General features: G+C 41.1%; 7 protein-coding genes and 1 non-coding gene across 21 annotated transcripts; 5 read left to right on the forward strand and 3 right to left on the reverse strand.

Annotated features, from left to right (window-relative positions):
• The first annotated feature begins 226 nt into the window (after positions 1-226).
• Positions 227-28,105, forward strand: BMF (Bcl2 modifying factor). Of its 7 annotated transcripts, none has more exons than XM_044925227.2 (5): positions 227-339; positions 7,568-7,696; positions 9,793-10,089; positions 11,611-11,771; positions 24,233-28,105. In XM_044925227.2, the coding sequence occupies exons 3-5, from the start codon at positions 9,798-9,800 to the stop codon at positions 24,332-24,334; spliced, it is 555 nt and encodes a 184-aa protein (XP_044781162.1). In that variant the 5' UTR covers positions 227-339; positions 7,568-7,696; positions 9,793-9,797; the 3' UTR covers positions 24,335-28,105. The 7 variants fall into 7 exon arrangements, with proteins under 7 accessions (XP_044781162.1, XP_025151714.1, XP_025151713.1 ...); XM_025295928.3 differs by lacking the exons at positions 227-339; positions 24,233-28,105 and adding exons at positions 7,016-7,184; positions 11,983-16,834; XM_006073029.4 differs by lacking the exon at positions 227-339 and adding an exon at positions 7,023-7,184 and having other exon boundaries at positions 9,142-10,089.
• A 44,784-nt stretch (positions 28,106-72,889) lies between these two features.
• SRP14 (signal recognition particle 14) lies at positions 72,890-76,377 on the forward strand. The gene is made up of 5 exons (XM_006073021.4): positions 72,890-73,045; positions 73,194-73,266; positions 73,788-73,900; positions 75,149-75,181; positions 75,681-76,377. The coding sequence occupies exons 1-5, from the start codon at positions 73,022-73,024 to the stop codon at positions 75,768-75,770; spliced, it is 333 nt and encodes a 110-aa protein (XP_006073083.1). The 5' UTR covers positions 72,890-73,021; the 3' UTR covers positions 75,771-76,377.
• Positions 76,378-76,519: 142 nt separating this feature from the next.
• Positions 76,520-174,589, reverse strand: EIF2AK4 (eukaryotic translation initiation factor 2 alpha kinase 4). 3 transcript variants are annotated; one of them, XM_006073022.4, is made up of 39 exons: positions 174,371-174,588; positions 160,996-161,108; positions 157,798-157,900; positions 153,696-153,848; positions 151,613-151,693; positions 149,999-150,147; positions 144,181-144,296; positions 140,830-140,987; positions 139,406-139,941; positions 134,092-134,198; positions 133,336-133,493; positions 129,109-129,536; positions 128,368-128,437; positions 126,179-126,262; positions 124,251-124,373; positions 122,611-122,715; positions 120,445-120,502; positions 119,540-119,619; positions 115,661-115,762; positions 114,258-114,311; positions 111,284-111,520; positions 109,341-109,416; positions 108,674-108,795; positions 104,919-104,968; positions 103,829-103,997; positions 102,421-102,537; positions 100,645-100,710; positions 97,072-97,242; positions 96,511-96,645; positions 93,036-93,143; positions 92,336-92,464; positions 90,709-90,795; positions 84,755-84,867; positions 81,704-81,762; positions 80,713-80,810; positions 79,421-79,489; positions 78,694-78,738; positions 77,238-77,356; positions 76,520-76,756 (listed from the first exon to the last, which is right to left on the reverse strand). In XM_006073022.4, exons 1-39 carry the CDS (start codon positions 174,512-174,514, stop codon positions 76,699-76,701), a joined length of 4,950 nt encoding a protein of 1,649 aa, XP_006073084.3. In that variant the 5' UTR covers positions 174,515-174,588; the 3' UTR covers positions 76,520-76,698. The 3 variants fall into 3 exon arrangements, 2 of the variants coding, with proteins under 2 accessions (XP_006073084.3, XP_006073087.3); XR_328826.4 differs by lacking the exons at positions 76,520-76,756; positions 77,238-77,356 and having other exon boundaries at positions 80,558-80,810; positions 174,371-174,589; XM_006073025.4 differs by lacking the exons at positions 76,520-76,756; positions 77,238-77,356; positions 78,694-78,738; positions 79,421-79,489; positions 81,704-81,762 and having other exon boundaries at positions 80,671-80,810; positions 174,371-174,589.
• On the forward strand, positions 155,173-155,277 carry LOC112577921. The gene has a single exon (XR_003102118.2). It is a non-coding gene; the product is annotated as a U6 spliceosomal RNA (small nuclear RNA).
• A 10,159-nt stretch (positions 174,590-184,748) lies between the features above and the next one.
• On the forward strand, positions 184,749-310,203 carry GPR176 (G protein-coupled receptor 176). 3 transcript variants are annotated; one of them, XM_025295933.3, is made up of 5 exons: positions 186,327-186,462; positions 188,241-188,275; positions 189,376-189,425; positions 302,345-302,597; positions 307,327-310,203. In XM_025295933.3, the coding sequence occupies exons 4-5, from the start codon at positions 302,353-302,355 to the stop codon at positions 308,447-308,449; spliced, it is 1,368 nt and encodes a 455-aa protein (XP_025151718.2). In that variant the 5' UTR covers positions 186,327-186,462; positions 188,241-188,275; positions 189,376-189,425; positions 302,345-302,352; the 3' UTR covers positions 308,450-310,203. The 3 variants fall into 3 exon arrangements, with proteins under 3 accessions (XP_006073088.2, XP_025151718.2, XP_025151719.2); XM_025295934.3 differs by lacking the exon at positions 188,241-188,275 and having other exon boundaries at positions 186,333-186,462; XM_006073026.4 differs by lacking the exons at positions 188,241-188,275; positions 189,376-189,425 and having other exon boundaries at positions 184,749-186,462.
• Positions 310,204-326,505: 16,302 nt separating this feature from the next.
• Positions 326,506-543,899, forward strand: FSIP1 (fibrous sheath interacting protein 1). 2 transcript variants are annotated; one of them, XM_025295937.3, is made up of 12 exons: positions 326,506-326,686; positions 334,462-334,594; positions 343,443-343,626; positions 348,691-348,845; positions 350,133-350,226; positions 371,171-371,269; positions 373,421-373,545; positions 374,994-375,104; positions 383,208-383,366; positions 393,992-394,132; positions 516,388-516,898; positions 540,911-543,899. In XM_025295937.3, the coding sequence occupies exons 2-12, from the start codon at positions 334,469-334,471 to the stop codon at positions 540,955-540,957; spliced, it is 1,752 nt and encodes a 583-aa protein (XP_025151722.3). In that variant the 5' UTR covers positions 326,506-326,686; positions 334,462-334,468; the 3' UTR covers positions 540,958-543,899. The 2 variants fall into 2 exon arrangements, with proteins under 2 accessions (XP_025151722.3, XP_006073081.3); XM_006073019.4 differs by lacking the exon at positions 383,208-383,366.
• Positions 543,523-559,330, reverse strand: THBS1 (thrombospondin 1). Of its 2 annotated transcripts, none has more exons than XM_025295936.3 (22): positions 559,170-559,330; positions 558,517-558,612; positions 557,672-558,231; positions 556,671-556,746; positions 556,179-556,378; positions 555,946-556,068; positions 554,835-554,928; positions 553,250-553,423; positions 552,758-552,934; positions 552,282-552,455; positions 551,922-552,049; positions 551,666-551,818; positions 551,026-551,244; positions 550,450-550,557; positions 549,752-549,911; positions 549,483-549,601; positions 547,631-547,865; positions 547,214-547,441; positions 546,776-547,047; positions 546,259-546,356; positions 546,015-546,154; positions 543,523-545,623 (listed from the first exon to the last, which is right to left on the reverse strand). In XM_025295936.3, exons 2-22 carry the CDS (start codon positions 558,581-558,583, stop codon positions 545,616-545,618), a joined length of 3,513 nt encoding a protein of 1,170 aa, XP_025151721.2. In that variant the 5' UTR covers positions 558,584-558,612; positions 559,170-559,330; the 3' UTR covers positions 543,523-545,615. The 2 variants fall into 2 exon arrangements, with proteins under 2 accessions (XP_025151721.2, XP_025151720.2); XM_025295935.3 differs by having other exon boundaries at positions 553,250-553,426.
• A 197-nt stretch (positions 559,331-559,527) lies between these two features.
• Positions 559,528-561,101, reverse strand: LOC123464685. 2 transcript variants are annotated; one of them, XM_045162101.1, is made up of 2 exons: positions 560,434-561,101; positions 559,528-560,134 (listed from the first exon to the last, which is right to left on the reverse strand). In XM_045162101.1, exons 1-2 carry the CDS (start codon positions 560,697-560,699, stop codon positions 559,678-559,680), a joined length of 723 nt encoding a protein of 240 aa, XP_045018036.1. In that variant the 5' UTR covers positions 560,700-561,101; the 3' UTR covers positions 559,528-559,677. The 2 variants fall into 2 exon arrangements, with proteins under 2 accessions (XP_045018036.1, XP_045018037.1); XM_045162102.1 differs by having other exon boundaries at positions 560,420-561,096.
• Between the last annotated feature and the right edge of the window lie 592,332 nt (positions 561,102-1,153,433).

A 1,153,433-nucleotide genomic window follows, 5' to 3' on the forward strand; every position in this document is an offset into this window, starting at 1 on the left:
CAACCTGCTATTTACTCAAATCACTGATTTCTGTGTCCTAACACCTGCCAAGGAGTAAGTCAGGTTTGCGTACAGAGAACATCTGAAAGCTGGGAGAGATCCATATAGTGGTCACTGGTTTAGCATAACTACCTCTCTGGGTAAAGAGACAGTAATAACCCCAGCTGTAGAGCTGTTTAAAATGTCACCCAGACGGAGGCAAGTCATTTTCAAATGGAGATGATAACATTAAAGAAGCAGCCTTTTCCATTCCTTCTCTGAGACAGACCAGCATCTTAGAACTGGAGACAGCTCATTGGTCTACATGAGGACTTTGGATGAATGCAACTTATACATATGGTAAAGAGTATCTTAAAGTGAAACAACAGATTCATTAATTTTTATTTCAACATTGCTGTATTTTCTGCTTCTTTTGTCTTTAATGACTGGTTATGAACATAATTAAATAATATACGATTAAAAGTAAAACACCATAAAGTAAAAATAAATTTTAAAAAAGCGGTAGACATCCTCCACACAGGATGACTCCAGTGAAATGCTGAGCATTCTGTGAGCTCATGAAGGCTGACTGCTGCGGCTGTGGCCCAAGGTGGGGCCAGAGAGAGGTGACAAATGCAAAAGGAAAGCAGGGGAGGAAGCGAGGTTAAGGAGACAGAATCTGCATGGCAGATAGAGAAAAGGAAGTTGGCAGAGAGGGAAAGAAGTCCAGGATGGGCAGAAGAGGAACTCTGGGGGCAAAGATCTATCCTTAGTTCCAGAAAATTCCATAACCATTTAGAGAGCGCAGCAAAGCCCAGAGCCATGTGTCTGCCTGTTTAATGGGCCTGAGACATCCTAGCTGTGTTGGCAAGCTCTACAGCCCCTTCCTCTCTGGCCCACCTGAGAAGCCCACGCGGACCAGACAGAAAGTCAGAGGTGAGGTAATGGTGGCTCCTGGGACTAGTCTCCTGCATCCAAGAGGACTTTTTCTTTGAGCTTACAGGATCTCTGATTGTTTCTTGGCTGGCAAAGCCCCTTCAGCCTGACTTACTCTCCCCCATCCAGCAGCGTTCAGAAAAGGGTGAGTGGCCCCAGTAGGTCCCTACAAACCCATCCGAATAACAAACCACAGTCCCTTGTCCAAACACGCACATTAGCCTGAACCCACAGGGACAGCGCAGGAGTAACAGATAAGGTAGTAAAAGATAAGGTAGTGTGCTCAATGTAAGCAAGGATAGAAGCAGGAACTGAAAATGTGCCCCAGAGCTGAGGCTGGGCTGCTGGACCGCTTCCTGCGGGTGATGCAATCGCTTCTGCCACAGGTGGCGGCGGTGGTGGGAGTGTCTGCAACTGAGAGAGGCTGGAATTTACCTCGCTAGGCTGCCTCTGGCTTGGCCTTCCAGTTTTGGGGGCACTGGGGACAGTGTGTTATTGAGGGGGAAGAGGGATGAATCCTGCTTGTCGGGAGGGGCTGGGCGTGTCTTTTGGGCAGTAGATGTAGGGGATGTAAGCACTGGCTTTCATGCCAGACAGATGTGACCTTAAATCAGGGTTCTGTTGCCTGTCTTTGGAGAAGTGACCTTAGCTTCCTTGAATGTAAAATGGCACCGATGTTGATAGATCCCTCTTGGGATTGTTTAGGAGTAAATGAACTGTGCCTGGCATTCAGTAGGTGCTCAACAGGTGAGAATTGTTTTGATTATAGCCCAGGGACCTCAGGCAGGATTGGGATAAGAGGGTGGTGCTGCCCCAAAGTCCTAACCCCTACCCAGCCTGCCTGTTTACCTAAATTATGCCACCTCTGAATCTGTAGGAGCAAATATGTAAATGTGAGTGCTGGAAGGTCACTTGTTGATGGCAGAGCTGGGAACTGAATTCTTTCTACTTGGCCTGATGATAGCAGGGGATCAGGCATTTCCCAGACGCTCTGTGCAAGGAAAGGCAAGACCACTTCTGGGGATGCTCAGCCTTCCTGGAAAGGCCGGTTTCCCTTACCTCGTGCTTTTGCAGCTCTTCCTGCCATACCCTCCTCCTACCCCCAGTTTCTCTTTGAGCTTGTGTGTAGGTGTGCAGATGAGGAGGGTTCATGTTTGGGATGAAAGGGTGCGGATATATTCAGTGATCCCCGCAGGGATTTATCTGCACCTCCAGCTCTTGGCGTGGAGCCTAGCACGTGGCAGGTGCTCAGCAAATGTCTGGTGAACTCACACGTGGGTAAGTGAACACCTGGCTCGTTTTCAGATAGTGGCCCTCTCCCACTCCAGGATGGCGGGGGGTTGAGCGTTTGGCTGGGAAACAGCTGATTCAACTCATTTCTTGGCCCAGCGCCTCTTGAACACCAGATTCAAAAACTGAGAGGCTCTGAGCTTGGAAAGCACAGGTCCCTGGCGCTTCTGGTGGCAGGTTTCCTTGATAGCAACTGATTGTACTCTGGCCTCAGTTGGAAATTTCTGAGATGTTCGTGCCAGTCCCAAGGAGACTAATGTACTGATGTAACTTTGCCCAGGAAAGAGGATGCATCGTGGGAGGAGTAGAGTAAAAGGCAGAGTATTTTGATTGGATTTCTTAATTCCTTGGCAGGATAAAGCCAACTTCTTTTCCATGGGCTGAGCAGGCTGAGTGCTGGACTGGGTAAGAGGCGAGAACACTTCCTGAGGGTCGTGCTTATAGTTTTTCTGTAAATTTGTCTCCATAAGGTTAGCAAATTCTGTCATGTGCCAGACCTGGAGGAGGGTAGTCTGAGGGTATCAAGATGTTGATGGCATCAGCTGTGCCTCTTAGGGAGAGGCTCTGCTGGTGAGAAGAAACATGTAAGCCAAGACAATGTAGATAGGGCATTCATGGAAAATCTCCCACTGCAGCTTTTTTCCCCACTCTTCAAACACAGGACTATTTCTATTTTCTAAATATGGAGAGGCACTTTCATTCACTCATTCAGCAAATATTTTTTGAGTATTTCCCAAAACAAAACTGTGTACTGACTGTCGTAACGCATGTGATCCCAAACTTCACCTAATCTTTTAGGTTCCATTCGGCTTTCCCATGGTAGCCTCAGTCTCTGCATTTCCCTTTACATCCAGGTCTTGTAATTCCTAAATATTTTCTCTTTAGCAACGCTTTTTCGATTTGAACCCCACTCTCCAGTGATTCGGAGAAGGCAATGGCACCCCACTCCAGTACTCTTGCCTGGAAAATCCCATGGATGGAGGAGCCTGGTAGGCTGCAGTCCATGGGGTCACCAAGAGTCAGACACGACTGAGCGACTTCCTTTTCACTTTTCACTTTCATGCATTGGAGAAGGAAATGGCAACCCACTCCAGTGTTCTTGCCTGGAGAATCCCAGGGATGGGGGAGCCTGGTGGGCTGCCATCTCTGGGGTCGCACAGAGTCGGACATGACTGAAAATGACTTAGCAGCTCCAGTGATTGGTAAGGAGGGAGTTCAGTGACTAGGGAATCAAGTCTCTCCACTTGCTTACTCAGTTAGAAGAAGCCACTCTGTCAGCTCTGGTAGGTTCTCCTCCCTCCTCAACCCCTTGCCCCTCCTCTGTGCCACGTGCACACATACACACACGCACACACACACACACACACACACACACACACACAAACACCTCTCTGCAACTCAGAAGAGACTATTGCTTTGCACACAGATGGAATAATGCACAGAGAGATAAATTCACTCTGTTAGAGCAAGTCCACCAAGGAAGGACACCACGCCTTCCAGGTTCCTGGCCTTTCTTGCACACATGATCCCTCCCAGAGGGAGTTAAAAGGCAAGAGAGTCGAGCAGTATGGGCTTCTCCACCAAGACCCCCACCTTACACATAAATCAGTTTCCAATCTAACCCCTCCCTAGGGGTTGAGTTACAAACCTCAGTAACCCCAGGGCGGCCTGCTTGGTAATTCCTATTATTCAGCTGTCAGCTGGTGTTTTTTAAAAACCTCCCTTCCCAGTGATCCAGTTACTAGAGTTTTAGAGCCCATTCCTTGTCTCAGAGAGAAACCCTATAGCCAGGTGAAACAATGGAGAGAGCTCCGCAGCTTTCTACGGGGAGCTGGGTTTTCTCTTCTGCTGAAAGCAGCCTCCCCTTAACTCTTTGCATTCCCTCCCCAGTCTTCCGTGCCTCCCTCTCAGGCACCCAGCTGATGCCTTTCGGAGTAACTTGGCTTTTTTTTGGGCAAAATTTTGCTTCCCAGAGCTAGCATCAGTTAGCAGAGGAAAAGATAAAAAGCAAAAAACTGGGGCAAAGAATGGTTTCAACAGAGAAAGATGGAAAAGAGATTCTGCTGCGGATGCAAGATGCATGTGCTCTGAACCACAAGTCCAGGATTCTTCTGTTCCCAGGGTGCTGCTGTTGGTAGGAGACTTGGAGGCAAGATCTCCAGCCCAGCAGGTCCTGACGCTTTGGGCTGCAGAGTCTATCCTGTGCTGGAAGGGAGAAAGGGCACGGGGAGGGGTCTGCTTTGACAGTGATGAGAAGTGGGGAGTGAGGCTTCTGACCTCCCTGACCCCTTTATCCCTGACAGTCTTTTTTTGGTTCCTCTAGCTCATAAGGCTGGACCCCTGCTGCTTGACCTTAGAGGCTGAGAGCAATGGAGGCCAAGTTATGGGTGTCTTTCACAGGGAGCCCAAGGGGGCAAGCTGGGAAGGCCTGGTAGAGAGGCCTGTGAAGAAATGTCACTACAGGGTATAACCCTTCTATCTTCCAACCTGCTCAGATCCACTAAAATGATCCCCTTTGCTCCTTAGCTCCACTCCCCTACAATGGCGAATTTAAAGCTTTTATAGGGTCACAGACCCCTTTGGGAAACTGTCCTAAGCTAGAACCACCACCCTCACACAAAAATGCTTGTGTGAACCCACAAATACAATCTAGCAAGTTTCTCTCCTAAAGCTGAGGAGCCCCTGGTGAGCCTGGTCGATACATGGACCCTAGGTTATAGGCTTTCTCTACCAGATTCCTTGCCTTGTGGACCCAATTCTACCTTGCAGGGCTGTGGTAAGGCAGACAGAGCTTTAGCAGCTCAAGTGGATCAGGATGACCCATGTACCCTGGGGCCTGTGTTGCCCCAGAAGACAGACTCAGACCTGGTTTGCCCTTCAGTTCTACTTTTGACCCTAAGTCATGCCCTTAGGCCCAGCTGGCCCACCTGAGATACGGCCCCAGGAGGAAAGCCAGTCAGAAGAGAAGGACGGACCTAAGAAGGTGTGTGTAGACCTAAGCAATGTGGTGAGAGCTCCTCAGTGCCCCGCACGGAGGCTGGTCTTGGCCTTCTCATCTGCTCATGTATGGCAGGATTGCTAGGTCACCCTGACCAGCTCTGACACTCCTCTTGGCCAAGCCTCCTGGTAAAATAATATACCTCCATTTGGCTCCAGCACCTCTTTCTGGACATCTGTCAACTTATATGGGGACCAGGCTGATGGCCAAACTTGACTCTTGCCCCTTTCCCTTTTCCCTCTTCTCCATCTTTTGGGGATAGCATTTTCCTACTCTAGCAACCACAGCCCTCATTATGCCTGGTCCACTTTCTTAGGTACCCTTTGAAGGAGTTAGGGACAGAATGAGCAGGAAAAAGAGACAAGGAGACTTTAGGCTAAGAGTCCCAGACCCATTTAGCTTAAATTTGAGTTTACAAACTCAGAGAGAGCAGCTTGGTGGTCCCCACTGCCAGTCCCCACTGTCCCCAGGGTCAAGCCCCATCATCCCTCACCTAACCTGTTGCAGGGACTGGCTCCCTTTCACTGATTTCTGGCCTCTTCATTTATCTTCCCTAAAATCCAGGCTTGGTCAAGTCAATCATCTTCTGTGAAATCTTTGCTGGCTGACCTATGCCTCTGGAATAAAGTGCAGATTCCTCAGCTGCCATTCCAGGGACACCTCTGTAATTTGATCTGAACCTTCCTGCTCATGCTCACCCTTCCTCAGTCCAGGTGTGCACCCAGTGATCCTATATGTCCCCCTGCCCTTGATCCCTTGACAAATTCTCCAGTTCAGCATTTGATTGTGTTAAAGCTAGGTCTTGGCTATTTTATCTGGTATTCCTGATTGAAAAATTGCCCCATCCTTCAAGGTCCAATTCAAAAGCCACCTCCCTAAAGCCTTCCCCAGCCTTAGCATTCTGAATGTTTTTGCATTCCCAGCAGTCATTATCCCTGGCATTACCACATTTCATGTTGCTTTCCATTATCTTCTGGTCTACTTCTCTAAGTAGGTTGTAAACTCCCTGAGGGCAGGCACCAGGTTTTTGGTACCTAGCCCAGTACCTGGCACAATGTGGGTGTTTAAGAAATGTTTGTGAACTAGCCCATAGATTCCCCTGCCGATAGTAGGTGGTCTGCAGGACACGTTGCTTTCCTTGCAGCCCTAGCACCATCTCTCAGTGCTGCCATAAGCAGGATGTGTGTCAACTGCCCGAGCAGCCCTTGCATTCCTGATCTCTCCTCTCCTCAGCCAGATGTTAATTTTGTTTGACTGTCCATTCCCAGTCAAGAAGAGAGCCTGTGGGTCCCTTTGGATATGTTTGATCTGAATGTCACTCGAGATAACAGTGTCAGTCACACATGTTTTCAAGCTTCCTACAGCTTTGAGGGCTGGAGTTTGCTTCTGACCTGCCCAGCAGCCGGGAAGATGCTTTGCCACCAGGTGGCCGGGATCCATCGGCACCCTTATCTTGGGCCCTCTGGATGTTGCCAGCCTCATCATCTAAAATCTCCCCGCTTCCTTCTCTTCCTCTCCCTTTCTGGACGCGCCGAAATTATTCAGACCATACGCATGAAAGAGAAGACAAAAATCACTTTGGCGCCCCCTATCTCCCGCCTAACAGGGAGGACTAAAAGGCTCTCGAGTGCTTCCAAAGTCCGTGTTAGGAACAGAGTTTGCTTGGGCGACGGCGCTCCAATTGCGTTTCTGGCGGAGGTCGGAATTTGGCTCGGTCCCTTGCAATGTTTCCAAGGGAAGGTTAGTACAATCGTGACAGTCCCTGGCAGCCGCCCAGCCCGGGACTTCGGGCTCCACTCTCCATTGGCCAGCCATCCGTGTGACGCTCCAGAGGCGGGGCCTCATCAGCTGTTTGCGGGATGCCCCGAGCGGGCGTATTTTGGAAACAATACCGCGAGGTGCAGAGTGGCCTCCACCCGAGCCTGCCCGCCTCCTGCCGCCGCCGCCCCTGCCCGCGCCTCCCGCCGCCCGCAGCTGCCGGGTGAGCGCCTGGGCGGCCAAGGGCCGGGCGGAGTTGGATCTCACCTCCTTGGGGAAGTGGGGGAGAGGATCGCGCTGCGCGTGGGGGCCCGGGAAGGGTTGGGCTGCGGGCGTCTGGAGTGACCATGGACTGGGGCACTGGGGTGTGGGAACGGGGTACCGAACCCACAAGTAGGTGCGCTGCTCCACAAAGGAATGCGGGGCTAGTAGCATTTGAGTCTCTAATGACTTGGGTCCAGGTGGGCAGGGGAACCTGCGCTTCCCCGCTGAGCAGATCTGGGCGCCCGAGAATGGCCCGGTCTCTGGATCTGACATTGGGGTAGGGCAGGGAGTTGTGGGACGTCCTACATCCCTGCGGAGTCTGAAGGCTCCTCTCCTTAACAGCTGGGCTTTCCCCCCTCCTTCCCAATTGAGTTTGGGCGCCAAGCCCCCGAGTGCTCGTCACGCTGGACCCTGGCACGGAACCCTGGCATCACGACTCGGAGGCCGAGATTCTCCCCTGGAGCCACCCAGGTCTGCTGTGTGTTGTGTGAGTGTGTGTGTGTGTGTGTGTGTATGTGTGCGTTCCCAGATTTTAGCCCTCGAAGAGGTTCAGAATGTCTGGCTACTGCCTTCTCCTAGGAGGAGGAGGAGGAGTCTGAGTTCAGCATCCCTGTTAGAGTCCTTAAGGGCTGGGATGGCTCCAGCAGGTTTTAGGTCTCCTTGATAGGACTACTTCTCTGGTAGTGCATTTAGGAAGTGCCCTCCTGTTGCCTGTTTGGACACCACCTCTTCAGTTCAGGGGAAGGGGAGAAGTCTCTTTACTGTATCCCAGTTTGCACTTGATCTTGCCCAGCACCCCTCTGAAGGCTCCCACTTGCAGAAGAGCCATCTGTTGTTCCTGTGGAGAGTGGGAAGGGCCCCCCTAGACTGGCAGACCCACACCTCTGGCTGCACCTCCCCCACTGTCCAGTGCAGGCAAGGGCTGAACTTTGGGGCTGTGCTGGGAGGGGGTGGGAGAGGTGATAAGCTTCAAAGGAAAAGCCAAGACAATGACTGCTGCTTGCTATTGGCTTTGGAGGGCCCCATCTTAGTTTGGGATTGCCAGCTTGCATAGAGGAGGTGGAAGGGCAGGAGGGGAGCTCCTGCCAGGTGACTGGTAGGACAGCGCTTGGTCCTTTCTGCAGGATGCCTTGTTTCCTGGCACTGACAAACTAGTTCTCTCCACATGCCTTTTTTTTGCCATCCAAGTGGGCAGGGAAGAGGGCAGGCAGGATAGGGACCATAGATAGCTCAAGGACAGGATGGGATGGAGGGAGAGTTGAAGCAGGCACCTTAAAGAAAGCTTGCATTTGAGAAAGCCAAGATTCTTGAATTAACTGAGCTTCCTCTAAGTACTTTACCAACCCACAGACCATTTGGCTTGTTCTTCAAGGGCAAGAGACTGGAAGACAGAATTCCCAGGGGACCTCTAATTGACTCTGGCAGTGACAAACACCATCTCTCTGTATCCTTAACCACTCAGGTGGTTGCTTTTCTGACTGCCCCAGGGACCCTGAGGGGTTCCTGGTGTATGTATAGGGGACTGACTTTGAGCACAAGAAGCTGGGTGACTGCAAGCTCATACTTCCAAGAGCCATCAAATGGAGCAAGTGGAACTTCTTTATCACCAAGAAACTCATATCAACAGCCTGAGTTCAGACAGCAAGTGAGGTCACAGAGAGAGGGCTGAATTTCACTTCCTTCTATGAGGCAGGTTGTACCCATCTCAGGTTCGGTGCTGGCAGGAATGGTAGGCTGTGGGGAAGGATTTGAAGTTGTGGAGATTAGTGACTCCACACTGAGCTGGGGGACTCTGGGCACTTTGCTGGTTGCTGGACCTCTCCTCTCGGCTAAGCTGTGGTAAGCAGATAGCTCTACTCTGCTGAGAGGGCAGCTGCAATGACTAACTTGGGTTTTTCTCCCCCTCTCTCTCCCAGGACACACTCTTACCACATCGTTGAGCCTGTTTGTTGTGTTGAGCAAGCAGCGGGTGGAGACTAGAGTCTTGGGCGGGGCTTAGCAGGTTTGGAGGGAACCTGGCCAGGCTAGGATCGCTGGCTTTTGTTTTTGCTGCCCAGCCTGGAGCTCTGCTCAGACTGAGATGAGAACTTGATGGTACTCCTCAGGCCAGCAAAGGGGTGTGTGTGTGGGTGAGCACTGTGGGTACAGCCAGTCACAGCGCCCTCTGCCCTCCCACAGCCACTCACAGAGGCTAGTCTTGTTGACATTTCTCCAGGTACCCTCCGTGCTTGCAGCAGCTGACCATACCCCTGCTATGGCTGAGAGTCAGTAGCAGTCCAACTGTGTGACTGTGACCAGCCTGGGTCAGAAGAGGAGGCTGAGGGGAAGGTGGCCCCCAGTGGGCGCAGGGAAGAAATGGAGAATCCTGGAACTGCAAGGCAGTCCACATTTGGGGGTGGGTTGTCACCCTTGGCAATGCTTTATCTGTAGGGCTGACTGTCATCAGTGCCTGAGCCCACTTCTCCACATAAGAAGGGGGAGCAGGAAAGAAGGAAAGGGAGGGAAGTCCTTCCAGGTAGAGCCTGGGTGGGGGCAGCCTCCCGGATGCCTGCATTGCACCCTCACAGGGGAGATGGAGCCACCCCAGTGTGTGGAGGAGCTGGAGGATGACGTATTCCAGCCCGAGGATGGGGAGCCGGGGACCCAGCCCAGGAGCTTGCTCTCTGCTGACCTGTTTGCCCAGAGCCAGCTGGACTGCCCCCTCAGCCGTCTGCAACTCTTCCCTCTCACACACTGCTGTGGCCCTGGGCTTCGACCCACCAGCCAGGAAGACAAGGCTACTCAGACTCTCAGCCCAGCTTCCCCGAGCCAGGGTGTCATGCTGCCTTGTGGGGTGACTGAGGAGCCCCAGCGACTCTTTTATGGTGAGTGCTCTTAGCCTCAGGGCTCCTCCCTTAGAGACGGGGGAAAAGAGGGGACTTTCCCTCCCCAAACCTGCTCTTTGCTATTTCCTTCCCCAAATTGAGCAGCAGGGGCTATTGATCCCTCAACTCTTCACCTGCTGTCTATCTGCTCATATACTGCTGCTTGCCTGTGCTCCTCAGGCCACAAGCAGGACAGATTTTGGCCTTGCCATTCTTTTCTGTTCATTTGTCCCTTTCTGGAGGGATCCTTGGGTCCATGGTGTCTCCTTGGGTTGGAAGAAGGGTACCTGGGTCTTGGCTTTTACATATTATGGCCTGTTGAGTGGCCCAGCCTTTTGTGTCGTAATAGTGATGTACCTTCCGTAAAGTGGCTAGTGTTGCCCTGGAGAAGGCTGGGGGATCTGTGACTCGCTGTTGACACTGAAGGGGAAAACCCAGCTTGTTCTGGGAGAGAAGTTTCCTGGAGGCAAAAGGTCCCCCACCCCGGTTGTCACTTGGGACTTTCTGTGTTTGGAAGGGGAACTGGAGAAAGAGGTTGGGCCTGCCTAGGCTCATTGCCAGCAAAGGGGCTGTTTCCAAGGCTCAGTCAGATAAGACCCTTTCATTTGTGGGCTTCAGTGGTTGGTTTTATTAGCAATTTGCCCTCCTCTGGCAAAAGGGCAGGGTTAAATAGCCAGTGTTCTTCATTTAGCACAAAGCTTATGGAGGGAAGGGTGGTTCAGAGGCTATCTTGCTGGGTCTGATGGAGCGGATTGAGGAGACGCTACAGTTATTCCCAGAAGGAGCTGCACTGTAGGACAATTCAGGCAAAGTAGTTCTGGCAGGAGTCTGAGAAGATGGATAAGGCAGGCGGGCAGGGAGGAGGGAAAGACGGGAGCAAGCGGGCGCCCCTAGTGGCAGCTCGGTGACCAGCACTTGGTCAGTGAGGAGAGCAGGTCTAGGTGTCTGGCCTGGGGCTGGCTCCAGAGAGGAACTTGGCTAATCTGTGGCTTAGAGGCGTCTTCTCTCCCTATGTTTTTGTGCCACTGCCCAGAGCTTCAGGGCCTGAAACCAGCCTTTCTCTGCTACACTAAAAAAGTGAGGTTACTTTCTGATTTTCTTTCTCTGTCCCTTGCTCTGCTCAACTCAGGATCTCTGGAGAGCTGCCTCCAATGTTTTTCTAGAGAAGAGCTTCAGCCTGCTACTACTATATGAATAATGAATAATGAATTGTGGTCAAGCGTAGCTGGGTAAATAAGGACAGAAGGTTGGCAAGTTCAGCCACACTTATTACCTTTGCCATGGCACTGCCAGTGAAGGGAGGGCTGAAGGAAAGCCTGGCATCAGCTTTCATACTCTTGGGCAGCAGGCAAGTCAGGCTGTCCACATTTGGCAGAGTGCCCTGAGAAAGGCAGGCTCAGTTCCTCTCCCTTCCCATACTAGAGTCTACCCTTGACCCCGGGTCTTGACCAGGGGTGGCAGGCATGGGGAAGATGGGGCAGTGGTGGAGCTTGCTGAGATGTGGGCCCTCTGTCTTTGCAGGCAATGCTGGCTACCGGCTCCCCCTTCCTGCCAGTTTCCCTGCAGGCTTGCCCCTTGGTGAGCAACCCCCTGAAGGGCAGTGGCAACATCGAGCAGAGATACAGATTGCCCGAAAACTCCAGTGCATTGCAGACCAGTTCCATCGGCTTCATATGCAGCAAGTAGGCACCGGGGCTTGGTGGGGGGAGGTGGTGTGCATCTGCTGGGGCTGTGGGGCTGGGGCCTGCCTCAGCAACTCTCTCTGCCAGGCCCCACGTTTAAGGCCCCATGTTACAGTGATTCTCTTGAACTGGAAATCGAGAATGCGCTTGGCTGGATGAGTGCTCTTGCTCTCACCTCTGAGATCCAAGTTGTTTATCTACCTACTTTCAGCTCAGGCCCCTGGGAAATGCTCCAGTCTCTTGCGGAGAATGGCATAGCTTCTTGCAGCCTTGACTGACACACTATATTTTATTGAGTTCATCAGTGGGAGATGGTCCCTTGCAGACCTAAGGGGAAGATTTTCATGGTGCTGAGGAAAACTGGACAGTCGGAGGTACCTGGCTGCGGTGCAGTGGGAAACGGATAACCAAGGCCTGGACGGGTCTGAGTTGGGAAAAGTGGTGGAACCAGTTGTAACCTGACACTTTCCAGCTGGGGAGGCCGCTCCTCATTGTCTCTGTCTGGAAACCAGGGTTGGGACTCTGGAGACTGTGTACCTCAGAGTCTCTCCAGACCAGCGACCGGGTGCTCGGCGGGCAGCCTGGCACCAGCCCGCCAGGGCGGAGCATCGCGTGTCAGCGGAGCTTGTGGCAGAGCCCATCAACAAAGGCGGCGGCTGGCGGGCTCGTGTGGAGGAGCCCTCTGTGCCTTGGGCTGGAGGCTGCCTGGCTCTGCAGCGGCAGTCTGGCCCGGCCCCTGGGCACTTAACTCTTCCTCCCTGGGCTGACTTTCTGGATGGCTGCCAAGGCGGGGAGAGGAGCCTGAGGCTGGATCCCTGCTAGTACAACCACCACTGAAGCAAAGTCATGCCACCTGGAAATGAACACATTCCCTGCCTCTGGGACAGTGTCCTTGCCTAGTCGGCTGTGTATGTGTGTGTGTGTGTGTATGTGTGTCTATATCTGACTGTATATCAGGAAATCAAGAAAATAATTAATCCACCATGATTGGGCAGACCCTGAGGTTAGACGGGGCAATTCAGGTGACCAGAGGAGAGCTATTGATAATAGATTTGACTTGAGGACCAAAACATGGCCAGCACCTGGCAGGAGGTGGGGTGGGGAGACAAATTGAGTTTAGGTTTCCTGAGATCCAGCCATAAGGGGTTAGTCTCTGCCAAGGTGAGCATCTCTGCCAAGGGGTTCTGAGGGAAACGTGGGGTTAGACCTGGTCCTCGTGGATCCCCCAGTCCCTCAGGAAGAGAGGGTGGTCCTGTGCTTAGATAATAAGGCAGCCTGGCTGCCTCCTCTGGCTCCAAGCTCCAGCCCCTATTCCCTCCTTTGTTCTGTGGAAACTTGGCTTAGGGTTTTCCCTTCAGTCCACTCTGGTTCTTGATTTCTGCCTCTTGGCCTTCTTCCTACCCATTCACTTTACGCTGGCTGTGTAGGCCTGTGGTTGGCCTGAGCTCGCAGCTCCTAGCCCCAGTGCTGCAACTGATAGAGGACACAGTGGCTCTGGGTCTCCTGGACTCACCTGGGGGTTTACCTGGAAGGCAGTGTTCTGGATTCCCATTAGATCTGATCTCTCTCAACAGCTGTTTCCCAGAATGTTCCACCATCCACTGGTAAGCCCTTCTAGGCTTGGGAGCAGGCTGGGAGACCTCCTTTGCCCAGTCCAGCCCTGGCACAGGACTAGAACTCAGCCCAGGGCCATTTCTTCCCAACTCAGTCCCGCACAGGAGAAGCTGGCCCTGATGCCAAGGTCTGACCCTGCCCTTTGCTGTTTGGCATCACTGACCCCAGTGCAGAGCTGTCTCTTGGAGGGCCTGGTTCAGCTTGGGAGGAGGAGGGGCAGAGCCACAGAGTGGGAGGAGAACTAGAGGAGAGTCTTCTCAGCTCTGCACCTCCTCCACTGCTGGCTCCTGACTTCCCTGTGCCCCTCACCATCCTGCCAGCTACCTTCTCCTACCGTGCAGTGGCAGGAGGCCGGCCAATGAGGCCAAGAGCTGGTTTTCCCAAATTTTCCATTGCAAAGAGCCAGGCTTTTTGTCCATGGGAGTCTTCTTACTTTTATCCCCCTCCTCCCCGCTCACCCTGCTCACTTCCCTGGGAGCCCATCCTGTGGGAAGGACTGGGATCATGGCCATGGGCAGATGGAGTGCTGGCATGTGTAGGGCCTTTTAGCAGCTAGTTTTAAGAAGTGAGTCATTTTCTGAACTTGATTACAATATAAACTAACGTCTAAATATTTCATATCCACACAAAACTGTTGTCACTCTTACATTCTTATAATTCACCTTCTTTCCCTATTCCTTCCCCTCATCTCTGCAAGCAGGACACTGAGGCACAGGGGTGGAAGTAATTTAGGGTTAAGTCTTGAGGCTTCAGATACAAAGTCTGAAGGCCCAGGTTTGAATGCCAGCTACCAGCTACTGGGAAGACACTTGATCTGGCAGAGCCTATTTCCTCTTCTGTAAATTAGACCTAATATCACAGAATTTGATCATGAAGATTCAGTGAGAAAATACCTCTCTGAGTTCCAGGCACACAGTAGGTATTCTTTAATGCTTGTTTCCTTTGTCTCTATAATCCTGATCATCCCCCACATTTGTTCTTGTCACTTCACAGTGCATCTTCCAGCCCACCTGTCCAGCTAGTCCCTAAGCAGAGCTGCCTCCTATGGGCTCCCTTCCACCCGCCCTGTTCAGAGAAATTGGCTTCTAAGCTATTCACTTATGGGCCTTGTCCTTGTACATTTCTCCTGGGGGAATGATGATCAGTCTCCATCATTGTGGGTTGAGTTTAGATAACCAGGAAAGACAACTCAAGACACAGTAAGAAGGCTGAAGGGGCCTGGCCATCTCCTTTCTTCTCAGGTCTGGGATGGTGTCCCAGGGCCAGACAATGGCCATGGGTCCCCGAATCCTGTAGGGAAGGTGAAGCTTCTGCCTTTTGTCCCTGGTTAGGGACCTCAGTTATTCTTTTTTTTGGCTACATCAGGCTTGTGGGATCTTAGTTCCCTAACCATGGATTGAACCCATGCCCTCAGCAGTGAAAGCATGGAGTCTTAATCACTGGACTGTCAGTCATTTCCGGTTCTTCTTTTTCTATTTGAGGGGAAGCCCTAGGAGATGTGGAGCACAGGGAAGGGTGTGATGATTGTAGTGCCTTATAGGATGGCATTATGGCAAAGTGAGCGTGTCAGCATGACCCTACAGGCAACATGCTCCAGATTCCCCCTGGTGCTGGTTACTGCGGGCTGTAAACCCTCCCAGCATGTTTCTCAAGGAGCTTGCTGGATGGAGGTCTAGCTTGGCTACCCAGGTGATCTCTTCAGGATGGCTTCTCTGGACCAATGGGCAAGGATTGGAGACAGAAACTGTGCTTGCTGTCAATGCTTTGGGTCTCCAAAGCAGCAAGAGAGTTGGTGGCAGAGTGAGTGGAGATAAAAAGCCTTTCCAAAACTGGTCACACACCCCTAACTTCCTCTGGCTGGGTCAGGAGTGAAAGATTCCCCTCTTTGCTCCTTTGTGAGCTTAGCTTAGCTGCAACACGTGCTCTGTGGTGGTCTGGTGACCTTAGCCTACCTTGACCTTGGCTCTGTGATGGTGCCTTGGTGTTTCTTGTCTGTCCAGCTTCTTCAGGGAACATGGCAGTACAGGTTTGCTTCCTCCCTGTGCTCAGGGGCTGCTCTGGCCCAGAGGTGAGTCCCAGCTTCTTTCCATTCCCCTTGCCGTGGTCTCCTCCAACATGAGTCAAAGAATGGAAAAAAGCTGGTGTCCTCTCCCCTTAGGAAAGTCTCCTGTCCCAATGGCACCATCTTGAACTTTGTAGTATGTTTCTGGGCAGTGTTAAGAAGCCAAGAATCATTAAAAAAAAAAAAAGTGGCTTCTGGAGACCATTGAGTGAGTAAAGCTACAGGAGAATTGAAATTCTTGTTGGAAATGGCTTTTTCACTTGGATCAGGGGTGGCTCCATTCAGAAGAGTCAGATTTGGAAATTCCCTGAATAGTAATTAGACTTTATGGAAAATGAGATCTGAGAAAAATTTCAGCCACTCAGTGGAAACCATCTTTAGTTGTAAGGTCAGAGAAAGGATCCTGGAATTAGACGCAAAGTCTGTTTCAAATCCCAGCTCTGTCCCTTATGAGTCCTGTGTTCATAGGCAAATCATGTAACTAACTTATCTGAGCCTCAGTTTCTCATACACACCTTGCAGAGTTGATGTGAAAGCCCTTTGGAAATTGTAATATGTTTAACTATTAATTCCCTGGTGGCTCAGTAGTAAAGAATCTTCCCACAATGCAGAAGACCCGGGTTCGATTCCTGGGTCGGGAAGGTCCTTTGGAGAAGGGAATGGCAACCCACTCCAGTATTCTTGCCTGGAGAATCCCATGGACAGAGGAGCCTGGAGAGCTACAGTCCAGTGGGTCGCAAAGAGTCAGCCACGACTGAGCGACTAACACACAATAACTATTAATGCCTAGACAATTTAACACTTTTGAAAATGGGTTTTAGGATTTTGTTTGGACCTGGTTTTGGAGTTCTTGGGGAGCTCTTTTGGAAGTTGTACCTGAGCTGGTGTTTTCTTGGTTTATTAACTAGTAGCTTCTCTGCCAGCAGCCTGGATCTTTTGTTCAGGGAGCCCCTCACTGCTTCCTGACCCTTTGGGATGCTGTCCTTGTTGGTGAGTGGTTTTCTGGAGTTCAGACTATGCCTAATAAAGTTGTTCAGGCTCTAGATGGGGAAGCCCAGGGCAGGAGCCCCAGAGATTCTCTCTAGGGTAAGAAGGGTCCCTAGGAGCCAGCCCCAGAGTGGGAGGTGCCCCTCGGACAGTGCCTGGGGAAGAGTGAGCCTGGGGGAGGGGCTGTGGAGAGTGCTGTGCGTGAGAGCCGGTGCTGGGGCTTGGGGGCCCTGTGTTTGCTCTGTGGCTGGCTCTGTTTATATCGCTCGCTATATTTAGCTTCTGAGTCATCAGCGTGGCTGACTAGAGCCGAGTTCCCCACACAACTCTGCACCTGACTACTCTCTCTTCCAGGAGAAGGGCCTTGTAGTTCCGGACAGTCCATTCCCTCCCCACCAAGGCAAGCCGTGGGGATGGGGTTGGCTTTGGGTTTTTTTTTTCCCCGCCCTGGGGCAGGGAGGGTGATGGGAGGGAGGGATTTGGAGGAGGCATTAGAAAAGAAGGACAAAGAAACAAGTCTGGTTTGCCTTTTGATCTGTGTCTGGCAACCAAGAGGGCATGTTCTATGACCAGTACAGAAACAGCCAGTGTGTGGGGTGAGGAGAAAAGTCTGGCCTTCGGTGCTCTGCTTGACCGTCCCGTCCAGGGAGTGGCCCCGGGCGGGATGAGGACAGTCAGCTGCTAAGGCCTCAGGTCGGGAGGTAGAGCCTTGGGGGTTCCTTCTCCCCCTCCTTGTAGATCCACAATGGACCTGCTCCCTCCTCACTCCCCTCTCTCCCTCACTTTTTAAAAATAATTATTTATTTTTTAATTGGAGTATAGTTGCTTTACAACGTGGTGTTAGTTCTGCTGTATAACAATATGAATCAGCCGTATGTGTCTCCCTCTCTTGTGACCAGAGCACACATACCCCTCTTCCTCTCTGAGTTCCTAAGAAGCTGCTCAGTAGTTTGAAGGAGCTGTTCTTAGACTGGGGGAGACAGAGCCATCCCTAGGGGCAGCTGGGTCAGGGCCTCAGTACTTCCTGTCTCCAGGCCACGGAGGGGCAACCCAAGGCTCTGGGGCATGGGTGGCAAGCACAGCCCGATCCCCCACCCCCAAGGACTGAAGCCGGTGGCCTCCACTTATGTTAGAGGAAGCCCTCCTATCTTGGACTGAGCTGGGCCCAGGCTGCCCTTCTGGGAGAAGCAACTGATGTTGCCATGGGGGTGACTGATAGCTCCAACGTCCGTTAGTGCTGCCGGCTCGGCTGAGGAAGCTCTTGGCTAGAATAGTTTTCCTTTTCTGTTTTGCCACGTTGCTTGTTCCTTGGTATCTGGGTCAAAAGCAATTTGGGACAGTAGGCCCACAGGGCCCATTGGGCTGCCCCGGGGGTCTCAGAATTCCTTGCCCAGCTTGGCAGCCTGGAATTCTGAACCCAGCTGCCTCCGGCTGCCATGGCCCATCTCAGAGTGAAAAGTCAGGGATTCCCCCAAGGCTTCATGAGCCTGCCCAGAAGGTAGTGCTCCTGGGGCAGGTGCTCTGAGTTGAGGGTGCCGAGGGAATTGCTCCACAAAGTCGAGTCTGGACCAGGTTTCCCTTGTCCTCACCAGGGATTGGGGAGCTGCTCCAGTAGCCACTGGCCCAATGCTTTACAGATGCTTTTCTCATTTAAGCACCACAGCAAACTTGTACTTCGACACCTCATTACCCCCATGTTATTGGAAGCCGGGGCTCCGAGAAGTGGGGTAACATGCCCATGTAACGCTGTTGATCCTAAAACCATGGTCTTCCCATCACCCACCCCTGCTCCTCAGCAGGTACAGCCCAGAAGGTGAGAATCTGATGGAGGTCCCACTCTCCACCTCGGCTCAGCTTTGCCTCCTGTGAAACTGAGTTCTTGCTTTTCTCCCCTTCAGACTGTAAAATAATTGAAGACAAGGCTTACAGCTTGCTTATCTTTGTGTCCTTCGTAACTCTTAGCTCATTTGGGTACCTGATAAAAGTTTGCTGAATCAAACAGAAACATCTTCCCAACTTTTTGTATGTGGAATTTTCCCGAAGTCTTCCTTAGCCCGTTGTCAACAGCAAGGCTTTGTGGTTCAGCCTCACCATGGTCGGTTTAGAGTTGATGGGGAAAGGAAAGAGGTGCAGTAGGAAAACGACATTTTATAGAGAGTGTATTGCCCTATATTTTAAAAGAAACTGAGCATGGTTTCAGAGAAACATCTGAAGTTAACATTTCAGACCAGTTTTAGCTTTATTTCTGTTTGATCTTCAGTTAGCTCTGCCTCTGAAAGGTTTATTGTTTTTCTAGTCCACAGCATCCTTACTGAATAGTTAATGATCTGGAAACAATTTCTTTAAACATACTGGGGCGGGGGGCAGTTAGGTGGTGATTCTCTTTGAACAGTTAATATCATTTTCATAATGTGAATAAATACACTGTAATATTTTAGTGAAAGAACACAGCTCTGGAGTCAGGGATCTGAATCACCCCCTCCCAACTAACTTTAGGGGTAACTTTTCTGAGCTTTTGCTTTCCCATCTGTAAAATGGGATTGAAAATAATACCTGCCTTTCCTATGGCCCAGATTTTTGTGAGGAGCAAAAGAGACCATAAGAAAGCCTTCTAGGTATGAGATTGTTATAAACTGATCTGTTTGGTCAATTTGCATTTTGTGTGTTTGGTTCTTTGAAATCAGGGCTACAATGTAGCTTTGCTCTTTACCCAATTCTTTGAGGGTGAACTGGCTCCTGCTGGAGCATCTGGTGCACCGGTGACACACAAAGTCCCCAGAGGGTGTGAACTGGATACGAAGCGGAGAGACAGAGGGAGATTCTTATCAGGGGAGAGCAGGGAACACTCTTTGTGTTTAGAGCAGAGGCCATGTGCGATGAAACCGAGTTTGATATGTGTAATACAACCTTGTCAGACACTGCAGCCAGCTCTTAAAAAAAGTAAAAAAGCCTTTAATAGTTGGGCCTCTCTCTAGGCAAGAGGCTGATCCTATCACTTCAGGTACGTCTTCAGACCTGGCCAGACATCAGTTGTTCCTGGCTTCAGACAAGCAGGTTATCTTGGAACGCTGACTTTTCTATAGTCAGGGCAGTGTGCTTGTTGAATGCCTACTGTGTGCCCTACGTGTTCCCCATCATCCAGGATGAATGACTGGGTATTCAGTCACAGTGCCTTGCACATGGTGGGAATGACTCCAACACTTGTCAGCTGACTGCCTTCATCCCCCGACCACAGAAGGAAAGGGGCTGAAAGGAGAACCCCAGGTCTGTCATCCTGGTTGTGCTTTCTTAACTGAAGAGAGCATTTTTATCCACCATGTGAGGACCCCTTCTTTTGGGGCATTCACCTCGATTCTTGCCTTCCGCGCCTTGGTCCTACCTTCTGGACCAAATTTGAGAGCTCTGGTGTACAGTTAAATTCCCATCAGCTTCTCATCTTCTGAGCCCGTCTTCTACCCCTGAGGATACCCTGGCTGTGCATTCTGGGAACCCCCATTCTTTGTAGATTCCCAAACTTGAGGGGTCCCAAGCAGCTTGGGAGAGCTGAGCCTTGTGCCAGGGGTCAGCACTCTCTGATCTCAGGTGATGAGTCAGGGGCCAAGCGCACTCTTTCCTGGTTCCCCTTTCCTTCTCCCTTTCTCCTGGACACCCTCTCCTGGAAGCATCCATGTGCTCTGATGTTTCAGTGTCTTGTGTACCTCATCCGGTTCAGTGAATGTTGATTGCCTTTTTTCTTACTCTTTCTCTCCCTGGCCTCCCTTCAAGTCCTTTTTCTTTCCTTTCTAGTAATGTCCTTTTTTCTTTTATTTTTTTAGTAGTAATGTCCTTTTTAAAAAATTAAAAACAAAAGCATTTTGTTTATCGTTGTTCTTCATAATCAAGGCATTCTGGTTCTCTTACTGTGTGGCAATTTGATGTCCTTTCAGAAAAGGGCCTTCTGGAGCTTGCCCTGTGGCAGGAGAAGGCTGGGTGGGGTATGTGTGGCATTGCTCATGCTCACAGAAAGGGTTGCTGGGGCAGTAGATGGTTTCCCAGGCCCTGGTCTTGCTGTGTCTTATGGCTGCCGAGGCAGCCAGCTTGACCCTGTACTAGGCAGCTTATTCTCCAAGCCCACCTAGACCCTCCATCAGGCTGGATTTAGTTGTTTGAGCTCTGACTTATAATCTTGAAGGTGACTGTGGGTGACAAACTCCGAATCACCAAGCTTTACGGTTGGAAATCACCTCAGTGGTTTCTAAATGCCTGTGTGGCCTGGCTGCCTTAGAAGCACCTGGGCAGGATTAACCTCCAGCTTCGCCAAGTCATTACTCTGGTGGGAGGAGATTGAAAGAGACTAAAGAAAATACCAAATCATGAAATGTTTTCTTCTAGGCTATAGGATCATGAGTGATTTTATTTTCTCCTTTCTAATTTCTTGTATTCCAGTTTTTCTACAGTTAAGATGTATTATTTTTATGACTAAAATAGACAATAGATGTTACTTCTGATTTCAAAAAATGTCACTCAGGGGAGCATTTCAATATACAAATTCTTGGGCCCTTCCCTAAAGATTCTGCCCTAGTTGTTCTGGGCGGGACTTGAGGACTCTGTATTTACAATAGCGCCTCAGTGGATTCTGTGACACAGCAGGTATGGGAACCACTAATACCGTACCTCTACTTCACCTATGAGGAGAAGGAAGACTCAGGCTGGCTGGTGAGAGACCCCAGCCTCCCAGGTCCTCTGATTCCTGGCCCCGGGGAGCTACCCACTGCCTGGAGTGCCTCCTTCCTGATTCAGGAGCCCCGAGGCCTGTCCCAGGCAGAGGCACAGAACCTAGGTCCTTCCTAAGGCTGGTCCCTTGTGGACCTAGGCCAGTCTGTGTCTCCCAGCAACGTCTCCACCTTCCAGTCTAATACCACTGTCTTTTGGGTCCTAGAACCCGCCATCGGAGAAGGCAATGGCACCCCACTCCAGTACTCCTGCCTGGAAAATCCCATGGACAGAGGAGCCTGGAAGGCTTCAGTCCATGGGGTCGCTGAGGATCGGACACGACTGAGCAACTTTACTTTCACTTTTCACTTTCATGCATTGGAGAAGGACATGGCAACCCACTCCAGTTTTCTTGCCTGGAGAATCCCGGGGACGGGGGAGCCTGGTGGGCTGCCGTCTATGGGGTTACACAGAGTCGGACACGACTGAAGTGACTTAGCAGCAGCAGAACCCGCCATGATTAGAGTGAGGATTCTTTCTTGCCTTATCCACAAAGATTGCGGGCCTAGAAAGTTACCCAGAGTGGCAAGTGGCCCCCATTAGGGGAATGTGGGGAGAGATTGAGGCCTACAGAGATGGGATTGGTTCAGGCCCCAAATTGTAGAGCTGTGATCTCCTTTCCTTGGCCCTTGAGCTGCTTTGAGATGATTTAGAGAATAGGAAGAGGGAGGGCCTGCTCTGGTATAAAGAAGGGTATGTGGTGGCACTTGGAGCACAGTGGTAATGAGTAAGGACATTGCTCTAGGGCCAGGTGGTCTGGATTTAACCCAGACCCTGCTACTTACTAGCTATGTGGCCATCCCTGCTACTTACTAGCTATGTGGCCAAGTTTCCTAACTCTTTGAATGATCTCATCTGTAAAATGGGCATGACAATATATACATGTGTCATAGGGTTGTTGAGAGGATCAAAGGAGCTTAATGTGTGTAGAGCAGTTCTTCTTATACTCTAATATGTCTTAAAGTCACCTGGAGATCTTGTAACAAATTCAATAGACTTTAAAAATAGCCCATATAAAAAAAAAATCTTAAAAAAAAAAAAGCATTGTGATTCAGTGTGTCTACGTTTCTTATAAGCTCCCAGCTGATGCTGAAGCTGCTCGTCTGTGGACCACACTTTGAGAACCAAGGACATAAACCAGAACCTGACACACTCAGTTTACCGTGACTGTTTGGATCATGGTTGTTATTGTTACTTGGCCTTTTCAAAGAGGCACCTGAGGAGCCTCTAAATTCCAGCAGACTGGCCTCCCTAGAGACCAGTCTTTTCCTGGACTTTCCTCCTATTCCACCCATGACCTTTGCACCTGTCCTGGGTAGCAGCTGGAGAGGGGAGACAGGAGGAGGGGGTGCTCTGTCCAGCTGCTGCAGGCAGGCCTGAGTCTTCAGGTTTGCAGCTGAGTCCGTTTTCACGCTGCTTTACTCTAACCAGATTTTGTTAAGCCTGGTGTGTTTCCTCTTTTTACTCGTCTTTGTTTACAAAACACAAGGAAGTCATCAGTCTCTCCAGTCCAAGTCTGCCAGGCCTCCTCTGTGGCACACCCTGACTTCCCTCCCCTTCCTAGCAGGAGCCGTGCCTCCAACTTTCTGGGTTTTCCAGTCTCCCCTTCTGCAGGGAAAAGAGCAATGCTATTGCTACAGATGTGGGGACACGGATACAGGACAGGGCCCTGAAGTCAGCCTCAGTTGACATCTCACCTCTCCTCTCTCTCTGTGGCCTCAGGCAGGATGACAGGGAACCCAGCAACCTGCCCAGTTGCCTGGGGACAGGTCAGGGGGTCAGGGCCTGACCTTCCTGGGAAGCTCTGGGAACTTTCCAACTCTGCCACTGACTTACTCTAGCCTCTGCTCAGCTGACTGGGAGTTGCCTGGTGGGGGCTGGGGCTGTGGTTAAAGACTGCAGGGGCTCCAGCTCCCCCTACACTCGCACACCTCACATAAACGTGATTGCTGCCCAGGGCGCTGCAGCAGTCCAAGTCCGGCCTCTGTGCTGGCTCCCTTTTTTGCACACTAGGTTTTTATTCCCCTGTCCACTGAGAACCCCGTGGAGAGGGCCCCAGCCTCGTCCTCCTGCCCTGGCAGATAAAGAGAGAACAAAGACCGCCTCTCCCAGCACCCCTCAGTCCCCTCCGGGCCTCTGCCAATACCTGTGTGGGTGGGGCACCAGCCACAGTCCTGTGAGTCACTGACCCCTGACCTTTGCCCCAAGCTTCCCTGCCTGACAGTAGGACCTGGGATAACCTCCAGAGAGTAGTGTGCATTCTTTGTTTTTGTTTTGTTTTCAAGTATGTTCTTGCTTAACGTTTAATTGGCTCCAGTCAGTAGGAAAGCGCTCCAAGAGGGATTATTTATGGCTTACTGTCAAGAGCGGCTATAAAAAGGGCAGCGCGGAGCTGAAGATGCTGGGAAGGGAGAGAGGGCAGGCGCCCAAGTGTGTGTGTGTGTGTGTCTGTGTGTGTCTGTGTGTGTGTCTGTGTGTGTGCGTGTTTGCACTGGATGAAATCAGATTTTTGCTGCCTCAGCAGTGTGGTTTAAATGGAAGATTAACCCTTTGACCTTCACAGTGTCAAATCACTTGCAGATGGAGGCTCCCCCCCCTCTTTCCCCCTTGTTCTCTGTGTTACTTTGGAGTTGGGGGAGAGAGGGGGGCACTTCTTCTCTTTCTTTCTGAAGAAAGTTTGTTGTTCGTGCAGCTGAGGTTTGAGGGGCTCAGGAGCCAATCTGATTAAAAGCAGCACTTGGCTAAACTCTGGAAAATCCTGCAAGCAGGGGAAAAAGTTTAATCCTCTTGTGCACAGTGCATAAAGAGCCTGGTCTTTTCTTTTTAACGTTCACACTGCAATTGTATATGGAGAACGCTGCTATCTCCCCCTTGTCGCCACTTCTCTCATCACTCCCCCAAATCCCCCATGCCCCCGAGTTTGCTGTCCTGATGGGATTAAGGTGCTGCCCTGGGACATGTGGATCTGAACTTTTGCATTGGAAATGATAAGCTGTTGTCTAAGGTTGCATTTAGGAGTTACATCGTCTTTTTTTTTTCCTTTTAGCACCAGCAGAACCGAAATCGCGTGTGGTGGCAGATCCTCCTCTTCCTACACAACGTGGCTTTGAATGGAGATGAGAACAGGAACGGGGCAGGCCCCAGGTGAGGCTGGGCTGCCCCCTTCGCACGGGCACCATGGAAGGACACCGGCGAGGACTGACACTGCGTCTTGTGAAGTTGTTGTTTTGTGTTTTTATTTTAAAAATTTCTCTGTGTACATAAGACATACCCAAGCAGGACCTCTTTCCCCGTTCAGGGCCTCGACCAGGAGTGGGGGCCTTTGTCAAACACTGTTGAAGTAGAGGCTCGTGTGTCTGTGACGTGGAACCTCCTAAGGGCTCGGACGAGTAGATCCTCTGTCATCGGTTGTTGAAGATGACCAGATAGTGATCTCCCATGAGTGGACTGTAGTTTTCCCACAGGAACTTAAGAAATAGGAGGCTGGATTAGACTTGTGGTTCCACCAAAGCTATCAGCCTTCCACCGTGAATGGAGCCCCTATCCGACGAGTCACACTGCTTTAACCCACCCCAGGGCATCAGCCAGGGGCTTTCCAGCTGTGCATGGCAACTTCACTAGGTCGGTCAGCCAGCTCCATGTCTGGGCTCTCACTGGGCCCAGCCATCGCCCACCCCAAGGGCTCAGGGATTCTTGCCCAGCCCCTGTCATCTCCAGCAGACCTCAGGGAGGGTTGGGTTTCTCCATGGACCCTCAAAAAGTGCCGCAAAAATGAACCAACTTCTGGGTAAGCCTCACATCTGCCTTGGTCCCACTTGGAAGCCCAGGATTGGTCCTGAGGTGCAGAACCACTGCCCACTCTGGCTGCCCTGGACTGGCTGGGTATCAACCATGGAGGAGCCAAATAGCCAGTCAACGTGGTGTAGCCAGCAGTTTGTGCCTTTGTCAGGTTTTCTTTTGAAAGAGCCAGCCAACAGACTGCGTCCCACCCCCAACAGCAGACTCTAGGGCCGGGAGAGACAGGACCGGACTGTGGAGGTGCTGGGAAACCAGGCGGCCATCCCACCCATAAGAGTAAGCCCTAGAGGAACCCAGACCCCTTGGTTTCCTTGGAAACCAGTTACCTCCTCCCTTTTATCCCCATTCCTTTCTCACACCTAGTGGGATCCAGGAAGAAGCCAGCACAGTGGCTTTGTCAGCTGAAATGTCTTTTAAAGTAACAGACAGTGATTAGAGTGAGGAACTGTCAAAGCTGGGTGCACATTTCCCGTCTTCCTTCAGCTTCCAGCCAGGCCAGAAAGGCAAGCTCTGGAACTCAGCAGGATCACCGCTGCCTCTGAACTCCTTCTTTTCTCTCCCTGCTGTGGCACTAATGGAGAGAATTTAAAGCAGCCCTCCTGGCAGCTCTGAGAGCAGACATGGGGAATCTGAAAAAGATTCAGGGAATCTGTTAACCAGACACCTAGAAATTAAATTATCATTTTTGCATATGTGAGGTTAACATTGGTGCTAACGGTGAAGCAAGGCCCGAAGAAAAGATGGCTTCCCTGGACTGAGAAGGCCCCAGGGCTACCCAAGGAAACTGGAGGAGTCCAGAGCAGACTCTCATATCTGAACAAGTCCCAGCTCCTCTGATTGTGCAGAGAGGAGGTCTTCGTTCCTGTTGAAGGACACACTGATGTGGATGTACGGTCAGGCACAAGGGCACCGGCAGAGGAAGGTGATGGAAGCTAGAATCCAGCCCATGCTCTGCTCACTAAGTCGTATGCCCTAGTGTTGGGCTGTGTCCACTTACAGGAAGGATGCCTTTCCTAATTTGCACAAAGGTACCCTATGAGCTCTCAATGGCTTGAAGAAGGACTTCAAACTGTGCATCAGCCTTGGTTTTGTTCTGCTTGGATATTCTAGAGGTATTACCTACCTATTCTTGGTCAGAATTGTATTCTCAGGGTGTGTACCATGGTTTGTCAGCTAAGAAGATAGGTTCCTTCTTGGGAACAGGCATGGAGACTGGTGCTGGGATAGGCTGACCATTGTGAAGTCCAGCCTTCCCTGTGGGTCTTCGCACCATTTTTTTGAATTGCATGGGACATGTGTTATTTTTCCCTCTCCTGGACCAAGGCTGTGACTGGCAGGGTGCCGGTATACCTCAAGTGGCACGCATAAGAAAACAGGATTATTTTTACCAGCCACTTTTACCCCCTCTTAGCAGACTTTCCATGTGAGCTGAGTGAGAGCGCAAATAAATGGTCCAGGCCTTGGTGCCTAGGCAAAGTCATCAGCCTCAGAGACCTTGCTGGGCTGAGCAGGATGTCCAGTGGCCTGTCCTGAGAACTGAGCCTGCAGTCTGAGAAGCTCAGTTGAACATTGCACCTGGGGCTAGGTAGAGGGTCGGTCTGACTGCACTGTCTCCATATTCTATGAAGCCAGGAACGAATTCACTATCCTAAGCAAGCCAGGACCAAATGTGAAACTCCCCTCCTTCCCCTCCCGCCAGAACCCAGCAGGTAGAATAGTCCCAGGAGGAAGAGGTTCCTCCTGGCTGGCTGTTTTTAATTGGTGTAGTGATCTAGACTGGCCTCTTCCCCCTGTGCCTGGTGACTTGGTCTGAACATTCCTCAAGTTCAACCTCAGGAGACCCGTCCCTCCCCTGGGCTCCCTCTCCCCAGCCCTGACCCCCAGGAGCTTGGCTGTCTCCAGTTAGGGGGTGGAGAATCAGTTGGAGAGAGAGTCTGACCTGGCTCCTGACCTGTAACCGACAGAAGACTTATGGAGCTTTTGTGGTTTGCTGAGGGTAGGGTTCGGGAGAGGGACTGGAAACTCTTCCCTGGTAGGAATTGCCCTGGAGGGAAGGGAAGCCTGATGTTCAGGGTCAAAACAACTCTTCTCATTAAGAACCCCAGAGTAGGGGCTTCTGGAAGGTGGTAGAACTAGGGAGGGAACCCCCTCAGGCCAGCTGTCTGACTCACTCAGACAGTTGTAGGACTCAACTGGGCCTCCTCTATCTTTGCCTGCTTCAAAGCCTGGACTGGTGGGAGGCTACCCCTGGGGCCTTTTCTTGCTCAGTCCAAGGATCACCTCCCTCAAGCCCCCAGAGCAAGGGGCTTATGTGATAGGCATGTCCTGAATGCTCAGAGGGGCCCAGCTGACTTGTCTGTCTGTCTCCAGTGGCCCAGCCTCATCCAAGGATGGGTTGGACATGGCAAGGAGGGACATAGTCCAGCCAGGGCCTCCTCCACTTGGGGGCTGGGGAGCCACTGTGATTGTCCTGGTTAGCACACAGAGAGTTCTGATGCAGTGGAGTGGGGCAAGTGAGGGATAGCAGAAGCAGGCACATCGGTTCTGTGGGGGCTTCTGCACATTGGTGCTGCAGGGCCCCTCTGTGTGTGGGTGGGGACACCTTGGTGAGAGACTGCTCAGGCTGACTCCTTAACTCATTAGCCTGTGAAGCCTCCTGGGGACACTGAGCAGTGGGTGTCCAAGGCTGGTGGGCACTTTGAGCCTTGAGGGAACAGCAGAGCAAGCCATATGCTTCATAGATGCGTTAGCCTCTCGGGCTGAAGGTGCTTGGAGCTCTGCAGGCTCCTAGTCTGTGCTGCCCTTCTCTCTGCACAGCAGACCAGCACCTCTCCCTGTTTTGTGAGCATCGCCCAGCAGGTTGCTCCATCCCTGGGTCCACAAGGGCTGTGGGGGGAGACCTAGTGAGAATGTAGCATTTTGTCCCTCCCAGGTTAGCTGACCTGGGTTCACTGTGCTCTGCCTCTGGGAGAGAGACAAGAGAAGAGAGGGAGGGGATGGGAACTCATTGTTTCTAAACCTGTACAGAATATTTGGCTGTGTGTTCTTCACGTGCATATATGTGTATATATCTTTGCCTCCATCGATTGGTACAGTTTTTAATAAAACCATTTAAAGCAAAGCTGGGCTTTTCCAAGGTGTAATAAAAATGCAAGGGGGTCTGTTAATGGATTAGAGATTCCCAACTTGCTTCTCGCTGCCCTCATGAGTGACACCCCACCCCCACCACCCCACCCCCGCCCGGGACCCCAGCTTTTGTCAGGACTTCTTTTCCCTCTTGGGGGTAGTGAAGAGACATTCTGATCACACGAGAAGCACAACAGAGGCCCCGTGAAGTGGAAAAACACAAACTGTGTATCCAGACCTGGATTTGGATTCGGTTCCAGCCTCCACCAGCTGAATGATCATAGGCAAGTCGAATAACCTCTCTGAGCCTTCAGTTTTTCTGTGTGTAAATTACTGGCGTGCCTGCCCTGCAGGATTAAAGGGAGTGTGGACCAAGGACCTGTCCCGGGGCCAGCCCTTGGCAATGGCAGCCTTAGTGACCAGAAGCGCCCTGGTGGCCCCTCCGCACAACTGCTCACCCCTGTCATCCTAGGCCTGGCTTTCCTTTTATCAAGGTAGCATCTCACAAGGTAGGCTAGCTGTAGGAGGACTTCCTGGCTTGTCTTTGAGGATTAACAATGTATTTGACTCAAAAGGGTAGTTTAAAGCGCTTGACAGAGTTCTAAAAATCCTTGGGGAAAACCACTCACAGCAGTAAGCTGTGAACCGAAGGGCCAACTCACTCAGCCTGTGCTGGGCCCCCATGACCTGGGAAGCTGTTGGCTCTCTGAGGATCAGCCTTGGACTTGGGCTCCTAGCCTGGTAGAAAGTGGGCGCTTGAAGTGATGTCAGTTGTCTTGTCTAACCTCTTCATTTTAAGGAGGAGAAAACTGAGGCCCAGAAAGGGGATGCAGTTTTCTCTTGGGACTTTTTAAACAGCTGAGTCAGTCAGAGTGGGGCTCACCCTATCCATCTTGGTTTCCATTTGGAAATTGCAGTGCTCTTGCCCAGATCTGCAGGGAAGCCAAAACTCATCTATTTTTAATGCCAAATAACTGCCTCTTCTCCTGTAAAACATGGCACTTCTAACCACTCTATATTTGGACAGCAAGGTTTATTTTTACTGGAGTGTGGTAGAAGTGGGGCCTGGTGCCATATCCGGATGTTATTCTACATTTCACATGCGGGGTGGCAGTTGAGCCCTTAAAGCAGCTCCTCTGAGGTTCGTGGGGTATTAGGTGATTGTGACAGAAATGACTTTCTTGTAAGTCATCTATGCCTGCTTCAGGTGAGGCTGCACTCAGGTGCCCAGCTAGAAACCTGATGGCTCACCTGCGCCAGCCAGGCCATCCATTCTCTCTCTGATCCCTCCAGAAGTCCAGTGAGAAGTTAAAGGCTCAGCTGCCCAAGCTTGAACCCAGGCCCTGCTGCTTGTCAGCGGAGCCACACTGGGCAGGTCACATAGTCTCTCTGTGCCTCGGTTTCCTCATCTGTAAAATGAGATGATAATAATCTCATAAGTTTGTTGTGAGCATTAAATGTGTGACTATGTGTAGAATAGTGCTTATTACGTGTTCATTTTAAAATATATATTAGCTGTTAATATTATTGCTTTTATTATTATGATCTGTAGGCAGATGACCAATAAGCTCTGACCATTCTTATCTGGAAATAGCCCCTGAACCTGTCTTCTCTCTCTGCTACACTGTTTCAGGGTCAGTTTTTTCCCTGGACAACTGCAAGCCCCTACCTGGTCTCTTTCCCTGCCTTGCCACGCCCCCAGTGCCTTCTCCGCTGCCAGGGGACCTTTCTAAAAGACAGACTCCATTCCACCCCTCTCCACTGGAAAACTTGTTCTACTCTATCCAGTCCACATTTATTTCTTAGCCTGCATCTCCAGTCCCCCTTGTATGAGTATTCTGACCCATAGAAACTTGTGTTTCTATGGATCAGAATAGAATGAGTTGCCATTTCCTTCTCCACTGTATGTGTATTCTTATATGTGTATTATGCATGATAAATTACCCCTAAATGTAACTGATTAAAGGGTTTCCCAGGTGGCTCAGGTGGTAAAGAGTCCAGCTGCCAGTGCAGGAGACGTGGGTTCAATCCCTAGGTCGGGAAGATCCCCTGGAAGAGGAAAGGGCACCCTACTCCAGTGTTCTTGCCTGGGAAATCCCATGGACAGAGGAGCCTGGTGGGCTACAGTCCATGGGGTCACAGAGAGTCAGACACAACTGAGCGATTGAGCACGCATGCACATAAACCTCTTAAAACCAACAGTCATCTCACAGTTATTTATTATCACCTCACAGTTTCTATGGGTCAGAAGTGGCAGCCCAAGGAGGCAGTGTGTTGAGAAGATAGTATAAAGGTGGAGATTCCTGGAGCACCCATTCAGTTTACACTATACAAGTTCAGTGAGACAGGGGGAACGGGGAGAGAGAGAAATACATTCACTAAGGTAATGCAGCAGATGGGTCTCTGGCCCTGCACTCAGGGAACATGTGGTACCTGGGGTGAGTGTAACATAGGAACATAGTATGTGACATAGGAACATGCAATGACCTCTTATTGCACCAGCATCTTATCCCTCAAAGATGATTTTTTTCTGGTCCAGTCTGGCCCTAAATGTCAGTGGTTTCCTCAGCTGCTCAACCAAGGCAAGAGGACTCGTCCAACCTGAAGGAAAGCTGGCTGGCTGGGGTTTCCTGAGCAGTGATCCTGTTGTACTTCATGGGTGTCTGACAGGATTTTCAAGGGCAATTTTCACTTCCTGTGATTTTGGTTTACAGGAAGCCTTAGAAGCAGTCCCTGTGGAAATTGAGACTCCACTGGACCCTGAAACCAGTCATTCAGCCCTTAATCCCCTGCTTTTCCTGGAGAAGTTTTTGCCCTAAGTGGGAAGGGTCTGAATGGAGTTAGAATTGGAACTGCCCTGAAGGGAGGGTAGAAAGTACGTGATATAAGTGGTATCCAGTCTGGCTGTGGCTTTGCTACCATTCAGAGGTGCCCTGGCTCCATGCTACCCTGCAGGCAGATCTCTCACTAGCATTTGAACTAATGCTGAGCCCTGCCTGTGAGACAACAAGGTTCACTGAACAAGTTGATGGCCCTGGCTGAGCCCTTTGCCAGGAGCCCTTCTTCATGATGCCCCTATAAGTTCATGCGTAGATTTCAAAGAAACGCATGATCCCTGTCCTCAACATTAGGTCCCGAAGAAAACCAGTTACTCTGAAGCAGTGAGAAGTTCACTTGGCTGGGATTAGGGAGAAGGGCTTTTAAGCTGACTCCGTCACTAACTAGCTGAATGACTTCGGGCAGGGAAGTGACTTCACCTCTCTGGTCCTTGGTGTCCTCATCTGGACATTAGGGTGGAACCACACTGCCTATCTGTGACCTGCCCAGTGTTTTCTTCTGCAGTTTCTTTGTTGGGTCTTAAGCTCTTTTAAAAGAGATTCTGCTGCAACTGTATACCAATCCCCTCCTCAGGAGAAGGCACAGACTCAAGGATTTTTGTATCAGATCCCAGGCAGGTTATTTGGTCTCTTGGTTTCCAGATTTAAGGACTCTAAGGACAAAAGCAAAAGGACGAGTAATGCAAAAACTCAGAAACCAAAGCAAGCTCTTTCCTCATTCTTCCCCTGCCTTTGCTTATTCCACAGGAAGTGATTCTCTCTCCCAGACACTTCACCCTTGTGTCCACTGTGAGGGAGAGTGGCGTTATCTCTGGAGGGACTGTGTTTACTGCATTCTTGATTTCAGAGACACCCACTTCTCCATCAGTGAACAGGGGACTGAAGCTGTGACAGTGTTGTAGCTCTTGGATCTCATCCAGCTTGAAGCGGGGCAGTGAGATCTGGGCACCTTCCTATAAACTCAGGGAGGAAAGGGGCTTCTGATGAAGGTGTCTTGGAGGATCGTGCTGAAGGAGCTGACAGGAAGCACCTGGACGATGACGATGAAGGAGAGCATGGCCCGTGGCCATGGGAGACCCAGGAGCTGCCAAGGTGAAAGGCCTGGGAACTCTGGGCACCCTTGATAAAAGGTTCTTGCTTTACACCTGAGTGAGTCCAGGGTTCTGCCTGGTGATTCTGCCTTTGAAGTGGAGAGGGTTCAGTGCCTGGCAGCAACCTCATTTCTAACACATCATTACATTTGCCCAGTGTGCCCTTGAATGCCAGGTACAAACTTTACAGGGACTGTACATGTACACACACACACACACACTCAAGTGGGCTGAGTACTGGTTTAAACAGTGACAACAGTCTGATAGATCAGCCCTGAGTCTGGTAGATCAAACCTGCAATCAGTGAGGCTTTTGCTGGAGCACTGAGGCTGGATACTGCTCAATGTGCTGCTGCTGTTGCTGTACACCTAACCTCAGTGATTCCCTTCTGAAATGTAGAGAAGAGCTGGTGATATTTCATCTACTGAGGAAACTGAAATTCACCTGTAAGAATGGCTGTCATACCATCACGACCGCCTCTTGCCACTGGCAGCCACCATTTACCCAGAATGAGAACCAGCATTTCCTTGATTAGCATGTGAATGACTGTGTGCCTGTGTAGATAGACTCCTGGTGGCAGGAACTGGTCTGTCTCATTCACCACTCTATCCCCACTATCCAGCAAAGAACCTGACACTTGCATGATGCTCAGAAACCTTTGTGGAAGGAAGGAGTGATGAATAAGAATGGGAGAAATGGAATGAGTACCAATGTGATATTCAGCGAGATAGGCCATTCTCCGCCATATTTATTTCTGAACTCCTCCTGAGTCCCGTGGGTCCAGGCGTTAAGTGGCAAAATGAATCTTGTTTCTTTTTCCTCCCCTGCCGAAGTCTAGAGGTCAAATTTTTGCAGACTTTCAGGAAACTTGACTTGCTCACTTTAGTAAGATTGGATGCAGTGATTTCTGGGCAGAGGTGTGGTCAGAGAAAGGGCATGCTGGCACTGGGGCAGACGGGCTATGAGCAGTATAGGATGGTGAGTCAGGCTCAGTACTGGCTGTGAGCAGAACCCAAGCTCACCCAAGCCCACGGTGAATGATGCTGCCATGGGCTGCACGTGCCTGAGGGTACAGCCAGGGTGGGCTGAATCAGCAACCTGCCAGCCTTCCTCTGGCAGTGCCAACTCTCCTCCCCTGGAGGGGGGCATTGAGGGGGAGATGTGGTCCAGGCTGCCCCGTCGTCTTCTCTGGTTCGTCCCAGCCATCCACAACAAGGATGGAGAGGAGTTGGGGGAAGCACTGGCCCAGGAACAGCCTGCAGTGTTTAGACGTTAGGATTCCAAGGAAGTCCTGGTGCCTAATTTATCAAAAACTCTCCCCCTGGACATTGCTCTAGCTTTCAGTTGCTTCAGCCTGCCTCTTCCCCATACTGGCTATAGGAGTACTTGTGTCCCTTTGCAAGCCAAGGAAGCTCTATTTATTTATTTATTTTGGAGGTCCTCTGCTCTACCATGAGCCACAAATAGAAGCTCTCCCCCACGGAAGCCTTGGAGCCTGACACAAAGAGTTAATCTCCCTCCAGTGGCATCCTGTCAGACCCCTGAAACCTGTGTCAGCGCTCTCCTTCCCGTTCCCCCTGTGTTTAGCCTCAGGACTGCCTATTGCTCGCTCCTTGCACACAAAGGCTTCTCTGTTCCTGGCCAGGCTGGAGTCACATGCTTTCACTCTTAACCCCAGAGCTTTAAAACTAAACACCCACCCTCTTTGGCCCCGGATGACCCTGTTTACGTCTGCTGAGCCAATTCCAAACAGCAACGGTAGTGAAACTTCAGTTGGGAGAGACTTCTCGACTACTTGGTGTAAGAGAGCAAATCTTCACTTTGTACAATGTGAGGACTTCAAGAAGTTTTGGGAAACAGCTTAGAGGGGAAAAAAAAAAAAGAAAAAAAAAACACACACAAGCAAGCCGGCAGCCTGCCCCAACTTCTCTATTTTCTGAAGTGTCTCTTACCAGAGACCCCAGGGGCTCAGGACAAAGCTTGCAAGAAACAGAAAATGGTGAGCCGAGTTTTAATGGTTGAGGGGAAGGACATTCTGAATTTTCTTATTGTGAGCCTGCCTTTTTTTTTTTTTTTTTTTTAAACTCTTAAAGAAAGGAATATTATCTTTATTTTTAAATTTATAATTTTTTTTAAACAAAAGATGTTCTCTTCACTCCATGCTGCTGAAAATAGGAAAGAAAATTCCCTTTCTTGGTCTAAGGGAGTGATTTGTGAAACTTCAGAGGCTGTTGGAGAGAAGGTCGGGACCGATCCATTTCAAAGTTCTGGGTCAGAGGGACCTGAGTTTCTGTTTTTTCCCTAAAGATTTCTTTTCTTTCTGTCTTTGTGTTAGCCCATGTTAGCTGTGAAGGAAGTCAAATTTCCTTTGATTGTTTTTTACTCTGATCAAAGTGGTAGAAGTTGAAGAGAAAAATACCAGAGCCTGAGATCACTGGTAACATAGGAGGCCCCAGATTAGATATCTATAAGCAGTATAGAAATCAGAAATGAGTGTCTGTTGGTCTCATGTCCATCTCCAAAGAAAGTAGTGGGGGTGGAGCCAAGAAAACCAGTTCTGTGTTCAAGGGGTCAGTGAAATTCCATAGACAGGGAATGGCAAATAAGTCTCATCTTAAGTGATAATACTGACAAACTGGCAGCCACCTGTGTTGGGACGGATTCTGATGGTGTATCTAGATGTAGCAGAAAAGAGTGCCTCGATTAAGCAGCGAGGAGGAAATGACAGCCCTGTTTGCTGTCTCTGTCCTAGTGCAATCTCAGAAAGTTAAGAGTATTGTACGCACAGAGAGATGAGAAGAAAACAGGCAGTCCCAGAGAGGAAACGGCAGACGAGATGGGAGAAGACATAGTAATTATGGCAAAGACGCTGGTGCTCACTAACACTGTATTTAGTCCTGCATTGTAGGCAGGCCATGTCACAACGTCTAAGCAGTGAAATAGGAGCAGAAATGCTGCGCGTCACCCCCAGGTTGGAGCAGAAAATATCTGTGAGCCGTTTATTAACTCTCTTGCCTTGTTCCAGTGACTGAGGAGGACTCTTATTCAGGTAGTTCCACTACCACATGGTCTAAGCTTTGTTATCCTGGGTGCCTGAGAACTATGTGGAGCAAAGCCCCTGGCCACCCTGGAATGAACACATAAGAAAGAAGACTTGTTGTGTCCACTGTATTCAGAGTTACTTTATTGCTGCAGCATACCCTAGTGTATCCTGACTAACAGAGTTAACAAGGGGGAACAATTTTTGATTATTTTTTTTTTCATTGTCTGCCCATATTTGAAGTTACTATTTCAAAAAGATGAAATGATAGAACTTTGAATATCAACTCTGGTGTATATGAGTGTCACCAATCTGGAAGATACTGTCTGCAGTAGGGATTACAATTCTACAAAATAGTGAAAATGCATTTGAAAGTAATTTGAAAGTACTGGATTGGCCAGAAGTTCATCGGGGTTTTCCCCATAAGATGTGACAGAGAAACCCAAATGAACCTTTTTTGGCCAACCTAATATAAGCAATATACAAATAAAGTATATTTTAGTCATAACTTCCAGGACTAGTGCTTACTCTACCAATACTACCATCACTGCCTGGGGCCAGAGAGGATGGTGAGAAGGATCACTTGTGGGAAGGAGAAGAAAAGATTTCAGATTCCTGAAAACACTAGTGTTGGGGTACTTGGGCTGGAAAACTCTAGATATAAAAGGTAAAAGATATAAAGGTAATTTAATTATATGCCAAAGGATTTCTTAGGAAAAAATGCTGATTACCGCCAATCACAATTAACAAAGTATTCCCATGCCAAGATCTGTTCACCAACCTCTTCCAAAATGTTTGCACAGATGGTTCAGTTTATGCACTTGTTATTAATAACCACCAGCCTTGTTGATCAGTTTTCTTATTTTCTTCTCAGCTACTATTCTTCCTTCTTCCCACCAGAGCTATTAGGACTTGTACTACAGTGCAATTGCCCAATCTGATTTTTTCTCCTCAGCTGCCCACTTCCCATTCCCATGTCTCCAAGTCCAATGCAGTGTTCACTGAGATCATAACCATTTAAGGTTCTGCTCATTCTTCTTTGGCTCTCTAAATCTTTGCATCTCTGATGATTTCTAGGTCAGAGATATTAGGAATGCTAACTGCTATATTATATAGCAACCCCTTGGCCAAATCTCAAGGGCTTAACACACAAAAGTTTATTTCTCATATACAGCTGTCTAATGTGGGTACTCGGTGGGTGATTCAGGGATCCAGACTCCTTCTAGCTTGTCACTCATCTAGCTTCAGCATGTACCTTTAAAATCCCCTACTGATGGGTAAAGAGAGGGTGAAGAAGGCACGTCTGCTTCTTCACCACATCAGCTTGGCAATGCTACACACCAGCTCCGTTCATTTTCCATTAGTGAGCTCTAGTCACATGGTACTGTACTTATGCCAAGAAAACTGAGGGATAGAGCTCCGGGCTGGGTGGGCACCTCCCAGCATCACCTGCATGCTACGGAAAGTGAAAGTGAAAGGGTTAGTTGCTCCGTTGTGTCCCACTCTGTGTGACCCTATGGACTGTAGCCCGCCAGGCTCTGCTGTCCATGGAATTCTCCAGGCAAAAATACTGGAGTGGGTAGCCATTCCCTTCTGCAGAGGATCTTCCTGACCCAGGGATCGAACCCAGGTCTCTGGTGATGCAGGCAGATTCTTTACGGTCTCAGCCTGCATGAGATGGAAGGGGACATAATTTGTGCACAGCTAACCATTTCTGGCCACAAAGGGTATTCCAAGTCAATCTGCATTAATTCAGTGAGGAAAGTCCCCAGCACTGCTGGGTCACATGATTGACTAAAGTGGCTAAAATTCTCCCCCGCCCCTTCCCCAATATTCTATTCCCCTCCTCGCCTCATTAGGCTCAAAGTGAATCTCTTTGATTCCATGGTGTGATTTTCCTTTCCTCTGGACCTCCTTCCCCTTCCTCTTTTACCCGGCAGCTTGACAGTCTGGCTTAGAGGGAAGTTCCCACCTTACTCTTCTTCCCTTTCAGGCAAGTAACTTGCTGAATGCCCTGGTTTGCTCCTCTGTCCTCTTACCCTTGGTGCTGCCCCTCTTTCCCCGGAGCCCCAGCAGATATTCCTCTACCGTTTGAGTCTTCTCCACGAGGCTTCTCCTTTGGAAGCTCTCTGGAAACCAGTTTCCTCAACTCTTAGGATTTTGATTTTCAGAGAGTGTTCCTGCTGATGTGGGCCTACTGTTCACCTCATCTCCTGGCCTGCTTGCAGTCCTACTTATTTGGTCTGTTCCTGTCTCCAGGGACAGCACACAGTTTGTGCCTGGCTGGCTTCAGCGCTGATCTGAAAGGGTAGACTTGAAGCCCTGGGCTCGTCCCTGGGCCTGGCAGGCTCTCCTTCGATGAGTGGTTATGGCTGGCATGGGAACAGCAGGCAAGGCACTTCTACCCCCGGGGTCCTGCTGACCATCTTAATAGATAGAGGAGGAGGGAGGGAGAGCAGGGAAAGAGGCACGGTGTTAACTGTACTTGTGCAGGTCCTGAGCACTGTGCTAGGTCTTCTGAGTTAGACTGGCCAAGTTCAGTGCCGAGCAGCACATATGCCTTGAGAGAACCAGGGAACTCCCAGTCTGGGCTGGGAGTGCCTGCCACGAATTCTGGGCCCAGAAGCCCCTTCCAAGACCCCTGGGATCCAAGGTTCTTCCCAGTGAATAACTTCTTTGCAAAGCTTCTCCCACAGGAAGGAGGCAGGTGGGGCAAACTCCTGTTTGTCACTGGTCCCTACGAAGTGTGAACAGGAGAAGCAAGTTATAAACAATCCATTACCTGCTTTCAGAACTGGCGATGCAAGAGCTCTAGTGAGAGGAGCTAATGCTCCCCTAGCCCCAGAAGCTCTCTCTTTCCCTCTTTCTTTCTCTCCAGGCCTCCGAGTGTCTAACTCTATAGGAGAGTATTGGCAAAGAGACCCCCAAGCCAGGGTATTGACTGAACTCTGAGCTGCCTTGTGCTTCAGACCCCCCGCCAACATACCTGTTTTCAGTATAACCCTTAGGAATGAACCTTTTGTGGGGGAGGGAAGGAGTGGGAAAGACATCAATTTCCTTGAGAGAGGTGGGGCAGGGGAGCTGCAGAGAGAAAGCTGCTCTGTCTGCAAAGGAAGCCAGAAAGGAAGACAGAGTCTCTTTGAACTTCTCCCTTCCAAGCTGACAGGAAAACTGCAAAAACACCATCAGACTGGATCAGGATGCAAAGGCAGCAACCAGGAAGACGTGGCTCCTTTGAAGGTTGCCCGCTCTGCGCGAAGCATGCTTCTGGAGGGGAATCCCAGCTGGTGCGGTAAGCAAGCCTGGCTGCTCAGACTGACCCCAGGCTGGAAACAGGCGCATGGGGCTGTCGGGTTCCTGGCATCACCAGAGCCAGAGGAAAGGGGGGGTGTAAGATGTAGATGCCAAAGAGCTGGCCAGGGACGGCGGAGGATCTGGCGAGGAATGCTGGGGCCGGCACAGAAGAAGGAGAGTTAAGCAAGGGCAAGGTCATCCAGGCCCCTGGGGAGATACTGTGCTGATGAGGCCCAGCCGTGAGGGATTGGGACGGTCAGCACTGGCCTCAGGCTGGAGGATGGGCAGGATGTGAGCAGAACTTACTATGTGATTTGTGGGAGCCAGTGCAAAATGAAAATGCAGCCCCATTGTTAAAATGTGATGAAAAATTTTAAGATGGCGACAGCAGACTATTAAACCCAGTGCAGGCCCTTCTAAGCACGCATGGGGCCCTGTGTGGCTGCTCAGGTCACAGATCTGTGAAACCGGCCCTGGATGTGGAGGTTATGCAGTGTGAAAGGCCTGCAGGCTCCTGGGCCAAAAGGATGAGTCCAGACCGTAGACGTGAAGGGCAGAGTGGAAAAAAAAAATCAGACTCCCTGAGGAGTCTTTTGGTTTTTAAAAAATACTGGGGGAAAATAAAGACTCGCCATTAACAACACGTTTTTAACTTTTTAACAGGCCTTCTCATCTCTAAAACCATATAACAAAGGTGACAATTTTATGAGCCAAGTTACACACAGCACATTTTATGTTCCTAAATGACCTAAGTGATTTTTGTAGGTCCTCATAGGACACTAAAAAAGTAAGTGCAGTGGTTGAGGGGGGGATGAATTGTATGTATTTCTATTTCTCCATCAAATGTCCAAACTTGTTTTAAAGGAAAGTCATCTCTCCCACTCACTACTCCTCCCTTTGTGCAAAATGCCTGGACACTTATCCTGAGGGCAGACCAGTGTTCCTCTTACTTGTCACCGCATCTGTTTTTCACAGTCCAGAGGCTGCAAGGCCCCAGTGTTGTGAGAGCTCGTGTCACTGGGTGAATAGCACATCCCCCTCCCAATCCCCCACCCCCCACTCCCACCCCATCCCAACCCACCCACCCTCAGCTAGTCCGTCATTCCACCATCAGATCCCTCTGAGAACAGGTCACAGAAAAGTAGAGGATCCGGTCCCAAAGCTTGAAGAGCGAAGTGAGGGAAACAGGGTTAGAAAGAGAACTCAAGGTGGCATGAGAGCTCGCTGTTCTTCCTCTGCTCTCGGAGGGCTGTTTCAAATGCCTCTCTCACTCCCTGTTTTCAACCTCCCTCTCTGGGTCACAGTGGGGTTAGGGTTCCTATCACTGCCTCCTGGGCTGGGATGCACTTGTGGGCCTGCATCTCTGAGGATGTGGGACCATCACGCTGTTGCAGGACCTGACCTCCCTGCTTTCCATCCCAGGTCTCAGGGAGCAGGGACTGTCATTCTGGGCACATAGCCAGGTGTTTTCTCTCCCCCAGGTTTATTTTTCTGAACATCTCAGGGGAGAGATGGACTGACCACTCCCTAAAATTTAGAGACTCTGCCCGGCAGGATGATCTCCCTGATGTCAGACCCAATCAGCAAGACTGTGAGACCACAGATCTCCTCTGAACAGACTGAAGAGTCAACTTGAGATGGAGACATGTGTGGTGGTGAAGGGTGATACTGTACTTCACTGCCCAGGGGAGAGCCTCCAGCGAAGTCTGGGAGCTAGAAGTAAACTTAAGAAAGCAAAGAATTTCCCTTCCACTCAGCCAAGCCCCCACTCATAAACTGCAATGCGAACAGCTTCACAGCAGCCAGGCTTGAGAGAGAGCCCTCAGGTTGGCTTCCCTGCCACCCCTCCCACTCCCTCTTCAGGGTAGGGGAGCTGAGGTGGAGCTGAGCCAAGTAGCCCTGCAAGGTTTTCGAGGGACAGGAAAAGCAAGCCTCAATCTGGAGAGCAGAAGGGAGGGCTGCTTCACCTGCTCTTCCTGCTGACAGACACCAGCCAAGCTTAGAAACCTCCTGTGGTCCTCCTGCTCTCACCGTCCCATCCCCGACTCCCCACCCCACCCCCACCTCCACCCCCATCAGCGGGGCCGCAGAGCAGCCTCGGAGGCAGCCAGGGACAGGAAGAGGCTCTATCAGGGCAGTCCCCTGGGGAGGACCAAAGGTCAGAGCCGGGGGTCTGGAGCCTCAACAGGCGGCCCTTCCCCACTGACAGTGACGCCTGCAGCTGGCTGGGGCCCGGCCAGCGGGTGGCAGCAGCCCCCGGGGCAGGCCTCATGCCCTCGTGGCCAGGGTGACTGAATCTGCCAGCTGTGGGGCCCGCCCGTGCCAAGTCTGCCCTGGCTCCGTCTAGTCGTAATCGATGCTGGCGCCAGGCCAGGCCCCCTGCCAGCTCCGGTCACACTCGGCTAACGCCAGAGGCCCAGCCCATTAACTCCTCGCCAAAGCCCATTGTCTGGGTCCCTGCCCGGCGGTTTATTTACTCCGGGGCTGGACGGCGGGGGCGGGGAGGAGGTGGCCCGGGCTGGCGGGCCGGGCAGGGCAGGGGGGGAGAGTGGGGCTCGGTGGCTGCTCGCGGGGAGGGGCGGAGGGCTGGCTGAGCCCTGTTGGCCCGGCGTCCAGAGCCCCAGGGCAGGGCACGCGGGGGAGGGTTTGGTTTATTTTTTAGTCTTTTTTTTTTTTGGCCACATCAAAGATTCCCTGTAAAGGCGGAGCAGTACAGATGCATTTCCAGAGGTTGATCGGTACCGTAGGGTGGGAGCAGGCGCTGTAGACACCGAATTCTTAACTCCCAGACAGTGGCCTCCAAATCCTCTAAAAGAATTTTTAACATTACGTACCCTCTTGTATTTTTTAAGTTCACATTTAAAATTTTTCATCGCAAGTTTAAATAATTCCAAAGGATATCCTTTCTTGCATCCTATGAGCATTGATTTTTTTTCACTTAACATGTGCCTTTATTTGATTATATATTATAGTCATGAAAAGTCAAAGAAAAATGAATGTTGACACTTCAAAATAAAAAATTTAAAATCTCTTTTAAATGTTCAATGGAATCTAAATATAGCAATTTGATATCCTCCATTATCCATTAAGAAATAGAGAAATAGACAAATTTTTCAACAGTTGGAAATTTACATTGTTCTTTCTCTCCATGAGCTTTTTATTTCCATTCTACTCCTGTTATACATTTTATCCTAATATATTTGTTATGATTGAAAATCTTCTTTTGAGTAATAATATCAATAAAAGGTTTTAAGTTACAACTTCCTTAGCTAACAATTTTTGTTATGTTTTTAGTTGTCACAGTGATTTACTAATCAATTGATCATAGCCATGTAAATAATTATACAATTTGATAAACTATTAAACATAAAAAGTAAATTTTGGGGGGAAGTATATCTCTTAATGAGGTGGCAGGGGCAAGTTTTCTTCCCAATTAGTGCATCTATATGTAAATGACTATGATTTACTGCTAAACTGAAAGTTCAGCGTCTATTTCATTCCACGTTTTATTTTTATGGATTTAAACATTGTTCACATAAGTAAGTAAATGAAACCAATGAGTTTTGTTACAGGAATGACATTCAATTCTTTGAACTTCTTCCAAGTTATATGCTTAATATCTGACTCTTCTGCTAGGAGTGAGCCCCAGACATGATTTAAACACAGAGATACTTGTGGCCAAAGCTCTAATTCATGTTACCGAATCCAAGCTCCTACTGCTCACCTCACTATAGGCCACTCATTGAGAGATGAGGTGTTGGGGCAAGGAATAGCAGACTGAGAAGAAGGCAGACCTAGGTCCTGAAAAAGCATCTTCTCTAAAGTTAGAATTTAGGCTTCTTTTTTACTAAAAGGGGAGGGGGTAAAGTCCAGGTTCCCCATATTTGGTAGGGGATGTGTTACTTTCTTCCTTCCTGCAGCCATTCACAGGTGGGTCTGGTTAAGACGTTTCCTGTGAGTTAAACAATGGTATTTTAGCTTAACACTCATTACGTGGGAGACAGGGTTCCCAGAAATGGGCCAGTCTGTACAATTTAAACTGATGGGCAACATACCCTTAGTAACTGACTCCTAAATAGAATACAAAGATTCTTCCCTGTTATATTCACAGCCCTCAGACTGCCCTTCAGTTCAGTTCAGTTCAGTCGCTCAGTCGTGTCTGACTCTCCGTGACCCCATGAATCGCAGCACGCCAGGCCTCCGTGTCCACCACCAACCCCCGGAGTTCACTCAGACCCATGTCCATCGAGTCAGTGATGCCATCCAGCCATCTCATCCTCTGTCGTCCCCTTCTCCTCCTGCCCCCAATCCCTCCCAGCATCAGAGTCTTTTCCAATAAGTCAACTCTTCACATGAGGTGGCCAAAATACTGGTGTTTCAGCGCTCATCTCCCTCTAGTCCAGCCTTCCTCAGGCTTCCACCTGAAACCTGCTATTTATCAGCATTATTTATCAAGGGTCCCCTGAACTGAGGGAATAAAGTGGCTGGAGGCTGAGAGAGACCTGGTTCATCAATTAGAAGCATCAGTCTATCTCAGGGTCCTAGAGAAGCGGTTTCCAAACAATCGGCAAAAACTGAGAGGCAGCATTCCTAGATGTACAAGTTATGTACATATACGGCTGTCAGTCCCTACATTATGTGGATTACATTTTATTTTAGAAATTAAAAACATGAAATTTGTTTTCGTCCCCACCCTTCTTTGTAACCCAGTGCTCTAGAGCTTTCACACTGGGGTATCCTCAAAGCCCCAGGGAGCGTGTGGGGCTCGGGTGGGAGGTGGCACTGGAATTTCTGCTCTGGCTTCTCAAAAGCCTGGTGTTTTTCAGTCCTTCAGCCAGTGTTTCCTAAGAGCACATGCCAGGTGCTGTGCTGGTGTCTGAGAACACAAAGTGACACCCGCTTTTGTTGTACAACAGGGTGAGTATAGTAACAGTACTGCATTGTACACTTAAAAATGATGAAGATGGAAATGTTATGTTATATGGGTTTTTCTGTACACAAAAAAGGTGGTATCTACTCTTATAGAGATTATAGAGTAGTGAGGGGGAACAGAATTTGCTCCTTAGTTTATGTGGCAACCCTTCATTAAGGAATGCCAGTCACATTCCAGGCCCTGAGTAGGTGCTGGGGAGAAGCCTGTAAGTAAAACGGGGCACCTTTGTGTCTTATGGAGCTGACGGTCCACGACCAGGCAGCAATATATACCTGCATTGCCCAGTACAGTAACTACTAGTCACATGTGGCTGTTTAAATTAATTAAAATGAAATACATGTAAAATGCAGACTTCAGTGTTACTAGCTACATTTCAAGTGCTTGTAGCCACAGGTGACCGGTACTACCATATTGTAAGCACAGAGAGAGAACTTTTGCATCATTGCAGACGACTCTAAAGCATGAAGTATGGTCACTGCAATGAATGAGATGAGCCAGATTATCAAGTAGGATGCTTATCAGCTGATCCAGTGCCTCAGGGGCAATTTGTAAGATTTTCTGTGTGAGGAGGTGCAGCTCTATGCTGGGTGATAATATGGTTCTGGGCCCAAGAGAAGTCCACATCTCCAGAACAAGAAATGTAAGTCACCATGCGGTAGCCAGGTTCCCACTCGGGAGCTCTGAGCTGTGGCCTTATCTCCTCTCACACTACACTCGTCCCTCGGTATATCACGTGACCTTGCTGTGCTGTTTTGTCAGCCTTGGTCCTCTGCACTCTTCAAGGCCGGGGTGAAACACCACCTCCTTTCTCCCCACAGCCTTTCTTGAGCCCTGTATGAAGCTGATTAATATTTATTGAGCACATATTGTGTGTGTGATGGGTGGGCATGGATGGTGGAATGTGGTCCTGTGGCCACAAGATGAAACAGGAGCTCTCAGATTTTCAGTGTGAGTGGTTTAAGGTCTCTGAACCACGTAGCTGGCAATGGTGGCTTCACCATCATCAGCACATGTTCCTCAGCAACAGATGCCGTAGATCCCCCTGTATGGTTAGGCCACTCAAGATGGCTGTTCTCTTGCTCTCTGTACACCCCCTGCCTGACCAGTGCCTGATTTCCTCATGTGGCTATCCAGTCTTCTTAATTGTAGAGCTTAATTTGTCCCTGGTAACTGATGAATTCATCTGTTGTCAATTCCCTCTAGAAATGGTAGCTTCCTTCTCTCCAGCAATGAAGTCTACTGCCATGTCCTGCTATGCCACACATGGAGGGGTGTTGCTCCAGGAACCTTTGTGTAGGATCCCCCTATCCAATAATCCATTAATGCTTCTGTCACTGTCTCGAGACCCTTTCTTTGGTCTCAAAGCTGGGCAACTAGTCAAAGGCTTGCAGGCCTGTAGCGTACAGCCCAATAATCCCTCGTCCCGCCCCTAACCTGTGGATTCTGAAGAGCAGCAGCAGACCAATACAGCCTGTCTCCACTTCCTGCCTCAGGTTACGCATAAAATACACCAGAAAAGGATTCAGTGAAGGAGTCTGCCCTTTCAGGCCTCAATTATCCAACCTGAGAGATGGTGAGGTGAATCTTTACCAGCTGACCATGACTCCAAAGTCTCCAGAGATTCTCAAATAAGTCCTCAGAGAAGACCGAGATGGGAGCCAGTCTGACTCTTCCTATGCATCAGAAAATCTACCTCCTCCTGGTGAGTTTCAAGAGGAATAGGCATTGGACTTCCCTGGTGGTCCAGTAGCTAAGACTCAGCCTTTCAAAGCAGGGGATGCGGGTTCAATCCCTGGTCGGGGAATTGTGATTCCCACATGCCATGGAGCAACTAAGCCCACAAGCTACACCTACTGAGCCTGCACACTTGAGAGCCTGTGTTCCACAACAGGAGAAACCCTTGCAGCAATGAACGAGACCCAGTGCAGCACCCCCCCGCCCCCCCCTTCCCCCGCCAAAAAAGGGATCAGTATTGCTGCCTGAGTTCTGAAGTGATGGAGATTTTGTTGTTATTGTTTAGTCACTAAGTTGTGTCCAACTCTTTGCAACCCCATGGACTGTAGCCCACCAGGCTCCTCTGTTCATAGGACTTCCCAGGCAAGAATAGTGGAGCGAGTTGCCATTTCCTTCTCTGAATGATGGAGATGTATCCTAGCAAAACGCTTCCCGCCAGCATCTGGCTAGCTACTTCCTCCACCCTGCAGAACCTGCCTGAGTGAAAGTACAATTTCTTTGTTTACACAGATGATGCCTTGGGCAGGGCAGCCCCCCATGCTAATGCTGGGGATGCTGTGTAGACCAGTGAGAAGAGGATGAGCTGTGGAGTCAGGCCTGGGTTCAAGTCCTGCTTCTGCCATCAGCAAGCCCAGTAGCCCTGGGCAAATAACTCAACCCCTCCACGTCCATTTCCAGATTTGTAAAATGGACAATGATAACCTGCTTCCTAGGGAACTAACTATGTGTGTTTTAGAGGTTGAAATTCTCACTCTGCCACGTATTAGCTGTTGAACTTCAGATGAGTAACATAGATATTCTGAGTCCCTTTGACTCCATCCCTAAAGGGGAAATCAGACAGGGCGCTATGAGGAGTCCTTGATGCCTGATGCTCGGAGAGCGCTTCATGCATGTTGGCCTTTAGTGTTTGACTTTTCCTACAAGTGAGGTAAGCAAGGTGGATATAACTCTCTCTGCCCGGTGGGTCAGGGAGGATCACACTTGCTTTTGGGGAAGCCTGGATGAGAGTATGGCTCCCTCACATCCCAGCTTCAAATCAAGCCCCCTGGCTGAAGCCTTGTTGTGGCTATTTCCCTGGGCTGGGCCCCAGGTGCCCAGAGTTGCTGGATAGCGAGCAGCCCATCCCTGAGCCAGGGCTACTGGCTCCGCTCCCTTCCAGAGGGTCTGGGGAGTCTCCATGTCAGTCTGTGGCTTTGTCACTTGTCCCTGCTCGTCTTCCCCGCGGCCTTTGGGAAGTTCTGGCTCCTCACTCATGCCTGAAGTTCCCTCCAGTGCCCAAGGGAAGGCATTGCCTACCTTCTTGGTTGCTCAGGATCAGAGTGGCATGGGATAGTGCATGCAAGGGGCATTTTAGAGCCAGGGAGGAGAAAGAGCTCTCCTGACAGTGGGAATGTGGTTAACCTAAAGCAAGGGCCCCAAGGAAAATAAAGCCTGGGCTAAATGGTGGGGAATCTGAGAAGACAGGCGGTCAGGGAAAGGAGAAAGAGAGAGAGACCAAGACTTACAGAGCTGGGACTCACCTTGTCTCTTCTGCATTTTATAGGTAAGGAAAATGATGTCCATTTTGTCCAGTTACACAACTGTTTGTGAGAAAGGTCGGGACGATATTGATATTCTAGCCTCTTGAGTGCCCACTCAGTTTCCCTTCCGGAACCAAAGCTGCCCTCGTTTTCCATTCTGAACAGCTGGTGTCTGGGAAGACTTCCCCTCCCCCAACCCCAGCATCGCTACCTCAGGGCCACATACCACCCAAGGGACCAGCTGGGATGAGGCCTCTTACGCATCTCCCCCGAAAGACCGTCAGGATAATCCCATTCCTGCCTTGCTCCCTTGCCCAGTCACCTTCTGAAGTCTGAGAATCTTGGTCATCCTCTTCCCCCAGACTTTTACTTTCATAAAGCTCTGTAATCATCCTAACATGATCAATCCCCCAAATCCTTTCACTTTACTCTCTGGAACTCATGGTTTATCATCAGCAAAATCTCCCCATATACTCAACCTTCTCTTTGAGCATTTCTTCACCTCCCTGCTCTTAATGGAAACCTCCCTAATCCCCAAAACACAACCCCCTTGTAGCCACCTCTTGTGGTTGCTCTTTCTTCTACCTCCCTTATACCAATGAGTCTGGAGGTGGGGAGTTGTCCTCCTTGCTCCTGTTGGGGATTTCTAGGATTCTTCTCCTTCCTCACCCTAAAACTTCATCTCCTTTGAAGGCATCAGAAATGCTGTCTCCTCCACGTGAATTTCAGGAGGGCAAGATAGTGCCATCAGACCGAATCAGCCACCTCCCCTTTGCTTTGAGGAAGTTTACCACACTCTAGGCCATTCCACTCAATCCTGGAATATTTTAATGCCTGGCTCATGATCTTCCCCTCCACCACCACTCCTTCATTATTTTTTGAGACCTTAACAATCATCCTTTCATTCAACAAATATTTTTGAGCATTTATTATGAGTCCAGGAAGCATTCTTAGAATTGAGGATATAGAAGTAAACTAGAGAGAAAATGTCCCAGCTTTCAAGGTGTTTACATTCCCATGGGAGTAAGGATAATCAACAAGTAAGTACTACATAAAATAATGTCCCCGGTGGCTCAGTGGCAAAGAAACTATCTGCCATGCAGGAGCTGCAGGAGCCGTCAAGTTCACTCCCTGGGTTGGGAAGATCTCTTGGAGGAGAAAATGGCAACCCATTCCAATATTCTTGTCAGGGAAGTCCCATTGACAGAGGAGCCTGGTGGGCTGCAGTCCATGGGGTTGCAAAGAGCTGGACGTGACTGAGCGGCTGAGCACGCAAAATAATGTTAGGCAGAGGTACAATGCCTGGAAAATCCCATGGACGGAGGAGCGTGGTAGGCTGCAGTCCATGGGGTCCCGAAGAGTCAGACACGACTGAGCGACTTCACTTTCACTTTTCACTTTCATGCATTGGAGAAGGAAATGGCAACCCACTCCAGTGTTCTTGCCTGGAGAATCCCAGGGATAGCGGAGCCTAGTGGGCTGCCGTCTATGGGGTCGCACAGAGTCAGACACGACTGAAGTGACGTAGCAGAATAGCAGAGGTACAATGAAGGGGAAAAAGGCAGGTAGAGGGTTAATGCAGGTGATGAGGAGTTGTCTTAGACGCAATGGGCAGGGGAGGACTTATACATAGATCACTGACCCAACGCCTAGCCTTGATGGTCTTTGACATCTTCATCCCACCTCTGCCACACACTCCCATGCCCATAGCCTGAACTCTACACTTCTGAAGGCCCCACTCCCTGATCACCACTTCCTGTGTTTTTAGCTCATCTACTCTATCACCTCCGTTCTATTCTTTGTCCCCTTTGGGACCACCATTCCACTGAACTCACCCTCTTTTGCTGTCTGTTAGTCCCTTGATCTCCCATTAACCTCCTTCTCCAGCTTGAGTCTGTGGTCTGACAGTAATCACCTTTTTGCATAAGCCCTCCACTCTCTTGGCCCTTTCCCTTCAGTTGGACTCTCCTGACACACCTTGACCCTACTTAACCTCAACACCCTACCTACTCTGCACCTGTGCTGAGTAGCTGAACATCGGGGGAAGAATTCACAGCCATGCCAACTAGCTACACTCTACGTCTCTGACCACAAACCTCAAGTGGGCACTCAGCTTGCCCAGTAATCCTATTGTGTTTCTCTTTTAGATTCACTGCCCCACTTTCCAGATGAGTGTTTCACATCTCCTTTCTTCTCCAGTCCTCAACACCTCCTGTTTGTTCCTAACAAACAACAGCCTTGTTAGCTAACAGCCTTGCTCCTTATTTTGCTAAGAAAATAGATGCAATCATATGAAAAGTATTTCTCTTCTCACCATCAGCTCTCCCAAGGTGCCTGCAATTATATTCTGGTCACTGCCTTCTTTTCTTCCAATGAATGGCCTCCTCTCTAATTCCCAGCCAGCCCCTCTTCTTGTTCACCAGATTCCAATCCCTTTGCTCCCTCCAGGACTTCGCCCCACATCACCCTTCTCTTTCCTGCACTATCCAAGTGCCTTTCTCCACCAGATCTTTCCCTTCAGCAGATAAATGTGCTGTCATCACTCTCATCCTAAAAGCAAACCCCCGCTTGACCCTATGTTCTCTCCAGCTCTGCCCTGTCTCCTCCCACCCCGCATTCTCACCCCTATGCCCTCTTGGCCTACTCCAGCCAAGATTTATTTCTATCACTCCACTGAAGCTGCACTTGTTCAAGTCACCAATGATTTCCTTTTTGGCATAGCCAAAGATCAGTTTCCTGTCATTTTATCCCACCTCCCAACTGCATTTGCTTAGTAGACAAATGGCTCTGGTTTCCTCCTACCTGCATAGCAGCTCTTTCCTGAGTGTCTTCACTGCCTGTTACTCTTCTTGACCTTTAATTGTTAGCATGGTGTGGGGACTTCTTTCCTACTTATAGTCTCTCCTGCTTAGATCCCATCTTGGCTTGTGACTTTCAATGCCATCTAGAAGTTGGAGTCTTTAAGAAGCAATGACAGGGAGAGGACTTCCCTGGTGGTCCAGTGGCTAAGACTCCGTTCTCTCAGTGCGGGGGGCCCTGGTTGGGAAACTCGATCCTACATGCCACGACAAAGATCGAAAATCCCATGTGCTGCAACTAAGACCAGGCGCAGCCAAAGAAATAAATCAATAATACTTAAAAAAAAAAAAAAAGAAGAAGCAATGAGGAACGGAGTAGAGGATGAAACAGCAGCTCCAGCTCAGGACCCCCTGTCTAGATATGAGTCCCGCTCCACCGCGATGAACCGTGTGACCTTAATCTTCTGTGTCTCGGTAGATGGTATCTTAAATGGGATCTCCCCCAAACAGAGTCTGAGACAGAGGCTTCAGTGTATTTGGGAACATGACCCAGGGAACAGGAGTGAGGGAGAGGAAGCGAGAAACACATATAGAGGGTTGCTGGTCTAGACATGAAACTAGTTGGCTGTCTCTATGTGTGACTGCTGCTCCATCCTGCAGGATCTTCTGAGAAGCTTTATGAAATGTACTTCAGAACCTCCCAGAAGAAAGGCGGGGGTGGGGGGTATCAATTGTACATCGGCTCCTATGAAGTTACCCTAGGGATATTAACTACCTGCCCTGCTGGATGGCTCATGGGTCAACACCAAATGGATTCCATGTGTGTCCCCCTCCTCCATGGGTGTCAGGAGGCTTTAAGATGAAAGCAGAAGGATGCTGTTGGTGCTTTTGTGCCTTGATGCTGGTCAAGGCCTGAGCAAAGCTGTTTACCACAGTGGGGTCAACTCTTCCGCAGGGAGGCCGAGGGAATCTGAAGCAGTGTGCACCATGTGCCTGGCACGTGCTCAGCATGTGCTCAGTTGCTCAGTCATGTCCAGCTCTTTGCAACCCCCTGGACTGCAGCCCACCAGACTCTTCTGTCCTTGGGATTATCCCAGCAAGAATATTGGAATTGGTTGCCATTTCCTCCTCCAGGGAATCTTCCTGACCCACGGATCAAACCGACATCTCCAGTGTCTTCTGCATTAACAGGTGGATTCTTTACCACTGAGCCACCTGGGAAGCCCTTGTGTCCAGTACAGATAGGGTAATTGTAGAGCTCTCCTCATTGGACTGCTAACCCTCAACTTGTGACCGTTGGCATGGTAGTGACTCTGATTCTGACATCTCCCTTACCTAGTGGACATCTCAGAGGCCTGTCATGTTCAAAACTGAGCTCTGAGGCCTGTCCCTCCCCCAACCCAACTCTTCCTCCAGTCTTCCCCATTGTAGTTTAAGAGCCTGGATTCATCTCTCTTCCCCTCCCTTTGCATCCAATCCATTATCAAATTCTAGTTTCTAAATACCCTAGTCTGACCTCTTCATTAATTTCTATCACAAAGTGACCAGCCCAGGCCAAGTCACCATTCCCCCATGTACCCCTCACCCCTGAGCCTGGCCCAGGGCAGTAGCTGCTGCTGTTGCTGCTGCTGCTAAGTCGCTTCAGTTGTGTCTGACTCTGTGCGACCCCATAAACAGCAACCAACCAGGCTCCTCCGTCCTTGGGATTCTCCAGGCAAGAACACTGGAGTGGGTTGCCATTTCCTTCTCCAATGCATGAAAGTGAAAAGTGAAAGGAAAGTTGCTCAGTTGTGTCTGACTCTTCGCAACCCCTCGGACTGCAGCCTACCAGGCTCCTCCATCCATGGGATTTTCCAGGCAAGAGTACATTGCCTTCTCCACCAGGGCAGTAGCCTCCCAGCTATCTCCACTTCTGCTTGTGCTCCCTTACAGTTTATCCTCCCGCAGCTCACTGCATGATGTTACTCCCTGATTAATGCAGGCCTCCAAAAACTTCCCATTATCATTTTTTATAACAGTTTTATTGTATAACAACTTTATTGAGATATAATCCATATACTATGTAATTCACCCATTTAAAGTATACAATTTAGTGGGGTTTTGTTTTTAGTATATTCACAGGATCGTGTGAATGACCATGGCTGTAATCAGTATTAGAACATTTTCATCAACTGACCCCACCCCCTGCATTGTATCCATTAGTAGTCACTGACCCATTTCCTCCCAACTCTCCCAGCCCTGGATGAATCTACTTCAGAGACTAATCTACTTTTTCTGTCTATGGATTTGCCTATTTTAGATATTTCCCATAAAGAGAGTCATGTCTATATGTCTTTGTGACCAGTTTCCGTTTCCTGTTATTCTTAAAATAAGACCCGAACTTCTTGCCATGGTCCAGCGCCCACCGGAGGCTCCCCAGCTTGCCGCCTGTCTCGTTGGCTGCCTCCTCCAGCCTCACTCGATGCCTCTGTGCTGTAAGCAGTCTCACGCCTTCACGCTCAGGACCCCCACCTTGCTCTCCCCTTCACCCGTCCTGGACTTGCTTTCTCTGACCTGTGAATGGGCCACTTCTCTGGACTTGTCTGTCCTAATGTCACTTCCTCAGAGTGGATTTCCCTCTTTTCCATCTCATCTGCAATCTCTAGCCCTTCCCCTTACAATCTGAAGTATTTATTTATTTACCTCTTTAGTCCCTGTAGACCTCTGTAGCACAGAGCTGTTTTTTGTTTTTAATTTCATCCTTTATTGAATTGTCCAACTCTGAGTTTTTTTTGGACACGCTGTGCAGCATGTGGGATCTTACTTCCCTGATTAGGGTCAAACCCGCACCCCCTGCAGTGGAAGCATGGGATCTTAACCACTGGACCACCTGGGTAGTCCCCTAGAGCGGAGATTTTTGTCTGATTAACGTTTGTATCTTCAGCACACAGGGTGGTTCTGGGTGCCAAGTTAGGGCTTGACATTTGCTGCACGAATGATTGGGTGGTGCTTCTGGGAAATCCCACTGAGGAATTTCCACAATTCCTTCCACCTCCTTAAACAGGATGAGACACCTTCAAAGTTACAAGTTCTTCCCTCAGTTCAGTTCAGTCGCTCAGTCGTGTCCTACTCTTTGCGACCCCATGGACTGCAGCACTTCAGGCCTCCCTGTCCATCACCAACTCCTGGAGCTTACTTAAACTCATGTCCATTGCGTCGGTGATTCCATCCAACCTTCTCATCCTCTGTCATCCCCTTCTCCTCCTGCCTTCAATCTTTCCCAGCATCACGGTCTTTTCCAATGAATCGGTTCTTCGCATCAGGTGGCCAACGTTTTGGAGTTTCAGCTCAGCATCAGTCCTTCCAATGCATATTCAGGACTGATTTCCTTTAGGATAGACTAGTTGGATCTCCTTGCAGTCCAGGGGACTCTCAAGAGTCTTCTCCAACACCACAGTTTAAAAGCATCAATTCTTCGATGCTCAGCTTTCTTTATAGTCCAACTCTCGCATCCATACATGACTACTAGAAAATGAAAACCCACAATATTAGAGTTGTCATTCGTTTTCTTTTTCTGCTGGGTCTTGTGATCCTTGTTCATGTACCATGCACCCCATATACCAGCTGAGCTCTCTTCCCTTGGGCTCCCTTCATGGATTCTCTTCCTGGAGTCCCTTGCTCTCCTAGGGAACAGCACTCCGATTATAAGTCCTGAGGCTTAAACACAAATGAAACACCATGGCCTCTGCTATCTGTGGACCTCATCTGCCAAGCTGAGTGCTCTGGGCTTGTGCTCCAGACTTGGCCTTCTTCTTCCCTTGCTTCTTCAGAGCCTAGACATTGCCTCCTTCTTTTCTCTTTCAAAATCTCAGCCTGGTGGGAAAATAGGCCTTTTCACATATTGCTGGTGGGAATGAACGTGGCACAATCTCTAGAGGACAGTTTGCAAGTCTCTCTAAATTACAAATGTCCCAACCCTTGGACCCTGTGTACCTGTGCATATGGGAAAGGACAGATACTGCACTATCTGAGAGGAAGAGATTAGAGACTGGCTATCTAGTGCTGTCAATGGAGGGCTGCTGCTGCTGCTGCTGCTAAGTCGCTTCAGTCGTGTCCGACTCTGTGCGACCCCTGAGACGGCAGCCCACCAGGCTCCGCCGTCCCTGGGATTCTCCAGGCAAGAACACTGGAGTGGGTTGCCATTTCCTTCTCCAATGCATGAAAGTGAAAACTGAAAGTGAAGTCGCTCAGTTATGTCTGACTCTTAGCGACCCCATGGACTGCAGCCGACCAGGCTCCTCCATCCATGGGATTTTCCAGGCGAGAGTACTGGAGTGGGGTGCCATTGCCTTCTCCACAATGGAGGACTGGCTTAGAACAGAGAACACTTTACTAAGTGTAAGAGAAAATGGAGAACCTTCCATGTGTGGATATGGAACAATCCCTAACATGTAGTGTCAAGAAAAACTGTGATTGTAATAAACTACCTCTTGAATAATAATGAGGAAAACCAAGGAAATATATTTACGTAAAGGAATACTAGAAGGAGAAGCATTTTTTTATATCAGGGGATGAGAACTGTTAGAAAAAATTAGAAGGAAGACTTCCCACTGAGATTTTTAATGTTGTTTTTGTATTTGAACCATGTGACTGTAATTGCATGTTTAAAGATAAAGTAACAAAATATATTGAAAGATCGCAATCGTATTTGGGGGGTTCTTGTCTTCTAAGGACTCTAAGATTTTTCTTTCGAGAAATTGAAAGTGCTCAGCAGTCATGGCTGGGTACAGAGAGAACTCCCCCGTGATACTGGCTGCGACGTCTGGGTGCAGCCTGTCAGCTCATCAAGGGAAGGCCTTGTGGTATTCATCACATGTTCCCAACACCAGCACAGGGAATCATACAGGGCAGGCTCTCACTAAATATTTGTTGACCGAAATACAGATAAAAGCATGAATAGCAAGATTCTTAACTCAATAATGGAGAATTTCAGTCTTGGTAAACTGTCCATACTGATATAAAATTGTCAACATGGGTGAATCTGAGCAAGAAGGAAAAGGGCAGTGCTATTTAAGTCAGAAATCAGAAGGTGGCATTCAGACATGGGTTGCAGCTCTCCCAGCCACAGATTTACTGGAATTTTCCTGACATATGGGGTCTGGACAACCACAATGAGTAAATGCCCATGATAGTGTAATAAGAGCAATAAAGCAAAAACACATAAATCAGTGGCCCAGTGAGGCAGGACCACCTCCTTGAGGGCCTCCTCATCAAGGTCCCTCATCTCAGGAGCTCAAAGTGCTTTTCACGGGGCTTTGCCTCCATACCCCTGAGGGCAAACCCGGCTCAGTGGTGACTCCCAGCCAGAGCTCCGTGCTTGTGGCCACGTGGCACTGCTGCAAACCAGCCAAGCACAAGTCTGGAGCTCACAGTGGACTCTTGGCACTGGCCTGGCTGGTTGGCATCAGCCCTACCCACTTAGGGGTGTCAGTTTACACAGGAGCCAAAACTGAAGCTTGCCCAGTACCCGCCCAGCATATACACCCTTACCTCCTCCGGCCTGGCCGCCTCCCTGCAGCTGGCCCCTTCCTGAGGCAAAGGAGTAAGGACCGAACTTGCGGCTGGTGCTGGGCCCTCTGTCTTCCTCCTCCCCACTTATGACTCAGGAGTTTCTGCAGATGGGTAGATCTGCTTTCTCTCAGGCCTTCTTTGCCAAATCGCCTGCCCTGCTGCTTATTATCCTGGGTGAGGGAGCTGTTTCTGAGGGGGAGCTGGGCTTTTTCTGCAGACTGGAGGCCACCATAGCCCTGAGCCCGAGGCCATAAGGCCTCAGAGGCAAAGTGTTGAGCTGAAGCAATTTGCCTGGAGCTAGACTTGACATAAGCCAGAGCCCCGGGCCTTGTCACCACCTGTGCCTGTCAGACCCCAGCCTTCCCATTGCTCCATCTCTCAAGCCTCTGGACCCAAGTAAACGTTGCTCCCCTGGGACCTGGGCAGAGCACCTCATGTGGCACCAGCCACATGTCCCCCTGGGATGTGGGTGTGTGCCCAGTAGCTGAGGGCAGGGCAGCGGGCAGGCTATTAGCATGGGCTGAGCCTCTGGACCTCATTCACTCATCCCGGGAAGGTGGGGGGCGGGAGTGTCTCTGCAGGGAAGCTTCCACATTTTTTGCTTCATTGCCTCAGAGTGAGTAGTGCTCTGAGGTCCCTTGAGCACACTGGTCTGCCCCAGAAGGCAACTGGGGCAACCTGCCCTTTTCTAGGCGAGACAGAGAACAGTGCCTGCCAGAGTCTAGCGTTGTGGGTTCAAGGCTGCCTTGACCAGCAGAGGCCTGGCCCTGCCAAATCTCACTTCCTCCTCTTCCTTCCTGTCCATCCCATTCACCTCTCACACTCAACTCACTCTCAGCTTCAGGAGCCCGCATCCCTCCCCTCCTCCCCTCCCCACCCAGGGGATGCCGAGCCAGCACTAAAGAGGCCACCAGCTTCTTCCAGAAGTCAGTGGTCTGGAGCCAGGGAAAAGTTGAGAGGCCCTGTGGAGAGGGTCTGCGGTTGTCTCTGAAACGGGAGTCTCTGCCTTTGGCTTTAGGGAAGCCCGGCAGACCCCTCCCAGGTTTGGTCACTCAGCCAGAGTGCTCCCTGTGGCGGGTCCAGGTCAAAGGGCTGCCTGACTCCGCTCTGCCACCCCCAGCAGCTGGACCAAGGCTGAGGCACCCCTCCCAGGGGCCTCAGGCCTGGGGCCTCTCAGGTTCCCTCAGAGGGAGGGAGGGGGCTGCCGCAGAGCCAGCTGCAGCTGTGGGAAACCACACACCGCAGCCTGCAGGTGCAAGGGGCCTGGGGGAAGGGGAGAGGATTCATTAACTATTTCTTGGAAGCAGGCCTTCTCCATTCCTTCCATTCCCAAACTGTGGCTTCCCTAAGATGCCAGGTACCATGCTCGGTGGTGTAGGGTGGGTCCACGGCCAAAGAAAAATCAAAAGACCTCTGATGCAGGGATGCAAGAGACAAGCCCCCACCCGAGACATCCAGAACCCTGCAGAGCGAGGCCAGGGGACTGTCACTGACTCTCAGCTAGCTTTGGGGACCACTGAGAAAACTTGGTGTCATGTCCCTTTTCCTGTCTGGTTCCTTGGAGCAATTCCATGTCATGGGACACTGCCTGGGGGGCTGGACTGAAGCCTCCTCCTCGGGGATGGCACTAACTGCCCCCCCCCACCAGCCTGCCCACTGAGGACCCCTCAGGGGGCTACCTAAGGGGGCAAAGGGCCTAGTCTCAGAGGAGGGATGGATGGCCAAGCAGGTCTGCTCACACCCAGCCCAGGTCTTGGGGTGGCAACTATTACTATTGAGTAAACTGTGGCTTGGACGCTGGTTGGGGTTTCCAGGGGCTGGAAGCCAGTCAAGGGGAAAGCTTTCACACAGTCCCCAGAAGGGCTCCTTTCTGCTGGACCTGCCCCCAGAGCTTTATATGGTGCTTAAAGCTGCCCATCTGCCTGCCTGCCTGCCCATGTCGGTCTGACTTCTCATCCTGCCCGTCCAACTGCCTGCCTTGGAGCACCCATCAAGGGCAGTCTTCCTGCAGGGGGCCCAGGAGGTGCAGGACCCTGTGGGAAAAGACAGTCTTGCTCTTGTTTAAGCTCCACTCCCCTTCTCATTCTCCCCAGTGTAAGTCATCACTCTCCCCCTACTCTCTTGATCATTCCTAAATGTGAGAAAGGTGACATTTTCTAGAAGGAACCAAGTTCATTCTGCACACCTGTCTGAATGCCCACTGCTTGGTAGGCTGTGCTAAATCTTGGAGTATAGAGATACGTCTTTGTTTTGCAAGAGCTCACAGTCTGGCAGGATAGACGTTCACACGCCATTCAGAGAGAGAAGATTCTTCAAGGGAAAGCACCCCATTCTTCAAGGTCAGAGGAGGATCAGAGGAGAGGCTGATGGTGACAACAGATGTCTGCAGAGAGCTCACAACTGTTATACAAAATGTTGTCTCCACTACTTATCCTCTACCGTCACCTCCTTGGGAGGGAGGGGGTGATTGCCATCAATTTCTGACTTTATCAATTTGCCCCATCCTACCTTTCTAACCTCAGCTTCCTCCTCTTTGCCCTACAGGGAACATCCGTTACAATTGCAATTAATACAAAAATGTATTTGGTCTTGATCTTACCTGGAACAGAACTTTAAATAAAAGCATGCTATTTCCTCAGTAATGGGAATTATTTTTGGAGTTGACAACCTGTCCTTTTGGTCACAACTGAGTTTTTGCTAATGAGGTGATTGGTGGTGGGTCCTTAGATAGTCTGAAGTCGGGGGGACTGGCCCTGCCAGAAAGAAGGTGGGAAATTTCATCCCCACCCCACTCCCAAGCTCTGGAGAGAAGGCAACTGGAGATGGAGTTCAATCAATCATGTGGTCAATGGTTTAATTAACCATGCCTGTGACATGAAACCCCACCTAAAAACTCTGGACGCTGAAATTCAGAGGACCTTCCTGCTTGGTGAACACATTGATGTTCACCAGGTGAGGTGGCACCTGACCCGTGAGGACAGGACACAGAAACTGCCCCCAGACCTTCCCTGTATGTCGCTTCAGTCTGGCTCTTCTAGAATTAATTGTACTTTATAATAAAACTCTAAGTGTAGTACACTTAGTAAATTCTAAGAGTGATTCTAGCAAATTGTTGAAGCTGAAGGGAGGTAGTGGGAACTATTATAGCCAAATCAGACAGAAGTGTGGGTGGCCTGGGGACCCCATTTGCATCTGTCAAAGGAAGTAAGGGCAGTCTTCTTGGGGCCTCTGCCCTTTAACTTACGGGATCTGAAGCTAAGCCTGAGTAGTTAGTGTCAGAATTGATCCTGAATTCAATTGCAGGACTCCCGGTTGGTGTCAGAATGTACAACTAAAGAGGCCTGCTTATAGCCCTCCCTCTAAGTCACATGCATTCCTAACCCATCCTCCTCTCTGAAATGTCTCTCTTGGCTCCCATGTTCACTAGTCCACTAGCCTCAGTTTTTTCCAAATCGTTCCCATCCTTCAAAGCCCATCTCCTTCACAACTTTTGGGCAGTAGAGGTGCTGTCCTGAAGCCTTCCTTGTAGGCAGAAGTCTGACCCTCCTGGCAGGTCTAGGGAGAGGGATCTGGTGCTGTGGAGTACTTCAGGTCAAGGAGTGAGTGAAAGTCGCTCAGTCGTGTCCAACTCTTTGCGACCCCATGGACTATACAGCCTATGGAATTCTCCAAGCTAGAATACTGGAGTGGGTAGCCTTTCCCTTCTGCAAGGGATCTTCCCAACCCAGGAGGGATCATACCCAGGTCTCTTGCATTGCAGGTGGGTTTTTTACCAGCTGAGTCACAAGGGAAGCCCAAGGAGCTGCTCTTTAAATGCTCCTGGTCAAATAGAAGGAGAGGGCTGAGTCGGAGTGAGGTGGGGTGCTGGCCTAGCTGAGCTCTCCTTGAAGATGCAGCCTCTATGCAGCCCTGTCCACCTTCCTCTGATTCTGGGAGAAGCAGTGTCTTGGGGTAGGCAGGGGCTGGGAATTCTGGCTCTGCACCCCCAGCACCACTAGGCCTGATGGTAAATACAGAGTTTTGTCACCTTCTCCATGGTGGCGCTAGTGGAAAAGAAACTGCCTGCTGATGCAGGAGATGTAAGAGACGCAGGTTCGATCCCTGGCTGGGGAAGATCCCCTGGAGAAGGGAATGGCTACCCACCCCTGTATTCTTGACAGGAGAATCCCATGGACAGAGGAGCCTGGTGTGCTACAGTCCATAGGATCGCACAGAGTTGGACATGGCTAAAGTGACTTAGCACACACACGCTATAGTGATGGGCAGCACTCACCCAGGTCAACAAACACACATTCTCGTGCATGTTCACTAGGGTGTGTGTGCATGCACACACACAAACATAGACCCACAGAGGAGCATGCCAAGCCCGTGCCTGCACTGCTCTGGGCTACAGCTGGGAAGCGCCACATGTCAGCTTGGTCTGGCCCTGTTCCTCTCCCCTTTGGCTTTTTTGCCAACGTTGGTCTTGGCAGAGCACGGCCCCACAGGCTAAAGGCCAGTGGACATCAGCATGCTCCCCTCCCCTCAACCCTCTAGCCTTCCTCCCATCCTATACACTCCACCCTGGGCTGAAGCTGCCTCCAAGAGCCTAGGTTTGTGGCTCCAAAACAGCTCAGATAGCGTGGGTGATCTGGAGGGAGGCTGGAGAGCGGTGTCATTCAGTCTCCTGGCCCCCACCCTGGGTAATGAACAGGTAGTAGATGGATGAGAGCTAAACTGGACTCTTCTCTTAGGGGTTGCTGAGGCCTGGGAAGCAAACAGGGAGGGTTTCAGAAAGTGACCCAGAACCCCAAGGCCTTCTGCCTCATCACTGCCCACAGGGAACAGGACTGAGCTACCAGACCTTGGTCTGGCTTCAGAAAAAGCAGGTCTCCTGTGATATCTGGACTGCCCCCTTCTCTCCCTTTTCCAGCCCCCACTCTGCTGAAAGTCTCTCCAAGGATACCTTGGGTCCTAGAAAGGCAGAATCTTAGCCATTTATTTTTAGCTTGACTGTGGTCTGAAAGGCTCGATCCCCAGTTGAAGGAATTTTAAGGAGCAGCTTCCATGAAGAAGAGCATTAGGAAGGCTGGGCTTTTTCCTTCTTTGTGTTCCTGCACCCCTTGCTCTGCTCTTGGGTGTGTTCCTCCTCCCAGCTCATCGTGAATTGGGGGTCGGCAGCTGTGACTGATGATGACCTTAAACTGTCTAGAAGTCTAGCTCTTCACCAAGTGTTGGGGAGCCTTCTATGAAATGAGCTTCTCTTGAGGTGTTCTCAGTCCAACAGATCCACTTCTCTTTATCGTGGGGATCTGGGGGAAACAAAACTCTACCATCTCAGGTCCTAAATTAAATCCCATTCCTTTTCTTTTTAAAATTTATTTTCTTGGCCATTCTGTCTAGCATGTGGGATCTTAGTTCCCAGACCAGGGATCAAACCCACCTTCTTTGCATTGATCTCAACCACTGGACCTCCAGAGAAATCCCAAGTTCCATTCTATTTTATCTAGCCCTCAACCAGAGTCTCATCCTAATTTCTCTCCGTTACTCAAGCCCTAGTTTTCACAGCAGCCCCAAAGCGTCCTCCGAGCATGGGTCTCTCACATTTTAAACTGGAAGTCATCCAGACCTCACCCATCCCAACTCTTCGTGTTACAAAGAAGGAGACTGAAGTCTGCCTAGGGGAAGTGACTTGTCCAAGGTCACACAGCTTTTCCCTGGCAGGATTAAGATAGAAGAATCCTGCATTTTGATTTTGTGCTCTTTCTGAAAAGCCATGCCACTCAGCATCTCCACTCAGTTTGGAGTTTGGGGCCTGGAGCTTAGGTCCTATTTTTAGAGACATCCTTAGAAATTCAAGGGTGAGGCCTTTGTGAAGATACAGTGCTTGTTTCCCACCCCAGAGCTCTTGTTTTGTGTTACATTGCATCATGCAAGAGAGGGGGTGAGGGGGCTGCTGGGCCATGGCACGCCTCTGCTGACTTGTCCAAACCGACCTGGGGAGCAGGTGTGGGCCCTCTGTCCCCAGAGCTTCTCGAAGAACAGTTTGTTCTTCGGGGGCTGCTGCCGGGGGAGAGGGAGAGTGACAGACACCAGCACACAGCCCTGGAGCTGCTGCAGCTGCTTCCTGTTGTCAGATGCTCCCCGGCTGAGGGGGTGAACTCCCTGGCACCCCCTCGCCCCTGCCTAGCTCTCCATGTGGCTACCTCCCTCCCTAGGCCACTGACATCCCATGGATTCAGAGGAAGACCAAGTTCAAGGAGTGAGAGCTCAGAGGAAGGAAGCGGCCTGGGGCCAGGCACACTTCCAGTCTCATTCTGTGCAAAGAGAATCTGTCCTGAGAATAAGCATGCTCCCTCCTGCCTTGTCTCCCCTTCCCCAGTAGACCTTTTTCATCATTCCTGCTGAGCCAAATTCTCCCCAGCGGGGTCCCCTGGGCCTGGCCCACAGTGACTCCCCTGTCCCCCTCACCCCTCACTGGCCGTACTGGACTGTCCAGTATGCACTATAAGTGTGTGGGCCCCAACCTCACACTGCCTCGTTTTGTGGTTTGACTTTTCACCCGGGTTTGTTTTGTCTCCTCTTTAAGACTCAAAGACAGGAGAATCTGGGTCCCTGACCACTGCCTCCTACTTCAGACAAGATCCCTCACAAAGCTGAGCTCATGCTGACCCAATTGGAGGGACATAATGAATTCTCATTGAATGTCCCAATGTCTCTGCCCTGGTTCCCATGTGAACTGCAGTCACCCCAGCCTGGGGGGTGTGTGTGTGTGTGTGTGTGAGGGGAGAGGACCATGATTTCAGCTTCCCTGCCCGGAATTTTCTGTTTGATCGTCACCATGCCTCATTACAGGAAGCTGCCCACGGCCTTGCCCCTCTCCAAGCTTGCTTCCAGATTCCCCTCTGACTCATAATGAGAGTACTACAGGGCGGACCGAGTGGACCATCTCCGGTCTACACAGGGTTCTCCCAGTGTGAACGCTGGCAGTTGGACAGCCAGGGAAAAGGGAGAATGGTTGGTGCCTGCAAGGCAGCCACTGCTTACCTCAGGGCACCACTCAGAACACTGCCAGGGTGAGCTCTCTGCTTTATCCTACTTCGTCCTCAGTCTCAGGTACCCTGGCCTGGCTCATTGTACCCAGGAGGTCTGAGAGGGGCTGGGGTGGAGGTAGAGGGAGCACTAAGCCCAGACAGCCCAGCGCTCTTCCCCACATTGTGAAACGGCCTTGGATGAGGGCCAAGCAGGAAGCTGTCTCCTATAGCCTTTAACCCAGTGCCTGGCGCTTGGGGTGTAAGGGTGGGCCCCAGGCTCTTCTGTCCCCAAGGGAGGGCTGAGCTTGACATTGAGCCCACCTGCTAGGAGACAGCCTGATCTGCCCTTGGCTAAGCAAGAGGGCCCATGCCTCCCTACCACCTATATGGGACATTCAGAGGGATGTGGAAGGCAGTGGAAAGTGCATGGCGCTGGGGCTCCGGGTCTCCAGCCTCTCCTCTGCCATGATGAGCTTCATGATCTTGGGCAAGTCACTTTCCCTATCTGGGCCTCACTCAGGTTTCTTATCTTTGAGCAACCAGAAGGGTAAGCGTTGGACTAGAATGATCTTGGAGGCCTCTTAACAGCTTCGTATTGTGACTCACTAAGTCGGTGGTTTCGTGATGTTATTACCAGGACCTGGCTCTGATCTGGCAAGGGGTCAGTTCGCTGTGCCTGTCTAAGTTTTGCCAATAAATCTGCATCTGCTGGTCTCTCAGAGCGCTGGAGTCGGCTTCCCTGGACAATCAAGGATGAATGATGACGGAAGACAAGAGATGAAGAGCATCTGCTACTCTGGGGAGTTAGGACACCTGGGTAATTTGCAGAAACTCTGGCTACATAATTTCCTGTCCTTCACTTCCCGGCAGGAAATTTAAAAATTTAGGATCCCTAATCGTCATGAATAAAGGGGCTCCTTGTCCCACTCACTAAACTCTTAAAAGTAGGGAGAGGAGGAAGGCAGGAAGAACACAGGGTTCTTCATACCCCAGACCTCCAGCCTGCCTGGGATGACTTGAACTATAACCACACCCATTTTTCTGGGTCTCAGTTTCCCCTCATACAACCTGGGGTGTGGTGGCCTCCCCTTCCTAAGGTTCAGCAGGGAAGGAAAGCATCAACAAGAGGGGATAACTCTGTTAAAGCGCACATGTATTTCATGAGCGACATTACCCAATTCTGCATACTTCTGACCTTCCAGGAGCATGTGGCGAGGTGCCCATGGGGTGTCATCTGTGGGGTACTGGGAATCGCTTTGAATCTCCCCAAAGCCACAGCACCTGAAATCCTACCATTAGAGTCTTTTCTTTGTCTAACATTGCCCAAATTGCCTCCAAAAATGGAGTGTGTGTGTGTGATGTATCTAACCGTCTGTCGTCAACACGTTAGCATGATTTAGCTGCCAGATGGGTGGCCTGTGCACCACTAGCTGAGGTTAGTCAGAGACTGGGGTTTTGGTGGGTGGAGGGGAAGGTGTTTCAGAGGACTGAAGGCTTGTACTGGGGCACTGCTTGAGCAGGAGGGGAAAATATCTGAAACCTGGCCTTCCTGCTGGGTTTTCTCATGTCCTACTCCACCAAAGCAGTGTAAGCAGAATATTCCCACTTTACAATCGAGGAAACGGAGGCTCATATAGATGAAAGAAGTGACTTTTCTTCAGAAACACAGCCAGAAAGTGCTGAGTTGGGCCTTGAGTCCAAAAATTGAGAACCCGGGAGGCAGGATTTTGTCTGTGTTGGGGGTGGGAGCAGGGTGGGAAAGGGGATGGAGCGTGGGAGGGCGGCGGGGAGAGATGAGAGATGGAGAGCAGAGTCCTGGGTTTTACTACTGTGCCCAGAGCTGGCCACTTTGCTGACTTCCCCCCCTTCTCACCATCTCCTACCCCTTTCTCACCACTGTCTCTGGTCTGGGCTGCCCTCAGGCTGTACCATTCACCCGTTCTTCACCCTGTTAGGGGCAGTGCAGCGAGGTGGCTGGCTCTGAAGTCAGTGAGCCCAGGTTCAAACCTCCACTCCACCTCTTACTAATGGTGTGACCAAGTCACATCTTTCTACTTGCCGGTGCCTCAGTGTCCTCCAGAAGCTGGACGTCAAACAACACTCACCTCACAAGGCTACTATGAGAGTTCAAGAGATAATACATTGGGTTGGACAAAGTGGTAAAGAATCTGCCTGCAATGCAGGAGATGCAGGAGACCCAGGTTCGATCCCTGGGTTGGGAAGATCCCCTGGAGGAGGGCATGGCAACCCACTCCAATATTCTTGCCTGAAAAATTCCATGGACAGAGGAGCTTGGTGGGCTACAGTCCATGGGGACATAAAGAGTTGGACACACTGAGTGACTGAGTACATATGCAATATTTGAAGCAACCAGCAATGAGCCTGGCACTAATAATTTCTTAATAAATATGAGCCAGGTATTGTGTGAGAAAAAAGGAGTTCCTCCTCTCACGGAGAATTTGGTCTACTTCCCAGGACCCCAGCACCTAGAATGGTGCCTGGCATGAGTGGATGTTTGTTCAGTTCACATTCAATGATTGAATGAATGATATCCATTACAGAGAAACTCCTAGCCTCAGCAGAAGGCTGAGTGTTCATTATTTTGAAAAACAATGGGAACACTCTTGGATTTTTTTATGTTCTAAGGTCATGCGACAAGATCTGGGAAGGTTAGGGTTGCCTGTGGCTGCACCTGTCCAGTGAGGTTGGGGCGTCCCCTACCGGCCCCAAGGAGCACTGCAGGCAGGGCCCAGGGAGGGCCACTACGGCCCCTGACACTCTTGCCTGGAGGGGGGCCCCGGTGGCAGCGCCTACTTCCCTTACCTTGCCACGTGCAAGGGGGAAGGCCAATGCTAACCACAGGCACTCATGGCCTCTGGAAACTTCCCTAGGGCTCTCAGGTGGGGCTGGGGGAGAGAAGCATTAGCTCATACGTTTGACAATGAAAGTGACTTCAGCAATTTAGTCTAAGTCCTTAACGTAATGATGACAAAACAAATTATTAATAAATACATCTGTTGGACACTTACTGTGAGCTCTTAAATGGATTATCTAATTGAAACCTGAAAACAACATTTTGAGGTATGTACTACACAGAGAAAACTATAGACAGGTACCTTGCTCAAGGTTCCACACAAAGAAAGGGACCAACGACAAACCCAGGTCCCCTGACTCCCAGTCCAGTGCTCTCAGCTGTCTTTCCAGGACACTAAATCCAGGACTACATCCTGGGGACACAGTCGGGCAGAAGGCTCTGGAGGCTTGAGTCTCCCAAGAAGACACACAGTGAATACTTGTTGACTGACTGACAAAGAATAAAGGAAATGGCAGCTCCAGGTGTGTGGTTGGATTCAGCCCAGGGCATGGTGATCAGGAGGATCTCCTCTCACTCTGGGGACCCAGACTTCTAGAACACTTCTGGGGGATGTTTGGCCATCTCCCTCTGGTCACCTCTCTCTCAGATGCCCCCACGCCTTCTGTCAGATGCCACCACCAGACCTGACCACCTTTCACAGACTCAGGAGGGCTCCCATCACCTCACTTAGGACCTCACTCCCATCACCCTGAACCCAAGCCTACCCAACATCACTTCCTGTTGCGTTTTGCTGCTACCTTCCCTCCTTTCTTCTCTTAAGCTGATCTTAAAGTCAGCACATTGGGGTTAGAGTGAGGCAGGTCAAAACCCGAGGTGTGGTCTCCCTCATAAACTGGAAATAGTCAAACTGGCACAGTATCTGTCAAGATGGATGCTGATTTATGCTTGCTGTCATGATCTGTTTCTGTAGAATGAACCTACCTCGACAAACAGGAACAGCCAACTCCCATCCAGGTGAGTAGGATGTGAGAGTGCCCACCTTAGCTCATTTCCTCCTTCCCACGGCACTTGAACCTTGAACTTCATTTCCATTTTACCAGTGAGGAAACTGAGGCATAGAGGATTTAAGTAAATTTGGAATAAGCAAAAAAGATTAGTGAGTGTCCACTGGAAAACTTTGCAGTGTTTAGAGCTCATCCTCTGGGCTGATTAGAGTCTTTCATTGCTTCTGAGCTTGTCTGCTATTCTAAATGGCAGAGAAATGATGGCAACGCAATGATTCCTATCCTTGGTTACTCAAATTCTGTTTGTTTGAGGGACGATACTCTCCTCTTGTGGAAAAGTCAATTTGCTTCCGTGTACATTGATTTCAATATTCTTGTTCTATATGTGTGTTTGTTCCCTTGGAGTCTCCTTTGAATGGATTGTGACACCTACCTGGTTTCCTCATTATAATGCTAAGGTAAATAGCTCTTAAATATGTGTATGAGAGTCATGATTTTACCTTTTAATTTTTTAAATTGTCTTTTGATAGGGATAAAAGGTAATTTGTCTCTGGTCATGTAGACAAGGAGAGGAAGACCTGGGGTTCAAAACCAGACAGCTAGGATGCAGCATCTGTGTTTATAACTGTCACTCTATGGTCCAGGTACCTTGATTGCATTAGAGTGGCTGCAGCTGTAAATTAATCAACCCTTGCCTAAATAAGACCCTTGATCCTAATTCAAACCCTAGCTCTGATTAAAAGCTAATAAAATAAATGGTGGACACGTGTGACCCTAGCATTCGTGAGAGATGACCTTAGGTGGTATAAGCAGGACACTCTTCCAGGTCCTACGGCTGAGGAGCACTGGGTCTTTCCTCCCAGGTTTTCTGGTAGTGGCCTTGCACTTGACCTCAAGTAGATGGTGGAGTTCCAGGCTGATCTATGTTGCCCTTGGTGCTGTGCAGGCCTTTTTTGAAGACCAGGATGTGGGAGGGGATTTGGGAACAAGTTTTCATTCCCCAGGTCTCCTTGGGTGAGGGAGAAGGAGCCAGAAGCTGTCTGGGTTGTACAGCTGGGAGACAGTGACCCAGCTTCCTGCCACATATGTTCCAAAAGCCAAAAGCCATTGACCTGATTGCAAGGTAGGATTTCAGGTGCTTGACAACATTAGAATTTAACCATGTCTTATTGACAGAGACTTTCAATATTTTTGTTCACTGAGCAATCTTTACTCCTAACTGGATCGTAAACGATTCCATTTTTTCTCATTGCAGAATTTATTTTCAGGTGTTTGTTTTTATAAATTGATTCATTTCCTTCTTGTTTTTATTCATTATTTTTACTTTTTAAATCTAAAGTTTTAAAATTTAGCCACATTATCTTGTTTCATAGTACTTGTTTTTATCATCTTTTATTTATGGCAGAAATACGGGTTTTCCGTTTACGATAATGATTTTTTTTTGCTTTTCTTTATTTATTTTTAATTGGAGGACAATTGCTTTACAATATTGTGTTGGTTTCTGCCATGCATCAACATGGATCAGCCATAGGTATACATATGTCCCCTCCCTCTTGGACCCCCCTCCCACCTCCCACCCCATCCTACCCCTCTAGGTTGTCACACAGCACCGAGTTGAGCTTCCTGAGTCATACATCAGATTCCCACTGGCTATCTAGTTTATATATGGTAATATATATGTTTCCACGCTGCTCTCTCAATTCATCCCACCCTCTCCTTCCCCGACTGTGTCCACAAGTCTGTTCTCTATGTCTGCGTCTCCATTGCTCCCCTGAAAATAGGTTAATCAGTATCATGTTTCTAGATTCCATATATATTCATTAATATTCAATTTTGTTTTTCTCTTTCTTACTTCACTCTGTATAATAGGCTCTAGGTTCATCCACCTCTTTAGAACTGACTCAAATGCATCCCTTTTAATGACTGAGTAGTATTCCATCATATGTATGTACCACTGATTTTTTAATCCATTCGTCTGTTGATGACATCTAGCTGTTGTAAATAGTGTCCTAGCTATTGTAAATAGTGCTGCAGTGTACACTGTGGTATGTGTATCTTCCTGAGTCATACATTATGGTTCTCTCAGAGTATTTGCCCAGTAGAGGGATTGTTGGACCGCATGGTAGTTTTATGGTAGTGATATTAAATAATATGTATAAAACAAGTCAACTTAAAAGTGTTAACTAATAATGCAGGTGGTAATCGGATAATGGCAGAAATCAAGATGGTGGCATCCAAATGATGGAAGGTGCCTGTGTGTGTGTGCTCAGTCATGTCTGACTCTTTGTGACCCCATAGACTACAGCCTGCCAGCTTCCCTGTCCATGGAATTTTCCAGGCAACAATCCTGGAGTGGATTGCCATTTCCTCCTCCAGGGAATCTTCCCAACCCAGGGATTGAACCCTAGTCTCCTGTATCTCCTGCATTGGCAGGCAGATCCTTTACCACTGTGCCACCTAGGAAGCCTTGATAGGAAGGTGGCTGGGCTATAAATCATAGCACTGCTTATTACTCTTTGCTGAGCATTCATTGCATGCCAGCCTCAATGTTATCCACAGCAGTACTGTCCGATAGAATCTGTGCTAATGGAAATGCTAATCTATACCTGCACTATCCAAGCTACATGGGGATATTGAGTCCTTGAAATGTGCCTAGTGAAACTAAAGAACTGAATTTTTTCTTCCATTAAGATTTTTTTTTTTTGGCTGAACCACATGAGCTTGTGGGATCTTAGATCCCTGACCAGGGATTGAACCTGGGCCCACATCAGTGAAAGCACTCAGTCCTAACCATTGGACTGCCAATGCCTGGTATTAATTTAAATGTAAGTATCCGACTGAAGTGACTTAGCAGTAGCAGTAGCAGCATCCATGTTTACTATATTAGAGCAAGCTGAAGGGTCAATGGACATGAGTTTGAGTAAACTCTGGGAGTTGGTGATGGACAGGGAGGCCTGGCATGCTGTGGTCCATGGGGTCACAAAGAGTTGGGAAGCAGTGAGATGTGTCCACCTTGATGGCTAATCCCGACAAGGCCCCGGATGAATCATGGCCTCTAGGCTCTTTCCTTCACCCTGGTGTCACCAACACGAAGCCCGTACCTCTAAAAAACATTTCTCAATGCATAATAGAGGGTCAGAGCACAAGGGTCATCACTTAGGCCAACTTTTGGATCACACAAGTCTGTAACTAGTTTCACTTAAATTCATGACCATAAATATCAAGTCAGCCCTCACATTCCCTGGCAGTCTACAACACATCTTAAATACATTCAGTCTCTGATGATTTCACAGTTTCTTCCAAATGTCCAGCACCCTGAAGACCTTGTGTAGCAGATATATGCTGGCTTTCAGTTCTGCAGGATCTGAACCTATTTGTAATCCTCCATTGTGTGGGTCTTGGTGAAAGACAAGGAAGGTAAAAGGATCAGAGAGTCACTCCCTCATCCACCTCAGAACTAGGGCTCAAGCATGGTTGTTGTTTAGTTGCTAGGTCATGTCCAGCTCTTTTGTGACCCCAAGGACTGTAGGGTGCCAAGCTCTTATGTCCATGGGATTTCCCAGGCAAAAATACTTTGAGTAAGTTGCCATTTCCTTCTCTTGGGGATCTTCCAGACACAGGGGTTGAACCCAAGTCCCCTGCATTGGCAGGTGGGTTCTTTACCACTGAGCCAGCAGGGAAGCCTGGGCTCAAGCATATAATCTATAATTGGCCAATCTGGTGCTTATAACCAGGACTCTGATTTCTGAGCTAGTGACAGCAAGGCCCAGGGATCTTTAGAGGCTATTTATAGTGGTGGTCATTGCAGAGTGGTCTTGTGCTGGCAGCTTTATAGGAGGGGTTTTCACCAAACTGTTCTAGTACCATGGGCCTATGAAGATGCCTTCCCAGTTTTCAGTTATAACTTTTACCTTTTCACTGAATTTGAAACTTGTGTATGTAGCTGCTTACTTAATAGTTCCACTTGGATATGTAATAGGAATCTCAGATATTACAAGACCAAAATAACCCCTTTCTTCTTCTCACAAAACTTTTTACCTCTCAAGTTTTTCCTTAGTAAATGGCATCACCATCACCCAGTTGCTCAAATCAAAAGCCTATGTCATCCTTGATTCCTCTTTTCTTCTTAATATTCACAGCCAATTGTGTATGAGTCCTATTGACTCTACTTTTGAAGTATACACTAATCTGATTGCAAATGTTGCAAGCACCTAGAGTTTTGTAATAACCTCTGGGGTCACCCCCATCGCTCCCCCAAGTTATTTATGTCCCAATACCTGGAACTTGTGAATATGTTATCTTACATGTTTAAAGGACTTTGTGATTAAATTAAAGATCTCTTGACATGGGGAGATTATCCTGGGTTATCTAGGACGGCCTAATATAACCACAGGGTCTTTATAAAAGGGAGGCAAAAGGATTAAAGTCAGTAGTAGGAGATGTGACAATGGAAATAAGGGGTTATAATGAAATGATGAAGGGATGCCATGGGCCAAGGAATGCAAGTGGCTTCTAGAAGGGCAAGGAAAGAGATTTTCCCCCTGAAGTTTCCAGATGGAATGTAGTCCTGCAGACACATTGATTTTAAACTTCTAACCTCCAGACCTGTAAAACACTAAGTTTGCGCAGATTTGTTATGCAGCAATAGGAAGCTAATGCAACTGTCTAATTGGTCTTCCTATTTCCTGCTTTATCTCCACAGTAGCTTCTCTACACCACAGACGAAAGATCTTTAAAAAATGTAAAACAGACTATCACTGTTCTGTTTAAAACTACCTTAACAAGAAACTTTTCTTTGTATTTGGAACAAAATCCAAATTTGTTGTAACCACAGGCCCTATATGAGTTGGTCAGTGGCTACCTCTCCCAGTTCTCCATATTCCTTCACCCCTCCTTCCACATCCACTCCACCCCCACACCCCAAGCCTTATGAACACATGGCAACTTGTTTCCCCTTTGGGGTCTTTGTTCTAGCCATTCTCTGTGTCTGAAACACTCTATTCCTAGATTTTTGAATGGCTGGTCCCTTTAGTTTTAAGCTCAAAATTCTCCTCAGAGAGATTTCCCTGACTCCAACCTTCATCAGTATTGAATCATCCTGTTTAGTTGTCTTCATAGCCGTCATTATATGAAGCTATACTTCTTTTTTATTGTTTATTTCCTTCCTTCTCCTTTAACCCAAGTTTCAGGAAACCAGGAATTTGTCTTTTATCCTGCAGTAGCTCCATCTCCAACCACAGTGCTTGGCACAGGCTAAGATACCCTCAGTGAAAACCCACTGCATGATTTCATACTTGACTTTATCAAGGGCTTAAGGTTCAAGTAAGCAAGAGAGTTCCAGAAAAACATCTATTTCTGCTTTCTTGACTATGCCAAAGCCTTTGACTGTGTGGATCACAATAAACTGTGGGAAATTCTGAAAGAGATGGAAATACCAGACCACCTGACCTGCCTCTTGAAAAATCTATATCCAGGTCAGGAAGCAACAGTTAGAACTGGACATGGAACAACAGACTGGTTCCAAATAGGAAAAGGAGTACGTTAAGGCTGTATATTGTCACCCTGCTTATTTAACTTCTATGCAGAGTACATCATGAGAAACGCTGGACTGGAAGAAACACAAGCTGGAATCAAGATTGCCGGGAGAAATATCAATAACCTCATATGCAGATGACACCACCCTTATGACAGAAAGTGAAGAGGAACTCAAAAGCCTCTTGATGAAAGTGAAAGTGGAGAGTGAAAAAGTTGGCTTAAAGCTCAACATTCAGGAAACTAAGATCATGGCATCTGGTCCCATCACTTCATGGGAAATGGATGGGGAAACAGTGGAAACAGTGTCAGACTTTATTTTTGGGGGCTCCAAAATCACTGCAGATGGTGACCGCAGCCATGAAATTAAAAGACGCTTACTCCTTGGAAGGAAAGTTATGACCAACCTAGATAGCATATTCAAAAGCAGAGACATTACTTTGCCAACAAAGGTCTGTCTAGTCAAGGCTTTGGTTTTTCCTGTGGTCATGTATGGATATGAGAGTTGGACTGTGAAGAAGGCTGAGTGCTGAAGAATTGATGCTTTTGAACTGTGGTGTTGGAGAAGACTCTTGAGAGTCCCTTGGACAGCAAGGAGATCCAACCAGTCCATTCTGAGGGAGATCAGCTCTGGGATTTCTTTGGAAGGAATGATGCTAAAGCTGAAACTCCAATACTTTGGCCACCTAATGCGAAGAGTTGACTCATTGGAAAAGACTCTGATGCTGGGAGGGATTGGGGGCAGGAGGAGAAGGGGACGACAGAGGATGAGATGGCTGGATGGCATCACTGACTCGATGGACCTGAGTCTGAGTGAACTCCAGGAGTTGGTGATGGACAGGGAGGCCTGGCGTGCTGCGATTCATGGGGTCGCAAAGAGTCGGACACGACTGAGCGACTGAACTGAACTGAAGGCTCAAGTTGGCAACAGCAGTGCTGGACATAGACCCCAGGTCTCCTGACTGAACTGAGGCGAAACAAGACCTGGCTCCGGGCCTTCCTGCTAGAGCTGGGGCCACCGAGCCTGGTCAGAGAAGAGGAATAGTTCAGAGGACCCCCTTGGGAACGTAATACAATGGCAATGATAAAAACGACAAGAGCTAACGTTTATTGAGCAGGCTCTATGAGCCGCGCACTGTTGTGTTTAATATTAGCTCATTTACTCTTCAAAGCCACACTGTGAAGTGGATACTATTATTATAGGTTGAGGAAACTGAAGCACCGAACTGTTAGGTAACTTGCCCAACACACAGCTGAATGTACACAGCTATAAAGTGAAAGTCGCTCTGTCGTGTCCGACTCTTTGCGACCCCATGGACTTGCCCATGGAATTCTCCAGGCTAGAATACTGGAGTGGGTAGCTTTTCCCTTCGCCATGGGATCTTCCCAACCCAGGGATCGAATCCAGTTCTCACGCATTGCAGGCGGATTCTCTACCAGCTGAGCCACAACTATAGGTTTCCATCAGATCCTTCCGCGCTCTTACTCCCTCCCGCTGCTTGGATGAGGGGATTGCTTGTCTGTGATATCTGGCACACTCCAAAGGCCCTCTGGGTCTTCGCTCTCCCGGAACTGAAGGGGGCGTCCCTGAGCGCGGGCGAGAGATGGGTGGGGCGGAGAAACGGTAGAAGCAGGGATTGGGTGAAAGAGACAAGAAACCTAATAGCGGAAGTCCCGCCCAGGCCGGGAGAAACTTCCGGCTCCAGCGGTTTGGGGCTTGTGCTGACGGAGCGGAGCCAGCAACTCCACGATGGTGCTGCTGGAGAGTGAACAGGTATAGCCAGAGCTGGCCGGCTGAGGGACCGATGCTGTTTGGGGCTTAGCTCGGGACCTCTGTCTCGTTCTTCGGGAGGGACAGGGACTTGACGAGGCGGGAAGGGGGTTTGTGGTTGCCTAACGGGGCCGGGCTTGTTGTGTTTCAGTTCCTGACGGAGCTGACTAGGCTCTTCCAGAAGTGCCGGTTGTCGGGCAGCGTGTTCATCACCCTGAAGAAGTGTAAGCAGCTGTGGACGCGGCAAGGCCGGAAGGGGGCTGGGAGGCCGAGCGAGACCCCGGCCCGGGTGCCCAGTGACTGGGAGCCTCAGGCAGAATCTTCCTGCTGCGCATCCTCTGCTTCCCCTACCTTCCTCCACCTTATACTGGGCCCATTCAGAGCTGAGGGGCCAGAGTATTAGGGATTGGGGCTGGTGCGGCCCCCAGCACTTAGCCACCTAAGTCAGTTCCGGTTCTAGTGGGCCCCAGTCATGTCAGGGCTGTCCTTGTTGTCAAGGATTGCAAGCCGCGCCATGATTAGTGAGATTTAATGTGCTTTGATATTACAATGTTACCATCTTGGGAGTAGCAGGTAGGTTCCCAAGGTGTGGCCAAGCCATCTATGATAGCAGACAATGTGGCTAACAGAACTAGATCAGTGGAGGTGGATTAGGTATCCTCTTTGTATCCCTTCCCGACTTACTAACTTTCTGTCAACCTGTTAAGTCTGTGGCTGTGTTCACTAGGATGTATTTTTCATGCAGATGATGGCCGAACTAAACCCATTCCAAGGAAGGGTTCTGTGGAGGGCTTTGAGCCCTCAGACAACAAATGTCTGTTAAGAGCTACTGATGGGAAAAAGAAGATCAGCACTGTGGTAAGTTGGATTCCTAATACTCCTGTTTTGGAGTTTAAAGACTTGAACTTAACTGAGGATGGGTTATATCTGTACCAGGTTTTGTGGGTTTTTTTTTTTTTTTTTTTTTTGGTAAGTTACCAAATAAAGCCTAGTGTGTAGTTCCCCAGCTGTTTTGAAATCAAGATCTTCTTTTATTACCTTGGTAGTAGAAAGCCCAAGAGCAAAATTAAAATGAAGGCGGTAGAAGTCAAACACTTGTTAGAAAAAAATATTAGCTTATCTGTCCTTACTCAGAGTAGTACTGTAAGGAGCAGCTGACATATTTGATTCCTTATTCCCTTACTGTGCTTGGGTTTCAGTGAACAGTTTCTCGGTACCAGATGCTTTTTACTTTTAAGCTGATTATTCCTTTATCGTTGTGGTTCAGGTAGCAAGCATGTATTATATCAGGCTTTGAATTTGAGTATGTCGCCTGGGATGCTACAGTCCATGGGGTTTGCAAAAAGTCAGACACTACTGAGCATATGGCTCATTGAGTAAGAGTTCTAGCTTTCCCTTTCAAAGTGGAAGTTGAATATGGGAAAGCAAGAAGACTCGTTGGATCAAATGAATACTTCTTTATTCTACTGGGGCAGAACCAGGGTGCCCTCTATCCTATCCTGTCAGTATAGGATATTCACAAAAATGTGGGCCATAATTAGTTGATTAATCTTCCATTACCAGTTATCTTAAGATTTTTACAGTAAAGCATTTATGTGGCTTAAAAAAAAATAAAGTTGGGTGTCATGAAGTATGGAAAACTAAGGAATCTTCAGACTTAAAATTTCTCTTGTGGTAGCTTGCAGTTTGCTTATATGGGCCTGAATTAATGGAAGGTAGGTTTAAAATAAGATGGGGAGGGTGTAATTTAAATGTATCTTGTACAAAAGGTTAAGTTCTTTGACATCTCTTAGACTCCTTAGAAAAAGTCAGTACAATGTGTTTTAAGAGATTTCAACAGAGGCAAGAAGCATAGCTTCTTAAGCAGCCCATGTTTCCCATCTTGGTACAATTCTCAAAGTGCAGAGCTACTTTACTTGTTCCTCGGGCAGAGGAAAGTGGAGTAGAAAAATAGCTTTTAGTAGAAAAATAGGTTTCCCATTCCTGCAGTAGGGAAGAAATATTTTTAAAGATTAGGATGTCTTCATCAGGCTTTTGAGTTTTACTGGGTGAAGCAGATGATTTTTTTGTGGTAACAGGGGTGATCTTTTCCCCCTTATTTTCCAGGTGAGCTCCAAAGAAGTGAATAAGTTTCAGATGGTGAGTTTCTGGTGTTCTTTGTGTCCTATTTCTTGAGGCAAGAGTCAGCCTAATGTTTAACACTGGGTTGGGTTAAGACTGTGATTTAAGTTCACTGCTGTCCTGTGATACTGTTTTACCAATAGTTTACAAGTAAAAGCTGCCAAGCTACGAATTTTACTTCAACACTGACATTGTCTTTTTAGCTAAATTTTGTTGTCTTAGGCTTCATATATGCTGTACTTACAGTACAGTTATGTAAGTCACCTGCAGTCTTCCATTTTTGCTTAAAAAAAAAAGTAAAAAATGTGCAACTCTCTAGTGGGTGTTGCAGAAGCTGCTATCATGTGAGGGTGTTTGCCTTACGCCAGATTCCTTAGGATACAGGTGTCCCACAGTATTCTATACTGTATCAGTTAGGCTTTCTGATTTTGATAACCCTAAATCCATTACGGAAGTAGGGCAGATGCTCCACCAATTTGCAACTCTTCACACTAAGGTCACGCTCTGTGTCTTTTAGGCTTATTCAAACCTATTGAGAGCTAACATGGATGGGCTGAAGAAGAGGGACAAAAAGAGCAAGAGTAAGAAGAGCAAAGCAGCGCAGTGAAGGGCACCAACTTTGCTGCTTGCACCAACTAACCACTGAATTGCTGTTTTTCCTTTGGTTTTTATTTTTGGCCACAAAGCTGAGTTTCTGATTCCCTTATAATGACTGTTTTCATGTGAGATTAGGGTCATTTTTTGATGGAAGAAGGGCTGCAGTGTTTACAGGGTAGTTCCAAGAAGCCAGTTTATCTTAGATCTGGCTAAGTGGTTTGTGTTGGACGGTTGTATATTCCTGGATAATAGTTTACAGACTCTGTAGCCATCTGTAAAGAGCAGTGTATTATTTAACCTGTATTTATCAGCACTGACCAACTTTTATTCTTTTTCCTACCCCATAAAAAGTTTCTGGCCATAGCTTCTCATTCTGGAATGATGTGATTATGAATAGGCTTGAGGCCCTGTCTTTTGGTTTACTGGAAGTGCAACCTGACAGTTTTATTAAAAGTTGTGTTATTTCATGGGTTTCCCAGCTGGCTGTATAATTTTATCATCTTAGTTCCTTTAGCAAATCTGAATGAGTTTCATAACCAAATAAGAGTTTGCTTAACCAGACTAAGGATAAGCTTGTTAGAGAATCATCAAGAATAAAGATTCCAAGTTAATGATTATATTTGATTTCTTTATGCCCTTTACTTTGGACATTTTCATGTGCTTGGTATATAGGGCTAAGAGAAGAACAAAGCTGTTTTCTTGTGTTCTAGCTCCATAAACCCTGTAGTGTTAATAGATTTGCAATTAAAAAGCAACAGATATATGAAAACATTTATTCAAAAGATAAATTTATAATATATTACACATGAAAAACCTACAAAGCTCAGCTTTGTAGGACAGCTTAGAATGTAAAGCTAATTTAAAATTACAATGAATGTACAATGTTTTGTAGTATAAGCTCCTGCCTGTTTGAACAATGTAATGATAGCTCTTTAGGATTAAAACAAGATTCTGTAGTAGTCATCTCTGTAGCTGTACAGGAAGAGCACAGACACCCTGCAAGAGGAGGGAGAAGACAGGATCAGTATAATGGGTAAAGAATGCGGCTGATAATTTATTTTTAGAACACTTAACTGTAGGAGTTCTATGTAATCAAAAACAAGATGGAAGGCTAGTCACTAAAAACATTTTAGTGTTTGAAAACATGAACAACTGGCATTCTGACAAGGGGACATAAAACATAGGAGTTACCTGGGTGATTAAAATGATAACTGGGATAGCTGCTACTGAGATCACCGTGTTGTTATTGATAAGAGCATGACTGTGATTCACAGTCTGGACATGTATTTACTGGTCAGCAACTGCAGTTCTAACATAGTAATTTATTAGTCATCTAACCTCAACAAGACAATAACATATTTGTCACTCTAAAACCCCTTCTTGGGGGAAAAACTCCTAAAAACAAACAATGCCCCCCATCCCCCCAGCTTGACTTTTACCTTATACTGAAACCTGCAATGCCTCAGTGATAACTTACTTTTTTTCTACTTTGATGTTATAAATCTCATCACAGACTAATTTGAGGTATCTTTGCTTTGGCAGGCGTGACAGCAGCTGCTTCACAGTTGTGTTAAATGCCTGTTCATCAGCATCCCACTAGGAAAAAATATAGATAAGACTTAACACAGCAGGTACTAGGGTTTATTAATTGGCTTTTCCTGGGTCACTAATGAGGTGTCAGTGCCATCCCCCCTCTAAGTACACTGAAGAGATCAATTACAGGGGGAAAGAACTAGTGGGGAGACTGCGAGGGTTCTTCCTCTGAAGAACTGAATTTCTTTATAAAACCAGCTTACTGGTTTTATATATACCTGCCTAAGAATGCTGCAGCCCCACTGTGTTAATGTGACTACCCCAGTTATTTCTGCCAACTGTTGACTTTAGGTGAGATGATGTGCACCCGTTTTGAGTGGCTCATGAAGCAGTAAATCAGTAAATACAGCACAAACCAGTATTGTGCTATATGCTTATTTACCAGACAGGAGAATACCAGTGGGGATGGAGGACAGGGAAGGGGGAAGTGTGCTTATAAGAGAAGCTACAGGATATATTGTACAGCACAAGGAATATAATCAATATTTTATATAAATGGAGAATAACCTTAAAATATAGCATGAAATGTCAGTTCTGGGGCAAAGTTCATTTTTCATCTAACTTAATCTGACTAAACACTCTGGATAGACAACAGTATTCTTTGGTTAGATATGCTGCAAAAATCACATGTAGTTATTCTTACAGTTAAATATTCTTACAGCAAAGGTATATATTAAATTTTTAAAAAAGTTCAGTTAGGCTATTTGATAATAAAGGTATATACCTATTTTGAAAAAAAGCATATAAAAAAGGACCTACATTCAATTTTTACAGAAAGATCTTCCATATAGTTTTAGTTCTGCAAATGACCTTCCCTATTTGGAATGAAGGTTTGTTTGAAGCAGCACAGTATAGTGGGTGAGAATGTAGATTCCACTGCTCTGCCTAGGTTCAAATCCTGGCTCTGCAACTCCCTAGTTGGGTGACTTTGAGTAAGATGTTTAACCTCTCTGCTTCTATTCTCCATAAAATGTAAAATAAGGATCTGTAAAAAGGTAACAGTATGTATCCCTTGGGGTTGTTATGATTAAACGAGTTAATATTCCTAAAGTGCTTAGAACAAGGCCTGCTAGAGCTGGACACACAGTAAAAACCCTACGTGTTTGTTAAAAACATCTCTGAAATGTAAAAAAAAAAAAAAAAAAAAAGGTGTGATTCCCTCAAAGTATGATTTAGTAATACATATCACATAAAAGAAACAATGCTCCTAAATTCCTGGGACTGCTAGCAAAATACCTCATATCATAAAGAAAATAATGTCACTTTCAACTTTCTTTTGGCAAGTCAACAGCAAACTTTGGGATTTTAAAGACTAGTGCAGAAGAGTTCATCTTGCTTACCTCTAATGACAGAAACTGTAAGATTGTTTCTTTGGGTAGATCCACCTGTTGATACACAAAAATGTACATCATGTCAGGGATCCTAAGCAGCACATACTGACTTGTGACTGTGGAGTCCCTTTGGATGGAGCAGCATGAAGGGGATGCTTCTGTGCTGCTTATTGAATTTGGCAGTGATGTGATCTCAGCACTTAGAACTAACACATCACACCACAAAGCTTTGGCAGCACTACCTGCAAAGGCCTGCAAAGTGAAAGAGTGAAAGTCGCTCAGTCGTGTCCGACTCTGTGACCCCATGGGACCGTACAGTCCATGGAATTCTCCAGACCAGAATATTGGAGTGGGTAGCCATTCCCTTCTCCAGGGGATCTTCCCAACCTAAGGATCAAACCCAGGTCTCCTGCATTGTGGGTGGATTCTTTACCAGCTGAGCCACGAGGGAACCCCAAGAATACTGGAGTGTGTAGCCTATCCCTTCTCCAGTGCATCTTCCAGACCCAGGAATCAAACCAGGGTCTCCATTGCAGGCAAAGTCTTTACCAACTGAACTATCAGGGAAGCCTGAAACATTTAGAAAAATGATTTTCATTTTCAGTCCCCCTCCTCCCAATCTTTCAGAGGAAGAAACTAGGAGAAACAGGCCTGTATCCCAATTCTGTTGACAATGAGCAAAAATTTGACAGTGTGGACAAAAGCCATCCTCAGAAAGTTAAAGAAAGTGACTTACAGCCAAAATTTCAATTTCACTGCTTTTCTGATGTAAGTTGGCAAGGGAGGTCTGAAGTCGGGTTTGTACCTAACAAGAAGGAAAGTGTGTTAGAATTCAGAACCTGTCCAATCAAGCCATCTTTATTGCCATTTCAGTTCTTATTCTAGGAAACAATCACAGATGACAAACCAAAGCCTTTAAAAGGGATCCCAAATATATAAGGACTTGCTCTTCATCCACCTCAGTAAGATGAGTGTCTAGTGTATTATGACCTCAGGGAAAATGAGATTTTATAGCCTACCTTGATCATTTGTTTACTAATCCACTTATTTATTTATAATTTTGAACTGACATGTAATAAAAGCTCAGTACGGTAAAACAGTGCATGCGGAAGCAGGGAGATTTTAGTATTAAGCTAAATTAAAGAAGGGGACAGTGACAGCATTGAGAACATGGAACTGAAATATGGTAGATATGAAAAGTGAGTTTCCACCCAACACTGAGAAACAGCCAGGAAAGCTAACAGAATGAGGTAACTTGATCTTTTGTGTCTCAGTCTAATTACGTTCCTAAGTAATGGCTACCCTCTCATACCCTACTCCCAAGTGAGGCCAGTGTCCCAACTCTGCTCAGTAGCTTTTCTATGCTGTCCTTCCTTCTGTCCCTTCCATTTGGAACACCCTCATCTTCCCTCTCTGCCTGCTGAAATCCTTCAGGGATCACCTCCATGAAGACTTTCTTGATCATCCATACAGACACTGACCTTTCTCTCTCCCCCATGTCTGTAGCATACTCTAACACTCATTCAGTATACTTAATCCAGCATCCTAGTACTGATTTTGTTCTATTCTCCAACTATATATATGCTTCTAAGGTTAGAAAGCCTTTGAGGACTGCGGCCATGTCACGTGTTTTCCATTTTACCTGGCACTTAGCACAGAATCAGGCAAATAACAGATACCAAAAACACGTATGCAGAGAGAAACCTGCTACACGTCTTGTGGAGGATCTCTTCTACTTTGTTATGTACAACAAAACCAAATGGGATCAGGAGCTTTTTGTTTGGACTCAGTAATTCTGACAACAGCTGCTTCTGGGTGCCCACAGTGTACACTGAGGCCTCTTTGGAGGACAAACGGGGCAGAAATTTGGCACCTGAGATGCTTTGTGTTGGTGAAATTTTCAGAAGTCACCAAGTTCAGGAATTGGGAAGAAAAACATTTCCAGGACACTGTTCCTTCATTCCCTTCCTTGTTTTCTTCCTCCTCTGCGGCTCATGTTGGAAAGCCGAGGACACTCTGACCATGTACCTGAGTCTCATACCGCCTTCGGGTGCTGGCTGACAGCTTTTCGGGGGCGACCACACTCACAATGGGAACCACCGTTGCTCCATGGATTTCAAACAAACCTGAAACAGAGTTTTGGCAGTTATGGCCTTATCTGGTCCCACTTTCTATTACATACCACAGAGCTGGCAGAGATGATTAGAATCCACTTCGGGGTGATTCTATGGACTGGATTATGTCTAAGCCTTGTTTTTTGTCTCTGCAACTGTCTGCACTTGCCCATAAACCCAGAACGCCACTTATCCCCTAGTAGTTCTGACACTTCTGTCAGGATCACCAGCCTTCCCTCCTTCAGTGGGAGGTGACAAAGGCACAGGGAGGCAATATGAGTCAAACCTCATGAACCTACGGGAAAAAAAGGCAAGCTTAACATTTCCCAAACTATAATTCTTTAAATTCCTCTAAGTATTTGAAATCTGATAGTGGCAGAAAGCCTGCTAACAGAAATGAACCCAAAAGACTTAATTCTCTTAAAAGTCAAGTAATGTCTTCTCGTGGACTTCACTGGAACATTTCCTTTTCACTTGGGTTGACAAATGTAGTAAAACTAAAGGTGTAACTATCACCACTGTTTCCTCTTGGCTTTCATGGAAACAAATGTACAGCGTGTCTCTGGGACATTTCAAAATACTTTTCTTCAATCTTCTATATGGGGAAAATTTAACCCACATTTGATCTACATAATAAACTGAATCAAAGGAAGATTAAACCACTTGTAAAAATAAGACAGACATATCAGGACCAGAAGAGTCACCAAACTCCCAGTGGTTTTTATCATTTTCTAGAATGTAAGTTTCATAGGGATTAATTCTTTTTGGTTTAACTAATTGTACATATGTTACTTTAAGAGGATATTACTGATGCAGTGAGTTAGCCACAGTTCTAAGTATTTAGAGCAAACATGTACACACACACACAAGCATTATTATGTTTAAGTTACAATTAGTAATTATACCTGAAGCATTAGAAAATGATCCCTTCAGATTTTGTACTGTAAGATTATCGGAAGCTTCTCTAAAAACAAGCAAACAAAAACAATTAGAATAAACAGTCACTAAGACAAAAGCAACACATAATTTATAGTGAGCTACACTTAGAGGCTTTCTATTAAATATACTGATATTTAATAAATATTGGTTATTAGTGGAGGAAAACAAAATTTTCACTTAATTATGCTTTTGATTAAGAGCAAATAAAAATTATAAAGGATGTCACTTCAAATTAACATTCTTAGAGACAGCATTCTGATTTATTCAGCTGGGTTTGGAATACTGGCTCAACATAATAAACTAATTTCAATGAAATACAATGGGTGTTCTTTCTGCTCTCCTCACAATACAAGGAAACATTAGCAATGCCCCACCTTCATTACGGATGCAACCTTGGTGATCACCCACAAGAGAACATCTAGTAAATGAGATTCTTTCAGAAGCTGTGAATGGATGTTCTTTCAAAGACTGAATTAATTTATAGCCTTTGAGAGACATAATAGCACTCTATCTTGGGAAAACAGGGAAATAATCATTCACATGGAAGAAAGATTTTAAGCCCTTCCCTGCTAAAACTAAATCCCATCTGCCCAGTTAAGTGTCTTAATAATGTCTGCCTGTACTATTACTAATAGTCACTATTAATTAGTTGACTATTTTTTGTTTTCTAAAGCTCTGCCTTTGATTTGGATTCTTAATCCTAATATCTAGAGACTTCAAGAACATTATATATATATATAATACACACATATATACCCTTAGAAAAAGCCTGACAGTGAATTTATTCAAGCCAGGTGGAGATGGGCAGGGGCGGGGCCAGGGCCAGGGCCAGGGAAGGCATGCAAGCAAGAACATTATTTTATATAAGCCAGGATTTCTCAGCCTGACATTTGGGTCAGATAATTCTTTGCTGGGGTGGAGGTGGGGAGTCAGTCCTCTTCACTATAGGATGTTTAACAGCAGCCCTGGTGTTTACTGGGCTTCCCTTGTGGCTCAGTTGGTAAAGTATCCACCTGCAATGCAGGAGACCGGGTTCAATCCCTGGGTTGGGAAGAGATCGCCTGGAGAAGAAAATGGCAACTCACTCCAATATACCTTGCCTGGCAAATCCCATGGATACAGGAGCCTGGCTACAGTCCATGGGGTCACACAAGTCAAACATGACTTCGTGACTAAACCACCACCATCCTGGTGTTTACTAGATAACAGTAGTAGACCACAACCAATAATGTCTGCAAATACTGCCAAATGTCCCCTGAAGGGCAAAACTCCAGATTGAGAATTACTGATGTAAGTCAAAAAAAGTATTAACAAATTTTTATTTATTTCTGGCTGTGTTAGATCTTGGTTGCAGCATGCAGGCTCCAGAGCGCATGGGCTCTGTAGTTGTGGCACATGGACTTAGTTGCCTGGAGCATGTAGGCTCTTAGTTCCCTGACCAGGGATTGAACCAGTGTCCCCTGCACTGCAAGGAGGATTCTCAACCACTGGACCACCAGGGAAGTCCCCCAGTAGAGTACTTTTTTCCTAAGCATAAATAAAAGACTTACAAAAATTTAGAAAGCAAGGGCAATGATCCTTTGTAATCCCACTAATCAGAAATAACTATAAAAATGAAAAATTTGGTTCATCATTCCAGACATTTTTCTGTGTATGAGCTATATATTTTGGTTGCAACAAAAATGGGATCATATCTTATTTGTGGACATCCTTCCTGATAAACAGCTTTATTAGAAAAATAATTTTTAAAGGCTGCACAGTATTTCACTGTATTTACTGTAATTTGAGCAATCTTCTATCATTGAATTACTGTGATATAAGTGAGGTTCCCAAAGTGTGGTTCCCAGAGACCCTGGAGGTCCCTGAGATCCTTTCACAGGGTATTTGCAAGGTCAAAAGTATTTTCACAATAATCCTAATGTTAATTATCCTTTTATTTGTATCCTTTCATTAATGTGTAATGGAATTTTCCAGAGACTACATGATGTATATCATAAGAGACTGAATGCAGAAAAAGACAATATAAGACTAATAGTAATAATAAGAATAAAACAATGTAGTTTTTTCTACTTATGCATTAGAGATTACAAAAATTAAAACAACAATATCTGCAAATATGTAAAACAATGCTACCTTTCTTACTAAATTTGTTTTGGAAAAGTTATTTCCATTAAAACTGTTATTTAGGTTTGCATGTAATGAGTTTATTATTGTTATTTTAGAATAAGTATTTTTAAAATGTTTACATTTTAGTTTCCAACACAGAAATATTGATCGATATAAACCACATAAACGAAGCTCTTAGGGGGTCCTCAAATAATTTTTAAGGGTATGAAGTGGTTCTGAGACCAAAATATTTGAGAACTGCTGTTATAAACAATGTGTGTTGATAGACATCTTGGTACTATCCCTTTGGAATAATTTTACTGTAAATTCCTGAAGTGGAATTGCTGGGTGATTTTTTTTTTTTTAGTTTTAAGGCTTTTAACTTTGTTAAATTCCTATGCAGACAGTTGAACCAATTTGCATTGCTATGATGAGTGAGAACTTTTCCCAGAACATTATTATTTTCCAGAATATTAGATCTTTTGAAACCAGTGACAAAACACTACTGCAGTTCACTGATTAACAGACCAAATGAGATAAATGGCAGCTAGACTGTGGTTCCTCAGGCTTTTCAAAATGATAAAATAATCTTTGACATGTTATGAAGGACAAATGCTGAGAGTAAGTTATGACTAGTTTTACATGGAGTTATATAATTAAACTACTGAGTTATTCAGAAGCTGTACTATGGTTCATTGAAAGTTACCTGTACTATGGTTCATTAAAAGTTACCTTGGAAAAAGAAAAAAAAAAAAATAAATAAATAAATAAAAGTTACCTTGGGGGAAAAAAAAGTTATCCTGACCTGTCTTTATCTCCCCAAAGGATCAAACTGACATTTAAAGTAAATGTATGAAAATTCTATGTAGGCAGTTGCAGCTGGTTTTCTGGTCTTTTGTTTACTGCGTTACCTGGTAGTCCTCTCATCACTGACTTTAGTCCTCAGTTTCTGTACAACGTGGTCCACGAGATCAGACTCCAGCACACGTTTCTCTGTTTGCCTGTCCTTCTCAAAAGACTTTACCTTAAAAAGATGAAACAGACCCATCATTTCTGAAGCCAACAAGCTGAAGAGTACCATAGTAAGACTCTTCAGTCAACAGTTTAGGTTGGTGGCTCTTAACCAGGGGGTGATTTTGCTCCCCACAGAGCATCTGGCAATAATTAGAGACATCTGTGGTTGTGACAGTTATGGGGGTGCTGCTGGCATCTGGTGGGTAGATGCTAGGGATGCAGCTCAACATCCTACAACGGACAGGACAACAGCCCCACAAAGAAGCATCTGGCCAAAAATGTCAAAACGTGGCTGCTGAGAAACCCTGTCCAGATTCAAACAGCTTATTATAGACGACAGAATTAAAAAAAAAAAAAAGGCCAAGACAAACCAGCTCCCATTTCATTGGATTCTTTACGTGTTTTCCCCCTTAAACATCCTGGGGTCAGTCACCAAGATTTCTACAACTCCTCCCCGTCCTTTCCAAACCCCAGTCCTGTCATCCCACTTTTATGGCGTCCATCTGTTCATCTTCACTCCCATGGCCAGTGCCCTGCCTTGGGATAGTCTGATATGCTGCCCTCAGCCGTCCCCAGCTTCAGTTATCCCTCACTCCCTTCCATGTTACATCTCCCTGCAGGTTAATTTTTCTTATATACTGATGTTCCCTACTGTCCAAAAACATCCACCGGCTTCCCACTAGCTGCTAAATCAAGTCTGAATTCCCTGGTTGGGCATTTTGGCTCTCTATGATCCAGCTAGAACCATATTCTCCTGCTCAAGTGCCCCTCTGCACAATTCTGCTTCACTCCAAATGGACTATTTGGGGTAATACCGGAATAGTTCTCAGCTGGGCTGCCTCCATCTTTGGGACCACCTACAGAAAGAACTGCCATTACCGTTGTTATTCCTTTGCTTGAAAAGCCTTTTTAGTATCCTGCCCATCCACGGGGGTCCAGCATTAACTGCACCTCCACTCTGAAGACTTCCCTTCTACCTCTGTAGTAATCTCTCAGGTTGAGGAATCCCCAAAGAATTTTCTTGTAGGACTCTCATGGCATTGAGCATTTTCTAGCTCATAATCATGCATGAATGTCTTCTGTTCTCCACCAGATTATAGGATCCTTGACAGCAGGACCTGTGGCTTATATGTCCCTGGATCCCTCATGGCCCTAAATTCAATCCCTTCCACACTGTGAATGCTTAATATGCACTTGCTGAATGGGTGAACATAGTGATGTCTTGCCCTTCAAATATAAAGATGTTGCTATTTTATATTTATAAATATACATGTATTTATATGTATGCTGCCACTAACAGAGGCAGAAGAGTCAAAAGAGCTGGATGAGCTGGAACAATGTACTGAAGTGAACAAGATCACATTTAACAGAGACAAATATGAGGTCCTATCATCAAGCCCTCACTGCAGAAGACTGGTCGGATAGGGTGACAACTGTGGGAAGGCCAGTGGGTTTCAGCCGATGATGAATTCAAGCGGACCAAAAGGACTACATGGTAGATAATGTCAGTTTACATATAGGCTGTATTAGGAGAAATATGTCATCTGGATTGAAGGAGTCTACAGACCCTTCTTGTTTAGTCAGAATATGCTTAGAGCACTTGTAGAATTCTAGTATCACATTTAAGGACAGACACTGACAAAGTTAAATGTGTCTAGAGGAGGTTAACTAGGAGGTGAAGGATTTGGAAAATCACTTTATGAGGAATGGCTTAAGTAACTGGAATGTTTAAACCAGGAAAGAGGACACTTAAAGTGGTCCACTGCATGGCAGTGGTCTCCTAAAATTCATGCGAAGGTAGTTAAGAGAAAGAGGAAGCATTAGACTTGTTATTTTGACCATTCTAGAGGCAGAACTAGGACCAGTGAATGTAAATTTGGGGAAGCAGATTTTGATTCAAGATTTTAAAATTTGCTGATGATTATAGCAGTGGGTTATGATGCTGTAATTATCCAGCAGAGGCTAGTCAGTCATGTCTTGGTAATATTACAGGAGCAGTCACTGCTCTGGAAGAGGTGTGATCAGTAGGACTACGGTCATTTATGATTTTGTGACTTATCAAGCAGGCAGGCAGTGGAGACTTACAAACATTCCCATGAAGAATTAACTATTGTAAGAACTACCTTCTTGCCTTAAACTACTAGAAAACCAGACAAAATATATAAATACTGTTCTTCAGACACTGGACAACAAGCAGTGGAGGACTGTTATCCTGAGAGGAGGGGAATGAAATGAGTCTTTGAGTGCCCCAGATAACTGTGCTGAGGAAGTCTGAGACTGCGGTGCAGGGAGAAGGAGCCAAACCAGAGGCCAGGAGTCTTGCTGAGCTGGGGAGACAGACTAGAGCTTAGGTAGGCCAGGATGCCTAGAAACTGTGGGGCAGAGGACTGAAGAGGAGAGAGTTACACCCAGAGAAAGAAAGATTTCTGAGGCTCTGCAGAGAAGTCCACTCACATCTTTGGCAGAGAACTGATCTATGCATGGGAGAGAGGGAACTATCCAAGGCTGGGGAAACAACCAGCAGAAATGAGTAGGCATAATAATTCCTGAAATCCACAGGGATGGAAATAGTTCTTGTTCTTACAGAGTGGAGAGCCCTCATAATACATGGAACCTAAGGCAGAATCCTCCAAAGGACATTGCCTTAGGAGTGGGGCTAAATTAGATCTAGACTAAAGGCTGTCCTAACAAAACTTAAAGGCTGGAAAGGATGAAGCAAAAGTCAAGGATATTTACATCCCTGAACAAAGTCCAGCAGTATATAAAGGAACATAAGGGTAAATCCCTGGCTATCTAGTGGTTAGGATTGGGAGCTTTCACTGCCGTAGCCCGGGGTTCAATCCCCATTCAGGAACTAAGATCCTGAAAGCTGTGCAGAACAACAACAAAAAAAGCAGGGGTGGCGGGGGACAGGGGGTGGTGGTGGCGGGGGGACATAATAAAACACAGTTCAAAAAAATGTAAACTTCATAATGTCTAATAACTACTCACAAGTTAACAGGCATAAAAAGAGGAAGGAAAATATGATTCATAACCAGGAGAAATTCAGACCAAAAATGTCAAGATGATGGAATTAAAAATGACTATTATAAAGAATATAAAGGAAATAAGAACTATGATGAGGGAAGAAATGGAAGACATTTTTAAAAAACAACACAAATGTAACTTACACAGATGAAAAAACTTCAATACCTGAAATAGGAAATGTACTGGATGGGATTAATAGCAGATAAGATATTGCAGAAAAGATCAGTGAATGATCCAGAATAAAGCACATACAGAGAGAAAAAGCAAACAAAACCCACAAAAGAACAGCCTCAATGAGCTGTGCTGCTGCTGCTGCTAAGTCGCTTCAGTCGTGGCTGCTGCTGCTGCTAAGTTGCTTCAGTCGTGTCCGACTCTGTGCGACCCCATAGATGGCAGCCCACCAAGCTCCCCCGTCCCTGGGATTCTCCAGGCAAGAACACTGGAGTGGGTTGCCATTTCCTTCTCCAATGCATGAAAGTGAAAAGTGAAAGTGAAGTCGCTCAGTTGTGTCCAACTCTTAGTGACCCCATGGACTGCAGCCCCACCAGGCTCCTCTGTCCATGGGATTTTCCAGTCAAGAATACTGGAGTGGGGTGCCATTGCCTTCTCCCAATGAGCTGTGGGACAGTATCAAATGATTAACCTTCTGTAATCAGAGTCCCAGAAGGAAAAGGGACAGAAAAACATTTGAGGAAATAATGTCTGAATAATTTCCAAACTTTATGAAAACTGTAAGTCTAGAGTTCAAAGAAGCTCTGTGAATACCAACCGTTAGAACATAAAGCACGACACCAAAGCACATCATATTCAAATTGCAGAAAACTAGTGACAGAGGAAAATCTTAAAAAGGTGCCAGAAGATAAAAAGATAAATTACAGACAGGATCAAAGCAGACTTTTAAACAGAAACTATCAGGTCAGAAGACAAGACAAGACAATGTTCCAAGAGCAAAAGGAAAAACATAAACCATGAATCATATATCCAGCAAAAATATCCCTCAAAAATGAAGGTGAAGTGAAGACTTTCTCAGACTAGTAACAGTTGAGAGAATTCATCACTTGTAGACCTGCACTAATCAGAAATAAGAAATTCTTCAGGCAGAAGGAAAATAAAATCAGAATACTATCTGGCTGAACACAAAGGAGTAAGCAGTTCCAGGAATGGTAAATATATGGGTAAATACAAAGGACGTGCACGCGGCTCAGTCGTGTCCCACTCTTTGCGACCTATGAACTATAGCCTCCCAGGCTCTTTGGTCCATGGATTTTTCCAGGCAAGAGTACTGGAGTGGGCTGCTATTTCCTCCTCCAGGGAATCTTCCTGACCCAGGGATTGAATCCACATCTCCTGCATTGCAGGTGAATTTTTTTTACTGCTTAGCTATAGAGGAAGTCCTATAAAGGACATTCCCTCTTTATTTCAAAAACCTCTGTAAAAGGTAATTGATTAATTAAAACCAAAATACAATGTATTATGAAGTTAGTAACATATTTAGAAAACAGATTGGCAGCAATAGCACAAAGGATGGTGGGGGAAATATAAGTATTTGGTTGTAAGGTTCTTACACTACATGTGAAGGCATACAGTAGTTTTTGAAGGCAGAATGTGCAAGTTGTATACTACAAACCCTAGAGAAGTCATTAAAAAAATACCACTAAAAATAAGAGTTATAGTCAGTAAACCAGTGATAGAGATAAAATGGAACAAAAACTATTTGATCTAAAAACAAAGCATGAAAAGAGAATAAAAAATTGTAGAAAAAAGAACAGATGGAACAAACAAAACAAATAGTAAAATGGTAGATTTAAGCCCAACCATTTCAATAACTGCATAACATATAAATTATTTAACCATTTCAATAAAAGGCAGGAAATGTCAAAGAGTGGATAAGAAAAGCAAACCTCAACTAATGACTGTCTCTAAATCCAAATTTAGCAGAATGAAGAAAAAAAAGGAAATCAATAAAATAGAACACAAATGAACAAAAAATAGAAAAATCAATGACATAAAAAGCTGCCTTTCTGAAGACAAAATTGATAAACCTCTAGCTAGGGTGATCAGGAAAAAAGAGCGAGGGTGGGGGGAGTTGTAAATTACCATATCAGGAATGAAAGGGAATATCACTACAGATCCTACAGATAGTAAGAGGAATATTTAGATACTTAGGTGAAATGGAATATAAACTACCAAAACTCAAGGAGAAAGAGGCAATCTGATAGCCCTGTATCTAGGTCCCAGTGTTTTTACTGGTGAATTTTAGCAAATATTTAAAAATGAAATAATACCAATTCTACAACAACATTATCCAGAGAACAGAGGATCCAACTCATTTATGAAGCCGAAATCCCTCTGCTATCAAAACCAGACAAAGACATTAAAAGCAAAAAACAGGGAAAATATATTGATTTTTCTCCCTTTAAAAATAGAAATAAAGGTTATGAGGTAATCTATTTATGAATTTTTTGGTTAAATACAACATAGTAAAATTGGTTAGGAAGTTAACTAGAGATATGTCTGCCAGGAGATATTAGCAATAGTTATTTTTATCTCCTTAACAAAGGGGAAAAAAGTAGAGAAAAAACCTAGTCATAGCTTTTTAATTTTTTTTTAAGTTCAAAGAAAAGTGTTCAAATTCAGATTCTCTCTTCCTTATTTCATACACTTTCTCCAAAAAACAGGCCTAGCAATTCAAAAGGAGAATGAAATAATGGGTTTCCACCCATGCCCAAGGCTAGGACCTCAGTGGGAAGGTTGGGCGTTCCATGGTTAATACAGTTTGGGAAATCTGATTGTTGAATTGTGAAAGATTTCCTCTGGTCTTTACCTTGACGTGGCTTCCTTCTTTATCCGAGACAAGGGCCACATAGGTGATTTCATGATGTCTGCAGTACTCTTGTAATTCCTCTTGGGACTGAAACAAATAGACACAAAGCACTTGGAACAGCTTCACGTAGTTAAGGAGAACGAAAACACTGTGCTCAGGGTGTTCTCAAAGTGAATAACTAAACATGTTGCTCTTATGGTTTATATAAATAAATATTAAGCAAGAAGAGTATAGAATTCAAAGGAGGAATAAGATTTCTTTTGTTTTCTGTGCTTTCACTATTGTTCTAAGGGGCCATATCACTCAGTGTGGTCAGGACATAGTAAGAGGTTTTCAAAAGCTTCACATCTTGATTGCTGCTAAATATTAATACACACACACACACACACACACACACACACGGAAAAGGCCTTTGGGGAAAACAAAGGCAACAAAAGAAAACAGTATAAGGTGAAAAGCAGAACTGAAGCGTAAAGCAAAGAAGTATCAGAGCAGAGAAGCCTGCAGGGGACATCCCTGTGCTGGGTTGAAATCACCATTACTGAGCTTATAATTTTACTTTAAGACAGAACACTTCTCTAACAATTTATGAAACAAGTAAATGGAATAGGATACTGCTCTGTTAAAGGATTATAATTTATTGCTCAGCATACTTCTGACATGAATTTTTATATAATACACACAAAAATGGCCAGCAGCAGCTGCTGGCAGGTAATGTGGAATAAACAGGTGGAAGGGTAGGGTTCTGTTCCCTAGGCGTCTCTTCATGCTCTGGGGCACCATGAGTGAGGGTGAATGTGCGTACAGCTTGGAGGACCACCTGGTAATGCAGCCCCTTCTGTGATCTGCTTACAGAGAAGTCAGCCATCTGAAGGCCTCCCACTTTAACGGGTAGCCCAGGTGCTCGGTGGCGCCATTCTTCTCATCTCCACCCCCAGAGCAGGAGTTAGGCCAGCAGTGAGAGGCCCGAGGAGACAAAGCTGAAAACACTAGACACAGAATGCCTCTGGGAAGTGTGCTGGGCTGGATAATGGCCCTGCAAAGATGTCCATATCCTCACCCCTGGGAACCTGTGACTATGGTATCTTACATGGTAAAAGGGATTTTGCAGATTGATTAAAGATCTTGAGATGGGGAGATTATCCTGGGTTATCAGGATGGGCCCAGTATAATCACAACGGTCCTGGTAAAAAGGGACAGGACGGTCAATTCAAGATGGAAGGACAGAAATGTAGTGCAGAGGAAAGAAGATGCTACCCTACTGAGTCTGAAGACGGAGGAAAGGACCACAAGCAGGCATGCAGGAGGCTTCTAGGCGCTAGAAAAGGCAAGGACGTGGATTCTCCTCCTAAAGCCTTCAGAAGGAACCAGCCTTACCAGACACCATGAATTTAGCCCAGTGAAACTGATTTCAGGCTTCTGAATTCCAGAAGTATAAGATAATAAATAAGTGTTGTTTTAAACCATTTAGTTTGGTAATTTGTTACTCCAACAATCAGAAACTCCCACAGGAAGCAAATGAAATCATAGAGATAGTTTGGCAGAAACTAAAGCCATAGATGCTGATTTGCTGTTGAAGCCATGACTAGGCGCCCTCCACTCTCACAGGCGCTTTTTGTCTCCTTACCTGTGACCAGTCATACATGATTTCTGCTGTGATTCCAGCTGACCAGAGTTTCTGGGTTAGGTTGATGGCCCTGGACATGGACATCTGACCGACACTTACAACCAGGAGGTCACAAGAGCTTACTGTAACCTGGATCAGAAACATTGATTACATTTAGAGGAGGGAGATTCCAGGCATGTATGTGAGGCCATGCAGGCAGCACTCACATGAAAACAGGCACCTTAAAATCACGTACAGCAACATAAATGCATAAGTCTTTGCTTCAAAATGACATGATAAAAAAAATGACAGTCAGAAAATTTTTACATTAGTCTTTTAAGATAAACGACTTGAAATTATTTCTAAGTCATTAGGAAGATATTCTTTTTCTCTGGGAAAACTAATCTTGCCTGAAACACAGAGGAAAAAACTATTTCTTTGTAGAATTATGACCAGAGGTCTTTTATATGAGTCTGTTAACAAGTGTAATCTCTTACATTTACATAGCATATACCAGATAAGGAGAGTCAGGCTACTGGACTAAGGTCCCCCAGGTAGAAAGCAGAGGCTAAGTATCGACACCAAGATTTAGGCTTGTCCCTCACAGCAAAGACAGTCTCCCTAAACCTCAGTCTATAGCTACTACATCTGGGGCTCCATGTGAATGACTACAAAAGGAGAGCCATCTCAGAGCATGCTGGAAAGCAGAGCTAGTACTTACAGGCTCTTCCATGTTGAGGACAGCAGTAGTTATCTTGTCTATGGCTATGCTGACCCCGATGGCAGTAGGAACTGGCCCCAGAGCCTGTGGTCCTCTAAACTGGGGAATCTGTGGAGAGACAGACGGCTCTGGTTATGAAATGGAGAAGAAAGTGTGATGATAGGAAAAGCGATGATTTGGGGGCATGCACTCTAATAGCAACTTATCTAAGGGTTCAACAAAAAGTGTGTAAGAGTGTGTGTGTGTGTGTGTGTAGCAAGAGAGAGAAGCAAGCATACCTGCAAATTCAGTAAATGTTAATGAATGCTGCACCAAGCTCTGCACTGTTCAATTTGGCAGCCGCTAGCCACATGGGGCTTGAGCATGTGAAATGTCTAATCTGAACTGACTTTTGCTGTATATGTAAAACACACTGGTTGCAAAGACTCAGAATGGAAAAGAATGTGAAATAGCTTCTTAATAATTTTTAGATATTTGATTACATGTTGAAATAGTATTTGGGTATACTGAGTTAAACAAATGCTAACTGTAAAGACTTAGAAAAAATGTAAATAGCTTCTTAATAATTAATAAAAATTTGATTACATGCTTACATATTTAGATATATTGTGTTAAATAAAATACATTATTAAAATTAATGCCACCTTTTTCTTTTTACTTACTTTATGTTACTAGATAATTTAAAGTTGGATACATAGGTTCTGGACCAAGATGGGTAGATACACTTCTCCCTGTTCCTCTAAGTACAGCTAAAACCCCTGGACACTACAGATAAAACAAACATAAGATGACTCTGAGAGTGGAGAGAAGATGGCAGGCTGACCAGGGACCATGGGATCCGAGGAACCACATGTGAGTTCCCTGGGTTTGGTTTTTGCCTCTTGTACCCAGGACTGAGTGCTGGAGAAACTGTCATTCCAGAAATGCCAAGGAGAACAAACAAAAAAGCCCCAAAGAAAATCTGATCTCTCTGGTCAAAAAAATCAAGAAAGAGGCAATCCAGCAAGATAGAAAATCTGTAGGCAATACTGGCTCTGGTTGGCCAAATGTCACGGAAGCAGCATAGACAGTCCCACTCATGATGGCTGAGTGGGATCAAGACATTCCCCCTTACCCAGAGAGGCCCCACCAAGTCCCAGGAGGGTGGTATCTGAGAACACTGAGGGGAGCCAGGACTTTCCTGCCTGGGAGTAATGCTTCCCCCAGTGGTGTCAGTGGAGACCAGGATCCCTAGCTGCCACCCCACCCAAGTGGTAACAAGGTGCCCCTCCCCTCTTGGGTGGTGCCAGAGGACGCTGAATGGAAGCTGGAACTTGCACCACTTTCCAGCAGTAACAAGGCCACCTGCCAACTCCCCCACCCCCAGCCCTCCACTACACTATCAGTGGAGGCCTGTGGGAAGCAGTAACACGGCACCCCTCCCACCCTGGGGGTGTCGAAGGAGGCCGAGCGAGGAACCTGATCTTCACTCCCACTGACAGCAGCAACGTGGGACCCCCTGCCTCCTCCACCCCGCCTCCACTATGCAGTATCAGAGGAGGCCTAAACTGGAAGGTCTAGGTAAGTTCTAGAGCCTAGTCACGTAAGACTCAAAATGTCCAGGATACAACTGAAAATCAGGCATCGTAACAAGAGCCAGGATCTCAAAGTGAATGAGAAAAGGCAAATCGACAGACACCAACAAAATGAAACAGATGTGAGAATTATCGGACAAGGATTTTAAAGCAACCAGCATAAAAATGCTACAACAGGAATCATAAATGGGCTTGAAACAAATAAAAAAAGGTAAAGTCTCAGCAAAGAAGTGGGAGATAAAAAACTCACTGATGGGCCCAACAGCATAAATGGAGATAACAGGAAAAACAATCAGAGAAACCGAAGATAAAATCACTGAACAACAGAGAAAAGAGACTGTAAAGAAAGATGTCCCAGAACCATAGACGCATAACAAAAGATGTAACATTTGTGTTATCAGAGTTTTAGAAAGAGAGAAAAAAGAAAGTAAAGCTGAAAAAATTGTGGAAAAAATAATGCCTCATACTATGCTGGATAGTGGTCAAAGTTCCAGCTTCCCATTCAGCCTCCTCCGGCACATCCCAGAGGGGAGGAGGGCCTTGTTACTGCTTGGGTGAGGGTGGAAGTCAGGGATCCTGGCCTCCACTGACTCTGCTGATGGGGGGCGCACTACCCCGAGGCAGATATGGAAGTCCTGGCTCCCCACTGAACCCTCTCTGAGGCCTGCTGGCGCTTGGGAGGAGGCTCATTAGCAAAAGACAAACCTATTGATTCAAGAAGCTGGGAAAAGTCAAATAACAGGACAAATCCAAAGAAAGTCCTGCCAAGACACATAATTGAACTTCAAACTAAAACCAAAAAACAAAAAAAATCTTAAAAGCATCGAGAGTCATCTTTCCTATAGGGGAAAAATAATTCAAATAACCCAGATTTCTCATCAGAATCCAGAAATTTTGGGTAAATACAGTAAACTTGCTTCTTTTCTTGAGTTTTTCAGAGTTCGACACTGGAAGCAAAAAGCACAACACTGTTTTGATGTGGACCTCAATGTCTACTGAGGAAATATTTAAGACAATCATATATAGGGGATGGGGTAAAGGACATAAAGGAGTTGAGGTTCAATTAATATATTCCACTGTATCTCAACTGTGGTGGTAATTACAGGAATCTACACATATCAGCCCTGGGATTTCTTTAGAAGGAATGATGCTAAAGCTGAAACTCCAGTACTTTGGCCACCTTGTGAGAAGAGTTTACTCACTGGAAAAGACTCTGATGCTGGGAGGGATTGGGGTCAGGAGGAGAAGGGGACGACAGAGGATGAGATGGCTGGATGGCATCACTGACTCAATGGACGTGAGTCTCAGTGAACTCCGGGAGTTGGTGATGGACAGGAAGGCCTGGTGTGCTGTGATTCATGGGGTTGCAAAGAGTCGGACACGACTGAGCGACTGATCTGATCTGATCTGACACGTGATAAAAATGGCCCAGAATACAGTATGTGGAGGTCCATGTCCTGGGTTTGGTATTTTATTATGGTTATACCAGCTTTAACCATTGGAAGAAACTGGATGAAAAGTACACAAGACCTCTCTGTACTATCTTTGCAATATCCTGTAAACCTATTAGCTATTTACACAAAAGTTAAAAATAGTACAAATGCATTTCATAAGACATTTCTATTCCTAGTTGAAACATATATAGGTGTTCAATAATACCAGTGATTCAATTTTTCTGTAGTTTCAAAAAATTTCTTTCCTGGTGGTCCAGTGGCTAAGATTCAATGCTGCCAAGGCACAGGGTCCGAGTTCGATCCCTAGTTTGGGAACTAGATTCCATATACCACCACTAAGTTTGCATGCCAAAACAAAGATCAAAGCTCCCACATGTGGCAGCTAAGACCTGGTGCAGCCAAATAAGTAAATATTACAATAACAAGCTGAGGAAGAAATGCCCTCACCAGCAGGTCGTATCTACCACCAGCTGCAAGGATTTCAGATATAGCCCTTTGCCTCCGTCTGATGAATGCCACAAACTGGAAGATGATTCCGCTGTGCTGCTGCACCTTGTAAACCAAGCCCAGATTGATCAGGACCTGCCAAGGGAAATGCCACACGGATGTGTCAAGGGCTCGAGATTTAAAGAGTGTGCAATGCTGAAGACCCCATTTTCCATCATGAACATCAGAACAATCTATTTAGTATAAACAAAATATTCAGTATACAATCTGTTGGACTATAGGCTACCAAGTAAGAGGAGCTCTGTTCTCTTCAAGAATAACCACCTCTCTTGAGGCTGACATAGTAAGAATTCCCACACAACAGGAATTGTGATGCTCGCAAAGAAATTCTGATATAAGCCAAAATTATTACTAGGTATCAAATGTTTCAAAATGTGGAAAGCAGCGTTCTACTGGAAAAATAAAACACTTAACTAGCATTAATAAAATAAAACCCATTTCCTCCTTGTGCTATTATTAATGCTACAAATTGGCACTGCCAGAATCAAACAATTGCCAAACCTGTAACTTGATGCCAAGTTTCTTCAACAGTCCAACGACCTCCTCCAGATCTTTTAAGCCATACTTCACCAACTGGGCAACACCTGTTTTCTGTTTTATTAATGAATTTATGGTTGGGGTTAGATCTTGCAGCTCTCCCTTCTGCTCAATAAATTTGTAGAGTCGACACAGCTGGAAAGCAAGGAGGCAGTTAGCTTCCAAAATCCATGGCAAGAAAGACTCACTTTGCTGCATGTTTCCTCAACACAGGGGGGAGTGGCAGAGCTTTTGCACCTCCAAAAGGGTAGATTTTGTGGTCAAGGCTAATTTTAGTCTTTTCTACAGTCCCCACTAAGGATTATTGTTTTCCAACAACTCTAAGGCACCTCGCAGAAGTGCTCTAGGTCCCTACTCACAGTTCATTTTTAGTCCTACACACAGTGAATGCTCACCCCAGCAGAGCAGACCCTGACACTAGCAAAGCCTCCATTATATATATTTTCAGGCCAGTATTGTTCCTCTTTGCCTTTCCTCATGCTCGTGAAATTCCATGGCTACAGGCACGTCAACGAGGGACAGGAAGGCAAAGTCTGACTCATTCTAACACTACACTGAATTAGGATGGGAATTCCCTGTCCTCCCTTGAATAATTCCTACTTGTAGACTTGAGATGCAGTTTGGATACCACCTCCTACAGGCAGCCCCCACTGCCTTCTCTTCCGGCTCAGACCTTAGCCCAGATCCCAGCTCTCTGCAGCTGTACTCGTCGTCTTCGCCAGGAGGGGGCAGCAGCTAGCAGTGCTCCATCTGTGGACCGGGCACAGGCCCTGGCCCAGTGCAGTTAAAGAGGAAGTAACTATGATCATAAAACCAGAAAAAAAGACTCCAGGGGCTAACATGGAAACTAAGAGGCAAAACTATAGCTACTTTGAGACTATAGGCAGAGAGAACCTGGTTCATCTATAAACAGGTACATGGAACTGAAGAGCTGAATGAAGACTTATGAATGAAACTTAAGGTAGTTCTGTAATCATAAATCACTCGTATTTTAAAAAAATCCCAAAGTGTTAATAATTTCTTTAGTATCTTAAAGATAACATTAAAAAATTTTATGTCTTTGATTTTATTTTTTTCTTAATAAATTTTTTTTAAACATTATATTATCCCATTAATTGGAGAAGGAAATGGCAACCCTCTTCAGTGTTCTTGCCTGGAGAATCCCATGGACAGAGGAGCCTGGCAGGCCCCAGTCCATGGGGTCACAGGAGGCAGACACGACTTAGTGACTAAACCACCACCACCATCCCATTAATAAACTACCAGAAGCATCAGAATTTACACCCCCAGATTCTGGTACTCAACCTATCACCAACTAACTCCATGTAACCTGGGATAAGTCACGCATCTCTTTGGGCTTTAGGTGCCTCATCTCTAAAATATGAAGACTGGGCCAGATATTTGAAACTTTCCTGCAGTATTTCTACTCCCTCTTCTAATACTCTTAGGGTTTCCTTTTAAAATAAGAGAGTACCAAATGCCTATGCATGTTAAGTCACTTCAGTTGTGTCCGACTTTTTGCAACCCTATAGCCCATCAGGCTCCTCTGTCCATGGGAATTCTTTAGGCAAGAATACTGGAGTGGGTGACCATGCCCTTCTCCAGGGGATCTTCCTGACTTAGGGATTGAACCCGTATCTCTTATGTTTCCTGTGTTGGCACGTGGGTTCTTTACCACTGAGCCACCTGGAAAGCCCACCAATGCTTATATTAGATACTAATTTTTCCATTTTGAATTAATCAAACATACAACTTTGAATTAATGCTTAATATCAAATGACTGGGTTTCCCAGGTGGCGCTAGCAGTAAAGAATCCACCTGCTAATGAAGGCACATAAGAGACATAGGTTCAATCCCTGGGTGGGGAAGATCCCCTGGAGGAGGGCACGGCAAGCCACTCCAGTACTCTTGCCTGGAAAATCCCATGGACAGAGGAGCCTGGTGCGCTAGGGTCCATGGGCTTGCAGAGTCGGACACGACTGAAGTGACTGAGCATACGTGCACATCACATGGCTAATGGATAGAAATTCAGCAAAAAGCAAAGAAGCTGACATGTTAGCAACCAATGTGGCTATCTTGTGCAAGCGTGAAGTATTTTGAAATGTGATATTAGTTCAGAGAACCTTTTAGGCTTGAACCATTTTAAGGAGTCACTGAACTGGGCAGTTTCTTGGACAGATTCTTTGTGTCATTTACACACGGGACTATTTCTGCACATGGCTCTGTGCTGTGTACATATCTAGGGTATTGCATAAGTACTGTCCTTTGTACTAGAATATTTATTATGCCATTGAGTCACTCTGTAATTTTTAATACCTCCTATAATAGTTAACATTTAAAATGTAATCTGGTCTAATTTCCAGAGTTCCTAGCGCTATGTATCTGGTTTACTTTCCCAACCTGCAAACTATTAATATTTGAGTGAGTTCTTTAAACTGTGACACCCCGTGGAAGTTGTGAGCTGAGGGTAGACACATACTGGATGGATCCCCTCATGGCTTTTAAAGGCCAGTATGAAAGAAGAAGTTGAAAGCAGTCTGTGGACTCTTCCACTGACATCTCTTTGCATCCCTAGCACTGTGCCTGACACATGGTAGGCGTCCTAGAATCTGAGTAACTCCGCCTGGCCAGCGTACCACTATATTTTATTTTATCCCATCAGTGAAGTTCGCTCATCACCGTAGGGTTCCAAGGTGGCTCAGTGGTAAAGAATCTGCCTGCCAAGCAGGAGACACGGGTTCCATCCCTGGGTGGGGACGAGCCCCTAGAGAAGGAAATGGCAACCCACTTCAGTATTCTTGCCTGGGAAATCCCATGGACAGAGGAGCCTGGCGGGACACAGTCCATGGGGTTGCAAGAGACTTAGTGGCTAAATGACAACAGGATTATGTAATTTAGTGTCACACCAGGTCTAGAAGAGCTCTGGGAAAGTTAAAAAAAAAATCTTCTCTTAAATAAATATTCAGGAAAATGTAAGAAATCCCTGTTGTCTTTTTCTTTTCAGGGACTGAGTTAGGTCAGGGTGACTGGCAAAGATCTGGGTCCAACCTCATGCTCGAAGAGAGAAAGGACAAACCTATTTACCCGGTGAGATTTTCCTCACTGTCAGTGAGATTTTAGGAGTAGGTAATTCCCCAGAAAAGCCAGAGCTATAATGCAGCTCTGAGGTGCTGGAAGACCAGGAGGTGGGGGAGGCCTGTGAGGTGGAGCTCTGGGTTGCAAACGATCCTGAAGAATCTACTTCCACAGAGGCTGAGCAGCCTGAGGTATGCTTGGCAGGAGGCTCCACTGAGCACAGCCTTGGCGAGGAGTGTGAAGAGAAGCATATGGTGTCAGGAAAACAGCATGGAGACGCATTCTTTGATCATGGCCCTGATTTCTCTTCCCCTAATTCCAGACGTTGCCATGGCACCTACTTGAGGGAAAAACTGTCTGAGGTGGCGGGAAGCGCCACTGCCTGACTACAGTGAGAATTTGGCGTTTTCTGGAATCACAGCGTTACAGAGAGCTGTAATCACACCATTGAAAGATACTTACACTATTTGACGACAAGGATAGATTACAAAATTTAGCTTCCACTTCTCTCCTCGTCAGCTTTTCTGTCTAATGGAGAAGAAGAAGGTAACAATGAGAACAAGATACAGTTTCCAGGCTAATTCTGACAGGTGTAGCCTTCATTTTGGACAAACTGCTCCTCATCATGAAAAATGGATTAACTGATTAAAAGACTTTTTTTCCCTCCACAATTCATATAAGCTATATAACTAACATTGCTTTAAAATGTGGGAAAGATTGAGGGCAAGAGAAGAGGGGGCAAAGAGGATGAGATGGTTGGACGGCATCACTGACTCAATGGACATGAGTCTGCGCAAACTTTGGGAGATAGTGAAGGACAGGGAAGCCTGGTGTATTGTAGTCCATGGGGTCACAAAGAGTTGGACACGACTGAGCGACTGAACAACAATTCCTGACATAAAAGAATTAACAAGGGGAGAGCTGTACTTGCTGAATGGTGAGGTGACCCAGAGGAAGAGAGGCTTACCCAGGGGTGTTTATGCTAGAGTCAACTGATCCATATCCCCTAATGAAAGTCACGTGTGGACAGACTCCGAGTGCCACCCCATGCTGCCAGGCAGCCTACAGAACATGAACAAGAGTGAAGGGAAGCCTCTACACCATCCCTGGGCTTTCTGCCAGCCTCTCACTGACACTCTGTTCTATCTGTCCCTGCCAAACAGCAGCAGCACTTTCGGAGGAGAAAAGAAACGTGAAGAAGCCAACACTAAAGTTAGGACCCTTGATGTGTCCCAGGCAGATGAAATAAAAGCTGGTTGAGCTTTTTAGTGTACAAAAAACAGTCAACCATTACGAACTTCCCCAGCTTATCCTGTCTTAATCACAGGCTGTCTGGCACTGCTAGTGACTGTATCTTCTTGATGTTCTTATTTATTATAAAAATAATATTTAACATGAAAAGAAATTAGAAAAGATAAGGAAGGATTCACCTTCACCCCAGCACCATAATAATTAAGATCTTCACTGTCCTCCCTTCAGGCTTTGCACAAATACCGGACGGTAATAAATACAACGATGTGGCTGAATTCGGAAGGGCAATGGGAGGTGATGCTGCCCCAGTCTCACATAAATGAGGTGATAAACGAGGCCCCAAGAGAAGTCTAAACCAGTCTCCCCCAGTCTATAAATGACTTCACTGATAAGCTCAGACAGGCTGGAAGAATAAAGGGCAGGACATAAGTCTTTTACTATCAAAACGAATACTCCCTTTCTTGGCCTCTCTAAAGGACAATAACAGTGCTTGTGAGATTAACTTAGGCAAATTAATCTTCATAAAGGGTTTAGAACAATGCTTGGCACATATATTCTGAGCACAGTGCATGCTTAGTAAAGGCTGACTATTTTTAAACTTATTACAGGCAAGTAACAGGACCAATTACTTACTGATGCTTTTGCCTTAAGAAGCAAGTGACTGAAGAAGTTTATTATCTTATAAATTAAATACGATAATTCAATCTTCAGAAGTTACCCTTGCAAACACACCATGGAGGTATGCTACTAGTGACTAGTAGCAGAAGGCTTAGAACAGAATAAAAGCTCAACCAATACTTGCTAACTATTGATAGAAAAAAAAAACAAAAACTGTTCGTAGAATCAGAGCCATTGCTTCTTTTACCTTAGAGCAATGAGGGGAAGGAGATAAAATTCCCAATTCAGTTTTATGGTTACATGACTAAGAAAATTCTCAAGCTATTATTATTATCCTTCAATATCAACTCAAAGGAATTAAGTGCTTACCACAGCATCATACAGAATAACATAGACTTGGCTGAGTTTATCTTCTGGGATCCCACAGTGTAAGAGTATTGCTTTCAGTAACATGGTATGGTTCAAGTAAATACTGTAATTTCTTTCCTAGGACAGAGAAATTATTATTTTCATTATAAAAGCAACACAGGCACCTGACGAAATCTAGAATCTTATCCCCAATTTACCAAAGTGACACAATGGAAGGAATGAATTTTAGCATATTGCCTTCTAGTTTACTTTTTCATATATATATTCTTCTTACACTGTTGTGGTCAGAGTATAATATATTAATAATTTAATCTTTATCGTACACATCAGAAATACCTTCATCTCCAGCTACGTTCAAAAGCCTGAGCAAGGTGACACAGATTTCAAAGTGGGAGAAGACCTGGGTCAGTACTAAGTGACCTATAAGCCCAGCTGCTGGGGTATAAGCGCACAGCCAGGAGCATTCACAGGGCGGTGAGCTGTGCGCTGAGCCAGGTGCAGGGGGCTGCGCAGACAGTGGCCCTGAAGGAGCATCTCTGCCTGGAGGAAACAGCTGGCAACTAGCATGTGGGTTCTCGTCTCACGTGCTGTGAGAGCTGAGAAGAAAAGGTGGCTGGCCAATCAGGGAGGTTGCAGGCAGGCTCCCGGGCCCCCACTGCAGCTGGGTAGAGAGGTCTATCTGGACAGGGGCACACAGTGACTGATGGGAGGTCACTGTGGAGAGGGTAAGAGGGGCGTGTAGCGGGGATGGGGAGGGAAGGCCGAGGAGAGCAACCACTGAGCGCACAGGAGCCTCCACTGGCTGGGGAGTCCACAGAGACCACACAAAGTGAGGCCAGTTGTTAAGAGCCTGGGCGGGGATGTCCCTGGTAGTCCAGTGGTTAAGACTCTGGGCTTCTAATGGTGGGGGCATGGGTTTGATCCCTGGTTGGGGAACTAAGGTCCCATATGCCACACAGTGTGGCTAAAAATTTTAAAAATTAAAAACTGTTGCAAATCAACTACACTTTGATTAAAAAAAAAGAGAAAATGCATTCCATGTAATCTAAAGCAATAAAATAATTAGTACATATTTTTTGAAAAAGAGCCTGGGTGTAGGAGGGAGCTGAGGGTTCCCAACATGCTCAAAGTATCCTAGGATTCTTAGCTGAATTCCTCAAATTTTGGAATGCATGGAGAAACTACAGCTTCCCCCCAACCAAAGAAACAAAAACAAATTCATTTCTTTCTAGGCGGAGGTAAGAGCATGAGACTGTCTCAAAAGCTACATCAAACTTTCCCAGGGGCTTGAGTAACAATGTGATTCATGGCCAGCACCATCTGAGGAGCAGTTCTGTGGTCCCATGGAATCTGGTGAAGGACTCTGTCTAGCGGGATAACCTTGGGATGTTAGGGTATGGGAAGGAACCTGAAGTGCTGGAAACTCCTGGATGATTTCGTAGATGGTGTAGATGATTTCAGCGGTGGGCAGCGAGCTGTTGGTAGTAGAGGTAATAATATCAAACGCACACTCCAGAAGTTCTTTGGGATGAAATCGGTCTAATTTTCGAGGTCTGAACACACGTTCTATGCAGTATCTGTGGAGAGAAGCCCGCATTTCTAAGGTCATTGCTTGCTGGAATTACATATGTATAAGAGATTGTTGAATAAAATAATATGGAAAAATCAATTAGTGGTATGATTAAGAGAACGTAAAGATAGATTTGCCCAGAATAGTCATGCTTTGTATCTAGGTTCTAATTCCCAGTGTTGCCACTATTAAGCAATGGGGTTTATATTATTTTTTTTAAAGTCTGAAACAGACATGAAATAACACAGAAAAATAATTTTATCATAAGTGTTTGCTTTCTACACAGTGATGCCCATACTTCATGATTAGTAACTGTTTACTTGGAATTGAGAATAAAGGCATGTAAAGAGCTTTGACTTTGTTCAGGAAAGGAGCTGCAAAGTCAGGTGCCTTGCTGACAACAACATCGCTCCAATTTATGCAGATCTTGGTGTTTGCCCCTGTGGTATCTGAATGAAAACCTTTCCCCAGCGGTAAGTGCCTGGAGGTTCAGCACTCCTGCTGGGTTTCCTCCACTTCTCCACAAGCTGCTTTTATTCAGTTACCTGTGCAGGCAGTTTTCACACAGAGACCACTGGCCACTTGTCCTTTCAATTAAATTTTAAAAGGGGCCATCTGTGATCAAGAACAGCCAGATGTTTTTCCAAGCAACCATTTGTGAAAGTACTTGGTCAAGTGGCTTGGGGACATTTAGAAGGCAGAGAAAAGACTGGGAGTCTCAGGCTGCCACCCAAATGCAACATTCCTACAAACAGGAGGATGCCAGTCTTGATCATAGAAAGGGGTACTGGCGCTGGGCTTTGTGACCATTTTCCAAGCTCAGTACTTTAAACTCCAAATACTTGACTGTGTAACGATCACTGTAGATGAAATACTCTTTTTGGGTTTCTTCCCCACGTGCACCAAATGAACCCCCATTTTTTCTTACCTCTTTAAATTCAATATATTATTTCTCGCCACGTATCTTGCAAAAGGAACCTGAAAATAAAGTTTCAAAGGTCAGTATCAAGAGGTGCCAACCACTACTCCTTTTGTTTTTTTAACCTTTGAGTTGTAAGTCACATACCACAGAGTTCACCCTTTTAAAGTTTACAATTCAGTGGTTTTGAGAATGTTCACAAAGCTGTGCACTGCTCGTCACTCACACTCCTTGGAATGTTTCTGAGTTGGTCAGTCAGCAGCTGATCTCACTGCTGGATGTAACACCAACCTTATTCGCTGTGGCATTTCTTAGGTTCTTAAGTTTGAGAAAAAAATCACTTTTAGTAAAATATACTCTGTCATATTTTATTCTGTGCAAATTATATGATGACCTGTGAATTTTTTTTTAAGTGTCACATAATACTGCAGTCAAAATGGGTATTACCTCTTACAAATTTCCTGACTTTCTCATAGATCTTACAGAAGAAATTCTTAATAACCACCCACTAATAATCACCACAGCTTATAAAACCATTACCAGATTGCTTCAAGAGATCTGACGTGGTATCATTAACTAATAGGTCAAATTCTCAAAGGGCAATTATTTTTTATTTGGGGGGATTTAATATATTTGCTCACAGAAAGAAAGCTTATGTTTAACAATCTGCATTGTAGTGTCCTAATGTCTAGACAATAAGGAGCCAGTTTTAAGTGTAGTTATCTAAATGTTTGCCCTCTGTACTTTCTCTGCTGCTGCTGCTAAGTCGCTTCAGTCATGTCGTGTCTGACTCTGTGGGACCTCATAGACGGCAGCCCACTAGGCTCCTCTGCCCCTGGGATTCTCCAGGCAAGAATACTGGAGTGGGTTGCCATTTCCTTCTCTAATGCATCAAAGTGAAAAGTGAAAGTGAAGTCGTTCAGTCGTGCCCGACTCTTAGCGACCCCATGGACTGCAGCCTACCAGGCTCCTCCGTCCATGGGATTTTCCAGGCAAGAGTACTGGGGTGCGTTGCCATTGCAGAGCCCAAATCTGATATGCTACCTACTCACCTCTCACTCAAAATAATCCCAAACCACCTAACTTACTGCAAAAGAAAAACTAAATCCAAGGGCACAGAAGGAATTTCCTCTTGAACCATAAAAGCAAAACATATTCTTGCAATACACTGCAAAACACAGATATGAAAAAAAGACAATGTCCTGATTCCAGACCTCCCTCCAGAAAAATACAGTCAAAAGTTCAAGTTTTTGACACTTCAGTCTGGGGATACAAACAAGCTGATATGTGTCATTATTCACATGTATGTGGGAGCACTATATATATCTCAAACATACCAGGTGCATTCAAATACCCATCTTTGTGCACATGCTCAGCTGTTTTTTTGTTTTTTTTTTTTTTTAAACTTTTTTCTTTCTCTGTATAATAAAAATGGAATTGTTCAGTTCAGTTCAGTCATTCAGTCATGTCTGACTCTGCGACCCCATGAACTGCAGCACGCCAGGCCTCCCTGTCCATCACTAACTCCCGGAGTCCACTCAAACCCATGTCCATTGAGTCGGTGATGCCACCAACCATCTACTCTGTCATGCCCTTCTCCTCCTGCCCTCAATCTTTCCCAGCATCAGGGTCTTTTCAAATGACTCAGCTCTTCACAGGTGGCCAAAGTATTGGAGTTTCAGCTTCAACATCAGTCCTTCCAATGAACACCTAGGACTGATCTCCTTTAGGATGGACTGGTTAGATCTCCTTGCAGTCCAAGGGACTCTCAAGAGTCTTCTCCAACACCACAGTTCAAAAACATCAATTCTTCGGCATTCAGCTTCCTTTATAGTCCAACTCTCACATCCATACATGACCACTGGAAAAACCATAGCCTTGAGTAGACGGACCTTTGTTGGCAAAGTAATGTCTCTGCTTTTTAATATGCTATCTAGGTTGGTCATAACTTTCCTTCCAAGGAGTAAGTGTCTTTTAATTTCATGGCTGTAATCACCATCTGCAGTGATTCTGGAACCCAGAAAAATAAACTCAGCCACTGTTTCCCCATCTATTTGCCATGAAGTGATGGGACTGGATGTCATGATCTTAGTTTTCTGAATGGTGAGCTTTAAGCCAACTTTTTCACTCTCCTCTTTCACTTTCATCAAGAGGCTCTTTAGTTCTTCACTTTCTGCCATAAGGAATTGTTAGGTAGTTAGATTAGGAAAAAGGAGTCCAGAATGAAGTGGCTAAAACACAAAGAAGGGAAAAGCCCGTGAAAATAGAACAAAGGAAGGTGTGAGGGCTGGAGTGAGAACCTCAGGTGAAACAAACAGCCCTCCTGGCTAGCCCAGTTTACATAGGGCAGGCTCAGGGGGAGGAGAAAAAACATATAAAAAGAGGAGCCAAAATTGAGCCTCTGGCTTCTCTTCTCCTTGTGTCTTTTGGGTCGGCCCGCCCTCATGCCTTGAGGGTGTTATTTTCCTTTCCTTGCCAAATAAAACTGAGCTGTAACACCAAGCTGTAACACTGATCTGTCCATCACTTCAAATTTTTGCTGTGGTGAGACAGAACCAAGGAAATTACACACTCCCCCGACATAAACTGAGCTGTAACATGGAGCTGTAACACTGGTCCGTCCATCACTTCAAATTTTTGCTGTGGCGAGACAGAACTGAGGAAATCACAACCTCCCCCAAAAGAATCATATTACAGTTCTTTTGAAACATACTTTTTTTTCCAGCTAATAGGATACCGTGGATATTCCTACAGATCAAATATAGATATGGATCTATCTAAATATATATGCATTTTGATATTTTACCTCTTTAATATTCCATAATAAATTATTCAGCCATTTTGCTACTGATGCAGTAGCAGTTTTCAGTTTTTGACCACCATGATAGATTGGAAATGGATGTCTTTTTAATATTTGTATACCAATGTGTTATTTCTTTAAATAAATCCCCCAAAGTGGGATTGCTAGCTCAAAGGGTGTAGTATATGCATTTACTTTATTAAATATGTTCAGATTACTTTTCTAAAGGTTCAGCAACTTACATTCTCATCAGCAATATATTAAAGTACCTATTTTCCTAAACTCTAGTCATCTGTGGGCATTAAAGATTTTTTGCCAGTCTGAGAGGTGAAGTTCAGATACCTTTGCTTTGTGTTTCCTTATTAGTGAGGTTGAATATCTGTGAGAAGATCATCTCTTCAGAGAACTGCCTGGTTACAGCCTTTACTCATCTCTCTACTTGTAAGTGCTTTCTGTACAAGAGGAATATTAACCTCTTGTCTGTCACATGCATGTACAGTACAGATGGGCTTGTTAGCAGCCAGCACCATGTGAGCGATCAACCAGTAAGCATGCTGCTGTCAAAGGGAACCCTGGGGATAAGAAAGCAAGCATGAGCAGACTTCAGCACACACACTTAGCAGTGGTACTTGCTGTTACAAGAATTCAACTGTTCTAGACATTAATGTATGGGAATGTCTGGGTTGGCCAAGTTAGCCTGCTATGACCACCCGGAGGAGCTCAACACTGATGTGCAGATGTGGCACCTGCTTCTACATAAGCACTAAGGTGGATGCACACACGGTCAAAGGTTTACCATGATGCTGTCACCCTGACAACTCTCTTAAGATTATGTTTCTTAGAAGTGACATTAAGAAAATAAGCCTGGGGGCAAGAATGATTGGTGGGGGTGTTCCTTTAATATGATACCAGCCCTGTGACCAGGCATGGCACCCACTCTGTCAGCAAAGCCTCCCAGCCTCACCCGCAGGTCGAAAGGCAGCATCACCAGCATCCCGCTGTGGTCCATGAATAAGGCAGCTTCGTTGTGCTCATATATTTGTCTGTTTCGGGGAAGCAGCAGTGGGGTACACAACTGGACAGCTCCTACACCAAATGAGAAAGAATAACTGGTCACTGTTTCTCATGTTTTCCAGACACAAATTAAAACAAACACAAACGTGACAGTTAAGAATCTGCCACCGGGACTACTGAAATCACTTTATCTTCAATTCTCTAAGTTTACTAATGGAAAGCTCATCTAAGGTTAGGTTTGTTAATTTAGTCACATTTCCTTTCTTTTTTTGGCTGCACCACACAGCTTGCGGAATCTTAGTTCCCTGACCAGGGATCGAACCCAGGCCCATGGCAGTGAAGGCACTCGGTCCTAATCACTGGACTGCCAGGAAATTCCCTAGTCACATTTCTGACTCCACAAACCAACTGTATTTTACCAATGAGGTAATAATACTCAAATCTGTCTCCCCTCCACAAGCTGAATTATAAAAATAAGCTTAAACGTCATGGGTGTCAAGTGAGTGTAACTGAATTTGAAAGTAAAACATGGCTGCACCCAAGTCCATTAACATGACTTTCTGAAGAGGAAACAAAATGTCTTTTGAGAAGGCCCATGTTTTTAAAAGAGGACATACCATGTCTTTTGAAGATGCGGATGATGGTTTCACACACATGCTGCTGTATCTTGGCTGTGCGGATGGAGAAGCTGCCCTAGAATATGACCAATTCAAGTGTCATTGAAGCCTGATCAAAGGGATCGCCCAAAATATCTTTCTGTGGCTTGTCATATGCATTAGATTACTTATTCCCAAGATCACAAAACAGATCTCAACGAGTCACTCCTCTTTTGAACATATTCAGGAAAGGAGAAAACCACATGTCTTGCAACATGTCCTATTTTGGGAAGGCTTCCTCAGTTCAAAGTCCAAGCTCTCAGCAACGGTCATGTGTACCTTTCAGAGACAGCTAGTCCTACACACAACTCTCCAAAAGAACTTTCAGAGATACTGTGGCAGTCAAACATCTAACAGCATCAAACCCCCTCCCACAGACTACAATATTTCATAGTGGGCCTCTTGAAAGCTACATGGCATTTATATATTTTGTAAATAACTTTCTTTTTCATTTTTTCTTATAATAAAAGTAACACTATTTCACTACAGAAAATTTATTCAAGACAATGGAGAAGCAAAAAACCAACAATTAAAAAGTCAACCATAATCCTGTAGATATCTAATATACCAGTGAAGAAAAACCACTTAGCCCCTGAAATCTATACTGATCTTCCACAAACCTTACCAGGACTTTCTCTGCTACTCTTCAAATTCTACTTTAAGCATATGGAAATGTATACAGAATATAACAAATATCTATTATTAACTCACCCAACTTTATAAAATTTTAACATTTTGCTATACTGTTTCAGACTGTTTTTGCTTTTAAGAAAGAAAATGTTGAAGTCTCCCAAACCTGCTTGTGCTTCAGAAGCCACCTGACGAGCTTTTAAACTGAGATTCTTTTTATTTATTTATTTGGCTGCAGTGGGTCTTAGTTGCAGCACTCAGGATCTTAGTTCCCTGACCAGGGACTGAACCTGGACCCCCTGCATTGGGACCATGGAGTCTAAAACACTGACCACCAGGGAAGTCCCTGAACAGAGATTCTTGAAGTGCTTCACACTTATACTCCAAGTCACTGTATTGGATGTAGGGCCTGAGCCTCTGTGTTGTCCAAGGGCCTCACAGGTGACTTTAATGTGCAGCCAGTATTGGGAGCTGGCTATCTGACCTAGATCTGAACTGGTTTTTTCAGCACTGGGCATCTAGGCCAGGACTTGGTCTCTAAAAGCACCACTTCTTACCCTCTTTGATTAGGGGGTGGATCAGGAACTCCTAGAAGTAAATGATTAAAAGTGTGGCTCTTCCTAGAATAATGCACACGCACACATTTTGCATATACAGACCTCAAACTAAGAGCTTATGTTGGACCAGGACCTACGGTATAGCACAGGGAACTACAGTCAATATCTTATAATTGTTGTCAGTGGCTAAGTTCTGTGTGACTCTTTGTGGCCCCATGGACTGTAGCACATGAGGCTCCTTTGTCCTGTGCCATCTCCTGGAGTTTACTCAAATTCACGTTCATTAAGTCGGTGATGCTATTTAACCATTCTCATCCTCTGCCATCCCCTTCTCCTTTTACTTTCAATCTTTTCCCAGCATCAGGGTCTTCTCCAATGAGTCGGCTCTGCATATCAGGTGGCCAAAGAACTGGAGCTTCAGCTTCAGCAACTGTCCTTCCAGTGAATATTCAAGGTTGATTTCCTTTAGGAAACAACCTATAATAAAACCTATAATAACCTATAATAAAAAAGAATCTGAAAAAGAATATATATATATAACTGAATCACTTTGTTGTATACCTGAAACTATTACAATACTGTAAATCAACTCTGCTTCAATTTAAAAAAAAGAGAGAATTTATGTTGGAGGCATTAAAGAAACCCAGGGAAGTTCAGGAATGGACTTGATCCTTTTGTAGAGCGGGTAAAGCTCTTTCAAGCCATGGCTTACCCCACCTTCAGTATGTCACTGTCGTAGGTGTAGTCGATGGCAGGGGAGATGCGCTGGGCGAAGATCTGGCCCATCATGGTGCGGTAGGCCTTCCCGTCCACGTTGGCCAGGGTGTGGTGCAGCACCTCGTGCAGCTCCGATTCCTCCATCTGGGGCGGGGGCAGCAGCTCGCTCTTGAGCAGTTCTGTGGCCGTGGGCCGCTTCGCCGGATCGTGGTTCAACAGCCAGGAGATGACAGATTTCTACAATGCAATACTGGGGATGGGATGCGATGGATGGTGCTCGGGAATTCTCCCAGCAAGCTGGTGGTTGGTTCAGGTCCCAAAGGACACACTTCTTCCCCTTAGATGGTCCATTTGAGTTGGTATTTCTGAAATTTCTGAATTTGTCATTTCCCCCCAATAGTTCATTATGGTCACAGGATTGTGAAACAAGGTAATATTAATATAATATCTTTCCTAAAAGGTTAGAGGCCCTTTTTGTACTTCACTGTTATAAAGGACCAAAAAACCTTCAACAAAGACATAGAAGCAAAAGTTAGGCCTTCTAAACACACTGTATCTAAAATACAGCTTTTTTGGTACAGTTCTTGAACCACACAAGATACAAGAACATAAAACAAGTTATTTTTAGGTGCCTAATTTTAGTAGAAAATATAATGCTTAAGAGCTGCTGGAATCCCTAAATCAGTAGAAAACATCTTGTTTTTATGTTATCTGTATTCATACCATTCCCTTGAATTCTCTTCTGTTACTCATTTATTATACCTTCATAGCTACTACCTAATTAAGCAGGGAACTATTTGAAGATACTATAGTTCCCTGCTTAAACCTTTGAAAGGCCCCAGAATGATTCTGTAATTCTCTTGTTTATAAGGAGTTAGAGGAATACTTGAGATCAGAAAACCTCAATATAGATGAATCTCATTAAGCATCTTTAATTACATATCTTTAAAATACCCTCCCCCATAATCCCTAACCCTGGTTGAGGCTAGAATTAAAAACACAGGTAATTATTTTTCATATAAAGAAAGGAACTGATGTGATATAACTTTATGAATATATATGTTAAATTCAACTGGTAAACATAATATCCTATTCAGCAAAATTGATAGTAATACTTAATTTCTGTATGTGGCAGTAACTGTTATACTCAGTCAATAAGCATTTTCTATGCTGCCTTCTTGCAGATAAAAAGCAACAATGTGATATGGGAGGCAGCAGCGGCAGTGGCTGTGGTGGTGAAGTTTACACAGTTTATATAAGGTTAAGTTTATATATGGTTTTATCTGGTTAAGTTTCTACAGCCCCCGTGCAAATGCTCCAGGGTGCCCAGTAAGTCCTTGTGCTAGGAGGACAATCGCTGTCTTGAGAAATGGTATGTATAGCTGTGCTTATGTCTGCAGTTTAACTACAACCCCACAGGAGCCACCATGTGGGAATACTGAATAAGACTGACCTCGTTACAGGGAAATGCTATGATTTGAGTATTTATTTATGACACCCTAAAAAACACAGGGAACAACTCAGTTCAGATCAATGATAATAGCTAGTAAAAGGAGAAACACGACTCAATGTATTTTTTAATGTATGCTCAGTCACTCAGTCATGTCCGATTCTTTGCAACCCCATGGACTATAGCCTACTAGGCTCCTCTGTCCATTGGACTTCCCGGGCAAGAAAACTGGAGTGAGTGGCTGCTTCCTCCTCTAGGGGATCTTCCTGATGCCGGAATCAAAACTTGTGTCTTCTACATTGGCAGGCAGTTTCTTTACCACTGAGACACCTGGGAAGCCACTTTCTAATGGTTCTTCACTAATTCAACATTTGAGGCAGAATGGGTCCCTCGAACCATAAACAAATGTCATATGTTAAACGCTACCAAATTATAGGATGTTTGTACCAATATAAAATAAAGGATATTTAATATCTCTATTTTACAGGGGAGGAAAATTAGTCTAAAAAAGTTAAGTCCATCCAGATACAAAACCAATAATCAAAAAGTAGCAAATTAATGCAATATTCTAGCTAGGTTTCTGTTCTCAACATTAAAATTTAAATAAGGGATTCTGCCTTGATTATAATTGTTAAGAAATCAGTTTAAGGAGTAAACTTCTACATGACAAGAGTATTGACCATGGAAGGTTCCTCTAAGACAAACAGCCAGCACTAAGAAGAAAGGCACACCAGAAGCACTATAATAAATTCACTAATGATTATTCCTTCATATTAGCCAGATGCTAATAATTTACTCTGACATACATATACTATAGGGCCTTCCCAGGTTGCGCTAGTGGTAAATAACCTGCCTGCCAATGCAAGAGATTTAAGAGATATGGGTTCGATCCTTGGGTAGGGAAGATTCCTTGGGAGGAGGGCATGGCAATCCACTCCAGTGTTCTTGCCTGGAAAACCCACAGAGAAGCCTGGAGGGCTACAGTCTATAGGGTAGCAAAGAGTCAGACACAACTGAAGCCAACTTAGCAGGCACACGCGTGTACACACACACATATATTTATAGTATGGGGGAAAATTATTTTGTTTAAATTACTGTACCATCTAACTGTCTAGTCTTCCCCTTTACAATATAAGCTACTTTAACCAATATAAGACAGGACAAAATTACAGTTTCAAAATGTATTTTCTTTTTCTTAAAGTTTCAAGCTTTATCTCAAACAATGAGCTGTAAGAGTGTTCTCTTTCTTCAATAGCTAAGCCAAAGGTCCAAAGAGTACTTCAAAAGCATGAGGAATCACAAAAAAGAACCCTGTAGTTCGTTAATTTTTTATGCCAGCCCTTGGCATTTTTACAGTGTTTTTCAAGTCTAAATACATTTTAAGTACTCCATCTTTTGATACTTTCCCCCACGTTGTTCCCACGACACAAGAGAATGAGTGGCAGAAGATTACTAATTGAAGAAGAAAAATAGTAATTAAAACTCCAGAGTGAGAACACAGTAATTAAAGTATCAGAAAATTACCTGCTTTGTATGCTCTCCATCATCGAAGTCTTCTGGAAATTTAGGCGAAGTGGGCTAAAAAAAATATTGTATTCAAATCAGCAAGTGCTTGGCAGACTGCCACATTTTCACAATAAAACGTGAAAGCATTTTATTCACCAGAGGTAAGAAAATCAAATAGAGAAATGAAAGTTTGCTAACAAGGGGAGATGGACAAGACACTCATCTTGAAACCCAATGTCCATTCTTCCAAGGACACACGTATTATTTTAACACTAACTTCACCCAAATGACAGCCTAGGTGACAGAAAGCACCTCGTTTGAGAACAAAGTATTTTACCATCTAATGGCTTCAGAGAAAGACAAGAGTAACCTTATTAAACAAACAAAGGTAAAAATACAAAACGGTTAACACAGAGTAAGAAAAAACCAACGTGAAAATCTCTACCCACCCCCTCAAACTTCTCACCTTTCTGGTAAATAAGACCTCAATCGTAACATTAACCTGGCAGTTGAGATATTCTTGAAATGAGGCAACAAACATGAATATTAGACTAAAGAAAGGCACTTCACCAATGAAGAGCATTCCAAGTCAAGGCAAGGACACAGTAATCTCTTTGTTTCCTCTGATACATGATGAACACAGCTGCCCATGCTGTCCTGGCAGTTAAACTATCAAACTCCTTCCTGAGATACCTCACAGGGTATTCTTAGTCACACTGTATGTGATTAATACCAACAGACAGGCATACTTGGTTCTGCTCTAGGAAGGAAGAAGAAGATTCTTCATCTCTCTTACACAGGAATATGTGAATCTAAATCTTCCTCATGCTATTCTCCCCTCATCTTAATGCTGATGCCCATGGGCACCCTTGACCTCACACACTCCAACATTAGTCCCTTTTAGTTTGGGAAAAGGCAGGGATCAAACCCAAGAAGACTGAGGGAGATCTCTTTGAGAAAAAAATTCAAGTGGCTGATTTTTACCCCAGACCGCACTTACCTTCTGGTCATAGTGGTATTCTTTAGGCATTATTATATCTGGTACATTTAGCTGGAACTTTTTAATTTCTAGATCTAAATATTTGCTATCCTTATAACCCTTTCCCACTGCTGTAACTATATTGATATTATGCAAAAATTTAAAATTCCTTTGTTTTAAAATCAAGAGGAAATCTCAAAATATTTTTAAAAAGGATTACCTAGCAATATCTCCCCAAATAAATCAATTTGGGGTAAGTTTCTTATCATTGTAAGTGCATAAGCTGAGATGAATTTCCATTTACTAGAAAACATAGAAAATTATAACAGGACCACCTCTTTCTATATTATAAATAACAGATAAATACCCGGCACTGAATTCTAATGTCCATGCTAAGATTCAGGTTACTGGAAACAGAAGCACTAAAACATCTGATACATACATCTCTGAGCTGGTTGAGAACAAAGATTCTTTCTGAGGCTGTGACCATGGGATGATAGGACATCTCAAAGAAGATAATCCCCAGGCTGAAGAGATCCACTTTCTGAGGAGGAAAAAGAATTACATTTAGAGCCTAGATATGAAAGCATAATCCAATAGGGAATTAGAGGATGAGCACTGTTAGATGGGATAATGTTCACCTAAGTGAAAAATAAACCATATGAGAAAAAATTCACTCTGTCCTATAAAAACAAACAAACAAACCTGTAAGTATAAAATATAGATGATATTTTTATATTTAGATGATAAAATATTTGGCATGACTTCAACATTTTTCTTAAAAATTGATTGTAACTGGTTCAGCCCTACCCACAGACATAGATAACCCCTGGCCACACACTGAGAATAACTATTACAGAGCAAGGACAACTGACATCTTTAAAAGAGTTAGCTTTGTATCTTTACAGGGCTTCTGCAGTGGTTCAGTGATAAAGAATCCACCTGCAATGCTGCAGATATGGAGACACAGATGCATTCCCTGGGTTGGGAAGATTCCCTGGAGTAGGAAATGGCAACCCATTCCAGTATTCTTGCCTGTAAAATCCCACGGACATAGAAGCCTGGTGGGCTGCAATCTATGGGGACACAAAGAGTTACGACTGAGCAACTAAACAACATGACAACAAAACTGCATTTTTACTGATCATCTCAAAAGGGAAACACAGCATAATCTGCATCTGATAGCAAATATCAGCCACTGATTGCAAAGCCATACTGATGAGGACAGAAGCACAGCACAACAGAAAGATCGTGTGACAAATCCCCACAAAATATGGAAATACAAGGAAAGAAGATACAAGGCAAGTCAGTGCAGAGTCTCAGGTAGGCAGCTGCCAAGGGGAAGAGGATGTTCAGAAGGTCCTGTGTCTGAGCACAGGCAGCCGAGCACAAAGAGGCCAAGGGCGAGACTGCTCATGGTACACTGCACGCAGGCACAGAAGCCGTTTCCAAGGAAAACTTGAATGCAGTTGGACTCGAGGATTAGTAGGAGAGCCTCTCCAACCAGTGACCTCCAAAGTCTTAAAAACAAACATTCATCCTGTCATTTCCTACACGTTAGCTGTAGAAAAACGTGGAATATACACAAAAGCACCAAGGATAAAATAGCAACTATCCATAACCACGCTGCCTAAAGAAATTTACAATTGATGGCTAAGATATGCCCATTCTGTGCCTTTTAAAAAAATATCTATACACACACACACACACACACGCACGCACGCACTAAAACTAGAACCACTAACTTTTATTCTCCTAACACAAAAGAATATTTTAATACTATAATGTCATTTTTCTAAAACGTGATTTTAATGACATATTCAATTACATGGAAGCCCCATAATTTAACCAGTTCTCTACTTTTAAACACTTACAATTCCGCCCTGTTATAAACAATGCTGTGACAAACCTCTTTCACACCAATCATTTTGGCTGTCCCTGCTTGTTTCCTTAGGATACATTTCAAAAGGTGGAAAAGTGCTAGGCCAAAATCCTTTCAAGGATTCCATCATCCTCTTGCAAGCTAAACTGGAATGGTGACACTAAAGGTGCCTCCCCTCCCTCAGGGTGGGCATGTCCATCTCTCCACACCCTCATCCTCGCCTCCAGCTCTGTCACTGCCTGGTGCTCCCGTCAGAGGCAAAACCCACACTAGAGTTGCCACCGCAAGCTTGAAAATACGCTTTGATGCAGACTGCCTGCCTCATGTATTTTAAAAATTCACCTCTATGGGTCTTGCCCTAAGTGATCTCAGCCGGGCTCAAGCTTTTAAATCCCATCTGTGTGCTGATGACTCTCAAATTTATACCTCTGACTTTGACCTTTCTTCTGAACTTGAGTCTTGAGTCTTCAGCAGCAGACTGGACCGCTCCAATCGGATTTCTCATCTGGCATTTCCTTCTTAACGTGCCCCAGGCAGTTTTCTTTGCCATCCTCTCCTCTACCTCCCACGTCTTTCTTCAGGGTTCCTAGGCTCAGTCAACTACCCTTCCCCTAGCTGCTCCAGGCAGAAAGCTGAGTATTGTCCTGTTTCCCTTCCTTTTCCTCACCCAACACCCACTCCATTAGGAAAACCTGTCATGTCCCCTCCAACATGTATCTCATATCTGCACACTTCAGAGACATCACTTTGGCGACAAAGGCCCATCTAGTCAAAGCTATGGTTTTTCCTGTAGTCATGTATGGATGTGAGAGTTGGACCAGAAAGAAGGCTGAGTGCCAAAGAATTGATGCTTTCAAATTGTGGTGCTCGAATAGACGCTTGCGAGTCCCTTGGACAGCAAGGAGATCAAACCAGTCAATCCTAAAGGAAATCACCCTGAATATTCATTGGATGCTGAAGCTGAAGTTCTAATACTTTGGCCACCTGATGTGAAGAGTTGATTCATTGGAAAAGATAATGATGCTGAGAAAGACTGAGGGCAGGAGGAAAAGGAGGTGAGAGAGGATGAGAGCGTTGGATGGCATCACTGACTCGATCGACATGAGTTTGAGCAAACTCTGGAGATAGTGAAGGACAGGGAAGCCTGGCGTGCTGCAGTCCATGGGGTTGCAAAAGTCGGACACGCCTGAGCGACTAAACAGCAAACCTGATCTCTACTGCCACCACTCCAGTCCTAGCTCAGCCGCCCCATTTGGATTTCTGCAAGGCGTCCGGCAGCAGGTGGAATGAACTCTCTCGCTCAAGATCCTTCAGGGCTGCCTGTGCTCACTCCTTATCATGGCCACATGGGCCCTCCTGCATCACCTGACCCTGGCTTCCCCCCCAGCTTTGCTTTGTGCCTCTTGCCCCCGTGGCTCACCTTGCTGTAGCCAGTCTGACCTTCTTTGTGACCGTCCTAAGAGCACCACACCATGCCAGCTCTCACCCATGCTAACACACTTCTCTCTGACGTGCTGTTTCCTCTGCTTATCCCTCTCCCCTCCGAGCCAAGCTCCAGGCCCCAACTCTTGTGATTTCTCCCTCTTTTCCTTTTATCAGGATAGCCATCCTCTCGGGGAGGCTTTCTGTAATCAGTCAACCTAAAGACGATGCTCCTTATTGTCCTCTGGTCACTGGATCCCATTTCTTTTCTTCTTAGTTCTTACATAGTTTGTGATTTAAGAATTTTTACTTGTTTGGTTCATCCATTAGTGGACAAGTCCCCTCAAGGCTGGAATAAGATGTCTTATTAGTTGATTGCCTTGTTCCCTGTGTTCCCAGGGCCTGGCCCAGGGCCAGTTAGTTCAAATCTTCTTTAGATGGACAGAAGGACTGTAAGCTCCTTGGCAGCAAGAGTGCCAGCTTCAGTCGCTGTCTTTGGGCATCACGTGTCCTACCTGGAACAGTCACTCAACAGATACATGATACAGACTTGGACAGCAAGGAGATCCAACCAGTCCATCCTAAAGGAAACCAGTCCTGGGTGTTCATTGGAAGGACTGATGCTGAAGCTGAAACTCCAATACTTTGGCCACCTGATGCGAAGAACTAACTCACTGGAAAAGACCCTGATGCTGGGAAACATTGAAGGCAGGAGAAGAAGGGGACGACAGAGGATGAGATGGCTGGACTGCATCACCGACTTGATAGACATGAGTTTGAGCAAACTCCAGGAGCTGGTGATAGACAGGGAAGCCTGGCATGCTGCAGTCCATGGGGTTGCAAATAGTCGGACACGACTGAGTGACTGAACTGAACTGACTGAGTGAATGAATGTTTCCTGCTATCTCAGCTGGTAACTGAACCCCCAGTGCTGTGATCTTTATACTCTTTCTTTTCTCTCTCTCTCTCTCTCTCTCTCTTGATCTTTCCTTTTCCCCCCAAAGCTTCTTTTTTTACCTGGTTGTATGCAGATTTGGTGCTTCCTTGGACCTCAGGGCTTACATATAAAGCAGTGCCAACCATCCCAGTCAAATGACCTACATGGAAGAAGGCAGGGAAAAGGTGTCTAATAACAGGACTTAGAGATAAGACAAATTTTTATTTAAAAAAAAAAAAAAAAAGTTTCTTAAGAGTGAGACACAGTCTGTTGACACTATTCACAGGAAGAAGCAGCATACATTTCACCAAGCTGTTAACCCTAAATCGTGGATGGCCGGCCACATACCTTGGCTCTGCTGTGGTAAAGGGGTAGTGTCAGGCAGGAGGATCTCAGACAGGCCAGGTCATGAGGTAATCTCCCACTACCACCTGGGGTCACAGTATAACTGCTTGCCCACAGAACCAAATTATTCTAATTGAAGCTCTAATTTCTTAAGAGTCCTTAAAAACAATCAATAAAGTGAAGAGGGGAAAAAAAGAATGTTCATAATTTTGTTAACTTAATGAATAATTATAATTTGCTTTAGAATAAAATCTTTACAAGTGAAAAACAGGCTTCAAATTGAGAAATTTTATATTGTATTGCATATTTAAAACTGTCCTGTTAAGTATTCTTATCACAAAATTGGTAATGATAGTAATAATAAGTAAGAGGGCAGGGAGAAACTTGGAGGTGATGGATATGATTATGGTGATGGGGAGAAACTTGGAGGTGATGGATATGATTATGGTGATGGGGAGAAACTTGGAGGTGATGGATATGATTATGGTGATGTTTTCTAAGTGTGCATGTATCTCGAAAGGCCTCAAGTTGTATACATTACATATGTACAGCTTTTTGTATGTTAAAAAAAAAGTGAAAAAAGGAAATTTTGTGGACTGCTTATTAACACATGAATTAAATACACAGTTTCTGGATTTACCTGAAGGGTCTGATTTAATCAAGTGATCTCCTGATGTGTCATCTTGTTTGCCGTCAGCCTAAAAATATAAGTAAGCCAAATATCAAATTAAAATGTTATTCCACAGGAATGGATTATCACTTCTAAATGAAGACTGAATAAAAGATACTACAAAGAATCCAGAACAACTGTAATAATGCTTTTCTGAGCTATAGATTTTTTTAGTTCAGTTAGCCTACTAATGTAGGGCTCACTGGAAACCCAATGAGGTCAAGGAGAGGGGCAATTCACCACCTTGCCATGAAGACCTCCTTCATGGCAGAACCCCTTAAAATTTACCAAAACTAATTTATTTTCATATTTCACAACAGAATCTATTTAGGGGAAAGAGTAAAAGAAGACTAATAACAACAAACTCACTTTCTAACTTTCCCACTGCTACTACTTTATCTGGATCAATTTTCACTCTTCTGTCCCAGAGGCTGGTCACCAAATGTATCCCTCCAGAGCTGCTAATACCTCTTAGGGAGCCTCACCTCCTCCACTACATCTGTGACAGTGCTGTCTTGCATTAGCCCGAATCACTATTTTTCTGTCATCACTCCATGGATTCCTGGTATAAGCACTGCCACGGAAAACAACAGCTGTAACATTCTCAGAGCTGGGCACTGTTCCAGGGCTCACCTAGATTCTTATTTTAATTGTGGTGACAACTGTGAATTCGGTACTTACATTAGGCACATGTTTTAGAAAAGATACTAGGAATTAAATAACTTACCCAAGGTTTCTAGCCCAGGGCAGCGGGCATCCAGAGCTTGAGCTCTTACCTACTTCACGTGCATGTGCTCAGTCACTCAGTTGTGTTGGACTCTTTGCGACCCCATGGACTGTAGCCTGCCAGGCTCCTTTGTCCATGGAATTTCCCAGGCAAGATACTGGAGTGAGTTGCCATTTCCTTCTCCAGGGGATCTTCCCCACCCAGGGATCGAACTTGCGTCTCCCTCATTTTCTGCATTGGCAGGCAGATTCTTTACCACTGTGCCACCTGGGAAGGCCCCCTTATAGGGGAGGCCCTTATATACTAAAGGCTGACAGACATAGACTAAATGTCTGTCTATAGACTAAAGCCGACAGACATAGACCGTCTGTAGACTAAAGCTGAGACATCAAATTAAATTCGTTCGTTTGGTCTCAGCACTCTTTGGATTCGCTGCCATTCTGGTCAGGACCCAGTCCTTACTGTCCCCCTTCCACTCCCTCCCTCTCTGTACCTTCTAACATCACCTTCTAATTTAGCCCCTTTGGTCCTTCTCACCATTAATTTCTTCCTCTGACCACCCTTAGAATTAACTGTGTTTATCACAGACTTTGGTGCCTTAAGCTCTGGCTCATGATGTTAAGTAAAATTCTTCCCCTAGTATTCAATCACCTCCAAGAATCCCCAACCTTAAGCCATCTTCTTTCATGGCTCCCCTACACCCTCATTGTTTCAACCAACCAGACAACAGGCTGGCCTTCGACAGTCATGTCTGCTTACCCTAGGGCCTTTGCTTATGCCGTTCTTTTTCTCTGGAACCCCTGACTCTGGTGTCACCAGGCCCTGCCCTCGATCCCAGCCTACTGGACTCCCACCTGTCCTTTCAGGCCCATCTGAAATGCTCTTTTCTCTATACAGTGTTTCTTTATCCTCATAACCATATGTAAATTTCAGTATTTTAATCTTATATGACTATTTCACTCACATTGTTTTAGCTTTGTTTGTTAAACTACAATGTTGTGAATAACATTAATACTTTCTGACTTGTGCTGTCTAGAACTCATTCTCCTGATGTTTCATGGTTTTTGAGTCTTATTTCCTTAAGTTAAAAGTCCCTGGAGTATAAAACATCTTGCCCAGTGTCTGGCATGGTAGACCAAAATACCAAGTCATTTCATAAAGTATTATGTGCCTTTGCCCTAAACATCACCCACAAACTCATAATTGTTTGTCTCTCAAGTGGAATGCACTCAGTAAAACATATTCACAATCTCAAAGTCTGCAAGATAATTTGCAGCCACCCCTTCAGACTTGTATACGTCCTGGGCATCACACAGCAGAGTTCAGGGAACTCATGAGAATGTTAGAAGACAGGATAATCAAGGCACATGTGTTCGTTTTTAGGCACACTTGAATAAAAAAATACTCACAGCAAAGGCTAGATGGTCGGTGGCCAAACCAAAATCACCTATTTTGACATGGTCATCAGAGTCCAAAAAAATGTTGACAGGCTTCAAATCTCGGTGAATCATTCCCTGATGGAAGAGAGCAAAGAAACCAACAATATTTTTTCCTAAGAATAGCTTATGTTATTCCTGTTCCCTCATTTTAAAGGACAACCTAGTGAGAAAAATCGGATGAGGCCGTCTCCTGCTGACCATGCTAGTCTAGGCTGTCTGGCCTCTGTAATGTCTCCCGACTGCCTTTGCCACCCTATCCCAGTCAACCTGCTGGTGGTCCTGATCAGGTCTGATCCAAACGGTTCCCTTCGGCATCGCTCTATCAGACTTTCAATGATCTTTCTCTCTGCTGCATCATGTCTCCTGTTCTGGTCAGGGAGACAAACACCCTTTTCATTTCTTCCTCTATTTATAAACTGCTGCTGATAAGTCGCTTCAGTCATGTCCAACTCTGTGCGACCCCAGAGATGGCAGCCCACCAGGCTCCCCCGTCCCTGGGATTCTCCAGGCAAGAACACTGGAGTTGGTTGCCATTTCCTTCTCCAATGCATGAAAGTGGAAAGTGAAAGGGAAGTCGCTCACTTGTGTCCAACTCTTAGCGACCCCATGGACTGCAGCCTACCAGGCTCCTCTGTCCATGGGAGTTTCCAGGCAAGAGTATTGGAGTGGGTCTGTAAATTAGAGTCCTGGTCTTTTAGTATAAATATAGTACAGTATAAACATTTTAAGGTTGAAGAAACTTGAGGCACAGGGGGGAAAAAAACATATTTATGCTAATGTATTAGAGAATCTCATGTTTAAAATGTAAGCTGCATTTCATCCTGAAGCTAGGTCCATTAGCATTTACATCGTGATGACAATTTCTAGTTTTAAAGTGACATTTTATACACCTGGCAAGCTATGTTCTCAGTCTCATCTCTGCTCTTGCTAGATGACTTTCTGGTTTTCCATGTTCCTAGGAAGGGCAGCACTGAGTCAGAATCACACACCTTGGCATGAATCAATCATACTCTCACTTTCTCTAAACCACTCAGGGAAGCCTCCTCACCTTCCATACTTGTTCTAGTATTTCCACCTAACCCAGAGGCTGGCAGACATTTTCTGTAAAGGGTCAGACAGTACATCTTCCAGGTTTTATGGGCCACACAGGCTCCGCCGCAACTACCTAACTGTACAGCAGCAGCACAAGCACAGCCGCAGGCACCACATAAGCTGTCACGGCCAGGATGCAGCGTAACGCGACCAAGGGACACACGCTTCAACTTCACAGGGCTTTCAGGCGTCATGAGATATTACCCTTCTTTCGATCTTTTTCACAACCACTGAAAACTGTAAAAGCCGTCCTTAGCTCACAGGACGAACACAAGTGGCGAGAGCTCCTGTGGGCACCATGGTTTGCTGACCCCCGTCCTATCCTTCAGTGTTTTCTCTGAACTGAGAGGTTTTATGCTATTTTCTTACCTTTTGGTATGTTCTATTTCCTGTAAACATAGATTTATTTCAAAATACCCATAATTTTCCCTCTATTTCAGTTTTTCTCAAGTTTCATATTTACTTTTGTTATAAATTTTATGTGAAGTATTTCAGATGTGAAATGGTGCCAAGCTTACTTTCTCATGGATATAAGCCAATCCATCCAGAATCTCTCGGAAAAGCCTCCAGAGCCTGACGGTGTCTCGATACAGTCCCTGGTCAATGGTGTCTCGTAAAGTGCTCTTCTCACAGTACTCCATCTATAGATAAGAACGAACCAGGCAGGATTTGATGACAGAGTTTCAGTCAAGGAGAACAGTGGCAATTAGTGTAATCCTGTATTTTAAAACATGTACCACAGATTTTAAGTACTTATAGGAAAGGCTTATCTTTTTTTAATTAAAAAAAGAAACCAACAGTGTTAAAAAAAAACCTGGGGGGAAGAAGCATACTCTTAGCATTCCAACAAAATCATTCTTATTTTTCATATTATTGTTTATTAAAAAATAAGACTTTAAAAGCCTTGTCACAAGTAATACGAAAACAGAATTAAATAAAATTTTATTTAGTTTTACAAGATCATTTCCAAGCCCATATTTTCAAGAAGGGCTAATTAGTAATTCAATGATGTCACTAGCTTCTCTCATTTGTACGTTAAATTAATGACAACGGCCTTCAAGTCTAGAGTAAAACTCTGTAAATATCTAAATATTCAAGAAAGGGCTCTATCTCATCCTGCTTGACTGTATTAATCTGTCAGAAAACAAGGCAATGTCATTTAAGTCCTAGATCAACATATAGCATTTGATTTATGAAACTAGACTGTATGTTTCAAACTAGCATCAAAGCTGAGATTTCTCATGAAGGATTTTTTTGTTGTTGCTTTTAAAGAGAGGAACATGTCATTTTAAAAGAGAGAAATACCCTTCCAGGCTCAGAATGACATCTGCAAATTCTGACTTGTCTTCCAGAGGGCCTCTGCCTCCCACACCATGCTGGTACCGGCACTTCACACACCTCCCTTACACACTCCCGCCTCACTGTAACTCTTCAGAGAGTACCTGGAGTGGAGAAGCCACTCAATAGTCAGCAGTTTGGGAGACAAACATTTTACCATGAGTGTGAGTGATTTATGTTAGGAAAAACCTAAAACCAGCTGCAACTTCTGTAAAGTAGCCACCTAACTAACCTCTTTTGAAACATTACACTTGTCTGAGGGTTCCTTCTTTGGCATAGTACTGAATCTCACATTTAAAGATCTGCCTCCTTGCAGATGTGATTGAAAACACTAATAATGACCCACAGTCCTGTTCTCTTGGGCCAGAGGCACGATTTCCTCTTTGGTTTGTGGCTGTCCCTCTGCTGGCAGGCTCCCACTGTCCAGAATATGGCCTTTGGGAGAGGGAGCAGGACGAAGCCTATAGGCTTACCTTTAGCAATGCCTCACTGGAGCTGGTTCTCCTATCCCTCAGGGGTTCCAGGACAAGCCGCTTTCCTAAAGCCAGGCTGGTGTGTCTTCTGTGCACACGAGGATGTTACATGCCTCGTAACTTACTTGCCCAGATTTAACTTGTTAGACAAAACAGAATTTCTGTACGTGTACAGTCTAGCGCCTGTGGCCTTGGGTATGGTTCTAATTACTTTACACACATTACTGTGTTTATTCCTCACAAGTCATTAAGGTACCTGCTATTATTTAATTTATAAGTGATTAAATTAAATTACAGGTGATTAAATGTCCCAGCATCCTGGGACACAGGATGCTGAAGAACTTTGCCTGAGCTCCCTTAGCTGTGACTGGTGGATCCAGAATGTGAACTTCCACAATCCAGGTGAGCTTAGAACTGGAAACCACTGCCTTATGCTGTCTGTTGTTCTGGTACCAGAGAGTTTGGGTTCAAGGCTGAGGGAAAGGGCCTCCATTCTGCAATCCTCTCTGGCCAGTTCACCCCTGGCAGTGCTGCTGAGCCCTCTTCTGCTCGCTCTCTTACTCTCATCTCCCAAAACCTACTCACCAGCAACTGCTGGGAGTTGCTGAGTCACTGAGCTGTGTGCAGGGCCTCACCTGGATGTAGAGGTAGTGCACAGCCTCGGTGGTTGCTGGTGGCTCACTTTCATGACCACTGTTCTTTCCATTGCAATCTTCATCCTAACACAGGAGGAACATGAGAGAGCTCAAAACGAGGCTGAAACGAAACAAGGTCACTACTGTCACCAGTCGTTTATGCCCACCCTACCACATACCCGGCCATCATGCTGCCTTGGAGGGTAGGCCAGTGAGCAGAACAACCACTGTCCTTTTTGATGCTCAGTGCACTTAAAAGGCAACTTTGCCAATACCAGAATCTAACGCATAGTTTTTAGGTCTGTTACTGTATAGAACACTGAAAGGGACAACAGGAAACAGGTATTAAAGGTGCACAATCCACAGGAAGATTCGAAGTCAATTCCTTCTTACCACCGATATCTTCCTATGGGTAAGAAGGGGTAGAATGTATACAGTTCATATTTTAAAGCTGCAGTTTTATTGGAATGTCACCTTTGATTGGTAGGCTTACTTTGGAAACAGAAGATGAGAAATCCATCTTTAGCTAAAACAATTTAAATATGATCATGTTACCAAATGGCACACTGCCCTTGGCTATAGCACTAAAGAACCACCACCCAGCTGCCACTTAGGGTGACCAATCCCCCACACCACTTTTCCACATGGTTGTCCCCTACAGCTATTTTTCTAACTCATGTCCCTTCAAAAAAAAAGTCTTTATTCTTCTAAAAGACATAGTACTCTTTCCTACCCCCAAGTATGAAAAAATATTAGGTAGTATTTGGCTGGTTCTGATTTGCATTTTTTTGTGTGGAAACATTTTTCAATGTTTTATTTATTAAAGGAAAAATAACCTGTTATGGAAACAATGACGTTCTACTCTTTTTTTTTGTGGGGGGAGTGGGTGGAGGTGGATCTTAGTTTCTTGACCAGGGATCGAACACGCCCCTCAGCAGTGAAAGCTCAGCGTCCTAACCACTGAATCACCAGGGAATTCTCCAAATTCTACTCTTGAATCATTTATTTATTCTAGGGATTATCTGTAGAAAATTGTTAATCTCTTAGAGGCTTCTACCCATCAATTAGAGTGTCCCATGGGATATCACACTTACTTGAGCAAAGCCAGAATTGTAAATTTGGTGCCCCCATAATAATTAAATGCATAACTAATACTAAAACCAAAGCAGTTAGCTTAGACTACTTATGCTGTTATTCCTTAAACTTCCTCAGGGGTTTAAGGGGGATTTTAATAGAAAAGAGAAATACTTACAAAAAACGCTGGCTAATGCATTTAAACCTCATTCAAACCAATTTAACTGCTTATCTAAGAGAGTCTATGTGTAGACTTACCTTTATCTACTGTGAATGCACCCTGCTTGTAACTCTATTTTTATTTTTGGTAATAAAGTCACTGTATCCAGTCCCCAGCTACAGAAGCTTTCTCTAGCAACTACTGACAGCCCTAGAGATCACAAAGCCTCACCCTGAACTCCAAGTCATCAGCACTGAGGGGCTCTGCTGGCCTGGGTGGAGGAAGACACAGAACTGAGTGGGGTCCAAGGCTTAAAGCAGTGCTTTCAAATCTTTCAGACCATGTTGTATTTTACAATACCATAAGAGACAATTTCTGTGAACAGTTTACTTTTATCAGTGTTATGCATTTTGCATTCTATACTCCTCTCTATAGCACTGAAAAGAAAATGAACCTGGTTGTAATCCTTGAAACTGATTTTATAACCTGTTACAGGATCATGACCTACAGTGTTAAAACACTGTTCTAGAGGATGGTTTATGAGAGTAAGTCATCAAGATTAACTGATGTGAGCGAGACCCACATAACTCCACAATTAGGCTGTTTATTTCCCTAAATAATTTGCATTCAACCCTCATTCCCAACCACATAATGTTTCCCCAAGTCCTCTAGGAAATGGTTTTCACTAAAAGCAAAGCAAAACAAAAAACTCAGCATGTCAATTTATTCCCTTCTTCTAAAAGCAGGCATGTTTTATTTTGTGGATAAATTAAGACATATAAGTAATCACATGGGTAGCATATTTTAAATAATGATGCTTTTTAAATTGACAGTTTCTATATTTGCATGTCAGATTAAGGCTTTTCTATTTTACTTGAGGTGTATAACGTCAAACATTTACTATGTCCCCATCCCATGAAGAATAAAATAGTATCACTTCCATTTATATATTTACCTGATTCTGGCTTTTACTGTTCTCATCTTCATTGTCAAAGATGATATCACTGTCAGAATCTGAAGCAGGTCTTAAAAAGAGAATTAGAGAAAGACTCAAGAAACCAAATTCCCTGTTATATATAATTCAATAGCTAGAGGTCATAATAAACTGCATCCAATCAGATACAATGAAATAAAACCACGAATGTAAATAACTAGGATGGATTCTGAGATGAATTAAACTTTATTTTAGGACCATTAGTTATTGGTTCTGAATTGGAGAAGGAAATGGCAACCTACTCCAGTATTCTTGCTGGAGAATCCCAGGGACAGAGGAGCCTAGTGGGCTGCCGTCTATGGGGTCACACAGAGTCGGACACGACTGAAGCGACTCAGCAGCAAGCAGCAGCAGCAACCCTTTTTAGAACTGCAGTAGGCCCCATATCAAGACTCCAAATTAGTTCCTTTATTTCCAGAGTTAGAAGCTAAAAAGAATACTCTTAAAAATCCTATTAAATGTATTAACAGGAAGAATTGGAAGACGTTTCTACTTTTCCTTCTTTCAGGACTTGAATTCTGGAGATCTCTTGAAGATAGCAGGTGGTAAAAAAAAAAATCTTTGGACTGAATTTGGTTCCTCTCTAAAATAAGTTCCATGTACATGTATTCCCACATGGTCTACAGGACTGTATTTCCCACCTAGTCCCCCCTTCCCCTGCCTGGGCCTGGCAGGGAGGCAGGATGCGCGGGGAGCTCTTACAGGAAGGACTGTGAGAAGACGCCCTGCTCCTCGTCCTCGTCTTCGTCGCTGCTGGAGTCTGGGCCGGCGGCGGGGAAGCGGGTGCTGGCCGAGCGCTCGCCGGATGTGCTCCACTCCACCGAGCTGCTGAGGATGGGCGGCGGCGCGGCCGCCTCCACGCTGCCCGGGCCGTCCGGGTCGCTGTCGCCCGCTGGCTGGGCTAAGGCTTGCCCGTTCTGGGCCTGGGGCCCCGAGTTCGGGGGTGGAGTCGCCGGGCACGCCGGCCGCTCATGTCTCTCGATCCAGGCATTGTAGTAACGCACGATGTTCTCATGGTGGAGGCGCGACAGCAGCGTCACCTCGCCCTTGATCCTGCGGAAGTGCCTGCTGGCCGGGTTGATGGGGATGCGCTTCACCGCATAGCAGCAGCCGTCCAGCTTGTTCTGGACCTGCCGCGCGGAAGGGAAGGAAGAGGGGTCCAGCAGGTCAGCCACTCGGAACCGCACATGGATTGGCATTCCTACTGCACCCGCCCGCCCCTCCCAAGGGGAACCCCTTAGCCAGAATCCACAGCTACAGTCGAGGACCACACATCTGAAGCTCTTAGGCTGAACAAAGTTGTGACTGCCAAAAACTTAGAAAACATCTCACCCCAAGCTAGATATATTTAGCTTGCTAGGAGACTCTGAGGAAAAACATAATATCCATTTTACCATATTAGCCTTTTTTAGGGGGGGGAAGGGGCTGGCGCACACCATGGCAGGCAGGAGTCATGGCACCAGGGATGGAACACATACCCACTGCAGTAGAAGCATGGAGTCCTAACCACTGGACCACTCGGGAATTCATAATCTTCATTTTAATTTATTCACAATTACATCCCTGCCTTGCCAATATCACATCTGCTATCTACATTTCCAAGTAAGCCTTGTTGCTTTTCCAACTTTGTTTTTAAAAAATTATTTTATAAACTCAGTATAAAGTTTTAGAAGTTGATTTTAGTTTCTTTCCAATATTTTTTTTTTTTACACTTAAAGTCACTAAACACAAAGTAAACTCCCAATAGTTTAACAGACCTGCATGCAAATTCTAAACATCAGCTTATAAAGAATTTGGGCAAATGACAATTGCCTTGAAACTCATTTTTTTAAACTATAAAATGGAACTTATACCACTGTCCTTACCTCAAAGGTGACTGAAGATTAAATGAAGTGATGTGAGTGAAATGCCTGTATCAAGGCCTCACAGAGAAAAGTGTTCAGTAAATATTAATAAAAGTAACTGGCAATAACACATTTACTGCCCATTGATTTTTATTACTAGATTGAAGATTTACAACTGATGTTATGTAGGGACTAGAACAATACAATTAAGAATAAAAGAAAAATACAAGAAAACATTTCAAAGGCAAATCTCTGTATATTACATACAGGCATCCTTACCCTGGGCAGTTTCACTACGCAATTGAATTGACTGAAGAATTTTATTCAAAATTTTGTTTCTGAACATTCCAATCCCAACCATGCAGGTCAACTAAAGTGATAAAAACTAACAATTTGCCCATAGCAGAAGGAAAAACTAGTTGGTTACAAAAGATAGCATCATTCTCTTGCTTGGCTCATGGGCTTCAATTTCTATACCAAAACTACTTTTAGGAATGAGAAAGGAACACTATAAAAATGAGTTTCAGATTATCTTTTTTGGGGGTATGAAAACAGTGGTACAAAAGATGTTTTTTAGTAAAATAGATCAGTCTGAATGCTGGTTGATATCTCTTAGTGATGCATGTAACCTCAGGCAAATGAAATAACTTCTTTGAGCCTCAGTTCCCTCATCTGGGAAATGGGATAATACCTATTCTATAAGAACATCACAAGATTAAAAGACAAGGTTTGTGAGCCACCTACCACAAGCCTCACGTAGGGAATGTGCACTCCAAAAATGACAGCCCTTTTACTGCCATGTTAATAGAGAGGAGGATGGTGGGAAGTTTGGGCACTCTCTTTCAACCTTATGTCTCAGTATATATCACACATATCACCTATGTAACCAAGCAGGGCTCCATAGGGGCCTAACTGGGATAAATCAGCCACGATGTCCCCAGCCTGCCTCTTGTTTGTAGAAAAGCTTTAGTCTCCCAGGTCTCTCCTGAGTCACAAAAGGCTGCTCAATAATGACTGAAAGAATGTGAACACAGAGTGACCAAAAAATAGTAGTTGGGCCAGGGGAACTGGAATGATTTAAAAAGTGAATCAGCCATAGAGCAGTCACAGAATCTTTAGTTCTTTCCTGAAGGACATAGATAACAGTGTCGAAGCACATTCTTGAATTGTTTTACAGATACTAAAACCCCCACCAGATGGAAGAAACTAACTGCATGATGAGCATGAGCATGTTGCCCCCCAGACCAGGTGGAGTCCAAGGACTTCAGATGTTAAGTCCTGTGACACCACCCTGTTACCATGTCAATCAGAGACCTGACCATGAACTGATCACTCACCCTACTGTTCTTTCACCTTGCCAATAGAAAGCTGCTTCCCTGGAATCCATTGAGCAGTTTGGGTCTCTTGGGCATTAGCTACCCTTACTCTTTGCTCGGCGCCTGCACTTTCCCTCACTAAATCCTGGTGTCAGTAGATTGGCTCTACTGAGAGTGGGTGAGCTGACCCAAGTTTGGTCTGGTAACACTGTGAGTCACTGGCTGTGGTGGGGGCCTGGTACACTGGAACTCTTAGGAATTCATTTATTAAAATGCAGAGGTGCATGAACAGTAATGGCTCCAATTGCTAATGAAATTCCAGACCTCCGAGCAGAAAGCCCTACCTTAACCTGAAAATAGGGATGGGGTGTGAGGGCTGTGAGGTTCTCATAGTGAGAAACCATAGGAAAAACACGGGGCTTAAACTACTAAAATGTTTTTGTTATATGAGTTTACTAATCACTCCAGAAGGTAGTGAAGGATAGGAAAGCCTGGCATGCTACAGTCCATGGGGTTGCAAAGAGTCGGACACAATTTACCAACTGAACAACAACAATAATCATTTTTAAATACTTCTAAGGAAATGAAGTTTGATCATGTTTTGCATTGAAGTATCTAAGCATTGAAGTATCTAAATATTAAGAAGTTAAAGAAGCAGATCAAAATTATGACGTGAGTAAAAGGGGTAATATATATTTCAATCATCCACTCCTCTTAAAAATAACTGTGATTACCTGATCAGAATAAATCTGTCCAAAGCAGATTTATTTAGTCATCTAATATCTATACTTTCAAGAAAAAAGTTGAAAATTTTCCATGATATTATGACTTTGTTTTTTGGAAAACTTGCTGAAGTTTGTCTTTCTGTCCCTGATTACTACAGAAAAACTCGTTTGCTTCTTTTTTCCGTGTAAAAGGCCTTCCACAGTGAGAAAGGCAAAGCTTCTTAATAATACTCTCAGAATCCTAAACAGACATCTGCTCTATTGATGGTGGGCTATCTTCTTATGGGTAAGATGATGTATTTCTCATATGGATTTGATAACGGTAATCTGGGTCTGTTAAATTCTAACAAAATAGCTAAATTACACAAAAAAGAATTGAAATCTCTCTCTAAAGGGGAAGCTGATAATAAAAGTTGCCCAAATAGCCTGGAATGAGGAAGGCAAGACCTAACAGCAGCATACCTTAATAACGTATCACTAGTTTTCCATCTCGGTAAGAGCTGGAAAATAAAAGCCATCAAGACCATCTGGGCCATTTCCCAGTTTGAATTCCATCTCTGTTCTAACCTTGTAACTCTCTTAGCTACAGTGACTCTAAAAGCAAATGGGAGAAAAAGAGAACAATCTTCTTTCTGAAGCAAAGCACACAACAACATTCTTCACGCAGATGTCTTGATTCCACTTGAGGGGCTGTTACAATCATGTATTTATCATGTTAATGCACTGCATCGAGCAAGGGAAGAGGAATGATGCATTCTTAATGTGTCTAGAGTAACTTTAAATAAAGCCCTTAACTACATTAAGGGGAAGATGATCATTGTTTCAAATAGTTGTATTCACTTTCCTCCCTACCCTCAAAATAGAAATCCTTACCTCTACAGACTGTGGTGGATTCATTTCGATATTTGGCAAAACTAATACAATATTGTAAAGTTTAAAAATAAAATAAAATTAAAAAAAAAAAAAAAAAAGAAATCCTTACCTCTACAGAGATGGATCAGGGAAAGGGCTCTAAAAGGGGCTGGGGACAACTCTATATCACACCTTGATGACGGCTCCAAAAGCTCCTTTGCCGAGAAGCTGTAATTCTTCAAACTCAATGAAATAGCGGGAAAACTGTCTCTGGGTCTCACTGAAGAACGCAGCACTGGGTAGCTGGTTGCTAGGAATGACAGTCTCCACATAATCTTGTCCTCCAGAATCTGAGATAAAACAAGAGAGGCAACTGAGGCATTGAAAACAGAGGAAGAGCTGCAACATCCAACCACGACGCAGGCATGGGAGGAAGGGGCCCCGGCTGAGGAGCTTTAAAAAGTACCTCTTACCTGGCTGACCCTTTAGTACTTTCCTCACCTCGTATTCCTTAAAGTAGGTATAAATATTTAATTAGCCCAAGTCTACAGGGAGGGGTAACTGAGGGTAAAGAAATGACTGAGCAACAGAGCCAGGAGCCAAACCCAGGTGTCTTGATCATCCCAGTCTCCATTGAGGCTCCTTCATCTGCTACTCGAGTAACAGCAGGGAAATCTAGTTCCACGGCAGTGAGGTTGACATGATAAGGGAGAATCCACATGAAGAGGCTGTGCCGCCAGACATTCCATCAGAGGGGATATGAAAAACCAGGATGGCCAAACACCTCCATGTACACAAGACACAACCAATGAATGGATTTACGTATAGCCCAGCATAAAATAGATAAAATAAATGAGCCATGCAGTCCTTTCCAGTCTTAGGTTTATGTAGCCTTTCAAAATAATTTATGTTAAATAGGCTATCAGAAAAGAATGGTAACACACTCACCTTCGGGACTTTGTTCCAGTAAAGGTATTTTAGACTGAGGATTTATAAAGCTGTGTTTTAACAACTGCTGAGGACTCCATCTTTCCTTGTCATCTAAGCAGACACACCTCAATGAGAGGGAAAAAAGAATCTCAGCAATGCACAAAATAAATGCTAAATAAAGTAATCCAAGGCTTTTAATTATGGGTTTATCTTTCAAAGATACACATTAGAGAAATCACATTACTTGAGGACCAAAATGTGTCCCTAAGTGAATTTAATTTAATAAACATTCTTGCAGGATTTATATGCTAAGCACCAGGCTACATAAGTGGGAGAATAAAAAAAGTATAGTCTCTAGAGGCCAGAAGACTGACTCATTTTTTAATATTTTTAAAAGTCTAGGATAAGATAGCACAAGTAGGTTATGAACTTTCATTCCCACTAATAGCTTAATGACCTGACATGCTACACGAAGCCTTTCTGGGGATCAGTCATAAGAGTTCCCAAAGGAAAAGCAAATCCGACGCTAGCTGATGCAGGCTTGGGGCCCAATATGACAAACTTTAGACGCAGCCCGTTCATCACAGTTTGAAGTATGCTGGTAACAACTAAGAACAACTTTTCAAAAGTCCCACACTCTATCACCTGTGTATGTGCCCAGTCATTTCAGTTGTGGCTGACTCTTTTCGATCCTACTGACTATAGCCCGCCAGGCTCCCCTGTCCATGGGATTCTCCGGGCAAGAAAGCTGGAGTGAGTTGCCCTCCTCCAGGGGATCTTCCCTACACTGTCTCCTGTGTCTCCTATATTGCAGGCAGATTCTTTACCTATTGAGCCGCCTGGGAAGCCCATATTACCACCTGGTTTCTTTTAATTATCATTCCTTGAGCCTTTCTGTTTAACGTTTAATGTTCTAACAAACAATTTGTTTAATAATGAAAACAAACCATACCTTTAAGCTAGTGTTTTTCAAAGTGGGGCCCCTCGAACAGCAGCGTCAGTATCACCTGGGAAATTTGTTAGAACTACACATTTTCCACCCCAGTCCTAGTAAACCAGCAACTACAGGGGGTTGGGCTGTAATCTGTGCTTTAACAAGGGCTCTCCAGGTGGATTCAATCCAAGAGAAAGTCTGAGAATCACTGTTCTAACTAATCCAATAAGCTGCTTGGCTTTCAAAACAATGACCCAAGTAGCACTGCTTGGTAGCACGTGGCCCTAATTATAAAAAGGTATTTAAAACAATCAATCATCATTGTGAATTATGGACTTAAATCTACACACATGAAGTGGTGACAGCAACTACCATAAAAGGTAACATTTAATTTTCTCATGGCACGGTACTGAAAAGTACAGCACTCCTAATTTCATTCTTGAGAGGGAAGAAAAGATTGCAATAAAAGCATGTGAAAGATACTGTATTGTCCCCTAAATTAAAAATTAACTTTTAATTACATCATTAACATGTGAATACTTTCTCCTTGCAAATATTAAAACATTACTGATAAGGATAAAGTCTTGGACAACCATTCAAATAAAAGATATAGTTTTAATTTGTGAACACAGAGTTTAAAAAAAATGACATCATCCTGTACATATTTTTCATCAACTGCTTTCTTCATTTGACTACATAAAAGATTTTGCATCCGATTTTACTGAGGCGAGGGTGTATCCCCACACCAAGAAGCAATTTCCCAATACCAGTTGGGTGTCATAGGGCTCAAATCAATTCTGACACTATCTACCTGGAGAGAGCATCAGATCCCAGAGGTCAGGGGCTCAGTCTAATGAGACTTCCCTCCCTACCCTGACTTGAGACACTGATAACAAGCCCATGTTGTCACCTGTGCTTCTCACCAATGGGCTACCTATAGAATGGAGATTCCAATGACCTCCTCCTTGGGTTCAATTAGCTTGCTAGAGCAGCTCACAGAACTCAGAAACATTTTAGTTACTAGTTTATCAGCTTAATGTAAAAGGCTATATAACTCAGGAACAGTCAGCTGGAAGAGACGCAGAGGGCAAAGTATGTGGGAAGGGGCTTGGAACTTCTTGCCCTCTCCGGGCCACCGCCCACCCATCACCTCCATGTGTTCACCAGCCTGGAAGCTCTCTGAATCCTGTCTTTTTGCTTTTTAATGAAGGCATCACTACGTAGCCATGAACAATTAAATCACTGGCCATTGGTGATCCATTCAACCTCTAGCCCCTCCCCTCTCCACAGAGGGTGGGGGTAGGACTGAAACTTTCAAACCCTAAATCAAGTGGTTGGTTTTCCTGGCAACCAGTCCCCATCCTTAGGTGCCTTCCATCCTTAGGTGTCTTGTTATGTTATTTGCTATTATCCCTGTCTTTTGGAGGAAAAGACTCAGAGTAGGGAGTTCAAGTCACTTAACCAGTGAGGGATAAAAGTAGAATATGAACTGAGCTGTCTGGCTTTGACTCTGGGCTCTATCCTATCACAGAGATTGATGTGAAACAAAACATTTCTTCAAAGGGTGCTCACCAATAAGTAAAAATGTAACTACAAATGAAATGCTTCTACGCTTGTCTGGGAATGATTTTTTGTTGTTGTTAACTGGGGTTAGACAGCAAACGTAGTAAAACAATACTGTATGTCTGCTTCTTAAATAAGAGGTCTATCAAACCACTCTAGGAAGACAGAGAAATATATGACTCAATCTAAAGGACAACCATATTATTAACAGAATAAGAAATGGTGCTGATCTCAAGTTCAAAACTGACAGCATAGAACTGTTCTCTAAGAGGAGAACTATGAAGGTTTTGGCTACTGAGTCCTTCATTTTACTATTAAATATGAAAGATATGTTCTACTTAAACTTCCCAGTGTTGTTTGTTTATTACTGCTAAGTCACTTCAATCGTGTCCGACTCTGTGCGACCCCAGAGACGGCAGCCCACCAGGCTCCCCCGTCCCTGGGATTCTCCAGGCAAGAACACTGGAGTGGGTTGCCATTTCCTTCTCCAATGCATGAAAGTGAAAAGTGAAAGTGAAGTCGCTCAGTCGTGTCCGACCCTCAGCGACCCCATGGACTGCAGCCTTCCAGGCTCCTCTGTCCATGGGATTTTCCAGGCAAGAGTACTGGAGTGGGGTGCCATTGCCTTCTCCAGTTTATATTACTATCCTTTACTAAATTATTCTTGATGAAGGAGGAAGGGCAGAAAGCTAAAGGTGACATTCTGAAGGAGGAAATGAATCTTTCTATCAGTGGTTCTATCCCCATTTTCCCTCTGAGTCATTTTAGTCAACTTCATCATCAGGGTGCTTTTATAAATAGTTTAAAAAAGTTCTGCTGCATTAAAGAGAAATCATAAAAGGTTTCTTTAGAAATTTTAGATGTTTATATACTTTGAGAGGACACAGCATCAAGAATCGTTAGCCCCTTCCTACAACTTTGCATACTGCATCTCTTCTATTTATTTATTTCTTAATTAAATTATAAGTGATTTACAATGTTGTGCCAATCTCTGCTATATAGCAAAGTAATTCAGTTTCACACATACATCTTTTTATTTATTTATTTATTTTTTATACATCTTTTTAAAAAATATTCTTTTCCACTATGGTTTATCCTAGGAGATTAGATATTGTTCCCTGTGCTACACAGTAGGACCTTGGTTTTATCCATTCTGTACATAATAGTTTGCATCTGCCAACCCCAAACTCCCACTCCATCCCTGACCCTGGCTATCACAGTCTGATCTGTGTCTGTGAGGCACATCTACTTCTATTTAATGGTATACACAAACTATCTATTTAAACAGAAGTGCAGCTACTTTCACTTCTGTAATGGGTAAGAACAACTGAGTGACAGGAAATAGTAATATTATGGATCAGGCCAAATGGCAGCTGGAATAGATGGGAACAGAAGAAACGTAAAGGGTAAAAGAAATGTAGGGAGTGATGAAGTGAGTAAAAGTGAATGGTTGGGGGGAAAAAAAAGGTGGGAAATACGACAGTGTCAGAAAGGGAAGAAACCAGTCCAGGTTCACTTCTGCAGGACCAGGTGGATGTCTAGAAAAATGCAGACTAAGGGATCTTATTTTGTAGAGAAACTGAGAGAACCAAGGTGTAGCTTAGACAGAGGCAGGGCAAAATAAGGAATCACTGGATTGAAGGACCTGGGCAAAGACTTTTGGCCAGAGGAAAACCTCAGTAAGGACTATCTCAAAGTAAGATAAAACAGACAAATTAGAGGTATGGTTTTAAAAGATAAAAACTACTATACATAAAACAGATAAGCAACAGATTTGCAACAGATAAAACAGATAATGAACAAGGATGTACTATATACCACAGGGAATTATAGCCATTATCTTGGAATAACCTACCATGGAGTATAATCTGCAAATATCCTGAATTACTCTGCTGTAGACCTGAAACTGGGCTTCCCTTGTGGCTCAGTTGGTAAAGAATCCGCCTTGCAATGTTGGAGATCTGGGTTTGATTCCTGGGTCGGGAAGATCTGCTGGAGAAGGGATAGGCTACCCACTCCAGTATTCTTGAGCTTCCCTGGTGGCTCAGCTGGTAAAGAATCTGCCTATAATACAGGAGACCTGGGCTCGATCCCTGGGTTTGGAAGATCCCCTGGAAAAGGGAAAGGCTACCCACTCCAGTATTCTGGCCTGGAGAATTCCATGGACTGTATAGACCATGGGGTCACAAAGAGTCAGACACAACTGAGTGATTTTCACTCACCATACCTGAAATTAACACAACATTGTAAATCAACTATATCTTAATTAAAAAAAACAAAAACACTTGGCTCTGTAATTAAATCTGTAACTGTAATTTACAGATGTTGAGACTCCTCTGACTAGGGCAAGGAAGTCATTTGCTTTCTATAACTTGGCTGAATGGGACACTGCTAATGAAGAAGAATGGTTAAGAAAAACCAGGGGCAGAATCGTACTCCTAAAGCTGTTTTCTAAACGGGAGGTGTCGTCTTTGACCCCTTAGGAAGGAGCAGTGAAAGTGGCCTTTACCATTTGAATACCTGGGGCATTTTTCCCCCTAGCAGCAGTCCCTACTGATTTCTTAGCCTATACCAGGCAGTCCCCAAAAAGTAGTTTGAAAGTCTATTATTAAGCCCAAGTGAATTTAGAAGAATGTAGGAGTTATGAGAACAATAAATCTAAGTGAGAAAATAGAACATATGTGGCTGGGAAAGGACTGGGAGAACAAAGAAGTAAGTCGAAACCTGTTCTTCACTTTTCAGATTATACACATGACTGAGATGTTAAGCACATTCAAGCACAATCAAAAGTAAAGGAGTAAAATGCAGATAGAGAAAAATCTCAATGACACTCACTTCTTTAGAAAATCTTGAAAATCAGCTGGTAAGTCACTAGGGATGGTCACGGGATACTCTTCGCATTCTTGTCCTTGGCTGAGGGACAGCAGCAGAAGACCTAGACGCCAAATATCCCCTTTCTTCCCGGTTTTATAAGGTAGGGCACTGTCACTGAAACGAACCCGGGTCTGCTCAAACACGTCCTCCTTGCAAATGTCTGCCAGGCGCTTAGAAATGCTGTAGTCCGTAATCTTGACGGTGCCCTCTGCATCCACCAGGACATTCGATGCGCTCAGAACCTTGTGCACCACGGAATTGCTGTGCAAGTAATCGAGGCCTGACAAGAGCTGAACTGCATACTTGCGAAGCTGATGTACCGGGATGGGGCCTGAGTGGCCCAGGTGGGCTGCGAGGGAGATCCCATTAGTGTGCTCCACTAAAATATCCACCACGATGGAATCGTCTTGCTCTTTGAGGTTCATTGCAAAGTAGCGTACTATGTTTGGATGGCTCAGTTTCACCAGTGAGCTGAATTCCGTTTCTGCCCCTTGAATCTGGAATGGGAAAAAAAAAAAAAACAATAAGATGATGATAGCTGGGCTGGTCAGCATTTACTAGTGTTTCACCGCACAAGTGAAGTATTTGAATAGAAAATGTACTTTCGACAGCAAGGAGAAGGAACATGCCCTGAACTGAGTCCTCCCCTAAACCACATGGTCAACTTACTAGTTCTTAAAGATGGACAAGTTTCAAAAGCAGCTTCTTTTGCAATACGGCCACCAGAAAAAAGAAACAATTTTAAAATAAGCTTTTCTGATTATAAAGATTCACTCTCAAAATTTTAATAGGTACTAATACAAAAGAAAAATCCCACAATTTATCTTTATGGTCACCACTCAAAGACAACTGTTATGACTTTAGTGTATTTACGTTCAGTTTTTCTTTTGTAATAAATACACATACATTTCCAAACACGATGCTTCACCTACTGTTTTATAACCTCTTTATTTATTATGTACCACTGCAATATTAAATGTTCTCCTTAAGCTAAGTATTATGAATCAATTATACAATTCTCCAGTCCCCTAAAATGCAGTTGTGAATATTTCAAGAGACTGAGAAAATGCAAATGATTGCAAATAGCACAGTTATGAAGTACTCTTTAGTCCCTGTTGGAGAGAGAGCTATTAATGGAATAATAAGAGCTAAGAAAGGAGGTTGAGAAGCAGCTGCAAGAGTTTGGACCACGCTCTGAAAGTTCTGAAAGAGGCAGCAGAGTCTAGGAACACTTATGATCCTCCACCATCCCCTCTGGTTGAACAGATCTCACTGCGTTCTGGGTCTTTTTTTGCTGGCCAGTCAAATGCTGAGTTACTTTGTTTTGTCATCGCCTTAAACTCCAGGTTAGTCCTTTTGCTCAGTGAGCCATCTTGGATGCCTACCTGCTTTTTGCACTTATCAATCTTCTCTTTTTCTTGACTGGTAAGGAATGGACCCATTTTTTTGTGCCATTGAAGGACCCACTCATGCAACAAGACAAAGCTGCCAGTAGCTGTTTCCAAAGCATTGTAAACTAATTTTCCAAGCTGCTCATCACTGCCTGCATATTGAAAGGAAATATAATTAAGTATCACTGGTACATTTTCTGTGGGCATAAAAAAAAACACAGGGAGCAGTCATTTGTTCAACAATGGATACCATGTACTATGAAAAATGTGACTTCATGTAATACATGCTCTTTTGTAACCAATTTTTGGTGTTTTAACAATATACTCTGAACTTTAAAATATTAAATTTTACAAAGGGACAATATTCAACAGTGAGATCTTAGAATCAGATCAATGTTTTATTCCACTGGCTGGTATTCATAATGCTATTTTCCTAACGACCTCTGACAACTGTGCCTGCTGGTGTGGTAGTGTAGCCTTCATATAGCTAAATACCAACTAACATTGATAGAAAGAGTTTGGAACCAGGAACGCTCCATCAATGAAGATTAGTGTGCATAGTGAAAACAGGTTTTAGTAACTCAGAAATTTGAAAACATCAATGATCTTTTAAACACAAAATCTGAATATGCTCAGTAAATACAAAGTGGCCAATGGCTTTGAAGGAAGGAACAAGTCATGACAGTTTAAATTTGAAGTGCTTGAGAGAGACACATTTATTTAGTGATAGGCATATGGTGTCCACCTATGCCTGGGGGAGCTAAATTTTTGTAATGCCCCAAAATTTTTTATGAAAATCTAAATTTTTATTAAAGACTGTAATAGAAAATCACCAAAAAATTGGAAGTGGAGAAAAATATCACCCACAATATCACCAATTTGTCTTTCTCTTCTAGAACCTTCTACCCTTTTTTCCCCTAATTTACCGAATTGTAGCATATGTAACAGGGTTTCTCACCCTTGACACTACTGACATTTGGGACGGGAAAATCCTTCGTTGAAGGGGGTTGTCTTGTGTACTGTAAGATGTTTAGCAGCAGCCCTCCCCTCTATCCATGAGATGCCAGCAGCACCCTCACCCTAGAGTTAATCATCAAAATATCCAAATGTCAACCAATGTCCCCTAGGGAACAAAATCACCCCAAATGAAAACAATTGATCTATTCTTTTTCTCTTACTATATAAATTATAATAGTTTTCCATGATGCTACATTATCTTCATAATGAAAAGTAACCTGTATACATAATACAAAGTAGTTTTTGCAAAAACAGTCTAGAGAAATGTGGCTGAACTAACTCACTGAGAAGAGGCAGTGTTCCTTCACAGATATGCTGACAATTTAAGAGATTTTTAATTTTAATTGAAATGATCTGTTATACTAGTTATAAATAATTCTGGACATTCTTAGCTAAGAGAAAATAAAAATAAAAACCCCTAGTGTTTGAAAACCTGTCAACCAAAAAATTGAAAACATCTGTTATACTAGTTATAAATAATTCTGGACATTCTTAGCTAAGTGAAAATAAAAATAAAAACCCCTAGTGTTTGAAAATCTGTCAACCTAAGTAAGCAACCTGTGAAATGTAGGATCTATGCAGCACATGTTGGAGATACAGGATAGTAAATATTAATGGGATGGAATGTGATGTGATGTACATAAAGCCTAATTAAATTTGTGAATTATATGGCACAATGTCTTGCAATATATATATCCCCAGCTGGGACTAAGTGAGTATTTCGTAATTCCTGCTGCATTTTTTTTGTATTATAATTCTATTATTGCCACCCACCTTTTGTCACTTCTGCCTTGTGGGGATAATAAAAAGAAAAAAAGAACACACTGAAACAAGGCTGAAGGAAAATGTTACCATTAAGAGCTCAGACTGATACTCCACTGTGTGATCATATATATAGAAGCCTCTCCAGTGCTTTAATATTAACATATAGGGAATAATATCTGGGGAATCTCTTGATTCCCTCTAGTTCCAACAGCTTCACACTGAAAAGCAAATGTTAATTAGTTGATCTTTCACAAAAACATGTCTTAAAAAATTAGGACCCATTTAAAAAATTAAACCCATTGTGAGAAAACAAAATAAATAATTTACTTGGTGGTTTTACATTAAAAAAAGTTCAGATTGCAAATGTGTCTCCTAATGAGGGTATTAACAAAGGTGAATTTGTCTAATGAGTACCAAGGAGACTAGGAGTCCAGGGTAAAGTAATACACAGTTGGATTGATTTGCCTTCCTGATTTCCTCAGATCATTAAAAGTAGTGAGTTTTATGTTGCCAATTCATGAGTCAGAAATGCCTTAGAGTCAAGGACAGCCTCAAGACCAAAGCAAATCATCTCTACCAAGTTCTTAAACCTTCCCAAATGGTGGCTGTGTCTGAAGAGGGCAGGCTCTGTGTATGTGCAGAATCTTGCATGGTCCACACCGCCTCCATCACCCAAGGTTACGTGTTCAGATCATGGACTCTTCAGATGCTTGGTTTCTTTCCCTCTACCTGTTGCCCTCTCCCTGGCAACTTCCCTTTCTGTGTACATCTCCTCAAAGAGGAAGGGAAAAAAGATCCCTTTAAAAGAAAGCAAACTTGATTTAGGTAATTTAGCTGCCTATTAGCTCTGCTAAGAATATTCATGGGATTGGAAATGAAACTTAATTGTCAAATTCACCATATGCAAGTGATCCCTACACCAATTAGTGGCTGTATCTGTATGACTGATAAAAGATGATGTACATTTAGAGCAAAGGAAGTAGACACGGAAAACTTGATTTTAATATAAACAATTCAAATAAAATTTTGAATAATATTCACTACAAATAGCCATCTGCTAAATAAGATGGCTAAACTGCTAAATAAAACACATAGAAAATAAAGTGAATTTCCTGGTCTGGTACAGGACGCCAAGCAAGAAAATGCTAAGCAGGTGGACAGCAAATTAAGAAAATGAGACTTAACCCTCAAAAATCACAGGCATCAAAACTCATTTTGCTATACATATTTCTTCAGTTACAAATGTACATGATGCAAAATTCCATATTCATAATATTTCAACCAATTTGGTTTTGAAAATTTTAGCTAATTCTAATGATGACAAATTTTGTCTTTCTGCTAACAATATTTCCAACAGCCTGGGGCTTTATTTGCATCTTACAGATGTGGAAAGCTGGGTGACTTCTTTTGATCATCCGGAACGGGAGCTAGAATGATTGTCAGCTTACAGAGTTTTCCTGCAACCACGCTGGTCTAGACGACAAAGTGTCTATTCTCCCCTATTCCTTCATGATTAACTTGGGTAATTAGAATAATTTAAATGAGTTTAGCTAGTTTACTCACCAATACATTTCCCTTTGTGCACCATGAGCTGATCAGGACTACCCATAGAGAAATACAGGATTTCACAAGAGCCAGGAGAATCTTCGCTATTACACATAGAATACTGACGTTCTCGCCTTAAAAATAAATTTGGACAATGATTTTTTTTCTTTAAGATTAACACAGGAAATTTGTGTCCCTCCATTTTCTCCTGCTTACCAGTCAATTCACTGTCCAACAGCAGTCTCTGCTGGGAACTGAGCTGAAGGTGCTAATGGGAAAGCTGTCCAACCCCCGACTCGCCACGGAGTCTTCCCCACGTGAACTCTACAAACCCTGTTCCAGATGGGTGCTGCCCTGTATGGTGGCCACATGTGGCTACTTAAATTCAATCACAACTAAATTAAATTAAAAATTCAGCTCTTCAACTTGAGTAGGCACAAGTACAGGGATTCGTCATCATATTGTGCTCTACTTTACTGAACTTCACATACACCACGGCTGCTTTTTTTTTTTTTAAACAAATTGAAGGTTTGTGTCAACCTTGTGTTAATAAGCAAGTCTATCAGCACCATTTCCAATAGCATTTGCTCACTTTATGTGTCTCTGTCACACTTTTGTAATTTTTGCAACAGTTAAATCTTTTTCATTATTATTATGTATTTGTTGTGGTGATCTGTGCTCAGTTACTACTATGACTCACTGAAGGCTCAGATGTTTAGCGTTTTTTTAGTAGTATTTTTAAATTAAGGTATGTAAACTGTTTTTTTTTTTTTAAAGATACAATGCTATCACATACTTAACAAACTCCAGCATAGTGTAAGCATGACTTTTACACGCACTGGGAATCCAAATGTGCAAGTGACTTGCTATGCAGCGATACTCATTTCACCGTGGTGGTCTGCTCCTGGAAGGTCTCTGATGCATGTCGGTACTCAACAGCCCCAAGTGACCAGTGGCTACCATAGTGGACAGCACTGATAGAGAACATTCCCATCGTCACAGAAGTTCTATGGAAGTGATTTAGCTCAAGTCCATGTTGACCCCACATCCTGTGTATACGCACATCTGGAGAAAGCTGCAAAATCGGGGATTAAGAGCACTACAAATTCCTAGTCACTAACCGGGCCCCACACTACAGAATGCCCAACCCCCACACTCAAAGCCTAACCCTTCTTTCTTTCTCTTTTTTTCTGAGTGGAAAGCCAGATTACAATGCAAAAATTACAACTAACTTGGGAGAGCTCTGCAGGGACGAGGCCAGGAAGAGTGCCCTTGATGGTCAGGATTGGACACTTGTTAGAAATGCTATGATCAGGCACAGATCTCTAGAAAGCAGTCCTCTCACTGTGAGTGTGATCCTGACCTCCACTTTCACTGAGAACATGAAGCAATGAGCAGTGAAGCCCACACTTTCTGTGGGCCCACCTAGAAAGTTACTTGGCACCTGAGACATTTTTTCTTTTTCTCAGACTCAGAGGAAGGACAGCTACCCTGGCCTCAGTTCCACCCCTGAAGTCTCCTCTGGGACCCTGGTCCATCAGTTAGTCCCCCTCTTCTTTATGTTCAATCTGTCCCTCTCCATTGGCTTCTTACCTTCAGCCCATAAATCTCTCCCATGTCCATTCTCCTCTCCCTCAATCTCTTGCACCATCTTGTTTTTCATTTTCAAACTTCTACACTTGCTGTCTCCATGACTGTCCCTTCCATTCACTCTTCATGCTACTGCAAAGTCAGTGAAACTGCCACCTACCCCTATCATTCTCAACTGGATTCTTCTCCTGGGCTCTTTTTTTGGTTGGTGGCATAGTCATCCATTCTGTGTCAGTAGTCAAAATGTGCACGTCTCCCTGAGCTCCTAGATCTCCTGCAACTAACTGATTCTTAAGTATGAGCCTCTCTTCTCCAATTTCCCTGCCTTGTTCAGGTCATCACCAAATTTCTCCTGGACACAAAAGATACCCCATTATTAACTGGTCTTGCCATTTTCAATTCCCTCCCCTAACACCCTCCCACACTGCTGAGAAAACCTATTATGATTTGAGTCTCTTGTACTACATGTGCGTCCACAAATTCTTAAGGCCATGGAACGATTAAGGACATAGAAAGTGAAGTTGCTCAACAAAGGCGAAAGTGCATCCGTGAAAAGCTGGGCCAAGGGGCCAGGTACTTGAGAATCAAGACTTTAAGCTCTTTCCACTAGAACGGTCAGGGGTTTTCTGTTTTCTTTCTCTTGTTTTACACAGTGGAAACGTTTCATTACATAAAGCCGTACTGGTTTTTGATGTATCCCACACAAAAAAGAAAAGCTGAGCTGCCCTGGTTAAACAGACTGCAGACCCTACCAGGGCCAAAAAGACAGTCTGTCCCTTTCTATCATCCTCCTGCCTCCCTCCCTCCCTTCATCAGATGTTTACTGAGCGCCCACCCTGTCCCTGCCAGGCACTGTGTCAGGGCCTGAAGAAAACACAGAGGCAAGAACCCCATACTTCCACAAAAGGAGAAGACAATTCAAAAGCAAACAAATGAATATGAAGTTTAGCTAGCAGTAACTGCTATGGAGAAATTTAATAAAGCAGGAAATTGGAGAACAAGTAGCTAAGGTGGGGTGCTCAGGGAAGGCATCAGAGATCACGTGTGAGGGGAGAACTGAGTGATGAAGAGTCGGCCACGCAAAGTAAACTGAAGTAGAGCATCGCAGGTAGAGTAACTGGCAGAGGCCATGAGACAGGAAGGAGCTCGGTGTGCGTGGAGGACTGGATGGTGAGTGTGGCCACCGTGCAGAGGGTGAGGGCGAGGAAGAGTGGTATGACATGAGATGCATGAGCTGTTCCTCTACTGTTCGCCCCCGCTCTCTGTTCGCCCCCGCTCTCTGTTCGCCCCCGCTCTCTGTTTGCCCCCGCTCTCTGTTCTCCACTAGCAGCCAGGAAGAATTTCACTCAGCATGGGTCAGATGATACCGTGTTCCTTTTTAAAACCTCAAACGGCTTCTCAGTACACCTGAACTCCTGATGCAACCAACAAAGACCTCACTTGTGATCTGCCCCTGCTGCCCCCTTGAACCACTGTCTCCACAACTGGTCATTCTAGCCATGCTGCCCTGGTTGATGAGCTCTGGGCAGGACCAGCCTAGGCCAGCCTGGGGTCTTCTATACCGGCTGTTCTTTTCAGCTGAGCAGCTGGCTCATTCCCTTCATCCAGATCCAGGATATGTGCCCTCAGTTTAAAGCCACTGTCCCTTAGTCACTCAGGATCCAATCCTTGGACTCTTTCCTCCAAACACCCAATCTAAAGTAACAATTCAGTCTTTCTTCAAGACAGCCAATTAAATTCTCTGCAGAGCACTAGTCATTATCTGACAACTTCTGGTTTGCTTGTGGACAGTCTCTTTCAACTAGAATACAAGCTCCGTGAAACCAGAGCCCACCTTGATCTTATTTACTGAATCCCTAGGACTGAGAATAGTGTCTGGCCTTTAGCAAGTAAGTTCTCATCAAGAATCTCGTTCTAGATTGTATTGCTTTTAGTCACAGCCAATTCGAATACTGACTGCTGACAATGTTCATGACAAGGTCATGTCTACTAATTCTACTGAACGTATCTTCTAGTTGAAAGAATAAAATGGAACACTCTGCTCATTTCCTTTGGCTTTCCAACTTAAAGACTAGTGAATAGCAAGGAAGAAAAAGAATAAAGAGTATGTATGAGATACTTCAGTATATCAAGGACTTTTTATTTCTTAACCAAAGAAGCATGTAAACTATAAGAAAGATTCATTCTTTTCTAGTCTGTACGTGACATAGTGCCAGAGTTCCATACAGGTTTGTACAACAATCTTGGCAAACAATACATGAAAATGACCTCTTGGATGCTTGTGGAAATGTCATTCTATCCAAGAGATACTAATGTCCCTTTATAAGTGCTACATAAAAATCTGTTCTACCTGTGTCAAGGAAACAGAGAATTTCCCACCCTTCCTTGAATAGACTTGCTAATAATTACTGATCTCAAAAGCAAGTCTAATCTTGGACCCACTGTTTACAGTTAGCCACAAAAATGGAAATAATTAAACTAAAAAAGATTGCTTTTTATACAGCCTTATTCACAGCATTGATTTATTTCCACCATTTCTAACACAGTAGGAATTTGTTAGATATTTCCTAGTGGAATACTCTGACAGCTTCAAACTATGTTGCCTAATGGAAGCCCAGTTGCAAAAATAATCTCAAATTGGTTTAAGGAATTATAATCTTAAAAAGAAATCATTACCAGAAACTGCATTCAAGAAAACATTTAGTTCACCATAACAGTAGGTGGTTAAATGTTAATATCAAAATGATTTCTAAGCTGATTTTTTTTCAAAGTAGATAATTAGGGAAAGAAGTGAAATGACTCCTCCTTATAAACAAACTGTAATCCAAAAGATTATATAAGCTTTTAGTTTGGTACCTAAAATGCTGGTGTTAAGTGGTGCTTAGATTATCACAAAAAGATAGCTTAAATACATATAGAACCTGAATGATAATACCTGTGCTATTTAATCACCCACCTAATCACAGAAAGGAATTCTGTACTAAAATTCCTTTCTGGTCTACAGTGGCAGTCACAGCAAACATAGAAAGTCCCCTTCATACAAACAAGTTCCATTCTGACAGAGTGTTCATAAGTCCAATTTGTTCATAAGTCCTATAAAATTAGCCTGGGTATCCAACTAACAAAACTGGCTATACAGTACTGTACTGTAATAGGTTTATAATACCTTTCATGCAAGTAATATATAAAAAACAAATACAAAAAAACCCATTTTTAATCTTATAGTACAGTACCTTGAAAAGCAAGTACAACAGCTGGCATACAGGGGCTGGCACTGAATGAACAGTCAAGAGGCGTCACTGACTGGAGGAAGGAGCAGAGATGGGAGGTGGGAGAGCTGAAGGACCGTCAGCACTAGGAGAGGGAGGGCAAACTGCAGTTTCGCTCACACCTGACAGTGATGGAGTGCATGTCTGCATCTTTCAAAGTTTGAAACTTGTAGGTTTGTATGTAGGGGACTTACTTCACAAGGAAGTCTCAATTCTTTAGTGGAAAAGGATATGGAGGAAGAGATAGTATCTTTCATGTGACCTTTGGTGACATGTGACCCAGGAGCCCACCTGCCGTGACAGGGAAGCCCAGTGTCCTCAGTAGCAAGGGGAGGGGAGCCCTGGCAGCAAACTGGAGCTCCTGTCCTCACGTAAAGGATCTCCTACACCTGTGCCCATTGTGGCACTCTCCCCACATCTGTGGTGAGACCTAAGGCATTACAGACTGAAAACAGTGTGAATCGGACTGGATGATGATTCTGATGGAAGAAAAGTTTTTAAATCACTTACTGAATAATTGGGCTTCCCTGATGGCTCAGACGGTAAAAGATCTGCCTGCTGTGCTGGAGACCCAGGTTCAATCCCTGGGTTGGGAAGATCCCCTGGAGAAGGAAATGGCAACCCACTCTAGTATTCTTGCCTGCAGGATTCCATGGACAAAGAAGCCTGGTGGGCTACAGTTCACGGGGTCACAAAGGGTTGGACATGACTGACCAACTAACGTTGAATAGTTAGATCATCAAAAGTCAGATCAAACTGCACTGGAGGCAATGTTAAGGTTAATAACAGTTATATAAAGGGAAATAAAACTGGCTTTGTGAAAGATACTTGGAAAGTATTAAAACAAATGAAAAATTTTATATTACTAATATATTAAGATACACAGGCTTTGAAAAAGTTATTAAAACTGTCATGTGACAACTCAACCAAATTTCACTACAAGTTGTTTTAAGGGACTGGAAATCTCAGGGACTTACTTAGACCTTCCAGAGGAGTTAGTCCGATGTTTACCATTTCCTACGAAGTCAGGAGAGCCTCCATGTAGAATGGCAGCTGTTCTGTGTCCTCCTGGGTCTTTTCTAGGGGTATGATCTTGATTTGACAAACTAGCTATTTCTAAACGTTCCTTAAAAAAAGAAAAGTAAAACCTACTTTAGACCTAAGTCATAATGGAAGACAATCATGGTAAGTAATCATAAATATGTAGAGCATGCACATTTCATTTAAGCTGAAGATTTTCAAGTGTAATAAAGTTGAACTCAACTTTTTAAAATTTAGTGTCCAAATATGTACTGTTTCAAGAACTGAAGGTCAAGGTTACAGTTTTAAGAGAATGTGAACTTTATAAATACTTAGAAATGTGGAATATGCGTGAAAAGCTAGGGAGAAGAGCAAGAGATAAACAGAAGGAGGCATTCAAACAGAGCATACTCAATATCCTGTAATAAACCATAATGGAAAAGAAAAAAAATGTTCTAGTACCATTTGCAAAAAGGGCTCTCCTTTCTCTAGAATTATCTTTGTATCTTGCTCAAAAAATCAGTTATATATAAATATATGGGGTGGGGGGGTCTATATTTAGATTATCTCTTCTATTGACAGAACTAGTATTGTTTTATTATCTATCTTGAATCCATTATTAAACTATTTTGAACACTGTTTAAAAAAGAAAAAACAGAGAGCAGAGTGGCTGTCAGGAAGGCACATTAGATGGAAGACAGGCGAACAGTTGTATCACCTTAAATTTGTATACAGCTTTGTACATTCACAAAGGGCAGTACATTTTTCTGTAGGAATGGTTACATAAGACAGACAGGAAAGCATTATCTGTGCCACATTAAGGGATGAAGAAAATACGTGCAGAGTGTCACCTGTCAAGGTCACCAAGCCAAGGCAGTAAAAAAGCCAAAGCTTTCAGCAGGTTCTGTTTACTCGTAAATCAGTACCTCCTCCTACTGCACCTCACTGTTTCCCTTAGGTGATATGCCATTTCTTTAAAGGAGAATGAGCAAAATTCTCTCTGGATTTCTCCAAACATGTGTAACTGGTTTTCTGATTGAGTTGGACTCAGGAAAAATACAGGACAAAGGAGTATATCCTTTTTCCACCACTGCTTTTTAAATCTGTTTTCCATCACTGAATGAAATTTCAGGCAGATCCATCTGGTTTCTGTTCACTCTGCAGTATGAACAAATAGTTTTGTTTTCCAAGTATTAAGAATTCCAGTCTGAGTTGATTATCAAAGCTTCAATCTCCCCTCTCCTTCAACTCTGTTGATAAACTACTCTAGTTACATAAGCCTAAGTCTTCTACAGATAATATACAACTCAAAGTTTGGTAACTATCTGGAGAATATAAAATACACAATGAATGATATCTGGGAGACTTTTAAGTGCCTCATTTTAAACTTTACTACTGATAGCAACAAAGGAGGGAAAATGGAATAATGAAGAATGAAGGACAGAGGTCCTGACTTCTGAGATATTCAAACATTATGAAGATACAGTAATTAAAATACCATCAATGGAAAGAAAAAGATTGTATATTTAGAAAATGTAAACTATTTGACTATGGCAGAAATTCTAGAGTACCTGCTTAGCCATTTCTTTCCTTTTTTTCTCCTCTTTTATCTCTTCTTTCCTTTTCTGAATCTCATGAAGGATTTCACGTTGCTGAAATAAATCATACCGCCATCAAATGCTGATCTCTGAAACCCATACAACACACAAATTCTGAAATCACAAAAAATCTTCTGAATTTCAGTCCTAAGAGTATGTAGAACCTTAGTACATACTACAGTTTCATCAGTTTATCAGAGTTCTTATGCAGTAGACCTCCCACTTAAATGCAGTAGACTGTGGGGGAGGGACACTTCCTCCCCACTTTTACATGGAGGGACTTGTTGTGGAAGCTCAGAGTCCTAACTATTGGACCACCAGGAGATTCCTAAAGTGGAGGGACTTTCACTGTGGCAACACCACTGGCCTCTCACTTCTCCCCACTCTTGACTGAGCCCCTCCTTTTTGGTATCTGCCTGTCTGCAGAGAACATGCATTTGCACCTCCTCTTTGCCCAGGTGGAGGTGGACTGAGCCAGCACCACACCCATAACACAGACCTTCAGCTGCACTCCCCAACCAGCTTTCTCGTTGTTAAAAGTGGCATTTTGATCTATTCATTTGGCCCATGTACCTATTACTCAAATGATTCTGAGTTTACATAAAGTAGCGTTTTTATAAGCCTCCTAAAATTCCAGGTTATAACTATCAAAACCATTGAGAGATTAACCAAAAACAATTGCAGCAATAATAGAAAATGTAAAAACATATCCCAAACTTACAGGTAGTTACAGCAGTACATTGAAACAAGACTGTTAATTAAATATCTTTACCTTCTAATTAAAATGTGTCTGCCTAAGAGCTAAGGAACTTTAAACTTTAAATGATAACTAGGCTATGCAATTAAATAGGAGATAAACAGTAACAAAATGAATGGAACTCACAAAGACAATGCTAACATAAGCAAAGGATGAACAAAATGAAGTAGGAAAAAAAGAACAAGGAATAAGAACCTAAGAAAAGTAGGAATAACAAAATCCTAGAAGTAACTGTAACATCTAAGGGGAGAAAAATAAAAAGCCTCACTAAGAGATAAAAATATATGGAAAAACTATTCCTGGACAGGAAGTCTGAACTTTGTCATGATGTAAATTCTGCCCAAATGGATATATAAGTACAATTTTACTCAAAATTCCAGAGGCTTTGTTTTGATCTTGAGAAAGCAATCCTATAATTTCTCTGTAAAATAAATGTGTGAGGATAGCTGAGAGAAAAAAAAAGAACAATGAAAGAGGAAGGGACGGGGTCCTGACTCCTCAGATAGTCAAATGTTACAAAGACAATAATTCAAAGATTGTGGTATAGACCTAAGAAAAAAACAGATGAATTGAACAAAAGAGATAATTCACAAATAGAACTTAGTACAAATAAGTAGGTAAAATACCCTTTAAAGGAAGTATTACAAATCACCTAAGAATGAATGATTATTTAATAAATGTGTTAGGAAAATGGGGTGGGGGGACTCAGACCCTCATTTTAACAACCTACACCAAAATAAGTTCTAGATAAGTAAGTGTATTAAAAGACTAAATAGAAGAAAAAGAACAAAAATCAAGAAGGAAATTTAGATATAGGTATTATGTTTGATTAAAGGATTTTTAAAATAACACAGGAGTGTATATTCTTATGCAGACTAAGACTAAAGAAAAAATACAAATGGTGAGTGAACTAAAAAATACGTTCAGTCTCTGGCTTTGGCTACTCGTTTGGGCATGAGATACTTGTCCCACAGAGGGAAGAAGGTAATAGCCTCTGAACTCCTGCACAGCTTTACAAGCACACAAAGAAATTTGCTTAAATTGACTTTTTCTTTCATTTAAAGACTAGGACTAAGGAAGGGTTCTAGGGGCAGCACTGATACTTGTTGGGAGGGAATCACTCATAGTATTTATTTCTTGGTTACTCTTAGGGCCTCCTTTCACATGAATTCATGGTTCTTGGATCAAATCCAGAGCAAAACTTAATAAATATGGATAAGTATGTAGGCAGAGACAGAGATTAAAAACCTATAGGGCTCTCAGTCCTCTGGCTGGCCACCGTGGTGACATGGGTCTCACCTCCTCTTCCTCTTTCCGCTTGGCCTCTAACTGCCTCCGCTGCTCCTCCTGAGCTCGCCTTTCCAGCATTTCTTCATGAAAAGACTTGGGAGGGGGCTTGTTGTGCTCGCAGAGAAATGACTGCACATAGTAAGCCAGTTCAAATATCATCACCTAAACACACGGATGGAAATCAACCACAAATGGTCAAGTGATGGGAAGACAGGGTCCAACGGCAAGACTACAGAAAAACATGCAGACCATCCAAGACCATTCACAATGATGATATTCATTTTGATGCGACACATTCTAAATTAGTTATAGGAGGTAACCACAGCAGGAAAAAGCTTTTCAGCACTCATCTCATTGTGTTGCTATCAAGACATATCACTATCTAAATAAGTAAAAAGCATCACTTTGGTAGTCCTATTCAATTTATTGGCATTTTCTATATAATAAATCTTCTAAAATATTTTTCTATATGGAGAAGGCAATGGCACCCCACTCCAGTACTCTTGCCTGGAAAATCCCATGGGTGGAGGAGCCTGGTAGGCTGCAGTAAATGAGGTCGCTAAGAGTCGGACACGACTGAGCGACTTCACTTTCACTTTTCACTTTCATGCATTGGAGAAGGAAATGGCAACCACTCCAGTGTTCTTGCCTGGAGAATCCCAGGGAGAGGGGAGCCTCGTGGGCTGACATCTACGGGGTTGCACAGAGTCAGACACGACTGAAGTGACTTAGCAGCAGCAGGTTCTCCTTAGTTATCCATTTATCCACAGTAGTGTGTATGCCAACTTCAATCTCACAATTCATCCCACCACTCCCCTTCCCCTCCTGGTATCCATGTTTATTCTCTGCATCTGTGTCTCTATTTTTGCTTTGCAACTGAGTTCATCTGTAACATTTTTCTAGATTTCATATATATGCATTCATCTACTATATTTGTTTTTCTCTTTCTGACTTAACTCTGTATGCCAGTCCCTAGGTCCATCCACATCTCTGCAAATGGCACAATTTATTCCTTTTATGGATGAGTAATAGTCCATTCTATATACATACCATATCTTTATCCATTCCTCAGTTGATGGACATTTAGGTTGCTTCCATGTGAAGGCTATTGTAAGTAGTTCTACAATCAACACTGGGACGCATGTACCTTTTGAAATTTTGGTTTTCTCCAGGTATATGCCCAGGAGTGGGACTGTTGTGTCATATGGTAGTTCTATTTTTGGTTTTTTAAGGAACTTCCATACTGGTCTCCATAGTGGCTGTACCAATTTACATTCCCACCAATAGTATAGGAGGGTTCCCTTTTCTCCACACCCTCTCCCAGCATTTACTGTTCATAGATTTTTTGATGATGGCCCTTCTGACCTGTATGAGGTGATACCTCATTGTAGTTTTGATTTGCACTTCACTAATAATTAGTGATGTTGAGCATCTTTCCGTGTGTTTGTTGGCCATTAAAAAGTATAATCTAAAATAAAGACAATGTGCTCTCTTCAGTAGAACATATGCTAAAACCGGAGAGATACAGAGAAGATTAGTATGGCCCCTGTGCAAGGATGACTTGTAAATCTGTGAAGCAGTCCATGTTTTTTTGGTTACCAAGGGAGAAAGGGATGGGGGAAGGAGGGATAAATGGAGAGACTGAGATTGACATGTACACACTATTACATATAACATAGATACCTAGTAAGGACTAACTGTATAGCACAGGGAACTCGTCTCAAAAGTCAGTAATGACCTGTAGGGAAAATGAATCCAAAAAACAGTGGATACTGTGTACGTAGCTATACAGTGGAAATCAGTACAACACTGTAAATCAAATCAACTATACTGTAATACAAATTTGAATAAATTAAATAAAATAAGGTCAAAAAAAGGTGGGGCTGGGGTGAGTGGGACAACAAAAGCAGAAATAAACAAGTGGGACTAAATCAAATATTTCTGCACAGCAAAAAAAAAAATAAAGATTCTGCACAGCAAAGGAAACCATCAAGAAAATGAAAAGGCAAACTACAGAATGGGAGAAGATAGCTACAAATCATATATCTGATAAGGGGTCAATATTTAAATATATAAAGAACTAATATAACTCAGCAGCAAAAATAAAAAAGAAAACCCAAACAATCCAATTAAAAAATGGACAGAGGAACACAACAGACATTTTTCCAAAGAAGACATACAAATGGCCAACAGGCACATGAAAAGATACATAACATCACTGATCATCAGGGAAACACAGATCAAAACCACAATGAGCTATCACCTCACACATCAAAAAGACAGTGAACAAGTGTTGGTGAGGGTGTGGAGAAAAGGGAACCCTGATACACTTTTGGTGAGAATGTAAATTGTTGCAGCCAGTCTGAAAAACAGTATGGAGGTTCCTCAAAAAATTAAAAACAGAACTACATATGATCTAGCAATCCTACATCTGAGTATATATTCAAAGGGAATGAAAAAAAAGGATCTTGAAGAGATATCTATACTCCCATGTTATTGCAGCATTATTCACAATAGCCAAGGTAAGTGTCAATGAAAAAGTGAATAAAGATGTGATATAAATATACATACACAGTGAAATATTCAACCATGAAAAAGAACATCCTCCTGCTTGCAGAAACACAAATGGAACTTGAGGCATTATATTAAGTGAAATAAATCAAAGACAAATGCTGCATGATATCATTTACATATAGAATCTAAAAAAACTGAAACAGGGACTAGAATGGTGGTTACCTAGGGATTGGTGGTGAGAGTAAAGGGGAGATATGTAGGTCCGAGTATACATACTTTCAGTTATAAAATAAGTAAGTTCTGGGGATCTAATGTATAGCATGATGATTATATTGCTGTTGTTCAGTCGCTAAGTCATGTCCAACTCTTTACAACCCCATGGACTGTAGCACGCCAGGCTTCCCTGTCCTTCACTATCTCCTGGAATTTGCATGATGATTATGTAACAGTTATATTATATAATACTGCACTATAAAAATCAAATCAAACACAGCAAAGAATTTTACAAAAAAATGACAAATCATGAATCCAAGAAACCAGAGGATTCTGCAGCTGAATTTTCAGTGTAACTCCATATTATTTTTCAGTTAAGGCATTAGACTACATTAGAAAGAACTTAAACTAGAAAGAACTCTGCAGTAATTCCCAAGGCCGATTTTTTTTGTCCAAGCTGTTCTACAATCAGTTTATGTACCACAACAATCACTGAAGTTCTTGGAAACACAACTTAGGTGGGCAAAGATTATAGGGGCAAAAAGCACCCCAGAGGGCACACAGTAACTCACTGTGTTATGGAATGCAAGTGAAAAACGGTCCAGTCACTTTCCTAGTGACATAGAGGCCTAGGGCTAGTCCTTACTTAACTCTTCTCAGTCTTTGTAGGATAGGATAAGTTAAAAGTGATGTGCATAGGCAAAAACACTGCATAATCTTACACAAAAGTGAGGAGAAGATGGATTATACCTAGGGTACTCAGTGGGCTTAAGGAACAGACCGTAATACTCGCCCTAAGAGGTCACCCAGCCTGGCCCTCCAGAGAGAGAGCTCACCTAAGGGGGAGCTCATGCAGACCCTGATGTCAGAGGATTAAAAAAGTATCAGTACTGAACTAGGTGTAAATGCTCAGGTATAAAAGGGACATTGATGGAGGACAGTGAGTCCCTAATTATTGAGAAGTAAACAATTAGTTCTTCTGATATGAAAAGGGGAGATGTGGCAATGTTTGGTCAGAAATCACTTGTTTGTAAACATTTTCCAACGTAAATGTTCAAGTCAAGATGAGGTCATGATGTCAGGCTCAAAGTGTGCAAAAATTCTGGTCAGTTTCATATGGAGTGTTTCCAGAAGAATTAAGTATCAACAGTACTGTCTATACACGCTCTACAATTCGTAATTCATAAGTACTGTTAATTAAAGCAATTCAAACAGCAATATTCCCCTTTGTAGATACCAATAAAAAACAGAACATTCTAGTGAAAGTTAGATCTGAGGTGCAATGGGAAAGCCTTTAAGCCAAAGAAAAGGCTGGAAGGCCAACATTAGTGAACATGATGAGATTTTTATCATTCTGTCATAATTCTAGTTTTACAAATCATACCTCACCACAGTGTTTTTTGGCCACTTCTTCTAGGCGGGACTTTAACAAATTAACACTTTCATTGGACAGACCTTTGGCATTCTTTAATTCTATTTCAGGGACTCTGGAAAAGAAAAAAAAAAAGAGTTACTCTAAAAAGTACAGATTGTTTGCATTAATATTTGCTAATTTTCAAGCTTGGAGCCTGGGGTTTCCGTAAGGGGGTTTTCCTCACTTGTGAACTTCTTTGTACCCCTAGGAACATTTCCTTTCATCTCAAAAGGATTTCAACTTTACCCCAGCAACTCTGTTGACACAGCACTCAACATGAAGTCACCTGCAGCCTGTAGGGCAGAAATGTGCTGGCCAGGCGTCAGCGTGGGCTTTCGAGTGCCCTGCTCCCCAAGAGGACCAGACTTACTGGGGCTCAATCAGGTGTCTCTCCCAACTCCTCTGTCTCTGATTTCAGCTTTATAATCTGATTCAAATTTCTAACATCAACTACTATTTACTGCGTTCTAAAAAATCACTCCAGCTCTGTGGGTGATTTTAGCCTAGTAACTTCACCATGCACTCCCTTTTATAATCCTCGATTCTGGCTTGCCCTCAATATCAGCGAACTCTTGACAGCTCACCCACAAGGGTCTAAACACTCTGTGATCATCTGTCTCTCCTAGCATAAAGCAGGATAAGAATAACTATGTGTGAGATGGAGGCACAGTGTTCCATCTAGTACTCCTACAACAGGCTGTGTCCCAGGAACTCACTCTGCTATAAATGAGCTCACTCACTCATGTCATGCACACTCTGCAAACTCTGCTATTCCAAGGATGCCTACCACATGCTCTTCTTCATCTCTATAGGGCACAACTAACAGTCAACACCTTCTACCCAAGGAAAATACAATCAGCCCTCCCTTGGGGTTCCTCTTATTTCCAACCACAACACATCCAATAACAACTCTTGAGATTAAGTAGGCTTTATTTAATTTTACAGATGAGAAAATGATTCATCCCTTCCCACCAAGCATTTCTGAGTAATTCATGGCATTTTACCTTGGTGAAGCCTTTACTATTCACTTATCTATGCATTCCCTCAATGCTTCATTATGACATTACTACAGTCATCGTCGACCTGGATAGATGGAAATCTTAGAGAAAGTCTACGTCAGGTCCATTTAATCCAGGATTCTCTTTCTCACAGTGGTATAAAGGACTATTTTGCAGGAAAGGAAAGTTTTCCTGCATGATTTTATCTCAAAAGATAGGAATGTTTCCCCAAGTCAAGACTTAGATAATTAAAAAAAAAATCAAGCAGTCACTATATAGCAATATTAACAGAGTAGTGAAAAATTCATCTGCAACACTAATTAAACACTGTAAAATTTCCAGTGTTCTCTTCATGCCCTTGGTACATAATTCATAAGTTTATGTAGCTGATATTACAATGTTTACTTTTTAACTTTTGTAAACTGTTTTTGCATGCTGTTTCTTAAATGATATTTTTACCAAATCGACACATCAAGATTTAGCTGATGAGTTCTCTAACATAGTGGCTCTCAACCAGGGGTAATTATGTTCCCCCTCCAAGGTGACATCAGTCAATGTCAAGAAGGCAAAGAAGCTCTGTGCCCCTCTACATATTTCTTGCCTAAGCATCTCTTCCATCTGGCCAGTCCTGAGTTGTATCTTTGATAATAAACCAGTAACAGTAAGTGAAGTGCCCTCCTGAGTTCTGTAAACTGTTCTAGCAAATTATCAAACCTGGGGCAGGGTGGGGGGAGGGTGTCACAGGAACGTGCAAATTTATAGCCAGTTGATCAGAAGTACTGGGACTTGCAACTGGCATCCACGTCTCATCATGGGACTAAACCCCCAACTCAGCTATCAAGAACTATGGACAGTTAGTGTCATAACTGAACTGAATTGTTCAGATACCCAGTTGGTGTCAGAAAAGATACCACCTATTTGGTGTCAGGAAAGATAAGACCTAGAGAGGCACTGTCTTATTTTTCTTTCATAAAATTAATTACCTTTCAATTAATGCATAAATTAACTTTCTGAATATCTACTATATTCTACTCTAGGCACAGAGGTTGGGCTAAAATTGGGTTACTAACTTCAGGGAGCTCATCTTGACCTACCTGTATTTTCATAAACTCCATCACCTCTTAAGGTAACAAATTCCATACATTTACCACCCACTGGGTAAGGCAGTACATCCTTTTACTTGTCACCTTCCTTCACTGGCTTCCTGCACAACAAGCTCAATCAAAAAAACATCATCCAGGCCAAATCTGCTTTTCTGCATGGAATGTCTGGGAAAAGATTACATGGAATATGCATGGTACTTGAAGAATACTTGAGGCTTGACAGCTAATGCTTTTGTTTTACTACTGGATCTGAACCCAAGGGGGTATTACCTTCAGGGGGAGTTTAGAAATACATAAGGCTTTTGGCTGTCTCACTGACTGGAAAACTCTTTAGGCATTAATGGGTAGAGGCCAGTGATGTTACACGCCCTGCCATCTTCCTGACCCTGAAAGAGGGCGACTAAATCATTTTCTGCTTGGAAGTCAAGGTCCCACTAGGCTCGGAAGGCTACTCTAAGTCCTAATGTAAACTGTACTTTAAAACTAAGTACACAAGGCTTTTATAGTCACTGCACCTTTATCTTCTTTCCCCTAAATTGTTCCTCTTCCTAGTCTGTGGAAAATTAAACAAACAAAAGTTAACATAACAGAAGAAGCAAACATTAGTCATGGAGCAAACACTGCCACCCATAGAGACTATTAACTAGAAGCCAACCTAACAGGAGACAGGCTTCATGAAAACATCCATTGCTGATGTAGTTCTGATGAATTGCAAGTGATAGGAAATAAAATTTTAAATGGAATGGGGGCCAGAAGGAAAAAATACCATTGACTTCAACCTGTTCCTTTGTTTTCAAAACAGAGAACTGAAATCACATCAAAGCTATTTATAAACAGACTTCCCTGGTGACTCAGACCAGGGAAGAAAAGAATCTGCCAGCAATGCAGGAGTCCTGGGTTTGATCCCTGGGTTGGGAAGATCCCCTAGAGAAGGGAATGGCAACCCACTCCAGTATTCTTGCCTCGGTAATTCCATGAACAGAAGAGCCTGGTGGGCTACAGTCCATGGGGTTGCAAGAGTTGGACATGACTGAGAGACTAACACACACATTTATAAATGAACTCACACATCTGGATAGGTGGGTGGGCATTTCACTCTCAAATCCACTTTCACGTACACTTCTTCACCAGTCAGGCCTTGAGGGTACAGAACTAAATTGATTTCAGGAGGCTCTTTGACCTAAAAGAGAAAAAGAAAATCTTTTTTTTTTTCTCTAGAGAGCCAGTCATTAACGATTAAGATAATTATTTCAGCTCAAAAGTTCTACTTTTTAAATATTACACACAGTTTTATTTTATAAAACTGTGCTTTGGTCACATTTTCCTAAAGCATGGTTTAAAAACAAAACTTGTGCCAGAGAGAGTACATTTTCCTTTTCAGTTTTCTACGGAGTGACCTGAAATGTCCCACGCAGCCTCCATTTATTCAAGTAAGTGGCTGCTGCCCTAGAGACTGAGAGCACAGGGGCAAATCTGGACAGACAGGAAGCCAACTAGCTGACACAAAACACAGGACATGTAAGTATTTCCAAATAGTGACCAGTGCTGTAAAGAAAGCAAAGCTGAGCCATGGAACAGAGTGGTGGAGGAGGAGAAGGTATTCAGACAGGTGGGTCAGAGAAGGCCTACTGACACTTCAAATACTGAGACAACGCGTGAAAATCTTGACAAGGAGAAATCTGATAGCTCTTCTAAAACTGTGTATGCTTTCAACCAACTGTTTTTTCCCAAATAACTAAATATTCCATTATCCTTTATTTATAAATGTCTTCCCAAAAAGGATTTGAGGCAGTTTATATAATTTATAAACATAAACCTACCAACTCTGTGAGGTAGGTGTCATCTCCACTTTACAGACAAGGCGGTTCAGGCTCAAAGTTTCTTCCCCACAAACACACAGCAGCAAGGCTGGACTTCAAATCCAACTAAGACACCCAAACCTGTGTCTTCCCCATCAGCCCTCCCTTGTTAACGCCAATCCTCAGTTGTCGGATTGCTAGAGTAAGGAGTTGCAAGGAGTTGAAGCTTGCCTTTGCCTTGGAATGTCAAGGCAGCCAGGGCAAAAAGAGAAATGTGGCATTATCAGAAAAGAGAAAGCATAAAAAGTCTTCCAAGGGTGACAAAGTATTGAGGAACATTAAATTCTGACAGAACATGAACCTTACATGTGGCACTCTGAAGTATACAATCAGCTGTGTATATAAAATACATAAGCTCAGTTTTCATTTATAATAATCCTTGATTTTTTAAAAAAAGCTACTGTAAAAATTCAGTCTGTGTTGGTGGCAAAGGACAGAGAAGAAGGTAGATTTGAGATAAAGCTGACAGCGAGACTGGGCCCTGAGAGAGGAAACCAGAAGTCTAGTGTCTGGTAGATCTCTAGCTCCTTGATGCAGAGCAGGATGAGGAAAGAAGACCTCCGCTGAGAGGAGACACGAGGACTGCAGATGGCCTTGCCAGGAGCAGACCCTGGCACGAGAGGAGTGGGTGCTGGGTGAGGATGAGGTCACAGCAGCTCTCTGACAACTCTTTCAAGGAGGTGTGGGTTCGGGTTAAATTAAAGGGACAGAGAGTGGGGCCACAGACGGGGTGGGGGGTGAAATCAAGGGATAATTTTATTTTGTTCTGTTTAAAGATGGGAGATAACTACAGAGTGTGAGGATGTTGATGGAAATATTATGGAAGAGCGGGAAGGAGACCAAATTAGGATCTGAAGTTGATGGATCCTGGGCAGAAGAGAAACAGGCTAGATTGATTGGAGGAGGGGCTTTCCTTCTAGAATGACAGGAAGATGTGAGGGGGAAAAAAAAAGCAAGTAGAGGAGGCTTTCCTCTGAGGATCCTCACAGGAGCGAGAATGAAACTGAACCTGTTAGATTCCCAGTTTCCTGTTTCCTCTTCAATCAAGACACGCTGGCTGTTATCTGCTGTAAAGCAGATACAGATCATATCAGACAGAATTTAACAGGGCAAGCATTTATTTGCTAAAAGCAGCAAAAACACCAATTCTCACTTGCTAAGAAGGAAAGGACAAACTATTACCTTTACCAGTCTCCTAAATAGCCTCACTTCTGGAAAAGCTTTTCAGTATGGAAATTTTCAAACAAAGCTGATAATGATAGAATGAACTCCATGTACTTACCAGCCAGTTTCAATAATGACCCATTTATGGCCAATCTTGTGTATCTATATGTGCCCTGTCCCCAAGTGCCACGCTGGATCATTCTGAAGTAAATCCTATCAACCAGTCTTTGCCTGTGTTATTATTATTCTCTTCCCAACATCAATCCAATGAAGTAGAAAAAGGTATATATCTCCATTTTAGAGATGTAAAAACTAAAGAGAAAGGCTAATTAGACAGACTCAAAATTTTACCAATGCTTCCTCCACCAGGTCGAATCTTAAGAAATTTTTCATCTCATAGGCCACAAATTTTAGAGAGATACTATGTCGCCCAAGAAAATACTTTTTTGCTCCCTCTCTACTGTAGATACCACTTTAGAAAACAGAGAATATTTTAGTACCAAAAGTAGGAGAAAAGTACAAAAACAGAATAAAGTGTAGTCAATTTAGCTTATATTACTATATCTTTACATATACATTATTCTGCCTTTCATTTTCTAATTTGGCTGAAGACCAACGAAAACTATATTTTAGAATGCAGATGGGGAAACTGCTGTAAATCCATACTGACCCACATAGCTTAAAGAGTCAAAATAAATATGAAAGTAAGAATATATATATATACACACATATATACATATCTGTAACTGAGTCACTTTGTTGTAAGGCAGAAATTAACACAACATTGCTAATCAACTATACTTTAATAAATTAAAAAAAAATGGAAAATGCCATACAGATAATCTTCTTAAAGTAAAATATCCAAGACCCTGCAGGCCCAAGGTAAAGAGGTGGAAGCCAAGGTGTTAAAACGCAAGCAGAGTATCTAGGAGCAATAGCAGATTTTCTGTTTTGCAGCAACAACATTGCAGTAGTCATCTATAAATGAAAGGAGCAAGAGTCACCTAACTACTAATATATAAGCAAGTTGTGTAAGTAGAAACTACGAATGCAAACCAAGGGATGAACTTTCCCGGGCTCGGTATAGAGAAAAACTTATAACAAATAGACAACATATGCTACATGAAGGGGGTTATCTATGCACACATATGATAACAAATTTGGTTTAGCATTCCCTTTTCTCTTTCTGCAGGAAGTGCAGCATGTATCTGAATGTAACTGACCTTCTCAGGAAATGGTACAGGGAAGCCCACAGTTCATGTCTGGAGTCACTAGAACAGAAGCCAGCTTCAGAAAAGAGAGGCCACTGGGAGACTACACATTTTGAAGATATTCTTTAAGAAGTGAAAGTAAAAGTAGCTCAGTCGTGTCTGACTCTTTGTGATCCCATGGACTATACAGTCTACAGAATTCTCCAGGCCAGAATACTAGAGTGGGTAGCCTTTCCCTTCTCCAGGGGATCATTCCCAACCCAGGTCTCCCACATTGCAGGTGGATTCTTAACCAGCTGAGCCCCAAGGGAAGCCCAAGAATACTGGAGTGGGTAGCCTATCCCTTTCCAGCGGATCTTCCCGATCCAGGAATCGAACCAGGGTCATCCTGCATTGCAGGCGGATTCTTTACCAACTGAGCTATCAGGGAAGTCCATACCATTCTTTACTAAAGGGGATGCTTAAGGTGATGCTTAAGAAGGAACAATGAATCAAGGTAAAGACACCTGGCAGTAATCAGGGAAGGAGGTCTCTCTCAGTCACAAGGGGACCACCAGGCAGAACATCAGTATATAAAACAATGGCCTAAAAGAGTGGTTAGGATCCTGCAAACATTCCCGGGCTGACCCAGCCTTAGAACAAATGCAGGTCTAGTGTTCTAGTTACTTCCATCACACAGCAACACTAGCAGGACATCGGTGATAAAAGTGGTGAGCCCAGATAATGCCAAAGCAATCTTAATGCCAAAGCAAACTCTGAGGAAAGAGGAAAGAGTTCGGATACAAAGTGAAGACACTCCTGGACGCATAAAGGTTTCAGTTTTAGGAAATGCATGAGTCCAGTTATGGTGGTTTGGATGAAGGAACAGACCTATGGATGCTGATGAACGATGTATGCTGGACAAAAATCTAACAACTTGTCTGGTTCTGAGTACCAAGGGAGACCAACCCAAAGAGCAGGACATTGAAGCTACCAGGTGACTAGCTACTTCTAAAGCTTTCGTCTTTGGCTGACAGCTTCACTGGACCAGAATGATATTTCTCTTCACGAAGCATACACTCTGGAGTACTGTTTCCCCAATATCTACTCTCCTTTTATTTCTTTGTAAAAGAATCCTCAATTTTTTTTAGCTGAATACGTTTCCCCAACCCGTCTGCAGCTCAGTGTAGCTACTGGATTAATTTAAAGCCAATAATATGAAAGACTCATTTGAAAAGACCCTGATGCTGGGAAAGATTGAAGGTGGGAGGAGAAGGGGACGACAGAGGATGAGATGGTTGGATGGCATCGCCGACTGAATGGACATGAGTTTGAGTAAACTCCAAGAGTTGGTGATGGGACAGGGAGGCCTGGCGTGCTGCAGTCCATGGGGTCACAAAGAGTCAGATACGACTGAGAGACTGAACTGAACTGAACTGAATATGAAAGAACTGTAAGATGCAATTTCCAGGACGTGACCTCTATTAAAAGAAAGGGATGAAGCTTTTTCATCCCTTTCTCCTTCCAGCTGGCTGGAATGCAGACGTGATGACTGGAGGCCAGACAGCCATTTCAGACCATGCAGGGGCAGTAAGGTTGGTAGAACAGTAATTCAGAAAAAGCCCACAGCTCCAGACTTTTACATATAAAAACAGACTTTGTTATTTAAAGTTTTCTGTCATATGTAGCTAAACTTAATTTTAACCAGCACAGGCTCACTGGGAAAAAAAAAATGACAGTCAGGGAACAGTGCTTTCAGAGGTAAGAACAGAAAATTCACCAGGCTTTTCTCAAGCAAACTGAGAGGCTCTCCTACAAGTAAAGAGGCTCTTATGCAAAACATGTTTAGGATACCAAGCATTAGCTCATATTAGGATATTCAAGGATTCCTGAAACTGAACAGGATTTCATTAAAAAGTTCAACAACCAAGATATATTAAAGATTAAGACTGGGTAGGGCATCTTCCATGCCTTTAGAAGAGACAAACTGTCATTAGAATTTAATGTTGATAAAATCTTTGATTTAACCTGCACAAAGAAATAATGAATTCCTGGAAAAAAATATCTGTAGACAGAAAAATACATAGTAAAGGGTAAACAAATTGTTTTGAGAGCATGGAACAAGAGGAAAGCAATGCAGAATGTATTGCTACAAAATATACAAAATTCTACATGAGGAAAAAGATTTGTTTTGAAGATTGAAAATATAAGTGACAGGAAGCAGTCATGGAAAGAAGGCCACATTATAATAAAACATGAGTAAAACACTTTTCAATGAGATCAAGAAGTTGGATACTCATCTGAAGTATAACACTATACATGTACTCAGTTGCTCAGCTGTGTCTGACTCTTTGCAACTCCTGGTACTATAGTCCACCAGGCTCTTCTGTTGATGGAATCTTCCAGGCAAGAATACTTGAGTGGGTTGCCATTTCCTTCTCCAGGGGTTCTTCTTGACCCAGGGATCGAACACATATCTCCTGCACTGGCAGGCAGATTCTTTACCACTGGGCCACATGGGAAGCCCTTTAATACTACAAAACAGTCAAAAAAATCCTCAAGGTATAAAACGTGAATGAGTAATACAAACTCAGTCCTAAAATATGAAAGGTAATACTCTAGACTAATTACCACCAGAGTTAAAAAAAAGACATTAGCTCTTCAAGAAATAAACCCCAAGTATATTACTACATCCACAGGACTAGCAACACTGACCTGGGGGACCCTCTTTTCAGCACAGTGCACACCACCTTGAGAAGTGCCCAGCCAATGCCAGCAGAAACCCCAGTTTCTCAGTCTCAATATGCTTTTCTTGGGTACCTCCTCACACTCACCGCAAAATAAACTGGTATAAGTATGTGTCTATTTCTGCTAAAAGTACCATAATGAAGGATGTGCGTGTACTCAGTCGTGTCTGAGTCTTGGCGACCCCATGGACTATAGCCCACCAGGCTCCTCTGTCCATGGGATTTTTTAAGCAAGAATTCTGGAGCGGGTTGCCATTTCTTCCTGTAGGGGATCTTCCAGACCCAGGGATCAAACCCTCGTGTTCTGGGTCTCCTGCATTGCTGGTAGATTCTTTACCTGCTGAGCCACAAGACTATTAAAAAGAATTTTATTGCCCATTCCACATAGGAGCACAACTTTTGGTTCCAAGGCATGAGGGTTAGTGACAGCCTGTGATTAAAATTCACTGGTTTACAAGATGAGCAGCAGAGTGAGGACAGGGTTTGGGAAATTAATTAAAAATACTAACACAAGAGGGAGAAGGATGGACTGGGAATTTGGGGTTAGTAGATACAAACTATTACATAAACAACAAGGTCCTACTTAGCACAATGAACTATATCCAACTTCCTAGGATAAACCATAATGGAAAAGAATATTGAAAAAAGACTGTATCTATGTGTAAAACTAAGTCACTCTGGTGCACAGCAGAGACTGGCACAACATTATAAATCAACTATACTTAAAAAAAAGAAAAACTCACACAATTTTCAATTAACCACATAACTACACTGAACCATACACTTAAAAATTAAGTTAGTACATTTATGTTATGTATTTTATTCCACAAGCATATAAAACAAGCTACACAATTCAAACCACTTTCAGGTGTTTGGTCTAGAATTGTTATCTAGACCCTGTTAGTCAAATCCCCCTTAAATTTTGATGACAAGACTTGGTTCAGCATGGCCCCATGTTTATTACTTGCTTCTGTTCTCATATCCTGTAATGTAGGAAAGAAATTAGTCTGCGTAAAAAAAAACAACAAATCTAGAAATAAAGTAACATGTGAAAGCTAGATAAGCTGGGCAAGTCTTTAGTTTTAAGTCTGTAAAGATGCCAAAAACAAAATAATAATGATAGTAAAAGCTCTCAGTCACTTTCTGTAACCGACCTTATAAAAATCACCAAGCTCATTCATTTATCTTCTGTTCTCAAGCATTTGCCTATTTGTCCAATGGCCAAGCACAAAAAAACAACAAACTGCTAGATTCCTTAAAGTTTAATAACTCTGACTCCATTTTAAACAAACACTAAAATATTCAAATCTGAGTTCTCCCCAAATTAAATACAGGTAATATAAGTGGAGGTGATGAATAGATTCAAGGGACTAGATCTGGTAGACAGAATGCCTGAAGAACTACGGACAGAGGTTTGTAAAGTTGTTTAGGAGATGATGACCAAAACCATCCCCAAGATAAAGAAATTCAAGAAGCCAAAGTGGTTGTCTGAGAAGGCCTTACAAGTTGCTGAGAAAAGAAGAGAAATGAAAGGCAAAGGAGAAAAGGAAAGATATGCCCAACTGAAGCAGAGTTCCAGAGAACAGCAAGGAGAGAGAGATAAAAAAGCCTTCTTAACTGACTAATGCAAAGAAATAGAGGAAAACAATAGAATGGGAAAGACTAGAGATCTATGAGAAAATTGGAGATACCAAGGGAACATTTCATGCAAAGATAGGCACAAGAAAGGACAAAAACGGCAAGAACGTAACAGAAGCAGAAGAGATTAAGAAAAGGTGGCAAGAATACACAGAAGAACTGTACAAAAAAGGTCTTAATGACCCAGATAACCATGATGGTGTGTTCACTTACCTAGAGCCAGACATCCTGGAGTGTGAAGTCAAGTGGGCCTTAGGAAGCATTACCAAACAAAGCTAGTGGAAGTGACAGAATTCCAGCTGAGCTATTTCAAATCCTAAAAGATGATGCTGTTAAAGTGCTGCACTCATTACACCAGCAAACTTGGGAAATTCAGCAGTGGCCACAGGACTGGAAAAGGTCAGTTTTCACTCCAATTCCAAAGAAAGGGACTGCTGAAGAATGTTCAAATTACCATACAACCGCACTCATTTCACATCCCAGCAAGATCATGCTCAAAATCCTTCAAGCTAGGCTTCAGTAGTACATGAACCGGGAACTTCTAGATGTACAAGTGGATTTGGAAACAGAAGAACCAGAGATCAAATTGTCAACATATGCTGGACATAGAAGAAGCAAGAGAATTCCAAATAAACATCTACTTCTGCTTCACTGACTATGCTAAAGCCTTTGACTATGTGGATCACAACAAACTGTGGAATATTCTTAATGAGATGGGAATATCCCTGAGAAACCTGTCTGCAGGACAAAAAGCAATAGTTAGAACTGGACATGGAACAAAGGACTGGTTCAAAATTGGGAAAGAAGAACGTCAAGGCTTCTATATTGTTACCCTGCTTATTTAACTTATATGCAGAGTACATCATGCAAAATGCCAGGCTGGATGAAGCACAAGCTGGAATCAAGACTGCCGGCAGAGGCAGAAATACCAACAACCTCAGATATGCAGATGACACCACTTTAATGGCAGAAAGTGAAGAGGAACTACAGAGCCTCTTGATGAAGGTGAAAAAGGAGACTGAAAAATCTGGCTTAAAACTCAACATCCACAAAACCAAGATCATGCCATTTGGTCCGATGTCTTCATGTGAAATAGATGAGGAAACTGTGAAAACAGTGTCAGATTTCATTTTTTTGGGCTCCAAAATCACTGCAGATGGTGACTGAAGCCATGAAATTAAAAGACGCTTGCTCCTTGGAAGAATAGGTATGAAAAACCTAGACAGTGTATTAAAAAGCAGAGACATCACTTTGCCAACAAAGTTCCATCTAGTCAAAACTATGGTTTTTCCAGTGGTTACGTATGGATGTGAGTGCTAGATAATAAAAAAGGCTGATCACCTAACAATTGTTGCTTTCTAACTGTGGTGCTGGAGAAGACTCTTGAGAGTCCCTTGAACCGCAAGATTAAACCAGTCAATCCTTAAGGAAATCAATCCTGAATATTCATTGAAAGGACTGATGCTGAAGCTGAAGCTCCAATACTTTGGCCACCTGATGCGAAGAACTGACTAACCGGAAAAGACCCTGATGCTGGGAAAGAATGAAGATGGGAGAAGGGGGTAACAGAGGATGAGATGGTTGGATGACATCACTGACTCAATGGACATGAGTTTGAGCAAACTCAGGGAAACAGTGAAGGACAGAGAAGCCTGGCATGCTGCAGTTCATGGAGTCACAAAGAGTCAGACAGGACTTAGTGACTGCACAACAATAACAACATTATTACAGTAAAAATGCCAGTGTAATTTTTTAACCAGGCAAGCTGACTCTAAAGTTAATAATGAAAAACCAAAGTAAAATTAGTCAGGAATATTCTGTAAATGATGACTACATTAAATACTAAGGCTGATTATAAATCTACAGTAATGAAAGCAATATGGTCACAGAACCTAAATAGATTTCTGGGATAGAGTGTCAAGAAATACACCCCAATACAGTTGGGAATGGAAGTGGGGTCCCCTGCTTTGCAGGCAGATTCTTTACCAGCTGAGCAACTAGGGAAGCATATATTAAGCAAACAACCAAACAAAAATTGAGAGCTGTTTACCAGGCAGTAGGCATGTAGGTGTGAACAACAGTGAGAGACTTTATTTTTCTGGGCTCCAAAATCACTGCAGATGGTGACTGCAGCCATGAAATTAAAAGATGCTTGCTCCTTGGAAGAAAAACTATGATCAAACTAGACAGCATATTAAAAAGCAGAGACATTACTTTGCCAACACAGGTCCATCTAGTCAAAGTTATGGTATTTCCAGTAGTCATGTATGGATGTGAGAGCTGGACTATAAAGAAAGCTGAGAGCCGAAGAATTGATGCTTTTGAACTGTGGTGTTGGAGAAGACTCTTGAGAGTCTTTTGGACTGCAAGGAGATCCAACCAGTCCATCCTAAAGGAAATCAGTCCTGAATATTCATTGGAAGGACTAATGCTGAAGCTGAAACTCCAAATCTGTGGCCAACTGATGCAAAAAACCAACTCATTGGAAAAGACCCTGATGCTGGGAAAGATTGAAAGCAGGAGGAGAAGGGGACGACAGAGGATGAGATGGTTGGATGGCATCACCGACGTGATGGACATGAATTTGAGTAGGCTCCAGGAGTTGGTGATGGACAGGGAAGCCTGGCGTGTTGCAGTCCACAGGGTCACAAAGAGTCGGATACGACTGAGTGACTGAACTGAACTAAACTGATCTTTATGAAGCCAGTCTACTCTTATGCAATGCAAAGGTGGCATTTCACATTAGTGGAAAAGATTCATACTCAGAGGTAAGAACTTAAAAAAGTTGAAGGAAGCTTTTAAAAAAGTCATGAAAGATTTAAAAGAAAGCCTTGAAGAATTCATTTTTGGTAACACTGGAGCAGGGAAAAAACAAACCACAGGGACCATGTAACAACAATAAAGAAAAAAAGATCATTTTGACTATACTGACTATAAGTTTTTAAAAATTGCATAAATTACCTAAATATCAAAATGCATAATTGTTAGGGAAAAATATTTTCAATACAATAATCTAAAATGCTAATTTTCTTAACACATAAATTAACATATAAATGGTATGCCTCAAGATATAAATAGCTCTGACAAATGAATGAGAAAATAGACAACAGAGTATAAAAATAAACATCAAAAAGTTCACAGAAAAAAAACCATGGCTTACAGACAAAGGTGGTCCTAATAACTTATAACTAAAGAAGTAAACATGTTTCATCTATTTATTGGCAAAGATGAAAAAGTCGGACGTCTACAATGTTGGTGAAGATGTAGGAAAAGAAGTACTTATACACTACTGGTGGGCCCAGAAACAGAAGCACGGTTTTAGGAGGGGGGTAATAGCTATCAAATTATAAATGAGCAGGCCTTTGGCTGACAGAAAAGTAGCCAAGATAATTAAGTTAACAATACATTTATAACTTCAGAGGAAATTCTATTTTAAACTAGCAGTGAGTGTCCAAACTTTAGTATGTAAAACAATTTTTAGCATGTATTCCCAAAATGTTTCTTTATTAATAATATATATATGCTACTAAACCAAACTCTACCTTATAATACATCTCCCAAAAAGAAGTTTAAAAAACTTCAGATGTTTAAGAAATTAAAGTTTACACAGGTAAATAATCTTGAGCTGAATTTACTGGCAGCAAATTTGGCCTGAACTGACATGAGTCTATTAATAGTCTTTATACATCTCATTGAGGGTGAACACTTGAATATTCACACGTTTCACTGTGCTTGATTCTGGATGCTGCTCCAGACATTGAGGGAAAGAAAGTGAAGCTGCTCAGTCGTGTCCCACTTTTTGCAACCCCATGGACTGTATAGCCCAGCCTGCTCCTCCGTCCATGGAATTTTCCAGGCAAGAGTACTGGAGTGGGTTGCCATTTCCTTCTCCAGGGGATCTTCCCGACCCAGGGATTGAACCCGGTTTTCCGCACTGCAGGCAGACGCTTTACCATCTGAGCCACCAGGGAAGCCATTGAGGGAGGTACCAGATAAGTATGGAATGTGCACACATGGACATGAACACAAACACTTCTGAATTCTGAAACCTATCAAGCCTCAGGGTTTGGATAAAGGATTGTGGACTTGAATAATCTTCCCCTAAAGACTGGCAAGTAAAAAGTAACTGTTGAATGATTACATTCTTTTCTTTTAACTTTTTTAAACTTTTTTTTAACTGAAGTATAGTTGATTTACAATGTTGTGTTAATTTCTGCTGTATAGCCGAGTGACTCAGTTAAATACATATATATACTCTTTATATTCTTTTTCATTATGTTTTATCCCAGGATACTGAATAGAGTTCCCTGTGCTATACAGGAGGAGTTTGTTGTTTATCCATTCTGTATGTAATAGTTTGCATCTACTAACCCCAAACTCCTAGTTTACCCCTTCCCCATCCCCTCCCTCTTGGCAACCACAAGTCTGTTCTTCATGTTGAATGACTACCTTCTGATTCATCCTTATGACTACCAATTAGCTGCTTGTGGGCCTAGCAAAGTGTTAAGGATATTTGCCCATGTACCTCAGGGTACAGCTATCTGAATTCTTCTACCTGCCTGTTACAGTCTTGGTTTTATTTACTATACTATCCTGTTATAAAATCCACCAGCGATAAATTGAGATTATCAGTATCCCCACAAGCAGTTCCTTGTTCTTTTCTGTTTTCTTGCAGTCTTAGGACCATATAATTAAGCTGTGTAAACTAAATACACTGTCTCTGAATGAAGTCTTAGGAGCTTTGTATTGAGTCCCAGTGTATACTTTGTGATACATATTTTAGTTACACTTCCTGGTTCTCAAGGGAACTGAGAAGTTACCAGATCACCAGAAAGTTACCTTATTATTTTAAGTATGTATAAGGGGAATATTAACATTTCTACTCTTTCAGTCTTAATTCTTGAAATTAAGTACTAGGAAAGCTCACTCCCTGAAGGATGAGGATTTGGTTTGGTTTGTGCTGGACTATACTCTGAACACCTGGAAGGAACACATTGGGTGAGAGGGAGAATGTTTTGCCCTGACAGCTCCAGAAGATCCTAGATCTTGAGCAAATCCTGCATGTGCTGATAAAGTGCATGTTGTAAAATGCCAAGACTTAAAGGCAGATGAAGAAAGGTACTACTTTTTAAAAAATACTATAGATAACAATAGTTTGGTAGATAATGCTTCAAGGATGAGGGAAAAAACTGTATCAGCAGCTTGAAATGTGCCTTAACTTATTTCCAGACAAAAGAAAAAGAAAGAAAGAAAATAAGCCAAATGCCATTTTAAAAGGTTTGGACTCAGCACACTCCCTCTTCATTACAGCTAAGAAGAATATATTCCATACTCTTGAAGGAAAGGCACAGAGGAAAGTTCCTCCACACCGCACAACACAGTGAGGATGCCAGAGGAGTACAGGGTAATTACACGGCTAACAGTTCTCAAGACATACCGGAGGGTGAGACTTCTGAGTAAGGACAGCAATAAGATCTGTGCAAGAGCCCTCAAAGCGTTCCCAAAGTTGCAATGGGTCCGCATGAATGCGCTGTTGTATCAAACCCAAGGAGACAAGACAGTAAGGAGGCAGGTATGTTATGGAACGTCAGGGGGAATAAGAAGCAAGGCCAGGTAAGACGGGAGCCGATTTAGGGGAAAGGCTGTAAGAGTCCCAGGCAGGGGTTCTGAAGACCCGCCTTGCGGCTGCGGGTGCAAGGACAAAAAGTGAGCGCGGGTGGACTGTGAGGGATGAAAGGACTCCAGAACCCGAAGTTGGGGTCTGGTGTTCGCTTCCGGCAAGGCCGCGCCAAGGGAGGCTGGGCCGCAGCACGCCAGCCCCGACCAGACATGCCAAGTTCCTACCCGTCCGCGCGCGTCCGGCCGCAGGTCCTGGAAGTCGGCGCCATAGATGGCCTCCAGGGCCTGCAACTCGTGGTCTTGTCGTTGCGGGTAGCTCTCCGGCGGCTCGTCCCGGCCACGTCCGGGGGCCCCGCGGCCCCCGGCCATAGCAGTGCGGTGAGCCAGGAAGAAGGGCCTTGCGGTAGCGGGTGGGCCCCAGGCTCCACTCCGGGGGCGGGATCGTGGGCGGGGCTTCTAGCCGGGGCGGGCCTGGGGTGAGGCTCCGAAGCGGAGGCGGGGTCAGGGATGAGGTTAGGGGCTCTACGCTAGCGAGAAAGGTCGGAGCAGGAGCTCCACGCCCGGAGTGGGCGTGTGGGCCGGGCGCTGAGTCGGGGGCTCGGTCAGAGTTGGGGTGGGTCCCTCCGGCACGAAGACTAATCTAGTACTGCTGTGTGCTGTGTGCTCACAGTCGTGTCCGACTCTTTGCGACCCCATGGACTGTAGCCCACCAGGCTCCTCTGTCCGTGGGATTCTCCAGACAAGAATACTGGAGTGGGTTGCCATTTCCTTCTCCAAGCTAGTACTGTTAGCGCGCTAACAGCTGTGGTGTGTGAGCGAACCTGCGGGAGTTTGGCCTACATTTTTCCGGGGGAACCTGAGCAGAGGAACTTGCAGGAACAAGAGATCAGATTAATCAGAATGGAATGATAATGCCAAAGGGTATGGTTTTCACGAAATAAGTCTCTAACAGAAGTGGCTGTTGGAACTCCTTTACCCTTGCAAGGGTAAGAGACGAAACAAGAGTCAGACTTTGATGGATTTTCCAGCCGCTTTGACTCACCTTAAGCCTTCCCAGAAGACGACCAGGAGTAAAAATTGTGACCAATACTCCTTCGCCCCTGTTTTATACCCTCACACTCGTCCCCTTAATCATAGATTCAACATCGTAGTGCATGTTCTTAGTCTCTATCTGCCCACCCTGTACCACCATGCAGTTTCAACTGAAAAATATTGTTCTACCCAGACATCTTATGAGCAACGTTCCCAGGAAGAGAATATATTGCCTGCCCAGTTTGCTTGATGTAAATTTAAGGTGTCCTGTCTCCAATCATATGTTTTCAACTTTATAAAATAACCTATCTACCTGGACCTTGTCATTGCATTTCATCTTCAGTTGGCTACTAATGCTGCATGTTGATTTAGAATAATCATATCATATTACCTCGAGTTAGATTTAAGTGACATTTCCTTCTGTCTACCTTGCTTACCCATATGTGTGTTGTGTTAAGTCGCTTCGGTAGTGTCCGACTCTTTGTGACCCTACGGACTGTAGCCCACCAGGCTCCTCTGTCCATGGGAATCTCCAGGCAAGAATATTGAAGTGGGTGGCCATTTACTCCTCCAGGGAATCTTCCCTACCCCGGGATTGAACCCATGTCTCTTATGTTTCTTGCATTGGCAGGCAGGTTTTTTAACCATAGCGCTATCTCTGCTTACCCCTATGTTGCTGCTGTTGTTAAGTCACTCAGTTGTGCCCGACCCTTTGCGACCCCATGGACTGAAGCCCACCAGGCTCCTCTGTCGATGGGATTTTCCAAGCAAGGATACTGGAGTGGGTTGCCATTTCCTTCTCCATATACTGTTTGCTAAATAATGATTATTTAATTTTCTTGCTGTCATCTATATACTCAGTTTTTGTCAGATAATACAAGGCACTAGTCTGACTGAAGGCCGCTTCAAATCTTCCCTCCCTGGGGGACCTGTTTGTTTTTCTTCCAGTGATGCCTGACTAGGTAAATAGCACCATTGCCTGCTCAGCCCAACCCGAGTAAGAGTAATCCTGGACATCGAGAGAGTTACCATTTTTTTCATTCATCCACTTCACTCTATCCCAATGACACTAACTTGGTTCAGTCACCATAATCTCTTCCCTGGATGACTTCAGCAGTTGGGAAACTAGTCAGTGCTTTCGTTCTTGCCCCACTTTAAGCCATTCTTCCTATTGCAGCCAAAGTAATGTTTCTAAGTAAAAAATATGGTCATATCACTCCAATCCCTAAAATTCTTCCATTTTTCCATTTAAAAAAATTACAATACTCTAATTTTGGAAATTTTCACACATACATTAAAAGCAGAGGAAATATTATCACCTGCCCATACTCATCACCCAGTTTCAACAAATTTAGATATCTTGCCAGTCTTATTTAATTTCTCCCCTCTCCTCAGCCCCCAACACACACACACACACACACAGCTCCCTAGGAATGAATCTCAAAGAAAATTTCAGATATCATTCTTTCTATAAACAGGTACATATCTCTAACAGATAAGGATATTTTACAAAGATAAAGTAATACTATCCTTACACCCTAAAAAATAAAAATTGCTTAGCATAATTTAATATCCAATTTATGTTCAAAATTCTCCATCTGTCTAAAATTAGAATCTGTACTGGATTCTGGACCTATAAAGATACTATCAGAACAATCAGCAAAATTTGAAGAGGGTCTTGTGGATTAGACAGCAGTATTATATCAGTGTTAATTTCCTGACTTTAATGGTTGTCCTGTGGTCAAATATAAAATGTCCTTGTTATTAGGAAATTTCCACTCAAACCTTAAGGGGTAATAGGTTATTATATTTCCAATTATCTCCCAAGTGATAGAAAATAGAGGCATGATAAATCAAGCGTAGATATCGACCACTGGGGGATTTAGGTGGAGGATATATGAGAATTCTTCAAATAATTCTTATCTTTTATGTAAGTTTGAAGCTATTTCTAAGTCAAAATTTCACAACAACAGCAATAACAAAAAATTGGCAAGCTGTTTTCCAAAGTGGGCATTCCCACCAGTTTATGAGAATTCTTGTTAGTCTACGTCTTTGCCAATAACTGTTAAATTTAAAAAATTGTAATTGGTGTGCAGTAGTATCTCATTGTGCCTTAATTTACATTTTCCTGATGATAAATAATGTTTGTTAGCTTTTCATGTGCTTATCTGTCATTCATATATCTTGTCTGTTCACACCTTTTGCTCATTTTACAAATTAGGTTGTTTGTTTTCGTATTATTGAGTTTTGAGAATCCTTTATATATTCTGAAGTAAGTCCATTATCAGATATGTAATTTGCAAAGATTTTCTCCTAGTCTGTGGCTTGCCTTTTTATTATCTTAACAATGTTTTACAAAGAGAATAGTTCTTACTTTTGAGGGAGTTCAGTTTATCAGTTTTTATCTTTCATGAATCATGTTTTATTGTCCTATCCAAGACATTTTTGCCTAACTCAAAGTCACAAAGATTTTCCTCCATGTATTCATCTAGAACTTTTGTTGTTTTTGGTTTTACATTTAGGCCTATCATGAGTTTTAGTTAAAGTGTTAAACATATACCGACCATATGACTAGGTATTTATTTATCAAAGAGAAATGAGTCCATATAAAGACTTGTAATTGAATGTTCATAACCCTTAATCACCAAACTGAAAACAAAAAGTGATGGACAAATTGAGGTAAAAACAAACTGAGATGTATCAATAAAATCAACAGAACACTATTCAGCAATAAAAAGAAATATGCTATGTATAGTAATAACATGGATGAATCTCAAAATAATTTTGCTGAGAGAATCCAGACAAAAGAGTACATACTGTATGATTCCACTTATAAAAAATTCTAAGAACAAACAAACTTAGTGATAGAAAGAAGGTAAGTGATTGCCCGGGGTTAGATGACAGAAGTGAGCCCCAGGAAGGGATTCCAGAAGAATGGAGTGATGGATATATTCATTATCTTAATTATGATGATAGCTTCACAGGTGTTTGCATATATCAAAACTGATCAAACTGTACAGTATATGCAATTTATTGTTATGTCAGTTATACCCTTCCCAGGAGTGTTAGTGGTAAAGAACCCACCTGCCAGTTCAGGAGATGCAAGAGACTTGGGTTCGATCCCTGGGTTGGGAAGATTCCCTGAAGAAAGAAATGGCAACCCACTCCAGTATTCATGCCTGGAGATTCCCATGGACAGAGGAACCTGGTGGGGTACAGTCCACGGGGTCACAAAGAGTCAGACACAACTGAGAAACTAACACTATTGTATGTCAGTTATACCCTAATAGTCTGTTAAAAGGAAGAGATTTGTTTTGTTTTGTTTTATAGTGCTTTGTATTAGGATCCAAACAAGGTCCACACATCGTATTTGGTTGCCTTGCGTGAAATAACAGTAGGCTTCGGATCATTCGAAAGTAAAGACTACCCCTTTGCCTGGCTTCCAGCAAATAACCTCTAAACTCTTGGAGCATTCAGACTGCTAAGGGTGTTTATAAATGGGCTTCACATACAATTTTCAGGACACCCAAGATTTCCTTATTCTCTAACCCTTCCTTAAATCCTTAAATCAGTTCTCCAAGGAAGAGTCTCTATTTACCTGTGCCCTCCTTGTTTCTCCAAAGTATCAGTACATTTCCTGGACTTGCTGTTTACTCTCAATTTTCCAAGGGAAAACTCCAAGATTGTTGGTCATTGTCCCCAAATTTTAAAATTATAATCTCATTCATTCCAAAAGGATATTTTCACTGGAAATATATAGAATTTGGGGTCAGTGGTTCTTTTGTTTCAGCCCTTGAAAATGTTCTGCCACTTCTTTCTGACCTATGTAGTTTGAATTCAGTTCAGTTCAGTCGCTCAGTACCAACTCCCTGAATCCACCCAAACCCATGTCCATTGAGTCGGCAATGCCATCCAACCATCTCATCCTCTGTCGATCCCTTCTCCTCCTGCCCTCAATCTTTCCCAGCATCAGGGTCTTGTCAAATGAGTCAGCTCTTCGCATCAGGTGGCCAAAGTATTGGAGTTTCAGCTTCAACATCAATCCTTTCAATGAATATTCAGGACTGATTTCCTTTAGGATAGACTGGTTGGATCTCCTTGCAGTCCAAGGGACTCTCAAGAGTCTTCTCCAACACCACAGTTCAAAAGCATTGATTCTTTGGCGCTCAGCTTTCTTTATAGTCCAACTCTCACATCCGTAGATGACCACTGGAAAAACCATAGCCTTGACCAGATGGACCTTTGTTGACAAAGTAAAGTCTCTGCTTTTTAATATGCTGTCTAGGTTGGTCATAACCTTTCTTCCAAGGAGTAAGCATCTTTTAATTTCATGGCTGCAGTCACCATCTGCAGTGATTTTGGAGCTCAGAAAAATAAAGTCAGCCTCTCTACTATCATTCACATTGTTTTTCTCTATAGATAAAGTGGCATTTCACTATGGCTACTTTTAAAGATTGTTTTCTTTGTTTTAATGTCCAGAAGTTTGATTATAATGTGTCTTGGTATAGATTTCTTTGAGTTTATCCTGCTTAGAACTCACTTAGCTTCTTGAATCTGTAGGCATATGATTTTTTCCAAATATGGGAAATCTTCATATTCAAATCACCTCTTTGAATACTTTTTCTGCCCTGCTCTGTTTAGGTTCTCCTTATAGGAAGTAAAAGCATTTACTTGTTGTTATAGCTCTCTCTGGCCTGGCAGGAGTAGGAAAGGCAATGTGGCCCCTGCTGCTCAAGAAAGTGTGAAATAAAAACTGCCCTTTTTTGGCATCACTTTGTGGGTATTTGTATGTAGCTTCATATTTATATATCCAAATGAATCTTGCCCTTTAAATTATGGAATAAGTATATATTTTTAATCCAAAACTGTGCCACTACTTCCCAGTCATACTATATCTCCTCTTTTAGCAAAGAAGATACTGTCTTGATCTCTTAATTCACCAGAATTGATAATTTTTGGCTTTATCAAATTATCTTTGATAATTTTTGGCTTTTTCAAAAAATTTCAAATTTATTCTTAAAGAACATATTTGTCACCATCAGTGAAACAATGTTTCCTTTTATGATACAGAAAAGAATAGTCCAGCTTCTGAAGTTAATTATAAAAGTTCAGTCAGTTCAATTCAGTTCAGTTCAGTCACTCAGTCATGTCCGACTCTTTGCCACCCCATGAACTGCAGCATGCCAGGCCTCCCTGTCCATCACCAACTCCTGGAGTCCACCCAAATCCATGTCCATTGAGTCAGTGATGCCGTCCAACCATCTCATCCTCTGTTGTCCCCTTCTCCTCCTGCCCTCAATCTTTCCCAGCATCAGGGTCTTGTCAAATGAGTCAGCTCTTTGCATCAGGTGGCCAAAGTATTGGAGTTTCAGCTTCAACATCAGTCCTTTCAATGAACACCCAGGACTGATCTCCTTTAGGATGGACTGGTTGGATCTCCTTGCAGTCCAAGGGACTCTCAAGGGTCTTCTCCAGCACCACAGTTCAAAAACATCAATTCTTCTGTGTTCAGCTTTCTTGATAGTCCAACTCTCACATCTATACATGACCACTGGAAAAACCATAGCCTTGACTAGATGGACCTTTGTTGGCAAAGTAATGTCTCTGCTTTTTAATATGCTGTCTAGGTTGGTCATGACTTTCCTTCCAAGGAGTGTCTTTTAATTTCATGGCTGCAATCACCATCTGCAGTGATTTTGGAGCCCAGAAAAATAAAGTCAGCCACTGTTTCCACTGTTTCCCCATCTACTTGCCATGAAGTGATGGTAATTATAAAAATAAAGTATAAAAGAGAGTCCCCCCCAAAGTATTGAGAAATCATACTGTTCTTCAACAGTTAAACAGTTTCCCAAGGTGACTTTTTTAAAGGTGATAGATAATCAGATCAGATCAGGTCAGATCAGTCGCTCGGTCGTGTCCGACTCTTTGCGACCCCATGAATCGCAGCACGCCAGGCCTCCCTGTCCATCACCAACTCCCGGAGTTCACTCAGACTCACGTCCATCGAGTCAGTGATGCCATCCAGCCATCTCATCCTCTGTCATCCCCTTTTCCTCCTGCCCCCAATCCCTCCCAGCATCAGAGTCTTTTCCAATGAGTCAACTCTTCGCATGAGGTGGCCAAAGTACTGGAGTTTCAGCTTTAGCATCATTCCTTCCAAAGAAATCCCAGGGCTGATCTCCTTCAGAATGGACTGGTTGCATCTCCTTGTTATGGATATTTTATTTTTGGCATACTTGCTATTAAAAATTAATCAGGTTGCTTTATGATCACTAAGTGTATATGTGTGTGTGAAATTACTGAGGCTTTCTGGGGGAAGAGGTATTCAGTCTTTCACTTTCTAGGTATTCTGGATGAATTTAATGGCAATCTATAGGTACAATGACTATTACAGGTTGAGAAACTGCATTAAGAATTATAGATGCATATCAGTAGAAAACCATTTCCTAGTCCACATATTGAGATAATTTGGAATATGAAAAGGACTGTCTTAGGATCTTTTAAACAAATAATTGCTTTAATGATAATTTAACTTACACCAGACTAAAAACTATAAAGTAAATGTATTTAACCCAATAGTGTAAAAGCTAAATCCTGAACTTCTAAATCTACAAAGTTTCTCCGAAAGCCTATTGTGTCCTTTGTTAGTAGCAAAATAAGTGGTTCTTCCATTTTTTAAAAATACAGGACTTGTTCAGCAGTATTTTATTCATGTCTACAAAGATAGAATTGTTTAAAATTGACAGATAATGCCTTTTTTTTATATTTGTCATCTTTAAACATCAGTAAACAGGATTCAATCTTACATAGTTATGCTTCATTGATTTCCTATGATGTGCCAGGTACTGTTAGAGATTTTCATTAATTTAGTGTTTTATTGTTCTTTGGAAGGAATGATGCTAAAGCTGAAACTCCAGTACTTTGGCTACCTCATGCGAAGAGTTGACTCATTGGAAAAGACTCTGATGCTGGGAGGGATTGGGGGCAGGAGGAGAAGGGGATGACACAGGATGAGATGGCTGGATGGCATCACTGACTCGATGGACAAGAGTCTGGGTGAACTCCGGGAGTTGGTGATGGACAGGGAGGCCTGGCGTGCTGCAATTCATGGAGTCGCAAAGAGTCACACATGACTGAGCAACTGAACTGAACTAGTATTTTATTGTCCTCTAAACAGCCTTGCAAAATAGGCATTCTTTATCCCTATTTGATAGAGGAGGAAACTGTGCTTAGAGAGGTTATATAACTGCCCAGTGTCACAAGTAGAAATGGGGCGATAGGCATTAAAACCCAGGTCCAACTGACACCATCATGTCTCTCCTCCTTGCCCCCTGCCCCATGGTAGGTTTGTCTGTGTAAAGAGACAATCTGAGTATGCTAAGCTTACATACTCCCCAAAGAAGCTATTTAAATGACAAATTTATTGGAGACCAGTAGGTTTTTGGACATGAAAAATCCAATAATTTAATTCAGAGATGACCAGGGGCCTTATTATGAGCTACCACTTTCATTTTACAAGCACCTAGGATATCCTTATTGCTACCAATATACACAGATTTTTTTTTTTAAGTCCTGACTCACCTTCTATTCTCCAGAAATAAAGTCTATGCTCTCTTAAATATGCAGGCCCCAGTTTTCAGGATTCTATCTGCCAGGATAGCCTGGTTTATGCCCTGGTAACGAGCAGCTCCAAAAACCTTGGTTGTTTAGTATAATAAATATTTATTTCTTGCTTATATAAAATTTTATGTTATGTCTGGGTGGATCTTGAGAGCATCTGCAATACCCGCCCTCCCAATATGGTGACTCAGAAGCACAGGCTGCTTCAGTATTTCAGCTCTTCCAGTTCAACACAAGTCCTCCTTCCACAATCAAAATGGAAGGCAGCAGAGAGACTTGAGAATCACAACCAGCTTTTCACTACCACTGCCCAGAAATGATTTGTCACTTCTGCTTACATATCATTAGTTATTGTAGTCACATGACCTTGCCCATCTGCAGGGGCAGATAAGAAAAATAGTTTTCTGTATGCCGATAAGGCTTAGACAGTCTAGAATCTGCCTGCAATGCAGGAGACCTGGGTTCTATGCCTGAGTCAGGAAGATCCCCTGGAGAAGGAAATGGCAACCTTCTCCAGTATTCTTGCCTGGGAAATTCCATGGACAGAGGAACCTGGTGGGCTGCAGTCCACGGGGTCACAAAAGAGTTGGACATGACTTAGTGACTAAACAATAACTACAAATGCCGAAAAGGAGAGGAGAATGAGATATCACTGAACACTAGTGATGTTTGCATAATAACCTGAATTGTCTATGTCTGTTGTATAAGTATAGTAATAGCCATTTGGAAATAGAACTACTTAGTCCAGATGAGTAGCCAGCAGCCATAAGGATACCTCTTTTCTTAGCACGCTGCTGCTTGGGTTTACTAATGCAAAACACTCCCAGCTTTTTTCTTCTTTCCACCTTTAGTGCAAGGCCATGCAGGGACATGTGACAGTGCAGTGTTGGGGACATGAGGGAGGAGGAAGAGACAATCAATGATGAAAGGGAAGAAGGAAGGGGGCAATAAAACTCATAGGCTCCTCCTTACTTCCCCCCAACCTTCCCTTTGGTCTTTGCAGTTATCTCCAGTCCTATTCCATCTCTTCTTTCCCCTACCCAAGTCCCTTCCTGCTCTTTGATACATAGCCAAGAAAGTTGGAATCCAGGAATTCTTTTGAACATAAATGGAGCCTATATCTTTCTATAGGTATGGAAATACTTATCAGCACCCATATGCTAACACTGGGAAGACTGAAGAAGGTAGGTCTTCGGAGAGCCCTTTCAAGAAAAGTAATTAGGTGCAGAGGGAGGTGGGAGGGGGGTTCAAGAGGGAGCAGACACATGTATGCCTGAGGCTGATTCATGTTGATGTATGGCAAAACCCATCACAATATTGTAAAGTAATTATCCTCCGATTTAAATAAGAAAAAAAAGAAAAGTAATTAGGGTTACCAGGGAAAGAGAAGTAGCCCGATGGTGGCATGATTAGTCTTGAGACAACCAAGAAATAACTGTAATTTTAATCAATTCGTAAGTTATTGTCCTGGGACCTAGTCCTACCCAGCACTATGTCAAAGCCCTCTACTGTGTCCTTCACTTATTAAAACAAACAAACAAAAAAGGTCAAACAGGTAAATTTTTAGTTGTCTTTTCATCTCATTTCTCCTTTTCTCTTTTCCCCCGATCATCTGCTTGGATGCCATACCTGTTCCTTTTCCCATTAGGTTTCTCTGTGCCATTTTTTTCTCGTTTACTTGGTCATCCCAGCTTGCTCACTCCTCAATCCCAGAATCCACCCTGTTGGGGTTGGGGGTGTGTGTGTGTGTGTGTCCCTACGGACTGCATCCTATGTGTGTGTGTGTGCGTGCCCCTATGGGTTGTGTGTGTGTGTCCCTACGGACTGCATCCTATGTGTGAGTGTGTGTGTGTCCCTATGGGATGTATGTGTGTGTGTGTGTCCCTACCGACTGCATCCTATGTGTGAGTGTGTGTGTGTCCCTATGGGATGTGTGTGTGTGTGTCCCTACCGACTGTATCCTATGTGTGAGTGTGTGTGTGTGTCCCTATGGGTTGTACCCTATGCGTGTGTGACCCATGGACTGTAGACCTCCAGGCTCCTCTGCCCATGGAATTTTCCAGGCAACAATACTGGAGCGGGTTGCCATTTCCAACTACACAGGATCTTCCCCACCCAGAGATGGAACTCTAGTCTCTTATGCCTCTTGCATTGGCAAACGGATTCTTTACCACTGCACCACGAAATGGGACTAAATGAAAAGGCCCAGGAAACTAGTGCACTGGATTTCTAAATCCCATCTTTCTTAAATAACTTCAGCTACACCCAAGGCCTGATGGACGAGACTGGGCTCCCTGCCCAGGTGGCAACGACATGGAATTATCAGTCTCAGGCAGCCCCAGCTGAAGAGATAAGGAGTAGTTAACGACAGCATTAAAACATGCGAAGCCCCGGAGGAGAACCGGGCTTGTCCACCGGAGCCAGACCCGGTTCCTCAGTGCCTGCCATTCCCCGCCTAAGATACCAGGATGGTTGGTGGGAGGAGGGGCCAAGATGGCGCCGTCCTTCCCCTCTCCTAGGCTGAGCGTGAGGGCGGGGCCGCGCGCGTCACGTGACCGCGCTCGCCAGCCGCGCGCTCCCCATTGCCCCAGGCACACGGCAGGAGTCCGGTGCCTTCGCAAACGGTGGCTTTGCACTTCTAGGGGTGTCTTCTCGTGTCCCCGCAAAGTCTGGAGGCTCTCTCGCTGCAGCTGAGAGCCGCAGCGGGTCCAGGAAACGGGGCACTGGGCCGTGCAGAAGCAAAGGGGCTGCAGAACAAGATTCCTGCAGCTCGCTCTGAGGCAGGAGGTCTGAGCACTCAGCGAGGGGCTGGGCAGGAGACCTCGCGGGCATTCTGAGGGACAGCTGGGCCGGGCGTTGAGGGCGAGGCTATTGGAGAGGTTCAGAGCTTTTCACCCTGACCATGAGCGCTGTGAGGGGCTCCAGGGTCCCCTCGGGACTCCAAGCGTTTGACTTGGCCATTTTCCGGGTTTCCCATGGCCATCTAGCCTCGAAGCCAGCAGAACTGAAAAAGGGCTTCAGCCAAATGTTTTCTTCCCTCTGAGGAGAGGGCCTGAGTATGTCAGTCTGAGGAGACTCGAGAGGACCTTCGGTGGTAGGAGCTGAGGTTGAAGAGGGCGGTGGGAGCAAAGAGCGCCCTCCTTGACTATCAGAAACCTGTTTCCCTCTCTGCTAAGTGGTCTTGGCGGAGCTGACCACCCAGGAGGGACGGACGACGCTTGGCGGGCTCTGACCGTGCCGCCTTCATGTGGCTGCTGACGGGGACCCGGGAGGGAGCGGGCATGGGGCGAAGCCTCGCCCTCTCAGCTCCCCGCCTCCCAGGAGTCGGGGCTGGCGATGTGGAGACCTGAGGGGACCCGCGGCTGCCCGGGGTTCTCCAGGACTCCACCAGGCACCCGAGCGTTCCTCCACGCCCGGGGCTGGAGAAGGTGGCGCCGGGGTCTAAGGCGAGCGCACGGGCGGGCGACGACTGAGCGGGAGCCCCAGCCTCGCCATGGGGCATAACGGTAGCTGGATTTCCCGAAATGCCAGCGAGCCGCGCAACGCGTCCAGCGCGGAGGCGGCGGGCGCCAACCGCAGCGCGCTCGGGGAGTTTGGCGAGGCGCAGCTCTACCGCCAGTTCACCACCGCCGTGCAAGTCGTCATCTTCATAGGCTCGCTGCTCGGTAAGCCGCCCGCCGGGGCGCCTCCCGGGTGGGCTTCCCCGAGAGCTCAGGCTCGGAGAGCCGGGATCGGGGGTCGCTGGAGCCTCCTTGGGTTTCGGGGTGCCTGGAAAAAGTGCAGATAGTTGAAGGAGGTTTAAGAATGCCAGGGTAACTGAAGGGAAGTTAAGCGGGGATGGTCGACTGCAGCGCCCAAGCTGGAAACAAGAGTTCCGATAGGGTTTGGTCCAGAGTGGAGGACCAGTTGCCTGGTCCCGGCCGAGGTCAACCTCTCCAGGCGGCTTTTTGAGGACCGCTTTGGGATGGGCACGGGGTTGTGCCCATCATACTTAACATCCTGGGTACCATGGCGGGGCGCTGGCCCCGACCTCTTGTTTACAAATTCAGAGCCACAAAGCTTCAGTTTTGTTGCTGATGACTGATGTGTTTTGCGCTCCTATCTATTCTTTGTATACATTTTTGTCCCCCCCCCCCCCCAAGAACCTTATTTTGCATGCTTTAAAAAAAAATGACTTGCTTCTTCGAGACACCAACCTCCTGGTAAACAACCTTGTGGAGTTAAGCTCTGTGTTGCCTTCAGATATTTTTAAACCCCGAAACGAAATAAACCCAATATACTTTTCTCCCTAGGTTTTTTTTTTTTTTTTTTTTAAAGTACAGGATAAAGGCAGGAGAAAAAACACAAAACACTACACACAACAAATTTAGGAATACTTGTTGGGGGAGGAAAAGACCAACGAAATGAAATGAGTGGTTAGTAAAAATATTAGTGCACTAATGTGAAAATTACCTGAACTTCTGGTAGCTACTCTTTCAATGATAAATGATACAATGAATATTCATTTTTGTCTCTGCTTTTTAATATGCTGTCTACGTTTGTCATAGCTTTTCTTCCATTTTGTTGTTCATGTTGCATATTACTTGTAAATATGTGGCTTCCTTTCAAATATAAATTCTCTGATAATGGCATTTAAAGGTTGTGAAAAGATTGTAATTATGTGTGATATTATGGCCAAGAGCAGTCTTAAAGTTTCAAAGTAGGAATAGATTACTTTTTTGTAGACACCTGTGAATTTCCATGGAAACCAAGATAATTAACATCAAAAAGACCATGAAACATCAACTATACCCCAATTTAAAAGAAAAAGAATAACACACTGTAGTAAATAAAAAAACAGACTATGAAAGAATTGTTTTTAATTTCCTTTTGTAACTTCTGTAATTGTCATCATCCTGTCCCATTTATCTTTCACTTTTTGTCATGAGGACATTTTCAGGAGGTGACACTAATGGGCTATATATAGATTTATGTGTGTATGTTGTGTGTTTTTATGAGTGGAATACATATGCACAATAACAAAGCAAAAGCTTGTGTCCCAAATATTTTCAATATTCACTTAACAAACAGTAAACACTGAACACCAACTGAGTATCAGGCACAATGCACTACAGATTTTTGAGAGTTAAATTCTAGTATTGCCACATTTACTTAAAGAGTAGATTATTATTGGGGAGGCAGTAGAAGTGGCTGCATTTTTATTTCTGCATTTATTCTGCATGTATCTGCATATATATATATATATATAAACAAGAGAGAGGAGAGAATGTTTTGTTTTTTTCATTGGTAGCTTTAACCCTGAAGAAAGATGGTGCCTAGGGAAATTTTCTCAGAGGTTGAATCTAAAAACTTTAGTACTATTGAAATAGAAAACAGCATGTGTATAAAGGACAGAACCAACAATGCACAGTTAACTAATGCTTTGCTTCCCATGTACTTTCAGTTCTGGTAACTTGCATTGGATTCAGGAATTCCTAGGTAAATATGCCCTTAATTGAACTTTTTCCACACAGCACTTTAATTGACATGCAAAAACTGCTTTTATGGATATCTTCAAAGAGAAGACTGATTTTGCTCCTGATCTTTGGTTATACTTGACTTGACCTAGTCAATATTCTCCCTTACCCATGACTTAAGCCTTTCTGAGAGAGAATTCCATTTGCTCCTTTTTATTTTTTATAAGAAGTATAAATATGGTTAAATTTGTAGAAATCAAAAGTCAGAGAACTTGTGCAAACGTGAAAGGCATTTCTGGTTTTCATAAAAGCTTAGCTACGTAGCATTGCCCTGTGCACTTGTTACTGGTATTAGTGGTTCATTGTTCTCTGAGGATTTGACCCATACAGACATGTCTATGTCATTAAATCCTGGTAAATGCCAGTTGAGGCTCTCAGAGCTTAAGTTCCAGAGCCATGTGTAGTCAGTTGCATGGCAAGTAAACTTGGGAAGCCTAGTTTCATGAAGCCCCAAAACAGAGAAAAATTATCCCAGAAGAATCTAGGATAAAAACTAAACAGAAGAGTGAACAGTATCTGGAATAGCATATGACACTGATTTAATCTGCTTGTTTCCCTTGCCTCTAAACATGGGAGAATGAATTTTTCCCTTTAAGTAAATTCAAATATACTTCCCATATTGTCAACGTAGATTTTTTGTTGGGATTTCCAGAAACCTGCTATATGTGAAAATTTCTTCTTTTGAAAACTGTTTTAGTGCCTTGTATGAGAAAAAATAACATCAAGGAATAGCTATAATATTTCAACTCTAGAGAACATTATTTGCTGTGTTGAAAATGAACTTGAGAATTATATATAATATTATTCAAATAATGCCTTTTGAAGGTTTATGTGAGTGTCTCTCAGCCTTTTTGTGCAACATCTTGGGATGTCTTCAGATATACTGTAGATGTTGAAAGAGAATCAAATAGTTTGCCCTTTGATAAATATATAGCATTAGTAGTGAGCAATGTGAAATCAAAGACAAAAAAAGAATTGGAACCATCATTTCCAATAAATGTCTTGGATCTAACTCCTCAGAGTTGATCTTTTTCTTTTCCCTTATTCTCTTTGGATTCACAGTCCAAGGACCTGGAGAGCTGGACCCATTCTGGTGCTTTGACTTGAAAAAGGTCAGTGGCTGTGACCTCGTGTATTACCTCTCAGCTGCTTCTGGACAGATTGCCTCTTACCTTGCCTCTTACCTTGTTATTATCATCATTGGAGGCATTTAGATTTTTATAAATGAATTTGCTCTTATTTAAAGAAAATTAGCACTGTAGACAATAGCCAGCAAGTGTGTATCCTACCCTGAAATTTATTTTAAAATAGAGAAATCAGCCTGCCATCCTCTTGCCAAACCACCATATGTGCTGTTCTTAATTTTAACCTATCTCCCTTTTCTTTAGCAATAGTCTACTGTAAACAGACTATACCTATGTGAAGTTGATGACCTCAAATAAAGGTTCAAGTTGTCTGTTGTGTAATTTCTTGAGATGGTCATGGAAGTAATAATTTCAAAGGAAAGAGGGAGGGAAATTATATGTTGAATTGATTTGACCAATGATATGGAGAACACTATTTTTGTTCATGATTGTAATCATTCAACAAAATTACATTGAGTACCAGCAGTGTTCATGGCACTTATTTGACAGAGAAATATATTTGTGCTTTTGATACTAGTTGAAATTAACCAGTTAATAGCTGGATAGTTCTTGGAGCGCCTTAGTTAAATTTTTGAGAGAAACAATGTTACTGCTAGTTTGTGTTCATAAGGCAAGGATGTGTTCATTCATACAAGGATGATTTTTCATAATTATATACAATATAGTATGTTGGCCATAATTATAGCCAATAACAATGTAATATTAACAGTCTGTATACATACATACATACATACATACATATATATGTGGCTTCCCTGGTGACTCAGTGGTAAAGAATTCGCTTGCCAGTGCAGGAGATGCAAGAGACGTGGGTTCAATCCCTAGGTCAGGAAGATCTCTTGGAGTAGGAAATGGCAACCTACTTCAGTATTCTTGCCTGGAAAATTCCCTGGATGGAGGAGCCTGGCGATCCACAGTCCATGAGGCCACCAAGAGTCAGACACAACTGAGCATGCATACACACACACACACACACACACACACACACACAATATATGATAGTAAATATGATAATATATATGATACTATAATATAATAAATATATTGTTGTTGTTGTTGTTCAGTTGCTCAGTAGTGTCCAACTCTTGGCAACTCCATGAACTGCAGCATGCCAAACTTCCCTGTCCTTCACCATCTCCAGAGCTTGCTCAAACTCATTTCCAGTGAGTTGGCGTGCCATCCAATCGTCTTGTTTTCTGTCATCCCCTTCTCTTCCTGCCTTCAATCTTTCCCAGCATCAGGGTATTTTCTAATGAGTCAGTTTTTTGCATCAGGTGGCCAAAGTATTGGAGCTTCAGCTTCAGCATCAGTCCTTCCAATGAATATTCAGGACTGATTTCCTTTAGGATTGTCTGGTTTGATTTCCTTGCAGTCCAAGGGACTCTCAAAAGTCTTCTCCAATCCCACAGTTCAAAAGCATCAGTCCTTCAGCACTTAGCTTTCTTTATGGTCCAACTCTCACATCCATACATGACTGCTGGAAAAGCCATAGCTTTGACTAGATGGACCTTTGTTGGCAAAGTAATGTCTCTGCTTTTAAATATGCTGTCTAGGTTGGTCATATCTTTTTTTCCAAAGAGCAAACATCTTTTAATTTCATGGCTGCAGTCACTCTCTGAAATGGTTTTGGAGCCCAAAAAAATAAAGTTTGTCAGTGTTTTCATTGTTTCCCCATCTATTTTCCTTGGAGTGATGGGACTGGGTGCCATGATTTATAGTTACTTGAATATTGAGTTTTAAGCCAACTTTTTCACTCTCCTCTTTCACTTTCATCAAGAGGCTCTTTAGTCACTCTTCATTTTCTGCTTTTAAGGTGGTATCATCTGTATATCTGAGGTTATTGATATTTTTCCCAGCAGTCTTGATTCCAGTCTGAGCTTCATCCAGCCCGGCATTTCTCATGATGTACTTACATGTACAGCATGTAAGTTAAATAAGCAGGGTGACAGTATACATCCTTGATGTACTCCTTTCGTGATTTGGAACCAGTCCATTATTCTATGTTTGGTTCTAACTGTTGCTTCTTGACCTGCATACAGATTTCTCAGAAGGCAGGTAAAGTGGACTGGGATTACCATCTCTTGAAGAATTTTCGGCAGTTTGTTGTGATCCATGCTGTCAAAGTCTTTGGCATAGTCAATAAAGCAGAAGTAGATGTTTTTCTGAAACTCGCTTGCTTTTTCTATGATCCAGTGGATGTTAGCAATTTGATCTCTGGTTCTTCTGCTTTTTCTGAATCCATCTTGAACATCTGGAAGTTCTTGATTCACATACTGTTGAAGCCTTGTTTGGAGAATTTTGAGCATTACTTTGCTAGTGCATGAAATGAGTGCAATTGCGTGGTAGTTTGCGTGGTAGTTTGAACATTCTTTGCCATTGCCTTTCTTTGCGATTGGAATGAAAACTGACCTTTTCCAGTCCTGTGGCCACTGCTGAGATTTCCAGATTTGCTAGCATATTGAGTGCAGCACTTTGACAGCATCATCTTTTAGGATTTGAAATAGCTCAGCTGGAATTCCATCACTTCTACTAGCTTTGTTTGTAGTGATGCTCCCTAAGGCCCATTTGACTTCGCACTCCAAGATGTTTTACTCTAGGTAAGTGACCACACCATCGTGGTTATCTGAGTCATTAAGATCTTTTCTGTATAGTTCTGCCTATTCTTGCCACCTCTTCTTAATATCTTCTGTTTCTGTTAGGTCTATACTGTTTCTGTCCTTTATTCTGCCCATCTTTGCATAAAATGTTCTTTTCATGATATAAATATATATATCATGATAAATATCTTTACCATAATTATAGCCAGTAATAATGTGATATCATCAGCCTTATTATACCTGTTTTTTTCTGGTTTTGGTATGTCTAGAAGCCTAGTAGACTACTTCAAGAATATGGTGTCCTGAATTGACCTAAGGAGTTTGAAGTGGTGAGGTCAATAGTTATCAGTCTGGGTAGATGAACTCCTAATATACTGACTCAAGCTGCCTCATGTTGCCTTTGATTTCCATGTGCTATATGCATTTCACCACCCCATTCTTTTATAATGTTATCTGTAATATGCAGGAAAGCAGTCTGACTTCCATCTGAATGAAATGCTTTTGATAATCCTTTGTTTTTCCTTTCTAGGCCTTGAATTTACCAATTCTTCTGGAAATTCTACTGTGAAAATGTAAAAAAAACTTTATTAAAATTAAAATTTATGTATTACACATTTCACCCAACTATAGTATAGAGTTCAGTGGTTTTTAGTATATTCATGGAATTATGCAGCCATCACCACTATTTAATTTCAGGAAACTTTTTAATACCTCCCCCCCAAAGAAATCACATATCCATAGTAGCTGCTTCTCATTTCCTCCAAATACCCTGAGCCCTAGCTATCCACTGTACTGCACAGCCATTCCTATCTGTTTCCTTCTCCTTTCATCTCTGTATTCTCTGAGACACAACAGTATTGAAATTAAGCCAGTTAATAATCCTGCACTGGCCTCTAAGTGTTCAAGTGAAAGGAAGAATGGCATGTATCTCACTTTACATCAAAAGCTAGAATGATTAAGGTTAGTGAGGAAGACATGCTGAAAGCTAAAATAGGGTTAAAGTAAGGCTTCTTGTGCTAAACAGTTAGCCAAGTTGTAAATGCAAAGAAAAAATTTTGAAGGAAATTAAAAATGCTACTCTAGTGAATACATAAATAGTAAGAAAGTAAAACAGCCTTATTGCTGATATGGAGAAAGTTTAGTGGTTTGGGTAGAAGATCAAACCAGCCACAACATTCTCTTAAGCCAAAGCCTAATCCAGAGCAAAGCCCTAACTTTATTCAATTTTGTAAAGAATGAGAGAGGTAAGGTAGCTACAGAAGAAAAGTTTGAAGTTAGCAGAGGTTGATTGATGCGGTTTAAGGAAAGAAGCCATCTCCATAACATAAAAGTGCAAGGTGCACCAACAAGTGCTAATATAGAAACTGCAGTAAGTTATCCAGAAGATCCAGCTAAGATAATGAATAAAAGTGGCCACTGAATTATAGACTTTCAGTGTAGACAAAACACCTTTGTATTGGAAGAAGATGCTATCTAGGACTTTCATAACTAGAAAGGAGAAGTCAGTGCTGGGCTTCAAGCTTCAAATAGGCTGACACTTATTAGGGTTTAATGTAGCTGGTGACTTGAAGTTGAAGCTGATACTCACCATTCTGAAAATCCTAGAGCCCTTAAGAATTATTCCAAATCTACTCTGCCTGTGCTCTGTAAATGGAACCCAAAGCCGAAATCACTGCACATCTATTTACATGGTTTACTGAATATTTTAAGCTTACTGTTGAGACCTACTGCTCAGAGGAAGAGATTCCTTTTAAAATATTACTGGTCATTAACAATGAGCTCTTGGGCACCTAGTCACCCAAGAGCTCTGATGAAGATGTGCAATGAGATTCATATTGGTTTCATGCTTGCTAACACAATACCCATTCTGCAGCCCGTATATCAAGATGTACTTTAGAATTTCAGGTCTTATTCTTTAAGAAATATATTTTGTAAGGTTATAGCTGCCAGGATAATGATTCCTTTGATAGATCTGGGTGAAATAAATTGAAAACCTTCTGGAAAGGATACACCATTCTAGATTCATGAGATTCATGTGATTCATGAGAAGAGGTCAAAATATCAACAACAGAGGTTTAGAAGGAGTTGATTCCAAGCCTCATGGATGACTTTGAAGGGTTCAAGACTTCAGTGGAGGAAGTAATTGCAGATGTGGTAGAAACAGCTAGAGAGCTAAGAATTAGAAATGGAGCCTGAAGATGTGACTAAATTGCGGCAATCTTATGATAAAACTTGAACAGATGAGAACTTACATCTTATGAATGAGCAGGGAAAGTAGTTTTCTTGAGATGAAATCTATTCCTGGTAAAGATGCTGTGAAGACTGCTGAAATGATAGTAAAGGATTTAGAATATGACATAAATATAGTTGATAAAGCAGTGGCAGGGTTTGAGAGGATTGACTACAACTTCGAAAGAAGTTCTATTGTGGGTAAAATCCTATCAAACAGTATTGCATGCTACAGAGAAGTCATTCGTGAAATGAAAAGTCATCAACGAGGCAGACTTCATTGTCTTATTTTTAGAAATTGCCAAAGCCACCTCAACCTTCAGCAGCCACCACCCTGATCAGTCAGCAGCCATCAACATGGAGGCAAGATCCCTCATCAGCAAAAATATTATGGCTTGTTGAAGATTCAGATGATGGTTAGCATTTTTTAGCAATAAAGTTTTTTTTTTTTGGTGTATTTGAACATCTCTTAAATAGGTTTTCTCTTGTAGACACTTTATTTTATAAATAACAATAGGTATAAGTAGTAGTATTAAAGTAGTGTGACCTATGAAGTTTGTAGACATTAAAAAAAAGTTTGGAGTAAATTATATAGATTAAAAAATTTGAAATATGGCAATAAAGTATTTTTTAATTGAGGTATGTACATTGTGCTTTTAGACATGCTAGTGCACATTTAAGGGACTTACAGTATAGTATAAACATAACTTTCATATCCACCAGGAAACTAAAAATCCATGTGACTCGCTTTACTGCAGTATTCCCTTGTTTGCATTGGTCTAGAGCTGAACCCACAGTATTTTGGGGGTATGCCTGCATATGTTGAGAGTTAAGGTATAGTAGGGCTTCTTAGGCGGTGCTAGTTGTAAAAGAACCGGCCTGTCAATGCAGGAGACATAAGAGGGTTTGATCCCTGGGTTTGGAAGATCCCCTGGAGAAGGGCATGACAACCCACACCAGTATTCTTGCCTGGAAAAATCCCATGGACAGAGAAGACTGGCGGGCCACAGTTCATAGGGTTGCACAGAATGGGACATGACTTAAGTGACTTAACACAGCACAGCACAGAACATTTTAATGCTGGTAGACAAAGCAACTAACTAATTTATTGTCTGAAAATTTCACCTTTAATTATTATTATTTTTGATCCCAGAGTCTCAACTCCAAATAGTCATGGTTCTGCAAGAAATATCCTTTTACTTTATTGGAATTTTGTAGAAAGGGAGGAAATTTGTCTCAAAATGAGAACAAACAGATATGGCTTTGTTTTTCTCTGGGGTGTCCAAGTCTCTGAAATTATCTCTTCCATCGAGTTTGCTCAAGAGTTTCTCTACATGTCATTATTCTGAATAAGTCATTTAGATTGGTTGTGACTGGAAGCTGTTGTGAAAACCGTTTTATTGTCAAGGAACTTCCAGATTGGCTGGATGGAAAGTCTTTGTTAGCAATAAAGTATAAAATCTGAGAGGAGTTTTTGACTAGGCTGAAAGGCATGAGTAACTCTAGGTGAAACCTAAAAAGTAAGGATTTACCCTAGGCAAAACTGGAAAGTAAGAAAACTGTCTTTGAAAAATCAACACCTATTTTCAGAGTTTTTCTGTTCTCATATTCACTCCATCTCTTTCAGACACCTCTTGTTTTCTTCTTGTCCTTTTGGATGCCCAGTGACCTTGTTCTGAATTGCTTACTTGTCTTCCCTCTTTCAAACTTAAAGGGAACTGAATTCCATTCCTTCATGGTGGTGTGCTAAATAAATAAACCACCTCAGACATCGATGTTTACAGATATAATTGAGTTAATATATTGACCTTAAGAGTACTATTAAAAAAAATCACTATCTTAAGCAAAAAGGGTGACTACATTGAGCATTTCATGTATTGACATGTGTTGAGAAGAAATGGATGGAGTGGATCTTTTTGGAACTTCTGGTGACATCATCATATAGGCAAGACTGTGACTGCATGTAGGGCATTTAGAAAAGTTGAGGGTATAAGCACACACCTGGCATGTAAAGGAGCAGGAGGGTATCAGTTTATACTAGTGTCTTGCTGTCTTTTTCATGGTTTTATTTCCCTCTTGTATAATTTCAGACGTATTGTTTCAGATTGTTATCTTGGGATGTTTTATTGTGTCTGCTGATTCTTTCTTGTGGTGGATCATTTCCTTGAATGCTTGTAAGTTTTTAATTGTGAGTCCATCTCCTTTTTCTGAAGGATTCTGTGAGGTCTTGGCTGTACAAGTGACCTTCAGTTTCACATTTGTTTCTGCCAGGTATCATAGGGCCATCACTAGCCCAAGACCTCAACTGCAGGAAAAGGTTCATTTCTTTGTCATCTCTTTGAGGTAGAGGATGCAGTTTTTCACCCTCTCTTTCACTGAGGTGGCCACTCTTGGAGGATTCTGGCTTCATGCAAGGATTTCATTCCAACTACCTGCTTCAAGGAGTGTCCAGCCTCATTCAGTTTGTGTGTAGCTGTAGAAACCCAAAGTTAACGTTAGAGCCTATTTCCTGATCTGAAAATTGCCCCTCAGTGCAAGCTCTTCTGTCTCTGTTTTAGGCAACTGGTGATTTCCCTTTTATTTCTTATAAGGTTTGCAATGAATTTAAAGATCTCTTTTGTTTTATCCAATACTTCTAGGTGTTTGTAGCAGTGTTCTAAGTTCTGCCATGGAGCCAGAATTGGAAGTTGGAGAATTGTTGCATTGTTCAGTCACTCAAGTCATGTCTGACTCTTTGTGAACTCATGGACTGCAGCACGCCAGGCTTCCCTGTCCTTCACCATCTCCAGAGCTTGCTCAAACTCATATCCATTGAGTCAGTGATGCCATCCAACCATCTCATCCTCTGTTGTCCCCTTTTCTTCCTCCCTCCAATCTTTCCCAGCCTCAGGGTCTTTTCCAGTGAGTCAGCTCTTCGGAACAGGTGGCCAAAATATTGGAGCTTCAGCCTCAGCATCAGTCCCTGCAATGAATGTTCAGGATTGATTTCCTTTAGGATTGACTGGTTTGATCTTGCAGTCCAAGGGACTCTCAAGAGTCTTCTCTAACACCATAGTTCAAAAGCATCAATTCTTCAGCACTCAGTGTTCTTTATGGTCTACCTCTCACATCCATACATGACTGCTGAAAAATCCATAGAGATCTTTGTTGGCAAAGTAATGTCTCTGCTTTTTAATATGCTGTCTACGTTTGTCATAGCTTTTCTTCCAAGAAGCAAGTGTCTTAGTTGGAGAATAAGCAAAACATATTAAAATAGAAGGTGGAATGATTGCTAGATTTGATTTTAGGAAATGAGATCAGATCAGTCGCTCGGTCGTGTCCGACTCTTTGTGACCCCATGAATCGCAGCACGCCAGGCCTTCCTGTCCATCACCAACTCCCAGAGTTCACTGAGACTCATGTCCATCGAGTCAGTGATGCCATCCAGCCATCTCATCCTCTGTCATCCCCTTCTCCTCCTGCCCCCAATCCCTCCCGGCATCAGAGTCTTTTCCAATGAGTCAACTCTTCGCATGAGGTGGCCAAAGTACTGGAGTTTCAGCTTTAGCATCATTCTTTCCAAAGAAATCCCAGGGCTGATCTCCTTCAGAATGGACTGGTTGGATCTCCTTGCAGTCCAAGGGACTCTCAAGAGTCTTCTCCAACACCACAGTTCAAAAGCATCAATTCTTCGGCGCTCAGCCTTCTTCACAGTCCAACTCTCACATCCATACATGACCACAGGAAAAACCATAGCCTTGACTAGACGAACCTTTGTTGGCAAAGTGATGTCTCTGCTTTGAATATGCTATCTAGGTTGGTCATAACTTTCCTTCCAAGGAGTAAGCGTCTTTTAATTTCATGGCTGTAGTCACCATCTGCAGTGATTTTGGAGCCCAGAAAAATAAAGTCAGCCACTGTTTCCACTGTTGCCCCATCTATTTCCCATGCTACCATAAAATGGCATTAGCTCAGAATAGGGAAAATAAAAAAGTGGATGAGGAAATAGAGCTTAAGAAGGTTTAGGAATCTAGTCTAAAGAACATTAAGAGTATATATGTTGTGTGTTTAGTTGCTAAGTCATGTCTGACTCCTCTGTGACCCCGTGGACTGTAGTCACCAGGTTCCTCTGTCCGTGGGATTTCCCAGGCAAGAGTACTGGAGTGGGTTACCATTTCCTTCTACAGGGGATCTTCTCGACCTGGGGATGGAACTTGTGTCTCTTGCATTGCAAGCAGATTATTTGCCACTGAGCCATTGGGACTTCAGTAAGTTTTTATTGAATAGATGAATGAGTAAAAGTTGTATGCTAGTTACTTTACACTCATAAAACATAAAAATTTCTCTTTCCTTCTAATCCCATAGTTCCTGGGTATCTGAGAATGTAGCTCCTAGGTCAGATGCAGAACCTACAACTTTGGGGGTTGATAGGATGGAGGTTGGGGACACACTTGGGATTTTTAGCCAAAATAGTTTTAAACCCAACTATAGGCATTATACTGTAACTAGTGCTATACCTAGTATAGCTTCTCTGGTTGCTCAGTTGGTAAACTGCCTGCAGTGCAGGAGACCAGGGTTCAATCCCTGGGTCAGGAAGATCCTCTGGAGAAGGGAATGGCAACCGACTCCAGTATCCTTGCCTGGAGGACCCCTTGGACAGAGGAGCCTGGTGGGTTACAGCCCATGGGGTCACAAAAGTTGGACACGGCTTAGTGACGAAACCACCACCACCGGTGCTATACCTATTGTGTAACTATCTCCTAGCCAACTAAGTCTAGTTTTCCTAGACTTAGGTCAATTAACATATTACAGGACTTAATTATGCAGTCTTGATTTGTGTTAGTTTAATTCTCCTAAAATTCTACCACGAAGCTAGGGTATTATAAAGCATTACTGACAAAAGGAAAATAAGTGTAAATAAAGCTTCCTTTAACACACTGTAAGGCATGGCCAAGATTCAGTAAGCCAAAAGTGTAGCCCTGAACCCTGTCAATTAACATCTCCTTCCCCACAGTATGTACGCACACTCACACACACACACACACACACACAAGATTTCTTTTAGGAGACTTCTAGAAACAAAAATACTCAGGAATTTTGTTGTTTTCTTTGCTTTTGCATTTACAAGCAATTTCCAGGGGAAATGCCTTCAAATGACCTTAAGCAATATTTCAATTGGTGGCCACACTTGATTCTGAAGAATGTTGGAAAACATTTTTTTTTTTGGCTTGCACTGCATATTTGCTTCACCAAATCTGAGACACTCTGAAAAACTTCCAGTTTAATCTTAACCACTGATGTCTAGGCACCTTCCCACTTAAATTTCTAACAATGGTTTAACATCAAGTGTAGAATTCAGGGTTTTTTTAACTAATATTTTTTCTGATGAAAGTTTCTCTTGAGGAGCAAAATTACAGAGATAGAGGCAAAGCATGAAATGTATATACACTTTCTCTTTCTGGCTGCCTCACTTTTTTGTCCTTTGAGAAGTTTTAAAAATACAGAAAAATATTAACAAATTATAAGCCCACTATTCAGAAATAACAAATGGTAACGTTTTGTCATACTTGTTTTTTGTTGATTAAAATGTTACAGATAACATGAATCTCCCCTTGTGCCTCTTCCTAGCCCACTACCCCCGCTTCCCCATCTCTTTAGTGCTGATGGCTACATTGAATCAGGTGTCCAGAATAATCTTCCTCTCTGTCTATGTCCTGGTGGTGCTGCTTGATGCTGGCCTGTGATCATGTTTTTGTCAGATGACGCTTAGTCGATAGCTATTACATGGATAGATGACTCCGTGTGCAATGTTAATTGCCATAGGAGGGTCACATTATCTAGGAAGACAATACACATGGGCAGTTTAGGAACTTCTTAAAAGGTCTTCGAAAGGCAAGCAGGGTTTAGCTAATGGGAGATGGATGCTACCCATACAATGTAGGTGCCCTTGACTTATCTGCCAAATGGTAACTGCCCATCAAGAATACTGCTTTAGCCCTATATGTACACTGGATTTTGTAGTTTACAATACCACATTATTCCAGTCATAATATGAATTATGAAACAATGTAGGGACAATTTTCTGTTTTCATTTTCTCAACTCATCCTCTCCCTCTAACAGTACTGCTCTCCCTTAACAATGCATGAGCACCCACTGGTGAACTTCCCTTCCAGTATTTATGAGGGCTCTTAACTGCAAATAACAGAGCTTATTGTCAAAAGAAGACACAGCCATAAAGGCGTTCTAGAAAGAAAAACATTTTATTTACAAAGGTGGATTGCAAGGGAGTTCAGGTTTTTGAAGGACTGGCTTCCCAAATGAAATACACAGTAAACAGTTATTTTTAAAAAAAGCAACCACCAGATTGGGCTTCCCTGGTAGCTCAGTGGTAAAGAATCTACCCGCCAATGTAGGAGATGCAGGTTTGATCCCTGGGTCGGGGAGATATCCTGGAGAAGAAAATGGCAACCCACTCCAGTATTCTTGCCTGGGAAATCCCATGGAAAGAGGAGCCTGGCGAGGTACAGTCCATGGGGTCACAGGAGAATCAGACACGACATAGCAACTAAACAACAACCACCACAAGATTACCATGTTTACAGTTACTTTGCTCACAGTTACCTCACATGAGTGTTCTAACCTCGAAGATTATGTCATATCTTCAGATATGTCGTATGTGTGTCATATCTTCCTGGGATCCTATTTCCCTGTCTTCAGTGATTAGTCCAGGAATGGGTCATGGGATCTAAGCTTGGTCAATGCCACTGGTGTAGAGAACCCCACTTTTCCAAAGGGGCTGCTGAGCAGAGATAGAGGAAGCTGATCCGTAGAGAATGAGGGTAGAGGGGAGGGTGAAAGTAAAAGAGGTGACTGTAAAAGTCAATAAAGTTGCAAAACAATAAAGTTGTTGTTGCTGAGTTGGTAATTTACAGGAAAGATTCACAGTTTCAGTTATTCTGGGGACCAGAGCTAGACAGTGTGATCCTGGATCTTTTTATTGTCTTTATTTTGGGGGAGTGGTGGGGATTCAGAGAGCAGACATATGTTTGTTTACTCCTGACCAGGTTATATAATATGCACATTTTTGCATGATGCAACAGCGCAAGGTGTTAGTTTTTCTTCTACATGAAACTAGCCTGTTGATGATGAGGAAAGAAATTTCCTTCAGGATATTAAGCTGCTTACAAAATTTATGGGATTCAAGGAACCAAGCCTGAATGCTACAGGGCTGGGACCTCATCAGGAAATATGCACACCATTCCACTAGTTCTAGCAGAAATGAAGCTGTTGTTTTGTAGCATCAGTGATGTAGAGATTACACTCTAGAACCCTACGACATAGCTGGCCGTGAAGGACCAAAGGCATCTGTCATTCTCCTGTACTTATGAGAAAATCTGATGACTGCACCAGCCACCACCTCACATTAATCATGTCTGCTTTTCTTGGGAACATCTGCTGGCCAGAACTTGGATATAAGCCTGTGCTCTAACTGCAAGGCTGTCTGAAAAAGTAGTATTTTTAGTTTTCCAGCCTTTGTTGCAGAGGGTAGCAGATGGCTGGAAGATTATGAAATGAATATTTAGTGAACCAAACCGTAGTATCTACCACTTTCTACTTTGTGCGGTTCCTTATATGATAGCCCCTCACAGTACTTTGCTTGACTCCATGCAATCTGGGAGACAGTGGAGGGCACATGACCCAGGCCTTGCTGGTCCTGGGATCCTATTTCCCTGTCTTCAGTGATTAGTCCAGGAATGGGTCATGGAATCTAAGCTTGGTCAATGCCATTGGTGTAAAGAACCCCTCTTTTCCAAAGGGACTGCTGAGCAGAGATAAAGCAAGCTGATCCGTAGAGAATGAGGGTAGAGGTAAGGGTGAAAGGAAGGAGAAGGGTGACATAAAAGCTATCCTGGTGATACTGTGTGAGTCCCTGGAGGTTCAGAAATTGTGTTTTCCAACTACACGAACCCCAAACACCCAGCATCTCCCTTTTTGCATCAATGTCTGTGAGTTGGCTTCTTGTCATGCACGACAGAAACATCCTGCTTGATTCATATAGTATTGCCGTCACCATTCATATCTGCATTTGTGTAAACAAGTTCGGAGGGGGAGTGACATGAGTGTGAGCACATTCGCACAACCAGGTAGGGCCTGATGCCATGAACGTCTGATGCCCAGGAAAGAAGAGCAGCTGAGACCCAGAGCCCTGAGTTGCATAAGAGCCAGAGATGGGCTGGCAGCTGGAGAGGTGCTCACATACATTGAGGGTGACTCTAAGTCTAGCAGTGCCAGAGGTCAGGAGTGGAAAATAAGCCCAGGAATGTAAAAGAGGCTGAAAGCTGCCTGTGCATGTACAGGGGCAGAAGCCCAGAGGAGATTCTACTGGACCAGGAAATTCAGTGATGTTGGTTCTGAATCAGCACAGAGCTTCTGTTGCTTTTTCTCTCTGTTAAACATTGTTTTAAAAAATCAAGTTACTTACACATAAATAGCTGTTAATAGTTAATTAACATAAAAATTTAATTCCTAATATACAAATTTAGAAGCTAGGAAAAAAAATTGTGTTAGAAGAGGGGAAAATTGCCATTGTTAGATGAAGCCTCCCAGGAGATGATGAGCTCACCAGGTTCTGGATCATAAACTGGCTTCGGCTTCCTGAGTGTTTACAGAGCTTCTGGGGAGGTCAGAGGGCAAGGCTATGGCTGAGTTCCTGGAAACACCACCCTCACCACAGTTAGCTGTGGCATGTAGTTGGGGTCCTGGACACTTGACAGGTATATGGTTCGCTGAGCTGCTCCATGTTTTCTGCTTTAAATTTCACCACAGCCAGTGTCCAGCTCTCACGACTGTTGAAGCAGATCACTTCTGTAAGGGGTGAAATGAATGTCCTCCACTGATCCAAGCCCAGGACATGAGTGGGACAGTGGGAGGTTTGTCAGCACAAAGTCCAGGCATTCAAGTGCAGGGAAGAACCCGGGCCAGATCCATGTGGGCATTGCCAAACTAAACAGATAACACATAAGTTCATTTTCTAAGTCTGTGAGTCTGTTTCTGTTTTGTAAATAAACTCATTTGTATCATTTTTTAAGACTCTGTATATAAACTATATCATATATTTGTCTTTCTCTGTCTGACTTACTTCACTTAGTATGATAATTTCCAGGTCCACCCATGTTGCCACAAATGGCATTATTTCATTCTTTTTAATGGTTGAATAAAAGAAATGAAAAAAGCAAAATGGCTGTCTGAGGAGGCCTTACAAATAGCTGTGAAAAGAAGAGAAGCAAAAACCAAAAGAGAAAAGGAAAGATATAAGCATCTGAATGCAGAGTTCCAAAGAATAGCAAGGATAGATAAGAAAGCCTTCCTCAGTGATCAATGCAAAGAAATAGAGGAAAACAATAGAATGGGGAAGACTAGAGATCTCTTCAAGAAAATTAGAGATACCAAGGGAATATTTCATGCAAAGATGGGCTCAATAAAGGACAGGTATGGTATGGACCTAACAGAAGCAGAAGATATTAAAAGAGGTGGCAAGAATACACAGAAGAACTGTACAAAAAAGATCTTCACGACCCTGGTAATCACGATGGTGTGATCACTTACACTCACCTAGAGCCGGATATCCTGGAATGCGAAGTCAAGTGGGCCTTAGGAAGCATCACTACAAACAAAGCTAGTGGAGGTGATGGAATTCCAGTTGAGCTATTTCAAATCCTAAAAGATGGTGCTGTCAAAAGTGCTGCATTCAATATGTCAGCAAATTTGGAAAACTCAGCAGTGGCCACAGGACTGGAAAAGATCAGTTTTCATTCCAATCCCAAAGAAAGGCAATGCCAAAGAATGCTCAAACAACCACACAATTGCACTCATCTCACAAGCTAGTAAAGTAATGCTTAAAATTCTCCAAACCAGGCTTCAGCAACACGTGAACTGTGAACTTCCAGATGTTTAGCTGGTTTTAGAAAAGGCAGAGGAACCAGAGATCAAATTGCCGACATCCGCTGGATCATTGAAAAAGCAAGAGAGTTCCAGAAAAACATCTGTTTCTGCTTTATTGACTATGCCAAAGCCTTTGACTGTGTGGATCACAATAAACTATGGAAAATTCTGAAAGAGATGGGAATATCAGACCACCTGACCTGACTCTTGAGAAACTTGTATGCAGGTCAAGAAGCAACAGTTAGAACTGGACATGGAACAACAGACTGATTCCAAATAGGAAAAGGAGTACGTCAAAGTTGTATATTGTCACCCTGCTTATTTAACTTATATGCAGAGTACACCATGAAAAACGCTGGGCTGGAAGAAGCACAAGCTGGAATCAAGATTGCCGGGAGAAATATCAATAACCTCAGATATGCAGATGACACCACCTTATGGCAGAAAATGAAGAAGAACTAAAGAGCCTGTTGATGAAAGTGAAAGAGGAGAGTGAATAAGTTGGCTTAAACTCAACATTCAGAAAACGAAGATCATGGCATCTGGTCCCATCTCTTCATGGCAAATAGATGGGGAAACAGTGGAAACAGTGGCTGACTTTATTTTTCTGGGCTCCAAAATCACTGCAGATGGTGATTGCAGCCATGAAATTAAAAGATGCTTACTCCTTGGAAGGAAAGTTATGACCAACTTAGCATATTCAAAAGCAGAGACATTACTTTGCCAACAAAGGTTTGTCTAGTCAAGGCTATGGTTTTCCCAGTGGTCATGTATGGATATGAGAGTTGGACTGTGAAGAAAGCTGAGCACTGAAGAATTGATGCTTTTGAACTTTGGTGTTGGAGAAGACTCTTGAGAGTCCCCTTGGACTGCGAGGAGATCCAACTAGTCCATCCTAAAGGAGATCAGTCCTAGGTGTTCATTGGAAGGACTGATGTTAAAGCTGAAACTCCAATAGTTTGGCCACCTGATGGAAAGAGCTGAGTCATTTGACCTGTGGTGGATCCATTTCGATATTTGGCAAAACTAATACAATATTGTAAAGTTTAAAAATAAAATAAAATAAAAAAAAATTAAAAAAAAAAAAAAGACCCTGATGCTGGGAAAGAATGAGGGCAGGAGGAGAAGGGGAAGACAGAGGATGAGATGGTTGGATGGCATCACTGACACAATGGACATGGGTTTGGGTGAACTCCGGGGGTTGGTGATGGACAGGGAGGCCTGGCGTGCTGCGGTTCATGGGGCTGAAAAGAGTCCGACACGACTGAGCGACTGAACTGAACTGAATACTCCTTTGCTTATATGTACCACATCTTCTTTATCCATTCATCTGTCGATGGACATTTAGGTTGCTTCTATGTCTTAGCTACTGTAAATAGAGCTGCAGTGAACGTTGGGGTGCATGCATTCTTTCAAACTATGTTTTTCTCCAGATATATGCCCAGGACTGGGATTGCAGGATCACATGGTAGCTCTAGTTTTAGTTTTTTAAGGAACTCCATCCTGTTCTCCTTAGTAGCTGTACCAGTTTACATTCCTGCCAACAGTGTAGGAGGGTTTCCTTTTGTCCACGCTCTTTCCAGCATTTATTGTTTGCAGATTTTTTGATGATGGCCATTCTGGCAGATGTGAGGCGATATCACTTTGTAGTTTTGGTTTGCATTTTTCTAATAATTAGTGATGTTGAGTATCTTTTCATAGTTGAGGGGGAAGGATGTGGGACATACACTGGGAATTTGGGATTGACATACACACTACTATATTTAAAATACATAACTAACAAGGACCTACTGTATATCACAAGGAACTCTGCTCAATATTCTGTAATAAGCTAAATGGGAAAAGAATTTGAAAAAATATATACATATATATGTATAACTGAATCACTTTGCTGAAACTAACACAACATTGTTAATCAACTATGCTTCAATATAAAATAAAAATTTAAAAAAAGGCCATACAGAGGCAGAAGGTATGCAGCAAGTGGCAGAAAGTAAAAAGGAGCAAAGCAGAGATGCCCTATATAAGTTTCTGAACCACCTTTCAATTTAACATGTCAAGTTCAATACTTGTTAAGGCCGTTGTCCTTGCTGTTCTCTTTGCTTTGGAATGTTCTTCCCTAGACACATCCTGTGACTGACTTGTGTTCCTCCTTTAAATTGCAGCTCAAATGTCCCCTCTCCACTTCTACCACATCATCCTGTTTATTTCCTCTATAGCAGTTACAATCCCCGAAATGGTCTTGTTTGTTTAGCATTCTGTCTCTCTCCACTGGGATGCAGAACCACACAGACAGACGGTTTGTTTAATGTACCACTGTGTCCCCAGCATCTGGAACAATGTCTGGTATATAATTGATGCTCAGTAAGTATTTATTGAATGAGATGCTTGGGGGCAACTAAACAGAACAATTAATTAAATAGCCACTATCCTGATTTTCATGAAGCTTAGGAGCATTCTCGGAGATGGCGATGGCACCCCACTCCAGTACTCTTGCCTGGAAAATCCCATGGATGGAGGAGCCCAGTAGGCTGCAGTCCATGGGGTTGCTCAGAGTAGGACAGGACCGGGCAACTTCACTTTCACTTTTCACCTTCATGCATTGGAGAAGGAAATGGCAACCCACTCCAGTGTTCTTGCCTGGAGAATCCCAGGGACAGGGGAGCCTGGTGGGCTGCCATCTATGGGGTCGCACAGAGTTGGACACGACTGAAGTGACTTAGCAGCAGCAGTAGGAGCATTCTGCCCGTGAATTTTTCCCACAGCCAGGACTCAGATACAGTCATACAGTAGCCTGGAGTGGTGCTCATAAAAGCCAGGTATCATGAGGGACAGCAGGTCCCTTGATAGGAGATCCACAAGGACAGAAGTTATAGCCTGATTTAATTTAGAGGGAGCCTTAGAAGTAAGACAGGCAGCATTTTGAACCTGGCAGCATAATGTGTATGAGGATGTCACTATAGCTTTTACAGGCCTTTGGATCCTAGACAAAATTGATTGCTGAAACAGCCTAGGGACAGGATGCTCCCTGTGGGAGAGTGGCTAAGAGGCAGTTATCATCATGGAGCTACAGGTGGCATTTGACTGTCTATACTGAGACAGGTGGCTCCTAGCTATGTGAGATCAGAGTGGTGCCCTGAAGTTTCTGTCATTTGTTAGGGAACCACTATCTGTTCATCCTTCTACCTGTCTTATCTGGGAAGCTCTGTGGTGGGAATGGGGATGTGAATAAGATATGAAAAAAACCCCACAATATTTTTACCCTAGCCAAGTATTATAGGTTGTGTATCCCTGCTCCCCCCAAAGATATGTAGAAGTCCTGACCCCTAGTACCTTAGGATGTGGCCATATGTGGCAGTAAGGTTATTGTAGATGTAATTATTTTCAGTGAGGTAATGCTGGAGTAAGGTGGACCTTTAATCCAACATTAAAGTACACGTCCTCATAAGGACATGTCCTTAAAAGAAGTCTAAGTGAAGACAGAACCCAGGGGAACAGAGAAAGAAGTAAAGACAGAGATAGAGTTATGCAACTGTAAGCCAAGGAACACCAAAGATTTCTGGCAAGTCACCAGAAGCTAGGAATAGACAAGGAAGGATTCCCCTACAGGTTTCAGAGGGAACATGGCCCTGTCAACACCTTGATATCAGACTTCTAGCTTCCATAACTATGAGACAATAAATTTCTGTTGTTTTAAGTCTCTTGTTGCCCCTTCGTAACCACATCCACTTTCCTCTGGCTCCTACCCTTTCTTACTCTGCAACCACTAATTTGACCTCAGTTTCTATAATTTTGTCATTTCAAGATGATTATATAAATAGGATAATATTGTGTGGAACCTTTTGGGATTGGTTTCTTCACTCAATATAATTCCCTGAAGATTCATCCTAATTGTGTGTTTCAGTGTTTTGTTCCTTTTAATTTCAATTCCATTTATATGACTTCTTAAATGAAAGGATGAGCAACTCTGCGACTTTTCTCGTTATTCTTAAGTCTTGAAACACTCCCAATTTAGTACATAGTGTGTGCAAGTCTGATGAAAGAGGCAAAACACCAAACTTGATTGAAAATGAAAACTTATCCCTTCCCCAGTCCAGGTCTGTTGCCTGGGAGAAGCTTGAAGTTAGGTAAAGATGTCTGGTTGGCTTCCTTCCCTATCTTGAGCTCTGGCTAACATTTCTTGACTTTTTGGACTGAAGCTGAAGTTGTGCCTGATAGTATAGGGGTGGAGGGGGGAAATGTGGGAAGGACAGAAAAGACCAGAAAGACTCATCCTGTTGTAATTGGCATCATACTTTCTGGACTATCACCTATCCCTTGATGGTGGTGATATCTTCTCATATTCTTGTTTGGTAGCCCACTGTGTCCTCAGCTTCTGTGAATGCTGCTGGGCCTCCAGCTTCTTTCTGCTGAGGACTGTTTATCCCTGCAGGTGACCCTCTTGGAGAAGTCATGACCTGACCCCATGCAATTGCTTTTAAACCATAGCCCACATCTGATCCAAGGGAACACACATGAATCCTTGGCCCCCAAAATTCTGGGGGTGCAGCCTGCCCACTTTATCCTCTTCTTTAAGCAGCCTGTCAACCCATCTCTTGCCCTGTAGGTTTCTCAGATGGGAACCAGTCACTATTCACTGTGAACTTCAGTTGTAAGGGTTCACACACCAAGCTGTCTGCATGGGCTTGTTGAAGCTTCTTTCTAGCCTTGAGGGGAGAGATGGGCAGCCCCTCCCTTCTCAACTGGGTGGGTGGGACTCAGTGGTGGGCACAGCTCTCCATCTAGTCTTCCAGGTGGGTGAGGAATCAAGTGTTAAGACCATTTGGACATGACTTTGAAAAATGTGTTTCTTGATCTGACTTCCTTACTTTAATATACTTTGATGTGTCTTGATGCCTTGGTCAGTCAGTCAGTTCAGTTGTGTCTGACTCTTGATGACCCCATGGACTGCAGCATGCTAGGTTTCCCTGCCCATCATCAACTCCTGAGCTTGCTCAAACTCATGTGCATCGAGTCAGTGATGCCATCCAACCATCTCATCTTCTGTAGTTCCCTTCTCCTGCCTTCAATCTTTCCCAGCATCAGGGTCTTTTCAAATAAGCCAGTTTTTTTGCATCAGGTGGCCAAAGTATTGGAACTTCAGCTTCAGCATCAGTCCTTCCAACTAAAATCCAGGATTGATTTCCTTTAGGATTGACTGGTTTGATCTCCTTGCAGTCCATGGGATTCTCAAGAGTCTTGTCCAATACCACACTTCAAAAGCATCAATTCTCTGGCACTCAGCTTTCTTTGTGGTCCAACTCTCCCATCCATACATGACTACTGGAAAAACCATAGCATTCACTAGACAGACCTTTGTTGGTAAAGTAATGTCTCAGGTTTTTAATATGCTCTCCTGGTGGCTTAGACGGTAAAGTGTCTGTCTGCAATGTAGGAGACCTGGGTTCCATCCCTGGGTTGGGAAGATCCCCTGGAGAAGGGAATGGCAACCCACTCCAGTACTCTTGCCTGGAGAATCCCATGGACGGAGGAGCCTGGAGGGATACAGTCCACGGGGTCACTAAGAGTCGGACACGACTAAGCACTTTCACTTTCACTTACACTAGGTTGGTCATAGCTTTTCTCCCAAGGAGCAAGCGTCTTTTAATATCATGGCTGCAGTCACCATCTGCAGTGATTTTGGAGCCCCTCAAAATAAAGTCTGTCACTGTTTGCATTGTTTCCCCATCTATTTGCCATGAAGTGATGGGTCAGGCAAATTGGCCGTGGACTACAGAATGAAGCAGTTGGCAAAGGCGAATAGAGTTTTGCCAAGAGAACGCACTGGTCATAGCAAACACACTCTTCCAACAACACAAGAGATGACTCTACACATGGACATCACCAGATAGAAAGAAAAGTGAAGTCGCTCAGTCATGTCTGACTCTTTGCGACCCTGTGGACTGTAGCCGGCCAAGCTCCTCTGTCCATGGGGTTCTCCAGGCAAGAATACTGGAGTGGGTTGCCATTTCCTTCTCCAGGGGATCTTCCCAACCCAGGGATCAAATCCGGGTCTCGTGCATTGCAGGCAGACGCTTTATCCTCTGAGCCACCAGGGAAGCCAGATTGATTATATTCTTTGCAGCCAAAGATGGAGAAACTCTATACAGTCAGCAAAAACAAGACCAGGAGCTGACTGTGGCTCAGATCATGAATTCCTTATTGCCAAATTCAGATGTAAATTGAAGAAAGTAGGGAAAACCACTAGACCATTCAGGTATGACCTAAATCAAATCCCTTATGATTATACGGTGGAAGTAAGAAATAGATTCAAGGGATTAGATCTGATAGACAGAGTGCCTGAAGAATTATGGACGGAGGTTCGTGACATTGCATAGGAGACAGGGATCAAGGCCATCCCAAAGAAAAAGAAATGCAAAAAAGAAAAATGGCTGTTTTAGGAGGCCTTACAAATAACTAAGAAGAGAAGTGAAAAGCAAAAGAGAAAAGGAAAGATATAAGCATCTGAATGCAGAGTTCCAAAGAATAGCAAGGAGAGATAAGAAAACCTTCCTCAGTGATCAGTGCAAAGGAATAGAGGAAAATAATAAAATGGGGAAGACTAAAGATCTCTTCAAGAAAATTAGAGATACCAAGGGAATATTTCATGCAAAGATGGGTTCGATAAAGGACAGAAATGGTATGGACCTAATATAAGCAGAAGATATTAAGAAGAGGTGGCAAGAATACACAGAAGAACTATAAAAAATGATCTTCATGACCCAGATAATCACGATGGTATGATCACTCACCTAGAGCCAGACATCCTGGAATGCAAAGTCAAGTGGGTCTTAGAAAGCACCACTATGAACAAAGCTAGTGGAGGTGATGGAATTTCAGTTAAGCTATTTAAATCCTGCAAGATGATGCTGTGAAAGTGCTGCACTCAATATGCTAGCATTTGGAAAACTCAGCAGTGGCCACAGGACTGGAAAAGGTCAGTTTTCATTCCAATCCCAAAGAAAGGCAATGCCAAAGAATGCTCAAACTACCGCACAATTGCACTCATCTCACATGCTAATAAAGTAATGCTCAAAATTCTTTAAGCCAGCCTTCAGCAGTACATGAACCATGAACTTCCAGATGTTCAAGCTGGTTTTAGAAAAGGCAGAGGAACCAGAGATCAAATTGCCAACATCTGCTGGATCATGGAAAAAGCAAGAGAGTTCCTGAAAAATATCTATTTCTGCTTTATTGACTATGCCAAAGCCTTTGACTGTGTGGATCACAACAAACTGTGGAAAATTCTGAAAGAGATGGGAATACTAGACCACCTGACCTGCCTCCTGAGAAATCTGTATGCAGTTCAAGAAGCAGCAGTTAGAACTGGCCATGGAAAAACAGACTGGTTCCAAATAAGGACAGGAGTATGTCAAGGCTGTATATGGTCATCCTGCTTATTTAACTTCTATGCAGAGTACATCATGTGGAATACTGGGCTGGTTGAAGCACAAGCTGGACTCAAGATTGCTGGGAGAAATATCAATAACCTCAGATATGCAAATGACACCGCCCTTATGGCAGAAAGTGAAGAACTAAAGAGCCTCTTGTTGAAAGTGAAAGAGGAGAGTGAAAAAATTGGCTTAAAGTTCAACATTCAGAAAACTAAGATCATGGCATCTGGTCCGATCACTTCATGGGAATAGATGGGGAAACAGTGGAAACAGTGACAGACTTTTTTTGGGGGGCTCCAAAATCACTGCTGATGGTGCCTGTGGCCATGAAATTAAAAGACTCTTACTCCTTGGATGAAAAGTTATGACCAACCTAGACAGCATATTAAAAAGCAGATACATTAATTTGCCAACAAAATCCGTCTAGCCAAAGCTATGGTTTTTCCAGTAGTCACGTATGGATGTGAGAGCTGGCCTATAAAGAAAGATGAGTGCTGAAGAATTAATGCTTTTGAGCTGTGGTGCTGGAGAAGACCAGTCCATCCTCAAGGAAATCACTCCTTAATATTCATTGGAAGGACTGATGCTGAAGCTGAAGCTCCAATACTTTGGCCACTTGATGTGAAGTACTGACTCATTTGAAAAGACCCTGATGCTGGGAACTATTGAGTGTGGGAGCAGAAGGGGATGGCAGAGGATGAGATGATTGGGTGGCATCACTGACTCAATGGACATGAGTTTGAGTAAACCCCGGGAGTTGGTGATGGACAGGGAGGCCTGGCGTCCTGCAGTCCATGGGGTTGCAAAGTGTCGGACATGACTCAGCAACTGAACTCAACTGATGATGGGACCAGATGCCATGATCTTCATTTTTTGAATGTTGAGTTTTAAGCTAGCTTTTTCACTCTCCCCTTTCACTTTCATCAAGAGGCTCTTTAATTCCTCCCTGCTTTCTGCCATTTGGGTGGTATCATCTGCATATCTGAGGTTATTGATATTTCTCCCAGAAATCTTGATTCCTGCTTGTGCTTCATCCAGCCTTTTTTTCCTATTTAAAATTGATGAAGTGATTTTGTTCAAGTTTTATACATATCTCTTTTATATCAGCAACTGCTTTTGAAGAAAGCATTTTAGAGCCACTTTTATAGAGTTTTTCTTTGGTTTCCCTAGTGGCTCAGACAGTAGAGAATCTGCCTGCAATGTGGGAGACCCGGGTTCAGTCCCTGGGTTGGGAAGATCCTCTGGAGAAGGGAATGGAAATCCACTCCAGAATTCTTGCCTGGAGAAGTCTGTGGATAGAGGAGCCTGGCAGGCTACAGTGCATGGGGTTTCAAAGAGTTGGACAAGACCGCGCGACTACACTTTCACATTTTACACAGTTTTTAGGGCCCATCATCACTTCCAAGCTGGGTAAGAGAGACACTGCTTTTATTTTATTTTTTTAAAACTTGCACTGAAATTTCAACCTAAGCCACAAGTAAGCATTCTGATTCATTTAGGACATTTTTTGGTCTCCATATTTGTCTGGTTGCCATTCACAAACTCTATGACATTATCATGTATGGCTTTTTAATGAGAGCTGATAAAACTTGCAGTTGTGAGTTCACATGCCCATGAAACATGAATGATACTGTTACCTCCTATTAAAATTACTGATATTTCATTAGATGACCTTTATAAGAAGGCTAAAATAATGTTGAATGTGATAATTTTAGGTCATTATGCCTTCTGCAGCGGAGAAGGCAATGGCACCCCACTCCAGTATTCTTGCCTGGAAAATCCCATGGACAGAGGAGCCTGGTAGGCTGCAGTCCATGGGGTTGCTAAGAGTCAGACATGACTGAACAACTTCACTTTCACTTTTCACTTTCATGCATTGGAGAAGGAAATGGCAACCCACTCCAGTGTTCTTGCCTGGAGAATCCCAGGGACGGGAGAGCCTGGTGGGCTGCCGTCTATGGGGTCGCAGAGTCGGAAACTACTGAAGTGACTTAGCATAGCATGCCTTCTGCGGACAAAATTCCAAATTAAGTAATTTATTACTTGTTCGAATAAAGTAGTTGAGAGTATCTTATATTAAGAATGACTTTGTATTTTCTGAGTAAGAATGTTTGAGGATACCTCTGCCTCATGTTAGAGGGTTTGTGATGTTTATTCCCTGGCTCCCTGAGCATCCCTTTGTGTGCTCATTTACACCTTTAATTACAGCTTCTTTTTGTGGGGGCTTCCTGTGCAGTGTCTTAGGACAAAAAGCACTTCCAAATGCTGCTAAATGGAAAAGAAAGAATAACTCTCTGAAGTCAACCTGAGTGTGAATGTAATTTCCAGGAACATAAAGTTCAAGCGAGACTCAAGCTGAGACAAAATAATCAAATTTCGTTTTCCAGACCCTCTCACTGATTGATGAAAATAGCACCTTTTGTGTTTGTCCTGTTGTTTCCATGGCCTTCTCCCAAGGCTGTGAATCTTTAGCAGTGGCAATTCTACAAATTATCAGAAGCCCTAAAATGAAGCTTTCTGCCTCTGCCACGTGAAAAGCAGGATTAAGGACTAGACGGCTATTTCTCTGTGGGATGCCATTATTGTTAAGATTGGATGGGACTTTTCTCTGTAGAGCGCCAAATCATTTTTTCTATTTGGTACCGAGCCCTTGGGCTCTAGTTGGTGAAGTTCACACCAGTGCTGAGGAATGGTGGATTCTAGCCTGGCCCAACTGTTGAGTGATGGGTTGACATGGTAAATCACTTCATCTCTTTATGTGATTGTCATTGAAAGGCAGAGATTCTTAAACATAGCGTGCATAAAAATCACTCGTTAAAAAGTGCAGGTTCCTGAGTCCCACCATCAGAAATTCTGTTTCGTGGGTTTGGCCTGGGGTCTTTTTAAAAATATAATTTTATTTATTTATTTATTTTTGACTGTGGTGGGTCTTTGTTGCTTCACAAGAGCTTTCTCTAGTTGTGGCAAGCAGGGGATACTCTTCATTGGGGTAGGTGGGCTTCTCATTGTGGTGGCTTCTCTTGTTGCAGAGCACAGGCTCTAGAGCATGCGGGCTTCGGTAGTTGTGGCATAGGCTCAGTAGTTGTGGTGCATGGGCTTAGTTGCCGCATGGCATGTGGGATCTTCCTGGACCTGGGATCAAACCCCTGTCTCCTGCATTGGCAGGCAGATCATTGGCAGGCAGGTTCTTTACTACTGAGCTACCATAGGCTCCAAGACCCCTGGCCTGGGATCTTGCAGCCCATATCTTTAATGAATGCTCTATGTGATTTTGATGCAGGTGCTTCACACTTTAACATTCATCTGAGGGATGCCCAGCCACCTTCTTAGTGTCTTCTTAGGTGGGCATCATGCAGGTTAACTCCCATGTTATAGCCCCAGGAGCCAAGCAGTGAGGGTAGATGTTCAGTTCAGTTCAGTTCAGTCGCTCAGTCATGTCTGACTCTTTGCGACCCCATGAATCGCAGCACGCTAGGCCTCCCTGTCCATCACCAACTCCAGGAGTTCACCCAAACTCATGTCAATCGAGTCAGTGATGCCATCCAGCCATCTCATCCTCTGTCGTCCCCCTTTATCTTGCCCCTAATCCCTCCCAGCATCAGAGTCTTTTCCAATGAGTCAACTCTTCACATGAGGTGGCCAAAGTATTGGAGTTTCAGCTTTAGCATCAGTCCTTCCGAAGAACACCCAGGACTGATCTCCTTTAGAATGGACTGGTTGGATCTCCTTGCAGTCCAAGGGACTCTCATGGGTCTTCTCCAACACCACAGTTCAAAAAAATCAATTCTTTGGTGCTCAGCTTTCTTCACAGTCCAACTCTCACATCCATACATGACCACAGGAAAAACCATAGCCTTGACTAGATGGACCTTTGTTGGCAAAGTAATGTCTCTGCTTTTGAATATGCTGTGTAAGTTGGTCATAACTTTCCTTCCAAGGAGTAAGCATCTTTTAATTTCATGGCTGAAATCACCATCTGCAGTCATTTTGGAGCCCCAAAAAATAAAGTCTAACACTGTTTCCACTGTTTCCCCATCTATTTCCCATGAAGTGATGAGACCAGATGCCATGATCTTCGTTTTCTGAATGTTAAGCTTTAAGCCAACTTTTTCACTCTCCTCTTTCACTTTCATCAAAAGGCTTTTTAGTTCCTCTTCACTTTCTGCCATAAGGGTGGTGTCATCTGCATATCTGAGGTTATTGATATTTCTCCTGGCAATCTTGATTCCAGCTTGTGCTGATGTACTCTGCATATAAGTTAAATAAGCAGGGTGACAATATACAGCCTTGACATACCCCTTTTCCTATTGGGAACCAGTCTGTTGTTCCATGTCCAGTTCTAACTGTTGCTTCCTGACCTGCATACAGGTTTCTCAAGAGGCAGGTCAGGTGGTCTGATATTCCCACCCCTTTCAGAATTTTCCGCAGTTTATTGTGATCCACACAGTCAAAGGCTGTGGCATAGTCAATAAAGCAGAAATAGATGTTTTTCTGGAACTCTCTTGCTTTTTTGATGATCCAGCAGCAATTTGATCTCTGGTTCCTCTGCCTTTTCTAAAACAAACTTGAACATCTGGAAGTTCATGGTTCACGGTAGATGTTAGGGGAGTGAAAGGAAAGACTGGTTACTTAAGTGTCTGGGTCATTAGAAGATGTGTTTTTTTCCTCCTACGGGAGTAGTAGCATTAAGTTAAAGAAAGTGAAGTTGCTCAGTTATGTCCGACTCTTTGCGACCCCGTGGACTGTCCTACCAGGCTCCTCTATCCATGGGATTTTCCAGGCAAGCATACTGGAGTGGGTTGTCATTTCCTTCTCCCAGAGATCTTCCCAACCCAGGGATTGAACCCAGGTCTCCCGCAGTGTAGACAGATGCTTTACTGTCTGAGCCACCTGGGAAATTGCTTTTAGTCAACTCATTCTTGCAAAGAGTGATTGGGATGGGGAAGAAGTAGGAATTTAAGTTTGGGGTTATTGGCACCAGTTCTACCCCTCTTTTAATAGCTAGTGTTACTTAATATCTGAAGGTAATATGGAAAAGATAGATACTCAGTATTTCAATAAGCAGGACCCCTCCTCAAATCTGACTTAGATAATGAAACTTACCTCAAAATTTTATGAGTGAGATTAGTTTCCTAATTCTGCCTCTGCTAACTATCTCCATCTCAGCCCATATCCTATAAGTTATAACTAAATTATTTATTCAAAAGACAGGAGGTTGGTTGCCTTTTGAGGTATATCCTTTACAGAAGCCGTGGTGGGGTAATGTGAGCACTTCATCTTATTTTCAGGTGCTCCTTCTCTGTCTCGCAACCTCATAGCACCATATGGAATTTCAGCTGGAATAGTTAGCAGTTAGAAACATGATAAAACTGTCTAAAGTTACCTAAACTGGAAAACACTAACTCATCCTTCCATTTGTACTATGCAGAATTTATTTTTTACTCACAAAACTTTGAGATTGAAATAAAATTTTAGGCAATATGCATCACCTTATGGGTACATGTCATATGCCATCCCTAGGATTTTGGGCTTCTTTTGCCTTCATTCCTTTTATTCATGCTGGGCTCCACCTTCTTCTGGGGCTTCTTAATACTTCAGTAATTAAAGCCTTGAAGTTCCACCCATCTGTCACTAGTCTGGATTTCCCAGGCCAACAGTTTCCCTAAGATGCTTTAAGCCTAAATGTGCCCTCTAAATATCCAACATGTATGCAGCAACGATCCCAGACTGGGAAATTAAGTGTTTATTAAAAAGCCACAAGCAGTGTAGTTATGGGAACACACATAATATAGTCAAGGGTCATGTTAAGTTTGGCACAAAGGAGAACAGAGAGGGCAAGTAGGTGATCAGAAGGACCAATTAAGGGCTATTTGAGTTTGGAGAGAATTATGACTGATTTAGCATGCAAATCTCTTGTTACAATATGAACAACAAGGGAGTATGTGGGCATCTCTAAAGTACACTGCAATGTGGTCTGCTTATTAGGACTTCTTATTGTTAATATCAGGCATCTTTAATTTTTATTATGAGATCTTTGTGTACTATCTCAAGTTACAGAATGCAAAAGCTAATGTAAATCTCTGCTGCCCTCTTTTGTTTTTATTTATTTATTTTTTTGCTGCCCTCTTTTAATCTTACATGAGTCTTGTATTAGGGAGTTTGGCAGGTGGGTTGAACTGAACTCACATCCTGTTCACTTCATGTTAATGTCTCATATTGAATTTAGCATCTCTCAAACTCCCAAGCCTTTATTTGGCTGCTGTTATGCTTCTTTTTCATTATCCTGTCTTTATTGTTTAGGAGCCCTGGTTAGTTTCATCATCATTTAAATTCATCTAAATATAACTAAGATGTTTTAATTCTTTGTATCAACCTGTTAATTTTGTGGGGGAGGGGAGTGGATCTTGATGATGCCAAGTAACATTTTTGCTTTCAGTGATAACCAGCTGCGTATCTTTGGTTGCTGTTGTTGAGTTGTGTTTGACTCTTCATGAGCCCGTGGACTGTAGCCTGCCAAACTCCTCTGTCCTTGGGATTTCCCAGGAAAGAATGCTGCAATGGGTTGCCATTTCCTTCTCCAGGGGATCTTCCTGACCTAGGGATCAATCCTGCATCTCCTGCATTGCAGGTGGATTCTTTACCACTGAGCTACCAGGGAAGTGTATCTTTGGTGTCTCCTAAATTATCAAAAATTTTTAAAAAAGTGTTGAATGATCTAGGGAGAGAAAGTTGGAAGTCTTGTCATTAGAGATCTGGTAAAATCTAGGCTACTTTTAATTTACTAGTTAAAACCCTTTTGAAATGATTATTAAACCAATTATGAATGGATTGAATAGAACTATTACCCAGTCCGTACATATCTTACTTACCAAAGTATTTTGAGACATTTTATCAGATGCTTTGTTGAAAACCAGATATGTCTATTGTATTTCCTGGGCTTGCTGATAGAAAATAAAGAGAATCTGGCATGATTTATTCTTTTTTCAAATTGAAGTAATAGGTGATTTACAATTCTGTGTTAATATCTGCTTTATAGCAGTGACTCAGTTTTATATATTCTTTTTTGGTATTTTTTTTCCATCATGGTAGTTTATCACAGGATATTGAGTATAGTTCCCTGTGATACACAGTAGGACCTTGTTGTTTGACCATTCCATATATAATAGGTTACATCTGCTAACCCCAATCTCCCACTCTATCACTCCCCCAATCCATCCCCTTTTGGCAACCGTAAATCTGTTCTCTGGGGCATGATTCATACTCAGTGCATCCATGCTGGCCCCTAGTGATTACTTCTGGTCATCCTGTCACTAATTCATACTAGTGTCAGGTTGACCAGTATAAATTTTGCTGTATTTTTTTCTCCTCTTTTTCCTGTCTCTAGTCTTCTGGTTCCTTTCCTATTCTTCATAATTCCTTAAAGGTCTCCAGAGTTAGTCTGTAGTTGTGCTTCTCAAGCTTCAGTGTGTAAGTGAATGTGCCAGAGATCTGGTTACAATAAAGGTTCTGATTCTGGAGGTCTGGGGTGGAGCCTGAGATTCTGCATTTCTAACAAGCTTCTAGATGCTGTTGATGCTATTAGTCCTCAGACTACACTCTGTGTAGCTCGAAACCAGAAGACTTGGCATTCTGGATGAGAAATCTAGATTTGAATGTTCCTTTAGAACAGGAAATATAATATTCCAAGTAAGTATAATATGCCTAGCCGCTGTTAACGGAGAAGGCAATGGCACCCCACTCCAGTACTCTTGCCTGGAAAATCCCATGGATGGAGGTCCTGGTGGGTTGTAGTCCATGGGGTCGCTAAGAGTCGGACACGACTGAGTGACTTCATTTTCACTTTCACTTAGAACAGGAAGGAGGTCTCTGGTGAGTAAAGCTTTCAAGTTCTTATTTCAATACTTACAAACTCATTACTATCCATATCCTCCAACAGTCATCTGTCTCATGCCTTTACATTTAATGTCTCTTACTCTACCTGGCTCTTTTGGCAATCCCTTTTGCATTTCTCCCCCTTTAGTGTCTTTCTTCTTCTGTTCACAGTTAGGCTTCTTGGGAGAACATGTTTTACACTTCCATTTTCACCTGTCCTGATTATCCTTTAGTTAACGACTCTGATCATGTCACTCTCCTATCTGGAACCTTTCCCTGACCTCCTATTCCCTCTGTTTCCTTATAGTGACATTCTGCAACTTGGCCCCTGTTTCCCTCTCCAGCTCACCTTTTCCACTCCAGGAATTCCAAACCACCCATGGTTCCCAGGGCACATTATTTTCTTCCTAGTCTCTTCGCCTTATCTTCTATTGTTCCTTTATCCATAAAAGCTCTTCCTTGGCTAACTGCTCTCATTCTTCAGATATTCCTTTCACTCTCTGTCTCCTCTTAGAAACATAAGCTCTCATCTCTGCTTATAGTTATTGTTTACATAATTCAAGAATGATTGAAAAGAGAGGTACTTTTACGTTTCCATTCTGACCTGGACCTGTAACTGTGGAACTGGTGTAAGGAGGTGTTATATTGCCATGTTGGTGATCATTCTTACTGAAAGATTTTAAGGATAGCAAGTGACTTGGTAAAATCACCATAATCTTTTTAAAAAGGGAAGACTTAACTATAAATGAAGAGGAAAAAGAATATTTTAAATTAGTTTTCATTGTGTGAATTAGTCTAGTTTTCATTGTGTGAATTAGTCTACCTGACCTATGTAATATTTATTGACGTTATAATGTCAAATAGTTCACATATTTTATATTCACTCCACACATATTTACAGAATACCTATTGTGTACAAAGGATTAAGATTTATCTCTGAAACACACACATTAAGACCATTGATGTTAAGACCATATTGACATTATAACTTTGTAGGAATGAAGCAATAAAATACAAATATTTTATCAGATTAAAATATTGTCACTAATGTGGTCCACAGAGACAGTGATGAATGGTAAGGTTTTCAGATGATAATTCAGAACTTTGACAACATCTTACATTGGCCACCCTTGGGAGCAGAGTAACAGAGTCTCTTGCTGGCTTAGAGTGGCCTTATGCAAATTACAGGATGAATTGGGGTTTCTTGACAGTAACAGGGAATAGAGATGGAAAGCTGCCTGAAAAGATGCAGACACTGAGGATGGATTATTAGCTGATTTAGATCAGATCAGTCGCTCAGTCGTGTCTGACTCTTTGCGACCCCATGAAGCGCAGCACGCCAGGCCTCCCTGTCCATCACCAACTCCCGGAGTTCACTCAGACTCATGTCCATTGAGTCAGTGATGCCATCCAGCCATCTCATCCTCTGTCGTCCCCTTCTCCTCTCCCCCAATCCCTCGCAGCATCAGAGTCTTTTCCATTGAGTCAACCCTTCACATGAGGTGGCCAAAGTACTGGAGTTTCAGCTTTAGCATCATTCCTTCCAAAGAAATCCCAGGGCTGATCTCCTTCAGAATGGACTGGTTGGATCTCCTTGCAGTCCAAGGGACTCTCAAGAGTCTTCTCCAACACCACAGTTCAAAAGCATCAATTCTTCGGCGCTCAGCTTTCTTCACAGTCCAACTCTCACATCCATACATGACCACAGGAAAAACCATAGCCTTGACTAGACGAACCTTTGTTGGCAAAGTGATGTCTCTGCTTTTGAATATGCTATCTAGGTTGGTCATAACTTTCCTTCCAAGGAGTAAGCATCTTTTAATTTCATGGCTTCAGTCACCATCTGCAGTGATTTTGGAGCCCAGAAAAACAAAGTCTGACACTGTTTCCACTGTTTCCCCATCTATTTCTCCATCTATTTCCCATGAAGTGATGGGACCAGATGCCATGATCTTTGTTTTCTGAATGTTGAGGTTTAAGCCAACTTTTTCACTCTCCACTTTCACTTTCATCAAGAGGCTTTTTAGTTCCTCTTCACTTTCTGCCATAAGGGTGGTGTCATCTGCATATCTGAGGTTATTGATGTTTCTCCCGGCAATCTTGATTCCAGTTTGTGTTTCTTCCAGTCCAGCGTTTCTCATGATGTACTCTGCATATAAGTTAAATAAACAGGGTGACAATATACAGCCTTGACGTACTCCTTTTTGTATTTGGAATCAGTCTGTTGTTCCATGTCCAGTTCTAACTGTTGCTTCCTGACCTGCATACAGGTTTCTCAAGAGGCAGATCAGGTGGTCTGGTATTCCCATCTCTTTCAGAATTTTCCACAGTTTATTGTGATCCAGACAGTCAAAGGCTTTGGCATAGTCAATAAAGCAGAAATAGATATTTTTCTGGAACTCTCTTGCTTTTTCCATGATACAGCAGATGTTGGCAATTTGATCTCTGGTTCCTCTGCCTTTTCCAAAACCAGCTTGAGCCTCAGGAAGTTCACGGTTCACATATTGCTGAAGCCTGGCTTGGAGAATTTTGAGCATTGCTTTACTAGCGTGTGAGATGAGTGCAATTATGCGGTAGTTTGAGCATTCTTTGGCATTGCCTTTCTTTGGGATTGGAATGAAAACTGACCTTTTCCAGTCCTGTGGCCACTGCTGAGTTTTCCAAATGCTGGCATATTGAGTGCAGCACTTTCATAGCCTCATCTTTCAGGATTTGGAATAGCTCAACTGGAATTCTATCACCCACTAGCTTTGTTTGTAGTGATGCTTTCTAAGGCCCACTTGACTTCACATTCCAGGATGTCTGGCTCTAGGTCAGTGATCATACCATCGTGATTATCTGGGTTGTGAAGATCTTTTTTGTACAGTTCTTCTGTGTATTCTTGCCATCTCTTCTTAATATCTTCTGCTTCTGTTAGGTCCATCCCATTTCTGTCCTTTATCGAGCCCATCTTTGCATGATATGTTCCTTTGGTATCTCTGATTTTCTTGAAGAGTTCTGTAGTCTTTCCCATTCTGTTGTTCTACTCTATTTCTTTGCATTGATCGCTGAAGGCGGCTTTCTTATCTCTTCTTGCTATTCTTTGGAACTCTGCATTCAGATGTTTATCTTTCCTTTTCTCCTTTGCTTTTTGCTTCTCTTCTTTTCACAGCTATTTGTAAGGCCTCCCCAGACAGCCATTTTGCTTTTTTGCATTTCTTTTTCATGGGGATGGTCTTGATCCCTGTCTCCTGTACAATGTCATGAATGTCATTAGCTGATTATTCAAGCTCTAGATGCCCTGAACTTGAAATAAATTAAGTCCAAAACAGACAAGGCTATGACCAGATAAAATTTTTTAATAAAATTTTAAAATGTTTTCCACAGCTATGGTCATGATCTCGCAGGCAACAAATGCAATTTGCTATCAGATGCATTATTGCCATGGCACTTGCAGATATGAGAAGGGATGGGAAAAGGTGGAAGTTGAAGGGCTAATAGACTTAAAACCTTATTTGCAAAATGGTCTTAATGTATGTGTTTCAGAGATAAATATTAATCCTTTGTACACAATAGATATTCTATAAATGTGTGTGTAGCGAATATAAAATACATCAACTATTTGAAATTTAATGAAGGGTTTTTATTAAGGAACTGTTCGTGGTAGTGTGTTGGGCTTCTCTGGTGGCTCAGATGGTAAAGAATCTGCCTGCAGTGCAGGAGACCAAGGTTCAATTCCTGGGTTGGGAAGATCCCCTGAAGAAGGAAATGGCAACCGACTTCAGTACTCTTGCCTGGAGAATTCCATGGACAGAGGAACCTGGCAGGTTACAGTCCATGGGTCTGCAAAGAGTCAGACATGACTGAGCGACTAACACTTTAGATGGGATCAGTGTTGGGTAATGGGCCAGAGGGCTCTAGAATTAGATAGTTCTGGGTGTTCTGGTTCTGGCACTTGTTAGCATTTTGTCCTTGTGCTAACTGTTATTATTTTTAAGGTAATGTTTGTCTCCTTGTAAAATAGTAGAGAATTTAGAAAACACAGAAAGTTGTGAAGAAGAGAAGAGTAAATATTCATGAGCATTTTCTTATATCATTAAACATTTGTTAAAAGCACCATTTCATACATTTGTGTGGTATTCAGGTATTTAATCATTTAACCATTCTTATATTTTTGGACATGGAAGATGTTTCTTTTTTTAAACCATGAAGAGTAGTGCTGTGATGAGTATCTTTTAATTAAAAAATGGTATTTTTCCAAGTTTTTTTCTCAATGGGGTGATTTCCTAGAAAGGGTGTTATGGAGTTTTATTTGTACATTTTTAATATTTGCTTTTGAAGTTCTTGGTAACTGAAAGCAGAGTAAAGGATAAACAATTATGCTGAGCACCAGTTTTCTTATTTATCTGTATCATAATGCTGGGAGGCTATATGCTAATATCTGCAGAGCACTAGCAAGATGACTGGCAAATACTCAAATATTGTCAGTGTTTCTAGTCTTTGCTTTAATATCACTATTGTCCATACTGTCAGTTTCTGTAATATAACAGCCAGATATTTTACCAGTAAAAGCAAGCTTATTTAAGAACAGCTGGAGGAATTGCAACTTAGGGTACGTGAACTATGGAAGACTATAGGCAAATCCAGAGACAAGGCAGGGGAACTTGCTATTATAGGGAAGAGGAGGGAACAGGGCAGGGCTGTAATAACCAAAGAATCCACTGAAGGAAGCTGTGAGTCCAAAGTATGGAGGGTCTCCCCATAGAAGAATCAACCAGTTCATTGGTTGAATTGCTACCGTCTCTGATCAGAGTGTATGTATGTGTGTGGGAGGTGGGAGGGAGGATTTTCTTCTTCCTGCTGGATAGTAAAGTTACTGTTCTTTAGACTCTTAAGTTGAGTTGGATTCTTTTCAACCCCATATACTGAAGCCCACTTGGCTTCTCTGCCAATGGGATTTCCCAGGCAGGAATACTGGAGTGGGTTGCCAGTTTCTTTCTCCAGGGGATCTTCCTGACCCAGGGATTGAACCTGTGTCTCCTGCATTGGCAGGCAGGTGTTTTTTTTTTTTTTTTTTTTTTTTACCGCTGAGCCATCTGGGAAAGGAAATAGGGTAGTAGGGAAGCTGGGATAGTAAAGTAGGCATCACCTTTCTGTTACAGATGTAGGTGTACATCTCCTTTTCCAAGTAATTGACTATCTCCATGAGGCATGAGAGATCCCCCTACAGACCTATCCTCACTCCAGTTTTAATTTAGATTTCTTTAATTCCACCCTACCAAATCATTAAGTGCTCAACCACCACAGTTATCTGTTGTTTAAAAAAGAAAATAAACTCTAACTGAATTGTATGTCTTGTTGTGATAGAGAATTTGTCTGTGTGAATATTTATCCCAGTGCTCTTTTTTGGAAACTGCCTTTAAAAATGTGTATGAAGGTGGAAGGTTGAGGGGAAACACAGTGTTGGGTTTATTTAAAGTATTTCTTTTGAGTTAAAAAACAAACAGAAAATTGTTGCAGTCCATTGAAATATTGGCACAACTTGCTTTTATATCTATCTTGGTTTTAATATAATGTCAAAGCTGGTAGTTCACAACTGTGTGAATTTAATGTGCATTTCAGTATGTGTGTTGGCTAGTGGGAAAAGCAAGAGAGGGGAATCAATGTTCTTGAGACCCCAAGTTGCCAGTGTAAATTAATATAATTTGAGAGCTGTGAATCACTTCAAAAGATGTTATAAAATGGTAATTATAATAAATGATGGTCAACACCAAAATCAGATTGATTATATTCTTTGCAGCCAAAGATGGAGAAGCTCTATACAGTCAGCAAAAACAAGACCGGGACCTGACTGTGGCTCGGATCATGAACTCCTTATTGCCAAATTCAGACTGAAATTGAAGAAAGTGGAGAAAACCACTAGACCATTCAGGTATGACCTAAATCAAATCCCTTATGATTATACAGTGGAAGTGAGAAATAGATTTAAGGGACTAGATCTGATAGATAGAGTGCCTGATGAACTATGGATGGAGGTTCGTGACATTGTACAGGAGACAGGAATCAAGACCATCCCCAAGAAAAAGAAATGCAAAAAAGCAAAATGGCTGTCTGAGGAGGCCTTACAAATAGCTGTGAAAAGAAGGGAAGTGAAAAGCAAAGGAGAAAAGGAAAGATATACCCATTTGAATGCAGAGTTCCAAAGAATAGCAAGGAGAGATAAGAAAGCCTTCCTCAGCAATCAATCAAAGAAAGGAAAACAATAGAATGGGAAAGACTAGAGATCTCTTCAAGAAAATTAGAGATACCAAGGGAACATTTCATGCAAAGATGGGCTCAATAAAGGACAGAAATGGTAGGGACCTGCAATGGCAACCCACTCTAGTACTCTTGCCTGGCAAATCCCGTGGATGGAGGAGCCTGGTGGGCTGCAGTCCATTGGATCACTAGGAGTCAGACACAACTGCGCAACTTCACTTTGACTTTTCACTTTTATGCACTGGAGAAGGAAATGGCAACCCACTCCAGTGTTCTTGCCTGGAGAATCCCAGGAATGGCGGAACCTGGTGGGCTGCTGTCTGTGGGGTTGCACAGAGTCGGACATGACTGAAGTGACTTAGCAGCAGCAGCAGCAACAGAAGCAGAAGATATTAAGAAGAGGTGGCAAGAATACACAGAAGAACTGTACAAAAAAGATCTTCACGACCAAGATAATCACGATGGTGTGATCACTCACCTAGAGCCAGACATCCTGGAATGTGAAGTCAAATGGGCCTTAGGAAGCATCACTACGAACAAAGCTAGAGGAGGTGATGGAATTCCAGTTGAGCTATTTCAAATCCTGAAAGATGATGCTGTGAAAGTGCTGCACTCAATATGCCAGCAAATTTGGAAAACTCAGCAGTAGCCACAGGACTGGAAAAGATCAGTCCCAATCCCAAAGAAAGGCAATGCCAAAGAATGCTCAAACAACCACACAATTGCACTCATCTCACACGCTAGTAAAGTAATGCTTAAAATTCTCCAAGCCAGGCTTCAGCAATATGTGAACTGTGAACTTCCAGATGTTCAAGCTGGTTTTAGAAAAGGCAGAGGAACCAGAGATCAAATTGCCAACATCTGCTGGATCATTGAAAAAGCAAGAGAGTTCCAGAAAAACAGGAACTCTATTTCTGCTTTATTGACTATGCCAAAGCCTTTGACTGGATCACAATAAACTGTGGAAAATTCTGAAAGAGATGGGACTACCAGACCGCCTCACCTGCCCCTTGAGAAACCTGTATGCAGGTCAGGAAGCAACAGTTAGAACTGGACATGGCACAACAGACTGGTTCCAAATAGGAAAAGGAGTACATCAAGGCTGTATATTGTCACCCTGCTTATTTAACTTATATGCAGAGTACAGCATGAGAAACACTGGGCTGGAAGAAGCACAAGCTGGAATCAAGATTGCCGGGAGAAATATCAATAACCTCAGATAAGCAGATGACACCACCCTTATGGCAGAAAGTGAAGAACTAAAGAGCTTCTTGATGAAAGTGAAAGAGGAGAGTGAAAAAGTTGGCTTAAACCTCAACATTCAGAAAACAAAGATCATGGCATCTGGTCCCATCAAGTCATGGCAAATAGATGGGGAAACAGTGGAAATGGTGGCTAACTTTATTTTTTTGGGGCTCCAAAATCACTGCAGATGGTGATTTCAGCCATGATATTAAAAGATGCTTACTTCTTGGAAGGAAAGTTATGACCAACTTAGCATATTGAAAAGCAGAGACATTACTTTGCCAACAAATGTCTATCTAGTCAGGGCTATGGTTTTTCCAGTGGTCATGTATTGATGTGAGAGTTGGATTATAAAGAAAGCTGAGCACAGAAGAATTGATGCTTTTGAACTGTGGTGTTGGAGAAGACCCTTGAGAGTCCCTTGGACAGCAAGGAGATCCAACAAGTCCATCCTAAAGGAGATCAGTCCTAGGTGTTCACTGGAAGGACTGATGTTGAAGCTGAAACTCCAGTACTTTGGCCACCTGATGCAAAGAGTTGACTCATTGTTGTTGACTCTGATGTTGTAGGGATTGGGAGCAGAAGGAGAAGGGGACAACAGAGGATGAGATGGTTGGATGGCATCACCGACTCAATGGACATGGGTTTGGGTGGACCCTGGGAGTTGGTGATGGACGGGGAGGCCTGGCGTTCTGCGGTTAATGGGGTCGCAAAGAGTCGGACATGACTGAGCGACTGAACTGAACTGAAAATAAATAAATCAGGAAATAATGAATCCTCATATCTGATTTCCAAAATTCTAGTTGTTTGAGAATGGGTCCATCTTGATAGCTTAAATTATTCAGGTAGACTATTGTTTTCTCTTTGATTTAAAATTTCTATTTAGAGTATCAGTATTGTATTTTAGTCTCATTCTGGGGTTCTAGCCTATTTAGGCTCAAAAATAGCATAAGCAGATTCTCCTGGCATATCATTTATTCTTTAAGGAGATTTTGTTATTTATTGTCAATACTGTTCTGGGTCTGAGAGATGATTTCATATTGGGGTGTAATATCTGAACAGGTAAATAGAACCAGCTTTATAGCTTGTTTTGTCTTTATTATCATCATTGTTACATAGCTGGAAAAGATTTAAGAGGCTTCCTAATCTAGTCTTCTACCTTTTCAAAAAGGAGAAGGCCTCTGGCAACACTGACTGCTTCCTTCTCCTTGGCTTCTGTCTTTTTCCATTAAACTCCACAGAAGACATATACCATGGTGCTAAATTTAGTCTGTGGCCCCTAAGGAGATCTAGTCAAGTCCAGCTCATCCATGGTCAGGTGGACCTCAGCTTCAGTTTTCTCACCAAGTCCAGAGTCATTAAGTGGGTGATGAGCAGATTTGTATTTCTGCTTTTTCATGAGCCAAAGGGTAAAACTCAAAAAGGTTTCTTTAGGTTGGGTAATACTAGACACTTGCATGGTACTTGCAGCTAAAATAATGAGTAAACATTTGCTAAGCAAATTGACTATTGCTTGTCACATAGTAAATGCTGTAAACATGTTTGAAAATACAATAGAAAGTGTGATTTATAGTTAAAATCATTGTCTATGATTCCATACTGTGCAGCTCAGAAGAGCTTTACATTTGGCGGCTCCCTAGGCTCTTAGAGGCCCGGGTCTGAGGCTTATCTCCTCAGGCTCTCCTTCATCCTTGTTATCAGGTTTTTGTCTTTGCTCAGTTACCTCTTATTAACTGCAACCTTTTGCAGATGGGAAACATCCTCACAGTGGAGCCCATTCAGATTTCATTGCAGTTTCTTGTATAGAGTTGTGCAGGGAACCCAAAACAGGGACTGGGGTGAATTGATTCTTTTAAAAAGTAAATAAGAGATTCTTTTACATAATACTGCTTTGTTTTCTAGACTGGAGCTGCCAAAAACTGAACTTCATTTTTTCCAGCCTTTGTATTCACTGAAAAGAGATGTTGTAGGTCTTAAGGGCAGTGGTATGTTGGTAAATGGTATGTTGGTAAATGTTTAACGACCAGCTCTCTCTTGGAAAAAAGCTTTAATTTGATGTGTTTGCCAATTTTGATGGTGTAGATATTCCCACCACGAATTTAAAGCTACCGATGTGACATCACTGAAGTAGAGCTGGGAAGATATATGTACGTTCAGCTCTCCTGAGCTGGGAGCAGGTTCCTGCTTGCCACTGTAAATACAGGACTAGGGGATGTGCCTTAGGTCCGGCCATGGAAGGTCTGTGGCGATGCTGAGTGTGGCTCTTCCTAGTGTTATTTGTCTACCTGCTGTATGTCGTGCACTGCTCTAGGTACTGGGGGTGTAAGAATGAGCAAACTGAAGTCACTGCCTGTGTGACATTTATATCCCAGCAAGAGGTTTCAGAAATTTCCAGTTTCAAGTTTTTGAGATGCTAACATTCTCATATTTGGGGACAATTTGAGCCAAGGTCCCATAACACTTTATTCAGTAAGGAAAATACAATGGGCTCATTTAATTTTTCCTGGGCTTAAAGCAGGGATTGTGAGGGAGAAGGTAGCATTGCTCTCTGAATTGTCCCTACCTTGAAGTGGCAGAGACCCCAAACCTTGCAACACCAGGAGCATTAGCAGTTGCCACAAAGGGTGGGAATTACAATGGCAGAGAAGATAAGGGTCTTGCTTGCTTGGAGTTTTAGTTCTCTAACTAATCCAGGGGAGGTGACTTAATTGCAAGCCATTAGTCTTCCTCATTAAAAGTTAATGAGCTGGAAGTTTATTAAGTGGGCAAGATTCTGGCAACTGAAATCTTATCAAAGAATTGCAAAGGTCTACATCTTCAAGAAGGGTAAGAAAGGCATTGGAGAAGCTACTGTCAGAGCTCAGGGAGAAGGATAACAATACATGCTCCTTTGGAAGAGAAGTTAGGATTCTTGGTGAAGAACATCAAATCAAGTGAAATTTTTGTCTAGGAAGGTAGGTCGTTAGGAAACTCAAAAGCTTTAGATAAGCAGAAGCATAAACAGTTAATTTCCAACAACAAACTTTGTTGGAAAGTAACTGTTTGATGCTTTGTAGGTCCTGCTTGGGTTGCAGGGCTCTCCAGGACCTCTGCCCATGCTGCTTTTCACCTGTCAAATGTCAAATGAATGATTCATTCATACATAGTGTCTAATGATAACTGCTGCCTTACTCAGTGTCATCATTCCAGCGAATGTAGATTGTAGACCATTCATGTCTGTTTATCTGGAATATGCATTGCTCATTCATGCCCAGGCCATCTCCATCTTCCTTAGAAGCAAGGTTCTTCATGCTGGCTTGGAATTTAATCCTTGACTATGAGATTTTTAGCCAAACAAAGGAAACCCAGTCCCTTTTCTAGTACAAGGGCCCCTTTCAACTATTTTGGAATGACCAATGTGTCTTCCTGGATGACTCAGCAGTAAAAGAAACTGCCTGGAAAGCAGGAGATGCAGGAGACGAGGGTTTGATACCTGGGTTGGGAATATCCCCTGGAGGAGGAAATGGCAACCCACTCCAGTATTCTTACCTGGGAAATCCCATGGACAGAGGAGCCTGGTGGGATACAGTGCATGGGGTCGCAAAGTTGGACTTGACTGAGTACCCATGTAGAGTGTGTGTCTTCAGCTATGGGTTTTGGATTACCTATATCACAGTTGCCTTCTGGCACATCTCTAAAATACCCATTCCTGTGATGATGTGTCCCAAACCTACTGAACCAGAGTCTCTAGAGTGGGGTTTAGGAATTTGCATTTTTAATAAGTTTCTCAGGTGATTCATGGGTACACTAAAGTTTGATAACCACTGGTTTAGACTCAGAGACTGTTAGGAAATAGCCTCAGAGTTTCCCTGGGGCCCAACCTGAATCCCATTGGAACAAAAGCTGCCTACCTGTCCCTGCAGGTAAGCCTGGGAAAAGGGTTGGAGCCTTATTTTCTGTTTAAATTAGGATACCCACACCATTTGTTAGGCCAGTGGGGACAAGTCCCCTTCCCAAAGATCACTATTATGTGGCACACTGATGCTAACAGGCCCAGGTCAATTAACCATTACAGCTGAAGGTGGACATAATCAATTATTTTGTTTTTAGCTGCTAAAATTTAATTCTGCTATTATCATGTTATGGACATTTGCATGATGGTTGACAAAAAAGAAATCAGTGTAAGTAAATACATTTTGTGCCCTTTACTTGTTGTCTGACATTCTAGTATTCGTGTACCAAGTGTTGCTTCTTTCAAATCAGTAAAAATCTTAAAATCTTTCAAATCTTAAAAATCATTCAGTCCCACACTTTGATGCTTCTGACCCCATGGCCTACTGCTGAGGCTAAACAGCATAGGTATCTTTAGTTGTGTCCAACGCCATCATTTTATAGATGTGAAAATCAAAGTTGGGGGAGAGGAGGTGACTTATCTGGGTGTGCGGGGGTGCAGCAGGCCCCAGGTCTCGCCTCTTCTAGGTGAGCGTTCTTTCCTTCCCTGGGCTGCTTCCCAGCAAGAGGAAAGTGTTCCTGACAAAGTTCTCTGCTGAGTCTCACGGTTCTTGGCAGACAAATCCAGGACTCCCATTTCTAAAGACACATTATTTAGCATTCCCCTGTGAAAGCAGGGACATTGTGTTGAATTATAGATTTAGTCTAAGATTTGGAGAAATTGTGTCTTTCTCTCTGCGTCTTGTTCCACATCACTGAGCACTGGCTTTCTGGAAGGGAGGAGCAGTGCTTGGCTGATTATATGGGCCAGGGGACTGTCTTCAGTGCCTAGCAGGGCAAGTATGCTGTGATTACCAAGTCCGCTGATAGTTGTGCCATAGTTAATGAATCAGAAGCCTTGTCTCTAATTTACTTTGGAGACTGATAGGTGATTCGGAAAATGGGCAGGAGAGGCTGCTTGGAGCAAGAAGGTGGGGGAAGCTTTCTTTTATTTTGCATTTCACATTCCTCCTTCTTTACCTGACTTACTTTGGAGACCATTCTGGCTTTACAGGGGGGCACAGACACATCTGAATGTGGAATCAGCAAAAATAAACATTCAACAAGCAGAGCAAAGCTAGAGAGTTTGGCTTAGTTCCCTCAGGTAGTGCTGATGAGCCAGTGAATCTTGGTTACTAACATGATGTTTTCTAGAGTCTGGTCAATCTTTTTGTGGGAGCAGGGTAACAAATCAGTCATGCATGGTAAGTTTGATAGAAAATGATCAAGAACTATTTCTTGGGGGAAAAAAACCTCTGTAGTTAGTAAAGGTCTGAGTCAATGACTTTTGACCTGTTAAACTTGCAAAACCCAGTATTGTTTATCATGTGGCTGTCACAGCTTGTTCCTCATTCAGTGTCTATCCTCTTATTATTTATTCCTTTCTTAAAAGATTCTGATTTTGTTTAGGGTAACAGAGTGCCTAGATAGAAGTACCTTCCAGATTCCTTTGGAGATAGGGCTGCATCTGGCCAGTTAGTAGTAAGTGGAAGTTTACTGGATGGAGCTCTGGAAATATCTTTTTTTTTTTTTTCCTGGTGATAAGGATCAGGTCAAGCTGGGACATGCCTTTGTCTTTAGCCTAGGCCTTTTCTGCTTTCTGCCTAGCATATAATGGCCACCCCTTGACCATTAAAAAATGATCAGAAGACCTGAAGAGACATTTTCCAAAGAGGACATTCAGATGACCAACAGGTACATAACAAAAGAAACAGGCTCACAGATTTAAAGAACAAACTAGAGGTTGCCAGTGGGGAGAGCAAAGGTAGGAGGGGCAAGGCAGAGAAGTGAATTCAAAAGTACAAACTGTTATGTAGAAAACAGATATGTTATGGGGGTATATTGTACAACATAGGGAATATAAACAATATTTTATAATAACTATAAACAGTATAATCTTTTAAAATTGTGAATCACTATTTTATACACCTATAACATATAATATTGTACATCAACTATATTTCAATTAAAAAAAAGAAATCCCTTTCAAATTAAAAAAAAAAAAAGAGCAACAATAAAAAAAATCCCATGTTTATCAGCAGAGTGGTAATAAATGTCTATTAAGCTGGCAAAAATGCTTGAAAAATTAATAGTAAATGCTTCCCTTATACAAGTGAAAGCTATTATTTGCAATTTAATACCTAATGTTTAGCAAGATGATCAATTTCATACCCAGTGATTTTTTCTTTCTCCTTATTTTACTAAAATAGAAAATACTTCATAATTTTTGTCAGGAGTGGCAGCAAGCATATGATAACTCTGTCAGTTTAAGAAATTGGATGATTCAAATTGAACTTGTGTCCAGAAATGATAGTGTGATTTTTCACGTGAAGAGTAGTCAGTGTTTCATCAGATGATAAATCTGTAAGTCTGCAAGAACATCTTCCTCAAACTTGCCCTTCAGTCTTCTCAAAGAAACTCTATAGTTTATTCTCAATATTCAGAATAAACATGTTGTATTCCTTAATGAGAGGATGAAGAAAATCAAATGACCAACTGGACTGCTGACATTTGCCACCTGAAACCACGGAGCTGCTTCTTCCTGATGCTATCTGTGTAGAACAGGAATGCTTTAGCCTCATCCCTTGGTTCAAAAGATGGCATCAGTGCCCTTGACAGAGCACTTCTGGTGGTAACAACCAATCTAGGACTCTGTCTATTTTGTTGCAGAGCATGCTGAGAAGACAAATGCACAGTGGCTGTCATTTGATTATACTCAAGTTTTAAACTATTTCCTACACCCCCAGGTTAAGATCAGGAGGCATATTGTGTGTTATCCATTGTAGTGAATAAAGCGGTGGGTGTTTTGCATAAAGATAAGGCTTCTTTTATTTGTGTAGCACTCTCCTCCCTCCCTGGAAACATAGCTGGTTATTCCATCATTATTGATCCTAAGGCACCTTTTCCAATGAAAAATGTCTTTTATTGATGAGTTTTTTGGTGAGAGACAGAAGCAAGAGTTTTAAAGTACTTCTCCCTCAAATATGTACTGTTGTTTCAGTCGCCCAGTTGTGTCAGACTCTTTGTGACCCCATGGACTGCAGCACACCAGGCCTCCCTGTCCCTCACCATCTCCCAAAGTTTGCCCAAGTTCATGTCCATTGCATCGGTGATGCCATCTAGCCATCTCATCTTCTGACTCCCTCTTCTCCTTCTTCCCTCAATCTTTCCCAGCATCAGTATGGTACTGGCACAAAGACAGAAATATAGATCAATAGAACTATTGATCTGGGCAAAAGCCCAGAGGTAAATCCGCACACCTATGAACACCTTTTCTTTGACAAAGGAGGCAAAAATATACAATGGAGAAAAGACAATATTTTTAACAAGTGGTGCTGGGAAAACTGGTCAACCACCTTCAAAGAAAGAAACTAGAATGCTTTCTAACGCCATACACAAAAACAAACTCAAAATAGATTAAAGATCTAAATATAAGACCAGAAACTATTAAACTCTTAGAGGAAAACATAAGCAGGACACTCTCTGACATAAATCACAGCAAGATCCTCTATGACCCACCTCCAGAGTAATGGAAATAAAAACAAAAATAAACAAATGGGACCTAATTAAGCTTAAAAGCTTTTGCACAACAAAGGACACTATAAGCAAGGTGAAAAGGCAGCCTTCAAAATGGGAGAAAATAATAGCAAATGAAACAACTGACAAAGAATTAATCTCCAAAATATACAAGCAGCTCATGCAGTTCCATACCAGAAAAATAACCAACACAATCAAAAAGTGGGCCAAAGAACTAAACAGACATTTCTCCAAAGAAGATATACAGATGGCTAATAAACACATGAAAAGATGCTCAACATCACTCATTATCAGAGAGATGCAAATCCCATCTCACATTTTTGATGGCTGCCATCAAAAAGTCTACAAACAACAAATGCTGGAGAGGATGTGGAGAAAAGGGAACCCTGTTACACTGTTGGTGGGAATGAAAACTAGTACAGCCACTATGGAGAACAGTGTGGAGATTCCTTAAAAAATTGGAAATAGAACTGCCATATGACCCAGCAACCCCATGTCTCTTTCAGTTCCTCAGTGTGTATGCCCAGCAGTGGGATTGCTGGATCATATGGCAGTTGTATTTCCAGTTTTTAAAGGAATCTCCACACTGTCTCCATATCAAGATTTCTGGGAGAAATATCAATAACCTCAGATATGTAGATGACACCACCCTTATGGCAAAAATGAAGAACTAAAGAGCCTCTTGATGAAAGTAAAAGAGGAGAGTGAAAAAGTTGGCTTAAAGTTCAACATTCAGAAAACTAAGATCATGGCAAATAGATGGGGAAACAGTGGAAACAGTGACAAACTTTATTTTTTGGGACTCCAAAATCACTGCAGATGGTGACTGCAGCCATGAAATTAAAAGACGCTTGCTCCTTGGAAGAAAAGTTAGGACCAACCTAGACAGCATAGTAAAAAGCAGAGACATTACTTTGCCAACAAAGGTCTGTCTAGTCAAAGCTATGGTTTTTCCAGTGGTCATGTATGGATGTGAGAGTTGGACCATAAAGAAAGCTGAGCACCGAAGAATTATGCTTTTGAACTGTGGTGCTGGAGAAGACTCTTGAGAGTCCCTTGGACTGCAGGGATATCCAACCAGTCCATCCTAAAGGAAATCAGTCCTGAATATTCATTGGAAAGACTGATACTGAAACTCTAATACTTTGGCCACCTGATGTAAAGAGAACTTACTCATTTGAAAAGACCCTGATGCTAGGAAAAAGTGAAGGCAGGAGGAAAAGGGGATGACAGAGGATGAGATGGTATCACCGACTCAATGGACATGAGTTTGAGTAAACTCCGGGAGTTGGTGATGGACAGGGAGGCCTGGCATGCTGCAGTCCATGGGGTCTCAAAGAGTCAGACACGACTGAGTGACTGAACTGACTTGAACTGAATGGGGCTTGATGCCATGATCTTAATTTTTTTAATATTCAGTTTTAAGTTGGCTCCTTCACTCTCCTCTTTCACCCTCATCAAGAGGTTCTTTAGTTCTTCCCTTTCTGCCATTAGAGTGGTACCATCTGCATATCTGATGTTGTTGATGTTTCTCTTGCCTATCTTGATTCCAGCTTGTTACTCATCCAGCCTGGCATTTCTCATTTTGTGCTCAGCATATAGGTTAAACAAACAGGATGACAGCAGACAGCCAGGTTATACTCCTTTCTCAATCTTGAACCAATCAGTTTTTCCATTCTGAGTTCTAACTATTGCTTCTTGACCTGCATATAGGTTTCTCAGGAGACAGGTAAGATGGGTTGGTATTTCCATCTCTTTAAGAGCTTTCCACAGTTTGTTATGATTCACACAGTCAGAGGCTTTAGCGTAGTTGATGAAACAGAGGTACATGTTTTTCTGGAATTTACCTTGATTTCTCTATGATCCAGTGAATGTTGGCAATTTTATCTCTGGTTCCTCTTCCTTTTTCTAAACCCAGCTTGGACATCTGGAAGTTCTTGGTTTGCATAATGTTGAAGCCTAGCATGCAAGATTTTAAGCATGACCTTACTAGCATGGGAGATGAGTGCAATTGTCTGATGTTTAAAACATTCTTTAGTACTACCCTTCTTCGGAATTGGGATGAGGATTGACCTTTTCCAGTCCTGTGTCCACTGCTGGGTCTTCTAGATATGCTGATATGTTGAATGGAACACCTTGATGGCATCATCCTTTAGGGTTTTGAATAGCTCTACTGGAATTCCATCACACCCACTAGCTTTGTTAACAGCAGTGCTTCCTAAGGGCCACTTGACTTCACACTCCAGAATGTCTGGTTCTGGGTGACTGACTATACCATCACAGCAATCCAGTTAATTAAGATCTTTTTTTGGTATATTTCTTCCATGTATTATTTCCATTTCCTCTTGATTTCTTCAGTGTCTACTAGGTCTCTACTGTTCTACTCATGAGTGAGCAGCAACTGGATCTCACAAGGCTGAACCTGACTGTGAGGAAGCTTAGAAATTATTCTTTGAGCCTCAGGAAGCCTGAGTTCAGTTGCTTAGTCATGTCCAACTCGTTGCGACGCCATGGACTGCAGCATGCCAGACGTCCTTGTCCATCACCAACTCCCAGAGCTTGCTCAAACTCATGTCCATCGAGTCAGTGATGCCATCCAACCATCTCATATTCTGTCATCCCCTTCTCCTCTTGCCTTCAATCTTTCCCAGCATCAGGGTATTTTCCAGGGAGCCACAGTGTGGTTTTAAATAGGGCAGGACAAGGTCAGGTTTATATTTTAGTCAGATTATTCTGTTAGCTGTGTTAAGGATAGATTTGATGGAAACAAGTTTAGAAGCAGTAAACCAATTAGGAGGATGTTGTTGAATTCTAGGTAAGATATGATGAGGACTTAGACCACGGCATGGCAATAGGGATGAAGAACTGGTGAGATATTAAGAAACACAGGACACCCTTGTCTTGTTTCTGATCTTAGGGGGAATGCTTTCAGTTTTTCACCAGTGAGAATAATGTTTATTGTAGGCTTATCATATATGGTCTTTACTATGTTGAGGCAGGTTCCTTATATGTGAAAAGTTTTAATCATAAATGGGTGCTGAATTTTGTCAGGCTTTTTCTGCATCTATTGAGATTATAATATGGTTTTTATCTTTCAATTTGTTAATATGGTATATCACATTGATTGATTTGCGTATATTGAAGAATCCTTGCATCCCTGGAATAAACCCAACTTGATCATGGTGTCTGAGCTCTTTGATGGGTTGCTGAATTCTGTTTGCTAAAATTTTGTTGAGGATTTTTGCATCTATGCTCATCAGTGATATTGGCCTGTAGTTTTCTTTTTTGTGTGTTGTCTTTGTCTGGTTTTGGTATCAGGGTGATGGTGGCCTCATAGAATGAGTTTGGAAGTGTTCCTTCCTCTGCAATTTTTTGAAAGAGTTTTAGAAGGAGAGGCATTAGCTCTTCTCTAAGTGTTTGATACAAGTCTCCTGTGAAGCCATCTGGTCCTGTATTTTTGTTTTTTAGGAGATTTTTGATGACAGCTTCAATTTCAGTTCTTGTAATTGGGTTATTCATAATTTCTATTTCTTCCTGGTTCAGTCTTGGAAGATTGAACTTTTCTAAGAATCGTCCATTTCTTCCAGGTTATCCATTTTATTGCCATGTAGTTGTTCGTAATAGTCTTTGTATTTCTTCATTGTCTGTTGTAACCTCTCCTTTTTCATTTCTAATTTTGTTGATTTGATTCTTCTCTCTTTTTTTCTTGATGAGTCTGGCCAAAGTCCCCACTATTATTCAACATAATTCTGGAAGTCTTAGCTACAGCAATCAGAGAAGAAAAAGAAAGAAAAGGAATCCAGATCAGAAAAGAAGAAGTAAAGCTTTCACTGTTTGCAGATGACATCATACGGTACATAGGAAACCCAATAGATAGTATCAGAAAATTGCTAGAGCTAATCAGTGAATCTTTGCATGAAATGTTCCCTTGGCATTTCTAATTTTCTTGAAGAGATCTCTAGTCTTTCCCATTCTATTGTTTTCCTCTATTTCTTTGCATTGATCATTGAGGAAGGCTTTCTTATCTCTCCTTGCTATTCTTTGGAACTCTGCATTCAAATGGGTATATCTTTCCTTTTCTCCTTTGCTTTTCACTTCCCTTTTTTCACAGCTATTTGTAAGGCCTCCTCAGACAGCCATTTTGCTTTTTTGCATTTCTTTTTCTTGGGGATGGTCTTGATTCCTGTCTCCTGTACAATGTCATGAACATGTACATGTCCATCCATAGTTCATCAGGCACTCTGTCTATCAGATCTATCTAGTCCCTTAAATCTATTTCTCACTTCCACTGTATAGTCATAAGGGATTTGATTTAGATCACACCTGAATGGTCTAGTGGTTTTCTCCATTTTCTTCAATTTCAGTCTGAATTTGGCAATAAGGAGTTCATGATCTGAGCCACAATCAGGCCTCAGTCTTGTTTTTGCTGACTGTATAGAGCTTCTCCATCTTTGGCTGTAAAGAATATAATCAGTCTGATTTCGGTGTTGACCATCTGGTGATGTCCATGTGTAGAGTCTTCTCTTGGTAAGTAAAGAAGAACTAAAGAACTTATTGATGAAAGTGAAAGAGGAGAGTGAAAAAGTTGGCTTAAAGCTCAACATTCAGAAAACTAAGATCATGGCATCCAGTCCCATCACTTCATGGAAAATAGATGGGGAAACAGTGGAAATAGTGGCTGACTTTATTTTTCTGGGCTCCAAAATCACTGCAGATAGTGATTGCAGCCATGAAATTAAAAGACGCTTACTCCTTGGAAGGAAAGTTATGACCAACTTAGACAGCATATTAAAAAGCAGAGACATTACTTTGCCAACAAAGGTCCATCTAGTCAAGGCTATGGTTTTTCCAGTGGTCATGTATGGATGTGAGCGTTCGACTATAAAGAAAGCTGAGCACCAAAGAATTGATGCTTTTGAACTGTGGTGTTGGAGAAGACTCTTGAGAGTCCCTTGGACTGCAGGGAGATCCAACCAGTCCATCCTAAAGGAGATCAGTCCTAGGTATTCATTGGATGGACTGATGTTGAAACTAAAACTCCAGTACTTTGGCCACCTGATGGGAAGAGCTGACTCATTTGAAAAGACCCTGATGCTGGGAAAGATTGAGGGCAGGAAGAGAAGGGGATGACAGAAGATGAAATGGTTGGATGGCATCACCGACTCGATGGACATGGGTTTGGGTAGACTCTGGGAGTTGGCGATGGACAGGGTGGCCTGGTGTGCTGCGGTTCATTGGGTCACAAAGAGTTGTACATGACTGAGTGACTGAACTGAACTGAGCTGAACTCAATCAGTGAATTTAGCAAAGTTTCAGGAGAAGGCAATGGCACCCACTCCAGTACTCTTGCCTGGAGATTCCCATGGATGGAGCAGCCTGGTAGGCTGCAGTCCATGGGGTCGCTAAGAGTTGAACACCACTGAGCAACTTCACTTTCACTTTTCACTTTCATGCATTGGAGAAGGAAATGGCAACCCACTAGAGTGTTCTTGCCTGGAGAATCCCAGAGATGGGGGAGCCTGGTGGGCTTCTGTCTATGGGGTCGCACAGAGTCGGACACGACTGAAGTGACTTAGCAGCAGCATGATACAAAACCAATACACAGAAATCACTTGCATTTCTATATAGTAACAATGAAAAATCAGAAAGAGAAATTAAGGAATCAATCCTATTCACCATTGCAACAAAACAATTAAATATCTAGGAATAAACTTACCTAAGGAGACAAAAGAACTGTACAGAGAAAATTATAAAACACTAATGAAAGAAATCAAAGATGACATAAACAGATGGAGAGATATTCCATGTTCCTGGGTAGAAAGAATCAATATTGTGAAAATAACTATACTACCAAATGTAATCTACAGATTCAATGTGATCCCTATCCAATTACCAGTGACATTTTTCACAGAACTAGAACAAAAAATTTCATAATTCATATGGAAATATGAAAGACCCTAAATAGCCAAAGCAGTCTTGAGAAAGAAGAATGGAACTGGAGGAATCAACCTTCCTGACTTCAGATTATACTACAAAGCTACAGTCCTCAAGACACTATGGTACTGGCACAAAAACAGAAACATAAACCAATGGAAAAAGTTAGAAAGACCAGAAATAAACCCATGCACCTATGGGTACCTTATATTTGACAAAGGAGGCAAGAATATACAATGGGGCAAACACAGCCTCTTCAATAGATGGTGCTGGGGAAGCTGGACAGCTAAATATAAAAGAATGAAATTAGAACACTTCCTAACACCATACACAAAGATAAACTCAAAATGGATTGAAGACCTAACTGTAAGACCAGAAACTATAAAACTCTTAGAGGAAAACATAGGCAGAACACTCAGTGACATAAATCAAAGCAAGATCCTCTATGACCCATCTCCTAGAGTAATGGAAATAAAAACAAAAGTAAACAAGTGGGACCTGATTAAACTTAAAAGCTTCTGCACAGCAAAGGAAACTATAAGCAAGGTGAAAAGGCAGCCTTCAGAAAGGGAGAAAATAATAGCAAGTGAAACAACTGACAAAGGATTAATTTCCAAAATATATTAGCAGTTCATACAACTCAATACCAGAAAAACAAGTAACCCAATCAAAAAGTGGGAAAAAGACCTAAACAGACATTTCTCCAAAGAAGACCTACAGATGGCTAACAAACACTTGAAACGCTGCTCAACATCAATTATTATTAGAGAAATGCAAATCAAAATGACAATGAAATACTACCTCACACTGTCAGAATGGCCATCATCAAAAAGTACAAACAATAAATGCTGGAGAGGTGTGGAGAAAAGGGAATGCTCTTGCACTGTTGGTGGGAATGTAAATTGATACAGCCACTATGGAAGATGGTATGGAGATTCCTTAAAAAACTAGGAATAAAACTAGCTTATCACCCAGAAATCCCACTCATAGGCATATAACCTGAGGAAAATTGAAAAAGACACATTTATCCCATTATTCATTGCAGCACTATTTACAATAGCTAGAACATGGAAGCAACCTAGATGTCCATTGACAGATGAAAGGATAAAGAAGTTGTGGTACATATAAATGGTGGAATATTACTCAGCCATAAAAAGGAACGCCTTTGAGTCAGTTCTAATGAGGTGGATGAACCTAGAATCTATTATACAGACTGAAGTGAGTCAGAAAGAGAAAGATAAATATCGTATTCTAACTCATGTATACGGACTCTAGAAAAATGATACTGAAGAATTTACTTCCAGGGCAGCAGTGGAGAAAAAGACATAGAGAATAGACTTGTGGCCATGGGGAGAGGGGAGGAGAGGGTGCGATGTATGGAAAGAGTGACATGGAAACTTATATTACCATATGTAAAATAGATAGCCAATGGGAATTTGCTATGTGGCTAAGAAAGTCAAACAGGGGTTCTGTATCAACCTAAAGGGGTGAGATGGGGAGGGAACTGAGAGGGAAGTTCAAAAGAGAGGGAATATATGTATACCTATGACTGATTCAGGTTGACAGAAAACAACAAAATTCTGTAAAGCAATTATCCTTCAATAAAAAAATAAAAAAAAATAGGAGATAAGATTGTCAGGGCTTGATGATTGAGCAGATGTGGGGGTGAAGGTTGGGTTAAGGCAGAGTTGAAGGTGTTGATTAGTTTTCTAGATAGGATATTTGTGGTGGTGTCATTAATAAAGAGAGAGATTGAGTTCAAGGGGAGAAGCAGGTGGGATAAAGTAGGGTGTGAAGGGACAAGGTTTTAAGTTTGGTACAAGTTGAGTTTGAGGTCCCTGTGGAATACCTAGTGAGTTATAAGAATCTAAAGCTTGAGAGTAAAAATGTAGAAGTCATCCTAGTAGATGATCAAATCACGAGAGTGTGGATGAGCTCACCTAGTGAGAGGATGTCGAGGAGGCATTTTAAAAAGCAAGTTAAAAGGAATCCTGTGAAGGAGACAGTGAAGGGATGGTCACAGAGGTGGGAGGAGGACCATGGTTGTGAAGTGTCCCAGAAACGAAGGGAGCAGAGAATTTCCAGAAGAGAATGACAAATAGCATCAAACCCAGTTGAGAAAGACTAGGTGATGTCCATTTGATTGACAAGGAGGAACGCATGATGACCTTGAGAGAATAGTTTCAAAAGAGTGGTGGGCGTAGATTACTGTGGTTCAAGGAATAAGTGAAAGCAGGAAAAGTGGAGGGAGAGTAAGCTTCTCCCTTAAGCCACCTGGGCTCAGGTGGTAAAATGTCTGCCTGCAATGAGGGGACCTGGGTTCGATCCCTGGGTCAGGAAGATCCACTGGAGAAGGGAATGGCAACCCACTCCAGGACTCTTGCCTGGAAAATTCCATGGACGGAGGAGCCTGGTAGGCTACAGTCCATGGGGTTGCAAAGAGTCGGACACGACTGAGTGACTTCACTTTCACTTTAACCCATTGTGGTCAATATTAGTTTTCCTAGCCAGAGAAGTTCAGCAATAACAAGGTTTTGAGGGTATTCACCATGTGAGTGAGTGAAGGAAAGAGAAGGTCAAGTTCACTTGAGTTGACAGGTACAGAAATTGTGGGTCTGGTCACTTACATAGGACTTTGAAATTATTCTAGATAATGGTAAGGCCTGGAGAGGACAGAGGCTATGAGTTAGGCACTAAAATCTTCAGCAAATAATGAACAACCTAGAACTTTGCAGATTACAGAAATGAAGAGGAAGCAGAAGGAAATATAGTCAGAGGACATGAGCCATAAAGGACCCATGGTTTACAAGCATATGGAAGGACAGTGCTCTAGATGTGGGATGGGGAGTGAGGAATCTGATGACCCAATGCCCAGCCCTGAGGTGGAGTGCATAGTAGAGTCAGTAGTAGAGCCCAGTGGGGAGGCAGGGTTCTTGGATTTCAGTTAAGGCCCAAGGCTACAGGGAATAGTCTGTGAAGCAGGCACTTGATAGTGTCAAGTGTTGGTCTTAATCTGGGAATAAAAGTTCCAGAGGGTACAGTGAGAGGTAAGAGAAGAAGGAGAGGAGAGCTAGGGCAGAGAGAGGCATCCCTGAGCAATGTGGTGATGAGAGTACAAAAGAGTACAATTTTGGATATATGACAAGGATGTGAAGTGTGGTAGAATTCACTGGCCTTAACATTTCAGTAGATCTTTGGGATAAAGTTGCTTTAGGTGTTCCACAGGCATCTAAAAATCAACCGATGACCACTATCTAGTTCTAGTCAGGAATGTGTAGCTCCTGTTACCACATTCTTCCAACATCACAGAATGAGGTTAGCTGGGCTTTTCCATGGAGCAACCCCATACTTGCTCAACATTCAGCACTGGACAGAAAGATAAAAATTGGGTTTTAGTCCGAGCTCTTCCTCTGACCCCATTTATGGTCTTGGGCAAATTACTTACCCTTTTAGTGTCTTCGTATTTAAAGTGAAGGGGTAAACCAGATAGTCTGTGAGATGATATGTTGATCCCATTTGTCCTCTGGTATTCTTCTACTAGGTGTGGTGCTTTTGATACCATTGTGATACCATTATAGCACTCATTGACCTTTCACTGTAATCTCCACCAGGATGGACCACCTTCCAGGCATATACATACACATGCAAGTCAGGTACTGCCTACTCGCATTTTACTTCACCTGTGACATTCAGGAAGGAGTGTGTCCTCAGAGCCTAAACACATAGGGGTTTCTTGAGTGTTCCATTCACCTGACTGCAAAGGATAGACCTTCAGCCAGCCAGCCCTCCCTCACTGTCATTCTGTTCATTTTTTTGGTCTCCTTCTCTTCTTTGGTATAACGATGAGCTTTATTTTCCAAAGAGCTTTAAATTGGTTTCATAACTAATGGCAAGAAATATTTGTAGTGAAGGAAAATGCACAGTCTTTCCTGAATGTCACAGGCATGTGCCTCAGTTTTTAGAACACTCCTATCAGGAAATACTGCATGTATAGTAAAAAGAGCATGGAGTTAGGACCCAGGAGACCTGGATTTAATATACCTGTTACCTAGTTCAGAGGTGGATGCTGTTTTATTTTTGGCTGCACAGCATGTGCAATCTTAGTTCCTGTGACCCCTGCAGTGGAAGCTTGAAGTCTTAACCAATGAGCTGCCAGGGAAGTCCCAGAGGTGGATGCTAGTTGGATAAAGGGCAGTGATATTTAGAACAGCATTTGCTTGAATTCGATGGGGCATCTGTTGTGTTTACAGCCTACATTTGGATGTGGATGGGTCTGAGTGAATGTGCTTATAAATGGTTATGTGTCCAGGGATGTTTACTTGAACATATCTGTGTGGATTCTGAGGGGGAAAGATGAACCTATTCTGCCCTTAGCTTTTGTTCTCCGTCTTGTTCTTATGTTTCCTGGCAACAGTAACTTTGTTAAAAGAGATCTCTCCAAGGCTAATGAGACAACAAACCAAAGATTGAAAGAAGAGAGAATATAAAAAACACTGGGGACCAACATGGATTTCTGTTAGGTGTTTTCAGAGCTGCTAGACTCAATAATTGGTTGGGGTTTGTGTGTGTGTGTGAGAGAGAGAGAGACTTTAAATTGAATTATTAAGAAAAATAGAATAAAATAGATAAAGCAGCCAAGCTCTGGAAATGGAGAGGTGACACTATTTGTAAGTTGAATAAGCAACCATATTTTCCCCCTTGATTCCAAGACCACTTTGAAGGAACAAAAGATATCGTAGACCATGTATTCTTGGATCACCTACTTAGCCTTTGTGAAAATTTCCCACCAGAATATAAGCTAAGAAAAATGTTAGTTTCCATGGGATATTGAATAGGGCATCCCCTAATAACAGCAATAGTAATTAAAGTATAAAAATCTTTAATATAAACAGAATTATTAACAAGCTTCCTCGGTGGCCCAGTGATAAAGAATCCTCCTCCCAATTCAGGAGACATGGGTTCAATCCCTGGGTTGAGAAGCTCCCCTGGAGAAGGAAATGGCAATGCATTCAGGTATTCTTGCCTGGGAAATCCCATGGACAGAGGAGCCTGACAGGCTACAGTGCGTGGGGTTGCAAAAGAGTCTGACACAACTTAGCAACTAAACAACAACAACAACAACAAAAACTGTTAATATTATATGTCTTGTATTGGAATATGCAAACTGGTAGGAGACCAGTTTGAGAACTGCAGCCCATACAGATCTAGGATTCTAGAGGATGAGAGAGAAGGTGTGGGAAATCCAGTCTTATTGGGCCTGAATTCCTTGTGTACACTTGCATGCTAGCAATGAGATTTCCCAAGTGCAAAGGAAAAGAGATTCCTGAAATTTCCCCTTAATGGAGTATTGCATCTGTTACTTATTTTATTTGTTTAACATCAACTTTAAATGCATGTTACTAGGACCTTGAAAGGGGTTACAGGTGTATGAATGCTGACACAGTTTTTAAAATAATACTGCCCAATATTATTCTTCTTTTAAAAACAGTAAATTTGGGGATGAATTTAGAATAGATTCATATATCTGCAAAAAGTACACACCAGATAAATCAGTTGATGACAGTTGATGAGCATATGTGTACATATGAGAAACTTCTTTGAGTTAAGCAAAATGATAATGAGGCTATTTTAATGTTTATCATATTTTGCAGTTTTCAAAACATTTTCACATATTTTATTTCATTTTTTTGACAGACCCATTAGGTAAAGAGGATTGGCATTATAATCCCCATTTTATACGTGAAGAAAAAGAGGATTTGAGCAAGCTCCTAAAACCAATCTCATAGATTTGACCAAGCTCTTAGAGTGGAAAATTGGATGGGTGTCTGGTTCTTGGCTATCAATCTAGTGATCTTTCTAATGCTCTGTACTATCTTGGGGCTTCCCTGGTAGTACTGTTGGTAATGAATCCACATGCAATGCAGGGGACCTATGTTCAATCCCTGTGTCGGGAAGATCCCCCGGAGAAGGAAATGGCAATCCACTCTAGTATTCTTGCATGGGAAATCCCATGGACAGAGGAGCCTGGCGGGCTACAGTCCATGGAGTCACAAAAGTTGGACACAACTTAGCAACTAAACCATTATCACCAACAACAAACATAGCATTGAAAATCTCAGTATTTATGAATGAGTCAACTTTTCTTGTGTATAAACATATGCATTTATCCAGGAATGCCTTTTAAATGTCACTGTTTGTGCAACTAGTGAATGAATTCTGCAAAGACAAATATTCCTCTGAAACCAAATCTTACCAAATTATGATACCTTTGTAGTTAAATAAAGAAGTAGACATTGACATGCTTATTGTCATAATAATCTAAGATGTTTTCAGAAATGGTTGCTTTTACTTTTACTGTGCTCAAAAAATAAGATAGCACCTCTTATATTTAGGAATTAAAAAAAGCAAACAAACAACTTGGACAGTTAGAAAGAAAGCAACCTTCCCTAACAAAAGGGAATCAACTATGCCTGCCACCAACAGATGTGGTATTGGTTTTGGAATAACTTCCCTTTCCTATTAGTCTTTGCTGGATTCATGTTTGCTGGACTTGTACCTAATTTTGAGGGGTTTTATCATTAAGTTCATATAATGTATATGAAAGTTATGAGGAGTATTCTATTACTCCAATTCTTATTGGCTCTAAAAGAAAGTAAAAATGATCAAAGGTAAAGAGACAATGTTGAATTCTTCAAGTGTACAAGATGATTCATTTAATATCAGGAAGTTTCCTTTTTAAAAAAATAATTTTATTTATCTATTTTTGGTTGCACTGGGTCTTCGTTGCTGCTTGGGGTTTTCTCTGCTTGCAGCGAGTGGGGGCTACTCTCTAGTTGTGGTGCTGCTGCTGCTGCTAAGTCGCTTCAGTCGTGTCCGACTCTGTGCGACCCCTGAGACAGCAGCCCACCAGGCCTCCCCGTCCCTGGGATTCTCCAGGCAAGAACACTGGAGTGGGTTGCTATTTCCTTCTCCAATGCATGAAAGTGAAAAGTGAAAGTGAAGTCACTCAGTCATGTCCGACTCCAGTGACCCCATGGACTGCAGCCTACCAGACTTCTCCATCCATGGGATTTTCCAGGCAAGAGTACTGGAGTGGACTGGCTTCCTATTGCATGGCTTCTTTGTTGTAGAGCACGGGCTACAGTGCATGTGGCCTTCAGTAGTTGTGGCACATGGGCTCTAGAGCACAGGCTCAATAGTTGTGGTGCATAGGCTTAGTTGCTCCTAACCATGTGGGATCTTCCCAGATCAGGGATCGGACACCTGTCTCCTGCATTGGCAGGCAGATGTGTAAAAAAGTACCCCCATGGGGCAGAGTTGTGCAATAATAAAAAAAAGAGAGAGAGAATCAGTCCCCCAGGAAGACTAGCTGGGGTCTCAGTCACCCAGGGCCACGACATGAACCCAGGCTGCTGCTGGGTACACTTTCTCCTTCAATTGTGCTTTCTTTTTCAAGTCTTAACGCTCTGGGGTTGTGGCCACTAGAGGGGCTGGGCGCAGTCCACAGCAGCTAGGAGGCCTGGCTAGCAGTGGGGTTTTTGCCACTAAGCCACCAGGCAAGCCCTAACATCAGGAAGTTTCTAAAGCAATCATGTAATACATGCAAACTACCATCCCTATGCCATTAACAATACACAACAGGAATGGAAAAAAAGCAATTGACGATGTGGAAAAACTTTGATGTTTGTTATTTAAGAAGGGATTGGTCAGTATTAAAAATAGATACCAACTTTTATATAATGCATTTTGAGTTTTTTATGTTATGTTTTAGTAAAAAAATGGCTGATTGATTTCACAAATTTCATTTTACCCAGAAATTTTAACATCTAGCCTGGAAAATCTTTAATCAGAACCATTAACGTGGGTAAATTATATCACTTGGAATTTCACCATCTGGCTTTGCACATTTCTGTTTGGTGATAAAGATATGCTTAATGAATAGACTTGGAAGAAAAGCTATGACAAACCTAGACAGTGGATGAGGTGGTTGGATGGCATCACTGACTTAATGGACATGAGTTTGAACAAACTCCAGGAGATAGTGAAGGACAGGGAAGCCTGGCGTGCTGCAGTCCATGGGGTTGAAAAGAGTCAGACACAACTGAGCAACCGAATAGCAACAACAACAGCAACTTCAGCATGTACTGGGTTCAGTTCAGTTCAGTCGCTCAGTCGTGTCCAACTATTTGCGATCCCATGAACCGCAGCACGCCAGGCCTCCCTGTCCATCACCAACCCCTGGAGTCCACCCAAACCCATGTCCATTGAGTCGGTGATGCCATCCAACCATCTCATCCTCTGTCATCCCCTTCTCCTCCTGCCCTCAATCTTTCCCAGCATCAGGGTCTTTTCAAATGAGTTAGCTCTTCACATCAGGTGGCCAAACTATCGGAGTTTCAGCTTCAGCATCAGTCCTTCAAATGAACACCCAGGACTGATCTCCTTTAGGCTAGACTGGTTGGATCTCCTTGCAGTCCAAGGGACTCTCAAGAGTCTTCTCTAACACCACAGTTCACAAGCATCAATTCTTCAGTGCTCAGCTTTCTTTGTAGTCCAACTCTCACATGCATACATGACCACTGGAAAAACCATAGCCTTGACTAGACAGACCTTTGTGGACAAAGTTATGTCTCTGCTTTTTACTATGCTGTCTAGGTTGGTCATAACTTTCCTTCCAAGGAGTAAATGCCTTTTAATTTCATGGCTGCAATCACCATCTGCAGTGATTTTGGAGCCCAGAAAAATAAAGTCAGCCACTGTTTCCACTGTTTCCCCATCTATTTGTCACGAAGTGATGGGACCGGATGCCATGATCTTAGTTTTCTGAATGTTGAGTTTTAAGCCAAATTTTTCACTCTACTGGGTACTGCTAGGTACTTTAAAGCCCATGAGACCTGCCTTGGGGGAGGAAGGTTATACATTTCTTTCTACAGAAATACTTTGCAATGAAATATATTCCTGTGTCTCCACTCTCCACTTTCATTTTGTGTGGTAAGAGATGGAAGGATATTAACAAAGAATGGTTTATTAGTCCCTACTTTTTCTTTATAGAATATCTCTACTCTCTGATACATGCCAGATGGAGATCTCAAAAGAAATATCTCAAAAAAGTATTTTTTGACTGCTCCACTAGACCCCTAATTTAGTGTTCTCCATTTGTATGGGTCACTCACTGGTTTGTTGAGAATCTGATGGAAGTTGTGGATCCATTCCTTAGTTAAATACACATGTGTATGAACCCTCTAAAATTTTAATGTGATTTCAGATAGTTCACTGACCTGCCCAAAGTCTATCCATGTAACTCCCTGTTCAAATTTCATATTTGCCAACTGTATTAATTTTCCATTAATACATAACAGATAGCCACAAACTTAGTGGCTTGTGTGTATGTTCAATCACTAGTCGTGTCCAACTCTTTGTGACCCCATGGACTGCAACCTGCCAGGCACCTCTGTCCATGGGATTTTCCAGGCAGGAATACTGGGGTAAGTTGCTGTTTCCTCCTCCAGAGGATCTTCCTGACCCAAAGATTGAACCTGCATCTCTTGCATTGGCAGGCAAATAGTCGCTTAAAACAGCACATTTTTTTTATCTCAGTTTTTCTGTGAGTCAGGAGTCTGAGCACAAGTTATTAGGGTCCTCTGCTCAGAGTCTCACCAGGCTGAAATCAAGATGTTTAACTGCAGCTGTGATCTTCTCTGAAGTAGGAGTCCTTATCCAAACCCATTCAGGTTGTTGGAAAATTTTATTTTCTTGCAGTTCTAGGACAGTGCTCAGAGCCATTTTCTCGTTGGTATTGCTGGGAGTCACTCTCAGGTCGTAATGACTTGGCCCTTTCAAAACAGCAAGTTGCTTCTTCAAGGTTGTCAGAAGAATCTCAATCTAGTTAGCTGTGATGAAGTCTCATGTATCATAAAATGCAATCAAGGGACTGACATTTCATCATTCACAGGTGCCACCCATACTCAAGGGCAGAAGATAATATAGGGTGCATATACCAAGGTGGGGAGTGGGGGTCATTTTAGAATTCTGCCTACCACATCAATTCTCCATTTTATTAGTTTTCTAATGATGGTGTTAGGACACATTAGTTGTAAGATGTTACAGATTGTATGCTATTAATAATTACCATTTTCTCCTAAAGAGAGCAGATTCATGGTTATCCCTGAATGAGGTCACTCCCTTTCACTGGCTCGCCTGTAAGGATGGAGAAACTCCAAAAATGGATGGAGTTTCTTAAGTCCTCTGTGCTAGGCTGAATAATGACCTCTCAAAATATCCACGTCCTAATCCTTGGAGCCTATGACTACTGCCTAATATAATAGAAGGGATTTTCCAGATGTGAATATTTTTCTTTTTAAATTATTTTTTGGGGGGAGTATAGTTGAAGATCCTCTGGAGGAGGAAATGGCAAGCCACTCTGATACTCTTGCCTGGAAAATCCTGTGGAGAGAGCAGCCTGGTGGGCTATAGTCCATGGGGTTGAAAAGAGTTGGACATAAATGAGCAACTGAGCAGACATAGTTGCTTTATAGTATTGTGTTAGGCAGATGTGATTAAGTTTAGGATTTTAAGATGAGATTATCTGAGATCACGTGAGTGGGATTTAAGTGTGTAATCACAATGTAGAAAGGCAGTTCAGTTCAGTTCAGTTGCTCAGTCATGTCTGACTCTTTGTGACCCCATGAATTGCAGCACTCCAGGCCTCCCTGTCCATCATCAACTCCCGGAGTTCACGCAAACTCATGTCCATTGAGTCAGTGATGCCATCCAGCCATCTCATCCTCTGTCGTCCCCTTCTCCTCCTGCCCCCAATCCCTCCCAGCATCAGAGTCTTTTCCAATGAGTCAACTCTTTGCATGAGGTGGCCAAAGTATTGGAGTTTCAGCCTCAGCATCAGTCCTTCCAAAGAACACCCAGGACTTATCTCCTTTAGAATGGACTGGTTGGATCTCCTTGCAGTCCAAGGGACTCCCAAGAGTCTCCTCCAACACCACAGTTCACAAGCATCAATTCTTCAGCGCTCAGCTTTCTTCACAGTCCAACTCTCACATCCATACATGACTACTGGAAAAACCATAGCCTTGACTAGACGAACCTTTGTTGGCAAAGTAATGTCTCTGCTTTTGAATATGCTATCTAGGTTGGTCATAACTTTCCTTCCAAGGAGTAAGCATCTTTTAATTTCATGGCTTCAGTCACCATCTGCAGTGATTTTGGAGCCCCCAAAAATAAAGTCTGACTTTATTTTTTGTTTGTTTCCACTGTTTCCCCATCTATTTCCCATGAAGTGATGAGACCAGATGCCATGATCTTCGTTTTCTGAATGTTGAGCTTTAAGCCAGCTTTTTCACTCTCCTCTTTCACTTTCATCAAGAGGCTTTTTAGTTCCTCTTCACTTTCTTCCATAAGGGTGGTGTCATCTGCATATCTGAGGTTATTGATATTTCTCCTGGCAATCTTGATTCCAGCTTGTGCTTTTTCCAGCCCAGTGTTTCTCATGATGTACTCTGCATATAAGTTAAATAAGCTGGGTGACAATATACAGCCTTGACATACTCCTTTTCCTATTTGGAACCAGTCTGTTGTTCCATGTCCAGTTCTAAGGCAGAGGGAGGTTTAACTACAGAGGAGATGTGACAAGCAGGAGGTTGGAGGGGTTAGAGGAGCAGGTCATGAGCCATAGAGCACAGGCAGCCTCCAGAAGCTGGAAAGGCAGGGCCCCAGATCCTCCCCTCAAGTTTCTGAAGGACCCATCCCTTTAACTCCCTTAACTCTAGCCCAGAGAAACTGATTTTGGACCTCTGCCCTCCCAACTGTGAGAAAATAATTCATATTGTTGTAAGCCATTCAATTTGTGGTGATTTGTTATAGCAGGCCTAAGATACTAACACACCCCCTATTAACTCCATAAAATTCTAGATACGTCAACACCCCACATATTTGTTAATGAGACAGCTATGATGTCTATCTTTCTTTTTCACTGAATGTACTGAGATTATTTGGAGACAAAGTTGGAGGAATTGATGGGGGATATCTCTAAGAATAAAATGTGATTGGGGTGAAGGATTAATATTGTGCTATTGCAGGGAGGCAGATAGCCTTTGAATAAGAACTCGTCGAGAGAGTAACATGGAAACGTGCATTACCATAGCCAATGGGAATTTGCTGTATGACTCAGGGAACTCAAACCTGGGTTCTGTAACAACCTAGAGGGGTGGAGTCGGGTAGGAGGTGAGAGGGAGGTTCAGGAGGGAGGGGACATATGTATACCTATGGCTGATTCATGTTGATGTTTGGCAGAAATCAACACAGTACTGTAAAGCAATTATCCTTCAATTAAAAATAAAAAAATTAAAAAATTTAATTTTTTCCCTAGGTCAGGAAACTAGATCCTACATCTGCAACTAAGAGATCCTGCATGCTACAACTAAGACCTGGCACAGCCAAATAAACAAACAAATAAATATTTTTAAAAAAGAAAATGAAAGCAAGGAGGGCTTATAGGGGAAGAGAGAAAAGAGGAAAGAAGCGACTGAGAAGTACAGTTTGGCTGTGCAGACTCTTTCTGTAAATAGCTTGTTACAAGTAGCCTCCATCTGGAGGGTTGGTGGCTCAAGGTTGGACCTCTGGGAGCCAAGAAACCTGCCAGAGGTGAGCACAGCAGAACCCTTGCTTCTCCAGAACTCAGAGGGGATGTCACAGGAGCAGCTTGCTACAGCCTCCCATGGCTTCTCCTGCTGAGTGTCTGGGGCTCCAGATCTAAGAATCTCTACTTTCCCTTTAAACAGATTTATGGAGGAAAAAGTATTGAGTACTTTTATTTAATTTCACCAAGCCTAAGAATTTTTGAAATACCCATAACAGAATTCTAAGTAAATTAAAATTATAGGCCCTAAAAATGCATAACAGAAAGCTCACCAAAGGGTTCTCTGCCCTTTAACTTGCAAAAACAAACAGATGTATGAGGTGAAGGGGAGTGCTGCTACTTGAATGAAGTGAAGAGGGGAGTGTATGAACAGTGTTTTTGGAACCTTAAATGTCTCAGGGAACATTCTAAAGGCTAAGGTGCTGACTTGAGGAACACTTATTTCAGTAGCAAGCCCATTCCTTCTTCTCTGTAGTCAGACCCTGTTATGAAACTGAACCTGCTACCTTGCTGAAGACAGGTCACTCAGGTGAAGGTCAAGTGTCCAAAGAGGGAGAGACTCTGGGCTGGCCCCTTTGCTCCTTCCTGTAGGCACAAACATTGTTCAGGCAGTGAATGATCAAACTTGTTACCGAAGTTTTGGTCTAGTCCCACATTTAATTGTAATCACATGATTAATGGACTCATACTAGCACTTAATTAAAGATATGTGTCCTAATAAAGCCTCTGTCTTGAGAGCCCATAAAAGCACAACAAGCATTTTGGAAAAGTAGTTTTTAAAATTGGCTGTAAACATAAAGCATTACTGTGTCTTGGGGTGACCTCTTTGACTGCTCTACATAAGATGCTTACTTTGTCAGCTTTTATTTGTAATAACAAAATGCCACATACTGGGTGTCTTAAACAACAAATACTTTACAGTTATGGAGATGGAGAATTCCAGGATCAAGGTGCCTGCCAGCAGCTCTCTGTGAAGACCTTCTTCCTGGCTTGCAGATGGCCACTTTCCTGCTGTGTGCTCACATGGCCTTTCCTCAGTGTGTGCACATGCAAACAGACCTCTTTCTCTTCTTCTTCTTCTAAGGGCACTAATCCCATCACGAGGGTCCTACCCTTATGTGTGTGTGTGTGTGTATGTGCTGAGTAGTGTTCAACTTTTTGAGATCCTACGGACTGTAGCCCTCCAGGCTCCTCTGTCCATGGTATTTTCCATGAACAATACTGCAGTGGGTTGCCATTTCTTTCTTCAGGGGATCTTCCCAACCCAGGGATTGAACCCATGTCTCCTGTGTCTCTTGTATTGGCAGGTGGATTCTTAAGCACTGCACCACCTGGGAAGCCACCCTCATGATCTGATCTAAACCTAATTTCTCCCAAAGGCCCCACCTCCTAATAGCACCACATAGCCATTAGAACTTCAACACATGAATTTGGGGGGGACACAAACATTCAGTCCACGGCACTTTCAGTTCAGTTCAGTCACTCAGGCATGTCCAGCTCTCTGTGACCCCATGGACTGGAGCATGCCAGGCTTCCCTGTCCATCACCAACTCCTGAAGCTTACTCAAACTCATGTACATTGAGTCGGTGATGCTATCCAACCATCTCATCCTCTGTCGTCCCCTTCTCCGTCTGCCTTCAAATTTCCCCAGCATCAGGGGCTTTTCCAATGAGTCAATTCTTTGCATCAAGTAGCCGAAGTATTGGAGTTTCAGCTTCAGCAGCAGTCCTTCCAATGAATATTCAGGACTGATTTCCTTTAGGATGGACTGGTTGGATCTCCTTGCAGTCCAAGGGACTCCCAAGAGTCTTCTCCAACACCACAGTTCAAAAGCATCAATTCTTTGGTGCTCAGCTTTCTTTATAGTCCAATTCTCACATCCATATGTGACTACTGGAAAAACCATAGCTTTGACTAAATGGACCTTTGTCTGCAAAGTAACATTTCTGCTTTTTAATATGCTGTCTGGATTAGTCATAACTTTTCTTCCAAGGAGCAAGCATCTTTTAATTTCATGGCTGCAATCACCATCTGCAGTGATTTTGGAGCACCTCAAAATAAAGCCTGTCAATGTTTCTATTGTTTCTCCATCTATTTGCTGTGAAGAGATGGGACCAGATGCCATGATCTTAGTTTTCTGAGTGTTGAGTTTTAAGCCAACTTTTTCACTCTCCTCTTTCACTTTCATCACGAGGCTCTTTAGTTCTTCTTCACTTTCTGCCATAAGTGTGGTGTCATCTGCATATCTGAGGTTATTGATATTTCTCCTGGCAATCTTGATTCCAGCTTGTGCTTCATCCAGTCCAGCATTTCTCATGGTGAACTCTGCATATAAGTTAAATAAGCAGGGTGACAATATACAGCCTTGACGTAATCCTTTCCTGATTTGGAACCAATCTGTTGTTCCATGTCCAATTCTAACTATTGCTTCTTGACCTGCATACAGATTTCTCAGGAGGGAGGTAAGGTGGTCTGGTATTCCCATCTCTTTAAGAATTTTTCACAGTTTATCGTGATCCACATAGTCAAAGGTTTTGGCATAGTCAATAAAGCAGAAGTAGATGTTTTTCTGGAACTCTCTTGCTTTTTTGATGATCCAGGGGATGTTGGCAGTTTGATCTCTGGTCCCTCTGCCTTTTCTAAATCCAGCTTGAACATCTGGAAGTTCATGGTTCATGTACTGTTGAAGCCTGGCTTGAAGAATTTTGAGCATTACTTTGCTAGCGTGTGAGATGAGTGCAATGCATAGTTGTTTGAGCATTCTTTGGCATTGCCTTTCTTTGGTATTGGAATGAAAACTGATCTTTTTTTAATATAAATTTTTCATTTTAATTGGAGGCTAATTACTTTACAATATTGTATTGGTTTTGCCATACATCAACATCAATCTGCCACAGGTATACACGTGTTCCCCAGCCCGAACCCCCCTCCCTCCTCCCTCCCTGTACCATCCCTCTGGGTCGTCCCAGTGCACCAGCCCCAAGCATCAAGTATCATGCATCAAACCTGGACTGGCGATTCATTTCATATATGGTATTATACATGTTTCAATGCCATTCTCCCAAATCATCCCACCCTCTCCCTCTCCCACAGAGTCCAAAAGACTGTTCTATACATCTGTGTCTCTTTTGCTGTCTCACTTACAGGCTTATCGTTACCATCTTTCTAAATTCCATATATATGCGTTAGTATACTGTATTGGTGTTTTTCTTTCTGGCTTACTTCACTCTGTATAATAGGCTCCAGTTTCATCCACCTCATTAGAACTGATTCAAATGTATTCTTTTTAATGGCTGAGTAATACTCCATTGTGTATATGTACCACAGCTTTCTTATCCATTCAACTGCTGATGGACATCTAGGTTGCTTCCATGTCCTGGCTATTATAAACAGTACTGTGATGAAAACTGATCTTTTCCAGTCCTGTGGCCACTGCTGAGTTTTCCAAATTTGCTGCCATATTGAGTGTAGCACTTTCACAGCATCATCTTTTAGGATTTGAAATAGCTCAACTGGAATTCCATCACCTCCTCTAGCTTTGTTCGTAGTGATGCTTCCTAGGGCCCACTTGACTTCGCATTCCAGGATATCTGGCTCTGGGTCAGTGATCACACCATTGTGATTATCTGGGTCGTGAAGATCTTTTTTGTACAGTTCTTCTGTGTATTCTTGCCACCTCTTCTTAATATCTTCTTCTTCTGTTAGGTCCATACCATTTCTGTCCTTTATTGTGCCTGTCTTTGCATGAAATGTTCCCTTGGTATCTCTGATTTTCTAGCCTTTCCCATTCTATTGTTTTCCTCTATTTCTTTGCACTGATCACTGAGGAAAGCTTTCTTATCTCTCCTTGCTATTCTTTGGAACTCTGCATTCAAATGAGTATATCTTTCCTTTTCTCCTTTGCCTTTCACTTCTCTTCTCTTCAGTTATTTGTAAGGCCTCCTCAGACAACCATTTTGCCTTTTTGCATTTCTTTTTCTTGGGGATGGTCTTGATCCCTGTTTCCTGTACAATGTCACGGACATCTGTCAGTCACTCTGTCTATCAGATCTATCCCTTGAATCTATTTGTCGCTTCCACTGTATAATCATAAGGGATTTGATTTAGGTGATACTTAAATGTGCATGTCCTGGTAAAGAAGTGCTCAAGTTGTTAGTTCCTATGTTATGTCTCACTGTATGTTTTGCTAAAATCCTCAACTCTGCCTGCTGCATTGCTTTCATTTAGGAGCTCCTCTAAACCCACAGTTGGCACCGGGGCCTATTCTTAGCCAGATTTACAGATTGGTTTTGGTGAGTAAAGCCTGTGTTTTCCTGTGGACTGTGTTCTGATCATCTCACTGATCACTTACTCTGAACCAACTACCACGTTTGTCAAAAAAGTAATAAGGACTCCAAGAGTCTGAAGAAATCAGTTGGTGGATGGCTGTTGCTGTTCCTAGACTTATTTTCTGTTTGTATCTTCTGTCTTCTGCTTTCTTCTTGGGCCAGCATAAACCTTAATTAATTCATTTTTGCTTCCCTTCTCTCCTAGCAGTTTCTAGGTGATGGTGAAAGGTCCTTACAGCCCCAACCCACTTTTCTAGTGAGATGTCATTTATTGACGCTGAGGGTGGCATTGTGACCTCCATCTTGGTTGGATCAGCCTGAGCAAATAGCTAGAATCCAGTTAAGACTGGAAGAGACTTCAAAGCTTATATAAAATCTTGCTTCCCAGGTACCCAGGTTGTCTCTTATTCCAGAACTACTTGAGCAAAGATGCTACAGTTCTCATCACTCATGAGATGGGAGGTCAGGGTGGTCAGGACACTTCAGGCTCCTCCCTCCGCCTCAGCCCTGCTTCCACTGTCTAACCTGACCCTCTGTCTGTCTGACTCATGCTTACTTCTCTATAATCTTGTCTCCCTCTGCTGAGAACTATGTTTCTGTGCCTCCTGTCTGTCTCACTCTCCTTTGGTTGTTCTAAAATCTATATCTGCTTATTTCACTCAGCTGTATGAAATCCTTCCATGGCCTTCCATAGCCTCAGAGTGAAGTTCAAACTCCTCAGCTCCTTTCACATCTGGCCCACTCCCTTGCCACCCTCATTATCAGCAGTTTCCTGAAAGGTCATGCATGTCTAGACCTTCATGTCTGAGCACATGCTGTCTTTGAGGCATCTTTCTCTGTCTCATTCTGGTCCTCAAAATCTGGAGCCTGAACCCCAGCTTGAGCCTGCGGCCCTGTTTCCTACTTCTAGATTATGAAAGAACTCACTATCTTTTCTTCTAGTACTTGCATGCTTTCACTTTTTACATTTAAATCTGATCCATTTAGAATTATTCTAGTTTATGTTATGAAGTGTGGAACTAAAATGATTTTTTCTAAATGTTATCTAATTGACACAGGCCTATTATTATAAACTCTCTTTTTTTTTGCTCAGTGAGTTGTGATGCCATCTTTATCATAATCTAAATTTCCAAATGTAATTTGTGTATTTTTTCTATTCTGTTCTGTTTTTTCCCCCATCTGTTCTACGTTAATCAAAGAAGCTTCTTGGCTTGTTTTTAATAGCAATAGAACTATTTCCTCCACATTTATCTTCTTTTTCAGTTTTCCTAATTTTTTTGGATTGATCATTTTTTTAGATGAAATTTAAAATTGATGTATCAAATTCTAGAGTAAAATAAACTTACTGGTTATTACTGGATTCATGTTAAAATTATATGTTAACTTGAGAAGGTTGACATCTTTATAATTTTTGAACAGGCTTAGGTGAGATCAAGTAGTATCTCTTCATTTGCTCAAGTTTTGGCTTAAAATTTTCAGGAATCTTTGGAAATTTAAACATAGTGGCAACATTTTCAATGGTTAAAAGTACATTTTGGCAGTTGAGACTTTATTCATATTATTTCAAGAGCAGATGTAGATATCAAAAATCTTATTAAAATATGGCAAGACATCGTTTCTCATTTGATGATCATTAAATGATTTCAGAGCCTTCATTTGAACTGAATAAACATAAACAAGTGTGAATGATTTTCTAACATGAGCTGCTACATCTAGTTGAGGATCAGATATGTTATTTATAGAATTGTTGCAGATATGTGACTTGCAACTAATTGTAGTGAGCCACTGACTTTTGGAAAGAATCTTAGAATGTGTATGAATTTCAGCTCTATTTTTTAAAAATTTATTTATATGAACCAGATCACATGCCAGCAAACTCATCAGTGAGCCTGCTTTTCTTATTTCATCAGGTAGAATATCGTGTTTAAAAGTTCTTACCTTTTGTTTCTATAGGAAAGCTTTTTACATTTTAGTGAAATGACTCATAACACATGACATTTTGACCATTTCTGAATTTTTTATTTTTAGTATTTTGAGCTCTGGTTTTAGATTGTGCTAGTGAAAATTTATGTTCAAACAATATGGAACAAAACTTCCTAACCAAACACAAAAAACAGTATGGAAATTTGGAAATCAGTTTAGTTTCAAATTGTATGTGTGTGTCTGGAGTAGGTTAGGTACTCTACTTCTGAGAATGGGGATGTGTTAGCCAAAGAACTAGGGACAACACATGTTGGAGCCAAGGGACAAGGACAGTGCAAACACTGAAAGTTAAACCAGGAGAAGTAAATTCTCACTCCAAGGGCAGACTAACCAAAAGGATCAGAAGTCAAGCAAATAGCCTGTTTTAGTCTATTTAGGCCACTATAACAGAATACCATAGATGTGAAAAAAGTAAAAGTGTTAGTTGCTCAATCATGTTCGACTCTCTGTGACCCCATGGACTATAGCCTGCCAGGCTCCTCTGTCCATGGAATTCTCCAGGCAAGGATACTGGAGGGGGTTGCCATTCCTTTCTCCAGGGTATCTTCCTGACCCAGGGATCAAAGCCAGGTCTCCTGCATTGCAGGCAGATTCTTTACCACTGAACTTCTAAATGACAGAAATGTATTTCTTACAGTTCTGGAGGCTAGGTAGGACTGGCAGATGTGGTGTCCGCTCAGAGCCCTCTTCCTGGTTCACAGATGGGCATCTTCTTCCTGTGTTCACACAGGGTTGAAGGGCCACTCTCCTAGTCTCTTCTATAAGGGCCCTAATCCCGTTCATGTGGGCCTCCCTGGTGACTCAGATGGTAAAAATCCACTTGCAATTCGGGAGACCTGGGTTTGATCCCTGGGTTGGGAAGATTCCCTGGAGAAGGGAAAGGCTACCCACTCCAGTATGCTTGCCTGGAGAATTCCATGGACAGAGGAGCCTGGAAGGCTACAGTCCAAGGTTGCAGAGAGTCGGACACAATGGAGTGACTTTCACTTCACTTCATCCTACTAACCTAATCATCCTCCAAACTGCCCCACCTTCAGTTACCATCACAGTAGGGATTAGGTTTCAACATGTGAATTTTGGTGGGGTCACAAACATTCATTCCATAGAACTGCCACTGGAATGGAAGTTCGTAAAGGGCCCCAAGGGAGAAAAGAGTCCTAAACAATTGCTGGGAACAGAGCGAGCATGCCCAAGGGCCCCATCTCAAACCCCCAAGGGTACTTGAGTAAACACGGTAAAATGCACAGGGTTTGGGTTGATAGCTCAACACTGAGTATGAAGGTCTGAAACAGTCTTCTTGTTAAGATTTGACATCAAGTCACTGCTTCTTTTGTGAAACATGACTCAACATTTTTTATGAAAAAAATTTGAATTGAAATACTAAAAGCTGTCCAGCTGACTGCTAACTGATGTTTCTGTGATGTGAACTGATGTCAGGTTTCCTGCTGTAGCTCGGTTTATCCCACTCATAAAGGGCGTAGAATGTTAAAATGGGGATTGTCACATCTTTAAAACATGATTTGTTTTTCAAAGCCTTGATAAAGGTATAGTTTCTTAGTCATGTTGATACTGAAATATACTTTTATAATTATTCAAACACTTTTCATACTATAGGTAAAATAACTTACACTATATATTAATAATTCCTGAAAATATTTGCTGCCATAACTGTAATATATCAATCCTAAAGGAAATCAACCCTGAATATTCATTGGAAGGACTGCTACTGAAGCTGAAACTCCAATACTTTGGCCGCCTGATGAGAAGAGCCGACTCATTGCAAAAGAGCCTGATGCTGGGAAAGATTGAAGGCAGGAGGAAAAGGGGACGACAGAGGATGAGATGGTTGGATGGCATCACTGACTCGATGGACATGAGTTTCAGCAAGCTCCAGGAGACAGTGAAGGACAGGGAAGCCCGCGGTCCGTGGGGTTGATATGAGTTGGACATAACTGAGCAACTGAAGTGAACTACATCACATCATAGTTGATAAGCTTTGCAAGCTCTTACAATTGTGTGAATTTTTTTTTCTTACATAAGGAGAATGTTTGGAGGCTTTCCACCTAGAGGTTATTGACTTCATTCTGTCATAGCTCACTAAAACATTGAAATTCTGGGACATTTCAGAGATTTATTGAGCCCGTGATGAACAGAATGTTCACAATCAGGACTATCTCAGAGGTTCTCCTCTTCAGTTAATTAATTGGTGCTAATTCCTTAGTTGGTCCACCTGGTTCCTGCTTTCTAAATGTAGCCAGTTTCTGGATATTCCAAAGCATTGTAATAATTAAGAACAGAATTTATGTTTCATTTTCAGGTGGGCCTTTAGCATTGCTGCTGCTGCTGCTGCTAAGTCTCTTCAGTCATGTCCAACTCTGTGCAACCCCATAGACGGAAGCCCACCAGGCTCCCCCGTCCCTGGGATTCTCCAGGCAAGAACACTGGAGTGGGTTACCATTTCCTTCTCCAATGCATGAAAGTGAAAAGTGAAAGTGAAATCGCTCAGTCATGTCCAACTCTTAGCGACCTCATGGACTGCAGCCTACCAGGTTCCTCCGTCCATGGGATTTTTCCAGGCAATAGTACTGGAGTGGGTTGCCATTGCCTTCTCCGGGGCCTTTCAGTTCAGTTCAGTGGCTCAGTCGTGACTCTTTGCAACCCCATGAATTGCAGCACGCCAAGCCTCCCTGTCCATCACCAACTCGAGGAGTTCACCCACGTCCATTGAGTCAGTGATGCCATCCAGCCATCTCATCCTCTGTCATCCCCTTTTCCTCCTGCCCCCAATCCCTCCCAGCATCAGAGTCTTTTCCAATGAGTCAACTCTTCACATGAGGTGGCCAAAGTACGGGAGTTTCAGCTTTAGCATCATTCCTTCCAAAGAACACCCAGGGCTGATCTCCTTTAGAATGGACTGGTTGGATCTCCTTGCAGTCCAAGGGACTCTCAAGAGTCTTCTCCAACACTACAGTTCAAAAGCATCAATTTTTTGGTGCTCAGCTTTCTTCACAGTCCAACTCTCACATCCATACATGACCACTGGAAAAACTATAGCCTTGACTAGACGGACCTTTGTTGGCAAAGTAATGTCTCTGCTTTTCAATATGCTATCTAGGTTGGTCATAACTTTCCTTCCAAGGAGTAAGTGTCTTTTAATTTCATGGCTGCAGTCACCATCTGCAGTGATTTATTGGGTAATGTAAATACATGAGGAGGGCATGACAACCCACTCCAGGTGTTCTTGCCTGGAGAATCCCATGGACAGAGGAGCCTGGCAGGCTACAGTCCACAGGGTTGCAGAGTTGGCTACGACTGAAGCAACTTAGCATGCATGCATGCAATGTAAATATATACAAAAGAGCAGAGTCAGCGAGGGTTCTCCTGATATGGTGGACCATCATCCTAAAATCCCTGTGAGGCAAGCAGGTTGAAATTAGCTTCTCTCATCCATGCTAGGGCTAGCCTGCATTCTGAGCCCTCAGATCTTTATGATCTTCTGTATTGCCCAGCTTTAACCAGCTACAGGAGGTGTAGCCAATGACTAGAAAATGATGGCAGATTAAGTCATTTCCTAACAGACATTTCAAAATTACAGATCACAAAGAGGATGAAATCTGTAGGAAAACACACCACATTGGGAGTACTTGACCCTGTGTGTGTGTTTCAAAGAGGCCATCTAACTCTCCTGTTATATTCTTGTAGCATAGCTATTTAGAGTTAAGGACATAATCTCTGGGCAACAGGAAAAGCTAACAGGCTCTCTGGGATTCCCCTATGACCTTGTTTGCACTAGCTAACACATTTCTAAATAACCCATAGGGCAAAGATGGGAGTCTCAAGGTAAATCAAAGACTATGTTTGATAGTTGATAACTGACTAACTTTGCAAGTGAGTGATCCAGCAAGTAACAGACTAGTTTTAAGCTTGTTTTACAAAATCTTAGGATTATTTTTTGACTGCTATAGTCAAACAGTGTGCTCTACTTGATTTTTGAAACATTGGGTAAGATTCTAATCCCAGATAGCAAATAGGTTTCAGCGTTCCTACATCTCCAGTTGATTGGTAGCAGCTCCATGTAGTGCAGTGTTGAGAAAGATTCTGAGGTCTTGTACTGGGCTCTGAGGCAAAGAGAACTGTGGCAGTTTTTCAGTGTTTGCTATGTTGAAAGTTGGGGTTGTTTAGTTGCTAAGTCTTGTGTGACTCTTTGCAACCCTGTGGACTGTAGCCCCCAGGCTCCTCTGTCCATGGGATTCCCCAGGCAAGAGAACTGGAGTAGGTTGCCATTTCCTTCTCTAGTTGGGAGTGGTAGTATTAATACATGTGCTTTATATGTGCTCTTGGGCCATTGGAAACTGTTCTTGAACAAGAAACCATTGCCTTCAGGATTCTTTTCCCTGTTTCCCATAATATTAAAGTTGAGCCAGTGCATCATTCTTTTTTCTTTTTTGGGCTAGCAGGAAATAATAGACCAAAAGAGTAAGGACAGCATGATATAAAGGAATAAATAGGTCCTTTCTTTCAGAATATATCAGTAGATTATGGTGGCCTGGTGGGCTGAATCTGATTACGTGGCCTTACGTTACCTTGGAACCACAATACCAAAGGAGATTGTTCAAGGGTAGTAGCAACCAAGGGAGCAATTACAATCAAAAGTCTAATTAAGAGAGAAATCTGGCAATCCTTTTTTGGTCTTAGTCTTCAGTCACTGTGGCATTTTAGAAAAGAATATATTTGAGATGGAAGAAGTGACTGAAAATGGCACAAAATCCTTCATGTGCTAAAATAAAATATATGCTCAAAAAAAAAGTGCTACGCTAAGTCTACGTTCTGAGCAAAACATTTCATGTGTGGAATTTCAGTTGCTATGACAACCGGAGGCTGCAGCCCACTGACTTGTGTTCCTAAGGAAAATAAGAGTTGATGTTTATGGTTGAGAATCCAGCACTGCCTTAGAGGAAGAGTGAACCTGGCATTTGTTAAAGTGCTGGGCCCTCAACTTGTACCTCAGAGGAGATAAGTTCTGTGATGCTGTATGGTCATCTGTTTTTTGGGTTAGGCCCTCCAATTATCTTTAATTGTATGAAGCATCGGGAAGAAAACCCCTCAACTAGAACATCAGTTTGAGTGGGAAAATTTTTTTCAGTAGACAACTCACCTGAAATAGTTGATTTACAAATTCAGAGTAAGCAACAAAGTCCTGCTTTCTCTTACTCTTGATATTCCAGTTCTTGAAGAAATGGTGGAAGCAAGGGTTTCTGACTCAGCAGTACTTCCTTGCTTCTGGTTGTTTCAGGCTTATATTTTCTTTATTGCTTTTCTTGAAAGTAACATCACCTGTGTAGAACTTTGGCAGCTCTAAATGTGCAGGGCAACAACTGACATCCAAATCGTGAATGTTGTTCAAGAAGAGGATAAGCTAACTGAACAATAACCTCAAATCCCAAATATTTGTGGAGAACAGACTGTTCCTCACTTCAGTTAATGGCATCATTATCTAGTTAGTTGTTGGGGTAGGAAACCTCAGAGTCACTTTTCACTTTTCTCTTTTCTTTCACTCTCCGCAGATAACCCATCAGCAAATACTGTTGCTTATACCTGCACAATGCATCCCCAATCTACCCACTTCTCTGCTTCACTTCCCACTGTGGTAGTTGTAGGACAGTCATCTCTTACCTGGATGACTTCATGTTCTCCTAACTGGTTTCTCCCTCACCACCCCTGTTTTTTACCGTTCATCCTCCCCACAGCTGACAGAATGATTTTATATACATATATATCATCAGTTCAGTTCAGTTGCTTGGTTGTGTTCGACTCTTTGTGACCCCATGGATGCCAGAGGCACGCCAGGCCTCCCTGTCCATCAAAAGCTCCCAGAGCTCGCTTAAACTCATATCCATTGAGTCGGTGATGCCATCCAACCATCTCGTCCTCTGTTGTCCCCTTCTCCTCCTGCCTTCAGTCTTTCCCAGCATCAGGGTCTTTTCCAGTGAGTCAGTTTTTCGCATCATGTGGCCAAAGTATTGGAGTTTCAGCTTCAGTAGAAGTCCTTCCAATGAATATTCAGGACTGATTTCCTTTAGGATGGACTGGTTGGATCTCCTTGAAGTCCAAGTCTCAAGAGTCTTCTTCTCCAGCACCACGGTTCAAAAGCATCAGTTCTTTGGCACTCAGCTTTCTTTATGGTCCAACTCTCATATCCATACATGACTGCTGGAAAAACCATAGCTTTAACTAGACGGACCTTTGTTGGCAAAGTAATGTCTCAGGTTTTTAGTATGCTGTTTAGGTTTGTCATAGCTTTTCTCCCAAGGAACAAGCATCTTTTAATTTCATGGCTGCAGTCACTATCTGCAGTGATTTTGGAGCCCAAGAAAATAATATATGTATATTAATATATCCTTATATATTATCATATATATATATTTGAAGTTAAACATTTTATTTTGAGATTGTTGTTGTTTGACATGTAGCTCTAAGAAATAATACAGAGATTCCATCCATGTACCAGTTTTCCCAAATGGTAACATCTTGCATGATTATAATATAATATCACAATTCAGAAATTGACATCTCTACATCAAGATACAGAACATTTTCATCACCACAAGGGCTTTTATAATGACAACTACTTCCCTTTCACCACCAGCCTCACCATAACCCCTAGCAACCACTAATCTAATCTTCATTTCCTTAGTTTTTATCTTTTCAGAGATGTATAGGTGGAATCATACTAGTATGCATGTCTAGAACTTTTAGCATTATTTTGGAGAGTGGTGATAGTGAACGTGCCTTTATTGCTTCTGGTCTTAAGAGGACAGCATTCAGTCTTTCACCATTATCTGTAATGTTAGCTGTAGATTTTTGGTACGTGTTCTTTATCAAGTTGGGGAAGTTCCTCTCTGTTCTTATTTTTCTGAGACTTATTATTTTTAATTGGGTGTTGAAAGATGGAATGGGCTAACTTAAGGGAGGAGTTAGCCCATTCCATCTAAATTATTTTTAATTGGGTTCTTTTCTTCCTGTATTGATATAATCATCTTTCTTCTTTAGTGTGGTAATATAGCAGATTACATTGATTGATTTTCAAATGTTGAAGTGGTCTTGGGAATGATGCATATTTATTTTTATGTATTGCTGAATTCTGTTTACTAGTATTTGTTAAGGATTTTTGTGTATATATTCACCAGGGATATTGCTTTATAATTCTCTGTCTCTCTCCCCTTTCCTCCCTCTCTTCCTTTCTTTCTTTTTGTACCTTTTTGGTTTTTTGATATCAAGATAATACTAGCTTCATGAAATGAAGTGGGAAGTGTTCTTTCCTCTTCTATTGAAAATTCTGTAAGAGATTACATAGAATTGATGTTAAATTTTAAATATTTGGTAAAATTCTACAGTGACACTTACTGGGCTTGAAACTTTCTTTTTGGAGAAGTTTTTAAAGTACACACTAAATTTCTTCATTAGTTATGTGCTTGTGTGCAAGCGTGCTAAGCAGCCCTGTGGCCCATAGCCCGCTAGGCTCCTCGGTCCATGGGATTCTTCATGCAAGAATGCTGGAATGGGCCGTGCCCTCTTCCAGGGGATCTTCCCAACCCAGGAATCGAACCTGTGTCTCTTACAGCTTCTGCATTGGCAGGCGGGTTCTTTACCACTAGTGCCACCTGGTAAGCCCCTTATTAGTTATATGATTGTTCAAATGATCTGTTTGAACTACTGTGTTTTTGTTTCTTGAGGAGTTAGCCCATTCCATTTAAGTTGTCAATTTTATGTGTATGGAGTAATTTCCTTATTTATTATGCTTGTTATGTGTTTGATGTCTGCACAGTCTGTATTGATATTCAGTTCAGTTCAGTTCAGTCACTCAGTCATGTCCGACTCTCCGCGACCCCATGAATCGCAGCATGCCAGGCCTCCCTGTCCATCACCAACTCCTGGAGTTTACCCAAACTCATGTCCATCGAGTCGGTGATGCCATTCAACCATCTCATCCTCTGTCATCCCCTTCTCCTCCTGCCCCCAATCCCTCCCAGCTTCAGGGTCTTTCCAATGAGTCAACTCTTCACATGAGGTGGCCAAAATACTGGAGTTTCAGCTTTAGCATCAGTCCTTCCAATGAACACCCAGGACTGATCTCCCTTAGAATGTATTGATATTGCCTGTATTGATAATACCTGATATTGGTAATGTGTATCTTCTCTGTTTCCTTTGTTATTTTTGTTAGAGATTTGTCAATTTTATTGATTTTTTTTCAAAGAACCAGCTCTTCATTTCATTGATTTTCTGTGCTGTTTTTCTCTTATAAATGTCATTGATTTCTACTCATTTTTATGTCCTTTCTTCTTCTTGTTTTGTGTTTATTTTGCTTCTCTTTTTATAGATTCTTGAGTTGAGAGCTAGGATTACCGACCCGAGATGTTTCCTGTTTTCTAATGTAAGCACTTAGTGCTGTAAGTTTCTTTCTCAGCACTACTTTAGCTGTGTCCTACAACTTTTGTTATGTTGTATTTTCATTTTTAAACTATGTTGTGTTTTTTGTTTTCACTTAGTTCAACATATCCTTTGATTTACTTTGAGGCTCTCTCTTTGACCCAGGGATTATTTAGAAATGTATTATTTAGTTTGCAAGTGTTTGGAGATTTTAATTTTATTTTTCTTATCAATTTCTAGTTTGATTCCATTGTGGTCAGAGAATATATTCTATAATTTGAAATTTTAAAAACTTTTTGAAGGGTTTTATTTTAAATGACTATGGCTGTGGCATATATATGGTATATATGTTCCATGTGCACTTGCAAAGAATATGTATTCTGCTATTGTTGGACAGAGTATTCTATAAATGTTGATTAGATCCTGTTGGTTGATGGTAGTATTAAGTTTTTCTATATTATCCAAGATTTTTCTGCTAGTTGTTCTGTCAGTTGCTTGAAAGAGAGGTGTTGAAGTCTCCAGCTGTAACTGTGGATTTGTCTATTTCTGCTTTCAGATCTAGAAGTTTTTGATTCACGTCTTTTGTTCTTTGATTCACATTCATTTAAGGTTACTATGTCTTCTTGTTGGATTTACATTTTCATCCTTATATGGTTGGTGTTCCTCTCGTCTCTGGTGATTTTTGTTGTTGTAGTTCTGAAGTCTATATGATATTGATATAGCCATTTGTGTTTTCTTTGATGTTTGCATGGTACATATTTTCCCATCCTTTTACTTTTAACCCATGTATATCATTATATGTGAAATTAATTTCTTGAAGACAGTATATAGCTGGATCATAATTTTTGAATCCTGTTTGCCAGTTTCTTTCTTTTAATTGGTTTATGTGGACCGTTTGCATTTAATGTAATTACTGATATGTCAGAGCTTAAATCTGACTTTTTTGTTGTTGTTTTCTTTTTGTTCTCTCAGTTTTTTGTTTCTTTATTTCTCCTGGTTTTCTGTGGATTTCTTGATCACTTTTTAGAGTTCCATTTATATTTATCTATAATATTTTTGACTGTATCTCTTTGGATAGTTTTTTTTTTTTAATTTTATTTTATTTTTAAACTTTACATAATTGTATTAGTTTTGCCAAATGGGTGTTACATTATATACATATGACTTATTACTGTTTACTGGTGCCATCATTTTACCTGTTCATGCTATAGAAATTTTATGTCCTTTGGTCTTTCCCATTTATAGTATAATCCTTATAAATATTTCCTCTATATACATTTAAAACCACATCAGTGTTATAATTTTTATTTCAACCATCAAACATAATTTAGAAATCTTAAGAGGAGAAAAAAATATGTTGTATTTTCCTATATTTTTGCTGCTTTTTTTCTTTCTTCCTGAAAATCCAAGATTCCACTTTATCATTTCTTTTACATTTAAGAGAAATTTCTTTAATTATTCTTTTGGGGTAGGTCTGCCTGCCCTTCATTCTTTTTAAAAAAATTAATTAACTTATTTACTTATGGTTGTGCTGGGTCTTCATTGCTGTGTGGGCTTTTCTCTCACTGTAGCAAGTGGGAGCTACTCTCTAAATGGGGTCCACAGGCTTCTCATTGTGGTAGCTTCTCTTGTTGCTGAGCATGGGCTCTAGGGCCTGTGGGCTTCACTAGTTGTGGCGTGTGGGCCAAGTAGTTGCAGCTCCTGGGCTCTAGAGCATGGGCTCAGTAGCTGTGGCCCGCAGACTTAGTTGCTCCAAGGCATGTGGGATCTTCCCCAGATCAGAGATCCAACCCATGTCTCCTGCATTGGCAAGCAGATTCTTTACCACTGAGCCATCAGGGAAGCCCTGCCCTTCATCCTTGAAGGATATTTTTGCTAGACAAATGATCCTGTTTTGACAATTCTTTGCTTTTAGCACTTGGAAAGTGTCATACCAGTTGTTTCGGGCCTCTTGTGATTTCTGGTGAAAAAAAATCCACCATCATTTAAATTGTTTTTTCACTATAGGTAATGAAGTTTCATTTTTCTCTTATTTTTTGTTTCTTGGTGTGGACTTCCTTGAGATTATCTTCTTTTGGGATTCACTCTACTTGAACCTTTACATTTATGTCTTTTGAAAAATCTGGGAAATTTAATTTAGCCGTTATTCTTTTGAGTTCTTTATCAGTCTCACCATCTTTCTCAGCCTCACCATCTTTCTCTTCTGCTTCCAGAATCCCAGTGACATGAATGTTAGATCTTTTGTTATAGCTTCACTGATCCCTGAGCCTTGCATCATTTTTTTTTTCAATCTACTTTCTGTCTTATGTTCAGATTAAGTAATTTTTATTGTTCTATAGTCCAGTTCACTGTTTCTCCCCTCTGTCCCTGCCCTGTTATGCTATTGAGTCTTGAATTCATTGAGTTTTTAAAAATTTTGGTTATTGTATTTTTCAGTTCTAAAATTTCTGTTTGTTTCTTCTTTATGTTTTTTACCTCTTTTCTGATACTTTCTACATTACTGTTTGTTTCAAGAATGTTCACAGTTGCTTACTGGCATTTTTCACGATGTTTGCTTTAAAATACTTGTTAAATAATTGTAACATATGTCATCTTGGTATTAGCATCTGTTGATTATCTTTTTTCATTTAGTTTGAGATTTTCATGGTTCTTGATATGATGATGGATTTTTCAGTTGAAACCTGGGCATTTTGGGAATTATGTTATGAGGCTGAGGATCTTATTTATCCTGTTATTTTAGTTGGTGCTCTCTGATTCCACTATGGGGCTTTCCTGGTGGCTCAGATGGTAAAGCGTCTGCCTGCAATGCAGGAGACCTGGGTTCGATTCCTGGGTTGGGAAGATCCCCTGGAGAAGGAAATGGCAATCCACTCCAGCACTCTTGTCTGGAAAATCCCATGGATGGAGGAGCCTGATAGGCTACAGTCCATGGGGTCGCAAAGAGTCGGACACGACTGAGTGACTTCACTGATTCCACTATGATGGGGGAAGTGAGAGTACTGCTTTGTTAGTGTAAAATGAGGATAGAGGCCTAGGTTCCCCCTTCTGTCCCACTGATGCACAGCAGTAGCTCTGGCTCCCTACTGGGCACCCGCCGACTCCTCCCTGGGTGTGAGGGGCAGAAGCATCATGTCATGTCCTCTTTATGGCCTTCACAGACCTTATTGGCCTCATCACCACTGGTCAGTGGTGAAAGTTCCTACTCTCTCCTCTGCCTTCTCTGACACCATTCTAGTGGGTGTGATGGGGTCCCCTTACAACCTGACAAGGCTGGAAGTCTGGGCTCCTCATTTGGCCTCTCTTGGCATGTGTGGCTGGAGTCACAGTGTTTTCTGTGCTATTTGGCTGGAAAGTGAAAGTGTTAGTCACTCAATCGTGTCCGACTCTCTGCGACCCCATGGACTGGAGCCCACTAGGCTCCTCGGTCCATAGAATTCACCAAGCAGGAATACTGGAGTGGGTTGCCATGGCCTCCTCCAGAGGATCTTCCCAACCCAGGGATCGAACCTGGATCTCCCACATTGTAGGCAGATTGTTTACCTTCTGAGCCACCAGGATAGTAATTGTCTAAAAGTTTTCCATCTTGTTAGGCTGCCCCTTTTCTTGTCTTTTGCTAGAATGGAGCGGGCTTTTTGATTGTTTTGTTTTTATCTTGATCCATTGGTGTTTCCAGTTTACTGACATGTTCAGCTCTGAGAAACAGAAGGCACAATGAAAACCCAGAGAATTCATCACCATATTGGTTCCTGGGTCCCAAGCTTCTGACTTCTCTCCCATAGTCTTTTTCATATCATGTCCAAGGTTTTAAATTGTACTCAGTGGAAAGAATAAGGAAAAGTATATCTGTTTCATCTTCCCAGAAGTAGAAGTCCAGAATAATCTTAAAAAAAAAAAAGTAATCCACATCACTTTCCTGTTTAAATCCTCCAATGTCTTCCACTATACACACAATAGCAGCTCCCGCATGACCTTCAGAAGGACACAATCCTGCCATGCCTTCTTTTCCTTCATCCGCCATATGCCTCCCTCCCCTTTGGTCACTTCACTCCAGGGATTTTGGCGTTTTTAAAATTAACTTTCTCGACAAATATACATGAAGCCTCTTTTATATTCCAGACACTGGGTGGGCATAGTGTCTAGGCACAAAGCTCCTGCCTCCTAGGGCTTACATTGTTTCTATCATTCCTGCTCAAAAGGCTTGCACTTTCTCAAGTGTTCTTTCCTCAGCTCCCTCCTGTTCATTAAGGTCTCCATTCACAGGTCTCTTTCTCAGAGAGACCCTCCATTTCTACTTTAAGCAGGGGTTTTCTATTTTGGCTGCATGTTGGAAACAGCAAGGTAATGTTAAATAAAATCTCTAAGCCCAGGTGAATTCATCACAGGCTAAATCCAGACCTCTGAGAGTGACCCAGGTATCAGTTTCCAGAGCATTCAGGGGGTCCTGGTTGTAGCCAAGGTTGAAGTCACTTAAGATTATCTAGTAAGTACCTCACTTCTTTATCACTACTAGGTACCGTCTGAAATTTATCTTTTGTTAATTTGTGAGTTTTTCTCTAACTTAGGTCTTATCTAGTAGGAAAAGTAAATTTAAAGTCTGGTGAATGTGAAACTTTCTTCCTTGTAATTATTGGGTTTCTGCTGAAGATTCTGGATGCTGAGACTCCATGCAGATTCTGGATGTGAGAGCAAGGACTAGATGTGTCTTGATCTCTCTGAGTGCTCTGGTTAGACTTCAGAGTTATGAAGTTTCTACTTTTGAACCAGAACTTTTGGGTGTTGTTGTTTAGTTCCTCAGTCATATCCAACTCTTTGTGACCCCATGAACTGCAGCATGCCAGACTTCCCTGTCCTACACTATTTCCTGGAGTTTGCTGAAACTCATATCCATTGAGTCAGTGATGCCATCCAGCCATCTCATCTTCTGATGCCCTCTTCTCCTTCTGCCCTCAATTTTTCCCAGCATCAGGGTCTTTTCCAATGAGTTAGCTCTTTGCATCAGGTGGCCAAATTATTGGAGCTTCATCTTCAGCATCAGTCCTTCCAGTGAATATTCAGGGTTGGTTTTCTTTAGGATTGACTGGTTTGATCGCCTTGTTATCCAAGGGACTCTCAACAGTCTTCAACAGCACCACAGTTTGAAAGTATCAGTTCTTTGGTGCTTAGCCTTCTTTATGGTCCAACTCTCACATCTGTACATGACTACTGGAAAAATCATAGGCCTGGTCTAGAAATGGCCTCTCAAGTAGAATTCTACCTGACCCTGCCTCCCTCTGTCTGAGATCCTGGTGGAGTTGCTCCCTGGTGCTGGTGACTCACATGGTGTGAGGACTAGACCTTGGGGAATGTTTAAAGTAATTCCAAACCAGGTGAGGATGGAGAGGTTATCTGTGTCTAGTAGGAGCCAGTCAGCATGACTGGTGACAAGTTGTGACCCTGGTTTATTACTGAAGTCAGATAGCTCATCTCAGTTTGCCCTGAATTCTCTTAGTTTCATCAGTGCAAGTCCTGCATCTCACAAAATCCCTTTGTTCTGAGAACACTAGGATGGGTGGTCACCCTAGAAGAGTCTGAGAGTTATCTCAGCATGTTTTCTGGTTGGATCTGGGGAGGGAAGAGGTTGAGAGGGCATTGGAGTGGTTTGAGATCATTGCTGTGCTGTCCAGTTCGATTTTTCAAAGCCTTGTATAGTTAAGGGCTAGCTAATGTACGTTCTCCTTAAGGCAGCAAACCATGGGAAAAGATGGGTACTTCCTGGGCCAAGATCTATGTGTCCTATTGGTTCTTGCTCCAAATTCTCACCTAATCTTTTATTTTTCTTCAGTCAGAGGTTGGTGATGTGGAGGGGCTCCCATTGGGTGACTAGGACCAGTTTCAAAGAAGATTTCTTGATCTCTGTTCATTGCTCACCACTCCCCCTCCCCCCACTTCCATCTGACCTGTGTCTCTGGTAGAACCATTAACACTGTCTAGTTGTGATTTGGATACTGGGATAGGTGAAAAGCTAAATTGCCAGGCATATAATGTGGGTTGAGGTGAAATACACTTTCTATAGCAGTGTTTCCCAAAGTGTGATGTGAAATTATCTTTTCAAGATCACCTAGGGGCTTATTAAATACAGATTCCTTGACCCAGTGCCATAGACTATGAATCAGCAGGTTTGGAGAAAGGAACAGAAAACTACATTTTTATAAGCACCTCATGTCATATTCACGAGTCCTGACATTAGAGGACCACTTTTCTGTTGTTCTGTACTATTTAGATTATGTCCAGAGGATATTGGGGAAATCTGCCCCTGATTTTACTCCTTGTTGGAAGGGCCACGAAAAAAAATACTGGGGATTTTGAAGGGCTTTATTATATATTATCATTCTGTTAATTGTGTGGCATTAAGGTTTGGGTAAAACTTGATGAGCAATGGTAGTAATGCCTCTGACACTTTATTAACTATTCTTTCTACTTTTAGCAGTGGAAAGAGAACTTGAGTGGAAAGTGACAGAGTAATATCTTCATAGCAGTTTAATAGCTTTTGCTCTCAGCTTTACAGGCCTCCCCTAGAACTGAAGGGAAAATTAAATGAGGGAAGTGAGTCAAAATCACATAGAAAAGAGTACTTGCTACCCTATGTTCTGAAACTGGGCTAAATTCCCAGATCTTTAAACTATTTTTTGTTGTTGTTGAAGTCAGCATTTTCTTCCTTTTTAACTGCATCTGCTGCCATCAGATGTCTGGTATTTTAAAAATCATACCTACTCTAGAAAGAGATTTATTGCATTTTAAATCCTGATGACATCTTAGCTGGGAATTTGGCTTTTTTCCCCTCCTCCAGTAGAGCTATGCTTATATAATAATCTTTTGCACAAGCAGAGTGTGTTATTGCTTTGTCAATCAACTGGTAAGTTCAAACACCAGATGTAGGCTAACTTGCAAAATAAATTTCTGAGAGTGGCTGTTTGATTCACTGTCACTGGGGCTGATCTGGAGTTCTGCTTCAGTTGATGGCAACTTTCATGGTGGCGGTGGTATGTGGGGTGGGAGTGGCTAGATAGTAAACCTCTTTTATTTTAATTTTTTTATTTTTTTAAATTTTATTTTATTTTTTAACTTTACAATATTGTATTGGTTTTGCCATATATCAAAATGAATCCGCCACAGCTATAAAAAAATTTTTTTTTTGTTGTGGTAAAAGTCACAAAATATAGAACATACTATTTTAACCATATTTAACTACACAGTTCAGTGACACTAAATACATTCACATTGTTGTACGACTCTCACTATCATCCATCTCCCCAATATTTTACCTTCCTAAACTGAAACTCTGTCCCCATTAAACACTAACACTTTATTCCCCTCCACCACCACCCCTTGGCCCCTGACATCTACCAATGTACTTTCTGACTATATGAATTTGACTATTCTAGGTACCTCGTATAAGTGGAATCAAGCAGTATTTGTCTGCACCTAATATATATTGGAATCTGTTTTTAAGGTTAACTTATATATGTCCTACAAACAGATTGTATCTTCTTTTTTCTCCTCCTGTGCTATATAGTAGGTTCTTGTTAGTTATCCACCTTATATATAAGTAGTATATATGTGTCAGGGCTTACCTGGTGGCTCAGCAGTAAAGAATCTGCCTGCAGTGCAGGAGCTGCAGATGTGAGTTCAGTCCTTGGGTTGGGAAGATCCCCTGGAGGAGGGCATGACAACCCACTCCAGTATTCTTACTTGGAGAGTTCCATGAACAGAGGAGTCTGGCAGGCTATAGTCCAGAGGGTTTAAAGAGTCAGATACGGCTGAAGCGACCTAGGCCTACATGCATGCACATACATATGTCAATCCCAATCTCCCAGTTTATCCCAACCCTCTTCCCCTCTTGGTGTCCATACATGTGTTCTCTATGTCTGTGTCTCCGTTTATGCTTTGCAAATAGGTTCATCTGTACCATTTTCTAGATTCTACATATATGTGTTAATATACGAAATTTATTTTTCTCTTTCTGACTTACTTCACTCTGTATGAAAGTCTCCAGGTCCAGGCGTACCTCTGCAGATGGCACAACTTTGTCCATTTTTATGGTTGAGTAATATTCCACCTGGGCTTCCCAGGTGGCACTAGTGGTGAAGAATCTGCCTGCCAATGCAGGAGACACAAGAGACATGGGTTCAGTTCCTGAGTTGAGAAGGTTCCCTGGAGTAGGAAATGGCAATACACTCTAGTGTTCTTGCCTGGTAAATACCATGAGCAGAGGAGCCTGGTGGGCTATAGTCCATAGGGTAGCAAAGAGTCAGACACAACTGAGCAACTGAATACACACAATATTCCATTGCATATACGTACCACATCTTCTTTATCCATTCCTCTGTTGATGGACCTTTACGTTGTTTCCATGTCCTGGATATTGTAAATAATGCTGAAATGAACATTGGAGTGTTCAGTTTTGGAATTACGTTTTTCTCTGGGCAAATAGATGGGAAAACAGTGGAAACAGTGGCAGACTTTATTTTTGGGGGCTTCAGCATCACTGCAGATTGTAACTGTAGCCATGAAATTAAAAGACACTTACTCCTTGGAAGGAAAGTTATGACCAACTTAGCGTATTAAAAAGCAGAGACATTACTTTGCCAACAAAGGTCTGTCTAGTCAAGGCTATGGTTTGACTAGACCATAGTCAAATCCATACAGTAGTCGTGTATGGATTTGAGAGCTGGACTGTAAAGAAAGCTGAGCGCCAAAGAATTGATGCTTTTGAACTGTGGTGTTGGAGAAGACCCTTGAAAGTCCCATGGACTGCAAGGAGATCTAACCAGTCCATCCTAAAGGAAATCAGTCCTGACAATTCATTGGAAGGACTGATGCTGAAGCTGAAACTCCAATAGTTTGGCCACCTGATGCAAAAAGCTGACTCATTGGAAAAGTCCCTGATGCTGGAAAAGATTGAAGGCAGGAGGAGAAGGGGACAACAGAGGATGAGATGGTTGGATGGCATCATTTGAAGGAGAAAACAGAACAGGCTTTATCTTGAAAGCAGGACTCCATCTTGGGCTGGACTGTGGGCTTTGAGCTATATGCCCAGTATCTATGGAAACGACATACCAATTGGAAAACCAAGCCCCTGGAAGGAAGAGCCCCTCCATTGCCTAAAAGAATACCCTAATTATCTGTGTAACCAAATAGAATCATACATTCTATTACGCTTATTGGGGTATGACCACAGGCCTATTAATAATTGTCCACTGTTAACTACCTAGGCTTAAGGCATATGAATCACGGGTTAACTTTGATTGTATCTTTCTTTTCCTTTGTTCAGACTAGTTTCAGGGAATTTGGGGAGGTGGGTTTGGGCACGTACACTTATGATATATAAGGTTTCCACAAAAACTGGTCGGGGTCCTTGGCTAAGAGGAAACTCTGCCTTGGCCCCGCCAGTGTAATAAACTGCACTCCATTATCTGCATTGTCCTTCTGAGTGAGTTTGTTTCCCGGAACATGCGGCTGCAGCACACCGACTAAACGGACATGAGTTTGAGTAAACTCTGGGAGTTGGTGAAGGACGGGGAAGCCTGGCGTGCTGCAGTCCATGGGGTCGCAAAGTCAGACATGGCTGAGCGACTGAACTGAACTGAACTGGGTAAATGCCCAGGAGTGGGGTTGTTGGGTCACATGGTAGTTCTATTGTTAGTTTTTTTTAAAGCAACCTCCTATTGTTCTCCATTGTGGCTGTATCAATTTACATTCCCACCAACAGAGTAAGAGGGTTCCCTTTTCTCTACACCCTCTCTAGCATTTATTGTTTGTATATTTTTTGAAGATGGACATTCTGGCTGGTGTGAAGTAGTATCTCACTGTAGTTTTGATTTGCATTTAATGCCTAGGTTATTCTAATGATGGACTAAACTAAGGATAATAAAAATAATGATTTAGAAGTATAATTTTTTTTGTTTATAATTTCCCTTATACATACATACAAGTGAGGCCATTTTGTGCTGGTTTGTGCTACTTACAGGGCACCAACACCTCTTCAGATTCAAATGGTACATTTCACACATGCTCTTCAAAGTCTGGATGCCCTGTGACATCAGGGTATCAGTCACACTTATTTCCTTTTCCATTTCAACCATCAGGTTCTGATTCTACATTGTCTTCTTGTGTCTTCTTCATTTAAATTGCATCTTCTCTATACTTTGTGCTAGGCTGAGATTATCTCCTTCTCCCAAACTCCCAGAAATTTGTCTCTTTTTACCTCCCTGTGTTCAAAGCACTGGCTAAAGTTTCTTATAAAGTCTCTGAATTTCTCTTTCTTGTACAAAGGGGGTTGGGAAAGGGCTATGGGACTAGAGTCTCCTGAAAGAGCGGTTCAAGATCCTATATTACATGGTGAGTCAGGAATACCACATTTCATTCAGATGATGACAGTGCAGATTTACACATAGCAAAGGAAGAGAGAACATGGAGAGGTTAAAATGTTGTGGAGGCATTGTAATCTGTGGGGAGCTGATGGCTGTGATTATCACCCTTTCAGCACAGAATGACAGACATGTATACATTGTCATGGGCTTCCCAGGCGGCTCAGTGGGTAAAGGATCCACCTGCAGTTCAGGAGACCGAGGAGACGCAGGCAGACGCCTGCCGGATTGATCCTAGGGTCAGGAAGATCCCCTGGAAGAGGGCATGGCAACCCATTCCAGTATTCTTGCCTGGAGAATCCCATGGACAGAGGAGCCTGGCAGGCCCAGTCCCTAGGGTCGCAGAGAGTCACACACGACTAAAATGGCTGAGTATGCACACACGCATACATTGTCATAGTTAGCCTAGGCAATTGGGATAACTTCACAGATATTTGTTTTAATTGACTTTAGTAGGAAACGAAATGACAGTCTTCTTATATAAAAATAATTCCACAATGACTGTCTAAGTATCATGTTCAGTTCAGTTCAGTCGCTCAGTCGTGTCCGACTCTTTGCGACCCCATGAACCGCAGCACACCAGGCCTCCTTGTCCATTACCAACTCCCATAGTTCACCCAAATCCATGTCCATCGAGTTGGCTATCCAATCATCTCATCCTCTGTCGTCCCCTTTGCCTCCTGCCCTCAATCTTTCCCAGCATCAGGGTCTTTTCAAATGAGTTAGCTCTTCACATGAGGTGGTCAAAGTATTGGAGTTCCAGCTTCAGCATCAATCCTTCCAATGAACACCCAGGACTGATCTCCTTTAGGATGGACTTGTTGGATCTCCTTGCAGTCCAAGGGACTCTCAAGAGTCTTCTCCAACACCACAGTTCAAAAGCATCAATTCTTTGGCGCTCAGCTTTCTTTATAGTCCAACTCGCACATCCATACATGACTACTGGAAAAACCATAGCCTTGACTAGATGGTATATCATTGTTTAAAGTAATTTTTAAATTACTTTTGCCAACTTAATTGTATACTTTTGTCATTGTATACTTTTTTATGTATACAATTTTTTGTATACATAAATCATTTATATATATACTTTTTTGTGTGTGTATACAAAAAATTGTACACACACATGAAAAAAATTGTGTACTTTTGTCAACTTAAAATATGTTGTTATTCAGGTTCTCAGTTGTGTCTGACTCTGCAACCCCGTGAACTGGAGCACATCAGGTTTCCCTGTCCTTCACCTGTCTTTCTCTTAAAAAATAGTCACAACTTGAAAGTTGAGAATTATGTTTATTCAGTGGGAATTTTTAGGACTTCAAGCCCTGGAGACAGCATGTCAAGTAACCCCAAGAGATCTGCTGTAAGGAGGTGAGGGGAGGAGCCAGGTAATAAAGAAGTTTTGCAATAAGGGCAGGTAGTCTGGACATCAAAAGATTATTGTTAATTAAAGAGAACCAGATATCTCAAGCTAAGGAATTTAGTGCTTTTTTATATACAGGAGGATGCAATAGTCTGGGCTCACTGAAATCATTCCTTGCATATGCATCTCAGCTATCCTAAGTCAGCATTCTTTGTTTTTTCACATCCTGAGCTCCCGTGGGGCTTACGATATGGAGTAGCTGCAGTCCTGATGGCTGTTAGATAGCAGGTTTTTGACCTTAGGAAGGCCTAAATGCCCATGAGTGCATGCTCAGCCACTTCACTAGTGTCTGACTCTTTGTAACCCTCTGGACTGTAGCCCTCCAGGCCTCTCTGTCCCTGGGAATCTTCAGACAAGAATATTGGAGTGGGTTGCTGTGCCCTCCTCCAGGGGATCTTCCTGACCTGGATTGAAGCAGCCTCTGCCTATGTTTCCTGCATTGTAGGCAGATTCTTTACCCACTGAGCCACGTGGGAAGCCCATTGAGTGCCCTTTGGCTCAGGAACTCAAATTGGAGGGCTGGAATCCTGGATGACTATGTCATCCTTGTTTATTTATACAGCAAGAAATATTCCAATTCTCACTTTCTAAAAAGAAAATCTGTATTTGTCTCTAGGATCAAGTATTTATTACATTCTTATTATTGTTATTAATAATTTAATTAATAAAATCTGAAAAATAATTATATGTCTGTATTTATGATTATTATATACAAAAAGCACTTTATACATTATTTAAAGCAGCATCATTTAAACCAGAGTTTATTCATCTGAAATCTATGGAGGTCATGAACTGTCCACTGTTCTCCACCGTACTGGAGTCTGATGGTTTGGACTATATGAGTTACTGCAGGTAAAAATATCCTCTCCAAGAGCTGGTTCTGCTATAGGAGTTTAGGCGGAATCCACCAGATTCAGCAGTGTAGGCCCATTTAAGTGATTGTTTGATGTCACATGTGGACTGTCTCAGGTGATGCATTAAGTGCAAGAGCTTGACAATAAGGATTTTTTTTTTTTTTGGATTATTCATCTTTTTGCTTATTTATTTAATTTTATAGTTTTATTTATTGATTATTTACCCTGTACTTGATAATATTCTGGCTATTTGGGGGTTAGGATAATTGCATCCTTTCTCAAACCTAAAGCAGAACAAAGGTAAAAATTTGTCCCAAATTGTGGATAATAGGGAGGTACTCAAATATCTCTGAGTACCCAAAGTGTGAAAAATTCCTTTCTCTTTCTCTCTCAGCTTCTGTGCACTTTTTGTAAAAAGAAACGCCTTTTGAAGTGTCTGTCCAAGTAAAAGAAATGAATATTGAAGACAGTGGCAGAGACTGTGGGATGGTCTCCAGTAGCTTTTCCTGCTCTTTCCATCACAATAGAAACCCTGATTTTTAGATTGGTACATGGCTGCTTAGGGGCTTCCCAGGTGGCTCAGTGGGTAAAGAATTCGCCTGTAATACAGGAGAAGTAGGTTCGATCCTGGGGTCAGGAAGATCCCTTGGAGGAGGGAATGGCAACCCACTCCAGTATTCTTGCCTAGAGAATCCCATGGACAGAGGAGTCTGGTGGGTTATAGCCTATCGGGTCACAAAGAGTCGGACATGACTGAAGCCAGTGAGCGAGGACACATAGCTGCCTAGATAAAGACAGGCTCCATGGCAACCAGTGTGGTCCTATAACCAATGCAAAACATCACATGATAGATTCCTGGAATTTTCCTTAAGGACAGTTGACACATGCTGCCCTTCCCCAGCTCATCCCTTCTCTCACCCTGCTGCCTGAAATACTGCTGTGTTTCATGGAGCTTTAGTTGTCACCTTGTACTATGAGGATGGGGTTCCCTATTTGGGATGATGGGATTTGAGCTGGAAAGATGTTGAGAATTTTGTTGGGCAGAACCACTGTAAGCAGCCCTGAACAGTTGCCAGATTCTTAGATGAGACAAACACTTTTTTATTTTTTGCCTTGCTTAAGCTACTATTTCATGTTTAGCCAAATCTGATCTCAAGTGATAACAATGATACTACCCTTAAGGGAAGGAGATTTCATAGTCTTTACAGGAAGTTTATTAAAGGGCTTAATTATCCTTAAGGACAAAATATTCCTTTTTTATTTTTAAAAAAGTTTCTTTGATACAATCAATTCCTATTTTCTCTTGTTCAAATCTCTAAAAAAGGAGAATGATTGATTGACTTCTTTCTTGTAATAAATCTTTGTGGAATGTAAGATTTTTGTTTTTACCTTAATCGTATAGCTTTTTGCCCATCAGTGGATTTAGAAATTTTAAGCAGTTATTCTTTAATTTTATGAAAAATATTCATAACCAGACTTTTTTTAGTAGGAGAATGAGCTATGCTAGGCTTGTGGTTCTAATTATGCCTGTGATTTATTATTAGTGGGTTGCAACAAACTTGCTCTTATGAAATGAGTAAGCTGTTTGCTGAACTATGAAAGGAGGAAACAGAGACAGAGAAGGCATTGTAACATTGGGGAGAAGTATTAGAAAATGGGTTTTTGGTGTGTGCATGTGAGTGGGTGAGTCAGAGAAAAAGAGAGAGAATGTCTTCAAAGCAAAACGTTGTATATCTATTTGCTCCCCTGTTCTGTGGCTTCCTGGGGAGCAGGAGGCTCACCCCATTGGGGGAGCAATGCCAAATTCCTCTGGTGCATGAAATGGGGGACCCTGTGTGAGATGCTAGACATGCTTCTGTATCAGCTGTCTTTATATCCTGTCTGATTCAGGAGACCACATTCCTTGCAATAGTCACTAAAAGCAACGCCTAAGGGAAGAAATGTAATTAAATACATATTAAGACTTCTCTCTTTCTGTGCCCCAAACCTTCAGGCACTCACTGAAACTTTTTTTTTTTTTCTTTTTCAATAACAGCCTTATTGAGATAAACTTCACTTAACCGGATAATTCACCTTTTTAGAGTGTACAAGTCAATGGTTTTTTAGCATATTCACAGAGTTGTACGACCAGCACCACAATCAGTTTTTGAACATTTTCTTCACTGCAAAAATGAACCCCACACCCATTAGCAGTCAGCCCCCATTCCCTCCTTACCCCTCAGCCCTGTGTGTGCGTGTGTGCTAAGTCGCTTCAGTCGTGTCTGACTCTGTGTGACTCTATGGACTGTAGCCGGCCAGGCTCCTCTGTCCATGGGATTCTCCGGGCAAGAATACAGGAGTGGATTCCCATGCCCTCCTCCAGGCCCCCCAGCCTTAGGCAACTGCTAATCTACTCTCTGTCCTTAAGAATTTGCCTATTCTGGGTATATCATACAAATGGACTCATATAATATGTCATATTTTGTGACTGGCTTTTTCACTTAGTATATGTTTTTGAGTTCATGCATGTTATAGCATGTATCAGAATTTCATTCCTATTTATGACTGAATAATACTCATGTGTGGATATAATACATTATCTTTATCAGTTGATTAATACTTGGGTTGTTTCAACTTTTTGGCTATTATGAATGGTGCTGCTATGAATACTTGTTTACAGGTTCTTCTGTGGACCTGTGTTTTCATTTCTCTTGAAATGAAATATCTGCTTAGGAGTAGAGTTGTTCAATATAGTGGGCAGCAGAGTGGTTCCTGCTCAAAGAGAAGAGAGGGAGACTTCTCTCTGTGCCAACTTTGTTCTTGAGGGAGATGTTTAAACTCTCTGTAAAGCCAGGTGGCCAAGTTTTCAGGTGAGGTAGGAACAGTGCTGATAAAGTCAAAGTAAGAAGTGAATATGTATAACAGGGAGAGTAGTCTAACAAATTCTACTATATAGGTTTGGCTTATGTAACTATTCTTATTTTAATTTTTGACCAGAGTCTGTCAAGCAGTTATATTCTCAAGTCCTCTGAGTGTGTCCTAAGCCCTGCCATCCCAGGGTGAGTTACCTTTCCCTGCAGGCACCTGCAACCTCACTCTACAGGGCTTTGCTAGATTCTGCCCCAGAGTATTGGTTATACCTGTAAACTTCTTGTTTCTTATATGCACACCTCACCTGGAACTTTGGCATTGTTTCTCATCTCATGGCTTCCATATTCAAGCCAAGGTTTTTCAAAGATCCATCCCACCAGAGTTAAGATCATTTCCAGAACACATCTTTGGTCCTTGTTCTCAGTATCCAGGGTTGCATTCAGGTGTTGTCTCATCCTACAGAGGCAATGTGATGCAGTGGTTTTATCCTAGACTTTGCAATCTGACTGCTTGGGATTGAATTCCAGCTCCCCTACTTCCTATTTCTATAAACTTGAACCATGATTTAACTGCTAGTGCCTTAGTTTCTTCATCTGTGAAAATGAAAGTAAAGGTCACTCAGATGTGTCCGAATCTTTGTGACCCCATGGACTGCAGCCTGCCAGGCTCCTCTGTCCATGGGATTCTCCAGGCCAGAATACTGGAGTGGGTAGCTGTTCCCTTCTCCAGGGGATCTTCCCAACCCAGGGATCAAACCCAGGTCTCCTGCATTGCAGGCGGATTCTTTACCCTCTGAGCCATCAAGCAAGCCCAAGAATACGGGAGTGGGTTAAATTTAACCTACCTCAAAGGGTCCTTATAAAGTGCACATGACGTGTGTAAAGCCTTAGGCAGTAAGTGCTTGCTGAAGTTGGTGAGCAGTCATTCTTTCCAACGTTTGCACTCTGCTTCCATTCTAGTTATTCCAGCCTGAAGCAACAGGCCCACAGGCGATGTGGGAGGAGGGCAGTTTTGTCTGTACTTGTCCAGGCCGAAGAGCCTCAGCCCTCAGGTTCACATCAGCGTGAAAGCAGTGGTTTCACGACATGCCCATAGGACATGTCGATGTCTCCTCAGACTCCTTATTGATTCTTCTGATTCTCTATAACAAGGACAGGCATTTTCATGTTATTGGAGCTGAGGAAAATCACACCTTTGTGATTACTTGTCCTATTTCCCAAGTTGATTGCAAGAAACCATGTCTGGCACCTTTGATCACTGCTATTGTCTCAGCCAGTGCTAAGTCTGTGGCTCCCTTGAGGTCCCTGTGGGCTGCCCTTTTAGCTGGCAGAGGGCCAACTCCGTGCTGATGCTCACCCCCAGTGAACCAAGGGAGCCTGAGCAGCATCATACTGGCCTCAAGCAAAAGTGGGAAACACCAGGCTTATCAACCTCTCCATTCAATGTCTCTCCCTCAGGGTCAGCAAGATGCGGGTCTGTCAGCCAGAAGCTGGGGGGCACCTTTGCCCCTTTCTTCCCCACGCAGGCTCCTACCTGTCCTAGGTAAGGAAGTTCCCCCAGCCTGCTGTCACTGCTGGAAAGTGAGCAAAACATCATTTTTCCAGGTGGTAAGGGCCAACAAAGAAATATCTATTTCAACAGCGGACTTTTGGAAATAAAAAAATTAACCTCTAAAGCTGACATTTTCAGCATCATACTAAAGCTGGCTAGAAATAAAAGTTGTGTGTGTGTGTTTAAACGTATTTCACTTTTTGTTTTTTAGTTTAGAAACAAATTGTTACACACATGTATTATGTGTGCATGCTTGCTAAGTCACTTCAGTTGTGTCCAACTCTTTGTAATCCTATGGACTGCAGCCTGCCAGACTCCTCTTTTCATGCGATTCTCCAGGCAAAAATATTGGAGTGGGTTGCCATCCCCTTCTCCAGGGGGTCTTCCCAACACAGGGATCAAACTCGTGTCTCTTGCATCTCCTGCATCGGCAGGCAGTTTCTTTACCAGTTTTTTTTAATTATGTCATCCCCCCATCCCACTTTTCTTGAAGTAATCACTGTTGACAGCCTGAGATGTATCTTTCTATATATTTCTGTATCTTCCTATAGGGACATGCCACAGTTTATCCTTAATCATGGGCATTCAGATTGTTTTCAAATTTGGGGATCATGGTTAACAATCCTTCAACAAATATAGCTGAATGAAATATAGCTGAAAGAATCAATAAATATTGATTCTTTTGTTTGTAGGATAGTTTCACAAAAGTAGGACTGCTGAAGATACATGCACTTAGTAGATACTGCTAAGTTACTCTCCATCACTATAGCAATCTACTTGTCCGCCAAAAACATATAAAGATATTCATATCCCCATACTCTTTTATACTTGCTCTTATAAATTTATATTTTTGCTAATTAATGGTGAGAAATGTTTTCTCCTTTTTATTTGAATTCTCACTTTTGCTATTCCCTGGGGATACACTGTATCAGTAAATCAAGGTTCTTTCTTGGAGATGAACTTTCTAGCACATTTGCAGCTGCTTTTATGCCTTCATTGGCTTCAGTTTCTCCAGGCAAGAGCTTTGAAGAAGCAGCTTTGATGAGAATGATGGACTTTGATCATAGATGCTGATGTGTTCTGTATGATTTAAAAACCATTGACAAGATGAATTTTGTGTAAATGCCATTTGGAAAGGTTACAGGAACAAGAAGGAAACAGGCCATAACAGATGTTATGGGTGTTCTGGCTTTGCCCCAGCTCTGCAGTGGTCATGCCTTGCTCTACTCTGCTCTCTGCAGAACCTGGAGGAGCCCCCAGCACTATGGGAGGACCTTCCAGTGGCTAGCATGTTGGGCTTAGAGAGAGGAGAACATGAAGAGGTAAGGACTCCCAGAGCCCATCAGCTTCTGAGCCTTTCTCCCACATCCCCTGCTGAATGGAATCTAGGTCCATCTTCCTGTGTGGTCCCCCTTTCCGGAAATTTTTTTTAACTCTCAAGCATCCCTGGGTCCTGTCTTTACTCCAGCTGTAGATACTTTTCAGAAGTGTATGCCCTCTCAATGTCCTTTGCTGAATAGTAAATTTTTCAAGGTTTTTGATCATCTTTACTATCATTATTCTGAATTAATTTTCAGTTAGTTTGCCTATTTCCTCTTCATTTATTTGGACTTCTGTGTTTCTAATTTGTTCCTTCATTTGTGTAGTATTTCTCTGCCTTTTCATTATTATTATTTTTTTTTTAGCTTATTGTGTTTGAGGTCTCCTTTTCCCAGGCTTCAAGGTTGAATTCTTTCTTCCTTTTGGTTTCTGCCCTCCTAAGGTTAGTCCAGTGGTTTGTGTAAACATCATATAAGGTGAGATTTATGCTGAGTTTTTGTTTGTTTGTTTTTCCTCTGATGGGCAGGGCTGAGTGAGGTGGTAATCCTGTCTGCTAATGACTGGGTTTGTATTTTTGTTTTGTTTATTGTTTAGATGAGGCATCCTGCACTCATCTAAGGGTGCTTACTGGTGGTTTGGTGATGCTGGGTCTTATATTCAAGTGATTCCTTTGTGTGAGTTCTCAATATTTGATCCTCCCTAGGGTTAGTTCGAGGTGCCAGGACTTCCTGAAAACACTGACTGGCTGGAAGGAAAGCCTTTATGATGGCAACTGAGCTAGCTTCCTGGTCTGCCCACCAAGTCCATCTGGAATGGTGCTCCTGGTGGCTCAGTCATGGGCTCTTCTGCCTCTGGATCAGTCTTCAAGCTCAGAGTATGCTTACTGGAGTCCAAGATCCTCAGTTGATCATAAAATGATATAACTCAGGCACAGCCAGATGAAAGGGAAGCTGAGGAAAAGGCCCGGGGAATGGAAACAGGATTTCTATGACTTCTTCAGGTGTACCCGCCACCACCACCCCCACCCCCCCCTCCGCCCAGGAAAATTTTGTGGGAGTGACTTTTCATTTCTGCTTCTAGCTGGCACCTCCAATTCCCTCATTTCTCATCCTACTCTGACTTTCTCAGAATGAATGTTTCTTGGATTGGAGTTATACTACAATTCTGGGCACTGGCTTGTTGTGGATTGTAGTTTTCCTCTGGTGCATACGATTTCTTTCTTTTTTCCTCTCCTGACACTCTGTCTTCCTCATCTGGCATGCAGTGGAGTAGGCACCCAAGTGTAATGCATGCTAACATTCTTGTGGGTGCTAACCCCCACAGAAGCAGTATATATGATCTGGGAGACAGAGGATGATATAGGAGGGCCTGCTTGACTCAAGTAGATCTGTTACTGAGCTTACAGTGGATTAGAGCAATGGCACCCCACTCCAGTACTCTTGCCTGGAAAATCCCATGGATGGAGGAGCCTGGTAGGCTATAGTCCATGGGGTCGCGAAGAGTCGGACACGACTGAGCGACTTCCCTTTCACTTTTCACTTTCATGCATTGGAGAAGGAAATGGCAACCCACTCCTGTGTTCTTGCCTGGAGAATCCCAGGAACGGGGGAGCCTGGTGGGCTTCTGTCTATGGGGTCGCACAGAGTCGGACACGACTGAAGCGACTTAGCAGCAGCAGAGCAGTGTTACGATGCAGAGTTTATGGTGGATTAGAGCAGTGTCCCAAACTGGCTGGATGGGTTTCCAGAAATGTTACAGTGATCCATTGTGAAAAGTATATGCCCTACAAAGATGTCTTGTCCACAAAGCCTAGGGCACTGCTCTTAGGGACTACCCCTTCTGGGTCTTTATATAACTTCTCAGCCATCGATTAGCAAGGATCAATGAAAAGTGATGGTACCTACCACAGGCAAAAATTTTGGAGGAAAAGTTTCTATACACATTGCTGGTGGAAATGAGAAATCAAAGTCACAGAAAGAAAAAAAAAAAACCACCAGAAAATAGCATATATGTTCAATATTTATTGTAATATTATTTATAATGGCCAAGACCTATAAACCAAGTGAATGCCCATTTGGAGCACAAAGGGTGAATAATAAATTGTGATACAGTCATATATGTTTGTAAATACAGTGTATATATTTATTTATGATTATATAGTGAGAAAATCATGCTGGTATCCACAAAGAAGGACAGCATGTACAAGTGATATACCATTTACTTAAAACTATGTTTATACACATAAAGAGAGCTATTAAGAGATGATGACCAGAATATTAATCATGTTTATAAGGTGGTGGGATTCCAGGTAATTTTTCTTTCTTATACTTTTCTGAACCATTTGAATTTATAATAGTGAACATGTATTAGTTAAAAAAAAAAAAAACACTCAGAAATAAACTGAAGCTGTTTTCATTGTGAAAAAGCTGAGGGGTAGAGGAAGGAACGGAGAAGGCAATGGCAACCCCACTCCAGTACTCTTGCCTGGAAAATCCCATGGACGGAGGAGCCTGGTAGGCTGCAGTCCATGGAGTCACTAAGAGTCGGGCACGACTGAGCAACTTCACTTTCACTTTTCACTTTCATTCATTGGGGAAGGAAATGGCAACCCACTCCAATATTCTTGCCTGGAGAATCCCAGGGACAGAGGAGCCTAGTGGGCTGCCATCTATGGGGTCGCACAGAGTCGGACACGACTGAAGTGACTTAGCAGCAGCAGCAGCAGAGGAAGGGAATGCCAAACTTGTGAAGAGTGGCCAGACTCTTCTGGTTTTTCCCAAGGCACGTGATTCAAGAGATTAAGACAGGAGTGGTGATGTCTTTTATGACCTAACCTTGGGAGTCTCACTGTCATTTTGCTGTATCCTATTATTTACCTATTCAGTTGTAGGAGAAGCCTACAGAGGGCTGTAGGCCAGAGGGATCTCTGGCCATCTTGGAAGCTGATTACCATAGGGAGCCTGAAGGTATTGCTTTTTCCAGCAGTCTTAACAGTTAGCAAAAATAGCTTTTCTCTGCATAAGACTTAAATAGTCTTGTGTGGAAGCAAAGAGGTATAGATAACTTTTCCAGATTCCTTCCATTCATGTGAGTATATAAAGTCAATTTAGTGTTGTGGATTACCTTCTTATTCCTGCTAAAGAATTATAGAGTTTCTAATTGGAAAAATGACAATTTAAAAGTGTAGAAACTTCCCTGGCAGTCCAGTGGTTAAGACTCTGCGCTCCCAGTGCAGGCGGCATGGGTTTGATCCCTAGTAGAGGAACTAAGATCCTGCATGCTACGTGGTGAGGTAAAAAAAATTAAATAAATAAATGTAGCATGTCACTGTTTCCCTGAACATTGTATATATGCTCACTTTTATTTCCTTACTTGGGGTAATATTAAATTTTGTTGGCTAATACTTATTAGCCAATGTTCTGCCTTCATCCATGGTGTTTGCATGCTTAAACCTTTATAAGAAAAATGTTAGGAGCAAGACTAATGGAAACTGGGGCTTATTGAAAGTGAACAGATTTTATATTTTATCTTATTTACTTCAATCACATTGAATCGGTGACACTGACTGCACTCTGAAAGCCAGTAATTTACTAACCCAGAAAGTGGAAAATCAATGTCTCACAAGAAGCCTTTTGTTTTAGAGTGGGAAAATAAGAGGTCACATCTCTTCATTGATTTTAGTGCTTTAAACAAGGTAATGGTATTTCATGCTGATTTTATTTTGAACCAGCAGGAAAATTACATGGTAAATAACTCAGTATTATTCAAATCAACTAATATTAGAGGAAAAAACAGGAATTGGAAGCTAGCTGATTATTCATGAAATGCTAAAATATTAGAATTCTCCTTCTCTGTTTATCTGTACCACTGTGATTACCATAATCATGAATCCTGGATTCTTAGAACATGATACAAAGAAAAGAATCCTTTTGCCGGTTTTCAGCAATGAGACTACTGAAGATTCAGGAAGAGAAGGCCTGCTGCTGCTGCTAAGTCGCTTCAGTCGTGTCTGACTCTGTGCGACCCCGGAGACGGCAGCCCACCAGGCTCCCCCGTCCCTGGGATTCTCCAGGCAAGAACACTGGAGTGGGTTGCCGTTTCCTTCTCCAATGCATGAAAGTGAAAAGTGAAAGGGAAGTCGCTCAGTCGTGTCCAACTCTTCGCGACCCCATGGGCTGCAGCCTACCAGTCTCCGTCCATGGGATTTACCAGGCAAGAGTACTGGAGTGGGGTGCCATCGCCTTCTCCGAAGAAAAGGCCTAGGTTGCTTTAAATAGTTACTGGGAAATGCACATATAAAAACAGGACTTGGCATGGAGATAAATAGAATTGAAATTGTTCTCTTTATTATTTTGCTCTCAGTTTTTGTCCTCTCCTCCTCTTTCTCTATCCTCTGACACTATGTGAAGGAGACAAAAGAGGAAAAGAAACAAAGAGAAGTGTTAAGAATATGCTTTCTGAAAGGTTTTATTCCTGCATATTCATTAGAAGTATTTCCAAAATCATATTACACCTGCACTGCACCTAAATACATCTTGTTCGTTCAGTTCTTGTCTCACAAGGAGTCGTATCCATGTTCAGAGTCCAGATTGAGGCTGTCTCAACTATTAAGTTCCTCCCTTGTTACCCACATGCCACTTCCCTGCTTCCTACAGAGCTCTTGATTCCTAGTATTTTATCTGACCATTTATCCCATTTTCTCATGTTGGTTGGCCTTGATGGGCTGTGTGCTGTAACTCATCTTTTCATTGTCTCTTGAGTATGTTCTATTCTCCACCTTGCTCTGACTTTCAGATCCATCACTTCCTTCCAGAACCTTCCCTGCCTTGACCATGTTTCTCTGGCCCTGGACTGGATCTGGCTGCCTCCACCTTTTGTATCATCTGCTGTTCTGGCTCTCCCAGTCCCAGCTTCTCGCTCTAAAACACCCCTCTGCTGCTGGCCTCCTCCTTTCCTGAAGGAACTGGAGAAAGTGGTGAAGGGGAGTCTACTCTAGAGCAAATGGAACCTCCTCAGCCGTGAGGAAGTGGTCTGAAATCTGTTATGAGAATTTTAGAATGTCATTTCTTGCTCCTCATCTTCCACGCTTTCCCCTTCTCCTGCCTCTCCTTCCAAACTTAGCTAAAGAAAAAGGGATGGAATTTTCAAGTCTGCATTAGTGTCATAGTCAGATTGTGCCAGTTCATGAGGAGTAAGAGACTCATTTCCAGAATCTCACTCCTGTACTTCTTATTAGTCATGCTGCGTCCCCATGGACTAAAGCAGTATTGGGCTCACTTTCCTTTCTTAGCCTTCTAATTATCTTACTCTTGTGTTCTTTGGAAATATTTCCAACATAATTTTCCCTTTCAGACCGCACAATTGTAGTTACTGGAAGAGAGGGAGTAGGAGAATAGAATGCATGAATATTCTGTGTATGTTTGCTAGACTAATTACAGTATTGCGTGACATATCCTTGAATGCGTCTCCCTTAAACTACTCTGACACTGTGTGCTGGTGTTGGGGAGATAGTAAGCATTCAGCTTATTGATTAAAGGCAGTTGCCATCAATAGATGTACCTACAATACTGAGTACACAGAAAAAAATTCTGATAGAGACATATAGAACTTCAAGCTTTTATTCATTCATTTATCTGGGTATTTATCTAGGTATAAAACCATTGTTGGTGCTCATGAGGGTCAATAAAATTTCCAGATAAGGTTCCTCTCGGGCTTCATAATCTTGCATTGTTTTATTGGAGAAATAATCCCTCTAGGCTAATGTTTCCTAAGGCCCACTTGACTTCCCATTCCAGGACATCTGACTCTAAGTGAGTGATCACAACATTGTGGTTATCCGAGTCATGAAGATCCTTTTTGTATAGTTCTTCTGTGTATTCTTAACACCTCTTCTTAATATCTTTGCTTCTTTTAGGTCCATACCATTTCTGTCCTTTATTGTGCCCATCTTTGCATGAAATGTTCCCTTGGTATCTCTAATTTTCTTGAAGAGATCTCTAGTTTCTCCCATTCTATTGTTTTCCTCTATTTCTTTGCATTGATCACTGAGGAAGAATTTCTTATCTCTCCTTGCTATTCTTTGGATTTCTGCATTCAAATGGGTATATCTTTCCTTTTTTCCTTTGCCTTTGGCTTCTCTTCTTTTCTCAACTATTTGTAAGGCCTTGTCAGGACCATTTTGCCTTTTTGCATTTCTTTTTCTTGGGGATGGTCTTGATCCCTGCCTCCTATACAATGTCACAAACCTCTGTCCATAGTTCTTCAGGCACTCTGTCTATCAGATCTAATCCCTTGAATCTATTTCTCACTTCCACTGTATAATCATGAGGGATTTGATTTAGGTCATACCTGAATGGTCTAGTGGTTTTCCCTACTTTCTTCAATTTAAGTCTGAATTTGGCAATAAGGAGTTCATGATCTGAGCCACAGTCAGGTCCTGATCTTGTTTTTGCTGACAGTATAGAGCTTCTAGGAAGCATCACTACAAACAAAGCTATTGGAGGTGATGGAATTCCAGTTGAGCTATTTCAAATTCTAAACAATGATGCTGCACTCAATATGCCAGCAAATCTGGAAAACTCAGCAGTGGCCACAGAACTGGAAAAGGTCAGTTTTCATTCCAGTCCCAAACAAAGGCAATGCCAAAGAATATTCAAACTATTGCACAATTGCACTCATCTCACACGCTAGCAAAGTAATGCTCAAAATTCTCCAAGCCAGGCTTCAACAGTACATGAACCATGAACTTCCAGATGTTCAAGCTGGATTTAGAAAAGGCAGAGGAACCACAGGTAAAATTGCCAACATCCCCTGGATCATAGAAAAAGCAAGAGAGTTCCAGAAAAACATCTAATTCTAATGGTCATCTAATGGACATGGGTTTGTGTAAACTCTGGGAATTGGTGATGTACAGGGAAGCCTGGCGTGTTGCAGTCCATGGGGTCGCAAAGAGTCAGACATGAACTGAACTGAACTGAAGAGTCTTTTCATTCAAAGCAATTATTTAAAATTCACCATGAATTTTAATAAACCAATTTCATAGCTTCTTCCTGCTAATCCAATTTCTGCTTAATTTGAACCTTCTGTATAATTTTAGAACAACTTCTGAAATCAAATTAATGATAATTAAAGTAACAGTTTTCTCATGCTAATAATGATCAGTTTAAAGAGTTGGGCAGATATCAGAGAGTTTAATCACAAGTTATAGCAAATTGACACTTCATTAGTGAGGGAGAGGCTCAAACTTTTAGACTCAGAAGAACAAATTGTATTGAAAACCACCAGGTACAGAGCTCTGGCTACAAGCTTGTTTCTACCTCATTCTTGCTGCAGCCATAATTCTTAAAAATATCAGTAGCTACTTATCACCTTGCCAGTGCTGGGAAATTTACCCATGTAGGTTAAATGGAGAAATATTGTAAAAATCAGAATAAATTAGAATCCTTTTTGTGAACTATTTAAGCTTTCCTTTGAAAGTGTGAACTTTGTAACTCAATTTTAATGTTTGTGTTTCCAGGTCAACAGAGCTTAACAGTGTTTTTTCTTTTGTTTTTGTTTTTTTAACTTTCCAGGTACCATTTGCCTTCCTTATTCTGAGGAATTCTTTATTCCTATCTTTTCTTACCGTTGCTCTCTCTCAGTCTTTCTAATGAAAAGGAGGTCCCTTTGAGGCTTTTGCTTGAGCAGCAGGTTAAAGGGTTCAGAGAAAAACATGGATTTGCCCTTTAGATATCTAGGCTAATTTCATTCTATCATGATGCTGCAACTTTGAATAGTAATTCTGGGAGCAGCCAGGGGTCTTAAAGGGTTATATGATGTTGAGAAGTTTGCATCCCTCCCCTCATCACGCCCCGCATTCTTTTAAAACTAACTCATTGCAAAAATCAGTTTCATATGAAATTACATCTGAATCATACCTAAATAAAATGTAGCAATGCCCTTAGATATTCAGAGACACCTTTAGTTCAGTTCAGTTCAGTTCAGTAGCTCAGTTGTGTCCGACTCTTTGTGACCCTATGAATCGCAGCACGCCAGGCCTCCCTGTCCATCACCAATTCCTGGAGTTCACTCAGACTCAAGTCCATTGAGTCAGTGATGCCATCCAGCCATCTCATCCTCTGTCGTCCCCTTCTCCTCCTGCCCCCAATCCCTCCCAGCATCAGAGTCTTTTCCAATGAGTCAACTCTTTGCATGAGGTGGCCAAGGTACTGGAGTTTCAGCTTCAGCATCATTCCCTCCAAAGAAATCCCAGAGCTGATCTCCTTCAGAATGAACTGGTTGGATCTCCTTGCAGTCTAAGGGACTCTCAAGAGTCTTCTCCAACACCACAGTTCAGAAGCATCAATTCTTTGGCGCTCAGCCTTCTTCACAGTCCAACTCTCACATCCATACATGACCACAGGAAAAACCTAGCCTTGACTAGACAGACCTTTGTTGGCAAAGTAATGTCTCTGCTTTTCAATATGCTATCTAGGTTGGTCATAACTTTTCTTCCAAGGAGTAAGTGTCTTACTTTCTAATAAAGTGGTAAGAAACTGAATACAATTGACCCTTGAACAACATGGGTTTGAACTGCATGGGCCCACTTAAATGTGGGTATTTTTCTTTTTTTTAATTTAATTTTTTTTTTTTTACTTTACAATATTGTGGGTATTTTTCAATGGTAATTACTAGAGTGCTACATAATCTGCAGTTGGTTGAATCCACGGATGTGGAGAAACTGTGAGTATGGAGGGCTGACTATAAGTAACATGCAGATCAACCTCTGCCTTATTCAACAGCCAACTGTAGTTTTTTTTTTCCCAAATAATTTTGAATAAAATTTTTTCAAAATTTAAATTCTGATTAAAATTCTTAATTGCTCAACCTGTGTGTCTAAATGCACAAGAGTAGTGTCCACTTAATTGGGAAGATGGTAGGTAATTATTGTTTTTAAAAGTTTTTAAACAAATAGTGAAGTATAGTTATAACCATTGTTTTATTACTTGTACCATTATTATTGGCCAGATAGCATTTAAAAAACTTTCCCCATAATGATACAAATACTCTCTTGATGGTTTTCCACTGTTTACATAGTTGAATTGAAAGCATGATGAGGAAGTCATCATTATGTTGAGATTTTTCATTTTTCTTTATGAAACCATGTCAAGATCATTGATTCTGTTTTCAGTTTCCTTGGCTCTTTATGATTTTTAATTCACTGTGGGGCTTTATTAAGATATATCATGTCTGTGTGCTCCTGCAAGATTTCTGTAGGCTGTTTGAAGTGTCTTATAATAGACTTGATGGATTCTAGGAGCAGGACTGCATCTGGAGAAGAGATGCCCTTGATCTGAGACCTGCCATTTGTGATTCCAATGGAGGCTGGACAGCCTAGGAGGGAGCAGGTCTTGCAGTGGCCCTTGCCCTCCCTGCCAGGGAGGCAGGGCCTTAGTGAAGTCACTGAATCCAGAAGACAGTTAAGAGGAGAGACAGGCTGTGTGTGTCCCACACACCTGAGAACAGAACTCTAAAGTTGTCACAAATACCCAAACACATAGTCCCAGGAAGTATTGTGAACCCATGAGATGTCTGCTGTGATTTTGCCAGCACCATCCAAGGATTTTTTTTTTCCCTGGTGGACCCTAGTGTTCCATTTGAAATCTGCAGGCCAGTCAGTCCTATCTTGTCTCCCATTTCTGATTGCTTATTAGTCCCTCCAGGGTGCTGTCCTCTTCTATTGTCTCTGTATACCTCTCCAGGTTTCTTTTCCTCTGGCCCAGCCTCTCTTTCTCTCTCTGTCAGACCTTTCTTGGGAACCGCTGTGCAACTAAAAGTAACAGTGACATATCTCCTTACATAGCACGTTATTAGGCATAAGAAGCTATTCTAAGTGCTTGTACGTATATTACTTGTATGGGCTCATTTAATCCTTGTAATGGCTCTGAGACATAGGCATTGTTATCATGTCCACTTTACAGACAGTGAAATTGAGGCATAGGGAAGTTAATTAACCCATGACCACATAGTAAATGGTAGAACTGGGATGTGAATACGAAAGGAAGTCTTCAGGGTTTGTGCTCTTGTCATTAAAGTATCCTGCATCTCCCTAGGGTAAAAATTTCCCCACATACTAACCTTTTCTCAGAATGGTCGTCCTTCAACTGCCTTTTCTTTGATTTGCACATGAAAGTGCAACAACATACTAATGTGTGCTTGGCTAGCCACTTGAAACGTTTCCATGACCAGGTCTATAGCCTGCCCCAGAAAAGCAACCCCCGTATACTATGAGCTCATAACTGAACATTAAAAACCATGTGAGGAAAACCATAAAAAGAGAGCCAGTATAGCAAACAAATGGCAAAATGAACATGTTGAGAACTGAAAACAATAAAATAATCTAAAAGAAAATTATAAGCACTTTAAAAGCATGCTTGTAGATTAAAGAAGGAACAGAGCCATAGGAAGATGATTAGACACAGAAATAAAGAGTAGGCAGTTTGCAGTAGACCCAAATATAAATTTCAAAAAGTTTAATGCCCAATAAGCTACAAGAAAGATAGTATTACTACTTCTAGATGAATTGAGAATTAATAAAACGGAAGGAAAACCTGAGAAATAGCTTTCAGTTTGCAGAACACAATAAATTGATGGAAAGTGGAGAACATGAAAGAGAGTTAAGAGACTAGAATGAAGTTTAATGTAAGTCTGTTAAGAATTTCAGAAGAAGATAATAGGGAGAAAAAGGGTAGGGCAAAAATTCAAAGAGGCCATGGATGAAAATTTTCTAGAAGTAAGGAAAACATGAATCCTAGGATTGAGGAAGCATGCAAAATTCCAAATATTTCAGTGAGACCACAGAATTTTTATGAGCATGTGGGAAAAACAATGCTCTCATATGCCTTTTGTGGAGGGTCATTTTGCAGTCATGGACTCCAGCATTAGAAAATATAATGTGAATGTGTAGGGAGAAAGAATGGATACAGAAACTTGAATCATCTCTAAAAGGGACTGGGTGATTTAAAACACAAGATGTCTAAAATAAAAATATCTCAAGGTTGAATACTCTGTTTAAAATATATACTGAATTATCCCTTGGTGTACCTTGTAAAGCTAAGAAGAATCTAAAGTGCTCATGAGATTAAATGATGAAATATGCAATTTTCTTGCTTTGTTGTTGTGTATGTATTTGTGTGCATGTATGTGTGTGTGTGTACTCATGTGCACACACACACACTTTTTTATAAAATGTGTGGCCGATCAAACTTGAATATGGGTGCCCTTCACCTGATACTTTCTTCTAATTCAGGTTCTTAGAGCCAAATGCATCAGTTTTTAAGTGAGGAGAGAGAGAAGTAGTTTAGAGAAGGAACAAAACATAGAGGCTTAGCTGTAGTTCTTAATAGGAAAAGGGGTTAGGTTTCAGATGCCGCCTAGAGTTTTGTAAATAAGTGAAGATAAAATGTGACTACAGCCATCTCAGATTTTTCAGTAGTAACTCGATGAAAACAAGTTTTCTCATAAGTATAGACATACTAAGATGTGTGATTAAAAAACAATAAAAAGTGTGCCCTTCATAATTGGGAGAGAGAAAGATAAGAGAGTTAGAATATGAAGGAAATGATATCTGAGATTAGTTTCAGTTAAGTTGCAAAACAATTTACTGTGTACATGAGAGATGTTGGCACACACCCTCTCCTCTCCTTTGTAATGAATTTTCTTGTTTGTTACATAAAATATTTTATTCAGTGTAGCCTCAGTTCAGTTCAGTTCAGTTCAGTCACTCAGTCATGTCCGACTTTTTGCGACCCCATAGACTGCAGTATGCTAGGCTTCCCTGTCCTTCACCAATTCCCAGAGCTTGCTCAAACTCATGTCCATTGAGTCAGTGATGCCATCCAACCATCTCATCATCTGTTGTCCCCTTCTCTTCCTGCCTTCAGTCTTTCCCGGCATCAGGGGCTTTTTCAAAGAGTCAATTTTTGCATCAGGCGGCCAAAGTATTGGAATTTCAGCTTTAGCATCAGTCCTTCCAATGAATATTCAGGACTGATTTCCTTTAGGATGGACTGGTTGGATCTCCTTGCAGTCCAAGGGACTCTCAAGAGTCTTCTCCAACACCACAGTTCAAAAGCATCAATTCTTTGGCTTTAAGCTTTCTTTATGGTCCAACTCTCACATCCATACATGACTACTGGAAAAACCATAGCTTTGAGTAGACAGACGTTTGTTAGCAAAGTAATGTTTCTGCTTTTATATATGTTGTCTAGGTTGGTCATATCTTTTCTTCCAAGGAGTAAGCGTCTTATAATTTCATGGCTATAGTCACCATCTGCAGTGATTTTGGAGCCCAAGAAAATGAAGTCTCTCACTGTTTCCATTGTTTCCCCATCTATTGGCCATGAAGTGATGGGACCAGATGCCATGGTCTTAGTTTTCTGAATGTTGAGTTTTAAGCCAACTTTTTCAATCTCCTCTTTCACTTTCATCAAGAGGCTCTTTAGTTCTTCTTTGCTTTCTGCCATAAGGGTGGTGTCATCTGTGTATCTGAGCGTATTGATATTTCTCCCAGCAATCTTGATTTCAGCTTGTGCTTCAGCCAGCCCAGCATTTCGCATGATGTATTCTGCATATAAGTTAAATAAGCAGGGTGACAATATACAGCCTTGATGTACTCCTTTCCCAATTTGGGACCAGTCCATAGTTCCATGTCCCATTCTAACAGTTGCTTCTTGACCTGCATACAGATTTCTCAGGAGGCAGGTAAGGTGGTCTGGTATTCCCATCTCTCTTTTTTTTCTTTTAATTTTATTTTATTTTTAAACTTTACATAACTGTATTAGTTTTGCCCCTTCTGCTGAAATCTCTTTGTCAGTGGTTTGCACTGCCCAAGTGCCCCCAGAAACACTCTTCCCCTTACCCCCTCATTGTTGACTGGTCTCTCACTCTAGATTGTGCTCTGTGAGGGTAGGGACTTTGTGCAGTATTGTATCCCCAATACCTGATGCAGTGATCTAACGAATGCCTGTTGAATTAATATGAAAGAAGGTTCCCCTCTCCTTCCCCCATTGCCCCCATCCTTGTTTCCAAACCAGGATGTTAGGGCCGTGGGTGAGGACACTCTGTCCCTTGGCTGTAGATCCATCTCTTTCAGAATTTTCCATAGTTTGTTGTGATCCACACAGTCAAAGGCTTTGGTGTAGTTAATAAAGCAGAAATAGATGTTTTTCTGGAACTCTCTGGCTTTTTCTATGATCCAATGGATGTTGGCAATTTGACCTCTGGTTCCTTTGCCTTTTCTAAATCCAGCTTGAACATCTATCTGGAAGTTCACGGTTCACGTATTGCTGAAGCCTGGCTTGGAGAATTTTGAGCATTACTTTACTAGCATGTAAGATGAGTGCAATTGTGCGGTAGTTTGAGTATTCTTTGGTATTGCCTTTCTTTGGGATTGGAATGAAAACTGACCTTTTCCTATGAAAAGGCTTTCCAGCGTAACCTATGAAGTGACAAAGATTAATAGTGATAGAGAAAAAGAGAATGCTAAGGGTCTTCATTTGTGTCTTTATAGAAAGTCCCCCGTGGACTGGAGACAGACTCAGTATTAACAACTGATGATATTGTGACACTCTCTTCATGGCAGATTTCTTTAAGTGGGCAGTTTTGTTATTAGATGGTTACCAGATTTTAAGTCCTATCTGTAAAACTTAAGTGAGGAAAGATGCTTCAGCAAGATCCTATTCTGCGTTTCAGTGGGAAAAGGCCAGGAAAAAAATTCCCCATATAGATGGAGCTTCAAATACATCATTATTGCTCAGCTTATAACCTTGGTGACAGGAGAGGTTGACGGGCCTGAGGTAATGGTATTAGTATAAACAGCTCTTGTATTGAACACATGTGTATATATTCCCACTGCAAATTTCATCTCACTGAGGCAGCATACTTATGTAAGCAAAGTTTGTTAGAGAATTTCCTGGAAGCAGCTGGCCTACTTACCTAGAGACAGTGCTTTTTTTTTTTTTTTTCTGGAAAATATGAAGTAGCTGGAGAATATTGTGTTTGAAGAGAGACTCTTGACAGAAAGTTATGTCAACATCTGAGGCACTGAGGCAGCTCCTGGGGTGACTTTGGCTGCAGCCCTGAACTCTGCTATCCCCTCCCCTGGCACCATGGCTCTCCATCTGTGTGAGGCTGAGCTGCCAGCTCAGTTCATTAGAGGGCATTCTCTGTGCCTGTACTCAAGAGGCAGCAGTATTCTTGGGTCATGACTGATCGGCCATGTGGACCGGGGTCTCTCATCAGGTGAAAGCCTCCCTAGTAGAATAGGCTGCCTGGTATACCTGAGCACTTGGGCCCTGTGAGACCCTGGGGATAAGGGCTAGACATGGCAGTTAGTTCTGAAACTTCAGTCTGGGGCCAGCTTGTTACAAATGCAAGTTTCCAATTCTATACCTGTAACTGTGAGTCAGGATGTCTGATATAGTAATCCTTATGCATAGTAAGGTTTGGGAACTACTGACTTAGAACAGCCTCTTGTGATACTCCAAATACAAAAGGGTTATTTTATTGCAGGGACTTTTAGTTGTTATTTGTCCTTTTACAAATTCATTCATCTAAATACTTGTTGAACACCTATTCTGTGCTAGGTACTGAACTAGGCAGTGGAATTATAATAGTAAACAAGATTGACATTTTTTTTGTCCCTCATGAAATGAAGGGAAAATGAATAAACAAATGAATAATTATGAAAGCTAAGAAGGCCACAGTATTATAACAGAGTATAGTGGAGGTAGGAACAGTTAATGTTTAAAATAAAAATATGGTTAGAGAAGGCCTCTCTGAGGAGGCAGCAATTATACTAAGACCTGGATTAAAAGGAATCAATCAGACATACAAGAACCTTGCTGGGAAGTATAAAAGCTTGTACCCAGGTACTGAGACTGAGTCAGCCTCGATGTGCTTCAAAGACAGAAAAAAAGAGCAGTGTGACTGTGCCCAGCAAGCCAGGGGCAGCATGGTGTGAGATTAGGCAGGTTGGTCCTAAATTGTGTAGGCTCTGGAGGACAGTGGATAGGCAGAACAGACTGCGAGGGAATGGAGAATCCAATATTTAATGGCAAACAGGAGCTGGAGTTAGGAGGAGAGGCCTGGTCTGGGGCGTGAATGGGAGGGTCAGTGTTTCAAAAGCAAGACATCTCAATGGATAATTTAACCTAGTAAGAGGCTGCAGAGAGAAGATGGGAAAGGGCCTGGTGAAGAAGACTAGGAGCCTCTAGGACCTGGGAGAGGTGGGAGAGGTGGGAGGTGGGAGAAACACCAGGAGACTGTGGGCCTGTGGAAGCCACAGGAGGAGAACGCTTAGAGAGAGGCAAGTGTGTTATAGATGCTAAAGATCTAGAACAGTGCAGGCCTCTTCAGTGGCCACCAGCTGCATGTGGCTATGGAGCACTTTCAATGTGACTAATGTGAACTGAAATATGTTTAAGTGTAAAATAAAATGTGCACCATGCACACCTAAAATGAATATAATGTTATGTATTAATTATATTTCAATTTAAAAATGCATGCCAAATTTCAAAGATGTGGTACAAAAATAAGAATGGAAGTATTTCATTAGTACTTTTTAAAGTAGTAATGACATGTTGAAATGATATTGTTTAGCATAGATTGGGGTCAATAAAATATGCTACTAGAATTTCACCTGCTTCTTTTTAATTTTAAAAAATATGGCTAATAGAAAGTTGTAAGCCACATGTGTGTCTTTTGTCCTGTTTCTGTGGCAGAGTTTGGTAACTGGAGGTCATTTGCAAGCTTTAACAGAGTAGACTAGCTGAGATTTAGTAATACCTAGCCAATTGTTTATACTCAGGTGAGACAGGATCATCATGATAATACTTATTATGCTTGAAATTAAATAACAAAACTTGCTACTAAAAATTCTTCTAGACTTTTTGATATGTATGAAAGTGATTTAATAATTTCACATAAATTGATAATGTAATATGGCCTTTAAGTTCTTTGAAATGAACTCTCAAATGTGGTTTTCAATCTTTTTTTTTTAACCTGCATTTTCCTTCTTTCCTTTCTGTCTTCTTTCTTTTTATCTAAAAATTCTTTTGTTTTTATTTTTGCCTATCTGGCCAGGAAACTTCATGGTGTTATGGTCGACTTGCCGCACAACCGTGTTCAAATCTGTCACCAACAGGTTCATTAAAAACCTGGCCTGCTCGGGGATTTGTGCCAGCCTGGTCTGCGTGCCCTTCGACATCATCCTCAGCACCAGTCCTCACTGTTGCTGGTGGATCTACACCATGCTCTTCTGCAGGGTCGTCAAGTTTTTGCACAAAGTCTTCTGCTCTGTGACTATCCTCAGCTTCCCTGCCATTGCCTTGGACAGGTCAGATCATTTTGATATTTGGCAAAACTAATACAATTATGTAAAGTTTAAAAATAAAAAAAAAAAAGAAAAAAAAAAGATTAGGTAGCCAGGGGCTTAACTTTTTTTAAGTACTGAAAAATTAGCATTGTGAAGCAAATAGTGAATAGCTGATGTTCCAAATATTGCTTGTGGAGAATCAATTGCTGAAGCAGATGCCTCACCAAAGCCAGCAGCCCCGGAAAATGGGGCTGTTGAGAAAAGATGTGGTGTTGAGGAGGCTACATCATGAGGGAGCTGGGGCATGATATAGTTTCAGTCTGGTTGGAATTGGCCATATTTGCTTTGCAATTTGCAGTAGATTGCTCACCAGATTGCTAACTCTGCAATTAGGGCCTTTTGATGATGGATGAAAACATTTCTGGAAGAACAAGAGAACAAACAATTCAGTAGTTATTTAACAAGTGATTAGACAGTCCAGTTGGACCTGGCCAGATAGCACCAGAAATTCCTTTGGAGGATTTATTTCCAAGGTTTTATACTGTGATGGTGATTGCTTTCTCTTCCCATCACTTTTTAATGGATGTCATTTGAAATAAATCTTACATCCTAGTTTTGCTATCATACATAATTTGATCAGATTTATCACAGTGAAGTTTAAAGATCTCAGTAATCAACTTCCTGCCTTTTTTTTGTTGTTGCTAGCACTTCATGAATACAGTTGAGATAATAATACATTTTAGAGAACAGAATTAAATAAGCACACAAGAATTAAAAAATATTTTGTGTCCACAAGAATTTTTGATTTCAAGATTTACAAAAAGGAGAAGTTGCTGATGCAAAATGTGCTGATTCTTCTGACTTTATATCCTGTGATAAATTTAACTATGTTTTAGGTGAATTTAGAATTTTAATACTCTTTGTCTATTTAAAACATGCTTAAACCTTAATGACCTATTGAGGGTATAGACTGCAAAATCCATCTCTGGAGTGACTTCACCCTATCTGACTTGGAACCCAGATTTCATTAGCTGGCCAGTGTCAGCTGCATGACGGGACACAAAGTCATACAAAGCCTTCTGCATACTGGCAGAAATCATTGACTTTGTACTTAAAAGAGGGATCTTGGAGCCAGAAGTCTGATTTTAAGCCTTACCTGTGCTGTTTCCTTGCTGGTGGCTTTGGGCAAACCTCTCTGAGCCTCAGTTTCCTCAGGGGTAAAAAGAACTAAATGAACTATTTGAGGCCCGTGTTTAGATAGGCTGCACTGATATATATATATATATATATATTTTTTTTTTTTTCCTAGTTTTCTCTTCTGTTTTGCACATTCTTTCTCAGATAAATTGTCTGCAGTCCTTTTACCACTAGAGAGCCACTGCAGCTCTTTGACAGTTTCTCCTTAGAAACTCACCATCCACAGGATCAGATGAGGCAGGTGACAAAACCAAGTGACATGGACCAGTTTGGAGTTGTGTGTCTGCCTTCTTTTACATGGGGGTCTGTCTATGGGGTCGCACAGAGTCGGACACGACTGAAGCGACTTAGCAGCAGCAGCAGCATCACTCAACAGGCCCTTTACTACAGCACTGTATAAATTTAGGGTATATGGCATAATGGATTTTCTTACACATATTGTGAAATGACTCACTAGAAATTTAGCCAGAGACTTCTCTGGCAGTCAAGTGGTTAAGACTTTACCTTTCAATGCAGGGGGTGTCGGTTCTGATCCCTAATCAGGGAGCTAAGATCCCACATGGTTGAAAAGTCAAAACATAAAACAGAGGTGATACTGTAACAAATTCAATAAAGACTTTAAAAATGGTCCACATAAAAAAATTCTATAAAAATGAGATAACATCCATCATCTCATATAGAAACATGTCATTTACCTTATGATGAGAACTGTTACAATCTACTCTTTTATCTTTTAAAAATAGTTTTATTTATTTTTGGCTATGTTGGGCCTTCATTGCTGCGCAGGCTTTTCTCCAGCTGCAGAGAGCAGGGGCTACTCTCCAGGTGCAGTGTGTGGGCTTCTCACGGCTGTGGCTTCTCTTGTTGCAGTTCCTGGTCTCCAGAGCATAGGCTCAATAGTTGTGGCACACACACTTGGTTGCTCCATGGCATGTGGGATTGAACCCATGCCTTCTGCATTGGCAGGCAGATTTTTACCACTGAGCGGCGAGGGAAGCCCCTTGACCTACTCTTTTAGCAACTTACTTCATTCCTTTTTATTGCTGAATAATTTTCCATTGGATGCATATACCACAGTTTATTTATCTGTTTACTAGTTAAGGGACATTTAGGTTGTTGCCAATTTTTGGATCTTTTGAATAATGCTGCTATGAATCCTGAAGGATTTTTAAGAATAGGATGCAACAAGAGTGGAAACATTCAGGACAGATTGCTGTTTCACCTAGAACAGTGCAATAATCCCTGTGGGTTATTTTTGAGCCTCTGGTTTTAGGCAAGAAAATACATAAATAATAAGAAATCCGTATTATCTTTCCAGCAGAAAATCTGTATTTTTGCCATCATTTAAAAATTTTTTTCCAGTATATCTTTTACTTTATTTTTTTATTGAAGTATAGTTGATTTACAATGTTTCAGGTGTATAACAAAGTGATTCAGTTATATATATATATATATAAAATCTTGCCAGATTCTTTTCCATTATAGGTTATTACAAGATATTGAATATAGTTCCCTGTGCTGTATAGTAGGTCTTTATTTGTATTGTTTATCTATTTTATATATAGTATTGTGCATCTTTTAATGGGTTCCCCGGGTGGTGCTAGTAGTAAAGAACCTGCCTGCCAATGCAGGGGGCATAAGAGACTTGGGTTTGATCCCTGGGTCAGGAAGATCCCCTGAAATGGCAACCAACTCTAGTATTCTTGCCTGGAGAATCCCATTGACAGAGGAGCCTGGCAGGCTACAGTCCATAGGGTAGCAAAATATTAGACATGACTGAAACGGCTTAGCACATCTGTTAATATCAAATTCCTATTTTTTAAAAAAGTTAAGCAAGTTCTTTTAGTATAAAAGCAAGGTTGGTAGATCCCTATTTCATTGTTTAGTGATTACTCAAAAGCATAAGTGTGGTGTACATTAAGACAAAAGGAGAACAGTCCTTTCTCTCACTTCTTTCTCAGATATTTGTTTCATGGCACCAAGTCAGCAAGTTAGTTGGGAGGCCACATGCACTTCTGCATCATCCTCTAGACACGTACACTCCAACAAAATGATGTATAGTGAACCTGTGCACTCGTGTTGCATCTATTTCCCAACATATAATGGAATCAGAAATGATGGGAAACTGGGGTTCGTTGCATGTTTTTTAGCAAATGGGAATCAGAGATAGTGGACATGTATTCATGTGTGGGTGTGGGACCATCATATTGGATTTGTTAAATGATGAATAGAAAAGTTTATCTATATTCATAGAGAAAAAATTGAGAGTGTGCATAACTTACACGTTTCTTTCTCTTTTTTTCCCCTCCCAGAAAGCGATCTAGAATACATTTTACCGTGCTTCACCCACCTCTGGTCTTCCATGGTCATGTGTGTTTGCATCGTCTCTCCCCCAGCTTGTCCCTTGACAGACTCCACCACAGCACCACTTTCTCTTGACATTTTCCCAGGTGCTCCCCTTCCCCTGCCTCCTCTATGCATGCCTCCAGTAGAGCCATCTTCTCCTCAGTTATAATTGTTTGCTTACATGCCATTTTTTCCCCATGTGGTTTAGAAACATTCTTGTGTATCCTTTCATCTTTGCAGCCCAGTGCCAGGCACAATATGTAGCACACGGGTGGTGCTCAGAAATCCTTGTGACAGGAAAGCACACATGCTCAGGTGGCCCGTGAGGGAAGGTCGACTCCAGTGTTAGCTCACTGCACAGACGTGGGGTGAGCTAAGGGTGAACAACTTGCTGTATCTCTGAGGCTACTGACTGCCCGTTCAAGACAGATGTGGTTCTAGGGGTTTAACAAATTACTCAAAAACAAACAAACAAACAAACAAATTACTCAGTTTCCCCAGGTCATAGGTGATATTGAAACAAGGTGCTTTGGGAATTCTGATTGGGTGGTTGTAGAATAGTCAAGTCAAGCTTGAAGGAAAAAAATCTCTGATTTTAACAAAGATATAACTGTGCAGGTGTTTTAAACCTACTGATTGCTCTTAGGGATCCTGAGCGATTATCATGTAAAAAATGGCTACTGAGCCCACAAAATTTTTTCAGTGGAATTGATTTTGAAGGACTTTGTCAGAGTCTATCCCTCACACTGGGTTTTTCTGCCCCAACAGCTGTAAATGCTAATGATACCCATGCATATATACTGCAGCATGAGTTTGCTTTGGATTTGTGTGCAAATTTCTCTCTCTTCATGGCTTTGAAAATTGCCCTTAAGCTCCTCTAGCCCATGTAAAATTATTTACAAATTACCCTTTACCCTTAAATTGAAAAAGAGTGTCTTCACAGCAGATGGAGATATCCTTTATATCGAGGGCACTCTTTGGGATTTAGTGCTGGTGGCAATAATTATAAAGCAAACAATGAATTGTATGGCAAAGTCCTCAAAACTTAGGGTCTAGCTTCCAAATTCCCCTAGTGATCTCCTCTGTCTTGGGCAGAATGAAAGAACTCGACCCTTTCTTTCCTCTCTCCTACTTTTAGTAATATAAATTCCCCCAATTTAAAGTGTATCTTCTTCTGTGAAATGAATTTTGCTTGTGCATTTGGCAGGTACTACTCAGTCCTCTATCCGCTGGAGAGAAAAATATCTGACGCCAAGTCCCGAGAACTAGTGATATACATCTGGGCCCATGCAGTGGTGGCCAGTGTCCCTGTGTTTGCAGTGACCAATGTGGCCGACATCTACGCCATGTCAACCTGCACGGAAGTCTGGAGCAACTCTTTGGGCCACCTGGTTTACGTTCTGGTCTACAACATCACCACGGTCATCGTGCCCGTGGCTGTGGTGTTCTTCTTCTTAATACTGATACGCCGGGCCCTGAGTGCCAGCCAGAAGAAGAAGGTCATCATAGCAGCACTGCGGACCCCACAGAACACCATCTCTATCCCCTATGCCTCCCAGCGGGAGGCTGAGCTGCATGCCATGCTGCTGTCCATGGTGATGGTCTTCATCTTATGCAGCGTGCCCTATGCCACACTGGTCATCTACCAGACAGTGCTTAATGTCCCCAACACTTCCATCTTCTTGCTGCTTACGGCCATTTGGCTGCCCAAAGTCTCTCTGCTGGCGAACCCTGTGCTTTTTCTTACTGTGAACAAATCTGTCCGCAAGTGCTTGGTAGGGACCTTGGTCCAACTGCACCACCGCTACAGCCGCCGAAACGTGGTGGGCACAGGGAGTGGGATGGCTGATGCCAGCCTGGAACCCAGCATGCGCTCAGGCAGCCAACTCCTGGAGATGTTCCACATTGGGCAGCAGCAGATCTTCAAGCCCACAGAGGATGAGGAAGAGAGTGAAGCCAAGTACCCAGGCTCAGGGGCTCTCCAGGCGAAGGAGCTACTTCCCAGCTGCCTGGAGGCAGAGCTGGGACCACAGTTTGCAACTCCCACACCACCCCCGGGCACCGTGGACTCTATCTCCCAGGCAGCACCAGCGGTGTCTGTGGAATCGGAGACATTTCCCGACAAGTATTCCCTACAGTTTGGCTTTGGGCCTTTTGAGTTGCCTCCCCAGTGGCTCTCAGAGACCCGAAACAGCAAGAAGAGGCTGCTTCCTCCCTTGGGTAACACCCCAGAAGAGCTGATCCAGACAAAGATGCCCAAGGTAGGCAGGGTAGAGCGGAAGATGAGCAGAAACAATAAAGTGAGCATCTTCCCAAAGGTGGATTCCTAGCATGGCTTGTGAATGCTTGGATGCCACAGGCCTTTCCTGCTCTTCTTTCAGTGGACCTGTGATTTGTATGATCTCATTGCAACTCAGCATGGGTTGACTCCTCCACTGTGGGCCAAGTGCTTATGAATGAGAGGGAAATCTATATATAAAATCGAATGTCCTCTTTATTGAGGATGTGTATATTTATCTATATATATATGTTTATCTCAGTGATCCAAGTCCTTAGTAAAGTCCATGTTCCTCACTGTGGAGACGAAAGCTGGGTAGTGGGGAATGGGTCTTGGGTGGGAACTTCGTGTGCATTTTCTGAGGATATCTCAGTTTTGGGGCCCTGCAGAGAGTACACATAGAGGAGAGTGTCTATGGAGTGCCAAAGGGAGCAAGTACTCTAGGAGAAGCCCAAGATAATCATGGAGCCATGTGACCATAAAGAAAATGCCTATTAGATTGATTTTAAAATGTGAAAGAAGTGGAGAAGAAAGACTGAGAAATACCCACACTCTGTTAGTCTTTAATCTTCCCAGATGATCTCATGAGAAAGATCCTATGCAGCAATCAGCAGGGGTAAAGGATATTGAAAATGATGACCTTGTGCCAACTTCTGGAATTAAAAATCATTTCAAAAGGCAAAGTTAGTATACATGGGGGCCTCTGGAAATGTCAAGCTAAAAATACTTGATTAGGAGAGGTGAGTCTGCCCAAAAGAGTGGGAAAAGTTTGGTTCTTTTCCAAGGAAGACTCCAGACCCCAGGTGTTGCCAGTTTCATTTTCAGTCTGTATGACTCCCTTCATTTTGGGCATAAAGGAGGAACAAAACAGAAGGAATTCATCATTGTAAAATGCCAAGGCAACACCTGGCCCAGGTAAGCTCTTGGCTTCCTGTTTCCCAACGAAATTATAGCAGGAACCAGACAGGATAGGAGAGAGGGGACAATGTCCTCAACTGACCAGTCGCCTGGGGGCTCTCACAAGTGATTCGAGACCACTGAATTCAAAGTACAGGTGACACTTCACTCTTAATGAGAGCAAATCAAGCACCAGCTCTGCTCTTTTCTGATGGGTGTTTTGTTCTTGTTCATTGTACCTAAGGGAGCCAATCCAGTGCCTTGAGCAAGCTTGAAGGGAGGGGGCATACTCGGTGGCAAGCAGCATATCCCAAAGGCAGTGGTCCTTGCAGATCTCCTTAAACCACACTGGCCCTTGTCCCTTGGAGGAAGGTCAGACTGTGTGCAGGGAATTTCTTTTTCCTGTCCTTTCCTGGGTGCGCTGTCTTGTGATTCCTGAATATGAACCCAAAGCCCCTTCTCCCCAGGAGGGAGCGCCTTCCTCTTTGTGTTTGTCTCTTCTGTACATCGTGTGCTCACAGTGGAAACAGGGGCCTGCCTGCCACCCGCTCTCTCAGGGCCCTGCATGCCCTCTGTAACTCCTCACGTCCTGATGCTTCACCTTGTGGCCCTTCAAGCTTATCTTTCAAACATTCACAACTGTAACAGCTTTCATCAAGAAGGAACATAATCTGTCAGAAAATTGTGTCCACTTTAGAAGAATCTGTCAAATGTAGCCACATTGATGTTCTGATAATGTATATGTACAACTTAATAAGTTCTGGTGAGCCAGAATTTGGTAGATATTTCTTATGTATGTTTGAAGCAGTTGGTTGCTATCTAACAGATCATGGCCAGGTGTATTTCTATACTCTTTGAAGAATTATGTTTTAATAAAAAAATCAAAAACAGTTTCTAAACTCAAAAAAAGTTGTATGAGTGATTTTTTTTTCCCCTTTCAAGTGGTATACTATCTGAACCTCTCTCTTCCTGAATGATCTCAAGTGAAAGGTATTTATTTTCTTCCCCAAATGTAGATACAGCATTCTAGTAGCATTTTCTTATGTTGTTGCAACTTGAAAAATGAATTCCCAAAGAAGAAAGTGCAGTGTTTGAATAATGTCCCCAACCTGGTTTCCAAATAGAATTGGTGGGTGGGCTACTGAAGCCTGTAGGTGGAGCTATGCTGGGAGGAGCATAGTGCACTGTCACCACCCCCTGTGGCTGGGACCATGGCCTTGAGGTCCGATGGTCAGTATTTCAGTCCTGACTCTACCATTGACCCACCTTGTGATCTTCAGCAGGTGAGGTAATCTCCACGTATCTTGGTTTCCCCTCTGTAAAATGGGGAGGTAATAACTGTGTTAGAAGCTGCTGCTGCCCTGACTCACATATTTCACCTCTAATTTTAGCCATGTCTGCAGTGGGCCATTGTTGGCTGCATCTGTTTACCTCCCTGAGAGCCATCAAGGCCTCGCTCCTCTCCTTTCTGCCCTGGGAGAGCTCCCTAGCTCTGGGGGTTAACCCTTGACCAGTGGGTCACGGGCATCAGTGGATAAATGCCCCTGCTTCCTGTCTTTCTGCTGGACCCCTGTGGGAGGCATCTTTCTACATCTCAGGAGGTCAAGCAGCTTGAGTCCCTATTGTCCACCATGGTGTCTGATTAATGCAGCCTTTTATTGACTCTTCTTTCTCTGTGTGGCTTTCTCTATCCTCATTCATGCCCTCAAGGATTACCTCCCCAAAACCAACCACCCAAAGCCCTTATCTCAAGCTCTGTTTTCAGGGGAATCCAATAGTATACCTCATGGGGTAGTCCTGAGGATTAAACGGCATGGTCTATTCAACACAGAGCCTGAAACAGAGTAAAACTGTATCAATAGTGGTGCTTACCTGCTACATTAAAAACAGTGGTTGAGGTTTTTATGCAGTGTTATTCAGAAAATAATACTAAACTTATGTTTCACCAGTTACCCCAACAATTATTTGTATTCATAATGATGATACTTTGAGGCAGTTGTGCTTAGTCACTCAGTCATGTCCAACTCTTTGCAGCCCCCTGGACTGTAGCCTGCATGAGGTTTTAGAAGCAAAATATCTTCCCAGTTAGCTTCTGGCTTAACTAGTGTTTATCCCCATTTATGCCAAGGCAATAAGTTAGTTAATAGGCAGAATAAAGGCCTAGTGGCCTTCATAGAACTCAAACTGTAACCTCCAGCATGGTGTTATGTGAATCTGTAATGGCTAATTATCTCCAGAGTTTGTAGGAGCCACTTAATTCCAAACTTAAATCAGTGAATGATATAATAAATGGATAAATAAGAGATATAGCACTTGGAGAAGTAGCTAAATCTCTCTGGGCAATGAGCTGAAGTAAGATTTTCTGTCAGTTATTGCTGGTTCTCATCGATTTCCTTGAAATGACTCATACAAGGGTTAAAGGCATTGAATGCAAGGTTTTTGATCTACTTGTCTCTTCAACACCTAAGCCTCTCTGTATATTCACTAGAGTGAGTGTAAATTCTAAATTTGGAAGGAAGTTCAATATTGAGAAATACAGCTCTAGGCACGTGTGTTGGGCATAAACAGTAATCCTTTTGCCCTCTGTATTGATCAGAACTTAGTGGTTAAATCCCTTCTTGCTCCCTTTTAAATTTCTTTCTATATGTGTATTCACTGCAACCCACATACAGAAGGAAGGTAATATCCACACAAAGGAGGTGCTAGAATGACCAGTGGTGTACCTTTTAAGGCAACAGGTGAGAAAGAACATCACAGATGGGATATTAACCATATCACAGCAGTGCATCCAATTCCTCTTCCCTCCTTCCCTTGCTCAGCTCCTTCACATGTATGGCCTCAGGGAAGATGTGGTGAAGGCATTCATTACCTCAAAGTAAAGGAAATAGCCCATGAGCCCCTTTCCAGTTTTTGTGTATCAAAGCCAAGGTCTTAGAAAAGCAGATGGAACTCTTGGGATTAGCCTAATGGATATTTAGTCATGATTTTCAAAATCATGGTGGGTGCTTCTGACATCTAGTGAGTAAAGGCCAGGGATGCTGCTAAACACCCTGTCATGCACAGGACAGCCCACCACCCCAAAGACTTATCTGGTCCAAAATATCAATAACACTGTGTTTGAGAAACTTTTGGTTAGCCAAACACTGAGAAGCCTTGAATGAGTCAAACATCAGGAAAGCTTGGATTAGCCAGAGGTTTGAGACAGTTTGAGGAGGAAAATCCATCTCCCCTCAGTAGAAAAAAAAGCTTCCCTGGAATTGAGGATAGTAGAGAAGAGAACAGAGAAGGCAATGGCACCCCACTCCAGTACTCTTGCCTGGAAAATCCCATGGATGGAGGAGCCTGGTGGGCTGCAGTCCATGGGGTCGCTAAGAGTCGGACACAACTGAGCGACTTCACTTTCACTTTTCACTATCATGCATTGGAGAAGGAAATGGCAACCCACTCCAGTGTTCTTGCCTGGAGAATCCCAGGGACGGGGAAGCCTGGTGGGCTGCCGTCTATGGGGTCGCACAGAGTCGGACACGACTGAAGTGACTTAGCAGCAGCAGCAGCAGAGAAGAGAAGTCAGGGGTAAGTGATAAGATACAGACATCTGTACCTTCTGGATAAAGGGGTCCTTTTGCTGCCTCCCAGACAACGCCCCAAGAATATAGCAAAACAAAGAAAGATTTGCACAGTTGCAAGGGGACCTGTGTGTGCCTTGCTCTCCAGGTCCTGCATCCCTGTGGAGAGTTTGGTAGTGAGTCCAGGAGCCAGGGCTTCACTCAGGTATTTACATACAAGTCTGAAAGAGAAAGCTGGAAGCCCAAAGGTGCAGAGGGATGGAAGGGATGACTGCTGCATCAAATGGGGCAAGGAATGACCACGCAGGCAATGGCACAGAGGACAGAGGTTGTCTCCACTCGCATGCTCCACAGCACCACGGTGTCATGTGAGAGGGAAGGAAACCTTGCATGTAGGAGTCAATTATCCCAGGGTCTCAAGAGGAAAAGTAAGCTGTAGCAAAATAATAAGACTATATATTTTCTCACACTTTGGGGGTGGGGGTGGGGAACTGAAGCAATTACTTTGTATTTAAATCCTGAATGGAGAATGAGGTTTAAAATTTCTTTCCAACTCTGAGATTTTATACTTCTGTAGTATATTATTTGACATAGAAATACATGGCTATAATCTTTTCTAGTTTATTTTGACTTCCCTCTAACAAAATTCTCATTCTTGTTTGCATTTTCTTTGTTGTGGTTTTTATGGAGGAAATTTGGTGTAAACAGGTTTTATTTATATACTACTACCCTAAAGTCCATGAGGAATTGGACTCAAACCTTCTGCCTCTGGGCTGTTTCTCTGTGAGAAACATTTAATCTAAGTTCATGATCATTTAAAAGGCAAATGATACAAGGGATAATTTTCTTCTCAAACCCAGCTTTAGAAAGATAATACTAGGACTTTACCTGATTTTAAATATAGATGAAATAATGACTACAGGTCTAGAGAAATGAGAAAATTGGAACTGCATTGAAAAAGAAAATGTACCTAAAACTTTGTTCAAGGTTTTCAGTGGTTAACTGGAAGTTGACTTTGAGAAAGACTAATACATTCTGTCCTTGTGAAGACTGTTTGAACATATAAGAGTGCATTTACGTGAACACATCATAAGTTGGAGCAGATGCCTTCATTCATTTCCTAAACATCCACTTTCCTTCCTTCTTCATAATGTCTACTCTATCCCATCTCCAGGGGAGATCATGATTAGAGGAGACTTCTTGCTCTATTTAAGACTAATCCATGTATAAATACAAAAATACAAATTAACTTTACAAAGTGAGACCTACAAAAGTCTATTTAAAAAGCTTCTGAATTTTGCAATGCACCATCAGACTGAACAAAACAAAGAAACAAGAAATCATATGTATACTTAAGGAGAATTGAGAAAATAAGGAGATTTAGGCCTTCAGGGTGAGAGTGACTGATGGCTTTTTCTGATATATCAAATGATGTCAATTTACTCAGATAATTCCTTTGGTTTGGCTGTATGAGCTAGGCAATTGTAGGCTCTTCTGAATTATATTTTCCCCCTAGTGAACTCTGGGAGTTGGTGATGGACAGGGAGGCCTGGCGTGCTGCAATTCATGGGGTCGCAAAGAGTCGGACATGACTGAGCGACTGATCTGATCTGATCTGATATCTTCTCAATAACAGAGAAGAAATATTTCTTTTTCAAATCAATTTTTATTGGAGTATAGTTGATTTACAATGTTGTGTTAGGTTCTGCTGTACATCAAAGAGAATTACTTATACATATATCCACTCTTTCTAAGATTCTTTTCCTGTATGGGTCATTACAAAGTATTGAGAAGAGTTCCCTGGCTTTTAGGGGCTTCCCTGGTGCCCCAGACAGTAAAAAATATGCCTGCAATGCAGGAGACACCACTTTGATCCCTGGGTTGGGAAGATCCCCTGGAGTAGGAAATGGCAACCCACTCTAGTATTCTTGTCGGGAAAATCCCATGGACAGAGGAGCCTGGCGGACTACGGTCCATAGGATTGCAAAGAGCTGGACATGACTAAGCGACACTTTCACTTTCCCTAGCTTTTAGTTTTTATTCGAGTATAGTTGAAGGTGTATTTATTAAAGCACTTTTAAGAATTACTGCTTTTTAAGAGTAAGTTTGCTTCAGAATAATCTAGTTTGCTTCAGAAATTAATTAAAAAACCCCATCATATTATAGATAAATATGTATAAAATATAGAATGTAATAGATTAAACTATTCTAGAATTGTATTTATTTATCATTAACCATATACTTTAAAAAGCTAAGGTGAAGGTAATATACATTTCTTTGCAATAACTACTTCAGATCATTAGAGTATTAGAAGATCTTAATTAATTTTAATTTATAATTCTCTCTGCCTCAAAGTTTATTCCTGTGGTAGCATTTGGCTTCTTTTTGCCTGCTTTGTATCTATATATGATTCACTGTAGGATATTAAAGCACAGTCCACAGACTTCTGAAGGAAATGATATGATCTCTATTTTGCAGATGGGAAAACTAGACGCACAGATGGCCCCAAGAGATGAAGCAAATTAGAGACAGAGCTAAAAACAGTACAGAAGGTATTAAGAACCAGCTCTTCCACTGCATCCTCCAAAGCACGGATGATCATTATCATCTCTCGTTATTATGACTATTTTTTGAATACCCACTTGGCACATATTATTAAACTATGCTGGAGACTGTATTAAAAGTCTTAATGCCTGACAGCTGTTTTTCTCAATGTTATTTCCCAAAGTTCCTTCTGCTTCATGATTTCCTGTTTTGTGATAGAGTCATTCAGTTCAAATAAATGTTAAGAAACTTACTGGAATGCCAAAACTGAGATCACTCAGCTGAGAGTACTCAGAGTTGTCGTCTTTTGCCTCAGGTCCTCCTTGTTAATTTTGAGTCTGAAAAAAGTAAAAGTGAAAGTGAAAGTCACTCAGTTGTGTCTGACTCTTTGAGGCTCCATGGACTATACAGTCCACAGAATTCTCCAGGCCAGAATACTGGAGTGGGTAGCTGTTCCCTTCTCCAGGGGCTCTTCCCAACCCAGGGATTGAACAGGGGTCTTCTGCATTGCAGGTGGATTCTTTACCAACTGAGCTATCAGGGAAGTTCTGAGTCTACCCTTAGTCTCTAGCCTTAGTTTAATTTGAGAGTCATTGCCTTCACATCACTCTCACCCAATGCTCAACTGTACTCTTCCATGCAGGCATACAAAATGTTAACAAGATTCTTTCATTCATGACAGTAAGTGTTATTGCATTTAACACACATTATTGTAATGGAATATGTGTTCCTGCCCTCTGGACAGTTTAAGGGAGAAAAAAACCCACAAGAGACAGCAGTAAATGATCAAATGCTGACAAAAGTGCTGAGGGAGGAACAATAAAAATTATCCTTCACCGAGAGTGTGCATCTTCCACAGGGATCTTGTTTTCATGGATGGCAAATTTTTCTTTAAATCCAGGAAATTTCTTCCTCTATAAAATGCCCATCTACTTCATATATTCATAGCACTTAGAATTTGGAAGATCTTAGCCTAGTTATATACCACCTCTGTAATTTAATATGAAGAAATGGATGTCCAGGAGATTAAGCAATTTTTTTCAAGGCTGTGGACCAGAACTCGTGAGTTTCAAAAATGCCTAATCCATAAGCAAGATGTGTGGAGGGGAAACCAGTGCTTTAAAATGTCTTTTCCATGACACTGAGAAGATGAAATATTTCTCTAACTAATGCCTTCCATTTTCTTTCTGTTCTTATCATGAATAGATAGGTAACTACTACATATTGGCACTCAGAAATCCCCCTTACTTCTGATGCTTGCTGTCTAAAATGAGTGGTGGTGAGGAGTTGGAGGGGATTAATATGATCATCTAGTACCTGCCTCTGACAGGCTCTCCAAGCAACTAGGTATGACTGGAGAAAGGCTGAAAAGCTCACTTGCCCAGAAATAGATTGTTAGAGGATTTGACTCAGGGTAAGTGACCAACATAAAGGTAGACAAATGAATGCAGGAACGCAAGTGTGCCACCTGAATACAAAATTCCCATAAATTTGGGCCAAGTTAATGAGCGCCGAAGAATTGATGCTTTTGAACTGTGGTGTTGGGGAAGACTCTTGAGAGTCCCTTGGACTGCAAGGAGATCCAACCAGTCCATTCTGAAGGAGATCAGCCCTGGATTTCTTTGGAAGGAATGATGCTAAAGCTGAAACTCCAGTACTTTGGCCACCTCATGTGAAGAGTTGACTCATTGGAAAAGACTCTGATGCTGGGAGGGATTGGGGGCAGGAGGAGAAGGGGATGACAGAGGATGAGATGGCTGGATGGCATCACCGACTTGATGAACATGAGTTTGAGTGAACTCCGGGGTTGGTGATGGACAGGGAGGAGGCCTGGTGTGCTGTGACTCATGGGGTCGCAAAGAGTCGGACATGACTGAGTGACTGAACTGAACTGAACTGAATGACCTCTAGATACATAACAAAAAATAGTTCGCAGTTTCCACAAAAATACCAAGTTATCTGTATCAAAACATACAAGATAAGTGAGCATTTAATGGATGACAGGTATGAATTGAACCTGATAATTCACCTTTTTCATTCTTCCACATAGATTAGAAGGTTGCTTTTGTTTGAAGCAAAAGTACTCATTTTATTAACAGTTGCAAGAAAAAATTCAATACAGAATCACAAGAACATTTTAATTTCTCTATTTCTACAAAGTAAGGAAAAGTATTCAGAAGTTGCCTTCCCATTATTTAATAGATGGGAGTAAATTGGAGCCTGGAAAAGTGAAGAGGCTTGTCCTAGAATCAACAATAGAGGGAGATGTAAACCCAAATCTCATAAAACCTAAACCATTTTTCAATTCATTCTATTGCATTGTGCTGTAAAAATAGGGCACGCTGACTGTGGTTTGCTCTGTTTAATTCTTTGTAGATTACAGATGAGAAGACCGGTGGCTGTTACCACTGTCCAGATGTTTCTAAACAGGCAATTCTTGCTTATCTGCTTGATGAACATATATTTTTTTTAATACTGGTATGAATACTGTGGAAGTTCAGACTGGAACACACGAGCAGGTGGTTTCCAAAGACAGCCAAGTCTGCTTATGTCAGATATTCACAGAATCTCGGAGCTGAAAGTAAGCTTAGAAATCTTTATCCTTCCCCTTATTTTACTAGCTGGAGAAACAGATTGAGAGAAATTAAGAGACCAGGTCAGTTTCTTGCAGATTCTGGCTGAGAAAGTAGAGATGTGTAATTTAAAATGGTTTTGTGTGCCAGTGTTGGAGTTACGTAATAAATTTTGATCCAAATTAATATATTAATTCCAGTTTGTTTGTGATGATAAAATAAGAGAAAATAAACCAATCTCAGTTAAATAAGTAATTGAATGATCAAATAAGAAAAAGGATTTAAACAAGAAAGCCAATAGTCATCAAAATGATGACTGGCTCCTAGTCTAATAAACTTATTGTCTGTTCAGATAGAAACATTATTTTGAACTGAGAGAAAATATGTGTGAGGAGTAAGTGAGACCCTAAGAACATCAGGATGGCAGCCTGAGAGCTGACTAATGAACACCCTTGTGATTGTTCACCTCTGTCTTCTTTATCTCTGAGATGTTAACTCAGAGAAGAAAACATTTTCTTTGTTGTTACTGAAGACCTTTGAAGTTTGATCTGAATACATTTCAAATGTGTGATGTAAATTTGTTTAACTTTCTTTCAGTTCAGTTCAGTCGCTTAATCGTGTCCGACTCTGCGACCCCATGAATCGCAGTACTCCAGGCCTCCCTGTCCATCAATCCCGGAGTTCACTCAGACTCATGTTCATCAAGTCAGTGATGCCATCCAGCCATCTCATCCTCTATCGTCCCCTTCTCCTCCTGCCCCCAATCCCTCCCAGCACCAGAGTCTTTTCCAATGAGTCAACTCTTCGCATGAGGTGGCCAAAGTACTGGAGTTTCAGCTTTAGCATCATTCCTTCCAAAGAAATCCCAGGGCTGATCTCCTTCAGAATGGACTGGTTGGATCTCCTTGCAGTCCAAGGGACTCTCAAGAGTCTTCTCCAACACCACAGTTCAAAAGCATCAATTCTTCAGCACTCAGCTTTCTTCATAGTCCAACTCTCACATCCATACATGACCACTGGAAAAACCATAGCCTTGACTAGACGGACCTTTGTTGGCAAAGTAATATCTCTGTTTTTGAATATGCTATCTAGGTTGGTCATAACTTTCCTTCCAAGAGGTAAGCGTCTTTTAATTTCATGGCTGCAGTCACCATCTGCAGTGATTTTGGAGCCCCAAAAAATAAATCAAAAGGTTTCTATAATAATAAAGTTTGTAAAATTTTAATTCAAGAATACATTTTACTATACAGAGACCGAATTTAAAACAAAAAATGAACAAACAGAGTACCCTATGGGGTCAGAGACCTAGTTCAGTTCAGAAGTGATTTGGAATCAGACAAGCATGAAGCATGACACCCAGTCCTTGGACTATGTTCTGAACTCATGAGTTTCTGCCCAGGATTAATTGTTACATTGAAATTACTAAATTTCTCTCCAGCCATTATCCACCAGCAGTGTCTCGTGTCCATATTCCTGGCGGGGACCAAATGCCAGAAGCAGAACTGTGTAATCTCAACTGGCATCCAGCAATGGAGACTGCAGTTAGCCTTGGGAAACTTCTGGCAACTCTTTAAATCTTTACAGGTACAGAATTGCCTCAGGCGACCAAACTGTGGAGCCAGTAGTATAAACCAGAGAGTAAAATAGTCTGTTACTGTGAGGGGATTCTCCAAGAAGAGAAATTTTCCCTTTCTGGTGAGAATGACTCACTTAGCAGAGCTGATTTCTTGAGGGCAGAACTGAGATGACCCAACCCCAATGGCCCAAAAAAATTTTTTTTTGGATTTTAGAATGTATCTTTGTTCTCTTTATTTTACTACCTTTTAAATAATTAATTAAAAAAAAGTTTTGGTCACTCCTTGTGGCATTGTGGGATCTTAGTTCCCTGACCAGGGATCAAAGCCACACACCCTGCATTGGACCTGCACCTTCTTCGTTGAAAGTCAGGATCTCAACCACTGCGTCGCTGAGGGAGTCCCTATTTTACCATACAAACACCTGTTAGCTTTCTGGGGGCTTCCCAGGAGGCTCAGTGGTAAAGAATCCATCTGCAATGCAGGAGATGAGAATTCGCTCCCTGGGGCGGGAGAATCCCTTGGAGAAGGAACTGGCAACCCACTCCAGTATTTTTGCCTGAGAAATTCCATGGGCAGAGGAGGACTTGAGGACACGGCATCAAATTGGCTTTCTGGGCCAAAAATGTATAGCTGCACTGTGTGTGTTTGTGTGTTGATTTTTATGCATCTCCACAGCATCCTGGCACAGTTTCCCAACACACACTGACACTCATCACTTGAACAAGTTAAACATGATCACATGACAGTATATGGGTCTACTCTTTTCACTTAAAAAATCAAAGGGTATCATTATGTACTGGGGCTACCAGCTATTGTGAAGTAGCAAGCTTCCCTCGAACCCATAGGGGCTTTTAAATGGGGCCATCCTCTGACTGGCACTTGGTTCTGTATGTGTGTGTGCTCAGTTGCTCAGTCGTGTCTGACTCTTTGTGACCCCATGGACTGTAGTCTGCCAGGCTCCTCTGTCCATGGGATTCTCCAGGCAAGAATATGGCAGTGGGTTGCCATTTGCTGTTCCAGGGGATCTTCTTGATCCAGGGATAGAACCCATGTCTTGTGTGTCTCCTGCATTGCAGGTGGGTTCTTTACCGCTAAGCCACTGGGGAAGCCCCTGATTCTCTACAGAATTGCGTAATAGACAGAGTAAGGAAAGGGTTCAGAATCCAGGAAGCTGGAGGCGAGAACATTCTCATTTTCTAGCTTACTCTTTACAAAGGGAGTACTGAATGTCTGTGTTCAGAGCCCCTGGATTGCCCAGATCCAGGGGTCTCTCTGGTTCCTTTCAGAGCAGCAACCTCATCACTATTTATCCTTTAAAATGCAAACTTGAAGTCAGTGTTTTTCAAAGCATGCTCATCGTCGTACTGCACCAAAGTCACCAGTGTTTGTTAAAATGAAGATTCCTGGACCTCCTAACTCAGAGAATAGGGACTAAAATCAACATTGTGTTTATTTATTTAGTTTTCAAACTTTAAACTTTTTATTTTGCATTGGGGTATAGCCAGTTAACAATGTTAAACTACCAATGTTATGGTAGTTTCAGGTGAACAGTGAAGGGACTAAGCCGTACACATACGTTTATCCATTCTCCCCCACACTCCTCTCCCATCCAGGCTGGCACGTAACTTTGAGTTGAGTTCCATGTGCTATATAGTAGGTCTTTGTTGGTTATCCATTTTGAATATAGTAGTGTGTAAATGACCTTCCCAAACTCCTTAAACATCCCTTCGCCTACCGGCAAGTTCATTTTCTGTGAGTCTCTTTCTGTTTTGTAAGTAAGTTCATTTGTATCATTTCTTTTTATATTTCACATATAAGGGATTACGTATGATATTTTTCCTTCTCTGTCTGACTTACTTCACTCAGTATGACACTCTCTAGTTCCATTCATGTTGCTGCAAATGGCAAAAATCAACATTTTAAATAACATCTGAAATGATCCTTATGAACAACAAAATCTGAGAACCCATTTTTAGCAGATTTATTTCATAGCTTTTAAGTACTGAAAAAAGAACTAAACACATACTAAATGCATTTTTACTGTGAATAAAAATAGGATTACTTGTTCCAGAACTTGCTTTTTGCTGTTTAAGCCTTGATTTACTCCCTGGTCTTGCCTCTTGATTACATGGGTAGCGCTGTGGCCCAGCAGGACAAGGAGGAACAGGAGAGAGTGGAGTTTGGGTAAAAGGGTATATGAAATAAAACATGGACTTTTATAGAAAGTCTGCAGGTTTTATAGGAATACAAATAGGTGAGAACTTTAGTCTTTCAAAATTATCAGTGGTTATTTGATATTAGGTATCAAATAATAGGAGCCTGGCATGCTGCAGTCCATGGGGTCCCGAAGAGTCGGACACGATTTGGTGACTGACCAATAACAATTTTATAATATGGAGAGCTTCCGAGGTAACTCAGCAGTAAAGAATCTGCCTGTAATGTAGGAGATGCAGGAGATGCTGGTTCCATCATTGGGTGGGGAAGATCCCCTGGAGGCAGAAATTGCAGTCCGCTCCAGTATTCTTGCCCGGGAAATTCGTTAAGGCTCTCATCAGGCTCCAGTCCATGGGGTTGCAGAGTGGACACAACTGAGCACATATATATATTTATATATTTATAATATGTACTAAGATTTAAAAAAATAATCTGCTCTGATTTTTTTGGTATCTAATTCACGCTTATTTGGATGGCTATTATATATGTGCATGCTCAGTCACTAAGTCATGTCCAACTCTTTACGACCCCATGGACTATATAGCCCACTAGGCTCCTCTGTCCATGGGATTTCCCAGGCAAGAATACTGGAGTGCGTTGCCATTTCCTTCTGCAGGGGATCTTTCCAACCCAGGGATAGAACCCATGTCTCTTGCACTGCAGGTAGGTTCCTTACCACTGAGCCACCTGAGAAGCCCCACTTAAAGACGTACCCAAGCACAGTTCAAACAAACAGAATATTTCAGTTCAGTAGCCTCTTGGATCACACCTAAAACTCCAAGGAAAGTAAGTTTCTGAAAGCGGATTTGGAGTTTTGTTTTTAACGGAAGGCAATCAGCACCATCTAGTGGACACAAGTAAACTTTCTTCTTGAATTCAGTCCAGTGAGAAGGTGAAGAGAACAAACAGGCTTTGGAATTGCGCTGGAATTTAGTTACCAAATGAACTTGGCAAAATCACTTAACCGCCGTGCTCTGCTTCTCAAGTACCCATCTGGGTAATAACAGTGCTGTTGCATAGGTGTTATGAAGTGACATGGAATGATGTATCTGAGGCATGTTCTAAACCCTCAGTAAATGTTACTTTTTAATAACTAAGCCATAGATAGATTCACACATCATGGGAACTGTCCAGTAGCACACATTTTAAATTGCCCATCAAAGAAATGACTGTTAAATCTAGTTTGTAGAATCTATGATACAATTCTTAGTGAGGTTTCTCTCCTAGTACCGTGTTACATTTGGCTGAAGCTCATGGTGAGAAAGAGGAAATTGGGACAACAAGGCTGGAATGATAGTTGGAGTCCAGATGGAATACAACGTGGGCTCATTCATTCATTCAAATCTGACTCCACTCAGAAGGAGAATGTCAGGAACAGAGAGAGACTGAAAACAAAAAACAAAAACCAGCTTTGAAACCAACGCTGCCATATGTCACCAACCTGGAATGAGACCAGGGAAATTTTAGCTTAAAATATCTTGACTGTAGATGAAATCTTTATGAATTATTTTGAAAGGCATAATTCTTTCTAGAATATTTTGGGGGTGGGGTATGAACACAGCAGAGAAAAATATGGTGCTCTAACATATTTGAATGTGAATTGTTTTGAGGGTATAATTGCAATGGTTGGCATAGAAGTAATTCAGGAAATTAAAAACAAAGACACAATTTACTGTGTACTAATACACAACAAATACAATTTATTAAAGTTTGCCCTCAAGGCACATACTGTCTCTCAACAATCTGTACAAGGGGAGCAGCAGAAGGTAAATAAACGGAATGAGAATGATAGAAAGCAATTCAAGATGAGGTGAGTTTTATGCAAAATGTTATCAGTGGGGACTTATTTTGAAAGGTTACAAACAGTAAATGGACACTACATTTCTACTGAATTTGAACTTTCTAGTCACTTGCTTTATATGTATTTTATGCTGTGTAAGCAACAGTTTTTAAAAAAGTGAAAACAGTTAATCATGCGCACTGGACACAGTCCTGATTTTTCTTAGTTGTTTTTTCCCCTCACATCCCCAAGAAATCTGAAATGTATTGTTTTCTGAAGAAGCACCATTAATCACCAAAAATAAAAATGGAAAGAATAGCCTTTATTCTTGAAATACCAGCATTGTGCGGGCATTTGGAGATTAGTCTGTAGCTACTCAGAGAGTGATCTGTGGACCAGAAGTATTGGCATCACCTGGGAGCCTGTTGGAGTCTTAGCTTCCACCTGACAGAATTAGCACAGAATGAGGAAATTATAGCCCATAAAAACTTATGGATTTACCCAAGGTCACCCAGCTATTTAGTGCTGTGCTGTGCTGTGCTTCGTCACTCAGTCGTGTCTGACTCTGCCCATGGGGTTTCTCCAGGAAAGAATACTGGAGTGAGTTGTCATGCCCTCCTCCAGGGAATCTTCCAACCCAGGGATCTCAACCCAGGTCTCCTGCATTGCAGGCAGATTCTTTACCATCTGGGCCACCAGGGAAGCCCATTTAGTATCAGAATCCAAACCTTGGCATCTCTCCTCCTTATATAAAAGTAAGAGTGTCAAGGGAACAGAGTAGGGCTTCCATGGTGGTTCAGAGGTAAAGAATCCACCTGCTAGGCAGGAGACCCAGGATGGATCCCTGAGTCAGGAAGATCCCCCGGAGAAGGAAATAGCAACCAACTCCAGTGTTCTTGCCAGGGGTATCCCATGGACAGTATCTGGCAGGTTACAGTCCATGGTCACAAAGTCACAAAGAGCTAGACACCACTTAGCTCCCTGCCAAAAAGAACAGCTTAGTGGGGGCAGAGATGGGAATTATTATTTAATATAGAGTGGTCAGGAAAAACCCACCTGAGGAAGCAGACACCTGAAGGAAGAGAAGAAACAACCATATGGAAGGCTGGGGAACTGTGTTCCAGGCAATGTGTGTGAGTGTGTGTGTCTGGCAATGTGTGTGAGTGTGTATGTGTGTTTATTCATATGGGAAGAACAACAAGGAGAAGTAGTAGTATTTCCAAATTCCCAACAGATACTAATATTTGGCATGCATAAACAAGAAATAAGAACTGCTAGGAGCTCTCCAAATTTTAAGTTATTCTTAAAATACTTCCAATCTTCTTCATATTATTTACTCATTATCATGCTATCTGAAGCACTTGTTTAAAAAATAAGAACTATTAAAAACATTTATGAGACATAGCCTGTAGCAAATATTCAAATATTGGTGTACACAGAGAACATTATTGGGTGGGTACCATTTGAATAATGTAACACACAAATCTCCAAGCAAGGCTAACAGCACTTCACATAATCATGGGTTGGAAATTGCCCATTTAAGAACTTATTTCGAATAAAAACTTGTTCCTTGGACTATTACTCATAGAATTTGTGTAAAGTATACAATAAGTATCAACTTATTAACATTTATTTTACTTGCAAGAATGACTATTAGAAGACAGTTAATATGCAAAAACACACACTTACCACACTAACTGCAAGCAAAATTGACTGGTTGAGTTGTGATCGCCTCCTTCCTAGGTGCTCCTGTCCTGGTTCCTGAAATGTTTATCTCAGCTTCTGACTCCCAGTGTTTCCTGCCCTTGCTTTTGATTTATCTTGACATCAGTGGATCTCTGTGTTGATTGCTAAGGTTTAATTCTCGCAGGAGAATTAGAACTCCCTGTCCAATTTTCCTGATTTCTCAACTGACTTTCTTTTAATTTGGAAAAACATATAAAGATTCTGAGAAATGCTGGGAAGAAATTCTTGAGTAGAAACACTAACAAGGAGGACCTTGAGGAAGCAATTATTATCTCAGGCCCCAAGGAGGGCCTGAGACTGGCAGGATGCAGTTATTGATTAGGTAAGATAGGTAAGAAGGTGAGGTGGAGGAGGAACTGTGGAGAAGTTCAGTTTTTTGATATCTTAAGTTTGAGGTCCTTCTTACATCGATGTCACCTAGTCAGATAAGCGTGTGGATTTCAGAGCTGGAGATAGAAATGCAGAATGTAGAAGTATATGGATGACATTTACAGTCAGGTTTTTACACCCATCACTGCCCTAGTTCTGCACACATCACTTTTATCTATTTGATCTTCTGAAAAATACTTACAGAATACATACCTCACCACCTAACAATGAGACTAAAAGGTCCATGTATTGAAAATGTCTTGTAAACTGTAAAATGCTGCTTATATTGGAAGAAGCAGATATTTGATGGCACTGAGGATGAAGAAAAGTCAATTTGAGGACCCAGGGAAATAGTCTTCATGCGCTGAGAATTTAGAATCACAAAAGAAAGAAAGTGCAAATAGCAATTATTAACTTCTTTGGATTGTAGTCCAATCTGGGCAAAATTACTATTTTTTATTTACATGCCATCCAACATTTACTAAGAACTTCACAGAACATTATGTTTTTGAGCGCACAACAATGTTGTGAGGAAGCAATTATTATTACCCCATTTTACGGAGAAGCAAACTGAACTCGGAGAGGATGAGCTGACCTGTAGAGCATCATATTAATAGTGAGGACAGAGACATACAAACATCCATACATCCTCGTTCCGAGTTCAACCTAAATACGAACAAACCATTCCACACCCTCCGCCGTCCGCCCAGAAGACAGAGGAGACAGTAGAGGTTCCTCAGGTCTCAGGGTTTCGTCAGGTTGTGCCCCAGCCGTTCTTGGGCTCCCATGTCTTGTTTCTAGATGGTACTGTCCTTTTCTCCTATCGCGAGACTGGAAGCGTCCGCTTCTGGTTGCCAAGGGAACGGCGTTCTGAGAGGCAAGAGGGCTTAGGACCCGCCGCTTCTTCCACTTGTAGAGAAAGAGAAACTGCGGTGGCGGGATAAGACCCCTCCCTTTCGGGGGACAGTGGGTGACGCTGAGTGTCAATGCTCTGACGACTGGACACTGGTTTTCGCCCAGAAGGTGAGGCACCGCACAGATTAACAGCGGAGCTCTGTCGCCGGACTACAATCCAAAGAGTGGAGCGGAGTCCCATCTGGCTGCTGGGCTGGGGATGGGCGGACAGTGTCAGCGGGGGGCCGGCCCGGAGTCCTGGGAGGGAGCGGTGGGTCTGACCTCGGAGAAGCTTCAGTCTCCTCGAAGGCTGTGCCAGGATTTCCTGGACACTGTAGCAAAAGTTCCTGACCGTAAGACCTAGTACCAAGGACTCCCACTGTCCTAGCCCATAAGATCTAGAACTTGTGTTACAAATTAATTACCAGCCATTTAAAATAGTCTATAAGTGACAAAGGATGCAAATAGGTATTTCACAGGGGAAAAAAAAAAAAAAAAAAAGGTGGGCAGTAAACATTTGACTAGAGACAACTTCTTTGGTAATTAAAGAAATGTAACTCATAGATACTTCTTGATATGTACCAGATTGACAAAGGTGAAAAGCTTTGACATAATCAGATTGGCCCTGATGGGGAAACAGACGCTTTCATCTCAGCATACCCTGTTGGTAGTAATGTAATCTGGTACAGTTTTGTTGTAGGTCAATTTGGTAGTTTACCAAAATTTGAAATGCAAGTGTTCTTTGACTCAACAATTTAAAAAAATTTATTGAAGTGTAGTTGATATACAATGCTAATTTCTTCCGTATAGCAGTGACTCAGTTATACATACATATATATATGTATATTCTTTTTCATAATCTTTTCCATTATGGTTTGTCACAGGATATTGAATATAGTTCCATGGCTATACAGTAGGACGTTGTTGTTTATTCATCTTATTTTTAATAGGTTGCCTCTGCTAATCCCAAACTCCCATTCCTCCCCCCTTCTCTCTCCCCTCCTGCTTGGCAACCACAAGTCTGTTCTCTGTATCTGTGAGTCTGTTTCTGTTTTATGTATGCTCATTTGTGTTGTACTAAATTCCTCATATAAGTGATATGGTATTTGTCTTTCTCTTTCTGACTGACTTTGCTTAGTATGATAATCTCTAGGTCTATCCGTGTTGCTGCAAATGGTGCTATTTCATTCATTTTAATGGCTGAATAATGTACTTAATGGCTAAATAATTGTATAGATGTACCATGTCTTTGGGCTTCCCTGGTGGTTCAGAGGGTAAAGCATCTGCCTGCAGTGCGGGAGACCTGGGTTCAATCCCTGGGTCGGGAATATCTCCTGGAGAAGGAAATGGTAACCTACTCCAGTACTGTTGCCTGGAAAATCCCATGGACGGAAAAGCCTGGTAGGCTACAGTCCATGGGGTCACAAAGAGTCAGACATGACTGAGCCACTTCATTTTCACTTTTTCCTTGCCTCTTCCGTTGATGGACATCTGTTGATGGACAGATTTAGGTTGTTTCCATGTCTTGGCTATTGTAAATAGTGCTGCTATGAGCATAGGGGTGCATGTATCCTTTTGAATTATAATTTTGTCTGGGTATATGCCCAGGAGTGGGATTTCTGGGTCATATTGCAATTTTGTTTTGACTTAGCAATTCAATTTTATATTCTGGACATATAAACATAACTAAGCAAAAATTTGTACAAAGAGGTTAACTTAAAATTGAGGTATTCTTTACCTACCGTAAAATTTACCCTTTTAATATTGCAGTTCTGTGAGCTTTGACAAACGCACACAGTTTGTGTTTATGTAATTACCATCACAGTCAAGATACAAAACACTTGAGTCATTCACCCAGACATCCCCTTATACCGGTTTATGTAGTTAACCCTTCCTTATGCCCAGCCTTATGCCCAGTCATCCATTTTCTGTCCCTATGCTGCTGCTGCTGCTGCTAAGTCACTTCAGTCGTGTCCGACTCTGTGTGACCCCATAGACGGCAGCCCACTAGGCTCCGCTATCCCTGGGATTCTCCAGGCAAGAACACTGGAGTGGGTTGCCATTTCCTTCTCCAATGCATGAAAGTGAAAAGTGAAAGTGAAGTCGCTCAGTCGTGTCCGACTCTTAGCGACCCCATGGACTGCAGCCCACCAGGCTCCTCCGTCCATGGGATTTTCCAGGCAGGAGTACTGGAGTGGGGTGCCATTGCCTTCTCCGTCTGTCCCTATAGTTTTCTCTATTCTAGAAGTCATATAATTGGAAACAAATACTATGGAGACTTTTGAATCTGGCCTTTTTCAACTTAGCGGTATATAGTTGAGATTTGCCTAAGTTTTGTATCAGTAGTTTGTTTCCTTATACTGCTGAGCAATGTTCCATTGTATGGCTGTACCACAGTTGCTTATTCATTGTCTAGTTGAGGGACATTTGGATTGTTCCTAGTTTGGGGCAGTTGTTGATGGAGTTGCTATAAACCTTTATGTGCAGATTTCTGTGTAATTACAAATGTTCATTTCTTGGGTGAATATCCAAGTGTGAGATTGTGGAGTCGTAAGGTAAGTGTATGTTGAACACTATAAGAAAGTGGCAAGCGGTTCTGCAACACTGCTATCCCATTTTGTATTTTTGTCTTCTCATTAGCAATATATGAAAGTTCCAGTTGCTTCAACTTTGTCAACACTTGGTATTGTTAGTTTCTTAAAAAAGTAATTTTCACCATTTGAATGTGTAGCAGTATCTCATTATGGTTTTAATTTGAATTTTTCCCATGGCTTAATGATATTGACCGTCTTCTTGTGCTAGCTTGCTATCTATACATCTTTGGTGATGTGTCTGCTCAAATCTTTCTTATTATTGAGTCTTGATACTTCTTTATATAATGTAAGTCCTTTGTCAGCTATGTGTTTTGCAAATATTTTCTTCCAATATTTGACTTTTGTTTTCCTTTTCAGTAGTGTTGTTTGAAGAGTGGAAGTTTTAAACTTTGATACATTCCAATTTATCAGTATTTTCTTTTATGAATCATGCTTCTGGTGTTGTCCGCCAAGGGATTCCCTGGTGGCTGATGGTAAAGCGTCTGCCTGCGATGTGGGAGACCTGGGTTCAATCCCTGGGTCGGGAAGATCCTTTGGAGAAGGAAATGGCAACCCACTCCAGTACTCATGCCTGGAAAATTCCATGGATGGAGAAGCCTGGTGGGCTACAGTCCATGGGGTCTCAGAGTCGGACACGACTGAGAGACTTCACTTTCTTTTCACTTTCTGATGTTGTATCTAAGACATCTTTGCCTAGCCCACGATCACACATATTTTATAGAAAGTTTATAGTTTTGAGTTTTTCTTTTAGGCCTGTGATCAATTTTGAGTAAATTTTTGTTTTGCTTTTTATAGCAAATCTTCCATATAAGCTAAATGAAACTGATTTTTAAAATGCTACATCTGTGCAATAGAGTACTATGCCATGATTTGAAAGTATGAAATGTATTTGTGTGTGGTGCTACAGAAAAGTCTCTGAAATGCATAAAGTGTGAAAAAGCAAGTTGTGAAGTACCATGCCATTTGTGTGTGTTTGTGTTGGATAGGAGTACATAGTTACAGGATAGAAAAGTTTGCATATGTCTAAAAAAGTAAGACCTACAAAAATCTATCAACTGTGTTTCTTGGGATGAGGGTAAGTTGAACTTGAAAAACTTTTACATTGTTCTATATTATTTGCTTTTTTTCCCCTCTCATAGGCAAATATTTCTTACATAATAAACAAATATAGAAAGTTAGGAAAAAACACCACAAACAGTTTTTAGACATTAGAATAATGAAAATAAATGTAATTCTACTTTTTAAAAAGGCTGGTTATTCATTATAACTAAACAGAGGAGGATTAATTTTCTTTTGATTCTTTCATTCATTCCAAAACATCAAATTTCATTGGCCCAGTGTCCCCATTTTGGTTTTAAATCATTCATGGTGGTTGCATTTCTCACAAGCCTATATGAAAAAGTTTAAATTAATCTCACTTGAAATGAATGTTAGGAAAACTTTGTACCTCTTAACAGTGATTTATTGCAAGTTAGAATCTGGTCATATATCCTTCTGTTTAATGAAATATCAAGAACTGAATAATATTCTATTTTAGAACTATCTTTAATGTAATAAGAAAATGCTGATCACTTAATGTTAAGTGAGAAATACATGGATTCAATTTTGTTGAAAAAATATGAAAAGCAAAAATGGAAAAGAAATGTGCCAGCAGTGTTTAGCTCAGGGTGATGAATAGTAGGTGATTTTTATTTATTTTTGAGTATACTTTAATGTATTCCAGAAAATTTACTACAATAAATAAATTCTTTAATTATGAATATAAGATACTAGAAAACCAGCAAGTAGAGATAAGCAAAAGGTAAAAGAAGACACAAGAACACCCATGAATCTGCTAGTCCAGAACCCACTATTGTTACTTCTTTGATTTGTGATCATCCTTCAGGTGTATCCTCTCTGTATATTTCTTTAATTAGAGAAATTGGTCTTGTTTTTATTTTTTTTTTAAAATTTTATTTTATTTTTAAACTTAACATAACTGTATTAGTTTTGCCAAATATCAAAATGAATCCGCCACAGGTATACATGTGTTCCCCATCCTGAACCCTCCTCCCTCCTCCCTCCCCATTCCATCCCTCTGGGTCGTCCCAGTGCACCAGCCCCAAGCATCCAGTATCGTGCATCGAACCTGGACTGGCAACTCGTTTCATACATGATATTTTACATGTTTCAATGCCATTCTCCCAAATCTTCCCACCCTCTCCCTCTCTCACAGAGTCCATAAGACTGTTCTATACATCAGTGTCTCTTTTGCTGTCTCGTACACAGGGTTATTGTTACCATCTTTCTAAATTCCATATATATGCGTTAGTATACTGTATTGGTGGTCTTGTTTTTTAAACAGGATATTGATTTGCTTCCTTCCTGCTTCCTGCCTTCCTTTCTTGTCTATGCCCTTTGCCAGTTTTCTATTGGAATGCTTCTTTTCCTTGTTGATAAGAGCTCTCTAAATATGTAAATGTGTTAATCTTTTGTATATTATCTATATTGCATATATTTCCTCCAGTTTCTCATCTATCTTTTAATTTAGAGTTTTTTTTTTAAATTTTTGGTTTGATACTCAAGAGCAGTCAATGTTATGTGATCACATCTATTAGTCTCTTATTTTTTGACTTATGCTCTTGATGTCCTGCTTGGTAAGTCACTAACCTCATTTTTGGGCTTCCCAGGTGTGTTCATGCATGCTCAGTTGAGTCTGATTCTTAGTAACACTATGAATTGTAGCCCACCAGTCTCCTCTGTCCATGGGATTCTCCAGCCAAGAATACTGGAGTGGGTTGCTGTTTCCTCCTCCAGAGGATCTTCCCAACCCAGGGATGGAACCTGTGTCTCCTGCATTGGCAGGCGGATTCTTTACCGCTGAACCTGTGGTAAAGTGGCTTCCCAGGTGGCTCAGTGGTAAAGAATTCGCCTGCCGAGTAGGAGACATGGGTTTGATCCCTGGGTGGGGAAGATCTGCTGGAGAAGAAAATAGCAACCCACCCCATGATTCTTGCCTGGGAAATCCCATGGACAGAGGAACCTGGCAGCTGTAGTCCACGGGGTTTCAAAAGAGTCGGACAGGACTTAGCAACTAAACAACAAAAAACCTCATTATTATGTAAATTAGATGTATGTTTCCTTCCAGTCCCTTGGAGATTTCATATTTTATATTTATTTATTATTAAGCAATTTAAAGGAGAAGGCAAAAAAAACTTTTAATAAAGTAATATAGTAAAATATGTCAAAATACAGTATAATATTTACAATGGAAAAAAATGTCACATCCTTCAGGGACAAATATCTTGAACTTGTAAACATCATGCTTGTTTAACTACTGTTTAGATTTATCAAGTTTTGGATATTCTCTTTGATTTCCTATTTTGACAGATTAGATTTTTTATACACTTCCTTTTACATACTCCTTCTCACATACACTCAATATAATTAAGGCACAGTATTTGGTTAAATCAATATTCAGTGCTTATATAATTAAAAGTATTTAATTATCATTTGATTGTTTGCTTTCTTGCACAATGCTTTATTTTTCTTGTGGGATTTCTCTGTGGCTACTGAGATTGTTTTCTTTTTTTTTTTTTTTGTTTTCTAATACACTCAGATACATCTCTAAGTTCCTAATTCACTGCCCTTTATCCATACTTTTTTCTAGATGGCCAAATCATAAGATTGTTAGTTATATCCCTACCCATCCTGGGAAGTGTGTTTTATTTATGATTTTCAGGAGCAAACATAAAAGAACAGACCTATTTCTAAAGCAAATTAAGAGATTTCTGGAGCCTCTTAGCTGGTCCATGCCATTGGTGGTTCCCTGTGCCCCTCCCATTATTGACGTGTATTATATGGGCTCTGCACAGGCTTCCATCTCATTGCTCCCTCTGTGCACTGCAATAAGTCTTCCTTGACAGGCTGCTTAGGGCATTATAAGACATTTGGCCTTTCAGTGACTTACGCTTTTTGATTGTGATGTGACGGGCCAGGGTGATCCGTCATCCCACAATAATAATGTCAGTGCCTTCCTGAGTGAGCCAAAAACCCTTTTACAGAGTTGAATAATGTTGAGATCAATGCCTTTTTCATTTGGTGAGATGGAAAGAGTTGACCTACTGGTCCTTGACGCCTCGGTACATTGAATGGTTGGGAGCTAAATCATATTATCCCTCTGTGTGCCTTGGAGGAGCATGGGGTTGTTCATGTTTGGGCTTCCTCCTGTGTCCGGAACTTCCTTGGACTCTGCCTTCCCTGTTCAAAAAGAGAGATAGATGAGTCATTTTGTAGGGTAAGAAAAGGACATTGTTTTACTTGCTGGGCCAGAGGCAGTTGCCTTTATTCTCTTATGAGAGAAATGGTTTGATTCATAACCAGTAGGAATTTAGGAAAGGATTTGTTGGAAGGTATCCAGTCACACATATGTAAAGCTAAGTATTGAGAAGGCAAACTCTGAAATTCTCTCTGTTTCTTCCATTTTATTTGGCATGTATGCCACCCCAGCGTTACTGAACAAATCTGGAATGGTCCTGATCAAGGGCACAGTTTGGCAGGATCAAGGTGCTGGCAATGCTCAAGTTTTCTCATTAGATTAAACCACCCTGCCTAATATCTCCTGCTTTAGGAAACAGTCCTGGGAATAGAGCAGCCAGACTGGTATAAGGCCTTTGGATGGTGTCACCCGAAAAATAGTTCAGGAGATTGGCAATGTGTATCCAGATAATAAAAGTCTGTCCTCTACTAGGTAGAGTAGGTTCAGTTCTCTGTTGCTTCAGGGCAGAAGTAGAGTTGTGGGTCTTAGAAGGGCAGGGTTGATAGAAGAGTGATTACCAGCAGCAGCAGCAGCAGGTTCTCTATGAAGATTCGGTACCAAGGAAGAGAGGAGAAATCAGAGCTGAGAGGGAGCCCAGGCTGAAGGCTGAGCTAGAATAAGGAAAGTAAAACCAAAAGCAAGTAGAGGCCTTGGGAAGCTATTACTATGAAGCATGAGTCTTGGCTGAGAGGTGTGGTTCTCCAAAAGTGTCTTTTAAGGCCTAGGACACAGTAAGTGTTTCTCTTGGAGATGGAGAAAGCCACTGAATGGCATTCACTTCTGCACTTTTTTAGCCACTTTTAGAATCTAACATCCTGGGCAGCATGTTTTTTCCACTTACAGTGATGTAAAATGTAATGATCCGTGGACATAGACATCTTTTGATGAAGTTAGGGTTCTGTGAGTTTGGTAGCAACATAATCCTTGTAACAAAGGCTCTGAGTTAACTGAATGTTAACAGTGATGAAACATTTAAACATACAAGTCACAGCTTGCTTAAAATTTTGTTTCAGGATATCAATGGATATTATAAAGGGAAACTTAGATGGAATTTCAAAACCAGCCTCAAATTCAAGAACACGTCCTGGGAGCCGAAGTTCAAATGCTTCTTTGGAGGTGCTCTCACCGGAACCATCATCCTTCAAGGTACTTTGCTGTTTAGAAATGATATAAACGACTTCTTTCAATCTCTAGCAATTGGTGAACCAGAGCTGTTAACATCCCCTTCTAAGGTTCCTCTTTAAAAGGTGTGTTCTGGGAGCACTCATAGATTTCTTGTTTGTTACTTTAGATCTTTTAATGTGAAAATACTCTTTCCTTCTTTACTTTCCCCTCTTTTGGGGGCAGGAGGGATAGAGTATGGCTTATTTTTCCATAGTTATACTTTGATAATGCTCATTTGTTAACTTTTCTTCTTTCATAAGAAAGCTTTGTATTCCAATATCTACTATGCCACCGTTGACTCTTACTATGAAAAAGATTCATTAATTTAAAAAACAGAGTTTGGATCAAGACCACATGGTATATATTTAGTAGGTACATTACCTGGCTGTGACTCCCTTTATTATCTTTATTAGTCTTTCTATCTTTTCTCAAAATATCTAATTCAATATTTTTTTTAAAGAATCTTTTTCTCTCTGTGATGTGGGACAGTTTATTTGTCTTAAGGTTGTGGGAAACAAAAATTTTGAAGCTTATGGTGAAAATTTTCTTTGCAGTTTTATGACTCTCTTCTCACGTATTCTTTTGACTTATGGGTTAGACTGCATTACAAAACTCTTAGAGGAGTGTCTATCATGATTTAATGCTGGAAATAGAAAACATTCTAGGCATTTCCAGCCTAGAATGTATTCCAGATTGAATACAAGAAATTCAGTTCCTAAATCAATTGAGGGCCAGCTGAAAAGGAAATCACGGAGGGGACTTTTCTTGGATCATTGGTTCCCAGGTCACACTGTGCGTGCATGCTCAGTCACGTGCAACTGTTTTGTGACCCCATGGCCTGTAGCCTGTCAGGCTCCTCTGTCCGTGGGATTTTCCATTTCCTCCTCCAGGGGATCTTCCCTACTCAAGGATCAAACCCAGGTCTCCTGTGTCTTCTGCATTGCAGACAGGTTCCGTACTGCTGAGCCACCAGGGAAGCCCAGTCACACCATCTTATCCAAAATCCAGAGATCTGAAAGCTGCTGCTGTTGCTGCCTCTGGTATTCTGCACTTCTCTCAGAACCATAAAACTGGTGACTAGACATGCAGAGGTGACTGCCTTTGATATTTCTTGTCAATATTATAGGGCTTCCTTGGTGGCTCAGTCAGTAAAGAGACCAGCTGCATATCAGGAGCTTAGCAAGATGGCTTCTACCTCATTTCTGTGGTATAAATTTTGTGCAGATGCACCTAATTGGATGAAACTAACACATATCCAGAATCCAGCCTGCAAGCAGCTTAGTAAAATACAGTTTCTAGCTTAACTCTTATGTTTTGTTTCATCTAATCCTGCATCATTACTGTGTGTTAACTCTTACTGCATTGTAATAATTCTTGATATCTGATGAGATCGGTCTCCCCATCATATTTTTCTCTAGGACTGTCCTAGCTGTACTTGGTTTTTTGTTGTTTTTATATTTTAGAACAGTTTTCAAGTTCTATGAAAAATACTGTTGAGGTTTTGATTGAAATCGCTTTGAATTTATAGATTAATTTGGAGAGAATTTCTAACTTTATGATAGTAAATCTTCCCATCTATTTACATAGCATCTCATTGACTTCTTTGCTTCTAATTTAAACATTTTACATACTGTGAAATTCAGTCTCTTTTGGTGTTTAATTCTGAGTTTGGCACGTGTGTGGAGTGATCTTATCACAATCACAATATAGAACAGTTCCATTGTTACCTCTCAAAAATGCCCTCATGCTAGCCTGTCATAAATAGTCTCTCCTACTCTTAATCCGTGGAAACTCTGGATCTGATTTCTGTCCCTTTAGTTTTTCCTTTTCCAGAAGGTCAAATGAATGAAGTTAAAAAAAAAAAATGTATGGTGTTTTGAGTCTGGCTTTTGTTTGCTGGCACAATGCGTTTGAGACTCATCCATGTTGATGCTTGTTCACTCACATCTTTTTATCGCTTAGCAGCGTTCCGTTGTGTGGGTAAACCAGTTTGCTTATTAATTCCCCAGGTGAGGAACATTTGGGTAGTTTGCAGATTTTGGTGATTATGAATAAAGCTGCTGTAAATATTTGCATATATACAATAAGTATAAAGTAATATCTCATTGAGGGTGCAACTGGAATTTCCCTGATGACTAATAATGTTGTGTTTTTATGTGCTTATTTACAATTCACGTATCTTTTTTGGAAAGTTTACGTTCAAAAGACTCTGTCTAGAATACATAAAGAACTCTGAAAAGTCAATAGTAAGTAAATAGTCTTTTGTCAGATATATGATTTGCAAATATTTTCTCCTAGTCTGTAGCTTGGTTTTTCTTTCTTTTAACTGTGTCTTTTAAAGAACACTTAACATTTTAAGTGCAATTCATCATGCTTTTTTTCTTTTGAGAATTGTATTTTTTGGTTGTATCTAAGAATCCTTTGTCTAACCCAAGTTCCCAAAGATTTTTTTCCTGTTTTTTCTTCTGAAAGTTTTATAGTTCTGTATTTTGCATTTAGATACTTGCCTCTTTTGTTGCCAGTGAGAAGGCTTTTGTAAGCCCAATATTCATTCCAGTGTGGGTTATCTAGTTTAGGTATTTTTCTCTGGTCACTTTATTTTTTTCCCTTTGTCTTTGATATCTATTATTACTCCCCTAGATATGGACTTATTTAATTTGTCTTTCTGAAGACTAGAACTACTTCAATGTAAGGATATATGTTTTTTATTTTTATTTTAAAAACTTCTTAGCCACTGTATTTTCATATGTTTCGAACATTGCCTGCATTTTTTTTTTCTATTTTGACATCCTGGAAGTCCAATAAAATTTCTGTTGAACCTTTCTCTTCTATTCTTTATGTCTCTTAAAATTAAAAAAAAAAATTCATTTATTTCTCTGTGCATCATGCTGGGGAATTTTTCATATATATTTCTTGGAATTCTTTCTAATGCTATGTCAAATCTGTTCTTTAATCTATCCATTGAATTTTTAATCTTAATGATGTATTTTTAATTTCTTGAAGTTCTTTGTCATTTATTTTCAAATGTATCTTAATCTTTTTGTGTTATTTGGATTCTTTCTTCAGACTCATTAGAACTATTTATCTTTATCAGCTTTTTATAATAATATCTTAAGTTCTTTTCTTTATTCTGAATCTTGCTTATTATTAGGGCTTCCCTGGTAGCTCAGTTGGTAAAGTATCTGCCTGCAATGCAGGAGACCTCAGTTCAATTCCTGGGTTGGGAAGATCTACTGGAGCAGGATAGGCTACCCATTCCAATATTTATGTGTTTCCCTTATGGCTCAGCTGATAAAGAATCCATCTGCAATGTGGGAGACCTGGGTTTGATCCCAGGGTTGGGAAGATCCCCTGGAGAAGGAAAAGGCTACCCACTTCAGTATTCTGGCCTGGAGAATTCTTAAAAAGAGTATCTTATTCTTTTTGTGTTATTTGGATTCTTTCTTAATACTCATTAAAATATTTATCTTTATCAGATTTTTACAGTAATATCTTAAGTTCTTTTGTTTATTGTGACTCTTGCTTACTGTTGGTCATGTGTTCATGGCTTTTGAACTTTGGGATTGTAAGTTTTAATTTTGGAAAATTTATGGAGCCTGATTTGAAGCTGTACCTTCCAGAGCAAGTTTCTGTTTGCTTCTACCAAATGGCTCAGAGATATCACTGGCATGAATCTTTTTTTTTTTTTTTTTTGGCTAATTTTTCATCTTGAAGCATTCCAGAGCACATGAATAATATTAATGGGAATTCAAACCCACATAAAGCATGACCCCATGGTTGCACATTCTCAGGGAAGACTGTTTCCCACTTGGAACACAGACACATTTTTTGTTTGTATCCTGTGCTTTTGGATAGATATATTTTCTAGTCTGCACTGTCATCGAGGAGGTACCTTTTTAAGGGATCCAGCTTCATGAAGCAGGAGAGGGAAGGGTCTTCTCCATCCTGTCTTGAATGAGCCCAAGTCCTGGTCTCCTAGCTCTGTGTAGGTGGAAAAGCCCACAGCCCTGGTGGCTCAGACGGTAAAGTGTCTGTCTACGATGCGGGAGACCTGGGTTTGATCCCTGGGTTGGGAAGATCCCTTGGAGAAGGAAATGGCAATCCACTCCAGTACTATTGCCTGGAAAATCCCATGGACAGAGGAGCCTGGTAGGCTACAGTCCATGGGGTCGCAAAGAGTCAGACACGACTGAGCGACTTCACGTTCACTCACGTTTGTGGCTTTCTGAGGCCAGCATATTTTTCTTTTACCTGTCCTGGTACTAGTGGTAAAGAGTCCTGCCTGTCAATGCAGGAGACATAAGAGATGTAGGTTCAGTCCCTGAGTTGGGAAGATCCCCTGGAGAAGGGCATGGCAATGCACTCCAGTATTCTTGCCTGGAGAATCCCATGGACAGAGGAGCCTGGTGGGCTGCAGTCCATAGGGTCGCAAAGAATCAGACATGACTGAAGCATCTTAACACACACATACTCTGCTCCCACCCACCCCCCACCAGGGCATCTGCTTTAAGGATTTATAAGGTTCCTATTTCAGTTTTTGTTGTTGTTGTTCAGTCTCTAAGTTGTGTCTGACTCTTTGGAACCCCATAGACTGCAGTACAGTAGGCTTCCCTGTCCTTCACCATCTCTGAGTTTGCTCAAACTCACATCCATTGAGCTGGTGATGCCATCCAACTATCTCATCCTTTGTCATCCCCTTATCCTCCTGCCTTCAATCTTTCCCAGCATCATCGTCTTTCCCAATGTGTCAGCTCTGCATCAGGTGGTTAAAGTGTTGGAGCTCCAGCTTCAGCACTAGTCCTTCCAATGAATATTTAAGGTTGATATCTTTTAGGATTGACTGTTTTGATCTTCTTGATGTCCAAGGGACCCTCAAGAGTCTTCTCCAGCACCACAATTTGAAAGCATTAATTATTTGGTGCTCAGCCTTCTTTATGGTCTAACTCTCACATCTGTACATGATTACTGAGAAAAGTGTAGCTTTGATTATATGGACCTTTGTTGGCGAAGTGACGTCTCTGCTTTTTAATACGCTAAGTTTGTCATAGCTTTTTTCCCAAGGAGCAAGTGTCTTTTAATTTCATGGCTGCAGTCACTGTCTGCATTGGAGCACTGATTTTGGAGCCCAAGAAAATAAAAGTTTGTCACTGTTTCCATCTTTTCCCCATTTATTTGCCATGAAGTGATGAGACCCGATGCCATGAACTTATCTTTTTGAATGTTGAGTTTTAAGCCAGATTTTTCACTCTCCTCTTTCACCTTCATCAAAAGTCTCATTAGTTCCTCTCTGCTTTCTGCCATTAGGGTGGTGTCATCTTCATATCTGGGGTTGCTGATATTTTCTCCTGGCAATCTTGATTCCAGCTTGTGATTCATCTAGCCTGGCATTTTGCATGATGTACTCTGCCTATAAGTTAAATAATCAGGGTGACAATATACAGCCTTGATGTAATCCTTTCCCAATTTTGAACCAGTCCATTGTCCCATATCTGGTTCTAACTGTTGCTTCTTGACCTGCATACAGGTTTCTCAGCTTTTAGTTTCCTTTTAATTTCTGTTGACTGGCAATTTCCCCAGTATTCTTATGAACTTTAAACTATTCATTTCTAAGTAGATGGAAGGTTTCAGTTTATTCGGTTTTCCATATAGCCTAAAGTGGAATCTAAAACAATTTTAAAACTAATACAATTATGTAAAGTTTAAAAATAAAATAAAATTAAAAAAAATTAAAAATAAAACTATCATATTGTAAAAAACAAAACCAAAAACAATTTTATATTCCAATAGCCCCAAACAATTTTAAACTCTTTAGTCTCAAGCTTGCTGATTATAAACCTAAACTCTGGAGTTATGGGTTCAAAATAGGCTTTGCTGACCACATTTTATGTGATTTGGGAAAATTATTAATACTTCGACTCTCTGTGTCAGTTTCCTAATCTGTTCAATACTGTCCACCTCATAGGCGTGTTTTGGGGATAAAATGAGTGAAATATCTACAATTTTTAGAAGTGACTAGCACCTAGTACGGAGAAGGCAATGAAGTACTCAGTACGTCTTAGCTAATTGGCCTTAATTCTTTAACCTAATTGGTCAGTCCTTCCTATGTTATTTTTCATGGGATTCAGTGTAAAGTCAGACACATAGTAGCTAGTCACATAACTGTGTTTAACAAATTTAGAATGAAAATTTTACCATTTTATGTAGGTAGGATAATATATTTACAAAGACCTGACAAATTTTAGAGTAGCAAAGGATTAGTATTTCTGCTTACATATTCCTAGGTGATGATTTTTTTTTAAAGCAACAACTTCACAATATTGATGCACATGTTTTAAAACATAGCTTAATATTACCTCATTCAAAATTTATTTAAAAGAAATATATCAGCAATTAATTCCAGGCATATTTTATTTGAACCCAGTAAGCTATAGGTCAAAACAAACTCTAGCATATTTATTAACCAACGAGGACTTTGATACTTATATCAAAGGCAAGACTTTGTAAAAGTTGTGATTTGTCTTAAAAAGTTTGTGGAAAATCAGTAAGGTTCATCTGGGGTTGGGGTAGAAAATCCACAGGTATGCTGAATGTTGACTGCTGACTGCAAATGATTTTGTGTCTGTAAGACCTTTTACATTGTCAGAATAATAAATCTTAGTATTTTAATTAGTTTTATTGCTCATTTGTCTTTTATTAATTTCTTGCAAAAGTTTCTGAGTGGCAGAAAATGAATTTAAAATGCTAGAGGGTTTTTTTTTGCCACATGGTGTATAGCTTTTGGGATCTATTTTCCCAATCAGGAATTGAAGCCGCGTCCCCTGCAGTGGAAGCATGGATTCTTAACCACTGGACTGCCAGAAAGTCCCTAAAATGCTAGAATTTTAATGAAATTTCTGTAGTAATGGTATAGTTCTCAGTCTTAGAATTTTGGTTTATTGTTGCTTCTGAATATTTTTCTTGAAGGAGCCAATTGTTGCAACTGGTGTAAAAATCTCATGGCTTTCAGGTAGGTATCTAATTGTTTGGAAGTGTTTTTATAGACTATCTACCTTCCTTGGGACTAACATGGAGATGAAGTAGGGGACATGGAGCAATGAAAAGTGGAGGCTGAATGTGGCTTTGAGAATGAAGAAATAAAAAAAGCAAACAGGCCACAGGGTAGACGATCAGAGGGGTTGGGAAGAGAGAGGCCCATGGGCAGTGGGATGGGGAGATGGTTGGTGCTACCGGGGTGGGAAACTGTGGGTAAAATTGTGAAATGGGCAGTATTTGCCTTTTGTTCTGTTTCATGTCTTTTGTCTCATTTTTCCTGCTCATTCTAAGCGTCAGGATCATATGGGGTAACACGTGTGAAAGATCTTTGTGTATCCTGAAATGTGGTATCTGAGTAGTTGCTAATATCTAGTTATGTTACCCTGTATAAAAACCCATTCTCAGGGAAAGGTCAGCTTGATTCATTTATGCCAAGATATAAATTACTGACAGGGCTTGTGTGACTTCTAGCAATTTCAGCATTCTCACGAAACTATGCAGCCTTAAGAATTTACTGGATATTATGGAATTTTAGGCTTTAACCTGGCCTTTCACAGAAGAATTTTTTTGAACAGGAAACCCTCTTTAACACTTCCAAGATCACATAAAGTAAGCATTGTTTTGCTTATTATAAATTAGGTCTCTACTAGTTTCAGTCCATAATGTACCTGTTTTCTTCTCTGTTAAATTGGGGCAGTAATACCTATCCCAGAGGGTCATTGTGAGTGAGATGTGACTGAGGCAGTGTGTGTAAAGCAGTCAGCACAGGACCTGGCCAGTAATAATTCTTCAGTAAATGTCAGTTATGATTTTTATACTATGGTCTCAGCTCAGTTCTCCTGGGGCTTATGTCCTAGTTCAGGTGAAGAGAGATGCTTGTGCACTCGTGTAAGCTTGTGCAGTCATGTAAGCAATTAAACCCTGGCAGTTTAATTCTCAGCACCACCTGCCTTCTGTCCTGGAGATTCACAAGGGGACCCAGATTGCAATGATGGAGTGTAGACCAGGAGCATAAAAGCCTCCAAGGGCTGAGTCCTGCAGGGCTGGAGCAGACGTTCCCTCCGTTGGAGGGGAAAGGTATGTCTCCACTCTCCCTGAGGTTTTGCCTCGCTTATGGGCTGTGTTAATTTCCAAGGTGACTTTTACTGCCAAGCACAGCCTTCAAGCCCTGTGATCCCTGTTTTTGCTTCGTGCAGCCATGGATGTCTTTTCCTGTCCTCTCTCAGGAAAACACAGCTGCACCAAACTGGTGCTAAAAACACCAGTTTTTAGCAAATGAACTTTGCTAAAATGGAAAGAGAAACCAAAATGAGATAGAAAAGCTGTGACTAGTATAAGAGTAAATGATTAACCAAAGCACATGGTTCTGATTTGAAGAACTCCATTAGAAGCACACTGTGATTCAGACTATTCACTTTGCAGCTGTTCAATAGCCACATGTGACCAGTGACTACTATGTTGATTAGTCCTGCCCTAGACCCTTGACTCTCCATCTGAAGGTAAGCTCAGGCAGCAGGGACCATCGTGGCTCATCCTCAGAGCCTGACAGAGAGAGGTTCTCTTTGGGATGGATTCTTCTCTATTATTGCTAGAAATTGCTGAAGAGTGGTGCATATTACTTTGGTGCAAATGTTATTAAATTCAATTGTGTATGTAAATTGTATTTTATCAAGTGTTATATTATTAGAATAATTTAACACTACTGTATGATGTGTGTCCTTACATATACTTATATTTGAGTTAAAATAGTTTAGAAATTTAAAATAAAAAACATTTATTTTTTGGAAATAATTTTTAGGTTGATACTGCAATCAATTTGAACTCTGGTAAAGAAGGCCACTCAGAAAGCAATAATACAGAGGAAAGTAGAAACAGTAATGATAATAAAGGGGAAAGCTACTCTGAGAAAATAAAATTGCCTGAAGAGGGGTCAGATGATGATTCGAACTTGGGTCAACATCAGATAGTCCCTGAATGTTCAGGTAGGATAATTACTTGGTAATTAGCTAATGATAATTACAGATGCTATAGTTAAAATATTAGAATTACAGAGTTTTTTATTTTTTATTATGTAGAAATAATGATACATTTTTTTTGTGAGAAAGCAAATCACCAAGTTTTTATTTATAAGAATTTTAAGAGTTCTTAAGTACATGTAGAAATATAATAAAATATGTCATATAATAAAATTGTTACTGTAATCATTTTAATCAAGTAGGAAGTATTTCTGTATTTTATGGCATGATTTATTGATCTTTTTGAAAATTACATGATAAAATGTATCCTGTAATATATAAATGCCTTTTAAGGGATAATCTCATTTGATTTTAATAACTTCTGGATTTCAAAAAACTCCTTTTTTCCCATGGTTGTTAATACTGGTCAAAGTGAATTAGAACAGCAGTTCTCAAAACATGGGCTGCAAAGCCCTGGGCTCTGAGGCCCTTTTAGGAACTCTGCAGAGTAAAAACTAGTTTCATTGTAATACTGATATATCAGTAATATAATTCATTATAATACTGAAATGATTCTGTTTGCTTTTTTGCCCACTGAGTGGTTTCACTGATGGTACAAAAGCAATGGTGGGTAAAATCGCTGGTGCTTTGACATGAATCAGGACAATGAAAGGCATCAAACTGTACTAATAGTCATTGTGTTCTTTAAGGCCTGGCATAGGCAGAAGAAAGAAATAGCCGATGTCACTCAAGAATGTTCTTGATGGAGCAGTAAAATTTTAAAATTCTAATTAATCTTGACCTTTGAGTACACATCTTTTTTATAACCTATGTGGTAAATTGGGAGGTACATATAAAGAAATTCTGCTGTATGCCAAGATGTGAAGGTTGTGTTGAGGAAAAGTGTTTGTGAGGTAATTTGAGAGTTGAACTGGTCCTTTTTTAATGGGACTGCATTTTCACTTGAAAGAATAAGTGGCAGACAAACTACTGTTGTTCAGACTTAAGTATTTGGCAGACATTTTTGTAAAAATTGAAAGGGACCTGTTAATTCGGGAAAACAACTGAAAGTATTTTTTGTCAATGATAAAATTTGAGCTTTCAAGTAAAAACTTAGAATCTTAGAAAATTTGTGTATGTCAGTATGAGCTTTACAACTTCCTAGTACTTAGACTTTTCTGATAAAAATCAATGGCAATATTAACAAATGTGATTTGTTGATATTGTATATTGAAATGTGTTAATATTTTGAAGGTTTGCCTACTTCAGTGAACCACTGTTTTCCAAATAACCAATGCAGGATAAAAGATCCATTTAACATGATTTATGGAATAACTAGGGTTACAGATTTCACATTATAACTAAACTTTAAGAAACTACCTCTTGTCCAGTTTTGATATTAGTATTAAAGAATATCCACCATTATCTGACAAGGGTATTTCTCCTCCCTTTTCCAACTACTGTGTAAAGCCAAATTGTCTTCATATACGTTAACTGAGGCAACAGATTACAGTAGATTGACTTTGAAGCAGGTACATGAATCCAGCTGTCTTCCGTTAATCCAGATACAAAAGATTGAAAATATCACTATTCTTCTCAACAATTTTTTTGGAAAATATAGCTATTTGTCATAAAAGTGTTATATTTGTGTTAAAATGTAATAAGTAATGCTATGTTTATTATTTAAAAATGAATAAATGTATATTTATAATATTCTTCAATTTTGATTTCTAATATGATAATTATCCATAGACATAACTCACATAAACAAAAGTTACTTTGGGTTTTCCGTAATTTATGAACTATAAAGGAAAGCTGAGCTTGTAGTGGTGGCCTCCCCAGCCTGCACCTGAGGCGTGATGGGCTCTTCCCTCTCTGGCACAGGCCTGTGGGCTCCATTGAGGCAGGGGCTGCTCAGCTGCCCCTCTCCACTCGGGCCTTGACCAGCCCACCAGGCTGGCTGGCTCCCGCTGCACAGCCAGGTGGGACGTCCACTCTGGGGGCACCAACTTTGAGGCTATCTTGAGGGTCACAGGCTGGCTGGTATGGCCAGCAGAGGGCTGTGCTCACAGTGCCCACTGCCTCAGACAATGGTTCTGGTTGATGGGTGTGTCAACCATCTCCACATGGCCACTAATGCACTATGGGTTGAAGAATGATGTTGCTGGAGCGGCCGGGTGCTAGTTCAGACCTGGCTGCTTTCTGCAGTTGTACGTTTCTGCTTGGGGTGCAGTAGCAGCGAGGCAGACACCAGCCATAGTTACCCTACTCAGTCATTGGTTGGTGCCACAGTGGGCCCCTCCCCCAAGCAAGTGACTGTTAGTGAGCAACTGTCAATCAGTAACCATTAGTAGCCCTGCTCAGCCATTGGTTGGTGCCACAGTGGCTCCCTCCTCCCCCTGTTGTATATTAAAAAGAATCCAGATTTGGACTGAAGGGGAGATAGATGTTTTTTTGAGATGCTAATCTGACATCTTCTCAGTCTGCTAGTTTTTTGACTCAAGTTGTCATTTCTTGTTCCAACAGCTTGTTTTCTGATTTATTGGCCTGTCATGCGGTGAGCAGAATGAGTTTGGGTTCAGTAACAAGCTCATAAACTTTGAGAACTGATTTAAATTGTGTTTGGCTTGAGATCAGCTCTCAGACCAGGTGACTCAGGATTACAGTTATCAGGAAACGAGGTATTAGAGTTGAGACTAGTTAGTGGCCCCATTTACGTTGTATTGTTTATATTACATTATATTTACATTACAATGTAAACATTGTAATGTTTATATTATATTACATTATATTGTTTCCGTGTAGCAAGAGTTAACTTCAAGAATGCCTGCTGGATAAACCACCTGTATACATGGAGCTTGAGAATGCTAGGGGTGCCAGTTGGAATTAGAACTAGAGGCTTTTGCGTTTGATGTACGTGAGCAATACAATTTGTAGAGTCTCCTTATTAGTAAGATCAGTATTCTTTTTGGGTAAGCTTCTTCCCTCTAAACATATCTCCTTTTCCTTAAAGAGAAAGTGATATACATTATAGGGAAACACCATTGGACTCTTTGTATTTTCAAAAGTTGCAAAACTTGGCTTTTCTTTGTATAATACGACATTTCTGATGATCTAAGCTGGGGTAGCTGAGACTTTAGGACTTGAACACCTATGCTTATTGCCAGGTTATCATCTTTCATCAGACTTTACAGAGGAATTATCTCGTGATGGTAAAGAGCTTTAGCTCTGGAGTCAACACAGATCTGGGCAGAGACTGACTCTGCCTTTTACTAGTTATAAGATGATAGATCTTGGACATGTATTTAATTCAGTTACAAATTAGCCTCAGTTTACTAATTTGTAAAATAGGGGCAATAATTATTCCGTCTCATTGGTTTATGGTGAGGATTACACAAGATAATGAATGTAAATAAAGCATTTAACACTGATGTATAGATCAGTCTTATGGACTCTGCGGGAGAGGGAGAGGGTGGGGAGATTTGGGAGAAAGGCATTGAAACATGTATAATATCATGTATGAAACGAGTCGCCAGTCCAGGTTCGATGCACGATACTGGATGCTTGGGGCTGGTGCCCTGGGAAGACCCAGGGGGAGGGTGTGGGGAGGGGGGAGGGAGGGGGGTTCAGGATGGGGGGCACGGGTGTACCAGTGGCGGATTCATTTCGATGTTTGGCGGAGCTAATACAATATTGTAAAGTTTAAAAATAAAATAAAATTAAAAAAAGAAAACAAAACACTGTGCCTATCAGGTAAATGTATAAATGTTAGTAGTAGTGATAGTATTAGTCTCTCAGTCACTTCTGACTCTTTGTGACCCCATGGACTGTAGCCTGCCAGGCTCCTCTGTCCATGGGATTTTCCAGGCAAGAATACTAAGTGGATAGGCATTCCTTTCTCCAGGGTATCTTCCTGACCCAGGAATTGAACCGGGGTCTCCTGCTTTGCAGAAGGATTCTTTACGTCTGAGGCGTTAGCTGCTATTATTAATATGACCATTAATCATAATGATAATTATTATTAATCATAGTCATAAGTGAAAACTTAAATAACAGGAGTTCTAAATAGTTCCTAACTATCAATTATCCATAATTCAAGAACATTTTAGAGTGTTTTGGGCTTCCCTGGTGGCTCAGCTGGTAAAGAATCCGCCTGCAATGCGGGAGACCTGGGTTCGGAAGATCCCCTGGAGAAGGGATAGGCTACCAACTTCAGTATTCTGGCCTGTAGTATTCCATAGACTGTATAGTCTATGGGTTTGCAAAGAGTCAGACATGACTGAGCAACTTTCACTTTTACTTTAAGGTGTTTCAGGAAAATAGGATAACAGGAAGGGGTGTAGATGAAAGGTGTTTAGTTACATGGTATATTTTCTGAATTTGTTTCTGACATGGTGGAATTACTCTGTGTCTCTGACATGCTGTATTTTACTATGGCTATTTGTGTAAGTGACTTCTCTTTCAGTTAGCCTGAAGCAATTTCAGGATAGGGTCTTTGTCTTATTCTTTGTTAATTATGAATATAGAAAGTATAGCAGAATGAAGGAGAAAGAATTTGGGGTTAAAATCATAATAGACCCACTTCTGAATTCAGTGCTATAATTTATTAGCTATTTGAAAGGATTAAGTTATCTCAACTGTAAGAGAGAACTAAATGTCTGTTTCACAAGGTTGTTAGATAATTATATGAAAAAAAAAAAAAAAAAAAAAAGCGAAAGCAGGCTTCCCTGGTGGCTCAGATATCTGGTAGAGTCCACCTGCAAAGCAGAAGGCCCAGATTTGATCCCTGGGTTGGGAAGAACCCCTGGAGAATGGAATGGCTACTCATTCCAGTATTCCTACCTGGAAAATGTCATGCACAGAGGAGCCTGGAAGGCCACAGTCCATAGGATGGCAAAGTGTTGGACACGACTGAGTGACTAACACTTTCACTTTTTTCCAAACCAAGATACATGACACCAATGTTAGTTATTACACCAACCATAAACATTTGTTGAATGAAAGAACAAATAGTAAAAGTAAAACAAGAAAAAAAAAAGCTTTATGATTTTAATAAACTTCATGCTCATTCCTACTTTCAACATAATACAGATGAATTTGAATTAAAAGAATTAGATTTTCAACTTCAGGATGCGATTCGGAAGATGAAGAGGCTTGACAAGATATTGGTGAAGAGACAATACAGAGAAAAAGAAATTAAGAAGCAAGGTCTAGAAATGAGAATAAAGCTGTGGGAGGAATTTAAGGTAAGAATTGTATAATCTTATGCTGACATGTGAGAAGCAACTTCCTCTAATAAGGAGGAATAGCATGGCCTCTGGTAGTGCTAGTGTGGTCTGCCTTAATTTATTTTGTGGAGGTAGGGCAGTAGTGTTTATATGTGTGTATGGGGTGAGGGAACAGTGAGAGAGACAGTTTTCTGGAACTGGAGAAGGTGATTTTGCAGGATTCCAGATTTCGGGCACTGCCCTGAGCGTCTTCGTTCCCCAGACAACAAAATAGGCTTCTCTCGTCAGTGGACAGACAGCACGATAGGCTTCTCTCTCCATTGTCTGGCCTGGGCACCTGGGTTCCTCCATATCTGGAATACAAAGGAATTTGGTGCCTATGTTCATCAGCTATGTATGTCAGCTTTTTCTTCAGCAAGCTTATAGTTTGGAGATCAGTACACAAAAACAAAAAAATCTAACCCCCTGGTTACCATTATTACTTGAGTAAACTTTTGTGACAAGCAAGCGAGGAGTTGACTATTTCACATGCTGGTCAAGATCTCTTTGGGAAGCTGTAAAATGCTTGTGGTCTGTGACCATGCTCTATATACTTCTGTCTTAGTGAATTTCTAATGCTTGATTAACTCTCCTTGGCCTTCTTGGACCTTTTATTCTCTGTAGTATTGAGGGGTGGAAGTTGACCAGATGTTGGCACTGACTTGTGTATAGCTATTGCACTTTTAAGATAAGGAACATTATAACAACAGATGGATTGTTTTTGATAAATTCTTCCTTGATTAGTTGACTGACTTCTAGGAAATTTCCCAGGCAATGATGTGAATTAACAGTAAAGTAGTTAAGAATACATTTTTACAGGGTTCCCAGGAAGACCAATGGGATGGAAAAGTAATATAAAATGCAGTGCTTTAAGCTAGAAAAATACATTTTAGCAGGAAAAGTTAGTCTATCACTTACCTCTGTTGAATTTCAAAGCAAATTTTTACTTGCTTGGAAATATGAATTATAACTGGAATTATAATAAAATAATACCAATTTTGAAATGTATGAAACTTGCTTATCCTTAAACAGAAACTTAAAGCAAGGTAATTATCGTATAGAGATAGACATATTCCAACTCTTAATGGAATACTCATTGACAGAATTTTGAGGGAATAGGAAACATGAACAGATTTCCTAATTAAAGGAGTAAAAATGACCTGTATTTATGAACAGAATTGGAAACCATCTTAGAATTTAAAAAATATATCAATGAATACAGTTGCCTTCTTTCCCCATGTTTAAGCTTTTATTCTCTTTTATTAGTCTGCAAAAAATGATGAAGTTTTGCAAAGTAATGAGGAGATGGAAAATACAAAAAAGTTTCTAGCTTTGACTGCTGCATCAGAAGAAACTGTTGGTGAGTAAAATTGATTCATCTTTATTTTTATCTCAGAGTCATAGAATATTTGGATTAAAGTAAAATTCTCAATTCAATTATCTTTTCTTTTTCTTTGTGAGTTTAATTTTTCTTTAGGAGAAACCATCATGTTAGGTAGGACAATATGAAACTATGGTGAATTTGAGTATGTTTCAGAGTCTTCTAGGGTTTGTGTCTGCTCAGAGATGAGGAGACAGGGGAGTGAAAAATCAGGAAGTAGACAAAGCATGTCTTTGCCTGTAATTGCTGTGCCTCTTGGATGCCTCTAGACACCTAGTTTATGTTCACAGTCCCCTAGTTGTGTGACCACATCCCATGAGGTTTCTCACTCAGGCCTCTGCAACCTTTTATAAAAATCTGTTACTGATTTGTCCTTTTCCTATTCTCTCACAGTCCTGCCTTATGAGACCAGCTAGTTAATTCTGTGCATGTGTTTCTACTCCCCTTGTATGTATGTAGCAGTTGATCCTTGAACACATGGTGTTTAGGAGCACTGGCCCCCGTGCAGTTGAAAATCCAGTTATAAGTGTTTTGTTGGCCTGCTGTCTCTGTGGTTCTACATCCATGAGTCAGTTCAGTCACTCAGTCGTGTCCGACTCTTTGTGACCCCATGAAACGCAGCACGCCAGGCCTCCCTGTCCATCACCAACTCCCGGAGTTTACCCAAACTCATGTCCTTTGAGTTGGTGATGCCATCCAATTATCTCATCCTCTGTTGTCCCTTTCTCCTCCTGCTCTCAATCTTTCCCAGCCTCAGGGTCTTTTCAAATGAGTCAGTCAGCTCTTCGCATCAGATGACCAAAGTATTGGAGTTTCAGCTTCAACATCAGTCCTTCCAATGAACACCCAGGACTGATCTCCTTTAGAATGGGCTGGTTGGATCTCCTTGCAGTCCAAGGGACTCTCAAGAGTCTTCTCCAACACCACAGTTCAAAAGCATCAGTTCTTCAGCGCTCAGCTTTCTTCACAGTCCAATTCTCACATCCATACATGACCACTGGAAAAACCATAGCCTTGACTAGATGGACCTTTGTTGGCAAAATAATGTCTCTGCTTTTTAATATGCTGTCTACATTGGTCATAACTTTCCTTCCAAGGAGTAAGTGTCTTTTAATTTCATGGCTGCAGTCACCATCTGCAGTGATTTTGGAGCCCCCAAAAATAAAGTCAGTCACTGTTTCCACTGTTTCCCCATCTATTTGTCATGAAGTGATGAGACCAGATGCCATGATCTTAGTTTTCTGAATGTTGAGCTTTAAGCCAACTTTTTCACTCTCCTCTTTCACTTTCATCAAGAGGCTCTTTAGTTCTTCACTTTCTGCCATAAGAGTGGTGTCATCTGCATAACTGAGGTTATTGATATTTCTCCCTGCAATCTTGATTCCAGCTTGTGCTTCTTCCAGCCCAGCGTTTCTCATGCTGTACTCTGCATATAAGTTAAATAACCAGGGTGACAATATACAAACTTGATGTATTCCTTTTCCTATTTGGAACCAGTCTGTTGTTCCATGTCCAGTTCTAACTGTTGCTTCCTGACCTGCATACATGTTTCTCAAGAGTCAGGTCAGGTGGTCTGGTATTCCCATCTCTTTCAGAATTTTCCACAGTTTATTGTGATGCACACAGTCAAAGGCTTTGGCATAGTCAATAAAGCATAAATAGATGTTATTCTGAAACTCTCTTGCTATTCTGATGATCCAGGGGATGTTGGCAATTTGATCTCTGGTTCCTCTGCCTTTTCTAAAACCAGCTTGAACATCAGGAAGTTCACGGTTCACGTATTGCTGAAGCCTGGCTTGGAGAATTTTGAGCATTACTTTACTAGCGTGTGAGATGAGTGCAATTGCATGGTAGTTTGAGCATTCTTTGGCATTGCCTTTCTTTGGGATTGGAATGAAACCTGACCTTTTCCAGTCCTGTGGCCACTGCTGAGTTTTCCAAATTTGCTAACATATTGAGTGCAGCACTATCACAGCATGATCTTTTAGGATTCAAAATAGCTCAACCGGAATTCCATCACCTCTACTAGCTTTGTTTGTAGTGATGCTTTCTAAGGCCCACTTGACTTCACATTCCAGGATGTCTGGCTCTAGGTCAGTGATCACACCATCGTGATTATCTGGGTCGTGAAGATCTTTTTTGTACAGTTCTTCTTTGTATTCTTGCCACCTCTTCTTAATATCTTCTGCTTTTGTTAGGTCCATACCATTTCTGTCCTTTATCGAGCCCATCTTTGCATGAAATGTTCCCTTGGTATCTCTAATTTTCTTGAAGAGATCTCTAGTCTTTCCCATTCTGTTGTTTTCCTCTATTTCTTTGCATTGATCACTGAGGAAGGCTTTCTTATCTCTCCTTGCTATTCTTTGGAACTTTCAGATGCTTATATCTTTCCTTTTCTCCTTTGCTTTTCGCTTCTCTTCTTTTCACAGCTATGTGTAAGGCCTCTGCAGACAGCCATTTTGCCTTTTTTCATTTCTTTTTCTTGGGGATGGTCTTGATCCCTGTCTCCTGGACAATGTCACGAACCTCCATCCATAGTTCATCAGGCTCTCTGTCTATCAGATCTAGTCCCTTAAATCTATTTCTCACTTCCACTGTATAATCATAAGGAATTTGATTAAGGTCATACCTGAATGGTCTAGTGGTTTCCCTACTTTCTTCAATTTAAGTCTGTGGATTCAACCAATCAAGGATTGTGTGGTACCGTAGTACACATTTATTGAGAAAAATTTGTGTATAAGTGAACCTGTGCAATTTAAACTTACATTGTTCAGGGATCAACTGTATATTGTGATCTGCCTCCTCCTCTTCCTTCTTTTCTTTTTCTTCTTCTGCAGAAGTACTATGAATCATATAACTTATTTTAACCTTCTTAGTAATGAATGTTTTAGTGATTGGGAAGAGTTGGTGCTTTTTGGCAGAACACTTTTTAAATCCTTTAAGCTACATCATCTAAATTGGTCATATAGTATTGCTTGGGCATTGGACTGGCTCTGAGTAGGGCTTCCAGGAGTGGGATTGCAGGGTCATATGTTAGTTCTAATTTTAGTTTTTAAAGGAAGCTCCCTATTGTTCTGGATAGTGGCTGCCCCAATTTGCACCTCCACCAACAGTGTAGGAGAGTTCTTTTTTCTCCACACCTTCTCCTGCATTCATTATTTGTAGACTTTCTCATGATGGCCATTCTGAATGGCGTGAGGTGATACCTCATTATGGTTTGGGACGGGGGAGCCTGGTGGGCTGCCATCTATGGGGTCGCACAGAGTCGGACACGACTGAAGCGACTTAGCAGCAGCAGCAGCAGTAATTAGTGATGTAATGGAACATCTTTTCATGTGCCTATTGGCCATCTGTATGTCTTCTTTGGAGACATGTCTGTTTAGGTCTTCTGTTCATTTTTTTATTGGGTTGTTTGGTTTTTTGCTGTTGGATTGTATGAGCTATTTGTACATTTTGGAAATTAAGCCCTTGTTGGTCACATTGTTGGCAAATATGTTCCCCTGGTCTGTAGGTTGTCTTTTCATTTTGTTGATGGTTTCCTTTGCTGTTCAGTAGGGAAAGATTGAAGACAAAAGGAGGAGGGGGCAGCAGAAGAGGAGATGGTTAAATAGCACCGCTGACTCAATGGACATGAATTTGAGCAAACTTCAGGAGATAGTGGAGAACAGCGGAGCCTGGTGTGCTGCAGTCAATGGGGTTGCAGAGTTGGACGTGACTTAGCGACTGAACAACAGTGATCAAAATCTGTATTCTAGAATGCAGGAGTTAAATGCTGATTTCTCCACTGAGGCATTTCTAAGAGGCCACACTTGCTGTGCTTGACTCTGGAGCAAGGACTCAGGCCACTCCGTAAGGGAATCCATGGTAGTAGCCTTTTAACGTCAGCTTTTTTGGTCACAGGGTTCACTACTGAGTGAGCTATTGGCCCTGGAGGGCAAGACTTTTGTTTTCTTCACAAATTTGAGCTATCAAATATATTTAATTTTTAAAGCCCATGGAAGGTCTATATGGTTAAGTCAATCCTAAAGGAAATCAACCCTGAATACTCATTGGAAGGACTGCTGCTGAAGCTGAAGCTCCAATACTTTGGTCACCTGATGTGAAGACCTGACTCATTAGACAAGACCCTGAGGCTGGGAAGGATTGAAGGCAGGGGGAGAAGGGGATGACAGAGGCTGAGATGGTTGGATGGCATCATGGACTCAATGGACATGAGTTTGAGCAGGCTCCAGGAGATGGTGAGGTACAGGGAGGCCTGGTGTGCTGTAGCCCATGTGGTTTACAGAGAGTCAGACATGACTGAGTGACTGAACAGCAACAACAACAACATGGAGTTCACAGTTGTATCTCTTTGGAGTTACATGACTACTGTAGACCTTTAGACATTTACATTAACACTGATATTCTAACATGGAATCTTCTTAGCCTTCATGAGCTGAAAGCTGAAGTTACTAGAGGCTTAGAAGCTACAGCCAGAGAAAGTCATTGCTTTAAATATTATTTCAAAGTTTCAATTTTTAGATTTTGAATTCTTAGTTGATTATTATATGTTGGCAGTGTTCGTTGTGTGCAGAGCAGATAAGATGTAAAAGTAGGGTCAGTATAAAAGGAAATGGGATCAAAGACACTTTTGGGTAAGCCAAGTGTCTGTTGTTCTTTATTCTTGATGTCGTCTGTCTTGATTAGTTCACACTTGACCAGTTCACCAGAACGAAGAGAAATTATTATTGTATTCCTTGTTCTTCAGATTTAATTAGATTTTTTTTGATGACTAGTCTTTTATAGGAGGCAAATTTCTTTTTTTTTACTTTACAATATTGTATTGGTTTTGCCATACATTGACATGAATCCGCCACGGGCGTACACATGTTCCCCATCCTGAAACCCACCTCCCACCTCCCTCCCCATCCCTCTGGGTCATCCCAGTGCACCAGCCCCGAGTATCCTGTATCATGCATTGAACCTGGACAGGCAATTTGTTTCACATATGATAATATACATGTTTCAATGCCATTCTCCCAAATCATCCCACCCTTGCCCTCTCCCACAGAGTCCAAAAGACTGTTCTATACATCTGTGTCTCTTTTGCTGTCTCGCATACAGGATTGTCGTTACCATCATTCTAAATTCCATATATATGCGTTAGTATACTGTATTGGTATTTTTCTTTCTGGCTTACTTCACTCTGTATAATAGGCTCCAGTTTCATCCACCTCATTAGAACTGATTCAAATGTATTCTTTTTAATGGCTGAGTAATACTCCATTGTGTATATGTACCACAGTTTTCTTATCCATTCATCTGCTGATGGACATCTAGGTTGCTTCCATGTCCTGGCTATTATAAACAGTGCTGCGATGAACACTGGGGTACATGTATCTCTTTCAATTCTGGTTTCCTTGGTGTGTATGCCCAGTAGTAGGATTGCTGAGTCATAGGGCAGTTCTAGTTCCAGTTTTTTAAGGAATCTCCATACTGTTCTGCATAGTGGCTGTACTAGTTTGCATTCCCACCAACAGTGTAAGAGGGTTCCCTTTTCTCCACACCCTCTCCAGCATTTATTGCTTGTAGACTTTTGGATCGCAGCCATTCTGACTGGCGTGAAATGGTACCTCATGTGGCTTTGATTTGCATTTTTCTGATAATGAGTGATGTTGAGCATCTTTTCATGTGTTTGTTAGCCATCTGTATGTCTTCTTTGGAGAAATGTCTGTTTAGTTCCTTGGCCCACTTTTTGATTGGGTCATTTATTTTTCTGGAATTGAGCTGCAGGAGTTGCTGGTGTATTTTTGAGATTAATTCTTTGTCAGTTGCTTCATTTGCTATTATTTTCTCCCATTCTGAAGGCTGCCTTTTCACCTTGCTTATAGTTTCCTTTATTGTGCAGAAGCTTTTAATTTTAATTAGGCCCCATTTGTTTATTTTTGCTTTTATTTCCAATATTCTGGGAGGTGGGTCATAGAGGATTCTGCTGTGATGTATGTCAGAGAGTGTTTTGCCTATGTTCTCTTCTAGGAGTTTAATAGTTACTGGTCTTATGTTTAGATCTTTAATCCATTTTGAGTTTATTTTTGTGTATGGTGTTAGAGAGTGTTCTAGTTTCATTCTTTTACAAATGGTTGACCAGTTTTCCCAGCACCACTTGTTAAAGAGATTGTCTTTTCTCCATTGTATATTCTTGCCTCCTTTGTCAAAGATAAGGTGTCCATAGGTGTGTGGATTTATTTCTGGGCTTTCTATTTTGTTCCATTGATATATATTCCTGTCTTTGTAGCTTCTTGTTGGCTCTTTTCATCATAGACGTGTATTCAGTAGTCATACATATCTGATTTTTAAAAATCTTAAAACCCAAAAGAGATGGCATTTAGTATGTGCTAAGTGTCCAACTCTTTGTGACCCCCATGGACTATATCCCACCAGGCTCCTCTGTCCATGGAATTCTCCAGGCAAGAATACTGGAGTGGGTAGCCATTCCCTTCTCCAGGGATCTTCCTGACCCGGGGATTGAACCCATGTCTCTTACATCTCCCGCATTAGCAGTCGAATTCTTTACCACTAGCACCACCTGGGAAACCAGCATTTACTATAGATTATGTTATTAGCCTAATTATACATTTTGAAATATTTTACATAACATAAATTATTAGCTTATTCCAAAAGAGGTAACTTTTGGAATCTTCAGTTTATGAAATGTATTATTGGCACATGTGAAAGAAATGAACAGAAAAGCAAGAGTCCTATTTGACCACATGACACTAATTTTGACAGTCTCATATTTCTACTATTACAACATAGCCTCATATCATGAAATGGTGTGACACTGCCTATATCTGTTCCGTCCTGAGGGTAGTTTCTTTACCAGATAATTCTCTGAACTTCAACTATCTCCTCTTAATTAAAAATGTAAAAAATTTAAAACTTAAGCAATTATTTTGATCAAACCTATGTATAGCCATAAAACTTAAAGTAAAGTGTTCCTGTAAAGCTTATTATGAAAACAGGAAACCGTTTGCTCTGTTTTCCTCCACGGTCATTTTTTTCTTTGTTACCAGGAAAGCGCAAACCCTTGTAAACTGTCCAGTAGGTGGCGGCATCTAGTTAGAATAGTGCTTTAAGAGTACCTCTTGAATTTAGAGCCAGGCTTCTTTAGACTTGAACTTTAAACACACATTTACAATTATCCAAACCTACTATTTACCATTCTTTTAATTTTCCCCTTTAACTAAAGGAAAAATCTTAGAATTAATATTCTTTATTTTCCCTGGTCATTTCCTTAACTTCTTACTTAAGAGTAACTCAAAGGACTTCGGGCTAGTGGCAGAATGGCAATTTCCAACCTGTTTTCCAGCCCCCTAAACATAAAATGCATTGTAGTCCCTTTCTAACATCACAAATAACCAACAGTAAAAAGAAAAGTTACTTGTGTATTTTTTATAGGTACTAAACACCCAGGTACTAAACACAAATGAGGACTTGGCTCTAACAGAAAGATAAAAACCACATTAAATTAATTTTTTAAAACTGTATTTTAGCTTTATAAATGAGATAATAACCCATACTGAGGTTTTGAAAGGGACAGTATTGTACTTTCTAGACGTCTCAGAAATATTTTAAAAGTCTGTCTCACCACGTTTTTGAAGGATCACTTTAAAGTTTTTCTAGAGAAATATGAAATTACTGAATTAGGAGTTTTCCCTTAGTTTATAGCATTTATCTGATGGATAGAGATAAAATTCACTACTCTCTGAGACAGATATATCTAGTGATAGGATTGTTTGTTACCGGTGTTTTGGACAAAGGTTATTCTTTTTTTGCCTCTGTCACATTTGTGACTTGTGTTTCCAGAGCTCCAAATGTACAAGTTTGTGTAAGCACAAAACTGACACTTTAATCAATTAGGTTTCACAAAATTTGCAAATACCTCTTTTAAAGTGCTTTTCTGTGAAATTCAGGAAATTGTTGCTTTTACTCGGATGTTAAGATGAAATATTCCAAGAAAATTTGGTATTCTCTTTCTGCTCTGATTTGCAGAGGACTGAAATAAGTCAGCTCTTCACATCAAGTGGCCAAAATATTGGAGTTTCAGCTTCAACATCGGTCCTACCAATGAACATCCGGGACTGATCTCCTTTAGGATGGACTGGTTGGATCTCTTTGCAGTCCAAGGGACTCTCAAGAGTCTTCTCCAACACCACAGTTCAAAAGCATCAATTCTTTGGCATTCAGCTTTCTTTATAGTCCAACTCTCACATCCATACATGACCACTGAAAAACCATAGCCTTGACTAGATGGACCTTTGTTGGCAAAGTAATGTCTCTGCTTTTTAATATGCTGTCTAGGTTGGTCATCGGAGAAGGCGATGGCACCCCACTCCAGTACTCTTGCCTGGAAAATCCCATGGATGGAGGAGCCTGGTGGGCTGCCGTCTCTGGGGTCGCACAGAGTCGGACACGACTGAAGCGACTTAGCAGTAGCAGCAGCATCAGGAGGAGAAAATCATATAACTGTGCTGACTGGTATAGCTAAGGAGTCTTTTGTTTTTTAATCTCTGCTGGATTCTCAGTATAGCTTAGTAGTTTCTCTTATATTCTCCAATATGGCTCTTCTGAATTATTTCTGTGTGCTTAACCTCCAGTCCTCTTCTGCAAGTCCTTAGCCCAGGCAGTTTTCGTGTTCAGAGAAAATGGATCAACTGGGTGGGTCCACTCTTACTTTCTGCCTTTAAACTGCACTCTGACTGTGCTTCTCCACCCTCTTCCCTTAAATGAGGATGTGTGCTTTTTTTCTCCAAGGCTGAAGTCAATAATATCCTGTGCCTTTCACTCTGCCCCTGGCTCCTGACCCATCAATTTTTCTGTCTCTTACCACCTTCAGTCTCTTTCATCTCCTCTGGGTCCTTCCCTTCAGTTAACCACATGTAAATCTTTTGACTGTAAAACAGAATCAAAGAGCCCTCAAATCTACTAAGTGAAAGTCGCTCAGTCGTGTCTGACTCTTTGCGACCCCATGGACTATATAGTCCATGGAATTCTCCAGGCCAGAATACTGGAGTGGGTAGCCTTTCCCTTCTCCAGGGAATCTTCCCAACTCAGGGATTGAACCCAGGTCTCCTGCATTGCAAGCGGATTCTTTTACCAGCTGAGCCATGAGGGAAACCCCAAATCAACTAAACATGCGTGTAAAACCTCCTCCATCAGTTCTTCATGATACTCCCAAACAGGTACCACTCTGTTTCCCTCCTCTCTTAGGGTCAGATTTCTTGAGCGAATAGTCTGCACCTACTGGTGCTACCTGGTCAACTTCCATTTACTTCCCAACTGTATTTTCTTTTATCACACTACAGGAACTACTTTATCAGTGGTCCTCCTAACTTCTAAATCTAGTGACTTACTCCTGATTTTTATCCTATTTGATATCTCTGTAGCATCTGACACAGTTGACCACTCATCAGATAGTAACATTTTTACTGGATTCATCATTCCCTGCTGGCTCTCCTCTCCCTCTCCTTACGTCCCATTCTTTCTTTTGTATATTTTCTCTATCTTGGCTGATGGTTTCATCATCCCCCAGTGTCTGTGATTGCTAATTGTATGTGTCAACTTGACTGGATCACAAGATGCCCAGATGTCTGTTTAAACATTATTTCTGGGTGTGTCTGTGAGGGTGTTTCTGGACGAGACTAGCATTTGAATTAGTAGACTGAGCGGAGTGTATTACTCTCCAGATTGTGGGTGGTCATCATCCAGTTAGTTGAAAGCTTGAGTGGAACTAAAATGTAGAGGAAAGGAAGATTTACCTTCTCTGCCTTACTACTTGATTTTCTCAGGCCCTCAGTGATAATTATTTTATTTATCCTAATTACCTTTAGTTGTTTGCTTTGAGTTTTGTTAGTTTATAATCACCTGGAAATAATACATATTTTTTTTTGTCCTTTCAATAATTATTCCTATTCTGAGAACTTTGTAAAGACTTAAGTGTTGAGATTTATGCAATGTATTTCAATATCTATTTAAATTATTGTAAACTTTTTTCTTCTTGACAAACCAATGTTTCAAAATTAATAGATTTAATTACTAAATTACTCTGTTACCAAATCAATGAATATCTTGGTTATGGAGGATTATTCTTTTAATTTAGTACCAGATATGAATGGTTGAATTTATTCAGAATTTTCACAACTATATTGATGAGTGAGAGTAGCTCTGTGTGTGTGTATGTGTATATGTGTGTGTGTGCCCATGTGTGTGTATGTCATGGGGTAGCAGGTAGTGGGGGGGTTAGTAGTGGTTGTGTCTATGCTTTTTCAGGCTATGTTAACTTCATAAAATGAATGGAACTAGCTGTATATTTATTTCCATGCTTTGAAACAGTTTATATAACATGGGGATTTTCTGTTCCCTAAAAATTTGAAAGATTTCACTGGAAAAAACCATCTGGTTCAAATAATTTCTTGGAGGTGATTCTCCAACTCTTTTCAGTGTCTTTATATTTACTATTGTATTTCAGTTTACTAGTCTTCTGGAGTCAATTTTGGCAATATGTCCATGTCACTGAGATTTTAAAGTTTCCATTAGTGTTTAAAAATGATAATTCTCCTTCTTATTGTTTACATGCCCCATTTCTTCTAATTTTGTGCAGTGTTTGTTTCTCTTTTTAATCTAGAGTTTTCATAAAGTTAATTTTTAATTTTAGCAGTTTTGGATTTATAGGAAAAATATAGAATATATTTTATTTTATTTATTTATTTAATTTAATTTTATTTTATTTTTAAACTTTACATAATTGTATTAGTTTTGCCATAGAATATATTTTAGAAATATAGAAAGTATAGAGATTTTCCATATACCCATAACCAGTTTCCCTTTTATTAAGATTAGTATGGTACATTTGTTAAAATTAATGAACTGATATTGATACATTCAGTTCAGTTCAGTTCAGTCGCTTAGTTGTGTCCGACTCTTTGCAACCCCATGAATCACAGCATGCCAGGACTCCCTGTCCATCACCATCTCCCGGAGTTCACTCAAACTCACGTCCATCGAGTCGGTGATGCCATCCAGCCATTTCATCCTCTGTCGTCCCCTTCTCCTCCTGCCCCCAATCCCTCCCAGCATCAGAGTCTTTTCCAATGAGTCAACTCTTCACATGAGGTGGCCAAAGTACTGGAGTTTCAGCTTTAGCATCAGTCCTTCCAAAGAACACCCAGGACTGATGTCCTTTAGAATGGACTGGTTGGATCTCCTTGCAGTCCAAGGGACTCTCAAGAGTCTTCTCCAACACCACAGTTCAAAAGCATCAATTCTTCGGCGCTCAGCTTTCTTCACAGTCCAACTCTCACATCCATACATGACCACTGGAAAAATCATAGCCTTGACTAGACGGACCTTTGTTGGCAAAGTTAATATCTCTGCTTTTGAATATGCTATCTAGGTTGGTCATAACTTTCCTTCCAAGGAGTAAGCCTTGGAAGGAAATTAAAAGTAAGTCTTTTAATTTCATGGCTGCAGTCATCATCTGTAGTGATTTTGGAGCCTCCAAAATAAAGTCTGACACTGTTTCTTCCCATGAAGTGATGGGACCAGATGCCATGATCTTCGTTTTCTGAATGTTGAGTTTTAAGCCAACTTTTTCACTCTCCTCTTTCACTTTCATCAAGAGGCTTTTGAGTTCCTCTTCACTTTTTGCCATAAGGGTGGTGTCATCTGCATATCTGATGTTATTGATATTTCTCCTGGCAATCTTGATTCCAGCTTGTGCTTCCTCCAGCCCAGCATTTCTCATGATGTACTCTGCGTATAAGTTAAATAAACAGGGTGACAATATACAGCCTTGACATACTCCTTTTCCTATTTGGAACCAGTCTGTTGTTCCATGTCCAGTTCTAACTGTTGCTTCCTGATCTGCATATAGGTTTCTCAAGAGGCAGGTCAGGTGGTCTGGTATTCCCATCTCTTTCAGAATTTTCCACAGTTTATTGTGATGCACACAGTCAAAGGCTTTGGCATAGTCAATAAAGCAGAAATAGATATTTTTCTGGAACTCTCTTGCTTTTTCGATGATCCAGTGGATGTTGGCAATTTGATCTCTGGTTATTATTAACTAAAGTCCATACTTTATTCAGATGTTTAGTTTTTACCTAATGTCCTTTTCCTATTCCAAGATCCCATTCAGGATACCACATTGCATTTAGTCCTCATGTCTCCTTAAGCTACTCTGGGCTATGCACTTTCTCAAACTTTCTTGTTTTTGTTGACCTTGGCGGTTTTGAGGAATACTGGTCAGGTATTTTGTAGAATTTCTGGCAGTTGTGACTTATGTCATGGTTTTCACATGATTATATTTGTGTTGTATGTTCTTGGGAGGAAGACCACAGAGTTAAAGTGCCATTTTCATCACATCACATTGTATTACCAGTATAACATCACTGTTGATATTAACTTTGGTCACCTGGCTAAGGAAGTATTGATATTTGTCAGATTTCTCTACTGTAAAATTTCCCAATATTTCCCTTTTTCCTTACTATCTTCTTTGGAAGAAAGTTACTATGCACACCTCATACTTAAGGAGTGTGGATGTTATGTGTCACTTCTTTGATGGCAGAGAATTCACATAAATTGTTGTGAATTATTCAGTGTGGGAATACATATTCATTCTCCCATTCATCTAGTCTCCCTATTTATTTATATCACTATGCTGCCGCTTAGTCGCTTCAGTCGTGTCCAACTCTGTGCGACCCCATAGACGGCAGCCTACCAGGCTCCCCCGTCCCTGGGATTCTCCAGGCAATAACACTGGAGTGGGCTGCCATTTCCTTCTCCAATGCATGAAAGTGAAAAGTGAAAGTGAAGTCGCTCAGTCAGGTCCGACTCTTCGTGACCCCATGGACTGCAGCCTACCAGGCTCCTCCATCCATGGGATTTTCCAGGCAAGAGTACTGGAGTGGGGTGCCATTGCCTTCTCCTTATATCACTATAGACGTGGATATTTGTTTTATACTTTGGGTTATAATCCAATACCGCTTTGTTTTATTGCTCCAGTGTTTCCCACGTTTGGCCATTGGGCGCTTGTTCAGTTGGCTTTTGTGCCCCTTTGTCGTATTCCCTCCATGTGAGTTTTGTTGTTGTTGTGTGCACTCCCTTACTCTCTGCCACTGTAAGATGCTTCAGATTTGTCTTCTATATTTCCTACGTAAGTCCTAGAAAATCAGCTGTTTCTCCAAGAAGCCCTGGTTCCTCCCATTGGAAAATGATATTAGAAACCAGATCTAGATGCTTGATCAACTTGTTGCTATTGGGGAGTTGTTGCTTCTGAGAAAGAAAGTATTTGTGTGTATGCTAACCTGTTATACACATATCTGTAAATATTTCTATGTATAACCATCTCTCTATATTAAGCTAAATATAGGTTCATACTGATGTCTCTGACTTTATTACCACATGGATCAGTCTTGACTTTTCTTCTTGCTCGTGTATAACCTACATTCCAACAGTGAAAAACCTGGTTCTCACCATCAGCCATCTGTTTAGTTAATTGTTCAATTCTACTGTACGTGTGTAGTGATATCAGAATTTTTGAGGACATAACCTAATCAACTGGAGTAAAAAGCTCAGATGCAATTTCTATTGCCTCTAGTCTTGCAGACTCTATTCATTTCCAGTTTACTTAAAAAGTGAGCATTCTTCCCTCCATCCTCTTCAGTGAAATTAATTTGTACATCAGTAACACAGATTTTTTTTTTTTAACCAAATTCTGTATTTTGTCCTGGGATTTTATTACATCCTAAATAATCTTTTGATAGTTTGTGTACATTAAGGTTCACTCTTTGTGCTGTGAAGCTACAGGTTTCCAAGAATGCGCAGTGTCATGTAATCACTGTTATGGTATCATACAGAATAGGTTTACCACCCTTAAAGATCCCCTGGGTGAATCCCCATTCAACCTGCCCATCTTCCTCCTAACCCCTAGCTACCACTGATCTTTTTACTGTCTATCTAGTTTTACCTTTTCCAAATGTTGTAAAGTTGGAATCACTCTGTAAGTAGCCTTTTCAGATTGGGTTCTTTAATTTAGCAGTATACAGTTAAGATTCATCCATATCTTTTTGTGATTTGATAGCTAATTTCTTTTTGTCACTAAGTAGCATTTCATTCTATGGACAATATCACTGTTTGTTTTTCTCTTCATCTATTGAATGATATCTTGATTGTGTCCAGTTTTTGATGATTATAAATAAAGCTTCTTAAACATTCGTGTGCAGGTTTTTGTGTGGACATAAAATTTCCATTTTGTGGGTTAAATATCTAGGAGCAGGACTGTTAAATCATATGATAAATGTCTAGCTTTGAAAGAAACTGCCTGTCTTCCATATTGACTGTACCATTTGCATTCCCACCAGCAAAAATGAAAGTTCCTGTTGTTTTGCATCCTTGCCAGCAATTGGTATTGTCAGGTTTTTGGATTTTATCCATTCTTATAGGTGTTTATTGGTATCTCATTGTTTTAATTTGCATTTATAATTCTGTAATGGCAAACTATGTTCAGCATCTTTTCAGATGTTTATTTGCCATATCTAATTTTCTTTACTGAGTTGTCTGTTTGTTTTCTTATGGTTGAGTTTTCAGAGCTCTTTGTCTATTTTGGATGCAGGTCCTTTATGTGATATGTGTTTTGCAAGTATTTTCTGTCAGCCTATGGCTTGTCTTTTCTGCAGGGCAGAAGTTTTTAATATTAATAAAGTTTAAATTATCAATCTTTACTTTCATGGATCATACTTGTGGTGGTGTTTATAAAAACTCATCACTAAACTGAAATTCACATAGATTTTTATCCTATTTTTATAGTTTTGCATTTTACCTTTGGGTTATAATCCAGTTTGATTTCATTTTTGTGAAAAATGTAAGGTCTATGTCTGGCTTTTTTTTTTTTTTGCATGTGAACATTCAGTTGTTCCAGCACCATTTGTTAAAGAGATTATCCTCTTGCTATTCGGAAGTCTTGCTCTTTTATTTAAGATAAGTCGAAAGGATGACCCTATATGCGAGACAGCAGAAGAGACACAGATGTATAGAACAGTCTTTTGGACTCTGTGGGAGAAGGCAAGGGTGGGATGATCTGAGAGAATAGGATTGAAACATGTATATTATCATATGTGAAACAGATCGCCAGTCCAGGTTTGATGCATGAGACAGGATGCTCAGGGCTGGTGCACTTGGATGACCCAGAGGGATGGAATGGGGAGGGAGGTGGGAGGGGGTTCAGGATGGGGAACACATGTACACCCATGGCTGATTCATGTCAATGTATGGCAAAAACCACTACAATATCGTAAAGTAATTAGCCTCCAATTAAAACAAATAAATTAAAAAAAATAAAAAAATAAAAAGCAGGCATTACTTTGCCAACAAAGGTCTGTCTAGTCAAAGCTATGGTTTTTCTAGTAGTCATGTATGGCTGTGAGAGTTGGACTGTAAAGAAAGCTCAGCGCTGAAGAACTGATGTTTTCAAACTGTGGTGATGGAGAAGACTCTTGAGAGTCTCTTGGACTGCAAAGAGATCCAACTAGTCAATAAAGGAAATCAACTCGGAATATTCATTGGAAGGACTGATGCTGAGGCTGAAGCTCCAATACTTTGGTCACCTGATGTGAAAAGCCTAGTCATTAGAAAAGACCCTGATACTGGGAAAGATTGAAGGCAGGAGGAGAGTGGTACAACAGAGGACGAGATGGTTGGATGGCATCACTGACCAATGGACATGAGTTTGAGTAAGCTCCGGGAGTTGGTGATGGACAGGAAAGCCTAGTGTGCTGCAGTCCATGGGGTTGCAAAGAGTCAGGCAAGACTGAGCAACTGAACAACAACAAATCACAGTTATAGGCTCAGAATAATGCTAGGCTCAGAATAGTTCTCAAGGAGGAGTATTAAGCCACAAAAATCGAGCTCCATTTATCTGTATGACTCTGGGTAAATTACTTTGCCTCTCTGAGCCTGATTTACCTCATCTGTAAATGGAGGTAATGCTACTCTGTATTATGGTAATGCTATGAATGTTCAGCAAAATAATGGATGTAAAGGAGACATTCACTAAATAAATAAATAAATAAAGATAAGTTGAGTATGTTTTTCTGGGTCTGTTTCTGAACCCTCTGTTCTGTTGCAGTGGTCTTTGTGGCTGCTCTTTTACCAGTACCATGGTACTTTGATAGCAGTGAGTGTTTTCTCTTTTTAAAATTATACTCGAGGATTTGTCTTTTTATACTTTTGTAAATCAATTTTGAATTTCTTTGTTAACTCTAGCGATTATCTTGATTATTTCTTTTCTTGAACTTGTTGTTTTCTCTTCAGCTAAATTAGTTTCTTCATTTAAATTAGTTAAGTTCTTTTTATTTTCTCTTAAAATCTGTGTCTACTAGGGCTGCCATTAAAGAAATACCACAGACTGAGTGGCTTAAAGAGCAGAAGTTAATTTTCTTACAGTTTTGGAGACTATACGTTTAAGGTCAAGGTACTGGAAAACTCATTTTTGGTGAGCTCGCTTCCTGGCTTACGGACCTTCTCACTGTGTCCTCACGTGGCCTGTTCTTGGGGCCCAGGGGGAGAAGAGGTGAGGGTGAAGACACCTCTGGTACCTGTTCCTCTTCTTGTAAGGACACCAGTTCTACTGGGTTAGAACCCTACCTAATAATCTCATTTAACTTTAATTATCTCCTTAAAGTACAGCCACACTAGGGGTTAGAGCTTCAACATATGAATTTGGGGGCATAGAGTTCAGCCCATAACAATGTGATAAAGGCATCATTGCTATGAATTTGTTTCTAAATATAGACTTAGCTCTATACTGCATTCTTTCTTATGTGTCATTATTATTATTCTCTACATGTTGTTACTGTACTCTTATTTCCTCATTGACCTTATAGTTAATTAGAAAATGGTGCTTTTCCTTTGTTCTCCAGAATCTTTTATAAGCCCTCTGCTTTAAAAGCCAATATAGAAATCTGTAATACTGTGGGCATTGTTTTAATATTTTGAGTTTATTGAACTTTTCTCTGTAGTCTAACAGGGTGGTTCTTAATTGCATGGGACATTTGGATGTGTGCATTTAAAAAAAAATTTGTTTTTATTTATTTAATTTTATTTATTTGACTGTGCCAAGTCTTAGTTGCAGCATGTGGGATCCAGCTCCCCATCTGGGGATTGAACCCAGGCCTCCTGCACTGGGGGCATGCAGCCCCAGCCACTGGACCACAGGGAAGTCCCTGGCTGTGTGCATTTTTGGCTGGTGTCATGATGTGCGCTGGGAAGGGGTCTGTTTCTAATTCTTAGGGGAAAGCAAGCACTCCTGGTTCTCGTCCATGCTCCAGGCCAGCCATGCAATTGTATGTCATATGTTTCTGTGCGTGTGTGTGTGTATTAGGAGTAGGGGAGAGAATGAAAAAGAGATAGGGAGAAAGAAAGGGTGACTATATCATGCCCTGCCTCCCTTACAACGTGCCACACTGCCATTGGTGCTTTGGAGCATCAGGAGTAGGTGAGGAGCGCTGTGAGTGGAGTCTCCTAGAATTCCAGGTGTTCAGTGAGGCAGAGCCCCCTGTGCTCTGGTTTCCCCATTTTCTTTGATGATCTCAACCTAACTCCAGGATTTCACCTCCAAAAGGGTGAGTTCCAGGGAGCAGTCTCACTTGTGAGTCACTTGTGTCTACTCTAAACTCATCCCAGTGATGTTCTTCTAGGTCTTTCCCATTGTCTGGGATGGGCTTTCTTCCCTAGGTGACAGGAAGCAACTTAAATCAACCCTCCAATCTTCCTCTTTCAAGACTTGTATTAAAATTTGTAAAACACTGTAGAATATAGAATTTAATGAATCTTTCATTCAATAAAAAAATTAATAAAAAAATTGTGCTCAGCCCTTGATCTCTGAAGGAAGATTTCTTTTTTCCCTTTAGCTAAATGTTTGTAGTGAGGACATTTGAAAAACTACCTATTAACTTTTAATTTTGATATAATTTCAGATCGAAAGTCTCAAAAGTATGAAGAATTTGCAAATACCCTTTACTCAGATTTTCCATGTATTCGCATCTTACCATATCTTCTGCCGTCTTCTCTACAGATGGACACACACACAAATCAGGAAATTAGTATTGATACAATACTATGATCCAATCAACAGGCTTTATTCATGGTTCACCAGTTGTCCCACTTAAATCCTTCTACCTAAAGAAAATTCAAGCCCTTTCATTGCATTTAATTGTCATGTCTCTTTAGTCATTCTTTGTATTTTATGACATTGGCATTTTTGAAGGCTATAGGTCTGTTATTTTGTAGATAGTTGCTCAGTTTGGGTTTGTTTATGTTTCCACATATTGGGTTCAGGTTATGTATTTTTGGCAGAAACCCCATAGAAGTGGTACTGTATTCTCAATGAATCATAACAGGAAGTGTGTGATGTCGATTGTTCCATCGCTGGTGATGTTAACTTTGATCATTTGGTTAAGGTGGTGTCTGCTAGATTTCTCCACTGTAAAGTTACTGTTTTTCTTTTTGCACTGGCTAAATTATCTTGTGGGAGGATACTTTGGGGCTGTTATCCTGTTATTCATTAATTTCTACCTGAATCAGTTATTATTATGGTGTTTATCAAATCATTAATTTCTAATTCCATCATTTTTTCTACATGAATTAGATTTTTTGGTTTGCTTTTTACTATAAGGAAGAGCTTTCTAATGAAGGACTTTTGTAATTTAGAAAATGCTTTTTTCCTCTTAAGAAGTTGAGTTTCTACAGTTGAATATCTTCCTTTTACAACTGTTGTCTTTTAAACTCAAGGCTAAGCTATGAGACCTTTGTGTTAGGGCTGTACCCTGCTGCTGCTGCTGCTGCTAAGTCTCTTCAGTCGTGTCCGACTCTGTGTGACCCTATAGATGGCAGCCCACCAGGCCCTGCCGTCCCTGGGATTCTCCAGGCAAGAACACTGGAGTGGATTGCCATTTCCTCCTCCAATGCATGAAAGTGAGAAGTGAAAGTGAAGTCTCTCAGTCGTGTCCGACTCTTAGCGACCCCATGGACTGCAGCCTACCAGGCCCCTCCGTCCATGGAATTTTCCAGGCAAGAGTACTGGAGTGGGTTGCCATTGCCTTCTCCAAGGGCTGTACCCTAGCTGTACCCATTCTGTCTGAGGCAATGATATCCTGAGACTATGCATGAAGAGCCATAGGGTCACATGAATGATTTCAGCTAAGAAAAACTCCTTGGTTTAAAACCTTCAGTATCACCTTGCTATAATAGTTTTTTGATTTGTAGGTTTTCATATTTTTATGTCTCTATAGGTACTTTAGTATAAAATTGAGTGAAACTGCTATTAAAGAGGAATTATGTGATCAAAAATATATTACCACTTTGGATATATGATGCAACTTAAACCAATAACAGAATGTTGTCAAATTGCTGACTTGCTGTATGCTTCAATGAATATTTAAGAACCCTAATACAATGGTTGCAAAAAAATTAAAGTTTTAAAAGAACTTCAAAACTTTTTGCCTGCTAAGTAGCTTACCTGTCTTCTTGTAAGGCTTATTCCACTAATTTGCTAGATTAACCCATCAAACAATGGACAAGGATTATGGTTGTACTGTCAATCCTGGTGATGCGATGCTACATTATTATGAATTCCAAATTAGGGAATTTGAATTGATGAATTTGTTTTTACTATCAGAAGTTGTATGTTTTGAATTTGTTGGTATTTGTGTCATGGTGAATGTATCTTGCCCATATCATCTCCAAGCAGGTGCTTGAATCAGGTTTGTTTCAGAGGTAGGTGGTGAATCCTCTAATATCTTCAAGACATGTCATGTTTTCTTAAGCAAAAACATTTCTGTGCCACAGCCTGGCAGATTCTTTCATGTTAAGGCAAAGTGATATTTATTTATGTTAGCTGTTTCTTGTAAATATACATTGTCTAAATTAGCTTAATGGAACATAAGACAAATTAAATGAAACAAAAAGAGTTAAACAGTTTCTTAAATTTTTATGTGTAGTATCCCAAGAGAATCAAAAAAAGGCAAGCTAACTGCCAAGTGTGTCTCCAGTTTTCTCTCAAACACATTCTGTGATTTTAATGACGGATCATATATCTGAAACCTCACCTTGTGGATCTAAAATAAGGACTAGAAACACAAAGTTATTCAATGTGCATATTCTCTGTTTTAAGAATGTTAGAATTTGGGTATATTATATCCAGGTAATTAATGTGATATTTTAGTACACCCTGGTGCATACTTCTTGCACAGAAGTTCTAAGGAAACTGTTGACTGGCTTTGATTTCTCGGTTTCAGTGGCTCGTGTGTACAAAGATGATTTTCATTTCTATCTGAAAGTGACATTGTCTTAAGAAACGTGTAGAGGAAATTGAGGAATATTGCAGAGAACATTATTAGATCTTATCTGTTTTTTAAAAACAACTGTCCACATAAACGATTCCTTATTTATTTTGTATGTATTGAACAAATGATTTTTTTAAAAATTCATTTGTTTTTAATTGAAAGGTAATTGCTTTACAATATTAAGTTGGTTTCTGCCATATAATAGCATGAACCAGCCATAGGTTCCCTTCCTCTTGAACCTCCCTCTGACCTCCCACCCCATCCCACCCTTCTAGGTTGTTACAGAGCCCCAGTTTGAGTTCCCTGAGTCATACAGCAAATTCCCACTGGCTATCTATCTTACATATGGCAGTGTATATATTTCCATGTTACTCTCTCCATTTGTCCCACCTTCTTCTCCCCCTAATGCTGCCCCATGTCCATAAGTCTGTTCTCTATATCTGCATCTCCACTGCTGCCCTACAAATAGATTCATCAGTACCATCTTACTAGATTCCATATATATATGTTAACATAGGATATTGAACAAATGATTTTTAAATCACTAGATCCTTCTTGTAACAAGCATGAAGATACCTTTTTCTCGGTGTTTCATACTCAAGTTCCACCAGAAAACTATGAAAATCATATACAGAATGTCAAACAAGGTATGTGATTTTATATATTGTCACAAGAAGATACTAGCTATATATACAAATATTCACAGATGAAATGATTTGATGTGATTTAATTCAGTGGTGAGGGGAAGTAGGTGAGGTTCTAGATGAAACAGGATTAGTCACGAGTTAATCATTATTGAAGTTAGTTGTTGAGGTTCATTATAATAGTCGTCTTTAGAACATTTGAAATTTTGTATAATAAACAGTTAAATCTGGCTGCTAGTGATGAAAAAAGTGATGGCTGCTAGTTTAAGTGAAAAGGAAAATTTATGAAAAGAATCCTCCTGGTCGATAGCTTCTTTGATTCCTAAGATCATATCCTTTCGCTAGTCATTGAGAGGGTTATTCAATTCCATAATCCTAGAGAAGAGACCAACTGATCCATCTTGGGTTTGGTGCCCACCCTTGGTCCAATCAATTCATCCAACCTAGCAAAAGCTGGGGTCACTACTGGGACATGGCAACTTCTACCCTGGATCACTCCCAGGATGGAGAGGAGAAGAGGACATTTCTAGGCAGATAGTTTCTACGAGACTATCTAAGATTTTTTCCTACAATGTATTAAAAGTGTATTTTAAAGAAACTATTATAAATGTAGACAAAGATGCATTTAATTTGATTTATTTTAATGTGTTGTTTAAGAGAATATGAAACTTCAGCTGAATGAATAAACTTCAGATTTCAGTTAAAAAGACTATAGACAACTTGGATTATGGGAAAGAGTTATATATTTTATATCTAAGAAGGCCACTCACCAAAAAACAACTCATACTTTAACTATTGGTGTTTGTAAGTCGCTCAGTCATGTCCAACTCTATACGACCCCATGGACTGCCTCCAGGCTCCTCTGTCACTGGGGTTTTCCAGGCAAGAATACTGGAATGGGTTGCCATTTCCTTCTCCAAGGGATCTTCCTGACCCAGGGATCGAACCCAGGTCTCCCACATTGCAGGCAGATTCTTTACCATCTGAGACACTGGATTGATTAAAGAATGAAATCTCAGTTATAAAGCATAGATTTTTGTTGTTGTTGTTTAGAAATGTGTAACTTAAATTTGAGTAAAACTTTGTTGTTGTTTTTTTTTTACTCGAATTTATTTTAGTCTGAAAAGAAATTAAATCCAGAGATCTCACACTTTTTCTTGGTCTTTCCAACTAGTGTAATTAAGATTTATTCTTTACTTATTAAATTTGTACTGAATCTTTGCTAATGAGCCACAAAACACCAATTGACTAGCTCCCTTAATCCTTTTTATTGAGGTTACCTCTCTTATAAAACAAAGATAACTTTTAAGTAAGTCAGTCTGCACTGAGGTACTGGCTAGTGTTTTTTTTTTTTTTTCTCTAGAACTTTAATATGGCAGTTTATCCTGTTTTGTAAGGTGGACTCTATTTGTCATTTAGGAAGACTCTTTTTATGCATATTTTTAGAGCTTTAATGAAGGATTCGCATGGTCTTTTAAAAAATGCTTTAAAAGTGACTACAGTGAAAACAAGATATTTTATAAAGGGGATAAGAGGCCACAAGTATTTTTCTTGCTCTTGTCTTGAGCACTCAGGGTCTGAACAATTGACACTGATGCAAAGCTCTTCAAAGGTTGAGAAAAACTGACAAACTGAGATGGGCTTTAGGGGTTTGTGCAGATAGGACGTGGGACATCCAGAACACTTATGCCCCGACCTGACTTAAAAAACAGGTTTGAACAAGAAGTTTATTTTTCTGAGAAGATAACAGCGAATCAGTGAGTAGTAGGTAATGATTCTAGTCTTTAGAGTAAGTTTTATGTCATATAAATACTAAAATAAAATATATATTAAAATTCTCATGACATCAGTGATTTCTCCTTCATGTATATCACTTGAAGTTCTTTTCATATCTCCCATGATTCCAAAGGAATCAACAGCAAGAAGTTTGACACATGATAATAACAAAAGTTTTATGAGAACTTCATTGTAAATTATGGTAGCACATTTATCTTTTTAAGAATAAATGTTTGTGTGTCTTAAGTTTCTGATCTGAAATTTAGGACCTTTTCTATGTGTGTTTATTTCTTATATGTTTCAATATATGCTTAAGGTAAATTCTGGCATAATGGACAATTATAATTCTGAAAAAAATTTGAACTTTTTTATTATTAGATTCTACCTATGATGTGGAAAGAAATGAGTCAATGATTAAAGCAGAAAATAAACCTTTCTCAAATACAGAAAAGATTGAGCTCAGGGGTAAACACAGCCAGGATTTTATTAAGCGAAACATTGAGGTATGTACCTAGAAATTTAGAAGCCAGAATATGGAACTAAATGAGTTGCAAAAATGGAGATAGCTATGTTCATTGTCTTAAAACAATTTTTTTTTTGACCATGATACATGTATATGTAATTGAAGCAATTTATATAACTGTAAGAGAAGTTTTATGAACCAATGCTTAATTTCACTATTTTCACTCCATCCTAGCCTATTCTATCTCATCCTACCCTCTTAAAAATTGCTAGCTGCAACTTAATACATTTGTTTCATTGCCCAGAAATGAATCTGGTTCCTGCAATTTGAAAAACATTTATTTAAATAGCAGTTTTATATACTGTTTCCCAGATTTTAAATTGCATATTAGTAAAATTGGTTTTCTTTAAAGTAATGGGACTGATTTTATGGTTGGTGCATTTAGAAATTTGAGTGGAAAATGCTCTTGGCAGAGGTGGAGAGGTCAACTGGTTGTCTGCCTACTGGCCCTGCCTCTCCTCTCCCAGCTCCTGGAGCAGCCTGTTGTTTGTCTCTTGCTTTGATTAGCTCACTGATATAGAGGCCTAACTTGGTTTTAAAGGCTGTGCAGTCTGACTTGGTTTGTCCTCAAGGCAGACTTAGACTAACCAAGGGCACAAGGACTCCTGTATTCGACCAGAATGCGAAATAATTTATAGCAAGAAATAAAAGTATGGTGAACAGAAGGTTCATGGCAAGCCACTCAGGCAGTTAAGTCACTAGAAAGCTACATTGATAAGTGTGACGTTTTAAGAGGAGAGAGTTAAGTAATTCTTCATAGTTCAAGCCTGATGTTTTCCACAATTAGCACGTCTTTTCCAGGCAGACCGGATTCATGGGTCAGCCTGCCACTGCCAGGACTGGCCTCTGGGACTCTTGACTTTTATGTGCTCCATGTTCCTATGATCTGAAAGAAACCTTTTCCAGCTTGCTCTTTTTGCACTGGCTCATTGTTTGTTGACTTAATGTATAATTTTCCAAGAGCAGTAGGGTTTTCTCCACATCCAAGTTCTTGCTGACACAGATAGCAGTTCCACCATAGATTTTCCTTTTTCCTTTTATCAGTAGTAACTGAATCCTATTTAAACTCCTGATGTGATAGTCTTGAAACTTAAAAGCAGTTTCATTTAGTGGATATATATCACATAGAAAGTGGTAAGATTCCTCCCAAATGTCTCAGCAAGTATGTTGCATTTGATACATTTAATATAAAGAGAGGTTTGCAAACTGCATAAAATGTTTGTCGAGATGGTTGAATATCTTTGCTTGGATGACGGAGCTGTTCCAAAATTTAGAATAAAATAAAATTACCCAGCAAATGAAAATGCCTAATATAACAAATTTTGCCTTAGTGAATCTGTATTGTAGAAGCTTCAGATTCCATTTTAATTTTTCCTGAACTATGAGTTGCTTTGAGTATTTAATATTTTCTTTTGATACATTCTGTAGTTGGCCAAGAATTCAGGAAAACCCGTGGTTATGATTGACAGAGAAAAGGAAAAGCTGGTTGAACTTTTGAAGGACTTAGACGATAGTGATTCAGGGCTGTCCAGTTCTGAGGTAAGTAAACTCTGATATTCTACAGGCTCCACATGTCTTAATTTTTATTTTTAAAATCATGTTGTTGATCAAATAGCAAAAATTGCAGTAATTTTTCAAATTATGAGGCAATATTTTTAACTTAAAAAAGTCCTGTTTTACAAATTTACTTTTATCGAAATTTTCCAATTTATTCTTGTTGATTCATTATTGACTCTGTCATTATAAGAGTGACCTACACGTTGGCTTTCACAATAATACCCTCTGCCTGTGATGTGACGGGCTTGCTCATTGATGACATAGAGATATGTTTCTCTGGATCCTTTTATTTTGGACATTTCTTATTATCCCTAAACCAATTCCACATAATTTCAGTGTAATCTTTAGTAATCCTTAAGACCACCATCCAGCTCCTGTCCAGGTAACGTTGGGTATTCAGTTCCCTGAAGAGTCTGGGGCAAGCACAGGCTGAGTCTGAGGAGTGAATCCGTGGTGTGAATGTGAGTCTTTATAGGGCCTGGGCAGGTCACGTGAGTAACGCAGGCTCAGCATTTGCACTTGTTTGCATACTAAACTTCTAGCCCTATTCTTACTTCCACAAAGAAATACATTGTCCTGTGTTCCTTGAAACTCTTAGCGCTGTCATCTAATTTTTATTCCCCTGTGTTTAATAGAGATAATATGGTGACTGCTGCTGACACCCTGGAGCAGCCTTTTACCTAGCACATCTGCGCATCCGTCCCCTGCCGTGACTCCTTCTCTGGAGAATTGTCCTGGGCTAAATGGGAGCTGGCCAGTCCAGGAGAGGACGGCACCCGCCCCCCCACCCCGCCCGGCCCCTTTGTTTCCTCACCTTGAAATAGGATGAGCTGTGTGCTGCAGTTTGTCCTCCAGAGCTTCCTCAGGGGTCAGTCGGTCTTCAGCTGAGACAACACCCTTGTCTGGCTTTGTTCCCTGGTTCCTAGCCTGCTTTCCTCACACCTCTAAGCCTGAAAGCACTCTTCCGCTAAGTCACTTAAACAGGAATCTCTGCCTCAGGTTCTGGGTCTAGGGAACCCAGCCTAAGACATGTAGGTTCAGAGGGCAGTTTTAGCTCTGGCTAAAAAGCAGTGCATGTGCAGCAATACCTGGGCCAGTATGCCAGTCAGTGGCTGCTGCTGCTGCCTAGAAATCCCCGCCCAGGGCTGCCTGGATCCTCCAATTTGTCAAGAGAAGCTAGAAATTCAGATTAAAAGAAACCAATTCTCTATCATTCCCACTCCAAGAAAGGCTGGTGTATATTCCTCCAGGTTATGTATTCACAACTGCAACTGTGTTCTGGCGAAATGGAAAATGGATCTGCAGACACTGGAGGTGGTTTAGGAGACACTGTGTTCTGGTGAAATGGAAGATGGATCTGCAGACACTGGAGGTGGTTTAGGAGAGTGGTTGAGCGCTGGCTTTGGCAGACTGGCCAGAAAGCAGAATCCGTCACTTCCCAGTTCTGTCGCCTTAGAAAGTTAGGTCTTCTCAGCTCAGTTTCTCCTGGACGGAAATCTAAAATGGTCTCACTGGACTAGGATCAGAGTGTGGGTAGTGGACTGCTTTCCTTTCTAGAGGTTCTTCAATAATTAATTAATTTCTAAAATCTTACGTCTTAACAGGGCAGGATCTTTGGTATGCTTTGATTTCCCTCTTCTCCCATTTGTTCTCCTCTAGAGTGCATTGAAATCACTTGGAATTTTAGTTCCAGGATGTTATAAGTTTTCCTTTTCAGGATGTTATAAGTTTTCCTTTTAAAAATGGTATGCTTCTTATATTTCAGGAATCTTTCTCAACAGTAGCCAAATTTTAAAACCACCTTATTACCTGTGTATTTAAACTCAACTAATTGTTTATTGGGGCTTCTCTGATGGCTCAGTGGTAAAGAATTGGCTGCAGTGGAGGAGACGCAGGAGTTGAGTTCTATCCCTGGGTCAGGAAGATCCCCTGGAGGAGGAAATGGCAACCCATTGCAATATTCTTGCCTGGAAAATGGACAGAGGAGCCTAGTGGGCTACAGTCCATGGGGTAAAAATCATTTTTCCTGAGTTATTTTTCTGGAATTAAAAGAATTCCCCTAAATATGATGCTGTGTAGATAATTTTTGAGTGTTTGCATATTCAAAAATTAATTCTTCTCCCACTTGAAAAGTGAAAGTGAAGTCGCTCAGTTGTGTCCAACTCTTTGCTACCCCGTGGACTGTAGCCCACAGGCTCCTCCGTCCATGGGATTCTCCAGGCAAGAATACTGGAGTGGGTTGCCATTTCCTTCTCCAGGGGATCTTCCCAACCCAGGGATCAAACCCGGGTCTCCCACATTGCTGTCAGATGCTTTAACTGCTGAGCTACCAGAGAAGCCCATATCTCCCACTTAAATGATGGCTTCAAATGGTAGCTTTAAATGGTGTTAACTAAATTCTAGATGTAAAATCCTTTTTGGAAGCTTGTAGGATTTTTCTCTTTATTTTTGAGTTCACCAATTTTATCAGAACTTATTTGTGTGCATCTTTAAAAATATTTTTGTTCTTGCATGGCGCCTTCTATGTAGGCACTTTTTACATGAAGGTTCAATTTTTTCATCTGTTCAGAAAATTATCTTCTGTTATTTCTTCTCTTATGTCATCTCTTTTTCTTTCCTTTTGGGCTTCCTATAAAGTGGGATATCAGGTGGGAATGGGATTAACTGCAAGTCACAGAAAACTTCAAAAACCATGACTTAAATAAGAAACTTACTTTTTTTTTTTTTCTGTAACAAGAAATCCAAGTGTAAGTAGCTAGTGTCTTTTGATCTTCTTGACTCATGGTCTTAATGTGTTTTTGTTTTTCAGCGTGCAAGATGACTGCTATATCTGTACATAATGTGTAAATTTTCCAGGCAGAAAGAAAGGGGGAAAGGAAAGGGTAAAAGAGATACCTCTGAAGCTTTGCCTTTTTGTTTGGGAAGCTGTGGTCTCCCCATGACTTCCACCTGCACCTCACTGGCCAAGCTAAGACTGCACGTAGTCATTCATCTCATACAGCTGTGCAGTCAAGACCGGGGATTCAAGGATTTCACTTCTTGTTTTTTTAGCAGAGGAAGGCGAAGGAGGAGGAGATTGGAAAAGGGGACCAGGTCAGTCTATGTACCAAGCCCATACATGGGTATAGAATCTCCTCCAGGATCTCTCCTCCAGGCCTTCAAGTATTTTTCTCATAATCTTTATCCTTTTTGTCATTTTGCTCATCTACATTCATTTTACAGTTTTCTGAGTTGAGTTTCAAACATCTCTATTTTGCTTACTTTGCTTGCGCAGCCCTCTTTTGAGATTGTTGCTATTTTTACAGTTATTATTTTTTAAACTAATATTTGCTGAAAGTTCTTTCTGCAAGTCCTCCGAGGAGAAGGTGTCCTTTTTTATTATCTGATGTGGCAGATATTTTATATGGAGATTCTATGATGCCAGATAGGTGGTGACACATGATGGAATAGAGATCAGAGGAGGAAGACGTGAATGTGGCAGGAAGGGACTGCCACTTTGAGGAAGGGACTGATCTATCTATTGTTTCCTGAAACGGTACCAGGCTTCTTGCCATGCTTCGGATTTGCTGTATTCTTTTAAGTGTCTGTATGTCCTTTTGGAGTGCTCTGCCACTTCACCTCTGACAAATCCAACGTAAAGAGGATGATTAACATGGTAATTATGTTTGAATTCCTCAGAACTCATGCCTGCTGGTTGTACCTTATAGTGGCATGTTTCATTGCATGGATGTAATGTTCTCTTCAATTTGTCTAGGATACTTTGAATTTGTTAAAGATTTTTCCCTATGTTGGGAACTCACAACTACTAATGACTTTCCCCAAAGCTGGAAGCCTCTGCTGTCACCCTTCCCAGCAAAGTGGGTTTTGCATCAGATCTTAAATTTCTCACATCTAAATCAATATTAGACGGGTGAATCTGATTGTAGACCCTCATTACTGGCCTGAATCCTAGCTGTAAAGCAGGTGGTGAAGAGCATTTTCTGGATTCTGTCTTAGGGAGGTGAGACTCCTACACATTGCAAGTGTAGTCTGCCTACTACATGTTACATACTTGTATGCAGTTCAAGAAGCAACAGTTAGAACCGGATATGGAACAATGGACTGGTTCCAAATTGGGAAAGGAGTACGTCAAGGCTGTATATTGTCACCCTGCTTATTTAACTTATTTGCAGAGTACATCATTTGAAATGGTGGCTGGATGAAGCGCAAGCTGGAATCAAGATAGCCAGGAGAAATATCAATAACCACAGATACCCAGATGATACCACCCTTAAAGCAGAAAGCAAAGAGGAACTAAAGAGTCTCTTGATGAAGGTGAAAGAGGCGAGTGAAAAAGCTGGCTTAAAACTCAATATTCAAAAAATGAAGATCATGGCATCCAGTCCCATCACTTCATGGCAAATAGATGGGGAAACAATGGAAACAGTGACAAACTTTATTTTCTTGGGCTCTAAAATCACTGTGGATAGTGACTGCAGCCATCAAATTAAAAGATGCTTGCTCCTTGGAAGAAAAGCTATGACCAACCTAGACAGCGAATCAGAAAAGCAGAGACATTACTTTGCTGACAAAGGTCCGTATAGTCAAAGTTATGGTTTCTCCAGTAGTCATGTACAATGTGAGTGCTGGACGATAAAAAAGGCTGAGCGCTGAAGAATTGATGCTTTTGAACTGTGATGCTGGAGAAGACTCTTGAGAGTCCCTTGGACAGCACAGAGATCAAACCAGTCAATCTTGAAGGAAATCAACACTGAATATTCATTCGAAGAACTGATGCTGAAGCTGAAGGTGCAATACTTTGGCCAGCTAATGAGAGGAACCGACTCATTAGAAAAGACCCTGATGCTGGGAAAGATTGAAGGCAGGAGGAGAAGGGGATAACAGAGAATGAGATGGTTGGAGGGCATCACCAACTCAATCGACATAGCTTTGATCCACTTCAAAGAGATGGTGAAGGACAGGGAAGCCTGGTGTGGTGCAGTCCATGGGGTTGCAAAGAGTCAGACATGACTGAGCGACTGAACAACACCACATAATTTCCTTCTGTAACAGTATAAAACATGAAACATTTCAATTTCTGCTGCACTTAGTTGAACAGTTTCTTTTACCTCCAGTGTCATTTAAAAAGAATTCTATTCAAGCAAGAATTTAAAATTTATTAACCAATATTTAATCATTGATTCCATAATTTTTTTTTGTCAGATTCTTATTTCTCTTTTAGGTCATACAGTATTTATATCACTTTTACTTAGGAAAAAAGATCAGAATTTATTTGTGACTAGTTAGATTTTCTTTATAATTATGTGTAATTTTCATATGCCACCTTGCAAGTATATTTTAAATGTTTATTGCTATAGTATATCTTATATGGATATAGTATAATCTCAATTTCTCCCTATTTTCAGACTTTATGCAATTATCCTTTTATAAGTAACAAGGCAAAAAAATTCAGTGTTCTGGGTTGCACGAAATGGAGGCAAATTTTGGTTAAAGAAGGGAGAAAATGAATTTTGGGGGAGACTTGGGTAGTTCAAAGGCACAGTGGAAAGTTTGAAGGACCAAGTTTGTAAACCAGGCAGAAATCAAGAAAATGGCCAGAAAAAAATATCCAGAAAATGGCCCTAGAAACTCCTCAGAAGCAGGCTGGTTCAGGGTTGCGCTGCAGCCGCCAGACGCCAGACACCCATGCTAGCGAGCGCGGCCGCCGCCCTCCCTGCTCCAACACCGGCTCCTCGCTGCTGTTGCTGCCACCGTTCATCTCGTCCCACCTTCCTGGCGTCTTTGAATCTCTCTCTCCTTCAAGGGTCAAAGTCCAGGCAGGGTGTTTACTTCCAATTGACTGAATCTAGTTCATTTGCTTGTCTTCTTGATGCCAGTGGGTAGGGAGAAGGAGTGTCTGGTGGGGACCTGTTCCCTAGAGAGGCTTATGCAGTATTAATGTCACTGAAGCAGGAAGGGAGATAGGATGCTGGGGCCAGGGAGAGACACATGTTAAGTCTTTCTGCATACGTTTTTGCATGTACTTTTTCTGGTTACCACTTAGGGATTGATCCCTGGTTTTAGAGTCATGAAACCAAAGGACATGAAATTCTAATGCTTCCTTGCCCTCCATCTGCCCCTTTATTGTTAGTGTTCTTCATGGGTCTTCTGTCTTCATGCTTCTCTTTGTGACCTCACCCATTCCCATGCTCTGAGGGTTTGAACCACTATAGAATTATGGGTGAGTCCAAAATACTTATTTCCAAGTCTCTATCTTGAACTTCAGACAAACATATTTAACTACCTGATATAATCTGTGGATATCCTAGGGATATCTGTGAATATTGAAAGGCCCCAAACAGAATTCATTATCATTTGCCTCCTCAAACCTACTGTGTGTCTGGGTTTTTCTTATTTTGATCCATATGACCACTATCCCTCTAGTTGATAAAAATCAGAAATTTGGTTTTTATGCTTGATTCATACTCCTCCCTCATTCTTCCATCTAATTATCTCCAGATTCTGTACATTCTGCTTCCTAAGTATCTCTGGAATTGGTTCTGTGTTCTGCATTCCTAGGAAACATTCCAAGTTCAGACATTCATCACTTTTCTTTAGATTGTGGCTTTTGCTTCTTAACTGGATTTTCTGCCTCCCATCTCACCCTCACCAGCTCCAGTTTTAAAGTGCACAGCTATTGTGTTGTTTCTCTAATATGTTACTAACATTGATTATTTCCTTTAGGAAGCCTTTCCAAACACTTTTTCTCCTTGCTCTTTCCTGTTCAGAGAGGCTAGTTGACCCTCCCTGATCCCCATGGAGCCCTGGATTTACCAATACTTTTCACACCTTGTTAAAATCTTTGCTGTCAAGGGACTAAGAACTCCTAAAGGCAGGAATGTGTGAGATTCATATTGAATCACTAGTGCCCAGTATAAGGCCTCCCCACAGTAGGGGATTAAAAAAACTTTTTAATCTATTTTTTAATTGAAGGGTAATTGCTTTACAGAATTTTGTTATTTTCTGCCAAACATCAACATGAATCAGCCACAGGTATACATATGTCCAGTAGGGGATTTTTGAATGAAATATTATGAATGGCTTTTAACCTGTGAAGAAACTAAAATTGAGGTTGACACACATACATTGTTGATACTATGTATAACATAGATAACTAATGAGAACATACCATATAGAGCAAAGAACTCTCCTTAATGCTCGGTTGTGAGCTGAATGGGAAGGAAATCCAAAAGAGGGGATATAGGTATACATATACATATATTCCAGAGAAGGCAATGGCACCCTACTCCAGTACTTTTGCCGGGAAAATTCCATGGACAGAAGAGCCAGGTAGGCTGCAGTCCATGGGGTCGCTAGAGTCGGACACGACTGAGCGACTTCAGTTTCACTTTTCCCTTTCATGCATTGGAGAAGGAAATGGCAACCCACTCCAGTGTTCTTGCCTGGAGAATCCCAGGGACGGGGGAGCCTGGTGGGCTGCCAGTCTACGGGGTCGCACAGAGTCAGACACGACTGAAGCGACTTAGCAGCAGCAGCATATATATATTCATTTTGCTGTACAGTAGAAACCAATACAACATTGTAAAGCAACTATACTCTGATAAAAATTAATTTAAAAAACTAAAAATAAAAAAGAGAAACTAATGTTGGTTGAATGGCCAGTTGTGATCTTGAAACTCAAATGACCGAGTTTATAGACTCAATTACTTTTCAGGGACAAATTTTGAAAATAACATGTCCACTATAGTGTAAACATGATTTCTTCCTATTCAACAAACCACTTTTCCAGAGTGGAGATCTATGGATGTATGAGACTCAGACTTTGAGGCTAAGAGATTTATTCCATAGTGGGAAAACCCTGCAAAATATAAGAATATACTTTACTCAGAGTTGGTGGATGATGAAACCTTAAACTATTTAATTCTTTTCTTGTACTATCCCAAGTTAATTCTATTTTTTTAATTAAAAAATTTTATTTGTTTTTGTGAGGAGCATTGATGTGGGGATCCATATGACCCACATCATAGGTATATTTTGGGAAAAATGTAGTGTGAGAATGACCTGGTGACCCTTGTTTCCTTTTAGGGAGGTCAGTGTGGCTGGCTGGTCCCAGGAGAAGGATACACGCTTGCAGTCACCCAGCATCAGCAGCTTGCTGAAATTGATACAAAACTCCAAGAACTTTCTGCCACCTACCCAACAATTTTCAGCTCTTCCCCAAGACCAGAACATCAGAATGATAAGGTATATTTGATTCAAGAGCCTATAGATTTCAGGTTTATATGTACCTATGCTAGTTCACATCATTTGACAATCTTCTTGTTAACTAAAGAGATTTCTTCCCAATTGCTTTTCCCACGACTATAATTGTAGTGATAGTGATTTCCACAGCAGTATGTATTTTCCCTTGCTGGCTTTCTGTTCATTGTTCTTTCAGTTGATAATTTGCTAGGATGGAGTTACTGAGGAAATATTTATTTTAATATCTTTATGACTTAAGCTAATTCTTGATCATGAACAGAGGAGAGGAGAGGGAAGAGAATCAACACAGCACTCATTCCTTTGAGAGCTTTATTTCTGCCTGTTCCTTGGTTCTGCTGCTGCTGCTGCTAAGTTGCTTCAGTCGTGTCCGACCCTGTGCGACCCCATAGACGGCAGCCCACCAGGCTCCCCTATCCCTGGGACTCTCCAGGCAAGAACACTGGAGTGGGTTGCCATTTCCTTCTCCAATGCATGAAAGTGAAAAGTGAAAGTGAAGTCGCTCAGTCATGTCCGACCCTCAGCGACCCCATGGACTGCAGCCTTCCAGGCTCCTCCATTCATGGGATTTTCCAGGCAAGAGTACTGGAGTGGGGTGCCATTGCCTTCTCCGTCCTTGGTTCTAGGAGTTAGCAATGATAGTCACCTGTCCCTTACTCTGCCACATTCTTCTAGCTCCTTTAATTTAACAAGCAATGAAGCTCACCATATGGGTTTCCCTGTGGCTCAGTGGTAAAGAATCTGCCTGCAGTACAGGAGACTTGTAGGAGATGTGGGTTCAATCCTTGGGTCAGGAAGATCCCCTGGAGAAGGAAATGGCAACCCACTTCCAGTATTCTTGCCTGGAGAATCCCATGGACAGAAGAGCCTGGTGGGCTACAGTCCATGGGGTCTCAAAGACTCAGACTCAGTTGAGTGACTAAACAACGAAGCTCGCCATGCTGATGACCTCTATCCTGTGAGGGTTCTTCACTTGATAGTTCCCCCAGATATTCTTTGATGTAGCTCGTGGAAGGTGAAGAAAAGCAGAAGGATGACAGCATCTTTGGAAAACTAAATTCTTTTCCTGCCCTAGGTGTCAGTATTTTGTGGGATCTAGTTTGCAGTTGGGTGGTAATTTTGCCTGAAGAGAAAATGGCTGGTCATTTGTTAGTCTACTAATCCTCCATCAATTTTGTAAACATAACGCCAAGTCATTTTCTGTACAATATTAGATGCATGTGATTTTACTTGTTTTAAAAAAATTTAAATAATATCAGTAGTCTATAGGTAATAATTCTTCTGTATAGTGAATCTTTTCTTCAAGCTGTCAGTTGAAGATTAGGGATCTGGATTTGGGTCAGTTTTCCCTTAACTACCTTAAGGGAAAGGAGCAGTGTTAATATGTTCCCAAGAAAGTTTGGTTGTGAGGGAACCTTTATGGAGTCATCACAGCTTCCTTAGATTACATTCCTAAGGACCAGGCACAGCTGCCTCTGAGCCCTTTACACAGCTCAGTGGTGGTAGTGGGAACCACTGTTTTCTGGATTGGGGGCAGAGTTCTAAGCGAGAACTATAGGATCTCTGTCCTCACCCCAGTATACCCCAGGACTTTGATACATCGGCACTTTTGCTGCTAGGTTATTTATGTTTACTGGGTACCCATTCCCAAAAGGAGGAAGCCAGGACAGGGGAATAAAATTGTTCAGGGATATTCTTTGTTCTTTCTCTGTTATAGCTGATTTTTGTTGTTGTTATTGTTGTTAGATTTCAAAGGCTGCTGAGATCTCAGAGCTGGATAATGGTCCAAAATACAGAAAATGTCTTTTTCACAAACATCAAATGTTATTCTTGAAAGAGAAACTTAGAATTTAGAAATTTGTTAGATGACAGTGATCAGATGCTGTCATTGTCATCTAAATCACATTTCAAAGTTAGCATTTATGATTTAAACAAAATATTTAAAAAATAATAAAAGGGAAAACTAGTACATTACTTAGTTGTAACATACTGATATTATATATTTTTATGTGAAACAAATTATATTTAGAGAAAAGATAAAACTGCATTTTGGGACTCCTACTGGATGCAGAAACAGAAATGTGACATCCTAGTTATTGAAAGGAGGTAATTAATGCTCCTTGTATGCAAAAAAAAAAAAAAATCTTTTGAGCTTTTATTAAATCTCCTGTTGGCATTTCCTCATTTCTAACTAAAACCAGTATTGCACATTGAATTTCCAGGCTAGAAATGCTAGCATGGCAGATTACTTTACGGATATTATTTTTGGATTGGAATTCTTTTTGAATAATACACTGAAAAGTATCTCAGGATAAACCCTGCATATCTGTTCAGTTGATGAATGGCCTCCAATCTATTGCGGAACCACAAATATTCATAATGCATAGTCATGGTGTTTTTAAGCTTTCTGCAAACCATTAACTCATCAGTAATTTTTCTCCATGTTCCTTAAGAAAAAAATGTCTTTTAAGTGGAATATAAATTTCTATTTTCAACAATCAATTAAACAAATGTTAATCAAGTGCTCACTGCATGCAAGGAATTGTAGAGCATTTAAAGATGAGTCAGGCACATATAGAACTGTGGAGTGAGAAAGCCTTGTTTCAGGTTCTGGCTCTTCCACTTACTGGCTCTGAGGACTTGGGTGTTAATTAGAAGCACTTTAAACCTCAGTTTCTTCATCTGTATAATAGTAATGATAATATTATTCCTGAGGGTTCTTTTAAAGTGTAGGTGAGTTACAAGTTAATATGTGTAAAGTACTTAGCAAAGTGTCTGACCCCAAACTCAGCCAAAGATGTTATTATTAATATAATAAGTAACTTAAGGAACTTATTGCCTTGTGAGAGGCACAGAATATATATAGATAACTGTGGTACAAGACATCATAGGTAAGAACAATAGAAGGCTATGAGCAAAGTGCTTTGCTGGTTCAGAGGAGAGAGGGAAAGCTCATCCATAAGGAATATCAAGAAAGTTCATTTCAAGTGATGGATAGGAGGAGGAAGAGAAACCAGTGAGTGAGGTAGAGGAGGTCAGAGTCCCTGGAGAAGGCCACCATCACATAGCATGAGGTTGAAAACTGGTGAAAATGGGTTAACTCATATAAAAAGTCCAGATTTCTATAGTTTCTTTTGAAAAATTAGAAAATCTGGCAACATTAGTCTTGAAGCCCTGATTGACAAAGTCTAGGACTGAGCTGAGTAGCAACTGCTGCTTTCCATGAAGCACAAGTTCTCCAATTTGCTACACCATCCATCACGCCATATTGTGTTGCCTACAAAACATGGGCCTACTTCTTGCATTTAAGTAACTTGCCCAGCCCCTGCCCAGGCCATCAAAACGTCTTTGAATGCCTGTTATTTTATGAGAGATGACGTGGTGGTGGAAGTTGAGTATCCAGATTAGTATGTGGCTTTACTTCTGACCTTAAAGCAGCTCGTAGGATACTAGAGGATAGGACATATAAACATAGACCATTTTGTGCAGTGGGCCGACTGTTCAGTGAAAGAAGTACCACAGTATGGGAACTTATCTTATGAGAAGTATGGAAAACATATGCTGGGGGAACACAGGGAAAGGAAAGTTTGATGAAGGAGTGGTATTTTAATAAGGAATGATATTTTTAAAATTCATTTGAAAGTTTTAAAATTTTGATCAAGAAAATAAGTTCCCAAACAAGTTGAAACACGCAGGGTTTCTGACTTACCTGACTGTGGCAACAATAAGATGCTAAACTGATAGGCACATAAGCCCAGGATGAATCAATAATTTGAGGGGCTCCAGAGAGTTGGAGAAGGCGATGGCACCCCACTCCAGTACTCTTGCCTGGAAAATCTCATGGACGGAGGAGCCTGGTGGACTGCAGTCCATGGGGTCACGAAGAGTCGGACACGACTGAGCGACTTCACTTTCACTTTTCACTTTCATGCATTGGAGAAGGAAATGGCAACCCACTCCAGTGTTCTTGCCTGGAGAGTCCCAGGGATGGAGGAGCCTGGTGGGCTGCTGTCTATGGGGTCACACAGAGTTGGACATGACTGAAGTGACTTAGCAGCAGCAGAGAGGTGACTCTGAGATGAAGGAAGTATTGGTTGTTGTGAAAGGGGCAGATGAGGAATCTCTTCCTTATGAGTTTGCTGATTACAATGTTCTCATGTAGGTGCCCTTGCTGTTAGCTTCATGGAGATGTTTTAAAAGCAGCATTTGGCTTTCACATATCTGATTTCTTTAGTGTAAAACAAAGCTTGTGGTCACTTTCAGAAGAAAGAATGGCTGCTGTTGCTGTAATGTGAGTAATATCATGTGGTTGCAGTTTTACATCTGCTTTTTATTTTCATTCATCATAGCAAAAGAGAACTAATTGAAGCAATTTTTTTCCTTAGGATCTGCGGTTTAACTGTGCATACCTTTTTGTATCCATCCCCTAACCTCCAACAAATCAGTTATTTCTTTCCACGTACTGTAAATCCCACCATAAAATTGAGTGATGTTCTATAATTTAGTTACTGTATTTCTTATTTGCAGCTGTGTTACATTCCAGCTTTCTCCAGAAATATCCAAGATATAGGCGTTATGTAAGCACTCAGTTTAAGTCCTTAGCAACTGGATTCAATAATAAATTCTATTCAGTTTGGCTCTTGTAAAGAAGTGTAATTTATTCATCTCCCATGCAATCAGTCTTATTAAATCTAGCATTCCAGTTCATCATTAGATTTTGTTTTCCTGGTTGGGAGAGAATGTTCAGAAATGGCTCTCATTGACATATGAGGAATTTCTTTGTTCTTAACTCAGCTAGTTTAATTGACTATAAAGGTTTTCCTCAACTCGATTTATTTTCTTGTTTTTAAACTGTTGATTCAGTTGTATATGATTTTGATAAGACCAACAAATACTAACAAACATTTGATTGAGGAAAATTGTAGCTGTATTTACCTCTTCTATTGCCAAGAAAATTTTGACCAGCATTTAACTGTTTTTTGATCTCTTTCTGTTTCAATGTTAGCTAACCTTGAGGAAATATAAAACATGGTTTGATGTGTAATCTTAAAAGATGTTTTATTATTGAGTCCAGGAATTTGCAGAGTTCCAATAATGGCCATGCTGTTCACTTGACCTCAAATTACTTAACATGCTGATCAAGGTCAGGAACTGAGGAGTTTTTTTTATGTATGTTAGTCACAAGCACAGAAATCTTATTAACCATCTGTTCATTAAAAAATAATATAGAAGTATGCCATGAGAGCATGGGTTTCTGGATTGAGGAATAAACAGGAAGTTAGTTCAGACATCCTTGCCTCTAACCTGGCAAACACGTGCATGTGCAAGCTTGGTCATTCAGACTCTTTGTGACCCCCACGGACCATAGTCTGCCAGGCTCCTTTTGGTCCCTCCTCCAGGGGATCTTCCCGACCCAGGGATCGAACCTGCATCTCTTGTGTCTCCTGTATTGGCAGGCAGATTCTTTACCACTGCACCACATGGCAAACATTCCCAATTAAATCTGTGGAATTCTTGCTACCTGTGTTTTACAGATTACTTTGAAGTTTATATTTCTATTTCTTGGTTTTTCTATGCTAAGCCTCAAGATTTCTTTCATTTCATGGAAGTATTTCAAAATGATAAAAACAATCTGGCTAAAAGATTTTTTTCTTTAGTTTTAGTACTGCCACTGCCAGGCAAAAGATCCATCTGATGACAGGAAATAGCAGTAGCCTGTGGAAAAGCATACCATTTGCTTGAAAACACAGGGCAAGATGGCTTTGTTTAGGCAGGTTTGTATTTTTCTGGCCCTTAACTCAATCAATGCCTTATTTTCATATCAGATAACTTATGAAGGTGTGAGTAATTTCCTCTGTATTTGGCTTTTAGAAATGGGTTTACTTAGCTTCAAAGACCCCTGTTGGCTCAGTCAACATCACAGATATTTTTCTAAGCATGAACTTACAATCCCTAGGCAATCAATTAGTCAAATCGGCAAATATCTTGACCTCATGATCTGTTCTATTCTTGTGGCTCCTTAGATGTTCTGTGCATATTATAGAGAGCTTTTATGGAATTGAATTTTACTTGAACTGAATAAAGGCATTTCTGTATGACTCAAGAAATAGAGAAACAATATGCATGGTCAGAAAATCTGCTAAAAACTTTCACCCAGAGGAAATCAAGATCTTTCTGATGATCAGGAAAACAGACGGTACTGATTGGCACTTGGATGTGACAACAGAACCTCTCCTGGCACCACAGAGCTTCTTGAATATACCAGTATGCAGTCTTTGCCAGAACAGATGATTACCTTTTCTTGGCCTCTGCTTTCATCACATGCTGTCTTTCAAATATTTGTACTATATGGTTATGCTATCAGAGACAAAGACTGAGGGAAGATATTATATATCCTTGGCTTTAATTGTGGTGAATTGCAGACTCAGCTTTCAGAACTGGAAGAAACTTTCTCAGAAGAAGTTGAGACCAGGAAAGAAAAAGTGACTTGCAGAACTCGGCCAAAATCTAACCTTGAGACCAGTATCTTTTGGTACAGAGAGTCACGTTGTCAAGGCAGAATGAAGATAGGCTTGGTAATGTTCTGTTTTCTTAAAAATAAAAAATAATTTTTATGCATATGAAATCACTATAGGTTTACTGTAGAAAATTCAGGAAATACAGAAGCATCTAAGAAAAACAAGGTAAAATCAAGATTTTTACCTTACCTTACCATTTACCATCAAGCTAAATTTCCTTCCAGTCTATTTCTCGACAAGTCTGTGCACATACACACGTGCATACACAGTTAGAGTTCTGGGCAAGGAACATAAATTGACCCAGGTTGGATTTTGAAGATAATGAAATGAAGGAACTATTTATAGATTTAAAGAAAGGAGCCAATAAGGGATGCTGGGATACTCAGGGACTAGCACCAGGGGTTAGGGAAAAGAAAAATTGTACTGGAACTTGGGGAGGCTAGAGTTGTGGTAGAAGAATCTGCCATCCAAAATTGTAATCATATTGGGCATGAGCAGAGGATTAACCAACTCCTCCCTCTTCAGCAAGACAATTTGAGCTGTTTCTGTGGCAATCTGATGAAAGTTGGAATGTCAACAATGATAGGAGGCAACTTTGCTTGTGCTAAAAATGACCTCTGGATTGGAAGAATTATAGAGACCTGAAGGGGAAGCCATAAATGCAGTGATTCTTGTGGCTGGGAATGTCCCTTGCCGAGACCCAGGTAATGTACCTATGGAGTCATTTCAACAGATGAGGCTTCTATTGGATATGAAATATTTAAGCCAGGGTGGCTTCCTTGCCCCTCTACCTATGTTGTTATGATGTGGACTGCAGCAAAAACTCCCATTGGCCAGGGATACCTGACACTGTGTTTCCTGTCCTATAGCCTTATGAGTTGGGGCTTCCCAGGTGGCTCAGTGTAAAGAATCTGGCTGCCAATGCAGGAGACGCTGGAGATGTGGATTCAATTCCTGGGTTGGAAAGATGCCCTGGGGGAACAAATGGCAACCTACTCCAGTATTCTTGCCTGGAGAATCTCATGGACCAAGCAGCCTGGTGGGCTATAGTCCACAGGGTTGAAAAGAGTTGGACATGACTAAGCAGCTGAGCACTCATGCACTCATCTTTCTGCATTGACTGGCTCCAAGTGTGGCTTCTGTTTGCTTTTGAACATGAACATTCAGTTGAATCTAAGAAAATCCCCTTAATGGGCGTGTCAGGGATATATTGCTGCCCAAATCATAATGGCAAAGCAGGGAATGGAAGGGGAGAATACCCCAAACTCTTTTTCTTGCTGCCCTCCAACCTTCTAACACTCCTTCTCAACATTGGCTAAACCTAACCACAAGACAGAGGTCAGGGAGAAAGAGTGAGTGTCCCAGCTTGCATCAAATATTCATTATAGTTTATCATTCTGGTCTTATTAGTAGGCATTTGGCTAAGTTCATGAAGCTGCTCTGAATATTCATGTTCAAAGTTTGAGTCATCATTTTCATTTCTCTTAGATGGAGACACAGGAGTGGAATTGTTGAGTCATAGGATTAGACAAGCATTTAATTTTTTAAGAAACTGTCAAGCAGTTCTTAAAATGTTTGTGTCATTATATACTGATACCAACAACGTGTGAGAGTTCGCTTGCTCCATACCTCTCCAATGTTTAATTTTAACAAACTTTTTCCTTTGTCCTGTTTTAATGGCTATGTAATGACCTCATTGGGACTTTAATTTGCATTTCTCTGATGACTTAATGATGTTGAGGACTTTTTCATGGGCTTATTTGTCATTTATCTTTTTTTATGAAGTGTCTGTTCAAGTCATTTTAAAACTAGATTCTAATAAGTAATTATTCTTTTTTTTGTTGAATTGTGTGAATTCCTTGTATATATTGGATGCAAATCCTGTGTCATATTTATGTGTCATGTTTTTATCTCAGCCTGTGGCTTGTCTATTTTCTTAGTGGTGGCTTTGGATAAGTAAAGTTTAAAAATATTGATGAAGTCTGCTTTACAATTTTTTTTCTGTTTTTCTTTTTTAGCCTATCCAATGATTTTTAGAAAATCACAGTTGTAGATTTTTTAAAAATAATGTCCTTTAAAAGATATTTTTTCTATTTAAAAATGCAACCCAGTTTGTGTGTTTTTCAGGTCATTATATTCTATAGACTGACTATGTGCACACCAAATCCATATGTTTAAATATAATCCCCTGATTGTATTTTGAGGGGAGGCCTTTGGGAGTAATTTGGTCATGGGATGGAGCCCCCATGAATAGGGTTAGTGTCCTTGTAAAAGAGACCCAAAGAGCTTCTGTGTCCCTTTTATTATGTGAGGACATAGCCAGAAGATGACCATTTAGGAAGTAGGAAGCAGGCCTTCTCTAGATATGAAATTTGCCAGCACCTTGATCTTAGACTTCCACACCTCCAGAACTGTCAGAAATATATGTCTGTTGTTTATAAGCCACCCCGTCTGTGGTATTCTATAATAGCTCAAACAGATGGAGACATTGTGTATCTTAACTTAAAAGTGGGCCATAAAATGCTGGATGCATAGAGCTGCAGGGAGACCTTGGTACCAGCTATTACAAACTCCTCCTTAACATTAGGTTTCCTTCTTAAAGATCTTGTCACTTGTAATTTACTCAATGGATGCTTCTAGAGCTACCAGAAGCGAGTCCCCTTTGGGGGAAATAAGATGTAAAAGGGTCACCTCTTGAAATTGAGATATTCTTTAATAGTCTCTTCGTTAGAGCTTTATGCAATATGAATTTCATTAAAACATTGGTGTGATCAGAGTTCTGAGAACCGAAATTACAGTCTCTTGGCAGTGCTGATCAGCTTCAGGTTTGTGCTGGGTTCAGGGACCCAGGGTAGGGCCAGTCACGGTCCCTGTCTGGGCAGGGACAGTGTAGTGAGTGCAGTGAGGGAACATGTGGCATGAGTGGGAAAGAAATTGCCTTTACTGGGTGTGTCAGGAGATATTTTTTAGGGAAATATGTTTGTGCTGAGCTCAGAAAAGTAGGAGTCTCTATTAGGAGTTGGAAGGAAGAGGCATGGAGAGTGGAGAACTAGCAGTGGGCAATATCCCTGGAGTTTTGAGTCTGAGACCCAAGCAACAAGAGATGAGCCTAAAGAGCCATGAAGGAGTGAGGACTTTGTCCTTTAAGTCAGTAGTTCTCAAATTTTTGAGCAGTTGTTTCTTCAGGTGTCCCTAGTTCTTATCTATTGAGTCAGAGTCTGCAGGGTGGAGCCTGAGCCTTTGAATGTTTTCACGGGCTCTGGAGGTGACACCGAAGCACACCGGAGTCTGAAAACGACTAGTTCAAGTGAATGATGAAGAGGCAGTGAGCAAGAGAGAAAGGCCTTGAAGAAAAAGGCATTGAAAGTGAAATGGTGACCAACTCTATTTAAGGAATGAGAATGTGGGTAGATTCTGCCTAAGGCAACTTAAAAAATGTCATTTTTGCTTGTTACCTCATGACAATACAGAGTAGGAAATCTGTGGCAGAAATGTAGGAAGTTTAGTTATAGGTACAAGACCAGCTTTCTGTCAAGAAGTATCCATTTTAATTATCTGGAAATAATACTAACTTTGGGAGAATATGTTTCTGTCAATTCAAATATTGCTGATGGTACTGAAGCCTAATGAGATACTTCCATTACATAATGTTTATTCTTTTCAAAGGACATCTTCAGCCTGTATTTGTTAGTTATTAAGATTTCTGCATGCATGTGATGTACTGTGATGACTTTGGGGCTGGATCTTAAAGTTATTATCATTTTGCAGATGATGAAATTAAAGCTCAGAGAGGTTCTTTGATTCCCCTAAGGCCATCTCAGTCAGGAACCAGGAAAAGCCAGAGTTCAAAACTCCTGACTTTGAGAAGCCCAATTCTCTTCTCACTGTTGCACAACCACCTCTTGTTTTATGTACAATTGGACCTTCCCCCCCAAATAGGAAGGCATTAGAGAATTATTTCTAAGTATTATTTTGAAGAGAAGGAATATTGTATGAGAAGCAAAGCCAAACTTCAGGGCTCAGTTACTCTGGAAAAATGCGTAATGTTACGGTTTCAGCCTGTGTATGAATTTTTTTTTTTTTTAAAATTAGAAACCTGACCTTAATGGTGGTGATAGAAATACAGAAGTAACTCCAGGAGAAAAGGTTCTTCAAAACACCAAAGAACAACGGGATCAGCAGAATCGGTTGAGAGAGATAGATGAAAAGCTAAGAAAGATGAAGGAAAATGTGGTAAGTCTTTTTTTATTTAAAGTAACCATTTGATTGTATTAAAAGGTCCCAATTTCCTTTGACTAATTTATGACTGTTTTTATGTGTTACATTGGTCAGGAAAACATGGGGATTTGTCAGTAAAAATAAAAGCTAAAAGTGTAATTCATAGAACATAAAGTAGTATTATAATTAATTAATATGACAAAATAAACCTGTGAAATATTATCTGAAGTAAGAATAATGATCCATATGCCTATATTCTGTGTCTTAAGAGACATAATTATTCTTTTTTTGTGTGGAAAAATTTGGTAGTTAATCTGTATAAGATCATCTTTACATATTGAGCTTAAAGCTCAAATACTCCCACTTTTGGTTCATAAAAATATATTATTAATCATTAATATTCAGTTCAGTTCAATCGCTCAGTCATGTCTGACTCTTTGTGACCCCATGGACTATAGCACACCAGGCTTCGCTGTCCATCACCAGCTCCCAGAGTTTACTCAAACTCATGTCTATTGAGTTGGTGATGCTGTCCAACCATCTCATCCTCTGTCGTCCCCTTCTCCTGCCTTCAGTCTTTCCCAGTGTCAGGGTCTTTTCCAATGAGTCAGTTCTTCACATCAGGTGGCCAAAGTATTGGAGTTTCAGCTCCAGGATCAGTCCTTCCAATGAATATTCAGGACTGATCTCCTTTAGGATGGACTGGTTGGATCTCCTTGCAGTCCAAGGGACTCTCAAGAGTCTTTTCCAACATGACAGTTCAAAACATCAATTCTTCGGTGCTCAACTTTCTTTATAGTCCAACTCTCATATCCATACATGACTACTGGAAAAACCATACTTTTGACTAGACGGACCTTTGTTGGCAAAGTAATGTCTCTGCTTTTGAATATGCTGTCTAGGTTTGTCATAACTTTCCTACCAAGGAGCAAGCATCTTTTAATTTCGTGGCTGCAGTCACCATCTGCAGTAATTTTGGAGCCCCCCAAAATGAAGTCTGTCACTGTTTCCTTTGTTTCCCCATCTATTTGCTGTGAAGTGATGGGACTGGATGCATGATCTTAGTTAATATTAATACTCATTAATATTAATACATCCTAAATCCATCTTGAGCCTATTTCATGTTTTAATTGCTTGCCACTTAAAGATGCATTTTTGCTGATGAGAGAAAACTCTTAAATCAACTTAATTTTAAGACTGTTAGAAATGCTGTGTAATACTGTGATTTTTCCAGCTACCCATTGGATGTTTCTGAATTTTGGCTGCATGTTTAATTTTGGTTTTTAACCTAAAATGAATCATGGCAAGGCTGAACTTACAAGTCTACCTACATCATCTCCCAGGGCTGGTCAATCATAATCGTCAGCAGTATTTACTTTCTGTTCCCTACTAAATCCTACTATCTTGAGTGAACTTCAGGCCTCTTTAAGTGTTAACCAGTACTTCTATTTGTGGCTCTGTCTTACCACTGTTCCTTTTGAGTTTTTGAAAATCTTTTCTTTTTTGTCCCTACTTGTATCATCCTTCTCTCAGCATCCTTACCTCCTGTCTAACCTCTTATAATCTTGTCACTTTCTTCTCTCCTATTCCGTTTCATAAGCTGTTCCATGAGAGTAAGTATCAGGTAAGTGACTTTGATTAGATTCTGATCTCCTCAGAGCTCTTCAAGACTGTCCACCAATATTGACCAAGGTTCTTCACCGCTCACGGTCATGTCCAGCTGAACTGCTCTTGCTATTTGCCGCCATGGACAGCAGCACTGGCTCAGACTTAAAGGGTATCTCGGTCTACTAATAGGAGTCAGGGAGAAGGCAGTGGCCCCCACTCCAGTGCTCCTGCCTGGAAAATCCCATGGGCGGAGGAGCCTGGTGGGCTGCACTCCATGGGGTCGCTAAGAGTCGGACACAACTGAGCCACTTCACTTTCACTTTTCATTTTCAAGCATTGGAGAAGGAAATGGCAACCCACTCCAGTGTTCTTGCCTGGAGAATCCCAGGGACAGGGGAGCCTGGTGGGCTGCCGTCTATGGGGTCGCACAGAGTCGGACACATCTGAAGTGACTTAGCAGCAGCAGCCTTAGCAGTATAGGTTAGCAGGATAGTGTTGCTTCTGTTTTACACATCAAAGAAGAGGTAAGCAAAATGGATCACACTTGGATAGTAGAGTGACAAAGATAAGGAAGCTATTAAAACCAGGTCATATTAGGATTGTTGAAGAAGCTGGGTGTATTTATTTAGCCTGGTGAAGGAAAGATATGCATGCATGTGTGTGTGTATTCATGTATGTATGTATTCATGTGTGTGTGTTGTGGGAAGGAGGGGAGGAATGGTTTGGTAGAAAAATCACACATGATAACTTCCTAAAGAGATTTGAAGGACTGACATTAGAAGTATTAGTTTTCTTCTTTGTAGTGTAGGAAAAAGAAAACACGGTGGTTGGGAAGCCATAATGCCACAGATTCCTGGTAAATACTAGGGAAGAAAGTCAGAGTGATCTCAGTGGGAGTGGTCTATCTGGGGCAAGGTTTTCAAATTAGGCTTGAGTAACACTTGCTGGGTAGCTGTACAGAGGGTTTAGTATTAAGTCCCACTCCTGGGCATATGGGGCTTCCCTGGTGGCTCAGACAGTAAAGAACTTGCCTGCAATGAGGGAGACCTGGGTTTGACCCCCAGGTTGGTAAGATCCCCTGGAGGAGGAGGGCATGGAAGCCCACTCCAGTATTCTTGCCTGGAGAATCCCCATGGACAGAGGAGCCTGGTGGGCTACAATCCATGGAGTTGCAAAGAGTCAGACCAACTGAGCACAGCACCTGGATATATATTTGGAAAAGATGAAAGCTCTAATTTGAAAAGATACATGCATTCCACTTGGAAACAACCTAAATGGCCCTTGACAGATGAATGGATAAAGGAGATGAGGTACACTGGAATATTACTCATCCACTTTTGACTGTGTGGATCACAATAAACTGTGGAAAATTCTGAAAGAGATGGGAATACCAGACCACCTGATCTGCCTCTTGAGAAATTTGTTTGCAGGTCAGGAAGCAACAGTTGGAACTGGACATGGAACAACAGACTGGTTCCAAATAGGAAAAGGAGTTTGTCAAGGCTGTATATTGTCACCCTGTTTATTTAACTTATATGCAGAGTACATCATGAGAAACGCTGGACTGGAAGAAACACAAGCTGGAATCAAGATTGCCGGGAGAAATCTCAATAACCTCAGATATGCAGATGACACCACCCTTATGGCAGAAAGTGAAGAGGAACTCAAAAGCCTCTTGATGAAAGTGAAAGTGGAGAGTGAAAAAGTTTGCTTAAAGCTCAACATTCAGAAAACAAAGATCATAGCATACGGTCCCACCACTTCATGGGAAATAGATGGGGAAACAGTGGAAACAGTGTCAGACTTTATTTTTCTGGGCTCCAAAATCACTGCAGATGGTGACTGCAGCCATGAAATTAAAAGGCGCTTACTCCTTGGAAGGAAAGTTATGACCAACCTAGATAGCATATTCAAAAGCAGAGACATTACTTTGCCAACAAAAGTTCGTCTAGTCAAGGCTATGGTTTTTCCTGTGGTCATGTATGGATGTGAGAGTTGGACTGTGAAGAAGGCTGAGCACTGAAGAATTGATGCTTTTGAACTGTGGTGTTGGAGAAGACTCTTGAGAGTCCCTTGGACTGCAAGGAGATCCAACCAGTCCATTCTGAAGGAGATCAGCCCTGGGATTTCTTTGGAAGGAATGATGCTAAAGCTGAAACTCCAGTACTTCGGCCACCTCATGCGAAGAGTTGACTCATTGGGAAAGACTCTGATGCTGGGAGGGATTGGGGGCAGGAGGAGAAGGGGACGACAGAGGATGAGATGGCTGGATGGCATCACTGACTCAATGGATGTGAGTCTGAGTGAACTCCGGGAGTTGGTGATGGACAGGGAGTCCTGGCATGCTGCGATTCATGGGGTTGCAAAGAGTCGGACACGACTGATCTGATCTGATCTGATGAGACCACAACTAAAATTAAAAAAAAATAAACATGGGACTTCCTTGGCAGTCTAGTGGTTGGGACTTCACCTTCCAACGCAGGGGGTACAGGTTCAGACCCTGGTTGGGGAGCTAAGCTCCCATATGCCTCAAGGCCAAAAAGCCAAAGCATGGAACAGAAGCAATATTGTAACACATTCAATAAAAACTTTAAAAATAAATAAAGGAACAAATATATATATGTATACACACACACACACACACACACACACACACCATGGATAGCAGCTGGCCTCCCTTTGCCTTCTTCAACCTGGTTTCAATAAGTTATCTTTACTGTAAAAGAATCCTATACTGCCATCAAAAGAATGAGGTAGATCTATATATCTTGGAAAGATGTCTATGATACCATATGAAGGAAAAAGAGCCTGTTGCATAAGACAATGATGAGTATTATTCCATTTTTATAAACAAACAAAGCCATGGAAAAATCCTAGGATGATATGTATCAAATGCTTAAGAGTGTTTTTTTCTTTTAGTGTGGATGGGATAGATGGGGAGGTAAAAAAGGAAATTCACTTTCTATAGCATAAGCTATTGAAAGGGAAAAGTTTGTTGGGTTTCTGAGTGATTTTTATACTATTTCTCATACTTTTATATTCTAACTTATATGCTTATTGCAATTGTAAACAGAATAAATGTTTAAAAATATGGAACACATTGATGCATATGAAAGATTGCTACTTACTGTCCCTCAATAGGTGGTATTTATACATTTAGAAAAATAGAATGGGTCATCACAAGTAATAATGTTCAGCTTCACTAGTGATTAAAGTTCATATTTCAGCAACCATTAGGCACTATCTACATTTATCAGACCAGAAAAAACAATGGTAAATGGATATGATCATGTTACTATAGAGAGGTGTGGAGGTGGGTACAGTAATATTTGAATCTCATTGGTGTGAACGTCACTGCTGAACGTCATCGCTCAGTTACTCAGTTGTGTCTGACTCTTTGGCACCTCATGATTGTAGCCCACCAGTTGCCTCTGTCCGTGGAATTTTCCAGGCAAGAGTACTGCAGTGGGTTGCCATTTCCTACTCGAGGGGATTTTCCCTGCCCAGGGATTGAACCCACATCTCTTGTCTCTTATGTCTCCTGCATTGGCAGGCGGATTTTTTTTTTACCAATAGTGCCATCTGGGAAGCCCTTGAACTTCATAAGTAGTTTTTTAAATTGGTTGCTTTTGCTTTTGGAAAGCAATTGTTCAATTGTTGTAGCAACAACTATTATACTTTTTATATTTTTGACCTACATAATTCTAAAGAATGTTTTAGAAATATTTCTGAAGAAATAACACCCAAACCAAACCAAACAAGAAATAACTTAAATGCTCTCAAATATAATGTTAAAGCATTTATACAACCTTAACCCATTTAATACTATCATGGGACTAATAAAATAACAAGTATGTGGATTTTGTCAGTAAAGGACTTTTGATTGGAAATGAGTGGTATAAAACATAAAAATTCTAGGGACTTCCCTGATGGTCCAGAGGTTAAGACTCTGCGCTTCCAATGTGCAGAGTTTTAGTTCCTTAATCAAGAAACTAAGATCCCACATGCTGCATAGCACAGTCAAAAATTAAATAAATAAATAGAATGAAATTAATAAAAAAAGTTCTAGATGGATTCTAAGTATCAGCTATAACTATGTAATGTAGATATGTATATATACTGACAGTTGTCTGAAGGGAAATACATGTGTTAATAGCTTAGCTTTATTTTTCCACAAGAAAAGCTTTATTAATTTCCACAAGAAATTAAAATTTCTTTACTCCTAAAGAAAGAGTCATAATTGAGGCAATTTCTAATTTTCTTGTTTTATTTATATACATTTTAATCCTTTAACGTAATGATGAACTTTTTGGGTAATTTAAAGAAATAATTCATGTTTGGTCTTATTTTTCTGAGGTATCGAGTGTTCCATTGTGATAATAAAACCAAGAGGATGTTTTAAAAAATAAAGAACATCTTTAATTTCTAGGATAAGATAAAAATTCCTTTAATGAAGCTGCATAATAATTCTAGCTTTCACAAAAGAATTCAATTTTAGTTTTTGCATTTTCTAAGAAAGAGTAGTCAGTATAATCTATCTCATTTACTCCTTTAATGATAAAATTTTCTCAAAGATGTTTTGTTACTATTGTCAGGAACTGCTTTCCATGGTTCCATTCATTCTAAATACACTGACCATACTTTTTACGTCTTTATTGTGTCTCTTTTCGAATCTCAGTTTGAACTTAATTCATTTTTTTCATCATTTGGAAGTCTCTACTATTTCTTTCTACATTCTTTTGCTTTTTGGTTTCCTGGAAACCACTGAGCCTGACCTTGTCTGGTGAACTGCATTGTCAAGATTGCATCAAAATGTTTAGTACTTGAAGTCTTGTTGCTGAGCATTGAAGATAAGAATGCAGTTCACAAAGGGTGATAAATCCTTGTGTTCTGATTCTTATTTCGATATGCTCTTGCCACTTAACCTAGTACAAGAATACACAGACCCCAATCAGAAGACTGGAGGGTTTCTTCTTCTCAGTGAATGGATGGAGGGTCTACCTTCAATTGCTATAAACATGCCATAGAATCGGAATTATAGAATGTGAGAGCTGAAGGGGCCTTAGAGGTCACGTGGGCCAGTTCCATGGATCAGAAACCAATACCTTGAACAGCTAAAGAATTTTTCAAAGACTCACAATTAGTTATTGATAGACTTGGGCCAATCCCCAATTCTTTTGACACTTAAACCTGTGGACATTTCATTAAACCCAACCTCTCTAGGTCACTCCTGTATAGTTCAGTCAATTTTCAGCTAAGGTCTGGGGCTACTCACAAATGTGGGCTTTATTCTTAAACTGTTAAGCAGTCATTGTTTATACATCTTTTCTGAGTTCAACAGAACTCCAAACAAACCTAACATGTTTGTGGTTAAACTAGAAGACTAACTAGTAAGCTTAATGTATAGTATTTATACATTAACTAATTAAGGCCTGAGTTGGAAAAGTAATTACATTCTTTTCTTTGGTGTCATTGTTCAGAACTGTAGGGTTCATTTAATCTTTATATTTTCATTTTAATAGCTTTTAGGAAGATGGATAAAATAACATCGACACATTAAAATTGGTATTTTTTTATAGCGTATGTAACCTTTGTTTTTCTTCTGTAGGTGATGGCAGGTATGTGCAATGATGATGCAAAATATTTAGTTGAGAAATTTTGAGAGTGAGATTTACACATTGATAGTTAAATCTTAAAAATTTTCTTCTCTTAATCATAGGCCAAGAAACACATTTTGAGACAAGTGGAACATAAAAAGTTTGTTCTCATAATCATAGACAGAGAAACATATTTTGAAACAAATAAGTAGAACATAAAATTTTTGCACATATATTTGTGTGTGCATGAACAAATATATATATATATATATATATATATATATAACAATGCAGAAATTTGACAAAACTTCTTGCAACTGAATAGTATCATCTAATGGTTGAGAAACAGCATGTACCAATTATAGGTACATGGCTGATATTCAGAAATTATTGTGGAGTGAATAAATGAGCCAGTAACCTTTGAAAAGATATTGGTTACATGTGATATTTGAGTATAGTGTAGGATGAATTTAAAACAGTTAGTGGTAGTGCTTTGGAAATAGAATGTTAAGGATAATTAGATGTTTTTTCATTGACTTATTTTGTTTCAGTTATCATTTTTAATCCATTTATAAAATACATTAGTAATTTCAGTTTTAAATCCATTTTGGAACAAGAAGACTTGTAAATATATTTTGTATTCTATTTATATAACAAAAGTATTTTTATAAGTGTGAAGGATATTTTCTTCTGGTTTTTGACTGTTCACATGTATTATGATAATGCGGACTTGATATTATTATTGGGTGTGGTATGGTGCCTTTTTTGAATGATAATGTGTTGTATCTTGAAAGTCATTTTCAAAATGAAAATTTTGATGGCAGCTTTGTTTCATAATACTGAAAAACTTTGTTTTTCCTTAAAGCTTTACTATTGAGAGAGGCTCTAGGAATAGATAATAAAGCTAGTTAGATTTTAGCATAACACATTTTGCTTTCTGAATTGATTTTCAGAATTCATTGGTTGAGGCCATGTGTCATGGATGGGACCAATGCATGGACATACTTCAAGGAATAAGCAAACAATAACACATTGAAGGATATAATTAAATATAATTATATAAAGTACATGAAGAAGGCAATGGCAACCCACTCCAGTACTCTTGCTTGGAGAATCCCATGCACAGAGGAGCATGACAGGCTACAGTCCATGGGATTGCAAGAGTTGGACATGATTTAGCAACTAAAGAGAGAGCTATAAAGTAAAATAAATATTATTAAAATTGTAATGTGTACTCACAAAATACATTTAACCAGTATTAGATCAGATCAGATCAGTCACTTAGTCGTGTCCGACTCTTTGTGACCCCATGAATCGCAGCACGCCAGGCCTCCCTGTCCATCACCAACTCCCGGAGTTCACTCAGACTCACGTCCATCGAGTCAGTGATACCATCCAGCCATCTCATCCTATGTCGTCCCCATCTCCTCTTGCCCCCAATCCCTCCCAGCATCAGAGTCTTTTGCAATGAGTCAACTCTTCGCAGAGGTGGCCAAAGTACTGGAGTTTCAGCTTTAGCATCATTCCTTCCAAAGAAATCCCAGGGCTGATCTCCTTCAGAATGGACTGGTTGGATCTCCTTGCAGTCCAAGGGACTCTCAAGAGTCTTCTCCAACACCACAGTTCAAAAGCATCAATTCTTCAGCACTCAGCCTTCTTCACAGCCCAACTCTCACATCCATACACGACCACAGGAAAAACCATAGCCTTGACTAGACGGGCCTTTGTTGGCAAAGTAATGTCTCTGCTTTTGAATATGCTATTTAAGTTGGTCATAACTTTCCTTCCAAGGAGTAAGCGTCTTTTAATTTCATGGCTGCAGTCACCATCTGCAGTGATTTTGGAGCCCAGAAAAATAAAGTCTGACACTGTTTCCACTGTTTCCCCATCTATTTCCCATGAAGTGATGGGACCGGATGCCATGATCTTCGTTAACCAGTATAGCATTTGTCAATATAAAATTAGAATGCATAGATAAAAATTATGACAATTTTATACATTAAAACTAAGTCTATTACTTGAATGTTAACTTGGAGTAGGAATACTGTTTATTTTTCAACACCTAAGGTCATTTTTAGTATCATTCTTTTAGTATATTAAATTCTAAGTGAATGATTGAATGATTCTTTCCTAATGAAAATGTTATTAGTATTCATTGTTGTTGTTGTTTAGCTGCTAAGTTGTGTTCAACTCTTTGTGACCCCATGGACTGTAGCCTGCCAGGCTCCTCTGTCCATGGGATTTTCCAGGCAAGGATACTGGAGTAGGTTGCCATTTCCTTCTCCAGGGGATCTTCCTGACCTAGGGATCAAATCCTCATCTCTTGGGTCTCCTGCATTCGCAGGCCGATTCTTTACCATTGAATCAGCAGGGTAGCCCCTATTAGCATTCACAGATAGTCTTTAGTCCTTTTATTATTTCTTCAACTAGCTACAGCTGGTACAGTTTTTCACTTGACCTTCAGATCCTAGCTCTGCTTCTGGTTACCATCTCAGACTCCCTCTGTCCAAAGCAGGGATTATCTAAAGCAGTGATCTCAGTGTAGATGGTCAGAGAACTATTTGCTTCTGGTGGGATAAGGAAATGTGACCAAAACATAAATCTGTATACTTTTTTTACTTCATCAAGAAAAGCTTGCTTAGTGACATGGCTGATTGAAATTCTGGCATATCTCTTTCTCCCCTAGCAGGACGTTAACAATGAGTTTGAGGCCTGGCATTGCTAGTAGGCCATTCTCGGAGGAACACTGACTGCAGGTCCATTCTTGACCTCTTCTGGTGAGGCCAGAGGCACCCATGTGAGGTTGGGGACAGAACCATGTTCATTCTGTGCAGCTGGGGCTAGAGCAGAACCAGTTGGGCCATGTGGAAGACAGCCATGGAAGGACGCTGAAAAAGCTGAAGCAAAGTGAGAAATACTGACTGGAATCATATAAAGTTTTAACCTTAGAAACAGGGGAAAACAATAGCCTTGCAGTCAGTCAGTCCCTGTGCCAGGTCTCCAAGTAGGTGGATTTGACTTCTAGTTATAGGGCAGACTAGAGTTTAGAGAACATCCGCTCAGTAGGGAAAACCTAAGTATGCTGGATAAGATGTGTTGTTTGAAAAGTAAATTTAAAAGCATTGCTGAGCTGGCAGAAACATAAGGAACTGTCTTGGAGGACAGAGATGAAAGGGCGGTATGAATCAGCAGGGGGAAGTAGCCACTGGAGCCCACTTTTGTCCTTGAGGTCTCTAATGATCTCCAATGGCCCAAAGCCTGCGTTTTAGCAGACCATGTGTAGGGGGCTCAGGACATAGAGCCTGAGGCTGAGGAACTGGCAACCTTATGATTAAAACCTCGTGAAGGAGGAAAAACTTGCTCTGGAGGGGGAGTGGTAGAGACCTTGCCTTCTCATGTATGTATGTGTATCTGTGTGTGTATGTATGTATCTGCCCTTCTCTATCTATCTATCTATCTATATCTCTGCTTTGGTTGTGGGTGGAATGGAAAAAAAGTCTTCCATGAGAGTTTCCAACTACTAGCCTGCATGAAGGTAGGTTCTGGGTTTGAGTTCACACTACTTGTAGGGCCTGAGAAAGCCCAAGTTGAATGTTCAGTTGAAAGTGGTCTTAGGTTGGCAGTACTCCTGAGTCCTGATAGAAGGAAAGGGAAATCTCATCTAGAAGAATACAATTTAAATTCTTGCCGAATTCCCATGAATTCACAATAATGACCCCCTTCTCCCCTCAAAAAACCATAAGGAAATAAGCCACCATAAGCATGAATTAATAGAAAAAACATACTGAAGAATCAGTTCCACATAAACTGCAGTTTGGAATAGTCTATTTCAGAGTGTAAAATAAGTCTGCTTAATATATTTAAAGAAATCAAAGAGACTTTTGAGAGTATGTATGGCAAAGGAAGATTTGAAATGGAACCAATGAGAACTCATAGAAATGAAAATATAGTGAAAGTGGAAATTCTTGGAATGAGACCTTCCTTGATCTATTCTCAGAATCCTGGCACTTACACTTATTTTCCCCCTCATTTTTCTGTAACTTCTCTAAAGTTTTGCATCATCCCTCTACTGAGAACACCACCAGTGTTTTTCAACCAGCCAAAGAAAAGTTATCATGTAACTTTTCTAGAACAGTACATCAGTCTTTGAAATCTAGGGCAGAAGAAAGAAAAAGGTATAATTACACACAACCTACATTTGTAAGAATCAGTTCAGTTCAGTTCAGTTCAGTTGCTCAGTTGTGTCCGACTCTTTGTGACCCCATGAATCGCAGCACGCCAGGCCTCCCTGTCCATCACCAAGTCCCGGAGTTCACTCAGACTCACGTCCATCGAGTTGGTGATGCCATCTAGCCATCTCATCCTCTGTCGTCCCCCTTTATCCTGCCCCTAATCCCTCCCAGCATCAGAGTCTTTTGCAATGAGTCAACTCTTCACATGAGGTGGCCAAAGTACTGGAATTTCAGCTTTAGCATCATTCCTTCCAGAGAACGCCCAGGACTGATCTCCTTCAGAATGGACTGGTTGGATCTCCTTGCAGTCCAAGGGACTCTCAAGAGTCTTCTCCAACACCAGAGTTCAAAAGCATCAATTCTTCGGCGCTCAGCTTTCTTCATAGTCCAACTCTCACCTCCATACATGACTACTGGAAAAACCATAGCCTTGACTAGACGGACCTTTGTTGACAAAGTAATGTCTCTGCTTTTCAATATGCCATCTAGGTTGGTCATAACTTTCCTTCCAAGGAGTAAGCGTCTTTTAATTTCATGGCTGCAGTTACCATCTGCAGTGATTTTGGAGCCCGCCAAAATAAAGTCTGACACTGTTTCTACTGTTTCCCCATCTATTTGCCATAAAGTGATGGGACCAGATGCCATGATCTTCGTTTTCTGAATGTTGAGCTTTAAGCAACTTTTCACTCTCCTCTTTCACTTTGATCAAGAGGCTTTTGAGTTCCTCTTCACTTTCTGCCATAAGGGTGGTGTCATCTGCATATCTGAGGTTATTGATATTTCTCCTGGCAATCTTGATTCCAGCTTGTGTTTCTTCCAGTCCAGCGTTTCTCATGATGTACTCTGCATATAAGTTAAATAAACAGGGTGACAATATACAGCCTTGACGAACTCCTTTTCCTATTTGGAGCCAGTCTGTTGTTCCATGTCCAGTTCTAACTGTTGCTTCCTGACCTGCATACAGATTTCTCAAGAGGCAGATCAGGTGGTCTGGTATTCCCATCTCTTGAAGAATTTTCCACAGTTTTATTGTGATCCACACAGTCAAAGGCTTTGGCATAGTCAATAAAGCAGAAATAGATGTTTTTCTGGAACTCTCTTGCTTTTTCCATGATCCAGCGGATGTTGGCAATTTGATCTCTGGTTCCTCTTCCTTTTCTAAAACCAGCTTGAACATCTGGAAGTTCATGTATTGCTGAAGCCTGGCTTGCAGAATTTTGAGCATTACTTTACTAGCGTGTGAGATGAGTGCAACTGTGCCGTAGTTTGAGCATTCTTTGACATTGCCTTTCTTTGGGATTGGAATGAAAACTGACCTTTTCCAGTCCTTTGGCCACTGCTGAGATTTCCAAATTTTCTGGCATATTGAGTGCAGCACTTTCACAGCATCATCTTTCATGATTTGAAAGAGCTCTACTGGAATTCCATCACCTCCACTAGCTTTGTTTGTAGTGATGCTTTCTAAGGCCCACTGGACTTCACATTCCAGGATGTCTGGCTCTAGGTCAGTGATCACACCATCATGATTATCTGGGTCGTGAAGATCTTTTTTGTACAGTTCTTCTGTGTATTCTTGCCACCTCTTCTTAATATCTTCTGCTTCCGTTAGGTCCATACCATTTCTGTCCTTTATCGAGCCCATCTTTGCATGAAATGTTCCTTTGGTATCTCTGATTTTCTTGAAGAGATCTCTAGTCTTTCCCATTCTGTTCTTTTCCTCTATTTCTTTGCATTGATCGCTGAAGAAGGCTTTCTTATCTCTTCTTGCTATTCTTTGGAACTCTGCATTCAGATGCTTATATCTTTCATTTTCTCCTTTGCTTTTCATTTCTCTTCTTTTCACAGATATTTGTAAGGCTTCCTCAGACAGCCATTTTGCTTTTTTGCATTTCTTTTCCACGGGGATGGTCTTGATCCCTGTCTCCTGTACAATGTCACGAATCTCCGTCCATAGTTCATCAGGCCCTCTATCAGATTTAGTCCCTTAAATCTATTTCTCACTTCCACTGTATAATCGTAAGGGATTTGATTTAGGTCATACCTGAATGGTCTAGTGGTTTTCCCTACTTTCTTCAATTTCAGTCTGAATTTGGCAATAAGGAGTTCATGATCTGAGCCACAGTCAACTCCTGGTTTTGTTTTTGCTGACTGTTTAGAGCTTCTCCATCTTTGGCTGCAAAGAATATAATCAGTCTGATTTTGGTGTTGACCATCTGGTGATGTCCATGTGTAGAGTCTTCTCTTGTGTTGTTGGAAGAGGGTGTTTGTTATGACCAGTGCGTTCTCTTGGCAAAACTCTATTAGCCTTTGCCTTGCTTCATTCCGTATTCCAAGGCCAAATTCGCCTGTTACTCCAGGTTTTTCTTAACTTCCTACTTTTGCATTCCAGTCCCCTATAATGAAAAGGACATCTTTTTTGGGTGTTAGTTCTAAAAGGTCTTGTAGGTCTTCATAGAACCGTTCCACTTCAGCTTCCTCAGTGTTACTGGTTGGGGCATAGACTTGGATTACTGTGATATTGAATGGTTTGCCGTGGAAACGAACAGAGATCATTCTGTCATTTTTGAGATTGCATCCAAGTACTGCATTTCGGACTCTTTTGTTGACCATGATGACTGCTCCATTTCTTCTAAGGGATTCCTGCCCACAGTAGTAGATATAATGGTCATCTGAGTTAAATTCACCCATTCCAGTCCATTTTAGTTCGCTGATTCCTAGAATGTTGACGTTCACTCTCGCCATCTCCTGTTTGACCACTTCCAATTTGCCTTGATTCATGGACCTGGCATTCCAGGTTCCTATGCAATATTGCTCTTTACAGCATCGGACCTTGCTTCTGTCACCAGTCACATCCACAACTGGGTATTGTTTTTGCTTTGGCTCCATCCCTTCATTCTTTCTCGAGTTATTTCTCCACTCATCTCCAGTAGCATATTGGGCACGTACCAACCTGCGGAGTTCCTCTTTCAGTATCCCATCATTTTGGCTTTTCATACTGTTCATGGGGTTCTCAAGGCAAGAATACTGAAGTGGTTTGCCATTCCCTTCTCCAGTGGACCACATTCTGTCAGACTTCTCCACTATGACCTGCCCATCTTGGGTGGCCCCACACGGCATGGCTTAGTTTCATTGAGTTAGACAAGGCTGTGGTCCGTGTGATTAGATTGACTAGTTTTCTGTGATTATGGTTTCAGTGTGTCTGCCCTCTGATGCCCTCTCGTAACACCTACCGTCTTACTTGGGCTTCTTTTACCTTGGACGAGGGGTATCTCCTTGCTGCCGCCCCTCCTGACCTTGAACATGGAGTAGCGCCTCTTGGCCCTCCTGTGCCCGTGCAGCCACTGCTCCTTGGACGTGGGGTTGCTCCTATGGACCTTAAAGCTTGTGGATGTTAAAAGTAATGTTTCTATGTTTTGTGTAATTTTAAAAGCTCTTCTAGTGGTGGTTATTGAGATTTGCAAAGAGGGCAAAGACACTGGTTGCTTCAGATAAATGTGGAGGTGGAATTCTGAGTTTGCTGTTGGATTGGATTGGGACAGGAGCTTGAAATTTTGCAAATGACTTGGGACAAAACCCTTTCTGTGATCAAGGGTCTACTTGTATCTAGCTTGACTGGAAGGGAATAGAGGAAAATGGTAAAAATAGAATAGGGCCATATTTAATGGCAGGCTATGATAAAATTATATGATCAGCTCTTTCCTATGACCTGAATTGAACTTATAGGAAAGTTTTCATTGGTGTGTTAATTGAACTTTCATGACCAACAAAGTTGATGCTGAAAGTAACTATAAAGACTATTCAAACAAGAAGTTCAGTAAAATAAAACCTTTCACATTTGTTGTTGTTCAGTCATTAAGTTTGTCTGACTCTTTGTGACCCTGTGAACTGCAGCACTCCAGGCTTTCCTGTCCTTTGCTATCTCCCAGAGTGTTTTCAAGCTCATGTCCATTGAGTCAGTGATGCCATTCAACCATCTCATCCTCTGTCACCCCCTTCTCTTTCTGCCTTCAATCTTTCCCAGCAACAGGGTCTTTTCCAGTGAATCAACTCTTGGCATTTAGGTGGCAAAGTATTGGAGCTTCAGCTTCAGCATTAGTCCTTCCAATGAATGTTCAGGGTTGATTTCCTTTAGGATTGACTGGTTTGATTTCCTTGCTGTCCAAGGGACTTGCAAGAGTCTTCTCCAGCACCCAACTCAAAAGCATCAATTCTTTGACACGCAACCTTCTTTATGGTCCAACTCACATCCGTACATGACTACTGGAAAAGCCACAGCTTTGACTATCCAGACCTTTGTTGGCCAAGAGATGTCTCTACTTTTTAAGATGCTGTCTAGGTTTGTTATAGCTTTTCTTCCAAGCAGCAAGCATCTTTTAATTTCATAGCTGCAGTCACTGTCTGTAGTGATTTTCGAGCCCAAGAAAATGAAGTCTGTCATTGTTTCCCCATCTATTTGAAGTGATGGGACTGGATGCCATGATCTTCGTTTTTTGAATGTTGAGTTTTAATTCAGCTCTTTCACTCTCCTCTTTCACCTTCATCAAGAGGCTCTTTATTTCCTTTCTGCTTTCTGCCATTTGGGTGGTATCGTCTGCAAAGCTGAGGTTGTTGATATTTCTCCCAGCAATCTTGATTTCAGCTTGTGCTTCATGCAGTCTGGCATGTCATGTGATGTACTCTGCATGTAAGTTAAATAAGCATGGTGACAATATACAGCATTGACATACTCCTTTCCCAATTTTGAACCAGCTTGTTGCATGCCTGGTTCTAACTGTTGCTTATTGACCTGCATACAAATTACTCAGAAGGTAGGTAAGGTGGTCTGGTATTTCTGTCTCTTTAAGAATTTTCCAGTTTGTTGTGATCCACACAGTCAAAGGCTTTAATGTACTAAATGAAGCAAAAGTAGATGTTTTTCTAAATTCCTTTGGTTTTTCTGTGATCCAGTAGATGTTGGCAATTTGATCTCTGGTTCCTCTGCCTTTTCTAAATCCAGCTTGACATCTAGAAGTTTTTGGTTCATGTTCTGCTGAGGCCTAGCTTGAAGAATTTTGAGCATAATATTGCTAGGATGTGAAATAAGCACAGTTGTATGGCAGTTTGAACTTTCTTAGGCATTGCCCTTCTTTGGGATTGGGATGAAAACTGACCTTTTCCAGTCTTATGAGTGCTGTTGAGTTTTCCAGATTTGCTGACATATTGAATGCAACACTTTCACAGAACCGTCTTTTAGGATTTGAAGTAGCTCAGCTGGAATTCCATCACCTCCACTAGCTTTGTTCATAGTAATGCTTCCTAAGGCGCATTTTACTTCACACTCCAGGGTGTCTGGCTTTAGGTGCGTGACCACGCCATCATGGTTGTCTGGATCATTAATATCTGTTTTGCATAGTTGTTCTGTGTATTCTTGCCACCTTTTCTTAATATCTTCTGCTTCTGTTAGGTCCTTGCCATTTCTATCCTTTATTGTGCCCATCTTTGTGTGAAATGTTCCTTTGGTGTCTCCAGTTTTCTTAAAGAAATCTCTAGTCTTTCCAATTTTGTTTTCCTTTATTTCTTTGCATTGTTCACTTAAGAAGGCTGTCTTATCTCTCCTTGCTATTCTCTGGAACTGTGCATTCAGTTGGGTATATCTTTCCCTTTCTCCTTTGCTTTTCACTTCTTTTCTCAGTCATTTGTAAAGCCTCCTCAGATAATCACTTTGCCTTCTTGCATTTCTTTTTCTTTGGGATGGTTTGGTCAATTCATCCTGTGCAATGTTATGAACCTCCGTTCATAGTTCTTCTTAGTCTACCAGATCTAATCCCTTGAATCTATTCATCACCTATACTGTATAGTCACAAGGGATCTGATTTAGGGCATATCTGAATGGCCTAGTGGTTTTTCCTACTTTCTTCAATTTAAGTCTGAATTTTGCAATAAGGAGCTCATGATCTGAATCACAGTCAGCTCCCGGTCTTGTATTTGCTGACTGTATAGAGCTTCTCCATCTTTGGCTGCAAAGAATGTAATCAATCTGATTTTGGTGTTGACCATCTGGTGATGTCCATGTGTAGAGTCATCTCGTGTTGTTGGAAGAGGGTGTTTGCTATGACCAATGTCATAACATTGGTCAGAACTCTGACAAAACTCTGTTAGTCTTTGCCCTGCTTCATTTTTTACTCCAAGTCCAAATTTGCCTGTTACTCTAGGTATCTCCTGACTTCCTATGGAGAGTTCTGACAAATGTGGTCCACTGGAGAAGGGAATGGCAAACCACTCCAGTATTCTTTCCTCAAGAACCCCATGAACAGTATGAAAAGGCAAAAAGGTATGACAGCAGAAGATGAGCCCCCAGGTTGGTAGGTACCCAGTATGCTACTGGAGAAGAGTGGAGAAATAGCTCCAGAAAGAATGCAGAGGCTGGGCCAAAGCAGAAACGACGTTCAGTTGTGGGTGTGTCTTGTAGTGAAAGTAAAGTTTGATGCTGTAAAGAAAAGTATTGCATAAGAAGCTGGAATGTTAGGCCCATGAATCAAGGTAAATGGATGTAGTCAAGCAGAAGATGGCAAAAGTGAACATCAACATTTTAGGAATCAACTAAAACGGATGCAAATAGGTGAATTTAGTTCGGGTGACCTTTGTATCTACTACTGTGGGCAAGAATCCCTTAGAAGAAAAGGAGTAGCCATCATAGTCAATTAAAGAGTCCAAAAAGCATACTTGGGTACAGTCTCAGAAACAACAGAATGATTTTGGTTCGTTTTCAAGGCAAACCATTCAACATCACAGTAATCCAAGTCTATGTCCCAACCATTAATGCTGAAGAAGCTGAAGTTGAACAGTTGTATGAAGACCTACAAGACCTTCTAGAACTTACACCAAAAAAGATGTCCTTTTCATCTTAGGGGATCGGAATTCAAATTTAGGAAGTCAAGCGATACATGGAGTAACAGGCAAGTTTCACATAATATTTGTTATACTCTCAAGGCTTCTAGTCTCCTAATTTTGTACCCTACATTAAGATTGTAGGTTATGTTGGATTTTTCTGTAATCTCCATCTCTTTAGGTAGTTTTTCTATCTCTCTGGAAGAATTGCAATCATATTTGTTACGATTATAACATGGTGTTAGGATTATAACATAATGTCTTTGGTAGACATCATCAGTTGCCTATCCCAAGTCCATTTACCCTTCTTCCTAACTGATAAAACTCTGGGACAGCCATATACCTAGTTAAGCACACCTCACAGTCTCAGATTTCCTTAATATCGATGGGTGTCCTTGTGTGCCAATTCTGGGCAATGGGATAGAAGCAGGCATGCCCTAAATAAAAAGAGAAAGACTCAGCTGACATATGCCCTTTGCTCTTCATCCTCTCTCTTTTTCTTGGTTGAAGCATAAAAATATTTCTTGAGCCATCAGGAGGCATCTTGAGGCCGTGAGGGCAGAAAGTGAAGTCGCTCAGTTGTGTCCGACTCTTTGTGACCCCATGGACTGTACCTGCCAGGCTCCTCTATCCATGGGATTTTCCAGGCAAGATTACTGGAGTGGGTTGCCATTTCCTTCTCCAGGGGATCTTCCCAACCCAGGGATTGAACCTGGGTCTCCTGCATTGCAGGCAGACTCTTTACCGTCTGAGCCACAAGGGGAACATGCGACAGTTATACCATCATGAAGCCACTTTATCAGCCCTCGTCTGTTCACTTCTGACATATCTCTTGAATTAGAAAAACTAGCCAGCCTTGGCTACTTTGGGCAGGTCTTTTTTTCTTTTTTAATGAACACAATACTGACTGATATGGTATCCTACTTCCAGTTAGATACAAAATGTTTAACATTTCATGTCTTGATCTGAACCTGTCACATTTTAGGAACTCAGTATCCACATATGGCTAGTGACTACTGTATTGGACATGGCAGTTTTAGAGTAGAACAAAGTGATTTGTATGATATAGAAATACATTGGTTTATTCTGAAAATTTTTCTCACCAAAATTCTAATTGTCTAGGGTAGTAAGAAATATGCGTAAATTAATTTCTAGGAGAATCTAACAATAGTGAGGAAAAAGTCCTATTGAAATTGTCTAACCATCTTTTTAAAGTGAGTCTGACCTGGGTTGTTACATATGATCTAAAAAAAAGATGACCGAGAAATGAAAATTAAAAGATTTATTGAAACCACGTGTGTAATCTTGGAAGTAGAAAAAATACTCTCAGTTTCACCTCTAGGATATATTAAGAAGTAGGAAACTTATTTGTGTCTTTTTGCAGTTATTCACAATGTCTAGCTAAAATGTTGGGAATTTATTTAGCCTGTTTTACCATTCTGTTATTACAGCCTTTTCCTTCTTAAATTGGAAGGGATGAGAGAAGATGAATTTGGGGAACACAGGAAAGGCTTTATTATTTCATTATTATAGTCATTGAACTTCATATCAACTCAATTTGATTCCTAAAGTTAGAATATCTCAACAATCTTTATTTGGGCATACTATTTGCTAATGTAATTGTTATTTATCTCAGTTCATTTAATTAATCAAATATTCCAAGGAGTATTTAACTCCTTACTCTCTTTTTGGTCAACCAGCATCAGATACTCTGTTCACCAGTAGCAAAGAGTCTGATGTCTCAGCAGGGCCCAGCTCCAATGAAGTTCCTCCTGCTGGAAGTACTAGACAACATTTAAAAAGGTTTATGCAGACATACAAGAAGTTTTTTAGTTTGTTTTGTTTTAATATGACTAGAGACACACTTTGTGAAGACAAGGGATTCTCTTGTGCCCAATTAGAAATAATAGATGACTGTTTCTGTTTTGTTTCTATTATTTTTATTTTTTAAATTGGCATATACTTGATTTATAATATTGTGTTAGTTTTTGCTGTACAGCAAAGAGATTCAGTTATACACATATATCAGATCAGTTGCTCAGTCGTGTCCGACTCTTTGCAACCCCATGAATCGCAGCACTCCAGGCCTCCCTGTCCATCACCAACTCCCGGAGTTCACTCAGACTCACGTCCATCGAGTCAGTGATGCCATCCAGCCATCTCATCCTCTGTCGTCCCCTTCTCCTCCTGCCCCCAATCCCTCCCAGCATCAGAGTCTTTTCCCATGAGTCAACTCTTCACATGAGGTGGCCGAAGTACTGGAGTTTCAGCTTTAGCATCATTCCTTCCAAAGAAATCCCAGGGCTGATCTCCTTCAGAATGGACTGGTTGGATCTCCTTGCAGTCCAAGGGACTCTCAAGAGTCTTCTCCAACACCACAGTTCAAAAGCATCAATTCTTCAGCTCTCAGCCTTCTTCACAGTCCAACTCTCACATCCATACACAGGAAAAACCATATGACCACAGGAAAAACCATAGCCTTGACTAGACAGACCTTTGTTGGCAAAGTAATGTCTCTGCTTTTGAATATGCTATCTAGGTTGGTCATAACTTTCCTTCCAAGGAGTAAGCGTCTTTTAATTTCATGGCTGCAGTCACCATCTGTAGTGATTTTAGAGCCCAGAAAAATAAAGTCTGACACTGTCTCCACTGTTTCCCCATCTATTTCCCATGAAGTGATGGGACTGGATGCCATGATCTTTGTTTTCTGAGTGTTGAGCTTTAAGCCAACTTTTTCACTCTCCACTTTCACTTTCATCAAGAGGCTTTTGAGTTCCTCTTCACTTTCTGCCATAAGGTTGGTGTCATCTGCATATCTGAGGTTATTGATATTTCTCCCGGCAATCTTGATTCCAGCTTGTGTTTCTTCCAGTCCAGTGTTTCTCATGATGTACTCTGCATATAAGTTAAATAAACAGGGTGACAATATACAGCCTTGACGAACTCCTTTTCCTATTTGGAGCCAGTCTGTTGTTCCATGTCCAGTTCTAACTGTTGCTTCCTGACCTGCATACAGATTTCTCAAGAGGCAGATCAGGTGGTCTGGTATTCCCATCTCTTTCAGAATTTTCCACAGTTTATTGTGATCCACACAGTCAAAGGCTTTGGCATAGTCAATAAAGCAGAAATACATGTTTTTTCTGGAACTCTCTTGCTTTTTCCATGATCCAGCAGATGTTGACAATTTGATCTCTGGTTCCTCTTCCTTTTCTAAAACCAGCTTGAACATCAGGAAGTTCACGGTTCACATATTGCTAAAGCCTGGCTTGGAGAATTTTGAGCATTACTTTACTAGTGTGTGAGATGAGTGCAATTGTGCAGTAGTTTGAGCATTCTTTGGCATTGCCTTTCTTTGGGATTGGAATGAAAACTGACCTTTTCCAGTCCTGTGGCCACTGCTGAGTTTTCCAAATTGGCTGGCATATTGAGTGCAGAACTTTGACAGCATCATCTTTCAGGATTTGGAATAGCTCAACTGGAATTCCATCACCTCCACTAGCTTTGTTTGTAGTGATGCTTTCTAAGGCCCACTGGATTTCACATTCCAGGATGTCTGGCTCTAGGTCAGTGATCACACCATCGTGATTATCTGGGTCATGAAGATTTTTTTTGTACAGTTCTTCTGTGTATTCTTGCCATCTCTTCTTAATATCTTCTGCTTCTGTTAGGTCCATACCATTTCTGTCCATTATCCTGCCCATCTTTGCATGAAATGTTCCTTTGGTATCTCTGATTTTCTTGAAGAGATCCCTAGTCTTTCCCATTCTGTTGTTTTCCTCTATTTCTTTGCATTGATCGCTGAAGAAGGCTTTCTTATCTCTCCTTGCTATTCTTTGGAACTCTGCATTCAGATGCTTATATCTTTCCTTTTCTCCTTTGCTTTTCATTTCTCTTCTTTTCACAGCTATTTGTAAGGCCTCCCCAGACAGCCATTTTGCTTTTTTGCATTTCTTTTCCATGGGAATGGTCTTGATCCCTGTCTCCTGTACAATGTCATGAACCTCATTCCATAGTTCATCAGGCACTCTATCTATCAGATTTAGGCCCTTAAATCTATTTCTCACTTCCACTGTATAATCATAAGGGATTTGATTTAGGTCATACCTGAATGGTCTAGTGGTTTTCCCTACTTTCTTCAATTTCAGTCTGAATTTGGCAATAAGGAGTCATAGTCTGAGCCACAGTCAGCTCCTGGTCTTGTTTTTGCTGACTGTATAGAGCTTCTCCATCTTTGGCTGCAAAGAATATAATCAATCTGATTTTGGTGTTGACCATCTGGTGATATCCATGTATAGAGTCTTCTCTTGTGTTGGAAGAGGGTGTTTGTTATGACCAGTGCATTTTCTTGGCAAAACTCTTATTAGTCTTCTCCCTGCTTCATTCTGTATTCCAAGGCCAAATTTGCCTGTTACTCCAGGTGTTTCTTGACTTCCTACTTTTGCATTCCAGTCCCCTATAATGAAAAGGACATCTTTTTTGGGTATTAGTTCTAAAAGGTCTTGTAGGTCTTCATAGAACCGTTCCACTTCAGCTTCCTCAGTGTTACTGGTTGGGGCATAGACTTGGATTACTGTGATATTGAATGGTTTGCCTTGGAAACAAACAGAGATCATTCTGTTATTTTTGAGATTGCATCCAAGTACTGCATTTTGGACTCTTTTGTTGACCATGATGACTGCTCCATTTCTTCTGAGGGATTCCTGCCCGCAGTAGTAGATATAATGGTCATCTGAGTTAAATTCACCCATTCCAGTCCATTTTAGTTCGCTGATTCCTAGAATGTCGACATTCACTCTTGCTATCTCTTGTTTGACCACTTCTAATTTGCCTTGATTCATGGACCTGGCATTCCAGGTTCCTGTGCAATATTGCTCTTTACAGCATTGGACCTTGCTTCTATCACCAGTCACATCCACAGCTGGGTATTCTTTTTGCTTTGGCTCCATCCCTTCATTCTTTCTGGAGTTATTTCTCCAGTGATCTCCAGTAGCATATTGGGCACCTACTTACCTGGGGAGTTTCTCTTTCAGTATCCTATCATTTTGCCTTTTCATACTGTTCATGGGGTTCTCAAGGCAAGAATACTGAAGTGGTTTGCCATTCCCTTCTCCAGTGGACCACATTCTGTCAGATCTCTCCACCATGACCCGCCCATCTTGGGTTGCCCCACGGGCGTGGCTTATTTTCATTGAGTTAGACAAGGCTGTGGTCCTAGTGTGATTAGATTGACTAGTTTTCTGTGAGTATGGTTTCAGTGTGTTTGCCCTCTGATGCCCTCTTGCAACACCTACCATCTTACTTGGGTTTCTCTTACCTTGGGCATGGGGTATCTCTTCACGGCTACTCCAGCAAAGCGCAGCCATTGCTCCTTACCTTGGACATAGGGTATCTCCTCACCGCCGCCCCTCCTGACCTTCAACGTGGGATAGCTCCTCTAGGCCCTCCGGCACCCGCTCAGCCACGGCTCCTTGGACATGGGGTTGGTCCTCCTGGCCACCGCCCCGGCCTCGGGCATGGGGTTGCTCCTGCCAGCCGCCGCCCTTGGCCTTGGGCTTGGGGCGTGGGGTAGCTCCTCCCGCCCACTGCCCCTGACCTTGGACGCAGGGTAACTCCTCTCATTGCTGACCCTGACCTCGGATGTGGGGTAACTCTTCTGGTCACTGCCCCTGACCTCGGACGCTGAGCTGCCCCCGCTGACCTCTGACGTGGGGTAGCTCCTCTCAGCCGTTCCTGCGCCATCGCAGTCTGGTACTCCCAGCCGCTGCCCCTGACCTCGGACGTGGGGTAACTCCTCTTGGCCGCCGCCCTTCGGGCATGGGGTCTTCCTGGCCTCTGCCCCTGACCTCGAACGTGGGGTGGCTCCTCTCGCCTGCGTCGCAGCCGCCTGCGCTTTAGCGCGCCCGTCGCAGCTTTAGCATACACATATATACATTCTTAAAAAAATTTTTTTTCATTATGGTTTATCACAGTATATTTTTTTTTCTTTTTTTGCCTTAAATGCTAATTTTATTTTTTTTATTTTTAAACTTTACATAATTGTATTAGTTTTGCCAAATATCAAAATGAATCCACCACAGGTATACATGTGTTCCGCATCCTGAACCCTCCTCCCTCCTCCCTCCCCATTCCATGCCTCTGGGTCGTCCCAGTGCACCAGCCCCAAGCATCCAGTATCGTACATTGAACCTGGACTGGCAACTCGTTTCATACATGATATTTTACATGTTTCAATGCCATTCTCCCTATCACAGTATATTGAATGTAGTATGTAATGTTGCATCTGGTAGTCCCAAACTCCCAATCCACCCCTCCTTCATCCACAACCTGCTTGGCAACCATAGGATGTTCTCTATGTCTGTGAGAGAGAATTGCTTCTAAAGACAATGAAGGAGATTTTGTTGAAAGATTTCTCTAATAATAAAGTAATTATGTAAGCCTGGTTAGCAAAAATGGCTTTTCAAGCAATCCAGAAGGTATATAGAAGAAAGGAAAAATCACCCATAATGTCACCTCTGGAAAAGATGACCAATAACACAGCCATAGTTAACCTGTGGCTGGTACCCTACCAGACACTTTTCCTATTCACACGCTGCTCTCCACCACACACAACCCCCTCCCCTCTTCTCTCTTTGCTTTCCTTCTGGGTTTCTTTGTCTTTGTACAAGAGTGGATTCATATTCTACAGATATTTCATAGCCTGTTCTTTCCTTTAACATCCATTAATAGGCACATTCCTATGTTAATAAAGTATATACCAACCTCATCATTTTAAGTACTATGCTATTATGATGAGTTTATGAATGTTTCTGTTGTGCGAGTCCTGTAACTGTTCATCTCTAGTTATGGTCAGTATTTTTGTTGTTATAAACCATGATGGAGTGAGCATCTTTCTTCTATGCATTTGTTGAGTTATTTTCTTAGGCTAAGTTCCTAAGTGGAATTGCTGAGTCACAGTATATGTAGAAAGAGTTTGGCTGTATGTTGTCAATGTACCCTCCAAAGATGATGTTTAATTTTTATATGCACCAAGTGTTCCAGAGTGCTAGATCTATGTCAGTTGTGTTATCATTAAAAAATTTGTTGCCGCTCTGATAGTTTAAAATGATATCACTGCTTTAGTTTGCATCTTTTGGTTACTAGTGAATTTGGACATGTTTTCAAATTTTTTTTGGCAGTTTGTATTTTTTATTTGGTAAATTTTCTATTTATATACATTAAAAATTAAGGTGTTTTTCTTTTTAATATATAGCTGTCTTTATATATTTAGAGTACATTCTCTTTGTTACATATTATAGACCCAACTTTTTCCAGAGTATTAAATTATACTATTTTCCAGTATTAAAGAGGTTTACAGGGGGCTGTTTTTCTAGCTTATTATCATGTGGTGTCATTTGTGAGAAGTATATGTGGGTTGTTGCAACTTGCTTTATGTTTCTTGAAATGGTATATCAAAAATATTTGTATCCTTTCATGCCTAAACCCTATATCTTTTCTGGAATATGTTTTGAGTAAATTGTGCCAGGGAATCGCCATCTAAATTATGTTCCTGCTAAAAAGTCTGTTACTGACTTTGAAGTCTGCTGCTAATCTTTTCTTAGCTACAGTTCTTTGAATCTAAGTTTTAGATAATCAGTGGCAAGTAGAAACATGGAAGAATGTAGTTTCTTGTCTTCAGGGAGTCTACTTTTAATATTTTAGTTTAACGTTAAAAACAGAATTAGCCAACACGGTTTTTATTTTTTTTCTACCTCTACATTATATGAAAACACACACAGTCAACATCAATGATCTGATATTACCCTTCAGAATATTTTATGAGCTGATTATTCAAGCAACATGCAGCAGTTAGTAAATTAAAAAACAATGTATTAAGATTTGAAATATCTGCTGATACAGTATTATATACTTGAATGTTGAATAGTCCCATGCAAAAATGAAATAATAATTAGGAACAGAATGGAGATAGTAGATTATGCCATTGCTGGAACCATTTTTTGCAACATATATCTATCAATATGTTTGTATGCCTTAAACATATACAATGTTGTTAATATATGTTAATTATATCTCAGTAAAGCTAGAGAACACAAAAGTTTTGAAACACTTAGGAAAGCACAGGGCTTTTCATGGTTTGGAAAGTTTACCCACTAATTGATGTTTTTAGCCACTGTTACACTTTTGAGTGTGAAAGTAACATAGTAATATTAAATTTGATGATGAAAGCTAATAATATGTATTAAATTTGTGTCTCTAAGAATTGAAGATTAGATAGAGGACATGAGACAAATAAATACATAACTAGTGGGAGAATGTAAACAATAAAGATTTTGAAGGATGAAGTATAGAAGGTGGTATTTGATACTTTGGCAAATGTTAGAGAAACCTCTGCAGAGTTTGAGTTATTCATAGAGAAGGAGGGGAATGGGACAAGCAGAGGAGTAATAGCTGGATGCCACAAGGATATGGATGGGAGTGGCAACTGTGGAGGGCAACATGGCAGAGAATACCAAGGGCAGCGACTAACAATGGATCCTGATGTAGGGGTCAAGCACTATCCCCAGGTAGTCAGCTAGAACTTTGTCAAAATAGTGGTCTTGACATGATCATTGCAGGCAATCTAAGAAAACGGGTAAAATGAGATACGCACACACGAGAGAAGCACAATGTGTGTGAAAGCAAGACAGAGCGCTCTAAAACCCTGTGGCTTGAATCTGTATCCTGGGCAAAGGTAAACCTCACTGACAATGCATCTCTGCTACAAATTTGTATACCTTTGGCGGATTCATTTTGATATATGGCAAAACCAATATTGTAAAGTTAAAAAATAAAATAAAAAAAAATAAATGGGCTAAGAAAAAGAGACTGTATAATTCATTATGATTTTTCAATGGAACCTAACTCACATTATGTACATTTTAAATTATTTAATTAGTTGACTAAAAATACCTTTGAAAACTGCGTCAGTGTAATTCACACCTTGTTTATAATATATAAAGACATGAACTGATACAGTTTTAAAGAATTTTGTGTATATAATTTGGATCTTTTAAAAGTTGACTTTGTTTTATAATGCTTTCTGGGTTTTAGCCAGAAAGAAAGTGTGAAAATGAAGTTCGTTCAGTTGTGACTGTATAATCCATGGAATTCTTCAGGCCAGAATACTGGCGTGGGTAGCATTTCCCTTCTCCAGGGGGTCTTCCCAACCCAGGGATTGAACCAGGTCTCCCACATCGCAGGTGGATTCTTTGCCAGCTGAGCCATAAGGGAAGCCCAAGAATACTGGAGTGGGTATCCTATCCCTTCTCCAGTGGATCTTCCCGACCCAGTAATCGAACTGGGGTCTCCTGCATTGAAGGCGGATTCTTTACCAACTGAGCTATTAGGGAATATTCCATTTCCACAAATTTCGTAATTCTTAAAACTTTGATATTCTGACTTCCATATTCTTGACTGGGTTCAGAAAGTCCCAATGATAACTCATAGTAAGTTGAGTGAGATCACAAGGCCTCAGAGGCCAAGACGGCTACATACTAAAATCTTTGAATTAGCATGAAAAACATAAAGACTACTCAGTGACATTTGCAGAGCATCATCATTGCCTTTGTTTTTTTGGTGCATTGTAGTTTGGAAAGTACTTGTCCCTGCAGTATGACTTGATCTTCACGACAACCTTGGAGGTAGGTATAGTCATCACTACTCTGTTGTTACAGGTGAGACACCAAGACATGGGGTTTAGGTGACCTGCTTGTAACCCATATCTCCTGACTTCTGGAAGAATTCTTGAAACATACATAGCCTCTGTCATCATTATTTGATCATAACTCCCTAATTAGATGGTATCGGAAAGCAATGCTTTTAATTTTCTTCTTTGTAGGGGCCATACTGTTTCAGGTTTAGTGGATTTGGTATTCAAATATTTGAATGAATTCTTTTTCCCAAGAAAGGTAATAATACAGCTCTACTTTAAATAGATTGTTAAAACCTGCTCCACTCTGGCAGATGTTTTGAAAAAATTAGTTACAGGAATAGGTCAGTAGCCACGCACTCAGCTTGATTCCTTTGCAAAGATTTATTGCAGCGGTTAAGAGTGGAGAATCAAGTGGCCAGACAAATCTTTTAATTAGCCCGTGATCATGGAGCTTACCTCATTCATTCCCTAGATCTGTAGGGGCACAAAGAGAGGTTTTTTCAAATAATTTTCATACTGTTTTTTGTGGCTCGTATACTTGACTGTTCAGGAGCCACTAGACCATAAAATCCAGCCAGTGAGAGCATTGGAAGTCCCAGAGCTCAAGGGTTTATTAAGTGGTGTGAAACTCTATTGTTTTGTGCATGTGTTAAATAATTGCTGTCAATGCAAGACTGTTAAAAATTCCCAGCTAATAATAACACGAAGAGTACTTTATGGCTTCAAAAGGAGATAAAAGAATTTCTTATTCAGCACTTTGGCCATATCACAGCAGATGTCAGTTTTGTGATTGTGAGGACTTTACTTTTGGCAGATGCTCTCCCTTCTGGCAGCAGAGCTCTAATTACCATATAAATTAAGCTGGGAAATGAGCGGAGGGCACAAAGCCTGGCCCCTTCTGCTCATACCCACACTGAGAGGGCTGCTGTGCCAAGCAGGCAGAATGGGGGCCCTGGCGATGGAAAGGGTTCCACCTCCCCTTTCTTTCCATTCAGATTGATTAGAAGGACATTAAGCTGCTTAGCTGCTGTGCAAACACAAGGATCATTCTTTCGCACTCACTCTCTCTCTCTCTTTTTTTTAACCCGGTGTCTTCTCTCCAACAGCATTCCATGAATTAGCCTAATCCATCCTGCTTTAATTCAGAGGCACTAATTATATTTCAGCGTACATTCTTACACACTAAATTATAAGTATCCTTACTATAATCAGTTGTAACTAGTCCTTAAATTGAGGGTTTAGTACTTTCCTTTTATGGGATAACAGGCTTTGCTGTGTTATGTGATGGGATTAAATCCTTTAGGACTTGGAGTTGAAGATGTGGATGATGCATGATTTTTTTTTTCCTGAAGAACTCTATGTTTTCTTCTAGCCAGAGTGTAATTCAAACTTTGCAATGTCCTTTTACAATTTGTAAAATCGTATTTGATGCTTAGGTACATTTGGGATGTGAACTAATAACCACAATTTGTTGGGACATAATTATAACACAGATGAATAACGGTTTATAGTTGCAAAGTATTTCCCCTGTAAATTATTTTGTTGGTATGTAATAACCCTCAACTTGGGTAATTTAGGAAATCATATGAGGTGACTGCTGCAGGCCACATAGTTAATTGGTAGCATAGCTGGTGTTAGAAGACTTATCTGGCTTTGGGGGGCTCTTTCCTCCCACCTTATGCTGCTTATTTACTGGAAGATTCCCCCAGTGTTAAGCTAACAGACTTAAAAAATTCCTGATGAAATGATCCTTCCTACCAGCATTATTTATTTGTTTTTTATTAGGCTTGGTGGAAAATCATCACAGTTTGTAGTTTCAAGAGAACCACTTGTGAGCATTGTGCAAAATTTTACATTTTATTCATACCACAAAATAAGAAGGGGCTTCTCTGGTGGCTCAGAAGGTAAAGAATTTACCTGCAACTCAGGAGACCTCGATTCGATCCCTGGGTTAGGAAGATCCCCTGGATAAAGGAATGGCTACCTACTCCAGTATTCTTGCCTGAAGAATTCCATGGACCAAGGAGCCTGGAAGGCTACAATCCAAAGGGTTGCAAAGAGTCAGACATGAGTGAGTGACTAACACTTACACTTTTCACATAAAATAAGAAACCATATTTTTTACTCTTTAGCTATTCTGGTTTCTTTAAACAATTATGCTTTAAAAATATGTTTAATCTGTTTTAAGCATCTTTAGAAAATTATAAAGAAGGTAGTCTGATGATTTTTCCCTTGAGAACTGTCTATTCAGAGTGGGTAAGAGAACTACAGAGACTTTCTCTTTTCAGAAAAGGGCTGGGTAAGAACTATATCAGTTGAGAGATATATCAGTTTCCTGTCCACTGTTCCCTTTCTGCCATGAAAAAAACTGTATATGCATTAATCCTCTGTGCTGTCTTAACTTACCTCATTGGGATTTCTCCTCTTTAATATTTAGATTTTAATAGATGAGACTGGGTAGAAAGAACCTTGACTTGTCAAGGTCAGAGACTCATCTGAAACTTAACTTCTTAAAGAAGAGCATTCAGCATGGCAATCTGAAGCAGAGGTTCTTAGTCACTAGGCGTTGCCCAGAGGTCACCGGCTAAGGGTGAATTCCCTTGGGCTCCATTTGGTAAGTCCTGTCCATTGACAGGACTTGGTTTACATACATCAAGAAATGATTGCCATAGTAAGTTTAGTGAACATCCATCATATCCTATAGATGCAAAATGAAAAGTACTTTTCCCTTGTGATGAGAACTCTTAGGATTTACCCACTTAAAAACTTTCATATATAATATACAGCTGTGTGCTTAGTTGCTCAGTTGTATCAGATTCTTTGCAACCATGTGGACTGCAGCCTGCCAGGCTCCCCTGTTCATGGGGATTTTCCATGCAATAATACTGGAGTGGGTTGCCATGCCCTCCTCCAGAGATAATATACAGCAGTGTTAATTATATTTATCACATTTTTACATCTCTAGGACTTCTTTATCTTATAACTGAGATTTGAGAAGTATTAGAAGCCACTCTTGGAGAAGGCAATGGCAACCCACTCCAGTACTCTTGCCTGGAAAATCCCATGGACGGAGGAGCCTGGTGGGCTACAGTCAATGGGGTTACTAAGAGTCGGACATGACTGAGCGACTTCACTTTCCCTTTTCCCTTTCATGCATTGGAGAAGGAAATGGCAGCCCACTCCAGTGTTCTTGCCTTGAGAATCCCAGGGACGGGGGAGCCTGGTGGGCTGCCGTCTCTGGGGTCGCACAGAGTTGGACACGGCTGAAGTGACTTAGCAGCAGCAGCAGCAGCAGCAGCAGCAGCCACTCTTTACCCCTCCCCCAGTTAGACATAATGTTTAATGTTAACCATCTTATACAGGGAGGAGCAGAAAAGATTCCTGGTATGTGCATTTAGATGATATTTGTGACCAAGAAAAAGAAAAGAAATATGTTCCAGTTCTATGCTGTGATATTGAAATGATACATTACCAAAGAGAGAAGGATACAGAATACTAATTCATAATTAGCGGTTTGGTGAGATATTCTTTGATGACTATAAACCAAAGCATTATATGTAGAAAGTCATGTTTTCTAAATTATGTTTTCTAAACAGACAAAGTTATGTTTTCTAAACAAAGACTCACTCCTCTGTGAGTCTTTGTCTGTTTCCCTTGTTGAAATGAGGCACCTGTGTTTGTATTCTGCTTTGCTGGTATTTCGGGCCATAGTAAAGGAGGAAATAATGTTTTGAGATGAGAAACGGTGTGGAGGTGCCACCTAGTGGTCACATCATCATGTCTGAATTCTCTTTCTTGCCAGCCCTGATTGGGTGTCCTTGCTGGGTTGCCTGGTAGAGTTGTTTCCTGGAGAGTCATTTTAAGATAAGAGGGAGGAGGGTTCAGGATGGGGAACACATGTATACCTGTGGCGGATTCATTTGGATATTTGGCAAAACTAATACAATTATGTAAAGTTTAAAAAAAAAAAAAGATACAAGTGGTGAATCTACTAGCATAGTGTTGTCCTTGGTAGGATAATGTTTTTACCTCTGTGTTGTGGTCACTAAAGTTGTTCTGCTCCAAATTCATTATTTAAAATTAGTTTTATTAGCTGGATGGCTTTTGTTATTCTTTTCTCTAATGTTAGCTAATTATATCAGCAAGATTTGAGTTATATTTGAAAATCACAGCTCATGATTGTTTACCATTTCATTGAAATGATCTCATATTTGAATATGCAGAAGGCATGTAGAGTTTCTGGAGTGCATTGCAAGACCTAACTGACTTCTGGATGATGGCCATGTGCAGTGAGATTTTGTTAAAAGTCTTTCTTGTTCTTTTAGGATTGGATTAATCTCTCTTTAGAAGAATGCCATAGAAGAAAAAGATCAATGGGAGAACTCACCTTTTAGAATACTTTTTCAGATTAGCCATGTTCATTCAGCAAGTACATACCTCATTAGATAGATAGCCAGGGACAGCTGACTATACTAATTTCTTTTCTTTACCCTTAAATCCGTGTATCCAGAAGTGTCAAATATTGAAGTTTTTCAAAACAAACTATTGGTGATAGAGATCTTAAAGAGTGATCAGATTCCCAGAGGTATATCTTCTGTTCTCAGTGACAAATGATCTCTGAAGTTTCCTCTATATGTGTGTTTGATGTGGGAGGGAGTTACAGGCTGGACAGATGGGAGGAGGGGATGCATTTATCATAACTGACTTTCATTGGGATATAAAATAAATTTCCTCAGGATGATTTTTACTTTATTAGTATTGTTTTGGTATCCATTTTGGGCAGTATCTGCACAAAGAATCTTAACATCTGATTAAGTACTAACATTTTGTCTTTATTGTTAGCATACTGAATAATTTTTTTTTGTCAAAGAAATTCACATGGTGGAATTAAATAAGATAAAGAAACAGGAGAGCGTTTCAAAACAACATAAAATTTAGCTAAACATTTCTCCTAAAGATGCCCTCTGAATTTGCAAAGACAACCCAGATAATACACCAGTTACTTAGGTTGTAAAGTGTCTACTGCCTGCCCAACACTGTGTAGGGGTCATGTCTGAGAAGACTACGAAGTATGTATGATGGAGTGTGTTCTCAAGGTTCTAATGAGAGGCACTGTTGAGACAAGTGTGGAGCCAGATTGACTGTGTTTGCGTCCCTGCTCCACCCTTGCTAGTAGTGCGACTACTAGTACCCTTACTAGTAGTGTGCCCACTACTAACCTTACCAGTAGTGTGACTTTTGAAAAGTTACTTGACCTCTCTTTGCCTCAGTTTCTCCCTCTGTGAGTGGAGATAGTAGGAACTGACCTCGCAGGATTGAAAGGGAAGTGCCTAGGACAGTGCCTGGGCATATGATGGGGAAACTCAAACACTGGGTGTTTTCCTCTTACCATCTGGTGAGGAAGCCAAAGCATAGGCACCATAGACAAGAGGACACTTCAACCTTGTGTTTTATCAGGTAGGAAATTGTTAGGACCACTTATTAGAATGATTCACAAAAGAAATACCGGTATCGGCTAGGATATTTTGGAAAGGAAGGAATAATGAAAAGAACTGAGTTTTGAACATTAAAAAATGATCTTAAGCCATTTTCTCCATTCCCGTTTCAAATGAGGAGAATTATGATTCTTGATGCTGTTTCTTTCTATAGAGCTAAGGACAAAATCACGCTCTCCCCATGTCTGTTCACCATTTGCTTTTCATTCCTTCAGCAACAATTTATGGATTGTGTCCCCTGTGCCAGGCACTGTGCTTGGCACTGGGGATCCAATGGGGACTGAGGCAGGTAAGAATCATCACTGCTTTTTGTTTTTGTTCTCTAACCTTTTCAGTGATGTTCCCCATGTGCCTAAGTGTCCTCTCTGGATTCCTCATGTTCGACTTTAAAAAATGTTTATGGTAATAAGCCAATGATTGTGAGAAATTGCAAACACAATGTATTCAGAGGAGTCTAATGAAAATTCAGGTACCCATCCTCAGCTTCAACATTTATCAGGTCTATGACCCTTATCCTGACCCTATGCCCATTGGAGTTATTTTCAGGCAAATCCAATACATCATGTCATTTCATCCATAAATACTCAGTATGAGTCTCTAATTGATAGGGTGTTTTTAAGAAATATAGCCACCGTGTCATTCTTCACCTAACAAAATTAATAATAATTCCTTAATATTAATCTCAAGGATATTTAAAATTGAAAAAATTTAAATTAACATACAGAAAGTTAAACATGCAGAAAATGGACATTTTTTTGTGTAAGGTCCTATGAATTTTAACATATGTAAGAATACAGAACAACTCCATTGCTTCTCCAAACTCTCCATGCTGTCCCTTTATAGTTACCCTCCTCCCACATCTGCAAGAGAACACCACATAAATGGAGTAATGCAGCATGCAGTCTTGTATCTGGTTTCTTTCACTCAGCATAATGCCTTTGCAGTCCATTCAAGTTGCATATATCGAAAGTTCTTTCCCTTTTGTGTATATTCCATTGTGAATTATGAAATAGAGTGAGTGGTTTTTCATTGTATGGATGTGGCATAGTTTATCCTTTTATCCATTGAAGGATATTTGGTCTATTTCCAATCTTTGGCAGTTATAAGTAGAACTATTATAAACTTCATATCCAAGTTTTTGTGCGAATGTCAATTTTCATTTCTCTGAGATAAATGATCAAAAGTGAATTGCTGAGTTGTTTGGTAAGTATATGTTTACCTTTAGAAGAAATTGCAAACCTCCATTTTTCACAGTGGCTGCACATTTTGTACTCCTCTCCAGACACATATGGGAGTTGGAACTGTTCCATAGTCTTGCCAACACTTGGCACTGTTAGAATTTAAAATTTTAGCCTTTTTAGTGTGTAGTGGTATATCGTTTTAATTTGTATTTTCTGTGGCTCGTCATCATTCAGTCCCTCAGTTGTGTCCAACTCTTTGCAACCCCATGGACTGCAGCACATCAGGCTTCCCTGTCCTTCACCATCTCCTGGAGCTTGCTCAAATTCATCTCCATTGAGTTGGTGATGCCATCCAACCTTCTCATCCTCTGTCGTCCCCTTCTCCTCCTACCTTCAATCTTTCCCAGCATCAGGGCCTTTTCTAATGCTCTTCGCATCAGGTGGCCAAAGTATTGGAGCTTCAGCTTCAGTGTAAGTCCCTCTAATGAATATTCAGGATTGGTTTCCTTTAGGATTGACTGATTTGATCTCCTTGCAGTCCAAGGGACTCTGGAGAGTCTTCTCCAACACCACAGTTCAAAACCATCAATTCTTCAGTGCTCAGCCTTCTTTATAGTCCAGCTCTCACATCTATACATAACTACTGGAAAAACCATAACTTTGACTATAGAGATCTTTGTTGGCAAAGTAATGTCTCTGCTTTTTAATATGCTGTCTAGGTTTCTCATAGCCTTTCTTCCAAGGAGCAAGGGTCTTTTAATTTCATGGCTGCAGTCACCATCTTCAGTGATTTTGGAGCCCAAGAAAATAAAGTCTGTCACTGTTTCCATTGTTTCCCCATCTATTTGCCATTTAGTGATGGGACTGGATGCCATGATTTCATTTTTTGAATGTTGAATTTTAAGCCAGCTTTTTCACTCTCCTCTTCCACCCTCATCAAAAGGTTCTTTAATTTCTCTTTGCTTTCTGCCAAAAGGGTGGTGTCATCAGCATAGCTGAGGTTATTGATATTTCTCCCAGCAATCTTGATTCCAGCTTGTGCTGCATCCGGCCCGGCATTTCGCATGATGTACTCTGAAGCAGGGTGACAATATACAGCCTTAATCTACTCCTTTCCCAATTTTGAACCAGTTTATTGTTCCTTGTCTGGTTCAAACTATTGCTTCTTGACCTGCCTACAAGTTGCTTAGGAGATAGGTAAGGTGGTCTGGTATTCCCGTCTCTTTAAGAATTTTCCACAGTTTGTTGTGATCCATACAATCACAGTCAATGAAGCAGAAGTATATGTTTTTCTGGAATTCTCTTGCTTTTTCTATGATCCAGCAGATGTTGGCAATTTGATCTCTGGTTCCTCTGCCTTTTCTAAATCCAGCTTGAACATCTGGAAGTTCTTGGTTCATGTATTGTTGAAGCCTAGCTTGGACAGTTTTGAGTATTACTTTGCTAGAATGTGAAATGAGTGTAATTGTGCAGTAGTTTGAACATTCTTCGGCATTGCCTTTCTTTGGGATTGGAATGGAAACTGAGCTTCCTGTGGCTAATGATGTTGAATGTATTTTTGTAAGCCTGTTCCCCATGTATATATTGTGTTTGGTAAAGTGTCTGTCTTTTGCCCTTTTTTAAAGTTAGGCTGTTTATTTTCCTACTGTTGAAGTTTGAGAGTTCAAATATTCTGTTTACAAGTCCTTTATCAGATAAAGGACTGATGTATCTTTTTTGCAAAGTATTTTCTTCTACTTTGTTGGCTTGTCTTTTCATTTTCTTAACAGTATCTTTTGCAGAGCAGGACATTTTAATTTTGAGAGAGTTTATCATTTTCTTTTTTTAGTGTCATCTAGAAATCTTTGCCTAAGCCCAGGTGACAAAGATTTTATGTTTTCTTTGAAAAGTTTTATAGCTTTACATTTTATCAATAGGTATATAATCTCTTTTGAGTTAATTTTTATAAAAGGTATAAGGTTTAGGTCAAGGTTCTTTGGTTTCTGCATAGTGTTAGTTTCTCTGTCATATCAACTCTTTGAGTCCCCGTGGACTGTAGCCTACCAGGCTTCTCTGTCCTTGGAATTCTCCAGGCAAGAATACTGGAGTGGGTAGCCGTACTCTTCTCTAGGGGATCTTCCCAACCCAGAGATCAAACCCAGGTCTCCCACAATGCAGGCAGATTTTTACTGTCTGAGCCAGGAATGTCCATTTGTCCGAACACCATTTGGTGAGGACTATTTTTTTCCCATTGAATTGTTTTTACACCCTTTTCAAAAATAACCTGGCCATGTATGTGTGGATCTATTACCAGAGTCTTATTCTGTTCCACTGATCTATTGTGTCTGTCCCTTTGCCAGTACTGCACTGTCTTAATTACCATAGTTTTATAGTAAGTCTTCAAATCAGGTCATGTTATTTCTCCAACTTTATTTTTCTTTTATCAGAATTATTTTGGCTCTCTTAGTTCTTTTGTTTTTTCACATAAATTTTAGAATCAACTTGTCTATATGTATAGACAGTCATGCTGGGATTTTGATTGAGGTTGTAAAAATCTGTAGGTAAGTTTGGTGAGAACTGACATCTTTATTAAGCTGAATCTTCTAATCCATCAACATGTACACCTCTCTATTTATTTAGGTCTTTGATTTCTTTGAGTAGTATTTTGTAGTTTCAGTGTATAGATCCTAATACATGCAATTTTTGAGGGGGCTTCCCTGGTGGCTCAGAAGGTACAGAATCTGCCTTCAATGCAGGAGACCCAGATTTGATCCTTGGGTTGAGAAGATCCCCTAGAGAAGGGAATGGCTTTATTTTTATGACTTCTTAATCATCTTTATTATGTTGAATCTTCCAATCCATCAACATGGTACACAGTTCTATTGATTTAGGTCTTTGATTTCTTTCAGTAGCATTTTGTAGTTTCAGTGTATAGATCCTGGAAGTGGAAGTGAAAGGAGAGGGAAAAAAGCTCTCACTGCCACCCCAATATAATACAACATGTCCCACTCTTTGAGACCCAATGGACTGTCAGACTCCCCTGTCCATGGAATTCTCCAGGCAAGAATACTGGAGTGGGTAGCCATTCCCTTCTCCAATATAGATCCTATACATGCATTTTTAGACTCATATCAAAGTATTGTATTTTGTTTTTTAGAACTATTCTAAATGGTATGGTTTTTGAGTTCTACTTATACCATGCTAGTATATATAAAAATATGATGAATTTTTGTATGTTGACTTGTATCTGGTGAACTTGCTAAAATCACTTATTAGTTCCAAGAGGGTTTTTTTTTCCTTCCTAATACTGTGGGGTTTTCTCCATAGCCAATCATCTTGTCTGGGATAGGAATAGTTTTATTTTTTGATTTCCAGTCTTATACACCTTTTATTTCTTTTCCTTGCCTTTTTGTCTTACTGGTGAGAGTTTCCAGTACAATTTTGAATAGGGATGGTGAAAGTGAACTTTTCTGCTTTGTTTTTAATTTTGGGATGAAAGCATTCAGTCTTTTACTGTTTAGTATGGTTTTAGTTGCAGGTTTTATTCAATTGAAGTTCTCTTCTATTCCTACTTTTCTGCAAATTTTAAAGTCAAGAATGGATATTAAATTTTGTCAAATGCTTTACAGCATCAATTGATGTGATTATTATTATAATTTTTTTCTGGTAGACCACTACTCTGGTAGATTACATTGGTTGGTTTTTGCATATTGAGCTAGTCTTGCATTCCCATGATAAACCTACTTGGTTGAGGTTCATGTCAGGTTTTGAAGTTCCATCTGAAGATGTTTGATAAGGGATCAACTAGCAGAGAACATGTAGACTTGTGTTTGGACTGATACATTGGAAATCAGTTGGCTATTTGTGTTGTTATTCTGCTGCTATTCTGCTGACCTGTTTGCCAAGAACCCACCCAGAAAGCATCCATGCCTCTGCTGCTTATATACTTTGCCTCTACCCGCTTCTATGTATATTTGCTTGTATATGCTTCTATATGTATATTTGGTTTTGTTCTCTTTCTTTGCCTTTAGTAGACCAGGATCTTTTATCTATTGACCACTTCTAGGCATCTACTTCCTCCATCTGTGCTTGGCATAATTAGTTTATAGCAGAAGAGTTTGGGGATAAATGATATTTTAAGAAACAAAAATCTACTTTAAACACATCTGTGATTAGAGCATTAAAATTTAAATGATATTAAAGAATTGCTTTCACAATTATTTAGCATCCTTTCATGAGACAAGAAAACAATATGGATGTCTTGTCATATATAGTCCTCTAAGATTTGATTTTAAATTGCAGTTTATTTTGGAAGGTCCTGGAAACAAACCAGAGAGTAATATAAATGTTTGCATGTGGTTAACATAATTTGCTTGCCTCCCCAGGGGCTAAATTCCAAAGAATTTGTTTCTGTATTCTCGAGTCTGGAGACAGTACAGCAATGCAGAGATCCCTGTGAAAGCAAGCCCTCATCCTCAGAGCCTTGGAGCACAGGGCCTCCCCTCCTGCTCCTTCCTGGGGAGCGGTGAGGATGCCATGGATTGTGGCGTGAGCTCAGAATTCTGCTTTCTGTTAAAACATAGTCTCAGTTTCTTTGAGCAAACCATTAATAGATGTCAAGTTCACATTATAGGTTTTAGTTCCCAAGCAGTGTTAAAAGCAAATGTGTGGGGTTTTATATTTCCAGCTGCCTATTTTTTTTTCAAAGTAAAATATGTAGGTTTTGGTTTTCAGCAAGCCACATTTCTTCTAATAAAAACAGTTGGAACAAAATATGTTTTATAAGTATATAAAAATGTCAGACCATAATGATTTTAGTGCTGCATATTTAAAAAATGGGTCGTTAATACTTAAGATATTAGTATCTGCAAAGAAAGTAAAGTATGGAAAGTAAATGACAGTGTATCATTTATACAAAGGAGAAGGTGGTTAGAAACTAGCTCAGCAACCATATTGAGACCATTCTGTTTCAGCTTCTATATAATATGCACGTCTTTCACAGCTTCAAGTTATTTAAATTTTGGCCTTAAAATTTTTAAACTTTTTTACTTGAAACTGGGCCCCAAAGTTTCAAAAATCCCATCTGTGTTTGGAGACATAGTGTTAATGTGAAAAAGTACCTTCCTTCCATGGTCTCACCAGAGAAGGCATCTCAGTAGGTTCTGGTCCCCAAATTAGTCGTGTTTCCTTCTCATATGTTCATTTCTATCATCTGATCAACACACTGAGCTCCTTTTGCCCTGTCTGCTAGGAAGCTCAGAAAAAGATTTTTCAGCCCATTCTAACAAGGCTGTGGGACTTTAGCCTATGCATTTGGCACACTATCATTTTCATCTTATTTCTTTCATCTTTAGTTTTGCTGAAGTTTTTTCACTTAACTCTCTTCCCTTGATAAACTGTAGTGTTATAAGTTGCTGAATATCCATATTGGAAAAATATAGTTGGAAATAGACTTATAAATCTGATCTCTTTGACCACTTTATCTGCATCATTGCATTTTCCTAGCACTTTGCCTTTTTGTTTTGCTTTTTCTTTTGGTAATTTAGACAATTACATATTCTTAAATGGTAAAATTCCAAACAGAAAAATTCCCGGGACATATTTTAAGGGAAATTTTTACTATTTTTTTCAGATAATAAAAGTAGTGCTAACTGGTTACAAAATCTTCAAAAGTAACAAATAAAAGTCCTCTATAACCTCCTTCCAAAACAAAAGCAAAACTCAAAAACCAAGACCACAAACTGCCGACTGTTTGGTGTGACTATGGCATGACTTTAAGTTTTATTATATTGGGGTGGCAGTGAGAACTTTTTTTCCTTTCCCATATTTATGTCTGGATAGACGGTCCAGGTTCCACAGTTATCAAAGATCCAGGTTCTTTTTTCTCTGTTGCTCCTAGTCCTTGGTATCCATGGGGGATTGGTTCCAGGATCCCCCATGGATACCAAAATCTGTGGATACTCAAGTCCCTTATATGAAATGGCAATAGTACAGTCAGCCCTCCATATCCATGGGTTCCTCAAGGGTTGAATCCATGGATGTAGAACCTACAAAACCTTGTAACTTCCATCTGTCATTTCAGATATAGCAGAACTCTTACTTTTAAATCAGACTTCAGCCTTGTCTGAGCAGAATAGTAGCTGAGACTATGACCAAAATTTAGGTGTTACTTGGGGCAGACCTTCTTTTCCCAGACCAATTTTCCAGGGCCACAGTTCACAAAAATGTACATGGACTTGCACTATTTGTCCAGATCTGTTTGATTTCTAAAGCTAGAGTTAAGATATTCAGGGTTTTTAGTTGCTTAGCTTTTACCCTACTTTGGACTTTTGGGCTACTGCAGTGATTATAGTGAACTATTCTCCATCTTTCTTAAAAACCTAATGTCAGTTATTTGAGTGTAGAACTTCCTAAAATTTCATGAAAATCAATTTAGCTTGTTTTAATTAACAATGAGAAAAATCAATTCAGAGACATTAAATAGCTTAGTAAACTTGGCTGAAGAAGGAAACTGTGTATGAATAGCCCAACACTCAGATAAGATCCACGTTTGCTTTTGAATTCTGTTTTGAGATTTTTACAGAGAGGACTTCTCTTGGATTGAAGAAAAAGACAACAAAAGAATACCCAAAGAACTGAAAAACCTAACAGTCTTTTGATCAGTCAACAGTGAATCTGGTTTCTAGTGTAAAATTTTTGCAGCTTTGGGGGCTTGGTGTGGGCAGTTTTTACTGGGAGGCAGACTCAGGCTCTGTGATCCATGTTGCCTTCCTGCAGGGATGCAGTGTTTCCAGTGGATGGAACCAGAAATCTATTATCATCATTGATTTTATGTAGTGATGACATAAAATGACATTAAAGAAAGAAAATCATACCCTTGATAATACCCTTGATATTAAATTATATGATCAATATACAATCATACCCTTGATAATAATTGGTAGCAGAATTTTATTTTTAGAAAGCAAAATTTGAAAATAACTATTTATTATTTTAAAAGTTTTTAGAGTATTTTTGTAAGGTGTGTTTCAGTGTTATCATAACTCTACATACGAATGCTTATATATTTTAAATAAAATATTCTCTGATATTTACCTTTCCAATGAGATATTTTATTTGCATAACTATTTTAAAGCATGTGCTCATTTTGGTGGAGTTGCTCTTGTGGTGTTTAAACTGTATTTACATATTTTCCTCTTCCTTATGAATGTCTCGTTTCTGACTTATAAGACTAAATACCAACTGCTTTTTTTGTGTGGTTGTTGGGTAGCTCACAGATAGAACACACACACAAAAAGAATGGTTATTATTAACTAAATATATTTATATTTCATTTATAAAGAATTATTTTTTGTCATTTTTGTTTTTAAATATATTAATTACTAAATTTTCTTAGTAAAATGTATTAACTACTTTTACCATTTCAGTGTATTCCCTTTCCACAACTCCTTTTTCTATGTATACAAATTACTCATCCATACCCATATAGTAAATTAGAATCTAAGTGTATGTGTATATGTGTGTTTGTGTATATGTATATAATATATAAATATACAATATATAGTGTATAAATAATGTTATGTAGTAAAAATCCCCCTTTTAATAATTATGCTTTGTGAATCACTTTTAAATAACCGCCTAATACCACATCACATTGTGTGATATACCACATTTTACCAATTTCTTGTTGTTGAACATTTAGATTTTGTTCTATTAGAGAAAATTCTGCAACTGACAGCCCCATATATTTATCTTTGTAGCTCTGATGATTTCCTTAGGATAAATTCCTAGGAATAGAATTAAAGAAGTTAGTTCTATTAGATTTAAGAATTTAACAGGCTTAATGAAGTATGGAAAAAAATTTAAACTCTTTATACATAATTCTGAGTTCCCTCATTCAATCAAAAAATATTTCCTGAGCACCAATAATATGTTGTGTTATTAGGATGCAACAATGAATAAGGCAGTCCCAACTATCAGTTCACAGTCTAGTTGGGGGTTAGACATGTGTATGATTAAGCTTAAGTCCATGCTCTCCAGAAGTTTACATACTGATATATGCAAGTAGTTTTGGAATGTGTTGATGTGTTCTGTTGAAATTAGGACATCATGGAATACATTGTAGGAAATATTTGTGTTTTGATTAGTGCATATCATGAATCACATACCTAATAATTTTTGACATTAGTGAGTTAGAAAACCTAATCCATTTCAATATCCTCATTTCTGTGCAAGGTGTTTGCCTACATTTGTGCTGTGTTCTCATTTCCATAGCTCTATGAGGTCTTTCCTACCTTCTCCCAGTGTCCTGGCAACCTTCTGCCACTGCCACAGAGGAGTAGAACACTACTCGGACACTTGAAATGGTTGATAATGAACCCATTTGCTTAAAACTATCTTACCACAATTTTGTTCTCCTTTTTAATGAAGAAAGACCCTTATTTTATATGTATTCTTTATAAATATGGACAAAGCATGTAAGAGTGAAATCTAAATGACTCTAGCAGTGAAAACTCATGATAATGCTATTGTATTTAACCTTAGGTTCTCTGATAGCTATTAAGCACTGCTTTAATAATTTAGCACAAAAATGGCAGATTTTCCAGTTTTCAGGACAATAGGTTTACTGGTTGTATTCATATAACTAGTATGTTAAATATCTGGCAGTCAAAGGCAATTATTTGTCATCAGAATAGACTAGTGACATTAAGGAGGGAAAAGTCACATGGTTTTAATGTTATCTGAGAGTTGGGACTCTAAGTGTGGTTTTCGTGGAGCACTGGGCTGCAGTCCCATGCTCAGAACACGCAGTCCTCGGGAATAATGATCCTATTCACTGCTCGATAGGTTTCCCACATGTGAAGGCTGCCAAGCTCCTCTGGCTTCTAATTTAGGAGCTAAAGAGATTTCCTTACTGGGCTCAAGACTGATCTTTGAGCAAATGTATGGCTTTCCCCATTCACTCAAAAATGGCTGCAGATGGATACTATACCAAGTGTGGCAAGAAAAATTATGTGACTGAGCCGTTTTCCAAAACATATCTTTTCATAATAATATACCTAAAAATGTTTTTCTCAGTTCAATTCAGTGGCTCAGTCTTGCCTGACTCTTTGCAACCCCATGGGCTGCAGCACACCGGGCTTCCCTGTCCATCACCAATTCCCAGAACTTCCTCAAACTCATGTTCATAGAGTCAGTGATGCCATCCAACCATTTCATCCTCTATCGTCCCTTCTCCTTCTGCCTTCAGTCTTTCCTACCATCAGGGTCTTTTCAAATGAGTCAGGTGGCCAAAGTATTGGAGTTTCAGCTTCAGCATCAGTCCTTTCAGTGAATATTCAGGACTGATTTCCTTTAGGATGGACTGTTTGGATCTCCTGGCAGTCCAAGGGACTCGCACGAGTCTTCTCCAACACCACAGTTGAAAAGCATCAGTTCTTTCATACTCAGCTTTCTTTATGGTCCAACTCTCACATCCATACATGACAACTGGAAGAACCATAGCTTTGGCTAGATGGTTGAAGATGGGTTTGAAAAACCATAGCTTTGACTAGAAAAATATTTTTCTGGTGCACTGAAATTCTTTGAGGCTGTCTTTATGACTGGGTGTATGATCTCCATCCTAAAATGAGTAAATATACTGTTTTTAATAAATAATGAGGGCTGGCATCACATCTATCACTGCACACTTTTAGTTTCATCCATTTGCATTTCATCTGATCTTGAAGAAGTACATATTTTTATTTAGCAAATGAAGTAAGTGAAGTAGATTGCATATTACACCATAAACTTCTGAAGATTTGTACTTTTAGGATACATTTTTAGAGAGGTAGGTATTTCAGTTTGATTATTATTTGGATTCCTGGTTTAATATACCCTTAAGTTTTATATTGGGGTTTATATTTGATAAAAGGTATCTGGTAATCTTTGGGGACTTAAATTTTCCAGGCTTTACTATGTTGCCAAGATCTATCTATATTTTTGCATGCATCAGTAGCTCACTCCTTCTGAGGGCTGTGTAACATTACATGGTGGGAACGTACTTAAATTTTTTTATACATATTCTTAAAAGCTTTCAAATTGTGGTGCTGGAGAAGACTCTTGAGAGTCTCTTGGAGTGCAAGATCAAACCATTGAATCCTAAAGGAAATCAGCCCTGAATATTCATTAGAAGAACTGCTGCTGAAGCTGAAGCTTCAGTACTTTGGCCACCTGATGCGAAGGGCCAACTCATTGGAAAAGATCCTGATGCTGGGAAAGATTGAGGGCAGGTGGAGAAGGGGATGGCAGAGGATGAGATGGCTAGATAGCATCGTGGACTCAATGGACATTTTAGCAAACCCCGAGAGATAGTGAAGGGCAGGGGAGCCTGGCGTGCTGCAGTCCATGAGGTCTCAGAGTCAGACACGACTTAGTGACTGGACAACAATGACTTATAAGTAGACATTTGGGCTATTTCCAGACCTTTTTTTTTTAAACTATGAAAGCTCTTGTCATGAACATTCTTGTCTGTGTTATCTGCCTTACATGTATAAAAGTTCCTCTAGTTTTTACTACTTTGGAGTGGAATTCCTATTTTAGGGTATCTGAATATTCAACTTGACAAGATAATCCAAATGCCTTCCAAAGTAGTTGTAGCAGTTTACATTCCTACCAGCAATACTTAGGAAATATTTATTCATATTCTCTCTGAACTCTTGGTATTATCAGACTTTAAAATTTGTGGTCAGTATGTGAGTTTATAATGGTCATTTGCATTTCTTTGATCACTATTAAGTATTTATTCAAATACTTATTGTCATATGTATTCCTTCTTTTGAAAAATGCCTGTCCATGTCTTCTGCCTAGTTTTAAAAATTGGATTGATTCGTTTTTTTCTTATTAGTATATTAATTTTTAATATATTCTTGATACTAATTCTTTGATGATTTTGTAGGTGGGAGATATCTTCTCCCAGTTTGTAACTTGTTTTTTCACTTTCCCTAAGGTGACTTTTCATGGTGAGAAATCCTTATTTTTAACAGTCAAACTTATTAATGTGTTATAATGAATACTTCTCTTTTAAAAAAATTAATTTATTTATTTAATTGGAGACTAATCACAATATTGTGATTTTTGTCTTACATCGACATGAATCAGCCATGGGTATACATCACCCTCTGTCTTTTAAGGAAAGACTTTCTTTCAAGGTCAGAAAGAACTAAAAAATATTTTCCACTAAAATTAAAAAATTTTTGCATCTGATATGTTTAGTCTGGATCCACCTGGACTTAGTTTTTGTATGATGTGAAACAGAGGTTCAGCTTTCATTTTTATTGCATAATTCACCATCTTGATCATATATTAAAGTTATAGATGTATTTGGGACTTTTCTTCTGAGCTCTCTTCTAGTCCATAGGTCAATATGTTTATCCTTGCCTGGAGTCATGGTCTCTTAATTGGTTCTTAAGAAGTTCTAATATTGGATAGGGCACAACTCCCCTCTGTGCTCTTCTGTTTCAAAACTGTCTTGGCTGTTCTAGGCTCTTGAGTGTTCCACACGAATCTTTAAATTAGCTTCTAAAGATTCATGAAGAACCTTCTTAGGATTTTAATTAGCATTGTATTGGATTTTTAAGTTAATTTGGAAAGATTGTCATTTTTATGGTGTTAGGTCTTCCTAATTATGAACCTGATATATCTCTCAGTCTATTTAGGTATTCTTTAATGTTTCCCAATAAAGTTTAAAACATTCCCCTGTTTGAATCTGACATCTATTTTAAAATATATTTATTCCTAGTTAAACTGGATGGAACAACAGACTGGTTCCAAACAGGAAAAGGAGTACATCAAGGCTGTATATTGTCACCCTGCTTATTTAACTTATATGCAGAGTACATCATGAGAAATGCTGGGCTGGATGAAGCACAAGCTGGAATCAAGATTGCTGGGATAAATCGATAACCTCAGATATGCAGATGACACCACTCTTATGGCAGAAAGTAAAGAGGAACTAAAAAGCCTCTTGATGAAAGTGAAAGAGGAGACTGAAGAAGTTAGCTTAAAGCTCAACATTCAGAAAACTAAGATCATGGCATCTGGTCCCATCACTTCATGGGAAATAGATGGGGAAACCGTGGAAACAGTGTCAGACTTTATTTAGGGAGGCTCCAAAATCACTGCAGATGGTGACTGCAGCCATGAAATTAAAAGATGCTTACTCCTTGGAAGGAAAGTTATGACCAACCTAGATAGCATATTAAAAAGCAAAGATGTTACTTTGCCACCAAAGTCTGTCTAGTCAAGGCTACGGTTTTTCCTGTGGTCATGCATGGATGTGAGAATTGCACTGTGAAGAAAGCTGAGTGCTGAAGAATCGATGCTTTTGAACTGTGGTGTTGGAGAAGACTCTTGCCAGTCCCTTGGACTGCAAGAAGATCCAACCAGTCCGTCCTAAAGACCAGTCCTGGGTGTTCATTGGAAGGACTGATGCTGAAGCTGAAACTCCAATACTTTGGCCACCTGATGCGAAGAGTTGAATCATTGGAAAAGACTCTGATGCTGGGAGGGATTGGGGGCAGGAGGAGAAGGGGATGACAGAGGATGGGATAGCTGGATGGCATCACCAACTTGATGGACATGAGTTCGAGTGAACTCTGGGAGTTGGTGATGGACAGGGAGGCCTGGCGTGCTGTGATTCATGGGGTTGCAGAGAGTCAGATATGACTGCGTGACTGAACTGAACTGAATTAATATTTTTAATGCTAATTGTAAATCATGTTTTTAAAATTTTGTATTTTAGCAGTTTATTGGTGGTTTATAAAAATGTAGTTAGCTTTTGATCTTATGTTGATCTTATATTGATCTTATATCCAGTCATCTTGCTAAACTTGCTTCTTAAAAAAAAATGTTATTTGTAGATTCTTTGGGCATTTATATGTATACAGTCATAGTTGACATTGTTATCTCCTCTTTTCCATTCTCTTTGCCTTTTTTCCTCGTACTTGTTTAGGAGTTCCAAGACAGTGTTGAGTAGAAGTCATGATGATAGGCATTCTTTTTCTTGTTCTTGATTTTAAAGGCCATGGGGTGGATACTTGGGATGTATTATAGTGATTATGGAGAAGGCAATGGCACCCCACCAGTACTCTTGCCTGGAAAATCCCATGGGCGGAGGAGCCTGGTAGGCTCCATGGGGTCTCTAAGAGTCGAACACGACTGAGTGACTTCACTTTCACTTTTCACTTTCATGCATTGGAGAAAGAAATGGCAACCCACTCTAGTGTTCTTGCCTGGAGAATCCCAGGGACAGGGGAGCCTGGTGGGCTGCCGTCTGTGGGGTCACACACAGTCGGACATGACTGAAGCGACTTAGCAGCAGCAGCATAGTGATTATGAGCATTTGGAATGAGACAGGTTTAAATTTGAACCTTGGCTCTTCTTTTACCAGCTGTGTGGTCTTTAGAAAATTTAATAACCACTCTGAGCATCAGTTATCTGAAAATTTTGCATGACATCTTCATCAAGGTCTTTGTGAGTGTTAAACTGCATCTATTATTATTATTGTCATATCACCATCATATATAACTAATTTTTGTATCTCCAAGTATACTGGATGCAGATTCAAGTTATTGGTCTGGTTTTTCCCTCATGTGTGCTAAAACTGCCAGTTGTTTTATTCCCTAAATTCTGAAAAGAACCGCAGTGCCAAAATATCCTTATCTTTGCTTTTCAACCAGTGATTGTTTTCTATTGTGTCTGTGGAGACAGGCCATTTCTAAGCTCAGCTCATGTATGGAGGTGTTTGGGCTGATCTCAATGCTGGGAACAATATTAATAGCAATTAATGCTCCTGGGAGCAACTCTTCAACAGCCCCTGTACTGAATGCCTTACTCTTTAGCATCTCACTGGATTCTTACCCAATTCCCCAAAGCAGATTTTTCACTTCATTTTAAACATGAGGCAGTTGGGCTTGGAGAGGTTCAGTAACTAGCCCAGTGTCATGCAATTTGTAATTTTCAAAACCAGGAGGCACCCCTGGTCTTCATGACTCTGAAGCCCACACTTGTAACCACTGCCTATCCAGATGCTATTTCCTGGAGAATTTTTATATCCCATTTTTCTGGATACTGACTTGCAAGTATGTGGAGCCCAGAACTCAGTGGGATTTGCTGACTAGGTGATAGTTGGATTCTCTGTGCTGTTTTGGGAAGCCAGCCCCTACCTGAGGCAAAAGAGGCTTTGGAATCTTTGGAGGCTAGCTGGCCATTTTCTACTAAAAATTCAATCTAAAATGTTCAATGCTGTGGCTGGTGGGTTTGAGAGACTTTGCATTATTCACTTTGGGTAGGAATATTTAGATATGTCACCTTCATAGCTATATTTTGAATTTTAAGTCAGAAAACTGGAGGGTTTATAAAAGTCTTTGGAAAATATCTGTAGCATGCTGAAATAAAGTGAGAGTTTAATAAAAATATGCATTAATGCAGGAATCCACTGCCCTCACACTAAGCACAAGAGATCTCTGTTGGACCTTGGGAAAAATAAACTTACTCCCTCGGCTTTTATGGCGGTAGCACTAAAATTTGGTGGTTGTGTCCAGCACTAGGTAGGAGCGTAGAGGGAAAACAGTCTGCAGGAGCCTTGGAATTCTTTAAAACACAACCAAGTTAAACATTAACACAGTCTTTACAGAATGAATTCCTGATTCCTTCATTCCATCAGACAGCTGATTTTTTGAAAAAGAAATTCAACTTAAAACATTAGTTTACTCTTCTACTTTTACCAAGTGTTTAATTAATTGTAATTAACCAAAGCATAAAAGAATAAAAATTTCCATTTAAAAGTCTTTCCTTCTCCAGCACACCAAAAAACTGACCCCAAGTTTTAGGAAGAATTGTTAAATTTTTATTTTTTGCTCTTTTGCTAGTTCTCTGCCTTGACCCAGTTAATATTAAAATGCTCAGAAAGCAGTCATCATTCATCTTTCAACTTGATGAACAAGTATTTTCATTGCGAATGAAGTATGTCCTGTAAATAATTAAACATTAATAAAAACTAGAATCAACCTGATTTGTTTCAACACCTCTGTTTCTCTGCAGGAGGTGACATTTTTCTGTCAGTTTGTCAAAGTGCTATTTTTGCAGCCTCCCTTTTGCTTAAGTAGTGTATATTTGGCTTGGTTTTTGAATGAAAAGAATAGGATTGGATTCTAAAATGAAAAATATCATAACACTCAGTTTCTGTTTGTAAAAACGTTTCAAACATGCTTACATTTAGAAGTTTGTGACTCCCAAGAGTTTCTATGGCATCCCTCAATATTCAGCATTTTTAGTGTATTTAAGTTATTGGTAGCATTGATTAGCAGGCAGTATAACATGTCAATCCTATTAGGATTTCTGTTTGAATAGCCTTACTAAGATAGCAGCTATTTCTGCCTATGATAGAAGTTAGGTGCAACATACAAGCAATTGATCAATTGACCTTTCTTCAGTATTCTTTTGTACATCATTGGGTGGGCTGCCGTCTATGGGGTCGCACAGAGTCGGACACGACTGAAGTGACTTAGCATAGCATAGCATACCAAGAGAGCTGGATTTCCCTGGCGGTCCAGTGGTTGAAAATACATGCTTCCACTGCAGAGGGCATGGGTTCCATTCTTGGCTGGGAAACTAAGATCCTGCATGCCACACAGTAATAAATAAAAAAAGAACTCTCTGGGCTTCTAAAATATGCTTCCTTAAAAAAAAAAGAAAGTGTAATAATCAATACCCTTTAGTTTACATCTAATACATGGCTCTTTAATTTACTCCTAATATGTGGAAGTACATTTTCTGCCCTTTCATGTGTTTTGGGGCCAAATTTGTTTCCTGAATTCCTATTTCTGTTCATCAAAAGAAGTGATCACTACTGGAATAAATTTACCTGTCCAAATATTGATTGACATATTGTAGGTACTCAGTAAGGAATGTTTGAATGAATAAATACGGGACATTGAATGCAGGGACCTTTGGGCCTCTCTGCATGTCTAATTCAGTGGTCATATATTTAATGGTTTAGAGTGAATATTTCTTTCTATATCACTGCTATCTGTTTAATATAAATTATCCTTACCTGAATAGTTTAAAACCCCAGTCTTTAAACATCACCTTCAAATTTAGATAAAAGTAAAATTGAGGCATTGGCTATAATTAAGCAGGGAAATATATTAAATTCTGGCTTTCAAGAGTGTTGGAAAAAAGACTTTTGTAGACTAATCATGGTTCCACTGTAAGTGAGAACTAAAATTAAATGGCTCTAGTTGTATTAAGCCTTGGCAGTAACTCGTGAGTGGATCTTCTCTCCCTTGTTGGTTTTATATACATGTTTTGCTGACAAAAATGCTGATTGTTAATTTACTGATGCCAAGCAGTTATAGAACCAGCTTTTTGTAGCACATTGAAAACTAGACTGAAGGGTATCACACGTTTGGGTCATTATATTTGTCTTTGTTCTCTTTTGCATTGTGGAATTGCATGTGCACATGTAAAAATAATCCTATTGATGTTACTAATTCACTTCGTATATTTCAGAATTTACTTGCTGAAATATAGTTGAAAGTTTGTGTTCAGTAAGGGTAAAACAACAAGTCCTTTGAATGATAACCTGAAATAATGTATTATAATGAGAATGCGCGTTTTAATGCTTTTTTTGAAGTACACATTTTTTTGATGTCACATATGATCTGAAGGGAAATCTGAAGCCCCTAATTATATTAATTAAGTATGCAGAGAGGCCGAAAGTTCTCTTCCACACTTGTTACGGAAGGAATGTCATCGAGTTTTAGAGTAGTAGATCTCTGCTGCGTAGCGGTGCTATGGCAGCGTCAGTGCAGTGATGCCGTCGTTCCATTAGACACGCTACGTAAGTTTTACACTTTTACTTTTAGCTTCATCACTCTTTTCCAAAGTTATTTGAAATAAAAAATCAGATGTTCAAATTTGGCCTATGATTAAGTTAACTTGAGGGTTTGTTTTTTTTTTAAGTATCAGCTAGGATTCAATTTACTTAAAATAGAAATAAAAATATCCTCTGTTAATGAATAGAACAATTTCAAGTCAGATTACTCAACAGACCTTTTCTTGGCATTTCAAATATGTATTGATAGTTAAGTTTTACCTTGACCTAGAAAGTGTCTCCAGTCAGAAGAATGTGGCCGTTTGGATTCTTTAGCCAAGGTGTGTCAACGGAGTTTGAGGTGCAAGATGTTTATTAGGAGCCTCACCTGTAAAAGGGAGGAGGAGGAAGCATATTTGGGCAGAGGGAGAAGCTGAGCTACCCACAGACCTGGAGAGCCTCCACTCACTGAGGGTTGCCAATCCACAGTGTCCTGTGTTGACTGAAGTGGCTGGCCTTCCTATCCCCTCACTCCATCACTGAACGAAGGCCATCCAGGAAAATATATGACCTCAGGCAGGAGTCGTTCAGCAGCTGAGGCCACTCAGAGAGCTGCTTGCTAGAGGCTGTCTGCTGACCACACTCCCCACAGCCGGGCAGAAGGTCCTTCTTAAGGGAGGACTTAGCTCTACCATGTGGGGCTCTCATTATTATTGGCATTAATACTTATCTGTTGTACACTTATATTATTATCTTCATCTAACCAGTGAAAAAAATAAACCAAATAGTTTGCTTAAGATCTTATGGATAATTCTAGACAAAGCTAGAAAGAATAACTTGTGTCCTACTCTCTTAGCCTTCAGCAAACTGACCTCATGCTGCAATGGACATATTATTTTTAAATGGGTGGTCAGTGTAAGTGAGGAAAAAGTGAGGAGAAGAAAGTATAGCTCTTCAAGAGCTGGTGTGGTGACCAAGGAAGGGCCCAGGTTTAGATTCCAGCTGAATTGTTGTCCTAGTTCATGCTCTGTCTGGCTCTGTGAAAGTCACGTCCCTAGTCACTCTCACCTTTGGGTTTTGGTTGGTTAATAAAAGGAAAGTAGGTGATGTATCGACTAAATAGCCTAGATGAAAGTACATAGTATTGGTGCTTATAGGAGGTAATACATACAGTACTCACTTATGTTCTTAAATACCCATAACAAGTTGAGATGTAAAATGTTGTTAAAGAAATGAAGATTTGAACCTGAAGGCAGAGACAACTTTTTCTCCCTAGTTTTTTCTTTTGTATCTCTCTTGTACCTTCAGTGTTGATGAATTAGGAAATGAATTAACAGGTTTATTTTTCTGGAGAATTTGCTGCTGCTCTGTGGGGTCATTCTAGACAGATATGAGAGGGCACTTTTTTTTAAAAGGAGAAGAAACGTGGAATGAAAAAGATTGGATGAATCAGCAGATATTCATAAAGACGCTTACTGGGTACCAGCCCTTCTTAAAATTTGAATAAAATAGTTCATTAGGATATTAATAAAAGTAACAGATCTGAGATCATTAAAAACTGCCTGCGTCTCCCTTTCCCACTGCCACTCTCTGGGTTTAGTCTCCCATTATTATCCTTGGTTTACTGAAGTAGGCTGGCAGCTGTTGTCCACCTATCTACAGTAGGCCCCCGTACAACCCATTCTTCACTCTACAGGAATTCTGATCGGTATTTACTACTTTCATAAAGCCAAAAACACTTGTCACTGACTGTTGCCTGGAGCTCATCAACCTCACCTCTTCACTATTTACATTTCCAAACCTAAATCCACAACCTATGCCCTTCCCTCTGCCCATCCCTCTTCCCTCACTAACTCCTCCAACGGGCTTTGCCCCTTTTGCCCATGCTGGTTCCTAATCTTGGACTGCTCTTTTCCCTTTCCCTCTCCACCTGGTTAACTTCTCATGTACACATTAGTTCCTTTGGGAACACTTTTGCTAATACCTGGGCTAGATTGGGCTCTCCCCCCCTCCTCTATTACTCCCTGTTAACACTGACCATAGCAGATAGTTACATGTTTGTTACCAAACCAAACTTGGGTCTGCTCACCCAAGCACAGTAAAGCCAATCTACTGAAACCAGGCTGTGGTGAAGGAAAGTGTAGCATTTATTGCAGGGCATCAAGTAAGGAGCTCAGGACAGCTAGTGCTCAAAAAGCCTGAACTCAACTCGAAGTCCATGAAGGTTTTGGCAAAGCATTTTTAAAGGCCAAGTGAGGTGGTGGTGGTAGGGTGTCGCAGAGTGTGTGATCAGCTCATGCACAATTCTCTGATTGGTTGATGGTGAAGTAACAGGGTGGTGTCACTGGGGTGAACATCATCAATCCTAGCGCTAGTAGGACTGGGGGCTACCTGCTGATGACCATCAAGTAGTTTATTTCTTCCATTTGGTGATGGTTTTAGCATTTCCCTGGTGGCTCAGATAGTAAAGCATCTGCCTCCAATGGGGGAGACCCGGGTTTGATCCCTGGGTCGGGAAGATCCCCTGGAGAAGGAAATGGCAACCCACTCCAGTACTCTTGCCTGGAGAATCCCATGGATGGAGGAGCCTGGTGGGCTACAGTCCATGGGATCGCAGAGTCGGACACGACTGAGTGACTTCACTTTCACTTTCTTTCACTTAGCATCTGTAACAAAGAAGAGAAGCTAAAGGCAAAGGAGAAAAAAAAAAGATATACCCATCTGAATGCAGAGTTCCAAAGAATGGCAAGGAGAGATAAGACAGCCTTCCTCAGTGATCAATGCAAAGAAATAGAGGAAAACAATAGAATGGGAAAGTCTAGAGATCTCTTCAAGAAAATGAGAGATACCAAGGGAACATTTCAGCAAAGATGGGCGCAATAAAGGACAGAAATGGTATGGACCTAACAGAAGCAGAAGATATTAAGAAGTGGCAAGAATACACAGAAGAACTATACAAAAAAAAAATCTTCATGACCAAATAACCATGATGGTGTGATCACTCATCTAGAGCCAGACATCCTGGAATGGGAAGTCAAGTGGGCCTTAGGAAGCATCACTACAAACAAAGCTAGTGGAGGTGATGGAACTCCAGTTGAGCTATTTCAAGTCCTAAAAGATGATGCTGTAAAAGTGCTGCACTCAATATGCCAGCAAATTTGGAAAACTCAGCAGTGGCCATAGGACTGGAAAAGATCAGTTTTCATTCCAATCCCAAAGAAAGGCAATGCCAAAGAATGTTCAAACTACCGTGCAATTGCACTCATCTCACACACTAGCAAAGTAATGCTCAAAATTCTCCAAGCCAGGCTCCAATAGTATATGAACCGTGAACTTCTAGATGTTCAAGCTGGATTTAGAAAAGGCAGAGGAACCAGAGATCAAATTTCCAACATCTGTTGGATCATCGAAAAAGCAAGAGAGTTCCAGAAAAACATCTACTTCTGCTTTATTGACTACACCAAATCCTTTGACTGTGTGGATCACAATAAACTGTGGAAAATTCTTCAAGGGATGGGAATACCAGACCACCTGATCTGCCTCCTGAGAAATCTGTATGCAGGTCAGGAAGCAACAGTTAGAACTGGACATGGAACAATAGACTGGTTTCAAATTGGGAAAGGAGTACGTCAAGGCTGTATATTGTCACCCTGCTTATTTAACTTATATGCAAAATGCTAGGCTGGATGAAGCACAAGTTGGAATCAAGATTGCCAGGAGAAATATCAATAACCTCAGATACTCAGATGACTCTACTCTTATGGCAGAAAGTGAAGAACTAAAGAGCCTGTTGATGAAAGTGAAAGAGGAGAATGAAAAAGTTGGCTTAAAACTCAACATTCAGAAAATTATGATCATGGCATCTGGTCCCTTCACTTCATGGCAAATAGATGGGGTAACAATGGAAACAGTGACAGACTTTATTTTTGGGGACTCCAAAATCACTGTAGATGGTGACTGCAGCCATGAAATTAAAAGATGCTTGCTCCTTGGAAAAAAAAAAAACTATAATCAACCTACACAGCATATTAAAAACCTGAGATATTACTTTGCCGACTTAGGTCCATCTAGTCAAAGCTATGGTTTCTCCAGTAGTCATGTATGGATGTGAAAGTTGGGCCATAAAGAAAGTTGAGCACTGAAGAATTGATGGTTTTTAATCCATTTAAAAAGTTTGAGCAAGCTTTGGGAGTTGGTGGACAGGGAAGCCTGGCATGCTGCAGTCCATGGGGTCGCAAAGAGCTGGACAGGACTGAACTGAGCATCTGTAAAACAACTCAGGAAATGTGATTCACATATTATTATCTAGGTTCTTCGGAGAAGAGCTAAAGCAGGTATTGGGGAGGGCCTGTACTGGGGAGGTTCTATAGGGTCCTTCTGGGTTACATCTATTTAGGTGTGTGAGATGGTCTGTTTTTCTCCTTGGAGTACAGCTCCATGAGAAAGTAGGTCTGTGTTGGCTCACATTTGGCAAGCATAGTCCTGGCATAGAGTAGGGACTCATTGAGTGTTTTTGAATGAAGGACTTAAAAGGCTCGCATAATCTTCTCCAAACCAGCTGTGCTTCACACTTCACTGCTGGGGCCATCTAAGGATGGACATGTGCCAGTGTAAATGCCACTCATATGAAGTTGTATATTTGCTACCACAAAGACTAGGAGCCAAACCTTTACTGTGATGTCTGCAGTTAAAAACAATTCTGATCTTTGCTTAAACCTGGTACTCTTCATGTTTTAGTGTATGCTTGTTATGGCAGGTTCAAAGATATGGTACTTTGATTTTAAAATTTATTTTTAAGTCACTGAATTATAAGAAATCATTATCTTCAAATATTATTATTAAAACCAATTTTTTTTAGAGGACTCTTTTTTGGAGGGGGAAGAAAATCAAGCACTTTATTCACTTTTTCTTCTAAAAGCCCTCCCAATCTAATGTGTTTCCTTGGATCCCAAATTTATCTCTTTACAGCATCAACTATTTTGTAGGAAGAGCTGGAGGAAGAGTAAGATGGAAGTGAAGAGTGGAAATCTGTAGTTTGCTTACAAGAGGGAATGTAAACCTTCTCTTAATAAGTGCATTTCTTGGCCATTTTATGCTGGTCTGAGTTCAGGCTGGCCTACTTTAAGATGGACATTTTCTATTTTCATAGGAAACACATGGAATGTCTGGAATTCTGCTGAGAAAAAGGAATCTGCATCCTGCTGTGAAGCTGCCAAGTGCTTGCTTTTTGTTAGTTGTGGTCCCAGACTTCAATTCTAAAGGCATCCTAAAAATCGCACATGATTGACTGACGTCCAATACTGTGTCTTCAGCTGAAAATGAGAGACTACATATATTTAGTTTGAAAAATTTGAAAATCTGTGTTTCATTCACTTTGATAGTATAATTTAACTGGCCATTTTGCCTTTATGCTTTATTTTGAAACCATTTTCTTTATAAAACCTTCCATATGGATATTTATTTTCACTTTGAATAAATTAAAGCAACTGGTATTTTAATTGTTGCATCTTTGACATTCCAGTGGTCCCTATATATGAATGCCAGAACTAATGGACTAAAAAATAGTTCAGAATCATTCATGCAAATAACAATATTGAAATCATAACAAGAATAACTATTTGGAACTTTTTCTTGTCTTTTTAAAATTACTGTTAAAACGACTTCTTGTAAATTTACAGATTTATAGTTAGTTAATGTTAGTCTGTTTAAGTCTTGGCCATGTCATTCTACCATACACATTAATTGTACCAGGAACAGGGCTGGCTGAATTTTTTAGTTGCACAGATATAGCTTTATCTTATTTTATTCTTCAGTGCAGTCTGCCATTTTCACTTTGAGGAAATAGGAATTGATAGATCGATAGAGTTGATAAGCATGGAGTTTCTTGTTTCACTGTTTATTCCTTTCATGATTAACCAGAAGCTCCAAACTGCTGATATATTATTTAATTTTTAGGTTTAATGAAGTTAATAAGTATGTGAGATTCTTCGAAGAGCATCAGTTTCTACACTGTGGATGTAAACTCTCTTGGGAAACACAAGAATTCAAGCAAAAAGGAAATTAGGTGTTTTTCTTGCATAATCATTATCTTGTAGGAATCCACACAGAAAAATAGCTATTGTGCTCTCAGGGAGTTTTTTAAAAGTGGCTTTTGTTTAGCTCTGTGTGGAATGGCCCAGAAAAAACTCTGGTTTGTTCTTATTAGTCGCTTCCCATTATGTGGTTTACTTAGTACAATTAATTAATTAAAACTTTACTCTGCCTTTGTTCATAGGCAAGATAAAATTATCCACTACCTCCATAAGAATAGAAATCTTGAAGTCTGAGGATGTGGATTGATGGAAAATGAAAGCTCTTTTTAGTGTTGGTGAGATAAAGTGTAGTTAATTGACTTTGCTATGGAGTTAATCTTTGGGGGAAAAACATGATCAGGTTTTAGTTTTCTCATTACAGACTTAGACTATCTTTTCATCAAAGTGATTCTGTGTGTGTCAACTTTATGTCTAAATGACTTGCAAATAAAGAAATTTTTTGGTTATCCATAAAATACCTTATGGTACATGTTTTTTTGTGAAAAACTACGAGCTGGAACTTGGAAATTAATTAATAAAGCAAATTTGGGCTTTTCCACCAATTCAGCTAGTCCTTCCTGGAAAGTACTGGATTAAAAAAAAAGTTTCTCCTTTGTTATAGGAGGGATACAAATGTATGGGAGCAATTAATTTTCCCTGGATGTAGCTGTGTTTGTGTGTGCTTATGCTTAGCCACTCAGTCGTATCCAACTCTCTGCAGTCCCATGGACTTGTAGCCTGTTGGGCTCCTCTCTCCATGGGATTTCCCAGGCAAGAACACTGGAGTGGGTTGCCATTTCCTCCTCCAGGGGGTCTTTCTGACCCAGGGATCAAACCCGGTCTCTTGTGTCTCCTGCATTGGCAGGCGGATTCTTTACTACCAGAGCCACCTGGGAAACCTCCAGTAGTTTGGGGTATGCTACTTGATTGAGAGTGGTGGTAGAAGAGGTTGTGATTTTCCAAAAATATTCAAGGAATCCTTTTTGCACACCCACTATATATGGGCACTCTTGTACATGTTAGAGAGCCACTGTGAACAAGACATCTGCTTTTAGGAACTTCTCTTCTAGTGGGAAGACATATCAGTAGCTATTTCTGACAAATAGTATTCTCAAAGGTAGAGAGGAGGGAAGTTTTTTCTGCATTTTCTCCCCTTGAATGGGTCGTAGATGCTTTATGGAAGGTCAAGAGTGCATGCTAGGGGCTTAGCCTTGGTTGGAGGAGGGGCATCTCTACTTGGTAATAGGAAGGAGAAAGGGAAAATGGGGATTGAGGCAGAAGTTTGTACCCTGATGGTGGTATTTTTAAGAACTCTTTGGTACAGGCTTTTGCTTTGCCAACAGAGTTGAGTGAGGTCATCAGGTGAAGTTGGTGTCAGGTGTCATTTTGAGGTGGTTAAAGGAGAGAGGAGCAGTGTGAACAGTTGTCTGAGGTGGGAGTGCACACTTAAGAGAAATGTAGCAGCACTCTGGGCGGCGCTGAGGAGAGCAATCGTAAATATAAAACAAAATCCATCTGCTTGATTTTCCTCTTTTAATTAAGTCTACTAATATTCAGCTCCTTGCCTACAGCTTGATGTCTGAGTTCATCTAGGGCTGAGGTGTTGACTGACTGCAATAAATTTGATGACTAGATGGATTCTTGACCAATTTTCATATTTTAAAAATTATTTAAAATGGTCTCATTTAGCCAAAATGCCAACAGATTTCTTAATTCTAATTCTTTTTGAGCATAAAGACTTTTACAGCTTGACATTTAAATATGCCCCGCCCTTTTCAATTGCCATGTCAATTCATTAGCTTGCTCTTTTAGAGGGAGTAAATTTGTCAGGCGAAACTGCTATTGTGGAATGTTTTTTAATTTTTGAAGAATAGCATCATTTTAGTAACACAGAAACCCTTGCCTTCCCCCAGTGCTCTCTAATTGTGAAGACCTTTTCCCTGCCTCAAACCTTGCAGGTTATTTCATGGCTGCACTTCTCTGCCTTTGTTTCTAACAGCCCTTTAATGTTTTCAATTCAAAAAGCTTTTAGTTACCATTAGGAATGGATCCAAAATCAGTGACAGAAATTAATAAACAATGCCTTTGAACACTGCTTTGTTACATTCCATTGCACAATATCTATCTCCATCAAAGTCTTTTCTTGCCAGTGAAGTAGAGTTTAAATAGAGTGTAGGATCACTGAATAAAGCTTTAAGAAACATTCTTAAAACCTAGTTATCCCTTTAAGACTTCTATTTCCTTTTTCTGTGCCCCTGAACAATGTTTTATCGTGGAAATTAATTCTGCAACCCCTTTTGTTTCATACCTTGTTTCTCTCAATACATTGCACATTGTTACTTCTGCTCAAGTTACCTTCAATGAAAATGGTTTAGTCCATTTTCATTCCTAATCTTGTAAGGATGTATTATGAGTGTGCCAAGTGCAGTTCCTATTATTTTAATTTGAATATAACTACTGCTACTATAGAGACCTAAGGGTGAATTTTCATTATCCTCCCCTTACTTTATATTAGAATTTAATTTGGACTGAATATTAAGTTGGATATTGTAATATTAGATTTGAGCACAAATAAACAGATAAATATAGAAATTACTAGTATCTATTGAGATACAAAATGAAATGTATATGTATATTTACTTATACCCTGGAGAGTAAATTACTTCTGTTGCAATAGCAATTATTTGTGGTGTATTTAGAAATTCATTGTGTAGTGTATATATATAGGTTTTGTTGAAAAACTCTGCACAGATGGGCATAGTAGTGTGATCTACTTATTTTCAGGTGGTAAAGAGTTGTGTTAAATTTAGTCACCATTATATGGCATCTAGGGGATTTGAGAACACTGGTGTAAACTTGTAAGGAATCTTTACATATCATGAATGTTTCAAGTTTTTGGCAGAATTAATTTTATCAAAGCAAATTTTAACAAAAGAACTTGTTGAGTTTGGCAAGGATGTTATCTAAGATTATGGTTTAAACATATCATTTTGTATCTTTGCTGGATAAAGTTTTTTCCAGTGAGAAAATGTATAGAGCACATGAAACAGTAATCCTTTGGCTGTGTTTTGAATTATGGTCTCTTCTTTTGTCCCATTAACCAGATTTGCAATTAGCAGGGAATTGCTTAGCTTTCCTCAGCACTATTTAATAGCAGTTGCATTATATTATCAATTAATAGGCTTTTTAAGGAAATCAGTTAATACAAAGCATTGATTGCATTATATTTTTCCTACAACATAATAGATTTTTCTTAACCTTATAGCCTAGTGCTGAATGTTAAGATAATTATCCCCATCTAACTGAAGAAGTCAATTTCATTTCCCTGTACTGTTCAGTATGAAAGACTGGAGAACACCTGACTGCCTATTAATGTATCCTCTTCATTATTCTTCTTTCAGTAATATTATGCAAGTTAACTGAGAAAGATTCACAGAGTGTATGACTACACATCTTTAATCTGCACAACATCTGTTATTTCAGAACATCTTACCTGCTAAGTCTTTCCTTTTTGAGTAGGTACTGGGACCCTCACGATAATTCATCTTCTAAAGGGCCTTTTAGGTCCTGGGTTTTCAACTTCTCTAAATTAAAAAAAAAATTGAAGTAGAGTTGATTGACTTTTATATTTATAGCTGATATTTTAAGGCAGTTAAATCTATTCTAGGCATAGCACATCTAGACTCTTGCTAACCAACATAACTTTATTAAAGTTAAATAATGCAACTTGCCTAAGTATTTGCTTGAATGTATTTGAATAATGACCTTCACCCCTCCTCACAACCATTTTCCCCCACCAATCCGCACTCCAGCTAGAAAGAGAGATGAGCAGTTGCACATGGAATCAAAGACAGTCTTTTAATGTTATCATTAACTGTATTTCTGAAAACTGGATACCAGCCCTTCTTCCCGTTAGTCCTATTACTCATTCATTTGGGTTACAGTATCCTTCAGGGGGCGATCTAATTTTTCAACGACATCCTGGCCTGTCTTAAGAATATAACCTTAACAATGCTTACACTGTATTAGAAGGTGTTAATGGAATGAAGGAGAGCAGGCTTCTGAATGCCTGATTAAGTAATATTTTTATATCCTGAAGTAATGTTAAAACCAGGCAATCTTAGTGGAAAAAAAGAGTGATTTCCAGCTGGGCAGAACTCTACTAGATATGACCTAAAAATTAATATTTGAGGTTAGAAAGTTATATTGCTTACAGAGTCAAATTTTCTCTGGTGTGTGACTTGAGGGAAGGAATAAGGTAATAAGTTAATTGGTTCTGACATCTGTAACCAAATCCATAGCACTCTGAGTCTAGATTGTCACATTTTCAGCAATTGGGGCCCAGTGATTTTTTACCAACAGTGCTTAGAAAAAAATATACCATTTTGAAGATTATGGTGAGTAAACAAAATCTATTTGGAATTGTCTTCTCATCTTCATATTATTCAGATTTTTCTCAGGGTAATCATGTAATTAGACCTGAGTATGAAAAAATCCGAGTAGTTAGATTGTACAAAATAATCTGGGATTGATTTAAGTGTGAAACTTTTGCATTTGCAAAAACAGGCTCAGAAGTGTCAAAATTAGTAGCAGCAGCTCAGCTTCCCTATTATTTAGCCATCTCATGACTTTGATGTAACCTAACTAGAAGTTTATCCTTGTTCTATATGTTGAAAGAGAGTTGGTTTTGAAAATAAATGGGAGAAAAAATTCCACGGGGGATACTTAGTTCCTTAGTATTTTGAAGTTCCTGGTTTGCATACCAACAGTCTTGAATGTTTTTCACCAGAGAAGTCTTCAGTTTCTCAGTGATTGCTTTTGGAATAAGGTTTCTATTTCACACAGGAAAATTCACTAAGATTTAGAATGCAGATGTTAAAAATTTATATAAGATTAATTTCAACTTTCTTATAAATAAAGTTTTTCTCTAAGTTAAGCAAATAATCTTTTGTTTTAAACCAGTAAGTTGTTACATACTGTATGTTTTAAAGACTTTTCTTTTTTTATTTTATTTTATTTTTTTTCTCATTATAGAAAGTTTATTTTTTTTTAAATTTTATTTTATTTTTAAACTTTACATAATTGTATTAGTTTTGCCAAATATTTAAAGACTTTTTCTTAGCCATTTTTTGTTTAGATTAGTTATTTATTTTGTTAAAATATGCCCAAAGTTACTTTCTGATGGAAGAAATCTAACTTTAGGATTTAGAATCGAGGAATCAATCCACTGGTTTACATTCCATGTAAACTATTAGATTAATAATGTCATACATACCCAATGATCTCTTCTCTCCTTTTTTTCTGATTAAACTTTTTCAATGAGTTCAACTAATATTTCTTGAAAGTTATTAAAAAGACCACAATAAGCTCCATTTGCACAGTGTCTGGGGTGAAGAAAATATAAAAATGGTTGACATTTATGAGCTCTTCCTTCTGTATGGGAGCAGATTGCCCTTCCTGTGTTCCATGCTTAGCAAGGGGAAGGGAAACCAAGGACACTCTGTCCTTCTTTTCACTCTCTCTGGTTTCCCCTGAGGAAGGTGGGGCTGCTTAACTGATTGGCTCAAGCTGAGGATAGAAGTGTTGCTGGTTTTTACTTGCTGCTACCTGATGTGACGAACTGACTCATTGGAAAAGACCCTGATGCTGGCAGAGATTGAGGGTGGGAGGAGAAGGGGACGACAGAGGATGAGATGGTTTGATGGCATCACAGACTCAATGGACATGAATTTGGGTAAACTCCGGGAGTTGATGATGGACAGGGAGGTCTGGCGAGCTGCAGTCCATGGGATCACAAAGAGTTGGACATGACTGAGCGACTGAACTGAACTGATGCTGTCAAGGCAGATGTGGGCTCCTCTTTCTCTCTTCCTCTCTTGATCCTGGGGAAGGCTGGCCATTCTTGCTCTTGCAGTTCATAGTTGGCTATTTTTCTTTTCCCCATAGGTAGGTACAGATTCTGTGGGAATTGTGGGGAGGGATGGGAGGAGGAAGTCACAAACAGGTTTGTGTTATTTCATGTTTTGAAATATTTTTTGGTCTCAGATACTGTATATTTAGAAAAGATTTTAGAATTATGACTAAACTCTTGCTATCATAAGAGGACCCAATGACACTGAATTTTTTACATCATAGCATTTCAATTTTGGATGTAAAAATTGCAGTAAAAATTCCAGAATCAGAATACTATAATGTTGCATGCACTGACAAAGTGTTCAGATTTATTCATGTAATGGACTTTTGTTTATTATATACAAGGAAATAAAGCAGTAACAAGAAAGAGTAAAAAGTGACAAATTTTAGAGAGCATTGAAAGGCCATTAGTTTTTCTTTTTTCATTAACAGCTTTATTGAGTTGTAATTCACATAGTATAAAGTTCACTCTTTTAAAGTGAAAATTCAGTAGTTTTTAGTATATTCACTGACTTGTGCATCATTCATTATTATCTAATACCAGAAGATTTCTCTAACCCTGTACACATTAACCATCACCAATCTCTTACCACTCCAAACCACTAATCTTTGTTTATATTTGCATAGTCTGGATATCTCATATAAATGGAATCTTATGTGGTCTTTTATGTCTGGCTTCTTTCATTTGCATAGTTTTTGTGGTTCATCCATTCTGTATCATGTATCAGTTCATTTCTATTTATGGCCAAATAATATTTCAGTGTATGGAATATTTTTTTCATCAGTTGATGGACATTTGGGTTGTTTCCATTTTTTGGCTATTATGAGTAATGATGTTGTGTTGTGCACATTCATATACAAGTTTTTGTTCGGATTTACTTTCAATTCTCTAGGATGTATATTTAGAGATGGAATTTCTAGGTCATAGGGCAACTCTATGCTTGGCTTTTTGAGGAATCTATGACTTTTAATGCAACTTCTGAATAGGAAGCAGTCAAATATAAGCAAGATTTTGGAATTAGATTATCTATTTAGGATAAACTTGTATTGCTAAATCTAACTTAAAATCATACTTTAATGCACTGAATTATTTTGTAATTATAGATAATTTAGGGAGACTTGTTTGACTATATGAGTTATGTTGATTGAAGGAATAGATTATCATGTCTGCTGAAGCTAAAAGAAGAATCAAATTTCCTTGTAGAATATTGGTTAATTTGCCTTGATATTTCATTGTCTAAAATGGTAACCTGATAACTAATGTTAACAGAGTCCTCATTTTTTAAAAAAGGATGGATACAATTATGTAAAGTTTAAAAATAAAATAAAATTAAAAAAAATAAAAAAGGATGGAGTAAAATAGCATAAAATAAGTAGTTTTATGTCAAAGTACATAGCCAATACTCTTTTGCTAAATTGCAAATTAATCAATGTCCCAACGATTTTGTGCTAACCGTCACTGGTTCTAGTAAATACACTGTTCTTGAATGAATGGCCAAAATCCTAATTAGGCATTTCAGAATATTTTGTTGCTAAAATCTTTCCTATGAACTTTTACAGTCATCTTTTTTTGTGATAACTTCCTTTTTACCCACAAATAGTAATTTTTTGTATCTCCTTTTACTCTTGGATGAAATTGCTTCACTGAATGTCTGCTGGCTACGATTTTGTATTAATATTAATTTCATCAGAAGGTAGAGACTTTGGTTGTCTTCATTTTTATGTCCCCTAGGATTCACATAGTACTGGCACATTGTGGGTGACCCCAAAGTGTCTGTTTTATCAGTAAAAGAAAGAATGAGTAGAATTTGACACTGAACTTTTTATTTTCAAGAAGGAGGAATAGCAAAGAAAGAGCTTCAGTTCAGTTCAGTTCAGTCGCTCAGTCGTGTCCGACTCTTTGTGACCCCATGAATTACAGCATGCCAGGCCTCCCTGTCCATCACCAACTCCCAGAGTTCACTCGAACTCATGTCCATCAAGTGGGTGATGCCATCCAGCCATCTCATCCTCTGTCATCCCCTTCTCCTCCTGCCCCCAATCCCTCCCAGCATCAGAGTCTTTTCCAATGAGTCAACTCTTTGCATCAGGTGGCCAAAGTATTGGAGTTTCAGTTTCAGCATCAGTCCTTCCAGTGAACACCCAGGACTGATCTCCTTTAGGATGGACTGGTTGGATCTCCTTGCAGTCCAAGGGACTCTCAAGAGTCTTCTCCAACACCACAGTTCAAAAGCATCAATTCTTCGGCACTCAGCTTTCTTCACAGTCCAACTCTCACATCTATACATAACCACTGGAAAAACCATAGCCTTGATTTTGGAGCCCCACAAAATAAAGTCTGTCCCCGTTTCCATTGTTCCCCCATCTATTTGCCATGAAGTGAAGAGACTGGATGCCATTATCTTAGTTTTCTGAATGTTGAGCTTTAAGCCAACTTTTTCACTTTCCTCTTTCACTTTCATCAATAGGCTCTTTAGTTCTTCTTCACTTTCTGCCATAAGGGTGGTACCATCTGCATATCTGAGGTTATTGATAGTTCTCCCAGCAATCTTGATTCCAGATTGTGCTTCTTCCAGCTCAGCATTTTGCATGATGTACTCTGCATAAAAGTTAAATAAGCAGGGTGACAACATATAGCTTTGATGTACTCCTTTCCAGATTTGAACTAGTCCATTTTTCCATGTCCAGTTCTAACTGTTGCTTCCTGACCTGCATACAGATTTCTCAGGAGGTAGGTAAGGTGGTCTGATATTCCCATCTCTTAAAGAATTTTCCACAGTTTGTTGTGATCCTGTTGTGACTTTGGCATAGTCAATAAAGCAGATGTTTTTCTGGAACTCTCTTGCTTTTTTGATTATCCAATGGATGTTTGCAGTTTGATCTTTGGTTACTCCGCCTTTTCTAAATCCAGCTTGAACATCTGGAAGTTCATGGTTCATGTATTGGTGAAGCCTGACTTGGAGAATTTTGATCATTACTTTACCAGCGTGTGAGATAAGTGCAATTGTGCAGTAGTTTGAACATTATTTGGCATTGCCTTTCTTTGAGATTGGAATGAAAACTGACCTTTCCCAGTCCTGTGGCCACTACTGAGTTTTCCAAATTTGTTGGGATATTGAGTGCAGCACTTTCACAGCATCATCTTTTAGGATTTGAAATAGCTTAACTCGAATTCTATCACCTCCTCTAGCTTTGTTCATAGTGATGCTTCCTAAGGCCCACTTGACTTTGCATTCCAGGATGTCTGGCTCTAGGTCAGTGATCACACCATCTGGGTTATTTGGTCATGAAGATTTTTTTTTTGTATAGTTCTGTGTATTTTTGCCACCTCTTCTTAATATCTTCTGCTTCCATACCATTTCTGTCCTTTATTGAGCCCATCTTTGCTGAAATATTCCCTTGGTATCTCTAATTTTTTTGAAGAGATCTCTCGTCTTTCACATTCCAATGTTTTCCTCTATTTCTTTGCATTGATCACTGAGGAAGGCTTTCTTATCTCTACTTGCTATTCTTTGGAACTCTGCATTCAGATGGGTATATCTTTCTTTTTCTCCTTTGCCTTTCACTTGTCTTCTTTTCTCAGCTCTTTGTAAGGCCTCTTCAGACAACCATTTTTCCCTTTTGCATTTCTTTTTCTTGGGAATGGTCTTGATCACTGTCTTCTGTACAATGTCAGGAACCTCTGTCTATAGTTCTTCAGGCAGTCTGTCTATCAGATCTAATGCCTTGAATCTATTCATCATTTCCACTGTATAATTGTAAGGGATTTGATTTAGGTCATACCTGAATGGTCTAGTGGTTTTCCCTACTTTATTCAATTTAAGTCTGAATTTTGCAATAAGGAATTCGTGATCTGAGCCACAGTCAGCTCCTGGTCTTGTTTTTGCTGACTGTATAGAGCTTCTCCATCTTTGGCTGCAAAGAATATAATCAATCTGATTTCAGTATTGACCATCTGGTGATGTCCACGTGTAGAGTCTTCTCTTGTGTTGTTGGAAGAGGGTGTTTGCTATGACCAGTGTGTTCTCTTGACAGAACTCTATTTAGCCTTTGCCCTGCTTCATTCTGTACTCCAAGGCCAAATTTGCCTGTTACTCCAGGTGTTTCTTGACTTCCTACTTTTGCATTCCAGTCCCGTATAATGAAAAGGACATCTTTTTTTGGGTGTTAGTTCTAGAAGGCCTTGTAGGTTTTCAAAGAATCTTTCAACTTCAGCTTCTTCAGCATTACTTGTCAGAGCATAGACTTGGATTACTGTGATATTGAATGGTTTGCTCTGGAAATGAACAGAGGTCATTCTGTCGTTTTTGAGATTGTGTCCAAGTACTGCATTTCAGACTCTTTTGTTGACTATGAGGGCTACTTCATTTCTTCTAAGGGATTCTTGCCCACAGTAGTAGATATAATGGTCATCTGAGTTAAGTTCACCCATTCCAGTCCATTTTAATTCACTGATTCCTAAAATGTCGATGTTCACTCTTTGACCACTTCTAATTTGCCTTGCTTCATGGACCTAACATTCCAGGTTCCTATGCAATATTGTTCTTTACAGCGTCAGACTTAACTTCCATCAGCAGGCACATCCACAACTGGGTGTTGTTTTTACTTTGGCTCTGTCTCTTCATTCTTTCTGGAGTTGTTTCTCCACTGATCTCCAGTAGCATAATGGGCCCCTACCACCTGGGGAGTTCATCTTCAGGGTCATATCTTTTGCTTTTTCATACTGTTGTTCATGGGGTTCTCAAGGCAAGAATACTGAAGTGGGTTGCCATTCCCTTCTCCAGTGGACTGCGTCAGAACTCTCCACCGTGATCCGTCTTGGGTGGCCCTACATGGCATGGCTCATAGTTTCATTGAGTTAGACAAGGCTGTGGTCCATGTGATCAGTTTGATTATTTTTCTGTGATTGTGGTTTTCATTCTGTCTTCTCTCTGATGGATAAGGATAAGAGGCTTATAGAAGCTTCCTGATGAGAGAGACTGACTGAGGGGGAAACTGGGTTTTGTTCTGATGCTCAGTAAATCTTTTCTGTTATGCATGCAGCTGTGTTCCCTCTCTGTTGTTTGACTTGAGGCCAAACTATGAAGATAATGAAGATAATGAAGGACCTCCTTCAAAAGGTCCTGTGCAGGCACTACCGTGCTCAGTGCCCCCAGCCCTGCAGCAGGCCAGTGCCAACCCACGCCTCCGCCAGAGACTCCTGGACACTCATGGGCAAGTCTGGGTCAGTCTCCTTGGGGTCACTGCTCCTTTCTCCTGGGTCCTGGCGCACACAGGGTTTTGTTTGTGTCCTCCAAGTGTCTGTTTCCCCAGTCCTGTGTAAGTTCTGGTGGCTCCTAATGGTGGGGTTAATGGCTACCTCCTCCAAGAGGGCTTGTGCCATACCCAGGTCTGCTGTACCCAGAGCCCCTGCCCCTGCAGCAGGCCACTGCTGACCCATACCTCTGTGGGAGAAGTTCAAACACTCAAACCCAGTCTCTGTGGGTTCTCCTTGTGCGCACAACGTTTTGTTTGAGCCCTCTGAGAGTCTCTGGTGGGTATGGGGTTTGATTCTAAATGGTATTTTGCCCCTCCTACCATCTTGTTGGGGCTTCTCTTTTGCCCTTGGATGTGGGGTATCTTTTTTTGGTGGGGTCCAACATTCTCCTGTTGATGGTTGTTCAGCAGTGAGTTGTAATTTTGGAGTTCTGCAGGAGAAGATGAGCGCACGTCCTTCTACTCTGCCGTCTTGGATATGTTAGAAGCTTATTTGCTCTATTTATAAGCATAATTTGAACCTCCCAAAACATGGGAAGTTCACTACTAAATTAAAGGTGTTTCATTTTTTCTCCAAGAACAGAAAAGGCAGGATAAAGTTTTTTTGTTTAAGGTTAATACAGTAGAAAAAAACATGTCATTTTTTGTTTGCCAGTACTTTTTTCTCATTATATCGACTGAACATAGTGGTGATGTGGATCAGTTATGATCCACTTTTATAAGTTGTGCAACTTTGTCCCTGCATTTATGTATAAACTCTTCTCCACATTGAAGACATAAAATTCTGAGTATGAAGGCTTCTGGTTGATTCTTTTTTCTTTAAAATAAATTTATTTATTTGGCCATGCCAGATCTTAGTTGCAGTATATGGGATCTTGATCTTCACTGTGGCATGCAGGATCTTTGCAGGACCTTAGTTGGGGCATGTGGAATCTAGTTCCCTGACTAGGGATTGAACCCGGGCCCCCTGCATTGGGAGCATGTAGTCTTAGCCACTGGACCACCAAGGAAGTACCTGTTGGTTGATTCTTTTAGGTAATTCTTTTCATTGATCCTGATTCAGGTTACTGCTCCCCTTCTCTCCATTTAAGAGGAGGTTTTGCATATCATAAACATTTTGTGAAATTTTGGACCAAATCTGCATTTGAAAATCCACATTTCTTACTTCTTGATGATTTCATTACTAAAGTTCTCTTTTGTTACTTTTCATCACAGGGGGACCTACAGTAATGGTTTTGTTCTCCTAGTTATTTCTAACAAAATTCCATGGACAGAGGAGCCTGGGGGGCTACAGTCCATGGGGTTGCAAAGAGTTGGACATGACCAAGCAATTGAGTATACACGCACACATACACAAACACAGAGTAAAAGAATTCTTTAAATATATAATGAGGGCTACTAGAGGTTTATAGAATTATGTTCATGCACAACATTCATCCCTTCTAAAAGATGCTGATTTTTCTGATATTTGCTGTTTGTACTTGATAGCTTTCCATTTATTCTACTTTTTCCTTGTGCTAAGAAAGTCAAGAAAATGCATTTTGTGTTAAGCTCCTCCAATTTCCCACTTATCTGATTTCAGCAGTCACAGAAACTACATTTTTTGTTTAGCAGATGCCCCCTATGACCTTCTTCATACAGGATTGCAGAGAACCTATTCTTGGATTTAGCAACTTTGTCAGTTATTGAGGTTCACTGAGTTGCTAGAGTTTGTTACATGATCTTCCCCTGAGTAGATCTGAGAAATTACTATAACAGCCACAGTGCTTGTTGAAGAAGAGAGTGGAGTCACTGGTGAAGAGGAATAGCGCGACCAATCCTAACTGTTACTGTTCAAAACTCAAGCCATCTTGGCTCAAAGTACTGAGATCCAGGATGTGAGAGCTGTAGCGCATGTTTTTAGGTGCACAACCAGCATTCTGAAGATCAGCGCTGATGGCTTTTTTCAGGGAGTGCCAGATACATTTGGTCCTGCATCTGTGTGGTCTGTCAGAGCGCAGCCAGCAAAGCGCAAAGCCCAAACCTCAGAAAGCAGATTTGGCTCTGCTGACTTCTCTTAGGGAGTCATTAAAAAGAAAAAAAAAAAAAAAAGCAGCAATATTTGTGTTTAGCCTTTTTTAAAAAAAAAACAAAAAACAACAGTTCTTCAAAGTTGACTTACAAGTGCAAAACTTAAAAAAGGTCAATATTTTGAAAAACAAGTAAAACCTATACAATCTAATAATTCATATGATTCTGGAAAGTACACAGTTTCATTGGTGCTAATAACTCTGCTCTTAAAGGACTTCTCTTTGAAAAAGAGTAGGATAAAGCCTGTGTTTCAGTTCAGTTCAGTCGCTCAGTCGTGTCCAACTGTTTGCAACCCCACGAATCGCAGCACGCCAGGCCTCCCTGTCCATCACCAACTCCTGGAGTTCACTCTGACTCACATCCATCGAGTCAGTGATGCCATCCAGCTATCCCATCCTCTGTCGTCCCCTTCTCCTCCTGCCCCCAATCCCTCCCAGTATCAGAGTCTTTTCCAGTAAGTCAACTCTTCACACGAGGTGGCCAAAGTACTGGAGTTTCAGCTTTAGCATCATTCCTTCCGAATTAATCCCAGGGCTGATCTCCTTTAGAATGGACTGGTTGGATCTCCTTGCAGTCCCAGGGACTCTCAAGAGTCTTCTCGAACACCACAGTTCAAAAGCATCAATTCTTCGGCATTCAGCTTTCTTCACAGTCCAACTCTCACATCCATACAGGACCACTGGAAAAACCATAGCCTTGACTAGATGGATCTTTGTTGGCAAAGTAATGTCTCTGCTTTTGAATATGCTCTCTAGGTTGGTCATAACTTTCCTTCCAAGGAGTAAGCGTCTTTTAATTTCATGGCTGCAGTCACCATCTGCAGTGATTTTGCAGCCCAGAAAAACAAAGTCTGACACTGTTTCCACTGTTTTCCCATCTATTTGCCATGAAGTGATGGGACCAGATGCCATGATCTTTGTTTTCTGAATGTTGAGCTTTAAGCCAACTTTTTCACTCTCCACTTTCACTTTCATCAAGAGGCTTTTTAGTTCCTCTTCACTTTCTGCTATAAGGTGGTGTCATCTGCATATCTGAGGTTATTGATATTTCTCCCAGCAATCTTGATTCTAGCTTGTGCTTCTTCCAGCCCAGCGTTTCTCATGATGTACTCTGCATATAAGTGAAATAAGCAGGGTGACAATATACAGCCTTGACGAACTCCTTTTCCTATTTGGAACCAGTCTGTTGTTCCATGTCCAGTTCTAACTGTTGCTTCCTGACCTGCATATAGGTTTCTCAAGAGGCAGGTCAGGTGGTCTGGTAAGCCTGTGTTTAAGGAGTTATAAATATGACTCAGATAAATTGTTCTGGCAAAGAGAATTATGTGGACTTGGGGGCGTGTATGGGCTTCCCAGGTGGCGCTGGTAGTAAAGAATCTACCTGCTAGTGCAAGAGACATGAGACGCAGGTTTGATCCCTGGGTTGGGAAGATCCCTTGGAGGAGGGCATGGCAACCCACTCTAGTATTCTTGCCTGGAGAATTCCATGGACAGAGGAGCCTAGCAGGCTACAGACCATCCGGGTGCAAAGACTCAGGCATGACTGAAGTGACTTAGCATGCACGCACAGGGGCACATATAGTGTCATGCTGCCTGTCAGATCAGAATGGGAAAGACATGGGTTGACATTCAGACCTGGTGGTTAGGATAGTGCCCTTCTTCTGCATGATGTGTGGGGTGAAGAATTAGCTCTTACCCTGAGCACTAGTGGGGGTCCTGAGGAGTGAAGACCCTCCATCCTCCTTGGGAACTGTTGAATCTTCTCTGAGACCCACTTTAGCCCATGTATGGAAGAGGGAGTCATGGAAGGGTGCCCAGGTATGCTTTCCACAGAAGGTGTTACTTTTTACTTTTTCTTGGCATTAATGATGAGCCTTCTGGCTTATCATTGGGGAAAGGATCTGGGATCCAAGAAGCCTGAGCTCATTTGCCTTTGTCACCAACACAAGAGGGCCCTCAACCTGTCTGCCTTTTCTCCTCTGCAAATGAGGGCGCTAGATGGAGGAACACACGATCTCCTGAGTATAATTAGTAAAAAATAAGTGATTACCTCTTTCTCAAAAAAATGTAAACTTTGATGATTCTCTCAAAATGGTTCAGAATTTCAAAAAAGTCACTTAATTCAGCAAATTTCAGTTATCTATTGCTTATTAATACAAATCCACAAGATTGTGACAGTGAGAACTTCTTAGAAAATACATTATAGATAGTAGGGTACTTTCCACTTATCTCTTGATTTTCAAAAAACCATGTGAGGTAGGTTATTTTGCTCACTTGATAGATGTAAAAATTGATGTTCACATTAAGAATTTGCTCAAGTCTCCAGCAGGTGACAGAGTCAGGACTTGAACTCAGGTCTTCTGCTTCAGGCTTACACCCTCAGACAATTGTTCATTCCCCAGGAAGGATGCTGGACATCCTTGACATGTGTCCAGTAGCAGGAAAGGACGAGCTTTAGAACAAGACTGTCTATTGGTAACTTTGTTTTGGTTTTTAATTTCATAGGAGCTATCAGTTCAGTTCAGTCACTCAGTCATGTCTGACTCCCTGCGACCCCATGAATCACAGCATGCCAGGCCTCTCTGCCCATCACCAACTCCCAGAGTTCACTCAAACTCACGTCCATCAAGTTGGTGATGCCATCCAGCCATCTCATCCTCTGCCGTCCCCTTCTCCTCCTGCCCCCAATCCCTCCCAGCATCAGGGTCTTTTCCAATTAATCAACTCTTCGCATGACGTGGCCAAAGTACTGGAGTTTCAGCTTTAGCATCATTCCTTCCAAAGAACACCCAGGACTGATCTCCTTTAGAATGGACTGGTTGGATCTCCTTGCAGTCCAAGGGACTCTCAAGAGTCTTCTCCAACACCACAGTTCAAAAGCATCAATTCTTTGGCACTCAGCTTTCTTCACAGTCCATGGAGCTATAGGTATAAGGAATTTATATCTAATTCTGTATTGTACACATTGAAGTAACATTATAAAAATGATAATTTAACTTGAAAAATCATTACAGGCGGGCTGTGTACTATACTCAGGCATGAGAAGTGTTGTGGTAAGGCACTGTGCTTTTGAAGCCTCTTGCATTTTTACATTCTCTTCTGAGCTGTTACAGCAGACTCTTCACTGGCTCCCCAGCCTCCACACACTTCTTGCTCCAGTCTGGTCTAATAAAGGCATCTTTTTAAGAGTTCAAACTTATTCATATCCTGCCTTCCTCTATGTACAGATGTTCTTGCTTGACATTCAAAGTCCTTCAACTACACACAACTGTCCTTTCAGCCTCATCTGATCTCTTAAGTTTTACTCTAGACATGGAGTTCTCTACTGAATTTCTCCCAATATCCTCAGATAATTACTCAGTGCCTTTGGTGACATCCCTTATCCCCCATTTCCTACTTCTGTTTGTTCAGTTCAGTTCAGTTGCTCAGTCATATCCGACTCTTTGCGACCCCATGAACTGCTGCACACCAGGCCTCCCTGTCCATCACCAACTCCCGGAGTCCACCCAAACCTATGTCTATTGAGTCAGTGATACCATGCAACCATCTCATCTTCTGTCGTCCCCTTCTCCTCCTGCCCTTAATCTTTCCCAGCGTCAGGGTCTTTTCAAATGAATCAGCTCTTTGCATCGGGTGGCCAAAGTATTGGAGTTTCAGCTTCAACATCAGTCCCTCCAATGAACACTCAGGACTGATCTCCTTTAGGATGGACTGGTGGATCTCCTTGCAGTCCAAGGTCAGTGCACCCCAATGTCAAGCCTTCCCATAAGACTCCAAGCAAAAGCAGTCTTTTTCCCCTATTTTTTTTTAATGGTGATGAAATACATGTAACATAAAATTGATCATTTTAACCATTTTTTTCAGCTTTGATGAGATATGATTGACAAATAAAATTGTAAGATACATGAGGTGATGGATATAGTAATTTGCTAGATGGTGGGAATCCTTTCAAAATTTATCCATATATCAAATCACCATGATGTACCCTTTCAGTATCTTACATTTTAACCATTTTAAGTGCACAGTTCGGTGGTGTTAAGCACATTCATGTTTTCTTGTAAGCATCATCTCCATCTTTCTTCAAGACTTTTTCGTTTTCCCAAACTGACACTTGTGTAGTCATTAAACAATGACTCCCCAGTTCTCCTTCCTCCCAGACCCTGGAAGCTACCATTCTACTTCCTGTCTCTATAAATATGGCTACTCTAGGTGCCCCATGTAGGTGGAAACATACAGTGTTTGTTCTTGCTTGTTCTTCTGTGTCTAACTTGTTTCACTTACCATCATGTGCTCAGGGTGATCCATGTTGTAGCATGTGTCAGAATTTCCTTTCTTTTTAAGCCTAAATCACATTCCATTGCATGTGTGTGTGTGTGTGTATAAATATACCACATTTTGTTCATCCATCCTTTGGTGGACACTTGGTTTACTTCCACTTTTCAGCTATTATAAATAATCCTGCTATCAATATGGGTATATAAATGTCTGTTCAACTGCTTTCAGTTCTTTTGGGTATATACCTTAGAAATGGAATTACCAGATTGTATGTTTAGTTTTTTGAGGAACTGATATTTTCTGCAGTGGCTGCAGTATTTTACATTTCTACAACCCGTACCCAAAGGTTGCAGTCTCTGCGTCCTCACCAAAACTTCTTTTCTTTCTTAATAATAATCATCCTAATGGCTATGCAAATTGGTATCTCATTGTGGATTTGATTTGCACTTCCCCAGTGGTTAGTGACGCTGAGCATCTTCTCATGTGCTTATTAGCCATGTGTATGCTATCATTGTGGCAGCACAAAAGATTTGAAATGACCTGACATACTTCAAGACTATCAGGAAAGTTTTGAATCAACTGATTTTTCCAAGCCAATAAGAGCAGTTCTGTCTTTAAAATCACAGAGGTCCTTGCACAAGGCATTTCCAGTTTGAAGTATGCTGGTAGCAACAGGTCAAGGGTGACATAACCCTGCCTTCCATTCACTCCCACAGTCAGCTACTGTTTTTCAGAGGTTTCTGGGATTTAGGGGCAATCCTATCATATTACACTCAATTTCTGCATCTTACTGCCTTCTTGACTAACTTCCAGAGACCAAGTGGGGGTTCATCTGAACACTGGCTGTGATTGATGCCTTCAGCATCTCTTCATCTTAGCTGCTGTGTAGACCTACATATATCCATATGCAACGGGAATGGGACACTCAGTGTCTCAGTGAGTGATCCTGTTCTTGGACCGGTGGAAGGATCCAGAGCAACCTGCCCAAGATTGTGAGTTGAATCCCAAAATAAAATATATCATAGTCCCCCTTTAGGTTTGTCCATGTGCTTCCCCTCCCGGGGGATTGGATGGCATCTGAGTAAGGAGGATGGTGTTTCTCTAGCTTGGCTTTTAAAAAGTAGTTACACACTAGCAACCAGTATTTTAGAGACAAAGACACTGACAGTGAGAGTTCAAGAAATTTACTCAAGATTACACAGATTTTGGGTTTCAGAGCCAAGATTTCTAGAGCATTATTCCAACATGGGGGCTTCCCAGCTGGTGCCATGGTAAAGAATCCACCTGCCAATGCAGGACATGCAAGAGATGTGGGTTTGCTTCCTGGGTCAGAAAGATCCCCTGGAAAATGAAATGGCAGCACACTCCAGTATTCTTGCCCAGGGAATCCCATGGATAGTGGAGCCTGGTGGGCTACAGTCCAAGCGGTTACAAAGAGCCAGAGACGACTGAGTGACTAAGCACACACACGCACACGCACACACATAGACACACATTACAACATGGGTTTTGTGTAGGCATTCAATAAATGTTTGTTACATGAATGGATGAATTAATAGATGGTCAGTCTGTTAATGTCAGCTGAAATGTCAGATCAGCAGAAGAATTGGTTGATGATTGCAACTGAACAGAAGATATCCATTCTTAGGCTTGTTTCTCTGAAAAAAATTCTAGAATGGAGACATTCTTTTAATATGTCTCTAGTTCAATATTTTTGAGGCTAAATGGCAACTGTTGGTGGGGCGGGGAGTGGGGGGATCATCTATATCCATGAAGAGCCTTAGAAAAAGATTCCCTGTATGTTTAAATTTCTTTTCCATAAGGACAGGTTCTCATATAACTTGGTTCCTGACATGTCTTAAATCTCTTTATAGACAGTATACCTTCTTACATTGCTAACAAGGAGAAAACAGGTGCTGGGAAAACTATAGTTTGGGGAACCCAGATGACAGGGAGTTTCCTTGGGATCTTTCTGTACTTGTTATATAAACGCTCATACCCTGATAGATTTTGATTGGTGAAACTGATAAGACAGAGAGAATGCCAGCTTAAGCAATAGCACGTGATTATCAAGGTTTTGATGTTTTTCGTGTATTACTGGAGAAGCCATCTTTTTATCAGCTAGTGTGTCTTTTTCCAGAACATGTGCAGTTCCATGATTCACCTTGAAGCCTTTAGGCAAACAGCCTCCCTGTAAAGGAAAGGAATTTACATGGTCAGAACAGGCAACTATTTTCATTGTCATTCATCATTCACCAGACTTGGGGGCTGTGGAATTTTGTCCCGTGTTTAGCCCATTAGTCATGAGAGCCATTGGTCACGCAGGTCTTCCTGACTGATGTGTCTTTGTAAACTAACCCTAGTGAGCCTGCAGGCCTTGAGACTGGTGAAACATGGATACACTGCTATGTCTGAGAGAACATTCGCTCTTGCCTCCTCTTTTGAAACTTCCAAAGGGCTGTCTTTTTCTACTGGGCAGACTGAGTTGGATGTATTTTCTCTCAAAGGGTTCTAGCAATTTTTCTCAGTAGATGCTCTATTTAAAATTTCTCTTCAGTTGTAGTATTTCAGGCATCCAGTATTCTCATCTATTGTTCTTTTGAAATTTTCTACCTTTATGGTGATAAATATGAGGTCATAATTTTCTAATCTAATAAATGACAAGACCAGTTCTTCTGACTAACTTTAAGAAACATGTCTTTCTTGCAATTTATGTGACTTTGAGAACATTTCCTGGACGCATGGACACATGAGAGGACAGCTTCTCCTCCATTATTAGGCACCCTAGAAGGTTTGCTGTAAACAACTGGTGTAGAACAGATGGTCTTGTTATCTATTGCACTGTTTAATTTAGTGATTTATACAATCTCTCCTCTAGTGATAGAAACCTTTGTAATTAGCAAGACAATCTCTGGGCTTCCCTGGTGGTTCAAGTGGCAAAGGATCTGCCTGCAATGCAGGAGACCTGGGTTCAATCCCTGGGTCAGGAAGATTCCCTGGAGAAGGGAATGGCTACCCACTCCAGTTCTCTTGCCTGGAGAATTCCATGGACAGAGGAGCCTAGCAGGCTATGGTCCATGGGGTGGCAAAGAGTCGGACACGACTGAGTGACTAACACTTTCAACCTCTTATACATATGAAAGTAGTTTGTGGAACCCGGAGGAAAGAGGGGGAAAAGCAATGAGAAACACATACCTTAAGTTATTTATTGGTCATTAGGCACATTCATTTTTCACATTCCCAAAGGTATACTTGGACTTCTACAGAGTTTTTCAAGAAACTTGACCTGTTTTACACATGAGATCTTGCTAATCTATATATCCAAACTCAATTTGGAATTAGAGTAGAACAATTGGGAAAATGGAAATTGTTACACACTATGAAAGTAAAAGTGTTAGTCTCTGGTCTGTGTTTGCTCTTCATGTGTGATCCCATGGATTATATAGCCCTCCAGGCTCCTCTTATCTATGGAATTCTCCAGGCCAGAATACTGGAGTAGGTAGCCATTCCCTTCTCCAGGGGATCTTCCCAACCCAAGGATTGAACCCAGGTCTCCTGCATTGCAGGCAGATCCTTTACCACCTGAGCCACAAGGGAAGCCCACACACTATACACAGAGAAATAAAAATATACTATTAAAAAAGTACAAGTCTTCGTATCTAGAATCTGACATTTATAACCCTCTATTTGGTGAGCTTCCGGAGACCAGAAACTGTACTTTCGATTCTATAATGTCCTTAGTAACCTCTAGGATGCTTCTTTTCATGTCAAGTTAAAGAGAATGGAATATTTTGAACTTCACTGCATTTCTCATCTACATCATCCAGGTTAATTATTGTAAATTGCTGTGGGTGGGGACTCTAAGTAGCCTTGTTCTCCCCAAAATAGCTAGCACAGCATATAGTTAATGATTAATATATTCTTAGTTAGTGGTGTTTGACTCAGTCCAAAGGAAGGTACTGTCTGCTTGAAGAGCTTCCATTAGTTAATAATTATTAAATGTTATAACAAATAAAATGTGCTGAAGTCTTAGAAAAAAAAGTTTGAGCAATATCATAGAGTAAGTTTACTTTTCCTTTGGTTTCTTCCAGCAGAAAGGAACCCTTCTTAGATAAGTAGGATCCAAGATTAAGAGGGGGAAAATAGAAGGAAAGGTTTAAGGAAATGAAATCTTTTCGTTGCTAATCTGCATGTGGAAAATCGACAATTTCTTTTTTTCAGTATCGCTTAGTCCTATACAAGTAGCATTTGCTTCTGTTAAACTCATATATGACTAAGTATGTATTGATACTAACTCTGAATGTAGCAAATATTTAGAAATTAACTTTTAACCCAAACATCACTTCATGTTGTCTTAATCTGCACTGGAAGAATTTAAGTAAATGAGCTGAGGTTGTACTCCTCAAAACGAAGTTATGCTTCATTCTTGAATAGCGCTGAGCTTCTTTTTAAAATGATAATATTTAGACTGATCCTCCCCTTCAGACTTGACTTTCCAGAAAGCAACAGTGTGGCCTTTGAGGCTGACTTTGAGTTGGAAGGGAACCACCGAGGTCATCTAATCTAGTGGTTTCTCCACCTACTCACAGTGACACAGCTGTTTATTGACATAAGTTGGTTATGGGGGTACAAGTTGTGCCTTCTGCCTGGGGAGGAAAAATCTGTTCTTTTTGCTCCTTAATTCATCCTCCAATCTGTGTGTCAAGCATTGAGCTGTTTCAGTCTAATTTCATCCAATTTCATTTTACTTCTTTCCCCCAGTTAATTGCTTTAAGCTTCTTGGATGACATGAATTGGGGGAGACAGATGCTTAGTGGTTGAGATGGGGGAACTGTTAAAGGCAAAAGAAATCACATGAAAAAGATTTTCTGGGTTTTTTCCCACTTGGGATCTGGCTATTTTTATAGGTCGATTTAGAGGAGTGCAAAAAAAATTTTGGCTTTCAGATCAAAGTGATGTAATCTCCTCAAGAGGCTTCATAGAATCCTTTCTGTCATTTAAGAAAGAACACTGCTACTACTAATAATAACAAACAATGACAACAACCGTAGTAAAACAACAGTAATAACAGTAGCAACAATGATGTGTCAAGTGTTTTAATGTGTTATTTTCTTGAACCCTCATGACAACCCTAGAAGTAGATATTATTATAATGTAATCTCTACTTTGAGGAGGGGTGGATGAAGAAATGAGGAGGCATGAGAAGTTAACTTGCCCCAAGTCACATACTTTAAAGCTTCTTGAAAAAAATAATGCAGTTTCCATAGCTTGAACTAAACATCTTTTTTAATAGATGGTTAGAAGAAAAAATATGAAAATTTGAGTTGCTTATCATTTATTAGGAGAAAATCAATTAATGTTGCAAAATTTATTAGAAGAATGGAATAGAGATTAACAGTCACCATTTCTGGAATATTGGATTTATGATGATTTTTTTTTTCAAATGGATTCTTGAAGCATAAGAAATTTTGTATTTGTTAACTTGCTGCTGCTGCTGCTAAGTCGCATCAGTCGTGTCCGACTCTGTGCAACCCCATAGATGGCAGCCCACCAGGCTCCCCCATCCGTGGGATTCTCCAGGCAAGAATACTGGAGCAGGTTGCCATTTCCTTCTCCAATGCATGAAAGTGAAAAGTGAAAGTGAAGTTGCTCAGTTGTGTCCGACTCTTAGCGACCCCATGGACTGCAGCCTACCAGGCTCCTCTGTCCATGGGATTCTCCAGGTGAGAGTACTGGAGTGGGGTGCCATCACCTTCTCTGATTTGTTAGCTTAGAAATCCCTAAATTTTGAAATGCATTGTTTGTTTAGTTGTTAAACCATAGAACTAGAGCTATCACTAGACATGGGGACTTGCTTCAGTTGTTTTTCAGAGGTTTATGCCACCCTCCACTTTAAACAAGTTTTCCTTACCATAGACAGTGCCCGCTAGGACTCCGTCTGACCAAGACCAGAGATGTATATTGTGAATTAAAGAGCACTTGGGGTGTTGCTGTCACTATTATAGCTGAGAGGCATCCCATTCTCTGTCTCGTGAAACCTTGGTTAACTCAAATTCAAATCACAAGAAGCCTCAGTTAGCAGGGATGTTTTTTATTTAAAGGAGGCAAATAATAAGAAAAGAAAATAACATTAGAATAATGAGAAAGCAGAGCACAAAGCACAAAGACTTCTTAAGAATGTTCTGGGAATGATGAGTTCAGTCTACTATATGATTGTTTTGTCCTTTCCTTTATGGGGCCATACAGTGAATACTCATTTAAGGGATAATAATTAAAAGACGCTTACTCCTTGGAAGGAAAGTTATGACCAACCTAGATAGCATGTTGAAAAGCAGAGACATTACTTTGCCAACAAAGGTCCGTCTAGTCAAGGCTATGGTTTTTCCTGTGGTCATGTATGGATGTGAGAGTTGGACTGTGAAGAAGGCTGAGCACCGAAGAATTGATGCTTTTGAACTGTGATATTGGAGAAGACTCTTGAGAGTCCCTGGGACTGCAAGGAGATCCAACCAGTCCATTCTGAAGGAGATCAGCCCTGGGATTTCTTTGGAAGGAATGATGCTAAAGCTGAAACTCCAGTACTTTGGCCACCTCATGTGAAGAGTTGACTCATTGGAAAAGACTCTGATGCTGGGAGGGATTGGGAGCAGGAGGAGAAGGGGATGACAGAGGATGAGATGGCTGGATGGCATCACTGACTCGAAGGACGTGAGTCTGGGTGAACTCTGGGAGTTGGTGATGGACAGGGAGGCCTGGCATGTTGCGATTCATGGGGTTGCAAAGAGTCGGACACGACTGAGTGACTGAACTGAACTGAACTGAATACTGAGATGCTGGAAGACAGACCATCAGAACTGGGAGGTTCCTGTTATTATTTAGATGAGGACACTGAGGCCCAGGGAGGTGGTCTACAAGAGGTCACTTTTAAGAGTGGTGCTATTTTATTATTTCATCCTGCTTTGGCCATCAGAGATTTGTTCATTATGCTGCTTACTAAGGCATAGATATAGATTCATGTGTCTTAAAAAACTTTTACCAAGGATTGAGTAAACAGTATTTTATGTTTTAATTGTTTGCTTTTAGTCATAAGGGTGGAAGGACTTAATAGTTTGGATATTGGAAAAGTGTTAAGATGCATAGAAAGACAGAGGAATAATAGGATAATACCAGAGAGCCAGAACAATTAAGTGGTAAATCATGTAGCAGTTTTAAATTGGTACCAATTTTAAATACCAATGAACAACACTTCCCAAGCAGGATTTTCCTGGAATATCGGTAGAAATATAAAAAAGTTATCCTCCTTGTCCAAGTAAGTTTGTGAAATGCTGACTCCTTTATGCCTTCTTAGGAATTCACAACTGATGTTAACTTTTTATAAAGGCTCTGAGAATTCCTATAGTAGAGAAACATATTCAACCTTGTTTAAACCAGAATTTTCAATTTTATTTGAGGAATGGAGTTTTTAATGGCATCTTTTGGTGGTTTGGAGTGTTCTTCCTTATTTTTGGCTGTCCTGGGTCTTTGTTGCTGCATATGGGCTTTCTCTAGTTGCAGAGTGAGGGCTACCCTTCCTTGTAGTATGCAGATCTCTCATTGTAATGGCCTCTCCCACTGCAGAGCATGGGCTCCAGAGCTCTGGCTCAGTAATAGTTAAGGCACAGGGGCCTGGTTGCCTTGCAGCATGTGGGATCTTCCTGAAAAGTGAAAGTCGCTCAATCCTGTCCAACACTTTGTGACTCCATGGACTATTCTGCAGGCCAGAATACTGGAGTGGGTTGCCTTTCCCTTCTACAGGGGATCTTCCCAATCCAGGGATTGAAACCAGCTTTCCTGCATTGCAGGCGAATTCTTGACCAACTGAGCTATCAGGAAAGCCCAACTGACATTTAAACTAGCGGAGGGATCTTACTGGACCAGAGATCAAACCTGTGTTCCCTGCATTGGCAGGTAGATTCTTAACCACTGGACCACTAGGGAAGCCCGAGGGATGGAATTTTTTAGTGTTCTAGGCTAGTGTTTTATAAACCCAGATTGAGAAATGTGTGATTTAGGGGTCCTGAGGATAAGGGAGGCAGGTGGCAGGTGAGCAGAATTGAGAGCTTTGTGGAGGGCGGGGTGTATGAACCAGGCTTTGAAGAATGGGTGAGGTGTGAATATACAGAGAGGAACAAGCATGAGCAAAAGTGTGGGGCCAGGAATGAGCACCAGACACAGCACTCAGCTGGTGCTCAATGAATGTTAACTGAGTGAGTGTATGAGTGAAAATGTGATTTCCATGGAAGGCAGTTTGAATATCAGCTGGATTGGCATGAACAATTGAGAGGTGGACCCAGAGTTGAAGGGCAGCAGCATCAGATTCTTGAGGGTCAGGCTGAACGTAGGACTTGATCCAACAGGGAACACTTGTTGGTTCCTAGGCAGAGGGTGACAACAGTAAAGCGGTGTTTGGGAGGAACACCCCAGGTGGTGTGGGGCTGGGGAGGGGCGAAGAGACCAGAGCCACAGTGAAGAGCGAGCAGCCTTAGAAAGTGATCTAAGCTCTGTGGTTAAAAAGTAGGTCACATACTGGTTTTTATACATACCCAAGTAATAGCAAAAACAGGAGACCTTTTTAAATATAAGACATAAGCTAGACTATTCCATCACAACCATCTTTGATATCTTGACGAACACAGGGATAGTGCAGTATTATCATAATAGGTAGGAAAAATGTCCCTGGAGACAGGAAACTTGTGGTATGTATATATGATATAATATCTGTATATCTATTACTAATGCATATTTGTCCTTACTATGCTAGTAAGGTGTGAAATTCAGGATAAAATATTCTGTCAGGAAATGTCACCAGCCAGAGTTCCTGAAGTGGGTTAGACACTGGCTTTCCAAGTGTTTTTCGTGTCCTCATTTTGCAAAATTGTGTATATGAAGAGGCCAGTAATTTCTTTTTATGCATCTTATGAAAACTCTTAGGACTCTCAACACAATTCCTTTTCCCTTTCTTTTTTTTTTTTTAAATTTTATTTTATTTTTAAATTTACATAACTGTATTAGTTTTGCCAAATATCAAAATGAATCTGCCACAGGTATACATGTGTTCCCCATCCTGAACCCTCCTCCCTCCTCCCTCCCCATTCCATCCCTCTGGAGAAAGAAAACTAAAAGTGTTCAGTGAAATGCTTATGTGCCTGTTTGTCTTCATTTTGCTGTTATTTTCTGTTTGCTTTGCTTAATTCTCTTTCATTTGCTCTTAGGCTAGACAAAGAGTTCAGTTCTCTTTGGGGTGAAATATTTTCCAGAATCAACCAAAATAAAAAACTTTACACACACACACACACACACACACACCCTGGTCTTAAATAGCATTCCTTTCTAAACAGTGATATAAAGATAAGTTACATCACAGCCATTATTGCTTGGTAGCTTGAATGCTCAGATAATTTTAAGGGGTGGTCTTGAAATGCCTACTCATTCCATATTCAGTGACTCTATTGGCTTTTATACTTTTATTTATAGTGTACCTTTTGTAAGAAGTACCCCCAACCCTGCACCATTGACCCTAAACCACCTACCACATCCTACATCTATGCTTCCAATCTACTTTTACTTTTGTGCACAGAGCTAGTATTTTATTTACATAATTAGCACGTTCTATTTGTATGCTTATTTCTTCCAGGTTCTTAATCATTGCATCTGTCTTTTCCTAAGGAGTCAGGTCTTGGAGATCATTGCTCTGCCCCAGTGGTTCTCAACCACTAAAGATAAGAATCACCTGGAGAGCTTTCTAAGCATTCTGATGCTTAGGTCTCACCCTCTAAGATCATGAATAATTTGTAGAACCCCCGTTTATATCAAACCCAAATCATAAAACTATATTGTAGTGAGTAGGTGCTAGGAAAATCTATTAACATATGGTAAATGCTTTATATTAAGGTAATTAAAATTGTTTAGGAAATTTCAAGCTGCCAGTACCATGACAAGTTTATTATTATTTTTTTTTTGGTAACAATTTTCTAAAGATCACTGTTGCTACTGTTACTGCTAAGTCACTTCAGTCGTGTCCGACTCGGTGCGACCCCATAAATGGCAGCCCATCAGGCTCCGCCGTCCCTGGGATTTTCCAGGCAAGAACACTGGAGTGGGTTGCCATTTCCTTCTCCAATGCATGAAGAGTGAAAAGTGAAAGTGAAGTCGCTCAGTCCTGTCCGACTCTTCGCGACCCCATGGACTGCAGCCTACCAGGATCCTCTGTCCATGGGATTTTGCAGGCAAGAGTACTGGAATGGGGTGACATTGCCTTCTCCAAAAGATCACTGGTGACCATCTTTTAATTAACTCAAGGGTAAAATCTAGTGATGATAAATTCACTTTTGGATTCAGACTTTATCATCCTGGTCTTAAAAAATTCAAACTACTAGTGCAATATACTGTATGTCCTATTTAGCAGATATTGTTGGAACACTTAAACATGCATTTTCTTTTGGAAATTAGAAATGAAAAAAATAAGTCTTTTAAGAAATATTTTGTAGTAGTTGTTCAGTTGCTAAGTCGTGTCAGACTCTGTGACCCCTGGACTGCAGCATGCCAGGCTCCTGTGTCCTTTACTATCTCCCAGAGTTTGCTCAAATTTCTGTCCACTGAGTCAGTGACACTATCTGCCCATCCCATCCTCTGCTGCCCGCTTCTCCCTTTGCCCTCAGTTCTTCCCGGCATCCCCCCATCCTTGGTGTGTGTGTGTGTTTTCAGCCTTTGAGGGATAATTTTTGGAATGATTGTTCTTAAATTTTACCCATAAATTATCATCCCATGGCCCACGTGTGTTAGAGAACACCCAAACCAGTGTGTAACAACACCCTGTGAGAGGCCTGGGGGTGTGGTAGGAAGGTGTGGAAAGAGCAAAGGTGTGGTGTGCCCGGGGCAGGAAGGGGTGCGATCAATACCTGAGGCCCACTTACCAGTAGCCAAAGCCACATATTCAACGTTAGGGAATAAACCCCAAATTATGCATCCTCAGGGCTCTTGTTCTCATCCCTCTTCCTGGCCACTTTGTTCTGAAAACCTTTTTTTGTATAACTGCCTGATGATTATTCATCTCACCAATGCCTGGATGAGAAATGGAATTATACAATTTTACACGAGCAATTTGAAAGCTTGAATTAAATAATTTTCTCAGTTTTTGAGAGCAGCAGATCTTGAGAAAGGAGTTTCTTGAACAAATAGAAACTAACTATAAAATAGTTGTACCTTTAGTTAGGTATTTAAATCATCCTTTCTGCTAAGTTTAGTTTTTCAGTACTTATAAATCACAGTGCATTCCAGAGAGGTTTTGAACATCATGCATCCAGATGCTGGTTTTCAGCTCTAGTGGAAATACTGTTCTCAGCTTCTGAATTTGAAACTGCTTGCAAAATTCTCTTGAGTTCTTAGAGGCTATAAAGCAAGTCATGAGCAATTAAACAGGTCTCTCTTGTTTGTGTCTCAGATGCACACCAGAAAAGAATCATTTTGGCAGATTTGACTGATAAATGAGCACTGGTGGGGGATGCGTGGTGTGCAGTCAGGACATCTTGACAGGTGGCAATGACAGAGGGTCTGGGGTGACCTGTCCACAGGGACACAAAAGGGTTGCAAATTTCCAGTCATTAATCACCTCTGGAACAGCTGTTTTAAATGTTCAAACCTAACTGATAGGAACGTGGCACAGCCAGACGGCTGGAGGTTAATGTACTTTCCTGTAGGGAGGGGAAGTGTTTGGATACTCACAGGCAGTCAGCTGTGATGGGCATGAAATTCCAGGAGAAGGTGTACTTGGAGAGGTCAAGTGTATGGAGGGAGTTTCAGAAATTGAGTTTTTAAAGTAACAAAAGCCTTTTGAAACATCTAAAGATGGAGAGGGATGTCTCACAGATTATTTTGACTAATAGTTTCAGCTGAGGAAAATGACTGTCACCAAGGTTTGTTATTCATACACTTCATGACATTAGATCCTTTGTAGGCTTGTAAGCTGGGCTACCCTGGTGGCTCAGCAGTAAAGAGTCTGCCTACAACCCAGGAGCCACAGGAGATGTGGGTTTGATCCCTGGGTCAGGAAGATCCCCTGGAGGAGGGCATGGCAACCCACTTCAGTATTCTTGCCTGGAGAATTCCATGGCCAGAGGAGCCTGGCGGGCTACAGCCCATTAGGGTCACAAAGAGTTAGACACGACTGAAGAGACTTAGCATGGCATGGCAGGCTTGTAAATCATGTAGCCACATGGCCACCCCTTCAGACCTTATTTCAATTTATGGTTGGCACACTTGCAGAATTTTCCAATCATACCCCACTGGAAGGTTGACAAATATGACATTGATTGTTGAAGCTTAGATCCAATTTAAAGAACTTGCTTGTGAAAGAATATTTGCAAAGGCAGTTTGTAAAGTATGCACCAAATTGCAGGCACATCCAGAAATAAGGACCAGACTTAATAATCCCACTTGTTGTAGGTAACAATTGTTGTTTATTACTAAAGTTGAAGCACATCATCTAGATTTTTCCAGATATATCCAGAAGTCCCAGAGTAAATACAAACAAATTTGAGACCTACAAGCATTAAGTATTTTCTCATGGGTTTGGGCAAGCTTGTTTCTGATCAGAAAACAGGCTATGTTGTTCATCTTTTTCCACATTTTTTTTTTCTTTTTTTAATCAGTGTTTCTCAGATCTTTCCTTCCAGGTGCCTCAGGATTTGATAAGACCCAAATTAGCCTACTTGGGCAGTTCCACATAGGAGCATTGTCCAGAAGAGGCCCAATTAGGATTTGTATGGGCAAATATTTTCCAGAATTACTCTCAACACTTAAGAACTCAGTTTTAACTTTCTCTAATGACTTCAGTTTGAAATCCATAAAAAGAAAACAAAAATTTTGTGATTTCACTGTTACTGCTTGTCTTTTAAATATTTTCTCATACCTGTAATTACTGTTCTAATAAAATAACAGTCACTTCATGTATTGGACCTCTTTCTTTTTTCTTCTTCTTCTTCTTCTTTTCTCTTTCCCACTGTATAATCAAACTTTCCTCTACCAATACCTAAAATGGTGCCATTTTTCTGCCACACTTCTGACCTCAGGTGCAAAGGACTAATTACACTGCCGCAGGATTCTCTCCAAAGGCCAAGTCTGAATATGAATTTGTTGATTCAGTAGTACGTACTAAAAATGAACTGCTTTCAAGGATGAAATCAATTGTGTAAAGAATTTCTCCATTAGAGAAATTTTATTTTCTCACTACAACTCCTGGGAGAAAATCATAGTACAAAGTTATTTTAGAGATACATTCCATGAAGGTCGACAAGTACAATGATAATAAACATCCAAATTATTCACTTTCCCAAAGGAATTAATTTGCATGTTATTTTAAATTTTATTTAATCATATTTATTTATCTTAGATTTCGTTAAATGGACCTTCATGGTTGTCATTTCATGATCTGTACCATTACTGAGACAAACTGAAATCATTTTGAAAGTTTATCCTACATTTCCCTTCAAAAGAAAAGCTCTGGATTTTCTTAAATTTTCTTATTTTTACTGAGACGGTTTCCTCCAAGAAATGAAAAATGACTATAACTTTGAACTTGCCAGCTGAGTCACAGCAGGCCTGAATATAAAATAGCTGAAAACACGTGTGTGCATTCCTACCCAAAGCAGCATTCTTTCTTCCATAGATCACTGTCACTAAAGAATTCAGTTAAATACAAAGACCCTCAGGTAGAAATGGGTTGTTGAGAGCCACCCTGAGTCTCTGAGTCTGCGAGGGAGCTGGAGAAAGCTACTCATATATGTGAGCCCTGCTGGAAAGGTCATTAGTAAATGTCTATCACTCCAGTGGTTTCTTGGACCCCAAGCAGGTTAAAAATAAATAAAATATAAGGGTGGGGGAAGGGAGCTTACATTGAAACTTTTCTGTCTTATCAAAATTAGCAAGAATGCTCACTGCTTTATTCATTATAATAAAGGATCAGCAGATAAGGTATTTTATCCTGTAGTATTCTGCTTCTGCACCATGAATACTTATAGTATTATATAATGATGATATTATAGTATTGAATGATATAATAATAACTGTGATAATGGAATCAGGGATAGATATTGTCTGTGATTCATTTCAGTTTCACTAACTCTGACAAGTATAACATTAAAATTGGAGGCTTTGTAGCAGAATATTACATGTGAGGTAAAAAAAAAAATGAAGGTTGATATCAAAGGTCCCAATCCACATCCTATTCTTATGATTACAATTTGCATTTTTATAGCACCTTTTAATCAAGGATTGCTCAATAATTTTGTGAACATTATTAAGGCTTACAAGCTGCTATACATTTATACTCACAGCTAGGTGATCTATTCAGAGTTCTGGATATTTTCCTATTTTACATCTGATTGTTGATGCAAATGTCCTAGAACATGGGTGGTGGACTTGTGTTTTAATGCTGTGTAATTTTGTTATAACATAGGAAGGAGAGCAGATTTTGGCTTTAAATCATGTAAATGGCAAAGTGGCAAATAGAGACTGGGGGCATGACTCATAGTTCTTCCACTGTACCTCCAAAACAACATTTCATCAGGGAAACCAGAAAAATTACATTCACTGGAAAGTCAAATAGAACACCACATTGGTTTAATCTCATTTTTATATGTCATATTTTATAGTATTAGTCATAGTGCTTATTTGATTTCAAATAATATAAACCCTGTTAATTATAGTCAGTAAACAGTTCTGAGGATTTTTTTGCCTGCTTATAAAAACCGGTCAGAGAAGGCAATGGCACCCCACTCCAGTACTCTTGCCTGCAAAATCCCATGGACAGAGGAGCCTGGTAGGCTGCAGTCCATGGGGTTGCGAAGAGTCAGACACGACTGAGTGACTTCACTTTTACTTTTCACTTTCATGCATTGGAGAAGGAAATGGCAACCCACTCCAGTGTTCTTGCCTGGAGAATCCCAGGGATGGCGGAGCCTGGTGGGCTGCCGTCTATGGGGTGGCACAGAGTCGGACACTACTGAAGCGACTTAGCATTAGCATTAGCATAAAAACTGGTTACTACATATAATGTGAAAAGAGGAAAAACAACAGGCATCCAGGGGAGTTGTATGCATTTATTTACCCATTGGTGCAATTGAGAGTTGCCAGCCACCCATGCTGATTATAAAAATGAGGGCCTGAATTTGTTCTTATGCCCCAATGGTAGGTAATGTGGTGGTACCACATCTCTTAGACTGAAGAGATGTGTACTGTAGAGAGAAACTCCTGCTTCCCTCTCTCTTGAGAGTAATGGGAATTAAAAAAAAAATAATAATTTCAGTCTGAATTAGAAATGGAAAAAATTTGTATATATAACTTGTATATTTTCCTTACTCATATCCTTCTGTGGGTATATGAGACATCTTTGTCTCCAAAGATTTTCAAGCATCTAATAGATCCTACATGTAGTAATGAATAGTTTCTGTTCGAGCCTTTTTGGGATTAAAAAGTTTGAATAAACGTCTGTACCATTTAGTCTTTTTTGCAGCACCTTGGTGGATGCCATCCCTCATAGTTCTCTGTTGTACCAGGTGAGAAGAGGAATGTGGGAGAATTGTGTTTTACACATAGGCTCTCCCACCTTTATTGTTCTTGTGTAACCTTCATTTGGGGGGCTCCCCTAGTGGCTTGGTGACAAAGAACCGCCTGCCAAGGCAGGAGACTTAAGAGACATGGGTTCGATCTGTGGGTTGGGAAGATCCCCTGGAGGAGGGCATGGCAACCCACTCCAGTGTTCTTGCCTGAGAATCCCATGGACAGAGGAGCCAGGCAGGCTACAGTCCATGCAGTCACAAGTTGGGCACGACTGAAGTGACAGAGCACACACACACACACACACACACACCCCCTTCATTTGGACCACTTTTTGAGACTTCCCCTGAAGATCCAGTTGAGGTTGCACTTCTCCTTTTTTGAAGCATTTGAGTCCTGTTACTACCAGTTGGATTTAGAGGTCCTGGTGTCATTATCGAGACAGTTTAATACATTTGCTTATTTACATTTTCCCTAACTGTAGGTTAAAAGCCAGAGGTACAGTGGGAAAAGGCCTAACTCATGAGTGGGAAATGAGAACCTAGAAATCTAAACATTTGCTCTAGAGCTGTTTTCACCCATCCTGTATGCATCCTGATGCCACAGTGGAACTCAGTCAGCCCGTGAGTTTTGTAGAGAATGACTGTGTCACATTGCTATTAGAATGGAAGTAGAACAGTTGGACTGTGAAGAAGGCTGAGCCCCGAAGAATGGATGCTTTTGAACTGTGGTGTTGGAGAAGACTCTTGAGAGTCCCTTGGACTGCAAGGAGATCCAACCAGTCCATTCTGAAGGAGATCAGCCCTGGGATTTCTTTGGAGGGAATGATGCTAAAGCTGAAACTCCAATTCTTTGGCCATCTCATGCGAAGAGTTGACTCATTGGAAAAGTCTCTGATGCTGGGAGGGATTGGGGGCAGGAGGAGAAGGGGACGACAGAGGATGAGATGGCTGGATGGCATCACCGACTTGATGGACGTGAGTCTGAGTGAACTCTGGGAGTTGGTGATGGACAGGGAGGCCTGGCGTGCTGCGATTCATGGGGTCGCAAAGAGTTGGACACGACTGAGTGACTGAACTGAACTAAGAAGTTCAAACCTAGAAGTTGCTTGAAAGGTCTTGAATTCTTAATGAATGGTTAAAAGTCTGGTGAATACAAGCTAACAAATATCTTGATTGTGTCAGACTTTAGGACTCTGAAGGACAGAGGTTCAGGTTTTCACACTGCTGCAAGGGCCCTTGGCCAAGGTACTCAGAGCCTCTGGGAAGTTCTTCATCTGTGAATTACTGAGGTTGAATTAGGTGGTTCATTAGATGGTTCATGTTTCCTCCCAGCTCTAGGGTTCCTTGATTCTATGACATGACAACAGATCCCCAAAATAATTGTACAGCCAGATGAGACTTCATTTTACGTTATTAGGTGTAATGGTGTGGGGAGATCATTAATTATGCTCAGAACAGTATTATCTCTTTGGTGGCTCCTTGAGCTATTCCATTTGAAGAGCTCTATTAGTTGAAGGATGAGCATTTTCAAGGTGCCATAATCATTGGATTGACTGCCAATAGGATTTTACAAAGGCAAGTGATATTTTTCTGTATTTGTTTTTGCTTCTCATTCTTTCATTTTCTCACCTTTTCCACTTCTGCTTATTTCTTTTTTTTTTTGATATATTTATGTATTTATTTGTCTGTGCTGGTTCCTCATTGCAGCATGCGAACTGTTAGTTGCGGCATGTGGGGTCTAGCTCCCTGACCAAGGCCAAACCTGGGCCCCTGCACTGGGAGCCTACTGGCCTGCCAGGCAAGACCCTCCTTTGCTTATTTCTTAGTTGACATTATTTGGGGACTAAGTATATTTTAGTAGATACATGAAGTTAACACAAATATTCATTGAATTATTCTTCTATATACTGAATATTCATTTATTTATTCAGATATATGTTTTTTTTTCATTTTATTTTAACTTTATTGTATTGGTTTTGCCATATATCAAAATGAATCCACCACAGGTATACATGTGTTCCCCATCCTGAGCCCTCCTCCCTCCCCATACCATCCCTCTGGGTCATCCCAGTGCACCAGCCCCAAGCATCCAGTATCTTGCATCGAACCTGGACTGGCAACTCGTTTCATATATGATGTTATACATGTTTCAAGATATATGTTTTGAGCATCTTCTCTATGTCAGGTACCCTGTTAAATGCCAGCATTACAACAGTGAAAAGAGGAAATTTACCCTTGCCAAATGGTACTTATTGTCCAGTGGAAGTAAAATACATTTCTTGTTTCAATTTTGAGAGGAATTTGAAACTACTGTTTTATAACTAGATTAAATTCCTTGTTACTTATTTGTGATACTTTTCTTTTCCTTTCATGGATTAGTGAGAATTTATATGAAATAATAATTCTATCTGTTCTATATCACACTCTTGGGTATCCTGAGGATTCAACTGAATATTCACTGAACTTTTATAGTATGTTCTTGTTTGCATTTGTGATTCAAACAGGAAAGGTGCTCTCCATACGTTGCTGTATTTTGTGGGGATAGAGAGTCAAAGGATTACTTGGAGTAAAAAAAAAAATCTGACAATCATAGGACTCATGAAAAAAACTTCACATACTCAGTTGTGTCACAAAGTTCCAATATAAAATAGAGTTTATCCATTTCCTGACTACAGCCTTTTCAAGAACATAATTGTAGAGTCTTGTATACTAACTTGTAATTCTTTTTTGTTCTTACAGCTTTTATTGCCTTTAACTGAGATTGCTTGTTTAATTACAGACCAAGTTTGTGGTTTCCTAGCTTTCTTTTCACAAACTTTCGCAAGGACTTTCAAGGAGACATAGAAGAGCTATGTTAAAAACACTTAAATGTTGCCAGAGAAATAAGAAAAAATACTTTCCCTGCCTCATCACCTCCAGGGCTCAGTCATTCCTCTTAAATGTCTCTGGATCCCCCACAGACCTTCCAACTTTGGCCATGACTGGCTATGGCTTTAGCTTCAGAAGAAAGGAAAGTGATGAACTTTGGCCTTAGGTGTCTCTTGGGGACTAAGAGAATTTGGTAAATTTTTAACCTCATATTTTGAAGCTATCTGCTCTTTTTTTTTTTCTTTTTTTCTTTCCCCAGTATTACTTGTGATTTCACAATATCCCTCTGACTTCATAAATTACTTTTAAAATCTGAGGATACACCTTTAAATTTTCCCCAGCGTATAGCATTGGGTCTTGACCTGACATTAACTTTTTCCCCCTAGCTTTATTAAAATATAATTGACATATAACATGTATAAGTTTAAGATGTATGATGAGAAGATTTGATATAGGTCTGTATTGTATGATGATTACTATGACTTATAAGGTCAGTTAATATCTCCATCACCTCACTTAATGACTTTTTTTGATGGTGAGAAATTTAAGATCCTCTTTCTTAGCAAGTTTAAGGTATATAATATGGTATTTTAAATACAGTCACTAGGCTGTACTTAAGATCCCCAGAATTTATTCATCTTACAACTGGAAGTTTATACCTATTGACCAACATCTCCCCATTTTCCCCACCCTCCCCAATCCTTGGCAGACACCGTTCTCCTCTGTTTCTGAGTTTAGATCTTTTAGATTTCACATTAAAGTGAGGGCATAGAGTATTTATTTTTTCTGTCTGACTTATTTCACTTAGCATAATGCCTTCAAGGTCCATCCATCTTATAACAAGTTGCAGGATTTCTTTCTCAGGCTGAATCATACTCCATTGGTGGTAGTGGTGGTGGTGTGTGTATGTTTATCCACTTATCTATCCAGTGACACTTAGCTTCCTTTCCATGGCTTGACTTTTGTTAATAGCTGGCCCTAGTTTTATACTTAGAAATAATAAATACAGAATTGTGAAGTTTAAAAGTGAAGTGAAGTGAAAGTCGCTCAGTCATGTCCGACTCTTTACAGCCCCATGGACTATACAGTTCATTGAATTCTCCAGGCCAGAATACTGGTGTGGGTAGCCTTTCCCTTCTCGAGGGGATCTTCCCAACCCAGGGATGTAACCCTGGTCGCCCACATTGAAGGTGGATTCTTTACCAGCTGAGCCACAAGGGAAGCCCTTATACTTAGAAATAATAAAAACAGTATTGTGAAGTTTAAAGTTTCTATTAAAATGGGGCAAATTTGCTAGTCAAAGCCACACACATACATGCAGATATAAACACACATGGGGAATAGTAGAGTGGTCACTTTCCCCTTTGTCTCCTCCTCGCTGTTTCCCTTTCCCTCTTTTCTCTCTTTCACTCTTCCTGTGGTCCACCTAGCTACATTTTTATGAAGTATTTTGTCTTCTTGATGTCCATAATGAAAATACACATAGTGAGATCTGTGTAACCCCTCATGCTAACAAGAGGCTAAATTACTTAAATAATGTTCAGGAGATTTATAGCTAGAGGGAGGGACAGATCCTTGCTTTTTTTTTTTTATTATTTTTTTTATTCTTTTTTTTTTTTAAATTTTATTTTATTTTTAAACTTTACATAACTGTATTAGTTTTGCCAAATATCAAAATGAATCCACCACAGGTATACATGTGTTCCCCATCCTGAACCCTCCTCCCTCCTCCCTCCCCATTCCATCCCTCTGGGTCGTCCCAGTGCACCAGCCCCAAGCATCCAGTATCGTGCATCGAACCTGGACTGGCAACTCGTTTCATACATGATATTTTACATGTTTCAATGCCATTCTCCCAAATCTTCCCACCCTCTCCCTCTCTCACAGAGTCCATAAGACTGTTCTATACATCAGTGTCTCTTTTGCTGTCTCGTACACAGGGTTATCGTTACCATCTTTCTAAATTCCATATATATGCGTTAGTATACTGTATTGGGTTCTAATGAGGTGGATGAAACTGGAGCCTATTATACAGAGTGAAGTAAGCCAGAAAGAAAAACACCAATACAGTATACTAACGCATATATATGGAATTTAGAAAGATGGTAAAGATCCTTGCTTAAGATGAGAGATCACTGTGTACTTCTGTAGCTTCGATATTTTCTGTTTTCTTAATATGGAGAAAAAATGCCCTGCTCTTTGCCAATGGCAAAATTTCTAAGATCGCCATGTACTCACTAATTCCTTTGCCAAGTCACATATTACCTACCCTTCTCCGTCCAGTTAGACTTCTGGTTCTCCATTGTTGCTCTGTTTCTTCTTTTGTTTCTCCTCTTAGTTCTTGTTGGAAAGCAGATGTCTTTAACATACTCTTCCATAATGTGCTTTAAGCACACTTAAGGAAAAGAATGGAATAAAGTTAGAAGAATTTTTTCTCTTCTTTGATGCTTGTATCCATTCAAATTGGTAGCAAATGTTCTCCCGTAGGTCCTTGTGGAATTTTAAAACATTCTTGAGAAAATATTGGCAGATATTTTAAATACCTTTTCATGAATTGGGCTTAAGTGAGAACTGAAAAAAGGATGAGGGAAGAGTATTATTTCCAGATTCTCTAATTTACATGGATAAACTCAAGGGAACTTTTACTATTTACCAGCTTCCTTTTTTTCATTATAAGATACAAGTTTGGGGAGGAATAGATACATGTATATGGATGGCTGAGTCCCTTTGTTGCCCACCTGAGACTATCACAACATTGTTAATTGGCTATACTCCAATATAAAATAAGAAGTTTTAAAAAAAGATATTCCTCTCCTTCACAGATGCCAAATACCCACAGATAAGTGAAACTTTTGCAACACTTTGTTTTCCCCTTAACATTGAAAATTTCCAACTTTGGTTCGCCTAAAAATCTTATCTTCCTGTCTTTTTCTGCTGTAATGATGCTTCCCAATAATATAAAGGGGATACCTGTATGAGATGTCCTTCCCTTCCCTTCCCTCCTTTCCTTTCATTTTCTTTTTTCCGACTGCTAGATATGATTCCTCTTCCCTTGTTTGAGAAAGTCCCCACTTTATGAATCTTAGGATTCAGATCTGCCCCTCTTACTATAGCATCTGGGAAGTCTCACTATTTAGTTTCATAGTGGCCTTTGCCACAGGACATACATAAGACCTAGCCTATCCATCCATCCAACTCTGAACTAATGATTGGGGCAGAAAGAGTGGAGAATCCACTCCACGTCACCACTGGGGATAGAAATGTCAGTTTCCTGAGGCAAAGCACAGCACCGGTGTGTGATAACTTGCTGAATGGCCCAGTGGAGCAGCAGCCTTGAACTCTTCGGCATGATTCTGGTGGTGGTGGTTAGCCTTCTGTTGGTCCTGATTGTTTCCCAAAACCCTTCTTAAACCTTCTCAGTGATTATGTGAGAGTATCCAACATCATCTCCATCAATTGTTTCTACTTAAAACAGCCAGTCTCAGTTTTGCTATTTCTGTTGTTTGCAACTAAGAACCCTGAGGTATGAAATTTGGTAACAGAAATGGTTGCAAAAAATGGAACCGCAGAGAAATTGGATGGTGGTGGGGGCTCTGGGATTGGTTGTCTGGTTTAGTTGGAGCTAAAGGTAATATAAAAGTCCAGCTGCATAAGGATTGAAACTCTGGCATACAGCAACATTCAGGGGCAAGTCAGCAGATAGAGCATTTGTGAACTACTAAAATTAAGTAGTCATTGAAGGAAAAGGTCTTTGGGAGCCAAGCAGGAACTTCCATAAAATAATGTGATGGGATGAGGATTTGAAGAACTGGGGTGGTGTGGTAGCTGCTTCTAACAGTGCTGGACAGCTTAAAGAAAGAGAATTTGAGCTCAAATTCCAAAATGTTTTTCTCTAAGCATGGATTAAAAACTAGGCACTTTCCATGACTACGGTAAAAGAATCTCTTTTCTTTTGTAATTCTTGGTGGCAAAGGTCAAAAGCCAAATGCAATCATGCAGGTTGCCAAATTAGTGTCAGTTGAATTCACAGCTAGGTCTCTTATGTTAAAGCTGGGGCTTTGAGAGAGAAAGGGTGGGACTCTGAGAATTAGAACAGGGGATATGGCAGGATTTGGTGACTTGGGGTACCTTGAATCCTTAGAGTCGTCAAGCCACCCTTCCCAGCTGAAGTACCACCTGTTTTCCTGTTTGATGAGTCTGTTCCTCTTTTGATTGAATTTTCTGACACCTGAAGGAGTTGCATTACCAAGTCAGTTCTCCCTGTGTGCCTATGACCAATTCACAGATGTACAGCTAAACCTGGATCCCAGCATACCTCAGAATGCCAATAATAAAGTCAATGTTAGGAGGAAATAGGTTAGGGTGCTAAAAAATTGTAAAATTTTGCCAGTTAATATTGAAAAAAATAGGAAATGTTAAAATGGATTTTGAAGGTTCTATGTCCAAGAAAGAAAACTCTGTGGGAGCACTTAATCAGAGGTTCTGGATTCAATGTGCTAGTCTGAATAGGCAGCATTGATTCTAATTGTTTCCTGGATTGGTTGACCAAAACTGGGATGTGACTCCACTGAGATGCTAGAAATTCCTTTATAGAATGTAGAAGTAAGGAATCTAAACACTTAGGGAGATAAGATCAACAGTGGGGATATGTCATTGGTATTGAATCCCTTGAGGGTGTCCTGATGAAACTCTTCAGCGAAAGCTTGAGAGATACAGTGATAAAGGGCCTACTCACATCTTTGGGAGAAAAATTAGTGGTCATTCTGTGTAGGCCAGTGGGGCTAGTAGAATATGCTCAAGCTGAAATGGGACTCCCTGATGTTACTAGGGATATTAAGATCCTGATATAATGGAGCTTCTGGGGAAAGGAATGGCAACCCACTCCAGTATTCTTGCCTGGAGAATTCTATGGACAGAGGAGCCTGGTGGGCTACAGTCCATGGGGTCGCAAATAGTCGGACACGACTGAGCAACGAACACACACACATAATGGGGCTTAAGTAGCAGCACTTTACCACTAGAAGGCAAGATGGGAAACATGGCTACCATAACAGGCAGCAGGATGGGCATTTTGAATGGAATGACAATCAGGGATCTTTGGGAATAGCTATTGATGATGGATCCCTGTGACTGAAATAGATACTTAGCTGTGCTCCTTGGTTCTTACAACCAAAATTTCAGCATCTTGGGCAAACAGAGGCTTGTTTGACTTTTCTTTTTATAGGAGGATGGTTTGGGCTCTCACCTAATTCCTAGACAGATATCTGTTCATAAGCCCAACATCCTTTCAGTGGAAGCAAGGTCAAGAACTTCCTACAAAAGAGACCTGAGCATATTTATTAGAATCTCTTTATTGAAGCAACCAAACTCATTCCTTGATATTTGCTGTGCATTTATGTACCTGGCAAATGCTTTTTCCTCTGGGCAAATAAGCAGAGCATACTCTGGAAACAGTTTGCTTTTATCTAGTGAGAGAAGCAGAATAATCTCACTGCCTGGCCTCAGAGTGGGTGGTATCTCCTTTGGCACCGTGTCGCCGTTTTGTACACAAAGTTGTTGACCATCACACAGGACATCATGTTAGTCCAGTGTATTTTGACTTGCTAATAGGATCTGGAGAGTAGGATAAAGCAGGTACCACTGATATCTTGGTATAAGACACGTGTGTAGTAGCATAAAGGAGACCGTCCAGGCAGCTGGCTGCCATCCATACAACAGTGAACCTCCTTTTTCTGTCCCTGACCACTGACAGCGTAATTCTCACCATGTTATGGATACTTTATTTTGCTGTGAGAAATAATCCTGAAAAGATCATATACTGGTGTGGTGATGGAAATGAATAAAGGAAAAAGTAGTTTGAGAAAGTTATGGTTCTTGGCCAAAAAATGGAATTGTTGGTTAAATTAAAGTAGAAATGGCACTAGCTTATGAAATCTATAATATGCTCTATGCAGGTACTGCTAAGCGTTCTTCCTTCCAAGAGTAAGAAGTTTACTTAAATGTATAGATGAGGGTAGGACAATAGAGAGAAGAGTTGTTCTGGCAGACTAGAGAATATACACCTTCTTACATTCTTCTTGAAGACATTTAAATTTTAAAAAAAGATTAAAAACACTAGACCATCCAAAAGAAACATATTGGTTACAGAAGTAAGAAAAAGTGATTCATCAAATTATTCGAGCAGATTCCAAATAATGCCAGTATCATTCATCAAGTAGGAGGTCAAATTTTACTGGAGAATAAAAAAAGGATGCTCAAGTCATGATATGAGCACATCCAGGTGTAGCACGTACCTTTCTAAGAAAAAATATTTCATTCATTAGCCAAGTTTTGTTAAGCTCCTACTATGTCAAAATATTTTTCTGGGGATAGAGTCATGAAATGATCAGTGAACATCTCTGTCCCCTTTGAGCTTGCATTCCAATGGAAGGAGGCAGGCAACAACAACAAAAAATTATAGAAAATATAAGAAGGGGAAGTCCTGTGTATGGAGAGAAATAAGGCAGGGAAGGGACACCAGGAGTGCAGGTACAGAGGACGCTCTTGTACTTTTACGTAGAGTGGTCAGGGAGCGGTTCCATGAGAAGGTGACATTTGAACAAATGCTTGAAAGACATGGGAGAAGAAGTTGTGACGATATCTGGGAGGTGGCCATTTCAGGAAGATGGACAGCAAGAGCAACATCCCTATGACAGGAACATGCCCTTCATGTTCAAGCAACAGAAGGGTAGTTAGTGTGACTGGAGGAATTGAATTGAAAGGAAAGTAGGAGATAAAAACACAATGGTGATAAGGGAACCAAACTCCTAGGAGTTTGACTTTTATGTTCAGGTAGCTGTGGACCATTGGAAGGTTCTAAGTAGAAAAGCACTCAGTGGTTTAACGTACATTTCTGATAGGACTCTCAGGGTTGAGAATGCTCAGTAGGGCAGCCAAGGGAAGCAGTGCAGTCTGGAGGACAAGCAGCAATCTGGTGGGAAATGATGATACGTTAGCGTGATAGCGTGGAGAAAGTGAGAATAAGCTAGATTCTGGATATATTTTGAGGTAGAACCAATAAGATTTCCGGATACATTGTAGACATGGTGTGAGAGAAATAATGGAACCAGGGATGGCTCCATGGTTTCTCACTTGAGCAGCTGGAAAGCTGCAGTTGCTATTAATTGACATGAAGACTGTGGGAGAAGCAGGGTTAAGGGTGAGATCAGGAATTTGGCTTTGGACATGTTAAACTTCAGGTGCATCAGTTCAGTTCAGTCTCTCAGTTGTGTTCGACTTTGTAACCCCACAGACTGCAGCACGCCAGGCTTCCCTGTCCATCACCAACTCCTGGAGCTTACTCAAACACATGTCCATTGAGTCGGTGATGCTATCCAGCCATCTCATCCTCTGTCATCCCCTTCTCCTCCTACCTTCAATCTTTCCCAGCATCAGGGTCCTTTCCAAGGAGTCAGTTCTTTGCATCAGGTGTCCAAAGTATTGGAGTTACAGCTTCGACATTAGTCCTTCCAATCAATATTCAGGACTGATTTCCTTTAGGATTGAGTGGTTTGATCTCCTTGAAGTCCAAGGGACTCTCATGGGTCTTCTCCATCACCACAGTTCAAAAGCATCAATTCTTTGGCGCTCAGCTTTCTTCACAGTCCAACTCTCACATCCATACATGACCACTGGAAAAACCATAGCTTTGACTAGACGTACCTTTGTTGGCAAAGTAATGTCTCTGCTTTTCAATATGCTATCTAGGTTGGTCATAACTTTCCTTCCAAGGAACAAGCGTCTTTTAATTTCATGGCTGCAGTCACCATCTGCAATGATTTTGGAGCCCCCCAAAAAAGCCTGTCACTGTTTCCATTGTTTCCCCATCTATTTGCCATGAACTGATGGGACTGGATGCCATGATCTTAGTATCTGAATGTTGAGTTTTAAGCCAGCTTTTTCACTCTCCTCTTTCACTTTCAAGAGGCTTTTCAGCCTCATCAAGAGGCTTTTCAGTTCCTTTTCACTTTTTTCCATAAGGGTAGTGTCATCTGCATATCTGAGGTTATTAATATTTCTCCTGGCAATCTTGATTCCAGCTTGTGCTTTATCCAGCCCAGCATTTCGCCTGATGTACTTTGCAAGTTAAATAAGCAGGGTGACAATCTACAGCCTTGATGTACTCCTTTCCCAATTTGGAACCAGTCTCTTTTTCCATGTCTGGTTCTAACTGTTGCTTCTTGACCTGCATACAGATTTCTCAGGAGGTAGGTAGGGTGGTCTGGTATTCCCCATCTCTTGAAGAATATTCCACAGTTTGTTGTGATATATTGCATATCTAAGTGGAGATGTTCAGTAGGAAGTGGGACAGAAGAATTTAAAGTTCGAGGAGTGCTCCAAGCAAGAGGTAGAGATTTGAGAGTCAGCCTTGTACAGATGCAAGGTGGTGAGATTAGTAGAAAAGAGGATTGATCCAAGGGCTGAGCCCTGGGGCATTCGCCAAGGTAAAGAAATTGGGGAAATCAGGAAAAACTGGCCAAGGGGCCAATGAGGAGGAGCAACCAGTGAAGAAGGTGGAAAATTGGGAGAGAGCAGTGATCTGGAAGCCAAGTGAAGAGTCATCAGCTGTCTTACATGCTGAGAGGTCTGGTTAGATAGGGACAGACCTATTGGTTATGTCCTCCATAACCAACGTGGAGGACATTGGTCCATGGGCAAGAGCAATTTAGATGGAGTGGTGGACTAAATCCTATTTGGAATGGGCTTAAGAGACATTAGAGGAAGAGGGATTTGATGACAGTAAGAGCATTTAAAGAAATTTCATTGTAAAGAAAATGAGAGAAATGGAGTGGTGGGTGGAGACAGATATAGGGTCAAAGTTGGGTGTTTTCTTAAGGTGAAGAGCAACAGACTTTTTGTATGCTCATAGGAATAATTCAGGAGGGAGAGGGGAACATGGTGATGCAGAAGAGGATGGGGAGAATTGTCAAAACAATGACTTTGAGTAGGCAAGAAGGGGTCATCTCTTTGTACAAGTGAAGGGGTTAGCTACAGAGAAAAGCATGGAGAGTTCATCCAGTGATGACAAGGGCCAGCAGGGCAAGAGGTAGAGATTCTGGTAGATGGGGTGGTGGAGCTTGTAGATAAACTGAGGGGAAAGCCAGGAACTCATACATGTGTTTATGTATTTGCAGATTTGAGGGTCATGAGAGTCTCAGGTTGGGCCTTCTCTGGTGGCTCAGCAGCAAAGAATCTGGCTGCAATGCAGGAGACACGAGTTCGATCCCTGGGTTGGGAAGATCCCCTGGAGGAGGAAATGGCAGCCCACTCCAATATTCTTGCCAGGAGAATTCCATAGACAGAAGAACTTGGGGGCTGTAGTTCCTAGGATTGCAGAGTTGGACGCAGCTGAGGTGACTGAGCACACACGCGTGAGAGTCTCAGATCATTTAGGAATGACGATAGTCTACTTTGCTGTTACTTTTTTTTTTCACTTTTTGTACAGTATACATGGCGACCAACTGTAGTGTTTCAGATTACATGTAGCTGGAGATGATGCAGCTGGCATCTAATCTTTTAATATCTAGCTCTTAAATATGAAATATATTTGAAATAGATTGATAATGTGCAGTGGTTTCAAGTTAGAGCATTAAAATCCCAGATGAATCTTCAATATCATGTATTTATTAAAATAATTAACTACAATCTAAAGATTTTCATTTCCACTGGCTTTATAGTTATATATTATTAATTTGAATATGGTATGTTAGTTACGACATGATAATTATACTATAGGTTGATAGAGTTATAATTTATAAATACGAAATTAATTTTAACAAGTTAGTCATGAAAAATTAACTAGTGAATTCAGATAAAAATGCATTTTAATAATTAAAAAACTGGACTTATTAAGTTAATAGTTTTGGCATTTTATAAGGATGGTCTATGTGGGAAAAATTTTGGACATTAAAAAATGATAATTATGGTAAGAGAATTTACATCCAACAAACGGAAGTGCTTATTTGAATATACTTCCCTTTTTTAAAAAAAATTTACTTAAAAATTTTTTTTTATTTTTTTAATTGAAGGATAATTGCTTTACAGAACTTTGTTGTTTTCTGTCAAACCTCAAAATGAATCAGCCACAGGTATACATATATCTCCTCCCTTTTGAACCTCCCTCCCATCTCCCTCCCCATCCCACCCCTCTAGGTTGATACAGAGTCCCTGTTTGAGTTTCCTGAGCCAAACAGCAAATTCCCATTGGCTATCTATTTTACATATGGTAATGTAAGTTTCCATGTTACTCTTTTCATACATCTTACTCTCTCCTCCTCTCTCCCCATGTCTATAAGTCTATTCTCTATGTCTGTTTCTCCATTGCTGCCCTGTAAATAAATTCTTCAGGACCATTTTTCTAGTGAAACTTCCCTTTGTTTCCATTTTTTTCCAAATGCATTTTGTATTTAGCCTGTCACCCTAAAATTAATTATTAGCTGCTTTAGGGGAACTTGTGTTTTTACCACACATACCTGAAGTTAAAACATTAATTTGAAATTTTATTAAAAGGAGATAAAGGCTGTTCATTATTTTGTCTGATTTGACAGTATTTTCTGTATCATAAAATCAGAAAATACAAAGATTTAAAGCTTTTATTCCTTTTTTCCCTATTTTTTTCAGGAAGATAATTTTAACACATTCAATTAGATGATGTTTCCAACACCACCATGTTGAACATGGATTGTACTTATTTGTCTTGATACCTTGCATATTTCATTCTAAATAAGTGACTCAGCACCCCCACCTGGAGCTGGGGCTGTAGCTAATCCTTGCTCACCCCTGGAAATCAAAAGAGAGAATGTTAACATGACATGATTAGAAAATATATCCTGTGTAAAGTGGGGACCCTATTTTGCCTTGTTTATATGAAGTATTTACTTCCTAATAAACAACCTTTTTAGAAGGCTCTTTTCCTATAAATACTTATGAAAAGAAATGGTTTTCTGCTGTGTGTGTGAGGCTTTCTATATAAATACATGAGCAGATTTCCATAATTAAACCTAACCACAATTAAAGACTGTGATTATTATTCAGTTCTATTTTCATGGCAGACCAAATTAAACCTCTATGTCAAACATGTAGTGAATATCATAGTGATAGGCCCGAAATATAGGCTTTTTATTGCACTTGAAAATTTTTGTGAATCTGAAACATTTTTCCTTGGTCAGTGGGTATGGAGATGGCAGGGATGAGGGGGCATCCATAGATGGGGGGAGTCATTGCCTGTGATGGGTGATATAGAGAATACCAGAAGTATCTTCTCCCTTCAGCTAATTTGTCTGCCTGTCTGCTGTTGGCGACATCTGAAATGTTGGGGATTCTTTAGGAGTTAAAGCTTTGTTATCTGGTCTTCTCAAATAGTTAAGTGAAGTTTCATTAATCCATTAAACCCTTACCTTCCAAAGTCAAGTGGAGTGAGCAGGGTCCAGAGGGAGCAGGACACAGGGGTGAGAAAGGCCTGGGGGGACAGGCTAAGCCACTGAGTTTAGTTTAGAGTGAGTGCTACTGTGGAAGGTGAAGGAGCACCCAGAGAAGGTCTCAGGTAACCTATAAAACTTTGCCGTGTGTCTGTTTTGTGCCACAGATGTGGGAACACAGAGATGGGAAGAATCTAGTCCCAGTCTTGAGAAACTTAACATCTATCAGGAAGGGCAGATGCAGGGGGTGCTGTGCTGATATAACCTGGCACTGCAGGTTTGGGGGAAGAAGGGAGCAACTGCCAGACACTGGAAGGAGGTTCTTGATCATACTTGTGTTTCAGGTTTGTGAAGGGGAAGGGGCTCTACTAGGCTGTTTTGTTGTATAATGTTTTCAGATGTAGAGTGTGGAGGGGACATGTGGTGCCATACTACTGCCAGAGTGCTTCCCCTGGAAAATGGAGCTTAACCAACTCTTCTGAGCATCTGTGTGAAGACAGTGAAAGTCACTCAGTAATGTCAGACTCCTTGCGACCCCATGGACTATACAGTCCATGGAATTCTCCAGGCCAGAATACTGGAGTGGGTAGCCTTTCCCTTCTCCAGGGGATCTTCCCAACCCAGGGATCGAACCCAGGTCTCCTGCATGGCAGGCGGATTCTTTACCAGCTGAGCCACAAGGGAAGCCCAGTAAGATTATGAAAATTTCTGGGTTTATATTCTGACTTCATTTTTTATTACATCTGGACCTTGGACCAAGATACTTAATTTCTCTGAGCCTTAATTTCCTTATCTGTTCAATGTGAAGAATGATTTCCCAGTTCCCTCATTGGGTATTTGGGAGAATGGAATGGAATAATTATGTCAGCATTCTTGGTACATACCAGTGGTAGTCTTTGACTTCATATAAACTCTGTCCATACCCCAACTCCACACCCCAACCCTAGTGCCACTAACTAATGACCAGGGCTGGAACGGTTACCTGCCTAATGTAGGACTCGATGGCTGGAGAGGTGGAAAGAGTTATCCCTTTAATATGGCTTCTTGCTCTGTGTAGAAGGGACAATTAAACTCATCATTTAAGAGAGAATATGCATCAATCAGTTTAGATTCTTATGAATTTGGATCCAGTTTACTACATGGATTTTTTTGTTTACTTTCTGGAGAATTTAGCTCCCACAATTTGGGTCATAGCAAAACTTAGCAGTTATTGTTCCCAGCACGTTATCCTAAGTCTCAGTGGTAGCATGACTTCACTTTCAGATTGGCAAATGCAAAAGGACAGTTCACTGAGCAGCAATATTAATAGGGAGCTTCATGTTTATGTAATGATGTCGGGCTTTGTGTGCCATGCAGAATGTATGGGGTAATTAGATGTTTCAGATACATGTCTAGACAGGGTAAAGCTTGAGGAGCACTGTTGAAACCCTGGGAAAAGCTACAGGCCACCCATTTGTGACCAGAAAAAAACTCTCCTTGATTATCAAGTTAAACATGGAGTTAACTCTCTGGCCCTAGACTTAACACATAAGAGGAAAATCAGATCTGATGAGATTAGACAGGACTGACCGCTTCATAGCTAGACTAGGCCTCACTGTGTGACTTCTTTGAGGCTGCTAACACTGGGATCTCCCAAATATCTGGTATTGTGCAGTTGAGGGGCCTGGATTCCCATTCTTAGAATTGCCCCTTCGGACTAAGTCATTCTATTTGAAGAACTTGCTCCTTGCGAAGATTATCCGTAGACCTAGATTGCTTTGTCTGAGGGGGAGATATGAGGAAACATCTCAGCACAGGTAAGTTTTGATGGGAGGGCAGTGAGACATTTAAAAAGGTTTGGAATTGATGTACTTTTTGAGAAGCATGTGCTCAGGGGAGAGGGCTGAGGAGACAGCCATGGGGTCTCCAGATGCCCTAGGGCAGGGAGCAGAGCAAGGAGGGGACATTGGTGAGAGGGAAACATGTCCTCTGCAGGAAAAAGCCCATTTCACCTACATTCCTGTACTTCACAAAAGTCATCTTTTGTCCTGACATTGATTATTTTGAGCACTGATATAAGTGTCATGAAACCATCCCCTCTCTGGTCCTTTTTGGTTACTGCGGTGCTTTCTGGTACTGAAGACTTTAGAGCATCTTCTTGAAGTGTCAGCTTTGGCAGGGGTGATGGAGATTCACTTTCAACCTCTTGCTCGAGTGTGTCCTCTCCTGGCATCTGATGATTGCCATAGCCCCATATGAAGTCAGTAGAGGACAGTTCACTCTTTGCAAACTACCGTGACACAATCTGAAAAGCTCTACTCTGGTACTCCAGACAGACTCTCAGTGGGTAGGGGCCGCTGGAAGTTGGGATGTGCAGATTTCAGGAGGCAACTTCAGAAGTGGGTCATCTAGCCCCTGCTTTTCAAGTCAAGTCTAGTGTTTCTCCCGGTGTTCCGACATTGATTGAAATCCGTCCTGCTTTGCGTCAGGCACAGTGCCAGCAGCCTCACACCTGTGTCTCATTCTCATTGCCTATTATTGGTTGTTAGTACTCCTCACGACCAGATGTTAGGAGTCAGTGAGTTAGGGTTTGACTTTTACAGTTTAGACATGTGAGGCTTTGAGAAATCGAGTACTCTGCCCAATATGAAATGGAACAACTGGGAATGAGAGATCTGGGGTTTAAACTCAGAAACGGCAGCCTCAGGCTCCTACTCTTGCTGTTAAAGGTGTTTTTTCTCCTCCTGGGGATTTCTGTTACTTCCCCCCATCCCCACCCCCCTCCCCCAAGCAGAAAGATAGCATGCAGCCTAAGAACACTGCACTTGGGGGCACTTTACCAAATGGAATGTCAACAGCTGTGGGACAACAACACGGAGAAAGGATGCTGGAGATGCATTTAAGAAGAGGACAAATGCCACGTATTTGCACAACTTGTCCAGCACTTTGTGTTGATCCATCAGTAACTGCTGACAAGAAAGGGTTTGCTCCTGCTTAACTCTCTTTCAAGCCTGGTCTTGAACTCTTCCCACCCAGAATGAAGGCAGACCTCCCCTGTCTTGGCAGTGAATGTGACTTTGTACAGAACACCATTCCATGGCCACTTTTACAGCTTGTGTTGGTCATTTTCTGTTTATCTTGACACTCAAACCTCAGCTATCTTGCCTTGGCTCCAGTTCGTATTCTCCCTCCAGCTTCGCTATCTCTGACTGCCCTGGGCAAATGTCCTCCCAGGACTCCAAGGGCTTTTCTCCTTTGAGCTGATCCCTCAGGCAGTGCTGAACTGTGGCAGTAGGAACCAGCTTTAAGCCATAAACCCCAAGGATCCCAAAGCATTACTTTGCCTCCTGTGACCTTGACAGTGCTGGCCATAGTTCGGCAATGTCTGTGCCCAGCCAGCTCTGCCTTGCAAGCCTCTGACCAGTTTGTAGAGATTGGGGCAGAGCTGCTGCCCCACTGCTCCCAGGCTGATCCTGCGCAGCTCCAGCTGCCACTTGCAGAGCCCTGCCCAGACTTGGAAGCTGTGGCTTATTGTGACTGTCTCAGTCTGGAGGAGCAGAGCCTGAAATTTACAAGCTGTCACTTAATTGACTATAGTAGCACCAGAAAAGCGGAAGTGGGTGGGGGCAGTAAAGCTGGCCACAGCAAGTATAGTTGATTGTTTCATCTTGAGGGATGTCTTCAGAGGGGATCCATACGGGGGCTACACAGTAGGGCAGTCCTCCCAGAGGAAGGAAGGGAAAGGATTTTATTCACTGGTTCTCCACTCTTGGTCAAAATCTACTCTAAGGGCCAACTAATTTGCACAAGTGTGGATGTGGCCAGCTGAGCATCTCCCACGTTATTAGCAAGTCACAACTCAGCCTCAAGAGGACAGCCTTGGATGAGTGGCTAGAGGGGTGTGCCTGAGGGTGACAGGAGGGGTGTGGCAGTGGCATCAATAGCATGCCTAAATATGTAGCTGTGGGGGCAGCACAAGCCTTGTTAGATCCGCTCTGCCCTGCTTCAGGCAGGTGCACAGCTCCCAGTGATGGATAAACTGAATACAGTCATACTGGAGCATTTTAATGCCAGTGCAACTTGGTCCCTGGGCTTGTCCGTGCTGCTAGGAAACTTCTTGTATATTCAAGGAAATAGTTTTCCTTTCCAGTTCCCAGGGTTGGGGCATCTCTCTGAGGGATGTCACGTATGTGGGTTGTGTTATGGAACCAAACTTGAGTCTGCTCTCTGGGGCACAGTTAAGCCAACTGACTGACAGCAGGTTGTGGTGAAGGGAAAGTGTTTGCTCTAGGGCACCAAGCAAACAGTCCAGGGCAACTTGTGCTTAGAAGACCTGAACTCCCCACAGACTTTCAGGGAAAGGTTTTTTAAAGGCAGAGTGAGGGAGGGGCTTTGAGGGGTATGTGATCCGCTCGTGGACCTTCTTCTGACTGGTTGGAGGGGAGGTAATAGGAAGTCACCATCATCAATCTTCTGATTACAGTCAGTCTGAGATCTTTGCTTGTGGCAAAGTACAGTTCACGTCTTCTACCTGGTGAGGGCGTCAGCACATGCACTAACGACGTGGCTCAGAATATTATATGAAGTGCTCGAGGAGGAACTAAAGATCCTTGACTTTGTTTAATGGCTAAACTGTTTGGTCCTGTTTGACTGTTTTCTTTTGCCTTTGCATTTTGTTTTTCCACTTCTCTGATTAAATTTAATCTTTGACTAAAGTTTTTCTACAGACAAAAGAGCTGCAGAGGACATGGGGGAGGGAAGGCTGTCTGGGAAGGCTGCATAGGGTCCTGCTTGGTGACCAGTGGGGTCCAACTGAGTGTTCTCTTTGCTTGGGGCTGTCTAGATAATACTGCCATAATAAGATCCTTCACAGCAAAAGGCAGAAGAGCTGTTCTCGGAGCAGCTGATGAATGTGGCATTGATGGCCGCTCTCTCTGGAAAGCAAAAGTCCTCTTGGTCAGAGCCTGTAGGCTTTGTTCAACCCATTGACAAGCCGTGTGAGGTGCTGTATCTCCACTTTGTTTCAACACCCCTAGAGATAGCCTCCTTTGTGGTCTTGTGGGCTGGGCGTGAGTGGTGGTCAGTTATCCTCCTCAACACCTGTTGGATATACCCCCCTGACCTTATAGGAGCGCTTGGTGGGGATGGTCCTGTACTGACCACAGCACTTCTGCCTGCAGGCTAGCCTAGAGAGTGCATGTTGAAGATCCCAGAGACAGGGTTCTGAGATCACCTTCTCCTTAATGGGAAGTTTAGATGATGTCAAGAGACGTATTTAAAGTTTTAGGGAGGCAGCCCTGTGGGCATACAGAAGTTCTTTAGGTTCTTGTTTTTTGGGCTTTTTTTTCTTTTTTTTTTGGAGTTATGGCACCCTACTCCAGTACTCTTGCCTGGAAAATCCATGGACGGAGGAGTCTGGTAGGCTGCAGTCCATGGGATGGCTAAGAGTCAGACACGACTGAGCAACTTCACTTTCACTTTTCACTTTCATGCATTGGAGAAGGAAATGGCAACCCACTCCAGTGTTCTTGCCTGGAGAATCCCAGGGATGGGGAAGCCTGGTGGGCTGCCGTCTATGGGTCGCACAGAGTCGGACACGACTGAAGCGACTTAGCAGCAGCAGAGTTGATTAACAATGTTAGTTTCACATGTACAGGTTTCATCAAAGTAATTCAGTTATGCATGCATCTATTCTTTTTCCATTTAGGTTATTACAGAGTATTGAGCAGAGTTCCCTGTGCTATATAGTAGGTCCTTATTGGTTATCTATTTTGATGATACCAAATTTCTCTAACTTGACTCAAGTCCCAGCTGACCTCTGACAAAAGGGTGAGGCTTGATCTGGACTCTGGCCCACATTTAAGCATTTAAGTAGGTAGTGGCCGTCCTGACTTCTGACCCCATCATGACCTCCTCTGACCCAACTTATCTCTACATAGTAAAGATAAACTTCAAACTGAGAGTAGAGAAAACCATGCAAATGATTTTCACAACTGTTACTGTGCAATAAATCAGCAATCTTGCCTAGCAGTGAGACATGGTTGTTTTAAAAGTGACATGCAGGATTTATTTCTCCAGGGAGTAGGGGGTGGGTGGGTGGTCCAGCCCCCTGTGACCAGAAAAAAATGCATTGTGTGCAGGCTTGTCCACCTCATTGCCAACAACGTCCTGGTTAAGCTTTGTTTTGCTGGGAAAATGTAGGGCAGGAGTGCCAGGCTTTTTCCAGCTGTAGAGTTGTATCCCAAGCCTTGTTTCTGCAAAGAAAGTGACAGATGTGTTAAAGAGGGGCCATTCCAATGTCTTGCTCAGTGCAAAGGGAACCTGATTGAAGTGGATCTACTGTTTCTATCCTAGAAAATAGCAGCTGCTGACAATCCTAAAATGATAGTTTTCCCCCAGAATGGAAAGATGAGAGCTCCCTTTCCCCATCATTGTTTTATGAACCAAAGTTGTGAAGTCAATCTAGTTCTCCATCTGCACCCTTCTGACTATGTCCCCAACTAAAGCTCAGTTCCTGGCCCCTTTTCAAATTGGAGGAATGGAGAATCCCATACCTTGGTTCTAGCTCCTCCCATCCATGCCCACCCTTCCTTTATACACTGGGATTCTGCTGGCATCCCACCCTTCTCATCCTCTTAGAAACAGAAAGCCTGATTTCATGGAGAGCAGCTCTGGTACCGAGGCTGGGAAAAAACCATCACTGAGGGCTCAGGGGCACAGCAGCCTTTCATTGAGCAAACACATCAGGCAAACCCTCCCAGGCCCTGCCTCGCCCAGCCATTTGGGGAAGATAGGTGGCCTGGGCAAGGGCAGTGTCCTGTGCTAAATAGTTACTTTGACATGCAGGCCTTGCATCAAATCAGGCTTCCAACACCACTGCAACATTCATGAACTCACTTCGGAACCACTTGTCTTGACCTGTTTCACACTCTGTGTTATTCTGTCCACAGATTCTCCGGCTTCTGACCTGAGGGCTGACTCATTTTCCTGTTTACAACCTTGCCTCAGCCCTCATTCCTAATGTTTTACATAGTTTCTCTGGCAATGACCTTTGCTTTCCTTTTAACTAGAGTTCAGATTCTCCTCTGGCCGGACAACTTCTGAGTATTCTGGGTGAAAATATGCCAGATCTTGCTTGGCCCCCAGGACCTTAGTGACCTCCTAAAGAGTGTTGTACCTGCCAGACTTGCCTCTATGCAGTTGGGGCAGTCTCAGTGTAAGAGAGAAAGAGGGAGGAATAGGATAAAGAGGAAAGGAGCTAAGGGGAAAGGAAAGGGAAGTCACTCAGTCATGTCTGACTCTTCGCGACCCCATGGACTGCAGCCTACCAGGCTCCTCCGTCCATGGGATTTTCCAGGCAAGAGTACTGGAATGGGGTGACGAATAAGTTCATTCCTTCTATGAATCCTTGGCACTGCATCCTGGTTGATGCAGACATTAAACAGAATACTAATCACTTACCCTCACCATTTTTTTAGACTTTACTCTTAAGAGCCTCAACTAGTGATATGACTCTATTGAGCCTGTATGAACAGATTGGTGGTATGTCAACTTGCAAATGCTGTTCTGTAGTCCAACTATAAGTCTTACTATTCTATCCCAAGTGATTATTTTCTGACAAGTAATTCTGCTTTTATATCTCAGTGAGCTATTCAATGAATGCTCAGACTGAATGAGATTGGTGAAGTTCAGCAACACCTTGATTCTTAATCCTTTATACTTTATTAAATGTCAGGTCCCTTCTATTGTTTATGTACTTAATAGCAGTTTCAAAAGTTGCACAATGATCAATAGATCCCTCTCTGCTCATGCCTTCTTCTTTGGGAAATACCCCTTACCCCAAAACATGGACTTGAATGGCCCAGTTCATACCATGTGACCCTCACCACAGGTGATTGGACAAGTGGTTGAACACTTGAAACTGACATGGTCAGTCTGTCACCTGCTCAATGACCAACTCAGTTATCTTGCTTAAAAATTTGAGCTAATGGACATAAAGACCATGGTCAGTCATTGGTGGGTGTTAGACTCAACATCATGTCGAGTGCAGACAAGAGTTAATTCATGCTACCTGGTCAAGCTGAGGTTGTGAGAGAGCAGAAACCATTAATAAACAGAGAAAGCTGATTTGGAGAGAGGAGGTTGGATTGAACAAGCAGTTGAGACCATAGGGACTTAGTAAGAGAACAAGATGAAGAAGATGACTTTGGTTCCTGGGGGCTTCTCAGCTCCAGACCCCAAGAGGCCTGTTGATAGTTCATTTCCTGCTTGTTGATGACTTCAGCAAACCATCCATGAGATGACTTCTTAGATCTTTCATCAATACTCACCTCTACTGCCTGAATAAAGAGTTTTCCAGGCAAGCAAAAGCTAAAGGATTAGTTCATCATTCCCTACCTTGTGTTTTTGAGATAAGGATTTCTGTTCCTTGTGGCTAAAAACCTTTGATTACACCACTACTTAGGTGTTGCCAGTAATGGCTGCAACAAAGAGTTGTAAACTTATATATTGGTAATTAAGCAAAAGGTGGAATGTTTTCTAGTTGCTTCTTTTAAAGTAGAACTTGATGTCATTGAAAGCTGTTTACATCCATACTCTTGCTGTTAATCATTTAGGATGTTCCGGTTTTCCACCCTTTTCTCGTTTGTGATAATTGTATTGGCTTTATAGGGTGTGTCTTCAGGAACTTAACATTGTGGGCAGGAAAATCCACATCAGACATAAGCTTACATCAAAGGACAAAATTGCCTTTGCTAGTTTATAATGCTTGACTTTCTGGTTATCTGCACCAGAGATGTAATCTTGATTGCCTTGTCAATAAATCCAGGGTGAAATGAGTAGAGATTTTTATGGCTGGGGAAATCCAGATACAGAGCATAGTATGGGAGGCAGGGATGAGGGTGAGGTAATCCACAGTCTGTGATCCCTCTCCAGCAATTACAAGTTGCACTCCCCATCAGATTTAGCTCCTACACCAAACTGGTGTTTGTATGGGTGGAGAAGTGTAAACAGTGGGCACCCTGGAAATGGAGCTGAGGTTGTCTTTTTTTTTTCCTCCCTGAAATGAACTAAAGGAGAGGACACTGTATAAATCTGGGCAAGATACTAAGCTAGTGTGGGTAATAGAGTCCAAAGTTAAGTGAAATAATCTACAGGAAGAGTTTTTAATATCTGAGGGAATGGACTGAAGAATGAAGCTCAGTTTGGAAAAGGACATGTAGAGAATGGTAGAGGGAGAACTCATTTATAGTGAGAGGCTGTGTAGCCTGGTAGTTAAACATGTAGGCGGACCCAGACTACTTGGATTCAAGTTCCACCACTTACTAGTTGTATGCCCAAGGACAGTTTTCTTAATTTCTTATTGCTTTAGTTCTTCATCTATAAAATGGGAATAGCAATAGTATCTACATAGATTTGTTATGAAGATTTAAGGAATTGATACATGTAAGGTGCATAGGGCAGTATTGGCCCAAAGTAGGTGCTTAGTGAATGCTGGTTATTATTCTGTAAGACATCACCTGGGGTGCCAACAAGACCAGTGAGATGCGTGATACTAACACCACAAGTGGTCTATAGTATTTTTTTTCTAATGAGAACATCGAATACATTTACTCATTGACTCTGGAGTGTGTCTGTTTTGACTAAAACAAGAAAGAAGATCCATAAAAAGGTTACTAAAATGAGGATGGGAAAAGAGGGGCTTTCATAGAAGGAGAGAAAATAGATTGGGCTCCGGTCTGGAAAAATGAAGACTGAAATGCTCTATGGTGAATTTCATAAAGGACAGGAATAGCGTGAATAAATAACTTGTTTATGAAATACTGGAAAATTAGAGCTGGCATGAAAGATGCATACTTTGAGGTGAGGACTTGAACAGATGGTTACTTGACTGTGCTTGCTCAGTGAGTCATTCAGCTAATGGAGCTCATTAGGTCAGAGTTTCAAAGCAAACTGGGTGAAGGATATGGATTATGGCCCCTGCACTATCAAGGGTCATCAGGGATATTTGTTATAAGACCCAGTTTAGTCCCATTCAGCATTTGTAAATAACTTATATTAATGTAGTACTTAGCCATTTCAAAACACTCAGCAGCCTTAATTCATTTGATTCCCACAATACTGATTTACTGAGCTTAGGTTCTGCAAGGTGGGCAAGGTTCTGCAGAGAATCAAAAGATGAGAAAGATGGCTTGTGATGGTTTGTGTTGCGTCTGATATAATTACCACTATGAAACACTGTGATGAATTTAATTTAATCTGCAGGCTTAATATACTTGGTTCACTTTTACTTATAATGTTTTGAGACTAGAGAATTTTTCATTATTTTTTGAGTTCAAGATTGGTATTGTGAAGAAATTCAAGAAATAAAAGTTTTTTTTTGTGATATTTTGTCTTCATAAATTCTATACAGGTCACATTCTGAGGTACAATTGAACATCTCATATTTATTTTTAATTTTGGAGTAGTTATTCACAAAAAGCACTTTTGGAGCTGAAAGTTAATGCAGAGTTCTTCAGGTCCCTATTTCATAGCTGCATGAAATGGGTCCTTAAGTGACATGAACAAGGTGGGAAAGCTTGGACTAAAGCCCAAGTTCTAGTCTTCTAGGTTTTCTTTCCCATCAAACTGCTTCTCCCAGAGGATCAGGGTGATTGTAGTTGAGCTTATTTCTCTGTGTGTATTTGTGTGTGTGTGTGTATTTGTGTGTGTGTGTGTATTTGTATGTGCACGTGCTTAGTTACTTCAGTCATGTCCAACTCTTTGCAACCCTGTCGACTGCAGCCTGTCAAGCTTCTCTGTCCATGGGATTCTCCAGGCAAGAATACTGGAGTGGGTAGCCATGCCCTCCTCCAGATTTCTGTGCTTTATCTTGGAGCACTCAGGAGTTGATGTACTATGGACCCAGTGAGGCTTAAGCTCCAGGGCCCCTCTCTTGTATGAACCTTGAGTGGGGAGAGGAAGCTAGGTTGTAATCAGGAAACATTTCTATATGAGCATTTTTGGTAAATGATCTAAAGAGATAACATAAGAGATGAACTTGATTTTCCAAGCCTCCATTAAATTGCTGTGATCTTTTCACATTCTAAAGAAAAAGAAACTCACTCTTGTACCTATTTTCTATTTGTATTTTTGTATTATTTTTCTTAAAGAAGTACCTTTCCCCTGCTACAAGATTATATAAATTTCAGGCTCCTTGAAATCTGGATAGGCTTCTGATACCCAAAGATATAGCTGGTTGACATAAGACAAACACCAACAGACATAAAAGGGGAAATTGACAGTAACACAATAATAGTAGGAGACTTTAACACCCCACTCACACCAATAGACAGATCATCAAAACAGAATATTAATAGGAAACACAAGTCTTAATATAAATAGTGATGATCAGGGTAACCAAAAATTGTGATTTGACTATTTTGGAAAAATGGTAGGAAAGAGAAGGGATATTTGAAGTAACAAAGTTAAATCTTTGGCTACTGTTAAAAGAAGTCAGCATATAATTGATGTAATAATACAGTAGCATCGTATGATTGATATGAAATGTGAGGTATTGACACAAAACTGATCAGTTAGGAAAGAAAACTATTAAGAAACAGTATAAAGTCAATGGCAGGGGAAAACTTCTAAGGAATTAAAAGGGGTTGACTCTGAAAAACAAAACTAAAGAGTGGGGACAAATGGGACAAGGAGCTACCATATTTGCTTAAACATTTAAACAGTTATTTCTTTAGCATTTTATTACTTTGAGAAAATTTAAAGTAACTTAAAACAAAAATAAAAGTGCCATTAAAAATTTTAAATAAAATTAATTTAAAAATAATAATTTGAAATATTAAAATGAAATTCCAACCAGCTCTTTTTTTCCTTGTATAATATTTCTAATTTTATTTTAAATATTTTATTAAAGGATAATTGCTTTATAGAATTTTGCTGTTTTCTGTCAGACCTCAACATGAATCAGCCACAGGTATACATATATTCCCTCCCTTTTGAAATTCCCTCCCATCTCCCTCCCCATCCCACCCCTCTCTGTTGATGCAGAGCCCCTGTTTGAGTTTCCTGAGCCATACAGCAAATTCCCATTGGCTATCTATTTTACATATGATAATGTAAGTTTCCATGTTACTCTTTCCATACATCTCACCCTCTCCTCCCCTCTCCCCATGTCCATATTCTCTATGTCTGTTTCTCCACTGCTGCCCTGTAAATAAATTCTTCAGTACTATTTTTCTAGATTCCATATATGTGCGTTAGAATATGATATTTGTGTTTCTGACTCACTTCACTCTGTATAATAGGTTCTAGGTTCATCCACCCTGTTAGAACTGACTCAAATGCATTCCTTTTTATGGCTGAGTTATATTCCATTGTGTATATGTACCACGATTTCTTTATCCATTCATCTGTCAATGGACATCTGGGTTGCTTCCATGTTCTAGCTATTGTAAAAAGTGCTGCAGTGAACAATGGGATACATGTGTCTTTTTCAATTTTGGTTTCCTCAGGGTATATGCCTAGGAGTGGGATTGCTGGGTCATATGGTGGTTTTATTCCTAGTTTTTTAAGGAATCTCCATACCATCTTCCATAGTGGCTCTATCAATTTACATTCCCACCAACAGTGCAAGAGCATTCCCTTTTCTCCACACCCTCTCCAGCATTTATTGTTTGTAGACTTTTTGATGATGGCCATTCTGACTGGTGTAAGGTGATATCTCATTGTGGTTTTGATTTGCATGAGGGATTGGGGGCAGGAGGAGAAGGGGATGAAAGAGGATGAGATGGCTGGATGGCATCACTGACTCAATGGACGTGAGTCTGAGTGAACTCCGGGAGTTGGTGATGGACAGGGAGGCCTGGCGTGCTGCGATTCATGGGGTCACAAAGAGTCGAACACGACTGAGCGACTGAACTGAACTGAACTGAATAATGAGCGATGTTGAGCATCATTTCATGTGTTAGCCATCTGTATGTCTTCTTTGCAGAAATGTCTGTTTAGGTCTTTTTCCCACTTTTTGATTGGGTTGTTTGTTTTTCTGGCATTGAGTTGCATGAGCTGCTTGTATATTTTGGAAATTAATCCTTTGTCAGTTGTTTCATTTGCTATTATTTTCTCCCATTCTGAGGGCTGTCTTTTCACCTTGCTTATAGTTTCCTTTGCTGTGCAAAAGCTTTTAAGTTAATCAGGTTCCACTTGTTTACTTCTGTTTTTATTTCCTTTACTCTAGGAGGTGGGTCATAGAGGATCTTGCTTTGATTTATGTCATTGAGTGTTCTGCCTGTGTCTTCCTCTAAGAGTTTTATAGTTTCTGGTCTTGCATTTAGGTCTTTAATCCATTTTGAGTTTATCTTTGTGTATGGTGTTAGGAAGTGTTCTAATTTCATTCTTTTACATGTGTAGTTGTCCAGTTTTCCCAGCACCATTTATTGACGAGGCTGTGTTTGCCCCATTGTATATTCTTGCCTCCTTTGTCAAATATAAGCTACCCATAGGTGCATAGGTTTATTTCTGGGCTTTCTATCTCATTCCATTGGTCTATATTTCTGTTTTTGTGCCAATACCATAGTGTCTTGAGGACTGTAGCTTTGTAGTATAATCTGAAGTCAGGAAGGTTGATTCCTCCAGCTCCATTCTTTATTCTCAAGACTGCTTTGGCTATTTGGGGTCTTTTGTGTTTCCATATGAATTGTGAAATTTTTTGTTCTAGTTCTGTGAAAAATGTCATTGGTAATTGGATAGGGATCTATCTCATTGAATCTGTAGATTACATTTGGTGGTATAGTCATTTTCACAATATTGATTCTTCCTACCCAGGAACATGGAATATCTCTCCGTTTATGTCATCTTTGATTTCTTCCAACAGTGTCTTATAATTTTCTGTGTACAGTTCTTTTGTCTCCTTAGGTAAATTTATTCCTAGATATTTAATTCTTTTTGTTGAATGGGATTGATTCTTTAATTTCTCTTCCTGATTTTTCATTGTTACTATATAGAAATGCAAGTGATTTCCATCTATTGACTTTGTATCCTGCAACTTTGCTAAATTCACTGATTAGCTCTAGTAATTTTCTGATACTTTCTTTAGGGTTTTCTATGTACAGTATCATGTCATCTGCAAACAGTGAGAGCTTTACTTCTTCTTTTCTGATCTGGATTCCTTTTCTTTCTTTTTCTTCTCTGATTGCTGTAGCTAGGACTTCCAGAACTATGTTGAATAATAGTGGTGAAAGTGGACACCCTTGTCTTGTTCCTGATCTTAGGGGGAATGCTTTCAGTTTTTCACCATTGAGAATAATGTTTGCTGTAGCCTTATCATATATGGCCTTTACTATGTTGAGGTAGGTTCCTTCTATGCCCATTTTTTGAAGAGTTTTGATCATAAATGGGTGCTGAATTTTGTCAAAGGCTTTTTCTGCATCTACTGAGATTATCATATGGTTTTTAATCTTTCGATTTGTTAAGGTAGTGTATCACATTGATTGATTTGTGTAGATTGAAGAATCCTTGCATTCCTGGAATAAACCCAACTTGATCATGGTGTATGAGCTTTTTGATGTGTTGCTGAATTCTGTTTGCTAAAATTTTGTTGAGGATTTTTGCATCTATGTTCATCAGTGATATTGGGCTGTAGTTTTCTTTTTGTGTGTTGTCTTTGTCTGGTTTTGGTATCAGGGTAATGGTGGCCTCATAGAATGAGTTTGAAGTGTTTCTTCCTCTGCAGTTTTTTGAAACAGCTTTAGAAGGAGAGGTTTTAGCTCTTCTCTAAATGTTTTAGAATTCTCCTGTGAAGCCATCTGGTCCTAAGCTTTTGTTTTTTGGGAGATTTTTGATCACAGCTCCAATTTCAGTGCTTCTAAGTAGTATTCTATAGTATTCTTTCTTGTACAACTTTTTTTGTTTGTTGTAGAGTTAATAATTATATTATTTTCTTTGCTTATTTTTCTGTAACATCTCTGAAAAAATACCTTTCCTTTCTTTTCGTATAGCTTCTTGTTTTTTCAGAGTTCACAATTATTTTTCCTTTGACTTAATTTTATGTGTATCTAGCTAAATAAATCTTTGGAACTTCTAAGCATTTATCCTATCAATATTATTTGGGGACATGGTCAAACATATCAGATAATCTACCAATTTTCCACAGCCCCCTCTTTTATTTCCTCCCAGAGACCTCCTTCCATATTCCTTCACCCTCTTGCTCCTGGATGGACTGATTTTATTCTAAGGTCTGGAAATTTCATATGTTAAGCCTTTGGTTTGATGTTTGCTGAGGATAACAATCAGTGGACCATTTCTAAATCCTAGTGAATTGTTTATGCATTGCAAGGAATTTTATATAAGCAGTTTTTGAAGGTGTATTTTAGTTATCTGGTACCATATAAGGACTGCTTTCATTTTCTAGCTATCTAGCTTCACATAATTGGGTGAAGGAAATGCTGCTAGTAATGGATAAAGTACTACATCTGGATACCTGAAATGTCTAGTGATTAAAAGTAGGATTTGCTAATATATGCTACAACTCTTTTTTTTTCTTTAGAAAAGCTACAACTATTTTTTTTTGTCATGCACATTAACCTCAAGGTGAATTACCTGAATTTTGAATCCCAGATGATTATTAAGAATATATTCCCAGATAATTTCTTGTTACTTTCAAACTCTTAATGGTACTTGCCAGTATGAAACTTGGTTTTTAATATGTGGAAGTTAAATATAATTTTAAAACATATGATATATTTTAAAAGCATGATATGAAGTTCTTTTTACATGCTACTTTTTGTTAGCTACATTAGAGGCGTTACACAGTTATAGGGAATTAACTATACTAGTTCCATGATAGCTTCCCACCAGTTCTTTGTAAATGCAGAATATTTGGTTAATTCTTACTGTGTACTACAGATTAGACCAATAACATTGTTTTACTTTATTGAAGTAAAAGTTAAGGTCATTACAAGTCATGATTAGGTTTTCTTATGGGGACTTCTTATTGTCAGATAATTCACTCCCCTGTAAAGGAAGATTAATGTTATCCTAGATAATCTACTCGGAGAAGGCAATGGCACCCCACTCTAGTACTCTTGCCTGGAGACTCCCATGGACAGAGGAGCCTGGTAGGCTGCAGTCCATGGGGTTGCTAAGAGTCGGACATGACTGAGCGACTTCACTTTCACTTTTCACTTTCATGCATTGGAGAAGGAAATGGCAACCCACTCCAGTGTTCTTGCCTGGAGAATCCCAGGGACGGGGGAGCCTGGTGGGCTGCCGTCTATGGGGTTGCACAGAGTCGGACACGACTGAAGCGACTTAGCAGCAGCAGCAGCAGATAATCTATTATTAAGTCAGGTACAGTGCTAATTCTTTAAAGAAGGAGAATTTTTTTCAGTGTCTTTCAATATATTTCAATCATGTTCCTTTCCAGTCATTGTTGCAATTCAGGTGGCATGCTGTTCAGTTGAATTCTTGTAGAACACATAGCTCTATAATTTTGTTTAATTAATTTTGTTTCCTGAGAACATTACTGGAAGAGAAAAAAAATGTTTTAAAATATTTAATATCTTGTTTGAAACGATCAATCCTGATAATGTTTACAAACAGAGATTAAATGGCCAAATCCTCCTGCCAGAGTGCTCTGCTGTTGGAATGCCCCTGGCCTCTGTCTAGACCTGTAGCACTGAAGCCACTGCACATCTCAGGATGCATCACCCCCTCTCCCTTCCTTTTCTGTCTTCCATAGTATTGTCCACTGAAAGCTGTAGACAGACATAGGAGTGGTGAATCCCCAGGGGCAGGTTGATCCACCCTGTTTGCCTGAGTTAAGGAATTGGGTGGTGATAGGGTTCATACCCAGAAATGGAGGAAACAGAGAAACACCAACTAGATATTGTGGCAGAATTTCTTGCTTTCTATCAAAAGAAGTGGTTACTTACTACCCTGCTTGATGCCCCAAGACTTAAAAAATTGAAGGGGTTTTCTAATATCTTCATTTCAGCCCAAGGTTATAACTATATGTGGAGTGTTCGTGGTTAGGTTGGTGCAGTAATTTGTTTCCATCAGTGTCATGGGACTTTTCTGGCTTTTAGTATGTGTGATTGATTCTAAGCTTCTTCTCTAGGCGTGTTGTACATTTCCCCTGCAATTCTGAATGGCTTAAAATGAATGATTGTACTATTTGGGTGTTTTGTGTAAAGGATTTTCTGTTACTTGCATTTATATTGTATTACTGAAAGCTTACCAAAGATAAATGTGTTTACTCATTCAACTGACTGAAAACTTTTGGTTTGTCTCATCAGTTAGATTCAACATCACTTCTCTCTGAGGAACAGTTAAGGTGTCTTCTGGATGAATGCTCCTTCAAACAAAAATCCACAGTTAGACTGTCTCCAGAAAGAGAAGAGAAAGACATTGAGGATATGATACCTGAGTTCCCCCAACTTTCTGGATCTAGTCTCTCTGAGTCATTAAACAGGTCAAAAACAAAGGTTAGAAGCACTGAAGTGGAGGACGTAAATGTGCCCAAGAATGTAGAATGTGCAACATCCAGAGGCTACTTTCTCACCAAAGCCTTGACTGGGCATCACATGTCACCAGCTCTTCTCCTTGAAGCAGAGAATGTGAAATGCCTTCAGTTTTCTGAGGACAAGATTATTAGTGATGCAGAAGACTACTTTATGTCTAAGACTCTGGGCATTGGGAGACTGAAAAGGCCCTCTTTCTTGGATGATCCACTGTATGGGATCAGTGTGAGCCTTTCATCTGAAGACCAACATGTGAAACTCAGCCCTCCAGAGAAACTCAAACCAGGTGAGGCTTGGAGAATACGCTGAAAATAATCTTTACTAAACACCTCAATATAAAGGTAATACAGTTCAAAATATAGTAGGATAAGGAGGTATCCCTGAAAGTCACAGACGGGTCAATTAAGAGCGTGCTAACATAAGAACATATTTATTAATATTTCTATCAGATCATTGTTGGGATTAGTACTTTTACAAAATACATTATTTTTAATAACTAATGCCATTATTAGTTATGGTAGTTATGGTTATCCAGAAAGCAGTGTTGATTTCAGAAGAAAAGAGAAATTAGTTTGAAGGGCTACAAATAATTTGAGTAGATTTGCTCAGTATTTTAGCTTCCAAATATCAGTGGTGAATATTTGTTCCGAGGAATGAATTCGTGGAATGCTGTGTATCATTGTGGTTTTGTTAGTTTCGGTATACAAACTTCCCCTCCCAGCTACTTGTATATTGTCAGGGTTTTTTTTTTTTTTTTTTTTTTTTTTGATCGAGTGTTGCATCTTACCAATGGTACAAAATACCAATACTACGGGTAGTTTTTTGGATATAAACAAATATTCAATTATTTATGTTGGAGGTCTAACATGGTCTGTGTTATATTTGTTGAGTTTATAAACTCAAACTTTGAAGTTAAATAGCTTCAACTTTTCCTCTCATGTAGGTTAAAATATATTTCCTATTATCTATTAAATCTATAATCTATTAATTCTGAACTAACTCCTTAGCCCTGTATTTCTGACTGCCATCTGGATATGAATTCAAACTAATTTCCTCATCCTTCCCTCTCAACTCAGATTTTCCTCTTGACTTCCATTTCCTCAGTCACCCAGGCTTAAAATGTGAGTCATCATTGATTCTTCCCTTTCCCTCGCTTCCCACTTCCAGTCTTCAAATCTTGTTTGTTCTGCTTCTGCACTGTCTCCCATGTCCATCACTCCCTTGCTGTTCCTGCCCTCTCAGCTGGATCAGTGCAGGAACCTGATCAGGTATGCCTGCTCTGCTGTCTCTTCTCCTGCCATTGTTAGCCACCTAAACTTATTCCCCCAAAGTACAACTTTGATGAACATACTCTCCAGCTCAAAAAGCTTCCACGGCTCTCCTCTGTCTGTTGAATGAAATTTGAATTCCTTCACTTGCTGTTCAAGGCCTTCAGAATCTGACCTGAAGTTGTCTTCATAATCAGTCTCTATGCAGTGCCTTAAATGTTATTCAGGTTATGTAGCTAATTTGGGCTCAGGATGTACAGTGCTCTCTATGTTGCTCAAGTCTATTTCTTCTCAGGAACGTGCAGGTGTACCTTCAATGGTAGTTGAATTCTAACCCCATCCTGTCTATGTAACCTTCCCTGTTCCTCTCTTTTAAAAGTTTTACTTCTCTTCTGAATGTCCAAGGGTATTAGTCCCCTATCACATCATTTTACACACAGTCTCACATTGTTAGGCGCACACACCCATATACTCTTCCTTAGAACTACGTAACCTTTTTGAGGACAGAGGTCCTATCTTCTGATTCATTGTTACATCTTCTCTGATGTCCAATGTGCTGCCTTAAATCAGTTCAGTTCAGTTCAGTTGCTCAGTCGTATCCGACTGTTTGCGACCCCTTGAATCACAGCATGCCAGGCGTCCCTGTCCATCACCAACTCCCGGAGTTCACTCAGACTCACGTCCATCGAGTCAGTGATGCCATCCAGCCATCTTATCCTCTGTCGTCCCCTTCTCCTCCTGCCCCCAATCCTCTCAGCATCAGAGTCTTTTCCAATGAGTCAACTCTTCGCATGAGGTGGCCAAAGTACTGGAGTTTCAGCTTTAGCATCATTCCTTCCAAAGAAATCCCAGGGCTGATCTCCTTCAGAATGGACTGGTTGGATCTCCTTGCAGTCCAAGGGCCTCTCAAGAGTCTAAATCAAGTGCCTGTTTAATAAATAAAGGAATTTAAATTATCCAGGTTTAGACATGTGAGTGCGTGCTAGGTTGCTTCAGTCATGTCCGACTCTTTGAGACACTATGGACTGTAGCCCATCCGGCTCCAGGAATTCTCCAGGCAAGAATACTGGAGTAGGTTGCTGTATCCTCCTCCAGGTGATCTTCCCAACCCAGGGATCAAACTCACCTCTCTTACATCTCCTGCGTTGATAGGCAGGTTCTTTACCATTAGCACCATCTGGAAATCCCTAGTTTTAGTATAATACACTGAAAATGCAGTTCAAATTTATTCTTCGCATTATGAATGAAAGCACGTGGTATTGCTTAAGAATTATGCAAGCCTGATATTCTATATAAAGATTTGGAACTTTTTCTTTTTTTTTTTTAGTGAAATTCCACAAACTATACTCTCTTTACCTAGCAGCAGAGTTTACTTACAACAGATAATTCAGTTAAATGAGTGTGGTCTGTCTTCTCCCACTAACCTTCTTCACTTAACAAATAGACTGTAAAAACTTTGTTCTACTCTAAAATTGCAGTGTATTTTTCTTTTTGGACAAAAAGGTTTTATTAGGAAGAAAGTATTGGGATTTCTTTTTGGTCAACTGTAATCAAAACTTATTTAGGTGGGTATGATGATTTATTGTGTATGGGGTCTTATTCTCATGGAATCAGTATGTGGGGGTTGAGAGGAGCATTTTACTGGGACATGACATTACTTCCATGTGAATGTCAGTCACACTGATGTACATCTGTCGCCAAGTGGAGCATGAAAATATGGAATGAACTAGAATTTAAGAGCCTGGTAGGCTGCATTCCATGGGGTCGCTAAGAGTCGGACATGACTGAGCGACTTCACTTTGACTTTTCACTTTCAAGCATTGGAGAAGGAACTGGCAACCCACTCCAGTGTTCTTGCCTGGAGAATCCGAGGGATGGTAGAGCCTGATGGACTGCCATCTATGGGGTCGCACAGAGTCGGACACGACTGAAGTGACAAAGCAGCAGCAGCAGCAGCAGAATTTAATGTGACATAATGGAAAGAAGCTATGGTGATTTACCTGTAACTTCTGAAAACATGCCTCTGATGGCTCTAGATATTCCCAGTATTTGACTAAAACAACCTTGTGATTATGGAGGTTTAAGATAGAATAGATGTGAATATATGAACCATATTTTACTTTCTGTTTATTACATGATAAACTTTAAGGAATAAATCCTACATTATTATTTTGGATGCTTGTCAGCCTATCTGAACCTGGGAGTTTTTCTTTTACTAACCTCAATATTTACAATTATTAAAATAACTTGCTAATCAATTTATTCTAAAATACCAAATTAGACATTATGTGATTTATGCAAAAGTGAACCCCAAAAGTAAATGCTAAACCAGTTTTCCTGGGAAAAAGCCTTTTAAAGAAGTAATTATAATGAGAAATTACAGTGTATTCAGCTATTATGTTATATTCCCTCTCTTTCTCAGGAAACAGATATGTGTGAATATATGATTCAGATGAGATTTCTGTAAGCAGACAGGAAGAAAATAAGAAGAATCATTCATCATTTTCTCTTTAAGTAGCAAATATATTATTTTCCTACATGAACTGAGGTCTGTCATGAATTTTAAAATTCTGCTTCTAAAACATAGAGTCAGATAAAACTTCAGTTCAGTAGCTCAGTCGTGTCTGACTCTTTGTGACCCCATGAACTGCAGCATGCCAGGCCTCCCTGTCCATCACCAACTCCCGGAGTTTACCCAAACCCATGTCCATTGAGTCGGTGATGCCATCCAACCATCTCATCCTCTGTTGTCCCCTTCTTCTCCTGCCCTCAATCTTTCCCAGCATCATGGTCTTTTTAAATGAGTCAGCTCTTTGCATCAGGTGGCCAAAGTATTGGAGTTTCAGCTTCAGCATCAGTCCTTCCAGTGAACATCCAGGACTGATCTCCTTTAGGATGGACTGGTTGGATCTCCTTGCAGTCCAAGGGACTCTCAAGAGTCTTCTCCAACACCACAGTTCAAAAGCATTGGGGTCCAAATCTAGTGACACTGAGGACCAATTTCAATTGTGGTATTGAAAATAAGGATTTGCTTCACAGATGTATTAGAAGTTTCCAGTGTGAAGTACCTCATTTTGGGGCAAGTGTAGTTGATTTACAATATTGGTTTCAGGTGTGTAGCATAGTGATTCGATATTTTTGCATATTATACTCTATTAGTGGTTATTACAAGATAATGTCTAGAATTCCCTGTGCTATATAATATATTTTTGTTGCTTATCTATTTTACACATAGTAGTTTGTATCTCTTCATCACATATCACTAACTTGCCCCTTCCCCTTCCCTCTCCCCTCTGGGAACCATTAATTTGTTTTCTCCGTGTGTGAGTCAGTTTCTGTTTTGCTGTATACATTGATTTGTATTATCTTTTAGATTCCACATGGAATTGATATTATATGGTATTTGTCTTTCTTTCTCTGACTTAAGTATAATATACTCCAAGTTCATTTGTATTGCTGTAAATGGTAGAATTTAATTCTTTTTATGGCTGAATAATATTCCATTATTGGAGAAGGCAATGGCATCCCACTCCAGTACTCTTGCCTGGAAAATCCCATGGACAGAGGAGCCTGGTAGGCTGCAGTCCATGGGGTCGAGAAGAGTTGGACACGACTGAGCGACTTCACTTTTAGTTTTCACTTTCCTGCATTGGAGAAGGAAATGGCAACCCACTCCAGTGTTCTTGCCTGGAGAATCCCAGGGACGGGGGAGTCTGGTGGGTTGCCATCTATGGGGTCGCACAAGGTTGGACACAACTGAAGCGACTTAGCAGCAGCAGCAATATTCTATTATAGGTAGGTAGGTAGATAGATATGTCCCTTTTTATGCATTTTTCTGTTGATGGTCACTTGGATTGCATCCATATTTTGACTATTGTAAATAGTACTGTTAAGAACTTTGGGATCCATGTGTTTTTTTGAATTAGTCTTCTCATTTTTTTTTTTTTTTTTTTTCCTGAGTATAGAACCAGGAGTGGAATTCCTGGATCATATCGTAGTTCTCTTTTCAGTTTTTTGAGGAAACTACATATGGTTTTCCACAGTAAATGTACCAATTTACATTCCCACAGACAGTGTACAAGGGCCCCTTTATTCCACATCCTAACATGTGTTGTTTGTAGACTTTTGGATGATAGCCATTCTGGCAGTTGTGAGGTGATATCACATTTTGTTTTGATTTGCATTTCTCTGATAATTACAGCATTGAATATCTTTTTTATGTGCCTGTTAGTCATCTGCATGTCCTCTTTGGAAAAATATCTATTGAGATCTTCTGTTCATTTTTTGATTGGGTTGTTTTTTTTGATATTGAGTTGTATTAACTGTTTATATATTTTGGATATTAAACCCTTGTTAGTCATATCATTTGCAAATATTTTCTCCTATTCTGCAAGTTGTCTTTTTGTTTCATTGATGGCTTCTATTGTTGCACAAAAGCTTTGGAGTTAAGTTAGATTCTGTTTGTTTAATTTTGCTTTTATTTCTTTTGCCTTAGGCTACAGACTAAAAAAAGTTACTACAACTTATGTCAAAAAATGTTATGCCTATTTTGTCTTCTATGAGTTTTATGGTTTCAGTTGTTGCATTTATGTCCTTAATCTGTTTTGAGTTTATTTTTGTATATGTTGTGAGGAAATGTTGTAGCCTCATTCTTTTACATGTAGTTGCCCAGTTTTCCCAGCACCACTTATTAAAGAGAGATTTTTCTCTCCATTGCATATTCTTGCCTTCTTTGTCGTAGATGAATCGACCATAGGTGCATTGGTTTATTTCTGGGCTCTCTGTTCATTCCACTGATCTACATGCCTGTTTTTCTGCCAGTACCATGCTGTTTTGATTTCTGTAGCTCTGGGTATAGTTTAAAGTCTAAAAGGGTTATACATCCAGCTTTGTTCTTATTTTTTCTCAAGATTGCTTTGGCAATTTGGGGTCTTTTGTGGTTCCATATGAATTTTAGGATTATTTGTTCTAGTTCTGTGGAAAATGGAAAATGTCATGGGTATTTTAATAAGTCAGAGAAGGCAATGGCACCCCACTCCAGTACTCTTGCCTGGCAAATCCCATGGACGGAGGAGCCTGGTAGGCTGCAGTCCATGGGGTCGCTAGGAGTCAGACACGACTGAGCGACTTCACTTTCATTTTTTAGTTTCATGCATTGGAGAAGGAAATGGCAACCCACTCCAATGTTCTTGCCTGGAGAATCCCAGGGATGGGGGAGCCTGGTGGGCTGCCGTCTATGGGGTCTCACAGAGTCGGACACGACTGAAGCGACTTAGCAGCAGCAGCAGCATTTTGATAAGTATTGCATTAAATCTGTAGATTGCATAGGGTAGTATGGCCATTTTAACAATATTAATTCTTCCAATCCAAGAGCACAGGATATTTTTCCATTTCTGTGTATCATCTTCAATTTATTATATAAATGTTTTATAGTTTTCAGAGTATAGGTCTTCTACCTCCTTGGTTAAGTTAATTCCTACATATTTTATTCTTTTTGATGTGATTTTAAAAGAGATTGGTTTTAAAAGGGAAAATTTTCTTTTTCTGATAGTATTATTGGTATATGGAAAAACAATAGACTTCTGTGTATTAACCTTATATCCTGTTCCCTTGTTGAATCTATTTATTAGTTCTAATGGGTTTTAGGTAGAGAATTTAGAGTTTTCTATATAAAGTATCATGTCATCTACAAATATGACTTTTACTTCTTCCCTTCCTTTTTGTTATCTTTATAAAAAAACAGCTCTTGGTTTCAGTCATCTTTTCTAGTTTTTTGCCCCTATTTATTTCTTCTTTGATCTTTATTATCTCCTCCTTTCTGAGCTGACTCTGCTGCTTTTAAGTATGTGTTTTTCTCTCTCCCTGTTCAAAACTCTTGCCCCAGAGAAGGGGGCTGCTGAAGTAAGTAAGGTCCATGCACAGACAGAAGTCTGATGTGCTACTTATGGACGCAACCATGTCTTTGCTCAGATGCAGGCTCGAGTGCTAGTAACCTTTGTCCCTCACAACTGATCACTGCCCCCAGCTTCTACCACCCCTGCCCTGTGGTGGAACCATTGTCCAGGGCTGACTGGGGCCCATGTGGAGTCTTGATGTGTATCAGGAGGTGAGTTGCGGTGGAGCAATTGCTGTCAGAGATCTGAGCAGTTTCTGAGGTTCCATTTGAGTAAATGCCAACAATGGCAGCTGCCATCCCACCCAGACTCCACCTCAGGACTGGGTTACCTTTGTGTCCTACAGTTGAGTCATTTCTTGGTCATGGGCACCTCAGATTCAGTGCCATGGTGTGGCATGGGGTGAGCAGGCTGGAGCTTCGCCTGGGGTACATGGCAAGGGAGGTGTGGAAAACCAGCTGCTCCTAGAGCGAATGTCTCTCTGTCCTGCCTTAGGCCTAGCCAGTGTGTATGCACTCCTTATATGAACAGTCTAAGCTTCCCACAACCCTTCTAATTGTTCCAGAGGTCCTCCAACAAGCCAAGGGGCTTATCTCCCCTCTGTAAGACCCCAGACTGGAGCACCCGACCTATTGCTTGAACTGCTCACTCCCCAGGGCAGGTGTCTGCTTGAGTAATCTCCATTTTCATCTGAATCCTCTCCCAGGGGCCCACGTCCTGTCCTGATTGCTTTTCTTCCTTTCCTAATTCTGTGTGTATCTTTCTTATAGCCTCGGCTGTATGAGTCCTGCCAGTTTGTTTTCAGAGAGAACTGTTTCACATTAGATGTGCTTTTCATGTGTTTGTGGGAGAAGGTGAGCTTCATGTCCTTTCACTCTGCCACCTTGATTGCCCCCTCCTGAAATGCTTCATTTTTCATTCTGTGCTTTAAGTTTAGTGGCAACTACTGTTATTTGACTTTTTGGATATAAGGTCCAATAAATTCATTGTTACACTTACCTACTATTGGGGTTTCAGAAGACTGATAAATAGCGTCTTCTCTTCCCCACTCCTATCAAACCAACTGAGAGATGTATAGATTCTGACAAAGGAAGATTAGGAGGTTGGCTTTATTGCTGATGAAAAGTAGGGGATTGATGCCACCTGGGTAGGTAGCCAAATGGTCTTCTTGATGTTATGCCCTCAAGATAAACCTACATACTCACTCTGGCAGAGGTGGAAATCGTCAAGCCTCACCCATCGAGACCTGTCCATGCGGATCAGTAGTACAGAGGAGCAAAGGGCACCCTGGCAGAGAATGGTGACCCCCTTGGAGAGAGGAATGAGTTGAGCATGCTGTTTCTTCCACTAGACTCACCAATCAGATAACTGGCTGTTCTTTCCCATGGTGGGGGTGAAGCTGGATGCATCCCCACATGGAAGTGTGAGAGGAGTGAGTGGTCTTTGATCACATCAACCACGGAGACACTGCCAGGTACTCTAGTGCTGCGGGTCTGTGGTTAGTCTAGTACTTAATCAAAGCTTCTTATGCTGAATTGATTTCTAGATAATCAAAAAGGCATCTGTGCATGTACAGTTTTTTTTTTTTTCTAATCAAGCACTTGAGCTGCTTATGAACAAATTCATGTAACTAAGAGGAAAATATGATTGGCAAATAACAAAGATAGAGTAAGGCATAAAGGGACACAAAGTCAGTCACAGAGTAAAAAAGGGGGACAAGACTGCACTAATTTTTCAAGGAAAACAGTGAAATTTCCCATAGGACCCATTTATTGAATAATGTTTTTTAAAATTTCTATAACAAATGTAACAGTGAATCAGATAGGGTTATTTTTAACATAACACCATTAAATGAAAACTAAGGAGACCAGCTGTCTTGGTTTGCTCAGGAGTGTCCTGATTTTACCCTGAATGTCCCTTGTCTTGGGTAACCCTCAGTCTCTGGCAAACTGGGAAGGTTGGTCACTCTAAACTGAAACTGAGAACATAAAATCAAGGAGAAAATTAATTACCCAAAGGATAAAGTTAACAGAGTCCCACTAAGTATCAGGATTCGAGGCTAGAACGTAGATGAGCAGAGATGCCTGGCTCAACAACCCACCAGCATGATTGGTTTAGGGGTTAGGAATGTGGGCTGTGAGTGAGACAGACCTCCGTTTGAATCTTTGCTTGACTTTTAGTAGATGATCTTGTGCAAGTTACTTAATCTCTCTCTCCTCTCTACCTTGGTTCCCTTATCTATAAGATAATATGGCTTCAGTACTTATCCTCTAGGATTGTAATAAGAATCAAATGAGAAAATTCACATAAAATGATTAGTGCAGTGATTTGACTTGGCTGGCCTACATAGTACTTAACATTTCATCAGATTTCTCATGAAAGCCTAGATTTCTGACTTTTCTAGCAAATCAGCAGGTCTTACACTTGTGGAGGAGAGCTGAATAGCAGATATTCCCCTTAGGAGCACGTACTCTGCTGGAAAACGTGGCCGCATCTGGCCCTCTCCACTTCATGTGCTTGACCCTTTGGAGCCATATGAAATCCATCCCATGTTATAAGCCTTTGTTGCTTAGAATATTGTCCAATCACTGGAGCATTGTTAGAAGATCAGGGCCTAAGGCCCCACCCCAAGCCTACTGAAACAAAATTTGCACTTTAATAAGCTCCCCTGTGATAATTACAGTAAAGTTTGAGAAGCTGTTACAAACCACTAGAACATTATTCCTAACCAGGATGAATGTAGAGATCATCTGGGAATTTGTTTGCTTGTCCGTTTTACACCTATGTCCAAGGTCCTAGCTAGACTTATTAAAAGCAGGCTCCCTGGTGTGGAGTGTTCAATCTGTCAAATTAATGCAAGTGACAAGATTTTGCTGTGCATATTGAGAAATATGACCTTGAGTTTATATATAAGAAAACTAATTACATTATCTTATTAGGGTCCTCAGATAGAACAAGTTCTCAGTTCAGTTCAGTTCAATCACTCAGTCGTGTCCAACTGTTTGTGACCCCATGGACTATAGCACGCCAGGTCTCCCTGTCCATCACCAACTCCTGGAGTTTATTCAAACTCATGCCCATTGAGTCAGTGATTTCATCCAACCATCTCATCCTCTGTCATCCCCTTCTCCTTCTGCCTTCAATCTTTCCCAGCATCAGGGTCTTTTCCAATGAGTCAGTTCTTCGCATCAGGTGGTCAAAGTATTGGAGTTTCAGCTTCAGCATCAGTCCTTCCAATGAATATTCAGGACTGAATTCCTTTAGGATGGACTGGTTAGATCTCCTTGCAGTCCAAGGGACTCTCAGGAGTCTTCTCCAACACCACAGTTCAAAAGCATCAATTCTTCGGCACTCAGCTTTCTTTGTAGTCCAACTCTCACATCCATACATGACCACTGGAAAAACCATAGCTTTGACTAGATGAACCTTTGTTGCCAAAGTAATTTCTCTGCTTTTTAATATGCTGTCTAGGTTTGTCATAACTTTTCTTCAAAGGAGCAAGTGTCTTTTAATTTCATGGCTGCAGTCACAATCTGCAGTGATTTTGGAGCCCAGAAAAATAAAGTCTGACACTGTTTCCACTGTTCCCCCATCTACTTCCCATGAAATGATGGGACCGGATGCCATGATCTTAGTTTTCTGAATGTTGAGCTTCAAGCCAACTTTTTTACTCTCCTCTTTCACTTTCATCAAGAGGCTTTTTAGTTCCTCTTCACTTTCTGCCATAAGGGTGGTATCATCTGCATATCTGAGGTTATTGATATTTCTCCTGGCAATCTTGATTCCAGCTTGTGCTTCTTCCAGCCCAGTGTTTCTCATGATGTACTCTGCATATAAGTTAAATAAACAGGGTGACAATATACAGCCTCGACATACTCCTTTTCCTATTTGGAACCAGTCTGTTGTTCCATGTCCAGTTCTCTCTGTTGCTTCCTGACCTGCATACAGTTTTCTCAAGAGGCAGGTCAGGTGGTCTGGTATTCCCATGTCTTTCAGAATTTTCCACAGTTTGTTGTGATCCACATAGTCAAAGGCTTTGGCATAGTCAATAAAGCAGAAATAGATGTTTTTCTGGAACTCTCTTGCTTTTTTTTTTTTTTTTAATTTTATTTTATTTTTAAACTTTACATAACTGTATTAGATTTGCCAAATATCAAAATGAATCTGCCACAGGTTTACATGTGTTCCCCATCCTGAACCCTCCTCCCTCCCCCCTCCCCATTCCATCCCTCTGGGTCGTCCCAGTGCACCAGCCCCAAGCATCCAGTATCGTGCATCGGACCTGGACTGGCAACTCATTTCATACATGATATTTTACATGTTTCAATGCCATTCTCCCAAATCTTCCCATCCTCTCCCTCTCCCACAGAGTCCATAAGACTGTTCTATACATCAGTGTCTCTTTTGCTGTCTCGTACACAGGGTTATTGTTTCCATCTTTCTAAATTCCATATATATGCGTTAGTATACTGTATTGGTGTTTTTCTTTCTGGCTTACTTCACTCTGTATAATAGGCTCCAGTTTCATCCACCTCATTAGAACTGATTCAAATGTATTCTTTTTAATGGCTGAATAATACTCCATTGTGTATATGTACCACAGCTTGTTTATCCATTCATCTGCTGATGGACATCTAGGTTGCTTCCATGTCCTGGCTATTATAAACAGTGCTGCGATGAACATTGGGGTACTCGTGTCTCTTTCCCTTCTGGTTTTCTCAGTGTGTATGCCCAGCAGTGGGATTGCTGGATCATAAGGTATGTCTATTTCCAGTTTTTTAAGGAATCTCCACACTGTTCTCCATAGTGGCTGTACTAGTTTGCATTCCCACCAACAGTGTAAGAGGGTTCCCTTTTCTCCACACCCTCTCCAGCATTTATTACTTGTAGACTTTTGGATTGCAGCCATTCTGACTGGTGTGAAATGGTACCTCGTAGTGGTTTTGATTTGCATTTCTCTGATAATGAGTGATGTTGAGCATCTTTTCATGTGTTTGTTAGCCATCTGTATGTCTTCTTTGGAGAAATGTCTATTTAGTTCTTTGGCCCATTTTTTGATTGGGTCATTTATTTTTCTGGAGTTGAGCTGTAGGAGTTGCTTGTATATTCTCGAGATTAGTTGTTTGTCAGTTGCTTCATTTGCTATTATCTTCTCCCATTCTGAAGGCTGTCTTTTCACCTTGCTAATAGTTTCCTTTGATGTGCAGAAGCTTTTAAGGTTAATTAGGTCCCATTTGTTTATTTTTGCTTTTATTTCCAATATTCTGGGAGGTGGGTCATAGAGGATCCTGCTGTGATGTATGTCAGAGAGTGTTTTGCCTATGTTCTCCTCTAGGAGTTTTATAGTTTCTGGTCTTATGTTTAGATCTTTAATCCATTTTGAGTTTATTTTTGTGTATGGTGTTAGAAAGTGTTCTAGTTTCATTCTTTTACAAGTGGTTGACCAGAGTTCCCAGCACCACTTGTTAAAGAGATTGTCTTTAATCCATTGTATATTCTTGCCTCCTTTGTCGAAGATAAGGTGTCCATATGTGCGTGGATTTATCTCTGGGCTTTCTATTTTGTTCCATTGATCTATATTTCTGTCTTTGTGCCAGTACCATACTGTCTTGATAACTGTGGCTTTGTAGTAGAGCCTGAAGTCAGGTAGGTTGATTCCTCCCGTTCCATTCTTCTTTCTCAAGATTGCTTTGGCTATTCGAGGTTTTTTGTTTTTCCATACAAATTGTGAAATTATTTGTTCTAGCTCTGTGAAGAATGCTGTTGGTAGCTTGATAGGGATTGCATTGAATCTATAGATTGCTTTGGGTAGTATACTCATTTTCACTACATTGATTCTTCCAATCCATGAACATGGTATATTTCTCCATCTGTTAATGTCCTCTTTGATTTCTTTCACCAGTGTTTTATAGTTTTCTATATATAGGTCTTTAGTTTCTTTAGGTAGATATATTCCTAAGTATTTTATTTTTTCCGTTGCAATGGTGAATGGAATTGTTTCCTTAATTTCTCTTTCTGTTTTCTCATTATTAGTGTATAGGAATGCAAGGGATTTCTGTGTATTGATTTTATATCCTGCAACTTTACTATAGTCATTGATTAGTTCTAGTAATTTTCTGGTGGAGTCTTTAGGGTTTTCTATGTAGAGGATCATGTCATCTGCAAACAGTGAGAGCTTTACTTCTTCTTTTCCAATTTGGATTCCTTTTATTTCTTTTTCTGCTCTGATTGCTGTGGCCAAAACTTCCAAAGCTATGTTGAATAGTAATGGTGAAAGTGGGCACCCTTGTCTTGTTCCTGACTTTAGAGGAAATGCTTTCAATTTTTCACCATTGAGGATAATGTTTGCTGTGGGTTTGTCATATATAGCTTTGATTATGTTGAGGTATGTTCCTTCTATTCCTGCTTTCTGGAGAGTTTTGATCATAAATGGATGTTGAATTTTGTCAAAGGCTTTCTCTGCATCTATTGAGATAATCATATGGTTTTTATTTTCCAATTTGTTAATGTGGTGTATTACATTGATTGATTTGCGGATATTGAAGAATCCTTGCATCCCTGGGATAAAGCCCACTTGGTCATGGTGTATGATCTTTTTAATGTGTTGTTGGATTCTGATTGCTAGAATTTTGTTAAGGATTTTTGCATCTATGTTCATCAGTGATATTGGCCTGTAGTTTTCTTTTTTTGTGGGATCTTTGTCAGGTTTTGGTATTAGGGTGATGGTGGCCTCATAGAATGAGTTTGGAAGTTTACCATCCTCTGCAATTTTCTGGAAGAGTTTGAGCAGGATAGGTGTTAGCTCTTCTCTAAATTTTTGGTAGAATTCAGCTGTGAGGCCGTCTGGACCTGGGCTTTTGTTTGCTGGAAGATTTTTGATTACAGTTTCAATTTCCATGCTTGTGATGGGTCTGTTAAGATTTTCTATTTCTTCCTGATCGAGTTTTGGAAAGTTGTACTTTTCTAAGAATTTGTCCATTTCTTCCTCGTTGTCCATTTTATTGGCATATAATTGTTGATAGTAGTCTCTTATGATCCTTTGTATTTCTGTGTTGTCTGTTGTGATCTCTCCATTTTCATTTCTAATTTTATTGATTTGATTTTTCTCCCTTTGTTTCTTGATGAGTCTGGCTAATGGTTTGTCAATTTTATTTATCCTTTCAAAGAACCAGCTTTTGGTTTTGTTGATTTTTGCTATGGTCTCTTTTGTTTCTTTTGCATTTATTTCTGCTCTAATTTTTAAGATTTCTTTCCTTCTACTAACCCTGGGGTTCTTCATTTCTTCCTTTTCTAGTTGCTTTAGGTGTAGAGTTAGGTCATTTATTTGACTTTTTTCTTGTTTCTTGAGGTGTGCCTGTATTGCTATGAACTTTCCCCTTAGGACTGCTTTTACCGTGTCCCACAGGTTTTGGGTTGTTGTGTTTTCATTTTCATTCGTTTCTATGCAAATTTTGATTTCTTTTTTGATTTCTTCTGTGATTTGTTGGTTATTCAGCAGCGTGTTGTTCAGCCTCCATATGTTGGATTTTTTAATAGTTTTTCTCCTGTAATTGAGATCTAATCTTACTGCATTGTGGTCAGAAAAGATGCCTGGAATGATTTCTATTTTTTTGAATTTACCAAGGCTAGCTTTATGGCCCAGGATGTGATCTATCCTGGAGAAGGTTCCATGTGCGCTTGAGAAGAAGGTGAAATTCATTGTTTTGGGATGAAATGTCCTATAGATATCAATTAGGTCTAACTGGTCTATTGTATCGTTTAAAGTTTGTGTTTCCTTGTTAATTTTCTGTTTAGTTGATCTATCCATAGGTGTGAGTGGGGTATTAAAGTCTCCCACTATTATTGTGTTATTGTTAATTTCTTCTTTCATACTTGTTAGCATTTGTCTTACATATTGCGGTGCTCCCGTGTTGGGTGCATATATATTTATAATTGTTATATCTTCTTCTTGGATTGATCCTTTGATCATTATGTAGTGACCATCTTTGTCTCTTTTCACAGTCTTTGTTTTAAAGTCTATTTTATCTGATATGAGTATTGCTACTCCTGCTTTCTTTTGGTCCCTATTCGCATGGAAAATCTTTTTCCAGCCCTTCACTTTCAGTCTGTATGTGTCCCCTGTTTTGAGGTGGGTCTCTTGTAGACAACATATGCAGGGGTCTTGTTTTTGTATCCATTCAGTCAGTCTTTGTCTTTTGGTTGGGGCATTCAACCCATTTACATTTAAGGTAATTACTGATAAGTATGATCCCGTTGCCATTTACTTTATTGTTTTGGGTTTGAATTTATACACAATTTTTGTGTTTCCTGTCTAGAGAATATCCTTTAGTATTTGTTGGAGACCTGGTTTGGTGGTGCAGAATTCTCTCAGCTTTTGCTTGTCTGAAAAGCTTTTGATTTCTCCTTCATACTTGAATGAGATCCTTGCTGGGTACAATAATCTGGGCTGTAGGTTATTTTCTTTCATCATTTTGCTTTTTTGATAATCTAGTGGATGTTGGCAATTTGATCTCTGGTTCCTCTGCCTTTTCTAAATCCATCTTGAACATCTGGAAGTTCATAGTTCACATGCTGTTGAAGCCTGGCTTGGAGAATTTTGAGCATTACTTTGCTAGCGTGTAAGATGAGTGCAATTGTGCAGTAGTTTGAGCATTCTTTGGCATTGCCTTTGTTTGGGATTGGAATGAAAACTGACCTTTTCCAGTCCTGTGGCCACTGCTGAGTTTTCCAAATTTGCTGGCATATTGAGTGCAGCACTTTCACAGCATCATCTTTTAGGATTTGAAATAGCTCAACTGGAATTCCGTCACCTCCAATAGCTGTTCCTAGTGATGCTTCCCAAAGCCCACTTGACTTTTCATTCCAGTATGTCTGGCTCTAGGTGAGTGATCACACCATCATGATTATCTGGGTCATGAAGATCTTTTTTGTACAATTCTTCCATGTATTCTTGCCACCTCTTCTTAATATCTTCTGCTTCTGTTAGGTCCATACAATTGCTGTCCTTTATTGAGCCCATCTTTGCATGAAATGTTCCCTTGGTATCTCTAATTTTCTTGAAGAGATCTCTAGTCTTCCCCATTCTATAGTTTTCTTATATTTCTTTGCACTGATCACTGAGGAAAGCTTTCTTATCTCTCCTTGCTATTCTTTGGAACTCTGCATTCAAATGGATATATCTTTCCTTTTCTCCTTTGCCTTTTACTTCTCTTCTTTTCACAGCTATTTGTAAGGCCTCCTCAGGCAACCATTTTGCCTTTTTTGGTTTCTTTTTCTTGGGGATGGTCTTGATCCCCGTCTCCTGTTCAGTGTCACAAACCTTGGTCCATAGTTCTTCAGGCACTATGTCTATCAGATCTAATCCCTTGAATCTATTTCTACCTTCCACTGTATAATCATAAGGGATTTACCTGAATGGTCTAGTGGTTTTCCCTACTTTCTTCAATTTAAGTCTGAATTTGGCAATAAAGAGTTCATGATCTGAACCACAGTCAGCTCCCAGTCTTGTTCTTGCTGACTGTATGGAGCTTCTCCATTGTTGGCTGCAAAGAATATAATCAATCTGATTTCGGTGTTGACCATCTGGTGATGTCCATGTGTAGAGTCTTCTTTTGTCTTATGGAAAGAGGGTGTTTGCTATGACCAGTGTGTTCTCTTGGCAAAACTGTTAGCCTTTGCCCTGCTTCATTCTGTATTCCAAGGCCAAATTTGCCTGTTACTCCAGGTATTTCTTGACTTTCTACTTTTGTATTCTAGTCCCCTATAATGAAAAGGACATCTTTTTTGGGTGTTAATTCTAGAAGGTCTTGTAGGTATTCATCAGATGAGATCAGATCAGTCGCTCAGTCATGTCTGACTCTTTGTGACCCCATGAATCGCAGCATGCCAGGCCTCCCTGTCCATCGCCAACTCCCGGAGTTCACTCAGACTCACGTCCATCGAGTCAGTGATGCCATCCAGCCATCTCATCCTCTGTCGTCCCCTTCTCCTCCTGCCCCCAATCCCTCCCAGCATCAGAGTCTTTTCCAATGAGTCAGCTCTTCGCATGAGGTGGCCAAAGTACTGGAGTTTCAGCTTTAGCATCATTCCCTCCAAAGAAATCCCAGGGCTGATCTCCTTCAGAATGGACTGGTTGGATCTCCCTGCAGTCCAAGGGACTCTCAAGAGTCTTCTCCAACACCACAGTTCAAAAGCATCAATTCTTCGGCGCTCAGCCTTCTTCACAGTCCAACTCTCACATCCATTCATGACCACTGGAAAAACCATAGCCTTGACCAGACAGACCTTTGTTGGCAAAGTAATGTCTCTGCTTTTGAATATGCTCTCTAGGTTGGTCATAACTTTCCTTCCAAGGAGTAAGCGTCTTTTAATTTCATGGTTGCGTTCCCCATCTGTAGTGATTTTGGAGCCCAGAAAAATAAAGTCTGACACTGTTAGGTATTCATAGAACCATTCAACTTTAGCTTCTTCAGCCTTACTGGTCTGGGCATAGACTTGGATTACTGTGATATTGAATGATTTGCTTTGGAAACGAACAGAGATCATTCTGTTGTTTTTGAGATTGCATCAAAGTACTGCATTTTGGACTCTCTTATTGATTATGAGGGCTACTTCATGTCTTCTAAGGGATTCTTGCCCACAGTAGTAGATATAATGGTCATTGAGTTAAATTCACCGATTCCAGTCCATTTTAGTTCACTGATTCCTAAAGTGTTGGCATATCTTGTTTGATCACTTCCAATTTGTTTGCTTCATGGACCTAACATTCCAAGTTCCTATGCAATATTACTGTTTACAGCATTGGACTTTATTTCTATCACCAGTCACATCTACAACTGTGTGTTTTACTTTGGCTCCCTCTCTTCATTCTTTATGCAGTTATATCTCCACTGATCTCCAGTAGCATATTAGGCACCTACCAACCTGGGGAGTTCATCTTTCAGTGTCCTATTTTTTTGCCTTTTCATACTGTTTATGGGGTTCTCAAGGCAAGAAAACTGAAGTGGTTTGCCATTCCCTTCTCCAGTGGACCACATTTTGTCAAAACTCTCCACCGTGACCCATCCATCAGTCTTGGATAGCCCTACATGACATGGCTCATAGTTTCACTGAGTTGGACAAGGCTGTGGTCCATGTGATCAGATTGGTTAGTTTTCTGTGATTGTGGTTTTCAGTCTGTCTACCCTCTGATGAAGAAGGATAAGAGGCTTATGGAAGCTTCCTAATGGGAGAGACTGACTGAGGGGGAAACTGGATCTTGTTCTGATGGGTGGGGCCATGCTCAGTAAATCTTTAATACAATTTTCTGTTGATGGGTGGAGCTGTGTTCCCTCCCTGTTATTTACCTGGGGCCAATCCCAGGGACGGAGGAGCCTGGTAGGCTGCAGTCCATGGGGTCGCTAAGAGTAGGACACAACTGAGTGACTTCACTTTTAGTTTTCACTTTCCTGCATTGGAGAAGGAAATGGCAACCCACTCCAGTGTTCTTGCCTGGAGAATCCCAGGGGCGGGGAGCCTGGTGGGCTGCCATCTATGGGGTCACACAGAGTTGGACATGACTGAAGTGACTTAGCAGCAGCAAACTATAGTGGAGGTAATGAAGATAAATAATGACAACTTTATAGTCCAAATACATTTCATCTCAAAATTCTCCCCATCAAAGGATCTGATTGCAACTTGCTCAATTGAGCCTGGGTGCAGGTAAACCGGGTTTGAGGAAGATGTTTCCTTGGATTGAAGGAGGTCTGAGTGAATGTATATCCTTGCTCCTACCACCTGAGCAGTCTGAAGGGAATTAGATTGTTTTGAGAGAGTTGTACTATATATACAACAATGTATATATACATTTTTGTACTATAGTCTTACTGGTTTGCAGTGGAACAGTGAGATTCTGAAAATACTACCACTGCTAGCTGATTTTTTTCCAGTAAAAATATTTTGTCCTGCTCGTAGGGTAATGTTCAACTCATCATTGCTTTGATGGCATTCTCTTTCTCTCAAATAGTGTGTGCCTTCAGGCCTCCTAGTTATCATGTGAAATTACTTTTCCAAATCTACTAATTGCTTCTCAGATGCTCTTAGTAAGCTAACCCTCCGAAGTTTCTTTAATCAAAATATCACAGTTGGCATATTAGAAATTCTCAGTATTAATTCCTGTTTTATGTAAGACCTTAGTATATAGTAAATTTGTATCTGATGAATTTATTTTTTCAAGTTACTCTCAACTAATTTTCTTTTTTTTCTTAATATATATTTTGTTGAAGTATAGTTGATTTACAGTATTTCAGGTTAGCAAGGTAATAAATAGCAAGGTGATTCATTTATACATATACACATATTATTTTTGAAACTATTTTTCATTATAGTTTAATAAAAAATTATTGACTGTAGTTCCCTAATTCAGTTCTTCTTGGGGTAGACTACATAGAAATATTTTCCCCCTGATTATTTTCTCTATCATAAAATAACACTTTCTCTACTGTTTTATTTAGTAGTATAAAGTGAACAATGGTATGTTGGAGAGTTTTGATATTTAATTGTAATGAACTTATCACTTTGTCAAGTATTGGGAACTTCTGATTCCACTGCATCATTCAAATTGAATAAAATGAAAACATGAAAGAGTTACTGAAGATCATGACTGTAGACTAGATTTATGAACCAGCAGTATTGGCATCCCTTGGGAGCTTGTTAGAGCTGCAGAGTCCCAGACCTACTGTATCAGGTTCTGCATTTTAACAAGATGCCCTCCAGTAGGTGTATGCACTCTGAAGTGTGTTGCTGCTGCTGCTAAGTCGCTTCAGTCGTGTCCGACTCTGGGCAACCCTATGGATGGCAGCCCACCAGGCTCCCCCATCCCTGGGATTTTCTAGGCAAGAACACTGGAGTGGGTTGCCATTTCCTTCTCCAATGCAGGAAAATGAAAAGTGAAAGTGAAGTTGCTCAGTTGTGTCTGACTCTTAGCGACCCCATGGACTCTGTGCAACCCCATGGATGGCAGCCTACAAGGCTCCTCCGTCCATGGGATTTTCCAGGCAAGAACACTGGAGTGGGGTGCCATTGCCTTCTCCATTACTGAAGTTTGAGAAGATCTGAATTAGATGGTTTACTTGTCACTCTATTTTAGGATTATAAACAAAAAAAAATAGCAGCCTATGTGGTGATGGTGAAAATAATATCAGAAAGTATCTTCTTTTCCTGCCTGCTCAAGCCCTGCTTTATCCTCTTGAATTTCATTTTAATGAAGACACTGCCTTCTCCAGACTGTCCTTTTACCTCCCTACCCATCCCACTTTTCCTTCTTGTGTGTAACCTTCTTCTTCACCACTGAGAGCAAGCTGTTGCTGCTGCTGCTGCTGCTAAGTTGCTTCAGTCGTGTCTGACTCTGTGCGACCCCATAGTCAGCAGCCCACCAAGCTCCCCCTTCCCTGGGATTCCCCAGGCAAGAACACTGGAGTGGGTTGCCATTTCCTTCTCCAATGCATGAAAGTGAAAAGTGAAAGTGAAGATGCTCAGTCGTGTCCGACTCTTAGTGACTCCACGGACTGCAGCCTTCCAGACTCCTCCATCCATGGGATTTTCCAGGCAAGAGGACTGGAGTGGGCTGCCATTGCCTTCTCCTTGAGAGCAAGCTAGTCCTACTCTTTAGCTCTCTACTACTTTTTCATGGCTAGTATTTTATTTGGAGACATACCTAGCTGGTATGGGATCATCTGTACTTTGTGTACTTTTGATTTTCAGACCTCTGTCTTTGGCATCTGCCTCAGGTCTGCCTGGCATGTAAAGCTATACTGAGTCCATCCCTTAGACAGTGCTTCTTATCTCTGCACATTAGAATCATCAGGTAATATTTACCAACAGGTTAATACCTTGTTTCCATTCCAGAATTAAATCAATTTCTAGGGGTTGGCTCTGGGCATCTGTGTTTTTTAAAGCCAGTTTCTGAGGATGGGGTCTGGGTGATTCTGTTGTTTGAAGTTATGACTAAAACCTGCTCCAGGGTTCCATCGTATTCATTCATTAAGGATGCTGTTCCTAGGTTATCAGGTGAGTAGGGCATGATCACTGCTCTGAATTATTTCATAGGATATTAATGAAGTCAGGCACTTAAAGCAGACAATGTCAGCATATGGGGCCAAGTATAAGAGCTTCTGGACAAAGTATTTGGCAACACTAGAGGGAATGATGAATGATTGGAGAGATGGGGAGGTGGCGTTTGAATTGAGCTTCTGAGGATGAGTGGTCACTTACTGGGTGAGAAGGAGAGCACTCCAGATGGAAGGACTAGCACTTATGAAGATGTGGTGCCGAGGGCTTATTCCTCACCTCACACGTGAGATACTGAGGTGCACTTTCATACATCCCACCTTCCTCTCCATGCTAATATTTCTTCTCCATGCATTGACAGTGTCACTACATTTCTCATTGTACTCTGAAACTCCAAATCATTTGTTGTTAAATATTAGATTGATTTTTAAAGTAACCGCTTTATTGACATCTACCCTAAACACCTGCGTTGCTGCTGCTGCTAAGTCACTTCAGTCGTGTCCCACCAGGCTCCGCCATCCCTGGGATTCTCCAGGCAAGAACACTGGAGTGGGTTGCCATTTCCTTCTCCAGTGCATGAAAGTGAAAAGTGAAAGTGAAGTCGCTCAGTCGTGACTCTCCGCGACCCCATGGACTGCAGCCTACTAGGCTCCTCCATCCATGGGATTTTCCAGGCAAGAGTACTGGAGTGGGGTGCCATTGCCTTCTCCAAAACACCTGCGTTAGTTTCCTACAGTTGCCACAGCACATGATCACAACAAAAATTTATCGTCTCATAGTTCTGGAGGCCGAAGTCTGAAATCAAGATGTCAGCAAGGCCACGCTCTGCCTGGAGGCTCTATGGAAGGATGCTTCCTTGCTTCTTCCACTCTCTCAGGCTGTTGACATTCTTTGGCTTCTTCGCTTTGTGGCCATATCACTCCAGTCTCTGACTCTGTCTTCACATTGTCATTCTCTCTCTACACGTGTCTCAAATCTCCCTCTGCTTGTCTCTTATAAGGACATTTGTTCATTAATGTAGGTCCCACTTGTATAATCCTGGATGCTCTTGTCTCAAGATCCTTAATTATATCTGCAAAGACGCTTTTCCCAAGTGGATGACTTTCATAGGTATCAGGGATTAGGACATGGATATAACCTTTTTGGGGTAACATTTCAACAATACCATGCAATTCAGTGGGTTTTAGAATGTTCACAGAATTTTGCATTCATCACCACTATCAATTTTACAATATTTTCCTTGTCCTAGAGAAAAATACCATACCCATTCACAGTCACTGCCCATTTTCCCCCAACCCCCAGCCCTAGGTGATCACTAACCTACTTTATGACTGTACGAATTTGCCTAGTCTGGACACTTCATATAAATGAGATCATATAATATGTGGCCTTTTGTGTCTGACCCCTTACTTATTATAATGTTTTTAAGATTCATTCATGTTGTGGCTTGTATCAGTACTTTACTCTTTTATTATTGAATAATATTCTCCTTATCCATTCATTAGCTGATGGACATTTGAGTTGTTTCTAACTTTTTGGCTGTTATATGTAATTCTGCTATTAATCATGGTGTGCAGGTTTTTGGGTAAATACATATTTTCATTTGGGGCTTCTGTGATGGCTCAGCCATCAGTTAAAAAAAAAAAAGTCTGCCTGCAATGCAGGAGATGCAGGAGATTGTGGGTTCAATCCCTGGGTCAGGAAGATCCCCTGGAGGAGGGAATGGCAACCTACTCTCGTATTCTTGCTTGAAAAGTCCCATGGACAGAGGAACCTGGCGGGTTATAGTCCATGGGGTCACAAAGAGTCAGATATGACTGAGGGATTGAGCTCAAACATGTTTCTCTAGGGGACATACCTAGGAGTAGAATTGCTGGGTCTATGGTAACCTTTCGAGCAACTGTCAGACGTTCCCCAAGTCAGCTGCCTCCTTTACATTCCCACCTGCAGTGTTTGAGGGTTCCAGTTTCTCCTGATTCTCTTTTATTGTCTTTTATTTGGTGCTATTGTCAATTCTGCCTTATATGAAAAGCTTCTTACTAAGATTAGAAGAATATTTACATTCCACTGTGGTTAGTGTCTCAATTTGTTTCTAACATTGAAGAGATGAAATGCGATCAGTTCTTATCTACCGTAACTGTCACATTTACTTCTTGTTTCACCCAGCTTCCTGGAATCTTAGTACAAAGCAAATAATAATGATAATGATCATTTTGATGTATGTCTCCAAATTCATAACCATTTTAGTTCAAAACCCAAAAAACTATCCCATAGCTGTAAGCTCAGTGAAGGCAAGCCCCTTACCATTCACTTTTTGTTATAAGTTTTGTGTACAGCTTGTGGTGACCATGCAGTTCAGTTCAGTTGCTCAATCGTGTCCAGCTCTTTGTGACCCCATGGACTGCAGCACACCAGACTTCCTGGTCCTTCACGTTCTTCGAGTCAGTGATGCCATCCAACCATCTCGTCCTCTGTTGTCCCCTTCTCCTGCCTTCAGTCTTTCCTAACATCAGGGTCTTTTCCAGTGAGTCAGCTCTTCGCACCAGGTGGCCAAAGTATTGGAGCTTCAGCTTCAGCATGAGTCCTTGCAATGAATAGTCAGGGCTGGTTTCCTTTAGGATGGACTGGTTGGATCTCCTTGCAGTCCAAGGGACCCTCAAGAGTCTTCTCCAGCACCACAGTTCAGAAGCATCATTCTTTGGCACTCAGCCTTCTTTATGGTCCAGATCTCACATCCACACATGACTACTGGAAAAACCATAGCTTTGACTAGATGGACCTTTGTCGGCAAAGTAATGTCTCTGGTTTTTAATATGCTGACTAGGCTGGTCAGCAAGTATCTTTTAATTTCATGACCGCAATCACTGTCTGCAGTGATTTTGGCTATTTTGAATATTGATTTTAATATTCAATAAATATTAAAATAAATTTAATATTTGCTCCACAGTGGTGATTGTACAATAAATATTAAATGAAAATGTGACTCGTCTTATGTGTAAAAGGATTTAATGTTTATAAAACATAGGTTGATAATTTTTCTTAACTATGCACAGGTATCTGACAAATTTGGTTATTCTTTTTAATGTGCAGATGAACAGGAGACTGAAGATGTGACAGAAGAATGTAAAGAATCTTAAGCACTGACTTGCTGGGTTGTGCTTTTAAGAGAGTTGGTAAATTAAGTTAAAATACATTTTTTTCCAAATTCTTTTAATTCAGTGAATGCATTATAGAGACCATTCCTCAAATGACGATTTTAATGTTTAGATTCTCTCTTTCTGGATCATATTTTTTTGGTATTTTTTGAGACTTGTGGTAAATTTCTCACTGGTTTTTCCTCATTGAAATTCCCAGGAAAATTGTTTTTTATTGCATTATAGAAACCAACATTTTATGTGTGCGTGCTATGGTAAAACTAGTTGAAGTTTTATGATTGTTTTATATTTGATATTACACATTACTACTTTGTTGGGGTTTAGACAGGTTTGTTGACCATGACTTGTGGTTTTGCCCTGATTTCCCTTCTTTCCTTCTCTCTATGCCTGTTAAGTAAGTATAGCTTGCTGTGAAGAGAAATGAATTTTTCCCAACAAAACAATGTTAGGGAACCTTATTATCTTATTAGTATTGGTACTTTTCATAAGCAGAAGTTTGACTGAATTATTTCATATATGACGTTTAGTTTGTTATCGTCTTTCAGAGTTTACCTTTTAGAATTCAGCAAATAAAGATAAGCTGGTTTTAAAAAAGCTGTATTACTATTTTAAGAGAGAGGGTTTGTTAGTTACAAGTTAGTAACCTGAATTTATGAGAACATTTTATGTCTTTTCCAAACCCATGTGCTTCTGGTATTTGATTGGTAAGTATGTGTGTGTGTGAGAGAGAGAAAGACAGAGAGAGAGGGAGGGAGAGAAGAGGAGAGGGAGATAGATGGCGAGAAGATAGTTTATGGCTTATAATATATTTCTCCAAATGGTATTTGGGGCATAGTGGACCTTTATGTTACAAAAGTTTAACAGAGGGTAGGAAAGTAGAATGATTAAGTAATTAATTCTACCCTTGAAAGGAATGAGACCCTTCCATAGCATGTAAACTGAAGGTACCTACCTCTAACAAAGAGCTGGCAAGCTGAATTTGTATAATATACTCAATAGGCTCCAAATTAAATGAAAGATTACCTTGATAAGAAAGAAAATGTTCTTTAAAAAGCAGAGTTTTTATTTTAAGTTTCCCTCTAGACCTGAGTGTTTGCCCCCAGAAAAGGTAGAGAAAAAGTATGAAAGAGCAAGAGCTAACTCATTTCAGGAATAAATTTAGAATCTTAAAATTTGAGGTTTTTTTTTTTTTTACTTATGATTCCTCAAGAAAGCTACTGACACCACCTTTATTGTAAATTCCCATAGGACCTAGAGTTTATTGCCGTTCAGTCCAACTCGGAAACGCATGACAATAAACTCCTACAGAAGGAGAGAGCTATCACCCCGATGGCGTAGTTTAAATTTTTAACAAGTCCTTTATTTCAGTACAACATGATTCGAAGGTCAGTCTTGGAGTGCATATGGAGCATTCCTGGTCAGAAAGCTCCAGGTCCCAGTGTCTTCTGTCCCATCCTGATACTATCAGTTACTTTTGTTTCGTTACTTAAAAGTGAATTTGAATTCTCTTCCAAGACTTCAGGGGCTGAGCTGCTCTGAGAATGAATGGTGTCATGTTTCAAAGAATAATTCTTTCAAATCAGTTTTCCAAAGTTTATAACCAACACCTTCCAGTTCCTGATTCTTCACCTAGATACCATAAAGTGATTTGGCAATTTATACTTATATATGACTATGCAATTTATACTTATATATGTTTCTAGAATGAGAGAGAAAAGTCAGTAAGGGGAAAAAAGATTCTGTCTCACTCAGCCTGTCCTTTTTGTTTAATGGACCTCAAAGGGAGATCTTTATTCATAAAAATTTTTATTCTAAAATTTTTAAAAATTCTTTTTAAAACTAAAAATTGGATGGTATTCTACATTCATGGTTAGCACACCTGAAGCTCAGGTTCTGCTTATTGTAAGGCTTTGGCTTTCTCACAATAAGTTGATATTTTATATGTGTGTGTGTACATATGTGTGTGTGTGTGTGTGTGTGTGTGTGTGTATTAGGATTTATTCCCAGTTCTCCCTCTCTTAAATCATCTTTCTGACCAAAGGCATAGTCACTCTCCAAAATGTGATCTCTATAGAATTTGACTGAGCTTTTCAAGGACAGTTTGTCCTTCACTAACATTTCTAAAGCTTCTTCACAGCCTGGTGTCCTCATTCATGGGTCAGAAGATGTAGCTGTGAGTATGTGCTTCACTCCTGTTCTCCTTTTTATTTTCAGGAACAGAAGTGGGCTTTGAAAAGGATTCGATAAATGACATTTAATGACATTAGTAAAATATAAACTTATATCCTTTTGAGTCCCACATCTTGTGGGGGTGGTCATTTCTCATTGCTTGTTTTTAGTATGACAGGCTAATTTATTTTGTTCTTTTATTCCACAAATCCAGCAAATACGTCATCTAAGCAACTGCGTCTTCTTAAATTGTATAGGAACTGGGAACGTTACCGTTCCTGTGATTTCTGTTTGTGTATGCTCTATTGGCTTAAGGATTCAGTTTACCCATACCTCATAACGTAAGGCCAGAAATCAAATAAACACGGATACAGTAAGTATAAATATAAATTTCCATATGATTTATTGTTGTTCCTTGTACATAAGAAACAGTAATATACAACTTACACTGCTTTAGAATGTAAAATGGATAAAAATGTGTACAAAAAAAGCACATTCCTAGAAAAGTATTGGCAAATAGTAAAAACAGGGAGGAGGGTAACAAGCAAAAAACAAATCAACAAAACAAAAAACGAACAATTCTTCAATTCAGTGTGCAAACATTTTATAAAAATAGAAATACTAACTCTACAGGCAGTATTTCCTGATAAATTATTTAAATAGCATATCTACACAATCTGAGATATCTATTCCAAAGGCATTGAGAAAATAATTTATAAAAATAAAGCAACGGTATACAAGATGATAGAAAAAAACAACTTTCAGAAAATGTATTTAACATTTCAATGCTATTTCCTTACTGGGAATACTTTTCTGCAAAGAATTTTTATACTATGTACAACATTGATTTTTTATTTTTTTAGGTACTACAGTAGCTTTAAGTTTGTTAGACACTTAAACTCTTTCTGTTTGATCCCAAAATTCTTTACTCAGTCACACAACAAATGAGGTAATATTTGTATACAAGTTTCACCTTTGTCATTTTTTTCTTTTGGAAAAAGGCAAAAATAATAAATGTAGATGCTTTTCATCTCCCTGGAAATAGGCACAAGGGATGGGATAAGACAGTATTAATGGCCTCTTGGCTTTCTTTGCAAACTAAAAACACTTGCAAATGGACAACCAAGTAATTCCACTTGGGAAAAAAAAGGAAAAAAGAATTCCAAATCATTCAGTCTAAGCACAAGGTGAAGAGCAGCTTGCTATGCTGGTTTCCTTGTGCCATTCCTGTGAAAGATTTGCTGATCAATCTCAACTACCTGCTCTCAAACACTTTCCATATGAAACCTAAATTCCAGGTAGAACAGAGTTAATAAATAATCTGTATTTACAATCTTACAGTCATAATGACTTGTAGCAAAGATGATATGGATAGTCCTTACGCTTCTTCCTGTTCCATGAATAGTCTTTCAGACAGATCCCCCAGAATAAGTAAAAAATAAATAGTTTACATTGTAAAGTGTTTGTTTAAAACACTAAAAACTACAGTCCAAAAGAGACAACTGGAAAACTCCATGATATTCAGGAAAAAAAGAGAGAAAAGGAATGTCTTAGTTGATAATTTTGTGCCTTTCTAACCATAAAAATACAAGCACGGGCTGCCCGTCCCTTGGGAGACAGCCTGGTGCTCACTGAGATGGTGTGTTTTCTTATTTTCCTGCTACATCTGCAGAAGCTACATCTGGAATACAACTGACAATTTCAATAGAACCAAGCTGCGGCAGTCAGCATTGCCTTGAGTTGGTTTAACTCCAACTCCCTGTTCTGGTCACTACAGGTGATGTGTTAAGGGGTGGAAATCTGGGAGGAAGTCCGGAAGCCAGTCTTTTCCTTCCTTCCCTGCTTCTATTTAAGTGCCTATTTATGTGGGTTAATCAGCTAACACGGGTCAGCATCATGAAATCCAGCAATAGTCTTTCAATCCCCTGAAAATGATTTAGTACCAAAAATGTAACAGTTCCTCCATATTTTCTTCATACAATCGTCTCTTGGGTATGCATCCTCCCCTTTGGGCTTTGGCCCCCCGCCCCCGCCATTCCAGAGGGAGTAGGTCAGGGCTGGTTTTGTTTGTCAATTCTAGTGAGTCCTCCCTTCTCTCACATGCCTGAAAACAGTTTGGAGTCCACTGCTCAGAGCTGGCCTCACAGTCGCATTCTGCTCTGACAAAAGCAGAGTGGGACAGGCACCTTCCAACCAAAGCATGTGGATGCTTTTGCTTTTGCAAAAGCCAACCAAAGTCATTGTTTGTCTCCTTGGAAGATTCTTCTCAGTCAGAGGCTGAATGCAGGGTCTGATTTGGAAAATTGCATTTTCTTGAGGCAAGTCACATGTTCTAGGAGTCCACACTCATGCAAGCAGAGAGCAAAGGCAGGCAGCGAGGAGCGATCCTGGGGGTTTTCTAAAGCCCATGGTTCCAGAAGGTGCAATACCAGCATTGGTTATGATCAGTCTTTCGATCAACAGTTTGATGATTAGGAATCTGTGAAATAAATATATAAACACATAAATACATAAACTGTATTCACTGAGGCACTGTAATCTTAATATCGACTAATATATTAACAACCTTGGCTCAGCTCTACTTTTATAATGGCAAAAGTATATTTTGAGATTGGTAGTTTATAAAATTACACATTAATGTGTTTGAACACCGTTGCGAGGTGTTTGATATAGCATAACCTTCCAGAACTTATGCTCTGCTTTCTAAGGCTTTCATTGTTTCATTTTTTATCACTGTGTCTTCAACAGCAAGATAGAAACAACTCCGTGTCTTATGCAGCCTTTATATCAGCCTCTTGCATGACTGACGTTCTTGATACTGGTCTGAATTAGGGATTTCACCTATATATTCACTGTCATTTTGCTCCTACCTCTGCATTCATATTTCAGGTCGGAGAAGAACACCATTTCTTGCGAGAAGACAAACAAGCCTAGTCTCCCACCGGCATAGGTTTTGTCATAGATGGGTCCTGAGTCAGCCATGATTTTCTTCCCTTCATACATCACCACTCTGCGGGGAAAAAAGGAAATCACCTTAGTGCCACCCTTACCTTTGGTCCCCTCCTCCCTGCCTGTCAGTATGACTTAAGGGATATTTAATCAGAGCAATCCTACCTGATGAAACCTGTCTTTGGCCTGTGGCTCAGACGCCATCTGTAGGCAGTGAAATCTTTCCAGCCGATGTGACGAGGGTCATGCCACAGTGTGCGCACCTGGAGGAAAAGGAAAAGCAAAGGTTGAAACAGCTTCATTATAAGATTTATGTTAGATTCCATGAAATGGAATGGTACTTGAAATGGTACTTGAAAAGGTACTGAGTTGACCCAAACTAGAGGGCTGCAATGTAGGATTTTTTTCCCCAAGGGCTTTATTGGCTATGCATATAGCCTTGAATGTGCATATCAGCAAAGAGAAGGGATGTTGACATTTTTGTTTGTTTGAAGAGGCTAAAACAAACAGTTTTAGCCTTTTGATCTCAAGTGAGCTACCCTCTCAGACGCTAGGATGGTTTTTGCAATGCAGAGCTTAATGCTATAGTTGGTGATGCTGGGAACGTGATGTCTAAGACTCCCTGGTGGGAGGCTTGGCCAAACACAACCTCCCTTCCCCTCCTGCAGGGTGTTGTTCTCACCTGGCCAGGGGTGTTTCCTGTGTGCCACAGGGCATTCCGCAGGTGCTCGCCAGGCCCCGTGGTGGAGTTTACAACCTTTACGGAAAGTCCAGAGTACCCCTGAGCCCTCGTGGGGTTGGTGTCCCAGTAGGATTGAGTGACTTGCTTCCACATCACAACATAGAAGCGGCTGCTGGACTGGTAGCCAAACACAAAGCCGGCATAGTCGTCGTCCCTCTCGGTGTTGATGAAGAAGGTGCCGCTGAAGTCCACGGCGTTAAATTCGTCATAACCTGGAAGAGGAGGCCACACCCAGGTTAAAACCTGCGGCCTTCTGGAGGTTCTCTGTCACATTCCCAGCCATTTTAGCACTCACGGGGACACATGCAACTGCCTGCTTTTACATTGGCTTCTTTCCCCTGTAACACTGGCCTTTCGTTTGAAGAACTCTCTACTCACCTACAGCAAGTCCAGGGTCACAGTTGACAGTCTGGACAAGTTCTTTACCCTGATGGCGTACAACCCAGTTAGGGTCATTCTGGGATGTCCCTTTGGGATCTAGAGGAATCATCTGGAATCGGCGGAAATCAGTCTCACTGATATCAACATTTTCGGGACAGATGTCATCAATGTCTGGCACCTTGTCCTGGTCAAAATCATCTTTGCAAGCATCACCTCGACCATCACCTAAAGGCAAAAAGGCAAGAGTTCAGTGAAATTCCAAAACACCATTACTGGTGCCAGAAATTCACTGTCTTGTCAAAGTTAACATTTTAGTCTCTTCATCCTCAAATGTATTCAGCTTTGTTTTTATTTCCTCAATCCAGACAGCCATGGTTTCAGTTACTCGCTTTACAGGTGGCTCCAGTGACTCACCATCAGAGTCCTTCTGGTCAGGATTGGGCACCAGCCTGCAGTTGTCCCGGTCGTCAGGAATGCCATCATTGTCGTCATCATGGTCACAGGCGTCGCCTTTGCCATCCTTGTCATGGTCAGCCTGGTTGGCATTGGGCACGTAGGGACAGTTGTCCAGGTTGTTCTGGTGGCCGTCTTCATCAATATCCTGATTGTTGTCACAGGTGTCTCCAATGCGGTCCGAGTCAGAGTCGAGCTGAAAGAGACAGAGGGTGAGTTGGAATGTGAATCCCTGATGCTAAAGAAAACTTACGGAGATTCTCCAGTGTCTGATAAGACCAGTGAGGTTTCACATCTATATCAACAAATCTTAAATGTTTTATTCTTGATCCTTGTATGTATTAGTTTTTAAAGGGATATTTGAAAGTTCTTTTAAAATAGAAAACTTTCTAAATAAAATTAAATAGCAAGCATCATTTCATCACTAAGGATAGAATGCCATATTAACTACTTATATCTTAATAGATGAATTGAATGCTCTGGGTGCAATTTATGTTCTATTCAAATTTTCAGTTAGGAAATTGTTGACACGTCAACTTCTACTCCAGGTCATTAAATCATGGCAACATGCACTGCTTTTCATACATACTGGGTAACCTGTATGGTGGGACAAATCATTTTCTTCTCTTTTAGGTATTTGGTTTTACATATCTAGTCCAAAAGGATTGTCCAGTGTTGGCTCAGGTAAAGTCAAAATTCTAATTTTTTTCAAAACCATATTTCTCAGAGTACCTTTTTTACCTTATTCACTACATATGGAATGCTTACAGATTATTTATACACAAATTGCAATTTTGCTTGCCAGTATTTATGCTCTTTGCCATTAAGATTTTTACATGATGAATTGTTATACATTTTATTATCATCTGAAGAACCAATACCTTATCCCGGGAGGTTAAATGGCACTGAGGTTTAATTTACAGTAAGACTCAAATTCAAAACAGATGACCCTCAATGCCTTTTGATCAAGAATGCTATCCCAAATCATTCATGCTTTTCCCTATTTCCCCAAAGCAATTCCTCCTGGTGCTTTTTGTTTTAGAGAAAGTCATAGAGCAAATAGTAGGAGAGTTTCTGGATTCCTCCAGAAATTAGCTGGCTTTATCATTTCTTGAATCTTTTAAAAAATATTTGCATTTATAAAAAGGTGGTTTCTAAATTTCCAGAATAATGGCTTTTAGGGGAAAAAAAAGCCTTAAGTTTTGCACTGAGAAAATAAATGATGAGCGATTACACCAGAAAAGAAACACCTTCAGACATGGAACTTGTTCTGGCTATGTCTGTTTGCAGTACTCCGTAGCACCGGTACAGAATTATCTGTTTGCAATGCCAAAACACTTGAAGAATGACAAAGAAACAGGGATTTCTCCAGTTTGGGGAAATATTTTTAGTTTGATTTTCTTGCAGTCAGATTATATCATGAGCCATGAAAATGGCTGTGTATCTTGCTTAGGGATATTTTCTTCCATCTCTTAGTTTCAGACATGATTAATATTCCTGTACAGTTGTCAGTCACAGATTTCTGCTTTGTATAATTTATCTTAACAATGGTAGATTCCACTGAGCAAATCATGCGGGCTTCTTATAGAGGATAAGATTGAAGTTACAAGACTGTCATGCTAAAGACCTATGGAACTCTGCAAAGAGCTTAGGTCAGGCAAACTGTTCACATGAAAATGCTGTAATTGGCTATGAGATCACTGATACCCATGGTAGTGAAAGTGTTTGAACTTAAACTCTTCTATTTTTAAAAGCGGCTTAGAAAGGGATATTCTAACAGTTTACTGAAAGATTCTGAAAGGAATCTACCTACCTGGTCTGGATTGTGTTCCAGGGGGCAGTTGTCACACTGATCACCAACCCCGTCCATGTCAGTGTCTTTCTGGTCCACATTGTAGACATACTGGCAGTTGTCCCGTTCATTGAGGATACCTGCAGAGAACACGGGACAGATAAGAGCTGGAATCTTTAGCCTCAGCTTTTTCAACCAGACTGCACACTAACAGCCAGCGCTGTTCAAGGCTGAGAGCTGAATGCCGTCACAGCTGCCTACGGGCTGGCTGGAATCAGGGAGCGCCCTACCGTCCCCATCAATGTCAGCTGCGCAGGCGTCTCCTTCCCCATTGTTATCTGTGTCGGCCTGGTCTGGGTTGTGGTTGTACGGGCAGTTGTCACAGCGGTCTCCCACGTCATCTCTGTCATAGTCGTACTGGGCTGGGTTGTAATGGAATGGACAGTTGTCCTGCCAAGAGAAGAAGCAGAGCACTGTACAACTTGGTCCATGAAACTAGCCTCAAATCACATGCATAATATATATAAAACTGTGAAAATGTGCAACAATCATTTTCTACTCGGTGGATATACTAAGTCCCCTGTAAAATGATCACTGCAAAAGTTAAAAGCCAGGACATAATGAATGAAAAATGAATTTCTGTTGGTTATGAGTCAGTGAGATGTAAATAGAAAGTCAACATCTCCATTCTGGGTGCAAGCAGAGAAAACCTTACTGTGACCTAGAGAAGACACTTGAAACCAATATGGGGAGCAAAGTGTCATTTGCTCACACATTGTAACTTTTTGCTCCAACTAGGGGAAAGGCAAGCTGTGATGAAAAACAAAACCCTCATTTAAAAATTCTCTTGGCAACATTTGTATCTGAAAACTACAGAATCACAATGAATAATTTCTGATGACTAAATATCAGTAATTTTGTTGAATCTTAAGCGTTACAGGCTGTTGCTGAACACAAAAGCTGAAAGAGGAATGGAAAACAATTTTACCCTGTCATCTGGAATCTTATCATTGTCATCGTCATCATCGCAGGCATCGCCGATTCCATCCTTGTCATAGTCTTCCTGCCCCGAGTTGGGAAGGTTGGGGCAATTATCCTGGAAAGAGAAGACACGCTGCAGCTGCAGTTTGCAAGCCTTTTGCGCAGCTCATGCACTAGAGCGTGCACCGAAACACTGCAGACAGAACCGAATGCTACTCTGTGACAGCAAGTATTTTCAGTGGGAAGACAAAAAAGTTTGCTTGGAGGATCTATACACACACACACACACACACATAAATACTTTGTATAAATGCTCTAAACTTTATATATACCGGGAACACGGGTCATGCTCTGCTGGCATTTGGTAGAGAAATGAACTTTTTTTGGACAACATAATCGACTGTGGAACACAATTGCCCAAAGGGCCTGTCCCATTCATGTTCTTGGCATGAAGTGATATAATAAGAATTAGTGTTCCTCTGCCTTTGGATGATTTGATCTTTCCGTTCCATTCCCCAAGTTTAAGCAATTCCTCAGCTCATCCCCTTGATACGGTTTCTGGAGGCGGGTGAAGGCGGGCTACCTTTCTGCAGTGGTAAGTTGCATTGGCCACGCACAGCAGGTCCTCGTTGGGCCAGCCGTCCAGGTCTGTGTCCTCCCCGCAGATGATGCCGTTGCCGGCGTAGCCAGGCTTGCACTCGCAGCGGTACATGGGGTCGCTGTAGTGGCCCAGGTAGTTGCAGTTGGCGTTCTTGTTGCAGTCGTGTGTCCCGTCTGTGCAGGGGTTTCGGGGCTTGCATACCTGAAGGCACAACATTCTGACGTTAAGGCAGAGCCTTGGAGGGTCCCCAGCTCCCCATTGCCTCTGGACAGAGATCCATGGGAAGAGTGCCAGTCTTCCCCATCCTCCCCTGGGAATGTCAATGCCAGGTTATAGGCTGACATGGCTTTATGTGTGTTTTCCTTGAACTTGCACATCACCCTGGCACTTACAAATCCAGCCACTCACAACTCACTCCAGAGCAGCATGGTCAAATGTGATGGACCAATTTTCTCTGCTGGATGAACAATTCATTTTCTAGTCCTGTTTCTAAAAGCTAGATTGACGCTCACCCCCTTCCCTGCTTTCCTTGAAGGGTGTGAGAGGACATTCCCTGCATTCATGGCTAGCTCAGTCAAGGACACCCCCCACTACTCCCATCTACTAGTCCCCTCTGCTCTACCTGCTTGTTGGCGGTGGCATGTTCCACGCCCCGGCCGAAGGGCTGCGAGCCAGTGAAGCGCGGTGGGCAGGGCAGGCAGTTGTAGCCGGGGTCTGTGTTCTCACACCTGTGCTCTCCATTGTGGTTGAAGCAGGCATCAGGGACTTCTTTGCACTGTGGAAGAAACAGGTTTGTTCATGTTTAGAGAACACTGCCACAAGAAGTGACCAAGGCAGATGAGATGCTTTCCTAGGTCTGGTAGCTCCCAGCTCCTCACCTCATCAACGTCTTTGCACTCGACGCCATCTCCACTATAGCCTGGGGGACAGGCACCACACTTCCAGCTGCCATCAGGGTAGCTGGTACACTGGACACCAGCAAAGCAGGGATTGGACAGGCATCCATCTGAGATAAGAGTGACAGGCAAATGTGGGTCTCAGCTGCTGTTACTGCCATTCTGGTCACTTTAAATGGGGGTATAATATTGTAAGGTCTGTATAACTGCTAACTTTTGAGATTATGTTGTCCATCTGGCATTTTAATCAAACCACTCAGGACCATTCAGACTGAACCCCCATGAAAGCTGACCATGCCATTAAGTGGTTTTGTCCTGGGCTGCCTGGGCTGTGTGACTTACCAATGGGACAGTCTTGCTTGTTGCAGATCTGGTTTTCTGTCACATCACCAATGCAGTCCTTGCCTCCAAACTGGGGTGTGGGGTTGTTGCAGAGCCGGCTACGTTTCTGTACCCCTCCTCCACAGGTGACAGAACAGATGTCCCATGGTGACCAGGGTCCCCAGCCTCCATTGACTGTAAGAAAATGAACCACAGGCCAAAGCTAAAACCAATTTTCAAACACTTTACCTTCACAGGAGACTCTCCTGAGCGTGTTCAATAAACCTCCATGACCCTGACACATGGTAAGGATGTCTGGGAAGAGGGTGAATCTGAAATGGTTCTATTTGCCATTAGAAGAAGCTGCTGTGCCCTGCAGGGCTGTGCTTCTGTTTGTTTCTCTAGGAGGCAACCTCCCCCCCGTCTGTGACTCATGGATGCCAGGCAGCCAGCGGGGTGGAGCTGCCAGCACCATGCCGGGGGATGCATGCACTTACTGGGGCAGGCGTCTTTCTGGCAGGCTTTGGTCTCCCGGGCTTTGCCCTCACACGGCTTCCCATTCATCTGGGGGCTGGGGGAGTTGCAGAGCCGGATCCTTGTGATCACACCGTCTCCACATGTTACGGAGCAAGATGACCATGGGGACCAGTGGCTCCAGCCGCCATCCTGTTTAACTAAAGGACAAACCTGATGGTTATATGGTGCTTCCCACAAGCCAAGCTCTATGTTAACACTTTAAATGCATCCTCTAAACCAAATCTTCAAACTCGCCAAACTAAAAATCTTTAAACTATTTTTACCCCCAATTTACAGGTAAGGAAAGAGCCTCAGAGAGGATAAGCTGTGCTCAAGGGTGCACAGATAAGGCAGAGAACTGGGATTAGATCAGAGCCTAGAACCTGTGCCCTCAACCTCTGTGCTCTGGAGTTGCTATTGGTGACAACAAGGACAAGTCAGGTCTCCACATCCCCAAGCGGCCAAACACTTACATCTCTTGTCACACTCCTGGATGTGGCAGGTCCGCGTCTGCACAGAGGAGCCCTCGCATCTGTTGTTGAGGCTGTCGCAGGAGCGGCCACGCTGCTGGATTCCATTGCCACAGGTCACAGAGCAAGAGGTCCACTCAGACCACGGGGACCAGCCATCGTCTGCAGAGTCGCTGGCTGCTGAGCAAATGGGTGCATTTAGTGTGTTATCATGAAAACAAGCTATTCTTTGGACTGGTCTGCTCAGGACTTTCTTCCCATTCCAGAGAGTGAAAAGCAGTATATTTGTTAGGCCAATGGCCAAGTGGTCATTCTGTGCACAGCTTTGGGGTAATTGCATGCTTTGCCTGGGTCGGTATAGCTGAACCTTTCCCCCACATATGTTTCTAGTCATCCTCGCCTCCTTCTTCCAGTCTGGATTTTAAATGAGTTTCCCTTTTTTGACTTAAGATGTCTTGGTAGGCATTTCCAGCCCCAGGCTTCCAAGAACACTTGGGTTTTAGGCAACTTATAGGAGTCACTTCTGACTTTCAGGAGAGCCCATGTGTTTGGCAGATGAATCTGAAGGCAGCGGAGCCGCTGTTGGCTCTGGCCCTGGATCAGTCATAAGGTCAGTCAGCAGGTTGCTCCTCTCACCCTAGCATTTGGGGCCTTTTCTGCACATATTTTCATAAGAGGGAAGTGTGTTTGTTTACCATCTGCCCAGGCGCCATGACTACAATCACGTCCTGTATCTGACAGGAGATAGAACTTGTTTTCTCTTGTCATCAGTTGGAAGTTTTCCTAGTAATCCCTGACTCAAAATTCAGCGCTCCGCTAGCCCCTAGCTAGCCTTGTTCGCTCTAACCCACATCTGAAGTGAATGCTGAACAGAAAGCAATGTACAAATGATTATGACAGTTCCAATGTCACTGATATCTCTGAAGGGAACTGGTTCTTCTGAGCTGTGATCTGTGTGTGTAGGAAACAGGGAGTGTGGGGGGTGTGGATGTGGAGGGTGAGTGCTACTTTCCTGTTTTATGCATCTTAGTTGTGATAAATCATTTCTATGACTTGTACTTACTACAGTGTCTTAGCAAAGTGATTAATTATACTGTCAGCAAAACCAGTACCAGACTGGGTACCATGAAACAATACAATTTCTTACAGAGCCCTGAGACTCAAACTGCTATTTTTTCTTAGGTCTCCTATGCCTGTAGATAAAATGGGTAGAACTTTCAGGCCCAGTTAAGTCCATCAATTTCTCCAGTGAGCAGATTTTTCTCGACTCTAGGCCATAAGGTCAGATTCTAAATCCAGTTAACTTAAAGCTTTTGCTGCTACCAATTCATCTCTTCTTTTCTCAAATCACAGAATCATACTCAATAAACTATACTAAGGTTATTGTCTACACCATAATCCAGGGGGGTAATTAAGTTTAGTCATAATGGCATTTTTTTGGCTCTATACAGCAGACAAGCTATCAGCTAACCAGATGCTGCAGCAAGAAACTGAATGAAAACGTGTGACAGAGATGGGACTGGGATTCCAGCATTATGCACAATCGATCCAGTCGCTGAAGCATGGTTATGCAATCTTAGGAACTTACGCCAGCACCGTGGGCAGCATTCTCCATCGGGAACTGTGGCATTAGAGCAGGGCATGATGGGACAGGACACTTTTTTGCAGATGGTAACTGAGTTCTGCAGGGCAACAGTGAAGGAGAAATGGGTACTAAGCATATTGCAAGCAGAAGCTTACATACTGAAACATTTCAATTACAAGCTGAAATGTCGTCTGGGCTATAAACGCTGTAGTGGAATGATTTTAATAGAAGATCTGCCTGTCTTTGGCAGCCACCAGTACTGTGGAGACAGTTCTAGTGCTGCTTACTTGTCACTCCATCCCTCTAGAATTCTTCTCAATTGCCACTTAGTCACTTATTCATGCACAGAACAGCATGAATTTATGCAATTGGAACCACCTAATATCATGAGTCAGATCTGTTACTCTATGTCTAAAATCAAACTCCTGAAACTCAGCCAGGACTTAAAAAATTTTTAAATTACATCTTTATGGGGAAAAGAAGATCAATGAGCATCTTACTTTCTCATGTATAAATATGGCTTTATATAATATTGGACAAGAATGGGAATTTAGCAAAGGTGGCTCCCAAATCCGGCAATCCGTGATTTGTATTTAAGCTTGACTTTGCTCAATGAGCCAGTAACACCCCCCAAACCCCTCTGCCCCTGGCGTTAGGTAGGGGGTGAGCCAGAAGGACACACGCTGCAGGCAGTACCATCTGAGGTAAGTGGATAGTTCTAATGATGTTGGGCTAAGTGATTTGAACAGTAATCAGTACTGTATTAAAGAATCTCCATGTCATAGCTGAATACGAATCAGGTTCGGGGGGGAAAAGTTCCAACTCGGTTTTACTTACCTGATATTCAACACTTAGCTCTTGAACTAAAGCAGGTGTTACCGAGATACTTAAATAGATATATTCTTTTAGATATTACTCTTAGCCTGTGGTATAATTAAGACTTTGAAAACCTCTGAGCATTTAAACGATTTTAAAGATGTCATAACTGCATCTTAAGAAAAAGACACCACTTGGGTATCTAGCCATGGAACATGAAAAGAGCCTCTGCAGCCATCTGCCTCTTTCTTCAGAGAGTGTGCCATCCATTCGTGTTTCAGTCCGTCGAGAGCCTTACCTGGCAGCGACACTCAGTGCAGCTGTCCACCGTCCACTCGTCGCCAGTCCTGTACTGCACTCCGTTGTGGTAGCAGAGTGGGGGCCTCCTCAGCTCATTGGCCAGCTCTTTGTTCTCTTCGGTCTAAAAGGGGGAGAAAGGTTATTAGCATCGAGCCTCACTTTCAGTCCCTCAGCATCATTGGGGATACACATGCAGGGGCTCCTGCTAACGGGGCGGGTGAGGCCACTGACCACTTTGCGGATACTGTCCTGCAGCGTGGTCACAATGGTGCGTAGACCCCTGAGCTCCAGGACCATGCTGGACAGCTCGTCACATGAGATGCCACAAATGGCTTGCAGGTCCTTTGTCTTGTGGCCAATGTAGTCGGTGCGGATGGCGGGGCTGGACCCATTCACCACGTTGTTGTCAAGGGTGACAAAGACACTGGTAGCTGCCAAGGAACAAAGGAACACAATGAGGAAAGGCGGAGAACGTCTTCAAGTAGGTGCTCCCACCAGCCAGCCCCTGGGCATCCTAAGTGTAAAAGACGTTTCATTTTGGGTGAGGGAGGCAAAAGGAGGGGACCGTTGAGTGTGGAAAACTGTTTGAGGTCACCTTTATATAAAGGTAACTATGTTACCTGGGGTAATTGATGCACAATCACCATTGCTTCAGTTTCTCAGCTTATTTTGGGCGGAATGCCCTCACTTTCCCATATGCCCTAAAAACAGAGGGATACTTACAGCTGGAGCAGCCTTTGTTCCTGAGGATGTCTTCTGGTGTGGTTCCAAAGACAAACCTTACATTCTGCAGCACCCCCTGTGAGCAGAGGATATACACTGTAGAGTGTTGGTGGGGGCCAAGGGGTCGGTGGTAGGGGGGACTGTTTACGCTAGAAGGAGCACACAACAGATGTTCTAAAATTTGAAAAGAACTCCCTTTCAAGATCACCGTCAAAATAACACACCAAGTAACTGTTGGTGAATTGCCAAATTCACGGGAATTGCAAAATAACTTCAAAAATCTTAATTGTATCTTCTGCCAAGTCTGCAGTCTTTTACAAAGAATTCAGTTATCGGCCTACTTGGGGATACAGGAAATGGAATCTGATATTGAGGCCGGAGGATACAATGACACTCTCCAGTGTCAAACAGTTAAATGTGGGAGTTTCAAAGCCACAGACCCAAAGATCTAGAGGTTTAAGCAAGGAAGACACTGCAGCAGCAAATAGCCACTATTTTAGTCTTTTCTTTGGGATCGGTTACATCCCCATGAGGAAGCCAATAGCCAAGTGGTATTTATCCTGTTCATAAAAAGTATCCAGTTCAAGCAATATTATAATTGGTGCAATGCATTTGAAATTATTTTCTTGAGAAGAGCATAAAGAGTATTTAAGGTTTGAATAGGCAGTTACAGGAAAACCATTTCTTGTTTCCTTTAGAGGTTTTCAATGTCTGATCCCTAGAACACCAGCACCAACCTCACCTTGGAACCAGTTAGAAATGTAAATTATCAGGCCCCATCCCAGACCTATTGAATCCAAAACTCTAGGGGTGGGATGCAGCAGTATACATTGTAGTAAGCTCTCCAGGTGATTCTGATGCTCCCTACTGTGTGAGAACCACTGCTTTAGTGCATAGGCAATATTTCCTATACTGGAACCCCTGCCTCTCCTGTTATCACACTCCTGGTCATAAGCTGCCTAGCAGTCGACCCCGTGGATCAGGAATCAAAGCGGCCTCACCTGGAAATTGTCATTGACACCTCCTTTGGCAATGCGGAGTCTGGCGATGCTGGCCAGGTCCCTGGTGAAGATGCTCTGGATGGGGACATCCAGCTCCGCATTCTCCATCTTCTCACAGTCGATGTACAGCTGGGCCCTGTCCTCCTGCACAAACAGGGTGATGCTCTTCCACTGGCCAGTCGCCAGGAGTGCTTCTTCCACCGACACCACGTGCTGCTTCCCCTGCACGGTCAGGCTCAGGTCCAAGGTGCCTGCCTTGCCATTGGAGACCACGCTGAAGACCTGGCCAGAGTGGTCTTTCCGCTCCACAGCCAGCAGGGTACCCCGGGTCTTCTTCATTTGCCTCAGGGAGGCCAGGAGGAGGAAACCTTTCTCCGCCCGCACAGCATCCACTAGGTCTTGGAACTTCTTGTCAGGCACAGGGGGGATCAGGTTGGCATCCTCTATGCGGAAAGCTGGGCTAGAAGGGTCAGGACCCTTCACCAGTCGGCGCCCAGAGCCCTTGCGGGCAGCTCCGGTGAGTTCAAAGATGTCAAACACACTGTTGTCTCCCCCAGACTCTGTTAGACAAGAGCAGGACACGTGGTGAGCGCTCTGGGTTGGGGGTGGGGTGGAAGCTCAGCTCTGGGGGGTGGGGGTGAGGCAGAGGGCTGGAATGAAAGCTCTTGACAGCCACTGGAAGAGCTAAATAAAGGGCACAGTCAGAGGCAACCGGCATCCTGAGGTTTGGTCAGGGCTCAGGGGAGAAGCAGCTGAGAGAGGAGTGCACAGGGAGGGAAGCGCACCTGGGGTAACCCAACCTCCTCCTCTTCCCTCCCCCCACAGAAGGTATTATACAGACTCACCTGGAATGCGGTTGGAGCCACAGGCATGCAACAGGAGCAGGACACCGAGTCCCCAGGCCAGCCCCATGGTGGAGCTATTTGTGCCCAGCAAGGAGCCTGCAGCAAGGAGCACAGAGCCCAGGGTCAGAGGCTGCCAAGCAGGGAGTGTGGGCAAAACCCAGTTGGCCTTGGGGCTAGAGATCCCTGGGGATCCCCCTTTGGACCCACATTTGCTGGAAGGAGGGGCAACCGTATTTACTTTGGAGAGAGCATCAGGAAGAAAGTAAGAGTTGAGGGGAGATTACCGCTTTAAACAGGTGGTGGGGGCAAGACTAACCACTGGGGAGGCGTTTTTCCTTGAGAAGGGTAAACACTGGACCAGGAGATGTAGTTTAGGGGCGCAGGGAGGCACAGTCCTTTTCTAGAGGACTGATAGGACTTGGGGAAAAGAAGAAAATCTTGGGGTGTCCTGGTGGGTTAGTCTGTGAATCCCAAGGCTGGAGAGGATGGCTCTGGAGCCCTTCCACAAGAAGAGTCCCCCAGAGGCTGGGAGCGACAGTACGGGGAAGGCAGAAAATATTGAGATCCGGGGTTCCGGAGGCGCTGAAGCCTGGGAGCTCCAGGTGGCTGGCCAGGGCAGCACTCGTCCTCGGCGGCCGTCCGGGAGTCCTTACCTGTGCGGACGCGGATGCAGCGGCCGGGGCCGGCGACAAGGGCGCAGCGACGGGATAGAGCGCTGGAGAGGCGCGGGGTGGAGGCCGTGGATTCGGAGGCTGCGGCTGGGAGAGCTCGCCAGGGTGGGCTCTCAGCGGCCGGCCCGAGTGCAGTGGCTGGCGAAGCTGAGGAGCCGCGCGCTTTTAAAGGGGCGCTCACATTCCTGGGGTTTCCTCTGACCAATGAGAGGCCGCGGGGCAGGAAGCGGGAGGGGGGCCAGTCTGGGTTCCTCTCTCCGCCCCCCGCTGCCTGGCGCACAACTTTCCAGCTAGAAGGTGGAAGGGGGGCGGCGGGGGTCGGGGCCTAGGAGCACTGGAACTTCTCAGAAAAATAGGTGCCCGCCCACGCGGCCTTGGCGCTCACGGGCTCAGCACTTGGGCTCTGGCGCCGAGCGGCCCCAAGCCCTGTGCGCGCATCCCGAGCCGACAGGGCCCTAGCCACCCAACCCAAGACCCTTAAGAGAGGCTTTCAGGCAAACTCGTCCCCTTGAATGCCTGCGCGACGGCTGAAGGGTGGACACTTGGGGAGCGAACCCGTTTGTACAGAAAAAAATAAGCCCAACGGGGTAAATGGGACCAAGAGGGAATCAGTAGTTGAAGGAGTTCTCTCTTGGGTACTTGTTGATCCTCGTCCATCCATCCAGGTGGGGTGGGGACCACGGGACCCGCTTAGCGCCGCGCTCCTGCCCTCGCCCCACGCCTGCCCTCCGCCTATCCTCCATGGACGTGAGTGGGTGTCGCACTGGCCAGCAGTGCGGGTACCCGGCTTGGCTTCCCACGCGTGTCGGGGCAGCCTTTCCGCAGGGGCTTGCCGCCCGAGTCCCCGGGAAAGTGCCATCTTCCCAGTGCTGCGGCGCTTCCACGGCTGGCCGCTTGGAGGCGATGTGCGAATTCTGATCAAGGGGATGCGAGCGGACAGCTTCTTTCTAGTCAGGAATGTTAAGGAAACGTACTTACTCTTACCCACTTTCCTAAAGCCAAATTGGAAATTGTGTCTTGAAAAACAGTTTTTTGTGCCCACTCGTGCTGCTTAACGTGACTCCTGGTTGGAGGATTTGCAGCACCATCTGGCTCCAGAGTCTTGAACTATTTACAGAATAGACTCATGGAGTAATAAATTACCTTCTTCCTATCATTTTATTTCCTTTTTTTCCCCCCCTCCCTGAACGTTCTTTTCATTTTTAGGCTCCCGAAACCGAGGTGTGGGTTACATTTCTGTGGGTACACCAATGCCATGAGTGCTGCCGCTTGCTTAATGCTTCTGTCATTGGAAGTTTGGTGTCCAAGCCACCGTCCCAAGCCAGCATGACTCCAGCTGCCTGGAATTCCATTCATCTCTTCGGCTGGGACGTCAGCAGCCGCACTTCCCCTGCTGTGATCCCAGACTATCAGGCTGGCCCTGGGACCCAGGGCGCAGGTAGTAGCTTCACCAAATAAGGATCTCAGCCACCGGCCAGGGGAATCCCTAGGGTTCACTTCCCTCCTTAGCATTCACACCTGGCCAGATTCCCAACACCCACACGTGTGTAAACATTCATCTAACTGGCAATTTCACTTTTCTTGTGTGGGAGTGTTGTGTGACAAGGGGCATGTGGGTGATGGAGTGTTTACTAGTTACTCAGTACACAGCAAACACCTCTAGAAGATGACAAGTATGTTCTTAAGACAGTTGTTTGTTGCTTAAGTAGTTGCTAAACCTGACAGATAGATTTCACATGCTGGGAGACAGAAATAAAAACCTCTATTGGATGATTAGTCAAATCAGATTCCTGTCGTGAAAGTCATAGGTAATGATTCATCAAACAGATCTGACAATTCCAGAGTCAGCAGCCATACACTCCCCTCCCCTTCCTTCTCCTTCCTAGCATCCTGTTAGCTCCTTGAAAGGTGACTTTTCTTTTTTTTTTTTTTTTTTTCACTTGCTACTGATAATACCGGGTACTTAGGAACAGTTTCAGAAGATGGCCTGATGGTCCCCTGCTCCTCTGGCCTACTTGTTAATTTTATATAGATGAATGGAGGGTTTGGGGCCACAAGAGGCGCACAAAAGCAGGATACATTGCCCTTTTAGATCATCTCCTATAGGCTTAGCTGAAGGGACAGAGCAGAAGCTTATTGGAAGGACCCTTCAGGGGGGCCACTTCCAGGACTGAAGAACTGTAGGCATTCCTCTGTACTTCTCTTGGAACGTGGCTTCTTCCAACAAAAGAAGAAATCTACAACCTGTTATATACCCTGCAAATAGCAAGGTGATCTGTACAGTAGCAGGGAAGAGCTTTCATGTCAGACAAAGCTTACGGAGGCCCTCCAACACAGAGGCCTTGCCCAAGCTGTGGTACTCCAGTTTTTCTGGTGGAAAGGAAGGATCACAGGGGAAAGGGTGGCTGGGTCACTGATAGGAGCACATCCGCATTTCTGCTAGTCAATGTGTGCTGAAAATATTCCTCAGAAACCTAAATACTTCTTGGAGAAGCAGGATGGGAAAAGGGGAAAGAAAAATTATACCTTTAATATGGATGATATTTCCCTCTTGTGTGTGTGTATCCTCGACCTGGAAGTTCTGGGATTTCAGGCCAATAATCTGACATGGACTCAAGGGACGGGCCTTCCAGGGACAGGATCTGGTTCTTGCTTTGCTAAGTTGTTATCATTGAGGATTACATATTTAAAATAAAGTTGTTAAGTATATGACATTTTTCTATAGGATTTTATTTTTATAAGTTCCTCCTAACTGGATATGGAATTGATCTAAAACCATTGCCCATGAATAGGAGGAACAGGACTGTCAGTAATATCAGAAAAAATTGCTTATGTAGCAAAGAGAAGCAAGATGTGCTGTGTTTTGTGTAGGAATTTAAAAAAAAGCTAGAAATATTCAGCCTTGTTATTAGTAATTTCCTAGAAGTGAACAGCAGCCAACTATTGTATTCTAGAATGGACCAAAATCCTAGCATCTCTGAAATGAAGACATCAGGTATTCATTCCCTCTGTGTATTTTCCCTAGATCACGGTTCAGAGTTTGCTTTAGTTCAGCCACCTGGATGGTCAGAGCCAGAGGGGAGTTACCGACAGGTGTTTCTTATCTTTCAATCAAACATCAGCTCAGGCTTCCCTCTCCTTCAGGAGATGTTCTCCTACAGCTTTAAATTGACCTGTTTCTTCTTTGGAAACATGCGTTCTCTCTACCACCCTACTCATCGCCCTCCATTCTTTAGTGTTTCAAAATTGATTTTATTTCCAAATGTGTAAGGACTAGAATGTAAGTATCCAAAGGTTTGGGCTTGGAAAGAGCTCCAATATTTGGGAATTTCCAAATCCCTTTATACTCAGCTTATGGCCCAGAAAGACTGGAAACTCACCAGCTCTCAGACCAGCTCCAGCATTTCCTGCAGTTATGCCTGAGTTCCTGGGGTAGATGAGGTGATAGACCCCCCAAAACATTGTACCCCTTCCCCACAGAATTGAAGCAATACTCTTGGGGAATTGATCTTAGTGGGAAGAGGTAGGACTATCACTTTAATGGTAATTATGTTTCCTGCTTCCGTCTCCCACCAGAAATTGATTTGGAGATTAGCATGAGACCCACTTCTGGCCAATGAGAGCTTTGCTGAAGGCTTCTGGGAAAACATTCTTACTTGGAAGAAAGAGCCACGTGAAGTCAGGTTCTCTCCATCTCCACTTAAGTCTGAATGCTGGCAAGCCGTGTTGGGTGCTGCTAGGGGAACCAGACTTAATGTGAGACCAATGCTGGAGAAGGAGGAGCAGGGAGATGAACAGAACTGTAAGTCAGAGCATATTTTTGAGCTGCCAACCTTAAAGGCCATGATACCTCCAGATTTCTCTGGATATGTGCTTATTGTGTGTGTGTGTGTGTGTGACTCAGTTGTGTCCAACTCTTTGCTACTCGATGGACTGTAGCCAGACAGGCTCCTCTGTCCATGGAGTTCTCCTGGCAAGAATATTGGAGTGGGTTGCTGTGCCCTTCTCCAAGGGAGCTTCCTGACCCAGGGATCGAACCCAGGTCTCCTGCATTGCAGGCGGATGCTTTACTGTCAGAGCTACTAGGGAAGCTTATTAGTTAGGCCAAGTTGTTGTTTTTCTGTTACTTAGAGCCGCAAATATTGTAACTCATGAAGCTTTTAAATTCTCTCTGCTTAGGTTGTCTTTTCACACACTTTGCTTTAACCTCTTCTGAATTTTTTAGAGTAAGAGAAATAAGAACAGGTCATAGGATAAAAATGTTTTCAAAGACTCTTCACGTATATTATTAAGGTGCTTTCCAGAAAGGCTGCATTGTTCTCTCTCTCCCTGTCCTTTTGCCAGCAGGCCCTGCTAGCCCCAGGCATGACTCACAGCTGACTGGAGAGACAGAGCATGACTTCTGATGTTATTGTGTCTTTGCATCCCTTCTTTGGGGAACTGGGAGATATAGTCCAGTGCGTTCAGGAAAGAGTATCCAGAATAAGCTTATCGGAGGGAAGGAGTTGGGAAATTGATCTGTTGGGAAATTGAGGATATGGGGCAAGAGGAGGGACAAAGAAAATGATGAGATTTTGACCCGAGCCTAGGGGTGCAGGGCTAGCCAGGGTGGGTGATGGAAAGCCCTGCATTTGAGACCAGTCTCTCTGACTCCCCTTTCATACTCTTCTCTCTATTCAACTTTTTTTCCGGCTTCCTTGAGGTGTAATTGACCAATAAACTTGTAAAATACTTAAAGCATGCAATGTGATGATATGATACATTGTGAAAGTATTCCATCCATGGGTTAATTAACACGTCTATCACCTCACATAGCTACCTTTTTTTGTGTGTGAGAGAAAATGTTTAATTCTATTCTTAGCAGATTTCAATGATACAATATGGTGTTATCAACTATAGTCACTGTCTTATCCACTAGATCCTCAAACTTTATTCTCTATTCAACTTTTTATGTTTTATCATCTTAATGCCCCTCAGGGCATCAATAAGGATGGGCTGGTTTGAGTTTCATTGTAGAAACTTGTTTTCATTGTTTGTCACCCTGCAAGAAGACCACACATCCATAGGTACTTACTAATAGGGAAGGGAGCTGGGAAAGCATAGTCATCTTTGGGACTTGATTTAATGCGTACAAAGCATACCTCTTGCATCCCAGTTTCTTCTCTTTCCACCAGGACTTCAAGTTCCTCTAAAATAAAACCTTGGAACTTTTTTAAGCCAGAAAGAGCCTTCTGGTCCAACTTCTCAGTTAACAGCTGAAGAGGTTGGTTCAAGGAGGTGAAGTGACTTTTGAGCGTGTTGATTGGGGGGAAGTCCAGAAAACAATTCAAATGCTCGTACCTCCAGCTTAAAGTCTTGACCTTCATAGGGCTTCACTCTTTGAAATTCATTTCATATGATTTCAAAAATGTTTTAGTAGTAAATCAGAAATGCTTCCCAATTTTCCAGTTAACAGCAAGGTATGTGCCCACAATTGGGAGAGGTGAGAGGCTAAAGAGGAGCGGCTAGGCAAGAGAGAGGAAGGAAAGACAGCAGAAGAAACTGATATTAGCTTGTTAACCAAAGGCCCACCTGCACTATGTATTCCCTTCTCTTCCCTTCAAATGGAGTCCCAATCCTCCTGGACCCCACTCCCGAGTTTACTGAAATGCTTACTGCTGCTCCCAGGAGAGTGTTACACTTTGGCTTGAAGCCAGGATTGTCAGTTGCCTTAGAAACAGAACAGGTGTTTAGAAACACAATATCACTTCAGATTTACCCAGCCTAAGACACGATGAAGAATCACTTTGATCCTCAAGCAAGTTTTATGGAACCTGAGGCATCTGGTCTTCCGGGGTTTCTAGGAATTGTGAAATAATCCTTCTTCCCAGTATCAATTTTGTAGGGTGAGATGTTTAGTCATTCTGACCACAAAAGAAAGGCCCAGGGAGCACCTTGGCTTGTATTAGAGCCATAGAGATGGTTAAAGATTAAAAAAAAAAAAAAAAGACAAGTTAGCTTGCAGAAGAGGAGAATGTGCTTGAGTTCTGTGCCTTTTTTGGTACTGAAATTGTAAAGGTGTTGATCCTGTTACTTTCACAAAGGATGTGGAGCAATACCAGCTTCTTTGGAAATGGGGAAGGATTTCCTAAAAGTGAGAATGATAATGCATCAGAATGTTCCTGAGATAGATTGTGAAATGTTTTCTGGTTGTCTTCACCCATAGTATGGATTTAGTAGTTAATCTGGAATGGAATGACCTCCAGAGGTCCCTGTCACGGAGGAAGTCTATGCGTCTGCCAGGCTGTGACACGATGGAGTTTCCAGGACTGCTATGAGGGAGTTGGCTTCTGACGCTAATGAAACACATTCCTCCTAAAGAATTTAACTTTTCTGAGGTTCTATTTCACACCACCCATTTATTAATGATAATTTTTCAAATTTTGTGAACAGTTATCCCATGTGCAGTCCAGATTAAGTGATATTTCCAAATTTTCTATTGTTATTTTTTCTCCCTCTGGAAGAAAATTATGAGTATCAGTTAAAAGGGTAAGACAGGCACAAATAAAGAAAACCCCAACTATTGTGTGAAGAATTTTGAAGATTAAATGTGACATGGAGATTGGCATCCAATTTCAGTCTGGATGAAAGACTCACATGGCACTGGGAAATGTGGCCAGCACCCAAATGGCTGGGTTACCCGGGCATTTGTTTTAAGTGATATCCATCTCTTGGGAGGTTGTTTTTTCCCTGATCCCTTTGTTAATAGTGAGATCATGACAATTTGCATTTTGTAGAACTGAGCCAAGGGAATTGTCACTCTTTCTAATTTAAGAGGATGAGTGTGTAGTCTGGAAAAAGCTTTTAATTTTATTATGACACCCAAGATAAGCACTATTGCTTCCCAGGGAAGAGGTGTACAGGGAGGACATCTTTCTCTTTCTCCACCCCCCTCCCTAGCCTCCTTTCTTCTCTTTTCTTCCCTTTCCATTTTCCTATTTTATCTCCTCCTCCTCATCTCCTCCTCCTCCTTCCTTTTTTCTTCCACTTCTCCTTAGGCATTTAGTGAGGACGAACTGCAGTAACACACGGAAAGCACTTGCAAGTGTGTTAGTGGCTCAGTCATGTCCAACTCTTTGCAACCCCATGAACTGTAGCCCACCAGGCTCCTCTGTCCTTGGAATTCTCCAGGCAAGAATACTGGAGTAGGTTGCCATTCCAGATCTTCCTGACCCAGGGTTCAGACCCAGGTCTCCTGCATTGCGAGTGGATTCTTTACCATCTGAGCCACCAGGCAAGCACTTAGTTCACCATTATTCAATGCCCTGGAACTTTATGACCACTCCCTCTGTCCCTCATTGTCCCAAGACTTCAAGGCAGAGGGCACCTATGTGGCTTCACCCTTCCTGATTCCCTTATTGGTCTGTCTGTCCTTCTCTAAGAATGGCACTGGGTGTCTTGAGCCTCATGGCCTTGTAGATAGGTTGGGAATTGGATTCCATGGGGGATGGGGCATGGGAGGAGGGCAGAGGTGTTTTTACAAACAAATTGATGGAACTTAAGTTTCAGGGCTCCTCATGTGCCTGGGTTCCTTCCAAGGCCGTAGAGGGGTCCTAGTGATATGTTCACATGGTCATATGCTTGGTAGCATTTATTAAAGTAAGATATTTTAACTGCAATTGGTTAAGTCCACTGAATTTTCCATTCTAATTTGTTTCATTCACTCTCCCTCTCATGTTGAAGAGTTAGAGTGACTGCAGGAATTTTCTGGATCTAATAAAGAGGGACATAGAAGAGGGATCTATTTATGTGGTTTGCAGTCCCTTGTACATACAGTGAAGTAATGACTAGCTGTCCTTGCCCTTTGATGGCTTCCGTGAGTATTCCTAGCGCCCACCTGGTATCTAACAGGAAGGTGTAGGCTTAAAGGTAGTATCGTGGCGTATGTAGTGTCTGATGTGGATGTGTGTGTGTGTGAAGAAGAAACAAATGTTGACATGTACGGAGTCAGAAAGTATGGAAAAGTGTTATAGAAATGTATCATACAATTTTTTTTAATTTTGTGATGTTTTGTGGCATTTGTTACTTTAAGTATTTTCTAATTTGTTGTGACTTTTCTCATTTTAAGTAATTATTCATTTTTACCTTTGAATTTGAAATTTTTATTATTTAACTAAGTAAAATCATCTAAACTATATACTTTTCAGGCCCAACCTGAGTTGAGTCCTCCCTGGTTGAGGGGCATAAGAAGGAGACTAGATAGGGAGAAAAATGAGGAACACCACACTGAACAATATCAGGCCAGTTTGTGAAAGACACTCAGGGCTGGGTGCACAGGTGTCTGTGTTTTGGTGTCTGTGCCCATGTGCAGGTGTGGTAGGCACTGTAGACACTCAGGACCACTTGCAGACACTCAGGACCACTGCAGACACTGGCGCTTCTCCACACAGCGGAGAACGAATTAAGCCAGAGGGGGAAAGGAAAGTACAATTTAGCTGTGCTAATTATTATAATAATTACATGAATTACTTACCACTGATACATAACTATTGTGGAGCAGAATAATAATTACATATACCAACTCACATTTCCATGTAACTTGTTTATTTGATTGTAACCTCACATATTCTCTACGTGCAGTAATCTTGCAAAGTTTGATGAGTGAACTCCAACGGCTAAAGCTTTCCTTGCTGTAAGATTTCTGTAGCTGAACTCATGATGCCTTCAGTGTGCCTATGTGTCAACATCCTGTTCTGAAATGCTTTCCACTATTAAAAATAATGGACCCTACATCTTCAGTGATTAGAGTTGCCTTTAGGCTAACTTCTCCCTTTAGGCATTTTGAAAGATGGTGTGAGTTACATATACCCTGTAGGATAGGTCATTCTTTTATCTTCTATGTGCCAGATTTTGTTCTGTCTACAAATGCAAACTGCCTTAGTGTAGTATTTAAATGTACACGAGTATTTTCTTTTATGTTTTCCTGTAAATGCATGCTCTGAAAATTTCATCATTTATGTAAGTATGTGTCATTTTTAAGTGCCTATTTTGTGGCAAAGACCTGCCATTTGGCCACCAGGCCTGTGACGGAGGGGACCCACAGACCCACAACCCTGACGTTGAGGGATGAGCTGTGAGGGGAAAGCAAGGAGGCATGGGAGTGAGAAGGGGCCTCTCCTGGCCTGTTGTGTGAGTGGGGTGGGGGGTGCAGAGGTCACAGAAGCTTTTCATGAAGAAATGGCATCTAAGCTTAGTCTCGGAAGACTGTTCAGAAGGCTTGGGTCTTGGGATAAAGAGGAAAGGCCAGTTAATGTGTTGGCATTCACAGCCACCACTTTTGCTTTCACTAAACTGTTTTAGAATCTGGGCAGGAGGCTCTGACCAAGGGCCCTGGAGAGGAACATCTGTGTTTTTTATTCTCCCCGGTGTATTTTGGAAGAGCAGTTCTTTCAACTCTTTCTTGGCTTCTCTTGCCTTGTGTGGTAAGATAATACTACAGAGCCAGGAAAGCAATTAACCAAAGCCAGTAATTAACTTTCTCCTTCCATGGACATAATGAATTGAGGTTTCTTGGCTGATGAAATCTACTGTGGATTGTTCTGTCTAATATCTCCTTTGTTGGCAGCTTTGCCAGCAACATAGACGCTGCATTTCCTGAGGTTTAATTAGTCCAAAATCTCAGAAGCTCAAATCATGGTACTTTCAATTTGTATGTGTATCAACATCCTTCTCTTAAATACTCCAGGTTCCTTCCTGTGTATTTCTCTTAGCACAGAGCCTTGAATCGGAAGGTACACAGTCAACTCTTCAGAATAAAAGAGGAATGAATGTAGGAATGCATATCCAGGATAAGTTTTATTATCAACAGGACTGAGTCTCAAAAATTAAGAAAACTCTACAAAACTGAGTAGGGAAAATACAAGAAGGGGCAAATTACAAATGCCAATTCAAAATATTTTCTCATTTTCCTTGAACTTTTCTCTTTGACTCATGGTTCATTTAGTAATGTGTACACCAAAAATAAAAAAATAAAAAAAAAATAAGAAAATGCTATAGAATTTTTAAAATTGCCTAGAAAACCCTTTCCCAGATGGAAAGTAGATAATAAGCTCTATTTTCTTTCATTTTTAAAATACCTTCATTTAGATAAAAGTATTCATTTAAAATATCTTAGGGAAAAAAATAAAACAAAATAGGAATAAGTCTCAGAGCATGGAGTAATGTGGGAAATAATTTTTTTTGTGTGTGTGAATCTGCTTAATTATGCTAACCTTCCTCCCCTCTCTCTCCCCTCACAAAAACTGTACACACTCACAGAAACACTATACATTTCAAAAAGAGATTTAGGAAGTAGTTTTCAGTCTATTTTTAAGCTCATAAGGGTTTAAAGACTAATCCTTTGTGAAAAGTCATCTAATTCAGAGAACATGCTTTGTTGTGGTCCAAGAAAAATGCATTTTCTTTGAACAGTATAGGTTTAAAACACACACACAAAACTCAAAGGAAAAAACAAAAACCCTCCAAACATAGTTATAGCTGAATGGCCAACACAGAGAAGTGAATGGCCCCGGATGACATCCATAAAAAATAGCAGTGCTCCCTCGGGTTGGCTGGCCTGGTTAAGGGATGTATGAAGGCCAGGTTCAGGTACCAGGACCTTGTTCCCCTCTCTGCGCCCCAGTCAGGGAAGTTTCCATGGCCACCTAATAGAATCTGACCTGAAGCCTGCCAAGGTGAGGGGCGACACAGGTAATACTCCTTAGCTCGGGTGTATATCTAGTGAAGACCCAGCTGTTTCCTTTTCTCCGTGTCTTTGTCTGTCACCTTGGGTTATGGGTCTAAATTGAAATAGAAAATTGTTCTCTAAGTTACAGCCCCAACAACTAGGAACACTTACTGTATTCATATTTTCAGGCTTACACAGATAGATTTAGAGATTAGATCTAAATGAAAAGAATCCTTAGGCTGAGAATTATGAAATGAGTTACAGGAGTTAAACAATTCTTTTGGCAGTAAGGACAAGAACAGGTGTGGCGCTGAACAATCTTTTCTCTCTAGGGCTCTGTCTCTTGATCTGCATTTAGATAATTGCTACAGTCTCTTCTAGTTCTGACGTGTGTGTGTGTGTGTGTGGGTGTGTGTGTATGCTAAGTTGCTTCAGTCGTGTCTGACTCTTTGTGACCCCATGGGCTGTAGCCCACCAGGCTCCTCTGTCCATGGGATTTGCCAGGCAAGAATACTGGAGTGGGTTTCCATGCCCTACTCTAGGGATCAAATCCAAGTCTCCTGCATTGCAGGTAGATTCTTTACTGCTGAGCCACCAGAGAAGCCCCTCTGACATGATATCTTTCTCTAATTCTTCCCCTTACTGCTTTAGATCTAATATGCTCAAATGTAGACAGGTAAGCTGATCAACATGAGACTTAGTTGTGTGAGAGGAGATAAACTACATATGGTTTCTAGAAATACTAGGTACTATATACAGTATACTATAAAAAGTATCAGTCAGATGACATGACAGCAAGGAAATGGATTCTGGCTAGTTTAAGCAGAAAAGGGATTTGTCCCAAAAATGATCTATAAGGTAACCCACAGACTCTCTGGAAGGCTGAGAACTATTTGAAATAATGTAGTATTGCCAAAGCCCACCCAAGGTTGCTTTGGTAAGGACTCTGCTCAGATTATGGATAGCTGGAACATTTGTTTTTATCTCCTGAATATTGCCAAATAGCTAACCCTTGAGTGTAGATTTTCTATTGAGGTAACTGACTGCCCCTAGAGTTGAAGCTGGCATACACATATTACACCATGCATGCTGAAATATGGAGAGGAATACAGATACTGCCAAAAAAAGAACCCAGTTATATGAGTCCCCACTTCCCAGGATAAAAGACAGGAACTCACCACACCAGCCACCCTTGCTACTAGGCTGTCAACTGGATGCCCTTGTACCTGACTGACTATGACGTTAGTAATACAAAGAAAGAGGTAAGACTTTATTAATAAGCATAATAAAAATGAGAGATGGATTTTTAATATGAAAATAATGGCATGAATTAGCAAGATAAATATTGGATAAAATTAGGATATTATTAAAGACTGAATTGTGTTCCCCCCAAATTCATATATTGGACTCTTAACTCTTGAATGTCAGAAAATGGTTGTGTTTAGAGATAGGGCCTTAAACAGATGATTAAGTTAAAATGAGGCCATTAGGGCCGGCCCTAAGCCAATATGACTGGTGTCTTTGTAAGAAGAGGATGTTTGGATATACAGCCAGAGCCAGGGATGCACAGGCACAGAGGAGAGACCATGTGAGCAGGGTGAGATGGGAAGGCAGCTGTCTGCACACCAAGGAGCAAGTCCTTAGGAGAAACCAACCCTGCTGACACCTTGAGCTTTGACTTCCAGCCTTCAGAACTGGGAGAAATAAATTTCTGTTGCTTAAGCCTCCCAGATGGTGGTAATTTTTCAATAGTAGTCCTCCCTTGGACTACCCAAAATTTCTGAAATGTGTAAGATTTGAAAGTAAACTATGGCCTCCTAGGAACTACTTGAATTTATAATTACTAGCTGTGCTGTATATGACTATGGATCTAAATCTGGAAATCAACCACCAATAAATCACAGTAACTTCTAATTAATTTAGACTCTCTAAGGGGAAGAGAGGCTTCCCAGGTGGTACAGTGGTGAAGAATCTGCTTGCCAATGCAGGAGATGCAGGAGACATGGTTTCAATCCCTGGGTCGAGAAGATCCTCTGGAGTAGGAAATGGCAACCCACTCCAGTATCCTTGCCTGGAAAATTCCATGGACAGAGGAACCTGGTGGCCTACAGTCCCTGGAGTTGCAAAGAGTTGGACACGACTGAGCAGCTAAGTACACACACAAGGGGAAGGGAATAAGTAACTATAAGCCCTAATAATTTATAAATTAAAAAGTTGATCTTTGCATGGATTCTAATCTTACTGGAAGGTGAGCATTATTGGATTTAGAGAATCTATTTGAAAATCATCTAGTTAACTTGAATCATCTAATTGAATCACTTCTGTACCCTCCAAAAAACCAAGATACATTTGAAAAGCTATCATCAACAGTGGAAAATCTATTCGCACATACTGTTGGTGTGTGTACAGTGTGTTTAGACTGATATGGTAGTTTGTTAGTGCTGTCCACCCATACTTCCAAGTCGTTTTCCTTTTAGGCGAATGTAGGATAGAATTTCTTTGATCTTTTGAAGGCAGGCATGGTTGTATGACTTGATTTGACCCATAAAATGTGATGGGAAATGATGTGTGTCCCTTGCAGTCAGAGGCTGTAAGGACCCATGCATAAATTTCCAGCTTTCCTGCCCCTAACCTGAGCAGCAATAACGGATGACACTGGATTGTGAAATGGGCCCTTGAGACAAAAAACTTAGAGCCTAAGTGAGAAATTCAGTCTTCATTGTTCCATGATTTTAAGATTTTATGGTTGTTTTCTAAAGCCATAAAACTTAGCCCATCCTAGTTAATATAAATGATGACAGCAACCCCAGAGGTTGCCTTGCTCATCACCTTAAGAGCTGGAAAAGATTCATGATTTAAAAAGCCTGAGTAGTACAATTATATCGCAAAGAAAAATGGTGGCTTACTTAGATAGAATAAAATAGAATAAGAATAGTAGTATACTATTGAATAGTATACTACTGAATAGAATAAGTACACTACTTGAAAGTAGAGGATTAAATTATGAGTATAAATAGGAAAGATTATGTGTCAATCTAAAAATCCAAGACAATCAACTGGAAACATATTAGTTCAACAAGATGAATGTGTTCAAAATACATGTTCAGGGGTCAACAGTTTTTCTTTTCTATCAACCATTGCCAATTAGAAAATTTAGTGGGAAAAACAATCCTTTTCAAAATGCAATAGTCTGTACAAATTCAGAAGAATCAATAAACCATTGTTTTCAAGTTTGCAAGAAAAAGCACTAGGACAAGACAGTATGATTGGATGAGGAAGGTGGGGATAGAGGCAAGACCTCTCTGTGTATATCTGTCTTGACAGATTTGGTCTTGTAATCATGTGAATGCATCATCTTTTCAAAAGATAAAAATTCAGTAATATGCCATCTGAAGAGGAAGACGTGTTTTAGATTTGACTATATACAAAAAGATTCTATGTGTTAAATGATGCTATGAAATAAGTAAAAATTAAATGAAAATATTTGTAATGTATATATGACCAAGGAGATATTAGTATATATTCATAATCTTTTCAACTCAAAGAAAACTATGCGTAATCCAGCAGAAAAGTAGACACAAGACACAAAAGATAATTTACATATAAAATAATACAAATGACCATTTAATCAAATGAAAAATCAAAGACCAATCTCACTAGTGACAGAATAAATAGAAATCGGTTTTTCAATTTGGCAAGGATTAAGAAGAAAGATAACATACAGTGATGGTATTGTAATAAGAAGGATGATTTTATAGTAAAAAGTGAAAAAGCAGATGACAAAAATGTTTCTATTTTCCAATAAAAAATACATGCCTATATGTTTGGAACAAAACACCTGTACAGAAATACATTAGGATGTCAATAATAGTTATATCCTGTTGGCCATGCATAATTTATATTTTTTGCTTTTAATTTTAATGTATTTTTCAAAATTTCCATGACAAACATGTACTATTTTTATAAACAGAAAATGTCATTAAATAATAATGTGAGATAAGAATCTAATGTCCCCTGAGTCCAGATTTCCTCATACTCTCATACCTCCTCCTCTTCATAAAATTCAAATTAAACTTTATTTCCTGGGGCTGTCCTCACTAAAGAAAACTCTTAAATATTTTTGTTTAAATGATTTTTCTTTTTTTTTTTCTTTTTTTTTTTTTTCTCATTTAGGACAAGATGGATATAAAGCAGTAACAAAAATTAAGAGTTCATATGTACCAAACACAATATAGATAATACATACCTGAAATCAGAGCTCCAGACTACTAATTATTTGTGCTATATTCCTCTCACTTTAAAAAATTCCATCTGAAAATATTTGAATATTAAAGATGTCCCTTCCAACTCCCATGACCCTATCCCATAATCTTTTTTCCCTCCATCTTTACCCTAAAGACTCACTTCATTCTACCCATTTTAAAGGGGTGCTTGGGTAGTTTTTAGAATTAGTATTTATTTTAAATTATTTTGCAATTAATTATAATAATGGAACAGAAGTATTTCCCCTGTTTTTATTGCACAGCATGGTTTTAGCTGCATTATGAATTCTTTAGTTCAGACTGGGCTGCTGTCCTTTGAACAAATATGTTTGGACCTCTCAACAATGAATTTAAAAAGAAACTTTTGGGATACAACCCATTGGTGAGTAGCTGGTGCTTCCAGTTCCTGTACTTTGAATTTCTGTTCCTTTATTGTTCTTTAAAATTCTACAGGTGACTTTAAAGGTGTCTTCTTGTCTCCAGTATGAGACTGGACACTGGTCTGGAGGGACACGTGTACACATGCTAGACAATGGGTCGTTCCCTGCCCTTCCTAGAGTATGCACTAGGCACTCAGCAAATGCCAGTAGAACAAACTGGAAGACTCTTGGTTTGGAGGCAGGTAGAGCATCAGGTAGCTGCAGCGAGGAGAGCCCATGCTGACAGGTTACATTCCAGCAGTTTCCAGATGAGGGCCGGGCATTGTCTTTCTGGTCCCTTCACCTGGATCCAACAAGCAGATTGCATTTCGCTTCCATGGAGAAAGGCGGGGAGCTCAACTCTCCAGTTTCCCCTTAGTCCTGTTTGGTTTCTCTCACAAGCGCACGTTGAGACATTGAACTCCTGATCCAGGGAGGGGCTGCTGCCTGAACTCGGGGTATGTGTCTCAGATTTAATCCTTCAAGGACACATCCCTCCCAAAATTAGTTGGCTTTTTGATGGAACATCCCTCAATTTCAAAGCCCCTTCTCTTTCTCTGTCAAATTGTTCTTCCTAAAACTCAACAGTTAGAATTTAGCCAGCAAAAACATAAAATTTAATTTTTATGATGTTTTGAGGGATACTCAGCTCTCAATTTACCTATACTTTATACTGGGGAGATTGACTCTGTCCTCTTAATAAAACTGAGCCATAAAAACCTCTACATCTTCCAGGACCTTTCTGTTTGAGGGACACAGGCTTTTATGCAGAAGGCTCTTACTTCATGTGACAAGAATTTTAGTGGGGCAGGGGCTGTGGTTCAGATAATGTTAATCTTCTGTTCTTATGGGTTTTCCTCATAGCTCAGTTGGTAAAGAATCTACCTGCAACGTGGTAGACCTGGGTTTGATCCCTGGGTTGGGAAGATCCCCTGGAGAAGGGAAAGGCTACCCACTCCAGTATTCTGGCCTGGAGAATCCCATGAACTTTATAGTCCATGGGGTCACAAAGAGTCAAACAAGACTGAGCAATTTTCACTTTCTGTTCTTATCTCTCAGCTGAACCAGAAACTCCTCTCCTAGCTGATCTGAGGCTTGTTTGCTGGTGAGTGGGTTTCCATGCTGCCCCCGTAGTACGTTTCTTTCTGCATTTAGGGCTTGGAGGTTGTGACATCCACTAATTTTGCAGAGACTGTAGGATTCCCCCAGGGCAAAAAGGTGGCCAGCACTCTGATCATCTCTGAAGGCTCAAGTTTAGTGGGACCTGGAGGGATTTTTCCTTAAACTATGAACCACAGGCTACCTGAATTGAAATCACCTACAGAACTTTTTAAAATGGCAAACTCCTGGATCCAGCCCCAGAATCCCACTTCCTGGGGAGGGGAGCTCTAGGATCTACATTTTTACCCAGACCCCTGGGAAATCTGGTCTGGAGGCTCAATGCCAAGTCCAGTTCTCTTTTTACCAAGCAGGATGCCTCTCATCATTCTGTGCCTTGTTGAGCAAAGAGCTTTGTCCCTGTCTTCTCCGGGAGGGGGTTACGGTGACCCAGCCACCACCTTTCATTCTGTAGATATGATTTGAGAACCTCCTATGTTCTAGATACTGGAAAATCTCAAGAGATCTGAGGATGGCATCCAAAGCTGCCTTTGGGGCCAGTAGCTGAAGTACAACAGTTTATGTTATCACTGAAGCCTTTCCTCGTTTCCTGTTGGAGTCTGTGTGCTGAGAAGCCCTTGCATGTGGACCCCACCCCACTGAGTAAGCAAGGCCCTCCTCCAGTCCTCTTTGCTTTGTGGCAGAAGTGGTGTTGAGTCACATCCACTTTGTATTTTGGCAACAGCAGCAGCGACAATTGTCACGGCAGAGGATGTTTGATTGATGGTGAGATGTGATGGGAAGAGGGATCAATGGTGTACTTGCTCATCTGTTTTTTGCTTATGTTCAGGCACCCTGAGTTCAGATTTAATTTTTCAACATCTCAACAGCTTCTCAGTTTGTCTAGAAGGTCTAAAACAAAAAAGATGTATCTAAAGTCAGCAAGAAGCATCTGTTAATTTCAGAAATATTGACTAGCCCTTTTGGAATCTTATTCATGAGTATTTTTCCTTCATCCTCACCCATAAACCCTTCCTTACTGTTTGCCCCAAAAGGCCCACTGCTGGCAGCCATCCGACTTAACTGCATACTTTGCTTGTTTGTTATTCTCCATCTTCCTTGGGATAAAGAGCTGCAGGAACAATGTCAGAGGTATATTAGTCTACACAAGACAGGAGAAATGAGAAATAGTCCCTGGAGAAGTAAGCAAGAGAATTAAGTCTATGAAACTTCTCCATCTAGGGATATTGAGAGTGCTTTTTGAGCCTTCTTGGAATCTTTATCTCTGCTCCATTTGTTTTTCTAGCAGTCATCAAACATTTCTGAGTGCTTCACTCTGAATGCTCTCTAGCACCCATTTTACTTATGAAGAGACTAGGGCAGCGAGAGCTGTTTAAATTCAGGACTTATACCCAGACCCTGCAGCTCCTGCATCTGTGCTCTTAACTGCTCTGTGTTTGCCCTTCTCAAGGGATCCTGCATTTCTCTCTATGTCCTTTTAAATGCCTGACTACTTTATTTCACCTTTTCAATCCCTTCTGCCTGACACTGGACCCTCTGGGCCTGAGACTGACTCACTAAAAGTCAGAACCACAGGATTCTGCAGGAAACATTCCCAAGGAGCAGGGAGACTCCCAGGAGAGGGGGATCTTTGCCTTCCCTGGCTGAGTAGTGAGAGAAGGGCATGGGGGTTAGTGGAAATCATCAATATCTATGGAGATATTGATGGAGATATTGATGGAGATCTCCAATATTATGGAGAGTCTTGCTTGTTGGCTGAGCCACAGTGAAAGGGTCTGTGTGCTAGTGCCTAATAATGGCTGACAGACATTTCTTTAAACATTTTATTTTTCTAGACAGAACCCATCAATATGCTGGTCATCAATATACTGACAGGCTTTGCCTCTGCCCATGTTCTGGCTGATATTGATAGGTAGGCAGAGTAGGATGAGGCGGGTGGGGCAGGCTTACTGGGTCCAGTACAGCCTGACCTCCTCACGGTGGTGTCTGCTCTTACTCCATTAGTTGAAACCTTTTTGTGATATGGGTCCTTTTGCTTCTGTAGTATAAGGAGCTCTGATTAGTGTCCCTCCAGTGAGCTTGTTTGCCTCTTTATAAATAATCTCAGCCCTCAGTTATTTCGTCCATAGGTTAAACCTTGTGGGCTTATCTATCTCAATTTGGACTTCTTCCTGGGGTTTGGCAACATCCCCCTTTGCAAGTCTTCTTCAGATCACTTTCAGGGGACTCTTGTTGTCTCTCCCACATTGCTAATTAAAATGCACAAGGAAATCTAAAGTGAGCAAGCACTGACCTTGGGACACCCTGCTGAGCACCTCTTACTGAAGACTTGCCTGACAAATTCACCTTTCCTTCATAATCTTTTGTTCATATTCAAGCCATGTGACTTGTTTTCCCTGCCAACTGAACCATGTTAGCAATTAAAATTTCATGAGTTGCTGTATGAAATACTGCAACTTGAGTCCAAAAATGCAGCATCTGCTGTGTTTCTTTTCTCCTATCATATGGTTACCCTTTCTAAAACAAAAAAACCAAGATATCATGTTGTTTTGCATTCTTTGTCCTTAAGCAAGTATTTTTTGGTTATTTATTGAGAATTCCACTGCCCTGGATATATCTACAAATCATATTTTATACCGTCATTACCCTTACTTCGTTAATTACAGACCTACAAGTGCTGCTTAATTTCAGGATAAATGTTTAGATCTTTCAGTTTTGACTCCTTCCACCCCTCTATAAATTCAGAGAAATAATGAAACCTTTCACTGGTTTCTTACCCAGGTCTTTGAACATCCCAAACTACTTATTACCTGGGCCCTTTGATTTGTAAATGTTCAGGTTGTCCAACCACTGCTTTTTGTGTTATTTTCCGTCAGCTCTATTTGTAGAGTCTTTGAAGTAATACCATGGTATCCAATTTCTTTTATTTAGAAAAGTCTTTATCCGAGAGCAGTGGTTTTGAGCTAGGGCTGCACATGAGACTCCAGGGTGGAAACTTAAAAATACAGGTGCCCAGCTACACTCCTCACAAGGTCTTCTGAGTGGGTAGGTTTGGGGTGGACTTTGGGTGTCTGCATGTTTTTAAAAGCTCCTTAGTTGAATTTTAAGGGCCCCTGGTTGAGATCCACATTCCAGAGTGAGGCCCAGGTCTGTAGGGTCTAGATGAGGCCCTGGTCCTTGGACCCGGATCCTGGACTCTGCCTTCTATCACTGGAGGAGGGTCCGTATGAGCCGGAACGTGGGTATGAGTCTGTGTGAGTGGGTGTGGGGGGAAGGTGAAGGGCATCTAAGAAAGGACGGCTTTCTAGGTGGAGAGAAGAACAGGATGAATGACATGGAGGCTGGGAAGCAGGAGCTGGCTGGTGGTGAGGGAGGAGCTGGCCAACATGGACCTGAGTGGGGGCTGCCTGATGGGGAGCAGTGGGCATCCAGGCTGGATGTGGGTCAGGGCCTTGACTTCATGTCGGAAGCAGCGATGGAGGCCAGGCCTGTGCTATTGCCAGGAAAGAGGCTGCAAATCCTAATGATGTCACCTGCAGAAATAAAGCCAAGTCCAGTCTTTCTTCTTGTCATTATTTCCAGGACATATTATTTAACACCCAGAACTTTTTGAAGCCATTAAGAATGCACTTTGCTTTTCATGCCCTTTCTTAAGGGGATTATAATACTGATGACTTCTTTCAGCCATTTTGCCCAGTGGCCTGGCTCCTGTTAATGTGATCCCCTGGGCCACTGAACTTTACCCCAGGACCCCTTTCTTACTTCCAGCCAAGGCAACCAACGATGGCGAACTGCAGGCAAAGGTCCCTGTTCAGCACAGGGTCTCAGCCACTGCCTAGTTTATTTTTGTTGAGTTTATAGGTTCCCTTTACAAGATGAGGAAGGACAGGATAAGAAATGAGGAGCTCATTTGTATTTTAATCTTTCCCCAAATGTACTTGGACAGACATTACTATCTACATTTTATGGCCAAGAACACTGAAACTTGAAAGAGGTTAAGTAACTTGCCTGCAGTCACAAAATAGTAAGTGGTGGAACGAGGGTGGAGAAACCAAGTCTCTCTGGCCCCAGACCCATGCTTTTTCCATTACACCACTTCAGCCTGTCTCGGTCTTGGTCGGAGTCTTGGCCAGGGGCTGTGGAGGCACCCCTGGTGAGGTTAAACTTTATTTGCATTTTTAATCAGACAGTAGTCTAATGGCATGTCTGGGCTTATTGGAGGATTGGGGGCAGATTTCAAGCAGCGTAAGTGCAAGTAGTGCCTGGGAGGTTGATAATGAGGCAAGAAGAATTGGGGTGGTTGCAAGACCAACTTCGCCTGCTTTGCAGTTTTGCCCAGAGCTGCGGTAGCACCTGGGGCTGTTGTTCAAGCTGAAATAGCAGCACTTCCTTGGAGTTCCTAGCATCTGCTCTCTCCAATCTCATCTTCCTGCTTGGCAGAGGAGGAGAGGGAGGCAGTTGCAGCTCTGGAGATGTTTTTGAGTTGTCCCAGGTAATCCTTCTCTCGGGATATTTCTGGCTAGTACTTCCCTTTCTCAGCACTTCTGAGAACAACAAAGGGATGGATGAGCTCAGAGCGGTGTTGTGTCTGACAGTGTTGTCTGGCCTACCAGGTGTTGTGAAACAGTCTTCTAATAAATCTCCGAGCTGCTGGAATAGGATCTCCATGCAGGTGGGGTAGACCTAATATAGTGCCTGACACAGAGCGAATGCTTTTGAAATATTTGTTGAATAAACACAAGTGTTCTAGTTCCACATGGGCTTTTCTTCAATGGTTCTACATCAAAGAGCTATCTCTAGTTCTATAGGCAGAATAGAGAGGAACTAGATCCATTATGGGCTTCCCTGGTGGCTCAGATGGTAGGGAATCCACCTGCAATTCAGGAGACCTGGGTTCGATGCCTGGGTCAGGAAGATCCCCTGGAGAAGGGAATGGTAACCCACTCCAGTATTCTTGCTTGGAGAGTCCCATGAACAGAGGAGACTGACGGGCTACAGTCCTTAGGGTTGCAAAGAGTCAGACACAACTGAGAGACTAACACTTTCACTTTCAAATCCATTATACCACTCTTCTTTTCCACGGTTAGCTTTCTTATTTTACCACATGATCACTTGAGGGTCCCTTTGTCACTTTGAGTTCTCAAACCAATTCCTTTGGTATATTCTTGCATTTTAATCATGCGATAGGAAAAAGTGAGGTGAAAAGGAAGGAGGGGTGGTCAGCATCCCTTGGTGACTTTTGAGAACAAAATATCTCAGGCCTCATCTGCTTTGAGGAACTCCTCACCTGTGGCCAGGCTAGGGCACCTTTGGTTGGAAAGGGCAGGGGCAGAATCCCCCTCACTGAAGGCTGGGCACAAAGAAGATGAAGACAGGGCTCATCTGTCCTTGGAGTTCAAGTGTCTCCTACAGACAGGCTGTAGTCTCGGGAGTGTGGAGTAGTGGTAGGGACGGTGTCTTGCCATTCACTCTTTAAAACCTTCAAATTATTCATTCCAGGTGTTTGAACTATTTGGGGAGTGGGGGTCAAAACCTGGGAAAATGAGAATGTTTGATCTTTATTTAGACCTAGAAAATGGGGCTTGGCGGTGGAAGGGGGTCAGAGTCTCTGAACTTCTTTGGTGCAGTTGGGCTCTGTTGAAAGTGAGAGAAAATGCACAGGGGATTACTTAACCACGAAACATAACTTGGCCTCACAATTAGTTTATAAGGTAAAGCCTTATATTTAAAGAGCACACCCCTTCCTCACTATTAGGGCTAGGTTACTGTCTCCTATTTCCTAGAGATTCTGAGCGGTATCCTCTGAAGTGAGTTTCTTTTATTGGAATTCTTTTAATCTAATGCTTGTGATAAAAGACTATAGGGTTTTGAGGTGGGCATTATTAAGTGAATTCCTTCTCACTGAGTTGTCAAAGACAGCCAAAGAAATCAGAAGTCTTCAAGAGCTAAGTTGTTAGCTCAGAAAAACCAAGCAGAGCAAAGCAAACCAAGGGAAAGTAAAGGCAAGCAGACCCAAAGCACAGCTCTGATACTTAGCACTGTGGAATGGGATTCCAGAGGACCACACTGTACCTTAAAACGCAAACTAATACTAAATTCCACTCTACATCAAGCTTGCCAAGTGGTCACTTTATTCTCAAAATATCCAGTGCTGGGAAACTCACCATCTTTTATCTAAAAATCAGTATAACCATGAGATAGAATTTTTACTCAATAAATCAAGTTTGACTGTTTTCCTGGCTTTTCCTCACAAATTTACCAATTGATCATCTCATTTCTTTCGGGCTTGACAGTTCTGTAAGTAACATGTTTGTGAACCATGTATATTTTTATCGTTCTGTATTCTGCTGCTTTTACTAAATGTATTTGTGAACACTTTCCTATGTCACAATATACTCTTTAGAAACGTGCATTGTAATGACTGCAGAGAGTTCCATATTATTATTATTTGTATTGCCCTCTTAGTTTTTAAAGTGATACTGTCACAACATCAAATTCTGATTTCATCTCTTGTTATTTCCTTAGACTATTTTAGACTTGAGACTGCTGCATCAAAGTGTGTGAAAAGGAGAAATCCTAACATCCTGAAACATTTAGGATTTTAATGTATATTGTGTTTCACATGTTGCTTCGAGGTTTGTGTGCAGAAAGTTTAGTTGAGCACCCTCAACATTTGTGAGAGGCCAGCAGAAGGAAGAGGAGGGCAGAGGAAGCTCTGGAGCTGTAGTGTACTTTGATAATGACCTCAGCTCATCCTGGGGAGCTCTGGAACTTGGGGATCCCTTTAGAATTGTCTCAGATTGAGGCGAGTGGGCCAAGCCTTTGTGCCATTATGTTGACCACTTATTGGCTACAGGTGGACTCTTGTGGGTGGGGTTGTTCCTAGGTGAGGTCTCTCCCTTTAGCCAAGGGCAATTCCTAGAGAAGGACTCAATTGTAGGCTGAGGGTGGCTAGCAGTCTTGGCAGCTGGGGGATGAGTCCTCAGAACTGAAGGGGAGAATCTGGTGGTGCAACACAGCATCCACCGAAGTTACCCCTTGCACTTTCTGCACAATAAACACCTGATTTCTTCTAAAAAAAATTCATCCTATCTGGGAATAGAGCCTTTAGGATTCTGGTTAGCCTCTTTTCCTTGGGAAATGTACAAGAGAAATTTTAATGGGTCAAACTACAGCTCTTAACCATAGAGCTGTTCTCAGCAACACCTGAGGTTCATCAAATCCTTTCTCTACAACCCACTGCTGATTCTCTTCCTCCCTGGCTAGCAGTTCTGCTGGCTCAGGGCACATACCGTGTGGGCGACCCAGATACTCATCTTTGAAGGAGCTGAGCCCCTGGTCGTTGTGCTCTTTTCTCAAGCATGACTACCGACTGCTCTTACTTATTTATCATTACAGTTGGTTAGGAGGTTAGCAAGAGATGCCACATAGGTCTTTTTTGGTGCCATATGTACTCCTCTCCTTCCCAGTGTGTGGCAACAGCCCAACCTTCTTCTGATGGCCAGAGTCAATTACCCCTGCAAGGATGATGCTGATGCCTTTCTCTGCTTGTTGAACTCTTGTTACAAGAGGTCCAAAGTGTGACTGTAGCTTAAAGTTTAATGGATTCTTGCAGTGACTATGGTGGAAGTATTTCTGTTCTTGGAATCAGAATCTCTAGCTCTGTAGAGCCCAGAGTTTTGGAGTTGAAAGAAAGAAATTCCCTCGGTAACTCATTGGATGGGATGGTAAGTGGGATTACCCCTACTGCTATCCAAATCATGTGTTCTATATAGAGAGGACACAGTTCTATACAATTCACATTGATTAGGGGGTTCACTGCATTCTGCAGCATGACACCATATCCTTAAGTATTACCTCTAATGTGGTGCTTCAGTGATTTGTTGTTCAGTTGCTAAGTCATGTCCAATTCTTTGCAACTCCATGGACTGTAGCGTGCCAGGCTTCCCTGTTCTTCCTATTTGCTTAAATTCCTGTCCATTGAGCCTGTGATGCTATCTAACCATCTCATCCTCTGCCACCCTCTTCTCCTTTTGCCTTCAGTAGCTTCTTCAAATGACTATTCTTTCACTCTGTAAAGTCAAGAGCTTCTATGTGGTGCAGTATGAGACAAGATAGTGGAGCCCATGGTCCTGTGTTTAATACTATTTCTCCCTTGTTTTAGGTTCCTTGGTATGATGAGATACTATGTGGGATTCTGTGTTTATGAACTAAACATGAGGTAAGCCCTTACACAGTGATGCCAGACAAGACTCTATGAGCAAGAAAGGCAAATCCATACAATGAATATGTGTTGATTTCATTCAAGATGCATTGTTGGCCCTTCCATAGAGAAGGTGGTTCAAAGTAATTAGTGCACCACAGAGTAGCTGGTTAATCTTCTTGAAGAATGGTTCTGTACCAGGGGCTTGGCAGTAATCTTTGTTTGTGCCAATCTGGTCACTTAGCAGCAGCAGGAGATAGGTCAACATTTTCATAAACAGGATTCCTGCTTATCCTCCATCCCTGCCATCGTGACCTCTTTGTTCAAATGTCTGTAGGACCAGCACGGGTGTGGCAAATGAGAGAGGCTGTCAACATCAACTGGCCAAGTTATTCCTTCTACTTGACTGTAAAGTGCCTCTTCATGATGGGTGCTCTTTGGTGGACATTAACATGGGGTCCAGAGATCTCACATTTAACGTCCAGTTCCATGCTCTCTCCTAGACCTCTTGTCCCTCATCTTTTAATCTCTCTCCTTTCAGGCCACTAACCAACCAGCCGAGTTACTGACCACTGACCATAAGTCTGTATGTATTTCACAAAGTGAGTGATTCTGTGCATCACTGGAAGCTCACTGGGAGAAAATCCCCTCTCTGCTCTCTCTCAGGGTCACTCTTGAGTAGGACTGAGAACACTGAAGTCCATTTCTGGTTTGCATCTATACATCAAGCTGACTCATTTGTTAACAACATTTGACATTTTTTCTCCTCCATCAGCTGGACATCAGGAACCTCTGTGCAGCTAAATGTGGTGCACCGGGGGTGAATGGCTCTGTATCCACCAGTCTTCAAAGTACTGGGACATTTCCTTTTCCTCAGTTTATGATTACTGGAATAAATAGCCGTGGGCCCTTTGGAGAAGACTAAGGCCATCACTACCTTACACACCTGCTGAGCCATTGCAGGCTTGCTCCTTCCGAGTACTTTGGCCTCTCCTTCAGTCAGAAGGTGAGACATCTGATAACTGGTTTAGTTCTGGAAACTGGGCAAGGGATCACAACTTTTTATTGGGTGATTGCCCTTAGCCTCCTGATCATTCAGTCTTGGACTATCCAGATTGAGAAACACTCTTGTTGACAGCCCATTTTGCCTGCTCTTAGGGATGCTATGTTCTATTAACCATTCCATTGCTCCCTGCATGTCTGATGTCCCTGGCTCCCACTCCAGTTTTTCTGCTCAGTACAATTATTGCATTCATTTTGTTTCTGACACTTAAGCACTGTCACTTAGCCTCGATTGTGTTTATTATTTCCTTTTATCTCCATTGGTCTCTGGGAGCCCAGCCCTGTAATAGCACTGATATGGCCCAGCCTAGAGAACAGCACCACTGAGCTTCTTCTTGCTACTGCTGCTCCTCCCAGCACATCCCTCATCACTGGCAGATGCAGCGTGGTCCCAGCCTGCCTCCTGCAGTATATAATCTGCTAGTAGTTTCCAGCTTCCATTGTTTGCCCCACCTCTTGTCTACCCCTTTGAGCCTTTGATTTCTTCTTCCATAATATATCCTGGTGGTCTGGCTTTCTAGTTTTCCTTACTGTGAACCATGCTTCCCAGGTGGTACTAGTGGTAAAGACCCTGCCTGCCAGTGCAGGAGACATAAGAGATGGGGTTTGATCTCTGGGTTGGGAAGATCCCCTGGAGGAGGGCATGGCAACCTACTCCAGTATTCTTGCCTGGAGAATGCCATGAACAGAGGAGCCTGGTGGGCTAGAGTCCATAGGGTTGCAAAGAGTCAGACATGACTGAAGCAACTTAGCATGCACATATGTGAACCATTGCTTTTTTATAGTTTCCAAGAGCCATTCTAGCAGAATGTTAATAGCATCTGCGTGGGTGCTCATGAGAGAGTGCTTTCATAGCAATGATCTCTCTCTCTTATTCACACTTATCTTCCACTCCCCTTGTTGCATGTTGTCTGGGACCTGTGGCCCCTTTGGGGTATGGTCTCTTTCCTCTCCTTGGAGGCCTAGCGGTTTCCTGGCCAGTTTCAATGTGACTTTCTGGTAGCCAGAACTAAAGAGATGTGCCTAAATCCCGAGGGACACCATGTCACCTTGCCAGATGGAGACCCTTGTATTTTTTTCAAGCAAGAGAAGGACGTTAGTTTTTCACAGGGATTGTGTATCAGGTCAATTGTGTATCTCCAGGAAAGTAAAGTTTTCTTTTTCATCTGTGCAATTAGCATCCTTTGTAACTCCAAGGGTACCACCCTTCGCTAATTTCCCTTCTGCAGTAGCAAGCTACATTTTAGCTATGCCTTCCACTCTAACCTTAAATAGCCAAGGGCATCAATAAATCATTTTTTTAACCTTCCTCCCTTCTTACTCCATTCCTGGTACCTCCCTCCCTTAGGACATGCACAGCTATTTGGAAATTCTTGGAAAATCGCTGCCAGCAGGCTGGCTGCTCCAAACAGTTATTGGTTTGTTGTCTATCCAGTAAATAGAAAACTTGGAAACATTTTAGAGAATTTCTCACCTTTTCTACCTTCCAGTGTCTGTAGCAAGGCCAGACTGGGACTCTATGCCAGAATCTGAACACAGGAAATAAGCTTAGGAACCACCTAACTCTGTTGGTTCTTGGGCATTCTTGGGACCGGAGAATGTTTCTGTCTGGCCAAAAATACTGAACTGGCTGCAGGCCGTGGAGGGCAAGGCGAGGACAGCTCTCAAGACAGAAGCAAAACTGTACCCTGTGTTCTGGGTCTGCCATTAAAACAAAACAGGAAAAGACACACATCTTTCAGCCCTGTGTTAATTCTATGTGAAGATTAAAGGCTGTAAAGGTCACACATTAATGAAGGAACTTTCTCCTTGAGCTGCCAAGATGCGGTTGCCTTTCTGTTGAGAAAGTTAAAGTTCATTCTCTGGGATATTTGGGTGGCTACTCAGCTCAACAATGCAGTATCTTTCTTTCTTTTCCTTTATATTTGATCCTGTTGCCCTTAACCCAAGACAAGGCAAATTTCTCCTATTTCTGAGATTGTATCACACCTGGTTTACCAGAATGGCAGACTCTCTTCTCTTTGGGAAGAGGTGGTATTTGGTTCTCTCAAATTGTTGATGGGACAAAAAAATTAGGAAATCTGAAGGCCAGCTTTACTCTACAATTCTTTTTACACAAGCAACACTTTGAATCAATATTTTCTGGGAGAAGTAACATGTCCTGTTCACAAAAGACATATCAGAGACTATTTGACCAGAAAAGGCCATTCCATTTTAGAATGAGGATGTTGGTTCTCTCCTGTTTAGAGGGCTTTCTATTCCCATAAGATTTTCAGTTAAGCCTTAGCTGGAATGCAGTGGAATCAGCCCAAATCCTCAGCAAGCCCCAATGAAAAATGTCTCCAGGGACCTGTAATAATCACGTAAAGGATGCATAGCCATAAACCTATGAGTTTTCTCCCAAGAGCTTTGCTGATATTGAGTGAGGAAGGGTCCTGCTATAGCTGATTCATTATGAAAAGTGAAGGAAACAATGGAGGACCCCAAACCAACACTCTCTGCAAATCTTTACCAATGAGAAGTTCTTGGGGAAGGGAAGAATGTCTTTTCTAGTTTTAGAGTGGGTAAAACAGATAATCCTCACCTATCCTTATTTGCCTAACTACTGCATCCTATCTGATCAAGGTATAGTTCTAGGCTACAAATCCCTAAACTTCCATGGATTGGACCATGCCCAGTGACTGCCAGTTGATATATTTAGACCTCATTGATTCTAAATTCCCAAAGGTTTTGAGGCTGCAGGTGAAACTCAGCAAGAACAAGACTCCTACAGCCCAGCTTTGGCCCAGATCAGGCCAGAGAACTGAAGTTCTATTAATGAACAATTTTTATCAGATTTCCTTTTGTATCTCGGTTGTGCTTCTGACTCCACCTTTCCATGTGGGTTCCAGCAAGATGGAGAAGATTAGGGTTGGCTGATGCTTTAAGGCAAACATTACCTTTCTTTGACTCGAGAAAAAATCGATCTCTCCCTTCTCAACTGAGTAGCTGAGGTTAGGAAATATTCTAATTGAAGGAGAAAATGTTGTCACTGATCTCAAAATGTGGACTCTCCTCTCTGACTATTGCTTCTTAACTGCCATCTCTCCTTTGTCCCTACATACTCAGCCCCCGTGTTCTCTTGTTTCATGAGTGTGTAAATTCTCTTCTGAAGTTGGAAAAACTCTGTAGAGGAACTGTTGCCTGTAGAGCTACTGTAGCCTATGCCAGTGTAAAAGCATGCAAGGATCTGGGGCTGGGTTGGGTCAGCATACATATTTATAACCAGGATGGTCAATAGCAGAGTGGCTAGAGGGACTTTGCAAATCTGAGCATGAGGAGAAAGGATAGCAAAAGTCAACACTGGAGTGATATCTAATGTCAGGTTCACGGGTATGGCAAGACCTCACAGTGAAGATGAATTGTCAAAAGGATTAGGACGAGAAATCAAATGTAGGTCCCCAAAGGTGCAAGTAGGTAAGAACTGATGCTCTGAGGTCTAATTTCATGCAAACTGGACTGTATATAACAGAGTCAGGTCTATTGGAAAGGGGGCCCGGCAGACAGGATTATGACTTCAATTGCTTAGTCCTGACCCTCTGCTTGATCTGGGAACTTCTTCCTGGATGCAGTGGACCTCCTTTGCCCTTTGGACTCTAGATTGTGGTCAATGACTTCAATTTTATCTAACCGTGGCCTGCTTAAGCAGCCAGCTTTTTCTTAAGTGCTTTATGTGTTAGTTGTATTTCCCTAATGGTGGCAATGGAGTTATGTTATCTTCTTTAGAATCTCTAGCAGAACCTAGCATCCTCCATGCTCAAATAACAGATACCAGAACAGTTGAACTAGGGCTTCATTACATTAGCCTGTGGTTCCCTGTGCTTATTTTTGCTGAGGGAAGTTACCCTCCCCCGATACACACATACCACAGTACCCACACTTATAAAGAACTGTGGAGAAATTCTGGATGTGCAGGAGCCAGGCCACTTGCTTAGGACTCACCTTATTTTCTAGGATGTGCCTTGAATGCTGTGCATGTAGGGTGTACTTGCTGTGTGCCACCTGCCATACCACTGGCTTCCAGAAGCTCCTCTGAGGCTTGTTCACCCCAGTGATTGCCTTAGACCTTTGGACTTGTGCTTTCTTTGGGCCTCTAGGCCTGACCTCTGAGCTGGGAGTGCGTTCCTCTCCATCCCTTCAGCCTCTGACTTTGGATTTGTCTTCAGGACTTTGAGTAAGTACATATTCTCCACGTAGTTTCCTTCGGCCAGTCTTTGCAGACTGACCACAGTCACTTTTCATCAGTGTTTCTCAAATGGTAATCTCTACTAGAACTAACTGAGAAACTGGAGAAATGCATGTTTCTGCCTGGTCCCCACCCTAGACCAGTGGAATCTCTGGGGTTGAGCCCAGAAATCTGCATTTTGGCAAGCCTCCAGGTGGGTTTTCATGCTGCTAAAGATTTCACTCATCCTTTGGTCAGTCCTGCTACTTCGGGATGACTCCTAGGTTTTGCCCCTCTGGCTTACCCTGTTCTTCAGCTGCCCAGGACCTGGCCTTGGAGTGCCCTTCTCCTGGTGTGTCAGACAGCCTGCTCCCCACCTGTAAGAAGGCTCCTAACCCTGTGGATACTGCTTTAGCTTGCTTCCCATCTCTGGTCCCACTCTATCCTCAGTCACCCTCTGGGGGAACCCACCTCAGGCTGGAATGTATGTCAGCTGCTCTTGGAGGGACCAATGCTGGACTGGAGTGGGAATGCATTAGCTTGTTTTCCTTCCACTAGAAAAGGGATGCTAACCATGTGACCTCCAACAAGGTAATTGGAAACAGACTACAGCCTCAGTCACGAACAGGAAAAATTTCTAGTGTCCATTTCCAAAACAGGAGTGAGGGAGCTGGGCAGGCATGGCCCCGTTGTTGAACAGGAGAGCAGATAAAACTATCATGGGCTTTTTCCTGCTTGGTTTTCTGCTTGTAAAAGGATGAGGAAATATAGAGATTATAAAAATATAAAGGCAAGTTTTGCCAGTACCTCCATGAAAAGGCCTTTTCAGTCTTTCATTCCGATGGGATCTCAACACAGGAAGCAGGAGGCAAGGGGGGCCTGGGCCTCTCTGGGGATTTCTGGTTCAGGCCCCAGGTCAGAGGTGGGAGAATGGACCCCGGTCAGTTCCTGCTGCTGCTGATGGTGCAGCCACGCTCTTCACTGAGGCGGGGGTGGTGGGGGAACGTGTGCCTCCGCGCCTGGGGTGCTCTTCATCTCTGTGTCGTGTGGCCTGGGAGGCAAGAGGGCATTAGGAGGTCTGTCAGCTGAAATCCCGGTGGAACTCCATGTTTCTGAAGCCTCCCCAAAGGGGATAGCTTTGGCGCTTTATTGCAGTGTTGTCAAATCCGAGGTTAATGCTCTCGGGAGCGTGGTCTCTCTTGTGTGTCTCTGCCTGTCTTCCTCCAGCCTGTGAAAGCAGTGCAGAGCTAGAAACTCGTTTCCAAAAAGGGCTTCTGAGAGAGTTTCCAGATGAGACTCTTTGCTCCCTGCTTGTTTACAAACTCGCTTATCAAAGGCTGCAAATGGAAAGGGGAAAACATACATATTCAGAAAAATAGAGACAAATGGGGACAAATAAACCTGTGAGATCGGAGTGCCACTGGTCATGAAGGAGCTCGCAGAATGGGGACAGCGGCCCATGATGAGGGCCAGCTCTGGCTTCTCAGAGTGTGACAGCCTGGCCTGTTTGTCCTGGAGCACTTGGGTCTTTTCTACCCATATGACAAGTAGCCTGGGGAAGGCTGTGACCTTAGCTTTGTATACCATGCAGAAACCTACCATGATTCATGCATATGGCTGGTCCTCAAAATATAATTGCTGAATACTTACTATTGCCTTTTAATGGGCTTTGGGGTTCATTAACCAGCTCAGAACTATGCCTTCTTTGTTTCATTCATTCACTCATTTGGCAAACATGACATATTGGTTGATAGGCATCCTCGTCTTCCCTCCTTGTAGTGATGAGTCAGAAGTACCCCAAGGACAAGGTCTCCTGGCTTCTTCCCAAGGGGGTGCTTCCTTCAGGTTTGTGGGCTATTGTTCCTGTGCACAGAATGATCTAATATGTGCATGAATGGATATGCCTGACACAGAACCAGTTCTCTGTAGAGTATTGCCTTATTCCTCATGTTTTTGTGACCTTTGCCAAACACGCTACCTGTTTTATAAGCAGCAAGTATCCATCTTTCTCTGTAAAGAAAGCTTTAAAAAACAACTAGCCTCAAGATGGTTTTTATCCCTACTGTACTAAGAGAACAAACCCCTCCATCTAGAGCATTTCCAGCTGTTTGGGGTTGCTTGGCACCCTGTAGCAGGGAAAGGTCAGGGCTGGAGATGTATGGTTGGGGGTTTGTAGTGAGGATAAAGTCACTAGACTGGTGAGATCACTAGGGGAATGACAGAGAAAGAAAAGAAAAGAGATCGATAGACCAGGGACTCTGTAACATTATGTGGTTGGGGAGACAGGGAGGAACAAGCAAAGGAGATCAAGTACGAATGGCCAGAGGGGTAGGAAGAAAACCAGACCTCTGTGTGTTCTGGAAGCCAGAGGAAGAAAGTATTTGAAGGATGAGCAAGTGGCCATCTGCAGAGTATGCCGCTGAGAGGGGTAGAAAGATGAAGATGCCATGGTTCTAACCAAGCTAACTTCTTTGTGACCTTGGGAAGACCATTTTGGGTGGAGAACCAGAGGTGACAGCTTGATGGGAATAGGCTCAAAGAGTTCATTAATAAAATGGAAGAAAACAACTTCAAGGACCTCCTACAGGACAGAGTTCCCCATCCTGCTTGTATCACCTTCTCTTATGTTTTCTCTGAAATTTTCTATACATTTCTAGTTGTTGGGACTATGGATCCAACTCCATGAGAAAGCTTGCCATCAAATTTTGGGATTGTAGCAGTTATTGCTGGAGAAGACAATGGCACCCCACTCCAGTACTCTTGCCTGGAAAATCCCATGGACAGAGGAGCCTGGTGGGCTACAGTACATGGGGTCGCTAAGAGTCGGACATGACTGAGCGACTTCACTTTCACTTTTCACTTTCATGCATTGGATAAGGAAATGGCAACCCACTCCAGTGTTCTTGCCTGGAGAATCCCAGGGATGGGGGAGCCTGGTGGGCTGCTGTGTATGGGGTCGCACAGAGTCAGACACGACTGAAGCGACTTAGCAGCAGCAGCAGCAGCAGCAGTTATTGCAAGGCTTTGAAAAGAAAGACTCAGCCTTTAGAAGGATACAACATGCTGACATTGGACATTAGAAATTATCCAAATTGAGTCCCTCTATTTTACATAGAGGAGACTGAGGCCCAGACTGGGGAGGTAACACATCTAAGGTCACACAACTGCTTTGTCTCTCTTCTTCCACCCCAGCACACCTGGCTGGTGAATATGTGAGCTTTTAGAAAAGGTTACTGGTGATAAAGTTTTTATTTTTACCATTTCCTTTGGACATACATTTTGAAGCTGTCAAATTCTCTTCATAAATAAATTAAGCTACTCAGATTGCAGTGTAGACCCGTTTTCCATGTAAAGGATTATGCCTACCAAGTTTCAAAAATCTGGGAAGACCCTCATCTGACAGCCCATTCCTCAAGAAATGAGGGAAATCCTGTGGCCTACAATGGGCTCCTATTCAGAAAATCCTGAGCTCAGTCTTCCCGTCTTCCTTCTTGAGCTTTTCTGTGATGTCAGCGGAGTCCTTCGGCCAGCTTCCCTGGGTTTCTTCCTCCAGAGATGGCAGCTGGCTATCTGCCTCTTGCCAGTCGGTGCTGTCATCCTTGGAGGGGGCCCAGGTTGGACTATTTCATGTGATTAGAGCTGCCTGGTGTTAAGGGTGTGCATTCAACGTGCATCACCTACTGGGCTTTGATCCAAAGGGAGCGAAAGAGCTTGCCTCCTCCTGTGCAGAGTTACAGATGCTTTTTCTTTTAAATTGAGGTGTAATTGACATATAGCTATAGTAGTTTTGGGTGTACAACATAGTGATTTTATATTTGTAAACATTGCAAAATGACCACCACGATAGGGTTAATTACCAAATCTGTTATAAACTATTTGTTACACTTTTCTTTTCTTGTGTTGAGAACTTTTAAGATGTACTCTCTTAGCAGCTCTCAAAAATGCAATATGGTTTTACTGACTATAGTCACCATACTGTACATTACATCCCCATAACTTACTTATTTTATGACTGGGAATTTGTACCTCTTAATCCCTTTTACTCATTTTGTCCACCCCACAACCCCCATTGCTCTGAAAACCACCAATATGTTCTCTGCATCTATAGTTTTGCTTTGTTCATTTGTTTTGCTTTTAAATTCTGCATTGACGTGAAATCATATGATATTTGTCGTTGATTTATTTCATAGGTTCGCAACTGAGTACAATAATGAGCCTTCAGGCCAGCCATCTGCCTGATTTGTCCCTGAAATTCTTCTGTGCAGATATTAAAAAGTTCTTGCCCTGCCCTCTGAGAGAATTCCTGGGCTGGGCTTGTGTCTGCACCCCTTCCCCAGACTTCCCACTTCCATGGAGGAGGCAAGATATAAACTGGGGACCCATTAGAATTAGTGGCCCTGCAAACTGACTTAATATCTATTTATATCTTAGCTGATTAAGAGACAGCTTACTATTGCTTTGTTAAGTAACTGGATATTGAAGGAGTAGATAGAAGATCCCACTGGAGAGGGTTAGGAAAGCAGCGTTCTCAGGCTGTGCTTCCTGTTAGAATCATCAGGGAGATTCAGATCCTCTGTGCCTGTAGCACAACCCGTATTGATGAAATCAGACTTTCAGAGGTGGGCCTGGGCATCATCATCTGTTAACACTCTCCAGGTTATTCCTTTTATACCCAGTTTGACAACAAATCTGATAAATCTGCTTTTCAAACTTTACTGTATGTAGGGGTCAGCTGGGGGTCTCGTTGAAATGATGATTTGGATTCAGGGAGTCAGAAGTAGAGTCTGTATTTCTAAGAAATTGCCAGGTTATGCTGAGGCTCTTGGTCCGGGGACCACGGTTGGAATAGCAAGGTGCTAAAGGATCATGACCAACCTAGATAGCATACTGAAAAGCAGAGACATTACTTTGCCAACAAAGGTCCGTCTAGTCAAGGCTATGGTTTTTCCAGTGGTCATGTATGGATGTGAGAGTTGGACTGTGAAGAAGGCTGAGCGCCAAAGAATTGATGCTTTTGAACTGTGGTGTTGGAGAAGACTCTTGAGAGTCCCTTGGACTGCAAGGAGATCCAACCAGTCCATTCTGAAGGAGATCAGCCCTGGGATTTCTTTGGAGGGAATGATGCTAAAGCTGAAGCTCCAGTACTTTGGCCACCTCATGCGAAGAGTTGACTCATTGGAAAGGACTCTGATGCTGGAAGGGATTGGGGGCAAGAGGAAAAGGGGACGACAGAGGATGAGATGGCTGGATGGCATCACTGACTTGATGGATGTGAGTCTGGGTGAACTCTGGGAGTTGGTGATGGACAGGGAGGCCTGGTGTGCTGTGATTCATGGGGTCGCAAAGAGTCGGACACGACTGAGTTACTGAACTGAACTGAACTAAAAGGATCATGAACGGTAAGCTGAGGCCTGGCCGCTGAGTGCTGAAAGATGGGCAGTTGGGGAAGAGCTGTGTGGGCAGGGAGAGTTTCAGGGAGGACTGGTCCCTCTGCTGGGCTGCCTTCAATGGGGGAGGGGGAGGGGGAGAGGGAGAGGGGGAGAGGGAAGGAGGGAGAGGGACTCCTCTGCTCAGGCCTGGGTCTTTGAGGCCCTAGAACATAAAACAATGGCCTCTTCAGTAGAAACGCCAAAGACAGTTGATGGCTGATGACTTGCTATACTTTAACATTACAATCTTAGGACTTCAGTGTCAGAAAGCCCTGGAATGATGACTTGGGTCAGCCCAGTCCATTCTCTGCAGACGAGGATGCTGGGATGGCTCAGCTGTTTTGTGGCCTCAGTCACAGAGCTGCCAGCAGCAGGCCCAGAATTGCTGGGAGCCGGGGGACTCCCTGCATGGCTGCACCTGTGTCCCTGGGTCATGGTGTCCTGGCACAGCTGCCCCTTGGGTAGAGCTCAGCAGAGAGTGGCCCTGGGCCAGGGGGGATATTTCTGGGGGCCTAGAATTCTCTAACTGAGAGTCAGGAGTCACTTTTTTGTAGGAACCTGCTCCCTGCCATGGTCTAACTCTGTCTCCTCTCTTTTTCCATTTTTTCATTAGATTCATTTCCATTATAGGTTATTACAAGATATTGAGTATAGTTCTTTGTGCTCTACAGTAGGTCCTTGCTCTTTATATATTTTATATATAGTAATACGTAGATGTTACTCCTAAATCCCTTATTTATCCCTCCCTTACCCCCTTCTCCCTTTGGTAACCATAAGTTTGTTTTCCTTGTCTATGTGTCTGTTTCTATTTTGTAAATAAATTCATATGTATCCTATTTTAGATTCTACATATAAGTGATATCATATGGTATTTGTCTGACTTCACTTAGTATGATAATCTCTAGGTCCATCCATGTTGCTGCAAATGGCATTATTTCATTCTTTTTTATGGGTGAGTAGATACATATCTCACATCTTCTTTATCCATTTATCTGTTGATGGACATGTCTTGGCTATTGTAAATCGTTCTTCAGTGAACATTGGGGTGCATGTTTCTTTTTGAATTAGAGTTTTCTCTGGATATAAGCCCAGGAGTGGGATTGCAGGATATATGATAACTATTTTTAGTTTTTTAAGGATGACTCTGTTTCCTCTTAATGAGTTTCATTTATCATCCTGAAGTAGCCTAACTATTCTTTACATTTTTGATTCCTAACATCCCCCTTGCTAATGAACAGGAGATGCAAGCTATGGAAGGAGATCCCCTTGTTAAGCAGAAAGCAGCTGTCGCCTCCACATTTCTCTTTGCACAGAGGTCCTGGGATAGTGTCTCAGAGCTTCTGCACAGGTCAACCTTGACCACAGGTCTGCCCTTTCACTTGCAGTCGAGGTGCCGTCTGTGACAGGTGTGGGGGTGGAGAGGTTGGGAAGGGTCCTGTCTGTCATCTAATAGCAGGGGCATCTGAGCAGGCTGGCTGGACCCTGAGAGCTAGTTGTCACATGAAGGTCCCTGTGATGCATCAGCTCCCAGGGTGGTCAATGTATGTTCCATGACCACACAATGCTTGACTTTGGACATCCAGAGAAAAACAAGTGCCCTCTTTGTCTTTGAGTTGCTCTTCTGGGCCATAGGGGAGCCAGACGCACACAACAGAATTTATGCTGAGATGCAGTGATAGAGGCCAGGCTGTCCCTGGGCACAAGTATGAAGTCTGCAAACTGTCATCAGGTCGCTTTCTTTTTGGGTTCCTGGCCGCTGGTCTTCTGGTTCCCTGGTGCTCCTGTTCCTCCCTTCTCTTTCTCTGTTTTCCTTCCTGGTGAGGCAGTAGAGGTGGACGTTAGACATTCACACTCAGAGGCAGGTGTGCGGACTCCACAGAGACATACCCCTGCCTCCAGGCCCCAGTGCTGTTCACCAGAGAGGCCAGGTGGGCTTTGGCAGGGAGTGAAAGCTTCTGCAGCTGCAGACCCTCCAGTCATTGCCACAGGGATCCCTGCTGGACTGACACAGGGCCCAGGAGCAGGACCTTGTCTGAAGGGCAAAGGGTGTGTGCCCTGGAGAAGGCAGGAGTGGGAGGCAGGGACCACAGACCTCTCAGTCCACAGAGTCCACATCGGCAAATAGGGGAGGCCGGGACACTCAAGATGTAAGCCAGGGCAAGACACTGAACTACTCAAGGGTTGTTTTCAGCCCCCTGTTAGAGTGGGAGGAAGAATATTAGGCATGAAAATGGTAGAAGGTTAGTGCTTGCTATACTGCACTTCCTTGGAGGTGAGCGTTTATGGAGGTGAGCGTTCATGGAGGGGAGTGCCCTTAGAGGTAAGCGCCCTTGGAGGTCTGCGTTCATGGAGGTGAGTGCCCTCGGGCACTGCCTTCACAGCTGAGCTGAGGCCTGCAGCTGTCCCCTTGCTGTCCTGGCTCACTCGTCTGGTGACTTCCATTTGCTTTTCCATAAACAGTGTTCTGTGGTGTGAAGACACTCAGGCCAAGGCAAGGACATAGTCACTTCAGTGACTCTGCTCCCTGGGGCTCTCTGCTGAAATTTGGCATGAGCTCCACCATCAAATTGTGATCGTATCACTTTCCCCAAAGCTGAGGCCACCTAGTTCTTGTGCTAATAGAAAGCTCCACTTCCTGAGCAATGGACTCATTCAGAGAAAGCTTTAACTATGTGGTTGTTTTGAGTGCATTAAGATCGTGCTCTTAACAGAGTGAGTGCACAGATGAGTGAGGAAAATCTGGAGGTAGGGGGAGAGGTTGAGGAGGAAAACCACAGTGGACTTGGGTTTCATAATAGACTGCTTGTGAAAGTGACAGGGAGGGGGAAATTGGCCAGTCTTGCCACGGCCACATAGTTGAGATGTTACGCAGGGTTTGGGTCGTAGTGAAGGTATCTTCTCATGCACATGGAAACACAGCCTAACGTCTGTACAGATGTTCTCAGTCCCCAAACACTCATCCACCTATCATGGGTGTGCATCTCATGCTCGATTTCATCCCCTCCTCTGTTCAGGGGTTGGATTTTCAACTGTTTCCCGGAACATTTCCTCACTTGATCTCTGTAACTCCTCCTCCTGTCATAGGAATGGTGGTTGACGATTTTATCTTATTAATTGTATGTGCAATGACAGTGTAATTTTTAACATTCTGTGATGGGTCTAAGGGGCTTCCCCAGTGGCTGAGAGGTAAAGAACCCACCTACCAATGCAGGAAACATGGATTTGATCCCTGGGTCAGAAGATCCTCTGGAGAATGAAATGGCAACCCACCCAGTATTCTTGCCTGGGAAATGCCATGGACCAAGCAGTCTGGCTGGCTACAATCCATGGGGCTGCAAAGAGTCGGACATGACTTAGTGACTGATCATGCATGCATGCACGATGGATCTAATCTTGCTCCAGCACCCTGGCCTAGTTAGGTAGAAAAAAACCCTATTTTCCTAGTGTTTAACTTGCCAATTAAAGTACCTGAGACCATTTTGGTTGAAAGGTATCTTTCAGTTTAAATCAGTGCCCTTTAGTGGAATGGTTCTTTGAAGCAAATTCTCAGACTTTTAGATCTCTACTCCTACTTTTTTTTCTTTGTCCAACAAGGTGGTGGTGGGGGCTCATGGGTGAGGGGAGGGGGCTTCATATGCATGCCAGTGGACTTGCCATCACCCTGGTCCTTTTGGCCCTCTGCAGCCGAGTAGGAGATGGTCTGGTCCTGGGTCCCTGTGCAGGGCCTGTTACTGCAGTTGGCCTTCCAGCATCGTGGAACCACCGGCTGATGAAGCCCGGGTCTGGCTCTTTGCTACGTCATATCCTGTTGAGAGTCTAGCACCTTCCCTTCCCTCAGAGGCTTGCCTAGGACCTTCTCAGCGGATGGGATTTTCTCCAGAGCTTATCCTGCTCTCTCTGACTTCATCCCTTCTTTAGCCCCCATGTGCTACGTCCATGAACCGTCATTAATCCTGGTGTTCTCCCCTCCCACTTTGGAGCTATCTTTTGTGAAAAGGGAGGTGTAATGTGTTCAGCTGTGTCCCTGCTCCCACTGCCCCCACCCAGAAAGACATGTTGGAATCCTAACCCCCAGCACCTCAGAATGTGACCTTATTTGGCCTTTGGGTCTTTACAGAGGTAATCAAGTTAAATTGAGGTCATTAGCATAGGCCCTAATTCAGTATGACTGGTGTCCTTATGAAATGGGATGAAAAAGTTGGAAATCTAAACACAGAGACACGGAGAGAGGGAAGAGAACGTGAAGATACAGGGAGAAGGCAGCGTCTACGAGTCAAGGAGAGGGGTCTGGAACTGATCCTTCCCTCACAGTGCTCAGGAGGCACCAACACTACCAACACCTTGATCTTGAACTTGTAGCTTCCAGAACTGTGAGATGATGCATTCCTGTTGTTTAAACTGCCCAGTGGGTGGTACTTTGTTACCGCAGCCCTGGAAAACTAATATAGGAGGAATTGACTTCTTTTTTTGGTTTTGTTTTGTTTTCATCCCTAGTGAGTTAAGCAGTCCTCCAAATTCTAGTCGTCAATTCTCTGTCAGTATTGGTTGTTGACACTCACTGGTAGATCTCCTTGGAAACTTTGAGGGCTGGGATGAGCTGGAGATTGATGCTATTCATATGTGTTGAGCAAAGTAATTTAGGATGGACTAGGAAGGACCAGGCTTCTCTATGAAAAAATTTATTTATCATTGTTTTGGCTTAGAATGATTTCACTTAATCCAAGTTCTGCCTTAATCAGATCCGTGCTTTTATGTTTCTTAACCAGGCTGGCAGGACCACAGGCCTCAGTAGTTTGATCTCAGGTCCAAAGCAATGCTTCTCCAGGTTTTGGCAGCTAACCAGAGGGATACTAAGTGAAAATGTGACCCACATCACCCTCCCCATCATAAAGGGTGCTCAGGCCTTTATCAAAGCCAGGGAAATACTGACGTGTGAACTTTGGAAACTCTCTGCCCAGGGATGCCTGCCTGATGCTGGTGTGATGACTGGGCCACTTCCAGGTATATCCAAGGTGGAGCTCATTCTGCTTGGCCACCTGCTTCTACAAGAGCTGAGCTTAAGCTGTTTTTCTTCACAGTGCTTCTGTGGCTTCTTGAGTTTTCAAAGCATTCCTCCTGAATCTTGCTGATGGAGAAAGTAACACTAAAAGAGTGGATAGAGACTCTTGATTCAAAAGAAGGAAAGGGTGGAAACTCAGAAAAGCAAATTTGGTGTCAGATGACATCTAAGCAATCATGCAGTCCCGCCCCCTTGATTTTACTGATGCTGGGATGAAGTTCCAGATGTCCAGTGACTGGCCCTGTGTCACAGAGTAGGTTAGTAAGTAAAGTATGTTCTGTGATAACAATGCCTCTGTCCTGACTACCCTGTGAGCCTGTAGAGCTGGTTAAAGGGACACACTTAAGCATCTTGCGAATTATAAAATTCTCTGGGAATATAAGCAAGCTATTTCCACACCCAAAAGTCAGGCGCCTAATCCACTAGATATTTCTCTCAGGATCAGCATAAAATCACCAGTTAAAAGAGCAGATTATCAGGAAAAAATACCAACTTGGAATAGAGCCAGCATGGGATCTGTGCCTCATGTAGTCTAGAAAAGTATTCCGTTACTGTTTCTTTGATATACCTGTTTGTGGGAGTTGTGTTCTTGCTCTGTCATGTGATTAAGCCTTTCTAATTCCTCTTCTATTCTTGAGTAGCAGCTATACAACTTGTAATCTTTCTATTTTTCTGTTGTTCCTGACCATATCAAGCTCACACAGTAGGAACTTAAGGTAAAACCTACAGGCAGTAAAAATACCAGCAACAGAGCCTTCACTGGCAGTCCAGTGGTTAAGACTCTGTGCTTTCAATGCGGGGGACGTGGGTTTGATCCCTGTTTGGGGAACAAATACCCCACATGTCACATGGCCAAAAAAAAAATATTAGCAGTAAGCATAAAAGCAAAGAAATGAAACAGTCCGCCAAGATTTCACGACAATGTTATCTTTTAGAAAGTTGATGGAAATTTAAGAAGGTAGCCTCTGGTTTAGACTTGGTGCACACAAGCCTGACTTTGACAACTTCTACAGTTTGTGCCTTTCCTGGCCTCTGTATCTTCACCTTCCAGGTCTGTCTTCTGCAAATCCATTAATCCTGCGGAATGGTCTGCATTATTTCCTCAAATTACACTGTGTATTCTAACCACCACCTTTGTTCAAATCATCAAACCACCACCTCAACCTGAGCCCCCCTCTGTTGTGCTGGGTTTCATCAGTGCCTCTTTCTTTTTAAGGTCACAAAGGCTTCATCCAGGCCCACTTCCAGGGGCCTCAGCTCTCTTTGGAGGATTTCTGTCTGTATCCTGCACGTGCCTTTAGCTTAGACTGCCTCGTGCTGTGCTGTAAGTTGTCTATTTGAACAGCTGTTAGGCTCAAGTTGTAAAGAATCTGCCTGCAATGCGAGAAGACCCAGGTTCAACCCCTGAATAGGGAAGATCCCCTGGAGAAGGGAATGGCTACTGAATCCAGTATTCTTGCCTGGAGAATCTCATGAACAGAGGAGCCTGGTGGGCTACAGTCCATGAGGTTGCACAGAATCAGACATGGCTGAGCAACGAACACTTTCCCTTTCACACTTTCCATAGACTACATGGCCCTTAGAACCGTCTTCTTAACCTCTGTACCACTGGGTCTAGCACAGGTCCTGCACACATGTCAGGAGCACAGTCATTATTTATTACTGCTGATAAAAAGTCTGAAATAATAGTCTCCTTTGATGAAAAAGAGTAATCAGGGATAGACAGTAACTTCTAGAGAGCAACCTGATACGTGACCAGTGTGAGCTAGGTGGAAGGGTTATGTGTGTGGGCCCTGGAATCCAATTGTAAGACCATTTTATTTTGCTTCCAAACATGTGTAAGCATTAATCAAAAACATTAAAAAATCATGTGCCCCTCCTCTTTAATAATAAAATTTCTTTCTTCCTAACGCAGCATTCAAGTTGTCACATTCACTGGCCCATGAATTTGAAATATCTTTTCACTTAGGCATTAGAAACAGACCTAGAGGAGAATATTGGATCCATTTAAAAGAGCTTAAAACAGCAGATATTTTTCTGAAAACCTGTTTTTAACACAGCAAAAATGTTATTTCTTCCAAGGTAGTAAACATGTCTCTCACAAAGAGAATTTGTAAGTGGTTCTTTTATTGTTTGTTTTCCACCATTGTGACCAGAATCATATTTGAATAATATTATCCAATGAGGAATTTTATTTTTTTAACATTTATTATTTTTATGTATTTATTTGTCTGCACCAAGTCTTCGTTGTGGACACGGGGTCTTTGATCTTCTTTGAGGCGTGAAGGATCTTTAGTTGCAGCATATGAGATCTAGTTCCCTGACCTGGAATTGAACTCGGGACCCTGCACTGGGAGTGCAGAAGCTTAGCCACTGGACCATAAGGGAAGTCCCAGGAATTTTCTTATGAGACAAAGTCTAAGCACCTAGGCCATGCTATGCTGAATTTTCTAAGGGAGCCCAAGTTTTCCAGGTATTTGAGGCTCAGGGAATCAGAAATAAGTATACTGATGGCATGAACTTATAAATTGTCCTTTCACAATCCAAATGCACCTCCTATTACAAAAAATTTGCTTTTTTCTCAAGACCTTAGGGATCTAAATTAAATGGAAGAATCATATGTGATTCTTGAGTTCACTTGCCAGTCTTTATTTGATAATGCTGCCAGCTATACCTTATTTTAAATAGTATTGTGAGATACCTGATAGATGAAGTTAGACAAAGAACAGCATAGCCCCAGAAGAGGTAGCTGCCCATCACTGCTGCCCATTGGCAATAGGTGGATGCCCAGATAGGAATTCAGCTGCTGGTTGGTTTACAAAATACACTGCAAAAAAATACCTGCCAGCTCTCCTGCATTCTGGGTGGCAAGTCAGTCTAGTCCAGATCCAGACACGAGGAAGAAGTGAACTCTTAGCTAGAGTATAATGAAATTCAAAGTATTTCACCCAGTAGCTTTTGAACAGCTATGAGCTCCTGACTGCTGCATTTACAGGTCAACTTACCAGGTGAGGAGAGATGGCGATGAATAAAACTGCTTTTAGGGGAGGCTGTTCTGGTGGGATCCGTTCATTCTCCACCTAGACCCCATTTTGCTCTCCCCCTGTGCAGGGGGCACGTTCACATTTGTGCCTTAGCAAATGACAGATGATTTAACAATGGATCATAGGAATGGATCATGAGCCAGTTTACCTCTCAAATACCAAGAAGTCCTGTATAGAATATTTTTCCCCTCAATTTGTTTCTGGGATGAGATGCTCAAGAGTCAGTTTGTCTTGGTGGCCTAGAAGGCAGGGGGTCTTGTCTTGGCTCTAGGACTGATGTTGAAAGCAACGCTTCGGGTAGTCACTGTGCTGTCTGGACCTCACTTTCTCCATGCACAGAATGTGTTAGGCTTTGGAGAAGGCAGTGCATTTGGTCAAATGTAGCTGAGCTTGAACTGCTTTTGCCAGTGATTGGAGTTCTTAGTGATGCAGGGCCTCCGGTAGTTGAAACCTGCTGCTAATCACCCCTATTCAGAGACCCATCCACAAAGTGTCTGCATCCAAGGCTCTGTGAGAAATCTAGCAGCAGCCTAGGCCCTAGGGAAAGGTTTTCTTCTTTTTCTTAAAGCACATTTGAGTAAGGAACAATACTGCTCATTCTCTCTGCTCCTCCCACCTGGCCCAGGCGAGTGAGTGCTCTGTGTTTTACTCTGTGCCCCTTTCAGGCAGCTGGAAAACAGCTGAAAAAATGCAATAGCAGCTCTGCATGGAGTGGGATTGCCTTCGAGCTATCCCACGCTCAGGCCCGAAAAGCATTTTTAAAGCCAGTCATCTTTGGCAGGAACTTCTGAGATTAAGTATTGTTGGGAAATTTCTGAGTTTAGTTTTGAGTCTTCCTCTCTTATGTTCCTCCCTTCAGGAAAGCAATGCAACCGGAGAAGCAAATTTGTTTACTTTCCTGAGGTTCTTCCATCTGTAGCGTGTTAGTGGCCTGTTTGTTATGCTCCTGGTTCACTGCCAGACAGAAGGGAGGAAATTGGAGGTATAGGTGGAAGGATTTAAAAAGACAATAATTCAGCCAAATAAAAGCCACATAATCAGGCCTGGCACCTATTGGACAAGAGTCTGGGCTTCCCAAGTGGCTCAGTGGTAAAGAACTCGTCTGCCAATGCAGGAGACGCATATTTAATCTCTGGATCGGAAAGATCCCCTGGAGGAGGAAATAACAACCCACTCCAGTATTCTTGCCTGGGAAATCCCAAGGACAGAGGAGCCTGGTGGACTACAGTCCATGGGGTTGCAGAGTCAGACACAACTGAGCGATTAAGCGCACAAATTGTCTGTGGCATAGTGTTACTGAGCCAACAAGGGAAATTAGCATTCCATGTTCTCTTAATCAGCACATCTTATCACATTTCTGACCGATGACCTAGGTGAGCTCAGGTATTCTGATTTCCCCTAATTCTTAAAGCCTCTTTCTATGTTGCAGCTGAGTTCAGTGAAAGGATGGACGAGCATAAGCATTGCAGCACCAAACATTGGAGCTCATGGAACTTTCCGGCCTCAGTTCAGAGTAACTGAGATTGCTATGACATTTGTGAAGCTGTGTGTGAACAGATCCTGCTGAACTCCTGTGTTTTCTTATCGGATGAAAACTCTTTTAAGATAGGAAATAGGTCCCTATAGAAAATATGACTCTTAGAGCATATTTCCTAACTTCTGGGGTAGTGGTCTCTGGGCTTCTCATCTGTGTCAGAGAGGGAATGGTTTCCATCCTAGCTGTCACACTTGAGATAGTGGCACTTGTTAAATTTGAATCTGTTTGAGGCTGAGGTCTCATCAGTGGAGACATGGACAGTAGCCAGAGTCCCTCTCACTTTTCCCCCTGTTTGCAACATGAGTTTTGGAGGCAAATTCATGCATTGGTAAATGGATTGGGGACAGTTTTTTAGAGTTTTAGAGTGAAAATTATCCTTGGAGGTGATTGTATCTAATTTCTCCACCTCCCTATGCAGAAATGTTTTCTTTAAGAGGCCTAAAAGAAAGGGTAATCTCTATTTAGGGTATTTAGATACCCTAAAAGAAAGGGTATCTTCTATTTGAAATCCATCAGCCCTTATTAGGGGCTTCAAATAGAATGTGTCCATATGGGAGAATGTATATTGATGTCCAAGGAGTGCCTAACACGATAGGTTAAGATGTGTTGTAGACCCTTCTCTTTGCCTCTGGGCATTGAAGAACTCTCCCAGGATGCTGGTTTCTCTGTTTGTAGAATCATGTCATCATAATTTAGCTGTTTCATCAGTTCCCTTCTCCCCAAAGGTTGGCTAACTGACATCTTTGTGGTGAATTAAAGTAAATTTTGATTATGGTTGGCAGGTAGGAGTCACAAGGCTACCATGTTTGGTTTAACATTTTCTTTTTAGCTAAGAGGATAGACAATATTAAGGAGGAGTTAGGACTTAACTAGCAGGGATTTCTGCTTGCGCTGTGAAAATAACTTAGAGTTGTTGTGAGGCAAATCTAGGCCATAAGTAATGCTTTTGTCTGTGAGCAAAATGGCAGCATGTTGGGGTGGTGATACAGTTCAAGGAATCCTAGACTTGCTGTCTGAAGGCATGGGTTCTTGGAATGAAGCTGTTCCTTATTAGCAAGTCACAACATCACTCAGGCTCTGTTTCCTCATCTGTCAAGTGTAGATAATAATACGTGCCTCAACCATTTCATGGATTTGTTCTGAAAATTAGAAAATATATAGTGGAATTTCATCTTACATGAGGATTCTGAAGTCAGTACCTATGATGAAAACCAAATATAGCACAGTTTATCCTTATGACTAAGGAGATTCTGACACAGTATATTTCCCATCTTCAGGATGGGTCATGGTTTCTTTTTTTTTTTTTTTTATTTTATTTTTAAACTTTACATACTTGTATTAATTTTGCCAAATATCAAAGTGAATCTGCCACAGGCACACATGTGTTCCCCATTCTGAACCCTCCTCCCTCCTCCCTCCCCATACCATCCCTCTGGGTCATCCCAGTGCACCAGCCCCAAGCATCCAGTATCGCGCATCGAACCTGGACTGGCAACTCGTTTCATACATGATAGTTTACATGTTTCAATGACATTCTCCCAAATCTTCCCACCCTCTTCCTCTCCCACAGAGTCCATAAGACTGTTCTATACATCAGTGTCTCTTTTGCTGTCTCGTACACAAGGTTATTGTTACCATCTTTCTAAATTCCATATATATGCGTTAGTATACTGTATTGGTGTTTTTCTTTCTGGCTTACTTCACTCTGTATAATAGGCTCCAGTTTCATCCACCTCATTAGAACTGATTCAAATGTATTCTTTTTAATGGCTGAGTAATACTCCATTGTGTATATGTACCATAGCTTTCTTATCCATTCATCATGATTTCTTGAGTTGAATATGAGATGCATCATAAAAGAAACTGCCTGGAACAGTGACTCTGAACTGCTGTGTTAAGCTCAGAGGTTGCTATATGAGGAAGAGCAAACTAAGGTGCTATATTGTCCTCGTTTATCATTATATAATGCTGTTCTTTGTCTTTTGTTATAGGCTTTGTTTTAAAGTCCATTTTGTCTGATATGAGTATTGCTACCCTGATTTCTTGTTATTTCCATTTACATGAAATAGCTTTTATTTCTTCACTTTCAGTCTGTATGTGTCTTTAGCCCTGAAGTGAGTCTCTGATAGGTAGCCTATTGAAGAGTCTTATTTGCTTATCCAATCAGCCCCCCTCCCATGTCTTTTGATCAGAGTGTTTTGTTCCTTGACATTTAAAATAATTACATGTTATTAATTGTTTTACAGTCATTTTTATACTTCTTCTGGGTTCATTTCTTCTTCCTTTTGATTCTTTCTTTGTGGTTTGATGATTTTCCTTAGTAGTATGCTTATGTTTCTTTCTTTTTAGTTTTATTTTTTATGTATTTATTGTACCACTTTTCATCTGTGGTTACCATGGGGTTTATATGTGTTGATCTATAATTATATCTATTTGTTTTAAACTAGTAGTCATTTAAGTTCAAACACATTCTAAAAGATCTACATTTTTTTACTCCACGCATTTTGTGTTTTTGATGTCATATTTTACGTTTTCATGCTTCTCTCTTAACTCTTATAGTTGCTTTTACAGTTTTTTCTTTTAATCTATGTACTGGTTTATTAAATGGTTTGTCCTCAGTCCTCACTATATATTTGCCTTTCCTAGTAGGATTTTCCCTTTCTTATAGCTTCTGCCTTCTTTGCCACTTAGAGGAGACCCTTCAACATTTCTTTAAGAGCAAGTTTAGTTTTGATAAAGTAACGACTTTAGATTTTGCTTGTCTGAGAAGTATCCTAGGTTACAGGGTTTTTCTTTCCAGCACTTTGACTATGTCGTGCTATTCCCTTGTGGCCTGCAAAGTTTCTGCAGAGAAATCAGCAGATAACCTTATGGGGACTCCAATTCTTCGTTTTTCTCTTGCTGTCTTTAGAATTTTCGCTTAGTATTTAACTTTTGCCATTTTAATTATAATATGTCTTGGTGTGGGTCTGTCTGGGTTTGTCTTGTTTAAGAGCTTGTGTACTTCCTGTTCCTGGATATCTGTTTCTTTCTCTAGGTTGGGGAATTTTTCAGCCATCATTTTCTCAGATACATTTGTAATCTCCTCTTTCTCTTTCCTTCTGGGATCCCTATAATATGAATGTTGGTATGCCTGGGTATGTTGGTATGTTAATATTATTCTTGATGTCTCTTAAATTGCTTTTACTTTTTTGGTTTTTCTTTTTGCTGTTCTGATTGTGTGATTTCCATTATTCTATCTTCCAGATCACTTATATTCTTCTGTGTCACTTAGTCTGCTATTTATTCTTTCTGATGTGTTTTTTTATTTCAGCTATTGCATCATTCATTGCTGATTGATCTTTTCTTATATTTTCTAATTACTTGTTAAAATATTCAGTTTATAACAATCCTTTTCCCTAATTCAGTTAACATTTTTATTCTTTTACCAATGTTTTGAATTTTTTATCTGGTAAATTGTTTATTTCTATTTTTTTTTTCAAAAGTTTTCTCTTTTTCAGTTGAGAGTAGTATTTTGCCATTTTGTTTTGCTTAACTTTCTCTGCTCATATGAATTTAGTTAGCTATTGTGGTCTTAAAGGTATGTTCTCATGTGGCAATGCCCCTGTATGGACTGCCTATGTCCACTGCCTTTGGTGTGCACTTTTACCTATTGCCTTGGAAGGGGGTCAGGCTGGAGATGGAGAGTCTAGAGCAGCACCAGGTGTGAGGTGAGACCTCCATTATGCTCTGTGGCTGTCCTGCCCTATTAGGGGTTGGGGTGGTCTGACTCCAAGTTGCTTGAGCAGAGTCGCTGAGGGTTGAGTCCAGGCTGGCTCTGTTCCCTCTAAGTGTGTGTTTTCCCTTTCTTTACACCAGGATCTTTGCCTCAGAGGAATGGAGTGCTGATGCAAATAGGGCCCACGTGTAGACAGAGATCTGATGAGCTACCCGTGTTGGTGTCCATGGCCCCACTGAGACACAGCCTCTGGTACAAGTCTCCTTTAACCCTCACAGCAGATCACTGCCCCTGCCTCCTCTGCCTTGTTGTGGAACTGCCCTCAGGGCTGGCGGGGGCCTGCATGGACACTCAGCCTGTGTCAGGAGACTAGCTAGGGCACAGAGCCACCGTTGGAGATCTGGATGGCTTCTGAGGCACTGTCTGACAAAGCACCGGCAGTGGCCACCACTGCCCCACCCAGGCTTTCCCTCAGGCCCGGGTCATCTCTGCACCCCCCACCTGAGTCTCTTCCTTAGTCACGGGTGCCCTGGATCCAGTGCCATGCTGTGGTATGGAGTGAGCAGGGCCAAAAAGCTCACTCAGCTTGGGCTGGGGTGCACAGTGAGGTGTTCACAGGAAACCTGGCAGCCGCTAGGACAGAGGCTCCCCATTGCCTTGGGGGTTAGCTGGTGCACGTGTGCTTCTCATTAGCACAGTCCAGGACTCCCCTGGCCCTCTCTATTTTGTCCCAGTGGTCCTACAACCAGCCAAAGGGACTTGTCTCCTCTCTGTAGGACCCCAGGACTGGGAAGCCCCATATGTGACTCCAACTGCTCATTTTCCAGGGCAGGTGTCAGCCCCTGTCATCTCTCTCCTAATCCCCTCCTGGGGCACTGATCACTTTTCTTTCTTTTCTACCCAATTTCATGTGTATCTTCCTTATAACCTTGGTTGTATAGGAACCCTCTGCCAGTTTCCAGATAGTTTTCAGTGAGAATTGTTCCATATGTATTTGTAGTTTTGATGTGTTCGTGGTGGGGAGGTGAACTCCATATCTCATACTCAGCTAACTTGATCCCTCCATTGGTATGAGTAATCCTTTTAATGTAAGCCATTCTAGCAGATGTGTAGTGACATTTCATTCTAGTAGATGTGTACCAAACATTCAGAAAACTAAAACTCAACATTCAGAAAACTAAGATCATGACATCTGGTCCCATCACTTTATGGCAAATAGATGGAGAAACAATGGAAAGAGAGATTTTTTTTTTTGCTCCAAAACCACTGCAGATGGTGACTTCAGCCATGAAATTAAAAGATGCTTTCTCCTTGGAAGAAAAGCTATGACCGACCTAGACAGCATGTTAAAAAGCAGAGACATTACTTTGCCAACAAAGGTTCATCTAGTCAAAGCTGTGGTTTTTCCAGTAGTCATGTATGGATGTGAGAGTTGGACTATAAAGAAAGCTGAGGGCCAAAGAATTGATGCTTTTGAATGGTGGTGTTGGAGAAGACTCTTTAGAGTCCCTTGGACTGCAAGAAGATCCAACCAGTACATCCTAAAGGAAATCAGTCCTGAATATTCATTGGAAGGACTGATGCTTAAGCTGATACTCCAATACTTTGGCCACCTGATGTGAAGAACTGACTCCTTGGAAAAGACCCCGATGCTGGGAAAGACTGAAGGCAGGAAGAGAAGGGGGAGACAGAGGATGAGATGGTTGGATGGCATCACCAACTCGATGGACATGAGTTTGAGTAAGCTCTGGGAGTTGGTGATGGACAGGAAAGCCTGGTGTGCTGCAGTCCAAAGAGTCGGGCACGACTGAGTGACTGAACTGAACTGAGATGTGTTACTGACAGATGAAGAAAATGCTGGCCCTGCGTGGGTTGAGGATGAGGCATTCCGATTCTTACTCTGGATCTTCCCACTTTGCCATGAGTGGCTATTGACATTAAGTAGAGTAGCTCTTTTGTTTGGGTCCAAGCATTTTCCTCTGCCCTGGATCCCTCACGTGCAGGAACCTTCATTTGGAGGTTACTTTCCACTGTTATTTCCTGAAGGACATGAAAAGTAAAATTCTGGCATATTATTTTTGGAGTCAGGGTTCACGCCTTGGGCCCCCCCTCCATTCTTCTGAGGATTGCTCATTAAATTCTGAAGGGAATGACCTTGTTATGAGCCAGCTTCCTGAGGGCCATTCCTGACCAGCTGTGGTGGGCTCTCCAGGGGAGAGGGTCCTTCAAGCAGCCCCACTTGGAGTGCAGCCTCCAACATGCAGACCATCAGGACTGCGGGCTGGAGCTTGGATGGCCGCCCAGCTCTCCTCAGGTTTTAGGCTTCCTGAACCAGGACACAGATCACAGGGAAGGCAGGGAGGCTTTTTCACTCTCCCATTTTCAGAAGAGTCAGGTTTCATTGCTTCCATGACTTATTTATAAAATCTGATGGGCTTCTGATCAGCCCCCATTTTCTTCCTCTCCATTCCTACTCCTTTTCTCCCTCTTTTCCTTTCTTCCCCCCTCCATCCTCTTTACACCTTATTTCTTTGTCTCCCTTCCTGTTTCCTTCATTTCCTTGATAAGCTCCCTCCATCTGCTTTAGTCATTAGATTAGGTGTAAACATTCAAGGTGTGAAGGGATTTCTTCCTTTGAAGGGGACATCTTTCCACGGTACCCTGTGGGGTCCCTGGGACTTCATCCCATCAGGCAGATAAGCACCACCCCCTTACATGGAAAAGGCTTAGCACTGAAAAGATGAGGAAGTTATAGGGAACTGAGACATGGACATCAAACTAGGACCTCTTTTTTTTTTTTTTTTTATTTTATTCATGCCCATTTCCTACCTGTGATGAGAAAGCAGGGTATAATCAGGACAAACAGAACAGTAGTTGAACATAAACAACAGTAGAGAAACTTTTTCTTTTTTTTCATGGAACTAAAATGTAGGCTGATGTTGAATTCTCTTTGCCTCTTGGCTTTGGCAGGGTAGGGAAGAGGGAAGCCCAGGTTAGGTTGTTTCAGGATGTCCAACTCATTGCAGGAACATTTCTCTTGTTCTCTATGACTCTGCTTACCTGTCTGTGAGCCAATCAGCTTTCCTTGAACTCTTCCTACTATATCCCCTATATGAACAACAATTCAGGATTTTCCACAACCCAGAGAATAACAGTTGGCAATAGAATTGGGAGGCAATTGCCAGGAATTTTTATTTGTAGAGAAATCTCTAGAGAACCTCTTCTCCATCTCCACCCTATTCCCATTCTGATTGGCCCAACATCCATGGAACCCAGTCCAAGAAAATGGGTGAGTCTGTCCCCCAAAGGCCTTATAACTTAGAGTAAGGGAAAGTCTGGAGCTGGACTTCCATCTCCCACGCTGCCATCTGGTGCAGACTGGGTAGCGTCCCGTGAATGAAGCACCTGCAGCATGTCAGGACCGCTAGGACACTAATCCTGACATCACCTGGCACATGTAGAGCTGGGATCCCCTGAGCTGTGAGCTCATTCCCGAGGGCGGAAAGAGGTGGGTTATTTGTGTGTTTTCTGTCTATACATGACTGCTCCAGGCCTGACCTTGTGGAGGCTTCTTGGCTTAGCGGGAGGTGATATCACCCAGCACTTCCTGCAGCTGCTATAGCGTGAGGAGTCCGCCCCAAGGCCCTAGAGAGGAACAGCCATTGAGAGCCAGCGTGTGTGGGCTTCGCAACCCGAAGATGACTCTGCTTGGGGAGGCAGGACAAAAGTGGCTTTCAACATAGCAAATGGGTTAACAGGGGTGGCCTGAGTGATAGAGAATCGATGTGACCCTGAAGCATGCCCATGTCTCCACCCTAACCCTCTGGGACGCAGTCCACACCAGGCCAAGCCCAAAGTCTCTTTTGAATCCAAGTGGTCTACATGATCTGCTGAGTTGTTCTTACCAAAAAAATCCAATATTCCTCAATACTACCACTGAACTCAAGTTGTTTTTTAAAATTACGATCTTATAAGTAGTGTACAAGATAAAGGTCTGATGTTCTAGGACTTCATTTTCCCCAGTTGATTATTGACAGAATCTCAGTGTGCAGAACACCTGGTTTACATTAAACACACAAACCAAAATAGAAGTACACTCAAACATATTTGACAAAGGCTGAAAAGCATCACCTTTTGGACATTTGAACTGCACATCAGCATATTAGAGGATCAAAGAATCCTGCTTACATTTAAAAGTCTAGTGTTTATCTGATGTATTTGACCATGCCACTTTCCGGCACGTATGTTTCAGCTTATGGAATACAGCATTCCACAGTCTCTTCTCCAGGACATTCTGTCTTAGAAGACAAAGCTGCGCATGGCTATTCCTTTGGAGGCATTTTTTCTCTTCTTACCTTAATTTGATATGCATTACAAAGACATTCATAGGATCCATGTATTTATTCACTCACTTCTGCATCAGAGTGAAAATACACTAAGTGCTTCCTGAAGTGCAAGCCTTGAGGCATACATGTTGGTGAACGAGGCATGGTTCTTATCTCTGAGGACCTCATGATCCAGTTAAGAAATCAGGGGAACCATTGGAGATGAGGTAGTCAATGGTGTAGAATCTGGTGCTCAGGAGAGAGATCTTGCCTGGAGCCATAGGTCTGGGTGGTGTGAGCAAAGAGATGTGATCAAAACCATGGAGCAGGAGGAAAACATGTAGATGGGAAGAAGACTGGGACAAAGATGGAATCCCAGGGGTGGATAAAGGAAGAAGAATTTGTGAAACACACAGGAGACAGAGGGTGGAAGGCAGCCTCCTTACCATTCGAGCAAGTCTGGGCTCTGAGCAATGGGATGGGGCGTTGGATTATCTCCCTGGGCAGGGAAAACATGGAGGATAGTTGGTGGTGTGTGGTTGTGTGTGTGTGTAAGGGGGTGTAGTTAATGAGAGGTAATCTGGAGGAAATTTCTGATCACAAATATAAACAAATATATTGAAGACTGCACAAGAACACAGGGTGGTAGCTAACTGAACACCCTGACCAGAGAGGCTGCAATGCTCTGTGGATGCATGGAGCTCTTGGTCACAGGCTTGGGGGTGAGCTCCAGGGGAGAATGGGGAGGAAGAGGAGCCAAGAGAATTTGTCTTTGAAGGCAGGACTCATGAGGGTACCAAAATGTAACAAGTGTGACATAAAACAAAAATAGCACTGGGTAAAAAGGCAGCAGACAGGAGAGTCATCCATCTTTCCCTAACAAAAACCGTTTTTAAGAACCATACACCGAAGCTTAACAATGCTGGGCATATGGCAAATGATAAATTAATACTATATCATCATCATAGTATTAAAGAGATCCATATTAGCTGTTCTTGAGGTGTAGACATCTTTCTCGGGGACAGAGGTGGCATGCAAATTCAATTTGGATGTTTTTGCAGAAGCAGGAGTAATTTGTGAATCTTCCTTACAGTGTAACCTTCCCTGTCTCCTTTGACTTGGTTGCTGTGTAGAAATTAGTAGTGTTGATAAATAAGACCCCTTCCTTGGTAGCTGTTTTAAAAGCAAACCAAAACTACAATAATACTGCCCCCAAACCCACCCCAAACCTTAAAATATCTCTAGCATCTCTAGCTGTATCATCACAGTCCTGTCTCATTGCCCAGAGATGACTGCGTGCTTTGTTGCAATTTTACCCTCCTGAATATTCAGATAGCTGGGCTTATATGAGACAGCTTTAGATAGAATTGATGAAGTGACATCTTTTCTGGTTCTCCTGGCAAGTGCTGAGAGACTAGTGAGGCTTTCGTACTCAGTGGGGCCCAGTTGTGCCTTCGTCTTCCTCCTGGAGCCAGGCAGTCCAGTCCCTGAGCTTGGGGGTCTTAGGTTGGTCTGGACTCTGCTTCTCAGGATCTTCCCAGGAGTATGGGCTGACCCCCTGCAGCGGCAACCTCAGAGCAGCTAGCTGACAACTCAGCTGGATCAGACCTCAGTCCTCACTCTTTCCTGAACCCTACGGGGACTCAGATGAAGCTTTCCAAGTTGCCTTGGGAAACCCCCTTTCTTAGGTGTGAGGGGAGGGACCCCCCACCCACATGGAGTGAGGCAGGGCTCATGGCATGCCACAGCTATCTCCAAAATCTCTCACCTCATCTCCAATAACCCTGACCTGTTTATATTTTCAGAGAGGGTGAAGGGTTAAAAAAAAGGATTATGCAACTAGTTTCAGAATACCTCCTTTGATCATTTTGCATTATGTTTGGAGTATATTCTATCCCTTGCCTCAGTACTTCATTCAAAACCTTCAGAAATCAAAATCTCCAACTCCACCAAAATCATCAGCCTGGAATTCTCTTCCTTCACCTTCTCCTAATGGGCACCCACTCATTCAGCCCTCAGATCTCAGGCCAAGCATCCCTTCCTCCATGGCTCTGCGGCTCCTCACTATTATAAAACCTCCAGGTGTCAGTAACCTTTCTTTTGAGTGTTTATCACAGTTTCAGTCTGACCTTTGTATGGTTATTTGATTAGTGTTTGGCTACTCATCGCTGTATTCCTGGCATGTAGTGGTGCTCGACAAATATTTCTGGAATGAATGGATGTCTGTATTACCCACCAGACTGTGATATCTGTTGAAATCCTTCCCCTGAGACTTCAAGAGACCCTTGTAGTTGCTGCTGAATAACCTTTGTAAGTCCTAATCTACTTTCAGTGGCTTTCCATAAGATAAGAACACTTCTTTTCTAGCTTCATTTCAGCGTTTGTTGAGTATGTAGTACATCCTTGGCCAAATTTAGGGTTATGTTCTGTACGTTTATTTCATTGGTCTTCAGAGCAACCCTATATGGTTGGCATTAACACCTTACTTTACAGGTGAGGAAGCTGAAGCTTAGAGAGGTTAAATGACTTGTCCAAGGCATTCAAGTAAGAAATTACAAATATGAATTTTCCCCCAGGTCTGTCTGACACCAAATCTGTTGTATTTTGATTACTCTACTACTAATATTTCATATGTCTATAGTTAGGGATGAAATAATGTGCTATGAACAGATGTTAGAGGTAACCATAAAGTGTGAACTACTGATTCTCATCTTTGAAACACAAAACCCAAGAAATGTCCAGGAGAACTCTTTTTCGTGTTGGAGGGTGAATGCTGCCCATCTGTGTTCAAGCCGTTGACTCAGCGGTGAACTCCTGATTTTTCTGCATCAGGTTTTGCTGTTGTTGTTCAGTCACTCAGTCATGTCTGACTCTTTGTGATCCCATGAACTGCAGCATACCAGGCTTTCCTGTCCATCATTGTCTCCCAGAGTTTGCTCAAACTCATGTCCATTGAGTCAGTGTTGCCAACTATCTATAAGATAGATATTTCTATATCTATAAGATCTATCTATAAGATAGATCCAACTATCTCATCCTCTGTCATCCCCTTTTCCTTCTGCCTTCAGTCTTTCCCAACATCAGGGTCATTTCCAATGAATCAGCTCTTCACATCAGGTGGTCAAAGTATTGGGAGTTTCAGCTTCAGCATCAGTCCTTCCAATGAATATTCAGGGTTGTTTTCCTTTAGGATTGACTGATTTGATCTCCTTGCTGTCCAAGTCTTCTCCAGCACAATTTGAAAGCATCAGTCCTTCGGTGCACAGCCTTCTCTATGGTCCAGCTCTCACATCCATACATGACTACTGGAAAAACCATAGCTTTGACTCTACAGATCTTTGTTGGCAAAGTGATGTCTCTGCTTTTTAATACACTGTCTAGGCAGTGGCACCCCACTCCAGTACTCTTGCCTGGAAAATCCCATGGATGGAGTAGCCTGTTAGGCTGCAGTCCATGGGGTCGCTAGGAGTTGGACACTACTGAGCGACTTCACTTTCACTTTTCACTTTCATGCATTGGAGAAGGAAATGGCAACCCACTCCAGTGTTCTTGCCTGGAGAATCCCAGGGACGGGGGAGCCTGGTGGGCTGCCATCTATGAGGCCGCACAGAGTTGGACACGACTGAAGCGACTTAGCAGTAGCAGCAGCAGGTTGCTCATAGACAACCTAGGAGTGGTTGCTCCTTCCATCCAAGGAGCAAGCATCTTTTAATTTCATGACTGCAGTCACCATCCACAGTGATTTTGGAGCCCAAGGGAACAAACTCTGTCACTGTTTCCATTTTTTCCCCCATCTATCTGTCACGAAGTGATGGAACCAGATGCCATAATCTTAACTTTTTGAATGTTGAGGAAAGTCGCAGAATTGACTGATTAGATTTTAACTGAGTATCAAGCAGATAGCAGTGTAGATGATTGAGTGCTGAAAATATCTGTAAAAAAAGAACATACTTTATTAGTGAATCATAGAATATTAAGGTGAAAGGATCCTCAGCTCTCATTTCATTGAACCATCTCAAGCATGAAGTGAGTAGTTGGATTCGGAGGTATTTAGGGCTTGTAAATTGTTCTAAACAGTTGTTCCCCGTTCTAAAGCATTAGTGAAAATGCTAAGTAATACAATTTTCTGCTTTGTGTATTATACATATGCTCAGTCCAGTGTGAACTCTTATACCCCACCATGGTGTTTAGCCATCGTTTGGACTCTGGTGAGACTTATGTTCCTAAACGCGTTCTTGGCCATATTACAGGCAACAGCTCCTCAAATCACTGTACAATTGTAGTCACACAGTTTGCTAGTTTCCTTGGTTGAAATGAATGACTGTACTTTCTAGTATTTAAAAATAAATTGTTACAAATTAAGCAGATGCTCTGGAAAACAAAACAAAACAAAACACTTCCTGGCTTTTACTAAAGTGTGGACATATCAGACCCGCTAATGTGTGATTATTCACTGCATTGACACATCCCTGGACAACCTGCCACTTCTTAGATGAGCTTGATGGAAATTCAGGTATATGGAACTTACACCATAGTCAGGCAGAACTGCTCTCTTTTAAGCATGGAATTCTGTGTGGGTTTTATTTTTATTTCACCTAATCCTCACATCCTCACAATAGACTTTAAGGAGATATTAATGCCTTTTGACAAATGAGGATCCTGTGACCTAAGAAGTAATTTACCCAAAATCACATACCACTGAATGGCAGAATTGGGATTCAAGCTCAGGGTTTCTGGTCCAAAGTGTTGTTGGTCACTCATTCCTGTCCGAATCTTTGTGACTTGTTGGACTGTAGCCCGCCAGGCTCCTCTGTCCATGGGATTCTTCAGGCAAGAATACTGGAGTGAGTTACCATTCCCTTCACCAGGGGATCTTCCCAACCCAGGGATTGAATCTGGGTCTCCTGCATTGCAGGCAGATTCTTCATCATCTGAGCCATCAGGGAAGATGAACTGAAATCTGGCCCAGAGTTCAGTTCAGTTGCTCAGTCGTGTCTGAGTCTTTGTGAGCCCATGGACTGCAGCACGCCAGGCTTCCCTGTCTGTTACCAACCCCCAGAGCTTACTCAAACTCATATCCATTGAGTCAGTGATGCCGTCCAACCATCTCATCCTTTGTCACCCCCTTCTCCTCCTGCTTTTAATCTTTCCCAGCACCAGTGGCTTTTCCAATGAGTCAGTTCTTCGAAACAGCTGGCCAGAGTATTGGAGTTTCAGCTTCAGCATCCAATGAATATTCAGGACTGATTTCCTTTAGGATGGACTGGTTGGATGTCCTTGCAGTCCAAGGGACTCTCAAGAGTCTTCTCCAGCACCACAGTTCAAAAGCATCAGTTCTTTGGCACTCAGCTTTCTTTATAGTCCGACGGACTGGAATGGGTAAATTTAACTCAGATGACCATTATATCTACTACTGTGGGTAGAAATCCATGAGAAGAAATAGAGTAGCCATCATAGTCAACAAAAGTCCGAAATGCAGTACTTGGATGCAATCTCAAAAACGACAGAATGATCTCTGTTCGTTTCCAAGGCAAACCATTCAATATCATGGTAATCCAAGTCTATGCCCTGACTGGTAATGCTGAAGAAGCTGAAGTTGAACAGTTCTATGAAGACCTACAAGACCTTCTAGAACTAACACCCAAAAAAGATGTCCTTTTCATTATAGGGGACTGGAATGCAAAAGTAGGAAGTCAAGAAACACCTGGAGTAACAGGCACGTTTGGTCTTGGAGTACAGAATGAAGCAGGGTAAAGGCTAATAGAGTTCTGCCAAGAGAACACACACTGATCATAGCAAACAGCCTCTTCCAATAACACAAGAAAAGACTACACATGGACATCACCAGATGGTCAACACCAAAATCAGATTGATTATATTCTTTGCAGCCAAAGGTGGAGAAGCTCGATACAGTCAGCAAAAACAAGACCAGGAGCGGACTGCGGCTCAGATCATGAACTCCTTATTGCCAAATTCAGACTTAAATTGAATAAAGTAGGGAAAAACACTAGACCATTCAGGTATGACCTAAATCAAATCCCTTATGACTATACAGTGGAAGTGATAAATAGATTTAAGGGACTAGATCTGATAGAGTGCCTGATGAACTATGGATGGAGGTTCACGACATTGTACAGGACACAGGGATCAAGACCATCCTCAAGAAAAAGAAATGCAAAAAAGCAAAATGGCTGTCTGGGGAGGCCTTATAAATAGCTGTGAAAAGAAGAGAAGCGAAAAGCAAAGGAGAAAAGGAAAGATATACCCATCTGAATGCAGAGTTCCAAAGAATAGCAAGGAGACATAAGAAAGCCTTCCTCAGTGATCAATGCAAAGAAATAGAGGAAAACAATAGAATGGGAAAGACTAGAGATCTCTTCAAGAAAATCAGAGATACCAAGGGAACATTTCATGCAAAGATGGGCTCGATAAAGGACAGAAATGGTATGGGCCTAACAGAAGCAGAAGATATTAAGAAGAGATGGCAAGAATACACAGAAGAACTGTACAAAAAAGATCTTCATGACCCAGATAATCATGATGGTGTGATCACTCACCTAGAGCCAGACATCCTGGAATGTGAAGTCAAGTGGGCCTTAGGAAGCATCACTATGAACAAAGCTAGTGGAGGTGATGGAATGTCAGTTGAGCTGTTTCAAATCCTGAAAGATGACACTGTGAAAGTGCTGCACTCAATACGCCAGCAAATCTGGAAAACTCAGCAAAGGCCTGGAAAAGGTCAGTTTTCATTCCAAGCCCAAAGGAAGGCAATGCCAAAGAATGCTCAAACTGCCACACAATTGCACTCATCTCACATGCTAGTAAAGTAATGCTTAAAATTCTCCAAGCCAGGCTTCAGCCATACGTGACTGTGAACTTCCAGATGTTCAAGCTGGTTTTAGAAAAGGCAGAAGAACCAGAGATCAAATTGCCAACATCCGCTGGATCATGGAAAAGGAAGAGAGTTCCAGAAAAACATCTATTTCTGCTTTATTGACTATGCCAAAGCCTTTGACTGTGTGGATCACAATAAACTGTGGAAAATTCTGAAAGAGATGGGAATACCAGACCACCTGATCTGCCTCTTGAGAAATTTGTGTGCAGGTCAGGAAGCAACAGTTAGAACCGGACATGGAACAACAGACTGGTTCCAAATAGGAAAAGGAGTACATCAAGGCTGTATATTGTCACCCTGCTTATTTAACTTATATGAAGAGTACATCTTGAGAAATGCTGGGCTGGAGGAAGCACAAGCTGGAATCAAGATTACCAGGAGAGATATCAATAACCTCAGATATGCAGATGACACCACCCTTATGGCAGAAAGTGAAGAGGAACTAAAAAGCCTCTTGATGAAAGTGAAAGAGAAGAGTGAAAAAGCTGGCTTAAAGCTCAACATTCAGAAAATTAAGATCATGGCATCTGGTCCCATCATTTCATGGCAAATAGATGGAGAAACAGTGGAAACAGTGTCAGACTTTATTTTTCTGGGCTCCAAAACACTGTAAATGGTGATTGTAGCCATGAAATTAAGATTCTTACTCCTTGGAAGGAAAGTTATGACCAACCTAGACAGCATATTCAAAAGCAGAGACCTTACTTTGCCAACAAAGGTCTGTCTAGTCAAGTCTATGGTTTTTCCAGTGGTCATGTACAGATGTGAGAGTTGGACTGTGAAAAAAAGCTGAGCACCGAAGAATTGATGCTTTTGAACTGTGGTGTTGGAGAAGACTCTTGAGAGTCCCTTGGACTGCAAGGATGTCCAACCAGTCCATCCTAAAGGAAATCAGTCCTGGGTGTTCACTAGAAGAACTGATGTTGAAGCTGAAACTCCAATACTTGGGCCACCTGATGCGAAGCGCTGACTCATTGGAAAAGACTCTGATGGGAAAGATTGAGGGGCAGGAAGTGAAGGGCACGACAGAGGATGAGATGGTTGGATTGCATCACTGACTTGATGGACATGGGTTTGGGTGAACTCCGGGAGTTGGTGATGGACAGGGAGGCCTGGCGTGCTGCGATTCATGGGGTCGCAAAGAGTCGAACACTGAACTGAACTGAACTCACATCCATACATGGCTACTAGGAAAACCATAGTTTGACTAGATGAACCATTGTCAGCAAACTAATGTCTCTGGTTTTTAATATGCTGTCTAGGTTGGTCATAGCTTTTCTTCCAAGGAGCAAGCATCTTTTAATTTCATGGCTGTAGTCACCATCTGCAGTGATTTTGGAGCCTCACCCCCTCAAAAAATATATGGTCCAAAGCTCCTGTCTTATTAATAGGTTAGACTCCTGAGAAGTACAAATACCCTCTTGCCTGACCACAGTTGGAGCTTCAGGGAAAGCTAGGCTCCTAGGGCTCCCTGCACAGGCTCAGTTCAATTCAAGGTTCTGCCTTTGACTAACTGTGTGGCCTTGGGCATCTTACCTAACCTTTATGTGTCTGCTGCAAACTTAGTCAAATAACAGAACCCATTTTATAGGGTTATTGTGAGGCTTAAATATATATAAGCTGTATAGAACAGCACCAGACGCATAATCGCCCCCAGTACATGTTAGCTATTTATGACCTGCAGTTCTTTGCCCACTTCCTCTGAGCTCTCACTCTTCAACTACAGCAGGCCTGTGTCTCTGGGGTGAGAGCACATGAGAAACATTTTGTTCTTTGGTACATTCAACTTTCAAGGGAGCTGTGGCCTAGTTTATCACAGCATAGACCCGTTGTGTTTTGAAGGCAGGATTTTTGAGTGCTTTTGTGGTAAATTTTGTTCCTGCTTGTGTTTCATGTTGGCAATAAAAAAAAAAAAGCAAAACTAGTTTGCTTTTCTTCATTGTTGCCAGCTGATGATCAGGGTTGATGACTGCCAGGCAGACCGAGGGCCAGCCTCTTGTTTATTTTTAAAATCTCCATTTCACAAAAGCCAGTGGCTACTTTTCAGCTTCTTCACTGACTTTTCAGGAGATGATCTGCATTTTTCCCAGGGCTACATACAGAGGGGTCTGTGCTCTATTCAGGTTCCTGGACTCTGAGTTTCTTGTCTCTGTAATCTTCCTGCCTGGACTCTCCGGGTAGGTAGTGGGCACTCACGGGGTCTTTCTGGAATGAAGGAAGAAAGGAAGGAACCCACATTCAGGGCATCCCAAGCCTGTTTCTCCTGCTGCTGCTGCTAAGTTGCTTCAGTCGTGTCCGACTCTGTGCGACCCCATGGACTGCAGCCCACCAGGCTTTCCATCCATGGGATTCTCCAGGCAAGAACACTGGAGTGGGTTGCCATTTCCTTCTCCAATGCATGAAAGTGAAAAGTGAAAGTGAAGTCCCTCAGTCGTGTCTAACTCTTAGCAACCCCATAGACTGCAGCCTACCAGCTCCTCTGTCCATGGGATTTTCCAGGCAACAGTACTGGAGTGGGGTGCCATTGCCTTCTCCTTAGGAGGGTGCAAATTTCTCTGGTCCAGAGCAGAGAGAGGTTCGGTGCTTTCTTGGCAATTTGTTTCATCACCAAAAGCAAGGATTTTGACAATGGAGGAATATCAAGAACTCCCAGTCTCACAGTTTCCTCAGCTCATTGCCAGTAACTTCTGAAAGAAGCCCAGTGGGTTAGTCCAGGGTACCTGCCCTCTTTAGCTCTTGACCTCAGTGTGGATATTTTTACCAGGCAGCCTCTGGGGCTATCTCTCCCCCTGCCCCCCATCTAGTGTCACCGCATGACCCAAACGACTGACTGCCTTCATTCTATCCTATTACATCAGCATGACTCATTTTTTCTTGAGAAATGGTGCTTGCTTAAAGCAAGTGCTAACTGGCCTGGGTTTAGAAGGGTCCTGCACTGGATTAAGCAAGTGATATTACTATCTTATTTATATTGCTTTCTCGTGGGTGGTTATTTAGTTTAGACTTTCTCTGAGGCAGGAATGGCTAAATTGTCTGCAAAGAACATTTTGTTTCCCAAATAGGAATTCCACGGCCACCACTTATCTCAGTAGGAACCATATATTTGTGACGACACGAACCAGATTCTTCTCAAACTGTGTAATTTTATTGGAATTCTCTGCAGTTCCTACGGTAACTTAATACTGACCTTAGGTTTCTTTCCTTGATGATACCCTACAGTCTCCTCTTGGAGCTTGGATGCTGACAAGAGATGCTCAAGCTGGCTGAACAATATAGGATGAAGGTTTGTAAGTGGAGAAGGCCCCACCTAGATTAACAAACACTGAGATGTGTGTTTGAGTGGGATGGGAAAATGTCCCAAATGGTTATACATTGGATTCAGCTAGACCATTTGGATTGCATTTATTTACATGGAGAATGATAATCAGGGGGAGTTTGGAACCCCATTTCAGCAGGCTCATGGGCTCATATTGTTGATACACGTCAACAATATCTTGTTGGTCCACAAGATTAAAAACCTCTGATCTGTCAGATGCTTATTTTACAGATAAAGAAACTGAGGGGAATTGATGTATTTACACAGTCAGTAAGTGTCAGAGCCAGAATTAGAGTCTTATTGTGATATATTCTTCCTTTCTACCAACACTTGCTCAGGCAGGTCAGCACCGCCATCTACCCCCCATGTGGCTCTATTATCATTAACTGCTCTAAAGTACCCTGGGATACAGAGATCGGATAGAAACCATCTACATCTGGTGCAAGTTTTATTCAGGAGCCCATCCCTTGACTTCTAATCAAGATTAGGTTCTTCTTGGCTAAAGGAAGCTGAGCTTGTCCTGATCTTTCCTTTTTCATTAGTCACTCCCCTCGACCTCACTCCCTTTCCCAGGACCCTAGTCCTCAGAGCCAGCCATATGGATTTGTGGGAGCAGCCGGGTCCAGCTGACTTCAGTGCTGGTTACAAGCCCAGGTCCAGGCAGAGGCAGAAGAGAACTTGGCTAAAAGGAAAGTGGGGGTTTGCATTCAGTGAAGACTGCTTCAAGCCATCCAAGCTCCAGAAAACTGTAGCAAAGCGTAACAGCAGCTACACCCAGGTCAAGTGCTGGGAGCGGCAGGATACCCCCAACCCCAACTACATCTTTCCTGAGTGAGCTGCCAGACAGTGTTGCCAAAGACCTGGGCTTAAGTATCCAGCTGTGATGCCCTGGCAACTGGTTGGAGGAGGGAGGCCAGATGGCCAAGTTCTTGGGGGTAGAAGAGAGCCCCGGGCAAGGCCACCACGAAGGCCCAGGAGCTCTCATCCTTGGGATGGGATTTCTCTGCCTGCAGCTAGGGTTTCCAGGCACAGAAACTGATGTAGGTAATAGCATTTTGTCTTTAAAGGAGAAATGACTCCAACCTAAAAAAGAAGTTTTAGTTTTGATTTTGTTTCAAAACCCAAAAAACTAGGTCTAAAAAGCTGCTCAGGCACAGACTAAACTTCTGTTTTTCTAGAAATTTTGGCTGCTCAAGTTATGAGTTTCAGATTTTATTTTTGGTCATAGTCTAAATGTTCGAATAATAATAATAATGGTAGTGTTGATTGTGCTAGCGCATTTTATGATAATCCTGACAAAAATCAAGAAAAACAGCCCATATCCTCACAAAAATGTAATTTTATTTTGAAACACTCAAAGTCAGAAAGATCAAATGATTCCTCATGAGAAAGTGGCCAAGCTAGGCCTGAAGCCTCAGCTTGTTAGACAAGACAGCTATTCTTAGGACTCTTAAAATGCCCCCTGGCAGCCACCCACTGTTTGCCTTGAATGTTGTTTAAGAGGAAAGGGGGCATCAATAAACTGACACAACGTTAGTATTTGGATTCAGAATGGTTAGAATTACATCATACCCTGCAGTCTCAATGTGTTTTTAATTTAGTTATCTCATTTGTATTCTCTAACCAAGTCACTCTATCCTATTCCTATGCTAGAGAAGAGGATCAGATCAGATCAGTCGCTCAGTCGTGTCCGACTCTTTGTGACCCCATGAATCGCAGCACGCCAGGCCTCCCTGTCCATCACCAACTCCCGGAGTTCACTGAGACTCACGTCCATCGAGTCAGTGATGCCATCCAGCCATCTCATCCTCTGTCGTCCCCTTCTCCTCTGCCCCCAATCCCTCCCAGCATCAGAGTCTTTTCCAATGAGTCAACTCTTCACATGAGGTGCCCAAAGTACTGGAGTTTCAGCTTTAGCATCATTCCTTCCAAAGAACACCCAGGGCTGATCTCCTTCAGAATGGACTGGTTGGATCTTCTTGCAGTCCAAGGGACTCTCAAGAGTCTTCCCCAACACCACAGTTCAAAAGCATCAATTCTTCAGCACTCAGCCTTCTTCACAGTCCAACTCTCACATCCATACATGACCACAGGATAAACAATAGCCTTGACTAGACGAACCTTTGTTGGCAAAGTAATGTCTCTGCTTTTGAATATGCTATCTAGGTTGGTCATAACTTTCCTTCCAAGGAGTAAGCGTCTTTTAATTTCATGGCTGCAGTCACCATCTGTAGTGATTTTGGAGCCCAGAAAAATAAAGTCTGACACTGTTTCCACTGTTTCCCCATCTATTTCACAAGAAGTGATGGGATCAGATGCCATGATCTTCGTTTTCCGAGTGTTGAGCTTTAAGCCAGTTTTTTCACTCTCTTTCACTTTCACCAAGAGGCTTTTGAGTTCCTCTTCACTTTCTGCCGTAAGGGTGGTGTCATCTGCATATCTGAGGTTATTGATATTTCTCCTGGCAATCTTGATTCCAGCTTGTGTTTCTTCCAGTCCAGCATTTCTCATGATGTACTCTGCATATAAGTTAAATAAGCAGGGTGACAATATACAGCCTTGACGAACTCCTTTTCCTATTTGGAACCAGTCTGTTGTTCCATGTCCGGTTCTAACTGTTGCTTCCTGACCTGCATACAAATTTCTCAAGAGGCAGATCAGGTGGTCCGGTATTCCCATCTCTTTCAGAATTTTCCACAGTTGATTGTGATCCACACAGTCAAAGGCTTTGGCATAGTCAATAAAGTAAAAATAGATGTTTTTCTGGAACTCTCTTGCTTTTTCCATGATCCAGTGGATGTTGGCAATTTGATCTCTTGTTCCTCTGCCTTTTCTGAAACCAGCTTGAACATCAGGAAGTTCATGGTTCACATATTGCTGAAGCCTGGCTTGGAGAATTTTGAGCATTACTTTACTAGTGTGTGAGATGAGTGCAATTGTGCAGTAGTTTGAGCATTCTTTGGCATTGCCTTCCTTTGGGCTTGGAATGAAAACTGATCTTTTCCAGTCCTGTGGCCACTGCTGAGTTTTCCAAATTTGCTGGCATAGAGAAGAGGAAAGTTCCTTATTATTAGAAGCTCAAGAGGTGACTTGCCTGAGGCCACACTCACTCACATCTCACCACCAGCTCCTGGGTCTACTTCCCCCTCCATTATACCAGACTGTCCTTCCCTGTGACAAGCACCATGGAGCAAATTGTAAAAATTGACCAACAAGGGACCCCACCTCCCTTGGTCCACACTCTTTACAATTCCATTTTGCTGCTCTTCATTAAGAAGTGGAATGAAATTGGGTTATACTTGTAGTGATGTGGATGAACCTTGTTGTTAAGTCGCTAGGTCAATTCCAGGTCTTTGTGACCCTATGAAGTGCTACATGCCAGGCTTCCCTGTCCTTCAGAACCTAGAGTCTGTCATACAGAGTGAAGTAAGTCAGAAGGAGAAAAACAAATATCATTTATTACTATATACATATATATATGGAATCTAGAAAAATGGTACTGATGAGCCTATTTGTAAGGCAGGGATAGAGATGCAGGAAGAAGGAAATGGCAATCCACTCTAGTATTCTTGCCTGGGAAATCCCATGGACAGAGGAGCCTGGTGTGCTCTAGTACATGGGGTCACAAAGAGTTGGACACGACTTAGTGACTGAATAACAGCAACAAGCAGAGACGCAGATGTAGAAAATGGACTTGTGGACATAAGCAGGGAAGGAAAGGGTGGGAAGGAGTGGGTGGGATGAATTGAATTGCATTTGCATGCAAGCAAATGGGTATTCCTTTAAGCATTTTGGGGTGGTTTGTGACACAGCCATGGATGACAGAGGCATACTGGCCACTGGCTTTGGTACTTTGAGACTGCAGAGTGACTAAGGTACATGCTCTTCTTTTAGAGCTTGTCGGTTTATGTTCCAATCTACTAATTTTGTTCATATCATTAATATGCAAGGAGCAATGGTTTTAGGACAGGCCAGGTGAAAATAACAATTGAGATGCATTGGGGAAAGGTGTTCATCTATTTTCCTGGACTACTTTGTTGACCGTCATCCTGATTTAGACTCTCCCCCTTGCCCTAACCCTGGCCATCATTCTAACACAACTCCTCCCCTACCCTATTCAACTGAAGCAATTTTTCATGACTGGTTGGACACAGAGCAGACAGGCAAAACACAAGATTATCTGGATACTAAGCTCTGAGTGTTTTCTTAGGTATCTGCATGCAGTGTTGGGTGGGGAGGAAGCTGGGCCTGAGGTGAGGGAGAAGGTGATGCCAGATCCACTTCTTACTGTTAACCCACAGTGTGTTTTCAGACAGTCCCGTCATCACACGGAGCCCTGGGGGTGAAGATAAGCTGTTGAATTAAAGGTATTCCTTTGTAACATGAACCCAGCCCACCTTGCCCTATGAGCCTTGTGATTCTGAAAATCTCCAGTGAAGGTTTCAGCCAGGCTCTCCCAGGTTGGCTGAGTACCACGGCCCTTGGCAGCTTGCTGGTGGCACCTCCTTGAGAAAGAAAAGCATGTCCTGAGTGGCAATGGGGTTTGCAGGCAGGTTATTTGAGAAATGTCCTTTTGGAAGAGATTGAAAGTGCCTCAAAAATGTAGATGGAAAACTGCTGCTGAGCCTGGCCTGCAGCACAGCTATACATGCTGTGCTGAAATACACACCTTCTTCCCTGCCAATCCCACAGTCAGATAGGAGGCCACTCATTCTCTTCCTCAAAGGGAAATTTCTGGACACCAGGCCTGTCACTTTATTTCTGCATGTCATCATTTCCCAGTTATTTTGGTCCTGGGATTGTTTATTGAATGTTGATGGGTTATTACTGCCTCCTGTGTGGCCTCCAATGGCTTCCCACTCAGGGCCCCCAGTGCTGTGGCCTCCCAGGCCTGTCCTTGGCACATGCTGGTAAGGGAAATATGATCGAGGCCCTAAGGGCCTTCCCTCTAAAGTTGCCTTCAATTTTATCCAAACTGTGGCACATGCTGTCACCTCCCTGTAGGAGCTGGGAGCAGAAAATACCTTAAGGGGTTACAAGCAGGGTGATGCTGAAGCCATCAGAATGTATCTTATTTTAAAGAGGAGTCTTTGTAGCTGTTCCAGATCAGATCAGATCAGTCACTCAGTCGTGTCCGACTCTTTGCGACCCCGTGAATCGCAGCACGCCAGGCCTCCCTGTCCATCACCAACTCCCGGAGTTCACTGAGACTTATGTCCATCGAGTCAGTGATGCCATCCAGCCATCTCATCCTCTGTCGCCTCCTTCTCCTCCTGCCCCCAATCCCTCCCAGCATAAGAGTCTTTTCCAATGAGTCAACTCTTCGCATGAGGTGGCCAAAGTACTGGAGTTTCAGCTTTAGCATCATTCCTTCCAAAGAACACCCAGGGCTGATCTCCTTCAGAATGGACTGGTTGGATCTTCTTGCAGTCCAAGGGACTCTCAAGAGTCTTCTCCAACACCACAGTTCAAAAGCATCAATTCTTGGCGCTCAGCCTTCTTCACAGTCCAACTCTCACATCCATACATGACCACAGGAAAAACCATAGCATTGACTAGACGAACCTTTGTTCCAAGATGATATCAAATCAAATATGATCTTCATACAATTGTGAACATTTTCCTTTATGAGTAATTCGGATCTCCTTGTTTTGAGGTGGGTCAGCGTCATATTCCTTCATGTTCAGGATTGATGATGTAAGACTGTCTTCTCATGTTGCTTACAAAGGCTACCAGGGACCCTCTGGTGGGAAGACAGACAGACATAAAATAGGTTTCCTTTTTTTACCAGTGCTTTTCTGGGCCTCTATATTGCTTACATAGCTCTTGGGGTTGGGTGAATCCTGTTGGAAGGGCAATTAGTGACTCTCATAGTTAGGGAAGCTTTCCCTGAGTGTGGGTGAGCTTAGCAAGGAGAGAGAGCCTCACAGGTCCTGGTGTGACGAGCACAAAGGTCCAGACTTTCGGTAGTTCTTGGTGCCATTTTCTAAACCCTCTGCTCTTGTCTCCAAGCTTAGCCAATGAGCTCGGCTCACAGAGAGTTGAGGTGGGGCACCCATCAAGGCCTCCATCCCTCCATCTCCACTTTCACTTCACTTTGGCAAATGAGTCCACGAGAGAAGTGATGACGGAATGATGGCAATGGGGATAATGATGATGATGATAACTAGCCCTCTTGGCCGGTTATCACTTTATTACCACTCAGTTCCAAATCCATTGTTCATGGTCCTGCTTGTCCTATCAGAACATTTCTTTCTTTCTAGCTGCCAAAGAGCACTAGCTTTCTTCTCTCTTTTTGGCATGCTATTTTTGGACTGCTCCTAAGGCAGCATCTAGAAACCCACAGGTACCTAGCTTCCAGCTAGTGGTCCCCCAGCTGACAGCATCTCATCAGGAGGGAGGTTGCCGCCTTGTGGTTTGCTGCCCTGCTGCCTGTTGACCAGCTGTGGCCAATAGCTTCCACCCCATCCACGGTCGGCAGCCATGCCCTCTCCAGTGAGGTCTGAACCTCAACTTTGGGGAAGGGTCTGCTCCTTCAGAATTCTTCTTTCCTTTGGTTCTGCAATATTGTGACTTATAAGAAGTAGATATTTGGCCATTCCAGAGATCAAAATATATTTCTCATATATATTTGGTCTTCACCCATCATTCCTGACTCACAGTTCCCCAAACCCTGATTTCTTGTCCTCAATTCCTGAAATGCTTCAGAGTCATAAAGGTAATATGGGAGTCTTGTTATGCATGACAGGCCCATTTCAATAACTGGGTTTTTGTTAATAAGGTGACTTTCAGAAAGCATATAAGGATGGAGGCTGTTTGCCAGGGGAACGCACATTGGCTAGAAGGTTGGAATTTTCAGTCTCATCCCCTGATTTCCAGCAGGGGAGGGTGGCTGGAAGTTGAATTGATTGCCAATGGCCATGACTTGATCAGTCATGCCTATGTAATGAAGTCTCCGTAAAAACCCGGAAGGACAGTATTAGGAGAATTTCGGCATTGGTAAACACGTGGAGATGTGGGGCACCTGGAGAGGGCTCAGAGGCTCCACAATCTTTCCCCACACTTTGCCCTACATGTCTCTTCCTTCTGGCTGTTCTTGAGTTATATCCTTTTATGATAAACTGGTAATCTAGTAAGTAAAATGCTTCTGTGAGTTCTCTGAGCCACTCAAGCAAATTATTTGAACCTAAAGAGAGGGTTGTGGGGGCCTCTGAGTTATAGCTGGTAGGTCAGAAGCACAAGTGATAACCTGGACTTGTGATTGGGGTCTGAAGTGGTAGGGGTGGGGAACAGTCTTGTAGGACTAAGCCTTAAACTCTGAACTCTGATTATATCTCCATGTAGAGAGTGTCAGAATTGAGCTGAACAGTAGGACCACCATCTGGTGTCCAAGAATTACTTGCTTGCTGGTATGGAGGAAACCACTTCCCCCACATTGGGACTGAGCCTCAGAATCCCTTTAGGTCCTCTCACTTACACCTGGGGTGTGGTTTACAGTTCTCTTTTATCCTCTTTTCATAGCTAATGCCCTGTAGATAGTTAATGATGGTTTATATTAGCCTTCTCTGTCATATTACCATGGGGTTTCTGTCTCCTGATGGGACTCTGACTGCTCCATCCTTTTACCAGATCACCTCATAGAATCCTAACAATGTCTTTCTAAGGCAAGTGTTCTCAAGAGTCCTGTTTCACCAGTGAGTAAACTAACGCCTAAATGGTAGTTTTCAGATTCCAACCTAAACTCCTGATTCCACAGTGAATGACCTGGTTCAACACAAATTCTTTTCATAATTTTTTGAGAAAATCCACAAGGAGTCCTGAGCCTTTCATTGTCCTGTCAGCCTCTTCTTCGTTACTTCTAAAACTGGCACAATATTTGCCTCAGACAACACCAAAACCTTGGAGGAGAAGAGTTGCAAATGGTATTTATAATCCTGTTCAAGAGAATGAGTGAAAATAAAAACTTCTGAGCCGAGATACGAGGCTGCACCTGGCTCAGCATGTCTTTGTTCGAGTTTCCCACCCCAGTGGGTCTGAGTGAGCCTTCGGGGTTCCCTGTGGTGGCTACAACCTCTGTCCAAGTGGACATTTGAGGCTCTGAGAGGGACTCTTGAGTAGGAGCCTCGGGCTGTAATCTTGGAATCCTGGTGTCTCCCACCGCTCTTCACCCTTGTGTCACCGTGTCTCTCTTTGCATCTGGCCTTAAGTGAAATTCTCAGAGCTGCTGCTTTGTCCCTTCTGTTGGGTGAGAGACCCCTGGCCCACCTGTGCCTGAGTAGGCTGGCCGATGGGGCTGCACAGCCCCTGTAGGAGGCAGGAAGGGTAGGATTAAGGCCCACTGATGGCCCTCAGTGGGGGCTGGAAGGGGCATGTTCCCTGGCTTTTGCTTAAGAGGGAAACAAACTGAAAGGAAACCTGGACAGGGAAAGGATATGGGTTAAATCTAATCTTTTGATGAAAGAGATTGATTTTTTTTTTCCAAGAAGAAATTGAGTCTCTTTTGGAAGAAACAAGAGCATGAGGTTTACTTTCTCTCTAGGGAGACATTTGGAAGCTCAGTGTCTGTGTTTTCCTGGAGAGGAAGGGGGAACCTTGAAGTATTGTAGGGCTGAAGTCATTAAAAATACTTTCACTGTGTAATGTGCATTCTGAGAATGCTGGGCTTGTCTTTCAAGCATGCAGGGAGGGGCAGATGCTTCTCTCTCACTGTCGGGGCTCTGGCAGCAGGCTCCTGGGTGAGAATCCTACCCCTTGACAGGCAGGAGGCTGGCGTATTAGGAGCCTCTCCATTGACTCCATGATTGGCTTTCAGGCACAGATGCAGAGCAGAACAGAGGCCTCACCTTAAGGTGCTGCCTCATCACCTACCAGTTACATCATTTCAGGTGAATTATTTTCATGTCTTTGAGTGTTGGCTTCCCCGTCTTATGGGCTTCCCTGGTGGCTCAGATGGTAAAGAACCTGCCTGTAATGCAGGAGACCTGAGTTCAATCCCTGGATTGGGAAGACCCCCTGGAGAAGGGAGTGGCTACCCACTCCTGTATTCTTGGTTGGAGAATTCCATGGACAGAGGAGCCTGGAGGGCTACAGTCCATGGGGTCACAAAGAGTTGGACATGACTAAGCTGAGTGACTATCACTTGCCCGATCTTATAGATTAGAAAACAGATACTCAGAGAAAGCATATCTTGCCCACCAAAGTCACACAAGTACTAAGATTTAGTCCATCTATAAGCATTTGATTCAAGTTTTAAGGTCCTAACCATGTTGGAACACTGCCTATCTCAGGGCCTCCAGGAATTGAAGGACTATGTTCTAAGTAGGAGGTTAGATTACTTTCAAAAGAGACTTATGTCTCTCAAAAAGTCATAGAATTATTTGTAGTTCCTATTAGAACTAGAGGCTGAGCTCAAAGTAAAGGCTCAACTCAACCTGAAGTTTTTGTTTATTCTCCCAAAGCCACACAGGGCTTTTCTTATGGATTTGCTTACACTTTCCCTAGAATTTGGATATAGTACTTTCACAGCCCCTTTTTAGAATTCTAATGAATGAACGAAGGTCTGCACCATCTTTTAGAATCTTGACTTTCAAATCCTTTCACTGACCGTATTTTCACTGTGTTCTTCTTGGTCTTCAAGGAAATCATGCTCCTCCCTGCAACATGTCAGTATGTAATGTTCAGCTCTGTGTGTTAAAGAGATAGAATCCATGTATTTACCAAATTATATGGGTTTAATTATGTAATGCAGACATAGTGCAAATGTTTCTTGAAGCAATTTGTTCTAATCTCTAAAATTAGATCAAAGTGCATGCAGGCACGAATGCATATACTCACATGGTTTGGCTTTGTTTCTCTGTCTCTAAGGCTTTCCTCTATTGATTGACCTAGGGAGGCCTGGAGTGCTGCGATTCATGGGGTCGCAAAGAGTTGGACACGACTGAGCGACTGAACTGAACTGAGTGTGTTCTAGAAATGGGTTTTTTCCCTAAGGACAAGCACTATGACTTTGATTCCAAATCTGTACGCTTGAACAACTAATGTGTATAGAGAAGTGGTTGGTTCATATTAATACTTGTTGACCTTGCAATGGAAAGTATCTTGGAATTTACCTAATCTAGTGTGACTCAAACTTGGTTGGTCCCAGAATTCTCTGCATATTCTTGGGCCTGAGTCAGAACTTTGGAGTCAGAATCTCCAGGGAAGCTGCCTGATAATCTGTATTTTGAACATGCCAAGTGATTTTTGTTACTACACAGGTTGAGGAAACTGATTTTCTCCACTATTACAAAGAGTATAAAAGTCTCTTCCACAGTATCAACAGTGATTCCTGTTTCATCTCTTTGCCTTTAAGAGAGACCAACTCATTTTAATCTATGGATAGATGGGTTTATTATAAGGACACAGAACATACTTTTGGGAATCCAGGAGTAGGCAATGAAGTCCAGCCAGTTCTCACAGAATGAAGGCTCTGTGGTCTTTCATTTGTGATGCCCTTGATTTTCTCTGTGCATCAAGTCCATTTTTTCTTTCCCACTGGCCAGCCTTCCCATGACTTCAGTTTCTCCCTGGTCCTTAGTACCCCCTTGACCCTGAGTCACCACGCCCTCAGATCTGTGCCCAGGGGCCAATGGTTCAGTGTTTCTTTTTCCTAGTTCAATATTTCTGAGAGATCACGTACAGGCTAAGCTCAGAGTTCTGAGCCCGGTTATCAGAGATAGTGTTGCAGGCAATCCATGGATGGATTTAAAAATAACACTGCATCTGCACATCAAAGGAAACTATTAGCAAGGTGAAAAGACAGCCTTCAGAATGGGAGAAAATAATAGCAAATGAAGCAACTGACAAACAACTAATCTCAAAAATATACAAGCAACTCCTACAGCTCAACTCCAGAAAAATAAATGACCCAATCAAAAAATGGGCCAAAGAACTAAATAGACATTTCTCCAAAGAAGACATACAGATGGCTAACAAACACATGAAAAGATGCTCAACATCACTCATTATCAGAGAAATGCAAATCAAAACCACTATAAGGTATCATTTCACACCAGTCAGAATGGCTGCGATCCAAAAGTCTACAAGTAATAAATGCTGGAGAGGGTGTGGAGAAAAGGGAACCCTCTTACACTGTTGGTGGGAATGCAAACTAGTACAGCCACTATGGAGAACAGTGTGGAGATTCCTTAAAAAACTGGAAATAGAACTGCCTTATGATCCAGCAATCCCACTGCTGGGCATACACACTGAGGAAACCAGAAGGGAAAGAGGCACGTGTACCCCAATGTTCATTGCAGCACTGTTTATAATAGCCAGGACTTGGAAGCAACCTAGATGTCCATCAGCAGATGAATGGATAAGAAAGTGGTGGTACATATACACAATGGAGTATTACTCAGCCATTAAAAAGAATACATTTGAATCAGTTCTGATGAGGTGGATGAAACTGGAGCCTATTATACAGAGTGAAGTAAGCCAGAAAGAAAAACACCAATGCAGTATACTAACGCATATATATGGAATTTAGAAAGATGGTAACAATAACCCTGTGTACGAGACAGCAAAAGAGACACTGATGTATAGAACAGTCTTATGGAGTCCGTGGGAGAGGGAGAGGGTGGGAATATTTGGGAGAATGGCATTGAAACATGTAAAATATCATGTATGAAACGAGTTGCCAGTCCAGGTTCAATGCACGATACTGGATGCTTGGGGCTGGTGCACTGGAACGACCCAGAGGAATGGTATGGGAATGGTATGGGGAGGGAGGAGGGAGGAGGGTTCAGGATGCGGAACACATGTGTGCCTGTGGCGGATTCATTTTGATATTTGGCAAAACTAATACAATTTTGTAAAGTTTAAAAATAAAATAAAAAAAAAGAACACTGCAGATATGGTTGGGGAAGGGCAAAATATGGTCATTTTGATATTTGATTTATATGACATTGGAAATGTATTTCTAGGTTGTAGATAACATTTGTTGAAAAACCTCATGGATTTAATTTTGCACTATTTGGGAGAAGTTTGAAACCAATTTGCACTATGGCTTATTCAGTTGTAGACAAATACTCTTTGGAGTTGTGAAACTAGAGGTATGCAAATAGATAGCAGCATGTAATTAAAACAATATGAGAAAAATTTGAATGGGTAATAAGATTTTGTGTAGTTATAGAGTTTACAGTTTCCACTCCAGTTTGACTTCAGCTTGAGGGGTTTAAAGGGCCCTTCCAGAATGTACCTGGAAGTTATGAGAAAGATCAGAGATGTAAAGGCAATAGTCCAGGTGAGACTTGCTTTTCATAATGTTCTCTGATCTTTAGAGTGGATCAGAAGGCTTTCTAGCTCTTTTTTTAACTAATTAATGTATTCACCTGCTTCGGGTCTTAGCTGCTGCACTCAGGGTCTTTACTGTGTCCTGTGGGATCTTTCCCTGGGGCGTGCAGGCCCAGTAGGTGCAGTGTGTAGGCTTAGTTTCTCTGTGGCATGTTGAATCTTAGTTCCCTGACCAGGGATTGAACCCACATCCCCCAAATTGCAAGGCAGATTATAAACCCCTGGACCACAAGTAAAGTTCCAGCATTCTAGTTCTTAAAGACCAAGTTAGAAATTCAGAATCAAGCCAGTTTATCTCTTTTGGTTCCAATTTTCCAGTCCAGATAGACTGCTCTCCCAAGGAAGAACTTAGTGCAATATGACTCCCTTTGAAACACTTCTGCTTTTTTGGTGGGGGTGGAGGGAGTGGCTTTCATGCATGTAATATGGCTGTCAGCTCAATCTTTCACTGAGTAAATGTTTAAATCAAAATAAACTTCCCTTCTGTCTGATCTCAGACTTACCATTGTTCTGGGAAATGTTGCAGAAACTAAGACAATGTTCTCTCACTAAAAATAGCTGTGTCAGAAACTACGAGTTTTGTCAAACACTTTTGGAGGTTTTGGCTCCAATAGCTCATGTGACGTCTGGTGACAAGTTCATTTCAGTCCCCAAAGATAAAAATATCATTTAGGGGGAGAAAGAAGTGACTCTTTATATTATCATTCACATTCTAATTACTCTTTATTTTCTGCCCTTTCCTTTTTGCATGTCCTCATACCTCTGGACTGCAGAGGCTTGAAAAGGAGGTCCATCTCAAAAGAGACGGATTTTCTTCTAGTTGAAAGTATGGTTGGCTGTTGTGGTTAAAGCTCACTATAATGAATTTTTGGATTTCTGAGGTTTTAAATTATATAGATCTGTTTTTAAATGTGGATATTTGAATCTGGATACTCTGTCAAGAACTCTGGTATGCTTGTGAAGTTTACTAGTTTCTTATTGTCATGAGGGCTATGAAAGAAACATAAGGCAAAACTCTGGGTCCTTGTTTGGAGTACATTAAGGAACATAGATATTTAAAGAAGGAAAATTCTGTAATGGACAAATAGATTTACAAGGTTTCTTGAGGGGGTCATGAGATTATAAAGAAGTTTCACACACACTCATTTATATGAAACCTATTGCTGGATATCTTTTTAATCAGGAAAGTACACATTAAATTTATAATACTTTCATTTAAAAATACCTGAAAATATTTTCTCTACCAAGATTTTTAAAGGTACGGAGTATGAGAAAATGATCCAACTTTTTCTCAGGAGGTTAAGTTGTTGTAACAAAATACAAGATTTGTGAAGACAAGACATGAGCCTGTCATGTTCTCTGCTGTTCCCTAAGGGCCAGCATAGTGTGTATTACCCAGTAGGTACTTGGTGAATACTTGATTAAATGAATTATGTCCATGTGGACAATGGCTGTGATTTGGTGATATGGGGGCCGGTTTGAACAAAGATACCAAGATGGATTAGCTTGATTAGAAGAGAGGATGGGGATTACAGGGGTGGTTAAAAGTAACATTGCATTGTTAGGGAAAGATCAGATGATAGACAGTTTTTTTTTTTTTTTTTTAAAGAGTGTATATCAAGACAGGCAAAGAGAGCCAAGAGTTCCATGAACAGGAAAATAATAATGAATACTTTTAGGAAAAATATCTTGCAGTTTATACAAAAGTGAGTTGGAAGGATCAAAGAGGACATTTGCTTCATTTGTGGGCTAGTGAGGCAGGGACCTAGGTGATGAAAGCTGAAATAGACCTCAAAGCCATCCTAAAGGGCAGATGCTAGGACCTAGTGAGAAAAATTAAAGGGTTGAAAAAAGAAGTGGAAAGTAAAGTCTGGGAAACTAAAAGGGTGGGGTTAGTATTCTATTAAAGGGAAGGGGACAATTAGAAAGAGGAGCTATTTTGCATAGATGAGCAATTTGGGAAAGAAAGGTGCCTGGATCAGTTCATGCATGGAGCAGTGGCAGGATATACATCTGCAATGGTTGGGTATATATTGGGTTGGCCAAAACATTTACTTGGGATTTTCCAGCATCTTATAGAAAAATTTAAATGTACCTTTTGGTCAATTGATATAACCTGAGAGAAGTTGGAAGTCAGGGTCAAGTTTATAGATCCAAGGGGCATCAATGTGGTAGTGACAGATCAAGACATGTAAGGGTGGAGGGAGAAGAGCAGAAGTCAGGGATCCTAGGCATTAGCCTGAGGGCAGTGGCTGGTCAGCCTGGATGAAATTCACCTAGTGGCTCCCTTGAGAGTAGGGTGCATTTCCTACTCATCTTTGCATCCCCAGCACAAAGTACCATGACTGGCTAAGAGTGGGAGTGCTCAGTAACTATTTGCTAAAAGAGTGCAATTCCTACCTATGCTGTATTAATCCATGGCAATCTGAGAAACTCAGCAGGGCCCATGTCTGAAGTCCTCACTGAGGCTGTGATCAAGTTTAAAGCAGGGGACGCAATTTTCTTTTTAACAGCTTCGAGGATCCATTTGATCTCTCCTCCATGTGCCACTTTTTTTTTTACTAAGTGAAAAAGAATAAACAAGACATTAGCAAATCTCTGATTTGTACTGTGTTTTGGATATAAAAGAGCAAGTTAAACACTGTCATTTTTTTTCTTAAACAACAAAAAGAAACAAACTCAACAGCAAACTTATTAAGGATTTACAGCACGCTAGGTGTTGGGTGGGCCCTAAAGAAACTCAGTCCTCCTGTCCAAGATTAGAATCTAAGTAGTAATAGGGTCTTTGAAAACCAGCTCCAACCCTATTCCTCAGGATGCACCATTTTGTGTCTTGTTGGCTGGCATCTTTCTTCCACTGTGGAGTGACAATATTGCATTAAATCAGTCTTTTAATCATGGTCCTTAGTTGTGGCCATTCCAAATGTACACATGCGAGAATAAACCATAATATCACATCTCCAATAGATCATAATCATACCTACATTCAAAGTACGTTAATTTGAAAACCTTCTGGACATAGTGATTTTTCTAGAAATATGGTCTGTCGCCTCAGACTCTTTGCAGCCACATGGATTGTAGCCTGCCAGGCTGCTCTGTGCATGGAATTTTCCATTCCAGGAAAGAATTTTGCAGGCAAGAATACTGGAGTGGGTTGCCATTTCCTATTCCAGGGGTTCTTCCCGACCCAGGGCTTGAACCCACATCTCTTGGATCTCTTGCATTGGCAGGTGGATTCTTTACTGCTAGCTCCACCTGGGAAGCCTCCAGATTTGCATGTGTGAGAATAGCCCATAATATCACATCTCTAATAGATCATGATCATACCTACATTTAAATTACACTAATTTAAAAAAACCACGAAATTGTTCTTACAAATTGGAATTTCTTCAAACCCTTGCTTTATTAACTATCTATAATCCTGTCAAGTAGATCTTGGCAAAGTCTTTGCTTATGGAATTTGTAAAGTCCAGAAGACCTGCCAGAGTATTTCCTTAGTTTTTCTTCTTTCTTTATTCCTTACCAGGCTTTGAGGGGAGCCTGTGTGTATAGGTTTTGTATGACAGCCATCTTGGGTGGATGTGAAATTTTAAATGGTGTCTTTCTTTGCAGATAGGTTGGCAGACAGAATACACTGGCAAAATAGACAATTTCAGACCCTCAGCCTAGGGCAGGAAAGCCCATTTTGAATTGCTTGTTCTTTCTTCCTTTAAGGGCTGGTATCTCAACATTCTACTAAGCACCAAATTAGTTGGGATGAATTTATTTGCCACTTCTTAAAGAGAGATTTTTGGTGTGAAAAGGTAAAATCAAGGAGTTTATTATTTTATTAAATGTTCTACTTTTTTTTTCCCCCTTTGACAAGAGAGTAGATTCACAGTCCAAAATCCTTTGACAGTCTTGGGCTTGGCCTCTCTTCTTAGGGCCTGCTTGTCCTATTTGTCTCTGTGTTTATATTATCGTGGACACCCTGGCTTCATTCTTCAAAATAGCATGTGATACTTTCAGTTCAGACTTGGCCCCTGGCCCCTGGAGAGCTCAGATGCTCACTGGCTATATAAAGAGGTGTATTAAGGAGTTGAAAGGGAAATGCTTCTTTGGGCCAGGGCTCTCCCTAAACATTACACATTGCTATCTTTTTCTTCTCTCCCTTTTCCCTGGCTAAACAAGCACCATGAGCTTCATTGGAGGACCTATATGATTACATGGCATATATTTGTGGTGTTGCTAAATTGGGGCATGATTAATGACTCATAGTACCTCAGGAGTTGGTTGCATCTGAAAAGCTAAGTTTCCTTTGTACATTCTACTTTGGAGGATAGAATGTGGGTGGATGCTGGAAAGTACCTATAGGGTATCATTCATTCACCCAAGGCACATTTACTGGGTACCCACCTTTGGTCAGCTATCTAGGGATTCCAAATTGAAGCACGATTCCTTTGGCAGTGTGGCATAGCAGAAAGACCTTAGGATTTAGAGTGAGAAGACCTGATTTGGGTCTTGGTTTTGCCACCTATTACCTTCGAAAACCATTATGAGTGTAGCTCATAGGGGTGCAGAAGTAGTGGTTAATTTGGCCTGGGATGGCAGGGGAAAGGATCAGAAGGATGAATTACATTTGAGTCTCTTCTCCAAGAATCACTGAGAGTTCATCAGGTGGAGAAGGTGAGGAGGGGATAGATTCTAGGTAAATAGAATAGTGAACGGAAAATCATATATGATGAAAATATGCAGCATCTCAAGAGGACAGTGAGCTGTCTGGGGAGGCCAGAGCCCCCAGTGTATGAGGAGACACTATTGAGGATACTGCTGCAAAGGTAGATTGGCAATAGATTGTGAAAGCCCTTGAACGCTTTGAGCAGGAGTTTGGACTTCAATCAACTGCCAGGAATGCTCTAGCCTCAGTATTAAATGAGATGGGTCACATGATCCTGTTTGCACTTTCTTTGCTCCTGGCAGCAGCACTGAGGTGAATTGCAAGGGTTGGGTCTGGAGGCGAGGGAGGAAGATGGCATTCTCTCTAGTCCTGTTAAGAGATGAGACATGATTGCTTCTCGTGTCTGTTTTTAATAAAGCACCACTAACGCTTCTGCTTCAAGGCAAGTCCAGTGAGCGTGTGTGTGGGAGTAGTGAGAGAATGTCTGAGAGAGTAAGTAATAACTGGCTGATTATCTGGTTGTATTGTGGTGGCTGAGAAGTCCCAAGGCAGAGACTGCAGAGGTCCTGAGGATCTCTGGTGTCGGGTATCAAAGCCCTGGTGGTCAGGGCCCCGCCACCTTTCTGAGGGCAGCGTGCTATCTTCTTGGGGTCCCTTGACCCAGATAGTACACCTGAGCACTTAGTTTTCTCTGTGTGAGCCTTTGATATTCATTGAAGTCAGGAAGATCTTCTATTTGTAGCAGTCAGAATGTTACTCCTCATTTATGTTCTTTTGTCATTGGGCTCCATGGGGTATCTATTCTCAGCAATAATCTTAGTTGTGCATTTGGCAGGAAACCCCTTTTCTTAGATGGGTTGAACACAGCTGGTACTCTATCAGGCCCAGAGAATAAAAGTAGTGATAACCATGATGCCAGTCAGAGCTAACTGATAGAGAAATAATATTCTGTGTAAAAGAAAGGAAAGGACCATTGGTCCGGCTATTGTGAAGTGGTGAAGTGAGTATTTGCTGCAGGGTCTTGAGAAGACTGAATGGTGTCACCAGGGTCAGTGAAAGGTTCTATTGTGGTAAGCAGATGGGAAAAGGAATGAAGTAAACATAGGGTTTCCCTGGTGGCTCAGAGATAAAGCCTCTGCCTGCAGTGAGGGAGACTGGGGTTTGATCCCTGGGTCAGGAAGATCCCTGGAGAAGGAAATGGCAACCCACTCCAGTATTCTTGCCTGGGAAATTCTGTCGGCCCCAATCCATGGGGTAAACATAGTCCCCTGCAAAGGTATGACTTTTTATGTGCAGGAAATGCTGTATGTGGCAGGAATTCTGGGCCAACTCTCAGGAAATATTTCCATCTTAAATTTAAACCAGTGAGGTAATTGCTATAAGGGAAGTATTGAATAGGTTCAAGCTACAATGAAGGCATTGGAGAAGGGAATGGCAACTCACTCCAGTTTTCTTGTCTGGAGAATCCCATGGACAGAGGAGCCTGGTGGGCTACAGTCCATGGGGTCATAAAGAGTTGGACACGACTGAGCGACTAAGCGTGCACACACGCACGCACAATGAAGGCGTAAAAGAGGAACTTATCACTTAGACTTGATAGATGGCAGGAATCAGGGGAGGCTTCACTGAGGAGGTGGCATTTGAGGTGGATTGAGTAGGATGGTTAGGCCAGAAGAGGGTGGGAGAGTATTTCATACATCTGCAATTTCTGTCTCTGTAAATTTGCATGTAAGATGTGGGGTAGGGGGACAAATGCAGTCTTTTGCATGTAAATTTCTAGTTATCCAGAACTATTTGTTAAAGATTATTCTTTGCCTTTTGAATTATCTTGGTCCTTTTGTTGAAAATCAAGTGAACATAAATGCGAGAGTTTACTGGATACTTAATTCTATTCCACTGATTTATGTATCTATTCTTATGCCAGTACCACATTGTTATGCTTACTGTAGCTTTATAGTAAGGTGTGAAATTGGAAAGTGTGAGCCCATCAACTTTGTTATTCTTTTTCAAGATTGTTACAGCTATTGTAGGTTCCCTGCATTTCCATATGAATTTTAGAATTAGCTTATGGATTTCTGTGAGAAAAGTCAGCTGGAAATTTGGTAAGGACTACATTGAATCTGTAGATCAATTTGGGAATTTTTGCCATCTTATCAATATCGAATCTTCTGATGCATGAACATAGGATGTCTTTCTATTTATTTCAATCTTATTTAGTCTGTCAACAGTGTTTTGTAGTTTTCAGTATATAAATTTTGTCCATACTTTGTTAAATTTAAGGAATCTTGTTAAATTTCTAAGAATTTTATTCTTTTTGATGCTAATTGTAATGGAAATATTTTAGATTTTTTCATTGCTAGTGTATAGATATACAGTTGATTTTGTGTTTTGATCTTGTATCCAGCAGTGGTGCTGAACTCATTTCTTAATTGTAATAGTTTTTTAGTGGGTTACGTGGGGTTTTCTATAATCAAGATTATGTCATCTGGATATAGATGTACATCTTCCTTTGTTTTTCTTGTGTGATTGACTTGGTTAGAGTCTATAGTACAGAGTTGAATAGAAGTGGTAAGAGTAGATATCCTCGTCTTATTCCTTATCTTGAAAGGAAAGCATTTGGTCTTTTACAGCTTAGCATGATAGCTATAGATGTTTTTATAGCTGTCTTTTGTTAGGTCATGGAGAAGGAAATGGTAACCTACTCCAGTGTTCTTTCCTGGAGAATCCCAGGGACGAGGGAGCCTGGTGGGCTGCCATCTATGGGGTCGCACAGAGTTGGACACGACTGAAGCGACTTAACAGTTTGTTAGGTTGAGGAAGTATCTTTCTGTTCCCAGTCTTTGTGTGTAAGTGTGTGTGTGTGTTTGAGTCATAAAAGTGTTGGATTTTATCAAATGCTTTTTATGAGCCTATTAAAATAATCATGTGATTGTTTTTTATTCTATTGGATGTGGTATATTACATAAACTGATTTTACGATGTTAAACCTTGCATACCTGGGATGAATCCCACTTGGTTGTGGTATATAATAATTTTTATCTGTTGCAGGATGCAGTTAGTTAATACTTTTTAAAAGGAAGCTTGCATCTATATTCATAAGGGATATTCACGTGCAGTTTTCTCCTTGTAATATTTTCATGGGGCTTTGATATCAGGCTAAAACTGGCCTCATGGAATGATTTGAGAAGTTTTCCCTTTGATTCTACTTTCTTATTCACATTCTGTAAAGGATTCATGTTAATTCTTTAAATGTTTGGCAGACTTTACTGATAAAGGTTGCACTTCCGGTGAAGCCTGCTTTGGTAAAGACCCACTTTTCTTGGTGGGAAATTTCTTGTTTACTTAACTCAATCTTTTTATTTGTTACAAGTTTATTCAGATTTTTCTATTTCTTGAGTTCAGATAATTTGTGTCTTTCTAGGAACTTGTTCACTTCAGCTAAGTTATCTAATTTGTTAGCACTGAAGTTTTTCATATTATTCCCTTATATCACTTTTTATTTCTGTAAGATTATAAGATTCTATAAGATTTATTTCTGTAAAGTTTATCATTACATTCCTAATGTTAGTAATTTGAGTCTTCTCTCTTTTTTTTTGTGGTCAGTCTAGCTAACAGTTCGTTAATTTTGTTGATCTTTTAAAAAAAAAAAACTTTTGATTTTAATTAATTTTCTGTATTGTTTTTATTCTTCATCCCATTTATTTACACTTGAAGTTTTTATTTTTCTCCTTCTCTTTGCTGTGTTTCATTTGTTCTTCTAGTTTCCTAGCGTGGAAGGTTAGATAGTAGATTGAGATTTTTTTTTTTTTTAAACATAATCATTAAGAGCTATAAATTTCCTGCTAAGCATGACTTTAACCACATCCCATAAACTTTGGTATTTTTGGTTTTTATTTTCACTCAAGTGCTTTCCAATTTTCCTTGTGATTTTTTTCCCTTGACCTGTTGGTTATTTAGGAGTATGTTTTATTTCCACTTATTACCCAAGTTTCTTTTTGTCATTGATTTTTAATTGAATTTCTGTGATTAGAGATATAATTTACATGATTTCAAACTTTTAAAATCTATCAAGGACTGTTTCATGACCTAGCACACTTATTTCTGTAGAATGTTCTATCTTCACTTCAAAAGAATGTGTATTTTGCCGTTGCGTGGAGTGGCCTATAGATGCGTGTTAGGTCTACTTGATTTATAGTGTTGTTGAAGCCTTCTCTGTCTTTGTTGATTTTCTGCTCCATTTTTCTCTTCTCTACTGAAAGGTCCTCAGTTATAATTGTTGAGTTTTCTAAATCTCCCTGCAAATCTCCCTGAAGCTTTGGCTTCACGTGTTTTGGGATTCTGCCTATCCCAAAGGAGAGGATGAAACTTCACTGAAAAAGTGCAAGGAGAGAATTGTAAGGGATTTTATATCTTGTTTTGGGAGCTGGACACACTGCTTGGTATAATTGTCCACAGTCATTGAACTGAGCAGTTAAAATCTCTGCATTTTGTTTTAAGTAAATTTACCTCAATTGAAAAACTTACTTAAAAAGAAAGAGAAAAGTAAAAGGTAAAAGGATAGAAAAAGCGTATCATGCAAATAGTGGCCATAAGAGAATTGACTATACTAATATCATGAAAATATTATAAGACAAAACTATTATTTGAAATAGAGACATTTAAAAATGATAATAGTTTTCTCCATTAGGAATATATAATAATTACAAACGTTGGCACCTATGTATTTCTTATTCTGATCACAATAGATTTTTTGCTTGTTCTAGATTTTATAATGAATGTAACCATGCAGAATGTATTCTCTCATGTCTGGCTTCTTTCTCTCCACACAGTATTTTTAAGAGTCATCCACATTGCTGTGTGTGTCAGTACTTTATTCCTTTTCATTGCTGAGTTATACTCCCTTAAATAAATATAACTTAATGCAGCTCCAGATTTGCCCTCTCCAGAGGAGCTGATCATGTTTTCTCCACTTCGGATGAGACACTGAGGAAACTTCAAGAGCTTTAGTTCTTTCCTTACTGTGCGTGCTCAGTTGTGTCTGACTCTTTGTGACCCCCTGGACTATAGCCCACCAGGCTCCTCTGTCCATGATATTCTCCAGGCAAGAATACTAGAGTGGGTTGACATTTCCCTCTCCAGGAGGTCTTCCTGACCCAGGGATCGAACCCACATCTCCTGCATTTGCAGGTGAATGCTTTACCACTGAGCCACCTGGGAAGCCTGTAGCCTTACTGACTTTGATCTAAATCATGAGGGCAGCTCTTGGAGCTCAGGGGAGGATGGATGACATGGGGAACTTGGAGTGTCCTTGTTACCCCCACATCCTCACACATCTCAGCCACACAATTGGTCTCAGGTATAGTGTAAGAACATACTGAATTAAGAGACAGAGGATGTCCTGTCCTAGCAGTGTTCTAGCTTCATCAATATCTAGCTGAACAAGTTGTATCCCTTTTCCAGACCTTCTTTCCCTTCTATGTAATGAGGAGCTTGAGTTGGTCATCTCCAGAGCACCTTCCATCTCTGATTCACTGTTCAGTTGTTAGTCAATGATACCTAGTTTAAAATAATTTATGAATCATTTTTTGTAGAAGTAATTTAAACGAGACTCTTTTGCAATGGGCTTCCTTTGTGGCTCAGATGGTAAAGAATCTGCCTACAATGAGGGAGACTGGTTTCAATCCCTGGGTCGGGAAGATCCTCTGGTGAAGGGAATAGCAACCCACTCCAGTATTCTTGCTTGGAGAATTCCATGGACAGAGGAGCCTGACAGGCCACAGTCTATGGGGTTGCAGAGTCAGACACAACTGAGCAATTAATATTTTGCAATGGTAACCATCCCCAAAGAGAACAACAATAAAAAGCAGAGAAGTGGGCCTGAAATCCTAATTTTCCCACCCCACAGTTATATTGGATACCTAGCCTCCATTATTAAGGAAAACTTTTGTCTTCCCCAAAGTCTCCCCACTAACAGTGCAGGAAGGAATCAGTCTGTCAGGAAAACCAGAAATCAAATGACTTGATTAAAGAAATTAAGATTCTTAATGTCTGCTCTGGCTTTTATAGTTAGAAGTTTCAAAGACAGTTTAGAGTTAAATAGAAATGGATAATATTTAAGGATATATTTATGTAGGAAGTAGTGATGATGGTGATCTAAATGTGAAGGAAACCCAAAAAAGAAGGGATCTATGTGTATGTGTAGCTGATTCACTTTGCCATAGAGCAGAAACTAATACAGCATGGTAAAGCAACTGTACTCCAATAAAAATTTTTAAAGAAAGAAGTAGTGAGAAAGTACTGGCTATGATTAGATGTGATCTGGATTTTAGTTTGGCACTTCCATCTGTAAGATGTATTCCCTTGGTTTCATTCCTTACCCTCTTTGAACTACAGTGTCATCTGTGCAAAAAGAGAGGGGCTGAACCAGGCAATCACTAAGGTACAACCCCTTTTTCTAGCGCTTGGCACCAACAATCGTAATGTGAAAAGCTGCCAAGACCCATGGCAAGGTGCACTGACCAGTCCAAGAGCAGCCTCCAGAAAAGCAGCCTCCATGTCCAGCAGCATGGAATTAGTTCAAACCACAGTGGCTAATTCATATAATAGGATGTTGAACTGTGGAAGACTATATGAGGGAATGGAAAAATGTCCATGACATCTTATCAAGTGAAAAAGTAGATCACAAAACATTATTGGTGTTGCCTACTTTAATAAATGTGTATATATATATATATAAAATCTGAAATAGTGGGCACAATCTGATTATCTCTGAATGGTGGTTAAAGGAACGTTTTCATTTTTTCTACCTATATTTTAACAAGAAATGTACATATGTCACATGTTAAGGATAACAAAATTATTTTTTAATATTAAAGCAGTAAAAAGTAGTTTTGGGTTAATGTTCCTTCTTTAGTGTCCACATGAGTTTGAGTACTATATTGATCTGAGAAATGTAAGGAAAAGCCTTTAATATTTGCAGAGCACTTGAAGGGTAGAGAAGGTGTAGGAATAGACTGCCTACGTGAGCCATCTGGTTTTTTTTAAAAAATTGATGTACAGTTGATTTACAATATTTTCATTTCTGGTGTATAGCAAAGTGATTCAGTTATATATAGAATATATTTTTTCATGTGGTTTGTTACAGGTTATTGAATATATTTTTCTATGCTATACAATAGGCCCTTGTTGTTTATCTATTTTATATATGGTAGTTTGTATCTGCTAATCCCAAACTCCCAATTTATCCCTCCCCCACCCCTTTCCTTCTTATAACCACAGTTTGTTTTTTATGTCCCTGAATCTGTTTCTGTTTTGTAAGTAAGCTCATTTGTATCATGCTTTAGATTCCACATGTAAGTGATATCACATGGTGTTTGTCTTTCTCTTTCTGACTTACTCCACTTAGTGTGATTATCTCTAGGTCCCTCCATGTTGCTGCAGATGTGTGCCATCTGCTTTGAATAACAGGCCTTATCAAGAAGCGAGGATGGCTTCTTCCCTCCAGCCAGGTGTAGGAGTGTCTCTGAGCTGAGAGTCTTTGCTTTGGAGCGGGGTTCCCTGACTCCTCATCCCCCATCCAGTGGGCAGAGCTATGCTGGCTACCCTGTGGGGACTCAGTGGGCCCTCCCAGAAAGATTAGCAGTGTTTTAATGGTGACATGTTCCAAACAGATTTCTCACTGGTATGCAACAAAGCTGATTATCTAAACCTGGCTCCTCCTTTTATAAGTTGGAAAACTAATGCTCAAAATGGTTAGTTAATCTTATCTTCCAGCATTAATAGCAGAGCTGAGATTAAAATCTAGGTTGCTTTATTCTCTGGGCAGTGACTATCCCATATCCTGCTTCCTTACTTTCACATCTCAGCACAGCCAGGAAATATACCTGGAAGTGGCAAAAGAGACCAGGAACTAAGGTGATATTCTGGAAAACTCTTAAGAACAAACATTTCTCTGTCTACATAACTGAAATGATAAAAGAGACACAGTGAACTTCCTCTGCATAGAACTTGCTATACTTTTTTTTTTTTTTACTATTAATTGTTACTTCCCTTTAAAAAGTATATTATTCTCATGGAATCATTTATCATCAGCCAATTGTAAACAGCTGTCAATACATGGGGGTGAGCTTGCTTAAGAGGAATTCTTATGAAAAAGACGGGACTTCATTACATTTCCCAACACCAGTTAGTGTTGAAACTCAGCTTGTATGTTATCACTCCTTTTCCGAGCTATGGATAAATAGACAAAGTGATATTGTCTCAGTCACAAAACAGTCTCACCATGCTTTAAGACCATAACCAGAATCATCCCTTGTCATGGGCATCACTTAAGATATTGACACTTGAGAGTACCCAGAGAGGTACACTCAGAGCCTTGTACATCTGCAAACCCCACACAGCAGTGGGCCCTTGGGAAGAATTCAGAGCATGTGTCCAGACAGCAGAAGTGTCAGGCATGTAGAAAAGCGAAGAGAAGGCAGGATGAACATAAAAGGATGAAATTTTCAGAGAGGGAAAATTGACCCAGTCTAAGGAAGACATTCTTAATAATCAGCAGTCTCCATCACGGAGGGTCTGTGACCATTGCTCAAAGACATTGGAGGGAGATTTCCTGCCCTGGAAGGGTGATGGGGGAAGTGGTAGAGGCTTGAACTACACCATCTTTATTTACCTTCCAACCATGAGAGATTGGGGCTTCTGTGGTGGCTCAGATGGTAAAGAATCTGCCTGCGATGCAGGAGGCCACCTGCAATGAAGGAGACCTGGGTTTGATTCCTGGGTCCAGAAGATTCCCTGGAAAAGGAAATGGACATCCACTCCAGTATTCTTGCCTGGAGAATCCCACTGACAGGAGACGGGTGGCCTACTGTCCATGGGTCTCAAGGAGTCGGACACGACTGAGCAACTTAAGCATGCATACAACCATGAGAGATTACAGCTCTAACAGAGATTTCTAAGCCAAGGTCAGAGATAGCAGACATTAGAGTCAGGAGGAAAAAGGGAAACACCATTGTTTGGGTTAATAAGAATGGCAGGAGACCACAAAGAAAAAAGGATTTTGAGGTCTGTCTTACTGACTGGCTGTATTATGCAGATTTCTTCTCCTGGCTCTGGTTCACAGGTTAATTCCTGCATGTCCAGTTCTTTTTTTTTTTTTTTTTTTTCCACAAAAAGGAGTAAAACCACAATGAAGCACATTCTGAAAATAGTTTATTATATCTGGCCTGATAAATTACTACTTTATTCGTTAGATATAGTCCATCTCTTAAACTCTAGGAGAATTTCTGATCAGTGCCTGGCCTCTCTGTTAGCCCTTATCAAACATGTAGTGCATACCTAAGAAGATGCATTCTATCAAAACCCAGGCCTGGGAAACCAAGAGGAGTAGAGCTGTTTGCAGGAAGTGTGTTGCAGCTCTCTCAAATTTTTCTTAGAGCTTACCAGATTTGTTTGGCTACAGAGAGACTGAGAGTTCAAAGAGAGTTTCCATTCTCAAACAAAGTGCCCACATTTACATGAGGTAATGCACAATGTTTCTCAGGCATTGAACTTGATTACTCACTTGACTATGAGCACCAGAGAATCAAGAAGAGAATGAAGTTTCCAAGGTATACTTTTTATATATAGTCTTTATCAGATGTGAACCCCAACTTGGACATCAACAGTTGTCTCATAGATTGAATGAAAATAAATGTGTATAAATATTACTCCCAAAACATGTTGAGCTAGTAATTACAAACTGTCAAAGCAATTATAGTTACCTTTTATTAAGGATGACGTTATGTGGATTTCTATATGGACTGAAGAAGAGGATCCCTGTCCTTGGGGTTATGTTAGGTCTCAGCTTAGAAGATTTACATAAAAATGTCCACCACCCCATAGACAACACCCTAGAGACACCCAGGTTGTTATGAAAAAACTCAGTGAAGCAGATGTTTAGGTCATGTGCCATAAATGAAGGCGGTAAAAGAGTGTCTGCTCATGAAAAACAAAATAAAAAACCCCTAACCTCTAATAAACTGGTAACACAGGAAGAGAATCCTGGTTATTCAGGGCTCAGGAAACCATGAATGCATAGGCTTGGATCTTTTATTATTACATGGACCTCTGGGTTAGATTGGGATTCACATGAAGCAGGTGTTGAGAAGAAGGCAAAAATCAAATGAGCCAATACAGCTAATGGTGCGTCATACTGGCATGTCGTGAAAGTCCTCCAAGTTTATTTTTGGTGAATGGGTAGAAGGTTAGAATCTATTTATGGGACTCAGTTATTACCCAGGAGGAAAAGATGTTCTTTAAAGCAGGAGCAACATAAATATCTCCGAGTTTATTGAGTCATTGTTTTCCCTGCTGAAGGCTGATTTTAGAATCTCCCACAGGGACCTCCACCCCAACTGGTGAACCCATGTGGGGAAGTACAGCTTCTTGAGATCCTTGTTATCACCGCCTTTCCCAGCTGCCAGGACTGTGGGATAGGATAAAGAGTTATAATAATGATGATTATTTAATGAATATAATAATAATAGCTTCCGTTTTGAGGGTTTACTATGTGTCAAGGGCTGTAGAAGAAAAAGTTTGTGAAACAGAGGTCTGAATGGTAAACTTTGTGTTCATATCTTACGACGGCGGCAGCTATTGATGACGTATCTTTCTATTATAAGCTTTAATGAGATTGTTATTTCACACACGGTGCTGATAACTTCATAAAATTCCATGTTTAAGCTCAAGTAAAACCATCATTTGCTCGACCTGAACATTTCCTTGTTCATTTGTGTAGTGAACACTTTTGTGAGGAAACAGGACCTGGCCAGTTTTCTTGTGGTTCTGGTGCCACTGAGTGTCCACTGCTCAGGCTTTAAGGTCCCCAGGCAGTGCCAGCCTTCTGCTAGGCAGAGGCAGAGACCTTATGATGCTTCCAAGAATGCCCTGGCATTGCTGCCGACCTGGCAGACTGTATGTGTGTGTGTGTGCGTGTTTCTGTGCGTGTGTCTGTGTGTGATGGAGAGCACTGGGCTAGGAACTTCCCAAGCACAGCCAGCTTTTTGTCGTCTCATAAGTGTCTTCTCTGTAACCCAACAAGTGTGTCAGCAGTAATAGGCTATGCATAAAGCCTGGGCTTTCTCTTTGACTTTAGAACATAAGTGGGAATATTTTAGAGTCCACTTTGATGGCTGAGGTGTAATGCTAACACTGACTTTAGAATGAAACTTACTTGAGTATGTAACCTCTCTAAGGTTTTTGCATAATAGGGGGATAATGCCTTCTACTTTGGATCTTCCCCAGAGGTGCTAGTGGTTAAGAACCTGCCTGCCAATGCAGAAGATTTAACAGACATGGGTTCAATTCCTGGGTTGGGATGATCCCCTGGAGGAGGGCATGGCAACCCACTCCAGTACTCTTGCCTGGAGAATCCCATGGACAGAGGAGCCTGGTGAGCTATAGTCCATGGGGTTGCAAAGAGTTGGACATGACTGAAGTGACTTAGCATGCATGCACACCATCTACTTCACACGTTTGAGGTGTGGATTAAAGGAGATTAAGTGGACAGTTCACTGATCCCTTGATTACCCAGCTAGCTCTCCCAGTTCTTATAGATCTCTACCATTATATGGCTTCCTTACATGAGTTCCTTGCTCCTCCTTGTAAAATGCACTCTATCCTTCTATCTATTAACTTCCTGGCACCTTACTCTGCTTTAGTTGTCTTTATGGTATTTATCATTACTTAAAACATATATCTATGTTTTCTTTCTTTTAAAAAATTATTTCTGTCTTTCCCACTAGAGCACTAGTTTTATGAGGGCTGGGACTTTTTAGTCTTGGGGCTGGGGACCTTAAAGTGATGGGCTGGGGACCATCATTCCTGGAGGAATGATGGCACAGGGTAGGTGCTCAACAGATGTGTTGAATGAATAAACGGCTGGATAACATGACTGAATGTAAAATGCTTTGTGCAATGACTGGTACAGAATGAGGGCTTGATGGATTGAAGTTCCAGCTATCAATTACATGTGAATTGGCACTGAGTAGAAAGCTCCTCTCTGGAGAGGGCTATCATTTCTACTTCTGGATGAACCAGACAGAACATGGAGGGTCCCAGGGCTGATGATTGATGTATCATCATTTAGAGAGTGTTATTAGGCTTTGATGGTGTTGGGTTCAATAAATGGAATCTGGAGAAATTCCTTAACTCTCCACACATGGAAGCCAGGCTGTGCTTGCAGGTTACAATGGGATATTTGGAGTGCTCATTTGGGAGGGCACCATGGCCAAGCAACCTTGGCCTTCTCCCTGGTACATGTCATCTCTTCTTGCTTTCCCTTCCGTTACGGAGTAGGGAACGGCCTTTTGTTTTGATGCTTCCCTTTGTGCCTAAACTTGCATAGCAGATATTTATTTAAAGTGTTGGCTACAAGTTAAGTCACAAATACAATTGATCAATTTGAACCTGTCTATTGGAGAAGGAGATGGCAACCCACTCCAGTGTTCTTGCCTGGAGAATCCCAGGGACGGGGGAGCCTGGCGGCTGCCGTCTATGGGATCACACAGAGTCAGACATGACTGAAGTGACTTAGCATAGCATAGCATAGTGTTCCCTGGCTTCCATACTTATGATAACCTCAACAAGTCTTCAGGGTGCTGTTTTATATTCAGGATTCTATTTTAATTTATATCCGAGCAATAATCCTTGCCTCTTCCACTTCGCTCCTGTAGACACAATTCAAATGTTTCTTTTTATGTTAGGGTACTTGAGAAGCAGACGCCAAGATAATGTTAAACATTGCAAAGATTTTCCTGGGGGACTGCTTGTGTGAAAGGACTTAGGGAGGGAAAAGCTGGGGTTAGAAGTCAGGTCACAATGTGACCCTGAGTCGGTGAAAGGGATCAGGAGAGAAGGATAGGTAGAAGCTGGCTACACTGCTCTGTAGTCTGAGGAGGCACCTGGGAAGTTCTTGTGCCCAAGTTAACCGACAAAAGGAGTCCCCATCAGCGGCAGGGAGCAGCTCTCAGAAAGAGGACTCATGGTGCGAACACAGCAAGAGACTTAAAAGTGTTGTAGTTGAGGCCCTGGGTCGATTCCATCCCAGGTAGAAGAAGGTCTGCAAGACACCTTCTCATGGTTGCTGTACTCTGTGAGGCTAGATCATGCTATAACCACCCCTTAAGCTGGTAGCTTTGCAGTGTGGTACCAGGCTGCCAGGTGGGAGAGCTGGTATCAGGCCTCTCACTCAGGAAAATGCAAATTAAGTGGATACACAGACATGATAATGGAGGGTACCACTCCTTCCAGCAGCAACCCTGGCAACAGTGATTCTCCAGTATTTCCTGACCCAAGAATGAGTCACTCAAAAGCTGGTCCATGTCTTTTCGATTCCCCTATGTCTTTTCCCTAGGACACAAGCTTCTGCTCAATGGGGCTGGGTCAGTACTAGTTCTGATGGTTACAGCCTTAAAGACCCAGAAGCACTACACTGTCTCAGAGATGAATCTTGGTGTATAAGTCTTCCCACTGGTCCAATATCTTTCTACCATGATGTTTCCTCTTAAAGGGGCTGGTAGCCTTTTCTTGTCCTGGGCTTTGGTTGGGGAGGTAGTCACCAAAGTCCACCCTGATGATGTTCCACTAAGGAGAATCTCAAAGACTTGGACTTGAAGTGTCTTTCCCCTTAGAAGGACCTTTGGGTTTCTTCTGAAAATGTCCTCATCCTTTCCCTAGCACCTGACATTTCAAGACCAACAGTTTACTTCTGGGGGGAAATGATGAACACATGCTTCATGATAGTCCTACTATACTTACTGAGAATGAGAGCAGTTGAAATAACATCTCAGACAAATATTTTCCATAATCTGTAGAGAGTAATGATAACTGGAAGGGAAGTTACTTGGCGATGGCACTAGTTTTCCATTTTTGGAAGCATGCTCATGTGCTCAACTTTGAAGCCTCAAACCTTTTCACTATTTCCCAACCTCTGATTGAGGTGGCTTCTCAGAACCAGGCAGTTCTCCTTGTGAATATTTGTGGAGCTGATTTCTGCTAAGTTCCTTTTATTTTCCTAGAGTTTTGGTACAATGGGATTAGGTCTAATGGAAAAGAATCAAATGAATGGCTAATTTAATTCCCCAGAGCCCACTATTTTTCTGGAACACTGACTGTCTAATTTGTCCATCGGAAGGCACAGCTGTTCACAGGCAGCCTGTGCGCCCCAGAACAAATGAGGAGAAGCCTTCCTATGAACTTCAGAGCACATGCTGGATGTGGGTGGGAGGCGGACTTTGTTTTTCATGCTTTTAGAGTTTGTTGCTCCCCAAAATGGCTGTAAGTGGAGATGAAGGAATGACTTGTGACTAATTTCTCTTGGGAGCTTAAATATCTCCACTCCTGACCCCAGCTTGTTGCCTCCTCCATCTTCCCACTGCAAGTCTCATAGCAGCTTTATGACAAGGTGGGTGTTTGTGATCCAGTTCACTCAGTCCTCCCGGCGATGGTGTTTTTTCCATGACGGGGCTGATGCTCCGCCAGTGGAATCCCAGTGAGCTAAGAGAACAGGCGGTATGTGTCAGGTTGATTCAGCTGAGGAAGTCATTGGCCTTGGTTTAGCCTTATAAGGCTGTGGTTCCGGTGGAAGTGAGGCTGTCTCAGCCTGAAAAGTCGAAGTGCTGAGCATTCCCAAATGACATCTGTAGCCTTTCCAACACACATTTGGCTTCCTTGGTTTCTTGCGGCCCTTTGATTGTGCAATCAAACTTGGCAGGTTGTTTGTCCTGGGAAATCTGTACATTTTCAACTTGACATCTCAAAAATAATCACTGAAGCATTTTTATTAGGGTGGTTTATCGTAAAGCAGTGCCACTCCCACTGGCATTTCTTATAACCAGTACAAGGAGAGTGACAATTCAAGGGAGGAAAGTGTTAATGACAGGATGGCTGGCTTTGGAATTGGATGGACCAAGGTTCAAGTTCTGATTTCTTTTTTTTTAATTTTTTTAACTTGTTGAAGGATCTTAGATCTTCAGGTGCTCAGCTTAAATGTCTGTAAAATGGAGAAAAAAACATCAAACTTGCAGGGCCGTTGTGAGGATTGCTGCTGCTGTTGCTGCTGCTAAGTTGCTTCAGTCGTATCTGACTCTGTGCGACCCCATGGACGGCAGCCCACCAGGCTCCCCCATCCCTGGGATTCTCCAGGCAAGAACAATGAGTGGGTTGCTTTCCTTCTCCAATGCATGAAAGTGAAAAGCGAAAGTGAAGTCGCTCAGTCGTGTCTGACTCTTAGCGACCGCATGAACTGTAGCCCACCAGGCTCCTCGGTTCATGGGATTTTCCAGGCAAGAGTACTGGAGTGGGGTGCCATTGCCTTCTCCATTATGAGGACTAGATACAATGAAAACCAAAGCTACCGCTGCTGCTGCTGCTAAGTTGCTTCAGTCGTGTCCGACTCTGTGCGACCCCATAGACGGCAGCCCACCAGGCTCCTTTGTCCAAGGGATTTTCCAGGCAAGAGTACTGGAGTGGGTTGCCATTGCCTTCTCTGGAAAACCAAAGAGTTAAGGAAATAAATGGACTCAGTAAGTTTTGCATTGGGTTGGCCAAAACTTCGTTTGGGTTTTGCCAAAGCATACGAAAAATCTGAACTAACTTTTTGGCCAATCTAATATAAATAAATATGTGATGTGTGTGTGTGTGTGTGTGTAGAGATGGGAGTGGCTATAAGCCAATTGGATATGTTAGGAATCTCAGCTCACTTTTTGATCTTCAATAAATCACATACACATACTCACACATTCTTACATGCACACTTACACACACCACATGCACATATGCATGCACACATTCCTTGGAAATCTCTACATTACTCGTGATAAACAGTTTGCTTCTGAGCGTGGTCCAAGACTACATGTCTGTGAGTTATTCCCCAAACCTCCATACTGTCTAGAAATATCTGAACTGGGTTCCATGCTGATATTCACAGAAGCAATCTTAGACTTTTCCTTTCAGCCATCAACTGGTAGCAGGTACAATTAAGGATGACTAATTGCTTCTACCTCTCTCACTGTTGTTGTCTAAGATCTGAAGACAGAAATTCTGAACCCAGTTTGAGGTATCTGGGAAATATTTTTTTCTGTTTCTTGGAATACTTTCCTCTCATTGCAGTATATGTTGTGTCCAAATAGAATTTATGATGGGTCTTCTTTGGCATAGTGGAAAAAGATACAGTCCCTTTCATTATGAAGCCTCCTTGCCAAATAGTGGTCACCAGCTCCTTAGCATATTTAGCGAAGGCCCTGATGCCTCATAATTATGCAGTGAAGCCCCAGGCAATATACTGATAACTCCTGCCAGGAAGAAACTTTGCAAATTTGACTTGTCATTTCTTTTAGCTTTAATATGTTAAACTTTAATTATTAGCAAAGTGATTAAGCAAAATATGTATTAATAATTCGCTATATTCCAGGCACTGTTGAAAGACTGGGAATACAGTGATGGACATGATAAAGAAAATTGCTTTTTAGGGAAACTATAGTCCATGAATTGTGGCCATGAGGTGAGGCTATAGAGGGGAGGCAAGGCCAGATCACCAAATCTCCTAGGACCTGATGCCATTGTGGAGAGTCTGGATTCTATTCTGATGTACTGGGGGATGTACTAAGGATTTTTAATGCTTGTAATGGGGGAGGGAGGTCAGCATTTCATCTTAGAAGGATCAATCTGGTGACAACAAAGAATATAGGCTGGAAGGGTGTAAGTCTGGAAGCTGGGAGGATATTTGGGATTTGTTGCTGTGATCAGTTTAAGAGGGGATAGTGGCCTCAACTTTGGTAGTGGAAATAGAAAGGAGTAATAGACTGAAAAGATTATTTATCAGATAGAATCAGTGCATGCTTGTGCATGCTAAGTCACTTCAGTCGTGTAGGATTCTTTGCAACCCTATAGATGGTAGCCTGCCAGGCTCCTCTGATCAACAGGACTTAGTAATTTATTGGACGGACAGACTGAAGAAAAGAAAGAACAGGGAAGAGGCTAAGCTTTTTTACTTAAGCAACCAGTTGTATGGTGCTGCTGTTGACTGGCACAGGGAGCAGAAAAAGAGCAGGTTTAGGGGAGAGAGTGAATTGCATTGTATATAATTCGATGTATTAAGCTTGAAATGTCTCTGAGATCAAGGGGAGATGTTATATTGATTCTCTCTTTCATATTTTTTTTTTTTTTGCCACTTGGCTTGTGGGATCTTAGTTCCCTGACCAGGGATCAAACCTTTGCCCCCTGCAACAGAAACACAGAGTTCAAACCACTGAACCACCAGGGAAGTCCCTCTAAGGGAGATGTTGAGTACACAGAGGGCTATTCAAATCTGAAACTCTGCAGACATATCAAGCCTATAAATATAGATTTGGAAGTTTATCAACAAATAGGTGGTCACTTAAGCCACGAGGATTTACCTACTAAGAAGGAGTGGAGTGAGAAGCAGACCAAGGGCAGATCTCTGAGGAACATAACAGGTCAGATGGGCAAGGGCAGAGAAACAGCCAAAGGAAACAGGAATGAGAAGCCAGAGAAGCAGGAGAAGGATGGGGAAGTGGCATGCAAGAGGGTGGGGAAGGGAAGGTTTCAGGGAGGTAGTGGTTAGATGTGTCTAGTGCAAGTTGGGGGTCAAGGGAGAGAGATAGAGATTGAAAGTTTCCTTTGGGTTTTACGAAAGGGGTGGTGGTGGTGGTTTATCTTGGCAATAAGTGAAGAGTGCTGAGGGAAGCCAGATTCCGTGGGCTGGTGGGAGGTGAACAGGTAGAGGAGGATGTGAGGGTGGTAAGCTGGGGCAGTGGTTATAAGGGCAAGGGAAGAGAGCAGACTTCTCCTTCTCTTTATTCTTTCTGCTCATTTTTTCTAGTTAGGGGAGACTTGAGAGAATCTATATGTTACCCAGAAGGAGCTCCTGGGGAGAAGTTAAGCTGTGAGAGGGCTACCTGATGGGGGGATTTGGGTTGAGAGGGAGAGGGGAGGTCCCAGACCACCTGTGGAAGAATTAACCTCATAAGGGGGCACTTTTTTTTTTTTTTTTTTAATGTGGAATGTTTTTCAAAGTCTTTGTTGAACTTGTCACAATATTGGTTCTGTTTTACCTTTTAGTTGTTTGGCTGGCAAGGCACATGGAATCTTAGCTCCCCAACCAGGGATTGAACCTGCTTCCCACCTTTTAGTTGTTTGGCTGGCAAGGCACATGGAATCTTAGCTCCCCAACCAGGGATTGAACCTGCATCCCCTGCTTTGGAGTCTGAATAACTGAACCACCAGGGAAGTCCTGAGGGGAGTTTTCTACTATTTTAAAAAAAGGGAAAAGAGGATTATACAAGCTGGTACTGGTGACTGAAAATGTAATTTTTCTGTCCTCACCTTCCCCTCCTTCAGATTATGGATTCTTACTCTCAGCTTTATCCTCGTATTTATACATGCTTTAAAAGAACAAGGATTTATTTACCTGGGCAATTCCCCTTGCATTTTAGGTCCTCAGCTAGTGTCTTTAATGACTTAACTGTATGTTCTAGAGGGCTGGGCATGTGTTGGCTCACTTGGTCATGAAGGGAGTATCTTATCTTTGCTGAACCAGTAGCTAGGGCTTAGTACAAAATCCGAGGCCTCAAAACAGAACAAAAATGAGATTAGGGCCTGACCCTCATTCATCTAGTGTTCTAAATGGCTGTGCAAATCAGCCACAGACACCAGTCAGCAGTTTGTGTGGGTTGGTGCTTCATCCTTCATTCTTGAAAAATACTTTGAGCTATTTTCAGCTCACGAAGGGAAGGGAGTCTAGGTTAGTTTTGCTTACTTTTTAATTGCTCAAGCAATTTGAAAGCATGCGAAATATAAGACTTGTCGTTTGAGGAATGATTTCCTTTAAAGTTATCTGGTTGGCTTGAATCTAAGCAGATTCATGTCTTAGGGTAGGACTATTCCAGGGCAGTGGTACTGGGGCAAATGATTAGCTTCTGTCTCTATATGTATATGCTTATATGTGTGAAATCAGGCAACAATGTGTATTAAGGGCAAGGCTGAGGGGAAAAAAGGTGCCATGGTGTGACCTTGGTTAGTGTCCTAACCGATCGATTGTGGAGGATAAATACTAAACCCTCGGGTGTCTTTTCATCCTCAGCAGGCAGATTCGCCTCCGTCTCTCCATCCCCATGTTGTGTGATTTGGGCTTCACCTAAAACGTGCAGCCCAGACAAGGACTCTCCAGACCTTGAGGCACCCAGCCCTGGGGATCTGTAACCAGGGGAGATTATTTTTGGCTGTGGTCTGTGATGCCCAGGCCCCCGCATATTCTGGTTTATTTGGTCTAGGCTGTGTTCAGGGGACTGTGATTAAAAAATTAAAAAAAAATTCTTTCTAAATGATTCTGATATACAGCTAAATTTAAGAACCACAGCTCTAAACCACTGGGGCTTTTCAGAAATTGGTTGGGCTCCAGATCACAGATTTCAAGAGGACCACAGATAACTGATGAGTTCTTAAAATACATTCTACTGTTGGCAAGTTATTGCATAATGGACTCCTATACATATGTGTTTCAAGAGTGCATTAATGTTTATTTCCTGGACACCCTTTAGGGTGAAGTGTTCATTCATTACTATAATTCCCTGCGATTACTATCCTACATTGCAGGCTTATTCACTAATGTGGCACTTGGGACAAAACAAAAGGGACTATCTCTAGGGGAAGCGATTTGTTTTCCATGTTAGTTGCCTCTGTGGAGAAGATGGAAACTAAGGAAATGTACCTTCGAGGGTCTGAATCTCATTTCAGTGGGGCTTGTTCTGGCAGTCCAGTGGTTAGAACTCTGCTTCCATTGCAGGGGGCGTGTATTCAATCTCTGGTTGGAGAACTAAGGTTCCACATGCTGTAAGATGCAGCCAAATCAAATAAATAAATAAAATAAAACCAAATAAATAAATAAATAAAACATTGCTTAAAGCCAAATTTAGAAATGGTTTATTTGCAGGATCAGAGTTCCTGAGGAAATGGGGGTGAGAGCAGGACCCCATATGCACCCCAGAACATGCAGTGTGATATGTTCAGATCCTCTACTTCCTAATTCTAGCCTGCCTGGAGAAATGAGCTAAGCAACTGTGCAATAGCCCAGATTTTACTTGGTAGCATGACTCTTAGTCTTAAAATCTGTATAAACTCTACAGGAAAGAAAATTGTAGTTACCTCTATTGGAGCCAAATGTGATTTTTTTTTTTTTTAGGTGAAATAAGTAAAACCAAAACACATCTGCTTAAGTTTCCATACTCTAAGAGGTTAATCCAGCAGCAGTGTGGCTCTTGGAGAGAGTACCAGAGAGGACTGAAAGTCTGAGAAGGCTTGTTTGTGAACTGAACAAATCTGGTCATGAACATGAGACCTAACTTCTCTCCTTTTAGCTTTATCCCACTCCTGAATTTTCTTTGATTCCTTCAAAGATTTACTAAAATGCTATTGAGAAAGTCTTAGAGTTTTATCATTAAGAACAACTTCAGAACTGGTGGTTCTTCAGAAGAAAGTCTCTATCTATGGAAAATAAGAACTTTTCCTCAGTGGACAACTTCTTTCATTGCTTTAAGTTCCAGATTGTTTCTGTGGTAACTAAGTTATTTTCCCTTTCTACTTTGTTATGTTTATGATTGTCATTTTCTTTGCCTTAATTCTTCAGACCCATATTAGCAGTTTTTAGAAGTTTTGAGGTCATTTTACAGCTCTTCCCAGTCTTTCTTCTAGGAACTACACTAATCTATCTCACTGACTCGATGGACGTGAGTCTGCGTGAACTCCGGGAGTTGGTAGTGGACAGGGAGGCCTGGCGTGCTGCAATTCAAGGGGTCGCAAAGAGTCGGACATGACTGAGTGACTGAACTGAACTGAACTGATCCCTCAGATACTCTTGGAGAAGGAAGACATAGCAGTGCATTAGAACTTCTCCTTCACACAACTTCGATTCCTTTGGGGGTCTAGCACTAAACATGATAAGGACTAGTCCTCCTTGTGAACGTGGTCAATAAAAAACACCTTCCTGATGTAAAGGAGATGGAAATTTCACATAGGAAATTTGGCTGTCATTTCATAATCTAACCCACGGTGCCTCATGAACTGTCTCCTGGCAGCCATTCAACCTCAGAGCTTTCTATAGAAGAAAACATGAGCAGAACACTAGTCTCGTAATTCATTAAGCTAGAAACATTGGCTATTACAGTTTACAGGAGACCTTTTACATTTTTTGTGACAGGCTCAATGATTGGGGTGCGAGGTTTCTGGGTTTCAGTCTCAGAAAAACTGTGGAACCAGGCAGCAGTCTACAGGCACAGCTCGTCTTAATTGTGTGTCACTTCATTGTGCTTCACAGATAATGCATTTTGCACAAACTGAAGGTTTGTGGCAACCCTGCATCGAGCAAGTCTGTTGGTACCAGTTTTCTCAGCATTTTCTCACTCTATATCTCTGTGTCATATTTTGCAATATTTCACACTTTTTCATTATTATTCTGTTTGTTATGGTGATCTGTGGTCCATGATCTTTGATGTGACTATTGTAATTGTTTTTGGGGTGTCGCAAAACACATATAACACCATGAACTTAATGATAAATGTATGTGTTCTGACTGCTCACTGGCTGGCCTTTCCCTCTTCTTGAGCCTCTCTATTTCCTGAAACACAACAAACAATATTGAAATTAGGTCAATTAACAACACTATAGTGGCTTCTTAGTGTTCAAATGAAAGGAAGAGCTGCATATCACTTGCTTTAAATCAAATCTATAAACGTCTAAGCTTAGTGAGGAAGGCATGTTGGAAGCTGGTATAGGCCAAAAATGAGGCCTCCTGAACCAAGCAGTCAGGCAAGCTGTGCTGCTAAGTCACTTCAGTCATGTCTGACTCTGTGTGACCCCATAGACGGCAGCCACCAGGCTCCCCCGACCCTGGGATTCTCCAGGCAAGAACACTGGAGTGGGTTGCCATTTCCTTCTCCAATGTGTGAAAGTGAAGTCGCTCAGTCGTGTCTGACTCTTCGAGACCCCATGGACTGCAGCCTACCAGGCTCCTCCATCCATGGGATTTTCCAGGCATGAGTACTGGAGTGGGGTGCCATCGCCTTCTCTACTCAAAGGAAAAGTTTTTGAAGGAAATTTAAAGTGCTGCTACAATGAACATATGAATGATAAAGCAAAACAGCCTTATTGCTGACACTGAGAAATTTGTAGTGGTCTGTATAGAAGATGAAGTCAGCCACAACATTCTCTTAAGCCAAGGCCTAGTCCAGAGCAAAGCCCTAACTCCCTTCAATTCTGTGAAGGCTGAGACAGGTGAGGAAGCCGCAGAAGAAAAATTGAAACAGGCAGGGGTTGATTCATGGGGTTTAAAGAAAGAAATCCTCTCCATAACACAAAAGTACAGAATAAAACAGCAAATGCTGATGTAGAAGCTGCAGCAAGTTATCCAGATCTAGCTAATATAATGAATGAAGGTGGCTACACTAAGGAACAGATTTTCAATGTAGACAGAAGAGCCTTCTATTAGAAGAAGATGCCATCTAGGACTTTCACCGGTAGAGAGAAGTTGATGTCTGACTTCAAAACATCAAAGAACAGACTGACTCTCTTATTAGGCCTAATGAAGCTGCTGACTTAAAGCCATTCCTAATTACCATTCCCCAAGTCCCAAGACCCTTAAGAATTATCTTAAATCTATTCTGCCTGTGCTCTATAAATAGAACAACAAAGCTGGGATAGCAGCACATCTGTTTCCAACATTGTTTACTGGTCATTTTATGCCCACTATTGAGACGTGTTGCTTTGGAAAAAAAAAAAAGATTCCTTGCAAAATATAACTTTTCATTGACAATGCACCTATTCACTCAAGAGCTCTGATGAAGATGTAAAACAAGATTAAGATTGTTTTCATGCCTGTTAACATAGCATCCATTCTGCAGCCCATGCATCAAAGAGTAATTTTGATTTTCAAGTCTTATTATTTGAGAAATACATTTTGTAAAGTTATACCTGCTATAGATAGTTATTTCTCTGATGGTTCTGGGCAAAGCCTATTGAAAAACCTTATGGAAAGAATTAGTTACTCTAGACGTCACTAAAAACACTATGATTCATGGGAAGAGGTCAAAATATCAACATTAACTGGAGTTTTAAAGAAGTTGATTCCAGCCATCCTGCGTGACTTCGAGGGGTTGAAGGCTTCATTGGAGGAAGTACCTGCAGGTGTGGGGGAAATAGCCTGAGAATTATAAGTGGGGCCTGAAGGTATGATTGAATTGCTGTAATCTCATCATCAAACTTGAGCAGGTGAGGAGTTAGTTATTACAGATAAGCAATGAGACTGGTGTCTTGAGATGGAATCTACCCCTGGTGAAGGTGCTGTGAATATTGTCGAGATGATACCAAAGGACTTTGGATATGACTTAAACTTAGTTGATAGAGTACTGGCAGGGTTTCAGAGGACTGTCCCTTATTTTTAAAAAAAGTTCTACTGTGAATAAAATGTTATCAAGCAGCATTGCATGCTACAGAGAAATTGGTCATGAATTGATGGGCTATACTTCATTGTTGTCTTATTTTTAAAAATTGCTGCAGCCACCCCAGCCTTCAGCAACCACCACCCTGATCTGTGGACAGCCATCAACACAGGGTATGACTCTCAAACAGCAAAAATAGAACTTGCTGAAGGTTTGGATAATGGTTAGCATATTTTTAGCCAGAAGATTTTTAGATTAAGATATATACATGGGTTTTTTAGACATAATGCTGTTGCACACTGAATAAACTAATGTAGTGTTAATGTAATTCTTACGTGCACTCAGTTCAGTTCAGTTGCTCAGTCATGTCCGACTCTTTGTGACCCCATGAATTGCAGCACACCAGGCCTCCCTGTCCATCACCAACTCCCAGAGTTCACTCAAACTCAAGTCCATCGAGTCGGTGATGCCATCCAGCCATCTCATCCTCTGTTGTCCCCTTCTCCTCCTGCCCCCAATCCCTCCCAGCATCAGAGTTTTTCCAATGAGTCATCTCTTCGCATGAGGTGGCCAAAGTACTGGAGTTTCAGCTTTAGCATCATTCCTTCCAATTAACACCCAGGACTGATCTTTAGAAGGGATTGGTTGGATCTCCTCGAAGTCCAAGAGTCTTCTCCAACACCACAGTTCAAAAGCATCAATTCTTCAGCACTCAGCTTTCTTCACAGTCCAACTCTCACATCCATACATGACCACTAGAAAAACCATAGCCTTGACTAGACGAGCCTTTGTTGGCAAAGTAATGTCTCTGCTTTTCAATATGCTATCTAGGTTGGTCATAACTTTTCTTCCAAGGAGTAAGCGTCTTTTAATTTCATGGCTGCAGTCACCATCTGCAGTGATTTTGGAGCCCAAAAAATAAAGTCTGACACTGTTTCCACTGTTTCCACTGTTTCCCCATCTATTTGCCATGAAGTGATGGGACCAGATGCCATGATCTAAGTTTTCTGAATGTTGAGCTTTAAGCCAACTTTTTCACTCTCTTCTTTCAGGAAACCAAAGTTTTTGTGTGACTTCCTTTATTGTGATGTTCGCTTTATCATGTTAGTCTGAAACTTAACCCTCAATATCTCTGAGGTCTAGGAAATACATAATTCAAGGGAAAAACAGAACTTGCAACAAGGTCAACTTGTACCGAACTGATGAATTCTTGACTTTCTCATTTACTCTTTCGAGCATGTTTGAACTGAGAGTTTGGGATAGATCTGACCCTACCAGTGAAGATTAAGTGGCCCAGTGGTGAGGGTTGGAGGTAAATAAATCCATATCCATGTATTGCTGCAATCATACTGTTTATGCTGTGGACCCTTTAGCAGTTGGAGAAGCCTATAGTACCCTTCTCAGAAAAAATTTTTTTTTAAAAAACTTAAAGTATGTAGGATTGCAAAGGAGAATACTTTTTTATTGAAATATAGTTAAAAAATGTAATATAGCAATATATGTGCTTCTTCATTAATGCATTATATGATAGTGGGTTTAGCAACTGTGGTTAATTTCAAATTAGTGATGCATAAATGTATTCTGAGCTTTCTGTAGCAACTGTAATATGATGCTGCTGCTAAGTCACTTCAGTTATGTCTGACTCTGTGTGACCCCATAGACGGCAGCCCACCAGGCTCTGCCATCCCTGGGATTCTCCAGGCAAGAACACTGGAGTGGGTTGCCATTTCCTTCTCCAATGCATGAAAGTGAAAAGTGAAAGGGAAGTTGCTCAGTCGTGTCCAACTCTTTGCGACCCCATAGACTGCAGCCTACCAGGCTCCTCCATCCATGGGATTTTCCAGGCAAGAGTACTGGAGTGGGTTGCCATTGCCTTCTCCATGTAATATGATACATGTGTTTAAAATGTGTGAAGTTTCATGAATTCACAGAGGGTAGACTATGTGAAGACAGTGGAGAAAGATGGCCATATGTAAGCCATCTTTCTTTCTTTAGATCAAAATCTTGATCTTGGACTTTAAGCTTCTAGAATTGTGAGAAAATAACTTTCTATTGTTTAAGCCATTTAGTCTGTAGTATCTTGCTATGGCAGCCCTAGAAAATTAATACAATTGATAAAGCCATGCAGCTGTTGTTTCTCCATGGTTTCACTAGTAACCAATTCTTGGGTTCCTTTATTCAGCTCAGAAGAGGAGGATATTGATAGAAATGACCTCCTGCCTGTAAAAACCATGGGTATTTTTGGACAGTGGTTCTTAACTACTTAAGCTCATAGACCACTGTAAGGTCATAGACAGACTTCAAGGATTCTTTTTATATTATTTTCTCACTTTTCTAGCAGTTCAGTTCAGTTTAGTCGCTCAGTCGTGTCTGACTCTTTGCGACCCCATGAATCGCAGCACACCAGGCCTCCCTGTCCATCACCAACTCCCGGAGTTCACTCAGACTCATGTCCATCGAGTCAGTGATGCCATCCAGCCATCTCATCCTCTGTCGTCCCCTTCTCCTCTTGCCCCCAATCTCTCCCAGCATCAGAATCTTTTCCAGTGAGTCAACTCTTCGCATGAGGTGGCCAAAGTACTGGAGTTTCAGCTTTAGCATCATTCCTTTCAAAGAAATCTCCCAGGGCTGATCTCCTTCAGAATGGACTGGTTGGATCTCCTTGCAGTCCAAGGGGCTCTCAAGAGTCTTCTCCAACACCACAGTTCAAAAGCATCAATTCTTTGGCACTCAGCCTTCTTCACAGTCCAACTCTCACATCCATTCATGACCACTGGAAAAACCATAGCCTTGACTAGACAGACCTTTGTTGCCAAAGTAATGTCTCTGCTTTTGAATATGCTATTTAGGTTGGTCATAACTTTCCTTCCAAGGAGTGTCTTTTAATTTCATGGCTGCAGCCACCATCTGTAGTGATTTTGCAGCCCCCCAAAATAAAGTCTGTTTCTAGCAGTAGGGCCCAGAAATCCCACAAGATGCTCATAGGTTTACAACTTTCTTAAAATATATAACCATCATTTTGGAATTTTTACATTCTGAGCCTCTCTACCTTGGCTCCAACTATTCATGGAGTGTGCCTAAGGCTTTTGACCATCTCTGCAGTGAAGTTGTCCATTTACACAGTCCTTATGAGTGGGGCTGCCCACATGCTCTGAGGAATATATGAAAGCTCATAAAGCGAAGTGAATGCATTTGTTTAGTTGTATGTTAAGAATAAAGCATGGTATTATGTGAATAAATGTATAAGGCAATATCCCTAACTTCGTATGTTGTGAGAGTTTCAAATTGCAACTCTTTTTGAATTGTATAACCTGTGGGTCCTGGTTTTTTTAACTGGGGCCATATAGATAACTTGGCTCAGAGGTTAAAGCATCTGCCTGCAATGTGGGAGACGTGGGTTTGATCCCTGGGTCGGGAAGATCCCCTGAAGAAGGAAATGGCAATCCACTCCAGTATTCTTGCCTGGAGAATCCCATGGATGGAGGAGCCTGGTGGGCTACAGTCCACGGGGTTGCAAAGAGTCGGACACGACTGAGTGACTTCACTTACCTTATATAGATAACTCTGCTATTCCTGACCCTGTGAACTGCTTTGGGCTATCCAAGCCTATGACTGCCTATGTAGGTCCATGGAGCCTCACCTTTTTCACAAGAGTATCTTTGTATAAGTAGTTTCACCATTGGCCTATTGGGAGAGGAGAAAGAGAGAAGGAGGGAGATGGGGGGAGGGAGAGAGAGAGAGAGAACCTGACAAAACCAAGTGCTGGTGAAGATGTAGAGCAACTGGAACTCTCATACATTGCTGATAGAGATGTAAAAATTATACAACCTTTCAGAAAATAGTTTGGCAATTTCTTATAAAATTGAACATACATTTACTATATGGCTATCAATTGCACATTTAGGTATTTGCACCAGAGAAGTGAAAACAGGTTTATATTAAACCTGTATGCAAATTTGTAAATTATGTAAGAGAAGGTTTATTCACAACAACCTGAAAGTGTAAACCATCCAAATGTTCTTCAGTTTGGGAATGGATAAACAAACCATGGGGAGTTCATCCAACAGAGTGATGCTCAGTAATAAAAAAAGGTAAACTATTCATATAAAAAAGGCTTGGCTAAATCTCTACTGCTTTGTGCTAAGTTAAAGAAGCCAGACTCAAAAGGCTCCATAGTGTATGGTTCCATTTAGGTGATATCTGGAACAGGTAAAGTTGCAGGGACAGAGGATAGTTGGCATTGCCAGGGGTTAAGAGTGAAAGGATCTGACAACCAGTGGGCATCACCAGGGATTTTTTTTGCAAAGGAATGGCCTAGTATCCTGATTTCAGTCGTTACACAACTCTGTCAAAACTTAGTGAGCTGTAAGCCAAAAATAACTGATTTTTACTGTATTCAAACTTAAAAAAAAATTTATAAAAGCAAAGAAAAAGAAAAGAAAGTATCTCCTGGCTGGAGCACAGCTTATTTCTGAGCCAAGAAGGGAGCTTGAGGTCACAAGGGGACATTCCTCTCGCTACTGCATATTCTATTGGCTTTAACCAAACTCTTGGTGTGGACAGGCAGTGGGAAGAACATGGGCATTTTCAGGGTGCAGAAGCCCTAAAGTCTGACACTGAAAACTAGAAATAGAGATAAACCTCAGGAAATGACAGATGTGTTTAGGAGGACAAATTGGTCTTCTCAGAATGAAGTTAGGGACAAACACTTTGGCATTCCCTTGTTGGGTAAGAACAATGCAAGTCAGGGCTCATTGTGTTTGGCTAAGAGATTTGAAAAGCTGCTGGGAGGCTTCCAAAATTTGGACCCTTCTCCATGTCTTTCTTCTTTGTTGGCAATTCAGTGAGTAAAGTCTGTGTCTGTAAAGGGAATTAACTCTTTGGGGAAATCAGGCAGCAGATTTTATTAACAAGTGCTTTTGTAACAGTTGATAGGCTCTGCTTTTACTCTCAAATGTCATGCAAGGGAAGCAGCATGTTATTGTGGAGAAAACAGAGGGCTTAACTTTAAGCTTACTTGGGTTACAACAGGCTTTGTGATCTTGTGCTAGTTACTTACCTTCTCTGAGTCACCATTTCTTCCTCTTGGATAAAACGTTGTGGAGATCAGAGATGAGGTTGCCTCACCTATGCACACACAAACCCACCCACCCTATGAAAGGGTTGGGGAAGCCATCATTAACTAATATTCATGAGGAGTAGTTCAGAGTCAAAGCCACATTCACAGGAAGTACATCCTTTCCTGGTATGAGATGGCAGATGGTGGTGAGGGGAGTCTCTAGAAAAAATACAGCTCCCATCACGGCATGGTAGCATGCATCTTAGGTAACTGGTGAGCAGTTCACTGTAACTGTTTTCAGTGGGAAACTGGGCAGGAATGAGTGCCTGCTATCCTGCCAACCCCTGGATCAAGATCTACTCTTTTGCCTTTGGGTTTGGCAAAGCGTGAGTAGAAAGAACCCTCCATCTCTCTCCTGATCAAGCTTGAGGGCTACAGTTTGGAAACCTCTATTTTTGTGGGGGAAGCCATTAGGTAGAGATATAGGAGTGGCGAATCAAGTGAGTGGGTTATCAGAGGAAGATAGAGAAAGCACATGAGCACACCATGATGGGGTATGGTGCTTTCTGACCCCCACTTCTGTCTCTAAGTCTTCTTTGTTTGGTAAAGGGCAACAAAGAAAAGAATGACAACCCTCATTCATTTTGCACTGAACTGCTCAGTGTAGTGGTCTGAGTGATCCTACATCTTCATTTGCTTATTTACACCCTGTTTCTGTGGGTTGGGTCTGAAAAGGCTAATGAGGTAGCAGTACTTGGTGACAGGGACCTTTTCCAGTGTGTGGCCATGACCATCATCACGCTCATTAGTGTATAACCAGCACTCACCACGTGGCAGCTGTGTTTGAAGACTTTTAAACATTCACCTTATGGTTCAGCCTCACATGAACCCCAGGTGTGTATTTTTATTTTAGAGGTTAAGAATGTAGATGAGGCACAGATGGGTTAAATACCTTAGATCTGATCACACAGTGAGAGAAGAATGTAAACCCAGGCCATTTGGATTCAGAGCCCATGCTCTTACACACCATCCTGTTCACAGAGCCCCAGCCACATCCAGCCCGTATGGGAAGTGGCATGAATTAATTTCAGAAGCTCCAGATTTGGTTTTGAGACCATGAGGATGGGTGTAGCAATAATTAACAGCTTGGAAGTGAGCCTAAAAACGCGTAGCTGGTGTTTTTTATCATCAGCACTGACATTGTTGTTCATTGTTCTGTCCGTCTCTCAGGAAGCCCAGTCTTCATTCCTGGTTATTTTTATGTTCTCTCCATGGCTATAGCATAACGAATCGCAGTTTCTATCTAGATGAACTTTTCATTAAAAGCAGTTGGTTTAAAAATAAGTAGAAAAAAAATCAGATATTGTTTGGGATTGATGATCAGATAATATAACAGATTCCACCCTCAACTGAAATGATCACCAAGAAAATAGGCAGTCCTTTTAAGATTCTGAGGAGCTTCAGTCTTTGCTTATGTAGAAAGAAAGGCATCAGTTTGTTTCTTAAGGCTGTTTGAGCATCACATTTCTCATAAAGGATTCTTGGTGACTGTCTGATGTCCACTCACTTTGTGTCTGGTGAGTTCAGAGCAGCAGACTTGTGCAGGATAGCCCATCTCTTGAGGAAGATGCTAGAGGAAAACCATAGAGAGTTCAGTATGGACACAAAGCCCAAATAGAGCAGGATTTAGAGTGAGTACCCTGACCATCAGTCCAAGGCCTTCCCATCTCAGGTCTGAAGTCCAAGTGTTGAGAGGTAGTTACACTGCCCTGAAATTTTCAGAGCCTTGAGGACAGAAGTCCTGTTGTGTGATCTATGGGAGGCTGTTGTCAGAGGCTTTTGCCTTGGCAGATTAAAGTTGCGTTCAAGTTTAGGCCATTCCTCCTGATGGGTTAACACAGAGATGTAATTCCTTTCTTTTGAACTTGCAGGCAAGCATTATATACCAAGACTGCTTTGGTTTTTACCTTTGTCTAAGGTCTACTTTACAAATAAAACAATAATCAAGCTATGAAGGGCTACTGGTATTTCCTTCAAAACACTATTATATAAGAATTTTTGTTGCCATGGAATATTTGACATTTTGCAAAACTCCCACTGGACCTACCCACAAAGAGCTGAAATTTCCACAGCTTTTGGAAAGGATGCCTTGTTATCAGTGCATTATCAGTGAGGTTTTGAAGTGATTTGTTTTAGTTTTCAATTGCTGCTCTTCTTCCATAATGAGTATATTTTAGAATTTATAGATGTATGTCTGTTTAATGTTTCACCTTAGTGTAATTGAGATATTATTACCATTTTGATTTTTTCATGCTTCTCTTTACCTTTTTTCCATCATTGAGATCTTTCCCTTAGTAAGTAGAAATTGGTGGTGTAGATGGGTCACAGATCTTTTTGGCTCAATCCATAAGAACCATTGGGTGGAACATGGTGTTAAGGTTCCAGTATCAAGTTATTTCCATTGATGCATTCTTGCTTTTCTACCAGGTTGTTCTTCTGGGTTTGCGTGTATGAGCAGAGTGGCTAAGTCTATGAGTGTAGGGCCAGCAGGGCAAGGCAGCAGCACAGCTTCTGCCAGAAATAACAAACAAAAAAACCCAAGCTAAACCACCATCATTACCACCACCACCGACAACAACAGCAATAGCAAGAAACTCCAAAGGACATTTTTGTTTGCTGCAGAAAGACATTCTTTTAAATAAGAACCAAAGTCTTAATAGAACTTCTCCTTGAAAATCTGGAGACACATGTTGTACTGTATATACAGTGAAATCTAGACTCGATTCTTGTGATGATGCTTTGAGGCTTTTCAGTTGGCTTTGTCCAGCTGTGAATCCTGCTGCTCACTCATCATCCCACACTTTGGCTGGCAACAACAAGAGATGCACAGCCATCTCTGTGCCTTTGCTGAGGCTGTACCCTTGGGGTGGGGTACAGAAAATGTCTGGCTTCTCTCCCACATCTCTAGATCTCCACGTACCTGCCTGTATGTCTGCAGACACACATGGACACACTCCTTGACTGTCTGATGAGTTCCAACACATCCTTTAAGATCAAGTGCAGCCTTTCGGGATTCTCTTATAGCATTTATATTGTAGTCCATGTCCGGGTTTAGCAGGCCTGTTTTTCTTCTTTGTTCCATTGTGCAACTAGATCAAGAGTTTCCTCTTTTTTCCCCCCTGTAAAATAGCAGCAGCAACCCCTTTTGTCAGATGAATGTTATTAAATATTTGTGGGAATCTTCAGATAAATGAATCAATGTAATGAAAGAAGTTTTGTGTACTTTGACCCACAATTTGGCCAAATCCTTTTTTTTTAATTGATAAACTTTACTTTTTAGACAGCTTATTATTAAAGTATAGTTAATTCATAATGTTGTGTTAGTTTCTCATGTAAAGTGATTCAGTTATACATACATACATATATATTTTTATATTTTTTCTATTATGGTTAAGATATCAAATACAGTTCCCTGTGCAGGTTCTTATTGTTTATCTATTTTATATATAGTGGTTTTATTTGTTAATCCCATATTTTAAATTTATTATTCCCTCGCCCTGTTTTCCCTTTTTGGTAACTGTAAGTCTGTTCTCTGTCTGTGAGTCTGTTTCTCGTTTGTAAATAAGTTCATTTGTGTCATATTTTAGATTCCACAGATAAGTAATATCATATGGTATTTGTCTTTCTCTTTCTGACTTACTTCACTTAGTATGATAATCTCTAGGTCCATCTACATTGCTGCAAATGGCATTATTTCATTTTTTTATATGAGCCAAATCCTTTCTTGCCTTTGTCTCTGATTTATGTCTCTTTGTGTGTGTGAGAGAGAGAAAAGGCCTAATATGGAATGTATGGATGTTGTTTCCTGCTTGCTCCTCAGTAAGTCAAATGGACCCTGTGGTATTTCCATTTTATTCTATGCATTATAGAAAACACTGGCTGTTTAGTCAGTGACAAGTTTCCAGTGAGCAACATCTCTGGGAGGGACAGGTTGTTAGGAAATGTACAAGGATGGATAGTAGGCCTATAAAGGTTGACTAGTCCACATGGAACAGTCTGTACTTTGCAAGGTGAGCAAGACAGATGCTTGTCTCCATTTCACGTAAAAAACATTCCTTGGATTTATACACTGAACCATGTGACCCATATATATATATTTTTTTTTTCATAACTGCCTCACCCCATGTGTTACCCATTACAGATTTGGAAGGTCCAAACACCAAAGTCAGTGTGTCAGCAGAGGTCCTATGCAGATAAGAGGTTGTTTTGAGTCACCTCCTCTTTGGGGCTTCCGTAGGCCTATCTGACCACCACACACAAGGTGCCCTCCAGAATCTGGAATGGGGTTCTTGCGCTCCTGAATGCAAATGCTAGGAATTCAAACTGGATCTCCAGCTTATTTCTTCAGGGCCTTTCTCTTAGTTAGAATCCCATACTAGGAGGCATTCTTTTGTTTTCTAAAAAAAAGGGAAAAAATATTTTTTTAAAGTTTGAGATTTTTCTTTATTCAAGAAACAGTTGTGCATCTGATGTGGACTGGGTACTATGCTGGCTATGAAGGATATAAAGATGAACAAGAATAAATCTTTGTCCTTCAAAGGCTCCTGTCTGCCCCCGAGGGAGAGTGGTGTGCAGAAAGCCATGACAGAGAACTGGGTCAGTTGTCATGGGGGCTCACCTGCCATGTGAGTCCAGGACAGGCTCATGGACGAAGTAGCAGTTGAGTTGGGTTTCGAAAGGTGAGAATAGTGTTTCGTTGGTTTTAATCTTATACATATAAACAAAAGATTAGCTTTTTTCATCGGAGAAAAGAGAAATCAACGTATCAAATTCAAACTTGTATTTGGCAGAAGGTCAACAATAAGATTTGTTAGATAATTCCAATTCAGTTGTCAAATATAAGCCACTCAGCCATTATAAGCAAATACTGATAAGACATGATGTTTGGTTTCCTATCTAGGAATTCACCCCAAATATGAAAACAAAGATAAGAGATTTCAGGACCTGCTTAATGACTTTTAGCAGAATATTTTGTAACACAGACAGTGCTCACTTTGTATAGTTCTGACATGTATGGATTTCAGTTACCATGATTTACTTAAATCTCACACTAGTCCTCCCACAGCACAGTTCCCGTTTCAGTTACCATGGTATAGTAACTATGAAGAATCGCATAAAGAGCAAACTTCACTGCTACCTCTTCAGCCTAGATGTACGTTATAATGCAACCAATCACGTTGGCTCCTTGTTATTATCCATCAAGCAAAATTTTACAAAAATGGTAATTAAAGAGGAAACTGGCCAACAAAGATAAAAAATACAGCAAAGAACAAAATTGGATAATGCTGGAAGTGAAATTCAAATCAAAGATAAACAGAGCTAAAGAAGCAGTCACTGACTGAGAGTTGATTGTGCCACTAAGGCACTCTAGAAATGCAGTCAGATGAACTTAGTGAAAATGAACTTACAAAGGAGGAGAGTGAGAAGAAAAGGATCAAGATGTTCTAGAGGAAGTGACTTCAGTGAAAAAAAAAATGTTCACGTTAAAGGAACTCTTGGAAATATTTCATAATATTGAAAGCATGAAGGATAAAATGTTGGAAGCTGACCCAAATTTAGAAAAAATTAGGACAACTTGTCAAGGCAGAGAAAGGAAAAGCTCACTCTGTAGTTATGCTATGAGAGAAAAAAATCAAACTCGGTTCAATCTCAAGCGGAGTTTATTTTTACAAAGAAATAAAATATTTTAATTTTTTAGTTGAAGTACAGCTGATTTATAATGTGTGTTAATATCTACTGTATAGCAAAGTGATTCAGATATACACACATATGTATATATACATACATTTTCTTTTTCATCTTCTTATGGTTTATCACAGTTTACTGATATAGTTCCCTGTGCTTTACAGCAGGACCTTGTTGTTTATCCATCCTATGTACAGTAGATAGCCTCTGCTAATCCCAAACTCCCAATCCTTCCCACCCTGCTGGCAGCCACAAGTCTGTTCTCTCTGTAAGACTGTTTCTGTTTCGTAGATACGTACATTTATGTCTTATTTTTAGATTCCACATATAAGGGATATTATATGGTATTTGTCAAAGAAATAAAATATTTTAATACTCAATGATTCTAAGTTTTAAATTATGATATACTAAGTAAATATTCATTTTACTATCTTTTCATGTCCTATACTACTTATAACCAATAGTAAAGAAAGCTTTAAGTGTTGACAAAGCTTTTTTATAAGCTATGGAATAATTTTAATTCTTCCTATTGATTATTTGGATCACTTTGCATGGTCAACCTGCACAGTCACTTTTATAGTTCTGTGCACCATATTAAGCAGGAACATCCTAAATTTTTAAAAGTCCAAAGACACTAAGTACCAGTAAAAGTCCGTAGCAGGGAAATAGATGAATTTGCTTTTGTCAACTCCATTCTTAGAGGTTCTAGCTATTAAGTAGAGTGCTTTGGTGTTATATTTCAGAACTGTTCCATTTCACAGGGCAGGGGGCACTTCCTGGGTGCAACACTAATCTCGAGCAGTTGTGTATAAATTTTGCAGCATGGAGTGTTTTCATAATTTTGGCCTCCTCAAGACTTTCTCAGTTGCTATTTGGACGTGTTATTGGAGTTCAGCTCCATGCAGGGCAGTTGTACTCTTTTCTTTGGGTAGAAAAAAGTTCATGGTGAGATTCAGTTTTTAATTGTAGGCCATATATGGGGAGAAGTCACTAGGTTAGTGAAAGCTGTTATAAGGAATATTGGTTTTTGCCTGTTCAGGGTCCATTCCCCAGGATGTTGGTAATAGTCCCCTGCTTTGAGACTTGCATTTCCTCTTCGACACAGTATTGTTGGGAATCTCTTAAGGGGTGTTACACTTTCTTAACCTTTCTCCCTGGGATTTAAGGATTGAACAGTATGACCATTGTAGCTGATTCTCTCCAGACAAACATACCCAACAGTTCTGTTCATTAATTTTGCTCCTTATAATGACCAGAACTGCCTTAATTCCCTTTCTTTCTCAATCTCATTATTTAATTTTCCCCTTATTTTGTAGGCTACCAAATTTTGTTCACACAATAGATTTCCAATTTTTGGTCCAAATTAGTCAGAATTAGTTTCTTTGCTGATTTAAGAAATGTAAATTCGTTTGCTCTTAAACTTGGCCTATTTAATTTGTAAAGACAAACTTTAAAATCTTCATGTAAAGGAGTTGTGTTTCCAAATCATGAGCTGTGTTTCCAAATTTTAATAAATCAAAGACTAGGAAACATCAGAAACACTTTGCTCAATTCAGTGGATTTCTCCTTGTTTCTTGAAATGGAGAATTGTGGTGGGATACCAGGTTCAAACTCACAAGAAAGTAGATATAAAAAAGAGCAGTATGCACGAAATTCATTATTTTGTTCAGTAGAGGTCCAACTGAGATGAGAAATATACATTCTCCCACAAATCTCTTTTGTTTATTGCATTGTTTTGTGAGCACTTGCTATATAGCAGGCACTGTTCCAAGGACTTGGGATAAATCAGTTAACAAAATGGACACAAATCTCTGCTGCTTTGAGCTCTTGTTCTAGTGGGTGAAGACCTAAAGGGAACTCTTCTGGGCCATTGTTATTTTGATTTTGGGTCTATTAAGTATGATGCATTTGTTGTTCACTTGCTCAGTTGTGTCCGACTCTTTGCGACCCCATGGACTGCAACACACCAGGCTTCTCTGTCCTTCACCATCTCCCAGAGTTTGCTCAGACTCACATCCATTGAGTTGCTGATGCCATCCAACCATCTCGTCCTCTGTTGTCTCCTTCTCCTCCTGCCTTCAATCTCTCCCAGCATCAAGGTCTTTTCCAATGAGTAGGCTCTTCACATCAGGTGGCCAAAGTATTAGAGCTTCAGCTTCAGCATCAGTTCCTTCAATGAATATTCAGGATTGATCTCCTTTAGGACTGACTGGTTAGATCACCTTGCAGTCCATGGGACTCTCAAGAGTCTTATCTAACACCACAGTTCAAAAGCATCAACAGCATAGGTTAAGTAAAACTTTACTTGAGATTTTTGACTTTTTGCCTCAAATAGAAATCAAATCCAAACTAATAACTTTCAGAAGTGCTCAATTATTTTCATATTTCTGGCTTGTGCAACTATTTTCCCTCTTGTCAGTCATGACCAATATTGAAAAACAGGCAAGTCTAGCCCAGTTGAATTTGGAATATCACAGAAATTCAGCAGTGTCTGGTGCCTGGAGCTTGTTCAATAAGCATTGAGTGATGGATATTACTGATCTGAAACTGGGTTTCTCACTGGAAGGTGGGAGTGATCCTGCCCTGGGGGATGGAAAGCTCCTTTGTCCTCTCTGCTTTCCCCAACTTCTGGGATGAGGAAATGAGTACCCAGAAGATATTTACTGGCTCCATTTCATAATATTAAAGGCAAAGGGATGGGTCCTTTAGCATTTGATGTGAATTCTAACATCTCTAACTGCCTTTGGCTGGTAAGCCATAGCTAGTGAAGGGAAATTGAATGTAAACAATTCTATTTTTCTGAAGCTGCCAATCAAACTCCATTATGAATCCCTGAAGAAATATGTTTTGAAAACAACTCACTGCTCTGCTTATAGAAACATGTTATTTGGAAACTATTCGGTGGAAACTGTGGTATCTAATGTCCACAGCATAAGATGGGGTGTCAGTGAGCACTGTGGCTGGTGGAAAATAGGAGATAGAAGGAAATCAGCAGATGAATACTCTATTTGTTCTCCCAGCAAACAGTTCAGAGGCACTGTTTTATGTAGTGTGTCGGTGGACATTTGCATGGATCAGTGATAGGCTGTGTCTCTTCATGATGCAGTAGAGGCTCAGTAGCCCATCACCTCATGCTGGTTCCCCACCCTTCGTTTTATCACTTCTTTCACTTACGGAATTGCGTTTTCAAAAAGCATTAGCATGAGAGCCTTGCTTCACGTAGTGTTTCTAGAATACCCAAGTTATAAGAGAAGGTGATCTATTTTTTCCTAAAAAGATAGCCCCTTGTCTTCAAACTACTGAATAATCCATTCTTCCTCCATGTATATACAGCACTGTTTCTAGAGTCTGATCTGTTCCATGGATTTATTTGTCTTTTTCTACAGTGTGATCAACTTTTAATTTCTATGGCTTTAGGGTTTGATATCTGGTAGGTTCTAAATCAGAGAAGGTGATGGCACCCCACTCCAGTACTCTTGCCTGGAAAATCCCATGGACTGAGGAGCCTGGTGCGCTGCAGTCCATGGGGTCGCTAAGAGTCAAACATGACTGAGCGCCTTCACTTTCACTTTTCACTTTCCTGCATTGGAGAAGGAAATGGCAACCCACTCCAGTGTTCTTGCCTGGAGAATCCCAGGGATGGGGGAGCCTGGTGGGCTGCCATCTATGGGGTCGCACAGAGCCGGACACAACTGAAGCGACTTAGTAGTAGGTAGTAGTAGGTTCTAAATAATTCTTAAATTTATTATCACCTTCTTTCCTTCCCTCATGTTCAAAGGCCACCTCCTCCAATTTTATTTTCCTGTTTCAGCCTCCCTCTCTTTCTCACCCTAGAATCTATCACTGAGTCTTCTGATTTAGTGCCAGGATTTCAGCCAGATTCATCTCTTAATTGGAAATTTTTTGTGATTTGAATATTATAATAATTGGTAACACAAATGGGTTTGCTAGTGAACTCCTTTTTCCATGGAGATAGAACCTCTGACTTACCTGTTCATACTGTTTTCAGAATGGCAATCTCACTCCCTGGCATCTAGGTTTGGCCATATTACTAAGTTCTGTTCACTGGGGTATAAACTGAAATGTTGTGTAGCAGCTTCTGAGAAACTTCTTCAGGGACAGTATGGGTGCCCTTTCCTTCATCCTTCCTTCCATCCTGCCACCTCAAGTGTCCTGGCCACCATTTTGGATCACCAGGCTAAGGTTACACTCAGAGGGGCAATAAGGTAGAAAGGACTTGTGTTTCTGGCTTTGTGGAGAACCACTCCAGCTCCTCTTACACTGAGACATCCATCAGCATTAATATTGCTTCAGACACTGAAGCAATTTATTTAGCATTTTCTGGTTCATAGAGAAACTGAATCTGTGCTAATATGTTGGAGAAAAGAGATGAAGACTATGGGGTAAAAGGAAAGTATTAGCCAGATGTGCAAATTAAACTTTTCTCTCCTAATCTTGCTGAGAAATTTAGGGACCTTAAAGAAAATTCTAACTTGGTTCTAACATGACCTTTGTGGACTGTGAGCAAGCCATGTGATAAATCAAATGATCAAAAGGCTAAGAAAGAGTCACCCAGACCTTATTGCAGCCTAAAAGCTTAGAAATCCTCACTACCATTCCCATATGAGGAACTCCTGAATATTTCCCAGAAGTCAAACACTGTTTTTTATATAGTTTCTTGGAAAAGGGGAGTGAAAAGAAAGAAGTTTTCTGGTTAAGTTCCATTGGGTGAGACCAGTTGAGAAGTGCTTTATTACTGTTTCTGTGGAAGGACATGCACTTTCAGTTACAGAAAAATGGAAAGGAAATGCATTAGTGAGGGTTATGTCATTACTATAAAATCAGGTCTCCTTTTTCTGTCTCTATGTTGTCATCTCAAAAATGAGCTCTCCCTACACCAGAAACTAACAACATTGTAAATCAACTATAATTGCTGAAAATGAGTGCTTTCTTCCAACTGTAATGCTGGGCTCACTGATAAGAGAGGACGCTGACATAAGCCTCCCTCTGAAAGGCTCAGGAAACCTTCTCTGACATACAGGATGGATTTTGTTAAGTGAAGAGAAAAGTGTCTGGCTCTGGGGTTTAAGGAAAAGGAAGTTTAATCTCCTCTTTGGAGCATATGTTTATGTGGACTCACCCAAGGGCTTTGATCTCCCACATACCTGCAGATCTGCTTACACAAAAGGTTCCAAGAAATCAGAGCTAAATATTTTCTATTATCAGAGTGAAAGTATCAGAGACATGGGGAAAAAAAGGGGTAAAGATCCACTGCTTGGGACTCTGAAGAGTTCATTCAAGTTGTGGCTGGTGTAGGAAAAATGACAAGGGTCAGAAACAATGGATAAATGAGGACTAATGGAAAAACCACCAAAAGTGAAAGCAAATGATGGAATGTTTGTTTTGGTGGTTATTTTGTTTACCTTCTGTTAAGAGGTTATTAGATTTTATTAGGTTGAAAGATTATTTTGTTTACATTCTGCTGGAGATAAGAGATAAGAACGAAGAGATCACAATAAAAATAGGACAGGCTCTGCAAACACTGGAGGGTGGTGGGCAAGAGGGAGAGGTCCAGTATTCCTGTTGTTGCTTTCCTATCACCCCCACTCCTGTTGCACACCACTCCCCCAGGGCCTTCAGGTTAAGCTGTTGTTTCTCAAACACTCTCTTTAGTGGTAACTGTGAAACCCGAGAGGGTTAGTTTGCCATTCCACCCTTATAGTGAGAGATTAACTAGCTAGTAATGGCACCCCACTCCAGTACTCTTGCCTGGAAAATCCCATGGATGGAGGAGCCTGGTGGGCTGCAGTCCATGGGGTCACTAAGAATCGGACACGACTGAGCGACTTCACTTTCACTTTTCACTTTCATGCATTGGAGAAGGAAATGGCAACCCACTCCAGTGTTCTTGCCTGGAGAATCCCAGGGACGGGGGAGCCTGTTGGGCTGCCGTCTGTGGGGTTGCCCAAAGTCGGACATGACTGAAGTGACTTAGCAGTTAGGGGTTCAGGGCCTGTGGGAGTTGAACTCAAGATCGATACATTAAAATTTTTTTTTTTTACTTTTTCGCTGAGCCACAGGGTTTATATGATCTCAGTTCCCAGACCAAGAATTGAACCTGGCTGGGCCCCCTGCCTTGGAAGCACAGATTCTTAGCCACTGGACCACCAGAGAAGTCTCACAGATACATTTTGAAATGTGTTTATCAGCAGGAAAATTTAAGACTAAGCCACTGCTGGGTAAGAACAGGGGGAAGCCAGGGCAGTGCCCATCCAGTTGGCAGAGAGCCAAGGGCAGGGTGAATAGTAAGATACAAAAAGGTGGGATGGGGAAGATCAAAGGCAATATAGGTTGATATCAAGGCTGCTTTAGATTCAACATTTGGTTGAGAAAGCATATTTCAAATTCTTAGCCTTTCATTTGTTCATTCATGCCTTTAAAATGATGGGCTTTTGGGATAATTAATATCAGGGATCTCTGTTTTATTTTCTCATGGGTGAAGTTCAGATTCAGAGCTTTAGAGATCATATGAGAAGGAAGAGGGCTGAAAAAAATTACTTTTATCTTGGTATTTGGGAAGGTTTCACTTGATCTTAGGGTACTCTCAGAGACATGCTGGGACTCCTGGTAGGGCAGAAATGTAATTGCATAAATGCCTGATGAGCCTCCCAAGATAAAACTCGTTCCCCACTGCCCCCCCACCGCCCTGCAAAAAAAAAAAAAGAGTCAACTGGATACACTTGATCTGGTAAAAGAGATTCAGTCCATTGGCCATCAGAGGGGAGAAGGAGATTTATGAATGATTTGTATTATATGTGACTTTTTTTCTGGACCAGCTTTTCATGGAGTACTGTCTGTGTCCTAGGGGAATGGGAAAGAGGGTGAAAATTGAGTCCTTCATGAAACTCTCTGTACCATATCCTCACACAGCAGGATTGTGTTGGTATCCAACTGGGCAAGGCAAGTCCACAAAAGAGATATATATCCCATTTGGGTGTGGTGTAAGTGGACTGAGGACCTCAGTGGACATGTTTTGGAAACTTCAAGGATATCAACCTATTTGTTCTGGCAAAGCTTGGAGGAAGTTGTCTTCCAGGGAGGCAGCTGCAGTGTTCAACAGAAACCACAAAGGAGCCCAGTGGACATAAAAGAGCCCCACAGATAGGGGACTGCATAGGAGAGAAGCAGAAGAAAAAGAGGAGTACAAGACCTGACTTGATTGTGAACAGAAAAAGATTTCCTGGGGCCTCAGATTCTTCTTGAGAGGGAAGCTGTCAAAGACACTGGAGTGATGCAAAAGTCAGTGAAACAGAACAAGTGTGTGTGTGTTAGAAAAGAAAGAAGAGAGCAATTTTATTTTTAGTTTTCTTTAGAGTCTGATAAGTTATATATTTATTTTCATTCCAACACTCTCTTATCAGTTACAGTTGTTCACAATGACAGTGATTGTCAAGTGTTATCCAATGGAGAGTGATGGAAGAATTCCTCCTTAGGCAAGAAGAGTGTTGTGTAGCTGACTTCCCAGTGAGTTGGGTAGGTTGGAAGAGCCTCTCCAATATTTCTGTTAACATTCCTACTTCTGGTGTGAGTGTGTGCATGTAATGTCTCATTGATAAAGTCACTAATCACTAAAAGTCTTGGGAACATTCTTATCTCTAAAAGGGGAATTTTATATTCTTATTTCCAGAGCTATAGGGTTATAGGACCCATCTCTACAGCCATGGATCCTAGATAACTACAGCTCACAGTATCTGCTTACATGCGGCTTAATGCAAGAGGTGCTAAATGAGGTCAACATCATGGACTGTATCAATCCCCATACTGTCCTCTTTACCCCTTTTACCCACAAGTACCATAATGTCAGGAGACTCAGCAAAGCAAGTGTGCATGTGTATGTGTGTGTGTGAGTGGGGAGTGGGTTTACCAGATAAGTCATCCTACTTTAGGACTGCAGGTCTGTGAATGTCTACTTGACAGGTGTATCTTCATATATAAAGGGGCATGCTACCACAAATAACATCAGTGCAATTAACTGAGTACTTATTATGTAAGTACTTTATAGAGACTGTATCATTTACTCCTTCCAGTAGCCCTATTGTGCTGTGCTGTGCTGTGCTTAGAAGCTCAGTCATGTCCAACTCTTTGCACCCTCATGGATTGTAGCCCACCAGGCTCCTCTCTCCAAGGAGACTCTCCAGGCAAGAATATTGGAGGGAGTTGCTATGCTCTCCTCCAAATAACCCTGTTGATAGGTATTAATATTGTCTTCATTCTACAGATAAGAAAACAGTGGCTTAAGATACTGAAATAATTTGCTTCAAAATACTTAACTAGTAAGTAGCATATTTTAGAATCCATAATTCTAAAACCTGTGTTCATAATCATTGTGCTATGCTACCTCATTCTTTAACAGTGATTTTTTTAAATAAAAAATACTCTTTCTTATTAAGTACCAGTAAGTCTATATAAATATATGGATCAACAAAAGGAGGGTAACATTAAAAAAACCCTTCAGTTCTCCCATTTTTTCCTCTTGCTCTCTTTCTCCATTTGTGTGGTTTAAGGTGCTTTGGTCTGATATTTCACGATTCACTTTGGTTGACAGCTGGACTAACCAAGTGCAGTGAGGACATGAAGGGCTATCTCTAGGCCACCTTCGGAGGTGAGGCAGAGACAGGGTCAGCTCGCAGGGTATCTCGGCTGCTTATACAACTACTGAGGAAATTGGATAGGACAGGTCACATTCTGCCAGGAAGCTGAGTTTGGGGCTGTTTATCCCACAGCAGAGAGCAGAGGGCAGCAGGAATGTGAATCATTCACAACCCTTTGAGCTCCCCTGGAGGCTGCATCTTTCCAGGTTGCTGAGGAGTGTGTGAGGGACGACAGAGGGACCTTGCAGTCCTCACTGGGAGCTGTTTACAGGCCATGTTATGTCCCCTGGTTCTTGGTTCCTGCTTATTGGAACCCACTCTTTTGTACCACCATTGTGAATTGCTGTCTCTGAGTTCTTTCTGGCAGGTCTTTCTTGACCCCTTTAGGTTAGGGCTCCAGAACTGGGGTTCTTTCCAAGCAGAAAGCTCTCGGCACAGCCCTCTAATTTGTGAGAGAAATCACAAGCCTCAGTGAAGACGCACGCAAGCTTCCCAGTTTCTGGAGGGTCTCAGCAGCAGGGTCTGTCTTTGTGGAGTCTGATGCTCCCACTGGAATGTGCATCTGAAGCCAGGAATGAGGGCTCTGTTCTTGGCACACAGTTCACTGGGAAAGCAGTAAATGTCCTCTCCACTGAGACATGAAATGTCAACAGAATGGGAAGATTGGGATTAAGCTGGGCTCCTGGTAACTGGTAGCAACAGAACAAAATAACTTCACTAAATAAAAAGAGACAAGAGGACGAAATTGGCACACTTTCCCTGGCTGTCACTGACGGCTTTGGAGGAAAGATCTCAGAGATTCCTGGGCTGTTATCTCTTCAGCTATTCTCTTGATATTGTAATCTGTCTTCCTCAATCATGGTACTTTATGATGCTTTGGTGGTCTCAGCTGCTGAGAGCTGCTCTGCCCACCTGTTGCCCTTATATTGTATTGTGCAGAGAATGACACTGGTAGGAGAGTTTTTCAGGATGTGGTCTATAGACTCTTTGTACTATCTGATGTACTTTCTCTAAACGGAGATTCCTGGGCCTCTTATTGTGCCTATGGAATCAGAGGATTTGTGTTTGGTACTTAGGAATCTGCATTTCAACAAGCTCTAGGTGATTCTTGCATTCATTAGAATTTGACAACATTGATATTATATTTAAAGCACTTACCAGATGCTGGGCATAAAAGTGTTTCATATGGAGGATCTGGTTGGATCTTTGACAATCAATCATATATGGTAGTTGTTCTTATTTTATAAGGGGGAAACTGAGGCATTGAGCAGTTAAGCAACTTATCTGAGAACACACACTAATAAGTGGTAGAGGCAGAATTTGGACCTCGATGTCTCTTTCTGACCATTTACATAACACAGCATCAAGAAGAAATGTTGAAGAGCATGCGGTGATACTGAAGAGAGTCAAGGTGAATCCAAATGTGCAGAGACTGAGAGGGAGAGTGAAAAATGTGCACAGATATGACTAGTGATGACCTTATGAAATGTTTGGAAAAATGGATGGACATTATAAAGTCAGTTTTCCCTTAACTACATTAATTGTACTAAAATCATCCCGATTGGATCATGTATATGACTGGCTGAATGCAGAAGAATAACTGATGATTTCTGGCCTAGAGAGCACTAAGAGAGTGAGGAATACTGAGGACTCCCACTAGGTAGAATGGGGTAACCAGAGCCTTAATCGAGTTTGATTTTTTCCTACATTTATTTTCCCATGTTGCTAAATATTATTGACTTTGACCTCCACAGTCTCAGAATGCCTTGTCCACTATGTTTTTAAGTTTTAAAGTTCTTATGGATATCTGGCTGTCATATTATAGATCCAGACTCTAAGCGATGGGGATCCAAGGGGTGTTTCATGTTTTTTCTAGACCCAGGTTGGCACTTACTGTACATCCTCATAGTAGAATTGTTCATTAGCTCACTGAAATGAAAGTCTGAGTCTGGAGGACTGAATTTGGGTCTGGGTCTAGGGTCACCTTGGGATGACTGTCCTTATATCTTCTCTCACTCTTTCTTGGTTGCCATCACCATAATTTTGGGAAATATTTAGTTCTTACATATTGAACATTAAGCAAGAGAAATCAAAAGAAGCAGCCTGTTATCCCCTCTCCTCTTCCCTCTTTCCAGTCCCTGTTTGCATCTTTTTTTCCTCTGCCCTTCCAAAGCAATGATATTAACTGCTCATGTCATAATCTTGGGTTTAGACAAGGAAACTGAATGTCAAGTTAATCAGCAAAGAAATAATTTCTTTTTAGGGCAATATTCCTGACTCATCTGATAGAAATTTAAAAACAAGTGAAAAGGTACTGTCTTCGTAACATTGTGAAATCTCCCTTAGGTCCTGCATAACTAGTACAAAATAGAATACTGAATACAATAGATTTTGGAGAGATCCTAGCTCCGTCATCATTTGTGGGTGTAGGTTGGAGAGCCAGTCTGTTGGATTTCTCAAGCACTTTTCTAATGACATCAGGGATCTAAAAGGTGCACAGGATGTATGTGTGTACACACACACACCTACACACTCTTTTACTTGAATAACCCAAGCTTCCTGGATGAAGGAAGAGAAAAGCAGATTTAGAGATTCATATCCATCTTGCGGATGTGCTCCATGAACACAGATAAATTCCTCACATCACTTTGAAGAATTCTCTTTTGTGCATCCTGCTTTGTAAAATGAGGATTTCCAAGAGTCTTCTTGCTGAACTTCTCTGTACTGCTCATTACTTGCTCTCTTTATAGAAAACGTTCAACCAACTCAAGTGTTTACAAGGATTATTTTACAGTGAGAGGTGGTCAGGGTCTGTCTTCTCAGGTCCACAGGCAGAGTTGCCTTCGGGAAATGACATACCTTAGACACTGTTTGCCATCATTTAGACATTCTATATCACCCTGTGATGAGGGGTGGAGGGCACTGAATTGGGAGTTGGAGACCCACGGCTCTGCCATTAGCCTGTGATGCCAGCTTAGGGCAAGTATACTTCCTCTCTGAGAATTAGTTTCGTCTACTGTTTCCAGTGTCTTTCCCTTCCAGTCCACCTCCAACCAACTGCCAGAGGAATTTTTCTGAAACATGGCCAGAATGGTATAACATCTTTGTTTTCATAGCTACCTATGGCCTAAAAGAGTGACTTTAAACCCTGGTTGTGATCCTGAATCAACTGCAAAGCAAATTATAACTTCTGAGCGTGAAACGCAGGAATCCAGATTTACTTAAAAATACCTTTTAACCCTCTGAACCCCTGCCTCCCAAAGATATTCAGATCTGGATATAGATTCCCATTCTAGCTGCATAGCCTTCAGTATCTACTGCTCTTTTTTCAAAGCCATCTGTTCCTGGACCTCGCTTGGATCTCTCCAGTTCTTGGGCTGCCACCCTTTATCACCAGTGAGCCCCAGACATAGACCAGCTTCTGCTTTTGCAGGGCTTCCCAGCCTCCCAAAAGGAGAGGAGGAAATCCCTTCCTGCATCATTAGAGTACTTTGTCTTAATGTTTTTTTGGTACAGTTGGTGTTATGCTTTAACAGATTTATTCATTTTTATGTCTAGTTCCCTAAAAAGCATGGGATCTCCTTAAGAATAACAATATCTTAAACAATTTTGTGCACCTTGCACCCTCCACCAACATTATCATTAGCTGCATACTAATTGTTTTAATATTACAATTGCAGGTTATACAATGTGTAAGTCCTCCGTCCTTACACCTCTTTAATAATTTTTTAGTTACCATGTTTATTTTTTCAAGTGAACTTCATATTCATTTAAAAATTTCAACAACAATGACAATAGCAGCAATAGCAGCAAAGAATATTTCAAAACAATAATGACGAGAGAAAGCTTGGATGGAATTGCATAATATTTATGTGTGTGTCACTTAGTCACTCAGTTGTGTCTGACTCTGCAACCTCATGGACTGTGGCCCTCCAGGCTTTTCTGTCCATGGAATTTTCCAGGCAAGAATACTGGAGCAGGTTGCCATTTCCTGCTCTAGGAGATCTTTCTGATCCAGGGATAAAACTCATGTCTCTGGGATCTCCTGCATTGATGGGCAGATTCTTTACTACTGCGCCACCTGGGAAGCCCCATAATATTTATAGATCAGCTTATAAATAATTGGCATTATTTTTTCATCTATGAATATTTCATATTTGTGTATGTATTCAACACTCTTTTTATTTCCTTCAGAAATTTACAGTTTCCTTTTTTTTAAATCTTAGATTTATTCTTAGTTTATTCTTGATGCATTTATTCTTAGTTTATTACTACCTTTTATGAATTTTTCTGTTTTATGCTGGGGTGCTATTGCATTTGTTCTGCCTTGTAACTGATCACCTTCAGGAAATCTAATGGATTCTAATGGTCTCTCAATTAAGTATTGTGAATTTTACAAATGAATAATCACATCTTTTGCTAAGAATGTTTTATCTCCTTCTTTATAATATTAATATCTCATTTTACAACAGTTCTTTGTCTGGTTATATAGACCAGAGCTTCTATAACAATGTAAAATGATGGTGGTGGTAGCAGGCATCATTGTCTTTTTCCTGACCTTGAGGGGAGTGCCTCTACTATTTGAGTCTTATGTATGAAGCTGATTATTGATTGTCAATAGATATAATCATTATCATTTTAGTGAAAAAGTTTTTTTCCAACTTCACTATGACTTTTTAAAATGAAGAAATGAGTTAAAGGACATTTGTCAAATGTCCTTTAGTCATCTGTCGAGATGGTCATCTGTTTTCCTTTGGTCTCTTAGTGAATTATACAGTTCCTAATATGGAATGATTTTTGTATTCTTGCAATAAAACTTACTTGGCCATTTTGAATTATTCTCTTAATACTTAGCTAGATCATATGACACACTATATTTATGACCTCTGTGTATCATACAAGATATTAATATTTATATAATGTATGTGTGTATGTCTGTGTTGACTTGGTCAGCTTTCAGATACCACGCTTCTACCAACTTCATAAAATTGATTAGAAAGTTTTCCAGCTTTTCAAATTCTCTGAAACAATCCAGAAAACTTAGGAATTATATACCACCTAGGGGTGCTGATTTTTAAAATAGTATTCTTTTTATCTTTCCAATTTCAATTGGCATATTAGTTGAATATGTCTTGATGGGTCATTTTTTCCCATTTAAATATTCTAGAGAATTTTCTAATACACTGACACTCGAACATGTATTAGCATCAAGTTATATGAATATTCCCTTATAATATTAATTTGTTTCTTAGCCATACTTGTATTCCTTTTCTCTTCCCTAAAGTCATGTTTATTAATATTTTCTTCCATTTTCTGTTCAGATTATTTTCATTCTTTCTGTTTAATATTTAAGACATTTCTAAAACCAGTTTTTTCTTTGAATAAATTTTGACTGCACACTGTGCATTTTGATATGTAGTTTTGTCAATATTGTTATTTTTCTTCCTAAAAATGCTGCAACTGTGATTTGATTTCCTCTTTGACCCAGGAGTTGTTTGGGGAAGTGTTATATCAGCTCCTTTCTAACACTGACCCTTTTCTTGCGGTAAAATGAAAGGCAGAGTGAATGCATTTTAGCCCCAGGAGATCTGGAGGCAAGTCTAGACTGAGACAAGTGCTGGTGCAGGCCGCGTGGGTGAAGTGCTTGATAAACAGCCTGGGGATTCCTCAGTGAGGATGCAAAAAATAAGGCAGTAGATGCTAAAAGGAAAGTGGGGTGACAATAAAAAGCAGACTCCAAGATGTAATCAAGGGCTGGCCGTGGTTCTAGCTTCTGTGCTGTCGTGGTAGATGGATGCAGTCCATCGCTTGTTGGACCATCTTTCCTCTGGGATTAGCAGCTGATGAGTGCTGCTGGGGACACCAGGCATTGAAAATCATAGCACTATCTCCCATCTCTGAGTGTACAGCAGCTGCTTGGGAGGCCAGCGAGACAGGGTGCACATGCCTCCCAGGCAGTGGGGCCCTTAACTGAACCTTCCTTCTTTCCCCACCTGCAGGAACCTCCGCTTAGGAAGGTCTGAGAGTGGGCTCTTCCCTGTTAGTGGGAAAAGGTGGAAAATCTGGGTAACAAATTTTTCTTTCTCTTTTTTGAAACCTATATTACCTTTGTTTATATTTTTCTATTCCTTTTTTCCAGTTTTATTGATATAATTGACATATAGCATGAATTTAAGATGTACAACATAAGAATTTGCTATATGCACATATTGTGAAATATTCAAAAAACTTGTAAACATCCATTACCTCACATAGTTACAAATATTTTTTCTTATAATGAGAACTCAAAATTTACTCTCTGAAGCAACTATCAAGTATACATTATTGTTAACTCTAGTCACCAGGCTGTATGTTATAGCCCCAGGACTTGTTTACCTTATAACTGAAAGTGTGTACTTTTGACCACCTTCACCCATTTCTGCCCTCCCACATACCCTGTTCTCTGTTTCTGTGAGTCATGATTTTGTATTTTATTTTTATTTTTTAAAGATTTTTTATTGGAGTATAGTTGTGGCTCAGACGGTAAAGCGTCTGTCTACAATGCGGGAGACCTGGGTTCGATCCCTGGGTCGGGAAGATTCCCTGGAGAAGGAAATGGCAACCCACTCCAGTACTCTTGCCTATAAAATCCCATGGACGGAGGAGCCTGGTGTCCCTGGGGTCGCAAAGAGTTGGACACGACTGAGCGACTTCACTCACTCACTTATAGTTGCTTTACGATGTTGTGTTAGTTTCTACTGTAGAGCAAAGTGAATCAGTCATATGTATATTCCCTCTTTTTAAAATTTCCTTCCCCTTTGAGTCACCACAGAGCATTGGGTATAGTTCCCTGTGTTATACAGAAGGTTCTCGTCAATTATCTATTCTATACATAATATCAGTAGTGTATATATGAAAATCCCAGTCTCCCAATACCCCCCTGAATTTTGTTTTTATAGATTCCACCTATAAGTGAGATTATACAGTATGTATCTTTGTCTGAATTTTTCACTTAGCGTAACACTCTCAAAGTCCAACTATGTGGTCACAAATGGCAGGACTTTCTTCTTTTTTATGGCTAAATAATATTCATATATATCATATTTATACACACACATATATATATGCTACCTAGGTTAATTTTACATATTGACTATTATAAACAATGCTGCAATGAACATTGGTATGTAGATATCTTTTAAGTTAATGCTTTTGTTTCCTTTAGATAAACACCCAGGAGTGGAATTGCTGGATCATATAGTAGTTCTATTTAAAAATTTTGAGGACCCTCCCTTCTGTTTTCCATAGTGGCTGCACCAATTTACTTTCCTGCCAACAGTGCATAGCACTTCCCTTTTCTCTACATCCTCACCAACACTTGCTATCTCTTATCTTTTTGATAATAGTCACTCTAACAGGTGTAAGGTGATAGCTGTTTGTGATTTTGACTTGCATTTTCCTGATGATTAGTAATGTTGAGCACATTTTCCTGTACCTGTGGGCCATCTGTATGTCTTCTTCAGAGAAATGTCTATTTAGTTTCAGTGCAGGAGACATAAGAGATGTGGGTTTGATCCTTGGGTAGGGAAGATCCCCTGGAGAAGGGAATGGCAACCCGCTCCAGTATTCTTGCCTAGAGAATTCCCATGGACGGAGGAGCCTGGCAGACTACAGTCCACAGGGCCACAAGGAGCTGGAGGTGACTGAAGCAACTTAGCACAGAACGATAATCAGTGATGTTGAAACCTTTTCATGTGCCTGTCGGCTATCTGTATGTCTTCTTCAGAGAAATGTCCATTCAGTTCCTCTGCCCATTTTTTAATCGGATTGTTTGTTTTCTCTTTTCTACTTGGATGGCACCAGCAGCACCAGTGCCTTTTGCCACAAATGACAGAGCAACTCCCTTTGGCAAAGATGGGCTTCATTTTTTGGATTGTTCTTAATGTTCTTCCTTTTTGGTATGGCTTAAGCACTGCCTGTGTACATCTTGACAAGTAAACCTTCAAAATGACAAGCAGGGGCTTGGAGGGAGCCTGAAGTAAATGAGACGTGGGATCAGCCTGTGCCCCTTTCTTCATCGCAGGTGTCAGCATTCATTTTTTGCTTTCTCTCTTTCATCTGGGGCAGGCTGGCTGCGTACTAGGTGTGGGGGGAGCTTGTCTGCCCACCTCTTTCCTGCTGTTTTCCATTTACTGGGTGGACAGTTTCTCAGAATTCTGGCGGAGGTGGTAGCCATGCTCTTGCCCTGTTCGATGGCTTTGGAAGTGAGAATCCTGGTTGTTCTGACTTGTGTTGGCACTTCTGTGTTAACAGACTCAGAGCAGGATGTCACATGATGGCTGGCGCCCCTCACCAGATATAGCCTGGATTTTAGTGGTAAGGTCGTGTTCTTTGGTCTGAAATCAGCCTAGACCTACATGAATCTTGAGACAAACTTTATCGGGGTAGAAGTTTGGCGAAGTTTATTGTCAGGCCCCTTCTCTTCTTTGTAAGGTATTTTCTCCAAATATGATGGTGCCTCTTTTTCCCTTCTAGATAATTTATTACCTCCATAAATTGACAACTGTCTTCACAACATTTGTTAGATTCACCCATCTGGACGCAGTGTTTCTTCACTGTAGAAAATGCTAGGGTCTCCTGATTCTCATCCTTCAGTCACTAGAAAGCCTCGAGTTTTATCTGGGCCCCTGACTGCCTAGAATAAAGCATTGCATTTGTCTGGCTTCAGATGTCTCCTTCCCTCCCCAACCCTCCATCCCATGGAACTGAATGTGGATGTGCTGGGTGCATCTTGGGTCTTACAAAGGAGGACTGCAGAGTAGGGATGACAGAACAGTGAGAGAGAAGGAGCCTGGGTCTCAGACTCTGAGGGGTTTCTGTATCAGCTCAGCTTATGCTCAGTCTCGGAGCCCTGTTCCAGCAGTTGAGCCTGATCCTTATCAGTGGCCATGGACGTGGGCTGATGGTGCCTTATTGGCGAGGCAGCACCTTTTTTGTGAGAGGGACTCAGTAAAGGCAGGTGTCTGTCTTTATATTGCTGCACTGAGGGGGCTCCCCACATACTTGTCCATATCTGTGCCCCAGGACCTTTTTTTCACTCTATGATGATAGTCTTCCCATCAAAGTTCTCTACTTCCAAGCCTCCTCTAAGGCTCACCCAACATAGCACCTGTAGGTAGGAGAGAGTCATCTTCCTTTTTGAGCACAAATTTTGAGCTGCCTTTTAAAACTGTGTTCTGTATATTGACTTGAGAATTGATAATAATCTCTTTCCTTGCATATAAAAATCAAGTGTTCTGTTTCTATAAAAAGCAGTTGTAATTTTAAGTGCAATTCTTCTCTGGCATGAGATATATCAGGTTTTGTTAAATAATCAGAGACCACTGTTTGAAAATAAGTTGTGTGAAACAGGTTTGGGCCAAGGTTGGCAAACTATGACTAGAAAGGGCCAGATAGTAAATGTCTGAGGCTTTGCTGGGCCAGTAGGATCTCTGTTGAAACTGTTCAACTCTGAAACCATTGCAGAGTGAAAACAGACACAGGCAATACATATTAATAGGTGCACGGCCAGGGCCCTGTGCCTGAGAAACTTTATTTACAAAGACATGTGGCAGCCTGGATGAGGCTGGTAGACAGAGTTTGCTGACCTTTGACTTAGGGACTTTTAAAACTATTCCCTTTTAATGATTTTGCTGTTAAATTAGGAGCGGTGTCTACCAACAGGCAAACTCCCCATGAAGGCCCTTTGCTATAGACACTTGCCGATACCAGCAAGGGAGGGGCCGAAGCTTGTACTAAGAGTCTTGGCTCCTGGGTGCTGTGGAAATATTTTGGTGGAAAGTAGGCTTACTTAGGACAACACAATCTGAATTATAAGTTTCTTTGTTTCTTACAGAATGCCACTTAAAAGTTTTAAATCTTACTTCCGGCAGCTCTGTGGCAGATGTGGAGCCTGAGAGAGTGTTTGAAGATTTGTACATTGTCTTTGCATTCAGGGTCACAATTTTAACATATGCCTTCCAAAGTGGGAACTCAAGGATTATTTTTTTGGCCCTTTTCCCCACAAGGGAAGAACCAGAGATGGTTGGGCATTTTTCTGCTTTCATTTTTATTTAGCAGATCCTGACAGGAAAGTGGCACACCCACTGAGAATTTAGCAAAACCAGAGACCCATGCCATAATATGGGGGGATTTATGGACGTGCTCTCTGAGGTATTTTTGTAATACAGTGTCTCTGTGGTTTTGGAATGAGGAATGAGATGTTTATTTTCCTCTTGGCAATGTGTGCCCACATTTTGATTTCAGTTCCTTTAAATTCAACAAGTCTTCACTGAATACTTTCTATGTGTTCATTCCCTATAGGTTGAAAAGGGGAAAAATGGGAGATGGATTCAGGCGTTTCCTGGGAAAAGGGGGCTCATGGGTTTTGGCTTGATGTCTTATTTCCCACTGTTTGCATAGACGTGGATCCTAATATAGAATAACCATCATGGGTTTATTCCCTGTTGTTTTACTTCCACATGAAAAGAGAACACATGCAACCCTATGTCCCCTCAGTCCATCCCAATTGGTTGGAACTCTGCAGGGCATACCTTTCTTTCAGATATGTTTTGGGAGCATGTGGTTTTTTTCTAAAATTAAATTTTGTCACAGGTCCCCTTAGAGGAACATTACTCTGTGCTAGCGAAGGGATTCAGTATCACCTCATCAAACTCCTGCTTCAGACCCAGAGGAAACAGAGAATGTGGACACAAGATAACCGCCTCCTCAAACAGGGCACCCTTTGAAAGCCAGCACAGCACATATTCGAGGTGCTTTCCTTCCTACCTTTCCTCTCCCAAGCCATATATGGTAGAGGAGCTGGGCTGCTTTCAATAAAAGGAATTCTTTGATGTAGGAGACTGAACTGGGCTGTTTTTGGCCTGTGGTAGGAGGGAGTCGGGGAAAGGGGAATGAAAGTTCATGGAAGAAGCTGTAGCCTTTAGGTCAAGCTGAAATGTGACCCTCCGAGCTTGCCAAGTCCATGAGGGAACATAAGTTGCCTTTGGATGGCTTCTCAACGGCCCCTCTGTGGCCTTGAGTCCCAGGCCTTAGTGAGACACTCTGTGATGTGAACGAGGAGGGTCAGCCCACACAGCAGGGACCTGCCCTATCCACACAGGAGGCTGACCAGTGGCATCTTCCAAGTAGAGACTTGGGGAATGGAAACATATGCATGAAACTCTTATCCCAATGCCCTGGCTACCTAGATCTGATAATTTGCCTTATTTTTTTCTACCAGTAAAGAGGAATGCTGACTTATTTTTTAAAGTTCACACTCCTATGGAGTCCACTGGGGCAAATCAAACTATCTTTTCTTACCTTATTTTCAAGCTTTCAGACCTCCCTGAATCCTGGTAAAATATCTCAAAATGTTTTTGACTGATCCTGAAACTCTGAACATGACCATTGCTTTCTCTGACCCAAACTCTTGTTTATTTAATCCTCTTAAAAATCAGAACTATTGCCAAACCATAGTTTTTGTTTGATTTTATGTTTTGCATTCTCCCAGGGACACTAGCAGCATCAGTTTTAAAAGGGGCCATGTTTATGGTTATTGTCCAGTCGGCTTACTTTTCTAGTTCTCAGGCAATGACCTAAGACTGTTGTGTTTGGGTTCCCAACACTACCGAGAATGTTGACATTTTAAAGTCCTTCTCAATATGCTCTCTCTCTCTCTCTTGCGTACACAAACATGCTCACTCCATACTAAAGAAAAATGCTTTTGAAAAAGAGATTTAATTTTTATTTTGCTTTTGTATCACTAGTGCATTTTTAAGGCAATTTTCTCTTTTGAACTTTAAAATTAGTTTCTGGAACCTCGAAATTTGTGGTGACATATTGGTGGCCAGTCAGGATGTTTGGGAGTTTTGGGTCAACAACCAGCATGCTGTTTCAATTTGGTTCTTTCCCAGGCCTCTTGAGTTTGGAACACAGGTTAAAAGTCTTTTGAGTCCTGGTCTCATTTTCTCAGGAAAGTTTCAGGGGGAAAAACAAAGACTTTGGTATCAGAAGGACTCAGGCTAAAATTCTCACTTACATTCTCTTTTGTAAACTTGGAAAAGTTACTTGATTTCTTTACATCTCAATTTCCTCATGTGCAAAATGCAGGAGAAAAAAACAAACCTGCTTGAGATCCTTCTGAAGATTCAATGTAGTCATATTTATGAAGTGGCTAGCCAAGTATCTGACATTTAAGGGCATGAGAGGTGTTTTGCTTGCTCTTTCTTGCCTCCCTCCTGGTTCCTCTACTTGTTGCTCTGTGGATTGTGGCCTGGCTAGTCCATCACTCTGTAGTAGCTCATGTGAATGAAGAGAAGATGTTGAGACTTGGCATATGAGGTTGCATGGTCAACCAAGGTAGGGGACAAAATTCTTCCTGGACATGCTGAAGACAGGGAAGCAAGCTCATGGTTACATCAGGCACCCTAAGGCCTTTCCTTTGTATATTCATCCATGCCAGGGATCAATAGGGAGACTGTTGACTCATGCATCCCAGGAATCAACAAAGAGACACTACCACACGGGCTTGATTAGCTGGATGGGGCATGGCTGCTGCACACAGAACAAGAATGAAGGGCAATGCCCATCACTGCTGATGTGGTGAACACTATGGAAGGTACATAGCAGGTTACCTATCTGAGAGCCCACCTGTTCTCTTTGGATATTCCTTACTTGAGGGATAGGAGAAATGACAGCACAGTGTTTTCTGGAGGCAGGAGGTCAGATTATAGCAGCTTTAGCAATTCCCTCAGACCATTTGCTTCCCAGGTGGCTCAGTGGTAAAGAATCTGCCTGCCAATGCAAGAGACATTGGAGACATGAGTTTGATGTCTGGGCCAGGAAGATCCCTGCAGTAGGAAATGGCAACCCACTCCAGAATTCTTGACTGGAAGAGGAGCCTGGTGGGTGACAGTCCATGGGGTCTTAAAGAGATTTAGTGACTGGACAACAGCAACTAAATATTCAGTGTGGTGTGATCATACTTGAGAGAAGATTTGATGGGTGAGCAGCACTGGGTGTTTTTTTTTAAATAGGACTGACACATTTTTGGCTTTAAAGAGTTATGTTGAATGAAGAAAAGAAGAACTCTCCCCCTGGGTGCTGGTATCCTCTTCTACCAAAGACCATTTACACCATGTATGTTTTCTTTTCATACTTTTTTTCACTATTCCTATGTAGGAAGGTATCAGCTGGCAGGCCATCAACCACTGTACTGAGTAGTGTTCTGAGAGGAGTTTATACATAGGATCTAGCCCATATTTACCCAACTAGATGGTTTTTCACTAAGGTCCCCTTCATACTTCTTGACTTTTGAACCGTAACTCCAGTGGTTGTGACTACCAGCCTAGATTGTCTTAGCTTGCTTATTTATATGGAAGCATAATGGACAGTCCAACACACAGACCTGGCCTTAAAATTAATGGAGACATTCAAGAAAAATTAAGCTGGAATCAAGTGAAGACATTAAAAACTGAAAGATGTCACCGCAGCACAAGCAGCATATTAATGAAGGTCACCAATGCTCAAGGCGCTTGGCTACCTCATATTGATGTGTAGACTAAGAATGTTGATTAGACTAACAGACTTAAAAAAGCATCTTATAATGTAGGATCCTATTAAACTGAGTTTGTGAAAGATCCCCAGAGAGCTGATTCTGCCCACCTATTCATGAAAATATACACCTGAAGTGACTTGATTTCTGTGTATAGATGATTGCCCAAGAAGATGTTGGACATGTGGGACTCTTTGTAACCAAGAAAAGAATGTACTCTGAGAAAATTCTGGCAGAGGGCCCTGTATAGAAGGAAGTGGTGGTCCTCAAAGACACCTCTGAAGAGTCAGAAGGGAGAGGGAGGCTTGAGGAGGGTGGAGCAGGGCAGAGAAGACTTAGTGAGCTGGTACACATCATGGGAGGAAGGCAAGAAGATACCAGGTTGCCATAAGGAGAGTCCTTGAAAGCCATTTTTTCAGGCCCTGTGAGATGGACTAATGGGAGATACTTTCTGTTTAATGGAGAACATTTCAAGGACTTCTTGACTTGCTGCATCTATCTGTCACATCAGTGCTTACACTGTTCCCAAGACACCATGATAGATCCTGAGGTTGTGAAAGGTATGCATTAGACTATCCCTACCTTATTCCTTGGAAGGAAAGTTATGACCAACCTAGATAGCATATTGAAAAGCAGAGGCATTACTTTGCCAAGAAAGGTCTGTCTAGTCAAGGCTATGGTTTTTCCAGTGGTCATGTATGGATGTGAGAGTTGGACTGTGAAGAAAGCTCAGCGTCAAAGAATTGATGCTTTTGAACTGTGGTGTTGGAGAAGACTCTTGAGAGTCCCTTGGACTGCAAGGAGATCCAACCAGTCCATTCTAAAGGAGATCAGCCCTGGGTGTTCTTTGGAAGGAATGATGCTAAAGCTGAAACTCCAATATTTTGGCCACCTCATGCAAAGAGTTGACTCATTGGAGAAGACTCTGATGCTGGGAGGGATTGGGGGCAGGAGGAAAAGGGGACGACAGAGGATGAGATGGTTGGATGGCATCACTAACTCGATGGACATGAGTCTGAGTGAACTCCGGGAGTTGGTGATGGACAGGGAGGCCTGGCATGCTACGATTCATGGGGTCACAAAGAGTCGGACACGACTGAGCGACTGAACTGAACTGAACTGAACTGAACCTTCATAGAGCCAATGACATCTCTGAGGAGACCAGAACTACACAGAGATAGGCACAATCTTATCTGCTGAGTAATGGAACTTCACAGAAAGATGGTTTGGGCAGCAACATGCTATATAGAAGATGAGTCAGCATGGGAAAAACCATTGTCTGAGTCACTGCTTGACAATCTTTTTCTCTAACAATGAGCTGTTTTTCAAATGTAAACTACATTTCACGTTTCTCTGAAATGACCAAAGACCACGTTTTGCTTTCAGAAGGGAAACTTACAGTACAGCAGGGAGTGGCTTCTAGGTTTCCTTTTCCCCTCTGTTCATAAAGGCGATGGTGGAATAAGAAAGAAGAGGTCTCTGTGTCCAGAGATGCCCTATGATGTGGGCGGCAGAAGCCCACACTGAACTCTTGCGCAGCAAAAGCAGAGATACTTAGACATTATTGCCTGGGCTAAACAGGTGTGAACTATTCTCTGGGTGCTTTTCCTCTTGAACTTTCCCTCTTGCTTGACTTATGGTCAATCTCATGAATTTACACATTTATTTATTCAGCACATATTTTGTCCTCCAACTATGTGTCAGGTAGACCATAAAGTACTAGGTATTCAAGAATATACAGGCTCAGACAGTCTCTGCCCTCAAGGAACTTAAAATCTAGTGAGGGAGATATCATTGAAAGTGAAAAGTGAAAGTGAAAGTGAAACTTGCTCAGTTGTGTCCAACTCTTTGCAACTTTATGGACTATACAGTCCATGGAATTCTCCAGGCAAGAATACTGGAGTGAGTAGCTGTTCCCTTCTCCAGAAGATCTTGCCAACCTAGGGATCAAACCCAGGTCTTCCACGTTGCAGGCAGATTCTTTTTTTTTTATTATTATTTTTTAAATTTTATTTTATTTTTAAATTTTACATAATTGTATTAGTTTTGCTAAATATCAAAATGAATCCACCACAGGTATACATGTGTTCCCCATCCTGAACCCTCCTCCCTCCTCCCTCCCCATACCGTCCCTCTGGGTCGTCCCAGTGCACCAGCCCCAAGCATCCAGTATCGTGCATCGAACCTGGACTGGCGACTCGTTTCATACATGATATTTTACATGTTTCAATGCCATTCTCCCAAATCTTCCCCACCCTCTCCCTCTCCCACAGAGTCCATAAGACTGTTCTATACATCAGTGTCTTTTTTGCTGTCTCGTACACAGGGTTATTGTTACCATCTTCTTTACCAGCTGAACCACCAGGGAAGCCCAAGAATACTGGAGTGGGAAGCCTATCCCTTCTCCAGCAGATCTTCCCAACCCAGGAATTGAACTGGGGTCTCCTACATTGCAGGTGGATTCTTTACCCGTTAAGCGATCCATTAGTTCAAGAATAATTACACACATTATTTTTATTGTGCAATATTGCTGCCTAAAAATTATAATTAAGTGAATTATAAGCTCATTTACTACATCCACAGCTAATGAATATGGGTGATTATTTTCCAAGAGCCGCAGATGCATCCTAATTGTAGGACTGAGAGGACAGCTGCACTGGCCAAGTGCAGAGTGTGATGAGAGGATAGCCTGAGGGGGCTGGGAAAAGCTGTTCTGACAGAGTGACTTTTAGTAGAAGATTTGAAGAGTGAATAGAAATTGTCCAGTGGGAGGGACTTCTCTGGTGGCCCAGTGAAAAGAATCCACTTTCCAATGCAAGGGATGCAAGTTCAGTCCCTGGTCAGGGAACTAATCTCCCACATGCCACAGAGCAACTAAGCCCATGAGCTGCAACTGGGGAATCCATGCCGTGACTTGAGAGAAGCCAATTCACCACAATAAGAACTCATGTGCTGCAACTGAGACTGACACAGCTAAAAATAAATAATAGATATCTTTTTAGAAATTTGGCGAGGGGAAAAGGAAGTAGAGATGAAGAATAGAAAGTGGTCTAGGCAGAGGGAACAATATGAACAAAGGCCTTGGGGGTCTTTGAAACCAGTACGGGTATGGATTTGTAAACCCTTCCAGGGGGGTTTTAGAGTCGTCTCCTTATCCCATTCAAACAGAGTTCAAAATGCCTTCAGTTGCCCACTCTATGTGCTGTCAACCCATTTCCAGCCCCTGCTTTTTCCTCATCCCCCATACTCTCAGCCCTCTGCCTGGAATGTCCAGTCATCCAAGACCGCCTGCATGCAATACTGCCTCTTCCTTGACCTTGGTCAGCGAGCTTTGGTAGGAGACATGTGTGTCTAGACAAAAGATTGGTCTTTGTGAAAGTAAGTGTTCCAGGTCTGACTCAACCTGACCCAAAGCCAAGAAAGAGATAAGGTTGATGGAAAAGATCTCCTTAGTGAACTGCAGTAAAATAACAGCCCAGAGGCGAAGGCGCACAACAGCTTTGGGGTTTCCTGGGCCTGCTGGCCCCAGACAGGCTCTCGAAAGCACTCGAGGATAAGAGGTAGGAAGGCTATGTCATTTCCTCTCTGCTACTTGTATTTTAATGTTTTCCTGCCTCTCACACTAATCATGATTCCCCACACCCATGCTCCAGTCACCCTATAGCTCTGGGGGATAAATACTATTCCTCTTACATGGGATAAACTTTATAGGACTGAAGATTATTCAATCAGCTTTCCTAGTGGTACCCTTAAAAAAAAATCCTTTCAATCTCAGAATGTTCATTTATAAGATGGTTGGAAAGAGGAGCCTATGTTGTTACCGAGAGGACTTAGAGTATAAACAATGGATTATTAATGATATGGAATGTTAAATATTAAAGAAGAAAATTCCCACATTTCCAAGCATCCCAGGTGGCCATTACCCACAGTGGAGGACTTGTCCTCATATGTGCACTCACAGGACCTCACTTAGGGGACCACCAATGTAATAGCAAAGAAGTTGGGCTTCCCAGGTGGTGTGCTGGTAAAGAATCCCCCTGCCAATGCAGGAAAGGCAGGAGACATGGCTTCCATCCCTGGGTCAGGAAGATCCCCTGGAGAAGGGAAAGGCTATCCACTCCAGTATTCTTGCCTGGAAAATTCCATGGACAGAGGAGCCTGGCGGGCTATAGTCCATGGGGTTGCAAAGAGTCAGCCATGACTGAGCATGTAGGCATGCAATGTAATAGTAATCTTGCAGTTTTTTTTTTTTTCTTTCCAGAAATAGAAGATATAAACAAGATTTAAATCAGTAGCCAGGAGACAAACTTTGGTCTTAATTTAATTGAGAGAAAAAAATTTTAAAGCAACGTCTAACCTTTATGTAATGTTCGGAGCCTTTTCAGTACATAAGCATACCTCAGAGATGCCCTGCGTGCAGTTTCAGGTCACTGCAATAAAGTGAATATCCCCGACTTCTTTACTATTACATTTACTTCTTTGCTATTACATTGGTGGTCCCCTAAGTGAGGTCCTGTGAGTGCACATATGAGGACAACTCCTCCACTGTGGGTAATGGCCGCCTGGGATGCTTGGAGTGAGTCACATGAATTTTTGGGGTTCCTAGGGCATATAAAAGTTGTGTTTATATTATACTGTAGTCTATTAAGTGTGTAATAACATTATATCTTAAAAAAAAAAAAAACAGTGGCCGCCTTAGTTGAAAAGTAATGGGCTTGGAAAATGGTATCTATAGACTTGCTGAATTCAGGTTTGCTACAAACCTTCACTTTGTGAAAAACAGCATTTTTGAAGTGCAATAAAACATATCAGACTTAGTGCTCAAATGTCATTGGTACCCACATCCTGCACACAGGACCACATGACAGACTCTTATTTTAGGGTTATTAGCTTGTTTCACTGTCTGATGATTTACGATTTATCATCTGCCCCCTTCTTCCACACTTGAACGTAAGCTCCAGATGGGCATTTAGGTCATCTCTGTTGCCTTCAACAGTGCCTGGAACGTGGTAGATACAAAGAAATGCAGAAATGCTTGTTTATAAATAGTTTTAATCAAATAAATGTGTTTCTCCTAAAGCAGTGAGAGAGAACACTTAGAAAACTAAAAAAAAATTTAGCCTCTCAAAATGTGGCCTTTCTGGCCCTATTTCTCCCTACAGGATGTCACCTTGGCCTTAGAGTGGCCTAATATGAGAGTCCTTTATTCCTAGCCACCATATGGGAAGCACAGAATCAAACCACCTGGGAAGAGGGTACCTCCCTGGATGTTGGGTTCAGGATTGTGCCTAGGCCTCTGATCCTCAACCTCAACCATCACAGGTCTCGTGGCTTCAGTAAATGTGGTGCCAAGAAGCCCTAAAGGCAAGAGGGAAGCACGGAAGGAGCTGTCTGTCAAGGTCCCAGGCCAGCCAGCCAGACCCAAGAGTAACCTCCAGGCAGGACTGGTGACCCTGCAAGCATGTCCCCTTCAAGCCAGCAGAGTAAAGGCAGATAATGTACTTGGTATTTAAAAAGTAAAACACTGATGCCAGAATTTTAGGACATTTTGGTGGCACCTGTGAGGCTTCCCTGGTGGCTCAGTGGGTAAAGAATCTGCCTGCAATGCGGGAGTTCTGGGTTTGATCCCTGGGTTGGGAAGATCCTCTGGAGAAGGGAAGGGCTACCCACTCCAGTATTCTGGCCTGGAGAATTCCATGGACTATATAATCCATAGGGTCGCAACGAGTTGGACACGACTGAGCGGCTTTCACTTCACTTCACTCGGTGGCACCTGTAACCATAACCCCATTTTACCCTTCTATTTACAGTGCCATAAAATTTTTGCTGTCTCCACACCAAAGCAAAACAAAAATATGGAGCATGTCAAAACTGTGAGTGACCCAGGGAAAGACAGTGGTCTTGGGTCTCTGTGTTCTGGTGTTCTCTCCTGAAGCCCAACCTCTCCACAGCTCCAGAGCTGATCTTGGAGCAGGGACCGCAGGAGTTGGGCTGACCACAGAGCAAAGGGAAAGCAGCTTCTGATCCAACATATGGAGGGTCTACATTTTCTCCCCCTGGGTCTCAGGGTCCCGAGCTGGATAAACTTGTTTTGATGGTGAAGATGGGTAGCTTCTCTAAGGCTCCCCTCAGCATGAGGTTGGAGACGTGCTTTGCCCCAGAGCAGAAACTTATCAGAATCCTTGGTGTGGAGCCTGAAAATGTAGATCTGTGTACGTGTGTGTATCTGTTTGCTTATGGGAAAGGCCAACTTTGTGTGAGCTTTTAAAATGCCTGCTGACACAGTCTTGTTTGGAGGATAAGCATCAGTGAAGCAGGACTCATGGACAGCATTTCCCAGAAAATGTGCCACAGATTCATCGCCTTTGTCAGAGGTGGCGGCATGTGTGAAAGCCGTGATGACACATGGGGCAGGGTTTGGTATTTGCTTAAAAATAGCTGAGGGTTTGGTTAACCACAGCAGAGCTGGGGTAAGGGGTGGTCCCTCCCCCTCATGTTGCCTCCCCAGATGATTCAGGGTGGTCCCAAACTCAGCATCAGAAAGCCAGATCTCTGCAGGACACCTGTTGTCAAGCAACAAGAATCATTTGACGTCAGTCATGGACAGTGACCAGAGAGGGCAGGGCAGAAAGGTGGAGCTCCAAGGCCTCAAGGAAGCTCATGCACACAGCCTTATGCTAGAGCTCTGTCCCCGATGATCCAAAGAGGCATATGGTTGACAGATGCTATTTACAGCCAGGACTGAACCAACTCAAAGAAGAAAAATTCTGTGTAGTCCAGTCAGAAAGAAAACATTTAAAAACACCAGCAATCATCATGTTCATGCCATTTACGTATTTGTGTTTGGGGTTCACTTCTGAAATTCACTTTTCCCTGTGGGCTGGCCTATTGTTCAGCATTGTCCAAAACTTGGCATTAGAAGGCAATTTCGTGAGAGTAATTGTTGCCCCTAGCCATGGAGAGGGATAAGAACACAGACAGAGGGGCTGGGGTCCTACTCTCGAGAATGGGGGTCCTAGTCTCTGTGTTGCAGTCCTTCAAGCAGAGGTTCTTCACCATCGCTCTTCTGACTCCACCCAGGGCTCTGGTGGCCCAGTCAGCCTGCAGGAGTGGAAAGAGCAGGACTACGACTGGGATACCCAGGGAGCAGCTGGAACTCTGCTCTGTGCTTGCACAAGTCCCATTACATCTTTGTATTTCAATTTCCTCAACTAAGAAAGAAAGGCAGGGACTGATGACCATGATGGCACTTGGTAGCTCAGGATGGAGCCTACCGTCCCCCCATCCAATACTTTGTCTCCTCCTTGTATGGATGTCTGCCTGCCCAAGCCCTCTGGGCAGAATGCATGTGTGCTAAGTCACTTCAGTTGTGTCTCACTTCTTGTGACACTCTGGACCATAGCCCATCAGGCTCCTCTCTCTCTCTAGCAGGAATACTGGAGTGGGTTGCTGTGCCCTCCTCCAGGGTCTCTTCCAAACCCAGGGATTGAATCCATATATCTTACGTCTGCCTGCATTGTCATGTGGGTTCTTTACCACTAGCACCACCTGGGAAGCCCAGGCACAATGATTCTCTGTAACAACTGGGGTGATTTTTAGAATTGTCTGCATATGACCTGATTCTCTTCTTATTGTGTCTCTTGGGAAAGGTCCAAGTACACAAATCTAGGGGCTGGGGGTTGGGAGAGGATTGAGGAATTGGAAAGAGAGTCTTACAGCATAATGTGCTCTTCCTGTGGGAAGAGGTGTCAGCTGATTAACCAAAATTGTGGAATTTTGCAAACGAATGTGTTTTGACTTTGGTATATTTCTAGCACTTTGTGTAATGTAGCTGATATGAAGAAGCAAACTTACAATACTTCAGTTTCATAGACTTCCAAATTATCATCTAAACCCACTTACTAATCCCTCTCCATGGTTTTCAAACTTTGAAGGATGTACAAGTGATCTAGGAAACGTCTTTAAAAGTTTAATAAGCAGAACAGTTTCCAGAATTCTCAGGGCTACACTCTTTCACCTTCAGAATCTGAATGTACAGGATCTGACTGGTGCCTGTGGTCCAGCTTGAATCAGACTGATGTACCTGATGCCAATTCATAGGAATAATAACGTGGCAACTTTGAATCCACATGTGTGTTTCTTCATGTTAGGCTTAGAAAAATAAGTCCAAGGGGATGTAAAATGATATAACCTTGCAAATGCAGACTCTAATAATTCTGTGTGTGACCATGATTGGCAATTTTATTTCAATATGTCCATAAGAGTCCTCTGCAGTAGGTATTTCCCCAGGGGATTGTCAGTCCACCCCTTGTTCTCCTCCTTCATATCTCTATATCTTCCTCCATCTGACAGATGAAAATGCAGTTAAGGGTGAAGACCAAGAGACTAGTAGCTTTCCTTTTTCCTGGACCTTATCCTATTCATCTGGGAATGGGGGTAAATAAAATTCCTTCCCTTCAAGATTCTTGTTGTGAGTAAGTTTATGCATAGCCTACAAGGAAATTGGCTGCAATCCAAGGCTTTAATCCGCCCATTTTGACTATTAGGGACCATTGCCAAGAAGCATCCATGATTTGAATTATGTCAGTGCCAATGCAGAATGGCTCAAGAGAACCCGTGTGGAAGGCTGGATCAGGCCCATGAGTGCAGAAAGGCTTAGTGCTCATTCTCCTTCTCTAGCATCACTTCTGCCTCACCAAGAGACAGAATGAGCCATTGTCATTGAATTATGAATTAGGGGATGAATGTGCAGTGGTGTTGGTCTGGGGGAGGGAGGGCTCTAAAAAGTGAGGATCATTCCAGGTACCGCTTTCTGAATTAAGTATCATAAAACTTGGCATTAGATTTGGCAATTCTCTTTGTTCCATTAGGACACCTGGCAGGGATGTAGTGAATGATCATCTTATTTTGAGTTGATTACTTCCACAAGCCTCAATTTATAAATGTTTGCACCAAAGAGCAAGCAGATAAAAGTGAGAATTGACAGATGGAGCATCAATCCTTTGATGTTAAGGACCAAATGGCCAAGTTCTTATAACTGGTTTTCCAATTGGTGCTGCCAGGCCTGGTGGAGCAGGGCACTGGGACTTTGAAGAGGAAAACTGGCCTGTTTTGCAGGCCCCCACCCAGGCTCGACTCACACCCAATCTCTGGGGACCTGTTGGAAAGGTCAGACTTGGAAACCACGTAGACATAAGGTTGGGGTCTGTTTTAGACCTTTCTGGAAGTGAAGGTGGGTTCCTGGGTGGTTTATAATACAGTAACTTTTTAGAGAGATGAGAAGTTATGCAACTTTAATATACACACACAATCTGGAAACTATATCTAGGTTGGCAGAAGAAACTGCTGTCTCATCTTTGAGGGGTAGCCTGCCTGCACATCTGGAGGTTTTTAATTTCTTGCAAGGAATTCTTATTGGGTGCTTGAAAAAGCCATCTGTGCATTTTGTATGGGCCTTGTCTTCCCGCCTAGACAAGAGCCTTCTTGAAGAACAGTGATTTTGTCAGATATCAGTTTACATCCTCCACTGCACTGAGCACAGTGCTTGCCAAAAAAATGGCGCTCTGTGATGTTTGAATTGAAGCACAATAAACCTGCTGTCTCTTAGAGTCCCAGTGGGTCCATGCAGATGCACAAAACAGATGACTAGGAGATGTCTTTGACCCTCTGTATGAGCTGAATTCCCTGTGAAGCAGACACTGAGATGGAGTTAGAAGTGCAGGAGGCCTGTGGAGTGGCGGTTTAATGCCTGTAAAAGATACAAGGCGGGAGGAAGAGGATTGAGCAGGGAAGGAATTCTGAGACCAATGCAGAGCCCACACCTATGAAAGGAAAAGGCAGGATGGAGCAATACAATGCAGATGTAACAGTGTCTTGGAAAATCCAAAAAGGAGCTCCTGAGAAAGAGATGGCCATTGCAGGAGTCCTGCCTTGGGCGAAAAGGAGCAAGCCCTAAGATCCCTGCTGTGTGCAGTCATGACTGAGCTCTGTCTGTGAGATCAGTATTGCTTCAGCACAAAGGCAGAGGAACAGATCCAGAAGGGCCAATAGTTGGAGGCTGTTAGTTGCCTGCACTTAGAGCTGAATCCTTCCTTGGAGAGGTCCAGGTATATAGACCTCCACAGCTGCACTTTCTCTCCCTTATTTCTCTATCTTGCCCCATTCTACCCATCCAGACCAAATTAATCACCAACTGCCATTACATTTATCTTGAAGGTAGTTTTCAGTTTGGTTTGTTTCTCCATGTATCCTCCAATAGCCCAAGTAACATCCTCTCCTTTAAGCTCATGGCCAATTTCATAAGCATGTGACCAGTCACATAGGGACCCACACTCTAAAGGACCCTTCCCTTAGGTTTTAATGCCCAACATTAGCCATCTTGAAGTTCTTAGCTATAATTTTACATTTGAATTTGTATCTTGTAAGTGAAGTCAAATGGTACAGTGGGGCAGGTGCTGGTGGCTTGGAGTCTTGGCTCACACATAAATCCAACTCCTGCTGCCTCCCCCACATCCTCAAATAATTATTGGCTACTCACTCCCCTGTCCCTGGCACCCCAGACCCTGCCTAGTCTCTTCATCCCTTCTGCCTCTGATAGGGACCCTTTGGGGAGGTTTGGGACTGAATATGAGATCTTGAGACAGGAAATGGAGATGCTCATTCCTATGCAGGACTGGCAGTGCCAAGGTACATTTGGCAGGCAACTCAGTGAGAGCGAGTCCACTCACCCCCAGTCCATGACCTAGCATGTCCTGGCATGGAGGGTGCCATGTTTTTGAAGGTCACCTTTTGCTATGAGTTGAGAGGCAGGCCCATGAACAGGGGAGATACCTGGCTCACTCCCCAACTCCTAGCTGGAGCTTAGCACTTTAGTTTGGAAGATGGCAGGACAGGACCCCCAGGTGCTTGTGAGGGTCACTTCATGCTATCCCCATGCCCAAGGGAACATGACAACAAATAAAAACCACCAGCACAGGTTAAGAGAGAGAGAGAGACTGCAGAAGAAAGGAAACAGCTTTATACCTTTAAAACCATTTTCTGTTGTTGCTGTGGTTGTTGTTTAGTCACTAAGTCATGTCTGACTGTGACCCTACAGACTGCAGCACACCAGCCCTCCTTGTCCCTCACTGTCTCCTGAAGTTTGCCCAAGTTCATGTTCACTGAGTTGGTGATGCCATCCAACCATCCCATCCTCTCTTGTCTTCTTCTTCTCTTGCCCTCAATCTTTCCCAGCATCAGGGTCTTTTCCAATGAGTCAGCTCTTCTCATCAGGTGGCCAAAGTATTGGAGCTTCAGCTTGAGCATCAATCCTTCCAATGAGTATTCAGGGTTGATATCCCTTTGGATTGACTGGTTTGATCCCCGTGCTGTCCAAGGGATTCTCAAGAATCTTCTCCAGCACCACAATTCAAAAGCATCAATTCTTCGGTGCTCAGCCTTCTTTATGGTCCAACTCTCACATCTGCATTCTGAAAAGAACTCTTTATAAAAACTCTCATATTTTAAAAAGAACTTTTATCCTTCTTTGTGAACAAAGAGCTTCACTGTGTCATTTTGCACTGATTCTTACAAATGAAGTAGCCGGTCCTGCCTGGAGCACTGCAGTAACATCCCAGTTGTCTTATGACATCCACCCAGGCTCCCTCCAACCTGTTCTCCACATCAGAGTCAGTGCCTCAAACCCAAATTTGATTAGGTTACCACCTGCCCCAGTCAGGGCCCTTGACTAGCTCCCCAGGGTCACAGGGTGGAGTCCTGTGGGCCCTGCAGTGGATACTAGCCCTGCTCGGCACAGTTACTACACTGGGGCTGTTCTTCTCCCCACCAACTGTGCCCAGCTTGCTCTTTCCCAGGCAGTGCTGTTGGATTGCCAGGAGCACCCTGAACCAGTTGGGGTGAAGAATCAATAGTTCAGCTCCCCTCTTTCCCCCGGCAGTGGGGCAGATCTGAAGTATGTTGTATGTCGTCTCTTGGAGGTCCTGGTTGAACTGGGCTCATGTTATTGCTTTCCTTCCTTCCCTCTCTCTTTCCTCCTTCCTCACTGAGTGCTCTGGAATCATTAATTAACATACCCGAACCCCATGTTTGTCTCAAAAATCAGTTTCTCAGGAACCCAAACTAGACCAGTTCCATCTCCCCTCTAGTCTCACAGCCCTGCTCTCCTTCTGCACCTTTGAGTTTGCTGACCATGCTGTGTTCCTTCCCTCCATGGCTGCTCTACAGGCTATTCTTTTTGAAATGCTTGCTGCCCATTCTCTGTTTCATGGTAGGTTTGATGCTTTGCTTCTTCTTTTTTTTTTTTGACAGCTTAGCTTGGTTTATGAGTTTGTATTAATTATTAATACAATTATTTATTAATTTGTATTAATTTATTAATTTCATTAATACTGTCTTTTTCTTTTTTATTATTAATACTATTTTGAAAGTTTTTGTTTTTTTTACTTTGCAATATTGAATTGGTTTTGCCATACATCAACATGAACCCGCCACGGGTGTACACGTGTTCCCCATCCTGAACCCCCCTCCCTCCTCCCTCCCCATAACATTCCTCTGGGTCATCCCAGTGCACCAGCCCCAAGCATCCTGTACCCTGCATCGAACCTGGACTGGTGATTCATTTCTTATATGATATTATACATGTTTCAATGTCATTCTCCCAAATCATCCCACCCTCTCCCTCTCCCACAGAGTCCAAAAGACTGTTCTATACATCTGTGTCTTTTTTGCTGACTCGCATACAGGGTTGTCGTTACCATCTTTCTAAATTCCATATATATGCGTTAGTATACTGTATTGGTGTTTTTCTTTCTGGCTTACTTCACTCTGTATAATAGGCTCCAGTTTCATCCACCTCATTAGAACTGATTCATGTGTATTCTTTTTAATGGCTGAGTAATACTCCATTGTGTATATGTACCACCACTTTCTTATCCATTCATCTGCTGAGGGACATCTAGGTTGCTTCCATGTCCTGGCTATTATAAACAGTGCTGAGATGAACATTGGGGTACATGTGTCTCTTTCAATTCTGGTTTCCTCAGTGTGTATGCCCAGCAGTGGGATTGCTGGATCATAAGGCAATTCTATTTCCAGTTTTGTAAGGAATCTCCACACTGTTCTCCATAGTGGCTGTACTAGTTTGCATTCCCACCAACAGTGTAAGGGGGTTCCCTTTTCTCCACACCCTCTCCAGCATTTATTGCTTGAAGACTTTTGGATCACAGCCATTCTGACTGGCGTGAAATGGTACCTCATTGTGGTTTTGATTTGCGTTTCTCTGATAATGAGTGATGTTGAACATCTTTTCATGTGTTTGTTAGCCATCTGTATGACTTCTTTGGAGAAATGTCTATTTAGTTCTTTGGCCCATTTTTGATTGGGTCATTTATTTTTCTGGAATTGAGCTGCAGGAGTTGCTTGTATATTTTTGAGATTGTCAGTTGCTTCATTTGCTATTATTTTCTCCCATTCTGAAGGCTGTCTTTTACCTTGCTTATAGTTTCTTTTGTTGTGCAGAAGCTTTTAAGTTTAATTAGGTCCCATTTGTTTATTTTTGCTTTTATTTCCATTACTCTGGGAGGTGGGTCATAGAGGATCCTGCTGTGATTTATGTCAGAGAGTATTTTGCCTATGTTCTCCTCTAGGAGTTTTATAGTTTCTGGTCTTACATTTAGATCTTTAATCCATTTTGAGTTTATTTTTGTGTATGGTGTTAGAAAGTGTTCTAGTTTCATTCTTTTACAAGTGGTTGACCAGTTTTACCAGCACCACTTGTTAAAGAGAATGTCTTTTCTCCATTGTATATTCTTGCCTCCTTTGTCAAAGATAAGGTGTCCATATGTGCGTGGATTTATCTCTGGGCTTTCCATTTTGTTCCATTGATCTACATTTCTGTCTTGGTGCCAGTACCATACTTTCTTGATGACTGTGGCTTTGTAGTATAGTCTGAAGTCAGGCAGGTTGATTCCTACAGTTCCACTCTTCTTTCTCAATATTGCTTTGACTATTCGAGGCTTTGACTATTCGAGGTAGTCTAATATCTTCCTAAGAGGAACATTCATGTCCCTTATTGCTTTCCATTTTTTTTCTTCAAAGCCTAGCTCATTGTTGGTACCCTGTAAATATTTACTAAGAGCCAAATGAATTCAAAGATATCTTAAAATTGTGACAAGACCACTCACCTCTGATAAGAATACTGAATCATTTAAGCTGTGTGACCCTGAACAAGTTCCTTATATTCTCTGAGCCTCAATCTCCTCATGTGAAATTGGAGGTAAAAATAGCCCATATGTTTTAGGGTTCTTGTAAGAATTAGATGAGGCAATGCAGATAAAGTGCTTAGGAAAGTGGCTGACACACAATAAGTGCTAAATAAAATGTTAGGTTTGTTTCTATTTGTACAGTTTGTGAGGATTAAGGATTACCTAGAAGGATGGTTATGTGGCAGAGAACAGAACCTATGAGAAAATGTAAAAAGGATGGAATCAGTGTACCTGGGGAAAAGAAAGATGAGGGATTATGAAGTACCACATCAAGAATAAATAGGAGTCTGCAGGAAATTATGATGGGCTCTAGTTTTCCATCTTCACCCAATATGGGATATGAGGAAATTTTAATAAATAGCAACATGTTCGGAGAAGGCAATGGCACCCCACTCCAGTACTCTTGCCTGGAAAATCCCATGGGTGGAGGAGCCTGGTAGGCTGCAGTCCATGGGGTCACTGAGAGTCTGACACGACTGAGCGACTTCACTTTCACTTTTCACTTTCATGTATTGGAGAAGGAAATGGCAACCCACTCCAGTGTTCTTGCCTGGAGAATCCCAGGGATGGGGGAGCCTGGTGGGCTGCTGTCTGTGGGGTCACACAGAGTCGGACGCAACTGAAGTGACTTAGCATAGCATAGCAACATGTTAGATATGTCAGTTGTCAGGGACCCAAGTTTAATGCTGTCTCCCACTTGCTTCCTAACCATCACCTTGATGATTTAGCCATGGTTACTCTACACATTAGTGTCTCTGTGTTGCAAGAGGTTTATAATGTGTCACTAAAAACTGAAATGGGTTTCTATTCTGGTACAGTCGGCCAATGGCACACTCTGTCTTTGAATGTTTTCTGTTTCATGTGTTCTCCAGATGAGCAATTAACATTTCAAAGCACATTTCAGTACTTTTTCAAAGAGGAGGAAATGTAAGACATTGGAACATGCTTGTGACATGAATTTTCTGATATAATTAAAAGTTGAGGTGAGTGAACAGTTGCCTAGGCTTAAATTTCTACAGCCTGAACCTTATTTCATTTTTACCCATGTATTTCAGTTGTGCATTTATTTGATATACATTGTATTTATTTTTTGCATTTGAACATTTAATATTTATATCCTACTATATGTGTACTTATTAATTATTCAGACATTTAGTGAATTTTTATTAAGCATCTTCTAGGTGGAAGGGGTGATGTAAAGATTCAGGGAAGAATTGGAGACGTTCATTCTGATCAGAGTGAAGAATTTAGAGCACAGACAATTGCTCCCTTGATTAAGTGTTATTAAGCATTTGCTCTGTTCCAGGCATCTTCTAAGACTGGTGATATAGTCTTCAAAAAGTGTGGTTTTTCTTGGAGCTTGCAGTATATAATTTTAGATTATATATGGGGTGTGTGTATATACGCTCAGTTGCTCAGTCATGTCCAACTCTTTGAGGTCCCATGGACTGTGACCTGTCAGGCTTCTCTGTCCATGTGATTCTCCAGGCAAGGATACTGGAGTGGGTTGCCATTTCCTCCTCTGGGGGATCTTCCCTACTCAGGGGTAGAACTTGCATCTACTGCATCAGCAGGCAGGTGCTTTACCACTGGTGCCACCCACCTAGGAAGACCAGACTATATGTGGTAAATTCCATGGAAAGAGGATTACCAAAGCACTCATCAGATTTAGAAAGGAAAGAGCACATCCATCCAGGAAACTTCGAAGGAGGAAGTGGGTCTTAGAGAAAAGATAGGAGTCTGCCAGCAGACTGAAAGTCCTGAGCTTTCCAGGCAGAGAGAGAGCACAGAGGGGATAAGATTCTCAATTCCACCATGCAATTCTCTGATGATCCTGAGGGTCCTACAATTCAACTCAATGTTGACATTATTAGGCCCACAATTTAAGGGCTCAATACCACGAGACTGCTGCCACTACAGATGCCAATAGCAAGTCCAGGCTGTTACCTGTGCTTCTGACCATCCAGCGATAGGTCAGGAGTTCCTCTGAGTTCCTCCTTGGGTTTGAGTGCTTTGCTAAATAGGCTCACAGAACTCAGGAAAGCCCTTGACTCACTAGATTACTGATTTATTACAAAGGATAGTAAAGGGTATGAAAAAACAGCCAGATGAAAGGATGCATAGAGTACGGTCCAAAGCAGAGGATCTTTTATCCTGTGGGATTTAGGCCCAGCACATGGAACTGTTCTCTTCTCCATCTTGGAAGCTCTCTGAACCCCATCCTTTTCTGGGCTTTTATGAAAGCTTCATTACCCAGTCAGGACTGATTTAGTCATTGGCCATTGGCTATTGATTCCAACTCCAGCCAATCAATCCCTGATGTCTCTGCAGGTCACTGGGAAAAGACTGAAACTTCTAATATTCTCATTGCAAGGTTGGGTCCCCAGGCAATCAGACCCCATCCTTAGGTGTTTTCCAAAAGTCACCTTGTTAACGCAACAAAAGACAGCTTGAGCATTCTTTTCATTTGGAAAACTCCTAGAGTTTTTGGAGCCTGGTGCCAGGAGCAAGATCAAAAACTATATATATATATATATAGTTATATATAGTTATATATCACAGAAAGCTGGAGGGTTTGAACCCATGAGCCACCATCTAGGTCATTGTAAGTCATCTATTGAAGAGTTGACTGTAAAAAACAAACAAACAAACAAAGGAGTGGAGAGAGATAGTGCAGAGTCTCTCAACCTCTGCTCTATTGACTCTATTGACATGGGCTGGATAATTTTTTGTTGTAGGGGGCTGTCTTGGGCATTGTTTAGCAGCAGATGCCAGTAAATAGCCTTCTCACAGTAGTTAAATGTCTACAGGTATGTTCCACTGCCACCCCCTGCCCCCCAGCTTGAGGATCACCAGAATAGACTGAGATCAGGTTGTGGGGGCCCTTAACTACCATAGTAAGAAGGACTGATTTTAATTGACTATAAAGGGCCCAACAATATCAACTAAAGAATTGAGTTGTTGGGTTTGTGTATCAAAATGAAATGAGGAGACACTGAAAAGGTGATGGGGAGGTTATTGAGAAGAGCTGGTAGGAAGGGATTCACAAAGTCATAAAAGAAAGAGAAAAAAAACAAGATGGTACAAATTATGTTACTTGTTTACTGTTCCTCCATTGTGTCCCAGTATTTTGCATCTGTTGTTCATTCTTCTGATTGTTGAATGCTAAAGTTTGCTTTTTGAGGAGAAATACTACACAATGTTGTAAAGGTAACCTGGAATCGTTTCTTTATTTTAGGTGGAGCAGCTTTTTTGTTGTTGTTTTTTAAAATTATTTAATTGGAGGCTAATTACTTTACAATATTGTGGTGGTTTTTGCCATACATTGACATGAATCAGCCATGGTATACATGTGTCCCCTCATCCTGACTCCACATCCCGCTGCCCTTCCCACCCCATCCCTCTACGTTGTCCCAGAGCACCGGCTTTGTGTGCCCTGCTTCATGCATCAAACTTGCACCGGTCATCTATTTTACATATGGTAACATACATGTTTCAATGCTATTCTCTCAAATCATCCCACCCTCTCCTTCTCTCACATAGTCCAAAAGTCTGTTTTTTACATCTATGTCTCTTTTGCTGTCTTGCATATAGGGTCATAGGGACACTTCTTCCTTGGGAAAGGGAAGGACATAAAACTGTATAATCATCCGGCTTGTCTTGGGATACTAGGAAATTGAAAAGCAAGTGATTTAGTCCCTTCTGGGCTCCCTGGTGGTACTTTTATGCTGGCAAGACCTGAAAAGATGTGCCTATCCCTAAAACTGTAAATTTAGCCATCTTTATAGAAAACTCGGGAAGTGAAACTCTCCATCCATTCTAAGGTATATGGTATCTCTGTGTGTGTATGCACAGTTCCTTCCTCCAACCTTATACAATTAGGGCTTGAACTGACTCTCTTTACCCCTGAGGAGTTCTCTGTCTCAGAGGGGTGGTAAGCAGGAAATATGGAAACCTGGTGGTTTCCAAGTCCAGTATTTCTGCTGATACACTGCAGGATGTTGGGCAAAACATTTAACCTCTCTGTGCCCCTGTTTTAGGTCATTGAGAATGAGGAAGCAAGATTCCATGAAGCATTTAACTTTTAAAATTGGTTGTGGTCAAAGAGATTGAGTATTTTGGCTACTTGACACTCCCTTAGTAGTTCTCCCATTTTTAAGTCATGATCAAACTTTGGTTTGTGATGGAATCAACAGTCACGTAGTGCCTATCTGTGGCTTGACCACAAGTCTGATCTTGAACTTGGACATGAAGGCCTAAATCTTAGGCTTTCATGAGATTTTTCCAAGTCTTTCCTGAGGCTCTGCTATTGGGGAACAAGGTGCATGATGTCAGAAAAAAAGAAAACAACAATCTGGAGGACAGAGTCAGCTTCTAGAACTTAAAAGCAGCTTGCTTTGTCTTACACTTTGGGGAGGACTTCCCTGGTGGCTCAGATGGTAAAGCATCTGCCTACAATGTGGGAGACCCAGGTTCAATCCTTGGGTTGGGAAGATGCTCTGGAGAAGGAAATGGCAACCCACTCCAGTACTCTTGCCTGGAAAATCCCATGGATGGAGGAGCGTGGTAGGCTACAGTCCATGGGGTCGCAAAGAGTCGGACACAACTGAGCAACTTCACTCACTTGGGGAGGGTGGTTAACTCAACATATAATGTTTACGTGTTTCCTAAGTGCCAACAACTGAGCAATCCACAGAACAAAGAAAGCACATGAAATTTCTATTGTCATGGAAGTTACTTCTAGTGGGAGGAGACAGATAATGAATAGTTGTGGGGTTTTTTGGTGGCAATAGGTGATAATAAATAAATTACGGTAGAGGAGCAAGGATGATGAGAAGGCTCAATCTTTTAGAAAGGGTGGTCAGAGGAGGCATTTCTTTCTTTCTTTTTTTAATTAACTGGGCTGCACTGGGTCTTAGTTGTGGCACGTGGGATCTTTGATCTTCATTGCATCATGCGGGCTGTTTTAGTTGTAGCATGTGGGATTTAGCTCTCTGACTAGGGGTGGAACCTAGACTCCCTGCATTGAGAGCTCAGAGTCTTAGCCCCTGGACCACCAGGGAAGTCCCAGAAGAGGCATTTCTGATAAGGTGTTGTTTGAGCAGTGACCTGAAAGCAGTAGAGAAGGAATGCCACAGTCATGGGGGAAGAGCACCCAGGCAGAGATGCAGAGAAAGCCAAGTGTGTTTACAGAGCACAGGAGGCCTTTGCTTGGGGCTCAGTGGCCATGAACAGGTTGACCAATATCCTGAGATGCTGGGATACAGGCAAAGGGGCCCAGTGATATAGCTGTGCCTTTTTGCTTTTTCCATTCCCTCCTCAAAAATGCACAAAAACACCAGTTGCCCTATAGCCCACTGGAAAAAGTTAAGTGGTTCTTCTAGATAGATCAACCAATTTGAAATGAAAAATTAATGGAGGAAATTATGAATGATGTATCTTTGTACCTACTAGAGTGGGAGCCACTACAAGTGGATTGGGGCTGAAGAACTGGTGACTGAAAGACATTTGAGATTTGTGGTTACCATCTGTGAATATTAGTGCCAAGACCCTGTGAGGCTTCAGAGGGCCCACTCGGCCCACAGACTCTGGAGAAGGTTGACAGTAGGTAACACGTGTCTCCGGAGAAGGCAATGGCACCCCACTCCAGTACTCTTGCCTGGAGAATCCCATGGACGGAGGGGCCTGGTGGGCTGCAGTCCATGGGGTCGCAAAGAGTTGGACACGACTGAGCGACTTCACTTTGACTTTTCACTTTCATGCACTGGAGAAAGAAATGGCAACCCACTCCAGTGTTCTTGCCTGGAGAATCCCAGGGACGGGGGAGCCTGGTGGGCTGCCGTCTATGGGGTCGCACAGAGTCGGACACGACTGAAGCGACTTAGCAGCAGCAGCAGCAGCAAGAACACATGTCTCCAAGTGCATGATGTGTAATTTCCTCTTAGAGCAGGGGGCCGTGTCTTCATTTACTGGCACCTCTCAATGCACAGAACTAGATAGATCATCAGCACATAATCCGTATTTATTGAATGAATGTGTTGTAGTAATTGCATCACAGACTCAGGAATCTGGGGTGGGGGGAATTTGGGGAGCTTCAGGTTCTGGCTTTGCTTATTAAAGTATGACATTGCTTGAAGGCCAATATGAAAAGTATCTTCTAAACTCATGTCAGGATGGACTCAGTAGTCATAAATCAAACATTTACTATAAACTGAGATTTTGTCCTGAAGAGGATTTGTTACCAGGGTTGCAGTAGTCACAGGATTCTGATCTCATATCAACAATGACTTTTTGATGATCACATTCATGGAACATCTGTATCCTTGCCAAAATCGAGAAACACATTAGAGACCATGGTTTACTCCTGTGCTTTGTATAGCCTGTAAGATCTCACTGTCTGGTGGAATATTCTAGCTGCCTTTCTTGGGAGATGACTGCGTATTTTACACTTATCAATCTCTCTTGGAAGATCTCAAGTGAAGGGCATTCCACAAAATCACTTGGAAAAAGTCAGAAAATAATGAAAAAAGTGAAAGTGTTAGTCTCTCAGTTGTGTCCAACTCTTTGTGACCCCATAGACTGTAGCCTGCCAGGCTCGTCCATCCATGGAATTTTCCAGGCAAGACTACTGGAGCGGGTTGCCATTCCCTTCTTCAGGGGATCTTTCCAACCTAGGGATCTAACCCAGGTTTCCTGTATTGCAGGCAGATTCTTTACCATCTGAGCCACCACAGAAGCCTTCTGTATTTATACTAGCTCCTGTTTATTGTCCGTAATTCCTCATGCTGTAATTACACTCTCATCATCATTATTATCACCACTACTACTGCCATTTTGATTTTTTAATTGTTTATAGTAACCTTAAGTTATTTTTCTTCCAGATATATCACTGAATATCCTCTTCATTGGATAAGTTAATTGATTGCTGGTTTTGTTTCAAGAATCAAAATTTGAATCCTTGGTTTAAATTTTGTCTATAGGAGTAACAGTCCATATGGTCATACAGAACTGACACTACAGTTCTCCACTGTTCTGCAAAAATTACATTGCACTTGTTTGTTATTGTCTGAAATCTCCTACATGTTTTGTGAACGTGGGCATGTTACTTAGCCTCTCTGAACCTTATTTTTGTCATATGTAAAATGGGGAAAATAATAGTAACCACATCAGAAATTGTCCTTAAAATTGGCTGAGATGGTATATGCATACCTCCTAGCCCTGTACCTGGCACAAATCTGAGGTTCGATAATCATGATCTGGAATCATTAGCTATGATAATAAATAGAACTGGAAAAAAGAAAGTAATATACAGTATACATATATTATTTACACTTCTTAAATATGCATGAATTCAAAGAACTCCTAAGTAGATAAGGTTTCCAGAAATAGGATTAATGTCCACATTATTGGACCAGGGCTGGCAACTTAGCTTAGTGAATTTTGAAGGCTTCTAAACACCTACAATGGGGGAGACCTGGGTTTGATTCCTGGGTTGGGAAAATCCCCTAGAGGAGGGCATGGCAACCCACTCCAATATTCTTGCCTGGAGAATCCCCATGGACAGAGGAGCCTGGCAGGCTATAGCCCATGGGGTCACAATGAGTCAGACACGACCAAGCGACTAAGCATAGCCATGACACAAACACTCCTCATATTTAATATCCCAGTTACTCAGTTAGTCTTTCCTTAGCATTATCACCCAGGTTTTGGTTTTTAAAGTCTATGAGGTACCATTTCACGCCAGTCAGAATGGCTGCAATCCAAAAGTCTACAAGCAATAAATGCTGGAGAGGGTGTGGAGAAAAGGCAACCCCCTTACACTGTTGGTGGGAATGCAAACTAGTACAGCCACTATGGAGAACAGTGTGGAGATTCCTTACAAAACTGGAAATAGAACTGCCTTATGATCCAGCAATCCCACTGCTGGGCATACACACTGAGGAAACCAGAAGGGAAAGAGGCACATGTACCCCAATGTTCATCGCAGCACTGTTTATAATAGCCAGGACATGGAAGCAACCTAGATGTCCGTCAGCAGATGAATGGATAAGAAAGCTGTGGTACATATACACAATGGAGTATTACTCAGCCATTAAAGAGAATACATTTGAATCAGTTCTAATGAGGTGGATGAAACTGGAGCCTATTATACAGAGTGAAGTAAGCCAGAAAGAAAAACACCAATACAGTATACTAACGTATATATACAGAATTTAGAGAGATGGTAACAATAATCCTGTATACGAGACAGCAAAAGAGACACTGATGTATAGATCAGTCTTTTGGACTCTGTGGGAAAGGGAGAGGGTGGGATGATTTGGGAGAATGGCATTGAAATACGTATAATATCATATATGGAATGAGTCGCCAGTCCAGGTTCGATGCACGATACTGGATGCTTGGGGCTGGTGCACTGGGTTGACCCAGAGGGATGGTATGGGGAGGGAGGAGGGAGGAGGGTTCAGGATGGGGAACACATGTATACCTGTGGCAGATTCATTTCGATGTTTGGCAAAACCAATACAATATTGTAAAGTTTAAAAATAAAATAAAATTAAAAAAAAAAAAGACAATCTCTAGGTCCATCCATGTCACTGCAGATGGCATTAGTTTTTCTTTTTCATGGCTGAGTAATATTCCATTATATCATACTGAGTGAAGTCAGAGAAAGATAAATATCATGATACTGCCTATATACAGAATTCAGAAAAAATTGTACAAATGAACCTATTTGCAAAACATAAATACTCACAGATGTAGAAAACAGACTTACATTACCAAGGGGGAAAGAGGTGGAAGGATAAATTGGGAGATTGGGATTGACATATACACATTGTTGCTGCTGCTGCTGCTAAGTCGCTTCAGTCGTGTCTGACTCAGTGCGACCCCATAGACGGCAGCCCACCAGGCTCCCCTGTCCCTGAGATTTTCCAGGCAAGAACACTGGAGTGGGTTGCCATTTCCTTCTCCAATACATGAAAGTGAAAAGTGAAAGTGAAGTCATTTAGTCGTGTCTGACTCCTAGTGACCCCATGGACTGCAGCCTTCCAGGCTCCTCCGTCCATGGGATTTTCCAGGCAAGAGTACTAGAGTGGGTTGCCATTGCCTTCTCTGCATATACACACTACTATATATAAAATAGAAAACTAATAAGGACCTACTTATAGCTCAGGGAACTCTACCCAATACTCTGTAATGACCTATATGAGAATATAATCTAAAAAAGAGTGGTTATATATGTATGTATAACTGATTCACTTTGCTGTACAGCAGAAAGCAACACAACATTGTAAATCAAATGTACTCCAATAAAAAGTAATTTTAAAAAGTCATCATAAGGAGAAATCTCTGCAACTGTAATTAGATGGCTGTATTGGATAATTTAAAGACCTCACTTAACTCTGAGATTCCATGACCCTCAACCCTTGCATGGTACCTGTAGTTGGTATAGTGAATCATACCTACCATTGTAGTCATTTTATAGCAGAGCATATTGACATGTAGAGAGAAAATAGTCTTTCAGTTTAAGTTCATGCACTTCATAGGTGGTATTCACATTCAGATTTGCCTGACAATAATGATGATTTCTGTAACCACTATGTTACATTGTCCATAACAGAAGAAATTTTAACCCCTCAAAAATATGCAAATTTTATTTTAAACTATCAATACAGTATCATTATAAAATAATGGAGATTTAAAATAAAGCACCAAACATTTTATATACTATTTGAGGGTATGGATGGGGCCTCCCAGGTGGCACTGGTGGTAAGGAACCCGCCTACCAATGCAGGAGGCATAAGGAACATGAGTTTGATCCTGGGTCAGGAAGATCCCCTGGAGAAGGACATGGCAACCCACTCCAGTATTCTTTCCTGGGAAATTCCATGGACAGAGGAGCCTGGCGACCTGCAGTCCATAGGGCTGCAAAGAGTTGGACAAGACTGAAGTGACTTAGCACACATGCATGGGGTATGGGTATATTCAGTTCAGTTCAGTCGCTCAGTTGTGTCTGACTCTTTGCAACCCCATGAAACGCAGCACGCCAAGCCTCCCTGTCCATCACCAACTCCCAGAGTTCACTCAGACTCACGTCCATCGAGTCAGTGATGCCATCCAGCCATCTCATCCTCTGTCATCCCCTTCTCCCCCTGCCCCCAATCCCTCCCAGCATCAGAGTCTTTTCCAATGAGTCAACTCTTCACATGAGGTGGCCAAAGTACTGGAGTTTCAGCTTTAGCATCATTCCTTCCAAAGAAATCCCAGGGCTGATCTCCTTCAGAATGGACTGGTTGGATCTCCTTGCAGTCCAAGGGACTCTCAAGAGTCTTCTCCAACACCACAGTTCAAAAGCATCAATTCTTTGGCACTCAGCCTTCTTCACAGTCCAACTCTCACATCCATACATGACCACAGGAAAAACCATAGCCTTGACTAGTTGGACCTTTGTTGGCAAAGTAATGTCTCTGCTTTTCAATATAATCTATCTAGGTTGGTCATAACTTTCCTTCCAAGGAGTAAGTGTCTTTTAATTTCATGGCTGCAGTCACCATCTGCAGTGATTTTGGAGCCCCCCAAAAAAAAGTCTGACACTGTTTCCCCATCTATTTCCCATGAAGTGATGGGACCAGATGCCATGATCTTCGTTTTCTGAATGTTGAGCTTTAAGCCAACTTTTTCACTCTCCACTTTCACTTTCATCAAGAGGCTCTTTTGTTCCTCTTCACTTTCTGCCATAAGGGTGGTGTCATCTGCATATCTGAGGTTATTGAGATTTCTCTCGGCAATCTTGATTCCAGCTTGTGTTTCTTCCAGCCCAGCGTTTCTCATGATGTACTCTGCATATAAGTTAAATAAGCAGGGTGATAGTATACAGCCTTGACGTACTCCTTTTCCTATTTGGAACCCGTCTGTTGTTCCATGTCCAGTTCTATCTTTGCTTCCTGACCTGCATACAGATTTCTCAAGAGGCAGGTCAGGTGGTCTGGTATTCCCATCTCTTTCAGAGTTTTCCACAGTTTATTGTGATCCACACAGTCAAGGGCTTTGGCATAGTCAATAATGCAGAAATAGATGTTTTTCTGGAACTCTCTTGCTTTTTCCATGATCCAGTGGATGTTGGCAATTTGATCTCTGGTTCCTCTGCCTTTTCTAAAAGCAGCTTGAACATCAGGAAGTTCACGGTTCACATATTGCTGAAGCCTGGCTTGGAGAATTTTGAGCATTACTTTACTAGCATGTGAGATGAGTGCAACTGTGCGGTAGTCTGAGCATTCTTTGGCATTGCCTTTCTTTGGGATTGGAATGAAAACTGACCTTTTCCAGTCCTGTGGTCACTGCTGAGTTTTCCAAATTTGCTGGCATATTGAGTGCAGCACTTCCATAGCATCATCTTTCAGGATTTGAAATAGCTCAACTGGAATTAATATCAAGGATTTTAGCTACTGTTTTTTTTTTCTTTTTATTGCTTTAGAGACAATCTGACAGTCATAAGTCACAAGCTAAGAATAAACAGTTTAGCTTAACATTGCTTTTTAATTAAGGCTGCAATAAATTTGACCACATTAAGATATACATAATTTCTACTGTATTTGCTCCATAATTGGCCATACATTCATGGGTGTATGTTTACATTTAGCATCCCAATGATTGCATTTACTATTGCTTTTCAGGAAAATTATAACGTTTCTTCTCTCATTGCTTAGTTCACCAGTACTAAAAATTGGTCTCATCATGAATCGTTTTCCCTGGTGCTATGGTCTTTTTCATTGTTACCATCATCACCATGCATATATTCACACTCATATCTTAGATGTTACTCTCTGGTAAGTTTCTCAAGTCCTGGGCAGTACTGGGCTTTTCTATACCCCAACCTAATGTTTCAAGGTACCTGTGCTTCAGTCCTGTTGGATCATCTCCAGTGTTAATTTCAAATACTTGTTCCTTTTTTCCCCCGTAGATTATGGGTCAGTCCATGGATCTTGTTCAGAAAAACAGAGTTACTGATTAGAGTTAGTCTCAGAAGTTTCCCTGGTTGGCTCAGCCGGTAAAGAAGCAGAAGACTTAAGAGACAAGGATTCAATCCCTGGAATGGGAAGATCCCCCAGAGGAGGGCATGGAAACCCACTCCAGTATTCTTGCCTGGAAAATCCCATAGACAGAGGAGCCTGGCAGACTATATAGTCCATGGGGTTGCAACAAGTTGGACATGACTGAATGCATTAGTCCCAAAGACCTGAGTGATCAGGAACCCTAGAACCTGAAGTTTCTTGGGGGGCAAGGTTGGGAGAAAAATAACCTGTGACTCTTTCTGAGGGGAGTGATATTATCCTATATTGTACTGGCCTCAGGAACGGGAGAGGACTCAGAGAGATTCTTGGACCCTGACCCTGGGCAAGTGTTATAGGAAGATAGGAATAGGCCAGACACTTCCCTGCTCCTTTTGGTAAGTGTCCTATCACCTTTCACTCCACTTCAACCCTCAGACCAACCGGCCACTGAAAAGTTCATAAAGGAAGTTTAGGTTTCAAGATCAGTTTTACGGGTAGTAGTGTGAGAAGTATGAAGACTGCCCTGCCTTTCACTGAACCCTCCTGCCAAATATCTTCTCATCTGTTTTCTATTGTCTGAAATTCATTTAACAGATGTCTTTGATTGAACAATAAGAGATTAAAGGCTTAAACTTGCAATTATGATAAATGATGAGTCTTTTGTTGAATTCGGGGAAGGGGTTAGAAAAGGGACTTTGGAAATACAGAAAAAATGCGGGACCTTCACAATTTTCTTGGCCAGCCCTGTCTATTTTTATCTTGGTAAGAACCTCTGTGTAACAGTTTTTTTTTTTTTTTTTTTTTTTTAAAGAAAAAAATGGTTCTTTAGTTTTTGAACCTAATCACAAGTCATCACTGCCTATCTCAACAGTCTTTTCCACACACTTACATTGTCATCAGTGGATAAGTCTGACACATTGGATTGCTCACAGAATTTTTTTCTAAAAGTTTTTGTTCAGAGATTTAGGTTACCTCTGGTAGGTGGGAATGCTATCCAGTGCACCAGCTCAGTAAGTCTAGTAAGAGGGTAATTTAGGGTCTCATCTAGAGAATTGAGATAAAAACAAAAGGGATTTTAATCAAGGGAAAAGAGGGGTGTTTGCCCTGAATTATATGAACCAGAAGAATATTTTGCATTGAACTTAACATTTTGTGTTCAGTCATTCAGAAAAAAATACCCATTTGGCACCTGTTGTATTTCAGAAAAGTACTCAGTGCTGGAGTTAAAGTGATGAACAAGGAAGATGTGGTTCCTTTTTGCACAGAGCCATCATCTAGTGGCTTGAAGTGGAGCCAAAGGAGTCCCTGAGATCATCTGGTCCAAACCTCCTCATTTTTCAGATTAGAAATGGAAGCACCAAGATGTAAAGGGAATTGCCCTTTGTCTCAGCTGGTTAGTGGCAGAGCCAGGACTGTAACTGGCTCTTACAACTTCCAGACTGATTTTCTGGTGAAACTAACCTGGTGAGTTAGGACAAGCCCACAGGCTGTGGCAGCAATCTGCTCTCACTTCCCTGTGGCCTGAAAGGGACCCTGCCCTTCCCTCAGTCTCATGGATGTCCAGAAAGTTGCTTAACTGTTGCGTTAACTTGTTTGTGACAGTAGAGCGTGTTGTCGTGTGATGAGGGGGCAGAACCATGGAGCATCATTCATTTGTGGGGAAAGTGTCTTCCCCCTAACCACTCCCTCCCCCAGTGCATTTCTGGGCCTGCCTGAACAGAAGATCTTGGCTAACTACTGGGTGTTATTAAAATTATAATTAAAGAGGTAACAGGAAAGGAGTATGTTCCAGTACCATACAGAAGAGTCAGCACTTTCACTGGATAATGAATTCTTTATACCTCACGTTATTACTCAACTGAAGGGAAACTGTAATACTGTTGTGTCTGAAACCAATACAAATACGTTGCAGGAAGGGGACCCCCTTGCAAGGCCCAAGAGTGGGCTCTTGTCTAACACTTGGAAATGAATTGTCAGAAGACACAAGTACTGACAAATCAAAAGACTCGATAGGGAAGGGCGCCTGGGCAGAAAGCAGCAGGGTAAGGGGGCCTGGGAGAACTGCTCTGACATGTAGCTTGCAATCTCAGGTTTTATGACAATATGATTAGTGTCTGGGTTGTCTCTGGCCAGTCCTCTTGCTTGGCCCATGTTGGGTGACTCAGGGTCCTTCCTGGTGGTGTGTTCATCTCTCAGCCAAGATGGAGTTCAGCATGAGGGTTTCTGGGAGGTAGGCAGGACATACGCCTCCTTTTGGCCCCTCTCGAATTCTTCAGGGTTAGTTTTACGAGACATACTATGGGCTAATATATCCTCCCTCCTTTTGATCCCTCCCCAATTCTCCTGGTTAGTTTTTCACTTTGCAGCATCATGTTCTTTATCGACCTCCTGTTGTGAGACAACTCAGGCAAGCGTTATCATCATATCTGGCCAAGGCCAGTGGTTTCAGTCAGTGGCTCCCTAACAGATATTCTCATTTAATAACGCATTTGTTGCTTAAAGAACTACATCTTAGAACAACAAGAAGGTAGGTGATGATCTTGTATCATCATACAATACAATCATATTGTATACCCTGCTGCTCTTTTTCAAGACTTGCAGGCAACTTTCAACTTTTTCTAAAAAAAATTATCTTTTAGAGACATACATATTTCTGGAAAACTGCGGTTTGAAGAATTTATTGGGAATATGCAGACTTGTTTCAAGTGGCCACAGGAAATGCATTTTCATATGGAGGGTTAGGAGTTCTTCCTGTAGGCTACCCAAAGTCACCAGGAGGAAGAGTCCTTCCCTGAGAGGCCCTGATGCATTTCACTGATAACCTTTGCCCCTGTGTAGTGCTGCTCCAGGGCTTGAGCCCAGAGGCCATGTAATCCCTGGACCATGGCTGGCATTCCCTCCTTTCTCTCCTGCTCAAGGAGGTATATTCGGACAACTTTCCCAAACTCACTGGACTTCTGAATCCTTGCTTTCAGGAATTTCCAATTAATAATTCATGGAACCACGATTCTTTAGGACAAAACTTGGGAAACCATGACAAATACACCTGAGCCTGGGTGAACGTGATGATGTTGCAGGATTAACTTTGCAATGGTTCAGTTTTTAAATGAGATATGAAATTCACAAAATTGCGCACTTTAATGTTTACTGTCAGTCTAGCATTGGCGTTGGCACAGACCTCCAGGTGAATGAAAGTGTTAGGTCTCCCCCCTTTAATTCTGAAGACATAGAAGCAATGGTGAGCCCAGGACTGAGGGCAGCATGTCCATTTCTGTCTCACAAGACTCACCCCAGGGAGCATGTCCCTCATATTATCTGGGCTTCCTCAAGCCTGTGCATTCCTTGATGCCTCATTTCCCATCAGCATGTGGGGGAAAGCAGGCAGAAAGATAGTCACTCAGTAAGTTAGTCATGTCTGGAAACTTATCTGTTTCAGGCACTAGTTCCTCCCAAGCAAGGGGTGGTATACGTGTGGTCCAGCTTACAGACTAAAACTGTTTCCCAGTACTATCACGAATACTCAGTGTGTGCTATTTCCAGCTTGTCATTTGTCCATCGGCTTGTGAAACTACCATCTTAGAGAGCAAAAGCATTTCTACTCCCTTGGGCCATTTCCTTCTGACATTCTTTGCTGATTACCTCTGAAGCAGCTGTAATCAGTTCTTTGCACGGTCAAAGCATAAGCTGATTGCTCTTTGTCTTACCAGAAACAGACCAGCCTTGTCTGGTCCCAACTACATGCCTGTGGGTGAAGTTCAGGGATATAGGGTCACAGTTTGTTAACTGTGCTTAACAAATCAAGTTTCGGCAGCATGATGATCTAGAGGTGTTATGATGGGGTGACTGGTGAAACTATAAATATTTGATCCATTGCTCAACCTCTAGCAGGAATGAGTCTAAGCCAACCCAGACTTACAAGAAGCAGCGAGGTTATTAAAGATTCATTGAGAAGGAAATTCTATAGTCACCCTCTTTGCATTTTGGTGACTACGAACCGATGTCCCCTGGAGATGAGAGGATAACAGTTCACCATCTTCACAAAACTCTCCTTGCTGCTGCTGCTAAGTGGCTTCAGTCATGTCCGACTCTCTGCGACCCCATAGATGGCAGCCCACCAGGCTCCCCCATCCCCGGGACTCTCAAGGCAAGAACACTGGAGCGGGTTGCCATTTCCTTCTCCAATGCATGAAAGTGAAAAGTGAAAGTGAAGTCGCTCAGTCATGTCTGACTCCTAGTGACCCCATGGACTGTAGCCCACCCGGCTCCTCCGTCCATGGGATTTTTCAGGCAAGAGTACTGGAGTGGACTACTTTAGTGGACCCTAAAATTTTCCTTAGGGTCCACTAAAGTAGTCCAAGCACATTGTGTGTATATATGTGTATATAAATATGTGTATACATATTGTATATGCCTGTATTATACACTGGGCTTCCCAAGTGAAGCTAGTGGTAAAGAACCTGCCTATCAATGCAGGAGACATAAAAAGCACAGGTTTGATCCCTGGGTCAGGAAGATCCCCTGAAGAAGGGCAAGGCAAACCACTTCAGTATCCTTGCCTAAAGAATCCCATGGACAGAGGATCCTGGCAGGCTACAGTCCATAGGGTCTCAAAGAGTTGGACATGACTGAAGCAACTTAGCACGCATGCATTTATTATATATGATACATATTATAATGTATTTTATATACGTGCATTTTATATCTATAGGTTATATATATTTTTCTATAGATATTGTAGCAGTATAGGTAACATATATAATATGTATATATAGAATAGGTAATATAGGTAACATGGGTAAATATAGGTATAATAACGGATATTTACATAGTATATATCTGCATTATACAGATATGTACCTATCTATACATATATAGATATTATGCATATATGTATATATATATTCTGTATATCTCAGTTACCATTAGGCACTGTGGTACACGTGCTTTCATGTATTTGGAGAATATAAAAGTGTAACAGTCTGCCTCTAAGGGGCATTTAATCTATTTAAAGATATAAGACATATGCAAGACTGCATTGGAGTCCTGGACATGAGCTGGAATGATCATGGAAAGCGTTATAAGGAAGGTTCATCTAGGACTGAGCATTAGACTACTACTACCGCTGCTACTCCTTTTAACAGTGGTTGAATACCTACCAAATTCCTGGTAGGTTCTAAGTACCTTTAAATACCTGCATAGGTGCTTTTCACATGTGTTTGATCATCACAATATAACACTATAAGGATGAAAAAGGAGAAAACGGAGGCATAAAGAGTTTAAAAAATTTGTCCCAGTTCACACAGCTAGTTAGTGGTGGAGCTAGATTTAAAGGGAAAGCATTTAAAAGCAAAGGCACAGGTTCTAGAGGGATTTTAGTATGCACAGAGAGGAGCCTGACCAGCAGAGCTGCAGTGGCTGCAGCGTTGAACTGGAAAAGGCTTGGGGAGGGTGGTGGCGGTGGTGTGTGCTCAGTGTAGTGATTGGCACGATGCCTGGGAGAGAGTTAAGTGTTTGTTGAGTTATTGACTGCATGGTTAGAGAGAGAATGCTGGAGAAAGTAGGCTGTTATCAGATTGTGTAGGGTTTTGAATTACAGTCGAAGTGGTTTAAACTTAGTACTATGGATAATAGCTTCTCTAGCATGCATACATTTCTTGAAAGGCCAACATGCTAGTTCATAAACATGTGTCATTCTAACTTGTATTTTCTCTTTTTCAGTGCTTTCTGCAGAATGTCTACAAATGATAAACTGAAACTATGTTAATGAAGCCTATTACAAAATCATGCTTTCTGTGTTTTGTTGAGACTTCACTGCAAAAGTAAGATGCTAGATTGATTTTCCAGGTCAGTCTTTGCAATTATGCCCCAAGTCCCTTCTAAACGCATGTCAATGGGCAAATCTTTAGGAAGTCAAATTGTAGATATGGTGTGCTCCCTCCCCTCAACTCCTGCCACTGGCTGTAGATGACTGGACTTCTGATGGGCATTGTGACATGGGAGTGCATTGTCCTGGGGGATGTCAAGAGTACAAAACATTTAGTAGAGGGTGTAGGAACTGAAAGATCATCCTGAAGAGAAGAACCAAAGAGGATGCAACAATTTCCATTGTACTAAAATGATGAGAGAGCAGGAATAATACATAAGCAGAATGTATGATGTAGAAAGAAATTATTTTATGTGTACCTTGAACCCAAGTCTTTGGATTTCAAATTCAGTTCTGGATACTTTCTAAAATTCTTTAGAAAATGAAAAATCCTACCACCCTTTCCAGAATTCATTCTCCTTGTCTTCTCTGCTTCATTTTATGTACACACTCATTCACTTTTTTCTGAAACTCTTTCCACTGAAATGCAGTCCTCTCCTGACCTCTTTTTTCTTCTCCTATGACTCCTTTTCTTTTCTTAAGCTCCTCTTCCTCTATGTCCAAGGCCTTTCTGAAGCATGTTTCTCTTCTGTTTTTCTGTCCATGTAATTTTATCCATCTTCAGGGAAGGTTTTAGCCCTTCCCTGGTGGCTCAGACGGTAGAGTCCACCTGCAATGAGGGAGACCTGGGTTTGATCCCTGGGTCAGAAAGATTCCCTGGAGGAGGGCATGGCAGCCCACTCCAATATTCTTGCCTGGAGAATTCCATGGACAGAGGAGCCTGGTGGGCTCCAGTCCATGGGCTCGCAAAGAGTCAGACACGACTGTGTGACTCTCTTACTTTCCTTCAGGTTTTCATCTTTTATTATTTGCATAGGGTGCCCCCACATACACAGACAATCTGGACACCCTTTCTGAGCTCTCAGGGGGCTCTCATTTCCAATTGTTTGCCCCATACCTCCAACCAGATGACACTCCACCAATTAGAAAAGGTTCCATGAAATCCCATGGCCATGCCTTTCTTTCAGACTTGATTCCCTCTTCCCTGACATCTGCATGCCCAATGGATTTCACATGCTGCTGCAAAAATAATCCCTAAAGTACAACTCTGCTTTTATCACTTCCTTGTCCCTAAATCTTAGTGATTCCTCATCTACCAGGAAAAATTCACATTCCTTAGCTTGGTACTTTTGTCCATCTTTAATCTGATCCCAGTACATGAGTCCAGAATATTTACCTACCTTAGAGGCTTTTGCAAAGTAGAATTCTTTCTATATCTCTTCTAGTTTTCAAAATTCTATCCATTTCTCCTAGATTTCCCAAAGAGCTGCCTCTGCCATAAAGTATCAGCAATTCTAAATTATATTGATGTATCTATTTATTTATTTTTGGCTGTGCTGGGTCTTCACTGTTGCATGGGCTTTTCTCTAGTTGCGGTGAGCAGGGGCTGATCTTCATTGCAGTGGGTGAACTTCTCATTGCGGTGGCTTCTCTTGTTGTAGCATGGGATCTAGGGTGTGTAGGCTTCAGCGTTTGCAGCACACAGGCTCCAGAATGCAGGCTCAGTAATTGTAGTGCATGGGCTTAGGTGCTCCGAAGAATGTGTGGGATCTTTCTGGACCAGGGATCGAACCTGTGTCTCCAACACTGGCAGGTGGATTCTTTACCACTGAGCCACCAGGGAAGCCCCCAAATACATCTTTTCTCTAAATTTTCATTATTTTTTGTGACTATGTTAAGGCAAAATTATTGAACATTTCTTTTACTCTTTCTATATATTCCTGATATTGCTAATTTGAATTTGCTACCACACAGGTGTCAAAGTTCACTGTATATGGTCTGCTTGCTCTCAGGTTCATTCTTTACCTTTTCTAACCTGAACATGTGGGCTGTACAGCCCAGACTCCTGGGTCAACTGGGTGGGTTTCATACTTGGTAGTACTGGCATCAGAAACTGGGGTCTTCTGACCCCCATGCCCTGGGAGATGTCTCTAGGAGAAATGAATCTTCTCTGGGGCTTCAACTGTCACTTATAGCTCCAGCTTTGATAGGTGGTCCTTACCCCTGAGTTCTGGAAACACAACCTTCTTGTTCTTCCTGCCTAGGGATGGTGGTGCTACCAGCTATTTTCTATTTCAGTATTGCTTCACCATCCTCTGATGGGCTTCTGGCTCTTCCATCACCTGAGTAACCTAATCCCTTATATTAAATTGACTTTATTTGAAATACAATGGTTTCTGTTTTTCCCGGTGTGGTAGATAAAAGATGGTTCTTCAAACTATTATCCTGGGATAATAGTTTCCCAGCAAACAATGTCTCATCCTTACATTTTCCATAGTCTAGTTCAGTAACTTGCATACTGTAGGTGCCAAATAAATGTTTACTGAATAAATATACATAAATTAAGGAAAAGTTTTGTTTAAAAGTACCATAGTTAATTTTTAGAGAAATGACAGTGCTCAGAAAAATTTAAGAGGCACTAACTGTTAACATCAACTCAATGGACATGAGTTTGAGCAAATTCCAGGAGATAGTGAAGGTCAGGGAAGCCTGGTGTGTTGCAGTCCACGGGGTCGCAAAGAGTCAGATACGACTGAGTGACTGAACAGCAACAAATTATTCATATATTAGCCATCAAGATATACCCAAAAGGAAAAGTTAAGGACAGTATCCTTGTCACTAAGAATTAACAAGGCTACTGGGAGACTTAAAAAGGGCACTGAATTTTGTGTTAGAAAATTTAGTGGACTGGAAAATACCAACTTAAAATATTTCTTTTTTACTTCTCCTGTGCTTTGAAGAATGCTTATAAAGTGAAGGGGCTCAAATTGTTCTTAAAATTAGCCATCCAGTCTCTTTTCAAGCTCCAATATTGGTATTCTCCAACTCGCCCCTAGGAGATGTTAAGAAGAAGATATTAGAATAGTTAGCATGTTAATTGTTGTGTTGACTTTGAATATTTTCTTCTTTGAGGCCCTTAGACCCAGAAGAACTCATAGGTTCTCCGAGTCACAGTCACTGTCCTTGTTCGTTAGGGTTCCCTCTCCTGAGCGATACAATTATGTGAATGAATGAATACGCAGGAATATAGAGGACACAGCTGGAAGGATGGTGATGACCCAGTGCTTCTGGAAGCATGCCCACTGCCAAGGAAAAGTGAACTTGTGGTTTAAATTCTTAATAGAATTCCCTGCTCTGCCTTTGGATTGACCCAGGGGCTTGAACCTTCTCTCCCAGCCTTAATTTCCTCATTCATCAGAAAGTAGCCCAAGTGATAGAAAGAATTCTGTTGGAAAATGACTTGATAAAGTAAAGGATGAGCTGGAACGGTGAGATAATTCAACCACTGCCATAGATGGACACTGCACACAAAACTGTGAAAACTAATGCATTTCCCTCAATGTGTTTTTTGTCGCCAATTTTTATTGAAAGCCTATTATGTTACTGGCACTGTGATCAGGGCAATAGGTTGAAAGAATTTGCTGCCAGTCTTCTGCATTTCTTATAGGAAAACAGTACCAAAAATAGTTTCTGAAAAGATCCATAAAACAAAGATTGGAATAACCAATTTGTTTGTTCATATTCTTGGAGTTGAAAGCAAGGGGAGAAAGCACACAGTCTGCCTCCTGAAATTATTATTTCTTATTGCTTTGCCTGCAGAGATGGCCAACTTTTTGTCCCTGTAACAATGCATGTTGTCTAAGTCTCTTCAAAATGTTTCCCTGAATCAATAGGGAGCATAGACATTTACTGGGAAAACTGGACAGCTACATGTAAAAGAATGAAATTAGAACACTTCCTAACACCATACACAAATATAAACTCAAAATGGATTAAAGGCCTAAATGTAAGACCAGAAACTATAAAACTTTTAGAGGAAAACATAGGCAGAACATTCAATGACATAAATCAAAGCAAGATCCTCTATGACCCACCTCCTAGAGTAATGGAAATAAAAACAAAAGTAAACAAGTGGGACCTGATTAAACTTAAAAGCTTTTTCACAGCAAAAGAAACTAGCAAGGTGAAAAGACAACCCTCAGAGTGGGAGAAAATAATAGCAAATGAAACAACTGACAAAGGATTAATTTAAAAAATGTAAAAGCAGCTCATAAAACTCAATGCCAGAAAAACAAACAACCCAATCAAAAAGTGGGAAAAAGACCTAAACAGACATTTCTCCAAAGAAAACATACAGATGGCTAACAAACACATGAAAAGATGCTCAACATTGTTCATTATTAGAGAAACGCAAATCAGAACCACAATGAGTATCACCTCACACCAGTCAGAATGAGCATCAACAAAAAAGTAAATGCTGGAGAGGGTGTGGAGAAAAGGGAATGCTCTTGCACTGTTGGTGGGAATGTAAATTGATACAGTCACTATGGAAGATGGTATGGGGATTCCTTAAAAAACTAGGAATAAAACCACTATATGACCCAGCAATCCCACTCTTAGGCATATACCCTGAGGAAACCAAAATTGACAAAGACACATATATCCCATTATTCATTGTAGCACTATTTACAATAGCTAGAACATGGAAGCAACCTAGATGTCCATCGACAGATGAATGGATAAAGAAGTTGTGGTACATATACACAATGAGATATTACTCATCCATAAAAGGGAACACCTGGAGTCAGTTCTGATGAGGTGGATGAACCTAGAAGCTATTATACAGAGTGAAATGAGTCAGAAAGAGAAAGATAAATATCATATTCTAACACATATGTACGGAATCTAGAAAAATGGTACTGAAGAATTTACTTACAGGGCAGCAGTGGAGAAACAGGCATACAGAGTAGACTTATGGACATGGGGGGAGGGGAGGAGGGGGTGAGATGTATGGAAAGAGTAACATGGAAACTTACATTGCCACATGTTAAATAGATAGCCGATGGGAATTTGCTCAAACAGGAAACTCAAACAGGGGCTCTGTGTCAATCTGGAGAGGTAGGATTTTGGGGGAGATAGGGGGGTTCAGGAAGTAGGGAATATATATATATATATATATATATATATATATATATATATATATATATACACCTATCTATGGCTGCTTCATGTCGAGGTTTGACAGAAAACAAAAGTTCTGTAAAGCAATTATCCTTCATTAAAAATATAAATTAATTAAAAAAAAAAGTTTGTTTCATCTGGAGAGAGGGTATCTTGGGAGGGAAGTCAAAGACTCTGCCTAGAGGGCTGGCCCAGGAATAATTTGTTCATTGTTGAGTGCATCTGGAAATCTGCTGAAGCTTCAGTTTTAATAGGATTTTTTTTTTTTTCTCCCCAAAGGAGACTGTATCCATGGCTATTCACCTAAAAGGCACATGGTTTTGATATTAGATATTTGGGAAGGCTTGCTTTCTTTCCCCGCAACTGAGGAACCTCACTGCCTTCATCAAAATGATAACAGTAGGCTTAACTCAGCAGCCTGAGACCTCACACCTTGCTTGGCATCTCTGGTTTTTCCCTAGTGACTTTGGGATGCGTCTAATTTCATATCTACAAATGATACAGCTTGCATGTGCTTATGCAGAATTGCTTATATTGAGGTCACTGGATCTTCATGGCTCTCCTAGTTCAAGGGAGAAGACAAAAGGACTCCAGGACACCTAGGCAGGATTTGGCTTTTCCTCTGCCAGATCATGCATTGAATGAACATCTCCTGAGAATCTTCTATATACCAGGCTAGTGCTGCTTTTAAAGACAGATAAGTCAGGGGAGTTAGACTTAAGGAATTGTGACAGTAATATTAAATTGTCTTTGAAAGTGAAAGTGGCTTAGTTGTGTCCAACTCTTTGTGACCCCATGGATTATATAGTCTGTGGAATTCTCCAGGCTGGACTACTGGAGTGGGTAGCCTTTCCCTTCTCCAGGGGATCTTCTCAACCCAGGGATCAAACCCAGGTCTTCCACATTGCAGGCAGATTCTTTACCAGCTGAGCCACAAGGTAAGCCCAAGAATACTGGAGTGGGTAGCTTATCCCCTCTCCAGCAGATCTTCCCAACCCAGGAATCGAACTGGCGTCTCCTGCATTGCAGGTGGATTCTTTACCAACTGAGTTATCAGGGATTTATGATTAATTAAATTACACAGCCTGATCAGGCTAGCGGTTTATAATTTTCAGCATAAGCTAAAGGATAATGGGTTTAGAAATCTACTTGTAAATAATTCTCTTCATATGGTAAGGTCAAATTTATGAAGAGGTTAAAGAGTTAACCCTCATGATGGGGAGAGGGTGTGTTTCATTGATGAAAGACCCTTTTTTCCAAAAATCCTTTCACCCCTCATGTTCCCACAATATTTTTTCAGTTGTTTCAGGCAATAAAAATATTTAACCTTACAGATTTTTTTTTGTTTGTTTGAGTGGCCAATTCATTAAGCTTAGTAAAATGGCAGCTCAAACTACTTATCACTTTAATCCTAAAGCTCTAGAATTTTCCTTTATAAGCCTGGGAAAGTTGTAGTCTTCCTTCCTATCATGTGATTCTGCTTCCCTTAGGCTTCTGTATTTTGCCATGTAGGAGAACGGGAAACTAGAAATGGTGGGTGAGAGCTTCCTGAATTCTAAGCGGAATGGAGAGAGTTGAGATAGTTCTCAGAGTAGATTCAGTTCCCTGATTTCAGAGGTGAGGAAATTGGAATCAAGAGATACTGAGATGACTTGCTCAGGGCCATGCAAGAGGCTCATGGCTAAATGAGGACCATGGAGAGGGCATCTGTATTTCATGACTACTGCCCCTTCCACTCCATGGCCATCCATCAGTAAGCACTGGTTCATCCCATTCTACTCATCTCACACATCTGTTTCTCATCATATTTATCTCAGCTGTGTTAGTTTTTCTTGAATTCTTTACCTCACTCTCACATCTGGAACAATTTTCTTTCCTTCCTCATCTCAAAAACACACATTACTGAGCACCCATTATCCTTCAGATAATGCACTCAGTCTAGACCTTACAAACACGAGGAACACCGTGCCCATCTCCATGCTCTTTCCACATAGCCGCTGGCCATCCCATCCTTGGAATGTAGTACATCTCTGTGACTGCCTTGCCCATTCTTCTCTGGCATTCACAGTCCAACCCTCGTGCAAAGTAGCCTCATCCACTCCCTCTTTTCTGGCACTTAACTCTGCACCTGCTAGTACCTGTGTACCTGTCTTGCTCTCTCACTTAAAGATGAACACTCAAACACTAGCATGGTTCCTATCACATAGTAAGTTTTATTCTTAACAAATGCTGGAAGAGTGATTGAATAAGGAATGGATGAAGGAATGAATCCATCATTGATTGCTTTTGGAGCTGTTTACTTCCCCTCTCCTGGAGTTACCTTCCAGTCACTCTTAGCAAATCAGCACATTTACTATTATTTGTGGAGCATCTATGACTTTTGCTGTTGTTCAGTCACTCAGTCGTGTCTGAAGGACAGGGAAACCTGGCATGCTGCAGTGCATGGGGTTGCAAAGAGTCAGAACCATGGCTTACCAAAAGCCAATTTAGTCCCCATTTGACAGGTGAAGAAATTGAGCTGCAGAATAAACTAACATGCTCAAGGTCACATGGCCAGCAGATGTGTGCTGAAATTTGACCTCAAGACTAACTCTAAGCAGATGAACTATGCTGTATTACCTCACATGTCTTATGCTTATATGAATATATTCACTTATTGCTTGTAAAATTGAAATTCTTTAATTAAAATGCTGTCTGAAAGATACTCTTCTCCAAGCCACGCTCATCCTTTCTGCTATAAATGTAATCACTGTCCTCCACTTCACTTTTTACAGTGCTTAGATGATCACCATGTTCCTTATGCTATATGACTTTCAAAGATTAAGGTAAATATCATGTTGTATATTTTCTGAAATTTATAGGTGTACAATGAACATTTTTTTATCATAGTATGACATAAAAAGTCTGAAATCTCTGTTTTTGAAAGAGGGCCAAGTTGAACTCTGTGCAGTTAGGTAATCCACCCAAGGTCTCACGAACTATGGTGGCATAATTTTGACCACAACTGGGGAAAAAAATGGGAAGTAAATACAATACTTACTTCTTTCAGTATTAGACCTTTCTGAGTCTTAAATAATGAATTGTATAATCTAATGGAGCTAGAAGGTGTGGTCCCTCCTAAGACAAACTTCATTTCTAAAAGGGTATCTTTAAGATCAAAGAAACTTTAAAACTCAGGTGTTAGACCACAATGGTAGAATGACAGATAATCCCATCAGTAACACAAGCAGAACCAACTGTTTGTACTGCTGCTGCTGCTGCTGCTAAGTCGCTTCAGTCGTGTCCAACTCTGTGCGACCCCATGGACGGCAGCCCACCAGGCTCCCCCATCCCTGGGATTCTCCAGGCAAGAATACTGGAGTGGGTTGCCATTTCCTTCCCCAATGCATGAAAGTGAAAAGTGAAAGAAAAGTCGCTCAGTCGCGTCCGACTCTTAGCGACCCCATGGACTGCAGCCTACCAGGCTCCTCTGTCCATGGGATTTTCCAGGCAAGAGTACTGGACTGGGGTGCCATTGCCTTTTCCAAACTGCTTGTACTAAGAGGTGATAAAACTGGGCTACTCAGGAGTAAGATCTAAGTTTCTCCCATTATCTGATTTCTTAGTAACAGCCAATGGGATGTTGATGCCAGTTTCCAATCTTGAATTTCAATTTTTATTTTTGTTATCTATGGAAAGCAAAGAAGAAGTAAAGAGCCTCTTGATGAAAGTAAAAGAGGAGAGTGAAAAAGTAGGCTTAAAACTCAGCATTCAGAAAACTAAGATCATGGCATCCGGTCCCATCCCTTCATGGCAAACAGATGGGGAAAAAATGGAAACAGTGACAGACTTTATTTTGGGGGACTCCAAAATCACTGCAGATGGTTACTGCAGCCATGAAATTAAAAGACACTTGCTCTTGGAAGAAAAGTTATGACCAACCCAGACAGCATGTTAAAAAGCAGAGACATTACCAACAAAGGTCTATCTAGTCAAAGCTATGGTTTTTCCAGTAGTCATGTATGTATGTGAGAGTTGGACTGTGAAGAAAGCTGAGTGCGGAAGAACTGATGCTTTTGAACTGTGGTGTTGGAGAAGACTCTTGAGAGTCCCTTGGACTACAAGGAGATCCAACCAGTCCATCCTAAAGGAAATCAGTCCTGAATATAATATTCAATGGAAGGACTGATGCTGGAACTGAAACTCCAATACTTTGGCCACCGGCTGTGAAGAACTGACTCATTGGAAAAGACCCTAATGCTGGAAAATAATGAAGGTGGGAGGAGGAGGGGACGACAGAGGATGAGATAGTTGGATGGCATCACTGACTCGATGGACATGAGTTTGAGCAGGCTCTGGGAGTTAGTAATGGACAGGGAAGCCTGGCGTGCTGCAGTCCATGGTGTCGCAAAGAGTTGGACACGACTGAGCAACTGAACTGAACTGATCTATGGGAAAGCTCTGAGGTGAAACTGAAGTAAACCCAGGGATGTCCAAGTCTAGGAAAGAGAGATACCCTGACATGGTAGAGGTGAAGCATGATCCTGTTGAAGGAAACCTCAGTGCAGACAAATTTAAATTGTTGGATTCTAAGAGTGACTCATATTTTGTATGGAAGACAAACCAAGAGATAAGACATTTAATGAGAATTTGCTTTGATAGATCCCTAAACTATACCTGGTTACATAGCTCCACGAAAAGCACAGAAACTCTTAGGTCTTCAAATGTATGTGTCCGACAGAGAAAGGGAGATAGCTGTTTTTTTGTTTGTCTGTTTTGTTTTAATTGTTAAATGGATTAAACCTTGCTTCTTGACTAAGTATGAAAGCAATCGTAATTTGGCCAATGTAACCCATAAAATATTTCCTAGTTAGATATTATGTAAATAAATCTGTAAATCATCTGTAAATATTGATGAGGAATATGCTCCCTCTTTGTGCCAGGATTTATTTTTGCCTATTTATTTTTGGAGTATAGTTGATTTACAATATTGTGTTATTGTTGTGTGTATAGCAAAGTGATTTGATTATACAAAGATACGTATATATCTATATTCTTTTTTAAAATTTTTTCCCTCATAGTTTAAGATATTGAATGTAGTTCTCTGTGCTATACAGTAAATCCTTATTGTTTATTTATGGATAACTATTTTAATCAGTACCTTTATGGTCTCTGATACTAAGGTACTGCCATTGTTGTCATTTTGGTGGGTGTGTCAGCTGACCCCATCAGACGCCAGGTCAGCAGGTGCTAAACAAGGACGATGCGTCCGTGAATACTAACAGAAGGGGCCCCTGGTCATAGTCCCAGAGTGGAGTGGTGGGTGTAGAGGAACGGTTGCCAAGTGGGGAGGACCAAGGAGTCTTAAGTTCCCTGGTAGTGTGGGGACTGGAGGGTTATATGCAGGATCTGGGCATTATTAACTTTTTGGCTTATTTATACTCCATGTGTGTAAGTGTACATAAGCATGTGTGGGCTTTGTCTTTCTTTTAATATTTTAAATGGTCTTTTGCACTTTAATTCTGCACTTTAGACCATCAGATGCTAGAAAAGGATGAAGACTGGGACGCTAGTATCTCTCATCTGCCCAGCTGGGTTACTGCCTTAACTCCTTCATGGGCTTGTCCTTCATGTACTTGCTTTTTAGTCCTGTCATTTTACGTCATTTCTTGAACATCTGGCAGTTAACTGCAGTACTTGGAAATACCTTCATGATATATAGGAATAAACTAGTAACTTTGCTCTTAATTGCTGTTTTCTTATTTCAGTGCTGTCTCTCCATTGTTGTGCTGCAATCGTCTATATGTAGACTCTACCATGGTTACCACTAGGTACATGGACTGTGCAGAGGTCTGTGGGCCAGGAGCTTATTTGTAACACTGCCCATACCTTATAGCTTTCTCTGGGTCTCCAGATTCCTGGGATAGAAATAGAATTTTTGCCCCATAAAAAGAGGTTAAACCTCCCAGTGTGCTCTTGTTTTGTCGTTTTTTTTTTTTTTTTTTAATTTTTTAGAGTATAAGTAGATCATGGTATTTTCTTTTTTCATTGTTATACTTTGCATTTTATTTTTTAAATTTTTTCATGGCATTTTCTTAATCAACAAATGAAAAATACTTTTTAAATATACATACCCCTATGTGAACAATAGATTTCAATATTTGAAATCATGAACTAAGCTTTTAGGTATAAAATGTGATTTTCATAGGATTTCAGATTCCAATGCAACAAATATTTGTTAAAAGGCATATTTGTGTAAAGCAGGGAATTTGCCTCTTATGGTCTGGTGTCATGTGCTGAGGACATGAGTTGGTGCTTACAACCCAGACTGTGGATAGTGCCATGAGAACCATCTTGCAGGTGAGATGTTATGACACCAAACTGGCAGTAGTAGGGAGCATCCACCCGAGTGCAGTGTGTCATTCTTTGACCCAGGAAAGGTAACTTGACATGCAGGGACACACCCTCAGTTTGGAAGGAAACGTGTTTGGGATTATCCCTAGCTTATTAGAAAACAAAATCTTTCAGGGAAAGGATAACCATGTTCATTCATTCATTTATTCAACAACTACTGAATGAACAACTTAATCAATATAGAAGTCACTTTTTGTTCAGTTGCTAAGTCCATGTCCGACTCTTTGCGACCCCATGGACTGCTGAACACCAGGCTCCCCTGTCCTTCACTATCTCCCTTTGCTCAAATTCATGCCCATTGAGTCAGTGATGCTATCTAACCACCTCATCCTAAGAGCCAACTCACTGGAAAAGACCCCCATGCTGGGAAAGATTGAAGGCAAAAGGGGCGGCAGAGGATGAGAAGGCACTTAGAAATAGAGAAATGAGTGAGTTATTTTCCTGTGCTTTCAAGAAGTTTACCTTATAGTAAGAAAAACAGACTTTAACAAAGACTTACTTAAATGTTACATTCAAATTGTGATTGTTTTGAAAGCAGACCAGTGGGGTGCTATGAGAAAATATGAAGAGACACTTAACTTGGATATTTTGAATATGTGACATTTAGGCAGAAATATAAGGGATGAAATTAGCCTGGTTAAGATGGTGGGCTGGGGTGGGGAGAAAGTCATGATTCTGGCCAGATCTTGGCATGTGATAAGGTCCTGAGGCAGGCAGGTATGGTTAGGAAACTGAAAAAAAGGACAAAATAGACCTTGGTGCATGTGAATTAAGTAACTTTATACTAAGAACAATGGAAAGATTTTTAGCTGGAATTCAACACAGACAGATCTATGTGTTTCAAGAAGAGGGTCTGCCTGCTAGTGGGAAGTGGATTGACATGTGGTGAGGAATGCGGGGATAGCAGGAACGAGGCAGTTCTGTGGTTCAAGATATTTTTGTCAAAGGCCTCTTTGCAGTGAATATCTTTGCCACAAGAATTTTTGCCTGAATATACTCACTGCGTAATTAATTTGCCAGAAGGCAATATTGTCATAAAAGAAAAAATAATAAAACAAAAAAGGGGGGGAATGAAAAAGGATGTAAGCATAAAAAAATGAATAACAAACATGAAAGTCATCATTGCAAAATACAGAATATTTGAATACATTTAAAATGTATATAGATCCATTGCAATACTGCACAAATAACTGATTTTATTTTATGATTGTACCTAAACACTTGTCTTCAGAGTTTTTCATTCATAATATTTTATACTTTTTTTTTGATTGTTAATTTGTCTCTTCGTTTGGTATTGCACATTTTGTTTTTCACTAAAATTTCTTTTGTCAGTAACAGAGGTAACAACTCCAAAGAAGACATACAGATGGCCAACAGCCACATGAAAAGGTGTTCAATATCACTAATTATTAGAGAAATGCAAATCAAAATTACGATGAGGTATCACCTCATGCCAGTCAGATGGCCCTCATTAAAAAGTCTACAAATAATAAATATTTGAGACCCTCAGTTTTTTTCAGATTCATGCAGTATAAACATGGGAGTACTGAATCAATCAAGAAATGGAACCAAACTGTCAATCAGTTCTTTTTTGCAGCAACAATGCCTTATGGCCAATGAAGTTACACAGCGAAAATGTTTGCAGCAAAAGTGTTTGTGGCAGAGTTTGCAGCAAAGGGGCTTATGGCAAAGTTACCATCCATACATTTCATCAGTGTAAGCTAGGGATGATGCTGATGCTTTATGCCTACTGTGTTTGGCATGCTCCATCAGGATTAATTGGTACTCAGCAAGATGTATGTTTCTGGGTGGCTTCTCAATGTTAAAGTGAGAATAAATTCTGGCACCCAGTCCTCTGAATCAACTACATATCTCTCACTTGTGTTGTATTTAAGGATGGGATGTATAATTCTACATGTTTACTTAGTGCTTGTGTGTGCTAATTTGCTTTAGTCGTGTCCAAGTCTTTGTGACCCAAAGACTACAGCTCTTCAGGCTTCTCTGTCCATGGGATTCTTTGGGATTATCCACTGGAGTGGAGTGGGTTGACATGCCCTTCTCCACCCAGGATGGAGCTTGTGTCTCTTGTTTCTCCTGCATTGGCAGGCAGATTCTTTACCACTAGCGCCACCTGGGAAGCCCCTCCTTAAAACTCGTACTGTGCTGTGCTTAGTTGCTCAGTTGTGTCCAACTCTGTGAAACCCCACTAGGCTCCTCTGTCCATGGGGATTCTCCAGGCAAGAATACTGGAGTGGGTTGCCATGCTGTCTTCCAGAGGATCTTCCCAACCCAGATCGAACCCAGGTCTACCACATTGCAGGTGGATTCTTTACCTTCTGAGCCACCAGGGAAGTCCAAGAATACTGGCGTGGGTAGCCTATCCCTTCTCCAGGGGATCTTCCCAACCCAGGAATCAAACTGGGGTCTCCTGCATTACAGGCGGAGTCTTTACCAGCTGAGCTCCAGGGAAGCCTGCTTAAAGCTTAGGACTCTGCAAAATTTAAGGCAGCAGCTTCTATGAGCCCTGGCTTTTGTAATAGGCAGTAAAATTTTGATTATTTAACAGCCATCTGGCTGCCAACATTTTTGCTCTTACAATGTTTTTTTTTTTTTTTGACAGTTAGCGTGCCTTGCTTTGGAAATGCCATATCTGTTATGCAACATAAGCGTGACTAAATGAGGCAGGACTCCCCACACAGGGGTAACACTCCCAGTTTGGATGAACACATGAAGGTAAAGATCAGATGCCTCCTGACTCTGCAGGGTCAGGTGTCCTGTCTTCCTGCCTGTGCTCTGAGTGCTGCTGCCAATGATGTAAGCCATGCAGCTCTGCAGTCACTCAGGTGCCCTCTGTAAAGGCTGCTGCTGCTGCTAAGTCACTTCAGTCGTGTCCGACTGCATGGACTGCAGCCCATCAGGCTCCTCCATCCATGGGATTTTCCAGGCAAGAGTACTGGAGTGGGGTGCCATCGTCTTCTCCGTCCATAAAGGCAGAGGCATCTAATTATGTTACACCAGGTTTTCTTGTACTTGGATTGGCTGTGAAAAACATAATATAGTGGAATGACTGCAAGCTTTGGAGGTAGATATAGCTCAGTTCTGCTGTGTGGAGCTCTGTAACATTAAGCATGTTACTGAACTTCTCTGAGCCTGACCACCCTGACCTGTGGAAAGGGCCTAATGATAACGCTACCCTTTGGGGATTCCCATGAGGACCAATTGTGATGGCGCAGGCAGTATCTCCCACAGGGTTTTCCTACTGCAGGCATACGATAACTGTGAGTTTCCTTCCCCATATTAATCATGTAATAACTAGCTTGCCTGATGTCACCAGGGGCCCCGGGCCTTTTGTGGTAATGGGACCATCACCACATCCTCATTTTTTGTAGCTGATTTGTGTGAATTTTACTTATCTGTGCTGTTCCTTCCCTCTGAGGGCACAGATAATCAAATTTTCAGTAGAAGGTTGAGGTGGATAAGACTGTAAGCTCTGAGAATATCTGACTATCATTTGTAGACTGTTGGTAACATAATACAACCAGCTTGGCCTTTGGACTTTGACAAGTGTGTAAGAGTATTGCTCTCAAATAGTTAAAAGAGTGTGCTGTGCCATGCTAAGTTGTGTCTGATTCTTCAAACCCCATGGACTGTAGCCCACCAGGCTCCTCTCTCCATGGATTCTCCAGGCAAGAAGACTGGGGTGGGTTGCCACGTCCTTCTCCAGGGGATCTTCCCAACCCAGGGATCAAACCCGAATCTATTAAATCTCCTGCATTTGCAGGTGGGTTCTTTACCACTAGCACCCCCTGGGAAGCCCAAAAGAGTGTATGCTTTATCTATCAATGTATTGAAATCTCCTCCAAACTATGATCACCTTGCATGTCTTCAGGTTAATAGGTCCATGAATGTGTCAACTACATTCAAAGAATCACCTTTTCATTGAACTTAAATGTACCCTTTGCTACCTTCAAGTCATGCTTTTTGGTTCCCATATTTTCTTGTATTGGGGGAGAAATTCTTACTCATTTATCCCAGTTTTCATTTTAGGTGACTGAGCTCCGATAAAAGAGCACACAACCTGGGTTCAGCAGATTGGCTTAGAGTCTCAATTCTGCTACTCATCCTTTGGATAGAGGTGATTTCTTTGAGACTCTATTTTTTCCCATGTGAAATGGTGATGATTCTGTTTACTCTGCTCCTTATCTACGCTGGCTGTGAGGATGAAAGGATAACATTGAAAGGTATGTGAATTGTCAAGCATCACACACATGATTTTCATCATACACCTGAATCACCACAGAGATTAAAAAAAAAATTCTGATGTCTAATGAGTCAGAGTCTCTGGCTGGGGTCAGGGGTGGTGGGCAGCAGGCACTTCTATTTGAAAAAAACATATCAGTATGTGCACCAAGGAATGATATTCACTGCCCTTTTACTATATAGGATGACATCACTATTCACAATGTTATAGACTTCATTGGTCTTAACAGATGAGCTGGCATCCTTCAGGCTCATTTTCAGCAGCAGCTCTTTACCTCTCCCACTTTAAGTGATTATTCTCAGACCCTGGCTCATCCATTTCCTCCATGTGCATCACCTGCATCTTCTTCCTATAGCCCAGTTCTCCAGTCACATCAGACTAGCTGCTGAACACTCCATTCACTTCCCTGGCTTTGATTCTGCTCAGTGATTCCCTGAGAGCATGTCTTACTGGGTGTGGGGACCTGGTCTTCTTGTAGCACTAATGGAGACATAGATGCTTCAAATAGGAAGTGATATTGTAAGTTTTCAATTTATCTTCTGCTTTATAGAGGAATGCTATGCTATGCTATGCTAAGTCACTTCAGTCGTGTCCGACTCCGTGTGACCCCATAGACGGGAGCCCCCCAGGCTCCGCCATCCCTGAGATTCTCCAGGCAAGAACACTGGAGTGGGTTGCTATTTCCTTCTCCAATGCATGAAAGTGAAAAGTGAAAGTGAAGTCGCTCAGTCCTGTCCGACTCTTCGCGACCCCGTGGACTGCAGCCTACCAGGCTCCTCCGTCCATGGGATTTTCCAGGCAAGAGTACTGGAGTGGGGTGCCATTGCCTTAAATACTTATGACCAAAGAAGCTAAGTGACTTTTTTGAAGTGACACATCTAGTTAATGAGAGGGTCAGGATTAGAATTCAGGTCTCCAGACCAGTACTCTTTATATGACTTGTTGTTAGTTGCTTAGTTGTGTCTGACTCTTGGCAACCCGCCAGGGACTGTAGCCCTCCAGGCTCCTCTGTCCATGGGATTCTGCAGGTAAGAATACTGGAGTGGGTAGCCACTCCCTTCTCCAGGGGATCTTCCTGATCCAGGATCAAACCCAGGTCTCCTGCATTGCAGGCAGATTTTTTTTTTTTTTTTTTTTTTTAACCATCTGAGCCACCAGGGAAGACCCTTCTAAAAATATTAACTGAACACCTATTAGGTTCTAGGCACTGGCTTGGAGTTATACTATAAATATGTATCAATCATGCCAAATACAGAGCATTTGTCTCTTGCACTTATAATTTAAACACAACCATTTTTAGTATATATAAATACACAGTCAATCTTTAAGTCTTTTCAGGATACTATCTCCTATAGTATATTCTTCTCCTTCCCATAGCCCAATCACATCTGCCTTGTATTACACATTTGACCTGAGTTCCATGAGGTCACGGCCTTCTCTTCAGGGATTTCAATTCACTCTTATCTGCCAAATTCAGATTATTAGCAGAGGTGGGGCTGCTTCTGGTCCCTTTTCCTCAGTTTCAGTACTCATGATCTGCTGCCTAACTGCCATTCACTTAAACTGCTGGAAATAGTAGTTTCTAGCTATATCTTTCGGAGAAGGCAATGGCACCCCACTCCAGTACTCTTGCCTGGAAAATCCCATGGACGGAGGAGCCTGGTGGGCTGCAGTCCATGGGGTCGCTGAGGGTCGGACAGGACTGAGCGACTTCACTTTCACTTTTCACTTTCATGCATTGGAGAAGGAGATGGCAACCCACTCCAGTGTTCGTGCCTGGAGAATCCCTGGGATGGGGAAGCCTGGTGGGCTGCTGTCTATGGGGTCTCACAGAGTCGGACACGAGTGAAGCGACTTAGCAGCAGCAGCTATATCTTTCAGAGAAGGCAATGGCACCCCATTCCAGTACTCTTGCCTAGAAAATCCCATGGACAGAGGAGCCTGGAAGGCTGCAGTCCATGTGGTCGCTGAGGGTCAGACAGGACTGAACGACTTCACTTTCACTTTTTTCATGCATTGGAGAAGGAGATGGCAACCCATTCCAGTGTTCTTGCCTGGAGAATCCCAGGGTTGGGGAAGCCTGGTGGGCCGCCGTCTATGGGGTCGCACAGAGTCGGACACGACTGAAGCGACTTAGCAGCAGCAGCAGCTACATCTTTGGGCTTCAAGTATTGTGTCCTGACCCCATATCTGCAGGATTCAATTACCTAAAGTGTATTCTCAGTATTTCACTTTGGGAGAAATTTGTCAAATATATCAAAAGAAGAATTTGTTTAAGGATTTTATTAGGATTTACAGAGCCTTGTTTGGGCCAGTGCATAATCTAATCTCCAAAGGTATCCTATTTACAGCTATGGAGTCATGCAGTTAATCTGACTCTCAGTTCAGATTCCAACAGAAAACCACTAAGTATATGGATTAAAGGTGTAGAGGAGTAAGTGTAGGAAACTGATTTCTCTTTTCAGCCCTCCTGATTCAGTTTGGTTTAGGAACAGAGGTGCAGGGGTTGGAATTGCTGATCACTAGAGAGTTCTTCCTGAAAATTGAAAGAGTGGCCCACACTTCCTTGTTTGACAATCCAGTATTTGAAGGACTCTGTTGAGTAATGTGTGCCAAGTTCATTCTTTTCAGCATTTCCTCTGTGTCTTTGCCTTCATGAGGTCCCTTTACTTCCAGCACATCAGCAACATCACTTTCAAAAATGAGCAATAGTGATGGATCAGCACTACATGTTACAAGATCACGTGTTGATTACTATCTATGGTAGTGAAGAAAAATGAGGAAATTCATGATCTTTGTGTTTCTAATACCAGAACCTATTAAGTGTTGTGTAAAATAGGCCTGCTTTCATTAAAACCACTGCAACTAGATTGTGAGTTTTAAATCTTGAAAGATCTGTAATTCCATCTAAAGGGATCAAAACTAGGCAAATACTGAAGATTGGTGTAAACAGTGGACATACTAACTTTTAAGCTGTTATTTACTTTTTCTTCTTGAAGGAAAGATCCGTGTATTTGTAGTTACTGTTTTCTGCTTTGGAAGTTTGTTAAAACTTGATCTCTAGCCACATTGTCTCATGCTTTTCCCATGCATTTTTAAAACTCAGTAAATACTTATTGAATACTTTGAGTGCTCTAAGCATGATTCTAGGTGCTGAGGAAACCATAATGGACAAGTGGGTTCTAGCCAGTGCAGGAGGGTTATATAGAAGACTTAGTAACCTTGAAAAACTCATGACAGAAGTGATGAGTGGAAAACAGAGAAAGAAAAAAATGGAATGAAAAGGGAAATATAACCACAGACTGTACATTTATTAAAAGGATAATATAACATTTTATAGACCTTTATGCCATCACATTAGGAAAAACTAGATGGGTATATGAATTTTCAGAGAAAAATATATGAAAATTGACTTCAGAAGAGATTAAAAAGTCTAAATGATTCTATAACTAGTAAAGGGATGTAACCAATTATTTAAAATCTTCCTGCAAAGAAAATACTAGCCCCAATAATTTTAAAGGTGAGTTCTAATAATCTGAGGAATAGGTAATTCTAAACTTTTAGATAATAAAAAAGAGGAAATATTTTCTCAGTTGATCTCATGAGGTGACTAAAAACTTGGTTCTAAAACTAGACAAAGACATACAAGAAAGGAAAATTACATGGCAATTTCAATCATGAACATAGATAAATGAATGAAAGTGCTAAATAAAAATATTAGCAAACTGAATCTGGTGACATATTAACAAAATAAAATAAAGAAAATAAAACAAATTAGATGTTTTTCAAAATGCAAAGTGAATTAAACATTAGAAATTATATTATTGTGATCACCATCTTAAAGTTTGAAGTGAATAAAAGTATGGTAACCTTGATAAATGCAGGAAAAGCATTTGATAAAATCCAACAACCATTCATTATAAAAATGTATAGCTAACTAAGAAAGCAATATTTCTGAAGCTATTTAAAAGTAGTCACAAAAAGACTTCCAGCAAACTTAATACATAGTGGCAAAATGTTAAAAATGTCATTCTTTTTCAAATCAGGAACAAGACAAAAAATGCTAAGTATCACTGCTTCAAACAAATGGTAAAGCATGAAAAATAAAAACATGTAAAAAGATTAGGAAAAAGACAAAGTGTGTCAGTAATTTCAGATGAAAGAAATTTTTGAATAAAAATATGAAGACTCTATAGGCACACTTCAGAGATATTGAAGATTCAGTTCCAGATCAACACAATAAAGCAAATATTGCAATAAAATGAGTTGCATAATTTTTTGTTTTTCCAGTGCCTATAAAAGCTATGTTTATACTATACTTCTATTAAGTATGCAATAGCATTATCTCTAAAAATACAATTTATATAATACAATTAAAAAGACTTTATTGTTAAAAATTGCTAGCCATCATCTGAGCCTCCAGCAATTTGTAATCTTTTTTTCCAGTGGAGAGTCTTGCCTTGATATTGATGAATACTGACTGATCTGGGTGATGGCATGCAACATTGTTTGATAGCTGCTGCTGCTGCTAAGTCGCTTCAGTCATTTCTGACTCTGTGTGACCCCAGAGACGGCAGCCCACCAGGCTCCCCCATCCCTGGGATTCTCCAGGCAAGAACACTGGAGTGGGTTGCTATTTCCTTCTCCAATGCATGAAAGTGAAAAGTGAAAGTGAAGTTGTTCAGTCGTGTCTGACTCTTTGCGACCCCATGGACTGCAGCCTACCAGGCTCCTCCGTCCATGGGATTTTCCAGGGAAGAGTACTGGAGTGGGTTGCCATTGCCTTCTCCATGTGGGTTTCCTACTCACTGTTTGATAGCATTTTTACTCAAAAAAGAACTTTTTTCAAAACTGAAGTCAATCCTTTCAAACCCTGCCATTGCCTTACTAAGTTTATGACATATTCTAAATCCTTTGTTGTCATTTCTACAATATTCCCAGCATCTTCACCAGGAGTAGATTCGATCTTAAGAAATTAGTATCTTTGTTGCTCATCCTAAAGAAGCATCTCCTTATCTATTTTGATCATGAGATTGCAGCAATTCAGTAACATCTCTGGGTTTCACTTCTAACTCTAGTTCTCTTGCTCTTTCCATCACATCTGCAGTTATTTCTTCCACTGAAGTCATGAACCCCTCAAAGTTACATAGGGTTACTGGATATTTGAGGGTTGGAATCAACTTCTCCAAAACTCATATTAATGTTGATAGTTCGACCTCTTCTCATGAATCACAAGTGTTTTTAATGGCATCAGAATAATGAATCTTTTCCAGAAAGTTTTCAATTGACTTTTCCCAAATCCATGAGAAGAATCATTGTTATTTGCAGCTGTAACCTTACAAAATGTATTTCTCAAATAATAAGACTCAAAAGTCAAAATTACTCTTTGATTCATGGCTTGCAGAATGGATGTTGTGTTAACAGGCATTTTCAACATGAATCTTGTACATCTTCATCAGAGCTCTTGGGTGACCACGTGCATTGCCAGTGAATAGTTAGTCTCAACAGCGGGCTTAAAATACTCAGTAAACCATGTTGTATACAGATGTGCGATCATCCAGACATTTTTTTTCCATTTGTAGAGCACTGGTATAATAGATTTACAATAATTCTTGAGACCCCTAGGATTTTCAGAATGGTAAGTATGTATTAGTTTCACCTTCAAGTCATCAGCTGCACTGGCTCCTAACGAGAAAGTCAGCTTGTCATTTGAAGCTTTAAAGCCAAACATTGACTTCTCTCCAGCCATGGAAATCCTAGATGGCATCTTCTTGCAATGTTTTTTTCTACATTGAAAATCTCTTGATTAGAGTAGCCACCTTCATTATCTTAGCTAGACATTGCATTTTTATCTTATAGAGATGGCTTTTTTCCTTAAACCTCATGAGTCAACCTCTGCTAGCTTCAAACTTTTCTTTTTTCTTTATTTTTCACTGTCATTCTGCATTTTATTTATTTATTTTTAAAATTTATTTATTTTAATTGGAGGCTAATTTCTTTACAATATCATGGTAGTTTTGCCATACATTCATATGAATCAGCCATGGGTGTACATGCGTTCCCCATCCTGAACCTCCCTCCCACCTCCCTCCCTATTCCATCCCTCAGGGTCATCCTAGTGCATCAGCCCTGAGCATCCTGTCTCATGCATCGAACCTGGACTGGTGATCTATTTCACATATGATAATATACATGTTTCAATGCTATTGTCTCATCATCCCACCCTCACCTTCTCCCACAGAGTCCAAAAGTCTGTTCTTTACATCTGTGTCTCTTTTGCTGTTTTGCATATAGGGTCATGCTGCTGAATCACTTCAGTCGTGTCCGACTCTGTGCAACCCCATGGGTGGCAGCCCACCAGGCTTCCCCATCCCTGGGATTCTCCAGGCAAGAACACTGGAGTGGGTTGCCATCTCGTTCTCCAATGCATGAAAGTGAAAAGTGAAAGTGAAGTCGCTCAGCCTTGTCCGACTCTTAGCGACCCCATGGACTGCAGCCCACCAGGCTCTTCTGTCCATGGATTTTCCAGGCAAGAGTACTGGAGTGGGGTGCCATTGACTTTTCTGATAGGGTTATAGTTACCATCTTTCTAAATTCCATATATATGCATTAATATGCTGTATTGGTGTTTTTCTTTCTGACTTACTTCACTCTGTATAATAGGCTCCAGTTTCATCCACCTCATTAGAACTGATTCAAAGGCATTCTTTTTAATAGCTGAGTATATTCCATTGTGTATATGTACCACAGCTTTCTTATCCATTCATCTGCTGATGGACATCTAGGTTGCTTCTATGTCCTGGCTATTGTAAACAGTCCTGTGATGAACATTGGGGTACATGTGTCTCTTTCAATTCTGGTTTCTTCAGTGTGTATGCCCAGCAGTGGGATTGCTGGGTCGTATGGCAGTTCTATTTCCAGTTTTTTAAGGAATCTCCACACTGTTCTCCATAGTGGCTGTACTAGTTTGCATTCCTACCAACAGTGCAAGAGGGTTCCTTTATCTCCACACCCTCTCCAGCACTTATTGTTTGTAGACTTTTTGATAGCAGCCATTCTGACTGGCATGAGATGGTACCTCATTGTGGCTTTGATTTGCATTTCTCTGATAATGAGTGATGTTGAGCATCTTTTCATGTGTTTGTTAGCCATCTGTATGTCTTCTTTGGAGAAATTTCTGTTTAGTGCTTTGGCCCATTTTTTAATTGGGTCGTTTATTTTTCTGGAATTGAGCTGCAGGAGTTGCTTATATATTTTTGAGATTAATTCTTTGTCAGTTGCTTTGTTTGCTATTATTTTCTCCCATTCTGAAGTCTGTCTTTTCACCTTGCTTAGAGTTTCCTTCATTGTGGAAAAGCTTTTAAGTTTAATTAGGTCCCATTTGTTTATTTTTGCTTTTATTTCCAGTATTCTGGGAGGTGGGTTATAGAGGATCCTGCTGTGATTTATGTTGGAGAGTGTTTTGCCTATTTTCCTCTAGGAGTTTTATAGTTTCTGGTCTTACGTGTAGATCTTTAATCCATTTTGAGTTTATTTTTGTGTATGGTGTTAGAAAGTGTTCTAGTTTCATTCTTTTACAAGTGGTTGACCAGTTTTCCCAGCACCACTTTAAAGAGATTGTCCTTTCTCCATTGTATATTCTTGCCTCCTTTGTCAAAGATAAGGTGTCCATAGGTGTGTGGATTTATCTCTGGGCTTTCTATTTTGTTCCATTGATCTATGTTTCTGTCTTTGTGCCAGTACCATACTGTCTTAATGACTGCAGCTTTGTAGTATAGCCTGAAGTCAGACAGGTTGATTCCTCCAGTTCCATTTTCCTTTCTCAAGCTTGCTTTGACTCTTCGAGGTTTTTTGTATTTCCATGCAAATTGTGAAATTATTTGTTCTAGTTCTCTGAAAAATACTGTTGGTAGCTTTATAGGGATTGCATTGAATCTATAGATTGCTTTGGGTAGTATACTCATTTTCAGTATATTGATTCTTCCAATTCTTGAACATGGTATATTTCTCCATCTATTTGTGTCATCTTTGATTTCTTTCATCAGTGTTTTATAGTTATAAACTGTGGAAAATTCTGAAAGATATGGGAATACCAGACCACCTGATCTGCCTCTTGAGAAATTTGTATGCAGGTCAGGAAGCAACAGTTAGAACTGGACATGGAACAAGAGACTGGTTCCAAATAGGAAAAGGAGTTCGTCAAGGCTGTATATTGTCACCCTGTTTATTTAACTTATATGCAGAGTACATCATGAGAAACGCTGGACTGGAAGAAACACAAGCTGGAATCAAGATTGCCAGGAGAAGTATCAGTAACCTCAGCTATGCAGATGACACCACCACCCTTATGGCAGAAAGTGAAGAGGAACTCAAAAGCCTCTTGATGAAAGTGAAAGTGGAGAGTGAAAAAGTTGGCTTAAAGCTCAACATTCAGAAAACGAAGATCATGGCATCAGGTCCCATCACTTCGTGGGAAATAGATGGGGAATCAGTGGAAACAGTGTCAGACTTTATTTTTCTGGGCTCCAAAATCACTGCAGATGGTGACTGCAGCCATGAAATTAAAAGACGCATACTCCTTGGAAGGAAAGTTATGACCAACCTAGATAGCATATTCAAAAGCAGAGACATTACTTTGCCAACAAAGGTTCATCTAGTCAAGGCTATGGTTCTTCCTGTGGTCATGTATGGATGTGAGAGTTGGACTGTGACGAAGGCTGAGCGCCGAAGAATTGATGCTTTTGAACTGTGGTGTTGGAGAAGACTCTTGAGAGTCCCTTGGACTCCAAGGAGATCCAACCAGTCCATTCTAAAGATCAGCCCTGGGATTTCTTTGGAAGGAATGATGCTAAAGCTGAAACTCCAATACTTTGGCCACCTCATGTGGAGAGTTGACTCATTGGAAAAGACTCTGATGCTGGGAGGGATTGGGGGCAGGAGGAGAAGGGGACGACAGAGGATGTGATAGCTGGATGGCATCACTGACTCGATGGACGTGAGTCTGAGTGAACTCCGGGAGTTGGTGATGGACAGGGAGGCCTGGTGTGCTGCGATTCATGGGGTTGCAAAGAGTCGGACACGACTGAGCGACTGATCTGATCTGATCTGATATATAGATCTTTTGTTTCTTTAGGTAGATTTATTCCTAAGTATTTTTTTCTTTTTGTTGCAATGGTGAATGGAATTGTTTCCTTAATTTCTCTTTCTGCTTTCTCATTGTTAGTGTATATAAATGCAAGGGATTTCTGTGTGTTAATTTTATATCCTGCAACTTTACTATATTCATTGATTAGCTCTAGTAATTTTCTGGTGGAGTCTTCAGGGTTTTCTATGTAGAGGATCATGTCATTTGCAAACAGTGAGAGTTTTACTTCTTATTTTCCAGTCTGGATTCCTTTTATTTCTTTTTCTTCTCTGATTGCTGTGGCTAAAACTTCCAAAACTATATTGAATAGTAGTGGTGGGAGTGGGCATCCTTGTCTTGTTCCTGACTTTAGGGGAAATGCTTTCAATTTTTCACCATTGAGGATAATGTTTGCTGGTGGTTTATCATATATGGCTTTTATTGTGTGGAGGTATGTTCCTTTTATTCCTGCTTTCTGGAGGGTTTTTATCATAAATGGATGTTGAATTTTGTCAAAGGCTTTCTCTGCATCTATTGAGGTAATCATATGGTTTTCATCTTTCAATTTATTAATGTGGTATATCACATTGATTGATTAGCGAGTATTGAAGAATCCTTGCATCCCAGGGATAAAGCCCACTTGCTCTGATGTATGATCTTTTAAATGTGTTGTTGGATTCTGATTGCTAGAATTTTGTTAAGGATTTTTGCATCTATGTTCATCAGTGATATTGGCCTGTAGTTTTCTTTTTTTGTGGCATCTTTGTCTGGTTTTGGTATTAGGTGATGGTGGCCTCATAGAATGAGTTTGGAAGTTTACCTTTCTCTGCAATTTTCTGGAAGAGTTTGAGTAGGATAGGTGTTAGCTCTTCTCTAAATTTTTGGCAGAATTCAGCTGTGAAGCCATCTGGTCCTGGGCTTTTGTTTGTTGGAAGATTTCTCATTACAGTTTCGATTTCTGTGCTTGTGATGGGTCTGTTAAGATTTTCTATTTATTCCTAGTTCAGTTTTGGAAAGTTATACTTTTCTAAGAATTTATCCATTTCTTCCAATTTGTCGATTTTATTGGCATATAGTTGCTGATAGTAGTCTCTTATGATCCTTTGTATTTCTGTGTTGTCTGTTGTGATTTCTCCATTTTCATTTCTAATTTTGTTGATTTGATTCTTCCCCCTTTTTTTCTTGATGAGTCTGGCTTATGGTTTGTCTATTTTATTTATCTTCTCAAAGAACCAGCTTTTAGCTTTGTTGATTTTGGCTATGGTCTCTTTTGTTTCTTTTGCATTTATTTCTGCCCTAATTTTTATGATTTCTTTCCTTCTCCTAACCCTGGGGTGCTTCATTTCTTCTTTTTCTAGTTGCTTTAGGCATAGAGTTAGGTTATTTATTTGATTTTTCTCCTGTTTCTTGAGGTCGGCTTGTATTGCTATGAACCTTCCCCTTAGCACTGCTTTTACTGTATCTCATAGGTTTTGCGTTGTTGTGTTTTCATTTTCATTCATTTCTATGCATATTTTGATTTCTTTTTTGATATCCTCTGTGATTTGTTGATTATTCAGAAGTGTGTTGTTTAGCCTCCATATGTTTGTATTTTTAATAGTTTTTTCCCTGTAGTTGACTTTTAACCTTACTGCTTTGTGATCAGAAAAGATGCTTGAGATGATTTCAATTTTTTTTTAAATTTACCAAGGCTACATATATATGGAATTTAGAAAGATGGTAGCAATAACCCTGTGTACGAGACAGCAAAAGAGACACTGATGTATAGAACAGTCTTATGGACTCTGTGGGAGAGGGAGAGGGTGGGAAGATTTGGGAGAATGGCATTGAAACATGTAAAATATCATGTATGAATGAGTTGCCAGTCCAGGTTCGATGCACGATACTGGATGCTTGGGGCTGGTGCACTGGGACGACCCGGAGGGATGGAATGGGGAGGGAGGAGGGAGGAGGGTTCAGGATGGGGAACACATGTATACCTCTGGCGGATTCATTTTGATATTTGGAAAATCTAATACAGTTATGTTAAGTTTAAAAATAAAATAAAATTAAAAAAAAAAAAAAATTTACCAAGGCTAGATTTATGGCCCAGGATGTGATCTACCCTGGAGAAGGTTCCATGTCTCCTTCAGCTTCCTCACCTCTCTCAGCCTTCATGGAATTGAAGAGAGTTAAAGCTTTGCTCTGGATTAGGCTTTGGCTTAAGGGAATGTTGTGGCTGGTTTGATCTTCTATTCAAAGCACTAAAACTTTCTCCATATCAGCAATAAGGCTGTTTTGCTTTCTTATCATTCATGTGTTCACTGGAGTAGCACTTTTAATTTCCTTCACATTCATAACTGACTGGTGCAAGAGGCTTGGCTCTTAGCTTATCTTGGTTTTTAACATGCCTTCCTCGCCAAACTTAATCATTTCTAGGTTTTGATTTAAAGTGAGAGACATGCAACTTTTCCTTTCACTTGAATGCACGAAGGCCATTGTAGGGTTTAATTAGCCTAATTTCAATATTGTGTCTTAGGGAATAGGGAGACTTGAAGAGAGGGGAGAAATGGGAATGTAGTTGGTAGAGCAGTCAGGGCACACACATGTTAAGTTATATGGGTCTTATATAGTTAAGTCTTATATAGGTATGGTTTATTTCTCTCCCTCCATCTCCAATGACAATATCAAAGATCATTGATCACCATAATAACTATAATAACAAAGAAAAAGTTTGAAATACTGTGGGAATTACCAAAATGTGATGTAGAGACATGAAGTGAGGAAATGCTGTTGAAAAAGGGTGTCGATAGACTTGTTCCATGCTGGGTTGCCACAAACCTTGAATTTGTAAAAAATGCAATATCTGTGAAATTCCATAAAGTAAAGCACAATAAGACGAGGTATGTGCAATGTTTATGGTTGTATCTCTGGTATGTTAAGGTGCTTGGACTCTGAAATGTAGCTTACTTGAAAGAGAAGTTTCAGGGTTCATATATGTTGGATATTAGCAGTTGTCAGGCCCAGTGCTATATTGTTTATTTAAAATAATAATAATAATTATTATTTTATCCACTATTTATTGAGCACTAATTCTCCAGCCAAGAACAGACTAAATTTTCATGGGTAATACTTCTAATTCTGACACAAACTGCAAAGTATTATTCAAGGTATGAGTGTCCTTATTTTACAGATGAGAAAACAAATTCAGATAAATAAGGTAACTTACTCAAGTTCACACAGCTAGAAATTTACAGAACTGACATTTCAGAAAGGATCTTTTGGACTCTGAGCATGTGTACAATAAAACAGGCAGCTTCCCCAAGGTACTGAGCTTATGTCCTGTTGATGTCCTTGATGCTCAAGAAAATAACTTTCATTTGGAGCCCAGGTCAAATACTTGTCTCACAAAAGGATCAACTCTTTTTTTTTTATTTTTCAATTTTCTTAGGTAACTGTTGGGCTTCCCTGGAGGCTCAGATGGTAAAGAATCTGCCTGAAATACAGGAGACCCAGGTTTGATCCCTGGGTCAGGAAGATCCCCTGGAAAAGGGAAAGGCTACCCACTCCAGTATTCTTTCCTGGAGGATTCCATGGACAGAGGAGCCTGGTGGGCTATAGTCTATGGTTTTGCAAAGAGTCAGACATGACTGAGCTACTAACACCACACATATACACAGCACCTGTTTGTTTATTAGGCTGAGCTGGGTCTTAGTTATAGCATGTGGGATCTTTGATCCTCGTTGTGGCATGTGAACTCTTAGTTGTGGCATGTGGGATCTAGTTCCCTGACCAGGGATCAAAAACTCAGGACCCCTGCACTGGAAGTGGAGAGTCTTAGCCAATGGACCATCAGGGAGTGCCAAGGATCAACTTATGTTAAAAATCAGGAATATTGGCCTGATTAAAGCAGCTATCACTTTCCAGGGTTTTGGGTTTACTCTGTTCTTCCTTCTGGGACCATAAGGAACTTTCTAGGGAATTTATGCTATCTGGGTGTTAGAAAGCATAGAGGATATCAGTAGTAGTTTTCTAGGACTTCCATAACAAAATAGACAGACTGAAGACTTAAAGAATAGAAACTTATTTTCTCATCATTCTGGGGCCAAAAAATCCAAGATCAAGGTATTTGTAGGTTTAGTTTCTTTTGAGGTCTCCCTTGGTTTGTAAAGTGTTGCCTTCTCATTGGACCTCTCACATGGTTGTTTTTCTGTGTTGTCAGTCTCCTAAACTCTTCTTCTTATAAGGACACCAGGCATATTGGATTAGGGCCCACCATACAAACCCAGTTTAACTTAAGTATCTCTTTGAAGGCCCTGTCTCATACAGTCACATTCTGAGGTACTAGAGTTTAGGATTTTAACATAAAGAATTTGGGGTGGGACAAAATTCAGCCTATACCACCATCTAAGGGGAATAGTAGGGTGGATTTGCAGTCTTAGACAGACTGGATGCTTTTAGGGTACATGTGGTAATGAGTCCTTAAGGACATTCCTCTCTGGACAAAGAACAGCAGCGGGCAGCCCTCCAGGTTCCTGGGCAGTTAACAAGAGCATGGTGGCTCACACTTCAGGCCCAGAAAACCACTCTCACTGGAGTCACTGATGAAAAGGCAAATGCAAGGTCAGCTCCCCTCTGAGAACAGAAGCCATCAACAGGATATCCCTCCCTTCTTGTTTTCCCTTCATCTTTTAGAAACCTGCCAAGGCTTGGTGAGTGGGAGCTTCAAAACACCCACCCAGTCAGCCATGCATTCATCAATTCACCAACTCCAATAGGACAACAGGAACTTAAAAGCAGTCCCAAATTCCCAGATGGGTTTAGAAAATAATAAATCTTTGACCTTTCATGAAGCCTTCTTTAAAGGTCATGTTTTGGTATCAGAAGCCATACAGGGGCCAGGCAGACGAGCACATGGGAAGAAACCTGCATAATAGTTACACTTGACATCACTGATTCTACCTTTCCCCTATTCTTAGCTTCTCCGCATGTTGCTTATAAAACAAAACCAGAAATTTCTCGTTGGAAGGTAAATCTGGAGGCATCCTTGAACCCAAATCAAGTGGAATTTCCATCAGAGCCAGGACAATTTAACTATTGCTCAGCCCTTCAAGTTGCTCAGGAAATACTGAAACTGTCTTTTCCTGATGAATGGAGACCATGGGTCTCTAGGGAACTCCTGTAGTCACCATTTGAACTGATATTGATCATCAGTCTCAAATTGATTAACTTGTACATGGTTGTATATATATTGATTGATTGATTGATTGCAGTTTTTTATTTTTTATTTTTTTAAATTTTATTTTATTTTTAAACTTTACATAATTGTATTAGTTTTGCCAAATATCAAAATGAATCCACCACAGGTATACATGTGTTCCCCATCCTGAACCCTCCTCCCTCCTCCCTCCCCATACCATCCCTCTGGGTCATCCCAGTGCACTAGCCCCAAGCATCCAGTATCGTGCATCGAACCTATGTCTTCTTTGGAGAAATGTCTATTTAGTTCTTTGGCCCATTTTTTGATTGGACTGGCAACTCGTTTCATACATGGTATTTTACATGTTTCAATGCCATGCTCCCAAATCTTCCCACCCTCACCCTCTCCCACAGAGTCCATAAGACTGTTCTATACATCAGTGTCTCTTTTGCTGTCTCGTACACAGGGTTATTGTTACCATCTTTCTAAATTCCATATATATGCGTTAGTATACTGTATTGGTGTTTTTCTTTCTGGCTTACTTCACTCTGTATAATAGGCTCCAGTTTCATCCACCTCATTAGAACTGATTCAAATGTATTCTTTTTAATGGCTGAGTAATACTCCATTGTGTATATGTACCACCACTTTCTTATCCATTCATCTGCTGATGGACATCTAGGTTGCTTCCATGTCCTGGCTATTATAAACAGTGCTGAGATGAACATTGGGGTACACGTGTCTCTTTCCCTTCTGGTTCCCTCAGTGTGTATGCCCAGCAGTGGGATTGCTGGGTCATAAGGCGGTTCTATTTCCAGTTTTTTAAGGAATCTCCACACCGTTCTCCATAGTGGCTGTACTAGTTTGCATTCCCACCAACAGTGTAAGGGGGTTCCCTTTTCTCCACACCCTCTCCAGCATTTATTGCTTGTAGACTTTTGGATCGCAGCCATTCTGACTGGTGTGAAATGGTACCTCATAGTGGTTTTGATTTGCATTTCTCTGATAATGAGTGATGTTGAGCATCTTTTCATGTGTTTGTTAGCCATCTGTATGTCTTCTTTGGAGAAATGTCTATTTAGTTCTTTGGCCCATTTTTTGATTGGGTCATTTATTTTTCTGGAGTTGAGCTGTAGGAGTTGCTTGTATATTTTTGAGATTAGTTGTTTGTCAGTTGCTTCATTTGCTATTATTTTCTCCCATTCTGAAGGCTGTCTTTTCACCTTGCTAATAGTTTCCTTTGATGTGCAGAAGCTTTTAAGGTTAATTAGGTCCCATTTGTTTATTTTTGCTTTTATTTCCAATATTCTGGGAGGTGGATCATAGAGGATCCTGCTGTGATGTATGTCAGAGAGTGTTTTGCCTATGTTCTCCTATAGGAGTTTTATAGTTTCTGGTCTTACGTGTAGATCTTTAATCCATTTTGAGTTTATTTTTGTGTATGGTGTTAGAAAGTGTTCTAGTTTCATTCTTTTACAAGTGGTTGACCAGATTTCCCAGCACCACTTGTTAAAGAGATTGTCTTTAATCCATTGTATATTCTTGCCTCCTTTGTCAAAGATAAGGTGTCCATAGGTGCGTGGATTTATCTCTGGGCTTTCTATTTTGTTCCATTGATCTACATTTCTGTCTTTGTGCCAGTACCATACTGTCTTGATAACTGTGGCTTTGTAGTAGAGCCTGAAGTCAGGTAGGTTGATTCCTCCAGTTCCATTCTTCTTTCTCAAGATCGCTTTGGCTATTCGAGGTTTTTTTGTATTTCCATACAAATTGTGAAATTATTTGTTCTAGCTCTGTGAAGAATACTGTTGGTAGCTTGATAGGGATTGCATTGAATCTATAAATTGCTTTGGGTAGTATACTAATTTTCACTATATTGATTCTTCCAATCCATGAACATGGTGTATTTCTCCATCTATTAGTGTCCTCTTTGATTTCTTTCACTAGTGTTTTATAGTTTTCTATATATAGGTCTTTAGTTTCTTTAGGTAGATATATTCCTAAGTATTTTATTCTTTCTGTTGCAATGGTGAATGGAATTGTTTCCTTAATTTCTCTTTCTGTTTTCTCATTATTAGTGTATAGGAATGCAAGGGATTTCTGGATGTTGATTTTATATCCTGCAACTTTACTATAGTCATTGATTAGTTCTAGTAATTTTATGGTGGAGTCTTTAGGGTTTTTTATGTAGAGTATCATGTCATCTGCAAATAGTGAGAGTTTTACTTCTTCTTTTCCAATTTGGATTCCTTTTATTTCTTTTTCTTCTCTGATTGCTGTGGCCAAAACTTCCAAAACTATGTTGAATAGTAATGGTGAAAGTGGGCACCCTTGTCTTGTTCCTGACTTTAGAGGAAATGCTTTCAATTTTTCACCATTGAGGATAATGTTTGCTGTGGGTTTGTCATATATAGCTTTTATTATGTTGAGGTATGTTCCTTCTAGTCCTGCTTTCTGTAGAGTTTTTATCGTAAATGGATGTTGAATTTTGTCAAAGGCTTTCTCTGCATCTATTGAGATAATCATATGGTTTTTATTTTTCAATTTGTTAATGTGGTGTATTACATTGATTGATTTGCGGATATTGAAGAATCCTTGCATCCCTGGGATAAAGCCCACTTGGTCATGGTGTATGATCTTTTTAATGTGTTGTTGGATTCTGATTGCTAGAATTTTGTTAAGAATTTTTGCATCTATGTTCATCAGTGATATTGGCCTGTAGTTTTCTTTTTTTGTGGGATCTTTGTCAGGTTTTGGTATTAGGGTGATGGTGGCCTCATAGAATGAGTTTGGAAGTTTACCTTCCTCTGCAATTTTCTGGAAGAGTTTGAGCAGGATAGGTGTTAGCTCTTCTCTAAATTTTTGGTAGAATTCAGCTGTGAAGCCGTCTGGACCTGGGCTTTTGTTTGCTGGAAGATTTTTGATTACAGTTTCAATTTCCATGCTTGTGATGGGTCTGTTAAGATTTTCTATTTCTTCCTGGTCGAGTTTTGGAAAGTTGTACTTTTCTAAGAATTTGTCCATTTCTTCCACGTTGTCCATTTTATTGGCATATAATTGTTGATAGTAGTCTCTTATGATCCTTTGTATTTCTGTGTTGTCTGTCGTGATCTCTCCATTTTCATTTCTAATTTTATTGATTTCATTTTTCTCCCTTTGTTTCTTGATGAGTCTGGCTAATGGTTTGTCAATTTTATTTATCCTTTCAAAGAACCAGCTTTTGGTTTTTTTGATTTTTGCTATGGTCTCTTTTGTTTCTTTTGCATTTATTTCTGCTCTAAGTTTTAAGATTTCTTTCCTTCTACTAACCCTGGGGTTCTTCATTTCTTCCTTTTCTAGTTGCTTTAGGTGTAGAGTTAGGTTATTTATTTGACTTTTTTCTTGTTTCTTGAGGTGTGCCTGTATTTCTATGAACTTTCCCCTTAGGACTGCTTTTACCGTGTCCCACAGGTTTTGGGTTGTTGTGTTTTCATTTTCATTCGTTTCTATGCAAATTTTGATTTCTTTTTTGATTTCTTCTGTGATTTGTTGGTTATTCAGCAGCGTGTTGTTCAGCCTCCATATATTGGAATTTTTAATAGTTTTTCTCCTGTAATTGAGATCTAATCTTACTGCATTGTGGTCAGAAAAGATGCTTGGAATGATTTCTATTTTTTTGAATTTACCAATGCTAGCTTTATGGCCCAGGATGTGATCTATCCTGGAGAAGGTTCCATGCGCGCTTGAAAAAAAGGTGAAATTCATTGTTTTGGGATGAAATGTCCTATAGATATCAATTAGGTCTAACTGGTCTATTGTATCATTTAAAGTTTGTGTTTCCTTGTTAATTTTCTGTTTAGTTGATCTATCCATAGGTGTGAGTGGGGTATTAAAGTCTCCCACTATTATTGTGTTATTGTTAATTTCTCCTTTCATACTTGTTAGCATTTGCCTTACATACTGCGGTGCTCCCGTGTTGGGTGCATATATATTTATAATTGTTATATCTTCTTCTTGGATTGATCCTTTGATCATTATGTAGTGACCTTCTTTGTCTCTTTTCACAGCCTTTGTTTTAAAGTCTATTTTATCTGATATGAGTATTGCTACTCCTGCTTTCTTTTGGTCCCTATTTGCATGGAAAATCTTTTTCCAGCCCTTCACTTTTAGTCTGTATGTGTCCCCTGTTTTGAGGTGGGTCTCTTGTAGACAACATATATAGGGGTCTTGTTTTTGTATCCATTCAGCCAGTCTTTGTCTTTTGGTTGGGGCATTCAACCCATTTACGTTTAAGGTAATTACTGATAAGTATGATCCTGTTGCCATTTACTTTATTGTTTTGGGTTTGAATTTATACACCGTTTTTGTGTTTCCTGTCTAGAGAATATTCTTAAGTATTTGTTGGAGATTTGGTTTGGTGGTGCAGAATTCTCTCAGCTTTTGCTTGTCTGAAAAGCTTTTGATTTCTCCTTCATACTTGAATGAGATCCTTGCTGGGTACAATAATCTGGGCTGTAGGTTATTTTCTTTCATCGCTTTAAGTATGTCTTGCCATTCCCTCCTGGCTTGAAGAGTTTCTATTGAAAGATCAACTGTTATCCTTATGGGTATTCCATTGTGTGTTATTTGTTGTTTTTCCCTTGCTGCTTTTAATATTTGTTCTTTGTGTTTGATCTTTGTTAATTTGATTAATATGTGTCTTGGGGTGTTTCGCCTTGGGTTTATCCTGTTTGGGACTCTCTGGGTTTCTTGGACTTGAGTGATTATTTCCTTCCCCATTTTAGGGAAGTTTTCAACTATTATCTCCTCAAGTATTTTCTCATGGTCTTTCTTTTTGTCTTCCTCTGGGACCCCTATGATTCGAATGTTGTAGCGTTTAATATTGTCCTGGAGGTCTCTGAGATTGTCCTCATTTCTTTTAATTCATTTTTCTTTTATCCTCTCTGATTCATTTATTTCTACCATTCTATCTTCTAATTCACTAATCCTATCTTCTGCCTCTGTTATTCTACTATTTGTTGCCTCCAGAGTGTTTTTAATTTCATTTATTGCATTATTCATTATATATTGACTCTTTTTTATTTCTTCTAGGTCCTTGTTAAACCTTTCTTGCATCTTCTCAATCCTTGTCTCCAGGCTATTTATCTGTGATTCCATTTTAATTTCAAGATTTTGGATCAATTTCACTATCATTATTCGGAATTCTTTATCAGGTAGATTCCCTATCTCTTCCTCTTTGGTTTGGTTTGGTGGGCATTTATCCTGTTCCTTTATCTGCTGGGTATTCCTCTGTCTCTTCATCTTGTTTAAATTGCTGAGTTTGGGGTGTCCTTTCTGTATTCTGGCAGTTTGTGATTGCAGTTTTTTAAATTGGTGCATAGTTGATTTACAATTTTGTGTTAGTTTCAAGTGTAAAGTGATTCACTTGTACATATACATATATATTCTTTCTTACATGTTCTTCTGTTATAGATTATTACAAGATATTGAATATAGTTCCATATGTTATACATATGGTTTATATTTTATTTTGTTGTCATTGTTATTTATTTCACTGTGCTGGGTCTTCATTGTGTCATGCTGGATCTTGAGTTGTGGCGTGAGAACCCTTAGTTGTGGCATGTGGAATCTAGTTCCTTGAGTCTTTTATGAAGCAGCATTTTCATTATAATTAAGTTTTATGTTTTGTCTCCAAACTTTCACACTGTATTCTTTGACATATGGATTATTTAAACATTTTTTTTTCCGAAGTAGAGTTATTCTTTGGTTTTTATTTCTAACTTTACCATATAGTAGTAAAATATATTGTCTAACACTGATTTTTTTGACCTGAGACTTACTTTTATGGAGCAATATGTTCATTATAATTTAGTTTTATGCTTCATCCCCAAAATTTCATTCTCTGTTCTTTGACATATGAATTATTTCAAGATTTTTTTTCAAAATAGTGCTATCCTTGGTTTTGATGTCTAACTTTATCATATAGTAGTAAAGGTCAGTTCAGTTCAGTTGCTCAGTCATGTCACTCTTTGAGACCCCATGGACTGCAGCACGCCAGGCCTCCCTGTCTATCACCAATTCCCGGAATTTACTCAAACTCATGTCCGTTAAGTGGGTGATGCCATCCAACCATCTCATCCTCTGTCATCCCCTTCTCTTCCTGCCTTCCATCTTTCCCAGCATCAGGGTCTTTTCAAATGAGTTAGTTCTTTGCATCAGGTGGCCAAAGTATTGGAGTTTCAGCTTCAGCATCAGTCCTTCCAATGAACACTCAGCACTGATTTCCTTTAGCATTGACTGGTTGGATCTCCTTGCAGTCCAAGAGACTCTCAAGAGTCTTCTACAACACCACAGTTCAAAAGCATCAATTCTTCAGGGCTCAGCTTTCTTTACAGTCCAACTCTCACATCCATATGTGACTACTAGAAAAACTGTAGCCTTGACTAGACAGACCTTTGTTGGCAATGTCTCTGTTATTTAATAAGGTGTCTAGGCACCACCCTTATGGCAGAAAGTGAAGAGGAACTAAAAAGCCTCTTGATAAAAGTGAAAGAGGAGAGTGAAAAAGTTGGCTTAAAGCTCAACATTCAGAAAACTAAGATGATGGCATCTTGTCACATCGCTTCATGAGAAATAGATGGGGAAACAGTGGAAACAGTGTCAAAATTTATTTTTGGGGGCTCCAAAATCACAGTAGATGGTGATTGCAGTCATGAAATTAAAAGACGCTTACTCCTTGGAAGGAAAGTTATGATGAACCTAGATTGCATATTCAAAACAGAGACATTACTTTGCCAACAAAGGTCCGTCTAGTCAAGGCTATGGTTTTTCCTGTGGTCATGTATGGATGTGAGAGTTGGACTATAAAGAAAGCTGAGCACCGAAGAATTGATGCTTTTGAACTGTGGTGTTGGAGAAGACTTGAGATTCCCATGGACTGCAAGGAGATCCAACCAGTCCATTCTGAAGGAGACCAGTCCTGGGATTTCTTTGGTAGGAATGATGCTGAAGCTGAAACTCCAGTACTTTGGCCACCTCATGTGAAGAGTTGACTCATTGGAAAAGACTCTGATGTTGGGTGGGATTGGGGGCAGGAGGAGAAAGGGACGACAGAGGATGAGATGGCTGGATGGCATCACTGACTCGATGGACATGAGTCTGAGTGAACTCCAGGAGTTGGTGATGGACAGGGAGGCCTGGCATGCTGCGATTCATGGGGTTGCAAAGAGTCGGACATGACTGAGCAACGGAACTGAACTGAACTGAACTAGGTTGGTCAAAACTTTTCTTCCCTGGATCAAGTGTCTTTTAATTTCATGGCTGCAGTCACCAGCTGCAGTGATTTGGAGCCCCAAAATATAAAGTCTGTCACTGTTTCCACTGTTTCCCCATCTATTTCCCATGAAGTGATTGGAGCAGATGCCATGATATTAGTTGTCTGAATGTTGAGCTTTAAGCCAACTTTTTCACTCTCCTCTTGCACTTTCATCAAGAGGCTCTTTAGTTGTGCTTCCGTTTCAGCCATAGGTGTGGTGTCATCTGCATATCTGAGGTTATTTATATTTCTCCCAGCAATCTTGATTCCAGCTTGTGCTTCATCCAGCCCAGTGTTTCTCATGATGTACTCTGCATATAAGTTAAGTAAGCAGGGTGACAATATACAGCCTTGATGTACTCCTTTCCCTATTTGGAACCAGTCTGTTGTCCCATGTCCAGTTCTAACTGTTGCTTCTTGACCTGAATACAGATTGCTCAGGAGACAGGTCAGGTGGTCTGGTATTCCCATCTCTTTCAGAATTTTCCAAAGTTTATTGTGATCCACACAGTCAAAGGCTTTGGCATAGTCAATAAAGCAGAAGTAGGTGTTTTCCTGGAACTCTCTTGCTTTTTCAATGATCTAATGGATGTTGGCAATTTGATCTCTGGTTCCTCTGCCTTTTCTAAAACCAGCTTGAACATCTGGAAGTTCACAGTTCACATATTGCTGAAGCGTAGCTTGGAGAATTTTGAGCATTACTTTGCTAGTGTGTGAGATGAATGCAATTGTGCAACAGTTTAAGCATTCTTTGACATTGTCTTTCTTTGGGATTGGAATGAAAACTGACCTTTTCCAGTCCTGTGGCCACTGCTGAGTTTTCCAAATTTGCTGGCATATTGAGAGCAGCACTTTCACAGCAGCATCTTTTAGGATTGAAATAGCTCAACTAGAATTCCATCATTTCCATTAGCTTTGTTCTTAGTATGCATCTCAAGGCCCACTTGACTTTGAATTCCAGGATGTCTGGCTCTAGGTGATTGATCACACCATCATGGTTATCTGGGTCATGAAGATCTTTTTTGTATAGCTTTTCTGTGTATTCTTGCCACCCCTTCTTATTATCTGCTGCTTCTTATTATCTTCTGTTAGGTCCTTTCCATTTCTGTCCTTTATTGTGCCCATCTTTGCATGAAATGTTCCCTTGGTATCTCTAATTTTCTTGAAGAGATCTCTCGTCTTTCCCATTCTATTGTTTTCCTCTTTTTTTTTTTTTTTTTTTTACTGATCACAGAGGAAGGCTTTCTTGTCTCTCCTTGCTATTCTTTGTCACTCTGCATTCAGATAGGTATATCTTTCCTTTTCTCCTTTGCCCTTCACTTTTCTTTTTTTCACAGCTGTTGTAAGGCCTCCTCAGACAACCATTTTGCCTTTTTGTATTTCTTTTTCTTTGGGATGGTATTGATCGCTGCCTCCTGTACAATGTCATAACCTTCAGTCCATAGTTCTTCAGGTACTCTGTCTATCAGGTCTAATTCCTTAAATCTATTTGTACACTATTTATGCACTTCCATTGTATAGTCATAAGGGATTTGATTTAGGTCATACCTGAATGATCTAGTGGTTTTCCCTACTTTCTTCAATTTAAGTCTGAATTTGGCAATAAGGAGTTCATGATCTGAGTCACAGTCAGCTCCCAGTCTTGTTTTTGCTGAGTATATAGAGCTCTTCCATCTTTGGCTGCAACGAATATAATCAGTCTGATTTTGGTATTGACTATCTGGTGATGTCCATGTGTAGAGTCTTCTCTTGTGTTGTTGAAAGAGGGTGTTTGCTATGACCAGTGGATTCTCTTGGCAAAACTTTGTTCACCTTTACCCTGCTTCATTCTGTACTCCAAGGCCAAATTTGCCTATTACTCCAGGTATTTCTCGGAGAAGGCAATGGCACCCCACTCCAGTACTCTTGCCTGGAAAATCCCATGGAAGGAGCAGCCCAGTGGGCTGCAGTCCATGGGGTCGCTAAGAGTCAGACACAACTGAGCGACTTCACTTTCACTTTTCACTTTCATGCATTGGAGAAGGAAATGGCAACCCATTCCAGTGTTCTTGCCTGGAGAATCCCAGGGACGGGGGAGCCTAGTGGACTGCCATCTATGGGGTTGCACAGAGTCGGACTTGACTGAAGCGACTTAGCAGCAGCAGCAGCAGCCAGGTATTTCTTGACTTCCTACTTTTGCATTCCAGTCCCCTATAATGAAAAGGACATCTTTTTGGGGTGTCAGTTCTAGAAGGTCTTGTAGGTCTTCATAGAACCGTTCAACTTCAGCTTCTTCAGCATTACTGGTTGGGGAATAGACTTGGATTACTGTCTATTACTATCTACTGGGATATTGAATGGTTTGCTTTGGAAACAAACAGAGATCATTCTGTCATTTTTGAGATTGCATCCAAGTACTGCATTTTGGACTCTTTTGTTGACTATGTTGCCTACTCCATTTCTTCTAAGGGATTCTTGCCCACAATAGTAGATATAATGATCATCTGAGTTAAATTCATCCATTACAGTCCATTTTAGTTCACTGATTCCTAAAATGTTGATGTTCACTCTTGTCATCTCCTTTCTGACCACTTCCAATTTGCCTTGGTTCATGGACCTAACATTCCAAGTTTCTATGCAATATTGCTCTTTACAGCATCAAACATTACTTCCATCACCTGTCATCTCCACAGCTGGGTGTTGTTTTTCTTTGGCTCCATCTCTTCATTCTTTCTCGAGTTAGTTCTCCACTATTGGGCACCTGCCGACCTGGGGAGTTTATCTTTCAGCGTCCTATCTTTTTGCCTTTTCATACTGTTCTGGGGGTTCTAAGGCAAGAATACTGAAGTGGTTTGCCATTTCCTTCTCCAGTGGACCACGTTTTGTCAGAACTCTCCCTCATGACCTGTCTATCTTGGGTGGCCCTACATAGAGTGGCTCATAGTTTCATTGATTTAGACAAGGCTTTGGTCCATGTGATCAATTTGGTTAGTTTTCTGTGATTGTTGTTTTCAGTAGTAAAACATGTGGTCTAACACTGATTTTTTTTTTTTTTACACCTTAAATTTGCTTTCAAGAAGCACTATTTTCATTATAATTTAGTTTTTGTTTTGTTTCCCAAATTTCACTCTGTGTTCTTTGACATATGGATTATTTTTTATATGGATTATTTAAACATCTTTTTCCAAAATAGGGTTATCCTTTGGTTTTGATTTCTAACTTTATTGTATAGTAGTAAAATATGTGGTCTAACAACTGATTTTTTTGACCTGAGACTTGCTTTGTGATCTAGAATGTTTTTGATTTTTATAAACACTTTATGCATACATGAAAGCATATATATTTCCCAAATATTGGGTGCATGTTCTAAATATTTGCACGTTTAACCTTTTAATTTTGTTACTTGATTCTTTTCTATCCTTACTGTAATGTGAGATGGGTTAGGTTGTAATGAACTGCCCTGCAGTTAAAGTTTACTTCTGACTCATACTCACATGATCTTTATTAAGGAATCAGGCTGACAGGATCCAACTCTGTGCTTCCATGATTGACACAGCAGGGAAAAGGCTTCTGCAGTGTCACATTGGCCACTAAATGCTTTTGCCTAGAAGTAATACACATCATTCTGTACACATATTTCTGGCCAAAGCAAGTCATCTGACCAAAAAGGCCACACCTAACTTCAAGGGGTGGAAAGTGTATTCCTACCCTGTAGTATGAGGGAGGAGAATTGGAATTTTGGTGAAACAGCACTAATGACTGCCACACTTTTTGATTTATTTTGTCTGTTTTATTGATTACTGGAGAATAGAGTTTAAATCTCCTGTCACAATGCTGAAGTAATCAAGATATCCTTGTATATTCTGCTCATTTTTTCTTCATATGGTATAATCCTATCTTCTGAGATGGCTATATGTTAACATTCTAATGTCAAGGGAATTGTGCAGTGATAACTTTTTGCCTTTCAAAATCTTTTTGTCTTAATCCCATACTCTTTTTATTAATAGAGATTCACAATTTAGTGTATTTAGAGAGCTTTATATATAATCTTGCTCTTTCTATTGTCAACCTTTTAAATTCCTTTTGTCTTAGGCATGTCTCTTATGAAAAAATTAAATATATATACATATGAATATTTATAGAATATATATCGATATATATCTGATTATATACATGCATATGAAAGACATTAACCCTAAGGTTCAAGAAGCCTAATAAACTGTGTGCTGATTAGATATTAGTTAGGATTCTTGATCCTGAGCATTGGTACCTTTCATCAGTTCTGAAAAGCTATTAGTCATTATATCATCGAACACTTTTTTGCCTCCATTTTTCTCTTTTTTTCCCCTGAAACTCTCATTATGTGTATGTTGAATCTTATATTCTACCATATCTCTTAAACTTTTATATTTCCCTTCTCTTTGTTTGTATGCAAATGCCTTCTAGGTTTTTTCTCACATCTGTCTTCTAATTCACTGATATTCTCTTCACCTGTATCTCCTGAGAGGAATCTGTGTCTCATTCAGAAATGCAGATACTCTCAGAGAAAGTATTAGCTAAAGCACTAACTTATTCTTCTGTAATCACACTTTCATATTATTTCTGGGATATATTTCTATTTTATGTGCCAATTAGCTATAATTAGGAGAAATGTTTATAACTTTTATCCAGTATTTTTACATATTCTATCCCAGGATATATTCTGGATATAAAATAACACTGCATAAAATTCTACAAATATGTTTCATGATATTACCAGAAATGGAATCTGAATTTCTCTTAAACTGATCCTATTCTGCCTAGCAATTTGTTTATGTTTATAATGTGATCTATTGTTGTTAGATTTCATCCTTATCAGCAAAACTTCATGATCTGATTCATTTGGAAGTCCCCAAATTAACTAGTGTACTTGAACCATATTTGTTGAATGTATGATTTCAGTAGTTACTGGAACCTTCTCATATTACCCAAGACATGATTGTGGGGAAATACCCAGAAGAGGCAATGCCACAGATTTAACCATTAAGAACTCAAACACACAGCTAGTTAATTGGGAGAAAATACCTGTTCAATTCCCAGTCTTGCTTTCATCTTCTAGTAGACAGCATCTTAGGGCTGAAGAAAACAAAATATTTTCTCTAGATGCTGACGGAATTGTACAAAAATTTGTTTTCCATGAGTTGTTTCACATTTAAAATTATTTTTAAAAGACTATTAAGATTGTTTTCAAGTTCCAGACCACAAAAATTAAAATGCAAATAAATCATACCATAAAGGAAGACACTGAAAGTGAGATGGCAAACAATCTTAGAAAATTATCCTCCCTCTCGTCTTCTATCTCATTTCATCACATAGCAGCTGTTTCTTGGTCATATAAATTCCAGTTGAATGTGGGCTTTCCAATTTTTCCAGATTTAGTCAATTAAAGAGTGAAATTCCAACATCTACATAATATTTGTTCCAAATATGAAGATTTATTATGGTTAAGAAAGGGCAACATACTAGCAACATCTTCTAAAGATGGCCAAGATACTCAGAGACTAGATTAGTTGTACTAGCTCTCTCATTATATGATTTACAGACTTAGAATAAGGTTTACCTCAAAATGACTGTCCCCTCAGTTTCCCCAAACTGCCAAACTTGGAGCTCTTTTCCATGTATGACAGAGCAATAAAATGTTAAGACTACAAGTATGGCAAAAAGAAAAACTTTCCCTAAGATTGGGAAAGGTTGTTGCCCAGTTTAAGGATCAATTTTTGACCTGAATGAACCCAGAGTAAGATATTCATTAGGACTTCAGTTCAGTTGCTCAGTCATGTCTGACTCTTTGTGACCCCATGGACTGCAGCACGCCAGGCCTCCCTGTCCATCACCAACTCCTGGAGTTTACCCAAACTCATGCCCATTGAGTTGGTGATGTCATCCAACCATCTCATCCTCTGTCGTCCCCTTCTCCTCCTGCCTTCAATCTTTCCCAGCATCAGGGTCTTTTCCAATGAGTCAGCTCTTTGCATCAGGGGGCCAAAGTATTGGAGTTTCAGCTTCAATGTCTGTCCTTCCAATGAACACCCAGGACTGATCTCTTTTAGGATGGACTGCTTGGATCTCCTTGCAGACCCAGGGACTCTGAAGAGTCTTTTCCAACACCACAGTTCAAAAGCATCAATTCTTTGGCACTCAGCTTTCTTCACAGTCAACTCTCACATCCATACATGACCACTGGAAAAACCATAGCTTTAACTAGATGGACCTTTGTCGGCAAAGTGATGTCTCTGCTTTTTAATATGCTGTCTAGGTTGGTCATAACTTTCCTTCCAAGGAGTAAGCATCTTTTAATTTCATGGTTGAAATCACCATCTGCAGTGATTTTGGAGCCCAGAAAAATAAAGTCAGCCACTGTTTCCCCATCTATTTGCCAAGAAGTGATTGGACCAGATGCCATGATCTTCGTTTTCTGAATGTTGAGTTTTAAGCCAACTTTTTCACTCTCCTCTTTCACTTTCATCAAGAAGCTCTTTAGTTCCTCTTCACTTTCTGCCATAAGGGTGGTGTCATCTGCATATCTGAGGTTATTGATATTTCTCCCAGCAATCTTGATTCCAGCGTGTGCTTCTTCCAGCCCAGCATTTCTCATGATGTACTCTGCATATAAGTTAAATAACCAGGGTGACAATATACAGCCTTGATGTACTTCTTTTCCTATTTGGAACCCGTCTGTTGTTCCATGTCCAGTTCTAACTGTTACTTCCTGACCTGCACACAGATTTCTCAAGAGGCAGGTCAGGTGGTCTGGTATTCCCATCTCTTTCAGAATTTTCCACAGTTTGTTGTGATCCACACAGTCAAAGGCTTTGGCATAGTCAATAAAGCAGAAATAGATGTTTTTCTGAAACTCTCTTGCTTTTTTGATGATCCAACGGATGTTGGCAATTTGGTCTCTGGTTTCTCTGCCTTTTCTAAAATGAGCTTGAACATCTGGAAGTTCATGGTTCACGTATTGTTGAAGCCTTTAATGGCTTGTAAAAGAGTCCACAGGGTTTCTCCTAGGATGTTTGCTCTCTTTGCAGGAACTAATGAGCTAACTTCTGTCTGATAAAGATTTATATGTTTCAACTTGTCCTTGTATACCTGGCTCCTTGTATACCTGTATGTCAGTCACAGGAATCCATCCTTGAGGTGAAGCACTCCTATTGTACTAATTCTCATGCTTAGCTTTCTCTCTTTTATGATGTGATATCATCTTTCTTCTAAATTGATTATTTTTCCAAAGTTCTATCTTTTAATATTAAATTTAATATTTCAGTAAGTTCCCATCAACAAAGTTTGAACTTTTTGGCCTTGTGCTCATGGTCTGCAAATCTGAGCCTAAACTCCTGGGCATTCTTCCTCATACTATACCTCATGTTCTCTGTTTTCCAATTTAATTACTTACTCTTCCCAGTAGATGCCCCGTATTTTCTTTTCTTTGTGTCTATGTTTATGCTGCTATCACTTTTGGGGGGATTGGAGAAAGTTTATTAATATCTATGGGGAAGAGTGGAGTAGGGAGTTAATGGGGGGAGAATAAAAGATTGTCCACCCATTGAAAGAGAAGTTGTACAAAATCCCGAGCCCTTCTTCAGTGTACATGCCCTGGCCTGATACCATTATTCTTTCCATACGGGAAGCCTCTTATCCTGTAAATTCACCTCATTAGTGAGCAGAGACTCATTTTTAATGTTTTCTCCCTGGGTCTGGGGAAAAGTGAGTTGTATGGAGCTCACACAGATCATATACTGGCACAGGCCTGCTAAAGCCATCCGCTTCTCTTTGGGTAGTCATTCATACCTCTTAGGCATTTGCCATTCCACCCTCCATCCCCAAAGTCAGAAGCCAGGGCTAGGCCCCAAGGAATAGAAGCATGGAAATTTGCCCCATGTTTATAATCTTATAATCTTCTTGGGTGGGAGGAGAGAATGGGAGGCCCTTGGGGTCATTCCTGCATATAACTGTGCATTCAGGGTCTAGAGATTTTTATAAAGATGTAAAAAGAAAATGTGATGTATGGGCAATATTCACAAGCCCTATTTTTTCCCCATGGCTACTGATTTATTTATTTCCTACATTTTTCTTCATTTTGTAGGATGGGCTCTTGGCTCTAGTTCAAGCACATTGCAGAGGAATGGTGGAGAGGGATTGTGGTTAGCTAGGTTTTACTGAAAGACAACAAAGAAATCAAATCCCTAACTTGGCACTGGCCCAGACCCCTTCCATCGGATACTGGTTTGCTAGTAGCACAAAAGACCCATGCACAGGGGCTTGAAAATGTGGTCAAACCTATTTACTTTTCAGCAGAGAAGGAAATTGGAAACAGAAGTCTGGCTTGCCATTGAGTGGCAATTTTGAGTTAATTAATCAAGTGAGGGAATCCAATGGCCAGAAAATGGCAGCAACAGAGCCAGTTTTGCATGGGGCCAGCACACAGGGCCTCAAGAGAGTCTAGTGATTTGACTTTTGTGAGGTCCCAGAGGGAGCTGTTTACCACCTCAACATACCTAGTTGAAAGGCTGTAGAATGCAGATTTTTTTTTTTAACTTGTTTTTATCTTGTGCTATCACTAGTGGTTAAAAAATATTATGCAAAGGTCGCTGTATAGTGCCAGTGGTACTAGGATAGAAATACATGTGTATTAATGATAATGACAACAATTAGGATAAATGACAACAATTAGGATAATAATAAAATGTTAGGAAAAAGTTGTAAAGCCTGAGAATGTGAAATAAGGTGCCAGGGTTTTATTATAATGAGAAATGATAATCGTAAACTAATCTTTCTACTAGTTGGCATGTTCATTAAAGGCAGAGGGCATGTTTTACTCAACTTTGAGAGCATCAATAAATGAATGAAAGGCTCTTCTAATACATCTTCTTGCCTTTTGCTATGCTCTGAATTTGTCCCCCCAATACTCATTCCTAAAATGAAAGTGTTGGGAGGTGGGGACTTAAGATGTATTTAGATCACGAGGGTGGAGACCATTATAAATGACTCCAGAGGGTCAGCTTATCCCTCTACCATGAGAGGACACAGTGAAAAGGTACCACCCACGAACTAGGAGGTGGCTGCTCACTAGACACTGAACTGGTTGTCACCTTGATCTTGGCCTTCCCAGACTCCAGGACTGTGAGGAGTAAATTTCTGTGTTTTAAACCCTCTAGCCTATGTATTTTGTTACAGCAGCTTGAATGGACTAAGTCATCGTTGAGCTGTCCTTTAACAGATGTGTGCCTGATAATATTCTTAATTATTGCTCATCTTTTAAAGGTCTTTGTGAGAGAATATTCCATAACCAACTCAGTAATTTATATTCCCAACTATTTTATTTTTAAAGTTCTTTTTGCGTTCTAACCTAGATCTTATCTGCTATTTTAAAAAACCTTTGTTTTGTGCTATCCTTCGTGAAGCTGGAACATGTCACCTTCTGTCACATAAAATGCTCTCCTTAAAAAGTGAATGGCCTTACTGAGCCAGTACTGTCCTCAGGCAGGGAGACGACTAGACCACCATCCATAAAATAGTCAAGCGTGCCAACATGAATAACATGTATGCAGCAGGTTCTAGAGAAGCACAATGAAAGCCATTCACGTGACTCTGTACATGGATCTTTCCTTGGACCAGAGTGCTATTCCTACTGTTGTTGATGCTTTACCTCTAAATATGTATATTTTATTCTTGCAACTTTTTAGTTTGAAAATTTTCACACTTAAAGACCAAGACCAAGAAAGGCATGCATGCATGCCTAGTTGCTCAGTCGTGTCCAACTCTTTGCGACCCCATGGACTGTTCCTCTGATCCTGGGATTTCCCAGGCAAGAATACTAGGAAATTTCCTTCTCCAGGGGATCTTCCTGACCCAGGGTTTGAATCCTGTGTCTCCTGCTGAGCCACTGGGGAAGACACAGGCTAAACTTAAAGGGGATTCCTATATTTTCTTTCTTGACATGAGTTCAGTTTGATTTTGCTTTCTTTCCCCCTCACCTCTCTTTTTCTTTCTCAATTTTTTTCATTACTTATTCTTTCAGGAGACATTTTAGACAATTATTAAAGTCATTTACTCCATAAAAATTTAAGACCACAGCTAAACAAACTGTGCACCTGTTTATAACCATTGTAATATCTAAGAACTTTCTGGCCCCACCCAGTGCTTCCTCTCTTGTTTTTCTGTACTATTGGCAAATAAGTTGGAGACATTGCACCGCTGCTGCTAAGTCACTTCAGTCGTGTCCAACCCTGTGCAACCCCATAGATGGCAGCCCACCAGGCTCCCCCGTCCCTGGGATCCTCCAGGCAAGAGCACTGGAGTGGGTTGCCATTTCCTTCTCTAATGCATGAAAGTGAAAAGTGAAAGTGAAGTCGTTCAGTCGTGTCTGACTCTTAGTGACCCCATGGACTGCAGCCTACCAGGCTCCTCCATCCATGGGATTTTCCAGGCAGGAGCACTGGAGTGGGGTGTCGTTGCCTTCTCCGGGAGACACTGCACACTTGCTCCTAAATATTTCAATACTTTTTTCCTAAGAAGAAGGGCTTCCTTTTACATAATCAAAATATAAATATCAAGATCTGAAAGTTTATCATGGATACAATATTTAATCTAAAATCTGCAGCCCATATTCAGGTTTGCCAATCTTTTTTTTTTTTTTTTTCTGCCAGGTGTGTGTATGGTGATTTATGTTTCAATGTATTAGAAGCAGTGTATTATGGTGATTTATATTTCAATGTATTAGAAGCATTGTATTATTGAAACAATGTTTCAGTGTATTATTGTTCCAAGGATCTTCTTTGTAGCTCTTTTTCCCCCAGCCTGGCCAGTGTTCAAACCAGGAGTCCACATGGCATTTGATTGTTATGTCTCTTTAGTCACTCTGACTCTGGAACATTTCCTCAGCCATTTTTGACCTTGACATTTAAAAGAGTACAGACTATTTTGTAGAATGCCATTCAATTTGGTTTTTCTGATGTTTTGTCCAGATTAGTTCAGACCGCCATCCATAAAATAGTCACAAGTTTTACACTTTTGACCAAAATGCCAGAAAAGTGATGTTATGTCTTCCTCGGTACAACCATAAGGAGACGCATGATGTCAGTGTGCCCAGCTCTGTGTTTAAGGGGATGCCTGCCAGCTTCTCCGCTGTAAAGCTACTATTTTCCTCTTGTAATCAATCCTAAATAATTAATGGGGAAATACTTTGATACTGTGTAAATACTTTGTTTCTCATAAGACTTTCACCTGCTTAGTTTTAGCATCTACTAATGCCATTTTAACCATGCCATCCCTTCTATAGTTTTTACTTGGAATTCTACTGTCAAGAGTTACTTTCTCTTCATTTTATGTATCTATTGTATTTATTTATATTAGCATAGACTTATAGGTTCTAATTTTATTCACTAAGTCCATTTCTATCCTTGCTTATTTCAGTGCTCAAACTGTGCCAACTTTGGCCTGTGGGAACCAGTTCAAGCTGGCTCCTGTGGTCTCTGACTCTTAATTTTGAATAGTAGCCATTCTTTTCAGTACTTGAGATAGCTCTTCCACGTCTTTCCCCCTTTGTGGAATTTTCCCACAGTGGTAAACAACAGAAAGGGGACAGTAAGTCTGTGACTGGACTTCCCGGATAGCTCAGTTGGTAAAGAATCCACCTGCAATGCAGGAGACCCTGGTTTGATTCCTGGGTCAGGAAGACCTGCTGGAGAAGGGGCAGGCTACCTACTCCAGTATCCTTGTGCTTCCCTTGTGGCTCAGCGGGTAAAGAATCCACCCATAATTCAGGAGACCTGAGTTCGATCCCTGGGTTGGGAAGATCCCCTGGAGGAGGGAAAGGCTACCCACTCTAGGATTCTGGCCTGGAGAATTCCATGGACTGTATAGGTAGGTCAGGTTCTGTCATTGACAGGTAGGTGGCCTTCAGTTTTTGAGCCTCGGTTTACTCATTTGTAAAATGCAGCTAATAATAGTGTCCTGGGTGGTTGGGTGGTATCAAATAAAATATTGCATAAGTAATGCCAGACAGGCTTCAAAACTTCAATCCTATGTGAGATTTATTATTGTTTTTATTATGCTTTTCTGATGAACATTATATAAACCTTATGTTAGCAATAAAATACTTGGCATGATACACTAGGCAGTGGCCCAGAAACAGGCATACTTGTGATAGATACTGGAAGTCTGGATATTATAATGAAGTCTTTCAGATCAGTTCCATATTTGAGAGGACTTCATATGCGCTATTTTCATTCCTTTGATGAAATTCCACATCTTGAGGCATGGAATAGTCTTTGTAGACTATTACTCTCTTAATAGATCCCTGCCTTTCATTTAAGCATTGGCCCTGCCTGCTGTACAGTTCACTAGAAAGGCATCCACACACACACACACACATACATGCACACTACATTAGTCTTGTTTATGCTGTCCTGTCTGGAAGCCCAAGAGATTGCAGTGTGTGTGGGGCTGCTTGGAGTAGCCTCATCTCCTGAGAGGAGAACAATTTTTGTTGCTTTTTCATTTGTTTGTTTGCTTGTTTTCAGCGTGGCCCTTATTTTATAGTCTCATAAAACCCTTGGAAAACTTGCTACACTGGGGAAGAGGGCTTTGTGTCTTAGAAGTTAAGCTTTTCCTTGAAGCATTTTGGGCTAACTTACTATCCAGTGAATAAAATTGTCTATTACTTGGGTGCAAACATATATACCATTATGAGGAAAAGGGGATTAGATTCGATAAGTGTGCATCACAACCAGAAACCTTCCTCTACTTGGGGAGTCCTAGTAGGACCGAGAGTTTGTTTCATACCACCCGAGTTTTACTTTGAGTTCTGGCAAAAACCTAAGAACCCAAGGGCAAGTGCCCCTCGGTATTGCCAGGGCTTATTGGCTGTCAGATTAGTCTCTTGCCAGATCTCTAGCTTCTGGGCTCAAGTTGGAGAGGTCTGATTAAAATTTAGGTCAGGTCCTTCACTTTCACAATTTGCCTAAGCCTAGTAGTTATTCGGAGAAGGCGATGGCACCCCACTCCAGTACTCTTGTCTGGAAAATCCCATGGGCGGAGGAACCTGGTAGGCTGCAGTCCATGGGGTCACTGAGGGTCAGACACGACTGAGCGACTTCACTTTCACTTTTCACTTTCCTGCATTGGAGAAGGAAATGGCAACCCACTCCAGTGTTCTTGCCTGGAGAATACCAGGGACGGTGGGGCCTGGTGGGCTGCCGTCTATGGGGTCGCACAGAGTTGGACACGACTGAAGGGACTTAGCAGTAGCAGTAATGATTCTTGCAACTACTTTGAAAGTGTATGTGTCAGAGAAGTTTAAAGTAGGAAAAGCCTTAACATTTCCAACCTGGAAAAGATTCTTGATTTTCAATCTACCTACCCTTCACAAATTCTATGCACTAATTAATCTGTTAGAGGGTCAGTGATAATCAGGCCAGGTCTGTGGTGGAGTTTCTACATTTAATAACCATATTGACTGATCATGAACTGTGTATGTAGTGCTTGTAAGGGATATACCAATAAATGTCAGAGGTAGTCCAATCCCCGAGGGAGCTTTGTGTTTAATCTCTTACTCTTTCATATAAAAACTTTGATTAGGCTTGACCAAGACAATTCTAGTCTTTGGACCTTTTGAATCTATTGGCCGAGTCCCTGAGGATGGAAAATTTTCTGCTCCCGTCTTTGCATGCTTTAAGAAAATATTTCTTTTTATTTATTTATTTTAATTAGAAGACAATTACTTTACAATATTGTGATGGTTTTAGCCATACACCAATATGAATGGCCATAATAGGTATACTTGTGTCCCCTCCATCCTGAACTGCCCTCCCACCTCCCTCTCCACTCTACCTTTCCAAGTTGTCACAGAGCATGGCTTTGGGTGCCCTGCTTCATACATCAAACTGGCACCAGTTATACATTTTACGTATGGTAATACATATGTTTCATTGCTATTCTCTCAAATCATCCTACCCTCTCCTTCTCCCACTGAGTCCAAAAGTCTGTTCTTTACATCTCTGGCTCCTTTGCTGCCCAATAGATAGGATCATTGGTACCATCTTTCTATATTCCATACATATGCATGAATATACAGTATTAGTCTTTCTCTTTCTGACTAATTTCACCATATATGATAGGCCCTATGTTCATCCGCCTCATTAGAACTTGACTCAAATGTGTTCCCTTTTATAGCTGAGTCATATTCTACTGTGTATATATGTACCAGAACTTCATTATCCATTCATCTTCTGATGGACATCCAGGTTGCTTCTGTGTCCTACCTATTGTAAAGAGTGATACAATGAACACTGGGATACATGTGTCTTTTTCAATTCTGGTTTCCTCAGGGTATATGCCCATTAGTGGGAGTGCTAGGTCATAGGGTAGTTTTATTTCTGAGAAAACATTTCTGTTTCCTTCTTTTCTCCAATAACTCCAATGTAGTTACTGTCATTCAGGATTGGGAATGTATGAGAAGTGATCACTAGCAAATTGGAGAAAGGGAATCTTGAACTTCCACATCAGTTTCTTGCTCCACTATCCAGAAGTACACTGTGACTGTGGTAGATTGAAAAACAATAGCCACACATTTTGCAGCTCCTCCCCTCATAGCTGAGTCTATTTTCCCACCCTTGGAATTTAGGTTGGATTTGTTTTGCAGAGTAGGACTCTTAGCAACTTGATACAAAGAGAGACTTATGATGAGCTTGTGCATTGGACCTTACTCTCTTGCTGCCTTTGGAACCCTGTAACTGCCACCTACAGGGTGGCAGGGCTGGTCTGCTGAACAGAAGAGATGTGTGGTCTAGCAGCACTCATCACCCCAACCAGTGAAGTCCCAGAAGCAGAAACAACTTAGCTGGCTAGTGAAAGTGTTAGTTGCTCAGTTGTATCCGATTCTTTGTGACCCCATGGACTGTAGCCTGCCAGGCTCCTGTGTCCATGGAATTCTCCAGGCAAGAACACTGGAGTGGGTTGTCATTTCCTACTCCAGGGAAACTTCCCAACTCAAGGATCGAACTTGCATCTCCATGTCTGATTGCAAAGGCATGCGTTATCCATACTGAGACTGGGTGAAGAACTGCTGGGTTGATCCCAGCCAGAATTGCCAACTCTTAAGAGTGGTGAAGCTTCTCAGGTGGTGCTAGTGGTAAAGAATCCACCTGCCAATGCAGAAGACAGAAAAGATGTTGGTTTGATCCCTGGTTTGGGAAGATCCAACTGCAATATTCTTGCCTGGGAAATCCCATGAATGGAGGAGCCTGGCGGCCTACAGTTCATGGGGTCGCGTAGAGTTGGACATGACTGAAATGACTTACATGCAGGCAGAGAGTGGTGTGCTAGGTAAACAATTGTTGTCTTAAACTTTTTATTTTGACTTGAAAAACCTGAAGAGTCAGGTATATTCTTCACCCAACTTTCCCTAATGATGGCATCTTACATAGTTGTAGTATATTATCAAAAGCAGGAAATCCACCTAAGTACATTGCTGTGAAGCAGAGTAAGCTTAGTTTTCACCATGTTTTTAAAACATCAGCATTCATTTATGTGTGTGTGTGTATGTGTAGTTCTATGCGGTTTTCTTCCACGTATAGATTTGTATAACCATCACCATCTCCACAAAAGCTCTTTTTCCTGTTCTCTCTTTGTACTGGCACATACCCCCGCCACACTCCTACCTTTGTCTCTGGGCAACCACTCATGTGTTTATCATTTCTATTGTTCTGTTATTTCAAGCATGTTATATAAATTGAATCATACAGTATGTGTACCCTTTTGAGGTCCATCCAAGTTATTGTATAAATCAGAAGTTCATTCTTTTTTACTGATAAGTGGTAGTTCATTGTATGAATGTACCAAGTTTCTTCTAGGAACTTGTTCTTTGATAGATCTATGGTTTGCAAATATGTTCTCCCAGTCTTGAGCTTATCTTTCCATTCACTTAACAGGATCTCTTGTGGTAAAAATGTTTTTAAAGTTGATAGCATCCAGTTCATTAATTTTTCTTATATACATTGTGCTTTTAGTATCATATCTAAGAACTTCTCACCTAGCCCAAGGTCCTGAAGATTTTATTGTTTTCCTCAAAAGCTCTTATAGTTTTACATTTTACATTTAAGTCTAGGATCCAAGTGAATTAATTTTTAAATGTGGTGTGAATTTTAGGTTGATGTTCACTTTTAGTTTACATTTGTCTCAACACAGTTTATTGGGAAAATGATATGGCCTCCATTGAACTGCTTTTACACTATTGTAAAAAGAATCAAAATTATTGTAAATGAAATTAATCAAATTTCTTGGTTCTCTATATTGTTCTATTGATCTGTCTTCTAATTTACCAATACCACACAGTTATTATGTGACTGTTGTTAAGATGACTATGTGCTAAGTCACTTCAGTCATGTCCAACTATTTGCAACTCTACAGACTGTAGTCTGCCAGGCTCCTCTGTCCACAGGATTCTCCAGGCAAGAATACTGGAGTGGGTTGTGATGCCCTCCTCCAGGGGATCTTCCTGACTCAGGAATGGGACCCGAGTCTCCTACATTGGCAAGGGGATTCTTTACGACTAGCACCACCTGGGAAGCTCACAATATGATAAGTCAGATGGTAAAGAATCTGCTGCTCCTCTGCCCATGGGATCACAAAGAGTCTGATACAACTGAGTAACTAATACTTTCATTTTCAATGATTTTTCTTACTCAGTTCTATTTCTTTCCAAAATTGGTTTAGCCATTCTAGTTCCTTTTCCTTCCCATATAAATTTTGGAATGCGTTTTTCTCTGCTTACGTGGGATTTTGATAGGAATTGCTTTAAATCTAAGGAACAATTTGGGGAGAATTGACCTCTACTACACTGAGACTTCTAACCTGTGATCACAGTACAGTAGTCATTCTGTACCCATGGGGTTTGATTCCACGACTCCCACAGGTAGCAGAATCGGTAGATGCTCAAGTCCTTTATATAAAATGGTATAGTATTGGCATATGACCTGTGCACATCATCCTGGTTATTTTAAATCAGCAATCTCTAGATTACTTACAGGGCTTCCCCAGTGGCTCAGCAAATAAAGAATATGTCTACAATGCAGGAGACACAGATTCAGTTCTTGGGTCAGGGAGGATCCCTTGGAGGAGGGCATGGCAACCCACTCCAGTATTCTTGCCTGGAGAATCCCGTGGACAGAGGAGCCTGGAGGGCTATGGTCCAAAGTGTTGCCAAGAGTCAGACATGACAGTGACTAAGCCCACACACAGATTACTTATAATACCTAATACAAGATAGATGTTACTTAAATAGTGTAAACATGATGAAAATAATTTGTGTAAATAGTGGCAAATTCAATTTTCGCTTTTTTAATTTCCTGCCTTACTTTTTCTGAATATTTTCAATCTGTGGTTGGTTTAATCCATGGGTGTGGAACTGATATGGAGGGGTAACTATATGTATCTGTCCAGCTGTTTATAGTTTTGCTTTCATCAGAATTTTATACATTTTAGTTTATGGAACTGTACAAGTTTTGTTAGGTAAGCTACTAATTTTTTCAATAGTTTTCATACAAAAATAGATGACTGACAGCAAAAGCAGGAAATGAGCAATTATGCCTATTGTGGCCTTGACAAGATAGATTGTTTAAGTCAAACATCTTTTAGCTCTGTGGGCCATTATACCACTCATATAAGTGATTAAAAAGTTAACACTGGTGATAAATTATATTTTTCCTTATCATGTTGATATAGCTGATTTATCCCCTGCTTTTACCTTGTATCTCATTTTTTAAAAAGAGAGGGGGAAAAACAAGCAAAAAAACCTTTAAATGCTTAATTATTTTTTAAACACAAACTCAAAAAAAGAGGCTAAGATCCAATGATCTGGAACTAACAGAGACCTATATTGGGAAACAGAGGGTAAAGGTGATTGGTTCATAGGCAGCAGATTCTTTATACAAACAGTGGAGGCTGAGCTTCAAAGGCCATTTGGTGATGAAGGCATTGCTCACCCCACAAAAGGCAGAAATTTGAGCTGGGCTTCCCAGATGAAGCTGAGATCAGTGTTTACAGCATCTGGCAGTCAGTAGACATGAAAAAATTCCACTAACTACCCATCATTGGATCCTGCTTTCCTGTGGTTCTGGGATGGAGAAGAGACATCTGGGTTAGAATGGGAACCAGGCCCTGTTGCACATAGCCGTGGTGTTGATGTGACATTGCTGGTGGTGGCTGGTAATGAGATACATCTCAACTTGGTGATGCATATCTGGAGTGCCAGGGTGATGTTACCAAACATGAAACTACTTGACAGGGAGGGGAGTTCACCAGAAACACATCTCCCAAGCAAGATGAGTTTTCAGACAAAAATGACAGAATACACAAGGATGCCTTGTGTCATGATCCTAGTTAGCAGACTCGATAATCTACAGACCCTACACATAAGGAGCCAGAAACCTACAAATGTGCCTACAGATTTTATGGTGAGGAACTAGAAATAACGGTGCAATGTGAAAATATGTTAAAATAATTTGCAATCATCAAATACGTCAGAGAGAAAGTGAGAACGAAGGATTATTCATCAAAAACAGTAAGGTATTTAAAAATTCATCTAGAAACCTGAGGAGTGGAAAGTGTATTCATTGAAATAAAAATTGTGGCTGATAAGGTAAACTAGAGTCTAGTCGCCTGGGTCAAGACCAGCGTTGAGACAAAGGAGGCAGCCAGGATGCATAATTGTAGGAGGCAAACACTGACAGGTAAAAGCCTTGAACTTGCAAGACTCTGCAAGTGAGTGCTTCCTTTAAATGTGCACTGTGGGACCATGCTTGTTTCGCCCTTGTCCCTGGTCTGATAGATTTGGTTGAAGAGACAGTTAAGAGTAAGATGGTAAAAACTAAAGGAATGACCTGGAAGGCAGATGAAGAGGTTTAACATATGAAAAGAGAAATTGAGAGACAAAGAGGAAAGCTCCAGGAACTAGAGAATAAAAAGATCAGCAAAGAAGAAATACTACAAGAGATAACCCAAACTTTCCCCATAACTAAAGATATTAATCCTTCAATTGAAATAACTTTGTCTTTATAAATGAGACTTTGAACTATTCATTATTCATTGATGAAACCACGAAGAGCCCAGACTTCTGACTGTCCCCTGATCCAGTTTAACTGGACTGAGAAAATTCTATTTAATCTAGAGGTATTGCCCATTGAAGAGGATTGTCGATGGCTCTGAGGGATTATGCCCTGAGTTTCACTTGTCTGACTGGTAAACATTCCACAGATGCTAGTATTCAGTTGCTTCTGAGCAGCAATGGTTCAGCGGTGAGTTGACTGTCTCATCACTCCTTGGGGAGATTCAAGTCTAGTTTGCAGCTAGTAGCTTGAAATTAGGCTGAAGCATGTTTGGGAACCATTCCATCTATAGGTCTTTCTTACTTAGAATTGTATACAAATGTCTTTAACCCCCTGTCCCTCCTTGCTGTCATCTGTGTCCTGTGACAAGGGAAATCTCTGTTTCTCGTTAGATTACAACACTAAATAGCATAAATTGCTCAATAAGGAGAGTAACACTCTAGTCCTTAAAGCTCTATGCTTTTCTTTGCTTCTTAACTAAATATGTAGCTAGAGGCAGAAAGTCTGTTCATTTTGGCCCAATACACAATTAAAGAGATGGGTCACTGGTAACTTCTGTGTTCACATTAGCCCTTATGCAAATTTAGGACTAAATTACTTCCCTTGTTTGATGGGTTCATCACCACAGCAGGGACAGAATAAACAAAGGCTCAAGTCATGAACAACACTGGGGCAGGTAGAAATCCTTAGCCTATAGGAGACAGGGAATTTTGAAAAAATGGTATGATTAGCCTGGCCAAGGCTCTTTGTTTATTTCAAGGTAATTAAAATGTTCTGAGTTTGACGGAGAAATAATGCTTTGGGACTTACTCATTTGGTATTTATTTTTAAATTAAGGGTTTGACATCTCTTCCCAGGAGTAAGTAATTTCTTTTGTGGTGTCTGTATATAGATAACAACAATCAAAATAATCCAGTCTTCCATAGATATGTGTCTGAGAAGAACTGAAGACTGTCACACTGTACACTGGGGCTCAGCAGATGCTCAGTGAAACATCTTACATGGAAAACGTAGAGTCTAAATTAGGACACTGTAGGATTGGGTGTGTGCACGTGTGTGTGTATGTTTGCAGGAAAGACGAAGATACAGAGGGACAAAGTAACAGAGGCAAAGGTATGGGGAGACCAAAAGACCAAGAGAAAGAGACAAAAGCAGATAATTCATGAGAATTCAGTTAAAAATCAGGAAGCTGAACTAGGTGAGAGAAAAATTCCCTGGTGATCATTAAAGTTCAAATATAAGACATAAAATAAAGATTGTTTGCCAGGTACCAAACATAGTGTATGTGTGTGTTAGACGCTCAGTTGTGTCCGGCTGTAATCCCATGGACGATAGCCAGCCAGGCTCCTCTGTCCATGGGATTCTCCAAGCAAGAATACTGGAGTGGGTTGCCATTCCCTTCTCCAGGAGATCTTCCTGACCCAGGGATCAAACCCAGGTTTCCTGCACTACAGGCAGATTCTTTACTGTCTGAGCCACCAGGGAAGCCCACTGAACAGTAGCCTACCCAGGCTCCTCTGTCCATGGGATTTTCCAGCCAAGAGTACTGGAGTGGGGTTGCCATTTCCTTCTCCAGAATATAGTATAGAGTTTGTAAAAAGTATACAAATGCATGGCTCCTTTCTAAGGAGCAAGAGTGGGATATGGAGAGAAGAAGTAAGTTTGGTTGTAGTCATGTAATATGATTATACAGGATTAAAGGACAGCACATTGCAAGGTCAACCAAGATCAACTAACTTTTCCCCATTAGGTCCCAAGACCTTACCTTGGCTGCCTAGGATGCTTGCCATGCTGGGCTGCAGCAGGAATCACCAGTGGAGCCTCACAAAAACTTAAAGATAAACATCTATCTAAAAGCTAATCTTCCCAATTCACGCCATCTCTAATAGGAGATAGATCGTGGGCCAACTAAAGAGTATACTCATTTCAGACTCAGTTAATATGATAATATTTATATTAGGATTGAGTTTTAAATCTCACAAATCGCTTTCAGTTATAGCATCTAGTTACATCTTTGGCATGTCTGTGTGTGGGAGATACTGTTGTTTGACAAACAAGGAGACTGAAGCACAGACATATTGAAGTATTTGCCCAAGGTCACAGAGCTAGGAAATGGCCAAGCAGGGCTTGAAGTCAAGTTCAGGATTTCCCCACTGTGCCACGTGTCTGATTGCCTGACATATGAAAAGTTATTTATGATTCTGCATTGTGTTTAATTTCCTATTACAACTGTGTTAACAAAGCAGTGCTAGAGACCAGGTTTATAGAAAATAAGTTGGCCTAAAGCTTAACATTCAGAAAACTAAGATCATGGCATCTGGTCCCATCACTTCATGGGACATAGATGGGGAAACAGTGGAAACAGTGTCAGACTTTATGTTTTGGGCTCCAAAATCACTGCAGATGGTGATTGCAGCCATGAAATTAAAAGACGCTTAATCCTTGGAAGGAAAGTTACGACCAACCTAGATAGCATATTGAAAAGCAGAGACATTACTTTGCCAACAAAGGTCTGTCTAGTCAAGGCTATGGTTTTTCCTGTGGTCATGTATGGATGTGAGAGTTGGACTGTGAAGAAAGCTGAGCTCCGAAGAATTGGTGCTTTTGGACCGTGGTGTTGGAGAAGACTCTTGAGAGTCCCTTGGACTGCAAGGAGATCCAGCCAGTCCATCCTAAAGGAGATCAGTCCTGGGTGTTCATTGGAAGGACTGATGCTGAGGCTGAAACTCCAATACTTTGGCCACCTCATGTGAAGAGTTGACTCATTGGAAAAGACTCTGATGCTGGGCGGGATTGGGGGCAGGAGGAGAAGGGGATGACAGAGGATGAGATGGCTGGATGGCATCACCAACTTGATGCACATGAGTTTGGGTGAACTCCGGGGGTTGGTGACGGACTCCTGGGGTCGCAAAGATTCAGACACGACTGAGCAAATGAACTGAACTGAACTGAACTGAACCATATCCAAACTCTGTTGGAGGTGTATAGCAACCCATAAAAGTGGAAGTATTAATTGCTCAGTTGTGTCTGACTCTTTGTGACCCCATGGACTGTACCCCACCAGGCTTCTCTGTCCAGGGAATTCTCCAGGTAAGAATACTGGAGTGTGTTGCCGTTCCCTTCATTTTCCCCACCCAGGGATTGAACCCAGATTTCCTATGTTGCAGGTGGATTCTTTACCACCTGAGCCATCAGGGAAGCCCAGTCATAGCAACCCATAGTAAGTGGTTTTCTGTTTTCTTTTTCCCTGTCATGACTTTTTCAGCGGGCCAAGAGGTTTGGTGACCTTATGCCGCAGTCCATGGGGTCGCAGAGAGTCAGAGACGACTCAGCAACTGAACAATGAGTTAAAAATCATTGCTGCATAATCATTTCAATGTAACAGCTTTCAGGGAGGTTGTTCTGAGTTCCATTTAAGATTCTTTCAGTACTGAGTGAAGTGGGTTGCTGTCCTGTCACACTTTGTACAACCAGAAGCAGAATGAGTTCCCTGGCCAAACATGGAGCAGTGATGCTGGGCTGGGCTGGGCTTTTCTGTGCCTTGTTTCTATATTTGGAGGAAAATGGCTCAGAAGACAATACAAGAGTGTGATGCATGTTTTCACCTCAACAAGGGTGGTTTGGGAATTAGAACCTCATTCTATTTGAAACTTTCAGCTCCATAACTTCAAATATTCTATTTGAGACCCAGTAATAGACTCAGGGGGCTTCCCTGATAGCTTAGTTGGTAAAGAATCTGCCTGTAAAGCAGGAGACCCCAGTTTGATTCCAAGGTAGGGAAGATCTGCTGGAGAAGGGAAAGGCTATGCACTCCAGTATTCTTGGGCTTACCTGCTGGCTCAGTTGGCAAAGAATCCACCTGCAACGCGGGAGACCTGGGTTGGATCCCTGGGTTGGGAAGGTCCCATGGAGAAGGGAATGGCTACCTACTCCAGTATTCTAGCCTGGAGAATTCCATGGACTGTATAGTCCCTGTGGTCGCAAAGAGTCAGACACAACTGAGTGACTTTCATTTTCACTTTCAATAACTCAGAAGCTTTGAGAGCCAGAGAAAATTTAAGGGAGCATAGTCACTTTGAACTTGGACTTACATTTCACATATTAAAGATGGAAATAATGACTGAATAAGTGATTTAAGATAACATTTGGTCTCTTCCTTGGCATTGCAAATTAAATTGCCCCTGTGTTAGTATTTATTGTATGGTTGTTTCTTTCATATTGATGGACATTTATGATAAAGAAGATTGGACAGTTGTTTTTCTCTTTGATTCAAGTTTATATTCTTGGATAAATGACTCTCAAATAAATCATCTTCCTATTTGAACCTCCTGTGGGTAAGGCTTTGGCAGAGCTATCACTAACCCTGGCACTTAAGTCCCTCTAACCATTGTGCTTGCTGCTGCATACTTCTTAGAAAATCAGATTTCAGAAGGGTGGCAAGTTCCCTATGTCTGAGGAGTCCGAATCCATTTTCTCAAGAGGGCTGCGTGAATGTTAAGACATCTCAGGTTTGTCTTGCCAGAAATCTGAATCAGAAGAAACAAGTTCATGCTTTTCAATTCTGTTGTCAGTTGTGTATCTAGGTCTCCACTAAGTGATTCAACATTACCATATAGGCATTATAAGGAGATCAAATCAGTCAATCCTAAAGGAAATCAACCCTGAATATTCACTGGAAGGACGAATGCTGAAGCTGAAGCTCCAATACTTTGGCCACCTGATGCGAAGAGCTGACTCATTGGAAAAGACCCTGATGCTGGGAAAGATTGACGGCAAAAGTAGAAGCTGGCTGAGGATAAGATGGTTGGATGGCATCACTGACTCAATGGATAAGAATTTAAGCAAACTCTGGGAGATAGTGAAGGATAAGGAAGTAAATGGGGTTGCTGCAGTAAACGGGGTTGCAAAGAGTTGGATATAACTTAGTGATTGAACAACAGAATAGGTGTTATTGCCTGCATTGCCCAGACTGAGGATAAGGACACTCAGAATCATGTCCTCTGTGTTGGCTTACAGGCGACAGAGGCCCGATTCCTTCAGACATGAAGACTTCTCATTCTCTGCTACCCCTGTGGAGTCAGGGGAGCTGCATGTGGTCTGAGGACAAATGGGCTCTAAGACACTAGAGAACCTTTGTTTCTTCCAACATTATTTTTCTAGAAGGCTGGAGGAAAAGTATCCCTAGAACTTGAGCATCACACCATTGGTTTTTCTAAAAAGCAGGCTTCTAATGCAGGAGCTGGGGGAGAGGTTTACAGGGCCTTACCTTTCTTATTGGAGAGGAATTTAAGTCATTACAAAGCATGATGTAAAATATTCCCCAAGGGATGCTTCTGGGAGGAAATGGAGTTGGTAGGTTATCTGACTGACTTACCAAGTAGACAGTTGAATCGAGAATCATATTACGAGCTGTTTCAGGGTACAAAAAGGCTTTCTTAGCTGGTGAATTGAATAGCCAAAGAAGAGGGGGAGAAGAGAGTCAACTCTGCAGGGAAATGTTCAACAAACAACAAAAGCAGTCACAACATGCTACTGGGCTTGGCAATGAACTGCATTTCCATAGTCGTGATAATAATCATGATAAAACTACAGGGAAGCTACGGAAGGAAGAAAGGTATAGTCATGGAGAGGAGACGGTGATGTTTTGGTCTCTGACACCATCACTCTTATCCAAAATCTCTGTACTGTGAATGCAGTTTCTGGGTAAAATGTCACCCCTAGAGAGCAAACAGCCCAATTTCTAGATGATTCAGGAAAGTTGTTCTATTTTGATTTTTAATACTTGAGGCCATTCAATCCTTATAAAGTAAGCTGTAATTTTCAGCATATATTCTGAAACTAGAAAAATGCTTCTAATACAGTTTCTCCACAACTTTAATTTAGAAAACTAACCAAAGGGATCTTACTATAAAATTTTTTGCTTCTCTGTCAAAGAATATTAAATCTTTAGTTTCTAATTGTAGTATAGTTGATCTACAATGTTGTGTTGCTGCTAAGTCACTTCAGTCATGTCCGACTCTGTGCGACCCCATAGATGGCAGCCCGCCAAGCTCCCCTGTCCTTGGGATTCTCCAGGCAAGAACACTGGAATGGGTTGCCATTTCCTTCTCCAATGCATGAAAGTGAAAAGTGAAAGTGAAGACGCTCAGTCGTGTCCGACTCTTAGCGAACCCATGGACTGCAGCCTACCAGGCTCCTCTGCCCGTGGGATTTTCCAGGCAAGAGTACTGGAGTGGGATGCCATTGCCTTATTCAATGTTGTGTTAGTTTCAGGTATATATTTATATATAGAGAGAACAGAATATATATGTATATATACCTTTTCAAATTATTTCCCCTTAAAAATTATTATGAAATGTTGAGTACAGTTCCCTATACTTTGCAGTAGTTCTTTGTTGTTTTTCTATTTTCTATAAAGTAGTATGAATCTATTAATTCCATACTCCTAATTTATCCCTTTTCCTCTTCCTCTTTGCTAATCATAAGTTTGTTTTCTATGTCTGTGAGTCTATTTCTGTTTTGCAAATTAGTTCATTTGTATCTTTTTTTTAGATTCTGCATAAAAATGATATCATAGGATATTTGTCTTTCTCTGATCAACATAAGTTAGATCTCTAATTATTGACATGGATAAAAAAATCTGCTTTTACAAATGCATAGGTTGTGGTAAACTTTTTTGGATGGAAATTTGAGTCAAGAAGTGCATTGAAACATGTATAATATCATATAGGAAATGAGTTGCCAGTCCAGGTTCGATGTGCTATACTGGATGCTTGGGGCTGGTGCACTGGGAGGACCCAGAGGGATGGTATGGGGAGGGAGGAGGGAGGAGGGTTCAGAATGGGGAACACATGTATACCTGTGGTGGATTCATGATATATGACAAAACCAATGCAATATTGTAAAGTTAAAAAAAAAAAAGAAAGAAGTGATCAGTTATGAAACAAGTTGGCTGTATATTGTCAGGTCACTTTCTCTCTCTGGGTCTGTTTCCTCTTAGGTGGAATGAAGTGATTGACCTCTAAAATCCTGACAGTTTCTTCCAGCCCTACAATAAATGGTGGCAAATATGGAGACCTCCATGTTTCTATAGGCCTGCCCCCTGACCTCAGTTTGCACAGGGTCTCCGGGACTCCTGGTCCCCTAGGGTAGCCCCTCTGACCCAGCCCTGTGGTAGTACCTTCCAGAGCCAGTTGTTCCCAGCCAGAGGACAGGGACTCTACAGCAGGCCTCTGAAAGAGAACAAGGGGCTCCAAGAAGCTGAAGCCGGGTCTCTACCACAGACGTGAGTGTTGTGTAAGCGATGCTTGCCTCCCAGCAGGCTGACTTCCAGCAGCACTTTTCTGGGGAAGCAGTCTTTGTTGTTATCAGGAAAAACAGGCCAACAATATTCTTGCATGTTCACACTTGGCCCTCCATCTGGACAAGGGAGTAATTTGAACTTACAGAGGGAGTGTTTATAGAAGACAGTCAATGAGAAGGGTCTCTTGGAGCCAGAGATAAACAAAATGGCAAAAGGCAAAGCTTTTCAGAATTCCACTGTCAAGCCACGGGCCAACTGATGCTTCTGGGAATGCTTCCACCTACCAAACTGAGCGCCTGCTTGTTTCTCAGCCAGACTTTTTAACTGCCTGCATTCCCCTCGGGGGCTGAAGAAGCAGTGTGGTCAATGGGTGTCTACAGCCTATGCTGTGCTGATAGAAGCCTGCTAGTCGCTCATCATTTGAGCACCATGGCTAATTGTAGTGCTGCTTCCACATGTTTAACAGAGGGGAGGGCTCTCTGGCACTGGGACTTGAGGTCTTGGAGGGCCAAGTCCCTCTAAAGGGGTGGCATTGCCATGATGCAGATGCTTGAGGGCTGGTGGTTTGGTGTGTACAGTCATCCATGGTGATGGTAGGAGACAGGGGACAGGCTGAGAGACGGGGGGTGGAATATTCCTACCCACTGTTCTAGGACCAACCATCCTGGCTCAAGATTTTGAAAGAAGCCTCTATTTATACTTTACCCTTTTACTTTCATACTGAGCCTCATTTTCCTGCATTATCCTCTCTGTACTTCACCAGAACAGACCACTTCCTATCACCAAAGGCCCCCAGGGTTTCCCCATATCTGTACCTTAGCTTGCTGCTGCTGCTGCTAAGTCACTTCAGTCATGTCCGACTCTGTGTGACCCCATAGGCGGCAGCCCACCAGGCTCCCCCGTTCCTGGGAGTTTCCAGGCAAGAGTACTGGAGTGGGGTGCCATTGCCTTCTCTGGTACCTTAGCTTAGGGTTTTGTATTTCCCCTATAATACCTGTTTCTTCCTTCTTCAGTCATGAGTCCCTGATTCCCTCCAAATATTAACTTTATGTTTTTGTTTTTAAAAAACTTATCTTTCCCCCCATTCAGAAGACATTGCCTCCGTCCTCTGAACGTCTTTGAATTGCCTTTAGATTTTGGGCTTCTAGCAGGTGGAGCTTATGTGAGGCAACTAGCTTCTCTCCCCTCACTGCCTACACTGGCTTCTGGCAGACCTTCAAAGGGATCATGTCGCTGTTGACCTTTTGGGAGAAGTCTTGCTTTACTCCTGCGGTTCCCCAACTTAGAATGTTCTGCCCCCTGACCATCCCATCACACCCCTTTGCCTGGCTAAAGTCTACTCATCTTTTAAATGTCATCTTTAACATCACTGTATCAGAGAAGCCTACTAGAACCCCCAGGCCAGCTCATATCTGCCTGTTAGGTACTCTCATAAGACCCTGCAGATCCCTTCGTAGTGTTTATCATTATCTTAATGAATTATTTAATTCTATGCCTATTTGCTTGATGACTATTGCCCAGGCTAAATTAAAACCTTTATAAAGATAGTACAGCCCTTGAGTTCTTAGTTCTCAGTGCAGGGTTTAGCATGTGGTAGATTGTTTACTGAATTAATGTTTGTGTGGATTGTGTTTCCTCTACTTTACTCTGGGTTTCATCACAACAGATGACTGATCTTTGCTTCCAGGGTCAGGACTGGAGGCTTATGGTTGGACCTGGGATTATTCTTTTATGGTGGTAAAATATGCATAAAGTTTATCATTTTAACTATTTTAAAGTGAACAATTCAGTGACATTCAAGACCTTTAAATCTGAAGCCATCACCAGTCGGGATTTTTGTAACCAGAGCTGAATGTGAGAAAAGCTGGAAGCAAAGGAGAATCAGAGTACAAGGTCAAAGAGAGTTTTGGAAGTTAAGGGAGAAAAGAAAAATGCAATAGGTCAAGTCTATGAGGTAGGTCTTGCATAGGAAAATCTAGATGCCTGGGGAAGGGATGTGAAGTGAGGTCAGGGTGCAAGTGGGGACCAAAGAGACCCAGGAGGCATATGTGGCTTGCTGTGGAGGTGTTGGGATACTGAAGTGGTGGGACACCAGAAACCATGTCTCACTCACCCTCTCTACCTACAATCGCCCATAGTGTTCGGCACATAGCGAACATTTTAATTTGCAATGAACTTGGGCTTAATCATAATGCAGTGGGATAGTCAGGATAGAATGGACGTTAGGATTTGACTGCTGTCTTCTTGGATGTTTAGAATCATCTGTTGCCTCTAGCATGTCCTTTCACTCACCTCCAAAACTTTGGCTCTGCCATTTTTGAAGGGCTGTTTCAGATTCTTTATTTTTCAGATAATAACAACACAGAGGGAAGTAGAAGGGTGTTGAGATGAGAAATCAGGTTTGCCAAGTGCCCGATTTTTACCCAAGGAGTGGGTGAGCTAGGGACACAGGAGGCAGATGAGCACCTGTGTCTTGTTGCTAGCCTCTGGCAAATCTGACAGGCTGTGACCTCCCTTGCCCCTTCCTCCACCCACCCTGCTGAACTTGGTGTTGCAGGAATGGTGCTAAACTAAGGATCTCTTGTGGCCTCTGATAGATTTTACTTTTGTTCTTGCCTGGAGAATCCCAGGGACAGGGGAGCCTGGTGGGCTGTCGTCTCTGCGGTCACACAGAGTCGGACACGGCTGAAGCGACTTAGCAGCAGCAGCAGCAGCCCTTTGACTCCACTCACATCACTGATGGACTTGGACTCAACTTGCCAAAACCTTAGGATGGAAAGAACATGTCCTTTCACTGACACTGGAAGTGCAGAGGGGCCAGAGAATACTTCCTGGGGAAGGAAGAGAGAGAAATGGCCATCATTCCTCAGCCTCCTCCCCTCTGGAGTTGGAACACGGCTACAGCTGTGTGCTGAGGCAAGATCCCCTGAATGAGAGAGGAAAAGGGGACATTCCAGGCAAGAAACACTAGAGATAAGTGTGTGAAGGTGATATTAGCACAAGAATTATAGGGGTAGGAGGAAATGGGCTTGAGGTGTGCAGAAGAAACAAGTAATGGGAAATAGGGTTAAGTAGTAATAAACAACTTTTGACCAGACATTGAAGGACTTTGAAAGCTAAGCAGAGACATAGAGGTTTGATGCAACCAGTTGTAAGGGGCCTTGGAAAGCCTTTGAGAATTTATTTAACAAATTTTAAATTTATTTAAAAATTTTCTTGAATACTATTATATTTCAGACACTAATGTAGGCTTTGACGATACAACTGCAGATGAGCCTACCTTAAAGAGTTTACTGTCTAGAGAGAGGGAGACTGTTAAGCACTGGATAATTACAATGCAGGGCCTACTTGAAAGGGATAGGTTAAAATTAGTCTAGGGACTAGTGGTTAGGACTGTGCTTTCAATGCAGTAGGCATGAGTTTGATCCCTGATCAGGGAACAGAGATCCCACATGCCAAACAGCATGGCCAAAAAATAAAAGTAAATAAAATAACAATAAGAGTTAAAAAAATAATTTAGAATAGTAATCTAAAGATGTGAATGGATTAGAAGGAGTAAAGTCAGAATCATGAAGGCCTTTTATGAAGCTTTTGAAGTACCTGAATACCTAAGTTAGATTATCTTGGATGTGTGGTGGTGGAAAACAGGAAAGAATGTGAGATTCTTACAAGAAATACATACAAGAGAGAAAATATACAAGAAAGAAAGTGTATTTCAAAGGAGGGTTGACAGTACCTGCAGCATAGTTTAGCACTAGTTTGCATTCAGTATTATATTTAAATGAACAAATGCAGATGTTTGTGATTCTGGATTTCTAAGGAGGTGGCAGAGAAAAACAGCTAAATTTTGAACTCAGGTGGTAGAGAGGATGTAGATACCAATGACTGAACAAAGAGGTTGGGGACAAGGGAAAGATGGGGGATGATGGAAATGAAGGGAAAGGAAGAGGTTGCATTTGGCTTATGAAGACGTGTTGAGTTTATAATGATGGTGAGGCACCCCATAGAAATGTCTAGTTTGTAGATAGAGAATAAAGTGAGCAAGCAAGGAGACAAACATCCCTAGAGGGAAGTCTTGGAGGTACATGTTAGAACAGGCATGTAGATCCTCATTTGGAGTAATTAGTCTAGTAATAATAATGGAATATATCAAATTGAATTCTCTGAGAGAGAAAAATAAAACTATAAAAAAAGGAGTGAGAGCTAAGGACCATGGCTGGGAAATTACTCACACTTCTCTCCTGATGACTGATGTCTGGTCTGTCTTGCTGCTGGACTTCTTGGTTTGATGAAGCAGGAGCAGATTTTTCCCCTGGTTGCTCCCGAGTTCAGCCTTCTCCCCTGTACCTGCTAAGGTTGCCTGCTCTGTTGCTGCGGCTACATCTCAACCCAGATTTGCACACAAGTATCTGAAACTCAGTGATTTCCAGCCTCTTCTCTCCAGCATCTGGACCCTGTTCCAGGGTCACTGAGCTATTGGTAGGGTCCTAATTTACATTAGGTTGAAACCGTCTGCTCAAAAATGGCCTCTGACCATACCGCTTCCAGAAACCTGTATTTCACCACTCCTTAGAGATTTCTGCTGCTATTCTTTGCACATCAGGCCAGATGGCCTGGACCCAAAGGCTGGGACACAGAGACACGCTCTGCCTGTCCCTCACTCCACTGATGTTCACATCTCAAGCTCTGACCTGCCCTGCGATTGTCTTCTGCCTCTTTCCGCACTGGCTTCCAACTAAAATGCTGGCATACCTCCAAGGCTAGGGCAAAACTGAGGGTGTGTAATTCTTGCCATGACCTTCCTCTGGGTCCAAGAGAGAACTGAGTCTTAACCAAGGATGACATAAGTTCATCTAAATTATTTCACCTCATTTTGTTTTCTGTGGTCATCTCAGCAGACTTTGAGGAGAACAACCTTTTCTGCGATGTCCCCACCCAGCCTGGAACTAGTGCAGGCCTTTGTGAAATATTGTCCACTTCTTTTTGACTCTTTATAACTATTGGAAAATTCATGAAGGCCTGTCACAAAGGAGGTGGTGATCTAATTTGAAAGCTTAACTATTCAAAAGAAGTCAGCATTCCAGAATGGAAACAAAGGAGATCATCATGGAAAGTAAGAACTGTTTTAGATTTACTGAAAGAGAAAATGTAATAACATTTTTTATTAGTTGTGAAATTTTCCAAGTGTTCTGATTATTCACAGTCTGTAAGGTAACCTGCAAATTTCATGCAAAGATGGGTTCGATAAAGGACAGAAATGGTATGGACCTAACAGAAACAGAAGATATTAAAAAGAAGTGGCAACAGTATGCAGAAGAACTATACAAAAAAGATCTGCATGACCAAGATAATCACGATGGTGTCATCACTCACCTAGAGCCAGACATCCTGGAATGTGAAGTCAAGTGGGCCTTAGAAAGCATCACTAGAGACAAAGCTAGTGGAGGTGATGGAATTCCAGTTGAGCTATTTCAAATCCTGAAAGATGATGCTGTGAAAGTGCTGCACTCAATATGCCAGCAAATTTGGAAAACTCAGCTCAGCAGTGGCCACAGAACTGGAAAAGGTCAGTTTTCATTCCAATCCCAAAGAAAGGCAATGCCAAAGAATGCTCAAACTACCACACAATTGCACTCATCTCACACACTAGTAAAGTAATGCTCAAAATTCTCCAAGCCAGGCTTCAGCAATACATGAACTGTGAACTTCCTGATGTTCAAGCTGGTTTTAGAAAAGACAGAGGAACCAGAGATCAAATTGCCAACATCTACTGGATCATGGAAAAAGCAAGACAGTTCCAGAAAAACATCTATTTCTGCTTTATTGACATTACAAAGCCTTTGACTGTGTGGATCACAATAAACTGTGGAAAATTCTGAAAGAGATGGGGATACCAGACCACCTGACCTACCTCTTGAGAAACCTGTATGCAGGTCAGGAAGCAACAATTAGAACTGGACATGGAACAACAGACTGGTTCCAAATAGGAAAAGGAGTATGTCAAGGCCGTATATTGTCACCCTGCTTATTTAACTTATATGCAGGGTACATCATGAGAAACGCTGATCTGGGAGAAGCACAAGCTGGAATCAAGATTTCCAGGAGAAATATCAATAACCTCAGATATGTAGATGATACCACCCTTATGGCAGAAAGTGAAGAGGAACTAAAAAGCCTCTTGATGAAAGTGAAAGTGGAGAGTGAAATGGTTGGCTTAAAGCTCAACATTCAGAAAATTAAGATCATGGCATCTGGTCCTATCACTTCATGGGAAATAGATGGGGAAACAGTGTCAGACTTTATTTTTTGGGGCTCCAAAATCACTGCAGATGGTGATTGCACCCATGAAATTAAAGGACACTTACTCCTTGGAAGGAAAGTTATGACAAACTTAGATAGCATATTCAAAAGCAGAGACATTACTTTGCCAACAAAGGTCCATCTAGTCAAGGCTATGGTTTTTCCTGTGGTCATGTATGGATGTGAGAGTTGGACTGTGAAGAAAGCTGAGCACTGAAGAGTTGATGCTTTTGAAGTGTGGTGTTGGAGAAGACTCTTGAGAGTCCCTTGGACTGCAAGAAGATCCAACCAGTCCTTTCTAAAGGAGATCAGTCCTGGGTGTTAATTGGAAGGAATGATGCTAAAGCTGAAACTGCAGTACTTTGCCCACCTCATGCGAAGAGTTGACTCATTGGAAAAGACTCTGATGCTGGGAGGGATTGGGGGCAGGAGGAGAAGGGGACGACAGAGGATTAGATGACTGGATGGCATCACCGACTCAATGAACATGAATTTGAGTGAACTCCAAAAGTTGGTAATAGACAGGGAGGCCTGGTGTGCTGTGATTCATGGGGTTGCCAAGAGTCGGACATGACTGAGTGACTGAACTGAACTTGTAATAGGAAAACATTTGCCAATTTTGTTTACATAAAATTATTTTTTTGATAATATGTATTTCTGAACCAAAATTCAGAATGAATAAAAGAATATATGCTGCCGCTACTGCTGCTAAGTCACTTCAGTCGTGTTCGACTTTGTGCGACCCCATAGACGGCAGCCCGCCAGGCTCCCCCATCCTTGGGGTTCTCCAGGCAAGAACACTGGAGTGGGTTGCCATTTCCTTATCCAAGTCATGAAAGTGAAAAGTGAAAGGGAAGTCGTTCAGTCATGTCCGACTCTAAGCGACCCCATGGACTGCAGCCCACCAGGCTCCTCCATCCATGGGATTTTCCAGGCAAGAGTACTGGAGTGGGGTGCCATTACCTTCTCCAAAAAGAATATATAGTAAAATACAATCTTCTCACATCCCATCCCCTAGTTTCCCAGTTTCCTGACTCATGCTAACCATCTCATAACTATATAATTATATATATATATGTATATATATATACACACACACACACACACACACATATATTTGCCTCATATACTTTTTCCAGAGGTCTGAATGTGAAAGCACACACATGTGCACAAATAAATGTACACTTATCATCTCTTTTTACCACAAATAGTGGTACATTGTGCAATCTGCATTGTGCAATGTTCTGTATTGTTATTTATTTATTAAATTTTAACTGAAGTATGGTTGATTTACAATATTACTTTCAGATTACAACATAGTGATTTAATATTTACTCCATTTAAAGTTACCAAAAAACAATCACTACATTTCCGCCAGCTGTATAAGATATGCTTGTTGCTTATTTATTTTATACATAGTGGTTAGAATCTCTTAATCTTCTGCCCCTCACTTGGTTCTTTCCCTTCTTTCTGCCCACTGGTAACCAATAGTTTTTCTCTGTACCTTTGAGTCTGTTTCTGTTTTGTTATATTCATTCTTTTTTGAAAAAGTTTTTAGATTCCACAAACAAGTAATAATGTATAGTATTTGTCTTTCTCCATCAGACTTATGCATAATATCCTCCAAGTCCATCCATGTTGTGGCAAATGGCATAATTTCCTTATTTTTTAATGGCTGATTGGCTTTTATTTTATATATACATATGTGTGTGTTGTGCTCTGTTTGGTTGCTCAGTCATGTTGGACTCTTTGTGACCCCATGGACTGTAGACTGCCAGGCTCCTCTGTCCATGGGGAGTCTCCAGGCAAGAATACTGGAGTGGGTTGCCATTTCCTTCTCCAGGGGATCTTCCCAACCCAGGGATCAAACCCAGGTCTCCCGCATTACAGGTGGAGTCTTTACTCTCTGAGCCACCAGGAAGCACATACATACACACATACATATATATACACGTATACATATCCTATTTCTTCTTTGTCACTCATCAGTTGATGGACACTTCCATATCTTGCCTATTGTAACTAATGCAGCTATAAGCATTTCATGTGTCTTTTCAAATTAGCATTTTCATTTTTTTTCTGAGTATATATCCAAGAGTAGAATTTCTAGATCATATGGTAGTTCCAGTTTTAGTTTTTAAAGGAAACTTTATTCTGCTTTCCATCCTGGCTCTGTCAGTTTACATTCCCATCAACAGCGCACTACAGCTGCCTTTATTCCACATCCAAATTTGTTATCTGTTGACTTTTTGGGGGTAGCCTTTCTGATAGATGGTTGATAATACATCACTGTGGTTTTGATTTGCATTTCTCTGATGATCAGTGATGTTGAATATCTTTTCATGTGCCTGTTGGCAAACTGTGTGTCTTCTTGGGAAAAGGTCTTCTACCCATTTTAAAAATTGGATTGTTGGTTCTTTTTAAATATTGAGTTGTGTGAGCTTATTATTTATTTTGGATATTAACCCCTTATTAATCATATTATTTGAAAATAGTTTCTCTATTCCATACATTGTCTTTTTTTTTTTTTTGGTCAGTGGTTTCCTTTGCTGTGTAAAATGCTTCTAAGTTTGTTTCCCATTTGTTTATTTTTGCTTTTGTTTCTTTTGCCTTAGGAGATAGATCCAAAAAAATATTGCTATGATTTATGTCAAAGAGTGTTTTTGTATTGTCCTCTAGGAGATTTATGGTTTCACATCTTACATTTAGGGCTTTAATTCATTCTGAATTTAGTTTTGAAAATAAACTTGTGTGAGAAAATGTTCAGATTTCATTCTTTTACATGTAGCCATTCAATTTCCCCAATATCACTTATTGAAGAGACTGTCTTTTTTATCCTGTAAATTCTTGCTTCTTTTGTGGTAGATTAGTGGTGGCTCAGACAGTAAAGCATCTGCCTGCAATGCTGGAGACCCAGATTCGATCCCTGGGTGGGAAAAAACCTCTGGAGAAGGAAATGGCAACCCACTCGAGTACTCTTGCCTGGGAAATCCCATGGACAGAGGAGCCTGGTAGGCTACAGTCCATGGGGTCACAGAGAGTTGGATACGACTTTACAGGCTCGGCGCCATAAGTGTGGCTTATGCAGTGGTGGGTGCGCGGTGCTGGAGCAGCTGTGAGGAGATACTCCATGTCCAAGGGCAAAGCAGAAGCCCCGGTGAGACAGTAGGAGGGGCGAACTTGCGTTTAGAATCAAACCCCTTTTCCGCCAGAGACGCTCAGAGGGCTCAAACAAACCTTGTATGCACAGGAGCCAGGGACCCCACAGAGACTGAGACAGAACTGTGTTTGAGCATCTCCTGTGGAGGTTCGGGTGGGCAGTGTTCTGCCACAGGAACAGGGGCTCTGGGTGTGGGTATGGCATAAGTCCTCTTGGAGGAGATTGCCATTAACCCCACTATAGAGCTGCCAGAACTTACATTGGACTAGGAAATAGACTCTTGGAGGGCACAACAGAACCTTGTGCCCCAGGACCTAGGAGAAGGAAACAGTGACCCCAGAGGAGACTTGCCTGTGGGTATCCAGGAGTCTCCAGTGAAGGTGTGGGTTGGTTGTGGCCTATTGTAGGGTAGGGGGCACGGACTGTAGCAGTACATGCCTTGATCTTTTGAGGGAGGTCACCATTATCTTCTTTACCTCCACCATAGTTTGGCCTGAGGTGGCAACCCACTCCAGTACTCTTGCCTGGAAAATCCCATGGATGGAGGAGCCTGGTAGGCTGTAGTCCATGGGGTCATGAAGAGTCGGACTCTTACTGGGCAACATCACTTTCGCTTTTCACTTTCATGCATTGGAGAAGGAAATGGCAACCCACTCCAGTGTTCTTGCCTGGAGAATCCCAGGGATGGCGGAGCCTGGTGGGCTGCTGCCTGTGGGGTCGCACAGAGTTGGACATGACTGAAGTGACTTAGCAGCAGCAGCAGCAAACAGTAGGGAGGGAACACAGCTCCACCCATCAACAGAAAATTGGATTAAAGATTTTCTGAGCATGGCCCCGCCCATCTGAACAAGACCCAGTATCCCCCTCAGTCTGTCTATCCCATCAGGAAGCTTTCATAAACCTTTTTATCCTTCTCCATCAGAGGGCAGACAGACTGAAAACTACCATCACAGAAAACTAACCAATATAATCACATGGACCACAGCCTTGTCTAACTCAGTGAAACTATGATCCATGCCATGTAGGGCCACCAAGATGGACAGGTCATGGTGTAGAGTTCTGGCAAAATGTGGTCCACTGGAGAAGGGAATGGCAAACCACTTCAGTATTCCTGCCTTGAGAACCTCATGAACAGTATGAAAAGACAAAAAGATATGACACTGAAACATGAACTCCCCAGGTTGGTAGGTGCCCAAAATGCTACTGGAGATCAGTGGAGAAATAACTCCAGAAAGAATGAAGAGACAGAACAAAGCAAAAACAATACCCAGTTGTGGATGTGACTGGTGATGGATGTAAGGTCTGATACTGTAAAGAGCAATACTGCATAGGAACCTGGAATGTTAGGTCCATGAATCAAGGCAAATTGGAAGTGATCAAGCAGGAGATGGCAGGAGTGAATGTTGACATTTTAGGAATCAGCAAACTAAAATGGACTGGAATGGGTGAATTTAACTCAGATGACCATTGTATCTACTATTGTGGGCAAGAATCCCTTAGTAGCCATCGTAGTCAAAAAAGAGTCCAAAATGCAGTACTTGGATGCAGTCTCAAAAACGACAGAATGATCTCTGTTCATTTCCAAGGCAAACCATTCAATATCATGGTAATTCAAGTCTATGCCCCAACCAGTAATGCTGAAGACACAGAAGTTGAACAATTCTATGAAGACCTACAAGACCTTCTAGAATTAACACCACCCCCCCCCAAAATGTCCTTTTCATTATAGGGGACTGGAATGCAAAAGTAGGAAATCAGGAAACACCTGGAGTAACAGGCATATTTGGCCTTGGAGTACAGAATGAAGCAGGGCAAAGGCGGATAGAATTCTGCTGAGAGAATGCGCTGGTCATAGCAAACAACCTCTTCCAACAACAAAAGAGAAGACTCTACACATGGACATCACCAGATGGTCAACAACAAAATCAGATTGATTATATTTTTTGCAGCCAAAGATGGAGAAGCTCTATATAGTCAGCAAAAATAAGACCAGGAGCTGACTGTGACTCAGAACATGAACTCCTTATTGCCAAATTCAGACTTAAATTGAATAAAGAAGGGAAAACCACTTGACCATCCAGGTATGACCTAAATCAAATCCCTAATGATTATACAGTGGAAATGAGAAATAGATTTAAGGGACTAGATCTGATAGACAGAGTGCCTGATGAACTATGGACTGAGGTTCGCAATATTGTACAGGAGACAGGGAGCAAGACCATCCCCAAGAAAAAAGATGCAAAAAAGCAAAATGGCTGTCTGAGGAGGCCTTACAAATAGCTGTGAAAAGAAGAGAAGCGAAAAGCAAAGGAGAAAAGGAAAGATATACCCATTTGAATGCAGAGTTCTAAAGAATAGCAAGGAGATACAAGAAAGCCTTCCTCAGTGATCAATGCAAAGAAATAGAGGAAAACAACAGAATGGGAAAGACTAGAGATCTCTTCAAGAAAATTAGAGATACCAAGGGAACATTTCATGCAAAGATTGGCTCATAAAAGGCAGAAATGGTATGGACCTAACAAAAGCAGAAGATATTAAGAAGAGGTGGCAACAATACACAGAAGAACTGTATAAAAAATATTTTCATGACCCAGATAATCACGATGGTGTGATCACTCACATAGCACTAGACTTCCTGGAATGTGAAGTCAAGTGGGCCTTAGGAAGCATCACTACGAACAAAGCTAGTGGAGGTGATGGAATTCTGGTTGAGATCTTTCAAATACTAAAAGGTGATGCTGTGAAAGTGCTGCACTCAATATGCCAGCAAATTTGAAAAGCAGCAGTGGCCACAGGACTGGGAAAGGTCAGTTTTCTTTCCAATCCCTAAGAAAGGCAATGCCAAAGAATGCTCAAGCTACTGCACAATTGCATTCATCTCACACACTAGCAAAGTAATGCTCAAAATTCTCTAAGCCAGGCTTCAGCAATACGTGAACCATGCACTTCCAGATGTTCAAGCTGGTTTTAGAAAAGGCAGAGGAACAAGAGATCAAATTGCCAACATCTCCTGGATCATTGAAAAAGCAAGAGATTTCCAGAAAAATATCTATTTCTGCTTTTTGACTATGCCAAAGCCTTTGACTGTGTGCATCACAATAAATTGTGGGAAATTCTGAAAGAGATGGGAATACCAGATCACCTGACCTGTCTCTTGAAAAATCTGTATGCAGGTCAGGAAAGCAACAGTTAGAACTGGACATGGAACAACAGACTGGTTCCAAATAGGGAAAGGAGTACATCAATGCTGTATATTGTCACCCTGCTTATTTAACTTTTATGCAGAGTACATAATGAGAAATGCTGGTCTGGATGAAGCACAAGTTGGAATCCAGATTTCCAGGAGAAATATCAATAATCTCAGATATGCAGATGACATCACCCTTATGGAAAAAAGTGAAGAAGAACTAAAGAGCCTCTTGATGAAAGTGAAAGAGGAGAGTGAAAAAGTTGGCTTAAAGCTCAACATTCAGAAAACAAAGATCATGGCATCCAGTCCCATCACTTCATGGCAAATAGATGGAGAAACAGTGGATACAGTGGCAGACTATATTTTTTTGTGCTTCAGAATCACTACAAATGGTGACTTTAGCCTTGAAATAAAAAGACGTTTACTCCTTGGAAGAAAGTTATGACCAACCTAGACAGCATATTAAAAAGCAGAGACATTACTTTGCCAACAAAGGTCCATCTAATCAAGGCTATGGTTTTTTCCAGTAGTCATATATGGATGTGAGAGTTGGACTACAGAGAAAGCTGAGTGCTGAAGAATTGATGCTTTTGAACTATGGTGTTGGAGAAGACTCTTGAGAGTCCCTTGGACTGCAAGGAGATCCAACCAGACCATCCTGAAGGAGATCAGTCCTGAACGTTCATTGGAAGTGTCAGGAAGCATTTAACAGGAGGCTTCCTGTGTGCTGTTTTGGATCTGTCAGGAATTTTCTGTTTGTTATTAATTCCTGAATATTCAGGAATTAAGAGGAGAGGCAGGTCTCTCCTGGGGGCTAAGGAATCCAGGCATTTCCTTCATTAGTTTTTCTATACGGTGATAAGTACCCTATTCCTTTTTATGAACCATATGGTAAAAGTGATTATTTACAACCCTCTCTCTTTCATATGGATGACCTCATGTTTCCTTGTAAGTTTTGATTTTATCTCTGCTGAAAATAGCTATCTTATAAGACAGTATAAATACCTACACAATGTTGAATAAAACACCTTTGATCCATCAGAGCTTTGGTCCCCATGTCTTGCTTGTTTTCTCTCTCTCCCTCTCTCTCTCTTTAAGGCTGATCCCCTGGAGCACAGAGGCTCTCTGAATGCACTTTCCTGCCCGGGCTTCTGAGACCCTCTCGAGAAGGTGCTCTGCACCTTCACCCCATCGAGAGGGCGCGTGAGGCCTTCATGAACAGAGCAAGCCCCGTGCAGGGGCTTTATTGGCTTTCTGCATAAACCAAGGAATATCAGCCTCTTTCTCACTCCTTTACTTTCTTATTAGTCAACTCTAGACCACCAGGTTCTGGTCCATTAAAGGACCTCAACAGGAAGGACTGATGTTGAAGCTGAAACTCTGATACTTTGGCCACCTGATGTGAAGAGTTGACTCATTTGAAAAGACCCTGATGCTGGGAAAGATTGAAGGCAGGAGGAGAAGGGGACAACAGGGGATGAGATGGCTGGATGGTATCACAGACTCAATGGACATGAATTTGAGTAAACTCCAGAAGTTGGTGATGGATAGGGAGGCCTGGTGTGCTATAGTCCATGGGGTCACAAATAGTCAGACATGACTTAGCAACTGAACTGAGCTGAACTGAACTGAGCCATAAATGGATGGGTTTATTTCTGGCCTGTCTATTCTCTTCCACTGATCTATGTATCTGGTTTTGTGTGTGTGTGTGTGTGTGTGTGTATGTGTGTGTGTGTGTGTGCACGCCAGTGCCATACTATTTTGATTAGTAAACTTTGTAATATATTCTGAAGCCATCAGTATGATACCTCTGGCTTTGTTCTTTTTTTCCCCTCAAGGAAATTTGGCATTTTTTGTTTTAGTACAATTAAAAAAATTTTTGTTCTCATTCTGTGTAAAACATCATTGGTATTTTGATAGAGATTGCATTGAATCCATAGATTGCCTAGGGTAATACAGTCATATTGACAGTGTTTTAAAGTACACTTTTCTTGATGCATAAAAGATTCTAAAAAGTTAAAAATAAAAGCTTACTGAATTGAGTCGAAAAGTAATGTACTAGGATTGCTCATTTTTAAAAACAATGGCAAGGAATATATTAAATCCTCCAAGAAAAAAATGCCTTTTGAAGAGAAAATAAAGATTGCTATTTTATCTATAGTAATATCTGAATTGTAATACATATTTGTTTAAAATGAAATAAGCTGGCTAGTCTTTGTGCTTTTTTTTCCCTAACATCACCAATATAGCATTCAGAAAGCAATAGTTACTTAGTAAGTAATATTATCTGACTCTACAGATTACTTTATGGTGGATTATTCTCTATTCATTTGCCTCATAGTTTTCTGTTCTTGTGCTCATACATATAGTTGGATTTGGGGACTATATAGTGCATTACTAAAAATCTGTTATTCAGTTTAACATGATGACTAGGAAAACATCACATGAACAATCCAGGAAAAAAGCCGAACAACCCACACCATTTGCCACGAAAAAATAGGATTAATTAATTGGTTAGCTTTTTGGCTACCAGAAAACTGATATGGAATCACTTGTGATGCCATATCTTGCTTTTTATTTTCCAGAATAGATTCTGATTTTACCATTTGTTTCTTATGACATCTTGATACTTTATGTGTACCATGTCATGTGCTGAGAATGAATAGCATTACTTCACTTTTATGTTTAAATAATAAGTTTTGGGTTTCTGCAAATTACTTTATATATTATGAAAACATAGACACTAGAATTCTTACTAAAAGGGTTTCCTTCTAAATGGAGAAGAAGGATAATGGAAATTGAAAACAAATGTTACTTAGGCATTTTACTGCATTGTAGAATTTCCATTTGGCTACACATTGAATTGTTGACCAATTTGGCTCATGAGTCAGGGATTCTTCATTTTAATAAGAAAGACTTATATGAGACACTCTTTCTTATAGTCCAGACATCTGCTGAATTGCCACAGTCATCTTAACATTCCACATTCCTTGCCTGGGTCACTCTTTTATTTTAGTTCAGTGAAATCCTGTTATTTAAAAAGAGGCAATGAAAATTCTGAAATTCAGGAAAAAAAAAAAAAAAAAAACTTAACCAAAGCCTCTGAGAAGGAGAAAAGCTGGACAACAATGAGATGCAGAAATGAGTGTTGGTTAAAGAGATGAAGCCCTCACACTGTGACCTTTGACAAACACACTTGACCATGCCGCCTCAAGAAAAAATTCAGAATCTTTGTTTGTCACCAGCATCTTCACCTCTGATATTCTCATTTATTCTTTCAACAATAAACTGGAAGATTATATTTGCATAGGCCTCCCTGTGGTAGATGCATTCTGGCCACTCTCCAATTATTTAGAGAATACCGTTTTAGAGCAGAGGTTGGAACACTTTTCCTGTAGGACCAGATAGTAAATATTTTGCATTGTTTACTATTATAGACAGTAAATATTTAGACCATATTTAGGGGCCATATGGTCTCTGTTGCAACTATTCAAGTATAAAAACTGAAGGAATTCAATTCTAAAAGAGAATGTATATAAACAAATTAATGTGGCTGTGCCTAATCCACATTTTTTTTTAACAATCAGAGAGCAAGTGAACTTGGCTCAGAAACTGTAGTTTTCTAACTCTTGACTTTTGAGAATGGGTAACTTTCTAGTTGTTCATTATTGCTGTTGTTCAGTCACTCATTTGTGCCTGATTCTTTGCAACCCCAGGGACTGCAGCATGCCAGGCTTCCCTGTCCTTCACCATATCATGGAGCTTTCTCAAACTCATGTCCATCGAGTCAGTGATGCCATCCAACTGTCTCATCCTCTGTCGTTTCCTTCTCCTCCTGCCTTCAATCTTCCCCAGCATCAGGGTCTTTTCCAATGAGTCAGTTCTTCTCATCAGGTGGACAAAGTATTGGAGTTTCAGCTTCAGCATCAGTTCTTCCAATGAATATCCAGGGTTGATTTCCTTTAGGATGGACTGGTTTGATCTCCTTGCAGTCATTCATTATTAATTCATTAATGAATTCAATAAGAAAGAGTTTGTTGATTACTTTTTCATAGCCAGGGACTATGAATAACTGTATTCTAAAATTTTACTTTGTACTAACAGAAGAGAAACAGCAAAGCATACTTACCAAGCAAATAGCAATGGTAGCAATATCTAAAAGAATGAATGTTTATTAAAAACTGAGTATTAGTCTGCGTTTATACTGAAATCAGTTAACCCAAAGCATAAAGTAATTCTATATATGGTCAGAATGCCATTAGTCTATATTGAAGGTCTGCTTGAATATAGTAGAGCAGGATTAAATATTGTGTGTCCATCTCACATTATTCAAGGGTTTGTGTACTTGTCAAAAGAAGTAATGAGTATGATGACATGACATAAGAATATTTATAATAAAATACAGTGATAGATTTGAAGTCTATTTACACATTGACATTAAGGATAAAGTATACTTACACAGAAATAATTTGTGTAGCTTACAATGCAGAGGTGGTACTGAGTCAAGTTTTTAAGAGTGTACCAGGTCCTTGAAGTTGGTATTGTTTAAGCCAGCTTACTTTTTTATTGTTCAATATGTTTTCCCCTCAAAGATAAAGTGTTTGTAGGAGAAGAAAGGGGGAGAAATTTCCATTTCTGGTTAAAATGAAGAGGGCTGGATCACAGTTTCCAGAGAAGAAAGGGCAGAACATTGGTCAACCTTTTCCATGAGTTCAGAAAAACTTGATATCAAAACTTGACAAAGATACTATAAGAAAATCAATTTCATAGGCTAACTCTCTCATGCTCATGGATATAAAAATGATAAGTAGAAGAATGAATCTGGTGATCTATGAAAATAATTTTGTATCACGACCAACTTAAGTTTATTTTAGGAGTGAAAGATTGGCTTAATACTTTAACACATTTACCACATAAACATTACAAAGGAGAAAAAGCTATATAATCGCATCAGTGGATACAGATAAAATTAGATAAAATTCAACACCCATTCATGGCTAACATAAGTTGAAAAAGACTCAGCTTTTACATAGTGATGGGAAATATTATTATATAATTATGAAATATTAAGACGTAGTCAGCATAGCATGGGGAATAAAATAATGACATCAATTATCACCATTTTGGTTCAACATTGTACTAGAAGTCACCAGTGCAATGAGTCAAGAAAAATAAAAGTATAAGAATTGGAAAAGAAATAAACTGGTATTATTTTTGTATATAGAGGATTTAATAAATCTACAGAAAAACTATTAAAACTAATATTAAAATTCAGTGACTGAATACAAGGGCAATATACAAAAATTAGTTGAATTTCTGTATGTCTTAAAATATAAAAAACAGTTTAAAAATATAAAAACATTGAACACCTAAAAGTAGATGTAAGAAAAGAGATACAAAACCTCTAACCAGAGTTTTTAAAAACTTACTGAGAGAAATTAAGGAAGACTTAAGTAGGTGGAGTTAAATAAATTCTTTGCTCATGGATTGGAAGATTTAGTTCCATATGACTTCCTTAGAGGGGAGAGGAAGAAGTAAATGTTTTTTTAAAAGTTAGCCATGTGTAAGGAAAGATGTTACATGTTTCATCTGTAAAATTTGAATAGCCTCAGTTCAATATAATATTTGTTGAGCAGTGAAGTGTTAGGCACTTGGAATTTAGAGATGGATAAAGAACCGTCCATACCCCCCAAAACCTCAAGAAGTAAATGCATGTGGGTGTATATGAACAGGGAGAGCAGCCGCTTGACACAAATTCAAGAGTACAATACATGGGATTAGTGAAGGAAAATAGAAAGCGTATGGTACTGTGGAAATACAGTAAGACAACAGTGCATTTTACAGGAAGCTGAAGGGGTCTGTAAGATAACAGGATAGTGATATTTGTTCTGGCTTTTAAATGTTTGCTTATTTATTTGTCTCTGCTGGGTCTTAGTTGCAGCATGTGGGATCCTCGCTCTTCACCACAGCATGCAGGATCTTTAGTTGTGACATCTTGGAATTCTTAGTTGCAGCATGTGGGGTCTTGTTCCCAAAGCGAATCGAATCCAGGCCCCCTGCATTGAGAGCACAGAGTCTTAGCCACTGGACCACCAGAAGTTCCTGTTCTGGTTTTTAATAGGTGAATAAGAGTTTTCCAAGTGGAGTGTGTGTGTATGTGTGTGTGTGTGTGTGCACATGTGCACCTAGGTGCACAGACTAGTAGGGATTTGACTGGGAGAGGAGGGTTGGGAATTCCAGGCAGAAGGATTTGCATGAAAATGGCACAGGAGAAGGAAGATTTCTAGCTTGTTCAGGGAATATATTTATGTTACTAAGACATAAAGCATGGGGTATTATAATGGCCTCAAATGAGATTGGAAAGGTAGGCTAGGATCCTTTATGAAGGGCATCCAGCCCCGTCAATCAACTTTTCTCTCCATGGGCTAGCTTTCAAACTGGAAATTAGGATTACTAATGAGTAGGTGTGAATGAGAATTATTCTAATATATGTTTAATGTGCAGTGTCCAAGGCCCTACCTATAAAAATCCGGATTTGGTAAATACGGAGGCTCAGATTGACCTCCAGGCCTCTTGAATGGTAGTTTGAGAACTACCTTTGCAGGCAGTTTTCCAGGGAGGTGTTTTATAAATAATCCTAGCCAGGATGTTGAGAATGAATTAGAGTTGAGGGAGGCCAGAGTGGGCAGCAAGGGGGATCTGAGACAAGAGGGGAAATGAGAAAATTATTGCAGTGAGTCAAGTGAGAGATGACTTTAATGAATCACTTGTTCTGTAATTCAAATTTTCGTGCATCTGTGGCTCCCTTTGTGGTGAGTGGCCTGAGTGTGGGAAACTAACCTTTGGGTGTTTTGTAGCCTCTGGTACCCAGCATGATACCGTATCATTCCACAGCTGGTGCTTTTGAGTGAGTGAGGATGTGGCCTATCCATTACAGCAGAGTTTGGTGGGGGCATTTGTATTTTATTTTCTGGGTTTCTGTTTTCTCATCTTGGGTCTGTTGACACCACCTTCCAGGTGACAGTACCCCCAGGAGTCCCTGAGTCTTCCCAGGCTTGCTTTTCTGCAAGCATTCTGCCCCAAACAAACTTCCAGGGCACTGATACAGCAATCGGTGCTGATGTAATGATGTATTCTAATCAGTCTTCTACTGGGCAGCATGTCAAGATGCAATCATGATGAAAAGTTGAATAAATCTGAAGGCTAAAATTCTAGTGATTGCTTGCTCGTTGATGTACTATCAGTGTGTCTAGCTCCATGCCTGGCACATAAGCATTCAAAGAATAGCTGATAAATTCATGGTGAGATATATGAATGAATAAATTAATTCCAAGGTAGGCAAGCCTTTGAGCATATTGAGAATGTTGAGCGTTCACCCAGGGAACCAGCAGAAAGTCGGCTCTGAAGGCAGTGAATAAGAGGGTGACTTTCAGCTGTGAGGCTACCAGTACCTCTAGTGCAAAGGAGCTGAAAGAACTCCGATGAGCAACATAGATCTGAACACCAGAGTAGAGGGTGTTCATTCTAGACTGTTCCCTGGACATACACACCCTCCAGGCTTTTGGAAATGACAGCTTATATTTGAGGCTGGACATTACTTAATTTATGGATATCTGCTGGGTTGGGTTTCAGATATTTCCTAGGATTTGGGAGCCCAACATTTGTTCTTTGCACTTAGGGGCGAAATAATGAAGATATAATCCAGGGCAAAGCTCTGCCTCTGGGAAAAGATATATGCATAGGATCCCTAAGTGCGTGCTGGAGGCAGCCAGGGTTGGTGTGCTGACAGTTGGCAAAGCTGGCTTGGCTCTGGTTAGGTGAACAGGCAGCCAGGGAGACGTGTGTAGGGTCTCTGCATCTGTGGACCCCAGCTTCTACAGGAGGGGCTTGAAACCTCCATGGGTCTCTGAGCGTTCTCTGTGGCCAATTCAGGAAAGGGATTAAGTAAGAGTTTCTTCCTCTTCTCTCTGCTCCCCAATTTAGACATTGATATGGTAAAACGATCATTTGAAATGAAAACCCCTTAATGAATGTTTAACTTTCTCTGTTTTGCCACAAATTATTTTAACATTCCTTGGAGTCTCTACCCTCTTCCTTATTTTAAGAACTTTCACATTTTAATGTCAAAACAACTCCAAGAAGTAGGAACAGTTTGCCCATAGAGCCTGGCTCTGGGAAGCTAACCTGTTTTGCAGTCAGACTCCTGTGGTTGGGGTGTTTAGGGTCAGTTTTAATGCTCTGTGTCTTACATCAGCACAGAGTTTGGTTTTCCATTTTAGAATCTATCTCCAGTTTCCTGTAGATTGAAAGTCAGCCATCAGCAGTATTAGTTTACTCTCCCTTCACAAGTTATTTATCGTCTGGTGATTTACTTGTGATCCTGGGGATTCTTTTTTTTTTTTGACTGATATGAGCCCCACTTTCCCCATCTGCAAAATACAGACAATAGTATTGCCTTCCTGGTGAGCTTGCTATGAGGATTTCATTGAGTTAATATGCTGAAAGCACTTAGCTCAATACCTGGCACACAACTGTCACTCAGTAAAGTTGGCTTTCAACTTGGTTCATTCCTTCCTCATAGAGATGCTGAGCCAAATGCAATATGACTAAATATAGACAGCCACCACTCTTTCATGAAGAACAAATTCTGTATGATTTTAATTGTGTTATATTTAGTTGCCTAAATGTATATATGTGCTTGTGATCCCCTCTCCATCAGACTGCACTTTTTTCTGGGTAAGACAGTATCTTTTGAAGCGTGGCACACATCATGCAACCAACCACATATTCACATTTAATAACCAGTATTGGGTTAAAAACAAAAGAGCAAGAATCAGAAAGACATGACTGTTGACTCCTTGGCAAGTTAACTCCCTGAGTATGAATGCCCACCTTGTAAAATGGAGTTGATAATGCCTATGTTGGTGGATCAGCCTGAACATTAAGAAGGCCAGTGAACATGGCAGTTCAGTCGCTCATTTGTGTCTGACTCTTTGCGACCCCATGAATTGCAGCACGCCAGGCCTCCCTGTCCATCACCAACTCCTGGAGTTCACTCAGATTCATGTCCATCGAGTCAGTGATGCCATCCAGCCATCTCATCCTCTGTCATCCCCTTCTCCTCCTGCCCCCAATCCCTCCCAGCATCAGAGTCTTTTCCAATGAGTCAACTCTTCGCATGAGGTGCCCAAAGTACTGGAGTTTCAGCTTTAGCATCAGTGCTTCCAAAGAAATCCCAGGGCTGATCTCCTTCAGAATGGACTGGCTGGATCTCCTTGCAGTCCAAGAGAACTTTCAAGAGTCTTCTCCAATACCACAGCTCAAAAGCATCAATTCTTCGGCACTCAGCCTTCTTCACAGTCCAACTTGCACATCCATACATGACCACAGGAAAAACCATAGCCTTGACTAGATGAACCTTTGTTGGCAAAGTAATGTCTCTGCTTTTGAATGTGCTATCTAGGTTGGTCATAACTTTCCTTCCAAGGAGTAAGCGTCTTTTAATTTCCTGGCTGCAATCACCATCTGCAGTGATTTTGGAGCCCCCCAAAATAAAGTCTGAGACTGTTTCCACTGTTTCCCCATCTATTTCCCATGAAGTGATGGGACCAGATGCCATTATCTTTGTTTTCTGAATGTTGAGCTTCAAGCCAGCTTTTTCACTCTCCTCTTTCACTTTCATCAAGAGGCTTTTTAGTTCCTCTTCACTTTCTGCCATAAGGGTGGTGTCATCTGCATATCTGAGGTTATTGAGATTTCTCCTGGAAATCTGGATTCCAGCTTGTGCTTCTTCCAGCCCAGCGTTTCTCATGATGTACTCTGCATAAAAGTTAAATAAGCAGGGTGACAATATACAGCCTTGATGTACTCCTTTTCGTATTTGGAACCAGTCTGTTAATCCATATCCAGTTCTAACTGTTGCTTCCTGACCTGCATATAGGTTTCTCAAGAGGCAGGTCAGGTGGTCTGGTATTCCCATCTCTTTCAGAATTTTTCACAGTTTGTTGTGATCCACACATTCAAAGGCTTTGGCATAGTCAATAAAGCAGAAATAGATGTTTTTCTGGAACTCTCTTGCTTTTTCGATGATCCAGCAGATGTTGGCATTTGATCTCCAGTTCCTCTGCCTTTTCTAAAACCATCTTGAACATCTGGAAGTTCATGGTTCACATATTGCTGAAGCCTGGCTTGGAGAATTTGAGCATTACTTTACTAGCATGTGAGATGAGTGCAATTGTGCAGCAGTTTAAACATTCTTTGGCATTGCCTTTCTTTGAAGGCAATGGGCAGCAATGATTAGTCAGGGGCTTGGCCCTTGGGGTGTGTGCTAAATAAATGATAGTTTATAACAATTAAGGAAGAGGTTGAGAGCATATCATTCTTTAAACCACTATATGTTTTTGTCCCTACTGCACACTCACTCTATTTTCACTGATAGGAGGAAGCTGTCAGAGCCTTGTCTTATGGAGGGAGCTCTTCCCTCCCAGGATGAGATCAGAGCCCTGAGGAACACACTGCATATATATTGATAGGCTCTTAGGAGGTCCCTGGTGTTGGCCAGTGAAGTGTCTACCCTCAGCCTCCTACTCCAGGCACAGCCATTTCCAAGGCGACTAGGAAGACAGTCTTTTCAAAATGTTAATCTGATAATGCCACTCAACTGCTTTTTAAAAATACTTATTTATTTATTTGACTGCATTGGGTCTTATTTGCAGCATGTGGGCTTTTAGTTGCATCATGTGGGATCTGGTTCCCTGGCCAAGGATTGAATCTTGACCCCCTGAATTGGAAGTGTGGAGTGTTAGTCATTGGATCACCAGAGAAGTCCCTGCCCCAGTGCTCTAAAGCATTTAGTGATAGGTCATTGTTCTTGGGATAGATAGAACTCAAGGCCCACCACTGGTCCCTATATACTTTCTTCCTTCCTCTTAACTTTCTCTTCTCCTCTCTCAGTGATCTGTGCCCCAGGACCTTTGAACATGTTGTTCCCTCTGTTTTGAATGCTCTTCTATCCCCTCATTGACTTGCTAACTCCTGCTCTTCCTTCAGATCTTAACCAAAAACTTGCTTCCTTGGGGAGCCTCCTGTATCCATCTGAAATGGTCAGATTCCAGTATTGTAGAACTGCTACAATCCCAGTGTTGTAGCATTCCAGCATTGTTCTTGCCTTAGATTCCCATCTTTGTAACAGTATTTACAGATACTGTTGTATATGGTAGTCTCAAACCCAACTGGGATCTTACATTTGTTTTTATGATTATCTGATTGCTGTCTGTTAACAAACATGTATTACTCACAGTTGTGAAGCCTAGAAGTCCCAGGTCAGGGTGCTAGGACAATCAGGTTGTAAAAAAGATGAGAAAAGATCCTCTGTAGTTGAACACTTCTCACACTGTTCTCACATGGTGGAAAGGACTAGAGAACTCAGTGGCTTCTCTTTTAGATGAGCGCTAACTCTATCCAGAAAAGCCCTCCCCTAATCACCTCCCCAAAGTCCCACCTACTAATACCAGTACTGTCACCTTTGGGGGTTAGTATTTCAATAGATGAGTGCATCTTTCACAGGATACATTCAGAGCATGGCACTCTGTATCTCCTACATTGAACTGTGGGATCCATCGGTGAAAGAGCCATTTCTCTATTGCACATTATTGTATCAAAGGCTCCTATCCAGTGGGCTAGCCCCGATATGGCCCTGTCAGTTACTAAACTGCTATCTGCATACTGGCATTAAAGCAGTTCCTTCCATACCAGCAGGCAAGTATCTGACCCCTGAAGATCCTGGGTATTCCTTCTGCCATCCAGCTGCTCTGTTCATTCATTTGAAAACCCTGGACCTCCCTATAGTCTGGCAACAAAAGAAGTGAATCCTGGCACAGGGAAGCCCTTCAAATCCTGCTCCAGGATGCTGGCGATCATTCATGTCATGCCTATGTTATGTTCATTCTCGACTATCTGGAATGACACTGTGTATCGCTCCTAGTAACCATAGAGCAGCTACATGCTAAGCGCTTGATGAACACTTATTGCATGAAGTGGACGGTTGCTGAGAGGAGACACAGACAAGGCTACAGAGTGGGACTCAGCTTGTCCTGCAGCTGTGGCTTGAGCTGCACCGACTTGCTCCTTTGTTCCAAAGGGTCCCTGTGCTTCCGCACCAGAGGCCTTTCTTCTGACTGTGTTCACCATTCCCATAATGACTGGGTTTTGAGGCCTGGTATTGGTACAGAAGTGAAGAATCTACTTGCAGTGAAAGAGATGCAGGAGACACGGGTTCAATCCCTTGATCAGGAAGATCCCCTGGAGGAGGAAATGGCATCCCACTCCAATATTCTTATGTGGGAAATTCCATGCACAGAGGAGCCTCATGCACTATAGTCCATAGGGTTGCAAAGAGTCAGACACAACTGAGTGCCTAGCACAGCACAACATTCAAACCAGGAAATGCTACAATTGTGGAGGGGGGAAACAAAGAGGAGCTGAGAAAAGAACTTCTTAAGACAAGTTCAGATTGTCTCCTTCTGTAAACTCTTGAATGTTTGCTCCATGATGGATGAGATGACAGGGATAAGGAGAAATGCCTCCTCCAGACATCTCTGCTTTAAGTCAGCCCTTTTGTTTCCATATATTAAAATAAATGCTGAGACAGTTTAATACATTTCTTTATTTCTTGGGTCAGAAAGCTGGACAAACTCAGAGCCATAGTGTCCTGGGGGATGTGGAGGAGAGGACAAAGTGAAGTATAGTTTTGTGCCTGTGTTAAGAAAGTGTGCTAATTATGAAGGTGAAGACAGAGGACAGGGAAAAAATTCAGACTCTACCTCAAAGAAATCTCTATTTCACAGTTCTGTGGGACAGAGTCCCTTTAGCTGAGCCCTGCTGGCCTGCTATGGCGTCTGGGAGTCCTACAGCAACAAGATTTGCATCAAGACAAGGGAGTGGCTGCCCCCAACTCTCAGGCTTTGACAATGGTTGACCAAGATGGGGAGGAATGGTTGGAAGACATAGGGATATAGAAAAAACTTTCAAAAGTTAAGCAACAGCATCCATGCAAGGGAGTATGCCTCAGGTTAAACCTTACTTGAATTTTATTCATTGATTTTTTAATTATTTTCAGTGGGGGTAAAAAGGTGGATGATATACCATTCTTACTCTCAAGGACTTTGGTTTATAAAGGAAGATAATACACATAAATAATAACATTAAGTAAAGTAGGGAAGAGTCAAGGACCCAAGGCATTTAGAAAGAAGGGATTGTTTTATATAGAAAAAGACAATGCTTCATGGGGAAGGCACCATTTGGGGTATGAAGGCTGTGTAGGACTTGGACATAGTACAGTGGAGAAGTGACTATTGTGAATGTTTAGCAAACACGTGATCTGACCAGAGCTATGACAGTGGAATGCTGGAGGGGTTTAGAGTGGAATGCGGGAGAAATGGTAGGCAAGAGGAGACAATTCTATTGGTCAGAGCCAAGATCAATATTGTATAGGAACCTGGAATTTTAGGTCCATGAATCAAGGTAAATTGGAAGTGGTCAAACAGGAGATGGCAAGAGTGAACATCAACATTTTAGGAATCAGTGAACTAAAATGGACTGGAATGGGTGAATTCAACTCAGATGACCATTATATATACTACTATAGGCAAGAATCCCTTAGAAGAAAAGGAGTAGCCATCATAATCAACAAAAGAGTCTGAAATGCAGAACTTGGATGCAATCTCAAAAACGACAGAATGATCTCTGTTCCTTTCCAAGGCAAACCATTCAATATCACGGTGATCCAAGTCTATGCCCTGACCAAAATGCTGAAGAAGCTAAAGTTGAATGGTTCTATGAATACCTACAAGACCTTCTATAATTAACACCCCCAAAAGATGTCCTTTTCATTATAGGGGACTGGAATGCAAAAGTAGGAAGTCAAGAGATACCTGGAATAACAGGCAGATTTGGCCTTGGAGTACAAAATAAATCAGGTCAAAGGCTAACAGAGTTTTGCCAAGAGAATGCACTGGTCACTTCAAACACCCTCTTCCAACAACACAAGACAAGATTCTAAGCATGGACATCACCAGATGGTCGATACTGAAATCAGATTGATTATATTATTTGCAGCCAAAGATGGAGAAGCTCTATACAGTCAGCAAAAACAAGACTGGGAGCTGACTGTGGCTCAGATCATGAGCCCCTTATTGCAAAATTCAGACTTAAATTGAAGAAGTAGGGAAAACCACTGGAACATTCAGGGATGATGTAAATCAAATCCCTTATGATTATACAGTAGAAGTGACAAATAGATTCACGGGATTAGATCTGATAGACAGAGTGCCTGAAGAACCATTGACAGAAGTTTGTGACATTGTACAGGAGGCAGTGATCAAGAACATCCTCAAGAAAAAGATGTGCAAAAGGGCAAAACGGTTGTCTGAGGAGGCCTTACAAATAGCTGAGAAAAGAAGAAAATGAAAGGCAAAGGAGAAAAGGAAAGATATACCCATCTGAATACAGAGTTCCAAAGAATAGCAAGGAGACATAAGAAAGCCTTCCTCAGTGATCAATGCAAAGAAATAGAGGAAAACAATAGAATGGGAAAGACTAAAGATCTCTTCAAAAGAATTGGAGATACCAAGGGAACACTTCATGCAAAGATGGGCTCGATAAAGGACAGAAATGGTATGGGCCTAACAGAAGCAGAAGATATTAAGAAGAGGCGGCAACAGCACAAAGAACTATACAAAAACAAATCTTCATGATCCAGGTAACCAAAATGTTGTGACCACTCACCTAGAGCCAGACATTCTGGAATGCGAAGTCAAGTGGGCTTCAGGAAGCATCACTATGAACAAAGCTAGTGGAGGTGATGGAATTCCAGTTGAGCTATTTCAAATCCTAAAAGATGATGTTATGAAAGTTCTGCACTTAATATGACAGCAAATTTGGAAAACTCAGCAGTGGTCACAGGACTGGAAAAGGTCAGTTTTCATTTCAATCCCAAAGAAAGGCAATGAAAGAATGCTCAAACTACCGCACAGTTACATTCATCTCACACACTAGCCAAGTAATGCTCAAAATTCTCCAAGCCAGGCTTCAACAGTACATGAACCATGAACTTCCAGATGTTCAAGTTGCATTTAGAAAAGGCAGAGGAACCAGAGATCAAATTGCCATCAGTTTTTTGGAATATAGAAAAAGCAAGAGAATTCCAGAAAAACATCTACTTTGCTTTATTGACTACGCCAAAGCCTTTGTGTGGATCACAACAAACTGTGGAAAATTCTGAAAGAGATGGGAATCTCTCAGACCATCATACCCGCCTCCTGAAAAATCTGTATGCAGGTCAAGAAGCAACAGTTAGAACTGGACGTGGAACAACACTGTTTCCAAATCAGGAAAGGAGTATGTCAAGACTGTATATTGTCACCCTGCTTATTTAACTTCTATGCATAGTACATTACGGAGAAGGCAATGGCAACCCAGTCCAGTACTCTTGCCTAGAGAATCCCATGGGTGGAGAAGCCTGGTGGGCTGCTGTCTATGGGGTCGCACAAAGTCAGACACAACAGAAGCGACTTAGCAGCAGCAGCATAGTACATCATGTGGAATGCTGGGCTGGATGAAGTACAAGCTGGAATCAAGATTCCCAGGAGAAATATCGATAACTCAGATATGCCATAACCACCCTTATGGAAGAAAGTAAAGAAGAACTAGAGTCTCTTGATGAAAGTGAAAGAGGAGAGTGAAAAATCTGGCTTAAAACTTAACATTCAGAAAACTAAGATCATGGCATCTCGTCCCATCACTTCATGCAAACAGATAGGGAAACAATGAAAACAGTGAGAGGCTTTATTTTCCTGGGTTCAAAATCACTGCAGCCACAAAATTAAAAGACACTCCTTGGAAGAAAAGTTATGACCAACCTAGACAGCATATTAAAAATCAGAGACATTACTTTGCCATAAAAAGTCCATGTAGTCAAAGCTATGACTAGACAGACCAAAACCCATAACCAGTGGTTTTTCCAGTAGTCATGTATGGATGTGATAGTTGGACTATAAAGGAAGCTGAGCACTGAAGAATTGATACTTTTGAACTGTGGTGTTGGAGAAGATTCTTGAGAGTCCCTTGGACTGCAAGGAGATCCATCCAGTTCATCCTAAAGGAGATCGGTCCTGGGTGTTCATTGGAAGGACTGATGTTGAAGCTGAAACTCCAATACTTTGGCCACCTCATGCGAAGAGCTGGCTCATTTGAAAAGACCCCGATGCTGGGAAAGATTGAGGGCAAGAAGACAAGGGGGTGAAAGAAGATGAGATGGTTGGATGGTATCACTGATTCAATGGGCATGAGTTGTAGCAAACTCTGGGAGATAGTGAAGGACAGAGAAGCCTGGCATGCTGCAGTTCATGGAGTGGCAAAAAGTCGGATATGACTTACCGACTGAACAACAACATGGTCTGCTGAAGGTCTGAAGGCTGACTCTTGGAATCTAGGACATGACTGGTCCCAGTCTGTCAATAACTTTTCTGGTTTTAGCCTGGAAATTCCCATGTCTCAGGAAACCACATCAGTCCCAGTGAATTAGGACAGTTGCTCATTCTGTATATGTCAAACCTCACTGATTAGAACACCTGCCATAAACTTTTTACATATATAACTTTTCTTGTCTTTTTTTAAACTAAAGGATCAAACCTTTTCAGCTGAGGCAAATATGTGTGAGAAAAGCAATATTATCCACAGGCTACTCAGCAGCCCTAGTGTGGATCCAGAGGGTGAAATTCTATTTGGATGTGGCTGATCAAATTTGCCATCCTCCGCATCCCTCCACCTGAGGGCCAATGTTCATACCTGAAAGTAGCAAAGTGGGCTCCAGCTTTGATTAAACAATGAACAAAGCAGTCATGTCTGGATGTTTGCAGCTATTAGCTTGTCACTATTAGGTGTTCTTTGACCGTGTTGTTCACCTGCTCAGAATATGGGCCTTGGTTATGGGTGACTAACAGAAGAAACACCAAGGAATTCCAGGTCCGCTATGTTATTCAAGACTCAACTTGAAAGTAAATGACGAACAGGTGGCCCACAGTCCAAGTGGACATGCCCAACCAAGTTCCCCCCTAAGTTAATGTAAATAAGCTGTCAATTCTCCTGGTTCTTCCATGGGTAGTGACTCTTAGGAAAACTTGTCAGAATCATCTAGAGAGATACACGTTAGAGGCTTTTGATATGTTCAGTTCCAAACCAGGCTGTGTAGGAGAGCCAAAAGAAAAATAAAAAAAATAAAACTAAGCTCTTATTCCAAGAGAATCAGAATTCAGTCACAAGATTAGAGGTGAAAACACATGGATCAACTAGAGAACAAAGTCAAGGAAAATCTGAAAAATCTCCATATTGTAAAGCATGAAAGTAGCTGCTCCAGGAGGGTGAGATGAACTAGGAGAGTAGCACTGACATGTATACATTTCCATGTGTAAAATAGATAGCTAGTAGAAAGCTGCTGTATAGCACAGGGAGCTCAGTTCTGTGCTCTGTGATGGCCTAGGGATGGTGGGGTAGGGGGGAGTCTCAACAGGGAGGGGATATATGCATACATATAGCTGATTCACATTGTTGTAGAGCAGAAACTAACATTGTAAAGCAATTATACTATAATTTAAAAATTAAAGAGTAGCTGCTCCATGAATTCGTAAGACAAGATATGTATACAGGCAGATGAAACCCATGAAGACTTCAAGGAGGAGGGCGACTTTTGCTGGACCTTAGAGAAGAGAGAGGAAGTAGTGTCTGGGCAGAGTCAGCATCAGTGAAGCCTCAAACCTCATTCTCGGCTGGAGCCTAGCTTCTTTGCTATCACCGTGCTTTGCTTTATCATTAACGACTTTGTTTGAAACATGATCGCTCCCGAGCTAAGCAGAACAGAAGATTCATCTTGCTCCTCTGCCCTGCAGTCCCTCCTAGACTGATAACACCTCTAGTTTGTTTCTCACTCAATTTCCAAGCTTTCAATCCAGCCATGTGCCATTGGGTAGATATTCATGTCACGGGTTTTTGTGTTGTGTTAAAGATGACAAGAGCTGTGAATGTTTATCTTTGTTTCTTTTTTCTCTCTCTTGTATGTTTGCTGAAGCAGAGGAGTTGGAATAATTTCTCTAACAATTGTTTACTTTCCAACTACACTCAAATGAAATACAATAGACATTACTCTTCATCCTGTCAGTGCTCATTTTCTCAGATTATAACAACAAGAAACATGGGATTCAGGCTGACCCTGTTTGGCTATTTCTTCATGATCTGCTGTGTAGGGAGTGACGCTCTTAGGCCTCAGCTGAGGCAAATGGCTTTGTATGGGGTGCCTCACGGCTTGCATTTAACAGCCTGAAAAGCAGAAGCAAAGAGTCCTGAGTGACTCACTCTGATTTCCTTGTGGGGACCCAGTTTGTAGCACTTTCTTGGTAAAGAAAACCTCTTTAGAACATGTCACAATCACTGCATACTTAATTTCTTCAGAAAGGGGGAAAAGCAATTGGAAATGTAGCTAATTGGGGAAGGGCTTGAAAACAGGGAATGTCTCTGCCAAAGTGAGTGTTAAGAGCCTGCTTAGAGAGAGGGGGCTGGAGATGCAACTCTGAGGGAAAGTGGTAGACCAGGCAGCATCCCTCTTTCAAGGAACTGGAAAGAGGCAAGCTGAAGACTCCAGGACTCTTTGCATGTAGTGATGAAATGCCATCTGCTACTTGTGCGTATCTTTCACTATACTTGCACAGTTGGGGGCAATGGTACAGTTCCTCCCTGAGGGCAGATGTTGCAACTTTTGTGTTGGTTTAGTTTGACCGACATGGAAAAAGATCAGAGGTAAAAGATCTCTGAAGGGTCTGGACTCTTGCATGGAAATCACCAGGGCTGATGTCCCTAGTTTTGACTTAGGGTATCTCTTCCTATTCGTGCTCAGCACCTGGTGTGTAATGAATGTTTGCTGATCAAATGAATGACTGCATGGGACTCCATAAAGAAATGTTCCTTGAGGGAACGGAGATTAATAACAGACTTGCTCTTGTCTTGACAGTTCTTGTCATGAAACACCTCAAACAAAAAAGTCAGTCAAATCCTTTAGCTGCCTGTTACTCCCTTCCCCATCCCCTCTTTCTCAGTCTCCAAGGTTAAGCATGGTTGGGTAAATGAGGATAACTTGCAATGTCTCAAAACATGACAGAGTGAGTTGGTCATCAATGTAAATGTTTTTACTGAGCCACTTTTTTTTCTTTTTTAGTGAGTTCAGTGAATGTAGCTATGGCCACAATGCATGGGGTCAAGCCTAGCCTTCTCTTTTAATTATTATTAATTAATCTTTAATTGGAGGATAATTTAAAATATTGTGTTGGTTTCCTCCATGCATCAACATGAATCAGTCACAGGTATACGAGGGAGGTCCAAGCTTCTCCTTCTCCATCTGACTTCTGCATTGCTGCCTGCTGAGGAAGGGGGACATTAAACATTCATGGCCCTCTTGTCTACTGCAGGAGCCATCCTGCTGCTTCATTACGCTCCCGTCTAGAACCGCAGAGAGGTGATGCTGGGACTTGAAAAGTTGCATATGCTAACGTGTTTGGTGTTATGTTATTGCTTTGTAGACAGTCTTGTGCTGCTCTGTAAGTTTGTGAAAAATCATGTTTCACCACCTTAGGGGGGACCAAGCCAAACATTTGGTAACTTTCTGCCTAAGTTTGGAGGCTTCTTAAGAATGAAAGATGCATGCTTCTCAAAAGCATTACTGCTAAACCTGGGTGGTAAGGTTTTCTTTAGCTTAAATACAGGCAGACAGATGGACACATACCTGTGAGGAAAGTTGGGGGAACCCCTGACTGAGATATAAAAATATGGTCAAAATAGGTTTTTTTTATTGAAAACGTGATGCTTTCTAAATGTAATGCTAGAGAAGACTCTTGAGAGTCCCTTGTACTGCAAGGAGATCAAAGCAGTCAATCCTAAAATAAATCAGCCCTGGGTATTCATTGGAAGGACTGGTGCTGAAGCTGAAACTCCAATACTTTGGCCACCTGATGCAAAGAGCTGACTCAGTGGAAAAGACTATGACACTGGGAAACTGGTGGCAGAGGATGAGATGGTTGGATGGCCACACTGACTCAATGAACGTGGATTTGAGCAAACTCGGAGAGATAATGAAGAACAGAGAAGCCTGGTGTGCTGCAGTTCATGGGGTCACAAGGATTCATACATTACTTAACCGACTGAACAACAACATGCAGATATAACTCCTAAAAATAATGACAGAAAGAAATATGTAGCTTCAAGCCAGTTGGAGATATAACCTTGAACAAGTCAGTTCTGACCTATTTATCAAGGGCTTCCATTTAATCCTGGCTGGATTTAACTCATCTTTGTGATGACATGGAGTGGATGTAAGTGTGTAGCCTGGCTCAAGGTAGGAACCTTATCTTCTGCATCAAAAACTGAACAGGAAGAATTGAAAGCTCAGGGCCAAAGTTTAATGCTTGGGCTCAGGCTCAATCTATGAATAACGCTGGATTTGTGTCCACATTTTGCCAGAGAAATTCAATGCTTTTTCAGTAATTGCCAAAAAAACAAGCTCACAATTTAGGGTTTGTCAAAGTGCCCCTGCCCTGCTCTACCTCTTCAGAAAGGTCTTCCTAGGTACTTGTTTGAAATAGGTCCCATCTTGTTGGCCTGAAGTTATCACATAGGTATTATGGCAAGATTATATTGTCCTTCAGGAAATTTATTTACTTCTTTTTTTTTTAATTTATTTAATTTTATTTTATTTTTAAACTTTACATAACTGTATTAGTTTTGCCAAATATCAAAATGAATCCACCACAGGTATACATGTGTTCCCCATCCTGAACCCTCCTCCCTCCTCCCTCCCCATTCCATCCCTCTGGGTCGTCCCAGTGCACCAGCCCCAAGCATCCAGTTTCGTGCATCATTTTATTCTGTTAGAAGTAAATAAAAGGAAATTTATTTACTTCTAACAGAATAAAATGAAACATACATCCAGTGCCTGAAGGCATCCACTTAGCAGGTAACCACTGCAATGAAAATTAATCTCTACCTTTAGCAACCTTGGACTATAAAGGAAATGGCAAGAACAATGCCTCTGAAGGCTGCCAGACCAAAAGGATGAGTCTTGTTCATTGTGAAAAGAGCATCCTCCCTGTCTGGATGTCTGTTTTGATTAGGAATCATAGATTTTTCTTCTGTGAACTGTGATCTGGTTATTAAATCATTTCCGTCCTGAACCTTTGGCCTAGGCCAGCTGTGAGGAGGCATACCTCTGCCAGTGGCTAAGCCTGCTCCTACCCTGGCCATGAGCACCTGTTCTAAAGCACTGCAAGCACACTTCTGATGCCCATTTCTGAACCTGTGGCTGTCTGGCATGTGGATGGTGAAGAACAGAGAAAACCCTCCTCTCAGCTGCTTCCAGCAGGGCTGGTTCTGACTTGTTTAATCTTTGGCTCATGGAAGAAGGACGCTTCATGAGTCTAGCAGAGCCTTTCCATGTGAGCATAACCCGAGCTGGTCATGGATCCTGGTTTGCTCTGTGCTGTTCACTGGAGGGGTTTCCTGTGTTGTGAGAGTCAGAGAAGCCCATGTGGACCCTAACACATGGGAGCTACAAAAAGGCCGCACATGCATTATCTTTCTATATATTTCTTTCAGACCAGTCTGTGTGCCTCTCCGGGCCACACTTCTGATCCAGAATCCCAATAACCTCCTGTTGGCCTCTCAGAGACCTGAGGGTTTCTCATGCTGTTTCCTCTACCTGAAACAGTCTTTGCTAGCTACTTTTCTCTTGGTTGGATCCTTCTTTTCCTTCAGGTCTCAGTTTCTTCTGAAAGGCTTTCTCTTCAAAGCCACCACACAGCGTTGGTAATTTTCCTATCAGGGCTCTATGCTCATTTTCTTTGAAACTTTTATCGTGGTTAGTTATGATGCATGTGTTTACTGGTTCACTGCCTTTCTCTCCGGATAGAAAATATACTACCAAATCTCTATTTATTCATTGCTTTCCATCTAGCACTTAGTATATGGTAGGCTGTCAATAAAAAAAATGTTGATTGGATGGGCTAGTGTTGGTCCCAGAAGATGGAGAGAACCCTACTTTAGTTTTCCCGGAAAAGTTTAGGAAAGAGCTTTGCTTTTTTTCCCCTTGGCAGATTAGGAGAGTAGAGAGTAGAGTTAGCAAAAGAGGGAATAGAAAGATACTTCCATCAAGACTTTCATTGTTGTCCAAGAAAAATATTAGGAGGCTAAGCTAACACTTCTGTGCCCAGACATGCCTGCCCCCAGCAGTCACCTTGCCAACATTTCTCACTCTGCCTGGCTGTGCTGATGCCAGAGCCCCTGTCTCCCTGTATGGGTAACTCTCAGAGTTGACTAGAGAATTGTTGGCGCCTCACTTACCCCCTGGCCTCTTCACAGCAAGGATTAATCATTCCTGAGAGACTTATTTATGTGCTTGATTGGTTTTGATAATTCTTGTGCCTTCAGCAGGGGCAGGCCCTTTGCACAGAGCTCATGGAGGGCCAAGTTGCTTTCCTGTCATGTAACCTAAGTTGTTCTCAGTAACATCAATTCAGGTCCTTTAAGTTCCATTCAGCCCAATCCAATCTTTTCTGAGCTCCTACTGTGGAGATAAATGGTGGTTGATGGTGGTGGTTCCCTGAGCCATGTTAAGGGTATCTTTCAACAGGTGGCAGCGAGCTTGGCTGGTCTCCCTGGGAACCTCTGGTTGCTACTGCACAGTTCTGTAGATCCCAGGGTGTTCCAGGAAGGGAGAGTGGTGCTCAGATAGTTTGTTCACCTGCAACTTCCAGAGGGGCCAATTAGGACACCACCCAAGTGATCATCTGAGCCAAATAGACTCGTGAATTTTTTTCTGTATTTTTAAATTTATTTTCTAATTGGAATAAAATTGCTTTATAATGTTGTGTTGGTTTCTGCAGTAGAGTAACACAAATAAGCCATAATTATATATATATCTGGAGAAGGCAATGGCACCCCACTCCAGTACTCTTGCCTGGAAAATCCCATGGATGGAGGAGCCTGGAGGCTGCAGTCCATGGGGTCGCTAAGAGTCGGACGCAACTGAGTGACTTCACTTTCACTTTTCACTTTCATGCATTGGAGAAGGAAATGGCAACCCACTCCAGTGTTCTTGCCTGGAGAATCCCAGGGACGGGGGAGCCTGATGGGCTGCCGTCTATAGGGTCACACAGAGTCAGACACGACTGAAGTGACTTAGCAGTAGCAGCATACATATATCACCTAGAGCCAGACATCCTGGAATGTGAAGTTAAGTGGGCCTTAGAAAGCATCACTACGAAAAGCTAGTGGAGATGATGGAATTCCAGTTGAGCTATTTCAAATCCTGGAAGATGATGCTGTGAAAGTGCTGCACTCAATATGCCAGCAAATTTGGAAAACTCAGCAGTGGCCACAGGACTGGAAAAGATCAGTTTTCATTCCATTCTCAAAGAAAGGCAATGCCAAAGAATGCTCAAACTACCACACAATTGCACTCATCGCACACGCTAGTAAAGTAATGCTCAAAATTCTCCAAGCCAGGCTTCAGCAATACGTGAACCATGAACTTCCTGATGTTCAAGCTGGATTTAGGAAAGGCAGAGGAAACAGAGATCAAATTGCCAACATCTGCTGGATCATCAAAAAAGGAAGAGAGTTCCAGAAAAACATCTATTTCTGCTTTCTTGACTATGCCAAAGCCTTTGACTGTGTGGATCACAACAAACTGTGGAAAATTCTGAAAGAGATGGGAATACCAGACAACTTGACCTGCCTCTTGAGAAACCTATATGCAGTTCAGGAAGCAACAGTTAGAACTGGACATGGAACAACAGATTCGTTCCAAATAGGAAAAGGAGTACGTCAAGGCTGTACATTGTCACCCTGCTTATTTAACTTATATGCAGAGTACATCATGAGAAACGCTGGGCTAGAAGAAGCACAAGCCGAAATCAAGATTGCCGGGAGAAATCTCAATAACCTCAGATATGCAGATGACACCACCCTTATGGCAGAAAGTGAAGAGGAACTAAAGAGCCTCTTGATGAAAGTGAAAGAGGAGAGTGAAAAAGTTGGCTTAAAACTCAACATTCAGAAAACGAAGATCATGATATCTGGTCCCATCACTTCATGGAAATTAGATGGGGAAATAGTGGAAACAGTGTCAGACTTTATTTTGGGGGGCTCCAAAATCACTGCAGATGGTGATTGCAGCCATGAAATTAAAAGACGCTTACTCCTTGGAAGGAAAGTTATGACCAATCTAGATAGCATATTGAAAAGCAGAGACATTACTTTGCCAACAAAGGTCCATCTAGTCAAGGCTATGGTTTTTCCAGTGGTCATGTATGGATGTGAGAGTTGGACTGTGAAGAAAGCTGAGGGTCGAAGAATTGATGCTTTTGAACTGTGGTGTTGGAGGAGACTCTTGAGAGTCCCTTGGACTGCAAGGAGACCCAACCAGTCCATTCTAAAGGAGATCAGTCCTGGGTGTTCTTTGGAAGCACTGATGCTAAAGCTGAAACTCCAGTACTTTGGCCACCTCATGTGAAGGGTTGACTCACTGGAAAAGACCCTGAAGCTGGGAGGGATTGGGGGCAAGAGGAGAAGGGGATGACAGAGGATGAGATGGCTGGATGGCATCACTGACTCGATGGACATGAGTTTGGGTGAACTCTGGGAGTTGGTGATGGACAGGGAGGCCTGACGTACTGCAATTCATGGGGTCACAAAGAGTCGGACACGACTGAGTGACTGAACTGTACTGCATTGAATACATATATCACCTCCTTCTTGACTCTCCCTCTCCTCCTGCTATCCCACCTCTCTATGTTATCACACAGCACCATGTTGGGCTCCCTGTGTTACATAGCAACTTCTCAGTCAGTTCAGTTCAGTTGCTCAGTTGTGTCCAACTCTTTGCGACCCCACAGACTGCAGCATGCCAGGCCTCCCTGTCTGTTACCATATCCTGGAGCTTGCTTAAAATCATGTCCATGGAATCGTTGATGCCATCCAACCATCTCATCCTCTGTTGTCCCCTTCTCCTGCCTTCAATCTTTCCCAGCATCAAGGTCTTTACCAATGAATCCGTTCTTCACATCAGGTGGCCACAGTATTGGAGCTTCAGCTTCAGCATCAGTCCTTTCAATGAATATTCAGGACTGATTTCCTTTAAGATTGCCTGTTTGGATCTCCTTGCAGTCCAAGGGACTCTCAAGAGTCTTCTCTATCACCACAGTTCAAAAGCATCAGTTCTTCATGCTCAGCTTTCTTTATGGTCCGACTCTCACATCCAAACATGACTACTGGAAAAACCATAGCTTTGAATATATGGACCTTTGTTGGCAAAGTAATGTCTTTGCTTTTTAATATGCTGTCTAAGTTGGTCATAGCTTTTATCTATGGAGCAAGCGTCTTTTAATTTCATGGCTGCAGGCATTATCTTCAGTGATTTTGGAGCCCAAGAAAATAGTCAGTCACTATTTCCATTTTTTCTCCGTCTATTTGCCATGAAGTGATGGGACTGATGCTATGATTTTAGTTTTCTGAATGTTGAGTTTTAAGCCAGATTTTTCACTCTCCTATTTCACATTCATCAAGAGGCTCTTTAGTTCTTCTTCACTTTCTGCCATAAGGGTGGTGTCATCTGCATATCTGACATTATTGATATTTCTCCTGGGAATCTTGATTCCAGCTTGTGATTTATCCAGCCTGGAATTTCACATGATGTACTATACAAATAAGTTAAATAAGCAGAGTGACAGTATACACCCTTGGCATACTCCTTCCTGAATTTGGAACCAGTGTTGTTCCATGTCCACTTCTAACTGTTGCTTCTTGACCTGTGTATGGATTTCTCAGGAGGCGGTAAGGTGGTCTGGTATTCCTATCACTTCAAGAATTTTCCATAGAGTTGTGATCCACAGAGTCAAAAGCTTTAGCATAGCCAGTAAAGCAGAAGTGGATGTTTTTCAGGAATTCTCTTGCTTTTTCTATAATCCAACAGTTGTTGGCAATTTGATCTCTGGTTCCTCTGCCTTTTCTAAATCCAGCTTGAACATCTGGAAGTTCATGGTTCACGTACTGTTGAAGCCTGGCTTGGAGAATTTTGAGCATTACTTTGCTAGTGTGTGAGATGAGTGCAATTGTGTGGTAGTTTGAGCATTCTTTGGCATTGCCTTTCTTTGGAATTGGAATGGAAACTGACCTTTTCCAGTCCTGTGACCCCTGCCGAGTTTTCCAAATTTGCTGGCCTATTGAGTGCATCACCTTAACAGTGTCATCTTTCAGTACTTGAAATAGCTCAGCTGGAATTCCATCACCTCCACTAGCTTTGTTCATAGTGATGCTTCCTAAGGCCCTCTTGACTTTGCATTCTGGTGTATCTGGCTCTAGGTGAGTGATAACACCATCATGGTTATCTCGGTCATTAAGATCTTTTTTTCATAGTTCTGTGTATTCTTGCCACCTCTTCTTAATATCTTCTGCGTCTACTAGGTCCATACCATTTCTGTCTTTTATTGTGCCCATCTTTGCATGAAATATTTCCTTGGTATCTCTAATTTTCTTGAAGAGATTTTTCATCTTTCCCATTCTATTGTTTTCCTATATTTCTTGCACTGATTACTGAGGAAGGCTTTCTTATCTCTCCTTGCTATTCTTTGGAAATCTGCACTCAGGTATATCTTTCCTTTTCTCCTTTGCTTTTAGCTTCTCTCTCTCTCTTTTTTCTCAGCTATTTGTAAGGTCTCTTCAGACAACCATTTGCCTTTTGGCATTTCTTTTTCTTGCGGATGGTCTTGATCACCACCCCCTGTACAATGTCACAAACCTCTGTCCATAGTTCTTCAGGCACTCTATCAGATCTGTTTTACACATGATAATGTATTATGTCAATGCTACTTTCTCAGTTCATCCCACTCTTTCCTTCCTACACTGTGTCCACAGGCCCATTCTCTACATCTGCATCTCCATTCCTTCCCTGCTGAAACTTTTTAATATACCTTTCTTCCTCACTTCTCTCAATTCTTGTCTCCAGTTCAGTTTTTCTTTTTTCTTCTCTGCCTTCTTTGTAAGGGTGCACGTGTGCACAGTCAGGATTATCAGTCCCCACATGGCCTTTGGGTTTCCTGGTGAGATCTGTCCCAAGTCAGTGATGCTGCCTCAGTGCCATACTCATATTTTCTTTATTTCAGTTCATTTTCAAGGGATTATTTGTTATAAGTTTACTGTGATTTCTTTCAAAAGACTTAACTGATACCTTATATGGGCCAGATACTCTGAGCCTTGCCTTCAAAATTATTCATACTGAATTGAAGAAGACAGATGCTTAAATAAGTAAATATAGAGCAAAGTCTCATTGTTGCTGCTTTTCATATATGTATATATATGTGTATCTGTACATACAACAATGTTCTATGGGGGCTGCTGTCAGACCCTGAAAATGCCCAAGATCTTGAGTTACATGGTTCTTTCTATTATATTTCTAACTGGTAAAAAAATGTTTTTTATTTGGCTACACTGGGTCTTAGTTGTGGCTTGTGGTAGCTTTGTTGCGGCATGTGGGATTTCATTCCCTGACCAGGGTTCAAACCTGGGCCACTTGGATTGGGAGTATGGAGTCTTAGCTGCTGGACCTCTGGGGAAGTCCCTGACTTGTAGGAATTTAACTATTTACATTAGGGCTTACAAATTGTCTACACAACTCAGGTAGAATATGTAAATGAAATGTTATAGGGCTTTGGTGTGTTGGAGAGAGCAGGCCCAGTTGAAGGAGGTCAGTGGCAATTCTGAGTGACTGGATTATTGCTACTCAGGAATGAGGAATCACTCTTACTGGGATCTTTTGCTTGTTCAAGAGACCATGGAAAGTCAGATTTCTCATGTGACATTTCCCAAAATTTGTATCATGCTAGTGGCTCATCCAAACCACACCCCTGCCACATTTGAATGAATATAGTCACCAATTCATAAAACTGATTTGTCCCAGGCATGCAGACTTCTTTATGAACAATTTTAGCTCAACTGGAAACTACATGGGCTGTTGTTATGGGCTTTCAGCCACCACATGTCAGTTCATCTCCTGTGATCCTGATGGCCTTTGGTCCTTAGCTGTCACATGTCACTGTCTATGCTCTGATGATCCATTATGCTCTGGAAGATCCATCTGACATGTTACTATTCACATGATGGAGGCCTCAGAGGATGCCTCCTAACATCATTCGGAGTCCTGTTGTTGTTTTGCACACCCTGGGTTGCTTTGGTTTCCATTTTCTCTTTTGTTCCTTATGTTGAATTCTGCCTTCAGTGAATTCTGCTGTAGGATCTCCTTTTTCTCATTTTTTCTCTCTTCTGACCTCCTGGCAGAGGCTGGTTAGTTGTTTATGAAAACTGTTTCTTCTTCTTCCTGGGCACTTGGTGAGATTGCACTTCCCAGCCTTTCTTGTGACTGACCAGTGGAGTTTTTATGGACTGACCCCAGATACGTCCTGTGTCAAGCATTCTCCCCATTCCACCCCCTGCCCCTCCCTTTCTTCATCCAGAGGCTCGATGCAGATAACCATGACAACCGTAAAAGCCAAGTGTTGAATATAGCAGGGCCACAAAATAGAAGAATCTCGGATCCTTGTACCAATACTTTGGTGGTGTGGGGGAGGCTTCCTGATGCTCAGGAACTTCTGTTTTCTACTTTGGATGAGTGAGAAATTAGCTGCTCCTGCATTTGGGTCATGATCTGTCTAGGGGGACATTATCTGTTTGGGGGTGTTTTAGTGACTCTCAGATGTCTGCTAGATTACAAGCAGTATAAATTTAAAGATACTGCTCTGTTTATCTTTTCTTAGCTGGATTCCTAGAACCTGCACATAGAGGTAGACACAGCAGAGGTGCTTAGGCAATGCTTCAGGAATGAAAAAAAGGGAAGGGGAGAAGAGGGGAGGGACTGGTGCCATGCAAGCAATCATACATGGTTGCTTTAGTCCTAAGACTAAATCAGTGCTGGGCCCCACATTGAGCATCTGAGTTAAGGGAACCCTTTCTGTCCCCTTCCTTGGAGGATTGCTGTCATAGATCACCCAAAGGATAATGTTGTTGAATTAAGTGCATTAAAAAGTAGCTTGCCAGATCCTCAGACTATGTAGGACTTTCCTAGGAGAAGCACCTGAAGAGGTAAATGTGGTGAAACTGGGGCAAGAAATGCAAAAAGAAAAGCAGATCTATTCAATGTTGTGGAAGTATTTCCAGCAGCCAGTTGCTCTGTGCTTATCTGTATTGGGGTCACGTGCCCACAGGGAACATTACCTGCCCTGGGGATGTTTATCTTGACTTGTTTTACTGGGAAGGTGAGGTGAGGTAGGAGGCCAGAGGAGTAGAGGATCTTAGAAGCCACCTATCAGAGAGAGTTTTAAAGTCATATCTGACTTTTAACAAATTGCATAGAAAGTGAGCAGATTGTGTAGAAGGAAAGGGGAAACCCCTCTTGTACGAGCTGTGTCATTGTGGTGTTGAGCAAATTTGTATTTCTGCAATCTCAAGCGGGTGTCGACAAAACCCTTCTAACTGGGGGACAAAAACTGCTTCCTCCGTGCCTTTTTGAGTTGCCCCATAGTTTTTATGCACCCCCCATCATTACACACAAGTTGCAGAGCTGCAAGGTTGGGCAGTGACCTTGTCACCCTTTCAAGTCCTGCTCAGCATTGCACAATTACAGTGTAATAGAGAGCATCTGTGTCAGGGTCTGCTGGGAGCCTTCCTGTTGGGTTGAGCTTCAGACAGCTCTTTAGATGTCCTTTTCAACTAGTAACATTTAAAGTGTACAAACGAGCATCTGAAGTTATTTTCACTTGAATTACTTTTAGAGACTGTTTTTTGTTGCTGTTTTTAAGAATCAAGTTTAAAAAAAAAGTACCTATTCCCACCATTACTTCATGCCAAAACACTTCAGACTTGTCAGAGTAATCTACAGTTGGGCACAGACCAAGCTTAAAAATGTTGAGCCCAAAGGGGGAAAAAAAAGGTTTTGTGAGCGTTATGAGCAGATGGAGAGAGGCTTTATTTTTAATTAGGGGCTGATTGAGGATGGAAATCTGCATGTAATCTGAACTGCTGCATGCCTCCTGGTGGACACTCCACTGGGAAACAATATGAACCTCTGTTGGAGCTTTATCTGAACTGCAACACTGTTTTCCATACCTCAGTTGTCCAGGTAACCATAAAATCAGAGGCAAGGACTTAACTTTAAGGGAGTTCTTAGCTCTAGGGCAGGGAAACTGTCTCCAGCTCGAGTGGGTATAAAGAGGTGGGGAGGAAGAGAGACAATGAATGTTGCAAACTGGAATGCTTTTTTCCCTCAGAACTAAATGCTTGTTTCTAGATCTGGAGCAAGTACCCAGAATTCTTCTTTCTCTTCCTTCTGCCTAATGGACGAATCTTTGCTCAGGGCATTCTCCTAGTTCCCTGGTCATCTTACAGCGTCTCAGAGGACCAGTTAGGCATTTACACTAAAAAAGGCTACTCCTCCCCTCCGAAGCAACAAGCTACACTTGGTAGCTATTGTCATAAATGTGTGCAAACTTATTTGCTTTTCTGTCTTGAAAGTTCACATCATTTCTTAACCCACTTTGTAAGGCCAGAGCCAAAAATGTACTTTGCCTCATCAGATATGGGCTTTGCCTGCCTGGTCCTGACTCTTCTGTGTATCAATATTTCTTGGCAAAGGTACTTCCATTACACACTGCAGCCTGGGACTGAAGATAAAAGTGCCCTGACACTTAGCAATTATGGATGAACAAAGTCTAACAGAGGAGACTAGATCAGTGATTTAGGGGTTGGGATGAGGATGATAAATGTACAGTTGTGCTTTGCTCAAATCTAATCCTCCTGTCTACACTTTTCTCTTTTCGAAATGAGTTCTCTCTAAATAACATGGGATGTGGGAAGAGAGAATGATAAGACATCATTTGAGAGAAATCCATCAGTGTGCAGACAAACCTTGAGAAGGATTAAAAAGGATAATTTCTGGCTCATTGTAAATTAATTAAACAGTTTTCTTCTTTTAAGAGTTTGGGAAACATTTGTAACTGAATCCAATCTAATTCTTTCTCGAAGATCTGAGAAGAAATTCAGTCTGAGTTCTGGAAGGAGGGTGTCCTTTCTGTTGCGGAAGGAGGTGAATAGGAAGACAGCCTTGGATGCAGTGCAGGGAAGGAGAAGGGGAGAGGTGTGAAGCCTCCAAAAGAAAATCTAGACTCAACCTACTTTAAAAAATGACTTGTGAAAGTTTTTTTTTTTTTTTTTTAATTCTTATTTTGTTACTTACTGTCAGTGGTCTGAGGCCAATTAACGTATGGTAGGTAGCATTAAAAAAAAAAAAGGTAGGTTTAAAAAAGGTATAACAGAAAAAAATAAAACCTTGGGAAGGAGAGGAGAACTGTGATCACATTCATCCATTAACCATTTCTTTGTTTATGAAATTGAAACCAATTCTCATATTGTTGTTCTCTTTGCCCAACTTAAAAATAATGATCAGTCCTTGTGGTATCTGGGAAAGGTGAATCTAAAAGATATATTCCAGATGTAAAATTCAGATTGTCTTGGCAGGTAATTCAACCAAAGGCATTTATTCTCCCTGGTTTTCCAAGCCACTCTCCTGGAAGGACACACCTGAGAGGAGGCAGATGCAAAGCAGGCAGTCAGAGGAATAAGAAAACCCAGGCTGCCCTTTTGAAAGAGAGGGGAAAAAAAAGAGTCTTGTTTGGGCATCTATAATGGCAGCTGTACCCAAAGAGGGAATTTCAGGAAGACTGAGGTAAGAAGTGAAGAGAGTATTTTCATGTGGGATTGTACCTCAGGAGCAAAGCGGATGTATCTTTTTGGATTTGGGGTTATAACATGGGTGATATTCAAATATCAAACCAGAATTTTATGGATCAAAGCCACATTCTGATGCATTAACCAGATAATTAAATATTTTAAACAGTGAAAGTAAGGGCTATTATTTTCACCTATTAGTCAGTCCACAATGTTTACTAACCTAGTAATGTTTAGAGACTGGGCAGTCAGTGGGCTAGAGAAATTTAGATTTCAGCTTTGAATACCACTTTCTGCTTCTTTATAATCTAGTCAAGTCTTTCAAGTCTTCTTTGAATGTTCCCTTCATAATCTGGACATTTTTGCTTTACTGCTCCTTGCATTTATTATGCTTACTAAGAGCAACTCACTTTAGTAAGAGTTTGTCCTAGCGCATAGAGGAAAAAAAAATGAGATCAAAGAAGAGATCCTTGTCTGCAGGCTGGCACCTGGGACTCTTGTAACCAACAAACTGAACCTAAGTTTGGAACTTGAGGCTAAAGATGGCTGTAAGAATGAGAGTCAGTATTAATTGGGTATTTATTACGTGATTAGTGTTAAGTGTGTTACCTATTGTGGTAGTTTTATGTGCCAGCTTGACTGGGCTAAGGGATATTCGTATAGCGGATAAAACATCATTCCTGGGTTTTTCACTGATGGTGTTTCTGGAAATGATTAGTATTTGAGTCAGTGGATTGAGTAAATGTGATTCACCCTCACCAGTGTGGGTGGGTATCATTCCATCCATTGAGGATGCAAACAGAACAAAAAAGTGGAGGAGGGACAAATTCTCTCTTCTCGGGCTGGGTAGTCCATCTCCTCCTGCCCTTGGACATGCGAGTTCCTAGTTCTTGAGCTTTTGACTGTTAAAAGCTGGTTCTCAGGCCTTCAGGCTGGGACTGAATTATACCACCTGCTTTCCTAGTTTACCAGCTTGCAGACATGTGTTGTGGCACATCTTGGTTTGCATAATCACATGCGCCAATTCCCATAGTAAATCCCCTTCATACATGTCTGTATATGCTATTAGTTCTGTTCCTCTGGGAATACACATGTACTCTCTCTAGTAATCCTCAAAGCAGCCCCATAGATAGAACCATTATTATTTCTAGTTTACATATGGGAAAAGGGAGCCCTAAAGGGCTTGGCAATTTGCATGTAGATATACTGTTGACAAGTAGCAAGGCTGGGATTAGAATCCTGTGTCTCACTTTAGAACTTAAACTGGACTCTGGTGTGTGAAATTACTTCTACTTTTATGATGACTGATTTAGAAGACACCATTTGCCCATAAGACATATTCAGATATATCCTCTAAACTGGAGATTGAGTTCTGTGTCAAAGTTCAGTCACTCAGGTTAGAGAATGTTAAACTACTGACATAACCCCTTCTTGAAGAAACTCTAAAGGCAAGTGAGAATCAAATAAAATACTGGCACCAGAATGAGTCCCAGTTGACAGCTTCACCTTTGTTTCTCCTAAGAATGTGCCTCAGTTTAATTTACTTCTACAAATATTAATTAAAAAAATACGTATACAGTCCAATACTATGATAAGTAATTCAGTAATAGTGTTAACGAAAGCAAGTTAATAAAAGCAATACATGCTTGAAACAGGTAAATATAGGAGATCACATTTGAGTCAAAATAAACAATATAATTCACTTAGCTCCCCAAACAATTTTGTGTTAAAATGTCCCACAGAAGGAGTTTCTTTGGTTTCTGGGTGATCTGATAAAGGGATATTTTTTAAGTATCTGGCTTGAATAGTTGCTTTTGCCCACCTGTTGGTCTGCACATCACAGGCCTATGAGCCCTGTACTTGCAAGCTTCAAGACTGAAGAAAGAGCCTGGAGGTGGTGACAGAGACATTAATGGTTTAATGGATAGGAGGCTCTTACATGTCTGAAGCAAAGTACTGGAGTGACACCCGACAGTGTGCATTGGATGGTGGGGCCAGACATGGTGGCAGTCTTGACTCCTTAGGTCGAGGTGAAATGGAAGGGGTAAATTGATGTCAGGGTGGCTCATCAGCTACCAGGGAAACTAGCAGAGAAGCATGTTGGTCACTGCCCTTTGGATAAGAACAATCACTATCTGGGCCTGGGGAAAGTATGTAGAAAGGTCAGTCTTATGAGTGGGGTGTAAATGAAGCAGGTACTGGTCAAGCAGGGAGCAAGAGAACAGCCATCTTGGCTGGTCTGAACATATACCACCACTGAGTTCACCCTAGAGGGAACTAGCTGAACCATTCTCTGAGCCTCTTACTTGTTACTTAGTAAATATGAGCCCTCAAAAGGATAACTCTTAGGTCAGTTTAAGGACATCACTGAATGGCTCCATTGAATCAGATAAATTAACAAAGGGCTGAGGGGTTTTGAACCTTCCAAGAAAGAAGTATAACCACTGGAATTTATAGAACATATTTGTTTCTGCTGCCTATATTAAAATAACATTTGATGAAGATTTTTAAAGCTTAAACTTTTACTCTTGATTTAAAACAAAACAAAACAAAACAAAAAACCTTATTAACAAACCACACTTTGTGAAGTGACACTTGAAATGTTTCTGGATTATCCTTTAGATCACAGGGCTTCCCTGGTAGCTCAGTTGGTAAAGAATCCACCTGCAATGCAGGAGACCCTGGTTCAGTTCCTGGTTAGGGAAGATCTGCTGGAGGAGGGATAGGCTACCTACTCCAGTATTCTTGGGCTTCCCTTGTGGCTCAGCTGGTAAAGAATCTGCCTGTGATGTGGGAGATCTGGGTTCAATTCCTGGGTTGAGAAGATCCCCTGGAGAAAAGAAAGGCTACCCACTCCAGTATTCTGGCCTGGAGAATTCCATGGACTGTATAGTCCATGGGGTCACAAAGAGTCTGACACAACTGAGTGGCTTTCGCTTTAGATCATCATCTGCCTGTTTAAATATACAGTCCCTAAAATTCTTCGATTGAATTTATCAGAAATAGAACCCACCCTTCATTTTGGAATCAGTGTCAGTCTGCAGGGGCTGTTATGAAGGCATTTGACTTTTTTTTGTTGTTGTTGAAGCCTCTGTGGGTTGTGATAAGGTATCATTTGGATGGTGAGTTCTGTGTGTGAAGGAGAATAGACTCTGAATTCAGACCCAGTTGCTAGAGAAGCAGACTTGTGCAGGTACAGCATGCTAAATTGTGCTAAATTCAAGGGGGGATGTATTAACAAGTACAAGAACTGACAAGGATGGTTCTTTTTATATTGTGATCATGATCATTTAAGGGAGAAAACTCAATGCAGGAGGAATGCCTATTTGTTAAAGAAATTTGTGTAGACATGATATGTGATATGGATTTTCCATCCTGTGCTTCTGTTTACTCATCACAGTCAAGTGACTGAATTCTAGAACCTTCTTTAGTTATAAATGAGCTTGTTTGGAATAAAATTTGAGCACTATTTATGAGCAATACTACCTCCTGCAAGTGGCCATTATTTCTGAGTTTTTTGTAAATTGAATATCAGTCAGAGTTTACTCTTGCCTTTTAAGGAGAGGTCTAAAAGATTCAGCCTTTGATTGTCATTTTATGAGAAAAGTTTTCTGTTATTATATCTCTTGAAAGTGAAAGTGAAGTCGCTCAGTCATGTCCAACTCTTTGCAATCCCATAGACTGTAGCCTACCAGGCTCCTCTGTCCATGGGATTTTCCAGGCAAGAGTACTGGAGTGGGCTGCCGTTGCCTTCTCCAGAGGATCTTCCCGACTCAGGGATCGAACCCGGGTCTCCCGCATTGCAGGCAGATGCTTTACCGTCTGAGCCATCTCTCACTGATCAATAAATGGGCCCAGGACATGCAACTCTTAAAGGTTCACCTCTACTTTTTACCCTCAGATTGCCCTGAGCCCTTGAGTGGAGAATTTTTCAAGGAAGGAGACAGCTTGAGGCCTGGAATGGTTTCCCTGCGATGTTTCTGGAAAGGGTAAAACAACAACAGAAAAGCCAGTGTGTGAAATAATATCTTTTCAACTTAATTATTGTAATAAAAATAAAATGGATCTAATTTATGGAGGTCCTCCTAACTTTCCCATATTTTATGTACATTCTCTCTCAACGTAACAATTTCTGTAAGGTAGTTGGTGTTATTATGATTTCATGGATAAGGAGGCAAAATCTTCTTAAAATTAGATAAGTTGTCTAAGACCACAGTTAGTCTGCCTGCAGAGCCTTTTCCTAGTCTGAGGATATTGCTTGTAACCACAGACCTGCTATTCATTGAAAATAGTCATTTGGACACACACACACAGTCTCTCTTGAGTTTAACAGCATGTTCCCAACATGATAACTATGGCACATGTCACATATTCCTATTACACCAGATAAGTTCTAGTGTGACACCCTATAATCTGGGTGGAGAAGTACTGTTTGTAGGTAGAGATCAAGATGCAGAAACTCCCTACTAAGAGCAAAGAGCAGAAGGAAGCCCATTGGATTGGAATAGAAAACATTGCACAGTACCTAGTCATCTCATGGTTGTAAAGGAGCTGATCAAACTCAGTGCAAAAAAGCAGGACGTACCATCATAAGCATCCAAAGCGTTCTCTTTTTCTCTCTGAGATAGTCAGTTATTTACTCTACTCAGGTTGCAAATGTATATCACTATGAGTAAAACCAGGCTGCTCAAAGGAGCAAAGATACATCCTCTGTTATTAATACCAATCCAGGCAGTACAGAGTGGCCACTGTGTGTACTCTTGAGTTATATGAAAAATAGATTCAAGGGATTAGATCTGATAGACAGAGTGCCTGAAGAACTATGGATTGAGGTTTGTAACATTGTACAGGAGACAGGGATCAAGACCATCCTGGAGAGAAAGAAATGCAAAAAAGCAAAATGGCTGTCTGAAGATGCCTTACAAATAGCTGTGAAAAGAAGAGAAGCAAAAAGCAAAGAAGAAAAGGAAAGATATACCCATTTGAATACAGAGTTCCAAAGAATAGCAAGGAGACATAAGAAAGCCTTCCTCAGTGATCAATGCAAAGAAATAGAGGACAACAATAGAATGGGAAAGACTAGAGATCTCTTCAAGAAAATTAAGAGATACCAAGGGGACATTTCATGCAAAGATGGGCTCAATAAAGGAAATGGTATGGACCTAACAAAAGCAGAAAATATTAAGAAGAGGTGGCAAGAATATACAGAACTATACAAAGAAGATCTTCATAACCCAGATAATCATGATGGTATGATTACTCATCTAGAGCCAGACGTCCTGGAAAGTGAAGTCAAGTGGGCCTTAGGAAGTCCACTTGAACAAAGCCCATTAAAAACAAAGCTAGTGGAGGTGATGGAATTCCAGTGGAGCTATTTCAAATCCTAAAAGATGATGCTGTGAAGTGCTGCACTCAATATGCCGGCAAATTTGGAAACTCAGCAGTGGCCAAAGGACTGGAAAAGGTCAGTTTTCATTGCAATCCCAAAGAAAGGCAATGCCAAAGAATGCTCAAGCTACTGCACAGTTGCACTCGTCTCACATGCTAGTAAAGTAAAGCTCAAAATTCTCCAAACCAGACTCCAAGAGTACATGAACCGTGAATTTCTGGATGTTCAAGCTGGATTTAGAAAAGGCAGAGGAACCAGAGATCAAATTGCCAACATCCATTGAATCATCAAAAAAGCAAGAGAGTTCCAGAAAAAAATATATTTGTGCTTTATTGACTATGCCAAAGCCTTTGACTGTGTGGATCACAACAAACTGTGGAAAATTCTGAAAGAGATGGGAATACCAGACCACCTGACCTGCCTCTTGAGAAACCTATATGCAGGTCAGGAAGCAACAGTTAGAACTGGACATGGGACAACAGACTGGTTCCAAATAGGGAAAAGAGTACATCAAGGCTGTATATTGTCACCCTGCTTACTTAACTTATATGCAGAGTACATCATGAAATGCCAGAGTACACCCAGAGAAATGCTGGGCTGGATGAAACACAAGCTGGAATCAAGATTGCTGGGAGAAATATCAATAACCTTAGATATGTAGATGACACCACCCTTATGGCAGAAAGTGAAGAAGAACTAAAGAGCCTCTTAATGAAAGTGCAAGAGAAGAGTGAAAAAGTTGGCTTAAAGTTCAACATTCAGAAAACAAAGATCATGGCATCTGGTCCCATCACTCCATGGCAAATAGATGGGGAAACAGTGGAAACAGTGTCAGACTTTATTTTTTTTTTGGGCCCCAGGATCACTGCAGATGGTGCCTGCAGCCATGAAATTAAAAGACACTTACTCCTTGGAAGGAAAGTTATGACCAACCTAGATAGCATATTCAAAAGCAGAGACATTGCTTTGCCAACAAAGGTCCATCTAGCCAAAGCTATGGTTTTTCCAGTGGTCATGTATGGATATGAGAGTTGGACTGTGAATAAACCTGAGTGCCGAAGAATTGATGCTTTTGAACTGGTGTTGGAGAAGACTCTTGAGAGTCCCTTGGACTGCAAGGAGATCCAACCAGTCCATCCTAAGGGAAATTAGTCCTGAATATTCATTGGAAGGACTGATGTTGAAGCTACAACTCTAATACTTTGGCCATCTGATGTGAAGAACTAAGTCACTGAAAAAGACTCTGATGCTGGGAGGGATTGGGGGCAGGAGGACAAGGGGATGACAGAGGATGAGATGGTTGGATGGCATCACTGGCTCAGTGGACATAAGTTTGAGTAAACTTCGGAAGTTGGTGATGGACAGGGAGGCCTGTCATGCTGCAGTCCTTGGGGTCACAAAGAGTTGGACACGACTGAGCAACTGAACTGAACTGAGTTATATGAGATAAAAACAAGTTTAGGTTTTGTCTGTGGTGAGGAAAAGGGATCTAGTGAATATTCCTTTATCTCTTATCCGTTTAGGCAAGATTATGTTTCTCTGCACATCAGGCTGCTGTAGTGTGTTGTAATTTATGTAGATCAGCTTTTCAAATTTCTCAGATGATTGCATCTTTTCCATTCCAGTTGCCTTTTTACATATAGCCCAATACTCCTTCCATCAGCTCTTCAATCAACTGTTCCGTTGACATATACCTAAATGTCTTCCTCACAGGGCAAAGGCAGCTAGCCTTCTGTTATCTTCTAGAAGATTAGACAAAAGAACAGAGGGAGCCAGATCCCATTGAGAGAGACAGCAGCTGGATTAGTGCTTTTCACAGGGAAGGGCCTGAGGTCAGAGCTGTGAAGCTGTCAGAGTGTAACCTCACATCACAGTGCAGGGGTTCTGCTATGCCGTGGGAAATCCCAGGAGCCCTGCTGGAGGTGAATGAGTCACTGGGAGCCTATTTCTGCTGCTGGAGTCCTGATCTGTCAGGAAGTTGGTTGTCACGCAGACACGTTCCTAAGTGTCCATCGATGACTGAGCCCCACAGAGGACTCTGCCCTAAGTTCCTGTCACACAAGCCAAAAATAAGCTGAGGAACCATATCACAAACTATGTGAAAAATGCTTCAGAGAAAGCATTTGCATTTTTTGTTAGTAAGTTGAACTAGAACCCAATCTCTGGCTTAGCTTTGACCCCAGCTGAATTCCTTGCTTCAGGGTTTCAGTGTCTCTGGCTTGATTACAGGAGAGAGAGATCATTAGAAGTTATCTTAGCAATGAGGGGTTCTGTATTTGCTTACACTGTATAGTCTGTCAAAGTAGAAAACAAAACTGTGTATATTTTGGATTTCCCATCTATTCTTTCTCAGTGATCTGATATAAAGTGCATTTAAGAGTATTGTCCTTGGACTAGGGTTTAGTCTTAACCATCATTCTCAATACTCAAAGTAGCTAGAAGAGCATCTTCTTTTCCTTACTTGATCCACTTGATCAACGTTAGCTGGTGCTTCACTCAGAGCAGCGGTACCCCATGAGGCATGAGTTGAAGACATGCAGATTGACCTTGGTTTTCCATTGTTTTGATGTATTGACAGTTAATGAATGATTTTGTTGACGAATATGTAAATATTCACACTTTTGAATCCTACTGGTGTTCCTTTCCAAAACAGTTATGGAAGAAATTGAACCTCAGATAACAGTAACATTAGATCTATTGCATTTAGGGGGGAAAATGGCATAGGTTGTGCTGGGGTTGAGGATATTAAAAATAAATCAGCTGTGTCCCCACTTTCATAAAGATCATAGTCTACATCAGGTGGTATCATGTGAGTTGAATTTGTGGGTTGAGACATAAAAATAGTTAACCCTAGAACAAAGGAAGAAGCCACAAACTAGATAATGGATAACCAAGCTGGGGGTTGATTAGACTGGATGGAGAAAGATTTTGAAGATGACTGAGAGGTGACCAAGAGACTGAATTTTAAATAATAAATGGGGTCCCATCACATAAGGTGATGAAGTGAGAGGAAAGAATATGGACATAAGCACATAGAACATGCATAAAACCTTCAGAAAACTAGGAGCATTCAAGATTTACTAAGAACATGAGGTGTGACAGATGGAGATGGGACCAAAAACATCAGTGAGAACAAGATTCTGGCAGGGTTTCTATACCAGTACTTGGAATTTTTAAAAACATATATTTATTTCTTTGATCGTGTTGGGTCTTAGTTGTGATGCTCAGGGTCTTCGCTGTGCATTCAGGATCTTTTGTATCAGTGCATAGACTCTAGTTGTGGCCTTTGGACTCCAGAGTGTGCAGGCTCAGTAGTTATGGTTAGTGGGCTTAGTTGCTCTGTGGTATGTGGGATCTTAGTTCCCCAACCAGGAACGTAACCCATGTCCCTTGCCTTGCAAGGCAGATTCTTAACCATTGGACCACCAGGAAAGTTCCCAGTACTTGGAATTTTGAACTTCAACTTTGGATTTTAGGAAGGAAAATTTTGTGATACCAGCTGCAATTTCTATTGCTGACTTGCCGTCATCAATTTTAAGGTAAAAAAAGACTAGAGCATACATCTGGTCCCACCTTTCACTTTTCTCACATCTGAATGGGATGTAGAAACTGTGGGAACTCATCACAAGAAAACATAAAAACAGCCTTTCTAATATGATTTCCTACTCACTTATTTTCCTATCCCTAAAAAATATAAGCCAACTTTACTTCATTTGATAATACTGAGGCACTAACCAAAATTGATATTGACAACACTAGAGTGTACAGGCAGCAGGTGACCTCTATCTTCTCATTTTTTGGTTTCTTCCAACTTCACCACTGTACTATAAAAAGAAGTTGAGAGGCCACTTGATGCCAGGGGTAAAACTGCTCTAGGTGGAGACAGAACGGAAATGCAAAACAGGGCTCAACATTTCCCCCTCCCCAGGAAAATGCAGACAAAATTGTTTCCTTAAGACCTTTGATCTAAAGAGGGGCCACAAGGCCCGCCATGTGTCCTTGCCCTGGTGCAGGGGAAAGAGCTCAAGGCCTGGAGTTGAGGCTGGTGTCCTGATATAGTTTTTCACATTGAAATGTGTAAACTTGGGCAAGTCTTTTGGTTTTTTAGAATCTATGATGTTCTTGTATTTAAATTGCGTGGAACACTAAGTACTCTACTATATAAGTTTGCCAGGGCTACCCTAACAAAACAACATAGGCTAGGTGGTTTGAACAGCAAAATTTTAGTTTTTCTCACTTCTGGAGGCTAGAAGTCCAAGATCAAAGTGTTGACAGGTTTGCAGATGGTCACTTTATCATTGTATCCTCATTTGGTCACATCACTCTGTCTGTGTCTCTGTCCTAATCTTCTCTTCTTATAAGGACACTAGTCATATTGAATTGAAGTCCACCCCAATGACCTCATTTAACATTACTCCTTTAAGGACCCTGTCTCCAAATATAGTCACATTCTGAGGTACTGGGTATGAGGATAACACGTGAATTTTAGGGGGAGGACACAATTTAGCCCATAACAGCTGCTTACATTCTGGTGGTTGTTTTTAAGGGACCAGTAAGATGATATCATTTGGGTAAGCATAAATCTTATTGTGAATCCAGAGTATTTGTGATTATGGTTGCCTTTGGTTATAGCTCTACAGTTGACTGAGTCCTCCTTTTGGCCTAATGACCTATTTTCTTTACTATCCTAGAAAGCTGGTGGAGGTCTCTGGGGTTAATTTTTCCTTCAGGTATAAACCCACCTACTTTTGATTATGCACACATGCATCTTATCCATTCTCCTATTTTATTTTAACCTATGTTGCTAGATTTTACCAATATTCATTTCTTCTCTGCTTATGAGCACATAGAATACTATACTTCTGAGTCCCTTTATATCTTCCCCACATTATGAAATATAATGTCATTCTAAGGAGATGGACAAACTTGTAAAGAAAGTAGTGAGCCTGATAGCCTTAGAGAAGACCATGCGTTAGTAAGAGGTTAGAAGGGATCACACGGTCCCACAATGGAAGTTTTGGACATAGGGTCCACAGCCACCACTCCTGGGATCTCAAGTGCCAGGAAAAGGCTGCCTATCTGTTCCTTTCATATGGTTGTGGGTGAACCTCACACATGGACTTTCTGTCTTTATCAGCTGGTTTTTGTCACCTTCACCTCTCTTCAAGCAGCCTCCTCTTGCCATCAGACACCACTCAGGCAATTCTGTAGTCAGTAAATAACTATTTGTAAAATCTGCCTTGCTCTTTAAATTCCTCTTGCAATTGTTATTTGTATTCATTGTCTATCTTCAAATTGTTGCTTAATAATTTCTTTATATTAGGGTACATATTTGTTGCATTATAGAAGGAAAATGCAGTAAAAATCTGAAACTATACACTATTGTTGGGTTGGGCATATAACAGTACCCACTGAGGTGTGCAATAAGTATTAGATAATTAGATAGTGGGTAAGTTGTTATGTGGGGTCGCAAAGAGTCAGACACAACTGAGCAATTGAATTGACTAACTGAAATTGTTATGTAGATGTCACAAAATATTTTAGTAATACTGGGGGAAAGTGGTTAGGAACACAGGGTACTGTTTTATTCATATTTAAAGTAAAGAAGCATAGGCTCCTACTATAAAAATTCACTAGGAGGTTTTTAGGGATAGATTCAATTTGTGATAGTAAGGGATTCCTGTATTCAACTTAGAAATTTAAAATTCGTGACCAACTTTGATTTTTCATAATGGCGTATGTAACTTGTTTATGCCAGGGAAAGAATAGGAGAGAATGCTCGTCTATCAAATATCTTTCTTATTTTCTCATTTTCTGAAGCATATTTAATAAGATTGTGGTTGGAGAAAGGTGAAGAGAAGGAAGAGGATGGAGAATGGAACTGCTTTCTGGTGTGTGCGCGCGCGCGCGCGCGTGTGTGTGTGTGTGTGCGCGTGCGCGTGTGCATGCTTGCGCTCGCTCTGACTCTTTGCAATTCTATGGACTGCAGCCCGCCAAAGCTCCTCTGACCATGGGATTTCCCAGGCAAGAATATTGGAGTGGGTTGCCATTTGAAGCTCCAGGGGATCTTCTCGACCCAGGGACTGAATCCACATCCCCTGTGTCTCCTGCATTGGCAGGCAGATTCTTTAAAACATCCTCAAAATAACTAAGGACAGCCTTGACATTGTACATTGAAAAGGTGGAGAGTATATACAGTGGGTCCTTTTCAACAACTTAAATATTCAGCCTGATTTTATTATTCACTTTCTCCAGCGAAACACACTGGCTTAGAAAGTATACTCCTGCAAATTCCATTTGAGAACTTCATGGAGTTTATACTATTAATAGTCTCTATGCTTATTTTACTTTATTCTTTTCTGTGTACATTCCCCAGTCTCCACTTGTGGAAAACACTTATGGGAAAATATGACAGCAGTAAATATATTCAATGCTTCTCACATGACTAATAAGTTAATAGCCTATTTTGAGTAGCTGCAATTTTGAGTTTTGCCAAGGTTTTTCTTCCCTTTTCAGTCTTGCTTAACTTCAAAATAGACTTGTTTGACTTTGAAGAGATGGCCCTTTTGTCAGACTATAAGCTTCTCAGCTTCTCAGTGAATGATTTTGTTGAATGTGTTTGAGGTCAGATTTTGTTTGACTCCATTTCATTTGTTTTTGATTATTTTATATTCTACCTCAGCCTCAATTCTTCTCCGATTGATAGACTCAGCAACAACCTTCTACACTGCCCAGTATAGACTGTAGGGAGGAAGTCTGACATTACCTTAAGCAAATATCATAAATGGCTCTCTGAGGCAAGATTTGTGGATAGGAAAACTGGTTATTAAAACTCAAGCTTTAGAAGATCAGGTAGTTGCTTGGAAAGGAATATATAAAAGATTGGATCAATTTCCATTTAGGAAACCAACCTAAGAAAGGGTCCTTTGCCATAGGAAAGGGTACTTCTTGGGAAATTTTCCTAATTACTAGGTTGTTGTTCTGTTTATTACGCCATATAGTTAAGGAATCTTTGTTTCCAGTTTCAAAGAAAAAATCTTATTGAGTCAGAGGTGAAATAGTCATAATATGGAATTCTGTTTACTTTTCTCATACTATTTACTAAGAAATTTTATTTTTGTCATTCATTTATGAACCAGTTTGGTGAAGTGGAAAGAACATTGGACTTAGAGCCAAATAATCTACAAAAATCAGCTGACGTATCTTTCCCTGAAAATATGGCTCTTGAGGAGACAATGAGATATTGTAATTGCATGTCCTTGTAGTTTTTATCAAGCTAGAAATTTCACAGATCCCTTTAAGCCTTGATATCTTTCTCCATAAAACAGAAGGGTAGGGTAACAACTGAGCAATCTCTGGCTTTCTCACTCTCACATTGTTTTTTGTTTTTTTTTGTTTTTAAACTGGAAGAGGTAAGTAGAGTCAGATGTGATATTGAGATTTATAGTAAGAAGTGTGTATTTGGTCTTCATTCAAGTTTATGGCACAGAGCTCCTAAAACCCTTGGAGTTCCCAGCACTGAGAGTAATAAAGGTGTCTTTTGTTATGTTAATGAGATGACTTCCTAAGGCCTGTTCCAGTTGCCAGGGAAACCAACAAAGAGAATTAGGGGTTGGAACTTTCATTCCCTCTACACCCACCTTCAGGGAGGAGAGGCAGGCTGGAGATTGAGTTCAGTCACAACCAATAGCTTATGATTTAGTTAATCATGCTTCTGTGATGAAAGTGAAAGTGAAGTCGCTCAGTCGTGTCCAACTCTTTGCGACCCCATGGACCTGTAACCCACCAGGCTCCTCCATCCAGGGGATTCTCCAGGCAAGAATGCTGGAGTGGGTTGCCATTCCCTTCTCCAGGGGATCTTCCCCACCCAGGGATAGAACCCTGGACTCCCGCACTGCTGGCAGACTCTTTACCGTCTGAGCCACCAGGGAAGTTATGTGATGAAGCCTCCATTAAAACCCTGTAAGATAGAGTTCAGAGAACTTCCAAGCTGGTGAACACCTGGAGGTACTGGGGAGGTGGCAACGTACAGAGGGCAAGGATGCTCCAAGCCCCTTCCCACATACCTTGCCCTATGCATCTCTTCTGCCTGGCTGTTCTGGAGTTATATCCTTTTATAATAAACCAACAATCTAGTAAGTGAATTGTTTCTCCAGATTTGGTGAAAATTCATCAAACCCTAGGAGGTTCTATAGAGGTTTTCACGTCTATAGCTGGTGGCTCAGAAGCACAGGTTATGATCAGGAGTTGGGATGGGCATCTGAAGTGTGATGAAGTGGGTGTTCTTGTAGGATTGAGCTCTAAGCTGTGGGATCTAATGGTATCTTCAGGTAGATAGTATCAGACAAGTGAGTTAAATTGTAGGACACCCACCTGGTGGTATCTGAGAATTGCTTGGAGGTGTGGAAAAAACCCATCCACTGGGACTGGGTACAGAATCCCAAGATAGTATTAAAAAAAAAAAATTCTTTCACAAAAGAAGAACTGGAATAAAGAGGCAAAGTGAGTGGCCTGACTGACTAGAGATAAGAGATGAGCAATCAAACACTTTCCCCACTCAGAAGTGTTTTCCTCTGGTGTCTCAGATGCTGGCAGAAGGAGCTTTGTGTGGCCCTCATACTTGGACAACCTTCACTGAATGCAAATGATTTTAGGATAGAAAGCAGCAGGTCAGACCTCAGCTGTGTCCCAGAGGAGCTTAGCTTTTTTTTGCTGAGAAAAACTAGCAAAACAACTTCCTTGGGTATAATGGAAATGTTGGAGTTCTGAGCTGCTAGCACCTGTGAAGAGTTGCATGGTCCATGGGCAAGGGAGATGATCTTTCTAAGACTTGTTAATTGTTCAGGAAGTGGGTCTATGAGTTTATTTCCTTTTAAAACTAATGGTTCTTATCATTTTGATCCACGAACTGCTTTGAGAATTTCATGATGGGTAATAAAACTATTTTACAAAAATGCAATTTGAACCAACACAGAGAGTTTTTGTAAATAATCTCAGTGGGTCCAAAAAAAAAAAAAAAAAAAATTCCCCTGGTAGCCATACAATAGGTCTCTTAGGTCATTGGTCCTAAAAATTTAGTACACAAAGGAGTAACACTAGGACAACATTCTCAAAAATTCTGATTCATTAGATATTAAGGAGCTGGTCCTCGTTTCCTGAATTTTTAAAAGCCAGCAAGAGAATTCTGATTCAAGCCAACAGGACTCAATACTAAGAAACATTGTCACAGGGGTCCCTGGCTCTTAGTTAAGAGACACTGTGTCAGACTGCCTTAGAATTCCAGTGTTCCCAAATACATTCCCCAAATTAATATCATCTTTCTCAAATTCAATCTGAAAAAGAAAAAACCCAAGTCCCCATCAAATGAATTAGCCACACTGGAGCAAAACACAAACACAAAGTAGATTTTTGTCTTGATTGAGCCACTTTGGCTGGCTTCCTAGTCGGGCATCAACCAGTTGTGTATTCAATTTCCAAGTCCCTAGGTGACAGGATGCCTGGCTTCATACAAGTGTGGGAACTTACCAGCTGCAGGGTACAGTACAAGAACTGTCGCATAAGATTGGGCTGGCCTTGGCGAGACCATTCTGGGTTTACTCTGAAGCACAGCATCAAAAGAGTGGTTACAACGGAAAGTTGAGATCAGAGCCAGAGAAGTGGGGATCAGCAGATCTCTGAGCAAGGCAATAAGGTAATTCTGTCAACAGAAGGTAAAGCAAGGTCTCAGCAGGACGGACACTCGGTAACAACATTTGAGTGGGATGGAGCAAGCAGTTCAGGATGGAGGCTGTGAACAAAATGAAGTTGTTGGTCTTATCACAACCTGACCAGCTTAAACTTCCCACTAGACTTGACTGGGCACAAAATATTCCCTGTGGACATTTGCTGATGAATGCTTCCTAACAGAGGTTCAAGAAATAAAAACCCTGTGGGTGGTAAAATTCGTCCCTCATCTTCTTTCTAATGACTGTTTCTTAAAAACGAATTTAGGCGGAAATCAAGAATAACTCTTTGTATGTCTTTTTCATTAGCAATCTTCTTTGTTAGGGTATTGTTTAGTTCGGGAGTTGGAAAATGTTTTATCTGCAGTGCCAGATAGTAAAATGTTTTAGGCTTTGTGAACTACAATACAGTCTCTGTTGTATGTGCATCATTTTTTCCTTTTCACAATCCCCTAATAATGTGAGCACTATTCTTGGCTCTCGGGCATGGACTGGATTTGGCCCCCAGACTTGTTTGCTGACCCTCCACTAGATTGTCTCAGTGATAAAATAAGATTATTTTGTTTTTACAGGGCATTTGATATTTTCTGATAGTAAGTATAGTCAATGGAAAAAGTTTGCAGTTATCTGTTCCCCATTGAGAATATAACCCCTCCATTGTGTACTGATAGGAGAGCCTAAAGCCATATGTATGAGAAACAGTTTTCTACAATGAGTCCCCCTATAGCCACCTAATACTGAAATCTGTAAGGGAAGAGTTGAATTTTAACTGGGTTTCACTTGACATAAAAATTCAGACTTGATGATCTGTCCCCTTTAGACTCTAATTTTTAAAATTAACTCATATGATTTTGGTTCATTATATTTTAAAAATATATGCATATTATGAATTAAGTAGATGATTATTTCACTGTCTGAGTGATACCATGAGATTTAAGTCCAAGTAGACATTTGAGCATAAGGTTATTTCGGTTATTAGCAGTGCTGCCTTAACTGTTGCCACATAATGAGACTAAAACAAGGTAAATTTAGTAAAGGCCAAGTGATGTCACAGTTCTGAAGTCCTTTAATAGAGGAAAAATAGTTGGATTTAGGATCATCACATAACACATGGTATTTAGTACCAAACTAGGACAGTCCTATGACAAAAATGTTCCATAGCCTTGTTGGAGCAGAAGAGGTTCAATTTCAGCCCTGTAGTATTTCAGTCACATTCAGTTACTGCTGTTAATTTGAATATTTGAATTTTGGTGATGATATATTTGTAAATTTGTATGTACCTTGTCCTGTTATGAATATGTATGTGTGTGTGTGTTCAATATAGCTCAATCCCAAAGGTATTAGGAAGCTATTCCTGTGATCAGTATGAAAATGGGAAGAGCCGGGAACAAGGCAGGTGCAATCATGATGGTTAAAGCAAATTTGTGCTGGTTGACACAAAGATGTCCTGTTCTCTGGGCTGATACTTCCTGTGTTGGGGCAGTGACTGACTGAAATTTAGCCTTACATGTCCCCTCTACTGGGCACTCTTGTTCAGAGGTATGCTCCTGCCCTGAGTGAAAGAGAATGAACTTGAGAGATAATGTGTCCATATAATCTTTTGAGACCTGGTAGCCGATTAAATCTGGGGATCAAGTATTGCTCCCCACTTCTGGTTTTGGTTGGTAAAGAATCCGCCTGCAATGTGGGAGACCTGGGTTCGATCCCTGGGTTGGGAAGATCCCCCAGAGAAGGGAACAGCTACCCACTCCAGTATTCTGGCTTGGAGAATTCATATAGTCCATGGGGTGGCAAAGAGTCGAATATGACTGAGTGAGTTTCACTTTTGCTTCTGGCTTTGGTGACTATTGTTTTAAAACACTATCTGATTCATTGAATCCTTCACACCAGTCACAATAACTTAATATTGACTTTGGGAAAACTTTGGTGTGGTCAAGAAAAACAAAAACCCTGAAAAGAGTATTTAAAGAGGGAAGCACTGGCAGCAATAGGAAGGGACAAGATGTCCGCTACAAAATAGAAACCTAAGAAACTTAACTTCTTCTTTCCTGTGTGTGTTCATTAGGAGGTGTCATAGGCATGAATCCACTGTGTCCCCTACTGCCTCTTTCGGGGTCTGTGCCAACATGGAAGAGCGTGGTCTAGTGTCACCTGGATGGAGGATGTTTCAATGCCAACCTCCCTAGAGGTGGACTTAGAGCTGTGATGCTGAGAAGCAAGACTCAAAGTTGAGAAGAAGAACTGGAAGATGCTTCCTTGGGCATAGGGAAATGGGACACAGAGACTAAGCAGAATTTAGCTGATCATCCCTCTCTTCACTTCTCAGCAGAAGCAGTTAGAGATATTAGTTTTGTGCTGGACACTTCTTACGTCTTGCAAAGGAAAGATGACAGTCATATAAGAGAACCAAAGGCAATATTCTTCATCCTTTGATTGAAAGTGAAAGTTGCTCAGTCGTGTCTGACTTTTTGCAACCCCATGGACTATATAGTTCATGAAATTCTCCAGGACCGAATATTGGAGTGGGTAGCCTTTCCTTTTTCCAGGGGATCTTTCCAACCCAGGGATTGAACCCAGGTCTCTTGCATTGCAGATGGATTCTTTACCCGCTGAGCCACAAGGGAAGCCCAAAGAGGCTTTAAAGGAGGATCAATTAGGTCCTTTTTTTTTTTTTTGAGTATGGAGAGGAGGAACCAGATATGCTTAGTGGAAAGGAAAGCAAATTCAGAGGCAAGAACAAACAAGTGGAGTTCAAACACAGCAGAGGTTAACAGCATCTCACAGCTGGTGAAATAATACTACTCTCTTAGTAAATGTTTCCATACCAGAAGCCCCAAAGCACCTAGAGCCTAGAGGTGTCCTGCCCCCTTAGTGGGGGCTTCTTAATGTTGAGCCAGGCTTTTGTTTATTGAGGCCTGATTACTTTGATTCTTTTCATCTTGAGTTCACAGGCTTAGGCAAAGCTGAGCAGCTGGTATGTATTTTTGTCCTCTTGTGATGGTGAGCACTTTAACTATTAGTCTTTGAAGCCTAAAAACACATGGCAGTAGCTTTTACCCAATGTCCTGGAGCCCTTAATCAAGTTGATGTTTTGTTTGGTTATGTTAGAATAAGATTTAAGGACAGTTTGCATGTCATCCTTGCCCTATAATTGTAGTCATTAAATGCAGCCCCAGACAAGGTGTTAAACATTCTTGGAGGTGGTTTAGTGATGAAATACCAGGTCTTTCTGACATTAATGGTCTTTGGTGGGACTGACTTAGTAATAGGCATGTAATGGGTGACTTATGGCACAGAAATACTAAAAGGGCCAATTACTGCATGGAGATGGACAAACCTTTAGTATAATGATATATCTGTCCCTTTGTTGTTTTCATGTATATTAATGCAGAATACTCATCAGGGCAGTGGAAGACTAGCTCAAGTCATGTGACAGCTCTGCCTTAGACGATGAGGACCCAGGCTCCTGGTGTAAGTGGGCCTGTGGGTAATGAGTCAGGTTGTCTGTTGGCATCTTGTTTTCACCACTGGTTGAACAACCTTGGGCAATTGACTTAACTATTTTCTGAATGTCGACTGATTCATTATAAAACTGGATCATACTGGTATGTTCTTGTTACAATGGAGATCATTGGAGAGAGCCATTTTAATTACAAAAGTTAGGCATAAAGTAGGTAGAATATTAGTTTATTTATTGTTGTTGGACCTGTTACTCTCTTGCACTCTATCTGGATTTTATTTTTGTTTTTGATTTTTTGATTGTATTTTTATTCTATAATTTTCAGATATATAGCATTATAATTCAACGCGTATATACACTACAAAGTGATCACCACTACAAGTCTAGTTACCATCCATCACTGCACAGTTCTATTCCCTTCTGTCAACCACTAACCTGTTCTTAGTGTCTGAGTTTGTTTTTGTTTTATTTTTCATTTTTCTTAGATTCCACATATGAGTGAAATCATGCCGTAGTTGTCTTTCTCCTTCTGACTTATGTCCCTTAACGTAATACCTTCAAGTTCTATCTATGTTGCTGCAAATAACAGGATTTCATTTTATTTTTTTAATGGCTGAGTTATCTGGAATTTAATACAGAGATAATGCTCCCAAGGAATATTTTAAAACCTGTAGAGCTGAGTTGTCCCTGGAAGACAGAGTAAAAGAACAGCATTTCTGAAGAATTAATACATCTTGATTAGAAATCTAGTATGTAAATTGGCTACTACCCAACACACATTCCGTGTGTATCCAAGATGTCTTGCTTCACCTCAAGGACTATCTACATTTTGGAGGCCTTGGGTTGAATTGCCATCACCCTCTTACCCAGGCCACCACTTCAATTCTAAACTCAGCCCCTGAATTCTTAGTCTGTAAATCTGACATAAATCCTTTTGGTAAGAGAGAAGTTTTGAGATGTTTCATTTGTTAGTTGCAAGCTGGGGCACTGACATGTGTCTAAGGCCTCCTCATTGAATGAAGGTCAAGCCTGCAATACATATTTGTTCATGCAGGTCAGACTATTTAAAGTAAAAATTATTCTGGATAATTTAGACCGTATGGTCACATCCCACTCTTTTCACCACTAAAGCTCGGCATGCATCTATCAATGAGCAGAGCTTCATCCTCACACAGGCCAACCAGCTCTTCTTCCTGCCCCAGAGTTGACTTTGATCTCTTGCTGGTTCTGAATGTTTGAGGAGCTTGGCTTCAGCCTCTTAAAACATACTTGTGCTGAGCATCTCCTCCTCTTGAGCCCTGGAGCACTCAAATGTTAAGATGCCAGAAAGCTAAGGAGGAAGCAGCAAAGAGGACAGAGAAGGATCAACCAACTGAAGTAGGATGATGGTAACCAAGGAGGGTGTGGTTTCCAGGAGGCAAGTGAAAAAATATATTAAGGATGCCAGAGGGGCCCTTAATATCAAATACCATTAGTGGATGAAGTAGATGAAAACTAAAAATTGATTATTGTATTTGGCAATGTTGATTAGATTAGTTTTATGGATGAATTTCCCTCTCTCCTAAATTGTAAAATCTCTATAAAGGTAACTATTTTGCATTTTTTGCAAACAACCTAAGATTCAGGATACATCATCTGTGCAGATTCACACAGATAGAAAGTTGGCAGAATTGAGGCTTGAACCTAGTTTCCTGATCCTAAATCCCATTATCTCTCCTGTCAGATATTATATTTACATTTTCATTTGACTTTCAGTTATGGGTTATCTTTTCCTAAGAACTCACATTTACATTGTGGATGTAACATTTTGTTCCACTTTTATGAATTTTAAATATTAGTAATTTGGTGGGATAATCTTTTTAGAAAACTCCTGTCTAGGAAAAAATCCAGACATGAGCATGGCTACCTTTAATACAAGCCTCTGAACATTCCTCAATATTGTGTAGAAAGGAGAATGGGAAGAGGAAAATGTTGAGAGAGAGAGAGGCCCCATGCATCCTCACCTGAATCCTTTCCCTGAAGGCAATTAGCTGCTAAGTGTATATTCAAAGCATAACGCGCATGAAAAGACTTTGAGTGAGCATCTGTGTACAGTAGTAAAGTACTGGAATTCAGGCACTAGCATCAAGTGGGTCTTTTGCAACTCGATGAAATCTAAGAAAATGGAAAACTCAAATGAGAATGTGCTTGTGGCTTTGGAACAAGGTGAATAGGACTTCTATGATAAGAGACTACTGAATATTTTTGTCAGTTCATGGGCCCAGATGGTTGGGTACACTGAAAAATGCCATAGATATTAATTACTTGAGGATAAGAGAAGAACAAGAGGGAGACGGCTTTGACTGACTCATTGTTCTCCAATTACTTTTGTCCAACATAGGAATTTCTAATTGTTCATTTTTTCTCACTGAAAAAAGAAGTCAATAGTAATTGTAGAAATGTGGTGATGGTACAAAATGACAGAAAAAAGCAACTACAGTTAATTGGCGTATGCATGGAAGTGACTTGCTTCTCACAGTTATCAAATTCACAGTTACCCACCAAATAATTTTAGATCTGAGGTCGTCTTTGTGTATTTTCTTTGCTTTTCCACAAGCCACAAAGGGTAGCTGTCACCATGAGTTTTATCAAAGCCTGAAAAAATTCATACTCAAAGCTTGGCACCATAGACATCAACAGTAACTTTTAGGATATTCAAGACTGGAAAGAATCTCTTAACTTCATTTTAAGACATAAGATAGCAAAATTCTAGAATTTCAAATTTCTAACAAACAGAGTTTACTGAAAACCCAGCATTAATTAAAACAATCCAAGTCATGAGCTGCTTCAAAGTTTTACAGGGTTGTTTTGATTAGTTTAAAAACAGAGACTTATGCTAAGTTGAAGTGCGTGGTCCATCCAGAACCCTGTGAGTGTCCAACACAGCCGCAAAAATGCTGAAGGGAGCCTATGATCTTGAATTCAGAGCCTGAATGACTGTGCCTATTATTTGTAAATGTGGTTGGAAACTAGAGCACCAACCTGAAAGGAATGAAACCTGCCTGATAAAGAAAGTAGCTTCCAGAATGGTAGGGACTCAAACAGATTCTTTAGGATTGTAAAGACTCCAGCACGTGAAGTTTATGGATGGATGTTAGGTAGTTTATTTGCTAGTGCTTCACGTATTGGTCCAGGGTAGGTGGGGCAGAATGTAATGGCATCAGCTCAAGTAGAACCAGGAATTCATTCACCATTCTGCCATTAAGTAGCTGCTCATCATCTTGGCTCACTCTGAATCTCTCAGTGGTTGTTTCCTTATTGGTAGAATGCAGAGAGAATGATAGTCACTGCCTCTCCCAGGATTAATGAAGTGGTATTCACAAAAAGCATTGTATTCTTAGGAAGGAGTGCTCTGTGGCAAGATGTAATAGGGCAATAATGTTAAACATGTTTAAAACATGTGCCTGATGTTACCAAATGGATGCCACGGCTGAACAGTCTCGTATCTCAAATATAAACCAATGCATGTGGAACTGCTTTCGGGTAACAGATGACAGGCTAGATAAGTGAAAGAATTGATCATTATATGGAAGGTAGTTCTTGCTTAAAAACATGCTTTACGCCTACTACTTCAGCCTCAATACACTGAAGACATACTTGAGAAATCCCATTTAGATAATCACTGGCCATTGATGGCGGACATTAGAAATGGAGAAAAGGATTGTGTCACTGAGTCTGTTTCCTGGGAGACAATATGGAAGAAGAAACCCCAGAAAACAATGCCTGCATGTTCCTGCTGTGTGTCAACTCAGCTTCACAAACTTGCCTCTGCAACCGTGGCTGTGATAAATGCCAGACTGAGTCCAGGAGGGCTCCCCCTGGACTCACTCTTCATGGTTGCCTGAGATCTTTTGTACAAGGACCACATTGCAAATCTGTGGGTTCCGTAAGTAGATAGCAAGGCTCTGAATCAGAGTGGCACCTGTGACTGCCCCACCATGCTTGTGCTAGTTATTCAGATACATTTCCGTCATCAGGCAAATAATATGCCAGATGATTCCTCAAGAGCATCTTTCCCAGTATTTGGAGGTTCTAGGATTCATTTCATGAATAATTTGCTGAAATCAGATAACTTTATTCCCTTAAATCCTCTAGTGAATTCCCATTACCCTTAGAAAAGAGATTCCATCTTTTTACCACTGCTTCCAAGGACCTGTCCATGCTGGCCTCCAACCTCCTCTTGGACCAGCTGTCTTATTCACTATGATGTGCTTCAGGCTCATTTACTCCCTGATCTGCCCTTGCTGCTCCTTCAGGTGAAAGTGCTCTGTCCCAGGTTTCCATATGCTGGAAGTTTCACATTCTCAGCTCAAGTGTCACTTTTGCAAAGATACCTTCCAGGACCATCTGATCTAACATCCTACCCTCCCCTTCCAATTTTTCTTCATCTTATCACCCCATCAGACTATTTTTCAAAGCACTAACACCAACTGCAATTATTGTACTCATTTGTTTCTTGATTATTGTTTCCTTCTCATGAAAATAGAGAGCTTGACAGTCTTCATCAGTCTTAAAGCCCTTGTGCCTGGGAAGCACATGGGACATAGTAGATTGTTACTAAATATGACTTCAGGGGATGAATTCATGGGCAACATTCACAATTTAGATTTCCAAATTCTTTATTTGTCATATAGTCACTGTGAATAATTCCTCAGGGTGATATGCTTGCTCTGATGAAGATTTTTGTCTCATGTGTAGTTGAGATAGTCTGAGATCATTCTTTTTATCGTGACTTAGCTTCCAGGGCAACAGAGAACTTGCATAGTATGGGATCGAGAGAAACAGCTATATTTGGAGTGATTGAACGTGAAAAGACTTCTTATTACCTAACTTATTTTTAGTTTTCTAGATAGAGGGTGGAACAGGAGATCTGAGATCAAATTTCAGATCTCATTCTTATGTGCAGAAGGTTGGAAAGAAACTCCATCATTCTGACTCTGTATTCTCGTATATTGCCTTGACTATTCTTATAACTAGTGGTTCTTACCAGGATCAAGTGAGGTACTGTGGCTGAAAAGGCTCTGGGACCTTTCAACTGCTATTTAGATATAAAACATCAGTGTTTACACATGAGCATCTTGACTTCTGTCTTCTTGACAAAGTGATGACATTTTCAGTTCAGTTCAGTCGCTCAGTCGTGTCTGACTCTTTGCGACCCCATGAATCGCAATACGCCAGGCCTCCCTGTCCATCACCAATTCCCGGAGATCACCCAAACTCATGTCCATCGAGTCAGTGATGCCATCCAGCTATCTCATCCTCTGTTGTCCCCTTCTCCTCCTGCCCCCCAACCCCTCCCAGCATCAGAGTCTTTTCCAATGAGTCAACTCTTCACATGAGGTGGCCAAAGTATTGGAGTTTCAGCTTTAGCATCAGTCCTTCCAAAGAACACCCAGGACTGATCTCCTTTAGAATGGACTGGTTGGATCTCCTTGCAGTCCAAGGGACTCTCAAGAATCTTTTCCAACACCACAGTTCAAAAGCATAAATTCTGTGGCACTCAGCTTTCTTCACAGTCCAACTCTCACATCCATACATGACCACAGGAAAAACCATAGCCTTGACTAGATGAACCTTTGTTGGCAAAGTAATGTCTCTGCTTTTGAATATGCTATCTAGGTTGGTCATAACTTTCCTTCCAAGGAATAAGCGTCTTTTAATTTAATGGCTGAAGTCACCATCTGCAGTGATTTTGGAGCCCAAAAAAATAAAGTCTGACACTGTTTCCACTGTTTCCCCATCTATTTCCCATGAAGTGATGGGACCGGATGCCATGATCTTTGTCTTCTGAATGTTGAGCTTTAAGCCAACTTTTTCACTCTCCTCTTTCACTTTCATCAAGAGGCTTTTTAGTTCCTCTTCACTTTCTGCCATAAAGGTGGTGTCATCTGCTTATCTGAGGTTATTGATATTTCTCCCAGCAATCTTGATTTCAGCTTGTGCTTCTTCCAGCCCTGTGTTTCTCATGATGTACTCTGCATAGAAGTTAAACAAGCAGGGTGACAATATACAGCCTTGGCACACTTCTTTTCCTATTTGGAACCAGTCTGTTGTTCCATGTCCAGTTCTAACTGTTGCTTCCTGACCTGCATACAGATTTCTCAAGAGGCAGATCAGGTGGTCTGGTATTCCCATCTCTTTCAGAATTTTCCACAGTTTATTGTGATCCACACAGTCAAAGGCTTTGGCATAGTCAATAAAGCAGAAATAGATGTTTTTCTGGAACTCTTTTGCTTTTTCAATGATCCAGCAGATGTTGGCAATTTGGTCTCTGGTTCCTCTGACTTTTCTAAAACCAGCTTGAACATCTGGAAGTTTATGGTACACGTATTGCTGAAGCCTGGCTTGGAGAATTTTGAGCATTACTTTATTAGTGTGTGAGATGAGTGCAATTGTGTGGTAGTTTGAGCATTCTTTGGCATTGCCTTTCTTTGGGATTGGAATGAAAACTGACCTTTTCCAGTCCTGTGGCCACTGCTGAGTTTTCCAAATTTGCTGGCATATTGAGTGCAGCACTTTCATAGCATCATCTTCCAGGATTTGAAATAGCTCAACTGGAATTCCATCACCTCCACTAGCTTTTTACTCTTCTCCATATCTGCAGTGCCATTGTGGTAGGTATTCAATACATTGTCAAATGAGTGAATGCTATTTTAGAAATATAGAAAGGAATTACTATACCTGCCTTTTTCCTCATTATCTTTTATTTTCTCATTGTAAACATCATTGACTTTGTGTCTATTTTTCATCCTCTCTTTTGTAAGGTATTTGCCATTAAATAGAACAGTTTCGTAGAAATCTCTCTCATTTAATTTGTTATTACTGTCGTTGCATATTGTCTGGACATGGGTTTTAACATCCCAGGGCACTGTAAAGGAGAGAGGGCATCTGTCCAATTAACAAAGTGAAAGGCACAGATCCACTGGCCATGACCCTATGGGGTAAAACTGAGAATACTTGAGACTTTTATTAATCACAACTCCAGCCCACTCCAATCTATGTACTGTAACCATTGAGGAAACTGAAGTCAAGACCTCAGTGAATCATGTTGTAGTCCGTTGGGCAATACCTTTATTTTGGGATTTGGGCTATTTGTAGATTGCCCTTTTTTGGTATAAATGAGGAGGACTGTTTATTTCCATTTTGCAATAAAAAGCTACTGGCTATTTAGCCAGAAAGCAAATATTTTCACTCTGAATTGCTTTCTGGACATTTTTTCCAACAGCGCTTGATTTGAAGCTGTGAAACACATTACTCCTCTTCTCTCCTAGCACCCCCACCATTTCCTTTTAAGTGGATCAAAACCAGTGCTTTAAAAAAATAAAGCCAGTATTCTTTGATTGCTTCTTTACCATATGAAAGGATCAGAGAAGCTGAAATAAATGCCTTTTTGGTCCCCAAATGCTGCAGTCAAGGAAAGTCTGCCAGCCAACCAGGTGTTCCAGAATATCTTGCCTTAAGCCAGCCTGCCCAGAGACTGGCAGTGAAGTATGTCTGGGCTTTGGTATTTTCTGTGTAGCTTAGAATGCTATCTTTGGGCACATTTTATTAGGCTGCACAAGAAATATTGTACGATCTGCATAGTGATGAAGTTATGTATGTCTTAGCCATGTTCTCCAGTCATAGAATATTCCTTTTGCAGGCCTTTGGATCCCTTAGGTTGTTTTTAAACTTAATTTTAATTTTCCATCTGGATGCGCTCTCCACTCCGCATTTATTTGACTAAAAATTTCCAGCTTGTTTGTTTCTGTACCATTGAAAACCTTACCTTCAAACCTCTGCCCTTTACATAACCCACATACACACTCACCCCCAAACAAATTTTAAAAACCTTGAATTTAAGAGTTTAATTTCATTACCAGCTGTAATTTACTTCAGTAGCCTGGCTGTCCTTTATTTTAGTCATTTCCACCCCTGCTTGTTTCAGCTCAAGGCACTCAATCCTGATTGACTCATTGTCTAGGTATTTAGTAGATTTGTAGCTTTCCTTTTTATTTTGGTGACACTGCCTAGGTATGCCCTGCCATTCTTGACATAGCTGATATTGGGAAGCCTTTGAAAGACATTTTTCTTACTAGTTAGTGACAGCAAGTGACAGCAGTTGAATAAAATTAAAAAGAATAAAATACAAAAATAATTTTTACCTTTATTTGTATTCTTCATAAAGGATCTGCGTGAACAAAATAGCAGATTTTCAGAAATGGCTTGAGTATTAATATTTCACATTCCTCAAAATTAGATGAACTATTTTTTTCTGAATTTTCCATAGCATCCTTTAAGTACTCTATGAATGCTCTATTATTGCTCTATTATTATGGAGGGCTGACTCAAACATTCAAATATTTTGAGTGGTAGGAAAAAAATAAACACAAGTCAATTTTATTTTATGAGTTAAAAAATTGTTTAAGCCCCAGGGAAAGAGCCAACTGGACCAAACCTGCTTTATCCCTCCTGGATCCATAATACACTTTGGCAAGGTGAAGGCTTTGAGGAATCCTATAGTAAGGAATCCTATAGTAAGGAATCCTATTTAATTTGGTATTTCCTGAATTGGGGAGAGCATGAAAAAAATAAGAATCAACAGCTTATAGAAAGGTTCTGATCATTCTAAAGGTAGAGGGTGGGTGTTTTGGGGGCAACAGCTCTGCTGAATGATTAGCTGGAGAGACAGAATCAAAAGCGGCAGCAGAGTTATGTGGCCACAGACTGAAACCTTGGGATGAGAAACCAAGATGTAGTCTTGAGTGGTGGGCCTCTACCCACAGAGAGGCCAAGACTAAGAGGGAGAAAAGGAGCTGAGATGTACCATAGACCCTGAGCAGATATTCAGACAGGCTCATCCTTCAGGTTAGTCAGGCTTTTCCAGCTTAGTTGGATATTTGAATCATATAGCTGTTTTGTCTTGCCTTGAAGACAATTGATAATTTCTCTTTTCCAGCATACATGGAGAATAAACTTCTTGAGTCATTAATAATTACTCAGTGTATCCCTGGTGAGTATTCATAGTCAGATTTTTAAAACAGGCTCAAGTCATTTGTCATTGTTTTTAATTTAAGCAGCATCAATTATACACACACACACACATGCACACACTTCCCCTCCCAGCCCCACCCCCACATATATGTTTTTCATTCTGTGGGGACATGTAATGAAAGGTTAGTGTGAACTTGGGCTACATAAGACAGCTGCTCTGCAGATGTTCCAGAATTGCATTAAATGCTCTACACATTAATGTTGCCTTATAGGAGTCTGAAGCTCTCACCCCAATCCCAAGAACTTTAACTCCATTCCTCTTCGATTTACTTTAAAACTGAGTGATTAAGGGACAATATGAAAACCATATGTAGCATGACCACTAAATAGTCTTTTCTTATTCATACATAAAAACAATGGGTTGGAAAGCCAATGTAGAGATCTTGGGGCCAAGTAAACCAGAGGTTTACTTTGAAGCTTACCAGGGACATGAGAGAAACTTGCCAGTACATGGATCATGTTTGAAGAGTCAGATCAAAGAAAGAAATAGGAGTGTCAGAGCCTGGCATCTCCTGGGTTTGTATGTCCAAAGCAATTTTCATTCATGGTCCATGCTGCATTTTGTGTCACTCTTCTCATCCCCAAATCTTCAAAATAGAAAGGCATACACTCTGTGTGAACAGACACAAGCTATCATCACATTTTAAAAAAACAGAACTGTCAACTAGTCTTTTTAGACTCCATTTTGGGTTCATTGATCCCTAGAAGATTGAAATCCCTGGTAGTGAAGTATTTCATGTCCTTTACTATTACTAAGGATATCCTCTAATTTCATTTAACTTCTAATTATTTTTTCTCTGATTTTCCAGAGTCCCCAAAGGGATAATTGTCTATATCTTTATACCCCTCTTGGAGGCAGTGAGGGAAAGGTCCAAAAGGACTCTCTGGTGAGACGGAGCATGAGAAATGGACTAAATACACTACTGGCCTAGACTTTGTATCTGCTAAGATATTAATCACTTAATTGTGTCAGCATATTCAAGATAGTACAGGGACTTGTGGCAAACCTGTAATCTTCTGAAGTTCCAAATGAAGGCATAGACTTCTCCTGATGGCAGTATTTCTTGGAGAGTGTGACTGATGTTTGTACTCCAAACTCAAAACCTAGCAAGGAGCTTGAATGTGATAAGATGGAGAGAAAAAAAAAAAAATCTGTTCCTTGATCATCTATGAATTTCTGTCCTTCTCTTTGAATGAGTTGACCCACTTCATTTTGACTTCCATGGCTCTATTTTCCCCTCTGTTTCTGTCCTTCGAAGATTCTGTGAATTTTCTAAGTCTGGCAAAAAAGGTGGACGCTACATGTGTTTCTGACTTTGATTCTTGTCATAGCATTCCCCAAGATTTCCAAAAGGCCAACATCTTGAAGAAGTATGTCAAACAGCTTAGTATTTGTTTTTTGAATGTTTTAAGTGCTGGACACAACTTTGGTTCTGGATGTGCATTTAGCATTTAGTTGGAAATCAGTGCAGTGATTCTCACTTTATTTTCTAGAAGAAGATTTAGTATTAGATAACTGTGTGGAGCTGGGGTGACTTTCCAAAAGGGAGCATACAGCCAAGGTTTTGCTTCTGCTTAAATATTGAGGCAAAGCTGCCCTCATACAAAACGAATTGTGACAAGTCCATTTCTGGCTGCATATTTGGATCCTGGGACACCATTTACCCTTGTATTTCACGATTCTGTCACTCCAGAGTTGTAGTCACTCATTGTATTACCATCGTAGATTTCAGTTTCCATAATGGGTTCATCTGAATTCCAGAATTAAATTTCTTTTTTCCTGGGAAGAAAACACAAAATTGTTTGACCCCTTGAGTTGTCAGTTCATCAGCAGGCCAAGCTCTGTGCTTTGGGGCAGTTCAACAAATCGTTTTGCCACTGACCACAGAGTTGGATGGAATGATCCCTTTCTGTAGAGAGCACGGGGGATGGTCCAAGCCAGGGCATATGGGAAATGACTTCTCCTGCCATCTGCATTTTGCATAGGATCATGTAACCACCAGACCAGCAGGACCACTCATTCACCCTGTCAACTCCAAAGAGAGCAGATTTCAGAAAGAAAAAAAAAAAATGCAGCTAAATCCAAACAAAGAAATGGTTTATGTTTTCCCTTATCTTCACATCTTTGGATCTCAGGCACTAAAAATATATCTTTTCTTTTTTAAGTCAGAAACCTCCTAAGAGCTTTTCACTTTAAACCCTTTCAAAGCTTGCAGTGTGGCAGCACAGAGCCTCCTTATATGTTTTTTGTTTGTTTATTTAAGAATTTAAAAAATAAAAAATTCTTTCCCTACCCAATTCTGACTTTTTATTGTGTTAAGCTTTTATTATTAACCTTTTCACTAGGCTTTATTTAAATGAATCCTTAAAGGTTTGGAGTAAAATTAATTAATACATGTATATATGTTAAAGATCACATCTACATAAAATTTGGGGAAGCTGTTTTGACCAAATATATGAAACTACTCAGTAAATGGAATGGAAGTTTGGAACTCAACAACCAGTTATTTGTGGATGTGTATCTTGTTCAATCATGTGAACAAAACCTCTACCTGCTAGGTATTCTGTCCTATAGATAAGTAAACAAAAGTAAGGACTTAGGAGAAAATTCTGAGAATAGTTATACATATTTTAAATGACTAAGAAACACAGTATGGTGACGAATTTTTGCTGTACTCAGTTCTTATTTGTGTTTCTTTTTCTTCAGAATGCCTACCACATTCCTCTGATAGATATTCTATTCATTAATATTGCACTTGGTGTTCTAATCAATTTCTTTGAAATTCATTCTTATTTTGTTTGTTATAGAGCCCAAGCTCCTACTGCTTGCCACCCAACAGGCCAATAAATCGAGTTGTTAGGGGAAGGAGTAGTGACTCTGTTCAGAAAGCTGGCAAACCGAAGAGATGGTGAGCTCATGTCCCAAAGAGCCATCTTGCCTGAGTTAGGATTCAGGCTTCTTCAAACATATCCTGGTCCCCATCAGTCTCCAGAGGGGATGTGTTAATTTCTTCCTTTTTGCAGTCTTTCACATATGGTCCTGGTCAGGAACTTTCCTGTAAGCTAAACAAAGGTATTTTAGCTTAATTCTCATTGCCTGGGAGGCAGGGTTCTCAGAGATAGGTCATTATGTGTATTTTAAGCTTATAGGCAACATCACTTTAATGATTAACTTATAGTAGAATACAAAGCTGCTTCCATGTTACAATACTGCCCTTGGTGTTTTCATTGATTCCTTTGGAATTCATTCCCATTTTGTGACAATACAGACTTCTGCTGGTGGTGGCTGACACTGTGGGAAGAATGAATTTTGCATCTAATCTATAATTTATACCTTCATGTACTCTAATGAGTCAAAGTATAGAAGAGTAAGGGGCTTCCTTCATAGCTCAGTTGGTAAAGAATTCACCTGCAATGCAGGAGACCCCAGTTCGATTCCTGGATCAGGAAGATCTATTGGAGAAGGGATAGACTACCCACTCCAGTATTCTTGGGCTTCCCTGTGGCTCAGCTGATACAGATTCTGCCTGCAATGTGGGAGGCCTGGGTTTGATCCCTGGGTTGGGAAGATCCCCTGGAGAAGGGAAAGGCCACCCACTCCAGTATTCTGGCCTGGAGAATTCCATGGACTGTATAGCCTATGGGGTCGCAAGGAGTTGAACATGACTGATTGACTTTCACTTTCATGTAGAAGAGTGATGGGAAACTAGAGGGAGTGGGGAATATTAGTAGAAAGTTTCCTGCTGCTGCCTCTGTCTAATGTCACATTGGTGGCCAGGGATTTTAAGTGATGCTTCACTTGTCAGAGTGGAAAACTTTAGCATAAGCATCCTCTCAGAAATCCTAGAACAATAGCATCTCTTTACTTGTTATTTTCTTGGGACGTTCCAGAAGAGAGGATAGGAGAGAAGGCTGATTTTGAAAAGGAAAAAGAAAGCCAGTCTTTTAAAAAAAATTATTTTATTGAAGTATAGTTGTGTTCATTTCTGCTGTAGAGCAGCGTGATTCAGTTAGACATAAATATACATTTTTATATTCTTTTCCATTATTGTTTATCACAGGCTATTGAATAGAATTCCCTGTGCTATACAGTAGGACCTTGTTGCTTATCCATTCTATATATAATAGTTTGCATCTGCTAATCCCCAAATTCCGATTCATTGCTCTCCTGCACCTCACCCCCTTGGCAACCATAGTTTGTTCTCTGTTTTTGTGAGTCTGTTCCTGTTTCAGATAGGTTCATTTGTGTCATATTTTAGATTCCACATATAAGTGTTATCATATGGTATTTATCTTTCTGACCTACTTAGTGTGATCATCTCTAAGTCCATCCAGGTTTTTACAGATAGCATTATTTCACTCTTTTTTTATGGTATTCCTTTGCATATATGTAATATCTTCTTTATCCATTCATCTGTCAGTGGGCAGTTAGGTTGTTTCCAGTTTTGGCTATTGTGAATAGTGCTGCTATGAACATAGAGGGGCATGTGTTTTTTTGAATTACAGTTTTGTCCCAGATACGTGCTCAGGAATGTGACTGCTGGATGATATGGCAGCTCCTTTTGAGGAACCTCATACTATTTTCCAGAGTAGAAAGCCAATCTTTACATCTATATCAGCACAGCAGGTATCAGCTGTAGTCTGTACCCTATAATCTCAGGGTCTCAGCAACCACGTACTTAATAATATTAAGGACTTGGTGAGTTACAAAAGTTAAAGCCAGGTCTATAGTCAATGTGCATCCATCCTTTCCTGGAGATAAGACTGTTGGGAAAATATTTGTGCTTTGTTATCTCTAAATCTTGCAAGAAGCTTAATAGTGAAATAATGATAATACTAATAATACCAGCAGCTGACAATCATTGAATGTTTACTAGAAATCAAGCAATATACACTTTATAATGAAGCACTTTATAACTATTATCTTACTTAAGCTTGATTACGATTGGGCTTCCCTGGTGGCTCAGATGGTAAAGAATCTGCTTGCAGTACAGGAGACCCAGGTTTGATTCCCCTGGAGAAAGGAATGGTAACCCACTCCAGTATTCTTGCCTGGAAAACCCCATGGACAGAAGCCTGGTGGGCTCTAGTCCATGGGGTTGCAAAGAGTTGGACATGACTGAGCGACTTCCACATGATTCTACAATATTGTAATTAGTATCCCTACCCTATAGATAAGGAAATTGAGGCTTAAAGGTGACACAGCAGGTCACACAGCTGGTGAAGTGGGAAAGATGGTAGTTTCAAAAAGATATGTCCAAGTCCTAATGCCCAGTACTTGTGAATGTGACTTTATTTAGAAATAAGGTCTTTGTAGATGTAATTAAATCAAGGATCTTGACATGATTATCATCCTAGATTTAGTATATGTGCTAAATCGCTTCAGTTGTGTCCGGCTCTAAGTCGCTTCAGTTGTGTCCGGCTCTTTGTGATCCCATAGACTGTAGCCTGCCAAGCTCCTCTGTCCATGGGATTCTCCTGGCAAGAATAGTGGAATGGGTTGCCATGCCCTTCTTCAGGGGATCTTCCCGACCCAGGGATTGAACCTGGGTCTTCTGCATTGCAGGCAGATTCTTTACCATCTGAGCTACTTAGGAAGCCCCCTTGATTTAGGGTGGGCCCTGAATCCAACAACCATCCTCCTTATAGAAGAAAGGAGAAAGATATTTGTGTCTCACACAGAGCAGGCCATATGAAGATAGCAGCAGAGATTGGAGTGCTGCATCTACAAGACAAGAAACATCCAAGATTATTGGCCATCAGCAGAAGCTAAGAGAGGCATGAAATGGATTCGCCCTCAGAATCTCCTGAAGAAAGCACCTCTGGCAACACCTTGATCTTAGACTTCTGGCTTCTAGAGTTGTGAGAAAACAATTTGTTATATAAACCACCCCATTTGTGGTAATCTGTTACAGCAACCCTTGGAAACTAATACAGCTAGCAAGTGATGGAATCAACACTTAAAACCAAACACCAAAGCCCATATTTAGAGCCCTATTCTTTATACCTCTCCCATATTGAATGTAAATATCATTGTGGGTTTATAGTTATTTGAAAAAAGCAAATGGATGAATTTTTTGTTTTTCTTTCATCTCTTTGGAAAAATGTTAGTGAAAGAATACATGTGTGATAAGAATGGTTGTGCTGTTGGTGGACAGCTGTTGGGAAAAACTGTGAGCATGCTCCTATAATATTTCCCTTGCTTCTGCTAAGTTGCTTCAGTCGTGTCCGACTCTGTGCGACCCCATAGACGCAGCCCACCAGGCTTCCCCATCCCTGGGATTCTCCAGGCAAGAACACTGGAGTGGGTTGCCATTTCCTTCTCCAATGCAGGAAAGTGAAAAGTCAAAGTGAAGTCGCTCAGTCGTGCTCGACTCTTAGCGACCCCATGGACTGCCGCCTACCAGGCTCCTCCGTCCATGGGATTTTTCCAGGCAAGAGTAGTGGAGTGGGGTGCCATAATAGCAAGTCATTGTAAGACCAGAGATGTAGTATTTTAGATTCTTTGATTGGACATACTGCTAAGACTCTCCTAAAGTGATAAGGGCATGTATTTAATGAATGTATCTTCAAGTCTCCTAGCCCAGGTCACCCACTAAGTCAGTCTCAACACAGAAAAACTGTCGAGGAGCATCCCTCCTCAGTTCTTTTCTTTTCTTCAGTAGACATGATTATCTTCGTTTATAAGCTTTTCATTTTAATTGTGCTTGTGATTTACTCTGCAGAAATGTCAAGAAGTGAAGAAAGTTAAGGGTGAGTGAGCTTGGACAGGAAAGAGATATTACCCAGGACAAGAGGACAGATGTGAGAGGAAAAAGAATTACCAGGAAAATCACTGAAGGAAAAATACATGACTCTGGTGGTGCACATTTGAATAAGTTAGTTGATTTGTACTTTTTCTGCCATCATGGTTAAAAGAGTAGATATTAGAGGACATAGGGTAGAAGCGTGGATTGTTCTTTTTTTCAGTTCTCGTTAGGCTTTGGTTTTGGTAAGAAGTCTTCTTTTCCAACCTCCTTTGTCAGCACAATCCAGTGGCTGCAAACGTCTAGCAGAAAGGTCATTCCTGAAGTTGCTAACCTTTGAGGATGCCCAGTGAAGACTCTCCAGTCTCAATATGCTAAAACCAATGGCTTTCTCAGTGTAGCATTATTGAAATGGCAGGACATTTGTACAGCTTTTTTCTCCCTAAACCATTTTGTCTCCTTCTTATAAAGATTATTCCTTGTTGGATCTTCCTAGCATTGGCATTACTGTCCCTGTCTTTTGGAGGAAGAATTGAGACACAGGGATGTTGAGTAGCTTATCCTAGAACATGTGGTTCTCAAAGAACCCAAGGGTCTCGGGATATTTCATGATCTTTTCCTAAGTGGAGGATATTTGGGAGTTGAGTCTCTGCTTCACCACTCTGCAGGCCATTCCAGGCCAGTCTAAGTCTGGTGCTATTGCTGACAACTAGCCGTAGAAATGCTTTAAGACTTGGATGCAACAGTAGACTAAAAGCACAGGGAAGGAAAATGGATTAAACATCCATTTCATTCCAGGAGAGTTATATGTGTCTAGTTATAGAAAATGCCCTGGAGTTGCCAAGGTTGAGTTTTTTTCTTTTTCCCTCCATCTCCTTGGGGGCAGATTAAACTAGAGACTTTTTTTTTTTTTTAATACTGTTGACATCGTTAAATTCTAAACCTCCCTCTGCTCATACCAGGAACTTTCCAATAGCTAAATATGAGCAATTTAGACCTAGGTTCATAAGACAAAGTGAATCCACTAATATACAGTTGTCTATTTTCCCAGCTGTTAAAGTGCAGATTTCCAGGAACTAAATTAAAATTGAAGATTGCCAGCAACTATTTCCAACCAACTGTGTCTTGGTGCTTGAATTTAAGGAGGATGTGGTTAAAGAACTGTAAGAATATTTTTTAAAGAGAAGTGTCTCTTGAGAGACATAGATAAAATACTTTATTCTATTATAATTACCTTACTCTTTGTCTTTATGATTTTAGTATCATTTTCTTCAATTAAAAATTATCTTAAATCTACATGAAATTCTTTGGTGTATATGAACACAGAAAAGCCTAAGAGGAGAGAATATAAATTACTTGTAACCCCACCATTCAATGATAGCATTTTGAGGTATAGCCCTCTAGTGAGTTTTTGTATGTGTGTGCATATATGAAAGCACATGCTCGTGTGTGTGTATGATTTTACAAAATCAAATCCACTATTTTAAAATATGCTTTTTTACACTTAGCCATATATTATGGACATTTTTTTCCATACATTTATTCTATGGCATCCTTTTAAGTGGCTTTATAACATTTACTTAATTCTTATTTTTGATTTTTACTTTTGAAGTATAAATAATGTGATTAATATTTACTATATAAATCTTGAAAAAATTATGATTAACTTTCTTAGAGGACTTTAAGAGTAAAGGAGTATATGTGTATTGGGGCTCTGGATACATCTTGTCATTCCATCTTCCTAGAAAGTAGGAAACATTTGTACTTTTCTCCAGTAGTAGTTTGAAGCCCCCATTTTCCTGCACCTCAGCGAGCCTATTTTGTTTCAGTCATTGCCAGTTTGGTTAGCAAAAAAAAAGTGTTTTCTTGTCTAAATTTATATCTACTCCTAGAAAAGATAAGAATTCATCTTGTTATCTAGTCTTTTTATTTCTTTTCTGAATTGTCTGTTAATTATGTTGAACATATTTTTAGGTCTTTTGTTGTTTCTGTTGCTGATTTTGAAGTGCTTTATAGTTAAAAAAAATCTTTTTTTCTGTCATGAATTTTCTTTTACAATCTTTGTGTGTATGTGAATTTTCCATTTGCTTTTAATTTTTGTGGATGGCATTGTTGACATTCAGTGGTTTGCTTTTTCTGCCAGATCTGTCACTGTTATTAATATATTTTATTGATTCTATATTTAAATATTTGAGAACTTCTGTGTCCCAAGATCTAAAAAATGTTCATATTTTCTACCAGATTTTTAAAACAGTGCTGTTGTTTAGTTCTTGAGTTTGTTTGGGATTTAACTTCATGTGTTATGAGGAAAGAAAACATTCTTGTTTACATCTAGCTAAGTATCTAAATAAGCCATTATTTCTCTAGTGATTTGCCATGATCCCTTTCATATACCATATTTTATATGAACTTGCCTTTGTTTCTGAACTTTAAATTCTGTTCACTTTATCTATTTATTGCAAGCTTTCCACCACTGTTTAAATTATTATTATTTTATAATATGGTTTAATAACTTGAATGAATTCCCTCTTCTTATTGTTTTCATCTTTATCTTATTATTTAAAACTCTTTTCTTGGATATTTTAAAAGGTCATTCTTTCAGGAAAATTTTAGAATAATTGTAAAAAAAAAAAAAAAGAATTTTCCATTGGTATTTTGACTGAAATTGCAATTACATTTAATGTGTTAACCTGGATGATTTAATACCTTTCCAGTATTTGCTCTTATTCAGACTTGCTCTTTATTTGGGAGTGTACATCCTCTACAGACATTTCCTGAGGTCATAGCAGATATTTCTAATTCTCCACAGGGTGTAGACATCAAATGTTCCAAATGTACCTCATAATTTGACATAGAGGCTGCCTAAACATTAGCATTACCCTGTGGTCTGGCCAGTTAGCAAAGGCAAAGCACGCAGGCTAAACTCACATTGCTTTTCTTTTAAGTAAGGAACTTGAATTTGATTAGGCAAGGAAGGAGGAGTAGCATGATCAGTGACAGGAGAGCAGGTGATTTTTTCGGCCCCTTCTTTAGTTGATGGAGAGATCAATTACCATAGAGTAGGAGGTGAATTTCCCAGTTTAGGAGAACTGTGCAAAGATTGCTTTTGTTGCTAAAACAATTATAAGAAAAATAATGTGCTTTGTCAATAGGGAAGATGCATGTATCTGTGCACCTCAGATTTGGTGTTCTGCTCTGATACTATATTCTACACTCACCATTTGCTCTTGGGGGTGATTACAGAGTAAGAACGCAGGTAAGAACAACATCTCTCATGAGCAAATTCCATGAAAAATTTTGTCTCAACTTTCACTTTGAGGAATACAAACAGATAAGCTGTTTATTTGAGGAAGGTTCTAGGAAAAAGTAAAACCCTACAGAAATGAGTGAGGAGGCGGGTGGAGGGTTGGGCCCTGTTCCTTTGTCCACTCTAGGTTTTGTATAACCTTGCATTTTTGATGTTCATGATATGGCATAAAACACAAATATTGTCTTTAGTATGTTTAGCCTCTAGGTGCTGTTTTTTTTCTCTTTGGATTGGAATCTGCTTTTGTAAAGAGTTTATTTGGGGTCAAGAGTGTTCAATACTTGTAAGAGGAGTTGATCATGAGGGATACAGGCTGTATCCCTCTGTCATGGAGTCAGCGGGTGAGAATAAAATAAGCATCCCTGAATTGCTGTCCTTCTGGGTTAGAGTCCTGCTTTTGGCTTTCTGAGATGGATAGAGGAATTTTTGCTTGATTTCCTGAGTTATGAGCAACTCTCAAAAACAGGACTTTGTATTTTTAATCTCTGCAATGTCTCCAGTACAGCATGAGGCAAAATAATGTCAGGAGACATGAAAAATGCGTTTCTCGAATGGCCAGTCGAGGTTCGATGCATGATACAGGGTGCTCGGGGCTGGTGCACTGGGATGACCCAGAGGGATGGTATGGGGAGGGATGTGGGAGGGGTGTTCAGGATGGGGAACACGTGTACACCCGTGGTGGATTCATGTTGATGTATGGCAAAACCAATACAATATTGTAAAGTAATTAGCCTCCAATTAAAATAAATAAATTTATATTAAAAAAAGAAATTTTACACCCCCCCCCAAAAAAAAGGAAAAGAAAAATGTGTTTCTTTGGAAAATTCTAGATGTGAAATCAAAGAACAAAACAAAAGAACACCTAGACTATTGGTTTAAAGAAAAAGCCTTCTTGAACAAAGGATAATATGAATTTGGTTTCAACCAAGTCTTATTTCCATCTGTCCTATTTTATCTGGGATCCCCAGAAGTATTTATGTGTTTCTGCTGGAAAAAGGAAACAGATGTGAAATTAACTAAGTATAAGAAAAGGGAAGATGGATAGGTACAAAATAGAGGGACAAATAATATGCTGCAGAGAGTGCAGAAGTAGGAACAATTCATTCTTATTGTGGGGAATGAGGGAGAATTCTAGAAAGGAGATGGCATTTGAGTCAGACTTAAAGTATTTAAATTCTTTCAGAATTGGAGGAAGTGGGAACATTTTAAACTGAGGGAGTCACATAAACACCAGCCCAGAAGCATGAAAAAGATTCCTGCTTGAGAATGTGCAGTTTCCAGAGGCATTGACTGCAGGGGGAATAACACAGGGAGTGCCCTCGTCAGACCTGACTTAAGAGCAAAATATGCTGATGTACAGCAAAGTAGCTTCTTGAGTGCAAAATCAGGTTCAGATTACTATCTGAGGATGACACCTTGAAGTCCCAGGACATCATAAGAAATAGGCATTGACTGAAAATGAACAGAACACTGGGAGGAGAAAAATGCTTCACTCAGTCTTTATGCTGTCATATAAATGGGTTTTTCAGACCACTTGGAATCTTAGAAGATTCTTTTTATTTTATTCTGAATATAATTCACAGAGCTTTAAATGAAAAATAAAATTTCTTAGAATCTATTCCATATGGAAAGAAGCACCTTTTGGTGGTTAATAGTGACCATGACTTGTCACTGATGTGAATTTTCTGCACTGGGAATACCAAACCTTCTCTACTGGTTAACATTTTACTTAAAGCAGGTTAAGCATAGACCCAGACTAGACAGAGTTGCTCTGGAGAACAGGTGAGTTGTAACAGCATCCCTTGCTTTATGGTTCTATAATAGAAGAACCAAGAGACATTTTACCAGCAAATGAAAAATCTACCTTATGGCATCCAGATGTCATTCTTATTTTACAAGGATCTGTATGTGAAAATTTTTGCCTTCTTTTTTTTTTTTTTTTTTTTTGGTATATTCATTATCTAGCTGTTATCTTTGTGGAGGCACAACATCTTTCTTGAAGGTCTTCCAAAAATAGCGAATGAATTGGGGAAAAGAAAAGTTGAGAAGTGTTTTGTGTTAATCACTTATTTGTGTCAGCATTTAAGTACTGATGTATTCTGGGTCAGGGAGAAATATTGAATGCAGAAGTAAAGAAGCAAGATGGGAGAATACGGACAATGAGTGCTCACTTATGTGAGTGCAAAGAAGTGACTACTTACCTTCCCCAGGTCATGGTCAAAATCTGAGGAGCAGAAGTTCAGCTGAAAGGCAAATGAAAATGTGTTCATCTCCAAATTTCTCCAGAAATCAGTGGCTAAAAGAAAATCCTACTTCTCTCTTGTAGTAAGGAATAGGTTAACTGAAGACACCATTTCTACTGGTGATCACTTCTGAAAGAGCTGAAAAAATCCAAATGTATTTGTCACAATAACAAAGCTGTTCCTAATGAAACTCCCCTGGTTGATTCAAAAGTAGTTTAAGCTGATGATCCTGCATTGCTATAGAGCCATTATTGGGAACATTACAACACTTATACTTGAAAAATGAACACATACTTTTTGATGGAGATTTCCAAAGGAGGTTTAATTTTATTGACATAAGCCATAAGGACAACTTAGTTCAGTCACTCAGTCATGTCCGACTCTTTGCGACCCCATAAGCTACAGAACGGCAGGCTTCCCTGTCCATCACCAACTCCCAAGCTTACTTAAGCCCATGTCCATCTAGTTGGTGATGCCGTCCAACAATCTCCCCTTTTCCTCCTGCCTTCATCTTTCCCAGCATCAGAGTCTTTCCTAATGAGTCAGTTCTTCACATTAGGTGGCCAAAGTACTGGAGTTTCAGCTTCAGCATCAGTCCTTCCAATGAACATTCAGGGTTGATTTCCTTTAGGATGGACTGGTTGGATCTCCTTGCAGTCCAAGGGACTCTCAAGAGTCTTCTCCAACACCAAAGTTCAAAGCATCGATTCTTTGGTGCTCAGCTTTCTTTATAGTCCAACTATCACATCCATACATGACTACTGGAGAAACCATGACTTTGACTAAATGGACCGTTGGCAAAGCAATGTATCTGCTTTTTAATATGCTGTCTAGAGTGGTTATAACTTTTCTTCCAAGGAGTAAATGTCTTTTAATTTCATGGCTGCAATCACCATCTGCAGTGATTTTGGAGCCCCCAAAGATAAAGTCTGTCACTGTTTCCATTGTTTCCCTATCCATTTGCCATGAAGTGATGGCATCAGATACCATGATTTTAGTTTTCTGAAAGTTGAGTTTTAACCCAACTTTTTCACTTTCCTCTTTCACTTTCATCACAAGGCTCTTTAGTTCTTCTTCACTTTCTGCCATAAGAGTGGTGTCTTCTGCATACCTGAGGTTATTGATATTTCTCCCAGCAATCTTGATTCCAGCTTGTGCTTCATCCGGCCCAGCATTTCACATGATGTACTCTGCATATAAGTTAAATAAGCAGGGTGACAATATATAGCCTTGATGTACTCCTTTCCCAATTTGGAACCAGTCTATTGTTCCATGTCCAGTTCTAACTCTTGCTTCTTGGACTTCATACAGATTTCTCAGGAGGCAGGTCAGGTGGTCTGGTATTCCTATCTCTTGAAGAATTTTCCACAGTTTGTTGTGACCCACATAATCAAAGGCTTTAATGTAATCAATAAAGCAGAGGTAGATGTTTTCCTGGAATTCTCTTGCTTTTTTGATGATCCAACGGATGTTGGCAACTTGATCTCTGGTTCCTCTGCCTTTTCTAAATACAGCTTGAACATCTGGAAGTTCATGGTTCATGGACTGTTGAAGCCTGGCTTGGAGAATTTTGAGCATTACTTTGCTAGCATGTGAGATGAATGCAATTGGTGGTAGTTTGAACATTCTTTGGCATTGCCTTTCTTTGGGATTGGAATGAAAACTGACCTTTTCCAGTCCTGTGGCCATTGTTGAGTTTTTCAAATTTGCTGGCATATTGAGTGCAGCAATTTCACAGCATCATCTTTTAGGATTTGAAGTAGCTCAACTGGAATTTCATCACCTTCACTAGCTTTGTTCATAGTGATGCCTCCTAAGGCCCGCTTGACTTCACATTCCAAGATGTCTGGCTCTAGGTGAGTGATCACACCATCAAGGTTATCTGGGTCATGAAGACCTTTTTTGTATAGTTCTTCTGTGTATTCTTGCTACCTCTTTTTAATATCTTCTGCTTTTGTTAGGTCCATACCATTTCTGTCCTTTATGAGCCCATCTTTGCATGAAATGTTCCCTTGGTATCTCTAATTTTCTTGAAGAGATCTCTAGTCTTTCCTATTCTATTGTTTTCCTCTATTTCTTTGCACTGATCATTGAGGAAGGCTTTCTTATCTCTCCTTGCTATTCTTTGGAACTCTGCATTCAAATGGGTATATCTTTCCTTTTCTCCTTTGCCTTTCACATGTTTTTCTTTTTTCTCAGCTATTTGTAAGGCCTCCTCAGACAACCATTTTGCCTTTTTTCATTTCTTTTTCTTGGGGATGGTCTTGATCACTGCCTCCTATACTGTCATGACCCTCTATCTGTAGTTCTTCAGACACTCTGTCTATCAGATCTAATCCCTTGAATCTATTTGTCACTTCTGCTGTTTAATCGTAAGGGATGTGATTTAGGTCATACCTGAATGGCCTAGTGTTTTTCCCTATTTTCTTCAATTGAAGTCTGAATTTGGCAATAAGGAGTTCATTGTATGAGCCACAGTCAACTCCCAGTCTTTTTTTGCTGACTGCATAGAGCTTCTCCATTTTTGATTGCAAAGAATATTATCTGACTTCAGTATTGACTATCTCATGATATCCACGTGTAGAGTCATCTCTTGTGTTATTGGAAGAGGGTGTTTGCTATTAGCAATGTGTTCTCTTGGCAAAACTCAATTAGCCTTTGACCTGCTTCATTCTGTACTCCAAGGCCAAATTTGCCTGTTACTCCACATATCTCTTGTACTTTTGCATTCCAGTTCCTATAATGAAAAGGACATCGTTTTGGAGTGTTTGCTTTAGAAAGTCTTGTAGGTCTTCATAGAACCATTCAACTTTTGCTTCTTCAGCATTACTGGTTGGGGCGTAGACTTGGATTACTGTGATATTGAATGGTTTGCCCTGGAAATGAACAGAGATCATTCTGTCATTTTTAAGATTGCATCCAAGTACTGCATTTCAGACTCTTTTGCTGACTATGATGACTGCTCCATTTCTTCTAAGGGATTCTTGCCCACAGTAGTAGATATAATGGTCATCTGAGTTAAATTCACCCATTCTAGTCCATTTTAGTTCACTGATTCCTAAAATGTTGACGTTCACTCTTGCCATCTCCTGTTTGACCACTTCCAATTTTCCTTGATTCATGGACCTGACATTCCAGGTTCCTATGCAATATTGCTCTTTGCAGCATTGGACTTTACTCTATCACCAGTCACATCCACAGCTGGGTGTTGTTTTTGCTTTGGCTCTGTCTCTTCATTCTTTCTGAAGTTATTTCTCCACTCTTCTCCAGTAGCATATTATGCACCTATCAACCTGGGGAATTCATCTTTCAGTGTCCCATCTTTTTGTCTTTTCATATTGTTTGTGGGGTTCTCAAGGCAGGAATACTGAAGTGGTTTACCATTCCCTTCTCCAGTGGACCAAGTTTTGTCAGAACTCTCCACCATGACTCGTTTGTCTTGGGTGGCCCTACAGGGCATGGCTCAGAGTTTCATTGAGTTGTACAAGGCTGTGGTCCATGTGATCAGATTGGTTAGTTTTCTGTGATTGTGGTTTTCATTCCCTCTGCCCTCTGATGGAGAAGGATAAGAGGCTTATGGAAGTTTCCTGATGGGAAAGACTGAGTGAGGGGAAAACTGAGTCTTGTTCTGATGGGCGGGGCCATGCTCAGAAAATCTTTAATCCAATTCTGTTGATTGGCAGGGCTGTGTTCGGTCCCTGTTGTTTGACCTGAGGCCAAACTATGGTGGGAGTAATGAAGATAATGCTGACCTCCTTCAAAAGTTTGGACAAAATTCAAGGACAACTTGAATTTGGTAAATGCTAATCTATATCAAGTTTAAAATTTACCAAAGAATGAAAGAAAGTGAAGTTTGTCAGTTGTGTCCAACTCTGTGACCCCATGGACTATAGCCTATCAGGCTCTTCTGTCCATGGGATTTTCCAGGCAAGAATACTGGAGTGGGTTGCCATTTCCTTCTCCAACTCTCTCTCTCAATTTGCTTGAATGAATGTCCATCATTGGTTAGTGCTTAAGAGAGGAAGTATTATCTCATCAACTCAGAGATGAAAGAAATTTAAAATCCTTTTTCAAGTGTTTTGCAATAAACCTAAATTTAAAAAAAAGTATTTGAATTCTTATTGATTCAGAGAATCAATCACAAAAATTCCTTATCTCTTTAAGAATCTGGTATTAAGTTTGTGTAGCACAGAGTACAAAATGTTGTTATTCATTTTTATTGATTGAATTTTATGTCAACTCTCTGGGCTCCATTTCATAGATAAGGCTTGGGGAGATTAATAATGGAACCACAATTAGGTGGCTATTAAATGACAAGATGGACTCTGAAACAAATATTCTCACTGCAGATGCCATCCCTTTTCTGCTAAACCAGATGTTTTAACCTTGACCCTTCATTTCTTCAAAATTTTTCAGCAGAAATTTGCAAATTTTTAAAAAGCTTTCCAATAGAAGATCTTGAGCCAAGTTCATGGGCTCTGAGGGAGCCATCCTTTATTTCCTGTTTCAGCTGTGATTTTTGGTTCTAAATCTCCCCCTTCTCTGTTTTTACCTACTCTTCCTCTTCACCGTTTTTCATTTCCTCCATTGGCTTCATCATCATCATCATCATCATCATATTTCATCATCAAACTCAGCTTGCAAACGAGGCAGAGGCTGTGATGACAAAATAGTAATAATTTTATGCTACCTCTCTCTCTATTTGTGCTGAAATTTATCTTGTTATTATTGACCAAAGGAGGGAAAAATATAATTCTTTCCTTTATTCCTTCTTTCTCTGTCTCTGTAAGACTCTTCTCTTTTATTTTATTGTTCAGTTTACTCTTTACATCTTCCTCATTGTATTAGCTCTCCCCCAAGATTCTAACCACAGAAATTCCAAAGCAGCTGTTTTTTGGGACAGAAAAGCCATCTGTCTCCCTGCTTGGGCACCACCCTTACATACCAGGGATGGACAGGCTGTTCTCATCTCTCTGCCTCTGAATCTACTTCACCACCTTCATAGGCTTCATTCCACAGGCCACACATCAGCTTGTGGCTTCTGTAACATGTAAGATATATTTGTTAAATTTCAGATCAGGAGCAGAAACCAGTATATTTTGCCCATGTGGGCATTACCAACCTCCCTCCCCCAAATCACTGTCAGCTGTATCAACAAACAGAGCTTTAATTTAAAATCCAAACTCTGAGATCATAGTTTCTTAACTGCAGGAAGTCTTCCCCTAAAGTGAGCCATATCAAGTCTGAGATGCTCAGAGTGGCATGTGGGGATCTCTCTGGATAGAGAAATGCATTTCCCCCCAGACGTGGGATTTCCCTTCTGGTCTATTCTAAGTATCAGAAAGTGTCCGTATAAAAGGTAATTTTGTTTAGGCAGTAGAAATTTATATCTTCCAGAAAATCACAGATACGCTATAAACAGCAGCAACAAGAACAGCGGTAAAAGATGCTTTAGTTTAATTTTGGCCATGTAGTCATTGGTCCCTTTTAGGGAGAGGTTCAGAATCTCTGTGGCTATAGGAAAGAGCTGGTGATGCTCTGCTCAGAACCCCCTTCAACAATGAGGTACTCATTCTTCCAGCAGCTGGAAGGGTGGCAGCCGAATCATTGATTCTCCTATAGGAATTGCCCTTGGCCATCAATGCTACCATGCTCAAGGCCATGAACCTTCCCCAGGGACAGCCTGCGCCTAATGCCTTGTCCTCAAGCTTCAAGGCAGGACGAGCCCCAGAGCTCCCCACAGGACTAGCAGGGTTAGTGCTAGTCCTCTGTGCACGCATTACAGCTAGTCTCTGTCTTGACCCAGTCCTAAAAGCTATCCCTAAAGACTCTTGCATGCAATTTCAGAGCTTCAGAGTCTTTTCCCTGGGGAACTTGACCTACCACAGAGTCTTCTGAAATAGTTAAAATATGTTAGGACTTGCTGGGATAAAAAGCCCCTGGATGTTTGCCACAGCTATTCTCCCATATTCCAGGGAATAAAATCAGAAGCTTCTCACAAAGAATTCTTAGAACTTCCCATATTGTGAAAGACACCAACTCTATCTCCAGTCTGCCCGCAGAGCTGAGATGCAAGCTGACCCACCAGGTACAGCAGTGATATGTGTCATTTCACTCTTGTTACCAGTTCCTTTAAACGGGGGACATTTTGATCACCAGATTCTGAGGAGGAGTCGGAAAACCTTCTCTTATTACTAGCTATAGATCAGTACTTAATTATTTTATCATATGGTCTAAGAATCATTTTCTCAAACATATGACAACTGTATACATGTGATATACAAAGTGAAAGTGAAAGTCTCTCATTCATGTTGACTCTTTGTGACCCCATAGACTATACAGTCCATGGAATTATCCAGGCCAGAACACTGGAGTGGGTAACCTTTCTCTTCTCCAGGGGATCTTCCTAACCCAGGGATTGAACCCAGGTCTCCCAAATTGCAGGCAGAATCTTTACCAGCTGAGCCACCAGGGAAGCACAAAGCACAATCATTGAAGAAAATTCTTTACAATAAAAACTGGACATTGATAAAATTTTATCCCCAAATAACTTTTGTTTCTGAGAATTGTAAAAGGATACTATAATGGTAGTTATCATTTATTGAAAAATTATGCAAGTACCTTATATACCATTAAAAATAATATTAAAGAGAACAATTCAGATGATATGGACAAATTTTAATACTTCATGAAGTGAACAGTCAATTTCCTTTCAGAGAACTGAAAAGTGAAATGGAAGGCAGGGAGCTTTTATAGAATAAAGAATAAGAAAACAAGGAAGAGAAAAATAGAAAAATATCTGATTGGCTGGGGCTACTTAGCCAACTTTGTTTGGAGTGAAAAGGCCCAGAGTTGGTTTGCTGGTCAGAGATGGGCTGACTAGATATACTATGCTTCTGATTAAGCAGAGCACTTTATAGGGACAGAAATGTTATCTAAGTTTTGATTTGCTGATACAGTACCCTGGGCAGGACCAGCTCCATCTTGGGCCTGGAAAGTTATTTTCAATAGTCTGATCATTCACTTTTCAATTCAAATGGTTTGATCAAAAACATCCATCTTAGCATGACTCGGCTACCGTGGCCTCTTAGGTCTCAGTGCAGTATTCACAGTGACTATCATGCTCCTGTTCTTCGAGCTGGTTACATTATTCTGTTCTCTTTTGTTGTTCTAGTTAGAGACCATCAGTTGGCTGGTCAATATTAGAGAATATAGCATGTAAAGGAGATAATACTAATTATTAGCAACAAAATAATGCCCACAGTTTGGAGAATGCTTCTGAGACCCAAACCAGCTAGAATTATGAAAATCAAGAAGTGATCCTATGGAGGTAGGGGTGGATGTCTGTGTGTATGTGTGGTTACTTCTTTAAGCCAGTTGACTTGTTTATGCATTTTGTGTAACTGTCTCCACTTCCCTAGAAATATGTATCCAGAAAGCTTATTGCAGAGAAATTGAAGGATGTAAATTAGGGAGAGGCTTATGATGGACAGAAAGAACTACATGATTACCAGCATCATAGGAAATCCAACAGTTGGTTGGAGTTTGGATTATCCTCCTTTGTAATGGCCTGAGATATGTAAAAAATGTTTCCAGGCCAGGGAGAGACAATAAGTGGACAAAGGAATCATAAAGACTCTCCTGCTATACGAGTTAGGAAAAGTAGGTCAGAGCGAAGAGGAGGAGTGACAGGAAATGTTCCTGATCCTCCTGAGCCAGTGTCTTGGGAAGAAGCAGTCTGCCTTGATGTTTGCTACTTTTGTTCCCAGTCAATTTGATATCCAGGTCTACAGTGTCTGGGGCTTCCCTGGTAGCTCAGATGGTAAAGATCTGCCTGCAGTGCAGGAGACCTTGGTCCAATCCCTGAACTGGGAATATCTCCTGGGGATGGGAATGGCTACCCACTCCAGTGTTCTGGCCCGAACAGTTCCATGGGCAGAGAAGCCTGGCTGGCTACACTCCATGAGGTCACAAAGAGTCAAACCCAACTGAGCAACTTTCACTTTCAGTGTTCACTTCCCAGGAAGCGCTAGTGGTAAAGAACCCGCCTGAAAAAGCAGGAGACATAGAAGACGTGGGTTTGATCCCTGGGTTGAGACGACCCCCTGGAGAAGGAAATGGCAGCCCACTCCAGTATTTTTGCCTGGAGAATCTCATAGACAGAGAAAACTGGCAGGCTATAGTCCATAGGGTCACACAGAGTCAGACACGACTGAAGTGACTTAGCACAGTGTTTGCATAGACCAGATGTCAGGTCAAGCCTTCTTAAGTTGTGAAATACATACCCAATCTGTGACACCTGGTAATTTGGCAGTGATGTCAGTTGGTCAAGCAATTTGGGTAGAGTCCTTTTCTTAAAGCTCTCTTTTGCAAAAGCATCAAAATAAAACTAGAACCATCTGTAGATAACAAAAGACTTAAAAAGGCCCATGGTTAAAGATCTCATGAGAGCTTATTACAATGAAATTGACAAGCAAATTGGTTATTTCTGTGAAATAACATTTTAAAATAAGTGGGATTATGCCTGATAGCACCATACTATGACATATCATATTTTTAGAAATTTTATATAATTTCTGGAACATTTATTAATAAAATATACCCATACAAATATAACCTTAGAAGTTTAAACTTCACTTCTTAATTGATAATACTTCTAATGTGATTTTACATGTCAATTAGCTCAACATGTCTATTTTTATAAGAAGAGAGAATAATTTTTTTGAAATATTCTGGTGGCCATCTGGAAAATCCCAAAGTTAGTTCGAGATCAAAAAGACTTCATTTAGAATTTCATTTTTTGGAACTAGTCAAATGTCAAAGCTTTTATCATTTGACAAAACAGCATCACGGAAGAAATAATACTTAATTATTTAAAGTGACAATAGAAGATTTTAAAGGTAAATACAGAAGACTGACTATTTGTAAACGAAATAGCTATTTTTAGTACTGAAAAGACTGGGTTTTCTTAAGTAATCAAAGGCCCAATAAAGACAGTGTGGAGCAGAATCAATCTTTTTGGTGAGACACAAAATCTTTGTTTTCCAAGAAGATTACTTACAAGGTAAAGGTGAATCCTGTTTACAATATTTTTTTAAAAGCAGACCAATAATCTAGAGAAAAGTTTGTCTTTTAACAGAGAGAAACCCAAAATCTAATTTTGCACCAGTATACTTTTGTTATTAAAATGCATTTTAAAAGAAAGCTTAAATCAAGTCATTCTAATCTTAGCTAGATTAACCATATATAAAATTTAATTTCCTAAGATTCCTTTTCCACAAACCTCTTGTAACTTTTTAATTCAGATTTTGTTTTATGTTTTTCCCCCTATTGCTCATTCTGAAACAATCAGTTGTTTTACTTTAAGGACAAAATTACTCTCTTTTTCCCTTAACAAAAACACATTCCATACCTCATCCATTTTTGTACCAAAACCACACGCTACTTTCCTTGCAAAGAGATTTTTCCCTTATTATTTCTAGTGAGTGAAAGTGTTAGTTGCTCAGTCGTGTCTGACTCTTTGTGACCCTGTGGACTGTAGCCCACCTGTCTCCTCTGTCTGTGGAATTCTCCAGGCAAGAATACTGAAGTGGGTAGCCATTCCCTTCTCCAGGGGATCTTCCCAACCCAGGGATCAAGCTGCAGGTATCCCACACTGCATGTAGATTCTTTGCATCTGAGCCACTAGGGAATTTTTTTTTATAATAGTTTTAGTTATATATATTAATTAGAATTTTTAAATCATTAATTCCTAGTAAAACTAAAAAATAAGAAGTTGTACACTGTTACCCTAACATTCTGTGAACTGACAAATTTGTAAATACATTTCGCGATTTCTAGAAGCATATACTTCTTCACAGTAAATTTTTCAATGTGAAACAAAACATTTGCCAGTAAACCCAAATATCTTTAGTTCTTTTGCAATAGGAAGTCAAATGTGAATAAACCCATATTTAGTAATTAATGTTTCAATATTTTATGTTATTTGGAAATGATGTAGATATTCAGTGAATGTTGTCTACTGAAAAAAATTTCACAGTGTAAAAGCTGAGAGCTATGTTTTATTTTGTTGACAAAACTGAGGATTTCCTCAGGAGTAAGCCTCTCAGCTAGCTCTGAGAGACTGCTCTGAAGAGGTAAGAATTGTTGTTGTTCAATTGCTGTGTCATGCCCAACTCTTTGCGACCCCATGAACTGCAGCACACCAGTCTTCTTTGTCCTTCACTGTCTCCCAGAATTTGCTCAAACTCATGTCTGTTGAGTTAGTGATGCTGTCCAACCATCTCTCCTCTGTTGTCCCCTTCTCCTCCTGCCCTCAATCTTTCCCAGGATCAGGATCTTTTCCAATGAGTTGGCTCTTTGCATCAAGTGGCCAAAGTATTGGAGTTTCAGCTTCAGCATCAGTCCTACTGATGACTATTCATGGTTAATTTCCTTTAGGATTGACTGATTTGATCTCCTTCCTGTCCAAAGGACTCGAAGGGAGGAGCCAGGATATATATAGGAGTTTTTGTAACAAAGACCAGATAGTTGGAACATCAAAAGATTACTGTTAATTGAAAATCAGATATCTCAAGTTAAGGAATTTACCACTTTTCTATGTGTGGGGAAATCCAAGAGTCTGGGCTCACTGAAATCATTCTTTTGATGTACACCTCAGCTCTCTCTATGACCTGTTTTCTGTGTTTTCTCACCCTGAGTTTGCACTGGAGCGGCTGCAAAGTTGGGTGGTTTGATGGCAGGCATTATGATTCTACCCTGAGTTCCCTCAGGGCTCACCATTAGGGCATCTGTAATGTGATGGTTTGATGGCTTCAACATCCTTTGTTTATGATATAGCAGGCAATATATTTCATTCACAATATCCATCATTTAACTTATTTCAGTATAACTTTGAGGTTTCAAATTACCAAAAAGTTTTCGAAAACTATTTTTTAAGTAGACATATCATGAAGCAAAGTTATCATTGAAAAGTTCATTTATGAACTTTTACCTTCAATACATCTACTTAATATAGTTATTCTGTTGTGGAATCCAGAGTCACGAAACACCTCAGAGGACACTCAAGACAGTAGAATACAGTTTATTATGCTAGTGGGTCCAAGGGGAATCAGTTCCCAACAAAGACCCTGATGTTTCTGAGAGGCCCAGTTTTATACCCCCCACTACATGACTGATTATATGTTAGCAATCTCTTTGTTGTATATGATTAAGTTTTACAACAAGTAGGTGCTAGGAGAACAAACAGTTAAGGTTAAAGGGGGAGAATGATGGTTATACATCAAGGGGGGATGTCTCCATGGTTAATCTAACAGGGGCAGCCTGACCTCAACTACAATCTCTGTCTGTCATCTGTAGGGAGGGAAGTCTCCAGGAGACCTGGTTTTCACTAGCAATGGTTTCCTCACTCTAGGTCAGGGCTCAGGCCCAGTTCACATCCAGTCTTTAAGATGGATGACAGGCTTCAAGATGGAGTCTCTACTGCTTTTCTCACACTGGTCCCAACATTCCTGCCTCTTGATACTCATCTTATCTTTAATGATGGGCATCAGTCATGGGTAAGTACTGCACATGGGGACTATGTAACTGCAGCAGGGCTGCCAGTCTGGAGGTTACACATCAAGTTATACACTGGAGAATACAAGGCCCCAAAATTAACAATATAATGATTAACAAAATAATTACAAAAGATTTTTCTACCAATCACCAAGAAATTGCCAACCAATCTCCAATCCAAGAAAATACCAACGTCTAAAAAGAAGGATTATCATTAGACATCGCTTCTACCTGGTTTATCATGTAGTCTAGAATGGCTGGTATATTGCCAGGTAAATCAAGGATATGTACACAACATTCAGTTTTACTTATAGCACAGGTCCCTCCTTGGCAGCTGTAAGCATGTCTAAAGCCATCCGATTTTGAGTCATTGCCTTTCTCATTTATAATTGTTCTTCATTTAAAGCTTGGATTCCCTTTGCGTTGTCCAGGAGGGCCTGTTTCATGAAGTTAGTTAGAGCTTTTATTTTAATCACCACAGACCTTGCCCACCCAACCTGTTCAGTTCAGTTCAGTCCCTCAGTCATGTCCGACTCCTTGCAACCCCATGAGCTGCAGCACGCCAGGCCTCCCTGTCCATCACCAACTCCTGGAGTCCACCCTAACCCATGCCCATTGAGCCGGTGATGCCATTCAACCATCTCATCCTCTGTCGTCCCCTTCTCCTCCTGCCCTCAATCTTTCCCAGCATCAGGGTCTTTTCCAATGAGTCAGCTCTTCGCATGAGGTGGCCAAAGTATTGGAGTTTCAGCTTCAACATCAGTCCTTCCAATGAACACCCAGGACTGATCTCCTTTAGGATGGACTGGTTGGATTTCCTTGCAGTCCAAGGGACTCTCAAGAGTCTTCTCCAACACCACAGTTCAAAAGCATCAATTCTTGGGCGCTCAACTTTCCTTATAGTCCAACTCTCACATCCATATATGACCACTGGAAAAACCATAGCCTTGACTAGACAGACCTTTGTTAACAAAGTAATGTCTCTGCACCCAACATATAAATAAGGCGAATTTACTGGGGCTTGTTATAAAGATGGTTTAATACTTCCATGAGCAAAGGCAAATCCTAATGTGCAGTAGCTGACCGCACCAACTGGAAGCCAAGGCCATAAATTTGATCCACACAGCCATTGGGTGCCATTAGGGGCCACCCATTGGATCCCAGGGTTGTACTTCTAGTCTGAGCCAGGCCATTGAGCTGGTAAATTTAGGCAATAAGAGACCTCTAATATTTGTTCACATTGCTCAGAGGACAAGTATCGCACATATTTTAATTGTTTTGAATCCAAGGAATGGTCACCAAATCCAACTTCTTGTTCCTTTTGTTCCCAACAGATAGGGGCAGGGACAATAAGTTGACCTTTTTCTGAAATCATCCAAAAATACTCATCCCATATCTGGTAAAATTGTTCAGATTACCTGATGGATTGCCTTTCTGACTAGCCATTGAGTTCTCATTCTTTTTTTTTTTTTTTTTTTAAGTAAAAAGTATAGGCTTTGGTCACTTTTTTAAGGCTTGCGTTTACCTCAAATGTCACCTCATGGCCTTGATCAATTTGATTAAAGTCCAGGTTACACCAAGTAAGAAGCGACAGGTTGTAGTTACCAAGGAAGCAAATGCCTCTCATTGCTGTCTCAAAAATGAGCAGAGGGAGCTAAAGTCCGCTCTGCATAGGGGAGACACCCATGAAGAAAGTCCATCCATTACTGACAAAGGCATGGCCCCACAAACCTAACAATTAGAAGTATTATGGAAGTTTGTATACGAGTGGGCCCAGGACAGAAACACATTATCCTGAGTTTGCAGTCACGGTAGGGTCATCCTGCTGATCAGGAACAGCAGAATTATTCGCAGCGGCTACATCCTGGATCTGTGGCCACTGATCGAAGACAAGTCGGGTCTTCAGTGGTTCCTTCAGGTCAGGATGAACAGTCCAAGGTCCCTTTTCCTCTGCTGCTATCTTGAGCTGGGTGTGGTGAATCTAGGGAGTAATTAATACCTGCAACTTTAACTGCAGTGGGAGTGGTTAGTACAGTAGTGTATGACCCTTTCCAGGTGGGGGATAATGTCTGCCACTTTCAATCTTTTATGCATACTAAATCTCCTGGTGATTATGGGTGTACAGTAGTACGTAAAGAAAAGGGAATTCTTTCTTTTTGAACATAAGGGGTGATGTCATGGATCACCTTCCCCAACTGTTCCAGTTGCCATGACACACCACCATCCCTCCTCTTTGTAATAAATTTCCCTTTACTTCCTGAATAAGTGGGGAAGGCCTCCCAAACTTTATCTCATAGGGGGAATACCTGTGTGGGGGTTATTCTGATCCTCATTAACACTAATGGCAGCACATCCATCCAGGGGGGTGCCAGTTTCTTGCACCCATTTTGCCAAAGTCACCTTGATGATCTGGTTCATTCTCTCAATCATTCTTGAGCTTTGTGGCCTGTATGCTGTATGTAGTTTCCACTTAATATTTACTGCTTTGCAGATCAGTTGGAGTAATTCAGCCACAAATGCGGGCCCATTATCTGATTCTATACTCAGAGGGAACCCAAACCTAGGAATAATGTCTCTCAGCAAGAATTGGGCCACTTCCTTAGCTTTTTCAGTCTTAGTGGGGTAAACTTCTACCCATCCTGTAAAAGTACATACTATCACCAGCAAATATTTGTATCCTCAGCATGGATTTACCTCAGTGAAGTCCACTTCTAGATGTTTAAATGGAGCGGTCCCCTTTAATTTGTATCTCAGAAGGAGCGGTCTCCTTGGGAGACAGGTTATTCTTGGCACAGGTTAGGCATCAGTGGCTTACATCTGCACACAAGGCTATTAGACATGGTATGACAAAATAGCAAGCTAAAATCTTGCTCAGTTCATGCCCAGGTGGCTTTTTGCCCTTGTCATAGACTGGGACCATTTGGGCGGTTAGTAGGCGAGACACCACAGGCGTCTCCGTAAGTTTTGTTGCTCTCTTGTCCTGGGTGGCCGCTTGCTTTGCCACTCGGTCGGCCAGTTCCCTTTTGCCTGAGGTGTGTCCAACCACTGGTGGCCACTGCAGTGGGTTCCCACACTGCTTCCAACAGCAGCAGAATTTCCTCTTTATTTTTCATCTTTTTGTCAGTTGCAATTAATAGCCCCCTTTCCTTGTCTACAGAGAACAGCTGGTAGTAAAGAGAAGGGGAGCCAGGGTGAATGGGCCAGTCTGACCCCACCTGTGGTGCTGCTTGGACTTCCTTAAGAGGCATCTGCAAAACCACTTTCTCTTGAGGTTTCTTTGTAGACCTCAGCCGCCTCTGAACAAGGGCTCTCACTTTTTTCCTTCTTCTGAACCGGGGAGGGGGAGTATAATGCTGGTGCAGTCGCTCCCATCACACTCGGTGGCACAATAGGAGGGAAAGGAGCCTCCTTCTCCGGAGGAGGTGAGGGAAGAAAATCTCCCTCTTTTCTTATTTCCTCTTCCTGCCCTGGGACTCCCCATTGTGTTCCCCAGTATGGGGGGAGGAAGTGGGAGCTCCTCTTCCTCTGGATCAAGATATATTTTTTTCCAGCTTTTCTTGCGTGGGTTCTGCCTACACCAGCAAAATCTTGCTTTCTCTTTTTTTAACATAACATACCCGGGCCCAAGGGGGTGGGTTTTGTGCAATTAGTAGCCATGAGTCAATGTACAGAAACTGGCCTGGGTGGCCTGGCTGGCTGGTTACCACGGAGTACACAGCCCGAACTTTGTCCAATTTTAGGGTTCCCTCTGAGGGCCATCCTACCCCAAAGCTTGGCCAGTCTATCTCACAAAAGTTTTTAAGCTTGTCTAGGGTGAACTTTATGCCATAGTCTCCTCCAAAGCCCTTTCTGAAGTTTTTAGTCATGCATCCAAGAATGGTAGGCTTGGATTCTCCGCTACCCATCCTGCTCTCACTTTCCTTGTATAATACCTCTTGTGCCCCTCTTGCTCTCTTGGTAGCCAACCAGATCCAATAAATTAAGGCTTCCACCTACTCTTCTCTGCACAAGTCTGATCCTTGTGAAATCCAAGACTGTCTTATCACTGGTTGGTGCAGGCAAGCGTGCGTCAAACCGCAGTTCCCAATCCAACCCCAAGCAACGCTCGGGAGGTCCCTGAGTCCCTAGGCAAAGGGGACAGTCCCTTGGGAAACAAAAGATATGTTGACAGTCAGTCAGTACAGGCCTAGTTAACAGAGTATCACTTACTTCAATAAACAATTTACCACTGAGCCTATGAGGACACAGCTGCCGTAGACTCATCTAGCCTCAAGGGGTTGGTTATCAGGCCCCCTTTTCCACTACTATAGTGGGACCTACCTGCACGCTTCCCTTCTGTTGTCCACAGTCTTGTGAAGTCCACCTGGAAGGATAAGTCACTAAAACAAGAGCCGATCTGGAGTGGGAGGCACCTTCTCCTCCCAGAGGCTCTCATCCCAGTGAGTGGCAGGCAGAGGCTCAATGGGCCTGTCTCTCCAACGGCTTCCTGGCCGATGCACCAGAAACATTGTGGAATCCGGAGTCACAAAACACACGTCGGAGGACACTCAAGACAGTGGAGTACAGTTTATTATGCCAGCGGGTCCAAGGGGAATCAATTCCCAACAAGGACTCTGATGTTTCTGAGAGGCCTGGTTTTATACTCCCCAACTACATGACTGATTATGTGTTAGCAACCTCTTTTTTGTATATGATTGAGTTTTACAACAAGTAGGTGCTAGGAGAACAAAACAATTAAGGTTAAAGAGGGGAATGATGATTATACATCAAGAGGGGATGTTTCCATGGTTAATCTAATAGGGACAGCCTGACCTCAACTACAATCTCTGTCTGTCATCTGTAGGGAGGGAAGTCTCCAGGAGACCTGGTTTTCACTAGCAATGGTTTCCTCACTCTAGGTCAGGGCTCAGGCCCAGTTCACATCCAGTCTTTAAGATGGATGACAGGCTTCAGGATGGAGTCTCTCTTGGTTTCCTCACACTGGCCCCAACAGTTCTTAACAATTATGCTTATATTACTCTTAGAAGTGTCATGAAACACCAAACATCTAACCATCATCTTAAGCTATCTTTTTTTCTGGCAAATCTGTGTCCGAGATAACATCAGCTCTTTTAGTAAACCTAGGTAGAATGACACTCCAGTACTCTTGCCTGGAAAATCCCATGGACGGAGGAGCCTGGTAGGCTGCAGTCCATGGGGTCGCTAAGAGTCGGACACGACTGGACGACTTCACTTTCACTTTTCACTTTCATGCATTGGAGGAGGAAATGGCAACCCACTCCAGTGTTCTTGCCTAGAGAATCCCAGGGACAGCGGGGCCTGGTGGGCTGCCATCTATGGGGTCGCACAGAATTGGACACAACTGAAGCGACTTAGCAGTAGCAGCAGCAGGTAGAATGAAAGTTTCATGTCTGCATTATTTTTAACATTGATAACTCTAAAGAATACCTGTTTTAATCAGGCCAACAAACTTGTTTGTTTTCTCCCAAATTGTCCTAGATCACATGACCTTGAATAACATTTGGCTTAATTTCTATATTCCTCAGACTATACTTAATTTATGCAAATACTTAACTCTCCTTAAGTCAGTTAAATAGAGCTCTTTATATGGGCTTTCCAAGTGGATCAGTGGTAAAGAATCCACCTGCCAACGCCAGAGACATAGGTTAAATCCCTGGTCCGGAAGATCCCTGGAGAAGGAAATGGCAACCCACTGTAGTATTCTTGCCTGGGAAATCCCTTGGAGAGAGGAACCTGGGGGAAGGACAGTACATGGTGTCACAGAATCTGACACAACTGAGAGCCTGAGCATACACACACACAAATTAATTATGACAGTATCCTCTGAAGGTCGAAAAATATCACACATTTGTGACATACATACGTAAACACACTAATAATGGGCAAACAGATCTTACAGCTTTCATTTTAAAAATTTAACCATAAGATAAGTATGATAATGAAAAACTCACAAGTTTGCAAAAGAGTTGGATTCAAATGTTGTTTCTGGCAAATGGAATAAATTAAGCTTACCTGCTCTGATGGCTTAAACTTTTTATTAATATTTATGGAGAAGGCTTTAAAGATTTTCCATTTACCTAGTTTCCAAATAGACCCTCCTTTTTTTTCCTTCGGATAAGAATTTACTTACTTGAAGTTTGCATTTCAAAGAGGTGGCTCTCTAGGGAAAACCGGTAGAATATTTACATCTCAAAGGCTCAGAAAGAAAAGTGAAGTCTCTCAGTTGGCGACCCCATGTACCTTGGCCTGCCAGGCACCTCTGTCCATGAGGATTCTCCAGGCAAGAATACTGGAGTGGGTTGCCATTTCCTTCCCCAGGGGATCTTCTCAACCCATGGATTGAACCTGGGTCTCCCACATTGCAGGCAGATTCTTTACTGTCTGAGCCACTGGGGAAGCCCTGATTTCTGTTACTAAAGAGAGCAGGAGAAATGAATGTTGAGACCATTGGTGGACTTTGCCATCTTTCCCATTTGTGGAATCAAACGGCTGACTTCTCCTGCATTGCAGGCAGATGCTTTACCATCTGAGGCACCAGGGAAGCAACAAAGACTCAGAGAAAGAATATCAATTCCTTCAGGAAGGACTTTCATTTTCTGAGACCAGAATTTTTATAATACCTATAAGCCTTTTGAAATGAATAGGGGGAGGTTTTGGAATTGGTAAAAAGGAGAGGTGGATATTTCCTATTCTTGTGAAGATTCAAGCTGCTATATAAGTTCTACCAGTTGTAGGACAGTTGCCTTTAATTTCTCAAAGAATTGGGTTGCAATCTGAATGATATCAAGGCTGATACCCCACCACCCCCAATCTAGTTACATTATCTTCAAATATGCTTTCCACTATTAGGGAGAAAATCTTGAACTAAAAAGAAACCAAAAGATTCTACCTACATTCCAGAGTTAGAGCTGTTTGTCTCTGGAATGGTTTTCATTCACTTTGGGTATATAGTTTCATTTTAGCTTAGAAGAGAAGGCTTTTAAAAAGTTCCTTTCAGGTTTTTGGAAGGGAAGTTTGCCAGAGGAGAATGGATACATGTATGTATATGGCTGAATCTCTTTGCTGTCCATCTGAAGCTATCCGGACATTGTTATCTGCTCTGTATGCCTGCTAAGTCACTTTTGTGTCTGACTCTTTGCCACTCTATGGACTGTAGCCCGCTAGGCTCCTCTGTCCATGGAATTCTCCAGTCAAGAATACTGGAGTGGGTTACCATGCCCTCCTCCAGGGGATCTTCCTGACCTAGGGATCAAACCCACATCTCTTATGTCTCCTGCATTGGCAAGCAGGCTCTTTACCACTAGCACCACCTGGGAAGTCCCATTTTCAGCTATACTCCAACATAAAATAAAAAGGATTAAAAAAAAAATTCCTATCAGGCTCTGAATATCAACTTTCACTTTGGCCAAATTCTGACCATTTGAGCTACATTTGGGAAAAAAAAAAATTCCTTTCAAATATCTTGTCTGTTCTGATTTATCCGCCCAGATTGATTTTGCCTGTGTGCCTATTTCTGAATATTGCAAAAAGGAATCATGCACCATGGACTTCCTGTGTGTCTGTCTTCCCTCCCACCTCTTCAATGCACTGTCCTTGACGTTCATCCATGTTCTTGCATGAATCGTAGTTCATTCCTTTTTGTTATTGTCATTTGGTCATATTGTGCTGTATAAATATACCAGAATTAGTTTATTCATTTTCCTCTTGTTTTTGGGTCTCAGCTATTATTAATAAAAGTACAATGAATATTCATGTACAACCTAATTTGTGGACCTATGTTTTCATTTCTTTTGGGTAAACACTGAGAATTGCAGGATTATAAGTAATATTTGGCATTTTAGGCTTTTTAATTTTAACCACTGTAGCAGGTGTGTAATGGTGGTGGTTTAGTCTCTAAGTCATGTCTGACTCTAGCAACTCCATGGATTATCGCCTGCCAGGCTCCTCTTTCCATGGGATTTCTCATTTTGGTTTTAATTTGCATTTCCCTGATGACTAATGATGTTGAACATCTTTATATCTTCTATTGTTAAATGTCTATTCAAATCTTTGGCCCATTTTTAGTGGGTTGTCTTTTTAACGACTACTTAATTGTAAAAATTCTTTGTATAGCCTGAATACATATCCTTTCTCAAATATATATACTTAAATATATCATATATATTAAAATATATAAAATGTCCTATTGTGTGTCTTCTCTTGACCTTTTATTTTCATCTTTTTACTTTATCCTTCAGTATTTGCTCAAGGGTCTATAATATATGTACGTAACTAACAGTATATCTGGAATTGATATACTATCTCTCTATGTATAATGTAAGGTTACAACATTTTAATTCCATTTGCCTTCCCTGTTCTTTTTTCAAATTGCTGTCATATAATTTGCTACTCTATACATTATAACCACTCAAATACAGTGTTCTTTACTTTTACTTTAAGCAAATATCTTTCAAAGAAACTAGAAAAAAGCAGTACTATATATTTACCCATTCATTTACCATTTCAGCCACTTTTAAACATTCCTATAGGAACAAATCGGAGAAGGCAATGGCACCCCACTCCAGTACTTTTGCCTGGAAAATCCATGGATGGAGGAGCCTGGAAGGCTGCAGTCCATGGGGTCGCTGAGGGTCGGACACGACTGAGTGACTTCACTTTCACTTTTCACTTTCATGCATTGGAGAAGGAAATGGCAACCCACTCCAGTGTTCTTGCCTGGAGAATCCTAGGGACGGGGGAGCCTGGTGGGCTGCCGTCTCTGGGGTCGCACAGAGTCACACTACGGAAGCGACTTAGCAGCAGCAGCATAAGAACAAATTGCCAGTTTCCAAAGTGGTATCATTTTACTTCAGCCTGAAGAACTTGGTTTAGCATTTCTTGCACTATAGTTTTGTGGACAGTAGATTCACTCAGCTTCAATTTGTATGAAAACATCTTTATTTTGCCTTTATGTTGAAGGATATTATTACTGGATATATAGAGTATTAGCTTAATAGACTTTTTTTTTAAGTAGGACTACATTGTTTTTCTTAAAAAGTCAGCCTTCATTTTTCTTGTTATATCTCTATATATTATTCAGCTGTTTTATGGTATTTCCTTTATCTTCCTTTTCCAGAATTTGTTACTATATGCTTATAATGTGCAGCCATTACTCCTGCCACAATCCTTGTGTCTTTAGAAACTCTGTTTATGTATATATTTGACTGTTTGATACTGTCCCATAGGTCATTAGTGCTCTGTTCAGTGTTTCCTTCTTTTTTTTTAAACTTCCTTTTAGATAATTTCTTCATGTGCAAAATCCAACATCAGGGCCCACCATGGAGAATGGGAAGGGATTGTCATCAATTCCCAGGTTCCAGAGCAGAAGTTGGATTGTCTAGAGACCTTACTGACTTTTTACTAAATTTTTCCTAGGTGTCCTGTGACTTTTTTTTTTTTTTTTCTTTTTTTAGTATGTATTTGGCTGCATTGGGTCTTAGTTTGCAGCATGTGAGATCTTTAGCTTTGGCATGCAAGCTCTTAGTAGCACTACATGGGATATATTTTCTTGACCAGGGATCAAACCTGGGTATCCTGCTCAGAGTTACTATTTGTGTGTTTTGTCTCTCACCAGATTTCAGATTTCAGGTTGGAGCACGGTGGTCTTTCTTCTTCTGCCATTAATCCTTCAAACCCTACCTTCCCTATTTCCCTGCAGATTCAGCTTTTAACATCTGGTGTGGGCTCATTGGGCCAGTTTTATCTATCATTCCAAATACAATACAAAATATTCTGGCAATTCTCAAATGTAGTGTTTCTCAGACAGAGCCTCTTATTAGAATCACTGGGGGAGTTTTTAAAAATGGTAGTGCCCAGGCTGCACTTTAGACTGATGAGATCAGACTCTCTGGAGATGGGATCCAGGGAGCTCATGCTGAAAAACAAAGCTCTCATGGAAAGTGGTACCTTTATGTAGCACGCTAATATTTGTCTTAACTTTTTTATCTTAAACCAACATTTACCACATCCTTGAGGCACACGTTGGAATATTCATGGGCAGAAAGTGAAGCAGAAACTGGATTATATCACGATCTCATCTCAGTGTGTCAATACGTCTGAGGTCATGTTGGCCAAATGCCCGTCAGCGTCCTGGTATTCATTCAGCAGCCTCTTTGGTGGCTGGCAGCCTAAGAGAGGCTTACCTCGAGAGAGCAAACAAGGAAAAAAACCAACAACCTGTAGGTATGAAAGGTGTCAGGTCTCATAGACGACTGGCCCATTATGTAAAGTGCAGTGACATATTACTGCAAATATTTACCTTCACCTTCTCTCAGGGAGTCTTTGTTCTTTAAACACCCAATGGCCATTGATTTTTTCTCAAAGGGAGAAAGGAAAGTGGTAAATCTTTCACTACCTTTTTCATAAGACTTTTCCTTTTGAGACTTGGATTTCCTCCTCTGGCTTTTTGAGATGACAAGATTGCCTCTATATCAAGTGCCTTGGTTCATTTCTCTAACCTGCAAGACAGGTGCAGCTTCTTCTAGGTCATGAAAGGTGGCTGGGGAAAAAAAAAAAAAAACAGCAAATATTTGCCATAGATATTTGTTGGATCCCAAACCTGTACAAACCAACTTCTGAGTTTTCTCCTTTTAAGGAGCAACTGAGTAGAGGACTGAGGTTACATTTAAGGACCTGGAGGAATGCTTTCAGCACTGAGTCATCTGGTGCCCAGAAAGGTGCCGGCCAAGTATGAGACCATGGATACTTGTGGGGAGCCTGAAACTTTGTGCTTAATGGAACCAGCCTCTATTTTTAATAGAAGATGGTAATGAGGGTAGCAATCAGGAAGGATTTCCTGGCGTGAAAGAGGTTAGAGGCAAGAGTGTATCATTCTGTAGAATTTTTGCAGTTCCTTTTTAGGATTATGTTTTGAGGGAGAGATGGTTTGTTTTTTAAAGAAGGACTAGGGTGGTTTCCTGTTGTGTGACATTATTCTTAAGACAAAAATGTAACAACTCCTGAGGATTCCTGCTAGGCCTATAATTCTTGAAGACATCATACTCAGGGCAATTTAGAAGAAAAACATTCAACTTTCCTTATTTCCAGACTTAACAACCATTATAAATTTCCTCATATTTTACAAGTTTGTCAGGTATGGGTCTATAGTCATTGGAAAGAATAAAAGATAATTTGTAGAAGGCGGCTCAGGGCTACCGCATATGACCTGCAGGTTGTATGCACTTCAACCTGTTTCTGAACCTGGTTGTATGCACTTCAACCTGTTTCTGTGGACCCTGTTTCTGAAACTACTCTGTGAGCTGAAGTCCCTGGAACTGTGAATTCAGTGGTCCTGGGAAGGAGGCTGACCTTCATGACAATCATGGGAGGGTGGAATCATAGCTGGTGTTCCCATCCCTGCATGCAGGATGTTTTCAATCAACTATGTATTTAAGGTTATTCAGTGATTTTAAAATTTGGTTTATATATTGCTAATTTAGTTCATGTTAGGGAAGATAGCAGAGAGGTAGGAGGAAAATCCACATATCTAGTTTTTAAAAAAGATGTTCTGATAACAGGCATCATCTTTTTTTTCATGCTTTTCTTTTTTTTGGAGGGGTGTTTATTGAAGTGTAGTTGGTTTATAAATGTTACAATGTCATGTTAGGTTCAGACATACAGCAGAGTGATTCAGATATATATATATATATATATATATATATATATGTGTGTGTATGTGTGTGTGTACATGTGTATTTGCACACACACACACACACATATATATATACATACATACTTTTTCAGATTCTTTTCCTTTATAGATTTTTATAAGATACTGAGTATAGTTCCCTGTACTATATAGTAGGTCCTTGTTGTTTATCTATTGTGTATACAGTAGTGGGTATATGTTAATCTCAAACTCCTAATTTCTCTCTTTCCACCCCTTGCTGCTGCTACTGCTGCTAAGTCACTTCAGTCGTGTCCGACTCTGTGTGACCCCATAGACAGCAGCCCACCAGGCTCCGCCATCCCTGGGATTCTCCAGGCAAGCACATTGGAGTGGGTTGCCATTTCCTTCTCCAATGCATGAAAGTGAAAAGTGAAAGGAAACCAAAAATTTGTTTTCCATGTATGTGAGTCTGTTTCTGTTTTACAAATAAGCTCATTTGTATCCATTTTTTTAAATTCCACATAAAAGCAATATCATATGGTATTTGTCTTTGAGCAATAATATTTCCAGGAGGAAGGTCAGTGGATACCTTTGGACATTGTCTGAAAATGTGTTCTTCCAGTCGATAGCGCCAAAGGCAGGAGGACAGTGGAGTGCAGTTATTTTCGCAGTGGAGTTCAGAAATACAGTTAGCCTAACAGAAAAGCCTCATCCTGAAGCTATTATTATTATCATCATTTCTTGTTGTCTGGCCTGTCATTCCCCTTGTGAAATACTAGCTCAGTACTCCCCAAGAGTCACAATCAAGTGGAGGAATTGCTTGGCTGGGTCTCTGGGCTGAACATCATTTGCTGCTGTCAGACCAAGGGTCATGTCTTAGTCTACTCACCTGGACTGCACACGGTTCTGAAATCTGAGAGCCCTGAGACTCTCCTAGAAGGACCTCTGGAGAGAGTATAGTCCCAGGACATGGCCAAGCTGTGATGGTGTAGAGAGGGAAGGTGCTGGCTGTTAGGAAGTAAGCTGAAGATTCTCAGACTAATGGGCTACTCCACAGTCCTTTCTAAGTCCTGTCTGAGAATGTTTACTCATATTTAATGATTTGTAAGTGTCTGCAGCCTTCAAGGGAATGGACTAAGTGAGGAATAGAATTAAGACACAGAGTTTCTCATTCCAGAAACTTACAACTTTATTGAGGAGAGCAATCTGCATTAAACTGTGAAGCACCAGCGTATTGGAGGATGTCCCCCATGTGGTTTGGAGTGATCAGGGAGATGTTGGGAAGGAAGCAGGACTTGACTTAAGCCTTGAAACTTGTACAGAGCCTCTGTAGGTGGAAGGGAGGGAAGAACATTCTGAGTTGTGGTAGACTGTAATAGACTGGACCAAACCCAGGTTTCAGAGTTTTGGAATCACGGTAGTGATTTCTACATGTGTTAGGAAGAGTTAGCCGCTGTTGTGCTCTGTGGTCTGTTGTACTTTGTGGTCTGCTCTGTTGTGCTCTGTGGTTTTGGACTTTCACTAGAATATGTTTTCAGACACATATTAGGTTCCCGCTAATATGTTGGATCAGCACTCAGCTGAAGGCTGGATGTTCTGGAGCATAAATGGCAACAGACAGAAGTACAGAGCAGTGCATGGGGGGCTACCTGCATTGTTTATTACAAGTCTTAGTAGCAACGTCCTGCTTACTGTTAGGCTTGCCAAATTTCTTTTGTGTTCTATGCCTACCTATGGGTTGAGGATAATTTGTGTAGCTGCTGCTTTGTTGAGTTTCTCCTTCTCTTGAGTAAGAAAACATAATTTAGAGTTCAGGATAGTTTTCTGGATTAATGTGCAGCTTTCGCTCAGAGAGTCAGGCTGCCCCCTCAAGGCTGATTCCTTACAAGGCTCTTTTCAGAGCTGCTGCCTCTGCTGTTTAGTCTCTAAGTCATGTCCAACTCTTTGCAACCCCATGGACTGTAGCCCACCAGGATCCTTTATCCATGGGATTTCCCAGGCAAGAATACTGGTGTGGGTTGCCATTTCCTTTTCCAGAGGGTCTTCCCAATCCAGGGATCGAACCCACATCTCCTGCTTGGCAAGTGGATTCTTTACCACTGAGGCACCTAGGAAGCTCCTTTTGAGAACAGGGCTTCCCTAATTGTAATGTGTGCCTGAGATGTAGCCCAATATTCTGCATTTTCAACAAGCCCCGTTGCTGGTGCTGATATTCTGAGAATCACACTTAGCCTGGAAACTCAAGGCATGGTATGGATGCTTATGGCAACAGAGTAACCCAGGAAGATTGAGTGTGGGAGGAAGCAGGATGGAGCAGAAATACTTTTCATATGAGATGATAGCCACCCGGGCTCCCACGTAGGCTTGACAATGAGTCACAGTCACTATCCACCCAGACCCTTACTGCTCATTAGAAGGGGCTCCCCCAGGACATGCCCACGCTAAAGCCTCTGGAAGACCATTCTTTTCCCATCAAAAGCCCAGTGCGGAAGTGTATGACTTTCCAGCAGTGAAAGATACAAGGGTAAGCTCAGTGCCCAGTTGGTCTTGCCTTTTCTCATTATCAATCACATTGCAAGTTGGAAGGTGAATCTGGTGACTTGTTCTACTCTGTTCAGCTCGGCAGGTGCTTGTCACATGTCTGCTCTTGGCCTGACATTATGTTATGTCTGTGGGTTGCTGGTGAAGGGTGAAAAGTGGTCTCTGTTGTTTAGGGACTAACTGTGTTATTAGGAAGAAGAAAGCAGAACACTTAACAAGCAATGAAAGGAAAACTTGTGAGGGCGGGGATATAATTATGTGCTAAGTTGAATATAATCAAGTGCCAAATCTATGACACAAGCAATCAGGGCTGTGAAAACTCAGGGAGGGTTTGGATGTTGGCTTAGCTTGCTGAAACCAGAGTTAGAGTTTTTAAATTGAGGGCTCTATCGTTTGACTTGTGATGGGATTTTGGAGATTGTGTGAATATAGAGTTTGAAACTACTGGACATGAAAGGGAAAGGCAGAGTCTAGCACAGAAACCCAGTTCACTTGTTGCAGATACTGAAGCTCCACGATGAATGCAAACCACACCTCCCACCCCAGACCTCCCCATTCCTCCAATGAATGAAGCATTTCTTTAAATGAAGCCAGCTCTAGAGAATGAGATCATTGCTACATTGTACTGGATTTGACCAGGCACTCCTACGGCTTACTGGGGATTCAGACCTCAAGTGAGTTCTTTCCACAAAACATTAATAATCATGGCGATTAACGGAAAAGGTCATCTCAGAATCTCAGGGCAGATACCTTATAGTTTATAGATGGGGTGGACAAAAGGAGAAGGGATTCTGGGAAAAGGCTTTCAGAGGCAGAGAGGGAGCCCCTATCTTTTATCTTGCCCATGAGAGCTCTGTGGAAGAACAATGCCATTCAGTACTTATATAGCACTTTCAACTCTGTTATAGAAAAGTCACACGACATCCCTGGAGAACAAGAGTGCGTGGTCTTTCCTGATCTCTGAGAGTGGATTATGGGGACAGAGCCTATATGTGTCTGGTGAAAACTCTCAGGTATCCCTTGACCTGCCAAACTGGGAGAGTAGGCAGCCAATCTCTATGGGGCCAAATCTATCAGGGGGTTCAGCTGTGTCATGTATGGACCACGTGCCAAGCCTCTGCATCTACCAGGATCTCTAAATTGTCCCGTGGAACATCCACCTCCCAATCAGCGTTGAAGGAGAGGATGGCCCTGCTCCTCCTCCCCACCCTGCCAGTGGGGTTTGGAGACTCACTCCCAATTCCCTTCAGAGAGGTTCCCCTCAGGTGTGTTGTACTGTCCGCTTCTGTGTCTTGGTTTTGTATCCTTTTCTGGCTGTGGTAAAGAATCCATCTACCTGTGTAGGAGACTCCGGAGACGTGGGTTTAATCCCTGGGTTGGGATGATATCCTGGAGGAGGAAATGGCATCCCACTCCAGGATTCTTGCCTGGAGAATCCCACAGACAGAGAAGTCTGGCAGGCTACAGTCCATGGGGTTGTGTAGAGTGGGACGTGACTGAGTAACTGAGCACGTACACTGGCCAAGTAGCCCAAGAGTTGCTGTTGTGTAGTTGCTCAGTCATATCCACCTCTTTTGTGGCCTCATGTACTATGTCTCCCCTGTCCATGGGGATTCTCCAGGCAAGGTTGCTGGAGTGGGTTGCCATTTCCTCCCCCAGGGGATCTTCCCGACCCAGGGATCAAACCCTTGTCTCCTGCATTGCAGGTGGACTCTTTACCTGAGCCACCAGGAAGTCCAGCCCAAGAGTTACAGGACCTCTTGCTGCTTCCTGTGTGGCTTTCCATATGAGGTCTGTTTCCTGCTCTCTTTGGTTTCTGAGACCTATTGTGGTAGTGCCTCAGTCTGTTTTGAGGAAGGAAGTGTACTTCTGCACCTTTGGAAACACCATCATCTGCTCTCCATCAGTGAACAAAGGCTGACAGGACACTGCCAAAATGTATCTGCAGGCTGGACTTGAAAGGAGGAGACCTTTCCGTGTGCTGGTCTTACTATCTCTATCAAGATCAACTGGAATCCTAGCCAGTCTCCAGTTGGTGGCCAGGAGGCCAAATCTAGCCCACAGATGCATTTTCTTTAGCTGGTCTTGAGGTTTGTAAAAAACCTGAATTTCTTTTGAACATTTTTAAATGAGTGTGTTTTTATATAAAAATTGGAATTTCTGGCTGCTCATGAAAAGATTGTGAGTAACTGGCAACCCCGGGCTTTGCCTGTGCTAGGTAGGAAGTGTTGATCTGAAGCTGGGGAGCGGCCCCACTACTCACTTGGTCCCTGGCTCCCTCAGCTCACTGCACTTGTTTCTTCACTAGCTGGCCTCTGCCATCACTGGAGTTTTTGACCTTGACGAGTCACATATACAGGCTGCATTGATTCCACCTGGGTAAATTTGGGTGGTGTGCCTAAGACAGAGAAGATGTCACAGAGGTTTGGGTAGGTGTGGTATAAGAAAAGTAGAGTGCTGTTTTGGGAACTGCTTAGAAATGGTCCAAACTGGAGGCAGAGAAATAATCTGTGAGTGCTTCTTAGATCATCTCTGGAAAAGGACCAGTTTGTTTTTTAGTTTCTAATCCATCACAGACCTCTACTTTTGTAAAATACAATATAGCATGAATTCATATAAAAATAAAAGGAATAAAAGACATACAAAGTGCAAGCTAGCTTTTATTATTATATTCTACAGACCTAAAATTATTTTAATAAACATGGTCAAAATGAACATAATATAGGAAAAAAAGAAAATAACTATAAAGCTTATATCGTTTATATAATGTATGCACATAGGCTATAACCATAGAGAATCAATGTTATAGCTTCTGTCTCTGCACTATAAACTAATGAAAATTATGAATAAAATGGCAGTTTTATATATTAAATACCTATATAGACACTTTTAATTTATTCTATGAATTTCCTGCTTGTAAATATTTTTATGATGAAAAGTAAAATTCAAAACCTTCTAAAAAATCTCTAAGAGGCATTGCGATAACTTTGCAAATGTGTAATTTCAGGATCATCATTTACCTTATAATTCAGTTCAATTCAGTCGCTCAGTCATGTCTGACTCTTTGTGACCCCATGAACCACAGCACGCCAGGCCTCCCTGTCCATCACCAACTCCGGGAATTTACGCAAACTCATGTCCATTGATTTGGTGATGCCATCCAACCATCTCATCCTCTGTCGTCCTCTTCTCCTCCTGCCCCCAATTCCGCCCAGCATCAGGGTCTTTTCAAATGAGTCAGCTCTTCACATCAGGTGGCCAAAGTATTGTAGTTTCAGCTTTAGCATCAGTCCTTCCAATGAACACCCAGGACTGATCTCCTTTAGGATGGACTGGTTGGATCTCCTTGCAGTCCAAGGGACTCTCAAGAGTCTTCTCCAACACCACAGTTCAGAAGCATCAATTCTTCGGTGCTCAGCTTTCTTTATAGTCCAACTCTCACATCTGTACATGACTACTGGAAAAACCACAGCCTTGACTAGATGGATCTTTGTTGACAAAATAATGTCTCTGCTTTTTAATATGCTGTCTAGGTTGGTCATAACTTTCCTTCCAAGGAGTAAGTGTCTTTTAATTTCATGGCTGCAATCACCATCTGCAGTGATTTTGGAGCCTTATTATTAGTTATTGTTAAATTACAGGACAATCAAAACTCTAGAGAAACTCTGTCTAATCTAACATTCTTTTTGCCTTTTGATCTTGTCTATCATTGAAAACACGTCACATCATTTATTTGAATGAAAGTATTAAGTTCTTTAAAACAGCAAATGATAAAAAAACAAATTAGCATAACAAACTAACTCATATCTCTGAAATGTTGAAACTAGTTCTTATTGTGTAGGAACACGATAGGTTTGTCCAGAAGTTCAAATATTCCTGATAGAATGTTTTTCCTCAGTAACCATATCACAGTAGTTGTTTATAATCAGCTTCTATACCATTACAAGCAAAAAGAATGCTCTCAGATTTAGTGCATTAGCTTTAATGTAACTTACACTAAGTGAACTGTTTAGTTTAGTCAACATTTTGGTAATATGATTTTCTTGATGAAGGAAGCACTTCATTGATTTACACTGTGGCACAGCTCTTCCAAAATGCTTTCCAGAAATCCATCAGAGAGTACTCCTAAAATTTAAACTCTAAATCACATTTGTTGATTAACCCTTCGTGGTTCTATATAGTTTGGCGCTGGTTGTGTTTTGCAAAGAACACTTAAGAAACAATTCTTCCTTATGTCACCATCATGCTCAAACCTCATGTACATGAAAAGAATTGCTATTTTAGAAATAATTGTACATCTGTCTAGTTGCAATAAAAATTATATTACTAGCTTTGATTGTTTTATATTTGATTCTGCATAACATTGAGCTTCGGTATCCCTGGAAAAAGGTAGTCGAACTACCTTGTCTGACAAGATCCTTTCAACATTTCCAAGCAAGCATCTTTGATTTGCAGTCTCTCATTAGTATTTCAACAAATATGTGGGTTTTTTGACTTAGCAACTCAACGTTTTACTTTTATAAGAAGCCCACAAAGCACATTTACTTCTGGTAGCTGTTTGATCTGTACTTTAAAAAAAAAAATAATTCTTCTGGTTTGGATTTACTTTTTGTGATTTGGGCGTAAATATTTCTTAGGTCTTAATAATTTCATTGATTGATTAGCCAACCCACCTCTTCAGATAACACACTATTATTTAACTCTTAAACATCAATTATGGCTGCAAAACTCAACTCAGTATATGAAGAATCATACTTGCAAATAAAAGTATAAACTTTTCAGTATTTATTTCTATGAAATCTTATTTATTGTCATCGTTTAGTTAGTACAGCAGCTGTGATCATAAGAAGTTAGTATTTTCTTGATAAAAATGATCAGTAAAGCTTGTTTTTATCTGTAAATTAATGTTAAAATTAGTAATACCAATTTCAATTCTTGAATATATAAATTTCATTTGTATATATGCTTATATATATTTATATGCTTGTACTTTCTCAGATGTCTATCAATCTATCTATGTCTCTGTAGATATATGTGCTTATGAATATGTGCTTATACAGTCTCAGATTTTTAAAACACTTCTGCTGACAGCTGACAAGATAACTTTTAAAGTGACATATCATAAAGTCCGTGATTAGCAGGCAGTTTGGATTATATGTAACTCACTAGGAAAGTTCAAAGATGTTCACCTCATTCAATGAGGTGAGTCAGGCAGTGTGAAATTGCTGCAAAAGTTTCTAAATTCTTATTCTCACATTCTCTAGTTATCTTGTCATGGACTCATAACAGATAGCATGTGGATTGTCACTGGTCCATGGATAACATTTTGCATAGCCCTTAAATAGATGCCTCTTTAAAACTTTTGTTAAGCTACTATAAATACTTTAATACTTACTGAGTAATATCAGACCAAGAAACTACTCCCTCAGTCAGAGCATAAAAATAGAGATTACATTTGGCCATAAGTATCAAAACAAAACAAAGTAAAATAATGCAACTTATACAAGATTGCGGTTATTTGTTTCATGTTAAAGGAGTCTGGTACTGGGGAGTGATGTAGTCAGTGACCCTCTGCATCAGTGATCCAGGCTTCTATCTTATTGTTTCAGTGAACATGGCTTCTTTTCTCAACATACCTCATGACACAAAATAACTGCTGGAACTCCAGCTATTATGTCAATATTCCAACCAGCTAGAAGGAGCAGGACAAGAATTAGAAGAGCAACCCCTGCTTTTAAGGCTCTTCCTGGAAGCTGCATGCATTGTTTCCACATACATTTTATTGACAAGAGTTTTAGTTGTGAAGCCAGTCATACCAAATTTCAAGAGATGCTCTGAAATGTAGTAATTATTCCAGGAAGTCATACTCACCTAAAAGGAAGATGGAGAAGAATGGACGTTGGAGATTATCTAGTTTACTCAGAGATACTTTCAGAACCTCAGGGTATCAGTTAGAAATCAATGTGAGGATACCATTAGCCAACACAAACTGTTAAGAACTTTCAGTACAAGAGAGAATGTAATTCGCCCCCTTCAGTGACAGGGCTTGTTCAGGACCTATAAAGATTTATCCAGTTTTACATTTTGTAACCAATTTGTATTTTTTAATATAAATTTATTTATTTTAATTGGAATTTAATTACTTTACAATATTGTATTGGTTTTGCCATACATCAACATGAATCCACCACAGGTATACACATGTTCCCCATCCTGAACCCCACTCCCACCTCCCTCCCCATACCATCCCTCTGTGTTGTCCCAGTACACCAGCCCCAAGCATCCAGTATCATGCATGGAACCTGGACTGGCAATTCGTTTCATATATGATATTATACATGTTTCAATGCCATTCTCCCAAATCATCCCACCTTCTCCCTCTCCCACAGAGTCCAAAAGACTGTTCTATACATCTGTGTCTATTTTGCTGTCTCGCATACAGGGTTATCATTACCATCTTTCTAAATTCCATATATATGCATTAGTATACTGTATTGGTGTTTTTCTTTCTGGCTTACTTCACTCTGTATAAGAGGCTCCTGCCTTATGACCCAGCAATACCACTACTGGGCATACACACCAAGGAAACCAGAATTGAAAGAGACACGTGTACCCCGGTGTCCATCACAGCACTGTTTATAATAGCCAGGACATGGAAGCAACCTAGATGTTCATCAGCAGATGAATGGATAAGAAAGCTGTGGTACATATACACAATGGAATATTACTCAGCCATTAAAAAGAATACATTTGAATCAGATCTAATGAGGTGGATGAAACTGGAGCCTATTATACAGAGTGAAGTAAGCCAGAAAGAAAAATACCAATTTGTATTTTTAAGCAACTGCATATTCATTGTGTACCAATTTCCAGTCCAGATGCTGGATGGATATGTTTTCCAAATTAAAACAACAACAACAAAAAACAACTGTGGAAAATGATTAACAGGAAACTTGATGGAGAAGGTCCAAAACCTTCAATAAGGTATTGTCCCTGAGATGTGGTGGAGAGAAGGCAGTGGACAAGGCAATGCCTGTCATCAAAGAGCTTACAGTCTAGCAGGGGAGATAATGAGTAAACAGATAATGGCAGTGTGGTAAGAAATGAGCTTTGAAAGATACTGTTGGAGTGATTTCAAAGCAAACTGCAAAACTTCTAATTGAAATCAGAATCAATCCATTTTTGTGAAAGTATTATGTCCTGCAGAAGTTCTGCTGATTAGCTAAAAATTACCCGAAGTCAGATGAACTGGCCTTAGATATGTTAATATAAAATTGCCAGTTTCTTCCCCTCAATATGCCTCATCAAGTCTTGTTAGGAACCCCTAGTATTAGAGAAATTCCATGTCTTAGAAATCCTAAAAAGGAGCCTCTCTGTAGTACCATATTGGCAATCAGAGTTTCTCTTTCTTTTCTTAAGGGAAAATAAGCCACAAAAAAAGGATTTTTACTTTCTTTTTTAAAGCCATAGGATGTGCTTTTATCAGTAGAAGTTAGTCACCTATCTAGAAATGTGTCCCCTTGTTCTGGTTAATAAATTAGAGAATAGACTTATGGCCACAGGGAGAGGGGAGGAGAGGGTGAGATGTATGGAAAAGAGTAACATGGAACCTTACATTACCATATGTAAAGTAGATAGCCAATGGGAATTTACTGTATGGCTCAGGAAACTCAAACAGGGGCTCTGTATCAAACTCGAGGGGTGGGATGTGGAGGGAGATGGGAGGGAGGTTCGAAAGGGAGGGGATATATGTATACCTATGGCCGATTCATGTTGAGGTTTGACAGAAAGCAGCAAAATTCTGTAAAGCACGTATCCTTCAATAGAAAATAATTTTTAAAAAAACCCACAAATATCACAATAAATCAGGTCACACAAATGTTTTTGGTGTAAAAAAAATAAAAAAAATAAATAAGGATGCAGAGAGTTCTGCAATATGCGAGTGTGGGTAAATGCACAGACTGTTGCGTATAGATTTAGATTTTGAGGTATTCTTGCTGATCTTGGTTGAGACATTTTTCGTTGTGCCTGAGACCCTGCTGCTGAGAGCTGTGAATCAGATTTTAATAAGCAAAACAACAACCTTCATGTACAGCCAACTATCGAATTTCCCAAATAGGAAACTTTTTAGGTTTTTTAAACTTTGTTTTCATATATTTTATCTTGTTTTCTCTCAAATATTTCATTCTGTTTTCATGTGGTTAGATTTTTACAGATAGCTGTTTTTGAAATCTGCCTCAGAAGGAAGCTAGCATAGGATCATATATTTGTGGTATCACCTAATATATCTTTCAGAAGACTTTCTCAGTTATTTCAGAAAAAATTTATTAGCTCTCTTTTTGTCAGTTTCGGGGCAACTGGTTTTCCCTTCTGTCTGGGAATTTCTCTCAGGTTATGCATGAGTGTTTATATTGGTTTCCACTCCCAACCCACCTCTAGATTGCAAACTCCTAGAGAAAATCAGGGTCTTACTCATATTACCCTATTCATCATATGATCAGATGAAAGTGTTAGTGGCTCAGTCATGTCCGATTCTTTGTGGACCCATGGACTATAGCCCACCAGGCTCCTATGTCCATGGAATTCTCCAGGCAAAAATACTGGAGTGAGTAGCCATTCCTTTCTCCAGGGGATCTTCCCGACCCAAGGATTGAATCCGAGTCTTCTACACTGCAGGCAGATTCTTGACCGTCTAAGCCACCAGGGAAGCCCATTATCTTATTTCCTGCTATGGATTGAATTCTTCCCACTCAGCAAATCAGTATGTTGAAACTCTAAGCCCAAATGCGGCTGTATTTGGAGACAAGGTCTGTAAGGAGGTAATAAGTTTAAATGAGGTGATGAGGGTGGGGACCTAATCAGATGGGACTGATTGGTGTTTTTAAAAGAGGAGGAAAGGAAACAAAAACTCGCTCTTTCTCTCTGCACAGAGAGGAGATGTCATATGAAGGCGCATCAAGATGGCAGCCATCTGCAAACCAGGAGAAGGAGGCCTCATCAGAAACCAATTCTGTGGTACCAGAAACTCGAACTTCCAGCCTTCAATATGGTGAGAAAATGAATTACTATTGTTCACAAGCCATCCAGACTGTGGTGTTCTGTTATAGCAGCTCTAGCAGACTAATACATTACCTAAAATTTACACAGTATTTTGCATATAATATCTAGTCAGTAGATACCTACTTATTTCTTACTGACGTTAATTATTTTCATGTGGGAGAATTTGGCTTTATAATTACCTTACGTTCTTTTAAGATAAAAACCATCTCTAAGAGTTGATTTAAATGCCTTTCTCCAACATCTTTTTCCAAATGCACACACATATAAGCTTGGTGTTAGCCATTTTGAGTGCACAGAATGGCCAGTAAATTTGCTTTTATAATTGGAAAAAGTACTTAATTTCATACTGTTGACAGAAGATGTTAAAAGCATGTAATATGTTTCCCTAGAATCCTACCCCCAGAAGATATGTGTCATCTTAGTTTATCATGTCCTCTAATATCCACTTTTTGATATCTGTGTCCCTAACATTTTGCTTAATGTTTGTCATTGATGCAGTGACCTCAGCACCAGTTGACAGGCTAATGCAGAGGAAAGGGGCGGGGGCGTTTTTACAAAAATTTGTCCCTTTATTCATTTATTTAATCATTCAAATCACTTTTAGAGAATCTATTCTTGCCAAGCCTATATTGGGAGCTAAAAGTATAAAGGTGAAAAAACAGAGTATGTCCCTACTTTCATGTTTATAGTCTGGTGGTGGAAAAGGCAGGCAATATATGAGTGAACAAGCAAGTAAACACTATGGTTTTAATGATAAATTCTCCATAACTCTAAGACCAACCCCCCTTGATATCCAAGATACTGGATTAGGTTTAATAGATACTGAAAGTAAAGTGAAGGTGTTAATCACTCAGTTCAGTTCAGTTCAGTCACTTAGTTGTGTCTGACTCTTTGTGACCCCGTGAACAACAGCACAGCAGGCCTCTCTGGCCATCACCAACTCCTGGAATTTACCCAAACTTGTGTCCGTTGAGTCGGTGATGCCATCCAACCATCTCATCCTCTCTCATCCTCTTTTCCTCCTGCCCTCAATCTTTCCCAGCATCAGGGTCTTTTCCAATGAGTCTGCTCTTTGCATCAGGTGGCCAAAGTATTGGAGTTTCAGCTTCAACATCAGTCTTTCCAATGAACACTTAGGACTGATCTCCTTTAGGATGGACTGGTTGGATCTCCTTGCAGTCCAAGGGACTCTTAAGAGTCTTCTCCAACACCACAGTTCAAAACCACAGCTCACCACACCATCAATTCTTCTGTGCTCAGCTTTCTTTATAGTCTAACTCACACATCCATACATGACCACTGGAAAAACCATAGCCTTGATTAGACAGACCTTTGTTGACAAAGTAATGTTTCTGCTTTTTAATACACTGTCTAGATTGGTCATAACTTTCCTTCCAAGGAGTAAGCATCTTTTAATTTCATGGCTGCAATCACCATCTGCAGTGATTTGGGAGCCCAGAAAAATAAAGTCAGCCACTGTTTCCCCATCTATTTGCCATGAAGTGATGGGACCGGATGCCATGATCTTCGTTTTCTGAATGTTGAACTTTAAGCCAACTTTTTCACTCTCCTCTTTCACTTTCATCAAGAGGCTCTTTAGTTCTTCTTCACTTTTTGCCATAAGGGTGGTGTCATCTGCATATCTTAGGTGATTGATATTTCTCCTGGCAATCTTGATTCCAGCTTGTGCTTCCTCCAGCCCAGTGTTTCTCATGATGTACTCTGCATAGAAGTTAAATAAGCAGGGTGACAATATACAGCCTTGATGTACTCCTTTTCCTATTTGTAACCAATCTGTTGTTCCATGTCCAGTTCTAACTTTGCTTCCTGAACTGCATATAGGTTTCTCAAGAGGCAGGTCAGGTGGTCTGGTATTCCCATCTCTTTAAGAATTTTCCAGTTTGTTGTGATCCACACAGTCAAAGGCTTTGGCATAGTCAATAAAGCAGAAATAGATGTTTTTCTGGAACTCTTGCTTTTTTCATGATCCAGCAGATGCTGGCAATTTGATCTCTGGTTCCTCTGTCTTTTCTAAAACCAGCTTGAACATCTGGAAGTTCACGGTTTCATGTATTGCTGAAGCCTGGCTTGGAGAATTTTGAGCATTACTTTACTAGCGTGTGAGATGACTCAGTCATGTCCAATTCTGCACCCCATGGACTATAGCCCAAGCAGGCTCCTCTGTCCATAGAACTATCCAGGCAAGAATACTGGAGTAGGTTGCCATTTCCTTCTCCAGGGGATCTTCCCCACCCAGAGATTGAACCAAGGTCTCCTGCATTGCAGACAGATTCTTTACTGTCTGAGACACCAGGGACCCATTAGTCTAATAAGTGAATTTTACTGGTGACTGAAACATACAATTTTTTTTCAATTCTGTCATTTTATGCTTTGGATTAAAATATATATCTCATTTATTTAAATGATAAGTATCTAGGATGCTGCTTTCATAGAGAGGAAATGTGAACTCACATGATCTGGAATGGAGATCTTAAAACATTTCCTTAAGAAAGAAGGTGTGTGGTCTTGGACAGCACCTTCTCTGGACACCTAGATAGATTCTTATCTTAAAATATTATCTAAAACTCATACTTGTTACATCTGTGAAAAGTGAGATTCTCGGGTTGGATGAATACAGAAATAAATAATTCATAAGCAGAATACAAGTCTAGTCCATAACTGGAAAGACTTTAAGATGTTTTTTCCACATTAAGGGTATATATCCCTGTACTATAATTCTTTGTAAAATATTAGTAAAACTTTGAATTGCTTTTAATTCTGGCAGACTGTTTCTCTTTGAATGCCTTTCTAGGCTTAGATAGAATTATGAGGTGTCCTAGCTTTTATTAGGGTTATGTATGACTTTTTACCATCCTACATTACTCTTTAAAAAGGGGTCTGGAAATGCGTGTGCATTTTAAATTCAAGGTTTGTGGGAAGTTATATGCTGAAACATGATGATTGAAAGACAAAGGTCGAAGAATTTCCTGATGAACCACAAACTAGTTATACACTAGAAATGCAAATCACAGGATTTAAAATTAAACAATTGCTAGTACTTTTTTACTAAATTCATGAAAGAAATTAGGTGATGAAAATTATTGGTAGATGAGAGTGATAGATTAAGGATTTGATCTAAGATTGTGAATTTAGTGGTCAACTTTGAGCTCCAATAGTATGTTCATGGCCACCATATGGCTTCAACTTTCAAGGCTCAACCTGCCAATCTGTTGCTCAGGGAATATACTGTACATTATCCTGTCTTTATTCTAATCAAGAATTGAAGGAAGTGAAAGAATTCAAAAATTATGAAAAGTTTGAGAAACATGTAGTCTCCACCATTTGGTAATTTTCCCACTCACTGCCAAAATACGTTCAAATACCATAGAAGCTACCAATTAATATTATTTCCCCTCAGAATCAGATTATCTGGGTAGTTGTCTCATTTTTCTACTTACTTTACCTGAATTGAAAAGTTGATTCATTGAGAACACTGCATGTGATGTGCTGGGCAAACCACATTGGGGAAGCAAACGCACCTGTTATGGAAACATCTATGGCCATTCCCAAGGAAGAGAATGAGCAGGATTGTCACTTATGTGTCAGTGACAGATGTTATTCCACACCCCTAACCACAGAAGTCATGTCCATTGCCCAGTATAGGACTATTACACCCCCTAAATCTTCTCATTCTTTATTCCTTGATTCTCTTGGAATAGTAGGCTATGGCATACCTATGGGGAAGTACAATATATCCCACAGTGATTGAAGCTATATACTAGATTTAGCAAGTAAACCCCTCGAATAACCAACTTTACTCATTACATGTCCTAATGACTCCTTTAAATTATATATGCTGTTCTTATAAAATGGTCCTAACTGCTTTATTAGTCTGCTTGGGCTGCCATAACAAAACACCATAGACTAGGGGGCTTGACAAAAGAAATAAGTTTTTCTACAGTTCTGAAGGCTGAAAGTCAGAGATCAGGGTGTTTATCAAGGTCAGTTTCTGATGAGAGTTGTCTTCCTGGCTTGTAGATGGCCACTTTTTTGCTATGTCCTAACATGGTGGAGACAGAAATTAATTTCTTTCTTTTTCTCTTCTTATAAGGCCACTGACATTTAAAAAATGTGTACACATCTTCCTATATCCTGTAAGACTCATCTCAAACAAAATCTCATTTATGAAGTTTAATCCAAATGCTTGGTTTGAGCTAAATGCTCTGGTAATTTCAACATAAAAATATATAATAAAATTGGCATAATAAAATTGTTGAAATAATGAAGATTCCTTGAAGTAAGGGACAGTACCTTTATTGATTATTATATTCCTAGTATAGTGCCTGATACATTGGAAGTTTCCAATAAATCCTAGGCTGTTGCTAGAATAAAATTAAATCAGAAGTAGACATGATCTTGGGCAAACTCCATGAGATAGTAAGGGACAGGGAGGCCTGGCATGCTGCAGTCCATGGGGTCGCAAAGAGTCAGACACAACTTAATGACTGAAAGACAACAACAAGGCAGTGTTGAGCTGGTATTTTTATTTTTTAAAATAGGATTCCTTGCCTGCCCATTTGAAGTAAAAGCAATAACAACAAACATCTGACCAATAAACTGGACATTTTCCCTGGTGCCTTGAAGGACCTTGTAAATACCAGTGAGTACACTTCCACTTCTCATTGGGCCAGGAACCTAAACACAGTAACTTCATTTGAAGGGCCCTGCAGTTCTTTTATTTTCAGAACCATCAGAGTGAGATATGTCAAACAATTCAAATGAGAAAGTTCTAGTTCCCACCTTTATGTATCTCCTGGGTTTTCCTTTGTTCACCCAGTCACCTGCAAAAATCATCAAGTGTTCACATTTATAGTCTGTGACTCAGTGACCCCAACCTTTTGGTGGCCTGGAATCAACATGGAATGCTCTTATTTAGCACTTGGAGTCCAGTCAGATATTAGTTTTCCTGCAGTAAATCTCTGATGCCAATGAAGAGGGAAATCAGAAACAGATCAGATGGTTCTGGCCCATCCCCTCCCAATATGGTGAGAAAGTCACTAACTGAAATGGGGTTGGATGCTGGGTTTCTCTCTCCTAAATCCTTTTATCCTAGTTATTAAAGTGTGTTACTTCTTAGAGCTGTGATAGTGAAGACTACTTTATTGAGATGGTGAAGAGTCTAGGTTCTTAAATGTCCTTCTGCCTCTCCATTAAGACAACACAACCCCCAGTTGGGGCAAGATTCAGTTTTTTGATGTTCATTCCCTCTGGCTACCTTGTGTTCCACCTAGGAGACTGAATTCTCTGTACAAAGAACTATGCCAATCCATAGAAAATCCTTAGGACTTCCCAGGTGGTGCTAGTGGTAAAGAACATGCCTGCCAATGCAGGAGAAATAAGAGATGCATTTTTGATCCCTGAGTCAGCAAGATCCCCTGGAGGAGGGCATGGCAACCCACTCCAGCATTCTTGCCTGGAAAATCCCCATGGACAGAGGAGACTGGTGGTCTACAGGCCATGGGGTCACAAAGAATCAAACACAACTGAAGTGACTTAGCACTGCACAGAAAATCCTTGGGTTGAGTTATTTCCTTGTTTATGACTTCTCCATATAGTTGGTTCTGCTCCAATTTCTTTGAAAGGACATCTGTTGGATGATTTGACATGATACCTGTGCTTGCCGAAAGTCTCCTCTGACAGGTCAGTGTAAAAGAAGCTGCAAGGGAAAGCTCAGTCATGTTGAGTGGCCCTTAAGTGCAGGAACAGATTTGAAAGGATTATCCAAGACAATGACTTTAAGATCAAAATAGGCCATGGAGTTAGCCACAGGACTCCGAACTCTTTGCAGCTCCATCCTCTGGAGTGTCCTGCCGCTGATCTTGCCAGTAATGAATTTCACTTCCAGGTGGGACCTTTCAGGTCTTCCTCACACACTCTAAAGCCAAATGTGTTTAGTCCCTTCAGACATCATTCTGCTCTTCAACTTGAAGAACAGTCTAAGTCCATGAGATTTGCCATGCCATCAAACCTCCTTATAAACCCACAACTCTTGAATGATAACTACAGTTCTGGAGAGTTGACTCATGAATATTTCCTGTTGGCAAACAATGAGAGTAGTCTGAGGAAATTAAATCCACCCAACTAATTCCCTAACTTTATTTCATTCCATGTTTAAAATACTGTCTACCTCCAAATGCTTTTACCAGGCTGCAACATATAGCAAAATCAGCTAACAGGACTCTCCTTTTCCTTCTTCCTCTATCTTTCACTTTTCTTGAGTGGTCCTAACTGTAGAGAGGTCACCAAAATGAGGTGGAAAAAAAAGAGAAAGATTCCAATCCATTTTTTTTTTTCTTCTTGTAATCCTATTTCGAAGACAGTCTCTGCTTCTCAGAAAGGTCAAGCCAAACTCAGTCAGAGGTGAGACTGGAAACCTCAGTAACACTATGATATGTGAGAAATCATGTGAACAGATAGCCAATTACAGATAGTTAGCTCTGAATATGTTCTTTAAAGTAGTCTTATGCTTTTGGCATAATTGTAAAACAGGGGTGCATGGGAAAGCCTGCCTTGAAGGACTACATTGCTTAAGACAATAATAGTGCTTTGTATAGTTTTATTCTACAAAATTTTGGGACAAGGTCACAATATCCAGGTGCCAGAGGTACCCTTCTTTATAGGAAGGGTGATACTGCAGCCCTCCTGAGTCTTCTGAGGACCTTAAGTACACACCCTCCAACTACCCAAATAATATCTTTCATATGGTTAGTTTCTAGTCTCTAGGATTGTAGTTTCTACATATGAAGAAATCAGTTTTGGAATATAAGTTGCCGCTGGAAAGATTTTCATTAATTCAATACCTACTAAGTACCAGATTCTCTATAAGGTACATTTCAGAGATGCTCTTATTTAGTCCTCATCTAGGAACTCTTAAGTTTTGTTCACATTTTACAGATGAGGAAAATGAAGCATAGGGAGATTAAGTAACTAATCCAAGGCAACACATTTATCAAGTGTTGGAAGCTAGAGTTGAGTCAAGTCTGAATGAAACTCTTTTAGGTCAGAACTTTTTCTGTTTTCTTCCTGAATACCTAGAAGATACTCAGATATCTGGCAAATTTCAGATATTCAGTCTAGACTGTGGAATGACTGCATTAATGTGAGATTCCAGCACATGTGCTCCTTTCTGTTCTTCTATACCATCTCACCTCTGTCTCCTCAGACCAGTCTTCTACCCATCTCTCTCTCTACCCTCTTTTGGAGGGAAATGGAATTTAGGGCTGCATCAGTCTGCAGGAGAAAGTTAAGTCTCTGTACCTTCCTGCTGAAGGAATATAGCAGTTGGCAGAAAGTTGTGTCCCTGGGTCTGATTATCCCTTTCTCCCTCTCTTTCCCTTCCTCCCTCTGTGTCTTCCTCACTTCCACAAAGATTCTTGAATCCCTCTTATGTGGGCACTAGAGATTCAGTAAGAACAAAGCTAGGCATGATCCATCCTCATTGCAAATTGTTGGTTACGTTATAGGTATTATGAGCGTTTTGACAGAAAGCTAGAGGGTGTTATATGAGGAGAGAACAACAGAACCGAACCTATTCTCTGAGGTCAGGGAAGACCTCCTTGCAAATCTGATCTTTAAGATCAGACAAAATAAGTGGTGACAAGGATGTGGAGAAAGGAACATGTGTGAACTGTTGCTGGGTAGATAAGCTGGTAAAGCCAGTATTGAGCTTTCTCACAAAACTAAAAATTAAACTATTACATGATCCAGCATTTCTGCCTCTGGGTATGTATCTAAAGCAGCCATCCTCAACCGTTTTGGTACAGAGACTGGTTTTGTGAAAGATGACCACTCACCTCCCCTTGGTTCCCAACAGGCCATGGACCACTACTGGTATGTGGCCTGGGGGATGGGTACCCAGGAAATGAAATCATTACTGCTAAGAGATATCTGTGCTCCCATGTTCATAGTAGCATTATTCTCAATAGCCAACGTATAGAAATACCCCAAGTGTCCATTTACAGAGGTATGGATAAATAAAATGCGGTCTATGTGCACAATGAATTATTCATCCTTAAAAAAGAAGGAAATCTTGCCATTTGTAACAACATGGATGAACCTGGAGTGCATTATGCTAAGTAAGACAGCCAGAAAGAAGAAGACCAATACTACAAGGTATCACTTATGTGTGGAACCTTAGAAAAAAAGTCACACTCAAAGAATGGGTTGTTGCCATGGGCTGAGAGTGGGGAGAATGGAGAGAGGTTGCTAAGAGGTTATAACTTTAGTTATAAGAGTAATTAAGTCTGAGGATCTGATGTATAACATGATGACTATTATTTGTTGATAATATTGTGCCGTATGATTGAAATTTGCTAAGACAGTGGAGCTCAAATGTTATCACCAATTAAAAAGGTAACTATGTGAGGTAATGGATGTGTTAACTCATTTGTGGGAATCCTTTTATAATATAAATATATATAAATCTTGCTATACACTTTCAATATTACAGTTTAATTTGTCTGTTGGGCCTTAATAAAGGCCTTCTTTTTTGAAGAAAACAGAAAGAAGCAGGAGTTCTCAAAGTACAGCCTGAGAGCCCTGAAATCCCTGCCTAAGCTGCTTTTGGGTGTTCAGGAGTCAAATCTAGTCCATAATGATACGAAGAAGTAAATAGTGTTTATTCTCATTCTTTGACATGTGTACAGTGGAGTTTTCCAGAGCTTACATGACATATATCAAAGCAGATTGAATGCAGAAGCATATATGATAATCTTTTGAGTCAGACATTAAAGAAATTTGCAAAAATGTAGACCAATGCCATTCTTTTCATTAATGTAGTTTTGGTTTTGGTAGATGTAGTTATTTTCCATAGAATATTTTATATTCATTAAAGTAGAATTAGTTTACTATGTTATTTTTAAATGAATTAAATATTTTTAAATTCCCCAGTTTTAGTTTTGGAACATGTATGTATCCATAGACAGATACATAAATAGATATCTATTTATCCATAGATAGTATGTGCATTAAAAAAAGTTCTTTGGAGTTCTTAATAATTTTTAAGAGTGTAAAGAAATCCTGAGTCCTAAAGATTTGAGAATTGCTGAGCTTAGCAAAGAAGAGGAGGGAGTAGTCCATTTTGAAGAAGCAGCAAGTGAAAATACTTTTGCCTAGTATGCAACTTACAGCTTTGAAGAAATTGAAGTCCACTGTGGTTAGAGCACAGAGATGGAGTGGGAGAAGGTGTGAGTCAATGGGTCTACAGTGCCAGGTTTGGGGGTGAGGACTTAATCTTAGGTCATTGGGAGGTCACTGAAGGTTTCTAAGCAGGCTGCTGCTGCTGCTGCTAAGTCGCTTCAGTTGTGTTCAACTCTGTGCGACCCCATAGATGGCAGCCCACCAGGCTCCACCGTCCCTGGGATTCTCCAGGCAAGAACACTGGAGTGGGTTGCCATTTCCTTCTCCAATGCATGAGAGTGAAAAGTGAAAGTGAGGTCACTCAGTTGTGTCCGACTCTTAGCGACCCCATGGACTGCAGCCCACCAGGCTCCTCTGTCCATGGGATTTTCCAGGCAAGAGTACTGGAGTGGGGTGCTGTTGCCTTCTCCGTGGCAGCAGGCTAGGGTTATTCAAATTTATGTTGAAAGAAAGAAAAGAAAGAAGGGAGGGAGGGAAGAAAGGAAGAGTGATTCTCAGGAAAGAAATGAAATTCTTGGGAAAGGAGGGTCAACACAGTCTGCAAAAGCTCTTCCTGTTACTCCTATATGACAGTGGGGTTGTGCTTTCCTTAAGAGCAAGCAAACTTCCTCTGTCTCTGCATGTCTCTCTCACCTTGAGGGCTGCTCCATCATTCTTTTTATTTATTTAAAATAATTGAGGTAACATTGATTTATAACATTATATAAGCTTTATGTGTCCAACTTTATATTTATACCTCTGTGCCCCCTACAGTGGGATTACCATCAAAAAATTTAGTTTCCATCCATCAATATACAGTGTATCCCCCTTAACCATTTTACCCTCCCCAAACCCCTCCTCTCTGGTAACCACTGTTCTCTTCTCTAGATCTATTTGTTTGTTTTCGTTTGATTTGTTCATTTATTTTTATTTTTTATTAATTTTTCATATTCTGCATATGAGTAAAATCATATGGTATTTGTCTCCTCCATCTGACTTATTTCATTTGGTATAGTACCCTCAAGGTCCATCCATGTGGCCACAAATGGCATTATTTCATCCTTTCTTATGGCTGAGTAGTATTCCATCATGTGTATGTGTACATGTGTATGTGAGTATACATATATATACAAGTATATATATCCCATGTTTCTATATCTTGGTTATAGTAAATAATGTCATAGTAACATAGGCGTGCATTGTTCAGTCACTCAGTCACGTCTGGCATTTTGCAACTCCATGGACTGTAGCATGCTAGTCTTCCCTGTCCTTCACCATCTCCCAGAGCTTGCCCAAGCTCATGTCCATTGAGTCAGTGATGCCATTCAACCATCTCATCCTCTGTCATCCCCTTCTCCTCCTGCCCTCAATCTTTGCCAGCATCAGGGTCTTTTCTAATGAGTCAGCTCTCTACATCAACATGGCCAAAATATTGGTGCTTCAGCTTCAGCATCAGTCCTTCCAGTGAATATTCAGGGTTGATTTCCTTTAGGATGGACTGGTTGGATCTCCTTGCAGTCCAAGGGACTCTCACGAGTCTTCTCCAACACCACAGTTCAAAAGCATCAATTCTTCAGCACTCAGCCTTCTTTATGGTCCAACTCTCATATCCACACATGACTACTAGAAAAACCATACCTTTGACTAGATGGACCTTTGTCAGTAAAGTGATGTCTCTGCTTTTTAATACACTGTCTAGGTTGGTCATAGCTTTTCTTCCAAGGAGCAAGTGTCTTTTAATTTCATGGCTGCAGTCATCATCTGCAGTGATTTTGGAGCCCAAGAAAATGCAGTCTGTCACTGTTTCCATTGTTTCCCCATTTATTTGCCATGAAGTAAGTGATGGGACCAGATGCCATGATCTTCATTTTTTGAATGTTGAGTTTTAAGCCAGATTTTTACTTTCCTCTTTCACCTTCATCAAGAGGCTCTTCAGTTCCTCTTCACTTTCTGCCATAAGGGTGGTATCATCTGCATATCTGAGGTTATTGATGTTTCTCCTGGAAATCTTAATTCCAGTTTGTGCTTCATCCAGCTTGGCATTTCTCATGATGTACGCTGCATATAAGTTAGATAAGCAGGGTGACAATATACAGCCTTGATGTACTTCTTTCCCAATTTGGAACCAGTCCATTGTTCCATGTCTGGTTCTAACTGTTGCTTCTTGTCTCAGGAGGCAGGTAAGGTGATCTGGTATTCCCATCTCTTAAAGAATTTTCCACAGTTTGTTGTGATGCACATAGTCAAAGGCTTTAGCATAGTCATTGAAGCAGAAGTTGATGTTTTTCTGGAATTCTCTTGCTTTTTCTATGATTCAACAGATGTTGACAATTTGATCTCTGGTTCCTCTGCCTTTTCTAAGTCCAGCTTAAACATCTGTGAGTTCCTGGGTCACATCCTGTTGAAGCCTAGCACAGAGACTTTTTAGCATGACATATAGGGGTGCATGCTGCTGCTGTTGCTAAGTCGCTTCAGTCGTGTCCAACTCTGTGCAACCCCATAGATGGCAGCCCACCAGGCTCCACCGTCCCTGGGATTCTCCAGGCAAGAACAGTGGAATGGGTTGCCATTTGCTTCTCCAATGCATAAAAGTGAAAAGTGAAAGTGAAGTCGCTCAGTTGTGTCCGACTCTTAGCAACCCCATGGACTGCATCCTACCAGGCTCCTCTGTCCATGGGATTTTCCAGGCAAGAGTACCGGAGTGGGGTGCCATTGCCTTCTCCGATAGGGATGCATATATCTTTTCAAATCGGTGGCTTTATATTCTTTGAATATGCCCTGTCACTTAGATTCAGATCTTTTTCCTATGGGCTCAGTTTTTACTTGAAGCTTTGTACTATTTCTCTTTTTTTCTATAGTCTGATTCTATTGCTGTGTTCAGTCACCCTTTGTTGTTTCCAAAGTCTTCAACAAGTCTTACATATTTCCATGACTTGTCATATCCCTAATTTTGCAGAACTTTCTCTTCCCCAGCAAGTACTATCCACATAAAAAATAACCTAAGAGGAGAGTTAAGACACAATCCTTAAAGTGATTAGAAATAAAACATGGTAGTCCTTATGGTAAATCACATGACTGGGACCTGATACCTCCTGTCATTGTTTCTGTTAGCTTTTGATAGGCTGTTCTCAAATGCACTGACCTGAGAATTTAGGGTGGTATTTCACTGGGGACCTGGGGAAAAGAAAACAGTGAGTTCCAGGGTCATAGGACCATGAGAATGTTTTGCATTTTGTCAAGTGGCCGTTATAACTGAGAAGCAGAGCCTGGGAGGTGAGCAGAAGAGAATATGGGTCTGGCAATCTGCCCTGCAATGATGAGCTTTGTCTGCACGCAGGTTCCCAGATCACAGACAGGACGCATTTGAATAGAATCCATTGTTTACCCCTTGGGTGGAAAACAGAGGAAACAGGCCAATGAGTCAGGCACCCACTTGTTTCAAAAGGAATTTTTCTGAGGATTTCAGAGAAATATAAGCAAAACCAGGAGTTCAAGGGAAGATGATCGGGACAAGGGCAGATAAAATAAGGGCTGCTTGATGTTAATGATGCTTTTCAGTCTTTGCTGAGAGCCTGTCACAGCTCTGACCATGAATCCAATAGGGAAGCTAATTCCATTCTGGGGAAGGATTCTCACTAAGATCTAATCTGAAGTAATTTGTGGTAATTGGTCTTCCTCCCTTCTCCATTTAAAGAACATTTGTTCAGACTCAGGGATTAAGTTGACTGGAGTCATAGACAGGTTAACTCTTTGAGACAGGGAGGTCAGTGAACTCTGGTGTAACCTGGCTATTTAGTGGGTAAAGGTAGGGTGAAGGAGGGGGAAAAAAGATGGAGAAGATTCACAGTAGTCATGCAGTCCTAAAAATTCAACTTAGTAGCCAAGTATTGTAGAAGTTTCCCAGCTGGATTCTTAAAGTGAATCGGCCCTGTGACAGTAATGAAGATGGTGAAATCAAGGCCCAAAAAGATTAAATAAAATAGAAAAATAAAGAACATTTGCTCAAAATCCCTTCCTCATCATAGAGGCTGAGGAACAAAGAGGATTATCATGTGTATAACTGTTTCTTTTTCTAAGTATAGTAACTGATCAGCAAATGATACAAGCTTAAAATCTTTTGCTAGTCCTGCTGCACAATTTGATTTCCTGATCTGCAGATGCTCAGACTGACTTTCCATTTTCCTATGGCTGAGGGCTTGGTGAAGGAATGCTCTTTCCATTGTGTCATTTCAGTTGGGAAAAATGCAGGGTAGTGATATGAATGCCTATGAAAAGAAAGAAATGACTTGGTGTCCGTGGCAAAGAATCAACTATGTTCTGTTGAAAGTTCCAGTTTGTAATTCAAACTTGATTCATTTTCATTTTTCAGTTTCAGTAGCTTTTTTTTTTCAAATTTGGTTACAAAGGAATAAAATTCAGAAATTACAAAAAAAAAAAATTCCAAGGGAGAAAATAGAAACAACCTGTAGTCTAACCCCCAAATAATAAGAACCCCAAATAATAAGTTCTGGGTATTTTTTAGTATCCCATAATTAATGAAGTATTTATAGTATATAGTGAACTACTTTTGTCATCTATGATTCATTTCACATTTTTATTTCATGTATATTATATTCTTTCTGACTGTGATTTCAAAGGCTATAAAGTATTTGTTAATTGTTCTCAAGTTTTGAACATTAAAATAAGTTTCACATTTTCACTAGTAAAATACTTCTTAAGGAAGTTTTGCAATGAACATTGATTCATTCAAACACCAAGTTCAAATCACAAAATTAGGCATTATTTGTAGGAGGCAAAAAGATAAATGAAGACATAAATAATCCTTTCCTTCCAGGGATTTAATGAAAACAAACTACTTCCTAAATGATAGTAACTGTTTGAGAAGTGCCTTTCCCCTTTTCTTTTATGATCTTCAAGTCCCTTTGTATTCTCTGTGAATACAGTTCATAAAACTAGCTCCTGGGGCTGATTAGTCCATCTTCTTTCTTCCAGACAGTATTGTGTAAGAGCCCAATAAAATGATATGGGATTGATTTGTTAGAGATTCTGTTAATTTCTAAATATGTAAGTTACAAAACATTCAAAATAGTATCACAATGACTATAGTTGGTATACTTTGATAACAATAAACAGAGACTGAATATAGAGCTGAAATTTAAGTTGATTATAATCAGGAAAATGGCTTAATCATATTTAGTTCAGAAACTCCTGGTTGCACAATATAAGTGTGGTTTGACAGCAGGATAGCTGAATTTCCAACTCAAATGGTGGTCACAGCCTTACTCTTTTGGGGCAATGAAATATTTTAATGGAATCGTCGGCGTCTCTGCCTCTGAAATCAAGGCTGCCTTTGTTATTACTTGCCCAGTAGGATGACTGGTTTGCTCATTTGTGTAGCACATACTTCCCCTGAAGTCATGACCACAGGAGTGATTCTCTGTTTCAGGACTGCAGGTTGCATGTCTTAATTCTAAACATCCCTCATAGAAAATCATAGTCTTGCTATAGACAGAAAGATGAAAAATGCAGATATGTTTGATTAACAGTAGCACAATCATGGTTGTGGTAGGGAGAATTTTAAAGAAGACTCCCATGCCCCCTGATGTTACTCCCTTGGTTATGTTCATTTAAATGGTAAAAGAGAGATTGTCCTGATGGACTCAACCAATTGCATGAGCCCTTCAAAGGCAGAGAGTCTTCTCTGGCTGAAAGAAGTTGGAAAGATTTGAAGCATGAGAAGGACTCTGCTCACCACTGCTGGCTTGAAGATGGAAGGGATGTGTGGAAAGATAGGAAGGAAATGAATTATATCAACAACCAACAAGCAGAAGAGGATTTGGAACCAGATTAGAACTGCAGCTGACTGACACCTTAGTGTGAAACTTTGAGCGAAGGAACCAGATGAGCCCACCTAGAATTCAGACACATAGGACTATCAGATAACTAGGTATTGTTTCAAGCTATTACGTTTGTGATAATTTGTTACTCAACAATAGAAAACTAATATGATGGTCATAACAATTTGGATTTTATGCTTTACTGAAGCAGGTTGGCCACATATTTACCATCAACCAAGGACATAACATTTTTTTTTAATTTAAATAAGCTAAGAACAAATTTTATGACTTAGAGACTGAAAAATAACAGCAAAAAATTTTATGAAACTCTTACCAAACCCTCAAATAATAAAAAATGGTATATCATCAAAGGAAACCCATAATATATGCATATTTTTCTTTAATGAAAATGTGTATCATTTAAGATAAACTAATACACAGTAATTCAACAAATGACAAATAAAAATATATTCAAACTGGTGTCAGGGTATGGAGGAGGTCACTTAACCCTATCTGGGAAGTACAGGAAATTCTTCCTAGAGGAAGTGGTTCAGTTCAGTTCAGTTCAGTTGCTCAGCCGTGTCCAACTCTTTGCGACCCCATGAATCACAGCACACCAGGCCTCCCTGTCCATCACCAACTCCCAGAGTTTACTCAGACTCATGTCCATCGAGTCGGTGATGCCATCCAGCCATCTCATCCTCTGTTGTCCCCTTCTTCTCCTGCCCTCAATCCCTCCCAGCATTGGAGTCTTTTCCAATGAGTCAACTCTTCGCATGAGGTGGCCAAAGTATTGGACTTTCAGCTTCAGCATCAGTCCTTCCAATGAACACCCAGGACTGATCTCCTTTAGAATGGACTGGTTGAATCCCCTTGTGGTTCAAGGGACTCTCAAGAGTCTTCTCCAACACCACAGTTCAAAAGCATCAATTCGTTGGCGCTCAGCTTTCTTCACAGTCCAACTCTCACATCCAACATGACCACTGGAAAAACCATAGCCTTGACTAGACCGACCTTTGTTGGCAAAGTAATGTCTCTGCTTTTGAATATGCTATCTAGGTTGGTCATAACTTTCCTTCCAAGGAGTAAGCGTCTTTTAATTTCATGGCTGCAGTCACCATCTGCAGTGATTTTGGAGCCCCCCAAAATAAAGTCTGACACTGTTTCCACTGTTTCCCCATCTATTTCCCATGAAGTGATGGGACCAGATGCCATGATCTTCGTTTTCTGAATGTTGAGCTTTAAGCCAACTTTTCACTCTCCACTTTCACTTTCATCAAGAGGAAGTGGTAGTGTTAAGGAAATGCGAGAGGTAAGATTTATTACAGGGCCAGGGAGAATCAACTTTCCTGGTGCTGTGCATGAAAAAATTAGGGAAGATATAAGGCAGCTATGATGATCCAAGAGAAGGGGACTGGAAAACAAACATGTGAACTTTGGATTTCCTTTCTTCTCCCACTTCAATTTTTAGGGTGATCATTTCAGACAGGAATGCTCCTGTCTGACCTCCCTCAAAAACTTCCTTCAGGAACAAAAGGGGCCTTAATTATAGTGGCTAAGGATAGGATTTTATTACTACTCTAAAGTCCAAAAGGTTTTCTATGTGAATTAAATTTAATGGAAAATATCCCTATTAGAGATCCAAGCCACAGGCAGCTGAGACAACCTTAGGTAAAGGCTGAATGCAAATAATTATAGTGCCTCGAATTGACAACCTAGAAAGAACCTTTTAAAAGGCCACAACCACTGTTACTGCTGTTTCTTGAATTCTTCTTTTATAAAATCAGGGTAGTAGCCATTCCTGACCATCTTATTAAACCAATATGGTGACAGATGAAAAGTTCTCCTGAATAAGATCCTTTTGTAGAAAGAACACTGCATGAAAACATACAAGGACCATTTCTTGTTAAGGTGTCTTTTGCCCTGGGAAAGTGTGGGTGGCTACAGAGCCTTCTGTGTCCTTTGGAGTCTTCTGTGCTTTCAGTGAGCTTACCTGTTGGAATGTGTGGAGTTGAGGATGATTGTGGGGAAACCCAAGATGTCTTTTGGAGGATCCTACAGATGAGCCTGGCAGACTACAACCCATAGGGTCACAAAGAGTCAGACATGACTGAAGCGACTTAGCATGCACACAGCTCTATTAATTCATCCTTGATTTCTAGGAGTTAAGGGGAAGATAGAGGATTAAGGCAGATGCCAAGCCAAAGACCAATGGATCCATGGGAGCACAAAGAGAGACAAAGTATGCAAAAAGATAACTGAACCACAAATCACTTGCTTTTGCCGTGTTGTCTGTCCCTCTATAAGTGATTACAAAAGTAGTTCTTCCCACTGTCTGGTGGTCTTGACCCTCAGGAATTGCATTAATGGCTGGTGCCAACCAAAATGTTTGCTTTATCCATTGCCATCATTGACTGTTTTGCAGCAATCAGGATGTTTTTCTCCACTCTGAGATGTCATGTTGAGCAGGTTTCAGTCTGATCAAGGAAATACTCTTGTATTCTCTCACTCTCCCTGTTTCAATTGCCCTGGCAACCCTCTGAAAGCATGATAAATGAGGTCATGTATTTAGTTGAGTGATGTCTTACCTAAGAGAGTTGAGATAAGTAGAGACCTTTCTACCTCCACTATTCAGAAACAGAAGCTACAGAGAAGAGATTTAGGATGTAATAAAACATGCACTGGATTTAGAGGAAGAAAGACCTGAGCTTACTGACTGTGACTTTGAGCAATTTGCTTTATCCCTCTGATTTTTCATCTCCTGTAAGTTATATAAGAATTGCCATGAAGTTTTGCTTGCGCTAATGCTTGACAGAGAATCAGCTCAGTAAATGTCAGTTCTTTTTACTTCCTTCTTGACCATCCGGTTTCAGGGAAATTTGATATGTGGTGTAAGAGCTCAATAGAATTACAAATGCCTTTGCCTTAAGGAACAAGAAATTTTTCATCATCTTTATTTTACTCTTAGCTCAGAGTCCTCTACCGCTCTTCTCTTTCAGGATTGGAGATCACAGGAACTTCAAATTATTCACTTTGGGATTTTACCTACAGTCTGAAACCAGTTTAAACTATTGTTTAAATCATTTTTGGAATTTTTCACATAAAAGTTTTTATGTGAACATTTGGAAAGCTCTGTAATGGCAAGAGCAATCAGTGTGAATCTCCCTCTGTGATCTGTCCATAAAACTGGCATTCAGATGAATATAGCTACACTTTCCAATTGTGCTCCATCTAGCTGCTGCAGCAAGTGGAGGGGACACAAGATTTTGGGATCCAAGTACAAATCAAGCAGACACATACAGATTCACTTTCAAGAAGGAAAATACATGTCAATGTGTGTGAAAGCTTCAGCTGAGATTTTATGTATTCCCCCACCTTAGAAAGGCTTATAAGAATTTTATTTTGTCTATGCTTGAGTTTGTTGTACTATTTGTTCCATATGGCTTCTAAGAAGGAGCCAGAAGTTTCCCTCTTTGTCTTCCTAAAATGAGATCAGGGACCCTCTTGGTCCCTTTGGTCTTGAAGACCCCAGGGAAGACCAGAGAGTGTGGTGGTGATATTCCTATTCATTTCTTAAGATCAGCACAGACATTTTTCAGAAGGAGAGTAGGGCCCTTTCCAAGTCTGATCTCAGCCCTGGCTGTGTCCAGATGGTGTCACAGGCTGTGTCCAGATTGTGGTTTCAGGCACTTGCATTTACTAACTTGGTTTTGGCTGAAGAAAGAAGAGTTCCTATCACGAATATACCCAATTGCCTCATGATCCAAGGATGGAAGCAGATATTCACAGTCTTACTCCATCTTTAACCCAACTTCTATTTCTCTACACCTGGTTCTACTCAGGAACAGGAAAATTTTAATTTTAGCTTTTTAGTACTAAAAGGCAGTTTATTTCTTTGCAAACTTGTAGGTGTTTAATAGAACTTTTATGAGACTAACTTTATTCATAATAACTTAATATTCTTACCATTCATGAAAATTTCTAGGCTCAAAACTCTATCAGTGTATGTGGTATTCATAATGTATAGCTGTGCTTTAGCACTTAGGAAGTCAATGGTTTTCCTAAAAGATGTCACAGAACATTAGAGTGTTATATATATTTTTACTTTAAAAATGTGATGTTCTAAGCTAATAATAATGGTAACAGTGGCAAGAACAGTAACATGAACAGTAAAAGCTACCTCTTCATGAACACTTGTGTTTCAGTTTATGTTAGCTTTGTATTACTATGTGAATGAGTTAATTTAGTCCTCACAAAGGCTGAGTGAAGTTAATTATTTTCTCCATTTTTCAGATGAGGAAACTGAGGCTGAGAAAGATTTAATGACCCATTCAGGGTCACAGAATAGATAAACGGTGAAACTAGTTTTTAAGCCCAGGCAGTCTCCTTCTAACTCAATAGTTATCCAAGAGCAAATGTCCCACAACATCACTAATCATTAAGTAAATGAGAATCAAAACCACAATAAAATACCAGTTCACATCCAGTAGGATGATTATTCTCAAAAATAGAGAAAATAACAAGTGTTGATGAGGATGTGGAGAAATTGGAAGCAGTCATGCATTGCAGGTGGGAATATTTAATGGTAAAACTCCTGTAGAAGAGAATTTCTCAAAAAATTAAACATACAGTCACTATTTGATCTAACCAGGTCCACTTTGAGTATTTACTCAACAGAATTGAAATTAGAGACTCATCCAGATGTTTATCCACCCTTCTTCATAGTAGTAGTATTCACAATGAAAAGATGAAAACAACACAACGTCCATGGACAAAGAAATGGACAAACAAGGACATACAATGTATGAAACAAAAGTAAACAAACTTGTAAACACATTCTGTATGGAGTATTAGTCATCTTTAGAAAGGAATGACATTTGGACACATGCTATAATATGGATGAAACTTAAGGGCATCATTGTGCTAAGTGAAATAAGCCAGACACAAAAGGACAAGTATTACATTATTCCACTTACATGAGGATTTTAGAGTAGTCAGATTCACGGGGACAGAAAATAGAATGGTGGTTCCCAGAGGCCATGGGCTGGGGACAATGAAAAGTTACTGTTTAATAGATGCAGAATTTCAGTTTTGGAAAATGAAAAGTTCTGGAGATGGATGGTGTTGATGGTTGCACAACACAATGAATGTACTTAATACCTTTGAAGTGTTAGTTGCTCAGTCATATCTGACTCTTTGTGACCCCATGGACAGTAGCCTGCCAGCCTCCTCTGTCCATGGGATTATCCAGGCAAGAATACTGGAGTGGGTTGCCATTTCCTTTTCTAGGGGGTCTTCCCAACCCAGGGAACGAACCCCAGTCTCCTGCATGGCAGGCACATTCTTTACTGTCTGAGCCACCAAGGAAGCAGTATACACTTAAAATTGGTTAGAGTGGTAAATTTAATGGATGTATATTTTCCCAGAATAAGAAAATAATTACTATAGAAAAATGAAGTAAAAGAAAAATATAGAAGAGTCAATTCTGACCAGAATGTCTTCCTATGATGAACTCATCCTATTTTAAATTCAGTGAATTCTGTTTGTAAATGATGACTAGTCCAATAATAGTACATGTGGCTTTTTAAGGAATGTAGATTAATTGAAGAAGTGAATTGTCATGTCTGTATGACAAATAAGCAGATAAACACATAGGACAGGTTATAAAAACATTGATAAGATACTTAGGTAAAATTAGATTATAATTTTCAGGTAAAAAAGACAAACATGGCCAACTGTAGAAGACTATAACTTATCTCATGATGCCCGTCACTTCTAGACATTCTTTGGCCTAGGCTGGGCCTGTTAGACATTCAGTTCTGCATTTATTAAAGATGTCTTTGACCACTCTAATAATACATCTAGGGTGTGACTCTTTTCCTCACAAAAGCAGTGAGAGAAAGGACGTGTATCGTTGCTGCCTGGACAAGAACTGAGCTGTTTCTGCTCAGACTTCCTTCCCGTGTAACTGACTAGGGAATAACCTGCCTCTCTCACTCTTGCCCTTTCCTTTATACTCCATGTCTGAAATTGCTGCTCCACTGCTACCTTCTGGTCCTTTGCTTTGCTATTCTCTCCTAATTATGTCTTCAAGTTCGATGTCAGAGGAATAATGGAAGAACCAGTTATGAGGCACATTCCCAGGAGTCCCCTGAAAGACCCTGCCTAGAGATTCTGGAGAAGGAAATGGCAACCCACTCCAGTGTTCTTGCCTGGAGAATCCCAGGGACAGGGGAGCCTGGTGTGCTGCCGTCTGTGGGGTCACACAGAGTCGGACACGACTGAAGTGATGCAGCAGCAGCAGAGATTTTGGGAATTGCAGGCATGCCTGTCTATGAACCTTAGGTCTATATGGTTTAGTGGGAAAAACAAACAAACATGGATTTCTTACAGGCCCTGTCATCTTAAGTAAGTAACTTATTTTCTCTAGGACTTCTGTTTTCAATCTATACATTGGGAGGAATAAATCTCTTCAACAAATGGTGTTGGGAAAACTGGATAAATATATGCAGAAAAATGAAATGGATTAAAGACTTATATATAATACTTTGGAAAAGACCCTGATGCTGGGAAAGATTGAGGGCAAGAGGAGAAGGGGACAGCAGAAGATGAGATGGTTGGATGGCATCACTGACTCAATGGACATGAGTTTGAACAAACTCCAGGATACAGTGGAAGACAGGGAAGCCTGGTGTGTTGCAGTCCTTGGGGTTGCAAAGAGTCAGACATGACTTAGCAACTGATCAACAACAACATAATACCTGATATCAGGAGTGCTCCTAAACACTTCTCGTTTGACATTGCCTGATTTGAATTGATTTTTGCTCAAATTAACTTTCAAAATTTTAATATGCCTTAGTTAATCTATTAGTAGTTCTCTCTCAGATGAGAGAATTGAGGAGACTACTCACGGGCCATCAGGAGCAATGAACAATCAGGCAGAGATGCCTGTGAGCCCCTCGAACTCTCTGCTTTCTTTCTGCCTCTGGAGATCGTAGGCTCCTGGATCATAGCTCTGAGGCTTTTGTATTAAGAGCTTTCAGACTCTAATTGAGCATTTCTGTTTTTGGACTGGGGACAGAAACTGGCCAGAGTCAGACTGGGTCCAGCTTAGAAACGGGGCTGCGTCTGGGGTCAGACTGTATCTGACTTAAACTGGACCAAGTCCAGTGTGCGATCTCAGGTGAATAAATTTGTTTTGAGGTTGAACAAATAGGTTAATTTTGCTAAAGATAATCTTGAATTACAGTTCTCATAACCATCTTGGATTAGCATATCCATTTATGAGGTACCTTAGAGGTAAAGGGGTCTCAGCCAGGCACTCACTATAAGGAGTAGAGGGAAGACTATTTTTCCTTCTCTAAAGTGTCTGGTGACTAGGTTGAGTCCTGCTGAGACACCCCAAGTACTCCAGAGCCTGCAGATGGCAGGCATTCTGGGACTGGCAGAAGCTGGCAAAAGGGAAGAATTTTTACCAAAGTCAGCTCTACCAGTTCTCTGTTTGTAGTTCCTGGTCAAGAGAAAAAGGTAAATTTTCACATTGCATCTTCTTTCCCAAATTCAGGTTGTCAGGGGACAAGTATGAATTATCGAATATTTATCTTTGGGGGACAGATATTGCCTTCTAGTTTGTCTCATTTTGTATTCTGAGATCTTGGCTTGGCAGCAATCAGATTCAGTTCAGTTCAGTTCAGTCGCTCACTTGTGTCTGACTCTTTGCAACCCCATGGACTGCAGCACCCCAGGCCTCCCTGTCCATCACCAACTCCTGGAGCTTACTCAAACTCATGTCCATTGAGTCAGTGATACCATCCAACCGTCTCATCCTCTGTTGTCCCCTTCTCCTCCTGCCTTCAATCTTTCCCTGCATCAGGGTCTTTCCCAACGAGTCAGTTCTTCACATCAGGTGGCCAAAGTATTGGAGTTTCAGCTTCAGCATCAGTCCTTCCAATGAATATTCAGGACTGATTTCCTTTACAATGAATTGGATCTCCTTGCTGTCCAAGGGATTCTCAAGAGTCTTCTCCAACACAACAGTTCAAAAGCATCAATTCTTCAGTGCTCAGCTTTCTTTATAGTCCAACTCTCACATCCCTATGTGACTACTGGAAAAAGCATAGCTTTGACTAGACAGACATTTGTTGGCAAAGTAATGTCCCTCCTTTTTAATATGCAGTCTAGGTTGGTCATAACTTTCCTTCCAAGGAGTAAGTGTCTTTTAATTTCATGACTGCAATCACCATCTGCAGTGATTTTGGAGACCCCCAAAATAAAGTCTGTCACTGTATCCACTGTTTCCCCATCTATTTACCATGAAATGGTGGGACCAGATGCCATGATTTTAGTTTTCTGAATGTTGAGTTTTAAGCTAACTTTTTCACCCTCCTCTTTCACTTTCATTAAGAGGCTCTTTAGTTCTTCTTCACTTTCTGCCATAAGGGTGGTGTCTTCTGCATATCTTAGATTATTGATATTTCTCCAGGAAACCTTGATTCCAGCTTGTGCTTCATCCAGTCCAGCATTTCTCATGATGTACTCTCAGTTCAGTTCACTCGCTCAGTCGTGTCCGACTCTTTGCGACTCCATGAATCTCAGCATGCTAGGCCTCCCTGTCCATCACCATCTCCCAGAGTTCACTCAAACTCACGTCCATCGAGTCAGTGATCCCATCCAGCCATCTCATCCTCTGTTGTCCCCTTCTCCTCCTGCGCCCAATCCCTCCCAGCATCAGAGGTCTTTTCCAATGAGTCAACTCTTCACATGAGGTGGCCAAAGTACTGGAGTTTCAGCTTTAGCATCATTCCTTCCAAAGAACACCCAGGGCTGATCTCCTTCAGAATGGACTGGTTGGATCTCCTTGCAGTCCAAGGGACTCTCAAGAGTCTTCTCCAACACCACAGTTCAAAAGCATCAATTCTTCGGCACTCAGCCTTCTTCACAGTCCAACTCTCACATCCATACATGACCACAGGAAAAACTATAGCCTTGACTAGACGAACCTTTGTTGGCAAAGTAATGTCTCTGCTTTTGAATATGCTGTCTAGGTTCATCATAACTTTCCTTCCAAGGAGTAAGCATCCTTTAATTTCATGGCTGCAATCACCATCTGCAGTGATTTTGGAGCCCCAAAAAATAAAGTTTGACACTGTTTCCACTGTTTCCCCATCTATTTCCCATGAAGTGATGGGACCAGATGCCATGATCTTCGTTTTCTCAGTGTTGAGCTCTAAGCCAACTTTTTCACTCTCCACTTTCACTTTCATCAAGAGGCTTTTTAGTTCCTCTTCACTTTCTGCTATAAGACCGGTGTCATCTGCATATCTGAGGTTATTGATATTTCTCCCGGCAATCTTGATTCCAGCTTGTGCTTCTTCTAGTCCAGTGTTTCTCATGATGTATTCTGCATATAAGTTAAATAAGCAGGGTGACAATATACAGCCTTGATGTACTCCTTTTCCTATTTGGAACCAGTCTGTTGTTCCATGTCCAGTTCTAACTGTTGCTTCCTGACCTGCATACAGATTTCTCAAGAGGCAGATCAGGTGGTCTGGTATTCCCATCTCTTTCAGAATTTTCCACAGTTTATTGTGAACCACAGTCAAAGGCTTTGGCATAGTCAATAAAGCAGAAATAGATGCTTTTCTGGAACTCTCTTGCTTTTTCCATGATCCCGCTCTGCATATAAGTTAAATAAACAGGATGACTATATACAGCCTTTATGTACTCCCTTCCCGATTTGGAACCAGTCTGTTGTTCCATGTCTAGTTCTAACTGTTGCTTCCTGACCTGCATACAGATTTCTCAGGAAGCAGGTCAGGTTATCTGGTATTCCTATCTCTTTAAGAATTTTCCACAGCTTGTTGTGATCCACACACTCAAAGGCTTTGGTATAGTCAATAAAGCAGAAGTAGATGTTTTTCTGGAACTCTCTTGCTTTTTTGATGATCCACAGGATATTGGCAATTTGATCTCTCTGTTTCCTCTGCCTTTTCTAAGTCCAGCTTGAACATCTGGAATTTCACAGTACATGAGTACTGTTGAAGCCTGGCTTGTAGAATTTTGAGCATTACTTTGCCAGCATGTGAGATGAGTGCAATTGTGCAGTAGTTTGAGTATTCTTTGTTATTGCCTTTCTTTGGGATTGGAATGAAAACTGACCTTTTCCAGTCCTATGACCATTGCTAAGTTTTCCAAATTTGCTGGCCTATTGAGTGCAACACTTTCACAGCATCATCTTTTAGGATTTGAAATAACTCAGCTGGAATTTCATCACCTCCACTAGCTTTGTTCGAAGTGATGCTTCCTAAGGCCCGCTTGACTTCGCATTCCAGGATGTCTGGCTCTAGGTGAGTGATCATACTATCATGATTATCTGGGTCTTGAAGATCTTTTTTGTATAGTTCTTCTGTGTATTCTTGCCACCTCTTCTTAATATCTTTTGTTAGGTCCATACCATTACTGTCCTTTACTGAGCCCATCTTTGCATGAAATGTTCCCTTGGTATCTCAAATTGTCTTGAAGAGATCTCTAGTCTTTCCCATTCTGTTGTTTTCCTGTATTTCTTTGCATTGATCACTGAGGAAGGATTTCTTATCTCTCCTTGCTATTCTTTGTAACTCTGCATTCAAATGGGTATATCTTTCCTTTTCTCCTTTGCCTTTCACTTCTCTTCTTTTCTCGGCTATTTGCAAGGTCTCCTCAGACAACCATTTTGCCTTTTTTCATGTATTTTTCTTGTGGATGGTCTTGATCACTGCCTCCTGTATAATTTCACAAACCTCCGTCCATAGTTCTTCAGGGATCTATCAGATCTAATCCCTTGAATCTATTTGTCACTTCCACTGTATAATCGTAAGGGATTTGATTAAGGTCATACCTGAACGGTCTAATGTTTTTCCCTACTTTCTTCAATTTAAGTCTGAATTTGGCAATGAGGATTTCATGATCTGAGCCACAGTCAGCTCCCATTATTTGCTGACTGTATAGAGCTTCTCCATTTTTGGCTGCAAAGAATATAATCAATCTGATTTCAGTATTGACCATCTGGTGATATCCAGGTGTCAAGTCTCCCCAACAATCAGATTGGGGACCCCAAAAGATGGCTAGACAGAAATATGGGTTGCTGTCTATTTGTGGCTATGGTCCTGCTGACTATTGCCCACTCTCAGGGTAAATTTCTATGTCTTTCTTTCTTTTATCTTTGGGGGTGGGTCTGGATCTGAGTCTTCCCAGGTGCTGCTGCTGCTACTGCTAAGTCACTTCAGTTGTGTCCAACTCTGTATGACCCCATAGATGGCAGCCGACTAGGCTCCTCTGTCCCTGGGATTCTCCAGGCAAGAATACTGGAGTGGGTTGCCATTTCCTTCTCCAATGCAGCAAAGTGAAAAGTGAAAGTAAAGTCGCTCAGTCATGTCCGACTCTCCGCGACCCCATGGACTGCAGCCCACCAGGCTCCTCCATCCATGGGATTTTCCAGGCAAGAGTACTGGAGTGGGGTGCCATTGCCTTCTCCGTTCCCAGGTGCTTCTAGAGGTAAAGAACCACCTGCCAATGCAGGCAATAGTAGAGACTTGGTTTTGATCTCTGAGTTGGGAAGATGCCCTGGATTAGGAAATTTCCTGAAGAATCCATGGACAGAGGAGCTTGGTGAGCTACAGTCCATAGGGTCGCAAAGAGTCAGACATGACTGAAGTGACCTAGCACTGTATCTTGAGGGAGTCGTATCTTTTGTACCCTTTTATGGGAACCCCTTTTGTATTCATGGAATTGTTCAGTACTGCCAGGGATATTTACTTGTTGTCCTGGCTTATCTTGTTGACAAGATATTCAAAAGAAATTTAAAAAGTAGCCCTTTTTCAAAAGGGCAAAAGTAGCCCTTGATCAAAAGTTGGCCAGATATTAAGCTGACATTCAGAACCGGATAGGAACTTACTTTAGGCCATCTTCCTTAAGCTAAAATGAAACTGTGTACCCAGAAGGAAAAAAACAAAAACAAAAACAAAACATCCTGGTACCACTGTAGGATTTAATCATTCCAAAGAACACAGCTCTAAATCTAGAATATAGAAATGCTTTGATTTCCATCTCAGTTAAAGGAGCAAATTGAGGATAATGTGGTTGGATGGCTTGATATCATTCAGGTTATACCCCCATGTTTTCAATTGTACTTGCCTTACAAAACAAGTCTTTGGATAAGCAGAAAAATGGCTATAGAAAAAATTCAAAGCCCACCTATTATTTGTACCAGTTTCTAAAACTTGAGGTGTTAAAAAGTAGCCTAGTGATTTTTCAAGTTTCTTGGTGTGCCTATCTGGGTATGTATTTGGGAGGTGTGTGGATGAATTCATTTGTGCTGTGCATCTACAGTTTTTACAGTCCAAGTTGAGGCTGAGTTAAAGAAGACTCAAAGGAAACTGACTAAAGTTTAGTCAAGGAGAGAATTGTTGCCACTTCTCCCATTGGGTCATGTCGAGGTTCCAGAACCATCAGTACAAAGCATCAGGCATCCACCAATCAGGGGACTTGGGGAGAAGTCATCTTGCTCATCTTGTTGCCACTTGGAATATCCTCCTCTCTGTCAACATGACCCTCTGGATCCCAGGCTCTTGGTTGCTCCTTATCACACTTAGCTCTGAAATGTTCCTCAGGACAGGAAATCTCAGTAGCCATTGACTCATACCCAGAAGACAACTGGAAGTCCTTTCTGGAATATTGCCATGAAGCAGGCCTGAGTCCTAAAGGCCTGCCCCCAGCAGGGGAATTTCTCTCTTTTTATTTATGGGCAAAACACCTTTGTCTCATCTGTTTTATCCAAGCCTTCATGTTTTGTTTTGTTTTTTTCATCAAGCTATCCCCTGCTCAAAATGAGCTTAAGTTTTTAAAGATATAATTCAGGAAGTTTTTCATGCTACTTTTGTTTCTACTCATTCTTAAATTTCCCTGAGGCAGTGGAACACAGAGTCTTTCTTGATTTGACTAGGGGAAATTCAGAGAGAGAAAACCAGGAATAAATTTCTTAGAATATCTTCCAGCCACATATACCATTTGGTCTGGGACAGATAAGCCTAGGTTGAAAATTGATCCTTGGACATGATAGCTTATAAAAGGACTCCATTTTTTGGCCTTAATAATTTACTTAAGTGAGTGTAAAGGGAAATACACTGATCTGGACTGAAAGACATTTATACTGGTTTTTCTCTTGCCCAGTATCATCTGACTACCAGTTCCTTGTCTGTGACATAAGTTGGATAGATACCTTTTCCAGCAATCATATTTTTAGCTTACAGAAATGTGTAGTGATTTGTAATAGTTATTATCTGAGTAGCACATAAATTAAAAGATGAATTGAAGCCTAAAAAATTCTGCTGACTGATTTTCATCCATTTAGAGAAGAGTTTGTGTGTGTGTGTCTGTGTGTGTGTTAGTCAATCATGTCTGATTCTTTGCAACCCCATGGACTGTAGCCCGTGATGCTCCTCTGTCCATGGAATTCTCCAGGCAAGAATACTGGAATGGGTTGCCATTCCCTTCTCCAGGAGATCTTCCTGACCCAGGGATTGAACCTGAGTCTCCTGAATTGCAGGGAGATTCTTTATATCTGAACCACCAGGGAAGCCCCAGAGAACAGTTTCCATGATGCTCAATAATACCACACCACATGTTCATTTCAATCACTTTAGGAAAAGTCCTTCAGATCAGTTACCAGTGTCAAAGATTACCCTTTTCTGATTGAATTTTTGGCTTTTATTAGAGTACAGATATTTTCTTTTCTGACATAAATGGGACATCACATTGCCTCTGGAAAAAGTTATGGACATGTGCTCTCATTGCTTCTCTCCCTTTTCTTCTGGAACCATTTCTCAGGATGACAATAATTTTCCTCCTTTTAAAAGTAGGATTTTTTTTTTTAAAGAGAAGATAGAGCCACAATGTCTGTTAATATAATTACTCACTTTTCCTTTTACCAAGTGGCCTGGCTAGTGGCTGGGGAAAATTTATAATCAATGTGGTTTCCATTTAAAATGAAATATATTGATGCTCACTTATAGATAAAAAGAGGCACAGAAAGGTCTTCAGCACACCTCTTCAAATGCACGTTTGTAGCTGTGTTATCAGCCATCTTCAGATGTTTCCTTTACCACAGTTCCTCCCTGCATCACTCTGTTGCATAACAAGAACAGTCTAAGAGGTCTTCTCTTGCACTCAAGATTTCATTCCTTTTGTATTTTCTTCCCCTTTCTCTCACTTGGCACTTGGTACTGTTTTCCTGAATCTGTTTGTAATGGAGAAGATTAATGTCTTTCATGGTGTCTTCTTACTGTCTCCTCCCTGAGTTGCCTGTGAACATCGGCATCTGTTGGGATTTGTTATAAGCCAGTGGATGTCAGAGTGCCCTGCTGACTCCTCTCCCATCCCCTTCCCTTGCGGCTTGCTCACCAAGGTACCATATGTGTGCTTTGTGGAGCATGTCTTATTCAAGGTCAGATGTTTTTGGCCGAATGTCAGGACACATCCTGATTCTGTTTATAGGTGAGGAAGGATGAAGTCTAGTCCCTGGAGAGGCTGGGGAGCATAGAGTTCATCATCATAGTCATGTGTCACGCCAAAGCAGAAAGAAAGAAGCTGGCTTCCTCTGGAGATCCATGTCACAATCAGACTTGTTGTTTCCTGATTTTGGAAGACACTGAAACTAGGACAACTTTATATTGTGTTTATTTCCTTCTATTGAGTTACAACTGTCTCCTGCAAAAAACAATAACGGGGCAGAATGTGTTCCTAGGCACAGATTTTTTGTCTCTGTGTACTTCTAAAGTGGAAATGAGCACTTTGTCTCAAATGTTATTCTGTGTTCTCACTGCTTCCCTTTAAACATTTCCTAATGACTTTTGTTTAATCAGGACCCTACTTCTCCGGGGTTCTGAGTATACACCTAACATGGTTTGTGGGCAGGAGAACCAAAGAAGGGGAAACACATTAAAACACATATACACACAAAAGTTTTATTAGAGACCTACATGAGAAACGCTGGGCTGGAAGAAGCAAAAGCTGGAACCAAGATTGCCTGGAGAAATATCAATAACCTCAGATATGCAGATGACACCACCCTTATGGCAGAAAAGTGAAGAGGAACTAAAGAGCCTCTTGATGAAAGTGAAAGAGGAGAGTGAAAAAGTTGGCTTAAAACTCAACATTCAGAAAACAAAGATCATGGCATCTGGTCCCAGCACTTCATGGCAAATAGAAGGGGAAACAGTGGAAACAGTGTCAGACTTTATTTTTGGGGGGCTCCAAAATCACTGCAGATGGTGATTGCAACCATGAAATTAAAAGACACTTACTCCTTGGAAGGAAAATTATGACCAACCTAGACAGCATATTCAAAAGCAGAGACATTACTTTGCCAACAAAGGTTCATCTAGTCAAGGCTATGGTTTTTCCTGTGGTCATGTATGGATGTGAGAGTTGCACTGTGAAGAAGGCTGAGTGCCGAAGAATTGATGCTTTTGAACTGTGGTGTTGGAGAAGACTCTTGAGAGTCCCTTGGACTGCAAGGAGATCCAACCAGTCCATTCTAAAGGAGATCAGTCCTGGGTGTTCACTGGAAGGAATGATGCTAAAGCTGAAACTCCAGTACTTTGGCCACCTCATGCGAAGAGTTGACTCATTGGAAAAGACTCTGATGCTGGGAGGGATTGGGGGCAGGAGGAGGAGGGGACGGCAGAGGATGAGATGGCTGGATGGCATCACTGACTCAATGGATGTGAGTCTGAGTGAACTCTGGGAGTTGGTGATGAACAGGGAGGCCTGGCATGCTGCAATTCATGGGGTCGCAAAGAGTCAGACACAACTGAGTGACTGAATTGAACTGAACTGAACACTTTCTTTAAAATATAAATGTGGATAAATTAGATGTGTTCGGTGTTATCCTATATGAGAATTGGCTTTTCTTAAATTTAATAATAGTAAAATGGCTTTAATGTGGCAGGAAAATAAATATAGGGCTGTCTATGTCAGGTTTTAATCCCTCATGTTTCAGTTTATCATCTAATTAGAGAATATTGCACAAATACCTGCTCTCTGTCAGTCATTGTGTTTGATGCTGGAGAGAGTTAGGGCTGCCAAGAAATATAGATCAGATCAGTAGGCTTAATTTTCTATTTCACAGTTCTTCACTGTGGAACACAAGATTCTTTTAAAGCTTCTTAAAAAATTAATGTAATAAATGGCCATTGAAAAAAATAAAAATTGAGAATTTTATGAAGTGGAAAGTCCCTCCTCCCCCTTTACCCTACAGGCCTTATTGATAAGCTGCGGAGTATTCCTTTGTTATAACTTATTTTCTCTCTATACTTACAATATTCCAGAATTTTTTACACAAATAGAACCACATTATACAAACTTTGGGCTCCCCTGGTGGCACTAGTGGTAAAGAACCTGCCTGCCATTGCAGGAGACATAAGAGATGCCTGTCTGATCCCTGGGTTGGAAAGATCCCCTGGAGGAGGAAATGGCAACTCACTCCAGTATTCTTGCCTGGAGAATCCCATGGACAGAGGAGACAGGCAGACTAGCCTATAGGGCTGCAAAGAGTTGGACACGACTGAAGTGGCTTAGCATGCGTGCAGATAAATTTTACTAGAAAAATTTGCATTACCAATATTTTGTGAATGTGCTAGCATGTTGTGATTCCCTTTATTATCTTTAGGGTTGGTACAATATGCTGTTGTATGAATGTGCTGAACTTTATTGAACCTGTCTCCTGTTAAAGACCACTTAGGTTTGCTTTGCACCTGTTGCTGTTCTTTTACTTCTTTTGTTCCTTTCAATTTAGAAATAATACCACAGAAAACTTCCTTACATATTTATCTTTATAACATTCCTAAAATGGTGAAATTTCTGAGTAATATGCATGTTTTAAAGTTTAACAGATACTGCCCTCCAAACTGAGAAGGCAATGAAACCCCACTCCAGTACTCTTGCCTGTAAAATCCCATGGACAGAGGAGCCTGGTAGGCTGCAGTCCATGGGGTCGCTAAGAGTAGGACATGACTGAGTGACTTCACTTTCACTTTTCACTTTCATGCATTGGAGAAGGAAATGGCAACCCACTCCAGTGTTCTTGCCTGGAGAATCCCAGGGACGGGGGAGCCTGGTGGGCTGCCATCTATGGGGTCATACAGAGTCGGACACGACTGATGCGACTTAGTTTAGCAGCCCTCCAAAAATTTGTGTTGATAATGAGGATTCTTACTTTTCTCTAGGCTTGCCAATATGATTTTGTATTTGTCAACCAATACTGGTTCCAAATAGGAAAAGGAGTACGTCAAGGCTGTATATTGTCACCCTGCTTATTTAACTTATATGCAGAGTACATCATAAGAAACGCTGGACTGGAAGAAACACAAGCTGGAATCAAGATTGCCAGGAGAAATATCAATAACCTCAGCTATGCAGATGACACAACCCTTATGGCAGAAAGTGAAGACGAACTCAAAAGCCTCTTGATGAAAGTGAAAGCGGAGAGTGAAAAAGTTGGCTTAAAGCTCAACATTCAGAAAACGAACATCATGGCATCCAGTCCCATCACTTCATGGGAAATAGATGGGGAAACAGTGGAAACAGTGTCAGACTTTATTTTTCTGGGCTCCAAAATCACTGCAGATGGTGACTGCAGCCATGAAATTAAAAGACACTTACTCCTTGGAAGGAAAGTTATGACCAACCTAGATAGCATATTCAAAAGCAGAAACATTACTTTGCCAACAAAGGTTCGTCTAGTCAAGGCTATGGTTTTTCCTGTGGTCATGTATAGATGTGAGAGTTGGACTGTGAAGAAGGCTGAGCACTGAAGAATTGATGCTTTTGAACTGTGGTGTTGGAGAAGACTCTTGAGAGTCCCTTGGACTGCAAGGAGATCCAACCAGTCCATTCTGAAGGAGATCAGCCCTGGGATTTCTTTGGAAGGAATGATGCGGAAGCTGAAACTCCAGTACTTTGGCCACCTCGTGCGAAGAGTTGACTCATTGGAAAAGACTCTGATGTTGGGAGGGATTGGGGGCAGGAGAAGAAGGGGACGGCAGAGGATCAGATGGCTGGATGGCATCACTGACTCGATGGACGTGAGTCTGAGTGAACTCCGGGAGTTGGTGATGGACAGGGAGGCCTGGCGTGCTGTGATTCATGGGGTCGCAAAGAGTTGGACACGACTCAGCGACTGATCTGATCTGATGTATTTTTAAAATCTTTGTCACCTAGATATACAAATAATATTTGCATTTCTTTAACTATGAGTGGGGTTAAGTATATTTCCATGTATTATTAGCCATTTGTGGTCTGCAATGCTATTTGCTTGTCATGTCTTTAAATCTACATTTCTATTGGATAGTTGTCTTTCTCCTTAATTTCAAGCTTTCCTGTAATATTTAGTAATGTGTTGCTGTGCTGTGCTTAGTCGCTCAGTCGTGTCCCATTCTTTGTTACCCCATGGACTGTAGCCTGCCAGGCTCCTCCTCTGTCCATGGGATTCTTCAGGCAAGAATTCTGGAGTGGGTTGCCATGTCCTCTTCCAGGGGATCTTCCCAACCCAGGAATTGAACCCAGGTCTCCCGCATTGTGGGCAGATTCTTTACTGTCTGAGTCACCAGGGAAGCCCACATTTAGTAATAGTTTTTTCTGAATTCAGTCCTTGGGTTGGGAAGATCCCCTGGAGAAGGGAGATCTTCTCCAGTATTCTGGCCTGGAGAATTCCATGGACTGTAAGTCCATGGGGTTGCAAAGTGTCGGACATGACTGAGTGACTTTCACTTTTCAAATATTTTAATATATTATAAAGTTAATACATGTACATATAAAGTGAAAATTTGTAGAAGAACATATAATAAATCTACATGTCATTTGTACCATCCTGTACTCCAACTCCTAGTACTTTTCCTTGAAAGTTTCAACTATTTTGAAATATAATTGTAAGAAATAATCATTTACCCATTCCATGATTTATCCACTTTTAATAATACCCACTAACTCCAGCTATGAAAGACTAAGAATTTGAGTTATTTTTGTGCCCTTTTCCTTCTCACATCTTCTTTTCACTTGCTCGCTTAAAAAAAAATGTCATTATTTTATTAATCATCAAGTAATTCAACATTTTATTAGCTTTTATTAACTTATTAAGTTTAATTTCTTAATTTTAGATTCTATCCTTTAAATTCCACTATGTGGAAAGAAGACATTAACATCCATATGCTTTCATAATCTAGTGACATTTAATTTTATTCTTTCAAAGTCCTGTTTTATACCTGAGTTCTGCTTTCTTTTAGATTGGCCCTAAAATTTGAAAGCCAATATATATAATTAGTAATTTTTTGAAATTATAAAACAAATATTCAAAGCTAAACCAATTAAATATATAGATTATTATAAATATATATAGAAATTAAATATATTTATATAAATTTTATAAATATATATTTATTTTCCATATTATATATAAAATTATATATAATATATAAATTTATTTTCATTTTAAATGTGTATATATATTACATATATAGATTAATATTATAGATTTGGGACTATAATATTGTGTTTTTTAACCTGTGCCAGACAAAAGAATTTGCAATCTCCAACTTCAGAAAGATTCCTTTTTTCCTCACATTATCAGCATGACCTTTAAGTACAGCTTGTTCTCTTTTCTTCTAGAGTTTCTAATTGCCTTTCTTTTGTTCTGATTAAATAATAGTTCCTAATTGCATTTTTTTGTTAAAGGTAATAAATACATAATCTTGTTGAAGGCATTAGTCAAAGAGCCATATATCCTGTCCCAATTTGGATAGGTTTTTTTTTTCCCTACCAACTTCTCCACTGTTTTTCTGAAATTTATCTGTGGAGTAATGGTATATTCATGTTTCTACCCTCTCTGGGTTCCTCTTTTTGGCAAATTACTTAGTTAAATTATTGTTTATTTTACTGTATCTTCAATTTATGTGAATAGATTTAAACAAAGTAATCCCTTATGTGTCATCTGTATCCTTGATTATGATTATGTTCTTTATAATTTTAATTTCATGTATTTTTATTCTCTTTTATTTCTTGATGAAGCAAGCTAGTGTTAATTATTCATTTGTGTGTTTCAAAGAACTGTCTTGGATTTACTTTTTCAATTCTATTTGTTCCGTTTTTCTTACTCTATTAATAGATTTCTGCCTTAATCTTTATTATCTCTTCTGTTTTCCTTGGGGTTTTACTGTTGTTTTTCTAACTTTATGAATTAATATGAAGTTTTCTATACATACTGATAATACCCCCAGATTGTTCTACAGACCTGTGAGAAAAAAAACTTTACCCAATAGAATTCTATGTGACCTGATAAAGAGTGGATTTTTGAAAGGTGATTTTTCAACAGGAAGCTGATTAACAACTTATGGGTGTAATGGATACCAATTACTAGAGACACAGGGCATCTTTTCACCCAAAATACCCTCTGAAACAGGATAAATGATGAAAAGCAAGGCCACTGTTAGTAGTTCTCTGCGATACACTGTATTCTAAGCTAATCCTTGCCATGTTCTTTTTGCTGTTAATCCTGATCTGTTGCCTTTAAAAATTGCTATCATTATTTATTACTAGATATTTTTTCATGGAGGCAGCCCCAATATTTATTAGAAATTATTCATAACTTTGGGTTAAGTCTTAATCCCTTTCAGCTGTATCAGTTAGGATTCTATCAAGATGCATATGGTGTGCTGAAAATAGAATGAGAATGCAATTCTTCAGTGAAGCTGTTCAGATTTTCTCTTTAGTCTGCTTGAGAAAGTTATAGTTTTCAAGGGACTTATCCATTTCATCTGTTATCCAGTTTATTTCCACAAAGGTGTTCACAGTATTCTTTTATTTCCTTTTGGTGTATGGAGAATCTGTAGTGGAATATTCTTTTTCATTTCTGATAATGTACATGTGCTTTTTTTTTTTCCTTTTTCCTTGATCAATTTTGCTAGATGTTTATCAGTTAATATCTTTGAAGAACCAACTTTTGGTCTTATCAATTTTCTCTGTTATTTCTACTTTACAAATGTCTTTTCTCATCTTAACTATTTCCTTTTTTATACTGATTATGTGGTCTTTACCTAGCTTCTTAATGTAGGAACATAGATCATTAATGAAAAACCTTTCTTATTTTCTAATATAAGCATTTGCAAGCCATAATCTTCCCTCTAAGCTGTGACTGCATCACATAAATTTTTATATATTGCATTTCCACTAATATTCAGTTTCAAATATTTTCTAATTTGTTTTGTGGTTTCTTATTTGGTCTATGGAAATGTGAAATGCTTGTGTGTTATTTAATATTCAGATATTTGGACATTCAATAGGAATCTTGTTGATACCAGTTTTTAATTTATTTGAACTGTGATTAGTGAACATATACAGCAAGATTTCAATTATTTGAAATTTATTGAACATAAAATTTTTATGAAACAACATAATTTTTATTTTGGTAAATGTTACATTTGCACTTGAAATGAGTAGTATTCTGTCCCACTGGGTGCACTATCTTATAAATGTCAATAGATCAAGGAGATTGGCAATATTTTTTAACTGTATTCTTAATTTTTGTCAACTTTTGTCAACTTTGTCAATTTTTGTCAAACCTATCAATTGCCATGTGGGTATAAAATGTCCAAACGTAATTGTGAATTTACCTAATTATCTTTTTAGTTGTGTTTGTTTTTGCTTCTGTTATTAGATGCATGAACATTTAAGATTATTAAGTGATGTGAAGTTGCTCAGTTGTGTCTGACTCTTTGTGACACCATGGACTGTAGCCTGCCAGGCTCCTTCATCCATGGGATTTTTCAGGCAAGAACACTGGAGTGGGTTGCCATTTCCTTCTCCAGGGGATCTTCCCAACCCAGCGATAGAACCTGGGTCTCCCACATTGGAAGCAGATGCTTTTACCTCTCGCCACCAGGGAAGTTCCTCATAGCTCAGTTAAGATTATTAGGTTTTCTCAATTAACTGATTCCATTATCATTATTAAATTTCTTCTTAATTCATGGCAATCCTGCTTATCTGGAAGTTCTCTGCTTTGTCCATGACCATACTGCTTATCTAGATATTACTATATTTGCACCATCATTCTTACGCTTTTTGTTTGTATGGGATAAACTTTTTCATCTTGTAATTTTCAACCTATCTTTGCTATATAAGCAAAGTTAAGTTCTTGTAAACAGCCTATTTTGAGGCCTGATTTTTAAATCCAATCTAATAATCTCTGCCTTATTATTATAGGGATGGTTGTGTTTAAGTCTATCCTCTTATCATTTTGATATTTCTTTTCTATTTGCCCCAGAAGTTTGTTGTTTTTGTTGTTGTTGTTCTTCAGTTCTCCCTTCCCTGTCTCCCTTGGTTTAATCAAATATGTCTTATTAATATTATAGTATTCCATTCTAACTCCTCTATTGAATTTTTTTAGTTATAACTTCTTGTGTTTATTTGTTACTGGTTACTCTATCATTGGATAAAACTCTGATGCTGGGAGGGATTGGGGGCAGGAGGAAAAGAGGATGACAGAGGATGAGATGGCTGGATGGCATCACTGACTCGATGGACATGAGTCTGAGTGAACTCCGGGAGTTGGTGATGGACAGGGAGGCCTGGCCTACTGCAATTCATGGGGTCACAAAGAGTCGGACACAACTGAGCGACTGAACTGAACTGACTGATCCTTAACTTACTACTTTCTACTTAGAGAATATGTTGTAACACTTGAAATACTACAGGAAATTTTTAACAATGTAATTCCATCTTCTATCCTTTGCAATATTGTTATCATATATTTGTTCTAAGTATGCTGCTGCTGCTGCTAAGTCACTTAAGTCGTGTCCGACTCTGTGCGACCCCATAGACGGAAGCCCAGCAGGCTCCGCCGTCCCTGGGATTCTCCAGGCAAGAACACTGGAGTGGATTGCCATTCCTTCTCCAATGCATGAAAGTGAAAAGTGAAAGTAAAGTCTGTCAGTCGTGTCCGACTCTTTGCGACCCCATGGACTGCAGCCCACCAGGCTCCTCCTTCCGTGGGATTTTCCAGGCAAGAGTACTGGCGTGGGGTGCCATTGCCTTCTCCGTCTAAGTATGCTATAAACTCCAAATATAGTTGATTTTTTTTTTTTTTTTGCTTTAAGTCATCAATTTTCTTTTAAAGAAATTAATAGAATAAAAATATTTTACATAATTTTTGATATTTTTACCTTCCTGTAAATTTAAATCTCCAAATAGAATAATTTATTTTTAACCCAAAATAATTACTTAGATTTTTGTTTTTGTGTTGTTTTGTAGTGCAGATCTACTGGTGAAGAATTCTTGCAGTTTTCAGTTATCTGGAAAACTTTTTATTTCACCTTTGTTTATGAGAATGTTTTAGCTCTATTAGAATTTAGGGTTGAAAGCTTTTTCTTTTGTCATTTTAATGATGTTATGTCATTGTTTTCTGTCCTCCATTGTTTCTGATATAAATTAATTTTAATCTGAGTGATTTTTTAAAATGTGTCCTTTTTCTTCTCTGCTTTAAAAATTTGTCTTTAAGATTTCATCAGTTTGGTTGTAATATAATAAGTTTTAATTTCTTTCCATTTCATAGATTTCACCAAGACTTTTGGTCATGTAAGCTTTTTTTTTTCTTTTGACAGAATTGGGAACTTTTCTCTCTCCTCCCCTCTCTTCTTCTTTCCTCACTCATGCCTCCCTTCTCCTCTCTTTCCTTTCATTTCCTCATTTCTCTTCCTCTGCCTTTCTCCCTCCCTCCCTCTCTTATATCTGTCTCATCTCGTTCTCTTTCTTCATTTAAGACTCCAATTTCAGCTGTGTTAGAGATAATTAATGTTCTTCTGTAGACCAAGGAGCCTCTTTTTGCTTTTTTCAAATTTTAACATTTCTCTGTTATTAAAGAGTGGACAAGTCCTTGATTTGTCTGCAAATGTATTTTTTGCCCTTCAGAGTTTAGTCAGATATTGAGCCCATCTAGTTATATTTTCATTTCATTGCAGAAATTTTGCTTTTAAGTATTATAATTTCCTTTTTTTTTTTTTTTTGCATTTTGTATTTCTCTTTTGATATTCACTATCTTTTCTATCAGTTGTTCATCTTTTCCTTTAAGTTCTTGGATACATTTATGATAACTAATTTTAGGTCTTTGACCCTTCCAGAATCTGTTTCTCTTCACTGTGTTTATTTTTTCATGATTATGAGCCATGTGTTTTTGCTTTCTATGCATAACTAGCCATTTGACTTCTATACTGAACATTGTAGATGATATTTTGTAGGAAGTCTATATTATGTTGCCTTCCTTAACACAGGTTTATGTTTTGTTTTGATGGGAAGCTAAATTTCTGGCTGTTTGAATTATTCGTATCAGTCTTGGTTTCCCTCCTTGTTAGGAAGGATCTATTTTGAGTTTTACCTTTGGCCCTTGGGTATAGCCCCTGAGGCTCCTTACTCCCAAGGCACAGCCTAGCTGGGGCCTCAAGTGGTGAGTTATGGGCTCAGTGAGGTCTCTCCGCTCTAGCTGTGCCTAAGCACAATCTCTCAGTACTGTGTGACCTCTAGTATCTCTATTCTGCTTGCAGCTGCTTGGCAGGCCGTCCCCAGTAGGCCTGTCAGAGTCTCATGTTGCACACGTACATCCTAAGTCTCAACCAAAAAGCGATGGTTGGCCCACACAGAGACTTCTGACAATCCCCTCATTAGCACTGCTCCATCTTTTTCAGTACTCTGCAAATTTTAGCTGCTTCAACAGCCTCAAAATTTCAACCTCTGCCTCTTCAGTTCAGTGAGATCACCATCTTTTGAGTGCCACTTCTCTCCAGTGTGGTTCAGTGCGTGCCTCAAATCAGAAGGCCAAGGAGTTCATGGGACTTACATCATATGTTTTCCTTCTCTCAAGGATCGCTGTCTTCTAATGCCTCTGATCCAGTGCCTAAAAACTGTTACTTCAGATTTGTTTCCCCCAGTTTTATAATTATTTATGGAGAGTGAACAAGTTTAGTACCAATTACCCTCTCCTGGCTAAAAGTGAAAGTCTACTGGTTGTTGTTTTTGGAGTGGTTTTTCCAGGCTATGATTTGTCATTTGCCTGTTTGCCTATGGAGGCATTTTTTCTTTCTAACCCTGTAAATCCCATGTCATTTCACTTTATTTTTGGTGAAAAACTTTGTAACCTATTACAGTTTTCTCAGTGTAGTCTTAATTCTAATGCCTATCTGCTCATCTTCCTTTCTAAGACCAAAAGAATTGATTAATTAAAAATGAACTGATAAGCTATATACTATATGCTGCCAACTCTATGACATTCTAGAAAAGGCAAAGCCATAAAGACAGTAAAAAGATGAGTGGTTGCCTGGGTGGTAGCGGGGTAGATGAAATACTCTGGATTTTTAGGGCAGGGGAAATACTCTGCATAATGGCTTATACGTCATTATACATTTGCCCAAATCCATAGAATGTGCAACATTGAGAGTGAACTCTAAAGTGCATTTAGAGTGAATGGACAGATAGCAGTGTTTTAGAATAAAACTGTAACATATATGACTAACAGTTTTATGTGCTCACTTAATATTTTTCTTACACATAATTTTTTTTGCTTCTTAATAGAATTATATGATTTTGTAAAACATCAGTTTCCATTTAGATTGATTTCTATGATACGGGTACACTTCATTTCTTTGTGGTATTCATGTTTTAAGAAACACAGAATATCTTGAAGGCTTAGATTATTAATTTCTGTGGTACCTTTTCTTCCATTCTTAAGCAGGATACCTGACTCCACATTTCATCAGTAATGTCTGTCGAGTAAAGGAAGCATGTGTGTGATGTAAACATGAGAATCCAAGATCAAGACTGCCTAGATGTGAAGCTCACCCCTGGCATTTAACAACTGTTTGGTCTTGAGGAACTTTGCTTTTCTCTAAGCCTCATCCATAAAATAAGGATAATAATTGTATTATTTTTAGCAGATATTTTAAATGATTTTAATCTGTGTAAAAGAATTTGGCATAGTGTCTGATATATAGTATATATTTAACATAGTATGTGGTGGTGGTGGTTTAGTAGCTAAGTCGTGTCCAACTCTTGCAACCCCATGGACTGTAGCCTGCCAGGCCCCTCTGTCCATGGGATTTCCCAGGCAAGAATACTGGAGTGGGTTGCCATTTCCTTCTTTAGGGAATCTTCCCTACATAGGGATCAAAACCAAGTCTCTTGCGTTGCAGGTGCTCTCTTGCATTGCAGGCAGATTACCACTGAGCCACCAGGGAAGCTCTTAATGTAGTACAATTAACTCCTTAAATACTGCACTGATTTATTTACTTAAAAAAAGAAACATAAAGAAGTAGCATAATAGAGTGGAAAAGAGTCAGAAAATATCTGTTCTTTCTAGTTATTATCTGTGTGACCTCAGCTAAACCCCTTAAACACTCCCATCTACACCATCCTATAAAATGATCAGAAAAGATCAGCTTCACTGACTTCATAGTATGGTGTGGGAATCAATTGAGTTAATGTTCTAGAGCTTGTAAAAAAAAAAAAACTTTATACAATAAGGGAAATATAAACAACTCAGCAAGACAATAATTTTGATGAATTCCATGAGTTACATATTGAATCCTAATATTTTCCATCAGACAGCATTACCCTGCCATAAAGAAAATACAATTGTTTTTTCCCTCACTTTGTACTGGAATGGTCTGCTATTGGACTTCCATAGTTTCTGCAGGGCTAACCTTTGCTTTAAGAGGAAAGAGCTGCATATTTGTGGCTGAAATTTAATGAGGATTTATATGTCTCTTTAGAAAATGCATTATAAAAAGGAATATATTATGGATTTCAAATATGGATACAATGGATATGCTTCATGTACACCTGGTGCATGCATGTATAAATACATGTTTCTACTTAATTATAACACATTCAGAAATGCAAAATAGAATTATAAAATGCACACTGTGGAGGTTTAAAGCAAGGGCTTGACCCTCATGACTCACTCAGTTGCTAAAAGAATCCTTTGAGGATACTGCCAAATGTTATGACTTGTCGCTTATAGGATCCTGATTTCCCAGACATGTGTTTAGGATGCAGACAGCTTATCCCTTTGTCACAGAAGAAGAGTCCTTGAGTTATATAACCCCACAGAGAGACTGGAACACCACTTAGTACAAACTCTGCCATGTGATATCCAATCAGGAGACAGAAGCCACCTTCGTGACTTGAACAAGATTTAATATAAAGAATAGTCAATGATGTAAACGGTTAAGTTCTATACAGTTCAGTTCAGTCGCTCAGTCGTGCCCAACTCTTTGCGACCCCATGAATCACAGCACGCCAGGCCTCCCTGTCCATCACCAACTCCCGGAGTTCTCTCAGACTCACGTCCATCAAGTCAGTGATGCCATCCAGCCATCTCATCCTCTGTTGTCCCCTTCTCCTCCTGCCTCCAATCCTTCCCAGCATCAGAGTCTTTTCCAATGAGTCAACTCTTCACATGAGGTGGCCAAAGTACTGGAGTTTCAGCTTCAGCATCATTCCTTCCAAAGAAATCCCAGGGCTGATCTCCTTCAGAATGGACTGGTTGGATCTCCTTGCAGTCCAAGGGACTCTCAAGAGTCTTCTCCAACACCACAGTTCAAAAGCATCAATTCTTTGGCACTCAGCCTTCTTCACAGTCCAACTCTCACATCCATACATGACCACAGAAAAAACCATAGCCTTGACTAGACAAACCTTTGTTGGCAAAGTAATGTTTCTGCTTTTGAATATGCTATCTAGGTTGGTCATAACTTTTCTTCCAAGGAGTCTTTTAATTTCCTGGCTGCAATCACCATCTGCAGTGATCTTGGAGCCAAAAAAAATAAAGTCTGACACTGTTTCCACTGTTTCCCCATCTATTTCCCATGAAGTGATAGGACCAGATGCCATGATGTTCGTTTTCTGAATGTTGAGCTTTAAGCCAACTTTTCCACTCTCCACTTTAACTTTCATCAAGAGGCTTTTGAGTTCCTCTTCACTTTCTGCCATAAGGGTGGTGTCATCTGCATAGCTGAGGTTATTGATATTTCTCCTGGCAATCTTGATTCCAGCTTGTGCTTCTTTCAACCCAGCGTTTCTCATGATGTACTCTGCGTATAAGTTAAATAAGCAGGGTGACAATATACAGCCTTGACGTACTCCTTTTCCTATTTGGAACCAGTCTATTGTTTCATGTCCAGTTCTAACTGTTGCTTTCTGACTTGCATACAAATTTCTCAAGAGGCAGATCAGGTGGTCTGGTATTCCCATCTCTTTCAGAATTTTCCACAGTTTATTGTGATCCACACAGTCAAAGGCTTTGGCATAGTCAAGAAAGCAGAAATAGCTGTTTTTCTGGAACTCTCTTGCTTTTTCCATGATCCAGCGGATGTTGGCAATTTGATCTCTGGTTCCTCTGCCTTTTCTAAAACCAGCTTGAACATCTGGAAGTTCACGGTTCACATATTGCTGAAGCCTAGCTTGGAGAATTTTGAACATTACTTTATTAGCATGTGAGATGAGTGCAATTGTGCGGTAGTTTGAGCATTCTTTGGCATTGCCTTTCTTTGGGATTGGAATAACAACTGACCTTTTCCAGTCCTGTGGCCACTGCTGAGTTTTCCAAATTTGCTGGCATATTAAGTGCAGCACTTTCACAGCATCATCTTTCAGGATTTGAAATAGCTCAACTGGAATTCCATCACCTCCACTAGCTTTGTTCATAGAGATGCTTTCTAAGGCCCACTTGACTTCACATTCCAGGATGTCTGGCTCTAGGTCAGTGATCACACCATCGTGATTATCTTGGTCGTGAAGATCTTTTTTGTATAGTTCTTCTGTGTATTCTTGCCACCTCTTCTTAACTGCTTCTGTTAGGTCCATACCATTTCTGTCCTTTATCGAGCCCATCTTTGCATGAAATGTTCCCTTGGTATCTCTAATTTTCTTGAAGAGATCTCTAGTCTTTCCCATTCTGTTGTTTTCCTCTATTTCTTTGCATTGATCATTGAGGAAGGCTTTCTTATCTCTTCTTGCTATTCTTTGGAACTCTGCATTCAGATGCTTATATCTTTCCTTTTCTCCTTTGCTTTTCGCTTTTCTTCTTGTCACAGCTATTTGTAAGGCCTCCCCAGACAGCCATGTTGCTTTTTTGCATTTCTTTTTCATGGGGATGGTCTTGATCCCTGTCTCCTGTACAATGTCACGAACCTCATTCCATAGTTCATCAGGCATTCTATCTATCAGATCTAGGCCCTTAAATCTATTTCTCACTTCCACTGTATAATCATAAGGGATTTGATTTAGGTCATACCTGAATGGTCTAGTGGTTTTCCCTACTTTCTTCAATTTAAGTCTGAATTTGGCAATAAGGATTTCATGATCTGAGCCACAGTCAGCTCCTGGTCTTCTTTTTGTTGACTGTATAGAGCTTCTCCATCTTTGGCTGCAAAGAATATAATCAATCTGATTCGGTGTTGACCATCTGGTGATGTGCATGTGTAGAGTCTTCAGAGATATCTATAGGTTAACAGAGGTGGCAACTGTAGAAAACAACAACCATCCCTGAGCCTCTGGGAAAAGTGAATAAGGAAAAAACTCAGATACTTGGGATGTTGGGGAAATAGTACATGTTAAAAGGATAAAGACTGCTCTTGTGGGCACAGGAGTTCTCCTCTACAGCAATTGCTATTTTTTTCCAATCTTATTGAAATATAATTGACCTATAATACTATACCATTTAAGGCATGCAGAATAATGATTTGACCCATGCTATGCTATGCTATTCTATGCTATGCTAAGTCACTTCAGTCATGTCCGACTCTGTGCGACCCCATAGACGGCAGCCCACCAGGCTATACATCTTGAAATAATTGAAAGCAATATGTTTAGTGATCACCCATTATGTCATGTAGATAAGAAGTTAAAGGAATAGAGAAAACATTTTTTCCTTGTGATCCATAACTGCTGTATATAACATACAGCAGTGTTAAATTCATCATGTTGTACATTGCATTCCTAGTACTTATTTATCTTGTAATTGGAAATTATCTTTTGAACACCTTTATCCAGTTACCTCTCTTTCTACTTCTCACCTCTGGTAATCACAAATATGATCTCTTTTTATATGAGCTTGTTTATTCATTTGTTTTTGAAGTATAATGGACTTATAATGCTATGTTAGTTCCTGATATATATCACAGGGATTTGATATTTCTATACATTTCAAAATGGTCATGACAAACCTAGTTGTCATCTGTCACTAGGCAAAGATATTAAGTTATGAACTATATTTCCCATGCTGCACATTTCATGCCTGTGACTCATTTATTTTGTAACTGGAAGTTCGTACTCTCAGTCTCCATCACCTAATAGGAAATTGCTATTAAAAATGACATTCATAACATTCTAGAAGCAGTTTTATGCCTGGGAGTTTCCTGAATACTACCTGGAGTTATTATTTGAAGAGGAAATAAGTAAGATATTTTCCCCTGAAGTGTATTTTTAAAAATCTGAGCAATGAAAACAACCATCAGAGCTACAAATTGTGTGCCACAGGGGTACACTTTCCATATGATGGATCTTTGCCCAGTATTCATTGACCATGCAAAATTCTAGGCTGGTCCTCAGGGAGACATAAAGATGCAAGTTCCTTTAGCTAACTTGCTGCCTCAAAGGGAAAAGAGAAATTTAAAAGTTGCTTCAATACAAAGCAGAATGTGGTAGAGCTAAATAAAAACAGTGGGTACATGCAGAAGAAGCATTACAATGTAAGAATGAGTATTTGTCTAGAATGATACTATTTCTAATAGCACTTTTCAAATGGTTCATCTCATTGAATTCTCAAAATAATTGTATAAATTGGTTAGATATTATGACCCCTATTTGACAGGTAATGAACATGAAGTTTAAGTAGTTTCTTCCGAATCTAGTGGCCGTGGTTATGCTTAGTTACTTAGTCATTTCTGACTCTCTGTGACCCTATGGACTGTAGCCCACCAGGCTTCTCTGTCCATGGGAATTCTCCAGGCAAGAATTCTGGAGTGGGTTGCCATGCCCTCCTCCAGGGGATCTTCCCAACCCAGGGGTCGAACCTGGGTCTCTCACATTGCAGGCTATTCTTCACCATCTGAGCCCCCAGAAAAGCCTGTAGTGGCAGTAATGAGTAACAAATGATAGAGACTGAAGCACAGTCCCTTGATATTTCCAAAGCAAGTCAGTGCTCTCAGAGGAGTGTCAAACAACACATTATACATAAGACACCATCTTGATACAGAAAGACACAATCCAGTTTCTCATCCTGAGGCCCCAAAACTTGGAAAGCTGAATAGCATAGAGAAACCAGTCAGCTAATAGAGATTCTGCACAGCAAAGCAGATGAAGTCCCCATCTCGGGAAAAACAGCGGTAAACTCCTTGAGTGGTTAAATAGTGATCTCTGGGGAAGCACTGAGGCTCAGGTAATACTGAATCAAACTCCAGAGTCTGAGGGGAGGCTTAGCTGGATCGCCCTTGAGATTCTAACAGCTTCTAGCCTCTTTCCTAGAAACTCACCGTCAGGTCTCTGGAAGCTCAGCTATAAAGGCAGGTGAAAGTTATTTGAGACAGAGTCATTCTGATGTACCTGAAGAGATCTCCTCTTCCCCAGAGGGTAGCTGACCTCACAGGGAGTGTCAGGACTGCTGAGTCATGGGCTGCGGGATCAGGTCACAGACAGGTTCTGATTGATTTGACCTCTCAGGATAAAGTTGTCCCGGTGCCTCAAGGATATCACGTGTTTGTCAGCAGCATTCTTTACATCCAGCTCATAAGCTAAGCCTGTACACATTTCTTGCTCCACTTAACCCTTTAAATCTCTAGTCAAGGGTCCGCACTACCTTCTGCGTTCCTCTCCCTTGAGAAGTATAAGCATATTTTCATCTAGTTAATGGTGTTATCTGTGAGCAGCCCAAAGTTATCTTCATATTTAAGAAGTGGTGTTATTTCACCTTGAATAGCTGGCCTTTTCTCTCAGTGGTGCATCTTCAAGAGCAATGAAACAGCAGGCCAAAGGATAGTGACTTCAGGCAATCTGTGGCCATGCATTCTCCCTTCTTCTGTTCATCTCTCTTTCCCACATTATACCTCACAGGGCAGTTGTCCATTTATACAAAAACATGACCATTGTATGGGGCCTTTCAGCTAGGTGCATGTCGGCTAAGAACAGAGGGTAATCAATACTGTTTTGTGTTTCCTTGCCAAGCTGTGTAGGTAGAACTCATTTCACCAGCCTCCAAAAATCATTCCCTCACACCCTATTAATGAGTAGACTGGACTGGAAAGCAACCAATTAAGTACTGATTAAATTGGATTGAGATTTAATTAGGTTGCTGCTGCTGCTGCTAAGTTGCTTCAGTCGTGTCCGACTCTGTGCGACCCCATAGATGGCAGCCCACCAGGCTCCCCCATCCCTGGGATTCTCCAGGCAACAACACTGGAGTGGGTTGCCATTTCCTTCTCCAATGCATGAAAGTGAAAAGTGAAAGTGAAGTCGCTCAGTCATGTCCAACCCTCAGCGATCCCATGGACTGCAGCCTTCTAGGCTCCTCCGCCCGTGGGATTTTCGAGGCAAGAGTACTGGAGTGGGGTGCCATTGCCTTCTCCGGTTAATTAGGTTATCAATGCTGAAATAGTACTTCTCTACTAATAGGGAAACTATTTTCATTTATAAGTTCTTACAAAGTGAAAATCTTGACTTTAACATCTACTTATTGCCTCATAGGGCTTATAGTATATGGCAAATGCTTAGTAAGTACCCATTATAAATGAATGAGTAAATGATGAATGTGACTTTCAACACTTGAATCTGAATAAATTTATATACACAGAATAAAGAATTACCTTGATAGTAGAATTCATTAAAAGTACTGACATGTCAGGTTAATTCTTAGTATATATAAATTATGATAGGTGCTATGGACCTCAAAGATGATAAGAACCAAACTTGCTGTAAAGAGAGTTAGAAACAAATAACAGATAAAAAAGGAAGGAAATCGGGTATGTCTTCTGATGTGCCTAAGCTTTGGGATTTCTGTTCCCATCACAGGCAACAGCTTCCAGATGGTTCTTTATTCCTTCCTCCTTCAATCACAGAAATCTCTATGATTATATGGATTATTACTCTCCTCAAAAGAACTTTTCTTGCTGTGTCTCAGACGCTGACTCACCTTAAAAGTTGTTCTTACTCTTTCATTGAATGATATCCTTTTTTTTGAGTGAAGTTCTTTCTCTCTTCAAGTGATATATTCTAGCTTCTACCTGTTCCCCGTTGAGGATAATGGATTTATTTTGCTCTTTTAGTTTCATCAAAAATGTAAGCAAATTGGGATTCATCAAAGATCCCACTAAACAGTGTCACATACAGCAGAGCTTTGCTAATTTTGTTTCTACATCACATGCTTTGCTAACTTCCTGTCAATGCGATTAAGAAACCACAGCAGAGTAGCAGGAACACAGGTGTTTCTTTTGATGCAATGCCAATTAATTGATGGCTAAATATTGTTAAATATCCTTAGGAAAACATTACCTCATATGAGGAACAATTTTGTAACCACTGTCATATTGAACACAGGAATTCTGGAAGAGAACAGTCTTTGTTCTTCTTGACAAATCATAACTAATTTTGTCTTCATACTGTATCTTCAACAGAATCTGTTAATCAGTGTTGATTGTCATATCAGCTCACCACCTTCATGATAAGCCCCATTCAGAACATCTGTCCATAAAAATAGTTTGAGTGGTATATTTTTATGCTACCTACACAGTATGGACCAGGTAGGTAAAAATTCATTCCACCATGACTTAAACACCATAGCTTATAGATCTGGTTGCTCAATGAGTGTGAATAGCCACATGGATTTGCTGTTTGTGGCATAACTATTAATGGAATATACAACTTTGTTCTTTTGTAAAATGGTCTATATCAGTTTGGGACTTCCTAGGTGGCTCAGTGGTAAAGAATCTTCCTACCAGTGCAGGAGATGCAGGAGATGTGGGTCAATCCCTGGGTCAGGAAGATCCCTTGGAGTAGGAAATGGCAACCCACTCCAGTATCCTTGCCTGAAAAATCCCATGGACAGAGGATCCTGGTGAGTCATGTCCATGGAACTGCAAAGAGTCCAACACGACTGAGTGACTGAGCATGTATGCACCCTTATATATTACTTTATCCCTATAGTCATTTTTTCTAAGAAAAGGAATGACCAACAAGAATGTAAGTACACTTTTATACTGCTTATTAGAACAGCTTTCATCATTACATAATGCATCTATCCAGAGTCCATTCTCAATGTAGAATGTTGTTATGCTCACTTTTCCTTCTTCATGTGACCCTTCCTTTCTCCTAATTGGGTCTCCTATACCAGAAGTATCTAGCAACCTGGAACATTGCACAATCTCTTAGACTGCTTGTGACCCTTGCATTAGATTTCTGAAAACAATTATCATCTTTTTTTTTTTTAATTTTATTTTATTTTTAAACTTAACATAACTGTATTAGATTTAATACCAAATATGCGAAAGCTTTCTCTTGGATTTGATGGGGTTTTTAAACTCTCTATTAGTTTTTATCTCATTTTTGGCTTTTTATCTTCTCTTATCATATCTAAGAGCCAAAGAACCAAATTACTTTAATAGGAAGTTATTCATATATTGTTTCAAATCCTGTTATGTGCATTTTTAGTTTACATTAGTTTTCATTGTTTGGGGTTGAATGGAATATACCCTAAAACTTACTTCTTTGATTTAAAATGATTCTAGAGACAGGGTCAGTGGTTTACAGTGTTGCCTTGTGTGTGGAATGATGATTGGAATTGACTGAAGTAAGGAGATCCAACCAGTCAGTCCTAAAGTAAATCAGTCCTGAATGTTCATTGGAAGGACTGATGCTGAAGCTGAAACTCCAATACTTTGGCCACCCTATGCGAAGAACTGACTCATTGGAAAAGACCCTGATGCTGGGAAAGATTGAAGGCAGGAGGAGAAGGGGATGACAGAGGATGAGATGATTGGATGGCATCACCGACTATTCTGGATATGAGTTTGAGGAAGCTGATGGTGATGGACAGGTAAGCCTGATGTCTGCAGTCCATGGGGTCACAAAGAGCCAGACATGACTGAGTAACTGAACTGATGGTGGAACTGAAAGACTAGAAAGATATGAGATGCTAGAGGAACAGGATTGGAGGGATAGAAGTGAGCTTTCCTTTTACAATGAAGTAGAGTTGTTGGTGTGATGAGTGGAATAATACTGCTACAACTCATGATTAGCATCTATTGAGAAACTGGTCTGAATTGTCCTTCACCCTCAACTGAACTGCAGAATTCCCGATTTAGGAGTATATCTTCTATGAATGGTAGGCCAAGGTCTATTACATGAAACTTTGACATTTAGTCCAGAGAAATCTTGTTTTAGGCTTGTATCTCTGTCTCTAAGAGGGCCATTCTGGTCTTTGAACTTCTGTTAAAAAAGAATATCATTGTTGAATACAGGACTGGGTAGTTTGGGGAATTTTCTTGCAAGGATTTTCTAAAAAGGCTCAATAGGTCATCAGACCCTTATATATGACTGAGCTGCTGTATTTATAGGAGAAATCCTATAACCACGATTCTCAATAACTTTGACATTTATATTTATGGTGCTTGATCTTGAAATTTCTCTACCTCTGGTTTCTGTGACATACATTCTCCTCTACTTCAACTGTTAACAGCCTCACTTAACGGTTCATCATCTCATGGTATCTCAACTCGTAGCTTCCATCTTAGTCTTTCCATACTCTTTCATTTCTGGTATAATTATACTTTCTGACCTCAAAATATATTCAGTACCTACTCCACAGCAGCTGTTTCAGCACTGCAGTGGTAGTGATGAATTTGAGACAGTGGACCTTTTCCTCATGGTGCTCAGATTTGAGTGTGAATAGCAGGCACATCAGTAGGTTAATATGTCTCATTAAGTGTTTCTATAGGGAAGCTCAGAGGGCAGGAGAACATACGAAAGGCTTGTTGTTGTGGTAAGCGTGATAAAGCTTCCTAGAGGGGGTAATATCTGAGCTCACACCAAGAGAGGAAAAAGGATCAGAATAATGGAGGTTGTTCTAGGTAGAGGATTTTTCAGTTTTAGATCCAGAGTCTAAAAATTCAGACTCTCATCAATCAATATGTACTCACCATGGTTCACACTGCAGGTGTCTCACAGCTTTATTGTAAAACAGGATAAAAACAGTAAATATTGTTGCTCAGAGGGTAGTGGGATACCTTGCTTATCTTTTTCAACTACTGCTGTTCAGTAACACAGGTTGGAATCTATTTGGAAACTGGTCCAGTTAGCAATAGCATTATTGATTCTGCAGTCTTACTTTCCTTTTTGGGGAAAATGGTAATAATTGTACTAACCTATACCGTGAACTTCCTGACGTTCAAGCTGGTTTTAGAAAAGGCAGAGGAACCAGAGATCAAATTGCCAACATCCACTGGATCATGGAAAAAGCAAGAGAGTTCCAGAAAAACAGCTATTTCTGCTTTATTGACTGTGCCAAAGCCTTTGACTGTGTGGATCACAATAAACTGTGGAAAATTCTTCAAGAGATGGGAATACCAGACCACCTGATCTGCCTCTTGAGAAATATGTATGCAGGTCAGGAAGCAACAGTTAGAACTGGACATGGAGCAACAAACTGGTTCCAAATAAGAAAAGGAGTACATCAAGGCTGTATATTGTCACCCTGTTTATTTAACTTATATGCAGAGTATATCATGAGAAACGCTGGACTGGAAGAAACACAAGCTGGAATCAAGATTGCTGGGAGAAACATCAATAACCTCAGACATGCAGATGACACCACCCTTATAGCAGAAAGTGAAGAGAAACTCAAAAGCCTCTTGATGAAAGTGAAAGTGGAGAGTGGAAAAGTTGGCTTAAAGCTCAACATTCAGAAAACGAAGATCATGGCATCTGGTCCCATCACTTCATGGGAAATAGATGGGGAAACAGTGGAAACAGTGGAAACAGTGTCAGACTTTATTTTTCTGGGCTCCAAAATCACTGCAGATGGTGACTGCAGCCATGAAATTAAAAGACACTTACTCCTTGGAAGGAAAGTTATGACCAACCTAGATAGCATATTCAAAAGCAGAGACATTACTTTGCCAACAAAGGTCCATCTAGTCAAGGCTATGGTTTTTCCTGTGGTCATGAATGGATTTGACAGTTGGACTGTGAAGAAGGCTGAGCACCGAAGAATTGATGCTTTTGAACTGTGGTGTTGGAGAAGACTCTTGAGAGTCCCTTGGCCTGCAAGGAGATCCAACCAGTCCATTCTGAAGGAGATCAGCCCTGAGATTTCTTTGGAAGGAATGATGCTGAAGCTGAAACTCCAGTCCTTTGGCCACCTCATGTGAAGAGTTGACTCATTGGAAAAGACCCTGATGCTACGAGGGATTGGGGGCAAGAGGAGAAGGGGACGACAGAGGATGAGATGGCTGGATGGCATCACTGCCTCGATGGACGTGAGTCTGAGTGAACTCCGGGAGTTGGTGATGGACAGGGAGGCCTGGCGTGCTGCGATTCATGGGGTCGCAAAGAGTCGGACACGACTGAGTGACTGATCTGATCTGATCTGATGCTTACTATTTCATATTGAGAATTTGGTATGTTTTCTTATTTTAGCTTCAGAACAACCCTATATAATAGGTACTTTTTTTTACTATTGTTATTATTTTACCAATGAGAAAACCAGAGAAGTTGTCAGTCACTAATAACTGGCTGATACATAGAGAGGTCAACCTTCTCAATCAGACATATGACTTGAGCCTGTACTCTTGACTATTAGATTCTGCAGCAAAAATTATTTGGGTACATTTTTTCACTTGAAGATCTAAGTAAAGGTTTGTGTTGGTCAGGAAAAATGCATACTCACCCCTTAGTGATCAACTCAAACATCATTTCTTTTAATTCACCCCTTACTGAAGCCAAGGCTTCCCTGGTGGCTCAGCTGGTAAAGAATCTGCCTGCATTGCAGAAGACCTGGGTTCGATCCTGGGTCAAGAAGATCCCCTAGAGAAGGGAATGGCAACCCACTTCAGTATTCTTGCCTGGGAAATTGTGCAGACAGAGGAACCTGGTGGACTACAGACCATGGGTCACAAAGATTTGGACGTGGCTCAGCGACCAGCACTTCCACTGCAGCCAGTGAAGAGTATTTAGTTTCTCTGCCTAGCATAGTGTTCGTGGCATTTGCTGTCTGAATGAACGTATTTCTATAACACAACATATATTTCTATCTTAGCTGGCCCTATAGTGAAATGTGGTTTTAATCGTATTTATACACTAATTTGCACGTTAGAATACAAATTTCTTGGTAAAAGAAATCAGCTTTAGTCATCTTTTTTGTGCTATCACCAAAAACAAATTCTAGCAGCTAGATATTTAATAAATGTATTTCAATGAATGAGTCATTTAGAGAGTACAGGAATGGATGGATGAATGAAAGGCTAGAATGCTAGAGATGAGTGCCGCCGCTGCTGCTAAATCACTTCAGTCGTGTCCGACTCTGTGTGACCCCATAGACGGCAGCCCACCAGGCTCCCCCGTCCCTGGGATTCTCCAGGCAAGAACACTGGAGTGGGTTGCCATTTCCTTCTCCAGTACATGGAAGTGAAAAGTGAAAGTGAAGTCGCTCAGTCGTGCCCGACTCTCAGCGACCCCATGGACTGCGGCCTACCAGGCTCCTCCGTCCATGGGATTTTCCAGGCAAGAGTACTGGAGTGGGGCGCCATTACAGTAGCTATGAAAGAAACAGTTAGTATTATGTTGGCCAAAATGTTAGTTTGGATTTTTACACTTTGGCCAACCTAGTTCTTCCCAAAGATCCTATCTAGGGTCCTTCCAGCATGGGATACTTTCATTTCAATTTTTCATCTCTAAGGTTTCTGTATTAGGAGGAGAGAAAAAGTTAAGGATTCATCCCCACTGTTAAATAACTAAGCCCAAATTGACATCTGTCATCTCGGCTCACAGCTAGTCAGATCACCCTGCATAAATAAAAGGCATCAGTTTGGACCTAGATACTATGTTTTCCAAAGAAAGGCAATGCCAAAGAATGCTCAAACTACTGCACAATTGCACTCATCTCACACGCTAGTAAAGTAATGCTCAAAATTCCCCAAGCCAGGCTTCAGCAATATGTGAACCGTGAACTTCTGATGTTCAAGCTGGTTTTAGAAAAGGCAGAGGAACCAGAGATCAAATTGCCAACATCCACTGGATCATGGAAAAAGCAAGAGAGTTCCAGAAAAACATCTATTTCTGCTTTATTGACTATGCCAAAGCCTTTGACTGTGTGGATCACAATAAACTGTGGAAAATTCTTCAAGAGATGGGAATACCAGACCACCTGATCTGCCTCTTGAGAAACATATATGCAGGTCAGGAAGCAACAGTTAGAAGTGGACATGGAACAACAGACTGGTTCCAAATAGGAAAAGGAGTACGTCAAGGCTATATATTGTCACCCTGTTTATTTAACTTCTATGCAGAGTACATCATGAGAAGCGCTGGACTGGAAGAAACACAAGCTGGAATCAAGATTGCCGGGAGAAACATCAATAACCTCAGACATGCAGATGACACCACCCTTATGGCAGAAAGTGAAGAGGAACTCAAAAGCCTCTTGATGAAAGTGAAAGTGGAGAGTGGAAAAGTTGGCTTAAAGCTCAACATTCAGAAAACGAAGATCATGGCATCCGGTCCCATCACTTCATGGGAAATAGATGGGGAAACAGTGGAAACAGTGTCAGACTTTATTTTTCTGGGCTCCAAAATCACTGCAGATGGTGACTGCAGCCATGAAATTAAAAGACACTTACTCCTTGGAAGGAAAGTTATGACCAACCTAGATAGCATATTCAAAAGCAGAGATACTACTTTGCCAACAAAGGTTTGTCTAGTCAAGGCTATGGTTTTTCCTGTGGTCATGAATGGATGTGAGAGTTGGACTGTGAAGAAGGCTGAGCACCAAAGAATTGATGCTTTTGAACTGTGGTGTTGGAGAAGACTCTTGAGAGTCCCTTGGACTGCAAGGAGATCCAACCAGTCCATTCTGAAGGAGATCAGCCCTGGGATTTCTTTGGAAGGAATGATGCTAAAGCTGAAACTCCCATCCTTTGGCCACCTCATGTGAAGAATTGACTCATTGGAAAAGACCCTGATGCTACGAGGGATTGGGGGCAAGAGGAGAAGGGGACGACAGAGGAAGAGATGGCTGGATGGCATCACTGACTCGATGGACGTGAGTCTGAGAGAACTCCGGGAGTTGGTGATGGACAGGGAGGCCTGGTGTGCTGCGATTTATGGGGTCGCAAAGAGTCGGACACGACTGAGCAACTCATCTGATCTGACCATGTTTTCAGCGGAGAAGGCAATGGCACCCTACTCCAGTACTCTTGCCTGGAAAATCCCGTGGATGGAGGAGCCTGGTAGGCTGCAGTCCATGGGGTCGCTAAGAGTCAGACATGACTGAACAACTTCACTTTCACTTTTCACTTTCATGCATTGGAGAAGGAAATGGCAACCCACTCCAGTGTTCTTGCCTGGAGAATCCCAGGGATGGGGGAGCCTGGTGGGTTGCTGTCTATGGGTTCGCACAGAGTTGGATATGACTAAAACGACTTAGCAGCAGCAGCACCATGTTATCAGAGGGTAAAAGTTGCCCTGGTTGATCTCTGGAATTGCAGAACCCATTGTGTGATTGAGATATATACTTCTGTTGGGATAAGGCATTGAGATTTGTTGACTTATTTGTTACTGCAGTTTAACCTACCCTATTGGGACTAATACAGTATTGAATAACTATTGAATAAAAGAAGAGGTAACATCATTACCTATGATATAAAGACTGGCCCTGAGTGTCGTACTAAACATAGCATCAATTTTTGTTCTTCCTCAAATTGAAATTGTGTGGCCTTTCAAAAACAAGCATGGTCAAGTCCCAAGCTATTTGGGTTTATGTCTACTAATGAGGTTTTTTTCTGTTTACTCTTCAGACCTGAGTAATTGCAAAACATGCAAATTGTCTTCTCCTTAGTTAAATTACAAGAAAGATAAAAAAGAAATATAAACAAAGCAAAACAAAATCACCTTGGGGTTAAATTTGGATTGCACCTTAGTACTGGCCTGTTAGTCGTTTATGCCTTGCAAAAAGCTGGAACAAATAAGCCTGCCTAAAGTTTGCCCATCTGCAAAATTAATATTCAGTTCATGCAATCACATACAGATCCGTTTCAGTACCTACCAGCAGAAGGTCATTCATTTATTCATCAAAGAGTTAGTGAGTACTTCCTCAAGACTACTAAAATAGCCACAGTGAGCAAGATTGATTGGAATTTTTGTTTATCCTCAAATCTTCCTTGGACTTTTAGGGCAATTTTAATTCATAGTTACATGATTTATGCAATCTGGGGATTACCAGCAAGAGGTAGCTCTTAAGGAAGACTTAGCGTAATCAGGATGTTTCTTTTTCTCCTGTTTACATTCATGGCTGTGATTTGAAGGTGGCTTGAAATTTGAGTTTTCTTATCAGAGATCTGATTTATTTGGATAGGTAGACTTAAGTTTTTATAACAGGCTCAACTGCTTTGTTTGTTTTTTAGGCATTGAGCAAAATCACCCTGAGGGTCTCCCATTAACCCTCTGGCTGATGAAGTGTGGTAGTCTGGGTCCATAATTCATTCTGAGGGTATAAATTAGTTGCAACTTGTTGGATGCTGCTTCTTTAGCAATAATAGATTTAAGTGCTTCATCAATTTTTTTTTGCTTAATGGAGACTCATGTATCTTGGCTATAACTATTGTTGTTTTCAAACAGTGTAAAAGAGGGGCAGGGCTTGCCTATTTCTGTCATTTCTACTTGAGTTTAGAATGTTGGGACCTGATGCTCCTGACTGAATTATAGCATATGACCCGGTAGGACCCTGCTGCCTGGACTTTAGGTGGTGGTAGGAGCTGGTCTCTCATTCAGGGTTCCCCATTAAAGAGTTTACACAGTCAGGAAAGCAAGGAAGGAGGTATGTTTATTGCCTGCATTGGGTAATCTAATGCCTTGGAGCGAAGCGAGAGTGAAAGCCAGACAACCTTTCTGTAAGTTCCTTTGAATGCGAGCTGGCTGGCAGCATCTAGAACCGGCAACTTTCCATCATGGAATATCCATTATCCTTGTTTATCTCTGGAAAAACACTGCCCTATTTCCACAGTCTGCTGCTTGTCAAAGAATAGAGCTAGAGATCATCTCTGAACTCAAGGAGAAAATGAGCTTTTCAGCTATTGTGAAAATACCATCTTGAGATGCTGATTCTTCCTCTTTGTTCTGGGATGGCTAGGGACTTGCAACAAAATATGATCTCAACACACAGGGCTAATGCAGAGAGATCCTCCTCAGATTCTACACAGGTCCTCCTTACATTCATGGATCTCTTATGGACAGAGGCCATTTTTATTTTGCCCAGCTCTTTCTTAAGTTCTTGGTTAATATTTATGCCTTAGATACTAAAACTGAATGTAAGATTCAAATTCTTATTTTGATTTTCCAGTTTCCCCTTGAGACCATCTTCCAGTGCCATCATGTTGCTGACATGTGGATCTATAACCCTTTCTCCACTCTTCACTCTACATCCACACATTAAAAGCTACAAAGCTATCTTTTATCTGTTTTCAGAGCAACCAAATAGGTACTTTACACAAAAGTTTATTAACAAAAGAATCTATGTGTGTGTGAGCCAAGTCACTTCAGTCGTGTCCCACTCTTTGTGACCATATGGGCTACAGACTGCCAGACTCCTCTGTCCATGGCAATTCTTCAGGCAAGAATACTGGAGTGGGTTGCTGTGCTCTCCTCCAGGAGATCTTCCTGACCTAGGGATCAAACCCAAGTCTCTTAAGTCTCCTGCATTAACAGTCAAGTTCTTTACCACTAACACCACCTGGAAAGCCCAAAAAGAATCTAATATAGATTCTAATATAGAGTTTAAAAAGGAAATGTTATTAGACTTAATAAAATGTTATTTTATTAAGTCTATAAATGTAATATGAAATATGTTATTCACAGTAACAGTTATGAAACATTAAAAACAGGCTGCAATACAAAGTTTTAAAGTATCACATATAGCATTTTTTTTTTAAAGCATTTTCTTAGATGGTCACCTGCTTTCTTACCTTAACACAGTTGAGTAGATAGGTGAGGATGGTATTGAATCTGATGTAGAAATTCTTAATTCTTTCCTTTAAAAATCACAGTTAATTCATAAATGTGTCCTTCTAGAAAATAACATTGAAAGTCAATGTTTAATTTTAAAATATTTTAAAAATTAATCAAGAATTTGGACTCGGACAAATAATACACTAGTTATATATTTAGTTGGTTCCTCAGTCTCTTAATTAGCACAGAGTGAGATAGCTTTAAATAGTAATTATTTAAAAAAAATCAGGGAAAATGATGCCACAGATTTCTGTAGTATATTGCTTAACAATCATTCTATAGTCTTTATTTCCAAAAGTTTTTCTCCACTAGATATTTAATATTACTATTTTTATAAATTAAGTACACCATTAAATAATAAGTATAGTTATGTGTATTGCCACATGCATAGGCTTGATTGCATTAAATACAATATTAGCCTAATAGCATTTGTTGCAGTAGAGTCGTTTTGCTCGTCTGGTCACATTTGATGAATAAAGGATATTGTAATTTTCAAAATAAGTTTATGCTTTTAAGTTATTGGCTGTCCTATTAAATATCCATGAAGGACAAACTTACAGATATATGAATTTAGCTTTGAATATATATGGAGTGTGTCCAGAAGGCCAGTCACTGTTGTGTAGTTTTTATGGGTTCAGTTCAGTCGCTCAGTCGTGTCTGACTCTTTGCGACCCCAAGGACTACAGCACCCCAGGCCTCCCTGTCCATCACCAACTCCTGGAGTTCACTCAAACTCATGTCCATCGAGTCAGTGATGCCATCCTGCCATCTCATCCTCTGTCGTCCCCTTCTCCTCCTGCCCCCACCCCCTCCCAGCATCAGAGTCCTTTCCAATGAGTCAGTTCTTTGCATCATGTGGCCAAAGTATCGGAATTTCAGCTTCAGCATCAGTCCTTCCAATGAATATTCAGGACTGATTTCCTTCAGGATGGACTGGTTGGATCTCCTTGCAGTCCAAGGGACTCTCTAGAGTCTTCTCCAAGACCACATTTCAAAACCATCAAATATTTGGCGCTCAGCTTTCTTTATATGCCATTTAATTCCTATATCTCTGTGATACAGAAATTTTCAAGAACACTTTTACAAATCCATTCCATACAGTGCTTTATTGCCCACAGTAAAATCCAGCTAGCTGAAGATTCCTGGACTAAGAAACACAAACAGTAAAGCAAAAGTTCTTGTGGTGATAAGAACTCTGATAAAAATTCTGGCTCCACAGTTGGTTCATTATCGAGAAAAGAGAAGAAAGCAAAAAATCTAAATAAACAAAAATAAAGTTCTTTTTCTTTTTGAGAGAGCACTGGATTGGAATTGGAGACCAGAGATACAATGTGGCTTAAATTGTCCAAAACTCTGTGACCTTAGGCAGGGTTATATCCACAGTTTTTTTCTTAATCTGTAGACTCAATAAAATGATCATAATTAATGCTTTTTAAAATGTTTTGACCATGACTCATAGTAAGAAATACATTTATGTTACCCCTTAATAAACACACACACACACACACACACACCGCTTATCAAACATTACTTACTATATGTAATGTATTCTGATATTTTCTACTTTATTCTATTTTACCCTCAGAAATAATGTTTGTGACTCACTAAAATGATTTCACAACCCACTGATAGAACTCAGTCTTCAGTATGGAAAGCAATTTAAGCTCTTAAAAACAAATTATGACATAGTAATGTTTTATTTTACCAACACTCAGAAAACAAATCCATTTGTGCCAACCCGCAATCAAAACAATGACTACTGAGAAACAGCTGCTTCATCTATACATATTTTTGAAACCTAAGATAAAATTTAATTCATTTTTTCATGTTTTAAAAAATTATTCATGTATTTCAGGAAAAAATAGTGGAGTACTGAGCTTTTAATAATATGAAAGGAGCAAAGGTTAACATGATTTATTGAGCAAATATACTTATTAAAGCATCCAGAACATCCTAACAGGAGGTAGTTATGAAGACTCTCTCTGGAGCAGTTCTCAAAATAGAAAACTTAGATTTATCACCATTAAAGGCAATAGAAAATTGATACACACTTACTACATCTTTTCTAAGGAAAACTAAGATACTTGTTCATCCCCTGTGTACATAGGCAGCATTTGCAAAGAGAAGGTTTTGTATTTTCTAATAATAAAGAAATAGACATTCCAAGAATTAAAGCCAGTTTCATCATCAGAAATATCCTCTTGAAAGTGAAAGTGAAAGTCACACAGTCATGTCCGACTCTTTCCGACCCCATCAACTATCTAGTCCTTGGAATTCTCCAGGCCAGAATACTGTAGTGGGTAGCCTATCCCTTCTCCAGCAGATCATCCCGACCCAGGGATCAAACCAGGGTCTCTTGCATTGCAGGCAGATTCTTTACCAACTGGGCTATGAGGGAAGCCCAAGATCCTATATCCTGTTAGGTATGTATTTGCTTCACTAAGAAATCTGAGTTTATTATTGGATAATGGATTGGCTTTTTTATTCCATAAATGTTGGTTGATGTTCTTCTATATGTCCCAAATTGTGGGTACAATGATAAATAAGTCAGGAAAATTTTCTGTTCTCATTGAGTTTGCAATTCTATGAAAACTCAGTGAATATTCACATCTTTTTAATGAGATGAGATGCTATGGTATTTTCCTATGCACGGAGACAAGACTGTTAAAGAAACATGTATAATTTAATGCATAGTGGAAAGGCTCAGGACTTGATGTGATCACTTGAAGGAATGAAATGGATGTGGGCAAATCTGAGTATTTTGTGTAGTAGTGTTAAAAATCTGATTTGTTTTAGATAAAAGCAGATCAACCTGGCTAAGTGATGCAGGATGAAGTATGAAGAACTAACAGTGAGATCTGGTAGAGGACCTTTGGGGAAAGTAGATTACTGGGATTTTTATATAGCAAATAAGCAATAGGAAGTCACTCTAAGCCCAGGATTTCTGACTTGGGTTTCCACAGAGAGCGTTAATAAACTTGAAAAGAAAAAAAGATTGCATGTTTATTTTCTCTAATTTTTTACTGCGAGTTTGCATTTCTTTCATTTTTGAATGTGGACAACATACCACATCAGAATTATCATTTCCTATCACTTTGTCACCAGTAGGTGTCAAAGATATTTAAATGGCACCCCACTCCAGTACTCTTGCCTGGAAAATCCCATGGACGGAGGAGCCTGGGAGGCTGCAGTCCATGGGGTTGCAAAGAGTTGGACATGACTTCACTTTCACTTCATGATAGTGGCTAGAAGTATCTTGAAATGTTATTTGTGCTACTCAATACATTGGTATCATAATACTAGATCTTGTTATTTAATACACTAATAGAGATTCATATTTATATATTTCAGATTTGTTTCTCAGCCATTTATGAGAACTGTGTTTCAGTATGATTAGTTTACTTTGTAATCTTGTTTTATGTTAGGCCTTTGTTGTTGTTGTTTAGTCCCTAAGTCATCTGACTCTTTGTGACCCCATGGACTACTGCCCACCAGGCTCCTATGTCCATGGGATTTCCCAGACAAGAATACTAGAGTGGGTTGCCATTTCCTACTCCAGGGGATCTTCTCGACCCAGGGATTCAACCTGCGTCTTCTGCATAGCAGGCAGATTCTTTACCACTATAAATCCATGGGGTCGCTAAGAGTCAGACACGATCGAGCGACTTCACTTTCACTTTTCACTTTCATGCATTGGAGAAGGAAATGGAAACCCACTCCAGTGTTCTTGCCTGCAGAATTCCAGGGACGGGGGAGCCTGGTGGGCTGCCGTCTATGGGGTCGCACAGAGTCGGACACGACTGAAGTGACTTAGCATAGCATAGCATAAAGACATTATTCTGAGAAGGGTTCACAGATTTTCCAGACTGACAAAAGGGTTCATGTCACTAAATGGTTAAGATCTCTTGTTCTAAGCAAATGAGTACAAACTCAAATGCTTGCAAGGGTTGCCTGGAAAAAGAGATTGGTTGGAAGACGAATACAGCAATCTAAAGGGGGAAAAGGAACTGCTGGAAAGTTCATGGGAGCCCAATAAGTTACACTCCTGTGTTTTACTCAAATTTGGATTCAATTGAAAAGAAGACAAAGGAATGGGCCAGAGGAAGTCCAAAGTATCACCTTTTAAACTAGCAAACGTGATATCAGAGAAGGTGGTCTGTTTCCTGGTGGCCACAGCTCTGGGGACTCCATTCAAGACTTATGAAGGGAAGGAGACCATGGAGTCCTGGAGCACAGGATCAGCTTACAACAGCTCACCACAGCCTACTCCCCAGCCTTGACCACAGATACCAAATCCTGCCTGGCCTTAAACCAGCTCATCCTGCAGGGCTGGTCCGGGTAGGTTTGCTCCTGCCAGGAGGAAAGTTTGCCTCAGGGAGACTTGAAATGGTTTATAACAGTGCATTAATTAAATTAACTTCAAGACCAAAACTGTTCTCCCTATTTCCTTTCTCTTCCCATTATCTTACTTACTGCAGTTGTCTAATATAACCTCTCAGGGGTTCAGCAATAAAATCAAAGAGAATTCAGAAAGAAATTCTCTTAATAAAAGACCAACAATGTGGAGATGCCCTAAATTTGAATAAATTTCTCCCATTGTAATTCTCTTAGAAAAATTAAAACCCAGACACTAATCCCCTTACAAATTTAAGTCCAAAGATGACAAAACCCAAAGGAATCATAGTATGAGATCAGATTCTATTGCTCTTATGAATTAAGCCCAAAGTAACTAATTTTCTTCTCTTTAAGTGCTGGGCCTGGTGGCTGAGACAGTAAAGAATCCCCCTGCAATGCAGAAGACCTGGATTCGATCCCTGGATTGGGAAGATCCCCTGGAGGAGGGCATGGCAACCCACTCTAGTATTCTTGCCTGGAGAATCCCCCTGAACAGAAGAGCCTGGCAGGCTACAGTCCATGGGGTTGCAGATTCGGATATGACTGAGCGACTAAGCACAGCACATGGAAGATTTCCACTGTCTCAACAGAGAGAGGGGCTCTGCCAGTGTTTGCAGCCCAAGCTTTCTCTTACTGGGGTTGGTGTTGTCCCTGCAAAAAGTATACTGTTCAATGCCAAGTTGCTCATGGATTTGATTGGTTAAAAGTTTCAAAAACATATTTTCACTGGTGGGCCACACCTACCACGTTTAGAAGAGAGGCCAAACCTCAACCCCTAAAGCAATCATCCCAGAAAAAAAATGACATTCCCAGAATGTGGGGCTTAGTATGTCATCAAAGACCAGGAGCCAAAATGCAGTTTCCATGTGGATGTATCCTGGCGTGGTAGACAGAATAATAAATGGTCCCCTAAAGATGTCCACATCCTAGTCCATGGAACCTGTGAAATTACCTTACAAGGCAAAAAAAGAATTTGCAGATGTAAATTTTGAAGAATTTTGGACTGGATTATCTAGGTGAACCCAATATAATCAAAAGGCCCCTTATAAAAGAGAGACAAGAGTGTGAGAGTCAGAGGTTTGAAGATGCTCTGCTACTGTCTTTAGGAGTGGAAGAAGGGGCCATGAGTCTAGGAATATAGGAGACCTCTAGAAACTGGAAAATGTAAAGAAATGAATTTTCCCCTAGAAGCTCCAGAAAGAATGCAGCCCTGCCAACACCTTGATTTTAGCCCAGTGGGCCCCATTTTTGGATATATGGCCTCCAGAACTTCAGCATAATACATTTATGTTGTCTCAGCTCACTAAATTTTTTGCATCAGTGAAGGAAAATCAATACAGGTTGTTAAAAACGTGGATTGTGGTGCACATCCAGCCTGCTTTCAGATCCCAGCTTGACCACTTAATGTGGGGCCTTGAGTCCTCACCAGTGTACTCAGGGGGCCTGCTTCATCAGCACATGTGTGTGAAGACCAAGGTTTCACCATGGGGTTGGCCATGCCCACTAATGTCCAGGCCCTCTAAGGCCCATGCAGTTGGTGCATGATGAGTTCATTCCCACACATGTGCCTTGGCTGATTCTTGAGGCCCTCAGCCCCCTCATTGAGAAGCCCAGTTGTCCTGATAATTCTCCTGAGAACTGTGTCTTTGCTGAGGGCCATACAACTGTCCGGTTGGTTGTCACAATCCATAAATAAACAAAGAGCCATATATAAAGCAATCATAGGATAAGTTGCAATCATCTGTTAGAATTGAAATATCATGTGGTTTGAAGCTTATGCCCCCTTTTCCAAGTCACAGAACTTTTAAAAAATTCAAGTGGGAAAAGCAATATTGTGAGCCAATAAAAGCCTCCACAAAGGTCAAAACATCTCTCCCATGCATAAAAATCCAAAGCCCAGTGCCCCTCAAGATCTTTTAACGTGTTTATTTTATTCCCCAACATTCTTGCTATTGTTTAATTTCTCAGTGTTCCTAATGAATGCACCAAATGTTGGGGTGTGCTATGGAAAACTTTTTTCTGCCCAAATTCAAACACAGTTAAGAAAAAAGACAAAGGAGTAAGGCAAAATGACTACAACATCATCTTTATGACTGATAATGCTGACATTGGAGGATGTGGTTTATATGCACTGTCAAGGCTAGAGTGAATGGATGATAGAATCCAGAAGTGTAGTGATAATGTATGTTCTTCCCATGGAAAGGAGTACCAGTTCAGTCCAGTTCAGTTCAGTTGCTCAGTCGTGTCTGACTCTTGGCGACCCCATGAATTGCAGCACACCAGGCCTCCCTGTCCATCACCAACTCCCAGAGTTCACTCAAACTCATGTACATCAAGTCGGTGATGCCATCCAGCCATGTCATCCTCTGTCGTCCCCTTCTCCTCTTGCCCCCAATCCCTCCCAGAGTCTTTTCCAATGAGTCAACTCTTCGCATGAAGTGGCCAAAGTACTGGAGTTTCAGCTTCAGCATCAGTCCTTCCAAAGAACACCCAGGACCCATCTCCTTCAGAATGGACTGGTTGGATCTCCTTGCAGTCCAACAGACTCTCAAGAGTCTTCTCCAACACCACAGGTCAAAAGCATCAATTCTTCGGTGCTCAGCCTTCTTCACAGTCCAACTCTCACTCACATCCATTCATGACCACTGGAAAAACCATAGCCTTGACTAGACAGACCCTTGTTGGCAAAGTAATGTCTCTGCTTTTTAATAAGCTGTCTAGGTTGGTCATAACTTTCTTTCCAAGGAGCAAGCGTCTTTTAATTTCATGGCTGCAATCACCATCGGCCGTGATTTTGGAGCCCAAAAAAATAAAGCCTGACAGTTTCCACTGTTTCCCCATCTATTTCCCGTGAAGTGATGGGACCAGATGCCATGATCTTCATTTTCTGAATGTTGAGCTTTAAGCCAACTTTTTCACTCTCCTCTTTCACTTTCATCAAGAAGCTTTTTAGTTGCTCTTCACTTTCTGCCATAAAGGTGGTGTCATCTGCATGTCTGAGGTTATTGATATTTCTCCTGGTAATCTTGATTCCAGCTTGTGCTTCTTCCAGCCCAGCATTTCTCTGATGTACTCTGCATAGAAGTTAAATAAGCAGGGTGACAGTATATAGCCTTGACGAACTCCTTTTCCTATTTGAAACCAGTCTGTTGTTCCATGTCCAGTTCTAACTGTTGCTTCCTGACCTGCATATAGGTTTCTCAAGAGGCAGGTCAGGTGGGCTGGTACTCCCATCTTTTTCAGAATTTTCCACAGTTTATTGTGATCCACACAGTCAAAGGCTTTGGCATAGTCAATAAAGCAGAAATAGATGTTTTTCTGGAACTCTCTTGCTTTTTTGATGATCCAGTGGATGTTGTTTAGTTTTACCCACTGATGCAGATAAAGCCTGACTTAGACCGACTCAGTAACAACAAATGGACAATAAGGTTGTTCAGGTTGAGTGCCATGGTTATAACACACAGGCTATTTCAAAATGCACAAGGACCCAACCCATGGACTGCCAGTCCCTCTGAAATCCACTTGTTAGACCCAACCCAACTTAGTGTGGTGGGAAGAAATCTTTGCAATTCCAGTCAAATGATGAGTAATTTGTACTACCCTATGAAAAACAATGGCAAGAATACACAGAAGAACTGTACAGAAAAGATCTTCACGACCCAGATAATCATGATGGTGTGATCACTGACCTAGAGCCAGACATCCTGGAATGTGAAGTCAAGTGGGCCTTAGAAAGCATCACTATGAACAAAGCTAGTGGAGGTGATGGAATTCCAGTTGAGCTATTTCAAATCCTGAAAGATGATGCTGTGAAAGTGCTGCACTCAATATGCCAGCAAATTTGGAAAACTCAGCAGTGGCCACAGGACTGGAAAAGGTCAGTTTTCATTCCAATCCCAAAGAAAGGCAATGCCAAAGAATGCTCAAACTACTGCACAATTACACTCATCTCACATGCTAATAAAGTAATGCTCAAAATTCTCCAAGCCAGGCTTCAGCAATATGTGAACCGTGAACTTCCTGATGTTCAAGCTGGTTTTAGAAAAGGCAGAGGAACCAGAGATCAAATTGCCAACATCCACTGGATCATGGAAAAAGCAAGAGAGTTCCAGAAAAACATCTATTTCTGCTTTATTGACTATGCCAAAGCCTTTGACTGTGTGGATCACAATAAACTGTGGAAAATTCTGAAAGAGATGGGAATACCAGACCACCTGACCTGCCTCTTGAGAAACTTGTATGAAGATCAGGAAGCAACAGTTAGAACTGGACATGGAACAACAGACTGGTTCCAAATAGGAAAAGGAGTTCGTCAAGGCTATATATTGTCACCCTGTTTATTTAACTTATATGCAGAGTACATCATGAGAAACACTGGACTGGAAGAAACACAAGCTGGAATCAAGATTGCCGGGAGAAATATCAATAACCTCAGATATGCAGATGACACCACCCTGATGGCAGAAAGTGAAGAGGAACTCAAAAGCTTCTTGATGAAAGTGAAAGCGGAGAGTGGAAAAGTTGGCTTAAAGCTCAACATTCAGAAAACGAACATCATGGCATCCAGTCCCATCACTTCATGGGAAATAGATGGGGAAACAGTGGAAACAGTGTCAGACTTTATTTTTCTGGGCTCCAAAATCACGGCAGATGGTGATTGCAGCCATGAAATTAAAAGACGCTTACTCCTTGGAAGGAAAGTTATGACCAACCTAGATAGCATATTCAAAAGCAGAGACATTACTTTGCCAACAAAGGTTTGTCTAGTCAAGGCTATGGTTTTTCCTGTGGTCATGAATGGATGTGAGAGTTGGACTGTGAAGTAGGCTGAGTGCTGAAGAATTGATGCTTTTGACCTGTGGTGTTGGAGAAGACTCTTGAGAGTCCCTTGGACTGCAAGGAGATCCAACCAGTTCATTCTGGAGGATATCAGCCCTGAGATTTCTTTGGAAGGAATGATGCTAAAGCTGAAACTCCAGTACTTTGGCCACCTCATGCGAAGAATTGACTCACTGGAAAAGACTCTGATGCTGGGAGGGATTGGCGGCAGGAGGAGAAGGGGATGACAGAGGATGAGATGGCTGGATGGCATCACTGACTCGATGGACGTGAGTCTCAGTGAATTCTGGGAGATGGTGATGGACAGGGAGGCCTGGCGTGCTGTGATTCATGGGGTCACAAAGGGTCGGATACAACTGAGGGACTGATCTGATCTGAGAAAAAAGAATTAATGTAAAAAGCAGAAATTTAGGCACTTCTATGTATTGATAATTAACATTACTAAGAGGGACATAACTCATAATTACCTAAAAGATCCTCAAAGAATCTGGAAGCAATTAAAATGGAGCTGATAAGGGGGTATGCTTACAGCTGATGTGCTTCCTCTGGGAAACTTGGATCTTGCCCAGTCAGGAAAAGCACACTGCTCCACTTGATCAGCTGTGGATTTTTGGTGTTATTTTCATTGTCAGCTTCAGCTTAAATGTGTATTCACGGTTTGTTGCTTCACCACCCTAGCCCATTTGTATTTTCTAGTGATATCTTGGAGTAACATATGCTGCTGAGATTTGTGCATCTGTACCTCCCTGGGGCAGGAGCTTTCCATGTGCCTCAGTGGTAATAAATCTACCTACCAATGAAGAAGACACAGGAGACTCATGTTCAATCCTTGGGTAGGGAAGATCCTGTGGAGTAAGAAATGGCAACCCACTCCAGTATCCTTGCCTGGAAAATTCCAGGGAAAAAAGAGCTAGGCATGCTATCCTTGGGGTAGCAAAGAGATGCTACTAAGAATGTGTTCCCTGGGGCACATGGGCTCTGCAATAACACAGAGTTCAGGGGGAACCAAAATTCTAAGAAGCTGCTTTTTGCCAACATAAATCAAGAATGTTGGTGTGGAATGGTTTGGAGAGCTTGAGAGAAATCCATTACCACTGAAAAAGCTACCCAGCATGTATGTTCAACTGGTATTCAACCAGGACTTATGTCTCCATGAATCCAGAAGAATTGAGGTGTTGTGCTACTTCAATTTATACTTTAAAAATATGAAGATACTACTTTGGATTGACAGAAACTTGAAAATGGAGTGATATTTTAGGTTGTGTCTCTGTGTTCTTTCAAAGGGTTGCAATATTTTAGGGTTGATTACTGTGTTCATTCACTACTAGTTCCCCCCCCCCTCCCCAAGGAGAACTTCTGATGATGCAGATTTCTTGGGAAATGTGTTGATTTCACCATATTCAGGAAAGATCGATTATCATTTCTTGTACCTAAGGTATTTCTTTGCCCATTTCTTGGGAATCTTCCTTGCAGAGAATGTTCAGAATCCAGTAGAACTAGCATTTCAAGCAGCTACATAAATATAAGAACAGGAGCCAAAATCAGTAAGGTTGAAATTCCATTGTCTTTAGGCCCCACTCTGGTAACTTAGTTTTACTACAAAGTGATTTTGGTTCTTGCACTTGCATATTACTCTCAGCCCTGGCTGGGTAGACCCTGATTTCCAACTATGCCACACAGGCATCCCTACTCTGCTCTGCCATCATCCCACCCAGGGGTACCTTGAAGTAAAGTGAAAGTTGCTCGTCGTGTCCAGCACTTTGCAACCCCATGGACTATATAGTCCATGGAATTCTCCAGGCTAGAATACTGGAGTGGGTAGCCTTTCCCTTCTCCAGGGGATCTTCCCAACCCAGGGGTACCTTAGTGTACTGCAAAGCTGCACTCATTTCATGGTTGTGCAAATGTCTGTGGACTGAATTGACCCAGCCAGCTACTCTCCATCTGCTGCTTTGTCTGCCTCTTTTCCTCTTTTGAATCCATCTGGAATGAAGCCCAGAAGCCAAAGTTCTCCTGGAAATGACTTTCTCTGCCATGGCAGAGAGGCATGGGTATGCTTGTATGTTGTGCCTGGGGACAGCATGGCATCCTGGCAGGGCATGTGGCTGCCCCTTCCAGGGGAGTAATTATGGGTTGCTTCTCTAATGGAAGACTGGGGAATGGCTAATCATGTAACAATTTTAAATAAGAGAGAGAGAAAGACAACAATACTTTTGTAGTTTCTAAAAAGATGGCCATTACTGTTCTAGAATAGCATCCTGCCTGAATCATCATGGTTTCAATGATTATGTTAAAATGTCTGAATTGCACAGTGCTTCCCTTAGCATAATCCCAATGATGCTCCATTAGAAATTATTCATTTTCTCAAAACTTCCTAGATAAGTCAACTCAGCCTCAAGTCATTCTGTAATCTCAGTGACATAGACTTAGGGGAAAGGAGGAAGAGATGAGACCCAAACTGGCTTGATCAAACTGTGGGTTGTAGCAGAGTGCTACAACTATATCTTTCCAGCAATAGGAGTGCTTTGAAGGTTCATATGAGCTCTAGTTAGAGAAGAACATCCAAGACCCAGGATGCTTTTCATGCTGACTCTTGTCTAAGTTTCTCTTTCCTGAAAGGTATTAGTTGACTCCAGAGCTGGATTTGAGTTGAGGCCAATGAGACCAGTCCTGCAGCTTCATCTCCAATTTTGATAGTCAGCACTGACTTCATTTGTGGCATTTTATTTTCTATGCGTTCCTGGAGATGGTCTCATGCAGTCTGTCTCAACAGATTTTCAATTCCTAGGAATCCAGTCCTTGCTAGATCCAGGACTTCTGCCACTCCTTATAGCCAGCACATCTTTCCTTTCAGAGAAGGAGTTAAATGTTTTACGTTAAGAGCAAAGGAACCAGCTCAGAGCAGAGAGTGCCTGCCTGGGTACTGCCCCAGAAGCAGTGTGGATCACTTATTTCTCAGTGCAGCCAGGCAGCTACCAGAACTCACACAAAGACTGCTCTCCAAATGCACTAGGAGGCCACGTTAGACCCCAAATTCAGAGAGAGATCTGCCTCCCCCCCTCAATCACCACCACAAGCAATGATAGTGAGTGTTGCATTTGAGCATACTACATGGAGGGTGGTGGGAATTTAAAGCACAGTTTTGTTTGTTAAGTGAAAATGAAATAGTTTTCCTTAAAAAACTTCAGGGTAAGGGGAGTTTTAGATAAATGCATATGAATTTCAGGGATCTTTGTTGGGGTTAATTTCATGCAAAGCATCAAAGGGTGACTGTTTAACTAAGAGATCAGGTGGTCAATTGACAAACAGAATCATGTCATCTTGACCTTTTTTCCTCTGCTATGTACTCTCTTGGTTTGATTCCTGGAATCCAGTACTATTTAGTTAAAGGAATAGCATTCTTTCTACTTAAATATGCTTAGATTTCTGATCCATTAGGCACTTTCTTCCTACTAACTAACATCTGCAGACCGATTACGAAACTACATTTGGAGGAGCAGTGAAGTAGAATTTTGCTTAAATTCTGTGCATTGCTTACTTTAGTATTAATGGAAGCTCCTGCACTCCAATTATATTTACAGCTTATTTTGTTAGTTTAAAAATCTGTATTTTTTAAAATAATTTTTTGGTGTTCATTTGAGGAGTTTGTGTGTGAGAGAGATAAAAAGAGAGAGAGAGAGGGATGGAGGAAGGGAGGGAGGCAGTGTTTTTCTTTCAGTGTCTCTAAAGGTTTAACTTGGTTATTCAGGAATGATCTCAATTTTGTTTTGCACATATTTTGCTCTGAATTTAACCCAGAAATTTAAGGCTGGATTAATTCTTCTGTGGTTAAAATTTGTTTTAATTCTAGTAACCACAGTTTGTGTACACTTTAAGGAGAGAGGTCTACTTATATTCAGAACTCAACATGTATGTCCTAATTTCTAGTTCTGTCCTTATATATTGTACAGTATTTCCAATAGATTGGCATTCTGCTTGGTCACCTTTGAAACATACAAGCAGTTGAAATGAGAACGAACTGAAGTTCTGTCTTTCCTGTTTACTAAGCTTGCTTTCCAGGACTCCTTCCTGACAGCTTACCCTAGTCCTTGAAACTTGCCAGTAAACTCTCAAACTAAAACAAGGCTCCCACTCACTTAAGTTTCTGGACTTCCCTACACTTAGCATTTAATGTGTGGCAGAATATGGTATACAGAATATTAAAGTCTAGGGGGCTGAACAGTTCTTAGATGTTTTCCTTACCAGCTCTGAAATTTTGGGAAATGGGAGAATTTTAAAATACATCCTTTGGATTAATAAAATTTGAAGACTCAAAAGTGGTGATTTGCTTGCTTAATTTCACCAGAGACTAAAGAAATTCAGTGGAATTTATCATCTATGGAATCCAAAGTCATATTAAAAGTAACCTTGAATTCCAGTCACTTCATACAAGAGCTCGATTAGTAGAGATTAATGCTAAGTCGCTTTAGTCGTGTCTGATTCTTTGTGATCCTATGGACTGTAGTACTAGAGATGACTCACTTTAATCATGTGAAACCTTGAAAATTGACTCAGAACTGCACGATCTTACTGTTATTTTAAGGCACAGTCCCCCACCATGGTCTTTGAGTATTTTCAGATGCCTTTACCCAGGATGAGATCTTGGTCATCTCAACAAGATAATTATATATATATGAATATATATATATACATACACACACACCCTTGGGAACATCCTTAGAGAGACCTTGTCATGATGTTCCTACTTCCCCTACTAGAAAGGTGTTCCCCATTTGGATCTTCTTACCCTTATGCTCCTCCTATCCTCTTGGAAACTACATACATTCATATATTTTCTCTTGTATTCTGGCATATTGTTTGCTGCTGCTGCTGCTACTAAGTCGCTTCAGTTGTGTCCGACTCTGTGCGACCCCATAGACGGCAGCCCACCAGGCTCCCTCGTCCCTGGGATTCTCCAGGCAAGAACACTGGAGTGGGTTGCCATTTCCTTCTCCAATGCATGAAAGTGAAAAGTGAAATTGAAGTTGCTCAGTCATGTCCGACTCTTAGCGATCCCATGGACTGCAGCCCACCAGGGTCCTCCGTCCATGGGATTTTCCAGGCAAGAGTACTGGAGTGGGGTGCGGCATATTGTTTACCACCTGATATTAATAGCAAAATGGGTGAATGCCTTCATATCACTAGGATGTTCATGATGTGAACTAAAGGGCCTGAGGATGGAGGAACTGTGCAAGCTTTGTCAGACGAATCAAATTCATTAACTCACCTGTGCTTAGTTCTTCCTTGTTTCCTAGGCAGAATCTTCACAATGTGATAATCAAAATCAGTGGGTAAGGAAGGGGCAAATAAACTATTATACAAAGGAACATACCTGTGCTTGGGGTAGGTCTATATTTGGTGAGGTTAAACCCTATCACATTTTCACGATTCACAGTAACAGAATTGAAACTTGTCCTTTAGGATAGGAATTCGCCATTTACATTCCAACATTCTTTGTTTCCCTAAACAAAACCACTGTGTTGATGTCATTTCATCCCCTTGTTTTTTTTATTTCCCCCCTTAGCTTGATACTGGCTTCTTTCTTCTCTGGTCATTCTACCATGCTGTAATGGGGACTGTTTTTATTTTGTTTTGTTCCCTCTTTCCCTTCCCCCACCCCTCTTTTCTGGGGGATGGGGTGCAGGTGAATTATGATGGTGGTAGAAAGTGGTATGTAGAGAAGAGTAGAGAAGCCACTCTAGGCTTTGAGATGATTATAAACAATCTCTTCTCATTTATTCTTACTATTAAAAGTGTACCTTTCTTTGCAACTGTTATGTGTCTCAAATTATTTGAAAATTAAAAATTACACAAACTACATTTTATCAACTGAGTGTTTATTTCTTTAAAAAAATATAAAAGTTCTCATGTGCAACCAGAATTGATAACAATTACTGAAGCCCAGTGGTTCTCAATTCTGGTTGCAGGTTAGAATCAATATTTGGAGGGGGTATTAAAATTAGGGCTTCCCAGATGGCACTAGTGGTAAAGAACCCGCCTGCCAAAGAAAGAGACATAAAAGACACAAGTTAGATCCATGGGTTGGGAAGATCCCCTGGAGGACAGCTTCGCAACCCACTCCAGTATTCTTGCCTGGAGAATCCTGCGGACAGAGGAGCCTGACAAGATATAGTCCATAGGGTTGCAAAGAGTTGAACACTACTGACGTGACTGAGCATGCACACTCACATACACTCAAGCTCAGTGGTTCCCAACTCTGGTTGCATTTAGGATTAATACTTGGGGAGAGTGTTAAAATTACTTAAAAATAACAGCAAAGCTCTCTGCATCCCTTCTCCCCAGAAAAGAACCAGAAGCTACAATGAGTGAACCAAGGCAAGGATTTCCACCTCTATTACTAGACAAGGACTATTCATTCACTCATTCATCCATTTATTTATCATTATTTACCTACCAAGTGCCAGACATGAGAGAGGAATAACATAGTGAGGTGATTAAGTAAGTGCTTTGGATATAGAAGACCCAGAGAGCTGAAAGATGTGTAGGAATTATTTGGGTGGAGAAGTGGAATGCGGGACTATTATGGCAAGAATTATCTGGATAGAGATGATCAAATCCTAAGGTGGGAAGGAGGCTGAGACTTCCAAGGAAGTTTGCAAAAGACTGGCTAGACTGGGGGATGGATGACTGACAGAGAAAACAGTTCTTTTGTGACTTTCCTGTCTAACCTTGGGCAGCCAGCAGGTATACCCATCAGATATTCCACCTCAGTCTTCCCCCCCTGGCTTCTCTGAGACTCTTCTGCCCACAGCTGCTCTTTCTTCAGTGACTTCACCTCAGCCTTTTCCTCAACTGCCCTGTCCATTTTAGCTTTCCTCTGTGGTCACCTCTGTGCAGTAGCATCTTTTCCTCAGCTCTTCAAGAAACTTTGAAGGGAAAAAGGGAATTAGGTCAAAGGCAGCTCTGGGGAGTTAGGTTCTGCTCTTGGCTTTGATTCTAAGTGCCTCTAGCAATTCAGGCAAGTATTTTTCTGGTCTTCATGGTCTTCAGCTTCCTTGCCAATAGGATGAGAAAGTAGGTCAGGGAGATCTACAAGGCTTCTTCGAATTGGAACCTCATCTTCATTTTTAATTAAAAAAACATTTTATCAAAGTATAGTTGATCTATGATGTATTAATTTCTGCTGTGTAGCAAAATGGTTTAGTTATACAGATATGTGCATTGCTTTTCATGTTCGTTTCCATTATGTTTTATCATAGGATACTGAATATAGTTCCCGTGCTATACAGCAGGATCTTGTTATTTATCCACTGTATATATAACAGTTTGCATCTGCTAATCCCAGACTGCTAATCTATCCCTTCCCCACTCCCTTCCTCCTTGGCAACCATAAGTCTGTTCTCTACGTCTATGACTCTGTTTCTGTGACACCTTACCTTCTAAAAAAGCCCTTTTTAAACCAAGTGTCTTCATCTTGAGATAACAGACTGGCAATTTAGTTACATGATTCATTTTAATAGCTATTGCTAGGACATAACACCAGTTGAGAAAGAAACATTTTACTGCAGATATTTAAAACTGAGATGCCCTATTTCTAGGTAATAGTATAAATATGAATAGTAAAATCCAGTGACATAATTTCAGCTTACTTCCATAGATACAGATGCTGCTTTTGTTAAATAATAAAAGTTCCTCAGACATGTAGTATGAGAACATGGAATCTTAATGTGTTGTGATGTGGTGAGCTCTGAGGTAAAAAAGATCTAGTCACTCAAAATAACAATGATCAGTTTTCACTAAGAAGTAATTTATCTAACTAAATTTAAAAAAAAGAAAAATCCAAGAATATAAAATGTTGGTATTTCTCAGGCATGACTGTTGGGAAGATAAATTGGAACCACTATTTTGGAAAGCCATTTGGCAGTATCTCCTGAAGCTCAATGCACATATACATTCTGAGTCAGCAGATACACTCTCATTGTGTATCCACCAGGAGTACATTTGTTCACTAAAAGACATGTACAGCATACTTATTAGTAGTAGTAGGCAAAAAGTAGATACTACTCAAATGCCCACCAACAGTGGAAGCGATAAACAAAATGTTGCCTCTTCATTCAGTGGGATCCTACAGAATGAGAATGAAGAACCCACAAAAGCACATCACAATGTGGATGAAATCTACAAACATAATGTTGAGCAACAAAAGTCGTACACAAAAGAGCATATAGTGTGACTCTATTTGCATATAAAACAAAAATAGTTGCAGTGAATTGAGGCTGTTAGGAGTCAGAATGGTGTTTACCTCTGGGGGGTTGGTGGCCGTTAGGGAGCATGATATAGGGCTTCTGGATCTTAATCAGTGTCTTGGACTGTGGGGTGGTTACACTGGTGTGTTTAGTTTGTGAAAATGTATACAAGATATACACTTAGGTTATAGACATTTCTGTATTTACATTTTTATTTCAAGAACACTTTTAGAAAGGATTTGCCATTTATTTATTCATTTGATCCACAATTGTAGAGGATAAGAAGCACAGGTAACTTTTCTCCAGTTTTGTAGAAAGAAAACATACTCAGGTCCAAGTTCTCCAGGCAAATTATTGGTAGAGTTGGGTCAGGTATGTAAATCTCCTGGCCAGGGAGGAGGTAGTTAGCCTCTGTGGGAGGAACTCGTCCAGTGCCTGATGCAGAGTAGATGTGCATTAAGTGTCCTCTGATGTTGGATCTCTGACGTTGGATCGTAGGCTGGGTCTGTCCAATCTAACAAGGCCATCACCTTGCTCTGGGAGTCACCATTTGTTCTGGTGGTGTGATGCCCCTGATGGAGCAAGTGCATTACTCCTCAGAGAGGAATGGAGATGAGTCTTGAGTCAAATGTCCCAAGAAGCTGCCAAAATACCTGTGGAGAATTGTATAACTTTGTCCCTCTAGGGCTTAGAAGAGAATGAGTCAGACACTCAGTTCTTAGACATGGTGCCTAGTTAAACAGGAAGAAAGATAACTTAGGCAGAGATCCATGATGTGATCTTGGATAAATCATTGAATTTCTTTGGGGGCAACAGTTTGAAATGCATATTTAGTACTCCCTACCCAGAACGATGTGATCCTTCTGTGGTTCACCTTCTGAGACTCCTGAATTTTATGCCCTCCCAAATGTCTAATCAGATCCTCATTATTTTCAAGGGCATCTGACTGTTTTTTCAAACTTGACAGTTTCTTTTTTTTTTTTTTAGATCAAATTTTGATTAATTTAATTTGTAATAGAAATGCGGATATACCCAATTTTCTGCCTGTCATCACAGTTCAGAAAGGAGATGTACCAACAATTACATAGTGTAACCAAGGTCCTGATCAACTTGTTGACTATATTTCTTCCAAAAATGTAAAACAGAAGTTTCCTTGTCAGCATAATATTCCAGTTATTTATTATGTGGTTCAAGAAAAGATAAGAAGTCCTAGAAATGGAATCTGTTATTGCTTGGATAATAAAAACTCAGGACCTTCTTTGGGAAAAAATGGAGAATGATAAAACGCCTTGATTTAGGGTTTGGCTGTGATGTCAAGGTCAGCCAATGAGCACAGAGGGAATCTGAGAAAAATAAAGAGATAAATAGAAGCAGATGTTTGGAAAATCTGGACTATTGCTAGTGAAGTTAGCAGTCAAAATTTCAGGGTTAGATCTATCATCCTAATAAGGTTATAATGAAAAGCATTTAAATTGGTGTTCAAAAACTGTCAGAACTATAGTCAATTATACTTTACCATGAAGTGGCATTTTCTAGACTATGCTGAAAACTTTGTATCTGAGACACTTTTTTGCTGAATCCTTCTCAGGGTGTTTCTGAAGATTAGCTGCTATGGACTCCTGTTAGCTCAAGATCTTTATTTCAAATGAACATAAGAGAAATCTGATGGGAAAGGGAAAGGAAGTAGACAAAGCTGAGACATTATGGCTTCTGATTGGTCAAGCCTCTATGTTCTCAGAAGCAAATTTATTTTTACCTTTAGTTGCTTTTGATGGCAAGAAACAGAAAAGTTCTGTCTCACATTTAAAGTTACCAAAGGCTGTCATTTGAAAAGTTTAAACAGCCTAACAGAGGAGATAGATCACTAATAACTGAACCAAAAAGAAGTAAAGGGGACAGCTTAGAGATAGGACCCTTGGAGTCCCTCAGATGGAAGGCTGGTTAACAAGGTAAGCACAAATGGCCAAGAAGAGCGGTTGACTCCAAGCCAAGATTTAGGGAACTGAAAAAGAAAGTGATCGAGGTTAGTGAGAAGGGCTTAAAACTATTGATATTGACAGTTTGCTCCCCAAAATCATTATCTGATTTTCTGATTAATTTGCAAAAAGGGCACTGTTTCATACTATAAAAAATCAAGAAAACATGATTATGACTATCTTGATACAAAGTCTTGATTTCATTCAGTTGAATTCCTGCCTTAGTGCTGCTTGTGGCCTTGGGCATGTTACTTAGCCTCTTGAAGCCTCACTTTCTTCAGCCGTAAATTGGAGACATAATAGTGTCTACTTCATTGGGTTTGAGATTTCCATGAGATGAATATAAATTGCTTATTTTAGAGCCTAAATGACGTATGAAAGTGAAAGTGAAGTCGCTCAGTCATGTCCGACTCTTTGCAACCCCATGGACTGTAACCTACCAGGCTCCTCCGTCCATGGGATTTTCCAGGCAAGAGTACTGGAGTGGTCTGCCATTTCCATCTCCAAAATGATGTATTAAGAGCATTCAATGTTTTTATTTATGATAGTGATGATGATGAACTCCTCTTTTTTCTTTCCTCTACCTTGATGTAATCTCTACCTCATTTTACAAAAGATCATACATTGCTTAAAATGTTGCAAATAAGTAAAATCTTGTTTTGTCCGTTTTGTTTATACTATACCTCAGTCCAAGGGAAAATTGAAAGAAAATTATGAGGGTTGAAATGGTTTTGAAGGGTTTTGTATTTTAAAGTATATACAATATGGCTACAATAGGTCTTTGTTGCAGCATGAAGGCTTTCTCTACTTGCAGTTACTCTCTAGTTGTGGTGTACAGGCTTCTCATTGCAGTGGCTTCTTTTGTTACAGAGCATGAGCTCAGGAGTGTGAAAGCTTCAGTAGTTGTGGTACATGGGCTTAGCTACCTCTCACCATATGGGATCTCCCCAGACCAGGAATCGAACCCATGTGCCTTATATAGGCAGGCAGAGTCTTAACCACTGGACCACCAGGGAAGCCTTTAAAGTATATTTATATACTATCTTCTGTAAGATGGTATAGAAAACCTGAGCAAACTTTTTGGCCAACCCAATATATAATAGTATAAAATATGCTTAAGGTTGTTTTACTTTATCTATATTTTATATAATAGTATAAAAGTGTATTTTCTATTTTCTTTTTAAGTAGAGTTAGAAAGCTTTTAAGAAGAGAGTTGGAGCCAGAGTGAAAGATAGCAAAGATGTAAATTAGTGATCTGTAGCAATCAAAGTCTTAATGAAAAAACAAAGATTTATTCAAAGCAGTGCAATCCAAGGAGAGTTTATTTAGAAAAGCGGGATTGCATGTAAAATTTTTTTTTTTTTTTTTTTTTTTTTTCTTTTTTTTTTTAATTTTATTTTATTTTTAAACTTTACATAACTGTATTAGATTTGCCAAATATCAAAATGAATCCGCCACAGGTATACATGTGTTCCCCATCCTGAACCCTCCTCCCTCCTCCCTCCCCATTCCATCCCTCTGGGTCGTCCCAGTGCACCAGCCCCAAGCATCCAGTATGCATGTAAAATTTAAGGTAGTATTTACTCAGAGGCCTGAAGGTTTGAGAGGAAGAGGAGGTCATGGGAACCCAGAAGAAAGAGTTTTAGACCAGGCTGCCTAGAGGCTGCCTAGAAGACCAAAGACCTCTATGAGGGACATAGTCAGCCGGCGGTGACCTCATGTGGACAGAACCCAGAACTGGGGAAATGACTATCCTGAAATCACTCTCTTTCTTCCCTCCCATATCCTGCTGGGCTTCAAATGGACTAAAGAGAATTGGAGTGCTATTCATGTTTTCCCACAGGCCCTTCTCTCCTCAGGAGCAGAAAGAAGATGGGCAAGTGTTGGGGGTGAACATTTTAGGCAGAGAGGACCATCAGATTGCTAAATGTCATTGAAATGTTAACTAAAATCCAAAGCAAAAAAGGGATAGAATCAGTTATAAAATCCACATCATCAACAAACCATGTCATTTTTCTCCGAAGCTTTTCTAGGCAGTTCCAGTTTTTAAGTGACAGTCTGCAAAATTGTCCAATTTGTTAAATATTTATCATTATATGAGACTGTTGGCTATAGATCAATTAAATTTGGGAAACATCTGGGAAAAATAATAATTTTGGTTTTAGAAGTTGGCCCAAGCTGTACTTTCTGAAAATAAATAAAATAGATAATAAAATGACCTTTAAAGGCAACTCGAGTGAGACAATAAAATGCTTTCATTTTTATCAAGGGGATTTTTTAATTCTTCTATCATGAGCGTAAGTAGACATTAAAAAAAAAAAATAGTTACAGACCATTGGATATAGGTTTAAAAGAAAGGGGACCAAATCATATTGATTTATCCCCCTCTGAGTTATTTACTGATGTAAATAACTAGATTTACATTTAAATTCTAGAGGGCCAAGTTTCATGGTGGTAAATGCAAGGAAAATATAAAAAATTGGCATTCTTATCTGAACACACACAGCTTGGCTCATGAGTGAATCTTGATCACAGAAGTGGAATCTAAGGAAGGTGAGGAAAGTGTAAAGGTCATATTACATTGGTCTTGACAGAAGAGGAATCAGTTGTGGAAGCAATATTCCCTATATCTGTTTTGATAGTTCGAAAGCCAAATAGGACAAAGGACATAGACCATAGAGCAGAGATTTGCATAACTCTCTTTGGAAAAATCTCTACTTTTTTGAAAATATAATTGTGTAAGATGAGGGAAATACAATACTAGACATATGATTGTTAATGGCATTAACAAACAACTTTGCATATTGTGTTCAGTTCAGTACAGTTGCTCAGTCATGTCTGACTCTTTGTGACCCCATGGACTGTAGGTACCAGGGCTCCCTGTCCATCATCAACTCCCGGAGTTTACTCAAACTCATGTCTGTTGAGTTGGTGATGCCATCCAACCATCTCATCCTCTGTCATCCCCTTCTCCTGCCTTCAATCTTCCCCAGCATCAGGGTCTTTTCCAATGAGTCACTTCTTCACATCAGGTGGCCAAAGTATTGGAGTTTCAGCTTCAACATCAGCCCTTCCAATGAATATTCAGGACTGATTTCCTTTAGGATGGACTGGTTGGATCTCCTTGCTGTCCAAGGGACTCTCTCGAGTCTTCTCCAACACCACAGTTCAAAAGCATCAATTCTTTGGCATTCAGCTTTCTTTATAGTCCAACTCTCACATCCATACATGACCACAGGAAAAACCATGACTTTGACTAGATGGACCTTTGTTGGCAAAGTAATGTCTCTGCTTTTTAATATGCTGTCTAGGTTGGTCATAACTTTTCTTCCAAGGAGTGAGCATCTTTTAATTTCATGGCTGCAGTCACCATCTGCAGTGATTTGGAACCCCCAAAATAAAGTCTGTCACTGTTTCCATTGCTTCCCCATCTGTTTACCATTAAGGGATGGGACTAGATGCCATGATCTTAGTTTTCTGAATGCTGAGTTTTAAGCAAACTTTTTTCACTCTGCACTTTCACTTTCATTGAGAGGCTCTTTAGTTCTTTGCTTTCTGCCTTAAGGGTGGTATCATCTGCATATCTGAGGTTATTGATATTTCTCCGGCAATCTTGATTCCAGCTTGTGTTTCATCCAGCCCAGCATTTCTCATGCTGTTCTTTGCATATAAGTTAAATAAGCAGGGTGACAATATACAGCCTTGCCATACTCTTTTCCTGATTTGGAACCAATCTGTTCCATGTCTAGTTCTAACTGTTGCTTCCTGACCTGCATAGAGATTTCTCAGGAGGCAGGTCAAGTGGTCTGGTATTCCCATCTCTTTAAGAATTTTCCACAGTTTATTGTGATCCACACAGTCAAAGGCTTTGGCATAGTCAATAAACAGAAGTAGATGTTTTTCTGGGACTCTCTTGCTTTTTCAATGATCCAACGGATGTTGGAGTTACACTTTATAAATTTTCATGTATGGAATTATGGAAGACTCACAACAGTTCTGTGAGACACTATCCTCTTTGTAAGTTAGAAATGGAAAACCAGGGAGATTGAGAGCGTTTTCCAGGTTACCAATTAGTAAATATTCTTGTGGGAAGAGTGATTGGAGGCAGTGAGAATCAAACATGGGAACATAAATTCAAGTCTCCTAAATACATTTTTAAATCAAATCAAACATCTTGGTTTATAAATTTGTAGTGAATACCTTTTACATTCATCATGAGCATATAATAAATATTTGCTGATGAATGAATGTGTGATTGCAGGAAAAAATGATATATATGAGAACCTTGTTTTTTTGCTCATTTACCTCCTGAGAAGCATATTCTCGAGACAACACATACCTATGTAGAGGGTGTACAGGGTAGGATTCCATGCACATTATTTCCATCTCCATGGTTGTATTTGAGTATGTGAGAAAGCTGTGGCTTGGGCTCCCTGGTTGCTGGCAGGGCCTGCCAGCTTGCAGGAGTCAGCATGTGTGGTAGTTTAAGACAAGTCCAAATCTCAAGATGCCTGGGAGACCTGAAGACCTTACCATCCAAGGTGACAGGCCTTGACAGTCATAGGCAGGCCAGGAGCATCCTTAACCTGAGGGCATACAGCCTCAGAGTTGTAGGTCAAAGGTCAGATGGCACCTTGACAGCCTTGGGCCTGTAATTATCCCTAATGAGTCCTCTACAGGAAGTGTCTTCTGCAAACAAAAGGATCACCCAGTGTCCTTGCCCTTTTTGGAATCTTGGCATTTGTTAACAGGCCCTTGGGTGTCTACTCAAGCAGCCAGATTGCCTCTGGGAATCCCTCTGCTCCTTTAAAGCTGGAACAGGCCTTCAGTGATAGGAAATCTTTAGAGAGAATTTAAATATCTATCCTGACTAATCCCAAACACTGCTTCTAATGCCCCCATTGTAGGTTCAGACATTTCTTTCATGACTCCCAGACCCAGCTTGGGAAGCCCCAGAAAAAGACGATTTGGGATTAAGACTGTGCTTGGCCCGTCTGGGGAACTAAAGTTCCATGGAACCCATAGATCCCCTCAAATCCATGGCTGGGGAATCCTTGACTCCAGTGTGAGTGAGAATGGCCACAACAGGACAAACCTATAGCCGCCCCATTTATTTCTCTGAAAGACCCTGAACCCATGCAGCCTGAGGAATACACTCTGGGCTCAGTACTGGCCCCAGACAGGAAGCACTGCCACCAGCCCTGAGGGCAGGACTCCAGGAGCCTCATCTGAAACCCCACCAAAGGGAGAGCACCTTGATTCTGTGAACATTGAGGACTTGGTGTCCTTCATGGCATGAACACAGGGTTTGGAGCTTGGCTGATGTGTTTGAAGCTGTCCACCAACACTTAAGTGGAATATGGTTTTCGACAAGTTTTCAGTTTCTTTGAACTTCAGTTTCCCATATAAATTGGAGGAAATAATAACTTCTTGGTGAGACTGCTGAGATGATTCCACGTGGACGTCTACAAAGACGGTAGGCTCAAGAGGGCTTCCTAGGGCATTTCTAACTATGAAGATAATCTCCGGGATTTCTGAAGCATTTTTTTCAAGGTGCCCAAATGGCTCTGACCTGTGTGGTCTGCATCAGCCTCAAAGTAGTCCTTTGAGGGTGTAAAGAGCAGCTCTGGACACCATTATGTGAAAAGAAAAAGCACAGTACTAGGAAACTATGACTTTTGTCTAATATCACACCATCAGGTGAACCAAGATGAACTGTTTTGTCCAGGACTTTATCCAGAAAACTTTTCCAAATCCTATTTTGTAAACATTCTTACAATGTCTGAACAGAAGAGATTCAGGTGAGACACAAGGAAGAGCTGTTTGTTCTCCCTGAGACTGGCTGCCCAGGGGAAGTTATGCAATCTCTAGGCCTGAAGGATTTAGGGGATACTAATCACGCAAATAGAAGTCCTGCTGGAAAAACAATACATCTACCTCCACACCATTAATCTAACTAAATGATGTAATCAACTTCCCTGTTAGAGTCATCAACTGTGATTATTGGAGGGAACAACATTATGAAATACTTGGAAACCATTGAAAACAATGCAGGAGCTCTATCTGTAAGCACTGAGATATGGTTTATCAAAAATGTGCAGAGCAGCATGCATAATACGATTGCATTTTCTAAAAAAGAATATATGCAATTTACATGGTATACATACAGGATCAAATCAGTCAGATTGCAAATCAAATGATGGTCTGAATTTGTCTCTGAGAGTGTGTTTGGAATGGGGAATAGGTAGAGAGCATTTTTTTTTAAACACATTTGCCCACCTATTTACATTTTTATAGTTAAGATGTATGATTTTTAAAAATTACAGAATAACAAAAACGGGGGGAAAGACAACATCTAGCATCATACCTAGTATTTATCCTATACTAGATAGATACTGAATAAGAACTTGGGGAGTTCCGTAATAATTTCCTTGTAAAATAATAATAATGATAGCAATAATACTAAATCTCATACGTAAGCTCTGTTTATAAAATAAAATGTCTTTTATATGTATTATGACATTTGGATTTCCCACAAACTTCTGAATTGTTCAGAGAAGATCACTTTACAAATTGGGATTTTTGAGGCTCTCAAAGATAAAATAATTTTCCCGAAGTCATATGTAAGTGATACTGGGACAGTACTCTTGTTACCTGACTTTTCATTTATTCTTTTGTCAAAGATTTTTTGAGTCCCCTCTGTGTGTTATGTTCTCTGTTCTCTCCACAACACTACATGCACTGCAACTTGCAAAATAAAGAAATGAAAATACAAAAGCACAGAGTCAGTACCTGAAAATGATATAAAAATCATTTGCCAATAGATCACTCTCGGATGCAAATTTTTTGTTTACTCTCACCAAGTGCCTTTATAATACTTAATAAGCTATGACAGACTTTATTAAATGAAAGTTTCAGCTTGTTTTTCTGAAGAATGAGATTGCTGGTTTCCACATTAGTTTTTCTTCTCTGTACAATTTACTTAAAGAGAGATTATTATATGATTTTTTTTTTTTGTTCATCTTCTGCTTAATGAAATAATCAAATGTCCACACAATCATTTGTTTCTGTCTTCCAAGGCAGACTAATTTTCTTTCATTTTTGTACAGAGGGAGAGGAAAGGATTGAGCTTAAAACATGGCACAATCATCCACAAGATCAGAAAATTTCATAAATTTATCCCTGAAGGAAAATCTCTTTCTATAATGCCTCAATTAGCTTAATATTTGTGGTCTGGCCTTTCAAACTGAAACCTCAGTCCACAGATGTGCTCAAAGTGAAACTCTAAGAAACTGCAAGCCAATTAGCTATAGGTGTTGCTGGCTAGATATGCACCTTGCGGGGCTGGAGGGAGAACTTTGTTCAGAGTCCTCCAGTTATGAAAGACGGTACAGGTTAATATGATCCCTGGGTGAGGCGTGCTCCTGCTGCAGAGGGATAAGTGATTAGAGGATGGAGTACTCTGAAGCAACAGAGGAGAGGAGAAATGGAGCCTATGGATGGTATTTGTTTACAGTTTCATTCTTTCATTCTTTCCATATGTATTAAAAATAAGTACTACCTGTGATATAGGTATAAAGATGATTTAACAGATAGGGTTACTTCCTCCATGAAACAGTATTTCATGGTGAAGATAGAGCAACAGACCAATTTTTAAAAATTGATTACAGCTTGTGATAAATGTTAAGCATAAAATAAACAATGGTTAACAACAGTGGTGGTGTGAAGGTAGAAACACACACAGATGGTGAGGTCATGAAAAACCTGCAAGGCAAAAATGATAAGCTCCTTCCAGGAGTCATTCCAGTCTCTGTTACAAGGTTACAAGGTGGACACAGTCCCTTCCCTCTGCCTGACCATAATATTGGTCTTTTCCAAAGACTGGGAGTAAGATGCCTAAAAGAATTATTCCTCCAAAGCCATGCAGTCAACTCCTGTGACATGTTAGCTAATTTTGTGGGTGCTGTTGTCATGGAGTGCTTTCTCAAGCCCAGGAAAGGCAATTTCCTACTTCTTGACCTTGACCCTTCTGAACTGTGGCCCGTTCAATTGCATCCTCTTCGTGGTAGAGACTACTGGGCAGTTATAGACATAGAGAGAATTTCAGGAGGCTGCTGAGTGTGTGACTAGTCTAGTGACCTTGTGTGCTCAGGGGAAAAATAATGGGCTTAAATGACAACAGGAAGGATTGAAGTTATGAACAAAGGAAACCTTCATGGCTACAAAGAATCACTGGGACACATGATTACTGGCAGTGTATAGAGTTCCTTTACCCAGTGTCTCAGGCAGTGAACTCTCTGGAGTTGCTCCAGTACAGTCCTAACTTGGGGGCAGGGAACAGTTCCCAGCAGACATCAGGTATCTGTCCAAGTCCTAGGAAGCAATAATGTAGAAAGTCTTTTTTTCCCTTCTCCTTCCTTAACATATTATTGTGTTCAAGAACTTTCCATTTGATACAACCAACAATGTAAAAACAGTGTATATTTGGAATTCTTCCGATAGACTTTTCTTGGACAGACTACTTAATTATTTGAGCTTTTCCAGATGTGAGGCTCATTCTATAAAAAATAACAAAGAATTTGTGAATTAAATGTTATCCTGTTTTTATGCTATTTTTTTCTGCATAGTTACATACTATAGACAGAATTTTGTGGTTAATTGTCAGAATTTGTTAGAAAATGCACTCTTAGAATTGTTTTGCTTAATGAAAATCAAAATTTTTAAGAAAAAAGAAACCAGCTGTTTTACATTTATGATAAAATTGGGGTTAAATATTTAAGATTTCTTAAATATTTATTGAGTAAGTAAAGATAAGAATAACAGCTCTCTTAAAAGTAAATAGTGTATTATCCCCAAAGCTGTAATATGTAGGAAACACTTATAAATCTTAAGTTTACAAAAAAGACTTTGACTGTTATCCATTTTTCTTAGAGGTCTGCCTGTTTTATCAAAAAATTCTGCTTCAGACAAATTTTACCTATTTAGTACTGACTTATTTGAACTTTTTTGGCCTGATATGATGCTAATAATGTTAAATTCAAAATTGAAACATTGACATTTTCCTGACCTAAGCCATGACAATCCTTATTGCCCATTCCTAAGAAAAGAGTGTTTGGAGCTCTTTCCTTACAAATTATCCACAAAACAGCTCTAGGCTGTTCCTGATGTTACTGAGGCTTTTCTCCTCCTTTATCAAGGGCATCTGCTGCTCTTGGACTTCAGGTGGAGGCTTGGTACTACAAAAAGGAGTCAGCTTCCCTGGTGGCTTAGAGGGTAAAGTGTCTGAGACCTGGGTTCGATCCCTGAGGCGGGAAGATCCCCTGGAGAAGGAAATGGCAACCCACTCCAGTACTCTTGCCTCAAAAATCCCATGGATGTAGGAGCCTCGTAGGCTACAGTCCATGGGGTCACAAAGAGTCGGACATGACTGAGCAACCACACGAGCCTCCCCAGCAACACTCCCCTACAAGAATGCCCCTGTGTGGGGACAAAGACTTAGCCTTCTGTCTCCCAAGGAGAGGGTGAATTCATTCTACCTCAGTCCCAAGAATCTGGAGATCAGATAATCAGCCTGGAATTGATGCTCTATGGTCGTCTTCTTCCTTCACTCTGGGTTTTGATAAGTATCAGAGAAGTAGAGAAAACAAGTGATCTGCACATACTCCACCAGAAAGATTATTTAGCGGGGACTGTGAGCATGGTTCTAAAAATTGACATTTGCCTGTTGGGGAGTGGGGGGCAAGTCCTGGCAGAAATCCTGAATCACCAACAGAAACTATAGGTATAAAATATCCTCGTTCTCTTTTACACTGTCTCTAGTGTGTTTTTTTGGAGACCTGTATCTGGATATTATACTCATGTCCATTGTAATAAGAAATAGAAAGAAGAAAGAGAAGTGGTATCCTTGTTAAAACTGATTAAAACAAATGTGAGTCCTGTGGGTAGAAGATAAGATGTCTGCAATCTAAACAGTTTGAGATTTGGACAGAACTGTTATATTGGAAGTACCACATGGAAAAGATATTTATGTGCCTGTAATCATGTCTTTCTATGAAGTTTTCTAGTCCTATGAAGGTAAACACATGTAGTTTAACTGAGAAAAAATAAAAACATTCTTTTTTTTAATTTTATTTTTTAACTTTACAATATTGTATTGGTTTTGCCATATATCAACATGAATCCACCACAGGTATACACGTGTTCCCCATCCTGAACCCTCCTCCCTCCTCCCTCCCCATACCATCCCTTTGGGTCATCCCAGTGCACCAGCCCCAAGCATCCAGTATTGTGCATCGAACCTGGACTGGTGACTCGTTTCATATATGATATTATACATGTTAGAGAACAGTCTTTTGGACTCTGGGAGAGGGAGAGGCTGGGATGATTTGGAAGAATAAAAACATTCTTAAGCCATATTTTTTACACTTAAAATAACTGCCCAGTTCTTTGAAAAAAAGAACATTTTTATAATTTAGATTACTAACTCAATGTATGTGAACACTTGGATGAGAAAACATTTATTGCACTTTAATTACAATATAGTAATATTTGGGCAGGTTTAAAAAGAAGTGGTGCAGAGGCAGCTTTCTCATCCTTCCTCCTCGTGGCTATGGGAGGTACAGGCAGCTATATCTATTCAGGTTACTCACTGCCATGCTAACCTTTCACTTTTTGGTGTACTCCGTTCCTCTGCTGCTTAAGGAGAACTTACAGTTAAACCATTCACTTCACCTCTCAGGGCCACAGTTTCTTCCTTAAAAGAAAGAAAAAAGAAATTCTTGGGTCCCTTCCATCTATAACATTCAGTGCTTCCATAGTTTACAAGAAAAGTCAAAGTCATCATGGCCAGCATTAGGATGAGCTGCCTCAGCTGATGTTTACAGTGTTTCTTTGGACCCAAGCAAGGCCCACCTGATTGGGCCAAGAAGGGATTATCTGAGGGAAAGTCAGAGAAGAGAGGCTTCCAAAGACCCACCCAGAGTCAAGGTCAGATTCTAATGGCAACGGAATCTTGGAGAAGACTCTTGAGAGTCCCTTGGACTGCAAGGAGATCCAACCAGTCCATTCTAAAGGAGATCAGTCCTGGGTGTTCATTGGTAGGACTGATGTTGAAGCTGAAACTCCAGTACTTTGGCCCCCTGATGCGAAGAGCTGACTAATTTGAAAAGACCCTGATGCTGGGAAAGATTGAGGGCAGGAGGAGGAAGGGACGACAGAGGATGAGATGGTTGGATAGCATCACTGACTCAATGGACATGGGTTTGGGTGGACTCTGAGAGTTGGTGATGGACAAGGAGGCCTGGTGTACTGCGGTTCATGGGGTTGCAAAGAGTTGGACACGACTGAGCGACTGAACTGAACTGAACTGAATCTTGCTAGGACTCATCAGACTGCCTGGAAGGCAAGCCAACACCCATCCTCCTCCCTGTGTCTACTTCCCTTGACCCCATCCATAGCATTCCTTGATGATGGTATTGAGATAATTAAGGAGCAAATATGTTTTAAATATCCAGCTAGTCACAGAGACCTAACTATATATCCATGAATAAGGTGACCTGAATTATTTGTTTATATCTTGAGAAGGCAGATGATGACCAGTGAAATGTTTAAGTGAAGTGGGAGGGGGTGAAGAGAGATCTTTTAATGTTGAAAATGAAGAGAGACAGATCTGACAGAGAAAGTAAATGGAGATAGTAGTTCAGGACTGTGGATAAAGTTACATTTTAGGATAAGACTCAATTAGGGTACAAAATTCAAATTGGTTACTTAAGATGCATGTAGAAGGGAAGGTTGTAGTCCCATAGTGTATCCAGCCAACATCCATTGAGACATTATCACATACTTTTTTTTCTTTTGCTTGTGTGCTAAGTTGCTTCAGTCGTGTTCGACTCTCTGCAACTCTGTGGACTGTAGCCCCCCAGGCTCCTCTATCAATGAAATTCTCCAGGCAAGAATGCTGGAGTTGGTTTCCATGTCCTTCTCCAGGGGATATTCTGAGCCAGGGATTGAACCCAGGTCTCCTGCATTACAAGCAGATTCTTTCCCATATGAGCTACAGTTCAGTTCAGTTGAGTTGCTCAGTCGTGTCCAACTCTTTGTGACTCCATGAACTGCAGCACGCCAGACCTCCCTGTCCATCACCAACTCCCGGAGTTCACCCAAACTCATGTGCATAGAGACAGTGATACCCTCCAGCCATCTCATCCTCTGTCGTCCCCTTCTCCTCCTGCCCCCAATCCCTGCCAGCATCAGAGTCTTTTCCAATGAGTCAACTCTTCGCGTGAGGTGGCCAAAGTACTGGAGTTTCAGTTTCCAATGAACACCCAGGACTGATTTCCTTTAGGATGGACTGGTTGGATCTCCTTGCAGTCCAAGGGACTCTCAAGAGTCTTCTCCAACACCACAGTCCAAAAGCATCAATTCTTCGGCACTCAGCCTCCTTCACAGTCCAATTTTCACATCCATACATGACCACTGGAAAAACCATAGCCTTGACTAGACAGACCTTTGTTGGCAAAGTAATGTCTCTGCTTTTGAATATGCTATCTAAGTTGGTCATAACTTTCCTTCCAAGGAGTAAGTGTCTTTTAATTTCATGGCTGCAATCACCATCTGCAGTGATTTTGGAGCCCCCCAAAAATAAAGTCTGACACTGTTTCCACTGTTTCCCCATCTATTTCCCATGAAGTGATGGGACCAGATGCCATGATCTTCATTTTCTGAATGTTGAGCTTTAAGCCAACTTATTCACTCTCCTCTTTCACTTTCATCAAGAGGCTTTTTAGTTCCTCTTCACTTTCTGCCATCAGGGTGGTGTCATCTGCATATCTGAGGTTATTGAGATTTCTCCCAGCAATCTTGATTCCAGCTTGTGCTTCTTCCAGTCCAGCATTTCTCATGATGTACTCTGCATAAAAGTTAAATAAGCAGGGTGACAATATACAGCCTTGACATACTCCTTTTCCTATTTGGAACCAGTCTGTTGTTCCATGTCTAGTTCTAACTGTTGCTTCCTGATCTGCATATAAGTTTCTCAAGAGGCAGGTCAGGTGGTCTGGTATTCCTATCTCTTTCAGAATTTTCCACAGTTTATTGTGATCCACACAGTCAAAGGCTTTGGCATAGTCAATAAAGCAGAAATAGATGTTTTTCTGGAGCTCTCTTCCTTTTTCCATGATCCAGCAGATATTGGCGATTTGATTTTTGGTTCCTCTGCCTTTTCTAAAACCAGCTTGACCATCTGGAAGTTCACGGTTCACATATTGCTGAAGCCTGGCTTGGAGAATTTTGAGCATTACTTTACTAGCATGTGAGATGAGTGCAATTGTGCAGTAGTTTGAGCGTTCTTTGGCATTGCCTTTCTTTGGGATTGGAATGAAAACGGACCTTTTCAAGTCCTGTGGAGAGAAGTCCAAAGTTGCTCAGTTGTGTCCAGCTCTTTACAACCCCATGTACTGTACAGTTCATGGAGTTCTCTAGGCCAGAATACTGGAGTGGGTAACCTATCCCTTGTTTTGCTAGATGTGCGTGGAAGTTAATGACTCAATCTCTGCCCTAAAGGAATCCCAAGTAGTTGAGGAGACAGATGAGCAAACAAAGTGACAAAGTATCATGAAAGGCTAGCATGAAATGCTATGAAAGCAGAAGGCTGATATCTAGCTCTGACCTAGTGTTAAGGCACAGAGTTCCACCAGGAAATAAGAGAAGACATTCCAGGCAGAGACAACATCATGTCCAAAGGAAGAGGTGGGGTGGGAATTGAAGAAGGCATGCAGGATACTGCAGGCATGTCAGTGCTTCTTGAATCAGTGGTATTAATACATGTGTGGAAGTATAGAGACATGAAGTTACAGAGGAAGACAAGATGTTGGTTATGGAGGCCAGGCTCTTGAGTTGGGCTAGTTTTGGGTTGGGATTTTATGGTTAGATGTTTCTTAGGATGTTCACACTGACTCAGATGGTGCTGATTTGACTAGATAAGTTTCTGGGACATATCTACTATAATGAGCAGCTCACAGGGTTGAGAAATGCTGAGAAATAGGTGAAGGTACATGCCCAAGAACCTAACATTAATCCCTCATCTCTGCACATCTATAATCTCAAACATAAACATAAAATGATTATGAAAAATAAAGAATGACTAGGAAATGTTCCTCTCTCTACCAGGACAGCATGCTTTTGCTTTATCATTGAAAATCCACTAGGGTTCTATGACCAAGGCATGGTTTCTATGTCTATAAGTCATTGAAATGGAAAAATACATCTTCCTTTCCCTATTTGTACCCTCAGACAAATCAGATGACCTTGTTACATACAGTGTGCATAACTCATAGAAACCCACTCAGTGTGGGAAACTGAAAGTCAAGCTCTTCCCCAACATGAATTGGAAAAGCCACAAGAGTCACTATGGCTTGTAGCTGCCTAGCTGGCAAAGTCAGGCTCAAATGGCTATCAACACGCTGTCCTCCTGCCTCTTCTTGTTGGAAAGTTCAAAAATGCTCAGGATGAATCAGTTGATTTTTCTCTATAGCTTTCAGCATGGGCTGGGCAATTTCTTTGAAAAGCATTGGTCTGACTTTTTCACATGTCAGTACGATAAAGTGTTGGGTGAAAACTTTCCCTGCTTGTTCAGAATTAACCTGTGTTATGAAATGAATCACTAGAGGAGAAGATCATCCTGAATACTGTTGTGGTCTGAGGTATTACTTTTCCAATTAAAGAGGGAAATCTGCCTTACCCCCTTATGTTCCTGTTTAGCCTTGGTTATCTGAAAAGCTATTTAACAAAATGACATTTTATACATTTTTCTAAAATAACTTACTTACTATTATTGGGGGGTCTTGGTTGCTCAGAGTCACTACATGGATATTTAGTGATAACAACCATGGACTCAGCATAAATGACTTCTTTCTTTACCATCAATATATAGGTAGCCTTTACAGTGGCCAAAACTGATGAGTCACCAGAATGCTTTAAGAAATTTCCTTTGACTTGTGATCATTTCCTTGAGAGGTCGCATATTGCTCTTGAAGTAGTGAAAAGATGCAGAGATGGACTTTCTTAAAAACCATAAAAACATAAATTGGTTAGGGCTGTGGGCTGAGCCCATTATTTCATTATAAGCAAACTACTACGTCTCTAAGTTAATTTCTATTTTAGCAGCACTCAAGGATTTGTTCACATACACCTTGATGTCCTAAGATTCTTCTGTGTGGTTCAGGAGGTCAAAATTCTTTTTATAATAATGTTGTTGTTCAGTCATTCGGTCATGTCCAACTCTTCGAAGCTTCACGAACTGCAGCATGTCAGACTTCCCTGTCCTTCACTATCACCTGGAGTTTGCTCAAACTCATGTCTGTTGAGTTGATGAAGTGATCTAACAATCTCATCCTCTGTTGCCCCCTTCTCCTCCTGTCCTCAATCTTTTCTAGTATCAGGGTCTCTTCCAATGAGTCGGCTTTCATAATTTTATAATAATATTTACATATTATCTTCCTTTTTGTCGCTGTTGACATTTCTACTGACTCTGTAAAAGCACTGATGAGCAAAAGTGCTGCTGCTCAAGCAGAAATCAAGGTGGTGACACGAAACTAGTGGCACTCACTGTGTACTTAGCCTCTGCAGGTTTGCAGAAAGTAGTTCTTTTTTCACATGGTTGTCCTAATGCAGAAGGAAGAACTATTAATTTTATTGTCTTGATCTTTGAGTACTTTTTTTGGTTTACTTTTTTTATGCCAAAATAGGAAGTAACATGCACAGTACTTCTGGTTCTTAATGAAGTATGGTGTTGTCTAAAAAAGGAAGCATGTGTGCATTTATTCAAGTTCAAGCTAAATTCGACATGTTTTTGATGAAATGCCATTTTTATTTAAAGAATGACAAGTTATAGCTATTCAGACTTGGGTATTTGGCAGACATTGTCTTAGAATTAACAAAGTCAATGTCCCTTCAAGAAAAACAACTATGGAATTTGTTGCCAATGAAAGAATTTTAAACATTCAAGTAAAATTAAAGTTTTGAAAGCTTATATTTCCATACTTATCACCAGGAGCTTGACAGCTTTCCAATATTAAAAGTTTTTCTTGATAAGATTAGTGGTGATGTTCATTTTTTCCCTTTAAAAAAAATTATTTCTTTTATTGAGGTATAGTCAATGTACAATATTCTATAAACTTTAGGTGTACAACATAGTGATTAACAATTTTTAAAGCTTGTATTCTGTTTATAGTTATTATATGAGTATGATTTTTTTTGATATGCCATAATAAAATGTCTCAAAATTTCGAAAGCCTACACAACTCAGTGAATGGTTATTTCCCAAATGACCAATGCATGATGTTACTCAATCATGTAGGAGTGAAAGTTCCATTCAAAGTGCAAAGGAGACTAATGAATTTTAGTGTTTCAGAGCATGCAAGTTTAATTGATATGGTTTTATATTCCATATTGCAACTGACTTTTAAGAAACTATTACTTTTCAAGTTGAGATGCAGTGTCATGATTATTCAAAAAGATATCAAAGCACTTCTCCTCTCCTAACTACATATCTGTATAAGGCAACACAACAGATTAAATGCAGATGAAACATTAAGTAGATTAAATACCAGATTACACTAATATGAGAATCAGCTGTCTCTTAAGACTTTTTTTTGTTTTTAGAAAAATAGTTATTTTCACAAAATATGTTAAGTGTTTTAACTAGTTTATTATTGTTATTTTAAAATATATTGATAAATATTTTAAAAATTTAAGTTTTAATTTCTAGTATATTAAATATCCACAGATGTAACCCACATAAACAAAAGTTCTTTGAAGTCCTTAAGAATTTTTCAGAGTGTAATGAGCTAAAGTCCAAAAAATTTGAGAAGCATGGTTTTGTTTTAAAAACTGGTTAGAACTATATTCTACTCTAGCTATTATCGTCAACTTAATAGGAATAACTTGTACTGAGCTGAAAACAGAGGCCCTCTATTGATTGATCATGTTATATGTAACTGAGTTTTTCCAGCTGGCTATGTGACATCTGTTCATTGGAATGTGAATAATATCATTTGGGAGACAGATATTGGAAGTAGAGAATAATAAAAAAAAACCCCAATCTGATTGCACTTACTTAAAACAGACATCTAAACATAGTCTAAGGCATTTTTGGAATAACTTTCTTTAATTTTACAATGAGTAAGTAGAACTTTGCTGTGGAAGTACAAATGGTTGCTAATTTGACATTATCAAATTTTACAGACAGAAGGTATATTCTTGCTTTAACCTTCATCCTGCATTTCTGATGCTTAATTTCTTTGCCTTATCAGATTCTCTCCATGCCCGGAGAGAAAGTTCTAAATTCCTTAGCATGCATTCAAGGACCTTCACAATCAGGACCCAAACTTCACTTCATTTGCTGCTTTAATTATATCCTTTACCCATCTCCCATCACTCATATACCAGCTGTGTGACTTTCTCTGAACACACCATTCCCTCACATGTCCTACAACTTTTGATTCCTTATTTCCTCTCCTGGGATACTTTTATTTCTCCTTTCTTCATTCAACAAATTCTGACTAATCCCTCAAACATCAAGGATATATTAACCTCCAATGAGAAGCCATTTTTCAATTCATTCATTCATTCACTCAACAAATGAAAGATGCTAGGCAATGGTGAATCAAATCATGCGTAGTCCATATTTTCATGTGACATATATATATAGTCACACAATTGAAAAATGGCATTTGTGATGAATGTCCATTTAGGAGTGATTCAGGATGCCATGGGAGTCTGTAATGAGGTGATTTATCCTGGTCATGGAGGTCAGAGAAGCCCCCTCCCCCCTCGCCGCCATGAGGAAGTATCTCTTGATCTGAGAACTGAATAAGGATAGGGATCAAAAGAGAAGAGGGGAGAGAAGTACTGGACATGGACAAAGACTTTGTGGCAGAGAGAGCATCTGGCTCCTCAGGACTAGACAGAGAACAGAGTGGCTGGAGTGGAATGAGGAAGGGAGAGCAGAGCACATGTGGACTTAGAAGGGAGGGAGACCCCAAGGCAGGCTGGATCCTGTGAGTGTGTTAATGAGGTTTGTCCTTAACCTAAGAGATATATGAAGCCATTAAAAACTGGAGGGATAATCAAGTCTCGTATTTGCAATTTGGAAAGATCACTGTGGCTGCTGTGTGGGAATAGACTAAACAGGGGCTGGGGCCATGGACGGGGCTCAGCCATGAGGATGGTGTACTAGTCTACGGTGGGCTGAGATTAGGAAATTGAAGGTAAGTGAGTGGATTTAAGTGAAGGATAAGCAGTGAAACTGAAAGGTGATGGATTGGAAGTGTGGGTAAGAGAGAGGCAGGGGTCAAGGATGACACCTTGAATTCTAAATTGTGTACCTGCTTATGTTTCAAATCTAAAGTATGATACAAATGGACTTATTTACAAAGTAGAAATGGACTTAAAGACATAGGAAACAAACTTACCCTTACTGAAGGGGAAAATGGGAAGGGATAATTTAGAAGTTCCCTGGTGGTTTAGTTGGTAAGGAATGTGCCTGCAATGCAGAAAACTCAGGTTCAATCCCTGGTTTGGGAAGATCCTATGGAGAAAGAAATGGCAACCCACTCCAGTATTCTTGCCTGGGAAATCCCATGGATAGAGGAGCCTGCCAGGCTACAGTCCATGGGATCGCAAAGAGTTGGACATGACTTAGCGACTAAACCACACAAGTTAGGAGTTTGGAATTAGTGGATATACACTACTATATATAAAATAGATAAAAAACAAGGGCCTGCTGTATAGCACAGGAAATTATCTTGTAATAACCTACAATAGAAAAGCATATGATAAGTGTATATATATATATTTATATATGTGTAAATAAATATAACTGATTCATACAGTTGACTGATTCATAAAGTTGATAAATACAACTTTGTTGTATACCAGAAACTAATAGAACATTGTAAATCAACTATGCTTCAATAAAAAAGTATTAGGTGGTGACTGCTATGTCCCTAACTTCATACGTCTACTACTGAATCATTATTTTGTATGAACATTTGTCAATTGGCATTGTTGTTGTTGTCCATGATACTGCATGGACATAATTACTACCCTTATTACAGTGAAGCAGTCCATCATTGTGTGAGCCTTGATAGGAGCCAGAATACAACCTCCCAGGACAGAAAAGAGAGCAGACCAGATGTGACTTCTGCCTAACCCTAATGTCTGTCTAAGTCTCAGATAGGGAATTGACAATTATTTGCTTCCAAGTAGAACTTTGAATTTGGAGCAAGTGGGAAACAATGAATTTATAGTTAATTGCATGATAGCAGTGTTCAGTGGTGGCAATTGGAGTGACCAGCCATAGTAGCAGTGCTGTCTAACATGGGTTGTGGCAATGGTGCCGGAGTAGCATTCAAATCAGGCTGTGCATGCAGCAGAAACTTTGCAATGGATTTCATTTCCCGGCCTCTCTTGGCGCCTGGCCATTTTTTGAATTTGTTTCTACAGCTTTATGGTTAAGGATAAATTCATGATAATGTCGGAGAAGGCAATGGCACCCTACTCCAGTACTCTTGCCTGGAAAATCCCATGGATAGAGGAGCCTGGTAGGCTGCAGTCCATGGGGTCAATAAGAGTCGGACACGACTGAGCGACTTCACTTTCACTTTTCACTTTCATGTATTGGAGAAGGAAATGGCAACCCACTCCAGTGTTCTTGCCTGGAGAATCTCAGGGATGGGGGAGCCTGTTGGGCTGCTGGTCTATGGGGTCGCACAGAGTCGGACACGACTGAAGCAACAGCAGCAGCAATAGCAGCATGATAATGCTAGGGCTAACCTCCTGAAGGTTAAATATGAATCAGTTGTTGTTTTTCAGTCACTACGTCACGTCTGACTCTTTTCAACCCCATGAACTGCAGCATGCAGTTCATGAAAGTAGATCTTTCACTATCTCCCTAAGTTTGCTCAAACTCATGTCCATTGAGTCAGTGATGCCATTCAACCATCTCATCCTCTGTTGTCCCCTTCTCCTCTTGCCCTCAGTTTTTTTTCCATTATCAGGGTCTTTTCCAGTGAGTCAGTTCTTCGAATCAGGTGGCCAAAGTATTGGAGCTTCAGCTTCAGCATCAGTCCTTCCAATGAGTATTCAGTGTTGATTTCCTTTAGGATTGACTGGTTTGATCTCCTTGCAGTCCAAGGGACTCTCACGAGTCTTCTCTAGCACAACAGTTCAAAAGCATCAATTCTTCAGCATTCAGCCTTCTTTATGGTCCAACTCTCACATCCATACATGACTACTGGAAAAAACCCATAGCTTTGACTCTATGGACCATTGTTGGCAAAATGATGTCTCTGCTTTTTAATACACTGTCTGCGTTTGTCACAACTTTTCTTCCAAGGAGCAAACATCTTTTAATTTCATGGCTTCAGTCACCATCCACATTGATTTTGGAGCCCAAGAAAATGAAATCTGACAGTGTTTCCATGATAGGACTGGATGCCATGATCTTTGTTTTTTGAATGTTGAATTTTAAGCCGGCTTTTTCACTCTCCTCTTTAAAATTCATCAAAAGGCTCCTTGGTTCCTCTTCACTTTCTGCCATTAAAGTGGTATCACCTGCATATCTGAGGTTGTTGATATTTCTCCCGGCAATCTTGATTCCAGTTTGTCAGTCATCCAGCCCAGCATTATGTATGATGTATTCTGCATATAAGTTAAATAAGCAGGGTGACGATATGCAGCCTTGATGTACTCCTTTCCAAATTTTAAACCAGTTCATTGCTCCATGTTGAGTTCTAACTGTTGCTTCTTGTCCTGCATACAGGTTTCTCATGGGACAGGTAATATGGTCTGGTATTCTCATCTCTTTAAGAATATTGCACAGTTTGTTGTGATCCATAGTCAAAGGCTTTAATGTAGTCAATAAAGCAGAAGTAGATGTTTTTTTTGAATTCTTTTTTTTTTCCTGCAATCCAGCATATGTTGGCAATTTGATTTCTGGTTCCTCCTCCTTTTCTAAACCCAATTTATACATCTGAAAGTTCTCAGTTCATGTACTGTTGAAGGCTAGCTTGAAGGATTTTGAGCATTGCTTTGCTAGCATGTGAAATGAGTGTAACTGTATGGCAATTTGAACATTTTTGGCATTGCTCTTCTTTGTGATTTGAATGAAAACTGACCTTTTCCAGTCCTGTGTCCACTGCTGAATTTTCCAAATTTACTGGCATATTGAGTGCAGCACTTTAACAGCATCATCTTTTAGGATTTTGAAATAGCTCAGCTGGAATTCTGTCACCTCCATTAGCTTTGTTCGTAGTGATGCTTCCTGAGTCCCACTTGACTTCACAGTCCAGGATGTCTGGATCTAGATGAGTGACCACACCATCGTGGTTATCTGGGTCATTAAGAGCTTTTTTGGGTACAGTTCTATGTATTCTTGCCACCTCTTCTTAATCTCTTCTGCTTCTGTTAGGTCCTTGCATTTTTGTCCTTTATTGTGGGCATCCTTGCATGAAATGCAAATATGAGCCAGACAGTACTCCCGTTAGTTCCCATGGATTCAGCATTTTAATCATTTCAAGTAACACATACTAATGTAACTCTCATTTGACAAATGAGATTCTAATACAGAGTGGTTAAGTGATTGTTATACAAGTCCTACAGCTAATAATTGGTAGACAGAATGGAAACCTTAGAGCCTGGCTCCCAGAGGCAGCCATCTTATCAAATATGGTTTCAGTGGCTCATAACCAAGAACACTGGCACATTTGCCTCTATGGCCTGATTCACCCTGGGAGCTACAGACATGTTAAGGACAAAGTTTGGGTTCTGCTCTCAGTGCATGGCCCAGAACACATGCAGCTGATGCTCAAAGCACACAGGCTGGCTGCAAGAATGGTTCTTCCAAGGTTCACCCTCCTCCCTTCCCCTCAAGTATGCATACAGCTTTCACATGCCTCTGCTCAACTGTTGCATGGGTGGGGTCCCCAGCACCACACTCTGGGAAATGCGTTCTCTATTCCATGGCACTGTTCACCCAGGGCTGCAGGTGCCAAAGCAGGAATGAAAGGTCCTATTGTATACCATGCATACAAGGGATCCGTGTTGAGGTTTTTGTGGGGACAGGGCAATGCTGAAAGGCAGCTGCCAACACAAGAGGACAGAGTGAAACTATGTAGTTTCGAGTCCCCTAGAATGGGGATTCATTTGTTCAGAACAGCTGAAGCAGCTAGCAAACCACGCGGTGTCCGCATTCCCGAAGAAAGCTCTGTGCCCAGGGCCAGTGGAGCGGCAGCCCTTGAAGGTGATACTGGCCAAACCAAGTTCTGCCATCGCCCGGGGACTTCCTGTTGTGAAAGGAAGCCTTTCAGTGCTGGCTTGGCTGAGTTTGGGGTGAAGTCTCTTTGCTTCTGAAGCACCCGAGGACTGAAGAGCTGGGAAGCAGGAATCTGAGGTTTATTCTTTGGCCTTTAGCCCACAAATGTGGGATGTCTGACAGCACTGAATCTTCATCACCAGATCAATGTGTAGCTGCAAAGGTTCCCTGACATCCTCTAATAACTTGTGACTTAACAAGCCATTCAAACTGGCTGGAGTGTCCCATTTGTCCTGGCTTTAAACCTGTGTGCAGTCCACAGGGTCCCCGACTGCAGTGCAGAGATGAAGGCAGTGCTGAGCTGTCCTGCAACTGTCCTTTTGTTTCTAAGGCTAAGGATGGGGTCTGAGAGGGTCCAGAGACATCTGTGATTGCAGCTTTTTATTCTGCTTTACCACCCCCCTCACTTCAGTTCCCGTAGGAGGCGTGGGCCTCACATTTTAGTGTCTGTGGTGCTCTCTGCTGGCAGCTGCAGTCTTTCTGTTCCTTGGATCAGGATGCCTCTGTTGTCCGCTCAGGCCTCTCACCCTGACTGCATGTGCCACAGGAAGCAGCTCAGAGGGGATCTGATCCACAGCCAGTGTCTAGACCCTCCCACTCTGACGTACTTCTCCTGCCTATTTAAGAGTCAGTTACCCTATAGATTCAATCATGATTGAAACTAACCCCTCCCTCACATGCTTCCTCTCCCAGTAGCTTACTCCCTGGGATGGTAATGCCCTCCATGATGGCAAGAATTTTTGTCCCTTTATTATCTCTTCACTGTTAACTCCAGTATTTACCGCAGCACCAAATGCATAGAAAGGGCTTATTAAAAATTGATTCGTTTTGATGTTTGGCAAAACTAATACAGTGTTTGAGGTTTAAAAATAAAATAAAATTAAAAAAAATTAAGAGAATAATTTAGAGAATAATTAAGAGAATAATAAATACTCATTGAATGAATAAATGGATGAATGAATAAAATAGCGATAGAACCCATAAGGTAAATGATGTTAAATTCACCTAATAGTTGAGGATACTGAGACCTAAAGAGGTTATGTGACCTGCCTCCAGACTACAGAACTAAAATACAGCCCCAGGTTTGTATGGCTCCAAATCCTACCTTTTTCTCATAATGCCAAATAGAATTGTATTCATAACCTCTGACTTCATCTCAAATCTAGAGGACTAGAACGTCTACATGAGCTGTGATGTTGTACTTCGGTTCAGTTTGGTTGGGCTATTTCTTCATAGGACTGAGAATTTTTTGCAGTACCCTTCTGCAGTGCCTAGATAGAACTCTCCTTTTCTCACCATATGACCCTCACCTCTATGCAGAGAAAATTATAGGTATCATGGAAGAGGCACAGCAGTTGTGGATCAAAACAACAGAACAGGTGCTTCTGAGGCCTTAAGCTGTATCAGCACTGCTAATATTATATGCAGGAGAAAGGAGACTGCAAATTGCATGAAGGCAAGGATTTCAGTTGTTTTATCACTGATGAATTCAAGCACCTAGAATATCATCTGGAACTAAATGACTGTTGAAAGAGTGAATAAATGAATGGAGAGAGTGATGAGAAAGAAGGGAGGAAAGAAGGTGATAAGAATGCAAGAGAAAAAGAGAAATGAATTGTACAAGAAGAAAGGTGACAATTTTGGGGGTTGGTGAACCTTCCTTTTTCTTGTTTCCTGAATGATGCATATTACTGGCACAAAAGAAAAAAAAAATTGAACTTAAAGACTGAGGACAAATTTTGATTTGAAATTATATTCTTTGGTTCCAGTTCATTTTCATAGTTGAAATATCCAATTTGGGTATTCACTTACCTCTCCATGCCTTGTTTTCCACAAATTGGCATGATTTGCCATGTAATGATGAACATCAGGGAAAGAGTCATAGACATAACTAATGGAAGGAATAAGAAATCCCTTTTTAATAATCTGATGGATGATTTTGAAGCACCCACACCAATTTAGATGTATTAGTCATCGATAGCATGACCAGTAGGAATATTGCTCAATTTGTAAATAATTTTTGCCTAAGTGCTCTTGGTTGGGTTATTCTGTGTCCAAACCTTGTTTCAGTCTTGCTGCATGACTTTTCTCCCAGAGGACTGCTCCTTGAGCTACGGTATTGAATTTTTGAACTTTAACCCACAGAGGTTCTGTCCTGTAAGCCCAACGAACCAAGAGGAAACCTCTAATGTCAAGTGCCTAGGCCAGAGGGTGGGAATTCATGGGTCACAGCCAGCATCCTTATCTCTGGATAGAAGTCATTGCCATGCTTTAGCTTCTGCTTGGCCCAGATCCTATCACATTGCAGTGAGTTGCTTTTTCCAGCTATGATAACTAGAATATATATATATATTTTTTGCACGGTACCAAGCTAATGTGAAGAGATCTTAAGAAAAACAAGTCAGGTAACATGATAAAGAGGTAGATTCTGGGCCAGCAGGGAGATGCTGTGGGCTCTGGTCCCAACTCTGGTCCAGACTCCATGTGATTCCAACAAAGGCCCTTACTTCTTTTCTGGAAGAAGAAGGACACATGAAGAACATGCAAAAGATTTATAAATTATTTACTTAATGATAAAGACCACAGTTCAGTTGGAAACAGGCTGAGTTCATGTCTTTCAATTTGATGTCCACAATTATTTGTTCAGAGGCCTACAGGTGAATTGCTGAAAAGAGTCATGCTTGCAGACAACTGCTTTGCTTAGAAAAATGCCCTGTGCTCCCATTTCAAATATTGCATCAGTAAAAAAGAGAGAAAACATTTCATTGAAAATTCCCTTGTGTTTTCCACTGCATCAATACTATGATTAATTTTTCTTCACAAAGAACGGGGTGTCACCAAAATTTCAAAAATATTTTCCAAGTGTTTTTCATAATACAAAGGCTAATTTTTCTGAGGCTTTTATCATGAATAACCCAAGCTAATTGCCAAATGCATTTTATGTAGTTTTGGGAGTATCTTCCTTTGCTTTTTATTATAGTTTTCCAGTTTTTGCCAAATTGATTTTGAAATTAGAGAGGAAAATCCAGCTACTTCAAAATCAATTAATGTCTGGGAATATGAGTCATATAGGCAGAATGTGCAGTAGTTCAGGCAGAGATTGTCTTTTCATGGTGTGTTGGCCATGGGTAAACAGGGTACTAGTATTCAGGACAAACATTTTAAGGATGAAATAATGTGACTAATATACCTTTCATTTGTCATAAGTTTTTGAGGATTATCACTTTATCTTATTCTTTTCCTCATTCCCTTCTCACCACTTGGCAGTGATTTATAATGTTGTCTACTGTCTGCTTTCAAGATCTTGAAATTTTAAAATTACAACATTGTGCTTTTCTGTTTGAGCATAAATACTTCAGTAATTGACAGCATTTTGGTAGTTGTGAAAAATAACAGTCCTGTGACTAATCTTGTTTTGTTTTAGTCTATCTGAGAGAAATTAGAGAGCTTTGGATAAGCCACAATATTTAAATTTAAATATTTGATTATCTAATTTATAAAGTTACCTATTATTTATATTAATATAAAGTTTGACTATTTAAATGCCTTCTCTCCAATTTATACCCAGTTTATGACTTCTTCCTAATCTATAATGATCAAGAGGAAAGTTGGACTCAACCCCATGTTTGCTTAAAGAATGCATGTATGTAGAGATACAGAGCTATTTGTAATATGTCTATACTGTGATCAGTGATTTGGTTTATTTAATTTTGGCCAAAATGATCTGAAAGTTATAAAACTAGAAAGAGAAAAGTAACATCATTTCATATGCATCTCAGCACGTTGATATCTGAGCACATATGAATCAGAAATGCATTTTGTTTTGATTTGTCTTGCTTTGCCTTTTCAATATGCTGAGTAATTAAGCAAGAAATAGATTAAACTAAATCTGAGTGTATCTAAGTTTCAAGTCATTCCAAATTAAGATAAATTTTATTAAATTATTTTCAAATTCTTATGACAAAGCAAGTGGCCCCTGATAGTTCTGTTGATGATGGGATAAGGGAAAGAGAAGAAAGTAGATATAAAAAAAGAATATTCAAGGTCACTCAGGGCTTCCTGATGTCTCAGTGGGTAAAGAATCCGCCTGCAATGCAGGAGACACAGGAGACTTGGATTCAATTATTGGGTGGGGAAGATACACTGGAGGGGGAAATGGCAACCCACTCCAGTACTCTTGCCTACAAAATCTCATGGACAGAGGAGCCTTGCAGGCTACAGTCCATGGGGTCACAAAGAGTCGGACACAACTGAGTGACTAAACACGAGCAACAAGCAGGGAAGCTTACCTTTCCAATTTTTCATCTCTCATTATACTTCTTAAATGGCACCTAAAATAATCAGATGATGAACTAGGCCCAGGAATGAGACCATTGAGTTCTCACCAAAGAAGGCTTCCTAGGTCACAGACTACAATGGGAACATTCCAAAGACTAACTCCATCGGACTAAAGGCTGAATCTTCCTATCAGCTCTGACTTTGCTATTCACATCATGGTCACTGCCACCCTTCTTAGAGGAAATGGTTTATTAATTTTCAATTTTGTTTGATGACTAAAAGTACATATCTGAAACAAAAAAAGTAATAATCAGAATATGAACATATAATTAATAAGTGAAGAAATATAAATGGCTACAGAATTTTTGAAAAGCCACTCACTCGTGTCTGGTTTTCAATTGACAGAATAATACTGGACACTTCCCCATCTCCCAGAAATCACCCAAAAGCATCAGGGTAACAAATACCTGATATGCTAACTCCATGTCTGATTACACGAACAGACTGTTTTTTTAATTGAAGTATAGTTGTGAGAGCTGGACAATAAAGAAGGCAGAGCACCAAAGAATTGATGCTTTTCGAACTGTGGCACTGGAGGAGACTCTTGAGAGTCCCTTGGTCTGCAAGGAGATTAAAACAGTTAGTCTTAAAGGAGATCAACCCTGAATAATGTTTGCAAGGACTGATGCTGAAGCTCCAATACTTTGGCCACCTGATGTGAAGAGCTGATTCATTGGAAAAGACCCTGATGATGGGAAAGACTGAAGGCAGGAGAAGAGGGCGACAGAGGATGGATAGTTGGATGGCATCACCGATTCAATGGACACGAACTTGGGCAAATACTGGGAGATGGTGAGGGACAGGGAAGCCTGGTGTGCTGTAGTCCATGGGGTCACAAAGAGTTGGACACGACTTGGTGACTGAACAACAACAACAACATAGTTGATTTACAATGTTGTCTTAGTTTCAGGTATAGAACAAAGTGATTCAGTTCTCTCTGTGTGTGTGTGTATGTATGTGTGTATTTGTGCTTGTGTGTGTACTCAGTCATGTCTGACTTTTTGCAACCCCATGGACTATAGCTCACCAGTCTCCTCTGTCCATGGAATTTCCCAGCAAGAATACTGGAGTGGGTTGCCATTTCCTACTCCAGGGGATCTTCCCAACCCAGGGATCATGTCTCTTGCTTCTCCTGCATTGGCAGGCAGATTCTTTACTTCTAGCACCACCTGTGAAGCCCTAATCAAAGCATATCACTATATTAAAAGCCAACAAAACACAATGTAAGGCACTAAGAGAAGAAAGGAGGGGCAAAAAAAGCTATAAGATGCACAGAAAACAATGAACAAAATGACAATAGTAAAGCCTTCCCTATTATTAATTAGTTTTAAATGTAAATGGGGAATGATACTCATTGGTCAAATGACATAGATTTGGGACATAAGAGGCATACACAAAACACTCCACCCAACAACAGCAGGCTATACATTCTTCTCAAGTACACAGAATATTCTATGAAGCCATGAAAAAAACACGGAAGAACCTCAGACTTGTATTACTAAGTGAAAGAAACCAATCTGAAAAGGCTACATACTGTGTTATTTCAACTATGTGACATCTTAGAAAAGGCAAAACAATGGACACAATAAAAACATCAGTGGTTGCTAGGGACTGGGAGGAAGGATGAATAGATAGAGCCCAAAAACTTTTAGGGCAGTGAAACTGTTCTGTGCTATGTGATACTATAGTGGTGGATGTGTGTCATTATATGTTTGTCAAAATCCATAGAATGCACAATAACACAAATGGATCTGAACATGACCGCTCGACTTTGGGTGGTGGTGTGTCGATATAGTTTCATTGATTGTAACAAATATACCATTTTGATGTGTAATGTTGATAGGGGGAAGCTCTTTGCAGTGGAGGAGATGGCAGAGATATTGTGCATGGGACCTCTGTACTTTCTGCTCAATTTTGCTGTGACTCTAAGACAGCTCTAAAAACTAAAGTAAATTAAAGATGATATATTTCCCTATGACAACAAGGAAATATCCTAAGTATTTTATTCAATGTAAAATAAATAATTGTTATATTTTAATGAAATAATTATATAAGTACATATATGTGTATACTTTTGTATATACATATAGACATAAACAGTCTGGAAAGATAAACTCTATTAAACTTTTCCTGTTGTTAAGCAGGCACATCTGGAGAATAAATACGAAAAGGATCTCCATCTTTTACTTCATGCTGTGCTGTGCTTGTTGGCTCAGTCATGTCCAACTCTTTTCGACCCCATGGGCTGTAGCCCACCAGGCTCCTCTGTCCATGGAGATTCTCCAGGCAAGAATATTGGAGTGGATTGCCATGCCCTCCTCCAGGGGATCTTCCCACCCCAGAGATCAAACCCAGGTCTCCTGCACTGCAGGAAGATTCTTTACCATCTGAGTCACCAAGGGGAAGCCCAAGAATACTGGAGTGGGTAGAATATCCCTTCTCCATGGGATCTTCCCGACCCAGGAATTGAAACGGGATCTTGTGCACTGCAGGAGGATTCTTTACCAGCTGAGCTACCAGGGAAGCCCCCTTTACTTCATACATTTGTATATTTCTTAATGTTTATATAGTTTTTCTATATCATTTTTTGCCATTAAAAATGTAAATATGGAAAAAGTAACTAGTGCTCAGAGTAAACCACTGGAAAATATAATGCAATATAAATAGACTAAATACAATTCATCATTATTCCCCTCTCCCATCCTGAAATAACCACTTTAAATACTCTGGCAAATTTCTTCTCAGTGTTTTGTCTACTGTATCTGTCTGTGTATTTTTGTGTGTATATGTATACATTGAGGACATAATGTATATGCAATGTAGTATCAGTCTTTTCATTTGATAGACTATTGTAAATATATTCTCAATACATTACATATTCCATAAAAAACATTTTTGTAAAAATGCACTATTTTATTCTTACTTATATGTCTTTATTTAATCATTCCCTTGTACTTGGAAATTTATGGTGTTTTGTTTTGTTTGATATCATGACTAATTCTTAATAGAGAAATACTGGGACAAAGAATTGAGCATTTTTAAAGTTCTTGGTTTATTTTGCCAAATTGCCTCCCTTAAAAGTACCATTTTATTGTGTCATGAGCATTACATGAGAATGCCCATCTCAAAATACCCCTTAACACAATTTTGAACATTCTGAAGATTTTAGTTACAAAGAGAAAAATGGAGGAGAAAAGAGAGGGTAGCTTCTTTCCCTGTGCAGGATCTCATCGCTTAGCACTTTTAGCCTTAATCTCAGTTCCACCCTTGCTCAAAGATCCTCATAATTTCCACCTTAAAATATCAACTCCCATGTTCCTTAACAATCATTTGCATTATCTTCATGATGTGTCTTAAATTAGAAGACACTCAAGACCCATATGTGACATGCTAGGATTTTGAGGTTTTGTCTTTCTTGTCTGACACCTAGTTTTACTTGGTATTAATATAATACTTTGTATTACTTGTATTATACCAAGTAATACTTGGAATTAATTAAAGGTATTAATTAATACCAAGTAAATATCAAATCCTGAAAGATGATGCTGTGAAAGTGCTGCACTCAATATGCCAGCAAATTTGGAAAACTCAGCAATGGCCACAGGAATGGAAAAGGTCAGTTTCATTCCAATCCCAAAGAAAGGCAATGCCAAAGAATGCTCAAACTACCACACAATTGCACTCATCTCACACGCTAGTAAAGTAATGCTCAAAATTCTCCAAGCCAGGCTTCAGCAATACGTGAACCGTGAACTTCCAGATGTTCAAGCTGGTTTTAGAAAAGGCAGAGGAACCAGAGATCAAATTGCCAACATCCACCAGATCATGGAAAAAGGAAGAGAGTTCCAGAAAAACATCTATTTCTGCTTTATTGACTATGCTAAAGCCTTTGACTGTGTGGATCACAATAAACTGTGGAAAATTCTGAAAGAGATGGGAATAACAGACTACCTGACCTGCCTCTTAAGAAACCTATATGCAGATCAGGAAGCAACAGTTAGAACTGGACATGGAACAACAGACTGGTTCCAAATAGGAAAAGGAGTACGTCAAGGCTGTATATTGTCACCCTGCTTATTTAACTTCTATGCAGAGTACATCATGAAAAACACTGGGCTGGATGAAACACAAGCTGGAATCAAGATTGCTGGGAGAAATCTCAATAACCTCAGATATGCAGATGACACAACCCTTATGGCAGAAAGGGAAGAGGAACTACAAAGCCTCTTGATTAAAGTGAAAGAGGAGAGTGAAAAAGTTTGCTTTAAGCTCAACAATCAGAAAACTAAGATCATGGCATCCGGTTCCATCACTTCATGGGAAATAGATAGGGAAACAGTGGAAACAGTGTCAGACTTTATTTTTTGCGGCTCCGAAATCACTGCAGATGGTGACTGCAGCCATGAAATTAAAAGACACTCCTTGGAAGGAAAGTTATGACCAACCTAGATAGCATATTCGAAAGCAGAGACATTACTTTGCCAACAAAGGTCCGTCTAGTCAAGGCTATGGTTTTTCCAGTGGTCATGTTGGATGTGAGAGTTGGACTGTGAAGAAAGCTGAGCACTGAAGAATTGATGCTTTTGAACTGTGGTGTTGGAGAAGACTCTTGAGAGTCCCTTGAACTGCAAAGAGATCCACGCAGTCCATTCTAAAGGAGATCAGTCCTGGGTGTTCTTTGGAAGGACTGATGCTAAAGCTGAAACTCCAATACTTTGCCCACCTGATGCGAAGAGTTGACCCATTGGAAAAGACTCTGATGCTGGGAGGGATTGGGGGCAGGAGGAGAAGGGGACGACGGAGGATGAGATGGCTGGATGGCATCACCAACTCGATGGACATGAGTTTGAATGAACTCCGGAAGTTGGTGATGGACAGGGAGGCCTGGTGTGCTGCAATTCACAGGGTTGCAAAGAGTCGGACACGACCAAGCAACTGAACTGAACTGAAATAATTAAATAATATTCCCAGTTGCATTTATTATTATGTGTGTGTTAGTCGCTCAGTTGTTTCTGACTATCTGTGACCACATGGACTGTAGCCTTCCAGGCTCCTCTGTCCATGGAATTTTCCAGGCAAGAATACTGGAGTGGGTTGCCATTTCCTCCTCCAGGGGATCTTCCCTATCCAGGTGTCAAACTGGGTCTCCTGCATTGCAGGCAGATTCTTTACCACCTGAGCCACCAGGGAAGCATTTATTATACTTTCTCACAAATAATAAAATTTAAAAGGTTGTCAAGTGCAATCATCTCACTTCCAATTGAGTACTTATAAATGAAGACCAGTAACAATAATTATGACATAAAATCAGTGGGACAAGAAATGGTCCATGTTGAAACACTGTGCATAGCAAGCTAGCTTTTAGGTTTAGAGGTATAATTCTCACTTCCTGAGTAAGAAGGTAGCATCACAATGAAGTAAAGACTAGGGAACCATCTGCTATAGAGAAATAAAGAAGCCTTTTGAGATCAGCCTAATAAAAAGTCAGGCTGCATTATTTAGAGAGTCCATAAGAGTTTCATGTTAGATAAAATTCCTTGTTTAACCCCTGACTTGGAATCAATAAACCATTGAAATTCTCACCCTCTAAATGTGGACATGAATATACCATTGGTCATTTGCCCACTCATCTCCATGGAGATGTTATGATTCACATCTGGTTACAGGCAAGCAGAGCTTTTGCATCAACAGCTTGACCACAGCTTCACCCTTCTCCTAATCTCAATCATATTTTGTGGCCGAACTCCAGGAGTTTATTAATTCTGTTTTATATTTTTTCTTTTTAATCTCTCTTTTCAAATACAGATTTTTACATACAAAATAACTGATATGACAATTCACATCTGCATCATTTTTTTTAAATCTCTCTTAACTTTGGTTGTGAGTTTGTGGTGTGTGTGTCAGGGGCAGGGTGGTTGTGTTATTTGCAAAAAAAAAAAAAAAAAATGAAGGACGTGTTGGTAACACCAAAAGCCTAGATTACTTTGGTCTTCACTTACAAAGAGATTCCTCACTATGCTTATTTTGCATGAACAGAAAATGTTGTTTGTCCTCTGCCAACTCATAATGTGTTACAGGCAAATACTAGAATCCATTTCCTTTTTTGTTTATTTTAACCCCAGGGCCCTACATTAAAATTTTTTCCTTTTGCTTATTGAAAGCTGTCATATAAGAATGTTCATTTACTCTTTTATTAGAGAGAGTTAACCTTGGTTAACAATGTTGTAGGTACTGCTAGGTTGGGGAGAAAAAGGGGTGGCAAATAGAATTTAAAAGAAGGCTATGTCTGTAGGTGATTTCTTTACAGGTAGATTTCTATGTAAATAGGAAGGTAGATCTATTTACATGGAAACCGTATAGACCATTTACATAGACCATGTAGACTCTGTGGATGAATTGTGGTTTTACAGGACCCTTGTGTCTGTTTCCCCATCATTATGCAAAAACTCTAGGTAAACAGCATTATTTGATATAGGCTGGCAGAAGGGCCAGTGCATGCATGGGTTCCTGTCCTCTTGGCTTCTGCATATAAGAGATGCTCTCTGCAGAAGGACTGGAGCACAGCTGGACACACGAGGATCTGGGCTTCAGCCTCTGGCAACCTGAGATTGAGCTCCAGCTGTTTAAAGGGAAGTTCTGAAAATGCCAGCTGCCTACCATCTAGAGATCTTAAGACCTCAGATCTGGGAGAAGTTGCATCTGGGCATAGACTCTCACTTGCTGGCTGATGAGTCTAGGGTACCAGCTAGCTGTTGCCAGTAAACTGAGGGATAACTCTATGTCACCCACAAGAGAATCCTCCTATCTCCATGCCTTCTCTGAATTGCAATCTTGTTGCTAGTACCTATCTTCTTATCAACGTATGAGTTGGTACAATAGCAACAACAGATAAATGTGATTGCTTTTTAAAAATTAGGCTCAGCTATGATTAAAGTAGAAGGCTGTGCCATGGCATGTTGGTATATGTTTAATAGCTGGCTTGGGGGGAGGGCTAGAGGGCAGAAAACTTATGATTTGTGGATTTTGCCAATTTCTTTGTCTAAAAACTCTGATCATGGCCAATTTCAAACTGCCAAGTTGGATCACCAAATGCAGAATTGGAAAGAGCTGCATGTAATCAGCTCCAGAAAGGTGGTACTAGTTAGTACCCCACTGATGCTATGTATTAGATGGGTAATATTTTAGTGTCAGATACCATCAGCTACAGCTAGTTATATCTTTAGTCACTACAATGAACAAGCTGGGGCAGTGTGTTTCCATTTGAATTTTGATGACTTATTTTGGGTGTGCAGCTGTGGGACAATATTTTATAGTTTAGCCTTTTAAAGATCCAACTTTTATGAACATTGAGAGAGGAATGAAATAATTTCATGGAGAAGAAGCAATTCTGTTCTGCCAACTATGATAAATATCTTTACATGTGTTAGAATGGAATCATCCTATTTCAGCTGCACTGGAATCTTCATTTAAAAAGGAATGTGTAGGCTGAAACTTTTAGCACTTATTAACTGCATCATGTCTTTGAGTATTTTTCAGGCCATCTCTCTTTTCCCTGAAAATCAGGTGAATTCTACTTAGGAGATAATGTATAAAATTATAAAAGAGTGGATGTCAATCTAGTGTTTAATTTGAGAGTATCCCTTGTGAGGTCTCTACAAATCTTCTCTAGTCATAAAATCCCAGAGAGAAAGATGACATAATTTATCTTGTTCTGTTGGATTTAGCAACTATTGGCCTATTGGGTAGCAAGAGACCTTTGGGGAGAGAAGCAGAGCCAGGGGAGCTCCAGCTACGGCCTAATAACCCCAGTGCTGGGTCTCAGGCACCAGCTGGCCTCTGGGAATAAGAGTTTGCCATTTTTTAGTGTTTGTGTGTCGGCTTCAGCGTCAGCTCACACTGGCCAGTCTTTTTAGAGCTGTTTCTTTTTTTTTTTTTTTTAATTTAGGGAATTTCCCTTTCCCCCCTCCATGTCCTAATAGGGAAACTTCCCTTTATCCTTGCTCAACCTTCACTAACTCTTTGCAGATAGTTTAAACAACCTCTCTTATTGGTTCTCATTGGGATTTCCTTGCTCTGGATGGTGACTTATTTGCACAACTGCTGCTGAGGTGGCTATTTAGTCACTAAGTTGTGTCCAACCCTGTCCATGGAATTTCCCAGGCAAGAATACTGGAGTGCGTTGCCATTTCCTTCTCCAGGGGGTCTTCCCAACCTAGGGATCGAACCCATGTCTCCTGCATTGGCAGGCAGATTCTTTACCACTGAGTCAACTGGGAGTTCTGTTCAGTCACTCGGTCATGTCTGACTCTTTGAGACCCCATGGACCACAGCTCACTAGGCCTCTCTGTCCATCACCAACTCCCGGAGCTTGCTCAAACTCATGTCCATTGAGTCAGTGATGCTATCCAACTGTCTCATCCTCTGTCATCTCTTTCTTCTCCTGTCTTCAATCTTTTCCAGCATCAGGGTCTTTTCCAATGAGTCATTTCTTTGCATCAGGTAGCCAAAGTATTGGAGCTTCAGCATCAGTGCTTCCAATGAGTATTCAGGACTGATTTCCTTTAGGATGGATTGGTTTCATCTCCTTGCAGTCCAAGGGACTCTCAAGAGTCTTCTCCAACACCACAGTTCAAAAGCATCAACTCTTTGGTGCTCAGCTTTCTTTACGGCCCAACTCTCACATCCATACATGACTACTGGAAAAACCATAGCTTTAACTAGACGGACCTTTGGAAGCAAAGTAATGTCTCTATTTTTTAATATGCTGTCTAGGTTGGTCATAGCTTTTCTTCCAAGGATCAAAGATCTTTTAATTTCATGGCTGCAGTCACCATCTGCAATGATTTTGGAGCCCAAGAAAATAAAGTTGCTCACTATGTCCATTGTTTCCCCATTTGTTTGCCATGAAGAGATGGACCTGGATGCCATGATCTTCGTTTTTTGAATGTTGAGTTTTAGGCCAGCTTTTTCACTCTCCTGTTTCACTTTCATCAAGAGGCTCTTTAGTTCCTCTTTGCTTTATGCCATAAGGGTGGTATCATCTGCATATCTGAGGTTATTGATATTTCTCCTGGCAATCTTGATTCCAGCTTGTCAGTCATCCAGTCCGGCATTTCACATGATGTTCTCTGCATATAAGTTAAATAAGCAGGGTGACAATATACAGCCTTGACATACTCCTTTCCTGATTTGGAACCAGTCCATTGTTCCATGTCCAGTTTTAACTGTTGCTTCTTGACCTGCATACAGATTTATCAGGAGGTAGGTAAGGCAGTCTGGTATTCCTATCTCCAATTGATTCACCTGGGGAGCCCTGACTTATTTGCACACAGAGCTAATAAATGGCTTTGATATAAATCTTGAGATTTGTATGTTATAAGTATGTAGCCCTTAAGTGAGGTTTTTGAGGGACCTCAGTGGGTCTCATTCCTTGGACCATGACCTGCGTAGGCTAGACTGAGGCATCGCTAGGGCTTGCATGGCATCAGAAGGTATCCCAAAGATAATGTAGATAAGGGTGAATGACACTCTACTCTGGAAAGTACCAGGATTTCATATGATCTCTGCATAAAGGAGGGTCCTTTTGTAACTCTGAATACAGAGTGAGAGCTGATGATCTGGAAAGAGAGAGGACCCAAGGAATGAATTACTGAGGTTTTGGTCGTATGCCAGCTGCCAATATTTTCATTTTAATTTTTGCTCTGAGCTTTTCATCTAATGACTTCCAGGCTTGACCCCTGTCTTCTCAGCTGTGCTGAGCTGAGATTACTCACTGCCTTTGCCTTTATTTGAGGTATGTCAAGATCTTGTGCTCTAGTCTCAAGGTCCCTGAAGTCCTCTGAGCTGGCTGCAGATCTATAAAAAGTAAATAAAAGACAAAATTGTAGGGAAAAGCATCCTTAGACATGCCTCTTGCTCCACCCTAAGAAGTATTTATTTCACCTCTAGTCAGTGATCACATGTGGGAAAGAAAAAAATAGGCAATGATAAAAACTCCCAGATCTCTTCCAGTGCTGACAAGGGTGTTATGGTACTTTCCCTGCTGGTGTTGTCTCTACTTAAGGGTTTCGGAGAAATTCATGGTGGCTAAATGAGCTTGCAATGTCAAATGTTATGTCCAACTGAGGGATGACTGGATGCACTCTGGGAATGAGGTATCCATGTTCTAAACCAGAAAGAAAGTCAGTCAGTTGTGGTTTTATCAAGTACTTTGGTTTAATTCTCCCAAAGGAGCAAGAAAAACTGATCCCAGTGATCTTTACTCTCAAGCGGGTTCAACACTTTTCATTTACTAAATAGTTGAAAGCTACACACCTGAGTTCCTGGCTTCACTGAAGCCAGCCTTGGGATATATTTATTCAACATGGATCTGTGGACATCTCAACAAGCCTTTCCAAGCTAAGTGGCAAGGAAACAACCAGAATTCAGACAGTCTTAATAATCTAGAACTTCAGACAACCTTAGACAAAGTGTATTTTCTGCAGCAGTCACCCTGTCTCTCTCTCCCATCTGCATCTCTCTAGAATCTTCCTTTTCTTATTTTACTTAGCATTTACATGTGGTAATTTTCAAAATCTGATATAGATTGAGATACAGATCATTTTTCCAGAACAAAGTCACTCACACAAGTTTTCAGGAGCATTTTGAAGTTAAATATTAATTCTTTGCTATATGATAACATATGATTGGAAGGGTGCCTTACTAATGTAAGAACTGCTACTTCTTTTCACAAATGTCAGCAATATAAGCTACCCTAGACTTCAAAGATCCAGTACTCTTGCCTGGAAAATCCCATGGACGGAGGACCCTGGTGGGCTGCAGTCCATGGGGTCGCTAAGAGTCGGACACGACTGAGCGACTTCACTTTCACTTTTCACTTTCATGCGTTGGAGAAGGAAATGGCAACCCACTCCAGTGTTCTTGCCTGGAGAATCCCAGGGACAGGGGAGCCTGGTGAGCTGCCGTCTATGGGGTCGCACAGAGTCGGACACGACTGAAGCGACTTAGCAGCAGCAGACTTCAAAGAAGGAATGCGTTTTATTGTCAAAGATGCTGCCCTGAATCCTTCTGGGAAAAAAAGAAAGGTATAAGTAGGCAAAATATTTCCAGGAATCATTAGTGCATCTCAGGAAAAGGGTGTGGCATGTCTGCATAATTTCATTCCTAATTCTACCCATTCCAGGTAGAACTTTTCAGTTGAAATTTCTTAGAGAAATGCAATCACTTTGTCTACATGGACTTTACCTTGTGCATGCATCAGGGCACATGATGGAATGGAATAGAGTGAAATAAAATCAGCTCAAGAGAGAACCAGAGAAAAGTAAACAAAGGAAGGAATGATTTGGATCAGGAAATGAAGAGGGTGGATGGTACTATGAAAGCTTACTGTCAGGAGGAGAATGGTTGGAAAATCAGGGAGGGTACGTTCCTCCTAGATGAATGACTATGAGAAAGTGGGACTGGCCTGAGATGAGACTCAGCCAGGGGCATCATTTTAAGCTTGACGAGCTTGGACTCTGACAGCATGCAGTATGACTGTACCTTATCTAGAGACCCTTTGCCTTGTGCTCTGTAGGAAAGGTGTGTTTGTTTGAGAAACAGCTCACAGCATGCAAGAAACTCTGAAAACTTATTATAGAGGAGATTCCTTAAACAGGATAAACAGAAAGGCCAGTCCCAAGAGCAACCCACAGGAGGAAATCTTGCTTCTCCTTGTTTGGTAGCAATAGGAACTGACCAGAAATTAAAGACCAAGTTCCAACTTCTGCCTCCAGAGGCGAAGTCCAGACTTTATTTTTGCCAGAAACCATAGGTAAGAACCACAATCTAATGTGGCTGTTCTTTCTAACCACAGCTAGCCATGCCAAGCAAGCCTTTTCCCTCTAGGTGGTAAGAAGGAGCATTTATATTATCATTGCTTATCTTTTCTCAAATTTTAAGGACTTAAAAATTTAATATTTTTTAGTAAGCTTCATTGCCATTTAGAAAGTATTCTCTCAATTTCTTAATCTTGTAGATGTGAGGATCAGGAAGTTTTTAAAAATGTAGCATTCCAAGCTAACAATATGTTTCTAAGCCTCAAGTTTATTCGTCATAAAAGGGTTGGCATAAACAAAACAATTACAGAGCCTGTGCGCCTCTCCCTGTCCTGGTGCCAAGAGGAGCAAAGGGAGGCGGCAGTGAGACTTGCCCAGTGGCAGCTCTGTCCATTCGTAAGCAAACCACTAACCCCACGTTGTAGTCCTCTTGCTGTGCTCATGCTGTAGAGGGAGTAGAGCTTGCCTCTCCTATAATATTTCTGGAGGTTATGAATAGTAAAAAGGGTAACAGAGAAGCACTCATTTAAAACTGTACGTACTCTGCCAAGTGACCTTAGTGTTCCCCACATGTATTTGGCTTGCCACATAGATTAGCAAAGTTGTCTCTGATCTCTGCATTGTCCACATACAGTGTAAATGAGTACATTTCTTTAGTGGGAGCTGAGTAAATATTATGGACTTACAAAATAGGAAAACATTATCATGGCTACAGTTGTGCGTGAGGCAGACATATTGTTGTAACTAGTATTTGCAGAGTGATTTATAATTTGTAAAGCACTTGTCTATCCTTGTTTGCAATATGCGTTTAGGTTTCCTGAAGGGTCCTCATTTTCATTTGGTGCAATATTCCTAAGGGAAGCTTGAGAAAAGCTTATATTATCCCTAATGAGATCCAACCACCTTTCTGGTTTCCTATTGTTCCATCCCAACAGTGACCATGTCCAGAAAACAGCTGGATTTTTATATCATTCAGGAGAGACTAGGTTAGCTGTAATATAACAAACCCTTAAGCCTCTGGTGATAAACAACCAAGACTTTCTCCTCACCTGTGCTTTAGATCATTATGGCCAACTGGGGGTTCTTCTCTACCTGCTAAACGTCAGGGGCACAGGCTCATGGCGGCTCTGCACTATGGAGCATCATCTATCATTTTGACAGTGGTCAGCACAGTGGAAATCCACACAGTGGCTCTTGAGGTTTTCACCTGATGTGACACATGCAACTTCCACTCACTTTGTGCCTCTTCCTGTCCTGGTACCTGTTGGTTTCATTGGCCTCTTAGCCATACCTAACTTCAAAGATCTGGAGACTCTAACTTCAAAAATCTGGAACTCTAACTCTACCATAGAGTTGGAGGAGAATACTAAATAGGATAAACAGAAAGACCAGTCCCAAGGACAATCCACAGGAGGAAGTCTTGCTTATGCAACCTATTTTCATAAGTAGGTCTTGGTTGTTAACAACCAGAGACTTCAAAGTTTGTTATATTGCAGCTAACCTTTCACACGTTCTCTACTTTTTACATTCTCTATTGATGAAGGCAGGGCCGAGTGAACTACCTATGCATGTTGTTGGGAAATTAAATCAAGTGTTATTTGTTTAGCCACAGTATGCCTCAATGGATGTTTAATATAGATTCACAAGTATCACTACCAAGGGTGTGACGATAGAGACAGTGTTAATAATAATGCTTAAATTAACATAGAAATTTGTATCTTCCAGAACATTTTTATTTACATGAATCTCATGTAATTCTTAGTTAAGCTTTGTGAGATAAGTTAGAGCTAGCAAAGGGCCAAGTGGGAAAGAGCCTAAATGACCTGAGACAGGTGTGACTGTCATGACTATTATAACGGTTTCATGGAGGTCAGGCTACCCTTGAAATCTTCCATTAAGTACTGGCTCAAGGGTAGCCTGACCTCCATGAAACCGTTATAATAGTCATGACTTAATGGAAGATTTCAGTTCAAAAATAACTGCTGAAAACAAAGTGTGTATTGTACATCTACTATGCAGCCCATGCTGTGTCAAGCCCTGGAGTGAAGGTTACGAGTGTTGTCACAGAGTACTGGGGTATTAGGCAGGAGAGTGACATTTGCTTGGCTGGCATAGTGTCCCACCCATCATTCATTAATGAGCATCACTTCTAGCAGCCAGTGCCTCAAAGATTTAAAATGTTATCTCATGTAGGAAGGTGGTTTTGCAATTTCAGCAAAAACTTTTCTTCATTGTGTTTCCCAAAATGTTATTATATCATTGCTAAGGCATGTTCAGGACAGTTCAAATGAAACTAAGAGGCATTGACTTTGAGTGAATCTTTATGCTTCTGGTTAATTGCATGTACTTTTAGGTGAGATAGACCTGGGTTCAAAGCCCAGCTACTTCTTTATGAGCTGTGTGATCCCAAGGAGGTTGTTTAACTTCACTTTCCTCCTTGTGAAAGGGGACCAAAGTAGTACCTACCCCTTTAGTTTGTTTTGACATATCAAATGTTAACCATTATGCTAATTATTCCAAGCCAGAACTTTAAAAAGACATCTGTTTTTATTACAATATTATGATGACATTTCTTTAGAGCAATTTATTAGGAGAGAGTTTTCTCTTCCTTTGCCCTGTTTTTAAAAACATCTCCATAGCACATTTTCTCTCTCGTGTATTTCTCTGTTATTTATCTTTGTTTCTTTCTGACTTGAGAAGAAAAATCACCCCTTTGATTTCAGGAGTAAAATAAAGGAAACAAGAATGAAACCATAGGGTCTTAGTTCAAAGAAACACTTCATAGCTGTTATACTTTATTTTGATTTATTCCTTAGATATAAGTTCAAAATATCTTGTTTAACATGACCTTACTATTGCAGTTTTAATTTTTCATTCTGCAGATTAGAAATCCTCTATATCTATTTCCTAACTAGGACTATAAAACTTCCCACTCCTGGCCCCCCAGACACTTGCTAAACAGTTAATTGCTGAAATTCCTCTTTAGATTTGAAGGTATCCGTGAGCTTGGACTTCTTTGGCTTCTTTCCCCCCAACTTTGCTGCTTTCTATGTCAACATTTGTAGGCTGCCTCACACAGATTCCTGTATGGTTTCCCCCTACAAACTTGTTTTGAACCCGAATACTTTCCACTTATGACCATTCCATGTTTCCTATCCCCTCAGCCAATTTAGACCCAGTGCCCTAGTGTTCTTTCCATTCCGTGAGCTGGGTGACAGCTAACAGGAGGTGACTAATGGATGGGCAGCTCATGTCAAACCATACTCTTGCAACACTGAGAGTGATGATCTTGCAAAAAAAGTAGAATAATGAGCCTTCCATCTCGTGGGCACCCTCTCTTTTCTCTGCCACCTCTTCCTGAGCAATGGAATGGTCCCAGGAGGCTGAGTCGACTAACACAGTGACTTCTCTATATGCTGTTTCCTGAGCTGGATTGCCTCTGTCTGTTTCTAACAGAATGCCTTTTGGAGACTAGACTAGACATTGCTCACTGCTCTGTCAGGCTCTGTGTGAATGATATTGTGTGTGCATGTGTAATTTTTAAAAGGTAAAAACAAGAACCAGAATTCTAGTGAAAACCAGGGTAAAGCTCAGTTTGGAGATGTACCAAAGGGTCCACAGTGCTTTGTTCCTTAGTTTTGCTTCTGAAGATTCGCCTCCACAAGTGTTTCATATTGAGTTTTAGAGACATAGTCATGTATTCATGTCTTAGACCAAGCCTGAGCTCCATACTTCAAACCTTCCTCCTCAATCCTATGTGGATGGAACCCAAACTCAGTCTAATCCTCCCAGAAGGAAAAATGTTTGAGAATATTCACTTTAGAACTGCTCATAGAAAAATATATTTATATGTAGTTATATTTCCGGGGGTCACTATACCATTTGTTTTTAACTGGATTACCTCTGAAATAAAGATCAACTCCATCAAATACCAGCAACTGTCTCCTTTAGGCTATATATTTCTTTCAGAGCTTAAAAAACTATAAATGATTTCCAGATTTCCCAAATAAAACTACTTGGGCCTTGAGTTTGTTGCTGACTATTGAATCAATTGTTGAAGCAAGTCTTGGGGAAATATTAGAGACAAAATTTGGCCAACAAATCTCATAGAAAATATGTGATTTGAAACTTATTCAGAAATTAGGGAGAGAAAATATGTGGCATCTGTTGTCCTCTGTTACTCTGCACTCATGGAGGTCCTGTAACCAAGCTCCCCGCGTTTCATGGGTATCCTTCTCAGTGTAGTGTGCCAGTGGTCCAGAGAGCTCCCCTAAACTTCAAGATCAGCCTGAATTGTTCAGCTAAAGATTTGAGGAAATCATCTCCATAGCAGCTACTAGGAGTTTGTCCTGAAATGGCTTTGTCAGCCTTTCCCAGGCTATTACATGGCTATCACAACCCTTTTCCAGAAACTGGAGCCCCTGGGGCTCTATTTTAATTTCTCATATTTCTCTAATTCATCTTGATCGGGAAGGAGAACTTGGCATCATTGAAAGTGAAATGAAAATGTAACGCATTCATGCTTCAACTATCAAATTGGGCATTCTGCCTCCCAGGGAGTCCATCAGGAATTTGCAGATTTAGTTAAATGACTTTTATGATATTCTTCCACTGTATCACTTAGTACAGTACATTGGAATAATTGGTCAGTCTGTGTGCCTATCACATCTAGACTACACGGCCTCTGAAGGCAGGTAGGATTGTATTGTTAATAAGGGCCAAGCTGGGTTGGAAACTGTGCTCTCATTAGAAACCAGACCTATCTAGAGATCAAACTATCAGGGTCCTTAGCTGTCAGTTTGCATAAGTGACCAAGAAAACCCTTGGGAAAGAACTTGCCCTAATAAAAAAGGAACTAAGATAATACCCAATTCTTGCCAAGAGCAGTGATGATTCTCTATTTGTATCACAGATTCTCAGCAACTCCAGGCTTTGCTTGAGACTTAGGATAAACTAGAAAAAAATAAAGACAAGCTAAAACTACAGAGAGTTGTTTTAGTGACATCTCTTAAGTATGTTGAGAGTTTCAGGTTCTGTTGACATGAGTGCCGGAATCTGGGTGTGCCTTCTATAATATTGAGGACTTGCAGTTTCTGTGTGGGCCTTGGGCACAGGTGGAGATGGGAGACCTTAGCTCCGTGACTTGGCTCTGGAGAGGAGGAGAAGAACAGGCAAAACATGGTAGCCCAGGCGCTCAGTACACAAAGCACCTGCCACTCACCTGAGGGACTTCTAGAAATGTCTGGGAGGAATTTGAGAAATGTTTGAAGTTCCTCCAAAGTGTTAGTGGTCAGAACCAGAAAAACAGTGGTGTTTCCTAATTTTTATCTTTCAGGTAGGATGAAGTTGAAAATACAGGTATTTTGTGGTCAGTTCTTTGGTTTCAAGGACGGCATCTTATACATAGAAGTTTAGAGTTTTTTGAAGAAGGAAATGGCAACCCACTCCAGTATTCTTGCCTGGAGAGTCCCATGGACAGAGGAACCTGGTGGGCTACAGTCCATGAGGTTGCAAAGAGCGACTGAGCGTTAGAGTTTTTAATTGGTGAATTATTGGAAATAGGTATTATTATGTAAACTTTTGTTTCTGATTTCCATTTTGAATAAAGACAGTTTATTTTAGTTCTAGAATGATTTCTCTCATGTTGTAGGCAGATGGACCATGAATATGAATTATCCTCACATTCAGGATATCCTTGGGAGTCAAGACAGCATGATGATTCCATTAGAAACCCCATTTTCAGAAAGTACATGAATATTTTCATAAACCTCTACTGGCAATAAGAAAATATCTTGTGTTCATAATGTTGGCAAGTTAAATCATTATTTTCATTAAACTACCTCTTTGAATACATGAACATTTCTGTTCTTGGAACAATTTCAAATTACTTTTCAAGGATTAACTGTAGCAGAATGAGTTCTCTCATTTTCTGAAGAACTTTGGGGTCTGAAGCTTAAAATAGACAGAGATGGTATACTTTCACATTTTAACCAGACCTTGACTGAGAAGAATGGAGGCAAAAACTTTTACTATTATAAACAAATGTTGGAATCCTATGATGGGCTGTGGCTTCTCAAGTCTGGCCAACTCTCAGATTCTGCTAAAGTTTACTATGCAAAACATCAGATGGTTCAAATCTTTTCCCATAGGAAAGCATTCATTGTGAAGTACTGTCAGTAAGGAGTTATTTAATAGTAACCCCTCTAGTTTACATAGCACTCTATACATCATGCTTTTACATTTCTTTTACATGCCTAATCTCAATTTGTATAGTTAAAATCTTAGTGATCTGTTTTAGTCCTCATACATCTTTGCCTGGGATTCATTGATTTTCTGTGGGCAGACATTTCAGATTTTCAATGTTTTCTAAGATCCCATTAAATTTATCTAATTGAGTTAAGCACACAAGTTACAAATGCCATGCATAGTATACTCAGTTATCATTGTGTTGCAGGTTCTTAATTAGTCTGTGAATTAATGCATGAGGACTGTCTCTCCAACTAGTTTATAGCCGCATTGTCACATTTCCCATTCTCCCTGGATCAACTGGCATTTTCTATATCCTTTCTGTACATATCAGTGTCAATAAATTGAGCAGATCACGTGAATCCTTGGCTTTAGGCTTGGGATGTCCCTTGTTGCTACATACAGTATAGAGAAGGTTCTGAGTCTGATTCCCCTAGTACTTTATGACATATGTCACTGGAGCTAGTAAACTTCTCCAAGTTTAAGGTCCGAAAAAGAATAAGCTCTTTCGAATGAAGAGGCATACTCATTCGTTATGATTTTTGCTGAAGTGCAAATGAGAGTTTCAACTCGAGTTTTCCTGGCAAGATCATTCTGAAAATGAATCCATTTAATCGGTGTCTTTCAGTTATCAATTTCAGCTTTTTCAATTATCTTCCAATTTAATCTTACACTGTTTCCCAGAGAGACTATGGGACTGAAAGGACAAAGCCGCTAGAACCATCTGGTCTGGAGTCATCATATCTCTCATTAAGGAGGTCCAGGATAATATATTGAAACCCACTGGAGATAAAGCAACAACAAAAATAGTCATAAACTTATATTCTAACTAATACCTGTAATATTACTGTGTGCATTATCCTAAGATAAGTTTATATTCCTAAATGCAAGATGTAGAAGTGCCTAATGATATGTTCAATCTTATTCATTCAAAGATATCTCTGGGTATATAAAAAAATTCAGTCCAAAGCTTAGCCAAGATTCTTTTCTTTTTTATGCAAAGAAAAGATTCTGAAGCAAACACATCCTTCTGGGACAAAGCTCAACTATAAGAAAAATGGAATATTTTCAGTCTTTTTTCCTAGTATTTGCCTTATATATGGAAAATCTGATCAAATCACTCTTTATTTTCAGTTTTCACTGGCTCCCTGTTGCCTGAAAGAGGAAATTTCTTAAAGTGACATGTGAGAGCTTTTTTGATCCTGCCAGGCACTGTACTAGGTCCGTTATGGGGACTATGTCTGTCATTCCTCACAACATCTTTAGAGAATAATAGCAATATCTTCAGTTTAGAGTTGAGAAAACAGAGACTCAGAGAGGTTTCCCAAAGCCACACTGTCAGATACTCTGGCTATGCCAAACATTGTCCAACCATATTTTGCTTGCCTTTCAGGTTCTTTGCAGAATTTACATCAAAAATGCTTGAAGAATGATAGGCAGATAACATGTAGAAATAATATTTTGGATGCATTGGGTTAAATTGAGTATATTATTAATGTTAATTTCACATATTTATAAAAGTTACTACTATAAAATGTAAAATTATATTTGTGGCTCACAATTTCTACTGGACAGCTCTTTTCTAGATAGAAATGAATTCTTTGCAGATTGCCTTCCCAGGAGGCCTTAGCTTTAGGGAAGTATTGGAAGAGAAAAGCATCTTCCAAAAATGCAGAACAAATTCGCATTAGGTTTTTACTCTGAGGTTTACTGGGGATAATATCTTTCCAACACATGTAGCCTGAGAACTCAGTTGAACACATAACTGCCAAGAGAACTGACTGTGGCCTTCAAGAGATCTATGACTTCCTAAGGAGAGCAGGCTGTGTGTCCTAGAGGAGATTTGATCACATTTTTTTTTTTTTTTGTTACTCTGTGTTTAAAGCAAGGCAGTATCCATAAAGCACAAAGAATACAGTGATAAATGCCCCAAAGACCTCAGTAGTAATTTTCTATGATGGATCCCTGATGAGACAGAACCACTCTGTAAAACCAGTTAGGTGTGCTATAGACGGTATTCCTGCTGTAGACTCCTACTTTCCAGGACTCACATTAAACTTGAGAGCTTAATCTCTATATGTATGTCTGATATAAAACACATAAATATATCTGCTCTAAAGAAATGGCTCAAATATGATAGAAGTCTATTTTTTACTCACTTAAAATCCAAAACAAGTTTTTGATTGATGACAGACTCTTCTTCGGTAGTGGTTTGGGGATCTTGGCTCTTTCCTTCTTGTAACCTCTCTCTAAAACTTGGCTTCCAAGATCACAGTGCTCATCGTCATCAAGCTGGAAAGGAAAGGGATTAAGGACCATTCTTACATGACTTAGAATTCAGTTGTAGTCTATTTATGGGCCTTGGAAGAAGAGGATCATTAGGTGGGCACAAAGCATTCTCTTACAGTCTATCCTTCTCTTTCATTCATCAAATACCAACTTTTCCCATGCCCAAAACACTCTGAGTCTTTCCCCAGGGGAGATGACACAAAGTTCTATTCAGCCACTGTATCTAACTCAAACGTCTAGGTCACAAGCTGTCCTGTCATTTTTTGATGTTTTGAACTTTAGTCTCATAAATTTAGCTCAAAGGTAGGATTTAAACACACACACACACACACACACACACACACACACATATAGAAACAGCTTAATGGTAGAATTTTTTTTTTTTGGTAGCCCTGTTTTGTTTCTTTTTTTTTAACTTTTTGTTTTTTATTGGGATATCACCGAATAGCAATATTGTGACAATTTCAGGTGAATAGAGAAGGGACTCAGCCATACATATACATGTATCCATTCTTCCCCCAACTCCCCTGCCTTACAGGCAATGGATTTATTTCTGATGCCAGAACAGTGAATTTCTTTGCCAGGTTGAGTCGAAAATAGTTTGAATCAGTTCCTTGACATCACGTGGACAAATTATAATTGTTTGGTAGTTTTTCCATTGATTGAGTTAGACTCCTACTAAGGAGAGCTCCAATGCAATGCTTGTATTTCCTTTGCCACAAGAACATAGGAAATCACTAACTTATACTTTTCTCCATATTCTGGCTTCACTGTCATTCTACACATCCTTGCTCCAACCTCCAGTCATTGCCATCCCTAGAAGTCATGACTAAGCGTGAACAAAAGACTTGTCTCAGGGCTTTTTGTTTGTTTTTTAAACAGTGCTTTGTTTTTGATGAAGTATGTGCCTGGAAGGCAGGAGCAAAACTGAGCAATCATTGCTTAAGAACGGGTATCAGCTCTGCCCCTGAGTTTCCAATCAGCCTCATTCTTAACAGCAGAGGCTTTGCAGCTTCTTTTGAAGTCAAGAGAAGACCACCTCCTAAGACTAATGCATGATATTTCTCTTCTCCCATCTTCTCTGGTGCATACCAAATAGGAATGGGGTCAGAAATACACAAAATGAAAACAAATATATTCAAATTGCTGCTCCAAGAAGAAGTGGGCATAAATCCTCTACTTACTGTATACTGCTACTGCTAAGTTGCTTTGGTCGTGTCCGACTCTGTGCGACCCGGTAGACGGCAGCCCACCAGGCTCCCCCGTCCCTGGGATTCTCCAGGCAAGAACACCTTCTCCATTTCTTCTTACTGTGTGCAAATATGGTTAATTACTAACCTCTCTGAACCTTAGTTTCTTCATCTGCATGATAACAATCATCTCCTTCAGAGTTTTGTTGTAAAAATTCAACAAAAAATATCAGAAAATGTGGAACACAATGTATAACCCATAAGTTCCAAATTCATGATCATTTCTAACTTTTCATCTGCTTTCTTTTAACACTCTCCCAAGTGCAACACCTCCACACACCCCACCCACCTTGACTGTAGTTTTACTGCATCCTGATCACTAGTTCGGAGAAGGCAATGGCACCCCACTCCAGTACTTTTGCCTGGAAAATCCCATGGACGGAGGAGCCTGGTAGGCTGCAGTCCATGGGGTTGCGAAGAGTCGGACACGACTGAGTGACTTCACTTTCACTTTTCACTTTCATGCATTGGAGAAGGAAATGGCAACCCACTCCAGTGTTCTTGCCTGGAGAATCCCAGGGACGGGGTAGCCTGGTGGGCTGCCGTGTATGGGGTCGCACAGAGTCGGACACGACTGAAGTGCCTTAGCAGCAGTAGCAGCAGATCACTAGTTCAGGCTGCTGACGTTGGACCTGCCTTTTCACACTCTCCTGCTGCCTCAGCACATCCTTAGCCCCCAACTGAAGATGCTTAGGAGATGACCCTCCTCCCAGTATTCTGTCATTTAGTCCTCCCACAGTCTAGTCTCTTCCATCTAGTCCCAGCCCACTTTTGTGTTATACCCATGGTAGCAAGAAAATCAGTGGCCACACTATACTAAAGACTAAGTGCCAGCCCAGGGAACCAAGAGTGAACTGGGATATGGCGAGTTCATATAAGTGCGTGTGCATGGGAGAGAAAAAGCAGAGACGCACACAGAGATGTTGGGTGAGAGGCTGTGTGCAAGAAAATGGAACTGAGAGAAAGTACCAAGAGATTTTTTAATAAGAAGTTTAGATGAAGAAATATATAAGCCAGAGGATACCTGGGAACGAATGTGTGAGTGGTAACAGAAGGGAGGAGATGTCATTGAATTAACGTGAAAGAAGGGAAAACTCAGGAATGTAGTGATAAATGGAAAGATAGAATTAAAACATGTGGAGATATACACACATACACACACACACACATATTCAATTTTAAGGAATTGTGCCATGAAAAATAAATTACTTCTTCCAAAGCTTAATAATTAGAGGTCAATCCAGGAAGAGAAATCTGTGCTCTATAAGCAATTCCCCTTCCCCAGGGCACAAGTATAGCTTTGGTTAAACAACCTATATATATAGAAAAGGCCAGTGTCCTTAGGAGATGAAGGCTTGATTCATGATTAATGATGGCCAGTGTCCAGTCCAGGAAGCCCTACATCTGCCCTTGACCACAATCCTTTGAGGCTGGATACCATTGCCTTATATGGATCTCCACTGGAAAAGGAGAATCTTTCTGGATTCCCCCAAATACCATAGTGGGATTCAGTCCAGGTTCAAGTCAGCTCAAATTCAAAGGAAAGGAGTTTCGCTTTGATAGGAGCCAGCTAGGTCAGAGAGAAGCAAACAGGCACATAAGCACAGACTTCCTTTTTCTGTAGGAAAGAGTCTGGTCTCTGTGGTGGTCCATGTTCTCTGTGAAGGCTTCTGAGACCATCTTAGAAGGGACTTCTTCCTATTACTAACCCCATTTATCACCCTGTTTGCACTTAATGACTTACAGCAGATGAACTGGCATTCCTAGATCTATGCCTTTATCCCCACTAGGAGAACAAAGCAACTGTCTCATCAGCGTGAACATATCCTCCTGAGGTTTCTCTTGGTCATTCCCAATGTACTGGAGCTGTTTGATGCAATTGGAGACAATTCACAGGAAAACAGTTTCTTTGACACAAAGCTTCTAGCTCCACAAACTGCCCAGTTCCAGACAGTGTGGAAAGCTCTTGGTACAGTTACAATATTGACAACACAAAAGACTACAGCTATTATTATATAAATGCAATCAACACCACTCCATATTTCAAGCATTCTCTTGGAATTTTAATATCTGATTTGGAAACATTTTTCTCATTTGTTGACAAAAGACAAAGGGAAACTTCAGTGACATCTCTACAACCTTACAGAGAATGAATATAGAATCAGATTTAAATAACCCACTTTCCTCAAGGTGTACAGCAATGCAATTCAGTAAAATGTGAAAAAGAGAAAGTGGCAAGAAGAAGAAGAAACTCCAAGAGCAAAACTCCATCCAAAGGTCATTTCATCATAGCTTTCCCTCTGTACCACTTTAGGTTTGGGGCATTTTTTTCAAATTGTGTATCCAAAACATATTCTGGAAGGTTAACAGCATCTGATTGATCCCGCTGATGGCGATTGCACTGACCTCAAGGCATTATGAAACCACTGGTAAAGAAATTGGTAATTTTAAAAAAGCTTTATTTTGAGATAATTATAGATTCACATGCAGTTTTAAGAATAACACAGAAAGTTCCCATGTTTCCTTTATCTAGTTTCCCCAGTGGTGATATCTTACAAATATTACCTCTACAAAACTACCATTAAATATCAAACAGATATTGATGTTGACAAAATCCACTGATCTTACTCAGATGTTCAGATTTCCTTAGTTTTACTTAGACTCCTCTATGCATGCATTTAGTCCTATGTAATTCTATCACATGGGTAGGTTTCTGAATTGAGCTCCACAGTCAAAATATAGAACAGTCCCATTGCCACAGGATCTCTTTCACATTAATCAAATCAAAGTGAAATTTCTCAATGAGTAGTTCAGAGGAGTATTTGTAACTGAAGTACTATAAAAAGAGTGAAAAAAAAAACAATAACCATATTCTGATTTAATAAACCAGTGATTATTATGGTTTCACAGGAAATAGAATTAAACTGTTTCATTTTTCCCCCTATCATTCACCTGATGACCATTTTGGGAAATTATGCTAGATACTTAAAAATGTTAAGACATGATTCTTCAAAGGGAGATATAAATAACTAATGGTACTTCAATAATATTCTAATAGAGGAACATACAAAGAAACAGTAAAAGAAAAATATTCAGTCAGTTAACATCTACAAATCTGTTTAATACACCAAGCGCTGCTGCTGCTGCTGCTGCTGCTGCTGCTAAGTCGCTTCAGTCGTGTCCGACTCTGTGTGACCCCATAGACGGCAGCCCACCAGGCTCCCCCGTCCCTGGGATTCTCCAGGCAAGAACATGAGTGGGTTGCCATTTCCTTCTCCAGTGCATGAAAGTGAAAAGTGAAAGTGAAGTCACTCAGTCGTGTCCGACTCTTAGCGACCCCATGGACTGCAGCCCACCAGGCTCCTCTGTCCATGGGATTTTCCAGGCAAGAGTACTGGAGTGGGGTGCCATTGCCTTCTCCGACACCAAGCACTAGAGAAACACAAATGTATTAGAATACTTCTATCTCAAGTTTTTCTGTCAGAGACAATTTTCCTTTTTCTCTACTTAATACTTTCCATCAAAATAAAATCAGAACAAGTACACACAAGCAGAGAAATGTAAAATGCTGGCGCAGGTCATGGAGAAATGTTAAGGGTGGCAGAGCCCTGTTTGCATTGGAATGATTTTCTAAGGGCAAAGAATTGTGAAATTATTCAGCAAGGTCTCCACTAATCAATCTGACCCACAGAGGGAACTTTTCTATTTTTACCTCCAGCACCATAACTGCATGACTGTACTAATAAAATATCTTTTTGTAGAGGGCTTCTTAGCTGTATAAAAGAAATGTAAATGTGATCCTTTATACTCTAAATGGAGAAAAGAGTCATTCACACAAATCAATATAGCAGATATTGAGAGTGAAGTTTGCATGACTTATAACAATGAGTGGCTATTATTTGGAGATGGTAGAACTTGAATCAGGTCCAAGAATTGGATGGGTAAAGAGCAAGGAGAAAGTGTATTATTTGAAAGGAAAATAGATGAACAGATGAGAAAATGAGTGTCACATATTCAGGGACAGTGAGAATTCAGGATAGTTTTTTTTTTATCTTTTATTTATTTTTTTTTAATTTTATTTTATTTTTAAACTTTACAACATTGTATTGGTTTTGCCAAATACCGAAATGAATTCTCCACAGGTATACATGTGTTCCCCATCCTGAACCCTCCTCCCTCCTCCCTCCCCATACCATCCCTCTGGGTCGTCCTAGTGCTCCAGCCCCAAGCATACAGTATCGTGCATTGAACCTGGACTGGTGACTCGTTTCATATGTGATATTATACATGTTTCAATGCCATTCTCCCAAATCATCCCACCCTCTCCCTCTCCCAGAGTCCATAAGACTGTTCTATACATCAGTGTCTCTTTTGCTGTCTCGTATACAGGGTTATTGTTACCATCTTTCTAAATTCCATATATATGTGTTAATATACTGTATTGGTGTTTTTCTTTCTGGCTTACTTCACTCTGTATAATAGGCTCCAGTTTCATCCACCTCATTAGAACTGATTCAAATGTATTCTTTTTAATGGCTGAGTAATACTCCATTGTGTATATGTACCACCACTTTCTTATCCATTCATCTGCTGATGGACATCTAGGTTGCTTCCATGTCCTGGCTGTTATAAACAGTGCTGTGATGAACATTGGGGTACACGTGTCTCTTTCCCTTCTGGTTTCCTCAGTGTGTATGCCCAGCAGTAGGATTGCTGGATTATAAGGCAGTTCTATTTCCAGTTTTTTAAGGAATCTCCACACTGTTCTCCATAGTGGCTGTACTAGTTTGCATTCCCATCAACAGTATAAGAGGGTTCTCTCTTCTCCACACCCTCTCCAGCATTTATTCCTTGTAGACTTTTGGATCGCAGCCATTCTGACTGGTGTGGAATGGTACCTCATAGTGGTTTTGATTTGCATTTCTCTGATAATGAGTGATGTTGAGCATCTTTTCATGTGTTTGTTAGCCATCTGTATGTCTTCTTTGGAGAAATGTCTATTTAGTTCTTTGGCCCATTTTTTGATTGGGTCATTTATTTTTCTGGAGTTGAGCTGCAGGAGTTGCTTGTATATTTTTGAGATTAGTTGTTTGTCAGTTGCTTCATTTGTTATTATTTTCTTCCATTCTGAAGGCTGTCTTTTCACCTTGCTAATAGTTTCCTTTGTTGTGCAGAAGCTTTTAAGTTTAATTAGGTCCCATTTGTTTATTTTTGCTTTTATTTCCAATATTCTGGGAGGTGGGTCATAGAGGATCCTGCTGTGAGGATGGTGCGCTAGGGTTGGGTGACCTGGATTCAAATCCCAGATGCCCCATTTCCTTGATAGGTGAAGTAGTAAGTGAATTAACTTCCTTTGCCTCAGTGTTATCCCTATAAAATGCGGATAATAATTGTATACCCTTTGTGGGTTTTGGTGAGTGTTAAATGAGCTAACTCTACAAGTTACTTCTCAGACTGCCTTGCATAGAAGTCCTTACTGTATTCTGACAATCACTTTTACTATGTTACTTATGAGACAATATTTTTGGAAGTCTTATTAAATGCTGTCATAAAAAAGTTAGATTTTAACCTTAGGCATTGGTGTGCCCCTTGTAACAGAGCAATAAATGGTAACATGTAAGGAGGTCTTTAGGTCGACACTATTGAAAGAGAATATGACTTGAGAGAGAAAAACCTTAGGAAGAAGGAAAATCATCTCAGCTTGAGACAAGGAGAGGCTGGTTTTCAATAGCAGAAGAGAGAGATTTCAAAGGGAACCTATTGGGACCTAGGGGTTACTACCTACTATAAGTGAGAAGAAAAAAATGACAAAACTGCCCTCCTCCTTTCTTTCAAATTCCAGAAAATAGTGTCTTGTGAGTTAGATAAAAAAGAAAAGAAGTAGAACCAGCAGGGAGAGATCTATCCTCCCTATTTACACACATGAACATATATATATATATATGTGTGTGTGTGTGTGTGTGTGTGTGTATATATACACGCACACACACACATATATAACATATTTACATATATAAAATGTATTTATATATAAAGCATATTTTATATATAAAACATATAATGAGTCTCATATATGTATAGTATGTATTTTTTTACTTATTATGTGGAATTGGCTTACACAGTTATGGGGGCTGGCTGGGCAAGACTGAAGTCCAAAGAGCACGCATTCGGGAAGGGATGGTCAGAAATGGGCAGGACTATCGTGAGCTCCATCTGAAGCTTGAGGTCCACAGGAAGAGCATGGGGACAGAAGAGCATGCAGGCCTACCTAGTGTGTCTGATCTTCAGGGAAGTCCTATTCCTTCTTTAAAGGGCTTTCACTGAATTAGGTGAGCCTCCTTTCCTCACCTCCAGGATAATCTCCCTTTTGATAAACCCCAAATCAACTGATTAGAGGCCTTAATTACATGTGTAAAATCCTTCATCAGTACCTAGACTATAGTTTGGTTGAGTAACTTGGAGAAGGTACGTATGTGCGCAACAGAATGGCTGCTGCCTCCTGCCTGCCTCTCAGCTCTCCTTGTAGCCTACCCTAATCAGGAGCATAACTTGCCTAATGTCACAAGCTGAGAAGTGGAAATCATGATTTGAACTCAGATTTGTGTTATTCTGAAATCCAATCCCTAAAATATTATGACGTTCTTCAGCCAGCTCTGGGAAACATTTAATTCATACTCCCAATTTTGAATATGCCATAATTATAACTTTGTGAAAATATGAATGTGCATGAAAGTTACTGAAAGCAAAATAAAAGTTAAAATGTAAAAAAAATAAAAAGAATAAACATACCAGAAAGGAGTCTGGGGAATTCAGCTCATCCTAACCAGGTTCATACCTCACCAAACCATCCCACATTCCAATAGAGATGACTTCTACATCGTGAGAAAAATAGACTAAAAATGAATGAAAGATGCAGAAAGGTGATAAAGATTTAAGTTATTAGCAGAGAGGTGACAGTTGGATTTATGAGGCAGGAATTATTCACTAGAAAAGGAGAAAGAAGTAGCATCAACTTAGGTGAGTGCCCACAATTAAGCAACAGTAAGAGAAACATAAAGATTAGAGAAGTAATGTGAAGGCTTCCCTGGTGGCTCAGATGGTGAAGAATCTGCCAGCAATATAGGAGACCTAGGTTCGATCCCTGGGTTGAGAAGATCCCCTGGAGAAGGGCATGGCAACCCACCCCAGTATTCTTGCCTGGAGAATCCCCATGGACAGAGGAGTAAGTAGTAATGTGGTTAGTATGAAAGGAAGAGAACCATTAGAAACACAGAAGAGATGAAACATGTATTATTAAATCACTCCTGTTTGAAACGTCTAATGGATCCCCATTGCCTATAGAATATAAAGTCCATACCAAAATTGGGGTCCAAGCCCCTTCTAATTTTCTATCTTCACTTTCAACCACTCATCCATACTCATGACCCCTCTGCTATAACCACATCAGATATTCTCTGTTTCATAACTACAACTTTTATGCTTTGCTTCTTCTCTTGAAATAACCTTCCTCCTCATTTTTATTTAGCCATCACCTATTTTATATAATATATTACATAATATCCCTATCCTGTTCAGAAATAAGAATTTCATACTTTCTCCTTCTATCGCAGTTATCTATAAATATTACATTCCATGGTTTCGCTCAGTTTTCAATTTCTTGAGGATACAGTTATGACATATTTATATTTGACCCCTAACACATGCTTGACAAATACCAGACACATATTTTATGTGAAGGGATAATTCAATTATCAAATAAATCAATATATTAAACTATTTAATAGGAGCTCTCTAGAAATGATGAGTCCCCTCTTTCCATTATTTTGTAACTCGGAGACTTGAGATATAAGCTTCTTGGCCAGGTTTGAGAGCGCAAGTGTTCATTTATTCATTCACTCATTCATTTGTCTGAGAAAAATGTTAAGCTATCCTATGAAAGGTGCACTAGAAAAGGTATTTGGCAGAAGGTCTGGCTTCACATTGCACTTCTATTGTCACCTTAACAGTCAAGAAAGGACTGCTTGTTTACAAGAAAATGAAATCCTCAGGCCGCTTCTCAAGCTTCTGCAATAAATCACTGAATCTGGAATGTGGGAAAAGTATGGACCCTGTTTAGATAGGGGAGTTCAGGGGATGTGAGACCACAGATCTACTCAGGAGGTCTCATTTGTTCTGATTTTTTAGGCTGATCACAAGGGATACCAGAAAGAATTCTGAGTTGACCGCCTCTTCTCATCTTTATGACCAAAATTCAGGGAGTATAAAACAAGTTTCGTGCTGATGGCTTACAGCCCATAGGAACCTGTCAAAGGCATCCACAGTCAGAAGAAAACATTCCTGAGTTGCTACTTGTGGGTTGTCCTCTGTCCTCCTGTGGCACTTTCTTGTGCCCAGTTATAACTTGTTCCAAGTGCTGCTAGCTATCCACAATTTTATACATCTTATTTTAGGCAATAGTAATGTTGAGGTCCTGGTCGCCATGCTCTTCTGCTGTCCTCATCTATTTACTGTCAAAATGGAGCAGAAGAAGACCAACTGATGCCCTATGGGTCACTTAGGTACCAAATGTGTTCTTCCCTGACTTCAGAGTTGCAGAGTAGTTCTGTCTTCCCCCAGCTATCAGGTTTATTTACTCCTACTAGGGTGGTGAATCCTTTCCTTGATTGCTGGTCCCTTGGCCAAGGAACCTGAAGGGACTGGGTGACAGCCAAACCTTAAGGTTTGTTCCCTTATAGAAGTGTTACTGCTTTGGGAAACAAGACCTCCAATTTTGATCCAATCACAGTATTGATTTTATTCTTAACATCTTCCAGACAGACACATAAAAACAATTGGCTCAAATCTATTTTAAAATTGAGAGGCTAATAAGAACAAGAAATAGAACAAGAAATAGTTGTTAAGAAAAGAAACTCTAGAATCTAGTCAGTGATTCAGTAAGAACCCAGAGATATGGGTTCAAATTCCGGCTCTGCCACCTACTGTCGGTATGAGTGTGGACAAGTCTCTAAATCTTGGTTTAGCCCATTACTAAAGAGAGTCAACATTATCTACTTGACAGGATTTTTGTGAGGATGGAATTAGACAGTTACAAAGAAGAGCCTATGCTATAAAGACATTCAATGAAACATTCAATAATGAATGCCAGGCCCTTCCTTTTTGTTTTCTATAATGACCCAAGGATTTGTCTGGAAAAAGAGAATATGCTGTTACTCTGCTTCATCAATTCTCCACTGTAGCTCTTCCTCTCTTAATTATGATCCAGAATGACCTCTGTAAAAGATAGCCTAGGAAACCACAAAACAAATATAAGAGTGTTTAAATTTTCTCAGTAATAAAAATAGCCAGAGTGACTGGTCTTTCTCAAGAGTCCTTGATGCATGACTAAGAGAATTTTGAAATGTCTTTTAAGTTTTCCTACTAGGGATACAGATATTTTCCCAGCATCCCACTCCTATCATCCAAAGAATTGGGCCTTTTCTCAGAGGATTTTTCAAACCTTCTTCATGTGGCTATCTTTGGAAATGAACAAATCTCTTTATAGTGCTGAAACTTGATATGTGTGTATTTTAATATGAGCACCGTGATGATAGTGAATATATAGATGTGTAGGTACATGTATACATATTAAGGGGTTGCTTGTTGAAGGCCAGGGCAAGATGAGAGTGGGAAAGCTAGTGCAAGGGGTTGGGAAGAGAGAGAAAGAGAGAGGAGGCCACAGAGAGAGGAGAGTTTTCTGTTAATGGAATAGGTGATGTAAGCTGGTGATGGGAGTGGCACTACCTAGTATAAGAACGTTGGCGTTGAGTTTGGATCCCAGCTCTGAAACATGCTAAGCTTTGACTTTCTCATCTGTACAATGGGCATAATGTTAGTACTGACTTTATAGAGCTGCTGAGATGGGTAAACGACAAGATGAATGTTAAGCGCTTTACATGGTGCCAAACACAAAGTTAGCACATATTATATGGAAGTTATTGTTCTTCGTTAATGAAACTTTCTTTCACCTTCCAAAAAGAGACATCCTAAAATGGAACTTGATTTTTGCAGAGCAAAGAAATGTTCCCATTTGAAGTTTCTCACAACTGGCACCTCTGCAGGACACTTATTGCTCTTGACATCCATTTCTACCCTAATCAGTTTCACTTAGATCTACTAGGGTGGCAGTTCCTTTCCTAACCTGTTGATCTCTTGACCAAGGAACCCAAAGTGACTAAGCAGCAACTTTACCTTAAGACTTAATAAAACTCTTGCATTCACTGGTAGAAATGTCCCTTCTCTGAGAAACATGACTTCCATATCCACAAAACCTTAGTTGTATTGATGATAAGCACAGATTCCTCAAGTGGGTCACTGACAAGGAAGCAGAGTTACTCTTACTTTTGCGATCTATTTCCCAAATCTGTGTTATGTTCCTTTTTGATAATATGGCACCACATAACGGAGAAGGCAACGGCAACCCACTCCAGTACTCTGGCCTGGAAAATCCCATGGACAGAGGAGCCTGGTAGTTTGCAGTCCATGGGGTCGCTAAGAGTCGGACACAACTGAGTGACTTCACTTTCACTATTCACTTTCACACATTGGAAAAGGAAATGGCAACCGACTCCAGTGTTCTTGCTTTGAGAATCCCAGGGATGGGGGAGCCTGGTGGGCTTCCATCTATGGGGTCGCACAGAGTCGGACATGACAGAAGCGACTTAGCAGCAGTAGCAGCAGCATGAAGATTGATTTAAGGTATATGTGTGTCTTCCTCATCTCTAAGCTGGCTCCAGAGTTGCACCTTCACAAGGACAGGTAGGTCTTCCATAGCTCTATCAAACCAGATGTCTCTGGGTACTGTGACATGTGATAAATCTGGTGGAGCCTGTGGTCCCAAGCATAGTAATTAGCGGTGCTGGGATTTAATTCAGTTCAGCCAATAGTAAAGCACATTTCAAGGTCAGCTTGTTACTGTTAACCTCTGTGCTATACAATGGATTCCCTAATTTGCTGCCATATGATACTGGATTCCATGTTGGTGGGTCAAACTCTTGTTTCTTTGAATAGTTGGTACTGGCTGAGACCTAGCACACAGGGAATGCAAACCTATAACCAGAATATGAATTAATTCCTGTCAAGGGAATCATACCCATTTCTGGATGGAAGGGAACCAATGTAGTTAACTTGCCAACATGTGACTTATTTGTCTTGTCAAGGGCTAATGCTGTATTAGAGACTCAGGTTTGTTCTTTATTCCTCAGTTCAGTTCAGTTCAGTTCAGTCGCTCAGTCGTGTCCGACTCTTTGCAACCCCATGAATCGCAGCAAGCCAGGCCTCCCTGTCTATCACCAACTCCCAGAGTTCACTCAGACTCACGTCCATCAAGTCAGTGATGCCATCCAGCCATCTCATCCTCTGTCGTCCCCTTCTCCTCCTGCCCCCAATCCCTCCCAGCATTAGGGTCTTTTCCAATGAGTCTACTCTTCACACTGGCCAAAGTATTGGAGTTTCAGTTTCAGCATCAGTCCTTCCAAAAAAATCCCAGGGCTGATCTCCTTCAGAATGGACTGGTTGGATCTCCTTGCAGTCCAAGGGACTCTCAAGAGTCTTAGTATAGAACATGTTAAATCTGAGCTGCCTGTTAGCCATCCAAATGAAGCTGTTGAGTAGGCAATAGCAACTCAATAAAAAATAAATAAATCAGTTTGGATTTTTAGGGAGGAGGTCACCTGATGATTTTCTTCAACACAGTCATTTTTAAGAATAAACCCTCAAGGTGACAGAACAAATACAAGACAAAATCCTAATTGATTTTGCTAACAATGGTTTAATTGAGTCAGCTAGATCAGAGATCTCCAAAGAACATTTACTGGAAGAATTGAGACTCACTGATTTTATTTTAGCCTTTGCATAGCCCTTTGTCAGGATAACATAGTATAGCATTGTTAAGCGGAGAGCATTGCAAAGTTGTTTGGACGTTTCAAAATTCACATCAGTCTAGCTTGATCCAAAGAAGACAACTTCTCTTTACCAGGAAACCCACAGCCTGCTTACTTGGCATGGAGGGGCATGGGAGGCTGAGGACTGGGTTACCTCCATTACAGAAGGCAGGAGAGAGGGATTTCCCCCCTTCTCTAAAGTGAATTAACTTGCTGCTTGATTTCAGAGGCTGAGATTCAGCACACAACAGTTACATACTTTTTTTTACAGAGTGACTCATCAGGACAAGAATGTGGGTAAAGGGACTCTCTGACGATATTCCACAGCTGTATTATTGTCTCTGCAGCTGCAGCCTGCACTTGAAAGAGGGCAGGTGGCTCTTGCTGGACTGAATCCAGATTCTCCATCTGATCACCCAGGCAGGGGCATGTGACTTTATGTGACTGAAATGTCCTCTTCCTTGGTCTACTTGTTTTCTAGGATATGTTGCTCAATGTGAAATAAACCTTCTGACATTAGAATTTTTAAGTTTTTTTGTATTTTGCTTTGTATTTGACTAATTTTTAGTATTTTGCTTCTGCAGGAGTTATTCTTGGCCATTCCCAAAACTAATTGCTTATTAGAATAACTGGGAATGTTTTTTTCTTTTTTTAAGAAAATGTTTGCAAGTCTAGTCACCTTATAAAGCTATTACATTATTATTGATTATATCATTCATAAAGTACTTTTCATCCTTGTGACTCACTTATTTTGTAACTGGAAGTTTTACCTTTCAATCTCCCATCTATTTCCCTCACTAACCTCCCTCCATTAACCTCCACCAACCTCCCATCTGGCAACTACTTATGTGTTCTCTGTATCCATGATTCTATTTCTGTTTTGTTATGTTTGTTCATTCGTTCTGTTTTTCTAAATTTTATTTGTTTTTTAGATTCCATATATAAGTGAAATTATATGGTATTTGTCTTTCTCTGTCTGACTTCACTTATTCCATGTTGTCACAAATGGCAAGATTTTATTATTTTTTTTAATGGCTGAGTGATATTACATTGTGTGTATGTGTTTGCATGTGTGTGTGTGTGCATGCGCGCATGTGTGTGTGTGTATATCACATCTTTATCAACTCATCTATTAGTGGACACTTAGGTTGCTTCCATATATTGGCTATTGTGAATAATGCTGATCTGAACATCATAGTTCAGATGTCTTTTTGAGTTAGTGTTTTGATTTTCTTTGAAAGAATACCCAGAATTGAAATCGCTGGATTGCACAGTAGTTCTTGCTTTAATTTTTTTGAGCAGTCTCCATACTCTTTCACACAGTAGCTGTACCAATTTATATTCTTACCAATACTGCTCAAGGTTCCCTTTCTCTACATCCTCACCAACACTTCTTATATATTATCTCTTTAATGTTAGCCCTTCTGACAACTGTGCGTTGGTATTTCATTGTGCTTTTGATTTGCATTTCCATGGCAATTAATGATGTTAAGCATCTTTTCATGTGTCTGTTGGTCATTTGTATATCTTCTTTAGAAAAATGTTTATTCAGGCCCTCTGCTAATTTTTTGAGTTGTTTTTTGCTTAATGTTGAGTTGTATGAGTTATTTCTATATTTTGGATATTAACTCCTTAACACATGTATCTATTGCAAGCATCTTCTCTCATTCAGTAGGAAGCTTTTTTGTTTTATTGATAGTTTCCTTTGCCATGCAAAAGCTTTTTAGTTTTATGTAGTAACATTTGTTCATTTTTGCTTGTTTCCCTTATCTGAGAAGATATATCCAAAAACAAAACCCCTAACACTGATGTCATGGAGTATAATGTTTTTCCTTCTAAAAGTTTCATGATTTAAAGTCTTACATTTATGACTTTAAAACTGTTTTGAGTTTATATATATATATACATATATATATATATGAAAGTATATATATGAAAGTATGAAAATGAAAGTGAAGTTGCTCAGTCGTGTCTGACTCTTTGCGACCCCATAGACTGTAGCCTACCAGGCTCATCTGTCCATGGGATTTTCCAGGCAATAGTACTGGAGTGGATTGCCATTTCCTTCTCCAGTGGATCTTCCCAACCCAGGGCTCGAACCCGGGTCTCCTGCATTGTAGACAGATGCTTTACTGTCTGAGCCATGGTATGTGAAAGTATATATACATATATAAAAGTAGTCCAATTTCATTATTTTGAATGTAGTTGTACAGTTTTCCTAAGACCATTTATGAGAGTGTTTTTCCCGCATTGTATATTCTTGCCCCCTTTGTTGCAAATTAACTGACCATACAAGTGTAGGGTTATTTCTGGGCTTTTTATTCTATTCCATTGATCTATGTATGTGTTTTTGTCCCAGTACCATACTATTTTGATAACTGTAATTTTAAATGAGGGAGTGTGATACTTCCAGGTTTATTCTTCTTTCTCAAGATTGTTTTGGCTATTTGGGGACTTTTATGTGTCCATATAAATTTTAGAATTACTTGTTTTAGTTCTATGAAAAATACTATTGGTATTTTGATACGTATTATATTACATTTTTAGATTGCCTTGGGAAATATGATCATTTTAAAAATATTGATTTTTCCAATCCATAGACATACTTTATCTTTCCATTCATTTGTCCTGTCTTAAATTTATTTCATCAGTATCTTATGATGGTTTTTAGGGTATAGTTTTCTTTTACCTCCTTAGTTAGATTTATTCTTAGGTACTTTATTCTTTTTGATGCAAGTATAAATGGAATTGTTTTAATAATTTCTCTGTCTGATAGTTCACTGTTAGTGTGTACAACTGCAACAGATTTCTATATATTTGTATCTTGTATATACAAATATATATACAAAAATATACAAAAAATAAATATAAAAAGTATATACAAAATATACAAATGTATTTGTATCTTGCATCTTTACTGAATTCATTTATTAGTTTTAATAGTAATTGGTAGTGTCATTAACATTATATATATGTAATCATTTACAAACAGTGACAGTTTTAATTTTTCCTATTCAATTGATTATCCTTTATTTCTTTTTCTTTTATGATTGTTGTGGCTAGGATTTCCAATACTATGTTAAATAAAAGTGGTAAGTTCAGTTCAGTTCAGTCACTCAGTCATGTCTGACTCTTTGCGACCCCACGAACTGCAGCACGCCAGGCCTCCCTATCCATCACCAACTCCTGGAGTCTATACAAACCCATGTCCATCGAGTCAGTGATGCCATCCAACCATCTCATCCTCTGTCGTCCCCTTCTCCTCCAACCCTCAATTTTTCCCAGCATCAAGGTCTTTTCAAATGAGTCAGCTCTTCTCATCAGGTGGCCAAAGTATTGGAGTTTTGGTAAGAGTGAGTAGCATTGTCTTGTTCCTGATCTTAGAGGGAATGCTTTCATTTTTCTTTTTATTGCTGAATATGATGTTGGTGATGGACAGGGAGGCCTGGCGTGCTGTGATTCATGGGGTCGCAGAGTCGGACACGACTGAGCAATTGAACTGAACTGAACTGATGATGTTGGCTGTGATTTTATCATATATGACCTTTATTTTTTGAGGTATTTCCCCCTCTATACTCAGTTTGTTGAGAAGTTTTATTATAAATATATGTTGATTTTTTTTCAAAAAATTTTTTTGCATCTATTGAGATGATCTTATGGCTTTTATTGTTTATTAATGTGGCATGTGATATTGACTGATTTGTGGATATTGAACTCTCTTTGCATCCCTTAGATAAATTCTACTTGATCATGGTGTACAATTCTTTTAATGTATTGCTGAATTCAGTTTGCTAATATTCTCTTCAGGATTTTTGCATCTATGTTCATCAGTCATATTGGACTATAATTTTATCTTTTTCTAGTGTTCTTGTCTGATTTTGGTATCAGTGATGCTTGCCTTGTAGAATGAGTTTGTAAGTACTCCTTTCTCTTTAACTTTTTGGAATAATTTGAGAAGAATGGGCATTAATTCTTTAAATGTTTGGTTAGATTCACCTGTGAAATTGTCTAGTCCTGTACTTTTGTTTGTTCAGAATTTTTTTTATTACAGATTTAATTTTATTACTGATAATTGGTTTGTTCATGCTTTCTATTTCTTCCTGATTCAGTCTTAGTAGATTGTATGTTTCTAGGAATTTATCTATTTCTTCTAGGTTATCCATTTTATTGTCATAGTAATTGTTCATAGTAATCTTTTATGATCCACTGTGTTTCTCTGGTGTCAGTTATAATTCCTTTTTCATTTCCGATTTCTTTATTTTGCATCCTGTCTCTTTTTTCTTGGTGAGTCCAGTTAGATGTCTATTCATTTTGTTTATCTTTTCAAAAAATCAACTCTTAGTTTCTTTTTTAGTCCCTAGGCTATTTATTTCTGCTTTGATTTTTAGTTCTTTAATTTTTATTTTTAATAATTTAAATAATTTTATTTTAATAATAAAATTCCCTGGCCTCTAAGCAGGAATTTCTGATTCTCTATGTCTGAGAAAAAGCCCCAGCAATATGTACTTCCTTAAGGTAAATTTTTTGTTAAAATATAACACACAGAAAAGTTTACAAAATCACATGTATATAGTTTAAATAATTGTCACAAAGTCTGTACACCCAAGTAATTAGTGTCTCACAAAACAAGAGATAAGCCATCACTAGCTGTCCCCTTGCCCCATCCCAGGCATTAACCTCTCCAAAGTAATCACAATACTGACTTCCACTCTTCATGGATTAGCTTTACCAGTTCATGACTTTTGTATAAATGGTTCATTTTTGTATAAATGGTTCATTCACTGTATATTGTCCCTGATTTCTTTCACTCAACATTGTGTTTGCAAGACTTTTAAGTTTTTTTTACCTGTGATGATAGTTTGTTCATTCTCATTTTTTATAGTATTCTATGAGTGTACCATTATTTATCCATCTGTTTTGTGATTAACTTAAAAAATTTTTGTCTGTTATGATAGCAATGCCGTGAAAATTCCTAGCGTGCCTTTTGGTAAAATTATGCATGTGTTTCTGTTGGTTATTTTCCTTGAAGTAGAATTGCTGGTCAGATGGTATGCATATATTTAGTTTTAGCAGATACTGCCAAATAGTTTTCCAAGTGGTTCTACCAGTTTATACTTGCAGCAATAAACAAGCCTCCACAAACTTGCTAATGTTTCGTTATATGAATCTTTTAAATTTTATATGTCTTGGTAAGTAATAGTGGTATCTCATTATGGTTTTACCTCAAGTTTGCCTCATGAATGTTGAGAATCTTTTTATTGTTTTTTATCATTTGGTTATCTTTCCTTTGTAAAGACCCTGATCAAATTTTCTGCCTTTTTTTCTAGTGATGTCTGTCTTCTTACCAATTTGTGTGAATCCTTTATTTGTGTATGTGTTGAAAATATGTTCTTCTACACTGTGACTTATTTTTTTACTCCCTAATAGTGACTTTTGATTGACAGGTCTTAATTTTTATGTTTTACCTTTTATTAATACTATACGTTTCCTATTTTGGAAATATTTGCCTATCCCAAAGTTATGTTTTCTTCAGAATCCATATTTTTAAAAAGCTCCATGATCTTGATTCATTACTAGGTTTAAGAAATTCCAGTTTTGAGAAGTTGAAATCTATTAAATAATGTTACATACCAGAGGACGTGTTTCAAGTCTGAGTTAATAATAGTGAGGTTTGGTCCAGTGTCAAGAATGTCTTCCCTAAAGCATTAAATAAAGGGAGAGGATTTTAAAAAACAAGATTCAATATTAAGGTCTATGAAGGACGGATGAGGTGGATACAGAGTCAGTGAAAAATAACCAAGTCAGATTGTTGTGTCAATATCAAAATCTGTAAGCAGCATCCAAATTTCAGGGTCACAGGTTAAAAGGGGAGAGGGCTAGTGGAGCAGAGCCCAGTGGGAGATCTTGGGCCTGAGCGCCGCAGCTGTGTCTAGGTATGTCCTCTGTGACCTTCACAGTGCGTGGTTGATCATGTCACCTTCTCAGTGTCCTCCCTGCCTGCTCTGATGTGATCCTAGATCTACTGCTGATTGGCGTTCTTACCATTTTAGAAAGTGATTCTCTTGTGCTATTAAAGAGAAATCCCTGGCTAGTTTTCAGTGGGCTAGGCTAGTAAAATATGTTATAATTTGGGAATTAAAAAAGCTGGTTTTCCATCCCAACTTGACCACTTACATTTTTCAATAAATTCCTAAGTTAATCCTTTTCAAAACAAGTAATATGACCTTTGGAGCTACTTCTAAGACCTCAGGCTGTGGAGTCAGACTTGTGTGGTTCAAATTCTTGCCTGTGATCTTCTGCAAATTACTTAATATCTCTGTGTTTTGGTTCTCTCATTTATTAATTAGAAGTAGTAATAGTATATTTTCCTTAAGGTTTCCATGAGGATTAAATGAGTTAATACATGTAAAGTACTTATAGTTTCTAGCCCATAGGAAGTACTCAATAAATCTTAAATTCTGTGAGCTATTAGTCAGTTCGTAGAATCTAAGCCTAATAACTATCTGATTTAATAACATCTGAAATATATTTTTCATTCCTTATAACTAAAAATTTTATCAATGCACAATTAAATTGTTACCTGTTAAAGTTTTATAAGCCATATATTCAGAACTTCTCAAATATTACGAATAATTTAGTATCTACCCCTTGCTTATTTATAATTTGACCCCAGAGATCTGCAAGTACTATGCAGTGACTATTACTGACTTTCAGGACTTATAGGCCTGAAAATTAGCAGAATCTAAGAGAAGTCATTATCAGGGAAATCCATTCTTAACCACAAAGGACAGTGAGATGCTCCATATCAGCGTTAAAGAGTAATGATTGTAACCTTGTCCTTGTTCAAGTGACCAATGACCCAGGTCTGCATTTTGGCAATGTAGGAGTTTCTTACGCTATGTTGTAAGAAACTCAAGTGCTGATTCCAAAGCTACCAGGAAGGTGTCACCACACAAAATCACAACTACTCCCCCTGATGGCTAGTGCTTAGAATTCCATTCAGAGACTTAAAAATCCCAATCACTTAAAATTGCTCCCTTAGAACATTTATAGAATGTCAGACCTTAATATTCTCTAATATTTTCTGAAAGCGCTTTTCCTAAGGGGTAAGGGAAGAAAGTCATAGGATATAATCTCAAAATGAAAGTTGAAAGGATACCAGAAAGTTGAGGGGGAAATATAGAAAGGAAGAGATACTGAAGGCCAGTTTTGCTTGATTTTGTAGTTCTATGTGAATCTAACACTGGTTATCTGAAAACATGGATAACAAGCATATTATTACCCTAGTATAATATCTAGAATTGACAAATAATCGTTGTCTGAGCTGGGAAGGCCACTGTTTATCCAAGCCAAGAATTGTTTGATCCTTTCTTATGACCTGTCACACCATGTGGTAAGAAAAATGCACTCATCCTACTTCACTGATTCCAGCATTTGAAATTTAGAAAATCATAAAAGTTTTAGTTATTGCTACCTAATTCAGATCTGATTTATAAACCTTATTTAAAAATTCCAGTTTTCAAAGGGAATTTCTTTTAGGAGAATGCTAGACAAAATGGCTGTCCAAATTGAAAGAATGGCCTGACTCTGTAGTCAGGCAAGTGATCTCTTTTGTCATGGTGGTTACAGTGGAATCCTTCATAGGGCTCAAAAGTCATCAACAGAGCTCATTCCTGGCAAGCCTGAAGTTTTCTCTGCCCCAGAGAACTACTTTCTAATTACTGAAAACATGATATGGTAGAAACAAATCCTGTTGGCTCCAACTAAGCATATAATTGATTGAAAAGTTCAGTCCTGGTGTAACTGTAAAGACACAGAGTCTGTGGGACTGTTGCTGGGAATATGAGAGTGGGTGGGGGCCAGATTTTCTCCTCCTTGTGGAATTTGGGAGTTAAATTACATGTCCTGTCTTTGGAAATTAAGAACTGTTGATATTCAAGGAATAGTAAAGAAACGGCACTTCCAGGAACGGAAGAGTATGTAGGCTAATTGTATCAATATGGCCTCTTGCCCGGAGGGCATTGGCGGCTGCAGCCATTTGATATGACTAAAACGTTAAAATAGCAGATGAACATTTACTAGATGGAAAAAGTTTATCCTGATGGCCAGTTCCACTCTCTCGGTTGGAAAGAATGTTGGCTTCTTTCCCTGGGGTATGCATAAGATGGAAAGTAAAATGGGCTGTGTGAAGTGGGTGGAGGGTGAGGAGGAAACAAAACTCAAAGCCGCCGAACTCAGAAAGGGTCACGTGAGGGGGGTGGAAGAGTTGAATGTCCTTGAAAAGATGGATGGAGGGTTTTTCTCAGCCATTGTCCTGGTGTGCGGTGGTGCTGTAACTCTCACCTAGGAGATGCGGTCAGACACACGCTCAGCTTCACTGGCTGCTGGTGTTTCCTGGGGTGCTGGATCCCAGTTATTCTCTTGGTTTGTCCAAACATGGCAAGAGTTCCTGGGAAACATCAGAGTCCATATGACTTAGCCATTTGGACTGTGAGTCCAAGATATGTTTTTAGCCCTTACAGTAGCATATTGTATTTGCAGAGCAGAGCCCAGTCACCAGATCAGAGGATGTCTGTTGCTTACGGCATCATTATGACATAGTCACGCACTCTTGGTCATGAGAGTTATGGAGCCCTGGTCTGTGCTCCAGCTTTCTGATACTCTGCCATCGTCTCTGTAGCATCACAAGGCTAAACTGTGCCCCTGGATGTCTTCCCTGAATGGCATCTGGTCTTTGCCCTGGGAACAAAGGCAGAGTTCTGCTCATTCCTGCTTCTGCTGTTCCACTGTCTATGATGATCTTTCTGCTTCTTTCCCGCCTCTTCCCGGCTCATTCAGTTTATCTCATGTCATTTCAGCAGGTAACCATTGACTCATGAGCAGGGACCTGACTCTGGGAACACAAGAAAGACCTGTAGTAACATCTATCTAGTAAACCTCAAGTTTCTTATCTCTTAGTATGTGGACTTATTCTTCAGAGTTGCTGGGTTTGGTTTTTCTCCATGCCACTCAATAGCTGTGTAGCATTGGGCAAGTTACCTAACATTTCTATGCCTCACTTTCTTCTTTTTATGATTATTATGAGGATTAAATGAGCTAGCACAGGAAAGGGCTTAGAATAGACCCTATTATACAATAGGGTAAGTGCTCCATAAATAATATCTATTATTATCCTCTTTTTTTTTCGTTGTCCAGTATAAGGCCCTGTTTAATATTAGATATCTCTTATCGTCTATTTTCTCTTTATTTACATGTGCAAATTTTGTTATGTTTTGCTTCTCTCTTTTGTTGTTCCAGGCATGGTACCTTAAAATGGCAGCTGGCTGTTATACACTTTGAACAAGAGAATCATATCTTTTACTCTCTCTGTGTACTACACAGCCTTACCTATTAAAGCTAGACATACAAAGGGTAGCCTCAAAATGCTTGTTAATTGAGTGAAGTTTTAGTAAAAAGAAAGATCTCTTAGTGATAGCTTACATTGACATGTCCTCAGTAGAATGGCCCCTGTACCTTGTAGTTGTCTCCATGTCTTTCTCTAATAATCTTGGTCCTACCTCTCTTAAATATTCCTTCTTCTAATCCCTGAGTGTCTTTTCCCACTAGATAGAACCAGTGTCAAGGAATATCCTGTAACACATTGATACCATTTGGAGTTATCTTTAAGGCCATAAACCTGTCCTTATGAACTTCCAGGGCTTTCCTTTCACAACCGGTTTAGTCAGACTCTGCATGTCACCATCATTTATCTTTCCAAGCATGTATCCATTTTCCATGTGCTACTGCTCCAGCTGTCACATTTGGGAGGTCCTAATAATAATAATGTACATGGAACTTTGATGCACCAGTTACCTGAAGGTTACAGGTAGATGGAAATCATGCTGAGGTTTTAAAATTTTGACCAGAATCAGTGAGTGGTCCAGGACTCACCAGGTCCTCAAACTCCATGTCAAGTTCCCTTCTTCCATGCCAGGCTGTTTCTTCTGCAATTGACGCACTGAAATTGTAATAAGTAGGAAGAGAGCAGGGTCATGTGTATGCAAAATCACATAATCATCTCTTAAAATGAGCCTTGCCCAGAAAACAGTCTCTTTGCCAACTTAACTAGCCCTAAGAAAAATTATTTAGGGGTCTTAGGAAGTATCTCCCCCAAAAGAATATTAGAAAGTGTGATTTCTGAGTCAGGATTGAGAGGAAGAGGCCTTTGCCTTCCCTGGGGTCTAGAGGCAATAGAGTTATTTCATAGAAGGGACTTCTTCCCTCATCAATGGAAGTGTGACTGGTATGGATGACCTGTTATCTGCTCTCTGTTCTGGTGTGTAAAGAGTCGTTCCTCTGGCATGAATATCCACAGCTGCAGCACACAGAAGGCTGAGTAGACATGGTCAGAGACCACATTCATGTTTCACAGAGACCACCATGAATCCAGGGTAGGGAGTTATGCTGGACAGAGCTCATCTTCCCCCTGCCTCCTTTTCTTCCATCTTTATAATTGTTCTGACTCTGGCCACGGTGGCCTCCATGCTATTTCTACAGCTATGGATCCAAGTAGGTCACCACTGCCACCTTGGCCCACTACCTGGCAAAGAGCAATGCTGTTCTCACACACTTACAAACTGCCTTGGTGGGATCTTGCTTCCTCGGGTGCTTCTTGGACAGACGAGAGTTGTCCTGCCCTCCCCTCCCCTCCCTGAGATCACTGGGCTTCCATGAAGCCAACTTTGACAATTGAATGGAAGGGACTACAGTGGACTCTTCTCTCTTCTGCCTCCTGTTCTCATAGGGCCTCTCTGCCCGGTGGGCAGTCAGCCATGTTTCCAATCAGCAGTGGCCAGGGGACTAATGCACAGCCTCACCTTTGTTCTTCTTTTTCCTGTGTCACATTTCCCATTTCCCCCGCACTATTCAACAAAGGGGCAGCACATGTGAGTTTTTGCTTTCATTTTTGTTACTAGGAATCAAAGTACAGAGACACCAGACAAGGTCAGATCCTGAAATAAAATCATTAAACCCCATTCACTCCAACCCAGACTGGCTTCCAACCCTACCACACCACCAAAGGCCTTCATGTCACAAAATCTTCATTTCCTTTGATTTTTAAGCACACAAACTGAGGTGTCTAAACATAAACCCTTGGCTTCTTGTTTCTTTTTAAATCCATCTGTTTGAGAACTGTCCCTATAGGAGCAAAGCATCCTCTATCTTCTGAGACAGCTTATTACATCTTTTATTGCTGTACAGTCACTCAGTTGAGTCTGACCCTGTGGACTGTAGCATACCAGGCTTCCCTCTACTTCACTATCTCCTGGAGTTTGCTCAAACTCATGTCCATTAAGTTGGTGATGACATCCAACCATCTCGTCCTTTATAATGGCTATTACGTGGTTGTAAAATTTTCATAGCAGGCTAAAATTGCCCTCAGCCCACTTGGAACTTCTATCCATTGGTTTAACCATGCTCTCAATAATTACAGAAACCATTATTTAGCCTTGTAAAGTCAGCTAGCTACCCTGATCTTTTCAAAATTTCTGGTCTTTAAAAATATTATCCCCAATTTCTTCAACTGCTCCTCATATATTATTTTTTGAGCATGCTTATAATTCAGTTTTCACAAACAATTTCCAAGGCTTCAAAATATATGTGACCCAAAGATAAAATATGGGGCCTCTTGAAAGGAATAAAAAGAAAACTACACCAAGACACTTTTTTACAGGGTAAATGCCCTTTAACTGGTGGCATGTGTGAGCTCACATGAGGGCAGCAAGTTGGGGACAGAGGGTGCAGTGGGCAAAAGTCTATCCTGAGTCTTTGGTTTAGATTTGGGAGAGGCTGAGTGTTTATAGTCTATAGTGTAAGTTTTTTTTTTTTTTCCTCCCACAAGGAAAGTGTGTGTGGAACTAGCTCTTAAGCTGTAATAAGCATTGTGGTTCAACCTCAAGAGTTTATGGTCTTAGAAATCAGAGCAGGAAGCTGATATGAACGGCGAGAGATTAGGGCATGTGTGATTTAAATCATTCACTCTGAGTCAATCTTGATGGTGGGAAAGGCTGTATACATTCTTCCACAGTGAGATGATAAGGAATAAGATTTTTTTGTGCTGAAGGAAGGTAGGATGTTAATTCTTCCCCATCCTTGGCATATGGATGCTTTGGGCACATGGGAGCAACCAAAACAGCATGCCATGACCTTGAAGTCCCTGCTTGACATTCCAGGCTTAGACACCAGCCTGTCAGAAAAGTTCTGCTCCATTTTACCATGTTTAGAGACCGATCTCTGAGTCCTGTGCCCAGGAGGGGACGTGTATAAACATAGCAGAGGTAAAAGAGCCCTCATTCACAGCGTGAGACATTTCCTTGATGAGTTGTCCACATGTCTGGTTTATATTTAACTTCCTCCTGCCATCACAGCATATTAGAAATGAAACTACCCTGACAACCAATGTAGGGGCTGCATACATCCCAACTGATGAGACATGTCAGTCTGGTGTTTTGCATTTTGAATAAAGGTCTTTAATGGCTGCAATGTAGCTGGCACTTGTTAAAAAATATAAGGGCCCACTGACTAACTTTGATGATGGGAAAAAATATATAATATAACCACATATACGGGGAGAAGATACATATTAAAAATCTCTAAGTCATAGATTATTTTCTGAGCATCTTATATGAAATATCTCCTAAGTTTCCTGGGATAAGTGTTAGATTTCTCTCCGTTATTCCTGAAGGTGTTCTTAGGACCATTGCCGATAGTTCAGAAACTTGGGTTGTGGCCTGATGGTGACCTGGTTTGACAAAGTAATCACCTCTCTGCCCCCAGCATCCCCAGCACTGAGATGGAACCCTCTCTCTGGCCATCAGTTATGTAGTCTGTCTTCATATTGCTCTGTTAGGAAAATCTTCCCATGAATAAAAAAGTTGTTTACCTGAAACTCATGATATTTGTCCAGAAAAGGACAACAGAGATCAGATCAAATCTGACTCTGGTTTCCCAAGTCACATGGGGACTTCCAGAAATCAGGGTAGGAGCTGTGGACAATTGCAATTTGGCTCAAGTTTAATAAGATCTCCATGGCGCAAGAATGCTCCAGCTGACATCTGACTTAGCTACTCTTCCAACCTTTATGCCCTAATCCAGTGCATTCGACCTAGCTCTTCCCTGTTCTCTGATTTCAATATAGGACCTGTGTCCTGTTGAATCATTATGGTAACTGAGGAGGTCTATTCTTCTCTTGCTTGTTCTAGGCCAGTTCTTTTTCTGAGACTCCTGATCTTCCTTTGCTCCATCTCCCTTGTTGTCTCTTGACTTTACCTTTCTTTCCCAAAGAAAATCACATCTGAAGGATCTGCAGTCAAATGTTACTTCATGAAAAATGAATACAAGGCTTATATAGCAAGTCCATAGAATTTCTGTTGAGTTGAACAGAAAAGGCATCAGAACTCACTTCACTGAAGGGTTACCCTAGGCAGTTCAGTCTCTTTTTTGTCCAAAAATTCTCAAAAACTAGGACCTCACAGTGTTGGCTGGTTCCATAAGTTTATCATTGGGCAACTCTGATGGTTAAAAGAACTATTTTTGATTATTAGCAGAAATAACTTCCCTGTTTTTCTGACTGCAGGACTAATTTTTCTACTTGGAATTATACAGAAATAGTCTGTTTCTAATTCCACAAAGCAGATAAAGTATGTAAAGATAGTCCTAAAGCAGCAACTCCCTTCCTCTCATCCTTTCCACTCCCTTCCTATTCCCTCCCTCTGTGCACACATGTGCTCATGTGCGCGCGCACACACACACACACACACACACAAACTCTCAAACAATTATCTATTGCTTTCTCCAGGCAAAATAAGCTTAATTATTAAACATATTTGTCATGTGACTTGATAAACTGTCATGTAGCTCACCATTTTGGTTGCTGACTTGAAACATACTTGATTAAGTCTTGTTTCTATAGCCAATTTAGCAAAGAGGGTAAGAGTGAGAAAGAAGGGTTGAGGGACTCATATTTATAGAACATCAGATTCTTCAAATATCTGGCTCAATTCCAGTTTTAATGGGCTGCTCCACCCTTGGCTTAATCTACCCACAAATCACAGTTAAACCCAAATACAAAAAGGCTTCATTGCTTTACCCTGACCCACTAATAGTCTGGGGACTCCTGGCTTCTCCTGCCATGATTTTGCTCCTCTCCTTGGATTTTCAGTACTTGGCAGTCATCTTTCCTCTGTAAGACAGTTGGGTTCAGTTCCATTCTTTCTGTAGCTACACTGGAGATCTGGAGTAAGAACTTTAATCTTTAACTCCAGGACTGAAGACTAGAATTCATGTCCTAGGCATTGAGCCAGCAAGAGCTGCTGGACCCACTAAGGGGAAATATTTGGGGGTGGGGAGATGTGGGAGTTAGGGAAGGGTGTAGATTAGGAAAGAAAAATTGTTCTGTACTGGCCACGTACTGGTTTTATAGAGATTTATTCAGAAAATATTGGGTCGCTGATCCTCTTGTAGTTAATTCTTTTATGGGAATAGGAGTGTGGTGTCATGAAAAGTGCTAAATTGGAAAATAGAAAACTGTTCATGAAACTTCTAATATACTGTCTTGCCTCTAATCTATGGAAAAGACAAAGGTATAGACTGGAAGTTTTGTAAGGAGGTTGTAGTGCTAAGGCTGTATAATTCTAAGGTTTTAACACATAGAGTTTGTGGGATAATAAGGTAAATTAAAAGAAAATCTCCAGGACTGAGGTAGTTAAGTAGCAATTCCACATTAAAAAGCATTTGTTGAATATTTAACATTAAGTAGGTATTAGCTGTTAATCTTTAGCCAGGTTGGTTTCAATATTTGACATTCAAATTAAATAATCATACCACATTTAATAATAAAGTCACTGTATGTTAAACAAATACTGCTTGGTTATTGAAACCATATGTTGCTCTAACCGCATTGTGAGGGATTCACATGTTTTCAATAACCAGCTGATCTTTATTTCATATAGAGCATAATGTACATACTGTACCATGAAAAGTAGAGAAAAGTATTTATGTCCACCCCAAGTGATTATTTTAAGATAAACGTATTGGGTTTGACTTTCCTACTGATCCACCCACCTAATGATCTATTTACCCATTGTATAGGTGCTGTCAGTGAAAGAGTTTTGCTTGTAACAGTCTGTCTTCCTGAATCTTATTATGTTGTACCTGAGTTGCCTGAGTTGAACAGATTACAACTACTGCCAGTCAACTGTTCGCTTTGCCCAAGCAATACCAAGAAATTTTATTGAATTGATTCACAGGAATGCAAACATTTCTATTTTTCATGTCTCTCTGGAATCATAAAAGATATTGCTTTAAATGAAATATTTCCATTTCTCTTTTCTCATTCTAGCAAAATTAGTAGTCACCAGATATGATAGTATGAATGAATTCTTACTGATTCATTGAACTCAATTTTCTCAAGTACCAGAAATTTGTGTTTTAGTATGAACGTTATTGACAATGTATTTGGAGACCTTGTTTATACCAATGATGTACCAGGTAGAGGGCGAGGATGAATGACAAGAAAAATGCATCTATGTTAAGATATTTTAGTGTGTTTCCAGCCTAATCTTAGGTGGAACCTGTTGGGGAAGCCTGCAGGCTTGCAAGAATCAAGTATCTCATTGAACTGCTATGCAAAATCATATTTTAAAATCTGCTAATCATTAAAATTCTGTGAAGTGCATGAGATTGGAGATGAACGTACATTTTTTGTTGTGTTTAACATTAGCAATGATGGGCACTAGAAAAAATCTGTGGAAGGGGCTTTCAAGATTGTCTAGTCACGCCTGCATTTTAAAGATGATCAATAGTCCAGAACTTTTAAAGTTTTGCCCCCAAATCACATAGGTAGTTAGTAGTAGAGTTTGCAGCCAAACCCAGGACAGATAGTTCAATCCTTATACCATATTATATGGCTATAAAAATCTGTTTGTCTTTTTAAATCAGAATAAAAAACTTATTCTTCTTTTTAATCAGCAAAGTGAAAGCAGTTATGTCTCGATCTTTCCATTCTGCTCCCAGAATGACCTATGAGCACATTTTTCTGTCTTATAATTGTCTACTGTTCTATCCCATCCTTGAAATCAGGTATCTGATGGTATGAACTTTGACAGAAAGACAGAGAGATCAACAATGACCAAGGATTGGTTCATCCTGGTGTCTTCATTTCTGAATCTCCTTCTTCTATCATAGAGGCCATATCCTCTGCTTTCTGATATTTAACTGTGGCCTGAATTTCTCATGAATGTGGTATCATTTATCAGTACACTGAGGATGTAACACATGAGTTATCCCAGGACCTGAAGTCATTCTTCAAATTTAGGCTAAGTCTGTACAATCAATGGATGACTCTTTCTAGAATCAAACAAAAGAATATATGAGATGATCAGTTGGATTTGAACTCTGACCAGATATATGATGAAACTAAGGAACTACTGTTAATTTTTAAGTATGTGGTAGGTTGATTAATGATCTCCAAAGACGTTCAATGGAGAAGGCAATGGCACCCACTCCAGTATTTTTGCCTGGAAAATCCCATGGATGAAGGAGCCTGGTGGGCTGCAGTCCATGGTGTCGCTAGAGTCGGACATGACTGAGTGACATCACTTTCACTTTCATGCATTGGAGAAGGAAATGGCAACCCACTCCAGTGTTCTTGCCTGGAGAGTCCCAGGGACGGGGAAGCCTGGTGGGCTGCCCTCTATGGGGTTGCACAGAGTCAGACACGACTGAAGCGACTTAGCAGCAGCAGCAACAGCAGCAAAGATGTTCATGTCCTAGGTTTTGGTACTTGCCAATATGTTACTTATATGACAAAAGGGACTTTGCAGATACGGTTAAGTTAAGGATTGACCTGAACTATGTGGGTAGAACCTAAATGTAATCCAGCAATCTTTAGAAATGAGAAGCAAGGAAGTCAATGAAGAAAATATGACTGAAGCAGATGTCAGAGTGATGTAGCCACGAAATTCCATTAGCTTTTAGGAGCTGGAAGAGGCAAGGAATGGATTCTCTGTGGAGACCTGAAAAGGAATGAGTCCTACCTGATGACACCTTGAGTTTATCTCCCTTGAGACTCATTTCCAATTTCTCACCTTTAGATCTATAAGAGAATAAATTTATGTTTTTATAAACCACTAAGTTTGTGATAATTTGTTACAGCAGCAATAGCAAAATATTGCAGTGCAGCCAAGTGTACCGGAGAAGGCAATGGCACCCCACTCCAGTACTCTTGCCTGGAAAATCCCATGGACAGAGGAGCCTGGTAGGCTGCAGTCCATGGGGTCGCTAGGAGTTGGACACGACTGAGCGACTTCACTTTCACTTTTCACTTTCATGCATTGGAGAAGGAAATGGCAACCCACTCAAGTATTCTTGCCTAGAGAATCCCAGGGACAGAGGAGCCTGGTGGGCTGCCGTCCACTGGGTCGCACAGCGTCAGACACGACTGGAGCAACTTAAGCAGCAGCAGCAGTAGCAGCCAAGTGTACTGTGGCTCTGTTTTTAAAGCTTTTGTCTTTTACAGGTTCATATTACAATATTTCCAGAGGAATAAAGAAAAGTCTTAGATTTGCTACAAGATAATCCAGTGTGTATGATGGAAAGAGTGTATGTGGGGGGAGTATTAATGAAGCAAGGCTGGAGATGAGTTGATAATTTTGAAACTGGATAATAGGTGCATAAACATTTATTATCTCCTTAGTTTTGTATGTTTCCCTGTTTCCAAGAGTAAAACTAAAGAGAATATGAAGATACATTTTCTAACTAATTCTTCCCAGTGCTGAATTGCCTGGTATAATCTTTGTCTCCCCTAATTTTTCTCTTTCCCTTATCTCGATGTTCTAAATAAATAAAGAAGAAAGTGTTCTGATATAACTTCTAATAGCCTGGAAAAGCTGATAGAAGGATGGGGTAGGTAGTTATCAGAGGATAGCCAGTTCTTATTTGGATAAATCCATTGGACTTGGAACTGGATGGTGTTGATGGATCTTTCATGTAAATGAAAACTGTATTGAAAAGATAGCAACTTCCACTATATCTGCTATCCATGATGGATTATTTAATTTGGCATTTTTATACTTATATGACATATACTAGAAAAACAAAACCAGTCCCACTTCCTTTGTTTTTCCTAGATAAGAATTTTAAGACATATTATCAGAGCAATATAATGCCTATTTTGCTTTCCTTTACATGGAAAAGTTTAAAACAGTGGTTCTCAGTAACAGCTGTAGGTAAAAATTAACTGTGGAGTTTTGATTTTTAGTATAATTTATAAGGTCACATCCAGAACAAAAATCAGACACTTTGAAACAACAGAGAATAAATTTTTAAGTAAAGAAGTGATATGATCAGATTTTGTTATAGAAAGAGAGTCTTTATAGCAGTGTGAAAGGTGAACTATAATGAAGAAAAACAACAAAGTGCCCAATTAAGGGATTTTTATAGTAAAAAAGCAAGAAATTATGTGCAACTGAAAGAAGGAAGTATAGGAGTTAGAAAACAGGAGATGAATCCTGAAAGATTTCTGAGATAGAAACATTAGATGTGGGTTATTTAAATAATGTGATGAAATGAGTATGGAAGATGTATAAGCCAGGATAATTCTTGTTTCTGCTGTGATAACAAATAGAAACACCGAGGCAGCTCTTCTCTACCTTCCTCCGTCCTTCCTAGTGTAAGGAAGAATATTCCTTCTGAAGGATCCTCATTCCTCTTTTTCCAGTAAGACAGGGAATGGGACAAGCTTTTCATGGTCTTATGCAATTTGGTTGTCAAGACAGAAAAACACAATTAGAAAAGTTCCTGGGAAGAAGCAAAAGATGTAGAGATTTGCCTACACTAAGTGACTGGGTCCTTTATTCCTCTTGATCCCATCACTGTGGTGATTCCAAACACGTAGCACTCTGCTCGTATTCATTCCTATCCACTTGCCATCAATGGCAAATTCCCAGTCAACTAAGTCTCCCACTGAACTGGAGGGTTTCCAGCAGCTTTCTGGACATGAGCGTCTGGCCATGCTTTTTCTGCCTTCCTCTTCCCCTAAACCAAGTGTCTTGTCCTTTTCTATTTCCTAAAATAAATCACAATTTTAAGCATAAAAAGTTTGGAATGAGAACATGCATTTTTTTTTCTTATATTTTGCTGTTGTTGTTCAGTCACTAAGTCATGTCCGACTGTTTGCAACCCCATGGACTGCAGCACACCAGGCTCCACTGTCCTGCACTATCTCCTGGAGTTTGCTCAAATTTGTGTCCATTGAGTTGGTGATGCTATCCAACCGTCTCATCCTCTGCCAATCTCCTTCACAGCTGAAGAGTGTCTCAACAGGGAATAACTATTCACAGCCCAATTAACTAAAGCTCTAGATATTCTTTTACTATCAAATGTAACAACTGAATTTTCCTTAGTTTATTTCAGCCAGAACATCCTGTAAGGAAGTGATACCAAAAATTCGTGAGTACAAGTGTACTGGATGAGGATTTCAACAGAAGCCTAACTTTTGTCAACATTTTCATAAAAAAAGAAGGCTTCTACTACAGAAGTACTTCATTTATGTGGTTTTCCTTTATGAATGCTGGGATATATTCATTTTAGTCAGACATTTGATGATATCTTCTTCTTGTGACTTCTGATACTGGAATCAGAATGTTGTGATTATTAAATCAAAGTCAAGAATTCAGAATTCTCAAATTGTATGATTCTTAGCCCAAATTTGATACTTTTACTGACCCATATTTTAGTTAACATCTATGTATGTGTGTCTGTGTGCATATTAATCTCTCCAACTACATGAAAAGCAACTTGAATGGCTGAAGGAATGAATTGCTATTTTACATACCCCACTCCGCAGTGTCCAGTATCTAGAAAGGGAAAAAATTTAAACCTGAGGAAATTTCAAATTAGAACACTGCCAAGAAGAGTAGTGTGTTATAGGTCCAAATTGACACACTGGCCCAAAGAAGTAAGATTTCCCCAAAGAAGGTAGGAATGATTCCAAGACAAACCCAGCCTTCATTCTCCTTTTGCCTAGAATAGAGGTAGTTCTTAGTTTTTCAAGATCTTGCTCTACCTACCTTCCTGACTTCTCTTGTACTATTCTTTCCCTTATTCATTTTATCTTATTACTCTTGGCTCTTAGCTGTGATTCAAATATTCAAGTTACCTGTCACTTAGGGCCTTTGCCTGGCATGTTCTTTTTGACTTTCATGTTCCTCCTTGTCCTTGTCATTCAGACCTGTGGCAGATTAGATTTTCCAAAGATGGCCACACCACTATATATCCTACAATGTAAGGATGACATGCCTCCTTCAAGAGGTGGGGTCTCTGTTGCTCCCTATTGATCTTTTCAGTCATCCTAACCAACAGAGCACAGCAGAAGAGACTTCCAAAGCTGGGCCGCAAGAAACGATAGTGCTTCTGCCTGGCTCGCTCACCCACTCACTCTCCTGAGACACTCACCCTTGGACCCCAGCCACCATATTGTGAGGAGACCAGAACATGTAGAGAGACACTGTGGAGGTGTGCTGGCCAGTGGTCCCAGTTAGCACTCAGCAACCACCAGATATGTGATTGAGCAAGCCCTGAAGTGGTTCCAAACCCAGACTTTGAGTCCTCCAGCTTGGCCCCAGACATTATGAGGCAGAGACAAGCTGTCTCCACTGTGCCTTCTGAAAATCCCTGACCCAGAGAATCCATGTGTGTAATAAGCTGTTGTTTTAAAGCTACTGAGTTCATGGTACTTCAGTATGCAGCCACAGGTAGCTGAAATAAGACCTCAGCTTAAATGGCCTCAGAGAGGCCTTCTCTGACCACCCAGTCTAAAGCAGTAACCCAATTATCTCACCACCTTCTTTAATAAAATTAAACGATGCATGGCAAAAAAAAAAAAAAAAAAAAAAAGAAGGCTTGCATGAAAATGTATGATGGTACTTAAGTTCATAATTTCCTGTGCTTTGTAGTGAGAACAGGACTCCAGTAAATGATTTTGGTAAAACTGAGTCTTAATAGATTTCTCCATTTAAGGGAAAACACTAACGCTGTCACTTTTGATGCCAAAAATTGATGACGACTCACCATAGCTGGATGGATACCTTGGGAGTGAGTGGAAGACAGTAGAAGACCATATGGCTGTATCTTGGGCCATTGCTTTTGAAGTTTGAAGATGACACAGTATAATATTTTGTTATCATTTACTGTCAGCCTGTTCCTCCGTTATTAGTCAGAACCTATGTTGACCAACTTTGCTAAATATAGCATTGTGTTCTTTCCACATGTCTTAGAAGAGGAAAAGTAGAATAGGTAATAGTATGTGTCAGACTACTTGGTTACCAGTTTGTCTTCTCTGAGTGAAAATTGACTAGAACATTTCTGGCATGCCCTTTCCTCAATCTGAAGGAAAAGTGTTGACACAGGGAGTTCCTATGGACCGTTTTAACAATAGGAGAATCTTTAGGGAGAACCGTGATACTAATTTCTACTTAAAGCCCCAGCAGCTTGTGCAACGGTGCCCCTCAGTTTCCTCACAAAGATTCCCAGAAACCTTTTCATGGATATGGCTTTTGTTGTGAAGGCAGGCTTGGCCCTCTGTGTGCGCCAATCAAGGCTTTGCACACTAGAGCTTAATGACCACAGGAGAGAATACAGCTGGCCCTTTCAGCATATTATTGGTAACCATTAACATAAGATATTCTTTGCCTGTGCGATTCATCCTGATTTACTTCTAGACACTTTCCTCTTCTAACATCAGTGATGGCCTTGCCATTTAGAAAATGACCCATTTTTCCCATTCTAGTCTTCAAAATACCATGAGTATAGTTTAAGTGATGACCGTAGTATACTCATATGTGATTTGCTCTGGTTCCTTCTCATACTCAACGGTTAATACTGTTTTGACTTTTACTCTTGCTTTCAAATAATGGAATTTATTAGGCACCTAGATATAAAAATGATGCAACCTCTGCCTGTTGGTGGTTATAATCCAGTTAAGTTGTTTCATGTTCTTTATTCTTGCCTATTACTAAATATTTTGATCTACTCATTGGGGGAAGTTCATACCCATTATCTTGCATTAAAAGTATGAATGAGTCTCCAATTAAGTTAAAGCAAAATTCAAAAATATGGAGATATCTGGAATTTGGTCTCTCATTTTAGGCTTACTTTGAAAGCCTGATAATTGAAAAAAATCATAACTCTTATTGTATAACTATTAATGCTGAATTTTAGATATTATGTAATCAACTTTTGTTGTTCTATGACAAACATCATTATAGCCAATTTAAGAAAATTTTACTTCATCACACTTTTACTAGATGTGCTCTTACCTAATCATAATTCCAATCACACAGCCCTCAATACCTATAGTGTTAATAGCAATCAAACTTCTTTGACTAATCACTATGTTCCAAGTGCAGTGCCTAGAAACTGAAATTTATTAACCTCCATAATCCTCACTAAGACCCTACTCAGTAGGTTCTTTTATTATTTCCATTTTACAGATGAAAAAGTCTTACAAAAATTAATCCACTTAACCATGTTTTCATCTCTAGATTCAGGTATGGATTTACAGCATATCCTTGTTGCTGCCATGTTTTACTGCCTAATAATGAAACTGGAAAGTCATGGTCAAGCTAGGATGATGAGCCTTAGGAGACTTGTTTTATAAGTGCTGAAGCACCTCACTGATATTCTTGAGGAGAAGGATCAATGAGTATAAAAATGTGACTTTTGGTACCCACAGAAGAAAGCATGTTGTAGCAAAGGTCTCTGGGTTTCAGAATCAACCACGCCACACTGCATCCTTTCCCTTGTTAAGTGTCAGTGACTTCACTGTCACACCTCTGAATCTCTCTCTTCTCCTAAAGAAGCTGGAGTTGGAAAAAGTAGTCTCTAATTCTGGAAGGACAGACTAGGTTGAGGCTATGGCCTCCTGGGATTATTTGAAGTGAGCACCAGTGGTCCATTACGTTACCTCTCCCAGCATTGTCTGCTTCAGATTCATCTGAGCAAATGGATGCCAAGAAATTTGCCAGACATTGTAACCTGCATTTTCACAGTTAATGCTTTTGATAGCTCTATCCTTGCTTTAAAGAGGATGTCATTGAGGCTTTGGTGGTGAGATGACTTGCCAGTGATGTGATCAGATCTAGGGAATGGCTGACAAGAAACACTAGTTCAAACCCTCTAGTTCTAAGCCCTACAGGCATTACCAGGCACAAGCACTCCTTCTACACACCTCTGAAAACAAACCGGAATGCTCAGGTTGTTTTGAAGTTCATTGAACTCTCTGGAATTTCAACATTCGGGTAGTTCATTTGATCATGCTTTAAAGGAAATTAAGGTTTGCGCTTTCCCTTTGAGAATAAAATGCTTCCACCAAGTAGTGTTTTCAGAATTTCCAGTGTCCCGTAACCTTAAAAGTTAAAGAAACCATTTGCTGTTTTGGAGTATTCACAGCATAGAGAGCAGGAACCCCTTCTGGCATTTTCACCTACCAGTCTGACAGACCCTGGACCCCATGATTTTGTGATAACAGTCTTTGTGACCACATCCTGTCCTGTAAAACTGGCTCCAGCTAAGACCTGCCTCATGCTTTGAGTATTTTTGAGTCAGTGGGATTTGTTTTCTGTTAAACTGATTGCTCACAAGGGAGGGGAAGGAGACAGAACCACCTTGCTTTCCTCTAATGGTCTGACCAGTTTAAGTGAATTGGAGCCCACAGAGAGGTCTCACTTTCCAACTTCCAACTATCAAAGTAGGCAGTGGGTCCATGGGTGTGTTTGGAAAGGGCAGCTGCCTGGTGCCTTCAGAGCAGTTGAGTGGGAGCAGTGAAAGGAAAGCCAGCCTGGGGAGACGCACAGGTGTCCTGTTTCATCTGGAATTCAGACTAGGCTGTTTAAAGGTCATGCTCAGAAGCTGAACCGGTGACCCACAGTTCGATTCCTAGAGATTCAAGACATTTGAAAGACTTTGCTTGCTCTCTGCTCTGGTTCCTGCACCATCCTCTCCATGCCCCATTCCCCAAATTTCACACAACACCCAGTCTTTTGAGTTGTAAGAATGGCTGCACTTTTAGGGACCTCTGGGTGCCAAGGTGAACAAGTTTTGGGGGATATTATTGTTGTCTTTCAGATTAACATCTCCAGATAGTTAAAACTATTTAATGCTAGAAGTATCTTTAATCAATCCCGGAGTTATGTTTAGATGGCAGCTGGAGAGTATGTTCTTTTTAAAATTTTTTAAGAGATGATGTTCATGAAATGAATAAGCTGGGAAAGGGCAAGCTTGGAAAAAATCACTAACACTAAAAATATTTTCTTTTATCATAGTGGTGCTGGCTCAAAGAACACAGGCAAGGGAAAAGAAACGCAATAACAAACTGTAAGCAGGGAGAAACTGACTCTGAGCTCCCCTTACTGTGAATCACTGCAGAAGGCAATGCTAAATACTTTGAGTAAATACAAATGCTATCACTGATCTCTGTGGTTTCTTATTCCTCCCAGACAGCACCATCTTTCAAACAGTCCTGACTGATAATCTTTTACCTGTGTATTTCTTTTGCTTTTATAATCTCACTTACTTTTTTAACCTGTTATTAGATGTAGCATTCTGTTGACTGTTTTAAATTCTTTTGGAATAAGGTGAGAATATAAATACAAACAGATAGCTTTATATATATAATATATAAATTATAAACATAAATTAATATTTATCTAAATATAAAAATAGATACCAAACTAATAACATAATAGCTCATTCAGCAGTAGTGGGGCTTTTCTCCCTCCAAGTGTATTGATGCAATTGCTCTCTGTGCATCAGTCACTCACTCACGTCTGACTCTTTGTGATCCCTATGGACTATAGCCCACCAGGTTCCTCTGTCCATGGAATTCTCCAGGTAAGAATACTGGAGTGGGTAGCCATTCCATTCTCCAGATGTTCTCTACCTACCTGTAATTTAGAATAGCTAGGGAAATTTTGAATATAATTTCACAGTCTAGACCTACTAAACCAGTATCTATCTATCTATACCCATCATCTATCTTATGTCTATGGACTTAAGGTCTACACAGGAACAAATACCCATTGAGTTCTTATTAGCAGTGATTAGAAAAGAATCATTGTAGAATTCCTTGTCTGACCAATGGTTATGACTCTGTGCTTCCACTGCAGAGCGCATAGATAGGTTTAATCCCTGGTCAAGGAACTAAGATTCTATAAGCCAAAAAAAAAGGAAAAGGAAATAATCATTGCTTCTTGCTCATTTATTCACCCTTATCATTTATTTATACATTATGTAACAAATGAATTTATAAATTCAAGGACTATAGAAGCAGAGTAGACATGTATGGCCCAACTCTCACAATTGTACATGACTACTGGAAGAAAACATAACTTTGACTAGATGGAGTTTTGTCAGCAAAATAATGTCTCTGCTTTTTAATATGCTGTGTAGGTTTGTAATTGCTTTTCTTCCAAGGAGCCAATGTGTTTTAATTTCATGGCTGCAGTCACCATCCACAGTGATTTTGGAGCCCAAGAAAATAAAGTCTGTCACTGTTTCCATTGTTTCCCCATCTATTTGACATGAAGTAATGGGACTGGATGCCATGGTCTTAGTATTTTGATTGTTGAGTTTTAAGCCAGTTTTTTCACTCTCCTCTTTCACCTTCATCAAGAAACTCTTTAATTCCTCTTCACTTTCTGCCATAAGGGTGGTGTCATCTGCATATATGAGGTTATTAATATTTCTCTCAAAAATCTTGATTCCAGTTTGTGCTTCATCCGGCTTTGCATTTTGCATGATATACTCTGCATATGTTAAATAAGCAGAGTGAAAATATACAGCCTTGATGTACTCCTTTCCAAATTTGAAACCAGTCTGTTTTCCCTGTCTGGTTCTAACTGTTGTTTCTTGTGCATACAGGTTTCTCCAAAGGAAGGTGAGGTGGTCTGGTATTCCCATCTCTTGAAGAATTTTCCACAGTTTGTTGTGGTCCACATAGTCAAAGGTTTTGGCATAATCAATGAAACAGAAGTAGATGGTTTTCTGGAATTCTCTTGCTTTTTCTATGATCCAACAGATGTTGGCAATTTGATCTCTGGTTCCTCTGCCTTTTCTAAATCCAGTTTGTAAATCTGGAATTTCTGTGTTCACATACTGTTGAAGCCTAGCTTGAAGGATTTTGAGCATTACTTTGCTAGCATTTGAAATGAGTGCAATTGTGTGGTAGTTTGAACATTTTGTGGCATTGCTCTTTGGGATTGGAATGAAAAATGACTTTTCCTGTCCTGTGGCCACTGCTGAGTTTTCTGAATTTGCTGGTATGTTGAGTGCAGCACTTTAACAGCATCATCTTTTAGGATTTGAAATAGCTCAGCTGGAATTCCATCTCCTCCATTAGCTTTGTTTGTAGTGATGCTTCCTAAGGCCCACTTGACCTCACACCCCAGGATGTTTGGCTCTAGGTGAGTGACCACACCATTGTAGTTATCTGGGTCATTAAGATCTTTTTTGTATAGTTCTTCTATATATTCTTGCCACCTCTTCTTAATAGCCTCTGCTTCTGTTAGGCCCATACTATTTCTGTCTTTTATTGTGCCTATCTTTGCATGAAATGTTCCCTTGGTATCTCTAATTTTCTTGAAGAGATTTCTAGTTTTTCCCATTCTATTGTTTTCCTCTATTTCTCTGCATTGTTCACTTAAAAAGTTTTTCTTATCTCTCCTGGCTATTCTTTGGAAGTCTGCATTCATATGGGTATATCTTTCCATTTTTCCTTTGCCTTTCACTTCTCTTCTTTTCTCAGCTATTTGTAAAGCCTCCTCAGACAATCATTTTGACTTTTTGCATTTATTTTTCTTGGGGATGGTCTTGATCCCTGCCTCCTGTTCAATGTCCCAAACCTCCATCCATAGTTCTTTAGGCACTCTGTCAGATCTAATCCCTTGAATCTATTTGTCACTTCCACTGTATGATCATAAGGGATTTGATTTTAGGTCATAACTGTATGGCTTAGTTGTTTTCCCTATGTTCTTCAATTTAATTCTGAATTTTGCTGTAAGGAGTTCATGATCTGAGCCACAGTCCATTCCCAGTCTTGTTTTTGCTGACGCATAGAGGTTCTCAATCTTCAGCTCCAAAGAATACAGTCAATCTGATTTCAGTATTGACCATCTGGAGATGTCCATGTATGGAGTCATCTCTTGTGTTGTTGGAAGAGGGTGTTTGCTATTACCAGTGCATTCTCTTGGCAAAACTCTGTTAGTCTTTGTCCTGCTTCATTTTGTACTCCGAGGCCAGTGTCGCCTGTTACTCTAGGTATCTCTTGATTTCCTACTTTTGCATTCCAGTCCCCTATAATGAAAAGGACATCTTTTGGGGATGTTAGTTCTAGAAGGTATTGTAAGTCTTCATAGCATCGTTCAACTTCAGCTTCTTTGACATTAGTGGTTGGGGCATAGACTTGGATTACTGTGATATTGAATGGTTTGCCTTGGAAACAAACAGAGATCATTCTGTTGTTTTTGAGATTGCACCCAAGTACTTCATTTTGGACTCTTCTTGACTCTGAGAGCTACTCCATTTCTTCTAAGCACACATATAGTAGTGCTTTTGAAATAAATATCATTTTAGTTAGAAACAGTAAATTTCTCCTAGTTTAAGTGATAGGTGATTGGCAAAAATTTTTGTGAAAATTTTACTGCATTAAAATTCAATAATCTAGAAACTATGGAAGTAAGCCCTTTGTTGAATTCTAAATTCACCATAAATCCAATTCCTAATCTTTGCCTCTCTCATCCCATCACGAACTCAGCTATATTTTTCAGTTCAATTACTCAGTCCGACTCTTTGCGACCCCATGGAGTGCAGCACGCCAGGTCTCCCTGTCCATCACCAACTCCCGGAGTTTACTCAAACTCTTGTCCATTGAGTCGGTGATGCCATCCAACCATCTCATCCTCTGTCATCCCCTTCTCCTCCTGCCTTCAATCTTTCCCAGAATCAGGGTCTTTTCAAATGAGTCAGTTCTTCACATCAGGTGGCCAAAGTATTGGAGTTTCAGCTTTAGCATCAGTCCTTCCAATGAATATTCAGGACTGATTTCCTTTAGGATGGACTGGTTGGATCTCCTTGTATTTTCAGTAAGGCACAAAGACAGTAGAGTGCTAACTGACCTCTCAAAGTGGAAGTCTCCTAAACTTCAGTGTTTCCTCCTACAAGTCCCACCCTCCACCTCAACCCCTACCTTAATTCAGCACAAATAATTGATTGTCTCCTCTTTCTCATCCCACTGCTGTTAAAATATCTGTGGTCCTTTGCCTCTCCTCTTTTCTAGGCTTCTGATCTTTACCACTTCTGTCTTCTGACTGCCTTTCTGTCTTCACTTTTCTTCCTATAGTGTCCATCCCCTTCTCCATGGCACTTTACATCACTGCCCCTCCTATGTTTGCTAATGCTGTATGACTTCTGTAGTCGACATCTGTTATTAGCAATCTGGTAATCTCTTTTTCCTGTGTGGTCAGTATAGTGAGTGAAGATATCATCTTATCTTGTTTCTATTATTTGGCTCTTGAACTGTTTTTGTCATAAGGTTTGGTCAGTGGCTTTAAAGTGTTTTCTTCCCTTATACTTCATGACACATGTCACACACACACACACACACCCCCTCTATGCATAGACATAGAGAAGGATAGAGTGGAAAGAAAAAATAATGGACTGCAAAGGAGAGACTAAGCAGGTACATTACTCAAGTCTGAATTATTTTGCCAAAAGAAAATCTCTCAGGAAGATCACAATGTACTTCTAAAAATACCTTCTTTGTGTAACTACAGGCTGTTTTGTTGCCCTGGACTCACTATTTGCCTCCATCTACTCTACCAGGATTTCATTTTCATATATCCAGTTGGTTTTTCTAGGGTCTCACAGACTAGATACTCATTTCCTTTGTTTGTATGATTATCTAGAGATTTTCACTACAATATTTGATTTTCAGTTCGGTTCAGTTCAGTTGCTCAGTTGTGTCCGACTCTTTGCAACCCCATGAATCGCAGCACGCCAGGCCTCCCTGTCCATCACCAACTCCTGGAGTTCACTCAGACTCACGTCCATCGAGTCAGTGATGCCATCCAGCCATCTCATCCTCTGTCGTCCCCTTCTCCTCTTGCCCCCAATCTCTCCCAGCATCAGAATCTTTTCCAGTGAGTCAACTCTTCGCATGAGGTGGCCAAAGTACTGGAGTTTCAGCTTCAGCATCATTCCCTCCAAAGAAATCCCAGGGCTGATCTCCTTCAGAATGGACTGGTTGGATCTCCTTGCAGTCCAAGGGATTCTCGAGTCTTCTCCAACACCACAGTTCAAAAGCATCAATTCTTCGGCGCTCAGCCTTCTTCACAGTCCAACTCTCACATCCATACATGACCACAGGACAAACCATAGCCTTGACTAGACAGACCTTTGTTGGCAAAGTAATGTCCCTGCTTTTGAATATGGTATCTAGGTTGGTCATAACTTTCCTTCCAAGGAGTAAGTGTCTTTTAATTTCATGGCTGCAGTCACCATCTGCAGTGATTTTGGAGCCCCCCAAAAAATAAAGTCTGACACTGTTTCCATTGTTTCCCCATCTATTTCCCATGAAGTGATGGGACTGGATGCCATGATCTTAGTTTTCTGAATGTTGAGCTTTGATTTAGTGATTATTTTTCAGTAAGGCTAGTAAGCTATTGGATACTATATACATATATGTCTGTGCACTGGGTTTGATGGCTTCTTTTAACGTTGTGTAACTTGCATGCCTTCAGAACAGTTATGAAAGAAGAAAGCCTTCTTTAGAAGGCTTTTTAAAAAAAAAAACTTATTATTTATTTTTGGCTGTGGTGGATCTTCATTGCTGCACTTGGGGTTTTTCTCTAGTTGCAGCAAGCAGGGTAGAAGGCTCTTTTTAATACTCACAAATGTCTAATCTGCTTAGAAAGGCCACTGGGAGCAAAAATATAGAGAAAGTTTATACTGTAAAATGACATGTAAATGCTTAGTAAAAGCAAAACAAAATACTGGATGGATCTTTGTTTCTGTAACACCATTATCATATATAGTATATAATCAGTGAAGACTCTTTATACCTTAAGAGAAATATTTAAGCTGCTATAGAAACATAATTGCCTCAAGAAGAGTATCAGAATCAAGAGGAAAAGTCTAAAAGAAGAGACTTTGATCATCTGAATTAAAAAATCTGACCCTAATAGTTTTGTGATACCATTCCTTGACTAAATACAGCTATTTCGAATGTGTCTCTATTCAGAGGAAACCACAGAATAAATATTTTCCATTTACTTCTCCTTGTATGCTTCCCCTGTGGCTCAGTGGTAAAGAAGCTGCATGTCAACACAGGAGACACAGGTTCGATCCCTGGGTCGGGAAGATCCCCTGGAGCAGGAAATGGAAACCCACTCCAGTATTCTTGCCTGGAAAATGCCATGGATAGAGGAACCTGATGGTCTACAGTCTATGGAGTTACAAAAACTTGGACACAACGAGTGATTGTATACCTTTCAGATTCTGTTGTATAATCAATGCTTTCCAAAACTGGCATTGGTATCACCTGAGGAGATTTTAAAAATACAGATTCCCAGGTATACCCTAGACCTGTGAACGTTCAGGTGGGACCTGAAAATGTTTAACTTGTTATCACAGAAAATTTTTATGAAATCATTCAAACACCAGTCCTCATGGAATTCATAAGTGGACCCTGAAGGAGACATGATGAAATGCTAGGAAGGAAAATTAGAATGGCTTCTCTGTCCATACACTACCACCCACCCACAGCATGCACACACACACACACACACTCACACACACCAGAACATGTAAATATGTGCCATGGCCTTGTGTGCCTGAGGGGACGGGAACTGAGCTAACCCGGAATACCCATGGCTGATCAATTCCAGTTACAGAAATAGCCATGTATAAATATCCTGTCCCAAATGTGCTTGACCTGCCAAAGCTTGGTTTACTTTTCCAGTTGAAGTCCTCAAAGGACACTGTGCTTGGGTGAGGCTACTCTGCTTTCAGAGTCCCTGGACTGTGGGCTATATTAGGGTCCTTCTGTCCCTGGGACATTTCCAGGGCCGGGCTCCTGCAACAGCATGTTCATCACCCTGTTGCTTACCTCTCATCTCCTCATTCAGGCCATTCCAGAATACTGGGCCCCAAAGCACCCACCCACTCAGGCGTACAGTCCCTGTCTGTAGACCTCTCTGGAAAGCCATCTCTATTAACATGTTGGTATGGATGCCAGGAATAGAGTGGGAGTGATTGTGTTTAGACTTTACTCCGGCTGAATTATCTCACTTTTTTTCCCCCCAAAGAAGATTTAAAAAAAAAAAACCAACAAACTACTATTTCACAACTTCAGTTTGACCTTTGATTTAGAGAAAGGTGAGCAGGAGAGCAATACTCAGTAGTTAGCTTGGAGGTTTTCCCACTTTGTTTTCATTTGCCAAGCTCATTTTCCAATAAGCGTATAGGGAACAAACTGCCCAGTAGTCAGGGCTGTGGCCCCCCATGTTTTCTGTCTCCCATTCAAGCACTGTTCCCAACCTCACTGAATTTTTGTCTCCAGACTGTTTGCTCACTCTATGGAGGAGGAGGATTAGAACAAACAACGTTAACAGAAACATGTAGTTCAAAGTTACTTCTGTGTTTGCTTAGATGCAAACATTTTAAGAGCAACTCAGTTTAACCCACATGATGCTATGAAGATAGGCAGTGAGGCATGCTGCCCAGGTAGAGGCTGTTCAAGTCAAACAGGCTGCTGTCCCTAGGGCAGTGGACAGACAGGAGATGATCAGCTTCCAGCCAGAGGGTCAGCTCTGTGAACACAAGCCCACCATTGCTGGCCCACAGCACCCTTGCTGGCCACTCAAAGAGGACAGGACCTTCTTTCATTTGGCTTAGCTGAAGGTAGACTGTTAGCTGGGACTCACCAGTCTTATCACTCTGGACTGATCTGTTCAGTTCAGTTCAGTTGCTCAGTCATGTCTGACTCTTTGTGACCCCATGAATCACAGCACACCAGGCCTCCCTGTCCATCACTAACTCCTGGAGTTCACTCAAACTCATGTCCATCGAGTCAGTGATGCCATCCAGCCATCTCATCCTCTGTCATCCCCTTCTCCTGCCCCCAATCCCTCCCAGCATCAGAGTCTTTTCCAATGAGTCAACTCTTCGCATGAGGTAGCCAAAGTACATCATTCCTTCCAAAGAACACCCAGGTCTGATCTCCTTCAGAATGGACTGGTTGGATCTCCTTGCAGTCCAAGGGACTCTCAATAGTCTTCTCCAACACCACAGTTCAAAACCATCAGTTCTTTGGAGCTCAGCTTTCTTCACAGATCTGTTACCTGACCTTAACTCTGATTTCTCATTTTAGACATATGGCAACATATTTAATTGGCTCTATGGTCAGTTTTAGGCCCCCTAACTACAAAAGTATTTTTTGCATCCAATATTTGTATATTCTACGCACAGACTTGCACCCTAATTTATAGATTCTGTGTAGTTAACAGTCATTATGCTATAATTTTTCAGAGAATGGAAGCTAAGTTACAAGCTCTGAATTCTCCTCATATTCTCTCATACCTGGGACTGGAGGGAACTTCTGTTTTTCATAATAGCTCAGATAACATAGAAAACAAGAAATAGGTCTGTGGTACCTGAGAATTTCTCCAGAATCAAAGAATTTTAAGCTGATTCGAACTGCTTCTGAATTTTAGCTGGAAAAGGAATATTTAGTTGTACCTGTGAGCTATTTGGTTGTATATATATGAAAAGAAACCCACATCCCTCATATTCTAAATTTACTTTAAAAAATTAGTTATATCTGAGCAGTATGTGTGTGTGTACACTACTTACTCCATTTCAAAGTGTGTGCTCTCTACATGAACCTGAACACACACCTTGAGTGTTTATCTCTCCTGCTTCCCCAGGTGAAGGATCACCCCTCCCCAACCTCCTTCTCAGTCCACTACTGTTTGAGTAATTCAGTATTCCTCTCCATTGGGTTTTATCAGCAATCAACAGGTTGAATTCTGTCTCTCTAATGATCTCATGTGAAAGCCCATGTAACACTTTCTCTTCCTTGACCCTCATCCTGGAAGCGGTCCCCACTGGGTAGCTACAGGCACATCCTCCTACAGCATTCGTAACACACTAGCCCCAGCATGGGCAAACCTTTAATTATAGATGGCCATCTGTTTAATATAAACATCATCCCCTGGCAGCTTCTTGGCAATGTGAGGAATGATTTTTCTAAAGGGAAATGAGAACTGCTCATCAAATGGTGGCAGGGGAAAGACCTTGAATCTTTCCCATTTTGACACACTCAGATCTTCTAAGGCTGAATCCATGCTTGAAAATGGCATCAGTGTCACTTGACGTCACAATTCAAGGAGAGATGAATGTTCCCTGGAGATTGTGATCAGTCTGGTATGGATTATTCAGGCTTTCCCCCCATACTTATTAAGGCTTCAATGACAGTAAGCTAAATGAACTCAGGGACAAGAACTAACCAAATGTGGGCATGATTCCCCATGTAATTTATGGCCATAATTTTATAGTTTGGAACCAGTGTCATATTGTTAAGTTAGAAAAAATACTAAAGTACATGACTGTGGGGTTGACCATTCTTCTTTCTTAATGACACTTGGTAAGTCAATCCTTACCCATGCCCAGAATCTTTTAGGGGAGCTGCCATGCCACAGGTCTCCTGGGGACAGCAACCCAGGCCACTTTGTTAGTGTTTTTCAGCCTCAAGATTCACCCAGAAGTGAGCTGTATCTTTACTAGACCAGAGGTGAGTCTGGACCAAAGCCAGTAGCCCCAGTTGGTCCAGCATTTTTATCATCTGGTTGGTATAGAAGATAAACTGCCCTAATCCTTGCTGTCCAAATTATCAATCACTTTATTTCTTTTTTCTAAGGTATATATCTCCTTCGTGGTATTTTACATACCTGGAATTAGGATGCCACACAGTATCTCTGTGTATTCAGTGTAATCATATTTCCTTCTGCTGCTACTAGGTAGATCTTATTAAAATGGTGGTACAATACTGTTATATTCAAAATGCATAACCAACAGGGACTTATTGTATAGCACATGGAACTCTACTCACTATTATGTGCCAACCTGGATGGGAGGGGTATTCAGAGGAGAATGGATACATGTATATGTATGGTCTAGTCCCTTTGCTGTTCACCTGAAACTATCACAATATTCTTAATTGGCTATACCCCAATGCAAAATAAAAAGCTTAACATCTGAAAAAAATAGTAAATGATTCTCTGTATAAAAATAAATGATATGGTGGTACATTATATAACCAATAACATCTTTGAACCATAGTGATATAGTAATTAGGAGTGGAAAATGAAGCTTCAAGGACTTGAGAAGTTGTTTGGGATAGTCAGGACCACAGCGGAGAGTAAGTCAAACAGATCAGTGAGAAGAAGGTACAAGTAGGTAGAGGAAGCTGACCAATGTGGGAAAAAAAGAAATGAATATGCAGAGGGACACTAATGACAAAGGGCTTCCCAAGTGGCACTAGAGGTAAAGAACACATCTGTCCATGCAGGAGACATTGGAGACGTGGATTCGGCCTCTGGATCAGGAAGATCCCCAGGAGGAGGGCATGGCAACCCACCCCGGTATTCTTGCCTGGAGAATCCCAAGGACAGAGGAGCCTGGCTGGCTACAGTACATAGGGTCACAAAGAATCAGACATGACTGAAGCGATTTAGCATGCAGGCACTGGCCACATGGGCCTTAGAAGGAAAAAAGAGAATAATAATAGGTTTCCAAGTCCTCATAATAGTTCTTGGCCTTGAATTTCCCCCAGTGGATTTTTTAAACAAAGGACCCTAGGAGAACAGAGGAGAAGATAAACATAACTAAGTCTCTTTTGCTCCTTAGCAAGATTCTGAAACTCATATTCTCAAAAGATTTGGGGGATCTTTGAGAATGATAGATTCCTATGCCCAGCCTTGTCACTCATTACCAAAAGCAGTTGAATGCTGGTGGTTCTCTGGGTATTTTGATTGATAAAAATAGCATAAAGTTGAAGTTCATACCTGGATTCAATCCCAGCAAAGAAAAAAAGACTGAACTTTAAGAGTGGTCCCCTCTGCAATGGTTGGAAAATGAACTTTCGGGTATGTCAACACATATGATGACAGAATCTTTTGGCCCAAATGAGCTCTGTGATTGATAGTTGATGGAACTCTGTGGCTAACTCAGTGAGGTAATTCAAGCTGAATCACACATGGATGTTCACAAATTTCTTCACAAATTTCTCTAGACAATGACTGCAATTGACTTTCTCCAATTACTCTATTGCAGCACCATGTTAATTGCCTTACAAAACTTACCACAATTTATTTTTATTTTATTTGTCTGCTTGGATATTGTCCCTCTCATTAAAATATGTCTTGTTCACTGGTATATTTTTGGCACTAAGTTGCGCATTATAGGTATTTAATATATATTTGTTAAATGTGGAAATGATAGGAGAGATAAGTGTAACAGGTCTATTGAGCATTGGTAGAGAGCAAGTAGAAAGCAATTTTATGAATTAATAGATGTAAAGCTTTTCAAACAGAGTGACCACTGTGTTGTGTGACTAAATAATAATTACTATTATTATTTTTCATTATTGCCTATTTCCAACTACCCTCTCAATTTGTTCCCCCCATCCTAGATGAAACCTTGGACCAGTCTCTTAGATTTTCTGGTAACTCCTGTTTTGGCAGATGTCCAAGGTTGAGTCTCTCATTGTGGGGAGGGGAGGTGTGTGTGTGTGTGTATTTTATAAAGACCTCATCTCATCACTCTAACCACAGTTCCCGTGATTCAAGCAATGCCTTCTGCAGTGGTTATTTGTAAGCTGCTCTTAATTCCTGGTTTTTGATCAATCACTCCTCAGCTGGGGTGTCTTCACCATCCAGGAAAACATCTTGGTCTTTCTCTCAGTATGACCCATTCTGCTCCTCCCTTCAAAGTCCACATCTGACACGTATCAAACTTGAAGGACAAACGCTTTCCATGGCAACCACTTCTGCTATCGTGCAAGGCTAGCCATAGTCCCCAGCTCTCCCTTTTAGATTTTCCCAAGTTAGAGCTGGATACAGTTCCTATGTTCTCAAACTCCAAGGGATACATGTCATCAAGCTCTACATGTGGTTCTCTTTGGTTGACTTGAAATAAGGGAAAGAACTCTCTTTCCCTTCCCAAAGAGAGGATAGATGTCACAGCATACCAGAAAATTTCCCATGACATTTTTCTCTACCAACTTCTTCAACCTCTCTTGTGTAGGTAAGAGGTAGAGGAGAGGCTAATGTTGGTAGGACTTTTTTAGAAGCTCTTAACTTGCTCTGCAGAAATAGTCAAGTACTTGGCACTTCTTTTTATCATTCTTGGCCTTTGTATAACCTAAAAAGCTGGGAAATCAAGAGTCCCATTTTGGTATTCTGTTACATCAATATAGATAAAAGTGGCAACTCATAAAGTCTTTCTACATAGCAATCTACACTCAGACTGATCCTAATTAACAAGGGATTATTAAAGCCTTGAAAGTGAAAGTAGTTCAGTCGTGTCTGACTCTTTGTGACCCCATGGATAGTCCATGGAATTCTCCAGGCCAGAATACTGGAGTGGGTAGCCTTTCCCTCCTCCAGGGTATCTTCTCAACCCAGGGATCGAACCCAGTTCTCCTGCATTGCAGGTGGATTCTTTACCAGCTGAGCTACTAAGGAAGCCTAATTAAAGCCTTATTTGGTAAATTCTCAACTTTTCTCCATTTCAAGTTCTAAACCTAGGAAGGGTCATAATTTCAAAGGGGTGGTAAGCTAAGGTACAGTAGAATTTGAGGATTTCTTTGCAACTGAGATAAGTAGAAGTCAACCAGATTTAAAGGACGAGGTCTACACTATGGTTTGTAAAAACACAGCGGATGGAAACTTGAAAAATCTAATTTAAATGTCATGAACAAAGGCTGCTATAATTTATTGGTGGTGGCCATTCATATTATATCGTACTTCACTCTTGGGCTTTTTATCATAATTCTTTTAAAAACTTGGCCAACTAACTACCTTTTTCTTTTTTTTTTAATTATTTTAATTTTTAACTTTACAGTATTGTATTGGTTTTGCCATATATCAACATGAATCTGCCACAGGTGTACATGTGTTCCCCATCCTGAACCCTCCTCCCTCCTCCCTCCCCATACCATCCCTCTGGGTTGTCCCAGTGCACCAGACCCAAGCATCCAGTATCATGCATCAAACCTGGACTGGCGACTCGTTTCATATATGATATTATACATGTTTCAATGCCATTCTCCCAAATCATCCCACCCTCTCCCTCTCCCACAGAGTCCAAAAGACTGTTCTATACATCAGTGTAAAAAAAAGTGAAATTGTTAGTTTCTCAGTCATGTCTGACTCTTTGCCACCCCATGGACTGTAGCCTGCCAGGTTTCCGTGTCTATGGAATTCTCCAGGCAAGAATACTGGAGTAGGTAGCCACTCCTTTCTCCAGAGGATCTTCCCAGCCCAGGAATCGAACCCAGGTCTCCTGCATTGCTGGAAGATTCTTTACCCTCTGAGCCACCAGGGAAGGCAAGAAAATTCTAACTTGGTGACACTTTGTTCTTAAAAATTAATAAATTGAAAATGTGATTTTTTTAAATACTCAAGTCTCCCTGGTTGTGATCAACACCAACTGAACTTGAGTGTAAGGTAAGTTGACTCTGACTTAGCCTGAAGAATTTTGCAGGGCTGTCTGACTGGAATTGTTGGGTCTGAATTGGGTTTTGACTTTACTTCACTTAAAGGCACCTGTGAGAAAGTTTGTGCACAGATACTTGGAAGGTCAGTGAGAGACAATAGTGGGAGAGATATAACCCAATACCTTATCGCATCTTGGGGATGGTTTTCCATACACCCTAGCAGAAGTTGGATAAACTGTCAAGTAGGCCATTAAAAGGGCTGAAAGAAACGCAGGGCTCTGTAGGTGCTTTAAACAGTGGGAAACCGCCCCCAGGGCTAAACAGCTTTCTTCTGTAGGTTGTGGGTGGTAGACAGAGTGAGAGCTCATGGATGCAACCATTGCCAGGGCAAGCTGGGAGATCATGATAGAGACTCAGGGGAAATAGCAGCATGTAAGGGGTGTGTGAACATATGTGAGACTTCTATGGGGAAACCCATAAATAACCTTGGGGGAACTTTTCAAGGGATCCAATTCTTACAGTTCTATGAGTGAAGCCACCAAGCCTGCAGAATTTGAGTCATAATGTCAATGTAAATTATTTTTGCCCACAGGCTGGTAAACAGAAGGGCACTTAAGGTTGCCTGAGGTTCTGGCCCCATGGCACTGGAGACCAGACCCTAATAAAGTGGCAATCAATTACTTGGTACATTCCTGCTAGGAAAATCCATCACTCTCCATTGCTCTGATCTTAGCAAAGTCAAACTTGAAGAAAAATTGTATTATCTTTTTCAACCTATGTCCCATTTTTGAAAAACCTAGCTAAAGCTATCATCCTATTACTAATAGTTGTATTTTAATAGAAGATGCAAAAGTGAAAAGCCCTCAAAGCACGAGAGCCATAACAGTGAAATGGCGAAATTTCTCCTGAGCGCCTCTCCTGAGACACCAGCAGTAAAAAAATTCCCTATTATGGGAGCCAGGAGCCAGGAGGAAGGTTGGGCAGAAGTCCAGGGCTGTCTCTGGAATAAGTAAAATGAACTTTAGTAAGTTCCCAGCATTGAGGTGCTAAAAGCCACAAAATGAGTCATGCATTCATACATCATCAAAGATAAACTGTTACTAAATGAATCAAAATTCTTAAGTCGCTGAAGTAAAAGAGCAGTTTCTGAACTAACTCTCTGTCTAGGCAAGCATTTGAGTTTTCTCTTGGATGGGTTCCGCCCTCATCAGCCAGCTTTAGGTGGCAGACTACACAATTGTCTTCAGAGAGTGGCACAGGAAGGGAGATACTGAGATCCCTTCTTCCAGTTTGATTGGTATGAGTGGCGATTCCTAAGCAGCAAGAATCTTACTGCCTCCTTTCCTCTGACGGCTTCCTGACAGGGCTGGAAGCCGGCAGATGCTGTGGGCGTTGGCTATTTATCAGTCTGAGAGAGCCCTGCCCCAACAGGTCTGTTAAATTCTTCTGCTGCCAGACTTTCCAAAGATACTCATTGTGTGTGTGTGTGTATCTATTCAGATATCATTCATATACCATACAATGAATCCATTTACAATTCAGTGCTCTTTTCAGAACAGTATATTCACAGGTTTATGCGACCATTACCACAATTTGGGTGCTTCCGTGGTATCTTAGAAGGTAAAGAATCTGCCTGCAATGCAGGAGACCCAGGTTTGATCCCTGCATTGGGAAGATCCCCTGGAGAAGGGAATAGCAACCTACTCCAGTATTCTTACCTGGAGAAACCCATGGACGGAGGAGCCTGGCAGGCTACAGACTATGGGGTCACAAAGAGTCAATCACTCCTAAGCGAGTAACACTATAAGAGTAACCACAATTTTAGAATATAGAAAGAAAGCCCATACCTATTACCAGTCACTTTTCCTTTCCCCTGGACCCTTCCAGTTCACTGGTAACCACTAATCTACTTTCTGTCCTAGTGGGCTTGCCTATTCTAGATATTTCATAAGAATTATACAGTATGTGGTATAACTTGTGACTTGCTTCTTTCGGTATCATGATGTTTTCAGGGTTTATCCATGTATGTATCAGTACTTCATTGTTTTTTGATCAAATAATATTCCATTGTACAAATATACTACAATTTATCCATTCTTCAGTTGATAGTCATTTTGGTTGGTTTTTTTAGATGTTATAAATAATGCTGATATGAGAATTTATTTACAAGATTTTATGTGGACGCGTGTTTTCATTTCTCTTGGCTGTATTCCTAGGAGTGGAATTGCTAGGTTGTATGGGCTTCCCAGGTGGCGCTAATGGTAAAGAACCCGCCTGCCAATGCAGGAGATGCAGATTTGATCCCTGGGTTGGGAAGATCTCCTGGAGGAGAGGAAGATTTCCATGGCAACCCACTCCAGTATTCTTGCCTGGACAATGCCATGGACAGAGGAGCCTGGTGGACTATGGTCCAAAGTATTGAAAAGTGTCAGACACAACTGAAGCAACTTAGTATGCATGCATGGTAACTTAACATTTCATCTTTCAAAGGCTGCCAGACTATTTTCCAAAGCAGCTGCACCATTTTACATTTCAGCCAGAAGTACATGAGAGTTGTAATTTCTTCACATTATCCCTAATGCTTGTTATTATTATCTATCTTCTTTTATTATTATAGTCATTCTAGCTGGTGTGAAACAGTACATCATCGTGGTTTTTATTTGCATTTTTCTGATGGTTAATGATATTAAGCATCTTTTTATTGGTTTTTTTGGCCTTTAGTATTTCTCTGGAAAATGTTTCTTTAGGTCCTTTTAAAGATACTCCTAAGTCCATGAAAATGCTACTGCTGGTTTTGACTCTGTGCCTGGCCACAGCAGGGCAGCATAATGAAATGCATGCCAGGAACAGGACCTATGAATGACTGGGGCCTACAGCAGAGCTGAAATGAGATGAACAGGAGAATGTGCTCATGGACAAAACAGCAAAGCCTGAGGAGTAGCTTTTAGAACATTGTGATGGTCAGTTTTATGCCTATAACTAGGCTGTAACCCTCGGTTATTCAATCAAACACTAGCATAGGTTTTTTTGTTGTTTAGTCACTCAGTCGTGTCTGACTCTTTGTGACTCTATGGACTGTGCTCCACCAGGCTCCTCTGTCCATGCGATTTTCCAGGCAAGAATTCTGGAGTGGGTTTCTATTTTCTCCTCCAACCTAGGTGTTACTGCGGCAGTATTTTGTAGGCAAAATTAACATCTACAGTTGTTTTAAGGAGATGTAAAGGGGACCACCCTAGAGAATCTGGGTGGGCATGGTTCAATCAATTCAAAGGTTTTAGGAGCAGAATTGAGATTTCCCTTAAGAAGAAGCTCTTCCCAGGGACTGCAGCTTTGACTCACAAAGAGCTTCAACCTGCCTATCCTTACAGTCTACACTAGGGACTTTGGACTTGCCTAGCCAGCAAGTTGAAGAGAAAGCCACAATCATGTAACATGTAATCATTATGTATGGAATATATATGTCTCCTACTGGTTCTATTTCTCTGTAAAACTGTGACTGATACAAACGCCAAGGAGCTCCTGACATATCTAAAAGGGTTTCTTGTTCTTCTTGGTACAAGAAGATATAGGAAATGTGAGTGATAGAAAACCATCCTTTGTAAACAGATCTAACCCTGGAAAAATTGTGTATTTGGTCACACTTTCCTTTCATGGCCTCACCTCCCAGATCACAGGTCTCCCTTCACCAGATTCCTATGTCACTCATCTTCTAATTCTTGACAGCAGCAGTAATTTTCAACTGGGAGCATTTTTACCCCACAAGAGACATTTGGAGACATTTGTGCTTGTCACGAGTGGGTGAGGTGTTATTAATATCAAGTGAGCAGAGGCCAAGAATGCTACTGGACACTCTACAATTAACAGGACAGCCCCCATGGCAAAATGGCAGTAGAGCCAGTGATGAAAAACCTTGTTCTATGGTCTCACTAAATGTCTCCTGGTCCGTCAACTACCTAGAAATATTTAACACCTCCAATGGGTGTCTGCACTTGAAAAAAGACTTCAGAGATCAAACAGTCTTCAAAACACAAACAAATTGAACCTATAAAACAAAAGTTCAAGTCTTCTCAAGGGAGATTATTTGTTTGGAACTGAATTTATCTACTGTCTCAAAGATTGGACCAGATAGGAGGTCTGCATAATTAGAAACTGATTCCCTGAACCCATGAATGGTGTTGTACAAAGACCTCAATAGGGACTTCCCTGGGGGTCCAGTGGTTAAGAATCCACCTTCCAATGGAGGAAATGTGGGTTCAATCCCTGGTCAGGGGACTAAGATCCAACATGCCGTGGGGCAACTAAGCCCCCAAGTCACAAGTAGAGAAGCCTGCATGCCACCATGAAGGCCCACCGCAGCCAAAAAACAAAACAACGACCCTAATAATATCAAAATGCCTTCCTGAGGAGGGAAACCCTTGTTATAAACTGTTACACATGGTCTGATGTGTCCCCATTTATTTATAAATCTCAGTATGGGAAAGAATTACAGAGGTTATCAACTACAAGTGCAATTTACTTGAACACCACATCATATCATGCCTTATATATCACATCATATCATGCAATAATATAAGGCCTATCTCATTGCTTTAAGGTGTTGATCAGCCTCAGTTCCAGGGCTGGAATGTTCACTACCTTCTGAAACAACTTGCTTCCTGTGCTGTGCTGTGCTTGCTGTGCTCAGTCGTGTCTGGCCCTTTGCAACCCCATACACTGCACCCTGCCAGGCTTTTCCATTCATAGGGATTCTCCAGGCAAGAATATTGAAGTAAGTTGTCATGCCCTTGTCCAGGCTCAAACCCAGGTCTCCCACATTACAGGCAGATTCTTTACATCTGAGCCACCAGGGAAGCCCAACTTTAGGAAGCTTCTATCTCCCTGAAAACAACTGTTTGCTAGAAATGTATCTTAATTCTGCGAGTTAAAATTTGCTCTCAACTGGTCTCATATGAGAGGTGGTTCACAACAGCTCTTTTTAAAATTGAGAATGTGGGCTGTGGTGGCAGATGGGATGGAAACGCTACACACAGTCAGGCCATGCAGCAGTAGAGGCTGACACAAAGGCTGACTGAGTACTGGCAGGTTCCTAATTAGGTCCTCATTAATCCTTTGATATCTTCAAAGTCTCGCTCCAGATATCCTGGCTTTGGCAAAGGATGGCGCATCCTTACATTTTTTATCCCACGTGGCTTTGAAAGGAAAGCCTTTTAGAGGCAGGGGGATGTTTCCGATCCCCTTACACTTACTTCATCAAAGTGTGTTTTCAGTCTGCCTGTTTGATGTCTGAGAGGCCTCATTAGAAGCTCATTTTATGAGCCCTGTTAAAAGAGTTTCTTTCCTATAGAAAGTTACATTTCACAGTGTATATACCCCTAAGGTCTCCAGAAGCTAGACACATTTGGAATTCTAGTCTCCAAAGCTCCAAATGTAGACAAGACTCTTCCCTAAGCGGCTCCCTCGTGCTATGGGGAAATCAGTTCACACCTGGGGTCTGGCCTCTTGGCATGTGCACTTTATAGGCTCTGCTTTTCATGAGGTCAGGAGAGTGATTCCACGTTGGCACTTATAATCTGTGCTGTTGGTAACCTTGAATTCTCTGTCACTCTTTAAAAGGCTCTAAAAAAAGATTACAGTCTTAATAGGTCATTGGACCAAGTCAATAACTTCCTGGCTCCTTCTTCAGAAAGGAGAAATGTTGGGAAACCAAAGTCATTGAAGTATTCATGCCTTTCCACTCATAAAATGGGGAAAATGAGCTTGGGCCAACTTCTCAGGATCTAGGATCAAAGTGGTCGGCAACGCCATGGATTCTTCATTTTGTTTTTGTCAGTTTGGTCCCTCGATCTTCATGTTCCCCTTGGAGCCTAAAAGGGGCTGGGTTATCCTAAGCAGCCCTCTACATCCATCTCTTGAGGCTTTTCCCTAAGCAGCCCCCTGCATCCACCTCTTGGGCCTTTTCCCTGGGATCATTCTTGTGGAGTTCCCCATCTTATATATAGCTCCACTCCCTAGCACGTCATATTCCTTAGCTGAATTTTTTAAAAAGAAATCCTTTTCAAAAGATGTGTGGTGGGTGAACTTTTCCCCATAGAAACAACAAGCGATTCTAAATTTCTAGTGTAATTTTCAGAGTATTAACAAGTATTAATAGTAAACATACTACAACTGCAGAAACATGACTGTTGTAGACAATAGTGAAGCCAGGGATCAATGTGCTTATCTCTAGAGCACCTTTCTGCTCAAAGTTTTAAATTCACCTTCCAAAGGCTGTCTCTGTTTCTTAGGTTCCTGTGTAGGCTGTACATCTTTGATACTGTCATAGGAAATTGCATTACAGGAGGAGGGAAAGAAAAGGTTGGTACTGATTAGCTCATTGTTTCTTAACCTCAGTCAAACTTTGATCTTAGCACACCAGAGGAGAGGAAAATAAACTTACAACAGCAGCAGCTCTTCAACATTTGAAAGGAAAAGGACTAAAGTTGATCCTTCCACCTTGACTCATCCCGTGTCCCACATATTTGCTTCATTTCCTGGCAGAGCATAAAATTGTCTTGCACTGGAATCTTTCATCCAAGTAAGTCAGAATTCTCTACATAAACAAGTTTCCCAAGTCTTAATCTGTGCCTTCACAGAGTATGATCATTTATGAGCCAATTGGATAACACTTTGTTATCTTCAACCAACAAAAATGACTTCATCTCCATAAGATGTTGATATAATCAGTTCCAATTTTTCAAGTCTTCTCCAACTTTTCTTTCCCAAATGTATTTGTCTCCCATTACATAAAGGATCCAAAAGTAAAACTCTGACTTAAAAATTTTTTTTTCCTCTCTGAGCTTATGAATTTATAGATGTATGTGTCCATTTGTGCCTGAGGCTTTCCTTCCTATCTTCACTCCACTACAATTTGGGCAGAATCTTTACCTATACAGGGTCTAAAAAGCAGCAGTTACTGAAAATATATTTGTTGAGTGAATATGCATCATCTTACAATATTTTAAAGCAACAAGGAGCTGGCATTTTTCGAAATAACTTATTAGTCTTTGGTAATTGCTTATATGAATCAGCTTGGCAAACATTTATTACAAGTTTTATGTTTCTATGTTTCCAGAGAAGAAAAATAAACAGAAACTAAAGCTTTATTGTATTGATAATTCATTTTTACTTTTAGAGCTATTTTACTCTGTTACCCCCTCACAGAATATAGGGGCTTTGTTTTTTTTTTTTTTTTTGGTGCCACAGAAAAATATGGTACAAGTTATATGTTCTGAATTTTTTTTCATGGAAACAATAACAACAGGCAGATGTTTGTATTCTGATCAGTCCTTTTTGAGGCCTACACTAGATCTCTCCCATCCACTCCTAGTGGATAAAAATAATCAGAACTCAAGGTATTGGCAACAACCTGGGCTTCATTAGCCATCGACCTTTCTTCCACATGATCCAGTGGAAAAGAAATTTTTTACATAAGAACAAAAGACCCTGGAACAGTGAACGTTCATCTTGTTATGAGCTGTCCTTTGGTTTTCCTGATAATATATGGAGTTAAATAATTTGATAATTTATAAAACTGAGGGGAAATGTTAAAGTCTCCTTCTGCTGACTTAAGAGTGTGACCACTGGAAGTCCTCATGTTTCTTCAGCTTTTTATTTTCTGACTTTAAGCAGAAAGAGGTTTAAAATCAGTTACTTTATTTGTAAAATGAGAATAATGATGAGTGTTGTAGAGCAATGTAAGTGGTTAGAGAACTGTGACTCCTAGATTATACTGAAAAGTGTGGTACAGATAATCAGTAGAGTAGAAGGATGAGAAGAGTGCTGACGTGGTATTAGATAAAGGCTTCACGGAGGTGGTACCTGAGAGTCAATGAAGTCTGGTGAGATTTGACATTAATAAATCAGGGAGAAACCATAAATCATTTTAAAACCATAAAATAACATTGCAAAACCAACACAGTGGTAAACGTGTTGAACTTAGCCTTGAGATGAGTTTTTCACCTGGGGAAGATTTGGTGGTATGAAACATTTATATCTGGGTAACAGAAAACTCATCCTTCTAATTCCCTGGGAACATATCAAATATTTCTCCCCAAATCCCATCAAATCAAAGTTTTTTGGGTGTTTCTTTTAGGACCAACTGAATTGATTTGTAGCTGGTACTTGTTAGAAAATCAAGATGACTTACTATGTGGACCAGATTAAATTCTTGTAGATCCTAATATATACAGTAAGAATGAGAACTATGGATTTAATCCTTATATAGATCATCTTCATGTTGCCTTAAAGAAATAGAAGACCCAGTTGTTTCCCAGGAAGAAAAAGAATTAAAAGGAAAATGAAGCAAGTTTTGCTTCACCCCTCAGTTTTTATTGTCCTTGTTGAAAGCTATGGCCATTGGCCCTTTCATGGAAATCCTTCCAAAGTGTACTGAGTGGGGAATTAAGTTATTTCAGTCCTACCAACTTCTCTTAGTAATTTAACCTATAGTCATTTGAGTCTGTCTTATACAAAATGTAAATTGTATGATAACTTCTTTCATCTATGTTCATTATCTTAAATCTCAGAATCTTGGCTAAGGGACTCTGTATTATGAAAAACAAAGTATAATTGAATCATACAATTTCTGGAGGCGAGTTCAAGATAATTTCCTATTTTAACAATGCTCCTCTTTCAGGGGCATGTGACAGGCCATTCAGCAGAGTACTTTAAGAAGTTTGATTGCAAATACAGCATTTTTTTTTTTTAAGGAAGCAACAACAAACAGCTGGATGCTTTGGTCATTTTTGTCAAAAGAAATTGAAATGTTGCCCCATTTGAGGCTTAGTGTAGAAAGTAAAGCATGAAATTGGAAGCTTAAACTTGCAGTAGTGCTATTTTCAGACCTGAGTAAAACCACAGGGGGAAATTCCCAAGTCCTTTCCCAACTGATCAATTGGCTTTCATTTCCCATGGTGTAAGAAGCAAACAGTTTAACATGCTAAGGAGTAACATGAATGTTCCACAATGCTCCTGTTTCATTTGCTACCATCATCTAGGATTCTGGCTCATTTGAGTATTGTCCAGGTTATTGGGAAGATAGCTTTCTTACTTTATTGTTTTTTAGATGTCTTCTGTAACCAGAAGTCGGAGAAGGCAATGGCACCCCACTCCAGTACTCTTGCCTGGAAAATCCCATGGATGGAGGAGCCTGGTGGGCTGCAGTCCATGGGGTCGCTAAGGGTCAGACACAACTGAGCGACTTCCCTTTCACTTTTCACTTTCATGCATTGGAGAAGAAAATGGCAACTCATTCCAGTGTTCTTGCCTGGAGAATCCCAGGGATGGGGGAGCCTGGTGGGCTGCCGTCTATGGGGTCACACAGAGTTGGACACGACTGAAGTGACTTAGCAGCAGCAGTAACCAAAAGTGCTCCAGGTACAGCATTTCCACTCATGGACTGGGCAGCTACATTAGACCATGCCAGCCTAGTACTTCAGTAGAGCCCATCGAAGCCACCAGTTTCAAGGTAAAGAAACTAACTGCCAACTTGTTTCAATCCATCACCTTTTTTTATTGGTGTATAAATTTTACACTGTTGTGTTAGTTTCTTCTGTACCCATCACCTTGTTGAATCCAAATGCCACATTTGTCCTTGCTTTTTCTTTTGTCCAGAATATCACAGACTAACTGTATAAGACCTACTGTTTCTTCATGGCCTTCTTCAAGGCTCATCCTTTCTCAGTATGTGTCCTAATCATCAGCAAATTTAATAACAGCTGCTTTATTTAAACTCAGTGTATTTTTAAAAATCCATTGATACACATAGGCTACTATGTATTTATTAAATCTCTTAATATATATAATTAATTTTTGATTATTTCTAAAATATTTATTGGCTATTAATGTAGCACTGTCCCAATCCAATGGACTATATTGTCTAGTAAAACTTCTGGATGAAACTATCAATAATGAGAAAGTGATGTACACACTTCTATAGGAAGCTGCGGTAACCCAAGGAAGGGGCATATAAAACAGATTAGGGACTCCGGGAAACACTTTGGGAGACACCAAGAATCTCCCAGTAGGCCAAATAAATATGGGAAGGAGGAAGGGCAATTCAGAAGACAGAACAGAACGGACAAAGGCATAGAAATGTTTGAAGGTGTAGCATGTATTCAGAGAAGGGTAGGTTGTTTGATGTGACTAAAGTCAGGTGGGAATCTGGGGAGATAATGGGATACAAAGAGAGGCAAGCCATTCTAAGAAGCTTGTACTTTTTTTGGCAATTGAGAATACTTGAAGGGTTCTAAGTGGAAGAGTGATGTTATTGTAGTTGGATAATAGAGATACTATGTTAGTTACAGTATTACAGAATGGTTTAGAGAGCAATGAGATTGACAGAAAACTACTCAAGCAGATAAGACTAAAATTGATAAGGACTTCATCTAGGAAAAGGATTAATTCAGGAAAACTCAAAGTGATAAAACAGATTGCTAAAACATTAGCTGTTTAGAGTAAGAGAATGTGGGGGTTCTTGGATGACTCAAGTTTTCTGGCTTTTATCATTGAATCAAACATATTCCATGAAAATAAACAGAGAATAAAGAATGAAGAGCAGAAGAAGAGATGAAGGAGGAGCAGAAAGTATGGGAAGGGGGTTTTAAAAATGAGTTCAGTCTTGAACATGTGCCTTTTGATGTCAGTTTTTGATATCAAGTAGGACATTAAAAGTAAATCTCAAGACAGAAGTTTGACTAGAGCTTTATATTTGTGAGTTATTGGCAGAGAAGCAAAGTTAAAGCCATGAAATTGGGTAAAATTGCCCAGAGAATATAGAGTGAGACATTGGCCAAGGACAGACTTCTGCAAATGCCACAGTGTAAGCTGTAGACAGAGGAAAAGGGTGACAGAAGAGAATGAAAGGTGGTTGGAGAGGCGGGTAGAAAGTTGAATGAGAGCAGTGTTCACAACTCCAGAGAAGGGAGTTAGATAATAGCTTTAGTTTCCAGGATTGCCATTAACACATTACAGCAAACTTAAAATGATAGAAATTTATTCTTTAAGAATTCTGAAGGCTATAAATCTGAAACCAAGATAGAGGCAGGGCCATGTTTCCTCTGCAGGCTCTTGGAAAGAATTCTTCCTTGCCTCTTTTCTAGTGGCTTCTCAGCAGTTTTTAGTGTTTCTTGTAGCTACATCACTCCAGTCTCCACTGGCTTTGCATGGCCTTCTTCTCTTTGTGCATGACTATGTCTTCTTCTCTTCTTATAAGGACATCAGTCATTGGATTTAGAGCCCACCCTAGTCCAGTATAACCTCATATTCATGCTTAATTAATTACATCAGCAATGAATCTGTTTCCAAATAAGGTCACAGGTAGACATGAATTTAGGGGGACACTATTTAACTTGCAACAATGGTCAGTGACTATTATGACCTTTACACATCTATAAGCTTCCCTATCCTCAGCAGAAACATGGCTTTTCTCTGGAGATTTCTCAGATTTACCAAGGAGATTAATTTATAGGAAAAAAAAAAAAAGAGAAAGAAATAGATTCTAAGAGAGAGAAAGCAAAGCTGACACTTATCCTTTACCAGTTTTCTTCCTTGTATGTGTGGTCAGTTGTGTTCCCCTCTTTGTGACTACAGACTGTTGTCCACCAGACTCCTTTGTCCATGGAATTTTCCAGGAAAGAATACTAGAGTGTGTTGCCATTTCCTTCCTTAGGGATCTTCCCGACCCAAGGATCAAACATGCATCTTCTTCATCTACTCCATTAGCAGGCAGATTCTTTACCCTGCACCACCTGGGAAAACCCTTTCTTCTTAGGGTAGTTTTAAGTTCTCCCTTCTTCTGTGGAGCAGGAATTGTGCATTGAAAATCATCCAAATATTCTGCTATTATTCCTCACAATATGAAGACAGGCCAAGAAATGTAAATCATACTTAGATCTTTACAGCTCAGCAAGACAGAGGAGTGAAGAGTTGTGTGGTTGTTGTGTTGGGGCCCTAGTGTTCATACTCCCATGTGATTTCCTCTGGGTGTGGTGTCAAGATCGTCCTTTTAAATCCCTTTGGTCACTTTGTGGTTTGCCTTCCAATTATTATAGTGATATAGCTCTCATCAATTCAAGTCAAAACACAGAAAAGAAGTTATTTGCCAGTAGTATTGAAGTAAGGTTAAATGCATGACTTTTTATACAACCAGAAATAAACTTGTCTCAAAACTAGACAACTCCCATAGTACACAGATAATTGTGAAGAACTACTCCAAAATTAGAAAGTAAAGATTTTAGGGCTGATTATATGCTCCAGGTAAGTATTACCATGTAGGTTGTAACATCTATTTGGAAAAAAGGGGATGGAGGCACTTAACAGTTATATTTTAGCAAAGAGAGAAAACTGACAAGTTTTTGCTACTTTAGTAAGCATCAAGACTGTGAGAATCTTTCTTTACTGTATATGTGAAGTGAAAATGAAGTCTCTCAGTCATGTACGACTCTGTGACCACATGGACTGTGGCCTACCAGGCTTCTCCATCCGTGGGATTTTCCAGGCAAGAATACTGGAGTGGGTTGCCATTTCCTTCTCCAGGGGACCTTCCCAACCCAGGGATTGAACCCAGGCCTCCCGCATTGCAGACAGATGCTTTACCCTCTGAGCCACCAGGGAAGCCCTACTGTATATGTACCACTACCCAATAAAAATCCAATAGCAAGTCAAATCAGTAGGATTAGACCTAAAGAATTATTGGAATCAAGCCATCCTTTCTTTGCATCTGCTCTTCAATATATGTCAAGAGCAATGGTGACCAAAATATGTGGCCAAACATGAATTCCATGGCCATTACTATGTGTTGGCTGCATCGTGAAGGTACCTTTGACTTAACAATGCTGTTGCAAAATTTTTCACTATGGTTTAAGTCAAAAGGTGTTCATTTGTCAAAGAATCATCATTCTTATTGTCACTTATCCTCACCATCCCACCCATTCTTACACAATTTTTTTTGCACTGATATTATTTACTATTAACAGAGTAGAAAAGCCCATCATGGACAAAGCATAAAGGAATATTGCTACTCACCTTCCAGAGGAACTCATTACATTTCAGCTTCAAAGGCAATATCACCACATGATTTTAGGAAATATCAGATCAGATCAGTCGCTCAGTCGTGTCTGACTCTTTGCGACCCTGTGAATCACAGCACACCAGGCCTCCCTGTCCATCACCAACTCCCGGAGTTCACTCAGACTCACGTCCATCAAGTCAGTGATGCCATCCAGCCATCTCATCCTCTGGCGTCCCCTTCTCCTCCTGCTCCCAATCCCTCCCAGCATCAGAGTATTTTCCAATGAGTCAACTCTTCGCGTGAGGGGGCCAACGTACTGGAGTTTCAGCTTTAGCATCATTCCTTCCAAAGTAACCCCAGGGCTGATCTCCTTCAGAATGGACTGGTTGGATCTCTTTGCAGTCCAAGGGACTCTCAAGAGTCTTCTCCAACACCATGGTTCAAAAGCAACAATTCTTTGGTGCTCAGCCTTCTTCACAGTCCAACTCTCACATCCATACATGACCACAGGAAAAACCATAGCCTTGACTAGATGAACGTTTGTTGGCAAAGTAATGTCTCTGCTTTTGAATATGCTATCTAGGTTGGTCATAACTTTTCTTCCAAGGAGTAAGTGTCTTTTAATTTCATGGCTGCAGTCACCATCTGTAGTGATTTTGGAGCCCAGAAATATAAAGTCTGACACTGTTGCCACTGTTTCCCCATCTATTTCCCATGAAGTGATGGGACCAGATGCCATGATGTTCGTTTTCTGAATGTTGAGCTTTAAGCCAACTTTTTCACTCTCCACTTTCACTTTCATCAAGAGGCTTTTGAGTTCCTCTTCACTTTCTGCCATAAGGGTTGTGTCATCTGCATATCTGAGGTTATTGATATTTATCCCGGCAATCTTGATTCCAGCTTGTGTTTCTTCCAGTCCAGCGTTTCTCATGATGTACTCTGCATAGAAGTTAAATAAACAGGGTGACAATATACAGCCTTGACATACTCCTTTTCCTATTTGGAACCAGTCTGTTGTTCCATGTCCGGTTCTAACTATTGCTTCCTGACCTGCATACAAATTTCTCAAGAGGCAGGTCAGGTGGTCTGGGATTCCCATCTCTTTCAGAATTTTCACAGTTTATTGTGATCCACACAGTCAAAGGCTTTGGCATAGTCAATAAAGCAGAAATAGCTGTTTTTCTGGAACTCTCTTGCTTTTTCCATGATCCAGCGGATGTTGGCAATTTGATCTCTGGTTCCTCTGCCTTTTCTAAAACCAGTTTGAACATCAGGAAGTTCACGGTTCACATATTGCTGAAGCCTGGCTTGGAGAATTTTGAGCATTACTTTACTAGCATGTGAGATGAGTGCAATTGTGTAGTAGTTTGAGCATTCTTTGGCATTGCCTTTCTTTGGGATTGGAATGAAAACTGACCTTGTCCAGTCCTGTGGCCACTGCTGAGTTTTCCAAATTTGCTGGCATATTGAGTGCAACACTTTCACAGCATCGTCTTTCAGGATTTGGAATAGCTCAACTGGAATTCCATCACCTCCACTAGCTTTGTTCGTAGTGATGCTTTCTAAGGCCCACTTGACTTCACATTCCAGGATGTCTGGCTCTAGATGCGTGATTACACCATCGTGATTATCCAGGTCGCGAAGATCTTTTTTGTACAGCTCTTCTGTGTATTCTTGCCATCTCTTCTTAGTATCTTCTGCTTCTGTTAGGTCCATACCATTTCTGTCCTGACTTTATCATAAGGACAAATTATGTTACATAGCTAACCACACCATTTAAAACAGGGTTTTCAGAGTTTGTCAAAGGTGTCTAAATTGTATTATAAATGAATACTTTGTAAGCAATAAACTTTTTCCAAAGTAATCATCTATTTTATTTTAATTTATGGTGATTATTATTAATTTAAGTGATTAGGCAATTACTTAATTAAAATTGCCCAAATAACTGTATGACAGTTATAATTGTTCTTTCCTGGCTAGCACTTGGTTTTGGCATATTTTTAAATGTAGACAGTCTATTTCATAGTGGTTTTAATCTACATTCCCCTATTGAGTAATGATGTTGAGAACATTTTCATGTTTTTATTGGTCATTTGCATATTTTGCTTTTCTCCTCTATTTTGTATTATTGTGTTTCTTAATTGAAGTATAGTTGAGTTGACTTACAATACAATATTAATTTCAGGTGTACAACATAGTGATTTTATCTTTTAATAGATTATACTCCATTCAAAGTTATTGCCAAACGATGGCTGTATTTTCCTGTACTGTGCAATAGATCTCTGTTGCTTGTTTTTTTTATATATAGTAGTTTATATATCTTAATCCTCTATTCCTATATTGCTGTGCTGTGCTTAGTCACTCAGTCATGTCCGACTCTTTGCGACTCCATGGACTACAGCCTGCCAGGCTCCTCTGTCCATGGGGATTCTCCAGGCAAGAATACTAGAGTGGGTTGCAATGGCCTCCTCTAGGGGATCTTCCCAACCCGAATTGAACCCAGGTCTCCCACATTGCAGGTGGATTCTTTACCATCTGATCCACCAGGGAAGCCCAAGAATACTGGAGTGGGTAGCCTATCCTTTCTCCAGGGGATCTTCCCAACCTAGGAATTGAACCAGGGTCTCCTGCACTGCAGGCAGATTCTTTACCAGCTGAGCTACCAGGGAAGCCTGACTCCCATATTTCCCCTCCCCTATTCCCTCTCCCCACTGGTAACCATTAGTTTGTTCTGCATATCTCTGAGTCTATGTTTGTTTTATTATATGCATTCATTTGTTAATTCTTTAGATTCTACATACAAGTGATAATGCAGAATATATCTTATTTTTTTGTTTGTAATCCATTCAACCACCCTACTTTTATTGCACACATTTAGTTCATTTACATTTAAAGTAATTATCAATAGGTATGTTCTTATTGCCATGTTGTTGATTATTTTCTGATTGTTTTTGTAACTTGTGTATGTTCCTTTATTCCTCCTGTGTTCTCTACCCTATCATCCAGATTGCTGATCCACTCTCCTGTATCATTTAGTCTGCTCTAGTGTATGTTTCTAGTGTATGTTTAGTGTACGTTTCTAGTGTACGCTTCCCCGGTAGCTCAGCTGATGAACTATGGACTGAGGTCCGTGACATTGTACAGGAGACAGAGATCAAGACCATCCCCATGGAAAAGAAATGCAAAAAAGCAAAATGGCTGTCTGGGGAGGACTTACAAATAGCTGTGAAAAGAAGAGTAGCTAAAAAGCAAAGGAGAAAAGGAAAGATATAAGCATCTGAATGCAGAGTTCCAAAGAATAGCAAGGAGAGATAAGAAAGCCTTCCTCAGTGATCAATGCAAAGAAATAGAGGAAAACAACAGAATGGGAAAGACTAGAGATCTCTTCAAGAAAATTAGAGGTATCAAAGGAACATTTCATACAAAGATGGGCTCAATAAAGGACAGAAATAGTATGGACCTAACAGAAGCAGAAGATATTAAGAAGAGGTGGCAAGAATACACAGAAGAACTGTATCAAAAAAATCTTCATGACCCAGATAATCACAATGGAGTGATCACTGACCTAGAGCCAGACATCCTGGAATGTGAAGTCAAGTGGGCCTTAGAAAGCATCACTATGAACAAAGCTAGTGGAGGTGATGGAATTCCAGTTGAGCTATTTCAAATCCTGAAAGACGATGCTGTGAAAGTGTTGCACTCAATATGCCAGCAAATTTGGAAAACTCAGCAGTGGCCACAGGACTGGACAAGGTCAGTTTTCATTCCAATCCCAAAGAAAGGCAATGCCAAAGAATGCTCAAACTACTACACAATTGCACTCATCTCACATGCTAGTAAAGTAATGCTCAAAATTCTCCAAGCCAGGCTTCAGCAATACGTGAACCGTGAACTTCCTGATGTTCAAACTGGTTTTAGAAAAGGCAGAAGAACCAGAGATCAAATTGCCAACATCCGCTGGATCATGGAAAAAGCAAGAGAGTTCCAGAAAAACAGCTATTTCTGCTTTATTGACTATGCCAAAGCCTTTGGCTGTGTGGATCACAATAAACTGTGGAAAATTCTGAAAGAGATGGGAATACTAGACCACCTGACCTGCCTCCTGAGAAACCTATATACAGGTCAGGAAGCAACAGTTAGAACCAGACATGGAACAACAGACTGGTTGCAAATAGGAAAAAGAGTATGTCAAAGCTGTCAACCCTGCTTATTTAACTTCTATGCAGAGTACATCATGAGAAACGCTGGGCTGGAAGAAGCACAAGCTGGAGCAAGATTGCAGGGAGAAATCTCAATAACCTCAGATATGCAGATAACATCACCTTTATGGGAGAAAGTGAGGAGGAACGAAAAAGCCTCTTGATGAAAGTGAAAGAGGAGAGTGAAAAAGTTGGCTTAAACTCAACATTCAGAAAACGAAGATCATGGCATCTGGTCCCATCACTTCATGGGAAATAGATGGGGAAACAGTGGAAACAGTGTCAGACTTTATTTTTTTGGGCTCCAAAATCACTGCAGATGGTGACTACAACCATAAAATTAAAAGACGCTTACTCCTTGGAAGGAAAGTTATGACCAACCTAGATAGCATATTCAAAAGCAGAGACATTACTTTGCCAACAAAGGTCCGTCTAGTCAAGGCTCTGGTTTTTCCAGTGGTCATGTATGGATGTGAGAGTTGGACTGTGAAGAAGCCTGAGCGCCGAAGAATTGATGCTTTTGAACTGTGGTGTTGGAGAAGACTCTTGAGAGTCCCTTGGACTGCAAGGAGATCCAACCAGTCCATTCTGAAGGAGATCAGACCTGGGTGCTTTTTGGAAGGAATGATGCTGAAGCTGAAACTCCAGTACTTTGTCCACCTCATGCGAAGAGTTAACTCATTGGAAAAGACCCTGATGCTGGGAGGGTTGGGGGCAGGAGGAGAAGGGGACGACAGAGGATGAGATGGCTGGATGGCATCACCGACTCAATGGAAATGAGTTTGAGTGAACTCCGGGAGATGGTGATGGACAGGGAGGCCTGGCATGCTGCGATTCATGGGGTCGCAAAGAGTCAGACATGACTGAGCGACTGAACTGAATTGAACTGAGTGTATGTTTCATTTCAGCTATGTTCTAGAGACAATAAAAAGATATACTGTCTGAACACCTAAAAAACCTATAGAAGCTGAGGTCCTACTATCTCTGCTTGTTTTTATACTTAAAGGTCAGCTTGTGTGTACCTTCAGTCTTGCTCATGGCTTTGTATTTCAGTTCTGTTTCTGGTCCCCAGAGATGCCTTTTTATATGAGTCTTCCTAGATCATTTTGATTTACTATTTTACATATTATTGCTGTATGTTTGGAGTGGAGGGGAAATGTTATGCTTTAAATTCAATGCAGAAATGATCAATAGATCGTGAATCAAAAAGTTACAGAAATTAAACAAGGTGAGTATAAGAAGAACTAATTAGAAATCTTGGGATGAAAAAGTATAGTCATTGATTTAAAATCACTCAAATAACTGGTGAAACTCTGGGCTGTTTACATAGAATAAGTTAGTACTGAAGACATCACTAAGAATGAAGATAAAAGAAAAAAGGATGAAAAATGTGAATAATCAGTAAAGAAGCATAGATAGATGTACATAAAAGATAGATGGAGAGACTCAAGAATATATCTATAGATTCTCAAAAGAAAATAATAAAATAAATGGATCAGAAGTAATATCTGAAGAGGTAAAATCTGAAGTTTTTTCCAGAATTTAAGAGAAATATGATTCTTCAGATTCAAAGTATACTTTAAGTGCCAATATGTATAAAAATAAGTCCACATCGAGGTATATTACTGTTAAACTACAGAATAATAAGGGTAGAGATAAACCCTTAAAAATTACTAGACATGAAAGGCGGATTACTTATAAAGGGATAAGTTTCACACACAAAACACAGATTTTTTAAATTAGCAATGATAGATGCCCAAATACAATGGGATAAGAGCCTCAAAATTCAGGAGGAAAATAACTGGCAATGTAGAATTGTATATACAAATTAACTATCATTTAAGAATAGAGACAAAATAATGACATTAAAGTAAAAACATTTTCATTTGTATAAAGGCAAGAGTTTATCATCCATAGCCCTCACTAAAAGTACTATTAAGGGATAAGTTTAGGCTACCCACTCCAGTATTCTGGCCTGGAGAATTCCATGGATGGTATAGTCCATGGGGTCACAAAGAGTCGGACACGACTGAGTGACTTTCACTTTCACTTTAAATAATAATAAAAATGAAATTAGAAAAAAACACATGATACCAAAAACAAGAAGGTAGAAATTTATAAATTATGTGGATAATTTTAATTAACAATAGATTGCTTTAAAAAAATAAAAGAAACATGGTTTCAAAGTAAAAACCATATTAAAATTTTGACTACTGGACCCTTTGTTAGGACTTCTGACAAAATTCTTTTCTACCAGACAACAGCTCTTAAAAGAAGGATTAAGAGCATGGCCCCATAGAAGCAAATGTGCCCAAACTCTCTGTAATTTAGTCTAGAAAGAGAGGAGCAAGTTTCAAAAGGCTCTGTGGATATGGCTTTTAGCACATGAGATTGACTAGAATAAAACACATTGAAAACCACAAGATTTTATGAGAGAATTGCTTTGGCAAAAATGTCGCCAGCCTTGATTTAAAAAGACTGAGACTAATTGAGATGTGAAAAAAATACCCGTGGATCACAACACACTACAGACAGGAAGCAGGCTGATAAAGCTGTTCAGTTGCCAAGAATAAAATATGCTCCAATGCCCTCTGCAGAAGTGATCAAAAAAAAAAAAAAAAATAGTGGAAAAATACACAGAAGACAGCACATCCAAGCATCATTGGGGAAAAAGAAAAACATGGGATAGAGAGCCATTCCCAGGATTTTAAACTGGCATCTAATCAAGATATGTTCCCAGGCTTAATGAAAAGGAACCTGGTACTTTTTGCCCAATAGATTCAAAATTCCTGTCACTAACTGGTATGTGTCTTCACTCTTTTTCTTTTTTTGAATGAGTGTGTCGCAGTTATCCTGTTGGTGTTTCATCACTGTATGCTGGGTGTGTAGGAGGCAGATAACTTGTCTTTTTAGTTCTAAAATTACAACTAGGTATGATGTAGACAATAAGCTGGATTTAAAGCCTAATACCTTGACTGGATGAGTCTTTGGGGGTGTGGAAAGAACTGAGTGAACTTTGGGTGGGGGAGAAATGTGTTAATCGTAACTGAGAGGGTAACCTGTGTTAGATTTCATTATTATTTCCAATTTTTCACCCCACCCTGAATCTAAACCCATTGTCATGGGACTTTGCAGTTCTTCTACTAGTGGCAAAGTCCACTCTCCATCCCACAGATTCTAAACTTGGCCATCTATGCTGCTTTGACTGTTTGGATGTTAGCAGATGTCAGGCGATCAGGGACTAGAAATGTTCTAGTGAGGCTGGGTTTGCTTTTTTTTTCACTTTCACAAAATAAAGTAACATATGTGTAATGCAAATTTGACCAGGACTTACAGTCTGGAGCCAAACTCTGCTGAACCTAGCCAAGATTTAGCCAAACTATAATCAATCCAATTGTATGGAATGAAAATAATTACTTTTTGCTCTAAGGCAATGGCACCCCACTCCAGTACTCTTGCCTGGAAAATCCCATGGACAGAGGAGCCTGGTAGGCTGCAGTCCATGGGGTCACTAAGAGTCGGACACGACTGAGCGACTTCACTTTGACTTTTCACTTTCATGCATTGGAGGAGGACATGGCAACCCACTCCAGTGTTCTTGCCTGGAGAATCCTATGGACAGAGGAGCCTGGTGCGCTGCCATCTATGGGGTCGCACAGAGTCGGACACGACTGAAGCGACTTAGCAGCATTGATTTGAGAATTTTTAAAAAGAAGTATTACCATGGTAGTTCTTGAATACAATATTCTCTTGCTGCACAGAAAAATAAGTCTGAGACAGTTTAAAGATCTAAATATGAAATGAAAACATTTCTAAGCAAAAGATAGAGGAAAATATTTTAAGAATTTCTTGAAGAATAAACCCAAAGCATAAAAATTATTAATTTTCCTACATTTAATTTTTAAAAATCTGTTTAACAAAACATATCAGATATTAAGATAAATTACAAGGCATAGACTAGGAGAAGATATTTGAAATGCTTATTGCTTATGCTCATCAAAATATTATTGTCTAGAGTATATATATAGGAACAGCACAGCAAGGAATAATTACACAAAGAATAAAAAAACAGGCAAGGAATGTAAATATTAACAGAAGACTAAATCCAACAGTCACATGGAAAGATGTTAAATCTCAGTGGTAATCAAGAAAATACAAAATAAAATGACAGTGAAGTGTCATTTCATATTTATTAGATTGGCAAAACTAAGCAAAAAGGATACACTACTAAAGCTTGGTGAAGATGTGGAATAATAATAATAATTATGTTGGGACTATAAATGGACACAACTACTTTGGAGAATATTTGGTATTGTCTAGTGAGAACCAAATCCAACATAATTCCCTGTCCTAGTGTTGGATAACACAGGCACCAAACACACTTACCTACCCAATCTTAGGCAAGCCTGACAGGCATGATTTTCTGTCTCTTTGTTAAGCAATACTTAGCTACTTCCTCTAGGAAATATTTCTCCTGGAAGTTAAGACCATGAAGCTACAAAAATAACTTGTATATCAAGACTAATACCTTCTTCATCAAGACTTGTTTTGAGAGCATTACTTCATGTGTGTAATGCTAAGTTGCTTCACTCATGTCTGACTCTGTGCAACTCTATGGACTGTAGCCTGACAGGCTCCTCCATCCATGGGATTCTCCAGGCAAGAATACTGGAATAGGTTTCCAGGGGATCTTCCCAACCTAGGAATCCAACCTCCAACTCCTAGGACTTTTGCATTGGCAGGCGGGGTCTTGACCACTAGCATCACCTGGGAACCCTGCATTGACTCTTGGTACCTACCAATTTTACCAGTAACAGACTTTATTTTCTTGGGCTCCAAAATCACTGCAGATGGTGACTGCAGCCATGAAATTAAAAGATGCTTGTTCCTTGGAAGAAAAGCTATGACAAACCTAGACAGCATATTAAAAAGCAGAGACATTACTTTGCCGACAAAGGCCCATCTAGTAAAAGCTACGGTTTTTCCAGTAGTCATAAATGGATGGGAGAGTTGGACCATAAGGAAGGCTGAGTGCCAAGAAATTGATGCTTTTGGGCTTCCCTGGTGGCTCAGACAGTTTTAAAAAAAAAATGCCTGAAATGTGGGAGACCCAGGTTCTATCCTTGGGTCGGGAAGATCGCCTGGAGAAGGAAATTAAAACCCACCACAGCAGTGATGCCTGAAAAATCCATGGACAGAGGAGACTGGAGGGCTACAGTCCTTGGAGTCACGAAGAATAGGACACAACTAAGAGATCAAATTGCCAACATCTGCTGGATCGTTGAAAAAGCAAGAGAGTTTCAAAAGAACATCTATTTCTGCTTTATTGACTATGCCAAAGCCTTTGACTGTGTGGATCACAATAAGCAGTGGAAAAATCTGAACAAGATGGGAATACCAGACCACCTGACCTGCCCCTTGAGAAACCTGTATGCAGGTCAGGAAGCAACAGTTAGAACTGGACATGGAACAACACACTGGTTCCAAATAGGAAAAGGAGTATGTCAAGGCTGTATATTGTCACCCTGCTTATTTAACTCATATCATGAGTACATCATGAGAAATGCTGGGCTGGAGGAAGCACAAGCTGGAATCAAGATTGCCGGGAGAAATCTCAATAATCTCCGATATGCAGATGACACCACCGTTATGGCAGAAAGTGAAGAACTAAAGAGCCTCTTGATGAAAGTGAAAGTGGAGAATGAAAAAGTTGGCTTAAAACTCAACATTCAGAAAACAAAGATCATGGCATTTGGTCCCATCACTTCATGGCAAATAGATGGGGAAGCAGTGGAAACAGTGGCTGACATTATTTTTTGGGGCTCCAAAATCACTGCAGATGGTGACTGCAGCCATGAAATTAAAAGACACTTACTCCTTGGAAGGAAAGTTATGACCAACCTGGATAGCATATTCAAAAACAGAGACATTACTTTGCCAACAAAGGTCCGTCTAGTCAAGGCTATGGTTTTTCCAGTGGTCATGTATGGATGTGAGAATTGGACTATAAAGAAAGCTGAGCGCAGAAGAATTGATGCTTTTGACTGCAGTGTTGGAGAAGACTCGTGAGAGTCCCTTCGACTGCAAGGAGATCTAACCAGTCCATCCATCCTAAAGGAGATCAGTCCTGGGTGTCCATTGGAAGGACCGATGTTAAATCTGAAACTCCAATACTTTGGCCACCTGATGCAAAGAGCTGACTCATTAGAAAAGGCCCTGCTTTTGGGAAAGATTGAAGGCAGGAGGAGAAGGGGATGATGGAGGATGAGATGGGTGGATGGCGTTATCAGCTCAATGGACATGAGTTTGAGCAAGCTCCAGGAGATGATGAAGGACAGGGAAGACTAACGTGCTGCAGTCCATGGGATCACAGAGTTGGACATGACTGAACTACTGAACAACAACCTACCAATTCAAAGCTGTGTCACAAACTGCCCAATGCAAACTAGTCCCCTGCCGTATAAGACATGATATTTGGCAAAACTAATACAATTATGTAAAGTTTAAAAAAAAATAAAATTAAAAAAAAAATAAATAAAAATAAAAGCAGGGACAAATGTTAATATGTGAAATCTGAGTAGTGGGTATATGAATTTTCATCATATTATTTTCTGTAATTGTATGGCTAAAATCTTTCATGAAAAAATAATGTATCTAAAAAGTCAGTTGTTATGACAGGACCCATAGTTAATCCTTAGTGAGAGATCCTCTCCTTGAATAGGGAAGGCATTGAAGTGTTAACAAATTTCTAAGTATTGTTCTTTTTCTCATTAGAGTTCCATGAAAATGTTCACTGTCATTTTGTGAGGATCAGATTGGTTATCTTTAAAGTGTAGATCGCAGTTCTCCTTAGAGGAAACAGGAAGTTGCACAAGAACTGTACCATTCAGCTCTCCATTTCTTCCCTTCTCTCCTCCAAATTACTGCAAGAAACATCCAGAAATGGTGGCAAAGATAGCCCCAATGTTCCCATGCCTTTTTTGAGAAAAGGGCTAGATCTAAAGAAAGCAGACATTAGTCAGACCACACTGGGTGGGCTACAGGGGGAAAAAAAGTGCTTCAGGGTGAGGCTTCATTTGAACAAATCTTTTTGTGGTCTTTATGTCTGAAATGTCTCCCCCAGTCTGAGGCTTCGATCTCAGCAGGCTTTATTATGAAATGGAAACAGTCAACATCAAAATCGTTCTAAATCTTCAGATGAGTTATAGCTCGACAATCAGTTCTCTGAATGGGATGTGTAGCCTCTCTTTGAGGGGTTGTTTGGCACTGGAGGCAGCTTGGCCCCACTAAGGATGAGCCTCCAGTTGGACCATTGTTTCACAGAAGTGCCCAGTTGTTTGATGAAACTGACTGAACTAGCCTCTTGTTTTGATATCGTGGAAATAGAGTCCAGTTCTCTTCCCAGCTAAGAGGTTGGCTAAAAGCCCAGCTTAGATATAATGCTGAGACATGGATCCAAATCTTAAGACTCTAAGCAACATCTTATCCCTCTCAGTCTTTCTTTTAAATGAGTAAGGATTTTATTCTTTAAAAAAAGAAGAATGAAAATAATAAATAGGTTTTTAAAAATGGTTTTGAAGTCCATACTTGAAAGTACAATGTAGTATTTAATAATAATAAAAATAGTAATGCTGATAGTAAAAAAAAAAAAAAAAATAGCCCTTCTGGACTAGTTTCATGTGCCAAATATTCTTTCAAATATTTTCCAAACACAAACTTATCCTTATAACAATAGGTAAATATTACCCCATTTTGTAACTGATGGACTGAGTTTTAAAGAAATTAAATTATTTGCTCCAGATAGCAAATCAGTAGTGGATCATGTGGGGCTTAGCGATGGCATAATTCAACCCCCTCCTCTTACACAGGAGAGAACTGGAGGTCTCAGCAAGGTGTATTGTCAACATGAGGAAATCTACTTGAGTCCATCCATATTACATTCTTTTCTTCATGGAGAGAAGGTGATACATGCCTAGGTCTCCAGCCCAACTAAATCAACACTAGGCTCACATCTTTGTCTCTAGATGAGAAAACTTAGGACCAGAGAGGCCTAGTAATTTGCTCACAATCAGGCATTAATAAATAGCAGGGCTGAGATATAAGAGTTCATAGAAATCTTTCTCTAGACACTTAACCTTATTTTTCTTAATTTTGAATTTGGATTTCTCTATGAGTTGTTTTCTATGATTTTAACTTGTTTTATTCTCCATGCTTTTCAGCTTTCCTTAGAAATAGATTTATTCCCACATCCAGCCTCTTTAATTCTCTGCTGAGGATAAAATTTTGGAAGTGTCAAAAATGTATATAATACTTTGATACAAATTGATAAGCTTCTTAATAACTACTATCCCTCTCACGTGTACTAGTGAATTTAGCTTCTCATACCAAAATATACACAATGTTATTTACCAATTTAATAGATCAAAATAGCACCTTATTTTAGTTTGGCTCTCTATAATAGAGAGTGAGGTTAAACTTCTTGGTGTCCTGATTTAGTCAATAGTTTTCCCTTTTAAAAAAAATTTTGCTGATTTCCTGTTGGCATGTTTGTGTTTTTAAGATTTTTTTTAACATAGGTAAACATTTTCGATAAAATGATGAATATTAATCTAAGCTTCTCACATAGATGAAATCTATGTGAATAGGGTAAAACATTTGAAAAAGCCTCCAAGCCTTTCCTGAAGAGAGCATAAGAGTCTAGGGAGGTCACAGACCCCTCTGCAGGTGCCCAAGTGAGTGAAGTTGCTCAGATGTGCCTGACTTTTTGTGATCCCATGGACTGTAGCCTAACCAGGCTCCTCTGTCCATGGAATTTTCCAGGCAAGAGTGCTGGAATGGGTTACCATTTCCTTCTTCAGGGAATCTTCCTGACCCAGGGATCGAACCCAGATCTCCTGCATTGCGGACAGACACTTTACCATCTGACCCACCAGGGAAGCCCAAGACCTGCCCCTAAATAGCCCTGGTGGCAGCCACTGAACTGGGGTTTTTGATTGCCTGATGCTGACTCCGAGTAACCTGATGTTTCTTCTTCAAGTGAACTTTTAACACGTGAGATTATGAGTTCCCTTTTGTTTTAGGACAAGCAAGCTTCTAGGAGAGTTTTATGACCATTTATCCTTATTAGTTAAAAAAAATCTAGATAACAAATATCCATATACACAGAATGCTTTGATCTGAGATCCCCTTTTTCACTAAGAGGATAATCCTTACTCATCACACATTTCTTTGGCAGCTACTAAGAAAAATATCAAGTTCTGTGTGTCCAAATTGTCCACAAGAAAGACCTATGTCAGACCCACCAATGAATATTCTTAAAACGTTTCTGTACCTTCATGAAACTCTTCTCCTACACTATGGCCATCTATAAGGAATGAGGTCTATTGCCTGGTGGCTCAGGTGGTAAAGAATCCACCTGCAATGCAGGAGACACGTGTTCGATCCCTGGGTCGGAAAGATTCCCTGGAGAAGGGCATGGCAACCCACTCCAGTATTCTTGCCTGGAGAATCCCACAGACAGAAGAGCCTAGAGGGCTATAGTCCATTGGGTCACAAAGGGTCAGGTTTGACTGAGCAACTATGAACACGCACGCATAAGGAATGTGATGAAACTTACCTACAGTTAGAAGAGGAAGCACTACTTCTCCTTGTCCTCCTTTTCTCATAGGAAGAAGAAATTGTTTTTTATAGCTGATTTACAATATTTTATTAGTTTCTTCTGTACAGCCTAGTGATTTGGTAGTTTTACAGATCGCACTCCATTACAAGTTATTACAATAAAATGGCTATAATTCCCAGTGCTATACAATATATCTTTGTTGGGCATTCATTTTAGACATAGTAGTTTGTACCTCTTAATCCCTCACTTCTAATTTGCCCCTCCCAACTGCCATCTCCCCTTTGGTAACTACTAGTTTGTCTTTTATATCAGCAGGTCTGTTTCTGGAGGAAATCTCTTCTGACTTGCTCCAATTTGGACAGGTTGGTTGCTAGCCCATCTTGATGCTTGGTTGTCATCCTGGGATTCTGCTTTACATAATCCTAGGAATTTCCTTCACTAGTTCTTATGGTGGATTTTGCTAGCTGACTTTTTCCTTTGGTTTACCCCCTGAGTTTTTATGGAGCACATCTTCTGAAAGCTTCCTTTTGGACAGGGGTGCAGGGCTTTTCTGGGTCTTTGTTGTAGTATGCAGGCTTCTCTAGCTGGCATGCCAGCTTAGTTGCCCCATGGCATGTAGGATATTAGTTCCTTGACCAGAGATGGAACCTCTGTCCCCTGGTTTCAGGATCTAATGGAGCTCAGGGAAGAATTCAGTAAGAGACAAAGTGATAGTTAAGAAGTGGATTTATTCAGATTCAGAGAGAAGCACACTCCACAGACAGAGTATGGGCCTCTACCAGAGGGTAAGTCTGGCAGCTGGAAGAAGAAATTGTTTAAGGAATTCAAGATCATTTGCCTCTCCAGGTTTTTCTCTTGCCCTCTCATCTGCATCACCTCAAAAAACACTCACAAATAGGTAACTGGAATAGAATGTCTGTGTTGAGAATTGTAATTATAAGAAATTACCCAGTCCCTCTGACTCAGCACTGCACTTTATTGAAGCTGCTCTCATTCTCTTTGTTGACTTATTCCACACACTAACTTGAACTTATCTTCAATCTCTCCCTCCCTTTCTCCCCATGATTTCTTTGTGGCTTGTTAGATTCATAGAATATCTATTTGGTGATGCCTGCTTCTCTCTCCAAGTTATTGACCTGCCAGAGCATCACCTCCTGAGAATTAGTGATCTACTAATCCTATTCTGGGTTTATTTTAGAAAACCAAGCATAACATATCTGCATCTTCATCATGCAGGAAGTGCCCCAGACTTCAAATGAAACTTCTAAAAGTGAATTCATAGAGTCATTATTGTAATGGAACAGAATGAAAAGAATAAAACTTCTTTTCCTTCAGTTCATAAAAGCCAAAAGCAGAAACAAGTCAAATGTCCTGTGATTCACTATGAGTTCTGATTGCCTGTTTCTGCTCACAACTCTGCCTGGTATTGTGAGACCACTGTGTTTATTATATGGTCAACCAGAGATACACATATACCAGGCAGGGTATCTAAAAATTGCTTGTCTCTTAGCTGTCTGAGTTATTGGGGTCTCATAGGATTCTTGTGTCACTATGAGGACCTGAGGAGAGAGGTTGGCCTGGCTCTTTCTTTTCATCATCATGGTCTCACAATCCACCCATGAGGAACAAGACACAGGCTGCCTGGTTCAGCACTGACAGTCACACCCTGGCTCTCACACCTGGTCTCACCTGTGAGTGAAGTAAACATCTACATCATGTGACTGTGGGAGTATGGAGCCTACTCCCCATATCTTCCTTGACTAATAAGTGATGCTCAAAACTCAATCATCAGAGCTTTCCTTTTGCCCCTTAAGATTATGGTTACTATGCAAATGCTCTCAGACAGGAAGAAAGATGGGGTGTGGAAGGAACTAACATATGAAGCCCTACTTATTGCCAAGACTTGTCTGGAGCCTGTTAGAATCTATATTTGCTACATATTTCATTCTCACCCCTCTTTTAGGTAGGTCCTGTCTCTCCTTGGAAGGGAGGTAATTTAAGTCTTAAGGACAATCAGTGAGTAAGTGGTGGATCAAGGATTTGAACCCAACCTCTCTGACTCTTGAGTCACTGATATTTAATAGAAATGCTGATAAAGCTGCTGTCAGAGCAATAGGATGGGGAGACCACTTTCTCCCCCACAAATTCATCAAAAGAACATTTAAACGCTGAGTAAATTCCACAAAACAACTTCTGAATGCTGGCGGAGGACATCAGGCACCCAGAAAAGCAGCCATTGTCTTTGAAAGGAGATGTTTTATCAATGGTGCTGTATAGATGGAGAAGTCTTGAGGCTACTGTAAAAATAAGACTGAAAACCAGAAGCAGGAGGCTTAAGTCCAAATCCTGAGAACACCAGAGAACTCCTGACTCCAGGGAATATTAACCAACAGGAGCTCATCAAACGCCTCCATACCTACACTGAAACCAAGCACCACCCAAGGGCCAGCAAGTTCCAGAGCAAGACATACCATGCAAATTCTCCAGCAACACGGGAACACAGCCCTGAGCTTCAATATACAGGCTCCCCAAAGTCACTCCAAACACACTGACATCTCATAACTCATTACTGGACACTTCATTGTACTCCAGAGAGAAGAAACCCAGTTCCATCCACTAGAATACTGACACACGCTTCCCTAACCAGGAAATCTTGACAAGCCACCTGTACAACCCCACCCACAGCGAGGAAACTCCACAATAAAGAGAACTCCACAAACTGCCAGAATACAGAAAGGCCACCCCAAACACAGCAATATAAACAAGATGAAGAGACAGAGGAATACCCAGCAGATAAAGGAACAGGATAAACGCCCTCCAAACTGAACAAAAGAGGAAGAGATAGGGAATCTACCTGATAAAGAATTCCGAATAATGATAGTGAAAATGATCCAAAATCTTGAAATCAAAATGGAATCACAGATAAATAGCCTGGAGACAAGGATTGAGAAGATGCAAGAAAGGTTTAACAAGGACCTAGAAGAAATAAAAAAGAGTCAATATATAATGAATAATGCAATAAATGATATCAAAAACACTTTGGGGGGAACAAATAATAGGATAACGGACACAGAAGATAGGATTAGTGAGGTAGAAGATAGAATGGTAGAAATAAATGAATCAGAGAGGAAAAAAGAAAAACAAATTAAAAGAAATGAGGACAATCTCAGAGACCTCTGGGACAATGTTAAATGCCCCAATATTCGAATCATAGGAGTCTAGAAGAAGAAGACAAAAAGAAAGACCATGAGAAAATACTTGAGGAGATAATAGTTGAAAATTTCCCTAAAATGGGGAAGGAAATAAGCACCCAAGTCCAAAAAACCCAGAGAGTCCCAAACAGGATAAACCCAAGGCAAAAACCCCAAGACACATATTAATCAAATTAACAAAGATCAAACACAAAGAACAAATATTAAAAGGAGCAAGGGAAAAACAACAAATAACACACAAGGGGATTCCCATAAGGATAACAGCTGATCTTTCAATAGAAACTCTTTAGGCCAGGAGGGAATGGCAGGACATACTTAAAATGATGAAGGAAAATAACCTACAGCCCAGATTACTGTACCCAGCAAGGATCTCATTCAAATACGAAGGAGAAATCAAAAGCTTTCAGTTCAGTTCAGTTCATTTCAGCTCAGTCGCTCAGTCGTGTCCGACTCTTTGCGACCTCATGAATCGCAGCACGCCAGGCCTCCCTGTCCATCACCAACTCCCGGAGTTCACTGAGACTCACGTCCATCAAGTCAGTGATGCCATCCAGCCATCTCATCCTCTGTTGTCCCCTTCTCCTCCTACCCCCAATCCCTCCCAGCATCAGAGTCTTTTCCAATGAGTCAACTCTTCGCATGAGGTGGCCAAAGTATTGGAGTTTCAGCTTTAGCATCATTCCTTCCAAAGAAATCCCAGGACTGATGTCCTTCACAATGGACTGGTTGGATCTCCTTGCAGTCCAAGGGACTCTCAAATGTCTTTTCCAACACCACAGTTCAAAAGCATCAAGTCTTCGGCATTCAGCCTTCTTCACAGTCCAACTCTCACATCCTTACATGACCATTGCTTTACAGACAAGCAAAAGCTGAGAGAATTCAGCACCACCAAACCAGCTCTCCAACAAATGCTAAAGGATCTTCTCTAGACAGGAAACACAAAAAGGGTGTATAAACTTGAACCCAAAACAATAAAGTAAATGGCAACAGGATCATACTTATCAATAATTACCTTAAATGTAAATGGGTTGAATGCCCCAACCAAAAGACAAAGACTGGCTGAATGGATACAAAAACAAGACCCCCTATATATGTTGTCTACAAGACACTAACCTCAAAACAAGGGACACATACAGACTGAAAGTGAAGGGCTGGAAAAAGATATTCCATGCAAATAGAGACTAAAAGAAAGCAGGAGTAGCAATACTCATATCAGATAAAATAGACTTTAAAACAAAAGCTGTGAAAAGAGACAAAGAAAGACACCATATAATGATCAAAGGATCAATCCAAGAAGAAGATATAACAATTATGCACCCAACATAGGAGCACCACAATATGTAAGACAAATGCTAACAAGTATGAAAGGGGAAATAACAATAACACAATAATAGTGGGAGACTTTAATACCCCACTCACACCTATGGATAGATCAACTAAACAGAAAATTAACAAGGAAACACAAACTTTAAATGATATAATAGACCAGTTAGACCTAATTGATATCTATAGGACATTTCACACCAAAACAATGAATTTCACCTTTTTCTCAAGCGCACACGGAACCTTCTCCAGGATAGATCACATCCTAGGCCATAAATCTAGCCTTGGTAAATTCAAAAAAATTGAAATCATTCCAAGTATCTTTTCTGACCACAATGCAGTAAGATTAGATCTCAATTATAGGAGAAAAACTATTAAAAATTCCAAAATATGGAGGCTGAACAACACACTGCTGAATAACTAACAAATCACAGAAGAAATAAAAAAAGAAATCAAAATATGCATAGAAATGAGTGAAAATGAAAACACAACAACCCAAAACCTGTGGGACACTGTAAAAGCAGTGCTAAGGGGAAGGTTCATAGCAATACAGGCATACCTCAAGAAACAAGAAAAAGTCAAATAACTAACCTAACTCTACACCTAAAGCAACTAGAAAAGGAAGAAATGAAGAACCCCAGGGTTAGTAGAAGGAAAGAAATGTTAAAAATTAGGGCAGAAATAAATGCAAAAGAAACAAAAGAGACCATAGCAAAAATCAACAAAGCCAAAAGCTGTTCTTTGAGAGGATAAATAAAATTAACAAACCATTAGCCAGACTCATCAAGAAACAAAGGGAGAAAAATCAAATCAATAAAATTAGAAATGAAAATGGAGAGATCACAAAAGACAACACAGAAATACAAAGGATCATAAGAGTCTACTATCAGCAATTATATGCCAATAAAATGGACGACTTGGAAGAAATAGACAAATTCTTAGAAAAGTACAACTTTCCAAAAATGAACCAGGAAGAAATAGAAAATCTTAGCAGACCCATAACAAGCACAGAAATTGAAACTTTATCAGAAGTCTTCCAGCAAACAAAAGCCCAGGTCCAGACAGCTTCACAGCTGAATTCTACCAAAATTTAGAGAAGAGCTAACACCTATTCTACTCAAACTCTTCCAAAAAATTACAGAGGAAGGTAAACTGTCAAACTCATTCTATGAGACCACCATCACCCTAATACTAAAACCTGACAAAGATGCCACACACACACACACAAAAGAAAACTACAGGCCAATATCACTGATGAACATAGATGCAAAAATCCCTAACAAAATTCTAGCAATCAGAATCTAACAACACATTAAAAAGATCATACACCATGACCAAGTGGGCTTTATCCCAGGGGTGCAAGGATTCTTCAATATCCACAAATCAATCAATGTAATACAGCACATTAACAAATTGAAAAATAAAAGCCATATGATTATCTCAATAGATGCAGATAAAGCCTTTGACAAAATTCAACATTCATTTATGATAAAAACTCTTCAGAAAGCAGGAATAGAAGGAAAATGTGCTAGTAAAGTAATGCTCAAATTCTCCAAGCCAGGCTTCAGCAATACATGAACCGTGAACTTCCTGATGTTCAAGCTGGTTTTAGAAAAGGCAGAGGAACCAGAGATCAAATTGCCAACATCTGCTGGATCATGGAAAAAGCAAGAGAGTTCCAGAAAAACATCTATTTCTGCTTTATTGACTATGCCAAAGCCTCTGACTGTGTGGATCACAATAAACTGTGGAAAATTCTGAAAGAGATGGGAATACCACCACCTGACCTGCCTCTTGAGAAATCTGTATGCAGGTCAGGAAGCAACAGTTAGAACTGGACATGGAACAACAGACTGGTTCCAAATAGGAAAAGGAGTTCGTCAAGGCTGTATATTGTCACCCTGCTTATTTAACTTACATGCAGAGTACATCATGAGAAGCACTGGACTGGAAGAAACACAAGCTGGAATCAAGATTGCCGGGAGAAATATCAATAACCTCAGATATGCAGATAACACCACCCTTATGGCAGAAAGTGAAGACGAACTCAAAAGCCTCTTGATGAAAGTGAAAGAGGAGAGTGAAAAACTTGGCTTAAAGCTCAACATTCAGAAAACAAAGATCATGGCATCCAGTCCCATCACTTCATGGGAAATAGATGGGGAAACAGTGGAAACAGTGTCAGAATTTATTTTGGGGGGCTCCAAAATCACTGCAGATGCTGACTGCAGCCATGAAATTAAAAGACGCTTACTCCTTGAAAGGAAAGTTATGACCAACCTAGATAGCATATTCAAAAGCAGAGACATTACTGTGCCAACAAAGATCTGTCTAGTCAAGGCTATGGTTTTTCCTGTGGTCATGTATGGATGTGAGTGTTGGACTGTGAAGAAGGCTGAGCGCTGAAGAATTGATGCTTTTGAACCTTGGTGTTGGAGAAGACTCTTAAGAGTCCCTTGGACTGCAAGGAGATCCAACCAGTCCATTCTGAAGGAGATCAGCCCTGGGATTTCTTTGGAGGGAATGATGCTAAAGCTGAAACTCTAGTACTTTGGCTACCTCATGAGAAGAGTTGACTTCTTGGAAAAGACTCTGATGCTGGGAGGGATTTGGGGGCAAGAGGAGAAGGGGACGATAGAGGATGAGATGGCTGGATGGCATCACTGACTCAATGGACATGTGTCTGAGTGAACTCCGGGAGTTGGTGATGGACAGGGAGGCCTGGCGTGCTGTGATTCATGGGGTCGCAAAGAGTTGGACATGACTGAGCGACTGAACTGAATTGAACTGACCTCAACATAATAAAAGCTATATATGACAAACCCACAGCAAACATGATCCTCAATGATGAAAAATTGAAAGCATTTCCCCTAAAGTCAGGAACAAGACAAGGGTGCCCACTCTCACCACTGTTATTCAACATAGTTTTGGAAGTTTTGGCCACAGCAATCAGAGCAGAAAAAGAAATAAAAGAAATCCAAATAGGAAAAGAAGAAGTAAAACTGTCATTGTTTGCAGATGACATGATCCTCTACATAGAAAACCCTAAAGACTCCACTAGAAAATTACTGCTCCTGCTGCTACTGCTGCTAAGTCGCTTCAGTTGTGTCTGACTCTGTGCGACCCCAGAGACGGCAGCCCACCAGGCTCCCCCCTCTCTGGGATTCTCTAGGCAAGAACACTGGAGTGGGTTGCCATCTCCTTCTCCAATGCATGAAAGTGAAAAGTGAAAGTGAAGTCACTCAGTCGTGTCCGACTCCTAGTTACCCCATGGACTGCAGCCTACCAAGCTCCTCAGTCCATGGGATTTTCCAGGCAAGAGTACTGGAGTGGGGTAGAAATCCCTTGCATTCCTATACACTAATAATGAGAAAATAGAGAAATAAAGGAAACAATTCCATTCACCATTGCAACGAAAAGAATAAAATACTTAGGAATATATCTACCTAAAGAAACTAAAGACCTATATATAGAAAACTATAAAACACTGGTGAAAGAAATCATAGAGGACACTAATAGATGGAGAAATATACCATGTTTGTGGATCGGAAGAGTCAATATAGTGAAAATGAGTATACTACCCAAAGCAATCTATAGATTCAATGCAATCCCTATCAAGCTACCAACAGTATTTTTCACAGAACTAGAACAAATAATTTCACAATTTGTATGGAAATACAAAAAACCTCAAATAGCCAAAGCAATCTTGAGAAAGAAGAATGGAACTGGAGGAACCAACCTGCCTGACTTCAGGCTCTACTACAAAGCCACAGTCATCAAGACAGTATGGTACTGGCACAAAGACAGAAATATAGATCAATGGAACAAAATAGAAAGCCCAGAGATAAATCCACGCACCTATGGACACCTTATCTTTAACAAAGGAGGCAAGAATATACAATGGAGAAAAGACAATCTCTTCAACAAGTGGTGCTGGTAAAACTGGTCAACCACTTGTAAAAGAATGAAACTAGAACACTTTCTAACACTACACACAAAAATAAACTCAAAATGGATTAAAGATCTAAACACAAGACCAGAAACTACAAAACTCCTAGAGGAAAACATAGGCAAAACACTCTCTGACATAAATCACAGCAGGATCCTCTATGACCCACCTCCCAGAATAGTGGAAATAAAAGCAAAAATAAACAAATGGGACCTAATTAAAATTAAAAGCATCTGCACAACAAAGGAAACTCTAAGCAAGGTGAAAAGACAGTCTTCAGAATGGGAGAAAATAATAGCAAATGAAGCAATTGACAAAGAATTAATCTCAAAAATATACAGGCAACTCCTACAGCTCAGTTCCAGAAAAATAAACCACTCAATCAAAAAATGGGCCAAAGAACTAAACAGACATTTCTCCAAAGAAGATATACAGATGGCTAACAAACACATAAAAAGATGCTCAACATCACTCATTATCAGAGAAATGCAAATCAAAATCACAATGAGGTACCATTTCATGCCAGTCAGAATAGCTGCAATCCAAAAGTCTACAAGCAATAAATGCTGGAGAGGGTGATGAGAAAAGGAAACCCTCTTACACTGTAGGTGGAAATGAAAACTAGTACAGCAACTATGGAGAACAGTGTGGAGATTCCTTAAAAAACTGGAAAGAGAACTGCCTTATGACTCAGCAATCCCACTGCTGGGCATACACACTGAGGAAACCAGAAGCGAAAGAGACACATGTACCCCAATGTCCATCGCAGCACTGTTTATAATAGCCAGGACATGGAAGCAACCTAGATGTCCATCAGCAGATGAATGGATAAGAAAGCTGTGGTACATATACACAATGGAGTATTACTCAGCCATTAAAAAGAATACATTTGAATCAGTTCTAATGAGGTGGATGAAACTGGAGCCTATTATACAGAGTGAAGTAAGCCAGAAAGAAAAACACCAATACTAATAGTATACTAATGCATATATATGGAATTTAGAAAGATGGTAACAATAACCCTGTATGCGAGACAGCAAAAGAGACACTGATGTATAGAACAGTCTTTTGGACTCTGTGGGAGAGGGAGAGGGTGGGATGATTTGGGAGAATGACATTGAAACATGTATAATATCATATATGAAACGAATCACCAGTCCAGGTTCAATGCATGATACAGAATGCTTGGGGCTGGTGCACTGAGATGACCCAGAGGGATGGTACGGGGAGGGAGGTGGAAAGGGGGTTCAGGATGGGGAACACATGTATACCCATGGAGGATTCGTGTTGATGTATGGCAAAACCAATACAATATTGTAATGTAATCAGCCTCCAATTAAAATAAATAAATTTATATTTTTAAAAAAGCTACTGTCAATCTTTCATAGTTGTATACTGATCTTTGGAGGAATTGGCAGCACTTGTGACTTGGAGAGAATGAGAATTAGATTGATATCTGATAAAAAGAATTATCAAGAGTAACTGGAAACATCTTGGCTCCCTAGCAATGTTGTTGTGGAGACTGAATGATGCTTTCTTTCCTCTAGGGCTCACATCTCCTGTCCTACTTGCTGCCTGATTCAAACAAGGATATACTAGGGGAAAACTCATTATGTGAAAAGAGCAGTGTCAAGTAAGAGCCTCTCTTTCCCACTCTGCCCTAAATGATGTCAGTGATACATAGGAGCTGAGTAAATGAGGCATGAGCCTGTGACAGTATAAACAGCCTACAGCCTGCTACTGTGTAGCTGGGATTTGACAGCTTAACTAACTAACCATTTGTAGATTCAAGACCAGAAAGTTATCAGGAGAGACTTCAAAAGTGCCTCAGACATTTACATTTGTGTCACTCTTTAGGTATGTTTTGAAGTTTGGAATAACAGATATGGTTGGCCCTTTTGATGGGGAGAACCCTGGATTTGGAAGGAGAGACCAAGTGACAGTCCCTAGCCCTGCCATTCACTAGCACTGAGGGGTGGAACCAAGGCTGAGGTCAGGCAGAGTCCCTACCCCTCCAGACTCCATGGGTTGTTCAGGGGGTGCCACATCTTACAGTCTGTCTTGATTGGAGAAAACGAAACTAGTTTCATAATCCTAAACAGTCAGTCCTGGGCTAAGGGCTTTCAAGGAACTGTTAAAAAAGAGAACAGATCCAAATCTGGGCTCTTTCACTTACTAGAGTTGTTTCCATGGGGAAGTCTTACCTAATTTCTTCATCTCTGATCGTGATAGAATAACTAGATTCAAAGGACAGAATAAAAGCAGAAGTCCAGTTCCTGGGCAGACATATATGTGCACAGAACTGGTATTCTGAGCCTCAGTTTCCCTCCTTTGAAATATGAGTCATAAAAGTTGAAATAGACAACTGAATGATATCATACATGGAAAGGTAAACTTTATTATTCCTTCCAGTTTTGGTACCCTGTGAACTCACAGCTTTGCCTATAATTCCTAATGTCTAAACAGTGTTCTTTAGAGAGACTGAGAGACATTTCTGTGGGACTAGAGGTGAAAGAAAATTGGTCCCCTTAAGCTAAATCTAGCAGAGCTTCCGACAGAGGCCTTCATAATCCTTGACCAGCCTTGGGGCATCTATTTTCTATGAATAAAAATAACAGTACATGGTTTTTCTCTAAACACTTATCAGATAGTCAGGTCTTGGAATTCATCATGAACCACAGAAGGGAGAAGTTCATCATTGTGAGCAAAGTATTTAGTGATCTGTTCTCCTTATTTGGTCCCTGTATCTATTTTAAGGGAAATAACTCCTTTTGGAAACATACTTGGATGAAAGTTCATGTAAAGAAGACAGTAGCAGTGATGAGGCCAGTGCTAGACAGCCAGGATTTAGGATGGGGCTTGACTCATCTGTGTTACCAGCAACAAAGGAAGTAGGATCAGGGAATAGAAATGGCCTACAGTTAAAAGGATATCTAATAACCACTGGGTGTGCATCAAAAGATCCTAGAAACTGTCTGAAAAAAAACAAAGCAAATAAGAACTTTTAATATAGGGGGGAAAAGTTACCAAATGTGGGGGAAACTCAAGCCTGAAGGAAATGATTGTTCCCTTACTCATGATGGACACAGCTTTGAATGGACACAGAATAGGATGCTATAGATTACTGCTAAGACCAGTTACAAAGGCACAGAGGAAACATGGAGAGCTGTTTCAGTAGTTGTCAACTCTCCCATGAGCAGAGATTGGAGACCCAATATGATTGTGCAAACAAGGTGGCCGTCTTAAAGGCTTATTGAATAACTGAAGTTCACCTTTACTCCATGGGTGAGGGTTCAAGGGCATTGTCCAAGTAACAGGGCTCAATATGGAAAGGAAGACTGGATGTTTTCATGGACATTGCTTCATTCCACTGGTACCCAAAGTAGGTACTGGTAGAGAAGGGGAAAAATTGCATATCTAAGAGCAACAAGATCCCCAGTGTGACTGAAACAAAGGTGGGCAAATGCAGGAGAGCTGGGTTTGATCCCTGGGTCAGGAAGATCCCCTGGAGAAGGGAATGGTTACCCATTCCAGCATTCTTGCCTGGAGAAGTCCATGAACAGAGGAGCCTGGTGGCCTGCAGTCCATGGGGGCGCAAAGAGTCAGACACAACTTAGCAACTAACATTTTCACTTAAAAAAATGTAAAGAGAGTAGTTTAGAGAAGATTCCAAATGATGCCAGACTAAGACTCTAAGCTTTAACTTCTTTGTTATTGTTGTTTCTTTGAGTTTTGTTTTTTTGGTTGTTGTTGCTGTATTTTTTTGCGGGGAGGGGGCACATCATAAAGCTTGTGGGATCTTAGTTTCCCAGTCAGGGATTGAAGCCACACCCTCTGCAGTGGAAGTGCAGAGTCTTAACTTCCAGGGACCACCAAGAAAGTCCCTGTGCTTTATCTTAATGGGAAGCCTCTGAAGACTTTGGGGATGGAAACTGAAAGGAACAAAGGAAATTCATCTGACTCTAGTACATAAAATAATTTAGAAGGGAGGGGAGGATGAGGTTAAGAAGGAAATGGTTTTGGTCAATGAGGTTGAGAGTGTCCTGTTGAGTGGAAGGGAAAATGAAGACACATGGCAAGCTGAATGGAGCTGGGAAGGGGTTGCCTGGGTGCTCGTACCTAGGTGAGAAACCACAGACTTAGCAGATAGATGAGCTTCCTGAAACATGGAGGAAACTGTGACAAGGACCAAGGATTTCACAACCACCTAAGGGAGGTAGACGGCTGGCCAAGGTGAACAGGACAGTTCCAGGATAAGATTTCATGTCCTGATTACTAGACTCAGCCTGAGAGGCCACTGGCTCTGCTAACCCTGGTTGCCCTCAAGGAAATGAACACTTCCAGCCAGGACCATCTCATCCTCATGATTCCTGGAGAAACCAGTGCTGTAGAACTCTCCCATTTCCCCATAGTACTATAACCCCACCCCTAGAAGCTTCCAGTTTCCTACATGCCACCTCCTTTGCTTCCAGACTTCTGGGGACAAAGTTCCCCCTTATTTTTAACCAGTTCTAGAATTCCCACTCTCTGGGAGATAGCAACAGTGAGCCCATCACCAGTGCTTGGAGAATTCATACCACTGAATTCAGGTGAATGAGTTAATATTTATTTCAGATTTATGATCAGTGACAATGTTCGAAGAATTTTTAGGGTCAAAAGTAATGTGTGGAAAAGGGTAAATGTATTTAAAGTAAATGTTTAGATATTTTTACAATTTTCTCATATTTGAAAGAAAATAGTTTGTAGCCAAAGCACCCATTCATAGATATGAAAGCAGTAATGAGAGAGGAAAGGAAGTGTTTAGCAGAATTCCTGGTTCATGGTGAAAGATGTACCCCTATTAATTAAGATGTAGAGTGGTAGCAGGAAATCCAAGAGAAAAGGTCCTCTGTTAGGTAGTAGGATTAGCACTCATAAGAGAATTGGGGGTTGGAATAATGATTTTAAAGTCATTTGCATAGAGGGGATAGTAGAAATTGTGAATGACGATTTCCATGCTTGCTTGGAACTTAAGTGTGTGTTATGAAAATAGAGGTCTCAGCTCAATTCGTGGGGATGCGGAGGAAGTGGAGCAAGTAGATACAGGCTCAGAGTTGTTAGAAAGGAGGAAGATCTATGATAATGTGGAATCTTAGAAGTCTGGGGAGAAAACAAGGCAAAGGCTTCATTGATTGAGAAACATCAGAGGCTGGAGAAGCCACAGGACAGAAGTTCTAAGATGACTGCATTCAGTTAATCTTGTCTTTTAATGGTGGGCATTGGGAGCTATGACTTGACATGCTTACAGTTAGTGAATCCAGAGCTCCCAGCCCACAAGACTTCTGCCATTGCTTAATATTGTGTTCCCTGGGCTCTAGATTTGAAGCCATAAAATGTGTAGTATTTATTTAGTATTAGACCATGTTCTGAGAATGCTTTTTCTGGAGCTGTTTTGAGACCACAGAATTGAAAAAGTTCTCAAGATGAAATGCTAGCCCTGTACTCAAGTTGGCCTGTCATTCTTTCCATTTAAAGCCACTGGTAATATGGTTGCAAGATGTATTTTGCCCATTTTTTAAAAGCCATTTTCTACTTTCCAACCACCAAAATATGTTGGGAGTGTCATAATTGTTTTTCTCTTTGGAACTTTAGAAAATATTGTTTTTATAATAGAAATAGCATTTCTTTAATTTTTTTTCTTTTTTTAATCGCCAAAGTCTGCCATACCAAAAACCACGGACTTGGCTCATTATATTTCCAATTCTAGCTTGTGCTAGAATTTCTGGCAAGTGAATATGGTAGGACTGCCCAAAATATTTCTGAGGAGGTTTATCTCAGACATTAGTCAGATGAAAGACTAGAAAATTTAAATGGACTTAAATGCATTAGGCAGGGCAAGCATTTAGAATAGGGTCTTGTACATGATGCACATATATAAATGCTGGTTATTATTCTCAAAGCATTCTAAGATGATGAAGTATCAGAGGCCAGAATGAACCAAGAAAGACCATCTATTCTTATGATAGGATAAGTGCTCCCTTAGGATCCAAAACACATGATTATTAAGAGTTTAGAAGACTTCCAAGGAGCTGTTAAAAGATGACTGCACTATGAGTGATAGATTAAGTGTGCAAAGAGGCTGACCAGTTATCAATTGGGTATGCTTTACAAAACGTATCATGGAGTGGAAAGTGAAGGAGTTTGGGGTCATCCAGAGTTACAGAATCCACATTAAAAGTAGCCCAACCATAATTGAAATGTAAAGGTACTTGGAATTAGCATACAATGAAAATATTAAGATGCTGAAAAAGCATGATGTTCAGGCATTTAGAACTTGTCCAATATGTGGAGAGATAAGAGGGACCATAGTCAGGGTTCTGTTTCCCTTCACTTACTTGCTTTCAAGGTCTTCAATTTCTCTTGAGTAGGGAAATGTGATAGGAACATTTATGAATAAATTATCTGGTTTCTGGAGATCAGTCAGTAAATAGTTAAATATCTATCTTTATTATCCTTTGCTCTGAGACATATGGAAATCAATATAATAGAAGTTTTGTGTCAATTATAAACTTCTCTATCATTCAGGTTATTGCTGAAGATAGAAAGAATGTATAACAGGGTATGAGATAAAGGGAAGACAAAGAGTAGTCCTCAGATTTATGTGCTAACAATATTCAATCCATCCAATGAACGAATATATCTAAGAGTCTTGGAAGAGAGTTGGGAAGACCAGACAAATGTTGAGTAAAGACCAAGGGAATAGAGGAAGAATAGATGGGTTGTTTTGAAATTAGTGAAACTTCCCTGCAGACTCACTATAGACCAGTGCATGACTTAGACTCTAAAAAATGCATGATGAGAAAATAAACACACCCTCCAGCAAACCTAGTCCACCCTTTGTCCAGAACTCTAGCAGCCTCAATGGGCCCATTCCCAGACTAGAATCCCACAAAAGAAATAACCAGTCTTGGTGGGGAATGGTCATAGCTCATCCCTTTGGAGCAACCCTAACCCCGTTTATTCCCATCAGTCATCTGAAAAGATGGTAAAGCTTTTTTTTCTTATTTAAAGAATGTTATTAACATATTTTCAGACCTGCCATATAGAGATAAGAACATCCTAAGATCCCTAGGGACAGGATAAGGAAAACTGTGTTTAATGAAGAATATTCATGTGACAAACTTGGAAGATAAGATTGTAGAAGTAGGTCAGGACATAATTATATAGAGGACCTTGAGATCTTAGAAATGAAAGCTTGGAGTTTCTCCTCTTGGCTTGGGAAGGGAGTGAAAGATTTGTGAGCTAGATGGGGGATAAAATATTAAAAGACAAATTTCAGAAAGACTACTCTTCTGATTGGTAGTGGGGAGAGTGGACCACAGTGGGTAGGAAAACTTGAGACTAGAAAAGAGAAAATAGGTTGATGTTCCTACCATGGGTCATGCACAAGGGCCTGGACACCAAACTCCTGAACAGTGGGACTGGAAACAGGAGAGGCCATCTTAAATTAAAATCACGTGGGTGTTTTCATTATTTTTTTCACTTTTTACAATAGAAATGATTCAGTCATACATAACCATAGAGGAGATAGTACAATGACTTCCCAGTATCTAACATCCCACTCAACAATTATCAATATTTTGCTAATTTTGTTTATCTCCTCCTACAACTGTTTTTCTTTTGAAATCATTTCAGAATTACAGGAAAATTGCAAAAGTAATACCAAAAATTCTCATATACTCATCTACCAAATTTCCCAAATGTTAACATTTTGCCACATTTACTTTAATTTCTCTCTCTTTCTCTTTCCCCCTTCTTCTCACCCTCCTCCCTCAGTCGCCATTCCTTCTTTCTCTCTCTTTCTCATTCATATTGGTGCTACAACTGTCCCAGATTTGGCCAGTGGGAGCCCCTGCAAGGTGGACCCTAGATCCTCCTGATGTTAGTCCATCATTCTTTAAGTACTTCTTTTTGACACAATACAGTGTTCCAGTTTCATGTTATACTTTCCATGCCACAAGCCTGGAATCAAACATTTTTCAAGGCCCTTGTGCCTTTTAGTGAAGATTGGTTATTAGAAAACAAAATGTGAGCATTAGGTATGCTTGTTGTTTTTGCTGCTATGTCCTCTCAGCAGATAAAGCTAGAAATCCATGTATATCTATTTCTATATATAAAATTATGGGTTTATACTAGTAACTCCAATTTCAATCCAATACCACAGGGTTCTTTCCAACCTATCTCTTTTGGACTTGTAATTTCATTTCCTAACAATGAGAACAGTGACACTTATCCACAATAGAGATAAAATCACACTTTTGTGAATTATCTACAGGGCTTTATAGAATAATCCTGAGATTACCCATAACTCGCTCTCTTCAACCTGGTATGCTTAGCCTAGGCAGGGAAGAGGAGGGAAAAAGTCCACAATAAGCAACAGTTTGACATATACAATGTTCCACATTTCTAAACAGGAAGGCAAACACAGGGTGAAATGATGTTTCCAGGGCAGTTAAGGACTAGGAACCTCACATTTGTCCTTGGATGGGAGTTTATTTTCTCAGACTAAGTCTGAGCTTGACATTCCAGCCGCTCGCCCTTCCACGGCAAATGGATATGGAGAAGTCTGCCACCAGCCGCTGATGGAGAAAACAGCTGTCCTTAGAGGGGAGAAGCCACGGAGGTGGTTGGATGTCCTCTCCACTCCCCCTACCTTCCCCCGCTGCTGCAAATGCAGCATGCACACATACACACACAAATGAAGGGATAAGGACTCTTGTTTATTGCTAGGAAATTCAACTGGGAGTGAGAAAATCTCCCTTAAGTAAATTCTCTAGCCAAAGTTTAGATGACGGTTTGCATGAACTTTAATTCAAGCTTGATTATCTTGATTATTTGTGAGTTGTTGCCTGTGTGTATTTGTTCAGTTTCCTGAGAAGTTGGATAAGAAAGCACGTGACTTCGATGAGCTGACTACCACTTTATTTTTGGTATGTTTGCCTGTAGAGGCTTGTTTTCATTTATTAAACAGTGTTTATTAAACATCTTCTATTTGCCAGACACTGTGTTAAGTTCTTGAAATATAGACATGGATCAGAGACTTAAATAGTCCACCAGGAACAGAAGTAAGACCTATTTCCCCTAAGGATAAACCATTTCTGTTGGCCTTAAAAGAGCTATCTGAAATGGTATGATTTAGATGATTCTTAGCTGCTTTCTCTAATCTTTAATTAGCTACCTGACATCTCTTAGGATGCCTTGAGTTCTACCATTAGTGCTTCTTCTTAATACCTTCCTAAAGGCTTTACATTCCTACAGAATTTTATATTACAATATAAGGATTTTTCCCTGGAACAATGTCTCAGATCATTATATAGGTAACAGTTAGCAGTTAACTTAGAGCAAGGTCTTGTGAATAAGAACACATAAGAAATGGGGGTCCATTAGAAGGAGAGAGCAGAGGATGCTAGCAAAGCCCAATACCAATTTCATAGTTTCCTAACTACAATACCCCAAGTCAGTTGAGAACTACAGTTGATACCTCTTAAATTACTTTCTATGACCCAAAATATGTTCTGTGTTTTTTCACCCCATGAAGCGAATAAATATGAAGAGTCTAGTCAACTGATGTGAAATGAAAACAGATCACAAACTTAGATCCAGGTAATCTCCCACATACAGTTCTACATGGATTGCTTTTCTTTTATACTTTCCAATAATTTTCATTTGAAAATTATGTTCCAATATTTATAATAAACCTGTATCACTCTGATTTCATACCAGAGTGGGAGGAACCACTAAAAAGGGGGATCCCTACTGTCACACTGTGTGTTAGTAACATAAACACAGTGTAGCCAGCTTACGGTAGATGTATAAACTCATAGAGCTGAAAGTATACAGGGTTGGTTCTGATGGGCAACAGTTTTTCATTGCTCTATCAGATATATCTTATAAGCAGAGGCTATGATCATTTTTTTTGCTAGACTTTTTCAAGAATGTCTGTATATGAAGAGCTAGTGTCTCACTCTGGAACAAAGAGCAAGGAGGCTTACTGCCCCACTATAAAAGATCCGAGTTCCCTAAGCTCAGGGTTTCTCTTCTGTAGTGCAACTCATTGTGTGGGCATGTGCTATTTTGTCCTCTTGACATCACCAAATGGGAATTGGGACTTGAAGAATGAGCACAAGAAAATGCTGATATGCTGGCTACTCTTGTGAGTAATACAGTCCTTTGTCTCTGAACCAAGAGTTTCATGTCTACTTAGCATCCATGAGACTACAGCAGGCCAAACTGTTAGCTTGCAAAATTTTAGATCTCACAGAGTTCTGGTCAACTCAAAGAATTAAATTATAGACTAACTACTGTGGTGTGGAGAAGACGAAGTGTCCCTTGGACTACAAGGAGGTCAAACCAGTCAGTCCTAAAGGAAATCAGTCCTGAATATTCATTGGAAGGACTGATGTTGGAGCTGAAACTCCAAAATTTTGGCCACCTGATGTGAAGAACTAACTCATTGGAAAAGACCCTGATTCTGGGAAAGATTGAAGGCAGGAGGAGAAGGGGATGACAGAGGATGAGATGGTTGGATGGCATCACCGACTCTATGGACATGAGTTTGTGCAAACTCTGGGAGCTGGTAATGGACAGGGAAGCCTGGCATACTGCAGTCCATGGGGTCACAAAGAGTCAGACATGACTAAACAACTGAACTGAACTGAACTGGCACCAGGGTCTCAAATTCATCCTCTTCAAGACCATGTTTCTTTCCATATCTGTTTTGGGCTAATTGTTTATATCCCCCCACAAATTCTTATGCTAAGACCTACCCCCCAGTGTGAGACCATTTGGAAATGGGATCTTTAGGCCAAAATTAGGTCAAGAAGGCAGAGTCCTCATGAATGAAATTAGCCCCTTATAAAAGAGGATCAAGACCCCTCCCTTGCCTTTCTGCCATGTGAGTGCACAGTAAAAAGATAGCTGTCTATGAACCAGGAAACAGGTTCCCACCAGATACTGAATCTTCTGGCACCTTAATCTTGCACTTCCCAGCCTCCAAAACTGTGAGGAGTCAATTTCCATTGTTTATAAGCCTCTCAGTCTATGGTTATTCTTCTACAACAGCTTGAATGGCAATACCTCATCCATTTCTGCCTAATCTGATTATGCTTTAGTCTATAGACAGAGAAGAAAGACAGCTTTTGTCATTCATAAATCTATTCTCTGAAGTCCATAGCTCTTGAGCTGTTGACTTTCAGCTGTTTCCAACGAAGAACACTGGATGGCCTAATTTGTATCATGGTTCTAGCATGCGTGTGCATGCTCAGTCATTGTCCAACTCTTTGCAACCCCAGGGACTGTAGCCTGCCAAGCTCGGCTCTCCATGGGATTTTCCAGGCAAGAATACTGGAGTGGGTTGCCATTTCCTACTCAAGTGCATCATGGTTCACTTGGATCTATATTTATTTAGCAGGTATATACCTATGATATATTCAGTAAGAATAAGTTCAGTTCAGTCACTCAGTCATGCCCGACTCTTTGCAACCCCATGGACTGCAGCAAACTAGGCTTCCCTGTCCATCACCAACTCACAGAGCTTGCTTAAACACATGTCCATTGAGTCAGTGATGCCATTCAACCGTCTCATCCTCTGTCGTCCCCTTCTCTGCCTGCCTTCAATCTTTCCCAGCATCAGGGTCTTTTCTAATGAGTCAGCTGTTTGCATCAGGTGGCCAAAATATTGGAGTTTCAGCTCCAACATCAGTCCTTCCAATGAATATTCAGGACTGATTTCCTTTATAGTTGAGTGGTTTGATCTCCTTGCAGTCCAAGGGACTCTCAAGAGTCTTCTTCAACACTGTAATTCAAAAGCATCAATTCTTAGGCACTCAGCTTTCTTTATAGTCCAACTCTCACATCCATACATGACCACTGGAAAAACTATAACTTTGACTAGACAGACCTTTATTTGCAAAGTAATGTCTCTGCTTTTTAATATACTATCAGTAAGAACATATTTAAATATTTTAATATTTAAGAATATGTTTAATTAGTAATAATATATTTCTGGAAATCATGTTCTTAAATATGAAAAGTTCTTATGAATATATTCCCCTTTAAAACTGAATAAATTAATGAAAAAATATTAATATGTTATTGATGTTCAAAACTTTATGCTTATCAGCATAACTTTGTATGCCACTCAATTTGCCCCCTCCCTCCACCCTTCAGTATTCAATAACATAGATCTGGGAACAGAGACCAGAACAATATTCTTTAAATGTCAATAAGAAGGTAAAATATACCTAAATAGTTACAATGAAATAGTTAAAAGTAAACCAAGTAAAATTGCTATTTGGAAAACTAATCATTGGTAAATAGACTTTATGTAAAATTACCTACAGCCCTCCTTTACATCCTTTTTTTGGCCTTCACTAACATTCACATTTTTTTTCCTTTTGCTTCTTCATTTCTATAGGTCTACATCCCTGATAAGCTCTTCACAGAAAAGAGACAGCTTCTTATTTTTCATAGTAATTAAAAGCTTTTAATGTCCACAGTAGAGAAGTTCACCTGCCTCTTCTCCTGGGAATAAGCAGGATGCCTTAAAAAGAAATCCATCAGAACAAAAAAGATTCCTCAAACTCTGTTATGTACTATTCCAAACAATTATTTTCCTGTACCTAGAAAAAGAATTTCATAAGTTCCAAAGTTTTGAGCAGATTTCCTTTTCCTTTTATTTTATTAATTCTCAGTTTCAGGAACTTCTCAAAACACAGATCAATTAAGCCAATTAGAATAAAGTTTCCTATTAAATTTCCTGAAGATCATTGAGGTCTCATTAAAATAAACCCTATAGCCTCTATTTGGAAACCTTCTTTGCTCATGTGCCTTCTCCTGCCATTTTTTTTCCAAATCTTTAGTTCAAATATTGAAATTCTTAATGAGTCTTCATTTATGTTCAATGATAATGTTAAATGCTTGGTGTTTTTATCTGACTCCTCATGCTTATTGTTACCCTTTTGTCTCTGCAAAGAGGGAAGTGAGGCCAGGATCCTGAACTGAAGCCTCAGGACGGAGACGAAGGAGCCAGTTTGGCTTCTGTAGAGTCAATGAATCATGGCGCAGTCATAGATCTCCTGGGGCTTAAACCCATTGGCAGGCCAGCTGAGGAAAAGTCTCAGCTTCTGTAGCAAGGAGGGCCTGCCAACAGGATGACGATGGATTAATTTCACTAGCTTTGGTCTGCTTTTCTTTAGTGGATACCTACAAGATGCCTGGCGTGCTGCGATTCAAGGGGTCGTAAAGAGTCAGACACGACTGAGCGACTGAACTGAACTGAACTGAACGAGATGTATGTGATGTGTATGTGTGTATGTGTGTGTGTGTGTGTGTGTGTATCCTTAAATCTTTTTTCCAAAGATTTATTGTAATAAAGCTTATGATTTGACAAACCATGAGACACTAGACTGACCTCAGGCATCGATATCTGTCACGTAAACTATCTCCTGACTGATATGAGCCTCAGACTTTCCAATAAAGTACAGAACCCTAATAATGTGAGCTTCTTCCAAGAGTGTTTATATCTACCACTTTAGAATGACCATAAGGGGTGCTGCAGTCGTGTCTGACTCTGTGCGACCCCATAGATGGCAGCCCACCAGGCTCCCCCGTCCCTGGGATTCTCCAGGCAAGAACACTGGAGTGGGTTGCCATTTCCTTCTCCAATGCATGAAAGTGAAAAGCGAAAGGGAAGTTGCTCAGTCGTGTCCAACTCTTAGCGACCCCATGGACTGCAGCCCACCAGGCTCCTCTGTCCGTGGGATTTTCCAGGCAAGAGTACTGGAGTGGGGTGCCATTGCCTTCTCTGAGAATGACCATGGATTGCATTAAATGACCATGCTGCTACTACTACGTCGCTTCAGTCGTGTCCAACTCTGTGCGACCCCATAGACGGCAGCCCACCGGGCTCCCCCGTCCCTGGGATTCTCCAGGCAAGAATACGGGAGTGGGTTGCCATTTCCTTCTCCAAAATGACCATGATTGCATTAAATCAGCCTTAAAAACCCTTTAGTCTAAGAGTAAGTCCCATACTTGACCCAAACCACGTGTCCTTACAAAGTGGTCTAGTGTGTGAGAGTAGTGTAGTGTGATCCACAGAATATCCTTCTGACTCTCTCTTTAGACACCAGAAAAGCTTCTGTTAATGACACACCCATTCACAGAAGTATTTTGACTGTTCTTACAGAAAATAATATTCTGTTTAAGTGATAGGGCTCTTTATATCACCTCAGTGAACAACAGCCAAGAAGTCAATGCATTTAATCTTCTGGATTTATATTTAAGGGTTTAATTGATTGTGGTGGTGGTGGTGGTTTAGTCACCAAGTCATGTCCAACTCTTGCGACCCCATGAACTGTAGCCCGCCAGTCTCCTCTGTCCATGGCATTCTCCAGGCAAGTCTACTAGAGTGGGTTGCCATTTCCTTCTCCAGGGGATCTTCCTGACTCAGGAGTAGAACCCAGGTCTCCTGCATTGCAGGCAGATGGTTTACCGACTGAGCTATAGGGGAAGCCCGATTGTATGAGATGTTAAAGTTCTGAAGGCCTCTGGGCCATACACTTGAAACTAACATGATATTGTAAATCAGCTATGCTTCAATTAAAAAATCTTTAATTAAAGAGATGTTCTGAAGTCCTATGCAAAAAGAGTTCTTTTATTGTTCACCAGTATCACTAGCCATTTGGAATATTTTGCTGATAGTTCAGTTCAGTTGTTCAGTTGTGTCCAGTGCTTTGTGACCTCATGGACTGCAGCACGCCAGGCTTCCCTGTCCATCATCAATTCCCAGAGCTTGCTAAAACTCATGTCCATTGAGTTGGTGATCTTTCCCAGCATCAGGTCTTTTCTAATGAGTCAGTTCTTTACATCTGATGGCCAAAGTATTGACCAGTATTTTGCTGACGGTATGTCTTATTCTGCAGCAAACAAATTGCTTTCTGAGAGGTCTAACTGTTGCAAAATTCTCGATTAAAGCAAGTACAATGTTTTCACTGAACAGCAGACCAGAGTTATTAGCAGATATCATATATAACTACTGTAGTTTATCAATATGAGAGGTAGTTAGAAGACTTTAGAAAGTATTTGAAAATGAGCCTCACAGAATATTTAAAAAGAAAAACATCAGCAACAACAAAATATTCACCTTGTTGGAGGAAAAACATTTAGTAATGAAAAGAAAATCCAAGGAAAAATACAGAGAAGAAACAATTCAGTACCTATGACCAATTATGAGAGCTAGAATTAAAATACACATTCAGTTAGTTAAATCAAAAATAATTGAAATTTGCAAACTAAGAAATCTTACCAACTTAAAGCTAATTAATAAGGGGTTAGCTTAATTTAATAATAGAAGATTCAAGGAGTGAGCACAAAAGAGAAAGTTAACATATGATATGACTCTTCCTTTAAGTGGTGTACATGAGAGTTCAGACATTAACTGCCCTACTGTCCAAATTAATCTGACCATCTGGTGAATATTCTCAGCACATGTTTGTTAATCCCACAGAGTCAAGAAGAGAATTTTTGGCCAGGCAATTTTAGATTCAATATGCTAAGCTACTACTAAGTGTACCACTGAGAGAATCTAGATGGGGGATGGATCTTTGTTTAACTTGATGAACCTGAGCTAAAATTTGATAAGACCTTAATATTTTCATAGGCTGAATATCTGGGACTTTTTTCTGTGATATAGATTGTTACATGGATAAATAAAAAGGAAATTAGTGAAGAATTATTATTGTACAGCATTGTACAGCATTCCATGAAATGCATAGTACCAGTTCAACAAAATTGATATACATCAGTTAAATTTTATTATTGCTCACTCTTAAAATTCTCGTTGTCATTCTCTTCTTTCTTCTGAAATGTTCTTTTCTAGGTATTTATACTAATTTCCTTTTTCAAAAGGCAATTAATTAGCCAGTTTTCATATCTTTAAGTAGTTATCAAGGTAAGTGGGATTGTGAAAGTGGAGCCCTCTGGAAGAATAGAAAATCCACACTGCTGCTGCTACTGCTAAGTCACCTCAGTCGTGTCCGACTCTGTGCGACCCCATAGACGGCAGCCCACCAGGCTCTGCCATCCCTGGGATTCTCCAGGCAAGAACACTGGAGTGGGTTGCCATTTCCTTCTCCAATACATGAAAGTGAAAAGTGAAAGGGAAGTCGCTCAGTCGTGTCTGACTCTTCGCGACCCCATAGACTGAAGTCTACCAGGCTCCTCCGTCCATGGAATTTTCCAGGCAAGAGTACTGGAGTGGGTTGCCATTGCCTTCTCCAAAAATCCACACTATTTTCCTCTAAATGTAAAAACCCTTTTTTCTTTCATCTGACTGATTGATTTTTAAAAGCTTTTTATTTTATATTGGAGTATAGCCAATTAATGTGCTGTGATAGTTTCAGGTAGACAACAAAGGGATTCAGCCATACACATACAAGTGTCCATCCTCATTTGATTTTGAATTCCATGGCAATAAGTATGTTTAACAGACAATGGCTGAAGCACAATGAGTGAAATGACCCATCTGTTTCAGTGCCAAGATGCTGAGCCCATATCGTAGCAGACAGATAATAGTGTTTGAAAAAAGGAAGATTTTACTGCTGGCTTCTGCCTATAGACAAGCCATTCTGACATCTTCCCCAGTGTGCTTAATAGAGATAAAATGGTCCACCAGATAGCATTGCCTCCTAGGCTAATTCAGCTTTTCCCAGGGGAATTTTTAGAGATAATGACCTTGTCTTCTTATGAGAAGTGGCGACCTAAAACTCTGGGTCACATCCAGGCCCTGGGTGTGTTTTTCTGGGGCAGCCTTCTCTGGATACATGTGTGCATGCCTCTCACACCTGCCCATCACTGCACTGCCCAGTTCTAAGAATAGGAAGCCAAGTGCCACATGAACACTGGGCAGAGAAACAAGCAGGGAGAACAGACAAGCCCTGCTGAGGCATCTTTTATGCCAGGGCACACATGGTGCCCTGGGCCATCCAACGGAGGTGTGACACTGTTTACCAGGGAGAACGGCTGCTGCAGCCTGGCTCCCTACGCCCTGTCTGGCCTATGAAATTTGATCTAAATCACAGGAGGCAAAAACATATTACTCTGACCACAATTCACATTCCGTAGGAGGAGACAGGATTAGAACATTTCTATTCTTGCCCAATGCTGCTAAATTTAAAGTCAATATAACTGTTCACTGCAGTCTTCCTTCAAAAGACCAAAGGCAAGCACATTTGCCAGTGGCAAAATGTCTGACATAGCATGAGCTGTATGGTTGGGCAGAGGAAGCTGAGAGTCGCAAATAACAGTCCTAAACTCACAGCCAAGGCTGCTTTCAAGGCCACTTACTGAAAATACCTCCATTTATGACTTTATTTGTAACCTCATCCATTTGTCCGTTCTTGTGTTTATTAATTTGACAATCGTTTATTAATCTTCTATCACATGTCAGGCATAAAGATGAACGGTCACAGCCCATGAGGTTTTTAAAGGAGATAGGCACACACATGGCAAATAGTAAATCTCCATCAAATTAAGTTTGGTATGCTGATGGCTCTCAGATCTTTCACTTCTCACTACCCTTCCGCAGTTACTCTCAGGTCTAGAATCTTTCATTTCTTGTTCACTTGCAGATCACTCTTATGATTTGAAAAGTAGCTCAAAAATACTCTTCTACTCCTCCTCCTTCAGGAAACTCATCTGGATTTACTAGGAGGACCCTGGAAACATTTCATAGCAAACTTTACAATTACTTCCTTTTCTAGCCTTCTTTCCCAGACTCCAATCCCCACTCTACTTCCATTTCCCATTTTTTTAAGCCAACGTTATTTTATGTCCAATAATTTTTGAGCTTTTGTTCAATTTTGTGAGGATATTAGCACCATGTCTAATTTCCCCAAACTTCTTATACCATTTGGAACTTTCAGTGACTTAGATCTGCCCTCAAGCATTCAGGACTTACTTCCAGTAACATGGTAAGATCTCTGTGAAGGATATCTGATGTGGGACCACTAAAGATTCCTAGGGAGAGAAATATGGGCAGGAATTGCGATTATTAAGATTCAATTTTTATTTCCGCTGGTCCACCAGTCTGAGGCAACTAAATTCCAAGGGTTATTTTCCTATCCCTGCTTGAAATAATATTGTATATTATATATTATTATTATTTTATGTAAGCTAAGACCCCAGACTCTGGGTCTAAGCAATGGCCCCGAACTTTCTATTTTATATGTACCTGTATAATCAGTGCCGTGAAAGAAGGAATGTAGGAGTCCTATTCCACACTTTTCCCTCTACTCTTAACTATAGCTGATTGAGGACCAGTAAACATTCCTGCCTGGACATCTGTGCCTTTCTCCCTTCTTCCAAACCCACCAATGGCTGGTAAAGTGAATTAGGATAAAGTGAATTTGGATAAAGCATCTCTTGGGTATATAGTATTTAAAACTCCTTGCTCATTTCTACATGTCCTTCTTTCCCCAGAGAAAATGAGGGCAAATCATCAGGGAAGACGGAGGAGAGACTGAAGAATTAGACTTAAAATTGGAGTTTGGAGAGGGTTACAGCTTGGGGAAATGCTGAGAAATGACCTCTTGGAAGAGAATTTTAGGGTGGACTAAATATTATTTACACAGAAAAAAAAAAGCTAAAGGAAAGAATTTGAGTTAGTTGGAGTTGTCAGTAAAGAATTCAGCCATTCTACACTGTAGTGATTATCACCAAGAAAGAACAAGTCCCTGGCCTGGCCTCCTGCATCCCCAGGCACTGGTTCTGGACCAGGCCTGAAACAGGAGACTGAGCCCCCAGCATATTGAAATTACATCAACTGAAATGTTATTTTCTTTTCATGGAAAAATTATAGCAAAAAAAAAAAAAAAAAAAAAACCTAGGAAATGATTTAGTGCATTTCAAACGAAAATAAACATTTATTGCAATAAATAACCATAAAATAAGTCTAATAATACTCTACTTTAAAAATACTCTTGTGAATTGAGGAAAGAGTGAAACTTCTTTTTCATCATTCCTAAATTTTCACAGAGAATTAGATAAATGCTTAGAAAATTTGCTAATTCAAGGTCTGGATTGCCTCACTGCCTGACCCACAGCTCAGTCCTAACCTCTCTGTGACCCCATGTCTTTCTCTGCACAACGGGGGTACTTCTCCTCTCCTTTCTCAATAAGCATATTCTGAAAGAAGTAAAATGATAAAAGAGATTTTATCCCTTAGAAGACACAATGCTGACAGATATGTTTGACTTTCATACACAATTCCTTCTAAAAAATCCTACACCATTGTAACTTCCCAACACACACACACACACACACACACACACACACACACAGTAAATAAGATATTTTAATGGATCTAATGGATTTAATTTAATGGATCTAAATGAAGTGGGAGAAAGACAAGTTTTGAAATTAAATACAATTTCAGACAATATCTGTTCAACAAAACAAACTATATTTAAAACAGCAGCATACTTTGTGAAGTCTATTTAAACATATGTAAGCTTCATAAGTTAGAAAAGATAGCCAACAGTAGCTTTCTTTTCCCCACACAGTAACACCCCAGTCCCAACTCTGATCTCTTTTGCGGTGCCCTCTCCATGGGTCTAACATATTTCATCATTATATAGGGTTGGCCAAAAATTTCGTTTGGGATTTTCCATGAGATGTTATGGAAAAACCTGAATGAACTTTTTAGCCAATACTTGTGCTTATTCTCATGGTGCCAATCACCACTTCTGGATGCGCTGTCAAAGCTCTGAAGAGCTTTTGGAAAATGCCATTTCCCAGGCTTCACCCCTGAAGTCTTGGCGTAACTGTCCTGGGTGGAACAAGGTAGCTCTGATTTTAAAAATTTCACCAAGTGCTTCTAATGCACAGCCAGGGCAGGGAAAGAAACACTGAGTGTTTGACCTAGAGAACTCTTCACTTACAGGTAGAGTTTTTAAAAAGTTACTGGGGCCCCAAATATTCACTTGCCTAAGGAATTACTCTTAGGCAAGAGAAGCACAACTGTGTCCCTGATGACCCAAAGTATAACCCGCCATGTTATCGAAATGTGCTAGTTCCAGGCAAAATTCGCATTTAATTCTATGCTTTAGGATACATTGACTGTATAACTTATATCTCAAACTAGGACACTTTTGAGAGAGAATTCTGCTGGAACAACCAGGCATATGGCCCTGTGCTGCTGCTGCTAAGTCACTTCAGTCGTGTCCGACTCTGTGTGACCCCATAGATGGCAGCCCACCAGGCTCCCCTGTCCCTGGGATTCTCCAGGCATGAACACTGGAGTGGGTAAGCCACCCTAATTAAGGGAGATTTTTATAATTGGAAAATGCTTAAAGAATTCGGGATACAGCATATTTCCCCTTGAACAGATTAATTTTCTCATTTGTAAAATTCATGTAATAATTATTAGCTTGCAAGTTGGGTGAAAGTTAAAATGAGGATATGAAAGACCTTTGTAAACTCTAAAATCCTATATATAAAAATTATTATTACTCTGAACCAAAACTTGCCATCAGAGAGACTGAGAGACCAGAAAGTGTCAACAGGAGAATTAACAAGTGTTATTCAGCACCCCCTTTCTCTCTAAATTCCACTTGATATTTAGAAGTCAGGGGGGCTAAAGGAAGAAATTCATAGATCACTGTGAAAGACATCCCCTGGCCTGTCATCTAACCTGTATTAGGTGACTTTCCTAAGCATCCTTGCTCAGGGATATCTTATGGCATCAAGCAAAATTTACAACTGCAGGATAATTGTAACCAGTACCAGCCATCTATATAATGCTTTTACAGATTAAAAGATATAATGTAAGTTAGTAAAGGTGTGCCCTTTTGAGGTGTCCACCACTGCTACCTTCGTTTTCTTGGTAGTTTCTTAACTTTTCTCACTTTTGGTTACCTTATGGGTAAGTGAAGATGACAGTGTTCTCACCCTAAGCATGTTTGAGGATGAAGTGGAAATTTAGTGTCTAGCACACAAAGTGTACACAATTAATGGCAGCTATTGCTGTTATTACAGATGGTGACTGCAGCCATGAAATTAAAAGACACTTACTCCTTGGAAGGAAAGTTATGACCAACCTAGATAGCATATTCAAAAGCAGAGACATTACTTTGCCAACAAAGGTCCGTCTAGTCAAGGCTATGGTTTTTCCTGTGGTCATGTATGGATGTGAGAGTTGGACTGTGAAGAAGGCTGAGCGCCGAAGAATTGATGCTTTTGAACTGTGGTGTTGGAGAAGACTCTTGAGAGTCCCTTGGACTGCAAGGAGATCCAACCAGTCCATTCTGAAGGGGATCAGCCCTGGGATTTCTTTGGAAGGAATGATGCTAAAGCTGAAGCTCCAGTACTTTGGCCACCTCATGCGAAAAGTTGACTCATTGGAAAAGATTCTGATGCTGGGAGGGATTTGGGGGCAAGAGGAGAAGGGGACGACAGAGGATGAGATGGCTGGATGGCATCACTGACTCGACTGGACGTGAGTCTCAGTGAACTCCGGGACTTGGTGATGGACAGGGAGGCCTGGTGTGCTGTGATTCATGGGGTTGCAAAGAATCGGACACAATTGAGCGACTGATCTGATCTGATCTGATCTGATTGTTGTTATTTGGGATTTCCTGGTGGCTCAAATGGTAAAGAATCTGCCTGAAATGCAGGAGACCTGAGTTTGATCCCTGGGCTGGGAAGATCCTCTGGAGGAAGGCATGGCAACCTACTGCAGTATTCTTGCCTGGAGGATCCCCCTGGACAGAGGAGCCTGGTGGGCTGCAATCCATGGGATCTCAAAGAGTCAGACACAACTGAGCGACTAAGCACATTGCTGTTATTTGCATCCCCATCTGCTCCTGATCCTTCCAGCAGCCCACAGCAACAACAGAGCAGATCATGAGAGGGATAGCTCTAACAGGAAGCAGAGGAGGGACAGGGGAAGAAGAAAAAGGAAAAGATAATCCTTCCTACTTTATCAGTGTAGATGGGCACCAAGACTTGGGTTCATTAGTACGACTGGCAGTGCAAAGACCCATTGTAATTTAGAATATGTCTGATGAGTTTATCATTAAGACTTGGAGTTATATAAGCTCTTACTCATCTTCACTGATCTTGAGGCCGGAGATCCTAGTTGCTAAGGCTGTCTAAAGGATCTCCATTCTCCTGGAGCCCTATGTTTATGGCAGAGTGTAGCAGGCATCCCCCACAGCCAGTCTTGTGCATGGTAACAATCACCACCCTCCCTTCTGTCCTTTGAGGTTATTTTCCTAACCTCCCTGGCTATGCACATTTCACTCTCATGTGGTACAATCCTTAGCATTTAGCTAGGAAGTAAAATATCTCCTAACACATTTAGATAATTCATTTGCAGTGCTAAAATGCTTCTGTTGCCCAAGCCCAGATTAGATTGAGCTTTTTCTTGTTTTCCAATACAAGAGAAGTAATGGAGAGAAGTGGTTGAATGTTATTGCAGGCACGATGGAGTCACTGAACTGGCATGCAAAAACTCAGTGATAGACCCAGATGGAAGAGGCAGCAATCCAGGAAAAGACAGCAGAGGCTCCCACAGCTGAGGTCAGAAGGGACCAAAGAAACAGTTTCCCTTCTCTACCCTTACCCAGGGATCAATGAGGCAGTTAGGAGGAAGGCCATTGAGTTTATGCAAACTAGGGTTCTTTGCTTGTGGTCCTTTACATACTCCTTGCAAAGATGAGATACCTGTACACCTTTGTGCTGGAAGTAGCTGTGTGGGTGTATGTTGTTATTAACACACCTTCCATCCAGTTCATAGGTTTTTCTATCTAAATACAAAGAGTTAGTGGATTTGCCAACTGTGAGAAATTTGTCACCAAGAGTATGAAAGGAGAAAAGCACTATGATATTGTACACTAAATATGAAATTGCAAATCTCAAAATAAACATGAAACTAAATATCCTGTGGAGCACAGTGCCCTATAATTTTCAGCTCACTGGACTCTATAAATTTCATCTTTTAAGTTCACAGACAATATTTATATGGCTAAATGAGCTCAGTGACCCTGAAACTTGGCTACAAGGTCAGGCACCTAACCTGAACTTATAGCCAAGGACTGTGTCAAGAGAAAGTTGGGTACCATGTTTTCCTACACTGTCAACCTGTGATTTCTTCAAGAAGCACTTCAGTGTGGCCAAATTCATTGACCTCTGGCCCTAGATAACCACACACTCTAAGGAATTTTGTTACATGCTAAGATTCTGGTATCAAACCAAAAACAAGTGGGGCACACATCTGAATCAGAGTCACAATTCAAGAAAGATCTACCACCTCTTTGATACTTCTCTTTCCTCCTGACCCCAACCTCCATTTCTCCTTTGCTCACTCTTTTCATGTCTTTGGTTGAAAGCTGTATGTATTACGGAATTCCATTCTTTCTGATGGAATACTCCTTTGAGAAAGAAGTAGAGTTGGCAAAGCCAATCAATCAGTCAGGTTGGTTGGTTTTAACAAAAAGGAGCTGCCAACAAAATACCAAGATCCAGAGAAAGAGAAAAGTCATAAAGTCAGAGCTGTGACCCCTCCATGTCATTCATAACCAAAACGTGAATTGAGCAGAGTCCAGGATTGATTTAACATGCTTCTCTCTTCTTTTCTTCTCCTACTCTCTTCCTCTTTCCTGTCCTTGCACACGCCACACACACACACACACACACACACACACACCCCACAACTGGATGAAAGCCTAATGGCAATTCCATACCAACTTTTAAGGTATCCAAATTACCAGGTTCCCACTGCCATATGCCAAGGTGCCAGTGAGCTTCCTGGTACCACCCAGCAATTGAGAGTGGTTATGATGGTAAGATGATAGCTGTGTCTCTGTTGCAGTTTGCTTTATGAACTTCCCTTGCTTATGGCTTTTAAACTCTGCAATAATGAGACCCTTGGTGCTGAAATGGAGGCCAAGGAATGGAGAAGGGATTCCAAACTAAATGTGAAAAGGGGAAGAAAATAAAACACCCATTTTAAAATCATAAGACAGGAAAAAACAGGAACTAGTTGCTTAAAATATTGTTTTTATAGGACTCACGGCAACTAGAAGTTCACTTTATGTATAAAAGCCAACTACATTCATTGATTGGAAACTAAGTAAAAATTACAGCATGTATTTCTGTTTTCCTGTGTTAATCTTGAATTACAAATCCATTCTTGTCTTACATGATAAATTTTCTGCAATTTGGTCATTTTCTACTTTGACAATTAAAAGATTCTCCTAAACTCAAAATATGAATTGGCTGAATTATTCATAGGATAGAGGAAAACTCTTTCACTGATCCTTTCATATTTCACCACCTCTTTTACACGACCCTTAAAGAGCTACCTAAATTCTTTCATCATCAAATGTAAGCCCCTTTGTCACTTAGAGGGTAGCCAGTGTCCTACCACACTTTCACATCTCTATATTTCTTCCATGATGTCCTGTCACTTAACTTTCTCCTTCCATTGTTTCATTCCACATCCATGCACTAGGAATATAGCAGTGGCAAAAAGAGCAAAGATTTCAATACTTATTTAAATGAAAAAAAGATAGGCAATACAGAAAATAAATGCTTACAAAATATTGTATGTTTTCTGGTGATAGAAAAAATTTTAAAAATAATTTAAAAGATAGGGAAAAAATAAAACGAGGAATGGTTGTAGTACTAATTATGTGCTTGCCTGCCATCCAAGACTACCTCCCTAAGAAAGCAGCTCCATCACCCCCAGTGGTCAGAAGACAGGTGATGTCATATGATTGTTCTCTTTTGAGATTTTAGCTGACTATTAAACAACTTCCAGCCAGATACAGGACATATGATCAATGAGCAGTGTTCTTATTTAAGACATTCTGTTCTTACTGTGACAGGTACTATGAGGAGAGTGAAGAAAGATAACTTTTTTAATTTATGTTGCCATTTTAAATTGATTCTGCCTTCTTGAGGGTACAAATAAATTATATGAATAATGAAATGGTCTAAGAACTTGACACAAATTATACTATAAAACAGCAGTTTGCCATAGGCTAGGTGGTGAAGTGGAGAAGGCAATGGCAAGCCACTCCAGTACTCTTGCCTAGAAAATCCCATGGATGGAGGAGCCTGGTGGGCTACAGTCCATGGGATCGCCACAAGTCCGTAGCGACTGAGCGACTTCACTTTCACTTTTCACTTTCATGCATTGGAGAAGGAAATGGCAACCCACTCCAGTGTTCTTGCCTGGAGAATCCCAGGGACGGCAGAGCCTGGTGGGCTGCTGTCTATGGGGTCGCACAGAGTCGGACACGACTGAAGCAACTTAGCAGCAGCAGCAGCAGGTGGTGAAGAGTTGACTCACTGGACAAGACCCTGATGTTGGGAGGCATTGGGGCAGGAGGAGAAGGGGACAATAGAGGATGAGATGGCTGGATGGCATCACTGACTCGATGCACATGAGTTTGGGTAAACTCCGGGAGTTGGTGATGGACAGGGAGGCCTGGTGTGCTGCAATTCATGGGGTTGCAAAGAGTTGGACACAACTGAGCCACTGAACTGAACTGAACTGAGATGGTTAGAAAAGGCTTCATTTAGTAGCTTGTTTATTTTTTTCTGTTGGTTCTCTTTTTTAATTGAAGTATAGCTGATTTACAGTGTTTTGTTACTTTCTGGTATACAGCAAAGTGATTCATATATATATATATTCTCTTTCATATTCTTTTTAAGGTAGGCATTTTTTTTATTGTTTTTATTATTATTATTATTTTACTTTACAATATTGTATTGGTTTTGCCATACATCAACATGAATCCACCACGGCTGTACACGTGTTCCCCATCCTGAACCCCCCTCCCACCTCCCTCCTCATACCATCCCTGTGGGTCATCCCAGGGCAACAGCCCCAAGCTTCCTGTATCCTGCATCAAACCTGGACTGGCAATTTGTTTCTTATATGATGTTATACATGTTTTAATGCCATTCTCCCAAATCATCCCCCTCTCCCTCTCCCACAGAGTCCAAAAGACTGTTTTATACATCTGTGTCTCTTTTGCTGTCTCGTATACAGGGTTATTGTTACCATCTTTCTAAATTCCATATATATGTGTTAGTATACTGTATTGGTGTTTTTCTTTCTGGCTTACTTCACTCTGTATAATAGGCTCCAGTTTCATCCACCTCATTAGAACTGATTCAAATGTATTCTTTTTAATGGCTGAGTAATACTCCATTGTGTATATGTACCACAGCTTTCTTATCCATTCATCTGCATATTCTTTTCATTTTGGCTTATTATAGGGTATTGACTATAGTTCCCTATACTATGTAGTAGAACCTTATTGTTTATCTGTTTTATATACAACAGTAGTTAGTACTGCTCATACCAGACTCCTAATTTATACCTCTTGTACCCTCTTTTCCCCTTGATAATCATGTTTTCTTTTCTCTGTCTGTGGGTCTCTTTCTGTTTCATAAATTAGTTCATTTGTATCGTATTCATAATTTTGATTCCACATATAAGTGCTATCATATGGTATTTGTCTTTCTCTTTCTGGCTTATGACCTGAGACGTGAAATAAGTGATACAGGTGACAGGAAAAGGACATTTGAGGTAAGGGGAGTAGCAAGCCTTCTGAGTTTTAAAATGAACTATGGGTTAATGCATTTGGTACTCCGAGATAATTTACATCTTTTCCTCCAAGGCAGTCTCTTTCCAGCATACATTGCCTCTTTACTCATACCTAATTTTCTCTTCAGTGGTTTGGATAATTATGAGTTCAGTGTTCAGGACCATGTTCTTTTAATTTTATTTTTCCTGAGTGCTACATGAACACCAGGCTCTTCATAGGCTACTGAAATGAGGAAGTCTCTGACCCAACACTCAGGGGGATTTTGTACTGGTAAGTGACCTAACAACTATACCATTATGGCAGATAATGCTCACGCTTACTCAATATCACCTCTTCTCTGAGCATATGACAACCCAGAAAAAAAGCAATGTTTCCAGTGTCCTTTGTAGGCAAGGAGTTCTGGCCAGTGAGTGGTAAAAAGGAGACACCTTAAAGTGAGTATGACTTCAACAGATAAATGGTTTTGTGAAGGAGTCAAGGAAGGTTTCTGTGCATTGTGGTAATAGGATGGAAATTATACTTTTAAAAATTAAATTGTGTCAACCCAGAGAGAAGAAGTTAAACTCAACAAAAACAGAAAGTGTGCACAAAGAAGTGAGACAATAATTTTAGCTGAAACAGAAGATGTACTAAGAGGAACTGGAGTGGGACCAGACTACAATAACTATTAAACATTTATTACTAAACTTGGTGTGAATGTGTTCTAGAAAAATAAGTGATTATTTCTGACTTGAAATGAAATCAACTTGCCTATAGAATTATATGGCAATAGTGTGTTAGAAGGTAATGTGGACAAGAATGCAAGATAGAGATATATTAACATAGTCCAGACAAGAGGAAATGACCAGAATTAAAAAAAAAAATTGTCTGCAATGATTAAATCAAGAAAAGCTGAAGAACGATGACAGGTGGAGGACCCTGAGTACAGGAGGAATCAAGACTGGCTTTGAATGCATAAGCCTGAGATGATCACCCAACTGGGCGTGATGTAGCAGATGTAGTGGCATCAACAGTATAATTCCTCCACCCAACCCTGAGCTGTGATATGCTTGTGTGGAGAAACAAGGTTATTTTACATATAGTGAAGCATGAAAAGGGAGGGGAAAGAAAACACACAAAATAATGAAATGAGAATAGGAAAAGAAAAACCCTATAGCATTGGATTGAATTTAAGTTATCAAGATCTGTAGATATAGATACAAATAAATATTCCCCAGTTTTGTCAACTGCACAGAACTAGAGGTAATAATACTCATAGAAATGAGCTTACCATCATCTAGATCCTGGCATGTAAACATCATTTCATTTTTTTCTGAAAAGAACTAGTAATTCTTGGGGAAAGGCTGATTCTAGCCTTGGAACAAGAAAACCTATAGGTGTTCTTGAAATGTCTTGTTGTTCCATAAATTAAGGGAAGGCTCAAAATCTAGTGCAGCTATGTCAAAATGACACAGAAGCCAACATGAGGGGGCTTTCCATTGCCCAAATCGGAACAGTTTTGAGCATTAAAGTAAAAACTGTCATTAATATAACACATTGAATAAGAAAATGAATTAATGAATTGACATAATTAGTAAGAACAAATGAATGAATGTCATAAAGAGAAAGGGAAAAGCCTCTTTTATAGAATACCAACTAATAATGTAGAAGATGTGACAAAATGAAAAATCAAAATTTTGCATCATTCTTCAGGAAAGAGTCATCAATGGATGCTAAAATCACTGGTTCAAAGATTACCTGGAAGCAAAATATTCACAGTCCCAGAGTATCATTTTTTAATTACACACAGAGAAAAATAACTATAAAGAAGAAACCTAGAGTCCACCAACTTAACATAGAGATTCAACCTGATATTATTAGTAAAAGGACAAATGGATTTCATGTGACTTATTTTAAGGTTTCTAAGTTCTAAATGAGAGTACATAATCACCTACATAGCATTTCTACCAAATGCATTTAATCTAAATCTAGTCTTAAGGAAACAGCCATTCAAATTGAGAAACATTATGAAAAAGAACTAACTTGAACTCTTCAACACAGGAGAGACTGATGAATCTAGGTGGAAGATATATGATTATTTATTGAACTAGTCTTGCAACATTTCACAAGTGGGGGAACAAAACACAAATTATCAAGAAAATAACAAGAAAAGATCACTAATAGGACCTGAGTTGAATGCCTATATTATACCCGTGTAAATCAAATGCATAATATTTTATTCAGTCTCAATCCCATCCCACCCCCATTTTGGGAGGTGTTTGTTTTCTAGTTTTTACTTGTATGCCAAGCAGACAATTTGTTGGATTACTAAATTTTGAGTAAATGAATCTTTAATGTAATTAATAAGAAAAATAGCCATAAAAAATAAGCATTTACATATGTACATATTTAATGTATATGTAATAAATATATCATTATTTGCACAGAAAAACAAGATTATGAAATGTCATTGATAATTAGGAGATACTACACATCACTTAAAAATCCTCTTGATGAAAGTGAAAGTGGAGAGTGAAAAAGTTGGCTTAAAGCTCAACATTCAGAAAACTAAGATCATGGCATCTGGTCCCATCACTTCATGGCAGATAGATGCGGAAACAGTGGAAACAGTCAGACTTTATTTTCTTGGGCTCCAAAATCACTGCAGATGGTGAGTGCAGCCATGAAATTAAAAGACGCTTACTCCTTGGAACGAAAGTTATGACCAACCTACATAGCATATTGAAAAGCAGAGACATTACTTTGCCAACAAAGGTCTGTCTAGTCAAGGCTATGGTTTTTCCAGTGGTCATGTATGGATGTGAGAGTTGGACTGTGAAGAAGGCTGAGCACTGAAGAATTGATGCTTTTGACCTGTGGTATTGGAGAAGACTCTTGAGAGTCCCTTGGACTGCAAGGAGATCCACCCAGTCCATCCTAAAGGAGATCAGCCCTGGGTGTTCTTTTGAAGGAGTGATGCTAAAGCTGAAACTCCAGTACTTTGGCCACCTCATGCGATGAGTTGTCTCACTGGAAAAGACTGATGCTGGGAGGGACTGGGGGCAGGAGGAGAAGGGGATGCCAGAGGATGAGATGGCTGGATGGCATCACCAACTCGATGGACGTGAGTTTGAGTGAACTCTCGGAGTTGGTGATGGACAGGGAGGCCTCAGATCAGATCAGATCAGTCGCTCAGTCATGTCTGACTCTTTGCGACCCCATAAATCGCAGCACGCCAGGCCTCCCTGTCCATCACCAACTCCCGGAGTTCACTCAGACTCACGTTCATCGAGTCAGTGATGCCATCCAGCCATCTCATCCTCTGTCGTCCCCTTCTCCTCCTGCCCCCAATCCCTCCCAGCATCAGAGTCTTTTCCAAGGAGTCAACTCTTCACATGAGGTGGCCAAAGTACTGGAGTTTCAGCTTCCGCATCATTCCTTCCAAAGAAATCCCAGGGCTGATCTCCTTCAGAATGGACTGGTTGGATCTCCTTGCCGGCCAAGGGACTCTCAAGAGTCTTCTCCAACACCACAGTTCAAAAGCATCAATTCTTTGGCACTCAGCCTTCTTCACAGTCCAACTCTCACATCCATACATGACCACAGGAAAAACCATCGCCTTGACTAGATGAACCTTTGTTGGCAAAGTAATGTCTCTGCTTTTGAATATGCTGTCTAGGTTGGTCATAACTTTTCTTCCAAGGAGTAAGCATCTTTTAATTTCATGGCTGCAGTCACCATCTGTAGTGATTTTGGAGCCCAGAAAAATAAAGTCTGACACTGTTTCCACTGTTTCCCATCTATTTCCCATGAAGTGGCGGGACCGGATGCCATGATCTTCGTTTTCTGAATGTTGAGCTTTAAGCCAACTTTTTCACTCTGGCATGCTGCAATTCACGGAGTTGCAAAGAATCAGACACAACTGAGCAACTGAACTGAACACATCACTTAGCTGACAAAGGTCTGTATAGTCAATGCTATGGTTTTTCCCATAGTCATGTACAGATGTGAGAGTTGGACCATAAAGAAGGGTGTGCGCCAAAGAACTGATGCTTTCAAACGGTGGTGCTGGAGAAGACACTTGAGAGTCCCTTGGACTGCAAGGATATCAAACCCGTCAATCCTAAAGGAAATCAATCCTGAATATTCCTTGGAAGGACTGATGCTGAAGCTGAAGCTCCAATATTTTGACCACTCGCTACAAAGAGCCAAGTCATTGGAAAAGACCTTGATGCTGGAAAAGACTGAGGGTAGGAGAAGGAGGCAACAGAGGATGAGATGGTTGAATGGCATCACTGACTCAATGGACATGAGATTGTGCAAACTCCAGGAGATAGTGAAGGAGAGGGAATCCTGGTGTGCTGCAGTCCATGGGTTTGCAAAGAGTCAGACATGACTTAGCAGCTGAACAATAACAACTACACAATCTGAATTGTAAAGGACATCCACCAGGTTGTG

Source organism: Bubalus bubalis, chromosome 11 (assembly GCF_019923935.1).
Source record: "Bubalus bubalis isolate 160015118507 breed Murrah chromosome 11, NDDB_SH_1, whole genome shotgun sequence".
NCBI lineage: Eukaryota > Metazoa > Chordata > Mammalia > Artiodactyla > Bovidae > Bubalus > Bubalus bubalis.

Coding starts and splice junctions, on each gene's coding strand:
- BMF (XM_044925227.2), top strand. CDS start 9,798: ATGGAGCCACCCCAGTGTGTGGAGGAGCTGGAGGATGACGTATTCCAG. Junction 10,090..11,610: donor GCCCCAGCGACTCTTTTATG/GTGAGTGCTCTT, acceptor CTGTCTTTGCAG/GCAATGCTGGCTACCGGCTC. Junction 11,772..24,232: donor ATCGGCTTCATATGCAGCAA/GTAGGCACCGGG, acceptor TTTTCCTTTTAG/CACCAGCAGAACCGAAATCG.
- SRP14 (XM_006073021.4), top strand. CDS start 73,022: ATGGTGCTGCTGGAGAGTGAACAG. Junction 73,901..75,148: donor AAAAGAAGATCAGCACTGTG/GTAAGTTGGATT, acceptor CTTATTTTCCAG/GTGAGCTCCAAAGAAGTGAA. Junction 75,182..75,680: donor AAGTGAATAAGTTTCAGATG/GTGAGTTTCTGG, acceptor TGTGTCTTTTAG/GCTTATTCAAACCTATTGAG.
- EIF2AK4 (XM_006073022.4), bottom strand. CDS start 174,514: ATGGCCGGGGGCCGCGGGGCCCCCGGACGTGGCCGGGACGAGCCGCCG. Junction 128,438..129,108: donor GTCTTCTCACAGTCCTTCCT/GTAAGAGCTCCC, acceptor TCTCTTTTTAAG/ACCTGCTTCAGATTCTGACA. Junction 96,646..97,071: donor AACTTGGCATCAAGTTACAG/GTTTGGCAATTG, acceptor TTCCCTTGGCAG/GTCCTGATCAATCTGGGCTT.
- GPR176 (XM_006073026.4), top strand. CDS start 186,291: ATGGGGCATAACGGTAGCTGGATTTCCCGAAATGCCAGCGAGCCGCGC. Junction 186,463..302,344: donor CTTCATAGGCTCGCTGCTCG/GTAAGCCGCCCG, acceptor CTATCTGGCCAG/GAAACTTCATGGTGTTATGG. Junction 302,598..307,326: donor CCTGCCATTGCCTTGGACAG/GTCAGATCATTT, acceptor TGCATTTGGCAG/GTACTACTCAGTCCTCTATC.
- FSIP1 (XM_025295937.3), top strand. CDS start 334,469: ATGGATATTATAAAGGGAAACTTAGATGGAATTTCAAAACCAGCCTCA. Junction 394,133..516,387: donor GAAAGATGAAGGAAAATGTG/GTAAGTCTTTTT, acceptor TTGTCTCATCAG/TTAGATTCAACATCACTTCT. Junction 516,899..540,910: donor TCCAGAGAAACTCAAACCAG/GTGAGGCTTGGA, acceptor TTTAATGTGCAG/ATGAACAGGAGACTGAAGAT.
- THBS1 (XM_025295935.3), bottom strand. CDS start 558,583: ATGGGGCTGGCCTGGGGACTCGGTGTCCTGCTCCTGTTGCATGCCTGT. Junction 558,232..558,516: donor TGGCTCCAACCGCATTCCAG/GTGAGTCTGTAT, acceptor CTTGTCTAACAG/AGTCTGGGGGAGACAACAGT. Junction 550,558..551,025: donor CAACTTACCACTGCAGAAAG/GTAGCCCGCCTT, acceptor TTCTCTTTCCAG/GATAATTGCCCCAACCTTCC.
- LOC123464685 (XM_045162101.1), bottom strand. CDS start 560,699: ATGCTAAGGAGGGAAGTGAACCCTAGGGATTCCCCTGGCCGGTGGCTG. Junction 560,135..560,433: donor GCAGCACTCATGGCATTGGT/GTACCCACAGAA, acceptor ATTCCTGACTAG/AAAGAAGCTGTCCGCTCGCA.